The sequence below is a fragment of the Lepisma saccharinum genome, chromosome 1 (genome assembly GCF_977018435.1).
Source record: "Lepisma saccharinum chromosome 1, izLepSacc3.1, whole genome shotgun sequence".
In the NCBI taxonomy this organism is placed as follows: Eukaryota; Metazoa; Arthropoda; class Insecta; order Zygentoma; family Lepismatidae; genus Lepisma; species Lepisma saccharinum.
Window position 1 is genome coordinate 148,466,247 of NC_139229.1, and position 1,139,316 is coordinate 149,605,562.

Below are 1,139,316 nucleotides of genomic sequence, written 5' to 3' on the forward strand. Positions count from 1 at the left end.
TGTTATATCTTTCCACGTAATTGCTGGGACCGTTGAAAGTTACTCTTGCGACTAAATTATGGCTGAACAGCAATTGAAGTATCAAGCAGTGATGGAGCTGGTTCATCTTGAATGGATTTTCTTCCTCTCTTGAACTCGTTAACCCAGTTGTAAATGGTGTCAAGGGAAGGGGAAGTGTCTTTGTTTACCTTGACCAAATGGGTGTCCATGGCCTTAGGTGGAAGCCCTTCCATCATCAAAAACTTATCACCACTCGATAATTCAATTGCTGTTGAGCCATAATTTAGTTGCAAGGGTAACTTTCAGTGGTCTCAGCAATTACCTGGAAAGAGATAGCAGCATGTAAAAAATTGAGAAAATGTGTTAACATTACTTTCGTACAATATGATCTGTCTGCATGGTCGCTTTGTGAGTTTCTAAATTCGTCTTGGATGCCCCTCGTAGTTAATATTCCATAGACATGGGCAAAATACAGTCAAATGGTATGATAATCTGTTTTCTGTCATGCCCTCACACAATGCGTTATGAATGTGATATCTCCCTCTACTCTCCTGTTGCATAAATCTCAGAATTTAATTACATAAAAAGTAACTTGCTGAAACATCTTCATAACTTGAAATTTCATTTAAGGAATGAAACTTATTTTTCATTGAATCCAATTTTATGCTCGCTCTCATTTGTGCATTCAAGTTCTAAGGTCTCGGTCTCCCACGAACCAGCTGCCAGTTACGCCATTGCTGACAAAAATGATGTTTTGGGCCAGTGAAGGCATTATACTCACTAATTGTTATCCTAAGGGTACCACAATGATGGGCAAAACCTATGGAGCTGTTTTGAGGACCAAGTTGCTTCGAGCATTGCGAGAGAAACAGCTAGAAAAGATTGCATCAGGACAACGCACATCCTCATCGGGCAGCCATTGTTCACACATTTTTCACAAAGAACAAGTTTGAAGTGATTCCACATGATCCGTCCATACTCACCTGACCTTGCACCTAGCGATTATGGATTCTTTCCAACACTCAAGGACAATCTCTGTGGTTGCACATTTTCAAGCCGTTTCTCTCTTTCATCAAGGATTTTTCAGTATAAAATAGAAGCGTTTGCAGAGGCCATGCTCTCGTGGCGTCAGCGTTGTGCAAAATGTGTACATCTAGAGGGTGATTATGTTGAGAAGTGACGGCAGTTTTAGCTTTCTGATGTGAGTGCTTTTTTCAAAATAAATTAAGAAACCTTAGAACTTGAATGCACCTTGTATTGTAAAGCTAAAGTCCAAAAGCTAGCCTTATATGTGCCAACTCTACAACATGGTTCATATTTTTGCTATTTGTCTCACTTGTGCAGGACTGAATGACTGAAGTATTTTAGCAAAGGCTGAACAAATATGTTACATTTCACATTGTGCTTCAAATGTGTTAGAAGATTGTGTTATTGTTTAATTGTACAGTACAAGAAGTGAAGCCATACATGAATGTGGATTGTTTAGTTCCACTGAACAGAGGCTTCCATTATGCAACACTGTAGTAGGGGTAGGGAAGACCAGAGGAGAACAGTGTTCATTGAGGTTTCTGCTTATATTTTCCTTTCCATAATTTTAAATATTACTCTAATACTAGCAATGTCGATTCCCCGGTGGAGGCACATAGTGGTTCAGATCTTACTTTAAACTGTAGGTCCAGTCCCGATTAGCCTTTCTGTGCATAAATTGTACTATGAGCTGCTGCAACCGGGTGAAACTATTAATGGAGAACGTTATCGACGACAATTAATGCGTTTGAAGCAAGCTCTGGCCAGGAAACGACCAGAATGGGAGAACAGACAACATGATAACGCTCGCCCACATGTCGCAAAACCGGTCAAAAGCTATTTAGAAAATGTCGGATGGGAAGTTTTACCCCACCCGCTGTATTCACCAGACGTTGCTCCTTCGGACTACTACTTGTTCGATTGCATGAATAATGATTTGATTGGACAGCGGTTCACTTCTTCAGAAGATATCGAAAAATGGGTCTCTGACTGGATCGCTTCAAAGGATGAGGACTTCTTTCGCCACGGAATCCGTAACTTGCCTCACAGATGGGCGAAAGTGGTGGCTTGCGATGGACAATATTTTTCTTAAGGTATTTATGTATTTTGTGTTTGAACTACAGCTTCAACGTGTGCGTAACAACCGCACGAATTAATTCCTAGACCAAATAGTATAGGATATTTTTGTAAAACTGCAGTTCATTTATTCTAATGTTGAACGAACAGTGTTTATGTTACGCAATATTTGTAAATACGTGCGCCTGAATTTGCAGGTGAGAGTGAGTATGTGTAGTGAAAGTTTTGGTTCAAGAAGAGCCATGGATTTTGATTAGATTCGACTTTCCTTACTTGGCAAGTAAATATGAGTTTCATTTCTACATTGGGGATATGATACAATGAAATATGTGTACAATTACAGTATTGGGCAATTCCACAGGAATTAGACTTAAAAAGACTCCACTAGACTTAAAAAAATAAATGGGATTTTCTGGAAAATTCTTAATATGGCATATATCTATAATGTCTTAAATTTTCAGTTCAGTTACTTATTTGATCTACTTCCTTTCATGTGACCCAGAAGACTATCATTTTTTAGATACATGTATGTGCAGTGACGTGCACTGAGGAGTAACTAGTCTAGCAGAGATATATCAATCAATCTCTATCTTCAAATCACAATATTTATTGTCTTGTTGAAGCCTAAGTCCATATGCAACACTGTTTTCCACGCGATCTGCGGGCAAGGCTGGAAAGAATACTCTGTCTGGCGTTTCCTCCGCCTCACCAATTCCAGGTAGAAACAAGCCGACGGAAGGGAAAGGGAAGATTTCTGCCTCTACCTCCCTTGTCCCCTCGCCCCCACTGCAATTGTCGAAAGGTCGTGGTTTCAAGTGCTGCTCCAGTCTATCTCCTGCAGTGGCGGCGATTAGGGGGCAGTTGCCCCTTCCCCCCCACTTTTCGTTTGCCCCCGAACTATGCTAAACCTTATCTACAAAGGGAAATATACTGTCCCCGGTTTTCGAACCCAATCGCCGCCACCCAGAGGATTATACTGGCCGTGGATCCAGGCGCCAGAGCATGGTTGGCCTGCGAGAATCAGTTACAGGGCTGCACTATACTCTGTCCCAGCTAACTGTGGATCAGGGCCGCGCATAGCGGTAGAGGGGGAGGAGGGAAATCGAGTGGTGAAAGCGTAGTGTTGCCAACCTTACGGTCCTGACTCTACATGTACGGAAATTTCATGGCATGTACGGACGTACGGTCCAGACCTTAGTCCGTACGCTAAATGTACGGCTTATCAAAATTTTCACTTTCTGTTTTATCCTTAATATTTCCCTCACAAATTCTTAAACCAAACGTACGGACCTGAAGACAAAAATACGGTCCGTTTCCCATGTGCGTACGATATTGTCGCTTTCAAAAGTTTGCAACGCTTACAGAGCGAAGCTGGGAAATCGGGTAACTCCAGTCGCCCGTTACGCAATCTCGTCTCTCTCACTGTTCATTGGTGGAGCCGTCTCGCGTCACTACTTGCGCAGAGACTTGATCTCGTTCGCCTGGTCTACAGTTAGCTGGTACAGGTTATATGTGGAAGTGATGTTGACGTCACCCCTATCCTAATAACATGACCACCACAAATAAACAGTATAGCGGGTGACAACATCGACTCTGGCTTCTCTCGTAATTAATTTGCAAATATTCCTGCATGACGTAACGTCACGTTCATCGGAACGTAAATTATACTGCAATAGACCCTAATTATGTCAGTGTAATGCAATAAGAACCATAAATGCATCTACTACCAATAACTTGATTTAAAGTTAATGCCTAAGTTCGTTCGTGCTTTGCCATTTCGGGGAAGTACCATTTTCTTCTAGCTGCCATACAATGACCAGTTAGCAGCTAAGTATCTTGCCATCGATTACACGGCATTGCTACAGCGTCTTCAATAACAACGTAGTGTGGAAAACGGCACTGTCCTGGGCTCTCTGGCTGGTTCCACTCGAATATGATACCGCTAGAGGCGCTGGTGTCGGTACAGCTGCATGGCATTCGTCTGCTTATAATGGAAGTAAATGGAGTTTTCGCTGCAATGTCTGATTCTTTTACAAGAAGCATTTCTATGAATGCAATAATTGCTATGATATTTGGTACAGTGGTCGCGAAGATATTAACGAACATTCTAGACAGTCGACCACGCCCTGTTATCGTTATACTTTCATTAATAATACGGTAGAAAAATACGCGTTGAATGCTCTTGGTAACTAAATTTTTGTGTATGAAATAAATTCATTATTATTATTATCATCATCATTTCTTTTATAGATACACACGCTGAAGCATTTGTATTTTTGGTCTCTTTTCTTCCGCTTTAAACTAATCGCGGCAATGATGATGATGATTGCATAAAACGACAAGGGGAAACACACAAAACTTCCTTAGTGCCATCGACATGAGTGTAAGGAAACTTTCAGACCAATGGGACATGCGACATGGGATGTTCACACTGATGTGAGTAGTGACACAGACACTTCCAGACTGTAAAATAGCATTCATTGCACATGAGGGTCCAAACAGCAAGCGACACGTTCATATGCCGTATTCACGTGCTACTTGTTACTTCGGTCTGAAAGCTCCTTAAAGGAAGGGTGCTCAGACCGAAGCGACGTGCCACAGGTGGAGTTCCCAACCAAGTGACAAGCGACATGGTGCCTTCAGTCTATTAGCAAGCGTTTGCTGCTAATTGTGCGAACAACAGATCTAGGCGACACGATAAACCGCATGTTAACAACAACAGATCTAGGCGACACGATTAACCGCATGTTACAACAACAGATCTAGGCGACACGATAAGCCACATGTGTCGCTTTGTCGCTTGCGTGTCGCTCATACTGGACTCTTTTCCTCAATAGCTTGCAACGTGTTGCCGTGGTTTGTTATTCGCGCATGCGCGATGCAATGTGTCTTGCTTTAGGGAGATTGCTCACCAAAGCGGCACGCGATATTTATCGCTTGAGGATTTCACCAACCGAACGCTGGCGTCTGCTGCCCGTCATGCCGCTACGATATGAAATGTTGCTTTTGATTGGCTCGTTTCCAAGTGACATGTGTTGCGTGTCGCTTCGGTATGAAAGTTGCTTTGGACAGAAGGATCCGTGTCGCTTTGGTGTGAAATCCCCGTATCGTTTGTCACGTGTCGTTTTGATCTAAAATCTCCTTGAGGAAACGGTGCAGTCAGAGCTTGTATCCCTACGGTTCGAAAGGCTGCATTGATTACCAACTGCTCGCTTCCAAGCGACACTTGTGGTTTGTCGCCTCGGTATGAAATATCTCTCAGGACACTATTTATATTTTAATAACATAGAAAAATAAACTCTAGTACACATTCCAACACCTGACGTTTGGAATCACATTGCGATGTCACTTCTTGTGTTACGCATGCTATTTATTTATTAATTTTATTTTACTTTTCTCTCCAAATTAATGCCATTTCGTGACTGCAAATCACTACACAAATATAACTGTTTCGATCAATTCACGTACCGCCTTTCAAGACAAACAAATCTACACAATATATTCCAAAAACTAACTAAGCCTCATTACTTTCATAAGAAAATTAGCAGCTGTGCTGAGCGCAAGCGTCGTATTCGAAGATGCATACTTCACCTAGATATAGCCCCGTGTCTACATGCTCATATACAAATAACTGCAAGGTATGTACGTGTGTTTTCGTGTTGTTTACTTATAATAAGTCCAAAACGCCAATTTTTTAGAAATATTGGGTGGGCTGAACCTGGACATTTTTTTTCATAATTTTATGAAATATGTCATAAGTAAGTAGAGGATTTTCTCCCAAATTCATTTTCTTGTTTATGCCCAAAAAATGTAGGCTTTACGTTTAAAAACCGTTTCAAGCCATCAATTTTATAATGGTTGTTTTGGCCTATTTTAGTCGTAAGTACCTATTTCGAATGTAACTGCTTTTTCAGTGCCTAATCTGGAAATGATAAAAGTATAGCTATCGATGTTTATCACTTTTAGGGCCTATTTTGTATTTTTCGGTGTTTTTTGTGCCTATTTTAAGAGTGCCTGTCGATCCACTTCCTTGCTAAGCCCTTAGCTATCCTAATAACTATGTGACCACGGGAAGTGTAAGTAATACGATATACGACAATGAAAAGTACTATATTGTAGATGTAATGAATTTTTATGAAATATTTTGATAACACTCAGCTAGTAAATAAGTTGTGAGAATCTCCCATGAAAGTATAATGATGAAACTTTTTGTTTTCTTAAGTGCGGGGACATTTATTTCTAAAATATTTATAATAAGAGGCAAATTATTGAGTGGGTTCGAGCCTTACAGGTCCATTTCTACCGCTATGTGGGTCACTGAGTGAAAGATGGACTGTGATTGATGATATGGGAATCCACGACATCCCATTTCACTGTTGGTTGTGATGTTAGAATCTATATTTCGTGTTCGTGTGAAGAGGGTAGTTACAGGCATGCATGCCCGATGGTTATTTTGCCAGTCATGTGTGTAATAAAAGTTCGATCGCAACTCGCCAGCATGGGGGTGAGAGGGTGTCCACCGCACGGCCCTTGGATCTTTTAAAAGCGACAGTGTGGAGTTAAGAAATATGAGTGTGATGCTGTTATAACTTTTGCGGGTTGGTTTTCAGACGGTTTTCTAGGAGTTTGCTCTACACAAGATCTCCCCCCCCACAGGATTTTTCTCAGGGGAGACCAGCAGTTCATAAAGTTAAGAGAATTCCCACAAAGCATTCCCAGCACTAGGATAATTTTCTTAGGCACTAAATCTGCTGTCTTTCACGGCACTTCACATCCATGTTTTCACGCTACAATTTCAAAATTTGAATTATGTGAAGCCTTTCCAGAAATCTCAGGGAGGGCAAGTGCCCCCCCCCCCCACTGCCCCCATCTGCGGGTGCCCTTGAGAACCCATACGCAGTGCTAGGATCTTGAATGTAAATTTCATAGCCTCTAATCAAGTGCAGCTGCAACATATTGTGGTATATCTAATGCGTGGGCATGTGTGTGTGTTCATCTCTTCCTCTTTCTTCTGGAATAAGGAAATTAGGTAGAAATGTTTCTTTTTCATTCTTTAGAGCAGGGGTGGTGGGCGGGAGGGTGCTTTACAAAGAGCAAAAAAAAAAATGAAGGTGCCCGCCCTTATTCTATTTCCCCATTGTCATGGATGGTCGGAAGCATGGGCGTAACTGGGGACCTAACTTTGAGCGGGAAGAATTAAACTGTGTCTAATTATTAGGGAACAGAATTAAACTGGGCCTAATTTTGAGGTGGCAGAATTAAAGTGGGCCTAATTTTAAAGGGGCAGAATTAAACTGGCCCTAATTTTGAGACCAGAATCAAACTGGGCCTAATTTTGAGGGGGCAGAATAAAACTGGGCCTAATTTTTAGGGGGCAGAATTAAACTGTGTCTAATTATTAGGGGACAGAATTAAACTGGACCTAATTTTGAGGTGGCAGAATTAAAGTGGGCCTAATTTTAACCCATAGTGCATAAAGTTTACTAATAATGTTTTTTGTATTTTTTTCATAATTTTGGTACTCATGAGGTGCAAATATGAAACAAATACCATAATTTCAGTTTTATTGTTGGTAACAATGTAACTATGGGGTGTGCAATATATTGCACGCTATGCATAGTTAACATGTGTATTGTTAATTCACATCACAATTAAGAACTTGGTTTCAACTCAGAACATTTTTTCACTGAAACCTATGACTTGACTTAATACTACAAATTGTTACAGCTTTAACCATATGCACGCTTTAAAATTTTTTGAATAATAACAATAATTATAATCATATATTATAACTGGTTATCAGTTTTCACATGGTATTGTAGGAAACACTCAGGATGGAGTCTCATGTTACATTTGTTACATACGTATTTAGCTCTCCCTGAAAACTTTTCATTTGCACATCTCCTGACTAGGTATTTTCACTGGCCAGTGATTCATCTTGTCATACCGCTCATCGACTAATGGGGTTGCTGCTTTCTTTCTCTGGTGTGTAGCTGTTCCAAACATTTTTAACAAAGCAAGAGCTATGTATCTTTGAAAAGAGAGAAGGGATTCTGTACTGTTTCTTGAATTCACCTTTTTAGCCAAAATCCAAGCGTTGGAAACAGAAACATCCAAAAAATATGCAAATATGCGCCACCACCACTTTTTCTGCCTAATTCGTGTGCGGTAGGCAGCAACATTTTGGTCCATTTGGTCCACTCCTCCTAACCCTTTATTGTAGCGAGATATAAGAATGGGTTGCGTGACTGTAATTTTTGCTCTTTTTGCCTGAGACCAACGATTGGCTTGGCCAATTGAGAGTTCCTCAAAGTTCGTAGCTAGGGTAACGACGCTATTGTCGTTCCACCATACAAGAAGTACATCATCACACGAACAATAATCATGCTCTCCTCTATTCTTCTTTCTCATCTCCTTCTTTTCCACTAGAGTGCATTTCATTGTTCTTCCATCCTGTATTGTCCCTGTAGCGCATATGCAGATAGCTCTTTCATAAGAGCTACAGAGATGAAATAATTGTCAAAAAAAACTTTATGCCCTGCATTTGGAGGAATATCAGCTGATTTTATAAAAGATAACACAATGTGTATAGGCCGCAGACTTCAGAAATCCCCAGAGGAAATAGTCCGGCGGAGTGAGATCGGGAGACCTGGGTGGCCATAGTGGCTTCGTAATGATGTGCCCAGGTAACACAGATTCAAACAAATGTTACATGGGTTGCGTGACTTTTTGATCACTCGGTAGAATTTCATGCACATTCAACCTGAAAAGAGGAAAAATTTTATTGAGAAAAAAGAACATATGCACGTATTGATAAATTAGTGTTTGAAGTAAAAAAAAATAGAATAAATTTCATTATTTTCTAACAAAAAACAATAACAAGTTACATACATTGTTGTATAACAAGGCTCAACAATTACATAAAGAAATCATGAAGGAAAAGCTAGTGCAACATTTCAAGCAGAATGCAAGCCACAATCATGAAACAATGGCTTTCAAAGAGGTTGCTATGCATAGCGTACAATATATTGTACACCTACATTTTATTGTTTCCAGATATCTATGTAAACCGATTCTTTGTGCAAATATTGACTGGACACAAACATGCAATACACAGCTTCCTGGTAAACAAAAAATAGTTACATGAAATGTAAAATAAAATTTATAATTTGAAATATGCTTACCCAGTGCGTTTTACTTGAAAATCTCTTTGAGCCATTTTTAAAACAACTTCTTCTTCTTCAGCTTCAACAATCACAATTGCCGGGACATTATTAAAAATGTGGTTCTTGATGTTCCGAAAACCGTCTTATACAAATACAGAATCATTTTAAGAATTTGATAGAAGAATAGAAAAATATTAATGCATGTACAATATATTGCACACTATGCACTAATGGGGTAAGGGGGCTGAATTATACTGGCCCTAATTTTGAGAGATCAGAATTAAACTGGGCCTAATTTTGAGGGGGCAGAATTAAACTGGTCCTAATTTTGAGGGGACAAATATACTGGGTCTAATTTTGAGGAGGCAGAATTAAACTGGCCCTAATTTTGAGGGAACATAAATAAACGGCCTAATTTTGAGGGGGCAGAATTTATACTGGCCCTAATTTTGAGGGAGCAGAATTAAAATGGCCCTAATTTTGAGGGAGCAGAATTAAACTGGGCCTAATTTTGAGGGGGCAGAATTAAACGGCCTAATTTTGAGGGGAAAGAATTAAACTGGCCCTAATTTTGAGGAGGCAGAATTAAACTGGCACAAATTTTGAGGGGGCAGAATCAAACCTGCAGCTTAACTTTGAGGAAAGAGACACTAAAAGTTTTCAATCCCATAAAAACAACTTCCAGGATTATTTGCTAAATAACTGTGACTTTTGGGAAATTGCTCCTCAGGACCCCTAACTTGTAAATTTTAATAAACGTGAACATTTTGGGGGCAAGTGCCCTCTTGCCCCTGCCAAGTTACGCGTATGTCCGGAAGCATGAGCGTCCGCAGGATTTTTTCCAGGGAGGGCAAGCAATTTTATTTTTTTCCCAGGGGCGGGGCAAAGAAATCATATTTCTTCCCCATGATAGTGATGTCCCCTTAAAACACACTGCTTCAGTCTGAAATTATCATGTTATTTGAACGCCCTTACAATAATTAACATAAATTACTGTGACTGAAATTAAATATATACTTTTTAGGTGGACATTCATTTTCCAGTGGGGAGGGGACGTGACACCCTTGCCTCCTCCTTTCCGGACGTCCATGTGGAAGGAGAGGGACATAATATGCATTAGGTTAGAATTTATCTATTTTTCGTAAATAAAAAATACACGATTAGAATGTCAAACGATATCTGCATACGAGGGTCACTATTTATATTTTGAACTTAACAATGAAAAAAACAGGAATTTGGCATTGAAAACTGCTTTATTGTTTTCGAAGTATTCTCCTTTATGGTCAATACACTTTTGCATTCGTTCGAACCATTTGTCAAAGCAGTTTTTCCAATCTTCTTGAGACACCTCCATAATATGGGTTTTGAACGCATCAACGGCGTCTTCCGCCGACGAAAATCGTTGTCCACGCAATTTATTCTTGACATTCGGGAACAAAAAGAAGTCATTGGGTGCCAAATCAGGACTGTACGGCGGATGACCCATCAATTCGATTATTTGACTGTTCATAAAGTCGGTTGTTAGACGAGATGTGTGACTGCTGGCATTGTCTTGATGAAGAATGATCCGACGGCGTTTGTTTGTTTTCCGTATTTGACCGAAGACCTCTGGCAAACAAATTGTTGTGTACCATTCAGAGTTGACCGTTCTACGTTCCTCTAAAGGCACAGTTGCCACATAACCAGTTTTCCCGAAAAAACAGGCGACCATTTGTTTCGATGTGCTTCGAGCACGAACAACTTTTGTTGGATTGGGTTCACCTTGAAACACCCATACAGTCGACTGCTGTTTACGTTCCGGCTCATATGCATATATCCATGATTCGTCACCTGTTACAATCTTATATACGTCTTTTGAAGCACAACGATTGTATTTATTGAGCATTTGTTTGCACCAATTGACGCGAGCGTCTTTTTGAATTTTTGTCAAATTGTGTGGGATCCAACGAGAACATACCTTTCTCACAGCTAAATGATCATGTAATATTTTATATATGCTGGTGGAACTAATGCCTATGCTAACGCCTATGGTTGCCTCAATCTCACAGTATGTCACATGACGATCTTGCAGTATTAGGTTTTGCACAGCATCAATGTTTTCTTGAACAACAACTGATTTTGGACGACCTTCGCGGAATCTCGTCGGTGAGCGAATGGCGGCCACGATTAAATTCGTTATACCAGCGTTTCACAGTGGCAAAGGATGGGGCTTCATCTCCAAATGTGGAAGTAAGTTGATCGATGCACTCTTGTCTTGATAATCCACGTCGAAAATCGTAAAAAAATCATCGCACGAAAATGTTCACGAGTTAATTCCATTTTATTGTTGTCGCGCAATCTCCAAGGCAACATAAACAACACAAATGAAGCTATTTATAAAACATTTGAAGTACGATATGGTCAATAATGCCAGACGATCCGTGCAAACGTCAAATCGCGCCTAACTTCAATCAGTGTTGCCAAGGCTCAAAATATAAATAGTGACCCTCGTATTATGTATTCTAAGAGCTTTGCTTGCCCTGCTGACCAACGTGTAAGAGCTTGTTCTTTTCATGACTCCTACCGCCTTTAAGCGATTTCTAGCCAAATGTGCAGAACATAGACGTGCGCAAGGGGGGGGGGCATGAGGGGCAGTAGACGTGCGCAAGGGGGGGGCATGAGGGGCAGTTCAAATCCAAATACTCTCACGTTGAAATTTAGTGTAGAGGAATCTTATCACAGTTATTAAAAAAATTATTAAACCCGTAAAAAAAAGTATTTTCAAGCCGATGAAAGTTCAAAGCAGCTTAATACGAAGGGGGAAGAAGGTTCATTATTTTGCACGAAGGATGTATTTAGGGGGGAGGTCCAGGAGGTTCGAAACCCCCCCCCCACCCGAAAGACTTACCAAGTACTAAAATAAAATATTGAAAATGTACTTTTAGCATTTGTTGTATCTATGGACTCAGTGGCGGTGATTAGGGGGGCGAGAGGGGTTGCAGTTGCCCCCAATTTCGCCACATTTGCCCCCGCACTATGCTAAACCTTATCTACAAAGTGAAATATACTGTCTTTGCTCTGCCAGTTTTGGCACCTTGCCCCCCCCCTTCGGTTTTGGAACCCAATAGCCGCAACTGCCTATAGGAACAGATAAGGGATTGGTTTCCCCTTGATTCCATTGTAAATCCTCTACAGAACTCATGGGGGGGGGGGGATTCTGCAGTACTTATGTTTTCTGTATTTACAAAGGTGCATAATATTGTAATGGCAATGGTCACGAAGACACGAACAAGTTGGCACATTAATTTAAGCACACCAAAAAAAAACCTGTCAAAACACAACACAATGTCCAACTGATGCTCCAACTTGTTGTGACAAACGTCGTATCGATTTTCGTGGGGATCGCAACATTCGCTGCTGCACGTCTTGTGTGACGACCTTCATGGTCGATCACGCACGAAGCCTGTTTCACGAAATCGAAGATCACCGTACTTGAAGCGAGCGTCCTCCGAGTATGGTCTTGGAGTGCGGTCTTCAAGTCGTGGACTAGAAGTGAAATTGGACTGGAATTGTACTTCGACTGCAGCGCCAAATACGATCAGTAGATAGAACTGAGGACACGTTGTTTCCCTCGCGTTTTAAACACTTGTTTATAACCATAGAAATCACATAGCATTTTCAAATGTTCGTACACATACATTTCCACACATTAGAAGAACTTTGACCAACAACTAGCTGACCCATAACGCATATTTAACCCGTGTTGCTGGCTTTCTATCTCCGCGATTCAAAACAAATGAGCAAGGAGTGTGGATATCACGTGACCTAGTCACCAAGCATCTGTGCTGAGAGTTGCGTACTTGCGTGCTTCTGTTCTTGGCGCTTTCGAACTGTACTAGGTGACGTCACTTCCGTCAAAACCACACTTCAAGTATGTACTTTGCACCTTTCGGACAGAGTCTGAGTTTGTTGACGCCCATCGAGACACACCCCCCCGAAGACGATTGGGGGACAGAAAGGTCCAGAAATGGTCAAGGTCAGCCGCCAGTTGGAGTTGCATTCAATATAATTAGTTTACTTTATCTTGATAGACAAGGCTTTAACATTAAGAGGGGGTCGCAAAAAGTGGAGAGGCAACAAACCCCTGGCCCTCTAATCGACGCCACTGTTCAGAGACTAATTTACATGTAACATAATTTCTCTTAAGGCAGATTCAATTTTACTTGCAGGATGACATGAAAATAGTGACGGTACAGAGAGATAGGACAGATTTGACGATGACTTTGCTATGAAAGAAACTATATCACACATAATATATTGTGCAGCCACATGGAGGTAACAAAACTTGATTGAGTTGGTGTTTTTAAGTCCACTTTATGCACAGTAAGGCTAATCGGAACTGGACCTACAGTTAAAAGTGAGATCAGACCACTATGTGCCTCCACCGGGTATCGAATCTGGGACCCCTTGATTACAAGACAACGCTACAACTATGCCATCGAGAAGGTCCAGGTTATGTGGAGTGTTAGTAACAAGAAATTTGCTGGAAAACGATGTGGGATAGGATTTAACCCCCCGTTTTTTTGGTAACTCGCTTGAACTGGTACTCAGTTACTTGAACCTGGCTTGAAAATATCGGGTGGTTATAATTAAAGTGACGGTGTTCAGAGTGGTACAGCACGGGCTGTAATGAGAGTAGCAGTCTGAAACTTCGTAGATATGCTAATGAAGCAATGCGCTTGCGAATTATGCAAAAAAAAAAAAAAAAAAAAATAGTTCCAATTCTCGCCACCAGGGTAAAAAATGGCGCTGTAAGCAGTCAAAACTTGATATAGTTACAGGAAAAACACTATAAATCGCAGAAAACAATACTCTTTGTAATAAAATATCGCTACAATTTCACTATTCGAATTACAAGAACATTACTAAAGGAAAAAGCAACAAGCGTCACCAACCACAACCAGGGAGCTCACACAATGGTTAGGCAATGTCACAGACTTTGACGTCAGAGTTACGGAAAATTCCACGTTTTGACTTCTTACAGCGCCATTTTTTACCCTGGTGGCGAGAATTGGAACAATTTTTTTTTTTTTTTTTTCATAATTCGCGAGCGCATTGTTTCATTAGCATATCTTTGAAGTTTCAGACTGCTACTCTCATTACAGCCCGTGCTGTACCACTCTGAACACCGTCACTTTAATTATAACCACCTGGTACTTCTTTAACAGTATAATATATTTTTTTGAACAGCGATAAGATTCCACTACACTAAATTTCTGAGTGAAAGAAGTAGGGGGAAGGCAACTCCCCTTTCTTGCCCCGTCTCCGTGCGGGCCCTTGGTCAGGATAGAACCATAGAGATACATTGTCTATGCATAGAACTATCAAGTTTGTCCCATCGCCAGTTCTTCAGTTCTTCAACCCGAGTTACATAATAAACAGAAATTAGAAAATGCCCTCTTGATATTCTAGTACTACACAACCGCACAGGAAGAAGGAAGATCTCCCCGAAGTTGCAAATAACAACAGGAAATATATGACAATTCTTCTTGATTTGTCACTGTGCCAAACCGTCGTAAGATTTATAACGATCGAATTCCCGAACCCTTTTCTTTGGAATGAGAGTTTTCTTTCCAGTGCGAAAACAACATTTTTTTTACACAGACTATTTTTTTTTATGTCGGCGGAAGGAAAGTATCGAACTTACCCTACTTTCTCATGTCTTTTTTATTACACTAATCACAAAATTTAAAGTAAATTAAACCACTGGCGTACGCAGTAATTTTTTTTCCTGGCGGGGCTGGAATCATGGAGGAAGGAAAGGGGCTTAATTATCAGCTAGGGACAGTATACACAAAATGATAATTCGAATTTTTAGAATTATTCCCTCACAAAAATTACCACTCCGAGTTATTCACGGCTTTTATTCGAAAATGATGATTTTCTCAAATTTTGAAGGGAACTGTAGCCCCATCAGCCCCCTCTGCGTACCAGTGAAATAAACAAAATCAGCCTACTTTGTCAGGAAATTCAGAACATTTTCTGTCACGAGCATCAGGACTTAAAAAAATCCCTCATTTACATCCTGACTAAAAAATGATACCTTTCTGTGTTTAATTTTTCTGTGGTGTAACAACACAAACTACACAAACAGGTGTGAGTAATGTTTGAATATTCAGTTCGAAGGTTAACTAACTGTTTGTTGTTAAAAATGAAGATGAACAGTATTATTTGAATTGCAAATGTATGTAAGTCGGTATCGGCGAAAGGATTTTCTGCAAAAGTTTGACGGAACCTGTTCTCCAAGAGGTTAATTGGAGTAATATCTAAGCAGATCCAAATGAAGTTCTGTCATGTTCAAGAGGTAGTTGAGTATTAGTTAAAAAAAGGTTAAACTGTCAAAGCCGGGAATCGTCTGTAACTCGTTTATTCTGCAATTGTTGACATTCGTACTTATTTATTCTGCATTGCGACAGATTGTTTAACAAGGGATTTCGCTTTTTTAATTTTTTTTATTTTTAACAAAATTAGTATCTATTGTCGACATATCGAGTAATTATTGTTCGTTCTTTTCTCGCTTCCTGAACACTCAAAATTGCGGGAAAATCTTGACTAGCGTTGTGTTTCAAACGGCAAAGCAGTGTTTCAACCTTCTTAGCAGAACAATTCCCGCATAGCCCCAAAAACCATTCACGCATAGCCCCACTGTAGGACACTCGGTAACATTATCGTATGAGGGAAACTGATTCCTTCAAATTTACAGGAGAAAGTACTTACGGAAACCATTTTCTTTAGCATTGTGGAAGTTCCTGAATGTAGATTTGATCCATTTTAATTATAACTCCATTAAGCCTTGTTTCCATGATTATGAAAAACTAAATATGCTGACCAAGGCAGTAATTTATTTTATTAAAAAACATAAACTAACGTAACGTTTCAACCTTCTAGCAAGGTCTTCTTCAGACTCTGTATCAAGTACAAAAGTCTTTTGTACTTGATACAGAGTCTGAAGAAGACCTTGCTAGAAGGTTGAAACGTTACGTTAGTTTATGTTTTTTAATAAAATAAATTACTGCCTTGGTCAGCATATTTAGTTTTTCCATTTTAATGTGAATGCATGTTGTTTTGTGCGAAAATCTCTGTCCGACACGCTGTTTCTGCACGAGAGTGCAATGTTCCGTGTGTTAAGATGATGCAACCCTGTAGCCAGTGTTTCAGCCTTGCCGTGTTTTTACTAGAACATGACGTGTCGAGTATTTTCAATTTCTTTTTTTTTTTAACTATTCTTGCCTAACCTAACCTTACGGAAAATGGTTTTTGGGGCTAACGTAAATGGTTTTTGGGGCTAACGTGAATGGTTTTTGGGTCTAACGTCTATGGTTTGTGAGGCTAACGTCAATGGTTTGCGACGTATTAGCATAATTTCAAATCCGGGCACGAAAGTAGATATTTTCCGGTGAACGAGGTTACAACACTGCATAAATCGACAAAACACACTCAGAACGCCCCCTAAACCAGTACGCTATCACGGCCATAATGTGTTACAGATTCGAAAGAACAAGTAAAAGTAAGTACTCGTAAATCTAAGAAATAGACATTGATATGCATTATTTCACTTTAGGAAATGTTCCACATTCGAACGTAACACGTTAGCAATGTAAAGAAGTCCGAAATATATGATTCGTATGTGTTTCCCTCATACAATAATAGTACCGGACACTCTGAGGCTCAAATTCCGATTATTTAATTCCGAATTTATCATGTTGCACAGGCATTTTCTACATGGTTCGATTTCTAATTACATCTGTGGGTCCCTGTCGAAATCTTACACCCTCTATTTCGCAGGTGAATTTTTTGGTAACACTTTACTATACCGGAGACGGATTTCTTCAAATTTACAGGAGAAAGTACTTACGCAAATCATTTTCTGTAGCGTTGTTGATGTTCGGGAATGTAGTTTTGATCCATTTTAATGTGAATGCATGTGGTTTTCTACGAAAATCTATTTCCGACGTGCTATTGCTGCTGCCGCCATTTGCTTTCTGCACGAGAGCACAATACGCTCTCGTATTGTTCGTATATGCTAAATTGAACGAAAGGAGTGCTAATGGAACCTAACCTAACAGGCCTAACCTAACCTAGAAGGCATACCTCGTCCCCGTCATGGTTCGTGGGGCTATCGTGAATTTTTGGGCTAACGTCAATGGTTTTTGAGGCTACCCGTGGATGGTTTGTTGGAAATAAGGAACAACAGTAAGTACTCGTTAATGTAAGAAATATACATTATTTTCGTTAGAAATTCATTATTTCACCTAAAGAAATGTTCCGCAATACAGAATAGTACGTTAGCAATGTAAAATATTGCAAAATAAATCATTGATAGGTGTCTCCGGTATAGTAAAGTAGTACCATTTTTTTTCTTATGAAGATTAAGTGCTGCTAATTGTGAATAATAAGATTCTGGAGCGCGGAAATAAGTATTTACGACTGTACAGCCGTTTGAAGTTCAGGCCTGCCCCTATATGATCTTTGTTTTCGAATAGCTGTTTGTGTATTATTGTCTTGGAAATGGACTTCTGCTGCCATATACTTAACGTGCATTTGGTTCAAAGAGGTATTTCGTCGTTAAATGCTTCCGTAGTTAGGTTAGGAGGGCCAAGTTTAGGGCTCTTAGCATTAATAAAATATACCCAAATCCTTTCATTGCTTGGTTAGGTGGGTCATGTTTAAGGCTCAACATTATTAAAATATATCTAAATCCTTTCGTTGTGAGTCATGTTTAGGACTCTTACCATTAAAAAAGCATTCCTAAATGCCTTCAAGCCTCGCAAGAAAATCTGCAAAAACTTGTGTCTGAGTCGATCGGAAACCAAGAATGCCTGCTCGTACAAGCTACAAATATCAAATCAGAATTTCTGCGGCAACTAATATTTAGTGAACTTTTAACTGTGCTAATCAGTTTTTCCAAGCTTCGAACTTACTTCCACAATCGTTTCCATTATTTTAAAGCATTTTCTAGTATTCCTATAAAAATGATTAAACATTCGGAACTGTTACCCAAGGAAATAATGGTTTGTAAGAAGTAAAAAATATCCAGCAATGCAGCTTGGATTTTTACATATTTTTCCTTGTCCTGAAAGTGTGTGTTCTGTCATCAAAAGCTTGCGATGTTAGTTTTATTAATTTCCGTGCATAAATTTGATTTTTTTTGTGATAGTTTCAATAGTAACATTAATATTACTTGATAATACTTACTGATCAGGAAAAGTCCTTGGTAACAGTTCGATCTCGGCCGAATGCATTTCCTCGTTTTTACAGAAGAACTGCTTACAGAAATGACTTTCTGTAGCATTTTGAAAGTTTGTGGAGGTATTTTCTTTCATCGTGGAATCTATTTGACCTGGAATTTATATATTTTTCAAGAAAAATCTCTCCAATGCACAATTGCCGTTGCTTTTATTTGCTTCCTCTACGTGAACCGGATGTTGCGTACGTTTGATGATGTAACCCCCTGTCAGTGTTTCCAACCATGCCATTGTTTTGCAAGAAGATGACAAATGTGCATGATTTGTGATGTTGAATTTCAGTACGAACCCTTTTTTTAACTATGTTAACGTAACGTAACTAACCTAACGTAACCTAACCTGGGAAAAAATACAAAAAACAGTAACACGAAAGTAGGTATTTTTTGGTTAAGAAGGTTGGAAACACTGCATACCCACTCATGATCCACAACGCTACTCAAGCTGTGTGTTACGCAAGCAAAAAAAGGAAGAGCAATAATTACTCTTAATGTGAAAAATTGAAATTATTTTCGTGAGAAAAGTAAAATCCCACCTTAAAGAATCTTTCGCAATGCAGAATAGGTAAGTACGAATGTTAAAAATGACGAAATAAACGAGTGCGAAGTGTTCATCCGAGATCGAACAGGTAATAAATCCTTCTAACATTAGTATTCACATGTGGTTGGCAACAGAGTTGTTTGATTAGTTCATTTCTGTCTCGTTCAATTATCACATTTATTAAGCACATTTTTCTCTTCGGTTTCACTACTCTTTCTCCGCATCTGACTGTCCAGTAGGCAAACCTAAGGTTCCAAGTTTGCTCTGTGACCAACCGCTCAGGTGATTGCCTGTTACTGTATGTATTATTTTGTCTATATATTTCAAATTAAATAACTTTTTTGTTGCAAGTATAATGCCGGAATATAATTTGTCTCAGCATGAGATACTCTGCAAGCACGTTTGGGTTTCAACATGTGAAATGTTGCTGCAAGGTGAACTTGTCATCAATCACAGTTTTGTTAGATTAAACATTAATATAATTGGCTTTAGGTTAAATAGTTAACTTCAATTTTCCTCCAAAAAGAATGTAACACATCAATTACACAATAAAAATTTGACTAACTAAAAGTGTCTGCACCCTAAAAATTTCTGAAATCTCAATCTAACATAAAACGTATTGAAACAAGAATGAACTTATGTACTATAGACCCAGATATGGACTTGTCAGCCAGCCTAACAGCATTGTCAATTTTCAGGACTCCGTACAGCATTGCCAACCTTCCGATATGAAAAATTCTTGGAACCTGCATCCACTTTCTGAGATGAGTTTAACATTGAGCTAGATAAAGTTTTGAGATGATTCGTCGACTACAAAGCCGAACATCTGTTTTATTTGTGCCCCACAACTTTCTGACGATTTCTTGCCACTAAATGTTCCTTGCGAGCAGTGGCGTGCTCAAGGGATGGTCAGTGGGGTCATAACCCCCACTTGGACTCAGTATTTCCAAAAAAAGATCGCCAAAGTGAGGAAAAGAAGCCCAAATGAGGGCTGACTACTAAAGAAGTATACATACCTCCCCTCCCCTATTTCGAAAAACGTGGGTGCGCTATTGCTCGCAAGGTAAACTGGGGAGAATAAATAAAAGATAAAGAGAAAAGGGTGTAGAAAAGCATCTTTGCCGATCCAGCCAGAGGCAGGAAACTGCAATGCATGATAATAATATGGACATGATAGCTCAGTTGAAGTTATGTATGTGATTAAAAGAGGAGAGGGGAGGCAGTTTTATATTTATATATCTTGTGTGCCTTAACTTGTTTCTCCAACCAACATTTCACTGGCATAGTCCATATCAATTCAGGCAGGGGGTTTACCTTCATAGTCTCAGATGTTATTGAATTAAACATATGTTAAAATTCAGGACAAAGTAAGAAACCCGTATTTTTTTGTTTTGTCCAAAAAGATTCCTGGCTCGAGATACAGGCTGCCAAAGATGGTGCCTTGGGCGTCATTTCTCACATGCGATTTTCGGCAAAATATTAAAATGCTCTATCTCTGTAACTGTTCGAGATATTTTGTTGCTGTTTTTGTTATTTGAAAGAGAATAAATTTCTGATTAAAATGATAACCTCCTTTTGGAAATATGTGTCCAAGTTCTCTTGCTGTAGCCTTCTGAATTTTTTTTGAAAAATAAAAAAAAAATCTTTTTAAAAAATGCCAATCCCAGAAATTTTGATTTTTTTACTGTTGATCAGTAGCATACAGTATTACATTCCCTGAAAAGGAGAACTTCCACTTTTGAGTTTTAACAGGTTTTATAAACAATGTTCATATTTTAACTTCTGTGGCTAATTTATTTATTGCAGTTTTTTTAAATTTTTTGTGTCAAAAACACCAATCTTAAAAATTCTGAGAATTTTACAGGAGTTGTATATCTAAGGGTATGACATATCCTGAAAAGGAGAACACACCACTTTCGTTTTGGAATTTTATATGATGTTTTATAAAAGATCCACTCTCGGACCAATGTGCTCAATGTGATGGAATAAAAATGATAAATTAAACAAAGTTTGAACTGGTTAAATGTTTTTATTCTTCTGGATTTTCTTTACATAGATCCTTCCAAATCATTAAAAATTCTTCTTGAACAATGTGGAAGCTACCAGATAATTCCAGAATGTAACAGAACCTTCTAGAACAATCTGGAAGCATCCAGATTATTCCAGAATATAACAACCTTCTAGAACATTCTGGAACCATGTTTGGCCTAGCACATAAAAGGGAGGACACATGAATTCACAGTTCAGTTGTCAACAGGCAAACAAAGAGAGCAGTTCACCAAATGTGTGGTCCAGCAGTACCTTTAAGCTTTTGTGAAGATTCTGCTGATTGATTGAGGTGTAGGGTGTTTTGTGGAAAGGACTGAGTTTGAAATGTCTTCTGACTGGGGCCACAGGAGAGTGAAGTGTGCTGACTCTTTGCATATCCATAATAGAGTGATATATAAGACTAGCAAAGAAACAGACTTTCTTCAGGTTGGGAGTAAGAGTACTCATTTCAAGACTCTGTTTCGAAGTCAATATGTTTCCAGTGATGACTTTCTGTGTTCTATATGCTTGGACAGAATATCAACAATGACAGTAACTGAACAAGAAGAAGACTCCCATGGTGTGGATGATGAAGAATTTGTAACTGCAGAAGAAGAATTAGATTCCAGGTTGGTGTTTGTCCTGTTAAGAAACCATGATCAGTGAAGTCAAGTCATAAGCTGTATGCATCAAGAAAGCGCAGAGAAATTACTGAAGCTGTGGGTGAGTACACCAAAACAAAAATGACTAAACTATTCAAAGTATAAATTCCATCTGCAGAAGAAAATGAACCAAAAGAAAACTTGTGCAACTTGCTGAGAATTTATATCAAACATCAGTTCAGCTGTTGAATCGTGTGAATCCTACAATAAAAAGGTGCAAGTTCTAACAATTATCCCAGTGTCCCTTTCTAAGGTACAAATTTTGCACCACATTCCATCTGCAACAAAATACATGGTGGACAAAACAAGAAATGTGAGGTCTGCAAAAGGAGTGTTTGGGAAACCGGATCCCTATTATGGTCATCCTGTGAATGAAGCACATGTTCAAATTGCACAGTCATTTCATCTGGAAGATAAATGGGACTGTTCTCGCCAGAGCGCCAACAAAAACGACACTATCACTATAACAGTTGCAGGAAAAAAAAGTGGTGAAAGTGAAAAGATACATGACCCGCAGTATTAAAGAAACTTTCGCCATATATAAGAAGGAACATTCAGTATTCCACATTGGAAGATCAAAATTTTATGCACTACGACCTAAGTGGGTGGTTCCACACCCACCTAGAGATGTCTGTCTGTGTGTATTGTGCCAATTTTGAACTTTGCGTGGTAACTTTGAAGAACTTACTTGAAGGCATATGACACCTTAGTTGGACGTGTGAAGTTGTTAGTAGTCTGTGATGTAGATCGAGAGACCTGTTTGTTTCAGGAATGTGGTGACTGCCCTGGAAAGGGAGGACTTGCCTTACAGACACTTTGTCTGGAAAACATAGCAGATGACTCTTCGGCAGTTACATATGCAACATAGGAGGAAAATAAACTCATAAAGAAAACTGTTCTCATTGATACCTTCATTGACAAACTTGGGAAATGGACAGCGAAAGCAGTAACACACCAAGATCTGAAGAAATTGTAACAACAACACATTGCAGAAGGGAAGGGACGTGTAGAGGCTGAACAACTTATGTTTAGTGCTTCACTGTAATTTTGCTGAGAACTGGTCTGTGATTCTGCCACAAGAAGTACAAGGGTATCACTGGAGTAATGACCAAGTTTCAGTTTTTACAGGAGTCGCATATTTTCAAAACAAGACCACAAGTGTTGCAGTTATAACTGATGACAGAGGACATGACTCAGCACATGCATTTTTGGCAATACGCAAAATTCAACAACAGCTGCAACCACAGGCAGAAAAGATCATCATTATTTCTGATGGTGCCCCTAGTCACTTCAAAAATCGTTACCAACTGTTTGAATTGACTAAGTCGCTTGTGCCAACGGAGTGGGTATACAGTGCTACTTGTCATGGGAAGGGGCCTTGCGATGGTGTAGGAGGCCTGCTGAAGCACCACGCTACAAAACATAATCTTTCCAGCCCAAGTACAGCTGCAATTCAGAATGCCGAGGATATTACATGAGTGGTGAAGTCACACATCAACAGCCTTCATCCTGTTGCCGAAAGAGGAAGTTGAAGAATTCCGCCAGCGAAAAATAGAAGAATGGTCCAACCAAACTACCCCTGTGAAAGGAATTCAGAAGAGACATGTCTGGACTCACAGTGATGGGCAAACCTATATTGCACGAACTTTAAAGAGCAAGAAAGAAGAAATTTCATTTGGCCAACCAAGATCTCAGAAACGGCAGGAGAATAGTCAGATTCACAACCTACAAAGTAGGATGTTTGTGGCCTGTGTGTATGACTGTGACTGGTGGATTGCAGAGGTTATAGATATCAGTTGTGAGTTAAATGAAATCGTCGTGAACTTTATGCTACCACATGGACCGGCTGCGGGATATAGATTTCCAGCTGCAAGACAGCAACACCACCACCAGTGTTCACTTCCAATTCGCGATGTTTTCAAGATTTTGGGTGCCCCAGTTCCTATTGGTTCAACAGGAAGCATCGCTCAATATCAAAGGAAGATACTGATGCAGTTGAGCAAATTTTTAGTTCATTGAATTGCTAATTTCAGTTCTAAGCAGAGTGCACAGAAGTGGTATGCTTTCAAACCTGTAATATGTTTTGAAAGCTGTGTCTGTTACTTATCTTTATGAAGAATTAAAATGCCATGTCAAGTAAGACTAGATTTTGATTTAATGCGACCAATATGTGAGAGTGTGCCAATGGAAACTGGTTTAATGTATGGCAACATTTTCAATTGTTTATAAAACCTGTTAAACTCAAAAGTGGTAGTGTAGTACTGTATGGTACTGATCAACAGTAAAAAAATATAAAAATTTGGGATTGGCATTTTTGAAAGAAAGAAATATTGATTTTTAAAAAAAAACTTCAGAAGGCTACAGCAAGAGATCTTGGACACAAATTTTCAAATGGAGGTTATCATTTTAATCAGAAAATTATTCTTTCAAATAAAAAAAACTGCAACAAAATATCTTGAACCGTTACAGAGCATTTTAATATTTTGCCGAAAATCGCATGTGAGAAATGACGCCCGAGGTACCATCTTTGGCAGCCTGTATCTTGGGCCAGGAATTTCTTTGGACAAGAAAAAATATGGGTTTCTTACTTTGTCCTGAATTTTAACATATGTTTAATTCAATAACATCTGAGATTATGAAGGTAAGATTTTTCTTTGCCTGTTTGAATTGATATGGACTATGCCCACTATATTTTGCTGCTTTCAGAATCTGCCTTCTCCATGCATACTTCCAATTGTGATTTTTCTCGAACAAACTATAATCATTACTTTCACTAAAATACATTTTTCATGTTTCATAGATTATTGGTAATAACTGCTATGCAATCATTCTGTTCAAAGGTAGTGAAATGTTGCTAACATGCATTATTTTTACTGAAATTATGAATTGCTTGACATTATATGTCATTTCTTATGCTTTTTCTCTTTATTTGTAGGAATTCTCAGAGGTACAATTTACTGAACTACTTCAAAATCAAGAGCAGAACACCAAGACATAATAAAGCATCAGATAATAGAAGCATGCAGAATTCCAAGGAAGCTGTGGTGTTAATTGATATAACTGATGACGATGACAATAATACAGAAGATGTAAAAAAGGATGATGGTAGTAATACAGTATACCCAAACAGAACTGCGCCATTACCAGAAAAATCTCCAGATCAATCCCCAAGTAAAATCAACGTGCATTGTAATAATCTGGAAGTCGATTTGTATGATAGCAGCAACGATTCAACAGATGTGATGCATTGTCAGAATGCGTCAAAGTTCCTAAAAAGTGCAAAGAACCCTTTGAATAACAAGCCTTCCCAAGGTGGTAATATAAGTGAAACTCTGATGAGTGATGGTGCTACAAAACTGTTTTGTAAGGATAAATATGTGGGTGTAGAAATGTCAAGTAATGGTGGTGTAAACAGTAAGCAGACTGGTAACTTTGATTTTGGGAAGGCACATGGGTATCCTGTACCTACAACTTCAGTAATAATAGATTCCAGGAATGTCAATTATAATGCAAACTTTACCATTGACTTAACATTGCCACAAATGGCTAAGAAGTGTTCACCTAAAAGAAAGTCACTTTCATTGGCAAGCCTAGGGAGACAAACTCAACCTCAATTGCCAGACACTTCTAATGAGGTAGTAACTCTCGCTGATTCTCCACTGAAAAACAGGAAATCAAGTAATGGTGATACTGAGGTGATATATTGTGGTACCTACAATCAGGACCCTGAGTCATCTCCCTTAGTGCCTTCTTCAGCATGTGTTGACAAAGGCAAGGAGGAGAAGGGTTTAAGTACTGCCGAAGATGACACCACAGTAAGTGCGAAATCCAATGGAAGTTCATGTGGTGTAAAAGAAGCAGGAGGATGTCTAAGTGCATCTGCATTACAGGGCAAGAGAGTGAACGTTGTAAACAATGTGTTAGACAAAGTACAGAATGACAAAAGTGATGTCCTAAATCGTATTGTGGTGGTAGATTTAATGCTAAACAATGAACAATGTGTATTTGATACATCTAAGAAGTCAGTGGATAAGCCACCAAAAATCTCTGTGAAAAATATATGTGACATGTTAGAGGAACCAAAGTGTATGGGAAAAGTGCCACTATTACCTGTTAAAGAGCCAGATGCCTTGCCCTCAGTACAGTTCAATAGTCTTCCAAAAGTGGTCAACGGAGTCAGTATCCTTAAAAATAAGCAGGCTACCTCATTTACATGCAAGAAGCCCAAATTGAGTTACGTACATCCTGCAAGAGGCTCAAGTACATTGGCAGTGAAGTTGCCTGCAGAAAGCATGTTGTGCAGTGAATCAAGGAATTTACTTCAAGCTCATATACCAATTCCTAGGAGTTCAGAAAATCCAAAAAATAATTATGGTGAATCTGAAATCAAGACTGCAAGTGCAGTGTCTTCAAATTCAGCATTGCATTACAATGGATATATCAAACCAACTGATAATATATGTAATGCAGCATTGCAGCATACAGCATTACAAATTTTTCCTGTATCTGCACAGAAAACAGTGCAAAATATCAGTGGTGCCACTGTACGTCAAACTACAGAAAGCAGCTCGGTAGAAATTTTTGCTGTTCCTCCAGCAGAAACAATACAAAATACACAAATTCCTCCACAAGGTGTGAAAGAAGCCAATAGAACTGACCAAGTGGAAGCAGTTGCTAGCAAGCGAGTTGTTGAGAATAAACCTAAACAGAAAAGTTCCAAAAGTGGAGTTTCATCAAATATAGGGGGCATTATTAAAAAGAAACCCAAGAAGGATATTAAGAACAATTCAAGAATCAAATCGAAACAAAATGGTACACCTTCATTATCGATACCGCCAGAATTACTGAAATGCAACCCAGTACTTATTCCACAACGAAGCTTGAACCAGAAAAAGGAGCCAAAAAAGAAAGCAGTAGATAAAACAAAATCCAGTGCACAGGTAAATCAAGTAAGATCTAGCTTCAGTGTAGTTGATACAGCACAGCCTTGCACTCCAGAAAAAAGTCAGTGTAAAAAACTGGTAAATATAACACCAGAACGTGCAAGGGAGATAAAAAGAAGTATTAATGAAAAGCTCAAAAGGAGATTTTCGGCTTCCATGACTGCAAAGACACCAACACAGAATGCAAGTCCTTCAGTTCCCACTACATCCACACCTCTTCTGCAGGCAAGTACAAATGCATACAGTGCACACATTCAGTCACATTTAAGAAATCAAGAAAGTTCAAATAAAAGTGTCTTCGGGACAAGAGAGAAGCATGGCAAAGAAGGTGCAAGGAATATGAAGAGAAATGAAAAGTTTAAAAGAAATATCATTGCAATCATAGCTGCAAAGCCGTTAATGCAAGATACAGAAGTTTCCAGCCCCAGAATAGATTCTCCACAATCAAATCCAAGTGTGTGCACTAATCAGAGAGATCCATACCCAAGGATTCCTGAAAATGTAAATAAAAGTGTGTTAAAGAAAAGAAAGAAGCCTGCTGAAACATATCAGGATTTACAGTCGACGGCAGACTCCAGGAGGCAAAATATATTGGTGCAGATTGCCAGTTCAGTGCGTGGGGCACGCGTGCCTCTTCCCCAAGCAAGCACAAGTGGATGTAATGGCCAAAATGAGTTGTATTTAACAAATCAAGGACCTGCAAGTAAAAGTGTTGCAAAGAAAAGGCAGAAACGTGACGACTCACGAGGTGGCCAGCGTAAGGCCGCTCCCAAGAAGAAGACGAAAGGTTCTGATATGGTGATACAAAACAGTGGAAGCTTAGACAAGGAAATTATTCTGTCACAAGGCATAAGCAGAAGCCCAGGTAAATTCTTTGGTTCTGGATCATCATCGTTTCTTAACAGTGCTTCGCCAAACAGAATAGCTCAGTTGATGAAATCCCCAAAGAAGGCAAAATCTCCCAGGAAAGTACAGCAAATGTCTCCAAGCCGGTGCTTAAATTGGTCACCGAAAGCTAAAAGGCAAGTCAAAAAGCCTCATACTCCTAATTCTAATCAATCAAGTGTGAGACTATTAACATGTGATACTTATCTCCGATTGCAAGAAAGCATTGTAAATTCAGAAAAAATTAAGAATGTAAAGTCTCCAGTCTCAAGATGCGAAAGTCCACCATCCCTGCAGTTGCAGCGAAATGAAGAGGACAGTGCGAAAGTCCAACGCCCACAAGGAGGAACCTTAAGAAAAAGCAGTATTGAATCCCAAAATTTGCCTTCAAGCAATGCCCTAGGACTAAACATAGAACCCCAACACCCACAAGGAGAAACCCTAAGAAAAAGCAGTATTGAGTCCCAAAATTTACCTCTGGGTAATGCCCTGCCATCATACTACACTGAACCCAAATGCCCACAGAAGGAAACCTTAAGAAAATCCAGCATTGAATCCCCAAATTTACTTCCGAATAATGCTATTCCTCCAAACACTGAACCTGAAATTGCAGCGAGTACAAGTTCCACTAACGGAACAAAAGGAAAGGAAAATTTACAGCCAACTGAAAACCAAGATAATGTAGATAATGGTTTTCCATATTACCTGAAAATATTCATGACTGTGATAATGGATGTGATATCAAACTCCTATAACTGGGCAGCCTTGTCTCCGGAAGAAACAGAGATTGTGATGGTTTTCTGTGCCTTGCCCTCTGAAGCAAAGAAGTTGTATGTCAGACTTTACGACAGAAATTTCACATGGTTTCGACGTTCCAACATTAAGTATCCTGAGATTGCTCCGAATTTGAACAGTACCATGGACATTTTGGTTGAAAATAGGCTATGTGATACAGGTAAGTCATCAAAATGTATTTTGTAATTTGCTTAGTCAGGAGCAGTAATGTGTGTGTATGCGTAAACAACGATCGTCTACAATTTATGTGTAGACAACATAGACTATGTACTCTACGCTGATGACGTAATAAACGTAGGCAACATGGCGTTCTTCCTGCAAGGCACATGCATCCTGTTAGAAGCAGCAATCAGCATCGTCAGGTGAAGAGAGAGAGAGAGTGGAGTATTCCACTGTCCAGAAACGTGTTTTAAGGAGTACCGTATTTACGCGTGTATAATGGGCACTCTGGTTTTTGATGAGGAAGAGTGACAAAAAATGTTATCTTGTGTATAATGTGCAGTATAATCCAGGTTCACGAAATGGCTTTCTTGTAGGTCATAAAGCTATGCCAATCAAGAGCTTGACATCATACCTATCCAATGAGTCACCTGGTGCTATGTGGACCAAGAGGAGAATATCCTCTTGTGTAAACAATAAGTCTCCAACCCATGCCACCTCCCCCCTCTCCCTCCACTGTGTTTAGTATCCCAAAGCTTTCACTCTTTAACCACCTTAATTATTCTGTAATAGAAAGGGAGATCAAAATTACGTTATGGATTTGCAGTGCTCAGGAAGTTATTTTCTATTATTTCTCGCCACTGATATTATACCACTGATACACATCCCATGTGATGGGAGGTGCATGCTCGAATTCTGCCTGCTTTTCTTGTCGCAGAACATACATAGCAAAGTGAAAAATCGTGGAAAATGGCCTTTAAAATGTTATATGTGGTTTTGCTCATTTTCTCTTTACTTTTATCTAAAAAAAACCTTTAAAATATATACAGTGTGTCCGTAAAGTAAAATAATGGTGGGGTTTTAAACAGTCAGTTTTTTGGAACAAAGCATGGTAGAGAGATGAACAATACATCAAAGCAATGAGAAACTCTCCCAAGTGTATATATGTGAAAGCTTACGTGCTGACACCTACAGGCACGAGGGGTAGTGAGTGAAAAAGTGAATGTGTGGCACGCTATTGGAGGAGACGAGAGTTATTGGCCCCTTCTTTCTTGCTGAACAAACAATAACGGAACCACCTTCCTGGATATGTTACAAGGGTATGCAGTGTCCCAAATACCGGAGAATTCCATTTTCCAGTTAGATGGTGCTCCTCCACATTTTTCCACAATCGTGCAGGATTTTCTTAATGAAACATTTCCTCAGCGATGGGTTGGACGAGGAGGGTGGATTGCCTGGCCCCGACGGTCTCCAGACCGTCTTACACCCATGGATTTTTTTTGTGGGGTTATGTCATAACACAAGTGTTTTCCTGTGAATTTCGAAATCTGGACCATTTAGAAGCAAGGATCACTGAAGCTGTTTCGTCTTATCACGTCGGATGTTCTCTGCCGTGTATGGGAAGAGACTGAGTATCGTCTTGACGTCTGCAGGGCAACTAAGGGTTCACACATCGAAGTCTACTGAACAGGTAAGAAACTTGGAGAGTTTCTCTTTACTTTGACGTATCGTTCATCTCTCTACCATGCTTTGTTCCAAAACTATGACTGTTTAAAACCCCACCATTATTTTACAGACACACTGTACATTTCTAAGAGGCACATTCAGGACCCTCAAACTAGCAGTTAGCACAGGGTTCCCACACACCTGGAAAACCTGGAAATCTCAGGGAATTTGAAAAATATACAAATCTCAGCGAAAATCTTGTGATTGATTAATGATTCCCAATTAAGCAAAACTGAGGGATTATAATATGCTCCTGTCTGTGGATAATCCAGGCTGTTGTAGCATTTCTCTTTCAGCAAGGAACTCATATCTATTTGTTTGTCTGTTTCTTGTTTTTAAATGTGAATCCAGAGCTGGTGACCAAGTGTATACCCTCATAAATTTTGCTCTTTTTAAAATTTAATTAACCGATTTTGACGTACATGACGTAAAATATATTTCAAGATGTGGAAAATGCGTAATAAAGATAACCTGATGTCCAAAGTTAACCAGTGTTCATCTGATTTCCCTTATTAGGGAGTAGTTTTAAGTTTTTTCTTCCTTCTTTTTTTACAAAATAGTAAAAAAATGGAGTGTCCTGTTTAGGGAAATATTTATTTTCTGCCATCTTATGTGTACAATATTGTTGATTGTGTATTTACTGCGTTTAGAACAGAATTTTAAATATTTACTTACTAGTGCCATATATGAATTATGTACTGTTCATAAATACTTGTTCATATTTTAAGTTTTTGATCATGTTCAACTATTATTATAGTCATGACGTGACATGTGAATTTTTACATGCCTCAAAAGCTCACATGTGTAAAATGGAATTACTGGTAGGACCAGCAGATCTACATTAATATCATGTAGTGAAATAGTTTTCTCAACAGATATCATGAGGTGAAGGCCAGTCGAATGGTGTATACTTAACCCCCCATCACACTTGCACTTGCAACTGTCACTAACTTACCATTACGTACTATCATTCCTCACTTCTTCATCTTAGATTAGGCTTGTTTTGGAGCACTGTTAAGTTGGTTTTGATTTTATCACATGGCAATGCATATGTGAAAGTGGGTTTTCTGTAAATAAGCAGGTTTTAATAGAAAACTTGAAAGAAGTCTGTTGTGGCTATTCGGCAAGTTTATGACGCAGTGAAAGTGGTGAGAGGAGTCTCAAATGTAGAAGTAAGCAAAGATATGATCCAGAGTGTTAAAGGTGCACGTATTAGATACGAAGAAGCATTGCAGAAGATGAGAAAGAAATGTGATCACAAAGAAGATGAAAGGAAAGAAATGAAATGTAAAGCAAGTGAGATCCGTGCTTTACAAGCCAAACAACATAAGATGCAAGAAGAAGCGAAGGCTATTGCAGAACAATTAAAAAACTTGAAGCTTCTGAGAAGTAAAGTTTCTTAATTTGCTGTTTCAGACATGAAGTACATTTCTTGTTTTATATTTCAGTCTCAGTAACTTATTATTCCTTTTTAAATCGGTACTAATAATTGTCACTTCATTTTTATATGTTTTAAAAATTCCAATAATTTGTTTGTCTTAACTATTATTGTACGCATTACAGATAAATTGATATTGTATCCATTTATAAACATGTATGAAAAGTGTGAAAATATTTCAATGTTCTATATCAGATATGTTAGAAATTGTTTCAGAGTTGTTTAAAGTTCTAGAAAACTGGTCATCTTTGTTCTTAATTACATGCAAAGAAGTGTAATTTTATTTTATTATTGAACTAGTTTTGTTATTTGCATTAGAAAACAACAGTAATAAATAAGGTGAGGATGATATGGGTATGAGGAGAAATGGAGGAGGCCATTGTAAAATTATAGAAGTCTTTTACTGTGCATTCAATACTCTGGAAAAAATATGAGGATTCTGGAAAACTCAGGGAAATCTCAGGGAAAATGGATTTGGAGTTTGCGTGGGAACCCTGTTAGCAGATTGATTTGATTGATTGAGTTGCTGTTTTAAGTCCACTTTGTGCACAGTAAGGCTAATCGGGACTGGACCTACAGTTTAAAGTGGGATCCGAACCACTTGTGCCTCCACCGGGTATCGAACCCGGGACCCCTTGATTACAAGGCAATGACGCTACCACTGCGCCATGGAGGAGGCATCCTGTTAGCAGAACAAGATTTCTTTCATTAAGGCATTTACACACTTCATACATGTCATATTATTTGGCCAGTAATACATTTTAATTATTATTTTCTTTCTCCTTATCTTTTCTTTCATCCAAAGTACCACAAAAATCAGAATGTTCCTTCATTTTGTGATGAGCTTATTTCAACTGTATTGCACATTAGTGTCGCCATCTTGAATGGAATTCTGTTCTCATATTCAGAAACTACAGAATTCAAGCTTTACAACGATATATAACATCATAGGGTTCTGTAAACATGAAAAAATTATTCCGTGCATAATATGCATCACAGTTTTTGGGTGCGCATTATACATGAGTAAACACGGTATTTAATTAAATTGCACAATAAACTTGTCGTGACACTCCCCCCTCCAAATATGATGTCCGTAGAATGACAAGATTTCTTTTACTTCTATTTTCCACCATTTCACATATGCGTGGAAGAATCTGCTTTAAAGACACAAACACTTCCTGTACACTAACAAGGCAGCCGTTCCCTTTGTCAGTGTAAAATATAATGTCAGTTTTCACCTATGATTGTCATTTTTTTTCTTCAATTTGTCCCTTTTTCCCTCATTAGTGAAAATTCGATAACTTTCATTGCGTTGGATGGTCTTAAGTTTGTTATAGGCTCAAATTTTCGACATGTTTGAAGAAAAAAAAATCTTTCTCTTTTAAAGAGCACGTTCATTTCTTTCTTCCCTGTTGTTTGCATTGTCTACAGTAGACTATGTAAACTATAGGCCAATGTAATATTTGTGTAGATTATGCATATAAAATGCATGTAGACGTAAACTTATAGTCTATGGCACATCACTGGTGCTCCCCTTTAGGTTAATGGAAAGGAAAAGGATGAATGATGATCAAGACCAATAGGACAATCACAATGGGAGACCAATGCCATATCCAGGATTCAAACAGAACTATTGGATGTGCGATCACCCACAGGACAAAGACATCAATGTTAGCAATAGAGAGAGAGAAAGAAATAATGAAGTGAAAGATGAACACAAGTGACATCTACTGAACTCAATTGAAATTAAATGCACCAACTTTTATACACATTGGATTGTCTTGTCTATATTCTCAACCCAAAGAAACAGAAACACCATGAATGGTGGAAGTAACAAAAATGTTATGTTTTTTATATAAATTTTATTTTCCATTTGTTAATTACTTGTTTTACATGTATTTTAAGTAAGTTATATTTTTTACTTTTTATCACATACATAGGACTGGAATTGTTCCTGTGAGCTTTTTCTATCCTTACAGATTTGGAGAGGGAGGACTTGCCAACCATATTGAATATATTGCAAGTTAAGGAACTGCGCCAGTTGTGCAATGAATTCCATATACCCTCAGAAGGAACAAAGAAGGTGATGGTGCAGAATCTTGTTCAACACGGAACACAGCAGCAGCAGCTGATGGGAAATGGAGAGATGAAACCTCTTACGGCTGTGATAAAAAACAGGTAATTTTGGTAGATCATTTTTTATCTCCATCTCAAGAAATGCACACAATTAAAACCAATTGTTCAAGGCCTGTTCAAAAAGAAACCAAACTCTCTTCGTAAAGTTTGTATGTAAATTTGTTCAAGAGAACCAACAGAGGTGGTGCCTAGCATTGTCCTTAGTTATTAACTTGGCCTAGTTTCAAAGCTGTTGTTAACCACAGTAACGCAGTAGATCACATTGAGTACAGGTGTATTGAGTGAGTGCCCACAGCGATTTTCAATTACCCTACCATGAAGAAACTGGATGAGCAGCTAGTATGTATGAAATTCTGTGTGAAATTGCAGAAAAATTTCAAAGAGACATTTGACATGTTACATGTAGCCTATGGCGAGGAATGTTTCAGTTGAACACATATGAATGGTACAGATGTTTCAGATCGGGTCGAACCTCCATCGAGGATGACGAATGAGTAGATCACATGTTGAAGTGATGTTGATCATGTTCTTCGACTGACAAGGGATGATCCATTCAGAGTTTGTGCCACATGGTTCCGCTGTGAATGCAGCATTCTACATTAACATCATGCAACAATTACGAGAAAAGATGTGGTGCAATAGGCCACAGATGTGGCAGAATAAGTCCTGGATGGTTCATCACAATAAAGCAGAAGTTCATTCCTCACTCTGAAAAAATATAAATATGCTGACCAAGGCAGTAATTTATTTTATTAAAAACATAAACTAAACGTAACGTTTCAACCTTCTAGCAAGGTCTTCATCAGACTCTGTATCAAGTACAAAAGTAACAAGATACCAAAAACAGGGCATTATATACACAAAACATTACTCCCTCCAGACTAATAGAAAGTTGTTTTGGAACTTTCTCGCAGGTGGCTTTCACTATACTTTCACCTAAAAGGCGAAAAATATATACTTTCATATAGAATGTGGATTGGGCTTTATATATCACGCTCTTTTTCCTTCATTTTCTTCCTTCTCCTCTCCTCTTTCTCTCTTGTCCTTTCCACTCTTTCTAACACTTTCTTCCATTCTTTGTTTAACTTCAGTCCCCCATTCCAGTTCATTGTGTCTTCTTCACCTTTCTTCTCTATTTCCTTGGCTTCCTTCCATTTTCTCACTAGCATTCTCTTCTCCCTTCCTATCTGCTTAGCCTCATCCCACTCTATGTCATGTCCTGTTTCTCTCGTGTGTTTAAATATCGCATTTATCTCTCTCTTAAGTCGTACATCATCCCTATGTTGTTTCAACCTATCTTTCAGTCTCTTTTTCGTTTCTCCTATGTACACACTCTGACATTCTTTACATTTTACTTCGTAGATAATCCCTTCCTCTTCCTCTTCTCTGTTTTCCTTTTTCTTGTTTGCATTCTTCGCTATTCCTAAGATGCTTCTCCCTCCCTTCCTGTAAGTTTTAATGCCCGCTTTCCTAAGCACTTTGCATATCTTTTCTATGGTCTCCCCCATACTCCTTATTCCAAACCACCTCTCTTTTTCTTTCTCTTCATCTTTTTCTTTCTCTTCCAATTCTCCCCTTCCTCTTTTCTTCCTTCTTCTGTTTATGTCCAGTCTATCCTGCTTTTCATAGCCATTCTTTTCCAGCTGTTTCCATAGGCTATTTATTTTGCCTTCTTTTTCACATTCCTTCGTGCATATTTTCGTTATTCTGTCCTCCATATTCTTTATGAAAAGGAAGAGAGGAGAAGAAATTGAAACCGCTTGGCATCAGAAGAAGTGTGCAGCAGGGATATTCTGCCACAAAAGAAGTGATGTAAGTGAGGTGACAAAAAGAAATTTCATAAAGAATATGGAGGACAGAATAACGAAAATATGCACGAAGGAATGTGAAAAAGAAGGCAAAATAAATAGCCTATGGAAACAGCTGGAAAAGAATGGCTATGAAAAGCAGGATAGACTGGACATAAACAGAAGAAGGAAGAAAAGAGGAAGGGGAGAATTGGAAGAGAAAGAAAAAGATGAAGAGAAAGAAAAAGAGAGGTGGTTTGGAATAAGGAGTATGGGGGAGACCATAGAAAAGATATGCAAAGTGCTTAGGAAAGCGGGCATTAAAACTTACAGGAAGGGAGGGAGAAGCATCTTAGGAATAGCGAAGAATGCAAACAAGAAAAAGGAAAACAGAGAAGAGGAAGAGGAAGGGATTATCTACGAAGTAAAATGTAAAGAATGTCAGAGTGTGTACATAGGAGAAACGAAAAAGAGACTGAAAGATAGGTTGAAACAACATAGGGATGATGTACGACTTAAGAGAGAGATAAATGCGATATTTAAACACACGAGAGAAACAGGACATGACATAGAGTGGGATGAGGCTAAGCAGATAGGAAGGGAGAAGAGAATGCTAGTGAGAAAATGGAAGGAAGCCAAGGAAATAGAGAAGAAAGGTGAAGAAGACACAATGAACTGGAATGGGGGACTGAAGTTAAACAAAGAATGGAAGAAAGTGTTAGAAAGAGTGGAAAGGACAAGAGAGAAAGAGGAGAGGAGAAGGAAGAAAATGAAGGAAAAAGAGCGTGATATATAAAGCCCAATCCACATTCTATATGAAAGTATATATTTTTCGCCTTTTAGGTGAAAGTATAGTGAAAGCCACCTGCGAGAAAGTTCCAAAACAACTTTCTATTAGTCTGGAGGGAGTAATGTTTTGTGTATATAATGCCCTGTTTTTGGTATCTTGTTACTTTTGTACTTGATACAGAGTCTGATGAAGACCTTGCTAGAAGGTTGAAACGTTACGTTTAGTTTATGTTTTTAATAAAATAAATTACTGCCTTGGTCAGCATATTTATATTTTTTCATAGTAATGGAAACAAGGCTTAATGGTGTTATAATTCCTCACTCGTTCGAGAGTTTTTGGCAAGGTACCAGTCACCTGTTATCCGACAACAGACTACTCCCCTGATTTGGCACCAGCAGACTACTTCTTCTTCCCCAAGTTGAAATAAACTTAAAGGTCACAGATTCCAGACAATAGAAAGGATCAAGTAGAATTCGCTACGGGACTGTCAGATCATTCAAAAACTGGAGTTCCATCAGGCATTCCAGAACTGGAATAAATGCAGGGAGCGCTGTGTGCACAGTAGAGGATATGTACTCTGAATGTGACAGGTCCAAATAGATGATGAATACTACCATTTTCTCAATTTTGTAAAAGTTCGGTATGTTTTTGAACAGCCCTTGTATTTGTTTGTTAATTCTTACCAGTGATGTCTGCATTATGTGAATTCTGTTTTTACTTACAACACTTGTAATTTTGATGTCTTTTCCTTCTGTCTGTCAGGGCTGGAACAATGTTAGGTGACTGTATAAAGCTGAAGGAAGAGCCTCGAACTCAATTCAGGCGTATTATGCTTCTTTTCTCACTGCCCTTGTGCCAGGATGACGATCTGTACAAAGTGACTCTCCTTCAGCTGCAAGATATTAATTATTGCAAACATGAAGGGGTGAGGACAAGAGCCATATTTTTGACACGTGACTACTTTTTAATGTGAGTATTTATCTGCATCATCAAGTAGTACTTGCTCCTAGTATATTGTAAACATTTTTACAACTGCTTATTTGTTATTGTGATAAATAATATGAATGTCTGACACATTTTGGTAAATATTTAGTTTTTCCATAATATTTCAGTCTTCATCAGATGAGTAATGACAAAATCGCCAAATGGATGTTTCCAGTTCGGTGACTAAGCACATTAAGTTGTCTGCTTTTGATCTCAACACTGATGTTTGCAAGATTGAATCCCACCAGGGCATGGGTGTTCTTTGTGTGTCCATTCGTTAATTTAATCTAACACTCACTCATCTTCATTATCGTGATTAGCCAAAAATGACAGAAAAGTGAAGTAAAGTAGCAAAAATACAAATACAAATTAAGTTGCATGTTGGCTCCCACATAGCCAAATAGTTAGCACTCTCACCTTTAGTGCCAGCAGTCCTGGGTCGACTCCTGGTGAAAATCACCAGAATTTCAGTGTAGATCCAACATCATGAGGACAATTGAGGAGTTACTTGAAAAGAAGAAGTAGTGGGCTCCAGTCTTGAAAGCCAGAAAACAGCAAACATGGGATTTGCCACGGTGTGGCAATGCATCGCCAAATGAAAAATCCCTTGGCAGGCTCTGGCCCTTAGAGGGCTGTTGCACCATGGAGTTTAGTTTAAGAGCACGAGGAACAGTTGTCCAGCCAGACGTTGTAACAGATTGTTTACAGAACGTTCCGGGAAGAAAGAAGCAAAAGCAATCGAAACACCCCTTTTGAAATAATAGACTGAGTCCGGTACACAAAGGGAAGGAAGTGCTCGAGGAGTTGGCGGGGAGAAGTTACAGCAGTTGGCGCGGAGATTTTGACTGGAAGGTGGTTGGTCGCGCAATTCAGTGCTCTTTCTGTTGAGTTTTGCATACCTCCGGTGACATTTTCTTGGCGAAGTGGTAAAGTAGTCTCTTCAGTCGGAAGACCACGCTAGTCCGCCGTTGTTTGCAGAGGCACAAGAAACTTTAAATCGGCATTAAGGTTCTCCGGAAAAGAGATGGTGCGGAAGTGAACTCACTCTGCAGCAGTTTAGCAGATTTTCAGTCAGTGACGCCGAGGTTGCAGAGAAGGATTTTCTCCAGCGACAAGACACCAAGGATCGTCTGAAAAAGAAGACGGAACAACGAGGATTTTAGTGAAGTGATCCCCAGTGTCGAGAGCTCTCGTGTTTTAACCCCCGCAAGCTTGATCTTCTGATGAAAAAATCCCACTAAATTTTGAAAAGCGCTAATTCTTTCTAAAGGCCAACCATGTAATTGTGAGTAAAAAGGTTAAATTTGTTCTTTTTTATAAATATATGTGAGAGTGACATTTTCTTATATTTCTTTTACCAAGATAATCTAAAGTACTGGTGTCAACTCTTGTATTGGGTTTACTCATGTAAACCAAGAACCACCAGCGAATCAGTGTGAACCTTTAATTAATTTTTTTTGTGAAGTTTTTTCTTAGTTTTTTTTCTGTAATAAAAGAACGTAAAGGTAATTGGTTATTCTTTCCTTCAAACATTGAAATCTATAATAATAGTTGAAATCAGTTTATCTCAACCGAACTGTAGTTAAAAAGCAAAGCTAAGTCTAATACTAATAGTAATAACGATAAAATCACGTTTTATCGTTATATGGTGCCCGAAACTCCCGGGAGTTGCCTTAGATTGTCTTGGTTAAAGAAAAAAAAAATGAAAGGGGTAACAGGCATTGTGTTGCGTCGTTATGTAAACATTTATCGTTGTGTTGTAACTTTGGTCAGCGTGTGTCGGCAACATGGTTCGCACAAAAGGAAAGACTCCATCTGAAAAGGACTTCGCACCCGAAGTGTGGTGGTGGAAATATTGGATTGTTGTGGAAGACTGTTGAAAGTAGATGGAGCGATAGAATGTTTGGGTTGCAAACAATGGCTGCATAAAGACTGTATAGGAATGAGTGAGGAAGAGTATAAAGAACACGAAACTGACATTGGTAAAGACTTTTTATGTGAACGATGCAAGAATCGAGTTGAGAAAGAACCTGCCGTTGTAGTAAAAATAACGGAAAAAGAACAGGGTGTTTCGAAAGAAACCGACAAATTTGGTTGTCAAGTTGACGTTGTTCGGGGAAAGGAAAATGATGTCTTGAATTGAATTTTGTCATTTATGGAACAGAGTAGGCTAGCGCAGGAGAACTTATGCCTAAAATGGGAAGAAAATAAGGAACAAGATAGATTGAAATGGGAGAGATTATACGAAAAAATGGAACAAGATAGGTTAGAACGGAGACAGAAATAGGACAAAGATAGGCTCGTGCAGGAAGACTTATACAGAAAATTGGAGCAGAAACAGGAACAGAATAAATTGGAACTCAAGGAAATAATAAATGCTTCCATGCAAAAAATAAATGACAAGATGAAGGAAAGACTAAATGTTTTGGAGGTGCAAGTCACGAGGATAGAAAAAATGGAGGACGTTATGGAGATGAAGTATCATGTCAGACAGGAATGGAAAAGTTGAAATATGATTTAAATATCATTCAAGGGAACGTTGAAAGTTTGGGAGTTGGTGTGGTTCAGGAACGGAGTGTTAATAAAAGGAAGTTCAAGGAAACTGATGTTTAAATACAGGTTATAAAAAATAGGGTCGACGTATTAGAGCATGATTTTGTCAGATTCAAGGAAACTAAGGATTCTAGAAAGTGTTGTGACCTTAAGCCGTTTGAAGATTTTGTTCAGAATGAAGTAAAGACTGATGATGGAGAGGAAGTAAAGAGAGATGGTGCGACTATTCTCAGCAGGCAGGAAGTAGGGATTAAGTACAGTGAAGTGTCGAAGTTAACCAAGTTTACAGGAGAGACAGACGAAATGTTACCCACTGAATTTCTTCAGCATGTGGAAGACAGCTTGAATCTGATGGCCCTGAGCAAGCATCAGTACCTGAATGTGATACCTTTTGTGTTGGTAAAGACTGCTGAAATGTGGTATATAGAAAATAAGCAAAAGTTTATGAACTATGAAGTATTTAAGAAGGAATTTTTGGATGCTTTTGAGTCAGAAAATGTTAAGTCTGCCCGTTTAGCTCAAGTTCTAACACAGAAATTTGTGCCAGGTCAGGGAAGAAGTGTAGAAGAGTTCTATTGGGACAAGGCGAGGCAACTGAAGCTGCTCGAACCTGCCTTATCGGAAGAAAATTGTGTCAGCCTAATAGCAAACTTACTCCCTTTTAGGCTTCGTGAAATGTTGTTAACCGTTAAAAGTAAAACCTTGTCTTCAGTTGCTGATCTGATAAGGAGTCATGAATTATTGTGGATGGAACAGAAGAATCGAGATTCTTCTAGAGGCCAGAAAAATGAGAGAAACGTTGGAGGTAGAGAGGAGGGACGATATAATGTTGGTAATGTCGGTGTTACTCCTACATCACCGAGAAAGGATAACTATAGACAGACATCGAGGGAAAGTTTCGAGAATCATGATGAAGGGAGGAACGATTCATGATTCTATCGTCGGAATTTGCAGTTTGGAAGAGGAGGAAACCAAAATTTGAAGAGAAATGAAAGATCTGATGTATCTTCGTGGGATGAGCGAAGAAGAAGCAACTATTCACCTCGTTTTGAGAGAAAAATCTGGCAGAGTGAAAATTATGAAAGTTCTAGTCTGCCTCCTAGGAGGACTAGAAGCGAAGATGAGATCGTCGCCGCCGAAGTACATAACCAGGAGGATCCAAAAAACGAGTTACCGTTCCGCCACTAAAGAGTGGGCGTACCGAAAACCAAGATGTAAATATTAAAATGAATTTCAAAGATATTATTGAACCTGCAAGAAAGGATGAAGAACGAATAGAAGACGAACTTGAACAGTTAAACTCGGAGGAAAAAGATTTGGGAAATTTTTCAAAATGTGAAATAAACAGCGATATTTATCTGAAGACACAAAAGGATGAAATAATTAGTACTCTTGAACGAATAAGCAACAGAAGTCAGTATGCAGAGAAGAAAAATGAAAGTGCGAGTAAGGCACGAGAATCAAAAACAGGGTCGAAGGTGAACCGTAAAAATGTTTTTGATGCTGATAAAAAACATACTGATGTTGAAATAAATGCAGACTTACAGAATTCTGTGGCTAGTCTCAAGAGTTATGTGCTGTTAGGAGATAGTTTGTTAAAAAGATTAGCGTCATATTGTAGAAGGCAATTTCCTGAATTAAACTGGGAAGAATTCTGTGTTAGTGGAAGTAGAGTCTCTGAGCTTGTTCATGCTTTGGAAGAAAAAGAAAGAAAGGAAGGTGCAAGTAGTAAATGGGAAAACGTTCTCGTTCTTGTAGGGACCAATGATGTCATGAGATTCACTGAAAAGGAGCATTTTGAGGAAATGTATTATGTGTCGTATTTGAAAGAAAGAAGTAATGAGATTATTTTGTGTACTGTTCCACCTATTCCGGCTGTGGCTCATATTTCGGAATATGGTCATTGGAAAAAATTGTTGTATTTTAATAGAGTAATAAAAAATCAAGAGTGTGATCATGTGAAGGTTGTGGATCTAGAAAAGATGTTTTATATGGAGAATGGAGAGATAGATTTAAGCAAATATGAACGTTACCTACTAAAGAGAGAAGGCAGACGTGAAGACTTAGTTCTCTAGAATGAAATGGCTATGAAAGAATTTTTGACTCTTTTAGAATTGCAACCTGTATATATTTGTGAAGTAGATGTAAGGGAGTATGAAAATCTGGAAGTTGAAAACTTGAAATGTAATAATGAAATTTTGAACAGTGTGGAAAAGAGAAAATTAATTAAACATTCTATTTGCATAGAAGTGGAAATGAATGGTAAAGCTGTAAACTGTTTACTGGATTCCGGCTCTCAGGTATCGCTAATTTCTGCTAATACATGGAAAAATATTACTTCTGACGTGACTAGGCCTTCTCTAAAAAAGGTAGATAATATTATGTTAATAGATTATAGTGGAAAAAACAAAACAAGAGTGATGGGAAAACAGTAATACCAACTGTTCTGGCAAATGCTAGTTTGCTCATGGAATTTATTGTTGTTAGAGATTTGAATGTGTCTGCCATTCTGGGTAGCGATTTTTTATTTACCGTTGAAGCTACTCTTAATTTTCAAGAGAAAGAAATGTTATTTCAAACTAATGGTGGAAAAGTAGTTGTCGGATTTTTGCCAAGATGTGATTATGAAGAGAAAGGGAGAACTATGTCCGATTTGGTGACCGTAGCAGGTTTAGAAACTGGCGACGTTAGAGACGCGAATATCAAAGACCTAAGAGCTCGTATGGAAATGTCTACTGCTCTGACGGTGGCGCAAAAAGAAGAAATGTTGAATAGAACTGCTCTTTTGTTAGATGTATTTTCGGATCGGTCTGGGACTTGCAATAAATTCACTTATAATATTAAACTGATTGATAATGAACCAGCTGTGGGAAAGAATTACCCTGTTCCGTTTGCTTTGAGAGAGGAAGTTAGAAAACAAATAGGTCAGTGGCAAGAAGATGATATTGTTGAGTTGGGACATTCTGCTTACCTCAACCCTTTGTTAGTGGTACCCAAGCCACGTTCTGACGAGAAAAGGATAGTTGTGGATTTTTGTACTACTAACGCTAAAATCAGACTGGAGCATAATAGAGTGAAAAGTTTAGAAGAAATATTGGCGAGCTTTCACGGCAAGAGGTATTTTACATCGCTTGATTTATGTGCAGGGTATTTCCAAATACCGTTAACAGAAGAAAGTAGAGACTGTACAGCCTTCATTTTTGATGGTAAAATGTATAAATTTAAGAAGCTGCCTTTTGGAATTTCGACTGGAGTATCGGCGTTTACTAATGCAATGAATCATGTTTTGGGCAATGTATCTGATTTTTGTATTGTGTATGTTGATGATATTTTAATTTTTGATTCAGACTTTGATGATCATGTAAATCATGTGTGTTAGATTTTAAAACGCATAAGGGTTGCTGGAATGACAGTGAAATTGAAGAAAACAGAGTTTGGAAAATCTGAAGTTATGTTTTTGGGACATATCATCTCTGCAGAAGGAATAAAAGTTAACCCCGATAAAGTCAGGAGTATAGTGGAGTTACCGATCCCCCGTAGCAGAAAGGAAGTACAGAGGATATTAGGAAGCTTCGTTTGGGTCAAAAGGTTCGTACCTAATTATTCGGAAGTAATAGCTCCACTTTCGGAACTTTTACAGAAAAATAAATAATGGACTTGGAGAGAAAAGGAGCAATCTAGCTTCGATGAAATGAAAACTCTTATAGCGCAGGAAACGCTTTTGTACCATCCAGATTTTCCCCAGACGTTTTACATCAGCTGTGATGCTTCTACTATGGCCATAGGTGGATATTTGTTCCAGCTTGAAAATGGTGAACGGAGAATTATACACTATGCTAGTAGGAAACTAAATCAGGCTGAGAGAAAGTATACGATTACAGAATTAGAGTGCCTAGCTATACTATACTATTCTGCATTAAAAAGTTTGAAGTATATGTCGCGGGCATGGAATTTGTTGTTTTGAGTGATCACAAAGCACTTCAGTGGCTGACCGCCGCCAAACATTGGAATCCTCGGCTATGCAAATGGTCGCTGGAATTGAGTAAATTTAATTTTCGAATTGAATACATAAAGGGCTCGGAAAATCATCTAGCTGACCTATTGTCCCGTTTTCAGCCTGAAGTTAAAAAGGAGAAATTGTTTGTTAATGTAGTTGGAAATATTTCTTTATCAGATTTAAATCTGAAAATAGAAGATTTAGTAATAGCACAAAGAAAAGATGAAGAAATGAGGAAAATAATTGATGCTTTAGAAACTGACGAAAATGTAGAAAATGTTAAGAGAAAAGGTCCGCTACTAAAATATTATCAACTTGAGTCTGGAATGTTGATGATTAGAGATTTTCACTTTGAACAAGTGTGGAAAATATGTTTGCCTCGAAATTTGATTGGTAATGTGTTATTCGTTTATCACGATCAATCAGGACGTTTTGGATTGAAGAAAATGTTTGATCGAATTTTGAAGACGTTTAGTTGGAGGAGAATGAGGCAAGATATCAAAGACTGGATTAATGACTGTGAGATTTGTGCCAGGAGTAAAGCTGACAAGCACCCTCCGAAGTCTAATTTGAGGCAACATCGCATAGAGAGAATGAGAGAACAAGTGTTCGTGGATTTGCAAGGACCTTTACCTAGAGGTTCCCGGAGAGAAAATTTTCTTCTAACGGTGTTGGATGGTTTTTCAAGATATTTAGTAGCATATGCTATGACTGCTGCAACAACTGAGAGGGTGCTGGAAAAACTTGTAAATAACTATTTTGTGCACCTAGGGATACCTAAGAGAATCATCTGTGATCGAGGACCTTGTTTTATTAGTAAAAAAAATTAAGGAGAAAGTGAACAGTTTTGGAGTAGAGGTTTATTACTGTAATAGCTACCATCCACAGACTAATCTCGTGGAGAGAATCCATCAAGAAATTAATAGATTAATGCGACTTCTTTGCAATGCAGCTCACGAAGATTGGCCTAAACAGGTGGCGAAAGTTGTAAATTTACTAAATTATTCTATCAATGACACTTTAGGGGAAGCGCCAGTCACAATTCACCTTAATGAACAAATAGATAACCCACTGAAAGTTGCTTTAAAATTAGAAGAGATTCCAGAAGAATGGAAGAAACGGCTGATAATGGTGGAAGCAAGGACCAGAACAATTAGGGAAAAGGATATGAAGAAGAAAGCAAATGAAGAGAAAGGTAGAAGGGAAATTCAAGAAGGGGACCTAGTGTTCCTGAAGGCTAGAAATCAGAGTTCTTTAATTAATAAAGTTATAGCAAAATATTGTTTACTTTATAAGGGTCCTTATTTGTATAAAAAGCAAGTTAATGCTGGAAGTTTTGATTTACTTGATTGTTGCTCTGGAGAGGTACTTGAATCACAACATGTGGAAAATTTAAAATTATGGAATTGTAGTAATTGTAAGAGAGAAATGTATGTAAGTCAGTTGAAATAATTTGAAAACCTGCAAGACAATATGTAAATGATTGAAGTTACTTGTAGTATATTGATAAATTACGTAGTAAAGATTCGAAGTTGATTTTATGTAATGTATGAAGGTATATATGTAATGAAAAGAAATTGAGTAATATGTTTATTATGCTTCAATGTTTACAAATTGTAATTGTGTATATTTTCTTGAGATTATTCTTACTATGTGATTGTAAGAAATGATTGAACAGAATTAATATGTGAAATTGAAGGAAAATCTATATGTGTTTACCATGTTATACGATATTTTGAAATTGTAACCTGAATTATTTTTTTTTCTTTAAAAAAAAATGTATGTACGAGGTCTGGTCAAATATTTAAGGAGATTAAAAGACTTGGAAAGACATTAGCTCTCCTTGATCAGTCCATCTAATGTCTCTTCGGGGAGGGGGCATCTGTAACAGATTGTTTACAGAACGTTCCGGGAAGAAAGAAGCAAAAGGAATCAAAACACCCCTTTTTGAAATAATAGACTGAGTCCGGTACACAAAGGGAAGGAAGCGCTCGAGGAGTTGGCGCGGAGAAGTTACAGCAGTTGGCGCGGAGAAGTTACAGCAGTTGGCGCGGAGATTTTGACTGGAAGGTGGTCGCGCAATTCAGTGCTCTTTCTGTTGAGTTTTGCATACCTCCGGTGACATTTTCTTGGCGAAGTGGTAAAGTAGTCTCTTCAGTCGGAAGACCACGCTAGTCCGCCGTTGTTTGCAGAGGCACAAGAAACTTTAAATCGGCATTAAGGTTCTCCGGAAAAGAGATGGTGCGGAAGTGAACTCACTCTGCAGCAGTTTAGCAGATTTTCAGTCAGTGACGCCGAGGTTGCAGAGAAGGATTTTCTCCAGCGACAAGACACCAAGGATCGTCTGAAAAAGAAGACGGAACAACGAGGATTTTAGTGAAGTGATCCCCAGTGTCGAGAGCTCTCGTGTTTTAACCCCCGCAAGCTTGATCTTCTGATGAAAAAATCCCACTAAATTTTGAAAAGCGCTAATTCTTTCTAAAGGCCAACCATGTAATTGTGAGTAAAAAGGTTAAATTTGTTCTTTTTTATAAATATATGTGAGAGTGACATTTTCTTATATTTCTTTTACCAAGATAATCTAAAGTACTGGTGTCAACTCTTGTATTGGGTTTACTCATGTAAACCAAGAACCACCAGCGAATCAGTGTGAACCTTTAATTAATTTTTTTTGTGAAGTTTTTTCTTAGTTTTTTTTCTGTAATAAAAGAACGTAAAGGTAATTGGTTATTCTTTCCTTCAAACATTGAAATCTATAATAATAGTTGAAATCAGTTTATCTCAACCGAACTGTAGTTAAAAAGCAAAGCTAAGTCTAATACTAATAGTAATAACGATAAAATCACGTTTTATCGTTATAACGTGAGGACCCTGCTCCTTCCCCACCGACCTTTCCCCGTGGCAAGCTGGGGAAAGAGAGGTGTGTGGAGAGAAGGTGGCATTACTCTTATGGGAGTATTATTTTACTTGTTCTCTTGGGAATATCAAACTTCTGATGGTGTAGAAAAACATGTCAGCGGGAACAGGATAGGTTGAAGATTTTGTTTCTGTTAGGAAAAGTCAAAGCTTCCATTTGATTAGTCATAACTTGAAGTTGAATTTGTTTGTCCATAAGGAATATGTGAAAGCCTATAAATAACTATTCATCATATTTTTCACATATTGTATCTACCTTAATAATCAACTTAGAAAACCACTTCCACTTGTAACATGGAGAGAAATTCATACTTTCTCATACTGTTTGCTTTTTTTTAGTACCAGTGCCCATTCTGACGATATTGAAATAAACACATACCTGGTGCGAAAGTTTCACTTTTCACCTTAAGTTGACTGATACACGGGTAACATATTTTGATAATTCCACTTCCCTCACCTCTTCTTCTTTTGTATTGTCTATCAAGTTGTAGAAAATTGACAAAATATAGAAGTAGAAAATCCAAACAATATTTCATGTCAAATGTTATTTCTCCTATTTAAATGAGAGAGAGAAATAAATATATCAATATAAAAGTTTCTCTTCCTTTCTTAAAGAAACTTAAAATTGCTTTAATGCTTTAAATTACAGTTTTGCAAAATATGCATTCTTTTTAGTAACAAGCCAAATAAAGTTTCCATTCATTAATTTCCAGCCATCATCATCTTTGTTCACATGTTTCAGGAAATGAAAACTATGACAGTAAACGAATGTACTGGAATAAAGTACTTAATTTATCTGTGAAACTATTTAACTTTGTTCTACTGATTTCAGTGGCCATTGCCACCATTCGCTCAGAAAGTTGTTTTGAACTAAACTTTTTTTAAAACAAAAATATGTGCAAATACAATTACAGATATCAATAAAATGTTTTTGACCTTTGCAGGTTTGAGGAAGCTCACCAGAAAGAGGCGGAATTGATGAACTTAATTCAGCAGAAGAATTGGAGATGTGCACAAGAATATGTAATGCTAGCCAAAGAACAATTCATGAACATAATGTGCAATAAGAACCTAAGGTGTGTATTAACATTTCTTTACCATATTTTTAAATCCTGTGCACTTGAATAAATTACAATAACATATTGTTGCCAATGCCCAAACTGCAAATGTGCAAATTTTGACTTTTTCTTCTAAGTGCAGTTTCTGACTGCATTTTATTGATAAGATTCCTATGCTAACTTCTATGACCTAATAAGCAGTCATTAGTAGGTACACTTTTTACGGTAGACATCATTTATGTAAATGTAAAACCTGTTTTTTGCCCCAGGACATTCAATATTAAAATTATTTTATCTGAAACTAAGATTTAGCACATTCATTTTGGTATTGTTGAGTTAGCAGGTATTGATTATTGTATGAACTTTTTAATTATAAAGTTGTCTTCTTTGCATTTAGCTATGTATAGTGGTTACATTAATTTCCTACATATAAGTCTACACAGAGATGTATTTAGTAGAGGTTGTGAGATTGATGGCTCAAATTGACAGGAACTATACCTATGTAAAACCACATTTTTCACAACTTTTCAATCACGCTACGATGCCAGGGGTCCCAGGTTCGAATCCCAGCCTGGGCAAGGATGTTTGTGAGTGTCCATTCATCAATTTCATCACCAATCCCCATCTTCGTGAGTTAGGCAAAAGTGGCACAAAAAGCGAAGTAAAATAAAGCAATCTCAACTTTTCAACATATTGTTATAATTAATAGTTTTATTACCAGGTGTATAAGCTTAAATCTGCTGTTTTGTAGTCAGAAAAACACATAGTTTGTTCATAGAAAGCAAAAAGAAATTTATTCAAAGTACTTGCCCTCGCGAGCTACACATTTTGCCCACCTCTTGGGTAATTTGTGGATACCACACCAAAAAAAAGTCCTTCTCTTTCGAGGCAAACCACTCATCAAGCCATTTTCGGACATCTGCATACGAATCGAAGTGCTGCTCAGTAAGGGCGTGGCTCATTGACGAAAACAGATGGCAGCCGGAAGGGGCCAGGTCTGGTGAATAGGCAGGATGGGGTAGCACCTCCCAGTTGCGTGTCTCCAAGTAGTTTTGGACCAGTCTTGACGTGTGCGATGGGGCGTTGTCGTGGAGGAAAATCAGCTTGTCATGTCTTTGTTGATAATCTGGCCTTTTGTCACGCAGAGCACGGTGCAATTTGATCAGTTGTTGGTGGTAGTGGTGGGCAGTGACAGTTTCACCAGGTTTCAACAGCTCAAAGTAGACGATACCCTGTTGATCCCACCAAACACACAGCATCGTCTTCCGGCCGAAGCGATTTGGTCTCGAGGAAGATGTTGATGGTTGGCCGGGATCAACCCACGATTTCTTGCGTTTAGGATTCTCGAAATATATCCACTTTTCATCGCCAGTCACAATACGATGCAGGAAAGACTTTCTTTTTGTCTGGCAAGCAAGATTTCGCATGTGTTGTGGCATCTCTCCAGCTGCCGATCGGTCAATTCATGCGTCACCCATTTTCCGATCTTTTGAACCTTTCCCATGGCACGTAGACGCATGAAAATGGCTGCTTGAGTAACACCCAATTGCTCCGCAAGCATCTTTTGCATTTGGGTATCGTCCTCGTCCAAAAGAGCCTGCAATTGATGGTCCTCAACCTTCCTGGGCCGATTTTAACGCTTCTTGTCGCTCAGGTCAAAATTGCCATCTTTGAACCGACAAATCCAATCCCTGCACGTTGTTTCCGATACAGCACTGTCACCATAGGCCTCCACAAGCATTCGATGCGATTCGGCAGCCGATTTCTTCAAATGGAAGCAGAAAAGCAGAGCTTCCCGTATATGCTCTTTTTCTGGCACCAAACTAGACATGCTTACCACAGGAACACTGTCTGTTGTTGTCTGGACGTGCTGACGATGTGCACTGATTTGTGTTGGCAGATTCCAACTCATATAAACACCAGGTATGGCATGCCCATGGTAGCTTCATATGCTCACTAACGCCATCTATGAGCAAACAGCAGATTTAAGCTTATACACCTGGTACTCTGTTATAACACTCATGTAACTTTATGCTTAATTTCTTACACCATGTTGTAACATATATGTTCTACATTTATATGTTTAACCTTTCAAATCTCCAGTGATGTACAAACACAACCAAAGAAGGGGAAACTGTGAGGTTAGTTTTGTTTTGGGGGGGAAAGACCACGCTTTTGAAGAAAGTGAAATATTTTCATCATCCCTCCGAACAACTGTGGCGAAGAAGAAAGAAAATGAAATTTTATATACAAAACAGTAATTTTGCCTGTAGTGTTTATATGGATGTCAAGCTTGGTCCATTAGATTGAAAGAGGAACATAAATTAAGAGTATTTGAAAATAGAATCCTTAGAAAAATATTTGGACCTAAAAGGGATGAGGAGACAGGTGAGTGGAGAAGGCTACATAATTTACAACTTCATAATTTGTATTCATGTCCAGATATTGTTAGAATCATTAAATCAAGAAGACTTCCCCACCTAGTGGTTGCAGGACCTTGTATTTGGTGGTGGGCTTTGCGTGCTCTGATGATCCCCTAGCCTATACCGGAGGTAGCATAGCTACTGGCAGGGTCTCCCATGGTGGGTGAAGAGCCAGACTAAGAAAAAACCTACCAGTCAACGGCTCCAAAGGCTAAAGAAGATGGGTTGTCATCTCAATGGTTGAAGAAGCGGGGGAACCAAGAAGAGTAATACCTATTTAAAAAACCTTGGTCCATCTGGCTCCGGATGGTAGCACCTTGTAAGGGCCGCTTACCAGGGATACGGTGAAGACCTCAACAGCATGTGTGACAGACAAGGAGACCTTCGGAATGGCAGAGATGGCGGAAAAGGCAACCCATCCTCTTGGGAGAAGAAGGAAACCACTGCCTTGTGGAGAAGGATAACTTCAAAGGCTAAGGGAGTAAACTCTGAAAGAAAATCCTGGTGTCCAAGGTTGGGGGTTTGGTGCTCTGCCAACACCTCAGCCCTAGAAAAATCCAACAGTTATGAAACCTCAATCAGAGCCTCGGAAGGATGGACATACTATGATGATCGAGGCAAAAGGATATGGACATAGAGATGGGTACATGGAACATGAGAACACGGCTCAAACCATGGGGCCTGAAAATAGTCATGGCCCAACTGATTAAATATAACATACAGATCGCTGCCCTACAAGAAACAAGATAGACAGATAATAACATATGAGAAACAAAGATACATGTTATATACAGTATTGCCAAAAAGAAAGGAAATAAAGAAGCAGGGGTGGCCTTCATAGTAGAGAGAAGAATGAAAGAGAACATAATTGATTTTAAATCTATAAAGTAAAGCACTCCCCTGTGCTTTGCATCATACCATGAAGGCATATAGGGGGTGTGGATTTAGGGCACCACACTTGCTTGATCACAGCTGAAGGTGGGGGTGATGCGATAAGAACCATGCCTCTGACCGCATTTACCCCCCAGAGTTTCCTCCAGGTACCCACTTTGTTCGACGCTGGGTGGGTGCCGGAGCAGCTTGAACAGGTGGGAAAAATCCTGTTTCTCCCCATTCGGGGATCGAACCTGGGTCTCTTGCATGGTAGTCAGATGATTGAGCTACCGCAGCTTCCTATAGATGAGAGAATATGTAAAATAAGAATAAGAACTAAATTCTTTGATGTAACCATCATAAATGTCTATGCACCTACCTAAGGAAAAGAGCAACTAATAAAAGACTACTTCTATGATAAACTAGAAAAGACAATAGACAGTGTACCATCCAGTGATGCGAAGATAATAATGGGGGACCTGAACGCACAAATAGGCAAAGATGAAATGTGTAAAGAAACAATTGGAAGGCACAGCTTACATGGAAATTCCAACGATAATGGTCATACACTCATTGACCTGGCAATTATTAGTAAAGATATGATAATATCAACCACAATGTTCCCCAGAAAACATATACATAAATATAAATGGAGATCGCCTGATGGAAGAACCAACAACCAAATAGACCATGTTCTGATAGATCGAAGGAGGGCAACAATCATTCTAAATGTATGATCATACAAAGGGGCCAGTTGCGGAACAGACCATTACCTAGTCAAAATAGTCCTCAGAGGACGAATAACAAAATCACCATGCAAGCAACAGAAGAAGCAGAAGAGGAAGAAATATGGAGAAGATGAAATCAAATATAGAGGAAACAGCAAAGATGGTGTAAGGACCAATGCAGTACAACAAAGGGAAGGAATAGTTTGATGAAGAGTGTAAAAGGGCCATCCAAGAAAGAGATATCGTATATCAGTCATATCTAGTTAGACCAACAAGAGCAAGGGAACAAAAACTGGAGGAGCTAGGAAAAAATGTGTATAATATGTGTCTTAGGAAGAAAGGAAAACATATAACAGAGAAAATAAATAAAATTAATCAAGACTTTAAACAAAGAAATACACATATAACGTACAAGGAAATAAAGAATATAAGGGAAGGATTTAAACCAAGAACAAACATCTGTGATAAAGATGGAAAATTACTGGGGAATGAAAAACAAATAGTAAATAGATGGACTGAATATTTTGAACAGTTACTGAACAGCACAGACCTACAAAATGAGGACCGAAAAATAAGACCAAGGATAGAAGAAGAACCAGAAGAGCCACCCACACTCTCAGAAATTCAAAAAGCTATTCGGAATCTAAAAAACAACAAAGCACCAGGGAAAGACAGGATACCAGCAGAAATATGGAAATATGGAGGGAAGAAGTTATTAGAATCCCTACACTTACTCCTATGCAAAATCTGGAGCTTAGACCATATGCCAGATGACTGGAAAGAGAGTATAATTTGCCCTATATTCAAGAAAGGGGTTAAACAAATGTGTGAAAATTACAGAGGGAACATCCTTGCTGTGTGTAGCATACAAGATATTGACAAGCATACTTAGAGAAAGATTACAACATCAGAAGAAGCATTAGCAGAGTACCAAGCTGGCTTCAGAAAAGGCAGGTCTACAACAAATCAAATACATACAGTCGGACAGATACTTTAGAAGTGTTGGGAATGGAACATAGAAATAACACAAGTCTTTGTCGATTTTAAGTAAGCACATGACTCCATTGATGGAACTAAAATTGGAAACATATTGAGAACATTCAGAATACTTGCAAAATTAATTCAATTGGTAGAAATGACGATGCAGAACACCAAAGCATGTGTGAAGACACAAGCAAATATGGGAGAGAGCTTTCCAGTTAAACAAGGTCTCAAACAAGGAGATGCCTTGCCACTTGTATCTCTGGAATATGTGATAAGAAAACTAATGATAAATACCAGAAGAACATTAGAATATAAAACTAATGATAAATACCAGAAGAACATTAGAATATAAGTCGATGCATAGAAAGATCAATAAGATCAATTAAAGAAGTGGTGAAAATACTAGACAAGAAAGGGAAGGAAATTAAATTACAAATTAACACAAATAAAACAAAAATATTAGTCCAAACGAATAAAAGTCAAATGAAAATCATATAAAGATTGGAGAACATGAATTGGAAGTGGTATCAAGTTTCCCTTATTTAGACAAAAATGATGAGATAATGGAAGTAAGAAATAGAATACAAAGAGCCAGTAAAGCATACTTCTCATTACTACCATTGATTAAATATCATGGAGTAAACCATAGAGCCAAAATTACTTTGTATAAAACCCTAATTCGCAGCATAATGATATTCAGGAGTGAAACGTGGACCTTTAATCAAAGCGCAGCTGAAATGGTGGACTTGTTTGAATGGAAAATATTGAGGAAAATATTTGGGCCAATAAAAGTGCAAGATTTGGAGATTAAGAAACAATCAGGAATTATTGGAACTTTACAAAGATACCCTCATCTCAACTTATATAAGAGCTAAGAGGTTAGAGTGGGCAGGACATGTAATCAGGATGGATGAAATCCGAATTCCCAAGATGATGATGATGTAAGGAAGTTTTGGAGAGAGAAGATCAGTGGGGAGACCCAGAAACAGATGGGAAGAAGGGGTTGGAGCAGATGCAGTACAACTACTGAGAACTAGGAACTGAAAGAGAGCAGCCTTGGATAGGACGGGATGGAAGAGGAAGATTGAGGAGGCCATGGACCGAATATGGACTAGGGATGGCCAGATCTGGATCCTGGCAGATCCGAAATCTGGATCCAGTTAGTTCCGGATCCTAAAATTTTTTGGATCCGGATCCGCGGATCTGGAATTTTCGGATCCGGATATGGATCTGGAACTTTCGAATCCGGTTCCAAACGGATCTGGATTTTTCGGATCCGGATCCGTTTTGCCATCCCACATGAGCACTTCTTTGGAAAGTGCGTGATTTGTAATTAATACACTTACAAGGGAGGTCTAAGTCTCCCCCTCCGATTTCCATGAAACATGGTAGTGTATAGAGGGGCCCAATGGGAAAAAATATGTGTTTTTGTGTTTCAGCTAAAAAAACAGTTTTAGGGGGCAAAACCCCCCTCAAATGTCAAGATTAAGACAAATTGACGCGGGGATCTGACCCCTGTGTCCCACTCCGATTTCCATGAAATTTGGCAGGTATATGGAGGGGCCCAAAGGAAGAAATACGTGATTTTGTGTTTCAGCTAAAAAATGTTTTTAGGGGCAACCCCCCCCCCCCACCTCAAATGTTAAGATGAGGAGAAATTGAAGTGGGGATCTGACCCCGAAACCACGAAAATATGGCATAGGAAGAAACAGGGGGCACATGGCGCCTCTATGTACCTGCCAAATTTCATAGAAATCGAAAGGGAAAAAACGGGGCTCAAATGCCCACTTAAATTTGTCCTCATTTTTACATTTGAGGGGGGGTTGCCCCTAAAACAGTTTTTTAGCCGAAACAAAAAAATCACGTATTTCTTCCACTGGGTCCCTTTATACACCTGCCAAGTTTCATGGAAATCGGAGGGTGACACAGGGGACAAATGCCCACTTAAATTTGTCCTCATCTTGACATTTGAGGGGGGTTGCCCTCTAGAACAGTTTTGTAGCCGAAACAAAAAACATGTATTTCTTTAGTCTCCTCAATACACCTGCGAAGTTTCATGGAAATCGGAGGGGGACATTTAGATAACCTCCCTTGTTAGTTTTACACTTTGTAATTATATAACACTGCATATATTATAATGTTTTATTTTAATTTTTAAAACTGTAACTGTAGAACAATTGTATAATTTTTGTATAACATTTATATCTTGTTAAATGTGTTAAAGGTTTCATCCTGGAATATAATGTATCACATTTATGTGTGTTTCCATTTCCAATACATTCGAATGAATACATATTCATTTCAATGGCATTTACAAAATCACCTCTGACATTTTATGTTAAACAAGTTAGATTATTTTTGTGCATGAGTGTGTTAGCCGATGAGTAGCAAATTATTTTAGGAACAACACTTGAATAAAATCTTGAAGGACTAACTAATGAAAAATTTCTTTGTAATCGAATATCATAATACCTTTTAAGGTGTGGCAATATTATAATGGGATTGAATTTTTGGATCCGGATCCGAGATTTTCGATTCCAATTCCACATCTGGAATCTGGATCTGGGATTTTCGGATCCGGATTCAGATCCAAACGGATCCAGATCCATTTGGCAATCCCTAATATGGACCGGAGTGCCATAGAAAAATAAATCAAGAAGACAAGGTGGGCAGGCTATGTGGCACAAATGAAAGAGCAGGCCATGTGGCACGAATGAAAGAGGAAAGATGAGTTTACATGATTATTGTTGGGAAACCTGATGGTAAGAGACCAGTAGGAAAGGATAGGTCTTGCTCAGGATAGGGACAGATGGAAGGCCTGTGTTACTGCAGCCATAAACCTTCAAGGTTTAAGAAGGCTAGAGAGTTAGGTAGTTATAATGGGCACTTTTTTCCAAAATTTTTGCCCCCAAAAACTGTGGTGCATATTATGCACAGAATAGTTTGGACAGCAACATAAAGCTGTACAGGGTCATTCCATGATTTTGTGACACATGCATTGATTTTTCATGTTTATGGAACCCTATCGTGTTATATATTGTTGTAAAGCTTAAATTCTGCAGTTTCTGAATATGGCAACAGTATTCCATTCAAGATGGCAACACTAATGTGCAATGCAGTTGAAATCAGGGACCTGTAACGTAACGCAATTCATTGGTATTTGTCACCGTTCCGCGTTATTTCCGTACCGGGTACCGCGTACCGGCCCAAGTGCTGTGGACCGTTCCAAGGAAAATACCAGAAACTCTTGGTAAGGCGAACAGTAACGCTTCTGCTATACCGTTCCGTTCGTACCCGAGAGTGCTTCGGGGACGACAGCTTTGGGTACACAGAGTGGAACGTTAAAATACCCGTACCAGAAAGCATGGAACTTGTTCCTTATCTGAATGCCGGTTCCGTTACGGTACGTACCTCTCCTTAGAATCATACCGGTACAAATTCATGATGGGTATATCTGAACTTTAGGATCGGGTACAATTGTAACAAAACCTATTTTCAACAAATCAAATGGGTATTGAATGGATCAGAAAATATATGTCACGTAACTCTTCATTTTAAAACTTTCATTGTTGAATTCTTGAAAAATCGATAAGAACTAATATTAATTGAGGTTGTAGGCAATAAAATATAAATTGTATATATATAAATAAATATGGAATCGTGAGATTTGTTATTAATAATGTTACTTTTATATAACCAATACACGTAATATTGGGTGCAAGGTGAACATATTTAAAAAAAATATTTTCAAGCAAGATATTGAAAGTTCGACATGATGATAGTTTATGTAATTAGAATATTACTAACTAATAATACATGTGGAAAAAAGGGAAAGTTAATGTACGCCATATTGAGAAATGTTACCATCTAAGTTACAGATCTGAAATTCGGGTTGACCTGGCATTGCCAATCAAAATGATTTTGGTAAAACTAGAAATTAGACGCCATATTGAAAAATGTCACTTCTTAAGATAGAGAAGTGAAATTCGGTTTGGTGGTAGATCTTGCTAATTAGTGCATGTTAAATCAACATGATTGTGGAAAACCGGAAGTTGATGGACGCCATATTGAAAAATGTTACTTCTTATGATAGAGAAGTGAAATTTGGTTTGGTGGTAGATCTTGCTAATTAGTGTATGTTAAATCAACATGATTGTGGAAAACCGGAAGTTGATGGACGCCATATTGAAAAATGTTACTTCTTAAGATATAGAAGTGAAAATCGGTTTGACGGTAGCTTATGTGAATTAGAGCATGGAAAATTGACATGATTGTGGAAAACCGGAAGTTGATGGACGCCATATTGAAAAACGTTACTTCTTAAGATAGAGAAGAGAAATTCGATTTGGTGGTAGATCTTGCTAATTAGTGCATGTTAAATCAACATGATTGTGGAAAACCGGAAGTTGATGGACGCCATATTGAAAAATGTTACTTCTTAAGATAGAGAAGTGAAATTCGGTTTGACGGTAGCTTATGTGAATTAGAGCATGGCAAATTGACATGATTGTGGAAAACTGGAAGTTCATGGACGCCATATTGAAAAACGTTACTTCTTAAGATAGAGAAGTGAAATTCGATTTGGTGGTAGCTTATGGGAATTAGACCATAACAAATCAACATGATTGTGGAAACGCGGAAGTTGATGGACGCCATATTGAAAAATGTTACTTTTAAAGAAAGACATGTGAAATTCGGTTTGACGGTAGCATATGCTAATTCGTGTATGGGAAATCAACATGATTGTGGAAAACCGGAAGTTCATGGACGCCATATTGAAAAACGTTACTTCTTAAGATAGAGAAGTGAAATTCGGTTTGGTGGTAGACCTTGCTAATTAGTGGATGTTAAATCAACATGATTGTGGAAAACCGGAAGTTGATGGACGCCATATTGAAAAATGCTATTTCTTAAGATATACGAGTGAAATTCGGTTTAATGGTACTAACTTATGGGAATTAGAGCATGACAAATGAACATGATTCTGGAAAACCTGAGTTTGATGGAATTCATATTTAATTTTTAATAAATAAAAACTAAATCGACACTCAAATGTATTTCTTTTTCAACATGGCGTCTATCACCTTCCAGTTTTACAGACAGCATATGCATTGTCCATGTTCGAATTAGCAAGCGCAATAATCTAACCGAATTTCACTTCTTCATCTTAATAAAATGCATTTTTCATTACGCCGTCCATCGACTTTCGGTTTTATAATATCATATAAATTCACCATGTTCTAATTAACATCAGCAACCACCAAAGGAAAGAGGAATATTGAAGTAATTTTTTTCCGTTAACATCCGGTTTTCCCTAATCATGTTGATTTCAAATGCAGTAATATCCATAATATCATAAAACCGAATTTCAGTCCTCTATTTGAAGAAATAACGTTTTTAAATATGACATCCATCAACATCAGGTTTTCCAGAATTATGTTGATTTGCCAGGCTCTAATTCCCATAAGCTACCATCAAACCGAATTTCACTCCTCCATCTTAAGAATTAACGTATTTCAATATGGCGTCCATCAACTTCCGGTTTTCCACAATCATGTTGATTTGCCATGCTCTAATTCCCATAAGCTACCTTCAAGCCGAATTTCACTTCTCTTTCTTAGAAAATAACATATTTCAATATGGCGTCCACCAACTTCCGGTTTTCCACAATCATGTTGATTTGCCATACACGAATTAGCATATGCTACCGTCAAACCGAATTTCACTTCTCTATCTTAAGAAGTAACGTTTTTCAATATGGCGTCCATCAACTTCCGGTTTTCCACAATCATGTCAATTTGCCATGCTCTAATTCACATAAGCTACCGTCAAACCGAATTTCACTTCTATATCTTAAGAAGTAATATTTTTCAATATGGCGTCCATCAACTTCCGGTTTTCCACAATCATGTTGATTTGCCATGCTCTAATTTCCATCAGCTACCTTCAAGCCGAATTTCACTTCTCTATCTTAAGAAGTAACATTTTTCAATATGGCGTCCACCAACTTCCGGTTTTCCGGAATCACGTTGATTTGCCATGCTCTAATTCCCATAAGCTACCTTCAAGCCGAATTTCACTTCCCTATCTTAAGAAGTAACATTTTTCAATATGGCGTCCATCAACATCCGGTTTTCCACAATCATGTTGATTTAACATGCACTAATTAGCAAGATCTACCACCAAACCGAATTTCACTTCTCTATCATAAGAAGTAACATTTTTCAATATGGCGTCCATTAACTTCCGGTTTTCCACAATCATGTTGATTTGCCATGCTCTAATTCCCATAAGCTACCATCAAACCGAATTTCACTTCTATATCTTAAAAGGTAAAATTTTTCAATATGGCGTCCATCGACTTCCGGTTTTCCACAATCATGTTTATTTGCCATGCTCTAATTACCATAATCTACCTTCAAACTCAATTTCACTTCTCTACCTATTTTAAAAGTAATGGGGCCTACTGCACATGCCTCCTAGTAACAGGTTGCCTGAATGACGAATATCGACCTTCTGCGCAGGTCGTTGTAATTAGTATAATATGCATGAGCTTGTTGAAACTAATTGTTTCTATTGTTAATAGTTTGCCAGAGTGACGGTCTTCAAAATTTTTGCATAGCTGATACCATTATTAACAAATTAATGAAAGATAAACTAGATAGCATTTATACATATTTTTCGGATAAATAAAATCCAGAAAGATCACGAATTACTTTTTTCTAAAGTTATTATAATTAGTTTTAAACAAAGAAGTGTATATTTATCGGTATTCCATTTTCTGCTGTGGAATTTTGATTGACAGTAAACTGTTATGATACGTACTGTAAGTTCCTGTTACAAATGTTACCCGCTTCATCCATTTCTATCCACGTACCGGTATTTTAATAACAAGCGCTGGTCATAGTGCTTCAGTACCGGTTACCTACTTGTGGTTCCATTTCGTACCCGGTAGCCACCGTTCAGGTACAGTATGTACGGGTACGATCGTACCCGTTCCATCCGAGACCCGTTCCACTCAGTACCTGAAGCGAATGGGTCGTTGAGTAACGGTACGCCTAATTTACCCAGGTTGTAGGTAGGTCCAATCTGTCCGGTACTGTGTGGAACGCCAATGCCATTGTAACGCATGTCGATAGTTCCGTTCGTAACTTGACAGCGTTACAAGTTGGGTTACGTTACAGGTCCCTGGTTGAAATGAGCTCATCACAAAATGAAGGAACATTCTAATTTTAATGGTACTTTGGATGAAAGAAAAGATAAGGCGAAAGAAAATAATAAAATGTATTACTATATATATGACATATATGGACTGTGCAAATGCCTTAATGAAAGAAATCTTGTGCGGTTTGAGGGTCCTGAATGTGCATCTTATAAAAGTCATGGGAAAAGCATATTTTGAAGTTTTTTTTTAGAAAAAGTAAAGAAGGAATTAGCATGCACCTGCCATCACATGGGATGTGTATCAGCGGTATTTGTTGGGCAAGAAATAATAGAAAATATCTTCCTGAGCACTGCAAATCCATAACATAATTTTGATCTCGGTTTCTACTACATATTACGAAATAAACAAGGTGGTTAGAAGAGTAAAAGCTTTGGGATGTTAAACACAGCGGAGGGAGAGGGGCAAGGTGATGTAAGTTGGTGACTTATTGTTTACAGAAGAGGATATTCTCTTCGTCCATCCTGGGTTCGATACCCAGTGGAGGCACAAGTGGTTCAGATCCCACTTTAAATTGTAAGTCCAGTCCCGATTAGCCTTACTGTGCATAAAGTGGACTTAAAACACCAACTCAACTCCTCTTGGTCCATATAGCAACAGGTGACTCCTTGAATAGGTATGATGTAATTCACTCTTGATCGGCATAGCAACAGCTTTACGACCTACAACTAAGAGAGCTCTTTCTTGAACCTGGATTGTACTGTGCATTATATACGAGATATAGTTTATAGTTGTTTGTCACTTTTCCTCATTAAAAACCATGGTGCACATTATACACACATAAATACGGTAAATTCATTTGGAAAGTCAGTATGATCCAACCAAATCTAATTGCATTTGTATGAAGATGACATGTCAAAATTTTACTTTCTGTGAATGTGTCTGCCATTCTGCCCAGAACAAATCAATCATCAACCCTCTTTGACAAGTACATTCTCTTATGATATTATTGTAACTAGAATCTTTTGAAATTTATGTTTTTACCTTTAATTGTGTGCTCCAGGCAAATTTGTAAGTGTAGAGATAAGAATACGTACTTTTTCATTTCTTTTCTTCGCCTTTGTATAAGAAGACATAGATAAAATGTTTATGTAGTTGTGATGGGGCCTCAAGTAAGAAGTGTGGATTTATTTTTTAGGGAGCATGACACAAGTCTTCCAGTTTTTCTGAGGAAGTTTACGGCAGGAAGCACATGGGGTTATATGCTAAGTTACGGTGTGGATGTGATATGTAAACAACGCGAATATGAGGAAGCAGTCCAGATATTGGATCTTCTTCTATCTCAGGATATTTACCTTAAGTACAGAAGAGGCTATTGGTTTGAAAGACTGGCTCTCATTCATCATGTTCATCTCAAAAATCCAGAAAAGGTATGTAATCATACTGTGTGTGTGCAGTTTGTATGTAATAATACTGTGTGTGTGCAGTTGACAGAGATATATGGATGTGTATGTATGTGGATGAAAGGAAAGAGAGCCGTGAACATTTGAATTTTCCCTGTGTTTGGTGAGTGTTTCCTCTTTCCTCTTGGTATATGGATGTGTGTGTGGGGACGATAATAATTCAATAAGCAAGAGTGTCGTGATAACTAGAGCTCAGATTTTTAAGTAAATATTTTTTTTTACATGTAAATAGGAGATGGCAACTGACTTAGAAATTTTGATCATGGTAACTAGAGTGTAAATACTAATTTCTGTTTTCACATAAAACACATATTTAATATGTAAATACATATTTCAAGTACAAGAAGAAAGAGGAAACACCAGACACAGGAAAGTTCATATTTTTGTGGCTGCGAGCCACATCGCCAGAAACATCTTTCCCGACAAGTCCAGAGTTGTCTTCAAATGCCCCCTCAACCTCAAAAACATCCCTCTAGCCCCTGCTCACAAATTCAACATCCCCAAGTGCAAAACCTGCCCCATTCTTGTCACAATATATACTCCAGATCCATGCACTTCCACTGGCAAATTCACTCTCCACCCCTAAAGGAACTTGCACCACCTTGTGATAACAAGAGAAATAAACTATTCATGCAGAGATAATTTTATCAAATAGTTGTATATCTTACTGTCTTTTTAGGCTGTGGATGTAATTCTGGAAGCAATGCGAGATCCTGAAGTTACCATTGTTGGTATGGTGCCTCTCACAGAGAGAATGAAGATGTTGTTGAAAATGAAAAAGCCATTAAAATTGTCGGAAATAACGAGGAAAAGTTTGGAGGATCTGAAATTTCCTGAGTTGAGAGATCCTGTCTGCTGTACCATTGAAGGAAAGTCACTACAAAGGTATTAGCATCTTATGTGCTGTGTTCCATGTAATTAAATGGAATATATTAATTAACTATATTCAAATGAGGTATGTGTTACAAGTTGAATTGATTTAAAATGTTTCTCACATCTGAAAATATAACATTGGTGTTTCACATGGAATCTAGGCATCCTGATAGCATAGGGGTTAATGCTGTCACATTGTAATCGATGGTTCTGAGTTTGCTTGAGGCACATTGTATAGTCGTGGTGCCTAGCAACCGGGAATTCCAAGAATTCTATGCCAGTTTTCTTCCAGACATGAAATATCAATTGCCACATTTTAATTCAAAATACACTTATTGCCTCTTGGAGGTCCTTTTATTGTTTATATCTTCTTATTTCTGTTTCACAAGAGAGGTAAGCTGCCACCTTTGAAATTTAATCCAACCAAAGAGATCAAGAAACTTTGTAGAGAAGATTTTGAATTACTCATGTGATATTTAGGATTTATCATTAAAATTCTAAAAGATCTTCAGTCGAAAAATGGTTGTTTATTTCACAATTAGCGTACAACAATATAACACAATTGACAAGATTAATTTTATAACTGTTTATTTTGTTTCTGTAAAATTTATTCTATTGTTATAACTGTAACATTCAAACTATGAATGAATGTCTGATATAGGAAGCTTATGTTTCCCATGATACATTCCTTAAAATAACATTTAAACAACCATAAACTAGAAGAATACTACAATGCAAGCAAGAAGAAATCTACAAATTTCAATGGACAGAATAAGACAGCTGAGAAGAGGATTCTTCTCAATTATTAGGAGACTAAAGGAAGTAATATACAATACATGCTATATGAAGGGCTTGGGTGTAAAACATGGTGTCATTTTGGTCATTTCTGAGTTTATTAGAAGCTATACTGCAGATAAATTTGTTTTCGTGTTGGGTTTACAAATTTCAGAAGGCTTCACTGAGTCCAATGCAAATTGTATAACATGGCAATTTCACTTGAAAATTGAAGGATGGCACATTTAACTTTGTAACTAAAAATGACCAAAAGGTCACTTACCATGTTTTACATCCGAGCCCTTCATACGAGGGGTGTTCAAATTAATCTGGGACTATTGAGTTTATAAAATAAAGGAACAAATTTCAAGGGGTGGAAACTGCTTTTATTTTTCGACATACTCCCCTTGCTACATTTATACACTTATTCCATTGTTTAACTAATGCCTGGAAAGCTTTTGCATAGAAAGATTTGTTAATATGTTTGAACCATTCTAGGACAGCCTGCTTCACTTCGTCATCACTGCTAAAATGTTTATCTTCAAGGAATTCTTTTAGGGGTCCAAACAGGTGGAAATCACTTGGTGCTAAGTCTGGACTGTAAGGGGGATGTGGCAATAATTCCCAGCCAATTTCCTAAAATGTTTGCATAGTGCAGTATGAGGTCTTGCATTGTTCTGCAGAAACAGAACACCCTTTGTGATCAAACAGGCCGTTTCTTCCTCAGATTCTTATGCACAACAGATAGTGACACCACAGGGTAAAAAAATCCCATGCTTGTCTCGGAAAACATTTGCCATCAATTTACCTGCTGATGCAATTGTTCGAAATTTCTTTGGTGGTGGTGAGTCTGCATGCTTCCACTGCTTCGATGCTCTTTTCGATTTTGGAGTGAAATTGTGAACCCATGTCTCATCACATGTGATGATGCGATCCAGGAAATACTGGCCCTCCCTGACATAGAGGTCCTTCAGTTCAGTACAGACTTCAAGTCTTCAGTGCTGGTCAAAAGCTGAAAGCTGTTTTGGTATCCAGCATGCTCTAACTTTTCGGAATAGCAAGATGTCATGAATTATGTTCACTGTTCCTACCGAAAGATTACACACCTTAGCAATTTCACGACAGGTTATGCAACGATTGACAGTGATAAGTTGTTCCACATGCTGAATGTTTCCAGGAATGACTTCTGTGAGCCGGGAACCACCATGACCGGGATTGTCGGTGACAGACGTACAGCCGTCTTTGAAGCGTTTGCACCATTCAAATGTCTCACTGCGACTTGAGTGTTTCATCACCATACTGTGCTTACAGTCTTCTGTATGTTTAAGCTGGTTTTATGCCCTCCTTCACTTAAAACTTCATCGCCACATGCTGTTCTGTATACGTGTTCACACTGTTGTCCACCATCTTGAATATTGTTCTCAGTACTGGCGTGTGAAATGAACACTGCCTACTAGTAACAGGACACATTTGCCAGTTCCTACTGCATGCACTGCCTCCACCGTGAGATTTGTTTTTAAACCTGTAAAAAAGTCTTGATTGACTTGAATGCCCCTCGTATATTACATATTGAAATGTACAACGACCAGTAGCAATTGATAAAACAATGTACTAAATAGCTACATTTTTACAAGCTGCCAGTTACCTATAACTGTTCAGAAACTACTACATTGTCAAATTTGAATTTACTTGTATTAAATTATGGTTACTATACAATTTGTTTTTAAACTATTGAAAACTAAAGGTACACTAAGTGTCTTCCATTTCTTTTCTGAGAGAAGAGTTCGGAAGTGTCTTGGAAATGATGGCTTTAACAGTGTTTAACTCTTCATCTTTCTCATCTCCATTTTGTATATATGAGGGGTTGAGAGCACAAGTAACGTAACTCCACTGAAGACAGTTTCAAGGAAAGTGCACATTCTTTAAAAATATTAATAAAAATTAAAAAGAGTAAGAAAACACTTTTATTAACATACATGGGATAGTGTATACCCAAATCTGTTAAAGTACATCAGAATAATGCATATCATATTGAAAATAGTAAATAAAATATCATACTATAAAAAAAAATGGAGTTACTTAGTTTTTGCACTGAACCGTTTTACCAATCATTCACTTCAGCTTATAGTAGATTAGCTGAATAAAGGTCCATCATTTTCCTCATCAGAAATATGACCTTGGTAACCTGAGAGACTATAGATGAATATGGTGGCAAGTTCTTGAAGAATGCATGCTACACAGGAGTAATATATTTGAGAAGATCTAATAATGTCATTCTTCTTGGCTTTTGTCATTGTTCCTGTGTTTAAAAAAGGTGATAAAATGAACTGCAATAATTACCGTGGGATTTCTCTACTCTCAACAACATATAAAATATTATCTAACATTCTTTTAACAAGACTAACACCATATGCTAATGAAATTATAGGTGATTATCAATGTGGGTTTAAATGTAACAGATCAACTACAGATCAAATTTTTCACATCAGACAGACACTTGAAAAAAAGTGGGAATATAATCAAAATGTCCATCAGCTATTCATTGATTTCAAAAAAGCATATGATTTTGTCAAAAGAGATAAATTATATAATATATTAGTCGAGTTTGGAATACTTAAGAAGCTTGTTAGTATGATAAAAGTATGCAGCAGTGAAACAAAAAGTAAAATTCGTATGGGTATTAATGTGTCTGACAAATTTACAATTCATGATGGGTTAAAGCAAGGAGATGCATTATCTCCATTGCTCTTTAATTTTGCCTTAGAATATGCTGTTAGGAAGGTAAAAGAAACTTAAGAAGGACTAAAATTAAACGGTGACTCAGTTGTTAGCATATGCAGATGATGTAGACTTATTAGGGGATGATATAAATACAATTAAGAATAATGCTGAAATATTTTTCAAAACTGCTAAAGAGATAGGTTTGGAAGTTAACAAAGAGAAAACTAAATATATGCTTACAGGCCAAAACCAAGTGTTAGGTAATAATCAAAATCTAATTATTGATAACAACTGATAACAACTCGTTTGAACCAGTTTCCAAATTCAAATACTTAGGAGTAATATTAGCAAATGAAAATTATATTAAAGAGGAAATAAAAAGTAGGCTTAATTCAGGAAATGCATGTTACTTCTCTCTTCATAAACTCTTGTCTTCTTGTTTAACCTTTTGGAACCCAAGGCCATTTTCACGTGTAACCCCCTTGGTGCCCAAGCCGATTTTGAGCAAAATGCAGAGTTTCAATTAAATGAGTGTAGATCGGAGACTAATTGCCCTAGAGAGATGAGTGATATACCGTTGTACGCGGAATGAACCAGAGATTCAGACTATATGAAATTTATGCAAATTCGGCATATATGTGGTGGTGGGGAGGGAGCTAACTCTCAAAATTCCAAAATTTCGGGGGAAAAAAATTGGTTCCCTCACCCTCCCCTCAAGAAAAAAGTACATGACAGTGTCGACATGCACATGGAAATGATCGCTGACATGTAAGGAACACAAAAATATTTGCATTATTATCATATGACCAATGTAACTTGAGTTGTACCCACAAAAGGAATGGTCGACACGCCACTGATTCAAGCTTCAAAATGCAGCGGTACCTTGAAATGACTTTAGCTCAGAGACTATTTGCCCTGGAGATATGAACGATATACCTTTGTACGCAGAATGAATCACAGATTCAGAAGATATATAATTTATGCACATTCGGCATATATATGGAGGGGGAAAGGGGGAAATTCCCTGAATTTACTTTTTTTTTAAAAATGGGGGCACTCCCCCTCGCCCCCCCGAAAAAAAGGATATGAAAAGCTCAAAATGCACATAGAAATTATCGCTGACATGTAAGGAACACAAAAATATTTGCATTATTATCATATGACCAATGTAACTTGAGTTGTACCCCCAAAAGGAATGGTCGGCATGCCACAGATTCAAGCTTCAAAATGCAGAGTTACATTGCAATGACTATAGCTCAGAAACTAAATGCCCTAGAGATATGAAAGATATACCGTTGTACGCAGAATGAATCACAGATTCAGACGATATATAATTTATGCACATTCGGCATACATATGGAGGGGGAAAGGGGGGAAATCCCCTCAAAAATACTTTTCTTTAAAAAAAAATGGTATTTCCCCCTGCCCCCCCGAAAAAAATGTCAAAATGCAAAATTTATGCAAATTTGGCATATATATGGAGGGGGAAGGGAGAAAACCCCCAAAAATTATTTTAAAAAATTGTCACTTCACCCAAAAAATGTCCTCGCACTTGGGCACAAAACGACACCTACGCACAACATTCACGGACGAAAAGCTAGAACGCAGTGAAAAAGGAGCGCCAATTCTTGCAGCTGCTTGAAATTCTATTTTTAGACAATGCAGGGTAACCTCTGTTGCAACTTGTGGACACTTGTGCTAAAAAGACAAAGGTTTCCTTGAGCGCGCTTTGAAATTCCATTCTCACAATGCAGATTCAACAACCAGTCTTCCCCCTCCCCCCTGCTTGCACCCTCACGGAAAACTTTCATTTTGACATCGGATACTGTTAAACAAGCTTCCTTCGAATGCAGTTAACAGGAGGGAGTGAAAAAGCATTGCTTTAGAACAACAAAGCCTGTCTTCCCTTGCCGGCAAAAATTTGACCTTGAAAAGAGATGCAAAAGAGAAGTGCCTTTCCCCGCCTTTCCCCGCCTTTCCCCGCCTTTCCCCCTCCATTTTCATGAAGACAAAAAAAAAATGCAAAAAAACATTTCTGTTAAATACATGTGTTAGGAACAATATATATAAAAAAATCGAAATTCTAGCCAAAAATAGAAAAGTTATAACGTAAAAACTACGACCTTGACACGGGGTATCCCGATCGAGACGCTTGGGACACAAGAGGTTAATATCTAAGAAACTAAAATATACAAAACAGTAATTTTGCCTGTAGTATTATATGGGTGTGAAACTTGGTTCCTTACATTGAAAGAGGAACATAAATTGAGAGTATTTGAAAATATTTGGACCTAAAAGGGATGAGGAGACAGGTGAGTGGAGAAGGTTACCTAATTTAGAAGTACATAATTTGTATTCGTCCAGATATTACTAGAATAATTAAATCAAGAAGACTTAGGTGGGCAGGCCATGTGGCACGAATGGGAGAGGAAAGAATAGTTAAGAGGATTCTTGTTGGGAAACCTGATGGTAAGAAACCTGTAGGAAGGCCAAAACGAAGTTGGAGGGATAACGTTGAGATGGGCCTAAAGGAAATCTGTAGGGGTGGAAAATAGTATATAGATCTTGCTCAAGATAGGGACAGATGGAAGGCCTGTATTGCTGCAGCCATGAACCTTTAGGTTTAAGAAGGCTAGAGAGTTGGTTAGTTAGTTCTTGGCTTTTGTCACAAAGCACCTGCTCTTGTAGAGTTTCTCTTGTCTCACTGATGTTAGAGTTTCAAGAGGTCTACCTGGCTTGTGCTTATGAAAATTCATTTCATGAAAATCATTAGCTGAACTGAAACTCTAAACCTCGTGCAAAATGCTGCTGTCATTTTATTTTGGTTACCCAGTAGTTATGACAGGGTATCATAAATGTGTGGTTTATTACTGGGTCCTGCACTAATTTCATCAATTAAATACGTTACAGTTCCGATTCTGCCTACACAGAATATCCAGTTGTAAATTGTGGCAAATTCCTTTAGGTGTTTACGTGAATGCAAGGAAGAAGAAATTTATACTGATTTTGTGCTCTGAACAAAGGAGGAAAGCTATTGAAATTGGAGCACAAGCATAGTGCTGCCTCTATGAGCAAGAATATGAAATGAAATTGGAGCACAAGCATAGTGCTGCCTCTATGAGCAAGAATATGAAACTTAGGATACACTTACTTCTAGCACTGAAATGTTGATACTTCACAGTTCTGAGTTATACATGAAAAGTGTAGTTATGACACTTGTGCTCTGAACTCCCCACATGCCAACTCTTTGCTAGAAGTGTCAATAAATTGGGTTTCTCCAATGTTTCTTTTTCTGCTGTCTCTCTTAAGAATGACCACTGTCTTTAGCTGTAGTATTGATGTAATGACTAGGAAATATTTCCTTTCCATTTGTTTGTTTGTATGTGTGTGTGCATTTATTGATATATGAAATAATCTATTTCTTTATACTTCATTTGTAGAAATTTGCCTGGTCTGAAGATGTTTTATATACAGGAAAATGCTGAGGGATCAAACGAGTCTATAGTTTCGTCTGTGGAGGAACTGGCTGTCTCTCACTATAAAAGGCTGGGTTATTTGGAAGGTAAGCAATGAAATGCATGCTGCTTTTGAATATAACTTGCAGTGTGTTTACCCTATTGCTACACACATGGATCAGTTTTTTCCACTCATGACTCCCAGGAAGAGGGGAGTCCTTTTAAAAGAATTCGTAGTTCTACCTTTTGTTGTCAAGAGAAAATTGCCATTGTTGCAGAATCATCAAAATGCACCCTAAAATTCTTGTAATTTATATTCGTTTTGGTGGACAACCCAGGTAATGATGAAAATTAGGTATGGGGTGACATGAAATATTTGGGGCCTCCCTGATGGCATAGTGGTAAAGTCGTCACCTTGGAAACGAAGTGTTCTGGGTTCAATACCTGGTGGAAGCACATAGTGGTTTGGATTCCACTTTAAACTGTAGGTCCAGTCCTGATAAGCATTTTATGACTTCAAACCAAAATTCCACTCAACTCGACATGAAATATTTACTGATACCGAAAAAGTACTACATTCTGCTGATTTGATATAAAATTGCAAATGTTTCTTGGTCAACATAAATAGTTCACTATCTTCCTTAATTAATGTTTGTAAGCAGGTGACTGAAATGAGTTTGCTTCGAAAAAGGAAACTGTACATGTAGACATACTTTACAGAATGAATGTATGTGAATTATAGCTTGATGTTCTTAAAATTAACAAAGTGGCAGGTTTTCCACTAATTTACAGGCTAAACACGAATATGTCTATGCAGTGGAACCCTGATTTTATGTTCCTGGGGTTTTAAATTTTTTTGCGTGATACATTCAATCTTGATGGTCCCAACATAGCAAAATGTTACAAAATTTCCCCCAATTTTACATTGTCCTGCATTTTAAGTTGTTTTTCTTTTCAGTTTGGTCCCCTTAACCACTGTACAGTGGATCTTCGATTTTACGTTTTTCAGGGGACCAAGCCGGAAAACTTACAATGTGGGAAAATATAAAATCGAGGAAAGTTTTTTATCATTTTGTTATGTTGTGACCATCAAGATTGAATGTATGATGCGTGAAAATGTAAAAACCGGGAACATAAAATCCGGGTTCTACTGTATTGGTAGGGCACAGATTAATCTCGTCTATCCCTAGTAACACTTTAGAGCATGCAGTATTGCAGAATTTTGCATTATGTTTCAGGCTGTTTATCAAAATATCAGATCAGTAAAAGTTTCTGTAATTTTAATAATTAACTGATACACTGTTGTGTATATATTTGTCAATATGGGTAGAGAATTAATTGAAGGGCTCTGGTGTAAAACATGGTAAGTGACATTTTGGTCAGCTTTTTTTTTTTAGAAGCTATACTGTAGATACATTGTTTTTGTGTTGTGTTTACCAATTTCACAAGGCTTCACTGAGTCCAATGCAAATTGTATGAAATGACAATTTCACTCGAAAATTGAAGGATGGCACATTTTACTTTGTAACTCAAAAATTACAAAAATATCGCTTACCATGTTTTACACCTGAGCCTTCAATTAATCTCATTAATCCTCATTAAATTGCCAATCTCTTCCTAGGTCTACATGCTGAAAGCATCACAATCATAACAATTTATGGACTGCTGTTCTGGGATATAATTTACAATAACAAGGTTCCGGATGTGTTCCAAAACCCATTTCAAAGCTATCCGCTGGACCTATCCTCTCCTGAATTTTATTTGAATAGAAAGGAAGCTATTGATAATAGAATAAAAGAGATGCTACTCTGGACTCGTGAACAAATGGATTACGTTCTGGATACGAGATGGAAGGAGCATGAGGGAGAATCTTGTATAGTGTCATGGAACAGATTCCGAAATTCAAAACAAGTTCAGGTGAGTGTTGATGTACGCTTTGAATAGGATATTTTGTGTTCACCATTTTATTTTATTCATAAGAAATTGAATGACTTATGCCAGGTGTCATCATCATTACATCACGCACAATGTTCACAATATGTTTGGGTTTATATTACTATTTTGTTTATCAAAAATGTATGGTGTAATAGAAAAGGTTGTGACATTTTATTTGTCTAAATTTCACTTTTACCACCAAGACTAATCAGAATTATTAAGGTATTTGGTGTGCTATGTATGTACTACCTGTATTTGTTCAGGATGATAAGTTGTGGATAATGTCTTTATTTATACATCAATTGTTCTTATGCAATACCATAATGGTCAAGACCTTCACCTTATATTCAAAGTACTCCAGGCTTGATTTCCAAGTATAGATATATGATGTTTGGGGTTTCACTTAAAACTGTACATCTAGTCCTGATTATAAAAAATAAAAATGTTGGTACAAGAATTGACTGAATTTAAGGTTTAAATTTGGCATTTAAAATTATATTTTTATGTTATGGGTGAATAAAATCTCAACTTTGATTCTTTTATATCACAAAATAAAAATGTTGGTCCTAATAGACATGATTATAACATCTTCTATCACCTATGTGAATTGCACGAAATATTAGCAGGTTTACCTCTTTTTAAAGAAGTTTATTTTTCATCCCATATGTTACCAGATGAACCAAGCTTTTGCAATGCAAAAGAAGCTGCATATTTAGACATTTACTTTAAAAAAATATGGAATTGAGATTACATGTTCATGTCCATAAAAATGTTAACAAATTGGCACAATATTGCACTAAACTCTAAGATATTTATAGATATACCAGAATGGTAAAATTATCGGTAATGTTACTGATAAACTGATACCGATAAAGTACCGATTAATCTGTCCCATCAATAACAGAAAGTGAATGAAGTGGATAAAATAATATGTAAAACACATTTTTATGCATAGTAAGTTGCAAAATAATGCAACTTGGTCTTTTGCATAATTTTTACATTAGATAACATATTACAGCTGTTATGTACTTTTAAGAAATGTGATGTACAGTACAGTTTCAGCCATTAAACTTTCAAGGTAGCTGTTTTAATTTTTAATTTTACCCCTAGGAACTCGTGGCATGCATTGGTGTGAAAGTGATGAGTAAAATATGTGAAAGACTAGCCAAGGAGTATCGTTTTGCAAGATCTGGGTTTCCAGACCTCATTGTTTGGACACCAAATCAAATAAATCAGGTAAATATAAAAGGAGACTATATTCTGCATAATGAAATAGATTACAGTGTGACGTGAACTTTACTCAAGGCTAACAAATTCAAAATTCACAGCAAACAATAAATGATGCTTAGAAACTCAACATTTTGCCAATTTTGCAACAGGGAAAGAGGGACTGATGTAACAAAATAAGAAGCAAAAGATTATGTGTTTTGACCATTTCAGCTTTTATGTTTAAGCTGTCATTTTGTACATGTTTTGTATGTTGTTTATTTGAGTACATCTGCATTAATTTCTACATGCAATGTGAATATTATCATACAGTTTTATGTTGGGTTTCAAGATTCTCTGCTGATGTGACTTTAGAGTGATAAAGAAGTTGTCTTGTGTTCAAGAGATCTGGTCAAAGGTGTATTAAATTATAAGTTGTCAAAACATCATCCGAAAATGCAACATGAGCCTCCAAAATGGCATAGTGCAATGCTATTTTATTTTAATGAAAGGATCTTTGGTTTGGTCCCAGGTGGAGCACATTGCACAGTGGTTCGGACCCCCTTTAAATTGTATGTCCAGTCCCGATTAACCTGCCTAAGCATCAGGTGAACTTTTTGTCAATGTGAGTCAAACACACACTCTCATATTATCAGCAAGGTTTCATTGGTGTTTATAGCAAATGTTTTGAGAACTGGCTTATTGTGACAGTGTCCTTCGCATAAAGTAGCTCTCAAGCTCACCCAGCTTTTGAACGGTCAGGATTAGTATGTTTGGGACTGTAGTGGCGCGCCTGCTATGTGCCCTTATTTCACTGTGTTATGTTCACAGGAGAACCTAACATATTTCAAAGTATAGAATTCTGATAATATTTATTTATTAATGCAATGGTAATGATACATTAATGCATAATTTTATGCTTTCAGTACAAATTTGTCGAAGTAAAAGGACCAAAGGATAGGTTAGCTCCAAATCAGAAGGTGTGGTTGGATTACTTGGCATCAATAGGTGCATCCGCAGAAGTTTGCTATGTGAAATGTAAGTTTAGTTTAAATAATTATTAATACTAGGTATAAAATTGAAGCAAGTATTATTTCCATAATTTAATGGAAATGCATAATGTCATGATGCAATGATTTTTTCTCTCTGTTATTGAGTCCTGTTCAGTGCTTTTTTGTTTGTATCAATGTGGATTATTAAAAAAACAAATGCAAACTTATCCTTGGGAAATATTACCATTCATAGTCTAAGCAATGGTTCTTGTACTTTTTAAGTAGAGTGCCCTTGTGTTTACGTCTTACGTGTGGTGTCCTTGCCAGTTTTCTCATCCCCATTATTGTGCATGTTTCAAATCTCCAAACCTTTCCATATAGAACTAAGACATGCAGCTTCACAAGGAAAGAATGCCTTAGCTACACTTACTCATGGCTATGAACCATTTGAGGGTAACTGGTTTCCTAGGCCAGCACTTACTTGTCCTTAATATATTCACCTGCTAGATAAACCTATGTCGACCCCTGACTGAAATTTATTACTCTTATTTAGAAATGATTTTTTTGAAAAGGCAAGTAACTTAAATTTTTATTATATTATTGTAGTTTACGGTTATTACAAGCATAAGAAAACAGTTTTTCGTTGTGACGTTTCAGGAGAACACACACTCCCTTCATCAGACATTTATTTTCATTTTATAAAAGCCCATGTTGGTTGCAAGGCCAGCACTGGTGAACAACACCAATCTGATATGAGGTGAAAGAGCTTTTTTATCGATTTCAAGTGTTCCCGTTTTTAAGTGGTTTTAATCAAAATAGGTGGTTTGTCTTTACGGGATTTTTAATATGTGGAGTTCTTTAATTAGGAATGTGTCAGGGAAAGTGTTAAGTGTTTTCAACCCTACCCTCAACCTAATCCTCTTTTAACACTTTTTAACGCGGCACTATGTTCAGTGCTTAGGAAAATATTTACGAACCTGATGAAGGGGTCAGTATTACTCTGAAACGTTGTTCCAAAAAAGCTTCATACTCACTCACGTAAGTAGTGTTAAATTTAACTATACAATTTAACGTTGTTTATTACATCAATACGTATATACGTCGTACGTTATGGTCAGTACTCGAAAAAACTTCTTCAGAGCTAGGTGCCAACTCTGAAAATCAGGTGCCAGGAAATCACCTGCTAGCAATTGTGCATACTATAAGAAGCTGAGTCGGGTCCCGTGGCAGAGTGGTTAGCACATCACGCTACGATGCCAGGGGTCCCGGGTTTGAATCCCAGCCTTGGCATGGATGTTTGTGAGAGTTCATGCATCATATCACCACTCATCCCCATCTTCGCAAATTAGCCAAAAGTGGCAAAAAAAATGCGAAGTAAAATATAGCAAATCAATCTATAAGAAGCTGAGCATCACCGTATTCAAAACATCGCTAAATTATGTGAGAAAGCGGAAAATGGGAGGTTAGGGGCCAAAGAGTAAGAAATTGTTGCTGATTGTATGGAATATTCACAATGTTGATAAAAAAAAACTTACGCTGTACTGCAATTTGAACTTAGAATTTTCAAATTTTCGTACATGCAAACTTATAAAACGGTAATATTACAGCAAAAGATCACAGTCGCTAGGCTGAAATGTTTAGTTGCCATGGTGACCTGGCGACCGGGATTTTTCGAGCCCTGGTTATGGTATTCTCGACATATGTATTTATGATTTTTTAATATGAGCCCCAAATATTTTACTTGCGGAAGTCCAGAGGAAACTGCGCTACGTCAATAGATTTGCGAAGATGGGGATGAGTGATAATGTGATGAATGGACACTCATAAACATCCATTCCCAGATAGGAATCGAACCCAGGACCTCTGACGTCGTAGCACGATATTCTAACCACTCTGCCACGGGGATCAGCGTGAGGAAAGCGAAGTTCACGTAAACATTTCCTTGATGTCGTCCCAAATCGAAAATTGATTTTTCTCGCAGCTTCTTTAAAAGGAGTAGGTACAGTATAGTCCACAACGTATGAATCTCTTGAAGCCTGCTAATAGCCCCTTTATCGAAATCATCCATTATAGCTTTTCTTGAACATTTTCTCCATTTCTCAGGAGTTGAAAACTTTCCCCTGATTTCATGAAATTCCATTTTAATCATTTTAAGAGTAGCGAGCGACTCTCTTTTAGGTTTGCTGCAATAGCATCCTTGGTTTTGAATCGATCTATTTGATTTACTTTACTTCGCTTTTCTGGCACTTTCGGCTAATCACGAAGATGAGGATGATGGATTATGTTGATGAAGGGACACTTACCATCTGTAGGCAGGGATTCGAACCCAGGACTCCTGGTGTTGTTACGAGCTGTGATAACCTCTACTATGGAGGTCGTTGGGTATATTTGGAAACAAGGCTTGTGCTTTTCTTCCTACATTTCTTTTCTGGCTTCGCAATTATACAAATCTACATCTAAACTGAGTGACCAGATATTGTTTACAATTTTAGGTTGCAACATTGGCATTTTGCTGCACCAGCCTGCCTTTTTCTTGAGAAAACCCACATGGCCCCCGCCAATTTCCACTTTCCCCAGAGCTGAAGTTGTCACGTGAGACCTATAACGCCAAGCGTGTTTTCAGCAGGAAATTCAAAATTCTGCATGCTTCTAAATGAAATTTTATATTTTCGGCACTAAGAACATTAGAGGTAGAAATGGTACGTTGATATGATCCATATTTTTATGTGACATCACCAGTAGAAAATATGTCACTAATATATTTATTTTTGTGAAAGCGTAATTTCTTTGTTTATATATGTAGTAATGCACCTTGTTTGTAACGTATATCTTTTGTTTATTGTATTTTATGCTACGTTATGGGTAATTTAATGTATCTTCATGTTTGCGAGAGTGCACTATACGAATTTGTATTTCTAAATATGTATAGATGTCAGTTTTGTTAGTAGCATCTTTTTGTAAATAGTGAGTGATTCATCTGTACTTGAATCTGTGTTCTCGAAATAGTATAAAAGCGAGGATATCACGTAAGAAATATCACACACTTTCGCCACGGATCGACGAAGCTTTTAAACTTAAAAGGAACTCCTCGGTGTTGTGCATACATCTTGGTATGGTAGTTCGGGGCGCTAGCTAGGCCTATGTGACCATAGGTACGCCGATAGCCATGCATTGATGTTATGCACAATACTGCAACCATTCTACGTTAAATAATAAAGCTAGCGCTCAGTTATTATTGCATATCTCTTGGTGTGGTAGTTCGGGGCGCAAGCTAGGTCTATGTGATCATAGGCATGCCGATAGCCACACATTGAGTTTATGCGTTTTAGTTGAGCCAATTCATCGACAAAGCGAAATCCTCGCCTTCATCTCAATTATATTCACATTATAATTGCCATAAATAAATAATAAAACCTTTTAGTTTATCTACTGCAGCAATGTGGTGTTATTTTTCTGTGCTGTGAATATTGTCTTAGCCTAACACTATCCCTGTACCTGAGAGGAATCTGTGTACTTCACTGAGTCTCATCGTTCACCGCTGAGTATTATTAAGTTATTATTAATAAATATAATAATATGTTTAATAGTATTAATAATACAGGCTATGAACGTATCAACCTCATTTTGTTCAGTATACTTTGGGCTATAATTCTGATGAAAAAAAATCCATAATCAGTTAGAAGAAGAAAAAGAAAAAAGGGAAGTAACTATTTTTTTACACAAAATTTGAAATGTCGGCGATGTTTTCATCTCCCCCTTCCGAATCCGTACCTAATAACTTATTGTCAATTTCACTCAGTGACAAACTGGGTCTTCTTGCCAATTTACACGCCCTTTACTCTTGTTGGAGGAGAAAAAAGCGTCAGTGTCACAGTTCGTTGCTGGTCACACGCCACAACCTGGGAACACACACACTGAACGAAAGTTCAAACTCGAATAATTTCAATTCGTCCAACTCCCTTTGTTAGTCTGTCATACCATTCATGGCAACTTACCTAAGTAAACACGTGAGGCAAGGGGCTAATAATAGCATGACCGACAGAAACAAGGCAAATCATTCAACAATACTTCCTCTGTAATCATACGGCGCAGTTTTGTGAAACAACAAAGAGCAATCGGCTGTTTTCCAACCCTTTTCCCACCGCCCCCACCTGTGCTTTTGGCACCAGGAATGTCTATTGCCAAAAGTGTGTTTTGAAACACCAAAATTGAGAAAGAAGCGATGTTTTCGAAACCAATGAATAAAAGAAGAAAGAAGGGGAAAAATTTATAACAACCCCCCCCCAAATAGTAACAATTAAATTAAACTAGAGCTGAGCCGATACCACTATTTGTCAATACCGATACCATGACCAATTCCTACCGATGCCGATACTTGTATAATTCCAGTATAAAATAACAAAGGCTAGTTACCGAGTTATATTAACTCGTCACATCACTAGGCACGTGTCTAGAAATACAGGGTGTTTCATAAAGGACTTCCTCATATTCCTCAAAAGGTTGATTCATATTAATACGCAAATTAATTAATTAGTACTTAATTTCTCGGATGCGTATGGATTATTGTTGTATGTAACCACAGACTAAGATGTGTAGTTAAGTCTGCTAAAATTTGTGTAAAAACTTCTGGCATGGTAAGGAAATTAAAAGTCAAAGAAGTAAGAAATTGAATATTTATTGAATAACAAAAAGAGTGATGGTATGTCCATTTGGTGAAAAGTAAGGTTGCTAATAAATATTTTATATACATTATTGTAAGTAGTGGTGTACATAAAAGGTGGCCACGGTGGCTCAGTCGGTAACGCGTCTGACTACCATGCTAAAGGTCCCGGGTTCGATCCGCAGCCGGTTCAAATCCGGGAACTTTTCTAACGATGGAAGCGGCCCGGCACCCACCCAGCGTCGAATAACATGGGTACCTGGGGGAAACCCTGGGGGATAAAGGCGGTCAGGGGCGTGATTCTGATCACATCACCCCCACTCACGACCGGATGAAGAAAGTGTGGGGCGTTACCCCCACACCCCCTATACGCCTTCATGGCATGGTGCTATGCACAGGGGAGCACTTTACTTTTTTTTTTTTTGGTGTACATAAATATTTAGAGGGGTCTCCTCGATGGTGTAGTGGTAACGTCGTTGCCTTGAAATCAATAGATACCGGGTTCGATACTCAGTGGAGGCACATAGTGGTTTGGGTCCCACTTTAAAATGTAGGTCCAGTCTAGATTAGCCTATCTGTGCATAAAGTGGATTTGAACAGAAACTCAATCTTCCTTAGTACTGTCATTCAAAGCCGTATGTTCCCAATCTAATCTTGGCGGAAATAACTAACCCTCATTGGCTGATGCCGGCAGTCGCACAAAAGACTAACACAGAAGGGAAGAGGACAAGAAGAAATTGCTGAATCCCCTTCCTGCTTAAATGTAGATAATACAAAGCTAATTTCACAGAGACCTTCATCCCTCTTTTCCAAGAACTCTGCAACTACCTGACCCGGCATTTGCACGGTGGATGTTGTAAAAACATCCCCCTATCTTCCCACCACAAGCTTCAAGCAAGAATTAGCAATGAATGGTTTACTTCCCGTAACGTTAACTAAGCAGTTCCATGCCCTCATGGTCACGTTTGGGTTCAGCTTTCACTTACCCATGCATTTGATCTTGCCATCTACTTCCCAGGAGGGTGAGATTTTCTAGGAAAATCTATGGAGTTTCCTGTGCTGGTTTCCCAATCTGTCACAAGGAAGGGTGAACGAACTGTTAAAAAGGACAAATGTTGCCTCTGCCCGCTCTTTAACCACTGAAAATCTTTGGTATCGGTAAAAGAAAATCAACCGATGCCGATGTATCGGTATCAGCTCAGCCCTAAATTAAACTGTACTAATTGTTAAATACATACCTCTAGACTCATGCACAGGGTGTCTACCAGTGTGAAAAACCTGGAAAAGTCAGGGAAATTACTATTTTTCTGGAAAAAAATTGTATTTTTGTTTCTGGGCCATACCAAAGCTAGTGACTTGCTACTGGCATTTCAAGAAAGTGTAAAAGGTATCAATTTGAAAAACATAGTGCAAATATCCATGGATGAACCACCAGTTAACTGGAAATTTCTTACCTTTTTCAAGGGAAAGAGAACTATTAATGAGCCAGAAAGTACAGCATTGCTGGAAATAGGAAGCTGCAGACTACATGTTCTTCATGGTGCTTTCAAAGCATCTTTTCAGAGTTATGGTAGGAACATAGTGGTATTCTTAAGAGCAGTGTACAATTTATTTAAAAATGTTCCAGCTCTGAGAGCAGATTTCACAAGAATTACAGGATCAAAAGTTTTTCCAAAATGTTTTGTCCAATTCGGTGGTTAGACAATGGAAGTGTGGTGGAAAAATCACAGTACCTTTTACCATTTCTGAAAACCTTTGCTGACAGAGTTTCTGGTACCAAGGAACAATCAAGGTGTGAAAGCTTTAAAACTATTAGTCACAAGTGAGCAATCCTCTGTTACCAGTCAGGCTAGCTTTCTTTTAGACTATTGCAGCTAATATACAGGGTGTCATTTTAATGGCGCCCACAGACCACGGAAACGTATAGAGGACATCAAAACAAACAACATTTCTCAGTAACATTTTTCTCCTTGGAGCGTCGTTTTGGCGCTACAGTCGTTCAAAAAAGCCCGTTTTGCCGCCTGAATGCTGGCAACCACACACAACATTTGATTGCATTTGTGACGTCATATCCCGTCGTGAAGCGATGCGTTACAGGGTTGCCAGGAACACACATATTCTGTGAAAAATGACATAGCTACAATCAGCCACATTATGTACCGTAAAACAAAACTAGAAAACACGTTCTGTAACCTAACAGGAAGTAAACAAACAATACGAAAAATGGTAGAAAGAAAATAGAATTCAAGTGGAAGTGGTCATATCGAATTTTGTATCAGCTTGCATGTCAAATATTTGCAAATCTAGTTACGATGTTGGCATCTACAATTTAGTCTATCCACTTCGTCCTTCTGATACTAGTTGTCTGTGACACACTGAACAGATGACAAAATAGAAATGAAAGATCTCAAAATTCCAAAGGTAAGCAACACATAATATAATGTATATTCAGGGCATTATGAGGCAAGTGACAAGAATGGTTGAAAATACAGGGATATAAATAGTAGTAAAAAAACTCTCCGGCGACTGTCTTTATCTACGCACCGGATGCACATGTAATAGTTTGCAACTCTGAACAGGGCAGTATATTCGCTACTGATTCATCATTAGATTGTTACTGTGATTGTACGTGTTTTAGCCGTAATGTAACAACGTGAACCTCAGATACTTCCGTTATCAGCACAAAGTACCACAAGGCATCTGGACACAAACCTGTAGATATCAACCTTGCAACGAGATTTGCAAATATAATTGACATGTAGCTGGGCGTAAACAGCCACATGTAAGTTGTAAGTACAATAAAAGTTATTGTTGTTGATATTTGACATGTAGGCTGAGAAAAATCCGATATTGACTTCATTTTGAATACGTTTTTACCATTTCTCATATCGTTGGTTCACTTCCCCCTTCCCCTGAGATGACTGCTGATCTTCTGGCTGGTAGGCTATGATGTTCGGTTTACTGGATGCGTTTCTCGCTTCGTTTTACAGCTAATAATGTGGTTGGTAGTTTGTAATTTTTCACAAAATTTGTGTGTTCCTTGCAACCCTACCGTGCGCTGTTTCGCCGCAGGAAATGACGTCACAGATACGATCAAATGTTGTGTTGGGTTGCCAGCATCCAGGCGGCAAAACGGTCTTTTTTGAACGGCTGTAGCGTCGAATTGACGCACCAACGTGAAAAATATTACTGAGAAAAGTTGTTTGTTTTGATGTCCTCTACACGAATCTGTGGTTCGTAGGCGCCATTAAAATGACACCCTGTATAGAACCCTTTCTTGTCAAGTTTCAGTCTGATTAACCAATGGTGCCTTTCCTTTATGAACATTTGCTCAAGTTACTGAAATCCCTTATGTCCAGGTTTATAAAGAAGTCCATTCTGCTTTAAGCTGTAAGTTCTGAAGATCTTTTGAAACTAAATCTAACTGATCCAGAATGTGTGTGTTCTGCAAAAGAAGTTGACATTGGATTTGCAACCCGAGCAGCATTTAGATCTCTGTTCAGGTGTTACATTTTTGTAAAAATTGTCTGAAAATATTACAATGTTTGTGTAAGAAGATATGTATGAGATCACCATTGAAATATAGGCTCACATATGGTGCAGCATGTCTCTCTCCTGCATCTGTTTTGGATGGAAAAGTAGGTGAAGACCAAGTAAATGTGGCATTACAAGTCCTAGTTGAAAAGTGCCATTTTTGTGGCCCTGCTGCAGATGATATAAAACGGTTCTATACTGACTTATGTAGTAATGACTGTATGATTGCAAGAATAAAAAAAATTGACATTGCTGTTGATCGGCTGGATCAGATGTGGATGACAGTTCTTGAAGACTGTAACAACAGTGCCTTTATACTGTTTGTCCAGAAGATTTTAATGCTTCCACATGCTTCTGTTGAGCCCAGTTTCTCTGTAAATAAGCAATTCCTTGTGGATAATCTTGATGAGGACTCACTTATTGCCCAACAATGTATACATGATGCAATTGTAACTTATGGAGGGGTTGAAAAAGTCCCTATAACAAAATCATTAATCCATGCAGCGAGGAATGCAAATGGAAAGTGGAAGGAAGCACTGAAAAGGAATCATGATACAACAAAAACTCAGAAGACTCATTTAGAAGATAGGAAAAGAAGTATGGCAGAACTGAAAGAACTGAGTACAAAGAAAGCTAAAATACTCAAGAGATCTGCAAAGGAAATCGAAGAAGTTGATGAAAAGATGAAAGCATTAAAGAAGAAAATTGTGTAGTTGTGTTTTTCGAGTAACGTGTTCTTTTGAAACTTTCACATGTTAATGAATGCCAATTCTACATATATGTTAGAAAAACATTTCAAGTATTCAAATTGTGCATTTATTTTAAAGGAAGAAAACTATTGTACAAAATTACATTCAGTTAATAAACATATATATTATTTTTCTTGTGACTACTGAATTGTTATGGAAATAAATTAACTCCAAAAAATTGGTAAAACTATTATTTTATAATGTGTTGGTGGATCGGATGGCTATAAGGGGTGAAGGGAGGCCATCAATAATTTCACATAATTTGATAATGAAAGCTTGCTAATATATTGGTAAATTCCCATAAATATACAGGTACAAGAGGATAAATGATGCTTTGTGGTGAAAAGGTTAACCTGATGTTCTACAGTTTACAGTTTTAATCTTGAGTGTAACTAAGTGTGAATTTTCATCTAAGTGCTCTGATTTTCTTACATATATCACCTTTGACTGGGTGCCAAAACTTTGGGGTTGGGGCAAGGACAGTTAATTTTTTCTTTGTAGATAAGGGATAGCATTAAGAGACCATACTAGTAGCGCAAAAAGAGTAGGGAGACAATCCCCCCACATGCTCCCCTAATTGCTGCTACTGTACATACATATTCATGTACATTAATTGCCCTCATGACTTGGTCTGGAAAACGTGGAAAAGTCAGGGAATAGTAGACACCCTGGCAGAAGTCAAAACATGTATCTCCAATCATTATCCAAGTTATAGTATGTTAAACAAGTAACATACTACGAGAAAATGATGCTTGTGACACCGGTATTTTTTGATTGATTTGGTAAGGCTAATCGGGACTGGATGTGCAGTTTAAAGTGGGATCCGAACCACTATGTGCCTCCACAGGGTATGGAACTCTGGACCCCTTGATTACAAGGTTACTAAAATTAATATATTACTGGTAGGGGCCCGACCTTTTTACAAAAGTAACTATACCGGGTACCATTAATACTTGAAATATAATATTTATACAACTAGACAATGAACCATACACAGTTTTAATTGTGATGTAAGCATAAAATTGAGTTTTATGTGTATTAATAATGCTTGTATTATCTTGCAGCTGTGTGCCAAAAGAAATTGAAAAAACCTACTACGTTACATGCTGACAATGGTCAAAGTTGCTCAACAGTTACTCTCCATGACAAAGTGGAGGGACAGTAATGTGTAAACGTCTCCTCTGTGTGTGTGTGTGTGTGTTTGTGTCTATAAGCGTGTGCATGCATGCATGTGTGTGCGTACGTCATTGCAATCAAAAAGAGGTATATTTGTAAAGTAGAATGGAAAAGAGTATAATGTATATGATATGAAAGGATCTATAATGGTTAAAACCCCAAACAGTGATAATTTTTAATAAAGAACAATTTTGTAATGTTTTTATGTGATAAAGAAGATAATTTTTATTATGAAAAGAGAAAAAAATATATACAGACGCTGTGCGAGAAATGTATTCTGTAAAACGTTAGTGAAAATAAAAGCTAATTAAGGAAAATAACTGTATTTTCTTATTGCTTTCTTCATACAGCCGTTTAACTTCGGTCCAAGCAAAAATGAAAGTTGTTACATGGCTGTGTCCGAATTGGAAACTGCTCTGTGGCATACTTTCCAGTCACGTTCCTGTGTTGTCAAAGTCGTCGGAATTAACATGCCAACTGTCAGCCAGGTGTCAGCTCAAACATCACCAACAACACACTGGGGCGCAGGCACACAGTACGAAAGCAGAAGGGATATGCCAACCAGACATCACAAAGCTTTCCACCTATTTACTACTCATATTAAAAAATGTGGCATGTGATTTATTCTTTTACAATTTTATTACATACAGTGTTATCGATAAAATATCCAGGTAGCACTGGGTTTTACTTCATCTATTCAGTAAATGTTGCTCCTACAAAGTGAAAGTTGCAATATGGGTGCCACGCGTAGGGCTACGGTGAGTTGAAGCATGCACTTGGCACACCTTCCACCTCTCTCCTCCAACTCCACCTATGTCGCAGATTCAGACAATGTCAGTAGGGGGAGTTCAGCAGATAGGATGGTGCTATGCAACAGTAGCTGCCAATTTGGATGTGGCGCAGGTGAAGAAGGGGTGTAATCAAAGTAAGTACACCATCCTTGGAAAAGGTGTGTGCACTGCAGCTGCATAAAATTACAGCGTGTTTCAAAAAGAATATACGTATTACAAAGTATTATTTTGTCCAAACTATCGATTGCTGCACCCCGGCTCGGCTATTAGAGAAACGAATACATAGTCTAGTTTATATAATAGCCGCTAGATGTCAGTTGTGTTCTGTTTTGCTTGGTAACCATCAGTTGTTTGAAATGGCTACTCCGCAGCAGAAATCATTTTGTGTTCTCGAGTTTGCGAAGTGCAATTCCGTGATTACAGTGCAAAGACGTTTCAGGTTGAGGTACCAAATTGATCCTTCGAATGGGTGGAACATTCGCAGATGGTATCAACAGTTTGTAGATACAGGATGTGTATGTAAAGGAAAGAGTCCTGGCCGCCCTCGTGTTCCTGAAGAAAATGTTGCACGAATTCAAACTGCTTTCCAACGTAGCCCTTCAAAATCAACTCGTCGTGCCAGTCGGGAGTTACAACTTCCTACAACAACAATTTGGCGTGTTTTGAGACGTCGGCTGGTTATGAAGCCGTACAAGGTACAGCTGTTACAAGCTCTGCGTCCTGATGACAAACGCAAACGTGTGGCATTTTGTAACGAGATTCTTGATGCTATTGACAATGACAACACTTTTGCACAACGCCTAGTGTTTAATAATGAAGCTGCGTTTCATGTCAGTGGTCAGGTAAACATACATAATGTTCGCATTTGGGGCCTACAGAACCCACATGCATTCATTGAACATGTACGAGATTCGCCCAAAGTTAATGTGTTTTGCGCGATATCCCGATCATCTGTTTACGGCCCATTCTTCTTTGATGGAAACACGGTTAACGGTCAGCAGTATCTCTCTATGTTACAAAACTGGTTGTTTCCGAGGCTGCACGAAGACAACTTCATTTTTCAACAAGAAGGGGCACCCCTCACTGGAGTCGCCAAGTGCGTGATTATCTGAATGAAACTCTACCGAACCGTTGGCGACTTAGCATGTATCAGCTGGACTCCACGGTCACCGGATTTGACACCCTGTGACTTCTTCCTATGGGGTTTCATTAAAGACAATGTTTATGTACCACCACTCCCACAGAACCTGGAAGAGTTGAAGAACCGGATCCGTACTGCCGTAACATCAGTGACGAAGGACATGCTTGCCCAAGTATGGGAAGAATTTGAGTATCGGATGTGATATTGTTCGTGTCACTGCTGGAGGACATATTGAACATCTGTAATCTGAACTTGAGAGGTTCGTAAGTATGTGTGTCAAGTTTCATCTTCGTATGTCTTAAAGTTTAATAAATATATGCATGCAAAATACGTATATTCCTTTTGAAACATGCTGTATTCCAGTGATGGTGTTATTAGTAAAACACAGTAAGTAGTAAAAAAAAAGGCAGTGGTACTTGCATATGGAATTTTTACCTTGATTTAACATTGCAGTTCCTCACACATCAGGAACTTCATACATGCATGTATTAAAACAATGGATAAAAGCAGGTTATTTTATCCAAACCTTTAGGAAGATTTTAATGCAAGTTCACTTAAAGTTTGCAGGGTATACAGGGTACTTTCTCAATAAGCACCAAAATGCCAACCTCTTCAATCTCATTGTATCATCATTCATTCGCCGGCCCCGTGGCAAAGTGGTTAGCACATCGTGCTACGATGCCAGGTGTTCCGGGTTTGAATCCTGGCCTGGCGTGGATGTTTGTGAGTGTCCATCAATTTCATCACTCATCCTCATCTTCGCAAATTAGCCAAAGTGGCACAAAAGGCGAAGTAAAATAAATCAATGAAACTAAAAGTTTGCTTTTGGAACCCCATGTCAGGGTATGGAGTAAGATCTATATTTGAAGATACCATGTATGTTGCTTCAACCCTGACATGAGATTCATAAAGGAGGACTTTTCCCTTAATCAACGATTTATTATCACTTGGATGTCTCGACGGTAACTGGTTATTTCTTGATTCCTTTTAAACTTTAAAAGTGTCTACCATCATTGACATTTCTGTCAGTTAACTAGTTTTTGTTATTTATGATGTTTTGTTTGTAATATTATTAATGATGCTAGTAATATAATAGTAATAAGTATTAATTTAATCTTAATATCAAGGGGTATATATTTATGATGGTGAGGAGGAAGAACATGTGTAGAGGTGCACCCTCCCCCTTGCTGAACTGACAAAATATATAGTAATATACAGTGTGTCCCGCTTATGCGTAGGGAAAGGAACTTTAGGTAAATAAATGTTTTTTCTGCGATAAGATAGAGACCCTCATTTTTGCCAAAATTCTTATCATAGCCTTATATGTCAACACAGCAAATTTTATTTTACATAAAAACACATATTTTCCAGTTTTCCGTATGTAAATACATATTTTGCGAATTTTCATTTTAAATACATAAAATCGCTCGTTGACTTCATCTACCTCGAAATCCTCCAAGGAAAAATGTTTATTCTCTGCACCTCTTTCATATCGAGAGTGCTAGGTTTGTTTTGTCTTTGAAAACGCTCGCTGGCAGACTTCTGGCACCTCGCCTACGATCCTATCGGGAGAAAATAGCTGTAAGTAGCTGGGGCTGGCTACACGTAACGATAGCAAGGCTTTTTAATGAAGCAATGCAGCTATTGTGGCCAGAAGACATAAAATTTGACAATGTTCTTCTCTTGACAGATGCTGCAGCTTACATGCAGTGGTCTTGCCGTTAGCTACCCCAAAATGGTGCACGTTACATGTGTGGCGCATGCGTTGCATAGAATATGTGAAAAGATAAGAGCTCTTTATCCCAATGTCGATAAACTGGTTTCAAATGGGAAGAAAGTTTTTATCAAGTCGCCTAGAAGAATAGACATTTTTAAACAAAAATGTCCTGAGGTTCCCCTTCCCCCTACACCTGTAGTAATTACGCGATGCAGATGTTATGCCCAGAACTTTGAAAAAAATTGTATCTGTTGTAAATGATCTCGACAAAGAAGAATTCTGCAAGAACTGTTGATGGAGCCCTCCTTAAAAGTCGAATTGGCATACATCTCAACAAACCTGTCCATTCTCTCTAATTCCATATGAAAGCTTGAATCGTCCGCGAACACTTTGGCAGCTTCCATTGGTGAAGTCCGTATAGTAGAAACGAAACTGAAAGAACTCACTGGATCTAAATGTCTAAATGTACAGAATTTTTGGGGAAAAACCAAGGTTTTCAAACATTGTGCCAAATTGCATGTGTTTTGGAAGGAGGTGAAGTAGAGGAAGAGGAAGCTTTGGAAAACTTCAGCGTTAGTGACATTTCGTGCTTCAAATATGCAAGAATTGTTTCTTGTGACGTGGAGCCATCTTTCTCACAATATAAGATGCTTTTTAGAGATAATCGTCACAGATTTACAATGGAGAATTTGGAAAGAACTATGGTGATCCACTGCAACTCTTCCAAAAAATAGCTCGCTAAGAGGTAATCATTTAGAAACTAATTTCAGGTGTTTAAAATGCATGTTATAGTTTGTTTTTGTTACCAAATGTTTTTATTTTTGTCACATATTTTCCTGTTTTTATCACATATTTTCAACATTTATGACACATAAAAAATAAATATTTCTGAGTTTTTTAGCACATAAAGTTCCGTTCCCTACTTATGCGTATAATAAAAGAAAAAATCACAACATTTTTACTTACCAATATTTTTTGTCCAAACTTTGTACAAACATGTAACAACTCAGAATTTTTTTTTACAAATCAAGAAAACTAGCGCACTTCCACATGTAAGCCGTTAGTGGCACGGCAAATGTCAAACTGGTTGTCAGCCTCAAGCCACATGTTTTGAAGCATGTGCGGGGTAATGCTGCAACCAGAATTCTTTCACGCAAGTCTTGCAAATCTCTAACCGGTGTACGGTAAACTTTGTCCTTAACATACCCCCACAAAAAAAAAAATCACACACAGTGAGGTCTGGTGGCCGTGGGGTCCATTGAATAAAATTCGAACCTCTTCCTATCCATTTTCCATTGAAATGCACGTCCAGGAAGTCTCTTAACAAGATTTGAGAAATGACATGGTGCCCCTAGGGGTGGGGTGAGAAGGGGGTGACGTAAAAATAATAGGAAACGACCGATATAAATGTGGAATCCATAGTTTTCTGGGTCGCTAAGATGAATAGTAACACTCCCAATTCCGTTCAATTTATTTATTCTTGCTCCTGGAGGTGGAACTAGAAATGTTGTTAAATTTATATTATAGTGAATTTGTAAAAGATATTACTTTATAATTTGTATAATGTACTTATGCTTTTAAATACCTGTAAATAATATTAGTTACATTTACGCTATAGTTAGAATTCATTAAACACCCGGGCAACGCAGGTTAATAAGCTAGTATATATATATATGCAGTCCAGTCTGACACTACATTATACTTCAGATTTTATATATATATATATATATATATATATATATATATATTATTTGTAGACGTGTTGCTTGCCAGTAGCGGTCTCCCTTTTTGGGTATCACTAGAGCAGCCCTGCATTCTGACGTCATAGGGGAATGCTTTTATTGTTAGGCTAAATGCCTACGTTGTTTTATTAGCCAAGCCAGGTTTAGTTCTCTTAGCATAAATAATAAAATTTCAGTGTATTTATGCTAATAGAACCAGACCTAACATTACGTAGGTATTCCTTGTCTGCCGTTAGAATGCAAAGTTGCTCCAATGCTGTGCGATAAGGGAGACCCTGCTGCTAGGTGTGTGGAATAAATTTTTTTGTTGGGGATGGCATCGCATCGGTACAGCGCCTTGAATAACGTAGTGTGGAAAACGACCCAAGAAACTGGTTCTCCAGACGGATGAGAAACATAGATGGCAGTGCGATCAATGTTGGTGCTAATTTTCTTATGAAAGTAATGCGGCTTTGTTAGTTTTTGGAATATATTATGTAGATTTGTTTGTCTTGAAATGCGGTGGGTGAATTGATGGAAACAGTTATATTTGTGGAGTGATTTGCAGTCAAACCACAAGTGTCGCTTGGAAGCGAGCAGTCCGTAATCAATGCAGCCTTTCGAACCGTAGGGACACAAGCTCTCACTGCACCGTTTCCTCGAGGAGATTTTACACCAAAGCGACACGCGACAAACGATACGAGGATTTCACACCAAAGCAACATAGGTCCTTCGGTCCAAGGCAACTTTCACACCGAAGCGACACATGTTGCTTGGAAAGGAGCCAATCAAGAGCAACATTTCACATCGTAGCAGCATGACGGGAAGCACAGGCCAGTGTTCGGTTGGTAAAATCCTCAAGCAACAAGTGTCGCATGCCCCTTGTCGCTTTGGTGCGCAATCCCCCTAAAGCAAGACACTCATTGTATCGTGCATGCGCGAACAAGAATCCACGGCAACATGTTGCAAACTATTGAGGAAATGGCCCAGTTTGAGCGACGCACAAGTGACAATGCGACTTATCGTGTCGCCTAGATCTGTTGTAATGTTCGGTTTTTTGTGTTGCCTATCTGTTGTTCACACAATTAGCAGCGAACGCTTGCCAATAGACTGAGGGCACCATGTTGCTTGTCACTTAGTTGGGAACTCCCCCTGTAGCACGTTGCTTCGGTCTGAGCACCCTTCCTTTAAGGAGCTTTCCGACCGAAGTAACAAGCAGCACGTGAATACGCCATATGAACGTGCCGTTTGCTGTTTGGACCCTCATATGCAATGAATGCTATTTTAGTCTGGAAGTGTGTGTCACTAGTGTGACAGTGTGAACATCCCGTGTCGCTTGTCCCATTGGTTTGAAAGTTTCCTTACACTCATGTCGATGGCACTAAGAAAGTTTTGTGGGGTTCCCCTTGTCATTTCATGGAATCATCATCATCGCCGCGATTAGTTTAAAGCCGAAGAAAAGAGACAGTAAATATCAAAAATACAAATGCTTCAGTGTGTATATCTTTAAAAGAAATTATGATGATGATAATAATAATAATGAACCTAATTCATATACAAAAATTTAGTTGCCAAGAGCATTCCACGCATATTTTATCTCCCGTATTATTAACGAAAGTATGACGATAACAGGACGTGGTCGACTGTCTAGAATGTTCGTTAATATCTTCGCGACCACTGTACCAAATATCATTGCAATTATCACATTCATAGAAATGCTTCATGTAAAAGAATCAGATGTTGCAACGAAAACTCCATTTACTTCCATTATAAGCAGATGAATACCAAGCACCGGGTTCAACACCACCGCCTCTAGCGGATCATTTTCGAGTGGAACCAGCCAGAGCGCGCAGAACTGTGCCGTCTTCCACACTACGTTATTCAAGGCGCTGTAGCATCGGTACGGCAAAAATCGAAACTTGATGACCAAGTCGGGAAATTTTCGTGAGGGGAGATGTTCGAAATATCTCGACACTGTGGAAATATCGAAATCTACACATTTTCCAAGTGATTTATTTTTGCATTTCTGGAAAAACAAACAATTCCAGAGAAGTTTTAAACACTACTAATGCAAAAAATATGTGAAAAATTAAAAGCCAGGAAGTCATTTCCCGTAGTCGGGATCGGAACGTGCTTCTTTTCGTAAAGAAGGAGAAGAACGCAGAAAACGCCTATCATTACCACTGTCTCTAAAACATATGTTTTCTTTGTACAATGTCGTAGGAACTAAGAACTCTCACAAACTGAAATTTGTTTACACTTGTATTTGTAATTCGCATACTATGCAATGCAGTGTATTTTATTTATCATAGAACAGTATTAGTTTTCGATGACGTTACTATAAACGTGTTCAATTGCAGACTTATGACAGGCTTTAGATGGCTCCTTGCAAGGATTGATACTTTCTAGTATTTAAACTACGACGTAATGTTTTCATCAAAGTTAAGCAAAAAGGCAGCGTTTTGTTTACCTTTTTTAAATAAAGTTATTTGCCGGAAATTTAATTTCTCTGCAAAATTATGTGCCTCGTTACAATACCTTAATATTACCGATGGAAGAAAGATAGCTTATCATAAATTCCTAGGTTCGAAGAAACCAACCATCGTGTTCGTACCTGGATTTATGTCCAGCATGGAAGGTACTAAAGCAGTTGGTTTGGAGAGATTTTGCCGTGAACGTGATTACAGTTACGTAAGGTATGATTGTTCATTATTAATTGTGTATTCGGTGTTTGCTTAACTACGAATGCATTAATTTCCTTGTATCTGTTGAATTGTGACTTTTGTTGCATAGTATAAGTATATTGTAATACAAGTACACACAATGTGTAGGTGTATGAGAGAAAGACGCACCCCCCCCCCAAACACACACAGATATATATATATATACCACATATGTTTGTGCACGCCACCAGCAAACAGTCCCAACAGAAAACATCATGGGGAGCACATTTTTTGTGATGCTTTTTCTTGTGAAGATGGTATCTTTTCATTAACAGTTTCATACATCAGAGACACATTTAAATCGGATATTTTGTCTTTCTCGTGGTTAGTACTTACCAATTATGTATTGCGGAACATAGTGGAAGGTGCCATTATGCTTTTTGCACGAAAACAAACACTTTTTCTGCTAAAATAAACCATTTACCTTAATGCTACGGAAAGCACGTCACGGTGCGATATCGCTTGCTTTGCGAATGATAACGCTTCTTTTGTTTTCGAATATCAATGTTTCCAACTCTATTGTGCATAAAAGTTGTAAAAAACTGGGGGTCACGTCTGGAAATTATACATTTTGATGAACCATTGCTCGTTAGCCCCACAAACCATTGATGTTAGCCCTCAAAACCATCCACGGGTAGCCCCACAAACCATTGACGTTAGCCCCAAAAACCACCCATGGGTAGCCCCACGAATCATTCACATGAGGTTAGGTTAGGTTCCATTAGCACTCATTTCAGCCCTAAATTCATCGAAAAACCATTTTCCTTTCTCGACAAAAAACCACGCATTTCTCGGAGAAAAAAAACACATTTCTCGAAAAAAAAAAAATTGCACGTTTGGAAACCCTGATTCCACTAGCGAGATCGCGTGACTTCAAATGCTAGAGCCATCTGCAGGTACATCTTGGAAACAACGGCATGATGATGTCGATTTTCACAAAATGCGCAATATTATTACATGAAAAGTGATTATTTATTGTTCTGCTGCATTGTAGGATGAAGTTTTAGGAAGAATATATATCGACGAAGGTTGTAAACCTTGGAGAAACTCATTTCCGTTAAGTAGTTTCTTGTGTAAAATTGCAGAAATGTGTCTCCGATGTATGAAACTTACCATCTTTTCAACACTACAATCCTCCGAAAAAACACATTTTATCCTGGGTGCATGCAACCTTACAGTACATATTCATGACTGCTCCAGGTTTTCTGGTAACAGTTTGGTATATCGGAGACACATTTCTTCATTTTTACAGAAGAAACTACTTACGGAAATTACTTTCTCTAAGGTTCCAACGTTCGTCGAGGTATTTTCTTTCATCATGGAATGGATTTTTCAAGAGAAATATCGGCGCACAAGTGCCATTGCTTTCGCTACGTGAACCTGATGCTGCATACGTTCGATGACGTAACGCCCCTGTCAGTGTTCCCAACTTTTTCTTTTTTTTTTATCTATGCTTGCCTAACCTAACCAAACCTAACCTAATCTTATCGGGAATGGTTCGTGGGGCTATCTGTCAGCTACCCGTGCATAATTTACATTTTGCACACGTGATGAACACGATAGTAGTTATTTTTCGATGAAGAAGATTGGAAACACTGCATACCTACAACAGTAGTCAACCTGTGCACGCCATTGTGTTACGGAAGCGAAAAAAGGAATAACAAAAACTACTCTATGTGAAAAATTGTGTTTGTTTTCATGTAAAAAGTATAATGGCACCTTGAACTATGTTCCGCAATACACAATTGGTAATTCTGGACCAGGAGAGAAAATCAGCAAGCGTAAAGAACCTTTATATCTCTAAAGTATTTCAATTCGATCCAGGAACCTTTTTTCTGAATGAATTTAAATATGGTCTAGGAATCTTTTTCCGGATGAATTGAAATGCATCCAGGAACCTTTATAGCGAACCAATTTAAATTCGGTCCATGAACCTTTATTCCAGGATCAATTTAAATATGGTCCAGGAACCTTTTTTTCTGAATCAGTTTAAATGAAACAATATGCAACTTGGATCGAATACGGACCTGACGATAAACAATTATCCACTTGTGAGCATGAAAGACTAATCCAGGTGCTGGCTGTCTTGAGAATGTAAGGTACAAGGTAGAAATGGGTGAAATGCAAACGCTGCAGTCACGTTACCACTCTCCATATAATCCCATTCTCTCGCGTGCGTTCCTTCACTTGGTTGTAGCAGCACTGCCATTCCCTGTCGTAATATCTGCTGGGAACACAGCAGTCTCACGTTACCTCATCGATGGCTCCTATTGGCTGCAGTTCCTGGATCGGATGCCGGAGCAACACGTGACGGGTTTGTTTGAACTCAATGTGACGCCATATAGTCCATTGCGTTATGTACTTTAACAACTTCGACAGGGGAGTTTTTGAATCTGGCCCACGAGAGAACAACAGCGTTTTGATTTATTCCCTGCGCTACGTTTTCTACAACCACAGTGTGACATTCCAATGTAAAACGTACTTCCGGACATCTCTCAAGCCTGGTCTGTAATTTTAAATAAATTCAATCCTGGTCTTGAAGAGAAAATCAGGAAATGTAAATGAGTTCTAGACAGTGTGTAACCTTTTCATATTTAAATCATTTCAATTCGGTCCAAGAACCTTTTTTCCGGATGAATTTGAATTCAGTCCAGGAACCTTTTTTCCAGAATGAATTTCAGTTCAGTCCAAGAACCTTTTTTACGGAAGAATTTCAATTCGGTCCAGGAACGTTTTTTCCCGCATCAATTTAAATACGGTCCAGGAGCCTTTTTTCATTGTAACAATACGCAACTTGTACCGAATTTAAATTGTGCGAGAGAAAAAAGGTTCCGGTCCTACAGCGGAACCCAATAGAATTTATGGGTTCGTGGACCTTTAACAACCCTGCCAGCAAGAAATATCAGTACTTACCTTTCTTCTTCTCAGCTCATTTTCGTCCTGCTTGATGATTTTGCATCTCTCTTGCTCTCCATCCTTTACAAGACCAGTTTGGAAGCGGCAAATACCAGTCAAAATTTGGTTGTGTATTTATATCATCGTGACATGTGCTTCTATGTAAATTGAATTCACTTATGTGTCTTTAAGTACACAGGAACCAAGCTTTGTGATTACTTACTGAATCTTTTGTGCATATCTATATTTCCCATGGGGGGGGGGGGGAGGGGGTTGGTGACCGTCCTTACACCCTCGAAAATTTTTTCCCCCCTCAATTTATAGATGTTGTTGTTTTTCAATGCTTTAAAGTTATTTCAACATGCGGAAACCACATGTTACCAAAATGTGACCCTGGACCATTGAATTCCTTTCATCTCATACCACTTCCATAAGTTTTTTAAAAGCAATTTTTGTTGCACAAGGAAAAGCATGTGCAAATTCAAAAAATGAGTTAAATTACTATCACCATGAGACCTAGGTTTGTCTTTATTTTAAAGTCATTAAACCTAATTTCTATTTGCTTTTGTTGCTAGTGTTGTTATTCGTGGCTTGATCGTGAATGAATGGTTTCTGGCAACAATGGCATTGGATAATATATGCAAAAATACTTGTTTATTTGCAGCCTTTTCTAACAGAATAACATATTTTTATTTGAATTCTATATTTAAACTATATTATTTAAGTAAATGTATAATCACAGTGTGCTTACCTTATTCTGCCAGTGTTGGTGCTTCATTCGCTAGCCTGATATTCTTGATATTCACATATTGCAACACTACTGTTTAGTAGGTGTCTGCTATTTGTGGCTGGAGAAAACATGGTGTTCTTCACACACCTGATTGTGGCGACATGTTAGGAGCTGGATATGCCTGCTGACAGACCCCATAAAAATCACTAATTACTTGCTTATAACACATCTCCCTGAGCTAAAGACAACAAACGTTCATATGATACACAATATTCCCAACCCACTCAAAATTTTCAACTTTCTCACTGGTGTACAGTGGGTCCCCAGCACCCCTGTATGTATGTGTAAGTAGTGAGTAGGTTAGATGGGTTGGTTTGTTGCTCATAGCATTATATTTACGTTCAACCTGCTTACGGCGGAATTATTTATATGGTGCTTTTCACAGTCAAGTCGTCAGTAGAGTGGCGGCTAGCATGGTGGGCAGTGAGAGTGTATCTGCCAGCAAACTGGATGCAGCATCCGTGTAACTGGAACCACTAGTTATGTAATTAAATGAGCACGTACCTTTTTACACATTTACGGCATCTTTTTAGAAAATTTTCACTAACACGTACCAATTCCTCTTCCGAAAATGCTTCAGTTTCTCTCCTGATATTTTCTTTCTTTCTTCTAATATATGGCTTCAGGTTTAAAAGCTTGGTAGCTCACCACACAGATGTCATGGAAATGTCTGTTTCTTGTACAAGGCACCGGATGATTTTTGAATAGTACATTCTAATCATGCTCCAACGCTGTCTACTTTCTCCTCAGTAAGCACACACTGTTTCACTCTTTGCTTCTTATCAAGAATAGACCCTGTTTCCCTAAATTTGTTCACAAGTTTTCGAACACTGTCTCTGTGTGGAACAGGAACATATCTGAATTCTGCTGCAAAACGCCTTCTAACTTCCCTACAAGAATTACTAACTTATTGATTATTAAATGTGTAAGATACAGTTGTGCATAAATGTGAACCTGCTGGTTGTGCTACATTGTTTTTTTTTTTTTTGTGAGGTTTGATCTGGAATGCCTTGGGCAGTCACCAGGGGATACCCAAGCAGTTCAAATGGATCACTGGATCGAAGATTGTCACCATGTTATCACTCGCCTAGTTGAGGGACCAGTGCAGCTAGTAGGCTACAGTATGGGTGGATGGGTATGTCAAGTTAATCAGAAACCAACTTTAAGTTGTAAATTTGTGTACACACACACATGTAGAGATATGGAGATGGATCAATAAATAAGGTATCAAGGTCCATAGAAACTCTACTGACAATGATGTTTTATACCCACACTTGTATGTTATAAGCACTGAACAGCAAGTAGAGTGCCATATTTAGTCGCCAAGTTAAACTGTTGTAGTCACGGCAGGATATCTTCAAACACAGAAGTGCAAGGAGTAGCTCTTAGGAATGGTCGATGTACCTCTGTGTGTGTGTGTGTGTGCGTGCATGTGCGTGCAACCGTCTTGCAGCAATACAACTGCTTTCTTGACATTACCATGTTCCCAGGTTCTTGAAGAATTTCTGCTGCCTTTGTTCCCTTTACATGCAGGAAATTAATCATGTGACCTCTATGTTTGACACGTTTGGAGATGTCCCACCATCCATGTACCTCTGTACTGTGTTACACTCTGCTGGCAACTTGAAGTGGTGGATATACATTTCTGTAACATGCATACAATAATATCAAACAACATCATGATTGCAATTTTTAAGGGCCTTGTTACCTTACTTATTTCATCGTCTTTGTACAGTCACGGACATTTCTTGGTTGTAACAACAACATTGATTTCCAGTGGTGTTATTGCAACCCAGATACTTATTATTAAAGAACAAAAAAAAGATATTTTAATTTCATGATATGCAAGGTGTTGATATACAATGCAGACAAACTTTTGCAGTGGATAGAGGACATTAAGGCAAACAATTTTTTTAAAATAATATTTCGAGACCTTGTTTTAATGCTACAATCCTGTGGAAAACAACATTTGTATCCTGCATATATAGTACATGATTCTCTTCATACTGTTAAAGTTTGTTAGTGTTAAATGGCAATATCATGTATAAACTATTGCACACGTTATGTCCTGCTTCTGATGACAGATCTTCCTAGTGTAAAATTATTCTTTGCCCAAAATAATGAATATTGACCAACCACCGCTTCCTCCCTCAAATACCTTTTGCAAGGTTGCAAGTTCTGATGATGATGCACAGATGTAAATTGCTCCTTTGGTGTATGCTAAAATGTGAGTACAAACTTCACAGAAGAACAGTTCGTAATTTTCTCATTGATTATCGTTTAATATATTTTTGTCTTTGACTCCACAATCAATGTTATATGGACCAACGGTGTCCTAACCACACAAACTGTCATTTGTTACATGTATATTTCCACCATCCACCCGTTTCAATTTTAAAATAATTATTTTTCAGGTCTGAACATTAGCTTAAGGTATTGAAAGGTGAGTTGTAATAATAAACAGTCAAGTTCTTTAAAATTTGATTAGATATTTTCTATCATTTCGTAAAGGTATTGCGTGCCTGTGAACAATGTTGATTTATAAAGATATATTTTAACAGCTTTGTATCAGAGCAATACTTTTACTATTGTGATGTATATATCATCTCAAAAATGTTTTAAAAAATTGTGAAATTTGTCTATAAGACAGATATTTTCAGAAAAAAATGAAATTTCTATTTTGAGACATGGCAGACACTGAAATATCTGTAGATATGTGAAACTTACCTTTTCCCATGCATTAATGATTTTATTGTATTGATTATGGGGAATTCGTCCACTATCTCCATGGAAATGCACATATACACTAAGTGCTCACTAATTGCGACCACCTACCTAATACTTCGTTGGTCCACATTTGGCTCGATAGACAGCCTGGACACGACGTGGCATGTATTCCACAAGGTTGACACCATATATTCCTGATGGCATCCCATAACAAGCCAACTGACGTCGGTGCAGGATGCATTGTTCAAAGAGCTCATTCCACAACATCCCACAGATGCTCTATGGGATTAAGATCGGGGGAGAAATAAGGCCAATTCATATGCTACATCTCTGTGGAATGTTCCTCCAGCCAAGCAAGTACAGTCCCACCTTGGTGGCACCATGCAATGTCAGCCTGGAAAATGCCGTCCCCATGTGGATAGAAGTGTTTCATTGTGGGATGTAAGTGGAGGCGGTCCATACGAATCAAAGGTCCCAGTCCATGCCAACAGAAGCAACCCCACATCATACAGCTGCCTCCACCTGCCTGTACAGCACTCACCATGCACGAAGGTTCCATAGCCTCATGCTGTTGGTGACACACACACACACCTGTCACAGTGGTGTAGCAAAAACCATGATTCTTCGGACAACACACCCTTTTCCAATTGTGCACAATCCAATCAGTGTGCTCGTGCACCCAAACGAGACAAAGTCGGCAGTGTCACTTTGTGAGGAGTGGGTGACGAGTGGGTCGTCTGCTGTGGAACTTCATGCATGCCAGTGTGCACCGCACAGTTGCGTGGGATATGGGTGTCGTGCATCCACTGTTGTATTGGTCCTGTAATTCCCGGATGCTGATTGTGCATTCAGCTGTCACAAGCCATTTGACTCAACGCTCTCCCTGCAGTGTCACTTTCCATATGCCCTTGCAATTCTGCCTCTTGGTGGTCGTTGCCCCATTTTCTTGCTACTCTCTGTACACCTTCACTACACTGGAACGGGTGCATCTGACCAGTGTGTCTGCGTTATTGATGCATCTGATGCTTGGACACCCACAATCATGCCCTTTTGGAATGATGTTAAATCCTGACCACCTCCCATTTTAACGTGCTGTTCGACTAACATGTAGCGTTGTGGTCTATACTTTCATCACTATACTTCTAGTCGGGGTGATCATGTAATCAGAACAGCTGCTGGGTCATCCCTTGTTTGGAGGAGTGGTCGCAATTCAATTAGCACTCAGTGTATAATAAAGGACTTTGTTAGTGTTGAGCTGATGTTCTTGTGAGGACCACACTTTGTGTTAATTAAGTTGGCACCATTATTTTGTGAACTTTGAATTTTGGGTTTCAGTGACAGTTATTTTAGTATTTGTATGTTTTAAAGTGTGTAGCTATGGCAAATTGATAAAGCCTAATTGTATAATGGAATACTTTTATAACAAATCATAATATGATCCTGAACAAATTTTAATTGTTACAATGTTCAAGTACAAGTGCAGGGTTGCTACTCTGGAAAACAGGGAAATGTCTGGGAATTTTACAGATCATCTGGAATTTATGTGCATATTGAAGTTTGCAAGAGAAAAAGTTTCAAAATGAACAAGCAGTTCACTTCCACTTCTGGATTCCGTTCTTGTGATTCCACTCCCAAAAAAGATTCAGATTAGAAACTTAGTTTCTTTCGTTCTTATGATTTTCAGTCTAGTGCAAAATTATGGTTCCTTCAGATTTCTGTAATAAATTTTCACTTTTATAATACTAGATATTAGAAAGAATATCAAAGTAAAACTTGCAGTCCAGATATCTGATTGATAACTAAAGTACATTGACAATATGATTGTAATTGTCGGAAAGGTTGGTGAAGATGAGGTTATCGTCTATTATTTTATAGATCTTAGTCTTGTTGGCATTTCTTATAGAATTCCTATATGCAACAAAAATTTCTCCAGATGCTGTGTACTTATAGATGTAAGCAAAAAAGCAGCATTTTCTACGACACTATAAATCCACCAGAAAATGAAAAGTTTTGTATGGTTTATGAACTTTTTCTATTGTTTTTATATTGTGGAGATCTGTTATGGTGAAATAATGAACCTTTGTTACCTTAACCTGAAAGCTAGATGCATGTGATTGTAGCACCCAATACATTTGATGCCGATTGTAATTTGACATTTTACTCTTTGAATTTCACATGTTCTTGTGTGTATAGAATGAAATATGATAAAAAAAGTTGTGGAAGTGAATATTCATAATAATTAACGGATTATATATTTTATTGAAAAACACAAGGTTCAAAAGCAAAAATCATGATGATAAACATGTTTGGGAAAAGGAACATTTTTCGACTGGAAAACCTGAAAATGTCAGGAAATTTCATAATCCAAAAATCATAGCAACCCTGATGTGAGTATCATTGTATATCCACTCTGTTGCTATTGGTATCAGCATCTGACTACCATGCTAAAGGTCCCGGGTTCGATCCCCGGCCGGTTCAAATCTGGGAACTTTTCTAACGATGGAAGCGGCCCCGGTGCCCACCCAGCGTCGAATAACATGGGTACCTGGGGGAAACCCTGGGGGGTAAAGGTGGTCAGGGGCATGATGCAGTGGCGTATGCTGGTTTTAACTAGTGGGTAATCTCCGACACTTGATTCATCCACCCACTCCTGAAGTCTCCCTGCAAATTTACCTCAACATCCATACAGGATTTATGAATATATGTGTGAAAAATTTTACCTTATTGTTGCGACCACTGTCGAATAATTGTTGTGATTGCACTTGCAGTTAATCTACGTTTAGAATTTCAAATGATAAAACAAGAGAATATAATAAATCTATAAGAAAAAACCTGTAACAAAGAATATGAAAGGAATGCGGTAGTGAAATAAAAACCCTCAATATTAATTTAAGTGTAAAATTCAAGTTACCCCAGTACCCAGTCACTCGTGCATTCCCGATTTTTGTTTTTATACACGGAAGTTTAAGTTCAAGATCTATGGTACAAGAGATGCTACTGACCTACCTACATTAACTATTTGAAATTTCTCCGGAAAAGATCCCGTTCCAAATATTTTCGCACGCAAATATTGTATTATATCCATTCATTGCCTTTAACTTCAGTGAACACAGCACTAGCACGAATACTAAACCACTAACAGCTAAACAAATATTAAATTCTCGAATCGCTACAACACGCATTCAATTCCCTGCGCCAATCTTCTATTGTGGTTCCTTCCTGCTTGACACAGAATTAAATTCCCTATGGATGTTGAAAAATTCCCTTTCCCAGCTTTATATTCCCTGCGATGCGCGAGGTTCTATAAGTTGGAATCATTGCGTTTTTTGTTTATATATTTTACATTCAAACATCTTTTATCATTATGATCATTGTTAATCTAAAGAGGGGGGAAAAGCAACTTAAATTACCTAATATATGTGTACATATATATATATATAATTTATTTCTGATAGCCACCCAGCGTCGAATAACATGGGTACCTGGGGGAAACCCTGGGGGGTAAAGGCGGTCAGGGGCGTGATGCTGATCACATCACCCCCACTCATGACCGGATCAAGAAAGTGTGGGGCGTTACCCCCACACCCCCTATACGCCTTCATGGCGCGGTGCTTAGCACAAGGGAACACTTTACCTTTTTTTTTTTTAGCTTTCCCTTTTAAAAATTATTCATTTCTGTGAAAGAAGTACTCTCACTAGTTTTGAAGGCTACAAAGAAAGTAATCACGCATTTTAAAATACAAAAATGAAAAAAGTAAGCATATAAATAGTTTAATTACTTCATTAATCGATTGATTAAACTGTTATTTGACGTCGCTTTTCTGCCACTTTTGGCTAATCACTATGAGTGATGATATGACATTGATGAAGGGACATTTACAAAGAACACCCATGCCTAGACCGGTATTCGAACCCTGGAGCTCTGGTGTCGTAGGGAGCTGTGCTAACACTCCGCAATGGAGGTCGGTGTAATAGTTTTTTTTTTTCCTTTGACAATATCTGTTGAAATAGCAGAGATCAGGAAGACAGAAGCAAACGTAAAATGAGAATTTTCATAGAATTGGTTCGCAAATGTTGTTCAGATGTCTCTGTTTCTCGCGCATTTTCAGATGTATTTTCTCTTCTTTCCTTTCCAGTACGTAATTTGTGAACCCAAAACCTGTTTCCTGATAAATTTCCCTGTCGTAAACAACACAGCTCCTACGATACAAAGGCCATCGGGGAAGAATGGCAGAAGAGGGTGCCAGCCAAGGGAACGGCAAAGGCTCTGGGGTGGAGAGTGCGACCGATGGACTCTTTCCAGAAGGAGCTTACCCTTGCCACGGAATAACCGCGCCTGAGAAGCAGTGTTTCCAAGGAATATAGTGTTTCCTTCCCCTCTCGTCAAGGGTTTTAAAGGGAGCCGGTGGAATCTCACCCTGACGTCACCAGATTCCACCAGCTGGAGAAAAAGCCTCACGGACATTCCGCGGCAAACGGTTGAAAACATTCGAGCGCTGGAAGCAAAGAAATATGTGATTCAAAGATTGGTTCGGAAGAATATACGAAGAAATAAAAAACAACTTTTTAAAAAATTATAGCCGGGTCATCTCCGATTACCTAGGTGACCCAGAATATACGCCGCTGGCATGATGCTGATCACATCACCCCCACTCACGACCGGATCAAGAAAGTGTGGGGTGTTACCCCCACACCCCCTATACGCCTTCATGGCGTGGTGCTATGCACAGGGGAGCACTTTTATCAGCATTGGTTCAAAGTGGTATCGGCTTGGCCCTAGATTTTATTTATAAATAATTTAATGTGGAGAGAGAAAACTCGAGAATATGTAAACTGTATGTTGAATAATAGTTTTTCTTGTATGTACGCATTGCTTGCATTATAGAATTATTTTCCTGTAGTTTACGGTTATTACAAGCATAAGAAAACAAGTGTTTCTTTGTGACGTTTCAGGAGAACACACGCTCCCTTCATCAGACATTTATTTTCATTTTGACTAAAGATCAGTTATAACAATGGTTAGTAATTTTTTAAACAAAAAGAATCCGTTATATAATGCAAGGTTATTAGAAGTATAGGTTGGGCCAATCCGTTGTTTACTCGTAATGACGAAACGACGGTAAGAGGTGAATTTATCCATGAAATGAATTCCAAATCTATGAGCTAGTGTTGCACTATGCAGATAGGAAACCATGCCAGAAACTGAACACACGAAATCGAGTACACAAATGAGCATTTCCACCCATTTACATTTTGTGGCTTCAGACAAATTGAAAATAAATATAGATAGGTACATATTGTTATTCGGGACAGAATATTTTTGATCGGAACGGGAATTTTTTTTAAATCCCGACATTCGGGACGGGAAATATTCGCAATTTCTCGACTAGTCGGGAAATCTCAAATTCTCATTTTCACCTTAAGTGATTTTCTTTGCATTTCTGGAAAAACTAACAATTTTCGATAAGTTCCAGACACTTGCAATGTAGAAAACGTCAAGAATTAATAGCGTTTTAAAATGACCATTCGGTATTTCCCGACTGATTGGGATCCAGAAATTTATGGAAGTCATTTGCTGAAGTCGTGATAGAGACGGAATTTTTCTTTCCTATCCCGGTCCCGACTTTCCGAGCTACCGCACACCACTTGTTATTATTATTTGTTTTAGTTCAGCACAAGATACATCTTCCAAGTACGTTGAACATAATATATACGTTTTTCAAAAGGATTCTTCGGTCTTTGGATTCGTGTGGAAACGCTAACGTGAATCGGTTGGCAAAATTTGTTTTTTTTTTAAAAAAGAACAAAACAAACTGTTTTTTTTTGTTTAAAACATGTTTTTTTGTTTTAAACATAGTTTTAAACATGAGTTAAAAAAACATGTTTTAAACAAAAGAAAGTCAACCTTTTCCCAGTAAATTATAGTTAAAGAAAAAATACTCATTTTTATGAGTGTAGCGGCAGCAAGGAGAGTTTATTTACCTTTGGAGATAAGGTTTACCATACTGCAGGGTGTTCGGGACACAATGTTTTGGGTCGGGATGGGAAATTCTTTAAATCCCGACATTCGTGATGGGGCAAATTCTCAATTTCCCGACAAAGTCGGGAAATTTTCGGGACGGGGTATGTTCGAAATTTCCCAAAACTATTGAAATCTCGAATTCTACACGTAATTTCCATCTTAAGTGCTTGTTTTTGCACTTCTGGTACAAAACTAACAATTTCCGATAAGTTCCAGACATTTACAATGCAGAAAACGTCGAGAATTGACGACTTTTTAAAATGACCATTCGGTATTTCCCGACTGCTTGGGATCCCGAAAAGTCGGGAAGTCATTTCCTGAAGTCGCGATCGGGCCGGGAATTTTTGCCCCAGGCACGTAGCCAGGAATTCTTTGTAGGGGGGGGGGGGCGAAGTCAATCCTAGAGGGGGTAATTTCTTAATATATTGTGTCACATTGGCAGATATAGCAGGGTACACAGAGGCACTTGCCCCCTCCCCCGAAAGAGATAAGTGGATGATATCTTGAAACTGCAATGATCAATAAAAACTTCGAGCAGCATCAAATAGCAACATTTCGATAATGATCTTTCCAGATTGTCAAAGAATCAGTGGCGTGCCCAAGGGGGGACTAGTGGGAGTTATACCCCTCCCTTTTGGTCCAATATTTAAAAAAAATAACGTCAAAGGCAGGAAAATATGGCAAAATGAGGAATGACTCCTTAAAAATGTAGACATAACCCCTCCCTTTCGAAAATCGTGGGCACGCCACTTCAAAGAATATAAAGTTTAACATAAATAAGCTAATAGAGACTGTATCAACTTGATATCTACAGGTCGATAATGTTAATAGATGATTAACATGTACCAAGAGCTTTGGGCCTCTCTGCAAAACTGATTGGGGGAGCCCTTTATAAATCATGCTTCATAATGATTCCCTCTGGTTTCCAGGATGCAAGTTTTTTACTCACAAAGGTAAAAATGAGAATCCAACAACACCATTGTATTGTGTTATGTAAGAAAAATCGAATTAATTAAATAATAATGGTTACATATTATCTACACTTTTATGAATTGTGTAAAAATTTGTAATACATTTTTTGTACTTGCTAAAACATTAAAACATGGGTCCTTTAGTCCACCACGGACTCTATTTCCTTCAAAGGGGAGACTCTTGCATCACTACAGACAATGTTTGCCTACTGGTTACGTTAACCATTTTGCAAAATATTGTGTGAATTGTATTATATTATAGTTGAAATACATGTTTTGACACCTGACAAACAAATAGGAATCCCTTGACTGATCAATGACTTCTTGGATTATAGTGTCATCATTAATATTTCATATTAAATTTCATAGAAAGAAATTGTTTTAATAGGGCGCAAATAACTTTACGGGGTGCCATGGCATTCTCTTTAACATTTTTTTTTACTATAGATCATTTGGCTCCCAGGGCCGACTCCCGCCGCCCCATAGCTATGGCTCTGAACTTGGACTATAAGAATAGCAGATATTGCGAGCGAAGCGAGCAAGGACATTGTACGAAATGTATTGTTATTTGTATAAAATTTGAAATGGAGGGGGGGGGGGCTATTGCCCCTTGCAAGTCCCCTTGGCCGTCTGTAAGAAAAATGCAAGGAACACATAAAAACTAATTCCATCATGAGTATCCAATTGTCCTGCTATTCTTAGATTCTCCTAGTCTTGTTTTTTTACTTCAATGTTTGCTTCCCATAGAATGGACTTCCGTCCAAGGTGGGGGGGGGGGGGGGCAAAGACCCATGCCCCCCTGTGGTTTCGGCCCTGTTTGTGAGTGTCTCTTCATCAATTTCACGTCATCAGTCATTGTTGCCATTAGCTAGAAGTGGCAGAAATGCAACGATACGTAACAAAACTCAAATATCCACTCCCGCTCTCTATCACATGAAGCAAAAATTTAAGCAGTTCCAAGTTCATAGCAACACATCCCAAGAAAAACATCCGACACCTTTACGCACTTTTAATACAAGACTACTCAAAATGTCACAAATCTTCTAGATTCCGAAGGAATGTGTTCTGTATTTTTCACAGATGTGCCAAAGCAGGCTCTCAGGGAGGCGCAGTTGTTCCTGCCCCCCTCTAGCTACGGGCCTGTTTTGCCCCCGATCCCAGTTCCGACTTTTCGGGATCCCGCACACCTCTACTGCAGGGACAAAGGTTGGGGGTAATAACCCCCTTTTTCCTTCACTGTTGAAGTAGGTTAGGATTCATATTCATCTAAATTTCAAGAAACTAAATATTATTGAATTACTATCCTCGTCCTGGAAAAATCAAGGTGAAATATTTCCTGCTGCCTGTACAGTTTATATAGCAGAAAACAACCTGCAGTGTCATAATAAATTCTCCAGATCAATTTATCTTTCCAGGTACAAAATTATGTTACCAAAAGTAACCATCTGCGCTTCATTCAGTTATACAAACCAATGAATCGTATCGCAAGAGAAATAAAAATCACGTCATGATCAAAATCAAGCATTGTGTATTCAGAAACTTACAGGATGGTAGGAAACAAAGAACTAAGAAGTTTCATTTCTACAGTAAAGCACGGGTCTTTCTTGTCGCACAACAGTTTGCTACCTTGTGCATACAACGTAGGCATGTGCCCCAAAATTAAAAAGCTTTCTCCCGTGACGTCAGAACAAAAGGTTGCTCAAGTGTTGTGCGATAAGTGAGACCCATAAAGCCCGGATTAATTGACACAGATTCAATGAAAAAAACAGGGCTGCCAAACAAAAAAAATATCATAGATTATAAAATATCAAGTACCAAAATGTGTTTTAAACACTTCTAAAAAAAACATGTTTAAAACAAAGTGTTTTAAACACTTTTGTTTTAAACATGCCAACCCTGGAATCATGCTAATGCTAGAATCTGCAGTGTGCATTTCTGCCCAGAAGATTATGTACGTAATCTGAAAAGTCAACTTTTAGGTTTACATCGAAGAAAGATCCTTAAGCAAGAAACCTTCGACTCCTTATTATGAGCAGGAATGTAGGGTGTATAATCCTGGTAAATACTTCGCCTACCATTTCTTTGCCATTGGTGTACAATTCTCTCTCGCTTTTTCCCTACATATTCACAAAAAGCAATAAAAATACAAACTGCTAACTTTTCATTCCATTTTGGTTATTTATTAAACGGTACGTGTTTGTATTTATATTTGATAAATTTGCTTTGCTCTTCCGGCCATTTAAGTCAATTGAGATTATGAAGAAGTGATAAAATAGATGAATGGCCAATCACAGTTCCCCTTACTTACAAGAGCGACCACAAGAAAAAGAACCTTCCTCCTCTTCCGTTCAACTCGGACTATAAGAGAGCATGCTCCACTCTCCCCCTCCCCTCCACACTGGAGTACGGTGCACAGGAGTCGCGAGTCTACGCACGTTTCTTTGCTTGTGGTTCCACTATAATAGTAATTTAAAATTGTACACTCATCTCACTTAGTTTTCCGGCAGTTTGTTTCTTTATACATCATATTTGGAGAAGATACAATTCAATCTATAGTTGTACGTACACTGTATATAACACACCTTATTACTGACTTCCTTGACCCTGGATGTACAGGGTCAAGGAAAACAAAGAAATGAGCATAATTTCCTCTTCGGTGAAGATGTTGTACCTAAACCAAAAAAAAACAACTCAAATAATGAACTCGACAATGTAAATTGATGAGATTTAGTAAATCATTTGATGAAGTGAACTAATTCTGAGTGGACTAATCGCAAAGGACATAATCAGCTCAGATCCTATTACTTCTTCATGGTATGTGACGTAAAGTTCCCGCCCAACCGTTTGACGGCGTTAGTGGTTATTGCATCTCCTTTTCCATAGCCTGTAGTACACATCTTCATCTAGACATTGTTCTTGTTCTGGTGTTTAATATCTGCATACTGCAACACTGTCGTTTTGTCATTTCACGTGACTTCACATTGAAGTGATGCATTCACTTGGCCGGTTACACGTCATCGCACGCAAAAACTTCAACCGTTACCATGGTTTTGGGCAAGGGCTGATATAATGGATGTTGTCAATGTTACATTGTTGTAATATAGCAACTTAACTGTGAAAAAAGCAGTCTGTTTTATTTTTATTTCAGATTTTTTTAAAATTATGAATCCCAAATATCATCAGGTAATTCAAATTCATCATTGTTTTTGTTACATTAAATTTTAAAGATTGTGGCTTACTCCATTTGTGAAAAAGAAAACTCCATACTGGATCTGTTACCATTTTCATTATTTAATTTATTCCAGTGTTCTTATGCAATGAAAGAAGCTTTCCTGTTAATCTTTTTAAAACCCTTCTCTTTTTAATCAAATGCTTCTCTTCGATGATATGAGTTGACAAACCTGTTCTTGGGTTTAGATTTATAATGTCCAATTTTATCGTGTTCGTGCCATCTTATTGCCATTTTCCTTGCTGTTTGTCCCACATAATCCTTTGAACATGAACAACTTATATTATATATTCTTGTGGTTTCCACATCTGGTAGAGAGTTTCTCATTTTGAATTCATTAAATGTACATTCCAAACTTCTTGGTGATTTAAAAACAATTTTGAAATTAAAACTTCTAAAAATGTTTGCAATTTTATGTGAGAATCCCTTATGGAAAGGAATGCACACAAATTTCTTTTCAACTGTATCTTTATTATTATATGTATTATAACTGTATCTTTAATCAAAATGAAAATAAATGTCTGATGAAAGGAGCGTGTGTTCTCCTGAAACGTCACAAAGAAAAACTGTTTTCTTATGCTTGTAATAACCGTAAACTACAGGAAAATAATTGTATGTTGAAGTTGACTATTTAGCAGTAGACCTAGGACAGCCTTTTCACTATCAGTATCAATGGTAAAGTTACCAAATACCACACATAAATTATGTTTTTACTTTCTTTTTTGCTGTTAATAAATATGGGAAGTAAAATTTACTCTGATCTGTTTTCAGCTCTCATTGATAACTGCTATAAGAAATCCGAAGAGGATCCACAGCTTGGTGTTAATTTCACCTTCACTAAATTTCATCTGGAACTATTTTGTTCTGGCCTACAGTCAAGCGTCGCCTGAGGTAAGATAGCAGAGTTTGTCATTCCAATTATTTTTGTAGAAAATTTTGTAGCTTATAGTTGATTTGTAGAGGAAATGCTTCCTGGATTTTTCAAATTATTTATTCATTATTTCCTCTCAGGATCAGAGGCTTTTCTCTTTTCACTTAATGTATTTTTGAAAATTCAAAGACAGTTCATGATGGTTTTATTCTCCATTTTTCCTGGAAGACATCCTTTAATAATAATAATAATAATAATAATAAAATATCCATTTCTGCATTTTTCTTTGTTTTATGAAACTTTTTCAGTGCATTTTCAAATATTATGATCTCGTAATGTATGTATAAGATTAACAAGAAAGCAATAAATTCAAAATCATTGTTACACAATATACTTTGCTGAATGTTAGTTAGAGTGGTTCTTTATTAGTATACAATATTAATATTCAGCATTGTGCTTCTGCTTTTACCTAGTCTAACATTATAGTTCGAGATGGGTGCCGTGGAATAGTAGGTTAGGTTATTTCACTTTTCTTTTCTTCCACTTTTGGCTAATTGTAAGGAATAGTAGGTTAGTGCACCGGATTTGTAGTAAATCACAATCACGGACCACCTAATGTTTCAATTCCTCTGACATCAAAGATAATTTTGTTTTCCTTCAAATTAGAGAAGATGTGCTCTCTCAGTGAAAGTAGAAGCACTAGACAGTGGATAATATCCAATTAGCATTGCTTGCTATTATAAATATTAGCTTTGCTTTTTTCTTCCACAATCAAATGGAGTTTAGATCTTTACAACTTGTTTGTGTAACCAAATCCATCTCATCACACACACATATATATGGGTTTGTATAATAATATTGCACTAGAGATAAACTGAAGAAGAATGGTCACATAAATTAGAGAATTTCAACCAATGAAGGAACAAAAGCTTTTATTAATTTTAATCGAAAAGAGGCGAGTGAGGTTGTGCATCAAGGAATCAGTTTGACCCCATCGCCTTCCTCACCCATGTGACATTAAACACAAGATTATGTGGTGTGCAGATTTAAAATTATGATATTTTGTTCCAGGGAAAGGCAAGATTGGATGCCGGAAAGGTTTACAAGTTCACCAGCGAGTACCTGGAGATGTTCTTGAGAAAAGATTTTGCGGAGAGGAGCAAGAAACATGAAATTGACTTGGGACGATCTGTACCAATCAAAGTCCCCACTCGTGTACTATGTGGAATGCAGGTAATTTGTAGAATATTCAAGCAAGATGCTTCCACAGACAATATCAAGGGGATGAATAATCTCCTACCACATTTCAAGTCCTGCTGGCAGTTACTTTTACATAACACTGTCAGGGCTCCTCAGTGTCACTGTCCTTGATTGAGTAAACATTGTTTTTTCACATAACTGCAGAAAGGGCCTCTCTGATTGTGTTCTGGTAAAGCTATCACCTTGTGATGAAGGTGTCGCAGGTTCAGTCCCTGGTGGAGGCATAGTGGTTCACCTCCCTCTTTAAACTGAAGAAACCATCCCAAGTAGCCTAAGTGAGCATAAAGTGGTCTTGGACCAAACAAGTTTTATTTAACTGCTAGGAAAGAAATCCTTCATTGCATTGGAGCAGCTTTTTTTCCATTACAGCAAAGTACAGAGCCATGAATGACACAATGAGACATTCTGATTTTGCACCTTACATTTCATGTCAGCATAGGATCCACTTAATGTAATAGTTTCATCAACTCTTTCCAACAGAGTTTTCATTTCTTATTTTCTATTTTGCATATTATTAGGAGCTGTGGTGGTATAGTCATTAGGGCATCTGACTACCACGTGGGAGACCCAGGGTGGGTGATCTAAGGTCGTAATTATTTCAACCTTGTTGCCGCACAAAGCAGCTCCAGGGATCACCCAGCCTCAAATCAATAGGTACCTGGGGCCAACCCTGGGGGATAAAGGTGGCCGGAGCATGGTGCCAATCTATATCCACGGGGAACTTACCTTGACCATAGTATTAGCAGTATGCTCCTGCTACTTTTGTTTACCCACGGTACCCATTCAATTGAGGCTGGGTGAGCCTCAGAGCCACTTTATGGCAGTCAGAGCGTACCAACTAGACCACCTTGGCTCCACGCAAGCATGCATGAGCATAATTTTAATGCTAAGAGCACCAACCTACGTAACCTACTCTCAGAAGAATATGGGATGGCCCTCCTAGTAGTGTAGTGGCTTACGCTGTTGCCTTGTGATCAAGTGGTTGTCGATTTGATTCTTGGAGGAAATGTAATTTGCATAAAGCAGACTTACAGCATACTTTTTGTTAGCAAATAGGAACATTATGAAATTGGCATTTTGGCTCACTCAACTCTTAACACGACTTTTGTTGATACCTTGTACTTAGGACATGACAGTCCCATACACTGTTGCTCTGAAGCTGGTAGAACACATGCAGAGCCAGGACGTAGATGTGATAGTGAGGAAACAGGAGATGCATCGATTCACTGACCCTGAAGACTTGGAGTTGCTCTTCCTGGTCGTTTCGCAACTTCTAAAAAGCTACCCACTTGAACCTGTCCAGCAACCAAAATACGATGAACTTATTTTCAAAACCAGGGTAAGTTCCAATGCCCATGGCTACACAGCAAACTTTTCTTCCAGAGCACTCCAAATAGGTTTATTGAGATAATTCTGATCAGTATGACTAGGATTTTATAACCTAAAAACCATGAAATATGCAAAATAAAAAATGCACTTATGGTTTAAATGTTCCAAAAATTCACTCTAAAACATTAAAAAAATGCTTTAATAACAATGTGAATTTCTAATTAATAAATTATTTTCTCATGTAGCTCACTTCATGGGGTGAACTATTTATTTAAGAATAAAAACAGAAGAGAAAGCAGTCAAAAGTATGAAATTTTATAGTCCTATTTATTTTATTCCAAATATCAATACTGGGATATTCGAGTAACAGCAGTTTGCTCACTCTATCATCACACCCATAAGATGTGCAAAAGTACAAAGCACATTTTTCATGTTTTTTTTTTTTAAAAAAAAATAAAATGACTAATGTGATATTTCTATACATAGCTTGTAAATTAGTTCAAAATTCTGCCTTTTTTGGTGTTATTTTTATGCATTTGAAGATATTATTAATTCGGCTTGGTTTTGTAAAGTAAATTACAAGATAGTTTATCTTGTCAAGGACAACACCTCTCAAAGAACCTGAATATTAAAAAATGTTTTATTGGTTTATATGTAGATTTATTTATTATTAAGTGTTTCTTTTTTAATTTCAGTCATGACTTCGATGAAAGTAGAATCTATGTGGGGAAACATTACTACTGCAACTAAATAGTGGAGGAAGAAGACACTAGATTCTTCTTCATGACACATATGTTGTTATTATGAACATATCTCCTATGTGGATTCCATTATTTGCTAGTCAGAACATGTATATGTGTATGTGTGTGTGCAATCGAGAATTAATTGACTCTTGCACAAGAGCCAGAGCATGGCAATGTAATGGTAATGGCCTTATTATTGATTGGGTTCTAGCTGTAATTGCTTTCACTACTGACACTTAGCATTTTTTTGTGTGTACGAAACTTACCTATTGTTATGCTTCATTATGCTTATTTCTTTAAATTACCTCTAATGTTGACACCTTTTGTTTTGCCTATTTACATGATGAGTTACAAACATAGATTTGCTCAGTGAAGTGTAATGAAAGGATAATGAATCCTTCAAGTTAACAAATTAGCGCACATTTGCTCCTATCTTGCTTTTTCCACCAATATCAGAACAAATCTCAATATTATTTTTTCATTCTTAACCTTTAGAGGGCGGATGGAATTAGGAATTGTTGTTTTGAGTCCACTTTATGCACTGCACAGATATGGTAATTGGGATTGGACCTACAATTTAAAGTGGGATTTGAACCGCTGTGCAATGTGCCTCCACCAGGCATCGAACCCAGGGCCCCTTAATTACAAGGCGACGACGTTATCACTATGCCATCGGGGAGGATGATAGCTGTGTTTATCAGCATGTGTATTTGCCAATAGACGACTGGTAGCTATGTTTACCACCTCCACATGGCAGCAATTAACACGTCATTTCTTGAAAACTACAGGTGATAATTCAGTTGCATTTTTTATTTTATTTATATACATATGAAAGTATAACATACTTGATCACAACACAATATATCCATTGTTACTATTACACTGGTCAACAAGATTTTGCTTATCATTGTTTTGTGATGAATTCTTATAGATTTCGACCCACTAAACACGAATCCGGCAACGATTTTATCGAAATATCAACATTTTAAAAAATATTAGCATGTTTTGTTCCCTTGCACTGCTGGCTTAGCCACAGCAATATGGGTGTATTTACTCTTAGAGTAACTAGATGGAAGCACAGCTGCTGTTGATTTTAACTTGTGTAAAGGTTCGAAACGCTTCCTTCATATCTACCCCGTCTGTGTGGTTTATCTAATTTTTTTTGTGTGATTTTATCGGTGCGTAGTAAATTTGAAGAGTACAAGCACTCACCTGAATTCCTACTTTGGCTTTGTGGTTGTGTGTTTCAAGGTTGTTTGTTCGCCACCATGTCTGCTACTTCAGTCTGGGTGTGTGTTAATCTGCGTTAATTTGCTTTGTTATGGAGCAGCATGTCAGTGGGTCGGAAGTGCAAATTACATGCAGACTCGTTATGTTATGTATGTGGATACTATATTGGGCCGAAGCAAGTTTAGCATGTCATTGTACCAGGGACAAAATTTTGTGAAGCCTATAAAGAGTACTTTGGAATGGCTGTTGGTGATCTGGACAAACCATGAACTCCACATGTTACGTGTGGTAACTGCAGGTCGACGATGGAACATTGGTTGCGCAGGAAAGGCATGCCATTTGCGATTCTGCGAGTGTGGAGGAAACCTACAAATCATCATGATGATTGTTACTTTTGCATTATCGACCTGCTACATTTCAAGAGAGGGAAGAACATGCATCAGCCACAGTACCTTGACATGCCATTGTCCCGAGCACCTGTTCCTGACAGTGAAGTTCTTCCTATACCATCGCCTCCAATCCAAACCACATTTGCGGAAGAAGGTAGTGATTTGGACAGTTCTGGTGACCATGTTACTGATGATGAGGATATCAAGAAACCTCATTTACTGAACCAGAAAGAGCTAGATGACCTTATTTGATACCTGAATTTACCAAAAAATAAGTCTGAACTTTTAGCTTCACGGCTGAAGGAATGGAACTTGCTATTTCCTTCCTATAGAATAACAAAATTCAGAAAGAGACACCAGGTATTTTCGTGTGTTTTTTTTTTTTTTTTTTTTTTTTTTTTTTTTTTTTTTTTTTTTTTTTTTTTTTTTTTTTTTTTTGCTTGCTTGCTTGCTTGCTGTGGAAGAGTCGCTGTGCTACTGTTCTGATATAAGTGGTCTCTTTAGTGCAATTGGCTTTCAGTACAAACCAATTCCAGTCGCGTACTCCATGTACGTGAAGGAAAGTTACTCAAGTGTGAAGTTGATGTTGGAGAAAATCCAATATGATTAACACCAGTGGGACATAGCCTATGTGGTGATTTCAAAATAATTGGTTTTCTTCTTGGGTTACAAAGTGGGTACACAAAGTATTCTTGTTTTCTCTGTCTCTGGGACAGTACAAGCAAACTGTGTGGCCTGAAAGAACAGCTAATTCCAGGAAAACACAATGCGATAAGCTCAGCTTAAGTGCCCAGAGAGAAGATTCTCCTACCAATGCTGCACATTAAACAGAGGTTGGCAAAACAATTTGTGACAGCATTGGATAGTGAGTCAGCTGCTCTACAGTATATAAAAAGAAATCCTAATCTGTTGGAGGCAAAAATTGTGGGTGGCATTTTTACAGGGCCACAGATTCGTTTCATGCTAAATCGTAACGAACTTAAACAAAATATGACTGAGCTGGAAAGAAATTCTTGGAAGGCCTTCCACAACTTGGTGAAGGAATTTTTTGTCCACAACAGAAGTGAAGCTCTTGACGATCAAGTTAAGACACTAATTGATAGATATAGAGCACTGGGCTGTAGAATGTCTGTAAAATTACACATGCTTCATTCGCATCTTGATTTCTTTCGGCAGAATTTGGGAGAGAGAAGCGAAGAACACGGCGAACACTTTCATAAGGACAGTCAATTCATGGAAAACAGATACCAGGGAAGATGGGACTGTGCCATGATGGGTGATTACATTTGGGGATTAGTTTGTGACGAAGGGGAAGGGAGTGTTTCCTAAAGAATACAACAAACAACAAATGTTCACTCTTGAGCAAGTTGTTACATAAGATGAACTAAATTAAGGGACTGATGTGTAATAACAGTTGGGCTGAAAAGTTCATAGGCTGACTCATAGATGGCGTTACTATAATTAAATCCATGTGATTTTTACTTAGTACTAACCTTCAAAAGATACGTGTATAAATTTCACAGCTGCCGGATAATTAGTTCGTGAGATATAGCATTGTGAGTGAAGCAGCTTTTGTTATTGTGAAAAAATGGATAAAAAAGAATTTCGTGTGTTAATAAAGCATTGGTTTTTGGCAAAAAAAAATACTGTTGAAGCCAAGGCTTGGCTTGATAAACATTATTCGGACTCTGCACCAGGAAAATCAACCGTTGAGAAGTGGTTTGCTAAATTTAAACGAGGCGAAATGAGCATCGAAGACGATGCACACAGTGGACGCCCCAAAGAGGCTGTTACCGACGAAAACATCAAAAAAGTCCACAAAATAATTTTAAATGATCGTAAAGTGAAGTTGATCGAGATAGCTGAGACTTTAAAAATATCAAAGGAACGTGTTGGACATATTGTGCATGAATATTTGAACATGCGAAAGCTGTGTGCAAAATGGGTGCCGCGCGTGCTCACAATCGATCAAAAGCAACAACGTTTTGATGATTCGGAGCAATGTTTAGCGATATTCAATCGTAATAAACACGAATTTTTCCCTCGATATATTACAATGGATGAAACATAGCTCCATAACTACACTCCAGAGTCCAATCGACAGTCAGCCGAGTGGACTGCACGTGATGAACCGAATCCAAAGCGTGGAAAGACGCAACAGTCGGCTGGCAAGGTTATGGCATCAGTATTCTGGGATGCGCATGGTATTATATTCATCGATTACCTCAAAAAGGGCCAGACCATCAACAGTGATTATTACATAGCGTTGTTGGAGCGTTTAAAGGATGAAATCACGAAAAAACGGCCCCATTTGAAGAAGAAAAAAGTGCTGTTTCATCAAGACAATGCACCGTGTCACAAATCAATGAAAACGATGGCAAAATTATATGAATTAGACTACGAATTGCTTCCCCATCCACCATATTCTCCAGATCTGGCCCCCAGTGACTTTTTCCTGTTTGCAGACCTTAAAAGAATGCTCGCTGGAAAGAAATTTAGCACTGATGAAGAGGTAATCGCCGAAACTGAGGCCTATTTTGAGGCTAAAGAGAAATCGTACTATAAAAATGGCATCGAAAAATTGTATGACCGCTATAATCGTTGTATCGCCCTCGAAGGCAACTATATTGAATAATAAAATCGATTTTGTCAAAAAAATATTTTTTACTATGTTAGCCTACGAACTTTTCAGCCCAACTGTTATTAATGTATTCTGTTCATTTTATTGTATTTCTTTAGCTATTTTTCATTGTTATACTGTTCATTATATATGTAATTTACTGGTTACTGACTGTAGTGTTTGTAATTTTATGTTTTTCTACATAATACATATGACATATTGCACTTTCAATAAGAAATAATAAACGACCCATATCATCCGAAAAACTGACATTACAGCAAGACCAATGTCATATTCGTGTTCAGTGGGTTCAAATTATGAAAATAAGACTGAAAAATATACATAAGCAGAAAGTTTATGAAAATTTGTAGACCAGTGTTATTAACAAACGGAGGTTGAAAATATGGGATAGATTTTATTTTATTTACTCTTCAAACACTGCTTTTTGCTGATATATTTTACTTTTACATGTAATAATGAAAACATGTTCACGTGTGACAATTAGAGGTGGAAAATGTCCAATTTTCAAAATTTCCCGAAAATTAGGGTTTTCTAAAACTAAGCATATTTTCTGTTTTTTTTTCATAACTGGGGATGGGTATTACAAGTCCTCAAACATTGGACTTTTGTCGTGCTTTCCATCCAACATCCATAGGGCTGATGCTAGAAGTGATTTTCTGGTAATTTTCCATAAGTTGACAACACTGCTTTGCATATACATTGCTATTATTTTTTCCCCACGAAGTATCAGCCTATTTTAAACACAACTTTACATGGTTGTAGGAATGTACCACTGCCGCATACTACATTTTTTTCATTTAGCGGCATGCCTGAATACCCCTTTTTTTTGTAAAATTTCTATCTTCTTCTTCATCTTTCTCTAACTTTCATTATTGGGAGGTGCAATTTATAGATTTCATTTCTCTACGACAATTATTTTTCAACGTAGAATATTTTTTTTGGTACTTTGCAGCAAGTTTGAAAAGCATGTGCCTGGAAAGTGCGCTTGTCCGGATGAGGCTAACACACAGTAGAGGCTTTTGTCTGCTAAACATTAAACAATTCGGTATAAGGATCATTCCATGTCAAATCAACCGGGGTCTTAACCTTGACATCTCAGAAATTGATAATGTTTGGTGCATTGGTAGTACCAGTAAAGTTGACCAAAACTGCCAAATTTCAGATTTTTTGGGCTTTTAGTTTTTGAGTTATCGACTTTCAAAAAAGCAAAAATCCCAAAATTTGACGACATTTTGAAATCTTTAAACAATTGTAGATCAAAAACTATTTGACCTAGAGAGCTCAAATTTTTGTCATTCTCTTCATCTTTTAATGAGCTTTAATTTGAAATGTAACATGACTGTGGTATTTGAACTTTAAGACACTTGAAAAAAATATGTGTTTTGAAGACATCAATTGACTATTTGTGTACAGAATTTCATAATGGGACGGCAATGGGTTCCTATGGAAATTATTATTTTTTGTATTGTAATGTGTGCGAAATTTGCTAAATTTGTTGACTTCCATGTTAAAACCATAACTTAAGTTCAGTGGTTGATGTTGAAGTCTTCTAATTGGTCTATTTTATAATGTTTGGAGTACAAGTAACATGAAAATACCTAAAATTCATCACTTTTAATATCAGGTAAACAAATTGAAAAATGTACGAGGGGAAGTCATTTAATAACAGGAATTTTAGTCTAAACTACCTGGAGATTTGTGCACAACGAAAATTTGTGTTTCGGCAATCAAAAAGGTTGCTTAGCAATACGCCATAAAAGTGTTGTGACGATCGAGCAGTATGCGCCTGTGCAGTAGCGCATACAACTGTTGACTTGCACCATAGAAGAGCAACGAAGTGTTATTAGTTTTTTGATGGCGGAGGGAGTGAAACCGTATGAAATGAGAGCAGAATGAAGGTTCAGTAAGGAGACAATTGTTTAAGTCAGGGGAGAGTGTATGAGTGGGTGGAAAGATTTAAAGACTGAAGACGAAATGTCAGTGATGGACATCGGGGTGGGAGGCCAGTTTGCATGGCAACTGAGGCGACATAGTACTATCTCCCCTGACTTAAACAATTGTCTCCGTACTGAACCTTCATTCTACTGTAGATTTCAGATGGTTTCACTCCATCTGACCTCAAAAACCGAATAGCACTTCGTTGCTTTTCTATGGTGCAAGTCAACAGTGTAGCGGCCATGTTGTACGCACTACTGCTCAATTGTCACAACACTTTTATGGCGTGTTGGTAAGGAACCTTTCTGATTGCCGAAACACAAAATTTTCGTTGTGCATAATTCTCCATGAAGTTAGAATAAAATTCCTGTTATTTAATGACTTCCCCTCGTACATTTTTCAATTTGCTTACCTGATATTAAAAGTGATAAATTTTAGGTATTTTCATGTTATTTATAGTCCAAAAATTAGAAAATAGACTAATATTAAGACTTAAACATCAACCAATCAGCATATAGTTCTGGTTTTAACATGGAAGTCAAGGCATCTCCCCAATGGTGCAGTGGTACCTTTGTCGCCTTGTAATCAAGGGGTGCCAGGTTTGATACCCGTTGGAGGCACATAGTGGTTCGGATCAAACTTTAAAACTGTAGGTCCAGTCCCGATTAGCCTTTCTTGCATAAAGTGGACTTAAAACAACAATTCAATCAATCAATCAACATGGAAGTCAACAAATTTATCAAATTTCGCACACATTACAATACAAAATAATTAAGTTCCATAGGAACTCATTGCCGTCCCATTATGAAATTTTGCACACTAATAGTCAATTGTTGTCTTCAAGACATATTTTTTTTAAAAAAAAATAAAAATTGTGTTTTTGAGATTTTCAAAAAAACTTTTTTTCAAGTGTTTTAAAATTACAAAATTCAAATACTACAGTCATGTTACATTTCAAATTAAAGCTCATTAAAAGCAGAAGAGAATGACATTAATTTGAGCTCTCTAGGTCAAATAGTTCTTGATCTACAGCTGTTTAAAGATTTCAAAATGTCGTCAAATTTTGGGATTTTTGATTTTCTGAAAGTCAATAACTCAAACTAAAAGCCGAAAAAATCTGAAATTTGGCAGTTTTTGTTGTCTTGATAGATACAATGTATAAACAAAACATCTTAAAAATCTGAATCCTAAAGATTCAAAAATAATTTTTATCGTTTGATTTGACATGGAAATGACCCATAAACAATAACCTAAAAATATTTTGTGACCATAGCAGGTTTTTGCACTAAAGTACACCATTCTTTGTAAAATAGAATATTAATTATACCATTATTTTTAATGAAGTTCATTTTTATTGTTGTTGATCATAATTCTTATGCTGTAGATAATACGCTTATTGTAATAATTTTATAAGGAAATCATTTTTTTGGTACCTAGTTTTTAAAACTTGTTTGATTTAACTTTATTGTGTTATTGTGCTCTATGCCGTTTGTTAGATTCTTGTTAATACCATTTATTCTTACATTTTCATTTATCTCAAAGTCTTTATAGTACTGAATTTTGCATAATAGAGAATTTATTAATCATAAAATAAAGTAATTTTAGTGTACATTCATTATTATTAGTTTTGAGTCAATGTCACTTTGAAGCAATGCCCAAATGTTTATGGAATTCCTTCCTGCCAATACGAAATGTACATTCTTCAAAATGTAAAGAATAGTACAAACTATGCAATATCGTACAAAAGTTTTCTTTTAAAATAACCATATTTTCCCATATTAGATAACCATCACCATTCTTCAATTTTGGAAAAGTATGAAAGTAAATAAATGATAGACAAGGTGATATCGCAGTAGTTGTTCTGTACATCATAATCATTTGTACTATTAGCCTAAAAATATCTGGAAGATTAAATTTTTACACGAAACTACAAATATAAATCATTATATTTATTGATGCATTTTAATAGGATTTTATATATTTGTAATAAACATATCAATAACATTTGTACATTTTGTTATTTCTCTGTGTTAGAACTTTGTAAATGCCTTGCAAAAATGGCGGTAACAGTATGGAAGGTATGTTTAAAAAAATGCCATTTTTCTTTTTATGTTCTGTTTCCATAGTAGTTAACCACCTTATTTGTAATTTCAATGTAAGATGTAGAATTTTGGTAATAAAAGTCCTATTGTTCACATTCTTTCTGATTTGTTTTTGCATTGTCATCTATCTGAGAATCAATGAAACCTTTATGACATTGAAGAAGATAGTGTAATCTTGCACAACTGTTATTGCATAGCAACCCCATTTAGAACTCTAATGCCCAATGTTTAAGGTAAACTGTATCTCTTGTTCAAAACAATACCATCTTACATACACACACACACACACACACATCCTTTTCATTAATTTTACAGTCCATACATGATTCCAAGTGATAATTAGCTATTTAATTATTTTTTTTTTAATCCAAGCGGGGTAAGAAATATTGTATACCTATAGCGAATTTCAGGATACTCTGCTAAAGTACATAATATCTATGGCACTGAGGTGATAGACCTAGTGTGTGTAACAGCAGACCATACTGAAATATTATGAAGCTTTGTCCAGACATATTACCCCATTGTTCTGGAATATGCTGAGAGTAGCAACTGTGCATATTTTAATTCTGTTAATCAATATTTCATTCGTTTGTTTATGAATTAAAATATGAAATATTCATGAACTCAAATATTAAGTCGTGGGGGAAACAATAAAATATTGTAAACATATTACTTAATTCATATTCTACGTAAAGGTGAGTTCCTAAACATAGGAATGATATATTCATGTTCTCTCAAGTTTACTCAAATAATGATTGTGCAAAACACTGGTAGCAAAAGTTGGTTATCTTTCAACCAAGCTGGAAAAAAGGAAAAGGAACACTAGTGCTAATTTTTTAAATTTTGGTAAGGGATTATTCTGTACTATTAATAAATCTGAAAGTACAAACTTTATGAATTTTTGCATTTTGAAGTAGTGTTTACAAATATATGATAAATGGTGAACACGACAAAAATGAGACATACTACTATTACTAATTATAACAATTTACAAGTAAATTGGAGGGTACTTTTGCCATATTTCTTAAATGAGTATTCCCCTTGCTCTCCCCTCTCTCCCAAATCTAAAGTAATTGGCGGGTATTGGTGGGCGTAGATGTTTGCCTATGAATGGGACCTGTAGGAGAAGAATAACGATACTAGATTCATTGAAGGTTTAGTTTGTGTAATAATTTAAGGCGTCTTTGTGAGGTAACGTTTACTTTGATGGTAATTGATGATTTATAGTTAGTTTTAGACGTAATCGCTATTTAGGGAAAAATTGGATAAAATGGGGTGGATAGGATGGGGGGAGATTACACCAGGCCCCTTGCGCTAGCTGCAATTTGCCGAAGGAGGTCAACTGCTTCCACTTGACCACCAGTCGGCGTGACCATCGATGCCAAGTTATAAATTTCCTTTAATACACGTTCTGAGTAAACTAGTTATGATATCTATTGGATGGCCGTCCCCGTAGTGGAGTGGTTAGCACATCGTGCTATTCTGCAAGGGGTCCCGGTTCTTTGTGAGTGTTCATTCATAAAGTTCATCATGTCATCACTCATCCTCATCTTTGCAAATTAGCCAAATGTGGCACAAAAAGCGAAGTAAAATAAAGCAAATCCATCAATCTACGTATATGGGATAGGTAGTAACTACATTGTGATGGAGAGGTAATTTTTGTAGTTGAAGATGGTTGTTTGCACAACGTGTTGTCGCAATGAATTTGTTTTTCATTTGTCGTACAAATGGTACGAAGTTAGCGTTTTTGGACTGTTTTTGTTGTGTAAACGTGTGTCCAGTGATTCTGAAACAAAATCGGTAAGTACATCACTGGAAACTACCATTATTTAGCTGTAAGTTGGCTTTCGTAAGAACGAATGAATTCTTGAAAATAGGGGTGTGCAGGACAAATTTTTAGGTCGGGACGGGAAATATTTTTAATCCCGACATTCGGGACGGGAAAAAAATCACTATTTCCCGACAAAGTCGAAATTTCCTGAAGCTCTAAAAATCTCGAATTGTACACGTCATTTTCAACTTAAGTGATGGTTTTGTATTTCTGGAGTACAAACAAACAATTTCCAATAAGTTCCAGACACTTGCAATGCAGAAAACGTCGAGAATTAACATTTTTTTTTAAAAAATGACCATTCGGTATTTCCCGACTCCTCGGGATCTCGAAAAGTCGGGAAGTCATTTCCCGAAGTCGGGATCGGGACGGGAAATTTATTTCCCGATCCCGGTCCTGACTTTTCGGGATCCCGCACACCCCTACTTGAAAATGACGTGGTTGGACAAAACGGGATTGCCTAGGGCATGGACGTATATATGGTCATGATATAGTTCACGTAAGGAGGAGGGGGGGTTCAACTTTTGGTATGGTTAGGGTTGCTATATTTCATAAGTGAAAATCCGGGACACTGCTTGTTGGGGAGCGGGGAGGGGGTGCTGGACCCGACAAAGTTTTGTGTATGTACATATCCATTATCGTATTATTTACACTTCTTATATAAAAAAAAACAAATCCACTTTCGGTGCCATAATGAACTAAGCTGCTATCTCACAATGTCAAAACTTTATTTAAGAACTGCGGACTGAACAGTGCGGGTATTTAATCACTGACTGTTTGCAGTAAACAGCTTATTATGCAATTGAAGAAATTTGCAACTGAAATTCAGTGCTACTAGCAGACGGCGGCGCTATCATGAGGTCAAATATCTTTCCAGCGTCTTCTTTTAACTCGATAAATCTTGTATTATCGAGAGGGAGTGGTTCAATGTACAGTTAGCTTGTTTAGTAAAATTAGCATTTTAATGCTACGCATTTAAATATAAATGAAGTTGAGGAAAGTGTAGTCTTAATAATTTCTTCTTTCCCATCCGATTCCAGGACATTTGTGCATCCTAAAGAAACTATTCGGGGCACCAGAAGAAATTATACCATTGCGGGATTGTCCCGGAAGATCCAGGACGTATAGCAGGCCTATGTAGAATCTTTGGTCTATGGAAAGGAACACCGAAACAGGCTACGTTTAGGAGAACCACCATTTCATCTACGGGCGCAATATCTTGCGAGAAAATTCTTAATGAAAAAGATGTCTTCCATATCCAGTCCGATAATACCAAAATTATCACTTTTACAAGCCTTAATGTCATCAAACCGTACAGCTAAATATGAATTAAATCTTCCAATCTTATTCACAGCATACAAGTCGATTAAGGATTTCATACCGAAAGTTATTAGATTTTCAACGTCTCCGTGCTTTACGACAGACTATTTTAAATTAGCAACAATACTTCCCGTTCACTTTCCTCCATATCCAGATAAAGATACACGAACGTCAATGCCAAGTATGGTGAATAACATATTCATGGAATATGTACACTCTGTAGTGCATGAAGATTTTTACATAGTATATACAGGCGCATCAAAGTTCGCAACTGGTAACACTGGATCTGCAATATATTGCAATAATCTAACGGAATACAAAATCTACCCATTACCAGCAGAATTTTCAATATTCACGGCGGAAGCCAGGGGGTGCTCGTTCGGCGGCGCAGATCGTATGCGCAGTTGTCCGTGGATACATGACGTCACCATCGAAACACTCGGCACGGAAAAGGCTGGTTCCTTATGCAAATATTGAGAAATTTGACAACGAATATCTTCTAAAATATAGTAGCAAGGGAAAAGTTACAACTTTTACTGTTAAGATTCATCCTTTCTAATCAATTTATCACAAAGTTGATTCAAATGTGTAAAATGGTTTTCAAGAAATCGTGTTACGAAGGAACCCCTGTTTTGTTCTCTCCAGGCTTCCAATGTAAGGGAGTTTTAACTTAAGCGCGTTGGATTTATTTTTGCTCTATGTTTTGAAATAAGATTATTTTGTTCTTGTCAACTGAAATCATGCCTAAATGCTATGGAAAGCTGTGAAAACTATTATCAGAAAACTAACGGAAGAAATCTAAAATATCACAGCTTGATTGATATAAAAAAATGCGAGATTGCCCATTTTTGTGAAAAAGGCATTGTGCGAGATCTAAAAGCAGAACTTTATAATATTGTATGTAAATGTAAGGGTGTAATAAACGTGACTGCTTCCCAGGCACGTATCCAAGGGGGGCTTAGGGGGCTCAAGCCCCCCCGAAAGTTTTCGGTTTACACTAGATAAAATGAGATTTTTTGTTTCTTGTGGTGTCAAATAAAATAATGTGACGTTAATTTAAGGAGAGAAATAATTATCGAGGCAAGACGGAGAATATTCTATAACCCTGTTATTGGTAACAGCTCGTATCCAAGGTGGGAATAAGGGGGCTCAAGCCCCCCTTCAGAAAATTTTCAGTTTACGCTAGATAAAATTAGGTTTTTGGCTTTTTGAATAATATGGTGATAATTTGAGAGAGATAATTATCTAGGCAAGACGGAGAATGTTCTATAAGCCTGTTATTGTTAATAGCGCGTATCCAAGGTAGGGATCAGGTGGTTCGAGCCCCCCGCTCCCCAACGAAATTTTTCAGTTTACACTGATAAAATTAGGTTTTTGACTTCTTGAATAATGTGACGATAATTTAAGGAGAGGAATAATTATCGAGACAACACGGAGAATGTTCTATAACCCTGTTATTGTTAATAGTGCGTATCCAAGGTGGGCATCAGGTGTCTCGAGCCCCCTCCCCCAGGAAATTTTTCAGTTTACACGAGATAAAATTAAGTTTTTGTCTTCTTCAATAATGTGACGATAATAAGGAGATAAATAATTATCGAGGCAAGACGGAGAATGTTGTACGGACCCTGTTATTGTTTATAGCGCGTACCCAAGGTGGGTATCGTAACTCGTGGACTCGCCCCACCAGGAAAGTTTTCATTTTACACTAGATAAAATTAGGTTTTTGTCTTCTTGAATAATGTGACGATAATTTTAGGAGAGAAATACTTATCAAGGCAAGACGGAGAATGTTCTATAACCCTGTTGTTGATAATATTGCACGTAAACTTTTCTTACGCTTTCGGTGTTGTCGTAGCGAACTTGAACACTATGTAGAAGAAACTTGTCAGCATTTGGAAGCTGCACAACAAAGGTAGCGCCGCAGGTAGGGCGATTCGGATTCATTGCAATTTTTTAATCTCTGGAAAGCGCGAGAGGGAACGTTCTTGAAAAAGAGAAGGAGTCGAACTACTGGCAATATTTACGAATTGTGATATCTGCGAAACGTTCTAGAATATAATGAGGATATTAATACGCGGCTTCAATTTCCCGGTTGATCTGTACAACAGAATAGGTGGAGACTTCAGAGGTTAGTGTGACAATTCATACAGTCTATTAGTGATCAGTCAGTGTCCATTGGTTGCTTTATAAGATCTAGTGATTCGAAAATGAAATGGACTAAATGCCGTAAAGTAACGAAGTCTACCACTAGTTCCAGTTCGGTCCCAAAGCTAAAGACATTGACGACAGCGGAACTTCGAGCAGTGCTACGAGTAGTTCGGGTCGAAAGACGAAGAGATCGAAGGTCTCTCTCTCTAAAGTGAATATTTCGGCAGTATCGGGCTGGGCATTGGAGCGATTTATTAAAAAAGAAATAAGCTGCACAGATCAACTGAAAATCAAAGTTTTGAGTGATGATTTGGTTGTGCCAGGACCAAATTTTGTTTATGCAGTCCGAGAATTTCATGGCATAAAAAAATACTTTTGTTTAAGGCTACTGGGTTCGACACACACTCAACAGATAATTTTGGACACTTGCGAGTGCTTGTGCATGAATATGAACAATTTGGTGGGTTTCGGCTTTTATAAGAGCTGCAAACATGGGAGGACAAGACACATTAGTGGTGTTCAGGCTCGAATGAGAGAGAAATATTCGTGAACTGTCTGATTCCAGTTCCCAGCACACAGTTTGAATCTTGTGTTGTCGAGTGGATTGTGCATTCCGTGCATGTATAACACCTTCGTAAAAACACTTCTGGTACATAGATGTTTTGATGCCTGATGAGAAGAAATTGACAAACATACATACTGAGATGGTTCCGGCACACAATATTAATGCATGGAAACAGAGGAGTTGAGTGGTAGAAAATGAACCGATTTCACGTTCTGATTAAAATGACAGCCTTAAACAGTGGCGACGATTTAGGAGATAGTTGCTCCCCATTCTTTTGCCTCCACACTATCACACTATGGCCTCTTAATGCTTGTCTCCTTGTCCAGCCCCGCCCCCACATTTTGGAACCCAATTGCCACCACTGGCCTTAAACATACAATTGTGATACCCCTTTAAAAAATGGTGTTCAGCCGCTGCCCCGAAAGGAATTCTTGGATACGTGCCTGCTGCTTCCCGTAAAATATCACTGCACTCTTCACGTTTCTCTTCTGTATTTTCTTTGGCGCCGTCAATAGCTTCAACGCGTTGTTCTTTTTTTATATATTTGTCACATATTTGTTTTAATTAGTATTCTGCTCGTTCCTCCACCTGAACGCAGCAGCTACGGCTCAAAGGGCAGTGTAGTTACACCGGAAGAAGGCTCGGAAATGGCAGGCTTCAGAAGTTAACTCATCCATTCTAAATTAAACAGGTATGTGCTCTCTCTAAATTTAAATCATAGTTCACAAATAATGTGATTAAAAGTTTTAAAAGTATCTGTTTTATTTAATAGCGTATTAATTGGTGCATTCTTCTCCAGCATAGCCATAGGCAGTGACCACACTACGGGGGGGGGGGGGGGTTGGAACGCCCCCCAATTCTCGTTCGACAATTTCTCTCTCTCTCTTATCTGCCCCCAGTAAAACGACAAAATAAATAAATGAATGAATGTTCTTTTAGCCAAAATATGCATTTTTGTGTCGTATGTAACGGAATAATAAAAATGATTGCCCCGGGAAAATATGATTTACCCCTCCATCTTTACTATTGCGCTGTCACTAGCTACAACATATTTTGATTTCTATTGTTCCCACATATTTATTTTAATTTTAGTATTGTGAATCATATTCCACTGTGTTACCTCACGTACGAGCCCCCCCCCCCCCACACACACACACGTACGACTTCAGTTGTAAGTTTTAGACTAAGCTTGTCAAATATCCACTTATATCTTTGTATTCTTGAGCCATTTAAAAAAAATCATTTCGCCCCTTCTTCTGGACTATTTCAGAGGAATGTTTTCCCACTGGAAGCCCCTTTGCAGATCGAGATCCGGGGCTATAGCCTTCCCAAGCCAGCGTCCCCTCCAAATACTTACTCTCTTGGCCTCATGAAAGACAAATATATGTATTTCTACGAAATATTAATTTGACTTGGCAGTTTCTCTTTTCGAACAGGAATAAGTTTTAATTTTTAATAGCTTATAAATTTACACTATCAATTTTGAGTAAAGGTTTTGCGTAACCTTAAAGTACATTTAGAGACTGCAAGGTCAACTCTCGATATTTCAGATATATTAATAATTTTCATCACAACGTCTTGTATATTTGTTACTTCAATAACCTCCTCGCAAATGTTTCTCGCATATTAAAACATAGATGCCAATTTCTGTTTATTTCCTTGTAATGCTGACCTCCGTGGCGAAGTGGTTAGCATTACGCTTTACGATGCTAAGGGCCCCAGGTTCGAATCCCGCCCGGGCATGGGTCTAATTTCCTTTCATCAATTTCACCATATCATCACGCATCGTCATCTTTGCGATTAGCCATATGTGACAGATAAGCGAAGTAAAATAAACTAAGTCTATTAATCAATTATTTTTTCAAACTCTTTAATTCTTCTTTAGCATGCCACGTTTTTGTTAAAATTATATTACGATTTGTAAAATGACGAAATTATAAAGGAGAACACGCAACTTTCTTTGTAGCGCATCGGTCAGAAAGTTTCAGGAATATGGATTTTCAAAATACATTTTTTCACATGTACCCTTTTAAAAGTAGCGCGTTTTCAATTATGTTACTAATCATTAAAAGGATGCCTCAATACCATCTTGGAGGATGACAATTATTATTTCCCCCCTCCTAAAAGTAATAATATACTTTCGCTCTCTGAATCTCCCATATAAATGCTAGGGGCCGTCTGCTTCAGCCGAGCTCACTGCTTCTCCGGTGACGTCACACGTTCGTGCAAGATCGGCAATCTTCGGATGGCTTTACCTAATCTCTATATTCCTTGGGCGGAAGCGTTTGCTATTCGTCAAGCATTGTTGTATATACAGGAGAAAAACCTCAAGAGGGTAGTGATAGCCACTGATTCAGCGTCAGTCTTACACTCCCTGGGATCGATAACAGCTGATTACTATGTAGACTGGTATATTGTTAACATAAAAATTTTGTATCACAAACTAACAAACTCAGGATACAGTATTTATTTTGTCTGGACTCCTGGGCATACATCCATAGAAGGGAACCACATAGAAGACACATTAGCCAAGTACGCAGCTGAAGAATCAAGTCACCGATCGCTTCGGATCAAATTTTCTGCAAAAGCGCTCGAGTCGCATGCTAAAACAGAATTGTTGAAAAGTTGACAGAAACAGTGGACAATTACAGGGAAGACTAATGGGAAAAAATATTATTCAATTCAATCACTTATACCTAAAGAACCTTGGTATCAATATATTAATCTTTCAAGAAACTCTTTAACAAGTCTTCTTAGATGTCGGCTAAATTACACCCTAGCCCCTAAAGACCTGTACACTAGGAAGATTGTTCAATCCCCAATCTGTCAGTGTGGTGCAACTGAAGGAACACTTGATCACATTATATTTGAATGTCGCCTTAATGTAACTACGCGTGATTATTTCTTAAGAGATCTAAAAGAAGCAGGATATAATGGCGCATACTCCTTGTCAACACTTTTGAGGAACCCAACGAATAAAATAATATATGTACTTAAAAACTATATTGTGAGAGAAAATATTATATTATAAAATTATGAAATGGCAAAATTATGAAATGGTAAAATTATGAAATTGTAAAATTATAAAATTGTAAAATTATGAAATTGTAAAATTATAAAATGTAAAACAAATGTAACTGGTGCATAGCAGCAAAGCTACAACCAAATATACATTTATATATAGGTATGATCAGGCTATCAAAATTCAATCTATCAACCAGGCCATCCAACATTTTGACACACTGTTCTAATGAATGAGGGATAGCCATTTCACATTTTTGGAATAAGTTGTTGCAATTTTGCAATGTGTTCACTGTGTTCAGAGAAACGTGACTTCAATTCTACTACAAAAATAGACGATAATAGGTTACTTTGTAATATTCTTTTGTGCTCTCAGCTGGTGCATTATTCCTCCTATTTGACGGCTCATAGTCTCTGCTTTGGAATAAGTTTCAATTTAAAGTTCTCAGAACTCCCTCCTTTTTTTAAAATTTCTATTAGAATACTGACATGTTCAAAGTACAGAACAGTCTACCTTTTGAGGTGCCCAACATAATCTTGCATTGCATGAAGGCAATTTGGTTGGAAGAACAAGTGGAGATATTTCAAACTCTCCACAGGTTACACAGAGAAGAAACTGAAGAGCTTGCTGACATATTTCTTCTACTAGTAAGTTGTAAAGTTTATACAATTGAATACAATTCCGGAAATCACGCTACTTAGTATTGACACTTTTCTGTCCATTTTGTGTCAAACAACTTGAGAATGTTACGGTGTTTCCCTGGTTTTCTTACATTGTGTTTTTAAAAAACCAAGATCCTTTAAGAAGACTCGAGGGGGAAAATTATAACTGATTTGACAGTCCCAATGCAGTTTCTTATCGCAGAAATTCCGAAACTATCAGGAATTTGCAGACATTTGGTCTGCAGTTCCATCTGGTGTGTGGAATTACGTAAATTCCTTCCCATCCGTATCCCGTCCTATACGTCTCTAATTTGGGAGAATAAAATAAGTACGAAGAAATTTTTATGAATAAGCGGATAATTTTTGGTAATTTTACTGAACCAAAGGGGGGGGGGGTGTTTGGACAGTTGAACCCCCCTTCAAATACGCCCATGGCCTAGGGTCTGACAAAATGACGATTCCATTTTGTCCAACTCCGTTCATTTTATTTTACAAAAACCTGAATTTATTTTTAATTGTGTGTTATTTAAATTATCATTACTAGAGCCCGGAAGTTTGGCAAAATGCCTTTTTTTATCTACTGCATATATTGATACAATTTTTCCGGATATATGTTTTTTATGTTGTTTCGAATGTTTTAGAAGCCTTTTCATTTTGCCTATTTTGCCTATTTGGGACCCCACTGCCTATTTTTAATTATAATGCCCTTTTTGCCTTTTTCAATGAAATTTGACCTTTTTTTTTAAAAAAAATGTGTATATAAATTATTTTTCTCCCAAAAAAAGTTGTTGGCATTTATTTTTCTTCCGTTTATTATGTGAATAATTTTCACCTTATTTAAGTAATATTGAACTCATGAATGTTTCAACATTGCTGAAGGAGAAAAGTGTGAGAAAAATGTATTTCATGCTCAGTTAGGATATTTATTGCCTTTCGGTTAACATTTCCTTGTGCATGATTGACTGCTGAAGTGGCCAGGTTGATTTCGAACACAAAGAAGATATTTCTGAAATCTCCCTCTCGAACCCGAATATTTAAGGAAGTTGCATCTGAGCTTAGTTTACCTCCACAACCAGTCTTGACCAGATGGGGAACCTGGATATCAGCAGCTATATATTATGCTAACAACCTTCAAAAAATCAGTGAGGTGATAGATGCTCTTCCAGAAAATGAAGCAGCTTCAATTCGTGAAGTGAAAAAACTCCTGTGCTATTCAAGTTTATTTTTGCACATTATGGTGCATTGCCAGAGACAATTACAATTATAGCATCCATGAAAATCTACGAAGAATCTATGCAGCAGATGATGGAAGTGCCAGGAGAAAAGGGGTCAGCTGTTGCGGAAAAGTGCAAACGGGTAGTGAGTGCAAATGAGGACTTGAAACAATTGAAAACAATTTGTGATATTCTAAAAGGTGAAAATGCTGTTACCAAAATGAGTACAGCTACATTAGTTTGTTTTATGTATGCTGCAGTAACTTCTGTCAAAGTAGAAAGATCATTTTCTATTATGAAAAACATTCTCTCTGACAGACTATCAATAAATGTTGAGAACTTTAAAAAACACCTTGTAGTTATGTGCAATCAAGACGGAGAAAATTGAAATGCTCTTCCCAATGTAGATTTTAACATTTTGCCAGAAATTATAGATAAAAGTAAGCGACTTCCAAATGTGCCTTTTTTCGGTTTATTTCGTTTTTTTTATTTTTATTTTTAGTGCCTATTTTCCACATTATAAATGCCTTTTAGCCTGCCTATTTTAACGAAAATAAATGCCTGAACTTCCGGGCTCTAATCATTATTATTCTATTATACAGGATAATACGCCTCCTAAATGTTGGTAGGCCTACTACTAATTTTTAAAATGTGTCAGTTTACTGCTGGCCTAAAGTTGTAGTAATGTGGTTGTCTAATTGTAGTTTAGTTGTTATTATAGTTACTTACTTGTGTGTGTGTTGTCTGTTTTAGGCGTTTTTCACTTGTGTTTTTGCTATTGATTATTATCCCCGTTTGGTCATACCAATATGTCAAAACGGGGAGAAAGCACTTATTTTAAAAATAGGAGCACGATTGACATAAACAATATTTTGGGGGCAAAAAGTACCGTGCCCTTCTAAGTCGGCGCAGATGACATCGTCTCTTCTCTCTTCTCGCAATATAGAGTATTTGCTGTGCTGGCACCGGTCAAATGTACAGCGAAACCTTAAAACATTATTCATAGGGATAGCTGCGATGGTTGAGTCGGTAGGACGTCTGCTTGTCACGCGGGCGACCCGTGTTCGATTCCCTGTGTAAATTACCTCTGGTGGGAATTTTTCCGAACGTGTCCCTGCGTAAAATGGTGCTAGGGTTCACCCAGCCACCAATGATAGACGACCGGAGCGTGGTTCTGATCACGCCACCTCTGCAATGCCTTTATGTGACGTCTACAAATGGGGCATTCAAGCGTTACGTATGTAACATTTTACACACAAAGTTTAAGGTATGAGATTGGATTAAAATATTCATAATGAACTGATTTAATAGAATTATGAAGTGCTTTGAAGTGTCTGCTAGCACATGAAAAAAATGCATGAAAAGCATTGACAAAAGGTGTGTTACGGTTTAAAAATGTAGCAAAATTTTGACTTTATTTGTCTGTGAAGCATATAGGCTGCAGATGCTAGTAACTTTTATTGTTACTATTATATGCATTCACAAACATCTAAACTTTAATGCAATTAAAAACAATAATGGGGTCCATATTAATTCACTTTGTTATTGACATGGAGTAGGACAAATTTTCGTGGAATTCCCCAAATTAACCTGACGGGCGACAATCTTAAAAAAAAAAAATGCATCTCCACGATTCGCCACTTATTTTAGGTTTGTTTATTCAGCACATTTCTAGGCGCCATTTCTTGTATTACCGGTGGTTCCAAAGACTTTAGGAACGGCTGACTCGTGATCCAGCGAAATGGACCCAACATTGTGTGTGATTTCTCAATAATATTTCCCGAAGGAAAGGAGGGGGAGAATTGCGAGGGTCCATATTACACGGCAGATTGAACAAAGCCCTTCAATCTTTAGTTTGCCTGGAATTGAAAATATGTGATTTTTCTTCCTTTTTCCTCCAGAAATTGACTGGTGAAATTGAATTTTTGAGTCCCTGAACGTTGGCGGGAAGGGTATTTCAAGAATTGTCTTTCTCCTTCATTGAGTTGACAGTCGACGGCCTTAAGCTAGCCTCCCTTTGCCTCGTCCTTTCGTTTTCTTCCGCTTTTTCCGAACACGCGTCAGGAAGAACATGAATTTTGTGTCTGTCTCGATACAAAACAAGTAGTTCCGTGTGTGGTTGCACTAAACAATGGCAGTGCCGGCACATAGTGGTTCGGATTGCACTTTAAACTGTAGATCTAGTCCCAATTAGCCTATCTGTGCATAAAAGTGGACTCAACGACAACAGCAACATCATCATCATTGGCAGTGCCTGACTGAAGGACTCTGAAGACATAAGCGTATCTGCGGTTTTTGAAGGGGGTTCAATAGTTGCAAAAATCTTTTATGTGCAATTTTGAATAAGAGTATGGAGCTACAGACACGATTCCGCTATGGAAAGTTCCGGATTCAAGTCCCGTGTTTAACAGATTATCTTACATTCATTCTCATCGTTACAGCTAGATTGATAGGCAGAAAAGTGACGGAATATAAGTACCATGTTGCTTTGTTAGGAAGGAGGAGCTGGGTGTTCAATCATCGCGAAAAATTGTAGCAGCTCTATTAAAAAATGAGTGAAAAATTGGCTTTAACGATTTCTTTCATTATTAATATTTCGAAATACGTATTTAAATCACAAACTCTAAATTTCTTGTCAACAGGTGGTGGAGAAGTAGTTTTATACTTTGTATAAAAATCTGACTGAGCGGCATTGTAATGAAAACTTCTTGAAACTTTCAATTCACCCAAATACTAAAATATGGCTCGAAAGTTCCAACAGCTCTATGCAAAGGAAATACTTGTCCTCACGGCCATCCGTATTGTCCTGCAAGTGATGGAGAAAAAGCATGCAAACCAGGGTGCGAAATCATTGAAAACTGATGCGGGGGAGAGAAAGTTCTTAATCTTCAAACCCCCTCCCCCCACAAACATATGTGTAAATTATACCATATGCATATTTCTAATGTTATTAAAAGTAAAAATAAATTACTCATTTAAAATATATATTATTATTATTATTATTAATTACATAAAGGAATTTAATTTGTTACTTTTATACATATCAGATATTGCAAAGCAGCTAACTAATTCCTTTACTAACCGGTTAAAAATGTTAATAAATTATGAAATAGTTGAAGTGGTTTTATTATGTTTAAGGTTTTGTTTAATTTGTGCTTTAAGTTAATATAAATCAATTAGATTTCAAAGTTATTATTGTCTTACATTCTTGTTTTACTTTTATTGTGCGTATTGATGCAGATTTGCTAATTATCTCTTGAGAGAGAGAAAGCATTTAATACTCACAACTACACTAATTTGTGTGTGTTTTCGATATTGATCTTAGTAAAGTATATTTCAAATTAAAAGTAATTGGTTATCTTTTGTGTGTTATAACAAATAATCTCCCCCCCGGAAATGTTTGGTGGGAGGATTTTTGATGCCATGATTGTTGGTGAGAGGGAAATCCCCCCGTCCCCCCAAGATTTCGCACCCTGATTCAAACATATAATCCGTCCCCAATCCCTCCCAAATCGCTACCTGGACCTCGAATTCTACAATTTTCAATCCATATTTTAGATATTTGGTTGGTTAGCACCTAAGATTGCAGAGAAGTTTGGTGAGAAACTAGATCATGATCAGGACAGACACTATTCGTAAGGCAACTTTTTCATCATTCATCGAACGTGATGCAAAACACAACTTTGTGGTACGTTTCAGGCAAACAAGAACATTCTTTCAGCACTGCTATGACCGTAGCATTGTTTATTTCAGTAAGAAGATAGTGGCAACATATCGTGGCTTCTTTGGGGAATTTTCGATCACAAGTTCGCACCTGGAACGATATACTCATTTTCTTGTGTGCATTGATTGTCTTTGTTTGCTCTTGGATTCCCGAGCACGTGGCTCAACATGTAGGCACTTATTCTCAGTATTGTACAACCAATTATAAAGTTATTCAGACATATCTTATCTTGACATTCACTACAGCAGATAACTGTTGTTTGTACACGGTTGATAACAGTTTTCTACCTTCCCACATCAAAAAAGATTAATATTCCCTCTATGTATACAATATTTTGCAAAATGATTCACGTAATCTGTGCAATATATATGATGAAAGTCTCTCTTCCACAATAATTGGGTTCGAGGTAGAGTGCGAAACTTGTTGGAATATCTACGCTAGCAGTGGCACACAGTTCCATCCCCATTTTGGAGGGGGGAGGGGGTTCAGTTTCTAAATATTTTGATCCGAATTGTACCCCATTTACCGCCCCCTCAAGTAATTTGACAGACGCAAGATGCTGCCGTTCAAAGAATTTCGCTTTTTAGTAGATAAACCCAAAATGTTTTTGATTACGTTATTTCTCTGTCAGTGGAGTGCCGAGAATATTCAAAAGGTGGGATTACGTAAACTTTCTTTCAGTAGTCAGCCCTCATTTTGCCATCTTTTCCTACTTTGACGTTCTTTTTAAAGAAATACTGGGCCAAAAGGTGGGTTATAATCCCCCACCAACCCTCCTTGGGCACGCCACTGCTCTCTATCCACTTGCTCTGTGCTCTCAGAAACCTTAATAAGGAAGTAAAAGCTGTTTAAAGAAGAAAAAAATATGAATGGAAATTGTGTGATGCACAATTTGTCTAACAATATTTGCACATCTCACTAGGCCACAACAAGCTTGCTTTTGTTTATCAGGCCCGTAAAAAGCGACTTTCCTAACAGGATTTTGCGTGAAGAACGAGATAAAACACTTTTCTACAATAAGTTTGATTGTTGTTAGTTTCGGAACTCGCGGAGAGAGGTAACCGAATCTCACAACAGATGGCAGAAAATGTGACGCGCGGAATCAAGAGAGTTAAGAGGAACAGGCGGTAGATGGCAATAGCGGCGAACACAACAAAAACGTCATTTCCGGCAGTGAAGCTCTAGCATCGATTACCAACAGTGCGAGTGTATGGGCGAGCAAAACTAAATTGTTATTCCTTAAAAATGAAGTTGGGGTTGAGGTTTTTTCAATGTAAGAAGGATGATAGTAATTGTTATAAGTGCATTAATGTATAGGCGATGCCGAAGACCTAGAATGGGCGCGTTTTTTGTGAAGGAGTAACTCAAAATCCTCCATCAGTGGCCTGCTGTTCTCTCTGCATGCTGCAACCAAGGAGGCTGGAGCAAGGAATCTAAATACCTCTGCCTGAATATTTGGGAGACTACAAACAATTCTTGCCGTAAGTAGACATTCCGGACTGTAGATTTAGACATTTCTATGTATGCAACTCGCAGATATGGTCGAAAATTGTCATTACTTCTTCCCCAGTTCCACGCGAACTTTATACTGAGGGATGTAAACAACTTTATATCCTCACTTGTGCTCGAGAGAATTGACGTGTGGCTGGCGCTGGCTTAGTAACAAGAAAATTCGGGATAATATCGCAGTGGATAACACAGGATATTGTGTTTTCAAATATCCGCATGAAAGAACATTAAATACCGCGAATCGTGGTAAATTATACGATTTGCCGGTTGCGATTATGTTGTCATTTTGTTGACTGAATGTTTTATACGTCTGCATATTTGCGCTGTATCATGTTTACTGGGATGCGAAATGATATAAGTACATTGTTGCTTCGAGTCCTGTCACGGTCACTTTTGTGTAATATGTGCCTAAAGTTTTCCTAGTGTCAAATGTTAGGAACCCAATTACTAAATGAAGGAATAACAGTATAACTTCAGTCTGTTGACAGTTAAAAATTTGCACTTTTTGGAGAAAATTACTTTGAGAAATGAAAGCGTGGCTTGAAAATATGGAATTTGACATTGTTTTATTTACGGGCGGTGGCGTGAAATTCGAGAAAGATAAATAGTGAGTAAATATTTTATAACAACGGCTGAGAGATTTTTTTTTCATTCGGTTAGTTTCAACACGAAATATTAATACCAGGTTTTGCATTAATTAAGAGTACATTGTCGGGTTTACAGAGGGATTTTACTAAGCCTTCTCCTATGGGGAATAATATGCCAAATGAATCTCAATTTGAAAAGCATACCCAAAATGAAGGGACTCTTTAAAGAATTTTGAATTGCAAATGTTCAGTTTTCGTCAATATTACAGAAATTTTAGGAAGAGTGATAATGTCGGTGCAGACTCTAGAAAAACAATATGACTTTTTAGGATAAATAGAATCTCACAATTATTATCAGGGAGTTTGTCAGATATTTTCAGTTGAGGAGGTGTGAGAGAAAGTGGGGTGAAGTTCTTCGCCTTCAAAGTTTACATTACCTACTTATCCTTTTATTGAATATAATATTGATTACACTAATCAGTATCTTATTCCAGTAGTTTGTCATGCTTAATTGTCCTTATACAGGCTTCATATGATGTAGCCTATTGTATATAGGTGCTAATATAAATTCTTCTACTGCTGAAAGAAATGAGTGCAATTATTAACAGGAAAATGAAGCAATAATAATTATATTTCCCTACTTTCTTTAGGAGAATAAAACTTAAAACAGATGGTTCTGACCCCGAAATCTCCTCACTTCCTTTTGGGTGTACAAATGTTCTCGGGAATAATTTAATATCAGAGCATCTTTGAAACAAAATATATGTGGCTAACATGTTTTATGGGTTATATTTAGAACCGAATTTTCAATTTACTACCACCACTTTTCCCCAGGTGTGTTGTATTTTCACATTTTCAAGTAAATGTGGAAATTATCATTCACTGCCATTTAGGACATGTTTAAAATTTAGAGCACCTTAATTTTATAATTACTTATTTCCGCAGTGTTATTGTTATTGAATATAAGTTCCATAAATACGTAGTATGAATGATTGATTTGCTTTATTTTACTTCGCTTTTTGTGCCACTTTTGGCAAATTTGCGAGGATGGGGATGAGTGATGACATGATGAAATTGACGAATGGACACTCACAAGCATCAATACCCAGGCCATGTAAATAGTATGAATACTATAATTTGTATAAATATGTATGAATGGCAATCAGTGGTATGTTCACGAATTTATAAGGGGCAGGGTGACAAAACGGGGAGGGTTGTGGGTTCCTGTTTTAGTAATTGGTGTTATATTGTACTATATTTCCACAAACCTAACGTTCGTCTTTTTGAGGGACTGGAGGAAGCTAGACCAAAGGGGAAGTGGTTTACGACATTCAACTACACTCCCTGGGCACACCCTTGGCTACAATCAGGACAAAACTACAAGAAAAGCTTTAAAAAATGTGTTACAGCGATGGTTTACATCACATTTTTTCATGCACTTTCTCTGGTTTGGCATTGAACATAATTTTATTAAGAAATGTTGCTATTTGAGGCAGCGTTGAGGAACCTTTGTAATTTTCAATTTACATTCTTCAAATGCTGGTATCAAGAAATTTCCTTTTATTTTTGTGAGAATTTTTATTTTATAACAAAAAATACTGACAAAATTGCTCAGTAACAATAATAACAATAATAAATGCACCTAAAATTTATATTTGTACCTTGGCAATTTAAATTGCTTTTCTACCTCTCTAAGTAGATGAGAAGTGACCTTGTAACATTTTCTTGAGGAAAATGAAGTCTGCAAGGAAGTGGAGTCTGACTCCTAATAACCTAATCCCTGCTTTCCCTGTGCCTGTGTGATTATATACATACATGTTTAAAAGTGCATCTGTCAGTATTTGTTCAATGTCAAGAGGGCTGAAAAAATCCGTACCTGAGATCACTCATGGAAGAAATCGTACCGCATCGAGGCAGATGCCTTAACGACTTATTATTATTTTTGCGTCTTCATGTTGATGCAGGGCCTCCCTGATGGCGCAATGGTAGCGTCGTCGCCTTGTAATCAAGGGGTCCCGGGTTCGATACCCGGTGGAGGCACAAGTGGTTTGGATCCCACTTTAAAAACTGTAGGTCCAGTCCCAATTACCCTTACTGTGCATAAAGTGGACTTAAAACAACAAATCAAATCATGTTGATGCAGGTGCGACTTACTCACGTAGTATAAATTATCGGTACAATACCAAAAGAAAAATATTTTATAAAATACCTAAAAGTACTTTGTATTGTACCGATAATTTATTTTTGCGTGTGTGTGATACACATCCTCGCACCTTGGGCGACTAAATGTGCGGTAGAAAATGAGAATGCACAGCTTACACGGGTACAGAGCACAACACTTATCCTGTGTAGGTATATGCAACTCTAGTGCCAGTGGCGTCTAGGTTTTTCTAAAGGGGGATTACGTACATAGGCGTAGCTAGAACTTTATATTTGGGTGTGCACAAAGGAAAAAATGAGGTCTTGTAGTACCTTTTTAATAGCATATTTTGCAACACAATCACTTGGCTCTTTAACTGCACTGATGTCTGTAAAGGAATATAAATTCACTAAATGACAGTGTTGAAAATTTCTGAATATACGTATATAGTAGATAAAAATCAAATTGCATAGAACTTACACACACAAAAAAAATGTTCATAAATGTTACAAAAAAATACATCAAAATACACGTCATCTATAACAAGAGACGTCTGTCAAAAGGTACAATGTTTCTTAAACTCATCAATAACTTCATTTACATCAATAGACTAAGCTTTTTCCTGTTCCACAAATAGCAAGAGCAGGGCTTCCAATCTATCCTGCTTCTGAGTTGCTCTTAATTTAGTTTTAACTTGAGTAAGTTTGGAAAAAGCTCTCTCACACGTGCAGCTTGTGACAGGTATAGAATAAAGGCGCATACAGAATAGAATGCAGTAAATATCTTCTTTCTCCAATAACATAAAAAAATCGAAAATCTATAGACACTCATTTCATCAGCGATAATGCACACGTTTGTACCAAGTAATGACATTTTCAACTTCTTATAAACTGCCGCTTATTTTCTCTCTTATTGAAATATCTGTCTTTAATTCTCTTTGATAAAGCAGCCCATAAGGGTGTGCCTAGGCACACCCGGCACACCCCGTAGCTACGCCTATGATTACGTATACATTTTTTTAGTAGCCAGTTCTCATTTTGCCATCTTTTCCTACCTTAGAAGTTCTTTTTAGGAATACTTGGCGGGGACGGGGGTTATGAATCCTACCCCCCCCCCCTTGGGCACGCCACTGCTTTGTAGTGCTCAGTCACTGCCCTTATAAAAGCTTAAGTCTACTTTATGGTCAGATAGGCTAAGACCTCAATAAGAATCCATGTTATATATTTACGGTTTTAACGAGGAAAAATTATAGAACACGTTTATTGTGGATATACAGGGTGTCTCATGCAGTGGCGTGCCCAGGATTTTCGAAAGGGAGGGGTTACGTGTACTTTTCTTAGTAGTCAGTCCTCATTTTACCATCTTTTCCTGCCTTTGATGTTCTTTTTTTTTTAGGAATTCTGGGCCAAAGGTGGGGGGTTATGACCCCCCCCCCCTTGGGCACGCCACTGGTCTCATGTAACATTGCGACCTGAAATATTTCGTGAACAACAACAAATATTGAAAAACTGCTTTCGAAGATATATAGGTATGAGAGGGGCTCATGAAATTAGTGGACACAATACGTTCAACTACGTAAGGAAGTACGATTTTCAACACAAACTTACTTTTTTTTAATGGAAACCCCATTTTATTTTCAGCTCATTTGAAAGTACGGAAAAAATCATTAAAAATGGCGTTTGTTACATTTTAATACGTCAAGTAGTTCTCAAGTAAATGTAACCTGAAGTTGAGCGTGAAGGCGCATCCCTTACTATGACGGTCGGCAGAGCCGAGCGCAAATGTCGTCGCGCATACAGCCTGCACGCATGTGCTGTATTTTTCCTACACTCGCCATAGATAAGTATCATCCCGACCTCTTCAGAGTCTGAAAATACTATTTTCTCAGCAACAGTTCTGACGTACGTACACTATCACAAACGTCTGGTTAATCAGTGTATTTTGTTATGCCCTTTCTTTATTTGATAAATTTGATAAATCAATTTGAAGGAAAAATGTATAAGCTGCAAAGTTTCAAAGTTGAAAACTTAAAGATTTGTCATGACCAAACGAGAAGAGTTGATTGTTCCAATGTACTAAAAATTAGAAAGATGTCAATGTACTAACATTTATGTATGTAACTGATGGCGTAATGTTTAAAATTTATACTTTTTAATTAACCCTTATTTGATAACTCAGAAAGATGTATCAGAACCTTTTAGATAATTTGTCAGAGTTTACTTATATACAACCCGCAGTTGTTGGGAACGTAACCACTTTCCTAAGCACAACGCATAGTATGCAGAAGAGTAACATGTTTGTTACGATACACGAATGGCGTCAAAAGGGGGATATGCATGTTACGACACACGAATCAACTTGTGAGAATGTTTGTTTCAAGCGTCAACTTCAGGTTACATTTACTTGAGAACTACTTGACGTATTACAATGTAATAAACGCCATTCTTAATGATTTTTTCCGTACTTTTAAATGAGCTGAAAATAAAATGGGGTTTCCATAAAAAAAAAGTAAGTTTGTGTTGAAAATCGTACTTCCTTACGTAGTTGAACGTATTGTGTCCACTAATTTCATGAGCCCCTCTCATACCTATATATCTTCGAAAGCAGTTTTTCAATATTTGTTGTTGTTCACGAAATATTTCAGGTCGCAATGTTAGATGAGACACCCTGTATATATTTATATATCTGCATAACAGTGGCGGAGATAAGGGGGAGCAGTTGCCCCCCACACTTTTTGGCACTTTTGCCCTCGCACTATGCTAAATCGTATCTACCAAGGGAAAACAAAGTGTCCTTGCCCCCTCCCCCCGTTTTGGCACCTTTCCCCCCAGTTTTCGAACCCAATCGCCACCACTGCTACATAATGAAATAAAAAAACAGTACGGTAATGGTTTAAATTGATACATGATTTCGCAACATACTTATTATGTTTATGCAGCAATAAATGCAAGTAATTCTTGTCTACACAAATCCAACTCTTTTTCAAACAAATAGCCACGCCTATATAATCAGAAATAAGCTTTTGGCGCTACTCAAGGGGGACAAGGGGGGCAACTGCTCTAACAAATGTAGTACAAGAGAACGGTATGGAGGGCGAAAGTTCGCGTCGTGGTGCATTTTGTTGGAAAGGTATTCAAACAAAAATGTTTACTAGTAAACAAATCAAGGTTCATTATTCACAATAAAATAAACTTTGTTTTTTGTCATCTCCAGGGACCAGTTTCCTTTATTTCATAGTAGCCGAACTCTTGGTTTATTTCTTACATTTCCATTACACACTGGCACTGTCAGCAGACTTCCATAAAGGATAACACGGCCATAGGGCGTTGTATTAAAATAATTTGCATACATTGTATCCACAGAAAGGTCTTCGACCTTCCCAGGTTGCATTGCACTCGTGTGGTCCCGTCTTTGTGTCTGACTGTAAGTCAAGCGGTGGGTGTAGTTAAGGTGTTTCTCAGCACAACGAAGAATAAACTTGATAAGGGAGTTCGTCTGTATTGATTACGAATGCTCGAAATGATTGATCTCCAAATCTTTTAATGGCGTTGCGTTAGAGTATTAATTATATCGTCCGTCTGTCTGTCTGTGTAAAGTATCTGCATTTCTTTCGCATCATCCTGAGTCGGTTGTGTCAGTGCGATCAAGTTCGGAAAAAAACAATAAAGAAGCCCTTACCCCTAACTTAATTTTTCAGTTTTTAATTGAAAACTTCCTTTATGATTGGAACATGTATTTTGTTGATGTGGAATTGTTGTTTTATTTTTTAAATGAGTAATTTGAGGAAAATAGCGATGGTCTCAAGGCAAGATGAAACTACGGTTCGCGGTCTCAATTTTGTCTTCTCTTTCTCCATCTCGTTTCGATTTATTAACATCCGTCTCGGTCTTGTGTGGAGTCTCGAAATGTATGGTACAAACTTCCACAGCTCATAGAGGTCGTTTAGGGAAACTAACTATTGTTAGTAATATTTTTTAAGGCCTCGTTGTGACGCTGCAAGCCCCAGAAAAAATTATATAGTCCCCACAGTGGCGGCGCCACTTTTGCCCCCGCACTATGCTAAACCTTATCTAAAAAAGGAAATATATTCTCTTTGCCCCCCCTCCCCCCAGTTTTGCATCTTGCCCAACCGGTTTTGGAACCTAATCGCCGCCACTGGTCCCCCAAGTGTTAAAAATTAGCAGCCAGAAGGCCCCCCCTCATCCACCCTGAATATGCAAAAATCTCGAAGGAGGCCTCGTCTCGATCTTGCAAAGGCTTGTCTCGTTCTCGTCTCGATTTACGCAAACTCATCTCGGTCTCGGTACCACTCCTAGAGGAAACGCTCCGTGCAAAAGTAATTGTTTTTCAAAGGGATTTTTTTAAAAAAATTATTCGAATATCAAACGCTACTCTGATCTAATTTTTCCATGGTCTGCAGGTAGTTCTCATGGAAAGATGAATGTTATCACACCCATAGGCAGTAACAGCCTAGGATTTTCACAAAGGGGGGTTTTATGACTTACATTTATTAGTAGTCGATGGTTTGCTATCTTTTCATGACGATAGCGGGGAGTTGACCCCATCATACAATCTTGTTGCATGTTCGAATTTTACCGTGGTGGAGTGGTCCGAGTACACGTTGTAAGAGGTCCCAGGTTCGATGATCAAGCACTGTGTTTGTCCAATCACCATTTCATCATTCATCCTCTTCGTCGCTATTAACCCAATATACAGAAAAGCAGCGTAAAATATCCAAAATAGAAGCAGGTTTTTTCTTGAATGTTGTGTAATCAGTGGCGTACTTAAGGACGAATGTCGGGATTAATCACCAGAAAGGTTCTTGATCTTAAATACGAGTATATTATCGTTGTCATCATTTAATGAGTTGAATATTTTTATTTTGCAACTTTTTACAACTTATATTATTCCTTTTTAAAGTAAAATGGAAATGGAGTCTTGCAGTGTGCACCCCGGAGAAACAAACAATATAGAACCTGTTGCAGTAATATGTAAATGTGCTAATGTGTCCAACAGTTAGTTATGTGGTTCATTCAATTGATGATAAATTTCTTCTCCATGACTTTTTCCCATCTATGTCTGGTATGCTACACACCGCTTCCATGTTTCTTTTCGTCGTTATTCGCGATGAATTCGCAACCAGAAATCCTGGCTGCGATGCCCACTACGCTAACCGCTTTGCCACGATGGCTGGCAATGCACCTGGTACATTGCACCTGCATTCTCTTTTCTCGGTAAATTTATGTCTGTGAGGTCACATTTTAGATTTTTCGCTCACACGTCGTAACCTAACAAAAGAAGTTGCCATTCATTTACTGTTCAATCGTTAAATCCACACCAACATACAACAGTCAAGCGTGAGTGTCGCGGGCGTTAGGCCTATAGTAACTTTTCGTAGGTGCCAGTTTTCTCACCTTTCCTTTCTTACTCAGGTGCGTGTTGACTTTTCTTCTTCTTAACACGTCATATCGCATTGAATCCTAGGTAGCAGGAAGTCGCACCCTTTCCTTCCTTCATCAGTGAGTCATCACGGAAGACACATGGCGGTTGGGAATTTATCAGCAATGTATCCTATCTGACCATCAATAGGAAGCGTTTAATACACTAACAAATCTGATGTCTTGGATTGGTGACACTAGTGTGGGGCCAGAAGGAACCATATGCCCACAGGAATTACCTGCCCCTTACTTTTTAAAACAAAATAATCAATATGTACTGACATTATTTTGTAAAAGGTATATCATCATACGCCATGTTCTACATTAATTTTTCAACTTGAGGCAAAATTTTGCAAGTAAAGTCCGAAGTTATACGGCGAAATTTCTTAAGGAGATAAATAATCTTCTAATAAGGTACGTTTCTTATGCAAATTTGTTGGAACGGGCCAGAGCTGCAGAGTTTCTTTAGTTTGCTTCCAATTTTATTTTAGTGAATATGTGTCAATAACGAGTGTTTTTCCTACCCATGCTTCTCTACAGTTTCGAACTAAAGTGTAGCTTCGATGCGTTTCGAAACTTCATTAGCGAACTGGACATCCTAGTATTTTACGCTCAGAATTTGCAAAAGTGCTTTTTTACTTCCTCACAATTTTCACAAAGATTATTGTATGACGTACACAGATTGTATTTGTTTTCCAACACATAATATACCCCTTGATTTTTTATACATTTCTGTTTGTAACATCAGAATTTTGCCGGAGAAGAGGAGAGCACAGCCTGCTACGAAGCCTGGAGTCCAGGGTATGAATTCCGGCCTCATCATGGGTGTTCTTTTTGAGTACACCATCGTTATCATCACTCACCCTCATCTTCACGATTAGCCAAAACGGGCAGAAAAGCTACGCTAAGTAACAACAAGAGCACACACAAAAAATCAGAAATTTTCTACTAATTACACTGTCAATTACCGTTTCCAATTATTTCCAAAACTGTATAATATTAATAGGTGTTTGCAACTGTGTTCATATATAATTAATGCTTCTCTTCCCATGTCAATGTAATGAAATGTGTTGTTCTGTTTATAGATAGTTCATATATTTTATTAATTAATTGTAATTGCAAAATTAATCAATTTGTGAGTGACTTGTGCTGCGTAGTTGCGTATATATGTATATTCAGGATAAATTAATCTTTTTCGAGGGCTCGTAGCGTTGAAACGAGGCATCAAACAAAAAAGTTAAGTGTTTTCGAGTGAAGATGTTTTCCTTCTGTGCGGTGTGAAAGCTGTACTATTGTTTCTTCTCTCTTTTTGGAGACGAGAGAGAGAGAGAGAGAGAGAGAGAGAGAGAGAGAGAGAGAGAGAGAACGAGACAGGTATTTACAACTCGAGACCAGACACTTTCCAAGAGTTGCAAATATGGGGAAAAGCGACTGCATCTACCACCACGCTGCTGCGCTCCGCCCACTCGCTTTCTCCCCTTCTCTACCGTTATGCGCGGTCTTGTTCGAGTATAGATTATAGAGTACCGGCTAGGTGGCAGAGCGGGCCTCTCCGATGCTGATGATGTATTGGTAACGTCGTCGCCTTGTAATCGAGGGGTCCCGGCTTAAACACCGGGGAGGCATTAGTTGTTCGGATTCCAAATTAGACTGCAGGTCCAGTCCCAAATAGCCTTTTTGTGCATAAAGTGGACTTCAAACCAAACTCAGCAACAAGGAAACTCGGTGGGAGACTGGACCTTTGGCCGACGCCAGGGCTGCTATTTTCGAATTTTTCTATACTTTCGAAAAAGCGCTACGATATTCCAAAACTTGAAAAATTACATATGCTTAGGATTCACACGAATCTTCATGTGATTTGCTTTGGCTATCTCAATAGTTTCGTTTCTACGTAGGTCATATCATCGCTCATCTTGCCATCGCGATTAACCATGAAGTTGAAGAAAAGCTACACTATACAACAAAAATATAAATGCATATCATTGCGCAAACCAAGTACACTTAATTTCAGCAATAGCTTCCTCTCTTTAATCGCGGCTCGATGTCTCCACAACCCTTTCAAGTCGACCATCGAAGCACTGTGTCGCAGGGACCGGCTTGCTACGAGTGAACATCTGCAATTGATAGCTGTTGGCAAAAACAGTTCCGCAAAGTTCCGGCCTTGAGAGCTCCAATTAACAAAGTTAATCAAAACACGATGCGTTGCGGGTTACTCCCCCTCCCCATTCTCCCCAAAATGAACGCAAAGTTAACTTGCTGGAATTGGGACAGATTTACGCTTGAAAATTCAGAGCATGTGTTTGTCCTTCAGCGTGCTGTTTACGTGGAGTATTTCCAGCGTAAACTCGTTAAGAGTGAGAATGGGTGGAAGTAAGAATGGGTTTTAGAGCCGCAAAGGGTATCACCCGTAAGTTGTGTGTATGGTACCAAGACGAGTCTCGGTCTCGTCTCGAAATTCGATACGAGAACGAGACTAGATCTGCATTGCTTTCCTTTACTCTCTCTCTCCCACTCACTAATTTTTATTTTTGTTTCTATTCACGTGCTCCTTCATGATATTCATCATTCATCCTTATCGTCGCAATTGCCTAAGGAGACATAAAATCGACGCAAAATAAGGAAAGTACAATAACACAAATACTGTACAGTATATTCGAGTAGTAGGGGTGTCGTTGATTAAAAACATTTGCAATGGCAGGTGAACTTCTTCCCCCAGACAGTAGTACAATGCGTTCCTCACGCGTTCTGACACAGTTTTCTCACACCTGGAAAATGATACATTTGTTACGATCATGCAGTCATAACTTTTCCTAATTAAAGTTAGGTTGAAAAAAACCTTCATCACTGCACTTCTCCTGAAATTGTATCCTAAATTGATGCATCGCATCACCCCCTTCCCATTTAAAATGTTTAAGTCGAATTCAATATGGCGGCCACCAGTATGGTGGACATCCGCTTGGAACACGCCAATAGGGTTCCTCGTAGTCCTAACCTGTTTCTATCATGATCAACTCTACCCAGCCTAACTCTTTTACATTTTATATGCGGGTGTTAGGAGACTTTTGAATCAGCCTGTACTATGCAATATAATGTTGCGGTACGGGGACATCTCACTGTGGTTGCTGTGTTATGGTAGGTCTTTAGTGCGAAAGAAAACAGTGCAGTGTGTATGTGTGTCTCCCATGATTGCTGTACGATATCATTGCAATTTGTTTACAAGAGCGTGGCGATATAAACTGAAGAACGTTTCTAGTATTAAGAGGTTTCCTTTTTTTATTGATCTGCTGCCGGTTTTTGTTCCGTTGACTTCAGATTGCTCCAGAATCTTCATCAGTATTCAACGTGTTGAACCTCGAAATGGAGAGATTAGTTTGGAGGAAAGCTTGTAAATAGGCGTAGGTTTTATCAAAAGTTACAATTTCGAAAAGAAAGTTGAGGGCGGGGAGAAGAAAGTAACGTTTTGTTGAAAAATTAGGTGAGCCACTAGAAGGTAATGTAACCTTTAAACTTCGTGATAGTGGGAGGTAATGTGACTTCTGATTTTTTGGAGGCGGTGGAGATGAATAAAAAGATTTGGAAGTATGAGGAGTTCGTGTGTAATTTCTAAATTTAGGAGGCTGTGGAGGAAGTGTAACGTTTAGGATTTTAGAGACAGTATGGGAACTGACGACTCCTTACCGTTCGTCCAGGCAACGAGAAAAACTTGATAAATATGTGATCTTTTCGGTCGATTATTTTTTTCATAATCTTTAGAGATACGTGTATTAAATATTTCCGTCCTCTTCTCTGCCTCCCGTATTATTTTCGCCGTTACTGAGAAGAAAGTTTAACGTTTGGATTTTAGAGGCAGTGAAGTTATGTACTCTAAATTCCGGCGAGGGAGCGACTTTATGGCAGTGACTCGCTGTTGCCGCCTTTAACTACGAAGGAACTTGAGGGCAAACAGCCAATTAGGCTGCCCCCCCTGTTGGGGCAACAAGCGGCAACCTTTGAAACCCTCCTTCCCGAAGCAGTCAGCAGAGAAACAGGATTTTGTCAAAATAACCGTTCTGCGCTGTGAATGGAGGCAGGTTCTTATCGTGGCACTACTTTAGTGTAACGTTTTTGGATTTAGGATCCAGTGTACTAAGTGTAATATTATGGATTTAGGGGTGGGAGAGGTAGTGTAACTTTGCGTCGGGGAGAAGGGATGGAATAAGAGAATAATACGTTGAGAAATTATTTTTTCTCACCAATTTCCATGTTATACGATTTAGCAAGCTCCAATCGCTTAATCAGATCATCACAATATTGCAAACAGCAACACTGAATCACTCGTGTATCATTTCCTGCATTCCTGGCAACAGTTCCAGTCGAACAGGATTTCTGCCATGGAGAGAGAGCTTTGAAAACTGGACTGTGTGTAGATAAGATCTTCCTGCCTCTCTTTCCTCGCAGACGACAGACAGAATGTTGCGCACAGTAACAGCCGATCGTTCCTATGCAGGTCTGGTTTATAGTGAATAAAACTTCAGTTCAATAAAGAACTTTGCGGAGAAAATTGATTTTGAACGAAATTGCGCAGAGACGCGAGTTCTTACACGGCAGAGGCAGTGAGATATGTATTGAGAAATATAGGAATTACTTTTATGGTGCACTTGCTCTTAAAATGGAGAATATTTCACGAAGTAACTCGTCATAATTTTCTTTAAAAATATGAAACTTCTGCTTGGATTAAACGGCTACCCTTCGGATATTAATTTTCAAACTGTCACCATTGCTGACTCACATTCGGAGCTTATCTTATGTACGAGATAAGCTCGTACATTGCTAACAAGGAGTCTAGTATTTGTTCTACTGTCTGTACGTCGATTTTCTGCCACCTTTGGCTATGTTGAACCGGTCCGTCGATCCGCTCATCAAAGGCATCTTTCATTTAAATTCCAAAAAATCAGAAAGCTTGTTTTTTTTAATTGTTGATAATACACTCAGAGAACTAAATGCATCATATCGAATGATGCACCAGAATACATCGATTGATGCACTAAAGTATGTTTTATGGCTTCTTCAAAGAATCAGATTCACATTTGATGCATTTGGGTGCATTTTTGTATGTCGTGAAAGAAACATCATACTGCATCAGTTGATGAATTTTGATGCACCTTGATGCATTTTGATGCACCAGAATGCATCTTTTTCGATGATGCAGGAAGGTGCATCAAAAAACATCAACTGATGCATTGAAGTGCATCTCGACTGAAATAAATCCTCACTTGAATCAAATGATGAACTTTGGTGTTTCTTTCACGACATACAATAATGCACCCAAATGCATCAAATTCTTTGAAGAAGCCATGCATTCTGGTGCATCAATCGATATGATGCATTTAGTTTTCTGTGTGTAGAATATAATGAATTATAACTGCAAGTGTATCGCGCATATTGAATGATGCGCGAAAGGAAATATTAGATGATTTTGTGCTAGTAATTTACTTATTAATTTTATATATTTAAAGTGCTGGACAGAGATTTTGTCTATTTGCAGCACTCTTCTACTAATCCACTTTACATGTGAAATATAGTTTGGTACAAATGTCTTAAAATAACATAGATGAAAGTACAAATGGACGTTAATGTTATATTTACATTATATTTTTCTTCTGAATTTTCAAAGTTACCGGTATGTGTAGTTTTTAAATAATGTAAGAAGGTTTCTTCTGTTGGATTGCTCCGAAGCTGTAACCAGTCTGAAATTTCTAATGCTAAGTATAAGAATCCCTAATCTGAATTTACAAAAAAAGAATTGAGGAACGTGTATGTTAGATGACCGACACAATGTATGCACATTTACAACAATATTTATGAAAATTGTAAGAGAAGTTCTCTTTTACTTGAAATCTTCGGGTCCGTCAGTGCAAGATGCAAACCACGAATGCCATATAACGACCTGGGCGTGGTTTTTGTGCGCCAAAAGCCAAATTCTGAGCGTTAAATACGCATGAACGCACACTAATGGCACGCTCTGAGTCGCTAATGTAGTTACGCAACGAATAGAAGCTGGACTTTAGTTTGAAACTGTAGGGAAACATGGCGAACGCCACAGATTAAGAGAGCACCATGACGGAGGACGTGAGGAGAGATGATTAATTCCAAGGGGTAGTTTGGAGTAGATTTAACAGTTAATTATTGCGGTGAGGGCTAAGTAGGCAGTCCATCTTCCGCCATTAGACGGACTGGAATTTCATTAGCGTTGGCCGATTTTCCCCAGACCAGCGAGCACTCTTGGCTGCATCTCTCCTCTGGGACTCTTGAGAGAAGCTGCGGACATGGTGGTAGAGTGGGATCCATGAGTATTACCGTGCAAATTGTCCATGACTATTTTCATTAATTTTTCTCTCACATCCTATGTGTTTTTAAGCAATGGATTTTTATATATACTGGTGCAGAAGTTGTCAACAGCTTGTTTCGAGTTTTCTTTTAATTCTTGAAGCTCTTATTGGGTCAAATAAAGTGCACGAACATGGTGATGGACAATTTGGACGGTAAATCTCATGGATCCCACTGTACAAGCAACAGCAAAGATAGCACTAGCTGAATTGTCAATAACCCTGTTTATTCACTGTTTTCCACAGCGCGAGGTCCAAGAATTGAAATAAAAACGTCAAATATAGCAGAAGAGAATCTCTGCTTTATCATCAACACGTAACAATAATTTCATTAGTTACAAAAAACATACATGTAGAAGAATTAACTCTTCTCTGTCTGATGTAAGAACAAAGTCAGTATAAACAAATGCACGTGGCTTCTGAGAAACCCTATTGATTCGAATGTTGCGCGTAGGAATATAGTTCATGTGATATAGCCATGCCATTCAACATAGCTACAATATTGAAGTTGTAGGACCTTATTTTATGAAGTGTACATCTAACAGAAGCAAAATAGCACCAGAACTAACACATATGAAATTAGATATTTCTCATAAGTTAGTTTGCTTTGTTTGCATTTACTTCGTTTTTGCAGCCGTGGACATTTTGTCTACTATCTTATAGCTTCCGATTGCACAGTCGTACGCAAAGATAATAGTAGGTAAATACACAGAGAACGTTCTATTAATCAGACAAGCGAAACTGGGATATGTTTCCATATTTCTGGGAAATAAATATTGTTGAAACATTTACACCCATTACCAAATAAATTTGGCTAGAACTTGTGCTATGTGGTAGGGATTTACACGAATGTTTCGACACGAAAACCGAATAGGGTCTTCGACATTTGTCGGGACAAGATCTGGAAGAAGAGAGGCGTCTGTAAAATCTAGACTTGCAGTCCGAGAGTCTCGTCTCGTCCGACACTTTATAAATTAGGACGTATTGCACATGGAAATTTATTCTAATTCAAAATTGCTTCGCCATGCAACGTATTCGAACATTGTAAGACGGTGCAAACACTTAATCATATTCCAATTTATGTTCTCTTTAGGTAGACATATATTATTCACTGGCGTCTCCATAGAGTTTCATTCGGGTGGGTTCAAGGATGGACTGAATACTTTCAGGTTGGCTCTATTTCGGTGGTCATGGCTGCTAGGATTCTCAATTTCTTTCTTATTTTTCTTTCTTTCCTCCCTCTTTCTCTTATCTCTGCTTTTTCTTGTTTCTTTCTTTGCTGCCTCTCTGTCTTTTTCTATTTTCTCTCTAGATTTATCTTTCTATTCTTTGTCCTCTCTCCTACATTGCTTTCTTTTTTCCTTCTTTCTATTCTGCCTTCATTTATACCCCTTCTTTCCTCTCTCTTTCTTGCTTACTCTACATTATCTTCCCTCTTTTTCGTTATTTCTATTCTTTGTCTTCCTTTCTATCTCTCTTTTTCTTGCTTATTCTGTTTCTACATTACCTTGTTTCTCTCTATCCCCTTTCTTGCTTTTTATCCCTGTATTTGTGTATCCTCGCTCTTTCGTGAAAGATCCTGAACATTTCTCATGAGGCTATTTTTGTGGGTTAAGCCTTTTTCACGGTGGTCTATACTGGATTTCAGTGTAGGAACCGAGAACTTCGATGAGGGAGCGGTCTTTTCACCCCTCGCAGGACATCAACAGGCAGGGTTGGGTGTTGCCGTTGCGCCCAAACAATGTTTCCAGCTCGTGTAGTTTGTGACCAGATGGAAGAATGACCGCTTGTGCGGCGGTAAACCGCATATATGCAAACAGTTACAAATCCCCGAATCAGAGCGCAATACACGCTAAATAAGTATAATTATGGCGGGATGCCTATATAGATTATCATATCTCCGGGTAAGTTGTATTATTCGCACCAAATAACTATTCTACTATTAACACAGCCTAAAACATGCAACGTGTTAAAAGTAATTATCTTCACGAACTTTACGATTTCTTGAGTCGCACATTATTTTTCTCGATTTCGTGAAGACCGATTTTGAGAATGCTCCTTAGCAAACGATGCCTCCGCGATGCCGCAGTGGTAGCGTAGTTGCCTTGTTATCAAAGGGTATTGGTTTCGATACCCGGTGAAGGCACATAGTGGTTCTGATCCCGATTAGCCTTGCTGTGCATAAAGTGGACTTAAATTATGTCTCGACTTCTTACAAACCTTTCGAAAAATCAAAGTTTAAGCAAGTAAATACATTTTTGTCATTTTGAGGTAAATTATCAATTTGTCTATTTTTGGTTCATATGAATCTGCCTCGTCCTCCTCCGTGGCCGTGCGGTCTAAGGGCTGTGCTTTGGACTCTGGCTGCGGGACGGCATGGGTTCGAGTCCGCCTGGGTTCAGTCTCTGGGATCTCGGCCTGTGTATAGGACTGGTGGTAACCCATCATCCTGAGGAAATTTTGGAGCTACGATTGAGTAGCGGGGGGGGGGGGGGTGTCGACGTGCTGACCCCACGTCACCCTTTTACCGGTTGAATATCTCCACACCTCTAGGTAGGATTGTGGGAGGGAGACTGCCAGTCGGGAGATAGGCCAAGGCTCTTCAAGGGCTGTCGAGCACGGGCAAATATCATTATTAATTTCATTATAAATCTGCCTCGCTCAATAAGTTTATTTTATTGAGTCAAGCACAATAGCCAACTCTTGCAATGAGTTACTGGAAAGACATACGTGTGTGGTTGCACATATATTTAAACATCTAAAGAATAATTATATTCTTGTGGTAAGGAGTGGTTGTCATTTAACAAACTTTATTGATTTATTCTATCAGCATTATTGAAAATATTGTGCCACGCTGAACTTAACAACTTAACAAAGGCACATTGATTGCTTAATGAAGCATTTTTCTTGTGTTGCAGAGCAGGTTCGGTTTTTGGAAGTATTACAATGCTTTACACAGTCCGTTCGAAGAATTGTGAGAATATTGATGTTTTATCAGTGGGACCACCCCCGAATAAACATCTGTGGATGTTTTACAGGTTTCATCGCATTTAAGATGGTAATTTTCCGTTGCAACATGTCTGTTGCTACTCAGGCTGAAGAGCCTGATGACGCTGACAAAGTTCCGATTCATAGGTGGCAACACTTACAGGCAGGAACGACCTTGGCAGGAAGGAACTCTGATTGGTCCCATGTTGACAACTGACTGAAGAAGCGCCGCGACCGACAGAACTCGAAGTGCTCGGATCCTACGTTGAATAAACTTTAGAGCCCACTCGATGGGAGACGCCCCTGGTATTATTTCTAGATGAGGATGAGACTGGAGCTTAGATCGAGATGAGATAGGGAACGAGATAAGCTTCCATATTCGAGAGTCGAGATTGTGTCAAACTTCAGCTGGTCTCGGCATCGTCTCGTCAGTCGTCACCTTCCCCCCCCCCACACACGCACACACGCCTTACCATAAAGTCTGCCGAGAAAGTATTTATTCTCATATTTTTTTGACATTATTTTGGATCTTGTACAAACCGAGGAACTGAGGAAATTAAGTTGCGCAATGAAATTTGATAACATTAAATTCTGAACTGGTTGTTCATTGTACATTTAAGCCTTGTTATCAATTGTTCGTTTGTAATTATTGATCGATTTGCTTTATTTTACTTTGCTTTTTGTGCCACTTTTGGCTAATTTGCGAAGATGGGGATGAGTGATGATATGATGAAATTGATGAATGGATACTCACAAACATCCATGCCCAGGCCGGGATTCGAACCCGGGATCCCTGGCGTCGTAGCGCTATATGCTAACCACTCCGCCACGGGGGCCGGCATTTGTAATTATCATCCACTTTCCAGTGCCTATACATCTGAAACTATGAAAAACTCAATTTGCTGACCAAGGCAGAAATTTATTTTATTATAAAACATAAACTAAACGTAACTTTTCAACCTTCTAGCAAGGTCTTCTTCAGATTCTGCACCAAGTACAAATGCAACAAGGTACAAAACAGGACGATATGTTACGTTTAGTTTATGTTTTATAATAAAATAAATTTCTGCCTTGGTCAGCGAATTGAGTTTTTCATATCATGGAAACAAGGCTTAATGGTGTTATAATCTGAAAGTAGTTATTGTTAACGACCATCATAAATATAACCTTTTGGCTTCATAGTCATGGATACCAATTTCCAACATGGTTCGGCTGATCCCTCGACTCACATCTCTACGTCTAAAGTCAGAACCCTATGAGTATCACTGCTCACATGAATATTAAGCCCACACCGTTGCGAAACATTTTCAGGAGCCACAACCAGTAAAGGATCAAGAAATGAAAGTTACACTCGTGTTAATTTCTCTCAACTGGACCTTACTAGCCCTTCTTCCGCCTCATCATTGCCACGCAGAAGCACAACTCGCAAAAAAAAAAAAAAAAAAAAAAAAAAAAAAATCCCATACTGACCAAAAGTAGCCCATGAACAGTACATTAACTGGGTAATGAAGTTCTGGGCGATCTGCCTCCGAAGTAAATAGTTTTAATTAAACAATATGTACCGACACGTTCGCCGCTTCAAAACAAATTACAAGTTGGTTTTGCAGCTGTTGTGGCTCTCAAAATGGGTTTCTGTCATCGTGCCAGTTGCTGTAATAGGTCAGGAAAGATCTGTTATAAGTTGAGCGTTGATGTGGAAACGTTGGTGAGGCGAGGTTATAAACAAGAGACTGTGGAGGAATATGACGTTGCAAATTAGGTGGAAGAGAGATCAGAGACGGGCTATATTGGTTTCAGAACAGGTGTGGAACACCACATGGGAAAAGTATGAGGTAATATATAGAGGGGAAGAAGAGCGAAGAACTGAGAATTATGAGAAGGGGGGTAAGTAATGGGAAAAATAATTAGGATATGTTATGTGTGGGATGCGGAGCTGCAAATTAAATGAAGTCAACGTGTTTGATGCACAAATGGTCTGATAAGGATCTGGAGGAAAATGGAAAATAAATTAGGTATGTGATAGAAACACTTAGCTTAGAAATAGGTTTTGGAATACTCGAGTTATGGGCGTTCTGCAAATCGGTTTCGGAAGACTGTTTGTGCGAGATTTGAACATCTGTTCCGGAAGGTAGCTCCGAAGAAATAATGGAAATGGGTACGCACAAGTTGTGTGTATGTATGTGTGAGGAAAGATTGATAGATAAGGTATCTACCCACCTCTCATCTATTTTCACCTCTCTCTATATACGTATGTATGTCTATATTGTACACACACACACACACACACACACACACACACACACACACACACACACACACACACACACACACACACATACATACATATATATATATATATATATATATTCATTCATTCATTCATTGTTTTCTGCCTAATTGGCAGGTTTTTCACTGCAATCTCCAGCTTTCCCTGTTCTCTGCCTTACGCTTCGTAATAGCATACGACCCAGTTAATTTAATATCATCCATAAGCTGATATCTCTTTCTTCCACGTACTTTTCTTCCTTCAACCATTCCCTCCAAGGCATCTCTTAGCAGGCAGTTTCTTCTTAGACAGTGTCCTAACCAGTTTCTTTTCCTCTTCTTGATGGTCTCCAGTATAGATCTTTTTTCACCAACTCTTTTCAGTACGGCTTCGTTTCTTACCTTGTCCGTCCATTTTACACGCTCCATTTTTCGCCATGTCCACATTTCAAAAGCTTCGAGTCGTTTCTCTTCATTTCTTCTCAACGTCCAGGTTTCTGCACCATATAGTGCTACACTCCACACAAAACATTTCACTAATCTCTTCCTTAGACCTATGTCCATGGGTCCACAAAAAACATTTTTTCTTCTATTGAAAGCTTCTTTTGCTATTGCGATTCTCATTTTCACTTCTTGGTTGCAACTCATGTCACTGCTTATAGTGCATCCGAGGTACTTGAAGCTATCCACTTGCTGGATTCTTTCACTGTTTGCTCTCACATTAATATTCCTTGGTTTCCGTCCTATAACCATTGCCTTTGTCTTCTTTGCATTAATCTTCATCCCATACTGCTCACAGCTGCTGTTTAACTCTTCTAACATACTATTTATGGTTATTTCATCCTCAGCGAATAATGCCATGTCATCAGCAAATCTTATGCAGTTTATTCTTCTTCCTCCTAATTTGACACCTCCTGTGCCCTGGAAACAAGTTTTCACTATATCTTCTAAATAAATATTAAACAAAGTAGGCGATAGGCAGCATCCTTGTCGTACTCCTCTTCCAATTTCACAGCCTTCTGTCATTTCGTCTCCTGTTCTCACTTTAACTCGTTGATTCATGTATAAGTTGCTTAGAAGTCTTCTCTCTTTCCAATCTACACCAATTTTCTTCAGAATTTCTAAAAGTTTAACCCAATTCACTCTATCAAAGGCTTTCTCCAGGTCTACAAATACTACAAACACCTCCTTTCCTTTCTCTAAATATCTTTCCCCAATGGTCCTCAGTAAACCAATTGCATCCCTTGTACCTCTATATGTATATCTTATGTGTGTGTGTGTTTGGAGAGAAAGTGAGATAAGAGGGGGATACTTCGGGCAAATAGGTCATACACAGGACCTTGACTTTTCACATTTTCGGTAACATGGAAAGAACATTGATTGATATCTGAAAAATATTACATATAATTGAATACAAAAATCGAATGGGAAAATGAGCTTGAGCAAGGCAACCTCGGGGTTGGACGAGAAGAAGACGAAAATGGCAAAATCGGAAGACATTTTTAAAACATAGTAAGTCATGAACTAACTCGAATTTTGTCTTTGCGCAATTTTTAGAGAGTTTCGCGGGAATTTGGTCACGTTTCTAATTTTTAGGGAGACAAATGGACGGAGCCTACAACTTCTTTTGAAGGAGATAAACAGTTACTCTCACGATGTGTGGCTCCCATCAGAGATCGATTCCGGGACAGCTTGCACGGAAGTCAAGAGCGCGAGCGGCTACACGATACACCCGGTTTGCATAAAGGGTGACTCTAAATCTAAGGTGAAAATCAGTCAGCTAACTGTCCTTTTTAAATAACCACCAGTGAAGCTGTTATATATGTAATATAATTCAGGGTTTAAATAGAATAAAGGCGCTTTTGACGATTTTTGTTTTTTGTGGCAATGCTCTTTTTTTATTATTATTATTAAGACCAGAGCAGTTATATGCTAAATGTTTGATTACTGTAGTATATCCTATTATTCAATTTTTGTACAAGAGGCTAGGAACAAGCTTGGATTTACTTTTTTTTTTTTAAAAATATTTTAATTTTGAACTTGAATTAGAAATTAGAATTAGAAATTCTTCATTCATGGGCGAAGTTCAGCCTGCGGCTGTTCTACCACTTGACTTGTTTTTGAAAACACCAATTTTTGTGGAAAATAACATCGGAAATGTTTGCAAGAAATATAAATATACACAAACGCGATAGTTTCAGGTTCTGAGTCATAGATCGAACTTGCTTTGTTAACTGTTGTATACACATTTAATTTAGCGTTGACATGTTTTATGTTTATTTACATTTCTGCACAAGAATATTTCTTATCAAACTGTAAATTTACAAACTCAAAACAGAAAATGTAGAACACTGTTATTGCGCATTCGCCTGTTGTGTTCAATAAATAAATAAATAAATCTGGAACAGCTCGTAATTCCTTCTACATGGAGCAACAGTCTAGAGTAATGTCATTCTCCATTAGTCACCCTCGAACCTACAGAAAAACGTTTTTTTTGGTTAGGCATCAAACCATTCTTTGTAAGTTTCAAGAATATATTTGCTTGCGAATGCAGACTGTAATATTTCATTGTCCCTTCATTCCAGTAACATGTTATTATCATCTTTATCTTTCTGGATCTTAATAATACTTTCTTGTCAGCATTTCTTTGCTCATTAATATTCTCGAGCATTAAGTAACGTTGATTTGTTGGCTTGAATAATCCCAGTTGCGGATTAAGTGCATTTCTTGATGTTTCTATGTTGCTGTAGTGCAGTAGCGGCGATAAGGGCCTTAGTTAATGCCCTTCCTTCTCAAGCTTGGTTACGTACCTCATTCATTAAGGAATCTTTATTTTAGCATTAGTAATTTTGTATATTTGAAAGATATGAATTTTTGAAATGGCGAATTTGAAAAATATGAGGAAAACTCCATAAACAGCAACACTTTCATATTTAACACACCAAATTTCATCATTAAAGTTTTTCTGTTTGTTCAAAGAATGAAAATTAATATAAAACAAACACTCATTAACATTGTAATCGAGGACATTTTTCAAATGATTCCTATTTGTTTGTCGAGTGTCAAACAACATTTTTTTGTCTGAGAAAAAATAACACAATACATATGAGTTTTACAAATTGATCGTTTCGTCTCACAATGTCAAAAACAGGAGCAGGATGTTTTTAGATTTCAACCTTACTATCTTTATCATATTCATCACAGAGTCTGTAAACTGTTTGAATTGCTGAATTTGAATTCAAACAAACTTACATACTCTGTGATGAATGTAAGTTGTAACCACACTCTTGGTGCATCAACTGACACATTTAAGCGTGTAATTTTCGGTAATGCATTTTTAATGCATCAAACTGAACAGCAGCTGATAAAAAAAGCGCCTTCGTGTATTAGACAAACATATTTGTGTCAGTTCACTTTTTGGACTCTGTGTGTGTATATGTATGTATGTATGTATCTATCTATCTATATATATATCTATTTGTATGTATGCGTGTGTGTGTGTGCGGTGTGTGTCTATATATATATATATATATATATATATATATATATATATATATATATATATTGTATATGTATAGTGTATTCGCTTACATGTTAACTATATCATTCTGTTCGCCATATTTTTTTACGTGAAAAATAAAGTAGGTACTGAAAATTACAGAGGAAAGTTATGAATCTAGATTTACATGGATTCCATAGCTGGTATCGCTGCCACTGCTGTTGTGATATGTTTTTCATTATATTCCTATGCTCTTCTTACTCTCAGAAACAGTTCCTCAAACTTCGTTTCGGATTGGCTAGTCAGGGAAGCATTTTGAGTCACGAATAACAAGCAGCCGCATTTTATTTGCCTCGACTTCTCCAAATTTTCTTATCAGGCATATGTGAAAGGCCATGACCTTTTTCGTGATAGAGAACACACACTCTGTTGTACTGTAACTGTATCGTGCCATTACGGTACAAAGTCTTCAGGTGATTCACTACGACCTTTTCCATACATTTTTGTAAGGCACCAGTTATGAATCTCTATTTGAATCCTGCTTCTGCCAAGTTTCAGAAATAACATTTTACAATACAGAATATTCTGGGTATAAAGTAATTGAAACATTTATTTCAGAAATCCTCGATCGACTAACATTGGCGAATTTGAGTTATTTCTAGACACTGCCAGCAACATATCGCGAGGTCCTGGGCGAGATTGGAACGTAAGACTCCGTTCTTTAAATTTTAACTCTCGATTTGAATCGATACGAAATCTTCAGACATACATCAGCAGTAGTATTATCAAAGTTAATAATAATTAGTAATAACAATCACTGATTAAAATGATATTTAATATGTTTCGCTTACGACTTCTGAATAGTCCAGGTTTGAGCCGATGTTCTCTAAGGATAATATCGCTAGTCCTGACAGTCGTTCTTGTGACATGGTCATTCGGATGTAGGTTTTTATTAACTTCAAACTGGAAAAGTAGAAACGTTTCTTTCATTCCTCTCCATTCATTGTGCATTGTTGTCTAGTGCAAGGGTAAACGCTCACTTCCCTGTTTCATTAAAACGCATAATACGATAAACAATCGCAGATTCAAAACAATGAGATTACATCATCTCCAAAATGGCCGAGATCGAGAATGTATGGGTCCCTACCCGAACATCCCCTAAATGAGCTTTCATGACACGGTGCTATATGCACCAATGTTTTATTATTTTTCACCGCAGCTGAAATAAACTGCTTACATACACTTCGTCCCAAGAATCTCTGGAGCGAGCGAACGGAAACAAGCCTTTGCGCAAGTGGTGACTCGAGAGGGCTCGACCAATGAATGCGAAGGACTGGGGCTGTATGGAGGGGCTAACGCTGTCGCAGCTACCAGCCGTTTGCAGCAGTCCGCACTGCTTTGCTCCGCCCACTCACTTTCTCCCCTTCTTTACCGCTGTGCGCGGCCTTGCTGCACAGATACCCGAGACAGATCCTCGATCATGAATGATACATTTCGAGATAACGTGAATAGACATTTTAAAACCTAGTGATGTCAGTAAAATTACAAGACCCTTGCAGCCATTAGCACTGAAGCAGTAAATATTTTGTCCGCCCGTGTGGGCCACCCACGGAAATCCTCTGGTGACGCTAATCATACGAAACAACGATCCTGTTTGCGGTGTCGGGTAGAAAGTTCCTCTCAGAAATCTAGCGCTGAACATCTCTTCCGAAGTATTCTCGATGGCAGAGATGCTTGTTATGTTGCATTTTACTCGAACGAACATGCCGAAACAGTTGCCATGTTGGATTTACGCTCTGCGGGAGGAAAGGCACATCGGGACGTTGTTACAGATTCTGGACTGAATCCAAGTAATCAAATCAGACAACGCGATCGCGCTCGTTTCTCCGAAATATGCCATGTTTGTGCAATGTCCCGCACATGGTGCATGGTGTAGCAACAGTTACATGATACTTTTGCACATTGCAGTTGGAGCATTGGCACTTTTTTTTTGTCTTCATATGTAGGAACGGACGTTTATGAAAATATCAGGGATATTGCCGTAATAACGTTCTTATGAGGGGTGAATAGCCCACAAGTTCTGTACGCGACTGGCTCGAATCGCGAAATACGTAATTGTACGAAAAAATATAACTTATTTGTGCTCTTGGCTTGGTTTTTAGTCTGCAAGAATGCAGAGGTGAATGACTTTGTTCTCCTCCTGTTTACACCTGCCACTGTGAGAAAAAATGGTATCTTTTTTTGTTATTTTCTTGACGCTTTTCTGGCACTTTTGGTTAATTGCGACTATGGAGATGGATGATGGGCGATGATTAGATTAAACTGATGATGAAACGCTCACAAAGAACGCCCGTGCTCAGACCGTGCTCAACTCGCAAATTGATTCAATCTGTCTAGTCATCAGGTAATAAATTTGAACCGAGTTTGTTTGTTTGTTTGTTTGTTTTAAGTACGCGTTATACTCAGACAAGCTAATCGGCAATGGAGCTACAAGGTTACACTGGATCCGAATCACTGTGCAATGATCCTCCGCTAGGAAACGAACCCAGGACCTCTCGAGTTAGTGTCCTAGAGGAAAATACAACCACACACAGCCAAGGGGATTACAGTATAAGCATTGTTCTCAATCACAATTGTCCCAGTACATTGGCGTTGTGAAAGATTTCCAATGGAAGGGATTTTAACTTTTTTTGTTTACATGAGGCGAGTAAATGTAAGTTAGAGAGAAATTTTAGTCCCAAAGTTTTTGTTGTGTAACTTTTCAAGCAAAACTGTCATATTTTCAATTTGGAAAGAAACTCTGTCAAGAAATCATTTATTCTTTCGATCAAGTTACTGAACATGAAAACACAATATTGAAATCAGTCGGCAACCGTGGCTTAGTGGTAAGCACAGTAAGCTTTGACGTCAGGGGTCCCGGGTTTGAATTCCGGCCTGTGCGTGGGTGTTATTTGTGAGTGTCCCTTCATTAATGTCATTATATAACCACTCATCCTCATCTTCGCGATGAGCCAAATAGTGGCAAAATAAGCCAAATCAATCAATAAAAAAAATTGAATCTGGTTAATCCGTTGTGCCTTCCACATTTGGAGCGAACTCGTTTTTGTTTTCGATTTTTGTGCTGCAAAAAAGTGAATTAACTGAAATTTTATCTTTTTCCTTCCCCTTTGCCCTTTTTGGTTCTTCTAGCCATCTTCTGAACCCAGTTCTGTCTTGTGGCACCCTCTTAACTTCTGGTAAATCATTTTCCGCAAGGGAGTCCACTGATGGGTTCGACCTCTCTCTCCCCCCACAACGTCTATTGTTAGCTATCACGCATGACCCTCTCCAGTGCTAAGAATCCGGGTTCGAGTTTTGGATGTGCCACAATCTTTTAAGACAATCCGACACCACATTGTTGATACTTGCAGTACATGTCGGTTGCCATTTTTAGGCATCGTAACTTCATGCCGTAGAATTGACGACCTTAAACCCCGTTATTCCCAAGCTGGAGCCGCCTCGCTCCGTTCGATCGGACGGCTCCGTGAAAAAGGTCAGGGAAGCGAGAGATGGTCAGGAAAAGTAAAGGGAGAAAACATGGAAGACAGGGAGGTAGTCCGGAGGTTAAATTAAGAATGAAATTGGCACAAGAAAAGACGGAGGTAGGTCACGGAAAGAGATCAATGAAGCAGCTGGGGATGGAAGAGAGTGAAATTCGCATTGCCCCGGCATCGAACTCGGATATACCCGTACGATGTATGTGAGTGAGACACAGTTAACATTTTTACATTTGTCTGTCGAGTATTGCTCGTACCGCTACCGTGATGGTGGTTGATTAATTTCATCTATTCATCAGTTGATTAATTTCATGTATTCATCAGTTGATTAACTTAATCTTTTCATCAGTTCTTACATTTGCTAATAGATGGCGTAGGCATCCACTTTTTAATTCATTAGTTCTTACATTTTCTAATAGATGGCATAGGCATTCCATAAGTATAATAGTCGTAATGATGGTAGTGGAATAAAAATTAAAATACACTTGTTCGTGTTGTTCCTATGGTTTGTCCTCATAGTATTCGATGTGTAAATTTATTTCTAAATAGTGATGCTAGTAGGTATCCTACTAGGGTTGTCGATGTCGGGCGGGGTCCTTTATGAGTGTCTTCATCAATTTCACATAATCACCATTTCATCCTTGTTGGTACGACTAGCCAAAAGTGGTAGAAATGGAACCGAAAATAAGAAAGATAAATATATAATCAGATCTATCATACCACTATGAACAGTCGTGTACTATTGATAAAAGAGGTTCATGTTCAGAAATCTTTAAAGCAACCTGTAGATTTCCAGACTACTTATTTGATTTTAGGAACCTCTTAAAACTTCTATTTCCCTTCCGTATTAAAATATTGAATGCTCCCACATAATTGTTTAAAGGCAAAGCTTTCCCCTGTGCATTGCATTGTCCAATGAGGCACATAGGGTTTGATTGATTGATATGCTTTATTTTACTTCGCCTTTTGTGCCACTTTTGGCTAATTTGCGAAGATGGGGATGAGCGATAACATGATGTAATTGATGAATGGACAGTCACAAACATCCATGCCCAGGCTGGGATTCGAACCCGGGACCCCTGGCGTCGTAGCGCGATGTACTAACCACTCCGTCACGGGGGCCGGCAAGGCACATAGGGTGTGTGGGGTTAGGGAGTTACTTTTAGAAAGTAAAGCCTTACCGTCACAGTTACTTTGCTTCCGAAAGTAACGTATTATTTTGCTTTCTGTTTTAAAGTTAGCGACGTCGGAATATTTTGATGAAGAGAGCACAGTGGCGTATACATACAATTCTCTTTTAAGAGTTATTATTCGGTGAAATGTACTGACTACACTTAATACGCACAGATTGACACACGTACATAAATACCTGAATTGCTAAATTGCAGTGACCAGTCGCAGAGTCAGCAGGAATTATTTGGTAAATGTGGGGCACACGGAGCTTTGATTTTTGCGGCGTGATATTTATGACTTAGAATAATATTGTGAGAGTAAGGTGGCAAGTTTGCCACAATCAAATAAAAAAATTATCCGAAATTTTAGAGAAAATACATTTCGAATGTTTGTCCCACAAATATTTGTGCAGTACTCAGTAAAGGCTAGCGAAATAGCTCAGGTATAGTATTTTATGTAAAAAGTTTGGTCTCTAAACAAAAAATATGTAATATACTTGTACTTCAAAATATGCGGCATGAAATTCATTTTAATGAAATCGCCGACATTGTCATTATCGTTTCGTACACACAAAGGGGGAAAAATGTGTAATTACATAAAAATCCTAACCCTATAGTTATGATTTAAGACTGTATCACAGAGTTTGAGTCCTAACATGTAGCTGACTAAGAATGAATGTTTCCAAGGACATTCCATTAATGGCAGTTTTGGATAACACGTTGACATGTACCGAATATCTAGTATTGGATATTCCATGTACCTTCATGATCCAGGATTCGAGATTCTGTGAATATCCCATGGACGTTCAATAGCTATCCAGAAATGGATATTCAGTTGGATATCCAACTGACGTCCAGTGGATATCCCTTCTTGATTTATGTCATATAGGATATCGTTTACACAGTTTCAGATCTGATAAAATTATGAGCAGGGGGAGTTGGAAAAAAAAATCGGGCATTGTCTGTAGATGCAGATGTTCTGCCTTTTTCGCCACTAGATTACTCGGTGGCTTTAGAGCAAGCGCCTCTAGCGGTCATTTCGAAAAGTTAGTACAATTCCAGGAATTTATTGATCGTTCCTCACTTTTATTCGCAATGGCAAAAAAAAATTGCCCTCCCCTCCTTTCCTGAATTGCAATGTTGCCATCAAACACCCCCCTAGGGGATTCGAAACCCATGATCATAACTCAATACTCAGAAATGAACATATGTTTCAATACTCCGGACGCACGTTTAGGTCGTGTGCTTTTTTACATACATATATATAAAAAGGGCATTATGGATGTGCAGCCATTCTTTCTGGTGCATAGTTTTTTTTTAGTTTTTTTTTACGGATTCCAATGCTGTATTCGTCGCCGGAATCGGCGCGAACCACGAACTTCCATTTATCTTTCTATCGCAGTGGAATGCGTTTAATTTCTGATTATTTCGCACGTGTCGCGGTTTGTAATGATGCTGAAACTGGCCTGCCGCATTGTTGTGGAAATTGTTTAACATGGCTTGCTCACAGATATTGTTTTTTTTTTTTTTTTTTTTTTTAATCCAGTATTTAATTTGTACGTATTTCTGGTGCGCCTGTCTCTGCCTTTGTGAATGGTGACAAGACACCTGCACCAGTGGCTAGGGTTAAAGGTGGAAATTCTGATTCAGAAACAATCAAAATTCTCACTCTACGATAATTGAAGACTGTGTTAATTTAAAATAGCTCAGATATATATATAGTTTTGTCAATGTGGATAACGACCACCACTTATTTTTTTAAAAAATATAATTAAATAAACCACTTACACGTTAAAAGAAAATCTTCCAGATAGAGTATCAACAAATGAAAATGAAATTTCATGAGAACGATTAGTGTGTATATGCATAAAGTGGACTTTACTCATGTATGTTATTTAATTCTTAGATCCGAAGTATTCCATGGGCAGCCTAAGTTCATGCCCGACGTAAATTTATTCAATCGTTACCTTTTAAGTACTCCTTGGATAGTACAAATTTATTCAATTGTTACATCTGAAGTACCCCATGGGCAGTACAAATTTATTCAATTATTACATCTGAAGTACTCCATGACTAGTGTTGCCCACGAGACGAGACTTTGGCCTGTCTCGTCTCGTGAAAATGCTGTGAAATGCTGTCTCGTCTCCAAAATATTCGTTTGTCAAAGGGACAAATGAACAATCTCGTCTCGTCCCGAATTTTTAAAAGCCTGTCCCGTCTCGTCCCGTGGGCAACACTATCCATGACTAGCCTAAGTTCATGCCCGGCTCAACTTTATTCAATTACTACATCCTAAGTACTCCATAGACAGCCTGAGTTCATGTCTGGCACAACTTTATTCAATTGCTACATCCGAAGAACTCCATGGGCAGCCTGAGTTCATGCCTGGCACAACTTTCTTCAATTACTACATCCGAAGAACTCCATGGGCAGCCTGAGTTCATGCCTGGCACAACTTTCTTCAATTACTACATCCGAAGAACTCCATGGGCAGCCTGAGTTCATGCCTGGCACAACTTTCTTCAATTACTACATCCGAAGAACTCCATGGGCAGCCTGAGTTCATGCCTGGCACAACTTTCTTCAATTACTACATCCGAAGAACTCCATGGGCAGCCTGAGTTCATGTCTGGCACAACTTTATTCAATTGCTACATCCGAAGAACTCCATGGGCAGCCTGAGTTCATGCCTGGCACAACTTTCTTCAATTACTACATCCGAAGAACTCCATGGGCAGCCTGAGTTCATGTCTGGCACAACTTTATTCAATTGCTACATCCGAAGAACTCCATGGGCAGCCTGAGTTCATGTCTGGCACAACTTTATTCAATTGCTACATCCGAAGAACTCCATGGGCAGCCTGAGTTCATGCCTGGCACAACTTTGTTCAATTACTACATCCGAAGAACTCTATGGGCAGCTTACGCTCATGCCAGGCAGAAATTTATTCAATTGTTACATCCGGAGTACTACATGCATAACATAAGTTCATGCCTGGCACGACTTTATTCAATCACCACATCCAAAGTGCTCCATGGGCAGTTCATGCCTGTCACAACTTTATGAAATTGTTACATCCAAAGTGCTCCGTGGGCAGCGTGAGTTCATGCCTGGCACGACTTTATTCAATTGTTACATCCGAAGTACTCCATGGACAGTCTTGAGTTCATGCCTGGCAAGACTTTATTCAATTGCTACATCCGAAGTTCTTCAAGGTGGAGCTCATTTTGTTGCTTGATAAACCCAAACTTATTCAATTATTACATCTCTAAGAAGAGCCCGAGTTCAAAGCAAAGGGAAATTTATTCACTTGCTTTTAAGTACAGCGAAACCTGAAGCTACCTTGCGCCATTTTATTTGATTAGAAAGTCCCACACTGGTAGCCGGCGTGCGAGAGAGGCGAAATGCGCTGGTTATTTGATTTGCAAATGTTATCAAATTCAGCTCCGGCCTTTTGGTTTGCACGTGTGAAGGCAACTTCAAAGGTTGTATCCGGAAAGTAAGCGGGTGTTGGCCTCCCCCACCATAGGCAAGGGCTGGGTCGCACGGAGCTATTGATCTATTGCGAGACCATAGACCGCATGCAGGTCACGTCCTCCCTGCATCGTGTTAATGGTGGTGAATCGTAAAAAAGAAGTAACAGGAGGGATGAAAAGGGGGGGAGGGGTATTCGTGACGCACTCCTCGTGCGAGCGGACATAGGGTGATTTTACGAAAGCAACTTGGGTGTCATCGTTACTGATAAATGGCCACCGATGAAGGACTCCATGGAGAAAGGGGGAAAATGCCCTAAAATTCAGTGGCGACGTTAAGTTGGTGCCAGGGAGACCTGCACCTCCACAAAAATTGGCCACTTTTTGTGACAGTGGCGCCATCGTTTTTTTTTTTTAATTGGCTGTGCTCTGCCTCTTCCCTTTCTCCTCTTAATCTTTATCATTTTGTTTCCCATCACACTTCATAATAATTACTACTTTTATGTGTGCTTTGCCAGCAAAGTACAGGCGTCTCCGCTGGAGCAGTGGTAGCCTCGTCGCCTTGTAATCAAGGGGTCCCGGGTTCGATACCCGGTGGAGGCACATAGTGGTTCGGATCCCAATTTAAACTGTAGGTCCAGTCCCAATTAGCCTTACAATGCATAAAGTGTACTTAAAACACCAAATCAATGAATTGACAGCAAAGTACAAAAATTGTGTGATTTGCTAAGCTAAAAAAACTGAAATAAAATTTCGATTTTCATATACATTTGCGTCATGTAATATTTGAAGTACAAGGGTTTACTTTGAATTTTTAAAAGTATTTTTGTTATTTAGCGTCGCTTTTCTGTCACTTAATCGCGACGATGAGAATGGATGATGATGATGAAATTGATGTAGGGGCACTCGCAAGGAACACCCATGCCGAGGCTGGAGTTTGACCACGAGAACCATGTCATCGTAACGCGCTGTGCTAACCACTCCGTCACAGAGATCGGCTTACTTTGAATTGTATGACTTCTAAGGTATATTATCGTATTTTAAATATACGAGGTTTATTACAAAAATTCAATAAATTTTGCGATAATATTAGATAGTGAAGAGTGAAGAAAGGACTATATATAGTGGTCTTAAGATCCATTTAAAAGAGAGCAATTGCAAAGTACAGTCACGGACACTGCTGGGTTGTAACGATTTCATTGAAAGTCAATGTATTCATTACAACCCGGCAGTGTCCGTGACTGTACAACTTAATTACTTTTCGAGTAACTCTACTACTTTTAAAAATTAAACATCCTTAAACTGTTCTGGGATAACTTGTTAAGACATCGCTAGCAAACCTTGCAATGCAGACGTTTGCATCACGACACTCATTTGTGTTTCTCTTTCGTTTCAGGTGATCGTTGAAGCCATTCCACTCGTATCGGGAGGATTCGCCGTGGATCCTCGGATTATTTGTGCTGGGCGGGATAGGGGGGAGTGAATGTGTGTGACTGCAGTGGTGTGAAATTCACGATGTCGTGGCGAGAGTTCCTCGTATTCTCAACCCTCTCCTGGGTGAGCGTGTGCTTTCCACCGGCGATCGGGGCTTGGCAAGAGAACGTCCGACCCAAGATGTACGTCCAATTAGGTAAGTGTCATTTTCACTTATATATTTTTCTTCTTTTTTAAATTTAATATACGAGGGATGATCATTAACTTCGCCGAAATCCGGCGAATGTTTCTTGAAACGGCTTCTAGAGACGATCATAAAAATTACACGAATAACGGTAAGAGTAGTTTCTGGTATTCATTCAGAACAGTACCCAATCCTTAATTATCAACATTTTGGTCCCATAATACTTTTTAAGAAGAACCCATTTAAAGGATTGATCTGAAAAAGCCTCAATTTTAGATTAACTTAATAACTTTACAGACAGATAACTACATACAACAACGTTTTTTTTTAATTTTTAGTTTTTAACTCCGCTTTATGCACAGATAGGCTAATCGGGAATGCATCTACAGTTTAAAGTGGGATCCTTAAAAACGTATTGTTACTTTACATAACTTCACAGCATATATGTTAGTGATTCATATTTTAAAACACTATTGCAGAGGCGTGGTTGTGCAATCTGAGCTCTGGGTCAGGTTTTATGCATCAATACTATATACCAGTTGCAGGACACGAATATCCGTACAACTCCTCAGAAACTATTGAGAGTATATTTTCAAAACTACGCAATTTTTTGTCTGAATATTAGTGACAGCAGTTTCTTATTAGTAGTATGGAACCACAATTGGGCATCATTCATTGTGTACACTTGTTACTATATTTTCCGTCACTATTTTCTATTGAAAGAGCACCACTACTCTACTGCGTCTTCAAGTTAACAAATTTCTCTTTCTTTTCTGGTGGTAGGAATCGAACCTAAGACGGATCTGTGATTTTTACTACAATTCCAGTGCCCTAACCATACTTCAACTAATTAACAATTATGAATACGTTTAGTTTTCCTGTTAGATGTATCTGTTTCTGAACGGAAAATGATGTGCGAAACATTTTTCATATATTGAAGAAATCTAAGATGTCTCAGAGGTAATGAGTCGCCTCTTGAACGTCACACTTAATCCACCTATGTATACCACAGAGTGTTTCAAAACATCTTCAACCCTAACTTTGATCGCCTATTACGTAAGCACTAGGGGAGATATTCACATCAGATATTCTGCATTATAAATACTCATCTCTGAGACATTTTGTTAATACTTTTGTTTACCAATACAGGAAATCCTAGTAATTAAATTTTAAGTCAGATGTTGCACATGACCAATATTGGACGCCAACCAGAGATAAACATGTCATTAGTCAGGAAATATTGAGCCGGCCCCCGTGGCGGAGTGGTTAGCACATCGCGCTACGACGCCAGGGGTCCCGGGTTCGAATCCCGGCCTGGGCATTCATCAATTTCATCATATCATCACTCATCCCCATCTTCGCAAATTAGCCAAAAGTTGGAGAAAAAGCGAAGTAAAATAAAGCAAATCAATGAAAACGAAATATTGAATTTTGACCCTGTGAAAAACTACTTATATATCTTCTCTCCCGAAATTAATATTCTTGCCTCATTAATATCTGTAACTCCCTGTGTAGAATTAGTTGATAATGTGGCGTGAAAGTGAAGGACGCATCCAAAACCAGGTGAAAATAACATGTACGGTTTCGAAGTTATCATCAATGAAAATTATGGTGAAGCGAGTTTTGAAACACACTGTGCTTGTGTGTGAACTGCACGAGAGAACACGCATACTCCAGAATCGAATTCTCGGCGTATTCCACCCGATTTCAAGAAGAATCTGGCGTCCTCTAGACTTTATTCACGAATGGACAATCGTTGTCCGCCCAGATAGGAAAGAATGCCTGGGAGGGGGGTGGAGGAGGGAAGGGTCCAGCGCCGGATGCTGCGTCGGGACGCCAGCGGTCGCATCGATGGTCGCGACAGCGAATGAGAATAAAACGGTTGACCGATTCAAAAGATGGGGTGAAGTGGTCCAGATTGGAGCCGCAGGAGAAGACATGGGGAGATAGAAAGAGAGAGAGAGAGAGAGAGCGCAAATAGAGTGATTGGAGCTAAGCTCTCACTTCAGCCCGCATTGTTCGGTTACGACTGCTTCGCCAAGGAGGAAAAAAAAGCCCTTAGCTTCTACCAATAGGAACCATTTATGGACTGTAGGGGAGGGGGTGCGTGGTATGGAGAGTGGGGTAGCTGCAATTAAACCTTACTCACGTACATGAAGAGGAGGCTATCTACAAACGCAACGCGAGGAGTACGTTCGTGCCGAAACAAAAGTCAGACATTTCTGTGCTGTCCCGAGTATCGTCTCTCTCCATTCTCACTTCTTTCTCTCTCTCTCGCACACACACACACACACACACACACACACACACACACCCACCCACACACACACACACACCATCGCACACACACACACACACACACACACACACACACACATATATATACCGGGTGTGGGTGTCCACAATTTATCTTTACAACTTCAAATCTAAATAACTTAATAATGGAACGACATATCTCAGTTCTGTTTCCTTCATTTAAAAGAGAAACTTTCATTTACCACCTCAATGCATCTCTATATGTGCTCCCTTGTTGCCCGTAGGATACCACGGCAATACTCGATTTCCTGCCATGCCTGCTCTAGTACCTCCTCAATAACTGTTGCGATGGCTGCAGTAATCCTTTGTCATAGGACTTGAATATTGGGAACTGAGGTTCGGTACATAATATCCTTAACATAACTAAAAGAATCCAAAGGGGTTATATGTCTTGGTGGCCAAGTAATTGGGCCATTCCTGCCAATCCATCGACCAGGAAAATGTTCATCTAAGGACCTGCTTACCTCCAGAGCCCAGTGAGGTGGTGTACAATCCTGTTTGAACAAGATATCTGACTGGAGATGCTCCAGTTGTGGGAAAACAAATTGGTCCAGCATATCCAGGTATCAATTGAAGTTAACAGTGTGTTCAGCGAAGAAAAAGGGGCCAATGATTTGATTGTGTATAAGACCACACCACACATTTTCCATGAACTTTTCGTGCCATTCACGGATTGTTGGTCTTGATGGTGGTTCTCTGCCATACTTAGTCCTGAAATTTCGTTGGACCTTTGTATCAGATCTTATCTCTATGAACCATGAAACACACTGTGTCTAGTGTTGCCCACGGGACGAGACGGGACAGGCTTTTAAAAATTCGAGACGAGACGAGATTGATCATGTGTCCCGAGACAAACGAATATTTTCGAGACGAGACAGCATTTCACAGCATTTCCACGAGACGAGACAGGCCAAAGTCTCGTCTCGTGGGCAACACTAACTGTGTCTTCTCCTGTGGAGTAGTCATGTTGTGGAAATGTAACCTCACCTCTTCACCACTTACTCAAAGTACCTGAAAAACAGTGAAAAAGTGAGAGTTTCTCTTTTAAATGAAGGAAACAGAACTGAGATACCTCGTTCCATTATTTAGTTATTTAGATTTGAAGTTGTAAAGATAAATTGTGGACACCCTATATGCACTTCATTCATTGTTCCCTGAGCAATGAACTAGTTTTCCAGTTTTCATTTTCCAGGATTTACTATATATGTTCTTTCCAGGACTTTCTCCGTTAAGCATTCATTCTAGGACACCTAGTAGTGGCAGGCAGCTAGCTCCTTGTCACCCAGTGCTCAAAGCAATTTCTTTTTCTCGTCTTAATCGCCTCGACATTTCTCTCTTTTTTACACCTACCCTTTCCAGCACAGTTTCGCATGTTAACTTGCCCATTTCGCTTGCTCAATCATTCTTCGCCATAGTCATATTTCTAAAGCTTCTGAACTCTGTCCCGGTTGTCTTTGGAGCAAGGCTGCGCATTGCGACAGAGAAGGGGGGTCGAATGAGCAGAGCGAAGCAGTATACGCTGCTGCAAGAGCCGGTAACCGCAGTCGCTTCTCCCCTCCACGCAATCCCATTCCCTCTCACGTGTTCATGGTGGATCCGTCTCGCGTCACTACTTGCGCAGAGACTTGTTTTCGTTCGCCTGCTCCAGAGATAGCCGGGACAGATTATAGTCGCTTCTCCACACTTCTCTGTAGCGTCCAGGTTTTTCCATCATACAGTGCTACATTCCACACACAACAATTCATGAGTCTCTTCGTCCACAAAAAACATTCGATTTTCCTTCGCCATATCGTGATATCCATAGCTTGAGGGTGTAGGGGTTGAAAGAAAGAGAAGGGGAGATTCCATCGCTTCGCATGTTTTTCGAGGCCCTCCCTGATGGCATAGTGGTAGCGTCGTTGCATTGTAATCAAGAGATCCCGTGTTTGATACCCAGCGGAGCCATACAGTGGTTCGGATCCCACTTTAAACCGTAGGTTCTGTCTCAATTAGCCTATCTGTGCACAAAATGGACTTACATAAAAAATCTCCTCAAACGCACATTTTTTAAAGCTGCAGATATTTTTACACACTGATATAATCAGAAAAGAGAAGCAAATGAGGGGAGAAGCAAATACAAACTGGCGTAACTCATATTTCCCAGTTACTCGCACATTTTTTTTTTTATTTCCCCCCATTTTCGGTTCCAAATTTCCTTTTCGAGGAAAATTTCCTTGCAGAGAACAACACTGGCCAGGCCTTGTTTGACGAAAGCAGCATATTACATACGAGAAGAGTTGCAAAGAGGCAATAATTCAAGGTCGAATGTTATAACTTCAACTTAATTTGTACTGGAAGGGTTGTTCGCCCTGCCTCCTTCTGCGAGTCTCTCGATTAGCACAACTCACGCAACTCCGCACTCAACACGCACTTTGGCAGATAACTCCTTCTCCCGAGAGCGTGCGGGCCAGAAATATGCGCACATGTGCCAAAAAGAGGGTCCGTTGTGTGCCATATCTGAGAGCAGCATCTCTCTCCGTCAAAGGAACATGCTCTCCGACGCATGGCCGGTGATGTATCGCCCTTGGAGGGCGAGGGGAACACACGGGGAAGCGGAGCAGAATTTTTACGGATAGTCCAAGATGAGCATGTTGTTTCCAGGCGTATCGTGCACGATGCGTCAGTGTTGCCACATAAAGCGAAATTTCCCTCGATGCAGACAAATTCGTGTAGAAAGTTTGATGAAAAGGGAAATTTCATGAAAGACATCAAAATTGCAGCGAAATTTGAAGATATTCGGTTCACATATTAAAGTCAAGGTCATGATAGTGTAAAATACATTTTTGATTGGTTGATTGAAATTAAAATGTGGGTGCATCAGCACTGAGGCTACTTTCACCCAGCACAGTATACGGTTGATCGATTGATTGATTCAGTTTATTTTACTTCGCGTTTTGTGCCTCTTGGCTAATTTGCGAAGATGGGGATGAGTGATGAAATGGATGAATGGACATTCACAAACAACCAAGCCCGAGCGGGATTCGCTGCGCTATGTACTAACCACTCGGCCACAGGTCCAATATACGGGCCCAAGCCCCTTACCGTAAATATAATCAACACCTGTCTCTGAGGGACTAAAATGTCGTTTACCCATGTCAAACGCTGAGTCCGTAAAGGTTCACATAGGGGAGGCCCTTTGAGTACCATCTTAAAATACACATTTTGTTTCTTTGTGGCGTTTAATTTACCCTCCAAGGGAATCATGATTAAAATTTTAAATGTATCTTGGGAGAAATAAATATTCTCCTAAAACAATCATAACAACAATTATAACAATACAGCTGGTATTAGTGTTGCCCACGAGACGAGACTTTGGCCTGTCTCGTCTCGTGGAGTCTCGTGGAAATGCTGTCTCGTCTCGAAAATATTCGTTTGTCTTATGACACATGGTCAATCTCGTCTCGTCTCGAATTTTTAAAAGCCTGTCCCGTCTCGGCGTGGGCAACACTAGCCGGTATAAACATATTGTCCATTAAATCAAACATATGTGAGCCGCGGTGGTCTAGTCGGTAGCGTCTGACTGCCACGTGGGAGACCCGGCTTCCATTCCCGGGTTGGATGATCTAAGATTGGAATTTCCAGGCCTTCTCCGCGCCTAATGCCGCTCTGGGGCTCACCCAGCCTCAAATCAAGGGGTACCTGGGGGACACCGGGGGGCGGTAAGGACGGCCGGTGCTGATCACGTCACCTTCAGAAATGACCGAGATCGAGAATGTGTGGGGCCCTACTACATCCCCTAAATGTGTCTTCATGGCACGGTGCTATATACACGGGAACTTTACCTAAATTAAACTTAATATTTTGTATGAATCAGTAGAAATAGTTGTAATAATTATACACTACTAATAAAAACGACAGATAAAGTTATGGGATCACAATTTAAATTTTTTCTGAGATGAAGGGAAAATTTGAATGAAACGGGGGAAATTTTTGCACCATTGAAAGGGAAGTTGTACCGTGCTGTTGTAGCAACACTGCGGCGTACCACAACAACCTGACAAGTGCGTGCGGCAACGGTGTTTACGTGGTCCGCTGTACGCACGCAATGCATTTTGCCGGCCGGTATCAAAGGCGGACATCTTGCAGTGAGCGCTCTGCCCAGACTCGTGTTTATATTCCACTCTGTTCCACCATATAATACTGTGTTGCGGCGACAAATTTTCACAGCTCGCAGAGGACGTCAAAGCAAACAACTTTCCTTAATAACATTTTTCTCGGCGGGGCCTTTTTTCTACGCTATTAGCCCTCCGAAAACCCACATTTTATCCTGTATATATACTACTACCACCATACACCCCAAGATTCATGGTTGTCATTGATTTTTATCTTTTGTTGGATATGATAAGAACGACGGGGAAAGTTGTGTGTACATTTTCGCTTAAAGTTATGTACATAACAATACATGAGTTTAATATCTTATTTGCTGCTTTTGCATTGGATCTATAATATTTCTAACCGACCTCCGTGGCAGAGTGGTTAGCATAGATCGCAACGATGCCAGAGGTCCCGGGTTCGAATCTCGCCCTGAGCATGGGTGTTCTTTGTTAGTGCCCCTTCGTCATTTTCATCATGTCATCACTCATCCTCATCGTCGCGATTAGCCAAAAGAGGCAGAAAAGCGAAGTAAAATAAACCAAATCAATAAACAACAATGAGAACATATGTGAGGAGAAATCAAGGAACTATCTTTAGAATCACACCGAGATACTTTATAGTACCTACTAGGTTCCCCCAAATTGTCATGATATGTGTGTGTGTGGTGGTGGTGGTGGTGGGGGGGAGGTGGTCGTTTGTATTCTCTTCTTTTTTGTATGGTTTATCTCTCTCGGTGCGCGTATGTGTGGAGTGTGAATTGTCTACTCACACATGAATTTACCCTTTCGTGACTTTTGATCTCAATTTGGCAGTCTGCTGTATGCTCCCTGCCAGTCCATTTCACATTAACTGTACCCTCCTTCCCCCCCAGCACCAGTACTCCTTCAATGATATGCTAATGCGTAGCCCAGGCTATTTGAGGCGAGAGTCTGCGAGTAAATTGACCCATGAAAGTTTTTTTTTCCTACCCGCCGATCGCGCCAGCTCACCGACGTGCGAGATTTACGGCCCTATAACTGTTCCGGAACGGCCACTATAAACTTCGCTCCGCTATACTATGTGTACTTCTGTCTCGTTCTAGTTTCAAAAGGCCTGAGAAAACCACTAATAGCAGTATCAAAGTAATTTTATTACTGATTGACCTCTGCTGCAAGGGATAGAACGTTGGGAAACAGGCACTCGTCCTCGTGGCATGGTGGGAAGGTTTTCTCGAGAGGATGGCAAAGGCGATAAGTACATAGTGCCCGGATTATTATGTAATTGGGACATTCCACGAAAAGTGGTCCTACTCCATATTAATAAAAATTGAATGAATATGGAAATTATTATTGTTTAGATGTTTGTGAATGCATATAATTTGAGAATTTCACCAATAAAAGTTACTAGCATCTGCAGCCTATATGCTTCACAGACAAATGAAGTCCAAATTTGCTACATTTTCAAAGCGTCACACACGTAACGCACTTTTGTTAATGCTTTTCATGCATTCAGCCTATGCCATCATACTCATTTTTTTTTTTAAAAAAAATGTTAGCAGACACCACAAAGTACTTCATAATTCTATAAAATCAGTTCATCATGAATATTTTAATCCAATCTCATGTCTAGAATCTTAAATTTTGTGTGTAAAATGTCACGCACGTGACGCTGGAATGTCCCAATTAAAATTACATAAATGTTTTTCGCTTGTATGTAGTCAAGAAAAAATGACAAATGTCAGCGAATTACGATGTTAGGAATGATATACACGAATTTCCTGTCACATATTTTTGAAGTATATTACATATTTTTATTTTACATATTTTTTACATAAAATGAAGAAGATTTTGTTGTGGCACCGCCATACAGTACCCAACGGCTAGGTACTAATATTTTTTTGAGCCCCCACCCGGTACCGAACCCGGGACCCCTCGCACGCACGAAAAGCGAGAGCGCTAACCATTTGGCTGCCTTCGTTTATTTACAACAATGATGAATAAACTTGGCGTGCCTGATTAACAATACATATTGTAGTTGCAGACATAACATGTATTCATTAGCGAGTTAAATCATTTGTAGAGTGGTCTGGTAAGTTTTTAAAGCACCTGAAACACTGGTAAAAGTCAGGGAATTTGGATTTTGCTAAATGAATGTCAACATTGCATGATATTCCCCTTTTATGTGAGTGTAGTGCACTGAACATAGAACATTCTTGCCGACAAACCGAATGAAATAAGAAAAGGGTAAAGATTGTTCTTTTTGCAGAAGAAAACAAATCATTGCTACACAGTGAAAAAAGTTTGTGTGGAACAACAAAAAAGTAGTTTTTGGTAACCAGGCATTTGTTTAAAGGGGCAACAAACAAATAATTATTCACCAGAACCAAACTACTTAGCATATGCAGATGATGTAAACTTACTAGGGGATGATGTAAACTTACTAGGGGATGATGTAAACTTACTAGGGGATGATGTAAATACAATTAAGAATAATGCCAAAATATTTTTAAAAGCAGTTAAAAAGATAGGGTTTTAATGAAGCAAAGAGAAAACCAAATATATGCTTACAGACCGAAACCAAGTGTTAGGTAATAATCAAAATTTAATTATTGATAACAACTCGTTTGAATCAGTTTCCAAATTCAAGTACGTCGGGGTAATATTAACAAATCAAAATTATATTAAAGAGGAAAAATAAGATACTTAATTCAGGAAATGCGTCTTACTTTTATCTTCATTCGCGTATAATATCTAAGAAACTAAATGTTAAAATATACAAAACAGTAATTGTGCCTGTAGTATTATAAATATGTGAAACTTGGTCCCTTACATTAAAAGAGGAACATAAATTAAGAGTATTTGAAAATAAAACCCTTAGGATAATATTTGGACCTAAAAGGAATCAGGAGACAGGTGAATGGAGAAGAATACATAATAGAACTACATAATTTGTAGTCTTGTCCAGATATTATTAGAATAATTAAATCAAGAAGACTTACGTGGGCAGGCCATGTGGCACGAATGGGAGAAGAAAGAAGAGTTTACAAGATTCTTGTTGGGAAACCTGATGGTAAGAGACCTGTAGGAAGGTCAAGACGAAGATGGAGTGATGACGTTTAGATGAAGGTAGAGGGAATCGGTAAAGATGGAAATGATTGGATTCACCTTGCCCAGGATAGGGACAGATGGAAGGCTTGTGCTGCAGCCATAAACCTTGGGGTTTAAGAAGGCTAGAGAGTTAGTTAGTAAAACTACCATTTTTTTTGTTTATGTTTACTAAAATGATTAACCGAGCGTATTCTACTAATTCAAACAAAATGTGTTTTTATGTGTGTGGAGTCCTTTAGAAAGTAATTTACATGGCAGCATAAGTCTGCAAGATGCCAAACAGATAGTCTGGTCCCAATCTGAAAACGAGAAAAAATACTGACAAATCCTCTTGAAAGCTCGAACCTCGGTTTGAAAATTTGTATCTGGGTTCTGTGAAGTTGGTCGTAAACGTCAAATCCTTATGAATAGACAAATATTGATAAGCGAGCCAGCAGCTAGTTCTATTTGCTTTGAAATAGTTTATCTCTTTGACATCGGGGTCAGGGGAAACATATAAATGGCTTCACGCAAGTTGAAGCTTGCCCTTAAGCACATCTGCTGCTCCCTCCAAGGGGGACCAACCCTTTTTTGTGCACTTCCGTAGGCTTGTAAACTAGTATTATCCAGCTGTTACCCGTTCTGTAGTTTTTTCGTGTCCTTGCGGACGTATTTCAATTTCGTCTTAACTTTCGTCGTCTGCAGCTTCCTGCCTAACTAAACATTTTGATTTGTTTTTCAACAGTGAACAGTGCTAATGTATGGGCAACAACTAATGACAAATGGAAGAGTCGGTAGGAAGATTTAAATGTATGTCTTGTGTACCGTAGAAAAATGAACGATCAGTTTAACAGCTGCTTTGTTTTGTTTTTACAGTCATTACATGTTCTCCCCCATTTGGCGTTTCCCAATAGCAGAGTACTCCGATTCAATTCCTCTCAATAACTACTGAATTAATTTTTAAATACAGGGTGGGGCATAAAAGCGTGATGATTTTTAAACCTAAGACAGTAAATATACAAAGTTCGTCTTAGTGTAAATCATATTTTTTTCAATACATATTTACTGTGTTAAATCATTTTAAAAATCATCAGGTTTTTCTACCCCACCCTGTAGTTCATTACCTTTAACGAATAAAGGAAAAATATATGCAAGGTCATGAGAGACATAGCCGTACTTATATAACATGCCATCATTTTTCTTGCTTTCAGTTCATTTTTCAGTACCTTATGAAATTCTACTTTCTCTTACGTTAAAACTTTGCTTCGGATGTGGCGGACAAAGTAACTGATCAAAAAAGGCATGAGGGAGAAAAGGTGTGTTATCAACACAGGCAATCAGTGAACAAAATCAGTTCCACTATCGAAGGAGCTTTCTTTCAAAAATCTTGAAGTTTGTCAACGTAATGAGAAAGCCTTTTTGACAAAAGCTCCTTACCACTGCCTTGATGGCAACGTGGACGCACGCGAGTTCCTCCCCCCCCTCCCTCCGACCATTTCAAAAACAACTGTCAACTTTTCAGACTCGAGAAACTGCGAGTCTCAGAGAATAGCTTCCTTGCGCGATTTTTCAGATTTCAGATAACACCCGTCAGCGGACTGAATACGGCTTCTTTTGTATATAGGATGCGGGGAGGCGCTGCCTTACACAGACACCCTGTTTGGAAGGGGGTGTTTTTGCAGCTTGCGTTTCCATATATAGAAACACTCGATTCTCGTCGGAGTTGTAAATTGTGTTTTTGGTGTCTGGAGGTTTTTAGTAGGGTGTAAATGTATTTCCAAAAAAGATCATATTGTATGGAAATCCTGGAAAAACTGGAAAAGCAGGGAATTCGATCTTCGAAATAAAGAAGCCTTTAAAAATGTCAGGAAATTCCACAAATTACAAACAACCAAGCCCGAGCAGGATTCGAACCCGGGATCCCTAGCGTCGCAGCGCGATGTGCTAACCTTTTACATAATTAATGAAACAGAAGTTCGTAAGTAAAAATAAATATTTAAACAATATGATGATTCTTACAACCGTAGCCATTGCTTTCATGTTTCCATTAAAATAGAAAATGTTGGAAGTTAAAACATTACAAAATGGTTTGAAAAATTATTTCAAAATACCTGAAAAGCTTGAGGAAGTGCGGGAATTTTATTTGGCAATATCATTGATAATCTTGATCGGGCCTTTCGAGGCTAATTTTCAAGGATGTCCAGGGATGGATGAGGAGTGGAGGGGGCGATGTATAAAACTAATAATAAATCGTCAAGTAACATACCAGTAAGTACAACCCCCATGCGGTGTCGAAACAGGCAATTTCCTCTGCCATGGCATTTTAAATTAAGCAATCACGAAGAAGACGTTAAGAACTAAAAGTAAATAGCGATCCTCCGATTGACGTCTAAAGGGGCTAACGGAACACGCCCCCTCTAAATTAATCGATGAGCACTGAAGAAGGCGTTTAAAACTAATAACGAACCTTCAGCGAGAGAAGGTCGTTAATTCTCCAGTGGACGTGTTAGGGAAATTTTGAATGTGTATCAGTAAACTACTACCACTGAGGTGTTTCCGTAATCGGTTTCACGTGGAATTAACTACACAAGAATGTATAATAACTACTTAAAAGTTGACCGGTAAATAATTTTTTTTTAAAAGTCGATACCTTGAAATTTAATATTAATAAATAATTTACGGCATAACCGTATAGATTATTAATTCGATTATATTTAGGCTTATTGACAAATATAAAATTTGGTTTAAATTAGTTCACAACAACTGGGTCTTTAGTTTCCTCTGGCCAATATCATTTAATTAATTTGGTAACTTGATGTTCATTGGCATGTTCTATTTCTGACACTGGCAAATTCCAATTAATCAGAATATTTCCACTTCAATGCATTTGTTAATGAAAATTGTTGCGGAAACTAAATTAACCTCGGTGCTCATCCGCCAACCTCTAAATTTGAAGACGGGAAGCAAACAACTCCCCGGTTAGACAGTTTAATCGCTCACCGCCACTGTCTTGGAAGCATTTTCTGTTATCACAGTCGAAACCGGAACGAAAGGTCATCTTTCCAGGTGGTTTCCAGCTCGGGCTGCAAGTCCCTTCACCCTCCTGACAGGAGAACGGCCCCACGATTGTAATTCAAGTTTGGATGCTGCATGGGTGGACTTTCCAAACGGCTGCCAGCTCGGGCTGCAAGCAGCAAATCTCAGGAGAATCTCTCAGGGCCAGGTTGAGAAACGCTGTGCTATACCCTGTCCCAGCTAACTGTGGAGCAAGTTCGCACATAGCGTCAGAGAAGCGAGGCAAATAATTGGCCAGAGCGAAGCAGTACACGCTGCTGGGAAGGTTGTAACTGCAGTCGCTTTCCCCCACTCCACGCAATTCCGTCTCTGCGCAGTAATGTGCGCAGTAGCTCATCGCGCCTGCTCAATAGGAAGAAAAACTGCAAGTAACTGTAGCCTCCTTTCCGACACAAAATCACTGTATACAGAATGAGGCGGTAGATGTGAAATCACCAGCAAGTAACCTCGAGGAAAAAGTGGTTGATGCGCCATCCGCTGAATAATCGCGGAGTTGGGCCGTAAAAATGCACAATTCAGCGGAAGAAAGAAGGAAAGAAAGAAGAAGAAAGGAATCTCGATCGAGGAGCGAACTTAATTCCGCCATGTCCGATAATTGCGTCCCCGTCCGAGGCAAATCAATAGCAGAAAGTTCCCGCGCTTCTTTCCTGCTAATGGCCTTGGATTTGTTCTCGGGATCCAATGGAAATCCATACTGCCGGAGCCGGGCGACACACCTTGACGTTCAGGCTCCAGAAGACACGTCAAGGGGAAAAGAATTAACAGCAGACGGAGGAAGAGGAAGAGACAAAGCAGAGCTTCCGTCCTCCATGCTTCCGAGATGAAAGATGATTACGAAAGGAAATTGAGTATTAGCCTAATGTCGTTATGAAATCGTTCCTCCACTCTTTGCCATGAGACAGTGCAGCGGAATCTAATTAGCTTTAGAAATGATGGAGGCGAACATATGGCGGTGATTACGGTTCACGTACATTTCGGGATGACGAGGAAAAAAAAAAAGGAACATTTTCTTGGCGGTGGCTTGACGAGTATTTTCCCCTGCCAGGGAAGGCATCGATAATTTCAACTGCCTTCGGAGCTAGTCGAGGAGTTGTAATTAGTTTGTCGAAAAGGATGGCTTAATCTTATCCAAGATCTAGAGAACTTTATTATTAATTGGTTTTCAGCGGGGTTTACCCTCCACTCTGACGTTTACAGAACTTCTCTTTTCTTTTCGCTGTGGATGTTTTTGTAATCAGTAAATAGGTTTAATTGATTTTCCCTGTTTTTTTTTTTTTCACTTTCTTCAAATCGTGTTACTTTTTTTAAGATTAAATTAAATAGCCTACTTATCTTCAGATCTCAGTGAATTTCAATTGTGTGCCAATTCTTGTAAACATCATTTCAGTATTAACCATAGAGATTTTTTTCAGCAGGATTTTAACTTAACGAAATGTATACTATCCTGACAATATTGTCACCATGGACGTCCACAGCTATTTTCTTCCCAATATAATGCTTCGATTCGAAGTTATTGCGTTACTGTGAAGACCTTGCACCAGTCTTACCTGTAATTAACAATCTCTCATCGTCGTACTAGAATTAGAAGAATGTAACTCCAAGAAAGCTGTTTTCGGTTTTGTTTGACGTATCTCCTCTGAAGAGCTCTATTTGGAGTCAGGTCCACGTATCTCCATTTCTAATCCTTAGCAGTTAGGTGGAGCCACGTATCTCCAGTTTCCTGAATATTTTCAAGTCATACATATTAATAAGAATATATTATTTCCTCTCTCCTGTAAATTTGATAAATTGAAGTTACGTCCCCTGGTTCTCACACGACGTTATACTAATCAAAGCAAATTACTATCTTCTAGTATAATATCTAAGAAACTAAAAGTTGAAATATACAAAACAGTAATTTTGCCTGTATGGATGTGAAACTTGGTCCATTACATTAAAAGAGGAACATAAATTAAGAGTAATTAAATAGAATCTTTAGAAAAATATTAGAACCTAAATGGGCTGAGGAGACAGGTGAGTGGAGAAGGTTACATAATTTGGAACTGCATAATTTGTATTCATGTCCAGATATTATTAGAATAATTAAATCAAGAAGTCATAGGTGGGCAGGCCATATGTCATGAATGGGAGAGGAAAGATAAGTTTATAGGATTCTTGTTGAGAAACCTGATGGTAAGAGACCTGTAGGAAGGTCAAGACGAAGATGGAGGGATAACGTTGAGATGGACCTAAGGGAAATCGGTATGGATGGAAAAGATTGGATTGATCTTGCCCAGATAGGAATCATTGGAAGGTTTGTGTTGCTGCAGTCATAAACCGTGGGTTCTAAGAATGCTAGAGAGTTAGTTAGTTATGTAAAGTATACATAATTTTACGTTGAGAATCACTTTCGTCAAGTGCGTACACTCTCTGTGTCACCTTACTCCTTTCCGGATGCCCACGTTTGCCACCACAATTCCCCCCTTCCTCGTAATTTATATTGGATTAAATTTGTGTCGACCAAATGATGAAGATTCCAAGAAGCGAGAACACTAACAGAAAATAATATCCAACCCTCCTCCTCGACTCAAATTTCATCCTTTGATCATTAACTTCGTATGAAATGCAGGGTGGCTACATATCGGGAATTCCTTAAATTCCGGGAATTATGCGTGATTTCTGCGTGCCTTTTTCCCCGTAGACTTGAAAAATTGCAACTTTTATTATTCCAAATCCCATTGAATTTATACATACTAATAAATGCGTTAAGCAAGTTTTTCGCAGTTTAGCTTTGAATTTAAACGAGGAGGGAAGAGAAAACTGCGTGGAAAATAAAACAGAATTTACTCGATCCGTTTACTTTGTTAGTGTCCTTTGCAGAACAATCTATCCTCCGATAGACGGAAGATTAATGCAAGATAAGATATCCTGAAGTTTAGTAGGTAAATTTGAGTTTGAAATTGTTATACAGTTAACAATTTTTCGTACATTAGTATATCCCGTAATATTTGTTACTTGTGTTTGGAGATGTATTTCTAGTCTGACAAGGGAGGTTATCTAAGTGTCCCCCTCCGATTTCCGTGAAACTTGGCAGGTGTATAGAGGGGCCCAAAGGAAGAAATACGTGTTTTTTTTGTTTCGGCTAAAAAACGGTTTTAGGGGGTAAAACCCCCCTGAAATGTCAAGATGAGGAGAAATTGAAGTGGGGATCTGAATCCGAAACCACGTAAATATGGCATAGGAAGAACACGCACATATAATTGGAACACATACAGCACAGCACAGATCTGTGTTTGCCAGTGATATGAACTTCATATCTCAAGTGTCCCACTTGTGTATCTGCCAGTACTATTAGCACAGAACTTCAACCGCCATCGTCCTTCACGATAGCACTTGCGTTTGGTACCGACAATACTACAGTTCTGTGCTGTGTGTGTTCCAATTATATGTGCGTGTTCTTCCTATGCGATATTTACTTGGTTTCGGGGTCAGATCCCCACTTCAATTTCTCCTCGTCTTGACATTTGAGGGAGGTTTTGCCCCCTAAAACCTTTATTTAGCCGAAACAAGAAAAATACGTATTTCTTCCTTTGGGCCCCTTTTACACCTGCCAAGTTTCATGGAAATCGGAGGGGGATACAGGGGTCAGATCCTCACTTCAATTTCTCCTCATCTTGACATTTGTGGGGGTTTTGCCCCCTAAAGCAGCTTTTTAGCTGAAACAAAAGAAACAAGTATTTCTTCCTTTGGGCCCCTCTATACACCTGCCAAGTTTCATGGAAATTGGAGGGGGACACAGGGGTCAGATCCTCACTACAATTTCTCCTCATCTTGACATTTGTGTGTGGGTGTTTGGGGGGGTGCCCCCAAAACAGCTTTTTAGCCGAAACAAGGAGACAAGTATTTCTTCCTTTGGGCCCCTCTATACACCTGCCAAGTTTCATGCAAATCGGAGGGGGATACTTAGATAACCTCCCTTGTGAGTATGTGAAATGGCAAATGTAAATTCCCTGCCCTAAATTAAATATTTAAATATATTAATTGAATTAAAAGTTTTGCATACATTGGGGTCACACAGACCCTTAATATTGTTAATTTATTTGTGTGTGTGTATCTATGTGGGTGGTTAGAGGTTGAAATCGAAAAAACAACAACATCTGTTTGTATCCTTGAATATTTAGAAAATTTGCCTTGAAAACAGGGAATTATACTTGATTATCCTCATGGTCCTAGAGTGGCCACCCTGAAATATTATTAGTATCCCTTTGCATTGATGTATCACTCGCCACTGTAACGTTGCAAACTTAGGTATTGAATTGCTCTGTTCATAGGCTGCTATGCGGGATACGAGCAAATTTCAAATTCCGTGCATAGCGGACACGCCTTATATTGGAGAAACAAGTCTACCTCCTATTTGATTCCCTCAAGGTCTTATTTAGAGAGAAAAAGCCACAGTCGGAATTGGAGGCTTTGCGTCAGCATCTTTTCACGCACCGCCTCGCGTCTCGGATTACCTGTTGGCACGAATGCTCCAATTTCGGAACAAAATAACCCTTTCGAAATTGCCTCGCTGTGTCCGCGGGACTCGGGGAAAACACAGAGCAACAATACCGTGCCGAGAGTTTTCGTCTGCCTGCCCAACACGCCATAATTCGATAAAAATCTTTTTATAGAAGTTCACGGCCTGTCGGTTGTCGGTCGTTGTGTAATCCACTCTCGAAAACAGACGGTGGTAGCAGGAAACAAGCATGCAACGTTTTGTAATGCGAAAATATAAAACTCCCGCTCCACTCCTTTGTCTTTTTTTATTTCTCATTATCTGCGTCTCCTCCTCTTTCTCTTTCTGAAGTCTCTGTATGTCTCCTTTTACTTTTATATCTCCCTTCCCTACCTGCTTCTCTCTCCTTACTTCTTTCTGTTTTTCTGTGTCCAAATCTACGTTTCTCTTTCTCTCTCTCTCTTTCTGCCACAATTCCTCCTTATTCTCTGTACTGTCTCTTCCACGTAGTGTACCCTGGACTGCATTTTGCAGGCTAATTGTAATTATATAGGCTTTGGTGTCTTGAGCCACAGTCAGCAGAATACTCTGTGGTGGTTTTGTGTTGTGTCTTGTTCATATGTGTTCATCATCTTCCTCATTTTGCCAAAAGTGAGAGAAAGGTGATGCATTCTCCTCTTTTTGTCTCTAATTCTCTACATCTATTTTTATCTCTCTCTTTCTCTCTTTCTCATCCATCCACAGTTGTTTACTTTCTCATTCTTTCTCTTGATTCTTTTATTTTCCTCAGAATCTCTATTGCAATTTGAAAGGACTAGTAGGTTTCCAGAACTGTGACATAGAAACTTTGACAAAGAACAATGAGATCGTTGTTCCAGCGTTCTGTCCCAATACATTCAATCGCGTTTTCTCTCTTCGACATTTCTGTAATAGCGTTATTTAGCGTCGCTTTTCTGCCACTTTTGGCTAATCGCAACGATCGATATGATAAGTAGTGATTAGATGATATTGATTATGTTACACTCACAAGGAACACCCATGCCGAGGTCGGGACTCGAACCCAGGAACTTCAGAAGCGAGATCGCAAGCTAACTAATGAACGCGCTCGACCACTGAGCCGGCCGGTCGATTGCACAAATACTCAGGACACAAAGCTTGAAATTATATTGCTCATGGCAAATATGTAGAATAGAAATACGGTGAAACGGTTTGACTTTCCTTTCTGCAGTCTATCACCTTCTTTCACTTTCTACAGGTGCCTTCTAACTCTTTGCTCTGTTCTTTCCTCCTTCGTCTGCCACTTCTCTTCCTGCTATGTCAGGCGTAGCAGAATATTGCCCACATCGTGAGCACAACTTTTCCCCCCTGCTTCAGTTTACACCCATACCTGTTTCTATCCTCCCTACCTGAGCCAAGCTAGTTTTCCTCTTTCCTTCTTTCCCACCACACTGATATATTTCGCTTCTCCCCTCTTTCACTTACTCTCAGCTGTTTCTTGATTGATTGATTTGGTTTATTTCATTTAGTTTTTCTGCCACTTTTGCCTAATCGCGAAGATGAGGATGAGTGATGATATGTAGACTGAAAACAAAAACCGAGCTAAGTGCCAAAATCTACCGTAAGTTCCGAGAAAAACAGGAAAAACATTGTCTTGGAAGATATCCTACAAGGTTAACATTACCGTTCTAGGCTTACCTCATTAGACGGGGCTTGTTTTGGAGGAAACGCAGCACACAATAACCTCCAAGACGTCCAAGTGACCACAAAACCAGTCACATGTCGCTTGGCACATAGCCCGTATTTTGATACACAGCAGGTGGCACTTAGACCAAGGCGCATTCTTATGGCTAATGTTTGAACTACTTGCAGACTGCATATCACATAGCCCGGTTTTTACCGCACTGGCATAGGCACATGGCCCATATTTTAGCAATAAAATGGAAATCGATTGTTGTGGCACTCAGCCCGGTTTTTATTTTCAGTCTACATATGATGAAATTGATGGAGGGACTCTCATAACGAACACCCATGCCCAGGCCGGGATTCGAACCCGGAGCCCCTGGCGTCGTAGCGCGCTGTTCCTTGATGAGAGGCTGAAAGAGCCTGAAATCTGTTGAGGTCTGTTGTTGGTGAATTTCCCATATGAGATCACGCACACTGGGAATCGAACCCGGATTCCCGCGTGGACTAGTCGAATGCCAAAATACACCGTGCACTCTAATAGAAAAAAGAAGCTACGAACAAAACACATAGGTAAACCATAATTGACTGAATAGGTCAAGTAAATAACAAATGTTGGTTAATCAAGCTACATTGTGTATGACATTTTCACCCTTGTAATATCTCTCCCACCGTGCACCTTCCGCAAACGCGAAAAAAATAATAAACCTGTAACCGCTTTGCTATAAAATTGACAGGTAGATACATTAAAAAAAAAATCATATTCAGATATCACGTCAGCCTGCTCCCAAAGTCACACACACACACACACACACAAGAAGGCAACACGGGAGAAATTAATCATACAAGTAATATATTCCATTTTGAAGCTGACCACGTATCGCCTGATAATGCCACGCCTTCGTAACCCTGCAGGTCTTTTGGACGTTGGAACGCGTGTCGCACTGCTCAATCTGCGTATCACGTGACGTTTCCCTCTGTAATCCTGGATTAAGGACGTCAAATGCGACACCCTCTGTCATTCGTCATCTCCTGCCTTGTACGTGGATTTTATTTTTATCGCTCCTTCTCTAAGAGGAGAATTTTTATCGATTTTTTTCTTTGTCACTTGTAACAGGTGCAGGGTGGAACAAGTGCTCTCGTGGTCTCTTGCACGGATGGAGATCGTGTGTGATATTGCAGGGTATACTATAGCCTAGTGTTTCAGATTTCCTCAATTTTGATATGATTTCTGTTCTTCTGCCATTTGTGCGTTCCCTTGCCGCCCTGTAATGAAACAGACGCAGGTTCGAGAAGTTCGAATGTAGGTTACATCGAGATGAGACAATACGAGACTTGGCAGAACCTAGGTATTGCCTTGAATTTTAATTGCCTGTCTCGATCTCGTCTCGAGATGTAAATACTAGGGATGGCCATAAAATTCGGATAACGGATATCCGGATTTCAAATATCCGTTTCGGATGCAACAGATAATCGGAATATCCGGATAGTACGGATAATCGCATAGTACGGACAATCCGGGTAGTACGGATAATCACATAGTACGGACAATCCGGATAATCCAAATGTAGATAATTCGGATATCCGCATGATACAGATTTGATGAAAGATTTGTAGCAAATCCGTACAGTGAAATAGGAACATGAAGAATAAAACGGATATACGATGAAACTGTGCGGATAATATGAACATTCGGATATCCGGACATTTCGGATAATGGAAATATTCTGATAATTCGGGCTTTTGAACGGAGCGTTGTAGTCAACGTTCGGGCCTTAGCCCCCTTTGGACGTAAATTCAAGCGTGCCAATCGAAATATTTTTAAAATGAAGATTAATTTATTAACGTAAAGCTAGAATCAAAATAACGTGAAATAAAACTGAGGAAAATAAACGGAATATCTAGAAATGAAGAGGAAAATAGAGAAGGTAATGAAATAAAAATAAGGGACAAAAGAAAAAATAGAGAAAATGGAGAGGGAGAGAAAGAGAGAGAGGAACTGAAAAAATTACAGAGCCCACCTGAAAATATTTCGTCTACTCATGAGCCCCACATAAGGCGACGCCATTATCTTTAGTGTTTTATCATCTCGTTCTTTTTCTATTGTATATATTGTGTTTCTCTGTACTTCCCCAAATCTATATGGTGAACGTTGCTTGTGGATCTTGGTTTAGTAAACACGAAATGGCGAAAGTAATTTTCGTGTAAGTAACCAGATGTGGACTGGATGCACATTGTTCACAAAGGTATACGTACTAATGACAAACAACATGGTCCTAGGAAATGTTTCTAATACAGATTATTAACTAAGAAACCTTGCAATTGAAGTTTTGCTTTCCACCATATCCGTTTCTCTGTTCTGAAACCAAGTAATTATCATGTTGTATTAGTTTAGTCTGGAATTAATCTGGAACCAAACGGTAGAATCCACATAACCGGGAAAATTGAACCAATGAACTACGCGGATCTGGCATAAGGGTTTTTACATATTTAAATATGAGGTAGGTGGCCACTAGGAAGCCTCGTTACATGACTGTAGAGAGAGCTCTCAGCAGGAACGCTGCTTCAATAGCAATCGGGATGTAATTGAATTCCACTAGCAATTAATTATTCTGTGATTGCATTGTGGAAACCATGCATCGCTTCGTATGCTGGTTGTGTTCAGGTCAAAAACCACGTTCAAGAAAGCAGTGTGATATGAGGAGCGTCGTTATCAGGTTGGCGCGATGATGGGGGCTCTTTCCCACGGTGTAATAATCTTAACCCACTTTCCTGCCCACACAAATAGCTTACTTGACAAATTTTCAGAAAAAATTGTTTCAGACCACACACATATACATATTACATAGATGAATAAAGCGAGAGAAGAAAATATTTAGTCGAAAAGCGATAGAAAAAGGTAAGGGACGGAGGAAGGAGGAGAGAATTATAGAGATAGAGATGGAAAAAAAGAAAAATAGAGGAACAGAAAAGAAGTAGACAGGGCCGGAGAGAGGGAGAACGAAAGAAGGAAGACAGGATACAGAAACAGAAAGAAAGAAAGAGAAGTGGACAGGGGAAGACAGATATGTGAAATGAGAGAGAGAGAGGGTATATAGAGAAACAGAGTAATAAAGAGGTAAGGAGTACATATAGAAAGAGTAGAGAAGAGAGAGAAGGAGAGAAAATAGAAGGATGAAGGAAGAGAAAGAAAGAAATCGAGAGAAGTTAGAAAGGGGAAGAGAGAAAAAGTAATGAAGAGATAGATACAGGAACGAAGAAAGAAAGAAATAGACAAAGAGGCAGAGGGAAACAAGGAGGGAGAAAGAATATTGGCAATTTTGACCATCCGAAGAAAATTCTCTGTACGAAGATAGATTGATATGCAGTACGTAAGATGAAAACTTAAAAAGTTGTTTTTGATTTTTACCTAGAAAAATTTGCTTATTTTCATGGCATGGTTGTTGAACAACATATATATTCAAGTGCTCTAAAATTGCCTGTTATTTAACTTTGGAATGAGCGGTTCTGTAACTTATACACCACTGTGAAAGTTTTTCTTCCTATCTGTCCACCAGGTGACGCACTTACCAAACTTTCTCTTCCATTTTTGTACTTATTGGGTTGGTAGGCATGCACAGGGATATTGCATTTTTTATTTGTCGAAGAATTTCTATCAGTATTAGGCTTCCAGAAAATATCGCTTTTCACTGATACAAATGCACCTTCGAAATTACGAAATGTCCTTGATCACTGTTGCAGCTGGCACCTTTGAGCGGTATATACTGATGCGTTCACTGGTTCACAATACATTCTGTCCTACAATTTTTGTTGGACTTCTAAGGTTTTTTGTTTTATTCGCCCTTGCACTTTTTAAAAATGTTAAGTCCATTCTTAAGCAGATGTTTAATGCTAACACAACTGTCATTAAGGATTGTACCGAGACGAGGACGGTCTTGTAGAAATCGAGACGAGAACTAGATTATACCCCTCGATAACATGGGCGTCGCCAGAAATTTTTGTAGGGGAGGCTAGGTCTTTGATAAAAAAAATGAATACTAGAAACAACAAGTTAATTATTACTGTTATAATATAATAACTGTTATAAACTAATAAAAATAAACCAATTACGAATAATAATAATAACAATAAATTATTATTACATAATACTATATCATTGGAGAAACAGTTTTACTCGATCCACCACATGACTGATTGTACAGCACAACTGTTTTTTATTAACTTTTTTACATTTCATACAGTTAGTGTAATGAAATGTGTAGTTATTATATTTTGTTACTATTTACGCACCTCCCTCAGGAAAAAAAAACTTTAAAAATTAGGAGTTTAGTCATAAAGTTTACTCTCTGTGACCTATGAGATAAAAATTTCATATCATGTCATTTCTGGAATTTTCAAAACGGTGAAACCTGCATTCTACACTCAATTTTCTCGATCTAACACACTTTTTCAAACTTCGTTATTCTGTTCGAATACTAACTGAACTTATTTATGTTATTTACCATAAAAATAACATGCTTACTGCTGTCTTGTAACTTCAAATTAATGATGCCAATTTCCAGACACCCCCACCCCTTTTGCCGACGCCCATGCTTCATACTGAAACGAGAACGAGAACAAGGCATATCTCTGCCCAATCGAAATTAGACCGACAGATATACTGTACACAAATAAATGTACTTTGGTATTAGTATTCAAAATATCTTATTTTTTAAAATACTATGTATGATAACAGTACCTCAAACTCTCCACTGAAGTGGCACAAATATGCACAGTATGTGCATATTTTTATATGAAAAAAAGCAAAAAGAAAATAGCCCCCCCCCACATAAAATTGTAAATGCCTCACTGCCTCTAATTATTAAGTAAGATGCGTAATTGAACTGCGGAACACTTTGCGAAGCATCATCAACCACCCCGATGGCGCTCGTTCCAGAGCCTTCGCTCGCATCTCAGGATTCCATGAAGGAAAAGAGTTGCCGTGGTAAACAGTGCTAAGATGTGATGACGTCATTCATAAAAGGTTGGAAGGTGGAGGGAGAAGAGGCGATGAGTTGTCATTTCGGTTGATGGAAGCTCTCTTTGTTTTGAAGGGACGTGTCGCTGGGCTTGTTTGCCCACATATTTTCCCTGTATGCGTCTGTATTTTGTTGGTTGGCAACCCGTCCCGTTTCTCTCTCTCTTCCACCGAACAGCGTTGCCACTGTGCGACCGCGAAATTTCCCCTTAGTACGTGAAATATCCCTTTCTCGTCCACTCGCTCGAACGTAAGGTTGCAATTAGAAATTTTCGATAAAATGTTCATACGGGCTGCGAAATTGATATTGTCATACTTTTGTAAATGTATATACCAAGCTCTCTTCCTTGTAATATAATGGCAATATTATTGCGGGCCAACGATACTCTGCTCCCTGGATCTACAATCAGGGTAATCCTCTTTGGGATCGTTGTGTGTTATCCTGTCCTAGTTTGTACTGAGGCTGTGTCCGAAAGCTGCAAGACCATACTTGAAGCGAGCATACTTCGAGAGCATACTCGCAGTGCGGTCTTGAAGCCTGGAAGCGGAAAGCTTTCGAACTGCACTTCGACTGCAGCGCCAACACAAGTGAGGAATGCAACAAAAGTTGCTTCGAAACTAAAATTATCAAACACACACATGATTCGGCGTGCAGTTTATATAACACAGCACGTTATTAATTATAGAAATATGAAAGAAATTTGCTCTTTCAAATTAATTTTCACACATTCCGCAACATGGTTTACGATCGCGGGAAAAGAAATTGTTTTCTCACTTTTAAACACCTTCTCACTATAGAAGAAATAAACCACGCATATATGAATAAAACCAATAAATAAAATTACATAGTATTTTAAAAACTTGTTTACTTACATTTCCACACAATGGAAGAACTACAACTACCAGCTGATTGACTTCAGACGTCCATTTTTTTAACAAATGAAAAGCAAGCACAGATCGCAAGTGTGCACTGCTCGTGTGCTGCGTGCTCTGGTCTTGTACACTCGTTTGCTTGGCGCTTTCGAACTGCACTAGGTGACGTCACTTCCGTCAAGACTGTATTTCAAGTATGTACTTTGTACCTTTTGGACACAGCCTGAGTGTCCCTTTACAGCCTCAGCACTTCGCTTCTGAAAAGGTGTAGTATTTTTTTTAAACATATTCCTACATTTGTTTCAGCATTCAGATAACTTGTTTTATAGTGCATGTTAAATATGCATATTTGATTTATATTTCATTAATTTATACACATTATTTCAATAACGAATGTGTAACTTGACAGTGGAGCAGGAGAAAGTGTTGTATATTGACCCTGGGACCCCAAAAGTTTGATTTTTCCCGCTACACGTTAATAATCCATATCAGAATTTTAATTAAAGAACTGTAACCACTACCCTGCTTCCATATATGCTTTTGTTTAACACGAAAAACATGCATTTACATTAGCTTTCTTTGTACTGCTAATTTTTCTTGTTTCGACGTCTTTGGAACATTTGAAGTACATGTTTTTACTCTTTTTGGTACATATTAACCAGATACATTTCCTATCAAGTTGAAGGATTATCGAATATGCCTTTGTAATAATTGGAGTACGTAATTATAGTTTTATTATTCTAATTTTGTGGGTAATCAATTGAAAGGTGCGGATATTTGAAACATTTGTAAATATTTTTATATATTTAATCCTGAAGGTTCTTTTTTGTACTCAAATGAATTTAGTTTTTCCCTTCCTCACCAACACTTCCCATTTTGTCAGTTTCTTCCTTATTTCCTATCTCTTACTCTCAATTTGCTTTACATTTTCACATTCTTCTTCTCTATGTCCATGCCTTAAAACAAAAATTTGCCGATAATTGCAGAAAAGTAAGGGATTCGAAAGCATCAAATTTTTCTTCACAGTATCGAAATTTAGATAGAAATATATATTTTATTAGAATATTCCCGCTGCGGGATATTTTACTTCGTGTGGCAACACTGCCACCACGAGGGATTGCTCGGGCCTTGTATTGATCCGCTCCCTCCCTCACTTACTGACGTCACGCCCCCCTCTGCCTCATGCCCAACCGTTAGGCTTGGTTGTGTTCGGATATGTTCGGGAGGGAGCGCCGAACATGTCGACACGATCAGTGTTGGCAGGCAACGCTAATTTTAGTGGTATCCTTGTCAAATATTTTCCAAAAATTTGTTTCGATTTTGTTATCTTTGCCCTGGTGTAACAGTTGAGAAAACATTTGATATTCAGGTACGGTAAGTTCCTTTACTTCATATCTCTGCACCAATCTGGAAATCTTTAATCTCATGTACGAATAAAATATATTTTTCTTGTGTATGTGTGTGTGTGTGTGTGTGAGAGAGAGACAGAGAGAGTAAGAGTGGTGTGTGTGTGTGTGTGTGTGTGTGTGTGTGTGTGTGTGTGTGTGTGTGTGTGTGTGTGTGTGTGTGTGAGAGAGAGAGAGAGAGAGAGAGGGTATGTGTGTGTGGGGGGAGGGTTAGTGCTGGACTCAGGTGTAAACAGGAAAAAGGTTATTCACTTTATTTTTATGGCTAGACTGTATTGCTTATTCTACGAAGAAAAAGATATAACCAAACATTAAAATAAAAATAATAACTCAGAATGAATCATGCATTTTTTTTTACACAGATATATTTGCCGTAGGTTCACGGTCCACACTGTATTTTCTATTTTTCACGAAATTTTACTGTAGCCTCCATTCACTTGCATCAGAGAAATTAAACTTAAATTCCCTTATAGTATCAAATTTCACCATATCTTTTCCTTCTGCAAGAATTTGATGTGAATTTAAGGCCAGCCTCACACCGGATGTCGACACGACGCGACGAAATGTAACACGACGAGTCACAACGCGACACGACACGACGCAGCAAGACGAGCCAATTTGTATGCAGAATCAATGTGTATTGATGTATCAGTTTATATGTTATGAATTGAATATATTTGTAGCAAATAATTGTTTAGAAAATACGATATTAACCATTTAACGTAAGATTCAATTACTACATTTAATTGTTCGCTTCAAATTGGTTCCGTTTCTAGTCTATAATTAGACGTGTGGGCCTGAAGTGAATGGATTGGCGCATCCGCAGATCATTTTGTAGCAAGGTGACTCGAGCCAAAGTTTCATCAGGTGTTCGGCCTCCCATAAGGGACTATGGTAAATCCTTCGCTGAGACAGTTTGCGACAAGAATAACTCGTCGCGTCGTGTCGGATCCGGTGTGCGACTGGCCTAAGCATGAAAATTTGTCTCTAGCCAGGGGTAGCATTTATTGGGAGGGCCCGACTTTTATTAATTCGCACCTCCTTCCTTAACCACCTTTCAGAGTGGACTGCTACACACAGAACCAGAAACGTATCAATTGACACATATATTTTGACTCCAATAGCATGAACTTGAAATGATACACTTTTTAGTGTGTCAAAATACACACAGAAATGCATAAAAAGGCACTTCTATCAGATTCTGTTGCGTGTGATGCACTAAAATGCATCAGTTGGGAAGATCAGACAAGATCATTTCATAGATAACAAAATTTCACGCTCTGTCAATTGATGCATTAAAAGTAAAATTTTGTTATCTATGAAATGATCTTGTCTGATCTTCCCAACTGATGCATTTTAGTGCATCACACGCAACAGAATCTGATGGAAGTGCCTTTTTATGCATTTCTGTGTGTATTTTGACACACCAAAAAGTGCCTCATTTTGCAGTTTATGCACGTGTTATTGGAGTCAAAATATACGTGGGTTTGAAATTTTATAGTGGCAACACTGCTGTATATACGCCATGAAACGGAACCGGTGTTTCTCACTTATACCACATGTTAGTTTGATACCTAAGTTACTATAGAACGACCACAAACAAAAGAACCTTCGGCGAAAAGTCTCCGCGCAACTTCCCTTTCTTCCGTTCAACTCTGGCAATAAGGAAGCATGCTTCACACTGCCCCTCCCCTCCTAGAAGGAGTACGGTGCACAGGAGTCGCGGGTCTGCGCAGGCTATTTTGCTTGTGGTTCCACTATACCTCCCAGTAAATTGACTCTTCCTTCCAACACTAGGCGCATGCGCAGTGACGAGAGGAATAGAGTATCGTTGGAGTTAGCGGTTTAAAGTTGTGTAGTCAGAACCCCGCATTTTTGGAACATAACCTGCGACCTTTCTGCTGAGTCATCCCATCATTTTGCAGGACAATGCGCATGTATCGCAACCTGTGGTTGATTAGCTCGATGGTGCTGGCAGATGCTCTACCAGCCCCAGTGATTTTGATTGGATCCCTAAGATGAACCTTCCGAACTGTTCCAGAGATTATTCAGGCAGTACTACCGCTCCATTCAAACCATCAACAGAACAAGCACTGCTACTACGACTTCCACATCGCTGGCAACGGTTGTACACAATGCTGGTGACTACATCGAAGGGCTATAAAAGTTTCACAGAGGTATCTCTTTTGTATCATTTGAGAATATATAGTTGCCACTATTAAATTTCCAACCCACGTATGTGTCAATTGACACGTTTTGAGTTCTCTGTGATTTTTTTAGAAGTAACTGTGTTACAGTTACAACATATACCAAATATATTAATAAATATGTAAGATGAACGTTTTATTATTATTTTTTTGTCAAGTTATAACTTTGTTAATAACCTGAACCAAAGACAGATGTGCCTGTCCAGGACGTCTATTGTATACTCTTTGCGTTCTAAAATAAAATATATACACTTGGGTTGGTGCACATTTGAGTACTGCATGGGACCACTTTCGTACTCGTTCGACTCTTCCGCCCTCGAGCGTATAAAATGGAATATCATTTTAATGTGACAATAATCGTACATGTTGAATTTGTAAAATACCCGTCCTGGCAGTTTCAGCCTACAACTACAGTATATAGCTATTTCATTTTAACATATCACATTGTATTGATTGATTGATTTAGTGTTTTAAGTCCACTTTGTGCACCGTAAGGCTAATCGGGACTGAACCTACAGTTTAAAGTTTGATCCGAACCACTATGTGCTTCCACTGGGTATCGAACCCGAGACCCCTTGATTAAAAGGCTACGACGCTACCACTGCACCAACAGGGAGGTACCATCATTGTAGTGGTAACATCGACTAAACTACATTCTAACATGGAGATAGTCTCTAAGTATCAATTTCACTGCGTCTTTCGCCTCACGATCCATATTTAAGGTCCCACGATCACAGACAAATTGCGGTTATACGTGTACTGCTGGGCTTCGAGCGTATGTCTCTCGTTTTGCCTGTCCGAGTGTTATTCGCTCGACCGAAGAAATATCTAGCGTCGGCTGTACGAACTATTTGGCGCTCGAGCGAAATCCTCTCACTGCAGCATTCATTCTAGTGCACATGCAGGAGCGATTTTGGCGATTAATGAACATTTTTATGACCTCGCATATTCTTTCAGCGAACATTTGGTTCAAGGTGTTGCAGAAATCTGGCTAAAGAAAATTTTCTTCCATACCTGTGAAAGTCTTAATTTCTTGTCTTAATTATTTGAAAAATTACTTTCAAATACTGCTGTCGAAGGAAGTTTCATACACCGTAGACAATTCTCGCAAGTCGCTCCGAGAAAGAAATAATCGTGGAAATCTTGGAATACATACTTTCAGGGAAAAAAACCTACACCTTTTTCCGCACATATAAAGTAGGAATCTGCCCCACCGTCATGGCGCTTTGCTCTCTGTGACGCGACACGGGGAGCGAGTTTCTGCATATTTTCCAGAAAGGCTCTCCATCCGAACTCTCGCATTCATCAAGCACAAAAGGTTCCCGCCCGTACAAAAGAAAACAGAGCCTGCCACTGTGTACAAAAGTACTTTGTTCTTGTTTGAAAGCTAATCTCTGAAACATCTTTTTCAATTGGGACCTTGCTCTGTTCATAATGGAGGTTCGGTCGAAACACAAGAACACATTTACATATCACGTTCGCCCTTCAGCAAGGAGACACGCAAAGAGACATTTGCTTCTAATTAATACTGGATCATTTCAAAAGGAATTTCAGGGGGAAATTATTTCCGAAGCTATTCCTGCTTGGAGGAGATAAGTCGCGCTGCTTTCTACAAAAGAATGACGAAGTTGTAGGCCGAGAGGGTGTGATCTAATTGGGCCCTGCTACGTCACAGGGGCGTTTCTCTTTAGAACGCGGGGGAAGATCAACACACAGAAACGATCGCAGAATTAACCTTTCGGAAGGAAGACACACAGGGGAAGCAGTGGGAGACATTGCTGCTGGCTGAGGGTGGGTCCTAGCCTTCAATATTCTGCCCACACAAAATTGAACCCCATCTCCCGTGAAAGCAAGCACATGATGTTGTAAGTGGAACAATAATAAAATAATAGGGGAGTTAAACCTCCATGCCCCAAAATAGAAAAGTTTTTAGGCAACTTTCAAGAATTTCCGTATCCTATGTGAAGTACATTTTCAAACTGTTTACGACAATCAGTTCCATCCTTTTATATAAGGGGCGATCAAAATGTTCGTCGCGTGAGATTTAAGGAATCCGTGTTAGAAAATGAGAATGATAATCACCAAACTTCTTTCACTTTTAATTGAACATGATTGGTTTTTGATAAACCATACGAATACAAACTGTAGAGAAAACGATCAGTAATTGTCATTTGACTTGGCAAGATTGGCGAACACTAAGCTCTGCTTTCGTCTTCTTAATACCCGGAAGTACCTAACCAAAAGGGCATAGAGGATACCTGGAACCGAACTTTGGACCCCTTGATTACAAGGCAACGATGTTAGCACTACGCCATCGGGGAGGCCTAACCAAACGTTTGGTGCTTTAAAAACTTATAATTATCATCTATAACAGTGTTAGAATTAACGGGGGAATGCCCGGGATTTCCCGCCTACGGAAAATTTCATCCCCGGCAGATGATAATTATTTTCATCCCTGCCAGGGATGTCCCCCCCCCCTGAAACAAACTGGAATTGCAAGCATATAGTATACCATTTGTTAATTATGTAACAAACGAAATTGAAAAATCATTGGTGTCCATTAATGGTCCAATCATCAAACATTTCCCTGCCGGAAGTGTGGAGCCTTGTGGATTAAAGAAGACCATCATTCTGAAACTGAACCAACTTTACCAAGCCGAGACAACAGCAGGCTGTTTTGAACTTAAGTTTTCATGACATAGTGCTGACATTTTACAAGTATTAAAGTGTTCACAAGATATTCGTAGGTAGATTGGATTGACATTAAGTTTGAGCTTGCCAATAGAAATTTTTCTCACGCTTTCGGCGTTACCAGTTCGATAGCTATTTTTGTGTATGAGTTCGGGTTTTCTTAGAATGCAAATATAGTGTTTCTAAATTACATGTAAATGTTGTAAGATCTAAAGATAGGTTAGAACCAATGTTTCAAGCTAGTACTTAAAACAGCAAGGCAATGGTTTAGTTTACTGAGCGGTAACTAACTGGTAACTACAGCGTGTTCAAAAAGTGACGCAACCTTATGGGAAATCTTATGAATTGTTCTCGTTTCGTTATAACGATAAATAAATACATATATAGATGCATATATAGATGCTGAATAACTGAGCAACCGTGGGCTATACGTTGGAACAGCGTATATTCATTGTGACAGAGTACATCCGCACCAGCAGTTTAGCACAGTATTCCGGAATTGAAAGACAATATTCGTAGCTGTGTTGGTAACATCTCACAGATAACATTGAACAGGGTTTTCAACAGCATACAACATAGTTCGTCGTGTCCGCTTGTGTGAAGAACAAAACGGCAGACACTTATAGCACTTAATGTAAAAAATGTAATAAGAAATGTTTTCCCATAAGGTTGCGTAACTTTTTGAACACCCTGTACACATTTGCATATCCCCCCCCAAAAAAACTACCTCCCGAAATGAAACCAATGAGTGGGTATCCCACCTCCAACGCAAGAAGCTTAATTCGCACACTGATCTATTAATAACATTCTCGTGCAAGAAACATTAACCACTCCTGTACTGATGGGGATAATTAAGGAACTGAAGCAACAAAATACATGACGAGAACAGATAACCTATGCAAAGCGGCAATGTCTTTTTCGAGTTCGCAAGAAAGCAGACCTGGTTTCGTGAAAGTGCACACGTTCGCTGCTTTCTTATCACACGAGTCTCACCTTCACCCACTGTTCCGAGACACATCTACGTCAATCGGTCCAATAGATTCACAAAACAGGGACTTTTGGCAACAAGGGGCGACGGGTCATAAATTGATTTTTTGCTTGTTATCTGCCTCCAAACAGATCCCACCGCCCCAGGAGGATTCCTAGGTGATTTGTGTCTGCGCGTTCTTCTCAGCTTCCGTTCCTTTCCCGCCATCCTGCAGCAACGAAGCTGCCCAGAGAACGGAACAAATTGTGCCTGGTAAGAATTCATTGCCATACAGAGCCGGCGTCGAGGTCGTCCCAGAGGGGACCGGGTAACGATGCGAGCAGGTCTTTTCCGACGATAAATAAAACACATCTCCCGAGATGCTTTGCATCGCATCGTCACGGCGTGTATTGGAGGGGCCATCTTGCTCCTACGCGCGGTATTACTCCGGGTATCCCGTAAGGGTGAAATTGGATCCTGGTGGCAAACTCGTTTCCGGTTATATCGATGCGCGGTGATTGTGCGCAGTGGAATGGTCTCCTTCGTTTCCTCCATGCGCGATATGATTTTGTCGCCCTCCAGTACGGAAGAATGGAAATGCCCACTGTTGTCACATTCATTTCCGGTTAGATCGTTGCGCGCTGATGATGCGCAGAAACTATCCGCCCAGTTGACTGTTATGTTTCCCACTCTCAACCTTACCACCCTATGCAATATCATTCTAGACTGCCAGAAAAGTCACGCAACCGCGATTTTGAGCGTACGTAACTTTTGTTCAGGAAGCAATAGGGCTATAGACATGAAACTCATACTGGGTATTAACTTTGTCCATGTGGATATTTTTAAAAAAATTAAACAAGAAAATCATGCTCTAGACAAACCTTCAGTTTACGGAAAAAGTTACTAAAGTGTAAAAAAGTTTTTGTGTGAAGTAAAAACAAACATGTATAAAAGACAGCTGTGGAGTCGCTCGCAAGAATTTTCTATGCGTATCGATGGTCTATGTGGGCATTTATTGAATTGATAAAATGAAGATAAATTTTTACGCATTTTATGCATTGCAGATGATTTTATGGGATTAATTGTGGCATATTCACAATTTTTCCCTTCGAAATTATGAGGTGTTCTGGAAACACTGGTCGTGTCAGAGGGCAGTACCAGGTGTGCCCGGTATCTGGCTGTTAGTCAGTCAGTGTCCAGATGAAATAAAATATTTTAAGTTTATCGAAAAGAAAGATGGGCAGGTTAGGTAGATGAGGTTTTGTATATCCATAAGCCTTCCCGGTGGCGTATTTACAAACCCGATAGTGCTGCAGAACCAAAGGTATATAAAGCTTTCTTATTGGCTGTGTTCACCGGAAGTGTTTATGTTCCGTGTCCATTGTTCCTTGTTTCTTCGTATGGAAAAATAAGACTCGTGATTATATAGTAATAAAGTTTGTAATCAGATTGTCGAAATTATGTTAAGAAATATACGTTTATATAATAAATATAATGTTTAAAATGATATACGTTGAACATACATAATTTTCTCAATTGTCATTGGTAGTTACAATGTTTGCACAGATGTGACTTTAAATAGAAAAATCATTCACTTCAAGATGAGTTCTGATTTCTGTCTTCTAAAATATTGATTTAAATAATTGTGCTAAAATATCAACCTTAGTATCAGGGGCGGCGCCAGAAATTTTCGACCTGGTGGGCAGAAGCTCCTTATTGATAGATTAGGGTGGGCAGTATAAATGTAAGACCATGTATGTGTACGTATGTATCCCCCTCTCTCTTACACTCCCGATTTTCCTCTTACTTATTTTCCCTTTCCTTTTCTTGTTTACCTCTTTATTTTTCTAATCTATTCTCGCATCTTGTTCCATTTCCTTTCGCTTTGTCTCTGATGGTCACAATTATTTCAAGGAAGTGTTTACCCATGCGCAGCCATACCCCAGTCATACATTCTAAATCACATTCTTTCATGCATGTTAATACAGTGAAATAAATGTGAATTAGGTTTAAGCTTGTGTTGCAAATACAAGGCACATACTTGATTTTATGTATTCGGCGACAATGATAGAAAGTGTGACGGTAAATAATCGTGAAGTTTCTCGTAATTTAAATGCATGTTCCTGAGCATAGTATTTTCATCGTATGAGTTTTTAACTGAAAGAGTTTTCTTACTCCTTCGGGGTCACTTTTCTTAGCTTACATAGTTTGTACACCTGAGAAATCTATCTGAATGTTTGTAGTAGCTGCGATTGGGTGCCAACATTTGAGGGGCAGGGACAATATACTTTTTCTTGGTAGAAAAGGCGTAGCATAAAGAGGCCATAGTGCCGGGGCAAAAAGAAGCAAAATGTGGCTGGGGAACTGCATCCCCTACTTCCCGCTCCTCCTATACCGCGTTTGTTACAACCTGTCCCGGTTCCCGCGCTAGCTGGTCGCTGGCTTTTCTCCGTGCTGGAGAAAGTCAAAGCCAGGCAGCCAATTAAAATACGCGGCGTCGCAACAGCGTCTACGTAAGCGCCTCTCTTCTGGCTTCCATTCGCTCCTCGCTGCCCAGCAGACGATTTTTTCCTCGTTTCTCATTGGCACCGAAAATGTCGAGCGATCGCTAGCGCGGGAAACGGGACAGGTTCTAACAAACGCGGTATAATGAATATTAAAATGAACGTCTTAATAGGTATGATTTAAAACACTCACGGAAATCAAATTCTTTGTTCATTGTCCATGAAGTATTTCTAGGTTAATGAAAGGCTATTTTGACAGAATATCACTCACAAAGTAAGATCGAAAAATCTGTTCAGAATTGAAGAGTTTATTAGCTAAGTTGCTATTCATTTTCTGAACTGTCATATTACTAATGCGGGAGAAGCAATACACGTATGGTTACATGAACATATTTTTTGAGGTAACAAAATGATTTAGGACACAAGGAATTCATCGAAGTTGATCATCGTGCCAGTAATAATTCATCTATTTTTTCATAATGACTTGGGTTGCATGGCGTGACCATTTCGAGCACACTAGAATGTCAACCTCTATCCTGTGCAACACACCCTGGAAATTTGATTCTTTCAGGCAACGAGTCCCTGGCGCTTGGAACCACTGTCGAAGTAATAATTTATGAGGGTTTGTATTTTTAGTGTCAGCTTGTGTTTGTTTTCGCCCCTTCGTAACTTTAATCTAATCACCATTGAACCTTATCGTCGTCATTATCAAAATTAGCAGAAAAATGACTTTAACCTTTAAACAGCCAATGGGTCATATATGACCCATGGTGCCGATTACAACATTCACGTGCTTTTAGGACCTTCATACTTGTATGTGAGGTTGTAAACGCTGACAGGTGTTGAGATAAGACTTTGAAATGTCATGTGGAAGAAAACCCACCCCTCCCCCTTTCTCTAATATGCAAATTAGCTATTTTAGATAAAATGCAAATTGTACATATTTCAGCCTGTCTGAGAAGTAGGGACTTGAAACAAGTTTCACTTTGTTGCAAAAGGTCTACTCTTTGAAAACAATTCAAAATTGCACCCTTTTCCCAAAATAACGGGAGAAGAGGGGGCAAACGCCAAATTTTTTTTCATTGAAATTTGGGGACTTGGCTCCTCCCAACCCCGTTTTTCTCACGTGGGCTATCTGAATTGTACACGGTCGCGTGCTCCGATGTTTTTGCTTTCAAACAAAAGTTATCCGAAGTAGATTGCTCAAATAGTATCCGAGATATACTCATTTAATTAGCCATTTTTGCCTAAATGCAGGATTGTACATATTGCGTCATATTTCAGCCTGTAGGAGGACTAGAGACTTGAAAGAAGTTTCCCTTTGTTGCAAAAGGTCTATTCTTTGAAAACAATGCAAAAGTTTGCGCCCTTTTTCCAAAATAACGGGAGAAGAGGCGAACGCCAGATTTTTTTTTCATTGAAATTTGGGAACTTTGCCCCTCCCAACCCGTTTTTCTCACGTGGGCTATCTGAATTGTACACGGTCGCGTGCTCCGATGTTTTTGCTTTCAAACAAAAGTTACCCGAAGTAGATTGCTCAAATAGTCTCAGAGATATAACGTTTTTCTGAAATAAGTGTAAAAATTTAAAAAGGCCGCGGCGAGAGAGGGGTTACTTTCGCTGTTTAAAGGTTAAATATAACAAATTAACCACAACTTACTCTTCCAAAAATGGAGTTGCATTAGTTCATAGCTCTTAGAAAGTTAAGATGGTAGTTTCAATTGAAAAACGTTTCATTAGTGGATCAAGGCAGCTAATTCCGTGAACAATGATGTTGTTTTCCGAAAGTCTCAAATATTTATCTCAGGCAATCACTCTCTTAAAATTGACGCATCTTCTGTGGTGATAAAATGCCACGTTTTGTGCGAGTTCTTTCTGTATATTTTCCCCCAAAGGCATAACGCTGTGTCATTATAATGAAGAGGTCCTGTGTTCGACTCCCCCTCCTCTGGTGGAATCTGAATGCACATTGGTTCCACGTTAAACTGTAGGTTTAGTCTCGGTTAGCCTATCTGAGCTTAAAAGTGGATTTAAAAACAAACTAATAAAATCGTCTGCTGGATACTTCGTGGCATAACTTTTTTTTTCTTTACTTCAGCTGCATCTACAGATTCTGTTGACATTTTCGGCTGATTCATATGGCAAAATTTATGTGTGGGACGAGGATTTCTAAATAGGATAAGCCACTCATTAGCAATTGAATAATTCTGTAGCTTTTTCCATACATAACTGGTTTATTAAAATTTATTCACTGCAGTATTGTAGTGATTATTGTGATTCCTTCTTATTAGTAGAATGAATATAAAGTTGATATTTCGCATACCATATTGATATTTGAAGATAACAAGTCTATAAAAATTGTAATGAAATAAAAAAGGGACACTTCTGGAATTTTAATGCAGAGTTAATTAAAACTATATTATACTCTCTAGAATACTTAAACCCGAAGGTTTATGGCTTCGGCATCAGAAGCCTTCCATCTGTCCCTATTCGGGGCAAGATCAATCCAATCTTTTCGATCCTTGCCGATTTCTTTTAGGTCCATCTCAACGTTATCCCTCCATCCTCGTCTTGGCCTTCCTACTGGTCTCTTACCATCAGGTTTCCCAACAAGAATCCTGTAAACTATTTTTTCCTCTGCCATTCGTGTCACATGGCCTGCCCATCTAAGTCTTCTTGATTAAATTATTCTAATAATAATAATTAAAAAGTCAAAATAATGTATTGTGTTGCCGGTGGAAGTAACGCTAAGATGATGATTTTATTTGTTTATTTAGAGATTATTTTAACCATACCCAGGCCGGGATTTATATACGTATGTGGAGGCCCGGAGCTGCAGTCCTCAAGCTCAACCTAAATTCTGATCTAATATTGATCATACCCTGCATAATTTTGAGCATATTCTAGCATAGATAATATTCACAAGTAAAATATACATGTTATGAACACCAGAATACACTTATTTATCGAATTATTCATATATCTCCAAGTATATGTACTTATTGAATTTGATTGGGTGGGCAATCGGGTGGGCACAGGAATTTTTGGGTGGGCGCTTGCCCACCCGTGCCCACCCCTGGCGCCGTCCCTGCTTAGTATAAATGGGTTTCTTATCTTGTCGGAATGGATATTTGAAATCTACACTGTTAATTTGAACCCTGCCATCTAGCGTTACCTTGAAGGAACGCTGCATTAACTTCCGGAATGGTAGCCAATCAGAAGCCAAATATCGCTGGAGGTTCTGCAGTACTATAGGGTTTGTAAATACGCTTCCCGGTGTTGTAGTTCTAACGCTGTCCCCTGTAATCAAGTTGTCCTGGGTTCGATCCGCGGGTCCTACTTTACTTTAAACTGTAGACCCAGTCTTGATCAGTCTATCCGTGCACAAAGTGGACTTAAAGCAAACAAACAAATGTCTGAAAGGGAAGGGGCATTTTGCACTGCAATGGAACAACTACATTCCCAACGGTGTAGAAAATGGCGTATATACTCGACCAAATCAGCTGCATATTATAGGCTACCTCCTGCATTTTGAACTGGCGGGCTGGAAATAACCGAATCAGCAATCCGTTGAGTTGTGTTCGGCTGTCATCGTTTACTTTCGTGCCCCAAAGTGCCGAGCGTCATACGTTACGATACAAAACTCCAGTCAGATACAAGCCATGTTGCCAAACTTACTGTAAGCACGTGGTTTCCTACATAATACGGGTGTAAACGCTAGGGTTGCTAAAAAGCTCTATTACGAGTGGGCTTTCATGATCACGGAGAAAAAATGGTCGAAGAACCTTAGACTAAAACAAGCGAAGGCTTGGCAACGTTGCTACAGGGTAGTCGATGTTCTTCGCATCGGTCTCGGTGTCACCTCTATAAATGTCATCTGTCAACTTTTTTTTAATTATTGTAATAAGCATGGAACGGATTTATATGCAAATAGCTAAATGCATATTTATGTATGAAGCTGAAATCAGTTATATTTTGTATTATCTTTGCACATCGGGCATGTAGACTCGAAAAATTCAGCTTTTATTTTCCATATTTGTATATATATATATATTAGGTTTTGACTCATATTTTACATAGTTTAGTTCTTTTTACATATTATTTCCATATTTCAGTACATTTCTCAACATATACTTCATATTCGCGCATGAATTGGGTTAATTTCTTGTGAAAACCGACAAAGTTCGAAGCGACATTAAACAAACGAAAGTTTAAGACCTTTTTTTTATACCCTCCAACCGTTAATTACAAGTTTTCTGCCATCTGTAGTTTTTTTTAAAAAAATACACATACGAACTGTTATCCTTGCATTGTAAAAGACTTGAAATTCCTTTTTATTTACAATTGTTGTCAACAATGTGAGAATGAGGGCTCAAGCATTGGCCCCTAAGCCGAACAGTCCATTACTAACCCCACCCTCGCTACTAGAACTCAAGAGTTAACGTGCGCAGTGTCTTATATTATTAAAAATGTATATTTTTACAATTTTAAGTTCATATTTATCCCCATATTTTTTCGGAAAAAAAATATGTATTTTCATATTTAGCAAATTTTTACTACATATAAATCCGTTCCCTGGTATGTAATAAATAAATATTTTTGTATCCGTTATTTCACTACTCGAGAAAGATTGCACCATTTGTAGTTTGCGGTAACATCATGTTGCAATTACAGCAAGAGAGTGTCATCTAGTGGACATATTTTTCGTCTCCACGAACCATAGAAACTATTGGCAGGGGTGAGCAAATGACACTTCCAACGTATCATTGCAGAAGCGTAAGTTGGAACACAATATTGAAATTGAAATTGAAATTATTCTCTCCGCGTCCAATGTTGCTACGTAGCCCAACGCTGGGATTCCAGGGCGAGAGAGGGCGCAACCGATGGACAATATACGTCATTAGCATGAATATGGAAAGAGAGAGAGAGAGACCGTCGGTGTGACACCATACTTTCATTTCAGCGAGCTTTTTTTGGCACAATGGATTGTGTGATCACAGAAGGGAATTAATATGCAATTCAGAGGCCGAGCCTGATACGCGTTGAAATAAAATCTCGCGGGTCGCTTGAGGGGGATTGCGGGTTGGGGGGACGGGGACGTAGAACTGAATTATTATTTTTTTGTCTCGTGCTTTTTGCGTGGAGTTTGGCCCGACTCAAACTTGGAGTCGTCAATAGTTCATCAATGGATTTCAATTTGGCTTTGGATTGCGTGAGTTGACTTTTTGGGTTGGGGGCCGAAACCAATCAATCGCTCGGGTGTTGGGGGGTGCTTCATCAATCTTTGATGTGGCACATTGCGCCAATGGTTTGTTTCAATTCCCCCTCTTCTGAACCGTAAACAGACAAAACAAAGTTACCATAAGAAATGATATTTTACAGGCACTAGCTTCCCAGCCTGCTTGTCTGACGAATGACGCTGTCTTATGAATAAAGACACTGATTTTTTTTTTGGTATCTGTGGATTCGGTCGCCTTTCAACATATGCAGCGGTTCCATGAACTATTGAAACACGCCGGTATATTGAAAACACTGAAATCTGATACACATAAAACTGATCGCTGTTACTTCATTGTAGAAAACTGACTGGAGTAATGACCGTAAAAACGACCATTACCATTTTTAAAGTATAACGGCTATTAACGTAATAAATGTATTTTTAATTGGTAAACACAACTACAATTTAGAATAATTATTTATCCATACGCATGATTAAATATTCAAATTTAAATTTGAGAGATTTCTTTTTTTCTTGTCTCAATGTTGTAGTAGGTCTGTATACACAACGTTTAGAACTGTTGAGTGGTATGGCTTCATCACATGCACTATATCCCTACGCGCAATATTCCTGCACAGCTGCCATTCCAACAACCAATAGGATTTCTCAGAAACCACATGTATTTGTTTACATTGACTTCGTTCTTACAGCGGACGGAGGATAGACGTTTGCTCATGGAGATAAATAGCTAAGTAAGAGTGGAAAAGACCAAAGTCTAGCTCTAAAAGAGCTAGGATGGCAACTCTACCCGGCTTTGACAACGTTCTGTTGAGTTGCAATGATCTCTGAGCCTGGGAATGTTCTGCTTAGGAACAGACGCATCTTCATCCTCATCCGCATCAAAACATGGCGTTGTTTGGCAGATGTTCCTAAATAGGCTGACGACCGAGGTCAAGTGCGGGCTTGTTCTCTCGCTTCAGGATGTAATCTGTGAAAGAATGTGCTTTTTATTAAGCAACTGCTTCTTGTGAAATAAACTTGTGAACTTGGAAGACCGTAGAGTAGCGCATCACATGTGATTTTCGGTTTGCGCAGATTAAAGTTTACATTGAGCAGCCTTCTCTCGAACTACAGTAAAACCTCGTTAATCCGGACAATGGGGGATAAGTTGACCGGTTTAACGAAAGTTCGGATTAACTTAAGTAACCTAAAGGAACAGTAGTGCATTAAAACTCCGTTTATAGCAACAAAACACGTTTATTATGGTGTATTTAAAGGGCATAGGCCTAAATACACTATACAGTACAGTAAAATGTAAAGCTATACGACAATGCAGTACGTACGTACGCGATACCCACATGATGATGATGTGCCCGACTGACCTGGCTCTGCATCACAAGAAACTCTTGCTGTGGAAGTTGGTTTGAAGTACATGTCTATATTCTGTTGGTACAGTTTAAAACCTTGCATTCTGCTTTTTTTTGCCTTTTGCCTGTCCGGATTAAGCGAAGTCCGGCTTATTGGAGTCCGGATTAACGAGGTTTTACTGTAATAGCCTTTTATGTTGTCATGTAAAACATTAAATTTCTATTTCTCTTCACTTTAGTTTCGTTCCTGGAAGAGTTACGCCTGAATTATTTGTCTCTAAACTTTCTATCCATCGCTTCACTATTCCTCTATGGTATTACATAGTCAAAAAAAAGTTAAAGCTATCCCCTGTGGTTGCACTGTGCCATGAAGGCACGGAAGAGGTGTGGAGGTAAGATCAGATGCACTCTCGATCTCTAACTTAGCAGGGGTGATGGGACCAACAATAGGCTCAGTCTACCTTCCTCCCTACGTACTGATTCATGCAAGACTGGATGCGTCCCAGAGCCGGTTTTGGCTAGAAATGGTATCGAGACTAGACGAGACAGTGTCTCGGTCTCGTATCGAGTTCTATAAACCTGCCTTGATCTATAAAAATTCGTCACGTTCTCGTTTATTTAATTTCGTTTTTGTTATTTAGCGTCACTTATCTGCAACTTTTGGCTAACCGCGACGATAAGGATGAGTGATAATATGATGAAATTGATGAAGTGGCACTCACAGAGAACACGTATGTCTAGGCCACGATTCGAACCCGAGACGCCTGCCGTCGTAGCGTTCTGTGATAGCCAAGGAGATCGGCACTTCGTTCTCGTCTCGAGTGTCGAAAAGTATAGTTTACTGGCTGTGCCGGTCTCTGGAACATCCCTAGTTTTTGCAGGGACATTATCTGAAAAGTTCGCACCTGAGATCACTTACCTCGTATCTCCCGTGTGACAGGGTCCATACCGACTGGTCCAGCGCTGCTCTAAACTTTAATATTTATCATTCCAACTAATACAAGTACCTTTTGTCACATAAGGTGTTTAGTCTGTCTCTTCCCCCACGAAATACATTTCTAAATGCGTCCCTGGGTATCCCAGAACCTATATGTGTGAATATTGTGCAACATATTGCACATTTTGTAACTTCTTTAAAAAAAAAGGATGGAATTATGCTATATATCACGAGTTTCACTGGAAGCGACCTCCGGTAGCCTACCAGTGCTTCATGTAACTTGCGAGCTGAAGAGTTCAATTTTTGTTTCTTAGAAAGGTGGCAGTATAACACACGCCTGTGCACAATATCGCCCCCTCTCCCTTCAAAGGACACAATTGAAAGGCGGAAAAGTTACGTGTTTTTGCTCGGCGAATTTGCTGGCGGCGAAAGTAGGTTCACTTTCAGATACACAACTTCAAGTCAAATGCAACTTTCAGTATCGTCCAATAACACTATTTGTCATGTTCAGTTAGGTTATTTCAGACTTTTCTTTGCCAGTTAAGTACGCGACCAGCCGACGAACACCATGCTTTGTTTCTTCGAGTGCATCGGACTACGTATTTTGCACTGACCCCAGCACAGAATCTTTCCACGTCCTTTTCTGTGGGTGAGCCGATGTGCACTGCAGTACGAGAACACGTTGCTAAGCAACCTTTTTATTAAGACGGGAGAACGATGGGTGATATCCTTTCGATTGTCCGAATAGACTGTTCAACACCAGGCTACCTAACTTTAATTCCTCGCCGCTGTAGACGAACTTCTACATGATTCAGGTAACGAGCTTTTTTAGAACTATTTTTTATATCTTGCAAGTGATTGGTTTGATTTTTATTATTTAGCGTCGCTTTTCTGCCACATTTGGCTAATCGCGATGATGAGAATACGTGATAATATGATGGAATGGATGAACGGACACTCACATGGAACATTCATACTCTGGCCAGGATTCGAACCCGGGACACCTATTTTGGAAGCGCTGGAACATCTTCACGAGTTAGAGAACATTTCAACTATCGAACTGAATCATTCATCTACTAAATGAAGTGTTCGCTAGGGAAAGGATTCGAGGACTTAATTCTACCGTGCATAAATTATCATGAAATATAATAATCGAACTTGCATGCATTGTCGCCCTTTCCTAATTGTGTGCTTACAAACCAAACATCAAATTATCATACGACATAATAGACTTGCAGCATTCTTGAACTTTACCATGGCGGAGGAGTGGTTAGCACATCGCGCTACGACGTCAGGGCACCGGGTTCACATCTCGGTCTGGGCAAGGGTGTTCTTTGTGAATGCTAGTTCATCACTTTCATGATCACTTAGCATCATATTCGCGGTTAGCGAAGAGAGTGAGAAAAGCGAAGTAAAATAAGCCAAATCAATAAATCGAACTGAACCTTTGCGTTGCGACTGAATTCAATCGAAGTGACTCTGAACGAATACGCGGTGCTACTATCAAGTTTTGCCGAACTGTTTGGAATGAAAAAAAATTGAAGAATCATTTCAAACCCATTTTTATACCATATGAGTAACAACGTCTTAATGCCAACCAGGCCATTTTTTTTTGTAACTTAGTATGTATAGTAACTTAGCATGTCTTGACATTGTTGTAGGCTATATGTGCAGGGAAATCAAATCAAATTGTTAATGCATTATTCTTATTGTTTTGTAATGAATGGGTTTTTGAAGCACTTTTCAACATTGTTGAAACTTATTAAATCTTGTAATTTGGTTATCAAAATTCTAATAATTTCCTTTTCGGTGCAGTTTATTGATATTTGTAATAATTGTCTAGTAAGGTGTTCGCATACTTCTTTGGGAATGTATTTTTGTACGAATTGCTTTTATACAAAGGTTAAATTTATTTGTTGATTGCTATTTGTGTTTGTTGAATGACCGACACGTATCTTGTTCGTTGATTGAGACGATTATGCTGTCTTACTTTAACATATTAAGAGATTTAAAATACCCAACTTACACAATACATTCTAATTGAATAATAGAATGTCCATTATTATCTTCTTGAATATTTTTATTGAAGTTGTTGGTAGTGTTTTACTATCACGATACGTATTCAGTTCCGGAGGGTAGAATGGACCCACTAAATTATTAAGTTTTTTGTTTTACGTATCACGGCTGTTATTTCTTCCAAAACTGCAAATGCCAACAAAACTGCAACTGCAAATGCCAACAAAACTGCAACTGCAAATAACACACTTGTGTTTATTACAACAAGGACCCACACACAAAATATACGATACGTTACATTCCAATAAAACACAATACGGCTACTATGTCAAGTTCCAATGACATTACTCAACGGTAAGACGTAAGACGACCACGAATCTGCATTTTTAGTATCTTTCAGAAACATACTGTCGAGAGATTTCCAGCGAACAAACTCCATGGATGTGAATACCTGTGGTCTGAGCGCGCTTGGAAGAGTAGCTGAGAAACCGTGCGATAATAATTGTGGTGTCTGGGTGGATTCCAGGCAGGAGGGAAGTGAAAGGTGTGTGCAATCACAAAAGCCGGAGCCTTCGATCCTCCAGAACACCTGCCGGATTGCGCAGGAGGGGATTCTTTTGTCGATTACGCCCAGCAAACTTCTGAAAACCCAGATGCCGGCAGCCATGCATGTCCGACTCAATGGGCTCCGAGACTTATGGTGGTTGTACAGTTTTTTCATGCTGCCTTGGGTAGCTGGATATTATGAACTATGAGGAAATATTAACGCCACGCTGTGAAAGAACATAAAGTTCAAGGCCTTACCGTTCAAAATCTCTGTTACATGCTACTTAGATTACACAGTCGATCTACAGGGTCGTTATAAAGTCTTGAGAGAATTTCACCCCATTGTAAGAACTGACGAATGTTTTTTGTAGTTTTTAGGTTTCCATGAGGCGTACTAGTGGTAACACTATTGCTTTGCAGTCAAGGAGTTTCTGGTTCGATTCCCGGAGGAGGCACATTGCACAGAGGTTCGGATTCCACTCTGAACTGTAGTCCCGGCTAGCAAAGTGCAAAGTGCACCTCGAGGCACATGAAAGTTGTTCTTGACAATGGAAGGAATTGGAATTGGTGGAGTCAGATTTCTTATGTATCACAAATATTTTGTTGCGGTTGCATATAGCCTTTAAGACCACAGTATTAGTTACACGTCGAAACGTGTCTTAACTACACAGAACTATTTTACGTCTTGTACACATACAAACTCTTTGACCTTTGATATTTTCAATGTTAACATTTCAACACGCAAAACTTGCGTTGTGTGTGTGTGTGGATGTGGTTAGTTTGCTCCCTCTAGACAACGCACCATTTCCCTACTAAATTCTGCAGCACACATAACTAAATGTGTTTCGACTTGAAAGTAAACGATTTCCTATCCTCCCTACCTAGTAGGATACTGCTTTTCATTACACTCTAGTCAGTTCACTAATTTTTCTCATAATGCAGCATAAGACCAGACACAACCTCTGCAATTCAAAGTTGGTCCTGGTTGAAAGTGTTCCCTATATCCAACCTCAATTTAAGCGCAGATAGGCTAATCAGGACTTGACCTGCACCGAGAATCGAACCGGGGGCCCCCTTTCGTTACGAGGCGGCAACGTTTTTCCACTTCTCTCTAGAATAGATCCTGTATCCAATTATGCAGCAACGGAGAAACAGGACATGTGCTAAGTAGGCAGGAGAAACCAGTTGCACAGCAAGTACGGGTTCTCACTGCCAGTCAAGCACCGATTTCAACAGTAGTATAGAGTTTCATTAAAATATTAATTTTGAGAAGCTTATCCTACATCTACTTTCCCTTTAAGTCTTTCATTTACGGAACTTCATTTTTTCTGTATCTGCATTAGAAGAAAGAAAACTTTGTTCCCTCTTTGTCTACTTCCTTCTTTCTGTAAGTTCATTTGCTTTCTTTTTTCTCTCGCTACGTGCTTTGGAGTTGACTGAGGTTCGTATTCTCTTTGCCCCTCGTCTTTCTTTGGAGTCAACTAACTTTCTTTGCAGTTGATTGATTCGGCTTTGCTTTTCGCAAGAACACTCCACCCTTTTTGTTAGCTACTCCCAACTCACTTCTTCACAGTTGCTGAATTATCTTCAAGTCTATGCACAGATCTTGATAAGAGTTGGAAATATAGTTTAATTTAAACGTAATGCGATCCACTTGAATGGGTGTACAACAAAGCGTAACAAAATATTATTTTCCTTCAGCCAGTACATTTATTCATAGGTAATTCTTCAGAAGCATCGGTGGTTTTACTACGAGGGTAATCCGGGAAGAAGAGACGGTATTGAGACGAGACGAGCCGGACTTGACGAAGTCTCGATCTCGTCACGACTTGTAATTGCTGTTTCGTTCTCCGTCCGCTCCATTTATAAACATTCGTAGGCAAGTCTTTGTCTCGTCTCAAAATATACAATATCTACAGCATGTCACTCCACAAACTTTCGTTTTAACATTTTTGTTACCTCGTTTCGGACACTCGAAATGTCATACTTAGTTTTATTTTCATTATACGCAACCAAAAGATATTTGAACATGTTTCTGAATCCAAAACTTGAATTAACATCGAGAATGTCAGACACTAAGCCTCAATCTCATCGATTTTTACAAGAACGTCCTCATCTCGGTACCACTTTTACCGAAAAGTAACTTCTGTTGGTTCATTAAGAAAGAGCAAATGCTATAGTGTATAAAGCAAAAGCTTTATTAAATATAACTTATAACTACGACTATTCATACACTACTTATTCATCACAAATTCTAACCAAATTGGAACCTTACCGTAATGAGCAATATGCTTTTGCATGCCGGAATCATTGAAGTATGACACCTGCAAGGACGTATTTAGGGGAAGGGGTGGTCCAGTGTGTCCCCCCGAAAGATTTATCAAGTACTACTAAAATTAAATAATGGAAAATATATTCGTTTAGCCTTTGTTGTATATTTTCCTCTGATTTTATTTGAAGATAAGGATTACATTGGGATCATACGGCTTTCAAGGACAGGAAGGATGTATTTAAGGGGTCCAGACCCCTCCCTCACCCGAAATACTTATTAAGTACGAAAATTAAACAATATACTCGTTTAACATCTGTTGTATAATTTCCTCTGAACTTATTGGAACACAAGGATCATATTGGGATCATACGGCTTTGAAGGACAGGGAGGACGTATTTAGGGGGTCCGGACCTCCTCCCACCCGAAAGACTTACGAAGTACAAAAATTAAATAATGTAAATATACTCGTTTAACATTTGTTGTATAATTTCCTCTGCACTTATTGGAAGACAAGGATTGTATTGGGATCATACGGCTTTGAATGACATTACAATGAAGATTTATGTACACTACTACTCAAAATAATATGCATAAAATATTAATCAGAAACTTACTTTTCTCCAACTACATGTAACATAATTTTTGTTATTCGATAAATATTCAATTATTCATCTATTCGACATTAATTTCATTGCTAGGGCACTTGTTTTTATGTAAATTATTACGATTTTAACTACAGGTAAGCTACGTAATGAATATGCGCTGTTATCTCTTTACCTATTCGTGTAATAATAATATAATATTAATTTATGTATTGTAATTAGTATTAATTTGATTTAATATACTTATTTTAATTTACATTCTTATTATTATTATTATTATTATCATTATTATTATTCCTGAGACACTTGGTTCGGACCCCCCCAATAAAAAACATATTTCTAGATACGTGCCTGGATACCTGTGATTTGAGCCATCCCTCCCTAACCTAGTTTATGCACCACCAGGCACAAAACGTCTGGTATCCAAACCTTTAATTTTTTTTTGCTTCATAAGGAACTGTCCAAGAGGTATGCAGAAACACAACTGAAAGCTCGGAAAATGGTGATTCGTCAATTTCATAGAATCTTTTCCTAAATCTTTTGCACAAGTTTTATATTCACCAAACTCTTGTTAACCACTTCTCCTTTCGTGGATACTTGTTCGACCATTTTTGAACATCTTTAAACAACTTTCACTCACACCACCCAGAATCATTGTCCCCCCCCCATCCAATACGCTTCGCACAGTTGCAGGGGGGTTGCCAGCGCTTTACAGGTTTTGGCTTAGAGAAATCGTATCGCTGAGCGTACCTTGCAGCTGAGGGAATATCGGTTACTTTTCGGACAGACTTCGTATTTAATGATACACAAATGTAAGAAAGTTTGATAGTAACAAACAATATAATGCTTGTGTAATACTTACAATTGCCATTTCTTGACACGTTTTTTTCCTTCTCTTTACAGGTAAGCAGACTGTCAACAATGAAATGTCCATCCAGAACACCCAACTGGAAATTTACTACACATATAGTGCATATAAACGGAGAATAAGTAATTTGAGTGAACAGTGCCGAAGTTTCAGTAAGTTTATCAGAGCGTCTTTATATTTTTGCTACATGTGGATTTGATCATTGTATATTACTGAACGTGAGGTATAATGCCATGTAAATCAACTTCTCTCACTTCATTTTACAGTGAGGACATTCCACGCCATCCATCACTGTAAAGTATCTCTCATTATTTACAGGACTGCTCTGTAAAGTCCATTTTTTTTGTTAGCTCTTTAAAAGTCTGCGTAAACTGGACCTGCAGCTTAAAGTGGGACCTGAACCACTGCGTTATCGGAAAGGTTCTAGTGCTTCTAATAAAATTGTAAATCAACGACTTTTTCCATTTCAATTAGTGTTTGTATTCTCTTATTTTTCTTCGTTTTCTGCCTGTAGCCAAATTGCAACGATGAGGGCGAATGATGACAAGATGGAATTGATGAAGAACCACACAAAGAATATCTCATTAATCCGAGGTCAGAACCGTGGGTGGTGGCCACCGAAACGCAAAGGTTATTTATTCACTGAAAATAATCAGATCTAAAAAGGTGCACTGTCTGCACACCATATGCCAAAGCCTTGTGTTTTAATGTTTTGTGCAGGTCTTTTTCGATGCCGTAGTGGTAACGATAGGGTTTCGGGTTCTATACCCGGTGGAGCCACGTAGTTGTTCGACCACACTATAAACTGTAGGTTCAGTCCCAATTAGCCTATCTGATCATATATTGAACGTAAGACAAACTTTGTTTGTAAAAACGTGTTTTGCTGCTTATAGATCGTGGGAGAGAGCGATCTTTGGATTTTTTCCCGCCACTTGTGGTTCAAGAAGAACACTGTAAACTAAAAGTATTTCTTGTAGCGCCATCTAACGAAAAATTAAATCTGGACTAATATTCAGCTACTCTGTAAATGTAAGAGTAACGTAAAAATCTTAAGATTCCGAAAGAGCTTTTTATTCAACAGTCCATGTCCTGAAGGTTGACTCTTTCTTAATTAATTCTTTAGAAGAATTAAGATATTTATTTGGTTTTCCACTAGCTATATATGCCTTGGAGGATTTATGTGCAGATATTGAAATTAGGAAATCGTAAATTAAATGAAATATGACCATTATTTTCTCTCGTGAACGTGGTTTTGTGAAGGAAAAGGCTATTCTGTCAGAGCTGCATTTTCATTTGTATATATTTTACTTTGATTCTCATCTTATCCATGTTTGGTAGGAATGACTCGACACATAGTTGTTGTTTTTTTTAATTTAGTAGGAGAAATGAGGCACTTCTTATACTGATTGAAGTGCATCACAGACATTGTGCGGCAAAACCCTCCTCGACTTTTCTTGTGTATGTCACTCGGTTTTGTAATTTACCCTTAGAGCTGCCTCACTGGCTGAGGTGCCTGGCTCGAGTCCCGTCATGATTGTCCCTTTGCGAGTATCTCTATTCCTCCATATCCTTATGATTAGCCACAAGTGTCAGAAAATAGATGGACAATTAAGAAAAAGCTAATATGAAGAAGTAAATATAAGAATACGGAAAAATCCAACCTCTACCTCCTCTTGTCTTTTCGATTGCGGCAATGTAGCTATAAGGAAGGCCATTCTTGCTTCCCCCCTCCTCTTTCTTGTCCTTTACATATTTCAATAATTGATTGATTTGATGTATTTTACTTCGCTTTTCTGCCATCTTTGGCTGATCGCGAAGATGGGGATGGATGGTGATAAGATGAAATGGATGAAAGGACAATCACACAAATGGACGGCCCACAACACAGGTCGCACAGAGGATCCCAGACGCCAGAGGGCCCAGACGCCAGAGCCTCGTCAGTCTGCAAACTGCAGTCCAGGTTGTACTACGTGGACGTGAGATTGACATTTGGGTGTCCTAGGAAAGGTTTCACCCTTACACCCCACATATTTGAAGAGAGCCTTTGGGGTTTCCGTTGATGGCACATTTCAGTACTTCGAATCACACTGTCAACTGTTACTACCACGTCTACTGGCACTGTTATTCTTTGAAGGACAAGGACGGATTTTCACTGGATGCTGGAGGTCAGCGCATCGAGTCCCATATTTGCGTTTTGTGTAAACCACTCTTTTCGAGCCGGCCTCCGTTGCGGATTGGTTAGCACAGCACGCTACGACGCCAGGGGTCCTGTTTCGAATCCCGGCTTGGACGTTCTTTGTGAGTGACCCTTCATCACACCGTCACTCATCATCATCTTCGCGATTAGCCAAAAGTGACAGAAAAGGCGAAGTAAAATAAACCAAACCAAACAATCAATCAGTATTTTTCAAGTTGCTGAGTCATCAGTGAATTCTGAGTTTCCCACTGGGAGTCGAACCTAAGATTTCGTACCAAAGGCAGTAAAACAATTTGGCTTCACTGGAGCTCCTCCCAAAAACATATATTCCCGGGGGAAAACATCGCTCCAGAAACTATCCGGTCCGCCACTACATGGACAGGCTCATGTACTAATTTGTCTCCATCGTCTCTCGTTAAGGGAAAGCCTCATTTTGGTCCAAAAACCGCATCCACACATCAACAAGACCTCAACGCGATCGACTGCATTGGCTTTCATGGCGGTTTGCTGTGCATAAAAGCCAGCGGGTCAATCGACCAACTGGCGCGTAAAACCTGCGGTGCGAAACTACAAAACCGTGCTACAAAATGTCATCCGCATCATGGTTAGTGTCCATTTCGAGGCCTGGAAAAGAGCTCGCAATGTCCACTTTCGCCTTGCACAGAATTGCTCCACTAACTTCCACTGGGGAGCAAAGTTTTTTTGGTTTAACACGGTGTGTGGCTGCGCATTGTCGTGCTGTAAATTCATGAAGCGGGCGAGAGGGAGGGGGGAGGGGTGGCCGCTTAAAATGAGGTGCAAGAAGGCATGAAAAAAGAGTTACGAATTTACGCTTATCAAAATGCTTCTCTTGCTCAAATTAGATCACGTTTGAACTTTTCTCTGTTGCCTGAAGCTATATTTTCGCGAGAAATAAAATTCTGTACGTACTAAAATCTTCTTATTCTTCTCGTGAATTCATTTCGAATTTCATTACTGCATACTTTGCTGTTCTCTAATGGTAATTGAATGTCCAACATGCCGAGGTGTCTACTGCGAGGACAATGTAATTTATTCCTAGGTAAGACCGTCGCGAAACCAGCCAATCAGAGCAAAGTTGTCTTCACAAGGTGCTTACTGACCAAAAATTCCAGGGATTAAAACTGAATTACACTCTTAAACTTGAACAATTAACTGTTACGGAGCCATATTCTAAATAGCTGAAACAAGAATGTAAAATTAGCTACAGCAATTTGTCTTGAAACAATCTATTTAAACTCACCACTGAATATTAATAATTATTATTATTCGTTGTTACCTACCGATATGCCATTTGATGAAAAAGTTCCAAATAAAAAACTTATGTACGTCCAAGAGGATATTCGAAAGTAGAGAAAAGTAATGGAACTACAAGTTTTAACGACGTGACTTTGGATTTTATCCGTCTCGCTGTCTCCCTATGGAACTCAAATGGTTGAGAGCAACAATCGACATTGTAGTGAGCTATCGATAATAAATATGTATAGAAATAGAGAATGATTATAAAGTCACTATACATTTCTGCATGAACAGGATTTATTGCACAAAATACAATATGTAGTGAAACATATATCACATTAGGACACAAAATCAGTACAACTCAATGTGATCACCCCTCAAGTCTAGGCACAGATTCCAGCGATCCATCACAGCCCAAAACACCTTCTCCAACATAGCTGGTGTAATCTCAGCAACTGCGACCGTAATGCGTTGTTTCAACTGGTCAATGACGTGGATCTTCATCTTGTACATCTTAGACTTAATAAACTCTCAAATGAAAAAAGTCTAAGGGGGTCAGGTCGAGCGGATGGGGGGGTCAACTCTCCGTTGTGAGGCATGATCATCTACCGGGGTGATCGTTTAGGTGATCCAGAATGATGATAGCACAATGAGGTGGTGCCCCATCTTGTTGGTGCACAGTAGGGAGCTTGATGTTCCCCAATCCACTGTGCTATGAGCCACAGTTGGTAGTTGATGGGATTATGGATACCGAGTCTCCTGGTCGATGCCGTGGGGCTACGTGCGATCGCGTCCTGTACACTTTGCCCAATTTGTGATGTTATGGCTGGCCTACCAGGATGTTCATCCACAACACTACCAGTTCGCTTGAATTTGTTGACCAGATTCTTGATAGCCAGCCTGGTGGGCCTGGTTTTCTGAATTTCCGGGTGAAGTCCGTCCGCACCTGTTCATACGCCATTCCACGCAGACGAGCGCAAACAACGGCTGTTCTTTCTTCTACGATTAGCATTGCTTCACATAACATGCAAGAGATATGTATTTTGTCACGATATCACTAAAATGTATAGAGACTTTATAATCACCCTGTATATTTTGTGAACTCAAATTCCGATAAAATAATAATTTATTCGGCTACTTTGAAAAATGTGAGAACTAAAAATATAATAATATAGAATGAAATCGGATTGAAACACTCATTTGATGTTATATGTATTACAATACATAATTTTGGTTATACTTTACATATTTATCAAATTAACGTACCTTAAAGGAAATAAACTCTTAATACTTTTTGGTAACACGAAGTGTTAAAACTTTGTTTAACTCAACTCAACAAATTTTTATTGGACTTACAGCTTTTCAGGTGGCCGTTTATGCCCAGCATACAAAAAAAAATCTTTGTTTAAACGAATTTCCATTTACAAGTTGTTAAAATACAGGTATACCATTAACCTGATGAAGGTGGCTAGTTGGTAAGACATGTCGTTACTATTTCTTTACATATATATTCGTTTGTTGTGAATTGGATACTCGCTTTAATGTGCACAATACGACAAATGCAATTTAGGCTTTAGATGTATAATTCAACGTAAGTTCACGAGTATTTGAGAAATTAATGGCGCAATTAGAATGATAATCTTAATATTCAGAATATGAATACGCCAGATTTTTATTTCCACCCATGGAGCATATCACGCTTACAAAGTAAATGGACAGAGGAATAGGCGTGACAAATACAACAGATAACCCAGAAATTTTTCAGCGCATATTCCTCCCTTGTCGTGGGCTGTCCCAACCCAAGGAGGGCCCCATTTGTCTGGGTTAACGAAAAAAGAAAAGTAATAGATTCTGAGCGTGCGAAGGGTATTGGATTGCAAGCCACACCACATAGAGAGGGAGAGAGGGAGGAAAAGGGGGGGGGGGTGTCATGTTCAAAGCCGAAGGATGTTTTCACTTCTCCAGAAGATGTCTCTGAGCTCCAGTGGAAAAGGACTTGGACCAATTCTATATGCAGTGTTGCCCATCCTACCTTTGCGTCCATTTTGTTGCAGTGTTATTTGAAGTTATTCTTGTGATCTATGTTGATTACTGTCGACATTGAGGATGAATGATGAGACAGCAGAAGAGAGGAGGAAATACAAATGCTTTATCAAACCCAAGACTCGTGCATTCAACAGAAACAAACGTTTATTTTGCTGTGGTTTACATACATACAATACCAAGAAGTGTACCCATGAAAAGAACTGTTGGAATGTTTCTTAAGGCCGTAATTGTCACAAACAGAACAGAAGTTGGCAAAGAAAGCAATTTTTCATGCTGTATTGTATTATTATTATTATTTCGAAGGCATTTCGGCACCTTGTTGAATCTTCGTAACACAACTTAGGTCCTAGGTAAAGCTATCCCTCATGTTGCACCGTGTGATACGGGCACACAATTTCGATCTCGGTTATGTTGGATGTGATGTGATCAGTACCACGCTCCGATCGTCCCATAAGTCCCCACTGATTAGCGGCTGGGTATGCACGAGAGTTACTTTATGTTGGGGCATTGCCTGAGAAAAATTTAAACGTTGGGTGACCCACTGTGGGAACGGTACGTGGTTCTCCTGAGTGGAAGTCAGACGCCCTACCGACTGGACTACAAACATATCCTTTGATAAACTCGTAACTTGCTCATTCACGTCTTCCCACCTCCGCAATTACTTTCCGACCGCAGTAGATCGGCCTGGCCAGAGTGGACGAATCCAAACGCGAGAGGGGAAGTAGGTATTAACATGCGCGAAACCAGTCTGTGTGCTTCATGTCAGTCTTTCGTTTGCATGCGAATTGTTTGTTTGTTACGGCGACATTACTATGTTTGAAACGTCACTGTTCTACCAGTAGCAGACAATTTTGACGAACTGTGCTACATCGTCTGCGTTCCACTTGTAACTGTCACCCCTATTTTGACAGTGAACTAGCCCAGTTAGTGCATGTCATCTTGCGTCGATGATCGCTACTAACTTAGGCGGGCTGTAGATATGTTGTTTTAGCTGAATTGAATGTCACATCTGAAAATCTTGTGGACAATATAGAATTAAATCTCATTATAATTTTGGAACGGTAAACCAGCACAGCCTAGAATTTGGGACCGCATTTGGTGTTTTAGCGGTGCAGGTAGAAACACTGCGTGTTTACTTCAGACGCTCGGCTTGCAGCAGCATCCCGTCTGGACCGAAATCTCTCATTGCGTGCACTGCAAGCGACCCCCATTCCTCCCACGGAGCACACGCCACAATTCTTTATGACAAAACGAAGAACTTGCAAGAGTACCAGATATACTTGACGAGGAGAAGAATGCGAGAGACCTATCGATCCTTTCCTGCCCCGAATGGAGAAGTTCCTCCTGCGAAACTTTTTTCCCCTTCTCCCCCTTTTTCCCAGAAGGGGGTTGAAGGAGGAAGCTACTAAGGGTTAAAGTGGGGGGTGAAATTCCCAGAATGAACTCAGCCAAACGCTACGCAGTTGCGAGGTGGTTAAAAATGAAAGTGGGATTTTGGAGAGGAGGATAAAACTCGGCTGCTACGTGCTAACTTCAGGAGGAGATCAAAAGCCGAAAGATTGGAAACTTCGTTTTATTTACTCGAGAGGAGTTAGGTCGTTTTTCTTCCCAGCCGCAAAGTGGAAGCGGCAGCCGGGTTACTCAAATGAGGATCCCGCAGGAATATCCAGAATCAGTACCGGGTTAGCTTGTGAAATGAGCGGAGGTTGTGGAGGTGGGGTTCAAGAGCATCTTCTGTTTTCGGTTCACGTGAGAGGAGATGCTCGTGTTGCTTACCCTTGCAACCAAATGAATAGCTCCAGTTTACTTGCATCTACAAGTAAACTCACGGACACTTCTGCACTGCTAGAACTTACCGTAAAATTTACAATATTCTACCGTTAAAAATTTAACAGCCTGCCTGTTAAATTTTTAAAAATGGTACACATCTGTTTTTTTTATATTTCAATTTCAAGATTTTTATCATTCATAAAGATAAATACTTATTATAAATTAAAATTACACTTGCTTGCACCATAAACGTACTGTTTAAAACTGAATCATTTAAATTACGTTAACTGTATCATGGCCGTCACTACATAAAAAACAGCCACGATCGTTTTTTAACTAGTTTAGATGGCAGCGAAAATTGACGGCCTTAGAACGTCATTTCTTCAGTCAACTTTTTACAGAGTGGGTCGTAACAACCTATTGACTTTCAGTTGGACCATTACAACTCAGAATTGTCCGTGACTGTACTATAGTTAGTACATTTTAATCAATAGAATCAGTACAGTCTTCCTATTGACGAGCTTTGTAACGGCTACTGCAGAAGGCGTAAATCTTTTGCCCTCGGAAGTGACCTTCGTGATAAGGGTAAGGTTTAAATATCCGTGTTTGTAAACAATTGTTATAAGAAAGGCAAACATCGTAAGGTAACATATTTTTCACATTAATTTCAAACACTTTTCTGTAGCATGTGGCCGACTTGAAGACGTTAAAGTATCAGTAATATAGTGAAACCACACGCCAAAGAACTTGCGCAAAACCGCGTGTCCTGTGCATCGTACTCGCGCGTGGAGGGGAGGTGTAGAGTGCAACGGGCTTCCTTATGACCTGAGCTGAACAGATGAAGGGGAAGATGCGCGAATGCTTTTTGTGATCGCTCTATAGTAGTGGATAAGAACCAGAAATGGGGAAGAAAGAACAATATAAACCCTTTGGGGCAATGATATATCAGGATTGTTCCAATTCAGTCTGGGTATGTTTGTGGCAATGATATATCAGGATTGTTCCAGTTCAGTCTGGGTATGTTTGGGGCAATGATATATCAGGATTGTTCCAGTTCAGTCTGGGTATGTTTGGGGCAATGATATATCAGGATTGTTCCAGTTCAGCCTGGGTATGTTTTGGGCAATGATATATCAGGATTGTCCCAGTTCAGTCTGGGTTATGTTTGGGGCATTGGCATATCAGGATTGTCCCAGTTCAGTCTTGGTTATGGTTGGACAATGATATATCAAGATTGTCCCAGTTCAGTCTGGGTTATGTTTGGGCCAATGGCATATCAGGATTGTCCCAGTTCAGTCTGGATTATGTTTGGGGCAATGGCATATCAGGATTGTCCCAGTTCAGTCTGGGTTATGTTTGGGACAATGGCATATCAGGATTGTCCCAGTTCAGTCTGGATATGGGCACAATCCAAACTTTTTAAAAATTTCCCCAGTGCCAAGAAAGGCAAGGCAAAAATATAGTATAGAAATAAATTAATCTAAAATATAGAGTATAATGAGGATGCTTACGAGGAGGGAGGTGGAGAGGGGAGTAGAGGAGCAAATAAGGGATCGGACCTGGACATAGAGGTGAAAGAAAATGGGACGGCTTAGGTGAAAGTGAATGAGATAACCACATCTAATTAATATGTTAGTGACAATAGTAAGAAATATTCTGAAAGCAAGGGAGAGAAAAGGCGATAGTTGTGAAGTCGTAATAAACGAAGTGGGGAAGAGAACAAAGAGAAAGATGCTGTAAAGAAAAAAAGCACCATTATTGTAAGGTATGTAAGGCTCTGTTTTTCAGCGAGTGTAATTTCTAAGTGTGTGGATGTCCCCCGAATTGTCGGTCTACGTTTATTTCCTATGGGGGTTACTGAAGGGTAGCGTATTCTCTCCACAAACCTCCTGCATTACAGGAGTTGAACGACGTAATTATCGCTGAGGTTTCCCATTGTTGTTATTCCACAATGTGCGACACGAAGGAATTTGTTACACCTTCATCAAAAGATTTTGTGAGTGTTGAAAAATAAAGAAAGTGTCTGGCTCTCAGATATATCTGACGTTCTCTTCAACACCTGAGTGCTTGGGACTCACCTTGGTGTTCAAAGTGCACGGAACTGACGTGCAAAGATGAAATTAAGCGATTTTGACATAAGACCACTACGGTCCTAGGATGGTGCTATGGACATGTGAACGATTGAATAATCTTCGAGTTATTCAAAGAATGAGTGTGCTTAATAATACGGCTCATCGTTATACGATTAGACAGAAGTAACAGCGAAGCAACGTAAAATAAACATATACACCTATTCAGTGGCGGCGTTTAGGGGGGCGTAGGGGAGCAGTTGCCACCCCCCACTCTTTGCCACTTTTGCCCCCGCACTATGCTAAACCTTAAGTACCAATGGAAAGTAACTCTCCTCCCCCCAGTTTTGGCACCATGCCCCCCACTGTATCTATTTAAAAACAATAATAATGTAATTAATACCCGCTTGTTAGGGAATGAAACCCATAAATCAATAGTTATTACAAATATTACAGGTATTTAAATTGTACTGTTATCGGTACTGCTGAAAAGTGAACCTTCTCATTATTTCCCGTGTTGAAACCGAGATATATATATTGTTTCCACATATGCATATCCTCAGTTGTCATTGAAGTTTAATACATTTTGTCACCGTTTGTCGGTTACTATTTTCATCAATACAATAGAGCATGTGTAATTGTTTAGTGGATCAATATTCGTACCATCAATCTCGTAACTTGCTTCCCAAGTTCTATTCTGCAGTGGAAGGGGGGGGGGAGGGAGACGTCTGCTATGGCGTGCAGAAGCCTATCAGTGGCGGTATTATAGCGTTGTTGTGCAACAGTATCGTTTATGAATCTCCCAGAGGGAACTGTCGCGTGTTCGGAGCTCAAGGCTTCATTAAAGGCATTGTTTGCTCTGCGTTGTTTGCATTGTCGGAAACAATTGTTGCGTTGCAAGGGTGCCAACATCGTGGGAAGGAATTCCATTACCACCTACATGTAATTGTTCCCGGATTTGTGGTCAACTTGTGGACAGATATATACGTGTGTATATAGGTATATCCATACACGTGTACGTACGTATACATATACAGTGTGCTGGCGTTGTAGGGCCAATTTTTCCTCGGTAATGTTTTGCACTACGACCCCCCCCCTAAAAATATATTGTAACCTGTATATATATGCAGCCATGTGGTACTGACTCATGGTTGCCACTGACAGATACATTCTGTAAAAAAAAAAATTAATATACTACGGACCAACTGTGTAACCCTCTGGTGTGGAATACCTCTGGACAAAACTTACGCACTTCTTTAATACAGAAACATGAAATAGGATGTGCAACTTACGTATGGGAGGTGATACATGAATGATTAAAGGTGGAGGGGTTAAGCAATGAGACTTCACACCCTGCTGGTATGATAATGTTTCCATACCGTACTATAAAATTTAATGTTTTCCGACAGAATAAATGACACTGGCTACCATGAATCTGTACTGCATGTCTGCATGCATACAGAGTAGAAAATTACTTTTTTTCTCGAGGGCTCGTAGCGTCGTAATGAGGCCTTTGCGAGCAAAACGTTACAAAGAAAAATTGTTCGTATTGATGTCCTCCACTCTGTGCAAGTTTGCCAACGTTATACGGCGACACACTCTCTCTCTGTTATTGTGTGAAGCACGTTCTAAGTTTTGCTTAGCTTATCTAGAATAAAGTAAGTTTAAATGTAAGGGTGAATATAAATATTACTGATTTAATTTGAACACAGTAAGTCAGTTACTATTAAGGAGTAACTTTGCAGAGCATGTGTGTCCGCAGAATTTTGCCCGGGCGGGGGGATAAAGGCACCCCATCCCAAAAGAGAAACACTGCTGTAGTTTGAAGTTGTCGCGTTCCTGTGACGAACTGTCACCGGTTTTACTTGATTTATTTATTTTACTTCGCTTTTCTGCCACTAATCGCGAAGATGAGAATGAATGTTGATATAATTAGATCCATGAAGGGACAATCACACACACACCTAGATGGACAGGACACAACAAATGCCCTACAGAGGATGATACTGGCTGTAGTTAGTCCAGACGCCAGTGCCTCGCTAGTCTGCAAAATGCAATCCAGGTAATCCCGTACACCTCGATCTTACTTGTAATTTCAGTCCTTTTTAGTAATTGATGCAAATTTGTGTGAGTGAATTTATATGTGTGAAATTTTAAGGCGACATCCAGTTTCTGGTCGCCCATGCTCCAAAGATTGATTTATGGTTAGTTCCACTCTTGAAATGCATCTTTCATATGAGAACTGTCCCGTTTTGTAAACATGCAAGGGATTTTGGACAAAAATCCTCCAGCTCGATGAGTCCACGAGCCTTCCGCTCCAGATACAATCCTGCCTTGCGTCACTCGAGAGCAGAAAGGGTTTCCAATTTATATTAAAATATGCATTGCATCTTCTGTAGTGGAGAATGCGTAGCGGACGAAAAAAAAACGACGTGACAAAGAAGTGGAGCGAACCAGCCAGTGTTTTCTGCCAGCCGAGAGTGGGGTGACAAGTATCTCCCCCGCGTTCTCCCCCCTGCATCCCCCTTGGCATTAACGTGTCGACTGTGATGATGAATGGAGATAAATGGGGTTGGAGATTGGGATTAGAAGCAAGTGGAGCGAGGGAGTGGACACCCCCAAAAACTCTCGGTGACCAATTCCCCAGCATGGCATTTCTTTCACGCTCTGGTTCTCAGTTAATGGAAAATTTTTGCTGTTGCTGGAATTACCATGGGTATTTATGCTGTATGCAAGGACGGCCTTCCACTCGAAAGCATCCACGCCCTCCTACCCCTCTTCCCCCACAAAAAATATAAAAAGAAAATATTTTCTTAAAGAAATTTCTTTGTGGCCAAGAGCCTTGAGGCTTTCTCTCCTCATAAATTTAATTTGCTCATCATCCATCCTCATTGTTGGGATTAGCCAAAAGTTGCTGCAGAAAAGAGGCGCAAAATTGGAACAATACGAATACAAATTAAACAATTGCAGTTGTGCATTCACTTGATTAGTACTTTTTGGGGTGCGCGGTAGCGTCTTAACCCTCACTGAAAGAATAAAAATTCCCATTCAATAGGTATCGCCTTGTTACTTGGTGGTAATTTTGTTTTTGAGTATCGGAAGGATCTGCTGGTATTTTTTCTCTGTATTTTTCTTCTTCCTTATATCACTTTACTGTCTCTGTAGACCCATCGCGACGATGTGGATGAATGATGGATTAGATGGAATGGATGAAGGGCACCCATGTTCTGTGCAAACCAGGAACTTTCAATGGCGAGATTGTGTATACAACATTCGGAGACCGAGACGACGTTTTGAATTATACTTAACGCACATTTTCACGCATACATGTTCTTCTTATATACTAGACATCTTCTTAGTCTATGTATTTCACGTCGTTTCCATATACATGCTTTTTTTTTTTTTTTCTCTCTTTTCTTCTGAACAGGGTATTATTGGATCCTGGATCTGAAGTAGTCTTCATTCAAATGGCGGACTGTATACTCTGTCCTTGCGTTTGAAGTTTGCAAGTTTGCAGCCTCCTCCATAGACCACTTGGACCACTACTATTTCAGAGGTTTTAGGTGCCAATTCTGAGTAAGGCACGAACATTTCGTAGAGTTTGTACGTTTATGCATCATTTTCATCCTCGTGATTAACCTAGAGAGCAGGGACATATTTAGATGAGAGGTTCAGAAGATCTGTTTTAACTAGAGAAGTCAAAACTTAAATAAGCAAAATACTTGTTACTGTTGTATAATATTAAGTGGATTTATTTCCGCAGAGCTTACGTAAAGACAGCTTTGCATTGACAGTGCCTTCGAAAATGTATGCGTACTTCTAATAATAATACGTACGAAAATAAACCAGCTGAACCTAACAACCTTTTCGGTGTTGAATATGCAATCCATTAATTTTTTTTGGACATTAACTTCTTTGGTAAGGCAGCTGTTTTATACTAATTTTTCTGATAGTAACTAGACGTAAGCTAGATAATGAACATTGCTATTATATTTATATTCTTAGGCTATCTTTTTCACCTATTAATGTAATAATTATAATAATAATTGATTGATCTATTTTAGTATATATTATTATTATTAATGGAAATTTTAATATAATGAACCTATTACTTAACTTACTTACTTACTTATTCCGATCCTCTTCTACCGATTGGTGTCGAGGTTTTGTAGAGAGCTCGCCATCTGTCACGATCTTCTGCCAACTTCCTTCCTTCACTCCACGAGATGTTCCTCCTGCTCAGGATATCCTTCATTCCCTCATTCCATGTCCTACGTGGTCTTCCTTTCGGTCTCTTTACACCCAATCCTCCCATTCTTGCTTCCCATACCTGTTTAGGTATTCGATGTTCAGGCATTCTGCTGAGGTGTCCAAACCATCTGAGTTGTGCTTGCTCCACATCCTGATATATTGGTTTTGTGTTTAATGTTATTCTGATTGTTTGATTTCTGATTTTGTCCCTTCTGGTCTTTCCCACTGTTCTCCTCAAATATTTCATTTCTACTGTTTGTAAGTTTTGTTTTTGTTTTTCATTAATTATCCAGGATTCACTTCCATATATCAATGTTGGTACATAAGTTGATTTGTACACAATCATTTTTGTTTTTTGGCTTATTTCCTTTTTCCCTAAAAATCCTTTGTTTATGGCATAATATAATCTGTTTGTATTCTTTATTCGAGTGTTTAATTCTTCATCTATTTTTCCATTACTATTGATTGTAACACCTAGATACTTAAAACTTTGTACTTGTTTTAGCTCTGAATCTTCAAGGCTTATTATGCAGGGTTTTTCTATTCTCCCTATCCTTAACACAGTTGTTTTATCTTTGTTTATTTTCATATATTTCTTTGACATATTACCATTTATTATTTCTAAATTCCTTTGTAGGTTTGCTTGTGAATTTGCAAACAATACAATATCATCTGCATATAAAAGTTCAGATACAGTTACAGTTTTCAGTTTCCAATTTCCTACTTTGAATTGTCTCATCTTTGGTTTTATTTCTTTCAGAACATCATCCATCAGAATAAACAAGTATGGGGATAAAATATCACCTTGTCTTACTCCTGTTGATGTTTTGAATTCCTCTGATCTGTTATTGCCAGTTCTGACATAGCATCTATTTGTTCTGTAGAAACTTTGTATTGCTTCTACTAATTGTTTGTTTACATTGTTTTTCTTTAGGGTTTTCCATAGCTCTTGCCATGGCACCCTATCGAAAGCCTTTTCCAAATCTATAAAGCATAGGTATAATTCTCTATTGTATTCTATAACTTTCTCTATTATTTGCCTTATTGTAAATATGTGATCTTGGACACCTCTACCTGGTCTGAATCCACTTTGTGTCTCCTCTAATTTATCCTCGATTTCTTGTCTTAGTCTAGTTTCCAAAATTCTTGAATAGACTTTGCCAGGCACACTGAGTAGTGAAATACCTCTGTGATTTCCGCATTCCCTGTTATCTCCTTTCTTATATATTGGTATTAGTATTGATATTTCCCAATCCTTCACTATCTTCTTTTCCTTCCATGCCACATTTATTATTCTGAGCAGCAAATCTTCTCCTTCCTTTCACATATACTTGATCATTTCTGGTGCAATGCCATCATGACCAGCTGCCTTTCCTAGTTTCATTCTACTAATAGCTTTCTTTAACTCTTCCCTCGTAATTACTTCTTGTTCTACATCTAGCATATCTGGTTCTTCAGGCCTTCTCTCCTCCTCCTCCTCCTCTTCATTTGGTACGTTTCTTTCGTTTTCACTTAATAATTTTTGGAAATAGTTTTTCCATCTTTTCATTATTTCTTGAGAATTTGTTAATAATTTCTTATTTTCATCATATATAAATTTTAAAGGGCAATCTTTTTGTTTCCTCGTGTTCTTCAAAACTTTGTAAAAAAGTTTTTGATTTTCCTTACGATTTTGCTCCATATTTCTTCCAAATTGCTCCCACATTTCTTTCTTTGCCTCTTGAACCACTTTCTTCACTTTATCCCTCTGCATTCTATATTCTTCAAATGTCTCCAGAGTACCCACTGACAGGTATTTCTTCCATTTTTCTTTCTTATCTTTTACCTCTGCTTCTATTTCTGGATTCCACCAATTTGTTATCTTTTTCTTGCTTCCTATTCTAGATGTTCCACATACTTGTTCAGCTGCAGATATTATTGCCCCTTTCCATTTACTCCATTTACTCCAGAGTTTTTCTAAGTCCTCTTCTCTTTCTTCTACTTGCTCATTCGCTAGTTCTTCTTTCATTTTCTTTCTAAATTCTCCTTGAAAATTTTTATCTTTCAACTTGTATACCTTTATCTTCTCTCTTATGTTGTAATTTATCGTTTTCTTCCTTCTATTCATCCTTGATGTCTTACTTTTAACTCCTATGGTCATACGTATCTAATATGAGAAGTTTATGATCAGTGTTTACTTCTGGCCCTCTTTTAACTCTTGCATCTCTTATGAACTTTTTCATATCTCTCCGCACAATGATGTAATCTATTATAGATTTTTCATTTCTACTTGGTTCCTCTCTAGTATATTTGTGTATGTCTTTATGTATATACATAGTGTTGGTGATAATCAGATCATTTATTATGCAGAGTTCCAATAGTCTCTCTCCATTGTTATTTATAACTTCTTCTCCATACTTTCCTATTACTTTTCCCCATCTATCAGTTTTATTTCCCACTCTGGCATTCATATCTCCTAGGATAATAACTTCTTTATCTATGTCTTCAATAGTTCTTTGTAGTATTTCATAAAACTGATCTTTGTTGTTTGAAGTTTCATTCTCGTTAGGGGCATATACAATCACTAGAGTTAATTCTTTCTGCTCTAAAATGTCTACTGTCATTATTCTCTCATTTATAAATTTCCATCCCTTGACATTTTCCTTTCTATATTTATGTATCATACATGCCACTCCTGATCTTGCTCTTTCTTGTTTTGGTACTCCACTGTAGAATAGAAGAAAGTTTTCATCAAGTTCTTCAATTTCATTACCTTTCTTCTTTGTTTCTGTAACTGCAAGGTATTTCACTTTTGTTTCCTTTATCTCTCTTACTAATTCACATTCTTTCCCATTTAGAACCCTTACATTCCATGTTCCAACATTCACTGAGCCATATCCTCGCCAATTCGTCGTCGTCGTGATCTGTTATAACCTTTATTGTTGTTGTTGTTACATGTGGGACGTGGTTTCCTCTCGAATTATAGTTCTACTAGATTCCGTGCCTGCCACAGATGTAATAAAGAGAAAAAATAAGCAGAATCCAAATACAAAATACTCATTTGAAAGTTGTTCCATACACCTATTTACGCGTAATACAAACAGATTTGTGATGGCGAGGCTTAAATCATAGGAACACTGGATAGAAGGAGACAAAATTTACATTGGACTCTCTAAAGATACGCCAGCATTCGTTTCAGTGTGGCTCAGGATAGCCTACCGCGGATATTGAACCAGCAATCTTCAGCTTACAAGGCAGCCACGTTAACCTTTCGCTCGAGTCGCACGTGTAGTCGTTTGATGTAATTTGATTTGGTTTATTTTACTTCGCTTTTTGTGCCACTTTTGGCTAATTTGCGAAGATGGGGATGAGTGATGATATGATGTGAATTGATGAATAGACACTCATAAACATCCATGCCCAGGCCAGGATTCGAACCCGGGACCCCTGGCGTTGTAGCGCGATGTGCTAACCACTCCGCCACGGGGCCGGCTCACGTGTAGTCGTCTCTGAATGTGCTGACGGACGGGCCAACACTCACGAGGAACTTGCAACAGAACGATCTTTATCAAGACGCGAGCAGCTGTCCCTTGTTGTACCGAAGGAGCATGCCAGGGCATATGGTATCCCCCTGGCCAAGCACTGCATGTGCCCTATCTGATCACACTTTGTGCCACCTACGACTCGGCCGTGACTTCCTGCGCCAGCTGCAGCTGCCTCTGTCCGAACATATGACGTTCGCTCCAATGGAATTAATTATTATCGGACGCTCCTCATCTATCAATATCTATAAACACCTGGGCACGCCTTGTTGCGTGTTGCTGAAATTAATCAGCGGGAAGGGAGCAGTATGTGGAATTCTGGGCGGAGCAGAACAGGCTACTTAATCAGTGTAGTCTTGTTGGGGTGCATTGGTGTATGCTGTTGTCGAGCGTTGGATATCCGACCATTCGGTAAACTAATGTACAGGGTGAGTCCGGAACCTCGTGACAGAGGCTAATACCAAAAAAATGTTTCCTGTGTAATTCCCGGAAATAAAGGAATCTATCCGAGAAGGTGTCATTTGACGCTGAGTGAAGAAAGTGACAGAAGGAAAGGAACTGGATAGGACGTACCTTAAGAGAGGAGGGAATATTGAGAACGGCAACAGAGAGCTATGTGGAAGGTGACAGAAAGAGGAAGGAAGAGAATGACAACAGGGAGCTACGTGGAAGGAATAATGAAGAGACGAGTAAGAAATCGACAACGATGAGAACGGCAAGAGAGAGCTATGTAGAAGGAAAAGAGAAAGAGCAAGGAAGAGAACGCCAACAGGGAATTATGTAGAAGGAGAAAGAAGGAGAGGAGGGAGAGATCGGCAACAGAGAGCTATGTAGAAGGAGAAATAAAGAGACGAAGAAACAGAACAGCAACAGAGAGCTATGTGGAAGGAAAGATAAATAGAGCAGGAAAGAGAACAACACTTTTTTGCACGACTTGATTTGAAGAACTGGATACGAAATAGTGAAGAGAAAAGCTTTGAATGGAAACAAGCTTGTTTACAAGTAGAATACAGCATGATTTTGACAATCTTAATATTCCTAATACAGAATATCCTAAAGAAGGAAGTGACGATCTTAAGTATTGCATTGATACATGGAATAGGAGTCATCCAGACTTTATATATATTACCGTAGCTTTCACTGTGAACGCCTTACTTCTCTATATGGCCTCTACTCCCTTTTGTGTTTGTGGTCTTTCTCCGTGTTTGTAGAAGCTGGAACCAGGAAGATGTGAGGTAAACATCGGTGATCGTTATTGACACATCTTGGGCCGTGGAAAAAAAAAACAGGCTTATCCACTCCTGTCCCCAGTCTGGAAGAAAAGTTTCCCGGATTTCCAGAAGCTATCAATCATTCCGGGGGATGTGACATTCCGGCTCACTGGCAGCCATGTCCCCACTTGGAACTGTTGCCGGAGGTTCCGTAGCTTCGGGAAGATGGACACTTTATTAGGAATTGGCTCCAGTGCGAGGTGCTTTTGGGGTGGGAAAACTTTGCCATCGACGATGCATGCTTTCCCTCAGTGCACCATAATTTTTCCTCAGTGTAAAATTTAATCTCAGCGTAGGATAGCTTTAACTTCAGATTTGAGAAATATCCCCCTATACTCCCCAAATTTCCCATAATGCACCGTAAAATCTCACGGCGCAAGGAAGATTCTTTCGTTGTTGTAACAAATACCTCTTTGGCGTACCCAGGAATTTTTTTCGGGAGGGGCTGAAATTGTAATGATGGATAATACATTGCTTCGTTCTAGTGGGGCGTAATACACCATAAAATATTTCGTATATTTGTAGTTTTTCACTACCTTAAAAATGTACTCGAAGACAAAAATAGCAATCACAATTATAGGGTTATCATTTACAAGTTTCGTTTCTTTCAAATTCTTAACTAATTTTAATTTGAAAAATTGTTTTTCTAAAAATTCGGAAGGGGTTGTAGCCTCATCAGCCCCCTCATGCGTACGCCAGTGCTCTTTGTAGAAAACATTACCTTCACTGCACAAAAGTATCCTTGCTATACTAAGAAAATGATCTCATACTAGGTAAGGTAGGCGAAGTTCCCCGTGCATATAGCACCGTGCCATGAAGCCACTTTTAGGGGGGGGGTAGGGCCCCACACATTCTCGATCTCATCAATTTTGGAGGTGATGTGATAAGCACCACACTCCGGCCGCCTTTACCCCCTCAGGGTTGCCACCTGGTACTCATTGATTTGAGGAACGATGAGCGCCGGAGCCGCTTTATGCGGGGACAAGGCCGCAAAAATTCAGACCTTAGATCAACCACCCAGAGAATCCAACCCGGGTCCCCCGCGTGGCAGTCAGACAACATACCGATTAGACCTCCACAGCTCCTGACCTCCTGCTAGCTTTAATTTCGGAGTTTAGGAATTTCCCATATTGTGGGGAAAATTCGCTTTGAACCCTTGGAAAATTTCCCTTGCTGCCCTGTAAAATTTCCTTGGAGCAGGATAACTTTTTTTTGGTTATTGGAAAAATTTCCCTCTGCGAGGGGAATGTTACCTTCGGCGTAGAAACAGGTAAATTTTCACCCTACGCGAGGGAATTCCTCCGAAATGATGTTTCCATCGTCGCTTTGGGAGGTGCCTGCGGTAGATGCCTGTGTTTTCAGCGTGTGGCTTATTCGTGTCCTCGACGGCGTCGCCCGGGAAACCGCCAAGGACCCTGCATGGCAGAATTTGCGGTTCGACCAGCCAGCTCCTCGCTGATATTGCAACCTTTATCTCCACGCGAAGTCGTTTATCGGCAGCTATAATGCTGAGGTATCGCCGTGTTCAGATCTACCTCATCAGCTTCCCTTGCCCTCCTCTCTTCTTCCGACCAGAATTGGTTGCGTTCGAGTACATTGTCACCTCTAATAACGCGAGCCCACTTGCAATTGCTTACTTCGCACAAAATCGAACCCAGAGTTCTATCCCGTAATGGTAATCTCTTTTCTTAGAATTTATCTTTCGCATAGCCAACATTCCCCTTTGCTATGCGTTTAATTAATTAATAATGATGATAATACACGGTATTAAATTAGATTGAAAACAATAAATTTGAAATAGCAGGAAAGAAGCCTCATTGGCCGAGCTCCTTGAATGGTCGAATCCGAGTGTTCTAGCGTAATATAAGTAGAAATACATATAGCAGCACAATGTAGCTATAATCATGGCTGTCGTTAGCAAACTTGAGGCCCTGTATCCGAACTATATCCGCGAGGCCCTTATACTACGTATTTTGAAAAGTGAAAACATGCACAACTTATTTTTCGTAGAAATTCTACACTTAAAGCAACATGATTTTTAGTATTGCATATCCAGAGAATACACATACTTGGAAACAGAGTTCCCCCACGTTACAAAGTTTCAAGTCGATTAGTTAAGTGTCTTAAAGTAACTGTTGATACCATTACTTCTATTTCAAAATAGTAACTCTATAACAGTCACGGTTACGTACTTTTAGAAGTAATAGTTGTTACAGTTAGAATTCCTTAAAAAAGTAATTAGTTACTTCCGAACACTGCTATTAACTTCGTTACTTCAAACCACCAAACATATCGTTTTGTCAAATTATTCAAGTACTTTCAGAAGTATGTACCAAGACTATTCTTGTTATTTATATAAAATCAAGTTGGCGTCGTAGTACCTGAAGTAACGTTACAACATTTTTGTGTGATGCTAATTTTTTGTATGATTTAAAGGGTCATTTTTGTATGATTTAGGGTAATTTTAGAGGGCATTGTTGAGAACTTTCAGGTCATTAATTTCCGAGCCCAACTTGCTAGCGTAAAATTTGAAATCAAGGAAGGAGCACTTAAACTTGTTTGCCTTGCAGACGCCCTTGTTTCTTGTAGCGGATAAAGCTAGGTTCCGGGTTCGATTCCGTAGATATATTTTATTGATTCAGATCGTTGAAAACCTTCATTGATATAGGAAATTCGTCAGGAAAACTCATTTTCGCAGAGAACGGCTCCGCTGGCGTATTGAGGAGTATATTTCTGGCAGTCATTATTTTCTTTTTACGGTCTTCATGTAAGGATATCGGCTCACAATGTAAGAATTTCCTAATATGTGTTGGGTTCGAAGACATCCCTCAGTTACATTTCGTCGCCACCGCTTTCCAAAGCCCCACTAAGCCAGGGCTAGGTTACCTACGAGATTTATATTCAAGAATTGACCCCTGGCTTCAGAGATTTCCGCCATATCTAGGCCATCAGCGACACTGATTCATGTCGCGTTCGAATACCTTTCGATCAGCAGGGATAAATGTCACTGATGGGAGTTGGACCTCGCTTTTCTACTCTCTCTCCCTTCCCCCTCCCCCTATAGGGTCGAATGGAGGACGGGAAATCTGTTTCCAGCCGAAATGTGAGTTAATACGTGCCTCGATATATCTTCCCCTAGAGACAGATGGTCTTCGTATGTGATGTGAAGGGATATCCCTTCTGTTGATACGTCTTTGTAATTTGTGTGATAACGGTTGTCTCCAGCTTGGGTATCATTTGAACACCCTCCCCCTCAAATCTTGCATTTATCCACAAAGGTGCTTTCCAACGTGACCCTACAAAAACGTCGAAGAAAGTATGGGCATTTTTATCCTGTATGTGCAGTACACCATCACAGCACATATTCATGGTTGCCACGAAAGTTTATTTTTTCTGCCGGTTATTGTACAGTCGAATGCAGAGATGATGAAAACAACTGCCACGTTCATTATTTTTGTTTCTTGTAGGGAGGGTCAATAATTGAAAGGAATCAAAAAAATGACAAACTCTGCATTAATGTAAGTGTGTTCTGTGAATTAATATAGTGTGGCAATTTGCTTTACTTTTGTAAGCGACTGTACAATGACAGACTGCTAACAACAAGTAAGCATTTTGTTTATTATACGTCGCTTTCCGGTTCTCCTGAATAAACGAGACGAAATGGAGGAGTGGTGAATTGAAGCAACAAACATTGAGAGGACTGACTGACTGCAAACAGGGAAACGCTTTTTGGCAGTGTTCTTCTCCTTGATTCCTTTTGGATGCTGTGTAAGTTGGTGTTGTATGGTGGGTGACACCTTGTATTTTTAAACCATGTGAATTCATATGACCGAGAGTTGAACACTCACAACCACCGATGATGAGGCCCTGGCGCGTACTTTTTTGTTCTGGATTCTCTGTGAGGTCCAAAGAAAGGGCTAAACTAAACTAATCTCTGTGGCATAACAGCCCTTTGAGGGCTAGGGCCAGCCAGGTTGCTTTTCATTGGGCGACCTGTGGTCATCGCACCGAGTCCCATTCAAGCTATATTTTCTGGCTTTCGAGACCGGAAGTAATTTTCAAGTAGCTCCCCAATTTCCTTTGTGCTGAGTGAAGACCGAAATTGTGGAGTGCCCATCGATGATTGAATCCGGTACTGCTAACTCCAAAGGCGAAAGCGCTAACCATTCAGCTACGCGGGAGTTCTATAAACTGGGCTAATAAGAGTACTTGCCAGGTATAACATACAAAAGTGAACAGATATGTACATATGTACATATTGTACAAGTTAGGCTTGCCTTTGTACGAAGGAGCAAATCGGGCTACAGTAAGTTGTGCAAATCGGGCTACAGTAAGTTGTGTAGAGGGTAAGGCAGCGAGATTGGCTTACCTTGAGTAGATGAACAATCATACAACACTTTTTATTCATGCAGGTTCAACCTGAGCACTTTCCCTTCACGGTCACCAAATCCAAAACCTTCATTCCTTTTTTCCCCATCCATACAGTCACGAGATGTACGCTGGGTGACCGAAACGTATCTCCCTCTTCTCCAGCGTAGGTCATGGGGGATCTAACGTTTGAAGCTGATCCTTGCTTCTTCCGGCTCCCCCTCCTTCTCTCCATCGTTGCCATAACAACCTTCTTCAGACAGTGTAGCCAGGTGCGGTGACATTGAATATCATCTCGGGCTTGTAACGTTTGCATCATCCCTCAGGAGCAATTTTTCAAGCGCGTTTACGTTCACTCTTCTCAATAATACTGTGCACCAACACTTGCCGCGAATTAGAAGTATGTTCTTATCGAGTTGGAACACACCAGTCGCGATTGTATTGAGACGAGAATTGCGAGTATCTCGGTCACGTCTCGAGCTATAAATGTCTTGCCTCGTTCTCGTTTCATCTCCAAAGGCAAGTCATTATCTCGCCTAGAGTCTCGAATATATAGTATAAACAACATTTGCAGAATGCCAACGCATAAAATTTCATACCGTATGAAGGTCATTAAGAAAAAACAACAACTTTAATAACATTTCCTGTTTGACGCCTCGTTTCGACGCTACGAACCATCGAAAACCTGATTTTTATCCTGAATATATGCAAATATCCACGAACGTAAAATCACAATTGTCGCTAATGGATTGACTTTGTAATCACCATAAACAAGATGTATGGTTTATCTGTAAATAATCAGGCAGAGATATACACTTGGTATATCTGAAGAAGTGGCGTAGTAAAGTAAATTCGATTCAGGTAAAATCGTATTTTAATATAACACCTGTCCCGAACACTATATCTCGTTCTCGTCTTAATTTTGATAGGTCCATCTCGGTGCTCTGTGGAGGGACTCGCGATTAGATACTAAGCGAGAAGTACAACGTGTGTCATTGGGCAAATGTTAGGAGTACAAATTGTGCCCAGACCAGACAGTAAATTGGCTCCAAGTTCGAGGCTATTCGAGGAAAGTAGAATGTGTCGCCTCGATGGCCAGTTCGAATACTAGTCTGTGCATGGAACAACCTTCATTCACATCATCACCATTAGCCCAAAGAGACGACGTTTTGCATGGTTATACAAATGCAAGTACCGTCACCGGCAATAATAATTGGACACCTAGATCCTGATATACTCGCTTCCTTGCAAGGCGTTATGTGTGTTGCCTAACTATACGGCGGTGGTAGAACTTGCCATTGAAAATTTACTATTAAAATCTACTTATCGCCTTAGACTTAGGCAACACAGATAACACTTTGCAAGGAAGTGAGTATTTCAGGATCTAGACGTTCCATTTTTTTGCCAGCGACTGTAGAATTAATTAAGAAAATTTATCCTAAAGTGGTTGTTTGTTTATAAATAAGATATAACTATTGTTCAATGTGCAATACGTTCGTTTATAGTTAGCTTTACATTGTTGCAAACAGTGTGGCATTTGAAAAATTTTCAGTGGGAAGGAAATTGGAGTAACTTCTTTCGAATCGTGGGACCATTACATAACTTATAGTAGTTTCTCCCCAAGGTACAAAATACCACACTGGTTTCAGGTATCTATCATTTCGAGACAAGAACGAAGCTGTAGTCACGAGACGAGACCGACAAAAGAAAAAGACGTCCTCGTTCAAAGGACGAGACGATCTCATCTCAATTTTACAGACATTTGTTTCGTTCTCAGAACTTCTCTCGGGAGAATTGCCGTAGTCGTCTTGATTTTTGAACTTTTTTTTTTTAGGTCTCGATCTCTTACCCTGAACATAAAAGTTATTATTTGCAATTGCTGTGGTATTCTGTCAGCACTGGAGGTTTCTTGCCTTGGAACTTCATTTCGAGACGGGTTGGCAACACTTATCCGACTGGAAGTTGACGGGGATCTCGTTTGCAGGGGGAGACGTCCAGCCAGAGAGATCGGAGGGCGTCAGAATTGTAAATGCAGGGCGGGTTCTTACAAAATGCACTGCCGGCTTACATGCTTGCGAAATGTCGTTTGAGTCTCATGGCAGCGACCGGCTGCACATGCACAGGAATTCGCAGAGAAAATAAATCAGGGTGGAACATGCAACTTCAGATAAATTGTGGTCCCACCTGCATCTCATGTGTTCTGGAAAAGGGGTAATGCAGTATTTGCTCTTACACTTAGAGTAGCGAAGTAAACCTTAAAGTAGAGCGTAACTCTTCTGTCATTCTGACCTAAGATAAGAATAATAAGAAACAATTTAATCAATATTATGGTGGAAACAAAGCTTACTAGAGTAGATGAGTCTCAGATACAAGGAGCAATTTTTAAGAGCTGTCTTCTCACTGATAACTCTTTAAGAGGGCAAGTCTCATCTTCAAGAATAAGTTTCAGGAGCTAAATTCAATCTCATTTTCAAGGATAAGCTTTGGGTGCTAGAAGAGATGTCTCGTCTTTAAGGAGGCTGCAGGCAGTCTTATCTTCAAAGATAAGCTTCGGGAGCCAAATGCAGTCTTATATTCAAGGATAAGCTTTGGGAGCTAAATACAGTCTCATCTTCAAGGATAAGCTTCGGGATCTAAATTCAGTCTCATCTTCAAGGATAAGCTTCGGGAGCTAAATGCAGTCTTATCTTCAAGGATAAGCTTCGGGATCTAAATTCAGTCTCATCTTCAAGGATAAGCTTTGGGAGCTAAATACAGTCTCATCTTCAAGGATAAGCTTCGGGATCTAAATTCAGTCTCATCTTCAAGGATAAGCTTCGGGAGCTAAATGCAGTCTTATCTTCAAGGATAAGCTTCGGCAGCTAAAGGCAGTTTCATCTTCAATGATTAGCTTAGGCAGCTAAAGGCAGTCTCATCTTCAAGGATAAGCTTGGAGAGCTAAAGGCAGTCTCGTATTGAAGGATCAGCCTTGGAAGCTAAAGTCATCATCTTCAAGGCAGGCTTGTTAAAGATCTAGGAATTTTAAATCAATTGAATTCCTATCCAGGAGAGAAAATCAGCAAGCGTGAATGGGTTCTGGACCATAAAGTACCTTTTTTATCTGTGAAGTATTACAACTCGGTCCAGGAACCTTTTTTCCGGATGAATTTAAATACGGCCGGGGAACTTTTTTTCTGGATCAATTTTATTATCGCCCAGCAACCTTTTTCAGGATGAAATTAAATTCGGTCCAGTATTTTTTTTCCGGATCAGTTTAAATAGGGTCCAAGTTTCGTATTTCGTCCAGCAGTGGAACCCAATAGAACCCATTAGAATTTATGGGTTCCTGGATAATCCTCCAGAAAATAACACCATTCTTATCTTTAGTACTTGACATGCCTTCGTAAATTTCTAAACGCTTCCAGAATTCACCAACCAGATAACCCAAGATAGTATTTTCAGTATTTTTCCGTGTAGAACTTTTACAGTGATGCAAAATAAGAACATTTTCTGTTTGTTTCTGTTCATTTTCTCAAAATTGCCCACTCTTTCGGCGACCTACGCAAGTCGGCTGCTGGGTGCGCAAGGCTCCCATAATTCGAGCAATGCATAATTCACAAGCCTCAAATTCTTTATTTGCACTCTCCGCGACGGCTGCGGAGCGGGGTGCAAGTAGCCGTTCGGCGCATTTGAACTTTGAGCTGCATCTGGGACACTTTCTCCAAGGGACGCCTCCGCTAAATATGTCTCCCCTATTGCCTCCCGATCGGAATAATTAATTCATGTTTCTCGACGGTAAACACTCTCGGTGTTAAATGGTCTTGAGTGCATGTTAAAATCATGAGAGCAGCGTCGTCAAGAACTCGGAACTTTACTCCGGGCGATGCATTATTAGCAACATACTTGGGACGGTGTTTCGTCGGGGTACTCAACGCCCTGGCACAAGTTTTCGGGCACAAGTTAACTTTGTAATTGAGTTACATTCGCCGAGGAGACTCTGGACCCCCCCCCCCCCTTTTTGGTGCCAGGATGGCGAGATATCCAGGTTGCTAAGTTGAGGATTTGTCGCTGCAAGTCGATTCCATTTTGTCCTTATTCACTAGCGGATTAACGGTGTTCTTTCGTTGCGTTTATGGCGGGGTTTTTTAAGTTGCCATTCATATATGGGTTATATGTTTGTACAGTCACGGACACTGCCGGCTTGTAACGATTCCATTGAAAGTCAATGTATTCATTACAAGCCGGCAGTGTCCGTGACGTACAAGACATATGTCAGGGTTGTTAAAGGTCCAAGAATCCATAAATTCTAATGGGTTCTATTGGGATCCGTAACAGGACCGGAATATTTTTTTTCCGCACAATCCCAAGTTGCGTATTGTTTCATTTCAATACGGAACTTGGACCGTATTTAAGCTGATCCGGAGAAAAGGTTCCTGGGCAGTATTTAAATTGAGCCGGAAAAGCTGTTCCTGGACCGAATTTATATTCAGTCTGAAAAGAGGTTCCTGGACCGTATTTCTATTGAGCCGAAAAAAAGGTTCCTGGATCGTTTTTAAATTTAGCCGGAAAAAAGTTTCCTGGACCGAAATGAAATACTTTACAGATAAAAAGTTTCTTTACGGTCCAAAACCCATATGCGCTTGCTGATTTTCTCTTCTGGAACGGAATTGAATTTATTTAAAATTCCTGGACCTTTAACAACCCTGCTTGAGACCCACCCAATCAACAGAAACGTTTCACACTGCAGCTACATGCTGCGCGATTGGTAAAATCTTCAAGCAACAAGGATCACCGGACACATGCCACTTCGTTGATTGATTAATTGATTTGTTTTATTTCACTTCGCTTTTCTGCCACTTTTGGCTAATCGCGAAGATGAGGATAAGTGATGATATGATGAAGGGACACTCACAAATAACACCAATGTCCAAGCCGGAATTCGAACCTGGGACCCCTGGCGTTGTACCGCGCCGTGCTAACCACTCCGCTACGGAGGCCGGCTCATGCCACTTGGAAACCAATCTTCAGAAATAGATGCAACTTTCCGTACCGAAGTGACACAAACTGCACGTGTTCGCTTGTCGCTTGCGTCAAACTGGGACGTTTTCTGAATATCGTGTATCGTGTCGTCTCGGTCTGTTGATAGCACACTTGCAGTGAGTGCTTCCTATAGGTTTGAAGGGTTCCCTGTCGCCTGTCACTTCGGTGTGAACCCCACGTGTTCAGTCTGAAAGCTCCTTTACACGTTCCCATTAAAGGGTTCCTCATACTCTTGACATCAAAATGGAATGACGGTTTTTTCAGGTTTGAGAATTATATCTGGATTTTACTTACCGCACTTGCTCGCAGGAATGGTATAGAGAAGAGACGACATCTTGCTCAATTTCAGCTTGTTCATCTTGTTCAAGAATTTGAACAAGATGACATACGTCCATACAGAAACTCAACAATGATAGGTGTGATTGATTGATTGAATTGGTGTTTTAAGTCCATTTTATACACAGTAAGGCTAATCGGGACTGGACCTACAGTTTAAAGTGGGATCCGAACCACTATGTGCCTCCACCGAATCTCGAACCCGAGACCCCTTGAATATAAGAGGGCGACGTTACCACTACTCTATCGGGGAGGCCCCTCAACAATGATAGGGACGATGCTGAGGTACAACGCCTCCAAATAAGGCATTGCTATGTAAATCCAGGATTACAAGTCTTCCTCGCATATTTCCTTTTGCCTGGCTCTTCCTCGTGACCTGCGCCCCAAACTGGAACCACCTACTGCACGTACCAAACAACGTCGTCCAATAAAGCCCGGCCGATTTCATGAATAGGCCTGCCTGAAAGACCTTTAGCTCCAGCAGGTAAATACTTCTTTCGCTTTACAAAGAACAGGTCCTGCTCCGTGCGACAACAAAAGAAGGGCAAATATCGTTCTTCTTGCTCCGTATAATTTGCGACCCACCCTCCGAATTCCACCACTGCATGTATTTTTCAACCCGGCGCAAATGTCATAAATAAAATAAGGTGCGCTAAATATGAAGACGAGGTTGATTTTTCCCTTTTCTTCTTCCTTTCTGAATGTCTTCCGTTCTCCTCGAGGAGTGGCTTTCAAAGGATGGAGACGGATTTATTTCCAACGTGAAAGCAGGCAGGAGCGTATTGCAGCTCCCCCAGGCGGCGTAATTATGAAAAAAAAAAAACAAAAAAAAAACAACAGTTTCTTTGAATGGAAGGGAAAAGAGTTCTAAATATTCCAGGAAAATTCTTTTCATGAGCCTTTGAATTAAGAGAAACTTTGAGAACCTTGTTTAATAGGGACTTGTTCACTTCAGGATCTTCAAAATTGAACATACTCCTTCACATGGTCATCATGGATATATGTGTCACTGTGTGAGTCAGACGTGTAATATTCTTGGCGAAAAAGGCTGTTTTTCTGTGAAAACACAATTTTTACATTGTTTTCATTCCTAACGTTGAGACATGCCGTAAAATTGAAGCATTCATTATTAAAAAAAATGACACTGTTTTTTAATTGTCATAGGTGATGGTGGTACTCAGAATTTATCAATACTTTAAAGCATATTCGCATTAAAAAATTTTCAAATAAAGTATGTGGAGATTTTTTATGTTCGTGCAGTAGAAAATGTCGTCGCTGGCCATTTCTTGTTCTGTAATTCCAAGTAAAAACTTCCAGCGACAAAGTTGTGGAGAAAATAATGAAATTATTTTTTATAACCACTCAAAGGTTCCCAGAAATATTACTTCCATTCATTTGGAGTTTCTTTTTAACCCGAACCGCGCGCGAAGTAAGGAGACGTTGTCTGGCCATCTTGAGCTGGCTCACCGCAGCATTCCGGCTAATCACCACCAAGTTTACGAGTTGTTATTTTATTTCCATTCAGTAAAAATATGAACTTCATGCAGTTTGTTATAATAGAATTGAAATTACTTAAATTTAATAATTGACAATTATTTCCAATGCTGCTGTTGTGAGCAACATTAGTGCTGTCGCAAATACACGTTGTTTTTGTTTACATTACTGTCGACATTAATACTGAAATGAAGATCACCTTTCAGTTTCCAACGTACACATAAATTCATAGACACCATATTAACCTTTGAAAGGTTTTCCAACACGTGACAAAATATGGCGCTTCAAGATAGGAATATGACATGCCTTGCTTGAGTCATTCACGTCTTATCAGTTCACGTGGGCCATAACTCATTTGTTTGTTTGGGTTGCAACTTGAATCTAACCCATGTGCCAGGTTCCCCTTACTTGAGTGAGAGATCTGCTTTGGTCTGTTTAGACTTTTCCCTCTCTCGAAAAAGTGTTTTCAGTTGTGTGAGCGGTCAGTGATTTTTACTTTTTTAAGTGATTTCTGAAGTGTCATATTCGTGCATTACACTCGCGTGTGTAGTGATCGCAATGAATCATAGTAAAAAGGATAACTGTAACGTTCACAGTATAATATTAATATTAATAATTACATATAATTATCATTATATATACAAAATATGTAACACCTTCATTGTGAAGGAAGGTCATCATTTCCCGGCGACATGAGCTAGTGCTGTATTGGCAACACTGTACGGTTTCTCCATAAGCGCCGTTGTGTCTTCTGAACGTGAAAACGACAATAGCAGTAGGTACCAGAGATTATATATGTGGTCATTATGGAATTCATGGCGACAGTTTTTTTCTACCAAACAGGTGGCAGCACTGTAATGTCAGAATGACCGTTGGATGTCCTTCTGAATGCCACGACTATACTCTATTCCGGGAATCTCTTTATCAAGATTGCACGTAACGATAGAGAAGGGGAGGAGGCAGTATACGCTCCTGCGAACTGCTGGTAGCTGCATTCACTTCCCCTCTTACGCGTTCATTGGGCGAACCCTCTCGAATCACTACTGCGCAGAGACTTGTTCCAGAGATTCCCGGGACAGAGTATAGATGAGGTATATGGTGTGTTGCCGGTACAATTCGTCGGGTGGATGTGCCAAGCTCGACATCCCCCTTAAACTTAGGCAACAGTCGTAACACCATGCAAGGAGAAGCGATTATTTCAGGATGTAGTTGTCCCATTTTTATTGGCGGTGACTGTACTTCCACAGGGAACCGAATCCGTGACCCGTTGTGTATAAGACGATAGCCTTACCTCCACGCTATCGGCGAAATCCCATGTCCACTCAATAACTTATGCCAATAAAGAAAGATCGTTACTAACATTCCGACAAGAATTTACATTATTTCAACAGCGTCATTAGAAACTGCGTGGTTCATATCCAGCTTTAAACTGTAGGTCCGGTCCGGATTAGTCTGTATGCGCATAAAGTGGGCAAAATAAACTTCGACAGACTTTTCATTGGATATTATCTATTGTCTCTTTTAACGTTGTCTGTAGTAATTCTAATACCATATCCTCTCTGATCTTCAGGTGAACTTTGTGGTTCATTTTGCCGATAATATGTGCTTGTATGTGTGTGTGGGTTGGTTGGGGGGGGGGTGAAAGTGAAAGGGCCCCGAGGATCAAACGGAAAAAGAGTAAAGGTTTCGGTGTCCTTAAAAAGAATGGCTTCCTGTCAAATTGATATGATGATCATCTGATAATTTCCCTCGCTGCGATTGATCTAAGAGTGAAAATTTACCAGAAATCGTCCGATTTCCAATATCAAACGGAAAAAGAGTAAAGGTTTCGGTGTCCTTAAAAAGAATGGCTTCCTGTCAAATTGATATGATGATCATCTGATAATTTCCCTCGCTGCGATTGATCTAAGAGTGAAAATTTACCAGAAATCGTCCGATTTCCAATATCTAACCCAATGGAACCATGTCTCAGCTTTGAAGCTTCTCAAGGGGAAGAAGCTGCAACGAAAAAACATGCTAGCAGGTACGGCATATGATAGTGCTTGGTAATTTTGAGGTTCGACCGCCCTGAGAGGCGAGGGCTGTCGTGTTCGATGACTGATCGCGGCGAGTCACGGACTGCCGCGTGCCTGGAGTCCCCAGCCGACTTCGCTCTTGCTAATAAATAAACCAGAGTTTTCTGACCCCGCTACGCTACCGCCACCCAGCGTCCAAATGCCGAACTTCCCTCCTTACAGAGGAGCTTGCTTTGTGGCTTTCATGTGGCAGTGTTGCCAGTTGTTATAAATTTTGCTTGTATTTGTAAGTTTCTTTTTTGGCCGAGGAGCTTTTCTGGCTTTTTAGACTGATCGCAAAGGTTTTCAAATTATCACCCCTCCTCTAGGGTTAAACATTTGCAACCATGCCTACCTGATGGCGCAGTGGTAACGTCGTCACCTTGTAATGGAGGGATTCCAGGTTTGATAAGCGGTGAAGGCACGTGGCGGTTCTGATCGCACATTAAACCGTAGGTCCTGTCCCGATTAGCCTATCTGTGTACTTAGAAGCTCAAAAGTTTAAAAAAATCCGAGGTTCAGCAGCCCCACCGCTCCCCTTTAAATGCCACCCTGTCTTGTTCAAAGTCTGCCTCTGGACTAGACTTACAGTTTAAAGCGGGATCCGAACCAGTGTGTAACGTGCCACCACCATTAATTGAATATGAGGCCTCTTGATACACGTCCATGTTCTGCTCTGAAATCGAACTCGCCAACTCTCGATTGCCAGATCGAGAGTCGAACACTAATGCGTTCTGGAGAGGCATTAGCTAGGAAGTTCACAGATTGACAATATAACGGACATTTAAACTGCAGAATTGTTTTCGGATATGATGAACGCGCATGCGCACCCAATGACACAAAATGTTTCAGGGATTTACATGAGCTGAAACGAATAAATTTCCAGAAACACAGAATATGTTGGTTCAATTGAGTTTGCTGCGGAATTTGTTTCCTCAGCACATGTTATTATTGAAGGTCGGTATTTTTACCAAGGTTTCCGCTTTCAGAGAAAGTGTTGAATCTTAATTTTACAAGCGAGTACTTATCGTAGAAAATGTGGCTCAATTTTAACATATTGCATATTCGTGGCATTTCTTGAAATTCTGACGGAACCGCCAAATATGTCTACTTTCCATTTCTGAAACGCAGAAAACGTGTCTCTTCTACTTTCCAACACATATTTATACACTTGATTTACCTCTCAATTTTCGTTCTTATGAATAAAAATAAAATAAATCACGTTCGTAATTATAAGAATCGTTCATACAGTTGACAATAAATTGCCCTAAGCTAGAATTCGATTTGTCTGGTTGTAAACTCATGTTTTCCTCCCAACTTTTCTTATTACTGCCTGGAAAATGTGACAGATCGCCTTGGAAGTTTTGTAACCCGTCGGACACAGCTGTTTCGTGGGTTGCGAAGGTTCAAGGATACTGTCCTGAATAACGACCATAGACCTTGTTAATTACAAACTCTGCCACTTGATGGCTCTGATGTAACGGCTAGGCATAACTCGAAAGTGGGAAGAGGGTGCCGTAAACCTGACTTTACTTGTTCGTTGACCTAGATATCTCGCTTATAAAAAAAATGTTAAGGCAAGTATTGGTCACTGAGACAAGATCCTTCGAGACTTTCAACCAGGGGCGTCGGCGTAGTGCACCCTAGTAGCTTATATGTGAAATAAATATTGTTACAAGCCAATTTATTATTGTAGTTAAATGGACAGAAAGAAAAGTAGAAGAGGTAAAAATATAGAGAGAAAGGGAAGTGATGGGGTATTAAAAAGAGAAAGGTTGATTGACATAGAAAGAAAGTGACGAAGACAAAAATAGAGCATGATTAGCTTAAGGGGGAGGGGGAGGGGAAATGGTCGAAAAAAATAGACGTTACACTCTTAAATGTTCCCGTCAGATTGAAAATCTACCGTTAAAAGTTTATAGTTTACATGTTAATAAAACGGAACAATCGTTTTTTTCTTGAGCGTACACAATTCTTCTCTCTTGTGTTTTGACTACAATGAGAAGTAAATATGGCGTCGGTATTCGTTTGGAATATTAAATACACACTTTCACACATGTTGTATACATAGGCCTTAGAAGAGTACTTTCAAATTTAAAATTTGGATATTTTATTCTATAAAAGTACATAGTAAATATAAAGTGCTGCTGTATGCACCGTAAGTTCATTAAAAAAATGTATCACTAAAATTACACAAATTACGTTCATTACATGGTCAACTATGTAATAGCCATTTAAGCTACTTTAAAAACAATTAGGGTAATTCTAAGTTGTTCGGGGAAAGGCACTAAGTCACAAACTGCGATTTTTGGTTGCTTTCATCTAAGTCACACTGAATCAATTAAAGAAAATATTACAAGTGTAATTCTTTAGTTGGCATGTGATCCAACATTTATAGGTATATTATGCCTGTAACATTTGCTATTAAAAGAATAAATCTAAATAACTGGCTGATGTAAAATTATATTTGTTGACTTAAGTTCCTTTCCCCGAACAGCCTAACATTGTTTTACAGTAGTTGGATGGCACCTAAAATTGAACGCCTTAGACCGTAATTTCTTCAGTGTACAAAAAGAAATGTGAAAAAAAAACTTACTTTCTTACTCATTTTTTCACATTTTTGTTGCTTATTTTTTCGATTTTCTTTCGAGAGAGCCTTTTGCAACTCGAAACAATACCGTGCCATCTCTCATCTAGACAGAATCCATAATCTCTGTGGAAGATGTTTCTAGGAAAGGATTTAATTAGGAATAAAACTTCGAGGAAAATGCTGCTGATTATTGGAGAACAACAAATCCATTGAACCACAAGTGGATTAGGCTTCAAACACGGTCTGCTAATTCTCTAGAGCTCACGTTCGGGAAGTTCTGCTTTGTTGCGTGCTTCACTAACAATTAACGAGGACAGAGGCAAGATTGTGGCAGACTACGCAGAGATATAGTATATGTGGACGACAAATGAGAAAATCGAACTCCTCGTATTACCTTTTAATGAAACCGTGAACGTAACATGGTGTCGAGTATCTCATTCTTTTGTTCCAAGAAGCAGTTCCTTTCCTTTGAATTGTATAACAACTCAGGTGGAATCTTATACGAGATTATATCGTATAAGACCCGACAGAAGAAAAAGTCCACCAAATTGATTGTGTATGCACTTTAATGTAAAAGGTATACTTTCCTTGAGTTCTTCTTCTTGTAAACAGGACAGTTTTTAGTAGTATATTTGGTAATTGTATGTGATAGACTCATAGTGAAGTATAATGCATTGCTAGGAAAAGGCCTGTTAAAATTTGGATTGAAAGGCATATCCCTAGAAGTGACCTAAATGCAAAGCAGCTAGTTTAGATGCTACGTTAGTAAGTTGATGAATCTTGACTCGTTGGTTGTAAATAGAACCAGGATTTACATGCATTAAAAGCTAGCAAGATTGTCACGAATATGCGACTTGCTTACCCGTCGAAGACCCAATATACAAAGGCAATTACACTAAGGCACAGGCGAAAATGCACAACCGATTCGGTCACACGGCAGCTGATGAATGGACGCGACATCGTCTCGACGCTACTGTCAACTCAACCTCTCTTACACAGCGAGCGCGGCTCTGCTCGTCTTACCTGCGAGTCTTACTATGGCCGTTACGCGAGCTTATTCATACGCGAGGGTTGACCTTAGCTTTGCAGACGAAGTTCATCTATAGATATGTATACATACATATATATATCTATCATTTCACTCTTCACTATTTTCCTTCAATAACATACTCAGCTGCCAATTATGATAACCCTAGCCTGCCTTTGTCTTTCAATACATTAATGTTCTAATTCCACCTCGGCTAAAACTCAGACGGCTAAATGGGATACTCTGACCCCTCTCAGGTACGGGCGGTGAATAAAATATTGAGACCTTAAGGGAGATGTTGGTGAAACATGAAATAAATCAACAATTTTTTTTCGTTAAACAATTTGTAACTGCATCATCTGAGATGTTACTTTGACCAGAAGAAGTTTATTTCGATACATACGAAAGCTTAAATTACACTCGCTTACAATTTACAATCCATAAATATCCTTAATTTAAAATACAGAATCCCCTGTTTGTGAATATTAGATTCGATGAACCCAGAATCCTAATTTGCTGCATATCTTCATGGAAAAATCCAAATATATGTGCAGGAAGTAGCTACTTGTGTGTGTGTCGCCAGGAGGAAGCCGTACCAGGGAAGAGAACCCTGTCGCTTTTGCCCCGGAAGACGAAGCTTACGGTCTACCATTCAGTAGCAAACCCAAACTTACGTACGTGCCCCTTCCTACAGTATTGCGACAAAATGTGTCATGAATAGATTTCAATATGGGCAAGATTTATGCAGTGAAAGTAACGAACTCTACTGGTTACTCGGGATTGAAAAACGGTAGTAGGCTGAGCTTTGCATGAAGATACACGCCAATGACGACAATGTCTATTAAAACGAAAGACATTGCACTACATGTCTACGTTTGCTTCCTTGCCCAATGAAATCGATGTCGAATAAATTTTGAAGAAGGCCAAAATTAAAATTCGAAGATGTGAAATTCTAACACTTATCCATAAGAATGAAAACATATGGGTCAACAGTGGCAAATGCATGTCCAATAGGCAGGCGTCATTAACCTCAAAGTATTTCGGCCGATCCTAACCTGTTGTCCCATATCATTATAAACTTGGAAGTATAAATTTACATGGCGAATGTATGTATCTTTATTCCCAAGTGTTATTAGATATTTTTATCGTAGAGCGGACGCTGATGAATGCGAGCAAACTAAGCTTTTCATCTCCTTTTATACCTTCTTGTCGATGCTCACTTGTCATGGTATGACGTAATTCGCACAGCGCAACTTGTGACATTTCCAAAAACTATATAACAATAAATGTCTATCTGTACAACCCCAATATTAGAGCTTAACTAATTTCAACGTTGCAGAAAAAAAAAAAAGTATAAGGGCAAAGATTCATTTCTGTTAATAAAGACGAAACTCGAATCATTGCCCGTTGTAACTTGAACCTTATTGAACACATTACATAACTTTAAAAGAACAGATTTGATATTTTCATTGTTGTTAAACGAGATCTATGTCAATACAAATCATAAGCATTTTCTGCCGTGAAAGAACACAGATTAATATTTCTAATTTGACATTCGGTCAGAAAATTAACATATGGATTATTACTTAGGCCGCGTTTACACTTACTGTTAACAATATAGAAAATATTAGCGGATTATAAGCCCAGTAATAATCTTCCTATCATTCAATTTGTTTATGCTATATCATTGAATATAGAAGATTCACAAGTACAAAATAATATTAATCAAATAATAGTAATCAAATAATATATAAACAATTGCGAAGAATTAACGGCACATGCATATGAGCCGTGAGGTTCATATCAAGATATTCAAGCAAATATGCCGTAAAAACCTAAAAAATATGCAAAATAGATATGAAACTAGTTCTACTGATATCACAAGGAATACAAAAGCTAAGCATAACTGCTACAAAACAACATACAGTGCAAAAGTATCCATTTTTACTGAAATGTCACATCAAAACTACTTCCAATTATTCATGTTGCAATATTCAAGGAAGTTTTTTATTTTGCCAAGATTACAAGCCAATTTCCTGCGTTTATCTCTACACAAGTAGTCTGTGGGATGAGAAAATTTTCCAACGTTACATGATGGAATTATGTATGATTCCTTTATTTTGGCTGGAAAATTAAATAAATAGTTTTTTTAGCTCCTCTTCAAATAGCATTACAAAATACAACGTTCCCATCGACAACATAGCACTTCTCCCAGGATCCATCAACAGTATTGAACTTTTATTCCTGGAGAACAATCAATTTCCCTTTCCAGTGCCACCTCCCCTTTTAGTTTTTAAATGAATACTTACCTCAAACATTACATGTTGGTACATACTTGTGTATATTAAAAGGGGTTTACCATCACAAAATATTAACGTCTCCTTCCACCTTCTCTGCCTGTATATTTACTTTTTTTTTTTGAGTCCTTACCTGTAGTAAACCTACTTTCATACATTGGCACTTTCCTGTAGTTATTTTGGAGCGCAAGAGAAAACCACACGCACAACTAATAACTGTCAATGAACAAAAAGATTGTAAAAGTACATACATATTTGGATTTCTCTTTGCTGATTTCCGAATTCATCATTTTTGCTACTCATGGAATTTTTTTTAGTAACATTGTTAATTGAATTTGCATTATCCTAGGGAGAGGTTACCTAGGAAAGTTTTTCACTGAGTAACGTCCCTCGCCCCCTCGCTTTTCTGAACATTCATCACTTTGCTCTTTAACTATTTTCATTTTATCAACGACCTTTCTTGCGGCTTTGTTGTCTCACGTTAATGGTATGGCGCCTCGCAAGCGTTGGTTCTAATCCCGAACTTCTACATTTGTTTTTCTTTCTCTCCTTCTCTCTCTCTCTCTCTATATATATATATATCTTTCGTATCACCGTTGGGACTGGAAATACGGGACGTTAAATAAATAACCACATTTCCGTTGCCCATTCTTTCTTTGGCGTTTCTTTTTTCCCGCTATTTTCTTTTCCCTTCGCGCCTTTTCTAGTTTTCTCTCTAGCACTTCCTTGAATCAATTGTGAGAAGGTAAGTCAAGTCTACTTGGGATTTTATGGAAACATGGGAACTCGTTTTGAGTTGTAAATGCTTGTCTCGTTTCGAACATCTTAATATTTTCTACAATATAAGCAACATTGTACACCTTGATACTGAACTAATTTTTCAAGTTTGTAGAGGTCAGTTAGGTAAACAACTTTTGTTATTAACGTTTTTCTCTTTGACGTCCCGTTTTGGACGCTATGAACCCTCGAAAAATTTATTTTCATCCTGAATATATATGCAACCAGTAAATCACAGTAAATCATCTCGGTCTCGAAGAATTTGGTCTCGATACCATTCCTGTGATCCACAGTGCGCACATATTTGGTCTACAGCCAAACATCTTCGGAAACCAAACTATCTGAGTAATAATAATTCGAAGTTGCTGAAACATGAAACACACAGGGCGTCACATAAAACCCGTGTCACATATATAATTGTAACTATTATTTCAATTGAGTTTGCATTAGGGTAGGAAAGGAGTTTATCTGGAACTTTCCATCGGGGTAGGGGTTAAAGGCCGTTTTTAGAGGCCGTGAAGGTAAGTTTAATGCCAAATTACCATACGTTACACCTTAGGGAAGAATTTCAGTGCGTGTTGATAAAATTTAGCCAGGGGGGGAGTTGTTAAGGGATGTTGGAGGGAGGTGTGTGGGTAATACACTGCTCTAGGGGTGGAAGGAATGACACCCTCTTTCTCTGAGGCGTCTTGTTTTATTATTATTGAAAATTACTTTCATATTTGTACAATTATATATATATATATATATATATATATATATATATATATAATTACAAAACCATATAATATAATACATGCTTATTGTAAAAACACTAAGTTGCTGACCAAGGCAGTTTATTAAGATAAAAAAACACTTAACAGGTAACGTTTCGACCCTGTATCAGGGTCTTCCTCAGACGAAGCTACAGAGTCGAAACGTTACCTGTTAAGTGTTTTTATCTTAATAAACTGCCTTGGTCAGCAACTTAGTGTTTTTAAATATGAAAACAATACTTAATTATATTACAATGCTTATTGTATTAATTATTATTGGATGCCTGTGTTTTGAGAAAGGAAATTGTTAATATAACTGATTGTTTTACATAATCATACTGATTGACTATTACCTGTATTTTGAGTAAGAAACTGAGCAATGAGTTAAGTGATAACATGATACAACAATAGTAATAATAATTTGAAATGTAAATAAGTGTCCACACGGTCAATATTATCCTAATTTGGTAGTCCAGAAATTTCATTAATATAGTGGTCTTTTTAAACCAGCACTCGCTCCTCTGGGTAGCCCTAAATGACTTTACCATGGATATTCAGTTCTTGCCATGGCCCTGCACAGAACGCAGATACGTATATTTTTACATTGGGGCTACAAGGATTGCACATTCAAGCCTTGTTTTTCAGTAGGGTAGCGCAGTTTTGGAGGAAAAAAATGCCTTGCTTGACCCGCCTGGAAAAAATACTGGGGACAGCATTGTTAAGTGTGTTTGTACTGATGGTACAATGTTCATAGCCAGCGTCTTCCAGCGTTTCCGAGTACAAACTCAGCTGTGGGTTGTTTCAATCCGTCCCCTCCCATCCCCTCTAGTGTCGTCTTCTCCCTCGGGGTCTGTATTGATCGTGGACAATGGCCCCTTGCTGTGGGTGTCCGCAAGGCAGCGCGGTTCGGATCGGCCCGGCTCTATATGGACAGCACGAGGAGGTTTCAATGGTGCAACCCTTACCAGGCGCACCATCCCATCCAGCCATCACCTGGTCTCTGTTTACATTGTAAGCATGAGAGGGGGAATTCCACCCCCTCCTTCCACTCTAGTTATGGCATGCGTGTGTTGCTTCAAACAAGGAGGGAGGGAAAACATGTTGCTGTCATGTTTTCTCGTTTAAGCGACGTCACCGACTTTATTAGTTAAACAGGTTGCAAACTTTCCCTTCACATCTTACCCCCTCATGTAACTAATGCATGAAGTTGGCTAAGTACAACAATATTATACAATATTTATCACGTAGCAAATTTCGCGGTTGGAAAAAGCAATCCAATGACTGTTGAGAGGAAGTAAGTACACCCAACGGCAAAAGAAATGGCATGCGAATTGTCCATCCCCATTTTCCCCAAGTCTGTTTCCCAGAATATGATGGTCATGAATTCAAACAAAAACGTCAATAAGCAGAGGACAATATTTGCTCTGCATCAACAGAATTCTATTTCCTAAAACAACACAGGATGCAGAATAGAAAAGAATTTAAATGGTGATGGACAAGTTGTCTACGATTATCTTTGCCGTTGGCTGTACAAGCGAGAGTAAAATGAAAACCTCAATTTGTTTTTATTTCTTTTGTAGTAGATTTCTGTATGTAGGGTTGCACATGTTTGCTGCATTTTAGTGCAGACCTATTGCTGACCTACAACTTTGAGTTAGTGCCTGTATAACTTAAGAAGAATAAGTCTTTGGTCACTTATGAGCCACCGCGAAGGCCTTTCCACCCATCTGCCTGTGATGTCGAACTTTCTCCTCCATTAGTAAACTTGCTGATGTGGTAAGCATGCACAGAGATATTGGATTTTCATTTGCCGAGAAATTTCTGTGATTTTTAGGCCGACAGGGCAAGAAACCACTCTTTTTCACTGGTGCAAGTGTATATAGGAGGCGCCATCTTTAAAATGACAAACATGGCTTTTTAAAGCTCGCTTGATTAGTGTTGCAGCCTTGAGGTTGTTTTGTAAATAACAGTTTCATACATCATGTAAAGTTGAGCTGTATACAGTCTGTATAATTTTTTCAAGGTCTCGAACAAGGCGGAGAGAGTCCAAGTCTCGGTCTCGTCTCGTCTCAACTAGCCTCGAGGAGTCTGATCTCGGTCTCGTATCGATTTTTACGAGCCTTTCTCGAGACGAAACTCTTCTCTTATCGGGACTATTTCTACATGAAGGAACGAGTGAAAGATATAAGAATGAGAGAATGAGACAGGTATTAAGAGAGAGAAATTGGTAGAAAGAGAGAGGGAGAGAGAGAAACTTGGAGAAAGAAGGAGATAATTAAATCCTGTGATAGAAAGAGAGTGAGAGACAGCCCGAATAATAAAGGGAGCTGAAGAACGAAAGATATAAACAGAAGAGAGAAAATGAGAGAGAGAATATTAGCAGTCATGAAATCCCAAGCAGAGCCAACCCGACAATGTCATCCACTCTTGGAGCGGTCTAGAAACAAATTCCTTGTCGACCCTACTGAAATTAAACCACTTTACCGAGGAGTAAAAGTGTTAACACCTGTACTTGACTGCAGTTTGTCATATATTAAAGGCGCGGTCTCAAATCGATTTGTATCTTTGATGTGCCTATTTCTTACTGGGTTTAGTTTACTCCAATGCAGCTTATCTGTACTAGCCTTACCGACCCAGCTATCTTCTTTACTGACCTACTGATGCACTCCCTCTCCCTTGCTATTGGTGCTCAGATGTATTCCTGCGTAATTTGTAATGTCACAAAGTAGGTATTGGCTAGCTGGAGATTTACGGTTACTATTGGTTGTGTTGATATCGACATGATACGTGCAATATGCTGATGCAGTATAATTTTATTACAAGGGTTGGATAAAAAGTAATGGCAACACTGCTGTCCCGTGAAAGGGGTGAGTCACAGCGCCACAAGCGTTTCGTGGCTGATAAGGGAATGTCAGACGAGAAAGTATAGTGAGTGGGAGCGATTGTATGTTATTCAGTCAAAAACAGCAGTGCTCTGAAGCAGAGGACGAGAGTTCAAGCGCCCTAACAATATGTTTAGGCAAGAAGAACAACGTCTCTCAGGCAGACGGTCAACGCTGCCTACTTCTGCACCTTCTTGCAACACCACCTTCGTCTCGCTTTAAGAAGGAAGCGACGGCACGGTGTCCCATCATCCTGTTTGACAATGCAAGGTGTCACACTGCGAACAATGTGACGGCGCTCCTGCATAACTAGGGCCGCGTCCGAATCAGCAGCAGATGTCGCCTAGAGCACCGTTCCATCCGGGGACTCAACCAACCTCCGTTGTCCGAATTCGCGGCAGACGTGGAGTCGGAGGGGAGAGCAGAGAGGCGCGACAGATGCACGCTTGAACTTGCTGTGACCCTGCGCTTGGCAGCCATATTCTAACTTTCAGTTTGTACAGACAACATTTACTGATTAGACGATGTAAAACTCAGTGATACTTTAACATTTTATCAATAATACTGAATGTAGAAAAATTGTAAATGATGAAATAGCATGTTACATTTTTAATATGAGTAGTAAATAGGTGATGTTTGTTTGGCGTCTGCCTTCTGCTTCCGTGCGGTGCGCCTGCGCCCCAGAGCGCGGTGGGTGAAGTTTGGGCTGACACCTGGCGGGAAAAGTGACAACCGTACTAGAAGGGGACATGTAGATTCGGACGACTTGGACGTGACTTTGACGGCACGCTAGAGCAACGGGAGAGAACTGGACGGAGCGCTTGCCAATCCGGACACGGCCTAGTAGTGGGAGGTACTGGAACATCCGCCGTATTCACCGGTATGAGACCGTGTGATTACGACCGTTTTGTCAAAATGAAGGAACCACTGGGCGGGAAGCACTACGACACGCGCGAAGCCATCATACGTGCTATAGGGCGGTCACTGCGGGACATCGACAGAGATGGGCGCGCTGACGGTGTACGACACCTTCCATACGTGTGACAGAAGGTCGTGGAGATGAGGGGCGATTACTTTGAAGGAATGTAACACGTGCTCCTCTGCCAATACAGTCAAGTACCAATTATACCAGTGTTGCCATTACTTTTTATCCAACCCTTGTATGTTCATGAATTTTGACAACTGTAACTGAAGAAAGGTTGTTCAATATTAATAATATTATATATTATTTCCTCCAGTGCTGCTTTTAAAGTGTGAAGTATACATAACTAAACGCGCGGTCATGAAATTAGGCGGGTGGCAAATGTTCGCGCTGTTGCCACGTCGGAGCACAACCCCGTGTGTTCAGAGGTTTAAGAGAATGAAAGGTCTCGTTGTCGAGTTGGTCTTTGTAATCCATATGATGCAAACTGACAGTATTTGCTCGAAAGGTCAGGGATGACACAAAAGTGCCCCGGAGAGAGGTCGGTCTGACGCTTGAACTAGGCAACGCAGCCCGGTTGACGTTGCCACACAGTGCGCGAAAACCAGCAATTTTTGTCCCGCTTTCGCTTTGCTTTTCTCGTATGTGGCACCAGCGCAATTCTGCGCAGCCGCCTATTTTCAAGGCCGTGCGTTAAGTATTAGTGGTTCTCAACGAGAGAATCCACCGACTGCATCGTAGGTACTTATGACTAGGGATGGCCAAACGGATCCGGATCCAAAAGTTACGGATCTGGATCCGGATCCGGGCCTGAAAGTTTCGGATCTGGATCCGGATCCGAGAGTTTCGGATCTCAATCCCATTAATACCACATCTTAAAAGGTATTATGATCGTCGATTACAAATAAATTTTTCGTTAGTCCTATATGAATTTTTTTCAAGTGTTGTTCCTAAAATACTTTGCTACGCATCGGCTAACACACTCGTGCACACATGTCAAAGGTGATTTTGTAAATGCCATTGAAACGAATATGTATTCATTCGAATATATTGGAAATAAAAACACACATAAATGTGAGACATTCCATTCCAGGATGAAACCTTTAACACATATAACAAGATAGAAATGTTATACAAAAATTATACAATTGTTCTACAGTTACAGTTCTACAAATTAAAATAAAACATATGCAGTGTTAAATAATTAAGACTAATAAGGGAGGTTATCTAAGTATCCTCCTCCGATTTCCATGATACTTGGCAGGTGTATAGTGGGGCCCAATGGAAGAAATACGTGTTTTTTGTTTCAGCTAAAAAACTGTTTTAGGGGGCAAAACCCCCTCAAATGTCAAGATGAGGACAAATTGAAGTGAGGATCTGACCCCTGTGTCCCCCTCCGATTTCCATGATACTTGGCAGGTGTGTGTATAAACGGGCCCAAATGAAGAAATAGTGTTTTTTTTTTGTTTCGGCTAAAAAACTGTTTTAGAGGGCAACCCCCCCCCTCAAATGTCAAGATGAGGACAAATTTAAGTAAGGATCTGACCCCTGTGTCCCCCTCCAATTTCCATGAAACTTGGCAGGTGTGTGTATAAACGGGCCCAAATGAAGAAATGCGTGTTTTTTTTGTTTCGGCAAAAAATTTGTTCTAGGGGGCAACCTCCTCTCAAATGTCAAGATGAGGACAAATTGAAGTGGGGATCTGACCCCTGTGTTCCCCTCCGATTTGGCAGGTCTATAGAGGGGCCCAAAGGAAGAATTACGTGTTTTTTTGTTTCAGCGAAAAACTGTTTTAGGGGGCAAAACCCGCCTCAAATGTCACGATGAGGACAAATTGACGTGAGGATCATCTGACCCCTGTGTCCCCCTCCGATTCTCATGAAATTTGACAGGTGTATAGAGAGGCCCTATGCCCCCTGTTTCTTCCTATGCCATATTTACGTGGTTTCGGGGTCAGATCCCCACTTCAATTTCTCTTCATCTTGACATTTGAGGGGGGGAATGAAAACGCACATAAATGTGAGACATTCCATTCCAGGATTAAACATTTAACACATATAACAAGATATAAATGTTATACAAAAATTATACAATTGTTCTACAGTTACAGTTCTACAAATTAAAATAAAAAAGTTCTGGATCTGGATTTCGGATCCGCTAGGATCCGGATCTGGCCATCCCTACTATACACCTGCCACGTTTCATGGAAATCGGAGGGGAACACAGGGGTCAGATCCCCACTTCAATTTGTCCTCATCTTGACATTTGAGAGGAGGTAGCCCCCTAGAACAATTTTTTTGCCGAAACAAAAAAACACGTATTTCTTCATTTGGGCCCTGCAAGTTTCATGGAAATCGGAGGGGGAGACTTAGACCTCCCTTCTAAGTGTGTTAATTAATTACAAATCGCGCACGCGCACACACACACTATATATATATGTGTGCGTATGTGTATTATATATATATGTATATTAGCAGGTAACAATATGTTATAAGCACATTCTTACTTTCCAAAGAAGCGCATGTGGGATGGCAAAACGGATCCGGATCTGAAAATTCCGGATCCGCGGATCCGGATCCGAAAAATTTTAGGATCCGGATCCGGATCTGGCCATCCCTACTTATGACATGGGATCATATATATTCTATAGTGTGCTTCAGATCTGTGTTCTCACTGCAGGCTTTTAAGTTTCATTTTTGGCCGCCGAGGGACCGAAGAGTCATTTAGGTATTGACTAAAGACAGGTGAAACGTCACAAAATATACCTTCACAGCCATTGATAAAATTATTTAATTCCCGCAGCAAGATGCGATGGCGATTGCAAGGTATGAATTAAACTGATCTTCGTTAAGAGCAGATGACCATTTTAGTTTGTGTACGAAACCTATACGATCATACTTATAACGTTCACTCTCTGTCCAATCGCTGCATTTTATCTAACCGTTCATTGGATGTTGTTAACGAAATATCCTCTTCATTACACATCGAGCCCTTATGTACCATTCAGCTATTGATTTTGTGGTTACTATGGTAACAGTAATCTCGTCCTAGTCCAAAAGCTAATTATCAAACATTCAGCCACCCTCAGCATGTTTGCATGTATATTGATAGCAGTTTCGATTACAGTAATATTTATTATGGTGTCGATGTTATTAATGTTTCAGTCGCTCATACATGATAGAGTAATTTTTTTCTTTCAAAGTTACTTTTTTAAGCTCGAAAGCTCAATATAACTTCCCACGTCTTGAATGATCTCACTAGTTTCTTTTAGTGTTTCCCGTGCATGTACAGATCCTAATTTATGTATGTGAAGGTTCGGGGCTAAGAACATAGTGAGGCCAAGATATATCAGATTGTTGGTGGATTTTTACCATTAACGCTTGGGGCTCTAGCCCTCGCAGGCTCAACTAAATCCACATAAGTTTCAGTTTTTCTCTCGTCTAATATCCAGGCATCAAAAAGTTAAGATATATATATAAAATGATAAATGTGCTTGTAGTGTAGCTATGTATGAATTGAGTTCAGAAATTGAAATTAAGAATTTTTCGAAAATAAATTCCCCAGAGAAATACTTGGCGCTACAGGATATTAAGCAAGAAGTGATTGTCGCCTACATGATACTGAAACATGCCTGTTAATATTATTGGAATAGCACCGTCTTCCGTGGCGAAGTGGATATCATCACTCATCTTCATGTTCGCGATTAGCAAAAAGTGGCAGAAAGGCGACTAAAAATACACAAAGTCAATCAATCAATCAGTCGTTAGAATAGCAACCAATAAGTGCATGTGACACCCATGATTAATAAAAAGAAGACTTTAGGGAGATCCTCTGCTTAGACGACGATGTTAAGATTAACCTTAAGGAAACTGGGAGATATCCTAAACATTGGATTCATGTTGCCCAGGATGGAGACACCTGCAAGGCTTGTGTAGCTCCTTCTGTAAACTTTTGCGTTTAGGAATGCCATGAATTCAATGCATACATTGTCCTTGAAATTTTATTCGTAAAACTGATGCTCTGGTACGTCTTTAAATGTGTAAGAGCTCTGAGATCTCTTTTCGTCTTCTCTTCCCTCTTTTTTTTTTTCTCTCTTTGATACTCAGTCAGAACTTCCGACGCCGGTTTTCCGGCACCGTGACGAAATAAAATTTCGTGACGCATTTCCATCATCCACGAAGACCCTTCTTTCAAAATCTCTTGGTTGAAATTACATTTGTCTCGCTGTGCTTGAAACTACACCAAGAGCAGAGAAGTAAAAGTCAGAGCGTAAAACATGGTTATATATATATATATATATATATATATATATATATATATATATATATATATATATATATATATATATATACACACATTTCTAAATGAAGATCATTTACTGTTTATATACATATATATATATATATATGTATATAAACAGTAAATGATCTTCATTTAGAAATGTGTTCATCATAGGCGTGCGCAGACCCTCTGATTAAGGTGGACAATAGCCTTGATGAAAGTTCAGTTGGGAAAAGAAATACCTCATTCGATTATTGTATTGATGGATATGGAACAGGGACGGACGTATATAGTGTGTGTCCGGACCTACCAAACATTACTGTATTGGAAGAGTTCCAGCTTCCGTGGTACAAAAGTTCTTTGTTCCCTTTTATTTTCCTTCTCTGAGGTTCAGACTAATTTACATATAAACATGATTCCGTACAGCAGATTCAAAAGAACTACACATAATTTATTCATTTCCAGTGTTTGACCAACTTATTCTGCGACCACATAGGTAGAACACAACTAGGCTAACGATTAAATGCGCGAGTCTTAATAACAAGTAGTTTCCTGGAGAACGAAGCCACATAGTCCAATCACATAGGAAATAAACCCACCGTAGTTCCTAGAAACTTTCGTCAGCTTGGAAATACTTTATTTTTTAAAGATAATAATATTGTTTAATAACGGTAATAAGATTTATCTACACTAAATTTCTAAGTAAGAGTATTAGGAAGGGCAAGTGCCCCCCTTGCTCCCCTGTGCGCACTCCTATGGTGTTCATGCAGTCAGTGTGATGAAAGTGACTGTGTTAAGGTCTTCATTTCACCGAACACGAAACGTGAAAAAATGACGGAAAAAAAATTCAGGAAAATGTATTTTCCCTCCAGCATTTCAGTAAGAACCGTTCCAGGCCCATCTCTTCCAGGTTCACCTGGACTCCTGGAACGAACGTCGTGTTTCCTGCTGCTTTGACCTGTCGCTTTGTTTCCGAGACACTGCCTTTCCGACCGATTGGATTTCAAATATCGAATTAGACGGGAAAGGAGGAGGGGGGGGGGGGGTTCGAGTCGCAAGCGTGCCTTGGAGCTGTGTTTTCTAATGGACAACTGGGAAGTGGAACAGACGGGGAAGAAACGGAAGAGGGGGAGGGGGAGAGAATTCTTCAAAGATGAAACCGTTGAAAGAATTTTTCCTTGTTTCCGAAGTGTTTTTTCTCTCTCTTTTGCCAGGATCTTTCTCGCAGTGGGTTGAGACTGCGTGATTTTTTCTTTTTTTTTTTAAATACAGAATTGACACTGACAGGGAACTGTGGAGAATTTTGCATATTTTAAATACGAGGATTGAATGAGAAAATTGCTCCGACTTTATATAACTCGCCAATAGATGGCAAGATGGCACTTGAAGCTCTTATTTCTTCGTTGATATCTCTACTTTAATTTTAATGTGTGAGTGGGAGGAGAAGTTATGCATAAGGAAATAGAGGCATGTACTTTTCTACTTTTCTCTCTTTTTTCTGTTCAATTTTCTCTGTTTAGATATTTACTCTATTTCTCTCTTCCTTCCTCTGTTATAAAGAGGATAAAAGCAAACTTTTTTGCTGTAACCCAATCTTTCCCAGTTTCTCTATTTTTCTTTTCTCTCCCTTTCAATCTCTCCTTTTTTTCTATCATTCCTTCACCTGCTACTCTATTTACGAGAATCGTTTCAAAATAAGTGTTTACATGCTCATAACGGTCTACTTATATTATTGTGGAGGATGAAGTTACTGCATTCCTTCGTAATATCCTGAGGCCTAGTATAGCACATGTTACCAAATTTCTGGCAATTTCTCATGACGTCAGCGCAATAGTTTTTCTGCATATCACAGAGGGACCGCCGTATATAACTTCATTTAATTTAATCCTACTTTCCATTCTTTCTTTCTCTACCACATTCTCTCTCTCTCTCTCTCTCTCTCTCTCCCTCTGTGTGTGTATGTGTGTGTGTTTGAGCGCGCGAGCACACTATCTACTCGAAATGATTCTGAAAATTTGTCGCGTAGCCTATATTTGTTGGCAAGAGGGTGGGCTAGAGCCCCCTCGCCAACCTGGTGGCAACGGTCGTGGTCTAGAGGCGTGTGTATCTGTCTTATCATCTCGAGTGCTATGTGCATCTACTCGTAAACAACTACGTACATTGTCTGTGTAGACAATGCAGACGATGTAATTTGCGTAAACAATGTAGACGATGTAATAAGCGTACACAATCTGATCTATGTAAACAACATGGCGGCCAACATAGGATTAACAACCGACGTTGTGGTTGGGTTTCAGTTGTTGAAAAGGCGTGAAAAAGTTCCTTGCACTCATCTTTACAATTACGTTCTCTCCGCATCAAAAACACTACAAGAAATATTCTCGGATTTGATGGAAAAATATACTGCATTTGTCTCCAAACTGCCACTTTTTTGGCAAACAGGTGATGGTTGAAAGAGAGCGAATTTTTTTGTTGCAAAACGGATTGTTTTCGGCTGGATGTGAATCAACATGAGTGAGAAATTACTTTTTTAAAAACAGTGCTGTACATTAATTTCAGAGTTTACATTTCTATGTAGACCATGTAAACTATGAAGCAACGTAATCTGTGCATGTAGACAGGTACTTTCTCCCTCCTGCCATTCTATCTCTGTATATTGTTGACACTACTGCGCTTGTGGTTCTCATACCCGTCGGCAGCTGCCGCAACCACAGCTCGTAATTTTCGCTTTCATCTTCCATAATCACCACACCGCGCAAGATACGAAACACATTGATGCATCGCGGTTGTACGATTTCACGGTCGGGAGGGCAAAACAACAAAGCGAGTGTCGGGATCGGCCTTTCTGCGCGAGTGTCAAAAGGACACGCATTATTCACGCAGAACCGGGGATTGCTCAGATATTAGAACCATTCAGGTCGATTTAACAGCCACTCTGAAGAGAATGGCTGCTTTCGCGACGATGAACGTGGCGCTACATTCCCGGGCGCGTGGATGCGGTTGTTAATTGTGCGTTTCTCTTCTACGCGCGGACGTCTTAACCGGCAAGAATGCCACTTCCCGGCCTGTTATTACCTCCAATCGCCAGCTCCTTTTGGGTGATCGTGAACTGACAAAGAGCGTGACTGATCCCTTTCCTTATGTCGTCAGAGTGAAATGAGAACTTTATCCCCCCCTTTATAAACGTTTTACTTCACGAATGTTTCTGCCACTAGGGGCTTTTTGGTTGACTATTGTGTAACCCAATTCATTGAGAAGCGTGGGTGTAAGTTTACTCTAACTTCGGATTTTAAAGCAGAAATGAGGATATGCAAAAACTAGAGACCTGCACGGGCGGATATGATTCACTGGAATCAACAAAACCCACTCAACAACTAAGAAAGAGAAACGAAGCAGGGGAAACGATATGTCCTTTGTGCGATGGGGAGAAGACGGACAAGCATATCCTACTGAACTGTCCTTCTACACGTGACCTAAGGGACAAATTGATGAAAATCTTAACAGGGAGGTAGGTGATAGAAGTGGTAGACGACAGAATAAAGATAAAGGAAGCGGGACAGCAAGTGGAGAAATACCTGGGAGAAGTAAGAGAACGGCGGGGGAAAATGAGTGATCATGCTCCAGACGAGCCATCTTTATAGTGTAAGTGTGTGTAAAGTAAAATGTATCCGTTTTTTGGTGAGAGTGCAGGAAAATAGAAGTGGGGCGAGGAAGAAGGAAGAAAGACTGGAAGACGAACTGTTGAGGGAGGGGAAGAATGTGTATATAGGGGACAAAGTAAGAGACAGCTTAAAAGAAAACTAAATGTAACAAAATATTGTAGAAAAATCAAAACTATGTAGTGCGTACAGCCTATGGCTCGCACAAAAAGAAAAATAAATCAAATGAAACTCTTGCGCATGATAGACAAATATGGCTGGCGTCAGCCCTGCAAGACACTTTCCTGGTCCGTGCTTCCAACAGCGGCCATGAACTACAGTGGAGTCGCGGTACTAACCGGTGTGCTGTCACAGCGCAGAACGGTCATTTTGACAAAATCCTGTTTTCCTACTGGCTGCTTTGTGGAGGGGGAATTTTAACGTTGTCGGCTCTTTCAAAAGCGGTGGTCCTAATTGTCGCTTCGACCGCGAGCTCCGCGCCGGTTCCTGGCCCGGCGTAACTGTAACTACGAAGGAGCAAGCATTCACAGCTCATCTGGCACTTTGAGCTTCATTCGGAGCGATACGGAATTATTTGGCAATAACTGGACAGAACGGTTCAAAATTCTCAATAGAACCTACACTTTTCCCTTGGAATCTCTGGCGCTAGCGAACTAAAACAAGTCTGTGCGCACGTAGTGAGTTGAGAGGGCTCTACCAATGAACGCGTGTGAGGAGAAGTGAATGTATTGAGGGGAAAACGCGGCTGCAGCTACCAGCCGTTTTGCGCAGCGCGCACTGCTTTGCTCCGTCCACTCCCCTTCTCTACCACGGCTTTGCGCCACAGATTCTCGAGACAGAGTGTACATACTTATATTCAGCGTTAGAAGCCTTGTGTTCGACTTCTATCCCCTTTCTAAGTTTCTAAGTTTTTCAGCTTACATGGCATGCTGCAGTGAGCTCGATTACAGCAAGAAAATGCAAATTTGGGAATTAAAAATTGCGATATAAACGAAAAGTAATATATCAGGCTTCTTTAACGGTATTATTTTGAGAGTACCTCCCCCCAAAAAAGATACCCTTGTAAAAATTACATCATTATAGAGTAAGTTGACAATTTCATTGAATTCCATGCACGTGGACACCAAACATTAAGAACGTCGTAAGGGTAGGTTGGGGGGGGGGGGGCGGAGGGGGCGAGGATGTAGAACACTCTGAAAGGGGCACTGATGTCGAGTTACGCACCTGACACGTGCTCTTACGTTCTTAATTACCCCCCCCCCAGCCGTATACCTCACTCGCTCGTTGAAAGGTGAATAAACCTCACCAGCGCCATCTTCTGACGAGAGCCACGGCCCTGAGACCGCAATGCAATAAAGTGGGATTGAATGAAGCCGAGCAGTTTTACGACATTGTTGAAAGTCTTCTGGCAAAATTCATCTCGATTCTGCGCCAGCTCTCGGAAAGCCATATCTTGCAGGTTTTTTTTTTACTGGTGTTAGCAACGCGCCGGAGAATGACCTAATATGTCGTTATATAGCGGGTAGTTGCCCAATGAGAAGGCCCCGCGTGTATATGGACTCAAGTGGCTTAATGGGTCTGTATTCTTAATATGAAGCTAAAGAAGATGAAATTGCGGGAAGAGCTTTCTTTTCTCCTTGCTTTCGTTCTGGGTATCGCAGGAGATCAGCGTGTTTTGGTGGAACTCGCGTCTTATTGGCTCTATTGCTTGGCATGCAAATATGCCGCGTTTATGCTCCCTCGTGTAAGATGGGGACGCAAATGATGATGCTTACGCTGGATCTGGTTAAGTCAACTTCGCCTGTCTTTTATCCGCAGGAAGGCAGGGAACGTAAATTGAACAAATTTAGTGTGGGAGGGATTATGCGTGGAACCTTGTTGCGGAAACTGACTTCTAGAAATCGAATTAAGTTGCACGGTATACGCGATGGGATTTTCGGGAAGACAATCTCTTGACTCTATTGAATGTAGTGCACTTTGGGAACTGCATTCTTGTAGGCAAATGAGGACTTCTCCCACTTTGTGTGTGTATGTATATATGAGGCGTTGCGGATACGAAGGGCAAGATCAACAAACGTGCATTGTGAGGGAAATATGTTTCAAGTTGTCAAGCACAGTGCGAACTCCACCAAAAGACGTTGGAAATCACGCACGAAACATTACGATCTACTGTTAACAAGTTTTTGTGGAGTTCGCACTGTGCTTGACAACTTGGAACGCATTTCCCTCACAATGTACGTTTGTTGAGTTCGACCTTCGTATCTGCAACGCCTCATATGTAAAGGTTGATTTTTCATTTTGATTTATTTTACTTCGCTTTTCTGCCGCTTTTGGGTAATCGCCACGATGAAGAAGAGTGATGATGTGATGCAATTCATAAGGAGACCCTCACAAAGAACACCCATGTAAAGGCCGGAATTTGAACCCGGGACCAGAGAGAAAGAGAGAGCATGTGTAGAAGACCTCAAGATTAACAATATTTCTTAGAAACGCTTTGCTCGTTAAAGCCTCGTTTTCGTTGCTACGAGTTCTCGAGAAACGGCAATATTCATCCAGCATGTACAGGGTGGCCAGAAAGTCCCTTTACACCTCCACTTATTTCATCCCTACATTAATAATATTTACACTTAGTTGTCCAAAACATCCGTATGTGCACTCTTCCAAAGTGAAGTCACTGGTATCTGCCATTGTTGTTCACCAAACACGGAAAGGCGCGATAATGAACTGGTCAACGCACAGACTTTATTCTCCCTCCGCAGGCATTCACGTGGCAGTTACGCGGCAGGCACGTGGCAATTCACGTGAGGAGCACTGTTGCCATATCAATGATCAGGATAGGAGGTAAAAATCTTAAATATCTTACCATCTTACATTGTTACACGCATTTAGTTCGGGTGTAAAGGGACTTTCTGGCCATATTTAGCAATTGCAGGCAGTTCAACAACAAGAACTGTGTTTTAAACTCATTGAAACACCCACACACACACACAGACACACACACACAGAGAGAGAGAGAGAGAGAGAGAGAGAGAGAGAGAGAGAGAGAGAGAGAGAGGAAAGGAGATGGGGAGGGACAGATGATAAGCCACGTGATCTAGTACCACCTTCATGAAATTCATGGAAGAAACTGGAAACGCGAATTACCGATAACTTTGAAGCCTCTCCGCACTCAACAACGAAGCCTTTCGAGACCTCCAAGAATCGCTTCCTTACAAACTGCGCCACCTCGGTGACGCCGGTGAATATGCTCGCTTTTGATTTGCGCCGGCCGCGTCTATGGGCAATTTCTCCTCCGAATCTTTCTTCTCTCTCGAGCCTCTGCGACCTTTTCCAGCCGCCTGATTGTGGGTAAATAATGTTCCTTCCTAGCGGGGCGCCATAATGGAAAGCGTTCGCTAAAAGCAGGGCGTGATGAAAGTGCGATAAATAACGGCAAGGGACTGGTATGGAGATGAAATAGGGCGCGGGTGAAAATCGAAAATTGTAACGCATCTATGGCTTCCGTCCCCACTCTCCCTCTCTCTCTCTCTCTTTATGGGAGCGCCAAGTGAATACTGGGAAATGCGTGGAGCATGTCTTTAAGTGGCGAACATAGTAATGACGCAGAACCTTCTGTTGTTTCCTGCTCTCTACGGTTCTGCAATCTCAAGTTTCGCCCTCATTAAACAGCCAGAGTCACGATGGAAGCTCGCTGAATAGCTCTTTTCCAGCGGTAGCTGGTTCTGAGTTTTTCACTTTTTCTTTTTCGTCGTGGGTTAAGAGAAGAAGCGAACCTTAATCGAATCCAAGATTGATACATACCGGTGGGTCAATGAACCTCGTGTGTCTTAGAAAACTTTCGTATGTTTTGGTATGTCACAGATTTAGCAGGAAATGATATAGGAGAGTTACTGCTCAACAATTCAGATTTCACTGAATGTCTCCTCAGTAGTGCACAAAGACAGGACTTTTGAAGAATGTTTTTTAGATGTATTTGTAACACTTTAAAAATTTTATAGTACTTACTGTTAGATGAAACTTTTTCGTAAGGCATGTTAATGGCAATGAATTTTTATTTTATTGTATTTTCAATAAAAATTATCTTACCGAACAGCTTGTGGAGAGATTGGGCACTGGACAAGCGAAAGGAAATATTATGTACCCCCCCCCCATCCCCGAATACCCTACAGAAGAGAACTGTATAAAATTATGTAACTTTTAACAAGTTAGCTAACTTTAAATACGTAGTTAGAAATACAATCTTTCATATGATGATAAAAATCTACCACACTTGTTTTCTTGATTGATTTGTTGGATTGATTTGTTGTTTTAAGTCCACTTTATGCACAGTAAGGCTAATCGGGTATGGACCTACAGTTTAAAGTGGGGTCCGAACCACTTTGTGCCTCCACCGGGAATCGAACCCGGGATTCCTTGATTTCAAGGCGACGACGCTACCACTGCGCCATCGGGGAGGCACTTGTTTTCTTAACGTATGTTTTGAACATTAGTCGGATTATCACGCGCAGATTGAAGCAAGGTTGATGATACGTGTGTAGCCAGAAAAAGGTCGTCACTTCCGGATTGACAACCGCGCGTTGAAGAAATGTTAAACATGTGTAGGAGACATTGTGCTGGTCTGAATGTGCTATGTATAGAGGGGAGGGGGAAGAAGGTAGAATAGGAGAGTAACCGCAGAAAGTGAGACGCGTAGTTTTTTTCGTGCACTGATTGTAGATTGCTTTTATTGCCTTCATAATGATAACTCGGCTTATATTGCCTTCATAATGATAACTCGAATGAAGAATAGGTTTTACAACAGAGTAGTTTCTTCTACTTACTTAGGATTTTTTTTTCTGCAATTTGATTTTTTTTCTCTCCGCATCTTGAGATTTGGTGAGGTGATTTCATTACCTAGAGAGGTAATGCGTCGTGAACGTACAGTGCAAGCAAGCGTAGGTGGCACATAGGGCAGGGGACGAAGGGGCGTTTTCCCCCAGGCTCCGAGGCAGAAGAGATGCCTATTCAGCAAAAAGAGCAAAAGTTGGAAAAGAATGAACGTCGCGGAGGTCTGAGAAGTTGTAGGCTATTATTGTCAGTTTGCATAGAAATAGATGTAAAAAAAATCATAACTCTCTTCGCTTGCAATATGTAACATCAAATTTATATTTTTTACTTCAAAATAATTATTGCCATGATGACTTGACATGCGCTTACCGAGTAATGACAAATGCAGTAGCTAGTACATGAAGAACGGAATTGTATCGTGAACATATTTACACTACACTACGCAGGTCGAAAGTAGGCATTGATGAATGAACTTTGCAATAACTAAACAAACATATGACATACTTATAAATAGCCAGCAATTTGGCATGACTGAATAATTATTTATTTATAATTAATTACTGCCTCAACAGAGATAAAATCTTCAATTACAGAAGGAAGATAAACGTATACATATATTGGTTTGTAAACAAAAACCACCAAAAGAACCAATACGATTAGCATACATGCAAACATACGTAAACCGATATGCGATAATAAGTTGCATTGTAAAGAAATTTTAGTTTTTGAAAATCAATACTCGTCCACATAATAATAAATATAAGATATTAAGGGGAAAACGAGTACGTGTAATACATTACATTTATAACTTATCTCCTTGTAGTTATGAATATATGCAATATTTCTGTTGATAGTCCTGCGCAATTGACATCAGATAAAGCGGGATTCCCCCTCTCGCTGACGTCATCTTTATGAAACATAGAAATCTTACAAATATAAATAAACGTAGAAATTCTTGCAAGCGGACAATTTGCTAGCAGAATATATTTAAAGTTGTACATCGTATAGAGTTATAAATAAATACAAAGAAATCGAATAGTTTAAGGTAGATTCACAAAAGTTAGTCGGATCTTTTTTCGCACGCTTAAATGTTAGATCTAGACCTATAGTTGATAGAACATTCAAATGCTGACCAACGCAAAATTTATTGGAGAAAAAAAATCATAAAAATTATTGTGAATATTTATCTGAAGAAGACGCTGTTAGAGTGTGGAAACGTTACGTTTTAGTGTATAATTTTCTCTACAATAAATTTTGCCTTGGTCAGCATTTAAATGTTTTATTAACATGGAAACAAGGCTTAACAGTGTTACTATGCTTGATGTATTTCTTTTCCTTCCTCTTGACATTATGTCTGAAAACATATACTCTTGAGTCAGGTATATGTTTCCAGAAATCTGTTCAACTGAAAATGAGAGAAGAGGTACTCTATGGAAACGTAGTTTTAGAATAAGTATAGTTTAAAAGCACTAGACAATAGATATGTCCAATTAACATTGCATGCTAATGTATAACCACTGCCACTAACATTCAGAGAGTTATTAAAATGAATTTAACACCAGGTATACATGTGTAAGTAATACCGTGCGTCCATTTCGATCTGCAGCCGAGAGATCGGGATAAACGTGGCGGGCGGCGCTGACGGAGGTGCCGACATTTGCGGCCTGTAATGCCCGCATATTTTTATGGACATATGCAGACATTTATATAAATATTGCAAAACTAGCACTAACTTGTGTTATAAGAGTTGTTCAAAGTGATGTCCACCTACATTCACACATTCCTGGTATCGTTTGATGAAATTTTGATTCACACGCAAAAGTTCTTCTTCCGTAATTCTTCCTAGTTCTGCCCTTATATTGTCCTTTAGTTCGTCGATGCTATGAGGGTTATTTCGGTAGACTCTATTTTTCAAGGTTCCCCACAAATAATAGTCACATACGGTAAGATCTGGCGTACGTGAAGGCCATAAACCTCTTGAAATTATTCTGTCATCAAACACCTCCCTTATAGCGTCCAAAGAATCAGCGGCGGTATGGGCTGTGGCCGAATCTTGTTGAAAATACCCATATTGTCTCTCATTATCTGATAACAACTGAAAAAAACGGCGCGAGTATTTGTGTGCGGTACCTCTCTGAATTTATTGTGTCTTCAAAAAATATAGGCCCTATTATTCTTTTGGCACTTACAGCACACCACACACCAATTTTTGCATCGTGTAACGGAACTTCGTGTATTATTCGGGGATTTTCAGTGCTCCAGTATCTATTGTTCTGTGAACAAACATGACCACGCAAGTGAAACCATGCCTCATCCGAAAAAAATATTAACTGTGGATCAACAATACCATCTACAATATTCTGCAAAACCCAATTACAGAAATTTACTCTACTTACGTTGTCAGGGGGCCGTAATTCTTGCACTATAGAAACTCTGTACGGTTTTAATTTTAGTAGCTTAGTGGCTGTATGTGCTGATGATTTTGAAACGCCCATCTCCTGTGAAACACGGCGTAGAGGTTTGTTTGGAGAACGTTCTAACGCTGCACCAATTTCATCGAGTTTTGCTTCGGTTAGAATCCGTCGTTTTTGCTTAGGTGTTTTAAAATTTAACGATCCAGTTTCTCGTAATTTAAGGACAAGACGTCTAACCATATCTCTATGTGGAGGTGAAACGCCTGGGAATTTCTGTACAAATTGCCTACACACGTCTCGACACGAGTCTGTTTTCACGTAAGTGTCATACATAAAAATTCTTTGTTCTAACGTGAACCTTGCGGCTGGCATTCCAATCGTCTGACTGACACAACACACATACACACTGCAATAACACAAACAAGTAACGGCAAGTAACCAAGAATAACACTCTTACGCACAGTACGAAATTAACACGCTCTTGGTTTACATCTGCCTGCCACTATATTCACAGCTCTGTAGTCGCGAAGGAACAAAAAACTTGAGCTAGGAGATTTCGGATTGCAAGGAAGTTCACAAACACCATTAGCTTTTAACGGTTCGTCTGCAGCGTAATCTTGATACAGTGTTGCACATTCGAAACCTCCAAACGATCCCCATCGACACAAAACTCTTTCAAGGATATAAACTTAAGCAGGACGTTACTGGTCAAAACTATGATTAAAATGTTTTACAGAGTATTATCTGTGGCTCTTAATATAATTTCTAAAGCGTATTTATTTGTGTATATAAGGGTGGAACTTGGAAGAATTACAGAAGAACTTTTGCGTGTTATAACACAGGTTAGTGCTCGTTTTGCAAGATCTCCACAAAAATAAGTGGGCATTACAGGCCTCAAATGTCGGCATCTCCGTCAGCGCCGCCCGCCACGTTTCTCCCGATCTCTCGGCTGCAGATCGAAATGGACGCACTGTATTTGCACATATTCTTTCGTTGAAATTCAGGTTTCTCACATTTCTTCCTCCTTGGCATTCATTCTGTTGTCTTCTCGATATTCCCTCATTCAATAGAATTTCTATTAGAACATTCTGGGAACACCCCCGACTCCATTGATGACTTAATTATGAAATCGGAGGGAGACTTCTTTTTTGCAAAAATTCCTTATTTCTGGACGAACTCTTCTCCTTGATGTCTATACTGATGCAAGGAATTTAGCATCTTCATTCTTTTATGTCAAAAGAATCCAAAGGCCCTGGCAACCCTGACTTCGTATTATCATCACACAACCGTCAAACCTATCTAAATGGATTTCGCATTCCGTCTGGAAGGGGAAGAACAAGAGAGGGATGAATTGATAAATGCGGGAGAAAGAAATTGGTATCTCAGCCTTCCCCCCCTCCTCTTCTCCCACAGAAGAGGAACTAAAGCTTCATTTCACTTATTTCCAGCGCCCTCCAGTTCCAGACAAATGCTGGAAGGTTTGATCGTAATGAAGTGTGGCGGCAGTTTTTTTTCTTTTTTCCTCTCAGGAACTGAATGAGAAACAGAGAAATGTCGATGATACTTTTCTTTACGGAAGTTTTGAGACGTAAAGGTGGTCGGACTTCATAAAGTTTGGTCACAACATCGTGTTTTTTTGTATCAGAAGGTCAACAGACAATGGTTTCACTCACTTTAAGCCTTAACTACTACGGACGTTGATAATCACACAACTACTACGAAGGGGGCTGTTTTCATTTTGAACTGTGACCAAGCTCATTCGCTATTTTTAATTTTTGACGCGTTTCATGTGACTTGACATGGTTATATAAGAATACTGTGAAATAATTTCAATTCTTACTGTTTAGTTAAAGAAACGTAACGTAATTTATGCAAGGAGGAAGAAAATCAGTCAAAAATTGGAACAATGGCTCCTTTAATTTTTAAAATTCTAAATTCTTAAAATTTCTACATTTTTGTGTTGTCAGAAGAGAGGAAGTTCAAATTAATATAAAATATTTTGCTGAAGTTGAAAATTAGTTATGAGCCATTTGAGACGCAACGTAACATAAACAGTTATGAGCCATTTGAGACGCAACGTAACATAAACATACATAACTACGGCTAAGGTACGTCTGTCAGACCGCTCGCCGAAAATAGAATTCAACAAGTTTTTTGAAAAAACAAAAGCAAGAAATCGTTACCTTGACAGCGTCTAGCCAGCACCCCCAACTGAAAGGTATGGAGTAGGGTCTACTTGTGGTTGGAAATGTGCGAGACAAGAAGTAAAAAAATTAAATTCAGCGCGGTCTGAGAGACGGTCCCCTCTTACGCGTTCATTGGTCGAACTCTCGAGACCTACTTTCGCAGAGATCTGTTTTGGTTCGCTTGCTCCAGAGATTCCCTGGATAGAGTGTAGTAGTTTCGGGTTCGATTCCCGGTAGGTGTGCTTGACACTCAATTCTAATCTTTCGTACTACATGTAAAAATGAGATGCAGGCATAAAAGTGCATTTTTTTTAACAGTTTGAAAATAGAGCGGGCCACTGCAAGGTTCTTTGGAAACTGCTGCGACCCTCTCCGCTCTTCCGTCGGCGAGTCTTTCATCTCTCCCCCAGATAAGACACTCACGCTTCCGTGTCACGTACGATTTCTGTGGCCGACATTTACTTTCTTTTTCCATTTCATTTTCTCTCGGTGGCGTAAAATTTGCATGTGACTAAATATCAATATGCCAGCCAGCATGCACGGAATGAAAATTCCACGTGCTGTATTACATCTGTCATTGAAGCTGAACCGTGATGAGTAAAGGGGAAGGGGCAAGCCTGAGTTTTGCACAAATGTGTTCCCTTGATAATCTTTAACTAGTGTTCGAAGAGGGGGGAAAGACGGGGGGGGGATGCTATCCCTCAGTTAAGATTTTTTTAAAATAAAGCATAGCCCCACCATGTTGATCCATACAAGCATTCCCCAGCTAGAAATTTCAACTTCGAGCACTGCATTCAACATATTTTCAACGTTCTTCAACCACATTGCAGTTAGTGGATATTCTATCTTCATGTGCTTATAAAGCGTGTAATGTCTACACAATAGTCTGGTGTGCTTTGTCGTAATTCTGGTAAAATATTATTATCTGTATTTTTATTTGTTTACTTAACGGTGCTTTCTAGGATCGTCCGATCTCAATCTTTGACGCTTTATATATGGGTTTCTAATGGATTCGGATAACGGAGATTTGGATATCGTATCCGGGATTCGGGTATCGGATCCAGAAATTTATATTCTGATATCGGATCCGGAATTTTAGATTCGGATGTCGGATCCGGAATTTTATATTCGGATGTCGGATCCGGAATTTTAGATTCGGATGTCGGATCCGGAATTTTAGATTCGGATATCGGATCCGGAATTCAAGATTCGGATATCGGATCCGATTTCGAAGTTCGAAAACGCATAGGTTAATTATGAAGATGAGACTGAATGATGATTAGATGCTGTAGATGAAAGAAGTGACGCAACGCGCAGACATTCCGTCTGCATAAATCGAACCCAGAACTTTTCCGGACGAGACCAAGGAGCATCTACACCCCCTCCGTCCTCAATTGATTATCTTTAATTACGCCCAGGTACAGTGATTTAGCCTAGAAGAAACCCAGGAAAAAAATCATAAGTGTTTTTTTCCTTCCGTAACCTCCTTCCCTCTCAGTCAAAGGATTTATCAGGTTTAAATAGATTAAATAGTGTACATAGCGAATTCGCACATTGAATTTGCAACCTCAATAATAAGTTTTATCTTACTAGAACGTAAATCGATCACACCAAAAATTTAATTTATCGCTTGTAAACACTTTTGTTCATGTACTGATAATTTTATATATTAAATAGGTAAAGTAACATGCAAAATATTCTGGTTGACAGTGGGTTGAATGGTGGTCTCACTATTTGCCATCACTCGTTTAGTAGTACTGCGGTTACTGTGAAAATAAATTGTCCAATTGTGAAAATAAAAAAAAATAAAACTTTCCAAATTGTGAGGTAAGGCGGAAAGATTATGACTGCTGTCTTTGAAATAAGACACCATATTGAAATTTCCATAGAACTCTCTCTTTCAAACTAGTTTTTGTGATCCAAATTGCACTTAAGTTCTTTTAAGTAAGTTGTGAAGCCTCACTAAGTTGAAGATTTAACTTACTTGTACCGTTGTATCTACTTTTTAATTACTGTGTTTAAATCTCGCAAACAACCATTTCATTGTACGTCATATTTCACATACCATTACTTCTACACAAAGTTTTCTCCTTTATAATTCCTTGTCGATATTTCTTCTCGTGTTGTCGGGTCATCACTTCCTCTGTCGGTTTACATTAGTAATTATTGCATGCTTGTATTTCTTCAGTCATCTTCCTCATCATTTAATTACATTTTCGCTTTAAAATATTCTTATTTATGATTCGAGTTTCACTGTTCATGAAGTCAACAGTAACATCAGACAGGCGCTTCATCTATGTTGAGCTTTCGCATGCAATAAATGGAAACAGGATATGCCGTACCGTTTCCAGAACTCACGGGACCATTCTTAGAGTCTGCATATCGTAATACCAGTCCTGCATGACAAATCCTTGCCATGTTAAAGTGACAGAATTTGAGTTCTGGCGGGGATCCATCCTCATTTCTCGGGCTGACGTGGGTTCATGGAAAGCAGGGCTTATTGAATCGGAGGAATGGCGTAGAGAGCGGACGAAATGGGAAGGAAGATGGGCAGAGAGAGGAATCCTGGAAGAGAAATATATCCACAGTCACGTTAGAAATGATTTATCGTCAGTAATATGCGGCAAAGCATCTGTGAGGTTCTATGTTGGGGGTCGCCATGGCGGAGATAACGTAGATTCGAGCGTAAGATCAGAGGAAAGAAAGCCAGATGTCTCCGGCGTATGTGGTCCCCAAATGGCAAAACCCTAATGTGGAAGCTGCGCGAGAAATGGGGGAGAGAAAGTGATGTATTTTGGGCACACTGTCACATGCTCTTACCGAGGATCTAACAGCGAGTTTTCATTTGCAGGGGCATCGCGTCGCGTATTTATATTTTCCTCTGCTCTCATCCTTCTTCATATTTCATATTAATGCATATACTTCCAAGACCGTGTGGATAAATTAATGAACACGAGACAGTTTCAGGGCAGGGTGATGACATACCTTTGACACTTTGACAGTATATATGATCATTTGGGCTTCTTCACAGCAAAGTATCATTGAACTTACAATGACAACCGAAATGTATTCGATCACTGAAGAGTGTTAGGATTTGTATGACTTGCAATAACAATAATTATCTTGCTGGCTTTCCTAAACCCGAAGATTCGTTGCCGTTCCTATTCACCCTTATCAGTTCATCCGGGTCCATCTCAACATTGTTCTTTCTACAGGTCTCTTACCACTAGGTATCCGAACAAAATTCCTTGCCATGCTCTACCCAACGAAATCTTCGCGGCTTAATTATTTTTATAATATCAGGGGACGAATACAGATTATCCAGATCAGTATTATGTAACCTTCAAATACGTATCTTCCTTATCTCAATACATTTTATGGTATAGTATGGTGTAAAATAGAGTACTAGATGGAACCACTTTCGTTCGTTCGTATTCCTTCGAGTCTCCCACGCTCGAGCCTTTACAATGGAATACCATTTTAATCGTAGACACTTTCAACCCATCTATTTCATTTTCCTGCATTGCTAAGATAGACTAAATTACATTTTAACATGGAGATGATGACTATGTTTGCTTAAGTTTTAATTTTACTGCGTCTTTCACCTCACGATCCATATTTATGAAAGAAATTGGAAGATAATTGAATGCTAGTGTAATGGTAGAATGTGGATGGGATGAAGTAGTTTTGCTACGTATAGTATAGTGGAAGGAAGTGTAATTAGTAGTAAATTACTTGCTTTATTGTGTAAGACGTTATCGTAATCTCTGATTTTTTTGTTTCTTTCAGGTGAGTTGATTTCGCAATACGTCATTCAGTAGGAAACAGTATGCACAAGTTATTACTGATGTCTCTTCATGCATGTAAGTAAAGCTAAAAGTTATTCACAGTTATTTTAAATCACTATAACCTGCTCGAGCAATATTATACGAAGATTTTTCTTTGCAAGGAGGTATGAGAAACACGCCACTTCAATGTTTTTCGAAAAAAAAATGCAGCTGGTATTGTAGGGAGGTCTCGCCCAGGGCGGGATTGTATAATCTGTGAGGCTACGGACAAATTTTTCATAATAAAGGGAAATACAAGAGAATAAATTATATAGTACCCTTTCGCATTGTTGAAATATTTGATGGTATCATGACACGGTAAAACCATGTGTTCGAAGCAACTCTCCCCTGTCCTCAAGCCATTTAGCTTTTCACACCACCGAGGGTTACACAGTCGACACCAGCGTCACTGATTCAAGGTCAGAATACCGAAATATTGGTGGATCCATAAAACTGAGACGATTTCAGTGTGTAGGACATTCTTATTTTGTGTGCTTTATCCCTTAATTCATTTACTGTGCATCTGATTCTTGTATTTGTATTATTTTAAATCGCATTTCTGCCACTTTTGTTTAATCGCGACGATTATATCAAACACGCTCGGCTAAACAGCCTGCTCGCATCTGATTCTTGAGCGGAGCTGAAGACAACAAGTGTATTTCTTGAGTGATAATTATGATTGTTTATTTACTTCGCTCTTACGGTGGGTGATATATCCTCTTCATTAGAGACCAGCGGAACAATTGCAATTACGTATGGTGGCGGGTATTTTTTTTTAAACACCACTATGTTTCAGCCTGGAATATATGTGTGTTCAGCCTCAATCGCTGGAAGCTATTAGTTCCGGGAAATTGGTGGGGTTTTAGGCTAGTCTCTGTGAATTCTGTTCCTGCACCAGATTTCATATTTCTAAGCACTGTAGTTCCTGGAGCTTTGACGAAGGACATGCTAGGTTCGTTACTTATTTATGTACATGTATGCATGGGGCGTCGAAGAACATTCCCACTTGGCTTTGATGCAGAAGACGTAGGAACAGGAAGTTCATGTTTTTCATACATATTGGCCACTCCCTGCCTATACACATTCTAGTTACACACTTGCCCAATCTACGCCAGCACTTGTGGATCCCACGCTCGGTCGTTATGGAAACGCTTCACACATGATCCTTCTATATTCTGTCCCCGGAATCTGTGGAGCCAGGCCGCGCATAGCGGCAGAAAAGGGTGGGCAGAGCGAAGCAGTTCACTCTGCTGCTGAGGCTGCCGTTCCCCTTTCACGTGTTCATTGGCGAAGCCGTCTCACGTCACTACTTGCGCAGAGACTTGTTTTCGTTCACTTGCTTCAGAGATAACCGAGACAGAGTACAGCAGCATTCAAGAGAGGAATGAGAAGATGCAAAATCAAGTGAATATGACAGATGTGACCAAAATAGTGTGATATTGCAGTCTTCGAACTTCAGCGGTTGCAATCGCCGTGTGAGCGAGACACGTGATGGTCGGATTCTACTTTAAACTGTAGGCCCAGTACTGATTAGGCTATTTATATGTGCGTCAAGTGCTCTCAAAACTAGAAAAAATCTCAAGAACTTCATGTGTACTTTGTTATTCGTTACTGCCACATTCCACAAGTAATCCTTGCTGATTCTGTGAATGGCGACAGCAGCACGTGGTGACCCTGACAGGATTTCTAAACAGCCTGCTCGCATCTGATTCTTGAGCGGAGCTGAAGACAACAAGTGTATTTCTTGAGTGATAATTATGATTGTTTATTTACTTCGCTCTTCTGCCCCATTCGGATAATCGCGAAAATGAGGTTTGTTTGATATATTCCATCCTGGACCTGTCAATGTGTTGTTTCATTTTGTCGTGTATTCTTTCTTCAATTATTATTTGCTTCTTTCCTTCTATCATCCTGCATTTTCTTTGGACGATCGTTTTCCCATGCTTCTCTTGCTATGTGCGAACCTCGCAGCATCTTCATTTGATACTCTTACCTATTTGATTCCAATATTTTCATTTGCGCTTCAGCTCAATGTAACAACAAAGTTTCAAACAGGCCGCATTGGCTTTTCTAGAATGCTCTGGTGTGTGGTCTCCACCATAGCGTGTTGGTAGTTCTGTTCGTCCAATCAGAGCAGCGAAATGCATCATTTCGGATCCAATCTGAGAAGTACGAGAGTTGCCGGAACTTCCCGAAGAGGCTTAGTTGAAAGCTCGTGTGTGGTTTAGGCATTACGACATCGTTCATAGTGAAGTTTCATCAAAACATGAAAATCGCAGGAAATTTGACAATGCTTATAGTGTGGCGTAGGCTTTTTGAAGAAAGTAGAGCATGGCAATTACCTCACGCAGCGTAAGGATAGGATAAATTAAGTACTCAGCGTTCAAGCAACGGAAGAATGAACAAGCTCGCGACTTAAAGAGGGGGAAATCAAGCTCGTTTCCAAGGAAACCTCGTTTGGCCTGGATACGAAGCGAAGCAGTTTCGAAAGATATCCGAGCTGTCATTTTAAGGAAGAGAATTCCTGCAATAAAACCCCCCGGATGTAACTCCACGTCATTTGAAAAGTCTCTGGAAGTGGCGAAAGGTTCATTCCAGCATCTGGCCCTGACTGGAAGCTGCTGGAATCTTCGTCGGCAATATCAAAGCTTTATTGCGCTGCCGCCGATCAAAGGAGCGCACTTTGTCTCCCAAGTGTTTATAACGTTTGGCAGGCGGGATGCGTATTGGGTGTGGAGAGATTTTAGATCCGTCGGTAATTCCGGATCTCGGCTGTCATTCACGTTGGCAGCACCATCGCCTAATTGAAGGCGAGGAATTGTGCACGGTGAGATGGATATAATAACCACAGCTCTGGATGTGATGAAAAGCTATATTTTTTTCTGGGCTTTGAAGACGATGCTGAACATAACATTAAGAATTAATCTGTTTCCCTTCAGTTAAATCCGGGAAACTTTTTTTTTTCAGTTTCTAATGGATCTTAACCATTATTAAAGAACTCTTAACTGCATGCACCAAAAGAGAAACGCTTAAAGAAAATAATAAATCCTTAAGGAAGCCAGAGACGAAACAACACGTGAGTGACATAATACTGAATTCCAAAATATATATTCGTTCGATATTATTAGAATAATAAAATCAAAATACTTCGGTGGGCAGGGCATGTAATACGCATGGGGGAGGATAGAAAAGTTTACAAGATTCTTGTTGGTAAAGCTGATGGTAAGAGCCTGTGGTAAAGTCAAGGGGAAGGTGGATCTGAAGGAAACTGGTAAGGACGGACGAGAGTCCCACGGGTTGGTACGGATGGGAGACAAATGTTGATATGGCAATAAACCTTCGGATTTAGGAATGGTAGAGAGTTAGTTCTTGACTGCATTTTACTCTTAACGGTCGTTCCGTGCTTTTTAGTCGTGTTTGCTTCTCCCAAACGTGTACAGTGTGAAATCCAGTGTTTACTTTGATTCAAGTGCAAAGAGAAGGAAACAAAATGTTAAGGTGAAATGTAAACTTCGGAATAAAGTTATACACATTAACTTTATGTTTTATCCTTAACTTCAGTACTAAACACCCGGTTCTGTCAAATTGTTTAAGATCAGAGTGTTTATAAAGTCGAGAAACCATAACTTTGGGTGAGTGTAACTTGAAAACAGTGAGAGGGTATCGAGACAAGTTTTGACTGTGTCTGCCTCGTTCGAAATATAAAGTATACACAAGATACGCAGCGTGTCACCTCACAAACATAATATTTTTCGGTTTGACGTCTAATTTCGACGCTACGAGACCTCGAAGAACGGTGTATACCCTGAATATATATATGCAACACAATTTCCGCCAATGAAGTGACTTTGCACTTGGCATAACAAAAAATGAAAAGTATCTCTAAATAATCACGTATTTGTCAGCTTAGCATGTCTGAAAAAGTTGCATGGCAAGGCAAATTTTGCTCAGCTAAATTTTCAATATCGTACGAGATTGAGAGTGTAGGATACTAAGTCGTAGTGTCGTCTTGATGTACAGTGATCTGTCTCGTTCTCGGTTTTGTCCCGGCCAAGTCTCGCAGGGTTTAGGTCTCGTTCTCGTGTCTATATTTACAAGACAGTGTCCGTCTAGTATTCCCACAGGATATATTTTTTATAAAGCATCCATCAACAAAAATGAAAACTTGTGGTTAGCAGTTTGTTACATGCAAGACATTTTAAAACTTACTTAATAGGTGAAGTGAGAGTATTTTTTTCCAGAATGATCCTTTCGGCCAAGAGAAATGGATGAGGAATCACGGCAGGGATTTAATTCGAAGTTTGTTCACTGGCATCATGTATTGTGACTTTAGACCAACAGGGGTCATGCGTAAAACTTCATGGATTTAGTAATAGCGATTTTATGGACGAAGTGATACTTTAGTGGAATATAATATTGGTTAGCAACACTAGCAGTCCGGAATTTTACTCACAGATCCAAGTACTTTTCATACAATCATATGGAAAACCATAAATCATAATTTGTCACGACATTTCCCTTTGGATGATAATTTTATTGCACCTGACAACACCACGCCTAGCAATGCATTTTGTCTTGCACTATAATTACCAAGTGAACTAGAAGTGCCTAAGTCAAACCAGGGGAGCCAGTTGACAACCAAGAAACCTTCCAGTAGTGTCTTGCTGGAAAAAGATAGGGTAAAGAAGACTTTAGTTGACATAAACTGCCTGAGTATATTGTCGCAAGGATTATGAAGGACATATCGTGTATTGCTTTCAAACTGTAAGACTTAACAAAATCACTGCAATCTTCCATTTATAATTATGCATTTATTGATGCAAGAGGATGAAAATGTCTAAAGAAGTCCATTACTGTGGCTTTGTGTGGCGCATCTTTTACTGCCATTCCCTTAGAGCCACATTAAACGGGACCTCAAACAATAGAGCCTCAAAATTGCAGCGTCCTTTTGTTTGCATTATCAGTTTAACAGTGCCTTTTATCGATCCCTTCAGGTTTTTAGGTGCGAACTTCCGAGTCTTTTGCCAGGAAGATTTTTCCCACTTAAAATTATTTGCAAGCAATTTCTCTGTTGCAACGACTGCATAAAAGTTCTATCTTCCATCTGCGAACAACTGTCTCCTTCTTCTTCTAAGTTAAACTGGGTTATTCTTTTCCGTGATGGCGGCTGTAAAATCCTGAAAGAAGTCGAAGGGGAGTCTTGATCTTGGCTCTTGAAGTTAATTGCTTGTAATCATATCATTAATATTTTGTTGCTGGAATTTCCTCTTTGATGATGAAGTTTTCCACGGCGTCGTTTGCTATTCTTACGAGAGGTTCTTCCTGTTATTGCATTAGTTCGGAGGGCGACCTCTGCACCAGAGCATCTTGGGAGTTACAAGAATTCAGAAAGTCATTGGCGAAACCGCGTCTGGTCTAGCTTCGTTAGTGTTCGGTCATGCTTGAGCTAAACTTATTTGTCCTTTAGGCTTACTTATTCTTACTCAAAAGAACTTAACTTTTCTTTAAGGTTTACATTGGTTGAACCCAAACGAAAAATCAAGTTTCATTTGAGCAAGGATAAACCCTTCATAAGTTTCATTTAAGCAAGGATAAACCATAGAACAAAATCAAGTTTCACTTGAAGAAGATAAACTCTAAAGAAATTCAATTACCATTTAGGCAAGTATAAATAAAATATTAAAAAATTATACAAATATAAATATAAATAAAAAATCAAGCTTCATAAGTTTCATTTAAGCATTCCCCTTAATTTTTTAGAAACTTCATTTTCTTTTGGATTTTTGCTTGCTTGAATGAAAGTAGTTTTATCTTCATGACTTATGTTGTTAAATTAAAATCTCTTTTGGATTTATGTTGCTAAAATAAAGCTGATTTTATGTAGGTATATTCTTGCTTAAATGTAACTTAATTTTACATTACAGCGTATTCTTGCATGATTGAAACTTGATTTGATTTGAACTTTTCTTTACTAAATTTTCTTGCTCGAGTGATTAATTTTTGATTGATTGATTTGATTTTACTTTGCTTTTCTGACACGTTTGGCTAATCATGAAGATTAGGATGAGTGATGTGATGAAATTTATGAAAGAACACCCATGGCCAGGCCCGGATTCAAACCCGGGACCCCTGGCTTCGTAGCGCTACTCCGACTCTGAGATTGGCTCTTGCTAAAACAAAACTTATTTCTGTAGAGTTTATCTAGCTCAAATTAAACTTTTCTTCATGTTTTGAGCTGGTGTAGACGTGTAGTTCCATGGTTTGTAACACGTGACTCAGCATTCCGAAAAGAAAGGCAAGAAAAACCTAAGTGCAAAATCCTCAGACGGCGTTTCAGGTTTGGGTTATGGCCCTTCGGTAATCAAACTAAAGAGTACAGCGGAGCGTTCAGGCACCTTACAGTTTCACCTGCATGAAATCGAGACTATGCAAGATCCACGTACATATGATGTAACAGATAATGCATGCTTGTTAATGAACTAACGTTGACGTTGATTATAGGATAATGCAATTTGCGAAATGTGACGGGCGGATATATAAATATAGATACGTACATATGATCCATTTGAAATATTAAGCCTGTTTACTCGACTGTTGACGGTTTTGACTCTTTTCACAGCGGCCTACCAATGGGGACGCTCCGTGTCAATTTGATTATAGCAGTTGGGACATGATGCATTTTGACAATATATCGCAATGAGCATCATATGTGATAAAATAACAACGCTCCCATCGCTAATTGGTTTCCGGAAATGGATTGGAAATCCTGCAGTGGCCGTTTCGGTGGTGGACGGCGTAATGAATTTGTAAGGCTGACGGTTTTGCAGCGTATTCAGATTAAAAAATGCTCGGAATTTTGTATAAAATTGTGAATTGAAAGGGTCGGCCAAACAGGGTGGTATGGCTCTCATTTACCTCTGCATGCAACATTCATCTAGGCCGTATTTACTGTTGCATAACTGTGTTTACTGTATAGGCTGTATTTACAACCGCGTGCAACCAACATTGGTGTACCCTGCATTTACAGATGCATGCAACATTAATCTAGCCTGCATTTACAGCCCCATGCAACCAACACTGAAATAGTTGTGCAATTCACTTATTTACACCTAATTACAATTATGTGCATGCAACATTGGCCTAACCTGCATGTACAGCTGCAAGTGTGAAGCTAGGCTACATGAATATATTGTAGCAAATTATCCATCATTAGGTTTCATGCTGTTTTCTTATATACCCTGCTGCTTTGATGACTTTGTGCAGCTAGTATGTTAAGTCCACTTTATCACGGATAGTCTAATCTGGACTGGACCTGCAGCTTAAATTGCCTCCATCGGGAATCGAACCCGAGAACCCTTCGTGTTTGGTAAGGTATGCTCTGAGGCATCGAGAATGAATGTGACGATGGACATATTCCTTACCAGTCAAGAAATAGACAGGTAGGTCAAGAAAGTCAAGAAATTATGATTGTGGTCAAAAGGTTTTTGCTATTTTTTACAGAATAGCAGAGTGTACACCAAAATAACGAATCCAAGATTCTCGACTTTCTCTTGACCTTTTCCCTTGAAATGTATTCATTCTCCCCTACTTAGGTAAAGTTGGAAATTAGCAATTAAGAAAGAAAATATTTATTTTATGAAAAAACCCTACCAAAAGGCCAATTAAGATGACAACTGAAGCTGTACTTTTCAAGAGAATTAGACTTGCTTTATCTATTAATGCATCCTGGATTACATATGGCAGACTAGAGAAGTTCTAGCATCTGGACTCTTATGTGAGGCTCGTGTTGTCGTCCATACATATTTGTGATTGTTCCGTCATCCATTTCATCTTACCACCATTCATCTTTCATCTTCTCAATTAGCCAAAAGGGGCAGAAAAGTGAATTAAAATAAACTAACTCAATGGATTATTGTGATACCAAAAATTCTTGACCACAGGTATAATTTCTTCACTTTTTATTGACTTCTTGACCTACTTATTTATTTTTTTACTTTTTCTTGACTTTCATGACACTCTTGATTGGTAGACACCCTAAAGAGTGAGTTTACATTGTTATATACCTTGTACTGGGATTTGATTAAATTGAATATTTAGAATTGTATTGTGTTGTGGTTGAGATTTGTTCACTTTGTTTCTAAAGAATTACATTCTGTATGTGTGACGTTCTGTAAAAATATTGTAAAAGTATTATTTTTTACACGCCTTAATAATTAAAGCAGGTCTGAATATCTTGTTAAATTACAGCTTCAGTTTTCATCTTAACCGACCTTGTGATAGGGGTTTTTCATTGAACAAAAATATCTATTTTTCATAATTGTACAACTATTCCTAAATAGGGAGCGGTTAAATAAATGTTAAGAAAAAAAGGTCAAAGAAAAGTCATGTTATTTTGGTAGACACCCTGAATTGGATCAGTACAACCGTATCGTCAAATAAATAGAATCAACAAGACATAATGTTAATAGAAACCAAATTCGTATTTACAAAACCTAAGTGGAAATTGTAACTGTGGGCGTGGCTGATGGAAACAACCAATAGCAGCGTTTTACTTACATGGCACACAACTGTCCACCAGTGACGTAAACTGCTACATGCACAAGGGGTATAAGGGTTGACTTTTGCTTTATCACTGAAATGTCAACCTCCCTTCTACGTAGTACACCCTGGACTGCATTTTATAAACTAGCGAGGCTTTGAAGTTTGGACTCAAATCCAGTATAATCCTCTGTGGGCTGCCTCGTGTTGTATTGTCCCTATTTGTTTCTAAATATCTCTTCATTCATTTCATCTCATGTCATCACCATTGATCCTCATCTTCACGGTTAGCCAAAAGTGGCAGAAAAGCGAAGTAAAATGAAGCATATCAATCTCGTACATGCACAATGAAGGGAGTTAAACCTGAGGGAACTGCGTTTCGTGACCTTTGCTTCTCAATCATTACATATTGGAAATTGCCAACAGAATTACGCCTATCAAAAACATAAAAATACCAACAAACGAATTCCTTCTTTAAAAGTTATTAAAAATGACCAGCACTCGATCCTGGTAACTGAACTTTTGAAACTGGAAAAACACAACAATCACGAAACGCTTGTACTCAAACGCTACGATCACATTCCATCACAGAGTACAAAGGAATTAGCTGATGGATAGTTGCATCATGCAAGAAACGCTCTAATATTAGCTCTGTCCATGAGCCACGCCCACAGTTGCGATTTTCACATAGGATTTGCAAATATTGAACTCGCTACCTGTCCAGGCAAACGTATCTGACTATAAATGCATTTCCTCGCACCCACCCCTTTCCCCCGAAGGCACACTAATAAAGCAACCATAAATCTATTAATGATATCAACAGATCTGCGAAACAAGGAACACCATGGAATCCATCCAGTAATCGAGTCAGTGTACCCGCTCCATTTAACTCGTTTAAAGCAGCGTTCACACCCGTCCGCGGCCGGGGGTTACGGTGGGTGATATATCCTCTTCATTAGAGACCAGCGGAACAATTGCAATTACGTATGGTGGCGGGTATTTTTTTTAAACACCACTATGTTTCAGCCTGGAATATATGTGTGTTCAACCTCAATCGCTGGAAGCTATTAGTTCCGGGAAATTGGTGGGGTTTTAAGCTAGTCTCTGTGAATTCTGTTCCTGCACCAGATTTCATATTTCTAAGCACTGTAGTTCCTGGAGCATTGACGAAGGACATGGTAGGTTCGTTACTTATTTATGTACATGTATGCATGGGGCGTCGAAGAACTTTTCCACTTGGCTTTGATGCAGAAGACGTAGGAACAGGAAGTTCATGTTTTTCATACATATTGGCCACTCCCTGCCTATTCACATTCTAGTTACACACTTGCCCAATCTACGCCAGCACTTGTGGATCCCACGCTCGGTCGTTATGGAAACGCTTCACACATGATCCTTCTATATTCTGTCCCCGGAATCTGTGGAGCCAGGCCGCGCATAGCGGCAGAAAAGGGTGGGCAGAGCGAAGCAGTTCACTCTGCTGCTAAGGCTGCCGTTCCCTTTCACGTGTTCATTGGCGAAGCCGTCTCACGTCACTACTTGCGCAGAGACTTGTTTTCGTTCACTTGCTTCAGAGATAACCGAGACAGAGTACAGCAGCATTCAAGAGAGGAATGAGAAGATGCGAAATCAAGTGAATATAACAGATGTGACCAAAATAGTGTGATATTGCAGTCTTCGAACTTCAGCGGTTGCAATCGCCGTGTGAGCGGCTGAAGCAACAGCATGTCCTTTCTTCATAATGATGTCTCTTGAAAGCACTTAATAGTACTGTAGCTTGACTGTTATACCCTTTTGATTCTCCCAGAAACTGAAAACAAGACCTTTTGAGAAGATTGCTGTTCCCAGCCTTCTGCAGCGTTGAAGAGTGACGAGCCGAACATTTCCACTGTTTCAGGGTCATGTTAGTGTGCTCAAGACGAGTCCATGGTGACTATGTGTTGAAAAATACCTTTAAGATCATCGTCACATGTTAGAGAAACTGGAAACTTGATGAACAGAACTCGGATTTTTGTCGTTATATATTTTTTCCTTGTATGTACAAAAGTAAAAATGGCAAAATGTCGTCAAATTACGAGGTTAGGAACGATATCATTTTACATATTTTCAGTTTAGAACACATCATTGTTTCATAATTGCACCACCGCTCTAGTTGCATTGAGTTTTTCGACTATATTTGTAGATCAAATATTCAAAATACGATATCTCCAGAAAGTTTTGTAATTTTTATCTTAATTTTAGTACGCCCGTCAACCTTATTTTCACTCAATCCATGACGCAAAAATCAAATCTCCGTGTGTATTCGAACTTCCCCGAAGGCATAGTGGTACTTTTAATCAAAGGGTCTCTCGGGTTCGTAACCGGTGGAGACACGTGATGGTCGGATTCTACTTTAAACTGTAGGCACAGTACCGATTAGGCTATTTATATGTGCGTCAAGTGCTCTCAAAACTAGAAAAAAATCTCAAGAACTACATGTGTACCTTGTTATTCGTTACTGCCACATTCCACATGTAATCATTGCTGATTCTGTGAGTGGCGATAGCAGCATGTGGTGACCCTGACAGGATTTCTGAGAATTGCACTCGAACCTAAGAAAAACATCACAGGAATGAAAGAAACAAACAAGGATTACGAAAAATATTATTACACAGTATAACTTACATTTTTCAGTGATTTTGGTTCGCATATTTTGACTACGTAGAAATCCGAGCCTCTTTTGATTACACCTTTGTCCATCCCAACACTTTCGCCAATATATCACGTTGATACTCAACAACTATTAACGCTATATTTTTTATTTTTAGCGTGTACAGTCAGTTAGGATACTAATTATGTAATAGACGCAGTGGAAAAATATAAGATTCAACAAAACATAGTCAAGGAAAGAGACTTTGGTTAACCCCCCGTATATTAATGTTAAACACCTCAAGATTTGTATCACATAGTCGGGGACACCGATTCCACAATGAATTTTGAATATGTAGTCTATTATGTTTAATCAGTGTTTTCAGTGCTCGAACTATGGTGAAAGCGGAGGTGGGATTGATTCTCCCCCCATACTTCTCTCCGAGTACCGAGTTGGAAGATGAAATTGTTTGTTGTTGGAACCTGGTAAACACACTTTAGTAACCTCGCATAAAATGGATTTGTCAAATCAACAAACAGGTTTTCATTTCTTTCGTGACACGGTTGTGCTTTTTTGTTCTTTTTTTTAAAAAAAGAGATCAAGCATTTTTCTTTGGTGTCGTCATCATTTTGTTTTCAGCTCCTCAGCCTTTGTCCGAAGGTGACCAGTGGTTGAGTTGTTTCGGGGATGATTATGACATGATTTGAAGCGTTCGTGAGGGTAGGATCAGTTCTTGTTGCCAAAGCAAGTCTCGGGATGCCTTTCAAACTTGAAGAGGTCACGCAACGACTGTTTGGAGAAGAAGTTAAATATAAACAGGAAACCACGCCATTCATGCCACGCCAAATAAGTGATCTTTCAAGTTTCTTGACAAGTCTGGAATTTTTGCTTTGTTTAATTTTCAAGCTTCCTTGTCTTCATGTGGCAGTCTGCGTTGGATACAAACCATACAAAAAAAGAAAAGTTTAAAAAACGTAGAAAGAGCCAATACGTGTGGTGGACTGACTACCTCCTTATTTTACTCTGAATTTGTATTTTGGATATACAAGTTGTATTTGTACCTCTCCGAGCTCATTGAGACGATGAGGTGTAGATGCGGAGGAGCAACGCATTGGAAAATCCAAGCTATATGCTCGAATCGAACCTATGGCCTTGTCAGTAGGCTCCTGCTGCACTGTTGCTCAAACTGAAACAAGACAACCCAAATGGAACGTCTCGGGCCATGCATTCAGCGGTGGTATGTACAGTCAGCGGCAATAAAAATGAGATACCTAGATCTTGAAATACCCGCTTCCCTGCAATGCGTTGTGTGTTGCCTAAATCTACGACGATGAGCCAAGTTCAATAGCAACTTTACAATAGGAAGTTCTGCCATCGGTTTATAGTTAGGCAACCCACATAACGCATTGCAGGGAAGTCTGTATTTTTCAGGATACATGTATCCCATTTTATTGCCGGTGACTGTACATATCAACATATGTAATTTACTACTTGGATGGTTCTTAATGGTTGCTGAAGTCAAACAATTCCTAGAAGCGGATTCACATTTATTATATTGTATTTAAATATTGTGCAGGAGTGGGGGATTTGTTCGTTACCAACTGTCATTAATATTACCGGAGGTCTTCTAGGAGGAGCCGCCCAATTTTGGACTTCAAGAAGTTATCAAGCGATCCCCCTGAGTACAATTTCGGGAGAATACCACTCAATCGAACCCGGTCTTTCTAGTATCCAATGGACTACTCTTGGTCTCCCAGTCGTAAAGCAGACTTCATCTCACCTTACTACCGATTGTCTTTATCTACGACTCTGCCACTTCTGGTCTCACCCCAACTGACAATGTAACATATCACATCCTCCTCAGGCAACAGCACTGACTGAAACTGATCAACAAGCTACGGATGATATGTCGCTCAGTTTCATTTTCTTGGCAACTGTCCTCCAAATGAAGGTATCTAAGTTAACACATAAAATATACAGCGTGTGTCTAAAGTAAGTCCCACTTTAAAGAAATATATTATAAAAAAACTACTGTACATATCATGAGTTTTTTTGTGTCACATGATGTATGGGTCCTTAAGGTTTTTTGGTAGAATGAAGACATTCATTACATGGACTCAATGTGAGCGCCGTTTGTGACGCGAGACACATTCGCAGGTCATGAAGATCTCGTGGAAGAGGAGGCACGTAAACACGGTCCTTAATGTTACCTCACAAGAAAAAATCCAGTGGAGTTAAATCTGGAGATCTTCGAGGCCATTTCAGAAGAGCATTATCTGAAGGGCCTGTTCGTCCTATCCAACGTTCTGGGAGGTACGCACGAACTGCACAGTGATAATGAGGCGGCGCTCCATCCTGTTGGAACAGATAATCATCTGAATCCTCATTCAGTTGCGGCATCAACCAAAGCTGGAGCATGTTGAGATAGGACATGCCTGTAACAGTGTTCTCCGCGAAGACAAACGGGCCGTGCAGCTTCCGATGTGTCATGGCACAAAACACATTGAGCTTGGGGGAATTTCGTTCTTGTTCAATGACTCTGCGTGGTCCCCAAATTCGACAGTTGTGTCGATTAATCTTTCCACTAATGTGGAATGTGGATTCATCACTAAAAATGATGCCCTCGAAAACACTACCACTTTCCCCTAACTCTTGAATTTGACAGGCAAACCGAAATCGTTCTTCTTTATCGTTATCCTTTAGCTGCTGATGAAGTTGCAATTTGTATGGCTTCATGTGGAGGCGTTTTCTGACACTTTCATACTGTTTGGTGCGGCATTCCTGGCTTAGGAGAAACTCTGCGCATGGATTTTGTAGGACTCCGTTGGAAGACCTCCCGTACACGCTCGACACGTTCATCAGAGACTGCTGGGTGCCCGGTTCTTTTCTGTGGACATAAACAACCAGTTGTGACAAATTGTTGATGCCATTTCTTGATAGACTTCCTGGAGGGAGATACCTTACCATACCTCGTTCGAAATGAGCGTTGCACTTGCATAGCATACTGGTTTTTTTCGAATTCCATCACGCAGAACGCCTTTTCAGCACCACCAAACTCAATTATTGTAGCTTTGATGAACAGCGCCTCATGCGGTCAACTTTGCAACTACAGGAACCTGTAATGAAACGAAAGAAAACCTTAGGGACCTGTGCATCATATGCAACTAACAACATAAACTACAGTTCAATAGTTTTCTAATAATAAAGTTTTTAAAGTGTGACTTACTTTAGAGACACGCTGTAGCAGTGGCGGCTGGCCAAGTGCAACAAGTGCAGATGTTTTCACCTAATTTTCAAATTAATATTGACATTTTTCATTTGCTTATTAAATTAAACTATTTCCCAGCAGAACGCACACGATAATACTCAAATAACACGCCGCTCGGCGCTACGCACGTATTGAGTTCGTCCCAACCCAAGAGCAAACACCGCTAGGTTGCGGAAGACTTAGCCGGTTGTCATGGCAACGGTGACGTCACCTAGCGTTGGCCTTGAACATGGTGTCGCCCTCTACGTGAATCAGTTCTCTCGTCGGAGAAAACATCGCATCCAGTGCTTGTGGCAAAATCTTCGCGTTCTCGCGAGATCTTGTTCCGCGTGTGTGTTTCGCGTTTCCTATCGTGTGTTGTGTTCATGTGTTGAGCTGTGGTTTCTACAATGAACCCAGTAAATGACTTAGTGTGTAATTTGTTGCAGACACCATTTTCCAGATGGACGGATGAAGACAAAAAAGGCGTTTTAAATTGGGGGGGGGGGCACTGGCACTTACTATTTGTTTTCATTGCCTATAAATATACTTCTTCACCTGTTATTTTAGGCACGAGCCGCTACTGCGCTGTAGTACCACTTACCATTAACATATAAATAAGAAAACATATAAAACCGGAGTATGGAGTAGAGTAAGTCGTCTTTGTTAAAGTAAGCTTCTAAGGGTGACCATAAAGTCTGCAAAAATTGAGAGAAATATTGAACAGCACATTTAGTTACTGCAAAACGTGCTCCACATATCCGTTACCAGCCTCACCACACTTCCTCAAACATTTCAACGTTTCCTTGAATTCCCTTCCAAAATGTGATCATCCAGAGCAGCCGCTGCAGTGGTTAACCCTTCCCGGGGATGATCCAGGATTTTCACAGCGCACACCTCAGATACGGAAAAGTCCATGGAGTTGAGGTCAGATGACCGTGGTGCCCATTCTACAGCCCCCCTTCTCTCTTTGGTCGCATTTCGTCAGAGCCATAGCTCACCTTGAATCAGAAAGCAATACCATCATTTGTTTCAGAATTTATGAGCCACCCTGTATAATATCTGAGCATTGATCCAAATTTTTCTATGTTAAAAATAAAGTTAAATTTGCAAAGGTAATTTCGAGCACTAGAACGATTGTAGTACAGTGGGATTCATAAGTGGCGCCATGTTTCTTCTCTTTATTTCATCCAGCAAGAACTTCAAGAATTGAAACAATACTCCAGACAATCTGCTAATAACCTCTGTAACATCATACGTAAAAATTCATTCCTTAAAAACACGTAGGATGCAAGAGAAAAAATAATGAAATTAGTCATGGACGATCAATAGTTGTGCATCCCACTGAACGAGGAATAATTTGACGAAACCGATCGAGCTGATTTCCGTAACGGAGTGGTTAGCACACCGCGCTATGACGCCAGGGATCCAGGATTTTTTAATCTCGGCCTGGACATGGATGTTCTTTGTGAGTGCCCCTACATCAATTTCATCATATATCATCACTCATCCTCATGGTTGCGATTAACCAAAAGTGGCAGAGAAACGACAGTAATCAAGCAAACGGAACAGATCGAAATGAAGGGAAAAAAATCACGAATAAAACAGAATAATCGCGAGGAGAATTGCCCGCGGGGGAAACAGGAAGTAATACGAAAAAAACTGCAACGTTCCTCTTTATTCGATCATGTCGTTGTGGTGAAGTCCTTTCCGGGGGGGGGGGGATAGAGAGGAGACCCAACTGAGCATAGGTTAAGCGAGTAACACGCCCGAAATGTTTGCTCGCTTCATATTCATGGGAGAGGCATGCAGGTTCTTGCTCCCACGCAAACAATGGTCCATCGAGCCGCGCGACGTCCGTCAGGCAGATGGGGGACCGCAGCGACAGGACGACGAATGGAACTCTCATGCGGGCGATCCCGGTGAAGATGTCACTTGCGAGTCCTCCCGGACGAGGCAGCTCCATTGTTCATCTCGGCGAGGCATCACAGGTGGCTAGTTCAAGATTATGACACACGGAGTGACGTGCAGGTCGTGCGTTAATCTCGATAACCACGCGTTGTACTTTGATCAACATTAGTTTAGCGTACGCAGTACCAGTGTGCGAATTAAACCGTTGCTTCTTCTTCTTCCTTTTTTTCGGAAACCTACGCAGAGAACTCAAAACATGCCAATTGCCTTCAGTAACACATTAAAGTGCATGAACTACTAATGATGCACTTTGGCGTATCACAATACATAGATAAGTGCATGAAAGGCTACTTTTATCGGCTGTTGTTCCGTGTGATGCACTAAAAATGCATGAATTGAATAGATAAGACGATCATTTCTAAGAAAACAAAATTATACTGTTAATTGTCAGTCGATGCGCCGAAAGTGCATTTGATGCATTTGGAGTTCTGTGTTAAGGCGAGGAGGGACAATTTCCCCTAGGTCTTTCTCGCTGGGGCAGCTGCCGATCTCTGTTGCCAACTTCGCTCTTTTGGAGCCAGATCTGGCTCTTTCGTGCACTCGTTTGACTGTGAACTGTGGCACCCGCCCTCTGCCCCACTATGATGCCACCACTGGCTCCGGCCTATAAAGACCAACCTTTGCCATGAGCGTACATTTTGCACGCGACGTGATATTACGCTGCGTCACCCACACCCTCTTTCCTCCCCACGTATTTTTATATGTAGCGCTGTGACTAAGGTGAAGATGACAATATTATTATCCGGGAATCCTTTATTTTCGATTTCATATGAACATCATTGGATTATATTTGAGATGGGTGATGCCGCCAAATCTAGGCGGTGAAAACTAAAACTAAATTGCCATCACTTTAAAGCTAATGGTAATAGCAGCGCCCCCACCCCTCTGACACCTAAAATTACATTAGGAGGCACTTTCTGTAGCCTTCGTTAGTCTAGCTCCTTGAAAGTCATCTTTAGCTCTATTAATGGTGAGATGTAGCTCTTTTATGCACATCAGGTTTGGTAACACTGCCAGGATGGCCGTAGGAGGCAAGGAGAAATGCCTTAGCCTTATGGGATCATTCTTTTATTCGTTCTCTCGGGAATATCAAACATCAAATGACGTATACCGCGTTTGTTACAACCTGTCCCGGTTCCCGCGCTAGCTGGTCGCTGGCTTTTCTCCGTGCTGGGGAAAGTCAAAGCCAGGCAGCCAATTAAAATACGCAACGTCTCAACAGTGTCTACGTAAGCGCCTCTCTTCTGGCTTCCATTCGCTCCTCGCTGCCAAGCAGACGATTTTTTCCTCGTTTCTCATTGGCACCGAAACTGTCGAGCGATTGCTAACGCGGGAAACGGGACAGGTTCTAACAAACGCGGTATAATAAAGTACATGGGCGGAAAAAGGACACGTTGAACTATGTCATAGTAGTAGGAAACGTCGAAACTCGCATTTGATTAGCCGTAATTTGAAGTTGAAGTTAATTTCCCATAAGGAATACATGGGATTCTGTAAATACTTATTAATCATATATTTCAAACATCGTGTCTAGCTTACTAATCAACTTGAAAAACAGTTTCCACTTGCAACACGGAGAGAAATTCATACTCTCTTGCATACTAAACCCTTTTTTAAATAACACTGCCCAATCCGACGATATTGAAATAAATGCACAACTAGTGCGTAATTGTCCCTCCTCACCTTAAGGTGTTCGTAGACTGGAGTCATTATTATTAACAATAACCAGAAGAAAACTTGAAAAAGAGAAAAGAAGAACTACGGATACAGTTGCTCTCTACATTTCCCTAGCAAATACATCTTACTGTATCGAATTTTTATTTTCCATGAAGAGTTACATTATTTCTTACCATATGTTATAAATTTTCTCATTCTACAGATAATTTAACTTTTTTTTAACATAACTTTAGTTTATAATAAATTTAAATTTCGAGGATTAAACAGTTCACCAACTACTTCCTGTTCAATTATTTAATATAAGAATGGCGAAACTAGGTCTTGCTATGTTGTAAATCTTTACTCGGTGAATTTTTTCCATTAAATGTATGCAATATAGGTGTGGTATTGAGACGATACTTGGCAGTGTCGCTGTCTCGTCTTGAGTTCAAAATGCTTGTCTCGTTCTCGTCTGTTTCATCTCTAGTGTCGAAATATAGAGTACGAACAACTTAAGCAGCGTATCACTGCACAGGCTTTCAAAGCGTATGGGCGGCATTAAGGCAAATCATTTTTTTCTCGATTTTTTGTTTGACGCCTCGTTCCGACGCTACGAGCCACAGAAAAAAGTTAATTGTATCCTGAATATTTATGCAACCAAGGAGTCCAGGCTCGCAATTAGCACTAATGGGCTGTAAACAAAATACATGACTTATCTCTTAATAGCCATAAAGCTATCCGCCTGGTATGACTAGAGAAGTCGGATAGTAAAGTACATTTAGTGTAAGTAATTTTTTTCAATATTACACCAAAGTGTCGTACACCAAGTCTCGAAGGGTCTGGTGTCGTTCTCGTGTCGATTTTTACAAGGCTGTACAGTGGGATCCATGAGTATTACCGTGCAAATTGTCCATGATTATTTTCATTAATTTTTCTCTCACATCCTATGTGTTTTTAAGCGATGGATTTTTATGTATACTGGTTCAGAAGTTGTCAACAGCTTGTTTTGAGTTTTCTTTTAATTCTTGAAGCTCTTATTGGGTCAAATAAAGTGTACGAATACGGTGATGGACAATTTGCACGTTAATACTCATGGATCCCACTGTACCTCCCCATATCGTTTTTGTAGCGATTTCAAAGTTAGTCCATTCAAGCGCCACCCCTTGGAGCGTGGTTGTAAATATTTAGGATGAAATTCCGTTTTCCAAGGTTTCGTAGCTTGTAAACGATATGACAAACAAAGAAAAATGTTAAGAAAAGTATTTTGCCTTAGTGACCTCCATACGCTGCGAAAGTTTGCACGGTGATACACTGTATATAATGATTACTAAGATAAGTATTTCTACACGAGACCGAGACTAGCCTTTCGAGACTTAGATGAGAACGAGTAAGCCATTAAAACTCGAGACGAGACTGATACGAGACAGACTTATTCACGCACGAGAGACAAGTCTTGAAACCATAACTATGCTCGATGCCCCTCCCCTGCCGGCCTCCGTGTCGGAGTGGTTAGCGTAACACAATACGAAGTTAGGGGTCCCAGGTTCGAGAAGAGTCCCAGGTCCCACAATTTCATCACCATTATCCTTCATCGTCGCTATTAACCCAAGAGTTAACAATGGGACGTAAAATTACAGAACTCGAGAAACCTTCCTGCAGGAGCTCTACACTGCAGTACCGTTTCAGCAAGCGACGAGTAATATCTCCCCCTTAAACCGTACCTTACGGATAACCCCCATTCGGGGTCACAGCAGTGAAAATTTCCGCAAGTGCCTGGTTTTCATTCTCCTGGCGAACGTATCATAGTCCTTTTAAGCGTAAAGCCTCGATTGCTTTGTCAACGTAACGAAGTTTCCAATTTGCCGACCGACTCTGATTATTTCGCCCGGGTAAATGGTGTAGCCGGCGCATTAGAACTGCTCCCCCTTCCCTCCTTTTCCTTGCTGCACCCTGCGCTTCGTTCTCTTTCTTCCCATGTGCTTGCTGAATCACTGATTTGAAAGTCAAATCCGCTTCCCCGCCGCTAATGCTGATCTTCTGCCCCAAATTGAGCGTGCACCGCGCAGCGAATTGGGTATGCTGACTTGGACGGCTGGAAGGGCGAGGGTGGGGATTAGGGTGCAGAGGGGGCGGGTATGATGTGCAAAAGGGGTACTAAGGAGGGGACGTGTTTTTCCGTCTAGGTATGGCCGCTCAGGAAAGGAGAGGGGGAGCGAATGAATCGCAGGGGAAATATTGTTGGTGCTAGTAGTCATTTGCTTAGGGGACATTGAACACAATCTTTACAACACCACTAAAACTGTCATGTTTACCCTTTTTTAAAGTAAGCTTACAAACTCACTCTTTGTTATAGTCTAATTTAGTGATCCGTATTTCAATCAAGCAGCCAATAGCACCTATCTCCATAACGATAGGTTAGATTGGCCTCTTTGCCATTGAAATACCTACAGTGACACAATACTGTAAGAGAGCAGGAACGCCGCCTACAGCGTGGCAGTGTTGCCATAGGTTCCACTGCGCATTGAACATCCGCTGTGGTACTCTCCGAAAAAGACAGTAAGCCATTGCTACTATCTAAGACAGGAACCGGAATTCCACGACAAATCAGTGGCACTAAGATTCACTAATTTTAGAAGCAGTATAAAGGAACTAGTAAAATAATGAAAGATTTGCGCACGTAGAATACTACTAAATTCTGATTCCAAAGGAGCATTGCCTACCTATGTCCAGCTTCAAGGATCCGTCAAAACAAGAAAGTGCACACAGATGCAATAAATCACTTGACTGACGAATTTTTGCCTGGATTGGACATCCCCGCATCCTTCTGTCTTCCCAACGCATGTTTGCAGCGAGTGGCAATAGCCAGCAGGGTGTTCTATTCAGCCCCCAAAAAGCGGAAAACACAAGATTATCTGCATAAGAAAGGGTAGAAAATGGTAACATTACAGTTCCTATACTTGGTGTATATATATTAATTCTTTTGTCTTAAAGTACAAACGACTTTAATTTCTCACAACAACACTCCTAATTTGGGATCACCTAGCGTGAAATGGTCTTAGCCTACCCAAATAGCTGCTTGAGAAAATCTAGTCGGAAACGTTTGTAGTAGACCAAGAATTACACACACATGCAGACAGAGGGATATAGAGAAATGGGAGAGAGAGAGAGAGAGAGAGAGAGAGAGAGAGAGAGAGAGAGAGAGAGAGAGAGAGAGAGAGAGAGAGAGAGAGAGAGAGAGAGAAGGGAAAGAAAATATAAAAGAAGACAAAGAAATAGATCATCTGCACACAATTCAACAGCTAAGCCCAACATTCATCTCTGTTGACTGAAACATTAAAAAGAGTGAAATGCACAAAAGTGGATTTTTGAGGACTTGCCATTTCTGTATAAGGTTGCCTTACCCTCTGTAGGCAGGTATAATACATATATTATGACCTCATTCTTGAAAACTCAAGTATTTACATTCTGAAAACAACAGAGGAACTGGATATTACCTGCAGGTAAGCGCATGAATCCACACGTGAGTGTTGTGGGCGTGTTGCCTTCTATCCTGTTCAGGCTCTCATAGCTTATCTCAATAAAGATCGTTATTTGGAGACCACACGTAGCGCATAATGCAATAAAATTAGACTTGCAGAAAATGAATGTACTTTGTTCAATATAATTTAATATATCACATTGCTTTACAGAATTACTCTGAAGGTGCCTAATTATTTTATTTTGTTTGGACGTTCTCCGTTATACTCACGAACTGAAGAATTCGAAGATCCAAATACAGTAAATAGTTATACTTGCAGGGAACATTAACATAACACAATTTAAGTATCGAAATAGTTGCCAGTAAATAATCATCATCTGGCACCTAGACCTTATGGCTGCAGGCAAACATCAGTACTTGACAACTTGAGACTGGTAGTTGCTAATAACAGCTCTTACGGTTGCAAGTGGTGAGCACATCGCGCTACGACGCCAGGGGTCCCGGATTCGAATCCCGGCCTGGGCATGGATGTTTGTGAGTGTCCATTCATTAATTTCATCATATCATCGCTCATCCCCATCTTCGCAAATTAGCCAAAAGTGGCACAAAGGCGAAGTAAAAATAAGAAAATCAGTCAATTATGGTTGCAGGTAAAACGTCAGCACTTGACAACCCAACCTACATAGTTGCAAGTAAATTATCAGCACATGGCATCTAACTCTTATGGCTGAAAATAAATTATCAGTACTTGACAACTCAACCCTCAAAGTTGCAAGTAAATTATCAGCACATGACATCTAACCCTTATGGTTGCAATTAAATCATCAACACTTGGCAACTCAACCCTCAAAGTTGCAAGTAAATTATCAGCACATGGCATCTAACCTTTATGGTTGAAAGTAAAATATCAGCACTTGACAACCCAACCTTCATTGTTGCAAGTAAATTATCAGCACACGGCATCTAACCATTATGACTGAAAGTAAATCATCAATACTTGACAACTCAACCTTCAAAGTTGCAAGTAAATTATCAGCACATAAAATCTAACCCTTATGGTTGCACCTCTAGAACTTCAGCACTTGACAACACATTGTTCATAGTTGCAAGTAAATTATCAGCACCTGGCACCTAGCTCTTATTGTTGCAAGTAAATCATCAACACTTGACAACTCAACCCTCAAAGTTGCAAGTAAATTATCAGCACATGGCATCTAACCTTTATGGTTGAAAGTAAAATATCTGCGCTTGACAACCCAACCTTCATTGTTGCAAGTAAATTATCAGCACACGGCATCTAACCATTATGGCTGAAAGTAAATCATCAATACTTGACAACTCAACCTTCAAAGTTGCAAGTAAATTATCAGCACATAAAATCTAACCCTTATGGTTGCACCTCTAGAACTTCAGCACTTGACAACACATTGTTCATAGTTGCAAGTAAATTATCAGCACCTGGCACCTAGCTCTTATTGTTGCAAGTAAATAATCAACACTTGATAACTTAACCCTCATAGTTGCAGGCACGCCATCATCACTTGATAATTTTGTCAATGGGCTTGGCAACACTTCAGTCTCCCCCAGTATTTGTAGTTTACCCTACACACATTTATCTAGTCCCCTCCTCGAACGCACGCAGCGTTTATATCAGTAATAAGCATCAGAATATCGTCACGCAGTTTTCCACGATTCGATAATAGCACGATCTGTCGGAATTAGGAAGAACCGTCCCTCTGCAATCCTGTTCAGAAGATTTCGATCTTTTTTTTTCTTTCCCTACCCAATCCTACGTACGAACCCTTCTCGGTCCTCTCATTTTTCGAACACAACTTCGTGGATTCAGAAGATATTTGTCACTAATAAGTAAGGGTGTATGAGGGGTGTGTCTTCCCCTCTTTTCATACATCTCTAATCTCCTTCCACGATTGCGGGAAATCTTTAGACGACGAGGAGCAAGGGAAGAAAACCGCGCGGTTCTGTAAAGCTTCTTTTCTTCTTTGCCATGAGGTTCCCTGAGTGACTGAAATGATACATGTGTTGAGAGGTTCTTGCAACAACTAATACCAGTAGTTCGTGCTTAGACTCATTTAGGAACCCCCTGCTGTGCTTTTTGTAGGGGCTAGATGAGTTGAAAGGCATCGAAGATCTTAAAATTCAAAGGCAGGAGAGAAAAGGGGGGTATCCTGAAACGCAAGCAATCCGCACAAATGAGATGCATGACATGTAACAGCACTTACCAGGTTAAGGTTCCTCCTAAAGCCTGCTTTACGTTTAGCCAGTAGACAGGCAGTAGCTGAGGCGAGTTATTCGATTGTCTGCTCGACTTGACTCTTCTTTGCTGAGTGAGTGACTTTTGTTCCAGGAAAGCCGGACGGAAGAATGAATTATTTTGCGTTCATTGACGTCGATATCGTGTAAAAATATATTAAACGGTTGCGCTTTCGTTTTTAATTAATTGAATGAATATTTTACTTTCTACAATGCTCATAAGCTTCCAGATTAAAGCAAGTAGCTATATGAACTGTATCATTTAAGCTTCACTTTATTGAAACTCTGACGCACCCTGTTTCATATTTATTTCTCAAAGGAGTTTTCCAGTCACACTCATGTCCTAAATCCACAAACTTTAAGGTGAATATTTGGAGCCGCTTTCAATTCATAACAACCGACAACCAGGGGTCCCAGGTTCGAATCCAGGCCTGGACAAGGGCGGTATTTGTGAGTATCTCTTCTTCAATTTCATCATATCGACACTCATCTTCGCGATTAGTCAGAAGTGACAGAAGAGCAAAGTAAAATGAACCAAATCAATCAATCAATTCAAAAGAGACTCCTATACTCATCAATCAGTCGAGTTTACTTTTACATTATTCATGTGGGGCCTGGGTCGATATCCAAGACCGTCAATTGGTTTGGATCTCACCTTAAACTGTAGTTCAAGTCTCGCTTAACCTATCTGTGCATTAAGTGCACTTATGGACAATAAGTCAAATACCTTTGGTCAATATAGTGCTAGAGCGAGTGAGATTATCGTTTGGGAGAGAGGAACTCGACCGTACTCGGTCAAGTGACTGACCAAGCAGCACAGCCATTCGACTATTATAACTACTGGAGCTAGTACCCGCGTCGTTTGCACGACGAGAGTATCTAAACTTTACATTAGTCGCTACAATGACTCCCGTTTACTCGACCAGCCTTAAAGGTGAAGAGTTCCTTTTAATGATGAGCTCCGAGGTTACGATGGACCTTAGACCTGTCTTATAATCACCCTGCCCCCCAAAATAAATGAGTATTATTTTGAAATCACGCCCATGTTCTAAATTCGAACCATTTATATTTCATATTTCTATTAAGTGTACCTTTATCGCGATATTTGCTATGTAACTGTTACATGATATAGATTCGAATAAGCGATAGATCTTAACGTTGTCTGAGGCTGTAGGTCAGGATTCTTTGCTAGGTCGCGTGGAGGTAAAAATATGCTTGAGAGTTTCCGAGGTGACGATAGTTAACGCAGACTGACGGACGGATACAACTGGGTACTTGTGCCACAAAGGAAATAGGGGATTGATGCATACGTTACAATTTTAAGACTTGAATTTTTTATACTGGATCCTTGTCGAATTACGTAATCACTCTAAAATAAACGGCGTACCTTTTACATTGCTGCGACAATACGTTGCTCACGTAAATGATGTCGCAAGCATCATATTACTAACGATGTTATAAATAAGATAAGTTCTAGATAAGTTCTATATGGTAGTCTATCATATCAAATTAAAGAAACGAAGACAAGCGAATAGCCACCTGCCCATTTTTTGTAAGGTCCCCGTCAAATTCTACGTCATACGAAGGGTGATTCCTCCAGACCTGATTAGCCTAGCTGAACATAAAATAGTGTTAAACAAACTAATATCCTAACGTGTGTAAAGTCCTGTTGTTACTCACTGGAATGAAGGAGTTGTTTGTTAATATTTGAAGTCGTCGTGATTGCATTGGCGAAGGATTTTTAACCTGTCAGGCCCTCGTACGTTCAAGTCTTTTTGTTGGCATATTTATCGCAATCTGTACCAGTCCAAGGTACAGCGTAGGTAATTATTTACCCATAAAAGTGCTTAACGAGAGTCGACAATTCTTTCCAACAGCAACCCTGCTCTTCATAAGGTTTACTCAGTTGAGAGTGCATGAATCAATTATTCCATTTAAAAAATCCATCCTGCGCCTACGGTATCGATCGAATCCACGCTGGAAGCAACAATCACTTTCGGTTCTTCTTTTTCCTCCCCTTCCCCTCCCCGCTGTTTAGACCGGCCCCTTCCACTGGAAGTCCAGATCAAATATAGCCTTATGTCGGAGACTAATGAGATATAAGAGGCAATTTGCAGCTAATATGGAAATGTCGGAAATTGGATTCGTAAGTTGATTCTCATCTCGACTCTCTCTCTCTCTCTCTCTTCTCATCTGCTTCCATCACTGGCTCTCATCGTTCATCAAACTCACTCAGACTTAAGGTTGTTCAGAAACGACCTTTACTGTGTGTCTCATTTGCATGATGAAAGGGATTGGAGACAACTAATAAAGTGATGGCGTAGAGGTATGGAACTTTTCATATTGGTTTTGTACATTGGTCGACTACATTTTGTGGAATGGATTTTCAATTTTTCAGAAGCAACAAGATTGCAGACTGCAGCACAAAAAGAGGAAATTATTTTTTGGGGCCAAATAACTTCATAACGTATACGAGATATTATCAAAAAGTTCCCGGAATTGTGCTGATGTGCTAGTACAAGAGGATATGTGGCAACCCTGTTCGCTATTATACAACCTTAGTGACAATGAAGTTCGACCAGTCACAAATATAGGAGTGCGTTGTGAAAGAAGGAGAACACATGCATATGCTGAACATATTTTATTCAGCAGGCTACATGGAACAAAGGAAAACATAAATTTCCGCTGCAACGAAGCAATGTATGGTGTCCACACAAAATAAAACATTTTCGTCCATCTACACGTGACATTGAAGTTCGACCACTGTTAGAGGGGATCCTGTTTACCATGGTGTGACGCCGCCCCGTCGGCGAATAACTGTGGCAATGCGTCGGGGCATGCTGCGGACGAGTCGTTCAAGGTATTCCACATCGATGCGGTGCCATTCCTCCTGCAGGCAGGCGATAAGAGCAGCCACTGTCGTGGGTCCCCTCTGTTGCACACGTCGCTTAAGAACACGCCACACATTCTCAATGGGCGAGAGGTCGGGACTCGATGGTGGCCATGGCAGAGTTCGCACGTGATGGCGAGTCAACCATTCTCTTGTCAGCCGCGCTGTATGTATGAGGCCTGGCATCGTCGTGTTGAAAGATGAGACGCCGCCTGTGGAACAGGTGCCTTCGCACTGTGGGAAGATGCCGCTCCAGTATGCGTGTATAGGCGTGTGCATTCACAATGCCCTCACAGACGTGTAGTGGGCCAACCCCAGATGTCGTCATGCATCACCATACCATCACTGACGTAGGTTTCTGTACCCGACGTGCATAACATTTTGCTTCATTCTGTTCCTCCTTCCGAAAAATGACTGTTTTCCGTATTTTCCCGTACACAACATTGAAAATGGATTCGTCCGTCCACAAAACCCTGTTCCACTGCCGAAATGTCCATCCCCGGTACATTCGGTGTGGCCGCGGTGGCTCAGAGATAACGCGTCTGACTACCATGCTAAAGGTCCCGGGTTCGATCCCCGGCCGGTTCAAATCCGGGAACTTTTCTAACGGTGGAAGCGGCCCCGGCGCCTACCCAGCGTCGAATAACATGGGTACCTGGGGGAAACCCTGGGGGGTAAAGGCGGTCAGGGGCGTGATGCTGATCACATCACCCCCACTCACGACCGGATCAAGAAAGTGTGGGTCGTTACCCCCACACCCCCTATACGCCTTCATGGCGTGGTGCTATGCACAGGGGAACACTTTACTTTACTTTTTTTTTATTTTTACCCGGTACATTCGTGCCCACCGTAGTCGTTGCCTTTGTTCAACATGGAAAGGAAGGGTTTACGTTTCGCCTTGTAAACTCGGTAACCGCATCGCTGTAGGTAACGGCGAATGGTTCTGGTTGACACTTCAATGTGAAAGCGTTCTCGAGTCCACAGTCGTAATTCGGCCACAGAAACATGATTGTTGGTCTGGATATAGCGCCTAAATATCCGTAGGTCACGCACGCTCAGCAGGCGTTTTCGACCGGGGGCCTTACCTGGCTCTGAAGTACCCGTATTTTGGTGGTGTTTGATGATGCAGTGGACGGTTGACTTGGGTAAGTTCAGTTGGCGCCCTATTTCCCGTTCACTGAGTCCATCCCGTTGCAACTCCACCACTCTTCTCCTCACGGTGTTGTCAATAGGTTTGCCCCTGGCCATGGTAATGATGCACTGCGGTTCCTCGGTGCACAGCACGCGGTTATAAACGGCGGACTCCCTTATCGTGTCCGTGACGTCATGCTTCCGTCGAATGCGTCACTATCTGGAATTTCCGTATGGGTCTGGTGCCTGGTCGAAGTTCAATGTCACGCGTATAATTCCCCGTTTTCGTTCTTTACGTGACCTTGGGTGCAACATGCTGGGATCACGATTCTTGCCTGCTCACGCCTCCTCTTACACACATGCGTCACTTCTGCGGGTCACCCATTCCACCGCCTATGCCTCTGTGCATTTAATCACGTATTCCTTTCTGGTCGAACTTCATTGTCACCAAGGTTGTAGTAAGAAATAGAGGCTGCCGAGAGAGACCCAGACCGGTGCGCGGCGGAATTTCGCAACTCGAGCAGAGGTGCAGCATGCAAGCTATTCCTGGCGGGGGAACACATCCTACAGCCATCTTAACCGCCGGATGCTTCACCTGCAGACTTCTTGACTGTTCCCTATCTGAAGATAGGGCTACGCCGTGAGCTTTTTCCAACAGACCAGTGGCCTTAAATGGACATGCTGCTTTGCAGTCCATACCAAGTCTTACAGCGTGTTTCGAAAGTCTAGAATCATATAGAGTTTCATGAAAGCTGTTCGACATGGTACTCTTTGTTCCTAACCCGTATATCCAGTGGATGCTACCATTACATCAACACTCGGTTTTTGATAGTACGACCAATTTGATGACAAGCGTGCCTAATTCTGTATGACAGTCACTGTAGATCGCAAGTCTTGTCAGAGTAAACCACGGTTCCTAAGTGTTCCCAAAGATAAAAGTAAGGTGGTCAATAAGTGTCTACAATATGTCGGAAATCTATTCAGTGCCCTGGGAACTGGTGATCAAGATATTCTTGCACAACAGTGACATAATGAGCCACTTTAGAACGAAGAATTTGTATGCACTATTCTTATGGGAAAACAATTTCATGCAGTAGAGTGAGGAGTCAATTTTTAACGGAATTCTCCTGTGTCCCTGCTCCATACAGCAATACTGTCATATTGTTAATAGGAAAACGATGTATTCTCGATAAGAAGCAGGAAATAAATCGCTGTGTGCTTTTGGAGGAGAAATTAGACGTAACCTACCTCCTCCTGGAAAGCTATCAAATGCTCGGTTAAGTTGAGAGGTTATTGTAATCAATTATACCAGCAAGCACCGTCGGCACAATAACCTCTTGAAGGCGTGCGCAGAGACTCCTTCTTTAGATAACGTCATGAGTAGTAGGTAGTGGATCTCAACAGACCTTACATTATAACCAGACCTAGGATTTTTAGGTTCTACAAAATGTACTTTTAGGTCCCTAAAATAGGTTCTAAAATCCTAAAATAGGTCCTAAAAATTCTAAAATAGGTTATAAAAATATTAAATTAGACTAAAAGAATCCTGAAGTAGGTTCCAAAAAAACTTAAAATGGTTCAAAGATCCTGAAAATACTAATTAGGTACAATTTTTAAATACAAAATTTCAAAGGAAACGTGAGAAATTTTAATAAATATGTGTAACAACAACAACAAACAATTTTAACCAAATTTTCATTTCTATGCATCATTTTCAAAATGATCCACTAATTATTGTAATACTAATACTTGTACTGTTAGCAAAAGCTACTTATCGATACGATAAATGAATTATGTATAATTTCCTGCACAATACATAACAATATATTTCATATTATTCTTAGACAAAAGCCCGCCTTTTATCTGTGAGGATCATCTTATATGATCAAAATTATCTTTAAATAGATGCTTAGTCAATGGTGCAAATTTGAATGCCAGAAAGCACCAAAAGTAAGCGGATCAGAAATTTGGACTTTGGACTGTGCAGGCAACAGTGCCGCCAGAAATTTTGTTTTGTTTAGAGCTTCAAAAAACATTATGGACTTAGAGAAAGGGAAATCGGTAGAGAGTATGTTTGAAACAAGTTAGCCATTGAATTTTCCATTACCGAACAGAAGAAATACCTCTGTGTGATGTAAAAATAATGTAAAACCTTAAGAAACATATAAAAACATAAAAGAAAAGTTTGATTTAGGCACGAAAATCTAAAATAGGTTCTAACAAGCAAAATAGGTTATTTTAGGCACCATAAAACTTCATCAGTCGTTGCGTTTTGTAATGAAACGCTGAGGTAACTTTTTATTTCTCGTTTACCTGCAAAGGAAAAAAAAATAGCTTTAAAACCTAAAATCCGAGGTCTAGTTTTACATTAATTCAAGATTTCAGAGAGGGTACAGTCACCGGCAGCAAAAATGAGACATTTAGATCCCGAAATACTTCGCAGAAAGGCGTTATATGTGTTGCCTAACTCTACGGTGGTGGTAAAAGTTACAATTGAAAATTTGCTATAAAAATACAGTTTTATCCGTGGAGTTCGGCAACATACATAACTCATTGCGGGGAAACTACGTAGTATCTAGTTGTCCCATTTGAATTTCCGGTGACTTTACATTCTATCCTCTGGGCTCAACACTTTCTAGACCAGAGTAACACTAAGGTGAAGACATGCAACGCCATATATCCATAATCACAATGTATATGTGCTTCATTAGACCTCGTATAAGCTGTCTGTCCGTCGGCTTGCGTCACAATAGGCTGACAACAGGACGAAACATTACTCGAAAAAAAAAAAATCCCAGACAATGATCCGTTCCATTATCCATTTGCCACACAGAATCATCCTTGAAATCCATTAAGTTCTTTCTCCGTCCATCCAGCGTGTAATTATCGGCCCATTGTTACATTGATTGTTCAGCTAACAGGGTTTGACAATCGGCCAAAAAGGAATTCTCTTGGTCCGCTGCCGATCCAGTGTGTCTCCCGTAGTGTCGAGAGCCTTGTAGGCGACCCGGAGTTACCTCCGCAGGTATTGGAGCCGTTCCATCGCGCTCTCTTGCTGATGAAGTAGGGAGTACCATAATGGAGTGAGGGTGTACTGACGAACGAGGGTAAGAGGAAAGAGGGGGTGGAGAGTACGATGTCTAAATTGAACGAGGATAGTTTGGGGGTCCGGAGGACACTCAGCGGGGGCCCCCGGTAATCAGTTGTGTTCCGGAAGAATGGATTTTTCATCCATGGTAAAGGAGACTTGCTCGTCCATTATTAGGAGGGCCCACATTGACGTAGTTTCATGGGACGGAAAAATCGGTCCGACATGGTAAATAATTGAATGGGGAGAAGCGTATCGGGAGGACAAACGTGATTTGCGATCGAACGGAAGTGAGGGAAAGGGGTGCCCAGGGGGAGGGGGCTCGTTCTAGGGTGGCTTAAACAGCGCTAAACTTTCCAATACGTATCCTCATTTGCTGGGACAATATAGGAAGAATTATGCAGGAAGGTATAGAGTCGCCTTGGGGACTATCGGTTTGTGCTGAAAAATGTGGGAAGCGGGTTTTGAATTCCGTTCGGTTCGTCATCAATCCGTCATTACATCGTCACTGTGAGCGTGGCTGTGGAAATGTGCGTCGTGAATTAACCAGTTAGCACTTTCACAGAGAGCGGAATTGGAAGTTACCATACGAAGCAGCACTCACTGACAAAAGAGATTTTACGCTGAAATTAAGCGATTGGAATGTGAGATAATGTACGAAATATTTCATACCAGAAGTTTTAAGAACAAAACAGTGGTGTTAAAGGTCGAGACTGAACGAGAGAGGAATGTCTCTTCATCGAACAAACAGATATATACGATTTTGCACTCTTTTCTAGGTTCTTTGCTGTCATTTTCATACGTTAGTGGTGGGTGCCCTTCAATAATCATACCCTATTTCCTTCCTTTTCTGTTTTATCCCTTGTACAATACTCACATCTTTTTTTTCACATATTTGTCATTGCAAATACTCTACAATGCTCACATTCTCTTTTTCTGTGCTTTCATTTTTATTTTATCTTCTGCTAATATGCATTACAATGCTCGCATTCATATTCCTCCTTTTAGTTTTACTGTGATTATCTTATATCGCATTCTCATTTCCTACATTTTTCTATACTCTGTACTCATATATTTATGTACGCCATTATTCGTTTTGTTGTCATCCTGCAACGTTCGTTTAATCATTTCGACTATTTTTGTGTTGTGCAGGACTGCTTTTTAGTTCTCCGTTCTGTTCCATTATTCTTGCAGGCAAATGAGGATCCGGCTTCTCTATCCGCAGCCAGTGTAATCCTCTTTGGGGCCTTTTTGTTCTCTGACCTGTCCGTTTGTGTTTGTGATCTTCTCTTCATCCCTTTCATCTAATCACCGATTAGGTAAAAGTAGCACAAAAGCAACGTAAAACACAACAAATGCAATACAAATGTCTGAAAACCCTAATTCAACATTTTGCTTTTATTGTTCATGTCCATCAACCACTCCAGTATTTCAAATATGAACAGGAAAAACATGGTTATATTTGAAATACTGAATTCTGATTTCACTGATTTTATATATTTTGTTGTTTTCTGTGACAATGGTGTTCTTTATGAGAATAGCATTCTCTTTTATTGATGTTTCCCATTAATGCTCACATCTCTGTTCTCTCCAGATAAAGCTCCCTCCTCGATAGTATAGTGGCTTTCTCAATTGCCTTGTGTCAAGGGATACTAAGTTTCATTAAACTGTAGGCCCAGTTCTAAATAATTAGTCTGAGCATTAAATTGCCATAGAAGGCAATTTGACGAAGTCTGACTACTTTTCAAATGCCATTTCTTGCCTACAGAACGTTAATTTGACTTACCTCGTTAAGGATGTATTTATATCTTTTCTCTCTCTTTCTTGTCACTCTCTCTTTGTCCATCTTTTCTTTCTCTATTCTCTTTCTCCTCTTTGCGTTTCACCCATTCCTCTCTGCCTTTCACCCATTCCTTCCTATCTGTCTTTCAGCCTCTCCGCTCTGCCTTGCACCCATTCCTCTCTGCCTTTCACTATTCACCCTTTCCTCTGTCTTTCACTCTTTCCTCTCTGCATTTCACTTTTTTGTCTGCCTTTCACTCTTTCCTCTCTGCCTTTCACCATTTCTTCTCTGTATTTCACCCATTCCTCTCTGTCTTTCAGCCTCTCCGCTCTGCCTTGCACCCATTCCTCTCTGCCTTTCACTATTCACCCTTTCCTCTGTCTTTCACTCTTTCCTCTCTGCATTTCACTTTTTTGTCTGCCTTTCACTCTTTCCTCTCTGCCTTTCACCATTTCTTCTCTGTATTTCACCCATTCCTCTCTGTCTTTCAGCCTCTCCGCTCTGCCTTGCTCCCATTCCTCTCTGCCTTTCACTATTCACCCTTTCCTCTGTCTTTCACTCTTTCCTCTCTGCATTTCACTTTTTTGTCTCTGCCTTTCACTCTTTCCTCTCTGCCTTTCACCCTTTCTTCTCTGTATTTCACCCTTCCCTCTCTGCCTTTCATTCTTTCCTCTCAGCGTTTCATTCTTTCCTCTCTGTCTTTCTCTATTCCCTCTCTGCCTTTCACTATTCCATCTGTATCTTTCACTCTTTTCTCTCTGCTTTTCATTCTTTCCTCTCTGCATTTCTCTCTTCTCTCTGTGTGTCTGCTCCTCTCTCTCTCTCTTAATCATCAATTTGTGTTACTCTTATCCTACTCATCTTTCTCTTCTTTCTCGCTGTCTCTCGCTTTCATGTCCCTTCTGCTCTCTTTGCCTTGTCCCTGTCTTGTTTTACACCCTGCAGTAAACTTTCTTTTGTGTCCATTTCGGCCTTCTCCATTAATTTCCTTAGAGAAACTGCGTCACCTGAATGTATCATTATTGTCCTGCGGTCTAAAATGACACCAACTGCCTATACCCCGGAGAGAAATGGAAACTTTACTTCCGTATAAAACTACCTTTCCAGAGGGTATCATTTTTCCGCTCAACTTTCCTCTAAGCCGTGCATTTACTTTTCCGTCACCAATTTACCTCGCATCCACTGTTTACATTTTGCTCGCCGCCACTGAATAATTTTGCCATTACCGTGCAGGCTATTACGCTCATGATGACCGGGTGGTTTTAGAAGTAAATTTAAAGGTGTTTGTTTATGCTGAATATTTTATACTCGGTCGTAAATCGCCTTGACGATATGGGTCTTGAAAATTTGCAGATCTGGGTAAAATGCCTTTGATATGTACACATTGTCGCTCTAGGTTTGCAACTTGACCGGGGAAATGTACGACTATTATATATCATAACGATTCGTGCGACTTGAGTTATTCGGTTTTCGTGTTGTTGTTTTTTTATTGGAAAAGCGTTCTTGTGTGCACAATACTTGCTGATATTTTGTACACTTATTGGGAATTTTTCTAAGACTAGTGTATGCTTATAACATAACAGTTGGTCACGTCAAATGTCATAGTAGTCCGAGCCTTATCCACTTGTGACATCCTTCATAATTATCTGGCCCAGTTCTTGTTTCTTTGCAAAACTTGTGCATTCTGCACTAGGCATCATATTTGCTCCATATTTTTAATATTGCTGTCACATTCTTATTAACCCACCCTCTGTGTTTCTTTCTTCTAGTCCTACATTGAATTCTTATTCCTATTCACTATTACAATGCTCGTATTAATATTTTCGCTATCCTTTTTTATTGTCGCTGTTAAGTAAGGTACCGATTGATTGATCGATTTACTTTGTTTTCAACCGGAGGTTGAGGCCAAGTGAGGACGGAGGCTGAGATGGAGTTCGGAGGCTGAGGCCGACCTTGAGCTTGGAGGCTGAGGCCCTGTGAGGCCGGAGGCCAACCTTCTACTCGGAGGCCGAGCCTCGCGAGGCCGAAGTCAAATGGCCATCTCTGCTTTTGACTAATCGTGAAGAGGAAGATGAGTGTCTACAAAATTAAACTGATGAAGGGACAATCAAACTATAGTGGCGACACAACAAAACCCTCACAGTCCAGTCCAGAGCCTTGCTAGTCTGCGAAATGTATTCTATGTGGAAATTTGGCATTTGGGTGTCTCTGGAAAGGATAATCCCTTTCACCACGGATGGTACCAATATCAGACAAGTTTCAGTATGGAGAAAGCGTTTTAAAAAGCAAGACTGAAACTATATCAGACCCATGTGGACTTCTAATGAAACATTACTTGGTGTTCGAGACTTGGGTAACCCATTGTCTGTTATATTTGTAAACAAAGAACACTTTACATTCCGGCGTAGGACAAATACAAACCTGGTTATTTTTATAGTTTATACATTTTCTAATTTTGTGATTGTTACACTGGGTGTAATAGATCACATTATCAGCACTTAAAGGTAACAGTATCTTGTACTTTTCATGTGCTAATTCTAATAATTTCCTTTTTTTATATCTATTTCTAGCGTATGTAGTCTTTGGGATATCTAAACCGACTGCCCAGATTAGTGTGATTGTTGCATGAGGCTACGATTGCTCCATCTAGTTTTTCGCACAAAACAACACAAATAAAAGCCAGTTTTCCTAGATCCATAGCAAAAGACACAAGCAGTTCTTTCCCGTAGGGACTTCACTACCAGGTTGTCCTCCGTCGCAGAGTGGTTAGCACAGGTTCTACGACGACAGGGGTCCCCGGTCTCTCATCCCAGTCTGGGCATGGGTGTTCTTTGTGAGTTATCCCTTCATCAATTTCATCCTCGTCGTTGCGATTGGGTAAATAACAAAAACACCAGGCGAGCATGGGTGTTCTCTAGCAACCTTCCTTCCTGTCAAATAGTCTTATCAGCACCGTCAATCAGATCCGACAGTTGTCCAATATTTTAGGCAAAATGGAATATCCCGTTTCGCCTAAACCGGTTTTAAGGGCAATATGGCAAGTGAGGGAAATTTCACGGTCTCTGATGTATGTAACGCAGGGTGATCAACGTAAGCACCAAACAATTCGGAACGTGTGCCCATGCTAATTACAAACAGTCACGTTAGCCAAATAGTCAGATTTGTCTTGTCAGTCACATGAGCCAAATAGTCAGCAACGTAACAGCCAATAAATAACCTTAGTCGTATGCTAAGCGCTAATTAAGGTAAGGTAATGTTAGGTTACGTTATTTTATTATATTATTAACCTAATCTAACCTAACCTTAAGCGCTAATTAACGATGAATTAACATGACAAAACACAGCACGTTGAGAGATCGTTAAATTCCCCTCATTTGAAATATTTCCTTTTCGACCAGTTCAGGCGAAATGGGATATCCCGTTGGCGGCCAGGTCTTAAATCACATTATCTTGTGCTGATAAGCAATTAGGCGAAACGAGAATACACGTACATGAGAAGTTTGCAGAACCCTTTGTAGTACAATAAGAATATATACATTTATAGGCTATATATAGAGGAAAGAGGAGATAGAGGAAGATAGATTTAAAGAGAGAAAAGGGATAGAATAAGAAGAAAAGAGAACACGGATGATAGGAAAAGGAGAAAAAGAAAGAAGGAAATAAAGAGAACGAGAGAACCTCAGTTGCTAGTACCATCGAAGCAGTGCCCACCTAAAAAACTTTAGTCCACCCTTGAGTCCACCCCCCTGCAAATCTCTGGCAACGCCACTACTTCCTCTTTACAACTTGCTGCGTAAGTATCCTCGGGAGAATCACTTTTCAGAAGCTTCGTTATTAACGCCTTGCTATACGAGAGCATCGAATCCCCATATCAGCTTATATCGGGGGGATTCCGGAAATCCCCGAGCACTTGCGTAGTCCGAGGACCGTGTCATGCCGCATTAGTGAAAGTTCTTTACTGCCGCCCTGGGCGACTGTGTAATTCAAACCAACGCGGGGTCGTATATCCTGTTTTCGCGGAAGGAACGAATTGGGAATGAAGGAAAGGCGGTTGGGGACTGTGAGGAGATGCACCATCATCGGCAGGAATTTGGGTTAAGGTGCATGATGGGACTTTATTGTTTTGTACGACCTCCAAACATTATGAGGGATAAATTTCGTTAGGTGTTGCCCTTTTATAGCGTCGTAGAAGGATATTGTAGAAATTAGAAGCAACATTCACAAGATAGAAGTGAATCGAATTGCATAATGGTAAGAGGGGTTAAAATGTGAAAAACAGAGAAATGAACAAGTGTGCAATGTGCTTCCACCGACAGTCGAACTCACGATACATTGTGTATTGATGCTGGTTGTGTCGATTCCTCCACTTCTCTATACTCTGTCCCGGATATCTCTGGAGTAAGGCGGCGCACAGCGGCAGAGAAGGGGACAGGAAATAGAGTGAGTAGAGCGAAGCAGTATTCGCTGCTGTGAAGGCTGGTAACTACAGTCACTCCCCCCTCCACGCAATCCTGTTCCCTCACATGTTCATAGGTGGAGCCGTCTCGCGTCACTACTTGAACAGAGATTTGTTTTCGTTCGCTTGCTCCAGAGATAGCTTGGACAGAGTATACATTTTTGTTGGCGACGTCACAGAGGAACGTAAATATCTTAATCGAATGGTGACGTCACAGAGGAGTATACTTAACCTTAACCGAAATTCGATCCCACTACTATTTTCATCGGGTAAAGCTATCCATTGCAACAGAGAATCATCAGCTGTCATCAACAAACAAAACACACATAATTGAAACCAGTGAGATAAGGAACAAGGGTAAAAAAAAATAATGAACCAGAAACAACGCTGTGAGCTATGTGTTTACATATTTACATTTTGCTGTTTAGAGAACCGTCGAAATATTTATTTCGGAGCATCAACGTTGATTTTGCTCTTCCGCCGCTGCGTTGCAAGGAAGTCTGTCTTTTTGCGCGTACAGTGTGCGTGCAAACATGACGCACATTACATTCGACTACCCCTGTTTCAAATCTCATGCATAATTCATCATAGCAAAAGCTTATCTGCACTGTTGTTTAGGGCGTTTGTCGCTAGATGGCAGTCTTACGTTGGAAAGTAGGAGGCGAACTTGACGGCATTTGTAAAGGTGTATGAATATTGTAGGATTCGATAATGAAAAACTGTATAATGAATGCTAAAATTCAGAGATACTTATTTGACTGAATATTTGGTGCAAAATGTGGACACCAAGATTCTGAAGAAATGGCGAGATAGAGTTGAGAAATGATAAAAGCACATCGAGCGGCGATAAAAAAAAGAAACAGATCAACAAGGAATAAAGGAAACCAAAGAGAGAGAGAAGAAAGTGTAAAGGCAATAGTACACATTTAGGGAAGAGGAAAGGGAGAAAGTTGTCGATGAATAGGAAGATGGATGTGAAGCGATAAATATTTCAGGTAAGAACACACGATAAAAGTACAGGAGAAAGTCGGGCAGAGAATGGTAAAAGGGGGAAGGAAAGAATGGGAATGGAAATGATTTCTTTATGTACACAGTAAATAAGCATGGTGGACAGAGAAAAGGCAGTCATCATTACGGTAAAAATTGATTGATTGATTTGCTTTATTTTACTTCAATTTTTGTGCCATTTTTGGCTAAATTGCGAAGATGGGGATGAGTGATGACATGATGAAATTGATGAATGGACATTCACAAACATCCATGCCCAGGCCAGGATTCGACCCCGGGATCCCTGGCGTCGTATCGCGATGTGCTAACCACTCCGCCACGGGGGCCGGCTTACGGCAAGAAGAAGGACGGACGGTAGAAAGCGAGAAGCTGTGGAAAGGGAAAATCAAACAAGAGGATGGTATAGAAGGCAGGTCATTTTCATAAAAGAGATAGGAATGAATTTAGGGCATTAGAGGAAGACCGTGTGCGAAAATGCGTGATAAGCGCATTCTCTGGTTGCCGAAGGGTGTGCGTAAAAAAGGTTCCTGGTATAAATCGTTGCCATCTCTGGAGAAAAGCCAGATTGCATGGAAATCGTGGAGATGGGAAAAAAACAGGAGAAACAACATTAGCAATGATGCGTGTAAAAAAAAAAGTTGTTACCAGGAGGAACGATAAGTTGCAACACGCCGTTCGAAAGTGAAGTGCCTAGCAGGATGAGAGTTCTTTGAATCGACGTTGTCAAGTTGGCAGCCGTGAAAGCTGAACAAATGAAACACATTCGATCAGCCGTCAATTCAGTCGCTGTCACGTTGATTCCTGCCAATTTATTCTTCTAGTTCCAGTTCCGCTGGGGTATTCATCCTTTTACGGTGCCGTTCGGGAACTTAGCTTTGTCAAATGGAACATGACAGCTCTGAGATTTGAATTGCTACGACATGTATATTGCGTTTTCTCTGTGTTCGAGAATGATTTATTGCGTACTAACATATTAAAAAAGAAAAATGTTTGTCGTACTTTTGATGTTTCCGTTCATAATATTGCTTTTGATACCGCTCACAACTTTCCCTAAATTCACACGACGTTCTTTTGCGCATGTGACGTTTTGCATCAGGTTTCTTTGAAACTATTCACTTTCAAATTGATCCCATTTCACATCAAGTTTCGACTTACGTTCCTTTTCTTTTCTTTATACGTACAGGGCTACCACAAAAGAAATAGACACTTTCAATGCTTTATAAATCCAAAACTATTTATGTTATCAGGAAACACTTTTCACTGTTTTATAAAGTAATTCTTTAAGTTTTGTTTCGGGAACTCACAGATGTTCAATATGTGCTCCTCGTGTCACACGGCACACATCAAGACGATAATCAAATTCAACCCAAACCCGGTGTAAGATACATGCGTCTACACTTTTGGAAGGTTGTGGAATGAAATGAAACGTTTTCTGAATGTTGAGCACACACAATAATTTGTCGTGGCATTTGTAGTTCCAAACTCGCCCTTGCTGTGGACTTTTGTGGACTTTGCTGGAAAACAGCGCGGACACGATCTACTTTTCCTTCTGACACGGTGGGTCTTCTCGGATTTTTGCCTTTACATAAACACCCTGTTGTTTTAAATTTTCTGTACCAATCGTAGATCGACTGTCTAGTAGGTGCTGGTTTTCCGAAACGTGTTCGAAAATGTTGTACGACAGTAACGGAGTTTGTTTTGGCTAGTTCAAGAACACAATAACAACAATCAGCGACAACAACAAACACCAACAATGTGTCCTATCGAAATTTCCACAATTCCTCTACCTACCAGTGCAAACTTCATGTCGATATTACGAATAGTTTTTGTTTTATAAGACATTGCAAGTGTCTTGTCTATTTCTTTTGTAGTAGCCCTGTATTTCAATTCTCATTATTTATTCAGCTCTATATACAGTTTTATTTAACTTTAAATCAATTACTCCATTGCATTTTAATCCACGTTCTTTCTCTCATATAGCAAACTAGTATTTGATGTTGCGTTCAGTTCTACTATTATTATTGTCTCACCGATTCGGATCATATTGTTTGTATGTTTTGGTTTATTCCATCCTGCACAGTTTTCATTCTTTTCTATTTTGCTAATATTTTCTTAGTGGGCTCTTCTCTTACTGTTATATCATGTTCTCTTTTGTTCCATTCTACTCCATACTTTACGTCACATTTGTTTTCTTGATTGTTCCGTCTCTCATATTTTTCATTTGGTTCGTTTAATTTTTGTCGCTTTTATGCCTCTTTTGGCTAATTACAACGATGAGGATGAGTAATGATATGATGAAGTTGATGAAGGGACACCCAAAGAAAACCCATGCCCAGGCCTGGGTACAAATTAGGGACCACTGGCGTCGTAGCGCGCTCTGCTAACCACTCCACTGTGGAGGTCGGCTTCATTTTGTTGTTTGATTGATTTGGTTTATTTTATTTCGCTTTTCTGCCACTTTTGGCTAATCGCTAAGACTAGGATGAGTGATGATATACTGAAATTGATGAGGAGACAGTCTCAATGAATACCCATACCCAGACCTCAGTGGCGGCGATTAGGATGCGTGAGGGGCAGTTGCCCCCACATTTGCCCCCGCACTCGGCTAAATTTTTTCTGTCAAGGGGGAGTAAACTGTCCTTGCGCCGCCCCTGTCAAAGATTATTCCATTTTGCACCACTTTGCGTTCATCTCATTACATTTTATTTTTCTATCAAGTCACTGCATTCTTACACCCTTCTAAGTGCTACTGAACCCCATCTTGTTTGTGACGCATTTGTAACAGTTTGGTTATTTTACAACCTGCAGTTCGCACGCAATCGCCTACTACAGCAGCTGCCTTATTGTTGCGCGGAAACTATTGTTGGGAAACAAGGGCCAGTCGCAGTTGCTTTCAGCGGACGCTGTTGAGATTACGTCACGAGTTCAGGGATCGATATTAATTGCTTTCTTCTTCATTTCCCAGAAGGACTTTGATGGGTTGCGGCGAAATATGAACTGGGAAGTTCTCAAGCTATTTAGGGAATTACGGACCTCAAGGCTCGAAGAGCAGAAGGTGACTTGGACGCCCAACAATTGTGTTCCGCAGTTGCCTAGTTACCCGTAGAATGTGTTGTCGTCGCGCGAGGGGGAGACAACAAAGATCCTTCTCCGTGGGGGAGCAGGGGGAGTGCTTCTCCCTGGAGACCCTTTTTTTGTGATACGGGTTTTGGTGCGGGGGATGAATGCTAAGAGACGAGAGGGCCCCGCCACGAACAAGTGATAACGCGAAAGCACTTATAGGGGCGCTGACCAGACGCTGAGTTTTGCTCATGTTCCTAACGGGCTTCTTCGACCTATGCTGTTGCCTTTGAAATCCCCACCCGTTTGATACGGAAAATCCTATAGGCAGTGCTGGAAAAAAATTCTTCCAAGTTAGGCGCCAGCTCTGAAAATCAGCATTTATCTAAATAAATGGAATTACATTATTTTTTTAAAAAAATGTTAATTTGCTGAAAAATCTGAGAACTGGTTTTCAACAATAAATACCAACTCTTAAACAATTTGTGGGATCATTTGTTGGTGTTTGACTGATTGTAAAAGAGTTGCTTTGTGAGGTAAAGCAGAAGCAGGGCATTTTTATTGGAAAACCTCTTGCACATGAGTGTAAGAATGAGTAGTAAAATACTCTTCAGCAATGCACACACACACTGCTCCAATGAACACACCATGCTGAATCAATTAAAAAAAAAACAGACACAGTAAGCGAAAGTGAGCGAAGAGAATTCAATGTAACCAGAAAAAGGCTAGGATTCTCTCAAGGGTCCTGTTTCGGCACAAAATCTTGATTTACGATTTTTCACGTAATTGTATATCCAGTACTTAGACACATATTGCATGCGACTGTTGACAATATTTCGACCTGCTAGTGTTGCCATATACGGAGATATGTCCCAAAAATTGCACTTTTCACTCAACCCATAAAATCGCCAGTCAAGAAATCATCAAATGTTGCACATGATCAATATTAGTCGCAAATGACAGACTGACATGGCATCAGTCATCAAATGTCTAATTATCGATCATTTCTTACATATTTTCTTACTCAGAAGTTCATTTCTGGAAAAAAATGAATGCTGCTTTCAGTCAGTTATTAATTTTTATAATTTTCTGTACGGAGTAAACTGAATTTTAAGCATGGAAAAATATCTCAATGGATGAGGCTTTTTAATTCAGAAAACCAGGTGTAAATATCTCTTACGGTTTTCATGATATACATTTTCAAAGTTTGGGTTGTGCGACTTTTGAAACACTCTGTATATGGTGCTGAGCATCACGGTATTCAAAACATCGCTAAATTATTTGAGAAAGCAGAAAATGGGGTGTTGGGTTCAAACGGTAAGAAATTGTTACGGACTCTATGGAATGTTCACAACGTTGATAAAAAAACAAAATCACTTGCTAACTTACGCTGTACTGCAATTTGAACTTAGAATCATCAAAATTTCGTACATATTGCAGCAAAAGATCACAGTCGCCAGGCTGAAATTTTTAGTCGCCATGGCGACCTGGATTTTTCGAGCCCTGCCTGTAGGTGTTGAAAATTTTCTCTTTCTAGTAAACAAATTCCTCGAGCATGTTAAAAAATTCTTCCTTTTTGTATTTTGCTTATTTTACTTGTAGATATTCGTGACTCTCATATGTGCTCAAACTTTTCTCTTTCGTGGGGAAAATCCACAGCTGTGTTCAAAATTCTACACTATTGTAGTAGATATATCAAGGCATTCATTGGTTGTGTTGACTATGTGAACTTTGGTGACTGTTACAGTACTTAAATGGAAGTAAATTAATCTATTTGTGTGCATGTTAGGGGACAATCAGTTCAAAAATCCCCAAAACACGTATCATTCGCATACTTTATTTATTTCTTGCTTTGGATGGCGAAGTTAAGGCACAAACAGTTTCTTCCATTTAACCATCTCTACTTTGCATTATAGAAAAATTGATTATAACTGTGAAATATTAGGCATTAAAAACCTTAGAATACCAAAGAAAATAAAAACATAAAACGAAAAAGAAAAAAACACAGATAAACAGTAAGAAAAGTAAAAAAAGATACACGTAAAACATAAACACACACACATAAAAAAATACTCGAATTACAGAAAAGTCAGTGGGTGTTGTCCTACAAGTTTACACGAAAGGTTTAATTTTATTTTATGGTAAGTTGACTCCAGAAGATTATTTCTTAGAGGGAAAACCTTATTTATATTGTCCCACGGTTGTTTTGTTTACGACATACGTTTGTCAGAGCAGAGAGATTGCGTATATTTTTCTCTAATATTGCTTGCTCGTGCTTGTTTTGATTTCTTTTTGTTAGAATGAAATAATATTGATCTACCTGTTAATTCGCTACAAATGTTTATGATGGTCGTTATTGTGCAACGACTGTTGTCAACCATGTCCCAACACGGTAATATATATTTTTTTAATACGGCTGCAGCAAGTGTTGGTTATTCGGCATTCTAACAAGCTTTAACACATACAAGAACGAACCGTCCTCTGCGCCTAAGTGGTTATCATCATACTTCTTCACAAATCCAGGTCAAAGGTTCGATTCATTATTAAGGAATGGATTTTTTGACACGCACAGACACACAAACGCGCACAGAGAGAGAGAGACGTATGAAAATTTCTATGAAAAAGCGTGACGTCAGCATGCACTCAATCTGCGTTATGACTAGACCTCGGATTTTTAGGTTCTAAAAAATGTGCTTTTAGGTTCCTAAAATAGGCTCTAAAAATACTAAAATAGATTCTAAAAACCTAAAATTAGGCTCGAAAAACCTTAAATTAGGCTCGAAAAGTCCTGAAATAGGTTGCAAAAAGACTTAATTTGGTACAAAATTTCTGAAAAATACTGATTAGATACAATCGTTAAAAACAACATTTCACAAGAACCGTAATAACCAAATATTAATTTTCTAAACAAATTTTCATTTCTTTATATCATTTTCAAAATGATCTACAAATTATATAACACTGCACTTGTGCTGTTAGAGAAAGTTACTTGTTGGCATGAAAAATTAATTACGTATGTATTTAATATAATTTCCTGCACAATATCAGGGTGGCTACTCACTTGGAATTCCTTCAATTCCGGGAATTATGCGTGAATTATTTGCTCTGGAAATTATTCATGAATTTTGGCAAGACATGAAAAAAGGTAGAACTGGATGTTTTCTCTAGCCCCATTTTTTTCTCCGTAGACGTGAAAAATTGCAACTTTTATTAATACAAAACCCATTAAATGTATAGATGTTTATAAATGCCCTGAGGGAAGTTTCTCTCAGTTTAGCTTTGATTTTATTTTTTTATTTTTTTAGGAAGAAAAGAAAGCTACATGGAATATAAAACAAAATTTTCTGAATTCATTAACTTTGTTAGTGTCTTTTACAGAACAATCTATCTGACAGACGGAAGATTATTACAAGATAATATATCTTGAACTTGATTAGGTAAATTTTTTGGTACATTGGAATCAAACAAACCCTTTACATTGTTAATATTTTTGTGTGTGGAAGGGAGGTCACGGCCATTCCTTCTCCCTCCGAATTCTGTGAAGTTATATTTATGTATAATAGAAACGTTTATCATATCTTCTGTTTGATACTGCAATTCAACACACAAGAGTTTACTTCAATTTATCACCGATCTCTTTCAAGCTAATGTATACATACCTAGATCTGAGAGGTCTCAAACAGGCACGTATCTAGAAATACATTTCGGGGGGGGGGCGGGGGTCCAAACAAGTGTCGCAATAATAATAATAATAATAATAATAATAATAATAATAATAAAGATTAAATTAAAATATAAATTAAGTATGTAAATTAATTAATAATGTATTGTTATTATTACATGAATAGGTAAAAGATACTAACAGAATTGAGATATCACAACAAGTATTCATTATCTAGCTTACGTGTATTTAAGATCGCCAAGATTTGCATAAAAACAACTGCCCTGGCAAGGAATTTAATGTCAAATAGAAAAAGAATTGAATATTTATTGAATAACAAAGAAGGAGTAAGATCCAATTAACGAAAAGTAAAGTTCCTGATTAATGTTTTATGGATATTATCATTAGTAGTGTGCATATTTCTTTAGAACCCTTCAAAGCCGTATGAGCTAAATTCCGTGCCTTCCAATAAGTTCAGCGGAAATAACCATGGATTATATAACAAATGCTAAACAATTATATTTTGTGATTATTTACTACTTTCTAAGTCTTTCGAGGGGGGGCGCCCCCCTAAATACGTCCCTGGTCTCAGGTTGGTCTATTGAGTTTAAAAGCTCTACACAACAGGAGAGCAGAGTTTGTGGTTTTATCTGTATCAACTGTTAAAGTGAACGCCCCTCATCAATCTGCCTTATCATTTTGATAAAACACAGACAAGTGACGCAAAACAACCTGTATAGAAAGAGCGAAAGGCATGCCAGGAAGAAAATGTAGGGTCTTAAGATTAAGGTGTAAAGATCATAAAATGATCGTAAGAAAAATAAACCTTTAGAAGTCGTCTGATCCTACAGAAACTATTCTTGTATTTTTCACAATACCGATATATGCTTTTGAGTCTGTAATCAGTAGCTGTTACCTTATATATGTACGCAATCGTATTGTCAATACGCTTTATTTAAGGTATTATGGATTCTAATGTAAGTATTTTTTTCCCCTTTCCTAGGTAAGTGAAACCTTATCCATTGCTTGAGAAGACGGTTTCCCTATACATCAAAATTGTAAGTTACTTTATTTTTTTAAACATGCATCAAATAATAAAGAATAGTAGAAGTAAAGCTATTTCCTGTGCATAGCTCGGTGCCATGAAGGACCTTGAAAGGTGTGTGTGTGTGATGAGCACTATGCTCCAGCAATATTTCTATTTTCCCCCATATACCCATTGATTAAGGACTGGGTGAGTCCCAGAGCCGTTTATGCAGGAACAACGTAGCAAAATAAGATCACCTTCCGCGGGAATTGGATCCTGGTACTTAGCATGGCAGTCAGACACACTTTATCGCCTGGATCACCGCAACTTCTCACAAGGTGGTCTCTGATCCTGTTATTATTTTATGTAGAATTTTGGGCGTACCTTTAATATTTTCTGGTGTGCGAACGTTCAGAAATTCTTGCCGAACTGCTATGGGTTGAGGGGTAAGTTGGGGGGGGGGGGTGATATGATGCATGTGTAAATAACTCATTTTACTGTTCTTGATTGATTGATGTAAGTACACATTCTGGAAGTGCCTGGGCACATCGTTCCTTTCTGAGATATCGTCATTAATCCTTATTATTGTCAATAATCTCCAATTGTTGCAAACCGACGTAAAATAAGAAAAAATAAAATAGAGCTAGGCTTTTCGAGGGAAATTATGGAGGGTCCAAGAGTAAGTATGATGTCACTGTGTTGCTTTATTTCCCAGTATAAAATACCCTCAATGCAGTACAATCATCAGGGCGCGCAGAGGTATTCCAGAAACTTACTCTCCCATTGTTATTCTGTTTCGGCTGTTAGGTTTGGCAATACAATACAAAACTTTCTCGTAACCATGGTAACGCACCTTTCTTGGTTCGTCTAAAAGTAAACACACACACACTCCTTCTACCTGCCCATAAAATCCATTGCCTGCTCTAAATTCTAAACAGAACAGGATCTGTTTGTGGTGCTTCAGATAAGCAGTATTAAAAAGGTGCATGCTGTCTTTATTTTCAGAAGATAAGAGTCTTCCCCTTAAAATGAGTTTTCTCGCACGGTTCCTTCAGCGTAGCACTCACCTGTGGCCATTCCTCTTAATCTCTCCTGTGGGCGTACTCCTTCACTCGCTCTTAGCTGCCCTGCCAGTCGAAACGCAGGAAGAGATGATGCATGGCAATCTGAAATTCGCTCCGACGTTGCAGGAAAAAGCAAATGAAATTCTCCTGATAACAATCAAAGCACTGGGCCTCGAGTGGAATCCGCAGTCTTGAGCGTCTTCTGTTATTTCGTAGGTCGTGGGGGATCACGGAAGTTCGCGTGCTAGCTCCCGCTTAGTCAATACAAACAGCTATGAATTAAGGGAACATGAGAGCAGAGAATTTGTTTTTCCGCCTCTCAACAGATGACGCTGTGCGCGGACCCTTCCCAGCCTTGACGGTGACGTCACATTTAGGTCTTCGCTAAGGTGAAATAGTGCGTTGGTTTTCTTTGTGGTGCCCTGGTTGTGGTGCGACTGGACATTTAATGGAAAATTCCAGGTGTGTGCGGCGTTTTTCGGTATTATTGTTGTGATTTAAGTGCTGGTAATTCAAGAACTATGTAATGAGCGCATGAATACAAGTAATGTTACTTTCCCATTAGCCTGAAAACAAAACCCAATCGCTGCACGCGAATGGGTGCGTTCTGCATTTAATTTGCATGCTCCTTTCGGTTATATACATTTAATGATACCAAGCTAGAAATAAATATGTTGCCACATAACTTCTTGACCACGAATTAATTGTTCTCAAGGAGCCACCAAATGTCAACTCTCACTGTAGATGTTAAAAATGGAAATTTCCTAACCAGGTTCCGGAGTCTGCAACCACACATCATATAGTCCAGCCGTTCTTGGTATATTTCGTCTTTAACTACCTTCGCCTTCTGTCTTCTTTTCCTACATTCTCACTTTGTGATGAGCATTCCTTATTATGAATATTCTTATAGTTTTCACATTACATTTATTTTTTCTCAATTTTACATACGTCTCTTTCTCGTCCAGCTGTTTTAATAGTTCTCTGGTTCTCGATAGCATTCTAGTTGTAGCAGAAGTAGTCTCTGTAATGCACCATGGCATGAAGGCCTCAGCGCTGCCCCTAGGGTACTAATTAATGAGAGGCTGGGTTATTTCCAGAGCCACCGATGCAGTAAAATTAACGAGGAAAAACACTCCCTGAATCAAACTCTGTCTCCCGCGAGACAAGCTTTCTTTCTGTCTCCGTATTTCGATTAATCTTGTCGCTTTTTATACGGTCTAGGTACTCTTGACGATGAGGATGAATGATAAGTTGCTGGAGTGGGTGATAGGGCAATACAATGATAAATCCATGCCTAACACACGATTCGAATCTGAGGTCTCAAGAGTCCGTAACTCTTTATGTACTGAAGCCGGTGCATCACAGATTGTTGTTATTATTATTATTATTAGTATTACTGCTACTACTACTATACTATTTGTTAATTATATTGTCCATAGCTGCTTACTGATGCAAATGTTTTTATACTGACATACCCGTTAGTAATTGATGATATGGTTTCTCCTGTACGAGGACCACAGTCTCGGTCACATCTGACTCCAGACGAATGAAAGAGTACTCTCAACGAAGGCCACGGATGCACATTTTCACCGCTAGTTGTCGTTTCATTTCCCCTCGTCCCTGCTTGATCCTCTAATCTCAATCGCCGCCCCTGACGAAAAAACCGTGGAGACAGGCGCGACGTTAGAACAATCCTAAGATGGCAATAAGTTGGCAATTAGCCCCTCTCCTTTGCATAGCTTGAGTTGTTTATTGAACTTTCGCGTGTTTAATTAGCGAGAGTGCTCTTAGACAGGCCATGCCGTTAAAATCCATGCTTTCCCGTTTGAAACACGAGTTTCGCCTTATTAGGAGGAACAGTTTATGAGGAGCACTTTGACACCGCGCTTATGACCCAAAACCCGCTGGGGGCGACGAAGGAAGGTTGGCATTTCATTAGAGATACAGGCATGGGCACACGCAGCAAATTTTCTAAAAGGGGCGTGGTCAAAGACAGAAAGGTATGTTCTGAAGTGGGATAAATTTTGAAAATAGTGTGAAGTTATGTTCACGGTTCATGAAGAAATGTAAATTATTTGAGGGAAGCAGAGAGAGAAATGAGAAAACAACGGAGAGAGAGAGAGAGAGAGAGAGAGAGAGAGAGAGAGTAACACGGAGAAAAGTGAGTGATGTTATTTAATGTTGCTTTTCTGCCACTTTTGGCAGATGATGAAGATAAGTGATGTGGTGATGAAATTGATAAAGGGACAATTACACATAACAGCCATGCCAAGGCCTGAATTCGAATCCGGTACATGTGACCTTGTAACGCGCTGTGCTAACCATTACGCCACGGAGGTCGGCTTAGTAATAGTAAAAGAAACATTATCGAGAGAGATTAATAAACAAAAGAAAGTAATGAAACTCGAGAAAGGTAAGAAGAGAAAGAGAAAAACAAAAGGAACTCGATATAGGTTAGGTGGTAGAACGGCCGCAGGCTGAACCTCGCCCTTTAATATAGGAAAATTGAAATTGAAATATTAATAGATAGATGGAGAGAGAAAGAAAGATAGAGAGAGAATAGATGCATGGAACGGGAGAAAGTGTGACAAAGGAAATAATCAATAGTAAACAGACATAAATATGAGAGGAAAGAAAAAAAAGAGAGAGAGAATATAGAAATCACTAAGAGTGAAAAGGAATGCAAATAGAGAAAGAATATTTTTGTTTTCATGTTCCAGAGGAGGCCGAGTTACTCCCCCATTACCCTCCATGTATATGCCCAATTGTTGACGTTGAACATGAAGAGCAGAGATTTCAACCTAGGGCCTCTGGCGTTGTGCACAGACATAACTGATTGTTTTTGATATTAATTAATTTGATGTTTGCTTGAACGGCCTTAACAAAGGATTGTAGGTAGCTTTACAAAGTTGGTAATTTTGACTAAATTATTTTATTTATTTATTGGCTTTTGTACATGGTGAAGTTAAGGCTTTAATTAATGCCTTTTCTTACACTTAACCATTTGCTTACATCTGTTAACAAATAAAGTATAAAAAATAAAGAGAATACGTACAACAAAAAATATATCGTTTATAAACGCAAACATAGACACATGCTCACCCTTTTACACACATAAACAAAAGGCCGTGCAGTATATATTACACACACATATTCTCGTTCTTATACACAAGCAAATACATAACAATAAGCTTAAACATGGTCCAAGACGGTGTCGGGAAAAATGCGCTCTCGCAATAAATATGGGGAAAATGCGCCCAGCACACACGACCTTCATCAATATGATAATATGTTGATTAAAACAACCTTTACGCAGCTTCCCCTCACACTTAACACAGGCTTGGGACTGTCAGGAAAGAGATTTTTTTTTTAAAGTACAGTAAAAATAGTCTCTTTTCTGGCGTGTTTAGAAGCTGGAGATGATGTCCTTTGTCATATCTTTTTATTTTACTTTTGTAATTTTTATTTAATATGTTGTAATTTTTATTTTATTTGATTAAATTTTTTATTTACATTTGTATTTCCATTTCTTGTGACCTCCATTGACGATCTTTTACTCCATTTTTTGGATGTACGCCAAACTTCTCAGGCACTTGGTAAGGTTCTTGGGTGTGCTTGTTTTGTAAGTATGTAAAATTTTGTTAATCTGTTCATCCAGTTTTATGTACGTTCGTTTCCTCTTCGTTCCTTCGAAACCGATGCTAGACTTGTCATATTTGTATCCGCTGTATTCCGCTGTATTCGGACTTCTGTTTTGGCGACGTCCGGTTTGCACTTGTGATCTGTTGATTTCTTTTCCTTTCGTAACTAACTGCCCTCTACATTTCTCTTTCTTCTCTTTAACACAAAGCCAAGTAGTTTTCTCATCCGTCTTCTTCTTAACTCGATATTGAAATCCATTGAACAGAGCCCACGGCTTGCCTCTGTTCGTCTCGGTGACTGTCAAATCAGCCATCACAAATAGAAACACAAACACACACACCTGACCTGTACCAGAGATGGGTTGGTAATGATCACTGAGTCATTGGAAAGCTTACCAGGTGTGCGATAGAAGCAAAGAAATGAACAGAGTTAGATAACCGGGAATTCTAACCCTTCAATGGATTAGTTGGGCTCATTTTTCCCACTTTCTAATGTGGTTACCCTTGGGAGGGCGCATTTTCCCCACTTTTATTGCGAGAGCACATTTCTCCCGGGCGCATTTTTCTCTGATTCTCCAAGACAGTCTAAATTAATCATAATTCACCTGAAATAATAATTTTTGTTCCTGTGCCTTATTTTCTTCTCTCATTCTCTGCACCTGCTACTTAGTTTGAAGTCAAATTTTTAATTTTAATTATTTAATAGATGAAATTTTAAGAGTTTTTTGATGTCACAATTGAGGAAGAGGCATGAATTTCAGGGGCAACTTGTTCCAATGGCCTGCTGAGGTAGCAGGAAAGGAATGCTCATAAATGTTGGATTTCTGGAGTGGAATTGATAGTTGAGAGACCTTTCGCACGATCTGATGTTGCGGCTGTGAAAGTCGAAAAGATGTTGAAATCGGTTGTAGAGATATTGTGGGTCTTTTATTTGGAGGATTTTATACAATAAAATTAACTTGAGGATTTTATACATTAAAAGTAACTTATGAAAATTACGATTATCGTTTGATTTAAGCCACTCTACCTTCTCAAACTACGGTGTCTTGATTGATTGGTTGAGTTGGTGTTTTAAGTCCACTAATCGGGACTAGACCTACAATTTAAAGTGGGATCCGAACCACTATGTAACTCCACCGGGTATCGAACCCGGGACCCCTTGATTACAAGGCGACGAGGATACCAAGACACCATCGGGGAGGCCTGCAAAGTACGGTGTCAAGTGTTCTGAATATTTTAGACCGAAAACGAAACTAATGCAGGCATTTTGGATTCGCTGCAGTCATCTAGTTTGCTTGTGATTAACTAGAAACAAGTGGATCCGATTTGGTTCGGTCCCAACAGCGTATTTGAACTGACATCTGAAAGGGCACAAATCAGCGATAGATTTAATTGTGTTCGGCTGATATCGTTCACTTTGGTGTCCGAACGAGAATGGAATGCATTCCATGTTGCCAATCCTACTCTAAGCACATACTTGTCTCACTCGCGGGATTATAGAGAGTCTTGTTACGAACCCTCGAAGACGATTGAAAGATAATGGCTCCCAAGGTGAGCCTACAGTGGAAAATGCTCAAGCCTAGTAGTTAGGATTTACACTGTGTCCTGTTGCTTCAGTCCCGATTAGTGCCTGTGCGCAGAGCAGACTTTAAGCATGCCTTTGATAAGGTTAACTTCCCCCTTCCTTTTCCGTGGGCGTTCTTGTCATTGGTCATTCTCTTTGTAAGAAGGAAAGACCTGACGATTTGCATGCCAAGCCTTTGACGTGCAGCGGCACGCTGAAAGTTTTAGACGAGAACCTGTTTCATCTTTAGTCTTTCATACGGTATTGTGTTCACTTTGGAAACTTTTTCCCGACATGCACGATTTTCTTCTGCCTTCATTTTGTAGTGTTTTATAGTGTAGTGGTTAAAATTCCAATTCACCGATTTTGACTGTATACTGTTTCCCATCTGAACCTCAACGTATTTATGTCTATTATTGTACTGAGCAACTGAAGGCACAGTCCCGATTGCCCTCTGTGCACAAAACGGGATCACAGCAAACTTCTGACTGCAGTAAATGGTTCACAGAGGCACCATTCTCTCAAAACGTTGGGTCTTTAGCGAGCTGTTGAAGGCGTCTACGTTTTATTTTCAACCACGTGTCTGGACTGGACTTGACAACAAAATGCAACTGGCTTACACACGAGTACTATAATTTTCAAGTTTGCGCAACGGATAACTACGTATATTACACAAACACATAGTTAGTCGCAGTATACCATGGCCAAAATGGTTAGCTTCCTCGCCTTTTGGTGCGAACAGTCCCGGGTTCGATTTCAGGTGGGAGCCTCTAAAATTTCGGCGTTGGCCCAGCATGGTGAGGACAATTGGAGAACTACTTGAAACGAAGAAGTAAGCCAGAAAAACAGCGGCAATGGGACTCGATGCACTGACCCACGCGTCACCCTATGAAAAAACCACTTGGCAGGCTATTGCGCCATTAGAGGGCCATGAAGATTAGTTGTTTTTTTTATTATATACTTTTACAATCTAACTTCTAACACAAGTACCGATTTTAAGCCTCAACAAATGCAATTCATAACTTCACCTATGTATAAAAATAATTGAAAATCGTAATGCAGAACAACCAAAGAGTAGTAGACAAATGCAAGCGTTTTGTCTTCATTCTTACAGCCGACCTCCGTGGCGGAGTGGGCGTTCTTTGTGAGTGTCCCTTCATCACTTTCATCGTCACTAATCCTCATCTTCGAGATAGGCCAAACGTTCTAATGTAATGAAAATTTAAACATTAAAATATCATTCTTCCATTAGAAGAAGGCTTTTCATATTTCTTCTCTTGAAAACGTAATTTCATTACCTTTCTTGTAGCATTAAGCGTGAAATGACTCTCCCCTTTATGACCAGGGTTGGTATTTTAAAACAGGAAAGTTTTGTACAATATGTTTCAAACATTTGATGTCGTCACAGCTCTAGACAACAATAGTTTGAATCGTTGTTGTCTAAAAGTGTGGGTGTTGCCAATCTACGACAGCTCCAGAAGTTTCATTGGTAACTCAACAAGCATGTTTCGATACAATACCTGCAGTAGTATCTGATATTTTATGTCAAAGAATAAGCTGCACGTCGTGGAACAATTTCTACCGTGATTTCCACCATCAAGGTATTCAGAACCAACAATACCACTTAGTGGTATAGCTTTTACCTACATGTTTGATCTCCACTAGTGTACTTGGCAACTCTGCATTCCTTACTCCCAGAATTCTCTGCCATGGTAACGCGGCTGATTTAACTAAACGGCTTCAGCTTAAACCAGCATTCCACAGTTAAACGCTACCGATTTGGAACACGAGGAGTCCAACAAGTGGCGGGTTCTAGGGATGACTGAATATCCACGTACGTACACCTCCTCTGAATCCAATGGGTTTGGAAGTGGAGATTCGTTAGAATCCCAAATCCAAGAATCGTTAACAGAATCTCGAATGCAGGATTCGTTACCTGATTCTCGATTCCAGGGTTTGTAACACGATTCTCGATTTTCATTTGATTTAGATTTTTAACGTCACACTCGCCGCGATTAGTCGATTCTCAAATCAGGATTCTTTAACCAATTCTTGAATTGATGATCCGTTACCCATTTTTCGAATCCAGGATCCGTCAGGTGATTCTAGTTTCAGGATTCATTACTCGATTCTAGAACTCAGGATCTGTTACCTGATTCTCGAATCCAGGATTCGTTTCCCGAATCTTCATTACCAAGAGGATTCGAAACTCCATTCTCCTATGATTCGTACCCACCATCTGACCCCAACCTCTCCTTCAGCTTTCCATTGTGAGGGCCGCACATGAAGAGGTCTTCTTATGAACGCTCAACTGCACACGCAGAGAAAGGGGCTCCCTTTGAATGCCTTAATTCGCCCCTCGACTGGGACGGCCGATCAAAAGACAGTGGATTCCTCCACGCAATTCAGGCACTTCGGTGGACACGGAGGGATATGCATGCGAAGCATCTTCCCTTCAATACGAAGCTATGTTCGCCCCTTTTGACAAAAGTCTATCTAGAGTGTCGTGTGATCGCCGCATCGAGTGCAAGTTGTAAACACGTTCTGTGCGTCTGCTTTGTGCAGGATGTTCCAAAACCATGAGTTGAAGCTAATGTTTTCAATTAAGTAATATGATATCAGGCCTTATATATGCATCATCGATCAAATAAGGGGTTAACAATACTTACTGGAATTAAGAGCAAAAGACTGGTATTCAATCGTGATGAGATGCGTACCTTATAACTTACTCAGGTGTAGCTGTGCGTTTGTATCATAAGAATATCAATGGGACCCCAGTTTTTACGTTACGCTCATGTGTTTATGCTTATGTGCTTATGTGTGTATGCATATACTGTATACAGGATGGTACATAAGTGCGACATGCTTGAATATATGACGCTATGATAAGTTCTTGAATGAGTATGGCGAATATGCGGAAAAGTAGAGTAAGGTATATAGTTTCTGTACCGTAATTTCTTTCCACACATCATTTGTCGTTTGTGTTTTACACCAAAACGTTCCTTGTTTCTGGATGACCCTCGTATGTATTTGTTTTACACGGATGTTTGCACTCTTGAGGACCAGCCTGTAATAATTGTCTCCGCTTCGAGACGAAAACTAGTGTGTCGGTGCCATCCTTACAATACGCGCACACAAACATTACGGATTAGCCTTGGGGAACCTGAAGATAGCTTCCCGTGAAAGTGCGCATTTCATAGGCCGTTATGAGCGAGTTTCATAGTGATGTATGATGATTGTGATAATGACCGTAATTCTAACGAATAGCGTCACGGGGGCGATTACACCAGGTACGCGAACGAATCTGCGGAGAGGAGATGGGGAAAAAAAGTTGATAAAAGCAGAGAATAGAAATTATGTTTGGTTTCAGAGAGAGAGAGAGAGAGAGAGAGAGAGAGAGAGAGAGAGAGAGAGAGAGAGAGAGAGAGAGACACACACGACTGGAAAGTGGATTACGCCCTCGCTCCTCTTCTCGGCGCTTTCCAGATCGTGTCTTTTGTGCATTGCTAATTGCATAGCTGAATCTTTCATTGCAACGTTAAGTTTGTCCGTGGCTTAGCGTCTGCCTTTCTGGACTTAAAAGCTGAAATCTCTATTCGTGTTTTTTCCCCTCCTGCGGGAAAGAAAAAAAGGAGGGGAGAAATTGTGTGCGTATCGATTACAATTAATTATCTGTAATGGGATCCCCCTCCCTCCCTTTTCACTTCGTTTCAGATCTGAATTGCTTTTATATTTCACCTTTTCTGCTGCTATAGACGCAGAGGCAATAAAGGTAATTAGTTTGAGACATATTTCAGGTGCTCCGCAAAATGATCACAAATGCCCAGGAGATGTGGACTGAACGTACAATGTAGTTTTTCTGGTCTAGCGGCAGTGGCGTATGAACGTTTTGGATAGAGGGAGGGGCGGGTTACAAAACCGAGCAGAAACCGTTTGTATTTTTTAACGAAAAAATGTAGAGGGTCTTGAACATCTACTCTTCCATATTAATTTTCGAATACCGTCTACAAAAACAAGGATGTACTTTTCTTCTCAAGTAGGCTAGCTCGGAAATTATAAATAAATCTCAGTTCTGGAGAATGTGCACCAGATACAATAAATTTCTAATCAAGAACAATACCATTGACACCTTTTCTATGAACCTAAGGGAACTCAGTAACACACTGACCATAAACACATAATTTGCTACTGAAATGGTATGCTGCAATTAGCAAGCATAAATATGTTACAGAAATATACTATATGCAGCTGACTGTAGTCACTATATGTATGGACTCTGTAATTAGATATGTACCTATTGAATTCAATAAATAAATATGTTTGTATTAGCGTAACACTATGAACTAAAAATAGAGTGAAAACGATATTTTCAGAATTTCGATGTGACTTTGGAACGAATGAATTTAGAGAGGACGTTCAGAATCTCTAAATTTACTTCACTCAGCGTTGTTCAAAGTTATCGTCTGACAGCCCTTGACCCCCACTCCCATTCGAATCCATACCATATTGTAAGGATTTTATTGTCAAATTTTAGCACAGATATTTTTCTAAAATAGTTGCGAGTTTCGTCAGGCTCGTATATAATGGGGAGCATCCACGTGGGAAAAATTTGCTTTGAAAAAGGCCAAAAAAATATGGCATAACTTTTTCTAAAAGTTATAACTGAAAATGTATGTTGTGGGGGGGGGGCGGGGCTAATGATATGGTTAGCCCAGCGTCTACTCGCTCAGTCCTGAGCTTCGTTTCGTATGCTGGAAAAGTGCAGTCTAGACAGAACTTTGAATATGTCAATATGGGAAAAAAGGTAAAAATCGTTATTTGTCTCCCGACAATGACGTCAGCTAATCTCTTACGTAAAAAACCTACTACTCTGTACTTTTTTAGTACTCTGTACCTTTCGTTGCACGAAGGTCAGGGTTGCCTGGTGAAAACTCGAATGGCAAATCGTGCAGCCCTTTTCAAAAGCAAACTTCAATGGGGGATGACATTTCAACGAGGAGGTTACAATGGGGGCACAATAATTCAGCTTGAATTAATAACCGTACGAGCTGTCCCTGCAGGGTAAATATGAGAGAGAGGAAAGCCTCCCGTGTGTACCGTCCGGTACGTAAGTTACATATGGACTCTCTTCATAATGACTCACTGTTTAACCAAGGGGCGTGCTTTCAAACGGATGCTGTAGACACTAGCAAAACCAGCCCGTAATAATTTGGGACTGAACACATGTTTATTTTGTGTGTGTAGATTAGTTGGGGGATCCATGTGTTGATATTGTTGGTATATTTTACATTCAAATTTACTGAAGTTGCCAAACAGACGAGGCTTTAGGACACTTAGTCGCTGCCTCCTCTAAATTTTACAGACGGCTGTTTGGTTCAGGGTCTTCTCTCGTTAAGTCTGAAAAGTTTCTCACCCCTAATTTTAAACTGTGGTCTCTGTATTGTCTCTAATCATTGGTTTATTGTCAGTAATTTTACCTATTTTATAATTTGTATTTGCATTTTTTATTCTACTTTTTTTCTACTCCTTTCAATTAATTCGATGATTTTGTTTTATTTGCTTTTAACTCATTTCTTGCTTAGTCAAGAGGTCCCCGATTCGATACTCATTGGAGGCACATTGCAACTGTAGACCCAGTCCCGATTAGCCTTTCTGTGCATTAAGTGGACCTAAAACAAAACTCAACTTTATGCTTAGGTAGGCTAATCGGGTCTGGACCTACCGAGAATCGAACCCAGGAAAGGCCAAAGCGTTATTACTACGCCATCGGAAAGGCACGGTAAACGCGGCTGTGAGAGTGAAAGATGAGATAAATGAATGGAAGGAATACCCAACTCGAACCAGTTAACGTCGGTTCCAGCACTCGGAACTCGAAGAATTAGGCCATCTTGTTCACTTTATATCTTTAAGCTTTTCATTTAACTTGAACGTCATCGTCCTTACCCTTAAGGTATCCAAAGAAGCTACTAAGCAAACAGTCGCTTGCCAAGAAGAGCTGGCTTTCGCACGGAAAGACCCACACTTTTTGCACCGTGGAGCGGGTTTGGAGGAATTCCAAAGAATCCTCTTGTCAAGAGATTGAAGGCAAGGCGTCCTTGAGCCCTGGAGTTAACCCTGGAAGTTTTTGCCCGCGTCTAACCGCAAGCAATGGATGCGTTAACCATCTGCTATGCCGGGATGTGACGTGCTGAAATGCGGTTAACAATGTGGTTGTGCCCTGGGGAATCCTCGTGTGCGTGTGTGATCCCTGTCGTTGGATCTGAAGCTGATTTGTGTGTCTAGTTTGTAGAAAAATGACCCGACCGCTTCTTACGTTACCGAGGTACTCTTCCAGAGGGACTGATTTCTTCTTATCTGTTGTTTGTGGTCGAAATCCTTTCTCAAGACATCTGCAAGAACCTATCGTTAGGAAAATATGAAGTTTTTACACTCCGGATTAGTGATGGAGCCTGAATGAAATGAGTGGGTATGGCAGAAGGTGTACGCCGGAATATTTGGTGGAGAGGGATCATATTTGATTTTCCTAAATACAATACAAAAATGCATATTTGGGCTAAAAGTAAATTTATGTACCTAGTTTTTTCTAGTTTGCTGGAGGTGGCTGTAAGGGGGCGGAGTGGTCGATCGGGTTCCGCACAACCCCTGCCCTCCCCTCTCTTGCGCAGTCACTGCTCCTGACGAGAGAGACAAACTTGTAGGTCACATATCCCTACATAAAATAGCCAATGGGGACATAAAAACCGAGGATTTATTCCATGAAATTCACTTCCGAGTGCGTTCTCGCATTACACGAAGCATTTAAATTTGTGCCTCATACAGCTTTCACTCACAATACAACAATTTGTTTAACCAATTTCTAAACCAAAAAAGTTTTTATACGGATGGTGTGTAATGATTTATAATTTTACTTTCTTATTATTTTCTATTGTTAGTACATTCCAGTGTGATACGTTCTAAGCACAATTACTTCACGTGTCGTATTATTTTACTATTAATATTAACTTAATAATACTCAGCGGTGAACGATGAGACTCGGTGAAGTACACAGACTCCTCTCAGGTACAGGGATAGTGTTAGGCAAAGACAATATTCACAGCACAGAGAAATAAAACCACATTACTGCCGTATGTATAAACTGAAAAGTTTTATTCTTTATTTATTGCAATTATAATGCCACTATACTTGAAACGAAGGCGAGGATTTCGTTTTGTCGATGAATTGACTCAATTAAAACGCATAAACTCAATGCGTGGCTATCGGCAAGCCTATGATCACATAGACCTAGCTTGCGCCCCGAACTACCACACCAAGAGATATGCAATGATAACTGAGCCCATATTTGCTCTTTAGCCTTTTATTTCCAAATTAATCCTTAGGCTAACTTTATTATTTGACGTAGAATGGTTGCAGTATTGTGCATATCATCAATGCATGGCTATCGGCGTACCTATGATCACATAGGCCTAGCTTGCGCCCCGAACTACCATACCAAGATGTATGCACAACACCGAGGAGTTCTTTTTAAGTTTTAAAAGCTTCGTCGATCCGTGGCGAAAAAGTGTGATGATTCTTACGCGATATCCTCGCTTTTATACTATTTTCGAGAACACAGATTAAAGTACAGATGAATCATTCACTATCTACAAAAGGATACTATCAACAAAACTGACATCTATACATCTTTAGAAATACAAATTCGTATAGTGCACTCTTGCAAACATGAAGATACATTAAACTACTCATAACAGAGCATAAAATACAATAAACATTAAACAAAAGATATATATTACAAACAGGGTGCAATATTACATATAAAACAAAGAAATTACGCTTTCTTTTACAAAAATAAATACATTAGTGACATATCTTCTACTGGTGACGTCACATAAAAATGTGGATCATATCAAGTGTAAAATGTCGGAGCGCTGTATTTGGATATTTTTTCGGTTAAATAATTAAATTTATTATATTACTTTTCTATCGCCTTTTGCGACCAATGTTTAAACTAAATCTGTCGCAGAGATGCGTGGTCAGCGAATCGAGTCCCATCGCCACTGTTTTCTGACTTTCAAGACCAGAGGTTACTACTATTTCTAGCAGATAGCTCCGCAATTGTTCTCACGATGTCCAGTCAACACCGAAACTGTGGAGCTCCCACCGGGGATCGAACCTGAGGCCACTCACATCAGACGCGAGATCACGAGCTTACATCTGTATAGGAACTCTAAAGGGCATCCATTGTTCACGGGTGGGATGCCCAGACTACATATTTGGCATTAGAGTATCTATTTTACTGATAGTTAAGCAACATTTTTGTTCAATTTCTGTGCTGTGCAATGAATTAGGAAACTAATCACTGTTTATTGAACATAAACCCTTAAAATACGTATTTTCCAGATTTGTAGCTATAAGTGAACAATTTTGTGTTACGGGTGCCTCTTTACATAATAAGAAATTTATTTTTATTTTCTGTGAAATTGACCTTTTTAATATTCTAGTGGAGTTGATGGAGAAATGTAACAGTTTAAAGGAGAAATTAATTGTTTTTTGGTGTCACGGGTAGGACATAATGCAAGGTAAACCAAAAAGTTAAAATAAACGAACAATATGTTAAAAACTTTCACCCTCTAACCAAATGACAAATCTAAATTGTTGTCTCACAAGGTAGAATAAAGTTACAGCATTTCATTGAGATTCAGGCCAGTTTGACATGGAATGTCCTCTAAGCACGAATAATGATCGAATAAAATTGATGAAAGGACTCGCACAAGAAGGACTCATTACCCGCCCGTACTCGAAATTGGTGCCGTTGACATCTTCCTCGTCATGATTAACTTAATGATGTTGGAAAATGCAAAATAAATAAGCACGGTATTGAAAACAAGGAAAATGAAAGGATTTCCAAAAAAAATGAAGCTCCCACTAATTCTCTACCAGGAAGCGCAATAATGAGGCACAGGCATTACGTTCCCCGTCCCATCGATTGCCCAGCAAGGGATTTCGCCGCAGGGACAATTGATTTCCTCAGCCAGCCCATAGGCCGGCACTTCCGCGCAGCCATTGTGAACGAACCCTAATGACACGAGCGCAAGATCAAAAGGACGATTGTTTTTTTGTTTCGCGGAATGGCCATAATTTCCCGTTCGCGATTATGGAGATGCGTCGCCGATAATAACTACTCCGCAGACCTTCGTCGTTTTTTTTTTGTTTTTTTTTTAATGCATCGTGAGCGAGCAATTAATAAAACACGCCTCTAACTGGCGGATTGCGTGCTCAGGGGTGCGTGCGGTCTCCAACCCCTTGCGGACCAGGGTAGAAATTTTAATCAGGGCCTTTCCGTGACCATTGTTCTCCCTCTGAAACAGAAGCCAACGCGCAGCCAAGCTTCTCTTATTTACCAGGATGGATCGGACTGTGTGATCATCTTTTTTGTCGTGGATTGTGTGACATCTGAGTTAGCATCTTGGCCACAAGTAATCTTAGGGAGCCTCATCGTAGATTAGGGCACGTGGAAAACTGAGTTAATAAAAGGACGTGAAAAGTGGTCATATTTAATTCAAAATGCGCACTGTTCGGAGTTGAAGGTTTATTATTAATATTTTGAGACGTAGTTTAGAATGGTGACCACTTTAGTTTAGACTCCTAACTTCGTTCACGTGCGGTCAGCGCATCGAGTCGCATCGCCGCTGTTTTCTGGTTTTCGAGACCGAAGCTCGCTACTACTATTGTCCTCACGACGCTAGGTTAATGCCGAAATTTTGGGAGCTCTCACCGGTAACTGAACCCGCACCGAAGTAATGAGCGCTAACCTTTTGGCTACGCGGGAGCCCCTACTTTTGCCTTAATAACCACTTATTACTACTTATTACACTGTCACAATGAAATATTACACCTATTGTACTAATAGAATATGTTTTAGCATGTAGACCCATGTTTATGTATTTGCTTGTGTAATAGTAAGCATGTTTAAGTACAGATAAACAAACGTATAAGTATGTACCTGTTATTTTTCCTCTGTATTAGAAAATAAATATACAGGATGGGGCAAAAGTCGCTATCGGATATTTTATATTATTATTATTGTGAAAGAAAATGCGGCAATGATTGCAGAAACTGTATTGGACTGAATAATATACAAAAGGGGGAAGAAAATCTCGAGTAACGCACGTCACCACAGCGGGGCTTTTATTTGGAGCAATAGGGCGGACCTCTATCGGAAAACAGACGATTAATAGGCACGTAACGCACGTAACTTTGGCTTACGGCGAAGAGAAAAAAATATTGTTAAGTGGAGACAAAGGGATTACAGGAATAACTTCGCCGTGTAAGCGAAAGTCGAAATAAATGAATAAATAAATAAATAAATAATTTATTCTAGATTTTTTAAAACTTTAAAAACAGCGATCGACATTAACAGTTACATGCATTGACTAGTTTTTTGTTGCTTTTAGTCATTAGCGTCAATTAGGGGTGCCAGTTAGATGTTGATCAACTGATAGATGTTGATGCACAATAATTTCATTATTTTGCGCCCCTTGAATTTTTGGATAATTCGTCTTCACAACATGAAATTATACCTTAGTTTTATTTATAGAGTAGCCACCCACCGATGTTGTCAAGCTACAGTTGATTTTTTTTTTCACCACACACAGCATGCGCTGTGACGCAATAATCTTAAGTGTACCCATATTCCACACGCCCCACGTCCCCATTTCCCCCCTAGTTCCTCTACTCTATATGTGTGTGTGTTTTCGTACTTTGATTTCTGCTTGTTCCAGCTTTTGATGAAAAGGTTCTCTAGGGCTATCGACCAGGTGAGTTGTGGAAAGGATTATAATGTTTCTAGAGCTAACGTCACTCTCATCTTCAGGGTAGAAGCATACTTTTGTATAACTTCTTCAGTCTAGGTTCCCGAATTGATTCCTCGATATTCTTCCCTTCTTCTTGTGCTTGATATTGCTGGACAAAAACTTCGTTTAACATATGTTTAAATATACTACAGACAAACGGATTATTTACCAGCGGCAATGTTTTAAGATAATGTTGATCAAATCGGGCCGATATGCTTAGAATTACCAAACAATTTAGTGGAAATTTCCAAATTTGCTAACTTTTATTCATGGCTAACGGAATTTCACCCAACAATTTTCCTTTCCCTACCGCCAGGATTTTGCACATATTCTTCAATCCGTTCGTAACAAATATAAATTGGCCCGTTATGGATTAGCAATTTGTACAAATTTGTGAATTGTTAATTTGATTATCTTCGTTATACAATTATATAATTATTCATATAATCTTAGTGTTTGTTATACTTTAATCCTTTATCCTTTCGTGATGAGAGTTCATAAGCTTAATTTAATATTATCATTGTTTATTTTCGGGATCTCTTATAAGTGGATTATTGTTTAACATGCTCTTAAAGCGGCAAATGTTAAATACTGATTTTGATGATTAATCTTCTGTTGGCTTTCGCCGAAGCTCTGCAAACTGACATAGACATCCGTCGGTTGCTATAACTCGATTAAATAACTTCGTTCCAGTGTTTATTGTTTGTCTTGGCTGTGTACGTTCACTCCCAGGTCTGCTCTGTGCTGATAAGTTTTACTTGTCGGTTGTTTAATGAGTTTTCCTTCACGTTATTCCCGTTTCACTCTAATTTTGAGCAGAGCAAGGTTCGTGTATGATTGAAGGTTCATAAGTTGCGGAGAGATTGTTTACATATACGAGGTTCTATCAGGAAGTCTGTGGAATGTTTATGTACGAGAGACGCTTCAGGAAACGTCTGCTCGGCTGAAATGACTCTGAGTGCGCATTGATTCTTGTATAGGCGAAACAAACTTGTATAGAACTTATGTATCCTCGCATTCTTCACCTCGTGCCTTCAAGACTCCTTTATCCTTAGGAGGTCTCTGTACCCTCGCATGCCCATGAGGTTCCTTTTACCCTCACATCAGACTGAACAACCATCTTCTACTTTCATAACTTCAAATATTCTCCTTTATCCTCATAAACTAAATAATAGGCGTATACTCTCATAGCCTCAACAACACTCCTATACCTTCATAGTTCCGAAAAGACCAATATCTGGTGACACTGTTGAACTATTTGTAACCGAGTTACAATAGTTTGCGCTCACTTCCTCTCTTTGGTAATTCGTTATGCAAGAAGCGCGTTGTCGTTGCATCTGTTCAAAAAAAGCAAGCGAGATTGCACAGAGTACCAATAACTGCATAGGTGGATGTTGCAGACTTCTAGCAAACCCCCAGGTTCCTACAGCGCTAGGTTTGGCAAGAAACTTCTGCTATCCCAAAAATAGAGGGCGTTGGTTGTTGCACGTCGTCTGTAACACCTATAAACTGTGGAGCGAAGCTGTGCTGTTGTTTTCAAAGGGACCCGGAAAACAAAGACACTCTCTACCTTCTCCAATTGTTTTGAAAACGGAATTGGGGGGGGGGGACAACATAGACTCCCTAACCTTATTCGGGGTGAAAATACTGTACGTACATTGAAACTCCATCTACGAGTAAATTATACTGCATTAGGCATAGCTAGGTATATGGTCTTCCCGCCACTGAGTGTTACGTCACATGAACGGTGTTGTCGATGCAGAAGCAAGCAAGCTCTGGCACTCCAGCAAGGGGGAAATGTCATAGCATGCAAGGGCCCTGTGCCCCAAGAGTAGTATTTAGAGAGTTCACAGTCCTCATTTGGGGCTCGAATCATCATTTGGGGCTCAGTGTTGCCAACTCACCCCACGAAAATTTCACCAACTGATATTTTGAAGCTTTTTGGGGTGAGTTGGCAACCTCACACAAGCAGTGTTACCAACTCGGCGTAGCTTTTTGGGTGTTAACCCCAGTGTTTCTCGGCGTAGCCTTTCACGGTGTATAATTTTTTAGTTTTTTTTTTGTGTGTGTACATCGGGCAAGGAGTAGCTTTTTGGGTGTTAACCCCACTAGCCTTAGCGTACATAGTTCTGAATTTTTTGAGGCTCATTTGAGACTCGTCGTAGCTTTTGATGTACAGAGGGCACAGGGCAACACTCTGTAGCTTTTTATGAGGGGGACCTATTGCCTCTTGTTACATTTGGCAACTCTATTGGTTTGAGGGGTTTTTTGCCAACCCATCCGAAGATTCCACTATATCTTTCACTGGCTAAGCTAACCTACAAATAGTGGCAGTACTGACTTATAAACCCACTGGGTCCTCTTGGCATGTTTTTTTTCATGATGTGTTGCTAGGCTATTGAGCATCTTGGCGTATACAATATATATATTTTGAGAGGGGGGTTATGGCTTTTTATGCTGTACGAATACTGGAAGCTTGACAGTGACAACCAACAGAGTAGGTAAACCTACATCCAGGAACTGGCAACACTAGTTTCTGACAGTGAATTTGAAATAAAATATTAAACAAAATACATGAGTAAGCACTGTGAGTACAAATAGTACTAGTGTTATGCCCGCAACTCCAACTGGGCAACTGGGGGGGAAATAATTGTACAACAATTTGTACCTAATTGTACAATACTTGTACCTAATTGTACAACTTAGGCCGTGTCCGGATTGGCAAGCACTCCATCCCGTTCTCTCCCGTTGCTCTCGCATGCCGTCGAAGTCACGTCCAAGTCGTCCGAATCTGCATGTCCCCTTGTAGTACGGCTGTTATTTTTCCTGCCAGGTATCAGCCCGAACTTCACCCACAGCGCTCTGGGGCGTAGGCGCACCGCACGGAAGCAGAAGGCAGACGCCAAACAAACATCACAATGATTTCCACCTATTTACTAGTTATATTAAAAATGTAACGTGCTACTTTATTATTTACAATTTTTCTACATTCAGTATTATCGATAAACTGTTAAAGTATCACTGAGTTTTACATCGTCTAATCAGTAAATGTTGTCTGTACAAAGTGAAAGTAAGAATATGGCTGCCAAGCGCAGGGTCACGGCGAGTTCAAGCGTGCATCTGTCGCGCCTCTCTGCTCTCCCCTCCAACTCCACGTTTGCCGCGAATTCAGACAACAATGAAAGCACGTGTTTTTACGTTCTCGTAATACTAACCTTGCTCCACTGATTTTAAATTGCTTCCATCCGCTTTTTTTTTCTGTGTTATTTCTGTATGCACGCAACATTCGCTTTCAATAGTATTATCGCTCAGAAGCAGAAGGAGTGTTAGTATAGCAGGCTCCGAGTTTACAATTTATTAAATTAAACAATAATTTATGTAAAAATATACTTGTACTTACCGAACACAAAATAATAAAAGCACATGTGAATGTTTGCGTGTGTTTATGTTATATGACGACTGAGTAAAAAATAATGTTGACTCCCCGAAAGATAAAGTTCCTAGTTCGACATCAGATGGATGCAAATTTTATGTTTTGTTCTCCAAAATCTTGATTTTATGTTTGTGCTATTTGTTATACAGCAGAGGAGAAGAGGGGGGAGAGAGGAGGTACTATCAGCGTTATTTATTAGCAAACAATAGAAATAAAAAGTAGGTCAAACTTTTTCAACACCCAAACATTTTAAACGTCCTCGCGTAGTAATACGATCTAGCTGAAGATGTTTAAAAGAGTACTCTTAGTCGACGAAGCTAATTGCTAGGGCCCTTATATTACTAAAATATTCTTTAATTTGCATATTTCTCATACCGCCATATGTTGTTCTAGTTGACTTCTTCCAAAAAAATGCTAATTAGCGAGAGTTAATTAAGCAAGGCAAGTAAAAGAAGCAAAATAGAACAACATATGGCGGCGTGAGAATATGTAAAAATTCGATTCAGAGGTGGATCGAATTAGAATTGGGGGGATATTTTGCATTTTTTCCCTATAATATACAAAACATTTACCGTACATAATTTTTTCTATTTACAACAGTATAAAATAAAAGAAATGTGTGACAATATCCATATTAACCTATTTGCTTACTATTTAAATGCCAATTTTTTGCCATGAAATACTATTTAAATTTGGCTATCTCCCGTGAAGGTTGCACAGAGACAAGACAACTTTTTATATTTTTTCTGCCACAGCCACCTCTTCGTTACTTTCACTATATTCTTCAATTTCAATAATATAAAATAAACCCCTGTGTTCATCTCCTGTTCCAAAATCCACATTTTTCTCTTTAAACATACACGTCATAGATTTGAAAGATCATACAACCTCTGCCATCTATTGAATGAAAAAGGAACTACGTGATGAAAAATCAGGAACCCGATGGAAAAAAAGAGCTCTACGGAAATTGACGCTTTTGACAATATTGTACGCCCGTGAAAATTACATATAAATAAGACTTAAGCGTATTATCTGCTTTCATGTGAAATTTTACCAACCTGTGAGCTGTAGTGTTTAGATGACAAGCGACCTGGTCAAATATGACGCTTTTGACAATATTGTACGCCCGTAAAAATTATATATAAATAAGACTTAAGCGTATTATCTGCTTTGATGTGAAATTTTACCAACCTGTCAGCTGCAGTGTTTAGATGACAAGCGACCTGCTCAAATATGATACTGTTGACAATATTGTACGCCCGTGAAAATTACATATAAATAAGACTTAAGAGTATTATCTGCTTTGATGTGAAATTTTACCAACCTGTCAGCTGCAGTGTTTAGATGACAAGCGACCTGCTCAAATATGATACTGTTGACAATATTGTACGCCCGTGAAAATTACATATAAATAAGACTTAAGCGTATTATCTGCTTTCATGTGAAATTTTACCAACCTGTCAGCTGTAGTGTTTAGCTGACAAGCGACCTGGTCAAATATGATACTGTTGACAATATTGTACGCCCGTGAAAATTACATATAAATAAGACTTAAGCGTATTATCTGCTTTCATGTGAAATTTTACCAACCTGTCAGCTGTAGTGTTTAGCTGACAAGCGACCTGGTCAAATATGACGCTTTTGACAATATTGTACGCCCGTAAAAATTATATATAAATAAGACTTAAGCGTATTATCTGCTTTGATGTGAAATTTTACCAACCTGTCAGCTGCAGTGTTTAGATGACAAGCGACCTGCTCAAATATGACGCTTTTGACAATATTGTACGCCCGTGAAAATTACATATAAATAAGACTTAAGCGTATTATCTGCTTTGATGTGAAATTTTACCAACCTGTCAGCTGCAGTGTTTAGATGACAAGCGACCTGCTCAAATATGATACTGTTGACAATATTGTACGCCCGTGAAAATTACATATAAATAAGACTTAAGCGTATTATCTACTTTCATGTGAAATTTTACCAACCTGTCAGCTGTAGTGTTTAGCTGACAAGCGACCTGGTCAAATATGACGCTTTTGACAATATTGTACGCCCGTGAAAATTACATATAAATAAGACTTAAGCGTATTATCTGCTTTGATGTGAAATTTTACCAACCTGTCAGCTGTAGTGTTTAGCTGACAAGCGACCTGCTCAAATATGATACTGTTGACAATATTGTACGCCCGTGAAAATTACATATAAATAAGACTTAAGCGTATTATCTGCTTTCATGTGAAATTTTACCAACCTGTCAGCTGTAGTGTTTAGCTAACAAGCGACCTGGTCAAATATGATACTGTTGACAATATTGTACGCCCGTGAAAATTATATATAAATAAGACTTAAGCGTATTATCTGCTTTCATGTAAAATTTTACCAACCTGTCAGCTGCAGTGTTTAGATGACAAGCGACCTGCTCAAATATGACGCTTTTGACAATATTGTACGCCCGTGAAAATTACATATAAATAAGACTTAAGCGTATTATCTGCTTTCATGTGAAATTTTACCAACCTGTGAGCTGTAGTGTTTAGATGACAAGCGACCTGGTCAAATATGACGCTTTTGACAATATTGTACGCCCGTGAAAATTACATATAAATAAGACTTAAGCGTATTATCTGCTTTGATGTGAAATTTTACCAACCTGTCAGCTGTAGTGTTTAGCTGACAAGCGACCTGCTCAAATATGATACTGTTGACAATATTGTACGCCCGTGAAAATTACATATAAATAAGACTTAAGCGTATTATCTGCTTTCATGTGAAATTTTACCAACCCGTGAGCTGCAGTGTTTAGCTGACAAGCGACTTGCTCAAATATGATACTGTTGACAATATTGTACGTATATTGTATTGTATAGGAGACTAGAAGCATATAATTTGACGAAAAAAAAAAAACCTAGTAAGGTCATAGAGAATAGTTAATAGTTAAAAAAAAAAAAGTTAACAATTATATTTTGTATTGCACAGCATTGGGTATTAAATAACATACCCCCAAAAAATCTCTGCATTATGCGTTCTGTAAAAAATTGTCCTACGTGCCAAACTGCTGTGTCAAGTAAACATTTTCAAAGGCACTGTCGTACTTGTGTGCCGGGAAAACAAATATGTGCGACCAAACTGTGCTCTAAGTGTGGAAAAAATATTTCTATTGCCAACTTCAAGCGACACCAGCTTACTTGCAAGAGCACTGGAACATCTCTACCGCAACCTTCCAAGCGAAAGGTAGAAGTCACCTCCCTCGATGCATTGCCACCTGCCAAACGCGTCAAGCTGGCGGAGAAAGCAAACCGGTTTGCGTTTGAGCATTTATTAGAAGATTTTGACATAACATCAAACAGCTTCTGTGATGTGCGCAGTTTTCTGGGGAGCGAGCGAGCTAAGATAATATCCATCCTCAACGATGCATTGGCCACAAACTCCACTAAATTCTATGCTGTGCTATGCTGCAAGTATAAGAAACCGTCTGATGAAATATATAAATTCTTCCATGCCACAAAAGCAAAAATACTGCATCAGGCAGATGTCACTGACCTCGACAGCATCTACAACAAGTTTGTCGAGGAGCTTGTGGCAAAGCACGAGGAGCATCAGGCTGAAGGCTCGGGTGGTTCGCTGTGTGGCGACCCCCTCGAACTTTGTCTGACACTTAACAAGTTCCTGCCACTGGCAGGGTCTAGCTATATTGCCCTGCCACCCAAGGTTAAAGAAAGGAAAGCCGTTGTCAATATTCAGAACAAAGACACCAAATGCTTCCTCTGGTCGGTGCTGGCAGCATTGCACCCTGTTCACTGGAAAAACAGTCCACGCCGTGTTGCACACTACAAGCAGTATGAGTCGGAACTGGAGGATGCAATGGCCGGGATTGCCTACCCTGTAGAAGTCTCGCATATTCGCAAGTTTGAGGTTCGTGCTCGTGACTTGTTGGGCCTGCAATTAGCCATCAATGTTTACGGTCTCACCGAGAACGAACATGAGGTCTACCCCATCCGGGTAAACAACGTGAACAACAACAACGAGGCACGAGAAATCAACCTCCTGCTCATCAAGGACGAAACCCATCACCATTACACCCTTATCCGTTCCCTCTCTCGGCTTGTTTCAAATCAGAAAAATAGACATAATGGTCACATCGTGGTGTGTCGCAGGTGCCTGTCCACTTTCGACAACCAAAAACAATATAAATTCAAACACTCTCGAGGACCCAACATTGCTGCTGAGAAGCTAGCTCACCACATGCTCTACTGTGGTACCAACAAGCCTGCACGAACTATCCTGCCCGAACCTAATGCAGTAGAGTGTTTTCGCATGCACAGTGCTATGGTGAAGCATCCTGCCTATATTGTAGCAGACTTCGAGGCTTTTCTTCAACCTCTGTCTAACTGCGAGCCCAACCCCGAAACATCCTCTACTATTCCTTTCCAAATCCACGAGGCCTCGAGTTACTCCTATGTTGTGGTGTGGCGAGACCAACATATTGCCTCCGAGCCCTATGTGTATCGCGGTCCCGACCCGGTCAAACACTTCCTGGAGAAAATGCAACAGGAAGCCATCAAGATAGGGAAGGTGCTGTTGGCCCCCAAGCCCATGTTGCCTCTGTCTCCGGAAGACAAGCATCAGCACGAAATGGCTCTAAATTGTCCTGTTTGCAACTCAGTCTTCACTGACGATAACAAAAAGGTCCACCACCATGACCATTATGGGACCGGAAGCTACATTGGCCCGTGGTGCAACAAATGTAACTTTAGAGCCAGGGACCCGCGCTTCATACCGGTCTTTTTTCACAATGGCTCGGGATATGATTTCCATCACTTGGTCACACATCTAGGGTACGACAATGCAAGAATCAATGTTCTGGCACAAAACGAGGAGCGTTATATTAGCGTCAGCAAGTGGGTGCCGATCCCCGCCGACTCAAAAAGCAGGAGCATCGAGCTTCGGTTCCTCGACTCTCTAAGGTTCCTCCAGGCAAGCCTGGATGCTCTTGCTGGGAAGCTCAAAGACGACCAACTAGCCATTACCACATCAAATTTCCCGAACTTAGATGTCACACTCATCAGACGTAAAGGGGTCTACCCCTACGAATACGTCACCGACCCTTCCAAGTTCGAAGAAGAGTTGCTGCCTCCCCAGGATAAGTTCTACAGCCAGCTGAGAGGTTCAGCTATTACCGACGAGGAGTACAAGCATGCTCAGTCTATGTGGGTCGAGTTGGGTTGCCGAACTTTCGGTGATTACCACGATGCATACCTGAAGCTTGATGTGACGCTTCTTGCCGATGTGTTCCAGGCGTTTCGGGCGACTGCGATAAACATTTACAACCTGGACCCTGTATATTTTTACAGCCTTCCTGGACTGGCATGGTCGGCCATGCTCCTACTGACTAAAGTTAAACTTTCACTTATCTCCGATGTTGATATCATGCTTTTCATCGAGAGAGCTATCCGGGGCGGCATGGTCCAAGTGTCGCAACGCTTCGCACACGCCAACAATCACCACATGGCCACTGGTTACGACCCCTCCCAACCATCAAGCTACATCATGTACACTGATGTGAATAATCTTTACGGGCACTCCATGATGCAGCCACTCCCAACAGGACAGTTTGAGTGGGTTGATCCTTTATACCACAACATCGAAAAAGAGTGCGACGAGTTTGGGTTTTTTGCCGAGGTGGACCTTGACTTCCCCGAGAAGCTGCAGGATACATTCTGTGACCTTTCGCCTGCTCCGGAATTCAAATGTCCACCTGGCTCGGATCAACCGAAGCTCGTCATGGACTTGGAGCCCAAAAAACGTTATGTGCTACACTACCGGAACCTCCAGTGGTTAATGCAGCAAGAGGTCTCGGTCAAAGCAGTTCACCGCGTGCTCTTGTTCAGGCAGTCTCCATGGTTGAAGCCGTACATCAAACTGAACACCAAACATCGCACTGATGCCACTTCGGAACTTGATCGCGATTTTTTCAAATTAATGAACAATGCGGTATTTGGGAAGACCATGGAGAATGTGCGAAATCACGTTGATGTGAGGTTGGTGACGAAGAAAACACAGTGTCGTCGACTTGTTGCAAGCCCACTGTTCAGATCTCGAACAATTTACAACAAACAGATGTCTCTGATTCACATGAACCAGGGCGAGGTGCTACTCAACAAGCCCATCTATGTGGGAGCTGCAGTTTTGGATCTGAGCAAGTTGTGCATGTTCGAGACATATTACGACATACTACGTGAACACTACAACCGCAATATCTCGCTCCTCTACACAGACACAGACAGCTTGGTGTACCATGTTCGCACGGCCGATGCGTATGGTGATATAGCCAAAGTTCCAGCTCTTGTCAAGCTCTTCGACACATCGGGCTATCCCCAGCTAAACCGGTATGGAATTCTGCCCTGGAACAAAAAAATACCCGGGAAACTCAAGGACGAGAAAGACGGGGATGTGATTGTGGACTTTGCTGGACTTCGTGCCAAAGCCTATGCGATCCGGGCTGAGGGTTCTGTAACAAAAAAGGCAAAGGGTGTAAGCAGGCAAGTGGTTCGGGAGCACCTCAAGTTTGAGGATTACCTCGAGTGCCTCAGAACAAAATCGCCCATTCTACAAAAAGAGCATCGTATCCAAAGCGTCGATCATGTGCTTACAACTAATATTGTCAGGAAAGTTGCTCTGGATGCACACGACGACAAGAGGTGTATTCTTGAATGTGGGGTCCATACACTTCCGTGGGGCCACTATCACCTCCAAACTAGTAAGGCCTGCCCAGAGTGTAACAAAGAGTAATAGGCAATGCGAAATGAAAAAAAAAAACAATTTTAATTTACTTCCACTTCCTCGATTACATGCATGCATGGCACAGCAAAATTAAACTTCTGGGAAACTGCTTATTGTAGTTTGTACTTGTGTATATAAAATTCCACATTTCTTATTGTGTGCTATTTTTTTAAATTTTTTTTTTGTATCTAAAACTGTTCAGTTACTCTTTCATTCTTGACGTCATACACAAATGTTTTCTCTGCAATAAGAATGACACTGCACAGAGTATCTGCAGGCAAGGCGTCGTGGAACTCGCATACAATCTTGATGTTGGTACGATCGTTAACAACCACCTGTTTTCTTTTAGATGTGTTGATGACAAACATGGGTCTGCGAGCTATGAACTCGTCGGGGTTGTAGTACACGTCCACATTGCCGGAGGTCACTCTCTTGTAAGCTGTGTACGCCTCGTAAAGTTTCAGGTAATCGTTGTTCGTAATGTTTAAGTTATAATTCTCGCGTGGGAAAACTTCATTCCTGCCATTTTTGAGGTAAACATTTTTAATTTTGCAATTATCAAACTGGCTAGAATCTTTCTCTTGGTTATTATCTTTCCCCGTCTGGAAGAGCACAACCGTAAACTCAGGCATATCGTACCGGATACTGTTGAACTGCGTAGTAACATCAAATTCAAAATGGCTGCCGGAAGCAGGTTTCTGCACACACTGGTAACCGTAAAATTGGATGGGTACTTGGGGGTTATTCAAAATGTCGGCTTTGTACTTGAGACCGTAGTTAGATTCGTATTCCACCACAGGCATGCGCAGCTCCATGAACTGGATGACGCACTTGGCTGCGTCGGGTAGTGTGTTGGCAAGTGCCGCACCGTCTGCACCCAAGGTGCTGTAACGCATCAGCACATCGTTGTCGTTGGCGCTTCTGCGAAAAGTGACCCGCAAGCCACCCTTCCACATAATCTCCGTGTAGTCGGAGAAAAAACCTGGAAGCAAGCGCATGGGAAACAGTACTGTGTGGCTTTGAGTTTTGATTTTTGTATCTGCTTCGAATCCCCCTGCTTGGTAGTATGCTGCATCGGTCTTGGAGAGTTTCAGTGTTCCCACAGCTGTAGAAGTAATCCCAGGGTAGTCAACCCTATCGATGACGGTGCCATGCTTTCTAACTTCCACTTGCGAGAACAGATGCGGTACAAAATTGTCCACAAGTTTTAAATTTGCATTGGCGTTAAATGCTTCCCCGTTGTCTCTCTTCACCACATCAAACTTGATATACAAATCAGCTCTGTGAGGGTGAATGAACCCATCCCCAACGTCCACATCGTATTCGATCTCCCTGTTCGGCTCGTTCAAATTGGCGAACGTGCGACGATTGGGTGGGAAGGACTGCAACTCGTAACTTTCGATTTGCTCCATGATTGTTATTTATTATACGTTAATCTCCACGACGGCGGTGGTAGTAGCTCCGGCAAAATTCACCACCTCATTTTTTTCGTTTGTCACTGCCAATTCTATGTTGTCTATGCGATTACGAGATATGGGGAAGTATATCGGTGGTGAGGGTGTGTATATAATCGGTTCCATGAATTCAGAGTTTGGTTTGAACGTAGCGATGATACCTGTCTGCTTGTGGCTGCCTGGGATACCATCCGAGGATTTGGTGATCATGCCTTCTGCCACGTTGCAATGTATGTTCAGAGTCTCGATGGCTAGAAATTTAGGAATGTTGGCACCGATGTGCTTGATGCCAGGTTCGAGCTTTGTGTTGTTCTCGAATCCCAGAAGCTCTCCAACAGTGCCTAGGTCTACTGTTTCCGTAGCAGACACAATTTCAACTCTGTGAGTTACAGAATTTTGAGATAGCAGTATATTTCTTGGCAATTGGGCTTGCAAGGTAGACAGATTGTACTGTCCTGGCGTGATAACTATTTTTTCATTTCCAACAGTAATTTTGTTATTGTGCTCCGTGACATTGGGTATTAGGTACATGCTGTAGAATGCACGAAGACCAATAGATTTAGGATAGATGATGTCGTCATGCAACGCGAGTTTCAAGACCGAAGTCTCGCTGGTGAGATGGAACACTCCCATGGTGTTTTAGGTACCACAATGCTTTCTGAAAATGCTCCACTGAGGGGTTATTTATTTTAGACATGTATGCGAGAACGAAAAGGCATAGGTGGCCGCAGTTAACATCGGTGAAACCCTGGATGCGTTCGTTATTGTAGTAGAGGTTGGCAACACTGAGATACTTCACCAACCTGGCAGGCGGTGTGCCACCGAACGAATCGAAAACAAATGCATTGTCATCGTCAATTTTGAGGTAGCATATCCAATGTGTACCAGGATTTTTGTAACTGTCCAGGTTGACCACGCCATACTCCTTTTTCTTCACAGCAGAAGGTAGAGAATCGGACATGAAAACACCCCTGAAGTTCCTTATTCCCAACGGTTCGATCAGAGATTCAATATCGAAGTTGGACAGGGCTTCTTCTTTTTTTTATATTTCTTCAAAGCATCGAGGTTGTTTTTTCGCTTTTTGGTCACACCTTTCCCCTTCTTCTCCATAGCCAGGTTGTGACGTTTCTGTTCTTCCAGCTCGGCCTTGTTCTTTTTTGCATCGATGACGGTTTTGGCAATGGCAGCACTGCCTCCTGCCAAGCTGCCCACTGCACCCAAAGCTGCCAAGATGGCCGGAATGCTGAATATGAAACCTCCAATCTTCTGCTGCTTCCGCGAATGCTGCAACTTTTTCAATTGTGGAGTGCTGAGCAGCAATTTCATTCCGTGTCCTTTAGACAAGCATGAACGTTTCTTCTCGCGTTGTTTCTTGGTGAGTAACCCATTGAGGGCACCCAGCGTTTTCAGATTCGAATATGGTATCTGGTACACGACACCCTTGGGCTTCATAATGTATTTTTTTTTTTTACGGTATGTTATTTTATATATGTTCAGAGATTTTTTGTTTTCCCTCCCGTGTAATTTTTTTACGGTATGTTATTTATATATACTTTGCAGCTATTAAACAAATTCGATTATGTGCTTTGTTTTCTTACCAAGAAGTTCTTTTGTCCCCTTGTACACGATTCGAGTTGTGTTCTCGATTAAAATAGATAGCTTCTCGTCGGATAACATGCTAGCGTATCGATCTGGTAAAAATAGGCTGTATTGTCCGTTGAGCAACAGACGTACTTTGGAACCATACTGGGTTGCAACAATTGAACCGGAAGTTATTGCGTAAGGTTTGTCCACTTCCAATTCCTGAATTTTTATATATTCGACTGACAAATTTAGCATTTGTTTTAATGCCTGGACGTCACTAATTTTTTCACTCATATCGAAGAAATATTTTTTTGGTCTCGTAGATTTTTTTACAGTGTGTTATTTATAGAAAAAAATTTCGGCATTGCCTAATGCGATGAGGTGATCGATGATCCTGCTGGTTTCGGCATTTGAAGCATACCAGTCGTCTGTATATCGTCTCCTCCCCTGTCTCCACTCGTGAAGTTCGTCCATCTTATCAGCCAATTTTTCATCAGCAGCCCGAAAAAAAAAAAAAGCATAGGGAGAAGAAGAAGATTTTACACCGCTTATTTTTCTCAGATGATTTCACAGGGCAAGCGAAATTGTGGTGTTATTTTAACTAAATCAATAAGCCTCGTGACTATCGTCGAAGGTAAATATAAATATTTTGTATAACACTTCTGTTGGTAAGTTGCGTAGATATTTTTTTTACTGTGTGTTATTTAATTACAGCCCCCACCCCAATTTTCGTTTTGTATTCATGGCAATGGTCGTGCCCAATGCTGCAACCCGTTCACCCAGCGAGGCGTCTCTGCTGACGAGTCTCCCGAACGCGGCATGCTCCAATTTTCTATCAGCATCGTGACGCGCATCTAAATTCGTATATGTGTTGTAAGCAATGTCGTGATCCTTGCATGCAGCATCCAGCAGATTTACCCCCTTGTCTCCTCTCTCCAGTCGCCGTTCGAGTTGGGTACCCGGTCCGCAGTATTGGTAACCTGGTAGGTGCATCTCGAAGGGTAGCTTGTTGATGATGTCGTTCACGAGACCCCGACCCTCGGCCACATTCCAGAATTTGGGAGGCAGGGTGTTGATGATTTTGATAAGGTAACCTATACCTTTGTTGTCGTTGACAATGAAGTTGCTAAGCTTGGTGCTAATCATGTCCATGATGCCCACCTTCTCGTTGTGGAAGTTGCGATTACCTGCATTCTCTTCGCCTGCGATAACCAGCAATCGATCTACAAGCTTCCTTACGTCGTCTACCCAAACAAACTCTTTAGGTAGGGTATTGTAGAGTTTGACACCGCTGCCAGTTTTAATTTGGTTCCATATTGGCTTGATGAGGTTCCTGTATTTTTCTCCACTGCTTGATTTTACGCGATTCTGTGTTGCATCGTTGTTTTGGTACAGGGCATCCGTTATGATTAAAATTTCTGTGTAACTTTGGTAATCCTCGTCTGTGTAATCTTTAGGTTGCTTTTTGGTGATAAGTTCCCACAGGCCCACAGTGCCAGGATACCTAGTCCAGCTGTTCTTCTCGCCCAAATTAATTTTCACGTCGTCACCTTCGAACGTAACTTTTGACTTTCCAATTTTCCATACCACACCCTCGTTAGGTTCCACAGAGGGGTACAATCCAAACACCTCGTCCTTTTCAAATTTCCCGGTGCTCAGGTAATCTCTCGCCAACAGACCTAATTCAACTACCTTGTCCGAAGAGGTACTGCCTAGAACCTGACGTCTCAGAGGTGCAGCTCCAAGTTCGAACGGGGTAGTGTGAATACTGGATATCGGTGTAGGCACAGTATAATTTCGAGCAGCAAGTGGCACGAGCTCGTTGATTAAATCTTTATTTTGCTCGGTAACATCTTTGATGTCTTTACCTAGTCCACTTATAGCATCAATAATAGGTTGGTCCTGTCGCTTTTTCTCTTCGTAAATTCCGCGATTCTCTGATTTCCAACCCCTGAAGCGTTTGGCCAGGTAGTCGCGCAGCTTCAAGTTGTCGTCTGCGAGTTTGCGTTTCATTATTTGTTATTTATAATACGTCAAGACGTTTCTTGTAACGTCGCAACGTTTAGAAAGTTGTTTATTTTGTTTCTGTATTTTCCGTCATTGGGTTTCCTCGTCATGTCTATCGTGGCGAATCCGAAATCATCTTGATTCCAGCATGAAGAGCAAAATTTGGAAAACTGATTGTAGTTCATGTCCCCGCCTACATAATCATCGTAAGCATGTTTTAAATTGGTGTGGTCTTGACGAAACAAGCAAATAAAATTAGCGTTGTCTCGGAGAAGCTGCTTGGGAATTTTAGAAAAAGTCTGAGCAAGGTAGAAGCAGTCCATGCCTCTGTGCCGCCCCTGTGTAAAAAAATTGCGAATTTCGTTATGGTTCTCCAGGATGACATCGTCGAAGACCACCACCGAATTTTCATGGCAGCAATCTAGTGGCATTACTTCGGAGGCAAAAGTAGCTATGCTCAGCCCTTCGTACAGTTTTGTCAGCTGTTGATATTTTGCTTGCTCCAAACTTTTGGAAAAAACATACAAGTACCTGTTCTTCCAATCTAACCAGTCGGGAGCAAGAAGAAAATTATCAATAAGTAAAGTTGTTTTCCCACACCCTGAAGGTCCGACAATAAGGCAGCGAATGTTGTCCGGCAACAGTTCGCCGTTTTTCCTAGCCTGACGCTCCGGGGGAAAATCTGGCAGTCGCCTCACCACATCCCAAGCACCCGTTACACAATCACCTCGTTTGCGTCGATCCAACTTTTTTCCTCGAGTCCCAACCATTTCACCAACAGTTTGTCATCTTTTCTACGTAATACTTTTTCGATAAGATACGTATTGGGGTATTTTGTTTTAGAGAGTTCCTCCTCGTAGAATCGCCCTTTCAAAATTTCGTCGCGATTATCTTTTATTATATACGTGTGACGGTTACCGGGTAACAATCGAGCAACAGTGAAAAGTTCCGTACTCCAGTTTTTGGTAAAGCCTTTTTCAAACATGCGCTTAAATTTACTAATTCTTACTTGGTCTCCAATTTTGAATTTCGGTTTTTTGTTAGTGGGCCGGTACTTGGGGCAATAAACAGTAGAGATCAATTGTGCCTCATCAGACTTGCTGACATCGGCAGGCTTCATGCGTATCGTGCTATGCAAACTGTGATTATAGTCGTTTACGAGTTCCGGAAGCACATTGACCCACTTGTGGTTACCTTGAAGCGTGAATCGTTTCCACATGCGTGTTTTGAGAGTACGGTTAAAACGTTCCACTATGCTGGCTTTGATGTGACTGAAAGTCGAGTAATGTTGAATATTTTGCTTCTGAACAAACTGTTGAAATATCGAGTTGTAAAATTCCTTTCCGTTATCCGTTTGAAGAAATCGAGGTCGCCTGCCACTTTCATTGAAAATAGTTTTGAATGCTTCTATTACGCACACACCTGTTTTAGCCTTGAGGGGCAAAGCCCACGCAAATTTTGAAAATGTATCTATAACAGTAAGAAGATACTTGTATCCTTTGTTGATTTTATGTAAATTTTTTAGGTTGCCGCTACTCATTTCCACAAGGTCAGCCTGCCAAAGGTCATCCACGCCTTTGGTCACCACCGCCAGTCGTTTGTAGTTTCGTCGTGCAGGTTTATGAAGCTCGTTCACGATACCCTGCCTAGACATGGCGCGAAAATAAGAATATAGCCTGGATGGGATTTCTGGCTGCAGACAAAGCTGGGTTTTCTATATACAGCTTGTCACCTATTTCTATGTCGATAATTTGAGTGGCATCTTCGGCATAGGCAGTCTCGCGACTTTCGGGGTGTGTGAAATCGACCAGCTCAACTCCTCTTATTTTAGGCTCGTCGCCAATGTTCGTCACGGTCATGATTGGGTAGTGGGTTGCGTGAGGCAAAGACCAGTAGGAAACCTTGACGAACTGAAGTGTGCCAGCGAGGAAAAATTGATGATAGGCTTTTGCAGGAGTCAACATGTAGAGTTTGTAACCTGGATTGAAAGGGGAGGAGAACTCTCTGTTTGGTATGCTGTACAGTTCGATGACAATCGTAGACTTGAGATTGTCGATGCTGGCATTTAGAGTGTTTACGTTGGTTCGAACCTCAGTCTCCACATCCTCCAATCTGCCATTCACCGATTCCAGGTGTTCCTCGATAGCATGAACAACAGTGTCGTAGTTTGGTTTGATCTTTACATCGACAATAAGGCTCTTGAATTTTTCATTTAAGTCATGTAGTTGGGTGCTGAAATTAGCTATAGTCGATTCCTGACTTGCCTCGATACTCCCAATTTGCTCTTTCACGCTGGCAATAATGTGTTGCAGGCTTTCTACAAGCGTCAACTTGGAGCTCTGTATTACAAGGTCATGGACCTGGGTTCTAATTTCCGCAAACAATTCATGCAGCTCGGTGATGTTCTGGTTGGTAGGTAAAGTCGCGACAGACCCCCGTATCGATTCAATTTCGGATTGGATGTTTTTGATGTCGTCGGATTTGAGTATTCGGTTGAGAGTTCTCTTCACGCTTTTCAGTTCCTGAGAGGTAGGCAGGGTGGCCACCGTGTTTTGGAGCGATTCCAAAGCTTTTTTCACCGCGTCCAACTCGGAGGCATCGGCAGCAGCACGTATGCCTTCTTGCAGTTGTGTTATGTCATCCTGGGTGGGGGTAGATTGCTGCAGGGTTTCCAACTTAGTCTGTATGTCGTCGATCAAGTGATGGAAATGAGACAACTCGGATTCTGCATTCAGATTTTCCAGTTTGGCGATTTGCTGTTGGACGTTGGCCAGTGTATCCCTGATACCCGGCAGTTTGGTTTCCAGCTCATCGTGAACGTTCGCCAGATCATTTCTAATAACAGCAAGAGCATCCTCAATATGGGTTATGGTGCCTTGCAGTTTCCCGAAATCCTCGTAGGTCTCAAGTTGGAGTTTGATGTTGGCCACGCTACGGGCAATGGCGTTCAGTTCGCTGGACGACGGTAGATTGTTGATAAAATCCTCCAGCGTTTGGAGTTTAGTTTTTACTTCGTTGATGGCCGCATGCAAAGCATCCGTTTGAAGCTCAGCCTTGATGCTTTCCAACGTAGGGATTTCGAAAGATTGAAACTGTTCGCGCAATTTAGCAATACTAGCGTTCACGCGATCGTAGTCGTCTTGTGTTTTAATGCTCTGGATGATAGTTTGCAGTTCGGTCTGGATGTTGCTTGTTTGGTCCTGCAAGCGTTGTTTCAGCTGTTCAACGTCTGAGGTTTGCGTTTGTTGTAGCTTCAGAAGTTCGTTCTGCAGATTGCCCACACTCAATGCCAGCTTGTCGAGATTGTCTATCGATGCAAGGTCAGTGTATTTTTGCAGCAGCGATTTTAGCTCTGCATCAATCTTGAGTACAGGGTCCAGGCACTGAGACTGCAAGCTGGCTATCTCGGTCTGGAGGCTGGAGTTGAGCGTGGACTGTAGGGCCTGCAGGTCGCTTCGCAGCTTTTTAACCCTGACGTCGAGCATAAGAAGCTCGTCGCCATGGTCGTCGCGTTTCGTGTGGCCAAAAATATCGTTAGGCATTATTGTTATTTATTATAGGATAGCTAATTTTTATTTCTATGAAAAGAGGGATGAGATTGTCATAGTCGTCCAAGAGCTCTATATACAGACGATCGCCAGCAGATACATCGTACGTAGTGGCACTGTTCATCCTATCGTGTTTGATGCGATAGATGTTCCTGCCAGAAGAAATTTTGGCCTCTCCTTTATTCTCGGGATTCATGTCAAACTGCAGTTTGCCGGAGATGGGGAACTGGTAATAATTCAAGTTGTTGTTGAATATGTAGAAAGTCTTGCCCACATCCTCGTCGTACTGGGTCAGAATGCTATTCAAGTGTATAATCAACAAACCGTTGAGTTTAGATAATAGGGAGGGCAACAGGTCCAAGCTCGCAGGTGGCGATGGTGCGCTTTGGGCGAATACCTCCATAGCCTGCTTCCTGAAGCCAAACAGGTTCATAGGCATTGTTATTTTATTTTATATTTAGCGATTTGTTTCGAGCCTCAAATAATGATTCGAGCGTCAAATGATAATTCGAGCCTCAAATAATAATTCGAGCCTCGTCAGTCCTGCCACTATTTGTAGGTTAGCTTAGCCAGTGAAAGATATAGTGGAATCTTCGGATGGGTTGGCAAAAACCCCCTCAAACCAATAGAGTTGCCAAATGTAACAAGAGGCAATAGGTCCCCCTCATAAAAAGCTACAGAGTGTTGCCCTGTGCCCTCTGTACATCAAAAGCTACGACGAGTCTCAAATGAGCCTTAAAAAATTCAGAACTATGTACGCTAAGGCTAGTGGGGTTAACACCCAAAAAGCTACTCCTTGCCCGATGTACACACACACAAAAAAAACTAAAAAATTATACACCGTGAAAGGCTACGCCGAGAAACACTGGGGTTAACACCCAAAAAGCTACGCCGAGTTGGTAACACTGCTTGTGTGAGGTTGCCAACTCCCCCCCAAAAAGCTTCAAAATATCAGTTGGTGAAATTTTCGTGGGGTGAGTTGGCAACACTGAGCCCCAAATGATGATTCGAGCCCCAAATGAGGACTGTGAACTCTCTAAATGGGTCTACTCCCAAGGATCTGACAATGGTGGTTCCCGACATGATCGGTTTTCGCAAAGACAATCCCACTACTCTCGTCTGCAGCAATTGTGGAAAGGCATAAGAATTACGCTCCCTACCTTTAATGTTAAAATTGTCTCTGAGGTATTTACATCTCTCTCTCTCTCTCTCTCCTACTTGTTGTAGAAACTATGAAGGTGAGAGAAACCTAATGATCCTGTGAGGGTAAGAAGACTTCCTCAAGTTTTGTTGTGAGTATGAGGGTGCTCGAGGCTGCGGAGATATGCGAACCGTGTGCATGAAGCTTCTACTGTTGTCAATCAACAGAAGAGTAAATAGAAATACCTACCCGGGTAAAATCAAGCGGTTATCACCGAAAACTATCTTGAGTGAACCTAGGCGACGATAGTTGAAACAAATATAATCCTCCCAAGAGAGAAGCTCTCAAATCCGCCACTGTGCTCTTTAGACGGTGGTTCATCCTAGTGAGAGAGAGGGGAAGGACATTCGAAAACTTAAAGAATTAACCAACGATTTCCCTCTTTCTGAGAGAAAACATTAAATTAACAGAATCAACGGAGAGAATTAATCCACGCAAATTGCCTTCTCAACGTGCCCCTCCTCCCTCGCATTTCCCCAAACATCTGAATTCCCGCTAAAGAAGTTTCACCCAACTCCTGGGGGTTAATTTCGAAGGCATCAAACTCCAAAGCCAAATATTGGACGAGGAAGAAACAAACGCTTTAATCTTGATGAAATTAAACTTAGTTTGAGACTTTCCTGAAACGCGGGGAGCCTGGATCTGATTCCACGTGTATTGTGATGCTGACAGATTGCAATCAGATCTGACGGCCTGTTTATTTGATGGTTAACTGGGGCATTAGGGTGAAGTTTATGGCATCACTCACGACGACCCGTACTGTATTTCAGAATAGTTTTGCTACTTAAGATGTTGTCTTTTCTTTTGGCCACCCGTACAGTACGACTTATGCATGGAACTGTGCCTTTATTGGTTCAGGATGCTCAATTTCTGTCCATTGTTTGTCTTTATGTGCTGTATTACAGAAAGATATGCAAATATCAAACACAGGCACGCACAAAGTTCACACTGCGCGAACAGGAGCCTCTCGGGCAACTGAATTGGTTCTCTGGATCCGGAACTAGCAGGCAAGATGTGTACTGGAGAAGACCGCAGCCACATTACCGCGTAATTATTCCTGTCAGTCTACTTGATCGCCAATGTTACAAGAAAGAGAGTGAGTTTCCAATGAAGACAAATTCACGGTGTTTATACTTCGTGGTTACTTATAAGTTGTTTGTCATTTAAAAGGTCATGTATTAACAAAATCGACCTTTAAGATTTGTACAGTTTGTACATGTTTGGTAATTTGCATAAGTTACATAATAATTATTAAACTGAATTAGTAGATCGAATTAGTATTTAATTCACATTAAAAATTACCACAAACGTAGTAACTCTTTGTAGAACAGCCTACAGATTTATTTATTTATTGATAGAGCTCAACAGGCTGAGCCCAATTATAGTGCTCTAATTACATAATATTACTACAATAGATTCAGTGTTATTTACTTGTTGGTCTCTGAGACTAGATTATCGTAAGAATCGAATGTTGGATATTCTCCACAGGCTTTGAATTTGAGATATCTAAGAAACTTTGACTGAATACGTTCTAGTTTATGAATTAAGTCTATTTGAGTGGGATTCGAGATTACTGACGCATATTCTAGTTTTGACCGTACGAGGGAATAGTAAAGTATTTTCACGGGTTCTATTTTCGTGAAGTCGTGGCTTGACAGGGTTATAAAACCTAAGTTTCTGAAAGCGTCCTTAGTAACAGTTTCAATATGCTTATTAAATTTGAGCTTGGTGTCGAAGGTTACTCCGAGGTCTTTAATTTCATTTTTGCGCGTGATTTGTACATTTTTAATACGGTATGGAAACACACAAGGAGCTTTGCGTTTTGTGTAAGTGAGTACGCTGCATTTTGTTGGGTTAAGATCCAACTTGTTATTTTTACACCAAGAAATCACTCTGTCTACATCTTCCTGTAGTTTCAAGCAGTCGTGAGAGGTAGATGGTTTGATTCTTGTTTAAAAACGTTAACGTAGAGAGCAGTCATGGCGGGACACACACATAATAGTTTGCGAGATTTTATAATGGGGCAACCTGGCAGAGCACCTTATTTTGCGATTAGGTAGTCTTCTGGCCATCTGCAGGTCCCAGTGCACACGTTTTAATTTTTCATAATGAGCTGGGCGTGCACATTTCTGGCATATTTTATACACTTTGCGTTTGTGCTGCCGCCTGGAATACTTGATAGGAACTAATTCACAAACTTTACGCACACTGATTATGAAAATTTTCCATTATTTATGGAACTTTCCACAATTGACTTGACTCAAAATTATACCAGAACATTATGGCATACTTATCTACTGGAGTTTGGGTAATTTTTTTCTCCCGGGGGATTTAAGGAAAGTTACTCAGAAGAATTGGTTCCGCGGTGTAAAGGTGTTGTGTTCTAACAGTTCTCCGAAACGACCAGTCTGTTTACGCACACACACACACACTTGTTGATAAGATGGTTTCAATGATAAGCGATGGTGGGATTTTGTGGCCACGCATCAAAAAGGATTTGTACCGAGTAATGAACAAGATACCTATAAATATAACTTACCCATTCTCCAGCCTCGGAAACTTGATAACTCGTTCATGAAATTTGTTCCATACGTCACGTCTCTGGAACTCTTCTGTGTTCGTCTCGCCTGAGAAGAGGAAGGAAACGCTTCAATTAATTCATCGTCCTCGAGAACGGCGTTAATGGTAAAATCGATTGTTCTGGACGTCTCGTAGGTCTGGAAGCGTTATTATGTTCTGCGTTGTCAGATGAGACTTACAATATTTTTTTTATTGGCCACAGAAGCGTTTCCTTAAGTGAAATCTTCCAGACAAAGAGCGGTAATATGACAAGCCTCGATTCGCCACCTTTTAAAAAATCGAGGCGGCAAACACGAACCTGCAAGGCTTGTCGAAATGAAACCGAGGCAACACCGAGACTTTCATTTAATTATTAATTGATTTGTATGATAATCAACGGCGACCAGCGTATTTCTCAATGTATTGTCTCTTGATTTTTCGTTCACTGTATTGAAACACGTTGACGGATTTCGGTCAAAAGCAACACCGGTCATCTCAGGTGTGTACACTCCTGTTCAAATATAGTGGCACATTTTCTAACTGTTCAACCCTATAATGTGTGCTACTTTATGTGAACAGGAGTGTGCAAAAATTTGAACTAAAGAGCTGTAAATTCACAGCAGTAATCGTAGTTACAACATTTACCACTTCGCCCCATCCTCATTCCTAAACTGCGCACCACATTTTGAAGGTGTTATTGCCCAACCTTAGCGGGGAATAAAAAATTCCTGCGAGTTTAGTTTACTAAATTCCGAAAACATAATCTACATGTAAATTGTAATGTAAGGTATACATCACAGGAGCGTATAAATCAGTTCTACGACATATTGGAACGCGTCAACCGGCTACAGTTACATGTAGGCGAAGCCAATCGGAGAATATATGTACCTATCAAAATATTTTCAGCTCCAAGTCTTCAGTTTCACCTCAGTTATTGGAGTCGCCAAATTTTTGTCTTGCTTCGATTGCCTCCCTCATCCCCCTTCTAATCCTCACACTATAGTTAATAAAATAGTAGCGTAACTGCGGACCTAATATTCGTACGAGTAGTTTCATGCAACAAGTTTTAAAAATGCAGTATACACCCTGTTTTGAAAATATGACAAATGTGCCAAATTGCAGAAGGTTTAGAAAGTATATATCGTTATTGAAGACGTTTTCATCGACATATGTAGTATATATGTATACATCCTTGTTATGTAACTCAAATCAACATGTAAAGTATGGTCCGAGGTCCAAATTCTAGCATGAGGGTCTTCTACATTGTGTATTTTCCTTTGTAACATGCACTAAAACTTTTGAACCTGGGAGAAGAAAAATACGTTTTGAACTGAGTAAACAAGATATATTAAAGCAGATGGTTTGACTGATGGATTAATGTGGGTTATTTCGCATTGCTGCCACTTTTGGCTAATCGCGAAGATGAGGATGAGTTATGATATGATGAGATGATACTCGCAATGAAATCCCATTCGAACCTGGGACCCCTGCCATGGCAGTGCGCTGTGCTAACCACTCCGCCAAGCAGATTTTTAATGCAGGTGGAAACGTTACAGATGTCCGTGTGAGTAAGTAGATAATGATCTCATGGCATTGAGATGAAAAAAAGGGGAAAGAAGAAAAAACATGGTTATTTCTGCCGTGCTACTTTGCTTCGAAATATGAATTCATAAGCACACCGAAGAATGGTACCCCCCCTCCCCTCTCTCCTTTGGACTCGGTTTCCTTCAAGAAATAGGTCAATGTTATTATTTCATTCCGTTTTTTACCCATAATTGCAATTTCCTTTTTAAGCAGCTGTCCTTCCATTAACATTTTCCCGAACGCACCTATGCGTGGAATATAGCATGCAACAATAGTTGACACGAATTGTCACTGACTAGCAGTATGAACATGCACGTGAGACATGTCGGTGCATCTTTAGAATTGCTTTGGTAGGATTTGCTGCGCTGTTCCTCCGCATTTGGGCTTTCTTTTCTTTCCCATCTTCTTCTTCCTCTTTTTGTTCTCGCCTCCGCTCGCTTCAATTTTTTCAGGTTTGCGCCGTTTTCCTCGCGCGAATCCGTTTCTGCAGCAGGTGAGATTGTAGCAATTTCTCAAACGTGGACATTTCGCGTGAATATTTCATCCTCCTCGTGCGCAGCGAGTGACGTGTGTATCGCCGCTTACCTCTCGAAACCAAAGAACTCGCAGAGGCATGAAACACTAATGGGGACGTATGTGTATGACATGTAGGGAAGTGCCGCTGCTCTGGTGACGGGAGATAACCTGCATTAAAAGACGATTCGCAGATGGCGCAGTGGTGAATAATTGACCGGCGGTTGTCTCTGAGAGAGGGAGAGAGAAATAGCTAGAGATAAAGGTATAGAGACTGTGAGAGAGAGAATTTGAGAGAAAGGTATAGAGACTGTGTCAAAAAGATAGGGAGAGAAAAAGAGAGATAATTAGGGAGAAAGATATAAAGACTCTGTGTCAGAGGGAAAGAGAAAAAGAGAGAGAGACATGGAAAAGAGAGCGAAATAGGGGGGATTACTCAGAGAGAAAGGTATAGAGATTATGTGCTAGAGAGAGAGGGAGAGAGATAAATAGCCAGAGGAAAAGGTATAGAGACTTTGTGTCAGAGGAAAGAGCGAAAATGAGAGAGAAAGAATTAGTGTGTGTGTGTCAGAGGGAAAACAGCGAGGGAAAGAGAGCGAGGGGCGAGCTAGGGAGACAAAGCGTGAAAGGCGCTGAGCAATAAGGGGGGATAGAGAAGAGAGCGAGAGAGATATGTGTTTTGAGCGAAAGTACGAACATGGACACACACAGCCATTCTACGAGTATTACACTTCTTAAAATATATGATACCGAGACCTAGACGGCTGTTTAAATATCGAGACGAGAATAAGACTAGACTTACGAGACGTGGCGGAGGACACCTTTGTAAAATTGAGACTTTGTGTTCGAGAACCTCTGTTTCGTTCTAGACTTTGGTATTACATTGACAAATGTATGTAACCAAAGACACATTACTATAGGAGATAACACACAGAAGCGTTAAGCGACATGTGTCGTTTGAGGAATTCACCATTCGAACGCGGACTTGTGCGGCCTTTCATTCCGGTACTGTGCGAAGAGTTGCAATTTGCTGCATGACCCCATATTACGCAAGCATAGGTCAACATGGATCTGATTATGATTTTGTATACAGACACCCTGGTATGCAGGAGCAGCACTTGGCTTTTGAATAGGCTAAATAGTTGTCGTTCTGAATCGACAGCTGTTTATTGGCTCGTTCTGGAACATGTCCCGTATCACTTGTCGCTTCGGTCGGGTCGAGGTTTTTGCTTGCTCGCCGGCTTTTATCCTCGGAGCTTCCCTTCTCTTTCTCTTCTAGTTTTTTCAACATCTTTTCTAATTTCGACACTTGGTAAAAGTCTTCTTTAACAAGACTATAAACCATAAAGCATGATATCCGACATCCTGTAGGTAGTTAGCTACTAGTGCAAATATGGATCTGACTCTCGGAGGAGGTCTACCCCCTGGCTACAACCAAACCCGGCCGCCTCAATCTGCCTTACGAGGCAGAGTTGATACCCTAGACGAGGTTAAAAGCTGGAAATGGGTAGTTGCCGGTTGACTCAGGTCGGGCACCACTCACCCCGCGAGCCCTTTGGGGGCGGGCTTTCTCCTTTTTTTCCCCCGCTTCGGTCGGAAAGCTGCCTTCAGTCACACCAAGCAGTCAGTCAGTCAGTCTTTGGATCTGTCGGTTTATATGAGTACAGTTTCAGTCTTTAAGACTATGCCTCTGTATTGTTTTTGTCATTTCTTGTTTGTCGGTTTTTCATGAGTCGATTGTCACACCGTACAAGTGTCGTAGGGATTTAGGTGTGTTCTTCTGTGGTCAGGTATACTTTTGAAATTGTGTGTCTTCACTGGAGTCTTGGCATTTTGTGTACGTGCCTTGCGGGGTGAGACTTGTCCAATAAGGTGGATAGTTGGATTAAAGTGATGCGGCAGCACCGCCCAAACTTTGATTCTCGTGCGTTGTATGAACTCGAAGAGCGTTTTAATGTCTAGATCTTCGTGAAGTTCAACATTACTGGTGTACCTGTCAACTCCAGCAATGAATCGTGAGCGCCCGGTTTTGTACGCTTTGCAGTCTTCGCAGTGTGCTAGGAGCTGCATGACTACATACTACGCAAGCATAGGTCAACATGGATCTGATTATGATCTTCTATAAAGACATCCTGGTATGCAGGGGCAGCACTTGGCTTTTGAATATGCTAAATATTTGTCCGATGCACTGCGATCATTTGTTGGCTGTTTCCAAGATATGTGTTTTTGAAAATACCGAGTAGAACCCCTAGGTACGTATTTCGTCGAAGTTTGTAACGGGATGATTCGCTGGTGCAACAGCAATCGCGGGTTGAATCGCTCTTTCTTGTTGGTGAAGGACGGCTGAGCTCTTCTCCGAATTTACTTTCATTCGCCATTTAGTGGTCCACTCTTCATATAGTCGCAGGTACCGTTGCATGTATGTCTCCGCGTAGTTGGCTGTGAGGCTGGAAGCAAATATCGCGGTGTCATCCGCGTAAAACTGCAACCATGACGTAGGACTGTGCTGGCATAGCATACGTGCACAATGCATATATTAGTGGCGACCATAAGGAGCCCTGAAGCACCCCTGCAGTGATTGTTCGTGAAGTTGATGTCTCGCCATTCCGGGAAACCAAGGCGGTGATTATCTACATGGTTATTTATAGTTAAGTCATATATTTTGTTTAGGTAATTACAAAGTGGATCAATTAGTGGCAATTCTCAGCCTATGCTGCATAATACGTCCAGAGTTCGTGACGTGAAAACTTTAAAATCGGTTAACTCTAGAAGCTCTCGCCAAGAAAACAGTCCAGTCAGTCACGCCACCTACCTACAGTGTTGCCAATGAGCAACAATTTCAAACGATGAAATCTACCGCATACGTACAACGCGCGAAGTGTCGACCGAGCAACCTAGAAGAAGTGTGGCAACCCTGGAGGGCCAGGGGTGTGGAGGAGGCAAGGGGAAGCTCCGACCTTGACTGGACTGTTTTCGTGGCGAGAGCTTTTTTTATTTTTTTATAATTACGTCTTTGCTTCAGCATTAAAGTTTGGGTGAAGTGGTATGGACAATAAACCTTTTCGAGCAGGCCTCATCTCCAGGAAGCTATCAACTCGGGGCAAGCCCCCGGCACCTGTTGGGTGAGATGAGTCAAGGCAAATGGATAATAAACCTTTTCCTACTCCCACAAAAATAGGCAATAATTAGGCTGGAGAGTTCAAATGAACTAACCGATCTCTATTAGCACAAAAGTTCGGCTATTGTGTATGAAGTGGTACTCAGCCCTAGACGAAGATGTTCATAGGACTATCCGAAGTTGTTGTGCCATATCTACTTGTAAACCAGATTTAGACCTTGGACTGCTTCGAATAGTTAGCTGCTGGTTCGATGTCAGTGGGAACTGGAACACTACAGCTACTGTCGAAGTAACCGAGTGACGTCGCTTTCGCAAGGCCCATGTATTTCATTAAGAAAATTGGGTTTCACAGGGCGACATCTGGGCGGTGTCTGAATGCATTATTAAACTCGGGAGGGGAGACCGGATATTAATGACCTAAATGGACTCTATCCATTTTACACTTGGTGCACTTCCTTGTGGAAAGGCGGGGCCGGGGACAAAAAGTGGGCGATCCCTGCACAAGTTCAGCTCATGGCCGAGAAAAGGGAATGTCCTTGTTTGGAAACGAGGAGGAACCAATGTTGAGAATGACGTGTGAATGTTATTTTTGTTTGAGGGCAATAGAGCTAGAGCAGTCAGACTAGCAAAAGGGTGTTTTGATAAACGTAAGAAGAGTAGTTGATAAGAACATGGAAAATAAAATATGAAGCAGATATATATATATATATATATATATATATATATATATATATATATATATATATATATATATATATTAAAAACGTACGTTAAGTCATAGACTCACGAACTCTCCATCGAAGATTCCATGTTCGTGTGCATGGATGTTTTTTTCATGCGAGTGTTCCTTGATCATTTTCCTCTAATCATCATTCATCCTCATCGTTACGATTACCCTAAGGAGGTAGAAAAGCAACATAAAATATGAAGAACTAGGGCAAGTCATTTTCTTAGTTTTCACGCTGCATAATTGTACATAGAAAGATAATTAAATTATGTACTGTAAATTTGCATGAAATCACTCAAGAATGATTAACATTTATGTAGCGGCTTAAATAAGAACATGAATTTGATGACTTTTTGTTTCGTACGTTTGCTTTGCATATACTCAATCAAGATTGAGGTTCGTATTGTCTGATTGGGTATTACAAGTAGTAATAACCAATCAGTGGTGTGGCCCTCTCTAAAGACACCCAAGAGCCAACCTCACTTCCACTGTACTGCATTTTGCAGACTATCGAGGGTCTGTCGTCTACACTCACAGCCAGTATAATCCTCTCTGAGGTTCTTGTGTCCTGTGCGCGTATGTTTGTGATGTCATTTCATTGCTTCACCATTACATCGTATCACTATTAATACTCGCGATTAGCCAAAAGTGGCAGAAAAGCGAAGTAAAATAAGAGGAAATGCAGAACAATGCCAACCTTGATGGTCAGAATTATATATCAGTGAAAAGCAATGTGCTGTACATTGTTTTCTTCTTCTTCTTCCCCTTCGTGCTGTTAGGCGTCGGGGTCCTTCAGCCATCTACTAAAACTCTTCCTATCTTGTGCCATTCTCTTAACTTCCATTAGTGCCTTTCCTCTTATAGTAACCACCTCTGACAGGTATTGCTCCCATTCTATCCGAGGTCTTCCTCTCCTTCTTTCTGGTCTCGCTTCCATTACTTGTTTCGGTTTTCTTTCTTCTCCCATTCTCATGACATGGCCATACCAGCCCAGTGTTCTTCTCTCTATTATCTCTTCAATTTTAGATTGCGAATATACAATACAAGTGTTTCTAAACTCTAAAACTTGTCTGTAAAAACTAATCCCATCAAGTACTATTCCACTAACTTTGATTCAGAAAATTCACATTCATAGGTTGCCAATTGTTAATCTTACATGTAGTGCTTGCGGAATGGATTTGAAGAAATTTTGCTGTCCAAGAAGAAGCATTTCTACTTGTAAATTTGCTATGTGATATTTTTCATTATACATATTATGTTTCATGAATCATATACAAAGAAATAAAATAGAAATGAAACTGCTTCTAAAGTGTCAATCTGTTATCTCTGGAATTGCCCATAAATCAATTCAATCAACCAATACCCAATCAGAAACATTGTAACAATTTTGTTTCAAAATTTATAAGGAAATCAGGAGCTTCATACTTTTGAAGAGCAAGTAAATCTTCAGAAAAAAGAAACAGAAATAGAAGTTCGTGTATTATTTGGCTTTGGATGACAATAGGAAAATCTATACAGATGGTGGAGCAGAAATAGTAGCTCTTCCACATCCAGTTTTGAAAGGCGACAAACAAATCTTCCAATTCGGAAGTGGGAACTGAGGCAAGTCATGCGGAATTCACAATCCAGAGATATGATGGAAACTGTCAAGTCAAAGGTCTTATGGAAGAGAAATACCATTGGTTGGAAAAAGGTCTCTTAGGTCAAGTGAGGCTGACGCTAATTTCTCCCCGTTGAAAGCTTATGAGATCTGCATTCGAAAGCCGACTTAATTTGGACATTCCCCCGCTGTTAATAATGGAAACGCAGAAATAAATATTGCAGACGCTGTTTATTCAGTCCCGAAATGGATAAAATGAAAGTTATTGATGAGGACGTGCCCCAGTAAAATGCTAAATTAAGCCGCCTCGGACAAGACACAATTGAAATGTTTATTGGCATTTCGTCCAATATTGTTACCATCTAACACGAACACTGAATGGTCACGGTTGATTGCTCGCACATGTCCAATTCATGTATCCCCCCACCTCCCCTCTCATCCCCTACAGATGCTTCGGATGCGCAGAGCAAACCCCGCTTGTACGAGACACGCGTGGATCTAAATTACGTTCCTCTATTGATCCCGGTGCCTTATGATGCGAAATTATTTTGTATTTGATGTTTGCCTTCCTGTTCCGCGGTTTTAGCTCAGTCACTGACGGGGATATGAACTGTTCGCTTCGCTTCTTTCCATTTCGACATCGGTGCCGTCGTTCTTCCAACTCTTTAAACCCAAAATTAGCTGTTATTTTTTCACGATATTGTTGCAAAATTAGTTTCGTAACAATGTCGCACCAATGTAAATGAAGGACAGAAAAGGATGAGGAAGCGTAAATATAAATTCGATAGGTATCCAACTGGTACGTTGCAATTTTACCCCAGTATCGTTCCAAAGTTTCGCACAAGGCCAAGAATCTCAGACACCCAAGTCTGTATTTTGTCTCAATTTTTTTTTCAAGGCTATCTCAGTCTTTGTGTCATTCCTAAATAATTTTGTTAGGACCAGTGAAAGTGTTTGTAATGAACGCTACCACAACTGTCCACTTACCTTGACGGCTATTTGTTTCTGTCAATCATGTTCGAGCTGTCGTTAAGGGAAAGCTGGACGAGTAACGTCGGTTCTCGTTGCCAAGCATAATTCTGCCTTTGAGTGTTCTATGTTTTTTTACCAAACAACCAATCAATTTCGTTCATGAAATCCTTTTTGAGCTTTGTATTCTTCTTTCCTTTTAATTCTTTTATTCTTGCTTCAGCGAGCAGCAGGTTTGGCAACTATTGGTGTAACCAACAGCTCTCGCCAGCGGCGTTCGACTTCTTACGACAGGAAAGTTAACGATGTCAGCCGAATATAACCGAATCTATCGCAGATTTGTTTTCTTCCCGTAGAAAAGGCTTATTTCAAACATACAAATCTAGAAATCCTTGCAAAATACACTTGACGCGATGTATGCAAATACAAAGAGCGAGCACGCATAATGAAACGAGGCCACGATGGTCCACCGCAGCCTTCGAGTGTTCCCAAGTTCTCGAAAAGCTTACCCCTTTGCACTGCTTTCTGCATGGTGATGCTACTTTAACTTTTCCCCCTCCTAAGCCTTTCCTCAGGAGCCTCTTTTATTCCCGGGCCGTACAACCTTTCCACTTTTCCTTCCCAGAGGAATGTTTTTCCTCCTGGCCCCGGAACCTTGTTTCTGCTCCAGCCAGGGTACGTGTGCTCCAGCGAATGTTGTTTCAGCACTGCTGGAGACTCCAAGGAATTGGGAACCAGGGCATTCCAGCATTTAAATTAATGGGCCGGGCCATAATTTAAGTGCGGCAAGCGAAACGTTGAACCTCCATTTTGCAGAAACGGTAATCAGTTGTGATGTTTTCCATCATTCTTATGTTTTTAAGATATTAACTCAAGCCTGTGGTGCCTGTAAGCCTCGAAGAATACCAATGAAACTATGGCTACTGAAACACACACACACACAATTTTTTACAAAAGTTGTTCGTGCTGTTTGTACTTGTATGAAAAACAAGGAAGGTCACTCTGTTGTTATAGATGGTATTGGGACTAGATCATTCTCATTTTAGGCCTCGTCTCAATTTGTGAACACCCTTTTCGAAATCGAATCTTGAAACGTATGGTACAAGCAACACATACAGCGTGTCACTCCATAAACGTTTGCAACGTGTGGATGTTATTAAGGCAAATAACTTTTCTTGATAATATTTTATTGTTTGACGCATTGTTTCGATGTTACGGTTACGAGCTGTCGTAAAACGGAGGTTTATCATGAATGTATGCAACCACGCTGCACAGTTACCAACAGTGATGTAACTTTTACAATAACGACAAACTAAACATGGTATAGATTATTTTGTAAAGGGTTTTCCAATAAGGGCGGGTCGATGTTGAAATGGAATAAAACAAGCTGTGTGTGAGGTATGAACGAAATTCTTTTTTTATTTGAAAGGCCCAAGTATGCCATTATGTATGGAATATAACATCGTTCAAATGTCCGCCGTGGCTTCTCACGGTGGCAATTATCCGAGTGGTCCAATTTTCAATGACTCTGCCGCATAGATCCGGCTGAATTTGAGCAATGGCCTGGGTGATGTTGACTTTAAGGGCATCGGTCGATTGCGGCTTATTGGCATGGACCTGCGACTTCAGGAAACCCCACAAGAAAAAGTCTAGCGGGGTCAAATCGCACGATCTTGGTGGCCAATTCACGTCACCTCTGCGAGAGATAACCGTACCCTCAAATCGTTCATGCAGAATGTCCATCGTGGCGTCCGCTGTGTGGCACGTAGCGCCGTCCTGCTGGAACCACATGTCGTCTACGTCCATATCGTTCAATTTAGGCCAAAAGAAATCGGTTATCATCGTTCTGTAGCGCTCGCCGTTGACGGTGCTGGCCTCACCAACGTCGCTTTCAAAAACGTACGGACCAATGATGCCGCCGGCCCAAAATCCGCACCAAACAGTAACTTTTTGTGGATGCAATGCCATCTGGCGAACCTCGTGTGGGTTGGCGTCGTCCCATATACGGCAATTTTGCTTATTAACATAGCCATTCATCCAAAAAATGCTCCTCGTCGCTAAAGATGATTTTTCGGCCAAAATTGGGATCCTCTTCCAAACGCTCCGAAGCCCAGTCAGCGAACAAACGGCGTTGTCTATGGTCATTAACTTTGAGCTTCTGGGTCAGTTGGATCTTGTACGGGTGTAGGTCCAAGTCCCGACGCAAAATTCGCCAAGTTGAAGTCTGCGAAAGGCCGAGTTCTTGTGCACGGCGAGGAATTGACTGCCTTGGGTTCTCCTGCACACTTTCACAGACCGCGGCGATGTTCTCAGCCCATCTGGCGTTCCTTTGACGTACGGGTGTTGGCTGATTGTTTACCGAACCGGTCGTCTCGAATTTGGCCACCAAACGTTGGAGAGTCGACTTTGAAGGGCCACCGCGTCTGCCGAAAAATGGGCGCAACGCTCGCAACGTTTGCACTAACGAACACTCATTTTGATAATAAAGTTTTATCATTTGGACGCGCTGCTCAATCGTGTAACTTGCCATGGTGATTTGGCATCAGTGCCTGAAAAAGAAACAACAGATTAGACAGACGCCACCAAAACAACATGGCCGCCACAAGCTGCCAACATCGACCCGCCCTTATTGGAAAACCCTTTATAAGGTAAAATTTTCAAGTACAATTTGAATTCTAGCTTGCCAAAGTCTCAAACGAGACCGAGAGTCTCGGTCGAATTTTCACTCTTTAGTCTCGTCACGGTACCTTGCCTAATGTAAACAGATGTCAGGTGAAAATTGCATATCTCATACTCGTAATTTCATCTCAGTAACAATGTATTTCAGAAGTTATTGTTGCAGTAGCTATATTGGAAATTACAAGTGAGACTCTACCTGTTCTTCGCGAGAATGCGAGAATTTCAAATTGAAGCTGTTCTTGTGGGGTGGTCTGTTCCTCCCGCAGAAAAAAAAAACAATTCCATAATTGTTCCTGTGTTTAAAAAAGGTGATAAAATGAACTGCAATAATTACCGTGGAATTTCTCTACTCTCAACAACATACAAAATATTGTCTAACATTCTTTTAACAAGACTAACCCCATATGCTAATGAAATTATAGGTGATTATCAATGTGGATTTAAACGTAACCGATCAACTACAGATCAAATTTTTCACATCAGACAGACACTTGAAAAAAAGTGGGAATATAATCAAAATGTCCATCAGCTATTCATTGATTTCAAAAAAGCATATGATTCGGTCAAAAGAGATAAATTATATAATATATTAGTCGAGTTTGGAATACCTAAGAAGCTTGTTAGTATGATAAAAATATGCACCAGTGAAACTGAAAGTAAAATTCGTGTGGGTATTAATATGTCTGACAAATTTACAATACATGATGGGTTAAAACAAGGAGATGCATTATCTCCATTGCTCTTTAATTTTGCCTTAGAATATGCTGTAAGGAAGGTAAAAGAAACTAAAGAAGGACTAAAATTAAATGGTGTGACTCAGTTGTTAGCTTATGCAGATGATGTAGACTTACTGGGGGATGATGTGAATACAATTAAGAATAATGCTAAAATATTTTTCAAAACTGCTAAAGAGATAGGTTTGGAATTTAACAAAGAGAAAACTAAATATATGCTAACAGGCCGAAACCAAGTGTTAGGTAATAATCAAAATCTAATTATTGATAACAACTCGTTTGAACCAGTTTCCAAATTCAAATACTTAGGAGTAATATTAACAAATGAAAATTATATTAAAGAGGAAATAAAATGTAGGCTTAATTCAGGAAATGCATGTTACTTCTCTCTTCATAAACTTTTGTCTTCTCGTTTAATATCTAAGAAACTAAAAGTTAAAATATACAAAACAGTAATTTTGCCTGTAGTATTATATGGATGTGAAACTTGGTCCCTTACATTGAAAGAGGAACATAAATTGAGAGTATTTGAAAATAAGATCCTTAGGAAAATCTTTGGACCTAAAAGGGATGAGGAGACAGGTGAGTGGAGAAGGTTACATAATTTAGAACTACATAATTTGTATTCATGTCCAGATATTATTAGAATAATTAAATCAAGAAGACTTAGGTGGGCAGGCCATGTGGCACGAATGGGAGAGGAAAGAGGAGTTTACAGGATTCTTGTTGGGAAACCAGATGGTAAGAGACCTGTAGGAAGGCCAAGACGAAGGTGGAGGGACAACGTTGAGATGGACCTAAGGGAAATCGGTAGGGATGGAACAGAGTATATAGATCTTGCTCAAGATAGGGACAGATGGAAGGCCTGTGTTTCTGCAGCCATGAACCTTCGGGTTTAAGAAGGCTAGAGAGTTAGTTAGTTAGTTAGTTAATTGCACGGACATATTTAATGGAAATGAACTGCTTGCATTGAAAAGAGGAGAGACCACATCAGATATCTATACTCAAGAATATCTAATGCGGTACAAGATAAGAGTAAAACCATACAGGTCACCTGAGATTCTACAGTGCTGCAGGTCCCAGAGCATCGGGCACTCCCAGAGTAGATGCCAGGCCCAGACGAGTTGCGTTAAGTGTGCAGCCAACCACCTCACCTCTGAATGCCCAAAGAAAGACAGACAACTCCCTGCAAAATGCTGCAACTGTGCGGAGAACCATCCAGCAAATTACAGAGGATGCAGAATTTTCCAGTCAGTCCAGCAGACGACACAACCAAGGCAAAACCTGACTTCCAGAACAGAAGAGAAGAAAGAGCAACAACGAGAGACATCACAACCAAACCCAAAGCCAGAAACAACAAAGACTTACAGCCAGATACTACACACTCCAGACAAAGACAAAGAAGAAAAACTTGAAATCATCCAATGGCTAATGAAGAAGCTTCAAGACACAAGACTAATGACAACCATCAAAAAAGCCAGAGACAAACTGCAAAAGACAGAAGACAGCACCGACAAATTGCGGATCATCATTGAGACCCTCTTCGCAAAATACAAGACAGTCCTTCTAAGGATCAAAATTAAGTCGGCCCTTCTAAGGACCAACTCACCGGTTTTGCATAGAACCACCATCACCGATCAAACTTCAAGCGACAGTTGCAGATGTAACCAGAGACAGAATCACCGCCACACGCCATTACCAAAATCTGCAGAACAGATGGAAGTCATGGAAATGTCCCTTCACTACGAGAAAAACAAGAAAATTTCATTCATTCATTCATTGTGTGGAGTCATCTCTCTTGTTAGGTATTTTATTGTGTCTTCCTACACTAATAAAGAAAAAGGGCGGTGCTGTAACAATGGATCATGTATAGCCAGTCACGGTACTGTGCAGAACGCACATTTATTCACTTCGTTTTACGCGGTGTGAATCTCAACCCATGTACAAACACATGATCAGCAACGAGAGGTGAATTTTAAACGGTACACCAACTGAAGGCGGTTGAGCATTCTGCCATGGATTTGAGAAGAAAGCGCGCTAACGCGAAATCGAACGTTACGGGAAGTGAAGAATTCTGTCGTCAGCTACTACATTCTGTGTATTTCGCAGGCTAGGGCCGTGTTCGGATTGGCAAGCGCTCCGTCCCGTTTTCTCCCGTTGCTTTCGTGTGCCGTCGAAGTCGTCAGAATCTACATGTCCTCTTGCAGTACGGTTGTCATTTTCCCGCCAGCAGCCCGAACGTCACCCCCCGCGCTCTGAGGCGCAGGCGCACAATACGGTAGCAGACGGCAAACGCCAAACAAACTTGACAATGAACTTTACTACTCATATTAAAAATGTAACGTGATTTCTTCATTTACAATTTTTCTACATTCAGTGTTATCGATAAAATGTCCAAGTATCACTGATTTGTACATCGTCTATTCAGTAAACGTTGTCTCCGCAAAGCGGAAGTTGCAATATGGCTGACAAGCGCAGGGCCACAGCGCGTTCAAGGATGCATCTGTCGCGTCTTTCACCTCTCCAACTCCACGTAAGCTTCCAATTCGGACAACGGAGGTAAGCTGATTCCCCGGATGGAACGATGCTCCAGGCGACATCTTCTGCCGAATCGGACGTGGCCTAAGCACGCCCTATGTACCACTGTAAAACCGGAAACAGGCCTCCAGGACAGTGGGGTGTCTTTCTCATGCTCTCCGTCTAATTCGCGATAAACAAGGGCGAAGAAGTGACAACAGGGCTCGACGGTTATTCTTTAGATTTTTGCGCGCCTGACGGGAACCCCTCTGCTTGGTCTTCAGTGGCGGTGAATAGACTGCTCTGTACACAACTTTGAAGCAGGGCCAGATTTAGGGCTAGGGACGCACGAATTTGTAGCAGCAAATTTGTCCTATCGTAATGCGATGATTTCGTTCCAATAAAATACGAATAGGCTGCTGGTGATTTGAAAGAAACACACAAGCATATATATAGGCGTAACTTGTCTGGGGCAAGGATGGCACTAGCCACCCCCGAAAAGTTTAAGGTTTATTAACATTTTGCAAATTAGGAAACTTTTGTTAAACTCCTGGGATCTGAGGAGCAAATAACTAAAGACTAATAATTGTGATTTCGCAAATGTAAGTTATTTAGCAAATAATCCTGGATGAGAAACTTTTCTAGTCGCCCACCCCCCCAAAGTTAAGCCTTAAATTCAATTTTGTGCCCTCAAATTTAGCCCCTGTGTACACAAGTTTTATGATTCGAAATCGGACGCGTTCCAAACCAAAAAGTAGCTCAACAAATTGAAACCGCAACGTAAAGAAATTATATATAAAAAAGTTTGTCATGTTTACTACGCAGTCTCGTGCCCAGGGAGACTTGTCGCAGTCGGTATGAGAAATTTAGCTTGCGTTCAATATTTCTACGACATGGAATTACAGAACTATGTTTTCGACAACAATAGCAATGTTTGAACTACTCGTAATGAACAAGACATGTGCGTCTTTCTCGGAGGTGCAATAGTGTTGAACCTGTCAACACTGTGTTCCGAAGAAAAAGACGGTGAAACCATCTGTTTTGAGTGAAAGTATTGATCGACAAGAATAGTGGTTCATGTACTTTTTTTTAAAAAAAGAATAAAGTATTATATGAAGCGGATAAGTTATTACGGGCACAACTGAGTGAAAGTCAGTATAAAATCAACTCTATAAACAAAAAGTATGCACTAATACTAACAGTGACGCAAGATTGTTGCAAAACATTTTGATGCGTGTGAAGTTAATTTTAGAAGAAACATTAATTAGAGGTGAGGTTTGGTTCCATTTCTCTAACTAGTGATGTAGCTAAACAGCTTCTCAGAAAGAATTGTGGCCTTTGAAGCAGATCGTACTTGTTTGTCGGACCAGAAGTTCTTGGCAATTGAACGACCGTTCTTTGTTATACGAGAGAGGAGGTTCTCACTTCTCAGAAGGAGCTCCTTTCACGTGAATGCAAGGAATCTCCCAGGAGACCACAAACTCGAAACGAAATGAGCTCATTCTCCTCTCCGGGTCACCGGTTCAATTTCCGTTCAATCCCGAGGGTCTTTCGTTTCCTTACCGAAACAGAAACTGCGCCGCGAATCCAATATTTCACGACTCTCCCCTGCATCAATATTCTCTTTTCATACTTCATTTATTACCACTTTCAGTTCGCTTAAAGTTTGGGCGACTTGTAATCAATACATAATGATCCAAGTTAGGTACGTTTCTCATTCCGTCTGCATGCACACGCCTTGAAGATTGAAGTCAAAATGTTCTTAATATTTTGTTGCCCTTTTGGCGTTCATTTTCTTTCGGTTAACTCTCTTCATTGTACCAAGAAGATTGAGGGGAGGGGGTATGGCCCGCAAGGATGAGTTTAATGCCTGTTTTTCCCTACTTGCAGTTTAATAATCTTTTCTCGCATCTGACTTCTTTGTAAAGGGAAGTTGGACCAAATGCGGGCTTTAAGTCCCCAACAATTCCGTTTGGGTATGTACTGCTTCTTGGTTCCAATGCAAATTCTCACCAACTTCTGTCTTCTTGGAAGACATATTTGATCAAAACATTTCTTATAAAAGATGTCGATATAGTGATTTCTAACATTCTCTCTCTCTCCGTTCCCACCCTCTCTCTGTGTAGCCTGTCTGTCACTTTCTCTACAAATCTCTCTTTCTCGGTTTCTTTATCCGTCTTATATTTTCTCCATGTTTCTGTTTTTACCTTTCTCATCCATATTCTCTATTTTTCTCTCTCTCTCCTCTCTCTCTCTCTCTTTTGCTTTCTCTACCATTCCTTTTTCTCTGTGTGTTCCTCTCAGTTTTTCTAACTCCCCTCGTCTCTGGATGTGTATTCGTCTCTCACTTTCGTTATCATTTTCTCTTTCTGTCTTCTTGTGTGCGTCTCAATGTGTTATTCTAACAAGAATCTTAGATTTTACATTTTGTTGGCGCTCAACATACTTTTAGTGGATGAGTAGGCTTGATAACAGTTTCACCACGTGTTACACTACCATGTCTAGCAATATTATGACTGTAGGTGGAATGTACCTTAAGACTCCGTTCAACTTAGTCATATATGTCATATATGTATATCAAGTGTAAAGAAACTGTGCGAATTAATGAATGAAAGGAAGTAACTTCATGCTTCGGTTAGCAAATGGTTAGCGCACTCGTCTTTGATTCCGGCTGCCCCCTAGTTCTATTCTCGGTTGGAGTTCCAAAGGTTCGGTGTTAACCAAGTATCGGAAGGGCAGTTGGGAAGGTATTTGCAAATAAGAAGTAGCACACTGCAGTCTAGAAAGCCAGTAAACAGCGGCGATGGGATTCGATGTGCTGATGACAATCTTCTTCGGCACTCAACGGGCCGGTTCACTACGAAGTGGTAATAGTGTATTCCAATGCAGAGTAGGTCTTGTGCCGTAATGAAAGTATTAAAAGAGGTAATGTGTAAGAAACTTAATGATTTACAAAATTAGGATACTGTATGGGCATTTTTTGCTGCCGTACTTAAATTTATCACAAAAATGACACTACACCCTGTCTCGGGAATCTCTGGAGCAAGCGGACGGAAACAAGTCCTCTGCGCAAGTGGTGACTCGAGAGGACGCGCCTGTACTGATCGCAACTCCAACTGGCGGGTGTCAACATACTCAGTTGCGAAGTAAAAGCTGAAGCTCTCCCGAAGCAACGTTGCTAAACGTACTTCTGTTTTTGCCAGTTGTGTTTATACGACTTTCGATACCCAGTGGAGGCACATAGTGGTTCGGATACCACTTTAAACTGTAGGTCCAGTCCCAATTAGCCGTATTGTGCATAAAGTGGACTTAAGACACCAAATGAATCAATCAAATCTTGATATGACTTTGTGCCCTCCTGCATTACGACCTGTGGGTGGTCCTTCCGGAAACTTCATCGTTCAGGACCACGTGTGCAGTTGTACCAGAGCGTATAGAAGAAATAGTGTGCGCACTCCCTGAGTTGCCGTGGTCCACCGCCTAGATGGCAGTGGTGACGTTTGAGACGGCGCGGAAGATGCTCGCGTTGCTTACATAACTAACTACATAATAAACAAAAATGCATGTTACTTACGTTTGGAGAAGAGCTCAGCAGCTGGATAGTTTGGAGAATTTCCGAGATGATTTTGCTGTCTTCGAGGCACTTAATTCCTTTCTTATCTGCTTGGTGCGGAAGAAAAATCGACATTTCAGATAGTGAAATACGAGTTTAGGTAGCGTACGCAGCACATGATCTTCACAGCATCCTAATTGCGAAGTTTTTACAGCAATTATGTTTAAATTGTCCAAACACTCAAAAAATATATCACCCCATAAACTATTAGCACATGATATTTTTTCTGCAAGAAATTCTTCCACTCGTAACAGCACATCATAAACACTTTTCGATGCATAGGTAAGGTATTTACAGCCGTCGCTCGAACCATAGTCTTGGATTAACGTAAGTGAGGCAGGTACATTAGTTGGTTCCCCGTGCAGAAAAGTTGTACACAGTTTACAATCCGTCACTTTGGAAATATACCGCACTATGTATCCTGCCAAATGATACACCAAGTATTCTTTACCAACACTTTGTTCATTTAAGTTCGGTATGTTGTTTTCCCAGTCCGGTATTTGAATTTCATCTTCAACAATGGAAATTTTTTCCCTCATTTTATTTTCAGCGTCCTTCTTCACAGAAATATTTTTATTTTCGGTTGATCTTGCCAGAGTTCGCATTTGATTAACAAAAGACGTCAGAGGAGATTCAGTCCTGTATTCACAGTTTCCGCCCGCAAATAAAGCAAGTTTTGCTGGTACGTAAATTGATTGCAGCATATGTAAGTGCAGAAAATCCACAGTGGAGGGATGATCATCGCAAGTGAACGACCGCAATATACCAAAATGGCGTTCTAGGGGATCTTGATTAAATTTTCCTGTCAAAACGTACTTGTAATTGTTCTTCCACAAATATTTGGACACTTCTAAAGTACTTTCTAGAGTCACTCTTAAGGACTCTAGAGTTTTTTCTGAAGCGAAGGAATTTCGATTATCTCTAAGGACAGCATTCCATTTTATTAAAGTTGTATGTGCTTTTGATCCTTTATATAGTGCCTGTGCAGGAGTGAATGAATTTAATGCGTCAACCAGGCAGTTTAGGTCCCTTGTGAAATTTTCTGTTGTTTCACTGCCTTCTAACCCCTCTGCATTAATACTCCGATAAAATTTTATTCCATTAGCCACAGATCTGCTGAACAGCTGCATTGCGAGTCTTACATTCATTCGTTGGAATGAATTAGGATCCAAATGAGCAGAGGTCACTTTGTAGCAAGCTTTCATACCGGAAAGTTCAGTAGATGAATCATGTTCATACACTTTTCTGTAAAATGAATAATCAACAATATCACCATTATAGTACACCTGCACTTTATCATGGAAGTTATTCCTTATGCATTTAAATATATGTGGTGCGTCTGAAAATGCCCAAAGCTTTCTACTAGGGTCAGCTGGATTGGATATAGAGCACTTAAGATTGTTTCTGTTTCCGGAAATTCCTAAGCATTTCCATAACTTTTTATTAGATTGGCTACCGTCAGATGTAAAACCAATAATTCTCACCCCTGCTTTTTCCAAATGTATGATTACCTGGATAAGTATTTTTGTGAGAATGTCACCAGGGGTGGCATTCCTGCTAGCATATACTGCTATGGGTTGAATCCAATTATACAGAAAAGGAACAAACATAAAAACTAGAGCATGATTTGCTAATTGATTCTTGCTTTCGTCTGGAGTAAGATTTCCCAAATCAACAAAGCCGTCTATTTTTAAGGAATTCGAGTTAAACTGAATTGCTTCCCTAAGTTTAACTTCATCAAAAATCAGCATTCCGCTACGCTCATTCTCATTCTTTTCACTAAAAAAATGTGTTATAGCGTCGATGGCATGGGAATTTACGCCGTAAGGACATTTAAGACCCTTCACCAATTTTCTCAAGTGAGCTTCAGAAGGCAAAGGTAGCAAATCGTGATGCAAACAGTGTCTATACTCCTTGGGGGACTTAATTTTTAATAGAAGAGAATCCAGTATAAACTCAGAACTGTATCTCATTCCTGTCTTACTTTTCAGTTGGCATTTCTTTAAGATTGTATCAATTACAATGTTTTGATTTTTGCTAAGAGACGCGAACTGTTTTGACTGTGTGACCGTTGTCTTTAATTTAGCATCTTTAACGCCTTTTTCAAGCAAATTTATTTTAGCCTGTGCGACCTTTAGTTTATTCTGCGTTCTAATTAAATTGCGTTTCTGATTCTTAAGTTTTTCTTTAGCAATGCTATTGTATTGCTAGCATCCGCAGTGTGAAGCAAATCATCCTCTACTGATAAGCTTAATGATACATTGCGACGAGTACTTACTTTATTATCATCTGTCCGCAAGGATTGCCTTTTCATGGGAGATTTTCGCTTCTTAACTGTCTTAGAGAGGTATTTGGGCAGATTAGGAAATATATGAGGAACTGCTTCTGGTTTTAATTTCCACCTTTGTCGTGGAATTTCTACTGTATCGCCATCCACTATGAACGAATCCACTTTCACTAAAAGGTCAGTGGAAAAATGAATATCACACACATAGCAATTATGACTTAGTTTTTTATCTTTTCTAGGGATGGCACTCTCCCATTTTGAGAGACCATTACTGTCTTTAGGTGGCCTAAAAAAATGTCTACTGCCTGAAGAACAGCGGTCATATCCAGATCTACAGCCGGGTACGAAACACGTAGGCATCTTGTAGTTTTCGCTCGCTGCTGTCTCAAGCACAATAATAATGCGTTGAACACAACACAAACTAGTCACAACGTATCAATCACAAATCTAACGACACTAAACTCAATAACGTAACAACGTTGTCATTAATAAAAGTACACAATGTTATTCTAGCACAACAAAACACAACGCTCTACGTAAAGCGCGGCCGTACTGCAAGCAGAAGACGCTCGCAAGCGAAGGTGCTGCCAGTGTTTCGGTGGGGCACCGCTCTATTCACTTGGCTTACGGGAAGAAAACAAAGTGCACACACTTTCTCTTCTATACGCTCTGGTTGTACCATCAACCCCCGCTGATTTGTGGTGCTGACAATACCGTTTGCCCGAGAAGGCACTTTCTCGCTTTACAGCACATTTGGCAACATATGATGGACCCAACGCTCATTTGTTTAAGTCCTGCGAACAACGTTCGGTACCTTGTGACTCGAAAATGCCCGATCTCAGTCGGTGATTCGCTGTTTCCCAGCCGCGAGTTGGAGTTGCGTTCAGTATAATGAACGCGTGAGAGGGTCAAGGGTTGAATGCATGAGCCCACGCGACTGCAGCTACCAGCCATTTGCAGCAGCGTGCACTGATTTGCTGCGGCCACTCACTTTCTCCCCTTCTCTAACGTTATGTCCAGCCTTGCTACGCAGATTTCAGAGAATTCGTAAATTTCCGTTTTCGGAAATTAGCTTAGTGGTGCACTGATTTGACTTGTAATCGAGAGATCTCGGATTTGATTTTCAGTGAGGAGTAGACCATTGATTCGAAACTGGCATTAATCTGTACTTACAGTAGAGATTAGCTTATGCGAGCGTAAAGTGAATTTAAACCAAACTTTCAAAATATCTCCCATCACGATGAAAAGAACACCAGAATCATGTCCAATTAGCTCGTGGCGGGTGAAGAATGCGTCAAGAAATTACATAACGCACCTTCCATTTCATTCTTTTAGTTTTTGTCCTTCATTCAATTTTCTTTTCTTGCTTTTTTCTTTCTCTCTGCCTCCGTCTCGGAAGCTTATAATCATCAGGTGCGCGAAGATTCAAATAAGCAAGAATCCGACCGCGAGAAAGAAAATAATAAAGAAGAAAGAAACGAAGCAAAACCAAAAGAAGAGCGAGAGCAGGCTGTAAAGGGTGCTAATTGCATTCCTAGCGAAACGTGAAATTCCGTCATCGATCTCCTTACGGCTTGATTAGATTCTTGGAAAAGATGGCTGGAAATGCGAGGGAGCCGTGCCGAGCAAATTTTTATTTATGTTGCGGGGGTTCGGTGTTTTGGAAGACTCCTGCGGTAAGGGAGGGAGATGGGGGGGGGCAAACAATGGGAACACTCGTTCCCGCGGTCGTAGCAGTGATGGCTGGTTTGGCGAGGGAAATTCGTGTCTCCGTACCGTAATTTGGAAAGGGATATTTTCGGGGCTAAAGGAAAATATAGATGGAAGCACCATTGCGTTGAGTAATATTTTATGCTTGTCTCTGTACGTACGGTGAGCTGTTTTTTGCTCTGAATGCCCTTTGTCCACATTGACCGGAACTCTATAGCTGGATTGCTTTCGCAACATCTCTGACGTAACGTTTAGCGTCAGTAGGAGTCTGGTATCCGACGACGTCACAGAGAAAGCTCCTGCCACTTGCCACATCAGTCGCCTGCGAAGAGTTCCGTGCATTGCACTGGACATCTTTCGATATTGATGGCTCGCTATTTATGGTTAACGCCAGCAGCACACGCGTACGCAGTATTTCTTTTCGGAGGGGTGCTGGAATTGTAAAGGTGGATCTTACGTAGCTGCGTTCCTTTGGGTATACAATATAAAGTATTTCGTAATTACCATTTTTAATCTTCTTTTAAAAGTTGTTCAATGCCGAAAACAGTAATCGGGGGTTATTTTAGAAGGGTTTTGTATTTATCGCTTTGGTTTTTCCCAAGTTCTTTACTGATTTCATTTGAAAATGTTCATTTTCTCAAAATTTCTGGAGTGGCTCCAGCCTCATCAGCTCCCCCACCCTTGCGTACGACAGCGGTCAACTGGATGCCTATTCGAAGAATAATAATAAGATATCCTAATGGAATTTTTAAACTTTTCACGGTTTATTTTCCTAATTTTCTTTCCTTGTACGTCATTCATAGCTTGTGTGAAGATCAAAGTCACTTTAAGTGACTTCGCCGAGAAAGGCTGCCTTAGCCACTGCCAAAGAACTTCTTTACTAAATGGGCCGAACTATAGACTATCCATCCAAACGTTACGGAGCTAAGCAAGCTCTACCTACAGTTGAAACTACCGGAATGCTCCTTACCGAAAAGTTCATTGTATTTTACTTGTCATACGGCCCATTTCTACTTCTTGTAGATTAATTTTAATTGAGAACAAGACTATTTAATTCTCGTTTGCACTATAAAGCATTACGCTTCTTCTGATTGGCTACTTATTTCCCCCTATAAAGGCTCCAAGCTGTACTTGCCATGATTCATTTCTTATCTTTAATTCACAGCAATGTGCGAAAAGAGGGGCTGCCACATTACGTACTATTCTAACACCTGTAGTTTCTCACAATTGGATATCTTGTGTGAAACTTTTGTTTAGATATAATGTCAATTTAATGTACACCCGTGAGCGAAAAAAACCGCCCACCCTCGAAAATTTCAGTCCAAATCTGCACGATGTGGCAACAAGGCGGGGCAGTATAGCAAACCTTACATACGAAAAAGTAACATCACCAGAACGTGGATGCCTTAGTGATGTTTTAACAGATATGTAATTGGTTTATTTATTTACGTATTTTTGACGAATAGTTACAGATAATTAAAACAACTTTCCATTGATATATCTCGCGACACATTCTTTGCTCCTGCTTCATTCGTGAAAATTGCTATTACAGTAGATAACATTGTGAAACGCTCTGAAAACCTGAAAGAAGACTGGTATGTTGACTCCAAAAAACGAAAAAATACATTCATTTTTAACTTGATATACATTACGTGCTGAATTTTTGCATAATATGAATTCTGAAAAAATCCTCATTACACACACAACGCTTATATTTACATAAATGAACACAATAACAAGAACAAATTGGTATTCGGGGAGATAAGCAACACAGGTGTTCTTCGCAATTACATGTCCTATCATGTCGACAATGAAACTGCAAGAAGTGCGAGTTCTTCAGAGTTTGTTACACTGTCTATCCTCAGGAAACAAAACGTGCCAGTCTTCCCGACTCAGTTTTTGGCTTGTAGGAGGTTTTTGAAACAGCTGCTTATATTCCCGCAACATTCATATACGAGAAGGATATAAAAATATTGAAAACCACAAACTATAATATATGGAAGAAGGAAATATATCAATCAACAGGCGTCTCGAAATGTAAAGTTACAAGTGGCCGGACGAACCGTGCCACACAGTATCTAGCGAATCCCGAGGAGCGAGAGAGCTCCTTACAAACTGAGTTTGACATTTTGATCGGCTGTTCGAGTCTCGACTCGGCCTGTAGTTTTTTCCAGGTTGCTCTGGTTGGTGGTTTATAATGTATGTTTATGAAAATTGTCAGATAGTTTTCACTTCATTTCAAACCAACATTGGCTACACTGTGCTGCAATATTCGTGTTATATTGCTGTTTGCTTTTATTAGAAACATTTCAAGAATGAAGAGCCTAGTATGACAACGTTAGTAAAAATATTAATTCTTCATTGAAAATATCGGAACGTGTTTAATCTAGCAGTTCATATGTGTGCTGAATAAAATTACAAAATACTAGATATATTCATATGATAATAATAAAGAAAATAGCATGGAGGAAAATGGTATGATTAGTAATTACACACGCGTTCTTACCTTGACTAGACAGTTGATATTGGGTGATAGATTTATTCCCTATTCTCCTTAGAGACACTTTCAACGTCAGTATAGTTCTTGAATAGAGTGATCATTTTGCCCCTCCAGGAGGGAAATTATGCGAAATGTAGCTCATTTGGAGGGAAATTCTCTTTCACTTATTGGGAGGGAAATTCCCTTTCCCCACGGCTGGGGTCTTCTGCAATAAACGTAGGCCTTTGTCTTGCAGAACCTGCCTCGGCGGGAGACAATGGGTAACGTTTGCTCTCCGTGCATTGCCCCACTTCCCGCCATTGGAATCCCCTAATTTATTGGGGGAGGAAAAGCGATCGATGCGCCACACCAATATATCAGGCACAATGGGGACCGATTCAGCAAGTTATGTTCCAGAAATTTTACGAACTTTTGCAGCGGCCGAAAATAATTTCTCTCAGTTATTGGCGAGAGTAAAGGGGGATAAATTGTACAGTCAGAAGGAAATTGCCGTTGTTAGGGACTGGTTGAGAAAACCTGAAATTCCAACTTATATCCGAAAGACAACTTTGCATCGTCTATTTCCTCTTGATTTTTATCATTATCTGGCTTGTCTGCCGAAAAGGATAGAGAACAGTTACAAATTTCTTGATTTGTACGCACTGCTGAAGTTGAAACATTGACGTCAGAATTGAAGATAGGGCAGAGTAGCAAAAAAGTAAAGTTGTCCCTGTAATGCACCGAAGGCAAAAGGGCGAGGTGGAAATATGGACGTCTAGATCTGTACCATTCTGGAGGTGGCCTGATCATAACACTTCTCATAATCACAGTAATAATCCTGGTGTCTTGCATCTCCTGTTTATTGGCACTGGAGGAAAATATATTTTACTTAAGGGAAAATTCTGCGCTCCACCTCCTTTCTTCCGTGCGTGACTTGTGCTCATGGGTCATGCCTATCAAGTCTTCCATTGCGCCCTCTTCCCAAAGCACCATATCTTTATTCGTGTTTGCCACTCATTTACGATACCAATAAGAATCTCTTCACACAGGTCTGGTGGCCGGCCGCACGACGTAAGTTGAATTTTCCGTAACATTCTTTTTAGCGAATGTAACCAGTACTCTTAGGCAACCCGCAATACTGTGGAGATGTGCGGGATCACCTGCAACCAGGCGTTTGAAGATAGAAGTATTCATTTTCGCATCAAGCTTTGCTTCCATAGTGCTCTTGCGCGAATTTTATTTTTAGCAAACTCAGTAGGAAGCACGTTTTCCCCCTGAAGGTCGTGGTAATATAAACGTCTTAGGAGATTTGCAGCAGGTACAATATTTTTACACCCATCTCTCGTTGTAATGTTACGTCTCGCTTTTCTAAGTTTTTCGTCAGCTCATATTTAAGATATTGCAACACTAAATGCCTGCTTGATAGACAGGGATTCTGAACAGGTCTATTTCTAGAAATCAATTTCAGGAGGGTCCTCTTTCGCTAACGAAGTGTCTTACTTGTTATAATATTCATTAATGTTATTAACATTACTGAGACCATTATTAATACATTTATTAATAAGAATGAGATTGTTAATCACAATAACAAATAATACATTCGATTTTTGGATATTTTCTTCTCGTGCCGACCTCCGTGGTGTAGTCGTTAGCACAGCTCGATACTATGCCAGAATTCTGGATTCGTATCCTGGCCTGGGCATGGGTGTTCTTTCTGAGTGTCCTTTAAACAATTTCATCATATCATCACTCATCTTCATCTCGTCGCTTAGTCGTTGTTGACTTGTTGTTTGCTATTATAGCAGGACTGGTACATTGATTTCCACTATTTACAGGAGTAATAATAAACCCACCACTTTATGCACAGATGGTCTCATCGGGAGTGGACCTACAGTTTAAAGTGGGATCCGAACCACCGTTCTATGTGCCTCCACCGGGATTCGAACCCAGGACTCCTTGATTACAAGGCGACGACGAAGTCGCTTAGCAGAAAATCGAAGTAAAATGAACCAAACCAATCATTTTTCCCTGGTTGGTACACTTTTTTCGAACTGTTCAAGAATTTATCGCTTTTCAAGCACGCTATTTAAGCAATGAAAGGAAAATTCCGGTGATTATTTGCAGTGTATTTTGCGTTTCATTTTACTAATTGCTTCAACCCGAGGAGGCTCTCAGATGTCGGTCGTGCGTGCATCGTTGACCACTTTCCCTGTACGGACGACTCTGTCATGCGTGCCCTCTTCCATGTCGCAACCCTCTTCCTCTCTGTTTTATTTTTATTTCGATTTTATGGTCGCAGTAAGCCTGGATAAATCCCGTGCTTCTCGTTGAGAAATGCGGGGAAAAAAGGGGGCAATGCGCAGTTATTGGACGACCAGTGAAATGGCAGATGGGAGGAGGAGATTCCAGCACGCATCGCATCGCATCGGATGATATTCGCACACGCGCCGGTGAAACGATCCGTGACGAAGTGAATCATGGGTCGGAGCTACGTCATTTGACGGTGAGTCATCCTCTGCGTTTCCCGCCGCTAGACGTTGCGTTGTCTTGCTTAACTTCGACAACAATGCTTGTTAATTTTGACAATTCATGGTCTATTTGTGGGTGTCCTCACCGCACGCAAGGCAGACACCTCCATGTCTTGACGTAAATGCGGAATGACTTCATTGTTAGGTTAAGTTCTTTTAGCATTAATACATTTTTTTAGCTTCACCGGGGCTTGTATTATTTCTGCTAACAGAACTAAACATCGAAGGCATTATCAGAACACGAATAGGCTGGGCATGACCAAAAAGGTGTCTGGTTTACGTGCCGTGAGTGAGACCCGTCTGTTTGTAATCTTTCTTCTATTGTGATCATCTGCCTAAGAGTTTGGGCTCCTTTTGTTAGAGGTGCACTAATACTCATTTTTCATGCGTATGAGTTTCAAGATTTCGAATTGTTGCTTCGCTCTGCATGTTCCGAGGTTACCAGCCTGAAACAGATCAAATTGACTGATATACCATGTATTTTTTTTACGAACCCATTTTTTGCAATTGATTATATTTACTCTCATTCACTATAGATTAACCATTCTCCATCCAATGGAAGAACAAAGTTAATGTTACCACGCGACTTCCGACTTCCTTTCCCATGTTACCACGCGACTTCCGACTTCCTTTCCCATGTGTTAGTTCTGATGGTTTTTGTCATCAGTATACGTATTAGTAATATCTCTACAGCTCATAATAAAACGCCCCGCAACTTCAATATAGCAGCTACGTTGAATGATGTGGTTTTATCACAAGCACTATATTCCTACGCTCAAGATTGATACACAGCTGCCATTTGAACAACCAATAGGTTCATCAGAAGCCACGTGTATTTGTTTACACTGACTTTGTTCTTACTGTGGACGTAGAATTGCAATTAATTACAGTACATGATATGCAATGTTTTTTTGTTTTTTTTTAAAAAAGTCTAGAATGTATTCAAATACTAGATGCACGCTGCTCATGCAAACTTTTACCCGAAATGCGTATGCATTTTAATTGTTATCCGTATTACAAAACCTCACCATCTCACTTCCCCCTATTCAAATCTGGTTGAATCACACGAATGTTTTAAACATAACACCAGTTTAACCTTTGACATAATTTATTCACGATTTTATGCTGTTGACCTAATCGTCAATACGTGATGTTAGGTAAGAACATTGATCAACCTAAAAAAAGATTCAAACGGAGGTCAAAATCGAACACCTGTGCCCCTAAGGCTCGGCTGGATCATTGGCCGACGCCACGCCAGCTGTTTTCGAATTGTCTATTCCTTTGGAATAACAGCCACGATATTTGAAAATCTGACAAATTATATGCTTAGAATTCATTTTAGAGCATTCACATGGTTTGCTTTAGCTCTTGTCTAGATTTTATCAATATTTTAATAGACTCACCTAGATATACCTACTGATAAGGCAAAGCACACCACACGAAGATTCAAGTGAATTTTCAAGAAGGAATTCTAAGCATATGTAATTTTTTCAGATTTTGGAATATCATAACTGTTTTTCGAAAGGAGAAGAAAATTCAAAAACAGCTGGCATGGCGTCGGCCGGGCCTTTGGTGGGATATCTTAACGTCATGTTTACTTGTCATCAGAATGTGTGAACGGTTTAAATCATAAAACAGAAAAGAAGGGACGGAGTGAGAGAGAGAGAGAGAGAGAGAGAGAGAGAGAGAGAGAGAGAGAGAGAGAGAGATGGGGATACAGGGAAAGAATAGAAATAATGAAGAGAGAGAGTTGAAGAGGAGTAAAGAAACGAGACACTCGCACAGCTGTACACACACGCCCTGTGATTTTTATATGTGAGTTTTGAGTTATTCTTTTCAAGTCCACTTCATTCACAGATGGAGTTTAAAGTGGAATTCCAGCCACACAGCAATGCGCCTACACCAGGGTTTCGCACGCGGAACCCCTTGATTACAAGACAACAGCGTTTCCACAATGTTATCTACAAAGAGAAATGAATGAGAAGAGAGGAAGTGAAGCACAGAAGAAATACTTAGACTGCGAACACAAAGAAACAAAACACAAAGAGAGAGAAACTAGTTACAAATAAAAGCGATAAGGACCACCCCTTGACTGTCCTTTCGTGCTCCCTTGAATGACAGCACACCTGCATAACAAGCAATCTGTCATCCAGTGTGAACGCTGCTTAATGTGGAGAACCTCGTTCAGTATGCTTGGTTTCCGCACTGCAGCTCTATCGGCACCTTTTTCCCCCGCCTCTTTTCTGAATGTGATTTATCGCTGCTCGTTACAAAAACTGCCCTATTTATTAGCCTGGCTATTAGTTTTCGGAACTCACACAGACCAGTGTATGTACTGCATGAGCCACTAACGGGAGGCTCCAATGGCCGCCATTTCGCTCGCGCATTTATAACTTCTGGCACCATTCCATCGCCATAATGCCAGGATTTATGGCGTGACTATAACGTGTACAATTAAAGGAACCGAAAGTTAACATGCTTCTGAGCCTTGACACGGGCAGCTTGTAGCCGAAAATGAGAGCTTGAGAGCTCCAAATATTCCAAGAGATTAAATTAGTGGGTAAAATGTTACAATACCGATACTTATTAGTATGCTGCGTCCGTCATGTTCTTGAAGTCTCTCTTCTCCTGTTTTTCTCTCGATCACGTACACGTGTCTTTAAATACTGATCCAGCGTCAGTTGAGTACATGTATACGTACCAAGGAAATGCAAAGTGTGTCTATATGTAGAATGATGGAAACAGCAAAGTGGGGAATTGTCGTTCTGCGCGTGCGGTACCGACAGTTCTGTTGCCTCGTTTTGTGGGTGTTGCTACTCTCAAGTGTGTTTATCGTGCTCGTAGTGTGTTTCCTAGCGTTTTCACATACCTTTTTAGTGATTTGTGTGGTAAATGACCAGGAAAGAACGGAACCTTGTATAACTTCCAGATATTTGGTATAATGAGTAAATACTAGTGGAATAACGGTATGTAGATTCCAAAGGGAAGTGAAAGTAACCAGCAAGAACACGTCTTCATTTATTTTACCGATTTTCTTGATGTGCAGGATCAGGTTTGTGATATGCTTGATCTGAAATCCAGCTGATTGATGTCCTCGGATGCAAACTTGGTGAAGACACGCGTAATTGTTCCTTATCTTTATTTTCACCGTCGCATTAATCTGTGGTTTAAAACACGCCTTGCAACAATCAAGGTGAGAACCTCACTTACAACTGATTGCCCTGCAATAGGTATCCATTAGAATCAAAGTCAAGGTGACGTTCCGTGTTTCGTTGGAGTGTTGTTCGTGCTTGCTTACAATTGGAAGAAATTGACTTTTTGAAGGTTTTTTTGCTTGTTGATGGATAGTTGGTAAAACGTACGGTCGAATCTTAGTCTCTGCATATAAAAGTCGTGACTTCCCTTCTATGTACGTGTATAGGTTGGCTAACTGAAACTTTGTGGTGTTACCAAATTAATAGGTTGTCTTCAACGATGACTTTCAGTCCTTTTTTGTTGATATTAAGTTCCAACTACCTTCTCTAAAGATATAGGTGTGGGACAATATAGTACCACATTTTCTGTGTCATGTGTGTATGTATGGATAAATGTCTCGTGTGTATGTACAGATTGATGGACGGTTCCCCGCCTTAGATAACTATGTATTCCTTACAGAAATTCCTTGTAATTTCTCTTTAATCATCCTGGAAATATTTGGAAACACTTTGACTCTACAGTAAGTAGCGATTGCCTAGATATATGCGTATTCATATTTTCTTTGCATTATTATAATTGCTTTATTTTGTTGATTTTTATTCTTATATATATCTTTGTTCTTTTTTCTTTCTAGGTAAGTGTCATCTACATCCTGTGGTTGGGAAGACTTCTGTAGACACGAGAATCTTAAGTTACTTTATTGTGTGAGTAGACATCAAATCCATAAATAAATAAAATATTTCGTTTCTGTGCACAATTTTCTCCACTAGTAGGTTTTATATCTACTTTTGTGTACAGTGTTTGTTTTTCTCAGTTTTTAATTCCTACTATTTATCGGCGTTATTGTCAGAGCATTTATTGGAATTTGTCTCAAAGCGTACACACATCTCATTATTTTATTGTAGAATTGAGCTCTTAACAAAACTAACTGTATAAATGCAATATAGCAAATTTTTTAAAACTTGAAGTGCTGAAAATTCATTAAAATAGTTTCGAACTTTATTTTCATTGGACTGTAAAACCTCAGTCGTGTAAGGTCATTGGATCGGCACTTCTATCCAAGAAATTTAAGAATTGAGGAGTAAAAGTGGTAAACGTTGTAAGTGCCAAAAGCGAAAGTGTTGGGAAATCGCATCGTTCCGCACATCAGCCCGTAAGAACGTTCACACTAGTGACGTCTTTACACGCCCTTTGAACTACTTAGAGGGCGACCAGCGCTTTTCACGTTTACCACATTATAAAGCATGGCACATTTCACAGTTTAACGTGGAAAACGTTGTATGAATCATTGTGGCACTTCCAGCGTTTACCAATTTTAGTCTTCAATTGTTCAAATGTTGTTATGCACTGGTGTAGCGTAACCGGACAATTCTACACAAGTGTACCATCTATTGACTAAAAGCTAGGAAAGTCAAGAATGCCCAAGATGTACGACAGTTATGATAGTTTTACCGGCCTCCGTGGCGGAATGGATATCACATCGCGCTACATCGCCAGATGTCCCGGGTTCAAATCCCAGCCTGGGCATGGATATTTGTGTGTGTCCATTCATCAATTTCATCATGTTATCACTCGTCCACATGTTCGCAAATTAGCCAAAAGTGGCACAAAAAGCGAAGTAAAATAAAGCAAATCAACCAACCAGCAGTTGTGATAGTTTTTCATACTAAACATACTTTGTACAAACAATATTTAAACCTTCGTGAACCCACAATAGATGGCACCGGTATATTGAATATACAAGTAGCGAGCTTATTAATGAGTGTGTACAATGCTAATAACTCAAGGATCGCCATTTAATAACCATTCTACTCTTATTACCCTCTCTTTCTCTCGGTACTTGGGTCCTAACCATTCAGCTATGCAGCAACTTTATTGTAATTTTTCATTCGTGTTTCCTTATTCCATTACTGTTAAATTTATTGTCTGTCCCAGTAATCTTTGAAGCAACGCTGCGCATAACAGTAGAGAAGGGGAGAAAGCGAGTGGGCTGACCGAAGCAGTACACGCTGCTGCAAACGGCTTCCAGCTGCTATCGTTTTCCTTCTTACGCGTTCATTGGTCAAATTCTCTCGCGCCAGTACTTGCGCAGAGGACTTGTTTTCGTTAGTTTCTTCCACAGACTCCTGACACAGAGTATAGGTTAGATCATTGGATTAACCATCCTAGCTAGCTCATATTTCGGGGAGAGCACTTGTCGTATTCTTACCGGACCGGTAACTAGTGTTGATAGCTTCTCGGAGATGGAGTCTTGCTCGAAAGGTTCAAGTATTTTTATTACTGTTACCATTGCAGACTAACGAGGCTCTGGCGTCTGGACCCATATCCTGTATAATCCACTGTGGAACTTGTGTTGTGTGTTTGTGATTGCCCCTTCATCATTTTGTCACCATTCATCCTCATCTTCGCAATTAGCCACAATTGGCAGAAACCCGAAGTAAAACAAATCAAATCATTCATTCATTCCTTCATATACATTCAGGTGCATTACGTAAACTATATCTATGCAAATTAAAATAAGTGAATGTATATTACGAACTGAATGTGTTAACAATTGTGTTGCAGGAAACAAATTACAGTGAACATGAATTGCATAAATCGTTCTACAACTGTTAATGCACTAGAAACATGAATTGCTTATTACAGTAGCGATTAAAGGTGTACGATAAAGCCCGTAATGATTGAGTTAGTTAATAGAAAGGTTATCACCGAGCTGGAAAGTCGAAAGTTGAATTATGACAAAGAAAATCATCGAAAATTTAAGAGATATCACGGAAATTATCTAAAAGCTGACAAATCTAGTGAATATTAAATATGGCTGTTGACTACTGTTACATATATAGATTGTTCACATAATTTGACACAACAGATGTTCTCATGTAAAAAAAAAAAAGTGCACCCCTGTGCATAGCACCACGCCATGAAGGCGTATAGGGGGTGTGGGGGTAACGCCCCACACTTTCTTGATCCGGTCGTGAGTGGGGGTGATGTGATCAGCATCACGCCCCCTGACCGCCTTTACCCCCCAGGGTTTGCCCCAGGTACCCATGTTATTCGACGCTGGGTGGGCGCCGGGACCGCTTTCATCGTTAGAAAAGTTCCCAGATTTGAACCGGCCGGGGATCGAACCCGGGACCTTTAGCATGGTAGTCAGACGCGTTACCGACTTAGCCACCGCGGCCACATGTAAAAAAAGTAACACTTGAAATATGGTTTCTCTTTTGAGTTGAGTCACTTCTTTCATATTTTCACTCCAAAACAAAACATAGAATGTGTAAAACAAGTTAAAGTACGTAAGTTAAGACCTGAAAATTGTTTTGCCAGAGTGAGTGGGAAGTAATGGTATTTATCATATCGTTATTTGTACGTTCTGTATTTTTTCCTCCTGCGTATGTGTATATCCTATTAACTATTAACATATTATTGATCAATTTAATGTTATGTATTTGAATTGCAGTGTAATTTCAAAATTTGTCTTTTTAGCGGAATATTTTCCCAATGTGGTTCTATATTTTTGCTAACGGTTAGACACACACCCACATCCTCCTAGCCTCCCGAATACTATGCATGAGAAATGTTGAGAGATTATTTACAGTAGAGCAAGAATCACGTAGAGATAAAGAGATAGAAAGAACGAGACGAGAATTGATAGAAAGAGATAAGGATATGGTAGAAGAAATAGAGAGAGAGAGGGAGAGAGAGATAAGGAGGGAAGGAAAATAGAAAGAAAGGAAAGAAAGAGATTAGGAAAAAGATAATGGAAGAAGTAAAAAGAAAGAGGAACAGAAGGAAGAAAGATGATGGAAGAAGTAACAAGGAATGATAGAGAACAGAGGAAGTAAGAGATAGAGAAACAGGAAGAAAGAGAAGAGAAAAAGGATTATAGCAGAGAATGAGATAGATAAAATATATCTAAGTCTATTTCTTTGTTCCCGCAACGCTTTTGCTGTCTAGCTATGTAGGTTATCAAGTTTAACACCCCAGCCGCTCAAATTAAAGTATTGAGTTGAAAATTGGGGTTGCGGAGTTAAAGTTCACCCCACACCTTCGCACTTCCCCTTTATCTGCCGCCTCCTATGATTAACATTTACCAATTGGGATGATAAAAGATGAATCTGGCATAAAGAATAAGTCTTCACACCTTCCACTGTAGAATTGATGTCTAAATTAAGTAAACTTCTTTGGTAACTGGGAAGTGAAGCGAGGTGCAAAGTTTTTACATCCCATTGACGAACCCTTTGTATAAGCCTGATTGTCCATTGTCACCGACTGCAATTAAGTAATGAGTTAGTTTTGGCAAAACTTTTTTTTTTCTTCAGGAAGCAAGACTGTAAATATTGTTTCCTCACTTCGTTTAATCCCATAACTGGCTTGCATTCAGCAACCTTTCTTTCGTACCTTTTGTCACGTTCCGCTCCTCCCTATGCAATTAAGCGAAACTACTCTGGCACACACAATGCACGATATTGCACTCCTCCTAATGGATGTTTTTTACCGCCCTGCAGCGCTGGACGCAACAACAAGAACACTAGGAAAAAATATCTCCCCCTAGAGACGGATTGCATAGTTCCTCTTCTAGCTCGAGAATTACAGTACATAATTTAACAAGCTGGCCACTATTTCTTCTTTTTGTTTCCTCCCGTCTGGGAAAGATCGTCCTTACCTCCGTTCTCCTGCTTGACTGCAATTCCGACTTCCTTTTTTTTAAGGGAGGAAAACATATAATCCCCCTGGACTTCTATCGCTGCAGTTCTTCCGTGATGAACCTCTCCTTATTTGCTTAAGAGAAGACGGACTGCACCAGGTTCGGTATCTCGGCAACAAATAAATCCCTAGAGCAATGTTGCAAACTTTGTATTTGAAAAATATCTAGTTTTTGAGCTGTAACGAGATACAGCTGAGTTGTAGAACTCGCAATTTATATTCAGAAAAACACAGTGGAAAGGCAGCATATGTTTGTTATGTTTTATGTACAATGAAGGATTCAAACATCAGAAACTCAGTCGAATACGCACACATCCCACCGTCTTTGCCTCTTTCCTTCCCTCTCACACTCATTCTCTATCTTTCCCCCCACTCTCTTTCTGTATATATCTCTCTTGCACTAAAACCCCCGTGAAAACTTCTTTAGCTTTCTCCTGAATCTGCATCTTTCTCAGATTCTCAACATCATCATCCATCATTGTTGTTATTTTTTCCCTTCTTCTTTGATGTAGCTTTATTTAAACAATCTTTTATGCACGCTGAATTAATATTTGTGTGATGTACATATTCTCGTTCGCCCATTTTAATCTCGATAATCGAACGCAATCGATATTTATAGATTACTTAGGAACTACTAGATATATAGTAATATAATGTAGTGCACCCAAAGACCTACCTATCTATAGTGCTACTGCAATCTAAACAGTCTCGATCCGTCCAGCCAATTCACAAGTAGTATCAGGCAAATTGTCCATTTCTATTTTCATCAATCTTTATCTTGCATCCTGTGCATTATTTAGGACCAAAACTGTACGGATGCTGGTGCAGATGTTGCAAGCTGCTTCGCTTTGTAAGGTTTGCTTACGATAGGTTACGTTTGTTTCAATTCTTGAACTTCACACTGCATAAAATCAGGCGAAGTACATGGTCATGGACAAATTGCATGGCAGGATTCACATCTACAGGCCCGTCTGTCTGTGGGTGCCAGAAGAAATAGAAAACCAACAATATGTAAACAATATATGCCAATTTCAGACACAAAAACTGTACACTAATTTTTTAAACCATCCCTTGCATATTAAATATTTAGAAATCATTGCAGGCATAGCGTAACATTCCTTCATTTAGGCATTACAAGAAAAGATAACGCGCTAAAACCCTTAAGTATCACCACGTAACATACCCTTCGGTATGTGGGGTCGAATGGGGTAGATGTAGCTCACTGATAATTCATCCTCTATACTATGGAGCAACTCTCTATTCATGGTAAGCTCGATGGTAAGGTGCGAGAGGTAACAATTATACACTTAGATGGCAAAACACAACACTTGAGTTTTAAACCCCTGTAGACTGGATCAGCATGGTGAATGGAAATACCTGTCTTTCACTATGTGGAAGTGCTCCCTCGAGGTGTCGAACCACGGACTGGTTAAAACGAGGTGTCCGTTTGTAGTTCAAGTCTGAAAGTCCAGACTCCACTCCCTTTCTCCTACACTTTTACCTCGTACTTCTGCACCCTCTGACTTCTAGCTTAGAACTGATCACTGACCTCTCTCCTCCCAGATATTTATTCTGATCGAGTTTACTAAGCAAATGCAGAGTCAGACAGACCTCTTGGCTCTTCCTGGTTTTTGGCCTGCTTGCATGTTTATGCCGCTGATGACCAGGAAGAGCTTGAGTAATGTCTGACATTGCATTCCTGATTGGCCAGTTCCTGTCTGGAATATGATGGCTGAATGACTGGGATTTGGAAGTTCATTGTATTGATATTTCTAGTTATTTTATAGATCGTTACGATAGATGTTCAAGAATCTGTAAGCCAATGAAATATCGATTTTCCATTTTGTGATTAATGGGGATCTACGCTTGGAGCAAATTGCGCTTGTAGACAAAATGCGCCTCCAACATATTTTAAAAAAAAATGGATATGGAAGGAGGAGGAGATTACAAGCAAATTATATTTCACGCAAACAATAATGAACTTTGAAAGGTTAAATCCCCTTTTATGGATACGAATCTACATGTTCCCCAGAACGAATAATTTCCAATGATTGTCCTTTACTAGTTAGGGGAAAATCCCTCATCGCGAGCTGAAAAGCGTTCGGATTGAGCGAAAGGTCCCTGTTTTCACCGAAATGTCAGCTTCGACATTTCGGAATGCGCTAAAAGTTGCATGAACTGTTTCCGGGAAGCCATCATTACAATCCCTGGAAAACCTTTCCCGTGCTGGATCAATGTCCCCTCAGCCCGCTTCCAAAAGGTTAGTCCCGAAATGTTTCGTCTTCGCGGTAGGCTGTTGTTTCTCGTAATTCTACTTTAGCGATTTGGTTCTAGAGATATTTTTTTTTCTTTTATTTAGATCTCAGATTAGGGACGTCGCTCGAATCCCAATTACTCAAGTACAAAAATATCCGAATTCAGGGTTCATTCATTACCCGAGAATCGAATCCAGGGTTTGTTACCCGAGTCTCGAATCCAGGGTTTGTTACCCGAGTCTCGAATCCAGGGTTCGTTACCCGAGTCTCGATTCCAGGATCTCTTATCCGATTCTAGATTCCAAGATCTCTTACCCGATTATCGATTCCCAGTATGTCCTACCCGAGTCTCGATTCCAGTATGTCCTACCCGATTATCGATTCCAGTATCTCCTACCAGAGTCTCGATTCCAGGATTCGATACCAGAGTCTCGATTCCAGGATTCGATACCAGAGTCTCGAATTCAAGATTCGATACCAGAGTCTTGAATTCAAGATTCGTTACCGAGTCTCGTTTTGAGGATCTCTTACCCGATTATCGATTCCAATATCTCTTACACGAGTCTCGATTCCAGTTTCTCCTACCCGAGTCTCAATTCCAGTATTCGTTACATGATTCTCGAATATATGTTTCATTTGATCTATCAGTCTCATTGGTATTCTACCTCTAGATCTGTGGAGAATTAATTTCTCATATCTTTGGAGAATGAATTTTCCAAGACTAGTTTTCCCATGACGTACTTGCATGCCCAAATATTGTAAAATGTGACAACGGCAAATTCAAGTGTGCTGAAATCATGTCATTAATACATTATCAAATACATCAGAAAAGTAAAAGCATTGAATCTCTTTCAGATGCACTCTGTTTATCTTCATATTATTTTTCTGGAGATGTTTCAACAACTGAATCTGTCACACTAACAACGGTGCAACCAAATTTCTTTGGCGACGGAGTTGTAAAGATTGAAAATCGTTGTCCTTACCTTCCAGAATATGGCAGTGACATTAATTGTACATTTTGTGGACAGAGGAAGATTTTCTATACCGTGAAAATTTCCTTTTTGGAAACAACATGCAATCGAATACACTGTGACGTATTGTGTGTTGTTTCTGTGGAATTTGATGTGTTTAGTTACAACGATGGACCTGTGACCGCTTCAATTATTTGTTTCTTTTGAGGTAAGCGTTCAATCTTTTGCAGGTAACTTGTTGCTTCTCTCATTACGCCTCTCCACATTTTTAATTGTCTTCGACTTTCAGTGTTTCCACAATAAAAAAGTTTCAGTGTTACCACAAAAAAAAAAGAAAAAGTGAATCAAAATGGCATGCAAGACTACTATCATTAATCAACAATAAACAACTGGACATTTTCGTTTGTTGCTCTGACTATCTATCCATTTGATCTTCAACATTGTTCGTTAGAAACCACATTTCGAAGGCTTCCATCATTTTCTTTTTGGCTTCAGCCACTCTCCATGTTTTGAATCCATATAGTAATGTGCTCCAGACAAATGCCTTTATGAGCCATTTCCTTAGAGCATAGAAATAAATAGTTGTTTCTTCTGGTAGAAACTCTCTTTCTTTTGGTCTCCTTCCTGCATCTTGTAAATCTTCAAAATAGCGTTACGAATCCATGTGGATGTTACTTTCTGTGCACGTGCCATCTTGATTTCAAATTCGCTGCGTGCTTTCCGGTGGCCAAAATAATGTCTAAAAATGAATTGCTGTCATCCCTGCGGTAGATAGCCATCTTATTGAACAACAGCGTCTTTTATGAGGTTGCAAGAAAAGGAAAGCTGCCTCAGAATCGTTGCAACCACCTCCGCATTTGGCGCGACGACGACACGAATCCCAGGAAGCGATTGGTAATTTTATTCGTCGCCATTTCCTGGTTGCTCCAGCGTTCCATAAAGGCTCGTTGCCATTCGACACAAGTTTTGCGGTCGCCCTGACCGCCTTGCGACGTGACTTGGCGACAAACCAGAGACTTAGCTCCTTGGCCGATCTATTATAATTTTATTGGAGAACGGGCGACCAACGAGGGACGTCGAGGGCAAACATATATATATATATACGCAAGGTTGCCGATTTTCACGGTGGTAATCGTTTCTACCGGAAGGATATATATTTTCTTCCTATTTCTTTGAGGAGGGAGGCTGTTTTTTCCTATTCTTTCGCTCGAATTTCAACACCTGCACAGAGATATACCTGTATCGGGGATGCAAGTGTTAAAAATCATGGAGATATGAAGAGGATAAGAGAGGAGAGTTTTATCCTGCAGTATATAAGAGCTTACCTGTAAGACCTACCATTTCAGTGGTTTCTTGGAGTTGAGACATTATTTGGAGAAATAAGACTTCGACAGTAAATGAGCCCTAAAGTTCTATTAGGGATACATTTTATCTTTTTGTGTGATAAGTAATTTGTAAAGATTTAAATGTGTTTCCAAAGTATATTTTCTTCTTTTAAAGAAACTAGGTTCCACTGAGTCTGTGAATGGGCACACAGCATATTGGAGTGTTGACGTTTGTGTGTTTCAAGTCCATTTTATGCACAGTAAGGCTAATCGGGACTGAGCTTACAATTTAAAGTGGGATTCGAACCACTGTGTGCCTCCACCGGGTATCGAACCTGGGACCCCTTTATTACAAGGCGGCGACGCTACCACTACACGATCGGGGAAGCCCTTCAACTGTTTAGCTTGACATTATAATTATGTCACGCCTCTAGAGTAACGACGAGAGAATGCTCTTACAAATTAACTTGCTGTACACCCTCTTTATTATTCACACATTTGCTTTGGGAATTATTCTATCACTTTTGCCTTGTATCCTGAAATTCTTTCCCGTCTTGCAGCCCCATCATTGTGTAATCTTTGGTAATATATCCCTACTGTACACACTAAGAGTTCGAATAAGAGGGAAAAGTAGGCCAACCGTTGTTTCGCCGAACGATTCCTTGGATACGGACGGATACAGAATCCGTGATGTGATTATCCCAAGTAGTTTGACCAAAGCACGACTGCGTATATAGCAAGAGAAAACAATACGCTCCTAACACTGACAGGGTAACGCCCTTCCCCTCATCCCCCTCGACAGACGCCCACAATACAAACGAAGCAAGCAACTCCCTCGGTCCGGCGACTTCGTGTCATGTTTCGATATCAGGAGAAACGAGATATCGATCTTGTGATTTATGGACCTAAAGCTGGTATCTTCTACCTTCCCTGGGAGGACGTGGATCCCGTGGGCTGTTCCCTGTAATGCCCACTACAGGGTGGCGAATGAAAGCAAAATCCTGTATAAAACCATCCTGTTAAGACATGTTTAATTACACGTTTGTTTACGACAGGTAATCGGAAAAGTCTATGTGATCAGTGAACCCTGTTTACTTGCTGTGTTTCATCTTTCTTTCTGTTCCAACTTCAGAGATCTCGAATATTAAACTGATTTATGGAAACACTAATCCAGTTGCTCGACCAGGACTCGAACCCCGGTCTCTGGCATACCGTGCCATTTCTCTAACCAATGAGCTACCGAGCCGGCCTGGTGTCACCTGATCTTTCGGTATCGCTGTTTTACCTGCGTGGTACAACTCCTGCGTGTGCCTAATCTACAACTAATCCAGTTGTTTAACTTCCATTTAGCGCAACTTGCATTCAGAGGTGTAAGTCAAATTTAAAGTTTGGTCTAAAATCAAATTTATTAATCTTTGTTTGATCTGTCCTCCCCTTCCCTTACGTCATTGCTATTGCTTGCCTTCCTTTTTGCTATGTCTGTGAAAAACATTAAATTAAACATTTCATTAAAATAAATCAAACAGTCACAATTCAGTGCATTTTATCTTCGCATATTTTCAAGCCAGCAAGACACTAAGAATGACACCACACTTGTACCTTTTTGGATTCTTATTTTAAGTCGTTTGTTTGGCACTTTTGGCAAACTGCGGCGATGAGAATGGCAGATATACGAATTTTAGGAAGGGACAGTCGGGACTCGAACATAGAATCATCCGTATCGAGATTGATGGACGACCATTGAGCACGCTCGGCAACTTTGAAATTTCTACAGAATTAGACTTTTTATCAAACCTATTGCGAATTTTGGTTAATGTGACATAACAGAATGGCAGTTTTGATTGTCAAAGAAGTAGAACGAGCGAAAGTGAAATATTACAATACAAGCATGATTTCTTTCTTATTATTTACACATCAGTTGAAAATATTAGTCGCATGCTGGGTCACGCCAACAAAAATTTACCTACATCTCTGTCATTAAAAAAAGTGAGCGCCCATTCCCCCAGTTAAATAAGCATTCCACCTGTTCTTATTCTGGTCAAGAAAATCTTGTCCTTCACATCCATCTCAGCATTGTCCTCTATTCGTAATCTGGTTTTCCTACAGGTCTCATTACCTCTTATCGCTCACTTACCACAAAAGAGGAATTTTATGTTAACGTAATAAACCACAAGGATATAACTCCTATTTATTACAAGTTATAGAATACCAAAATCAATGTCTGTGGTGTAATTCTTGCAATTTTCGTGGCCGAGGGAATCTAGTCTCACTGTCTCGTCAGCGGCAGTTCCAGGTTCGAGTCCCGGCGTAAGCGCGTGTGGTCCTGTACGAGTACTCCTTCATTAATTTCATCAATACTATTTTTCGTTAGCCAAATGTGATGGAAAAGCGATGTAAAGTTAGAAGAAAGTGAGTTTTAAAAATCTGTATTCATAGTTTCTAGTATTCTTGTAGTAATATGATTTCTTTAATGTAGTACTTTTGATTTCAAAACTTCTCTCGCAGCGTTAAGCTTGATTTGTTACAATTGCTCCAAAACTTTCTTGTCTTCTGTGTACGTAATTTCATTAAAAATTTATTTCTGACGTACTCGGTACATTCTCTGGAACACGAATACAAGAGGTTGGTCTTTTTGTGTCACACGGGACCTTAATATCGACCGCTTCCGAAGAAAACCAACACCTTCGGATTCTCTCGGCTCGTCCACGTGGCACAAATTCTGGGGAACCGCGCTATATTTTAAGCGTTCTCCGCCCCCAAATGAGGAAGACTCAGCAATTTCGAAAAAAGGATGAACGCGCTCTGAGCCTCATGGGAAGGGGAAAGAAAAATCAAGCCATCTTCTGCACTCACGAAAACCGATACCGGGATAAATCATCGTGCCCCTTTCATAAACCACACTCCATGGCCCAGCCTTCTCCCTGGCCCAGCTGGTACCGTTGTTCTCGAAGCTGCCGTGAGGTCGGCGATGATTGGCCAAGGAAGCTCCAATTGTTTTTTTTTTTTCTTGTTTGTTTTTGCCAGGAAGCCTTATACTAATATATGAGTTTTTAAACAGGTCTCTTCGGATATTTCCGGTAATTATCGTGCTTCTTCGGCGGAACTGTCGATTAGTCGATTCTACTTCCTTGGCCATTCGCTGGTAGTTGACAAATACTGGAGCACGTTGTGAATGGCTTGATCTTACGCTAATGAATCAAATTGCCTAGAAATGCCGAAGAGGCCTGTTTAAAAGTAGGAAGTAGTTTTAGTTGAATGCGGATTTTTGTATTGACTCAGTCCTGTCTTTAAACGGATACCCAAATGCAGGATACGTTAAACTTTGTTCTATTACTGTTATTTTGCGTCTCTTTTCCTCAACTTTTGGCTAAACGTGACGATGAGGATAGACGAATAAATGCAAGTGATGGCGTGGCGCTCCGTGTGCAAAGAGCGACGTTATAAGCTCTGTTCCACTTGGTACATCCCTGGAAAACTGCATTCATGCAAGTTAAACGACATTCTGCCACCTGGATCCCACACTTTAGATAATCCTCTGTGGAGTCGGGACTAGTTCTTATACGTGCTGAGTGTCTTTTACAGCCTCAGGTTTCATTACAGGTGTGGAGATTTTGGTCCTCAGACCTCATGCTTCTTCATGATAGAAATTCATCCTAACATAATAAGTTTTAATTCAAATATGCTCTGTTGTTATGTTCTGTTAAGTGAGGGGATTCTCTCCGAATATTTTGAAGGGCGCAAATAGTCTTAAGATCTGACTCAGTTATCATTGTAATTTCAACGAAGGGACACTCGCTGACACCCATACCATTACAGAACACAAACTCGGAACTTTAGGTGGGGATACTGTCCTGACCACTGCAAGCTGGAGTTCTGGATACTGGAAGCACAGTCAAGAGTTAGTTTGCTCTGTGTACCGTTAAGATTTTCAACGTCCTATGCTCTTACACCTTCTGTTTGGCCAACATCGAGGTTGTGTAGAGCCCTATCCGCACATCATCGTGGCATATCATCTATTGGACAAACAAAAGAGATGCTTTGTAAAATAATAAAAATTACTCTTGGGACGATTTTTCTTTCTTTTGTCTCTCTAAGTCACGCTGCCAGCTTCATTTTTAACCGCTTGCAACACGTAAAGATTAATTAAAAGTTGTAGTCGATGAACTCTTATTTCTGGTCATCACCTTTCAACTTTTACAAATATTCACAGATGTTCCTCATTGCATAAATTGAGTATGTCTAGAACTAGAATTTTCTCCTTCAAGTGAAAAAACAACAACAAACTATAGACTTTGTGTCAGACATGGCATCCTCCCGAGTTGACATTTTATATACAGAAAGTTGTTGTTAACAACGGAATCGCAAGGAGATCGGAACCGAGACCTCTTTAAAAGTCGAGACGATAACGAGATCATGACACTTGTTGAGACGAGAAGAGAACGAGACAGACCTCTGTAAAATTGAGACGAGACGGAAGCTTCGGCAAACGAAGGAAACAAAACGAATTTGCATTTATCATGAGACTTATTCCAAGATATCAACGGGGTGGTCAAGTGATTGTTTGTGGATATTTGATTTAATTTATTTATATTAATTAAGTTGTAATTTAATTCATTAGTGGGAACCTTTGGCCCTGTGCAACGTGGTACACTCAGGATAATGATGCCGTTTTTCGAAAGTTTTTTATTTCGAATGAAATAAAATGTTCCCACAATTTTTTTTCTGCAGCCTGGGGACAACCGTGGAGACGTTAAGGTGGCCGGAGCCTGGTGCTGATGACATCGAAAATGTGTGACGCCCTTCCTCCACACCCTCTAGGTACCTGGGAACAAATCTCTAGTTGATTAGTTTCCTCCTTTGCATAATGAAGGCTTTGTTTTATATAATTTTGAAGCCATCGAGCATTGCTTCACCCTGTGGACAATCTGTTTTATAGAATGATGCAAATGCCTTTTTTGGAAACTCATAAGATTTGCGGACAAGTAAACAGCAAGCTCTGAGTGCGTGATCCAATTAACTTAGCGTCTTTCCTCGGACTGAGAATTCGTCCGTGTGCTCTTCACGTCTCTTCCCTTTTGTTTCGCAGTTTCTCCGTCGTCCTTTGAGTCCCGACGACTGGAGAGAACTTCTGGGTGTCTCGGCGAGGTGGGACGTTTTCATCAAAGCGATAATTTTGCGTGGCCGCAGAAGGCTTGCGAAATTCTGCATAGCTGATACAGAGATCAAAGCGAGGAATGTTATTGACTTTGCGAACTTTCGCAACAGTCTAGGAAAATCCGCAGAAATTGAGCGAGTTGCGGACGGTTTTGATTAAGCAAGCATTTTGAACCTTGTCTTCAGAGGACGCCGAATCCATCCCTGCGCGAGTTATTTCGTGATATTGAAATTTCCATGGCGCATGTTTTCTTTTGAACCAGGAGCTCGTACTTGTTTATGTCGAGCTGTGCATCTCGAACAGTTTCCTTCTGACTAATTAAAGCAAACTTAATAACATTATCACCACCCTCGGTTCCTTCGAGAAAAGCAAACTCCCGTGAGGAAACGAGGCTGATGTGACCGCGCAGTGGAGCATGCTATAGAGAGTCCTATGCGTCTCGAGAATGTTCATTGAAAAATACAGATGTTACAATTAAAACCAGCATGTTTCAAAGAAACCAGATAAAGTTATATATTAACATGAGTTTTATTGCACGGTATTGAAAACAAATTGAAAAATATAATGTTAACAAAAATCTTTTGGAACCATTCTATCGTTCCATTACTCCCAATTAAAGACACATACCAAATACCAATTAGAACTAACGAACTCTACCTTACATGAGTAACGCTAGTGTACGTGCAGTGTATCTGATCGGCGTGCTACCCAGAACTCGAGTGATTCAGCCTTCCTGGTCGCTCTTGAACACTCGAGCCCGTCTGTGCAGCACCAATCAGATCACACCTGACGTCATCTCTACTTCTTATATTTAACGCTAGAGTTCGTTAGTGTACACATCATCTTAAAAGACCCGTTTATAACAAAGTGGTCTTAACCTCCCCCACTCGGGGGTAATTTACAAAAATTACACCTTAGTTATGATACCATTCTAATTTAAGTATGTTCTGGGTAGCCAGCGCCGTTATTCCAATAAATCTGGTGTTGTGTGTCGCGACATAAAGCTAGGCGTACAGACCCCATCTGAAATATACAAAATCGAGAACAGTATCTTCGTAACTTACATGAACACCCTGTATAACATTTATAAATCAAACATATGTATATTATTTTGATTACTTTTCACATATAAAAATAATTAGTATACAAATTATTTACAAATGTATGTGTCGACACATCATTAATGGGTTTGCAACATTGTTTTTGGATTTTTAGATTACGTAATCTTTAACTTTCGTTCAGTAACACATTTCCGGAAAGGAATTAAAGAGTCTGACCTTGAGTCAGTTAGACAGGTACAACTTGAAATAAAGACATGCCTATACAGCAGACTTCTACAAGTAACAGATGGTTACACAGATAAGACGCAACACAAAGAGTTCTGACACGTGTTTTGGGTAGCACGTGGATAAAAAAAAAAACCTGAGTTTTAATCGTGAAGGCGAGACAGATACCTTTTCAATTGACTAACATGAGCTCTACGAACGTTCCGGGAGTCATTTACCTTTTCTAATAAAACACTATTACCCCCTAGAAATTTTATTATCTTATAAGGTCCAGCATATTTCATACTCAATGATTTTGTTATATTTTGTGCTAGACTAGAGATTTCATGCGTCTCTACTAAAACTAAGTCACCTACCGAAAATCTTATGTCTGCAAATTTTTTCTTATACATTTTGTCTCGCTTATGCCACATTTTAACCATATTGCCAATTGCAAGTTCCCATTTATTTATTAAATCTTGTTTTTCAAGATGTTCATCCGACAAGATAAATTGCCACTTAACTTCTAGAGGAGAGTACAACTTCCTACCCAAAAATAATTCTGCCGGAGACATCTTTAAGGTTTCATGATATACTGAATTGATACTAAAGACAATTTCTTGTAAAACACTTGACCATTTGTCTTGTCTGTTGTGTATATAAGTTCGCATGGAACTTTTAATAGTAGATATGTATCTTTCACTCAAGTTTGCCGCCGCATGGTATGGCGAAATTGTAATATGACGAATTCCCATGGAGTATAAATATGAGGTGAAATATTGACTTTTAAAATAAGCTGCATTATCAGTTACACATTCATAAGGTACTCCTAGTAACATAAATGTTTTATGTAGTAATTTGACACACATTTTAGAACTAATCTTAGCCATTGCGTGACATACACAAAACCTAGTAGCGGCGTCTACAATTATTAATATAAACTTATTTCCACCAGACATTGGTAACGGACCTATTACGTCAATAAAGATACGTTGCAAGGGTAATTTTATGATTTCTGACATCAAAGCATTAGACGCAGGTACATTTCTTTTCTTTGCCTTTTGGCAAACATCACAACTACTTACAAATCGTTGAATGTGATTTTTCATACCTTCCCACGTAAATCTAGACTGTATTTTCTTGAGAGATTTTACCCAATAACAATGGGATCCACCAAGTACATTCGAGTGAAAATAATCGATTATTGAATTTTGTAAATGTTCTGGCACACATATTTTAAACGTTTGATTTATTGCACGAGTTTTCTTGTACAAAATATTATTAACTAACTTATAATCTGGAACCAATTCTTTATCATTTATCTTATCTATGATTCGGGACAATACTTTATCTTTTTTCTGTTCCACATCAAATGATAAAGAGAATAATGGATGAAAATACATTCCCAAATTTACATGTTGCAATTCGTCAAGTTCCAAATTTTCGGTATCAAATTCTTGACTGTTGTAAATGCGTGAGAGAAAATCGGCAATAACATTAGCTGTGGTGGAAATGTGAGAGATTTCAAACTGATATTCGGAAAGCTTTTGTAAATATCTAGCATACAATGGATATTTCTTAGCTCTCCTTATCATCCATGTAACACTGAGGGAATCCATCTGAACCGTAAATGGTCTTAATTTTAAATAGAAACCAAATTTCTCGATAGCTAACATTAAACCCATTAATTCTATTTCATATATAGTTTTTGATTTATGTTTCTCTTTCAACCGTTTGGAATGAAAATAAACAGGTTTTAGTTGTCCCTGTTCATTTTCCTGCAACAACGTGCATCCGAACCCCTTTAAGCTTCCATCAACTTGTACTGTGAAGGGTTTATTTAGGTCGGGTAGTTTCAGAACTACAAAATCTTCAAAACATTGCTTTAGTTTGTCGAAGGCAGACTGTTGAGCCTGTCCCCACTGAAATTTAACTCCTTTAACCTTTAAATCATACAAAGGTGCCATTATTTCATGAAAATTTGGAATAAATCGGCTGAAGTAAGAGAGAAACCCACAAAGTCTATTTAAACCTCTCATATTTTTAGGAGGTGGAAGTTTATGTATAGCTGCTATTCTATCTGGGTCCATGCATAGTTTTCCTGATTTAATAATGAATCCCAAATATTGAATTTCTAATTTCATGAACTGACTTTTAGTAGGGGAGATGGTGACCCCCCATTGCTTAAATCTGTCGAATACAATTCGAAGGTGTCTCAAATGTGTCTCTTTATCTGGGCTAAACACAATTACATCATCTGCATAGAATTCCAAAATTTTACCTTTCAAGTCACCCAAAATTTTATACATAATTCGGGCTAAGCTACTAGGGCCAATTTTAAGACCAAATGGGATCCTAGTGTACTGGTAAAATCCCGAGGAGGTCCCGAAGGCAGTCAGTGCTTTCGAATCCTCAGTTAATTTAATGTGATGAAAAGCCTTTTTTATGTCTAGCACACTATAAACATTTCCTTGGCTAATTGACATCAAACTTCCCTCTAACACCGTGTTAGGAAAGGCATCAAATAGTATATGTTTATTGACTTCAGAGTAGTTACAAACAAGCCGACTTTTATTGTTTTTACCTTTCACTATGAAGCAAGGTGAACAATAGTTACTTTGGCACTCTTCTATAATTCCCTTTTCTAATAAATCTTGAACAATTGATTCAATTTCTAATCTTTTCTCACGAGTTACTGGATATGGATTTATTCTAACGGGAGTTGTATCTTTTAACTTTATATGATATTCATAATCCCTTATACATCCTATATCATTATCAGTAAGTACGTCAGAAAATTCATTTTTCAGCTTACCTAGTTCTTGCTCATAATAGCCTATATTTGCAGTCTGCATTCCCAGATGTGTCCCTTGATGTCTTCTAGGCCTGCCAAAGTGTTCTCGGGTTCCTGGTCTGCTTCTTTTCCGGACTCCAACTTGTTCCCGGCGGTCGTCGTATCCACTTGCTTGACGAATCGTCTGCTCATTTGAATATTGAGGAGTAGAAACACTTTCCTGAAATATTGTACATCCTTTAAGTAAACTATCACCATTCCACTTAATAGGCACAATCTTATTGCTGCTTTTTAACTGCACTACACCATCACTTAACTTTATATTCATTCCAGTTCGAATTTGAAATTTTAGGCCAAGAACTAAGTCTACAGGTAAGTTTTTAGCAATGTACATATCAACTGGCCACGACATTTCATTAATTTGAACTCCAACTGTCCCTCTCTTATTAAGATGTAAACTGGACGAATTACCCACGGTAACTTTGATATCTACGTCATGCTCGTGAAAATTTCTTTTATCTTTAATTAATTGCCAAATACTGTCTTTAATAATGTTCTCAGAGCAACCTGTATCAATACAAGCCAACACTGGTACCTTTTCCACAGAACAGTCAATGAAAACTGCTTGCAGCCCCTGTTTATTTATAGTTTTCGAAAGATCTCTCTTCATTATATAGGCCTGTCTTTTAAGGGGACAATTTGATTCCTTATGATTAAAGTTTGTACAAAATCGGCATTGCATAGGAACTTTGTCTTTAGGCAAGGGGAAGGAAACAAGTTTTTCCTGTCTTTTTTCCGCATAAAATTCACTTGCAATAACATGATGTTTTTGCATTTTTTTTTAGACTCGATTTGAATGTTTCAAGAGAGTCAGGAACTTCACTCATTATAAGAAATTTCTCGGAATATCTAGGCAACAGTCTTTCGACCAACAAGGCACAAAATTCCGCATCTGTCCACGCAACTTGCAAAACTCGGGCTCTCCTTAATCTAGTTTCTAAAAATTCTACTGGGTCTTCCCAATTATCCTGCCTGCGTAATACATAGTTCGTAATGAGCTTCTCACGTCCCAAAGACGTCACATGAGTATCTAGCACTTTCCTTACAACTTCTCGCCACATGCTGTTTTTCGATATACAAGTCAACCATAAACTATACAATCTTTGTCCCACTTTATTTAACACTGACAACATGATTTCTCTCAAGGGAAACAACCCCTTTTCCACAATTTTCTCTATTGCTAGCAAAAATTGAAATATATTATCCGAAGATTCGGATACCACGGGCGGAACATCAGCAATAGCTTGAACTAACGTATTCTGCGCAATATGACTAGTTAACTTGCTTAACACACCATCAGGAAAAATAACACTATTGTTACTTCTTTCATTAATAGTAAGCCTAGCTTCTTCGTCCGAATCAGAGAACTGTATTAAATTGTGACGAGGGCGTCTATTTACCCAGGAAGTCCTGATAGGAACCCTATAACTAGGTTGTACCTCTACATTTTTTTGGTCGAGTACATTAATAGGATTATTCTCATTACCTTCAGATCGCTGGTCTCTGTTACGAGTTGAAGAAAAAGGCTCACGATATTGCGTGAGATCCGAGTCTCCCACCTGATCTAAGGTTAATAAAGAATTCACACCATCCATTTTCTTTATATTGCAAATAGTGTATCTGTAATTAGAAACATACGTTAATACTAAATGCTAAATTCTAATTTTCAGATCTCCCCCCTTCTGTTCCATATCCAATTAAATTTTCCTTTTCTTTTACGATGAACGGATTGAATACTGGCATTTTTCAATGTAACGAGCAGGGCAAACCGACAGCTGGTATGCAAGGTCAAATGAACATGCCTCTGAAAACACACGATCAACCATGCTCTCTCTTATCACCACCCTCGGTTCCTTCGAGAAAAGCAAACTCCCGTGAGGAAACGAGGCTGATGTGACCGCGCAGTGGAGCATGCTATAGAGAGTCCTATGCGTCTCGAGAATGATCATTGAAAAATACAGATGTTACAATTAAAACCAGCATGTTTCAAAGAAACCAGATAAAGTTATATATTAACATGAGTTTTATTGCACGGTATTGAAAACAAATTGAAAAATATAATGTTAACAAAAATCTTTTGGAACCATTCTATCGTTCCATTACTCCCAATTAAAGACACATACCAAATACCAATTGGAACTAACGAACTCTACCTTACATGAGTAACGCTAGTGTACGTGCAGTGTATCTGATCGGCGTGCTACCCAGAACTCGAGTGATTCAGCCTTCCTGGTCGCTCTTGAACACTCGAGCCCGTCTGTGCAGCACCAATCAGATCACACCTGACGTCATCTCTACTTCTTATATTTAACGCTAGAGTTCGTTAGTGTACACATCATCTTAAAAGACCCGTTTATAACAAAGTGGTCTTAACATAACCATTCTGCTCTGGAGGATCAGGTGAAAGAAAACGTATGACGAAAATGAACAGAAAGTGGATGAAATCGATTACAGTCTTCCATAAAGCTACCTATCATGCATCTAGTCTTATAATGCTTCACTGACGACCAAACTGACCGAGGGTTTCCTTACTTAGTCACTTCAGGTTCATGCTGCTCTTTTAATATACTTGAGGAAGCCCACGACAGATTACGATATGAAGTATGTCGAACGTTCCTGACAGCTTAGTGGCTAACACTATCCCTTTGAAATCGAAAGCTCCCAGGCTTGATTCTCACTCGGATCACATAGTGCTCCTGGTGCTACTTAAAATGTAGATCCAGTACCAACTAGTCTATCTGAGCATCAAGTATGAAAACAAACTTTACAATATTTCTATAAGACGTGTCTCTCTTGGATTGGATTCGATTAATTTTTTTGTTATTTAGCGTCGCTTTTCTGCCACTTTTGGCTAATCGCGACGATGAGGATGAGTTCAGCTTGTTCCTGGTCTCGTTTATACTTCTGACACTAGATGAATCTTCCCGTTGATGTACCTTCTATGTAGGATGATGATGGAGCAGTTGCATATTCCGTTTTGGAACGTTTTACATTAGGTGGATTTCTGCCTTGCTTGTGTGAGTCAACACTTTTAAAGTTTCCATGGTTGATAATGAAATCGATGAAGGGACGCTCGCAAAGAACACCATGCACAGGACGGGATTCGAACCCGGAACACATGGCGTCAGAGCGTTCTGTGTTAACCACTCCGCCACGGAGGTCGGCGTTTCTCTCGGATGATACCTGCTAACAACGTATCTCGATATACTCGAAAAACCACATTCAAGAATGAGAATTCGGATGAATAATTGTTAATAAATATTTGCAACAAGAGAGAAATACACATTCTTCGTTTTTCCTGGATTCGAACTTACGATTCGAAAGTACGGGTATATCAATTGGATATTCTACAAAAAGATGCTGAGGACGTTTCCAAAATGTGTTTGGAAATTCAATGAATACGCAGGTGGTAATGTGCAGTAGTTGTAATGTGATCAGGGACCTCGTAAATAATGCCTTAGAGGTCCCGTTCACGTTGGACTCTTCACGAAGTCGTACTTGCCTGTCTCCGAATAGGTCAATGTTGTTTACGCATTTTGGGGTGTTTTAACTTTCGGTCACGTGCTTGTTGCTGGTCTCGTTTATGCTTTTGACACCGGATGGATCTCCCGAGTTGTGTACCTTTTACGTTGGATGATGATGGAGCATTTATAGATCGTGTTTTTGGAGTTTTTACATCCGGTGGATTTCCGGCGTGAAATGTAAGTGAAGTTTCCATGTTTTTTGTTTCTTTTAACGTGTTAGTACACGTCCAGACAGACCTTTTTGCAATTTTACAGCCTCACGTCTTGGTTCTTATTAACAGGTATGACTTTTTAGGTAAGCACTTTTATGATTAGTACATTCTGCACCGTATCTTTAAAAATTAACCGGAACATTTTCAAGTTAAGGCATTAACGGCTACTACATGCTTAGCGGAAATTAATGTAATTTTAATGATACCAGTTTTAAAAACCTATTCATCGTCCACACAACTGGGAATTTATATATTATTTGTTTTTATGAATGATAAAACATTCAAATTTAATGTAGCATTTTTTTCTTGTTTTGTGTCAGTGCTGTATGAGTGTGTATATATGTTCAAGCGGTTACCTATGCCATTTATAGGGTAACTAGGGTGAATCGGGTCAAAAAACCAAACAATGTAAATATGTCCAATAATTTTATTCAAATTTAAAGTTTTCAGGAATATGGTATTAAAGCGATCCTTTAATTACAATTTCCAGTAACTAATATTTTGTTAAGTTATCTTATTTTTTTGCCTATAGCATTTAGACTTCAACTCTGCATGACCCTATTCAGCCTTAAGAGTTTGAGTGAATCGGGTCACATCTGAAGATGAAACTGGTTAGTTACCTAACATTTAAATATGCATTATCAGTTTTAGTTTTCCAATACAGACCTCAATGTTTAGAGTGTAGGACCTTATCTCTTGCTCGCACATCTTCCAAAAATAAACTTTATTCTCCCCTACTGTACCCAATCAACCAATTTCAAAGGAACAGGGTCATTGTATTAGCACTTCACATTACAGAACCCACAAACATTATTATTTCCTTCATCCCAGACATTTTCGTACTCTGAATATGAAGGTGATGATGGGAGAGTACGGGTTACCTGACAAATTCGAACGGGTGATGATGGGAGAGTACGGGATACCTGACAAATTCGAACGCAACCTTTCTCATATCACTGGGGTCGAGGCAAAAACCACACGAATATGATTTTAGTAACTGCGACACAAGTTGACCCTTCTGCTCACGGTCAAAGTAGCTTACTCCCTTTGTTTCTCTCAGGGAATTGTCCTGGCCACTCTGCATTCTTTGGAGATACGAATAAGGAACGCCAAGCATTTCTGCGGCATGTCGTTGGTTCCTTCGTTCCCTAAATGCCTTAATCGCTTTCTGCATGTCGTCCTGATTCCACGTTGACGATTTCTTTGTATGTTCCTCATCTCTAGGAGACAAATTAATTTAAAAGCCTCTTTCAGGACAAATGGTCAGAAAGGGGTGTTGAACTTATTCACACTATTTTCGTGACCCTATTCGCCCAAAAGTGCATCATTTTTCTGTTCATCAGTTGGATACATTGTATCAACGATAAAGATGGCAGTAAATCTTATGATCTCTTCCACGACCACTAAATATCATGTTATGCACAAATGGTCTTTAACATATCGCATGTAGTACAGTACAACACTAATAAATACACATGGCCATTTTTAAAAGACAGTTTTTCGTCTACTTATATTTAACACGAGTTTTAACTGTAGTTTTCGGCAGCTCCACGTACACCACTTCTTGGTAGCTTCTGCGTTCAACAGATACTTCAAGTTACAAACTTCACTGTCAGATCGAAACATTTTTTCCAGTTTTGTGTAGGAACAGAGAATTTCAAAAGTGACCCGATTCATCCTGTGACCCGATTGACCTTTAAGCTGATCTCTAGAAAACTCCTTCCTTGATCTAAAAATAAAATTTTACTCAACTTCTACTTACCCGACTTGCTTACCGTAGATACAGCGGTGTCCCATATATGCAATTGGACAAGAGTAAAGAAAACACCGCTGCTGTTTTTACGTTACGGCTGAAATAATAAAACTACAAGTAGCGTATATTGGTTCCGTTGCACTTTTCAATTGGGTTTGATATATTGCTTTGGAAACAGAACTAGAAGAGGTTTGCGGTGCACCCACCGAAGGGAAAGTTAGGATCTAAAATTGCAACCCTCAAATCGAGAGCGTAGACATACAGCCACGAAGCAAAATAAAACAGGAGCTTTTACGAGTCTTGCGGTAAGGAAGAGATATTGAAAAAGTTTGGCTTCCTTCGATGACTTTTCCATTCTGAGGTACCATTTATCATAGTAAACAAGCGTGCCGTTTCCATTTTAAGCTGAACGTGTGTCCAGAATCGTAGGTTGAAACATTTCAAACACTTCCTTTGGAAAACACAATGAAATATACTGCCTTATGTACGCAACATTTCTTACTCAAAACACAAGGGTAAAAATTAGGGCTGAGCCGATGTATCAGTATCTGTCGATAACTGTCATCGGTATCCGAAAGCATATGTTGGATTTTATTTACCGATACCGGCCGATACTTTCTAGGCGTTTGGTTCATTCCCGGAGACCACAATAATCCACGCGACACTTTCGCAAAATTAGAGGGGTTCAGCTCCGAACGCACAGCCATGAAAGCAGGCGGCTGGGCAGAATTGCGCTGGTGCCACATATGGGAAAAGAAAACCGAGAGCGGGACAAAAGCCACTATTTCCTGCGCACTGTGTGGCAACGTCAACCGGGCTGTGTTGCCTAGTTCGAGCGTCGGACCGACCTCTCTTCGGGGCACTTTTGTGTCATCCCTGACCTCTCGAGGAAATGCTGTCAGTTTTTATCATGGATTACAAAGACCAATTCTACAACGAGATCTTTCATTCTGTTAAACCTCTCAACACACGGGGTTTTGCTCCGACGTGGCAACAGCGCGAACTTCTGCCACCCGCCTAATTTCATGGCCGTACGTTTAGTAAGAAAGTAAACAATGTGAAGAGTGAAGTCAACATTTTAAAGAATTCCTTTTTAATGCTGAAATGAAGAGTTGTAGAAAACTTGCTGAACGATGAATCCGGTCCGTAGAGGACCAAAAATGAATGAGGAACCTGGCCCGTTGATGACCAAAAATATACGATGATCCGGATCGGTAGGATCTAAATATAAGCGTATTTGTAGGTTAATACTTACATCCCTCTGGAATGGATGATATCACCGCGATCTTCTTGGGAGTTGTAAAGAAAATACAGGCACACACTGATAACTATAACTATGTATTATAATATATACACGCAACACGTAATTACACTTCCCTGCACTCCTGCATAGGGAAACTGTTTACACGATGTTTGCAGCTGGTGTTACAATAACACGCCACCAGTTCTTGAATGAATGCTATCGAGCACTGTCATGTTGTTGTGATAATCAATTAGATATCACTACACTTCACTGAAATGCCACGAATGAAACGTAGCCACGTTAGGTTTACGTTATGCATGAATGTCCGCGACGGTTTCCGGCTGTTGCCCGAGTGGGTTCTCCACGAACACTGAAACTGCAGAGTGCAAAGATATGGCGGTAACAAGGCACCGCGCTTAGAATGAATTAACCAATGGGAGTGCAGGTTTCTTAAAGCATTTGATATACACAAATAAACAATTGACGTTTTACAGAAACAAATTAATAGTAAAATGAGCAACCGAAATGTTCTGTTATATGCGAATATAACAATATGTAAAAGAAAGAGTAATCGTGCTTTTTAGAGATACATCTCCAACACTTGCCTTGTGGTCCTAGTGAGTAAAGTGGCACCTTATGTTCCGGGGACCGCAAAACAGATTCTTCTTTTCGTTGATCCAGCGAACGTCGAACAGAGCTGGAATGAATGCTCGATGAATTACTCCGTTTTCTCATTGAATATTCATCCGTTTCTGAGAGGTAGCAGAAGGGGATATTACCTGAGAGGGGGAAGGGGGATGTCGGCTGCACGCTCTATCGCTGAATTATGTAAGGAGACATTTGCGTGTGAAAGCCACGTCGATGCACTCCGACAAACATGTATTGATGTGTATTGGCCGTTCCATTAATTCGCCATTACGGCGTCGGTGTTGCCTTCCCAGGGCCGGTGTAATTGATACAATGCGAATCCCTGCGGGTAATTGCTCCTTTGTTCCTCGCTGGCCCCCGACTGAAAGGAGAGGCGGATCTTATTTGTCCTCCGTCGGCGGAACGCTTTCAGGGACGGTTTGCGCACGCTGTCAGAGCGGATGAATCGTATTCATCACGTAGCGTTTGCGGAAGAAAAAAAAAAATCTGCGAATTGTATGAAGCAATTTCGGCTTTTGCGATCCACCATGCTTCACGCACGAGCTCCTCCCGCCAATGAGGCTGTTCTGCGCGGATTGTGCGTCTGTCAGAACCAACCGTCGTCGCAAATAGGGCGTGCCGATAAATACGTCACGCGAATTTGGAAACATTATATGCAGCTTATGGACCTTTATCCGATTGTGAAAATTTTGGAAACACGGCGCTTTCTCCAAAAGTGGCTGAATAACTTGACGTGCTGTAAAGGGTGTCCTGGGAAGGCTTTCAAAAGGCGACCTTTCTTCCATATACTACACCCTGGAAATTTCATTTTTGTTGGCTAATACACAGCGATCTAATCTTCTGTGGGGTTTTTGTTCTGTATCTTGTCCATGTACTTTTACTTCGCTTTTTGTGCCACTTTTTGGCTAATTTGCGAAGATGGGGATGAGTGTTGATATGATGAAATTGATGAATGGACACTCACAAACATCCATGCTCAGGCCGGGATTCGAACCCGGAACCCTGGACAAAGTAAGAAATGAAGCTGTGCTGGAAATAGTTGATGGGAGAAAAATAGCAATGTTGGAAGTGATCAAGAAGAGCAAATCGTATTGGCTGCAGCACTGTCTAAGAAGGAACTCCGTGCTACAAGGTGCCACAGAACGAATGGTTAACAGGGGAAAGGTCCGGGGAAGAAGATATAAACAGATAGATGCTAGGCCAGCTGTACTGACATGGAACGTTTGACACAAGATTGGTAAGCGTTAGGTTGCAATGGGAAACCCATTGGGCAGAGAGCAATGAACTAGTGAATCTCAATTGGAAAAGTTCAAAATGTTAGTTAAATTCTAACCCCTACTCCTGTTTTACCATTAGTTAATGTTGCGTGGGCCTCCCCGATGGCGCAGTGGTAGCGTCGTTGCCTTGTAATCAAGGGGTCCCGGGTTCCATGCCCGGTGGAGGCACATGGCACAGTGGTTCGGATCCCACTTTAAACCGTAGGTCCAGTCCCGATTAGCCTTGCTGTGCATAAAGTGGACTTAAAACACCAACTCAAACTAAAAACCAAAACCAAGTTAATGTTACGTAATTTGGTATATTTACACTATACAATATAAATTGTTTCGTTTTGCATTCGCTGATTAACTGGCATGGGATTATAATTCATACATCCAGCTCGTGGTAAGCTCGAGGGACAGATATCTCGCGCTCTTGCCGACCTGTAGCAGTTCTTCGCCGAGGTTTATTTTATTTCTTAGGAAAAGCTATTATCTCCGTTTTCAGGTACGTCCTTGGAGCTCATTTCTCGGATGCACATTCCCAGGAACAACCTTCTCCAGATGTAATTTCGCCCGGTTGTTTCGCTTTCCGCTCCCGCAAAGCGTCCCGTAACTTCCCGGTTTTATGCGGGATCCTCCCCCTTGTGTGGAGTTCTGGAGGCGACGGAATACTCTCCCGCTGTCACATTAACGCCATTGCATTACTCATCAATTTTCGCCTGGGTACCTGCAGTCGAAGGGCGCTCACTGGATTGTCGCAGATTCTTGTTACTTCACGGAGTTCGGAGGGGTTTTCTACTTTGGCCATTCTCCGCGCTATTGCAGGGCCTTCTTTTAACAAGGCCGGTGCAGAGACTGGGTGTACGTACTACGTTATCACTGGTAGGTCGGGAATCCCAACATAGTTGCAAATGTGCGTTTAACGGGCGGAAAATTGTTATGGTTTGAACATAGTGTGTGTGGATGACAAATACGAAGAAATCTTGTGACTCGGGAGTTGATATCTTATTCGAACCGTGACCTACCAATGATGACGATGCATGTAAATAGGCTCGGCATGGGCCTTATTATTAGAAGGCACTGGCTGATGCTGGCAATAAAAATTGTTCGACCTTCGTTTACGGTGCGTAATCTTGATATTCTCTACAATACGCTGGTAGACAGAATCTGTCCAGGCATCGGCAAGTGTAAACGAGGCAATTTTTTTTTATATCAACCTTTTTTCATATCTAATACTGTTTTCAATAATATTCATTATTCTCCATTACTAACATCCTTTCAATCTATATTATACTAACTAATGTGGAATTATGGTACGTACACACTTGCAGCAGTGAAGAGGAATGGTTTCTTGCCCTCTTTTAGCCTAAACTTACAGAAATATCTCGGCAAATGAAGATACAATCTCTGTGCATGCTTACCACACCAACAAGTTTACTAATTGAGGAGAAAGTTCGACAATGGTCTCAGTTCGGAGGCAGATGGGTGGAAAGGCCATCGCAGTGGCTCATAAGTAACTGCACGCCGACCCCAAAGACATAATTCTAAGTTATACAGGCACTAACTCAAAGTTGAAAATATATGCACGTATATCAGCAATAGGTCTGTGCTAGAATGCAGCAAACTTGTGCAACCATACACTACCGACAAAAAGTTTAAGACCACCATGAAAAACGACCAAAAATTCAGTATGGAGTGTTTTGAATGGAACCGACGGTTCCTGTTCAAGAAAGATGTGACGATGATGCACATGGAAAATGCAATGTAGTCTAGTTTGAACCTCACAAGCCGCGAAACCAATTTTTTCCAGAATGTGTAGCATGTGGTTGGCAAAATGAAAAGTGACAAAAACGTTGCTGAAGCTGGCAACATTCCAGCTGTGTGTGTGAAACCAGTCAGTACGGTAGCCAGCCTCATGTGCATCCTTATCTGTGGCTCACGGTCAGTTGCTGTTCATGCAGGCGACATTGCGAGCCCATTATTGTGTGTGAGGTGTGCAAGGTAAGTGGAGCTGTGTGAAATGGCCCGTCATCGTGGGGAACAGGCAATTTCAGTTCAAAAGTATGCTGTGATATGTACACTGAAAAATGAAGGTTTTTCGGAACGCGAAATAGCAAGAAAACTGAATATTTCCAAGACTGGTGTTGATTGTGCATTGGACAGATACCATAAAACCAACAGTCATGCTGACCGTGCACGTAGTGGAAGAGGTCGTGTAACGTCTGCAGCTGACGATAGATATATTACACTAACTAGCAAATGGAACAGGCACCTAACAGCACCAGTCATCGCTGCTTCCCTGAATAACAGCAGAGTGATGCCTGTAACTGTGTCAACGGTGAAGAATAGGTTGCGTCAAGAAGGGCTGCATGGCAGAGTAGCTGCTAGAAAGCCATTGTTACGACGTGTGAACAACACAAAACGATTGGCCTGGGCTAAAATGAACCAAGGTTGGACTGTGGATAACTGGAAACGGGTACTCTGGAGCGACGAATCCAAATATGAATTATTTGGCAGCAACAGGCGAACCTTTGTGCGTCGAAAGGTCGGCGAGAGAATGAAAGAAGAGTGTCTTGTTCCCACAGTGAAACATGGGGGTGGAAGTGTAATGGTGTGGGGATGTTTTGCCGGAAACCAGATGGGGGACCTTCATAAAATTCAGGGACCATTGGTAAAAGAAGGGTATCATCAGATATTGGTGCATCATGCCATCCCCTCTGGTCGTAGTCTTGTTGGTAATGGGTTTATTTTTCAACAAGATAATGATCCCAAACATGCATCCAAATTGTGCACGCGGTATTTGGAACGCAAGGCTACAGAAGGGGTATTAGTTCTCATGACGTGGCCACCACAGTCTGCTGATCTTTCACCAATTGAACTGCACTGGGACCAAATTGATAGGGACATCAAGAAGAAGTTACACAGCAATATCTACTCAACAGCTATGGGAATTCATCAACGATGCCTGGCGCAACATTCAACCATCCTATCTGGACAAACTATTTGAGTGCATGCCACGTGTTTGCGCTGCTGTCATTTAGGCCCATGGCGGACATATTGATGAAAGCAAAATATGAGGTGACATTAGTATGTATAGTGGATGTACCTATGTTTGTACATTGCCAAGCAGAATCTTACATCTGTTTCTTGTACATTAATTACGAAATACATTCATTTCTACTGATTTTTGGCACTTTTTCCTGGTGGTCTTAAACTTTTTGTCGGTAGTGTACATGCGGAAATATACTAGATAAGAAAAAAGCGAACTAAGGTATTCATTTTATTCTTCCTTGTATAAATATGCACATTTAGATGCAAGCCTGTATTATGTATATACTGATCTCTCTTTTTATAGAATGTGATAATTTGTTTTCGAAATGAGGATTGGGGCATCGCAGTTGTCGTCTCTTGTTAATGAATGGAGAGAGGGGAGATGCATCTCCTCTACCAACACTGTTCCATACGCATTTTTCGAAATGAAACTCCACTTTGTTTTCCTCTCTTTCTCCGTTTTTCTCACGTAGCCGTGGGATAAAACTCATTCGGTTAATGAGAAAAACATTGATGTGGTAATTGATGTATAATGGGGGAAGAACAGGAGACCTAGCAAATCGAAATTCTTTTAACAAGGGAGAATGGGTATGTACGAGTGTGCGTGTGTTGTGTGTTTAAAACCCCTAGTATTCTTACGATTGAAATCAAGAGCGATTTTGCAAGCCATATTTTTGTCTAATTTTCTCCTTTCTCACTGCTGTACTTTGCTATTGTTTTTCAATAACTTGAATTTATTCTTATCGTACTTATCACTTCAAATAAAGAGACCAGTTTTTTGTTGGCACTAATGTGTCAATTCCACGTTAATATAGCCTGATAGCAACCTTTTCCCAGGCCAACGAGTGTTTGGCACTTTGATTCACAGCCAGTATAATCCTCTGTGCGGTTGTGTGGTGCACTTTGTCTTATTCTTATGTGTGACGAGTCAACACCTTCGTGTATACAGGGTGTATCATAAGTAATAGCGCAAACTGACACAGTTGAAAGTACCCGATAATAGAAGCAAAAAGTCTCAGTAAACATGGGTCTGCAAACGAGCCGTTTTCGAGATAATTGCGAATGTGTGGTTACAAATATTGCCATCGATATACTATAAAGGTAATATGCACACACATTATATTAATAATAACTCCCCAAAGTCACATGAAGTCGGCGGCATTGTTGCTACATATGAGTATAATGCCGAGACTATTCAGTCGCGTTGCATGTGTAATACAATTAAACATATACAGTTAGTTTCCAGAATAACTGTATCTCTAATATACTTAACGAATTTTCTAGAATACCCACCCTTGTTTAAGTAATGTATTTTCGTGCAGTACTTTTACAACGCTGTTTGGTGCTTGCTCGAAAGAGAATGAACAAAATCCACCCTTTTGTTGCACCGAAGGGAGTAATGATAATCTCGCCGAGTATTCAGAGGTGTCGCAGATTAATTGTGCGAGCAAGGCAGACAGGTGTTGTAATGACAATAGAGGTTGTTGTTTCAGAGCTAATGAATTGTGACTTTGTCGCGCTCACCTGACTTCTGTGGTTGAAATCCTACGTGTGCTCATTTCCGGATGAAGTTTGGGATTCTTCGCGTATCGCGTAATACGTATCATGCACCTATTCTCATTTGTAAAGTGTCATTCAGTTTTATCAGAGATATATTTGAGTTTCTTTATCATCGTGAAACAGAATCGTGCCTTTACCTTCTAAACATCTAACAACACCTTATCGATTTACCACGAAATTTCAGTCCCAGTGATGTCGGGGGAAAATTCAGGTGGATTTGATTCTTAAAGCACTTATGCGTAGTTTTGAACGCACACGCACGCGAGACAGGGTGTAGATACGGAAGTACCAAAGGTCCTGCCATTGATTGATTTGCTTTATTTTACTTTCCATTTTGTGCCACTTTTGGTTAATTTGCGAAGATGGGGATGAGGATGACAACTCCGCCACTGGGGCCGGCTATCCAAAGCTCCTGCCATAATACAAATTGCTGTTTGTTAAACCCGCAAAGAAATATGCGAGAAATGTTGTGCTTACCTTTCAGTAAACATACTTACAGCCCCCTAAAATCGAAGATGTACTGGTGGCGCCATATTGCAAAATGGCCCCCATTTAAAGTTTTTTGGTTCATATTTCACAATCTTTGAATGTATTGCTTACTTCGCCTGCATGAAATAAACCGCATATGAGCATTATCATCGATAAATTATGTTGTGTGAAATTAAACTAGTTTTTTTTTGTAGGCACATCTAACTTGATTGAATTACAAATGTTCCTACATGTTAAACATTTCATTCAATCGGATGTTTGCTTGGAGCGACATGTTTTTAGCTTGTTGTGTTTTAATTAATGTGTTAGCCGCTGTGTATTATGACATCTACACTGATTTCTAAGCGAATCATCACATCTACGTGATGTAAACACAATTTCGTGTTTTGTTTCTTGGAGTTGATTTTTTAAACTACCAAACGATAAGATCGCCTATGGTATGTAAAGAATAACTATATTTCTTGATTTGGAAACTGGCAAAGAGGGAAGACGAAAGCTCGACGATATAGCCTAATCATAAGAAAAGAACCACAATGTTAAGCTCGTAAAATAATACGGAGCACATGGAAGCTGATTTAGGCTTTATTAAGTCATTTCCTTTCAGTATTTCAGTCTGATGGCTTTTTTATGTTGTAACCAATTAACCATTGGTTTTAAGATGTACTAAGTTGCTGATTCAGAACACATGTGTTTCATTTCAACTTTCGTTGTGATCGAAATTTCTTTTTCGTATTAAGGAAATTCTCCACCGTTTTTGTAGATGCGAAATATTTCCTCGTCAGCTTTACAAATGTGAAAATAAAAATGAGTCAATATTTACTGTATAAATGGCATATATGCTGGTTTGTTTGCTCCCATAAAATGTCATTTGAGATAAACAACGATAATTGAGGATTGGTTTCGATTGGTTGGCACCAGCCACGAAACAGAGATGCAGGCAGCGAGATCCACAAAAGCAGTCGACCAATGAGTCGGAGAGAATATTTTCAGTTTGCCATCTATAGTTTAACGCCCAGAAGGCTATTATACTAAGAAATGAGAACAAAGAGCTTTACAGATCAAGATACCACGTTTTGTGCTCAATCTCACGGGAATTGGTGTTATAAATCATGAGGATGTTCAGTTACAAAAGGATTAACGTTGTGCAACACGAACATAATTAACATTAAAACCTGTTCGTATTTATAGATAATGATTTTTATCTTGTGTGCAATTCTCAATAATTTCGTTATTGTTTTTGATTGTTTGATTTAATTAATTTGTTTTATTTTAGTTCGGTTTTTGCCACTTTGGCTAATCGCGAAGATAAGAATGAATGGTGGTGAGATTAAATGGATGAAGGGACAATCACAAACACACATGGCATCACACAAGTCTCACAGAGGATCGTATTGGTTGCGATCCCAGACGATAGAGCCCCATTAGTGTGCACGAATGCAGTCCAGGGTGTATTGCGTGGAAGAGAAATCAATATTTGGGTGCCCAACAGGCCATGGGTTCTATACCTCGTGGGACACTAGACTAGGTCTGATGTTGTTCAGTTGTACCAGGATTAGCGTCCTATTGCAGAAATCGCTCTTGTGGCAAGCGCAAGAAAAACAAGACAGAGCGCTGTAAGGAAGAGACAAAATGCGAAGTAAATCATACAGTAACGTCTCGGTTTGAAGTATTTATATGGAGACCAGAGACAAGGGAAAGCAGCGAGTACTTACTTGAGAACGCAACATGATAATAACACGCTCCTATCGCATCGTGGGCCTCCTATGGCGGGAAGATGCTAACGCCGTGATCTACGAGACAGCGCCGCTTAAATCATCCCTCGAAAACTCTTCTCTAGGCGGCGCTGAAGTTTACAAAGTTTGTTAAACATCCGGTGCTGCAGGGATCGTTTCTGGTGGAAACTTCGGTGGATGGGAAGACAACCAAATGGCGCTTCCAGCGCTAGCGTTAAGTCTTGTTGAAAGTGCGCTGGATCGAGCTGTGTGAAAATAAACGCACTTATAACGTCAGTGTTGTGAAAAATTGCCAATTTGACGCTACACGGCGTTGCTTCAAGCATTCTCAAGTTCGATTCCTGGTGGAAACTCGTGCATTTTGTGCAGCGTGAAGATATGATCCTATGTACGATCATCCCGAGAATGAGAAATTATAATAGAGGAAATCGACTTTTTCGAAAATTTCTCTCTTCTCCTTAAAACCTCTATGGTGGTCCATTTTTTTTAAAAAAATGCACCTGTTTAGAATTATGAACCGCGATAGCTCACTTAGTAGAGAATCGGCTACCACGACGAAGACCCGGGTTCGAATTTCGGGGCAGGTGATTTGGACCAGCAAAATTTTCCAGTCATTTCCCTCTGTGCTCAACTCTGATATAATGGCTACCTGGGGGGAAATCCTGGGGGGTAAAGGCAGCCGTGTGTGATGCGCTGATCACATCATCCCAACTATGTCCGAGATCAAGAACATGTGGAGCTCTATACCTCCACATCACCCAATGTGCCTTCGTGGCATGCGTGCACACCTATGGTTAGAATTTCTGCACTACAATATACCAAATTCTCTACATTCGTTTGGAATTCCTTCTAAACTCCGTCCCGGGAATCTCTGAAGCAAGAGAAAGAAATAATGACTCGTGCGCAAGTAATGGTTCGTGTGGGCCAATGAGGGAGAGAGAGGGGGGAATGAGTGCATGGAGGGCAAAACGAGGCTACAGCTACCGGTCGTTTGCAGCAGCGCTCACTCGCTTTCTCTTGTTCTCTTATGAGCGGCTTTGCTCCACAGACTCCTGGGACGGAGTATAGAGGATCAAATCGAATCTTGGTTTGATTTGCCCTCGCTGTTGTCTTGATATTTATGATAGCAAATGGGATTACGGTACCACGAAACGGGCACAACAGCGAAAGTAATACACGTGAAAAAATTCGCTTGAATGTTCTGCAGGGAATTCTAAACCCGTGTAATTGTTCAGAGTTTGGAATATCGTAGCAGTTTTTGGAAAAGAGAGACGCGCTAGAAAAAGTTATTTCTGAATGTCAAAGGCGACCGGAGCGTGTAGCTGATCACATGACCTCCAAAAATTAGCCGAGATCGAGATTGAATGGAGCAAAACTTCCACATCTCCCTGTGTATGTCTTCCTGGCACGGTGCAGTGTGCACGGGGAACTTTACGTTATCTTACTTTACACATGTATTATGTTAATTACGAGGTTGAGAACGAACAGTGGAGAGCCGAGACTGATGAAGCGCACACAGAGCCATCTGGATGATGAGTAGAGCTCTCTCGGCTACGATGCTAGCTGATCTAAAAGGGTGGAAAAAACCGACAAATAACGAAACTGCAGTAAAATGTAGAACCATTTATTGATCGCTTCCGTACACAAAATCATGTTTGGAAAAGAGGTTTACTCAACCAGGCCTCGAGGCGACTCGAACCCGCGCACAGAGAGTCAACACAGAAGCAACTCCAAAACATGGCGAGGTCCGAACGGAAAATCAGTTTGCCAGGCGCCTCGTCTGGAATACGAATTTCCACCAGCAACGCAGGGTTTTCGGGGTGAGCGATCTGTGGTTTCGGGGCGAAAAAAGGGGGAGAGGGAAGGGGAATACACAAAATGCCAGAGCGACTCGTCCGAAAAAGGTCAGCGTTGCCTCAAAGAGCGGCTCGAGTAAGATAATCCTGTGCAAACGCTTCTGGATTCCCCAAGTGGAGCTCTCGTCTCCTACCCCCCCCCCCCTTCATCCCCACTCACATCTCTTTCCTTCGTACGAGTAAACAGAGAGAACACTGTCACACGTTTGCCAAGAAGGGGAGAAGTTGCCCCATTTTTTTTTTTCACGTGACTGCCTCTCGACGAATCTACTAGAATGTTCTCGTCATTCAAGTAAATTCTAGTTTTTAATCTTACATTGTGTTTCTGTCTCTAGATTAATCGTGACGATGGTGAGCCCTGGAAACTGCATTCTTTCAGGCTAATGAGAACCCACAGTCTCTATGGAGTTTTGTGTCATTTCATACGTGGCTGAAAGACGAGGCGAAGGGTATTATCGCTCCCCAACACGTCTTTCTTTCTTTTCTTCCTCTGTGGTTAGTTTACGTCACTTTTCTACTTATTGGTTTAATCCCGGCGATGAGGATGAATGATATGGTGATGACATAAATACTACGGTACTTCCATGCCTTGCCAGAGTTAGATTTTTGAATGCTTGGTAGCCCGTTCTTCCGATGACACCTGCCAAGGAGGCCCGATGCAAGACGTCAAAAATTATGAAAGAAAATCACCACTGTACTTATAGTAAATCATGATCACTTCCTCTTTTAACATATAAAGTGTGGCGATCACTCCTTCCCAATAAGTCTAAAGCTAACAACAAATCCTCAGTTACCAAAACGCCTTCCTTAGCTGTGGCATTGTGGTAACGTCGTCGCCTTATATTCAGGGGATCCCAGGTTCGATATGCGGTGGAGCCACGTAGTGGTGCGGATCCCAATTCAATGAACTTGACAATCTAAGTGATGTTCGTTGGAATCTTTTACAATAACCCGGCATTTCGATTTCTATCAGCTTGTCTTGCGTTCATCTCCAATCGAACCGGTTGCTTAGTGGTAACGTCGTCGGCTTGTAATGAAGGGGTCCCGGGTTCGATACCCGATGGAGGCACATGGTCCAGTGGTTCGGATCCTACTTTAAACTGTAGGTCGTCCCGATTAGCCTTTCTGTGTATAAAGTGGACTTACAACAAAAGATCAAACAAACAAATCCAGTCGAGCCATCTGAGACTGACACCATTTGAAGCTGAAAGATCACAATGGTTAAAGTTATTCAAATTAAGTACTCTGTGATCTTTCTAGTGAAATTCTAATTATTTTGATATGTCACATGACCACCTTCATATAAGAAAACTAATATGACTCCAAGATAGCATATTTCATTATGGCCACCATGTTGGTAACAACACCAACACGTTCTTCTCCTTTCCAATATCTTGCATCGTGACATCTTATTGGTGTGTCGCTATCTACGTTTGTTTTAAGCGGATGTTTTCACACGTATGGGCTACGGAAATCATCATGGCCCTTGCTGAATAAGGGTTAACCGTGGAAATTATGCATAGCAACTCGTTTTTTTTGTCAAATTCTAGTTCATTTTCATGTATCACATGACCACCTTTCCATTAGGAACATTAATTTAATTCTGAGATGGTGGACTCCAATGTAGCAACAATGTCGGTATACTCTGTCCCATGAATCTGTGGAGCAATCGAACGAAACCAGGTCTCTGCGCAGGTAATGACTCGACCAATGAACGCGTGATAGGGAAAGGGACTGCTTATACCAGTCGTTTGCAGCAACGCGCACTGCTTTGCTCCACCCACTCTCTTTCTTCCGTTATGCGCGCCGTTGCTCCACAGATTCCTGGGACTGAGTATAATTTATCCCCTTTCCTGTATCGTGTATTCTAACGTTAGATTCGTGTTTCCCCTTGCATTTTTGTTCAACATATGTTTCTACTCTTCTGGACCTTCCTGCAATTGGACCATTTTCAGTTTCCTACAATCGGTGAGTGGATATTATGTTGTACAAATAGGTACACCGGCCATAAGGCATTGCACAAGGTAAACCATGTGGCTGAAAGTTGTTTCTGAATGGTTACACCAACACCGAACACAGACACAAGTAGCTAATGATCCCAGGTGGTAGAGATCATCGCATTAGACTTATAGTGAAATCATTAGCGTATATTTAAATGCACCTTTTCTTTTAAGTGATTTTGGTACCAGTTTAGCGAGCAGGAATTCACCTTCAAGTGTGATAAGTAGTGCTAGGATTTTGATGCAAATGCATCTTTTTTTTTTTGTAATGCAGAAACATTGCATAAGTACCTAGTCTTACCATAAATACTGTCCCAAAGTTGTAAGTAAATAGACACAAAATGGTGAGAGATATTTTAATATCAGAATAACATGAGGTGCATGGATGCATTATGAACCAAAATCACAAATAATTATTCGAAATGGCCACCTTTAGCACTGAAACACTTCTGAAGTCTTCGTGGCCACTCATCAATGGAATTACGCAACACATCAAGTGGAAACTCCGCAGCTGCCTTCTGAAGAGACCGCTTTTAACTGTCAATATTGGGATGTCTCTTCTTGCAAACCATCTCCTGAAGCTTGGACCACAATTTGTAGTCCAAAGCTTTTAAGTCTGGACTGGCAGAGGGCCAATCTGACGTGGAAATGAAGTCAGGAACATTTGCCTCCAACCACTGCTGGGTGGTGCGTGCTTATTGTGCTGGAGCTGAGTCCTGCTGGAAGCTCCAGTTCTCTCCATGGAAGATGGTGTCGGTAAGATTCTTGCATAGTTTCTGAAGCACTGTCTGCTGGTACACTTTGGCGGAAGTTTTGACCCCCTTTTCACAAAAATGGAGATCCGTTGTGTCCTCGTAGCTCACACCCCACCACACCATGACTGATGCAGGATGGTGACCCCTCTGGATCCTGGGGCCCTTGTCAGCAGCTTCCCGAGAGGATGTGGCATACACCCTGTCATTTTGGGCATTGAAAGTCTCCTCAACACTGAAAATTTTATCATCAGTGAAAAGGATTCGACGGTGCCCATTTGCCGCGTAACGCTGAAGTAACCGCTTTGATTTCCGGAGCCTCGGGAGCTTCAGTTCACTTGTCAAGATATGTCCTTTGCGTCGTTTCTAGGCATGGAGTCTCAGGTCACTGCGTAGCGTACGAGACATCGACATTTTTGAAATCTTTAGCTCACGAGCCATCACTGACTGTTTCCGTACAGGATTTCGTCGCACTCGTGCCGCCACTGCTTTCACAAGTTCTGGTGTTCGTACTGTGCGTGGTCTTCCTTGCCGTGGGCGATCTTTAACAGTACCAGTCTCATCAAAGTGCTGGGTAGTGCGGTAGACAAATTTCTTGGAGATTTTGAGCTTCTGGAGGGTTTTGAAAATCTCCCCTGGTGATTTGCCTACCTTGTGCAATGCTACAACGGCCACACGATTTTCGTACTCAACCCATTCCATCTTCAACACTTACAACAGACACCTTTCCACTTGACCAGCTCAACAAGCAAAGACTCACGCTTCACGCTACAGCTCTTGCCGTCTCTCGGTTGTACGGGTGGAAGTACAGCCACCCTCAAACGTTGGGACAGTATTTATGGTAAGACTATGTAGATAGGAACGTGTTTTACACGTAAGTGAATAAATTGGGATGCATTTGTTAGGTCATTCTTTACACTTTTTAAACAGTTTGTCATTTTTCGGCCCTATTAGAAGTCATATGAATTTTTTCTACATTTTCGTGAAAATGGGGCATTTTACATGCAAATGTAACCCGTTGAAGGAGAGAGGTTCCCGACTCTCGTCTCATTGCCTTCAGCGCAGTTCTGAACAACTGTGTTTTAAGAAACAAAGACATTCTGTGCTGTATTGTTGATACAAGCTGTTGTGTAACAATTCAGCTCAAACAATGTGATTTCCCCCTCTATCAGTAAATACATTGTCGCCAGACGGATTATTGTTAAAAAACAAGGGGGTACAAAGTTTTGTGCTCTGTATTGGACATTTTGTCAATGTCAGGGAAACAATTTGCAATCCAAGGAATTAAAAGTGACTTAACTGCAAGTGATATTGTTCATTTCAAGTACGCTCCTCTTGTGTTGGTGGAAGTCGAGAGAAGTTTTTCCATGTGCAAGGAAGGCTCTCTTGTCCGACAATCATTCACTTTTGAAAATTTGCATATGATTTTCGTTGTGTACTGCAACTCAGTACTTAAAGTGTAAAACATGACAAAAAGTAAACTTTCTTACTTGTACTACCATACGCAATGAACATGTGATAGATACTGTAACGTTAATTTGTAATATGAATTTCTCTTGGTAGTTTATAAATTCGTTTTAAAAATCTTCCAGAATTTTTAGATCATATTTCTAAGTTCATAGGGCATTTTCTTGCATGTATTACGTCATAAATGCATTTTTAAAGGTCATTTTTTGGCAATTTTAAGGTAATCAAAATCCCAGCGCTAGTATATATATATATATATATATATATATATATATATATTATGTCAATTACACCTCCTCCCTCGGCATGTAGTTGTAAATTATCGGTACTCTCATAGGAGAGCCTGGAATCTGTGGAATTTGCCAGGTGTTGCGTCTGTGACGTGACACACTTGGCAGGAAGGAATCGACCGATAATGTGTTTAGAATACAGCAGGATAGGATCAAAGAGGAGGAAGCTACACCTGTGAATGACGTGTTAAGGCTGTCTATACAAGAGGAATATTAAAGAGATTTAACTCCCGGACTGACAAAATGTGAGATGCAGGAATGTGTTGGTGTTGTTCATTCATTGTTTTCTTGTTAACAGTATAATTGAAACAACATATTACAGAACAAGGAAAAGGAACAAAACGCAACACCCACAGCCATGAAAATGGTTGCTATTTGGTAAAATTCAGCCTTGTGTGATTCTACTGAGTGCTAAATAACATGCTTATGCAATATTGCTACCACGAACATCGACCCTTTGGACTTCCAATGATGGAATTTTCCATCAGTATTGCTTTTTGCTCGTGTACAATGCATTTTGCTACAAATGCAAGTTTTGGAAAATGAATAGTTACAAAAAATAATGTACAATATGAACATTTTTTAAAAAAATCTAGTTTGCAAAATACAAAATAATTTGAATAAAAACCCGTCCTATTCCTCAAAATGCCACGGACATGCACTAACTTGCACCTCGTGGTCTGTACAAAGGGATTTCTGCAATATTTATACTTACATTAGTTTTTTAAATAGAACTTCTCAGCTCTTTGTAGACAATCATCTTATCTAATGTGCGTTCAGGAAATAATAAATCAAGTCTTATTTGCTTCAATGGTCTCACGAATAAGGAGCTCGACAATATCACATTTCGAACTTAAATTTCACTCTAAATCATCGTTCCACAATAACGGATATGTGGTAATTAATCATTCCAAGCAATCAATAACATTAAAATGCACTAACATTAATTAAGCAACCTTCACTTTGTGAAAAAGACACTAATTCACTTTCCTTAGCAACCACGAACTCACCTCAGGGTCATTCCACGTCAATTCATCCAGGCCATGTCACCCACCATCCCCGATTTTGATGAAATTCGGTATGCTTATAGAACTTTTGATGCTGATTACAAAAATGACAACTTTTTTAAAATTGGTCAAAGGGTTCAGAAGTTACGCGCTTTTTAAGATCTCCGTGTACGCCACATGCGGCTCCACTTTGAATGTCACGCATTAAGTTATAAACGATTGTATCTTCCCTCGGGTTTGCCGTAGAAACTTCAAGTTTGTTTTCTTTTGTTCAGAATAGTATAAGCTTTCATTTAAATAACGTTTCAGATGAATGCATCAATAAACATGTATTTTTATATATAGTTTTATGTATTTTTTTAGAAAAATAAATGACTAACTTCAAGAGCGAATTTCATGCAATGCCCCCCCTTCAATTTCCCCCCAATTTTATATGTAGGTAGCTCGGAGTGTGTACTAATGTCTGATGAAAAAATTGGGATGGGCGGTTCAGAGACAGGGTGATTAAAAAATAATTTGCATAAAATGACATTAAAAGTAAATCTTCTTAAAAATTAGCACAAAACCTGAAGTACAATATGTTTCAAGCTACAATATTCAAAATTTATGTTCGCTATGTGTGAATGTAAGCATAGGCGTAACCTGGCGGGGGCAAAGGGAAACACTTGCCACTACCGAATTTATATATTAATTTAAAATTTGCAAGTAATAATTACAGTGGAACTCATATTGAAGTTCCTCGATTTTACATTTTCCTTCATTTTGCATTCAATCTTGGTGGTCCCAACATAGTAAATTGTTTAGAAATTTTCTAAGATTTTACATTTTCCCGCGTATTAATTTTTTTCAGCTTGGTCTCCTGGATAACGTAAAATCGAGGTTCCACTGTATCTAAGTTAGTTTCAACAGTCTTAATTTTTTAAAAAAATTATATATTATATAATTATATATATATAATCATTATTAACATTCTCAAGTTTAGCAAATTTATCTTCGAGAACATTCTTTTTGTGCATTTTATCTCAATATGGAAGTTCTTTTTTGGCTACTCTTCATGGGGATACGTAATATGAAGTAAGAATTAATACTACACATTTGTGTTGATTGATTTATTTTTTTCAAATTGAGCTTTTCCGCCACATACCACAGAAAATATCCTTGTGACAGGATGGTTGGAACAGAAAAAAAACTTGTATAGACTTCTATAGTATAAAGCAACAAGTACGGCAATTATGTACCAATTCCGTAGAAACAGTATTCAAGGCAAAAATTTCTTAGTAATCATCTAGGGTGAAATGACAACAACCCACAGTACAATGTGTCAGCGATTGCAAAGTACTACAACAGTACCAGGAAGTATGCACTATTTTGAACTTACAGGTTCCGTAAGTTACTTTTTACAAGTAACTGGGTTTCTTTTACAGTTACTGTAACAGTAACGTACTGTTAATGATCATTGATTTGTGTAAACGTTACACAAAATCAATGATCATGAAGACTTCCGTGTTTTACTTATGTTTCTAGTACATAATATGTATTCATATATTTACATTATTACTGCTAATAAATGATGGAAAACACAGTCAGCTTTGCTTGAACGATTATAATTAAAAAATAATTTGTATGCTGACCATGGTGTTTTGAATATGGTGTCATTGATTCCACTTGCACCTATTTCTTTCTCCCCCATTCCAAGTTCAACAAGATCCAAAGATCCACTCCCTCGACAATGACTTTTTCCTAGCTGGACAACAACATTCCAAACGAACACAGCAGTCTACCAAAAACAATGGAGTTTTCACATACAATTAGAAATGAATTACAGTAAAGCGTGGATGTTCTAAATTTAGCATGCAACAAAGCATAGCTTCCTTGCCAGCAATTCCAAGAAAATCCTTTCACGTAGCATCCGGAGAAGGTACATATTTTATTTTTATAGTCTGGAACAGAATTGTCCAATTTAGCTATTTCCCTATTGCAAAAAATAACTCTGTTACCGTTGTTAAAGTTACGGGTACTTACTTTTAAAAGTAGCTAGTTACAGTTAGAATTCCTAAATAAAAAGTAACTGTACTTGTAACTTTGTAACTATTTACTTCGAAACACTAGTTGTTTAACAGTCAGAGCAAAATAGTATGTGCTGATGTAATATGTTTTGTATAACTGTATGGTTTGACTTTTGTGAAGAAGTGGCTTTCCGAATTCCAACTGTAAACAGTTATGTAGTAGCATGTGTGTGCGTGACTCAAACTTGTTTGTAGGATTGCTTCAAAAGTCCACGTGAAAATGGAGATGCAGCTATTAAATTCTCGCATCCACTTGATCCATCAACTTCCTACTACTGGCCACAAAATATTCTGTGTCCAGTGGACATTAACAATACAAATGTATGGACATATGTACTTATTGATAAGTCAAATACTTTAGTGTGTTTGGAATGGTCAAAATATCCATGTAAAATGTGAATGGCACAATTTATAGTACATGAAATTTTGGCAATGCATAGAGTACAATTTTTAGGTACTATCTTAATGGGTGTCACTTGGAAACTATCTTCGGGTTGAGATAATCACAAAGTTTTCCATCGCATAAAAATAGTGTCCAGGATTATTTGATAAATACATTTGAAAAACCACTATTATTACTCTTTATTCGTTTGTTCCTCAAGTGCCAGGAGGATCACAAAATATATTTAACTTGTAAATTTTAATTCATATATAAATTCGGTAGTGGCAAGTGTTTCCCTTTGCCCCCGCCAGGTTACGCCTATGCTTACATTCACACATAGCGAACATAAATTTTGAATATTGTAGCTTGAAACATATTGTACTTCAGGTTTTGTGCTAATTTTTAAGAAGATTTACTTTTAATGTCATTTTATGCAAATTATTTTTTAATCACCCTGTCTCTGAACCGCCCATCCCAATTTTTTCATCAGACATTAGTACACACTCTGAGCTACCTACATATAAAATTGGGGGGAAATTGAAGGGGGGGGCATTGCATGAAATTCGCTCTTGAAGTTAGTCATTTATTTTTCTAAAAAAATACATAAAACTATATATAAAAATACATGTTTATTGATGCATTCATCTGAAACGTTATTTAAATGAAAGCTTATACTATTCTGAACAAAAGAAAACAAACTTGAAGTTTCTACGGCAAACCCGAGGGAAGATACAATCGTTTATAACTTAATGCGTGACATTCAAAGTGGAGCCGCATGTGGCGTACACGGAGATCTTAAAAAGCGCGTAACTTCTGAACCCTTTGACCAATTTTAAAAAAGTTGTCATTTTTGTAATCAGCATCAAAAGTTCTATAAGCATACCGAATTTCATCAAAATCGGGGATGGTGGGTGACATTTTCACAAAATTCTGGATGATTTGACATGGAATGACCCCTCAACAAAATTTTATTCGACTTGCAGCTTTACATGAGGCTGTTTATGCCCAGCATACATTTTAAATACATAAGATGCATTTTACCATACATTTTTCACACAAAGTTCAAATACGCTCTTATATAACTTTTTTATATAACTACATTCAATCATTCATTAACAAAAAAATAAATTGCAATTTTATATCAGCTTGTCTCAAAAAAGCAAGTATAATTTGGTAAAATTATTTTTAAAAAGTCTATCAAATGTAAGATATATTCGGAGAGAAATACAATTTATGTATGTATATATATATATATATATGTTATCCTGCAACCAACTTGACGAATACGCACTTTAAATATTTATAGCTTGTGTTTTACATGTTTATTAGCAAACATTACAGGTTCAACATTATTTGCTTTCTTTATAAACCTTCCCAGGTATGTTCATGTCCACATCAGGTGTGCTGTTAGGTAAATCAGTAAAAAAAATGTTTTCCACAGCATTGTAGAAATGGAATGATTGGGATGAAAATGTTTGATTTGAAAAACATTTAAGACTTTTAAAGTTTCCAATCTACGTATATTCCTGTATTAGTCCCCAATTTTTTTTCAAAATTTTATTTTGCCGTTCGTGTTGTGTGTGTGTGTATATGTATGTGTGTGTGTGTGGGGGGGGGGGTTGCTGCAGTAAACGCTGGGGAAGTACAAGAGGAATCTGGTTCGTTCAAATAGAAACAGCTGAAGGTTATGCATCCAGCAGTGAAACAGAGCCAAATGTTGAATAAACCAGCGCCGCGTAGTGTAAAGGTATTTCGGAACACAACTTGAGCGCCATCTGTCGCTCTCCAAACATGCAACGCATCGGACGCTGAATTAATTCGCAGATTGGGTGATAAACATCCTGTTCGACTCTGCCGTGCGAATGTTTAGCGAGCGCCGCAGGATGGAAAACAACGCGTTGCCGAACTGTGCATGTCTTGAAGTGCCCGAATTCTGTACGTTCAAAGCAATGACCCGGTGGCGTGCGAATATGTCTCCTCCCTCCCCTCTCGGGTCCCTCCTCCCGTCTGTTCCCGCTGCTGCCTTGTAATTCACCTGGAAACCGGGAGTGTGCCTTCTCATTAGCTGCCAATTTCCTTCTACGTTATCACTGTTCTGATCTGGTGTAGCGTTACAAAGTGGTTCGTACTCGCTTCCGAAAGATATCGTATTACTGCAGGTCGCATAAACGTATCTCAATTAATTCCAGTGTTTTGGTGCAACTTTGTATCGATTTTTATAGTGCATGTAGGCACGTCGACTTTATTCTGTGATCATCATAGATAGTTTACCACTTACATCATAAAATTTACTATAAGATTTTAATAAATTCACAATTCTGATGGATAAATTATGTAGTATTGAAGTACTAAGTTTCATAAATGAGAAACCATCTACGCTTGTCGCACGTATAAAGTGAACTTATCCTTGTAGGGTTTGTTTACATTGTGTTCGAGAAGTCTCCGTACCCCTAGATTATATTACATAGTACACATTACCACTAGATATATGTTACATATTTATGTATTATATCATATGCCTTTATTTGTTTACATTGTAACATACGTGAGAATTTTATATTACGTTACAGTACATCGTTTGCCCCGTGCGTTGTCGTTCCTGCATTAGCAAATCACGATACAACGCCAGGGGTCGCAGGTTTGAATCCCGGCCTGGGCATGGCTGTTGTTTGCGAGTGTCACTTCATCAATTCCATCATAACACCACTCACACTTGTGTCGCCCCAGTCGACTGCGACTTTTTCAAGCTCTAACTGCTTCATCTATGTAAGATTCATCTGTGTTCAACTCAGGTTTCTTTAAAAGATGTTTTATTTCTTTCTTTAAAAATACTTTATTGTTAATGTCTCATATGTATAGGTTTTTTAAACTTAATTCTTACTGAAAAATAATATAAAAGATCTTGATATTTAGAAGGGCAAAAATTCTGTAAACTTATGAGACACTCTCCTGGTTGCTGAACGGCTGGTGATTCAGGGGACGTTTGGGGAAATATCTTGCCGCGCTCCTAGGGGCGGTTTTGGGATAATACTCCAAGGCGGATATTTCTAAACCTAACGCTGAAAAGGTGCTCTTCTGCATCACCAAAAGACCAGGGTTTTAAACTGCGATATAACTAATATCTTTCGGCCTGATGTCTGTTTAAAATGTTTATGTATATCGGCGGAAGCTTGAATAAATCTCTAAATAAGATACCAATTTATTCCAAACCAATATAGGTAGAAAACAAACAAATCCTACACTACAGACCACGCAGGGGCTTGGTCGTACTAACCCTCTGATGCCCTTCGAGAAGTCCGATAAAGGGTTGTATATGGACTAAGAAGGTGTGTGCCACACTAGCTTCGCAATTAGCCAAAAGTGGAAGAAAAGCAAAGCAAGATGAACCAAATCAGTAAACAATAAACGTTACTAGTCGCTCCTCAAGACAGTAATTGTTGCCATGGACCAACAACTGACTACGAATTCTAGCCAGCGCTCCATGTGACCTTCAGAGCAGGGATGCCAACCACGAAAATGAAATCATTTCCAAGCAACCGAATACCAGCCAATTTTCAATACGCTCTTAACAGGATATATGCAAGGAGGGGTACGGGGACATCTTGGAGACTGTACGTGTATTTAGATAAAGACGAGAGAGATTTTAACTCAGCTTACTCTGAATGTTTACCATTTTGTTAGAAATAATAAAGTTTTTCTTCCATTCGTGTAAATGTTTATTAATATTTTTTCATCAGCTACATTGAAATTTAAACTAGGAAATGTTTCCAACTCAAAACTTGAACATTTACTGCAGTTTTCGGTGCAACAAAATTGTTAACTTAACCTTTCTTAGCCCCCCCCCCCCCTTGCTCAACTAAACCTCGAATTATATCTGAAAACTTCTTCACGAAACACGTTGCAGTTTCTCTTCCCTGACGCAAGGACCACCACAAACTTCCACATCAAAGTTAATTTCCTTTCGCATGTTTCTGCCTTCTTAATTCTGCTCCTGCTTGTTCCATTTGGGACTTGCGGTAGCGCCTGCTCGCCCCCTTTTTATCCCTTTTCCTCATAACGACTGAAATATGAATTGGTCACTGCACAGTCGGATGCCGGAGAAGTATATACCGCATTGCGGACAGATAGTCGGACGCCATATTGCCATGCCTATGCAAATTCACGCGGGAGAATTGAGATGATGAATCTTCTGTGTGTTCGGCGGCTACGTTCGACTGTGTTCGGCCATACGTAGCTTGGGCGAGAAATCCAAAGTTAAGGATGGTACCGAGGCCGAGAATGGCTGGTAAAAATCGATACTAGAACGAGAGCAAATCTCTGGAAACTCGAGAGAACACCGAGACTTATTGTCTGAGCTCGTTCGAGACTGTGGTACGATATTGATTTACTATGGGATTTCTTCAGACATACCAAACGGACATCTTCTTGATTGTTTTACATTAGTGGCAATTATGAGCATGTGCTGCGTGGTTGTATACATTTACATTAATGATAGAATAAAAATATCATTTTTCGAAGACTCATGGCTTCGAAACGTTACTGACGTTATTAAGAAAAGTCCTTTGTGTACTCAACTCTGTATGCTTTGAAAGTTTGTGCGGTGACACGTTGGGTATACATTAGTTACTATATATTTCGAGCTGACCTCCGTGGTGGAGTGGTTAACACACTGCGCTCTGACGCCGGGAATCCTGGCTTCGAAGCTCGGCCTGTCAATTGGGTGTTCTTTGTGAGTGTCCCTTCATGATTTTCATCATATCACCACTCATCTTCATCGTCGTGATTAGCCTAAAGTGGCAGAAAAGCGACGTTAAATAAGAAATATCAAATCAAATCTATCCTTAGAGCCGAGAATGATACATGTTTTTAACTGTAGACGAGACCGAGAACTAGATGCATTTGCGACTCGTGACGAGATCGAGGCACTGCCAAGTATCGTCTGGATACTATATCTACCCACAGTTGCTAACGTAAGTTCCATGTGGAATGGTTCAGATAGTCCGGTGAAGAAAGCAGGAAGAGAGAGATTAGTGAATAGTTATGATAATATGTGATCGTGCAAAAACGCCGTGAATTTTTAGGAAAAGAACAAATAGGCAACTCGGAACGTAGGTACTTTAGGATTACAGTAGGTCTCCAACGGTTATAACGTCATCAACTATTGGTTTAGCGAAAACCCAATTCCTATAATGAATCATCGCCTATAAAAAAAATATAATTAATTCATTTTTTAAAAAAAAACTGTTTTCCATTGGTTCCACGTGATATTTGTTTACATAAGAAGGGGACAGTGTGTATTGGAATGTTTCTGAGGCACCCCGTTTTGTCTATTGTTTTTAGCAGTATAGCTTTTTAAATATTTTGCTTAAAAGGAAGTATACCAGTAACCATGCTTCTTTTTTTATTATTATTATAATATCAATGTTTTGAGAAGTTTATCAAATATTTGCCGTTTCATCAATCGGTACAATCAAACAGAACCGAAATTAATGGAAGACAACACGTTAACCCTTTCGTTTCAATACTTGGTTTATACTTTTTTATAAGCCATAAACAATCCATGTGCATGATGAAGTGCCCGGCTCCCTCCACACAAGAAGTAAATACAGAAATGGAGCTAATATGTAACCTGCAACGTCCCCCGGTCGAACACCAGTCATCACAAAGTTAGTCCGCTACTCCTTTAGTCGGGAACATGAGAATCTGCAAATCATCAGGGCTTGCTGGGTAGAAAAGAAACACAACACTGTTTTCAAAGTTAAAACGCAGTTTTATAAACGCGTATATTTCATAATCACTTACCAGTACAACACTAGAACATTACATTCAATACTAACGTTGGTATATTCCCTCACATAAAGCGAAGGACTCAATCTTGGCTTCTCTTCATTTGACAACAGCTCAGAAGGAACGTAGTTAGCAGCAGCCCTGGCCCAAAACCATGGTAACGGTTGAAGTTTTTGCGTGCGATGACGTGTAACCGGCCAAGTGAATGTTTCACTTCAATGTGAAGTCACGTGAAATGACAAAACGACAGTGTTGCAGTATGGAGATATTAAACACCAGAACAAGAACAATGTCTAGATGAGGATGTGTACTACAGGCTGTGGAAAAGGAGATGCGATAACCACTAACGCCGTCAAACGGTTGGGCGGAAACTTTAAGTCACATACCATGAAGAAGTAATAGGATCTGAGCTGATTATGTCCTTTGCGATTAGTCCACTCAGAATTAGTTCACTTCATCAAATGATTTACTAAATCTCATCAATTTACATTGTCGAGTTCATTATTTGACTTTTTTTGGTTTAGGTTCAACATCTTCACCGAAGAGAAAATTATGCTCATTTCTTTGTTTTCCTTGACCCTGTACATCCAGGGTCAAGGAAGTCAGTAATAAGGTGTGTTATATACAGTGTACGTACAACTATAGATTGAATTGTTAAACAACATAACCCCACAGCGCTACAGCCCTTGACGGGCCTTGGCTTACCTACCGACTGCTGGTCTCCCTCCCACACTGTTCCGCCGTCACCTGTTATAGCGTGGAGGTCTCAGACCAGTGTTGAATTGTATCTTCTCCAAATATGATGTATAAAGAAACAAACTGCCGGAGAACTAAGTGAGGTGAGTGTACAATTTTATATTACTATTATAGTGGAACCACAAGCAAAGAAACCTGCGTAGACTCGCGACTCCTGTGCACCGTACTCCAGTGTGGAGGGGAGGGGGAGAGTGGAGCATGCTCTCTTATAGTCCGAATTGAACGGAAGAGGAGGAAGGTTCTTTTTCTTGTGGTCGCTCTTGTAAGTAAGGGGAACTGTGATTGGCCATTCATCTATTTTATCACTTCTTCATCATCTCAATTGACTTAAATGGCCGGAAGAGCAAAGTAAATTTATCAAATATAAATACAAACACGTATCGTTTAATAAATAACCAAAATGGAATGAAAAGTTAGCAGTTACAGTAAAGTTAGTTACACCAATGGCAAAGAAATGGTAGGCGAAGTATTTACCAGGATTATACTCCCTACATTCCTGCTCATAATAAGGAGTCGAAGGTATCTTGCTTAAGGATCTTTCTTCGATGTAAACCTAAAAGTTGACTTTTCAGATTACGTACATAATCATCTGGGCAGAAATGCGCACTGCAGATTCTAGCATTAGCATGAATCACGTTAGCGTTTCCACACGAATCCAAAGCTCGGTGACCGAAGAATACTTTTGAAAAACGTATATAACATATATATTATGTTCAACGTACTTGAAAGATGTATCTTGTGCTGAACTAAAATAAATAATAATAACAAGTGGTGTGCGGTATCTCGAAAAGTCGGGACCGGGATCGGAAAGAAAAATTCCGTCCCTATCCCGACTTCAGCAAATGGCTTCCCTAAATTTCTGGATCCCGAGCAGTCGGGAAATACCGAATGCTCATTTTAAAACGGTATTAATTCTTGACGTTTTCTACATTGCAAGTGTCTGGAACTTATCGGAAATTGTTAGTTTTCATTCCAGAAATGCAAAGAAAATCACTTAAGGTGAAAATGAGAATTTGAGATTTCCCGACTAGTCGAGAAATTGCGAATATTTCCCGTCCCGAATGTCGGGATTTAAAAAAAATTCCCGTTCCGATCAATAATATTCTGTCCCGCATAACAATAAGTACCTATTTATATTTATTTTCTATTTGTCTGAAGCCACAAAATGTAAATGGGTGGAAATGCTCATTTGTGTACTCGATTTCGTGTGTTCAGTTTCTGGCATGGTTTTCTATCTGCATAGTGCAACACTAGCGCATAGATTTGGAATTCATTTCATGGATAAATTCACCTCTTACCGTCGTTTCGTCATCACGAGTAAACAACGGATTGGCCCAACCTATACTTCTAATAACCTTGGTTTACAGTATCAAAAAGAGAATGTAATCGATGGTAGTTAAACAACCAATAAACAGTGAATTCAGGCAATGATTGATTCCATGATGGTTTAATAGAACAGTAGGCTTCCATATATCTAGTTTCTTCTCCAGAAAGACTTTGTAGAAAACGGTATAGGGTTCGATAAGCAATGAACTGAAACAGTACTTTCCTATAGCACTTCAAACTCAACACTCTTCCTGCTTCTGTGCTTCTAGAATAATGGCTTTAAATTCCATACCAGCAATATAATAACTCCTGCTTATAGGAATCAATCCAAATATTTACTATATGGACCTTCTCTGAGAGGTCTACGGATTTATACATCCCAATTCTATCCTCATCTTGGACCTTTCGGATGTACCGCACTAAATATATATCTGGAAAATCCTCCTTCATTTAATCAGGAGTGGTAACAAACAACGCATCAACTGCATTCTTCTCAATACTTATTTCTGCCTGGTGAAGTTTTTAGAAAAAGCATTCGCTAGAGGAAGTCAGAACCAAAACCTTCTTAAATGGATACTTTGGTGCTAAAATTCATGTCACTAATATCATGTTCTACTTGTCTACCACCTAGCACTATCTTCTTAAGGCTTCCGGAAAATATACCAGTTTTACATTCGGAACCTTTTGCACTTGACTGCCTGAAGATACTTTTTTGGTCAACAAAAAGAATTTACATAGTATCCTTGTATTGTACGTCCCGTCGAGTTCACTTGCCTAAATGAAGAGGAGACACTTAGAAAAGGTCGACGTTTGTTTGACATGATTGGGATCGCTGGTTGTGCAGAAACTCTCTGGTAGTCTCCACTGCTTCTTCCTGCTCTGAGGCAACGTCATGTCTTGGGGAGAAAGAACCACAATTGTCACCTCTACGTCGTGGAGAGTACTGTCTGGGCGGACTAGGGCTACGTCGTTCTTCGTAACGCCATCTGTCTGGAGAATTCCGCTCTTGCTCTGGACGAGGCCTGTAGAAATTTCGCTGTGTTTGGTTTTGATCTTGGTTGAAACCTCTCCTGCCTAATCCTCTGTTGAATCTTCGAGGTCGTGAAAAATTTCCTCCTCGACTCTCTGAATCCGTCTGGATATTCCGGATCTTAAAACTTTTATTGCCTGCAGCCTCTTTATTCTTAGGGTCTTCTTTACTCTTCCAGGCATCAGGGTCATCATAAATATCGAAGTCCTTTAATAAGTGTGTCAATTCATCCACACTTTGTGGAGCATGCGCCAGACAAAGATTCCGAATGCGATACGGCAACTGTCCAATGATCAAATTAAGTACTTCACTCTCGTTAAAATTGTCAGCCAGGTTTCTATACGCTGCGTAGACACTCCAGGCAAAACTTTCTAAGTTGTCGTGGACCAGGCGAGAATACCTTCGGTTCCTCACAGCCGCTAGTTGTCTTTGTTTTGCCTTTTCTGATGCAAATTCATCCTTAAAGCGTGCGCAGAAATCAGCATAATTCACAAAGTTGTCCATATTACCAGCTAACCAATGCTCAGCCTTGCCGGTGAAAACCCGAGGTAATAATTCCAATCTATAGTGCTCAGGCACTTGCATTAAATCGAAACTGACATTTAATTCACGCAGATATCTTTCGGCAGATTGAGCTTCGATATCGCCTTTAAACTTAGAAATGTTCGCGATATCAGCCATTCTGGGCATCTTAAACTCTGTTCTTCGTCGAGGAGAAAAACCGTCTTTACTATCCTTTTCTCTAGGCCTCTTGCATCTATCAGAAGTTGTGGTATTACCGGGGAAGAATGGGTTTGGAAGTACAACAGGAGGTTCATAGGCAGTAGATTCTGGATTCAGTCCTCGGATTGGATCATGCAGTATATCAGAAGAGGTTACTGGTCGAATCTGTAAATTATGGATCTTTTCCTGCAGTTCACTGACCCTACTTATAATTGTAACTGTCTGTTCCTGAATTTCTTGGCGAAGAGCTACTTCCATGTTTTTAGCCTTCTCATGGAGAAAATTAACCTTTTCTCCAGCTTCCTTTATTTCAACTTTCTGTTCTTGCACTATATTTTCTATGAGTTCTGTTCGTTCACCAAAGGTTTTTAGTGCTACATTAATAGACTCTACAGAAATCTTTAATTCTTGAACTCTCTGTGGAGGGTCACATTCAGATTTTCTTCCAGACTGGACAATCTCAAGACAGGTTTCCATATTCTTCTTCAATTGCTCCTGTTCCTTCTCTATCCGTCCTTGCCGAACTGTTAAGAACTCTAGCTGCTCTTCGACAATTTCTTTTACCCCTTTCGTCCACCTTTTCAGTGACTTTAATACTAAGCTTTTCTATCTCTCCTCTGATGCTCTCTACCTGTTCAAGTTTATGTTGAGAGAATAGAGCCTGTAACTCTGACCTTAGTTTTATATCTTCCTGTATCCTCCTTTCTTCCTGGTTTTCAATCAATGCACGGAAAATATCTAAGTCTTCTTTTCTCTTTCTCTCTTCCTCCTCTTTCTCTTTCCTTCTCTTTCCTTCTCTTTCCTTCTTCCTCTTCTTTTTCCTTCTTTCTCCTTTCCTCTTCCTCCTCTTTCTCTTTCCTTCTCTTTTCTTCTTCCTCTTCTTTCTCTTTCCTTCTTTTTTCTTCTATAGACTCTACTATGAGCTTAAACTCCATCATCTCCTTCTTTCGAACTTTCTCTATCTGAGCCATCTCTTTCTTACGCTGTTTCTCCTCCTCTATCCTTTCCTTCTGTCTACGGTCTTCATCCTCCTTTTCTTTCTGGTTTCGCTCTGCTTGATCTTTCATCAACCAATCAAGTAGCCAGTGATCTGATGAGAGTTTGGTAGAAACGCTCGGTTCTGGTTCTGTTTCTGGTGCTGACAAGCATGATTTGCATCGCATCTCTTTATTTGATGCCAACGTTAGTTCCTGCCCATCACAACTACTATGAAACCTCTGCAAACATTGGCAACACTGGAAGAATTCCCTGTCATTGGTAAGATCATCACAGCATCCAAACTTGGTTTCTGCATCCATTGTCGTTCTTCCTCTGCTTCGCAGATTCATTCCTGTCGCGTCTTTCTCCATTCTACAACACCGTCTATGATTCTTACCAGTTAATACCTTCACTTCACGATCACACTTTTACCTTCGTGAATTCCAACAACTTTCAATATCACCTTCGTGAATTCTATGGACGAACACTTTCAGTATGCACTAAATCGGGTATCACGTTTTAATTGCTAAAATAACTTTGCACTCAAGCCCCCACGATTGTACCAAAATAACTGTGCACTCGAGCCCCGCGTTGGTATGCCAAAATAACTATGCAACGTCCCCCGGTCGAACACCAGTCATCACAAAGTTAGTCCGCTACTCCTTTAGTCGGGAACATGAGAATCTGCAAATCATCAGGGCTTGCTGGGTAGAAAAGAAACACAACACTGTTTTCAAAGTTAAAACGCAGTTTTATAAACGCGTATATTTCATAATCACTTACCAGTACAACACTAGAACATTCAATACTAACGTTGGTATATTCCCTCACATAAAGCGAAGGTCAAAGAACATAATTAATTGTTTACTTTCAACTTATCGGCAAGAAGAAAACTCGAAAAACCAAAATCTGTACTTCAATTCTCTCCTTTTCCAAGTTCTTATTATTCTTCACCTTCAATTGTTTTTCAAACTCAGTCTGTCGTCAGGTGAGAAACATTCAGGTTAGTTCACTTCCTAGGCTGAGATTAGAAAGTGACGTCAACACGAACAGATTTTGACGTATTTATAAACATATATAAAAGTTCCAACTACAACTGTACCAGTCTAACTATAATTATCTGTGACAACTTGCACATTATTTGAAATAACAAACATTTTAAAAATCTTAACTTCTTATAAATATAAAATCTTAAACTCTCAGGTTCGTTACAAACCTAACCTCTAACAACATCTTTGAAGTCAGAAATTCAGCACCTTCAAGCGAATATCCATCCCATTAACGTACTAACAAGTGTAAATTGAATCTTCAATATATTAATATTTATTAAATTGCATTGGTTGTATTAATTGTGAACTTCTTTTTATTGTGAATTTCGTATTACTTTGGTGATATTTGCCTAAATATACTTTATAGGCTTTCCATTATAAGAATGGAGGCCGCATAAAGTGTAGCAAGAATGGTAAGCCTCGACCTACAATAATATTGAAAACTACTGACATAAGCCACAACGGATCTGGTATCACCGTGCCAAATATATCCATATATCAAATTTTCATTGTTTTTAATTTTGTACTGTACAACAAAGAATTAAACAATAAGGGAGATAAACACATTACAAGGCAAAAGGTAAGGTACCAATAGTTCAAATTTCCAAAAATTACGTATTTCTGTTCATTTTCGTGCGTCAAATATGGTGATTTCAAAAACTATCCGATATTATGCAGGTTTACCTTACTATTGAGAAGTTTACGAAACGCGATATGTAAGATTTTTGTTTAACTAACAGTTACCATCACAGTATAATTTTAATTAATATATTAAAGTAATTAAATTATATTATTAATTAATATTTCATGTCTTCATAATGACAGCATAGGGTATGTGGAAGTTGGAATACAGCTTTCACAAAAGACCATTCGATCAATTGAAGAAGGTTTATGTAAATGTATGGTTTTTGAGAAAATTTAGCGTAGAACTGTAGAAACATAATCGAATCTAGAAGGAAGTAAACGTGTGAAATTACGAGTGCTCACATCAGTAAATTTAATGGAATTTGTGCACTGATTGATGGTTCCAACTCATATGGTTACGATAGTCACCGATAGATTTTGATTGGTGGTTGAAAATGTGTGTAGCGAGGAAATTTCCGCGAAAAGGTCGAATGTATGATCATATTATCAAAATAGAATCCATAGCCGCGTTTGCATAGACAAGACTAATTAACTTAATTGTCATCAATTAGTTAAATACGCAGTTGAAATCCTCGTCGAAATGGTTTTGCAGTTCGGTTTGGTTCGTTAGTGTTTCGTTCTATGCCTTTCTAGTTTAATTGGCGCAATGGGGATTGGCGAGGTGATGGGATAGACAAGTGAATAAACACAAAGAGAGTGCGTCACACACTATGGAGGTCAGTCGAATGAAGTAGACGCGTTCGCGGAATGTTCAAAGTGTTGGATACAGATGTTTTTTGCTTGTGTACTGACCTGAAAAAGGTGCGACTGAGGTGTATAAAGGTAAAGGTACCCCCTCCCCTGTACATTGCACCGTGCCACAAAGGTTGACAGAGGGTTTAATACATTCTTGTATCAGCCATAGTGTAAGTAATTTGATCAGCACCACCCTCCGGCCATTTTTTTTATCTCCCAAATATCAACCCCGCAGCTCCCTGAGCAGGATTGTGATTTAGCTCCCTTCACCCATCCCCCACGCACTACTAAAGCACCTACATCTTTTCTTCTCATGCCATCGTTTATGAATTACATCGTTTATGAATCGTTCATAAATTACATCCTACAAGTTTTGAAATGAGGAAACAAAGAACTAAAAAAAATAACGTAGTTTATACTCCCTCTGTCCCATAATTATTGTCCGGTACATTTTTTTTTTTGTTGTGTCATAATAGTTGTCCGATATTCAAACTGTGACATTGGTGTATACAGAAGAAGAACGTGAAACACGTGAATGAGTCATACAACTTTATTACTCAAGGATCACTACAAATTGTGCTTTCCATCTGCCTCTTCGTCTATCATTCCTGCACTACAATTTTGGCATACCGGACTATAATTATGGGACAGAGGGAGTAGTTTATATTTAGAAATTCGTTGTTTGGATTTCTGATTAAAAAGAATTTTAGCATATTTAGTAATATTAAAGTTATGTCTTACTGTCCCAAGAATTTTTTTTTAAAAAAAGTACTACTACTACTACTACTACTACTACTTTGGAAAACGGAAAATTTCATCAGTGTGTACCGAGTTGAATGGTGACACTTATTTTAACGTGGCAACACCCCAAAGGAATTATCTAGGGATCACTTCATCACTTGAAAATCTTCAATGGAAACAAGGAACGAGTAACACCTTTCATTTTTTCCATCTCCCCTTACCTCTGTCAAGTGTAAATTCCCCCTCCCATATTCTTATTTTGTTGTTTTTCTTTTAAATAAAGCTTTTGATGGCGCCCTCCGTGCATGTCGCTCTAGGCTTCAGTCCCCATAGCCTACCCCTCGCTACGGACCTGCCCAGGATATCTCCTGAAGGATGCTGGGTGATCCAAAGGAATGAACAAACGCCCTGCCTACTGAATCACCGAGAGCCCCACATACATAAATCACACTCGTATGTTACACGCATTGCCGTAAACTATATACTCTATATATAGACACATGAGGATTGTCAGTCTTATCCCTCCAAAAATTATCGAACTCGGTGTTCTACATATTTATCGCAACCCTGTGACTGTTCCTTCTTCCGGACACCCCATTCCATCTGGTTCTCCCGCCACGACTACATCGAGACGAATTCCTTCCTTGCAGAGACCCATCTCCTCAGCCTGTCAGTCGCACGGTCTCCTGGAGGAGTGGCACGTCCAGCATTCATAGCCGACTGGAGGCGGTGCTTGTTTTATGCCCACGTTTCCTCAATCCACGTCCGACGAGTGGAAATCCGGAAATTGCTACGTCACGGTCAACTCTATCTCAACACCAGATGTTTCATCCCTTCTGCTATACGACGATCGCCCTCTCGTCGCCGTAGATATCACTGTTTACGTCTGGCTGGCTGCTGTGTAGATCCACCAATATATCTCTAGGTCTGGCATTGAAGCTGTAGATTTGACATTGAAGCCAGTGCTGCTATAGAGAAACCAACATATCTGTAGCTATGGTGCCAGATTGATACGCCTTGTTTATTTTGGCCATATGTAATATTTTATTTGTTTTCTGTTAATTTCACAGACATCAGTTTAATTTATTTGTTAGTTTCAATACTGTTGTTTGTGTTGATTTAAATTTGTAATTTTTGCTGTATATTTGTTACACGCAATATCGGAAGCGGAAGTCATTTCCGGTTTATAAACATTTGTAGAACTGTCTAATCTTGTATTGATTCCGTTGCCGGGAAAAGAGTGCGTGAAATGGAAGAAGTAAGTTGAGTTGCGTGAGATGATGTTAATTTTGTTAAAAACACTGTTATAAAGGAAAAGCCGCAGCTTAATTGAAAGGTGATTGTGTTTGTGAATATTGTTGTGTGACAGTCAGATTTACCGACGTCATTATTATTATTGTCCATAGCGGTAAAAAATGTGTTGATTCAAAGCGTTGAGAGTTTTAAGTTGTAAGAATACATATTTGATTTTTGCCAAGCCGACGGGAGGAACGAGACGTTCACGTGTCTTAAGGGTGAGCACCTGAAGGGTCACGTTATGCGTCTAAAGCTTAGGAAATTCGACCGTAATGACAAACATTTAAATATCTCGGTTTCCAGCGGTCAGATTCACGTGAAACTTATACCAGCGCAGCGGCATGTGTGCAAGGACGGATGTGTGGAGTTTCATCGCGATCAAGCAACAATTACGGACGCCAGATCAAATCGGTTGTAATTGATCAGTTTGTGGACACCGGTTGCAATTGAGCTATGGGCGACAGCAAGGCTGAGGCTTAATCCGCAGAAACTCAACTTCGAGCACGGCTCGTCCCAGTTGGGAGACAATAGAGCAAAGTGGAATGACCTCTTCGGAAGCGTCACTTCAACGAACGCCTAGCGTCGTTTTTCAAAATCTAAATAAAACGAAGGACATGGTTTTTCGACACCCAGTCTTACCGCGATCATTGTAGCGAGAGCAGCTCCGTGCTACCTCTCCGTGTACAGTTTTGCCGCGATTCTTGTAACGAGAGCACCTTCGTTCTACCTCTGCGTGTACAGTGGACTTTGTTGTGTTTTACGAACACCAGTGTGTGTGATAGACAGTAAGTCTACACGAGTGCGCCTACCTCAACCGCTGGGAGAAGTTGAAGCGAGACCGTGTTTTTGTGATTACCTTACGCCGTTTATAATTTTTTGAGAAACGAGGAACACCGGAAACTATGGCGGGCTAGAGGAAGAAGAGAGATGAGGGCGTTACGTCGATTCGCCCGATGTCAGAAGAGACTACGCCGATGATGCCTATCCGCCGCCATGGAGAGAGAGAGAGACGTCGAACGCCGCCCTATTGATACGCCGATGATGCCTACCATCCGCCACGTTGACGTCCCGACGCCCAGACCACCGATCCCGAGGGGAAGAGAAACCGAGGAACCAGAAGTATGAACACTTTTCGCATCTTCATCGTCGCGACCAAGGAAACCTTCCGTGTGAATACTACGTGTTTTTCAATCGCCCATAACGACGCCAGGATGCACTTCGGAAGCTGAGAGTTGGTAATGTATTCATCTGTGTGATTGTCAGCACGTGACGGCCCGATTGATTTAGAGAACGCCCTTGAAATTCGTCAACATTTTGAAAACGCCCACTCAACTCGAAATTTTATATCAAACTCCCGTCGCGCTTGTCATTTGTAATTTATTCGTCTCAGGTCGATTTTTCTTATTCCTTGTGATATTTTTTTAATGGTCTTAAATTTATTGTTGTTTGTGCTCCTTTGTATTTATTTAAAGTGCGTACTATTAGAGTAAAGCGCCGCCCACTTAATTGTTTGACCTACTTGAGGTTTGTTCATTTTTTTTGTGTCAGTACTAGCTATGTCAGGCCGCATGTGTGATTATTTGGTAAAAGTATTTGCCTGGTAATATGAATTGCTCGTCGCGGCGAAGTGTTTAAGTCCCGCCTGCTAGAGAGTATATGTTTGCGTCACTCAACGGGGGTTATTTGTTATGTTTGAACCACGTGAGGTCTTGTAAAAGGAAAAACGTCCGCCCACGTGAATGTAATTGCCGTTGAGACGCCTTTGTTTATGCTGATCAAATAATGTATTGTCACCGCGCCGACTAGTTTCTTTTTAAAAAAAGTGAACTTGAGTAAAGTACTGGCTAGGATTTGAGTATCACCGGAGCAGAATCACAAATGACCTGATTAGACAAAAAGTAAGGTAAAATTAATTGAGAATGCAATAATTAGGGCTTATCGTCATAACACCTGTACATGTCATGTATCATTCTTTGTGTCGATGACCCCGTGATAACTGAATGTGTGAATGAAAGTGAGAGTTTAAGAGGGGGAGCTGTAGTAAATTGATTTTTGTTGATTATGAATAGAATATACTTTTTATTTTCATGTTAATTTTGGGCTATATCATTTCGTACGCATGTCGCTACCCGTGATTTTCAGGTATGCAGCTAGCCGCTTCCCGCCTACAGGTAAAGAGGTGGTTATTTGAAAGTACATATGTCTTTGTTTTTATTCGATATGGCTTATCACTATGCACTGTTGGTCACCGGTTCCTACACACGAACTTAACCTGGACCGTAACGCTATTTCGCTTGTCCGAGGGAGATTTGCCGCCTCTATCTAGGTAGTGGTAGCATTTGTTTTCCCCGGCAAGGGAGGGCGTTTCACAGTTGTTATTTTGCAGTGATTGCTTAAAGGTAAAATGTGTTATTAAATTTATAAATGGCAAGAAGCTATTTCTTTTTCAAATCGTTACGTCCTGAGAATGCTCATTGTAGCATAACATTAAGGAGAGTCTCATAACTCCGCCCCACAAGGAGATTGGGTAGCTACCGTGATGTAGTGATCCAGTGGCGAACACCAGAAAGGAACGTCACAAGATGTTAGTTTGGGACAGGGGAAGAGGCTGCTAGAACGCATTCATTCCCTTGTGTTATCGAATCGAGTTTTGGCCACATGACATTTTTTTTAAATATACCCCCCCCCCCCGAAAAGCATCATGTATTGCAAAGAAGTAATATGCTCCATCTATACAGGAAAACTTGGAAGAGCATTTGTATTTATCTAGCTAAAATGAACACAAGGTGAATGCGATCAGGTTTTTCCGGAACATAACAGCAGCTTTTAATTCATGATTATCCAAACAATCTACTTTGCCTGTCCCATTGTTATGTCAGGGCTGCCAAGCGATTGACAGAGAAAGGACTTGTATGACAGCATTAAGTTAATTTGAGTTTTATATTCAGTTTTGTACTTTCGACGCTTGGAGGCACATTGCAGGCGCAATCAACACATCAAATAACGGTCGCTTAATTCATTACACTCCCATCCGTGTCGAAAATGGACAATTTAATATGAAACTCGAATTCACTTATGGCGTCGTTCATCCTGCTACTCTTCGAATTATTTTAATTGTGAAATGTCCCGGTGTGACATTACCGAACTTTTGGAGAAAACATATTTCGGATCTTTGCCCCACGAATATACGTCTCTTCATTAATCATTAATTACAGAGAGATATGTCACAAATGTCTCATTTTCTGTAAAAAAAATGTTGACTCTAAAAGAAATATAAGATGTACCTCAAGGTACCTCAAAATATGTAAAAACATTTAACATGATATTCATGTATGTCGTTCCCTAACATCCCAGTGCGTCGACATTTGTCATTTTTGCTTTACTACATGCAAAAAATATGTAAATACATAAAAATCTGGGCCCTTTACTCTGTCCCGGGAATCTTTGGAGCAAGCGAACGAAAGCAAGTCTTTGCGCAAGTAATGACTCGAGAGGGCTCGACCAATGAACACGTGCGAGGGAACGGATCTGCGTGGAGGCGGAGGGGCTACAATTATAGCCTTTGCCGCAGCGTGTACTGCTTCGCTGCACCCCCCCCCCCCTCTCTCTCTCTCCTTACTGCGCAGTCTTGCCCCACAGATTCGCGGGATATATTGTAGTCAGGACATGCCATTTTCAATTCCTTATTATGCAGGCTTGACCAAATTTGCTGTGTTTTGTACTTATATTGAATTTTAAAATTTTCAAAAATTACAATTAAGACGCTTTCAGTACATTCAGAAACACTGTTATTGAAATGCGCTTCTTCTGATTTATTATCATTATTGTTATTTGCTGCCATAGAACAGAGGAAATGCCGAAAGGATTTGTAATTCAGAGAGAGCAGGCATCCAGTCGATTGCTATCCCGAGCGTCGAACTTTAGCACGCATAATACTCGTATCTGTTAGCGTCTAAATGTCTGGCTCGGGACGGGGAGCACTTTGCATACAGCTGGAAGCGATCCAATATTAGCCTGCTCCTTCTATAGACGCAAAGGGTTTCATGTATATTTCAAAGAACTGGCTCTAGGAATGAGTGCTTCCTGCTGTAGAGTCTGAGATTCAATCCCTTGGCGCGGCATCCTCAGGAAGCAGTGCGCATGCCTCATTGCTGCTCTGGTTACTTATTGAAGGTCGGCATCTCGATCCTGTTGCAAATTGAAAATTTAGATGCGGAACTCGCTTCATAAATATTTCATACAGCTTGTGTTCAGCAAGTTTCGGAAGCTGACGGGATAAAAATGAGTACGGTGCACTTGCACCACTGGCACTAAGGATCTGCTTCCATGCTGCTCCGTTTCCTCGGCTCTCCCGCCGGCAATTTAACCCCTCAACTCCGCAGGCACTGAATTTAGTACACAGACTATGAGGTGGCGTGATGAAGTATTGAATTTTTGGGACGCACTGCAATTTGCTGCTCTGACCATGCACCGAGTTTTTGGGAAGCGCTGTAGTGGCAGCCTTGACTAGGAACCAGTTTCTGGGACGCATTACGAGATAATGGTTGCTCTCACGAGACACTGCTCTGACGAGATTCTGAATTTTGGGACACGCCATACTGGCTGCTCTCACGAGACAGACTTTTGGGACACACAATAATGATTGCTCTTACGAGGTACTGAATTTTAGGACGCGCTCCAATGCCTGGTTTGATGAACCACTGAATTTTGGGACTGCTCTTAGGAGACACTGAATTTTAGAACACACTCTAATGGCTGCTCTGACGAGGCACTGGATTTTGGGACACAAAAAAATCGCTACTTTCACGAGAGACTGATTTCTAGGACACACATTAATGTTTGCCCCGAGGAGATACTAAGTTTTGGGACAAACCGTAATGATTCGTCTGACGAGGTACTGAATTTTAGGACGCTCTCTAATGCCTGGTTTGATGAACCACGGAATTTTTGGAAGCACTATTGTGTCTGATCTAACGAGACACTGAATATTGCGTAGTTTAGTGAGAACGAGCTTAACAGAATGCAAGATATTTTTCATCTCTCATTCAGTTCTAATTGAATATAATGTGGGATCTTTCGTAAATTGTTGTACAGTTGTATTTAAGAATACAGTAACATGATTCAATTGTATGTCAAAATGAAAACGGTTCCATTTGAACATTGGAAAAAGCAGCGTGTGTGTGTTTTCGTGCATCACGCATCCCTTCAACTGAGATTTAATTCATTTTAACTCTAATTTGTTTTCCGGATGAGCGAGGAGGTATTTCGGATTAAATTAATTGTTAAGCTTTAAAGTTTTTGCAATAAAAATTCCATTCCTTTGAAAATTCCGGCCGCAAAGGTACAGCCGCCGCCCCCTTTCCCGCAAAAGATTTTGTGCCTAATTAAAGAGGAAGTGATATATACGCACACCTTTTCTAGGAATAACAAGATCAAAAGAACATGGCGGCTAGATGTGTTTATGTTTGACCTGCAAGATAATGGAGGACCTTGTTTGCAGCGCCGTTGCTGGGGACAAACGCGTGTGCCACGATTAAAAGTTCTTTTTCCGCGTATAATTAGAGGAGATTATTCCCCGAACCGTACAGGCGAAATGATTACAGTGCTTTTAATGTTAATATTTATGGATCATTTAGACTAACAAGTGACGGTGGCTTGTTATTGCGGTGGTCGTTGTTTTGAAGTTTAATGGATTGTGCATTAGCTGTTTGAAAAGGTGGGGGATACTGTAGGGGTTTCTCAAATTCAACCCGTGTGCTGGATGAAAAATACTAGGTTTTTGTTTTATCGTGTACAGTGGGAAATTCGTAGAATAATCAAGGGGTTAAAATTAGTCATCTGAATGGACGGAATGTCCAAAGACGATACCATACAATTTATTAATAATCATGATGATAGGTTCGTATGAGGGTCATTGTAATTCAGGTTGATATTAGTAAAACAAGATAGAAACCAGACTGTGAAGAAATAACATATTTGATGCATTTGAAACATTCTCACACGATACACAGAATAGCCAATGAAGGCCAAACCCAGTAGCCATGTACAAGGGTCGTTCAAGGTTGACCGGGATTTTCGTACGTAAAAAATCGATGAATAGCCGGATCATGATGAAACGTGCGGGTGACGTAATGTATTCCTTCGCGAGTAACTAGCGCCCGGCATGACGTATTTCGCGCATGCGCAGCAGTTGCAGCGAACATGGCGGCAAGCAGTGTGTCTGTGGCTGTGGAGCAGCGGTGTGTAATCAAATTTCTCGTGAAGGAGAAAGTGAAACCAGCTGAGATTTTCAGACGATTGCAAGCACAGTATGGTGAACAAACGATGTCGCGGACAAGAGTGTACGAATGGTGTGAGCAGTTTCGCGAAGGACGGGAGCTGGTGACAAATGAAGCGCATGGACAGAAAGATCATGGCAAGTGTCTTCTGTGACATGAAGGGCGTTATCCATGTGGATTTTCTTGACAAAGGGAGCACGATTAATGCCCAGTATTACTCCACATTGTTGAGTGGTGCTGTACGAAAGTCCATTCGCAAGAAAAGACCTGGGATGTTGTCTGGAAATGTCATTCTTCTCCATGACAATGCCCGCCCTCACACGGCCAATGTGACAACAACAACTCTGGCCGACATGCGCTGGGAAGTTCTGCCCCATCCCCCCTACAGTCCGGATTTAGCCCACAGTGATTATCATTTGTTTGCACCCCTTAAAGACCATCTGGGAGGGAAGAAATTCACGACAGGCGAAGCACTGCGGAGCGATGTCATCCAGTGGCTACGACAACAACCAAGTTATTTCTACGCCAAAGGAATTCGGGAGCTAATAGAACGATGGCAACGGTGCCTCGGCGCGCACGGAGAATACTTTGAAAAACTGACATAGTTTGGTGTTTCTTCTGCTACCCATTTCCTCTGCAAAAATAAAAGTCCCGGTCAACCTTGAACGACCCTTGTACTAATGCCTGGTCCCCATCACATGTTCATTGCTTTGGCAGATTCAACAGTAAGCAGGAAGACATGTGCCCATAAATTTTAAAGAAAGTGGTATTTTTTTCGTGTATTAGACGTGATCCTCAACAGTCTTTCCAATGGGCAAGCCACTGGTCCTGAATATCCGAAATGAACACACAATTGGGCGAAGGTTTTCATGTCACTTAGGTTGCACACTTATGAAGACATAAAAATCTCGCCCGTGCATTTAGTGAATTTTCCATGGCAAGTTGTAGGGATGATGTCGAGATGAGACGAGACCTGGCGGTGATTCGATTTATTTATGGTCCTTGTCTCGTCTTCAGTCTGGTAATGTATACAACATTTACAGCGTGTCTATGCACAAGCTGTTACAGCGTATAGAAGTCGTTAAGGCAAACTGCTTTTCTTAATAACCAATTTATCTTTTGACGCTTCGTTTCGATGCTACGAACCCTCGAAGAACGGAATATTATCGTGGAGCAAATGGATTGACTTTGCAATTTGAATGAACAAAATGCATGACACATCTGTAAATAATCAGGTAGGTATGTCTGACTGAATACATCGCATAATTGGTTTAGATAAAGTCTACAGGAGGGCTAAATCTCGTTTCGTCTGTATTTTACACAGGTCTGTCTCGTTGTCGTTTCGATATTTAAATGCCATTCTCGATATAGGTACCGTTCCTAGCAGCCACATACCAATACGTATATTTTGCCCCAACTAGAGTTACCTTAAAACGCGTTGACCGATTTCGCTTAACTCCAACACCAATTCTCTAAAATATCGAGCTCCTGCAAACACTTTAAATGTACGGCAATTATCGTGCCACTCTTAATCTGCTGCGACTGGGGTCACACTGTCTCTTGAGGCCTCTCCGATGGCGTAGTGGTAATATCGTCGCCTTGTAATCAGGAGGTTTTGGGTTCGACACCACTTTGAGCTGTAGGTCCAGTCCCAATTAGCCTTTCTGTGCATAAAGTGGACTTAAAAAACACAACTGCCTCTTAAACTACGCTCTTTATTTTAAAAGTATTGCCAAATCGAAGCCCAAGTGTTCACTCCTTACTCTCGAAAATGTAGTCCAGGCAGAGGATTGAAAGATCTTGTACAATACCGTCTTCTGCATCTAACTGGGAAAATGTTATTTTCGTTCATCTTGAAACTCGATGCCCTATTTCGCTCAAAATCAGGATCGGAGTAGTACTCGAAGATATCGACCACGTCCAAAAATAACATGTGAAAGGATAAATTTTCGGCAGTTATTGTGGTCACAAAATTGTTTAATTGGGAAGCTTTGCCCTCTTAAACATTGGACAGTACTTTAAATGTAAAATTTTGTAACGGAAGTGATACCCTGACACTGGTTTTTCGAGTTCCGTTTCATAAACTCCTAAACCATGATCAATACAGAGTTTAGAAGATGTAAATTGGCAAAAGGTGTTTATCGTTATCGAGAACATTTTGAACGATATGTATGTTGGACTTCTGAAAATGCACATGGTCCAGGGCCCAGATTTCTACCACGAAGGTCTCCGCAACCAATACCTAAAAAGCTTTTCAATTTATCTCGAACGGGAGACGTCTTCTTCATTGAGGTGGACGCTGTTTACAGCGAGGGAAATATTGAATTCCATGAGAGGAACCATCCGAAGCAAGAAGGGATGTTTAGCACCCGGCCATGACCCTATTCTGTTCATCACATTAGTGGCCGCCATTACGGACTCTGAAGCACCGCCATTTCTGGTCGTTCCGCTCTGAGCATGCGCACTCGGCGGCCGTCTACCCCAATCGCCCATGTAGTCCGTGATCTGTCGGTGATATTTTCTGGAGAAGAGGAAGGAATTGGCTACCTCCAGATTAATGGCTACCGTCTTCCTGATTTTATTGCATTTCGCTGCCGAAGTGAAGGAATGAGCTTTCCTTGGCCTTCAATATGGCTGGAATGCAGCAGTTGATATGCTGCTCTTTTTTTTCCTTCCAAAATTCTTCCTTCGGCCTTCAGCAGCCACATTATCTATTTTTACAGTTTTCCTGCTGAAGATCAGAACGTTGGCTTTTTGTGGCTGTACGTAGCTATTCTGAGCATGTTCTATGTTCCTATAGAGTGTATCTGTGAACGAATATGATTGCCTGCGATAGTATTTCCTGAATATTGCGGAGAATCTCGTGGTGAAGTCCCGGAGTATGTTTTAGGCATCGATCTTGAAGTGCAGACAACGTTTATGTATGCGGTTCAATATGCCCTGCATCATTTGCCCTTTCTTGACATGTGCTCTGTGTTTGAATCTTAAAAAAATAAATTTCGTAGAAGCGTTCTCCTGTAGACAATAACATGTTTGAAATATGATACCTAGTTTAGACGTGAATAGGGCGACCAAGGTGACAAGACTGCAATGTTGTCACCATCATATGTCACAAAGCAAAATGAAAGACCTTGAACTGAAATCTTTGTACTGACAAATAAAAAGTTTCTTTATCATTTCAGATAAAGAGATTTCACAGATATATATATAGTTCTAGTTATACACAAACTGGCATATTATTTGAAAATGTATAACGTTAAAGTTTAAGCTGAAAATAGTTATAAACCGTGTTTTTCTTTAGAGTATATTGTTTAGAGAGTGTAAAGTGTTACCTAAAATTCCATTAAATGTCATATGCGTAGGTTTTAGACAGAAAACTGTTTTCGACACTCGTAAAAAGTCGGTATGCCCTGTTGAGACAAATGGTGTGAAATTAATCATGGTAGCTACTAAAAACACTGTGGTGAGTTTTCAAATAATCACGCGCCGGCCGCTGCGAAACCAGAGGTCACAAGTCCGAATCCTGTTCAGACATTTTGTTTGCCCATCTTCCAAGGGAACCTCATTGTCGTTTAGATTTCGATTTGATCTTTGTTATTTATTGGCCCTTTTCTGCCACTTTTTTTTTTTGTTAATCGCGACGATTAGGATGGGTGACGACTATATGGTGAAGGGACACTCAGAAAGAACACCCACGTGCAGGCCGTGATTAGAACCCGGAACCTCTGGCGTCATAGCGCGCCGTGAAAACCACTCCGTCACGGTGGTCGGCCATCGCCGTCGATGATTAACCCAATGTAGAAAAGCAACGTAAAATAATGAAAATTGAATACAACAGAATAAAGACATAGATGCTTATTTCGCCAACAGAAACAACTATTAGTTTGTTTCGTCTTGGCAATTTAAAATAATAAGAAACACAACGATTGTAACCCTTGCAAAACCGCTGCACAGGAGCTATGGTGACTTCATACAACCATTTCCGAAAAAGTAGCTGTGTACGATGAGAGGAAATATCCTCGCGACCGCAACATGTCTGTCGCTTTCTCCCTCCGCCCACATCTTTTTATCCTCGGTTACAACGAGGACGTCCGTGATGATTCCGGGAGCTGTATGCTTTAACAGAAACGAGCGGCCGTCCTCTCATATGTTTTTGCCGTTAATTCCAGGCGAACAATTGTGTCCGACGGGAAATTCCAGACGGCGTGCGCTCATCTAGAGAGAATGACAGCGTTAGCTCCATTCCAAGGAAAAGACACGTAATGAAAGCCCCCACCTCTCCCCCCGTCCCTCCCTCCCCAACTATGCGCAAATTGAAACCGTTGCATTGTTCTCATTGCTTCCCAAAAGAGGTCTGGGAAAGGTCGTAATTCTGCTCCTGAGAAACATAGCTAGTATTCGGACCGGCATAACGTTACTCACTTCTCCTCCTTCCACTGCTCCGACGATGAATTCGAGTTGAAAATTAAAAAAAAGACAGAGAGAGAGGGAGGGAAATGAGATAAAGCATCTGGAAGAAAAGGAGAGAAAAAGATAGCTTTCAGGCATCATCAAGCTGGAATTTATGAAGGTTCACTGGAGATAGCAAGAGACGAGGCGGAACCTTTGTTGTGACACGTACGTCGATTTCCAGTGCCATGGTGCACATTGCTGCACGTTCCATTTGCGATGTTTTCTTTGCTATTATGTTGCTGCGTCTTGAATCTTGCTCTTCCTAGAACCATCCCGTCATTTTTTTTCTCAAAACATTCACGAGATACCTTGCCGAAACAGAACTTAGCGTTTTTCCTGAATCCTTCTTCTCCCGTTTCACTTTCGTACTTGTTTATGTTATCGTAAGTCTCCGATTTTCTCATCGGTTTTATCTTTCATTCCCTTTCCTTATGCATTCATTCCATTTTCGCTCTCTTTCGTTAGGCATTTATTCCGTCTGGCTCTTCTCTTGGCCCCATTTCCTTTCAGTTCGATTCGTTTTATCCTTTTATTTCACTTAGTTCGTCGTTTAATCTCTTCCGCTTTGTATGGTTTGCTGCTTGTTTCTTTTCAGTTCACTCGCAGGTAATTTAACATTGCGTTCTCTGCGTAAAGTAGACTTAAAAACAAACTTTGAATCTCTAACGTTACGTTCAGTTTCTTCCAATGTACTTGCCTTTGTGTTGATTTTGTTTCGTTCCACATAGGTTATCGATTATTTCCTTCCACTTTACTTGCATTAGCTTTTATTTGCTTCCCGTCCACTCAGTTTAGTTTTCTTCGCAAATTACTTACTTTAGTGCTTATTTTTTGCTACTTCGATTGTCTATTATGTATTCTTTTCCATTGTGCCTGGCATCATGCTAATTTTCATTCTACATAGTGTATCGTTCATCCCTTTTCTCTTTACTTCTAGTGGTGTTGTTTTCCTTTCAGTCCATTCTTTTTAGAGAGACTGTCTTCCACTTTACTTCTCTTGGCACTAATCCATTTAGCTTAGCGTTTACATTGTTTGAAGACTTGAAATTTGTTATTTCATGTTATTTCACTTAATGTAGCCGTCACTTCATCGAACTTTCGTTAGGACAGTTATTGTATTAATTATCTTCTGCAATCCATTTCTCTCCAACCTCCGTGGAGACATGGTTAGCACAACACGATACGACGCCAGTTGTTTCGGGTTCGAATCCCAGCCTACTATCCGTGACAAAAATATTGAGCCCTTGGTTTGCGTGCTTGTAAAATTGTACTCCATTGGAGGAAAAAAGTAAAATATACCTCGTTGGAAAGCTACAAGTGCCTGCTTGTAGACAAAAGCAAGACAAAGTGATTTTAACTCTGACTGTTTTCTATTCAGACAAACATGTTCGTAAAAGTGTAGTTTTTTCGGGTATTTATTGCATAAGTCGAATTCAATTGTGTGTAGCTTCGTGTAAAGCCGTCGTAAAAATATGTTTTTTTTTTGTGATTGAACCTTGTTTATGTGGAAATATCTCAGCCAAATATAATGGTACTATCATCTGTGGAACAGTCACAATTAATTATTAATTATGATGTTGCAATCTCGGAGATTGTCAGCCCAGTGGTAATGAAATTTATATGAAAATGAAATTAGAATCAAACTTCCATATCTCATTCTTGCACACTGTGCGAATTGAAAACAACAGAGAATTGTTTTTCTTGGCAACCTGTTCCAGCGCAATTAACATCGTTGCTAAGAACTCATGTAGAGCGTTGCCAAGCGTCGCCGCTTGCCCTTTAAACTCCGCGTCCAAGCAGCTTTGACACGGGAAATGAGCCGAAACAATGTGTTGCGCAAAGGAAAGCATTGTAGAGATGCCGAAATTTTCTTTTGTGACCTCTGTGTTTACCTTCCTGCCATGAATAGGAAACGCCCACATAGCAATAGTAATTCTTACGTGCATTCTATCCAGGCAGTCGGTCTCTCACATGTTCGCGTGTTTGTTCGTACGCACTGTTTTGAGTGATGGAGGTTCTGTGAAGTGAATTTTTTGTTGCATGAAAATGAAAATGAAAATGAAAATCTCTATACACAGCAGGTGCGTTATTATTGTATATAGAGAAGACTTAATCTCTTCATTAAAATCGTCCTCATCGAACATCGTTTTACTCAATATATCTGTTTAAATGTGCGACATATAATAATACTGGGAAAATGATGTTCTCTTTAAGTCCACTTTATGCCCAGGTGGGCTAATCGGAACTGGACTTACAGTTTAAAGTTTGATCAGAACCACCATGTACCTTCGCGGGGTACCGAAGGAGACGATGTTAATATGAAGATAAAAGCTAGAAAAAATGGGGAAAAAAACCTGCAGTATAGTAGTACTCCATTTAGAATATGATAAATATTTCATTCATTATTTTATGCTGCTACAATACTTTGGATCGTTTCGAAGGAACGCACTTGCGCGACTCTCGCAGTGAAGCGGCAACGCTGTGGAAGTCGCCTGCTACCCACGGAGTCTGAGATTGGCCGCACTCCGCCATACGTCATGCACCCGTTTACCATATTGCGAGTGCGAAAGAATAATTAATATCTGGAACCATATTTGATGTACACATGCCAAACTTCTGAAATTTGATCAGATGCGTTATATGAACAGTTTTTTTTTTCAATTTCATTGAATTTGTAATTATGCATTTCCTTAAAATGTCAATTTTTGAAGTATCTAGTAAAAATATGCATTTGATTTTTTCTACTCAGGTGCAAAAATAATCAAACTTCAAGTACACAAAATCTCAAGATTATATGTACAGTCGATTATAACTGTATGGTGTTAAGTTCCCCGTTCGTGAAAATTAGAAGAAGAAACTACACTTTTCATTGATTTTTTCATTATAGCAAGAAAACAAAGTTAAGAATAATAACGCGTATTAAAAAGTAGATACTTGAAGCTTTCCAATGAGGTATATTTGACTTTTTTCCTCCCACGGGGTACAATTTTACAAGCGCGTAAACCGAGGGCTCAATATTTTTGTCATGGATAGTAGGCGTGGATGTTCTTTGTGTCTCCTCAGTTTCATCATGTCATCAGTCATTCTCATCTTCACGATTAGCCAAAAGCGGCAGAAAAACGAAGTAATATAAACCAAATCAATCTTCCATTAGTCACTTGTACATTTTCGGCATGTTCTCAGTCGATCGAATGCTTTTTGAGCTAACTTTTCTAAATGTGTATATTTCCCTTGTTTCAACTTAGTTCAGCGTTTCCATTTTCTTATATTAGTTTTTATTATTGCCTCGTTTACTTATTCAGGAGTTTCTTCTCTGTTGATATATTTATATGTTTACTAATTCATTTCTTGTTATTTTCTTACTTTGTGCACATCCGTGTGTTTTTCAGTTGATTTTTAGAGTTTAGTGTGAGTTTTAGAGGCCCAAGTTAAATCGGGGGAGGAGTTGTAAGGTATCTCAGTTAAACAAATGGTGGTAGGAATTGCTCATTATCTCACGTTGCGCAAGAGCGTTCGATCTGACATTCAGCATCTGCGGTTGCAGATCTTTCGATGCCTTTGTGGGCCTACCTCATTAGTACGATCTCTTCCGACCGACGAGTTTTGCATCGGTCGTCGTTTGCAGAGTTTCTTGTGCTCGCAAGACGGTTCCTCCCTTGCTTTCCCGGTCATATCATAAGTCATCCAGTGGCCAGGATCGATACTGGCTGCAGAAATTGCCTTCATTTGTGCGTCTCCCCCTCTTTCTTTTTTCCCCTCTCTCAGAAGTTACCGTCCTACCCCAGGAGAGGTTCAAGTGGGACGGGGGTCCGAAACCGAATCTTCGTTACCACGATAATGGCGGTCTGAAGAGCCGGGGCATGGAGAATGCTGCACGCCTTGAATCCGGCGAGAATAAAGGATGGTTTCTCGGAGGTTTGGTGATGAATTGCGAGGAGGTTGCGAGGAATTTCTTGGTACGCGGCGTTCTCCGAAGCTCTTGTCTCGAGAGGATGGTGCTTGGAGACTATGGTTCAGGGTCAGGCGGATGATCTGCGGAGGCCTTGTTCGTTATCGATGTTTGGCGGTAAGGGGTCGCAAGATTATTCGGTAGGTCGAATAAGCACCAAAACATGCGAAGTTGTCCTTTGCTGTTTTCCATTTCCCCACACTAAACATATCACAAGTATTAGTTTCACCTTTTCGTGTTTTTTGTTGATTGATTCATTTGGTTCATTTCACTTCTCTTTTCTGACACTTTTGTAGCGAATATGAGGATGAGTGATGATATGATGACATTGATGAATGGGACATTCGTACAGAACACCAATGCTCAGGCTGGAATTCGAACCCATGACCCCTGCGTCGTTTCATGTTTCTTGTGTGTGTATAAAAGAGTACAGCAATATATATGTAGTACGTTACTGTATTGCAGTTCATCCACGAGTCATGTCGTTGTGAAAATGTAGTTTATGTTTGTTACCCCTTTATTTATGCACAGTGAGTGGCGCAATGAATATGAAATTACTCGTTCCTCTGAGCGACGTTGTGTTTATACGACAGTGAGCGAACTTAGAAAGTAGTTGAAAGTTTTCAGTAGAAAGTTCAACATTCGCTGTAGACTTGGGCAACGCATACACGCAAGGGAGTGAGTATTTCAGGATAGAGTTATAGCATTTTTATTGCGGGTTACTGAACATGAACAGTAATTTTTCACCACATTATTATCATTATATCACCCCACCTAATGTCCGGTAACTTTTCGACGCTCATTTTTATATTCAGTACATAGGTATTTTTGAAGAACATAATTCAACGATTCTGTAAAATATCTACTTAACATAAATTCTACAAGTGTAATGATAATTGTTTCTAATATAGCTTCCATTTTAGGAAAAAAACGAGGACGTCTCGGGTAGAGGGGAATCGTACCCTCCTCCACTTTGTCCAGCCTTGAATTAAGTAAAACTTATAATTGTGTAGATCCTACTAGGGGCTCCCGCGTACCCAAACGGTTATTGCTCTCACCTTTGGTGCGACAGGTTCCGGGTTCAATTCCTCTACAAATCTCGGCGTTGACCCTGCGTCTTGAGGACGATTGGGGATACTCGTATACTTGGATAGAGGAAGTAGCGGGTCTCAAAAGCCAGAGAATAGCGGGGATGGGACTCGATGCGCTGACCACGTGTCACCCAATGAAGAAAACTGCTCTGGCAGGCCTTGTCCCTTAGAGGGCTGTTGAGCATGGAGTTTACTTTAATTTTAGATGCAACTAATTCATTGTTCTGTAGCGAATAGAGTATTTTCTGGCAACAAAGTTAGGAAATACTGTGGAATGAAAAGATTCAGCTGTAGAGAGGGGATTGCTTCAGCTCTAGAGGCTGCTGCTTGGATTGCGTTTTAATACTGCAGTATCTGATTGTTTTTTTTTTTTTTTTTTTTTTTTTTATAAAAAGAAGTTCGGGTTCGTTTTCTGAACCTTGATGGTGTAGAAATTAAATTGACGCGTTGTTTTTCGTTGCGACAGTGGAGACCTCTTGGTTTGGGACGTGGTCCCAAGCAGGGCGCTCACCAAGCAGCTCACGTTCAGTTTCGATTCTTTCGGCCAAACGAAACAATGCTTCCCCCGTCCCCTTTCCTGTCTTAAGGTCGAGGACGTGTTTCCGTCTCGCCAAGTCCAAGTGGTGAGTGGGCGAGGAACCGTGTTGCATGGCTGGCGTCTCGAATGGAGCAAGTCCTGTGTTCTCATTAACAAACCATTACGCGGGCTTACGGATCGGCGTTTCCGTGCTGGAGATATATATTTGTGCGGAGGTTGGCCGCCACTGTTCCTAATCCCACTCTTGCTTCGCAGAGCTGCTGAAAACTTGAAATTCCGACCTCCGTAGCGAAGTGGTTAGCATAGCGCGCTACGATAACAGGAGTTTCTCACACGGCTGTCTAAAAGGAAATGGTTTAACCAGTCCAAACGCCTTCTTTTGGTTTAATAAACATTTTGTATTACTTGTGTTATAAAATACGAATCATCTCAAGATTGGTCAAGACACTACAGTTGGATTTTGGAAGTTCAATAAATGTCACACACACACACACGCAAACACACACAAATAGTTTTTTTAAAGACTTAAATGGAGTTAACTTTCTAAAAAGTTAAATGGATAATTCATATTGTCATTATTAATATAATTTATGTGTGTCAAGCTAGTAATATCCAAACTGTTTGTATAGAAAATAATAATAATCCGTTGCGCAACAGCCCATGAAGGGCCTAGGCATACCTACCGACTGCCGGTCTCCCTCCCACACTTTCTTTCGTCACCTCTAAGCGTGGAGATCTTCAACCAGTATTGGAATAGTCGGGGGGTCAGCCCGACGTATCCCCAGCCGTTATAGTAGGTCTTCTCGACCGGATTACGCTCACTCACTCGGAGCTCCCCAATTTCCTCACGATGGTGGGTTGCCACCGGCCCTATACGTAGGCCGAATAATTTCCGACCAGAGCCGGATTCGAACCTACGCCGTCCCGCAGCGAACGATCTCAAGACGAGTGAACGCCTTAACCCGCTCGACTACGGAGGAGGACTTTGTATATAAAATGTTAATGGTTATAATTTTAAATTTTGATTAGCAGTAAAGAAATGTTAACAATTAAATTATAACTATTTAAGTAGTACCATCCTTGGAGCACAAATCTGCCTTGTAATCAAGGGGTCCTGTGTTCGATACCCGGTGGAGGCACATGACACAGTGGTTCGGATCCCACTTTAAACTGGAAGTCCAGTCTCGGTTTGCTTTTCTGTGCATAGTGGACTTAAAGCAACAAACCAATCAATCTTGGATTACAATGAGTTGAGCGACATCCAATATTTCTTCGTATATGCGGCGATTGTCCCAATGGTCTGGATATGGGTTTTCTTTGTTATTGTACCTCCATCAATTTCATCATATCGTCACTCATCCTCATTGTCACAAAAGTAACGCTAAATAACAAAAAATCAAATCAAATTCAAACTCGAAATACCAGTAGAGCTGAGCGCTGTCTTAACGACCGTATCTCGTGCCGTGTGGCCGGCCTTTTTTAAGGAAACTGATACGTTCATTGTACGATTATTTTACATTTTATATGACTTCTCTGTGGTGATTGGCTTCTTAAACGTAAAAGTGAAGGCGCGATCCCCATTTAAATTAATCTTGACGATGTATTGTTTCAAATAGGGATCGAGATGAAGCGAGATCTGTCTTGCCTCAGTCTCGATTAATAAACCCATTTGTCGTCTGTCCTGTACCAAGTATCGGTGTATGAGTATTCAGTAGTGTGTTCCCACACGAACATACACAGAATATGCAGTCTCTCCCAGGAATCTTTGGATGAAGGCCACGCATAACTACAATGAAGGGGAGAAACCGAGTGCTGCTGCAAACAGCTGGTAGCTACAGTCGAGATGAGGACTTATTTTCTTTCGCTTGCTTCACAGACTACTGGGAAAGAGTATAGATGTCTTACACCTCTTGTTACTTGGTGGTGGTGATAGGGGGATGGGGCTTAGGTTGCTAAGACACTGATTGAATATTTTGAGATGATTCTGTTAAAGATTTCTCGAGAAGAGTTTACAGTCCACTGGCAGTGTATGTAGTTCCTCTCGGTTGTGTATGCGTGCAATTGTATCTAACGATCTACATGAAACATAGAATATCCCTAGAGCTCAATATAGAAAAAATAGACTGAGAGAGGAAAGGAAAAAGACGCAGAGAGAGAGAGAGAGAGAGAGAGAGAGAGAGAGAGAGAGAGAGAGAGAGAGAGAGAGAATATAGAAAGACAAGGAGAGTTGCCGTCAGAGATAGGTTACAACAAATGGTTACAACGAGAGTGAAAAGCAGACACGCAGGGGGGAGGGAGGGAGAGAGAGAGAGAGAGAGAGAGGGGGGGGGAGTTTCTCTGAAAACCCTGCATCTGCAGATTTTAATAAATTAAGCTCTCATCTCCTGCAACGAGTAAAGTATTCAGCAGCAGCTAAGTATCATGGCACCGTTCAACAGGTGAGGCATCAGGAATTCATCACGTGGTCGGCCCCGCTTGGTTAACCCTTTTCACCGGCCGTGTAGAGGAGAGGAATTGAAATATTTTTCCCCCTTAATCTCCGCAGTGCAGATTCAACTCTTTGGGAATATCCCCAGGTAACATTATACTTAGAGTCGTTAGTGGATCTAGGAGAATATTTCTAGCATGTACTTACAAGTAATATTTATACGAAGAAAATCACTCCCACAGTGCACTGTGTCACTATCAACAATACTTGAGTTTGAGGTTCTTTTTGTTTTAAGTTAACTTTATGCACAAATAGGCTAATCGGGACTGGGGCTACAGTTTAAAGAGTGATCCGAATCACTATGTGCCCCCACCGGGTATCGAACGTGAAAAAGATCCTGGATGCAGATAAATATTATGACACTCTTTTGAAATATCAACTAAACTGCAAGTTTCTCTTTAGTTTTGTAAATAAGTGATTTCTAATTGATGTCAATGTAACACTTGACTCGCATATTCTTAATGCAGAGGTATAACCTCTTCGGAACCACTCACAGAAAAAATAACTTTTTTGGGGATATTTTTATGTATGTTGTTTATTTACCTTTGTTAACACCAAAAGAATATGAATTTCTTTATTTTCAACATTACTTTTTATAAAAAGGCGTGTGTCATATATGACACATTGGTTCTCTATGTTGCAATTTTTTTTTACAGAATTTGTATACACAATTATATATGTGAGTAACAAATTTTTAAACTAAATCTGATGGTACATTATAATGTGTCCAGTTTTTAAATACATCTTTTTTTTTTTGCTAATTTTACAGTTCATGGTAAAGTTTGAAGCAATTTCGGTTTGCAACAAGGCATAAATTAATTTTACACTTACTGCAGGTCACTCTTGCTCTTACACTGTTACAACCAGGCATACGGCATCTATGGTTCTTTCCATCCACTACAATTTCTGGCATGTGTTGTGCTCCATTCTTCCGCTTTGGTGTACTTGGGTGTGGCACTGATATTTTCCTCTTCTTTGATGTATTTGGCAAAAACTCATCCCCTGACTCTGTAGATTCTCCAGAATGAAGTAACCACTCAGATACTGCATTTTTGAAATCCAAGTAGTCCATTATATCTCGGCTTTTCTTCTTCAATGCTGCTGAATCTCTTCGGTATTCAATCCAACATGCAGCACACACGAAGTCAAAGAAATGAATTATTACACGTACAGTCCACTTTCGTGTTTTGTACTTCATCCTGTACATCGATATCACTCTATCGAGGAAGTCAATGCCCCCCATATTCTCATTGTATTGAAGAACGTTTTGAGGTCTCATAACACTAATAAACTCCTTCCTCTTCTTACACCAACGGCGACATTCACTTGTGGGCATTTTGCCCTCAGTGGATGAAACTAAAGTTACAGGTTTATTATCAAACCACTTCACAACTGCAATTTGACCATCACCACGCACAGACTGATCCATTGAACCACGTCCACTTCGTTTCATGTCACTGTCTGCTTTCATTTTGGCTTCCTTAGGAACTCTACTTGCTTGGATGGTTCCTGTTCCTTGGCACTGACGGTCAGCGTGTAAGCAGTCTAAGAGTACAACAGATGTGAAATATCGATCCATGTATATGTGACATCCAGGAGGGAGTGATCTTGACAACCGCATCACCACTTTCCCACCAATGTCAAGAAAATCATAACCATCAATGATAGTATCTCCTTTTCCTTCATACAGGAAAAAATCGAGAGGTAGACCATCTGGTGAAGCAGCCACAAAGTTCTTCAGGCCCACCGGATTTGGTTTTCCTCGTATGTACTGTCTCATTCTTGTTTGACCCCAGAAAGGGATCATTTGTTCATCAATGGAAACCTTTACTGTTCTTGGATTTTTCATACAACCCTCGTGTATGGTTCTAATCAGAGGCCGAACTTTCCAGTATTTGTCACAGCATTTCACATCTTCTGTCACATCTTCATCAACAACGATCTTCAAATTAGATCTGATAGAAAAGAAACGTTTTCTAGACATTTTGTCAGCAATACTAGGCACCCTGCTGACCGAAGCCCAATACATTTTAATTCTTGGGTAACCCAAATAGGACATAGCAATCGATAAACCGAAGAAAATTTTCATTTCTTGCGGTGTCGTGTTTAGTGACTTGCCTAAGCGTGAAATACTCACTTGATTTGTGCAAGAGGACATAAGTTCAAAAACACTGTCTGGAATATATTTTGAAAAATATTCATTTACGTCTCTTTCACTGCCAATCCATACTTCCTCCTCAAATGTAGGAGACGCCGGTAAAGGTTCAAAGTTATCTGTATGTCGCCACGGTAGAACCCTCTGACTGCCTTGACTGTTTTCTAGATTTGATGTTGACGTATCATCATCCGATGGTTCACCTTCTGATGAACAACAGTCACTCATTTGTTCTATAGGAAAACCAGTCCCGTTAGAATCGTCACTTTCGAAGCCCTCAATATCGGAAATATTTCCATCAAGTTCAATTTCTCGGACAATGTCATCTGGGTTCACTGGAAAAAAAAAGTATTGTAAGTATCCCCCTAAAGGAATGTAGTCAGACAAGCAAAAAACTTTCAAAATTTGAATTTGAAAATGAATATAAAGTACTATGTCACGATAGGATGCCAGGGGTTCTGGGCTCGAATCTGTGATCGGGCATGGGTCTTTTTTCGGCACGAGTCCCTTCATAAGTGTTGTCGTATCATCAGTTATCCTAATCCCATGATTAGAGGAGTGGAGAAAAGCGAAGTAAAATAACTAGGGCTGAGCTGATACCGATGCCGATGTATCGGTATCGGAAAGTATCGGTTGGAATTCATCTACCGATACCAGCCGATACTTGTCCGGGATTTAGGTCTAATGAGGTCCCTAAAAATGCCACGCAACACTTTCGCGGAGTCTAATTATCCTGGGAATTATGCAGATTCCAAACTTTCTTTCTGTCTCGCACCAATTTTGCACGAAATACTATATTTTGTGATTACATAATATGCATTTTAATATTGTCATGGAATTCTTGAATATTCTAAGACAAATTACTTTATAAATTGATGCATATAATTGGAGAAGAAAATGTACACATCAATATTCATCAATATTTTGAACAAATTTAAATAATCGAAATTTTCAAGTATCGGTATCGGTGGATATCGGTAAGAGTATCGGCATTGGTATCGGTCAAAGTGGTATCCGCACAGCCCTAAAAATAACGAAATCAAATCACTTCTTCTGCTCAAATTACGATTATCTAGAGCCTCACTCCAAAACCCTATATCCCTTCAAAGTGAAATGCATTCTACTACAAATAGACCAAATCTTGACTTTGATGTACAATTTTTAATGCATTTTATTTGTGTTGTTGGCATAAAAGTTACAATAAGTCATTTCAATCATCAGTCTTTCATTAATTTGTGTAGCAAGAATTCTTTCGTGTATCTATATTATTTATGTATACATCAGAATGTTTTTGGATATTTGGAAATTTCTATACATTAGGAACCACTGTGTCATATAGGACACATGCAAAATGCAGACATCATAACGGTCAAACCAAATAATTGCAAAAAATGTAAATCAGCTCAATTCTTTCTATGATCTTTCAAGAACAAAGTTTCACTAACAGAAATTGCCTAACTAGTTTATTAGAAAATAGAAAAAAATACTTACAATAGCGCGCCATGATTTCCCACTGTCCAGCACACACTATGACAAAGAATAGTGAAAGTTTCCCGCTAGAACTGCTGGAACTTAGACAAAACATTTTCCGGCTGCTCCTGACATCTAGGAGTGACGACAGAACTACTTGTGTTTCTGAATTCCAAGACACAGTGGAGCTGTTACGAGTTATAAAACGTTAATTTTTTGTGTCGTATACGACACGTGGGACCCGAAGAGGATAATTAATAGTTCATATCCTACTGAAGAGAAGATAGAGTTGCATAGTCAGTTCTTCAAACAGGAACATATTCTTCTAATTACATAAGTCGCTCTTAAAAGGTTGTAAAATACTTTTATGCACTTGTTCAATAAAATTACAATTGATTCACATTGCAAGAGTCAATTTGTTTTATCACAAGACTAAGGAGAAGAAAAAGAAAATATATTTGACATTCTCCTAGGTACGTAGTTTCAACCCATTATCATCTATCTCAATTGTGCCAATATTCCAACGTGTAAAATACGTAAAAACATACAAAATACATAAGGAATTCTACAGATCTTAAGTTGCTGCCTAAAGAAAAGCTGTAATGCAAATACAGTCCATAAATTACACATTTATTATTATGTAGTACTATATTTATGTTTTATTTAATAACCAGCCATAAAAACGAAGGATGTATGGTGTAATTTGTAGTCATCTAATAATATTCTTTAAAATGTTCTAAGGAAGACTTTTCAGATTGCAGACATTTTTGCAATCTTGGTGGGAGGTAAGGATTGTATTTGGAATATATTTAAAAGGTTATGCGAGGTGTCGATTAAATGTTTCTTTTGTTTTGGAATTACTCGCAGAGATTGGTTGGGTTCACAGTATGATAATTACCCATATTCGGATATCATTAATCTTTAAAATTACTCGCAGAGAGGTTAGGAAATTAATACTTCACAGGGCAGGGGACAAGGGAGACAAGTGGCCTCGAGGATGGTGGTTCTAACACTCATGTGTCCAAGGTGCAAGCGGTGACCTTTTTCTGGAAGACACCCAAATGTCGACCTCACTTCCATGCAGTACCCTCTGTATTTTGTAGAATAATGATGCTCTGACGTCTGGACTCTCAGCCAGAATAATTATCTGTCTAACTTGTGTTCTGTCCATGTGGGTGGGTGTGATTGTCCTTTCGCCAATTTCACAATCTTTCATCCTTATCTTCGCCATTAGCCAAAAGTAGCAGGAAAGCGAAGTAGAATAAATCAGTCCATCAGAAATAAAGTTTAGCTAATATTTCATCTGAATAACTAAAGGAAAGAACAGTTATGTCGAAATATTGCGAGTACAATGCAGGAATCAAGTCATACCTTCATGTTTTCATATTCTGTCAGTTTGCCATTTGATCCAAGCTTCCAGAAGTTTGAAAATTCCAAAAATGAGAATTCTTACGTGAGAGATCACACAGTATGCATGAATAAAATTGCCCTTAACTTCAAAGTATTTTTCTTGAACGAGGTGTGTAAAAGTTAGCAACAAAATAGAATAACCACGCATTTAAGTAGATTAACGGTATTGAATGTGGAAAATAAAGAAAACCCGTTGTTGCGGATATTCACACACTTGATGAATTGAATAAAAATGTTTTCCCAATGATAAAATAGTAATGAACATAAAAGTGACCATAAAATAATAATTTATTTTTATTAATTTGTACCAGCAATTGTGATTTAATTATTATTATTTCTATTATTCGTGTTTTTATACCTACCAGAATTTCTGGCGACAACCATACCTGATATGATGTTTCTTTCAATCATTTCATTAACCTAGATAAAGCTTATAAATAAGCTGATATACCTGTTCGAATAACTTCTTCAGAAGCACCTTTAGGGAGCTGGATTTTATAAAATAGGCGTAAATCATAAACCCTTGTAAAATGGCAACTCGCGCTAAAATGGAAGAAGCTGCCACTACTAGATCGCCTTCAGGTCGATGACGTTTTTTTGTTTTATAGCGTCTAAAACAACTGTTTCATTAGCAAATTGGTCAATAATCACTCGATTGCATCAGACTTCATAATGACTTGCAGACATGATGTCCCGTAGACTTCATTATATCCATTCCAGCAAACCTGAAGAAGAGTAGCAGATGAATATTGATCACTGTAATACTCCAGTAACTGCCATTTCACTACGTTTGACAGAATCATCCTTGAAATGCAGGCATCTCCGTATCCATTACCGCTCAGGTGCATGACCTTTTCTCAGACTTCCAGCGCATCTGGCTAACATTAAATATTTGGTTGTCGCTCTCATTCCGTATGGATGAATGGGGCCTTCCTATCGATCGCTGTTGAAGGCGATGCGCGAAGCTCCCTTTGTGAGGACTGCGGATGGGGGCGCACGTGCGTGTATGAGGGAAATAAAGCACCTCCCCTTGAGGAAGGGGCGAGCTTTGCTCTCTTTCATTTGCCGAAGTGGAAGACCCTCACTTTACGAGTGCTTCCGCATGTATCTTGCGGGACAATTCGAATAAATTAATTTATTTCCGGAATGGGATCTAATGGGGAACGAGGAATAGCGTTACCTAAATTGACCAACAGATGGCAGCAAGAACAATACTTAAAGAGCAGTTTAGAAACAGGAAATGTAGAATGTTGATTGAAATTCACTGTAAAGGACAATATATTAATTTTGAGCGGCTAATTATCATTAATACTCATATACCAAACTAAATTTAGAACTTATCTTTCAGTAGGCTAATACAAAATTCCTCCTGCATACGTTTGTTTTAAAAGAGTTCAAAAATATAATATCTGTATTCATTCTGTGTCTGATGCCTGATTACGCAGTCTTGGTTTCCGGGAGAGTGAATCCTGCTCGAAGGTAAGTTAAACAATAACTGTTTGGCTATATTTGGAGAGCAGGAACTTTCTCAGGAAGGCCTTATTCGCGCGTAACAGGTATCTGGATTTGCCTAGTACTTACGGTTTGCTGTTCAATCAAAACCGGCTCGAGGTTTAACAAATTTGCATTTCGGTGAATTTTATCTACAAGATAAAATACAGAGTTCTGATCAAGAAATCCTATAAAATTCCCAGAAATCAATCACCTAGTCAAATGGATCGTTGAAATTTGAGGGAATTTTGTACAACCCATTCAAAAGCCTGGAAAAGACATTTGGTTGCCATATTAACTCTGAATACGAGTTTTTCACATATATGTTAGAGATTCACTCTCTTTATTGGGAGTCAGTAGTTTCGTATTTCCATTCAAAGGGATAGTCCAAACTTGGTTAGTTGGCCCTTATTGTAGCAGGATACTAAATATCTGTTTGGTTTGTTGGTTAATTTTGGATATTATAATTTTTACTTTTACAGGTTTCGAGGCACTGGATCTTTGTCCAGAATCCAACCTGTACGCTTCATCTAGTGTAGGCAGTACCTAATTTGTCACACGTGTTCATGAAAGTTAGTCGCAACCTGATCGGACGTAGAAATTGCACGACTCAGATTTTTTTTTTGCGTTATACACTTTCTACGTTTTTTCCCCCCTCAGAGTATTACCTCACGGATATATTCGTCAGAGAATCAAGTATCGTAAGTAAATATTGCAGAGAGGATGTGCTTGAGGATGAATCAGCTCATAGACATCTTTATGTTGAATCTCTCGAGTTGGATTTTCGTGTCTAGTGAGCTCACATTTTTTTCTTTCTGCTCCCTACAAAAGAGAACTTTGCCGATTACGACCTCTTGTCATCTCTGTGTAGAAAGTTAACGAGAAGATAGAGGACGACGCAAGCGCACTTGCCTTCGGCCCGCCTTTGGTCGATAGGAGAAAGAATAACGAGCAATGAATCTATTATGAAGATCAAACAGAAAGACCGTAACGTACAGGAGGACGGATGAAAGGAAAAGATTGGAACGTTGGCGACGGAGGAGGGGGAGATGATGAGAACAACAACAAAAGAAACTGTGATAGGTAGGCGCAGATCGCGCTCCCTAGATATATTTGCAGGCGGTGGGTTCTGCTGAGGGCGATACGAGCGACCCGAGCATTCTATGGACCAATAAAGATGGGTTACGACGGAGGGGAGGGGAGAGATGCCGATGCCAGGGCGGTATCTCGTCGCCGAATTCAAGGTACGCGAGCTGAAGCGACGTTCCGAAAACGAGATGTATCCATTCTGCTAGAAGGAGGGGACGGCAACAATCGGCCACGGCGAATCGCTAGAAAGGTGTTCCAGAGGTCTCGTTTTTTTATGTTGCCCAGCGCAATATTGCTGCAACATATTGTCTGACTGTACCGTACTATAGCTTTTACAGAAATGCCGAAAATATAAATTTCGGGGGAAATTGTGGATCTGCTATATGTGGTTGCATACATTCCGGAAATAATACAGGTTCTCGAGCCCCAGTTGAGTGGAACGAGGCTGCAAGGGGTGGGAGGAGTTGTTTGCCTTGATGTCTTCTACAAGCGAAAAAAATGTAGGGTTTGTACGGCATTGTTGTGTGCGTGTGGCAGGTATTGACTCCGTAGCGAAGGTTCCGGGTTCAAATCCCGGTGTGGGTAGAAGTATTTCGATATGAGAACCCCTTCATCAATTTAAGCTAAACTGATTCATTGTCATTGTTGCGATTAGGCAAAAGTGCATATTTTTATTTTCGTTATTTAGCGTCGCTTTTCTTCCAAGGATCCCTGATTTGATACCGGTGGAGGCACATAGTGATTCGGATCCCACTTTAAACTGTAGGTCCCATCCCGATTAACTGTTCTGTACATAAAGTGTACTTAAGACAAGAAACTCTAAGAAACTAACTCTTCCGTTTCTTGGCTAATCGCTAATTCATCCCCAGGTAAGGATTCCGTATCTGTGGTTGCGAGATCGTGAGTCGAACACAACCCGCTCGACCACTTTCTCTGCTCGTATTACAACTCCATATTTAATAATAATGCAACCGATTGTCACGGTTGTGTCCTAACTGGGAACGGTCCTAATTGGGAACAATGCCTAAATTGTCCTAATTGCGAACATATAAAAGTGGGAAATAATTTCAAGTCGTAATTGCGAACACATGAAACTGAGAAACCTGTTTTCAAAATCAAATAAGGATAGTGACTCAGAGACAGCTGGTTTGACTAACAACAATAGCAACCTCATTGACTTATTATGGTCTTCTGCTTTGTAAATCCCTCCAAGGTCCTTTCATCCTTTCAGTCTGTCCACGTAATCTGGCTTTCTTGTGTGTTAATGACTCGAAAACCCATTGGTGCCTTAAGCGATGTGAAACTGCTTCAACAGGAAGCACCGGACAAGTAATGTAGTGGAGGGATGGAACCGCAAAATCAACAGTGAGCTAGGTAGTCCAGCTTAAAGGCTGAGGCAGAGAAGTCTAATGGCATGATTCTTGGGTTGGAAATGATCCTAGAAGATGCAAAACGGAAGAAAGAAATGTGTTTTTGTTTTTTGGCGAGGAGCAATAACAAGTATAAAGAGTTTGGTGGTATTCCTAAATATTTTGAAATTTGAAATTGAAATTTAGGTAAAGTAAAGTATATGAAGAAGCTCTTTTTAGTTAAGAAGCGTGCAGTACGTATTCCTATAACAAATAAACCACATTTTTGTATTAAATTACATACACTTTGGCGACTAATTTAATCATGTCGAATTTTCTATGATCCAACAAAACACTAACCAGTCTCAAGTCTGGAACTGAGTCCCTTTAAAAAAACGTTAAATAGACTCGGGAAGTATGAGGGAAAGTAGTAGGTCCCAAGGCAGAAAAATGTGTTCGCGATTAGGACATAGTCCTTCGAGTATATTCCTGTTCAGGCCACAAGTGTTCGCAATTAGGACGACACAGTTTCTTGCTGCATAGCTGGAACTTGCACAAAATACCAGGGCAACTTGCATCCATAACATTCTATGTAATTAAGTCAACTTGCTAATGGATGGTAGAATACAAACAATGCACTTAGTTTTATGTTTATACCTTTTTCCCCTGAGGATTAAATTGTATATAACTGAAACGTTCTCTTCCACCTTCCGTGAGTGTGGAAACGAATCACCATTTCCCTCACGTCATAACGTCCCCAGTCGCAGCAAAGCTCATCTCGTAGTTGCAACATAAACAGTTTTAAATTTGCATTAAATTTCAATGTTTCTTTCAACGCACTCACCACGACACATTTTTGGCGCTTTTTGTTACTTACGTGCAATTACTTCAGCTCTAGCTCACATTAAACTTTAAAATGCACGTCGCTTTAACCCTTAATTACTTCGATCACTGTCGTAAACTGTTCTAAATATGTGCACAGGCATGTATGTAATGTTTGTGTGGACTAAAAGCCATTTCATTTCGAAATATCGGAGAATATGGCTGACTAATAGTAGGCCCGTGTTTGGTTCCCGTGGGCCACTGCACCTCTAAGGCCCAGCATAGTATCTTATCAGAATGATAACTCGAGAAATCTTTAAAAAATAAAGATTGACAGCGTTTGGAGCGTGTTATGAATTCCTTTTAAAGTCCACTTTATGCATAGAGAGGCTAATCGTGACTGGACCTACTGTTTAAAGTGGGATCCGAACCACTATGTGCCTCCACCATCGAACGCGGGATGTGTTGTTCTCATTTGTAGTAGAGTACGTTGTCTGTTATCTACACACAGCTGTTACTTTTTTGTTTTGGTGTGAAACTCAGAATGCAATTCAGCTGCTATCAATTGTATTGATGGCAGACGCGTTACTTTGAGAGGCAAGTTTACTTATTTGAAAACGCCATCTTTCAAACTACCAGTAGCTTTTTGTTGGGTCACACATATGTAAAATGTCTCTCTTTTTACCTGGATTTGCCCGCGACAACGCTAAGATTGGATTGCAGCTCAACAAATACACCACATGACAGACAAGGAAATCTTTATAATTGATTTTAAGACTAGACTTGAAACTCGGGGTTTCATTTGGTTTAGGATGGCCGATTCTTTTGTGCATTTTTGTGCAGTTCTCTCTTCTTTCTATTTCAGTATAATTTTACGTCACTTTTCTACGTATTGGGTTAATCAGGAAGATGAAGAAGAGTGATGAAACGATGAAATGGATGATGGGACGCTGATTTGTCACTATGTTGACCAGGGCTAGGACAATATATATGACCCCACCACCACGGATGACGACATTTCTGCTTTTTTGAGATATTGAATTTGCCATCCGAATGTCTTCAGACACTGGGCCACCACCGAAACTCTCAATCGTGCTAGGAATCGAACCTGGACCATCGAGCTCCAAAGGAAAGAACGCGTAACAATTAGGCTCTCCGGAAACCTAATGACTTGGGTTGGCGTGACAATAAACTGGTTAGTTTCGGGGGTCACTATGTATTCTATTAACCCCCTGTAAATTACAGTTAACGACCTATCGGAACACGAGACCAGTCGCTGCAAATGAAGTGCACGGCGACCGACACCAGCGCCATCTACAAAGACCAATCGGCCGATCGCTGTTGCAGCCCAGATAAATAGCCCAACCGATGGCAATATTTTAAAGCGGAACCGGTGATTATTCTGATAGATGGCGCCACCGCAAAATGTCCAAGTATTTGATTAAGTACCCGGCTTCCGAGGCCATTACCGTAGCTTTACTTGCTGTAGGAGCGGGGAAAGCGCAGATCCGGGAGGAAATCGATTTCGAATCGCATCATGAGTTTGCGAAATGCCCTCCTCCTCTTATTGAATGGCATAAATTTTCGGATTTCTGGTACTGGGATATTTTCTTTCCGAACGATGGATGCGATGTCATATTTTTCCGCTGAAATAAATTTCCGGCTTCACTCTCCGTACTTTTCCACACTTTTGTGACTTTAACCCTATCGCTGATGGCGTAATTAGAGTGCATGGAATCTGGTCGACCAGCAGCTTTTCCAATTCTTTCGAACAGTAATTTTTTTCCACAAGTGATCCGTCTATACTCTGCCTATCTCTGGAGCAAGGCCGCGCATAGCGGTGAGAAGGGAGGGGAATCGAGTGGGCAGAGCGAAGAAGTGCACACTGCTGCAAAGGCTGGTAACCGTAGTCAGTTTTCCCCTCCACGCAACCCCATTCCCTCTCACGTGTTCATTGGTGGAGCCGACTCGCGTCACTACTTGCGCAGAGACTTGTTTTCGTTCGCTTGCTCCAGAGATACCCGGGACAGAGTATAGACTTTTTCCAGGGAGAGGCAAGCAAGATATTTCCACTACTCCGTTCCTTATAATAATTAATACAAAGTGCTGTCACAGAAATTATAGGTGTGAAATACACTATTTTCCATTGGCACATTTGCTTTCCAGAAAAAGAGCCATGCCCCCTTTCCAGACGACCATGGGAATGGGAAATCACAATGATATTCCACATTCTGAAAAAATTACATTTCTTACAGAGCATTGAGATTAATATTCGTGTGGTATACTTCTCCCGTCCTATTCATATTTGTGATAGAAAATAGGCTTACGGTGCCTAGACTAGAATTTTATAAACAGATGTATTTTTTCAAAGTTTGGAATATCATTTTTTAATTTTTTTTTTGAAAGGATTTGAAATTAAAAATGATAGGACCCACCAGGATTTAAGGGGTCTTAATGCTAGGAACACTTTCCTAACACAGAGAAGAACACGCCAGGGCTAAAAATTTTATATTTAAATTGCCTCCACAAATGACCTGTAAAATTAGGTCTGAACTAGAATGTTTCGTGAATGACAAAGTGTCATAAATTCCACACATAGGCTATAGATGTTTGGTAGTTTAAACAATTGATGTATAGAGGGAAAACTAATTATTTGCTATTGTGCTTTTTATTTGTAGCTTCCTGCAATGTAAAGTTTTCGATTTCTTCCTATCCGTGTCGTTATCTGCAACCAGACACCAATAAGACGCCTGCTCCATCTCTGTTTCCGTGTGTGTTTGGGGGGAGGGGTGAGCATTAAGAGAGAGACAGAAGGAGTGAATTTATGTTGGTTGATTTTGGGATAAGTATACGTGACTTACGTGCCGTAAACGAACGTCAAGGAGCAAGATCCAGTTAGAAATTCTTAAAGAAAATGCATTAAAAATCTGCAAAAATGTTGAGCAATCACCAATAACTCAAAAATGGTGAAAAAAAATGCTAAACAAAATAACGTTCTGTTTCTAACCGATAGGAAATAGACTGCTGTTATGATTAACATCGTCTTCAAGGGCCCGAGAAAATATATTACTTCTCATCAACTTATGAGCTCATGCTGTCACTAATATCTGAAAATATCTTTATTTTCTCGTCCCCTCCAAAAAGGAAACACAACACTTCTGTTTTTCTCACGGCTAGCGTTGGTGCGTGCGGTCTGGGGTTCGCGTCCCCGTAAAGACTCCTATTTTCAATGTTCATGCTACATAGGAGGAACCATTGACAAGCTACACCGCGAATCTCTGGAGCGAGCGAGCGAAAACAAGCATGCGCAAGTAGTGAGTTGAGAGGGTTCGACCAATGAACGCGTGAGAGGACAAGTAAGCACATGCAGGGAGAAACGCGGCTTCAGCTACCAGCAGTTTCCAGCGTCGCATTGCTCCGTCCACTCGCTTTCTCTCCTTCTCTATCGTTATGCGCTTCCTTGCTCCACAGATTACCGAGTCAGAGTGTGGTTACATATAGAAATGGAGAGGTTAGTCAGAAATAGAAATGCAAGTCACCTTCAAACTGTAACACGTTATCCCATCGCTTCTCTCCAGGCACAATTCTTCCGCAGTTAAAGTTAGGTTTCCGCTAGAGACTGGGAAGGAAGCAATTAATACGGAAGCCGCCAACACTTCGATGTAAAGGAAGAAGGAAAGGGGGAGGGGGAAATTTGAATGTACCCGATGACAGCCGCCTTTTTAAGTCGTTTTCCGAAAGCGCCGTCGAGAGCTTCTAAGCCGAGGCGCAGATCGAGCAGTCCCATTCACTTCGGAGAGAGTCGCGCCGACGACTTGGCAAGACAACGGCTGTCATCTCGGGTTCTCGTAAAGATGAAATGTAGCGAAGACCTTGGACGAGGACGGGGTGTTACGCCGTGAAATTGAACCAATAAAATAACTTCATTCTGCTTTTGCATTTTCTAGAGGACCGATCTTCCATTTTCGAGAGCAATCCAAAGTAGCGATTCGGCTTTAAGGTTCCCGACACCCGCCTCGAAGCAAATCGAAATTTAAGGCTGTTTTAAGACGTCCTGTCCGGTGACAATTTCCATGTCGGTTTTCTTGTCCCTATCTCGCGCTGCACAGTCCCTGCTGAATGGGTTTTCCAAGTCTCTCTGGGGACCAGAAATCGTAGAATGTACTTACAGGCTCCGATTCTATCAGCTGACTGTATGTAAGCCAATTTCATGACCACCGTTGTCCCTCAGGAAGCAGGGTCGTTCACGCGAAGTCAGGGATGGGAAAAAATTGGAGAGCTATCTAATTTTTTTTAAAGTTCATCAATGGATTCAGACAAGGACAATAATGCATTCGTTTTCGGGAATCGTGAAAGGAAAGCACGGTGTCCGCAGTGCCCCAACCACTCAATATTCAGAAAGCACACTGAATTCTTTCTACTATGGAATTCCAAATCGTTTGAAAAGGTCAACCGTTGTGGAGAAATTGATCCTGCCTGGTTTCAGTTCTTGCCTTGTTATTGCAGCTTTATTCAATCTCAGTCCTCTATACTTGCTAATATGTAAGGAATGGTTCCTTCTCTATTTTACCAGAAAATTTTATGTTTCTAGGAAATTGGGATCTTCGTTTCATTTAAAATTATCATCACTTTCGTATTTTGTAATACGTTTTCTCGCATTATGAATAATTTTACCAATAATTGAGGAGTTAGCTCTAATAAGGGCACATACCGGTATGGAGAACGCTTTAAAAGATTCTCCATGTTTTTCTGCACTAGTCTGGGGTATTTCAATTTTTGAGTGTGATAGCCCTGTTTGAACAAATGCGCAATGAAAATGATCTTCCATTTTGTGTGTTTTCCATCATTGGACGGGTGTAAAAATGAGTAGGCCTACTATTACTAATTCAGAACCAGCATTAAAGGTTTCCAAACTGTGTGGAAAGAAACCGGTAAACAAGAGTGAATGGAAACAAGAAGTATACAAGAGAAACAGAAATTCAGGAGCGCCTTGGAGCCTATGTTTTTTAAAAATCCTATTGGTCGGAACAACTTCCGAATACAGTCGTATGTGCAAATGAAATACAGAGCTAATGGAACGTTCACCTACTTATGAACCTACATTTTGCCCTTTTAAGTATTGGAAAAGTGTGACCGATTTGTGTTGCGCACTATTCATCCAGATGGTGCTAAAGCAACAGGAATCGAAAGTGCAAAAATGGCAGATGTAAGGTCACTGTTCAAGTTCATGGACCAATAGAGCATTGGCTGGATAGAAGTACTACTAGAGGAAAGTGCATCACATTCCCTAGATGAATCCATTGTTCAGGAAATTTGTGATGAAGATAGCGATGGAAATGAAAATTGAAAAGTTGGGAAATTACAGAATGATATCTTTTTATAATATGTGTGAGTCAGTAATCTAATGTATTCTTGGACACGAGCAGTTCTTAAGACATTACTTGCTAAATCATATGTATTTTTTTTGGTTTCAGTCGTTCTACATAAGAAGGGCATATAACATGCATGCAAAAATTTTGTCATATCGGTAAAAAAAATAGACTAATACCTGCATATTCATTTTGTTTCATGTATAGAGATTATGATATTTGTTTTCTTGATTAATAGGCTTCAGTTTGTAATAAACATGTAGTAGTATTATTGTAACAAATCTTTCACAGCTGATTTCCAGAAAGCTGCCATTTCCTCTATGTGCCCTTTTTGGAGCTAACTCCTCAATTACAATATACTCGTACTAGATTTTTAAAAAAATAATTATTTTAAATCACAAATTATAGCATGAAAGAGTTAAATACAAATTTATGTAAACAAAACTACGAATGAAATATCGATGTATATGAAGTGAAATTTATTGCTTAATTGATACATGTGTATTCACGGGGGAGTCTGACCGTGGCCACCTGATGTCTAATGTAGGAAGCTGGGTGCCCGCCGTGGTGATAAGTCGTATAGATACGTATTTATGTTTAGAAGAAGAAGAAGAATACTTTTATACATATACAGTGATGTGCCGTAGACTATAAGTTTACGTCTACATGCGTTGTCTACACGTAATCTACGCGTAGATTACATTGGGTTGTAGTTTACATAGACTACGTAGACAATCTAAAGTGCATTAAAATTAATTTTCAAGGCTTTCATGAAAGGAAAGTGACATTTTCAACTATATTGGTTCCTAACAAAATGAAAACAATCCTATTTACAACAAAATTCTCTTCTCTTCTATCATCAACTATGGAAGAAGATAAATAGTATGCAAAAAACAACAACAGATGGCAGGCGTGAGGCAAGAGTGGTCTTTTCCCCATAAAACACTAGAATATTTCCTATAATAGGTATCTTTCTAGGTGAGAAATTGTTCGAATTTGGAAGAAAGAGTATGAAAAGTTCTCTTCATACATCAGCAACTGATACGCAGTATAATTTTCTTTTAATTCCACGGCGCCCTTTGTTAAGTTATCACCTTTCGCCATGTTGTTTACATAGATTACGCAATTTACGTGTATAAAATAGTCTACGTGTAGAATGTAGACTATCGTTGTTTACGCGTAGACGCACATCACTGTACATATATAAAGAAACCATATACTTTCTCTGTAAGCACACTTGTAAAGATTTAATTATATTTGTGCGATGTTTTAAGTCGCCAATAATGATAGTTCATATCGCTAAAGAATATCGTAGAACAGCTACAGGCGCCATCTTGAAACGGAAAACCTAACTTCCGCGGGTGATATTAAGAATGGCAGATGTCTCTTCCCAGCTGATCGTTTCGTTAGCGTCCAAACTGATGGAATGATGAGTGAATAATAAGTCAGTGATAAAAACGTTTGTTTATTTATTTAATGCATTTACTTCTATGTTTATACATGACTCTTTTTACTGTTCCGAATGTCTCTTTAGGTCGTCTTGTATAAGCACTAGTAAACGTTCATAAGTCTAACTCAAACACAAACAAACTTATACCGGGTCTAGTTTTTCATCATTATTTTCTGTATAATGTCACCACTTTTCGAGACATGAATCATGGGACTCGACGCAAGCAATTTACTTCATTTGCGTCAAAGACGTCAGAGTGAATAAATTGGCGAGTTTTTTATATACCCGCAACCTGTAATGCACGACGAATTGTCACGTTGCATAGCATGCAAGGATATATGCTAATGGCGATGACAAAATGAATAGTGTGCGAAAGCGTGCATATATTCTTTCTGAGTAGAGCAGCTATTCTCAAGATACATTTTCTTTCGTGACGTGGAAGTAAAGAAATTCGTAGTTCTTTTTCCTGGCGTTTTGAATTGTACGTTCCTGATTACTCAGATTTTCGTTATAACTCATTTTGTTATTTTCCAGGCTTTTTTAGGCAAAATAAGACAGCCGCGCAGTTTAAGATGTGAGGTAAAGCAGTCGCCCTCTTTAATTTTATCTCATATTACCTCGCACGTTTCTAATTTTTTTATGCATAATTAGGTTTAGCTGTCTTAAGGAAACGTGACGTGTACCGACAAAAAAGGAAAAAAAGCCAGGGAAATTAATTACGTCGCCCCTTTTTAGTATGCCTGGAGACCGTGCTACTACTTCCAGGCTGTGACGCATTTCCAGTATTTGTAAAACGGGGCAAAGTTTGGGGAAACTTCCAGGCAAAACCAGGAGATGGCGGCATCCGCAAAAACCTTATGACCGGCTGTTCTCGAGGACAGCGTCGCGGAGCGGATGGATGTCTTGGTGACGTCACCGCGCGGTGTAATTGGACTACGTTCGCGCCTTCGGCTGGCAGCAAGTGCAGTTAATTGCCTTATTACTTCATTACTAATTAATTAAACCGACGCCACATTACTCAGGACTCGGGAAGTGAAATTTCGGACCGTGTTATCAGGACTCCGAAACGGGGAGTCTGAAACCAATCTGAAGCGAGAATCTGAAACTACGATCGATCTGAGGTGGTCCGCAACTAGTTCTATGATCTCATTCATTATCCCGTAAATGAATTTCTAGTTCTTAATTATTCGGGGAGATGTTCGTCTCTTTGATCGGATTCTCCACGCTCTCGGGTCCCGTGAGATTTGCGGAGACCCCCACCGTCTGGACGGAGGTTGCGTGGGGGCAAGTCTCCTCCGCTTTTGAAACCCCCCGGCTCCTCAGCAGTACGCACCTCGAATCTGCTCTCAATTAAGCGCAATTCGCGGAGACACGAGGCTTCATTTAGACTTGCATTACGGAGGAACTATCTTAGACTACACTCTGGAACGCGAAATTAGGCGTGTGACAGGATTTGCGGTGTTGCCACATCGGTCGAATGCACCTGCTGAAAACTGAACTCGTTAGAAAGTTTACAACAATCACGCATCTATCTTGTATTCTATTGTTGTGATACAAAGAATGTCATGATAGACCAAAGAATGAACTGTCTATTTTCCTTTGAAGGAAAGATCAGCACTTGTACTAGGCAACACTGCATGCGAATCAAGCGATTCTCGACCATAATTCTCTTTGTTGCAGAGGAACGCCCCTGAGTAACATATAGTTTTCTATAAGTTCACTTTAGGCTCAGATAGGCTGATCGGGACTGGGCTTGCAATTTAAAGTGGGATTCCAGCTACGATGCAGTGTGCTTCCACCGCCTTGCTAGCGATAGCCACTACACACTGAGCTATGGGCAGGCTCATAATGCAGAGGAAACTTGTAGCAAACACACTACAGGTAGCGCACAAGCAGGGCCGAACTGGTCCACCGGGACACCGGGCAAAATCCCGGTACACCCTCTCGAAAACACACATTCGGCGCCTTTTCTCCCCTACCGCTCACAATCGGTCACGGATATAGCAATGCTGAATGAACCTTTTCTTTCCTGTTCCCTCCTGGACTTGTAAATCATAAGGCACCAGTGAACGGCCTGGTGTCTATTGAGAAGAATCAATGACTGGACCAGTGGTTCCCCAAGCCGGACCCTGTAGCGGAGTGGTTAGCACATCGCGCTGCGACGCCAAGGGTCCCGGGTTCGAATCTCGCTCGGGATTGGTTGTTTGTGAATGTCCATTCATCAATTTCATCATTTCATCACTCATCCCCATCTTCGCAAATTAGCCAAGAGGCACAAAACGCGAAGTAAAGTAAACTAAATGAATGAATCAATCAGTGGCTCCCCAAGTATGAGCCGGGGCGCCGCGAAACATTCCAATATTTTTACTGAAATGACAAGTTATGATATGATTGTTTCAAATATGTGCTTATTTAGTACTTTTTACACATAATAAGTTTCTGAATTTGAAATGTGTGTTTAATTTATAACTTAAAGCAAGCAACCTAACGACGCTAACTGAGCGTTGCAAGTGTTAGATAGGCTTATAGTTTGACTTGGGCGCCGAGGAAAAATCTTGAAACACTAAAGGAGCCGTGAAACGAAGAAGTTTGGGAACCCCTGGACTAAACTATCAGGAATTTTGCCAAATGTTTACTTTATTTTTATTGACAGCTTTATAAATTTGAAAATATATTTCAACTATATTATTATGGGTTAAATTGCCGTACGTTTAAACTTCAATCAAACAACCTGACACTTGTTCTTTTATCTGTGTTAGTAATGACAATATCTTGAATTTCTTGTCTTCTTTTAATATATATATATATATATATATATATATACACACACATATATATAAATATGAGTCTCAATTCAGCCTTTAACCGACCTCCGAGGCGGAGTGGTTACACACAGTGTTATGACCCCAGGGTACCGGCTTCGAATCCCGGCTTGGTCGGGCGTTTTTTGCGAGTGTCCCTTCATCAATTTCATCATTCATACCCATCCTCGCTATTAGCCAATCGTGGCAGAAAAGCGAAGTAAAATAAACCAAATCAATAAAGATAATAAATGAAATCAATTAAGCCTTTATTGTAAGACTTGGACATTATAATGAACCATTTGCGCGGACGCCCTGCTGAGGAAAATTTCCATCGCTCTCTTGGCAGTCTCAGTCCGGCCCTGCGCACAAGAAACGATAAGTTGTGACCGAACTGAGATAATGAAATTGACCAGGATTGTCCTGTGAAACAAGGCACGAGAGCAATTTATTAATTCATTTATGCATGATGCAATTATGACGTTCGCTTTGCTATGAAATTTATAGCTCATTTTGTTTTACAAATACTTATTCTAGACACAGTGGTGAAGATGCATAAAAAATAAAAGCGAAGTTTCCGGGTTCAAGTCCCGACCTCGCCATGGGCGTTCTTTGTGAGTATCTCTTCTTCAATTTCATTTAATCGTCACTCATCCTCATCGTGAACCCAAAGTTTCAGAAAAGCAACGCTAAATAACCAACCAAACAAATATTAGGGTAAATCAAAAAGTAAAGGCAATTTGCACATAACATCTTTATTTCCACACAAGAAGAAGAACTACACATCACTTTTCCACGTATGACCCCTGCACGGCAATGCACTTTTGGTATCGAGCAATCAGCTTCTGTATCCCGTTCGCAAAAAGGTTTTTGGTTGGTCACGAAGCCACGTCTGCACCGCCTGCTGGACATCGCCTGCCACCCACTCATACACCTTTCGTTGAGTCATGGTGCTTGCTCCATACTGCGCTAACAGCTGACGGTGGATGTCTGCCCGTTTGACTCCCTTGGACCACAGAAAGCGCACTACGGCGCGCTGTTCCTCGATAGCAACCTTGATAGTGCATGCGTGGAGTGGTGCGTCCATACCTGTGACCATTTTGCTCCGCGACACTCGACTTCCACGTCACTCCAAGTACACACGTGATGACGTCAGACATACCCAGTCTTCGTGTATTCTTGCGAAAACACAAAATTGCCTTTGTTTTTGATTTCAAATGAAACTTCATCTGCTATCCGTCATAATGCTCGATTGATTTTTTTTATATTACTTCGCTTTTCTACCACGTTTGGCTAATCGCGAAGGAGAGGAAGAATGATGATACGATTAAATTGATGAAGAACAAAGAACAACCATGCCCCTGCCTGGATTCGAACCCGGAACCCCCGGCGTCGTAGCGCGCTATGCTAACCGCTCCGAAACGGTGGCCGGCTGTTATCCGTCATGACACTGATCTTCATACTTTGTTATTTCTTGTCAACGTAACCTAACATTTATGCAGTGCTTTACGAAAAAAGAAGCAGCGAATTTTGCATCGTGCAAAACTTAATTATTTATATTTACAACAGTTTATAACTTGATATAATAAAGTTTAATTGATATTGTGAATAATTATTGCACCGTCGCACAATGTACGCAAAGGAATATTTTGTTGCGAGAGAAAATAATCTTGTGAAATCATTCATAAAGGCATACTTTTTGATATTTTCCAAATTTAGGTCATTGTAATAATTTTTAGGGTATAAATTCGTGCGTATTTAAAGCTTTTATGTAATTGAAATACGAGTTACACATATAACTATTGATACAGTATCAAGATTTTTCTTGGCTGTACGTTGACTGTTATTTCGTAGCTGTTGCACGCTTGTCACAAAAGTTGGTGCACAACGCTCGTCCTTTTCTCTCGAACGCATGTCGCGCGCTGACACACGCACTGCGTAGGCGGTTTCTAAGTGTAACATTCACATCTCGTTTGGAAACCTCAGCATTGATCGTCTCTTGTTTTTTTTCATTAATCAGCGCAATGAAAAGGACCAATAGGAAGCGCAGGCTATTTGACAAATGAGGTCCATTTGCGCAGAACAGAATGGCCCGGGAGATTTATCTGCCATTATTTCCGAAGATGAGAATCCATGCATCAGCATCAGATTATTCTTTGGAGCTCACGCGTAGGGGTAAAAAAAAAATAGTGAAAAAAATGTAAACAGCATGTTGTTATTTATGAGTCACGGTGGAATGGTTGTGATATCGCGTCTAAGGATTCTGTCACGGGAGACAAATGCCAACCTGACAATTTTGGGCCCAGAATGGCATTGGCAGTGATTGTTTTTTATCGTCCAATGCCCGGAAAATGAATAACTGCCAATAAAATATGAATTGCTTGTGCAGCTTTGCAATTATATACCCCGTTGGCAACATTTTGTGGATGGGGGCTGCATCAATAAAACACAAGTACAACTCATTTACATGGGTTGCCCGGAGAAATGTTTCAAAAGAGGCGGGGGCGAGTGATCAAAATGAAAAAGTTGTGTTTTTAAGGTGGGGGGGGGTTATTTTAAGAATTTGTGGTGTCATGTGCCGAGCCATCGTAAAATATCAATGTTCTAAGGGAGATGGGAAATATGAGAAAGGCGAGAGAGAAAGAGAGAGAAAGAAATGAAAAAAAGCAATAATGAAAGAGACATAAATTAAAAACAGAAATAATGAGAGAGGAAGAAATTTAAATATGAAACAGAAATTATGAAAGAGACACGGGAAGACATCGGAGTGAGATAAGGAAAAATTAACCAAAGAAACTAGTTAGAAATAGATAGATAGATGGATAGAGAGAGGGGGGGGGGTCAGAAATGGAAATAAATGAACAGTGAGGAAGAGGGCTGAAAGACAACAAAAAATAAAATAAAGAGACTGATAGGAAGAAAGAGAATAGGCAACGGTGAAAAATAATCCAAAGATATTAGAGAACAGAGAGAGAGAGAGAGATCGGGGGGGGGGGGGAGAGTAAAGGTGAAATGAGTGCAGAAAGGAAAACCATAAAGGTGGTTAAAGGAACGATCGACACGAAAGAGAATAAGCAAGAAGAAAAGTTCCTACGGCCGGGAAAGAAAGGCAAAAATCTAAATAAGAGACACAGAAAAATGAAAAATAGGAGAGAAGTTATTCAAATGAAATAAAGAAGGAAGAATAAGTAGGCACTTTTTCTTCTTCTACGGGAGAGAGGTAGACAGACCCTTCCCGCCTAACCTTTCCGCTTTGCCCCCACTGCTCATTTTAATTTCATATTGCGTCAGTTTATTATTAATTGCGACGGTGAGTATTTGTATTTCTTTTGTTTTATTTCGCGTCGCTTTTCTGCCACTTTTCTCCAGTTGTGACGATGTATATAAGTAGGGATTAGATGACATGGACGATGAAACTAGGCGCAAAACAAGCTCTTCCGTTTTCTGGCTTTCTAGACCGGAGCCCACTGTTCAACAGCAGAGGTGTTCATTTTGAATCAACCTACCCTCACCCTCCGAGATCGCAGTCGCCCTCACCCGAACAAGTCTTCCGAAGAAGGGTGAGGTCTGCCATCACGGGGATCGCCCTCCGGAAGGTGAACACCTCTGTTCAACAGTCGAAATTGTTGATCTGCCACCAGCGATCCAACCCAGGACTGCTTGTACCAAAAGAGATCCATTCAACATGCGAACCATTTTTTTAAAAAATAAATTAGACACAGGTCTTCACAATCAAGTTCAAAGATAGCAAATCAGTATTAAGAAACAGTTTATTATAATGAAGAAAAACTAACAAATTTATATAATACCACTATTATTTCACAGTCTAAATAAATTGTACTGTGTTCCTGATATTATCTTTATTAATTGAGTGTTTTTGTATTTTTTGTCATTTCTTTCTAATTCTGAACTTAGTATTTATCAGAAGAGTGGTTTAATGATTCATGATATAGATGAGAGATTGCATGATAAGTGTCCTAACGTGATTTCATATCGGTACACTTGATTTCTCAGGACTATATGTTAACTTCTGTAGTATGCAATCTCCATTGCCGTTTTAATGTTCTGTGCACGCGTGTAGAATAGGCAGCAGTATTGTGTTCGATTCCATCACGTACGTCACCCATTTTTGTAGTCGTGATTAATCAACTTCAAATAACCCCATGGAATTAAACCTGTCGGAATTTTCATCCAATCTAAGTGGAAATTATTGAAAGAAAAGAAATGTGTACAAGCTGGTGGAGCGAGAGGAAACGATCTGTAGATGGTCAATATGGCAAAACTCTAGAAATTGCTGAAATGGAAATACACTGAAAATTGACGAAAAGAGGATATTGTCTGGAAATTGGTGAAACGAAACTACGTAGCCCCGCGTGAAGTTCCGGTCCCACACGAGACAGAAACATGAAACTAGGAATTTCTGAAACAGGGAATTTCCGAGTCGCCACGCTCCACTTTGCTGCCCTTGTCGACTGCGATCAGACAGTTCGAATCTTATCGTTTAACCTTGTTTCGTCATGGCCCACCTCACTCTGCTACACGCGAAAGCGTTCAGATTCCAGAGAGACGGAGCACTGCGTTGTTCAGCTAAACATTTTTCCGATAACCCCTCCCCCCCCCCGCTCGAACCCCCGCCCCTTCCATTGCGAGTGCGTTTCTGATGTAGTCAACTGGATGCCAATTCTCGCCGGAGCGGAGTAAAGAGAGAGGAAAAGTGTGGGAACACGCCACATGATCCGGCTCGATATTTCTCAAAACTTCCATACGTCCCTAAGGGCGAGAGGGGGACAGGAAAATCTTGGTGCATCGAGCGACATTGATATTGTATCTAGAGTGAATGGGCTGCCTTTTGTGTGTTCCTGTTTTTCTTCTTACTGCCTCTTCTCTCTCCTGTTTTCCATTTACTCCTTGCGTACAATTTCTGTAGCGCAAATGCGTCTCATTACACGCGACGTCATGTCATACCCCAAATCTGAAGACGGAATTTGTCGAACTCCATACGCAGTAGAACTAAGAGAAATTGTTGCCTACGCTAAATCTGCGCGGGTATTAAGTTGGTGATTTTGTTGATTAGTGGACCCCGGAGACAAGCCTTTAGGGGGTCCTCGGCCATTGGCATAGTAGAGGGTTCGTATATGCGTATGTAAAAAATAATCGTAAGTTCTCAGTGGTACAGAAACATATACAATATATACAGGTAAAGGTACAGTAAAAGTTCCCTGTGCATATAGCACCGTGCATGAAGGCACATTTAGGGTATGTTGGGGAGTGCCCTACATATCTGCCATCTTGGAGGTGAAGTGATCAGCACCACCACGGTCGCCTTTACTCCCGCCCCACTCCCAGAGGCTGGGTGGACCCTAGAGCGGGGACAAAGCCGGGAAAATTCCGACCTTAGACCACCCCGGGTCTCCCGCGTGGTAGTCAGACTAGAATCAAATCAAGCTAGAATTTCACGAGAATTGCAGTGGTGAAGGTTCCTTCAACCTATCTTTAATCAGGAAAAAGTTATGACTGCATGATTGTAACAAATGTATAATTTTTGATACATTCGATACAGTGTCATATTACATCACCCCCTTCTCATTTAAATATTTTGAGTTGAATTCAATATGGCGGCCACCAATATGGCGGACGTCCGCTTGGAACACACCAATGTGGTTCCCCCTAAGCCTAACCTGTTTCTAACTTCTATCATGACTAATTATACCCAGCCTAACTCCTTTACTTTTTATATGGGGTGTTAAGAGACTTTTGAATCAGCCTCTAGACCCTTATATGTGACTTTGTCAACATGAGATCAAGAATTACACACACACACACACACATACATTATGTGCATTGTGTAACGGTAGGAAGGTGAAAGGGACCTTTGGTAATATTTTGCGGGGGGGACAAGATTTGTAGATCCAGCACTGAGTGGAGGATAGTTCTAGATAAATAGACTGAATTGTAGCCAATCAGGTTTACTCTTTTCAACGAAGTTTGGATTTACTTTGTTTCTAATTGTACAGCCACCGGTAATAAAAGTGGGACACCTATATCCTGAAATACAGGCTTCCCTACGACGATGAGCCAACATCAATAGTAACTTTTCAATACGAAGCTCTGGTATCGCTGCAGAGTTAGGCAACACACATAACGCATTACAGAAAAGCCTGTATTTCAGGATATAGGTGTCCCATTTTTATTGCCGGTGACTGTACATTCACGAGAATCTCTAACCTGTGTGTGTGTATCTTTGTGTGAAGGATGGTTACCGGAAGAGAACGGAGGAAAATGATCGTAAGATGTCGATTTGAAAAAATTGAACACGTTGATATCTTCAGGTATCTTGTATTATAAGTGGTCGGGGAGTCAGTAAGACTTTTTTTTTGATGGACCTTCCAACAAGGGACTAAGGAAGAGAATATAGAGAGCAGCAGAAATCTGGACGCTACGATAAAGTGAGGAGAAGCGGCAAGAATGTCTAAAAATGTGGCTATGGTAACGAATGGAGTTCGAAATGGATTGACAACGTAAGAAAGAACATGTGCTTGAAGAGTTGGCGATAAAGGAGCTATACTAGAGGTGATGAAGAAGACAAGATATTGGAACACTAGCTAAGAATAGACTGCCTGCTATAAGTGTAACTACGTAAAAGCAATAGTTAACGAGGAAATCTTTCGGGGAAAAAAATAGATGTTTATAAATTAAATATATTCTAATCTGTAGGGGTCTGAGATCAACCATCTCGTCAATCGATCCCTGGCCTCTCGCGTTAAAGTCAGACGCCATATCGACTAGATCGCTGCGGTTCTGGAAAATAAATAAATTGAGTTACAAATTATAATATGCCATTGCTCCGATTAGCGTTTTCGGACATCAGTTTACATAAACAAAGTGTTTCTTTTTCTGCTTCCATACAATCTCTATTTCTCTGTGGATTTAAAAGTGCTGTACAGTCACTATATTCATCACTTGTTTCAGATTTCAAACGACTAATATTCTGAAGACACTACATAAAGTCGGAATGTATTAGCACTTTAGATAGGTGTGAATGAAAATATGGCAAAACATTGCAAAAACTTATAAAGAGTGTGAGGGGGTTGTTTACGCAATGGGAAATCAAGAAAAATTTACTACAATATTTTCTAAAATACTCTTGTTGTACTTTCACTCTTAGATATTTATGGAAAAGCTACTTTTTCAATATTTCCTTACTCCCCCTCACTGTTAGATTTACAAGCCTTCGGGAAAAAAATATACGCAGGTACGAGTTTAAAAGAAAGAAAGTATCGGTACTCCCAGAAGGCAAAATGTTGAGAGGAAGGGGAGTGTTTTCAACTGTTTTTCCTTGTGGGCCATGACCCGTAAAGAATGTCACAACAAATTTTATTTGCACAGGAAGAAAAATGGAAAAAAAAAGTTATCCTCCCTACTTTCTACCACTTTTCTCTCTCCTTCTTTTTTGACGTCAAAGTAACTTTATGAATAACGATTTTTTTTTTTTTTTTTTTACATCCTCCCTTTGCTTTTCTCCGTTCCTTTGCGATCTCGACTTTTCAATTCGGGCCAATTATAAAACTTTTTCTGCCTTTCGGAAGATGAAAGGGAGATAATTATAGGAATGGATTATGATTGGTCTAGGCTCGTGACCGACTCTTCGTGGCGCTGGCGATGTTTGGGCTACTTGAATCTTGTGGTTAATTAAGGGAAGATTTAGTCTGGGGAAAAAAATAAGCTAGATGGGAGAAAGTTTTTTTTTTGGTATGAAAGCGGATATGCAATTTGTTTCTTCGAAGAATGTGGGTATTACTGGGACAACACCTTATACGAATCATTGCATTACGCGTACCTTTGTCGGCTATGACGTCACGCTGGGATGTCAGCAGAGATTTTCCTTCGGGTCGGCTCATGGGTGACTGAAACGTTTTCATGAGTTATCTGCTTCGGTTGTCATGGTTACGAAGTTTATCTTTGTTCCTTCTTTCCTTATTTATCTCGCTTTCTATTATCTAATTAACTATCTAGCATCCCTAAACCCGAAGATATTATTTATGACTGCAGCAACAAAAGCCTTCCATCTGTCCCTATCCTGGGCAAGATCAAGCCAATCCTTTCCATCCCTACCGATTTGCTTTAGGTCCATCTCTCCATCTTCGTCTTGGGCCGGGCCTCCCCGATAGCGCAGTGGTAAAGTTGTCGCTTTGTTCAAGGGGTCCCGGGTTCGATTCTCGGTGGAGGCACATAGTGGTTCGGATCCCACTTTAAACTGTAGGTCATCTGTCACTAAAGTATTGATTTAGGTCTCTCGCTTAGAACGTCATGGTTTGATAGGAGGGGGCGCTATGTTTGGTCTTCGTACACACTAATCCACACAATTCATCATTGTTATTGTTTAATACAATATAAAGGGCATATATTATCAAAAGGTGCACCGAGAATGCTTATATATATGAACAAGCGAGCGAGTAGTCGTTTGCACACGCACGTGAGCCGAAACACGTTGGACAAGTCAGTCTGAGTACTACGCAGGAAAGGAGAGTTCTATTCCCAGGATAGGTGATCTCAAGTAGTAATATTCCCACCAGTATCCTTGCACAATCGCTCCTTATCAACAAGCACTTGGAGAGGTAGATGCTGATCACATCACCGCCACTATAACTGATACACCACCTAACTTCACAGCTAAAGGCACGGCGCGTTGCACAGGGTAGAACATTACGTTTAGTTACGTGCTTCGACTAATCACCGGCGTTACCACCTAGTTAACAAAAAGGTAGAATATTGAAGTTTGACTTGAAGATATTTGTTACAAAGCGGTTCGCTCGCAATACGAAACCACAACGACTGCTTCTTGAACATGATGGATGGCTGGATGTCGATCGAACATTTATGGCATGTAATTTTACTAGAACGAGAATGTCGTCTCTGTAAGAATATTACATCTTTAAGCGTATTACGGGTCAGAAACACAATGCCGATAATATTTGCCTTTCTGGATAAGACTCGGATGACGTACATTTCAATCATGCTGACATTTCTCAACAAGCTGTCGAGTAATTTCCAACCTTCCACAGATTCTAATGAAACTTATGGCAATATCATACTTCTCTTTTTATTCATTAGTCATGCAATACTCTCTTTGTTCCCGTGGTTTTTCTTCACAGAGAAAGTCGTAAATTCTTGTATTGTAAAGAGAATGAAAGCAGTGTGTTGAAGCTTTGATACCGTATTCTCGCGTCTATTAGCCGCACGCGTGTATAAGCCGCACCCCCTTTTTTGGCCTTAGATTTCAGGAAAATAAAATTTCTCGTGTATAAGTCGCACCTCGTGTATAAGCCGCACGAGTGACTTTTTTTTTTTTTTTTTTGCGTAGGTATCCAATTTCAAGTAAGTATTTTAAAAGTATTTTAACCTTTATTTTATTTAGCGCAATGATCTACATATTAATACCGTATCATTCAGTTTGAGTCCTCAAAGCCCTTATTCACTGTCGTTGCTGCTACTCGTTGAAATATTTTCTGCACAAGAGGTATTGTCATCTTCATCACTAACATCATCATCCCACAACATTTCATCCTGGGTACCATCTAGGGCATTGGATATGCCGCACTTCAGAAAACCCTTCACAACTGTCTCAGACTTTACACTTTCCCATGCTGCCAGAATCCATTCACACACTTGCTTGACAGTCGGACGTTTGATCTTTCCTGTTGCTGTAAGCTCGTGGTTTCCTGCACTAATCCAGTCATTATACAGACGCCGGAACGCAGCTTTAAACGAGCGAATTACACAAACGTCTAGGGGCTGCAGTACAGACGTTAGACCCCCAGGAATCACAGCTACATCCGTTTTCAACTGTTGCAATTTTGTCTGTATTCTGTCTGTTAGGTGACCACGAAAGCTGTCCCACACCAGCAAACTCTTTTGCTTCAGCAATGCACCAGACCTTCTATTCCACACTTTGTCTATCCAGTCCAATACCAGTTCTTCTTCCATCCATCCTTTCTGCTGGGCACGTATGATAATACCCGGCGGAAATGTCTCCTTTGGCACATTCTTACGCTTCAGCACAACATACGGTGGCAGTTTCCTTCCATCTGCAAGAACACCCAACATTACGGTGCATCGTTGTTTCTCTCCACCCGTGGTCTTGATCGATACGGTGTGCGAGCCTCTCGGTGCAACTGTGCTGGGCATAGGCATGTCGCAGTAAATAGGTGTTTCGTCCGCGTTGCCGATCTGGACTTTCGCATTCGAATCACGTATTTGTGAAATTTAACAATTTTCTGATCAAAGTCTGCAGGGAAATGTTGCGCAATTGTTGTCCTACGGCGAAGCGATAAACTTTTCCTACGCATAAAACGTGAACACCATCCCGCACTAGCTCGGAAAGCTTGACGACTGATGTCTAACTTTGAAGCTACTTCACGAGCTTGAAAACGTATCATGTCTACGGTTACAGCATAGCCAGCACTTCTCCTCTCATTTACAAAAGCCAAAACTACTTCTTCTACCTGTGGAAATTTGGCTCCTTTTCCACGAAATGTCTTTCTCTTGCCACTTGTTGCAGCAAGTTGTTCCTTCTGATTTCTCCATCGACGAATGTTAGACTCGTCCACATCGTAATATCGCGCTGCAGATCTGTTGCAGTTTCCTTCAGCATATCGTATCGCTTGAAGTTTAAAATGAGCATCGTAGCTGATTCTTCTGCCAGACATCCTCCCTTTAATAGTACCAACCTTGACCTGAGGCTCACAACCTTCTTTAACAACTTCACTTTACTGAATGGTTTCCAGATCAATACGACAGTAAGGATGATTCGTGTTCAAAGATAAGATATTATCATATTGTTGCAAAAAAATATTTAAAGATAAGATATCATATTGTTGCAAAGCCTGCTACAGATGCATTGTTGTTGGATTTGCTGTTAATGAATCCATTATGTGATAAAGATAACAAATCAACGTATGTATTTTAGTATCCTAGCAGTAGCTGCACTTTCTTTCATTCGCGTGTATAAGCCGCACATGCTTTTCTTATCATTCGCGTGTATAAGCCGCACCCCATTTTTTGGTCCACTTTTCGGGGAAAAAAGTGCGGCTTATAGACGCGAGAATACGGTAGTTTAAAGTGGGATCCGAGGCACCATACAATGTGCTTCCACCGCGCATCGAACCCAGGACTCCGTGATTACAAGGCGACGACGTTACCACTGCGCCATGCGGGAAGCCCTGTGTAGAGCTCGAGTACATATTCAAGATATGTAAGTAGTACAGTAATAACTTGTTCAAATTTATGTAGTAATTGATGAAAAAAAAATTGAATCAATGGAACCAGGTAGTGGAACAGAAAATACTTGTGAAAAGAATAGTGGGAAAATGAATGATTTATTACGAAGTTGTTAATTATATTAATTGTTTCCTCTAGTTATCGTAAGTAATCATGCTAGTATTACTTCTACCAATAATAACAATCATGGGCATTTATCTGCTCCGGAAGGAGATCGGATTTCCTACCACTCCCAAAGCAAAAGTTTAATTTTTGCACTGAATATGCCCACTGACAGTCTAACATGGCATATCGGCATAATGCTCCTGAACATTCTTGCCATAATGATTTATCCAGAGTGCGAGTGGAGAGGTTTTTGGTATATTTGGCATCAAAATGAAATATTGATACTCTTTCTATTTCCACATTGTCTCGCCCTTTCATTCCTTCGTCTCTATCCACATGTTCTTCAGTGTTTCCTTCCTTTCGCTCTGTGTATCTCTCAGAAAAGAAATGTGAAGAACGCATAATACTTTGGACGTCAACAATAATATGCATTGTTATACCCATGTCTAGGGAGTTGGGGGTGGGGGTTTGTCCTCTTCGTCCTCTTCATGGATCGACGCTTGACATGACCGGTTGAAGAGAACTTGAAGAGAGAAGAAAAAAAGTCTGCAACTTGCAGTAACGACGCTGGATAATTCCAGGGTCGTGGATCCCTGAGAAGGATGCAAGCGTGGCCTGAGAAGAAGAAAAGCCATCTCTTTTGCACTCGTTTCCTCCGGGCATTCCTCTGCAAAAGGGAAAACCGAGGAAATTTCAGTTGAATTACACAACTCAAGCCCCTTTCAAGGAGACCGGGGCTAAGATTCCGCACTCCGAAGCTCACAAACGCGGCAATAACTCTGCCGGGCAGCTCGTTCCACCGAATGGCCCTCTCTCTCTCTTTGCCTGCGCCGTGTAATCGAGTTGTCCCGATGGCTGATATTTTACCGCGTTTTAGTATTACAGGAAAATAAAGCACTGGAGAGAGGAGGAAGTACGCGGTTCCTTGCTCCGTGGTGCTCCGTGCACCAAAACTTCAATGGCTGAAAGGAGAGGATAAAAATGAATGAGTCATGAGGGTCGGGATGAAAGGAGCTGAAGTCGGCTGAAATATTGAGGGGACGCGGGTTCAAATCAATCTTCGGTACTTGGGAAGGCCTCGGCGTGTGCTGGAAAGCAGTTGCAGTGGCGTCTTCTCTATCTGTAACGTCTTTGTGATATCGGAATGACCTAACCTTTGATTACTTTCTTATTATTTATCATAATACATAATCAGGTTTAATAAAATGCCCGTCTCGTTCCAACATCCATCATTGACTTAAATGTAGCATAGAACATAAATATTGTTCATATTTGTGAAATCATTAAGTTACACACCTTATCATTCTCACGGTTCGCATATATTTCGTGTGTATTCTTAAATTCTCTTTACTAGTACATCTTATCTTATTTACCTACCTGCGTTTTCCCTTTCTTCCCTAATCCAGTCTAGTATTTTCTCTAGTAGTCTGTCCTCATCATCTTCTACGAAACCCAGCCTATTTCGTCCTGTTTCATATTCCGTTCCAGTTCATAGCATACAGTAAATACTTACCTTAACACATAATTTTTGATTACGTAACTAAAGTATTTCCCTATCTACAATAACGACTGAATTTTTTGTTGTCATTCGTGGACACTGAACTACTTTCGATAAATTTCCGAAGAAAAAAGCGACTCAATATTGCCAATACATTTGATTTGTTGACTTCGCTTCTTTGCCCTACTTTCGGCTATTTGCGAAGATGGAGATGAAAGGTGATAAGATAAAATTCATGAGCGGACATATCACAAACGCAAATGGGCAGGATACAACAAGATTATACTGACTATGGGTTCGGACGCCAGAGTCTGCAAGGCCAGGATGTACTACGTGGAAGAGAGATTGGCATTTGGGTGTTTACGGGAAAGTCGTCCCACCAGTACATTTAAGATCTCACAGCTAAATAAGTTCATAATAATTTGTGAATGTGAATTTTGTATAGTCACATCTTGACATTTTCAATTATTGTAATTTAACAAAATAAATTATTGCACTTTCATTTTTCTCTAACAAAATTATTACTAGAATCTTATAATAATACTGATTATCTTGTGTTGGTATATTTATATTCATTGGTTTTCTTTCTTTTTCAGGTGAGTTGAGTTACAAATATCAGAAGAGTGACGAACGTGTAAGTTTTGATCTTAAATTATTATTTCCTATGCGAAGATAGTTTTATGAGAATTTTTTTTTTTTTTACAGAACTCATGTTGTCGATATCTCGAATTTATTTACATGTATATTTGTAATGATTAACAAGTTTAAACTTCAGCGAGACTTTGAAATTTATTTTCTGATTTTCTTTTGCTTTTTTTATTGCTGTACTGGACGAAGTGATGCTTTGCAGAATCATCGCATTTGTAGTTATTTAATTTTGCGTAGCGTTTCTGTCATTTTTGTCTGTTTCTGAGAATGAGTGACGATTTTATGAGATTGATGAACGAACATTCACCAAGGAGTACCTATGCCAAGGACGGGACTAAAACCATATCCTTTGATGGCGAGATCGTGAGTCGAACACTGAATGCGCTCAGCTTCCAAACGCAGCACAACGTTATTTAGTCGGAGGTAAAAACGTAATGTAAATTAAATTGACCCAAGATGCACATTAATACATTTATTTTAAAAGTTTGTTTTGAGTTTATTCCCACATTTACTAGTGGGAACGGGGCGTACAAACCTACACCTTCCTGAATGCAGTTATGTGAGTTGTTTAACTTTACGGCAGTGGCAGAGCTTGACATTGAAGATTGCTATCGAAGTTCACTCACAGCCGTAAAGTTAGGCAACACACATACCACCTTGCAGGGAGGTGAGTATTTCAGGATCGAAGTGTCCCATTTTTTGCGGCTGACTGTACTTCAACCGGGAATCGAAAACGGGATCCTTTGATTACAAGGCGACAACGTTACAACTACGACATCAGGGAAAATATTTTTAACATGTTATGTTTTGCAACTACAAAACCTAAGTTATCGAGCATCTGTATGGATGGCTGACCTTCGCCTTCTGTTCTTTCTGTGAATGGACAGACACGCACACTTCTGGGCTGTAACGATTCCATTGAAAGTAATAAGAGTGTCACAATCCAGAAGTGTCCGTGACTGTACGAAATGTATTTTGCTCCTTGATCGTGAAAGAAAGCCAAGGTGAAAATGCAAGAAGATACTTCTTCCTGCTAAAGTTTCCATCCTGAAGCCTTCTTCCTCATCTTTGCATGTTCACCGTTCGTAGGATGTTTCGGAGTGAATGGATGGAGACGGGGCGATATCTCCCTCGCCTCCTGCAAGATGACTTTCTTGATCTCCCGTCGAGTTAGCGATGCGGCAGGGGAGTTAAGGACAGATGAGGATCCATATGCGAATATCAACCTATCGATTCCCGCCGCGGGGGTAGGATGGGTGGGGGCGTTTTAAAGTGATTGCTTCTTGCATTACTGACGATGAACAGACGAATGTTCGGTGGAGGAGTGGGTACCAGCAGTTATGTCTTCGGATCGAATGGCAGACCATTTACGGATTGCTTTTGCAAGACAAATTTCGTATGCACCAAGAACATGGAATTTTGTTCTTGATGAATTCAGTTCTTGAAGACGAAGTTACGTTCTTTAATCTGGTGGCGTTACTAGAGACTTTTGCTTAGATTGGGACAAAGGCGGACTAAATGTCATTGATTGGGTTCCATCACGGTGGCCTTGGCGGCGGATGATGAAGAGGTTTTCTCCGGTAGTAAAAGTAGAATATTAGCATTATCACTACTATGATAAATTATTATAAAGTGGTCTGGAAAAGTGTCTACCTCCATTCCGGATTGGTTAGCACAGCGCGCTACGACGCGAAGGGTCCAGGGTTCGAATCCCGGCGTGAACATGGGAGTACTTTGTGAGTGTCCCTTCATCAAATTCATAATATCATAATTCATTAGCTTAAGCACCTGGATAATACTGCAGGAGTCAGGGGATTTTGTTTGCAACAGTGAGTTGGAAACTTGAGCACCGTCAACCGCTCCGTGATTTCTTTCTGAGCACGCCCCTGGAGGCCCAAAGACTAAAGTAACTGAAAATAGGATAAGAATTCATTGCAGCATATTCCTTGGTGAAAAAAAAAATAGTACCTAAAGTTATCTTACAGCTGGGCGTAGTATCGAATTAAAGCGCCACCTGTCCCCCCTTCCAGTACTAAAGATACCATACCGGTACAGGTGTAATTTTTCAAAATCCCTTCTACATTCAGGCTCCATAAACAGAATCCTCCAGCCATTATGAAAACCTCACCGTCCGGACGACGGTTTTAAAAGTACTCCCCTCCTCTTCCCGTGATTGCTGGGCCCTCTTTTACACCGTGCGCAGCATTCCAGCTTAGCATAGCTTAACGTCAGATTACGTCAGACCTCGCCACGTGGTCAGTATCTCCAGCAAACTGACCACCCACAAAGCCAGGTGGGCGATGACTAATTCCTTTAATGTACTAATTCCTCGTAATGGTGGCAAAGAGAGGAACAAAAAGTCTCTCCCGTCTCTTTTTATTCGAGATTCTGGATACAGAATGAAGATCAAAAGAAGTTCATAAATCAAGATTAAATGCGCCGATAGCATGATTCCAGCTTAACCTCTGATCTCTGCGAGAGTACATTATTGGGAGCTTGAAGGGAACTTTGTCCTGTGATGTGTGTAAATAAGTCGTGGAGAGCAGGTCCGTATTTGGAACGTCTCCTTCCCTAGGCCAGTGAAAACATGCCCCTCCCCCCTTCCTCGCTATTTTCTGTGAAGGTATTGCTCATTGTGCATTGGTTACTTCATTAGGAAGAAAACCATGTACATTCCCATTTACAACTACTCCCACATTTAAATGCACTTTACCAGCCCCGTAGCTATACTTTGTCCCGGGTATCTCTGGAGCAATCGAACGAAAATCAGTCTGCGCAAGTAGTGACGCCAGACGGCTCGACCAATGAACACATTAGAGGGAACGGGATGTCGTGGAGGGGGGAAAGCGACTCCACTTACCATCCTTCGCAGAAGCGTGCACTGCTTCGGCCAACTCGATTTCCCCCTTATCTGCTCCACAGATTCAGGGGATAGAGTATAGATATTTTGACACTCTAGGCAGGATTGTGGTCCTCCCCCCACCCCACCCCCACCGCCAACAAGCAAAGGCATTTTATGTGCGTTCTTCGATATTTAAGAAATTGAACACCAAAATTGTGACAATAGAGGTAATAAGTATGTAGCATTACTAACATTAGTAGCTGACTTACCTAGGTAATTGCTACATTTTACGCGTTGAACCAAAAGAAATCGATATACGTGCATCTCCCTTTATGTTCATTGTTGAGCAACAAACTCGTGGCAGAATATTCGTCGAATGGTAACAATTTCATAAAATCGTAACGATCCGTAGGATCTCTTAATTATAATGTACAACGAACTCCAACCCCCAGTCATTCAACCATTGCTTTCCAATCAGGAAATATTCAGAATCATCAAAGGAATGCAGTGTCAGACAGCACTTAAGCTCTTCCTGGTCATCAGCGGTATAAACATGTAAACAGGCGAAATCCATGAAAAGGCTACAGGCCTGACTCTGCATTGGTTGAGTAAATTCGATTGGAATAAATGTCTGGGAGCAGGGAGGTCAGAGATCAGTTCTAAGCTATCGATGAGGTGTCAGGAGAGAGAGAGAGATAACAGCGGCGCTGCATAGCCAGGATCCCCCAACCCCGAAAGTGATCACAGTAAGTAACAAATGTGTACAGGGCAAGTCTGTAACTTCGTATCGAACAGGGAATGTCATGGATCGACTTGAATGGTGATGGCAATTTCGGTCAACTTCATTAAGCCAACTGCGAGTGGTGTTGGTAGTTCCTTCGAACGACTCCTTCAGTGAGCAACCTCCAGTGAACTAACTGCCTCCCCAAAAAGGAACTGACATAACCCATCACTGATTTCCAGACTTGCCCTTCGAGTACCAGATAGTTTAATAGCATTATCAGGAGCAGTATCTTCGTTTCTAAAAAACAGAAGTACCCATATTCCGCTCTAACAGTTACCATTTTGATGGTCTATCCTACGTGTCAATTCGGCAAATAGGGAGTGGCCTCTCATGCTCTGTAGGCATTATTACTTGGCTGTTTATATTTTCCAAAACATAGTCCATGTAAGATGGTAATGATTTTCGAATTACCCTGTATACATAAGTAAAACCTAAACCTTGTGGTCAAAATTCCCTTCGAGCGCCAAAATTTATTTCAGTTGACGACGATTGGTAGCCATCGCCTCCCATCGCCGCTGTTTTCTGGCTTTCTTTTTCAGCCCGCCACTTCTTTTCAAATGGCTCCTACAAATATCCTCACGATGCAGGAACGACACGGAAATTTCTGGAACATCCATCCACCGGCGATCGAATCCAGGATCGTGTGTACATATCAAAGATGAGACATCTTCGGTCAAGTGGAACTCCACTTTGCTATGCGACCTTGTGATTTAATCTACGAATACTTTTCATTTGAATGTGAGAATAATTAAAATAGCTAACACTCGAGACTAGTAAATGACATGAGAATGTACCCATTCATATACTTTCGAGATTTTTTACTGTTTGCGGTCGAAATTGATTTTGAAACGCAGTAGATTAATACAAGAAAATCTTACTTTATTTGCAAATATGGAGATTTTTTTTATCTTTTTTTTCCATTTCCGGAATGGCGGACGAATTCGCGGCGTTTTGTCGGGGAGGTTATCTCATGAACTTTTAATGCCCAAACTTCACGTTCAGCTGTTTGCTCTTCGCATTTCGTCTGGTTTATTTTCTCGTCGGACCGACCATGGCCGGAAAATACGCACACAATTTTCGTCTAATTTATTCCGAGTTCATCTCGTCTCCTCTTTTCCTTTTTTTACTCTTGCTAACCCTCTCCCACCCATCCTGCCACTCCCTCCCTTTTTCCCAACCCCCTTTCTCTCTTACTCCCATTGCGAAACGAGCAAGAGAGGGGGGTGGAACCGGAAGAAAGTTGCTTTTCAGATAAGGGTAAAAATTTATTTCCAATTTGGAACGTAAATTAAGATAAAAGAATCTTACGGAAGGAGGCTTGATAAGAACAGTGGGCGTTAATGGCGCTAGCAGCGTGTAGAGAAATCGGTAACAATAGAAGATCGCTTTAAAATTGTATGGACAATGCTAACACGACTGTTTCTAGAGTTACGATGACCGAAATTCCCCCACTCTTGCATTTTAAAGGCTCGTGGCTTATCCTTAATTTGTAACCTGATGAATCTTCGTGGATTTTGTTCCTGTTGTATCACTGAAAGATGTTTGTGCCTATAAATAAACCTTTTTAGATTTATCGACTGCAGTAGATCCTCCCTCCTGCCTTAATATTTCGCTCTGCCTCTTTCTCCTCTGCATATGAAGCTGGGAAAATATACGTATGTCGTTGTGAAAAAGTAGGTCGGGAGGAAAGAAATCCAGTTTCAAACGATGTTCGTATTTCGCCAATGTATAAAAAAATGTTTCTGCTTTAGCAGTGGCAAGTAGCTTTTTGCTTTCCAACTTTCACTTGCTACGAAATTTATGTCACTTCAATTAGTTCATTAGTTTATAAATACCATACCTTTTAAAAACACAAAGGCGAAGAAATTATTTCTGTGGGTTTTACGTATTAGTAATAAAGTGACGTAACAATGCTTTTCGCTCTTGCCATTATTCGTTCTCCATCACACATACGCATTGTTTTTACATGGATTGTTATTTTTCGTCGTCATAGCAACGATGAAATTTCAAATGTTACATAATTTACACAGAGCTTACGAAATATGAATAACAGAAAACTTAATCAACTTTGTATAAAAGTAAGTTTTTATAAATTTTTAACCCGTTGAAGTAAGTACTGTATATTGTCAAATATAAATCGATAATTTTACTCGTATTAAATCGCATTATGAGGATGTATTGGACCGTCACACTGTATTTCCGATCAATATGAGTGTGCAGGAATTTAGATCAAGCTGATAATAGATATTTATTAATATTAAGAGAGATATGCCTTTTCTTTCACAATGCCCTCTTACACACACCAACACACATTCATACACCAAAACACACACTCATTGTTGAGTTAACTTATTGGTGACCCCGGGGATGTAACAATAGAGACACTCACTCACCTTTAATTGCCCAATATTTTGCTCTATTGTGAACACCATAACCTTGGGGACCGCAAACGTGGTCAGGAAAAAGACTTCTCACATTTACGTACCTTAATCTCCTCTCCATAATCCAATTCGTCACCACTCTCCTCGCACCACTTCTCTAAAGCAACTCTCCGATCAGCCGCGACTTCCTTCTGACTTTTTCATGACTCATCATTGACATTGTCCGATCAGAAGTCGCACCTGCATTCTTATTCTATTTTACGATTGATTAATCCTAAAATCCATTCTGTTTGTTATTTGCTCTGTTAAATTTACAGCTTATAAATTTCCCGAGCGTTAAGATTATTCCTTTCATGAGGTTTTCGGAGGAGCTAGAATATTATCAGTTTCACGGATAATCTAACAGCTACACATCTTATGCGTTATCAGCATTTTGCGTTAGCTCTGCCTCAAATTAATTTTCTTTCTGGACGCTAGGTGTCGTTGTTTGTAAAAATATGCTTTTATGGGGGTACCGCCGATCAATAACATAATTTGCCCAAGTATTTGGAGCATAACAATTAGGATATCAAAATCCCTAATTCGTTATAATTTACTCCCTACCGGTTGCTATTCGTTCCTTGGACCTCCCCGTTGGCGCAGTGGTAGCGTCGTCGTCTTGTAATCAAGGGTTCCCGGATGCGATACCCGGGGGAGGCACATAGTGATTCGGATCTCATTTTAAACTCTATGTGCAATCCCAATTAGTCTTTCTGTGCATAAAGTGGACTTAAAACACCAATTCAATGAAGCAAGCTATTCGTTCCTAGTCTGTCAACTTTTTGCCTACCACGTCAAGATTCGCGTAAATAAAATTAGTATGGCAAACTTCCGCTAGGTAGCATCTTAATTAAACTCAGCCCTCTTTTGCGAATGAAACGCCAGATGAGTTTTCGTGAACGTAAACAAGGGAGCGGAATGTTATGAAGCAAGCCGTATAAAATATATATGTTAGATCAAAATTTGTTACCTTCGCCTGTTGCTTTTGGTGTAAGGCATACGTTTATTCATCAACAAACAGAACAATCATGGGATATTCGTTTTCGAAGTACTTGAGCTTGAAGCGTACCTGCAGGCCTATTAGTCTTCGCTAAATTGTACCACGAGCGCCGTGCATGTTTGAAAGCATGTCTGGAATCCGAGCCATCCTGACCTTCGTCCTTGGCCAAGCTCACTTTCGAGAACAGCTGGATTGCAGTTCGCCTGCCCGTGCGTGCCTGTATTGGTAGTGGAAGGACATCTATTCAATTGGACCTTTAACTGAGGTAAATGAACTTTCTTGACTTCTGTTTGTCGCATCAAATGCAAAAAGCTCTGCATGTCGAATTTCATGTTGGCTGGCGTAGTGTTCCCACAAAAAAGTTACTACACTGCTGTGTAAAACAGCAAGCTTCGAACAGCATTGATTGTGCATTTTAACAGTTGCGTCCCCCTTTTGTTAGAACATATCTGCTAACTGCCACCGCGGTACGTAATAACTCTATTTAACATCCTTGCAGTTTTCATTATTAGATTGGGAGGAGTGTTGAAGTTGGTCACGAAAGAGAACTTAAAATTAATGAAGTGCTCAAACATCTGTTCAATGAAGTCGTTATAAGCCTAATGTTACGTAACTTGATACGCGAAAAAGTCTTGTGACGTATTGTTCAGGAACTTGAATTGACTGATACACAATTACAAAATTCAACTTTCCCAGTATATATTAGCCATTCCTACAAATTCTTTATAATCGCGTTCTCTTTATGAAATGCATACATACTCTCTTTAGTAACCAAAGAAGTTTGCTATAGCCTACTATAGAAGCTTGACTTGTTGTAAAGTCTTGAACAAAAGTGTAAGATGTTATTTATGTATTTTTTATGTACACGAATATGCTTGTTAGTAGTACGTAATGTAATGGTCAGGCAGACCACCAGTACTCAACCTCAAGTTGATTTTCAAAGTAAACAAACCAACTTACTAAACCTAGACATTTGCTGTTGGATTACGTAACTGTGTTTGCGAGAGAGAGTAAAATCAAATTAATTCTGACAAATTTTCTTTTATTGTAAGGTTACCATAGCTGCGTTAAACAAAATACAACAATGATTACAGTCAGTGCAAAATTGCATTTTTGAATTGACACGTGTATTTGTGTTTCGATACAGGCACATAGTGGTTCGGATCGCATTTTAACCCTAGCAATGCCAAGGTATATTTTGTTACACATATTACCAAGGGCAGGAGGCCTCAGAGGCCCATGAATGAAAGTTCAATTGAACTGGACTGATGTGTGTTTTCTGTCATTTGTACACATAAGTTAACTAATTAGACACTACTTTCATGTTTTGTTATGGATTATACATGAAAGATGAATTACATAATGATTTTTAAGTAATTATAGTAAATCACTGTAACATTTATTACTTTTCTTCAATTACAATGTTGATACTTGGAACAATGCTTAAACTGTGCAAAATTCTAGCAAAGTTATATTTTTTTACTTTTTCTACTACCCATACATTCATTATTCAAATTGTTATTCTAGTTTAGCAATTGAATATATCCTCTCATGTATTGAAATACCTTTAAAACATCATTTCGAAATCTTTCCTTAGAATTACCAAGGGGTGTTCCTTTGAGGCCCATAAACAATATCAACGAAATAAAGTAACTTTTTAATGAACATTTTTGGGAAAAATCACGCGATGTCATTCTAAATATTGCAAAGAACAATTACTATTTTTTATGATTTTTTACATTGATGGATATACATGTAATACGCAAAAAATGAATCAGTAGGCCTGACCGGTCCCCCCTTGGTATTGCTAGGCTTAAGCTGTAGGTCTAGTCCCAATTAACCTATATGTGCATAAAGTGAACTTAAACAAACAAGAAAGAGCTCAACAAACTCAGCATGTGTATTTTGAATTTTATTTTTAGTATTTAGCTTTGCTTTTCTGACACTTTTGGCTAAATGCGTTTATGAGGATGAGGGATTTCAAGTAGGGTGACTTAGGGTGAATAGGGTCACTTTTGAAATTCTCTGAGCGAATTTACAATACCTACCGTAAGTTTCTCAGATTTGTTTGAAATTCGGCATAATCACTAATTTTGGCCTTCTAATCACGAATCTGCAGTTAAAATTTGGCGCTCACTTGTAGAAATTTCAAAATAAGCGAAATTGGGTGGTCCGCGATCTGCACAATTGCTCATTATTTACCGGAAAATTTTCTGTTTCAAATACTTGAAAAACGATATATACACCCCTGATATTGCTACGACCCCAAATTTTAACTATGCTTGCCTAACCTAACCTTACCGTGAATGATTCTTGGAGCTATCCGTCAATGGTGTGTGCACCCGTGCATGGTCTTACGACCTCAAATTTTAACTGTTTGCCTAACCTAACCTAACCTAACCTTACCGGAATGGTCAGTGGGGCTATCCGTCAATGGTTTTCCAGTAAATGCGACAAGGAACCGATAAGAAATCTTATTTTCGTAGCACTTTCACGGTCAACGTTGCTCATCGAAGACGCCATTTTCGTATCCTGCAAAACTTACCTCTAATGAAATCAATTCGCATTCCACATCCTCTTCTACATCGTGATTGTCACTTTCACTTCCGTCGTTTCCGTCCTCTACGCATTTCTCTGTGGGATCGTTTTGGGCAAAACACCGAAATCCATAAGTTTCTTAATTAGCCCACGGCCATCCTCCTCCACACACACTACCTAACAATCTGGCCAATATTCACAACTTTTTTACTGCTCCCTTCCGCCATTCTAACACGATGCGTGCTCTCCAAGTATGAAATCAACACTGCGGCAACGCTGTAGACACGGTAACTGATTGCGAACGGCAATTGTCCATATCAACATATATGGTTCCCATACTTCGATTCGGAGAATGATTGCGAGAATTGAAGCTGTTTTCTTGCAATTTCTACACGTGAGCGCCAAATTTTAACTGCACATTCGTGATTAGGAGGCCAAAATTAGTAAGTATACCGAATTTCAAACAAATCGGAGATACTTCCGGTATTGTAAATATATAACAAATTCTCTTCTCCAACTCAAAACCAAACAAACTGAAGGAAATGTTTCGATCTGGCAGTGAAGTTTGGAACTTGTAGTATCTGTTCAACGTAGAAGCTACCAAGAAGTAGTGTATGTGGAGCTGACAGAACTACAAATTATACTCTTGTTAAATGTAAGTAGACGAGGAAAACTGTATCTTAAAAATGGCCAATGTATTTATTAGTGTTGTACTGTGCTACATGCGATATGTTAAAGACCATTTGTGCACAGCATGGTATTTAGTTGTCGTAAAAGAGATTATGAGATTTACCGCCATGTTTGTCGTTGATACAGTGTATCCAACTGATGAACAGAAAAATGTTGCACTTTTGTGCGAATAGGGTCACGAAAATGGTGTCGTGCGATGAGTGCACGTACATCGAGCGCACACTTCCTGATTGACCTTTGAAAAACCTTATATCGAGCGCACACATACTTTTCTACCTTTATAAATGTCAACCTTCCCTCACACTTTTTTCTAGACTTGGGACCGGATAATGTCTATTAGCAGCGGCTTCATCAGATTTTTTAGGATTAATACATTGTATTAAGCAGTCAGCTTCGTCAAAACTTTTCACAATAATATATTTTCAATCGGCAATAGCCTCGTCACATAAGGCGAATGGCAACTTCATCACATACGATAGAGCTCGCAGGCAGCGAAGCAGATCGACAGTTGCGGCATATTTTTTCTAGAATGACTTGTATGCGTCTGTCCGTTTCAATGTACTTGCGTCTCCTGTTCCTGCTTTAGATTCTCAAGTCTTGAACCATTAACCTGCCGCTTATTTCTTCCACTTCTTTCATTTTCTGGAAGAGTAGGTAAACGTTCGGATTCGGTGCTCCAACGATCCTGTTGAACTTGTTGTTCTATCCTTCAACCGGCTGTTTTCTTTGTACTTCTTTGCTAAGCCTAGTTGCTGTATCTTCCTCCACAGACCGAACACAAAAATCTGTGGGAACACAACTCTGATCGCCTGTGCCACTGCTATCTCAAAGTCCAATTTAACGTTTTTTCGGAGACCAACTCCAACGTTTTAACGCTGCAAAAAGTTGCACGTACCTAGATTTCTTCTTATCCTCCAGTAAGACGTACACCGCTGGAAACATGTTTGTTTCTTTTTCTGAACTTCCACAATCAGCATAGATTATATAAATCTGTTGAATCTGTTTAGAATGGCTTTTGAATGTGCCGTCTCAGAAGAAAGAATCTGAGTCAGGTGAATAGGCTCAACAATTGATATGCCCATTTGTCCTGAAAGAGGCTTCTAAATTAATTTGTCTCCTACAGATGGGGAAATATACAAGGAAATCGTAAACTTTGGAATCAGAAGGACATGCAGAAAGCGATTAAGGCATTTGAGGAACGTGGGAACCAACGGCATGGCACAGAAATGTTTGGCGTTCCTTATTCGTATCTCCAAATAAGAATACAGATTGACCAGAACAAATCCCTGCGAAAAAAGAGTGTATGCTACTTTGACAGTGAAGCAGATGAGCTGTTATTGCAGTTACTAAAATTATGTTCGTGTGGCTTTTGGCTCGACCCCAGTGATGAGAAAGGTTGCGTTCGAATTTGTCAAGTCACCCGCACGCTCTCATCATCACCATCTTGTTCAGAGTAGGAAAACGTCTGTGATGAAGGAAATAATAATGTTTGTGGGTTCTGTAATGTGAAATACTAATACAATGACCACGTTTCTGTGATATTGCTTGATTGGTACAGTGGAAAGAAAATCTATAGATGGTTATCACAGGAAATGTGTGACTGCAAAAGGGAGAATTAAGTTCATTTGTGGAAGATATGTGAGCAAAAGATCAGGTCCTACACTCTATGAATAGGGTTTGTATTGGAAATTTAAGACTGGTAATGCAATTTTCAATGTTAGGTAACTAACCCGTTTCATCCTCAGATGTGACCCGATTCACTCAAACTATTAAGGGTGAATAGGGTCATGCAGAGTCTAAATGCTACGGGCAAAAAATAAGAGAACTTAACATATTATTAGTTAGTGGAAATTATAGTTAAAGGATCGCTTTTTAAACATATTCCTGATAATTTTAAATTTGAATGAAGTAATAGGGAATATTAGTGTTTCATTTTTTGACCCGATTCGCCCTAGGTTACCCTATTTCTCTCTCTCTCTTTCTCTCTCTCTCTCACTCTCACACACACACACACACACACACACACACACGTGTAATAAATAATGGTTTGTAGGAATGTATTGTTTTAGATACTGTGTGTCGAATCAATAATTATTGACTGTTACAACTGTTTTTAATGGAAATGGTGTAATATGCGCGTATGCTTAAAAATTGTGAGTTGTTACTATTTGATTTATTTTTATGTTATGCTCACACGTAGTCTTGATGCGTGTTTATTGTTATTGAAACTATTACGAGGCCAACGTAGAGCAATTTACAATAATATTGTATTAAAGGTTAAACCAATTTTCAGAAATGGAAGTCAATTTAAATTTGTAGAGAGAGATTATTACTTTTAACTTGAGTACATGCAGTAATCTACTCAGTTCCCAGTTTGTTATATTCTTACAGATTTGTGGAATGCGATTGAATTAATTGCTATTGTGTGTTACTGATGTCGCCTTGATTTTTCACTTACTTCTGATTCGATTTTTGAGTGCGTCGATCGATCTTATTTGCCTTCAAGTTGGGTAGATTCTATATTTTTACAGCTTTGGACGGATTTATTTCCGTGTGGACAATTATTGTTCCAAAACACGAAATATTTTCTGTCTAATTGCGTTTTCGGGAAAGGGCTTGCACGTATTTCCAATTCTTTAATTTTTGTGCACCCAAAATCTGGTTATATTTCGACTCCTCACGCCGTAAATATTGGCCACTTGGAAAACTTGAGTACCCTGTCACTTATGTACTTCTCATTTCATGATAATGTTAACATCTTAGTGTCGATGCCTTGGAATGCCTCTTCTGGTAGAAATATTTTCTTACTTTCTAAGTTTTTTTTTGCCCACACTTCTATAGTTTTTAGACAGTGAGTCAGTGTAAATATTATTTGTGAAACTTGGTCCTGATCAGAATGTATTGATTATGCTGTGTAACAATTTTTTATTGTGGTAAAAAAAACTGGGATACCCTATTAAACAATTACCCAAAGTGGAGTGTCTTTTTCGTCGCAACATATTACTTACTTACTTTCTATTAGGACTGTCATTTGTAAGCCCATAGTGTAATATTACTCATGAATGACGTATTGAGACTCAATAGACAGGTGACTCAGGAATGTTATGCCATTGGCTGGGCTTCTGCGCTGGGCGAGCGAGAAGTTTAGCAGGGCAGATCCTTGCCGACTGAGAGAGACTTTGGACGAACTGGACACAGGCTGGACAGGCTGAATATACTGCATTACCGTCTATCAACCTTTTGGGGCCTGCATGGCCGGGTGTAATTTACCTAAAGATAATAGAGTTATTTTGAGTTCTTAAAAGTGCAAGAAAAGGAATTTGTTTTTGTTTTAATATTTTTTAGGTGGATTGCTCCGGGTCATGTTGGCTGTGGGGGTTTTGGGCGGGACTGCGGTTGGCTCCGACTCGTGTAGCCGTTACTTACTGACTGATGACAATCAAATGGGACGAACTGTACTATTTTAACTGGGAGATATTCCATAGAAATTTCTGTTGAGTTAACTAAATTTGGAAAGTATAAGTAATAATATTATTTGTAATAAAGATTATGTGTTAATGAATATTAAGTTTAAATTGTATACTTTAAGTACCTAATATATGATCATTACGTTCCACTGCGCCGATAAGACAATCCTCGTCTCACTTCTGTAGTATAAAATGGGAAACAAGAGACGTAGAGGATTATACATTCTCTTACAACAATACCTAAATCATCACAATACCCCATATAGTTTCCGAGATATGGCAGGCATATGTTGTTTCGTCCATTCGATATTTTCTGAAAATCTTCAAAATTTCAAAAAATTATTATTTTTAACAGATTTGTTACACAAGTCTAATATTATATATTTGTCATATTAGACCGTGTATCTATCAGTAAAGAAAATGGAAACAAATTTCTTGACTATGAAGCAACATGTTCTTGGTGATTTCATGTGTATTAACCCTGATCGGATTTATATATTCGTCCTTTTAGTGCTCTGCGGAAAGGAGAAAGAAGATCAGGGCAATGTCTGCCGAGTATGTGGGTTGTATGACAAGTAGGGCCTTGACATCAGGAATGAAACTGCACAAGGAATTGTCAATGAAACATTGTCGCAAGTGAATGCCTCGTTTATTTGCTGCTCATCTTCAGTACGAAAGGTCAATCATCGAAATAAAATGCTCTGCAAATGTGGGCTCTGCTTCGACATTACTTCCGGGTAGGCTCGTTCCCAGACCGAAACTGCTTTCCTGAAAAAAGGGCACATTCTAGATCTTTCAGACCCTGGAGTCTTAACTCACGCCACAAGTAACCAACATGAGACATCTTGGAGCATTTTCGATCCCTTCTGCTATCGTTAAAAAGCACGGTTGTGGAAACTAGACCACCCCTTTCGTCTGCTCCGCTTCCTCCTGCCTTGGAGTCTGCAATGCATATCCTTTATAGCCAGTCTCCGTCGAGTCTAATAAGTCGTCTGGCATCCCACCAAAATATTTATGACGATGATGAAAACCAATTTCTATTCTCTCTCTTCCTCGAGGACTTCTGGCAGAAGAGGAAGCAGTGAAGCAAATCAAGATAATATTCGAAGAGGAATGTCGATATAAGTTCACATCATGGAGGTTCTCAGTTTCTGGCGCGAAGTAGCAGGAAAGAGAAGAAGCAATTTCTCTTTCTCTCATGCCCTCCCTCCTACCCACTTTTTGTCAGGAATGAAGCAGATTGCACTCTCGTTTCTTTGCATGTGTTTCGGAAAATTTCCCACTCGAAATGAAATTTTCCTGAAAGGAGTGATTTTTTTTTAAAAAAATTCTGATATCTACAGATATTTGTACACTTTGCTCTTTCAGATTCTTCGTGCGATGCTCTTTTCCCCCAAGAGTCGAGAAAACGTTTCGTAGAAGAAGCAATAGAAACATTGAAATTGAATGATGTAATATGATGATGAAGTTTTATCTAGAGCTTTGATATATCTAGCTCCAGCCAGCCCTCATCGCCGAGCGAGAAGTCAGGGATCCTAGTTTCCAATCCTAGTAAGGAATTGACTTCAGTGTTCGTTCCCTCATCTCTTCCGTCATTCTTGTCTAAAAGTAAACCTTGTTTTAAGTCAACTTTATGCTCAGATAGGCTATACGATACTGAGCCTACAGTTTGAACTTGGATCCGAACCACCGTGTTGTATGCCTCCACAGGGAGTCGAATCCGGGACCCTTCGATCAAAAGGCGAGTGTTTCGTCGCCAAGTTCATCATTCTTACTGCCACTTCGGTGGCCGATCTCGCCATTGTAAGTCCGAGCCCCGGCATTGGCACCAGTGTTCCTTTGTGAGAATAAGCTCATCAGTTACATCTAATCACCATTCATCTTCATCGTCGCGATAGGGGATGATTGTTTTAAGTTAAGCTGAAGTCGCCACTTAAATGAAAATTACTTATGAAAATGTTGAATGAGCAAATCTGCGAGAAGGTTGGAAGACAGCAGAAAATTAATACCATTCTAGAAAGGGGGGATGGGAGATATGTACTGTTCCGTTGCATTAGTTCAATTTCGCTCCACGTGGTGCGCTTGGTAGGCACTGTTACTTACTCCGATATTGCAGTGAAACTCCTTATTGCTTTCTGCGGTTAAGTTATGGCCGGATCGTAAATCTGTCGCGCAGTTTTTCTTGCTTAACACTCGTTTCCGGAATGCTTTGAATAGCTCCGGGAAAATCAATTTCGGGCAAGGAGGATTTTTATGTTATTGGAAGCGGGACTATGGGATACGGGGAAATTTATTTGGTCACTGCAGTTCGAGGAATTGCGGTATATAAAGAACGAACGATGAAAGGCAAGAATAATTTTATTTCTGTTGGATTCACAGTATTAGTAAATATCTTGTGTCCAATGAATCTGGTATTGTTAAAGGTTTACTTTGTCCGAGGGTTCACACATGTATTTAATGTACAGTCACGGACACTTCTGGGTTTTAATGATTCCATTGAAAGTCAATGGGTTTGTTACAACCTATAAGTATTCGTGAATGTATCACTAAATGCCATACAAAATTGCATGTATAGGGGAAAGGATCATGCATTTACCTAGTTTTAATGTTTACTGGGGGAACTAAAAGGGTGGCAGATGTGTCAATTGAGGGGGCGTTCATTCCTCTTGCCCCCCCTCTGGCGTCGTCACTGGTAATATACTCGTGACGAATGAAAATGTTGAATGAGCAAATCTGCGAGAAGGTTGGAAGACAGCAGAAAATTAATACCATTCTAGAAAGGGGGGATGGGAGATATGTACTGTTCCGTTGCATTAGTTCAATTTCGCTCCACGTGGTGCGCTTGGTAGGCACTGTTACTTACTCCGATATTGCAGTGAAACTCCTTATTGCTTTCTGCGGTTAAGTTATGGCCGGATCGTAAATCTGTCGCGCAGTTTTTCTTGCTTAACACTCGTTTCCGGAATGCTTTGAATAGCTCCGGGAAAATCAATTTCGGGCAAGGAGGATTTTTATGTTATTGGAAGCGGGACTATGGGATACGGGGAAATTTATTTGGTCACTGCAGTTCGAGGAATTGCGGTATATAAAGAACGAACGATGAAAGGCAAGAATAATTTCTTGGTTGATGAAGTAGGTATTTCAGGCTGCGATGTATTTATTTGTTTCTTTTGTTGCCTTTGATTTTTCTTACGGAATTGTATGAGTGGGCAGGAGTTACATAAGTAGTAGGATATGCCAGTAAGAGCGGGGAGTTATATCATTTTTAGTAGTCCGTGTTATATTTTGTCACCTTTTCCATCATTCGACGTTCTATTTTTGGGGCCGTTGACCCAATGTACTAGATCGAGAATTACTTTAATTTTTTCAATCGACAGATTTCCATGTTTTACATGATAGGAAATTGGTTCCAGCATGCGGAAAACACAAATAACGGATATATTTGATCCCAAAGTATGGTCCGTGTAAGTAAAAATGTGCCACTTTGGAGTATTTTCGCTACTTTTTATTAGTAAAAACCTGTTATATGCACACCCAATAATTGCAAGAGATCACACCATCAAACTTAGCACTCCTGACTGAACAAAATCATCGAAAATTGCTATCAGCACCAAATCTAATAGTCCTAACCTAACGACGTAAAATTGCAAACACTAATAAATCATAATTTCACTTGTGTTTTTGATTTCATAAGTTTTCAGTCCTTCGTGTTTGATTTACTTTATTTTATAATTTATGAAACTGTTATGAAATGTCATATTGGGTGCTATATTCACTTGCACGATAAAAAAATTATCCTGTCATTGCGAACGAAAGAAATGTATATGTGGTTAAAATAATAATTTTATAAAACTTAGTTATCTCGATTGTTTCGAAAACTGAGAGAATTACATGTATAAAATTGTGCGTAATAAATTCGGGTTCACATACAAATTTAATAGGGTGTGTTAAATCCTATTTCGATCTTTCGATCTTACTGTATCTTAAAAGACATATTATTATATGAATAATAACCTTTTTATAAGTCTCACAAGAAGTTTGGAGATCAATGTTTATTAGTCGTTTCGAATATTTACACTTAGATGATGTTAAATAAGGGTAAGTCATTAAATTCATGGACATGACAAATAACATATTCGTATCATTGAATCCCATAGTGTGCTTAAGAATTTCCGTGTTGTGTAGTTGGTCTTGAGAAATATACACAAAATGTAAATTCTTGTTTTTATCTTTCAATTAAGCCTTACTTCAGTGCACGTTTAGACAAATTTGGGGATTTAGTGATATAATTTTTTTTTATAATAGTCTTAAGCTTTTCGTGGTTACACATTAAATGCAGCTGCATCTTGTTTATAACTATGGCGTAGTGGTAATGTCGTTGCCTTGTTATCTAGGGGTCCCGGTGGATGCATATTGCACTGTGGTTCGGATCCCACTTTAAACTTAGATTCAGTCCCGATTAGCCTTTCTGTGCACAAAGCGGATTTAAAACAATAATTCAAGACAATTCAATTCAAGAATGAGTAGAACACTATACCGGGTTCACAGTCCTCATTTGGGGCTCGAATCATCATTTGGGGCTCAGTGTTGCCAACTCACCCCACGAAAATTTCACCAACTGATATTTTGAAGCTTTTTGAGGGGAGTTGGCAACCTCACACAAGCAGTGTTACCAACTCGGCGTAGCTTTTTGGGTGTTAACCCCAGTGTTTCTAATTCGGCGTAGCCTTTCACGGTGTATAATTTTTTAGCTTTTTTTGGGTGTGTACATGTGTTCGGGCGAGGCGTAGCCTTTTGGGTGTTAACCCCACTAGCCTTAGCGTACATAGTTCTGAATTTTTTGAGGCTTATTTGAGGCTCGTCGTAGCTTTTTCTGATGTATATTTTTGAGGATACAGGGCAACACTCTGTAGCTTTTTATGAGGGGGGTTTGCTTTTTGTTTATATTTGGCAACACTGCCGTAGCTGTACGAATACTGGAAGCTTGACAGTGACAACCAACAGAGTAAACCTACATCCAGGAACTGGCAACACTAATTTCTGACAGTGAATTTGAAATAAAATATTAAACAAAATACATGAGTAAGCACTGTGAGTACAAATAGTACCAGTGTTGTGCCCCCAACTCCAACTGGGCAACTGGGGGAAATAATTGTACAACAATTTGTACTTAATTGTACAATACTTGTACCTAATTGTACATATACACAGACATAAAAAAAGAGCCTTCTCGCAACTTACTTCATGTACAATTTATATGATTTTACAACTGTGAAAAGGCATATGTGTTCCGTATGCACACATCTATTCTTATTTTTCGAAGTTGAATGAAAGCACATGTTTTTACGTTCTCGTAATAGTAACCTTGCTCCACTGATTTTAAATTGCTTCCATCCGCTTTTTTTTTTCTGTGTTATTTCCGTATGCACGCAACATTCGCTTTCAATAGTATTATCGCTCAGAAGCAGAAGGAGTGTTAGTATAGCAGGCTCCGAGTTTACAATTTATTAAATTAAACAATAATTTATGTAAGAATATACTTGTACTTACCGAACACAAAATAATAAAAAGCACATGTGAATGTTTGCGTGTGTTTATGTTATATGACGACTGAGTAAAAAATAATGTTGACTCCCCGAAAGTTTCTAGTTCGACATCAGATGCATGCAAATTTTATGTTTTGCTCTCCAAAATCTTGATTTTATGTTTGTGCTATTTGTTATACAGCAGAGGAGAAGAGGGGAGAGAGAGGAGGTACTATCAGCGTTATTTATTAGCAAACAATAGAAATAAAAAGTAGGTCAAATTTTTTCAACACCCAAACATTTTAAACGTCCTCGCGTAGTAATATGATCTAGCTGAAGATGTTTAAAAGAGTACTCTTAGTCGACGAAGCTAATTGCTAGGGCCCTTATATTACTAAAATATTCTTTAATTTGCATATTTCTCATACCGCCATATGTTGTTCTAGTTGACTTCTTCCAAAAAAATGCTAATTAGCGAGAGTTAATTAAGCAAGGCAAGTAAAAGAAGCAAAATAGAACAACATATGGCGGCGTGAGAATATGTAAAAATTCGATTCAGAGGTGGATCGAATTAAAATTGGGGGATATTTTGCATTTTTCCCCCCTATAATGTACAAAACATTTACCGTACATAATTCTTTCTATTTACAACAGTATAAAATAAAAGGAATGTGTGACAATATCCTAATTAACCCATCCGCATACTATTTAAATGACAATTTTTTTGCCATGAAATACTATTTAAATTTGGCTATCTCCCGCACAGCAAGACAAAATGTCAAATATTGTGAAAACTATTCAATATATTGAAGTGGAAGTACAGTAATAAGTTTGCACATATGCAGTTTACTTGAAAAATATGCGCGTCATAGATTTGAAAGATCATACAACCTCTGCCATCTATTGCATGAAAAAGAAACTACGTGATGAAAAATCGGGAAGCTGTCGATTTGACAACTAGGTAAGCGGATGGGTTAATTAGGAAAATATGTTGTATGCTAGATTAGCTAATTGTGTCTTCTACAGCTTTACTGTATAGAGGGAAGATGGAAAAAGAGAGCTCTACGGAAACTGACGCTCTTAATTTTCACGGGCGTACAATATTGTTATGTCGCGGAAGTTTTTGTGCTCGAATTGTGCGAGGGGGTTGTCGTCGAAGATTTGTCTAATAGGAGTTGGCAACACTGACTAGTTGCTTCACAAACTTTTTGTTTTTTTAAACATATGATATTTCACAGGCGAGGCTAACCTACAAGTTACAAGTTGATGGCGTAATCTTTTATAAGATGATAAGTATGCAATAAGATGAAGAAGACGCTAACTGGCAATAGCGGTGTTAATGTTTCCAGCTCTCTACCCCTTCTCACCGGGCCTCCTCCTCCTATGGCGCAGTGGTATTTAAGGATTTGATACTTGCACAAGTGGTTCTTGAAACTGTAGGTCCACCCCCGATTAGTCTTACTTACAGAGAGCTCTTGTATACTTCTGTTTTTCCACATGTATGTATGTATGTAATGCGATTTGTGTGGGGTCAAAATTTTGAACTTACGGCTTAATTAATCTGCATGAATGCTTAATGTTTGATTTTTTTTATTTCTAGTTCGATATGAGATACACACAATTTTATTTTTTGAAGTACAGTTAATATTACCTAGTTCGGGTTAAGCTGTAACATACAACTAGCGATCGACACGACCACCTGACACACAGACAGAGAGAGTGTGAGCAAATTCAAAGTGTGATCTATTGTGAACTAAACTAACCTCACTCACCCACCCACATATAGTCTTACAGGTAACTCAAAAAGCAGAAAGTAGTATATAGCATAACAGGTTGATCTATTGTAAACTAAACTAACCTCTCTCGCCCACCCACATATAGTCTTACAGGTAACTCAAAAAGCAGAAAGTAGTATATAGCATGGCAGGTCAATCTATTGTAAACTAAACTAACCTCACTCGCCCACCCACATATAGCCTTACAGGTGACTCAAAGGCAGAAAGGCAGCTATATCACTTGTAAGGGCCAACACACAAGATCTATTGCAAACTAAATTAACCTACGACATAAGCCATGGACACATCTTCCAGATAGGGTATAAGCAACTCACCTCTTGCAATTGTATAACGGGGAAAATTAACCTACAGCTGGCAACACTGTTTGAGTTGCTTTCGACGAGCCAAACTTATATTTTGCAAATAGGCTCTACAGCTAGAAGCTTGAAACATATACCCTCGCAGAGTATGCCAACTTACCTCATGTAAAAATATTACCTAGTACGGTTAAGCTATGACATACAACTAACGATCAACACGACCACCTGACACACATACGGAGAGAGTGAGACAGCTTATACGCAATATATTCCTACACATGTACTGGGTTTAAAAGGTAATTTGCAACAACTATTTCATTCACTCCCTATCAAAATCTTCTAACCACATGTTTTTGACACTTGCCGCCAGAACATGGTGGTTTTAGACTGTAAATTCAACCCGATTATTCTATTTGTGCATGATGCCTGCATTTGGAATATTTTATTCTTGGCATACGGTATTTTGCGTGCTCCAGTAACCTTGCGCTCGATTCACGGAAGCTATGACGTGTATTTTCTGTTTCGCGAACATGCGAGAATTTTTCACAATAGATAATATATTGCAAGAGCGAGTTGTTTGTGTATATAAATCTAGTTTTGGAAATAGACATGAATATAATGTCAAAAATTATTGCATAACTTAAAAATATTGATATTTATTGCACTAGCAAAGGTAAATGTGGAATGCCCCGGCCCCTCAGCTGTTAGGTTAAACACCATAAAAATTTTATTACTGATAGCAAGCATTCTCATATCGACAAAACAGATCTAGTAATGAGCTGTCTTGCAAGTCTCCCGAGTGAAGGAATATGATGCCACTATAAACTGTAAACAAGATATGCAGTCCCTCGCATGAGATGTACGAGGCTTATGAACCTCGACCTATAGAGTTGTACAATGGATGTTTTTTTTTAAGCATAGCGGTGTGTTTTTGTTTATTTCAATGTCATCGAGCGGGCATGTAAAGAAGGGGAGAGAAAAAAAAGGAGGAGGGGTTATAACGGATAATTCATATTTCGATTTCAATATTTTTGCTAGTCACGATTCACCTGCTATCTAGAAGGACACTGGACGAAGGCTAAAAGCGAGTGAAGGAGAGAAATGTTATTTTTTTATCTTTTTGATTGTGTGTGATGAAATAGTTTTAGATAATAATAGTAGGCTAATAGAATTGTAGAAAACGGCTGTATCGTGATGCGAGGCTGAAAGCAATTTCGAAAGCAGTCTCGGGCATCTTCGCGTTCAGCCAACAAGGAAAATGCACATGGAGGGCGCAACGGTATTGTCCATGGATGGTTTTTCTGAATAAACATACATATCAGTTTTTGCAGTCTCCAGATGGGACCGGAGCTTTTGTTTTGGTTGGACAAGGGGGTTCAGATAAATACATGGACATCAAAATAAAAGAAAAAAAATTTACTCCACTGCTCACATGTATTGAGTCTTCCAATAACACACCTCGCGGGGGCGTACCTACATGTATGCAAAATATAGTTAATGTCTTATTTCTCGAACCTGTGGTCTGTAGATTTGCTTTTGTTGGCAACAGAAACAGAAAAAATGGCACCATGTTATTGAATACTGATATGGGTGTACTGTAATCATAACAATTTTTCTAGTTAAAAATCTATGTCGAAAAGCAATGTTGGGTGACTTGTCTGTGTTGGGTCTTATTAACAACTTCACAACTGTACCTGCACAACTCATCGACTACAAGGCAACAATGTTAGGAAATGTGTGCGTGGCTCCGAGAATACAATTTAAAATCACTAATGTGGCATGAACCCCCTCCACTTGTGTGTATTTGAATATGCGAAAATTAGACATTTTGAATAATCGATGAGAACAATCACAAAATCAGGTTGCACCTGTATGACGTGTTCAAACTTCAGACGATTTTTGTTAATCTACAAAAGCCAAGTGTGAACGGAGATTACTACGAAAATTGGGGAAAAGAAAAGAAGCGAGGCTATTTTGGCTAATGGCAACGATGAGGATGAATAATGGTTGTTTTGAATTGACGAAGTCAATATGCCTAGCCTAAAATAAAATTCAACAATTAATGTTAAACATTTGCCACTCTGAAATGGCGACGGCTATCATCATAATATCACTTGTTTCTAACCTGTTCATATTGGCCCTCTCTCTACCCCTCCATAAATTCGATTCGAAAGGCACAATCATTCCAGTTTTTGAATAAGACTCGCATATGCCCTCAGAAAAAACAAGAGAAGAAATAAATAAATCAAGTCATGTATATTCTTCATCCCCCCAATTTTCTTCCACAACACCGCACGAAGCCTCGAGTTTCGGATATTGTTGTTGTGCGACAGGATAGGATAGATGAACCGTATGTTTACCGAGGACCAGACGTAATCAAACATTTTTTTGAAAAGATAGTTGAAGAGGTTGAGACCATTGGCAGCCTCTTACGCGAATCGAAACCAAATGCTCCTATTATCCAGCGATGAACTTCAATCTCACAATAACATTGAAACGTGTCCGGTGTGCGATCAAAGGTTTTACCGACGAGAACCGGAAAGTAATTTCATCATAATTATTTCACCGGAAACTACATCGGTGGAATCTGTAACATAATGTATTTATGTATGTGTTTGACAATCATATATCACTTACTAGAACAATTTTCACATTGTTTTCACTATGTAAGATGATATTTTATTTATATTTACGATAAAATAGAGGTTTGGGTGTAATAACAGTTTTTATTAATTAATTTAGAGATGTATTTTTTATTTGTTGAGTTAATGATTAGGTTAATTTGTTATTTTCTCGCGAAAAAAAAGAGGGGACCACAGCTGAAAGAAAATACACAACTTGTATTATTGAGGTCAAGAGTTTGTTTTAACATCACTTTTTGCACACATAGGCTAATCACGACTCGGGATACGTTTAAAATGGAATCTGAAATATTGATTATGCGACCTGACTGGAACTCGGAATAGGACACAGTGATTACAAAACGTCGATATATTACCACTTGGTAAGAAATTGAAGTGTTTCAATTCACACACACACTCACAATTTAAAACAACTAAACTGATCGCAGGCCCAACTGGTGGCTGGCATACACAACTATCCATCCACCAGTTGTCTTCTGGGGCGCGTGTCTCGATGAGTGTCAACAACCTCCATTGTGAAGTAAAATCTGTAGGGGTAACATCACTCTCCAATTACAATGTTGGCAAACTTTCCAACTTCATCGTGAACGACGACAAAGGTATCGGCTACCTGATAAAAATTATCAACACGCTGCCTCCGAGATTCTGGAACGTTGCCGAAGGAAAGGGACTCGTGAACGACATCATCAACAAGTTATTTTTCGAGATGCATTTACCTGGCTACCAATACTGCGAACCGGGTACCAAACTCGAGAAAAGATTGGAGAGAGGAGACAAGGGTGTGAATCCGTTGGACGCGGCATGCAAAGATTACGATATTGCTTACAATACGCACACGAATTTGGATGCACGTCACGAAGCAGACAAGAAATTGGAGCATGTCGCTTTCAGGAGGGTCATGAGCAGAGACGTTTTTTTTTTTTTTTTGGGAGAAAAAGTTGTAGCATTGGGCATCACTATCGCCATGAACACGAAACAAAAATTTGGATGGGGAATCCTACCTAGAGTTATTTTTAACTGGCAACGAGGTGATCTTGGTCAGCACGACGAACCCTCAGCTGTTATAGAAGATATCTGAAACCAGCTTACACTAGTTACTTATAGCTCCCCCAATTTTCTCACGATGGTGGGTTGCTACCGACCCTATACGTAGGCCGGATAAATTCCGACCAGAGCCGGATTCGAACCTATGCCGTCTCGCAGCGAACAATCTCAAGACGAGTGAACGCCGTAACTCGCTCAGCTATGGAGGAGGACTCTCTCTCTCTCTACTCTTTCTCTAATTTTCATCATTATTGTTAAAATTAATCCAAGAGAAAATATATATTTTGTGTTGACATGGGAAATATGCAATAAAAAAATGCATGATCAATAGTTAAGGTCAAAATCTGAATAAACAGTGAGGGTGATACACGCAAGCTTCCAGGCATGTGATTTGCACAGAATTAAATATAAAATGAGAGATGGAAGGTTTTTGTTACTATTAGAATTTAAGGACGGAAAATATGTACAGCGAATGAATACTACGTTTGACTAATCGTGAAGATGAGTATCACAGTACGTTTTTATCGTTCTTATATAAACGTTGAAACGTTTAAGAACGTATAAGAACGTTTACCAAAACGTTTCAACATTGTTGAAACGTTTTGGTAAACGTTCTTATACGTTCTTAAACGTTTCAACGTTTATATAAGAACGATAAAAACGTACTGTGATACTCATCTTCACGATTAGTCAAACGTAGTATTCATTCGCTGTACATATTTTCCGTCCTTAAATTCTAATAGTAACAAAAACCTTCCATCTCTCATTTTATATTTAATTCTGTGCAAATCACATGCCTGGAAGCTTGCGTGTATCACCCTCACTGTTTATTCAGATTTTGACCTTAACTATTGATCATGCATTTTTTTATTGCATATTTCCCATTTCAACACAAAATATATATTTTCTCTTGGATTAATTTTAACAATAATGATGAAAATTAGAGAAAGAGTAGAGAGAGAGAGAGTCCTCCTCCATAGCTGAGCGAGTTACGGCGTTCACTCGTCTTGAGATTGTTCGCTGCGAGACGGCATAGGTTCGAATCCGGCTCTGGTCGGAATTTATCCGGCCTACGTATAGGGTCGGTAGCAACCCACCATCGTGAGAAAATTGGGGGAGCTATAAGTAACTAGTGTAAGCTGGTTTCAGATATCTTCTATAACAGCTGAGGGTTCGTCGTGCTGACCAAGATCACCTCGTTGCCAGTTAAAAATAACTCTAGGTAGGATTCCCCATCCAAATTTTTGTTTCGTGTTCATGGCGATAGTGATGCCCAATGCTACAACTTTTTCTCCCAAAAAAAAAAAAAAACGTCTCTGCTCATGACCCTCCTGAAAGCGACATGCTCCAATTTCTTGTCTGCTTCGTGACGTGCATCCAAATTCGTGTGCGTATTGTAAGCAATATCGTAATCTTTGCATGCCGCGTCCAACGGATTCACACCCTTGTCTCCTCTCTCCAATCTTTTCTCGAGTTTGGTACCCGGTTCGCAGTATTGGTAGCCAGGTAAATGCATCTCGAAAAATAACTTGTTGATGATGTCGTTCACGAGTCCCTTTCCTTCGGCAACGTTCCAGAATCTCGGAGGCAGCGTGTTGATAATTTTTATCAGGTAGCCGATACCTTTGTCGTCGTTCACGATGAAGTTGGAAAGTTTGCCAACATTGTAATTGGAGAGTGATGTTACCCCTACAGATTTTACTTCACAATGGAGGTTGTTGACACTCATCGAGACACGCGCCCCAGAAGACAACTGGTGGATGGATAGTTGTGTATGCCAGCCACCAGTTGGGCCTGCGATCAGTTTAGTTGTTTTAAATTGTGAGTGTGTGTGTGAATTGAAACACTTCAATTTCTTACCAAGTGGTAATATATCGACGTTTTGTAATCACTGTGTCCTATTCCGAGTTCCAGTCAGGTCGCATAATCAATATTTCAGATTCCATTTTAAACGTATCCCGAGTCGTGATTAGCCTATGTGTGCAAAAAGTGATGTTAAAACAAACTCTTGACCTCAATAATACAAGTTGTGTATTTTCTTTCAGCTGTGGTCCCCTCTTTTTTTTCGCGAGAAAATAACAAATTAACCTAATCATTAACTCAACAAATAAAAAATACATCTCTAAATTAATTAATAAAAACTGTTATTACACCCAAACCTCTATTTTATCGTAAATATAAATAAAATATCATCTTACATAGTGAAAACAATGTGAAAATTGTTCTAGTAAGTGATATATGATTGTCAAACACATACATAAATACATTATGTTACAGATTCCACCGATGTAGTTTCCGGTGAAATAATTATGATGAAATTACTTTCCGGTTCTCGTCGGTAAAACCTTTGATCGCACACCGGACACGTTTCAATGTTATTGTGAGATTGAAGTTCATCGCTGGATAATAGGAGCATTTGGTTTCGATTCGCGTAAGAGGCTGCCAATGGTCTCAACCTCTTCAACTATCTTTTCAAAAAAATGTTTGATTACGTCTGGTCCTCGGTAAACATACGGTTCATCTATCCTATCCTGTCGCACAACAACAATATCCGAAACTCGAGGCTTCGTGCGGTGTTGTGGAAGAAAATTGGGGGGATGAAGAATATACATGACTTGATTTATTTATTTCTTCTCTTGTTTTTTCTGAGGGCATATGCGAGTCTTATTCAAAAACTGGAATGATTGTGCCTTTCGAATCGAATTTATGGAGGGGTAGAGAGAGGGCCAATATGAACAGGTTAGAAACAAGTGATATTATGATGATAGCCGTCGCCATTTCAGAGTGGCAAATGTTTAACATTAATTGTTGAATTTTATTTTAGGCTAGGCATATTGACTTCGTCAATTCAAAACAACCATTATTCATCCTCATCGTTGCCATTAGCCAAAATAGCCTCGCTTCTTTTCTTTTCCCCAATTTTCGTAGTAATCTCCGTTCACACTTGGCTTTTGTAGATTAACAAAAATCGTCTGAAGTTTGAACACGTCATACAGGTGCAACCTGATTTTGTGATTGTTCTCATCGATTATTCAAAATGTCTAATTTTCGCATATTCAAATACACACAAGTGGAGGGGGTTCATGCCACATTAGTGATTTTAAATTGTATTCTCGGAGCCACGCACACATTTCCTAACATTGTTGCCTTGTAGTCGATGAGTTGTGCAGGTACAGTTGTGAAGTTGTTAATAAGACCCAACACAGACAAGTCACCCAACATTGCTTTTCGACATAGATTTTTAACTAGAAAAATTGTTATGATTACAGTACACCCATATCAGTATTCAATAACATGGTGCCATTTTTTCTGTTTCTGTTGCCAACAAAAGCAAATCTACAGACCACAGGTTCGAGAAATAAGACATTAACTATATTTTGCATACATGTAGGTACGCCCCCGCGAGGTGTGTTATTGGAAGACTCAATACATGTGAGCAGTGGAGTAAATTTTTTTTCTTTTATTTTGATGTCCATGTATTTATCTGAACCCCCTTGTCCAACCAAAACAAAAGCTCCGGTCCCATCTGGAGACTGCAAAAACTGATATGTATGTTTATTCAGAAAAACCATCCATGGACAATACCGTTGCGCCCTCCATGTGCATTTTCCTTGTTGGCTGAACGCGAAGATGCCCGAGACTGCTTTCGAAATTGCTTTCAGCCTCGCATCACGATACAGCCGTTTTCTACAATTCTATTAGCCTACTATTATTATCTAAAACTATTTCATCACACACAATCAAAAAGATAAAAAAATAACATTTCTCTCCTTCACTCGCTTTTAGCCTTCGTCCAGTGTCCTTCTAGATAGCAGGTGAATCGTGACTAGCAAAAATATTGAAATCGAAATATGAATTATCCGTTATAACCCCTCCTCCTTTTTTTTCTCTCCCCTTCTTTACATGCCCGCTCGATGACATTGAAATAAACAAAAACACACCGCTATGCTTAAAAAAAAACATCCATTGTACAACTCTATAGGTCGAGGTTCATAAGCCTCGTACATCTCATGCGAGGGACTGCATATCTTGTTTACAGTTTATAGTGGCATCATATTCCTTCACTCGGGAGACTTGCAAGACAGCTCATTACTAGATCTGTTTTGTCGATATGAGAATGCTTGCTATCAGTAATAAAATTTTTATGGTGTTTAACCTAACAGCTGAGGGGCCGGGGCATTCCACATTTACCTTTGCTAGTGCAATAAATATCAATATTTTTAAGTTATGCAATAATTTTTGACATTATATTCATGTCTATTTCCAAAACTAGATTTATATACACAAACAACTCGCTCTTGCAATATATTATCTATTGTGAAAAATTCTCGCATGTTCGCGAAACAGAAAATACACGTCATAGCTTCCGTGAATCGAGCGCAAGGTTACTGGAGCACGCAAAATACCGTATGCCAAGAATAAAATATTCCAAATGCAGGCATCATGCACAAATAGAATAATCGGGTTGAATTTACAGTCTAAAACCACCATGTTCTGGCGGCAAGTGTCAAAAACATGTGGTTAGAAGATTTTGATAGGGAGTGAATAAAATAGTTGTTGCAAATTACCTTTTAAACCCAGTACATGTGTAGGAATATATTGCGTATAAGCTGTCTCACTCTCTCCGTATGTGTGTCAGGTGGTCGTGTTGATCGTTAGTTGTATGTCATAGCTTAACCGTACTAGGTAATATTTTTACATGAGGTAAGTTGGCATACTCTGCGAGGGTATATGTTTCAAGCTTCTAGCTGTAGAGCCTATTTGCAAAATATAAGTTTGGCTCGTCGAAAGCAACTCAAACAGTGTTGCCAGCTGTAGGTTAATTTTCCCCGTTATACAATTGCAAGAGGTGAGTTGCTTATACCCTATCTGGAAGATGTGTCCATGGCTTATGTCGTAGGTTAATTTAGTTTGCAATAGATCTTGTGTGTTGGCCCTTACAAGTGATATAGCTGCCTTTCTGCCTTTGAGTCACCTGTAAGGCTATATGTGGGTGGGCGAGTGAGGTTAGTTTAGTTTACAATAGATTGACCTGCCATGCTATATACTACTTTCTGCTTTTTGAGTTACCTGTAAGACTATATGTGGGTGGGCGAGTGAGGTTAGTTTAGTTTACAATAGATCAACCTGTTATGCTATATACTACTTTCTGCTTTTTGAGTTACCTGTAAGACTATATGTGGGTGGGTGAGTGAGGTTAGTTTAGTTCACAATAGATCACACTTTGAATTTGCTCACACTCTCTCTGTCTGTGTGTCAGGTGGTCGTGTCGATCGCTAGTTGTATGTTACAGCTTAACCCGAACTAGGTAATATTAACTGTACTTCAAAAAATAAAATTGTGTGTATCTCATATCGAACTAGAAATAAAAAAAATCAAACATTAAGCATTCATGCAGATTAATTAAGCCGTAAGTTCAAAATTTTGACCCCACACAAATCGCATTACATACATACATACATGTGGAAAAACAGAAGTATACAAGAGCTCTCTGTAAGTAAGACTAATCGGGGGTGGACCTACAGTTTCAAGAACCACTTGTGCAAGTATCAAATCCTTAAATACCACTGCGCCATAGGAGGAGGAGGCCCGGTGAGAAGGGGTAGAGAGCTGGAAACATTAACACCGCTATTGCCAGTTAGCGTCTTCTTCATCTTATTGCATACTTATCATCTTATAAAAGATTACGCCATCAACTTGTAACTTGTAGGTTAGCCTCGCCTGTGAAATATCATATGTTTAAAAAAACAAAAAGTTTGTGAAGCAACTAGTCAGTGTTGCCAACTCCTATTAGACAAATCTTCGACGACAACCCCCTCGCACAATTCGAGCACAAAAACTTCCGCGACATAACAATATTGTACGCCCGTGAAAATTAAGAGCGTCAGTTTCCGTAGAGCTCTCTTTTTCCATCTTCCCTCTATACAGTAAAGCTGTAGAAGACACAATTAGCTAATCTAGCATACAACATATTTTCCTAATTAACCCATCCGCTTACCTAGTTGTCAAATCGACAGCTTCCCGATTTTTCATCACGTAGTTTCTTTTTCATGCAATAGATGGCAGAGGTTGTATGATCTTTCAAATCTATGACGCGCATATTTTTCAAGTAAACTGCATATGTGCAAACTTATTACTGTACTTCCACTTCAATATATTGAATAGTTTTCACAATATTTGACATTTTGTCTTGCTGTGCGGGAGATAGCCAAATTTAAATAGTATTTCATGGCAAAAAAATTGTCATTTAAATAGTATGCGGATGGGTTAATTAGGATATTGTCACACATTCCTTTTATTTTATACTGTTGTAAATAGAAAGAATTATGTACGGTAAATGTTTTGTACATTATAGGGGGGAAAAATGCAAAATATCCCCCAATTTTAATTCGATCCACCTCTGAATCGAATTTTTACATATTCTCACGCCGCCATATGTTGTTCTATTTTGCTTCTTTTACTTGCCTTGCTTAATTAACTCTCGCTAATTAGCATTTTTTTGGAAGAAGTCAACTAGAACAACATATGGCGGTATGAGAAATATGCAAATTAAAGAATATTTTAGTAATATAAGGGCCCTAGCAATTAGCTTCGTCGACTAAGAGTACTCTTTTAAACATCTTCAGCTAGATCATATTACTACGCGAGGACGTTTAAAATGTTTGGGTGTTGAAAAAATTTGACCTACTTTTTATTTCTATTGTTTGCTAATAAATAACGCTGATAGTACCTCCTCTCTCTCCCCTCTTCTCCTCTGCTGTATAACAAATAGCACAAACATAAAATCAAGATTTTGGAGAGCAAAACATAAAATTTGCATGCATCTGATGTCGAACTAGAAACTTTCGGGGAGTCAACATTATTTTTTACTCAGTCGTCATATAACATAAACACACGCAAACATTCACATGTGCTTTTTATTATTTTGTGTTCGGTAAGTACAAGTATATTCTTACATAAATTATTGTTTAATTTAATAAATTGTAAACTCGGAGCCTGCTATACTAACACTCCTTCTGCTTCTGAGCGATAATACTATTGAAAGCGAATGTTGCGTGCATACGGAAATAACACAGAAAAAAAAAAGCGGATGGAAGCAATTTAAAATCAGTGGAGCAAGGTTACTATTACGAGAACGTAAAAACATGTGCTTTCATTCAACTTCGAAAAATAAGAATAGATGTGTGCATACGGAACACATATGCCTTTTCACAGTTGTAAAATCATATAAATTGTACATGAAGTAAGTTGCGAGAAGGCTCTTTTTTTATGTCTGTGTATATGTACAATTAGGTACAAGTATTGTACAATTAAGTACAAATTGTTGTACAATTATTTCCCCCAGTTGCCCAGTTGGAGTTGGGGGCACAACACTGGTACTATTTGTACTCACAGTGCTTACTCATGTATTTTGTTTAATATTTTATTTCAAATTCACTGTCAGAAATTAGTGTTGCCAGTTCCTGGATGTAGGTTTACTCTGTTGGTTGTCACTGTCAAGCTTCCAGTATTCGTACAGCTACGGCAGTGTTGCCAAATATAAACAAAAAGCAAACCCCCCTCATAAAAAGCTACAGAGTGTTGCCCTGTATCCTCAAAAATATACATCAGAAAAAGCTACGACGAGCCTCAAATAAGCCTCAAAAAATTCAGAACTATGTACGCTAAGGCTAGTGGGGTTAACACCCAAAAGGCTACGCCTCGCCCGAACACATGTACACACCCAAAAAAAGCTAAAAAATTATACACCGTGAAAGGCTACGCCGAATTAGAAACACTGGGGTTAACACCCAAAAAGCTACGCCGAGTTGGTAACACTGCTTGTGTGAGGTTGCCAACTCCCCTCAAAAAGCTTCAAAATATCAGTTGGTGAAATTTTCGTGGGGTGAGTTGGCAACACTGAGCCCCAAATGATGATTCGAGCCCCAAATGAGGACTGTGAACCCGGTATAGTGTTCTACTAGAATGTAACTTGTTTATAACCGAAATATTATGTGGTGTGGCCTTCATGGTTTCCCAAAGTGCGAAATCTTAATGTTTCTACCGTTTCAGTGCAGGTTGATGCATTTGCACCACTCATTTTCTTCTTAAAAATGGTTACATGACTTTCCTGAGTCTTGGAGCAAAAACAGTCACCATGCTTTTAACCTCACTATCCCGATGATAATGCGGTCTCTTCAAAGCTTAAGAGGAGATGAGGTTTTTTGTTCAGTGTTCCTCTGGGCGCTCAAGTAATAAAATAAAAACTGGAAAGTTCCGTTGAAATTAATAACGTTGGCGCGGGAGAGCCTGCGGGCTTACTTTGACCAAAAAAGGGGGAGAGATCGCGAGAGGGAGTAAAGGAGAAAAAAAAGAGAGTATTGGATACAAGAAATTCTCTTCTTTTAGCACGTACTTCCTTCCAGATGCGTGGCCTAATAAATCATCCCCGAAAGAGGAAGCGAAAAAAAGAAAGTTCGCTCAGTGCGGAATTTTGTCGTCGGGATTTTTGTGTTTCGTCTTCCTGTGCAGCGTCACTTTCATCCCAGCTGGCAAAAGTCAAATCGCTCTGGTCATGTTACGAAGAGGAAGTGTAAAGTTTAAAGACGTCGTAGATGCGGATAATTGAAGTTGATGATTTTCAGCTCCTTTTCACTCATCTGGACTATAAAGGTGAGTGATGGCTAGATGAAATTGATAAGGAATCATCCATGTCCTGACAGAGATTGAAAACCGGATGGTACGTTGGCCACTCGCCGTGTTCGGCCATCGACGCTACGAGGTCGTAGATGCAAAGACCCGGAAAGACGTAGCTAGTCCAACTCTTTCCATACTTGACGTGGCATGTCACTGTAAATAGTAGTGAGAGTTATTCTGGTTTTAGATCTTTCACATCGTTCGCAAGATTTCGGCGTGGTATACTTGATTTTTGACGTACACCACAGAAAGTTCCAGAGGTATGAGGCCATGGAATTTAGAAACCCGTACCTACAACTGTCAATCCAACATCGAGTATGGACATACATGAAGTACAAATTAGATGTCGAAGGTGTTATGCCTCGGTTTCACTGCGCTGTACTTATTTCATAGAGAATTCCCGTAAGAATGAAACAAATGTGGATCTCACGGGCTGATTTATACCCACAGGAACCGGGTCACACTTTGCATCATTGTATGTGGGTAGTCCAATAAACAAATATATATGCACATGTCGAAGTGGACTGCTTAGAAAATTTTTAGGGGTGGGGAGGCACGTTGGTCTCAAAAGTGATTATTTCAAAACTGGTGTATGTTTACGTATTTTAATTATATCTGGTTCTTCTTTACGTTGGGGAAAAAACTGTAGATATAAGTATGTTTTACACTGAAAGGGCTGATTGCAGCTGGACCTACAGTTGAACCACTGTACAGTCACGGACATTGCTGGGTTGTAACGATTCCATTGAAAGTCAATGTATTCATTACAACCCGGCAGTGTCCGTGACTGTACAATGTGGCTCCTGCGGGAATTGAACCCCGGACTCCTTGGTTGCAAAGACATAGGAACATTTGCGATGTATTCAACGCAGGTAAACTGCTCATTTTCTGTCCCGGTGATCCCTTTCTCCAAAGTGGTAAATTGGAGCAACAAAATAATAGCCAATTAAAAGCTGTCTAGATGGACGTGGCCAGGAGGATAACGAAGTTGGATACATTTAATTTTAATTTCCTGGCCCATTCTAATTTAGTGACAGTTAGCACCTACTTGTAGGAATAGGCAGGATACATTTGGTGAAGTGGTACCATCTGTTAGAACTGAGTAGAAGCTTGTCTGCATTTTGCAATCCCTTAATTCTTGCTGCTGTGGAACTTATTCCAACTTTCTTCGCCTGATATCACGAAGTTTCAAAGGTAGCTGTTGGTTTCGTCTTAGGTATTTGGACAACCTTTTCTTTGTTTTTCGGGATTCTCTTTGTATGCTGCAGCGGTGGGAGATGACGTGAAGCTGATAGAGGATGAGAAGAAATCTCAAGAAAGGAAGAGAATAAAATTTATATTGGCTGCTATTACCAAGTGGAACGGCAAGGGACATACCTCTAATGGGCGAACCCTTTGTTCGAATATGGGATGCATGGATGCAAAATGGAAAACGCTTTGATGAAGTTTCCTTTTTCGGTCCTTCTTTTGTTCTCTCTCTAGCTCTCTGAGCGAAATCCGAAATTATGCCTGTCCCATTTTCTTTTGGGAAACCCTTCCGTACCTTAAAAGTGTTTCCGCTGGAGGCCTGCTCTTGTAATTGCGGACCGCCATCCTCATTAGGAGTCATTCTGCGGGGGAGGAAAGTGTAACGGAAAAGAGGTAACTTGGTGGGAAAGTCTTCCACTCCACCTCTCAATAGATGGCGATAAAGTCGCATAGGCCACTCAAACTTGTCACAGATGTTACATGCGACTCGTTTTTTAGTGCAATGTTTTCTTTTACCTCTTTTCCTGACTTGCTTTGTTAATCGTGACGATTACACAACTTGACATCGGCTGATTTATGAAGGGTTTTTCTGTTCGAGTCAACTGTGAAGTTTGAGGCATAATCTACCAGTCCCTGGAAGTTAGCGGTTTGTTAAAGCTATCGTTTCGTTATATTTATTGGTTGGTTAAGATTGTCAGCTGGTTCAGGTAATCGTTCGTTGAAGTTACTTTTTTGTTAATACTAGTGCGCGTTTTTCGGCGATTGGATTTCAATCCAGGGGGCAAGGTGCCAAAACTGAGGGGGGTGGGGTGGCAAGGACAGTTTATTTCCCTTTTTAGATAAGATTTAGCATAGTGCGAGGGCTAAGTGGCAAAAAGTGTGGGTAGGCAACTTCCCCCACACCTCCTCCTAATCGCCGCCACTGTTAAAGTTGTCATTTCACTGTAGTTTCCAGTTCGTTAAGAACTGATCAAGTTATCAGTTTGATAAGGTTTCCAATGCATTAATTCAGAGTTTGTTGGTTTTGCAATGTGTTAAATTTAAGGTTATCTTAAAGTTGCCCTCATGTTAAGATTTCTAGTGCGTTAAATTTAAGGATTCGTCAAAGTTACCTGTTCGTTAATCTTACCAGCCAGTCATGGAAACCAAACAACACCCAGAGCTAGTGATTCGTGTATTTAAATAGCAAAGCTTCTGAATTGGCGCTTTCCATGTACGAGACTAAAAGATACATCATTACGTTGAACCTTTTTTACGCTTATTATTGACGTTTCTCTGTGAGAGATTGAGATTCGAAAGCGGATTGGTGATGCTGCGCAGCTCCGATAGGCCGCAGAGCAATCAGTTGTGTGCGGAAGTGCACCTAATTAAAAACCTACAGCAGAGCCATCTCTGGACAAAAAAAAAAGTCACCGAACTTTTGGATGAAATGACGATTTTTTTTCTCATCGACCGGATTATATTTTTCGTAACACGCTCTACTCTCAGACGTTGAGAGCCCATGCTTGAACTTTGTTTACGATGATGGTGTGGCAATAGGAATGGAGGATTGTTGATACATTTAGTTAAGATAGCACGTGCTCTAACTGCACTCTCATGTGAACATTGCGTAAAGGCCTCCCGGATAGCGCTGTGCTAACGTCGTCGCCTTGTAATTGTAATGAAGGGGTAGCGGGTTCGATACGCGGCGGAGGCACATAGTGGTTCGGATCCCACTTTAAACTGTAGGTCCAGTCAAGATTAGCCTTACCGTGCGTAAAGTGGCGTAAGGTCCCTTTCAGACACAAGAGACTGATACAGGAACACCTAAGGTATTTTGCCCGCGGTCATTATGAGTATTCCATTCTGAGTGTCCCTCCAGCACTCCATCTTCATCGACGCGAGTAGCCTAACCAGGAAGAAGAGCGGCGTCAAATAAGGAAAAGTCAGCATAGGATCTCTTTAAGATATATAATCGAGGCACAGCATTATTATTCGTGCCTTCAAGAGATATGTCATTTTTTGTTCACTGGAGTTTTGTTATCCTATTCTATTCCTGTTTTTATTATTTTTCATAGCTTTACTACTCCTTAGGCTAATCGCGACGATGAGGATCGATGTTGAACTGATGAAATGAACGATGGGACAAACACAATGATACATACATCCAGACATGTTATCTCCAGCTTCAGCCACTTCGCCACTGAGACAAGCAGTTTTCTTATGGGATCGCCTGACTACCATGCTACAGACCCAAATTCGATTTTCAGAGTATTTTTATCCGCAAATTGCACTTTATAAGCTTTACCTGGGCGTAAAGCCGGTCAGTGTGTGCTGCGGATTACACCACTTCCACCTGCTATCGCTAAAATGAGGTTAACGACTTCATACGACTCCTTAAACCAAAGATTTCACACTCTGACAAAAGAGATGCCTTCGCATTAATATTTCCGCACTGTTTTTTTCTCGGCGCAAAAAGATTTTCCAAGATAAATTCCAGAGGGAGAACGAGCGAGTAAATAATTTCTGCCCGAATAAAGAAAAGAAACTCCGGCGATATGCGAGAAGACAGATTTTTCCGGAGCCTGAATTCCGGCATCGTATTTATCTTCCGGGGCTTGGCGACTTTTAGCTCGAGCGTTCTCTCTTGGCTGTCCGGCCGAACGCAGTCGTCGTATGTTACGTCTTTATGGACGCACTTTTCATGCGAGAGGGCAAGTGAGGGCGCAAGGAAACAAGGGCGTGCCGAGGGGGGACTTTAAGGGCTCTGAAATTGTGTCGCAAAAGTTCCGCTCAGCGAAATATCAGCTCAGCGAAACATCCGCTCAGTGAAATATCCGCTCACACTTCCAAGAACCATTAATGACCCCCCCCCCTTCCACCCTATTAAAAATTAAGTATTCATGTATTATATTTATTTAATATTTGATTCCCATTACACTTTTTCCAGGCTGTGGACTGGCTAAATAATTGAAATATCTTTCAACCATTTAGGAATGTTTAAATTTGTTTATAAAAACTTCGTCATTATTTTCGTGCTAGAAAGCTTTGTCATATCATCGGTATATCGCGTTTACTGCAGCTTTAGTAAGAATGATATCGCTCTGAGACACGATCTAATGCTGCCTGGTGTAAACGCTTCTCTACTTCGAGGCGCGCTTCATCCAGGGCTCCACATGAATGTTCAGTGACACCACAGAGAAGATAATTTTATACAAAATATTTTATATATTATATATGTTTTTATAAAATTATCTTCTCTGTGTTGACACACAACACTACACTGTCCCTACTTTTCATTGCCCCGTGACACTTCTTCGATTGCTCCCGGAGATATCCCCAAGTGGTAAGGCCGTTTGCTGTACTCCTGTACTGCCGGTATGCCTAGCCTTCATAGTTCGCGCGAGGCTTGCCCTTAGTAGTTGTAAGAATCTCCATAGTGCACCACACAAAAGTCACACCTGAAATGAAATGAAAAAGATAGTTGGTGGCGAAGGGGTGCATTGCTCTCAGCGGTGAGTCATACGAAGGTGCGCTTCTTTCCTCCAGGAGCTGAGCGCCAATTTCTCAACATTCAATTTGAGCGAAATTTTCACTGAGCGCATTTTTCATACAATCTCTGAAATACTCTTGAAATCATTAGAGATGCAAGAAAGAAATTTACAAGGGGTGAGAGTGCTAGAAGAGACGGGTGTGTGGACGAAAATTCTCAGAAATTTAACAGTTATTATAGTGAAATATACAATAAGTAGCATATCGTATCCAGAAGTTTCCTTCTTTACATTCGGTTTATACTAAAGATGCTATTATTTCTCGACTGAAAAAATATATGCCAGTAGCAACCGTGAATCTGTACTGCATGGCTGCATAACACAAAGTAGAAAATTTAGTTTTCCCGAAGGCTTGTAAAGTCGGGACGGAACCTATGCGAGCAAAACGTTAGTCATAAAAGCTGCTATTCTTTACACGTGTTGTTAAAGTGAACCGGTGTCGTACAGACATCTTGGATTTATACTCGTATTGTATATTTTATTTCTAGCTGTAATTTGTTGCTGATAAGTTATGTAGGATGTCAGAAAAGTGCGGCGTCATATTCCAAATAGTAAAATTGACTCTGCTTTGTTTTTTTGGCTGCATACCAAGTTTCCGAAACACTCGAGTGGTCGTTGAGGACCCGTTGAATGGACTCCACGCTCGCCAGGCTTGAATCTGTTGAACTTTTCTGGAGGTATCTGAATGCTGCAGAGCATGTTCCCCATGTGGTCAACAATCTGCTGCTCCGCCTACAGACCTGTGTGGAACTCGACGGCTGACATATTGAAAAAATACTGTCATTTATCCAATGGTTAGGAACTTTTCGAACACCTTGTAGATTCGAATATTCTCCACACCATAAGAGAATCACAGCCAGTATTTCCACAAAAGAAAGAAAGGAAACTTTAAATTGGACCAGCTACCTTTAATTTTATGCAACACTGCTTCTTCCTCCAAAGCAATCCTTTTCTCGCGGAGATTGAAAAATTATCTCCATTGGAGAATCTATCTCCGAGGGACGGAGCCGGAAAGTCTTAATTTTTGCTGCAAATCCTCCCCTCTACGAATTCAAACAAGATTTGCGTATCATTCTTATGGTAAGCAGATAAGTGAAGGGAGGGTATGGTAATGTAGCCAGCGCACGAGGTCATTGTACCGTCTCTGTTTAATCCAGATCACTTATATGATAGTCAAATGTACGCAAATTTTTTTTCGCCTTAATCGTAATTTCGCATAGATAATGTCGGAGGATAAGCCCTTGCGAAATTTGCTCGAGATAATTGCAACATGGGAGGCGAAATATGAAGGGAGACGAAGCAGGAAGCATAATTAACATATCCCCTGCCCTTGAAGTGAAATACATGCATGCGGGGATGAGGTTATCTCCGGCTGGAAGAATTGAAAATGAACTTCCCTCGCAATCCTTCTCCCCAGGAGGGGTTGGTTTCAAATTCCGCCTGGCCACTTTCGGCCAATGTTGTTCCGAGTTCTGACTGGCTATCTTGTTTAGACAACAGTGGCTACTCTGGCGTGGAAAAGGTATTAAAAGCCGCAAATTGCTTCGAACTTTGACTACAGCATAGCCGATGCACATAAAGAAGAAAGTTTATTTGAATACGTGAAGTCATGTTTGATCTGACTTGGGTCCTGTAAACAAGTCACAATTGATGTATTTGTCTACCTTAAACTGCTCGCTCTGTTCAAAAAGAAAACTAAAAAATAATTTCTGTTAAAATTTTTGTAAATAAATTTACATTAGCTACTTCTACATATAATTTCCCACCATTATTCGAGTCTGCTTAATCATACACAAGCGGTTCAATTTCATATTTCGTTAAAGTTACTTGTGTAGGAAATGGACTATAAAAATGTCACTACAATATTAAAATAAATATTAAGTCCGGCACCGTGGCCGTGCCGTATAAAGCGTCAGACTTTGGGCTCGAACCACGGGACGCACTCATGTTCGAGTTTCCTGGGAGAAGCATAACTTTTCTCCGGGGATATCGGCCAGTGCCCACCTACCATCGTGAAGAAATTGGGGAGCTACGAATGAGTAGCGTAACCCGGTCAGGGAAACCTATAACGGGGGGTTCGTCGTGCTGACCACACGTCACTCTGTAACTGGTTGGATGATCTCCCAGCTTGGCAGGTGGGAGTGAGGTAGGTACGCCCTGGCCCTCACGCGCTGTTGTGCCACGCGTTATTATGCATATTAATATATTAAGGATCTTAACTCATTTGTTGATTAAATTACAGCTTGTAATTAATTTCACAATCATTAATGATACATTCTAGAAAACTGATTTGTTACGTACTTATTGTGTTACAATACCAAATGTAATCACTCTTCTTAATCACAGATTTTTGTACATACTTTTTTAGTGAACAAATAAACCTTTGCTGATTCATGATTACTGTTTCAGCAAAGGTTTATTTGTCCAGATAACGTGCACTAAATGCTTAACTTCAGGCGAAAAAATTCGTAGGCTATACTTAATACTAGTTTCCATGAAAACGAGTAACAAAGAGCAAACTGGAGAATTGTATCAACAACAGCCCTGGAAACCAAGATGTATTACAATGTGAAATGTATACCTCAATGAGAACAATATATTATATTTCTATATGCAATTATTGCCTGTATATTTTATTCGTTTTAGAGCAAGTAGAACTTGGGTAGAGATCCATAGTTGGTTGCGATTTGTTATTAGCGTTATTTTTTTAAAAATGGCGGCTGCTTAAATTACATGATGACATGGACACGCATTGCAATTTGCCAAATATAATGTGCAGAAGTAGGAAAAGCTTGGCGAACGAACTAACATATGTAAACATTTAACAGTATTTAAATTGATTGTTGACTCTACTTTCATTTCCTAGCGGTGGTTGCAATGCACAATCTGTCCTAACGTCGTAGAAATACATTCCTGGTGAATTGAAGTGATTACGTCACGTGGAATTTTCTTGATTTGGTTGGGACGGCGTTCACCAATCTGTATACTGTCCGAGTAGAGAGATTCTTGCCTTTGTTTTAACATACATTAATTTGTATTAATATGTGACTTATTTCGGGCAACTAGCAATCGACGAAGATGAATAATGATTATAGATGAAATTGATGACGGAATATCAAGAAACACCCATGCTCAGTCGGAACACGAATCCACAATCTTCTTTGGCGAGATGATGTGTCGACCTGCTCCATGCTGTAGCGAGATTAGCCAAGGGAAATAGTAAAGCGACTTAAAATTAACCCAAATAGGGAGAAAGGCTTTCAGTTCAAAATTATTCGATACAATTGTAAGTAGGCATCGGTAAAAATGCTTTCGAGGAATCTTTAATTATCCTGAAAATCGTGCAAAATTCGAAGTTTGTTTATTGTGCATCAGTTTTGCGTTAAAACTGGATTTTGTGATTACCTAAGAGGTCTTTTAATATTCTGATGTAATTCTTGAATATTTTAAAGCAAAAGTCTTGGTCAAATACTGCATATAATTGGAATGGAATATTTACACACTAACATTGATCAATATTTTGGTAAACTTTTAATTATTACAATTTTCAAGTATCGGTATAGGCATCGGTATGGGCAGTGGCCGCGATTAGGCGGGGTGGGCAGTTGCCTCTCCACATTTTGCCACTTCTGCTCCCTCACTACGTGAAACCTAATTTAAGTCCATATGAAGTAGTGTTAGCAGATGCTGAAGAGTAAATACGTGTCGTTTGTTAACAGGAAGCTTGGTTATATTTTGCAGAGTTGGCACCCAGTAATATCTAATTTACTCGCCAGTTAATGTTACATTTTGACGGAACCTTGGTGTACGTCCGGATGCATTTCAGTATGTTAAATGCATGGCTCTAGTTCTCATGTTGTGAATTGGCTGCTACCTTTTCAAACCCCAAACTTTGCAGCTCGTTGTGGATTCCCCTGAGCACATGATATATCGCAAGGACCTCCAGGGGAAACCTAATATAGTAGTGTACATAGCCGCACACGTGTCATTTATTGTTGTATTTGTACGGGATTGTTTCCGCAACATATTATTTTGTAATTTTTAGGATTCCAGCGTGTATTTTGCCTTTAGATTTGACGCCAGGCAGCTGAATATCTTGCATAACTTTGTGGGGGTGGGGTCTCCGTATATCACGCTGGTGGGGAATATTAAGGTGGGAGGGGATGCTCTCAACTGACTATTAAGGAGGGGTAGGGTAGTGGGACGCCACAAAAATTACGTCCCCGTGAAAAAAAGAGAACAATTAAATTGCAAATCTCACGTTTCATGGTAATGTAAGGTCTGTGCTAATTTTATTGCGATTCGTTGTACCGTGTGGGGGGGTCTGAGCGGCGCGGGGGGGGGGGTGAGGTGCGTGGTTGTCGTACGCACTTTTTAATCAGAGCGGCATTTTTGTCATGCGGTCGGTTTCAAATGTTACCCAAAGCTGATTTTAATTGCATAAATGGTGCCCTTGTCGGAGGCTCTCGCGCCAACCGAGTGCAAGGTGGTGCCAGAAATATTGTGAAACTTGGTGCTAGAGTCGATGGCTAGGAGGGAGTGGAGGACAGGGAGAAAGAGAGAAGCAGATGTAGGGAGAAAGAGGAGAGGGTGGAGAGGGAATGGAGATAGAGAGAAACGTAGAGAGAGGGTGCAGTGAGACACACACACACAGAGAGAAAGAGAGAGAGAGAGAGAGAGGTTGGCGACAGATACATAAAGGTATGGAGAAGTATGGAAAGACAGGGGAAAGGGAGTAATCTCTACACACACATATACAGAGAGAGGAGGTATAGACAGGTGGAGACGGAGAAAGATACAAATATAGACAAAAGGAGAGATGGGGAGAGAGACATATAGGAGGATGAGGAGACAGATGGAAACTGAGGAAGGTACACGCAGAGAGAGAGAGAGAGAGAGAGAGAGAGAGAGAGAGAGAGAGGATGGAGAGGGAGGAAGAGAGATAAAGAGAGAAATAGCGGAGAAACAGAGAGATAGGGAGAGAGAGACAGAGTGAGAAGTACAATTGTTAAGCACTAAGAAAATTCTCCAGAACGTTATCTCATGTTGAATTAAGAGCTTAACTACATAAATTTTTATTCATCCCTCGTATAAGCTATGTCTTCATTATCCTGGATCCATATTTGGTTGTCTGAGCGCCCGAATAGCAGAATTATTGTCCGTTAGATGCCACATCTCGTGAGGTTAACCCCCTTCCTTTATCTCTTTTTCCAGCTTTTGACTGAATTTCGAAATTTCCCATGAGTGGAGATATCAGCTCCTAAATCGATTCGAAGATTTGACGCATCATAAAGAAACACGCCACCTCTGCAGCATCCAACCCTGTACCAATAGAAGAAATCCTTTAATAAAAAAAAGGGGGAAAAGTTATTCGGAAAGCTAGCCAATAACCTCTTCCCCCCACAAGAGACGAAGAGGCTTTCCTCAACTTTTGAAAGATGTGTTTTAGAGTTCGACTCACGTTCCACACCGCCGGTCAGCAGATGTTCCTCGGTCCATGCTCTTCTCTGTCTTTTCCTAATATAATCCTTCCCCTTTGAGTTCTTCGCTTATAAAGCATCTCTCAGGAACTCGGAAGGAAGTGCTCAAAGATTCCCGCTCGAGGGGTAGGTTCTATGAATAACTTGGCACGAAAGGGATGCAATGTGTCTGCCTTTTCTACATACCCATATTCCTGCCATCAATCTAAGTGTACTACTGCACCGAGACACTGACATTTTTTTCGAGTCTTGTCAAGACCATACCGAGAGTTGGTGTCAAGTGTCGGGGCTCGTTCAACTCCAGTAAAAGAAATCGTACATATCAAGATTACTTCACTGTGCGATAAGTGGCGCCACAACCGGATGGCAAGGGTGGGTCAGTCAACCGTCACAGAGGAACTTTCAGAATCATTTATAGTAGAGGAAGAATCACACATATACACACAGAGGAGGGGGGGCGATTGAGAGGGAGGGAGACTGATGCAAGTAGAAGTGTGGAATGAAAACAGCCATATCAAGAAAAATAGAGAAACAAAACAAAGAAAGATGTAGACAGAGGAACAGAGCAAGAAAAAGATGAACAGATAGGAGATGGAGAAACACGAAGGCGGAGATAAATATAAGTGTTAAAAGCAAGGAAAAATTTGATTGTGAAGCAAAACAAGGGTATATAAACAGAGGATGGAAGAGGTAAACAAGGAAAAGGAAGAGAGAGAGAGAAACAGAGGAAGACAAATAGAAGAGAAGTGGAAACATTGAAAGAAAGAAAAGATCAAGGAGCAAAACAAAGGAAGATATATGCAGAGAATCACAGGGTAAAGGGTAAAAGAGAGAAAGTAACAAATACAGAAAGAAAGATGGAAGGAAAGCAAGGAGAAAAACAGAAAACCGACCCGAAAATATTTCGTCCACCCTTCAGCAAACCTGAAATATATTCTGAGGCAACGCCACTGCTGTGCGACTTATTATTGAGACATATCAATGGGTGTTTTGGTTTTATATTGCTTTTGTAACTTATTTCAACATTATTATGTCGGTACCGAGTATTTTAGGTTGTATATCGGGACCAGAACGAGACAAGCACCTCTATCACGAGAATATACAAGACCGTGCAAAGTCCATTACCGTTAACGATGATTTTATCGTACCGTATGCTATTATTGGCACCATACAGTATACATTTTTGTCTTGCGTAATAGTTGATACTCTAAATATGACTCGCTAAGTACACCTAACTTAACATACAAAACAATTATTTGTGAATCAACTCGTGATGTAACTTTCGTCCCGTCTCAGTCTCTCCATAGCTCTGCGGAGGGACGAAAATATAATTTTAAAATTTAGTAATAGATGGCAGCACACAGTCACTAGATTGCAATTATCAAATTTAAGAAAATGTAAAAGCTAGTTACGGTAGTTAAATGACAAATAGTACCAACAACGTAAGAACGAAGACAAAATAGAGAAATTAAGCATTTACTGGAACAGTTTCCATATTTCGTTTCATTACGTGACAGCTGACGTGGACGAATTACTTTCATATACGTATTAACTCCTGCGACGTTCCCAGGCTTTTCGCGCTGTGTATCTGGCAATGGCAGACACGGAATCTCTGGTTTCCGCTTGTGTGTTCTGTCAGCAAGAAATTAATCAGCGCCGGCCAAAAGGGCCCGGAGAGGTCTTGGGCTTAGAGTTGACAGGTAAATAGGGTGGGGTGGTTCGTGAAAGTTTGCACAGGCGAGGACGAGGAAACGCACAAACTCACCCCCCTGCACCAGTTTGTCGCAGCGTCCGCGAAAATGTCGCCCGGCGCAGCCAATCAGCGACCCCGGGGCTATTATCAGCCGGCCACCAGGGTGCTGAGTCGGCACTCAATTAGCATGAGGCAAATCCCACAGCGTTATGGAAATTGTGGAGGTTCCTCTCCGTCTGGAGATCATATTCAAAGTGAATTGTAAGGGAGTTCCGGGTGGGTTTTTTGCCTCTGCAACAGCAGTAGTCCCGGATGAGATAAAACTTTCGCAGCTCGTTTCGTCGGAGGTCCTCGAAGTGCCACGCAAAATAAACACGCCCGCGGATTGCTCGCCTTTTGTTTCCTAATTTGCTTGCGGTAGTGCTTCCTCTCTCTTCCCTTCCATTCCCTCCTGGACATCTCGGTTTCAGATTTCCTTCGACGGGAAGCCTGCTTTGTTTATTTTGGCTTAGAGTTCCTGTCACCTGAATGTTAGTCTAATGTGGTACAGTTATCAGCCAGTGTCAGTCATCAACGTCTCAGGAACATATATCATTCTTGTTGCATTAAAGAACAGATATGCACCTATCCATTACTAGAGAACGAATTTCTAGTTACGTTGCAAGTGTAAAGAATAATCCATTAATGCTACTTTATGAATATCTTGTACATTTACCTTTCATATGCGTTAGAATCTTTGGGACCCAGTCTTGTTTTCTGAGTGACGTTTCAGAAGCTGATATACTTCAATACTAACACTCTTGTCTCTGTAGCTTTTCAATTGTGACAAGCATATCATGCTGATTACCTCCGTCTGCAAAAAAGCACACCCACAGTACGTTTGTTAGCATGCTTCTTGATCTTAATTGCCCTTCCTGTTCTGGAAACAGTATGCACTTAATTTTTCCTCCGGCAACGTTGTATTAATTCAAGACGGTCGGCGTGGAGATTAATTGTTTCTTCGCTTAACTGCAAGTCAAGTACCTCGCAGCGGTACTGTCGAGACGTGTGCTAGGAAGGACATTAATCAGGTGCCTCCAGCGTCGACATCTGGCGAGCTCCTCTCCTCCTGTCCTGGACTCCGGGAGTTCTTGTTGAGCATCCCCTTCCGAGGGACCGGCCGGGCATGCTGTGTCTTATTTCGTTACCCCTTTTTTTCTAAAGCTTTCACGGAGGAGCAAGAAGCGCCAACTCCGTTCCAGACACCGTTCTTCCCCCTTTTTGCGACAGCCTTTCTTCTTTTTTGCTTCCTGCACTTGCGAAGGCAAATTAGGTCTTGCAGACAGATGAGAAGGGTTCTTTATGATGCTGTGGAAGATCTTGAGATATTCTCCGTTGCTACTTTTTTTTTTGCCTTTACTAGAGGATGCTGCTGGGTGTTATGGATCTCTTTTGCTTAAATTTCTCCAGGTTTTTGGAGGCTGAATTGGGCTCATCTCTTGCAGTAAAGCAGGTTTCAGTTGCTCAACGACAATTGATGGGTGATTGAGGAGCATGGACATGCAGCGTGTTCTGGCAATCTCTCCATATCATCCGGAGTTGCGAATCATCATATACCCGTAAAGAAGATCTGGTGACGCTCAAGGAACTAAAGTGTGGGTGTGTCGGTAGAAAGGAAAACAGTGAAAGAAAGAGAGAAAGAGAGGAAGGCAGAAAGAGAGGAAGCTAAAACAGAGGAAGGAAAGAGAAACAGGACGGAAGAAAGGAAGAGAGAAACAGGACGGAAGGAAGGAAGAAAGAGAGAAACAGGACGGAAGGAAGGAAGAAAGAGAGAAACAGGACGGAAGGAAGGAAGAAAGAGAAACAGGAACGAAGGAAGAAAGAACGAAAGGGTGAACAGAGGACCGGAGGCAGGAAGGAACGGAGAGAGACAGAGAAACGTATGAAGAAAGAAGGAGAAAGATTGGTTGATTGATTTAGGTTATTTAACGTCGCATTTATAAACTGAGGAAGATAGAAGAATGAAACACAAGATGAAAGAAGGGAGGGAGTGCTACACCTCAGCCCTGGTGTGCCTCCCTTGATCTCCTCAACAATCAGCTTCCACTGTCCTTTCTCTCTCTTAATTGTTCTTCCTTCATCTTTACCGAGGCATGTTGTTTTATCTAAACGTATGATGTAGTTTTTCTGGTGTGTGGTAGTGGGTTGTTGCCGCACGACAAAATCCCCAACCTGGAGGACTTGGGACTTTTCTGTTAGTGTTAGCATAGATTTCCAGGTGCCATGTATTTGTCTTCACCCTTCCCATCCTGGGATAGAATTTGCTGTTGGTTACACCTACTTGGCATTTGTGAACCTCCAAGTCTTTTCAACCAGTTTCTCATCTTCCTCTTTTATTCTGGCTTGACATCGACTCCATTGTTGTAGAACTTATAACATTTTGCTCGGATAAGATATCGAAAACGGTAATATTTATCCTCTCTGTATGCAGCTTGTTGGTACAGATTCACGGTTGCCACTGACATTTATTTATTTTTTCTGTTGGATAACATTATTGTACCATCGAGAGAGTACAATGGAAGCAGAGCTGACGGCAAGCTTTAGTCCTTTCCCCTTTAAATCATGCAGGTAACATAATCCAAACGTGTTGCATTATGCTTTTACATTAAATAAGAGTTCCATATGCTCTGTTCAGAAGTATTCTCACTCCAGACGTCGGTCCCTGCTTTCATTGTTTACACAGTTTGTCCGTAACGCACTATGTATTTCCTTTTCCGAGAAAAAGAAAGCTAGTAGCAACTGTGAGTCTGTATTGCATGGTTGCATACATACAAAATATAAATGTCGTTTTTAGAGGGCTCGTAGCGTCGATGGTTATCGACAAGACTACGTCTGAGAAAGCTTTTAGTTGGCGAACATTGTTGTGCTCGAAAGACGTGAAACCCAACGCAACAATACAGCCACGAGGGAGAGATGGCTGAGTAGAAACGCAGAAAAGAAAACACGAAAGGAATGGCGTTCCCATTCGAAGGAGGGAGAGAGAAAGCATTTCTCAAGAGGCAATATCTTGGCTCATTTTTCGCTCCGAGGTGACGGAGAACTGCTCTTTTGTTTTCACTCCGAAATGAATCCTTTGTTACGAGACTTTTTTTTTCTTTTATGCGACGAGGTGAATTCGACCTTTTAACATGCCTCGGTCTTAATGCTACCGTCAGCGACGCAAAAGTTCTTTTTTTATACACATATTTTGTCAGCCAAAGTAGATTGTGTAGCTATGCCCAAGGCTCCAGATGGTCGTTACCAGATGAAATATCAGGCATGAAGTGACGTTACACCTAGAGATATTGGGTTCTCGCGATTGTTTGAGATGCAAGTTAGATTTTCGTAAATATGGTTCACTGATTGGCAGTTCAGTTTTAAGCAGTTCCACTTATCACATTGTACAGATAATATGGACTGAAATGTTGTCTGCCATTTTTTTTTTGAAATGTGTCCATGTAAAACTAACAAAAGAGGTTTCTTTTTAGATAAATTAGTCTAGTCATTTACGGAACCATATTTGGAGGAATCTCAGTTGAATGTTGAGCAATCGCTAAATAGATTTCCTGGAGAAAATATTAATGTGGGGGCGTTTCCTCCTAATTTCTGACTTAGTGTCTTTAGGGCCATTGTTTTCTCTAACTTGCTAAGTTAATATGTGGAGGAAGTTGGAGTAGGAATGTTCATGTACATACACTGAAGACGAATGTGAGTTCTGGAACATTATTTCGCAAATTAATTCTTGGAACACATTATGTGTGTTCGCTTGTGCTGAAAGTGTTTGAAAATGTTTTCAAGTATTCTAATCACAAGTGTATAACAATTGCTCATACATTTGACAATTTGGCACATAAAATATCACTCTTATTTAATTAGGTATTGTGAAGAATTTCTCTGCCTTTCTATTTTCATGTTTTTTTTTTATTATTTCCTTATTTTAGAAGCCACTTCTCTGAAATGACATCACCTATCGGAGGTGGAAAGGTGTATTTTTTAAATTCGTGTTACCATTATTGAGTGATTTGGTTTATTATACCTCTCTTTTCTGCCTAATCGTGAAGATGAGGATGATATGATGAAACACTCAACAAAGAATACTCATGTCAAGACCGGGAATTAAACCCGGGACCCCTGGCGTCGTAGCGCGTTGTGCTGACAACTTCGCCACGCAGGCCGGCGTGTTACGATTGTTAAAGAAAGACTATGAAAGCTCCACGGATACTTACTTAGAAACTTTTAAATAAGGGGGACTCAGGTCCGATGATCTCGGGGAATTTTTCAATTGGTGTCCAGCTCTGGGTCTCGCTTACCCTTCAGCGACGGTTACCCACGGGCGAGGATAAAGGTGGCCTAGCTGAGATCAAGAATGATTCGAGCCGTATGCGTAATCATGACACGGCACGTGGTAAAAACTACACGTGTGTAGGTGGGTGTCTAGATATATGTCAAGAGGAGGCATAGTATCTTCTTACCCTCTCCCCACGAAATCCGTTCTCAAGTTTTTCGTGTTAATTTATATCGCGCACGCACGCACGCACAGAGTATCTTATCTTTGAGTATGTGTTGGGTGTCAATTTTTGTCATGCTCAGGTAGATTCATTGGGACTGGGCTTACAGTTTAAATTAGGATCCAAATCACTGTGTAATTGCATCCATTGGGATTTGAAACTCTCTCTCCTTGACTGCATGGCCACAGAGTCGGCCACTACGATGTCGAAGACTGCCTGTATGTGTGTGCATCAGTACGTGTATACATCTATAATCCTTCGAGAGTATGTCGTACGGAGGAGGTCTTTCATATTCCTTTTTTGAGAAATACCAAAAGGATTTTTCCTTCTGCACAGAGTCATCGACTAACTTGTTAACCTAATGGAAAGCCTCTCTCGGTTCTGAGACGAAACAAGTGTGTCGTGTGTTGATGAAAGGGTTCTTGTTTTTTATGGATGCTGATTTGCAACATCTGCCAAACTTCCAGGGGAACTATTTTCTTCTGGTCCTACTTTCCTTTGTTTTAAAATTCAAATACAAGTACTTAACGTCTTGGACTTTTTCCCGCCTTCTAGAACGAAGAAGCGAATTAACATTTCATGAGCCGTGTTACGGGATTCATCAAGATTCATGGGGCCATGTCAGACGGAGTTTTACAGTCTCTTCCAGCCGAAGCAAGTACGAAAATGTCCTTGTTTGTCACCTTGCCTTCAGCTCGAAAGATGACCATTCCACTTTGAATATGGTTGTCATGAATGGACCATTCTGCTTCAGTGGTGCAGTGAGCGGGTTACAATAAACATCTTAGGAACTTGTAGGCGTATTAAGATAAAACGTAGTGGGGCGAACAGCTACTAGGTACCAGTTCATTGCAGTTTGATTAGTCTTGGTGTACAAGTAAAAGAACGTGCAGTTCTTGTGGATATATATAATATATATAATATATAATATATATATATATAAAGAAGCTACAACAGCTAGAAATCACCTCAGTTGCCTGGTCGAAATTTTGCAAAAATTCAATTTTTTTAAAAAAAAAAACAATTATTTCATTTGAAAGAGTCATTCCCCAGTTTGGGTGCCAATGGACCTAAAAACACCCCACACAAAGAAGTTTTAGATCCGAGTGACACTTTACGACCCTGTCTCACCAGATTTTATTTTTCCCATAAGGATGGCATGCCTAGAATGTAAGCTTCCCCACTGAAATTGCTTTATGACTTTCAAAGGATCAATTTAAAAAAAAAAAAAAAAAAAGAACAAATGTATGTACAGTCATGGACACTTCTGGGTTGTAGCAATTCCATTGAAAGTATATGGAGTTGTTACAACCCAGAAGTGTCCGTGACTGTACTATGCACTTGACACACACAACTATGGTTTCCCCCTGGGCCTAACCTGTTTCTATCATGACCAGTTGTACCCATCACAACTCCTGTTCTTTTAAAGGGGACGTTAAAGGACTTTTGACTGAACCCTGTACATAGAATACTACCTTTATGAGTATGATGTTAAGTACTTGCCTAACAATTGTTATAAAGTCCTTAAGTTGTGACTTGTACTCTCTTTTTAACAAAATCTTGTTATAATGTTTTGTATAAATTTCCAATGTAATGTTTCTGCAACGAATATGTATTCTCTGACTCTCACATGACCTTCTGCATACCTTTGAGCTGAAGTTTTAAGAGACATTAAAGTGGGGTCATAGAGTAGGTTCGGCGGGGATGCCTACATTCTAGCCATGTTATTCTTATGGTAAAGATAACAACGCGTGGGGACACAGCCGGAAAATGTCGCTCTGATCCCAAATTTATTGTGTGTTGTTTATAGGTCCGTTGGCACCCAACTTTGGGGCAACTTGCTAAATTATCACATTTTGGGAATTTTGAACCAGGCTACCTCCTCAGTGGCCAAGCATGTTGAGTGGTCAATTCTGGTTCTGGCCTAGTTTATGGGTGCATCCTAATGAATATCCCTTTATCAACTTCAGCTTCTCATTATTTATCACAAGTCTTCCCGTTGACTTTTTAATAAGGTTATCGCCGTGTAAACAAGGACTCCATCACGGCGGACACACACACACCACAGTACTCCTGACCCCACTCTGAGACTGTAGACACAGCTGAAATTATGGTCCGCTTCTCGTTTAGAAAATTCAACTCAATGGAAGATGGCGGACGTGTCTCGGCCCGTGTCTAGATCCGGAAGCGCACCGTTGCGTTCTTTCCCGTCGCTTTCCTGTGCCGTCGAACTCTTCCGAAATGGGAGGCTTCGGAGTAGTGCAGAGTGGTTACAAAGTGGGCGTACCCCACTATATTTTCGACACTACGATGGTTATGGTTGAATGCTTGATATGGACACATACCTGGTACTTTTAAGAGTTCGGAACATCGGTATAGTATATAGGGACTGTCATTTTCGTAGCACAGCCGAATTCTGCGCCATGTTCTGGCGGAGATAATCCGGAGTCACGCACGTGCAGTCATCTTCCACAGCTGCTTACATCTCTTGCGTTGTCCGATACCGGCTATTTTTTAATCTTCCGGACTCTAAACTATCAGGTATGTTTTTATATCAAGCATTCAATAATAAAAATCGTGGAAAATAAAGGAGAATACGTCCACTTTGTGACCACTCTGTCCAGTCGCAACTTTTGCCGCCAGGTGTCAGTGCATGTGCAGGCCAGGTGGGCTAATACAGGGTAGTTTGTGAAATCTCGTTATTAACAACAAGGAAAGATGTAACATGAACTGCAAACAATATATCTGCTCCACTTTTACTTTTAAATTCACGTACAGCCACCGGCAATAAGAAATCGGACATGTACACCCTGAAATGCACACTCTCCTGCAAAGTATTGTGCGTATTGCATAAACTCTACGGCAGTTGCAGAACTTGCCGTTGAAAATTTGTGTATTATCATTCACTTATCGCTTTAGAGTTAGGCAACATACATGACATCTTGTAGGGAAGTGAGTATTTCAGGATCTTGTACCCCATTTTTTTTTGCGAGTGACTGTACATATATATTAACTTTCCCAATGATGTCTCATTTTTTTCGTTAATACTTTTGAGTTCTCTTCAGGGTTTAGATCATGAGTCCTCATAGTGTGACACAAGACAGTGGAGATTTCCTGTGACCTCCAATCCTCTGAAAAAGCACAGGGACAATCTTTTCTCATCATCTTCCTCTACCGCCAGCAATATCTCCATTAGAGGCAGAGGGACCCGCGGCCAGTTGTCTCTTAGTCGCATTAGCTTCCCTCTTAAAGCCATCCAGCCGCAGCACCTGAGACCGCTCCTTGAGCGAGGCAGGTGGTTGGAGAGAGCAGCGCATCTTCCCGACTGACCTCGCGAGATTAAGGCGTTTCGGGAGAGGCCGCCGGAGAAGATTTAAGGGATTCTTTCCATCCCTTAATTAACGGCAGGTGGGGAGAGTTATGGGGGACATTAGCGACTTTCCCTGCGACTCGGACATTGCGGGTCCGCGAGGCTGTTGCAACGAAATCATCAGAAGTGTTGCAAACCTTTCGACATAAGAATACCAATAATACGTTTTTTTCTGTAATGTTAATATGGTGAATACGTACAGAATCTCTCGTTACAAATGTGCAGAATGTCGCCGGGATAACACCGACAAACCTTCACAGCCTCTAAAAGGACTTCAAAGTGAACATATTTATTCATTTTTGTTCATTGAAGCGTCGTTCGACGGTATGCACGTATCCCAACCACGTAGCATTGCATCATGAGTTCCAGCGACGTTGAATGAACAGACCATTCTCTTGATGCTTTAGTTCATATTACTCGTGTTCGATACCTGGCAGAAGCACAAGTGGTTAACATCCCACTTTAAACTGTAGGTCCAGTCCCTATTAGCTTTCCTGTGCATAAAGTGGACTTGAAAGAAAAACTCACTCATAATCCTCGTTGATTAACAGATGTTAAGACGCACACATTTCATGCCCAATAATTTTTTTATTAGAATACAATAACAAGTAAATAATATAATATGAAACTATGAATTTCACGTTGTCAGTAGCAAATACACTCTCTCCCTGATGACCCTATAACATTTGTCTCAGCCGCAGACAACAGAATCACGCATTGTTCTTACTGAGCTATCTGTATACTCATTCAGTGTTCAGATGCATGATTCGTCTCAGATTTGGTATAAGCAAGCAGTGTTGCCAGCGTAAGGAAATTTATTTTTCACATTTTCGATAAATGTATACTTTTCTGGAGCGATAACGTATGATTTTTAAAACGTACTATGGCTTTTTAGTGGAAGTATGGGAAACAATGTGTATTCATCAAAGGTTCGTGACGCTCAATTGAACAATCTAATTTGAGATGCAGTTGTTTTGTAAGTGAGAATGTTATATATGTCTCAAAATATGATAAGAAACGCATGCTTTCCGCCCGAGTTCCTCCTTTTGCAATATTTCTCTCAGTTTCCGTTTCAGAAACCTCAGTCCCGTTCATAATCTGCTTTTCTCAGATTGAAGTGTTACCTGGTTTGCATCTTTGAACGTGGCAGTTCCACGAGTGTTATTCGTTTTCGCCTTGATATCACAACCCAAGCGCGAGAGACACCGCCAAGAAGTTTCCCCATATATTACGGACGCGGCATCTCTCTCATCTTGCCGGCGCGGGATGCTATTTACAATGAGCGAGTTTGGAGGAAACAGAGAGGAAATATGTGTTGATGTATTGCGTAGGGTAGTTTGGCGAAAGTTTAATGAAGTTGTTGCGAATAGAGCCAAGGAACAAGTATGTTTGCGCACAGTGATTTTTCTTATCAGGAGTTTCTCTGGATCTGGAACAACTTCCAGGACGTGGATTTCGAGATTGGAGAGATATTTGGAGAAATTGAGAATTCCAAACTTGTGAGAGGTTCGTACGTGTCCATCAGACATGCACAGAGGAAAGAACGAGGGAGAAAATGAGAGAGAGAGTGTGTGTGTGTGTGTGTGTGAGAGAGAGAAAGAGAGAGAGAGAGAGAGAGAGATATGGATGTTGATACGTACATGAATCAAGGTTAGATGGTGTTAAACCCATATACTCTATCCACTAGCGTGTCTGCTGGCATAATGTTGTCTCCGCAGCACATTATCGGTTTTAGTATGTTATACGACAAAACAAATGACAACGTCACTCATGAATCTGTGCTGCATGGCTGCATACGTAAAGGATAGAAAATCTCATTTTTCGAGTGCTCGGAACACAAACTTTCAATGAGTGAAATATTACCAAGATTGAGTTGGTGTTTTAAGTCCATTTTGTGCAGTGTAAGGCTAATCGGGACTGGACCACAGTTTAAAGTGTGATCCGAATCACTGTGCCTCCAGCGGGTATCTAACCCGGGACCTCTTGATTGCAAGGCGAGGACGCTACAACTGCGCCATCGGGGAGGCCCTGAAATATTACCAAGAAAAGTTGTTCGTCTTGATATCTTTTACACGCTGGGAGAGTTGGACTGGGTTGTACGGCGGCACCTTTTGTGTGTGTGCGCGTGCGTACTACTGACCTGGAAATGTCATGGAATTCAGTCTGACTGAAAAAGTCAGGAAAGGTCGGAACATTTTATATATTTGTAAATACTAATTTCCTAATAATTTGGTATTGTTTGTATATGGGAATAAGTGCATGTTTCTACTCTAAAAATATACCGTAAATAGAGTTAGTCTATAATAAATTAAAACATTTATAAAAAGTTGTCTGGAAATGTATACGATCCAAATGCCTGAAGATCCTAGAAAAATCTGAACATTTGAAATGATGTGGCACCAAATGAGTGGATGTTGATGTCCTTCCCCTCTTTCTCACCACTCGCCCACATACATTCTAATTTGTATGTGTACGTGATGGTGCGTGCGTTACTTGTATCTCGGAAGTGGCAAATGTATTTGTACTTGGAAGTTTTACCAGGGTTGATTAGCTCGTGTGAAACTAAAAGTCTCTGTACACTACTAGTGCAAATGTGTTGATGCATTTCGCCGGTCGGTCGGCCAAAGTTTAATGAGCTTCTTGCGGATGAAGACGTGAAACGAATTAAGCACGCTCGCAGCGGGAGATTTTTGTTATCAAGAAGTTCTCGCTGGCGTGTATCGAGGAAGGCAAAATAGGAAATTGGAGAAACCTGGAAGAGCGTTGCGGGATGCGAGGAAAGTGCACGGCGACGTTTCGAGGTGTAGTGCACGTCCTGGGCGACGGGGAGGAAAGTAGCGAGTGTTGTTTGGGAGTTCCGCACCGCTCTTGACGAGCGCCGATGGTCCTGATGGCGCGTGGAGGGAGGGCGGTTCTTATCTAAGATGCGCCCCTCGGATTACCAAGCCCGCAGACTCTTCGCTTGCGGTCTTTAAAGCCTTGTTCGGGTCTTGCATTATCGCAGCACTGTTGCCGACGTCTTTTTAGATCCGTACCCTCGCGTGCCCGCCCCCCCTCACCCCCCTCGCGAACGGTCTCCCTTCGTCACTAATGAGAAGTCATTACGACGCCCAGGACGATGCCACCAGCGCCGACGGGGGGCGTGGCTAGGTTGTAGTTGAATACGTTGACGCGTGGTGGCAGTAGCGTCAGGGCGGAGAAACAAAAATGAGTCACACATACGCACGGCTCTCTTCGCGGCGATAGCATCTTGCAAATTGATAGACGCCGAACGCGCTGATAAAAGAAATAGGGACCCCTAGATGTGGTTCAGTCGACCGTACTTATCAGCTCTTTTCCTTTTAGCACGACTTCAACAGATCAGTATCCTTGCAAGCACACTACACGCAAGCAGAAGCGGATTTCTTACTGACATTATACTATGTCCTATGACTACAATGGAATCCTGTACCATACTCTATCCAGGTAGTCTCTGCAGCAAGGTCGCGCATAACTGTATTGAAGGGCAGAAAACGAATGGGCAGAGTGAAGCAGTACACGCTCCTGATAACTGCTGGTAGCCACAGTCGGTTGTCCCCCCCCCACACAGTCCCGTTCCCTCTAACACGTACATTGGTCCAGCCCTGTCGAGTCACTACTTGCGCAGAGACTTGCTTTCGTTCGCTCGCTCCAGAGATTCCCAGGACAGAGTATAGGTTTCCCTACGGGTGTTTTATCACTAGCTTCCCATGAAATAACCCTGTAGAGTTCTGTGTTATATAAACGTCTCCTCTGAGCTGTTTCTTAATGTATTGTAATTCCAAATATGTTAAAGGTTTTATGTACGTGCACAATTTTTGTCTTTCGAATTAGATTTCGTTACTCAGTTGTATCATTAAGCGAAGAACATGTGATGAGATTGGATAGAAATAGGTAAGGAAATTAGAGAAATCTTTCATTCTTACGTTAAAGCCATTTTCCCAGCTTTCACATGTAATTAAAAAAATAAGAGAAAACTTCCCATCTTCCTTTTTTTTTTTAATTCGAGCAGTTTCCACACGTAATCGATTATTTTGTCCTTCCACAACGTATTAAATGGGCACAGGGCTTGATATCAAGTTCTTTCGCCGAATACCCAGCATGTTCCACTAATTACGGTATCTTGTTATTTAACGAGGAGATTCCGTGTCGATATTACAAGCAGAGTAATGACGGGGAAGAGCAAATTGGATAAAGGATACGGTTACCAGAAAGAATAGAAACACATGTATGTCTGTAGATAGATAAATTGAGGAGAAACAGAGGAATAGAGAAAGGAAGAGTAGGATATAGGTGAAAGGAAAAATCCAAGTGGGTGGGAGAGAGAGACAGTGATGGAGCAAACATAGGTAGGTAGAGGAGGAAGAGATAGGAAATATAATAGGCTGATACTGAAGGGGAGATTGAATAGATAAAGTAAATGCAATTTTGTTTATTTTTCTAATTTTTTGACATTTTATACCAGAATAACTGCGGGTTATTCAAGGTTTCATTATCTGGCTCTACGACCACATCCCGTTCTTTAAACATCCATACATGTTGTTTCAAGTGGGTTTGAATATGCATTTCACTTTTCAGTTTGCAGTGAAGGTGTTGAAAAAAAAACGACCCCCAAATATTCAGGTCATCTCAAGACATGTACGAAAACGTTTACTTAATAGAAAATATGACTTCGATTGGAAACCTGATACTAAATCAACTTTAAGGCCTTTCATTATTAGGGTTTAAGGGTCTCCCCGATGGCGCAGTGGCAGCGTCGTCGCCTTGTAATGAAGGGGTTCCGGGTTCGATACCCGGTGGAGGCACTTGGCACAATGGTTCGGATCCCACATTAAACTGTAGGTCCAGTCCCGATTATACTTAATGTGCATAAAGTTGACTTAAAACACCAAATCAATAACAATCAATAACAAAATCATCGTTAGGGTTTAAAACGCGGCAAATGTATACGCAGAATTAGCTCTGCCAGAGCGCCTGGACGTTCTGCAACCCGCCTGTTAATTCCGTTGTGTTGGTTCCATAACACGTAGGATGATACGCATTGGAATGAGATTTATCCTTCATTCTGGATAGTTCATAACATGTTTGTTAGTTACTGCAATAAATGGATTATAGTATTTTTGCACAGTAGTAGTAAATTGGGAAAACCTTATTACGTCTCTTAATTTAAGCTGTTCAAACATCTATTCGCTTCTTTCTTTGTTACTATTTCTCTCGTACAGAAAACTTTCATTTTCCCAATCTTTTGTCGTAGGTATAACACTGTTTGCAAGTTAGCAGTACTTCGAACTGTTGCTCAACGTGTATAAGCTATGCATTTCTACTTTTCTTTTATGTATGATTTAGCGTTGATTATGTTTAATAATATTAATCAGACTTTTTTTTTCTTCCAGGTAAGAATGCTGCCTTTTGGTTCCTAGTTCGTAGAGCAGGTAGAGGTAAAGCCATCTTATTAAACAAGGTAAGCCATTAGTCATTCCTTTTATAACCAGTAAAGCAATTACATGTAAATACCGGGTACTTGGATAGGAAAAAATAGTAAAACCTAAATATATGAAGGAGGAGAGACACACGTGAATAGGTAGTTAAGAAGGAAGACGAGAATGTCCGCGCGAGATTCCAGGATTCGTTCCCAGTGTGAGTGGTTTCGTGAATTTTTCCAATGTTTCTGCCTAAGCGTCTTTGGGGCTCACTAAGACTCCAGACATTATCAGCTGTCGATGAGAGGTTAAATTCAGATGGAGTGTGGTGCAGATCAAACTGCCACCTCCAGTAGAGCCGAGATCGAGAGTATTTGGAGCCTTTATTCAGTTGAGCAAGTTGCTGTGTTTCAGTAGAGAACCGTAACGAATATATATATATCGTAAGATGGAGAGAGAGAAAGCGAAAGAATTGATGTGGCTATTACCAGGAGTGCATCACCACTGAGACTATTTGCCACCTGTACTCACTTTGGGTGATCAAGTCTCTCGGCAACAACCAAAAGTAATTTGAGCCAGGAAATTGTAATAAACAATAACGAATTTAGATGATCTCCTTATTTAAAGTAAAGTAAAATCAATGTGACGTCTAAACTAACTAGGCTTCGGAAAAAAAATCTGTGACTCACGTGTGGACAGCAGGCAACTCCCAGATCATCATACCTGCTTCAAGTCTAGGCATCAGAATCTAATTATTTTATAAAGTGTAGCTTCCATGGTACACCGCGTGGTAGACAGGTTGACCTCTGTAACGGACAGATGAAGTGAGGTAGAAAAGTGATAGAATAAAGAATAGATTAAAATAGAGTAGTTTCTAATTTCTTATTTTATCTCGTCTGGTCAAATTAAATTGACACAAGTGAAGGACTTGCCCAGGCAAGGACTCTACCCCGTGGCCTTCGGCGCAGAAATCACAAGCCGACCGTCAAGTCATCGAAGCGGCTGAGAAACAAGTAAGAGTTGTAGTTGTTGAGTTGGTGTTTTAAGTCCACTTTATGCACAGTAAGGCTAATCGGGACTGGACCTACAGTTTAAAGTGGAATCCGAACAACTTGTGCCTCTACCGGGTATCGAACCCGGGACACCTTGATTACAAGGCGGCGACGCTACCACTCCGCCATCGGGGAGGCCCAGAAACAAGTAAGAATAAGAGTATCTACACAATTAACACAAAGAATACATGTTTCTGTTTTTGGTTATTTTAGGTTGATCTAACCTCAAAGGTTAATCGCGACAATGATGAAATGCCTGAAGAGACAATGAGGTGATAAATTCATGCCTGACCAAGGTTCGAACCCCAGACACTCACTTCGCCACGTTAACCGGTTTGAGTAAATAGAGAAGATAGATATATTGGAAGAGAAGGAGAGATTTGTAGCGTGAGAATGAGCTGATCACCATGAAACCGAAACAAAGTCATTGCGGTTTGGCTCGTGGCAAGAAAGAGAAAGAAGAAAGTTTTAAATGAGAGCGCCTGATGAGCTTGTTAGCGCAGAGAATTGAGTTACACGATTCCTTCCGACTCGATTCCCTTCAAAACGGTATAAAGAAATAAGCAAAAGAGAGAACGAAACAAAGGAGATCGCCTTCCATCTTCGGGGAAAACGAGTTTAGAGATATTTAATGTGATATTCCGCCCACTTGGAGGAGAAGCGAAGGAGGACGGAGGGAAAAATTCTCTCGGCAGATGTCTCCGCCTGCTGCTGAAAGAAAGCAGGAGGCGTTCGTTAAGAAGCCGTACTCTTGAATTTATGGAAAATGTGCCAGTCGGAGTCAGCTACAACGGATATTCTCGAGATAATGTTAGTGTCACACTGAATCTCGATTTTTTTTATTAATGGAATCTATACCTTCCTTCACTATGGGATCAGGTGTTTTTGGTTCGAATCTAGTTTAAGAGGAGATGAGCAAGATGTTTTTAGTCAGGAGGAAACCACCGTTGGTATGGTATCATTAAATGGCCACGTATAACTTATATTCCTTCTTTGATTGATTGATTGATTGATTTGATGTTTGAAGTCCACTTTATGCACAGTAAGGCTAATCGGGAGTGGACCTACAGTTTAAAGTGGGATCCGAACCACTATGTGTCTCCACCCGGGACCTTTTGATTACAAGGCGACGACGCTACCACTGCCATTGGGGAGGCCCATTTATATTCCGTCTTGACAGACAAGCAACATAATAGGATGAAATAATGAAATAAGAGGCAATGATAAAATATTGTTTTTCAGGACAGGGCTACCAAGTTGCCACAAAAATAGTTTAGAACAACACCTGGTTTGAGTATGACAGGCCTCAACACTTTGTGTTGCTTGTAAGCCAATGCAGTAATGCACTGTAAAACTGTTAATCAAAGGCAATTCCAGATCAACACCAGAAGGAGTTTTCGACTACACCAGATGTTGACATTTACTGTACAACGCTTGGTGTAATTTGTGCTTATTTTGTTTTTCCATAACGATAATTTTCACCTGCCTGTACATAAATGGTACATATTCTCTCGAACAGAGTCTCTTTTTTGAAACAATTAGGCGTGGGCATTCCTTTTAGATTTAATTTTCATTCTGTGAAAATGTTACTTTATGTATGTTTTACCCCTTACCTTATTCTTCAAAACCCTTATCCATTCTTATTATTAGTAATTTAGATAAACAATTCATATCCAGGCCAATACTCTCGGAAACATCGATAGTAAAATCATGAGTCAACCGCTTATCGAGAAATTGTGTATCAATCTCCGTGTATTCGTGAAATATTTACGATGTAGTAAAGAGCAAAGTTCACATAGGCAATTCTACTTGCATCACACCACAAATTCAGACTCCTAATGTGTGGCAGATGACGTCAATAAAGATTATGGGAAAGATTGTTTTTGCCAACTCTATCAATGATTAAAATGTAAGTTACTACAGTTGATCGTTCCTGCCACTTACTGTCTGAAATTTTGTGCTATGACCTCTCCCAATTTATTTTTCTTATTGTTTCCACAGTGGATTTCTCTCTCCCTTTTTCTCTCATGTATTTTATTAATCTTCAAAATATTTATGGAATATCATTTCATTGGTTCAAGATTATGTTCTTATTGTGGTTTCACGTCACATTCCATACATCGAGATTACGGCATACCGTTCATTTACATGACATGTGCTATGAATTCTGACAGAAACTTTTGATATGTTGTGACATTCAGTTGGAAATATTAACGTTGGACAGAAGTTAAAGGCTCTCTTGACATTGTTGAATATGGTTTCTGGAAATGTAACTTTAAACACCAAACGTATTCTTAGACAATATTAATTCCATTCTTTAGTAGCTATGTTCCTCTGGTTTGATTTGATTTTTGTTATCAAGCTTCGATACCCGGTAGAGGCACATAGTGTTTCGGTTCCCACTTTAAACTGTAGGTCCAGTCCCGATTAGCCATACTGGACATAAATTGGTCCTAAGAGAAAAACTCAATCAATCAATTGATTTTTTATATTTAACGTCGCTTTTTTGTCACTTTGTGCTAATCGCGACAATGAGAATGAGTGATTATACAATGAAATTGGTGAAGGGACATTCCGAAGGAACACCCGTGCTCAGACCGGGATTCGAATCCAGGACCCCTGGCGTTGTAGCGCGCTGTGCTAGCAACTCCATCCCGGACATCGGCCTATGTTCCTCTAATTATCTACAATATAATAACTATATGTACTACACACGTTACTTCTTATTGTCCTCTAACGACACTCTATATTGGTCGTTGTGATACCCTTGGATGTAAATTGAATTTTCTATTTGGATGTCAATACTTGTGTGAATCTTACCGATGAGGGTTCTTTATCAGCGTTCAGTCGTAACGGTATACATAATCCATTGTCCAGTTTGCTTGCCTATTATACAGCTCCATATCGCGACAACACCACTTCTCTTCAGAAGAACAATTTAGCCTGGGATGAGGATCGAACCTACTGCCGACATGCAAATTACTACACTACTCCAGCGAATATCAGAGTTTTGTGATGATATTATTAATAATCTGTTGCCAACTCTTGAAAGGTTTCGAAAAAGTTCACCACATGTTAGGGTATCAGCTAGAAAACTCATTGACACTACTTTTTGAATGACCCTCGTATAAATTGGCGACGACAGGGAATGGAGATCAGTTTTGGCAACACTTGCGTCTGTCTCCAGCTGATCACGTGAAGGAAGCCTGAAATTCTCGTCCCGCGGTTGATAACCCACCCCTTCATCTCTCCCCCTCCCTGTTTTGCCATTCAGGATGTGGCGGAGGAGTAGTCTCCCTCGAATGTTTTATTTAGAAGGCGATCCAAAGTAGATTGCCACCAGGGCCGGTCTCCGAGGAGGCAGGGGCTACATTCGTCCTGCACGGGATTAAGGTGGGATAACCGTATAACTGCACAGCCTCCGTGGGCGGTCGTGTGAAAGCCCTCGTCCCTAGACACCTGAAGCTGTAGCGCCCGGCGAATCCCCACTTGACTCAATTTACACTTTTTATGTTTGTTTCCACGTTTTCCGCTGAAGGGGGAAAGGAGGGCTTGCTTAGCCCTCATTGATGCTAAGGGCGAGTTTTTCCTCTTCGGCCTCCTAGGGTCTTCCTTTCGTCTTTCTTGGATCTTCAACAACTCCTGTGATACTTCCATTTATCCCCGGTTTCGTTACACGAGATTTTTCTTAGAACACAAATTTCCCACTGGTAACCGTAAGCCAATGACGCCCTTGTACGAGGCGCGAAAGTAATGCATAGCTCCAACGCGTTCAATTTTCGCAGTTAAAAGTTTATTGCACTGTATCAAACTGATAGGTTTGAGTTGCAAGATCGAGTCCGGAGACGAGACGAATACAGAATTCTTCATTCACGAGACAATACGAGACTGTTCCAAGTCTCGTCTCTCCTCGGTACCCTTCCCTGCAAGGTGTTGAGGTACTGTGATCACGTGTTACCTTGCAAACACACCGTAATGTTAACGTGTGCAAACTACTAATAGATTTAAACTACACACACTCGTTCTTCATGTGCTGAAAACACACACACAAAAGTACCCATTTATCTAATTTACCTTTTTCAGTCTATTCAATGCTTGTTCTGAAGTTAATTTTCGTTTCTACTTCATATTTCTCATCGGTGCTCGATCTTGCTAAAGGTACCGGGTTCGATACCCGGCCGGTTCAAATCCGTGAATTTTTTTAACGTTGGAAGCGGCCCCGGCGCCCACCCAGCGTTGAATGACATGGGTACCTAGGGGAAACCCTGGGCGGTAAAGGCGGTCAGGGGCGTGATGCTGATCACACCACCCCCACTCACGACCGGATGAAGAAAGTGTGGGGCCTTACCCCCACAGCCCCTATACGCCTTCATGGCGCGGTGCTAAGCAGAGGGGAGCATTTACGTTCTGACCACAGAAGGCTACGAGCTCGAGTTCAAGCCTGAGCATGGTTGTCCCTTTTTTGGCAACGCTACATAATTTTCATCTATTAATCTTCATCGTACCGTTAATCCAAAGAGACAGAAACAACGTATCATATGAGAATTATAAACAAATCTTTCCCAGTTCTGATGAGCACTCTAGCTGCTTTAAGCGCAACTTCCACCGCAATAAGAAATGTGCAAGGCCATTACTCAATTTAACGAATGGCCCTCGTACATTTTGAGCACAACTACATGAAATTTATCCACTGCCTCCCTCGTTCGCCTAACCCCAGCAACGGAATAAGGCACGCCAATCCGGAAGAGCAGCTCTGATGGTAATACAGAGTTTTACTAATCCGATCCGTGGGTCTTATGCACGGCGGACAAGAATCGGGTAACCCAATCTCACGCCAGAATTTACTTCCGTAAGCGGCGTCGTGTTAATTAATGCTAGAATGGACTCCGTTCGCCGCGGTTCCGAAGTCGACACGCGGGGAAGTCAAAATTCCTAAGGGAAATTCCCTTGCGGAATGGGTAATTCGACATGACGCGGTCAGATGGCTCTCCTCTCCACGTGCTCGCATTGGATTCTGATCTTATCGTGAACGGTCTGTGGGTGTTCGAGAACCAGATGATTGCAGGGAAATAATGTGTGAAGCAACCTGGGTTAGCTCGACAGTGACTTCCTCCAGTGTCGACCCACTACAAGCAGTGTTGTTCCGAACGGCTGGAACAAGTGTTGAAAGTTCCTTGCCTGCTCTCTCCAAAGTTCTCGCTATGGAGTATTTAAGGTCGCTCACGTTGTCAAAATAATTGACGCTTCTGCTTGGGTGGACACGAGAGAAGTAGGGATGGTTCCGATATCATATTTTAAAAAAATGAAAGGGAAAGGAGACAGATGTCTGTCAAAGCGAGATCTTTAGCAAAGTAAATATGAGTTATTTATTTCACTAAGTATTTTTTTTTAATCTGCTATCAAATGTAGAGGCAAGACCGAAAGCGAGATGGCCAAATTTGAGTTGAGACCGAGAACGACACATCCATTTGCATCTCGATGTCGATGATGAGAGACTGGATCTTTCATCCAGGAGACAATATTAGTCGTAGATATGTCATATATGTTTCATATACAAAAACTTAAAGCGATCATTTGCTTACTGTTCTTACGAGGTTGTGTCTATAATCTCCTGATAGTATCGAGATTTTCCATTGCAAAGTCGTAGACAAGACCAAGAACGGATTCCTCATTCGCGAGACAAGACGAGGCTGTGTTCGAAGTCTTGTGTCGCTACCCTTAGCCCTCGCTGGAGAGGAGAGAGACATTTCATTTTCTGGTTTCTCCATACTCCCCCACCCCCTCTGTTTTCTAATTTTTTGGTATTTGGACAAACACATAGCTAGAGAATCGTTTAGGTCACGAAACTACCAGTTTGACTAGTACCTAATTTCGGGGAGAGCGGGACAATATTAAGGATCTCCCTTTCTCATTCTCACCCAGTGTGTCGCCAGATGTCTAGGCTTGCCAAATGGTCATTACACGTTATACCTCGATGCTTCAAGAGTAGTTAATGGAATTCTGACCCCCACCACATTGGTAATTTTGCAAGTACTACACTGCTTCGCTTCGCTGTATGAAATAATACTTCAGCACTACTTCCGTGTTAAATATCATGACCGTAGACACTCTGAAGTTGTCTGAAAACTCAACAGCACCTTTGAGAATAGTGCGAAACCCAAGGCATCCGGGTCGAGGTGTAACAACACACCATGTTTTGTACTAAACATAAAAAGTAGCGCCAGTGGTCTGCCAAAAGCGTCATTGTCAATCTCGTGTTTGAAACCTGGACAGTTTGTCTCCGTTGTCATAGCTTTGGACACCGCTGCCAGCGTGCTTTTGTGCCAGAATCAAGAGCTTCGTTTCGGTCTGGTCCCTTGTCATAATGGCCCTTGTTGCAATTTCCCGTTCGCCGACTACGAATCCTGTCATTGATGTATTCTCCCGGTTTATCTCCTTTGACTTATTCGCGCTTCCTCCGACAACCACGGCTTATCGCTGTGGTCCTGAAAGTAGTGGGAACGTGATTGAGGTTGGCTTTTTTTTTTTCAGAGCTGACCGGTGCTTTATTTATGATCATTGTCGTTTGGCTGCGTAGCTTCCAATTGATGTTTCATATCCTGTTATACAGGGTGAGTCAAAATTCCCCGACCACCCCTTATAAAATGAAAGGGAGTGTAGATTGCAGCAATTGGTCATGGTAGTAATATGTTAGGCCTAGGGGAAAACTTTTTGGTGCATGTCATGACAACGTCCGCCATCTTGGTGGCCGCCGTCTTGGATCAAACTTCATTTCTTTAAATGGGATGGGGGCATTTGGGGTATCGTTTTGGGCTAGAATTTCACCAGGAACTCAGTGGTGAAGTCAGATTTATGAATACTGTAATGATAAGGAAGCTATGTGCATACGTACCATGCCATTGACCAAGGCCGAACGAATCCAGTTCATCAAGCTGTGTGTGTGTGTGGAAAGGGGGGGGGGCAGAAGTGCCCGTGCTGTAGCTCGTGATTTCAACGAACGGAACCCAGTGTCGCACGTTACAGTGTCCCAATTGCTGACCAGGTTCGAAGAGAGCGATACAGTCAAGGACAGGTCACGTTCTGGTAGGCCCATAACTGCCACTAACGAAGGAACAGCTACGGTACTACTAGCATCGTTTGCCAAGTCTGCAGCGCAGCACACGTCGAATGTGTGTCCAATGTGGTGTCAGCCAGAGTTCCATTTGCAGGCTGTTAAAGATGGTTAAGTGGCACCCGTACAAGCTGCAGCTGCAGCACCATCTCTCTGAGGACGACCCGGATAGCAGAATGCAGTTTTGTGAATTGGCTGTGGAGCAAATTCCCCAGGACCCACAGTTTGCACGTCATGTTATGCATTCTGATGAAGCAAATTTTTATGTGAATGGGGCTCTATACCCGGTGGAGGCACATAGCACAGTGGTTCGGATCCCACTTTAAACTGTAACCTAAACCGATTAGCCTTCCTGTGCATAAAGTGGACTTAAAACAACGAATCAATCAATCAATTATGCGAATGTGAATAATCAGAACATGCAGTATTGGTCTTCCGAGAACCCGTTGTGGAGAGATCCGAGCAATATGGTTGGTGCTTGGAAGATTATGGAGTGGGCCGGGATATGGGGGACACGTATCAATGGTCCATTCTTCATTCATGACAATTTAAATGCAGAAGGCTACTTGCAGTTGTTACAAGAACACATTTGTCCGTCAGTTTTCACGGAAGGATGGTAGCTTCCCTTCATATTTTCAGCAGGATGGGACACCACCTCATTATGGGCGACAGGTTCGTCATTATGTGGACTTCCAGTTCCCTGGTCGATGGATTGGTCGACGTGGGTCAGTGGAATGCCCTCCCCGATAACCAGATTTGTCCCACTCGATTTTTACCTGTGGGGTCATGTGAAGTCAATCGTGTATGTTGAATAGATTCGGGATGTGGGTCACTTGGAGCAACGGATACTGGATGCCCGTGCACAAATCACACCTGAGATATTGCTCCGTGTCCGCAGAGCATAGGACAAGGACGACAGCACATTGTGTAACTTACATATGCCCATAACTTCCTTATCATTAAAGTTTTCAGAAATCTGACTTCACCACTGAATTCCTGGTGAAATTCTAGCCCAATACGATACCCCACATTACCCCTTCTTCCCATTTAAAGAACTGAAGTTGAATCCAAGATGGCGGTCACCAAGATGGCGGACGTTGTCATGACATGCACCAAAAAGTTTCCCCCTAGGCCTAACATATTACTACCATAACCAATTGCTGCAATCTACACTCCCTTTCATTTTATAAGGGGTGGTAGGGGACTTTTGACACCCTGTAGTCTTGAAACTGTTTAGTATTTTCCTTCATAAAGCGTCACGCCTATACATATGTTGGTATCCCAGAAGCTACAGTACCTGTAAAGATGAATCTCTTGGATAGAATACGTGATATGTATAAACAAATTAAAAGAAAACACCGGAAATGATAGTCGGATGCGTATTTTACGCTGAACTCCGGATTGAGACGACAGTGTGATCTACTGCACTATGCCACCTGTATCTCTTGTTTTTTTATCGTTTATGTACCATACTAATTGCATGAGGTTTTCTAGTTTGCAACTTTTTTCTTCAATTAAGTTGTTAGAATCAACCATTCTTCGCCGACCCCCCCCCGGCGGAGTGGTTATCACAGCGCGCTATGACGCTAGGGGTCCCGGATTCGAATCCCGGGCTGGGCATGGATGTTTGCGACTGTCCATTCATCAATTGCGTCATATCATCACTCATCTCCATCTTCGCAATTAACCAAAAGTTGCACAAAAGCGAAGTAAAATGAAGCAAATCAATCAATCTATCAACCATTACTCTTCAATGGGATCCTTTATAAAGGAACTGTCATGAAAATTCTGCAACAAAATAGGGATTTACTTTTAAGAAAGGAAGAGGAGGAGAGAATTGAACCTAAACTTGAAATCACATCTCTATGCTGTAGCGGATTTTCTTTATTTGACTGAGACCTCCGTGGTTGCGTGGTTAGCATTAGAGGAGAGAATGCCATGAATCCTATGTTAAGAGTCTGACAATTCGCGATTGCTTCTTTCCAGCTGTTCTGTATCCATTCCACCAATTCATCATTCGTCACCATTGTGACGATTAAACTGGAGACGTCAATTGAACATCACACAATATACTAAAACCCTGGATAGGGCAAAAAAAATACGTATTGTTTTCTTGTACTTTAGCAGCACCTTGTGTTAATATGTGTCCGGGCTAAATTCGTGAAGATAGTGAATTCAAAATTCCGTTAGGCTTAACAGGTTTATGCATTAACATATTATGTTGAAAATCTTGAAACTGTGTTCACAATAATTAACTACATTACTTTTGCAATTCTGAAGGAATGATGTTATTTTTCTTGAAAGAACGATGGCTTATGTGGGAATATGTTAGCCAAGAGCGCGTAAATTTTAGTGGCTTAGTTTCGGCTAGTGTTTGCCAACGTCCAGTCTTTATGACTCGGCTAACGACTGCCGTGCAGCACCGCGGTGACAGCCCGGACAGCGCCGACGCGTCGCGAAGTCTCATAATTCATTCTTCTTTGTCACCCTCGCCGCATACTTGTCTTTGCCGCTATTCATGGATATGAAAGGAAGTCCTCTTTGATTTATTGTTATCCGCACCCTTGTTTCTTCCTCGCTTCGAGCCTCCTTTGAAAAGAGATGGACGTTTATGCATCATTCATGCTTTTCATTAACGTTTTTATCCACCCTCTCTCTCCTCGCACTCCTTAGCTGTATTTGTTTTTCATTTATTTCAGACATTTTTTCTTCTCTCCTTCGCTCCGTTTATTGTCCCTTGTCGTTCTCCTGACGTTTTGTCACTTCTCGTCCCACGGCGACGCCGCTTTCGTTTGGCCGGCTTCGCTGTGTCAACTTCAAGAGGAAAATTTATATCTTGTCTCGTGGGACCCTTGCACGTGGGCCTGCAAAAGCAGTTTGTCTGGTTTTTAGGATTTTGCAAAGAGTATCCGGGGGCTCTTTCCTTTACGCTACTCCTCTATAAGACAATAAACCTATGATAGATTGTGCTCGAATCGAGAGTGTAATGCACCTACATTATGCGTTAGAAACTAGGAAAAGACTTAGTACTTATGTTGTTATATTCATTCTACTTAGAGCTATTAAAAATATGTTACCATATTTTGAAAGCATGTGTTCGAACAAACATATTCCTAACTCATAAAAGAAGTTATCATATTTTTCCAAGAAAAACTATTAAGAAGGTACTCAGGGTAAAATCTATCCCCCCCCTCCTCATACACACACGTTTTATGCATATAACTAGATCAGATCCAGTAGTTGTTATGTGTGTGTGTGTGAGTGAATGAAGAGAGAGAAAGAGAGAGAGAGAGAAGTGTGCATTTTCCCTTCCTCTTCGCTTATTTTAACATTTTCAAATTCTGGTAACCTAGCTCCCGCCTAGACAACAAAACTCCTGGTCCCTACAATATACAGTAATCTTTTCGTATTACAATCTTTCCAAGTGTTTATCCTCCATGTTGGGAGATAATGACGCTGCTTTAACAACTGTTTTTTTTTAAAAGTGGACCTCTTGAACTGTTTGTCAGGAATGTTTAGATTGTCCTGACCCTATTAATGTTTTTTTTTTGCCCTGTGTAAGTCCCTTTACAATCTTTCTGAAGGGGCTCTTTACACCCCGTTTTTAAAGTGTGTAAAGGGTTTTAACTATGAGGATGTTCTAACGAGTGCACTCACGGTCCCCGAAATGACGTGTCAATCATACCCCGGCACGGGGCCAAACGTCGTTATGTGTACGGGAAACCGGTCGTGACTCACGGTCCAGTTATCAAGTTCGGTACTGAGACGGTCGTTTATTGTCATACTATTGCGAGGCGGAGATCAATACCTTGAAATGTTACACTGTTTTGTTTACCTTTGATATGTAGATTCGAACAATCATAAAACACTAATAGCATAATATCTGGTACCTGAAAAACGTCAAATAACAACACTGACGAACGGTAAAAAGTGAATATATATTGTAACAACAAAAAAATATTGCAATCAACAACTGTTTACAAAGCCTCCTCACTCTCACAACATTCACTCTATCTCTCTTTCACACACATGAGGTATTTTTACATGTGAAGTATGGATACAAATCATGGATCTCATTAGCATATCATTCCTTTTAATTTTTAAACCTTTATGTGAATTTAGGGCATTTGTCTGCCAGCTCCTGTGCTCTTTTAAATTAACTTAAGTGCCAGCCCTCGGAAAGCGGTTAACTAAGACAATTGGGTCGGCGTGGTTACGAGTCGTAAGCTCGACAATATACAAGTTTCTCGGACGGGGGCATTACACACAAGCCTCTCTCGTCCCATGAGAACAACTACTCAATTACATAGTGATGCAAAAACTTAATTGGCTCCAGCTGCCGGAATACACTAATCAATCGTCGGCGCGAGCAAAAATTACCTTAAAAACCACCATGCAACAGATAAATACTATTTCACGCACACGACCTTGCGATAAAATAAACTACGCTTTCCACAATTAAAAAGGACTCATCAGTCAACTATTGACAAATTAAATGGCGCGACGGGGCGGTCGATTACACAAGAAATGGAGCACACTTTGACAATTTACACTAAATATTAAAGAAATGAAATGGAGCTTCTAACCCTGAATGTAGACAATTAAATTAGAACATCTGAACATGAAATAACTCTTTTTTATAACAATACCAAAAATTACGAGACGCGGGGTTAGGTTCTGGGTTTCCTGAGTAACTTTGCAAATAAGTGAGGCTTCGGCGTTAACTGTACGGTGTTGATACTAACGACGCACGTTTACATGAACATGAGACCCTCTGAAGTATACTGTACCAGACTCTGCTACATGGCGTGGTCATTCATCTCTCCTGGACGCGGGACTTGCACACGGTTCCTTTGTGGCGAAATAGTCCTCCAAGGTCGATCGCGACGAAGAATAATTGCGACGATCTTTTGTACTTGCACCTTTTTAGTACTTCGGGCTTTCCTCTTGTCACTAGCGTCGGGTGTACGTGGTCACGCGCCGGTCCGGAATCTCTCTGGTGGCGGGCTTCGATTCGGCGTCGTTCTGGAAGCGTCGTTCTGGAGTCGTCCTTCAATCTCTCCCTCTGGCTTCGATCGGCGTCGTTCTGGAGTCGTCCTTCAATCTCTCTCTCTGGTGATGGGCTTCGATTGGCGTCGTTCTGAAGACGTCCTTCGGGCTTTGGGCAGTGTTTGGCTTTGATGTCGTCTTTGGCGTTGGCTGACTGGCTTCATCGGAAGATAGCGATGCATCGTTGCGGGGTCAGGGAAGTCGACAGACTCCCTTCTCAATCTTCTTTAGCCCTCCATCCTTATGTAGTCCACGCTTGGCAAAAACAAATCACCGCGTAATCTTCACCAAAATAAGGCGCACACTGGCAACTCCCTATCTGCAAGTCGCTCACAGTACGTAAGGAAACAAAGTTCACAGACACAAAACAATGATCACGCGAGAGTGTAGCGCGGAGATGCTGTCTCCATGAAATCCTGGTAAAAACTGTCTCCGGGGTGGTAGCACCGCATATACATATGAGGTTCAAATTCGTCCGTTGAAACCCACGCTAAGGTGGCTTCGCTTCGCTTTTGGAGGAGATGCGAATGACCTGTGTCCATTGTCTTGAAACTCGGTCACCGAGGCGTCTTCGATCCTTGCAGGCTCGGGCTCCAGCTGGTGTACCTGGTCATCCGTGAACATGGGTTCGACCGCCCGCTGACTTGAAGCCCGGTCTCGACGAAAATATTCCTTTCGTATCTCCGTGTCGGTGCAAATATGTCATGTCCTAAGCCGAAAAGACAGTTCCGCTGTCACTCAAGAAAAACCCGTCCCCAACTTCCGACGTCTGGCTCGGATACAAATTTATCCACAAAATAAAGAACCTCACACTTTTATATTTGAACATAAATGAATCAATAAACAAAAATAATTTATCTCGAACTGCGTTTCACATGTCACTAGATACCGTGACAGTGTTTTCTTCGTGTACTTTGACCGGTACACCCAAAAATTTTAACTCATTCTTTCATTCTAACTGTATATAGAGGGTGTATATAGTATTCGTTGATTTTCTACGATAGATTCTATTTATTAAACATAACAACAAAAATATAGTAAACTTTTTTTTTTGCCCACTGTTATAACTCTGTTCTCTGAGTTACGTCATTTTTCCAGCTAACCCTTCAATTCCGGAGCTACCTGAAATCAGTACTAGCAGACTCTGGGCTCTGAAGCCAGGAATCAGCGGCGATGGTACTCAATACGCTGACCACGCGTCACCCAACAAAAAGCCACTTGACAGTTCTTGGCCCTGTTGGCTGTTGCACCACGAAGGTTTTTTGTAAAGACAACATTTTTGGAGCTACGAACGAAACTCATTGGAATGTTGGGCATTACTTCCGCTAGTGCAAGTTGCCAAGTTTAGAACTAGCGGTGGGGCCAATGGAGTCAAGTTATAAATGTTATATCTGCGACACTTGCCGTAGTGGACCACGTATTGACATTTTCTGTCTTGTAACTGCTCCATGTTCCACTATTGTGGCAAGTCACCAATCTTCTGATCTCGCTGATCGTCGTAAAATTAGAGATTTTAAGTTGATTTTGTGTTGATCAACTTTTTCTGTTTGATATTAGTTCAGATGCAAGTGGAATCACATATAAAACTATATTTTGAACCTTGTTTAAGTGTTTGAGGAGAAATGTCATAATTTGTCAAGTAGATGTAGTAGAAGATAGGGTTATGGGCCCACCTCTTTGCAGTCACCCGAAAGGTATTGTTTAAAATATATACGATTGCGGCATCGGATGTATATAAATACAGACGAAAAAATGACGAAACATTCCTGCTATTGCAGCACGGATGGCAACAAGAAGAACAAGAAGCCATACTTAAAAGACTTGTGCGTGTGTATAGAACCACATGGTTTAACAGACCTATAGTAAATGTTTACAGTGCCCTTTCTACCATAAAACTCATGGTTTTCTTTGTTGTGTAAAATTTGTAAATGAGGTATTATTTCCATGCGGTTTGTGGCAAATGAATAAGGAAGGATGGGAGATTTATTGGAGTGTTTACCGGTTTATATGCATCCCGGGAAATATCGCCCATGCCTCAACAAAAACAGCAAATATTCACCAGTGTACCCTACAATAACATTGAAGTATTTGATTTTTGCTAAACTGAATTAATGAAAATGAGTTATTTTTTTTGTATTCACTCAAACATAAATAAAACATAAAAATTATGGCACAGACATATGACATAACATCTCACCTTTAAAGGTCCTGAAAGTGTCGACCTCCTTCCTGTAAACAAAGTCGAACACGCCGTTCCATGTTAAGGGCTGTCTGACATAGTGCGCTAATGTTTGCAATTTCAGTGATAATGTTCTGCTTCAACATTTCCAGGGATGTAGGGTTGTTTGTGTACACACGTCCCTTTAGGAAGCCCCACAGAAAGAAGTCAAGTGAAGTTAAGTCTGGAGACCTCGGAGGCCACAATCCCTTTGAAATAACCCTATTCGCAAAGAAACTTTCAATCAGTGCCATACTGTCATGCGATGTATGGCATGTAGCACCATACTGTTGAAAATAACCCTGTGTGAGTTCAATGTCGTCCAAACTTTCAACAAATTCCATGAATATTGCCCTGTACCGCTCTGTGTTCACTGTCTCATTGAAGAAGATTGGACCCACTATACGTGATGCTGAGGCAGTGCACCATACCCTAACTTTCTGTGAGTGCAACGGAATTTCGATTACACTGTGTGGATTTTCAGATGCCCATATCAGTGTATTCTGAGAATTAACATACCCAGAGAGATGATACCAGGTTTCATCAGTAAACCACTTTATTTTCAGAATATCAGGATTACGCACAATAAACATTAAAAACCAATTACAGTAATCTACACGTTTAACTTTATCTGGATCCTTCAATTCTTGAACAGCTGTAATTTTGTACGCCGTTAGTTTCGCTGTTTTCGCTGCCTTTTGACATGTTGAATAGCTATAGCCGGTTTCTTGTGACAAACGACTGAGAGATTTCTTGGGCGACCTCAAGAGTCGAGCATTAACATCTTCCACAACACCTGCCCACGGGGTCCGATGCTTGCCTGTCTCACTCAGAAGCGATCCTGTTTCTTCCAATTTCTTCCACTAGCGACAATATTGTGTTCCTGTCTGGGGCAGAACGTGAGGCAAATTTGGTTCTAAATGCCCTTTGCGTAGCAACAACAGAATCAGTTTTCCAAAAACTTTTCACGATAAACACACGTTCCTGCAAGGAGTACACCATTCTTACTGTGTCCTGATCACAATAACGCAACTTTTCAGCACAACAATTATGCAAAAGCACACAACTTTCCAGCACAACAATATAACAGCTCCGTTTCCTGGTTATTGTTGACAATGACAACGGTGCTATCTACAGGAGGAAACTTAAACCTCTGCACTGCATTCAAACCCCCAGACCATATAGACGCGAAAGGTACACTGGTGAATTTTTGCTGTTTTTGTTGAGGCATGTGCGATATTACCCGGGATGCATATGAACCGGTAAACATACTCCAATAAATCTCCCATCCTTCCTTATTCATTTGCCACAAACCGCATGGAAATAATACTTCATTTACAAATTTTACACAACAAAGAAAACCATGAGTTCTAAAAAAATCACCCTGTAGAAAGGGCACTGTAAACATTTACTATCCTGACGTGATAATGTCACTCTAGTGATGTCAAGGAAGTCTTCTCTCCAATCACGTACAGTATTGTTCTTTCTGTAAAGTAATACTGAGTTGACAACAACATGAACAGTGCCTTGGCTCCATATTCTCGATCCTTCAAAGCGCATGGAGAATATTGGTGCGAAGATTTGAATGTGACGTCCGTGTTATGAATTCGTGACATCCAGTCCTCCGAGAGAAATTTCATTTCGAGTTTGCTCTTGTCGGATTTCAATGCCAGAACCTCCCGCGATCATAGTTGCAAACCTTGCATTCCTGTCACTAAATGTAGGGAATTTTCGGAAACCTGTAGAGGCTGTTCGAGGTTTCAACAAGAAAGCCTCCTAGATGGCGTAGTGGGGAACATTGACGCCTTGAATTCAAGGGGTACGGGCTTCTATTTTCATGGGGTTGTTCGGATCACAGTTAAAACTATAAGCCCAGTCTATTTTCTTCTTCTTCTTCAGTTGTTCTTTTGTGCCTATTGTGAAGATCGAACCATGGCACACCTGTAAAGGGCGCGTTAGGGTACTGGACCGCGAGGTGGATCAGTATTTATTCACAGGTCTGTATAATAGATTCGATCCGCATCATGTAGAAATAGGGAGCAAGAAATATTAAATAAGGCATTTCTTTATGCTGTGAGGTTGGGATGGACCGATACTGGTAGGTGCTGATCGAGAAATACGCTTACCGCATTCGCAAAATGCGGTGCTGCACCATCTTAAATGAAGAACAAATTATCCAGGTAATTTGTGCTGCTAACAATTTAGGATCGGGCACTGGCAGCAGACGACATTGACTTTTGGTCTCTTCCGCTAATGTTCAACAATGACACATGGCGACTCTGTACTCCAAATCTTGTAATATTGCTTCATCGCTGGAAACGAACTGCATCCTCTGTCTCGCAAGTATGTCTTTGCAGAAGTTACTCCGATTCACCTTGTCGTATGCGAACTTCTGCAGTAGCTGAAGTCGATACGGTTTCTTCTACAAATGCTTCCTTAGAATTTTCCACGCTGTAGTCCCAGACATCTGAAGTTCACACTGGCTCGAACACAAGTGGCCACCCTTGACAAGGTGCACAGTGTAGCCAGTGCAACCAGTCTTACTTAACCACTTGCGTCATTCACGGATCGTTTCCACGTCCGCTGGAACAACACTGGGAAACCTAGGTAAAGTACTTCAAATTAAGCCGTCATATTTAAATAGTTCGTGACGTAAAAGATTGGTTCGTAACAAATGTACAAACTTAAATTAAAATTTTGTTTCTATTTTCTTTAGCAAACCATAATTTGGTTCATTTCTTTTGAATTGTACAAAAATAATTAACTGTAAAAGTAGTTTTCTCTTACCCGAAAAAAGTTATTACCGTATTGTACACGTTGTTCAGGAAAAAGGTTTATCACTAAATATTATAATTAATTTACAGTATTTCAAATATAAAGTAATATGTAGGTCTACTTTCAACAAATGAATTACGTAATCTAACTAGGAAAGAATACATTTTAATCTTCTTCGTCACACACCGCAAGGAAGCAAGAAAGTAATTTTCTAACTCAGAACAGAGAAAATTTCCAGAAATGGAGGTATTAAAAAACTGAGTACGGGCGTATAAGACGTACCCTGTATTTCAGACATATTTTTAAAGGGAAAAAAGTGTCTTATACACCGGCATATACGGTACTTACAGTTACCATTACTCGGAAAAAAAAATAGCTGTTACTTGTAACACTGATACTTTCCTTGTATTACCTGGGAAGCAGAGTTCTTTTAAGAATAATTCGTCCACCGGTCACACACTCCCTCCCTTTGACAACCGGTATAGAGTGGCAGTTGGCCGTATTCATAGGAATGTGCATTTGCTCAATCTTCGCATGAACAAAGTTCTTCCTCGCATAGTTTCCAATCTAGCAATGTCTTGTACAGATATCAATATTTTTATAACCTGGAGATACACGTGTATATTTAAGCATGTTCTCAATTCCTAACAACGTGTGTGTGCTTTTCCAGTCAATGTAAGAATATGCTCATTCCTGCATTATGTACTCACTGAGAGAGTAAGTCCTCCTTATGCGAGCACGTTCTGGGCCTGTTTATATAGGGGAAATGGAGCATGTGCTCCAGAAATTAGCAAGTTCTCTGTTTTGTTAATATGATCCAACATGTAGAGTAGTGTTTTTATTATTATTATTATTATTATTATTATTATTATTATTGGCAGGTCAGGTGATATATTAGATTCTTGAGTTGGCAACCCTGTCCGCGGCGTCGGTTCAACGGTTCGGCTCTAGGAAATCGAAGGCAGCCTCCGAAACCTGATTTATCCCACGTCTTCCGCGCGTAACAAATTATTTGTCACTTCCCCAGCCTGGGAACGAACCACGGTGTAAATGAGAGAAACGCCTCGTGCCATTTGTCTCTGTTAGGAAACAAAACAGGAGCGCACTGCGGAGGAGCTGCTGCCCCCTTCTCCCCCCCCCCCTCACTCCCTCAGCCACCACCACGGAGCCTCTGCACCAGAAACAACTCTTGTCGAAGAATTATAGCAAGGTTCGGTACAATTTGTAGTCGTCCAGCTGTCGTCCTGCGTTTGTCTCCCCACCCCCCTTTTTTGTTTCCGCTTTCTGATTGCAGATGGCAGCTGCTGTTGATTTAGATCTGGTTCCTGGGTTCGCCCGTGATCTTAATATAGATTCTTAATTCGCGTTTATGAACGCCCCTAAATTTGAGTCGTTGTCAGGGCACGAACTGAATGCCACCGTAGAGCTGCTAAACTGTCTTCGGGTCTCCGACGGGCAAAATTGTAAGAAGCAAAGAATTAAGCCCCGGAAAGAACTCGCAATGTAGTAGGTCTCCAGATAATTTGATTCGAGTCGAGCTTCTTTGGTGTTCATGGCTAGTATACTCCAGAAGATATATCGCGGTACAGTTATCGCCACTGAGTAGAGTAGCCCGTTGCCTGTTGTTTGAATTTGCCAGGCGTCACGTGAACGCTACCATCCATTGGCAGATGTGGTGGAGATAGCACGTGCTTTGTTCTCGGTCAGCCACTATTCGCCGTTCTCTTTGCGAGCGGGATTTGAATACTTGATTGCCACGTTGACAGGGGAGGGGTAGGTAGCTCACACGTTGGGAACAGGCATTTCAGATGGCGAACTCAAAGGATTTAATCCTCTAAGTGCTTGAAAAATTCGGTGATATTATTTGCTCGTGTAACAGCTCGGTTAATCGTCATGTTTGCACCAAATATGGGTTTGGAAACAAGAGCCTTCAGACGGCAGACTACTAAGCTAGCATGAGCCTAGATAAGGCTTCTGACCGTTAAGGTTCTCTTCCTCTCGTTCTCTTTCTCTACTGTATTCTCTCTTTCTCTACTGTATTCTCTCTTTCTCTACTGTATTCTCTTTCTTTCGTCCCCTGGTTCTCTATCTTTCTCTCTCTCTCTGTATGCGTGTGTGCGGGTCCTCCCTTTCTCCCTTTCTTGCTCTGCCTATCGTTATCTATTTCCCACTTACTCTCTTTCCTTACTTTTTACATCTCATCATGTTTCCACCGTTTCTCGTATTTCCTCATTATCTTCTCCTATTTTTTATTTATCATTCATCTTTCCACCGTTTCTTGTTCTTCCTCCTCATCTTTGTTTCTTCTTCTGTTTATCCTTTTCACTTTCTTTCCCCTATTTCTCTTTTCCTTTTAGTTTTCGTTGTACAGTCGCCGGCAATTAGAATGGGGCACCTAAATCCTGATATACTCGCTCCCCTGCAAGGCGCTGTGTATATTGCCTAACTCAGCAGCGGTGGTTGAAGTTTCCATTGAAATTTTGCTATGAAAATCAACTTGATCGCCGTAAAGTTAGGTAACACGCACAACGCCTTGCAGGCAAGCGAGTATATCAGGTTTTAGGTGTCACATTTATATTGCCAATGTACGTGGAAATAGTCCAATACGTCTCTCATATAATTTTTTTCTTATTTGTTTTTAATTACCACCAGCTCAGTGTTTAATGTCGGGCGTAGAGACGTCGCATGGACAAATGACCATAGTTTGGTGAAGTCTACTTTTATCCACAGATAGGCTAATTGGGACTGAATCTGAATAACAGTTCAATGTACCTCTTCTGGTTTACAGGCCACCGAGGAGGAAGCCGTTGCGCGAAAAATATGACCTATGAAGGGCAGCGTCGACTCAAAAACGTCTGAGGCGGCGAGAAACCTGGGACTGTTGAATTCGGGACCCCCCCCCCCAAAAAAAAAGTTTAGAGGAGGAGGAATTACTTTTCCTGCCTTCAGCTCAAGTGCGTTTATGATCGGTCCCACAGCGTCAACTGTTTTCAAGGAAAGAAACTGCGTCTTAACAAATTTCAATTTGTGCGTATGGGGTTTTGCGAAAACACTGCCCTGGCTAGGAACTGGCATTCAAAGGCCCATAAAAGGCTCCAGTAGCATTATAACTCGGACTTCGGCAGCCATCAAGACCATGCAGCGGTCATCCTTGCGGGCACATCAAATGAGTATAAACATCTGCAGCTCTTTTTCTTTCGTCGCTTTTATTGCTGGCCACCCTGCTGATTTACGATCCCCGAGATTCCAATCATGACGACCCATCTCTCTCTCTCTCTCTCCCTCTCTCCCCCTCTCCCTCTGGCTGTTTGAGACCTGGAAATGTCCAGCGGGTTGCCTGCGGACGGGCGTCTCTGAGTTATAATGGACAAAGCGACCGGCTGCCTTGTCTCGCCCTTCCATCCCCTCCCTGCTCCTCGGGCTACAAAATCGCCGTCCATGCATACAGAGTGGCGTGATTTCGCGGAACCCTCGCCAGGGAAGCATCTCTCTCTAATGAGAAAGGGGGAGGGGAGGGAGGTTCTAATCAAAGATCCATCAAATGATGCGGGAGAAAATCTGCATCAGAGGTCGTTCTCTTGGTTAAAGGACACTTTGTCCATTGGTGACGCCTGTGAATGGTTTAACGTCGACTTTTACGAGGAAAATTGACCTTTTTCCTGGACCTCCCGTGCGTGTTTTGAAATAGAATTGCCTCACGAAACGCCGGGGGGACTCGCTCCCTCCTCAAACCCCAAACCCCTCGTGCAATTGGAGGGGGCGTTTCTAGTATAAATCAGTTACCATCAGATTCAGATTGATAAAATATTTCTTCTCTCATGGAAATGTATGGTGCTGTATCACAGTAAATAAATCGCAGCCTGAATCACACCGCCTGATCACGCAGAGGCCATTCCATGTAGCACCAGCCGACGGGCCGAAGTCCATTGTCCGGCCGTTCCAGACGACCCACTATGGGCGATCGCCAGCGCCTGGTTAGCCCTACGCCTCGCCGGAACGATCATCGCCAGTCTGTCGAGGAAGCTGGTCGAATCTGCGAGTCCATCCCCGACAGACTCTTCAGACTGCCTGACCGAGGAGTTGTCTTTTGACTGTACATCCCTTGCTTCTCTCCGCACCTTGTCACGGGGCTACCGAGGGAGATTGTATGGGGACCGATATACCATCTAACGCTCTATCGTCTGACTTCAAGCAAGTGTTCACCACCCATCGATCCCTGTCAGTAATGCAGAACCCGGTGAACGCATCATGGTGGAGATGCGGGGCAGCGGGTTCTGGAACGCATCAATATATATATATATATATATATAGGTGGAGCAAAAGTCAGTTTACCCATACACAAATTCAAGTTTATACACAAAATTCAAGTATACATACAAAATACAAGTACAGGGAGGTTATTTCAGTCGTTCACCGCCAGCGTGTCGGCCGTTCGGCGGACTCTTCATGCAACAGGTCCCGGCAAATTGCATTACAGGAAGTCCGTAACAGAAACCGCTTGTTTTCTAATGTTTCCACTTTTCACAATTACAGTTACAATTACAATTGAAATAAGCACGTACCTTGTCCCAAATACAAATATTTCTGGCACCTTATTTCTGACATCTAATCTTAGATTAGTCATCGCTACTTTATCCTCAGTTGTCGCGACAGCGCCGGCAGCTTATCGGGGGTTGGGCGAGTTGTCAGCCGCGAGAGGGCGCTTCATACTGCACGTGTCGGCAGTGATGCCAACCGTAGGGACATGTCTTACGCATAGGGACTTTTCACTAAATTTCGCCCGCGTAGGAACGTAGGGACAGATTTTGCCAAATGAGGGAAAACGTAGGTACTTTTTTCAATCTTGGTAAATGACATTTTATGAATTAGTTTATCTGGATACTTTAGCGAGGGGGAGAAAAAAGAACTAACTAACAAATCTCCATCAGAATTTTGGAACATGTTATCGGTTACCAAAAACTTTCAAGGCAAGTTCCTTTTTGAAAACATTTCCACTCTCGCGAAAATAGTGCTAACATTGCCACATTCTAACGCGGAAACGGAAAGAATATTTTCAATGTTAAGTGATACAAAAACAAAAAATGGAAATAAAATGGGACCAAAATTGTTCAAGAGTGCAGGAAATACAGCATCACCAACCAACATCTATCTCTGCACAGCAGCGGCATGTATGACTTCAAATAACATAATCAACAGTAAACGACTCAACGTTATTCATTAGGAGTGTGCGGGATGCTTTACTTTAAAAAGTCGTTAATTCTCGACGTTTTCTGCCTTGTAAGTTTCTGGAACTTATCGAAAATTGTAAGTTTTTATTCTAGAAATGCAAAAACAATCACTTAAAGTGAAAATGACTTGTAAAATTCGAGATTTCCAGTGCTTCGGGAAATTTCGAATATTTCCCGTCCCGAAAATTTTCCGACTTGGTCGGGAAATTGCAAATTTTTCAGTCCCGAATGTCGGGATTTAAAAAAATTACCGTCCCGATCCCGTCCCGACCCAAAAAATTCTGTCCCGCACAACCCTATTATTCATTAAGGCAAGAATTTACAATACCGGACCCTTCTGTAATTTCTATGCTACGTCTTATACTCACGAAATAATTATTCGTGATGATTTATCTCAAATTAACATGTTGAGGTGAGGGGGAAAAATGTTCATTAACGTGTAGAAGTTGTAAAATAAGCTTTTCAATTCTCGCAATGATTCTCCGTATACAAGTATGGTAGCCATATTTGTTGATATGAACAAATTACAATTAGTTACGCTGTCTACAGCGTTGCCACCCTGTTGATTTCATACTTGGAGAGCATGGATCGTGTAAGAATGGCGGAAGAGAACAGTAAAAAAGTTGTTAATGTTGTACAGATTGTTAGGTGGAGTGTGCAGGAGGATGGCTGTGGGCTAATTAATAAACTTATGGATTTCAGTATATTGCCCAAAGAACGTGCTTACATGTGACAGCGACAATGACGATGTAGAAGAACTGATTTGATTACAGGTAAATTTGGCAACATTACATCAATCATAAAATTGCAGGATACGAAAATGGCGTCTTCGATGATGAACGTTTGCCGTTAAAGTGCTACGAAAATAATATTTTTTATCGGTTCGTAATCACAATTACCCCAAAACCATTCAGGAATAGCCCCACTGAGCATTCTCGGTAAGGTTAGGTTAAGTTAGGTTAGGCAAGGCAAACATAGTTAAAATTTGGGCTCGAAAAAAACATGCACGGGTAGCCCAACAAACCATTGACGGATAGCCCCACGAACCATAGGTACGGTTAGGTTAAGTTAGGATAGGCAAATGTAAATTCGCGCCTTCATTAATTGTGGAAGCACCGAGCAGAAAGATTTGGTAAGTAAATGTGTATATTTTATCTTCTGTTTTGCATGCTCATGAGGTGATGATTTTTTTAGTCGCTTTACTTGGCGTAGGGACATTTGGTCAGTTGTAGGGACATTTTGACTACGTCTGTAGGGACATTGCCGAAAAATGGTTAGCAACACTGTCGGCTACCAGACGTAGTCAGTGTACGTTCATGTTCACTTCTGTTTGCGTTTATCAGTACGCGTGTTGCGTATACTGTGTTATTGTAATGTGCTACTCATGGCCAGTGCTTTATTGTGTGTTAATTGTTATTCATTCATTACTTATGTCGTTAAACAAATATAGTCTTGAACAGAGAGTTTTTATGTACGATAATTACGTGAAAACGAATTCTTGCAGAAAAGTGGTCAGGGAATTACGATAGACAGGATCTCTTGAACCTAAGAAACGTGTTGTATTGCTGTTGAAGGAGGTCATTTTCAACATCTCTTATAACACAGGAGGTTAGTGATCATCATTATTATTACTTTTAAATATCATTTTACGCTTTCGGTTTGCTTTATGCGCCGGGATGCTGTCTTCCCTTTCTGTCAACTGAGGATAAAGTAGCGATGTCTAATCTAAGATTAGATGTCAGAAATAAGGTGTCAGAAATATTTGTATTTGGGAGGACACCTTTTCCAGCATCCTTGCGACAAGGTACGTGCTTATTTCAATTGTAATTGTAACTGTAATTGTGAAAAGTGGAAACATTACAAAACAAGCGGTTTCTGTTACGGACTTCCTGAACGCAATTTGCCGGGACCTGTTGCATGAAGAGCCCGCCGAACGGCCGACACGCTGGCGGTGAACGACTGAAATAACCTCCCTGTAGATACACAAAATTCCAGTTTCAGTGGTTTTGTTCAAAGTGCCCTCCATTGTTTGCAATACAGTGTGTCCAACGATCAACAACATAATTGCAAATACGATGCAGTAAACTTGCATTGAATTTAATGTCACGTAACATTCTCTGAACACTCCGACGGTTTATTTGCAATTGTTGTTCTGCTTGTCTTGTGGACTTATGGGGGCTTTTTACAAATGCTTGGGCAGTTTTCCCACACGTCACAGACCAGAACTTGCTTACAAAGAACAAACAACCACACTACAACAAGCCAGAGACTCAACTGTCGACAAAAGAATAACGAGTGCACTGTTGCCAGTGTTACACGACAATGTTACCAACCGTATACCTAAAAAATATTACTTAGCACAAGAAGCACATGTACAGTGTCTCTCAAAAGTTTTAGGACAACGACATTTTAAATTAGGCAACCCAATTTACACAAGCCGTTGGTGGGTTGCGTGCAGAGTTACGCTCAATTTCAGGGTTGCCACGTGCACAATAGATATTTATAAAATACGCGAAAGAAATATAAACAATTATTATTGTATAAAATTATTAAAAATATCACTATTATATCGCAAATGACAAAATTCTTTCTGAAAGAAAAAAATAGGTTTCTAGTATTTCATCGCTGATGAGTCTACGGTAAGGAAAAGAGGTGAGAGGAAACGAAAGGTTACAAAGGATAGGAGAAAGAGAAAACGAAAGGAGAAGAGGAAAGGTAGAGGAGAGAAGAAAGATAAGATAGACGAGGAGAGGAGATGTAGTGAGGAGAATAGAAAAAAGATTCGAAGAGAGATGAGGAAAAATAACAAAGAAGAGAAAAGAGGAGGAAAACGAGAGGAGAGGAGGAGACGAGAAGAGGGAAGTGGAGAGTAGAGTAAAGGAGAGAAAAAGAGAAGAACGAAAAAAGAAAGAATAGTGCAGTGGAGTCGGAAATCTAAGACAGGAAAGGAGATAAGAGGAGTGGAGAAGAGTGGGATGGAGATAAGATGCGAGAAAAGTAGGGAAGGCGATATGAGATAAAAGCAGAACGGAAAGAGGGGAGAGAAGAAGGAGAAGGAACTGGATAGAAGAGGTAGTTGCAGAAAATATCGTCTGAGCGTCAAGAATGGATGCAATGGTAAAATTATCGACATGAAATATTCAATAACATTTTGAAATGTATTGGAGAATATATTAGATCGATGCGAAATGCCTTTTGGCTGAGTTCAGAGCAAATTAAAATCTTCCATGTAAGATCTTTGATTTTACCTGCGATTACACCACTAAACAAATGAACGTAATTTTTAATATTTATAAGAATTATTCAATTTTTCTCCACTTCTCGGTTCTTTGAAATTGAGATTTTGTAATTCAATATTTCACCTCCCCCCCCCCATCGTTAATTCCAAACTGAATCATTCCGTTTCACACGGCGTGGACAATGAACACAATAGGATATGTCTAAAACTTACGAAAATTTTCTGCCACCGGAAGGGTTTGAACCTACGACCATCAAATTGACAATCCTGAACGGTAGCCACTACCCTACAAGCTTTCGCTCCTTAAGCCAGGTAGAAGGAGCTGACCAATGTGAAATGTAGATGCAACTCTCCTGCATGTAACGTGCAAACAAGTATTGTTTGTAACAAAGAAAACGAAAGTAGTAAGACTCGGCGAAAACATTTAATGGAGAATTGCACATGGTGAGAACTTTTCATTCGATATTTGCGGAGGTATCCTTGCATTGAACTCATGTGGGAAAAGGGGTAAAATTAGCATGTCCTGAATTGCCACACATATAAATAGTTATTTCATTAATATTTGTCAATGTCTTTGAAGCAGTACACAATTATCGTTAGAGTATCATAATTCACGATCTTATATATAAAAATATCCCGTTGAACGTGTGTCAATTCATTTATTTGTTTATTATTTTTTTTATAAATTTCATATGCAGAACAATGCAGCCAGTATATACTGCTCTTACAAATAATGTTACCATGCTCTTGTTTAATGGAAGGGATTCTTTTTTAAGGAACATCTAGTATGGAGGATCGAACGTGGGACCGCAATGCTTTCAAGAACTCTAACCAATACACTACGCCCTTTGTTTTCTTGGAGCTACAGTTCCTAATTATTCTGTCGCCTCAATATTGTAAACGTTATCTGCAAAAAAGAAGTTAAATACTCAGATATAGCTCTGTACTTCTAGAATTACTTTATACACATGCATTTGAAATTTAACTCTGAATTTCTTTCTTCGTATTGGTATATCTAAGCTTGTGAATATATTTTATTTGTAACTTTATAACGGTTTCATGAACATCTACGAAATAGTTCCTTATAACTTGGAATATGGTGAATAGATATGAAATGTCTTGAAATTAATTTTCGACCACTAGATTTTGGCAAGGGAATTATGTGTGATCCGTTTCCAGCCATTCATTGCTTAAACAAACGTTTTAAAACTACGTGGAATTTTCATTCTGGGATACGTTACTTGCTACATGTATACGAACTACACTCTGTCCCACTTATCTCTGGAGCAGGTGAACGAAAAAAAGTATCTGAGCAGCGATGAACACGTGAGAGAGGAATGGGATTGCGTGGAGGGAGGAAAACCACTGCAGTTACCAGCCTTCCCAGCAGCGTGCACTGATTCGCTCTGTCCACTCGATCCCCTCTCCCCTCTCTCCACTTCTCTTCCGCTATGCGCGGCTTTGCTCCAGAGATCCTGGGACAGGGTACAGTTAATTTTTTCTCAAAAGGTATCATCTATGTCTGTATGCCACACATTGAATTCTTACTCACATGGGAAAAAAATGTCAATTTGTATTCAGGGGTAGTTTCACAGTTACAAACTATTTTGGCCTTGATGAGAAGTTTAGTTTAAGTAAGCATTTTGTTTATAATTTTGAAATTGAGGTCGTCTAAGGTTGAATCCTCATATTAAGGGCTTGAACTCGTCATCCCAAGAGGTTGAAGATCGTCCTCTACTTTGTGCGTGACCTTCTTTATTTTTCTATTCATAATTCATCCTCATCGTCGCGATTAGCCAAAGGTAAGATAAGAAAAGTCCTCGTCCGTGACCGTGCGGTCAAAGGAGCTGTGCTTTGGAGTCCGACTGCAGGACGGCATGGTTTCGAGTCGGTCTATGCTCACTCTCTAGGTTCTCGGCCTGTGTATGAGACCGGTAGAAACCCACCATCGTGAAGAAATTGAGGAGCTACGAGTGAGTAGCGTAACCCGGTCTCGGAAATCTCCTATGGGGCATGTTCCTGGGTAAACAAAAAATAATCGATCAGACAATTCGATTATCGAAGGCGATAAAATAACCTCCGGTTGACCAAGGTGCCAATATAAATAAATATAATACAGATTGTCTTCGAGCTTACATTGTTAAAAAAGAGCGGATACACATTACTATCCCAATAATTATTCAATACGGTTTTTTGTTTGTCAGGAATTATCACTTAAACTATTGCATGTTGAGCTGGTGCCTACCTAGCCGCCTCTGATGAAATCTACCATTCTTCAGATTCTCTTTAAAATTCGACTCTGGTCACTTGTAACGTGCTGGGTGCAGACACTGTGCATCGAACCACAGTGTTTTGCGATAAGAAGCGGCCTTGAATAGCGTGAGTGAGTCACTTTGATCGCGAGCAAGCTAGACTACGAAGCTTGTCTGCCTTTGAAAACCAAGTCATTTTTTTTTCACGGTTTCCGAACGTGATTGCTATTGTAGAAGTATATATTCTCTCAAAAGAGCAAGAAAGGAAATTCGACCAATGTTTTCCCGTCGTTTAAAACCAAATATTATCTATTAAACGAAAAGTTCATGATTGTCAATAAGCGGTTTAACCTATCTGAGCATAAGGTGAATGTAAATACTAAATTTAACAGAAAGGTTCTCCAAAATTTCTCTTCCACTGTCTACGTAAAGTCAGTACCCAGGGGAGGGGCCATGTGGGTCATGCTTCCCCATCGAACCCTAAAATATTTAACTGTGAACCTATAAATAAATAAATACGAAAATAACATAGTTGATTTTTGAAATGTGTAAAAATTTCAATTTTTCTCTTGTATAAATGAATCTGTTTCTTGCGCAAAAGTCTTCAAGCTGCAATATTGGGTGGTTTTAGTTTTATAATCATTGATGCAAGGCTAACAGACGTCCGATTCACCGATTTAGTCAGGACAGTGCGTTACTTTCAATCCCTGTCCCGACTTTTTCGAACTGCAATCGTGATGCGAAAATGTCTCTTTATTTTTATTTTTTTTGTTAACTCACAATTAGACATGTTCTTTATTGTATGAATAATTCTAAGTACGCAACATAGAATTATCATGACTTTTTAATGGCGTTCGCACTATTTGAACTATTTTGTAATATCTGTCTGTCTGTCTGTCTCTCTCTCTGGTCTACGTCAATGACAGAAATGCAAGCAATATTCTTATTTATTTTTAACCCAATTAAAGGAAAGTGTAAGCATTTAAAAGAAATAAGAAAGATCATCACTGTTGCTCTTCCTTAGAAATTGTTGTTCTTCGAGGAAGAAAAATTAGAAGGATTTAGTCCAGCACCTTAACACAGTGTCCCACGAGTCTTTCTTGACTAACACTGTCAAATGTGAAGTGATTTTATGAATAAAATTTTCCGCCTGTTTACGTATAACGTTGCACAGTTGGTAGTTCGCAAACGGTGTAATTATTTCGTGTTATCTTACGCAACAGCAAATACATTTCATAACACTGTTCTGGACACAAGACTTGCATCAGTAAACGATCATCTTGTGTGTTAGAGTATCACAGGAAAAGAACATCGTCCTGTAATATTCAAGCCTCTAGATATTTTCCATTAGTAATGTCTAATCACAATAATAAGTTAGAAGAAATAACTCGCATTTTCACAACTACCAATATTCTCGTTTTTAATTACTTCGAAAATTATATCTCGAAGATATCGGTTATACTACAAGAAAGCAAATCAAAATTAAAGTAAAAGTTCAACTACACGTATACCAAACGACATTTACAATATTGGAGGGACAGAATACTTAAAAAAAAATATTGTTTCATTCGAAGGTAAAGGCGTAGTGTAGTGGTTCTTCTACCTGGTTTAAGAAACTAGAGGTTGTAGGGTAGTGGTTACCGTTCAGGATTGTCAATCTGATGGTCGTAGGTTCAAACCCTCCCGCTGGCAGAAAATTTTCGTAAGTTTTAGACATATCCCATTGTGTTCATTGTCCACGCCGTGTGAAACGGAATGATTCAGTTTGGAATTAACGATGGGGGGAGGGGAAATATTGAATTACAAAATCTCCATTTCAACGAACCGAGAAGTGGAGAAAAATTGAATAATTCTTATAAATATTAAAAATTACGTTCATTTTTTTAGTGGTGTAATCTCAGGTAAAATCAAAGATCTTACATGGAAGATTTTAATTTGCTCTGAACTCAGCCAAAAGGCATTTCGCACCGATCTAATATATTCTCCAATACATTTCAAAATGTTATTGAATGTTTCATGTCTATAATTTGACCAATGCATCCATTCTTGACGCTCAGACGGTATTTTCTGCAACTACCTCTTCTATCCAGTTCCTTCTCCTTCTTCTCTCCCCTCTTTCCGTTCTGCTTTTATCTCATATCGCCTTCCCTACTTTTCTCGCATCTTATCTCCATCCCACTCTTCTCCACTCCTCTTATCTCCTTTCCTGTCTTAGATTTCCGACTCCACTGCACTATTATTTCTTTTTTCGTTCTTCTCTTTTTCTCTCCTTTACTCTACTCTCCACTTCCCTCTTCTCGTCTCCTCCTCTCCTCTCCTCTCCTCTCGTTTCCCTCCTCTTTTCTCTTCTTTGTTCTTTTTTCCTCATCTCTCCTCGAATCTTTTTCCATTCTCCTCACTACATCTCCTCTCCTCGTCTATCCTATCTTTCTTCTCTCCTCTACTTTTCCCCTTCTCCTTTCGTTTTCTCTTTCTCCTATCCTTTGTGACCTTTCGTTTCCTCTCACCTCTTTTCCTTATCGTAGACTCATCAGCGATGAAATACTAGAAAAGCTATTTTTTTTCTTTCAGAAAGAATTTTGTCATTTGCGATATAATAGTGATATTTTTAATAATTTTATACAATAATACTTGTTTATATTTCTTTCGCGTGTTTTATAAATATCTATTGTGCATGTGGCAACCCTGAAATTGAGCCTAACTCTGCACGCAACCCACCAACGGCTTGTGTAAATTGGGTTGCCTAGTTTAAAATGTCGTTGTCCTAAAACTTTTGAGAGACACTGTGCTATCGTAATACTATTATCAATGTGCTTTTTTTGGGTAAACTGACTTTTGCGCCACCTGGTATATGTTGATGAGGGAAAGTGGGTGAACCTCAAAAAAACATTTTCCCTCATCAATATATATGTGTGTGTGTGGTGTGTTGCGAGCTCGTGTGTGTATAGTAGCTGTGAAGCTTCATCTTACGAACATCCGTGGCGAAATGATCCGCCAGAGGTCTCATGTTTAAACTGTGTTATGTAGGGTTGTGTTTGCAGCTTCACCAATGTCAGCAAATCATCCTTCATTTTCGTCTCAGGATTAACCAAAGAGGTAGAAAAACAACGCAAAACAACAAAAATTGAAATAGAACTTTATCTTAATAAATTACCCTTATCAAGGAAGCCCTCCTTGACAAACTTAATTTTTCAATGCAAATTTTGATCAGCCCTTGGTAAACATCTCACTGCCAAGGAAATTATGTCTACTGCTAGACCAAGTTCTGTATGCGGTGTAAATTTCGAACAACCGCTTGACAAACATTTCACTTGGAAGTAAATGTTGACTCCTTGTTTAGTCTCCAACTACGGACGTTTTTCTATGTTCCCAGGTGAATGTATTAAAACTGTATTAATAAATACATTTATTAATTCCAAAATGAACATGTCGACTGCCATCTTATTAAACAAATTCCTTGGTTTCAAAGAGAACGTAATGAATTTTTCTGATTTCCAGGCGGTATTACGACCCCTGCCTTAATAATCACATTTTGACCTCAACGGTGAACTAGCAAGACGTCTACAGCGAATACAAAATGCATGTGTGCGCTACATTTATAATATCAAATATTTTGACCACCTGACCATGGCTTTCAAGGACCTAGGCTGGTTCGACCTTTCCACTCGCCGTCGCTTTCACGCTCTTACAGCGCTCTACAAAATAGTAAACTCACGAGAGCCCTTCTACCTACTTTCTCGTTTTCAACCCCTAAGCCGGTTGAGGCACATAGTGGTTCGGATCCCACTTTAAACTGTAGGTCCAGTCCCGATTAGCCGTACTATGCATAAAGTGGACTTAAAACACCAAACCAACTAACCAAATCAACCCCTAAGCGCAGCACACACCTTTGCCACCCGTTCGCGAAACAACTCTCTGCTGACCATCCCCTCCCATAAGACAACGTTTTATGGAAATTCCTTCACGGTCACTGCTACCAGTGCGTGGAACGACCTCCCCAATGAAACTCTTCTTCCCTCGGCCAATACAAATCAAAATTAAGAAATCATCATCTGGAGTCACCTTACCAGTACTGAAATGAAAACAGGGAAATAAAATTAAACCTTCGTGTAAACTTGCAAGACAAACACCCACCGACTTTTTCTGTAATTGGAGTATGTTTGTTATGTGTGTGTTCATGGTTTACGTGTATTTTTTTTACTTTTCTTTGTGAATATGTATTTTTCTGTGTTTTTATTTTTTATGTTTTTTTGCGTGTTTTTCTTTTATTTTTTTCTTGTGTTTTCTTGTGTTCTTTTAATGTTTTTAGTTTTTATATATTTCACACACAGTTAGCTATAAAAATCAATATATAAAATTTAAAGTAGAGATGGTTAACTGGAAGAGAAGGCTTGTGCCTTAACTTCGCCATCCAAAACAAGGAATAAATAAATAATATAAATAAATGTTCATCTTTCAGGGGAATGGAACGAAATTTAATCCTCGATATTTAATGAACAAGTTCGCTTTCACTCTCATACAGCGTCGTTGGCTTGTAGTGTACAATGTACTGACTAGGAAAGGGAGAGTGTGTAGGCAGTTTATTTCCTTACTGCTTCTGTCTTCAATGTCATCTGTTGTACTGTTTCTTATGTCTCGTGCCACACTACACACAAGCCCTGTTGATTGTAATAATACAAAATGAACCTTTAATTTTGTTTTTCATGCTATTGACGTAGAGTGTTGAGGGTTCCTGAGCGTGGGTAGCCCAGCGTGGTGACTGGCAGACTCACGCATTACACCACAAGGTTTCGGGTTCCAATTCTGGTTTGGGTGTGCCTCGCTTCATCGTATTACACCTCACCATAACTCATGGTTTGATGAAAATAGTCTATTCTTCTCATGTTATGACGCTGATTGATTTTTTTACGTTGCTTTTCTGCCTCCTTTGGCTAATCGCGAAGGTGAGAATGAGTGATGATGTGTTGAAATTGCTGAAGGGACACTCACAAAGAACACCCATGCCGGGATTCAAACACGGGAGACTTGGCGTCGTAGTGCGCTGTGCTAACCACACCGCCACGGAGGCAGACTATGACGCCAATTCTAGTATATGGCGCTATTGTACACTTTGTAGAGTGGCTATGGACTAACATGTATATATTTGGCTACTAACAAATTGTTCTTTGGATATTAACAAGTAGGTTTCTGATACGAAGTGGTGGTTTTTTGATGTGTGGAATGTGGACAACTGAAATTGTGGAAAGTTTGTTCAATATTAATATTATTTTTATTTACTACCGTGTTTGTTATATAGAACTAATGTTAGTGGTAGCGTACTGTAGTGTGAATACCTATGGTATTGTATCAATTATTGCTCTATTGTTTCCCTTCGTCGAAGGTCAGGTCATCTCATAGTCTTCACCGCTAAGGGAAAGAAGAGTCGGTTCGTCAGAAATATGGCTACACGTTTGAAGTAAATGTATGTGTTGGTGTACAATGTAGAGGGAAATGGTGAGTGGTATATTAAAGTTGAAACTTCATTTGTCATTTCAGGTAAGTGTCACGCGCCCAAGCTTACGTCATTAGCCAACGTGGCGCTGAACATGCAGCAGCAAGTTATAGTTAGTTGTAGCGTGGGCGATTGCATACCAGAATGATCGTGAGAGCCGTGAGCACAGCAATGGATTTAAGCTAAACAATTTGATGTAAGCAGTCGTTTTCTCCACTTTCCCACAGTTGACGGCAATAATGTTACGTTAAAATCACATCTCGCCAGTCTCACGATCATTCTGGTATGCAATCGCCCACGCTACAACTAACTATAACTTGCTGCTGCATATTCAGCGCCACGTTGGCTAATGACGTAAGCTTGGGCGCGTGACTTATCTGAAATGACAAATGAAGTTTCTAATATACCATTCACCATTTCCCTCTACATCTTACAGTAACACACTGCATTTACTTCAATGTGTATCCGTATTTCTGACTCACCCTGTATATTGACTGAAAGCCGGGAAATATAACAGTTGCTCATGCTTATCGTTGTGGTTAGCCTTAAATAGCAGAAAATCAACGTATAATAAGAAAACTATAAAGAACTTTATCCTGAGCCCGCACAAACACCAGTATTCTGGGCCCTTCTGTAGCTAAGCACGTCGAGTGTTCGGCTCACGATAGGAATCCGGGTCATTTCGTGACATTATGCTTGTTCTTTCATCCATGTTACGTAACCACAATTCATTCTCAAAGTCGCAATTAACGTCGAGAGGCAGGAAAGCTACTTTGAATGAACAAACACACAGGTAGAGACCCCACTCTGAAACAGGCGAAATCACCATGGAGACAAAATATCATTTCTCAATTATCAGGAGCATCCAGAACACAAAAGCAGCTAGAAATTTCCTGAAGTTACCAATTTCTTCCTCAGTGGAGTGATTTTCTTCGTTCTCCAAACCTTACAAAGCGACCACTTGTTTTACCACGTCTTCCTCTCGTTGTATTTATCGCTTTCTCTCTTTTCGGATGACGGACGAGAGAGAAGATTCCCTTCCTGAACCTTTCGTCTGATTCCAGCAGGCGGTTGCTTCCAGACAACAAGTGTTCCCGCAACCAAAGAAATTTCCCTTTTCTAGGTACAAAATTTCCCTCTTCGTTCAAACATTTCCCTTTCTTAGGTACAAATTTTCCCTCCTCCAAAATGTTCCCTTCGTCTGAGAAAGATTATTGAAATATAGATCACAAAGCTTTATAAATTATTATTATTACGATTGATTTATTGAAATATCATTTTAGAAGTAAAGGGAAAGCAGAAAATACTTCTATTTTCATAGCAAGACTTAACGTTATGTTTACATTAACGTGTTATTACAGTAATTTTAGAAGTTACATGATGGAAAAGTATATTAAGTTATTTTGAGGGGAAAATTACGCGAAGACAGAAAAATGCATTTCACTCTTCAAAATAGATTGAACATATCCGGTTCACATATTATATTCAATTCTTCCCTCAAATTTTGATTAAATTTTCCCTAAATTTCCCTGTTCCTGGGGAAATTTCCCTCCATGTGACAACACTGCAGATAACTGATGGCATGGGAGTGAAGATACACTCTTTACCCTCCCGCCTCCTCCCTTTCTCTTAAAACGCTCAACATTCGTCTTCCATTAGGATCCTTTTTGTCTGAAGGGCTCGGTTTGAAAGCATAGAGCGGAACACTCCCCCTCCCCTTCCCCACTTAGTGCTTACATCATTGAAACTCCCTCTGGTACAACTTCTTTGAAACACTCCTCCTACACACCCGTCTTACAGTTTGTTTTGCTTGGTCAGAAATGTGAGGGCAGCTCTTATTAAATGGAGTCTGAATTTCAGTTAAAGGTATGGGCTTTCATCCACGCCTCCTACTGCAGTTGTTAGGTATGAAAAGGTCATAGGGTAATAGCTGAAGTTGTTAAGTACTCTCTCTTCAATTCCATTGGCCCAGATATTTCAGTGCGCTGCACCTGATCGGGAGTTGAGCCGCACCTTGTCCCTCATCAGCCTTTTCTTTCACTTGACATCTTTACACAATTTTTGAATATGGAATTTAGTAGTCTACATCGATATATGGAACAAAAAAAGAAGAACCAATATAAACATTACAAAGGAATAAAAAGAATTCAAATAAAAATTACATATAAGAATAAAAGTGTAACCTATAGGCACGGGCATACAACAAATAAGGAAACGCACGCTCACATATTCCTGACAATAATATGGAGTTTGAAATGGTATGTTGATTTATGGACACTTTTCTGCAATGTAGTGAATTAAATTTGTGTCCAGTAAAAATTATTTTACTTGCGTCTTGAAAACATGTACTGACGGTGCGTTCGAGATTTTGGGAGGGCAAGGACTTCCAAAGACGGGAAGTGGAATTGATGAAAGATTTTGAGTAAATATTCGAATTATGAAGGGGAATGTCCCGCTGTCTGGTGTCGAGGCTATGGTAGTCTGAAAGCATTGAAAATCTGCTCGAGTGATAAGCAGGTTATTTTGAAGTGATTTCACTATAGAGAAGGGTAAGGTTGTGTGTGTTTCGCTGATCAATTATTTTTTGAGCCAATTTAGTTTTGTTTAGAAAATAGGTAACTAATCCCTATATTTCAGATTGAAGATTATCCTAGCCCCTTAGAGAGCCGAGCAATGCGAAATTCCGGGTTCGAGCCTTTTCTGAGTTTTTCACATCTAATCACCGCCCTTATTTTCGCGATTAACCTTGGGCTGGACGCCCATTGGAGCAGATCTGAGGCGAAGCGGAAATCGCCGTTGAGAAAAATACATTTAATCCACATATTCCCCCTTTTCCTCAATAACTCTTCTGTCGCTTCTATGCTGCTCCGCTCCAGGGGCGCTCAGCTTAAATATGCAGAGAAGCGACATAAAGTTTTAAAAATGTACAAAATTTTAATCATTCGTTTTTATCGTCACGATTAACCTCGAAAGCTTTCACACCGTGGTAAGTGGAACGGTCCCATCCAGGCTGGAAAAGCAAAATCACTGCGCATGCGCGACGACCAGACCGAGGCGATACGATGCACGGAGGCATGTGCAGCTTTTCATGTCACTTATGTACGAAAGGTTGCATTTATTTTCATAGGTTCGTCTCCAAGTGAAAAGTGTCGCTTGTTATTTCGGTTTGAAAGCTCCCTGGGTGAACATAAGCACGTACGTATCCTTTGTGAACCCGATAATGCTGGTGATATCGGTCACATACATGCAAACGTATCATATTTTAGCTTTGGGTCATATTTTGGCCAATATCACACTATAGAACATATTTTCGGTTACACATGTTCAAAATTTTATTTGCCTTTCCCTCCTGTATGTAGAAATATTGTATTAAGGGAATGCCGATAGATAGAGCTACCAGGAATTTGTTGTGAGATGTTATAATTCTCTATTTTTCTTCACCCAAACTATGAACTCATTTTAAATATATTGTATCTTTATAGCGCCATCAATACAAGAGACTCAGATAGAGAATGATTAGTCAACTTTTTTGCGTTTTCAGTCGGAACTCTTGACATGTCCTTCCCGGACGTAAGAACAGACTGTTGAAGTACACCATCCCGCCTGATAGATATGAATCTTGGGCTGAAAGTGTCGAGATTAATGGAAGTGCATGAGAGCAAGATGGTCCTGTTACTGTGATTTATTTTTGTGAGTTTCGTTATGAAGTACAACTTTGGTTCTTTTTAAATTGCATAATCAAAATAAATAGATTCTGAATTCATATGTTAAAACGTACGTTCTGTGTTTTTGTGTCTATTTACTGCAAATCTTAATGTTTTCCCGTGCCCTGGGAGGTATCACGCGTATACCAATATACAGTCTCATGTTCCTCATTCTCAATTTGTATTGAGACAAATATATTCTTATGGCTATTAATATCCTATGGTTGAACCTGGCGTGATACCTCCCAGGGCACGGGAAAACATAAAGATTTGCAGTAAACAGACACAAAAACACAGAACTTACGTTTTAACATATGAATTCAGAATCTACTTATTTTGATTATGCAATTTAAAAAGAACCAAAGTTGTACTTCATAACGAAACTCACAAAAATAAATCACAGTAACAGGACCATCTTGCTCTCATGCACTTCCATTAATCTCGACACTTTCAGCCCAAGATTCATATCTATCAGGCGGGATGGTGTACTTCAACAGTCTGTTCTTACGTCCGGGAAGGACATGTCACTCTCCAGTCTCTAGATTGTAAGACACAGAATGACTGACTTTCACCAACGTGTTCAGCTCTTCACAGATCGAAATGATCCTTCGCTTAGTATGGGCATGCCGTAGTATTTATCTCAAATTCGAGCCTATTAAAAATACAAAGTCGACTCCAAGGTGGATTTTTAGATGTGCATCATGTTGCTAACATACCGTAAAAAGTTTTCTCCATTTCCTATACCATGCATAGGGAGTTCTGTTTCCACGTCCGTATTTGCTTTAAACGGATGTTTCCACGTTATGGGCAACGCCTTATTTAAATTTAAACTGTGTACATGGTAAGTTGTGTCACTTTTAAATTAAAATAGCCGACCTCCGTGGTGGAGTGGTTAGCACAGCACGCTACGACGCCAGGAGTTCTGGGTTCGAATACCGGCCGAGCCATGGATTTTCTTTGCGAGTGTCCGTTCATCAATTTCAACATATCATCATTCATCAGCTTCGCCATTAGTCAATGGTGGCAGAATAGCGAAGTAAAATAAACCAAATCAATCGAAATGAAATTAAGATATTTTTCTCGCCAGCCCTTAAGTTGTAAATGGTACTATTTAAGTTGTAACTGTTACTTTACTGCCAAATTGTTTAATAAAAATCATAGTATTTAATTTTAGCAATATTTATTGTGTTATATTTTCAGTATTTATACAAATGTATTTTATCGATTTTCATGGCATAAATGCATGTATTGGAAATTAGTCCTATTTCCGAAATAACTTAGACACGAGCAGTCATTGTTGAAGACATTTATCTTGTTCTTTCCGGAAACTTGTTTTCGTTCGTGATACAAAATACAAAAACGGTGCTGCTGTGCTTGAATAGACCACGTCGAGCGAACAAGCACGTGGAGAGCGGAAGCTAATGGGAGGCTGGATCTCTTCCTGGAAACAAGAACGAGACGTGTGCTGGGATGAATATGGAAGACTTTCGAGTTTCCCCAGCGTGAGATCGTCCGCATTGCAATTTCCAGACCGTTGTTTTCTTGACCGCGCAGGCAATCTGAGGATCCATTGGAGCGAAATGAATGTTTCGGGGGAGGCGGACGGTCGGCCAGCCGGAAAACATCGGCTGAGCATCGCTCACTGAGCCACGCGGCGTTTCATATCTGCAAAGTTTTCAATAGCTCAGGCTTCAAAGGAGACAAGGCCACCCCCGAGGAGTTTGTGCAGAGCCACCAATATTGATTCTTTACTGACTTGGGGGATGAAGGGGGGGATATTGCTTCCTGAATGCTGGTCAGAGTGTCTGCCAGGGAAACGCCAGAGGCGAAAGTTAAGGCTGCGCCGATGGTTTTGAGGGTTGGAATCGGCCGAAACCTCTAGATTCTAGAAGGTCCTCTTGTGCTCTCTTGGGTGGTCAGCTAGGTGAGACATGTGCATGAACGGATGTGCGGAAAGCGTAAAAAAGACTCGTGTTTTTGGCCGAACTTATCAATGGAAACTTAACGATCATTGTTCCGAGTTTCTGTAGATGTTTTGCGTTTTAGAGCTGCCTGATGTTGATCTTTAGTTATAGTTGAAGTCATGATTCAAATGCCACTTTACTTCCCACTTTACTTCAAAGAACGTTCCGAAAGATCAGTTTCGCTCTGACAACCATATGTCAAGTTCATTTGGGATCCAGTATGTTCTCTCCTCAAACCTTTGCCACCAATAGCGTCCGTTTTAGGGACTGAAAGCACTTGTGAAGTCCACGTGGAGTAAATGAGATGTTGCCAATTCAGCTTCTTTAGAGATTTCATTACGTGAGGTTGCTGTTATCTTTCCTAGGTTGTGCTATTGTGTTATGCTACTTTTTTATACAGTGTGGAGACCTTAGGAGTGTAACGTCGTCTTGATTCGTGTCGGATGTGTTATAAGAACAGATGATTGCTCTAAACCAGATACGCCTCCGGTGGGCTTCCTGTCTAGCTATGTCAAAACTGGCATTCGAATCAGGACTTCAACTACCCCGGGTTTTGGAATTTGTTGCATGTCGAAGATACCGAAACATTCTTGATACCAATATATCGAAGACACCGAAATATCAATACTGATGATCTCAAATGTGCTGAAATGCCCAAGATACCGAAATGCTGATGGTCCCGAAGGTTATGAGAAGCCAAACATACAGAAATATTGAGAATATCGAAAAAGCGTATCATACCGATAACACCAGAATACTGCTGGTCTCGATGATACTAAAAATGCCTTTTTTGGAATATGATATTTCCACGTCGCTAATATCGGGCTCCAGGGGAGGGGCGAGGTGAAAATGAAAGTTAACCTAAAATTATATATTTCACACATAATTTGATTTCAGTCTCAGTAATTTGCGTTATTGTTATTGTAAGGACCTATAATTGCAAGTAAGATCAGCACATATCGTTGCAGGAACACTATAGCTTCAAACTGAATCACAGTACACTTGCTACGAAATTTGCCAAGCTGCTCAGAAGTCATTTTTATGATTGTTTGTAGTTTCGATGCGAATGCTAAATTTTAGAATGTTGGGAAGCTTCGATCGTCTCCATATGGCTGCATATCTGTCCCAAACAGCGATTAGTATTAGGCACAATTAGGAACCCTAATCCGAGTTCAAATTAGTTTGCATTCTCGCCACTTAAAGTTGTTACCAAAGAGTCTAGTGTCATTTATTGACAATCCTGAAACAATCCAAGTGCCCAAAAGTCTATAGCTGCAGTGATGGTGAAAAGATTAGCCATAAACTGGTCTGATATCATCTGTCAATGTCACCCTGCTTTAACATTAAACATTAACCTTAACCGACTGGAAAAGCACAATGAAGATTGATGATTGGTCGCTCGATTATTAGCTGAGGATAATAGGTTCCGTCAAACTGAAGTCCCCATTAGAGATTTTCATTTGTCGACGTTAAATTTGAAGCAATGATAATGTGTACTGCCCAGAGACGTTTTATTTACGCGGTAATTTATTGACTGCGTCTCAAATTGTAACTGCAGAACAACATCAATACTATACATACATAACATGTACTATGTTCTGTTAAACGTTTGTACACACTGTCTCAGGAATATCTGTAGCAAGCAAACGAAAACAATTGCTCTGCTCAAGTAGGACTCGAGAGGGTTCGACCAATGGAAACGTGAGAGGGGAAGTAAGTGCACAAAGGGGAAAACGCGGCTGCAGCTACAAGCCGTTTGCAACAGTGAGAATCAACTCTTTCACCCATTCTCTACCATAAACGTGCCCTTTCTTCACAGATTTCAGAGACAGAGTTTAGTTTTTATCTCATTATTAATATTTTATGAACTTCGAAAACAAATCACAGATGCCGCTGCTAGAAAACCGTAGAAGAACAGTAGAATTTATTACAGATGTCCTTGCAACGCTCTTGAAATTATCTAAGCTGTTGAAATATATAGTATGTTAATAGACGGAAGGCTGAAAAGGAACGGCTCAACATTAGAACATGTAACCTCGTAGGGTGTCCAAATAAGGACTACTCTCTAACATTCAAGAATTTCATGATCCAAAAATGCTTCCTTCTGGGTCAGGCCAGAAACTTTCCAGCCGACCCTCGTAGATCGATAAAGTGTACAATGCTTCTGATTTTACTGAACAACATAGCCGCACCATCGAGTAAAAATTGTCTTCTAGTTGGATAATATATGGATAAATAATACCCAATTTGTTGTCAGAGGAAATACCAATTAAGAGAGGTAAAGAAGCAAGTAACGTATAAAAAAGTAAATATACTCCAACCTGAACGGAGTAAAATTAAAAATGTAGTAGCTACGATTATGGAATAGTCCTTACCAATACTTATAATAATCCCGTGATATCCTACATCTGGCTTAGAAACCCTGGCGCCCGATGCTATAACAAATATGCCAGAGCGTGAAACCTCCCCTTTTACCTAATGTGTCTGGTACGGGACACATCCAGCTGCTAACAGTTGCTAAAACTAATTGCCAAGAAATCTATACCTGGCGTTCTTAACCTAAAACTTTCTAACCTACAGTGCCGTTTAGTTCTAATAATGCATATGTGGTTAGCAATTAGTTTCAGCGACTTGTTAGCAGCTGGATGTGCCTCGCACCAGACTCATTCCCGCCTAGGCTGTTGAATCCCTAAGGGAAGTAGGCGACGTGATTGGTCACTTGCAAGGTTGTCTTTCCTACGCGTTACAAGAAGTGCTTGAAACAGTCAATCAGACGAGCGTATTCTTGAAATCTGCCCGCGGTCTAATTCTATTGGAGGTCTGGAATAACTCTGGCTGAAAGTACATTAATCTTGTAATCATTTAATACTTTTTATTGGTCTCTGAGAAGGAAATGTAATAAACTATAAACACACCTAAATTTCTCTTGATTTAAAATTCAATAATTTTCATAGGCAAAAATAGCAAACATTCTGTGTAGAATAGTATACAAAATACTAATCATGTTAAACCGTAAATACTTTCATTATCATTAAACTGTAAATAAACATGGCAGCTGACATTTTGCAAACTATTATTTAAAAATGTCAAAATTCAGCTACAAAGAATATATAAACTATTTTAAGTTACATTTATATAGTAGCCTACATCCAGAATGTTTTTTTTTTTCACTTGAAGAAAAGTTAAATTATTATAGTTTCATTAACACACCCAAGAAACATTTCCATAGCAGGTTCATGTATCTGATACAGAAAAATGTATTTTGTGTAAAAAAACATATAACATTCCCCGCCCGGTAAACGAATAAAAACCCTGTCAGGACTTGCTCAGAATATTGTAGAATAACGAGTTTTACACAGAAAACGGCGAGTACACTTACCTTTAGCGAACGTCAAGGAAATGGAACAAAACCAGGTGAGGAGAGTAGCAGGCGGTCTTTTGTTGGGAATCGTCTGAAGAGCAACAGCTGGAGCTATAGAATTATTCGTTTACCGAGCAGGGTAAGTTTACATCTTAACCCTCACCTGCCATTCTCTTTGCTCAGTCAGAAGTGTTTAAATCTAAAACATAAGTTTTACATTAATTGTTAAATGCTAAGCTAGGTATTCACACCTGTAGGGGAAATATATCATACATCAGCAAAATCGATTTAAATTTAAAAACCATAAAAAACGATGTTTTAAATTAAATATTATTTTTATCCACTCTGCTAGGTAGTGTTGTTGTTCGTTACGCAACTGCTGCGCTGCTTGCGTGCAGTTAAGGATGTTTCTGGAGATTTGTTCACTGACAAGTAATGTCTTTATTTACTGCAAGAACTTCGAGGAGTTGTCAATAAAATGGAGTGCTTGAATTTTCCGTTCCGATCGTTTCCCACACAATACGCGACGCGACGCCTCTTCCAATTTTTGCGGGAAACTTTTCTGGCTCCCGATGCCCTAACAAGTAAGTATGGGTTCGATGTTCCTCTCGTTCAGGAACCATTCCTTATGTCCTCATAAACCATCTTCCCTATTATGCGCTCCTGAAAACTTCTGATGAGATCTGGGCGAGAGGAGGTGCCGCCGCATCGGCCAAATCGTATTTCTCCGCCAACGCGTAATGACACGGAAAAGCAAAGCCGGTCGACTTCGATTATAAAGGGCATTTCCTCAAAGTTCTCTCAGAAGAAGAATTGCCGAGAGGAAGTGCCTCGGAACAAAGTGCCTCGCATTAAAAACGTCAAATGAGGCTTACGACCTTTCGCCATTTTACCAAGTTTTCCCGGCATCCAGTTGCAAATCATTCTTCTTCTCCCACGTTTTTGGACGCCTCTCTCTCGAATCCCAGCTTTTCCGTGGGGCCAAGTATGATGGCGACATTTCTCCGGAACGTTCCATTAATTTCGTTTCTCGCAATGAGAGCAATAAGTTCTCTTTCGCCGTTGAGAATTGCCGCGGAACATTCATTCGGGTTTTCCCCCATCTCGGGTCGTTTCCCCGACGCTTAATCTTTTTCCTGCCAGCCTGATCGAATATACTACTTAAGCGTTGGAATTCCGGTAACTTTAACACTTCTGTACACATTCTGTACTTTCTAGCAATCTATCGCTACCTATAAATCGGCTCCATTGGAAAAATTAGAGCCGCAATCTTTACAATATGAGGCCATATTGGATTCTGCGCAGCGCTCTCTTTCAAACCAGTTTTTTTCAACAACCGATAGATCAAATTACGACGAACTTTTTTTAAGATTCACCTTATATCATAGAGCAATATCTATTGATACCAGTTTATGTAAGGATAATTTAAATATGCTTTCCTGTGTATTTGAACAAGTATAATAAGTTCGCAGTTGTCACCCCCCCCCCCCCTTCTGTGATTAAGTGTTCAAGTGTGATCTCGCAACGCAAACTTTCGGTCCCGCGCATAGATGTTACTTGGTGAGTGTCCCTTAAGTAATTCCATACAATCTCTAGTTACACTCATTGTCGTTAAAGTCAAAATCGGCAGAAAATGACATATATGAAGGAAAAAATTCAATATGCGAAACCAGGGCAAGAGTGAAAAACCTTGTTTTGGAAGACGAATTATGAGTTAAATACGTAGAGTAAAGAGATTACAATGGTAGGACATGAGGCCTCCCCGATGACCAGTGGTAGCGTCTTCGCCTTGTAATCCCGTGTTCGATATCCGGTGGAGGCACAGAGTGGTTCGGATTTCACTTTAAATTATAGGTCCAGTTCCGATTAGCTTTACTGTGCATAAAGTAGACTTAAAACACCAACTCAATCAATGGTAGGACATGAAAAGTAGAAGTTTCTAGTATCATGTTGATGACACTTTTTTGAAATTAGAGAAACTACAAATGTGCTACAGGGAATATTTCCAAACTCCAGAACTTCACTCTTGCCCCGGGGGGTAGGGCACGGGCAAGAAGGATCGCACAAGTAAACATTAAACGTTTAAGGAAATACAAAACATATTGCATTACAATGAGTTCAAATGTAGTTTTTTGATCATACAATTAAATAAAAATTGATACGTGATCATTATTGTCAATGAAATAATTGGAATATAAGTTGTGGTGGCCCTGAGTGAGAAAGTCCTCATAATGTACTTAAAAGTATGAACACAAACACTTGTGAAAATGAAATTGAAAGTAGCAATGGAATACCAAAAAATCACTTAAGTAGTCGCACACATACAGAGGAGATGAAAGATCAAAGTTTGAGCACTGCTTGTCAAACGACTTCTGGTAAATTGCACAGCGAATCCACATTTCATCTTCGGGAGTTTCGGCAAACAATTTGCACCAGAAATGGCAAGGTGTATTATGAATATTTTTAGAGGTATCAGCTGTTATTTCATCCACTTGCATAGAAGAGGTTTCATTATCAGATCCATGAAACGAAGATATTTTGATTGATTGTTAACCTGGCACTTCTGGCTCCAGTGATGAAATACTATTTGCTCGGCTGGCACATTTTATTTTCCTTGCTTATTCTACAAGCATACTTTTATGTGGTGATGCCGCAAAAATAGTTATTTTTTTCCCTCGCCCTGGTCTAGACTGCTGTAAGAGAGGAAGTTGAAAAATCTGTAGAGGAGAGGCAAGAGTGCACGTTCCTTGTTGCCCCGTGCTCTCTTCTCCCGGAATTGCCGTCCTTGGCAATCGTAGCTGCCAGCTCCCGGTGGGAACGTGATCTTTTCCCACATCATGTCAAAGTAATACTTAGGAATGAAGATTTTTGGACGAAAATTTAGAACCTTCAACTTGTCGTATATATTACGCTATCAGATGTAACACATACCTGCAAAAACTTTGCTCAGGTGGCAGTTTTCAACGATACGACACTTCGCTATGTATCACAGTTAAGGCCAAACTTACTGTAGCTTTTAACACTCGGCATCCATGATGTGTTTCCAGTTTTCGCTATTCACTTGCTTTGCGGTGTTGCGAACTTCACGGAAATGCCATGTTCACTCTTGCCCTAGTTCAGTTTCCCATATATACACGCTTTAGCGACGTCAATGCTTACATATGCACATATCAGTAATCTCGATCTTTTTCGAAGGGGGGAGACACCTTGATTTATAAATTTATAAATGTGGTATCTCCAGTCTAACATCCTGAGCTCCCTACAAAGAAGTTCATTAATTTAGTTTATTTTGCTTCGCTTTTTTGCCACTTTTGGCTAATCGCGAAGGTAAACAAACAATTTCAAAAGTTATTGCGAATGGGTATATATTTGCCACATTATCCTGATTTTATGGTCATTCTTTGCAGATGGAGACCCGGGCTCTTACCCCCCTTCCCCCCATCTCGTAAATGCTTGTCTGTAGGAAGGGCTCAGGCTTCGCCTCTGTAATTTGGATATGTTTAGAATATTTTTAGCGCAGAAAAACAATATTTCCCGCATTTTGAGTACATGGAAGCATTGTTTACAGCGCCCTAATACTCTTGTGTTTTTTACTGCATGATCTTCTGCAGTGTTGCAATAACAGTGATGCCTCGTATGCAGAGTTACGAGCGGAATATGGTAATGTCGAAAGGAAGCCACGGTAATAAATCCTGGGAATATTACATAGAAGCTAGGAAAACTGGTCTAATGGGATGTGATGCAAGCAATTCAGAAAGACGGACCGAGAACACAACACAGAACAACGGTCGAAACAACGACTGCAAAACGCAAAGAGGTCGAGCAGCCCAACGACGTCACCACTCGCAGTGGCAATCGATCAATCGCGTCGAGGTGAAATTAACCGTTATGAGTGTTAATCGAAACAGGGAATTCCGATCCGTGTTCCGTGTACGCCGACGTGAGAAACAGCCAAATGCCAGCCCTTCCGCCCCCCATCTCCTAGACTCACGCACCAATACCTTTATAAACACTTGCCCCGCGCTAACCGGCCCTCACACACGACTGGCTCGAATTGAAATGTCAGGCACACAATTCCCGGGAAACTCAATGTATAATTATTTCCACTGCCGTGGGCTCGCGCACCATCGTGCAGGAATACAAATTGTCGTTCTAAAATGTAAAGCTGCAGCGTGGGGCACTTTCAAAATGCGGCTAAGTTCTGCAGTCTGCTGGCAAACTCTCAAGCTAAAGTTTTCCTTGCATTTTTCGCAACGTCTCTTCCTTCAGTCTTCGCAAACTCCACACAAATCTCACTGTTTTCCGTCAAAGTTTATGGTATCGAGTCGAAAGGAAACAAGACTTGGACGACTTTCGGTCTAGTCACGAGTAGCAAATTATATATTATAAAGAACTTCTTTGACGCCTTGTTTCGACGATAGAAACCCTTGAAAAACTGAGTCTTATCCTAAATCTATGAAACCACGCAGCAAGGGTTCAAAATTGCCACATATGGATAGACTTTGTAATTACTATGAACACAATATATTCAGAAAGATAATCCGCTTGCCATTCCTGAATAAGTGTCACAGTAAAGTAAATTTGGTTTGTGTAAATTTTTAAAATAGTCTAGGACACTAAGTCTAGGTCTTGTCTATGTATGCCTTGTCCTTCTAGGTTTGTTTTGTTCTGTTCACGACTTTTACAAGGCTGTCTTGGTCTCAGCTCTGGACGAGATCGAGATGTCTCGGTACCATCCGTACGTTTGTATTCCTGTTCCAGCTATTTTAGTCGCTAGAAGCTTGCTCCAAATTCGACTTAGCACGTCGCGCTAACCATTTCGCCGTAAAGGCCGGCATCCAGACAGAGACGGCTCTCCCTCAACACGTTATACGAAAATAAATACGACCTACCAAATGCGGTGTATTCGACACTTATTTGTTTCTTCTGCGAGCAGCGTTCGGCACCTTGAATCAGGAGAGTGCACGATTTTAGCCGAACACAGTAGACCCTATTGGTGATTCGTTGCTTTCCATTCATCCTTCGTAGATGCGGTCACTTCAGTTATTACTTAGCTACAACTAAACTCCCACGTCTCCAGATTGTACCCTCCTTGTCGACGGAAACAAACAGGGATTGTGAATTTGTACGCACGAACTTCCGCATAACCGTACCCTCTCAACTTCTCGACCAACGAAATATTTTTCCCAAGCTAACCCTGGCTTCGGTTTCGTCGCATCTAAACCTCGCGAGGCGAAGGGGGAAGAAGGCACAACCCGCGCAGAAAACGCCAGCAATAATTAAGATCAATGGAGACGCTCAAGCTTGTAAGGGTGTTGTTCCCAGGGCAGACAATCGCATCAATTAGCTACAGCTAGGGAGAATCTCTCGAGATTCCTTAAAGACAATGCGTTCCACTTCCTGCCATCTTCAGGCAGTTGCAGAATCTAATACAATCTATTTGTAGCATAGCCATTTATAGATGAAATATACATACGTTACAATAATAATATTATATTTTTCTTTATCCCAACACTGTAATCTGGCCCGTACCCAGGATAATTTTTTTAGGGAGAGGCCAGATCTCTGAAAATGTATATATATAACGTGTGTGTAAAAAAGAAAAGAATTGAACTCACCGATAGACCCTCCCCCCCCCCCCCCCCTCCTTCATCCCAACAATCAGCCACAAAGTCGCTTACAGACAAGAGCTGTCACTTGGCGTAGGCTACAGCCTAGTGGTTATTGTTTACATTTATTTATCAGAAGTATTTTAATAGATCTGTGTTCCGTAAATTCAAATTTTCTTTAATTTTCTTTCACCGACACCTTTGAACTGCCATGATAATTTCATGTTTAGAAAATAAATATATAAATTAAATGATACATGTTAGCAATTGTAATTATAATAAGGAACTCTAAATGTGAGTTCACCAAAAAAGACGAGACATTTTCGTCTTGTAGCCAGTAGCGGCGATTGGATCAGAACTGAGCTGTGGAAAGGGCAATTTACTGCCTCTTGGTAGACAAGACATTAAGAGGCCATAGTGAGCAAAAGAGCAAAAGTGAAAAAAAAGTGGGGGCAACTGCCCCTCCCTCTCCTAATCTCCGCCACTGCTGGTAGCCTTGCATCAATGGTTATAAAACTAAAACTACCCAATATTGCAAACTGCAGACTTCTGGAGCCTTCTTCTCCACACACATTAATTTATACAAGGACAAAATTGAATTTTTTTACAAATTTGAAAAATCCTCGATTATATTTTTGTAGCTTTTTATAGGTTTACATTTGAAAATTTCGTAGTTCGAAGGGGGGCATGGCCCCCACGACTCCTCCCCTGGGTACGAGCCTGACTGTCATGGCCGATTATTACGAGACTACCACCTACTTTTCTATCCATAACCTTATTTTATCACTACTTGCTTAGTTATTGTTAGAATCCACTTCACACCTTTACATACGCGCATCTTAACTTTATTTAGCATGCAATTTTAATTGGACATTATCCAATTAGTGCTTCAAGCTATACTTATTATAACATTACGTTTCGAGAGAGCATCTCATCTCTCGTCTTCAGGTGAAATTTATTTTGACGGTAGTGATTTTACTACATGTTCGCTGCTTTAACCAATTACTCTCAGATCTCTCAGAGGAATTGTTAAGTGTGGTTATAAGGAAGATGTGTACCATTATAAGGGACGCAATAATGAACGACAAAACATTGGAAGTTGTTATCTCGTCACTATTTTCCCTAAAAATTTTCCAAAGAATTTTTTTTTTCGTATCTGCTAATTGTTTTTGTACCCACCCGAATAAATATTCTGACTGTGCCACTGCTTGACGACCTTAATACTAATGTATCTGGGGAAAAATATCTACTATGTGCATTGAATTTGTATTTAGGTTATGCTTCTATTTTTCAATAAAAATAAAAGTTTATATCAACATACGTCATGGGAATGTGTGTGAAGAATATCACATTACTAAAATTTAACACTGAATTATTTATAAATATCCCCCTCCTATCAGGAAGAAGTGCCAGTCTTATATATATATATCTGATTCACTAAATTATACATGAAATGTTAGTGATCATTTAAACATTGTAGTATTCGTTAATATTGTATGATGTTGATGTTTATAATAAAATTAATTTTAAAATGTTTACTAAACCAGTCGAAGGTGTTTTGTTCCGTTAAACAAGCCCCTTATGCACGGCGGATTGTGATTAAAGATGGCCAGATCCGGATTCTGAAATACTCTGGTCCCGGTAATAATGGATCCGGGTAGTGGGTCTTGGAACCAGATTCTGGTCCCCTGGTATTTTTGGAACCGTGTAATGCGGATCCAACAGTTGGCCATCCCTACGGGCTTGTCCCCACTTAAAGTGACTGTTGGGGCTCACCCAGCCTGAAACAAATGGATACCTTAATGCAACCCTGGGTAAAGTCGAGCGTGGTGCTGATCACTTCACCTCCAAAATGGCGTAGATCGAAGAATGTGTGGGGCTCCAGCCGTGCGCAGTGGTGCAATGTGCGAAGGAAACTTTACCTTACTTTACCTAATTGTGAGTCGAACCTGGGTCCATTCGCGCCAAAGACGATAGAGCATTTACCACTAGGCTATGTGGGAATACATTTTTACCAATTGTATGTCTTCGTATGATCCAGCGACCGACTTCGGGAGGTCTATTTCGAACGTCATTGTGCGATGTAGTGAAAGGTTGAACTCCCGCATACCGGTATTCACACACTTGACGCTTTCATTTCCACCTTCAACACTCGCTCCTTAATTCATCGCCTTCAACCTCCCTTTCGCCATTCGGATTGGCGGAGGCATTCCGCCTGATCAATATTATATTCGTATCAGTTCACCTTACAACTCCACGGCGAGCGGATGATAGCGTGGAATATTCCCTGAAAAATTCATTACAGGGGCATGTCGTGGAAATTTTCCTCGAGAGGTAACCATATTTGGGACACGTTTCCACCAATCCTTTGATCTTGGGAGCCTCATCTGGTTCCATTTTCGTGATAACCTTCGAGCTGCGCCCCCCCCCCCTTTCCCCTATGGTGGTCGAGCGTACGCTTTCGTCTTTTCAGCAGAGACTGAAACCTCTCCCTTTGAGGATCTTGCCCCTTTTCTAAAAGGCTCTTGACGCTGGGGTTCTTTATTCCACTACCTTCGAAGCCGCAACTGCTTATAAAAGAAGAAAGCGCCTCAGCTCTCTGCATCTCTTGCTTCTCTGAACGCCTCCACGATGCTCACTGCGAAGACTCGTCATAAGCGGGAGATTCGCTCTCAGCGGGCAAAGGGAACGGGACAAAGCCTCCTCCGATAGAATGCCTTTCTGATATCTGTGGGCGTAAACAACCAGGTACTCCGGACTGGCTCTCTGCGATATTAACGCACCCCGAGTAAGAAAAAGCATTTTGAGATGTGCAGTGATAGAGTTGTGGCTCAAGCTCGGATGACGACACAGGATTAAGCGCGAGACAGAATAACAACGATAGGAATAACTGCGAACAGGGTTAAGCACGAAATGCAATAAGATCGAAAGGAACAACTGCGAACAGGATTAAGCTCGAAGCGGAGTAAGATCGAAAGGAACAACTGCGAACAGGGTTAAGCAAGAAATACAGTAAGAGCGAAAGGAACAACTACGAACAGGATTAAGCTCGAAGCGGAATAAGAGCGAAAGGAACAACTGCGAACAGGGTTAAGCAAGAAATGCAGTAAGAGCGAAAGGAACAACTACGAACAGGATTAAGCTCGAAGCGGAATAAGAGCGAAAGGAACAACTGCGAACAGGGTTAAGCAAGAAATGCAATAAGAGCGAAAGGAACAACTGCGAACAGGATTAAGCTCGAAGCGGAGTAAGATCGAAAGGAACAACTGCGAACAGGGTTAAGCAAGAAATGCAATAAGAGCGAAAGGAACAACTACGAACAGGATTAAGCTCGAAGCGGAATAAGAGCGAAAGGAACAACTGCGAACAGGGTTAAGCAAGAAATGCAATAATAAGAGCGAAAGGAACAACTGCGAACAGGGTTAAACAAGAAATGCAGTAAGAGTTAAAGGAACAACTGCGAACAGGATTAAGCTCGAAGCAGAATAAGAGCTAAAGGAACAACTGCGAACAGAGTTAAGCAAGAAATGCAATAAGAGCGAGAGGAATAACTGCGAACAGGATTAAGCTCAAAGCGGAATAAGAGCGAAAGGAACAACTGCTAACAGTCTTAAGCGCGATTCGGAATAAGCGAATGAAAAAATTTTGAACCGGATTAAGCGCGAAAACAAATTTCATTATCAGAGTAAGTGAGAAATGAATTAAAGCGAACAGGGTTAAACGCGAAAGGAATAACCGCGCACAGGATTTAGGATAAATGGAATAAAATGAACGAGAAGGAATAACCAAAAACAGTATCAAGATAAAAATGAATAAAAGCGAACAGGAATAAGCTGGAAAGGAATTAAAGCTAAGCTGATTAAGCACGAAGGGAACAACCGCGAAACGGATTAGGCGCGGAAGAATTTTTTTCGGGCTTAAACTCTGACGGTTTTCGGATGGTACTTATGATTGTCACGACGATGCTTCGTAGGCTTCTTGACACACTTCTCTAAAACTTAAGGAGAACAAGGATTGCGGTACCTATATGACTGGTTCCTTTTCACCTGTACCGTCTTGCTGGCAGACCATCTATTTTTCCTATGGGCGAAAATGCTTATGCAGTATTCATCGCTGACCTTGCGGACTATATCCGTCAAATAGTGGCTAGCGTACTCCCCCCTGATCTCAACCCACTAGAGCATGCTGTTGTACAATGCTAATTGGATATTATCCAGTGCTTTAGTTTTACGTGTTGTAACACTACGTTTCATGAGAGCACGTCTAGTCTTGCCTTTAGGTGAAGAAATTTATTTTGTCGGTGGTGAGAATCTAACCCAGGACGGACCTGTCAGTTAGTCCAAGGTGTATCATGCTTACATCACGCCTGTAGCTTCATAAATATGCATGCTTTAACCGAATGTGTATGGCAGTAACAGGGTGATTAGTTGGGTCCTCATTGTCGTCACTATCACTCGTCAATGTGTGTAGCATGATTGCTCTGTGAAAACCATTGTAGTGGGAGAAAATTAGGAATTTCGTAGCCACCTTGTTTTGACAAGGACTTGAATGGTTGAATCGTATTATGGTATCGACTTTCTTTTTTTTGTGTAGGGGCAGCACTGATCAAGATTTATACGTAACTGAATCGCCTAACTGTTCCTATCTCCCCAGAGTACACCTCAGTTGCTGGTGTTCAGGGTTCCGGTGTTGCTACAGTTCCTTCCCCCTTATTTGGACAACAGTGCCTCCCCCACCCCTTTCTTGTCCTAGTCAGGATTTTCTTGCGCAACGGGCGCCCTCTTTAATTGATGTGTCATTCACATGGTTCCTCCAGAGATTAACGTCACACGCCGTGGACACCTGGCTCGATATTTACGGCATCGATCACCGTTTGCTGCGCTAAAGGATAGAGGGACAGTTGTTCTGATATATTTGTACTGTTCCATTATTATTGTTGTGATGCAAAGGTTTTTTTTTTTTTTAAAAAAAAAGCTTCAAAAATGTATTTTTTACTCTTATTCTGTTAGAGCACCAAAAAATGCAAAGTTTTTTTTTTTTAAAAAAAAGCTTCAAAAATGTATTTTTTACTCGTATCCTGTTAGAACAAAAAAAAATAGAATATAGGGTGTTTATAAAGTCTATGTACGTTCTCAAGAGACGATGTAGCACAGCTAATTCACGTTTTGAGTATTAAAATTTACAAAAAAAATCATATCCTAACTTCTGTTTTCTTTTCTTTGCAACTTTTATTCTAATGATGATGAGAGCGTCTACAGTAAAACACCACCAGTTTTTCAGTTTTGCATTGGTTTCGGTAGGTAAACTTTTATTAATGCGTGAGCTATACCCACAGCCAAGAAAGTAAGGCGACTAGGCGGAAGTACAGTGGTGCCACCTGTGGGGAAAAATGAAAAACACGACCTCCAGTGGAGTCCATTAGTGGTGACGTCACAAGCAGACGACGAGCTGGGCTGAGTCTTCACTAGAGAACGTGTTTTCTTCCTATTCAATTCAATGCTATTTTCCTTCGGAAGGGGTAGCTTTAATTATTGCGACAGCAGTTATGAAACAAAATTATGATGCGTATCGTACATGAATGTGAAGATGAGATATCGGAGAATACGACTATATATCACACATACCTTACAGAGAGTAAGGTAAAGAATAACCGGAGTAAGAAAATCATGCATTTTCATAACATTCCAGTTCCGAGCACAGCCGAAGCTTACCCGATCTCAAGTCGGCCACGCTGCCGCCATGGATGATGGGAAACCAGTATCCTCAGGCGATTGTACCGACGACGCCCATTGGCTGAGATTTCTTTTGGAGCATTCGCTTTACTCGATTTCCTACTCCATTTATTCTTTACATTCTCATCTGTAAGGTATATGTTATATATAGACGTATTCTCCGAAATCTCACCTTTAAATTGATGTACGATGCACATCATAATTTTGTTTCATAACTGCTGTCACAATAATTAAAGCTACCCCTTCCGAAGTAAAATAACATTGAATTGAATAGGAAGAAAACACGTTCTCTCATTGTGAAGACTCAGCCCAGCTCGTCGTCTGCTTGTGACGTCACACTATTTATTGGACTCCATGTTTGCTCGTTCCCACACACGATATGGCAACGTTCACCGTCCAGTGTTGCCTAGTGTAAGCGTCATATGGGAAATATATCTTGCCTTTCTTGACCTTCCCAGGAATGTCAAATTGATACATTTTCAATAAATATTAATGCGGTTTTTGTATAATGCATATTACAAAGATGGATTACAGAAGAAGAACATGCAATGTCGTAAATCTCTAAACAGATCCAGCTGTGAACGACGACACCGTTTGGCAACAGTGGATATTCTGCCAGATGGCAAATTTGTTAGCAACGAGCGTAACTCGGTCCAAAATACCTCAATACTTGTCAGGGATTCTGCAATTAGAAACAATTGGCTAATTCTGAAAGTTTGCGCGCGCATAGAAAGGAAGGCGTTTTGTGGGGGGGGGGGATCCTCTGTCGCAAAGTAACTCGCTTCACATGTGCTCATATGATGTCCATTTCCGCATGAACTTCCGTAACTACATCTCTTATTGTTTCCACGTCTTATTTCGAAACCCTGGAAGTAATAATATACACTTCCTTACCTTGGAGGACGTCGCTGCTTTTTTGCGATTTGTATACTTTATATATGCCTGTCTTGACTTATTTCTTGCATGCGGGGTTTTCTTTCGCCTGTGGGGTTTACCCTTAATTGATGTGTCATTCGCATTGGCCTCCAAAGAGAGCTTAGCTCCACCTGTCGTGGACACACTATTCGATATTTACGACTTCAATCAGAGCTTCTAGGGGGCTCCGATAGAGTGCAGGCAGGTGAACGGAAAGAAAATTAGCTCCGTTTACCTGGAACTGAGTTGAAGGGCTTGCGAGCCTGGATTTGAACGTAATGGTTTAATTACATAATGGTATCCTGTCCTAGCATTTATTTTTTTAAATTATTTTTTTAAATACACAGTTGTATTTACATTCGCGTCCTCATCAGTAGTTTTCCGCATCGCCAGACTAAGTAGTAACACATTGAGGGGTTATTTTTAACGTTAATTGCGTAGTTAGAGATCGGTTAGTTCATTTGAACTCTCCAGCCTAACTATTGCCTATTTTTGTGGGAGTAGGAAAGGGTTTATCATCCATTTGCTTTTACTCATCTCACCCAAAGGAAGAAATACGTGTTTTTTTTTGTTTCGGCTAAAAAACTGTTTTAGGGGGTAAGCCCTCCCCCCTCAAATGTCAAAATGAGGACAAATTGAAGTGGGCATTTGACCCCTGTGTCCCCCTCCGATTTCCATGAAACTTGGCAGGTGTATAGTTGGACCCAAAGGAAGAAATACGTGTTTTTTTTATTTCGTCTAAAAAACTGTTTTCCCACCTCAAATGTCAAGATGAGGACAAATTGACGAGGAGATCTGACCCCTGTGTCCCCCCTCCGATTTCCATGACATTTGGCAGGTGTATAGAGGAGCCGTATGCCCCCTGTTTCTTCCTATGCCATATTTACGTGGTTTTGGTTTCAGATCCGCACTTCAATTTCTCCTCATCGTGACATTTGGGGGGAGCCGAAACCAAAAAAACACGTATTTCTTCCTTTGGGCCCCTCTATCCACCTGCCAAGTTTCATGGAAATCGGAGGGGGACACTTAGATAATCTACCTTGTAAGTGTATTAATTACAAATCGCGCACACACATTATATATAATGTATATTATCAGGTAACAATATGTTATAAACACATTCTTACTTTCCAAAGAAGTGCTCATGTGGGATGGTCAAACGGATCCGGATCCGAAAAATCCGGGTCCGAAAAATTTTAGGATCCGGATCTGGCCATCCCTAATCCAAACTAGGGATGGCCAAACGGATCCGGATCCGAAAAATCCGGATCCATTCGGATCCGGATCCGGATCCGAAAATTCCGGATCCGGATCTGAAAGTTTCGGATCTGGATCCGGATCCGGATCCTAGAGTTTCGTATCTCAATCCCATTATAATATTACCACACCTTAGTCCTACAAGAATTTTTTTCAAGTGTTGTTCCTAAAATACTTTGCTACGCATCGGCTAACACACTCGTGCACAAATGTCCGAAGTGATTTTGTAAATGCCATTGAAACGAATATGTATTCATTCGAATGTATTGGAAATGAAAACACACATAAATGTGAGACATTCCATTCCAGGATGAAACCTTTAACACATATAACAAGATAGAAATGTTATACAAAAATTATACAATTGTTCTACAGTTACAGTTCAACAAATTAAAATAAAACATTATAATATATGCAGTGTTAAATAATTACAAAATGTAAGACTAACAAGGGAGGTTATCTAAGTATCCCCCTCCGATTTCCATGAAACTTGGCAGGTGTATAGTGGGGCCCAAAGGAAGAATTACGTGTTTTTTTGTTTCAGCTAAAAAACTGTTTTAGGGGGCAAAACCCCCTCAAATGTCAAGATGAGGACAAATTGAAGTGAGGATCTGACCCCTGTGTCTTTCCGATTTCCATGAAACTTGGCAGGTGTATAGTGGGGCCCAATGGAAGAAAAACTTGTTTTTTTGTTTCAGATAAAAAAAAACTGTTTTAGGGGGCAAAACCTCCTCAAATGTCAAGATGAGGACAAATTGAAGTGAGGATCTGACCCTGTGTCCCCCTCCGATTTCCATGATACTTGGCAGGTGTGTGTATAAACGGGCCCAAATGAAGAAATACGTGTTTTTTTTTGTTTCAGCTAAAAAACGGTTTTAGGGGGCAAAACCCCCTCAAATGCCAAGATGAGGACAAATTGAAGTGAGGATCTGACCCCTGTGTCTTTCCGATTTCCATGAAACTTGGCAGGTGTATAGTGGGGCCCAATGGAAGAAATACGTGTTTTTTTTGTTTCAGATAAAAACTGTTTTAGGGGGCAAAACTCCCTCAAATGTCAAGATGAGGACAAATTGAAGTGAGGATCTGACACCTGTGTCCCTCCCATTTCCATAAAACTTGCCAGGTGTATAGTGGGGCCCAATGAAAGAAATAAGTGTTTTTTTTTTGTTTCAGCTAGAAAACGGTTTTAGGGGGCAAAACCCCCTCAAATGTCAAGATGAGGACAAATTGAAGTGAGGATCGGACCCCTGTGTCCCCCTCCGATTTCCATGATACTTGGTAGGTGTGTGTATAAACGGGCCCAAATGAAGAAATACGTGTTTTTTTTTGTTTCGGCCAAAAAACGATTTTAGGGGGCAACCCCCCCCTCAAATGTCAATATGAGGACAAATTTAAGTGGGCATTTGATTTGTGTGTCCCCCTCCGATTTCCATGAAACTTGGCAGGTGTATAGTGGGGCCCAAAGGAAGAAATACATGTTTTTTTTTTGTTTCAGCTAAAAAACGGTTTTACAGTGCGAAACCCACTGAATTGTCAAGATGAGGACAAATTGAAGTGGGGATCTGACCCCTATGTCCTCCTCAGATTTCCATGAAACTTGGCAGGTGTGTATATAAACGGGCCCAAATGAAGAAATACGTGTTTTTTTGTTTCGGAAAAAAATTTGTTCTAGGGGGCAACCTCCTCTCAAATGTCAAGATGAGGACAAATTGAAGTGGGGAACTGACCCCTGAGTTCCCCTCCGATTTCCATGAAACGTGGCAGGTGTATAGAGGGGCCCGAAGGAAGAATTACGTGTTTTTTTGTTTGAGCTAAAAACTGTTTCAGGGGGCAAAATCCCCTCAAATGTCAAGATGAGGACAAATTGAAGTAAGGATCTGACCCCTGTGTTCCCCTCTGATTTTCATGAAACTTCGCAGTTGTATAATGGGGCCCAAAGGAAGAAATACGTGTTTTTTTGTTTCGGCTAAAATACTGTTTTAGGGGCAAAACCCGCCTCAAATGTCAAGATTAGAACAAATTGCCGTGGGAATCATCTGACCCCTGTGTCCCCCTCCGATTCCCATGAAATTTGACAGGTGTATAGAGAGGCCCTATACCCCCTGTTTCTTCCTATGCCATATTTACGTGGTTTCGGGGACAGATCCCCACTTCAATTTCTCCTCATCTTGACATTTGAGGGGGGGCTCTATACACCTGCCAAGTTTCATGGAAATCGGAGGGGGAGACTTAGACCTCCCTAGTAAGTAAGTGTATTAATTAATTACAAATCGCGCACGCGAGCACACACACTATATATATATGTGTGTATGTATATTATATATATATGTATATTAGCAGTTAACAATATGTTATAAGCACATTCTTACTTTCCAAAGAAGCGCATGTGGGATGGCAAAACGGATCCGGATCCGAAAATTCCGGATCCGGATCCGAAAGTACCTGATCCGGATCTGAAAGTACCGGATCCGAAAGTTTTGGATCCGGATCCGAAAATTCTGGATCCGGATCCGAAAGTTCTGAATCCGGATCCGAAAATTCTGGATCCGGATCCGAAAGTTCTGAATCCGGATCCGAATCTGAAAATTCCGGATCCGCGGATCCGGATCCGAAAGTTCTGGATCCGGATCCGGATCTGAAAATTCCGGATCCGCGGATCCGGAACCAACCGGATCCGAATTTCGGATCCGCCAGGATCCGGATCTGGCCACCCCTAATCCAAACGTGGTGCAACGTATATGAAAGTTAATCGAAGCGACAAATCCCTGGAGGATCAGCGTAACAAGGCTTCACCGAATAGTCCACAGAGGCGCTGTAGATCGTTCCAGTAAGGAAATATAGAGGCGCATCTGTTCCTCCTTCTCATCACTGTTGGTAGGTAATAAACGTTCCTCTTTTTTTCCCCTCCGCCACTTCCTGAATTAGAAGCAGGAGCCAAGTGCTTCGTTTAATTTAAATATTGATTTATTTTCTTTTTCCCCGCTTTCACTAACAGTTCCCTCGCGTGCCTTTTCCTCTGGAATAGGGAAGTTGTGATTACTGGCCCGGGCAGGGAGCGCTGGAAAATCCATTGCTGATCCCTTCGGAAACTAGTCCACATCTTTCTCCTCGGGGGGGATTTCCCCGATTTTTCCGCCAGTGAGAACCAGAAAGAAAGCCCCCTGGCTCCTCCGGTGCCATTGTTGCCAGGGTAGTAGACTGGTACTCCCCAGATTCTGGAGAATAACCAGGTTAACGTGTTCCTTGGAAGATGGTACCTCATATGCATGAAGACGTCCGGAATTGAACCAGTGCCAAAGTAGATTGGTATTGAAATTGGAACTCTGCTGCGGCGCATTGAACGCTTCCATTTTATGTTACAAACTCGGTGTTCCAAATTCTGAAAAATGTAAATCTTATACAGTTAAATTCATAGCATTATGTGGCACGAAGATTTGTAGCTGACACTAAGGCTCATAAAAATGAGCGGGAATATAGGGAGAGGGGGTTTACATTAAGTATACACCTAATACCATACAAAAATTCATATTTGGGCAAGAAGAGCATTCCTCCTTCCTCCGCACTGTTACTTATGGACACAGATTAACAAAATATTCACACGCTGACAAAGTTACTCCTAAATTGAAAGTCTATGCATGGTAATATTATTACACAGCATTACATAAACCAGAGTGCCTCATATTGATCTCTAGAATTACACTGTAAATGTTGATTTGATATTTATTTCGCGTCGCGTTTCTACCACTTTTGGTTAATCGCTACGATGAGGATGATGATGAAATTGATGAAGGGACACTGGCAATGAACAGCCATGCCAAGGCCGGGATTCGAACCCGCGAACTGCCGTCGTAGCGCGTTGAGCTAACCACTAACTACGGAAGTCATCATACTTTAAATGTTGAATTATTATTATTTCCTATGTACGATGATATCACTACATTACCATTACAAGTTTCCACTTCCTACCACTAGATGACGTGTGAAGTGCTCTATGGATTAGTGTGGTTCCTCACGACAATGAAGTTCCTATTGCTGTCTATAATTGACAGAAGAATGTCGAGAAATAAGTAAATAATTGCACTGCTTTCGTAGTAACGCCACGCTATAAGCTTTGAACTTCGTAAGTGAACAGTGGTAGAAACTCGCTGAACTATAAATGACTCGAATGTGATTTCCCTAACGAGTTGAAGTAAAATACACGCCGCGAAACTAACTAGAATATTTAGGCAACAGAGAATGCAACTAAAAAAGATTCTACTGAAGAGTTCTAAACAAATCTTCCTTGGAAAGGGTTTGGATTTTGGAATCTCTGTGGTTCTTTAACAAAATATATCCATATGTTGATGAACCATTGCATACTGGTTCAAGTTAAATGAAGATCCATCCCATAATTGAAGGAGCTATGCAATTGGTTACTTAAATATCCATGGAGCATACTATTAGAGTGAGGTTCCCATGAGAAATTCGTGCGTGAAGCGATTGCAGACAAAGCACGAAAGTCATCTTAAGGGTAATTAAATCGATTTCCTGCGACAACCTCTTCCCCCTCGAGCGCAACACACGGGAGTTCCCAGGCATATAAGATTGTCATTGTCGTGCTGGTGGACGTACCAAATTGCTGCATCGAAAGCACCGGTACGGCTGCTAGCCTAACACCAGCTCTCCAGCTCTGGAATTAATGCAATACAAATAAGTGAAGTAGCAAACGACACTGCATTGTAATCAACGGATCCCGGGTTCGATACCCGGTTGAGGCACATAGTGGTTCGGATACCACTTTAAACTGTACGTCCAGTCCCAATTAGCCTATGTATGCACAGAGTAGACTTATGATAACAATTCAATTCAATTATTGACATATTACGAGTAGACTTGATTTGTTAAGGGCGGTGCCTAATTAAGGGTATCCCGAAATCTTCATATTTTCAGAACAACATTATTAAAATACTTATATTCCCTAAGTATACTAATGTCCAAAATTAAAGCAACAAACGGAAATTCTTTCTCGTGTGTCCATTTGACCACATAATACGATCAGGTGATAGTAATATTTATGATGTCATAGACAACTGGTTTAAGATAGAAAATAAACTAACCTTAATGTGCCAGGATTTATCAACAAAAAAATCACGATAGCAACAGGTTAAACTTGGCAAATTTATCCAAAAGAAAATCACACAAGGACAGAATTTCTGTTTGTTGCTTTAATTTTGGACACTAGTGTATATTATGAATTGAAAGAAGGAATGTAATTTTTGCCTTAATATAGCCTAAATATAAATTATATACGTCATCGTATATAATTTATTTATCAACTCGATATAATGTAACTAGTTCTTTTTATGGAAAGATCAGAGTTTTTCGAGAACTTAAGAATAAAAATACAGAAAACATTTACTCTCATCTTAGTTACGTTAGTGTTGAAATGATGATTAGAGTATTGCTTAACAAAAAATATCGTGATGAAAAAAGCAGACTTTTCCGTTATTTCCGAGTCGGAGGCTTGTAGTTTGAGGTAAAGTTGAGATTATTTCAAGAGAAATTTTAATTACGAGAACCACATTGTGTTATTTTTGTCCTACTTGGCCTCCTGATTAAGGAAATCTATTATATCTTCCTGGTACCATTTTTTTTCTTTCGCGTGCCAATATTATTTTTGTAGTTTCTGAATGAATCAACGTTTAATAATGCTACTAATTGCCTGCCTGTCTTTCTGGATCTTGTATTGTTCATTTTCATTCTTGTTATTCCTGGAGCTCGTCTGTAGGAATGAAGCATTTTTGTATTCTCTAATCTCATCCTGTGAGCACCCTTAATTTATAGTTATTTCTGTCTCCTTAGTAATGGACAATTTTGTTTTACACACCGTTCATGATTCGAAGAACGTCTTATGATATTAAAAAAAATTTGGAAGTCTTTATTTATCCAACAAGCTTCTTCTTTATATTAACTATAGTTTCTAAGATTCTAAGATGATTTGTGTGATTTAACCTATTTCGTTTCATAGAAACTCATCAATTTCCAGACATCACCACTGCAAAACTTACTTATTTAGATGTTTTGTTTGGAGCTTGAAACACTGTCTGAAGTGGTCGAAGCCGCGGTAAATGAACCGGGGAGGATTTGAACCGAGGAATTGAAGCCTCCGATGGAATTTACCCACGCGACGATTTTCATTAAGTCTTCATTTCAAATCTTCTCAAATAAATGGAAGAGGGATAAAGGAACGCCCGTGGAGGGAGGGGGACAAAAGAAGGAACTCCTTCCCACCCCAATTCCTATTATTGCAGCCGCCGGGCAAATGCCTTGCCAAATTCTCTTGGTAGTGTGTTTCTCGAGGAGATTGTGTGGTTTCCTTAGGAAACAATTGTTTTAGTTTCCTCGTTTTCAAAGGCTGTTTTTCTCCTTTCAAATCATTCCAGAGCTGCCGTCTTCCTTATTGCTTCGCCTCCATGAATCCTAATGAATGCTTTTCTACCTCCTTTCCTTCATCCTGTCCTTTTACGTCATCACAGAAATTTCCCTACTTCAGAGCCCTCTGTTGCCCGAAGCGGGAACAAGTAATTCTTTTTACCTCCCGTTAAGCAAAATGATCAAAGCTCATTCGGGAGTTCTTTTAAGATGCATGCTGGAAATTTATCGCGTGTAAGCTATCGTATAAATAACTACACACCCACTGGAGAAAGGATCCAGAGAGAAAATTCGCCGGTGCTGTTTGCAGCTATTTCCCCCTTTCAAATCCTTTGAGATGCTTTTCCATTTATATATATTTTCTTCAAGTTTTTCTCTCACACACGATTTCGTTATTGTTCCTTTCGCACTTATGAAAACACTTTCGTAAATACCCTTTCATGTTTCCTTTTTTTTTTATAATTCTGTATATTTTATATCATGTTCTTAGTTTTCATTTTTCGTGAGTAATGAACTTTTTTTTTCATATTTTTCCTTGTTTCTCTTTACGTGGTGCATCGATATCGTTATTTCTAATATAAAGATACAATATGAATGGAACTGTATGAAATAAAATAATAAGTAAGATATGCTTTGTTAGGTTCCTCTAGACAGGTAGATAATATTCCTTCACTCGTGTCGTAGGTAAGCACACTCTGTCTCGAAAATCTGTGGCGCGAGGCCGCGCATAACTGTAGAATAGGGGAGAAGTTAGTGGGCGGAGCAAATCAGTCCGCGCTGCTGCAAACGGCTGGTAGCTGCAGCCGCGTTGATGCTTCATGAACTCTCTTCCCCTCTCACGCGTTCATTGATCGAGTACTCTCGAGTCACTACTTGCGCAGATACTAGTTTCCGATCGCTTACTCCATAGATTCCGGGGACAGAGAGTAGGATTTACCCTGTGCCTATTCTGAACCCATCACAGGATTTTCGAAACCGGAAACACAACTAATTCAGCACACAAAAATAATATTTTTTCAATGCACAGCCATTAGTGGATTCCAAATAGGTTGGTCGATATAGAACAATTGAACATCGCTTTCTCTGTCGTATGAAAATTCCCAACCTAATTGAGAACACACATGCTGCAACTTCGCAGACAATTCGCTATAAATGCACAGGGCCATTACACCTTCCTTATTCCATACTGGTCAAGTAACACGCTTGACGGCCGTTGTAGGCGCCCATGGTTTAATACGCATAACCAGCGGCAAATATACAATGCAGGCAAAATAGACATCACAGCATGTTCATTCAATCCGTTTTCCGGAATGCGATAATAATACATTAATGATCGTCAATAGGAGGGGAGATAACCCCTGCTCCAATATAAGGATAATTGAATTCCTTAAAACGACATAGAATGAAGCAGAAAAAATTACATTGGAAATAAAAATGCACAATTTACCTAGTTATACTCTGTCCCAGGAGTTTGTGGATAAAGCGAATGAAAAGAAAAGCGCTCTCGACCGGTGAACGCTTGAGAAAGGAAGCGCGTGCATGGAGGGAAAAAAAGTGACTGCAGCTGCTAGCCGTTTGCAGCAGAGCGCACGCTTTCTCTGCCGTTATGCGCAGCCTTACGAAGAAATGTCCTCTCCGCAGAAAAGAGGGCTCGACCGATGAACGCGAGAGGGAATGGGATTGCATAGAGGGCGCAACGCGACTGCTGCTACTAACTTTTGTAGCAGCGCGCACTGCATTGCTCTTCCCACTCGTTTTCTCCCCTTCGCTATCGTTATACACCGCATTGTTCCACAGACTTCCGGGATATTTCCGCTGATTGTACATTCACGAGAACTTCTGGGTTCTAAAATCCCCATTGACTTGCACTGCTACCGTTACAGTCCAGGAGTGTTCGTGATTGTATACGTACCTTGGTACGTGTAAGCCCCTCTCGGTAGAGATGACAGCTCACGCCCGGAGGGCGATCGCCCAAACCGGTGGATCAGACAAACACAAGAGGGAAGGGAGGGTTACGCGCAGAGTTTGCAATTGGAGCGTTCGCGTCCAATAGGAAAACTTTCCACACCAGCAACGTTCTGCCTTCCGTCACCGGAATTAATCAAATCTTCCCGAGGTGGAAACGCACTGTATACGCGCTATAATCAAGTCAGAACCTGTCTCCTTGTTTTATATCGTAGTCTACACTGGGGATAAAAAACAAGAGAAAAGCAAAAGCCGCTTTTATCTAATTACCCGATGCTGTTTGATCGCCACGCGCCTGCAGTTTTTCCTTCTTTTGCAAGGATAGAAATTCGTTGCGGACCGTTCGCGAAGGACTGTGAAACAAAAAGAGAACTTGAAATTGCACGAGAAAAGAGAGTAAATAGATATACGATAATGTGCACCGGCCGCAGTAGTGTTCGCGTAAAAAAAAAAAAGAAGGAATTAAAAATTCCTCACCACGACAATTCCCTTTCTCATTATTAAGTAATGTTCCCGTAATTCTGACCAAACACTTCCCTTTTTCCTTCCTAATGCTCCCTTTTTCGTTTGCTTTAACGTGTAATTCCTTTTTCTCTCATTTACTCTATTTTCCCTTCTTTCAATTAGCGGCGATAAAGTGTGGATGTGGGGGAAAAAGAAACCGCGCAAAATTACTGTAATAAGCTTTTAAGAGAACAAAAGGCCCCTCTAATTGCTGAAAGAGAGTGGCTACGTCTTCTGAATATGGTATACGTAATTTCTTATTTGGATACCCTCACTTTCAGTGCTCTGTAGAACTATCAGTAAAGCCGAATTCACATCATCCAATTTAATATTACCGTACTCTTCCCCCTTCTTCTTTTAGAATTACTATTGTCTTGCTTTATCCTCATTTTCCTGTTTTGTTAATCCCGTCTCGTCTCTTTCCCACTTTTCTTTTTCTCTTCTCTCTCTCTCTCTCTCTCTCTCTCTCTCTCTCTCTCCTTTTTTCCTTGTGTCACTAGCGACAACAGCATCGTAACAGCCAGCTTACGAAAACGATCACAGTGGCAGCACCAACACATACTGTCAAGCCACATATTCATACTATAGTCAGATACACAGACTCGAAGGTTCGAACAAATCTTCAAATTTGCCTTTACACTCGAAATTTCTTCGACCACTCTTCCTATGAAGATCGCAGGTTGATTGAATAGATTCAATTGTTTGTAAGTCCACAGACAGTTTAATGGGGACTGGACGTACAGTTTAAAGTGGGATACGAGCCACTGTGGATCCACCGGGTATCGAACCCGGGACCCCTTGATTTCAAGGAGACGACGTTACCACTACGCCATCGGGAAGCCTCTTGCGTAGATCGAAGAAAATGTGTCTTTAACTGACTTTGAGCCATTCCATTTGAAATATTTAGTTGGTGTCTTCCAACTATCTCGACTTGACCCCTTCAGTTTCATCTAACTCTGTTCCGGGAATCTCTGGAGCAAACGTAAGTATCTGCGCAAGTTGTTACTGGAGAGGGCTCGATCAATGAGTACGTGCGATGGAACGGGATTGCGCGACCTTGCTCCAGAGATTCGCGGGATGGAGTATAGGCGCTCTCATTGTCGCGTTTGACGGAACAAGTGGTGGAAGGTATGAAAAATGCACGTACGGTTCGATTTCAGATATAATTATCTCTTATGTGAATTATGGACCGCTGTGGCAGGGCATCTGATTGATATTCTGGAGATCTAGGTTCGATTCGCGACGTAGGCGATCTCAGGTGGGAATTTGCCGTTGGTGTCTTTTGTAAACGGCTCTGGGGCTCGTTCCGGGGTTCCTTGTACCGACCTTCTATTTTAGGAAGTGCGCCGCGTCTAAAGCCAGCTACGTGTTTCAAACCAGCTCTCCATAGTTCTCGCTACTGGGTCAGCACCGAAAGTTGGCGGCTCTCGAAGGGAATCGAACCCTGAACTCCTCTTACCGAACACGAGAGCGGTAAGCATTAGGCTAATGCAGAGATAAGGTTTAGTACACTGAAAACTCTATGGAATACTATTTTGTTACGACTTAAATTATCCCAAATGGTTTAATTCGTTTTAGAATCTACACCCAATCAACTGTTGGTAAGTCTGATTCCGATTACTCTTACCCAGCAAATGCAGACCGAACTGCTTTTCTTGGCATTCTTCAAATTTGCCACGAGTGTTCAAACATAATCTAGAACTAACTACCCAGGAGCACAGGAAATAGCAGATGAAGACACATGTGAGGACATGTTCGAATTTGTCGCGGTGCTAGCATCAGGGTGTCGGAGATAGAGGTACGGCATAATGTTGATTGTAACAGTTATATTTTTCTTTCACCGAGCGTGAGGTTCGTTCTCCATGGAACAAACGTCCATCCTCTAACTAAGATCGGTAAAAATTTCAGAGAAAACAGTGTTTTCCTTTGCCCAAATTTTAATGACTGCTCAACCCTAGCCCTCTGACATTCTGATTTTGTCTGAATGGTTAGACGATCGGAGTCCTACTTGCACACTCATTAATACCCTGAAAGTTTGCTTCTTTATACAGCGAATTTGCAGATAATACAGTTCAACCTGCATGATTAGATTGCGTTAAAGCCTTAATTTCTATTCCTTCTTCCAGTGGCAGCGATTGGGGGAAACAGTTGCCCCCCCCCCATCACGTTTTCCATGTTTGTCCCTGACCTTGTATACCAAGAGAAAGTAAACTGTTCTTACTCCCCCCCCCCCTTTCCAAGTTTTTTCCCCAATCGCCGCTACTGCTTTCTTGTCTTTGTTTCATTCTTATTATTGGAGATGAATTGACTTATAACCGTGTATACAAAGAGTGAAACATAAGCTGTATAAGATACACCGTATTACTAAATTCTTTCACCTTGTACCAACAAACTGCAACATGTTGAAACTGTTTCAGCATGCTTCCTTTTACCTGTTGTTTCCTACGTTACTGGCAAACTAAATTCTCGTTCACACTTGAAATACCCTCGTTTGACTTACTGTTAGAAGGATAACTCTTTCTTCTGCAGTGAGCAAAAAAAAATAGCATGGTAGTCTGTGACCCTAATCCCCCAGCCGTCTGGTCTTTCATTTGTCTTCTTTCACTATAAATGTCACATATCACCCCCCCCCCCTTTAATTCTTTTAAAACCTTCCTTCTCCTTGCCGGAATCAGCAACCAATCCAATTACTTTCACAGTGGAACGAAATAATTAGTTCGCTTTGTAAGTCGGAACAACGGGGAATCCCCTTGTTAATTAAACGCCCTCCGTCTCGTCCCTTATCGGGATTCCCCCGTCTGCCCAGCTGTTCCGTCAACGTAGATCCAGTTGACCCATTTGGACTCGCAAACAACTGGCTTTCTTGCAGTGCAGACTTGACTGGATAAACAATAGGATGGCGAAAAAGGAAATATTGTGAACTGAGAGATGGACATGTAGGGGGTCAAAATGCAAGATTGTTCTGGTACATGGGTGCAGCGAAGGGGGTTAGGGACTCAGAACCCGCTTTCGACTTAATTTTCTTTAAAAAAAATCATTTAAAAAATGGGTCATTATAATTATTTTGTTGAATTTCCTTACCCATGTGACATTCTGAATGCTCTTTCAATAACCTGATTCCCTTATTAACTCTTTTACGCCTGTGTGTGTTGGGGTATAATAACGTCATTTTACAGAGAGAGAGAGAGAATGAATGAATGAAGTAATTAATGAAGGAAAGAAAGCTACAGTGGAGAAATGAAGATAAATGAAAAGAGACGGGTGGAGAATACAAGTCATTATACGAAATACATTAAGGAATCGTAGAAGAAATAAAGAATAGGGATAGTGAACAAACAGAAATAGATTGTAAAACATAGGAAGGGAGACGAAAGTATAAGAAAAAGCAGAAGGAATGGAAAATATAATTTTGGTTTTATTTGGTTTATTTTACTTCGCTCTTGTGCCACTTTTGACTGATCGCGAAGATAAGATGAGGATGAGAGATGACATGATGAAATTGATGAAGGGACACTCAAAAATACCACTCGTGCCCAAGCCGGGATTGGAACCCAGGACCCTTGCGCTGTGCTAACCACTCCTTCACGGAGGTCGACAATAAAAATTTACAGCCTGACCCTGTGGCCGAGTGGTTAGCACATCGCGCTGCGACGCTAAGGATTCCGGATTCGAATTCCGCTTGGCCTTGGTTATTTGTGAATGTCCATTCATCAATGTCATCATTTCATTACTCATCCCCATCTTCGCGAATTAGCCAAGAGACACAAAACGCCAAGTAAAATAAAATAACTCAATCAATCAATAAGAATTTAAAGATTAATAATAAGTATTATCACCTTTTTTCCATATTCATTGCGGGTAGGGGGTGGGTTCCAATGCCCCTTTATTTTGGGCGTCCATGGACTGAAAGTGTAATACAGTTGACACTTGTGATCGACGTATTTTCTTTCCCAAGGTGAATCGACTTTTGACACGATTGCTCTAATCTGCTCCTCCAGAAAACGATATTTATTTGATTACTTAAATTTATGCACAGATTGTAAAAACAAATGATAAATTTTATTTTATGTGAATTGTCATCGAAGTTGCTGAGAGGAATGGCCAGCAGGGACCTTTCGCGTGATCTGGTATTGTGGCAATGGAAGTCGGAAAGGTGTTGAATTCGGCTCAAGAGATATTTCGGATCTTCTAGGGTGCTTGAACGTTCTCTCTACTTTAATGTGCTACAAGTACTTTGACATTTACAAAAATTGTCGCAGCTTCCTACGTATACAATGCAGTTACGAATGAAGATCCTCCACCGGTTTCTGATGTCCAACGAGCCCGGAGACTGAGATGAAAGGGTCATCTCTTTAACGCAGCCTCCGTTGTCCTGGTTGGCAGGACTTCTCCTCCTCCTCCTCCAGGAGGGAAGAAGAGGACAGAGGTTTTTGTTGAAAGGACGAAGACCCTTCTGGGTGTCCCAGCACAGTATTCCAACTTCAATGCAGACATACGCTGCTCTCGGGAGAAAGAGGCATTTTCTCTGGTCGCGCCGGCATAAAACGCGCACTCTCAATGCAGTTAAGAGAAGTTTGTGATCCTATTAGGCACGCTTCGGTGACGCTCGGGTGCTTCCAGTTCCAGCGACTCCGGGCCAAAGGAGAAAGCAACTTCGCTCCAGAATCAGTATAATCTCATTGCTTCCGGTTCCATGTACTCAGTTAGCCGGACGCGTCAGAGGCTCGCAGACAGTCAATTTGTCTTCTGTAAGGGCGCTTCATAGGCTGACGTCACGATTTCCAATCCCCCGGAATCCCTCTTGGATAAGAAATACAGCTGCACGGAGATCTGGGGGACATTTCCAGTTGCCTGCTCCGGCGTACAGTCGCCCTTTGATGAAATAATTGCCGCTGAGGGAGGGAGATTTCTGATAATGAAAACTCGGAGGAAGTTCCGGAAAGTATAAGTTCCGGAACCAGAGTATCGTTACATCTCCCCCCCCCCGCCGTGCGTTGTCCCGTTTCGTGAAGGCATATAGAGGGTATGGGGGTAGGGAACCATACATTCCCAATCATTGCCATGATCGAGGAGGCTTCCACGTATCCATTGTTGAGAATCCGGATGGACCACAAAGCCTCTTTTCTTATGCATGGACATGGACATAAAAATTTATACATCACTAACCTCGGGAATCGAACCGAGTAGGCAACCGGGCAACTCCCTTCTGCGGTGTTCAGAAATTGTCGACATAGTTTTGTCTGGACTATGCATTAATCATATTATGAGCATTAGATCAGTTTTATGAAAGCACTTACTGTATTTTGCTGTAGAGGAAACAGTTCGACAAACAGAACATAATATTAAGATCGACACCGACCAAAGAGGAAACACACAAGATTTGCAAATATATTAACTCCCATTATTATTTGTATTATATTGTTTTGAAAATCTCAGCAACTCGTTTACAATATAGAATGTTGAATTTGCATTCGCCCAAAGTTTCCGCACCTTTATGATTTTTATAAGTTTTTCTTGTGTGCGAAATCTGTTTATAGTGCTCTAGCTGACGAAGTAGAGTCCGCGTGCATTCGGAACATCTCCAGCTGACTGAGCGAGTCTAGCCAGCGAGGCTACGAGCAATGTACAGCGTGAGCAATAGAGTTAGCTATAGGCGCAGAGTAGAGATGACGTCAGCGGTTCACTTCTTGATTGGAGGCGTCGGAGTTATGACTCGCTCCCAAGGTGCAAGCGCAGAACGGCCAGAGCTGTTACGGAAATAATCTCACTCTACCTCATTTTCTCCCTGACCTTCCTAGAAACTACCTTTATCAAGTTAACTCTCGGGATCGGTATTGATGAGGTAGCCAGACATTTAAATTCTTTCACCGCCTCCGAGACAGAATCTTCTCTTCGTATACATTAGCCAAGTTGGTTTGTTGCTCATTGTGTTTTCGTACAGTTTCTTGCAATTTTCAGTGGAAAAGGGTAGGGCATATAAAGATGACGGGGGCAATGTTTTATTACAATAACATTGACTTTCTTTATCTCTTAGTAATACTTTGGATTGATCTTTTTTCTGTCAACAATATTTATCTAAAAGTGATATAAAACTGAAAATTATTGGTGTGAACTACACATATTCTCGACTTCAGCCATAATGGAAGCGACGTGATCAGCATCACACTCCAATCACCTTTACCTCTAGGTACCCTTTGTTTAGACGTTCCATGGGCACTAGAACTTCATGCAGGAATATTGGTGGAAAAATCCCACCGCAGAAATTGAACCCGGATCTCTCGCGTAGCAGTCGTGCGGCCTAACTACTAGTCCACCACCGTATACATGTGCAGGGTGCTAAAATGTAAGATTACGGTGCTGTAATATCTTCATAGTAGAATGCTAGCCTCCTATGTGTTCATGTGTATTTATGTATGTGTTAATTAAAAAATGTTTTTCCACAAGTAAATATATTAAATTTTTAAAGAGACATTTTCTATAAAAAATGTAGAAGTTAGTCAATTGTATGCTAACTGTGGCGTCTTTCATTCCAGGCGCGGAGGACGTATACAGATTCATCGGTAACGAGTCACACACCGACTTCTTCCGGTTGGTTCTGCGCGATGGGAGTGCCCTATTAGTTGGGGGAAGGTAAGTGCCATGCATTCATTTTTTTAATTTTTTATCTGTATTGGGAAAAATCCTCTTTGGAATGGTTTCAAGTATCATTCCCTACCATTGTGTTGACTGTCTTGTGGCATTCGAAATTCTTCTCATATATATATAATTTTTTTTACAAAGAACACCAAATTAAAACATCATATATATATATATATATATATATATATATATATATATATATATATCAAAGAGTTTTATTCGGAAATATATTTCCAGAATCTATCTGGATTATTCAGTTTCCCTGCTTAGAGTTGACAATATTCCTATGTCATAATTATGAATGGTGTGTAGTTTTGGTGAAGGGCTAAAAGTCATGGAAAATGTTCTCATTTGCTTTTGACATTATTCACGTATTTGCCATCCTAAAGCCTATTTTTCATTCCGTTCATAAACAAAGACGGACGTTATCAAACTGGCCGTATGCCTCACGGCTAGAGCAATGCACAGCTCACCCTGCAACAAGCACAGTTGCTTTTCCATCTGTCCTTGCACCTCTCCGAGACTTGCAAGCCATAAATATTTGAGGATCTGCGTCGTATTTAATTATTCCCTTTTCCCAGGAAGATCGGCTTTGGAAAAGTGGATTGTTGGTTTCTCTCGCTGCTTACCGTCCCCTCAACATGCCCCGAAGGTAGTGCTCTCATTGTTTGTGGATTTTGCTTTATGTGTGCCGCACCCCCTGCCGGGCACGAGAACTCCAACTCTATCTTTTGATGGCGCAATTCCAATACAAACAGGGAAACATACCCTCTCGTTCTCACCCCCGACCCTGAAGGTGTTTCGAGATTGTGGTGAGAGTCCTCGCGGTTCTTGATCTAGGCTCGCTGATTTAATTAACATGTCCCTTCCAGCAGGTGAAGAAATGGATTGCACTCCTCTTTGGAAGATGGGTATGTTTTTTCTGCACCCATTATCATTTCATAGCCATCGGTGTTATGTTACATCTTGCAACGTTTGTCGTCATCAGTAGAGAATATACACATACCAAGATATTGTCTTGAGGTTCAATAAAATGCGCTTTATCCAAATGCCGTGATGCATACTTCCTGTGACCCATGGTCATCTTAAGGTTTGGTTTGCCGACAGACGTATAACCAGCCTTCGTGGCGGAGTGGTTAGCGTAAAGCATAGACACTTCGTTGTGTTTGTCTGTTCTTCTACATGATGGACTCGCCATAGAGAAATGAAAATTCACGTGGTATAACTGAAAAGACATACTGACAGATCTCTCAGATCTACAATACACAAAAGCATTCACTACACACTAATATCACGATGAATATAGATGTCCATTCGATGAAATGACACTTGCAAAGGACCCCACATGTCAAAGCAAGGAATTCAACCCGGAACTTTGGATGGAGAGATTACATGCTATTTTAGTTTACACAGCACATACTCTGATTAATGGAGATGTCCTTCTGTTTCAAAAGATTGTGGATACGTGAACACAGAGGCTACGTGAGGTCGTTTGACGGCATGGGGGAGCTTCCGAATGAGGACTCTTAACTGTGTTGAAATATGAGGGCTTAAATAACAGCTAAGAAAGAAAAATTAGCTTTAAAACATCACGCGATTATAAATAATTAAACATGCTATTGTAATAATGTGATATGAGCATGTAACATTCAGGATGCCACTTAGGTTATGAAGAATTCTCCTTTGTCCACTACTTAATCAACTTTCTAAGAATAGACTCGATATTGTTTGATATTGTGCTCAGCAGTTACAGTGGGTTAGGTTTTGTTATTCCAAGTGGCCAAACGACGTTGCCAACTAGGCATTCAAACGAACAGTTTTAAACAGCAGCAAAAACCTATCATAGTTAGCATGGCAACACAACATCAATTCAGGTCGGCCAATATACTTTGACCTGATCCCACTCAAAGAGAATTTTGTCAAATAACCTAGACAATCATACACTTTGTTTTAAAAATTACAAACAGTAATGACAATTACACATTTGTCAACAAGACAGGAGACGTGTGGAATAAACGAACAACAGATGATCCCTCTCACTCTGGCTGCAGTCAGCATCCTGCAGGGATGCAGTTTCCAGCTCGAGACGGGCCTTCACAACATTGCCTCATCAGGAATCTTTTGTTTACCGAAATCACGAAGTTTCATCTTTGCAACTGTACCTGTTCCTGAACTAAGAGGAGAGCAGACGTGTGGAATTAAGATCACGAACGTAAGCTTACCTCAGACAATTCTTCTGGAGACTAAAGTCTCATTTTCGCATCTATTACAGCTTTAGAAACACTGAGGGCGTGTCAAACAGACCGAGGAGTAGATATGCAAAACTCGACGAGGTTTCCATTTGCAGAAACTGCTAAAATATTCATTGCCGCGCTGGTCGATATAAAATGTAGAAGGAATTGTTTATTCGCATGCAGCGGGAGATTACATCCATTCTTGCATGAGGCACTGGCGGAAGACAAAAGAAACTGAATGTTGTTCTTTTTTACTGGGTTGCATGTGAATTTCCACATATCTCACAAGAGAAACAACTTTGTATTTTGAACGCATGCTTCATACCGTGCCCCTCCTTCCTATTGCAATGCAACGTTTGTCACTGCAAGTTCTAAATATGTATTACTTGCGGCTTACATTTCCATTTATATTATACATCGCGGTTGGAAGTTACAGTCGTAAATTTTACGCCACGAATCTTTGTGCACAGGAAGCTAAGTAAACTCGCACATTGTGACATGTAAGATGATCGTATTATGAATTTATGTTTTATTTTTAAAATGTTCAAGCAGCAAATGATTCTGATTGTGTCATGCAAAACTAAACGAAGTTTATAATAATATGGATCCGTCATCATTTCGACTATTTGGACCCGTCAACTAATAGGGTGGGGTTCAGTATTTTCATAGTATCCCGCGTTATTTACTTTTTCAGCTTCTCTTTTTGCATTTCAGCGCCGAAACGTGTGCATACCATATCGTTAAATATAGTCCCAAAAATATAATGTTCTTACCCTCCCCCCACTACAGAGATCCCTTGAAAAATTAACATTTAACACTTTATCAAGAGCTTCATAGGCCTCCCCCCGTCAGATTTAATACTCAATCCTCCCACCAAAATTTTCATTCCAGTTTTAGACTCATTGTTGATATTGAAAAGCGGATATTAGGTACAATAACCCGTAGCGCAACAGTCCGTGAGGATCAGTACCTACCTGCCCGCCTACCTACCTACCAACTTCCGGTCTCACTCCCACCAGAGTGTGGGAGAATCATCCAACCAGTTTCGGGGTGACGTGTGGTCAACACGACGTCGTCGTTGTAGGTTTCTATGACCGGGTTACGCTACTCGTTCGTAGATCCCGAATTTCCTCGTGTTAGTGGATGGCCACCAATCCTATACAGGGGCTGAAATCTTAGAAGAGATGTTACGGTTCCCCCCAGGAGATTCCAACCCCCGCGCTTTCCGTAGGCGGAGCTCAAAGCCTGACACCTTAGACCGCAGGACGTTATTAATGTTATTATTGTTAATACCGACAGTAAATTGGAAATAACATTTAAAACGGTTATGAAACAGTTATTGAAATGTTTATATAACAGTTGCTGCATTCGAGGAAAGAGATATTATTCTAAACATCAGACATATATTTTAGAAAGCCCACATAATTTACTTTGGTTCAGATGGACGCCCATATACAATTTAATACATTTTTTAAACGAGAATCGAGAATTATGATAATTATTATATTAATAGATTTTAGTGCATATTCAAAGCATGAAGCATTCAGATGTTTACTTGAGACTACAGCCTTCGTGCACTTTCCTGCGTTAATTAGTGCATTTACTTTTGTGTTTGTAGTTAGTACTGCACTGTCGTAGCCAGCAAATTAGTGGAACGGAATAGCTTATGTTCATTTAAGGCACAAAGACCAAGAACTTTTAATGGGTCTTTCTAGTCGCTCATAACCCATCCCCTTTCCACACCGTTCTAGCACTGTGACGTCAGCGATGCGAGCATGAATGGCGATTTCTTGTATATGGCATGACGATGACCGCATCTTGTGGAATCTTAATTAACACTGATGCGTTTGGCGCATGAGCTTTCCGCCATCAACGCACGTGCGAGTGTCAGGGCGACCTGTTTCCATCGGCGATGCAACGGGGACGGGCTCCGAGGCTGTAAAGACCCGGGTTAGAGTAAACATGAAAAGGCACTTGGCCGATTTGATATTTTAGTTGGCCGCTTGAAATTTTAACCGGGATGTTCGCGGTAGATAACGCTGGATTGGCCCCGCTTTTTAGCGTTCCCGTGAGTTTTAGCTCGGGTGGTGGCTTCACTCCGTACGCGTCACTGCTCCACCCAGTGTTGCCATCCCATTGCTCCCGTGAATCGGACGACAAAAAATATTTTCGCTACGAACAGTGCGAGTCGTAGGCATTGCTTTCAATACAAATAACAGATATTTTTTTCGAGTAACAGCAACTGGTTTGTTTTGAAACTCAATTGCAAGGAACGGCAACTGTGATTTGTTGCTCTGAAAAGAGTAGCTGTAACCGAGTTATTATTTCAAGTAACCTTAACTGTAACTACTTATTCTGAAGAGAGTAACTGTAACTTGAATTATTATTTGAATTAGTGTCAACTGTACCTTGTTATTCTAAAAAGAGTAACTATAACTCTGTAACTTTTTCAAGTAACGGCAACTGTAAGTAGTTATTCTGAAAGTAATACTATACTGATACTCAGTTACTTTTTCAAATAACTAGTAGGGGGCCCCCCGCATGCGCAATTACATTGTAATCAAGGGGCCCCGTGTTCGATACCCGATGGAGGCACATAGTGGTTCGGATCCCACTTTAAACTGTAGGTCCAGTCCCGATTACCCTTACTGTGCATAAATTGGACTTAAAACACCAAATCAATAAATCAATCAAGCAAGTAGTAACTAAATTGAGTTACTTTCAGAGTTGCTGAAATTTCTTTAGCCAGATTTTCGCCACGTTTTGAAGCAGATGTTCACCTAAGAGAATGGGTCATTGCATAATAAATTATCGTTATTATTGAAAATATATGGCCGGTGGCAACCCACCATCGTGAGGAAATTGGGGAGCTCCGAATGAGTGAGCGGTAACCCGGTCGAGAAAACCTACAACGGCTGGGGGTTCGTCGGGCTGACCACCCGTCACCCCAATACTGGTCTAAGATCTCCACGCTATAACAGGTGACGGAGGAACAGTGTGGGAGGGAGACCAGCAGTCGGTAGGTAAGCCAAGGCTATCACGGGCTGTCGCGCTATGGGGGTTATTGAAAATATAAGTTGTAAGAAAAATATAATTTCACAACACCGAATATTCATCCTGTACTTTCCACACTTGCTGGGTTGAACAATAATCTATGGCTTCCGTATATATATTGGGTTGATGCATAAGTTCGTTGCGTTTGTGTTTGGTATGGCAACACTGCGGTGTTAGGAGTTTGTTTATCGTTTAATGTTCCATCAATTGGAGTGGAATTGTTGTGCTTTTGAATACACATTGAATTTTACAGATTTCAAGAAAGACGGTATTATTTATGGGCTAAAGAACAATAAGTGTCCAGTGGGGGAAAAAAGCAACATTTGCGACATATTCTTCTGTCTGAGTTTAACATAGGGGCAAGGGCAACCAAATCAGCGAGTATGCCAGGAAGACAAAGCCGCGACCTGATAATGCACACCTACACTCCGCTAACATGACAAAAGCTGTTATCCAGGAGCTTGGTTGGGAAGTTATTCCAAATCCTCCGTAACGCCCCCGATCTTGCGCCTTCGGATTGCAACCTTTTCAGGTTTCAATCCATCAATCTTCAAGGAAGCTCCTTTGGTGACGAAAATGCTCTTCCAACTTGGCTTGACGACGCTTTTAACCCCGAATCAGCTGATTTCTCCAGGCGTTGAATTGAAAAACTGCCTCAGCATTGGTAGACAGTCATAGAGAATGAAGGAAAATATATTTCTGATTTATTTATGTCTTTTGTTCATCTCAAATTAGTATAACATAAAAGTACCGGGTAGCTGCCGCACTGGGGTTGGGAACGAACTGATACAACAGAGAGGAGAGGAAAAGAACGAATGAAAGGAAGGGAACTGAGGTATAGCGGTGAAGGGAACTGTCCAATAGAGATGAACGGAATGGAACAAGGGGAAGGAGGGGGAAAGAGGAACACTGGGGAACGATGAGGACAAAGGGAACGGAACGGAAGGAATCTGAAGTACAGTAGGGAATGGAGAGAAATAGGAGAACATAACTGAATGAATGGAAAGAAATCGGCGATAAGAACGGGCGGAAGGTCGAATACCGGAATGGAATTGAGTTATAGGACCGAAATGTACGAGATAATAGAATAGAATGGAAAAAAGATGAGGGGGAAAGGGAACGAAAGAGACAAAGGGAATGGAATGTAACTGAAATATAGGAATGAAATAGAAAAGCGAATTGGAAGGAAAGAACGGAAGCGGAAGAAAGGGACGAGCGGAACGAAAGTAGAGAAATTAACGGAATGGAACCAAGAGAAGGCGGGGGAAATAACGGAATGGAAGGAAAGTAATGGAACGGATGTATAGAAGAAGAGATGAAGACACAAGAGAAATGTTCAAGAGGGAAGTAGAGGAAAGAGAAAGGGATGGAAGAGATCCGAGCGTGGTTCCTCCAAAATTCACACAGCTTACCATCGATTGGGTTTAAGAGGTAGAGAAGTTATATAAATAAGTAATCGTAATACATTATCTGTCCGGTCATAAATGCTTTCAAAACTATCAACTTAGATTAGTGAAACCTTAGCTTCACGGTGTATCTTGCCTTAGTTTTTATCCAGTACACATTTTTCTGTCTCCAGGCTGCCATGTTCTGCAAGTGCGTCATTTTGAGGAACACCCAAGTATCCCCAACATACTCAAAAGCTGCTTCAGCGAAGAAACATAAGAGTTAAGCACAGAAAACCTCGCCAGGCATGTTTATTGTGTTGTTCTTCCTCAGTGGCTGGGCGAGTCATCCAGCCGATGTGTGCGCTGCCTTTAAGGGGGCAGGCGCCCCTCTAACTACCCCCATGTTAAGCCCGTACGAAGTTATCTCCCGTGTATAAATTTCCGGAAACAGGGAAATGGGAAAATCAATACGAGGGGCGGGCAGTGCAAGGTTGGGCGTCAGTGATACCAACTGTATATTCTCGGGAGGTGGAGGAAAATTTGTTCTGGACGCAGAGATGTCTCTTCGACCCCGTCTTGAAATTCGAGACAAGACCGAGACAATCTTGGTAAATACGGGAACAAGACTACATCTTTTGAGATTTGTTGTGACGAAAACGAGAACGAGACAGACATATGTAAAATCGAGATGAAACAGAGACATGTGTTCGACCCTTCCGATCTCTTTGGAGACTTTGGTGTGATACCTGAAAAAATATCTAAAATTTGCATTGCTGAGACTACTTTCAGACTTATGAAGCAGATGTCTGCCATATTATTTTAGATAAGTCATTTATCTTTCTGGCCTTACTGATGCGTAGTGATAACCTCTTCGCCTTGAAATCAAAAGTTCCCGGGATAGTCGCTTCCCTGTAAGGCGTTGTGTGTTTTGCCTAAGTCTACGGTGATAAGTGGATTTTAATAGCAAAATTTCAATGCCAAGTTCTACCACCGCAGTAAAGTTAGGCAACACACACAATGCCTTGCAGGGAAGCGAGTATTTCAGGATGTGGGAGTCAAATTTTTATTGCTTGTGACTGTACTTTGCACAGTGTTTCGTATCTCACTTTCAGCTGTAGCTGATTGCCGACCAATCAAAATTTATTGTATAAAAATATACACTAAAAACGTAATATTTTCATCCTCTAACAGGGTTTTGTTCAGACGAAGATTCACAATATAAAATAAAGCTATTCACGATAGTTGAAAAATATGATGTGTGAATTTTCAGAATCCCATGTATTTCTTATGAAGGAAAGAAACTCAACAACTTCAACTTGCAGATAATCAAATGGAAGTTTCGACTTTTCCGCTTGTCAAATGCTTCATCAAACTGCCCTCTTTCCGGTGATATATTTTTCTATGCTATCGGAAGTTTGATATTCCTAAGATAACAAATCAAATAATACTCCCATAAGCGCAATGCATTTCTCCTTGCCTCCTACGGCCATCCTGTCAGTGTTGCCAAACCTGATGTGCATAAGAGAGCTAAATTTCACATTAGATTGAATTAAAACTGACTTTCAAGGAGCTAGATTTACGAAGGCTGGATAAAGTGTCTCCTAGGGCATTTTAACAAATTAATGTCATCTCCACGGCGCTATAAATAAAGTAGCTGGGGAGATTAGAGAGGGTGGAGCGTCGCAGCCAATCTAACAATATATATCACGCCACGTGCAAAATGTATACTCATGGCAAAAGTTGGTCTATGTAGGCCGGAGCCAGTGATGGCATCATAGTGGGGCATGAGGACGGGAGCCTTAGTTCACAGCCAAACGAGTGCACGAAGAGCCACATCTGGTCCCAAAGTAGCTAAGTTGACAACACTGACTCGTAGGAAAGAGCATGGCGGAAACTGTTCCGCATGCCCTTAATCACACCAAAATGCGGCAACAACACAGCGATTCGGCACAATCGCAACCTGCAAGGGCAAACTATTTCAACTTTTAAAACATTTGTGCAAGAGCTCACAATTACAGGCGCAACTACAAGAGGTTCCTAGGAAGGACATATCAAACATTATGTGAAGACTTTCTACAAATATTGTTTAAGTGTTGTGCACGTGCTTGCACATTACAAGCTCTGATATTGTACACTTCTCCAAAAATTACTTGACAGCCCTGAAAGTTTTCTAAGTCCAGAAATCATTACTTTGGCAACATAGCTCTTGAGAACCAGCAGAAAGTAGCCAACTTTGCTGCATGTCCCTCTACTAGGCAAGAAACCCTGTGGTGAAAGATTTGCATTCTTTTTTATAGCATGAAGTCAGAAACTATAAATGCTCAACATATCAATAGAGAACAATACGGAAAACTCAAGTATGAGAAATAATGTCAGATAATACTTACGATTCGGCATGTTAAAATTGGAATCAGAGAAACTGTTGTGAGGAGGAAATCGCTGACAAGATTGAACACAAAAGGGACATAATTACGAATAGTTTATGTAAATGAAAGAATAGCAACACTTTAAAAAGTACTGTGCAATGAGCGAAAATTAAAGAACCTCGCAATTTGCAGCGAAAATATGTCCGTCGCATAGAAAAGTGGTAGCTTGAGCAATCATCAACACGTTTCAAAGCATTTACTACAAGCGATGTTGTAGAGTATTGGTAAACTACTCGCCTCACAAATATATTTTTTATAAGAAATAAGGGTTGCGTGTTCAAATCCAATTCTCTCCAATTTTTCTTTATTTTTTATTTTTTTAAAAAAATTTTTTGTAAATGTGGCATCAGATACATTGAGCATGGAGTTAAGCAATTAATTTGAATAATTTTCTTTCAGAATGTTCGCAAAAAAATATTTCGGTGTTGAAATCGACGAATATTTCTAGCACCTCAATGTATTTGTTTCTTCTTTCTGGCACTAACGTTCATCAATTTGCATCTTAAAATACTTAAATTGTTGTCCTATTCCAACAGATAGTATTTGGTCAAGCAAGGAATGTGCTGACTATGGCTTGGAAGTTGATGAAGAATCATCTTCTTTTCTGAGCCTACGCAACAATGCTAAATCGAATAACAGTCCGTTTGCCTTCAGCTAGAACCAGAAAACATTATTTCTTTACGCTTGTCAGTCTTCTTTTGGCTTTTAGGTTATTTTCAGTAGTTTTTGCCTTTTTTGTTACATTTTACTTAATTTTATGCCTTATTTTCTCATTCCTTGTGGTTTCGTGAATTTTAAATGCATTTGGTAGCATAACTTGTAGATTGATATTTCCTGACATGGTCCTTTTAGCAGGTTCGTCTTTAAAAGAATATATGGTCAATGGAAAAGCACAACTATCATTTTCAAGTTTGGCAATGCATTAAATAATTTATTGTGATAAATTTATTTTTCTTACACCAAACATAAGATACGTTGTGTTAACCCTTCTTTCAGATTTCCTTTCTAGCCTCTGTTATCGCTTTAATCTGCGTTTTAAAATCAAATTAGTGTGTGGCATCTTTGAGCATCCTTTCGTCAATTTCGTGTAATCCATTCTCGTTGTCGCGATTTATTTCTCCTTTCTTTCAACCCCCCCCCCTCTCTATATCCCTTGTCTGATTCTTGCTATTTTGGCGAGCTAAGACTATTTCACCAGGGGGCTGGATCTCAACCTCGCCCGCCCGTTGGCGACGCTTTAACTGAAGATACAACCATAACTGCCGCCACCAATCTAGGTATTAATGACTGCAGATTTCTTCGTTCATTTTCGTAAGGCAGCCAGACGATATCTGTGCCTAATTTATTTCCGTTATGTTGACATTAATTGTACCAATTTTTAATTTCTAAGGAAGTCTTAGTTTGAATTATTTGGTTTATTTTACTTCGCTTTTCTGCCACTTTTGACAAATCGCGAAGATGAAAATGAGTGATGATGTGATTAAGTTGGTGAAGAGACACTGACAAAGAACACCCATGTCCAGGCCTTGATTCGAACCCGGGACTCCTGACGTCGTAGCGCATTGCGCTACCATTCCGCCTCGGCGGTTGGCGTAAGCTCTTGGGATCTATACTAATGATTGGCTGTAGGCATCGTACCGAGTCCCGGGTTTGATTCTTTAACTTTCAGTGATTCGGATACCGTCGGTCTTTCTGGCTTGGCCTGCCTCCCCGATGGCGCAGTGGTAAACGTCGTCGCCTTGTAATCAAGGGGTTCCGGGTTCGATACCCTGTGCAGGCACGTATTTTTCGGATCCCACTTCAAACTGTAGGTTCAGTCCCGATTAGCCTTTCTGTGCATAATGTGAACTTAAAATAGTTCTGGCTTGGTCAAGTTTCAACTTATGTCGATGACCACGTCCCTTTTCACCGACAGCGTTGCATTTTTCACATAAACACACCGCGCAATGTTCGAAGACAACAATTTACTATCTTTAAGCACTCCTTAACAATGCAGTATTGTCACATAAGTGGAGGTATTGGTATTTGTTAAACTTTGGTATGTTGCATGTCGTAAAGTTCAGAGACGCCATTTCAGAGGAAATGTCATTCAGACTATCCGAACCTTGAGACTGAATCACCTAGAATGACGCCATACTTTTTTCTACCTAAACTATCAAATCTCGAGAAATGTTAGTTTTGTTTGAAGAAACTAATAGAAATGTGAGCCATAAATGTCCTAGAGATCTGATAGTTCTTTGAAACTTTGGTGGTTGCTCTTCCTTAGGCCATTCGACAGATAAATTTTCCACGGCTGCAAATGACCTCGTCATCGAAGGCTGCGGGTTCGAGTTTCGGCCTTTGTATAAGGATTCATTTTCAGTTTGTTTCTTTGAGGTTTTTTTTTCAGACCACTTAGTGCACAGAAAGGCTAATCGGGACTGAAGGGGTCCCTGTGGAGGCGCATAGTGGTTCGGATCCCACTTTAAACTGTAGGTCCAGTCCCGATTAGCCTATCTGAGCATAAAGTGGACTTAGAAACATACTGTGACATGCCACTTGTGAGTGTCCATCAGTTTCAAGGAATCGTCACAGTTAGCCTAAAGAGGCGAAAAACGACGTAAAAGAAAAATACGATTTGATTGATTGATTGATTGAATTAAAATTGTTTTGGGTGCGTCGGCACATCAAAGAAAAATTCGAAAAGGACATATATTTGAATTGTCTCTCTTCGTTCAAATTGATGTAAGAATCTATAAAGCTTCTGAGTATAAGCGTATATATCTAGGTACTGCCACCTAAAATGTTAATTTGTTGCCCACGTGACTCAGTTTCTTACTTAATCGCTCTAATGAAGAAGCTATTTTTTTTTCCTCAACTAGCTGGATAACTAGTTTTGTCAGTACTTCATGTTCAATTTTTTTAAAGCATGGGATTAATTCTTCTCATGTAAATATCAAATTTAAATTTATTATCTAAATTTCGAGCACAGTTTTTCAGTTAATGGATTTTCTAAAATTAAATTCTTGGCGATCACTACAAGTCACTTACTTAAAAGATACGTTTGTTTGTGAAATTGAATTTCATATGCTATTTTGTATTGCTTTTCAGCTAATTACATGGAAATGCAGACAGAAATGTCAATTGTGCTAATGCTTATGGAGGTACTCAGTTTGCGTAATAATTGAATATTTGCTAAAATATTATGTCGATGTCGGTTGATGTATTCAATTACAGGCAATATTTATGTAAAATGAAAATGCTTCCGTCCAATTCTCTACTGCAGGTTAATATATTACATGTTGTTTTCTTTTTAATTGCGATATTCGGTTGAATTATCGCATTCATTCGTCCATTATTCCAACATTTATGTCAGAATGTTATCAACAATCTAATTTTCCAAGTCTAAATCAGATATTTTGATTAAAAGTAATACAATAATGTGTGTGTGTGTGTGTGTGTGTGTGTGTGTGTGTGTGTGTGTGTGTGTGTGTGTGTGCGCGCGCGCGCGCGCAACTTTGCTTGTGCGTCAATTAAAAAAGATTAGTTTACTTTAACCTTCTTGTATCCATTTACTACTACATATATCATAGTAGTAGTGTACCAATAATCGCAGATACATATACGTATGTAAAATATTCGTCTTGGAAGTTTAGCCCAAAAATCATCTATTTCATTTTCATATATCACTGTGTATTGGTAAGGTATGCTGAGCTACAGTTTAATATGGAGATGATGACTATGTTCACGTAAGTATCAATTTCACTGCATCTTTTACCTCACGATCCATATTTGAGGACCAACTACCACAGACAAATTACGGTTATACGTGTAGTACTGGGATTCGAGCGTATACCGCTCGTTTTGCTATTCGAGCGTTATTCGCTCTAGCGAAGAAGGTTTCAATTCCGTACGCCGTCTAGCGTCATCCGTGCGAACTATTTGGCGCTTGAGCTAAATCCTCACCCTGCAGATCTCTAGTGTACACACGTATAACCTGGGTGTCGAGTAAGTTCGACAGTTGGAAATGGTTGATATTTCTGCAGACAGTGTTGACGTATGTAGCTGAAATGTTACAAGACATATGCCAATCCCCACAAAGTTTACTGGAAAAGGGGATATATATATATACGTTTGAAATGTGCTGCACAAGGATATCAGCGAAGCGACAAGTTTCAATACACCGTTGAAGTTCCGAGGGAGCTTCCTATCTGAAATATGCATTGCTCTTACGACTGATGCCGTAGTATAGCAGACTCATCTCTCCTCGAGCGAAGTCTTTCGGCCCCCTTGCTCTCTTCCCAGCGTTGTCTTGGAGACCCAGGGAATGACAAGACCCCCCGGGGTGGGCGTGTATGATCCTACTAATTAAACGCAAATAAATAGAGTGCGAAAACGCTATACGGGCACAATAGAGAGAGGTATGGGTTGCCGCCTTGTTCACTTCTCCCTCCCCCTCCTGTCTCTCTATCTCTCCCGTTCCCTCCTCAAAACTCGGCTGCCTGGGATCAAATATGCATAATAGTGTTCCTCTCCAGGAAAGTGGAGGGGAGGAGGATTTGCGAGAATGCAAAGCTGAAGGTGGAGGAGCATCTTTGCTGGGTGTGAGGTCGAGCACCATCTTGCAATAACAATGTTCCTGGCGCGGTTTGATACAACGTTGAGTCTCGACCTTACTCATTCAGCGGTCTCGTCTGATTTGCGAGATTGCTTCGCCGAGTGGCGCTGCTTCTCCTATGTCTTTTTCGGTGTGTTAGTTTTATTTTGTGCTGGGACATTCCCATGCTGAGAATTTGCAGACACGCTTGCGTTTGAGGAAGTGCAATACCCCATACAATTGTATCTGACGTTCCAATAATCTAGATATGAATCCTCTACTGAGCAGTTGGCATCGTGTGTTATCCGCAATCATCAGAAAGTACCCAATAGCTTTTCCAATTCGTGTTTGGAATACTTATTTTTTGATTGGCATTCATTGATAAGGGCTAACGCACGAGTGAGAAGGTGACAAGAGATAGAGCAAACAATCGTCTTCAATTCCCCGTCGTGGCTACATATCGTTTGTGGCAAAAGTATATCTTGTATGCTTCCGGTAAGGGGGTGGCGAGGGAGTCATGACCGCCGGAAAATTAATGTCAACCCAAATTGACATATTCCATGCATACGATTCATTTAAGTCACGGAAATTTGCGATATCTAAGAATATGTTATAGGTCGCCGCGGAAATACCTGCATTTCAAATTGGAGCTATGTTTCTGTGGGGGTTGGGGAGAAATATTGTTTTTTGAAAAAATGCCTTGCTTGTCCTTTTTGGAAAAATCCTTGGAGCGTCCATATGTTCCCGTCGTATATACGCATGTCGACGTCTGTGTTCAAATCCGATGCAAGAAATGGATGTTTCTTTCCGCGCATTTTGTCGTCTATTAAGTAAAGAAAGTGGTTTATTCCATCTTGTTACTGCCTCCCCGAGTGCGTAGTGGTAACGTCGTCGCCTTGTAATCAAGGGGTCCCGGGTTCGATACCCGGTGGATGCTCATATTGGTTCGGATCCTACTTTAAACTGTAGGTCCAGTCCCATTTAGCCTTACTGTGCATAAAGTAAACAACACCAACTCAATCAACAATCAATCCATGCTGTTACATTTTCTTCCCTCTTCGCAAGTAATGTAGATTCAGCGTTAGAAAAAATAACTTTTTATTTGCGTTCGGTTGCCATTTGTCTCTTTGTGTGTTAATTCTCAGAAAAGAAAACAAATGAATTCGAAAGAATTAATATTATGAAATCAAAAGCAGGCAAAAAATTGACAGGCGCAAAGGGAAGTACAAAATTATAAAGGAAAGTAGCTTTCCCATTACTTTTTTCCCTCTAGTTTTCGTTCTATTAGGAGCAAATGTTTGTACAACTCATTACAAACTATTTGTTTTCAATTTACCTGGACATTTTTTTCATTATTCTATACCCCGTATATTTTTTCAATTGCAATCAGTAGATTGGTCTTTCGCTTCCATACAATTCATTAGGGAATCCGGAATCATTCCATTTGCTAATACAAGGCCTTTTGACGCTGCCCCCCACCCAGAGGTTTTCCTCTTCTCTTTGCTCCATTTCGACCCATCTGTATATATTTGCACGTGTGTTCTCTTTCAAAGCAATCCGTATATTATTTTTTCTACTCTGTTCTTTCCATTTGAAATTATTTTCTCGCATATCTCAGTATTCAACTACGTGAAAAATAAAATTTCCGGTTGGGTTTGTTCGCTAAGGATTATTCTTTGTATTCTCTCCATTTTTCTAACTGAATCGTATTTTGACAGTTGTCTTCGGCCGTACTGGCCGTGGTTTTGTTCGCACTATTTTTAGAAATAATTCCATGTATTATCAATCCCCAAAGTGTCCATATTAGTACAAGAGAGATACGGTATATCTGTCTGTGTGTGTGTATTTCATGTACGAGGTTATTTTATTTTCTAAGCGTCTTTTATGAGTTTCATACGATATACGCTAGGCGTGCTTACACTAAAACATGGCTTGCTACCGTTTCGTGGTTGTTTTTCTTTTTGTGTACGAGTGTTTAGCTACCAAACTGAAATGTGAAAAAATATACTCTGGGGGTGCCTGCTTTTTATGTATTAGGGGAGACCGGGGTAATTAGAACATGGGGTTATTGGAACATGTTAATGTAGAATAATTTAAAACTAAGAGACTGGTGTAATAACATTTCATACCTATGTACCTACACTAAACCTACATGCAGAAAATTTGTTATTGGAATAACTACACAAAAGTAAGTTTTATTTGACTTTTATTATACACCTGCAAAAATGATGTGACGCATGCTTGGTGTTTCTCTGCTTCTGCATATACTGGATGTGAATGAAAGAACCCTTTCAAAATTTTCTTCACCCCTATAATAAAACATAAGGGCACACATCATTTCATGTGAGTTTGGTTGTGTATGGGCAATTTGCCTGGTTTTTATAAGCAAAGTTCTTATTACCCCAAAAATTTCTGCAAAGGGGTTATTAGAACATTGCGTAATTTGCTTGATTTCGCTTGGGTATACTAGATTGTACATGTAACTATTAGAAGTTTTTTCTTTACTACATTGTAGAATGGCCTGTAACCTTTCAAATAAATCATAGAACACTGATTTTCATTCACACATATTTGCTTCACAGCTGGGAAATTGAACTTTATGAAAAAAGACGTTAACTTGGGATTTTATTTAAACAAGCATTGATAACTCCAGAAGAAGTAGAGCTATTGTGTTCAAATTTGCAGGGTAAATGGGACATTTATATATGATGTTCTTATTACCCCAACAGCAATATAAAGCTATTCAGTTGAAATTTCTAACTTATGTTCCATTAACCCCAACTGGGGTAATTCGAACAATTTTATGGTGTCATGACAATTTTTTTTTTTGGACGAGTATTTGCAATGCAGGTATGGTCATTATTTTTTTCAAAAATATGCAAAAGATGTCCTTTTAAATGGTAGAAATTTTTAAAAAATCCATCAGTAACTTTCTGAGTAATTTACAGTGGAACTTCTACAGGCTGTTTCCTGTTCTAATTACCCCGGTCTCCCCTACTACTCTAAAGATACTGATTGGCAGACGGTCAATCCTCTCATGTGCGAGTTTTCAAGTTTCAGGTATTTATCAAGCAAAACAGTACCTTCGATTCTCTGGACTCCGGTGTAGGCGTATAATATACTATATATTGTGTTTGTGTGTAGAGAGAGAGAGATACCTCAATGTCTGATAGTACGATCACAGCCTTTGTGTGTGGTACGATGTACTTGCTGGTGATACTCGCAGAGAAATCTTAAATATGCAGCAAATAAACAGGACACTGTACATTCCAAGTGTTAAATGGGAGTTCTTGCCTTCACTACATTATTTAAATGTGAGAGAGATGAATTTGAGACCTAATGAAAGAAGGGAAACGATCAAATGAGAAACACTAAAAAAAATGTAAACAATTTTCACTATCTTAGTATCATTTATAACGAAGGTATGTTTACAATGAAAATATTGTATTTCTTTATAAAATGTTATTTAAACTAACTTTATAAAAATAATAAGACTTAAACAGTCTTCTAACATTTCACTATTGTTTGATTCGAGAATTTAGACTTTCAACTCGCAGTTATTCTCATAAAATTGTTGTAAAGACTTTTATTTTTACGATAGGCTACTATCTTTTATTTTTAAAAACAGTTTTATTGATTATTTTTTTAAAGTTGACACCATTTGGAGCATTTATGAGAAAATGGACGTTGATAGGCGCTTAATTTATTTAATATTATTATTTATTATTTTATTCAAACGTTGCAAGGTAAAAACTTTAAAAAGTACAAAGATTATTTGTTTTAGAATTGTGGCAAAACCGCTAGTGAAAAATTATACATAACCTTTTTGTAGTCCGTTTGATGAGGATCAAGACTAAACAAGAGTATTTGCTTACGATCATTAGTTGGTCAGGGACTAGGTTTGGAGGACACGGGAAGAGGGGGGGGGGGGTTCTTCTGCATTGTACGCTACTAACTAGTAGTGGTATAACAACTAACCAAAATTCAAGTTTCACGTAATTATTCCCCAGCATGAATCCTCTATTGACTGGTTCTATGCTTTGTCGCTCTGGCACCGGTTTACCGACTCTCACTGGACAGTCGCAGTATTCGCTGTTCGGATGAAATCTTGCACTGCCACAATGCGTCTGAACAGTCCAGCATTCCGTGCCAGACTGATTGTAAATTGTGATGCTTGCAGGTGCCCAAGCATGAAAGATTTTTGCGCATGCTTACCAACCGACAATGGTAGATAAAATATGCGCCATCCCGTGGTTAAAAGTACCTGAATAATCTGTTCCAAGTCATGGAAGTTGGTTTTGCAAGACGAGTTGAAACCCTGGTGTTCTTTATGGCTTTAAAAGGAGGAGTCTGAATACGAGCTGGTTCCATGTCAGGAAAATGTCCCACGCTTTACTGAGAAGAGCGATGGGGAGCAGGTTCCCCACATTTCAAACCTTCGTCAGAGTAAACTGAACAGGGAAAATATAGCGAGGTCAGAACCGACCACTAATCACCAAGCGTCTGATTACTCTTCATCCTCGCAGGAAAATAACCAGAATCTCTCTCTGGCCTCCTTCCATTTGTTCCTGGAAGAACATGGCCAGTTGGTAATTGATTTTCAATTGGCTGATACGCTCCGCGGCTAATCGATGGCTGGCTTACACTGGGACCACCAAGACGAGGCTCCGTTGGTCCATTCCTCTTTCTCGGCTTCTTTTGGCACGGGATGCTGACTTTCCTCAGATGTTCGCGCTTTAGTTGGGAAGAGGATATCTCCGAGCAGTTTCATCACGGGGTGGAAAGTGAATACATTTGTGCTGCAGCGTTTCCATTTAACGGGGAAACCTGGAAATGCCAGGAAATTTTTGAAAATACAGCCAGGAACCTGGAAAAATCAATGACAATTATGAGCTTTTATGATTATCAGATTTGGGGATGAAAATGAATTCCACTTTTCCCACTTGATCAAAGCTATAAAATAAATACAGTTTGTATTACTCCTTACGAGTATGGCGGTATACATTAAGTACTGAATGACCGTTCATAGCGTCGGAACATTCAAACAGGGGAAAAAAGAACGTTAAGAGAAAAGTTGTTGGGGTGAAATCATCTATACGCATCAAAATGTTCGCGCAGCGACAAGTTTGTTTATACTAAGGCTTGTCTTGACCTTTGGACAACGTCAGCAAAGACGTTTTCGAAGATCTTTCTCCTTTCAAAAAATCGCTATGGTATTCCAAAATCTGAACAATTACATGCTCTCAGAATTCTTTCTAGAGCATTTATGTGAATTGTCGTGGGTCTTGTTTTCGCTTTTGTGTAGATATCTTCGTAGCCACGAATTTCTTGCAAATGTACGTACACATGTGTACGTACAATAGCGAAAGCAATTTTCACGAAAATGCTCGTGAATGAAGAGCAGATGATTCCCCCCCCCCCCAGAATTTGGAATATTATAGAATGTTTTCGAAAGGAGAAGACTTTCAGGAACAGCTTCGTTGGCGTCGGCCTAAGGTACAGTGCGATTATAAGTATTTCGAAACTTGAGACCGAGAATTGGACTTCGATACCGATGCAATTCCGAAAACGAGGCAGGCATTTAAAACGCTAGACGAGGAGGAGACAATCTCTCCTCACACCTGTCGTATCTCGGTAGTATCCGTAAAAGAGCTGTGCTGGTTGGGAGTATCCTATGAACCCATCAAGTTTTAAACGCATGTACCTATCATTGTTCCTATAAGATCTTTACATGTGATGAACACGGAGGTTCTGCATTCAGTCTCCACATAATTAGCACGCTAGAGATGGGAACAGAGTGACCTCGCGGCTCAGAAATTAACGCCTCATAGCGGCAGAGTGATTAGCACGTAAATGTGGCGATAACGAGTAATAACGGCCGTTAGTAGCGGCCTCTGAGACACTTTTATGTCCTACGTGAGGATACGTGCCCCGGCGAACCACCTGCTTACAATCGGGTTTCATTTGTACTTGCCGCTCTTGATTAAAGCGAACTGCAGGGCAACGACCATTGGCGGTTGATGAGAGAAGAGTGTGAATAGCATAGGGTCACTTTCGTGCATTAGCGAATGTGGGAAGTGTGCTTTGTTGAGCGTCCATTGTTATTGGTTAAGGTATACTGTTACTAATTCTGTAATATATCTTCCTAATCTTCTTTTATTAACCTTTATAGCTTCTGACCAAGATGCATGTAACCGGTTAGATTATTTTCCCTTCTCCAATTATCTTGTGCACCCTTCCAGCTGATCCTTTATCTATCTTTTAGTCGGCTTTAGTCAAGCCTCGTTTCGTTGTATCCGTGCGTTACTTACCATGTAAACCCGCACAAATTTTCTGAGGGGAGCAGGGGAGTCAGAAACAATATTTAGTGTTCTTTCTTGTGATAAACCTCTGTTGAATATTTTGTGATTTATTTGCAGTTCATCGTAACATAGAATTTTTTTAAGATAAACACAGAGAGAGAGAGACACACACACACATGAGAAAATGAGGGTTATAGTGTGTGTGAGAGTGAGAGAAGGGAGGGACAAAATGAGCAGAAATTAAGTGAGGGGCGAGGAAAACTAGGCAGAAATAAATTGTGAATAGGAGAGAGAGAAAAAGGCAGATAAATAAAAGGGGATAGTAGAGAGAAAAGAGCGAGAAATAAATGTGAGTGGACAGGTAAAGTGAGAGAGAGAAGATAGAAATGAAGCGTGAGGGGGACAAGCAGACAGCGACAGAGGTAGAAATAAACCGTAAATAAAATACACGAGAGAGAGAGAGAGAGAAGGAAAGAAATAAAGAACTGAAACATTCTCGAGAAGAGAGAGGCAGGGAATAAGTGAAATGAAAGGAAAAAGAGACAGACATGCAAGGATAAATAAAATATACAAGAGGCAGAGAGGTATAGAAGGAACGGTAGAAACGAGACAGATATATAAATATAAGTAAAAGAAGATCGCGAGAGAAAGAAGGGAAGGAATTAAAGTAGAAAGCACAACAGTAAGAAAAGGAGAAAAGGTATCAAAACAATATTCAACAAGAACAGGACAGAGCAAGAGTAGATAATTTTTAGAAAGGAAGGCGAAAATCTTGAGAAGGAATGACCGAAGAGAACGAGGGGAAAAATAATACAAATATGAGAAAGCAATTAGTAAGTCCTCATTTTCCACATTCCCACTGGAGGGAAAATCAAGTGATACCCGCCTCTGGCCCTCTTTGTAGGCACTCGCGTCTCTTCCTATTTTCATTCCACATAACTTGCATCATTACATTTTGTATTTGTGTATCCAAGACTTGCTCTTTTTTCTTTTCTTCGTTTCGGTTTTCTTCCAACGGTTGGTTTTCAACTTCTTCCCTGCTGCACTGCCTCAAGCTTTAGACATTGTTTTCTCCTTCCTGTTGACCTTGTTTATAAATTTCATCACCGACATCATTTCAAGATTTGATCTTTCTTTTGTATACATATTTTCCTATGTAATTCTCGAAGCACGACTACACTTTTCCTTCATTGTTGAATTCTATTTCAGTATCGTGGCACGGCCACGAGAGGGCTAGGAGAACGCGAAACTATTTCTGTTTGCTCATGCCTCTCCAATAGCGTTGTGGCAACGTCGTCGTCTTGTAATCAAGGGGTCCCGGGTTCAATACCCGGTGGAGGTATGTTCGGATCCCACTTTATACTGTAGTTCCAGTACCGATTAGATTAAAACAACAATTCAACGACATTTCGTCTTTCATTCTTTCTAAAAACACTCAAATTCTTGTTTTTCAAACTATTCTCTCATTTATAGTAATATCATCTTGTGTGTAGCAACAGTACATCTCTACTTTTCCGACGATTCTCTAATGCATTAGCATTTTAGAAGCATCGTGCCTGATCAGTACAATTCCATTAAGAAACCTGGTGCATATCGTACTCTCTCGTACCTTCCGCGAGTCACTTCATCACCGCCCCCCAACCCTAACCACGCAATCAACCTGATTCTCATTCATGGCGGGATCAACCCTTTCATCCCATGTATATTTATCTCACGGCACGTCTTTCGTTTAATTACTGTCCCCCGGAAGCTATTCTTCTCATATCCATACTGGACTGGTTGCCATGGCAACGCTCCCTTTTTTTTCTGCCTTGGAAGCATGAGAAGAGTTACTTCTGCAAGGAACCACAGGCTTGACTATATGCAGGGCCCAGTGCTTAGCAACAGTGGGACGAGCAGTGAAGCGAAAGTTACCGGAAACGATATTGAAGTGGAAGATGGAGGAAGCGCAGAATCTCTCGTAGGTTACGTAGTGGTGCTCCACGATATGAGTCAGTCTCGTCTCGTCTCGTGTGCGAGAAAGGTAGTCTCGTTTCGAGTTACTTGTGGCAGCCTTCTCGATTTATAAACATTTGCTTCGGTCTCGTCTCGCTCTTCAAGTGCAAGTCTCGTCCCGGTTCCGAAACTCGATGTTTATACAGGGTGTTCGAAAAGTCACGCAACCGAGATTTGAACTTTTGTACAAAAAGCGATAGAGACATGAAACATACTGGGTATTATCTTTGTCTATGTGGATGTTTTTAAAATATTAAAAAAGTATTCTCTGCATGAACCTTCAGTATGCGGAATAACTTACTAAGTTATAAAAAAGTTTTTGTACGAAGTAAAAACAAACTTGGATATAGGCCAGCTGTGGAGTCGCTTGCAAAAATTTTCTATGTGTATCGATGGTCTGTGTGGGTATAAATTTTTACTCAATGTATGCATTACAGACAATTTTATGGTGTTAATATGACATATTTATATTAAAAAAGTTGCTTTTTTCGAAATTACGAGGTGTACTGGCAACATTGGTCGTGTCAGACCTCAGTACCAGGTATGCCCGACATCTGGCTATATTAATCATTGCCCAGATGGAAGAAATGATTTGAAATTTATCATACAAAAAGGTAGGTACGATATCATTTACCGCCACAGACGTTCACAGTGTATAATGGCCATTATGCCTAACATCGTTTCTTATTATATTCTCTGTTTTCTTCTTTTCACTACAAGTCCTCCAAAAATGGCATTCTTAGCCTAAATATGCATGCAACAACATTGTAGAGTGGGATGCATAAGTATCACCAAGTAAATTGTACAACATTATGTTAATTCTGACAACACGTAAAAATCTAGTCCTTACAAAACACGTAGTGGGTTGAGGGAGAGGGTAACAAGAAGAAAATTGCTGAAAATAGTCATGGATTACGGAGCAATACTTTATAGGTTCACAGTTGCCATAAATGCATTAACTTTGTACAGTCACCGGCAATAAAAACTGGACACGTAGATTCTGAAATACTCTCTTCCCTGCAAGACGTTATGTGTGTTGCTTAACTCTACGGCGATAAAAGGATTTTAATAGCAAATTTTCAATGGCAACTTCTACTACGGCCGTAGAGTTAGGCAACACATATATCGCCTTGCAAGGAAATTAGTATTTCAGTATCTAGGAGTTCAAGTTTTATTGCCGGTGACTGTACATACAATAAACAAAATGTGACCCAACTAAATACGTGGCTGTAAATTTAAAAGTGGCAGCACTGTCAGGAAAAGGTGATAACACCGTGCATGTGCTATCAGGCATTGAGCATTGTTGGTTGGGGTCCGTGTCAGTGTGTGGAGTACCAAAAGTTGTCGGTTCAGCGAGTGCTGTTGTGGATGTACGAGATTGAAATGACTACCACCCTAAAACATGTTTACAAAGGTGGAACAGCAATTGTGGATCAAAATCCAACTGGTCCGTGGCAATGCACGAGAATGTCATCAAGACTTGCATGAAGCCTGTAGGAACAATTCCTAGCTGCATCTGATGGTTGCACAATGGTGACAATACCAGGAACCCAGCATGATACAATTTTCCTCATGTTCAGGTTGTTCTCACTGACACATCCCAACAGGCTTCATGCAAGTCTTGATGACATTTGCCACGGGTCACCTGGATTTTGATCCACAATCATAAACATGTTTTAGAGCAGTACATAGAATGGTGTTTGTTTCAACCTCGTACATACACAACAGCACTCGCTGCACCGACACCGACATCGGCCCCAACTAACAATGTTTAATGCCTGATAGCACATGCATGGTGTTATCACCTCTTCCTGACAGTGTTGCCACTTTTAAATTTACAGTCCACGTACAATCAGGTAGATATCAACTTGTAGTGTCAGAAAAAGTCGCACAATAAAGTAATTCTGTTTTTCAAATGTCGTACGTATTAAACTTAGTTTACAAATATCTCTGTCTTGTCTCGATAAGTCTCTTTAGGTATTTGGTCTCGTCACCGCTTCGATTTTTGGACACTATCTACGTATGTATCTGTACCATCTCTAGTCTGTGCAAGACAGAGTGTTTGTGTATGTACATTTATAAACAGGTGTTGGAGATAACGGCTTGCCTTTCAGAAATCTAGAGATACAACCTTTCAGAAATAGTCCCCTGACTCATAGAAATTCATATTGGAACGTAAGCGTTAGCACTCTTTGAGTGACTGTATTGATTTTAACGTCCGTGTACATACAGTCTAACTCTATCTCAGGATGTCGTAAAGCCAGAGATCTGCAATTTGGTACCAATAAACGTGAACCCGAAGTCACCTTAACCGAAAAGCAAGACTTCACTATAGTTACAGGTTTGCTACGAACCTGATATTCCACGAGAGAGCGAGCATAGTGAGTGAAAATGACGCAAAAACAGTATTTCAAATACTTGGAAGGGCCAGAAGATATTAACATGCCAGTTTTACTTGTAACGAACCATAGATATTTCACATACTGTATTCGGAGACGGTCGTTTCCTGTTATAAAACCGTATTACTTTGACTCTTCGCTGTTCAACACAAATGGTTAGTCATAAAAATACGATGTGCAAAAACTTGAAGAGATTAGTCAGATTTTTTCGTTCCTGAAACGAAATTTGAACACTTCGACGTTTTTTTGTTTCTAGTTGAACAGTTCAATGGCGCGAGGCGATGAAATGCCAAGGGAAAAAGGGGGGAGGGGATTTGCAGAAATTTGTCCACAAACATCAGCATACCAGATAACTTCTTTTGCAATTTAAATCTGCCCCGCGTGCGTTGTTTATGTACGTTGTCTGGATAACCCATTTAAAACAGGTTTACGGTGAACAAATTGCCAAACAGTTTCATTGATATTCGATGACCCCCAGATACTCGAGGTAGCAGAACCAGAGTGTCATCTGTCGGCAGTTTCAATCGAGCGCCAAAAAGTGCAAGGTTCATTTCAGCCGAGCGGCGAATTGTGGTGAATTTTAGAAAAACGTAAATGTTTTCACGTTAGAGGAATTGTTTAGATAGCAGTATGTCACTTTTTTTTTTTTTTTTGAATCTTATTGATGTGAATAATGAGAGTCATGCCATGATAAATAACACAATAATATGTCTGAATAGAGTTTTTGGGGCGTGAAATTCTCAAAAGTCAATAAAGATATATCTTTGTTTTCTGTCTCCTCCCTCATTCTATTCATCCCTCCCTCTACACTCCACTTCTTTCTTTTTCCCCTCCATCTGTTTCCTGTTCAACCCCTTCTCCACCTTTCTCGCCTAATCTCTTTTTGATGTGTGTATATCTAAATATTTTGCAGGTTAAAACATGGAGTTTGGGTCGTGGCATATCCTCAACCGGGAAATGGGAGCAGTTTGAGAGACTGAAACCTCGATGTCTGTGGGATTTCTCGGTCGGGAAAAGAAACTTGAATGGCCGATGTACCCTCTCCCCTCCGACATTGGGAACAACAGTATGACTTGATGACTTTTTTTCCATAGCAATCTTTTCATCAAGGTTATCCCACGAGTAATGAGTAATGAGACTGACTTAGACCCAGTTGTTTTGTTGTAAAATAATTAAGGAAATGCATAGTTCATTCTGTGTACAATGTGAGTGCATATTTTCGTTCCGAAATGCTTTTCTGTTTTTGTTATGCAATGTCTGAAATGGTGCTAAGTACAGGGTGTAAAGGAAAAATACGTGCACAAATAAGGTTTGCAACCCAATAACATCCATGAGTAGGGTCCTCTCCTCCTTCCTCTACCAAACTCAAGATATGGGTAGCTGAATTTAGGCACGGAAGACTGGGCGTGGATGATAACCCATGTTTGAGCAGGTCTGTGGAGGTGGTGACAGGAAAATGTGGACAACGTGCAGAAAATTATTGTGACGGATTTGCCACATTGGCGAGGATCTGCAGATGTCGAAATCAACGGTGGAGCGCACTAGTTGAAGATTTACTCATTTTTGAGTTTCAAAATTTATTACAAACGAACACACGTTAGCGAGGTTCATGATGTTGGAAAGAGAATTTGGTGCTGTTTGAGGCTGCTCCAGACTGATTTGTGGAGCGATTTCTCATTGTTGACGAAAGCCGGTCCATCACTACACTCCTGAGATGGTCCAGCACAGTCGAAACAATGGAAGCATGCCTCTTTGCCTACGCTAAGGAAGGAAAAGTCCATTCCATCAGTTGGGAGCATGATGACATCAGTGTTCTGGGTTGCATAAAGTGTAGTGTAGGTATGGAATCTCCCAAATGGGCAAACCGTCACCAGATACTTCACTGTTGAGGAAGGTACGAGAGGCTTTAAGGGCCTCCCCAATGGAGCAGTGGTAACGTTGTCGCCTTGTAATCAAGGGGTCCCAGGTTCGATACCCGGTGGAGGTACATGGCACAGTGGTTCGTATCCCACTTTAAACCGAAGGTCCAGTTCCGATTAGCCTTACTGTCCATAAAGTGGACTTAAAACACCAACTCAAAACAAACAAACGAGAGGCTTTGAAGGACAAGCGCCTTCTAGAGGGATGATTTTTTCCATCAGGACAATGCCTGCCGCCACACGTCTCTTGCTGCCATGGCTACGATACATAAATGCGGGTTCGAATTGCTGGAACATGCACCTGACAAATCCGTTTGTTGGAGATCGTTTTGACAGCGATAATGAAGTCGTCAATGCTGTGGGTGAATATTTGACCCCCTTTCCCGTCTCTCTCCACGGGAAGATACCATCCCCGCATTCCCTGCCTCTCTTTCCTACATTGAGGGGCATTATCCCCTGATTGCTACAAACCCTCTCTCCCAGTCTTCGTTTTGTCTCTCTCTCTCTCTTGCAACCTCCTTTCCGTGTTGGGAAAGGAGAGGGTTTTTCTCTCCCTTTTTATCTTACGATTCCCTCCCCTGTAAGGAGAGAGGGGATTCCCAGAGAGAAATGTGCGAATGAGAGAGAGATAGAGGGAGAGGAGTGGGGAACGAGAAAGGCATTTTTCCTCCTTCTCTCTCTTACCTTTCTCTTTCAGACAGACTTCAGCAATGCTTCTAAGAGACTGGGATCAGAGCACTTTAAATCTGCAAAGAGACTATATCGAAAAATAGGCTAGACTTATGGTCTTGCATGGTTTCCTTCTGGACGAAGCTCAGGATTTATGAGACCGCCCTCGTATATTCCTACTTTAAATGAGAGGATCATATAACTCCGTTGTCCTCTATCTTTCGCTTTCACTTTTTCTTTCTTACTATCTCGCTCTATCATTTTCCTACGTTCTCTCTTTGTCTCTCTTTCTCTTCCCCTAACTCTCTCCGTCCCTCTCTCTTTATACTGAAGATGTCCGAATTAGAATATTAGTGAGAATGGTGGGATAGTTCCTCGACGTTTATAATTCTCCACAGAATAGAAATTGCACAGTGCAATATTTTGAATGACTCTCGTATGTGAAGAAAGAAAGTGGACCGAAGCTATCGATGCTGAGTAATAACACGTGCGATCACCAGCGTTAGGGATATTATTACTTTCTAACAGCCAAGAAAGAAGTAACGAATAATTTAAGTGCGGCCGAACATGGCGGAAAATAAAAATCTCCAGAGAAAAGCGCTGAGTCGTAAGATGTGTTGATGCAGGAATTATTGATAAACTTTTGCGGTCCAGAGTCGCGGGAGATGACGCTGGAAGTAAAGTACTGTCGCCGCAACTTTAGAAAGGCATCCATTTGGCCATGGTCCAGGGTAGGAGGAGGCTGATATCTTATGTTGTAGACGTTTCCTTGCGCCACTGCTGTAACTTGACCTAGATGGATGAAAATGTTCCGGAAAGATGTTGTTAGAGCCGCGGTTCAAAAGGATGTAAAAAGTCCCGAAACTGGCGCTCCCTTTAGATTTTTATGACCCACTTTGTGTCTCGCATCTTGATCCAATTCCCTCCCGTTATCGTCCGTACGGGGTGATCGGAAAGTAAGTGACCTGCTTGGTTGTTTTTTTTACCAATACTGGTGTGAAAAAGCAAGTTTGTTTGTTTGACAAGCTCGTTGACTTAAAAACTTTCTTCTAAATTGCTTAACAGTTGCTCCACACTAAGCGTGAGAGGCATTAAAGGCACAAGGCCTACACGGGTGACATGAGAGCGAGCGCGTTGATGTCGCTACAGGTTCTAGCTCTAGCTGGGAGTGGATGTTCGTTTGTGAATTTCCCTTCATCGGGTTAGTGCAATCACCATTTCATCCTTATCATGGCGATTACCCAGAAGCTGCAGGGTGCCATGTCAAGTGAGTATGACGGATGATGGACAATAATTAACATTTATTTTACATTAGTGAGAGAATTTTCATTTTTGCTGATGATGAGAAATCCACAAACGAACACCCACGAATAAGAGAGAAGCAGCAGCACAACAGATGAATGGTAGATACAGAACCAAAAATATATAAATCGACACAAATATGTATCAAAATGCATCAAAGGATAGGATAGTTTGCCATATGATATGTATATAAGGTAAAGAACCGAAATAAGAGACACGTTTTGTTATCTCCCTATAAGTGAGGGTGGAAACGGATATTTTTAATCTAAATAGATAGAATACATAAAATATTTTGTCTATTTTTAGAATGGACATTAACATTTTCAAACAAATATTACTATTATTAAAAATTAAAACAAAAACAAAAAAATGGAAAGACTAGTGTTTTGTAAAGGGGTACTAAAAATACATCATTTAAGAAGATCGAGTATGATCGTGTCGATTAGGGCTTCTCCAATGGCGCAGTGGTAACGTCGTCACCTTGTAACCAAGGTGTCTCGGGTTCGATACCCGGGTCACAAGTGACTCAGATACAACTTTAAACTGTAGGTCCAGGCCCGATAAGCCTTCCTGTGCGTAAAGTGAACCAACATCTCAAACCCAAATTGTTAATTAAAGAACTAATAATGCATGATCCTTGATACGATGCATTTCGACTTCCAAATGGTAGTGTTAAACGCGCATAAGAGAAGAACAAAATAACAGAACAGGATAACAAAACGAAAACTAATGGAAGTACAAAAAGAACATTGATGATTTGAAATGTGTTAAGAAAGCCTTATTTACAAGTTACTAACAAGTGCTGTAACAAATTTTATTAAAGAATACAAAAATTTATGTGCATGTTTTTTTCATGGCTTTGCGTCGCCTCCGTTCTATCTTCCAGAATCAAGAGCTGCTTCTCTTCCTTCACCACCAGTATTATTCTCTTCTCGGCCCTCGTGAACCAGAGAATACTTTCGGGTCGATTCCTGTAATCTAATATCGCCCCGTGTCATTTATCGTGGGCTTTGATGAATGCTGCTGTTCCGTCTGTTTCGCGGCATCTTCCTTCTTACCTCCAGGAGGTTCTGGAATGAAATGCTAATGCGATTTCTTCCCTGGTGTTCCTTCCTCGGAGAGAATCTCGCAGCCATTGTGAACAACCTGGACGCCAGGAAAGGGGAAGGTGGGGCTTGCGAAATCACAATATGAGCCTAGTGAGAGTTAATGGTGTATGTAGTAATGTATACAGGTTTTGGCATACATTGTAATACATAGTAAATGTAGGTCAAACTTGTATTAAGGTTAACTTAAGCACAGATAAAGATAATTGCAGACAAACACTGGAATTATTAATAAGCATTTTGTTCAAACCTCCAAACCATCGTCTAGTGTGTGTATTGGTGATCCAGTTTTTAAAATTTAATATCGGACAGTTTTGCTCATTTGGCCCTTTCTCATGAACATATTTTAATTAAAAAAATTAGGCCAATTAGGTGAGCTTTTGATATCGCTCAAACGTCATGAAATTTTTCCATGTGATATATTGAAAATGGAATCTTTGTGATGCTTTACTACATTCAGCAATTAATGAAATTTTACTATTTACACTATGAAATTAAGTTTTTATTGCAAAAATAAATGACATTCAGTTCAAAATCTACGGCTTTAAAATCCAAAGATAATGTTTTTATGTCAGTGCTATTTCAAGCGTCCGGAACATGCTTTTTGTGGTCGACGCCCTGTATCAGGCTCTGCATTTCACTTTCTTACCTTGAGATTCACTCATGAAAGTTGGATATAAGAGCTGCTGGACATTCAGCAGCATCGTTGGCAACCTTCAGTGAGTCGAAGCTTGGTTTGATCTCTTGGAATTCGCCCAGTGTATTTCAGCGATCGGGTTCATATTGGAACTTGAAGTCTAGTACAATCGTGAGTTCCACAAGGATCAACTCTGGAACCCATCCTGTATGTGTTATATACAGTAGACACACCAGTCGAGCCAGCCTGCTTCCCAGTGTACTATGGCGATAAGCAGGAAAACATTAACCTGGACTTCCAAGGGGCTCACTAGACAGCTACAAACCTTAGAAACCTGGTCATCGAAGTGGCTGATGAAGATCAATAACACGAAGAGTATGGTGGTGCACTTCAAATGAGCCAGATGCAACAATAGGCAGCCAATCCTGACAGTTTTTGGTTAGAACATATCATTTACGGATACTGCTGGACCGCGGGCGCATCTTCCGGCATCGTGTTGAACAGTTCCGCCACAGAGTCAACCAAGGACTCGGTTGCCATCTTTAGAATCTCAGGACTCGCTGGAACTGCGCACACAAATCTACAACATATCCAAGAACAATCCTCGGAAACTGGAAGTTCTCAAAGACAAGAAGCACGCATCATCAGCGGCCGTACGACGAACAGGCAGATTCAAGAAGACCTGGAGCTAGATCCCCTCACAGTCATCATAACCCAGGAAGTTCAGAAGTTCCGGGGCACAAGATTGGCACCCAGATTCTCGGAAGGCCCTTCACCAGGACTCCGCGTCCTTGGTAGCCCTCTCCCAGAAGGCCCGTGCAGAAGACCGGTTCCAAGCGACAGGCGCAGAAACTAAACAACTGACACCAGCAAAAACGTCGCTCAACATCCACTACAAATAGAATCCAAGGCAACGATATTGCACTCCAACAGTCATGTCCACAGATGAATTAATATAATCAAGAAGAAGTTACCAAGGCAATAATATAACATTTAAAATTATGACCGATTCAGTCCATGGCTGCATACTTAATATCTCTGACCTGTATATAATCACATGTGAAATTGTTCAATACTTCATATAGCCAGTATGAAGCATTTTTGAGGGCTTTGAGTGACCCCTAGACATTTTCCTATTACAGCAAAATTTTGCACAAAATATATCTACACCAAATGGAATAAAATTAGCAACTATATATCAAATCACAAACCCTGACACCTTCTGTAAACAAAACCACCTGCATGCAGAAAGCATTGCAAACTCATAGAAGTAAAATAATCCACACGAAAATCCAGCGTTGTTACAGGATTCATTACGTAAGGTAAAACAATGGCAAATTTGTAGTATGGGATACGCTGCCGCAAATGACGTCCCACTTTAAACCCAATGCTCTTTCTTTTTTTTTACTTATTGCTTCACCTTTATGGTTAACTCTTTGCACCAGTAATCATTTCCCATAAATTTGGCTTCTTTTTTTGAATATATTTTACTTGCATTTTTTTAGACAAAATGATATAACATGGTAATGTATATTTCTAAGGATGATATAGATAGGAGTGTATTTGAAATTTGTTTGTACATTTTATGTAAATTGTATCTTATGTAAATAAAATATATAATGGGCATAAACAGCCATATGCATTGCTGTAAGTCCAATAAATATATTGACGATGATCAAAACAAGACTAAAAGTTCGTAAATTTATTGCGGTTGGAAACTTTGACAAGCATCCTAATAACGATTTTTGTTCCGCCAAATATAGTGCACTTCGTAAAATAACTTGGTGACATGGCAAGGCAAGTGTGAACATTTTGTAGTAATATAACTTTCAATGAGCTTAGAGATTTGTGTACATAATGATATTTTATAACATTGGTTATTTTCTAAAAATAATCATGTGAGCAGCAAGGAAGTAGTGCAACTTAGTAATATTTCCTGACTTAGCCTTAGAAAAATAACATGCCGAGTTCTATGCGTGAGGGAAAGTCTCCGTGTTCTCCGAGCTTGTTTTCAAAACACCAGCAAGGACAGCCTTTGAAAAGGGGTGAGAAACAGATTCTACTCAATATTTATGCAACGTTCTGTCAGTAGTATCCTGAGAAACCAGTAAATGAAGTGGTTAAGTTGGTATCCCAGTGCAGTGGTGTGTCAGTGTCTGCAGTTTTAAGGGTTATGAAAGAGAGAATGACCGGGAAAGTAACAATGTATGCCGCTGCATATTCGTCTGATGTTTTGAGAACGGGTTCTCACATTCAGAGGCTCTTATATACAATGAATAGGTGCGGCGAACTATGAGTGTAACAGCAGATGATTGCGGTCATGGATCAGCTGACGCGGAGTGATACATCGAATCGGTGAGACCGTTTGTTTACAGAAGGTCTTAGGGTTGGTGATTTAGACCTTAGGCGTTGAAATCAGAGAAAATAAAACATTTTCCCTTCCTACGCTGGGACACCTTAGAGGCCTAGACAGTGTGTGGGTGTGTGTGTGTGTGTGAGAGAGAGAGAGAGTAATTACTTATTACATGTCTTATCCTAAATCTCATGTTCAAAAATTTGATTCAAACATTGATAAGCGGCAGAAAAAGCTTCAACCTTAATTTAACATGAAAAAGAAAGGCGGCTTAAATAAATAAAAATTCTCATTAATAAGAATCTATAAGGGAAGGAATTTTTTTCACTGTTTAACTAGCAATCCGTGACCAATAATACCAATATCTTCTAATAAAATCCCGATTTTCTTTTTCTTCTTTTTAGGGTCTATTTTAAGCGCCTGCATGTAAATTTGTATGCACTTTTGCTTATTTTGAGCCAGTGCCTCTCGGTCTACAGATCTAGCCGGAATGTGTAGCACAAGAACTACAGAATCGAAATCTCGGACGCATATCCCGTCGACTTCTTCACCGTCTGCGACGATGCTAGTTCTGAATTTCATAACCGCAGAACTTGCAGAGATCTTCCTTGTTAGAGAATAAAGTCAGCTGGGAGAACACAAGACAGAGAGAAAAAATCGCCAGAACTTCATGACCGCTTTCCCTCAAAGTACGCCCCTTGCAGCGACTGCAGCGCCCCTCCCTCTCCTCGACCAAACAAAAGAAGGTTAATCCAGACGAGCTCCGCAACTTCCTTCCTTTCTTATTCTTCGGCGCAAAAGAAAAGGAAAGGAGCAAGGCGTATTCTTTGGCTCCTTCTCCTGGCTGATCCGCAGATCCAGTCACTGCGAAGATGCTCGTCCTTTCCTTATCTTTCGCCGGATGCTGCGTGGTTTTCCTTTCAATGGCAAACTCTTCGACGGTTGTTCCGATGGGAGTTTGTTTTTAAAACGACGAAAAATGCTGGAAGCAGATAAGTGGGATGAAAGGCAAGCAAATAGAATGAAACGACGGGGATTGTCTGGATTCTACTCCGTTGACCTTAGGAGAGGAAAGGATGGGGGAAAGTTTCAGCGGGTTATGTGGGATTTGGCAGGGAGGAGGAAGACCAATCTGTCTCCTCTTGTCGGTCCGGAGAAGTCGTTCGGTTTCTTGTTTCCTCGGCGTCTGCAGGGACTGTAACACGTGTACAGATTGAACTATATCTGTCTTATCGAGAGCTGAAGCGTCGTGATTGGTTGGGCTTAGCCTTGAGGACGGAAGTACGGTTTCCTTCACGGATCTAGCGGGAAAGGATCTACGCGACAGAGGACATCGTCATTTTTAAGTACTCTAAGAATTACACAAAGCAGATGAACGGAAGTGAGAGTGGTTGAAGAAAATAACGTCAGACCAGAAATGCCATACTGTGGGTTAGCGTTTTCATTATCCATGATATAGACGGCTAGGGATTAGAGTACTGCACAGAACCACTTTCCCTCGATCTTACTCGTTCGAGTCTCACACGCTCGAGCGTTTACAGTGGAATATCATTTTTAATGTGGCAATAATCATAGGCACATATATGTAAAATATCCGTTCTGGCAGTTTCAGCCCACAATCATCTGCTTCATATTCATATATCACTGCATTGCAAGATACATTGAGCTACATTTTTACAGGAGATGATGACTGTGTTTACTTAAGTTTCAATTCCACTGCGTCTTTCGCCTCACGATCCATATTTGAGGGCCACTATCATAGGCAAATTAAGGTTATACGTGTACTACTGGGCTTTGAGTGTTTATCCATTGTTTTGCCTGTTCGAGCGTTATTCTCTCGAGCGATGACGACAGAGAAAAGCGAGTAGAGATCCCTTCTGTTATGTCTCGGAGCTTGACTCATATTGAAGTTTGCAACTGTTCAGTAGAATGAGTGAAAGTAACTTATTTTAAAGTAACATAACCCTTGAGTTACTTTTTTGCGGCATAGTTCATGTTACTCCGTTACTTTTAGAAGAGCTTCTTGGACATCATGCATAGGGATACGCAGGTTGGTTAGTCATCATGTTAAATCAAAGACAAAAGAAGTATTCTATATGTAATGGAATTTGCGATTCCAGCTATCTGGTATGATATCTGGCGAGATATTTTTAACTACTCTTTACGTTAATGCTTGCTTCCCTCTGTGGATACAAATTGACAAAAAGCAGGAAAAGTACATTGATTATGAGCGAATATTTTTTAATAGAGAGGCTTAAAATCAACGACAACAACACAAAGCCTCCTCCGTGACATTTCGATATCATTCATATCCTTTCAGGATATTTGAAGGGAAAGAAGCATCTCAAAATATGACATTCAGAGTTACACTTTGCAATAAACGTTACGTTTCCCGATTTCACTCGAATGAGGTCATCTGTTTGATTGTAATATTTCAAGTAATGCAGCCTTGCCAAGCCGAATGTTATTACTGAAGCAGTATTCGTAACAAGGAACCGCAATTAATTTATCATCACCTACCTGCTTACATAAATAACATGGGCGATGACATGTTTGACGTTTCGCTTGATAGAGCGTTCTATGTTTACGAAATTTTAATACGTATCTCATCTTTAGGGAACGGATTTTAAGGTGCAGCACCTTTCCAAAAATATAGCCGTTTTCACAGCGATCGTTTGAGATATATATTTTAGGACATGAAATCAAGTAAATTGAACACACTTTGGTGTACCTTTTTCGTGAGATTAGCACATTTATTCCCTTTTTACCCCCTCTTTAATGCTTCAGAACGTTTTGCTTTCCTTTTCTTTCATGTTTTGTTAAAAATAAATTGGAGAGAAAAATAATCGATTTTAACTTTTCTTCGGCAGCTACATAAAATCCTGTAGAGCAGAACGAGAGCTATAAAACGGTATAATATTAATTATAGCTATGTGGCTAATTACTAATTGTTATTTGCTGCAGTGTTGAATAAAGAATGTTAATGTAACAAGTTTAGACCTCAATGAAGACATTTTATAAAGACTTTTTTTTTTGCACCTTTTTTGAACACCTTTTCATAACCTTTCCCCCCCCCCCCCCATTTTCCGACCATAATTTTGCACATTAAAATCAGTTTCCTAGTCATCTCCAACATTTGCACTTATAACACGAGGTACGAACAACAATACTATTTTACTATGCAAATGCACTTATTGTGACTGGATTTTCTATATTTCTGTTCACAGTCGTAAGTAAAAACTCGTGCTTGAATTATGTTTCCAATTTCTGTTCACCTTATTGAGTTGGCATTGGATTGGCAACACACGAAAATAGTCCGAAAATTAGTTTCCTCTATTCAGAACAAAGCCCTTTACCGCGCATGGCGTTATACAGGCAAACGCTGTACCCCAATTTTGTTCCAGGGATCATAGTGGCAGCGAAAATAGGGAAACAGTGGTAATTTGAATCGAGAATGGATATCCAGGAACCAAAACTGACAATGGAAGACTAGGCCCTATCATAGTACCCATAAATACATAGTTTGGCATTTACTAGTAGCAACTTGTTCCTGGCATGCTTCGATTGGTTAAATATTCCAGAAATCTACCCACAATTTCAACTTGTGCGCGCTTGCTTCTCCGTCTTTCGGTCTTCATAATTTGGAAGTGGCAAATTCTGGTAGCCTGGTTGGAAGGATTTCTTCTTTTACCTCGTTGATCGAGTCAAGTAAAGAAGAATAAAGAGACCTGAAAAGAAGAACGAAGATAAAGAGATGGAATTTCGTTGGGTATGAAATTGAGAATTTCCTAAGGAAAAATAAGAGAGGGGAAAAAAAGATAGATTTCCCCACCTCTTCAATTTTCACCTGAATCGTTAGCGAACTTCAGGGAAAGGTGAAACGAGCAGAAACCTTTCGTCTTGAGATCGGAGACGCTGAGTCAACAGGAGAGGTTGAAAGAGAGACGCCGGTTGAAAAAGGAATCCGCTGACACCCGAGACGAATGAGCGGGAACAAGGGGAAATATTCACCGTGGAATCTTGATCTCCTGGGTTGACGAGTGATTGCGTCTTTCTGCTGAACCTCACCAGCCTTCCAGCTGACATTCCTACCAAGGGAAGCAGGAGAGTTGGGTTCCCAAGACATTTTCGTGTACTACACCCTGCTGCTACTGCCATCTGCTGCTATGAACTAAACATTTTCAAATTTTACAACAATCACCGTAATGTGGGTAACTCTACCAATAATTCAAAGTCGCTGTGCTAACTTATTGATTGTAGAGTACTGCATTGGACCACTTTCGCTCGAAAATACTCGATCGAATCTCCCACGCTCGAGCGTAATTCGCTCGAATATATAGAATATCAAATATATTTTTAATGGGACAATAATCGTACAAATACATGCGTAAAAATCCCTCCTGGTAGTTTCAACCCATAATCATCTATTCATTTTCATGCATTGCTATGTGTTGTAAAGATGGACTAAATTACATTTTAACATGAAAATGATGACTATGTTCAATTCAGTTTCAATTTCACTGCGTCTTTCTCTTCACGATCCATGTTTGAAGGGCTAATACTACAGAAGCAAATCGGTTACACGTGAACTACTGGGTTTCGAGCGTATACTGATCGTTTTGCCTGTTCGAGCGAAATTCACTCTTGACGTCATGGTGATCGAGGAGCTGTCAGTACCTAACGCTATCTAGCGTCGTCCGTGCGAACTATTTGCCGGTCGAGTAAAAAAACGCTCATTGCTGCACTTTATTGATTAGATCACAGGGTGCGATTCCCGGAAGAGATTCACACACACTTTTCTGCCTCTGGTGGCAAGCAGCCTTGAAAGTTTTAACAACTGAAAGTTTCGGGCTAATTTTTTTTTTTTTTAATGTCCCTTATTTAGAACCAATCATCATTCATCCCCATCGCGATTAGCCTAGAGATGCAGAAACCAACGTAATTATAAATGCTTGTGTAGGTTAATCTGGAAGATTAGCGTCCATGTTGTATCCAGATTTCTAACCTAGGACCTCGGATTTCGTAGCACGCTGTGCTAAGAGCTTGATCCCGTAGGATGACAAATGTGAAGAGGAAAAGCGTTACAGGGAAAAGCTATACAAGTGTTACTTGTTTACCATCAGTCCGTGTAGGATAAATCGTATTCAAAGATTTTGTTATGGATCCTTTTGAAGGAAATCATGGAAAGAGTTTTAGTTCGGGAAGGAATTACCGATATGTAACACAGCAAGAACGAAGTGAATGTAAATGAACACACATTGACTTGTGAGAAATCCTATTGGTTAGTTCTAATAACATGTTGCGCGTGAATATTTGGCTATGGTAAAGCAATACTGCGTACCTATACCAAACACTAATTAAACTGGGGAGGGAACCGATATTGTTCGAAAAACGTTCACTTCGCAACTGATTTTGACACCCGGTACAGCACACTCCCTCTCGAAGACTATTGGCGCATACAATTACCACGCAAGGTCAACGTTCAGGAGATCTGGCGTTTATTATATAAGGTATATACTTTATACTGTGAAAAGTTCTTTCATGAATTGTATACCTACAACCAATATCTACGAATGACCTGCTTTAAGAGTTGAGGAATTAGGAAGCAATTACGTCAATTGTCGCATATTTTTGTTTACACTAAGTTCGTTCTTGCAGTGGATGAAGAATGTACAAAAGTTCCCTTTAAGCTGAAGGCAAAGAAGGTTTTTATGAAACTTTTAAGAAGTTGATACTTGATTTTAGTTTTTCTTTTCAGAATCTTTCCCTTCTTCGCGAAAAGTGGTTTTACAGCTATCGAGAAACATCTTAAGTGTTATTGTTATTCTTACTTTCTGCTTTTTTATCTTCCCTTTCTCAAATCCTATATTCCATTTCTTGCATGTTAATAGTCATGCTTCTTGTTCCACGATTCTAGACAATAGACGTTGCCAACCAAAGTGCAGCAAGTTCTAGAATTCTCTGCAGTGCCGCGGGGTTATTTCTGCAGTTTTATACTTCCAGTATCTTTTATTTCCCGCGAGCGCTCTTCTGCAAACTGCTCCTGCAGCCAGCGGTGATGGAGACAATGGTGGCTTAACAGTTGAGGCGATGCTTTCCTCATTTGAGGGGGTGGGGGGTTCCTCTGTTGGTGTCGTCTGCCGTCTCCCCCAACGTGCATTTTTTATTCTCGAGCATCGGAACTTGCACGATGGCTGAATTTTTATCGCATTAGTTGACGCGGGATGGTTCGGAGAAGAGCGATAAGAATAAGGTGTGATGTTTGCTGCAGTGCATCTGCTTTTATTGGGTCAGTGCTGCCAACGCAGGGTGTGAAAAGGGGACCAAACAGGAGGAAGGAATCACCAAAGGTATGTTTTCTCTGAATTTCCTGATTAGAGGCGACAAGTACAATTTCCTTCCCAGAGCGCGAGATGCTGAACATGAAGATCTATGAGGCCTACTGTCGGATAAAAGCTAGAATTTAAATGGACACTTGGGAAGTATTGCTTTATAAAATACTCCTAAGAACTATTAGTCAATATAATTGCACAGAGCACATAAACGCAAAAGAAATAGGTTGAACCGGCTGTCACGAAAACTACTAAAACATTGCTCAGATTGAAGACCTTGGCTCTTAACGGACTGTTGCGCTGTTTTGTTATATATTATTGTGGACAGAGAAGGAGACCTTGAAATAGGAATGCAGGTGCGACTTCCGACCGGTCAATGTCATTGCTGAGTAATGAAAAGTGAGACACATTGGCCGGGAGGAAGTTGCGTTTGGGGAGTGTTGGGAGAAGATGGTGCCGGAGAGAGAGAGAGTGGCGTTCTGGAAGTAAGGAGGTGCCAGGAGATGAGAGAGAGAAGGCGTTAGGTAAGTGAGAGGGGTCTTCTTCCTGTCCATGTTCGGGTCCGTATGGTCTGGGTGTCATAATAAATATCGGTAAGAAACTAAAGCGAGTGTCTCTACTTCTATATCCCCGTATTGCCAATAAGGCAGTTCAACAATATATATAATTAGAAGCTGGGTTAACACGATGGATCTTGAAAAAAACATGTCTGCTTGGAAAAATATTGCCATGAACCGCGTCCTTTGCGAGACCGGGATACATAGTGATGCAAGAATAAAGCCGGAGATAAAACCACGGCGGTAGTTGTCGAGTTGAATCAAAAGTACGTGTCGGAGCACTAATCTCTTCCTGGTCTCCTTTACCAACTTCCGGTTCGCTCGTCGACTTTCAAGCGCATCCAGGCCGGCCATACGGTACCGGATAATGACGTGCGCAATTAAGAAGGAACTCTGGGCCGGAATCATTTTTCTCATTAACATCCCCTCCCGCCTTTCTCCCTTCGCATTAACTTCCAGCGAAGTGTTCTCCTCCTTCCTAGCACTTAATTTCGGTTGTAATCTGTGGACTGCATTGGAGTAGGTGTAATGTTTTCCTTCCTTCATTTCTTCCTTACCTCCCTTCCAATTCTAAGTTCCTGTGAACCTAAAGAGAAGATTTGCGAATCCTTGAAGGCACAGTTCTCTTCCACGCTGCCTACTTGAAATTATTTACATTATTTTTTAAAAATTATTCTACTAGTCAAAGTTTGTTTTCGGTCCACTTTATGCCCCGGCAGGTTAATCGGAACTGGACCTACAGTTTAAGGTGGGATCTGCACCACTGCCAGGGTCCCCATCAATCTGGGAAACTTTAGAAAGTCATGAAAAATTTCCTAACTGTTTGTAGTTGCACTTTTTCTTGAACCAGTTTCTTGATGTGAGATATCCTACATGAATATATTTGTATAGTTTACTTTTTCTCATTTCTTTTGAACAGTGTTGAACAAACTTTATTCCCTTGAATAGCAAATGCACTTGAACACTTAACACTTCGTTAATAAGATATTTTCTCCTGTCTGTATTAGCCTGGAAATTTATTTGATAATTGTTTGGAAGTCCTGAAGAATCAGGGATTTTTTCTTGCTAAAATAAGTAGCCATGTGTAATTTGCCTTCCTGGGACTGAAATCAGGACCATGCGATTACAAGGCGACAGTGTTACTTACCACTACATTATTATAGAGGCCCTCTAAATTTGCCACTTAGATTCTTTGAAATTTTAAATTTGTATTATTATTTTTTTTGTACTCTACTAACAAGAATATTCATCTCAATTTTAGATCTAATTCAGAAAACATTAATAATCTTCCAGAGAACTACGTTTTATCCTTTATCGTTTTCCAGCCTCTCTAAGTGTACTAGAGTATGTTAACTTTAAATTACATTAATGTTTATCATGGTCAAAAAGGCTAAAAAGTAAAGATCCGCTGAATATTGCACCGTAAGGCCTAACACATTTTCCATCTCGCCCACAGTGGAAGTGATGTGATCAGCAACATGCTCCATCTAAATTTACTCCCTCCTCGCGTTACTTCTCCAAAAATGTTATTGTGCTTGTAATAAGAACATAAAATTATTTATCTCATCTGTTAGTATGTCAGATTCGGAAATCACTAATTTGTAATTAATTTGACAATTATTCCTTTTGTAATATTTCATAAACACTAGTGTGTGCGTATAGAATACAGATCAAGCATGTATGGAGTTCTTATTTTTAAAGGACTCTTTCGTTGGTGTCACCAACTCAAGCCCTTCATTCTCCTAACTCACAACGATTCAGAAAACATACATACAAATATGATAAAGTTGTGGGGTCTGCAACACTGAACATTACTGAAGCGCGGACCGGAGTGAAAACAATCGTCAGATCGTGTTTCGTTGGAGGAGAGGATGTGAGTCGAATTCGAGGACGAAATAACGATAGATAATTCAATTTGTACGTTGCAATCGGTGCATTTTACGGTACGGTAGAATCCTGCAATCGGCTTGTGGGTGCCGCGAGGGGGGAGGGGGACGAAGGAGTCTTGTGCATGCTAATGTGATTTTCATGAACACTGCGGATGGATTTGGGCAGGTTGCCTCACGTTTCAACAGGGATGTCCAATTGAGTTGTTTCATTGTAGCCTTCACAGCAATGTTCCTTCTGGGTTCCTTCTCAATTCACGTTGCACAGTGCTTTTCACATATGTATGTCAATATTTCCATCCCCTTCATATTTTTCCGTTGACAGTGCAGGTCAGAAATGTTTATTTGTGGTAAACTGATAATGACAGTAACCGGATAATACACAGTCGATTCGTATTCAAATTGCTTCAGATGGGAAAACCGCTTTAGCTACTCTAGAACTTCTAGTTCAGGTCTGGTGCGGGGCACACCCAACTTCCACCAAACGCCAAAAATAAATGCTAAGAGCTGGCCCTCTGGCCTTAACCTACCCACATATGCATTATTAGACCTAAGCGGAATTGTAGGTTAGAAATTCTTAGGTTGGGAGGGCCAGCACTTAGCATTTAGTTTTGGCGTTTGGTGGAAACTGGGTGTGTCCCGCACCGGACCCCTTATATACTCTGTCTCTCGGCAATCTCTGTAGCAAACGAAGGAAAACAAGTTTCTGCAAGTAGCGACGCGAACTGCTACACCAATGATCACGCGAGAGGGAAGGAGATTGCGTGGAGGGGAGAAAGCGACTGCTGTTACCAATCTTCGCAGCATTGTGAACTTCTTCGCTCCGCCCACTCACTTTCTTCCCTTCTCTGCCGCTATGCGCAGCCTTCCTCCAGTATAGTTCATTGACAAACGCACATCTTCCGCGAACGCCTGCGCTTTATGTACCCCGCCGAACAGTAAAGATATTTGGGTTACATAAGCAACAGGAAACTGTTCCTAGTTGAAGAGATGCCTAATATGATTAGGGTTATTTTTGTCGTGGATCTACTTGAACAGATTGTGGCAGTTCTGCAAGCGTGTTCTACTTGGGTCTAAAACATAGTTTTCCGTTCCTATAAACCTGTTGCTTGCAAGACAGCTAAAGTTACTCTGAAATTTCTCCTCATGATTCTGCGACGAAATTCAAACACAAGTTTTCAGAATTTGGAATTAAGGACATGTAAGGTTATGCGCTATCTTGATTCTTCACACCTTTTGAATCCGTGTATATTTTTTATGGAACCTTAAAATTATGCTCCTTCCGTACACTAAAAGAGCTAAAGTAAATGGAAAAGTTACCCCCTGCAGGTTGCAATTCCGTGAAGTCATATAGGGGGGATCTAGAGGTGGGGCACCACATATTCAGAATCTCGGCCATTTGTTGAGCTGATGTAGTCAGCACCACGCTCCCCCAGGCATCCTCGTGCGAGAGGTCAGGTGAACTCCAGTGCCTCTCGATGCAGGTACAGTGATGGAAAAGTTCCTACCTGAAGTCAATCCCTCCCGGGAATCGAGCCCATGTCTCCCGAGTGATAGTAAGATGCCCCACCAACCGTACCACTACGTCTAAATAGTTTTTAAAAAATTCTTTAGGAATTTTTGCACCTAAAAGAGAGGAATGGATACGTCAGTGGGGAAGGTTTGGTGACTACTTTTACCTCTTGTATTATAATTTAATCAAGAAGACTTTTATGAGATGACCACGGACGCGTTCCTAAAGTCTTAAAGAAACCCACGAATCGAACGAAAATAACGGACCCGTGAACCTGATGAAACCAGTTATTATACCGACTTATGGAACGAATGAGACGAAAGCGTCAGTCGCAGTCTTTTGTTTACAGAAAGTTTCCACATGGCGTCCAGTGGAGGGCATGTCCTGGAAGACATAAATTCGCTGCAGAGATTCATGCTAATTTTAATCTCATTTTAATAATAACAGTTAAGGCACACTAATCTTGTGTGTGCAATTCCTGTGATGCATTTTACAGTTCGGAATGAATTGTGAAATTACGGAAGTAATTGTGGTTTGAAAAATTTCCAAGAATATCAGTTGATGCAATTTACAGCATGAACTGTTTGACGTAATTTGAATGGATAAGTTATTTCGAATCAAACATTCTCAACAGGTATGTAGCTAGAAAAGAGTTACATTTCTTTTTTTTTATTCTCAGGACATAACTATCACCATTTCTATTGAAAATCCTGAAAAAAACAATTCAGCTATGAATGAAAAGAACCTTCGAAATTTGAAAGTATATACAAAAACCTGGAAATTCGAAGGTTTTTTTGTTTTTGCCAGTATTTTGGAATGAAAATAAATGTAATTTGGTTCTTTGCCAGCTTCTTGTCGAGGCATAAGAATCTACATATTCTAAAAAATATTTTTATTCATTTATTTGAACGAAGTTCGATGAACTTTATTCTCTTGAATGGTAGGTTTCACACTTGACACTTGTTATTAAGTTGCTAGAGCACTACAGATAGCGTTGAATTTTTTAAAAATTACCTGGAAATCGTAGAAAGGACAGTGAATTCATGTGCACAGAATAAGCAGAAACTTTGATTATCTATTATTTGGAATCTGTTTTAAGACATCCAAAATTCTGAACTGAAGTTTTGTGATGCGCTAAAATAGACCGCCACTGATTAAAATCTTCCACATCTTCCACAAGATGGTGTGATGAATAAATTTTCACAAACTATACCATTTCTCCGAAGAAAATTAGTGTAAAAAGCACAAGAAAAAGTTACGGTTAATATGAAAATATGCGTGTGGTAGAATGAGGAAGAAAATTTAAAGTTTGATCAAATGTTTACATTCAACCCCGCGGAGAAAGCTACAGTACTTTTCACGAGAAATTTACGATGTGCATGTGAAATCACTTGAGCAAATGTTACAGGTAAGTGTTGTGAGAAGACGTGGGAAATTTTACGGATTGATTGATTGACTTGGTGTTTAAGTCCACTTTATGCACAGTAAGGCTAATCGGGACTGGACCTACAGCTTAGTGGGATCCGAACCAATATGAGCCTCCACGGGAAATTTTATTGAATGAACAACTGTTTATAATGAAATTCCACGCAGAACGCTACTTAACATATTTGTTTTCTTTTTTATTATTATTATTGCCTTTCGCAAGAAAAGATGGTATGGAATTATTTGAAGGAAAGTTACGGTTGAAGAAACCAAATCATGTACATGATGGAATCGGAAAATTTTGCAGAATGAACAAATGTTTACGATGAAGCCATGTGTAGAGGCACCTCCATTTTCTGATAATTATTCCAGAGAGACTTCAACTCCTATTAAATATTTATCTGGTTCTTTCACAGATAGCAACAAACAACGCACTCACACGCGTATCCTCTAAAGGGAAAATGCGTGTAGTTTTACGAGGATTCATTTTGTTTGAACTCTGTCGGTCACCATAGCCACACAAACAAGTCAGGGAGGACCCCCCCCCCCCTCCGTTCTCTGCTCGTTGATCGATCACCTCTGGATGGCGTGGCTATCAGTTATTTATCGCTGCTTTTACACCGTTATGACTCTCCACAGAGGCTCTTCAATAGTGCACGTCATCGAGCTGAAATTCTCTCTCGACGATGCTTGTTGTTTCCAGACTCCCCCTTTCTCCCCCTCCCCCCTTTCCCGTCCCACAAGCCCACAGGGGTTGATTTAAAATTAATTGTGGGTTATTTTGGAGGGCACTTTTTGTCAACACATATACCGGAAATTGTACGAGGGGCGTGTCAAAATTGAGCTGTTGTGGGAGAGTCGTGTACAGGGTAATTCCAAAAGATTCACTCTTGAACGAATTGCAATACAGTAACTGCACGTGAATTGAAATGAAAATCTCAAGAGTTTCATTTCATGGTCACAGAACGTTAGCGTCGTTGACCAGTCTGCCGGAAACGAGCGTGAAAGGTCCTTTTTGTCACGCTGGCAGAATTTGTCTAGCTGAACTGGATCGCACAAAATACATTTTCAACGAGCTTTCAGATGAAGCTCTTCTTCACTTGACCCAGAACTCGAAAAAGCAACCAGAGAGAGATAGCGAGCATCCCGACTGATGTCCTACACCGCGTAGTAGTAGCGATGAATGATCTTATCCAGGTGCTGACCATCTACGGGATGGGATATTCCAAACTTCAAGTGTGCTAAAAACTCTTGCACCTGGATTATGTATTGCACACAGTCCTTAGTAAGTATGCTTCTTCCAGTCTAAAATAATTGCGTTTAAAATGCATGTCATCGTTACTTGGACACCCTGTATTTTTTGCCATTCATAGAGTTCTACAAGTTCTTTTGTGGAAGGGGGAATTTCAAAGGACAAGATTCAGAACACACTTGTGCCACTAGAGTACTGCATGAGACCACTTTCGCTCTCTCTTCCCCGTACGAGTCTCCCACCCTCGATCGTACACACAATTGCAGACACATGGAATGTAAAATATCGCCTTGGTAGTTTCAGCGCACAATTATCTATACTCAGTTCCGGGAATTTCTGGAGCGAGCGAACGAAAAAAAAAGCAGATCGCTCACTGAGACGCGGTGAAACGCGACAAGAGTATTTCTGTTATCTGCTTCTACTGAAATCAAATGGTAACGCCCACTACAGTGAAATGCGCGGAACCGAGTCGGGAATTTCCGTGACAGAAGTCTACAGGTTATCTTAAAGGTTATCGCCCACTGAGGCACCGGAAACGCGTCTGTTTCGGTCTGTTGCCACGTTTCTACGCGTCTCAGTGGGTCTTATGTTTAAGTCTCTGCACAAGTATTGACTACAGAGGACTCGACTCTTGAACACGTGCGATGCAACGGGATTGCAGGGGGATGAACGACTTCAGTTACCAGCCTTTGCAGCAGCGTGTACTGTTTCGCTCCTTCCACTCGCTTTTCCCCCTACTCTTCCTTTATGCGCGGCATTGCTCCACAGATTCCCGGAATAGAGTATATTTCATTTTCATATCTTACTGTGTGTTGGAAGTAGACTAAAATACATTTTAACATGGAGGTGATGACTGTGTTCACTTAAGTTTCAATTTCAGTGCGTCTTTCACTTCACGAAACATATTTGAGGGCCCAGTACCACAGACAAAATTACGGCTGTACTTGTACTACTGGGCTTTTGAGTGTATACCACTCGTTTTGCCTGTTCGAGCGTTTGCGTAGAAGCTCTCAATTCCATACGCTAACTAGCGTCGTCCGTACGAACTATTTGGCGCTCGTGCGAAATCCTCTCTCTGCTACCTTTGGACAATCGCGGCAAAGAGGTGCCACTTGGATTTTCTTGCCTACAGAGCCCGTGCGGGATGGACAGGTACTTCCAGCCGTGCTGCTAATTGACACGTGTAATGCAACCATTACAATCCATGACGCCGCTGCTCATTTCTGTAACCGATAGTCCAAGGAAGACTTTCCTAACTATCACAAAACTTTGTTTGTTACGATACAGCTTCGAAACTGTTTCCTCTTGGGCAGCATTTCAGTAGCTGGCTCAAACTTTTAACTCGCACAAGCATTCTTTCTCAGAATTCCGACATTCGCGAGCATCAGTTTATGCCAGTTTGAACCGACGGGAACCGGATTTCCCCTTATTTCGTATTTCAACGGCATCGCGTATAATTTCCAATGGGAGAAACGTGCTTTTGTGCCGTTCGGGACACAGGATTAATCGTAGGAAAACTGGGCGCGTATTGAACCGCATGTTGAGGCCCACGAGGAAAACATCGATAAACACTAACAGAAGCGGAAGAGTTCTCCCACAGTTTGAATGTTCGCTTCACAAAGCAGCGAAGAGAGAGAGAGGGGGAGGGGGAGATGAGCTTCGAATGCTGTGAAACCTCAAAGAGACAGGCGACCAATCCTCTCTCCGCATAGATTTGCACAGGTCGATTTTTAAGAACTTTTTTGGGGCAATATTCCGCCTTTCTGCCGTAAATCATTACTATTACCTTCCGCAATTGTTTACCCAACATTTTCCTCTGAATGATCATGAAGCTGATAAGCGGTTTGGGTGTTTTTCTTGGTATTCAGGACGGGGTGTTTTTCTTTTAATGTACGAGGTGTGATCCATAAGTTCTGTCTGCGGAGCATGACTTACCAGTAGAAGATGCGGATGTGATTATATTGAGTTATATTTTCCAATAACATAGAAAAATGAATTTATAATTAATTTTCATTTTTATACATCTTTCATGTTGAATACTAAAACTGCATCACCATAACGGTTCTGACATGAAACTATATTTCCTTACAAAGGAACCACGTGACTCAATTGTTCGTCAGGCACTTCTCCTTCGAGGGACGAAACGTTATACACCGTCAAAAAAATGCAGTTATAGCGAAAAAGACATGGTGCCAGAAGGTCCACAGAATGTTTTGGTCAACGTTTAACCTCAGTTGCGTTATTTTTAACAGTGCATTAACTAGCATCACAATTACTTGCCAGACTAGGTTGCTTCAGACTTTACTTGCACAGAGACTCTAAATATATCATCATGACCATAACATGGTATTATAATTACTTATTTATTTAACATAGAATTCCAAATACAGCGTTAGTCATTTTATATTGGAATGTATAGTAGCAGTAAAAGAACAACAAAAAATAACATAAACAAAAATTACATGCGATAAAGAGCCTTCACATTTTCACAGCCCTTTAACTGCCTTTTAAAACTTGCCTGATTTTCAAAAATGTCTATTTGGCTTCTTAAATTATTGCATTAGCTGTTTGGTCTGTAAAACAGTGAGCGCTGGATGAGGCACATTCTTGACTTCTGAGAAGAGAAAAGTTGAGTGCTTCCTGTGCGATATGGCACTCGAAAGTGCATTTCCTGAAGAAGGCGGCCACTTCTCATGGTATCATTAACTATTTTATGCAGGAATACATGGTTTGCCAGCTTATGTCTTGTGAGGAGGTTGGTTTAATATTTTCAGAAGAAAGGGCTTTTGCAAGTGTTTAGTGGATGGAATTCTGTGACCAACAACGTCCAGGAAGAATTTTACAACAGAGTTTAGTCTGTCTTGTGTGTTTTTATAATTTCTCCACACACACACACACACACACACACACACACACACACACTCTCACACTCTCACACTCTCACACTCTCTCTCTCTCTCTCTGGAACAAAATCCTTTTCTGACTTATTTAACAATAAAATATGAGCGACACTAATGCCGATGTCCTACTGTTATCAATGACCTACCACTAATGGCATTGCATTTGAACAGTTTGAGCAATTCGTACATAAGAAGGTGTTGGTTTGGCCGATTGCAAAGCTTTGTTGGTGCTAGCAGTGAGGTGATGGTTGCTAACGATTTATTTGGTTTATTTTACTTCGCATTTTTGTCACTTTTGGCTAATCGCGAAGATGATGAGTTATATGATGAAATTGATGAAGCGACACTTACAAAGAACACCCATGCCCAGGCCGGGATTCGAACCCGGGAACCCCTGGCGTCGTAGCGCACTTTGCTAACCACTCCGCCACGGCCACGGAGTTCGGCGGTTGCTGACGAGTACGTTGAATACACTCATTCCCAGAAACCTGAGTTTGTAACGCAGTGAATTCCCCTTCTCCCTTCTCAGAGATCTCGACTGCGGCCTCCCCCAGTGCCCGACGATATTCGCCCAGGAGTCAGATTTGAAGTTTCCGATGGTCTCACGTCTTCCTCATATTACTCCCGCCTCGACCGGTGCAAACACTTACCGCCTGCTGAGGTGGCTCCTCCTCGAGGGAGCAGCATCCTCAGCATGTCCCTGTGACGCTTCTCCCGTCCCATTACCCCGCCCTGTGTCCCAAGATGGTCCTTGAGCGTGCGCGAAATCAGCGCCTTCCCCGCACCGACCTCCTCCTCGACGCTGCATTTCGGGAGAATTGCTTGTTAGGGTCCACTTCGGAATGGTCCTCCGATTTGAAGGTCTTGTTTCGCAACAATATTGGAATCCTGTGCCTGTCGCTTCAAACTTCACTTTGAAATGTTAGCTTCTCTCCGTATTTTCGAACACTTGGAATCAAGAAGGCATAGGTAATGACATCCGTTCGGTTGAATTGAAGCCTGATTGTTTCGCTTCAATAAGTCTCGGTAATACTTTTTCTCTTTTAACCATCAGAACATCAATTTTAGGTTTATACCTTGCCGAGAGCTGCTGGAGAGTTACGCGAGACCTGCCTGAATAATATGCTGGAAGTCTTAAAAAATCCCATGTCTGCGTCAACCCAAAATGACGGATTCAAAATGGCTGACAGTAAACTACACCTTCCGACTTGTATATGGTAATATGATCGTTACCATTGCACTTAGAAACTTGGAACTAACAGCAATCAAAAGAGAAATCTTCATAGAATGTAACGATATAAAACGAATTGGTCTTCCTTTATCGTATCTTAAAGAAAGACAAATGTTAACTTCAAAGTTAGATTTTTCTCGAACTTTACTTGAAGGCAGTTTATTAATCAAGTCACCTCCATAAAATATACTGAACAGGTATTTTTTTAAAAAATAACATTGTAACTATGTACCCAAGGTTATTGTAAAAATAAAACAACAGCGTCTCGTCCACTGTGATTTTCATTTGTTTCACATTTATACTTGTCATCTGTGACTTATTAATTAGTGTAACGCGCTGCGAAACCAAGGCTTCTAAGTTCGAATCATTCATACGGCATGTGTTATTTTATCCTGTTTTCTGTTTCACTTGTTCATCGCCGAATCCCTTCGAAACGGGATGGGAATGAGAAAAGACGAGACCGAAAATGGAGCCAGGGATTTCAAGACGATACCAAGACGGCCTCCTTCTTCCCAATACGATACGAGATGACAGCAAGTCTTTTGTCAGTATTATTCCTACACCCAGCATGTGTATGTCATAAGAGATATCCAACTGTAAACTGGACGTTTTGCCCCGAATAGCTTTTCTGTGCGTAAAGTCGACTTAAAGAAAGTCCAACCCATACGGTAATGGGCAGAAAATTATATGGGCAATGTCCACTTAAGATTTCTGCTGGTATTCTATTGCCTATCTTTTATTGCTGCGCACATGACTATACCTGTATTTTCTTGCTTCAAATCAAGATGCACTGCACCTTTCGTGTGCAGATCACGAAAGACAATGCAAGGAGCAATACCGCTCAATTGTCCGCACGAAGCATTGTTGTTTAGCAGCACCCCAATAGATGTCTCTGTTTTAGCATCTCTACAGCGATGTATACGTACATACCTGTATAATACACTTAAATCTGGTAACTGTAAGAGCCTCCCCGATGACGTAGTGGTAACGTCGTCGCCTTGTAATGAAGGGGTCCGGGTTCGATACCCAGTTGAGGCACATTGCATAATGGTTCGAATCCCACTTTAAATTGTAGGTTCAGAACCGATTAGCCTGCCTACCTGTGCATAAAGTGGACTTAAAAACAAATTCAAATGAGTTTTTGACTGTAAGAAAGAGGAAATGAAAGGAAACCTTGGGCTTCTGAAAGATAAAAGTTTTCTCCGAGAGATAACGTGAAAAGCATCTTTTTCACGAGTTGGCATTGTGAAAAATTTGGTGTTAGAACCACCCATCTTTAGCATTTCTGCCGCACATTGCTGCAAATTAAGCACAAGTTTTGGATAAAGATTATGTGCATGTAAAATTCTTTCACTTAGATGAAAGCAGGTGCTAATATTTCACACGGGAGTCGAACTCCAGCATACACGAAACATGATAACGCCTCTCACTTTGTTGTTGTTCATGAGAACGCCATTCAACCGTCCTTGCACCCATTGGGGAAAGGGAAAAGAGTAGCCAATCAGCGTGCTGCGCTCTAGCTGGAAACAGTTTCGCGCTTCGCCGCGGATGGCACCAGTGCCCGTATGGTACGCTTCTATATAAGGGGGTAAACGAGAATTGCATAATCTTTCTTCTTGCGTTGTCTTTGTGGTTCACTTGCAAGCTCCTGCTCTCATAGACAATCCGTACAGGTTCGGTCACAGGTGGTTTCCGGGGTGGAGGTAGGTCTGGATGCATTAAATTTCATGAAATGGAAACTTCCGTTGGAGAAGTTGGAGATCGCTTGTCAACATCTTGTCAGTGGACAGTGGCGAGGGGGACGCGTCGTCTTCTGCCTTCCACGTGACGAGACCTTTCCATTATTAACGAGGCGGTCCTCGGCACCGCTTGTTGAACTGATTACCAGCGAACCTGATGGACGGGGACTTTGAACACCTCGGCGAATCAGTGCCACGTGTTCCTTCTCAGCGGTGATAATAGGATTTTGTATAGTTTCCTTTTCACAAGACTAAAATTACACTTAGTTCCAGATAAAGTATATAGCTTTACCTTTACTACGCGCATATTATTATTGTATGGATTGCTCAGTAATTATTATAATATGTATCATTACTAAGATGAATAAACGATAAAGTACATTTGTAATTAAAATACAGGGTAGCTGGAAACCACAATTTTGTACGAGACGAGACTCGTGGGTGATAAATCTCGGTCCCTTTTCTGTCTCTGTCTCGACTCTAGATATGTTGATCGTAAAATGTACTTACTCCGCCACGAAACTACAGGGTGGGTGGAAAGTACAATTACCTCAATTGAAAAATCTTATACCTTTTAAAAATAGAATCTGTTTTTAACCTTGCCGTGGTAGAATTTTTAATCTCATTCCTCATTTTTAGGCATCAGTGTTTAGAACAGTTCAAAACAGCGCAACTCTTGACACTGTGTCCATCCGATGATCACATTCTTCCGCCATTGGTTCTGATAGCATCTGCGACACCTCAAATTGTATTAGCAATCGGTCGTCTTGGGATTCACTGCAGCACGAGGTCCGTACCACAGACTGCCACACTTCGCAACAAGAGACTAGCTGATGTCGTACGCGCGATTTTGAGCTGTTTTCGTTATTGATATCTAAAGTGAGAAAACCTTAAGATTTTCAACAGATTTTTTTTTTTCATGCAGAGTACTAGTTACAAAAGTTATGTACAGTTTTAAGTAGAGCTTATTTCTTTCATTCCACCAAGTGCTTCATATATTATATATACACAGGAATGGGTTTTAGATTTTCATTGTAATGCTCACTTCTGTCAGTAGAAATATATCTTTTGTTATTGTTGTAACGAGTATCTGCAGCGCCATCTTCCTCTCTTTAAAGGCTGTCTCTATCAAGATTTTATTTTTTCTTAAACTTTTGCCACTAGAGGGGCTGCATTTTGTTTCTATAATATTTAATACAATTCTCTCCGTGTACCGACTGTATATAACATAAAAGGCAATATATCATCATCCTCTAGATAGAACACACGGCACAATATTATTGTCGGAGATCCGAAGTTGATGAAAGACAATGGCTAGAACCAAAGAATATTGACTGCTTTGCGTATTTTTGTATACTTTCGCTTTCTTTAATAGTCACTTGTTTCTCAAGTCAACATTCCTTATTTTTGTCTGGTTTATGTCAAACTGTCTTAGGGTCATTAGTTGCTTCTCCAGAAATTCTGCAATGGAAAATCAACCTTTTTCCTCGGTGCAAATTTAAAGAAAGCGCAGGCGTCTTCGTGATGTGATTGAAGATAATGAGAGATAGAAAAGAATCGAAGACTTAGAGTTGGGGCCTGCTGCAAATGAGTACAAATGAACTTGTCTTTGTTAAGCCTCAGTAATTATTGAAGTTCTTCGAAAATTACCTGACTCCTTTCTAATGAAAACTCCAAGCTTACATGTAATTGTATTTTTTCCTCGAAGTTTCAGAATTATCGCCTTGAAAATCTCCTTGTCTCGGTCTTGGGAGTAGCCTCTTAGTACACTGCAGACAAACTGTGTAAGCAACCAATCAACGTAAAGACAAGCGTCTGGAATATGATTACCTCTGACCAATATTGTTTTGTTCTATAACATAAAATAGGATGTGGAACATATGTATGGATACGTGAATGATTTAATCCAGCGACTTGCCCGTAGCGTCGTCTTCGCTGCCATGATAATGCTTCCATAACGCAATATCGCATTTAGTTCTTTCGGTCGGAAAAAATATATGGCAGTGCCAACCCTGAATTTGTACCGCGTGGGCGCACCCACACAGAAAAACTTATTTACAGGGCTGAATAAAAATCAACACCTCTGTAACTGAAAAACATATAATTATCATGTTTCTCTGGCTGTACTGTTTGAGGAAGAGAGTAAATAGCGTGCGTGTATCCTACGCGTAAACACAAACAAATGCCGTCTCTCTGAAGCCTTTAAATAAAGTATTGCTCCCGGATGTTCACATGCAGTTTACTGTGCACCCCCTCCCCCTCCTGCGCACAGGTGCTCTGGAGACCAGCCTCTCCGCCCCTGCAGGTGATACGTTTCATAAAATCTCCGCCAGGACAGTCAATTTGGGTTTCTTTTGTGGGGAGATATAGATTGTCAACGCCAGATGGGAACACATGTCAATCCGCACTGGTCGCTTTGATGTATAGTCATGCATATTCAAAATCGAGCTACTGTATCCCTTTATGATATCCCCTTCTCCTCTCTCCTGGTTTGTCCTGAACTCCATTCAACAAGCTCAATGCCCATACCCTGGAATTGAAGGGGGAAGGGGGGGGACTATAGATACGGGAAGGCTTTTGAGAACAAGTTAAATAAAGTGTTTGAAAGGGTTGCTGTAGAGGTGCTTTCTACATTCAAAATGCCTTTAATTCGGCTCTTATATGCATTACTTGCATGTTAACAGCGTTTGTTGTTTCAATAGATGGGTGTTTTTCGCGATCAATTCGATAGAGGAAGAACTTTATACACATATATATTCACATAACGCACATAAACTTCCACATCGTGACGAACAACTTTTCTTCGTAACGTTTTTCTCGTTAAGGCGTCGTTTCGACGCTAAGAGTCCTCGAAAAACTGTGTTTTTGTATCTTGTATCTATGCAGCTATGCATTACGAATTCACGTTTGCCAATGGAATTTAATTTTTTCTGGCTCGAAAGCTAGTAAAAATTGATAGCAGCGACGCAGCAGGACTAAGTCGCAGGATTCAACCATTCCTTTCTGTTTATTCATCCATACATACTTATAACGCATCCTATTTGGTGTTTTTGCATTATAAAAGGGATCGTATTTTTTTCCGCAGGAATTCGCACTCCAAAGGGAGGATTTTATTGATTTATTTATTTGGTTTATTTAACTTCGCTTTACTGCCACCTTTTGCTAATCGCGAAGATAAGATTGAGAGATGATATGATTAAACTGCCCATGCCCAGGTATGGATTCGAACCCGGAACCCGTGGCGTCGTAGCGTGCTGTGCTAATCAGTCCGCCACGAAGGTCGGCCCCAGAGGGAGGTTCTTTCATTGACTAGTTTCACAGCATGTCCTACCGTATGTATAGGGTGTTCCGTATAGGACGCCGAATTTGAGTCGAGTGCTATTGTTTGTTTCGAGGTTGGCAGGTCTGTTCTTACCAATGTTGGTATCTGTTGTCATCCCGATTAATGTAGCCTCATTTGTTTTGAATCGTTTCTTGTGGTTACGATATGGAACAATTTACGATTGAGCAAGGTGTTCTCATTGTGAAGACTAACACAAGACGAATACCAGGAATGGCCGGAAAGGTCATGTGATCTTACACCCTGCGATTTCTTCTTATGGGAGTTTGTGAAATCACAGGTTTACGCCAACAAACCACGAATCCTTTTGGAACTGAAGGCGGAAATCATACGGATGATTGGAGGCATCGGGACAGACATCTGCGAGAGGGTTATCAATAATTTTGTGGAGCGTATAAATGCATGCAGACTCAGTAGGGGTGGACATATGCCTGACATTGTCTTTCATACGTAAATGGGAGATGTTACTGCTTACATATATGTGAAATATAACTATTTTCATGATATTTTCCATATTTTTATTTATTTTTCTAATTCGGCGTTCTATACGGAACACCCTTTATATATTTTAAAGTCCGCATGGTCGTATACATACAAGATGAAGTTTGTCAAGGGCTTGTTACGCTGAAAAGAGGCATCAACGAGGAAGAGAAAGTAGTATGTATTTCCAGACGTCGTCTGCACGCTGTGAAACCTTGTCGATGTTTTACGATGTGTCAAGGGTTTGATCCCCTATGCTTCACTCCTGACCGATTTCTGAACGGAAAATGTAATATACTCTCACGTCATTTGTTTTCAACATAGTTTTCTTTAAGTTTGTTGCACTTGTCCCAGCGATGCTCCCAACATTTCTACCACTTCCTGAAAGAAGGATTGTTCAACCTTCTGCAAACCATCCATCTGCGGCCTCTATTACGTCATGAAACTCCCTCCCCACGAAAGTGTTCTTTCAGTTTTGGGAACAGTCTGTAGACTCTTGGTGCCAGATCGGGTAAATACGCAGGATGTTCAAGTAATCCAAAGCCTGCATTATTAATCGCAATACACGTTACGTGGTTGTATTCATTGTCGTGACAAAGGGGCACCCCACACACCCCCACGACGTCTCTCCTTGATTGCAGCACGTAATTTTATAATGAAGTTAGCATAATAAGGACCGGTTATGGGGTCCTCCATGCAATCAACAAAGCTAACAAGATATGGGTCAAGAGTTGAGCATATGGATCAAAGCTGACATAGCTGTTTCGGTTACCGATCGTGGCGGAGTGGTCAGCGGAGCGCCCTACGATGCCAGAGGTCCCTGATTCGAATTCCGGTTCGGACATGGATGTTTGTGTTTGTCCAAAAATGAGAAAAACAGAGTTTAGTAAAAATTGACACGTGAAAAAGTGAATGATGCGGATACTACCGCTTATTAGTATTCCTTTAAAAAAGAAAAGTGGATTAAGTGGTAGACTTTCATTGTGATCTCAAGTTCGCGGGTTCGAGTTCCGGCCTATGATTGGGTGCTCCTTCATGAATTTTATCTAATCATTATTCATTCTCATCGTCGCGATTAGCAACAAATGGAGGAAAAGCGACTGTAAATAATTAGAATATAGGATGGTAACCAGAAAAGATCACCAAATGATCATATCTCTCTTACGTTCTCTCTTGTTCACCCTTCCTTTCTCCTTATCACTCTTCCTCTCCCCCTCTCTTCCACTCTTTCTCTCTCTCCATATCTTTCACTCTTCTTATCTCCCTCTCTTTCACTATTTCTCCCCCTCTTTCACTATTTCTCTCTCCCTTTCACCCTTTCTCTCTCTCTCTCTCCCTTTCACTCTTTTTCCCTCTCCCTATTACTCTTTTATCCCACTCCCTTTTAATATTTCCCTTTCTCTTCCTTTTTATCCCTCTCTTTCACTCTTTTCCCCTCCCCTCTCTTTTACTCTTTTCCCCTCCCCTCTCTCTTACTCTTTCCCCCTCTGTTTCACTCTTTTTCCCCCTATCTTTTACTCTTTCCCCCTCTCTTTTACTCTTTCCCCCCTCTCTTTCGTTCTCTTTCCCCCTCTCTTTTACTCTTTCCCCCTCTCTTTTACTCTTTCCCCTCTTTTACTCTTTCCCCCTCTTTTACTCTTTCCCCCTCTCTTTCGTTCTCTTTTCCCCCCTCTCTTTCGTTCTCTTTTCCCCCCTCTCTTTCGTTCTCTTTCCCCCCTCTCTTTCACTTGGCTTGTATAAACATATAGAAGTGGTCAATTAAGTCAGTAATGTTGACACTTTGACTAATTCCCACCCTCCAATAGGTCTCTGTTAAAATCGTAGAACCGTACAATGGAAATCTGAGGCAAAGGACATAAAAAGCATGTGTCAGGAATTCCTAACGGGAGCAAGCTAACATCACGGCATACAAGCTGTAAAAGATTCGTGGGGCAACGTCGGCGGGAAGCGATCGAGCAGTATAAATAAATAGCCTCCCGAAGTCGGGCGTTGAGTGCTGTACTTCCATGCAGCACGTGTCGAACGTTCCAACAGAGAACGAGTGGGTCTGTAACTAACTTGGACGTAATGGGTGCTCCATTACATGCGGTCAGGATGGAAGATTTACCTGCTTTAATAAGAGAGAGCTGCCGGTATGTAATTGACTCTTCGCTCGGTACAACAGCTGGTAATAATGAATGAGGTGATTCGGATTGGTCGCTCGTGTGCGCGGTTAAAATGCGATCCAATATAAAAATTGGGAAGTTCATATCGAGTTGCGGGAACTGCTTCTACCCGCCAGCCTCTTCTGGCTGGAACCGGCAGCTGTAAACTGCTTTGACGTTGATATACGGATGTGGAATTCAACTTTTTCGCCCCACCTCTTCTCTCGCTTAGTTTCGGAGGAGATCGTGAATCCTGGTTTAAGACATCTACGTTAATATAGAGAGCAGGATCTTATTAACCAATATGCTGAGTGGGCTAAATCATGAAGCGCCGCGGACGCCAAACAAGCGTCTTGCTCTCAGAATTGCGATTCGCAGAAGTACGTGTATACTTCTTGGATGCCGAAAGAGACTGTTTTTTTCTTCTTTCACTTCCTCTTTCTCCTCTTTCACTCGTCTCTCTCTTTTTCATCCTATCTCCCTCTTTCATTCCTTCTTTATCTTTCTTGCACTCTCTCCTTTCCTTTTTTACTTTTACCTGTCTCTTTCCTTTCCTCCCTCTTTTCTTTCTCTCTTCTATGTTATTTATCTTTTCTCTCTCTACTGTCTCTCTTTCACTACTTCCCTTTTACCTGTTCACTCTTTTCTTCACCCTTCCTCTCTCCCTCTCTGCCTCTTTCACTCTCTTATTTCTTTTTCGCTTTCTCTTTCCCGCCTCCTACTTTCTCTCCCTCTTTTACTCTTTCCCTTATCATTCATTATTTACCTTTTTCTCTTTCCCTTTCTCTTGCTTTCACTCTTCCTATCTGTAACTCTTTTTACTCTCCTCTTTTTCTATTATTTTATGTTGCTTTTCTACCTCTTGTATTAATTGAGCCGATGAAGATGAAGTAGATGTTGGCTCATACCCAATGACAATTCCATACCTTGCCTGCGATTCGAACCTAGGACTTTTAATTTCATAGCACGTACACTCACCACTCTTCCACGAATGTCGAAGAATACTCAGCAGTTGACAATTTGGTGTGTCTCCATTATTTGTGCGAAGTATCCATCCTTTCCTGTCGTCCTGGTCAAGAGAGTGGAATGAATATGGAAAGGTGTATAACATGTCGGAGACTAAGATATTCTGACTTCAGTTAAAAGCTGAGGCTGTAAAGGGACACTCAGCACAAACAAGGACAACACACACACAGTCCTACGAAGATTATACTGGCCGTAGGTTCAGACGCCAGAGCCTCACAAGTCTGCAAAATGCAGTCCAGCACTCACATTCTTTTCAGTCTATGTTCTAGGTTTGAGTCCGGTCTGGACATGGGAGTTTTTGTGAGTGCGCTTTATAATTATGCATCGTCACGATTAGCCAGAAGTGCCAAAAAGTGACGTAATATTTTTTTTAAATTCACAAATTACTAACATAATTCTAGGGAAGGGGAAAGGTTTGAAATTGAAATATATTGCTCGTTTCCTTATAAAGATGATTTCTCATTCCTATAAACCTTTAGGCTATATCTTAATTATTATACACTATTTGCATTATAATTGCTTCAACAGTAAACAAGTTTAATTAAAATTCAAGATGAGCGTTCATTTTTATTTCCTTCTCATATTGTGTGTAAATCGTAACCCACTCCAACCTTCTAAATTATATTAGTGTTAGGTAGCTGTTTCCAGAATTTGTGATTCTCTGATTGCCTAGTAGAATTAATAGGATGGAGTACAAGGAATGTTTCATCCTATAAATCTTTAATCGGCAACTGAATGCAAATGTCGATAAAAACGGATAAGTTTCTGTCAAAACTCTCCCAAGTGAGGCGCTGTATATCGAGAAAAATAAATGCGCGTCGACACATGAATCATATTCGTTAAAACTGCACTAACAGCTCAGGAATGTACGTAAGAAGAAAGTATCCAAAAAAGCTAACCTCGTCGACTGAGAATCCATTGCGAGAATTGAAAGCGATTCCATAAATTGGTCTTGGATGAAGTTTCTAAATTACGACTGATGCAGATTAAAACACACACAAGAAAAAAGCAAATCGCGCACTTGGAACGCACCTCGTAGATTTCAGGAAGGAAACGAAGTGATGTAGAAAATTTTAATTCCCAAATGCCTTTTGTTGTTCTCAACCTGCTGAAAGCATCCGGGAACCTGAAAAACTCGCTGGAAAAAAGAAGCGCACTGCTTTATTCTCCGGGCTAAATTACGCTCCGTCGAGCTTGCCACTTTATCAATAAACTAATGAGGCCACCAATAGATGGCTCCGAGTCCCTACCACCGCTATTATTGCTTAAAATGTTACGGGTCAGCGACTATCAATGGATGATGCATTGGCAATTTGTAGAGTAAACCTGTTTTAAATGGGTTATGCAGATCAGGTGCGTGGACAATGCAAGGAAGGAGGATTTAAATTGCAAAGGAGTTATCCGATGCTTGTAAACAAATTTTCGCAAATTGTCTCCACTCCCCTCACCCTTTCCACGCTTTCAAAATTCCCCCATCCCTGGTTCTCCTACCTCGCTGTGTGAGTTTTGTTTTCGTTGGCTGCAACCAGCGGCGTGCCCATGAATTTTGTAAGAGGACTGGAGGGGCAGAGGCCATTTTTTAAAAGTTATAGCTATATTTTTACAATCTTTATATGCGTTTGGCTGTTTTTAAAGCAAAGTCATGTGAAGGGGTGAATTAATTGGGAGTTCCAATTATACAAATATACAAGACCTAAAAGTTGACAAATATAACTTTGAAGGGGTTGAAAGTTTTGTTTATCTTGGATCAACAATTAATAATAATAATAAAGTTAGTGAAGATGAAGAGATATAAAAAAGAATAATGGTAGGAGATCGAGCATACTTTGAAAATCTCACACTATTAAAATCTCATCTAATATCAAGATCAACAAAAATGAAGATATATAAAACACTAATAAGACCAGTGGCGGTATATGGCTCAAAAGGTTGGAACATTAGTGCCGAAGATGCCAACAATCTACGTGTATTCGAAAGGAAAATAGTGCGAAGAATTTATGGACCTGTCAAAGACGGAAATACCTGGAGAATACGCAATAACATGGAAATAGACAATATATTAGAAAAGGAAGATATTGTGAGATTTGTAAAATCAAATGGATTAAGATGGATTGGACATGTTGAGTGAAGGGTAGACACCGTGCCAAGATGGAAGGCAGAAGAAAAAGGCGAAGACCACGCAAGCGCTGGCTAGATGAAGTGGAGAGTGATCTGAAAACCCTAGGAGTTAGAAATTGGAGAAACGCTGCAAAGGATAGAGAAGAATGGAGAGCTGTAATTGGGGAGGCCAAGGTTCATCCAGAACTGTAGTGCCGAATAAGTAAGTACGTAAGTAAGTATTAAAAAAAAAATACTACAGCTAGTAAGGTAATTGGAGAAATTATGATAACATCGAGACGAGACCGAGACTTGCTGTTCACATAAACCTACAAATGTGCAATTCGGAGCGTCCAAATTGAACAACTTCACCACGTCAGATCGTAAGACAAAATTTGGCATACCGACAACCCTGTTATATTTGTTGTAGCAGCATCAACGAGTCAGTGAAATATCGACTTGCCTGTTTCTGATTAGTTCCGGTGGAGAATCTCGTGGTTGCAGCATCACATTTATTTTTCTTGTACAAATGGTCTTATTTTAGTACCTTTGACATACTTTTTGTTTGATTTTGTAAAATTGTGTCCATATTTATTAATAATTTCACGTTTGTCGTTGTTGTTTGTGTTACTGTTACAAGTATGTCCAAGGAATTTACTAAACGCACGGCCATGGAAAAAGGCGACTGGGCAGGTGCGCTGGTGCCACATATGGGGAAAAGCAAGGCGAGAGCGGGATAAAAATCGCTGGTTCCCGCGCACTGTGTGGCAACTTTAACCTGGCTACGTTGCCTAGTTCAAGCGTCAGACCGACCTCTCCGGGGCACTTTTGTGTCATCCATGACCTCTAGAGAAAGTAGTGTCAGTTTGTATCACATGGATTACAAAGACCAACTGTACAACGAGCTGTTCTCTTACTCCGAACACATGGGGTTGTGCTCCGACGTGGCAACAGCGCGAACTTTTGCCACCCGCCTAATTTCATGGCGTGCGTTTAATGTAACATATTTTAGCAAGTCTCTTGTTGTTTTCGTATTTATATAACACATTCAGATTAGATTGTTCTTGCCACGCCCTTATTTTAAAAATTGTAATTCATTAATATTAATTTTTTCTTGTTAATATAAAAGTATCTCATTTGTGATTGACGTTACGAGAAGTTAACAAAGGTGAGCACGCTAATGGGAGCTTGCTTCTCATCCGGGCTGCCGTCCTCCTCCTCTGGTTATCGGGCCGAGTGGCTGGTTGCTGGTTCCGCTGGCAGGGCTGAGAAGTCGTTCATCTAGGTAGGCCCTGGCTTGAGCCCCACGGTTACTGGCGGCCCTGCAAAGGAATCGTTTCTCTCTTCGTTGGCAGCACTCGTCCAACTTCTGACCTACTTATCTCCTGCTTTATTTTTTCCTTCGTCGTCGTCAGGGCGGGGTTTTTATCAGCGTCGTTTAACAATTTATTTTGCTGAAATCTCATTATCTACATAAATTTTACATGTTTTACTTTTGTGGCATTACATAATTTGTAATCCCTCCCGGAACTGTCTCAGGGAGAAAAGATGTGTGTTGTTCCCTAGACAATTACAAACACAAATACATAGAAGAACACAGTTACAAGCTGGCGGCTAGGTTCGCAATGAGTTGCTGCCGCAGGTCGGGGGCCGACGTCTTGCGTATTTGCCGCAGTCCTTGTAGAAGTACGATCAACGTCGTGAGAACATCGGGTTGCGATAAATCGAGCAAAGAATCTTGGGTCGCATTGGACTCGTCTGGAGGTGTTGTGCGTATGTCCTGTCGAACTGACTGGAAACTCGGTTTCTGCGGCGAGGGTAATGCTGGCTTCTGATTGGGCCGTCGGTCGCTGGTTCGTGCACGGGGTTCCTTGTCGTGTACCTTGTTGCGTAAAGCTGAGTCGGTGACTTGTCGAATGAGCCTTGAAAGTTGGTGTTGTGGAGTCACGTGTTGAGCACGGCGTTCAATATTTTATAGACTTGAATAGAGGACATCCTCTATAACTGGCATAATGATGTTGGCTGCAGTTGGCGCACGTCGGAAGTATTGGCGGGTCCTTATTTCGGTCGGAGAAACGATGTTGTCCGGCACATTTAACGCACGCTGACAGTGCCCAATCCTCTGGCACGCGTGGCATTGCAATATCAGTTGGGAGTGGTACTTCTCTATTACGATGTTGTACTGTCCCAAAGTCGTGGTATGTAATATCCGTTGAGAATCTGAGCTTCTGGGCAGTGTGACTAATACGAGAGGAAGTGAGTCGTCTTGTCGGTGGTGTGTCGGTCGACGTCTGATCCATTTCCTCGTCCTGCTGCTGGTGTCGAACTTTAGTGGTGAGGCGTCCGACGGTGTATATCGGAATTTTGAGCTGCTCCGTCAGCAGCTGTCGAATCTTCTCCATGGATAAGTCTACTGGAAGTGGTCGAACTACGACCTGGAGCTTCTCTGCAGCTGAGAAGCCATATGCGTATCCGATCTTCTTACGGTCCAAGTAGTCTCGTATGGTGGTGAATCCATCGTCGTCTCTGGTTTGGACCCTACAGCAGTTCCTATTGAACGTCAAAGTTACCTTTCCAGGTAGTATGGCGGAAATTCGTTCTGCTATTGCAGAGCTAGTCTGACCGAAAATGGAAATTCAGGGCGGCTTGCGCGTCTTGTATTTCTTGGCTGCTCCCTCCGTGACGGGCTGTCTCGAACTGGGTGCCGGCTGCTTCGGCCGATCCGTAGGTGGAGTGACAGCAATTATTTCATGCTGCGTCGAAAATAAAGACCACTCACCAGGTAGAAGTGCAGTGTCTTTCTGTAATTTCTTACTGTGGAATCTCGCATAACTCTCCAATTTCTTGGTTCGTTTGTCTGAATGAGGTAGCTGTCTCTGACACCTCGGCAAAGCGGGGCAATCACGTCGAAAGGCAATTTCGTTCTTTCCATTTCCACAGCATGGTAGAGCTGTCCTCTCTCCTCGAAAGTACGGGAGAGAGTGTCGTACTTGTCTCCTTGCTGTTTACCCGTTTTATACGTGCTCTCGGGAGTTGGCCAATCACTAGGATTCGTTCCGGGTAAGAGCGGTAACGGTTAAATACCACCTTTCACAATTATATACATGTTTTCAGAACATTAATTTATACTCTACTTTTCCTAATTTTCCCAAAACAAAAAAAAAAATGTAATTATCTTGACAGCCATGGGCATAAATTAAGGTAGGTCAATAAAACTTAACGTCATCACAAACAGCCCGAGGTTTTCAATTAAGGAACGTATACTTTGTCCTAGACAAAGATTGATTGAATTGTTGTCTTAAGTCTACTTTATGCACAGAAAGGCTCATAGGGACTACAGTTTAAAGTGGGATCCGTGAACCACTGTGCTATGTGCCTCCACCGGGCATCGAACCCTTGATTACAAGGCGATGACGTTACCACTACGCCATCGGGGAGACCCCATCCTAAACAAAGCAAGAGAGAGGACGTGTTTCCGTTCGAAATTAGTCAAGACGAGGCCGAGAATGAGACAAAAGTCTGTAAAGTCGAGAGCAGACCAACTTATAACCCGCGCGACTCATCTCTTTCTAGTCTTTAATAAATTAGATTGGAAGGCAAATGAATATTTCGCCTACCTCAGAATTTGGGTTTACGATGAGACATTTTCAGACATGCCAAGCTGGTCATGTGACTTATGGATGCAATTTGATGGTGTGCGTGTACGTAGACATAAAATAAGTAAAAAATCAAATTGGATACTTGTATGTAAACTAAACTAATTTATTTTATTTTATATTTATTAGTGGGAATGATATGGAAGCAGTAAATCTCTCTAATTGCTTCGTGTAACACTCATAATAGACAAACATTAGACAAATCCATAATTCCCGCTCAAAATACTTAATGTATAAAAGTAGTTAGTTTATATTGAGGTATCCAATTTGATTTTTTACTCATTTTATATCTACGTACATGTCTACCACGGTTTTTTGTTTGTATAATAGTAATGTAAAAAGAAGAGACTTGTTTCGATTTTTCATACAAGATATGTATAATTTTGTTTTCGTCTTATTTTCTTGCTGTTTTAACTAACATCCATTGTATTTTATGTTGTGTGAAACAATAGTGCTGTAAATAGGAGACATCTGTTTATAGGGGACATCTGTTTTTATGATACTTACATGTGTTGTTTGGTTATATTTGTTTACATTGTTGCATCTCGTACTTCGACACGGGATAGAGCCAGATTTCCTCATCAGTACCATCCATATTCCTGAACCTTCGTTAAAAATATAAAACACATCCATTCCTTTCTCATTTCGTGGCCCTTATAACAAGAAACGGGTGACCATAATCATTTTCAAAATATAATTTCTTCAGACGTTGCTAACGCAGCCGTGGATTTTTTTGGAGCTACATTGCCCCTTCAGCTCCTTGTCAGTTCCGCGGAGCACTATAAGACGGAGCGGAGAGCTGCCGAGCGAGCAGCAGCTCTAATGGGCCCCCCAGGGACCCTTTCTAACACCGGCAGTGACACAAATCATATCAGACAACCCCGTCCCCTACACCACCCACGCTTAGTTCCTATGCACGGAAAATCCTCCCGCCTTGGTCGACCAGCCAGCTTGTCGCCAGCGGCCGCTGTTTTCTGGCGAGAATTCTCTTCCCTCTCTCTCTCCCCTTTTCCTTTCGAAAATATTTATATACGGGACGTTTTCCGGAAAGGATTGCGGTGAAAAGTTGCGTCACTTTCTCTCTCTCTCTCTCTCTCTCCTCTGCCGCAGAAGCTTTTGGAAAGTTGGGAGGTGGAAGTATTCGCAGTGCTGAAATGATTAATTCATATGTCGGGGAATGTTGGGCAGTTTAAGGCTGCGCAAGACAGTATGGATTATTTACTGAAAAAAAAGAAAATACAACCATATATGCAGTAGCAGTCAAAGTATATTATTAATAAGAGTAGAAACCGTTTGGCCAAACCCGTGATTGATTGATTGAATGAATTAGGTTACTTTACGTCGCCTTTGTGGCACTTTCGGTTAATAACGACGATGAGAATGAGCAATGATATGATGAAATTGACACACACAAGGAACGCTCATTCCCAGACCGAGATTCGAACCCGGAATCCCTGGTGTCGTAGGGCGCTGTGCTAACCACTCCGCCAGGGAGATCAGCTTCCCCCTTGTTGTATAGCGTAGTGGTAACGTCGCCGACTTGTAATCAACGGGTTCCAGGTTTGATTCCTGGTGGAGGCACATAGTGGTTCGGATCCCACTTTAAATTGTATACCCTGTCCCTTCTATCTCCGGAGCAAGGCCGCGTATAGCGGCAGAGAATGATGAGAAATCGAGTGGTACGTACAAGCTGCTGGGAAGGCTGGGAGTTCAGTCGCTTCGCCCCCTCTTCCCCTCCACGCAATCCTGTTCCTCTCACGACTTCATTGATGGAACTATCTCGCGTCACTACTTGCACAGAAACTTTTGTTCGTTCGCTTGCTCCCTAGATAGTTGAGACAGAGAATAGGTGCAATCCCTAATAGCCTATCTGTACGTACGTAAGTGGACTTCGAAAGCTCAAGTGTTCATCTTGTGTGTCAACTAAATCAACCAAAAACGTAACACATTTTGAAATTTGAAAATATTTTTTTTTATTATAACTTGCATAGACAATATTCCAATTTCTCCATCGAATATACGATCACCTATTACTATCATATCATTATAAAGCTTACAAAATACACAAAAACTTTCATTTGAACATTTGAATTGTTTAATTTGTTTCCACTCTAAAATGTTTCTTATGGAATGAAAATTGGTTTTTCGTTGCAATTCCAATATTTTTTCTCATTCTGGAATTATCAGAAAATAGCTACACATAAGAAAGAATTAACATTTTACAAAGAGGAGTATTTTAAAAAAGACCTAATCACTATAGTAATAGGTTTAAGAATTATGGTTGAAAAAGTATACTCTGACGCAGGAACCTTTGGGTCAACGCCGCACACAATGTTAGAGAAGGGGACGGAGCGAATCAGTGCTATTAAAAATGGCTGTCGCGTTGTTCCTTTCATGCTCCACTTTTCCTGTCACGAGTTCATTGGCCAAGCCCTCTTGCGCAGAGGACTCGCCTGCTTGCTCCGCAGGTTCCTGGGACGGAGGGAGTATAAATTGGTGTATTCAATATGAAGGACTTTTTTCCAGAATGGCGGACATTGTATAAGATCTTAGCTTTTGATTACAAAATATCTGACTTCTTTTTTTTTAACTGGACTACTTGTAGCTCTCCGCAATCCAAATAACAATGTCGATTGTTATGAAATGACGAGAAAACCCGCAGTTGCAACACCCTGGAAATAGGGCGACTCCTGGTTTCCAGGATATAGCGAGACGCCCACCGATTGGACCCTGCGTCAAGCCCACAGAGGAGAACGTGGCATACCCTCTAAGGGCCAGCGTTAATATGGTCTATCCTTGGCTGCCATTACGCTGCCCGCAGTCTATCGTCCCTCTGGTGGCCGGAGCGAGAACGCGAAAAGGAAGCGATTTCCGCTGCGAAGTCAGGCTTGCCAAGTGTGGAGCCGTGTCTCAATTAGACGGCGTCCCGTGGGGGGGATAAAGCCGTCATGTTGGCAGCCCTGGGGAGGACTGTAACTGGAAGTGGCAGACGGGATTACTCAGCTTCCACATTAGGAGAGGCAGGGGTCAGGAGGAGCTGCCTGGAACAAAACTTTGTTCCCTCGCTTGGAGGCAACCGGAAGCTTAGAAGCTCCATGGCGGAATTCTTAAATTTCGATAAGATTAAGAGGCGTCGACACCAGGTGGGAAATTAGCGCGGCCTCCTATACACGAGGAACTTTCTGCTTTATAGTGGAGCAAGTATTACATGTACAGTGACCGGCAAAAAAATAGTACACCTAGATCCTTAAATACTCGCTTATCTGCAAGACGTTATGCGTGTTGCCTAACTACGCCGATAAGTGGATATTAGTAACAAATTTTCAATGGCAACTTCTAGAGTTAGGCAACACACACAATACATGTTCCATTTTTATTGCCGATGACTGCACATACACACAGAGATAGAGAGAAGGAGAATAATTTAAAAATAGACAAAGGTTAAAGGACCTAAAACAGAGAAAGTGATTAACAAAGGAAATAAGAAAGCGAGAAAATGAAAGAAAGATATCAAGAAAAAATGTAACAATAATTAAATGAGCTTGTAAACTGAGGGAGACAAGGAAGAAAGAAATACAGAGAGATAGATTGATAACCTAAATTAACAAGAAAGTGATAGAGAGAAACAGGAAGAGAAAGGGAAAATGAGAGAAACAAAGAAACAAGTGTAAAGAAGAAGGAAGAAAAGGAAACAAAGCTATAACCTACAAATATACATGAACTTATTTTGAGTGACAATAATATAGGGGGAAGGGATGAATTACTTGATGTAACTCTCACAATACCCAATGCTTTAGACAAATATACCATTCCTGTTCAAAACAGTTCATTTACAGGTATCGAATTTGATTTTTACTGATTTTGTATTCGTACGTATACCATTCAATTTACTTCTCTGTTTTTGTTACGTGTATTGTATATTTAAGTTTTGTTAAGTTTGTATAATAATGATGTAAAGCATACATTTTGTATAAATTTGTTTTATGTATTATTTTTGTTACTTTAACTCATATCCGTTGTATGTTTAATGTTGCGTAACATGTAAATAAGAGGCATATATTATGCAGGGCCTTCCCGATGGCACAGTGGTTGCGTCGTTGCCTTGTAATCAAGGGGTCCCGGGTTCGATACCCGGTGGAAGCACATAGTTGTTCGGATCTCACTTTAAACTGTAGGTCCAATACTGATTAGCCTTACTGGGCATAATGTGGACTTAAAACACCAAGTCAATGAATGAAACAATCAAGTATATATTATGCACCGCTGTAAATATCAAATATCAGTGATCTTGCCTAAGAATACTTCTGCATTTGTTTGTAATTCGAAAGTCTTGCAGTGCCTTTCAAGAGTGAAGGCGGCCACGCTCATCGCACGCAACGCGCGTTAATATATGGCCAGCGACAACGCCGCCTATGGAAATGTTTTGGGAAGGCTTTATCTTGGCGTGGCTAGAATTGCTAGTGCAGCATTGACTTCCCGGAGAACTAACTCCTGAGGGGGCATCTCTCGCTCGCCCGCACCAAATGAGATGGTGATTGTATTGTCTGCACTTGTCCCAGAGCCCGGGCCCGTTCCACGGGGGAGGGCCCGCCTGGGGACCTCAGAAGCAATCTCTGGGGGTCGCGGAATTACAACAGTCTTTGCCGAGCTTCCATCTAATTCCTTCTTCTCCCATGGCACCCTTCCTGTTTCCTGGATTCTACCCTTCAACGTTTTTCCTATCCTCGTTTTCTTTTTTATCTTTCCTTTTCTGTTTCGCTTGGAATGGGACCTCGGTTCTTGTTGTCAATTCAGGATATTTCTCTCGGAAGCAGTTTCAAATCAGTTTATTTTTTTCTTCCCACCACTAGCTTCTTTTCTTATCCAACTCAAGGAGCGTTGATGTTTCAATGTATTCCAGCTCTCTTCGTCATTATTCTTGCAAAGGCTTCGATTTATGTTTCAATGTTTGTTCACGTTCTTCAGCACGTGCTCATGGTTTATTTGTTATGTCTATTGTTTTTTAATATCATGTGCGTGAAATGTATTTGCTGACTATCGTTGTCATGTATGTTAGGCATATATTAGTGTGTCAAAGTACTTTAGCACCAAGATACACCGTGTCCGTAAAGTTATGGTGAGATTTCAAAACTATTTTATGAGAGAACCATGCGGAATGGAAAACCAGCTTATAAAGCTTATATGTAAAAATATATATACACTCTCCTCAGAAAAAGTTTGGAATATTGTTACATTAGTCAATAGGTGATAGACATGGCCTTGGAATGCAACAACACATGGTATCTGTCTGGTGGACGTTTTCGTCTTTTCACAGACATATGCCACCGTGCCTATCACCTATTGCCTAATATAATAATATTCCTAACTTTTTGTGAGGAGTGTGTATATATATATATATATATATATATATATATATATATAATGATACACACACACACATATATACATATATACATGTTTAATGCATTTCAGCGTTGTTTTTTTTTTTTTGTTTGTTGCCCTACACTTCACTTCTTGCCACACACGACTAAACACACCAGCTGTGACAGGCACTGGCCCCCTCCGAAATTTGAGAAAAGTAAAAGTTTCAAATGAAAGCAGTATAAATCTTGGGGAAAAGCAAAATAGTAATACAACCCCCCCCCTCCTTAAAATAACCTTCAGATTACCATTTTTGTCTTTGAACAACTTTCAAAACGAAGATTAAAAATGATAATTACGAAATATTGTATTGTTCATTTCGCTACCCCTAGAACGCAGCCCCCCTCTGGAAAGGAAAAATCCTGCGAACGCTAGTAGTGAGAGATTGAACAGCTTATCACATTCTCACTTTCAAGTGATCAAAAATCGTTGACACGACCGCTGTACATATTTTGTTTGATGTAACGCCACGCCAGAAGTAAAAGTCTAAAGGCTTGTGGTCTCCAAGCCTTCCTATCCATCCACCCCGTCAACGCTGTAGAAACGTCATACAGTGGCTCGGTTTGGGTCACCGTCACGTCACGTGACTACCTGAGTGTACATCTTTAGTCTTCTCCACACCTCCGAACATCTTAGATGTTCTTCAGTGCAGTGTAAATCTAATGTTTTTATTTGTTCGGATACTGTAGGAGTCTTGAAACCCCACCTTGACTTTACGGACACACTGTATTACTTTAATAATGGTTATGCGCTTCATTCTTGGACTAATGTTTTAGTAACATGAGGTTACATTGCATGTCATTTCTTTTCATACTTTGAAAGGAAAAGTCTTGTAATACATTATTAGGTGGAAACACTTCCATCGCAGAAGCATCCAGATTTATTTTCCTGGTGATTAATCTCCTTTTCTTTTTCCCCCAGGAACCTGGTGTACAACCTCAGCCTCTCGGACCTGTCGGAGAACCAGGTGAGTCAGACAAATGATCGCTTTCCACGTCGGCCAGCGTTGCCGAATCCTTTTGTTTCCTCCAGAATGAACGTCGCCGCCCTTTGCTGGGATGAAAGTGGCCGAAGAGTGCTTCAGTTTATCTCCGAAAACGAGATGAGTGTTGTTAGCGTCCCTCTCTTGCCGTGGCAACCTTCCCTCATTCATCAACTGCTTTTATCTTCCATGCTCGTCTCCCCACACTTTCTACGGTACTTGGCAGTTGTTGAGGACATAAACATCAAAATCCGCGTTGTTTACTGTAAGAGCCCCTTGACTCCTAGGCAACGTGGCTTACCATGATGTATTGAGATTACTTACATGTTAGGATATTTGCATTAATTTTCGTGAAAAATAACAGAAGGGTGTAAGTAATTTGCCTATAAATTAGGAGGACGGACTTCATCACGTTACTATTTGCACAGCCAATAGCAGAAGAGGTTAGGAATTGATGTATAAAATAGTAAGCAATACAGGCAATTTCAGTTAGTTAACCCGAGTTACGCAACGAACTTGGTTAATGCATATCATGCAAGGATCGCTGTTGGAATTGATATACTTGGGCGATATTGGACAAAATCTGTTTTTTACCTTTGTTCCTTTTCATTGCTCATTTTGTTAAAGTAGGATATTTTCAATATCAAAATGGCAGATACCACTTTGGTACTTCTATGAAATAGAATTCAGTAAGTTTCCTTCCAAACAAAACTAAAAGGAATGTATTTCTTTCGATATTGTTTACGCTGGATCACAAGGAACGCATATCAGTGTGCGATTCCTGTACTATTCTTTCAAAAGGATAACAACAGGCACCATTTTGAAATTTTGATGTAGACTAGTGAAGTCTTATTTTAGTTTTGGCATCCTTAATGTAATTTGCACAAATACAAATGTTAATAACAATTACAAGAATGGAATAATATTCGCTCTCGAAGCTCCTGTGTGCATTTAAATAAGCCCAGTACTAAAGCAGACCTACGTCTCACGTTAGACAGATTAATAGGGTGAATTGTCTTTCAATTTGTCGTGCGAGAACCAGAAGGATGTAACTCCCAATTTATCAAATTTACAGGGGAGAGGAAGTAACGTATTCTTAGGAATATGTCTGATTCTTAAGAAGACTCAGCAAATTGGAGATACGGAACTCCGTCTTACTGCTAAGGATTAGAAGTGAAGATCCAACTCCAAATAGACTTCTTCAGAGGAGTTTACTTAAACAAAAATGAAAACCGCATACAACGAATTCTAGGTTGTACCACAAAGGTTAAACGGACAATTTATCTAGTTTTTACATGGAATTCGCCGGGTGAATGCTGTTTTGTCGGAGATGAGTTGATGACGTTATCTTCTTTTACATGTTAATCCGTCAAGTTCCGAAGTGGTTGTCAGGTGGCGTGGATTATCAACAAATCTTATAGTTTTTTTCTAAATCCACATAAGTGAAACTTGAATAAGCTCCTGTGAACTTAGTGCAGATAGGAGAAAATAATATTCAGCTGGCGAAATGTTGAAATGGAAGGAGATGTGAAGGAAACTGGCAAGAGTGATCAAGATTGAAGTGGTGTGTCCAGGAAATAGAAGACTTGTGGTCAAGAGTTTGTTTAGTGTTCCAAACCGCTTTTCAATGTTCATCCACCGGGGATCGAACCCTGGTCTCCTTGATTGCAAGGCGTAAACATAGCAAAATCCAATGCCTTTAGGACTGCATACAGTTCTGCCGTGTAGATAGAACAGGCAGGATGTAGGGCGAATCTGTAACTTTGGGAGTTCACAATAAAGGCGCATCAGTTCTTCAAATAAACCCCAGATGTCACGGTTTCTTCAAGCTAGATATTGACACCACATGTAGACAGTGGTCCATTCATATCACGATCACACTCCCACCATTCCTTCTATTATTAATTAGAATCTTTTAAGAATAATTGGAAGGCGACATCGTTACCACTACGTTATCAGGGTTTAAGGGTGCCAGAACCGTACTTAGCATGTGGACCCTAACAAAGCCTCGTTAAGTTTTATCATTCCGAACGTTACAGTTTCTGAAAAAATGTACAATTGGCGACGGCATGATGTTGTTTATTTTTTCAGTTCCTATCTTATTGGCGCCATAAAAGGGACCGTTCCGCGAGGAAAGTGCATGCCAGGGAGGAATAATTACCCTGCGAATAATCCAATTCGTCAGCAAACAGAAATATTCACAGCCAGAGAAGGAAGGTTCCGCTGATATGTGTGCGTCCCCGTATGTTAATGCCGCCTATATATGGATGATTTCATCAAACAAGCTTATTTAGTACCCTCGTAAACTGGCGGACTCTGGCGCTTGGAGGTGTGGACTAGACTGCCTCCCCCATTGGGACGCTGTATCAGAGTTGCCACCTCGGTGATGTTTAACGTGAGTGTACGCATACATTCCACACGTTATCATATGTTATGTTGAGAAGATTAGTAGCGTCACAGGTTCTGTTATTGTATGTTACTGGTTGGTTTGTTGCCGTCTTTACTGTAATTTACACATATCTTGTACCTACATATTAATCGTATGTATTATTTATTGGGTGGAAGAATGGTGTTTTGACGGTTATATCACCAAGATTAAGGAAGGAGGGAAGGTAGATTAAGGTTTGGCTACTATGATTAAGATGTTTGTGTTACTAGTAATATTTGTGTTATGTTAAATAGTTTGACAAATTCATTTGTACTGTTTAGGTTGCTAGACTTATGATGTAATCTAACAACTGGTTGTAAAGATAAAAGTTCCCCGTCCATTTTGCACCGTGCCATGCGGTGTATCTATAAAAGTATGTTGGGGCAAGGTCCCACACATTCACCAGTCCCCAGGGTTGCTCCAAAGTTCCCATTTAATTGAGGCTGGGTGAGTCGCTACATTCGGGGACAAGGTCGGAAAATGTCTAACTTAGATCACCCACCCCGAGAATACAGCCAGGGTAACTGGTTGTAAGCGAGGCTATATATTGTTGTTAAAATAAACAAAACTTCTGTACAAGGAGATGGACTAATGATATCCCACTTTTCTTTACTGGTCTGGTTGTGATTTGGCCTCAGTTTTAGTCCAGGCTTTAGAATAGCTATAATAGGTACAACATAGTAGCTGTATTTCTCTTAATCATATTTGTGTATTAGGTTTCTCTCTGTGTGAATTCTCGGTTGTTTGAGTTTCTTTTTATGTCCACTTTATCGGGCTTACAAGGGCTTTATAAGGCTAATCTGGTCTGAGCCTACAGTTTAAATTCGGAACCACTGTGTGCCTCCACCAGGTATCGAACCCGGTGCCCCTTTGATTACAAGACGACGACGTCACCAAGTTCTCTTTCGTGAAACCATTTTAGTGAGATATAAGCTGTGGATCAATTACTTTTAAATTATGCAATTGTGGTGCAAATGCATCTAGGTGAACTACGTACTGATATACGGATTTGTGTGAGTGAGTGGGCGAGGTTGTATTTGAAATAAAGATTCATTCATCCATTCAAATTAAAGAAATTTGTATGTCAGATGCGTGAAGTCGAACTTTATCACATAGTAGTCGTGTCTGCCACTCAGGGCAGGCCTGGCTATTAGGCAATATCTAAGCAAGAACTCGGAAACAGCAGGCGATCCAGAATAGGGTTGTAACCAGCTTATGGTGTTATGACCAGTGCCAATTACAAATCGACAACGGTTCCCACCTCTAAATTACATTAGGACCAGGAGTTTTCATACTTGGAGGACATCATCGACCCTTTGACACATAAACTTTAAGGATGCCTGAGAAACACCATAATACCATCAGTACATCGCATTGGAAATAACAGTCCACATAAACACACACAAACTGCCACAATTGTAGGTTGCTGAAGGGTACCAGCTTAACATATCTTAACGCGTGTAAAGGAGACTGTTGTCACCTAATAGCTGAGGGATAAGTGCCACTAGAGCAATTTACTTCCCAACTTCTACTCCTGTGTACAGACATGACAATACTTTAGGGCACTACCCATCTAGAACACCGCTACGGGCATCACTGCGACAGACCCAGGATTTTTCGAACGAGGCACGAAATTTCCCCGAACATCACAACACACAAAAAGTGAATGACCCGCCACCTCTTTGTCTTCTAACCCTCACGCTCATATCTCATTCGAGACTGGTTGAATCATGAGCCTCACGAAATTTGCCACAGAAAATTGAAGGTTGTTTTGGACATAGGCACACACAAGAAGGGTCAAGGGGTCAATGAAACCATTCTCTAAGAAGTACGGTCCCGGGTTCGAGGCACATGGTGGTTCGGATCCCACTTTAAACTGTAGGTCCAGTCCCGATTAGCCTTACTGTGCATAAAGTGTACTTAAAACACCAAATCAACTAATCTACGAAGTACAAAAGTCCCTGCATTCTTTCTACTTGTATCCTTTTCTCATTTTATTTTCCTTTATCTTATTAACTTTCTGCCTTTCTTTTCTCAATCTTGGTAGGCTGCTTTCTCTATGTCTCTGCCCATACAGCACAACATGGTTTCAGATATGTTACGGATACGTAACTCTTGAAACATTGTAACATTGCAGCAACATTACGAAACATTACTGTGATGTTTCAGGTATGTTTCAGCAATGTAAAAATGTCCGCGAATCTAACATAACATTCGTAATGTTACAGAAACATGTCAGTGCAACATTACAGAAACGTGTCAATGTAACATTGCAGAAACATGTCAGTGTAACATTACAGATACATTTCCGTACAGTTTTGTGATATTTCAGTTACATTACAGTGATATTATTTCACATTATTGTTATATTGAATGGAATCAGTACTGTATTCATAAATGGCATATTTGAGGGGGGTTTGGGGTTAAACCCCCTTCAAATATTATTACAATATTTACTTGTAAATAATTTCCTGAAAATAGAATTCACAGTATTTCTTTTAAAATCAAGTATTGTGATGCTGTGAAAGTGCCAGAGGTCTTGGGTTTGAAACCTCATTAGGCATGATGCTTAATATTTATTTTATCTCCCATCAATTGACCACATATCTCAATTAATCTAGTCAGGAGAAAAAGTGCATAAAATTGCCGATTATGCATTCGTTCATGTCAGACAAAGCTAGAGTTAAAAAAAACAAAAAACTTTAGACACCTCAAGAGAAAATATGAAACATTAAACTGGTAATCATCATTAATACCTTCAATTGTTTACAAAGGAATAGAGTTTTACATACAATAACAAAGCTCTTTGTGGTTTGCTGTGCCACGTCACAAGGAAGGTTGGATTGAGGGTGATGTTATCAGCATCATGCTCCAGGCACTTTTCACCCACTTTACCAATTGATGATAGACTGGAAGCATGTAAACATTTTACTAAATACTAAAATTTACTTTGTGCATTGTGTCACTTTATGATGAAAAATCTGGTACAATAAGGTATATTCTATATATTAATTACAAAAGAATGAACAGATAATTTGAGCATATCATCCCAAATAAAAATTCAAAATTAATATAACAGTTAAACTGCAAACTTGCATGTCTGTAATTTACCATCACCTTGTACATAGCTATTGTGAATTATTTACACCATTTAGATTCTAATAATATTGGTTCTGACCATTATGCATTATTCTGGAAACATCTGAGATACCTTATTGGATACTTTCTGGAGATCATGCAGAGTTACCTACAAGTTACCTGAATTGGCAGTCTATACATTTGATAAGAATATCCTACATACTTACATAATTGGAGAAATTGACCACAAAGTTGGCAACCGTGAATGCCGTGCCACCCTAAGGTCTGCGGAGCCATGGATTATTATTATTAAAAGAATCAGTAAAAAATAAAAACTTGGAAAACTATCAGTTCACAAGAAAAAAGAGCAAAATGGACACAAGCTAAACTTGGGCAATTTTTGGGAACTAACAATATAAATAAGAATTGAACAATAACAGCAAATCAAAGTTTAAAAATTGATGAAATGTGTTTTGACATTCTCTATATTCTTGAAAATGTGCAGTATCAGAGGTTGTGCTTGCCAGTCAGAATTACCAATGCTATTACTGTTTCTTGTGAGAAATTTCCATTGTCTTGTTGCTTCAAAGATGTTCTACGATTTCCTACATTACCATTTCTTCATGAAAACAATTTTACATAGATTTCCTAACTTATACCAAAACATTTCAAAATGAGAACGTGCAAGACATGATTTTTGAATGATTTATATTATATCTTTCATTGATTTTCAAAATGGTTGTGCTAGGCTAGGTTCGTCAGTTTCAGAATACACTGTGAGAAATATAAATAAGAACCTTGCAGTGAAGGGATCCCAAGTTCAATACCATGTGAAGGCACATTGCACAGTGGTTGGAATCCCACTTTAAATTGCACGTCTACTCCCGATTAGCCTATCTGCACATTAAGTGGACTTCAAACAACAATTCACACATGAAACAAATATAAAAGGATAAGTATTATCAAAGGAATATATATTTTTTCACAAAAGAGTCTTTATTTTTTTGTCTAAATACATTTTTTTGTTCAGTTGAAATTTCTGCAGATCACAAGTTCTCACTCAGACAGCCTCAGTGGAACAACATTCAGTTTTACCTGTAAAGAGAATAATGTCATGTAACATCAATTCTGAATTAGCATTCTGTGGGCAGAAATATCATTTAAAGAAACAAAATTTTGCATAAGGTCATTCCACATCAGTTTAACCAGACCACGGTACCCATAATCTCAAATTTTCATGAAACTCGGCACATTTAATAATACTTTCATGGTGGTGAGAAACCATAGTTTTTCTCTCTCTCCAAGTTGTTCAGTAATTCCTCTTTCTTCCATTCCCAAAGCCTCCAAGTGTGAGCTGCACTGTCCTGGAAGAAAAATTCTAGCTCCCTTACAAATTATTCAAACTTCTTTGAAATTTCACAACATTACCAAAATAATAGAAAGAAAATATGACAACGTATCACATTCACATTTTAGTACACCAATAAATTAGTAAAATATTACCAGATTTTAGGCCAAAAACAATGTTTACTACAATTTCGATTTTTCTTAGGTTTGATATATCATCTAACTAGCCCAGAAATAAACTAAAAGGTGATTAATTCCTCCTCTGCTTTGTTTTAATGACTACCGGATTTTATACTTTTCACATTAACTCTTAAGAATCTAGATATCATTGAAGCACATTTTTTGGAGTATAAAATTTTAAATAGCGTTTTCATGGATGCCAGGAACGCAGGGCATGGAAGGAAAAGCCAAACTGGTGCCTTACTACTGGACCACCAGATCCACTTGGCAATTGGACAATATCTTCACTACTTGAGAAGCGGTTGGAAAACTATGAAGTGCTTTTTGTTGAAAATGGCTGGCTAGTGCATGCTAGTACCTTGGTATATCAGTAGCTATAATGTGCTCAAACACTACACAAAGTCTCATTCTAAACCGAGGGATCAAATCTACAAATTGTACTACAAGTTACATTCCTCGTTAATTTTATTCCATGTATTAAAAAGTTATAGTAGTATTCAACTACTTTTTAAGATGTGTCTTTGTCATAGTAAATGTAAATAAACTAATATTAGTAATTATAAAGGTAAGAGCAAAACATTCATGTTTGACCATAGGATGTTTTCAGATAGGGCCAAGCACTGATTTTTTTTTTCAAAAGGGAGGGGGAGGCATATTTTCTCCATAATAGTGTCACTCCCTGAAAGAAACACCGTCAATTCAAAGTTATCATATTTCTGCAATATCCTTTTAATAATTCACTCAAATGACTGTGACTGAAATAAAATTATATGGGTGAAGTATGAAATTTTAAGGTGACACCTTCCTGGCATCCATGAAAACCTTATTTAAAATTGTGTACTCCAAAAATTGATTCTGTGATATCTAGATTCTTAGAGATAATTTGAAAACTATAAAATGTGATATACATTTTTTTAAAAATCAGAGAAGGAATGAAAACACCATCAATTTTATTTCTGTGTAAGTTAGATTATATATATGAAACTTTACTTTAAAAATATTTGAGTTGGTGTTGCAACTTTCCCTTTAAAAAAATCGAAATTCTAGTAAACCTTGTTTTTGGGCCAAAACCAGGTAATATTTTACTAATATACTGGAATATGAATGTCACATTTTTCTCTGAAATCTATATTGTACGGTTAACGTTGTGAAATCTCAAAAAAACACATTATATAATTTGAAGAGCGACAGAATTTTTTTCTTCTAGGACACTGCAGCTCACACTGGAAAGTTTGGGAATGGAATAAAAGAAAAGGAATAACTAAAAGTTGAAGGGGTCATAATTCAAGGTAAATACCAAAAAAATCATGTGGTTTCTCACCACAATGAAAGATGAAATGTGCTGAGTTTCATTAAAATTGAGGATCATAAGTTCTCAAACCCCTTTTGTTGGTAGAAACCCTCCAATGGTGGTTGTATGACCATTTTAGAAAAAAAAACCTTATTAGTACATGTTTCTAGATATCAGAAACAATGTTCAAAAATATTTCTTGTCTTTAGTTCTCCTGGAACATCCCTTTTCCAACATTACAAAGGTGTTCTTTTTCTCATGTAGCAAATTACGGAAACCTTAATATCTCAAAAATCAGTAAAGCTAGAGACCTGAAACAAAATTCATTCTGTAGTTAATGAATCATACTTTCTATGATATTCAAGTATGTTTTGCTCAAAATTGCATCCTAAGAACAAAAATTAAGGTGGTAATTTGGGTAACAAGACAGTGGCCATGGTGGCTCAGTTGGTAACGCGTCTGACTACCATGCTAAAGGTCCCGGGTTCGATCCCCGGCCGGTTCAAATCCGGGAACTTTTCTAACGGTGGAAGCGGCCCCGGTGCCCACCCAGCATCGAATAACATGGGTACCGGGGGGAAACCCCGGGGGGTGATGCTGATCACATCACCCCCACTCACGACCGGGTCAAGAAACATGGCCGTTTATGGAATTTTGACAGTTTCGGTTTTAAATCTCTCAGATGGGTCCTTTTGAAAAATTCTGAAATTTGGCATGGAGGAAGCCCTGCATGAACCTAACTCACAGTAAAAATCTCAACTTTTAGACTCAACTTGTTTGGTAAATATGACATAACATATGCGATCTAATTTGTGACATTGGTGTGTAATGTTAAGCTACATGTATACCTAGAATAATGAATGAAGCATTTCCTTTTTCTTTTTTAAAGTTGGGCTTAAAAAATCAGAAAATATAGTAACATAGGATTTTAATAGTTGACTTACCAGAAATTAAAATTACAAGGTAAGACAATTGAAGATCTGTGAAATCCGTCAACTTCTACATGAGCAAAAAAAGTCACGGGCAATTGTTGGAAAAATGGCTGGCCCAGGAGAACTAAATACAATATTTTTTTGGGATATTGTTTTTAATATCTACAAACATGTACCAACATTTGTACTAAAAATGATTTTTTTTTCTTTCTAAAATGGTCATGCAACCAATTACTTGGTTGGTTTGACATGGAATGACCCAGAATTGACATGAAACTATCCTTGAGTAAAATAAAAGCAAGCCATATATTTGAGCTTCTGCAACCCATATCTGTTCTACAGGGCTACAAAATATTTTTACATTTCAGTCTTAATAAATACATTGTGTGTTTGTTTGTTGCAGCCAACTGATAAAAGAGGACGTGATAGAAATATGAGCAAAAGCATACCTATGCCTCGCTAGGGCTTCTAACCAAAGGCCACTTTTTATTAACCAAAAAGACCTTTGTTCATCACAGTTTAAGACAGAATATCGCACAAATTTCCATGGAGTGGTTAGCACATTGCACTGCAATGATAGGGGTTCCAGGTTAGAATCCCAGCCTGGCCGTGGCTGAACTGCATCCATGAATAAAGAATTTCTAATAATAATAATAATCTTCACAATTAGCAAAAATGTGGCAGAAAAGTAAAGTAATATAAACCAAATCAATTAATCATCACTGGTGGTCGGTAGATAGGCCTTGGTCCTCACGGGCTGTTGCGTCACGGGTTATTACTATTTGGAAAAGAAGTTTGCATTTCATTTCATTTTACGAAAAGAAAGAAATAAGGTATGACTGAAGACGACCGGACCCCTCTCAGATTTTCTTCATATTTGGCATACTTACTAATTGAGGCCTGCTAATGATGAATCTGAAGTTAAAATCTGTCGGAAACGTCTAGAAATTGCAAAATAATTGTGAATTATTGACACTAGCCCCACAAACCATTGACGTGTGGTTAGGTTAGGCAAACATAGTTAAAATTCCATGTCGTGGTAGTATCAGGATCTAGAAATTGCAAAATAATTGTGATCCATTGACGTGTGGTTAGGTTAGTTTCGGTTAGGCAAACATAGTTAAAATTTGGTGTTGTGGTAGTATCAGCAATATATATATTTTGCTTGTGAAACAAAAAATTTCGCGAAAATAGACTGTTACCAGCCTGAAAACTAACACCTTATTTTCGCTTATTTTGCAATTTCTAGACGTTTCGTGATTTGGGAGGCCTCAATTAGAGAGTATGCCAAATATGAAGAAAATCTGAGAGGGGTCCGGTCATCTTCAATCGTTCCGAAAATAACTACTGTGTTTACACTTGGCAAATATGGGGGGGGGGAGTTTTGCTAAGATTTCTTGCTATCTTTGACTTTACATGAATATAGTGGCTAGTGGCAGTTATAAAAAAGGTGCTGATTCCATCACTGTACATTATGGAGTATATAATGGGAGATTACACTTTGAAACAAGCACAATAATGAATCCAGCACATGTGTAATTTCTACATGTTAATTTGGATCATCAACATAACATAATGTTTTTTATGACCCCTTGAGCTAAAAAAAATACAAATTAGCCCATCACAGAACGTTATTACTTACTTGTTTTCTCTGTCTAGCCAAGTTTGTCCTGCACAAGCCACAACATCAGACACCTCTTGCTCTTTAGTATTTGGCTGGTGTTGGCAAACAGTGCCTAGAAGAAAAAAATCATAAATTGTATAAGGAATAATTCATTTGTATGCAAACTGAAATGCAAAATTTTCCATAATTTGAACCCGTTGACTAAGCAAGTAGAAAATATTGCATTTCACATAAACTACTTATAAAATTACAGAACAGTAAAATAAAACATTCTAGAAGTCTGACAATACTTCCAGTGCCTGCATAAGATACCATACTGCTACGCCAACACAAAATATAAAATGAGTGAAACATGCTGCTTATCCATTGCTGATTAACATGTATCTCTCATAACTAATAAAGAAGTAATAAAAAAGGTTCTAGCTGAATCACCTGGCAAAGCTAGTCACTCTATTATAATATACACTGTGTTCACTCATGGCATGTGTCACTTTCAGAGGATTGCAGTCATTTAAACCAGTACCACATCTACTTTGTTTACAATTGCACTTCAATGTACATGGGCTATTTATTATTGAAGGGTTTAGCCACCAAATGAGAGCTGAACTAGTAAGAATTGAGTTTCAGAAGTAATTTAAAATTTGGCTGTAACTACTTTCACCAAGTGGTGAGAATACTCACGGAACTCTTTCACCAGGTTGTGAGAATAGCAGGAAGTACTGAAGACCAGAAATCATATTATAAGGTGATGGAAGGGTAATGGTTCCGAATGTTTAATGATTTTTTTTCAGTTTCATAGGAAGATTAAGTATTGCAAAATTGTAGAATTTATTGTTACAATAAATTTGAACCCTGGTGAAAGTAATTACCACTGTTTGGAATTCCAAAGTGCAACTCATTAGGAAATAAATAAAAAACACGAAAAAAGTACCTTACGCAAGCATTTGTCGACAAGGCATTTTTCATTTGGAACACTTAGAGCTATAAATGGCCCACCCAACCTAACCACAAAAGCATTTAGAGGCGTTTTTTGAAAACTAAAGAGCCCTAAACCTTACTTGCCTAACTTTATTAAGAAACCCCTTTGCATCATGCACACATGGCAGTAGTAGTCCGTAATCAAGATGGTAGTAAACAAATGGCTGATTGCAATTGAGAAGTACATGTAAGTGAAACATTAATCTCAAAGCAAAAACACAGAAAGTGATTGCTATAACTCTGAAGTACATGTGTAAACAGACATTGAACCATGAAAAAAATGCCTGTGTACCATAATGAAATTGTAATTAAACAATTGGAACTAGGACCAAACCATTTATCAATGTAATATTATCTTCATCACGTGATACACTAGTCCATACATGATACATTTTTCCAACTGCATGGTGTGGAGGTAAAAAAGTAATGATCTCCTGCATGTAAACACACACACCAATGTAATCTTTATACCCACCAATAACTAAAGAATGTGTGTGGCAGTGTAACAGGCCAGGTCAGGTCAGAGATTATTCGCATGCACAGATTAAAACCTGGTAAAACAACTCTAAGCTTGCTTCACTAGTCACTCTGTCAAAATTTTACTTTGGTGGATGCTGTATATTCCATATTTAGATCAAATTCTGATTACATAAGTTTGCAATAATGTGACAATTATATTTTGAAGCAATGTAATCACAGAGTTGGGAAAAGTATTTCTTGTGTGCATTGCTGATTTAAGGTAAATTATCGCAATCACAAACACAAAAATTAGTTAGCAAATAAATTTAAAAAAAATATTGTTTCTGTTACTTGTTCTTTCACCCACTTCAAGCTGTGGTAGGCTAATTGTAATGCAGCAACATTTCATTGCGTCCTGTAAAATTAGAATCTGAATTATAGGAGCACCATGTAAATCATGCTGTGATCTTCAGTAGTAGCCTGTTCACTAAGACTCGAGCTACAATCCACACAGCTAAAAAAAAATTGCACGTGACAATTTACGTATAGAAATCGCAGAATGAATTTGTAGAAACGTATTTCTTATTAGATAAAAACTACTAACGTAACAACTTATGTAGTTCAAAGTATTCTACGCTTCTTCACTATGCACAGGGAGGTGAGAAACTTTTTTTTAAGAGGGCAAGTTTTGTACAAAATTAGGAAGGTGGTAATTATAATGTAACCGAAAAATGATACATTTTCAGCAACAAGTACTTTCCGTCTCTTCCATTCAATCTATTTTCGGTATACTCAGTGGCGGATTACCAAATAGGCCCACTAGGCACGTGCCTAGGGGCGGCAACTCTTGGGGGCGGCAAATCTTTTTTCCAGAATATCAAGAATAATAAAAAGTGTCTTACGTACACAGTGACAATTTAGACCTATGAAACCAATGTTTCAAATCAACGGTTTGTAACACTTTCGCTTCATAAGAAAGAAACCTTGATGTATCGGATTTATGTGTTATCAAGAAATGTTTCGTCTGCTCTGCCTCCTTCAGGCGCCAATCAATTTGTTTTTAACCCGTGCTGTGGCTTTTATCGCTTACAATGACAATGCAAGCCGCCCAGCCCTTGTTGGTTTGTTTTTGTAAATACATACCACTCGATCTTCCACTAAGCTTTTGTTAATGGCCAGGCAGGAAAAAAGACTGATTGTTTGAAACTCGCATCTGTAACAATGCCAGTCTTTAAAAAAAATAAACACACAAACACTGCTGATAAGTGAGTGCATTCAGTTTGTTGCTGGTGCGTATGCGATTTGGTGGTTTTTTTTATTTGTTTTTTTTTTCATGCAGCAGGCAGGATGAATCGAACAAAGTTAAGTGGGGCGGCTTATCGTAAACTTGCAACCGAAAAGCGTGAAAGAGAAGCAACCTTACAGAAAAAGCTTGGTACAGTGGACACGTTTTTTAGGCGAAAGGAACAAGTGATTTCCGAAAGCAGTTCAAAAATTGAAGTGGAAGCGGCTACATCGAGTGAACTCTGTGAAACGCAAAATGTCGAAAATATTGTGGGTTTAGTGGAGGAAGAAAGTGCACCTTAGGTACTGTCACCTCATTTCGTAGGAGTTCCTGATTGTGACAGTGAGAGTGCACATTTCGTTAGTTACGATCCTGCCGAGTGGTTTCTGAATGAGTCTACAATTGACATTCTTCTAAGACGTGGAATTAATCAGAATGCTGAAAACGATTTTTCTAAATCGCAAAGACTCATAGCAGGTAAGACAAGATTTTTAAATAATAGTTTTTTTTTTCGTAAACTTGTAAATGACGAATCAATTTTGCGGAATTATTTGATATATTCGTGCAGCACTGGTGCCGTTTATTGTGCATCATGCAGGTTGTTCAAGGGCAAGACAAACATCGCAACTCACGGCATTTCAGACTGGAAAAGCATTTAAAATATTCTAGCATCACACGAAAAGTGGTGAGTAGTGAATTTAATTTCTCAATACATTACATAATTTTAGGTATAGCACATACAGAAAATGAATTGTTTGGTATAGATTTTTATCCTATGTTTTTTATTTCAGTATGTTCACTAATTTTTATATTAGCCTGTAAAAATACTGCAAATAAGTTACTACTTTTCTTTTGAGAAGGGCGCACATTAAGTTTGTGCCTAGGGGCGGCGAGGAAGCTTAATCCGCCACTGGGTATACTATAAATGTGCACTGCTTATAGGTAAGCACTTTATTCCCTGTTATTTTAGTTTCATGAGGTGCGAGAAGTTCCATGCTTCTTCACATCATGTATTTTCAATTAAACAAACAAGACGAAATACTTCTTTAAACACTGGTTTGATAACGCCTGCCTTGTTTCCACTCACGTTCTCACACACGTTACACAACACAGATTACCTAGATATATAGCTTGCATAAGTATAACACAATTAAACACACTTTGGTATTAATAATATTCAACTTACCACTCAATAAACAACATTATTCTTCATAAGATGTGCACGACTCCCGGTGAGCGTTAAACGTAAACACAACATGGCCGCCTCAGAAAATTTCCCGGATGGCCGATGATGACTGAATCCAACGTTGCAATGTCTCCGAGACGTTCCAGAAACTAGACAATGAAACGATAACATTGCAATGTTTCAGAGACAAAACTGGGACTTCATGTGATGCTTTCTGTAACGTCAACGCGAAACCAGAATGTTAGAAACGTTTATGAAAGATTGCAATATTTCTGAAATATGTCTGAAACTTGGTGTGCTGTATGGGTGTATACTATAGAGTCTATGTATCTTAGTTTTGCTTTCTTTCTCCTATTCTGTCCTAATCCTATCCTTTTTTTTCTTTTCTCCCTATCCCGCTCTCCTACTGCACACCTCTTCGTGGTATTTCTCAATTTCTCTTTCTGTCGCTTTTTTCTTTCTCATCTCTCTGCTTTCTTCTACTTTACTTAATTTCTCCTCCCCTTCCCCCACTTTGTTTTGCTTCCTTGTGTTTCTTCCTTTCTCTCTATCGTGTTTCTGTTGCTCTTTTGTCTCGTTCGCTCTCTTTGTCTGTTTCTCGCTTCTTTCCTTTTATTTAGTGTGTCTCACGACCCTACCCCCTATCCAATTCATGTCTCTTCTTTCCTGTATTGTAATGTTTCTTTCATTGTGATCATAAACATGACGTCAATATATACATCTCAATTCAAGATTTTGGTCACCTTGGACAATTTTTCCGCTGGTGCTCAGGATTTTGGGTTCTCTTCTCTTTTAGTTGAGAATTTCTCCGCAGTATTGAGATTCCCAGAAGCTCGCTAGTCCAAGGGTTGAAATTCGGATCGTAAATTACTCGCCTCTAGAGCAGCTCAGAGTTGCGTAAATCAACTGTATAGGTCCACTGAGAGCGAGAGTCTAATTGCAGCGATTAGTAGTAGCTCCTACCCAGCAGCAGTATGGAGATGATCAACTAAATGGGGAGGGTCCATAATATTCCATGTGTCGTGGGTTGGAAACCCTAAAAAAAATGTGCAAAGTTATGAAAATCGTAGCCCTACTAATGATAGTTTAATAATCTCTGCAGGTGCACGAGCCAGAGAATGACCCTGCGACGAGGGAGGGAGGGGGGGGGGGTTTAGAGGTTTCGGATTGTAGTGCCGATCACACGACCTCTACTGTGGTCTAAATTGGAAATCTGTGGGACCTTACTTCAACCCCGTTGATGGCCCTTACTTCGTACGGAATGTGTTCTATTTGATAATTGATAATTGAAAAAAGATACCCTGTATAGAGGAAGAACATATCCCATTGGGTACATCTATGTACAAATTCATAGCGTCTCTTTCTCCCCAATGGCATAGTGGTAACGCCGTCGGCTTGTAATCAAGAAATCCTGTCTTCCATATCCGGTGGCTTCAGGGATCCATATCGGATCCCACTTTTAAATTGTAGGTTCAGTCCCGATTAGCATTTCTGTGCTTAAAGTGGATTAATAAACAAACTCAACCAAATAAATCTTTTGTGTATTGCTATACTTTTCTGTATAGAGATGCCAAACAAGGTATGCAAATATGTCATTGCAGTTACATGATGTACGTTTATCAGTTTCGTTATTCCGTTGCTGTTCTTCCTACTTTTGCCTAGTCGCGACGATGAGGATGAGCGATGATTACATGAAATTGATGAAGGTGCACTCACAAGTACGCCCCTGCCCAGGCCGGGACTTAATCTGCGATATCTTAATGCCGATATCGAAACAACGAGGAAGTAAGTAAAATAATATGCGTGTTGCTTTGAGTAGAAGTATTAGGGAGAATTCACCAATCGAACGTAAGCTTGTGTCTCCTGTTATACTGCTACAGTGTGAAACGTTGCTGCTCATTTGCTGGTTCCCAAGCGGCGTGTGTCGCTTCGGTCTGAATCTTCCTTAAAATTATATATGCAACTGGGAGAGACTGAAGTAAACTACTATAGTCAGGGGCGGCGATTAAGGGGGCAATTCCCCCCCCCCCTTTGCCACTTTTGCCCCAAAACTACTATGCTAAAAGTATCTACTAGTTAAAAGTAGACTGTCCTTGCCTCCGTTTTGGCATCTTGCCCCCTCTAGTTTAGGAACCCAATCGCCGCCACTGACTATAGGAGTTTGTTGAGAGATAAATCTTCCGTAAATTCAATATGAATATTGGTCAATTATGAATCATGACGGTGACCGACACCATAGGCGCAGCTTCATTTCCGTAGTGACATCCGACCTCTCCGAGTTTGCAACACTGCTGCGGGCAACAGTCCCCGTACAGCGACCGCGCATTATGCATCGCGGGATTATCGGGCCCCCAATCCGGTGGCGGGCCTGTTATGGTCCTGTCGGCACCGTTATCTCAGGTACAGATATGAGCCCTTATGATTCCGCATATGTGACCTGTGTCATACACGGAGCGCCGCCCTGCAAAGCCATATAAAACCATCATCCATCAGAAGAGGCGACAGCTCGCTGCCGTTGCTCCGATGACTCGTGAAATGGTTACCCGAGGCTGCTTGATCGCGCGATAAGGGACTGGGATTATTATTAATTAACATCGAATGCCAGTCCTTTCGCGTAGTTTGTCCCGAATAATGGAACGCAGCGTAGATACGCGGGGGAATCATGGGTGCGCGTGGATTTTATTGCTGGTCACCGTGACGTTGAGCGATTTGCAACGGTCCGGGTCCCTGTGATGAAATTTTAAGCGCCTAATACGTTTCCTGGCTGAATAGTCAAAGTTTCAGGCTGTCGGTTTTTATCGGTGTATTTCCGCAACGGGACGTTTTGCTCTGTCATTTTTACTAAACTGTGTGGTTAGATTTCACAAACCACGTACCCTCCCTTCTCTTCCTCTGGGTTGCGATGGGTTTAGTGGTGACCGTTCCGAAATGCACTCTCTTCTACTTAGTACACCCTTGTTCACACGGATGATCCGCCTAACTAGAATGGACGGATCCAAAAGAGAAAAGGTGGGAGTATGTAGTAAAATGCGCGAAACTACTGTGGGTTTCAGAATATTATTTCGTTTGCATGTGTTCGGTTGTTTATTATCTCTCCCTGTTGTGTGTTTGTGATGCCTGCTGCAACTAGTAGTAAACTCTTTCCAAGTGGAATATAATGCCTTGTGAAGCAACCAACTTCTACACTTGCATCCCTCATCCCTATTTGGCCAGTGGACTCGTCCAGCTAGAGCATGCGCACTTGGGTTAATGGTCGCGACTAACGCAGGCGGGCTGTAGCACTCTTTTAAAATTCTTGCGAGTATTAGAAAGAAAAGGAGAAAAGCGAGTTCAATGTTATGCAGGTGAAGCTAGATACAATATATTTGAAACAGATTAGTTTTCCGGAGAATGAAAACGCAAGCACTTCAACTTGAAGCTTTCTCTAATCAAAGTAATTTTTTGGCATTTTTCGTAAATAGCAGTTCTTCTTTGTACAGTTACACCAAGTAGTATGTTCAGAGTGTACTTAAGACAGTAATACGTCCAACCATTTACGATTCTAGCTTCCTTCAACACCGAGAAGGAAACTGTAACCCTCTTCCTTAATTAGTAGCGGCGCCAGAGATGAGGTAAAGGTTTCCAAGGCCAGTCGACCATTCCGCCAAACAGAAAACAAGAAAATATTGCATCTATGAAATGTCCTTTTCTCACAAATACGCCTTTTGGGGTATATTAAATGTGACTACTCCCACTCAGAAAATATTTGTTATTTGCCTACCCATTATTTTTTTTTCTGGCACCGTCGCCCTCCTTAGTGCAAGTTCTGACCCCAGGACCAACAGGCAAAATAATCCTTTGTAGGATGCGTCAGTATTCCGTTTCAGCTTTTATCGTCGGTTTTTTAGACTTGTCTTGAGATGCTTATTTGTTTTTTATTGCTGATCTCGTGACAAATCCCACAAAACTGCTGACGTACCCGTAATTTTAAAACCCAATCACCCAATTGTTATATATTATGTTAGTTCTTATATTTAAAATGAATACGTATTCCCGCCTCAGTGTCTTGATTGAATTGCTTTATTTTACTTAGATTCTTGTGCCACTTCTGGCTAATTTGCGAAGATGAGGATGAGTGATGATATGATGAAATTGATGAATTGACATGCCCAGGCCAGGATTCGAACCCGGGAACCCTTAGCGTCGTAGCGCGATGTGCTCACCTCTCTGCCACGGGGGCCGGTTCTCAGTGTCTTGATTATGTAGGATTAATATTTCCATCTCCTAAATAACAAGTTTAGATACTCTGTGCTATACATCTGTTTTTAGCAAGAAAATATTTTGTACTTTATTTATGAGTTGATAATATCTCGAAGAAGTGGATAATCAATCAGCAAGTCGTAAAGTAACTGTTATCTTAGTTCAGGGTTCAAAATGACGCCTTAGTAGCAAATCCAGTTCCCCGAGCATAGGGTTAAAGCCCTGCGACATGTAGATAAAGCAGCAGTTTGGAACGTCGCCCAGTAGATGGAGGCACACGATTGAATTTTTCTGGGTGATGAATTTCATTTCCTTGTGATTCGATTTGATTCCCTGATTGCTCGCCATCGACGGCAGAAAAATTGAGTAGCAGTTGACAACGCTCTTGCATCATTCACTTTAAAAAAAAATCTATTGATCATTCTAGCCCCCACCTCCACCCCCACGCCTCAGAAATCAGCGTAATATGTGTGGCAGTCAATTGGGATTTAACTGCCCGTCAAATGTTCGAAGAGTCCGTTTACAGTGGTGAATGGTTCTTACTGAGGGTTCCTTTATTTAAGGCAGTGATTGATTACAGCGCAAATGCTTGCTTGTGTTTTCTTGTTATAATTTTATGCTTTTAATCACCGACTTTATCGTGGAGCTGAATGGTTAGAGTTTTGGTTGAGAGCTGTCCCGGTTTCGGTTCCTCTGTGGAAGCCAAAATCTGGGATGTTGACAAAGCATCGTGAAAATAATTGGAGAGCTACTGGAAAAGCAGAAGTAATGGGCTCCAGTCTACGTAGGTAGAAAGCGATGGAACCATAGGTCAAATTTCTCTTCTTGTATTTTACTTCCACAAACGTCCAATACCCATACAATCAGTCTATTAAGAACAATCGAAGTACCAAGAAACATTCCCCAATGCCACGACACTCACTTTTTTGTGTGCGGGCGTTAGGGAATTTCTCGTGTCGTTTCAATTCTAGTGTGTTATCTCAGATTATGGCTATGCGAGGATAATAAGTGTAAATAAGCTCATATATCAGAGATTAACTGCATCAAACTGTTAAAATTTTAATAATAATATTCCTGGAAACTTCAACTTCAACGTGGCACCATCTGATTGCGTTCATTGAATCCCGGACGACGGGGCAATATTGTGCACTTTGTCCTGAATAGTTTTCTTTCTAGGAAGGACATTCCTAGATATTAGTAATGTCTGCATCAATGGGCCATCCAGGAAAATAGGATGAACGAGGGAGAGACCATTTATTTCCATGTTACTACCCCAGTTCGGTAAATTGAGAGGCTCAGAATTCTGATTGGTATGAAATTTAGCTACATTTCGGAAGGGGTCTTCTCGTTGGCAGCAACTCTGCCAATGTTCACTCTCTTCAATCTCAGGCTGTTCTCTCGCTAAACACTCCTCTTGCATTACCTCCCTGCTTCAACACCCTTACCACATCTTACCCTCGCACAACTGCTTTTCGAGTCGTGCTGACGTTTACACGTTCTCGTTCCTTATTCTTTCCAAACACACTACGATCTTCCAGAAAGGGCTTTAAAGTTTGTTTTCCATAGTCCCATCGCCGCTGTTTTCTAGACCGTAGCGCTAGGTTTTTTTTTTTCAACCCCTGTAGCTGCTGACGCATCCCCCTCCAAAGTTAACACATCACCCCTCCTGTATGCTAAATTATTCACGCATGAATTGGTGGCAGACAAAAGTTCACGATGCTAATTCGTACTGAAAATACTCACGTACGTAGTACGTACCCCACCCAAACATTGATTCTCTGAATTGTAAGTGGCATATGAGTATGAATGAGGTTTACAGTGATATTTTAGGCAAATTTATTAACGTAACAGTGTAAACTTCATATTTAATTATAATTATAACGGAATATCCTGGCATCTCTAAATTGTTTTGAATTTTTGCTTCAAGTCCACTTTATGCACAGATAGGCTAAACCTTCAGTTTAAAGTGGATCCTAATCTTTGTGTAATTTGCCTCCGCCGGGTATCGAACCATGGACTACTCGATTACAAGGTGACAAGGTTATCACTACTCCATGAGGGAAGCCTGGCATCTTTAAACTTTACAAAGATGTAATGATCACTGTGTAGTTCGCGTTTGAAATTCTTGATTTGAATCCGTGATGGGCATGATACGAATATTTCTACGTATTTTTTTGTGTGGCAAACAACGCTAGTGGATGACTACTTACAATACTGCTTTTTTGGACTCAAAAATTGAGGGCCAAATCATTATAATCTGTGCCTGAATAGTGCGATAATTGCAGTGACGTATGGATATTTTATTTGTGTGTATCTTCATTTCGTTAATCGTCAACTAATTCTCATAGTCAGTTTTGTATGAAGATAAGTATATTTTAAAATCAGTTATTATGTTTTCAATGATGAAGTGTTTTTGCCCCCTCCTTTAAAAAAAAAATCATATGACGCAGTGAACATCATGATACCCCTCTCCCTCTCCAACCGCTCCGAGCACGCTTACCCAGGACCGATCACATCATTCGGCTACACTTGGTAAGAAATCTGAAAATTCCTTCCTCCGGATAAAATATTTAGGACAATTTGCGATCACCGTGTACACCAGTCATCCACGTGCGAGCCTCAGCCTCGCCGCTTACATTCTAAGTTTGCAGGAACATTTTTCTTCCGTGTAAATTCCTCGTCGACAGCCTTTGAGACCACGTGGAGAAGTGCGAACGCTCTTGATAAATGATGACGCAGAAACAAGGCGACACTTCGTGCTGAAATCCGGGCTGCCGCTGCCGAATTCAGACAAGATTGTAATTAACCGGAACCGGGGCGAAACAGTTCCGATAAAGCTCGTGGCGTCCTCCAGGAGCCGTTTCGCGAAGGAGGATCCAATTTCCGGTGTGATGTTGCAAGCAGCAAATCTACGGAGTTCCTGCTCCCAATCTTCGAAGATAGGGGAATGGAAGGGGCGCGAGATGGCGCTCGTGTTTGGGTTTCCTGTACACAGGAATTGCTTTAAGGTGACTAAAGAGGACCTGTTCTTCAGTTCGGATGCGATTTGTAAAAAAACGGACCCTGTATTGACAAGAAATGAAATTTTGTTCCTCGAGGAAGAATTTTGAAAAAGTATCAGAATTATTGTTCGCTCTGCATTACTTTATATTTGCACATTTTTTTAAAAAAAAAATCCAAGAAAAATTCATGGTTTGAAGTCTCAGATTAATATGTCAATGGAACAACCCTTTTTTATTGAAATTTGAATATTTTATAATGCATAATGATCATAGCTAAATTATACTTTCGTGTAGCATAGATACATATATTTTTTTAAAACTGAGCCATTAAAATTATATTAACTATGTAATAGCCGTTAATATTTTAAAACGGGCCTTTTTTGTGGTAGTAGGACGGTAACTGAAATTTATACCGTCATTTTTCGAGACGTGACTGGGTAACAGCACTGGTGCTTGTTTCACGAAATGTCTAGACTCTAGAGAATAATAAATTAGGTTCGATTAGAATGAAAGACCTAGGTATCGAAAATTAGTCTTTCTGTACATTGTCTACAGAAGATCCTTTGCACCTCACTGAGAAGTTGCTTTCTTTTCAATATTTTAACAATGAAATTTCACAAATCTGGCTCGATACTCATGTGCAATAAGAAAATATAGGTATATTTAATAGGTAGGTTTTTAAAGAGAAAATTAAGAATATGCTTTTTGAAATGATCTTATTCTTATGTTCTTGATTTCAGTTTATTGATGAATAAATAAAATGCATATTCAACAACAATGAAAAATATTTGCTATGTTCTGATTATATATTTATACGTTTATAGCAGTGATGTGCGTCTACGCGTAAACAATGATAGTCTACATTCTACACGTAGACTATTTTATACACGTAGATTACGTAATCTATGTAAACAACATGGCGAAAGGTGATAATTCAGCAAAGGGCGCCGTGGAATTAAAAGAAAATTATACTGCGTATCAGTTGCTGATGTGTGAAGAGAACTTTTCATACTCTTTCTTCCAAAGTCGAACAATTTCTCACCCAGGAAGAAACCTAATATAGGAAATATTCTAGTGTTTTATGGGAAAAAGGGAACTCTTCTCACGACTGCCATCTGTTTTTGTTTTTTGCATACTATTTATCTTCCTCTATAGTTTATAATAGAAGATACATTTTGTTATAAATAGAATTCTTTCCATTTCGTTAGGAACCAATACAGTTGAAAATGTCACTTTCCTTTCATGAAACCCTTGAAAATTAATTTAAATGCACTTTAGATTGTCTATGTAAACTACAACCCAATGTAATCTGCGCGTAGATTACGTGTAGACAACGCATGTAGACGTAAACTTATAGTCTACGGCACATCACTGGTTTATACACACACTGTATAGTTTATATATACTTTTATATATGTGTTTTGTGTGTTTATTCAATTTTCGTTATTTACCGTGAATTTTTCTCCCACTTTAGGCTAGTCTCGACCATTGGATGAGATTTATATGAATATTCACAAAGAAGAGTCATGTCCAGGCTAGGACACGAATACGTCAACTTCGGTGGCGAGATCGAAAGTCTATCTCTTAACTCACTCTGCCACCGAGCTGGCATATGCATGTGTATATACTATACAGGGTGATTCTAAAGGTATAGTACAAACGAAAACCACAGATACCTCCCATGAAATAGAGACGAAAGTTCCCCTTCCACTTTGCCGAGAGATGCCTCCGTGAGGAGGTAGACAACGCCGAAAACGTGTGAAAATGAACTTCACACCGCTGTACAGCCAGTACCAGTGAAGATGGAAAGGCGGAACAAATGAAGTCAAAAGGAACACCAAAGTCGCCCATCCGAAAATCACCAGGCGGCAGCTTCGCAGCGCATGCGCATGAGGTTCCACAAAGGAAATAGGAGTGTCCCGCAAGACAAGTGAAGGGAAAGGGTAGCGATTGACAACGGTAGGGACAAAGAAGCAATGAAGCATGAAGTAACAATTGCACAGCGGGAAACAAACACCATGGCTGAACCATGTACGCGTCTGTTGCCTGTCGAGTGTCACGGACCACTTTCCTTGCATTCTCGGTGTGTTTCTTCGTCCTACGTCGTCCTCCCGTGGTTCTGCAACTCCGCACTACTTTTCTCGACGTTGCCGCTGTGCAATTTTTACTTCATGCTTCATTGCTTCTTTTGTCCCTACCGTTGTCAATCGCTACCCTTTCCCTTCACTTGTCTTGCGGGACACTCCTATTTCCTTTGTGGAACCCCATGCGCATGCGCTGCGCAGCTGCCGCCTGGTGATTTTCGGATGGGCGACTTTGGTGTTCCTTTTGACTTCATTTGTTCCGCCTTTCTATCTTCACTGGTACTGGCTGTACAGCGGTGTGAAGTTCATTTTCACACGTTTTCGGCGTTGTCTAGCTCCTCACGGAGGCATCTCTCGGCAAAGTGGAAGGGGAACTTTCGTCTCTATTTCATGGGAGGTGTCTGTGGTTTTCGTTTGTACTATACCTTTAGAATCACCCTGTATATTGTGTGTTCTTTTTTGTATATAAATTATTGCGATGTAATGTAGATAAAGAGTAGTGTTAACGTTGAGTATAATATAAGGCACGAGTCCTAATCTCCGCGATGTAATAGTAAGTTAAGTAAGTTGTGAATATATGTGTTTCCCCATGTGCTATGAAGTCTCCTGGGGTGTAAAAGGTGATCTTTTGACTGTAACCCTTCCTCTCTCGTAGGCTCTGGCGCATGAACACACCGCCAGGACAATTATGTAGGACCGTGTGTTGTCCTCCGAAAGTTGCCAAACACAGAAAGTGCTCTTTGGTTTCGCTTGTATATATTCCATCTTTGCTCTCTTCACGCATTTCGATAAAAATCTCTGTGTGCATGTTTTTAACAATTTATTCGCGACTTTACCCATATACACCTCGTAAGTGCGTGTGTGATGGTAATCATTTTCTCTCCATTTCAGAGGCTGCAGTGGTACTCTCCAGAAGATGATGTCAAGATGTGCCTAGTGAAAGGGAAAGATGAGGTATGTAATATGTGTATGCCCTTGTGTGCGCATATATCTGTTTAAATATGTTTTCATGTATTTATTTCTTGCTACCAGGGGTAAGTAAATACTGCTACTTTGGCACTGAATTGGTCTCTCATTTTTTTCCCTTTGAAAGACAAATATTTAGGCATCATAATGTTGACAGTATTTTGTAGTGGGTTGTTTAAATGCAAATAAAAAATGTGCCCTTCAATTTCCAATTACATTTCTGCTCTGCTTAAAGTTGATGATGCATGATATTTTATTTCGGGGAGTTAAATAAGCTTGTCTCCAGTTCACGCACCCATCACCACATCAAACTTTTTAATATTCAGAACATCATCAATGCATTGCATTTACTAAACAAGAATTTCTAAACCATACACAGTTCTCTTTAAGTTTTTGTTTTCCGCGTATCTTCGTGTCGTTTCAGAAGATTAACCGACATAGGTCTTCGTAATTATTGTCTTGGCATGGAGTGTGTCCGTCTTTAGGGTGCAGATTTTTTTACGGATTTGCCTCTATTTTCATTCCTTGTTTTAAATTCTGTTCATGTTTTCTCGAGCCTGATAATAATAATATTTATTATTATTATGTATTATATTTTCAGTAGCGTTACAGTTAAACCGTTTCGTAGTGACCATAAATGCCTGTTTTAAGATTTGTGTCGATTTGTCCATAATTTTGCCTAAAATGCCATTCTTGTATTTTTTTGTACTTATTCCTATTTTTGTTACTTTCACTTACTTCATTGCCGTTTATCATCATCGTCACGATAACCAAAATTGACAGAAAATCGAACCAAAAAGTAAAATTTACAACAGGATACAAAAAATTAATGCCAGTAAGAGTGCAATTCATCAAGAAAATTAAGAAGTTCATGTTCACCGCCTAATTTGGTGCAGTCTATTTTCATCATTTTGGGTGCCTATTTGCGTATTTTATAGGCTTTTAGTGCCTAAAGCTCCGCTCCTCAGTAATCATGGAAATCGTAGCATGGAAATCATGAGGCCTACACGACCACTTATTTATATCCGAGGTACAGTGCGTGAGTCGTTTTGGTATGTATCTCGAATCACTCTGTTGATGGAAAGCGCGATGTGGTCCTTTCTATCCATTGTCCAGAAACCACACAAAGGATTTCTCTGGAAAGCCTTCTGTTCGAATAGATTCTGGTGAAAATGCTGCTGGTCCAGTCCTTTTAAAACCTCGATTTCTTGTCGAACTGTGGTTTGTCTACTCCTTTCGTGTCGACGTCCAATTCCGGGTTCTATTCTCGTTGGAGCCACACCAAACATTGGTTCCACTTTAAATTGTAGGTAAAGTCCCGATTAGCCTGTCTGAGTAATTAAATTGAACCCAAAGTAAACCTATTGTGCCCATTCGACTTCCGGTTCTTGCAGCACGTTAGTACCGGGTGGCGCATGAAAAAGCAGCTCGGGTCAGCAGCATATGCTACTGACGGTCTACTTTTTCGTGCGCCATGCTGTAGTATGTTGTAGTATTGTACAATTTACTGGCCCCTAATCTTTCTAACCTAGTCTCAATTTCTGTTGTTTTAGCATCGCGACTGTCTGTACTGAAATTCCAATATTTTTATTGATTTGTCAATGGGAACTAATCCTTGAATGGTATTATTAAGTCTTTTTTCCGCATTGCCTCGTATGTCTCATAAAATCCCATCCCTGTCATGGACGAACGTTGGCTCTAGCCGACCGTGAAATGGCCTTAACCCAAGCTTCTGTTCAATCAAATAGAGAACATGAAAAACTTTCAGAATCACTAATAGCATAGCAAGAATCACAGAAGGGAAGGGAGGGAGAGGGAGAAACGGGGGAACATGGCACAAATATATAAACAGACGAAGAGAGGGACTGATGTAGAAAGAAAGGCAGAGAAATATGGAAAGAAAAGTTGAGCTAGGATACAAGAGGAAAGGAACAAAGAAAGATGAGATAGTAAGACTGTAAGAAACAGAATAACAGAGGAAGAAATAAAGAGCTTGATAAAGAGGAAAATAAATAAAGATAAAATGGGAGAGAGAGAGAGCGTAAGGGAAAGAAAGAGGTAGATAGAGTAAAAAGAGAAAGAGATGCGGAAAGAGAGATGAAGAAAGTAAGAGAGTAAGTAAGGAACAGAATAACAGAAGGAGCGAAAGAGCTAGATAGAGAAAAAAAGCAGATTTTATATACTTATATATAAGAGAGAGAGAGAGAGAGAGAGAGAGAGAGAGAGAGAGAGAGAGAGAGATAGATAGATAGATTCGTCCAACTTTGAGTTTACTGAAGCCAAAATCCCTGCCGACCGCACAGGTCCCGGTATAAATTGCCAATTGGCCCATGAGCAGAATCCAACCTGAAAACTGAAATACGGTCTGGTGCCTGGCAACCATCACGCAGGTACCTCGTTGCAAGATTTAGTGAAAATTTGATTGTCATTTGTCCCCTTCGCGGATGATGAAGCGCTGTGTCAACAGGCGGGTGCAGTTATCGGGACTGCATCCTGCAGCAGGCGGTGACCAAACACGCGGACGGCTCTGCAAACCGGCAAGAGGCAGCTGTCCAGACATTGTTAGTTTACACTGAAGTGCACAGTCAACAATCACGCGCACTCACAAACATGGAATTCCAATAACCGATTCCATACGCGGTCAACAATGGATGAAGTTGTCAACGAGCTAGATGTACGGTCAATGCCATGGGATGTTGCTTGCTCTGGGTGTCCGGAGTTAGAGGGTTAAACGATTTGTTAGGCTGGGTTGGCGCACACTGTTGTATATTCTGGCTTAACGCGGCAGTCGCTGTACTAAACCTGAGATTCATCGCCACAATTTCCTCACGAGTTCGCAACCAGAGAGATAAGTGTTGTTGCCGCCGTAGAGATTATATACTCAATCAGGTTGAGAGTTAAGATGTTGCTACTGGTTGCCGTGGAAACCTGTACTGAATCAGATCTAGAGATGAGTCCTAGACGAGATATGTCTCTGTAGCATCACCCCCCCCCCCCTCTCTCTCTCTCTCTCTTTCTGTATCTCTCTTTGTGTATAGATATTTTGATACATCATAAATTATTGTAATTCCGCCCATGCTTAAATTCATTTTGTTAACAACAATGATTCGCATACCCAGGGGCGACTCAAGTTAAAGTTTTCACCCGGGCAAAGTGGATTCTTGGCGGCCCTCTACTTTCCACTCCAGATAAAAAGGGCCTCTCCGATGGCGCAGTTGTAGCGTCGTCGTCTTGTAATCAAGGGGTGCCGGGTTCGGTAACCGGTGGAGGCACAAGTGGCTCGGATCCCACTTCAAACTGTAAGTCCAGTCCCGATTAGCCTTACTGTGCATAAAGTGGACTTAAAACACCCAATCAATCAATCAATCCAGATAAGAACCGTAACCATATTACATATTTACGGTTTTAAATAAGAATGCCTAATGATATCAAAATAACAGTAATATATTATCTAAAATTGCTACATGATTTTGCAATGTATGTTTTATGTTGTGCAGCAATGAATTTTAAAAATTCCCTGCTTGGAATGATGGTAGCAGCAATGAAGACAAAAGCTATATTGAGCTGTGCTTCAGGAGTCCCTAAATTTGTACTTTGTTGAATACTTGTTCATGGGTGCCTAACAATTGACTATGGGCTTGAACTTGTTGAATGAAGAAAACCACTTACATTTTCCTTTTCATCTATTATCTACCTTTTGTACATCGCTTTAATTTTTCTACATTTTTCTATACTGCTGGACAAAACAAACCGTACACCTTAATATTTGACATCTGAATTGCAATTACTTATGAATTACGCTCTCAGTTAAGTATGTTATTGAATTGAACATTTTCCATACTTTTTCCGTTTATTATTATTCAGGTTTTCTTATTTCCAATAATTTCTGCAACATTTAGTTAGCCTTCGAATCAGAATTTATGCGTTATCACAAAATATCAAGTGTCCAGCAGTGTATTATATCTTTGCTTTCAATCATCCAACAATTTATGTCCTTCCACTCTTTCTAAAACAAATAACCACGCTAATATATTGAAAATTAAGTTTTTGGCGCCCCATCAAGGGCGGCGCCCGGCCCTTCAGCCGCCCCTGCATACCGGCACATATCGTCAGAAAATAAATCTCTGCATGTAGGGTATGTGCACAAATAGCCTACAGATACAATACAATCACCTGGATGACCGAGAACATTGAGTGCTGAACTCGCGATCTCGCTAGGGATTGCCTCAGATTCGAGTTTGTGACACGAGTGTTTCTTCTTCTTTCTTCAATTTCAGGTAATCGCCATTAGGATAAGGAGACCGAAAACCAACTTAGAAAAAAAATACACGCGCATGTGTGTGTTGTGACTGTCCAATATTGACATTCACAATTTTTATGAACTTATTGTAGAAAAATTAAGGTGCATGCAACCCTGATACATATTTCATTTGTTTAAAAATTTGTTGATAAAAATTGAATAATGTATGCTTTATTTATCATTAAGCTTTCTTAATATATGCTATCAAATTACATTCCCGATGACGTAGTGGTAACGTCGTCGCTTTATAATCAAGGGATCCCTGGTTCGATACTCGGTGGAGGCACATAGTGGTTCGAATACCACTTTAAGCTGTAGGGCCAGTCCCCATTAGCCTATCTGTGCATAAAAGTGGAGATAGCATATTTGTTTGACTTGAGTTTTGTCTTATCAACTACCCAGTCGCAAGAGTTCATAATGTACCCGCACACCTCCTTTCTACGGAGTGACCACATCATTGAAACAGCAGCCGCTTAGTGGCAAAACCCCTGAATGTAGTGGCAGTGTACCGCTTTTAGTAATCAAGCCTGGACTCTGACCGAACTGCGCAGCGGGGACAGAGAAAGCAAATGAAAACCACTTCTTAATCCGGGAAAACGTTGCAAACACCCTCTCATTCGAAACACATGTTTCGTTTCGGTGATCGGTCCGCGAGGGCGGTAAAACCGAACGTTTCGGACTTCCATCGCGGAGGATGCCGGGATGATTTCATCAGCTTCTCTTTTTTCCTCCCGCGCAGAGAATGGAGAGGCTGGTAATTCCCTCGCCGTGTGAGGATAATTCGACCCTCTCTGCAATGTCTTCCTGCTCGCCTGAAGAATGTTTTCCTGCTTCCAATCCACCTCTCCGCACTTTTCCGGCTGTGAACGCTTCGGTACCCTGAGTGGATTACTTCACCACACAAGCTCCTTCCACCGCGCTGAATTGCCCGCTTTTCCCTTCCTCTCTGTTTTCGTTTCAACCACTTTTTTCTATCTATCTTCTTCGTCCCTTTCCTCTTTTGTTCGTTTCTACGATGCCCATTGGTATTGAATCGGGAAAAGTAATCTTATGTGCCGATCGTGTTTTGTCCGTCTGTTCGTTTCAGCAAGCTCTATATCAGATACTGCTCGACTTTCGAATTGTCTCAATTGGTTCGTCCGTTCCAGCGTAAGACAGTAATCAATATCGAGAGACCCAGTAATATCACAGGACTTCGCACGTATACACTGTTGAGGTAGTGTTTTGTTGTGCACGAAATCTATTTTGATGTTTATGAAAATCTCATCTTCTCACTGAAAGTCTATGCTAATCTATTCATGTTTTCGTTTTTTTTTTCATTTCCAGTCCATTGTTCCCTTTTTCTCTCTTCCTCTTTCTTTCGCTCTCTTTTTCGATTTCTCTCTTTCTCTCCATCTTCTCTCTTTCTCTTTACAAGCACATACATCCACTCTTCTCTATCCCAAGGTTTTCTTTCCCGTCATGTTTTTCGTGAAATTTCCCTGATGGTCTTAGCACTTTGTTTCGTCACTCTCCATTTTCCTATTTCCTTTAATTTCATATTTGCAGTTTCCCATTTTTCAAATCCCGTTGTCCTCTCCTGGTCTTCTGTTCCACCTGTCACCGGTTATATCATAATTTTCCCCCTAGGCGCTCACTTACAGTACCCTCTAGACCTTCAACTTTGTCCCTTTATCCTATATTCCTGATTCTCGTATGTTTTCCCTTGGGCCCGATTTCATACCGTTAAAAACGAACCAACCTAACAGTGTAAAAGGTCCAATGAGTTGTGTCGCATGCTACTTGAGTGACAGTGCACCATGTTTTCCGCACCTTTCTGTCTTTGCCTTGCCAACAACTGCCTTTCCACAAGCCCTCCTGTGCAATTTCATGCTCTTTTCGCTGTTCTTCTCCTGTTTCGCCTTGTACTCAGTTCCTTCATCCCTAATTCTCACAAGCTCTCCTCTGTACATTCATGTATTGGTTTCTATTTTCCATTTTTTCTCATTCCACCTAGTTCCTCCATTGTCCTACTCAGGATTGTCTCAACTTTCTTCCCCGTCTGCGCTCCACTTGCAGTCTTCAACCCCATTTTGCCAATGGACTCATCCAGTTAGCGCATGCACTCTTGCGTTCCAGTTAGCGCATGCGCATCGTGACTAACGCAGATTCTCTCGTTTACCAGTCCTGTACGACTATATGAACAACCAAATAAACATAAATCCTATATGCGCACAAATTACATGATCTTTAATGGTTCGGAAATTCAACATGTCGCAACGGAAAACAGAATATCATGTTTTCTGTAAGTAGTAGTATTTAGAGAGTTCACAGTCCTCATTTGGGGCTCGAATCATCATTTGGGGCTCAGTGTTGCCAACTCACCCCACGAAAATTTCACCAACTGATATTTTGAAGCTTTTTGGGGGGGAGTTGGCAACCTCACACAAGCAGTGTTACCAACTCGGCGTAGCTTTTTGGGTGTTAACCCCAGTGTTTCTCGGCGTAGCTTTTCACGGTGTATAATTTTTTAGTTTTTTTTGTGTGTGTGTACATCGGGCAAGGAGTAGCTTTTTGGGTGTTAACCCCACTAGCCTTAGCGTACATAGTTCTGAATTTTTTGAGGCTCATTTGAGACTCGTCGTAGCTTTTGATGTACAGAGGGCACAGGGCAACACTCTGTAGCTTTTTATGAGGGGGACCTATTGCCCCTTGTTACATTTGGCAACTCTATTGGTTTGAGGGGGTTTTTGCCAACCCATCCGAAGATTCCACTATATCTTTCACTGGCTAAGCTAACCTACAAATAGTGGCAGGACTGACGAGGCTCGAATTATTATTTGAGGCTCGAATTATTATTTGACGCTCGAATCATTATTTGAGGCTCGAAACAAATCGCTAAATATAAAATAAAATAACAATGCCTATGAACCTGTTTGGCTTCAGGAAGCAGGCTATGGAGGTATTCGCCCAAAGCGCACCATCGCCACCTGCGAGCTTGGACCTGTTGCCCTCCCTATTATCTAAACTCAACGGTTTGTTGATTATACACTTGAATAGCATTCTGACCCAGTACGACGAGGATGTGGGCAAGACTTTCTACATATTCAACAACAACTTGAATTATTACCAGTTCCCCATCTCCGGCAAACTGCAGTTTGACATGAATCCCGAGAATAAAGGAGAGGCCAAAATTTCTTCTGGCAGGAACATCTATCGCATCAAACACGATAGGATGAACAGTGCCACTACGTACGATGTATCTGCTGGCGATCGTCTGTATATAGAGCTCTTGGACGACTATGACAAACTCATCCCTCTTTTCATAGAAATGAAAATTAGCTATCCTATAATAAATAACAATGCCTAACGATATTTTTGGCCACACGAAACGCGACGACCATGGCGACGAGCTTCTTATGCTCGACGTCAGGGTTAAAAAGCTGCGAAGCGACCTGCAGGCCCTACAGTCCACGCTCAACTCCAGCCTCCAGACCGAGATAGCCAGCTTGCAGTCTCAGTGCCTGGACCCTGTACTCAAGATTGATGCAGAGCTAAAATCGCTGCTGCAAAAATACACTGACCTTGCATCGATAGACAATCTCGACAAGCTGGCATTGAGTGTGGGCAATCTGCAGAACGAACTTCTGAAGCTACAACAAACGCAAACCTCAGACGTTGAACAGCTGAAACAACGCTTGCAGGACCAAACAAGCAACATCCAGACCGAACTGCAAACTATCATCCAGAGCATTAAAACACAAGACGACTACGATCGCGTGAACGCTAGTATTGCTAAATTGCGCGAACAGTTTCAATCTTTCGAAATCCCTACGTTGGAAAGCATCAAGGCTGAGCTTCAAACGGATGCTTTGCATGCGGCCATCAACGAAGTAAAAACTAAACTCCAAACGCTGGAGGATTTTATCAACAATCTACCGTCGTCCAGCGAACTGAACGCCATTGCCCGTAGCGTGGCCAACATCAAACTCCAACTTGAGACCTACGAGGATTTCGGGAAACTGCAAGGCACCATAACCCATATTGAGGATGCTCTTGCTGTTATTAGAAATGATCTGGCGAACGTTCACGATGAGCTGGAAACCAAACTGCCGGGCATCAGGGATACACTGGCCAACGTCCAACAGCAAATCGCCAAACTGGAAAATCTGAATGCAGAATCCGAGTTGTCTCATTTCCATCACTTGATCGACGACATACAGACTAAGTTGGAAACCCTGCAGCAATCTACCCCCACCCAGGATGACATAACACAACTGCAAGAAGGCATACGTGCTGCTGCCGATGCCTCCGAGTTGGACGCGGTGAAAAAAGCTTTGGAATCGCTCCAAAACACGGTGGCCACCCTGCCTACCTCTCAGGAACTGAAAAGCGTGAAGAGAACTCTCAACCGAATACTCAAATCCGACGACATCAAAAACATCCAATCCGAAATTGAATCGATACGGGGGTCTGTCGCGACTTTACCTACCAACCAGAACATCACCGAGCTGCATGAATTGTTTGCGGAAATTAGAACCCAGGTCCATGACCTTGTAATACAGAGCTCCAAGTTGACGCTTGTAGAAAGCCTGCAACACATTATTGCCAGCGTGAAAGAGCAAATTGGGAGTATCGAGGCAAGTCAGGAATCGACTATAGCTAATTTCAGCACCCAACTACATGACTTAAATGAAAAATTCAAGAGCCTTATTGTCGATGTAAAGATCAAACCAAACTACGACACTGTTGTTCATGCTATCGAGGAACACCTGGAATCGGTGAATGGCAGATTGGAGGATGTGGAGACTGAGGTTCGAACCAACGTAAACACTCTAAATGCCAGCATCGACAATCTCAAGTCTACGATTGTCATCGAACTGTACAGCATACCAAACAGAGAGTTCTCCTCCCCTTTCAATCCAGGTTACAAACTCTACATGTTGACTCCTGCAAAAGCCTATCATCAATTTTTCCTCGCTGGCACACTTCAGTTCGTCAAGGTTTCCTACTGGTCTTTGCCTCACGCAACCCACTACCCAATCATGACCGTGACGAACATTGGCGATGAGCCTAAAATAAGAGGAGTTGAGCTGGTCGATTTCACACACCCCGAAAGTCGCGAGACTGCCTATGCCGAAGATGCCACTCAAATTATCGACATAGAAATAGGTGACAAGCTGTATATAGAAAACCCAGCTTTGTCTGCAGCCAGAAATCCCATCCAGGCTATATTCTTATTTTCGCGCCATGTCTAGGCAGGGTATCGTGAACGAGCTGCATAAACCTGCACGACGAAACTACAAACGACTGGCGGTGGTGACCAAAGGCGTGGATGACCTTTGGCAGGCTGACCTTGTGGAAATGAGTAGCGGCAACCTAAAAAATTTACATAAAATCAACAAAGGATACAAGTATCTTCTTACTGTTATAGATACATTTTCAAAATTTGCGTGGGCTTTGCCCCTCAAGGCTAAAACAGGTGTGTGCGTAATGGAAGCATTCAAAACTATTTTCAATGAAAGTGGCAGGCGACCTCGATTTCTTCAAACGGATAACGGAAAGGAATTTTACAACTCGATATTTCAACAGTTTGTTCAGAAGCAAAATATTCAACATTACTCGACTTTCAGTCACATCAAAGCCAGCATAGTGGAACGTTTTAACCGTACTCTCAAAACACGCATGTGGAAACGATTCACGCTTCAAGGTAACCACAAGTGGGTCAATGTGCTTCCGGAACTCGTAAACGACTATAATCACAGTTTGCATAGCACGATACGCATGAAGCCTGCCGATGTCAGCAAGTCTGATGAGGCACAATTGATCTCTACTGTTTATTGCCCCAAGTACCGGCCCACTAACAAAAAACCGAAATTCAAAATTGGAGACCAAGTAAGAATTAGTAAATTTAAGCGCATGTTTGAAAAAGGCTTTACCAAAAACTGGAGTACGGAACTTTTCACTGTTGCTCGATTGTTACCCGGTAACCGTCACACGTATATAATAAAAGATAATCGCGACGAAATTTTGAAAGGGCGATTCTACGAGGAGGAACTCTCTAAAACAAAATACCCCAATACGTATCTTATCGAAAAAGTATTACGTAGAAAAGGTGACAAACTGTTGGTGAAATGGTTGGGACTCGAGGAAAAAAGTTGGATCGACGCAAACGAGGTGATTGTGTAACGGGTGCTTGGGATGTGGTGAGGCGACTGCCAGATTTTCCCCCGGAGCGTCAGGCTAGGAAAAACGGCGAACTGTTGCCGGACAACATTCGCTGCCTTATTGTCGGACCTTCAGGGTGTGGGAAAACAACTTTACTTATTGATAATTTTCTTCTTGCTCCCGACTGGTTAGATTGGAAGAACAGGTACTTGTATGTTTTTTCCAAAAGTTTGGAGCAAGCAAAATATCAACAGCTGACAAAACTGTACGAAGGGCTGAGCATAGCTACTTTTGCCTCCGAAGTAATGCCACTAGATTGCTGCCATGAAAATTCGGTGGTGGTCTTCGACGATGTCATCCTGGAGAACCATAACGAAATTCGCAATTTTTTTACACAGGGGCGGCACAGAGGCATGGACTGCTTCTACCTTGCTCAGACGTTTTCTAAAATTCCCAAGCAGCTTCTCCGAGACAACGCTAATTTTATTTGCTTGTTTCGTCAAGACCACACCAATTTAAAACATGCTTACGATGATTATGTAGGCGGGGACATGAACTACAATCAGTTTTCCAAATTTTGCTCTTCATGCTGGAATCAAGATGATTTCGGATTCGCCACGATAGACATGACGAGGAAACCCAATGACGGAAAATACAGAAACAAAATAAACAACTTTCTAAACGTTGCGACGTTACAAGAAACGTCTTGACGTATTATAAATAACAAATAATGAAACGCAAACTCGCAGACGACAACTTGAAGCTGCGCGACTACCTGGCCAAACGCTTCAGGGGTTGGAAATCAGAGAATCGCGGAATTTACGAAGAGAAAAAGCGACAGGACCAACCTATTATTGATGCTATAAGTGGACTAGGTAAAGACATCAAAGATGTTACCGAGCAAAATAAAGATTTAATCAACGAGCTCGTGCCACTTGCTGCTCGAAATTATACTGTGCCTACACCGATATCCAGTATTCACACTACCCCGTTCGAACTTGGAGCTGCACCTCTGAGACGTCAGGTTCTAGGCAGTACCTCTTCGGACAAGGTAGTTGAATTAGGTCCGTTGGCGAGAGATTACCTGAGCACCGGGAAATTTGAAAAGGACGAGGTGTTTGGATTGTACCCCTCTGTGGAACCTAACGAGGGTGTGGTATGGAAAATTGGAAAGTCAAAAGTTACGTTCGAAGGTGACGACGTGAAAATTAATTTGGGCGAGAAGAACAGCTGGACTAGGTATCCTGGCACTGTGGGCCTGTGGGAACTTATCACCAAAAAGCAACCTAAAGATTACACAGACGAGGATTACCAAAGTTACACAGAAATTTTAATCATAACGGATGCCCTGTACCAAAACAACGATGCAACACAGAATCGCGTAAAATCAAGCAGTGGAGAAAAATACAGGAACCTCATCAAGCCAATATGGAACCAAATTAAAACTGGCAGCGGTGTCAAACTCTACAATACCCTACCTAAAGAGTTTGTTTGGGTAGACGACGTAAGGAAGCTTGTAGATCGATTGCTGGTTATCGCAGGCGAAGAGAATGCAGGTAATCGCAACTTCCACAACGAGAAGGTGGGCATCATGGACATGATTAGCACCAAGCTTAGCAACTTCATTGTCAACGACAACAAAGGTATAGGTTACCTTATCAAAATCATCAACACCCTGCCTCCCAAATTCTGGAATGTGGCCGAGGGTCGGGGTCTCGTGAACGACATCATCAACAAGCTACCCTTCGAGATGCACCTACCAGGTTACCAATACTGCGGACCGGGTACCCAACTCGAACGGCGACTGGAGAGAGGAGACAAGGGGGTAAATCTGCTGGATGCTGCATGCAAGGATCACGACATTGCTTACAACACATATACGAATTTAGATGCGCGTCACGATGCTGATAGAAAATTGGAGCATGCCGCGTTCGGGAGACTCGTCAGCAGAGACGCCTCGCTGGGTGAACGGGTTGCAGCATTGGGCACGACCATTGCCATGAATACAAAACGAAAATTGGGGTGGGGGCTGTAATTAAATAACACACAGTAAAAAAAATATCTACGCAACTTACCAACAGAAGTGTTATACAAAATATTTATATTTACCTTCGACGATAGTCACGAGGCTTATTGATTTAGTTAAAATAACACCACAATTTCGCTTGCCCTGTGAAATCATCTGAGAAAAATAAGCGGTGTAAAATCTTCTTCTCCCTATGCTTTTTTTTTTTCGGGCTGCTGATGAAAAATTGGCTGATAAGATGGACGAACTTCACGAGTGGAGACAGGGGAGGAGACGATATACAGACGACTGGTATGCTTCAAATGCCGAAACCAGCAGGATCATCGATCACCTCATCGCATTAGGCAATGCCGAAATTTTTTTCTATAAATAACACACTGTAAAAAAATCTACGAGACCAAAAAAATATTTATTCGATATGAGTGAAAAAATTAGTGACGTCCAGGCATTAAAACAAATGCTAAATTTGTCAGTCGAATATATAAAAATTCAGGAATTGGAAGTGGACAAACCTTACGCAATAACTTCCGGTTCAATTGTTGCAAGCCAGTATGGTTCCAAAGTACGTCTGTTGCTCAACGGACAATACAGCCTATTTTTACCAGATCGATACGCTAGCATGTTATCCGACGAAAAGCTATCTATTTTAATCGAGAACACAACTCGAATCGTGTACAAGGGGACAAAAGAACTTCTTGGTAAGAAAACAAAGCACATAATCGAATTTGTTTAATAGCTGCAAAGTATATATAAATAACATACCGTAAAAAAATTACACGGGAGGGAAAACAAAAAATCTCTGAACATATATAAAATAACATACCGTAAAAAAAAAATACATTATGAAGCCCAAGGGCGTCGTGTACCAGATACCATATTCGAATCTGAAAACGCTGGGTGCCCTCAATGGGTTACTCACCAAGAAACAACGCGAGAAGAAACGTTCATGCTTGTCTAAAGGACACGGAATGAAATTGCTGCTCAGCACTCCACAATTGAAAAAGTTGCAGCATTCGCGGAAGCAGCAGAAGATTGGAGGTTTCATATTCAGCATTCCGGCCATCTTGGCAGCTTTGGGTGCAGTGGGCAGCTTGGCAGGAGGCAGTGCTGCCATTGCCAAAACCGTCATCGATGCAAAAAAGAACAAGGCCGAGCTAGAAGAACAGAAACGTCACAACCTGGCTATGGAGAAGAAGGGGAAAGGTGTGACCAAAAAGCGAAAAAACAACCTCGATGCTTTGAAGAAATATAAAAAAAAGAAGAAGCCCTGTCCAACTTCGATATTGAATCTCTGATCGAACCGTTGGGAATAAGGAACTTCAGGGGTGTTTTCATGTCCGATTCTCTACCTTCTGCTGTGAAGAAAAAAGAGTATGGCGTGGTCAACCTGGACAGTTACAAAAATCCTGGTACACATTGGATATGCTACCTCAAAATTGACGATGACAATGCATTTGTTTTCGATTCGTTCGGTGGCACACCGCCTGCCAGGTTGGTGAAGTATCTCAGTGTTGCCAACCTCTACTACAATGACAAACGCATCCAGGGTTTCACCGATGTTAACTGCGGCCACCTATGCCTTTTCGTTCTCGCATACATGTCTAAAATAAATAACCCCTCAGTGGAGCATTTTCAGAAAGCATTGTGGTACCTAAAACACCATGGGAGTGTTCCATCTCACCAGCGAGACTTCGGTCTTGAAACTCGCGTTGCATGACGACATCATCTATCCTAAATCTATTGCTCTTCGTGCATTCTACAGCATGTACCTAATACCCAATGTCACGGAGCACAATAACAAAATTACTGTTGGAAATGAAAAAATAGTTATCACGCCAGGACAGTACAATCTGTCTACCTTGCAAGCCCAATTGCCAAGAAATATACTGCTATCTCAAAATTCTGTAACTCACAGAGTTGAAATTGTGTCTGCTACGGAAACAGTAGACCTAGGCACTGTTGGGGAGCTTCTGGGATTCGAGAACAACACAAAGCTCGAACCTGGCATCAAGCACATCGGTGCCAACATTCCTAAATTTCTAGCCATCGAGACTCTGAACATACATTGCAACGTGGCAGAAGGCATGATCACCAAATCCTCGGATGGTATCCCAGGCAGCCACAAGCAGACAGGTATCATCGCTACGTTCAAACCAAACTCTGAATTCATGGAACCGATTATATACACACCCTCACCACCGATATACTTCCCCATATCTCGTAATCGCATAGACAACATAGAATTGGCAGTGACAAACGAAAAAAATGAGGTGGTGAATTTTGCCGGAGCTACTACCACCGCCGTCGTGGAGATTAACGTATAATAAATAACAATCATGGAGCAAATCGAAAGTTACGAGTTGCAGTCCTTCCCACCCAATCGTCGCACGTTCGCCAATTTGAACGAGCCGAACAGGGAGATCGAATACGATGTGGACGTTGGGGATGGGTTCATTCACCCTCACAGAGCTGATTTGTATATCAAGTTTGATGTGGTGAAGAGAGACAACGGGGAAGCATTTAACGCCAATGCAAATTTAAAACTTGTGGACAATTTTGTACCGCATCTGTTCTCGCAAGTGGAAGTTAGAAAGCATGGCACCGTCATCGATAGGGTTGACTACCCTGGGATTACTTCTACAGCTGTGGGAACACTGAAACTCTCCAAGACCGATGCAGCATACTACCAAGCAGGGGGATTCGAAGCAGATACAAAAATCAAAACTCAAAGCCACACAGTACTGTTTCCCATGCGCTTGCTTCCAGGTTTTTTCTCCGACTACACGGAGATTATGTGGAAGGGTGGCTTGCGGGTCACTTTTCGCAGAAGCGCCAACGACAACGATGTGCTGATGCGTTACAGCACCTTGGGTGCAGACGGTGCGGCACTTGCCAACACACTACCCGACGCAGCCAAGTGCGTCATCCAGTTCATGGAGCTGCGCATGCCTGTGGTGGAATACGAATCTAACTACGGTCTCAAGTACAAAGCCGACATTTTGAAGAACCCCCAAGTACCCATCCAATTTTACGGTTACCAGTGTGTGCAGAAACCTGCTTCCGGCAGCCATTTTGAATTTGATGTTACTACGCAGTTCAACAGTATCCGGTACGATATGCCTGAGTTTACGGTTGTGCTCTTCCAGACGGGGAAAGATAATAACCAAGAGAAAGATTCTAGCCAGTTTGATAATTGCAAAATTAAAAATGTTTACCTCAAAAATGGCAGGAATGAAGTTTTTCCACGCGAGAATTATAACTTAAACATTACGAACAACGATTACCTGAAACTTTACGAGGCGTACACAGCTTACAAGAGAGTGACCTCCGGCAATGTGGACGTGTACTACAACCCCGACGAGTTCATAGCTCGCAGACCCATGTTTGTCATCAACACATCTAAAAGAAAACAGGTGGTTGTTAACGATCGTACCAACATCAAGATTGTATGCGAGTTCCACGACGCCTTGCCTGCAGATACTCTGTGCAGTGTCATTCTTATTGCAGAGAAAACATTTGTGTATGACGTCAAGAATGAAAGAGTAACTTAACAGTTTTAGATACAAAAAAAAAATTAAAAAAAATAGCACACAATAAGAAATGTGGAATTTTATATACACAAGTACAAACTACAATAAGCAGTTTCCCAGAAGTTTAATTTTGCTGTGCCATGCATGCATGTAATCGAGGAAGTTGAAGTAAATTAAAATTGTTTTTTTTTTTCATTTCGCATTGCCTATTACTCTTTGTTACACTCTGGGCAGGCCTTACTAGTTTGGAGGCGATAGTGGCCCCACGGAAGTGTATGGACCCCACATTCAAGAATACACCTCTTGTCGTCGTGTGCATCCAGAGCAACTTTCCTGACAATATTAGTTGTAAGCACATGATCGACGCTTTGGATACGATGCTCTTTTTGTAGAATGGGCGATTTTGTTCTGAGGCACTCGAGGTAATCCTCAAACTTGAGGTGCTCCCGAACCACTTGCCTGCTTACACCCTTTGCCTTTTTTGTTACAGAACCCTCAGCCCGGATCGCATAGGCTTTGGCACGAAGTCCAGCAAAGTCCACAATCACATCCCCGTCTTTCTCGTCCTTGAGTTTGCCGGGTATTTTTTTGTTCCGGGGCAGAATTCCATACCGGTTTAGCTGGGGATAGCCCGATGTGTCGAAGAGCTTGACAAGAGCTGGAACTTTGGCTATATCACCATACGCATCGGCCGTGCGAACATGGTACACCAAGCTGTCTGTGTCGAGGAGCGAGATATTGCGGTTGTAGTGTTCACGTAGTATGTCGTAATATGTCTCGAACATGCACAACTTGCTCAGATCCAAAACTGCAGCTCCCACATAGATGGGCTTGTTGAGTAGCACCTCGCCCTGGTTCATGTGAATCAGAGACATCTGTTTGTTGTAAATTGTTCGAGATCTGAACAGCGGGCTTGCAACAAGTCGACGACACTGTGTTTTCTTCGTCACCAACCTCACATCAACGTGATTTCGCACATTCTCCATGGTCTTCCCAAATACCGCATTGTTCATTAATTTGAAAAAATCGCGATCAAGTTCCGAAGTGGCATCAGTGCGATGTTTGGTGTTCAGTTTGATGTACGGCTTCAACCATGGAGACTGCCTGAACAAGAGCACGCGGTGAACTGCTTTGACCGAGACCTCTTGCTGCATTAACCACTGGAGGTTCCGGTAGTGTAGCACATAACGTTTTTTGGGCTCCAAGTCCATGACGAGCTTCGGTTGATCCGAGCCAGGTGGACATTTGAATTCCGGAGCAGGCGAAAGGTCACAGAATGTATCCTGCAGCTTCTCGGGGAAGTCAAGGTCCACCTCGGCAAAAAACCCAAACTCGTCGCACTCTTTTTCGATGTTGTGGTATAAAGGATCAACCCACTCAAACTGTCCTGTTGGGAGTGGCTGCATCATGGAGTGCCCGTAAAGATTATTCACATCAGTGTACATGATGTAGCTTGATGGTTGGGAGGGGTCGTAACCAGTGGCCATGTGGTGATTGTTGGCGTGTGCGAAGCGTTGCGACACTTGGACCATGCCGCCCCGGATAGCTCTCTCGATGAAAAGCATGATATCAACATCGGAGATAAGTGAAAGTTTAACTTTAGTCAGTAGGAGCATGGCCGACCATGCCAGTCCAGGAAGGCTGTAAAAATATACAGGGTCCAGGTTGTAAATGTTTATCGCAGTCGCCCGAAACGCCTGGAACACATCGGCAAGAAGCGTCACATCAAGCTTCAGGTATGCATCGTGGTAATCACCGAAAGTTCGGCAACCCAACTCGACCCACATAGACTGAGCATGCTTGTACTCCTCGTCGGTAATAGCTGAACCTCTCAGCTGGCTGTAGAACTTATCCTGGGGAGGCAGCAACTCTTCTTCGAACTTGGAAGGGTCGGTGACGTATTCGTAGGGGTAGACCCCTTTACATCTGATGAGTGTGACATCTAAGTTCGGGAAATTTGATGTGGTAATGGCTAGTTGGTCGTCTCTGAGCTTCCCAGCAAGAGCATCCAGGCTTGCCTGGAGGAACCTTAGAGAGTCGAGGAACCGAAGCTCGATGCTCCTGCTTTTTGAGTCGGCGGGGATCGGCACCCACTTGCTGACGCTAATATAACGCTCCTCGTTTTGTGCCAGAACATTGATTCTTGCATTGTCGTACCCTAGATGTGTGACCAAGTGATGGAAATCATATCCCGAGCCATTGTGAAAAAAGACCGGTATGAAGCGCGGGTCCCTGGCTCTAAAGTTACATTTGTTGCACCACGGCCCAATGTAGCTTCCGGTCCCATAATGGTCATGGTGGTGGACCTTTTTGTTATCGTCAGTGAAGACTGAGTTGCAAACAGGACAATTTAGAGCCATTTCGTGCTGATGCTTGTCTTCCGGAGACAGAGGCAACATGGGCTTGGGGGCCAACAGCACCATCCCTATCTTGATGGCTTCCTGTTGCATTTTCTCCAGGAAGTGTTTGACCGGGTCGGGACCGCGATACACATAGGGCTCGGAGGCAATATGTTGGTCTCGCCACACCACAACATAGGAGTAACTCGAGGCCTCGTGGATTTGGAAAGGAATAGTAGAGGATGTTTCGGGGTTGGGCTCGCAGTTAGACAGAGGTTGAAGAAAAGCCTCGAAGTCTGCTACAATATAGGCAGGATTCTTCACCATAGCACTGTGCATGCGAAAACACTCTACTGCATTAGGTTCGGGCAGGATAGTTCGTGCAGGCTTGTTGGTACCACAGTAGAGCATGTGGTGAGCTAGCTTCTCAGCAGCAATGTTGGGTCCTCGAGAGTGTTTGAATTTATATTGTTTTTGGTTGTCGAAAGTGGACAGGCACCTGCGACACACCACGATGTGACCATTATGTCTATTTTTCTGATTTGAAACAAGCCGAGAGAGGGAACGGATAAGGGTGTAATGGTGATGGGTTTCGTCCTTGATGAGCAGGAGGTTGATTTCTCGTGCCTCGTTGTTGTTGTTCACGTTGTTTACCCGGATGGGGTAGACCTCATGTTCGTTCTCGGTGAGACCGTAAACATTGATGGCTAATTGCAGGCCCAACAAGTCACGAGCACGAACCTCAAACTTGCGAATATGCGAGACTTCTACAGGGTAGGCAATCCCGGCCATTGCATCCTCCAGTTCCGACTCATACTGCTTGTAGTGTGCAACACGGCGTGGACTGTTTTTCCAGTGAACAGGGTGCAATGCTGCCAGCACCGACCAGAGGAAGCATTTGGTGTCTTTGTTCTGAATATTGACAACAGCTTTCCTTTCTTTAACCTTGGGTGGCAGGGCAATATAGCTAGACCCTGCCAGTGGCAGGAACTTGTTAAGTGTCAGACAAAGTTCGAGGGGGTCGCCACACAGCGAACCACCCGAGCCTTCAGCCTGATGCTCCTCGTGCTTTGCCACAAGCTCCTCGACAAACTTGTTGTAGATGCTGTCGAGGTCAGTGACATCTGCCTGATGCAGTATTTTTGCTTTTGTGGCATGGAAGAATTTATATATTTCATCAGACGGTTTCTTATACTTGCAGCATAGCACAGCATAGAATTTAGTGGAGTTTGTGGCCAATGCATCGTTGAGGATGGATATTATCTTAGCTCGCTCGCTCCCCAGAAAACTGCGCACATCACAGAAGCTGTTTGATGTTATGTCAAAATCTTCTAATAAATGCTCAAACGCAAACCGGTTTGCTTTCTCCGCCAGCTTGACGCGTTTGGCAGGTGGCAATGCATCGAGGGAGGTTACTTCTACCTTTCGCTTGGAAGGTTGCGGTAGAGATGTTCCAGTGCTCTTGCAAGTAAGCTGGTGTCGCTTGAAGTTGGCAATAGAAATATTTTTTCCACACTTAGAGCACAGTTTGGTTGCACATATTTGTTTTCCCGGCACACAAGTACGACAGTGCCTTTGAAAATGTTTACTTGACACAGCAGTTTGGCACGTAGGACAATTTTTTACAGAACGCATAATGCAGAGATTTTTTGGGGGTATGTTATTTAATACCCAATGCTGTGCAATACAAAATATAATTGTTAACTTTTTTTTTTAACTATTAACTATTCTCTATGACCTTACTAGGTTTTTTTTTTCGTCAAATTATATGCTTCTAGTCTCCTATACAATACAATATACGTACAATATTGTCAACAGTATCATATTTGAGCAAGTCGCTTGTCACCTAAACACTGCAGCTCACGGGTTGGTAAAATTTCACATCAAAGCAGATAATACGCTTAAGTCTTATTTATATATAATTTTTACGGGTGTACAATATTGTCAAGAGCATCATATTTGAGCAAGTCGCTTGTCATCTAAACACTACAGCTGACAGGTTGGTAAAATTTCACATCAAAGCAGATAATACGCTTAAGTCTTATTTATATGTAATTTTCACGGGCGTACAATATTGTCAACAGTATCATATTTGAGCAGGTCGCTTGTCATCTAAACACTGCAGCTGACAGGTTGGTAAAATTTCACATCAAAGCAGATAATACGCTTAAGTCTTATTTATATATAATTTTTACGGGCGTACAATATTGTCAAAAGCGTCATATTTGAGCAGGTCGCTTGTCATCTAAACACTGCAGCTGACAGGTTGGTAAAATTTCACATGAAAGCAGATAATACGCTTAAGTCTTATTTATATATAATTTTTACGGGTGTACAATATTGTCAACAGTATCATATTTGAGCAGGTCGCTTGTCATCTAAACACTACAGCTGACAGGTTGGTAAAATTTCACATCAAAGCAGATAATACGCTTAAGTCTTATTTATATGTAATTTTCACGGGCGTACAATATTGTCAACAGTATCATATTTGAGCAGGTCGCTTGTCATCTAAACACTGCAGCTGACAGGTTGGTAAAATTTCACATGAAAGCAGATAATACGCTTAAGTCTTATTTATATGTAATTTTCACGGGCGTACAATATTGTCAACAGTATCATATTTGAGCAGGTCGCTTGTCATCTAAACACTGCAGCTGACAGGTTGGTAAAATTTCACATCAAAGCAGATAATACGCTTAAGTCTTATTTATATATAATTTTTACGGGCGTACAATATTGTCAAAAGCGTCATATTTGACCAGGTCGCTTGTCACCTAAACACTACAGCTCACAGGTTGGTAAAATTTCACATCAAAGCAGATAATACGCTTAAGTCTTATTTATATATAATTTTCACGGGCGTACAATATTGTCAAAAGCGTCATATTTGACCAGGTCGCTTGTCAGCTAAACACTACAGCTGACAGGTTGGTAAAATTTCACATCAAAGCAGATAATACGCTTAAGTCTTATTTATATGTAATTTTCACGGGCGTACAATATTGTCAAAAGCGTCATATTTGACCAGGTCGCTTGTCATCTAAACACTACAGCTCACAGGTTGGTAAAATTTCACATGAAAGCAGATAATACGCTTAAGTCTTATTTATATGTAATTTTCACGGGCGTACAATATTGTTAAGAGCGTCAATTTCCGTAGAGCTCTTTTTTCCATCGGGTTCCTGATTTTTCATCACGTAGTTCCTTTTTCATTCAATAGATGGCAGAGGTTGTATGATCTTTCAAATCTATGACGTGTATGTTTAAAGAGAAAAATGTGGATTTTGGAACAGGAGATGAACACAGGGGTTTATTTTATATTATTGAAATTGAAGAATATAGTGAAAGTAACGAAGATTATTTTTTACTCAGTCGTCATATAACATAAACACACGCAAACATTCACATGTGTTTTTATTTTGTATTCGGTAAGTACAAGTATATTCTTACATAAATTATTGTTTAATTTAATAAATTGTAAACTCGGAGCCTGCTATACTAACACTCCTTCTGCTTCTGAGCGATAATACTATTGAAAGCGAATGTTGCGTGCATACAGAAATAACACAGAAAAAAAAAGCGGATGGAAGCAATTTAAAATCAGTGGAGCAAGGTTAGTATTACGAGAACGTAAAAACACGTGCTTTCATTGTTGTCTGAATTCGCGGCAAACGTGGAGTTGGAGGGGAGAGCAGAGAGGCGCGACAGATGCACGCTTGAACTCGCCGTGACCCTACGCTTGGCAGCCATATTCTTACTTTCACTTTGTACAGACAACATTTACTGATTAGACGATGTAAAACTCAGTGATACTTTAACAGTTTATCGATAATACTGAATGTAGAAAAATTGTAAATAATAAAGTAGCACGTTACATTTTTAATATAACTAGTAAATAGGTGGAAATCATTGTGATGTTTGTTTGGCGTCTGCCTTCTGCTTCCGTGCGGTGCGCCTACGACCCAGAGCGCTGTGGGTGAAGTTCGGGCTGATACCTGGCAGGAAAAATAACAGCCGTACTACAAGGGGACATGCAGATTCGGACGACTTGGACGTGACTTCGACGGCATGCGAGAGCAACGGGAGAGAACAGGATGGAGTGCTTGCCAATCCGGACACGGCCTAAGTTGTACAATTAGGTACAAGTATTGTACAATTAGGTACAAATTGTTGTACAATTATTTCCCCCCCAGTTGCCCAGTTGGAGTTGCGGGCATAACACTAGTACTATTTGTACTCACAGTGCTTACTCATGTATTTTGTTTAATATTTTATTTCAAATTCACTGTCAGAAACTAGTGTTGCCAGTTCCTGGATGTAGGTTTACCTACTCTGTTGGTTGTCACTGTCAAGCTTCCAGTATTCGTACAGCATAAAAAGCCATAACCCCCCTCTCAAAATATATATATTGTATACGCCAAGATGCTCAATAGCCTAGCAACACATCATGAAAAAAAACATGCCAAGAGGACCCAGTGGGTTTATAAGTCAGTACTGCCACTATTTGTAGGTTAGCTTAGCCAGTGAAAGATATAGTGGAATCTTCGGATGGGTTGGCAAAAACCCCCTCAAACCAATAGAGTTGCCAAATATAACAAGGGGCAATAGGTCCCCCTCATAAAAAGCTACAGAGTGTTGCCCTGTGCCCTCTGTACATCAAAAGCTACGACGAGTCTCAAATAAGCCTCAAAAAATTCAGAACTATGTACGCTAAGGCTAGTGGGGTTAACACCCAAAAAGCTACTCCTTGCCCGATGTACACACACACAAAAAAAACTAAAAAATTATACACCGTGAAAAGCTACGCCGAGAAACACTGGGGTTAACACCCAAAAAGCTACGCCGAGTTGGTAACACTGCTTGTGTGAGGTTGCCAACTCCCCCCAAAAAGCTTCAAAATATCAGTTGGTGAAATTTTCGTGGGGTGAGTTGGCAACACTGAGCCCCAAATGATGATTCGAGCCCCAAATGAGGACTGTGAACTCTCTAAATACTACTACTTCTGTAATTTCATACACATGAGGCACAATTCGGTAGGCTCGCTGTAGAAGAACTCGCACCTGAGATGGTAGTGTATCTTGTGAAGCACGCTTTTATTGCAAGCTTCCCTTGAGCGCAACCAGTTAAAATTATTTCACAGTTCTTTACGTCATCCAGTTCTACCAGGAAATAATCACGATTCCTGCGGGAGCGAGCGAGGAGAAGCTTTCCTTTGTTCCTCTTTCCCTTTTCATACTGAGGAACCGTCGCATAAATTGAAAGGAGTGCCATTAATGATCTTCACATGGCAGAATGAGGGGAAATTGATTGGAAGCGAACACTGCGGAAGATGAATCGTAAATCTGCTTCAATTTCTAGAATTCTTAGCACCGGAGGAGGTGGGGGCTTGTCGGAGGGAAACTCGATAATGAGATTCCTGCGGAGTTGAAAAACCACGGAGACGAAGAAAGATAGATGTTCTCCTCAAGGCTTGCACCTTTAAACGGAAGTATCTTTCTGCGCTATCTGCAAGAGATTCAGAAATCGTGGCGGTCTCGCAAGTTTACAAAATCAACATGAAGATCGCACCTGCGGACGTGGTTAATGGCAGCAGTCAATAGTAACTCGTTTTATATGTGATGCAAAGTCCATCAGCCGATTTCTTGATACAAGTAGCATGGCAGAGTATAGGGTACAAAGTTTTGGTGCTTCACTGATTGATTTGATTTACTTTACTTCGCTTTTCTGCCACTTTTGGCTAATTGCGATAATGAGGATGGCATGATGAATTGATGAAGGATCACCATGCCTAGCCAGGATTCGAAAGCGAGACACCTGGCGTCTCAGCGCGCTGTGATAAACACTCCGCCACGCAGGTTGGCGCAGGGTGTTCCTAGGCTAGATTGAAACGTCTCGTGATTATTGGATTATCTCTCTTGAAGAACTTTGGTTCGTAGGATCGAATCCTGATAATTTATATGTATTTTTTTTAAAAAAAGTAATCCGTTGTTGTAAATGTTCCATGAAGTTAGTAACGTTTGAAACTGTTAATAATTTTACAGTATTGTTAGGTTCTGCTACTGCTGTTTGTAATTTTACATCTTTGTTAGGTTGAATGTGTTAGTTGGATCAGGTTATTATTTTTTCCACACCATTTGTAATGATCCAGAAGTAAATGTCGCGAGACCCTTTTATTTCACGATTTCACTTCTGGAGTGGTGTGCATTATGGCAGCCGACGTAGTTGATGAACCGTTGCGTCACAGTTCTGGTTTTGTATATACGCGGTGGGTTCACTACCACTAATGCACTATACGCAGGAATTTTATGACAATATAGAAGCGAGTGTCTGCTCCGGCTTTAATGCATCACGTTAAGTTATGTTCCGTGTGATAAATAACATAGCACGTAGATCCCTCCTGTACAGTCACGGACACTTCTGGGTTGTAACAACCTCATTTACATTGAATGGAATCACTACAACTCAGACTGTAGATGGATATGCACAAACATTGTTCGGCGAATTGTGCATGACTTTTTGCATTAATATTCTCTTCTCTTGCATCCTACGGGTTTTTAAGGACTGGTTTATTACGTATGATAGTGCAGGGGTTGCTAACAGATTGTTTGGAGTTTTCTTTAAAATAGAATCACATGATGAACAATTTGCTTGGAAATACTTAAGGACCCCACTGTACAAGGCATTTCCTTACAACACTGACAGACTTTGAAAAGCGTACAGAAAACATTTTCTAACCTGTGTGTATGCAACCATGCGCCACAGATTCGCATTTGCCGCGGTCCATTCCACGTGAAATCAACCACGCATTTCATCCTCGAAGTCTCAGAATATCATAATGTTGTATATTTGAATGTATGCACGGATTGAACTAAAGGAGCTTTGTAAATTTCCTGATAACTTCTGAATCAATCATCAGCGAGGCAATGTTTCTCTACATTGTTGATGTAAGGCCTTTCTACGGACCATTGAGCCTCCAAGAGATCCGATAAGGGCTGCGAGTCTTGAGAAAAGTAGCGGATACCTTTTTTTAGCTCCTTTGTTGCCTGTGTTTTTTAGCACCTTCGTCTTCCATCCTTCTTTACGGAATCCTTATCAGCGACCCGCGAGAGCTTATCTCCGTCGCTTTCGGAGCGAAACAAAGGAGATGCGGGGTCGGCCCGTTCTCCTCGCCGTGATGCGTGTCCGAACATGTCGAGATAATCTCTCCGTTTTGTTTCTCGGTGCAATTATGCGCACACCCTCTCGTTCGTGTCTGATGTCGCTGGAGCCGCTATCAATCATGTTGCTGGACACGAATGAGTGGTTTCGGAATACGTTAAAGGAAGATAACTGATTTTCTCCACGGCAGGTGTTCTTTTTAATGCACCTCAACTCTTAAGAATGTTATTATCTATAATGTTTTTATTTCTCAGGTTTCAGTACGGCCCAAAACGTGGAAATTGCAACTAACCTGTAGGAACATAGTTTTCTCTGTTCTGTCCTCACTCCCAGTTAACGTCTTCTTATAAGACGATGTAATGCTTTTTGAGTTTTGCCCTGGTCAGTTCATCTCTAACCAGTTTTGAATCTTCACTTGCTTTATATCTACGCTGAACCGACACCGATACTTGACCGATTTCCACCGATATCGATGCTTAAAAATTGTAACAATTAAAATTTGTTCAAAATGTTTATTAATACTTATTTATGACTATTCCACTTATATTATAAATTTACCAAAATATTTGCTTTAAAATATTCGAGATTTGCATCAGAAAATTAAATTACAAGTTATGTTATAAAATTACGTTTTTCACACAAAAATATGATTCAAGATAAAAAGAAACTTCGAATTTTGAATAATTTCCAAGATAATTAGGCTTAGCGTAAGTGTCGCTAGGCTTTGGAGGAGCCTGTGAAAGAACATAATGCCGGAAAAAATATCTGCCGGTATCGGTAAATTCCAACCGATACTTCTGATACCGATACCACTGGTATCGTTACATCGGCATCGGTTCAGCCTTACTTATATCACTTCTACCATCGTCCATCCATCTTGTTTTAGGTCTTCCTTGTGATCTTGTAACAGAGAGTTTCGAATTATATTCTTCCTTCACCCTTCTCTCTTCAGGCATTGTGTGTCCCAGTCAATTCAATATTTGAGCTTCGACATCCTTATATTTTATTAGCATATCACACTCTTCATTTGTTTTTACCCGCCATACCCTTTTAAGTCTCGCTGGCCATACATAGTCCTTAATATATATTAAAAATATATATATATTTCATCAGTCTACGCATTGGATTTTGTTTGAGTATCCACGTTTCGCAGCCAAATGTTGTCATACTACGAGCCTTATTATGCAACGATATAATTTTAATTTTGTTTTCCATTAAACTGATTTACACAGGAATAGTTTTGTATTTGCATTGTTCGCGCTGCTGCTGAAATTCTTTCTTTAAGCTCTTCTTCAGTTGCAATATTTCCATTTTCATCACGAGAGATATTTACTTTAAAGGACTTAAATTCTTCAAAAGATAATTATTATGTCTTTATGTTTGGGGCTCCAGGACTTAGAAATTTTTAACGATCTTGTATCCACTCCTTGTATCCTTGTGCCCCTACATCCAGTTACGTGTGCATATCTAAATTTTTATTGAAGTTTGCTACCATCAGGGTGATATTTCTATCGGCGCATGAGAGGGAATCCTCCTCCCCCCCTCCCCGCCACCACCACATCTGGATACTTTTCAAAGCCGGATGATCCTCCAACAATGTGATGCATAGAAGTGAGATGTGTTGAGAACTCTGGGGTGACTAAAAAAGGAGCACAATTGGTCATAGTCAATGAATAAAATTAATTAAATTTGATAAATTCGTGCTTGGATTTCTATATTAAGCTGTAGCTTCAGAAACTGTCCCATTAAGTTATCCAAACCATAGCTTCAACTGCATGATCATTCATAAAATCAATACAGGCGCATAAAGCGGTAGATTTTATTCCATCTTTGTACTGCCTCACGCTGTTGGTAAATCAGTGTTGCCACTGGCCTCGAAATTCTGGAGAAGTCAGGAAAATTAACCTGTGACTGGAAAGGGGTGAGAATGTTTTACACATACATGTTTTTTGATATATTTCTAAGCGCTAATTTGCTGCAACACGTCAACCCATACACTATTCCCTACCTACAGAGGAATAAACCACCATACTTTCTGTATATAACCACCTACGTTCCGACATAGTGGAATGGTTAACTCTGTTTCTTTTACTGCGAATGGTCCCGTGTTCGATGTGTTAATATGTAAGATGCTTTAAATTTTGTATCTTGCAACTGAAGTTAACGAACTGTAAGATTATGTTAAAATATCTGGAAAAACCTGTGAATGTCTTAAAGTTTGGCTTAAAGGAATGAGTGTAAATAAAATATGTACATAATTCTCTACCTTTGACTCGATGGTGTTGTTTTTTCACTCCAACACTTGATTTATTCCTACAATCATTGACAGGTCTCCTGTTTCGTTCGCTGACTGGCAAACTCACTTTCACTGAAGCCACAGCATAAAAGCTGACAAGAGTCCTTTCATAGAACTGTTAGGTAAAGATCACGTTCAATGATTGACAAAAAAAGAAGTTATCTTTCCCTCCTGTATGCACAGAAACTGCGTAGAGCATGCGGCCATTGAAAAAAAAATTGCGTTCAAAGCGTGTACATGCGTGGAATGAATTCGGAGATGAGCGAGAGAGATTAGAAACTGGAACTTACCGAGAAGATAACTCCCCACCACCACTTTTCCCAATCCCTATATATGTAGAGCGAAAGGTTAAAAAGTCGACGTAGCATTGCGTGTGTGTGTATGCTCGCATGAAGGAATATAAGTCCTTTTGGGATCCGTGGAAGCAGATAATGGAGACCGGTAGAAAAAGCGGATGAATATCCAGATAGAGAGAGAGAGAGAGACGACGGAGGATAATTTCCAGATAACGAACTATTTCTTGGTTGAATGAACACCGAAGCAATTGCCATTGTGGATGATTTGAATTTTGCAAAAAAGGGGGAGGCAAAGGGAGGAGGGGAAGCCCCCCCTACGTCGTTAGCCTCGGCTGTTTGCCTAAAGAGGACTCTATCCATGTTTCACCGGAATGGCCTAAGTAGCCCTAATCCAATGCATTCACAATCAAGTTAAAAGGGGGGGGGGAGAGGCGCATAAACATGAATTCATTGAAAATGCAAATCTTCAGGGCTACTATAAATGTAGCTTCGATCCACCTCATACAGAGCAAATTCGCAAGGAGCTGTAAAGGTCCAAATTTCATCCATAGAAACATCGCGAAATTGGAGTTCAATCAATGTAAAGAAAGAGGTGAAACATCCCCTAAAAAATCACCATTTTTATATTGGATGTAGATTTTTGATAAAGTTTTTTTTATTTAAAAAGTATTTAATGCTGACAAGTTCAGAATTTCAGCTCTATTCCTTCTATTGATTCATATACAATAACTATAAAGTAAAAAACGCTTCAGGAAGTTAATGTGAAATTTAACTAATTTTCTAAGCCAGTTACACATTTGTTGACTTCATTCTGTGTATTATGTCATATATTCTAAATCTTTGCGTGACTTTTTGTGTTATTTTTTGGCTCATCTCGATGACGACAATGGTGAATTGTGGTTAGATGAAAATGATGTAGACACACTCTCAATACAAGACATTACGCTTCAACGGCGCACACTCTGTTCCAACTCTGGAGCAGGCGAACGAAAGCAAGTCTTCTCTGACGTAATGCGCGGCTTTGCTCCAGAAATATATGAAACAGGGTATAGTGTGCAGAGAGTGAAAGTAGAAAAAAGAAGGAGAGAATAAGCGAAAGATACCAAAAATGGTATTTTGAGGAAAAATTATGCAAAAGACTCACTAAATCTAGAAATAGGCATTTATAAACACCATAAAAATGCATCAGGCTGAAAACAACAAGAAACTAATTTAGAACTCTCTTTGTCGGGGTTTCACTACAAGGGAATAAGAAAGGCAAGTAGCTAAAAAAAAAAATTCTCCTTATTGACGAGATGTTAATTGTTTATCAGGATTCATCAATATATTATTTGATATGAGCTCGATTGATCAACATTGATCATAAATTTATCAAGAGAATTGAATATTATGTTTTTAATGTGGTGGTATGAGAGAGAGAGAGACGGACTATCTCTCTTTCTCTCGGTCTCTCTCGTCCTCTCCCCTCTTTCTCGGGTTTTACGTAAGTGCTGGTTTACGTATGTCGTCATGCCGAGTTTTCTGTGTGTGAATTCAGCGTTCAAACTTGACTTTCAGAGCGCTTTCAGCTATTCGCTTCCTTCTTTCAGGCTCATTTGCGCAGTTGGAGCCTAAATTAGAGATGCATATTTCAGGCTGTCTCTTCATCAGTAATGCCTCTCCCGCGGTGCCGAATGTTCAGTCAATAGATTGGCGGATACGTCCATAAATGCATGATGAGAATTCGGCTAGCTCCGGGTGTTCTGCCGTGTGATGTCTCTGTTGATATGCCTGGCGAAATGTCAGATTCATCTTGGAGGAAGGCGAATGTGATTTAATATTTATAGAGAGTTGATGAAGCAGGTGTTCCTCAGAGGTTCTACGTATTTCTCGGTTATTTCGCTCTTTGTCTCAATTCCTCCGTCTGTTCCAGTCATAGTCATCAACTTAGTGATTCTTCACGTGCATGTTCATGCGTTTGTTCTTTTCTTTGACTGTGTTTTCTATGCTCACTTATGTTTCCATTTGTCCAGTCTCTGTCTGAAGAGTATTATTCAATTATTCGTATGATTTTTTAAACTTATTTCACTATATCGATCTAATTCTGTTGGGTCATTGTTGTATTTTTTGTTATTATTTTGTCTATTCAGGGATTTGTTGTGTGATTGTTTAAATATTAACATTATTCTGTATTATTTGTAATTTATATTATATGTTCTTGTTATTTTTTATATTTGATGTTTGTCATTTTGCTATTTTCCCTTACGTATTCAATTTCCCCAGTTGTTATATTTATTTACCCACATTTTGTTCCGTGCTTACCGTGCTTACCTTATGTACGTGAATATAAAGTCATCGGAAAAAAAATGGGATCACTATATCCTTAAATACTCGCTTCTCTGCAAGGCAAAGCGAGAATGTGTGTTGTCTAACTCCACGGCGATAAGTTGATTGTAATAACAAATTTTCAATGACAACTTCTATCAACCCCGTAGAGTTAGGCAACGCACATAATGCATTGCAGGGAAGCGATTGTTTCAGGATACAGGTGTCCCATTGTCATTGGCGGTCACTGTACATACCTCTATTCTTCCTTGAGCGTTATCGTGTTATCTTGATTTTGTAGTTGCTCATATTCCTCAGTTTGCTTTATGCTTGTCTGCAGAACCTAATTACAAGACTCCCGTTATGCCTGCCATTATTCTGGTTGTGTAATTATCATCCATCGCGTACGCCCCTGTGGCTAGAGTAGACCGCAGCACTCAATAGAACACAAACGCAACTATAAATAGACACAGGCACATCCCTCTCGAACCGACGTCAGCCCTTTGGCCTTCTTGTCTCTCCTGAAAAGACCTCTCCTCACCCCCACCCCTTTACACACTGTTCGACATCAAGCGTCGCGAAGGTGAAGCAGGGGGGGGGGGGTCGGTTGTGACGTCTGAAATATTCTCCTTCGCCTCCTCGAGTTTCTCCTGGTGGAGGTAAGAAAGTTTCCCCATTACACAGGACTTCTTTTTCAGGCCAGCCTCAGACTCTGTGTTCTCCCCCATTCCCCCTCCCCTTCCCTTCTTTCCTTTTAAATTCAGGCTGACACTTCGAAGAGACATCGCAACCGAGAGGGAAACATATTTCGTGACGTTCTTCCATTTACCTGTGACACGAGCGGTTATCAATCAGTCCTTCCTCCTTTCCGTAGACATCTGTACAAATTCCTCTCCCCCCCCCCCCCGAATCGTGATATAAATTGCAAATGTCACATCATGTCGCGTATATATTACATGTCTTCTTAATCCCGCTAAGGCGTGATGCGAATCCTGTTACGTTTGGGGGGAGAGGAAGGGGGGGAAGAGTTTGTCTCGTACTCATTTTGCAAAGGTTTGACACTGAGAGGGAAGGACCGATGCTGCTTGCTCTTTTTGTCTCTTCCCTAACAAATTCCTTTATACGAGATTCATTCAAGAAGTCAGTCAAGCTGCCACGTATGGTGGTAGTACTGTAAGAGGCAGACAACTGGGTGGGTATGCCTCTCCAGAATTTCAAAGAATCTCTGTCGACACTCTCGGGAATCTGTGGAGCAAGGCCGCCGCATAGAGAAGGTGAGAAAGCGAGTGGGCGGAACAAAGCAAACGGCTGGTAGCTGAAGCCGCGTTTTCTTCTCCGTGCAGTCACTTCACCCTCTTACGAGTTCGTTAGACGACCCTTCTCGGTTCACTATTTGTGCAAAGACTTGTTTTCGTTCGCTTGCTCCAGAGAATCCCGGGACAGAGTGTAGTTTTTCTTACCTCCATTTCTCTAAAACGCATTTTGTTGTTACCACTTTGCTTCCATTCCCATCTAACCATAACCATCCTTGGAGTAGGTCCTCAGAAAAGTGCTGTTTATTGCGTCGTCGAAATTGATCGCAGTCATCTTTACCTTGCCATACCCTTAAGGTTGAAATTTGCTGGCCATCTCCTACAGTGTTACTACACAGGAATTTGTCACCTCGAGTAAATTCTGTGTTCTGATTTCTGGTGATGGAAAGACATAACGATTAGCTTCGAGAGGAATGAATATTTTCACCAACTTTCATGCGATATGAACTAAGGAAGATTGTGTCGTACTTTGACAGTATGTATACTGAAGATGTTGACACTGTTATGTTCTATACAAGGACTCGCATTTAAGCTGTAATTGTACATTTTGATCTGCCAAGTTATCTTTTCAGCACTCTACACCAGCACCGATGTGTGCCGGGTGTCTCAGCGTGGGTGTTTATTTAGATTCTTCGTTAATTTTATGTCATCGCCCATCTTTATTGTCTGGATTATCCAAAAGTAAAAGAAAAACGACGCTGAACGAAAGGAATACAAATACAACACTCTTAACAGAATTGCATTTCTTCTTAACCGTTTCGTAACAAAATCTTGACCAACATGTCAGTGACGTGACTCCCATGGCTTCGTTTACCAGAATCACAACTCGAACCTTGGCAGTATTGGGAAAATATTGCTCTATAGTGTTCCTAAAGATGTTTCGTCTTCCACGCGACAACGCTCCAGCGCTCAGGTCACTATCATTCAGACCGACATCAGTTGTTGATAATCGACCCTCCCTACGACCCCGATCTGACACCATGTATATCCTGAATCCAAGATGGAAATCACAAGTAACTAGAGTCATTTAGTTCATTCGACTATCCCGCTTAGCTATATGCCTATTTTTAGGTGATCAGTAAAAGGTAAAAAATCCTGCTTGGTGTCATTTTCGCCGAACTAATCGGAAGGTACGTGGGCTTGCTCATTGGTGAAAGTTTTATCCGAGAACGAGTCCTCCTGTAAACAAGTTTATTGATCCCAGATGGAAGTCCCATCTCTCAGATTTGTGTCATTTCGTGTCGTCATGGAGAAAGGCGCCACTACTATTTACAATGAGAGCAGAGCAGGTGCAGTCGGCGGCAATAAAAACGGGACACGTAGATCCTGAAATATTAGCTTCTGTGCAAAGCGTTATGTGTGTTGCCTAACTACGGCAAGTGAATTGTAATAGCAAATTTTCAATGGCAACTTCTTCTACCGCTTTAGAGTTAGGCAACAAACATAACACCTTACAGAGATGTAAGCATTTCAGGATCAGGTGACTTTTTTATTGCCGGTGACTGTACAATTGAAGAACTTCAACATTCTGGCCACAAACATGCTATATATAGACTATATTCAAAGACGAGACCTATATTTTGCAGGCCTTATAGGTGTAATGTAGCAATTAAGACTGGTGCTGTGATGATGAGAAATATCTGTGAGGCTGTGTCCAGACTGGGAATACCGTGGTCGCTACCATGTTAGTGTTGGTGTGGAGTATCATTCACTGGTAAGGGCAAGGGTATATCCAGGGGGTCCGGACCCCCCCTCCCAATTTCTTTTTTTTTAAAATACTATGGTAGATTCAGCATACTTTACAATGAGACACTTGATGTGGCAAGTATAGAATATTATCTCTGTGTACACTGTTTGTGGATTCTGAAAATCTGACTTCAGTTAAATGGAGCTGCCCGAGTGAACCATCCCAAGCACATGATCTTGTAGCCGCAGTTGAAAAGGAGAAATTCTTAATTGTACTCTGTGAAAAGGATTTCAGTTTTACTGTACAGTTGTCAAAATATGTAGAGCCTTCATCACAATCTAGCCTCTGCTCTTTCTTACCCAAGAAATGTCACAAAACTGCTTCAGAGACTTCGGAAGATTTCGGATGAAGAGTTCAACCAAATATTTCAAATTGCTTCTGAAAATTGTCAACAGGCATTCAATTCTGAAATTACGATTCCAAGAATAACAAAAATAATCAAAAAAACATCAAAAACGAGATAATTATCCTCTTACTATTACAGAGGGTGACGTGCCATTGGCCTTGGGGGATGGACACCCCTGGCTGGACCTTCCCCAAAAATTTACTTTCTGGATACGCCCCTGGGTGAATCAGACTCTGGTGGCCATTTCAACATCATGAGCATGTTCTCTACGAGTCCCTCCTATGGAGAACTTAGTGCCGTGTCAGATTACAAGCAATCACTGATGAGACCTCCATTTGAAAGCATGGGCTGCCGGATTAGTTTCTTCATCCAAAAATACACTCATGCAAGTTCTGAGTGTGCCTACAATGCACAGGCGAAACATCGAGTCCACGACACGACTCCCTTCGCCCAAGTTAAATGGAGAATCGAATGAGATAGTAGTTTATCCGAGAACGTGGATAATCAGTCGCTTCTAATCCTGGAGTTTAACGAGCCGGTGTCGATAACGACAACAAAAGAACCAGTTGGAGGGTAATAAGATTCGAATAGCTTTTCGTTCTGTTGCCATAGTTATGGATCAATGACTTCTGGCGCGACCGGAAATCTCTCTTTCGTTTCTGATTGGCGCCCGTATTCGAAGAGGAAGCGTCTGTAATGCTGCCGTCGGAAATTTATTCTCAAGGGAATGGGAACAGAGGAAGATTGGACGCTGTTCAGGGCTTGGAGCTAGGAGTTGCCGCGAGGGTGCGAAAACAACGTTTTATTAGTAATAACCAGGATACTAATGTATTCTGAACGTCTTGCTTTTTTGCACTGTTAATTTAGCTGCCACGAGAAGGGTCGTCGCTTTCCTTTAAGGTTCCAACACGACATTGTGAGAATTATTCATGGATTAAAGCAATGGCGTAATCCCGAACAGGACAGCCGAACACCATATGTATTTATTCGTTCGTGGAATGCAATAGAAACAGGGCTTTTCGCGAAACTCGTGGTATTTCTGAAGCTTGAGGCGTGTTTTCTAAAAGATATGCAACCACTGCGGCTGCTGTCTGTCTGCAGGCTATCTATAAGTCTGGAGTCATCAAAGGTGATTTTCGCCAAATGTTGAGATTTTCAGTTGTGACTTTTGTAAAACTTTTCATTTTGTATAGCGCACTATTTTTATTGTAAACACCTAAAAAGAAAGCGAACAGCCGATCTCCGGGGCGAAGTGGTTAGTATATTGTGCTACGACGCCAGGGGCCTAGGCATCGATGCTTTTTTGTGAATGTCCCTTCATAACTTTTATCATATCATCACTCATCCTCATCTTCATTAATAGCCAAAAATGGCAGAAAATGAAGTAAAATAAGCCAAATGAATGAATCAAGAACATCCAACGGTTTTCGCGCACTTCTGATATCTATGCAGTGTGTTAAATGGACGATATCTAAATATACATACCACAAAAATAATTACACTTTGTCCCGAGAATATCTGGAGGAACCGAACGAAAACAAATGCTCTGCGAAAGTAGGACTCGAAAGGGCTCGAATTCTACTTGCGCAGAAATTTGTTTTAGTTCACTTTCTCCACAGATTCCCCGGACAGAGTGCAACTGCTATGGACACACATCATAAGAGCTATGGGCATAGAAATATAGACTCTTTGTATAATGAAAAGTAAAGTACTCGTATATGACTACATTTTGATCGGTCCATCCGTGGTTCCAGATTATGTGTGCATCGAAGCAAGTACTCTTTAAAGATTTTTGCTCCATCCTGGTACGAAGATCTTGATCAACTAATGATGGACTTCATTCTCGAAGACTCTTTTCCTACTTGTAACACCAGATCATAGCCTAAATCACTAACTCTTTCCTTAACAACGGTGCCTTATTCGTCTATAGAAGGGAATGCCAAAAGTTTTTAGCTCTGCCCACAAAAATCATCAAACTGAAACGAGACATTTACACTTTTTCAAAGTACTCTCCATGGACAGGAATACACTTTTGCATCCTTTGAAACCACTTAGAAAATTGTTCATTCCACACACTTTCGGCAATGTTGTTAACAGCCTCCAAATAAGCAGCAATGGCGTCATCATCAGATGAAAAGCGACGTCCACGCAACTGTTCCTTTACTTTGGGGAACACAAAGAAATTGCACAAGCCCAGGTCCGGTGAATAGGGTGGATGTGGCAGCACTGTGAGAACTGGCATTGTCATGACGCAGCAGCAGATGACCAAGTTTTGATCTTGGGTGTTGGGCCTTCCATTTTGTGAACACATTGGGAAGGCAAACTGTTGAGTACCACTCAGAATTCACTGTACGCCGATTTTCAACTGCAACTGTCGCAACATGTCCCTTCCGTGAGAAAAAAATATGCCACCATTTTCTTTCCAACACTTCGAGCTTTTTTCACTTTTGTTGGGGGTTCTTCATTCTCGAAGCACCACACTTGCGACTGCTGCTTTGTAAGTGGATCGTAATGGTAAATCCACGTTTCGTCACCCTTGACGATGTTGTAAACATCACGACTTGCACCTTGGTTAAATTTCTCCAAAATAAATTCACACCACTCCACCCTTTTTCCATTTCCGTGAGTGAATGTGGGACCCAGCGAGATCACCTTTTCCTGAGACCCAAGTGTTCATGCACAATTGTCTGTGCTGCTGTTGACCCAATGTTGAGAGTCGTTTCTATCTCCAAAAAAGAAATATGGGGATCATCTTTCACCATTTGCCTCACAGCTTCGATGTTTTCGGGTGTCACTGCAGTGTTAGGCCGTCCGGAACGAGGTTCATCCTCAAGTGACACACGACCCCTTTTAAATTCTCGAAACAATTTCCAACACTGGCTCGTGAAGAGGCAGATTTCCCAAAAGTATTCACTACACTTTCAACGCACTGCTCTACGGTTAAGCTTTTTTTTTTTTTTTTTTTTAATCGTATAAAATCATGCCACGAAAGTCACATCTTGACAGCTCGATGACTAACAACAACAATGGACGACGCGCGCTGCCTTATCGCTCTTACCTCTCACCTCACCCTAGCCATTGTTTGCTCAAGGTCAATAAACATCAGGCTGTCAAATGCAACACATGCACAGTTGCTGCGATGTTACATTATTGCTCTGTTAAAAACTTTCGTTATGCTCCTCCTCGTAATAAGTGTTACCCTTCAACAACTGCCTCTTCTTCAAACACCTGCTTTGTAATCTGTTCTAAAACTACAAGTTCTTCCCTTGTTGGCAGTTTCCTGCAAAATGCTGAAGAATCCTCAAAACAACTTAACGACCACTGCTTATTTCATTGCGTATAGTGCATATATCAGTTCGCACTCGCATCTAATATACAATAGAAACTCTTCCATATCTCGTCTCTTTCTCCCCTGATATTGGACTCCACATGTCTTTGAGGAAATATATCGGTCTCACATACACGAGTAGCCCTGAGTATGAGAACCTGAGGAAACCATACATGTTCACACACGCATGCACGCAAGCATACATGAGAACTAGAGCCAACGATAATCTTTATCAGAACTGAACTATCCATGTCAACGGGAGGAAGAAGAAGAAAACATTTTTTTCTTCAAGAGAATATTTTATTCATGACATAAAGTTATAACTCATTTTCCTCTTCCTGAAGGTTCTGGCAAGTACTTTCCGAGAGGAACTTGACAATCAGCTTGTTCCATCTCGAAGTAGGAACGAGATTTGGTTCATTAATATTTAAAACATCATTTCCTTTCACTTCACAGCAAAGTACGTGGCCATCTTTGTCTCGTTCGCATAAAAAATGGAAAAACAAGACCAGCAGTTAAAAAGCAAGCTGCTGGAACCAGAAGCCATTATTTCTCAATAAGTCCTTAGCATATTTCCCTCCTGTGCGTAACAATTTGACCCCTGGTGAGGAAAATGGCTAAGATACTGCCAAGTGCGAAATTCCTCTCCCCGACTAATTTTAGGACGCTTAACAGGTGAACCGCCAATAAGATAGGTGTGTTTGCGTTCACGGTATAGTTCATTCTAATTGGCTGTTGTCGCTCCAATAGAAAGGGCTGGTTTTCTGATTACCGCAACATTCATCGCTCGGGAGAAAGATGGTGAAAAAGAGACGAATAAGAACATTAAAAAGAGAGAAAGACATTTAAAGTAGAAATAAAAACTAGATATAGAAAAAAGAGACGAATAAGAGAGGAATAGAAACTCGAGAGAGCTAGAGACAGAAAGAGAATGAAATAGGAAAAGAGAGAAAGGAATAGGAAAAATAGAAAGGAATATGAATAAGAGAGAGAGAAATTAACTAGAAACGGAGAAAAAGAAAGAAGGAAATAAAACGAGAAAGGGACAAAATGAAATAGAAATAAAAATGAGTAATGATTGATTTGCTTTATTTTACTTCACTTTTTGTGCCACTTTTAGCTAATTTGCGAAGATGCGGATGAGGGATGTTATGATGAATAAATTATAGCATTATTATAAGGAGTAATAGTTCCATTTATTTAAGCGGCGAAGTAAGCCCGCTTCCACCCGCATACATTCGAGGGTATGCGCTTAATCTCGTAGTACCTTTAAATAAACCAGGACGTCTGTTTCTCTGAATATAACGGTTAGCCCGTCTCTTTCTTTTCATATTTATTACATACATAAATACAATAATTAAAATAAAATTAAAAAGTAGAGTATTCTATACATACATTGGTGACTTCAAATATACATTCTTGTATTGACCCCTTCTGGTGACCGGAACAGGTCTTTTGCAAGTATTGTTTATTTATTTAAGGATTTTTGTGTAGTAATTAGTTAAACTATTAGTAGTGTAGTGTAATGTTGAGTTAGTTTTATGTTAGTTTAAGGTTAGTTTTAGTTATCTAAGTGTTGTTATTTTTGGCATGTTATAAATAGGTAGGACAACCATTCTGGAATCCAGATCAGTTAATTATTTGAGTGGTTTAAAAACGTAGGGTTGTGGGTGTGAGGGTTCAGATGCGGGTAATTTTATAGGAACGTTGTTGGGGGGTTGGCTTCGATTAGATCGATTATGTTTAGGCTTGTTGACAAGTATATAATCAGGTTTACATTAGGTATCAACCACAAAATGTAATGAAATCTCGTAGTTTCCTCAGGCCAAGATTATGACATTAATGTGGTAATTCATTAGCGTGTTGCATTTTGAACACTAAACTTCCAATCAACACTAATGATAAATGGATGATTATATTATTATACTCGAAAAACTGATAGCTATATTATGAATTTGGTTTTAATGATGTTTGTTGAGAAGAACTTCTCGCGGCCCCCGGTGTAATTTGTTGCCAGGCTCCCACACCGGGCATCGGCTCTTCGGTTGACAAAACACTGCTGAAAGCTTGTACTCAGTATACCTGTACTGAGTTCAAGTGGACGTTGCTGGGAAATTAGTGCAGTAATGTGAAAATAATAATAATAATAATAATAATAGTGACCTGCATGGCTGAGTGGGTTAGCACAGAGCGCTACAACACCAGGAGTTCCGGGTTTGAATTCCGGCCTTGGCATAGGTGTTCTTTGTGAGTGTTCACTTATCAATATCATTATGTAATCTTTATCTTCACTGTTTGCCAAAAGTAGTAGAAAAGCAAAGTAAAATAAACCAAGCCAATCAACCAACCAATAAATATACAGTGTGCGTCAGAAATATTGAGACGATTTAAATTTGCAAAATCTATATTAAACTTCAGAATAACAATGAAAACACTTACATGACTGGAAAGTACATACAAAAGCATTTCATATGATGCCTGTGTCTTGAAAATAATGTCACTCAGGTGGGCACCATTCTCCCTCAAACAGACGAGTAGTAAAGGCAACCTTGTAAGTGACCAATCACGTCCTCTATATTTCCCCCATTGACACAACAGTTAAGTGAAAGGGGAAACTACAACTGTTCTAGTATAGAGGCTGTTCAGCAAGGAGAGAAGACCACTGCGAACCTGCCTGTGGTTTGAGTTTTGAGGTTGAGTTTTTTTAGCACACATTAAGCACAGACTAATCGGGACTTGACCTACAGTTTAAAGTGGGATCCGAACCACTATGTACCTCTAACGGATATCGAACCTAGACCTCTTCGTTACAAGTCGACGACGTTACCACTACGCCTCTTGGAGAACTAAGCCTGCCTTGGGGATAAGCAGCAGTTGCATTTATGAAGTTTGCACCAATAACTTCCTGCGGTGTAGAGAGAAGGTTCTCCATAGAAGAGAGACTTCTGGGTTGTAACGATCACATTGAAAGTTAATGGGATTGTTAGAAGCCAGAAGTGTCCGTGACTGTACAAGCACCCACTCACGGCGACTGGATGAACTTCACCATCTAGAACATAGAAAAGCATATGGTGGCCCAGTGCTTTAAAATATGATAAAAGTTTTTACAATGGACAATTTGTATATTTTTTATAATCAAAGAATAGTATTCATTGCACTAAAATAGTAACTTTAGTACACAAATTGCAACTAAAACCAGTTATTTCAGAAAATTATGTATGTTCATAAAGTCCTAAATCCCTCTTTTTTAGCACCTAAAAATCCGTTCCGGAGTCATCACTGATCCCCATTTTCGCAAATTAGCCAACAGTGGCTCAAAACTCAAAGTAAAATAAAGCAAATCAATCAATTAAACCGAATCTGTACATCTATATGCCAAAAGTGTTGTTTGAAGGGCGATTATTATCAAGCAGTTATGCAACCGGGCTCTGCATCCGTGTATTTCGTTTTGCATACCAATCGAGGATAGAAAAATCTACCCCGGCGTAAATTTACTAGTTTCTTTGGATCTGGGAGCTAAAATTCCATCCCCCTTCCCCACCTCCTCTTCTTGCGCTGGGAGAACCATTCCATAACGAGCCGTAAGCGAAATGACTGTATGGAGGTGATTTCTGCCTCACGAAAAAGAAGTGAAATCCCGAAGGCTGCGCGGGTCCCATAGAAGCAGGGGTAATTAACTGAACATTGAGATACAGAAATCCATTGTCATTAGACCCAATTCCAGTGAAAATACACCCGGCGCACGGTCGAAATGCAAAAATAACATTCGGAATGTGGAGAGACTAAAATGTTATCTATGTCCTCCGGGAGATTTTTGTGCTCACTACCTCGTAATGGACTGCTTAAATTTTATCGCAAAGGGAGTAGTGGTCCCCTCATCTAGAAATGAATTTTTACGATTGAGACCATCTCTCTCACTCTTTCTTTCGGTATGGCTCGATTGCATCTTTTTCATGTGTGAGAGGAAATTGAACTGGTGAGTTCATTGGTGGAATCGTTATTAACAGTTTTCACGAGCTGCGATTATTATCTACAGGGTGTGCCAAAGGAGAATGAATTAATTTGTGAAATGTATGGGTGAAGATATTACTGAATCAGGAACGTTCCATACTTGGGCTCTAAATATTTCGTAACCCTCCTAGATTATATGATTACTCCGATTGTAATAATCATTATTTAGGCAAAACTGTAACTTAAATATAACTCAATGTTACAAAAACTGCATTAAAGACATAAACAATAACAAAACACAATCTATCTATATATAGCCATATTCAACCTCTGTCAACGATCATAAAATATTCTAAAATTATATTGACAAATGTGCTGTTATTTTTATTACCTGATATTTGTTTTATGCTTCACAGAAACCATTCGTCGGTCAGGAGTAATACCCTAAAATACTTTATCTCATCGTCGTGTTCTACATTCAATGCACATTCTGGTGCAGGGTAAATTTTAACAGTTCATATTTTGCGCTTAAAATAACTCACTCTTCATGTAATACGATTTTATTAATTTTTAATTTGCAGATTTCTGTGATAGTTCATCTCAGTACAGAATAGCATACTCTGCAATAAAAATTTCGACCATATTTAATTCAGATATATTTCTCGCACAGTAAAATAAGTATTAAAACAAAGAAAATGGAATAATAAATAATTATTGGACCGGTAGAATCCAAATGCATTCGCTCATCTCTCTCTTTCTCTTCTTACTCTTTTTTCCTCCCCTCCCATTCTACTCCACCTCTCCCTCCCACCCCCTCTCTTTCTTTCTCCCTGTCTCTCTGTGGAAAAAAACTATCGAGAATTAGTGGTGCCATGGCAACAGCCGTGTGCACGCCTGTCTTCCAGAAATCGTTTGCCGTTTTAACTAGCTTTATATTTTTACTATCAGAAATGTATTGTGTGTGTTCAGTTAGTCAGTATGTTTTATCTCTCATCTCGATCTTTCTCCATTTTTCTTTTGCATCGTTAGTTACTTCTTAGTATTTGAAAACATCACTACTTACTTCTTAGCGTGCTCTTAAGTAACTATAAGGTCATGCACCTTAAGCATTTTTTAACTGTGTTTCTTTGAAATCCGATTCGTTACAAAACTTGACCGTAACTCATTAGTACATGTCGACTTCAATAACAAACTGGTTGCTTAGCAGCCATAAAATGGAAAGCCCATATCCTGGACAGATTGTCCGTTTTATCTCTTTCCTCCATGTTGATGTCCACAAAAACTATAGGTTGCTATGGGAAACCGTGTCATGTGGCAGTAACGTGACCAGTTTGGGTCATCTGTATATGGGATGTTCAGTTTTTCTTGTTTTGTTCTCGTACAAATCAACCATCAGCTACACTTCAAACACTTTGCATCACTTCATACGACCTTACTATTTCCAAGTTACAAGCTTACGCAGTTGTTGCCTTGCTATTTGGCAAAAGTGTGTAACCTACTAAATACATAATACATTTCTCCTTTGCAATCGACATCTCCACTTACTGTCAAACTATCAAGGAGAAAGGTTGTGTCCTCTCCATGTACACTCTGTCCCGGGTAATCTCTGGAGCATGATACGCCTTGTTTATTTGTCCCGGGGAATCTCTGGAGCATGATACGCCTTGTTTATTTTAACCATATGTAATGCTTCACTTGTTTATTTTCAACATGAATATGTTTTATTTGTTTGTGTTAATATTAACAAATGTATAATTTTATTTTATTTATGTGCAATTAAAAGTGGCATCGGAAGCGGAAGTCATTTCCTGTTTATAGACATTTCTAAAACTATCCAGTTTGGCACAGATCTATCTGTTGTTGATTGGGTTGCCATGACAGCGAAGAAGGATAAGAGGACAGAATGTTAATTGTTAAATGTAAAAAGATGTGTATGTGAGTTACAGCATAATTTTCCAGTGAAAGGTTCATTGGATTTTTATTGCGTTGGTCGTTATTGTGATATTATAACGCTGTAATTGATCTTAATTAAGATGAAACGACAATAAACATTATAAAGGTAAGGAATTATGTTTTAATTTCTTCAACATCACGTCCTGAGACGACTCAGTGTAGTCGCAACATAAAGAAGATTGATTTGCTTTATTTTACTTCCCTTCTTGTGCCACTTTTGGCTAATTTGCGAAGATGGAATGAGTGATGATATGATGAAACATCCATGCCCAGGCCTGGATTCGAACCCACGACCCCTAGCGTCGTAGCGCGATGTGCTAACCACTCCGCCACGGGGTGGGAGGGAGTCTCATAACTCGGCCGCGCACGTGGATTAGGCAACTACCGTGACGTGGTAATCCTGTGGCTCCCACGAAAAGGAACGTCACAAGCAAACTATCATTGATAGATTTTGTTTATTTTACTTCGCGTTTTGTGCCTCTTGGCTAATTTGCGAAGATGGGGATGAGTGATGAAATGATGAAATTGATGGACATTCACAAACAACCAAGCCCGAGCGGGATTCGAGCCCGGGACCCTTGGCGTCGCAGCACGATGTGCTAACCACTCGGCCACAGGATCCGGCAGCAAACGATCGAGAACAAATCTGCGCAAGTAGGACTCAAGTGGGTTCGAACAATGAACGCTTGAAAGAGGAAGTGATTGCATGGAGAGGAAAACACGACAGCAGCAACCAGCCGTTTTGCCGCACTGCTTTGACCCGCCCACTCGCTTTCTCCCCCTTCTCTTACCGTTATGCGCGACCTTGCTCCACAGATTCCCGAGACGGTGTAGTTGGATTCTCTCGCGATCTCGCCATGGAAGGTCCCGGTTTCAATCTGGAGATGAGAGTTTCTTTCTTGATATCCCATCGTCAGTTTCACATGATCATCGTCATAATTAGCTCCTAGTGGCAGCATATTATAAATATTTGCAGTTCACAATCCCTGTCTGCAGCTCAGGAACTACGGTATTACATTGCATTAGTTCTTTAAATCTTTTTAATGTCAGCGTGTGGTTACTGGAGGGTCTTCTAGCCCAATACCCCCACTGCATTTACAGTTGCCCTATTCAGAGTCTGAAGACCATGGGGAAGCGAATACTGACGAAAAACATATTTCAAATTTATGCCACCAGGTCGAAATGTGGCGCTGAAATCTATTGCACAGTGAACATCATCCCGGGAAACTCTTCGTGAGACCATTCATAATGCTGTCTTACGCTTCCAAAGCTTCATTCATGTTGACGGGGCGGGGCGCATACTGCTGTACCAACATACACTCAAATTATTGGTTGTTGTTACTGCAGTGCATCAGTGCCATCTGGTGGTGAAAATTTGAACTTTTTAATCGGCATTCGCTTCCCCAGGGTCTCCGTAGCCTCTGTACCAAGTTTCACCGCAATCCGATGCTTCGAAAGGGTTCTGAATAGGACAATTTAATTGTGGCCACCCTGTATTTTCGTATGGATATTAAATATAACAACGGCTTCCGTTACGGAGTGGTCAGCTTAACGCGCTAGGAAGCGCCAGAACTTGTAGGTTCAAAGACTGCTCAAGGAATCGACGTATCATTGAATTATTCTTATCATCCATTTCAGTTCCTTTTCATCGTCACGATAAACCAAGATGTACATAGACCGGCGTTCTAATAACCGAAATAGGGAGAAAGTTAGCTTACATAGCGATCCTGCGACTAGACACCAGATGCTTCCCTTCAAAGAAACCGTAGGGAATTACGGCGGAAAAATAGGTGACGTAATGCAAACTGTTTCTTCCACATTTGTACACCACTTTCCTCTCCTTTTGATGGAAATTGGGTGTGGCGGAAGGATATAATGCGTTTGTTGTTATCCCCGGGAGAAGGCGGTGGGTGTGGAAGCCAGGAAGACTCTCGAGAGATAAGGACCCCCTTCGTCTGCATTGCGAAGAGAAATGGAGGATGGAAAAGCCCAGGAATGTTTGCGGACGCAAAGTGCGTAAGATGCGACGCAGCTCTGTTGCTTTCCAGCACGGAGCCGAGTAAGAGGATTTCCCGTCTGCTATTACCATCCGAGAAGCGACATAAGAAGATTTATAAGAGCTCTCTTCGGGGAATGATGACGGGGAAAGAGCGTTGACGAAAATTAGCATGACTGCCTCCTTCAGTGCGAAATCTTCTGTAAGCTATCTCTAAAAGGGGGGGGGGGGGAGAGAGGGAATTCTGTGTGTCCTCCCGGCGCTTCCGAAGGCAATGTTTAGCATTTAAGCGACGATAAGTATTTATTTTCTAAGATGTCTGCGTCATTCTTCTTCCCCGTTGTGTGTTTACCCCCAGATTGTTCAGTTTGTTTCCTATCTGGTAGTGTTCATCTTTCTGTAAAGGTTCTTTTTTTGTCTGCACCTTTCTATGACCAGACTAGAGGCCAAAAGCATCGCGTGGGCCCTAATATTGCAGGTAGCATTCTCCCAGATGGAGCTGATCTGGAAACCATGAATAACCTGAAAAAGACAAAGAAATTTACTTAGGACTGGAAAAAAGTCAGTGGAAAATAACTTATGGTAAAAAAAAATCCGAAAAATTTAGGGAATTTGACTTATGGCAAAACAATAACTTCCTGAAAAAAGTCAGGAGAATTCTACTGTAGCTAAAAAGTTCTGGATTAGTCAGGGAAATTGACGTATGGCTTTTAAAATGTCATGTAAATTTTACTGGAATAAATTCATTGAAAAGGCAGGAAATTCCATAAAAATGTGTAAGACTTGGGTAAAGTCAGTCAATGCTTAAACATTGTTATGCTCAGTGAACGAAGTGAAGTGAGGATGGCATCCCCCAACTAGGAAAATTTGCACAAAGCATCCCTCCCAGGTATTCCCCAGGGTCGTTCAAACATCCCCCCCCCCCAACTAACAGCTTCCACTTCGAAGTGTTGGTTGTACCTTCAGTGAATATGGATCTCTAACACATTTGTTATCACTAGTTTTATACGGCTTTTAAAAAATATGGTGGTTCTTGCAACTGGAGACATTATTTCCATATTTTCATATATAATATGTGTGTGGAGAAGGCACCTCTTCTCTCGTCTTCAGTTGAACTTCCCTTCTACTTTTTGCCGATTGCCGACCGTGGCGGAGTGGTTGGCACATCGCGCTACGACGCCAGGGGTCCCGGGTTCGAATCCTGACCTGGGCATGGGTGTTTGTCAGTGTCCATTCATCAATTTCATCATATCACTCATCCCCATCTTCGCAATTAGCCAAACGTGGCACAAGAAGCGAAGTAAAATTAAGCAAATCAATCAATAATACTTTTTGCTGATTGTAGGCCTTCCCGATGACGCAGTGGTAGCGTTGTCGCCTTGTAATCAAGGGGTCTGGGGTTCGATACCCGGTGGAGGCACCTAGTGGTTCGGATCCAACTTTAAACTGTAGGTCCAGTCTTAATTAGTTTTACTGTGCGTAAAGTGGACTTAAAACACCAACTCAATCAAACAATCAATCTTTGCCGATTATGAGAGTCGAACCCAGAACGGACCTAGTCTTCTGAGGTTACCTATTAAAAAGAAAGAAAATAGCTGTATTTATCAGTCCTCAAATTCATGACTGCAAAGCAGATTTGCGTACCTGAGAATACCAATGACAATAAGTGATGATAACCCTCTTTTTTCTCACTTCGAATGCTTTTTAGATAGGCTCAAGGTCAATACACCTCCTGAAATACGCAAATAACTGTTATAATGCAAGTGGTAACTCGTAAGAAGAGGGTGTGGGAAGTATACTAGTAGTGCATGAAGTAGGTTCCTGTTAATGTCTGTTTCCCGCATTGAAAGTCATCTCTCCCAAAGCAAGGGGCACACACACACATGAGTGTGTGTGTGTGTGTTACATCCAGTCACACAACGCTCGTTCCACGACGATAAAATATTTGGCGACGACTCCGGGAGGAAGCCCTGTGTACTCAAAGACTGGCGATACCAGATCTCCAGGATACAATAATGCTCCCGGGAAGTTTGCTTTAGTCTCGAACCCAGACGTTGATCTCCGCGAAAAGAGGTAATTTTTCGAGATGTGTATTATTGGACGAGGCCAAGTTGTTTATCTCAAGAACACCCCCCCCCCCACCACCACCACCATCCACCCTTCCAATTCCCATCGATCTTCCTGTTTTATTTTTTTGATTTTTCAGATTTTTCTTCCAGCCCCTCCCCCTCTCTCCATTTCTTGTTTTTCAGCTTTCCCGTCCGCTTTCGATATTTGAGCTAGCTTTTTTTTTCCTTCTACTGGAAGCAAATGTTTACAAACGAATCGTAACTAGGTTACTTGCGCTGGAGAAGAGAGCCCTGGAAGCTTGACTGGAAATTTTTCCGGTGAGCTCTCTCCGCCTCCTTTCCCCCGGCTCCAAACGCATGAAATTTTCATCCATACGTAGATGATACCCCTTGAGATTGAAAGGGATTAATGGGATTACTTCTGCCATTAGCATAAACTTTAACGAAGGGCGGAAGATGGCGCTGGAGGAGGTTTCATTCCAGGTGTCGCCGTCTGGTGGATGGTCCTTCCAAACAGCCTACATGAGAAATCTTCATAGCCATTTCTTATGTTGTAGAGGAAGAATTACTGTACACGCAGAGGGATAAAGAGAGAAGAAAAAGAAAGCAAGTGAAACAGAAGTGAAGCGGGAGAAAGTGATAAGAGTGCAAGAGATAGATAGGTAGAGAAATGTGGAAAAAAGTGAAAGTAACGCGCTAGATACGACAGAAGGAGAGAAAGAGAGAGAAACAAACGAAAAGGGAGAGTGAAAGAAAATACTAAGAGAAAGATAGAGAGAAACGGACGAAGAGAGAGAGAGAGAGAGAGAGAAAAGCAGACGAAAAGAGAGAGAAACGCAGACGGAGAGAGGGGAGGGGGAACAGACGAAGAGAGAAAAAGCAAACTGAGAGGGAGAGAAAAAATCCAGACAAAGAGAGAAGAAAAGAAGGCGAAAAGAAGAGAAGAGATAACGGATAGAGGAAACAGACGAAGAGTGAAAAGCAGAGGGAGAGAGAGAAAAGCAGACGAGAAGAGAGAGTAAAGCAAACGAAAGAGAGTATAAAGCAAACGAAAGAAGAGAGTGAAAAGCAAACGAAAGAAGAGAGTGAAAAGCAGACGAAAGGATAGTGAAAAGCAGACGAAAAGAGAGAAAAAAGACGAAGAGAGAGAAAAGCAGACGGAGAGAGAGAGAGAGAGAGAGAAACAGAGAACAAGCGAAAGAATAAAGATACATTGTTTTGTTGCTAAATTGTATCTCAAGTAATTCCCAAAATCTCCTGTGAGTTTTGATCTTCCCTAAGGTGCTAAAATGAATTCTACACAGAGTTCGTACATGTTGGCAGGAGTGATCTAAATTGTCATGTTGGTTTAAACATTTGCTTTAACTTACCGATCCCTCTCACATACATCCAATTAAACTTGGCAAATACCCACTGGGTGGCAGCACAGATTCAAATCATTACATTTCCCAGTTTCCACAAATAACCACGCGTCACTGCGGTCGTAGCGATTTCCCTAGAATTAACGAGTTGGACTTCACCATTTATTTTAGATCCTGGTCCGTTGTGTATCCATACTTCTTTCAGATATCTCCCGTCCGATATTCTAGAAATGAGAAAACGACTTGAAGCTTTTTAATTAGGCCAGTATTTTAATTATTCGTACTATTTGTCCGGATAACCACAGACACTGTACCATTAGCTACAGTCAAAAATAAACCGAACTTTTACAGTAACATTTATTGCACATACAATACATCCTTTTACAGAACACCACCCTCAAAGTAATGACCTTGGGCAGTGACGCCAGCGTTCATACAACTTGTCAAAACAGCACTGGAGGACATATTTGATCGCCTCCTTCTGAGCGCGCATCGGATACGTCTTGACTTCTTCAGCTGAAGCGAATCCCCGCCCTTTGAGCAACTGTTTCATCTTCGGAAAGAGGTAGTAATCAGCTGGGGTCAGATCCGGCGAATATGGAGGCTGCAGAGCGTCCGGTGTGCGTGGGCATTGTCGTGGTGGAGGAGCCAGTTCTTGCTTTGCCACAAATGAGGCCTTTTCCGACGTACTGCATCTCGAAGACGACGAAGAATAGCAACATACGTATCCCGATTGACGGTTCGACCTTCAGGAATGAATTCGAAATGCACCAATCCCTGGATATCGAAGAAGGCTTCCAGCATAACCTTTCCCTTGGCTCTGGCTGCACGAAATCTTTTTTGTCTGGGTGAAGAAGGTGATTTCCATGTCGGCGACTGTCGTTTGGATTGTGGATCGTACAGGAAATACCATGTCTCATCACCTGTAATCACTCTGTTCAAAAGATCTGTATGCTGGTCCACCCTGTCAATCATTTCTCCACTGACTAGTGCGCGCTCCTCCCGTTGCTCATCGGTTAACTTCTTGGGAACAACGTGCTCACACACACGTTGCATCTGCAAATTATTCGTGAGGATAGCGTAAACTGATCGCTGGGAGAGTTCTGTCACGTTTGCCAAGTCATCTATCGACTGTCTGCGGTTTCGACGAACATCTTCCTGAATTCTGGCAAACATTTCTTTAGTTCTTGCTGATCTGGGTCTTCCTGAATGTGGATTATCTTCGGTGGACACGCGACCGCTTGTGAATCGCTTGTGTCACTCGTGAACTTGGGTCCGCGACATTGCTTCCTCCCCGTACGCTTGGCGTAGCAGAGTAACGGTTTCCGTACATGTCTTATCCAGTTTAACACAAAATTTGATGTTCACTCGCTGCTCTTGAAGCGTCATCTTACCACCCCGACGAACTGCGGTATCAGCACCAGATAGCCTTCGCCGTAACGTATTTACCTAGAGTGCTGCACGGACGAAGTGTCTGCTATACACGTCATACCACACCAGCTAACCCTCTACGCAGCCCAGTCATTGCAGATACAACGCCGTGGTGGCCAAAGTTCGGTTTATTTTTGATTGTACTAGTATATGTTCATGTACTTACATGTTTTCCAGTTTTGTCGAGATAACGTTTCGGCTCATTAAATAAGAGACTTTATTTGGTTCTTGCCTCATCACTCCACGTCGAAATTAATGCAAGTGGTTACACTTGCATATAATGAACCATGTTATGCTGTGTTAAATCCGTGTTATGCTATGTTGAATTCAGTTGTGTGCAGCATAGAAAATTCGATGTTAGGCGCAGCATAGAATAAATCCATCTTAGGCTGTATTAAATTCATGTAGTGCATGAAAAACCCATGTTATGCTGCACATCGCGCTGCGACGCCAAGGGTCCCGGGTTCGAATCCCGCTCGGGCTTGGTTGTTTGTGAATGTCCATTCATCAGTTTCATCATTTCATCACTCATCCCCATCTTCGCAAATTAGCCAAGAGGCACAAGACGCGAAGTAAAATAAACTAAATCAATCAATCCATGTTATGATGTGTTAAATACATGTTTTGCACAGCATAGAATACATCCTTGGTTTGTACAGTATAGAATAAATCCATGTAAAACTGTGCAGTATGGAATAATTGTATTACATGGATCAGTGGCGGCGATTGGGTTCCAAAACTAGGGAGGCAAGGACATTTTACTTTCCCTTGGTAGATAAAGTTAAAGTACAGGGGGAAAAGTGGGAAAAAATTGGGTGGGGCAACTGCCCCTCCACGCCCTCCCCCCAAGTCGCCGCCACTGACATGGATTTATTCAGGGTGACAAGCATCGTACGATGCGAGTATAACACTTTTTCAACGTGTGCATCACTATTATATTTTATTAATTTCGACTAAAGTGATGAAGTTAAGGGCGAAATGAAGGCTCCCGTTTGATGAGCCGAAACGTCGTCTCTACAAAATAGGTAGCTGGAGCGTTGCTTTTTGATATTTGAATTTTGTTACCTTAATGCACATGCTTTCCTCACTTTCGGGAGGCACGTAGGACCACCATCTGCCTGCCATCCCTCGCTTCGGAATATTAAAAGCCTAGTGCACACGAGAGACTAACATGGCGTGGACCCCGATGAAATAGCGCGTTTGCGAGAGTCGTACAAATTATTCCAAACAAGCACTGATCATCAGAGGCCCTGGCCACACTGAGAGCAACATTGATCCTATGGGAGCAAGCAGAGGCCTCGTGTTTCTAATGAACTACACGTGGACAGAGCCCTCTGTTAATGGCAAATGTTCGTCCGTCTCTTGTGGTGCGTTACGAGCTATTTTTCCACTATTTCGTCTTGAATAATGTGGCTTTAAAGCATCCTCAGCAGCCATTTTTACCCGCTGGTGCTTTTTTTTATGAGGAATTTCGACTCTGTGGCTTAAAGCATCAATTCTTCATTTTTGCTTTCCTTCTTTGTCCTGCTAATTATCCTTGTGCTCTTGCCTTCCTGTTTATCCTCTGAATATACTTCATGCTATATTATTACGTTTCTTTTAATTTTTTTGTCGGAAGCTAAATTTTAAAGGCGGTCGTTTTTAGATCTTTATTCATAGTGGATCCTGTAATCTGCAGGCTGTAATGCCTTTTGCGATGTACAATCTCTTTTGCTCACATAATAACTTGAAAACAATTAGATGCATGATCATTTTCAGGAAAGTTTGTTTCAAGTATGCTAATCTGGACTTAATCTGTGGTTTAAGGTGGAATCCGAACCATTGTGCAATGTGCCTCCACCGGGAATTTCACCCGGGACTCCTTGGGGGGGACAATTTCGGAATGCACTAAAATGTCAACTTCTCTTGACGCTGGAATTTACGTTCTTGCAGACCTCTGACGCCTGGCCCAACAACCAGTTTCTGAGGATTTTTCTGTTCTGTGTCCTGTCCATGTGAGTCCTCTTATCCATTTCATGTAATCAGCATTCATCCTCGCCGTCGCGATTAGCTGAAAAAGACCAGAGTGGCGTAAATTAAAAAGAATAGGAAATTTTACTTGAATTGCTTATGTTTGTATTAAGCGTCATTTGGGGATGTAAAGGGTGGCTTTTCATTAAGCACCAAAACGTCTACCTCCCTTGCACGTAGTACACCCTGGGCTGCATTTTGTAGACCAACAAGGCTCTGGCGTCTGGATTCACATCCAGTATAATTCTCCTTGGTGCTCGTGTTGGGTGCTGTCCTTACGAGCTTATGATTCACCTTTCATCTGTTCCATCTTATCACCATTCATTCTCACCTTCGCGATTAGCCAAAAGTTGCAGAAAAGCGAAGTATAGAATCAAACAACCTCATGCCCTGGCCTTCGTTCGCCCTCATGCACGTCGCTCTACCAGATGGTGGGAACCCCTGGCCAGAACTCGTAAACTTTACGTAGCGCCGCACTGTATGCAAATTAACCAAACCAATCTTGATCCGCAGTTACCACTTTTCAAATATGCCGTCGCCGAAAAATTCAACCGGGAATCGTTTGATTACTAGTTGATAGACTACTGGTAACGCCCCTGCGCCTTCCCTGTACACCACTTGCTTTGAGAGTCGCTATTGATCCTTGGCACTATATCTCTTCGCGTGATACACTTTTTTTTTTAAAAAAATAAAAAAAAATCCGATTATTGGCAGCCCCATTTAGAACTGGGGCCCGTTTCCGCCTGTTCTCTCCAGCAGAGTGCCCCCACTCCTAGCGGCGCGTGTGATTGGTTACTGGAAAAATGACTTCCCTCAGTGACGTCACTTCGCTCGTAAATCATGTCCCGGAAAGCGGGAGTCGAAATGAATTCAAGTGGGAGAAACAGAAATACTGGCTGATTTCATCTGACGTCGCTTTCTTTTGTTTTTTTCTTTCTTTCTATTGCCCCCCCCCCCCTTTTCTGATTAGCTTTCTGATATGAAGCGTCTAATGAGCGCAGTAGGCTCGTTGGCTGTGTGCCGCAAAAAGATAAGACGAGTGTGTGTGTTTAGTCTCTGTTGTTATGTTCAATCTCCATTTTTAGAATGTAATATGCTGCTTCCGGAGTCTCACTTATCGTACAACACTCAAACAAAAGTCAAGCCTCGCCCTTCGTCGTCTGACGTCAGGCAAGATACTCTCGTTGTTAGGTTTAGGTCTCAGCATAATACCTTCTTGGTCAAGCCCGGAATAATTCCAGTGCATTTATGCTAAGAGAACGAAATCTAACAAGCCTAACCTACCAACGAAGGCATTCCGTACTTACGTCAGAAAGCGAAGGTCGGGGTATGACCAAAAAGTTGTTCGAGACTTGTGCGATCAGTTATACCCGTTGCTTCCGTGCGTACCAGCTCGTAAGGACTGTGCTGTAGTTAATTAATACCTGTACCCAATTGTGAATTAAGCCTTAAAATGTGTAAATAAGTGTTCTTGCCAACACTACTGTAACTAATTTCATCCTTTGGCATCCCAAAGCCCGGAGGTTTGATTTCAGCTACACAAGCTCCATCTGTCCCTACTCTGGTCAAGAACAATCCATTTGGGAGGAGTTTCAGAGGGTAGAATCCACAATAGAGTTCGCGTCAACTAGTACGGCGATTGATTCTTTTGATCTATGATTGGAGAAGAAGCTTGCTGTTGTCAAAGACAGTCATAAGATTTTTGTCGTGTGTTCATGATGCTTTTCCTAGACTTTGAAGAGATACTTCCGGCCTTCGTGGCAGAGTGGTCAGCAGAGTGGTTAGGTTCCGGGCTCGAATCCTGGCATGGGTGTTTGTGAGTGTCCCTTCAACAATTTCATCATATCGTCCCTCATCCCCATCTTTGCATTTAGCCAAAAGTGGCAGAAAAGCGAAGTGAAATAAACCAATTCAGTCAATCAATTTGAAGCAATACTGGGGTATTCTTCTTGTTGTCCCACCTTCTGCCCAATGATGACTCCAGAGGGGATTCCCCCACTTCCGCTCGCTTACCGCCCCTATCAAACAAGAAAACTTGCACTTCTAGCTGAATCATTATTTTTGTATGGTAGTATTTGCGAATATGTTAGTTGACTCCCTCTTCCTCTGCCTAGTTATTCACTTTTTGATGCCACCACCGCCTTTCCACCCCAAAGGGCTTCTTCTTCGTTGTACCAACCTCCTTCCAGTTGAACCTGGCTGTGGACCCACCTACAGACCTGGCGAAGATGAACCTTACGTAGTGGAGGATGCACTTAGTTGGCAACATTGATCCTTACGTTCATTCTCTAGTTGATGCCGAAGCGGAGGGAAAGGTGAGGAAAAGGTGGACGGGAGAGGTTGCAGGAAGGGAGGAAGGAGACTTAATCCTAAACTAATAAGGTCTCTGTAATGAGTTTAACGCTAAATGGAGAAGAAGGTTCATCAGGCAGTGTAACAGATCTCCAGCGATGTCGGGAGGGGGAATTCTGGAGAAAAGTTTTCTGGAACGGGTGGAGAGGTGCCAAGCCAGCCGAGTGGACGTGGGATTTCGGCTGGAATTTTGTCTGAATCGCTGCCAGGCAAAATGGTCTGCAAGAATCTTCCGCACTTGATGATATGCGATCCAATAATACCCCTGGTTCTTCTGCTCTGCAAGTTCAAGTGCCCCGAGGCCGTTTTTCTGATTAAAATGTTGGGGGAAGGGGAGGGTGAATTGTAATTTATGGCATCCTCTTCTCTCCAAAATCGAATTCTTGTTCGAGGTCTTTAATGATGCTTTTAATCCGCGAGTTGATGTTCTTACCAGGCCCTTCCTGCGAAAGTGGATATTTTCCTTAATTTTTGTTTCTGTAGCCTACTTCATTTCTTTGATCGTAGACACATTTCCTCATAATCGTTTCATTAATTTCGCTTATGTTTTTCGTAAATTTTCATGATTAATTTGTTTGTCCATTTCTTATCTCTTTCTTCATTCATTTTTTTCCATCCTTGCTTATAGTAATGTCCATGTTTTACTCAGACATACACTACAACTAATTTTCTCTTTCCATGACCCCTGTTCCTGTGATATTTCCTTGACTTCTTAATTTTCTCTTTTCTTAACTTTACTCAATAATTCACCGTGACTTTCTTGCTTTCCATGATTTAATCCTTGAATTCTACTTGTTATTTTTTCCTTGAACATTAATTTCCATGAACTTCTTCCCTAATCTTCCATGGCTTCATTCATTATTGCCTTCGATTCGATTCATTAATTTCTGCTACGTTCGTTGACCTCGTTAATTTTATTATTTGTTTCTCTTTTCGTGCGTCCATTTATTTCCATGGTTTTTACGCTCTTTTCGTCTTCAGTCGTTGCCCATACCTTTTCCTGAATTTGGAGACTAATTTTACAGATTTTTCTTAATTCCCTTATTTTACGTCGCTTTCCGCCTCTGTGTTCTAATGAATATGAATGATGATTTCATCAAATTGATGAAGGGACGCTCGCAATGGATCACCAATGACCAGGCCAGAACATGAACTCGGAACCTTTAGTGAATCGACCACTCAACTCCCTTGGCCATTGAGGTTAATGTTCAATCCTTCCAATGTGATGCTGACCAACAAATGTTAGAAATAAATAGTTCTCCTCATTACAAAATTGTTTTAAAGTCCACATTATGCTCAGATAGACTAATTGGGACTGGACTTACAGTTTAAGGTAGGATCCGAACCTCTGTGCAATGTTCCTCCAAGTGATATCGAACCCGGACTCCTTCGATTAAATGTAACGACCTTAACATTACGCCCATTGGGGAAATCAATCCCTGCAACAAACCTTAATATTTGCTTCATACAGCACTTTATGCCGACCTCCTTGCTGAAGTGGTTAGCACAGCATGCACTTTTTAAAATGGACACTTTTTGCCATGCATATATGGCAACACTTGAAACTTTCGAACTAGATGACTTGAGGACTAAGAACCGTCGTTCTTAGCTTCCGAATCTCCCCCCACCATCCATCTCCCCCTCCTCTTCATTCCCTTTGATGGGGACTAGATTTGAAAGCAAGTAAGCGAAAAACCCTCTGGTAATTATAACTCATTACATCCTACGTCACGTCTGTGTACTTTAACTACCTGCCCTTTATTGCGTTGCTTCGACCCCGTCACTTCCTAATTATGACGCCCCCATTTCTCCCTCACTTCGCAGCGCCCTCTGCTGGCTGCTTTTTTAGCTGATTAGCCCGGGAAGTGTGTGCAAAGATACCGTCAGTGTTTCCCCTAGCTTGCTCCACACGGATCCCAAATTGGAAACTTCTAACAAACATCTTACCTACACGCCGAACCGCTTTTTTAAAGGAACAAACATATACTTACAGGCACCGCGGTATAGTAGTTAGGCGTAGTATATTTCTAGAGGGTTGTTTCACATTGTGCAATAATAATAAATGTTGTCAAGAATATTATTATTATTACACGGAGAGGTGAAAAGATAATGTAGAAAAAGTTGTACGAGCACTCATTATAACTTAGCTGTAAAAAGGTCCCATTTCTCAGATTCGACAAGTTCTACCTCGACTGCTTAAAGCAGGATCTACCACGCTGAGGGACAGTGGTAGCGTCGTAGCCTTGTAATCAAGGGGTCCCGGGTTCGATTCGAACTGGCCAGTCTGTGTGGCGCAGCTGTTAACGTACCGCGCTGCGAAATTAAGGTCCCAGGTTCGACTCCTGGTGAAAGCACAGTGCCGAAGTTAGAATATTTTTTTTAAACTGTAGGTCTACTCCGGATTATCCTATATGATTGTAAAAGTTGCTTTTTCGCATTTAATGTAAAATATTAAAAAATATATATATATCAATTTTTCTCCCCAGTTTCTCTCGCCAACACTCTAGGGCAGTGGTTCTCCGAGTTTGTGCCCTGGAGCGCCGTGGTTGGCTTACAGGGCCGCCACGAAATGTTCCAATATTTCCACTGAAATGACACTTACTTGTTAATCTACACGTGGTTTTAGTCCTTTTTACGCATAAAATGTTTCCGAATTTGAAGTATGTGTTCATTTTCTAACATAAGGCAAGCAACCCAACCACACTAACTGAGCGTTCCAAGTGTTAGATAGGTGTGCATTAAGTGGGGCGCCGCGAAACGATCTTGAAACATTAAGAGCGTCGTGAAACGAAAACCTTTGGGAACCACTGCACTAGAATGTGTAGTGAAGGAATCATGGGTTCAGTGCCTGATGAATACACGCACAGTCGCACAGATCTCGCCTCGAACAGCAGTTTAGTCTCGTTTAGTCTATGAGCATAAAATGGACTTTAAAAAAATCCACTTTAATGGTTAAGTAGTCAGTGCAAACTGCTACGAATCCAGAGTTCCCAGGTTAGAACCTTGGGCAGTTTATTGACGTATCAATTTGTCCATTCTTTTATTTAGTCGGCAAATTACTTTTCCTCATTGCACGCAAGAAGTAGAAAAGTGACTTGAAGTGGATGAAAATTTAATTAATTTTAAAAAAGGTTATACTAGAAATACATGGACCTCTAAAGAATGAGGAATTGACCAATCAAAATTCCATACTTGTAACACTCTATCTACAACCCTTTCTAAATAAAAAATGTACCTACCTCTCTTTAAATAAAGAGGAAGTAAAACTTTGATGAACCTACTCGTCATGAATACAGAACGACGACCAACGTTTCATTTTTGTGGGGGAAAAATTGTCCAACGCCAATAACATAACTCTCTAATTACGAACAATGAAAAAATCTCCGGTGTAGCGGACGCGCATGTCCCTATTACGTTGCAATTACCAGCACCTGTTTTCTAACCATCATGCATTTAGTTTCCAGATGATCCCCCTAATTGCACGCATCTGTCGCGGATTCACATCTTCGTTTGCAGTTCTTGGATTACATAATGGAGCTGGTTTCCGAACGAATGCTAATAAATGTTTCTCTCTCGCTTAACAACTTTTCCGTTATTAATGATAGTTAATTGGGTACTTTTTTAATGAAAAAAAATTCCGGAAGAATTTAAAATCTAGCTTTAGATTGTAAAGTTTTCATAATGATGCGATGGGCAATATGGACTCTTTGATGGAGAGATTTTCCCGGGATTGTTCGCTGATCGTGTCGAACTGTAAATTCCAGCTGCATTCGTTAAAAAAAAAAAAATTCTCAATAGGATTCATTGTAGCCATGAAGCTCCCGACTGGATAATTTCAAAACTCAATTACCTCTAAAAGTATTGCGGATCCAAGTTGTTGCATGTTAGAGTTTGTTGTCACCCGTTGCATTTAGGGGCAACCCGCGGTCTCGCCATGACATTTTTTTTTCTGTAGTGGAACCACAGGCAAGAGAGCCTGCGCAGACGCGTGACTACCGCTGGAGGGGAGAGGGAGTGAAGCCTTCCTTGTGGCCCGAGTTGAACGGATGGAGAGGAAGGTGCGCGGAGACTTTTAACCGAAGGTTGTTTTGTTTGTGGTTGGCCTATAGTTTCGAGCCCAAACTTAAACGTTCCTTTAGAATGTCTCTTTATCATTTTCATTTAATCATCATTCATCCTAATCCTCGAGATATTCTACCTGAAGAGGTAGAAAAGTGACATAATATGAGAAAGGTGCAAATTTTAATTTCATACATATTGCAGATATCTGGGACAGCTCTTTTACGGTTGGTAGCGTTGGCGCATTCCTCTGCCAAATAATACCGTGACTCAACTACTCCTATGCAATCCCTGGACGTGGCCGTAGAAATTTAGCCCGTCTCCTATGGGCCTGTAGAGCATCTCAATGGGCTGGTGGTAACGCTGTTACATTGTAATTAAAGGGTCCCGGGTGGTGGAACTGACTCGCAAAACTTGGACAAGTATTATTATTTTCGTTGGTTAATAAAAAAAGAACATTTACAAAAATAAGAATTGGTTACTTGAATGAAAATTGTGAGCGAATAATAAAACTTAATACAAAAAATGGTAACACGTATAAGCCTTGTTTCCATGATAGAAGAAACACTGAATATGGTGACCAAGGCAGTTTTTATTTCCGTAAAAAAACACTTACTTAACACGTGACGTTTTAACCCTATATCAGAGTTTTCTTGAGACTCAGAACCAAACTTTAAAAAAAAACTGATGGAGAGTTGAAACGTCTGGTGTCAAGTGTTTTTTACGGAAATAAAAACTGCCTTGGTCAGCATGTTTAGTGTCTTCTAATAAGGAATTGAGATTTATGATATCTAACTGTACATTTTGCAAAAAATATACGAAATACAAAAATGCATTAAAATGTATTAATTCTATTAAAATATAGTTAAAAGTATTTCGTTTTCATTTAGACAATATTTAGCTCACACTGTCTGTTTTATTGCAATAATTTTAAGTGCAAATGGGAAGATATTGACTGTTCTCAATTTTAAATGATCCTTCATATAGGAGGAGTAAATTATTACGAAAGGAATTGCATACATCTTTCACATTTCAAAGGAGCTTGATTCTGTTACAATAGTCGATATTTTCAAATTTACCTAAATTTTCCCGCATTTCATTAAGATATTATTGGAGTTTCTTGCGCCAAGGAAAATTTCCAACAAGCCTATCCTAAGGCGTTACAGGGCAACGATATTCTGCGTGTGTGTGAAAAATATCCACCGTCCCCCTTTTCCTCTGGTTCCAAACTCTATTGAATTCCATCCCACGTGACCTTCCCCCTGACATTGAACCTTTCCACTTGAACCCTGTTTAAAGCCTCCCCAGCTGGCCCCCGAGGATAGATCGATGGTCCACTCGCTCCTTGAGACGTTCGAGTCGTGTGAAATTGGCAGACGCAGATCCCCCGAACAATAACACTGACCCAACCGCATCGCAAATTCCGAGCACGCCCTCCGAGGGACAGGGGCTGCATTGTGCGTCAATTGGACGCACTTTCAGCCATTGTGCCGCGCGCTCTGATAATGGTAACGCATTGTCATACATTTTGCTGATACTGCACAGAGTATGGAAATTGGGAGAGGGAAGAGTCGCGAGTGAAAACTTCTCTGATGGAAGTGGTTTATCTGCCTTCACTCTGGCACCTTCAGAATATTGCCCATTGCTGATAAGGACTACTTGGCTGCCTCGTCTCGTTCATGAGGATGATTGTCCCGGTATCGTCTCGTTAACGAGGATAAGTGTTTCGGTCTCGTCTCGTTAATGAAGTTGATTCTTGTCTCGTCAATGATACTGACTGTCTCGACTTCGTAAATAATGTTGACTGTCTCGACTTCGTAAATAATGTTGACTGTCTCGTTTTTGTATCAATAATCAGGATGAAGGTTGTCTCATTAATTAGGATGACTGCCTCGGTCTCTTTTTGTTAATGAGTATGACTATAGTTTTCGTATCGCTATTCAGGATGTCTCTCGTTTCGTCAATGATGTTGACTGTCTTGATCTCGTCTCGTCAATGATGTTGATCTCGTCTCGTTAATGAGGGTGTCTGCCTCGTTCTTGTGTCGTTAATCGGGATGAATGTCGTCTTGTTATTGAGAATGACTGCTCCGTCTCTTTTCGTTAATGAGCATCTATCTCACAGTCACTATGTCTGAAGTGGAACAGTTAAACAGTTTTGATTCAGTGGTTATTTTTACACCCCTTACTGTCTCGCACGAAGGGAGAATGTCAGCCACGTTGTCGGAATAGCATCTCAATGGGTCTGGTGTCGGCCTCGTCTCGGTCCTTTCCTAATTTTACCACAAAGTCCCCCTCAAATCTCTGCAACTAATCTTAGATTACTTCTACAACCTCCTCACTTTTACTATTATTACCCTGTATAGTTTGGAGATGTAGTGTGTGTGTGTACAGAATTCCGAGAGAATCTCTTCGTATATTCCTGTGCATCTTAAAGTTTATGCAAGAAATGTAATGGGAACCGAACGTAACAGATATGCCCGATCCAAATTACTGATCAGTCTCTCCCCCACCTTTCACTGCGAATGAAATGGGGATCTATTCATCTGGAGATGAAACTCAGAAACGTGATTGATTAGTTTCCACCCGTGGTGCGTGACGAGTTTCTCCGCGGGATGATCAGCTAGGGAAACTCGGACGCATCGTTTCTCAAATTTCGTTTACTTTCCTTTGCCAATCCATGATACAGGAAATATGTAGCTGAAGTGTTGCACATAACTATTCAGAGCTTCAGTGTGAATGTGTTCCTATTCGTTTTCACGATATAGTCGAGGCGAAAAATGACATCTCTCTTATTCGTATTCACACACACACACACACATACACACAAATTGAATACATTTCATTGTTTTGCGATTTTCTTCTTGAAGTCCTCAGCTCTGAGATTGGTTTGCTGAAGGTCTTTTTCCATTCAAAAGATTACCCCTCCCTTTTCTTCCATTATTTACCTGCTCATTTCATACTTTCCTTCCTTTCTTTCTCCGTTGTTCCTTTGTTCCCCGTGCTTCTTATTTACGAAAGGCGGGATGTAACAGGGGTGTCCAGAATGCGGGTGGAGGGTATCATGACGCGCGCTGCGTCGTAGGAATTTTTTTGACGAGGGCAAGAAAGTAGTGGGGTTTACGGGGGGGACAGCGCCGGAAAGTATGAACCCCCTCTCAAGCAGATTTGCTATACTTAAAACTAGGTTAACATGAGCATATGAGCTTTTTGCTCAAGTGTGAAACCCCCGTATAATCCAAGATTTTTGTGAAAAAGCCCTCATGGATTCCATGAGAAAGTATGACCCCCTCAGATTGATGAGGCTACGCTTATAAAAGGCATTTTTGTGAGATTGTTGTCCATAAATTGCTCAATATGCCCCCTCTTTTGGCCACACTTAAAACTAGGCCAAGACACACACACATACACACATATTTACTTCTGGTTTAAGTTCAATTGGATACCAGCTTCAATTTGTTTATCTAATATTAAAACAATGTAATTCTTATAACAATGTAATATATATTTGATAAGCAACAACAACAGAGTCATCTATGTGCAAATGTCTGAACTCGGTGAATACTTGAGAACAAGTCAATTTTTTTCCAACAACAACAGAGTCATCTATGTGCCAATGTTTGAACTCGGTGAATACTTGAGAACAAGTCCATTTTTTTTCATTATGTCAACATTTTTAACTTCTTTTGCCAGTAATAGGGAAATGGTAGCAAGCAATAAACAAAGTACTTTGGAGCTGAATATTCCTTTCTTAAGACGTCGTATATTACTAAAATATTTTCAATTCACATATTTCTCATACCGCTGTATCTTGTTCTATTAGGCCTCTTCGAGAACATTGCCTATTAGGACTCTTCGAGAACATTGCCTATTAGTGAAATAATAGGGCAAGCATATGGCGGTATGGGGATATGTGAATTGTTGGTTTCTTCGATTCAGATAAATGGATTGAATAGAAACTGGGATATTTTGCATTTGTTATATTCAGTTTCTTTGTTGTAATCTGTTCATATATAAAATCAAGCCCCGAGAAAGTATAAGATCAATACTTGAACAATATGTGCGCATGACGGCCCCAAAGCGGTGGGATCGATACTTTCTGCACAGCGATCAGTTCATTTCGAGCCCAGCACCGGCGTGTCGATCAATATTTGGAGCAGCGATCCTTTACAAATTAGTTCCAGACAATTCCGCTCCCCTAAGCATGGAGGCGCTGCGGTCTCGATTGCATGTACGCTCAGCAGAAAAACGGGATGTGCGCTCAGAAGAAAGTACTTCGGCAAAAATGTTAGAGAATAGCTCATGTTTCTGAATGCACTCCCACAGTGTTTCTATTGGCTCTGTAAATTTATATAAGCCAGGGCACAGTGCAGATTCTTCACCATTGCTGGATTGAAGACTTGAAGCATATAATTTGGCGGAATAGCCCAAGTAAGGTTATATATACATACACATACAAAGCACAGTGCTGAACCCAACTGATCCAGTATAGAATTTTGAATTGAATCCCAAGAAATTGTATATAAATACCAAAAGCCAAAAATATTAAGTGTATATATACATACACACACACTCACACACAAAGGACAGTGTTGAACCCAACTGATATTTTTATCCAGTATAGAATTTTGAATTGAATCCCAAGAAATTGTATATAAATACCAAAAGCCAAAAATATTAAGTGTATATATACATACACACACACTCACACACAAAGGACAGTGTTGAACCCAACTGATATTTTTATCCAGTATAGAATTTTGAATTGAATCCCAAGAAATTGTATATAATAAACAACAACAAAAATGCCGAATCAAAAACATTGTAATCAATGCAATAAAAATATATCCAGCCCCAATTGGGCCAAGCACCAAAAGATTTGTAACCCGGACAAATACAGAACTCCCACAATAATTTGCCCCAATTGCAATAGAAAATACAGCATGCAATACTTCACATATACACATAAAGATACTTGCTCTGTACAGTCATCAACATTGCCCCCTCAACCATCCACATCTGGTCTGAAAAGAAAGCATGAAGCACCTCTTAATGCCAGAGCAGCAAAACAGCCACGCTATGAACCTATCCGTAGCAGTTTTAACAGCCAACTTAGGGATTATCGGTTTGTATCAGAGCCAAGATGTGGCATTGAGAATTTCTTGAACAGTAAAAAACCTGATGTACAGGCAATTTTAAATGCACAAAATGGCTCTTATAAACTGTCCCTCAAATTGTTTGTACAATATAAGAAGCCAAACGGCACAAAATTTACACAGCCCCACATAACAGAAACTGTACCTGTATATTCAAATGCAAATTCAGACACAATAATAAGCAGCTTGATAAATCAACTGAACATCAAACACTCTGAATTTGCGGCAAAAGAGTCAGGATGGAGCCTATGCGGCTCATCACACAAGTTATATGTTAATATTTCTGAATTCACTCCATTACAAGGATCTACTTATGTGCCATTGCCTGCCAATATCAAAAACAAAAGAGCCGTGGTTAATATAAAAAATGCCGACCAGAAATGCTTTTTGTGGTGTATATTAGCTGCTTTGTATCCAGTTTCAAGGGATCCTCAAAGAATAACTTATTACAAACAACATGAGCACGATTTTGATGATGTAATGGAGGGTTTGGAATATCCAATGTCTGTTCAGAATATTGATAAATTTGAAAAAAAGGCCAGGCACATCAATGGCAAACAATTATCTATTAATGTATTTATTTGTTCCACTGGCAATTGCCCGATAGCACCTCTCAGAATCAGTACAATTGATGATGAATCTGCAATTCCGATTGATCTGCTCTTAATTGAAGGAGATGATACATACCATTACACTCTAATACATAATCTTCAAGCTTTAGTGAGAACGCAACTAGATAAATATAAAAACATATTCAAGTTGTGCAGAAGATGTTTAACTGTATTTGATGGTCAAAAAATGGTGAAGGGGGTTCGGGAAGAGAGTGCAGAAATTGCTAAAAACAAGTTAATTGAGCATCTGAAATACTGTGGCAATCATAAACCTGTTCATATGGTGATGCCCAATCCAAGTGAAAATTGCAAATTCAAAAAGTTTGAAGCCTTGTTGGAACACCCAGCATATATTGTCTGTGATTTCGAATCGAACCTCAAACCTATTGCATTCTGTAGCCCAGATCCCGAAGAATCCTCAAGTACATCATACCAGTTACATGAACCTTCCAGCTTTTGTTATGTGGTTGTACAGGATGGTGTTGTTACTAAAAAAGATTCATACATGGGACCAGATGCCATCAAAATATTTGCACATAGAATAGAAAATGAGTGCCGTGACATAGCATCTAACATCTTATTAAAATCAAAGCCTATGTTGCCTTTAACAGAGGAACAGATTGAAGATTTCAACAATGCAGAAAAATGCCCGGTATGTGATTCTGAATTTTCAGATATAAATATCAAGGTTCATCACCATTCTCATACAGATGGTCGATATAAACAGGCCCTGTGTAATAGCTGTAATATTAAGATCAAGAGACCAAGATTTATCCCCATATTTTGCCATGGAGCATCCAATTATGATTTCCATCATCTGATCAGGTACGAGGGGTTTGACAAACAGAATTTAAACATTTTAGCTGAAAATGATGAAAAATATATATCTATTAGCAAGATAATTAAAGTTGATGGTGTTTCTATTCAATTAAGATTTCTTGATTCTTACAGATTTTTACCTGCTAGCCTGGCTACACTGGCCTCTCAATTATCTGATGATGACTTGAAAATCACACGTGCTATGTTTCCAAATCAGGACCTGAAATTAATTAAGCGGAAGGGTGTATATCCATATGACTATGTCACAGATTTTTCTAAATTTGATGAGTGTTCCCTGCCACCACAAGAAGCATTTTACAGCAAAATCAGAGGATCTGGAATCACTGATGAAGATTATCACCATGCTCAGTTGATGTGGAACAATTTAAATTGCCAGACATTTGGTGATTATCACATGGCATATTTAAAACTTGATGTAACCCTCTTAGCTGATATATTGCAGGCATTCAGAAAATCTTCAATGCAAAATTATGGACTGGACCCAGTGTATTTTTACAGTGCTCCGGGCTTAGCATGGTCTGCAATGTTTTTGAACACCAAAAAGCCATTGGATCTGATCCAAGATCAAGATATGTACTTGTTTATGGAGAAGGGTATAAGAGGAGGGATGGTGCAATGTTCCCAGAGATATGCCAGAGCAAATAACAAGCATATTATGCTGCCTGATTATGATCCAGCACGGCCATCAAATTTTATACTGTATGTAGATGCAAACAGCCTCTATGGTCATGCCATGATGCAAAAACTGCCATATGCAGGGCTTGAATGGGTTGAAGATTTCAATATTGAAGATCTTAAGGATTTTGATGACCGTGAACATGGACTCTTCTTAGAGGTTGATCTGACAATTCCAGATCATTTGCACAATAAATTTTCTGATCTGTCCCCAATTCCCGAGGTTCAGTGTTCACCTGGTTCTAAACAGAAGAAGCTCATGATGACCCTGGAGCCAAAACAAGGATATGTCATATATTACAAAAACCTCCAGTTCCTGATAAAACATGGTGTCCAAGTGACCAAAGTTAGAAAAGTTTTGAGGTTCAGGCACTCAAGATGGTTGAAACCATACATTGATACAAATACAGAGCTTCGAACATCTGCAAAGAGCCAATTTGATAAGGCCTTGTTTAAATTGATAATCAATTCAGTGTTTGGCAAAACTATAGAAAATGTTAGAAAGCATAGTGATGTTAAAATAAATACTGACCCCAGCCTGAGCAAAAAATTAGTGGCAAAGCCGAATTTTAATTATAGAAGAATTTATGATGAGCACATGGCACTTTTCAACATGAAGAAAACAAAGATCAAGTTTGATAAACCTATTTATGTAGGGGCTGTGATATTGGAATTGTCCAAATTACATATGTTAACATTGTATTATGAGGTGCTGAAACCTTTTTATGGTGATCGTGTAAAATTATTGTACATGGACACGGATAGTTTTATTCTTGATATTCAAACAGAAGATGTTTATCAAGATATGTCACAGCCTGAATTGTTTCAATACTTTGATACCAGTGAACATACAATAGTTCAACCCCACAACAAAAAGGTGCCTGGCAAGTTAAAAGATGAGACACTTGGTGATGTTATTGTGGAATTTGCTGGGTTAAGTGCCAAGATGTACAGTTTTAAAACATGTAGTGCTGTTGTCAAAAAGGCCAAGGGCATTGGCAGAGTAACTGTTGAAAAAGAGCTTGTATTTGAAGATTATAAAAATTGCATCAAATCACAGAATTCAATCAGAACATCAGAAAATAGAATTCAGAGTGAGAATCACTTGCTGACTAGCAATATTGTAACAAAAGTGGCCCTGGACCCACATGATGACAAGAGATGCATTTTATCATGTGGCATACATACTTTACCTTGGGGGCATTGTGATTTGAAAAATGGGATTCAATGCCCAATTACAGAGCATGATTTGAAATAAATAAACATGCCTATGAACTTATTTGGGTTCAAAAAACAAGCTATTATGGACCTGCCTACACCACAACCCTCTCCTGATTTACAATCTGTAATGTCTAAACTGAGTGGCTTGTTAATTATTCATCTGAACAGCATACTTACAGATAATGATGATGAAACAGGGAAAACATTGTACATATTTAACAATAATTTAAATCATTACCAATTACCTGTGGGTGGGCAATTGCAATTTATTACAACCCCTGAGGGTGATGTTAAAATTTCAGTAGGGAGAAATATTTACAGAATTAAGCACTCAAACATGGTTTCTGGCACTGTTTATACTGTTTCTGCTGGTGACTGCTTATATATTGAGGTCCCTGGATCTTATGACAAGCTTATACCCTTTTTTATAGAATTAAGAATCAGATACTCTATAATAAATAACCACTAAAACAAAATGCCTAATGATATATTTGGCCATACAAGGCATGAAGATCACAGTGATGAGATTCTTATGCTTGATGTCAGAGTCAAGAAATTAAGAAGTGATTTACAAGCTTTACAAACCACACTCAATGCCAGTCTTCAATTAGAAATTACAAATCTGCAATCACAATGCATGGACCCTCTTCTTAAAATTGATTCTGAACTCAAAGTGCTGCTTCAGAAATATACTGATCTGGCAACATTAGATAATTTTCAAAGTTTGGAAGAGGCTGTAGCAGCTCTTCAAGCCAAATTTAAGACCCAGGCTAACAACTCCGAGCAATTGAAACAGCAATTGGAAGAGCAGATAAATAATGTCCACACACAGCTCCAAACAATTGTCAAAAGCATAAAATCACAGGAAGATTTTGATCTAGTCATTTCCACTCTGAAAGAACAGATTCAGTCACTCCAGATACCTAATCTGGACCCTCTGAACAATGCCATAGCCGAGGTTAAAGAAAAAATTGAGACACTTGAAAATTTTATGAACAATTTGCCATCTTCTGATGCTTTGAATGCAATAACTCGGAGTGTAGCAAATATTAAGCTGCAACTCGAAACATATGAAGATTTTGGAAAAATTCAAAGTACCATAACCCATCTTGAAGGTACAATAGCAGCAGTGCAAAGTGATTTGGCAAATGTACAAGAAACTCGCCTGCCTGGGATTGTAGATACTCTTCACAGTGTCCAGCAACAGATTACAAAGCTTGAAAACCTCAACACTGAATCTGAGCTATCTCATTTTCATCACTTGATAGATGATATCCAAACAAAACTTGAAATTTTACAACAATCCACACCCTCTCAGGCAGATATAGCCCTGCTCCAAAATGCTATGCAAAATGTGGCTGATGCATCTGAATTAAATAATGTGAAATTGGCACTTGAATCTTTGCAAAATACTGTATCAAATCTTCCCACATCACAGGAACTTAAAAATATTAAGAGGGCAGTGAATAGGATATTGAAATCAGAAGATATCAAGAATATCCAGGCAGAGATCAAACAACTCACTCAGACAGTGGCCACTCTACCAACCAATCAACATATTAATGAACTGCATGCCCTGTTTGAGGATATCAGAAGACAGGTACATGATCTTACTGCTCAAAATTCAAAATTGGCAGTTGTTGAAAATTTGCAACAAATTGTTGCTAATATCAAGCAACAGCTAGGGACCATGGAATCCAATCAAGCAAATGCCCTGTCTGTTTTTGCCACCCAGCTTCAAGAGATTGTGCAACAATACAAGAAACTTATTGTGGACATAAAAATCAAGCCAGGCCACGATGATGTTGTTAGGACCATCAATGAGCACCTTGAATCTGTAACAAGCAGATTGCTCACAGCAGAAAAAGAAATAACAGGCATAATCGAGAATCCAAAACATTCAGTAATTCTTGAATTGTACAGCATCCCCAACAAAGAATATGATTCACCATTTACACCAGGTGGCAAAATATATATGCTGTCCCCTGCACAATTTTATTACCAGTTTTTTGTTGGGGGCACACTGAGACCAATCAAGATCAAATATTGGCTTCAACCACAGGCACACCACTACCCTACCTTATCAATAACAAATGCTGATAACAAAGTGAAAATCACCAGTGTAGAATTGGAGGATTTTACAGATCCCAATACATTAGAAACAGCCTATGCTGAAGATGATGGCACTTTGGAATTTAAAATACAAATAGGGGACAAATTATATTTAGAAAATCCTGCAGTATCAGCTGCTGAACACCCCATAGTTGCAATATTCTTGTTTACATATTATGTCTAGACAAATTATCGTTGATGAATTACACAGACAGGCCAGACATAATTATAAGAGACTCCCAGTAGTCACAAAAGGCATAGATGATTTATGGCAGAGCGACTTGATTGAGTTGTCAAGTGGACAGTTGAAAAACTTAGACAAAATCAACAAGGGCTACAAGTATCTACTCACTGTAATAGACACATTTTCAAAATTTGCCTGGGCTGTGCCACTCAAATCCAAGACTGGAACATGTGTTACAGAAGCCTTCAGGACAATCATCAATCATTCAGGAAGATCACCGCGCTATTTGCAAACAGATAATGGCAAAGAATTTTATAATTCAGTGTTTCAACAATTTATTAAAAGCCAGGCAATAAAACATTACTCGAGTTACAGTGATCTCAAAGCCTCAATTGTAGAGAGATTCAACAAAACTCTAAAAAATCTTATGTATAAACAATTTACACTTCAAGGTAATTACAAATGGATTAATATTCTTCCAGAACTTCTACATAAATATAACAACTCGGTCCATTCCACAATCAACATGAAACCCTCCGAAGTAACTTCATCTGATGAGCAAAAATTGATCAGGACTGTTTATTATCCTAGATACCAGCCAACAACAAGAAGGGCCAAATATAAGGTGGGTGATCAAGTAAGAATCAGTAAATATAAGCACTTATTCAAAAGAGGCTTTACAAGAAACTGGAGCACTAAATTATTTACAGTGGTTCAAGTTAAACCCGGGACCCTTAACACATATATAATAAAGGATCACCGAGGAGAAATTCTCAAAGGCAGGTTCTATGAACAAGAACTCAGCAAAACTAAACAGCCTGACACATATCTCATAGAAAAAATCATCCGCAGAAAAGGCAACAAGTTACTTGTCAAATGGCTGGGTCATCCGGAAAACAGCTGGATCGATGCAAACAAAATAATAATATGAACACCTGGGATGTTATAAAAAGGCTGCCAGAACCTGAACAACAGAATAAGAGAAATGGCAACTTGCTGCCTAATAATATTAGGTGTCTTATTGTTGGGCCATCTGCTTGTGGTAAAACTACACTAATGGTTGATAATTTTTTATTAGCACCCAACTGGTTAGACTGGAAAAACAGGTACTTGTATGTCTTCTCTAAGAGCTTGGAACAATTAAAATATCAGCAGCTGATGAAGCTATATGATGGATTGGATATAGCCACTTTTGAACCAGATGTTAAGCCACTTGATGAATGTCTCGATAATTCTGTTGTTGTGTTTGATGATGTTATACTGGATAATCAAAACAAGGTTAGAAATTTCTTTACACAGGGCCGACACAAAAACATTGATTGCTTCTACCTGGCACAGACTTTTTCTAAAATACCGAAGCAGCTGATCCGAGACAACAGCAATTTTATATGTGTTTTTCATCAAGATCATACCAACCTCAAACACATACATGATGAATATGTAGGTGGGGACTTGAGCTACAATGATTTTTCCAAGTTTTGCAGCAGGTGCTGGAACCAGGACGGTTATGGGTTTGTCACAATTGATATGACAAGAACACCTAATACTGGAAAATATAGAAACAAAATCAACGATTTTCTAGACGTTGAAACATATATAAATAACCATGAAACGACCAATCATTGATGATCTTAAGTTAAGAGATTATCTTGTAAAAAGATTTAAGGGATGGAAATCAGAGAACCGGGGAATCTATGAAAAACACAAACAAACAGAACAGCCCGTAATTGATGCTATTAATAATTTAGGTAAAAATATCAAAACTGTTACAGAGCAAAATCAAGATTTGATCACCGAGCTTGTACCTGTTGCTGCTAGGAACATATTAGATTATCCATTCACCCCACTTTCCAGTATTCATACACCTAGTCCTGTTGCTCCTCGAAGAATTGAAGCTAGTCAGGATCCTATTGAATTGGGTCTTCTTGCTCAAAAATATTTAACCACACCTAAAGACAACAAAGATGAGGTGTTTGGCTTATATGCTGACACAGAGCTTGATGGGAGCATCATACATAGAATCGGCAATTTCAGGGTAACATTTATGGGAGATGATATAATTGTATATTCAGAATCTCGTCTCGGAGAAAAAGGTGGTTTTGTTAAGTACCCCGGCACACCTGGATTGTGGGAACTGATAACTAGGAAAAGGCCTGGCAGCTATACAGATCAAGATTATGAACATTACAAAGAAATATTAATAAAATCAGATGCTCTATACCAGAACAATGATCCCACACAAAAAAGAGTCAAGTCTAGCAGTGGAGCAAAATACAACAATTTGATCAAGCCCATATGGTCACAGATCAAGACAGGTAGTGGAATCAAACATTACAACACCCTGCCTAAAGAATTTGTGTGGGTTGATGATGTCAGGAAACTTGTGGATAGGTTATTGGTGATAGCTGGGGAGGAAAATGCTGGCAACCACAATTTTTACAATGAAAAGGTTGGAATTATGGACATGATAAGCACAAAATTGTCTAATTTTATAGTGAATGATCCTAAGGGGATTGGATATCTCATAAAAATTATTAATACTCTACCACCTAAATTTTGGAATATTTCTGAGGGTCGGGGCCTGGTTAATGACATTATAAACAAGCTGCCATTTGAACTACATATTCCAGGCTATCAGTATTGTGGTCCAGGCACAAAATTGGAGCATAGATTAAACAGAGGTGATCCTGGTGTAAATCCCCTAGATGCTGCTTGTAGAGACCATGATATTGCATACAACACACATTCTGATCTTGACAAGAGACATGTTGCAGACAAGAAATTAGAAGAGGCTGCATTTGGTAGATTTGTAAGCAAAGATGCTTCTTTGAGTGAGAGAATATCAGCATTGGGAACCACCATAGCTATGAGCACCAAACAAAAACTGGGGTGGGGGTTGTGAACATGTATATAATAAACCTAGGATGAAGCCCAAGGGTGTTATGTATCAAATACCTTATGCAGGTCTCAAATCTCTTAAAACTATTGACAGTCTCTTGACCAAAAAGCAGCGCAAGAAAAAAAGCTCTTGTATTGCAAAGGGACATGGTATGAAATTGTTGCTTAGCACCCCCCAATTAAAAAAATTACAGCAATCCAGGAGAAAATCACATACAGGGGGATTTATATTTACCATCCCTGCCATTTTAGCTGCTCTCGGGGCAGTTGGGAGCTTGGCTGGGGGTTCAGCTGCCATAGCAAAAACAGTAATAGATGCCAAGAAAAATAGGGCAGAATTAGATGAGCAGAGGCGCCATAACCTGGCAATGGAGAAAAAAGGCAAAGGTGTTAAGAGAGCCATGAGTAAGTTTAAAAAAAACAAGAGCCGCTTACAAACCAAGATATTGAAGCTTTAATCAAGCCACTGGGCATCAAAAATTTTAGAGGTGTGTACATGTCTGATTCTTTACCGGAACAACCACTCAACAAAGAGTGTGGCATTGTTAATTTGGATGAGTACAAAAATCAGGGCACTCACTGGATCTGTTATCTTAAATATTTAAACAATGAGGCATTTGTGTTTGACTCATTTGGAGGTGTTCCACCTGAAAATTTAGTAAAATATCTAAAATCACCTAATCTTTATTACAATAATGCCCGTGTTCAAAACTTCAAAGATGTTAATTGCGGACATTTGTGTTTATCTGTTCTCAGATATATGTCTCAAATAAATAAACCATCAATTGAAAATTTTCAAAAGGCCTTGTGGTATCTGAAGCATCATGGGGGTATTCCATCTCACCAGTCAAAATTCAATATTGAAACTCAAATTGCATGATGACATAGTGTATCCCAAAACAATAGCTCTCAGAGCATTTTACGGCATGTACCTGATCCCTAATATTACACACCACAACAACAAAATTGCAGTTGGGGATCAAAAAATTGTCATCACTCCAGGGCAATATAATCTGTCCACTCTAAATGCTCAATTACCCAGAGGTGTAGTGTTAAGTCAAAATTCTGTCACTCACAGAGTAGAGATTGTATCTGCTACGGAGACAGTGGATCTGGGTACTATAGGAGAGCTGTTAGGATTTGAGAACAACACAAAACTTGAAGCGGCCATCAAACACACTGCTATGAATATACCTAAATTCTTAGCCATAGAGACTCTGAATATTCACTGTAATGTGGCTGAGGGTATGATCACCAAATCAAATGGCATAGGCTCTCACAAACAAACAGGCATCATTGCAACATTCAAACCTAATTCTGAATTTATGGAGCCCATCATCTACAATCCATCCCCAACATTATATTTTCCTGTGTGCCACAACAGAATAGATTATATTGAATTGATGGTCACTAATGAAAAAGAAGAATTAGTTGATTTTGCTGGAGCCACAACAACTGCAATCATAGAGATTAATATTTAAATAAAAATACATACAATGGAAAATATTGAGAGTTATGAGCTACAATCATTCCCTCCAAACAGGAGGACATTTGCAAATTTAAATCAACCCAACACAGAAATTGAGGTTGATCTTGATGTAGGGGATGGATTTATACACCCTCACAGAGCAGATCTATACATCAAATTTGATGTTGTAAAGCTCGATGGAACAGATTATCCGGCAAATTCAAATATAAGATTGGTAGACAATTTTGTGCCACATCTGTTCTCTGAAATTGAGATCAGAAAGCATGGTGTTGTTATAAACAGAGTAGATTATCCCGGCATTACCTCCACGGCTTTGGCTACATTAAAATTATCCAAGACCGAGGCTTCTTACTACAAAATCGGGGGATTTGAGGCTGGTGATAAGATATTAACCAAGAGCCACACTGTGCTGTTCCCCATGCGCCTGTTGCCAGGATTCTTCTCAGATTACAAAGAAATTATGTGGAAGGGTGGTTTAAGAATTACATTTAGAAGAGCTGCCAATGATAATAATGCTTTGATGAGGTACAGTACATTAAACTCTACAGGGGAAGCTATGCCTAATACCCTACCTGATGAGGGCAAGTGCCTTATTCAGACTATGGAGTTAAGAATCCCAGTTGTTGAATATGAGGCCAGTTACGCTCTTAAATACAAAGCTGATATCCTAAAAAATCCACAGATTCCTCTGCAATTTTACACATATCAATGCGTACAGAAGCCTGCCTCTGGTACTTATTATGAATTTGATGCCACAAATTCATTCTCCAGCATACAATACGACATGCCTGATTTTGTGGTGGTACTGTTTCAGACTGGAAGACACAATAATCAAGAAAAAAATTCAAGTAAATTTGATAGCTGCAACATCAAGAACATATATCTTAAAAATGGCAGAAATGAGGTATTTCCTAGAGAAAATTATAATTTAGACATGTCCAAGGATGATTTCCTCAAATTATATGAAGCATTTACAGCATACAAAAGGGTCACTACTGGCAATACGGACATGTATTACACACCAGATGAATTCAAAGCACAGAGACCCATGTTTGTAATCAACACTTCAAAAAGAAAACAGGTTGTGGTTAATGACAGGACAAACATTAAAATTATCTGTGAATTCCACGATACACTCCCCGATGACACCATATGTAGTGTTATTCTTATAGGTGAAAAATCATATGTTTATGATGTAAGAAATGAGAGAGTCACAGAGCAATTCTAGAAGAATTACATTATCTTAATACTAGATATACAAGTTGAGCCTGGTGCCCAATTGAACTTAGACCGGAAGTAAATATGTGTGTGTGTGTGTGTGTATGTGTGTGTGTCTTGGCCTAGTTTTAAGTGTGGCCAAAAGAGGGGGCATATTGAGCAATTTATGGACAACAATCTCACAAAAATGCCTTTTATAAGCGTAGCCTCATCAATCTGAGGGGGTCATACTTTCTCATGGAATCCATGAGGGCTTTTTCACAAAAATCTTGGATTATACGGGGGTTTCACACTTGAGCAAAAAGCTCATATGCTCATGTTAACCTAGTTTTAAGTATAGCAAATCTGCTTGAGAGGGGGTTCATACTTTCCGGCGCTGTCCCCCCCGTAAACCCCACTACTCAAGAATTAATTGATCCTTCATAATACAACATTTTTTTTAAAACTATTAAAACTCGACTTAGGCTAACATAGTTTATCTACCATTCCCATTTATCTTGACACAGAAATGGAGGTATTGATTTTTTTATTGAATTCTGGTTACTTTCCGCGGTTTTCCTGTGGATTAGCCGACGGGATGGCCAGGGAATTAAGTGGTCAACCTTCCATCGAGCCACCACATATCCAACCAGGTTCCCCGTAGGTCGCAAGCCATAAAACAGAGAAATCAATAATGAGAAATGCACATTTCGAACTTTTGGTCGTTAGGACAGTTTTATAGAGGGGCATGTGCACTGCAGACTAAGTTTCACATCTTCAACGATTTGTTTGTCAAACTCCATTCTTGGGTTGCCAATGTGATGTACCTTCTTTCTTCAAATACCATGTGTGTAATCCCCCCAAAATTCTATTTATATTAGTGCACTCACTGGTGCAAATAAGCACGCGAAAAATTATAACATTGCTTTGGCACTGTTTGAAAGCTTATTTCTTTTGAGCATGCAGGAGGTCGAGGGTCGACCTGCAGGTAGTGGAGCGTATTACATGTCTAATTAGTGGACAAAGGATGTCGTTCATCGAGTCCGCTGGATCCGGCCGGTGCGAGACAGACTCGCTCTCGGCTACCTGAGAATCGATTCGGCCCATAGTGATTCCTCGCCGTGCAAACAGCCTGGCGGCGCTCGGGTCCTTCTGGCGATTTGTGTAATCGTTAGCCGCTCTCTGTGCACGTGGATTGTTGCACACAATTGTTCCCTCCCTTCTTTTTTCTAGATTTTTCTCCCTCCGCTGTATTGTTGCAGTTCAGCCGTCCGGGCCAGATTGTGCTCTGTAGCATTTGGTGTGGCTGCAAGCCGTGTAACTCCGCAGGTTATTGCTATAGTTTTTAGACTTTAGACTATTTTTTTTTTTTTAATATAATGTTCGCTAGGAGGCACACAGCGGTTCGGATCTCACTTTCAACTGTAAGTCTAGGCTTGATTAACCTATCCGTGCATAAAGTGGACTTAAACATAAACTCAAACTGGGGAAAAAAATATAATTTATTTACTTGAAAAGTAACTTAATTACATTTTTCACTTTAGAGAGTAACTGGTTACTTGCCCTTACTCGAAAAAAAAACTTTTATTTTCCGGAACTTGAATGCTGAGTTACAGTGGCGGCGATTGGGTTCCAAAACTTGGGAGGGGGGCAAGGTGCCAAAACTCAAAACTAGGGGGGGGAGCAAGTTTTGGAAACCAATCGCCGCCACTGTAACTCAGCATTCAAGTTCCGAAAATAAAAGTTTTCTTTCGAGTAAGGGCAAGTAACCAGTTACTCTCTAAAGTGAAAAATGTAATTAAGTTACTTTTCAAGTAAATAAATTATATTTCTTTTTCCACTTTCAGTTTTTGTTTAAAGTCCACTTTATGCACGGATAGGTTAATCGAGCCTAGACTTACAGTTGAAAGTGAGATCCGAACCACTGTGTGCCTCAACCTGGTATCGAAACCGGGAAACCTTAATTACAAAGCGGCGAGGTTATCACTACACCGTCGGCGAGCCGATGTTTACTCGGCTAACCAGTTACTTTTTGAAGTCAATAACTATAATTGTATCTCGGTTACTTTTTCAAATACTGACAACAACAAAATGAACAGGTACCTTTTCGAGTGAAATTACTAACGGTAATTGTAACAGAGTTAATTGCAATATTTTAACTATGCATTTCCTTTGAAACCTAAGCGCACACATACACACACAATCATGTTCCTCTATATATACCACAGTAATGAAAGTAACTAGAAAACACCGCGACAGCGAATATTAAAACGGCTAGTAAATTATACACTGCCTTCCAAAAGTTAAGCACGCAATGCAAATTTTCGAAAGCGTATTTGAATTTGTGTGGCTGAAAATCGCTGCGGATGTAGATGTCAGTTTTATGTGTAGCTTCCTTCTTGTAAGTAGAGAGTGAATCGTCTGTACCTAGGTGCTTAATCTGTGCTCTTGAAATAGCATAAAAGTGAGGATTTCGTGTAAGAATCATCACACCTTCGTTGAAGACGCCAGCATTCTGAAAAGTTTGACGTGCATTTAAAAGCTGATAAGAAGTGTTTATAACTTTTGTAGGATTATTTTTCATAATATTCGTGTTTCTATGGCTGAAAGAAGACGAATAGCAGATAGTGAGCGCTGGCGTGCTGTCGGACGCATTGAAGCAGGACAGTCAAAGATGTCGCTATTTTCTTTGGCTTTGATCATTCGGTAATTCCTCGATTATGGAAACAATTCCAAACAAGTCAAATAGTTGTCCGGAGACCTGTGCCCGGTCGTCCAAGGGTTACCGCCCCCTCTGATGATCGATATTTTGCTATAGTAGCCAAACGGAATCGACGAGCGACCTCCACAACTGTTACATCCATGGTTGCAGCGGCACTTGGTAAGACAATGTCTGCCAGTACTGTGCGCCGAAGGCTCCACATGAAGGGATTGGTCGCCGAGTACTACCTGTTTGTCTTGCACTAACTGTCCAAGCCAGAGGGGCAAAATTAAAGTGGTGTCGTCAGGGCCGCATTTACGCGCAGGCTATCTAGGCTGCAGCCTAGGGGCCCGCACAACAACAACAAAATAATTTTGAATAGACTAAGATAAAAAATGTATTTGTTTCAATATTGTGGTGCGGGCCTTCTTATAATCATAAAATACGTCGACGCAGTTATTTTGTGTGTTGTGTGGGCTAATTCGGCTGAACTGTTCAGTGGAGAGCTGATATGAGTTGAGTCAGCATTCAGGAATCTCGATCGATTGGCGTGACGTTGTTACATTCCTTTTTTTATCTTGCATTTGCCTAACATGTTCACTTAAAATTACAATGTTATTTTGAAAATTAAAATATTTTCAATTGAAATATTATTTTCAAACAAATTCCCCCCGGTAGGGCTCGCACCACAGGTTCAGCCTAGGGGTCTACAGATCCTAAATACGGCCCTGGGTGTCGTCAACATGTCAATTGGACTGTCTCAGATTGGTGCAACGTCCTGTTCACGGACGAGTCCAGATTTGCCCTGGAATCAGATAAGCGTGTAAGGGTCTGGAGAGAACGAGGCACACGCAATCAGGCCAAAACCATCATCTGTGGCGGAGTGGTTAGCACATCGCGCTGCGACGCCAAGGGTCCCGGGTTCGAATACCGGTCGGGCTTGGTTGTTTGTGAATGTCCATTCATCATTTCATCACTCATCCCCATCTTCGCAAATTAGCCAAGAGGCACAAAACGCGAAGTAAAATAAACTAAATCAATCAATCAATCAAAACCATCATCGAACATCACACATTCAGAGGTGGCAGCATCATGGTGTGGGCTGGAATTTCAATGTGATATCGCACCGAGCTGCACATATTTAAAAGCGGTTCTGTGACGGCTGCGCGGTATCGGGATAAAGTCCTAGACCCCAGTGTGAGACTCTACGCTGCAGCAGTTGGTCCTGATTTCCTCCTTATGGACGATAATGCCAGTCGCCATCGAGCCAACATCGTTGACGAGTACCTGAAAAGTGATTGCATTTCTCGTATGGAGTGGCCGGCGTATTCCCCCGACCTTAATCCCATTGAAAAGTTTTTGGATGCCCTCGGGCATGCTGTCTGCACGTTTACCACCTCCAGCCAGTCTCAGAGAGTTGGAAACTGCCCCAATGGAGGAATGACCATTGCTCGCATCTGCGATGGTTGATCACCTCATTGAAAGCATGGAAAATCGTTGTAAAGTTTGTGTGAAGGTCCGGGGTGGTCACATGTCATTATATTAATAACCCAAATACGACGTCGTCATATAACTTACGAAAAGTAAATATTTTCTTTTCATCTTTGTACACAATTGTTGTTTTCTTTAATGCATAAACACATTTGCTACCTTCATGTGCAATTTTGTGTTAATCAAAGCTTTACTTTTCCCTTTTTGTTGATTTTACCATCGCGTGCTTAACTTTTGGAAGCGCGTTTATATATATTCTTCATTGTGGCTTAGCATGAACTCTTAACAAAATAGTTTAAAAAAATGTGACGTAATGAAGCATTTCTTTGCACCTTTTTTCCCCACCTCATCTAGTTTCCCACGTCAGCAGATATTTAATCTACCTCCCCCCTACTCCTCCATTCCTCTCTCACTCTTGGCTGCTTAGCCTGAAGTTTCCAGATTAACCTTCCATGTTGTTCTTCCCAGGAATGCGTCATGGACCTCCATCAGCCACTTACAAAACTTTTCGACTTAAATTAAATTTAAAACCCTGCTTCAGGTGAAGTTGCTGATGGTCTGTGAGAAATTTTATAACTCGTCGCGTCACTTCACACTGATTTTTTCTCACCTCCCTTCTTCTTTTCTTTCCAGGAGAACTGCCAAAATTACATCAGGATTCTGGTGAAAATGTCCCAGGGGAAGTTCTTAATTTGTGGCACCAACTCCTTCAAGCCTATCTGCCGCGAATACTTGGTGCAGGTGAGTACCCGACTATTTATTGTCTGTAGGGTTAGATTTTTATGGTCTTGAAAAAATCACCAAAATATTCAAAATAAAAATGCACTTGTGGCCTAAAATTTCCATAAATAGGCCCTAATAAGTAATAACAATACAAGTCTCTAATTAATAAATTGTTTTTTCTTATATTACTTTATTATGGCATGAACTTTGCATGTAAGAATTAAGAACAGCAAGAGAAAAACAACAAAGAAGGATAAGATTTTAAAGTGTGCGTGGGTCATTTTATATAGGTATAGCTATATTTATATTACAGAAATAAATTTATGAGAACAATGTAGTCAGATATAATATATGACTTCCCCTTCCCATTTGAAAAATGTGACCTGAATTCAAGATGGCGGATTTCAATATGGCGGCCATATTGCGGTTATATTCTGAAGGGATATTTGATATTCCATTCCGTTTCCGAAAGAAAAAGTTGTCCTGTGACTTTTGAGTCACGCTGTGTACACATACACACACTGTATAGATCAGTGTGTATGATATTTGACAAATTTTCGGTGCAGGAAATTGCAGTGACTTGTCTTGAAACATCGGTATATTATGTAAGTACCAAAAATTAGCAACCAGAGGAGAGATCCAGTAATCAAAGGATGTTCTCAATCTCCTTTGAAATATCGCCCTGTATAAGGTGATCAAAGTAATAGATTGTGTTGTTCTTGTTTCTAAGATAAACTTTTCTATATAACAAGCTACAAAATTGTTTAAAATGCACATGGACGTAAATTTGTCAAAGACTCCACTGTAATTCGTTATTGGAATTTCAACTCACTATATCATATTTTCCAAGAATTGAAGATCTTTTTGAGCTAGGGTTTTTACAGCACTTTTATCACAGGACAATATACATTTAGGTAGGCTTGGTTACGTAGTCTGAGTTTCACTATAAAACAAGTTGCCGTAATAATAATAATAATGTTTCACTGCTCTTTCTTGCATGTAGGGCTTTGTCGAAGTTCTCCTGATGACCTTCTGGTGCCAATTGGTTCGTTCCTCGTAGGAAGGGCCCGGGGAGATTCGTTGGCTGTATTTTCTGTTGAGCCCGAACTGAATTATTCCACAAATTCAGCCGAATCCTTTGGTTCCCCGAGATAACGCTGGTTCGGAATGGGACGCCGTGTTTCGTGAACGAGATAAGCTACGGAAGAGAGGGGGAGGGGGCCAGTGGTGGACGTTGGGAGAACGTGAAGGAGCTTGTGCCGAACATTCTCTCTTCGTCTAGTTCCCTCTGTGTTTCAAACTGGCTCAGTTTCTTCCTCTTCTGTTCCATATGTCTGTATCCTTCTCTCTCGAGCTCTTTTCCTTAACCCATTTTTATTCTTTCTCTCTTCCTCTCGCTTTTATCTAATTATTATTTCTGTCTCCATGTGTTTCCCTTTTCATTACATCCCTCTTCCTCTCCTCTTCTGCCTTTCTCCCTTTTGTCGTCTCTCTCTCCTGTATCTTTCCTCCTTCCCAGTCCCTCTCCCCTCTTTCTTTCTTCCTCCTCCCCCAATCTCTATCACTTTCCTTTTTCCCCCTCTCTCTTTTTCTCTCTGTCTGTGTGTGTGCACATTCGCACACGAGAGCACCATTCCGTTTCTCCTTTTACCCTTCCCTTCTCTTTGACTCTTTCTCTTCCTGTCTCAATTTTTGTAACCTCTCTCCCTCTTCATATTTCTCTACCTCCTTCTCTCTGTGTGCGTTTCTCCACCTCACTAACCCTCTCTGCCCCTTTATCTCTCTTCATCCTTTTGCTCTGTTTCTCTCATTTTTTCTGTTTCTTTGTCTACTCTTTCTCTCCGTGTGTCTATTTCCTTCTCCTCTCTTCCTCTTTCTAAGGAATTCCAGCTACGTTCGTTCACGACGCTGCGTGTTCGCGATAACGAAGTTCCACTTGCTCCTTGCTAAGAAGTCCATCCGGTGCCGGAACATATCATTAATTCTTTCTTCCCTTCCTGCCGAACGGGAAGGAAGTGTGCATTACATTTGTTCGCGTTGCGTGTCTGTGCGTCTGCTCCTACGTGCACGCATAGCTACACATGTACACTAGGTCCCCTTGCGTGAAAAATTCTCATGTTCATTCTGGCCACTTGCAATGCTAAACATTTTTTTTTGTCAGGAAAACAGAAGCGGGGATACTGCTTCGATTCGGAGAGTTCGGTTTAACTAGTGCAGTTGAACCATTCTCTCCTAACAAACCAACGTTCATTTGTAACTCGAGTACGAGACCGAGAACAGGAAATGAGATTCCTCAACAAGACAGTGCAAAGTTTCGTCTCCGTAGCTACCATTGCTCACAGCAGCAGACATTCTTTTCTAACACTATATGGTGCTCTCCTCCTTTTATCAACTCTGCTTCGGTTTCTCCCCCCCCCCCACCACCACCACCACCATAACAATGATTCGATACGCCGCAATAAAACTGTCGACCGTGTCGTTATGGAGGAAACCCGCTTCTGAATTCCCCTGTGCAAACTTCGTGTTGCTTTTATTTCGGAGAACTGTTGACGCTCCGAGACATTAACGTGTAACTGTATTGTTAGTAGGGTTTCCTCTGCGGCTGCTCTTAATTTTTTCCCACAGTTTCTTCTTCTCTCGGTACATTCCTGCTTTCCTCAACCTCAACCCTTCTCTCTCTCTCTTTCTCTTTTTATGCATGCAATCCTTCTTATTGCCTCCCATAACCTCCAATACGCTTCTTCATTCGGTGCAGGTTCGAGGAAAACATGCTCGGTAATTTTGAATGTTGACTTGTGTTCTCAACCTCGTCGCCATCTCCTCATATGTCAATTTAGTTTCCGTTCTGAGCGTCCCCCGCGGCTGATACAGTGCATAAAGAGAATGCTTACACAAGTGCATCATACGATCAATCAGTGACCTACAAAATTAAACTTACATCACGACTATAATGCAAAAAAATAGATTCGATCAGCAACATGTCAGAATTAGAAATATTATACGTGCCTTTCAGATATGAAACGATAACGCCTCGATATATCAACGTGTTATTATATGTTCACTGAGAGAAACATGCACATTTGAAGTAATGTCCTTTTGGAGAAGGATCTCATGTGGCAACCTCTCTTTCAATGAGACTTTGACTATGGTGACTACAACCACTGCCACAAGACCCACGTTCATGTGTGTTTGGTGCTTTGTCCATGTTTAAGCTGAGCACCCCTTTCCAGTGTGTTTTTCTTTCGATGTAGCTACCAAGAGACGTTGTCTGAATATTTGTGTGTAAATAGTGTTGAAGCCCTTCTTGTATTTAGGTCAAAGAAAAGACTAAACTTTTGTAGAAAACTATATACATGATTGTATTTCAGTAAACAAGGAAGACCTGCAATAATTATATTTCCCGTTACTGCGAGCTGAAATTACACTCTTACGTGATGTACAGCCCGGTATATTTTCGCGTAAAATCGGTTGCCTATATGTAATGGATAAGATCCATGGTTCACTTTTCCTGATGAACATTAGGGGACGCCAACTACGAAGTCAGTCAGCAGAAAGGTTCGGTGAAGCCCGCGAGAATCCAACGAATAGCGATAGAGATCTGTTGTCACTTCTTCTCCTGTGTTTATTGAGAATTGCTTGAGATGAAGAAAGGAAATAATCTACGGTTCTTGTTTGATTGATTTGCTATATTTTACTTCGCTTTTTATGCCACTTTTGGCTAATTTGCGAAGATGTGGATGCGTGATGAAATTGATGAAAGGACACTCACAAACACCCAGACCGGGATTCGAACCCGGAACCCGTGGCGTAGCACGATGTGCTAACCACTCCGCCACGGGGGCCGGCTCTACGGTTCTTGGGTAAGTTTGTGTGGTAGTTTATTGGCTCGGGTAGAAGCGGCAGCCCGAAATTGGTGAGCGAAATACACAGAATGTAAGCAAACGGTAGATTTCGGCACTTCCCGTCGGCTTAGCGTCAGGTTGCTCGTTCGCTAATCGTATGACATAAAAGAAAATGCTCATTCACCTACAGTTGACGCGATGACTACAATCTACTCCTCCAGTTGTCCGTTGGGACGTATAGTTGGTAAACTAATGTAGCTCGAAACGATTTAGTTTCTCATGTAGAGTCGCATTACTTCCGCAGAGTCATTGGTCGCATAAGAGTACATTACCGAGCCTGTTATAGAGCAAAACGCTGATTAACCGAAACATTTCCACCAGTTGGATGCGTAGGACAGTGCAACTCGCACTTAGCCTTTTAATGCAGAAAATGTAAAGGTCTTTATGGGAATAATTACACTCTAGAATAATGAATCCACCCTCTGCCCACCCACCGTACAGTCGAACAGATAAAGTTCTGATAAAAAAAACAAGGAAAATACCTCGTTAGTGAAGTTAACTGGCAGTTTAAGTATTCGTAGCTCGAAGAAAACATTTTACGGCCAACAATGCAGGTCTGCACATTACTGTCTAAGCATGTTTGAGCCCGGTGTTACTATTTTGGAAATGGCTTTCCGCAGTGTTGGTTTAATTATTGTATTTTCTCGTCGAAGCGGGCTGTTTTGGGTTTCGCACTGTTGTTGTGGCCCAGCCGCGATGCATCGTTTAAGATTGCGCTAAATTGCCTACGGGATGCGTTTTTTTTTTTTTCGGTTTGACCGTGTCGTGTTGTGAACCGGGAAACTTCTGCTGAAAATGCCCAGTGCGCCAGGTGTTCCACCGCCTTGCGGCACTTTCCACGCGTGAACGCAGAAGCTAGGGCGTGTAATGAAATAAGTTGAGGGAACTCTCCCTGCACCAGTAATGACATGGTCACCTCATGTGAACCCGCAATATCGCAAAACTTCATTACGGAGGAAATTCACCAATCCCAGGTGTGCGTACACGTTTTTTTTGTGCAGCAACGGTAAACCGCTAGTCTGACAAGTATAACCTGAAAAAAAAATTGATGTACGAGGGTATATCGGGAAGTTGAGGTCATTTAACGAATTCTCTCTCTCTCTCTGTCTCTCTCCGCCTAGAGGAAAAGAGAGAGTTTATTGTCCATAAACTTTTTTTCTCCTTGAGGCCTCGTTTCGACGCTGAGAACACTCAAAAACTGCTCGTAGCGTATGAAACTGCGCGGCACAGATTCGTGGTTGTCACTAACATGTATTTTTCATTCTGGGTATCATACTAAACTATGATAACAGTGTGATATCAGCAAGGGCATCGATAAGGTCGAATTGTTTACCATCTCTTTCTCTCTCTTAAATCATGCATTTATTACCATCCTTTCAGATGCTGCATATCCTGTTTTATGGTCGTGCATTAAAGAAAAGCTTCGTATGTTTTGTACAGAGGATTGGCTGCACAGACTGTCCCAATCGCACTAACAATATTGTCTGTTTCCTGACAGAAAATATTAATGCCAGTGGCAACCGTGAATCTATATCGCGTGGTTGCATACATGGAGGATAAAATTCATTTTTCAAAGTCTTGTAGCATCAAAACGCAACGATTTTTGATCTCACCAAGGTTCCGGTTTCGAGCTTCAGCCAGGGCATAGTAGCACCGTCTAGTTCTCTGCACTTTTTGACTCTCGCTGCACTCGTGCGTCTAGTTTGTTACTAGGTGCAACACCGACTCGACTACTACGTTGATTTGGTGTCAAGTAGTGTATTTGGTGGCAACTACGTTCTGGATCGGTGTAACTTGTGGTGTATGGTCACATGGTGCGTGCAAACTAATGAAATAATCCTATAAAGCAGCAGACAGGCGTTTGTTGTATCTTCTGAACTTGAACACCGCTATCCGTCTACTTGGTTCAACGTCATTTCCTTGCACCATCCTGACACCGGGATACACCTTCACTACACCTAGAGTCAAAAACTGAAGCGAAGTAGACGGGGCTAGTGTGTGTCATCAATTTCATTTAATCATCGTTGTCTCCTAAGCCTAAGATAAGGTATTATCTGAGATATCTCCGACATATTCGCGACGGTGATTCTGCGTCTCTCAGTTTCCGACTCGTTGAATCGGTCGCCAATAATCGCGGCATAAGCTTGTAACGTGTCGCGGACACCTCTTTTTTACTCAGTCTATGAAGCAAGACTGGCCTCGTCTTTTGATCCGCTGATTCCATTCGCTACCATCCTTTGGAATATTGGTGGTAGGGGAGAGAGAGGGAGAAGGGGGCGGAGAGTCGACGGCTACTTCCGGTCTTTTTTTCTTTTTCAAAGTCAAATGCGACGGTCAGGGGGAAGCCATAGCGGCCTCTGTTTTTAACCTCCCCTCTTTTATCTGGAAACCGCTTCGGTCTTTTGATACTTGACCTTGAGCCTGAAATTTTTTGTAATGGGGTGGGTTCCCCTTCGTTAACATGGACCCTTGATCGAACAAGTAGCGGCTCTCACTTTTATTGATTTCCAGTGAGCTTTGAGGGCGTTGTTCACACGGGAGCGTAGTAGCCGAATGTCCAGGGGGCGTGTTTGCCCGTAGCACGTTATTCACGAATATTACCTCCACCCCTCCTGCCCAGGGAGAATTTCCAACCATGGAACGATTAATTGCAGTCATTTAAAAGAATAAAACAGCCGTTCCGCTCCAATAATTACCGACACGTTCGCAATATGGAATAAATTCGAAACTTAATATTCTAAAAAGAACGTTGTTCATAAGTGATTGTGGATTTGTACATTTTAATCTCCTCGCTCTTTTATTAATCCATCATCTCCATTGTTGCGATTAATGTTCACAAAATGTTGTATAGTAATTCCCTCCTTTCAGCTTCACTTCAAACCAAGAAAATCCTATAAATCATTCCACGTGTTCTTGAGATACTTAAGAGTAGATCGATGCAAAAATTCAAAATGGCGTCGTATTTCAAGATGGCTACCGGTTAGGTCTGGCGGCACTATTTCAGATTGGTGCAAGTTCAATGTGAATAGTTTGGTGTTTTTATCCGACGTGTAACGAGTTACTTTCTTGAAAGACCCTACTCGCATTCCAGTCTACGCTAATATTTGTATTGTTCATTCAGAAGCCATACAACTAGGCTGGTACAGCATAAAAAGAAGATAGTAAATTTGGCAACACTAAATTTAGTTGACTCGGAAAATCCAACAGTTCAAGATATCATCTGAAAGAAAATCTTATTACATGTTTTGTGATACTTTCATTCCTAACAACAGGTGGCGCAGCAGTCGTGCCGTGAACTACGCAAAATAATCATATGACAGCTGAAAATTTGCCAACCGTTTCACCTAGGCAAAAACCAATTGCAAGTTTGTATTTCTGTTTAAATTCTAACGAGTTTTAATATTTCAACATCCTTCATTCAACCCACATCTAAAATGATAGACTTCAACATGGCGCTCGTGTCGCAGTTACAATGTGTAAGGCAGGTCCCCGTCCCCTAACTATGGTATTGTCCTTACCCACCAACATTCCAGAACTAGAACTACAACGCTGTATTTTGAATAATCCCATTATCTAAATTGCAACCGTTGTTGTTGCTGCCTGTGTCACAGTCGAACGCATAAAATGATTTTGCCTCCAACTAGTCAGATGTCGGAGAACAAGCTAGGAAAATCCTTCGACAAAACATGAACATAATGGCAACCTCCTCTCCGGCAGTTAACGTGCACGTCGCGATAATTTGCTTCCATATATATATATATATAAACCCGCCGACCTCCTCCTACGCTTTGCAGTAATTGGTTCGTACTTCTATCTCGTGTTTCCACCGTTATATAAAAGTTCATTAACTTTTTCCCAAACCGAGTGTTGAATTTCTTCCGGGGGAAAAATGTTATGTGCAACTAACGTTTATTATATGACGTTCGTTGTCTGCGGTACAAAATACCTGTCTCATTTAGCTCTGTTTTGTTTGTTCACACCATCTGAAATAGCAGATGTTTACGATCCCAAACGTCCGCTCTTCTAATATTTCATAATATTTGAGACCTACTTTTCCACACTCAATTTCCTGATGGTATTTTTACGTAACAGTCGTACAACCGAAAGCAAAAATATCGTCAGATTCAAGTGAATTTTCCATATTTTTTCTCGTGGTACATGAAAAGTCAGCCATCTTGAAACGCGTGGATAGTTGCCATGGCAAAATTTGTGTGCCCCTCCCCATTTGGACCCCTAACCCCCTTCAATCACGCACTATATTTCAAGCTTTTTATTACCATACTGTGCCCCAAGGGATGCCCTGGAGCTGCTGTGAATTTCGTTCATTTAGCACCGAAAATGTGGACTACAGATTGATTGATTCATTGCATCGTAGGGAGAATGGTGCTTTCGTCCGTCATCTTGAAACACTTGCCCGGATTTCGCTGAAATGCGACACCAGAGCAGCCATCCAAGCTATATAACTGCTGCACAAATTTCGGCTTAAAGTTTCTAAGTTTGTGGTAGTTATCGTCGTCACGGACAGAAACAGCCAGAAAATTACAATCGTACATTTTTTCGGTTGGTTGTTTCAAATTGTATGTATGTCCTGTTTGATTCATTGCCTTATCCTCTTGCAGAACGACGGTGGATACAACATGGAGAAGGAGAACACTGGCCAAGCTCTGTGCCCTTACGATCCCCAACACAACAGCACCGCTGTCTTCGTTGGTAAGTACCACCTACCTCTAAGTTGTATGTTTCTGACAGGAAGATATACACTCTCCGGTCATTGCTAGGAATAGTACGGAGACTGTGTGGAAGAAATCGAGACGAGGACGAGACAATGTGCGCGCTGCTGCAAACGGCTGCAAGCTGCAGCTGCGTTTCCCCACTTCCCCATGAACTCACTTCCTCTCTCACGCGTTCATCAGTCCAGCCCTCTGCGCAGAGAATTGTTTTCCATTACTCGCTCCAAAGATTCCCGATTCAGTAATGTCAAGGGACATTGGTAATGATATTTGAAATGTTTATCTAAACCAAATTTATTTTACGAGATGAACTATTTTAGTGCAGAGGGAACGATTGGCCGTTACTTCGTTCATGTTTTAAAAATAAATATTTATGTAGTCACTCGAATGTGGCGGAATATATAATACAACGGGTTACCGTTAATGCACAAGGCAAATTAACAAAATTAATACAATAATAAGTTGCTGTTCACAATATTGGAATAATTGTAAGTCATCTACTGAAACAACGTCACCGTAGAAGTACTTGGAATAGTTCAATTATACCGTCCCCATAAACGGCAATAAAATAACTATTATTTTTGTTGTTTTGAATTATATCCTGAACACATTATTTTATACACAACGGTGTTCGGAAATCATTTGTGTTCAATTTTTCTCCATATTCGACGGACCAATATTTTTGTTTATCAAACACGAATGGGGTGTATGGTGGTGGGCAATTTGAACAATGCCTTATCACAGATTACTCTCGTCCCTGTGTATAATCTGTGTTCCTTGCAAAGGAGAATAAGCCGTTCCTACTTTAAGTGTTTTGTGCTGGGATGTTGAATTGACTGTTCTTCCGGATTCATCCAGCAAATAATCGATCAGTGCTGTCTGTTGATCTGGTGTTTATTTAGTTGAAGATGAATCGCATGATAAATGTAGTCTTCAATTAAGGTTTACACAACTGTAGACTCTCTCTTTCGCTCTCTGTCCTCCATCTTTCAATTTCTCTTTGTCTCCGTCCCTCTTTGCATATCCCCGACGTGTTATTTTTCTCTTTATCACTTTGTTTTCTTATCCCTATCTTGTCATTAATGTTTTTCTCCTATTCTTTCTGTGCTCATGTATACCTTTTATCTCTCCTCGCCACTCATCTCTGTTCAGATTTTCTCTTCCTTGTTCTCTCCTTCGCACGCACGCACGCACGTACGCACACACATACACACCACCCACCCACCCCTACCTACGTACCTACCCTTCTCCAATCGCTCTATTTCCGTTCTGATTTTCCTGGCTTTCATGTTCCTGCACCCCTTAACTTTCCAAGGACAAAGGCAACTCGTAAAGTCGAAAGAAAAGCTAAAATTGAAGAAGCCCTCTAGGGTCACTACCTGCGCATAGACTTGTTTTCGTTCACTCGCTCAAGTGTCAAGATTTTAAACATATGATGATCGTTGTTCTTTCCTGTATATTTCCGTGCATTCCAATTGGACATTGGATTCCGTAGTGAATACATAGATGTTAAATCCTCAATAAGATAGTTGATTGAGATTTTGGTATGAAATCACTGGTAACTTGTTTCCAAAAGAAAATTCAGTGTAGTGTAGAATAAAGGAAATACATTTAATTTTTCTGGACGACATATGCATATTAGAAATATTTATGCTTCATAGAAATTAATTTTCGTATTTTTACAAAAATGTATACACTACATACGTCGTCCAGAACTCAATTATGCACATGGATGAAGCTCACGGAGTTGTAATATTACTCCCCAAAAAATTAATTGAACGTTACATCAGCCGAACTTGAATTATTTTTTTTAAGTTAATGAAGATGATACAGAAACTGGGCTGATCATTGCAACTACATTTCTGTATCGAATTCCCCTGATTTAATCGGCTTGTTTTCCTGCTCAGTCGTTGCGATAGTAACACTGACGTCGTTCCCAGGGTGGACAGACGCTTAAAAAAGAGAGAAGATACAGAGTTTCCGTCCCGCTTTTTTTTTCTGTGGCTGCAACTTTTATGAAATACAGGCGCACACTTTGTTTTCTCATGAATAACGAAGTGGGTTGAAATCCGCGTTTTGCCATGCAAAATGCAATCGGCTTGGGAGCACGACTCCGGGGCTGTAATTGGTGAACGTTTGTGACGCGCAGACAAAAAGCTTTATGGAGATCGATGAAGGTAGCCGTGGGCCGTTCTTTGTGACGAGGTGGCTAGCGTGGAGCACTCCGACGTCAGGATTCCCGGCTATAATGAAACAAGCTCGTGAAATATTTTTTATTATTTTTCGTGCATTGATTGATTGAAGTGGGTTATTTTGCGTCGCTCTTCTGCCACTTTTGGCCGATCGCGACGATGAGAATGAATGATGAAATTAATTGATTTTTCACGAAGAGGCTAGGGATCGAACCGTGGAACTTTGGTGTTGCGAGATCGGGAGTCGATCACTCAACTGTTAGACCAACGAGGTCTACATCAGGGTTCCCACTCATTGGAAAATGCTGAAAAGTCCGGCCAATCAACCCATGCCTGAAAATGTCATGGAAAAGTCAGGAAATGTAAAAAACCTTGAAATATCAGGAAAATTTATTAATATTATTATTTTGCCCAGAATTGGGTAGTGAAAACACTGGTTTCTTTTTTAGAAATATTTTGTAAACAATGTTTTTTTCATTTTAGCAATAAATCAAGCTTTTATTTTATTTTTGGTCATCCATTTTCAAGTATGTAGAATTAGCTTGATTCGTTTGATGAACATGCAAAGTTGAGGACATAACTCTTTATAACTACCTGAAAAGGTCGAGGAATTTGGTTTTGAAAAATGGGTGGGAACCCTGTACATGCACCTTTTAAGGTTTTTCAATGTGTGTGTTCTACTGAAATTCCTCCAATCGCAGACCACAACGCATAATTCAAATACAACCTTAGTGACAATGAAGTTCGACCAGTCACAAATATAGGAGTGCGTTGTGAAAGAAGGAGAACACATGCATATGCTGAACATATTTTTTCAGCAGGCTACATGGAACAAAGGAAAACATAAATTTCCGCTGCAACGCAGCAATGTATGGTGTCCACACAAAATAAAACATTTTCGTCCATCTACACGTGACATTGAAGTTCGACCACTGTTAGAGGGGATCCTGTTTACCAGGGTGTGACGCCGCTCCGTCGGCGAATAACTGTGGCAATGCGTCGGGGCATGCTGCGGACGAGTCGTTCAAGGTATTCCACATCGATGCGGTGCCATTCCTCCTGCAGGCAGGCGATAAGAGCAGCCACTGTCGCGGGTCCCCTTTGTTGCATACGTCGCTTAAGAACATGCCACACATTCTCAATGGGCGAGAGGTCGGGACTCGATGGTGGCCATGGCAGAGTTCGCACGTGATGGTGAGTCAACCATTCTCTTGTCAGCCGCGCTGTATGAGGCCTGGCATTGTCGTGTTGAAAGATGAGACGCCGCCTGTGGAACAGGTGCCTTCGCACTGTGGGAAGATGCCGCTCCAGTATGCGTGTATAGGCGTGTGCATTCACAATGCCCTCACAGACGTGTAGTGGGCCAACCCCAGATGCCGTCATGCATCCCCATACCATCACTGACGCAGGTTTCTGTACCCGACGTGCATAACATTTTGCTTGATTCTGTTCCTCCTTCCGACAAATGACTGTTTTCCGTATTTTCCCGTACACAACATTGAAAATGGATTCGTCCGTCCACAAAACCCTGTTCCACTGCCGAAATGTCCATCCCCGGTACATTCGTGCCCACCGTAGTCGATTGCCTTTGTTCAACATGGAAAGTAAGGGTTTACGTTTCGCCTTGTACACTCGGTAACCGCATCGCTGTAGGTAACGGCGAATGGTTATGGTTGACACTTCAATGTGAAAGCGTTCTCGAGTCCTCAGTCGTAATTCGGCCACAGAAACATGATTGTTGGTGTGGATATAACGCCTAAATATCCGTAGGTCACGCACGCTCAGCAGGCGTTTTCGACCGGGGGCCTTACCTGGCTCTATAGTATCCGTATTTTGGTGGTGTTTGATGATGCAGTGGACGGTTGACTTGGGTAAGTTCAGTTGGCGCCCTATTTCCCGTTCACTGAGTCCATCCCGCTGCAACTCCACCACTCTTCTCCTCACAGTGTTGTCAATAGGTTTGCCCCTGGCCATGGTGACGATGCACTGCGGTTCCTCGGTGCACAGCACGCTCTTATATACGGCGGACTCCCTTATCGTGTCCGTGACGTCATGCTTCCGTCGAATGCGCCACTATGTGGAATTTCCGTATGGGTCTGGTGCCTGGTCGAAGTTCAATGTCACGCGCATTGTTCCCCGTTTTCGTTCTTTACGTGACCTTGGGTGCAACATGCTGGGATCACGATTCTTGCCTGCTCACACGCCTCCTCTTACACACATGCGTCACTTCTGCGGGTCACCCATTCCACAGCCTATGCCTCTGTGCATTTAATCACGTATTCCTTTCTGGTCGAACTTCATTGTCACCAAGGTTGTATCAACCAACTTCTAGTGATATAATTCAGAGAGTAGCGACTAATTCGGCAAACACTGCATGTATTGTGTAAAAGTTTGAACAATGCTTTACAAGATAACTTTACAATTGGATTTGTGTTAACATTTACCCTCAAGAAGCTGGAAAATATATAATTTTGTGAGCTGCATTAATGTATATATTGAGTAGAGGACATGTAATCTAACTCAGGAGCGTAAGAGAGAAGATACGTGTAGCCTTGTCTAAGATAAGAATGTTCCTGTGGCGCTGTAGTCTAATGTTCAACCGTCAGCGAGTGGATGGAGCGTGGGCGATGCAATCAGAATGATTTTACATTATCGTTCGCGAGTTTGCCGAGGGCAAACAGAATGTTGAATTTTAAATTGAAACTAGAGCTTTCTTATGTACTTTGTTTATTTTTCTCGAGAAGATATGATTGTAACTATGTTTCGGATTGTTTCTCTCTCTCTCTCTCTCTCTCTCTCTCTCTCTCTCTCTTTCTCTTTCTCTTTGCTAATCGCGACGATGAGTGATGATATGATGAAATTGATGAAGAGACACTCACAAAGAACACCTATACCCAGACCGGAATTCGTATCCCGGACTCCTGGCGTCGTAGCGTCCCCTCATTATTACCCGAGGTAAGACCGAGAGCGTGACAGACGAGACGAGAATGCTCCCAGTGTCGTCTTGTCTCGACAACTGACTCTGGAGAACTCTCTGTGTCTGCTTGATAAGCTTCCACCTTGTCGAGACGCCTCCAAGTCTGTCTCCTCGCAGACTCTTGGCAGTCTGCAGGCTCTCCAACACCCGGAGTTTCCCCCGCCGTTCCAAAATTGTCTCCGGAAATGGGATCGACCCGTTAATTTAGCTTCCGGTTCCGCTTCTGCGTCACTCCTCTCTCTCCCTCCCTCTCTCTCTCTCTCTCTCTCTTCCCCCTCCGTTTACTTCCGCTTAAGTTCTTCTGCTCTTGGTCTCTCTTGAAGTCGACATCTCGTTTCTGGGACTGGAGGAATACGAACCGCAGGAATTTCCAAGCGGAGGACGGTTTTTGCATGAGAGAAAAATGATCCGATAGAAGATTTTCGGTGAAGTGCAACGCGGAACTCCGATGAAAAACAAGTTCTCGGGGAATGTTCCAGGGGAAAGGGCTAAAGGATTCTTTTGTAAGGATTGCTACGGAACGTGGACGCGTTCACAATGGTGCTTTCGTCCCCTCCGGGGAACTTGCAGCAATGTTGGATAAATTCCGAGCTTATTGCTGGCGACAAAGAGGTGCGAACCAAAATGCGAGCCGGCCCAAGAATCTTTTACATTGTTTCCACGACTGTGTAGACAGAGATCGAGGAGGTGAATCGATTCTCGGGGCTCCTTCTCACGTGAGCTAAAAAATTCACTTGACTTTCTCTGGCCTTTTCTTCTTCAGTTGGATTTCTTTTACGAACGAAACAATTTCTGGTTTGCTCACTTCTTTGCACATTGCCAACAATTTACGAATTAACTTATTAAATTTGTTTTCCTTGTGTCTTTTGGAAAATAATTCCTTTTGTTTTCTTTTTTCATGTGGTTATCTCCTTTACTAATTGCTTTGGGAAATTTTAATTTATAATAGATTACTTTGATATTTTTTAGAATTAGTTTCACTTATTTTACCCGTCTATTTATGAAATGAATGTAACTCATTCCAAAGATCATCGTGAATTATTATTTTTTTTTTTAAATTCTTCTTCTTGTTCCTTTTGCAGGTCTGGGTTACCAAAGCCCGTTCTGCTACTACAAAAATTGATCACCCCGTGGCGATATTTTCTTGAAATTGTTGTTCCCTTTGGCCTGTAATTCAATAATTTTCGAATCAAACTGTTATCTAGCGTCTTCATAACTTTAAATGATGATTTTGAATTTCTTCCATTGCTTTCGCTTCCTGTTACTACAATTAGATTACTGCTATGCTGCACTAAATTTCTCCACAATTAAACAAATTATGGGTATATTGCCACTGCAATCGATATCTAAATATAATTTATAAGTATTGTGGGGGCCGTTAGTACCGAACCTCTTGCGTCATAGTCATGCTTGCAATTTGGTTGGCGGCCGTCATATTGTGTTGTGAGGTACCTAATTGTACGTTAATACCCGATTGTCAATGCTGTGACATTCTTTTCCAAATGTACAAGCATGCAAATCAGTGCTTATAATTGTCGCTACGCATTGTACGTTAGTAGTATCGCTACCTATCACTTATTTGTCATTTCTATGAACTGCCGTGCGTGCTAACGCTCGACATGTTTCAGCCCATTTCTCGTTTCTCCAACAAGTTCAGCGGTGCATCACTTACTTCCTGTTCCCTTTTTTGCGCTCTTTTACCGAATCACCCTGTATATAACGGTCATAATAATTAGATTAATGAATGTATTTCTGCCTTGCATGTATTGAAGATGGAGGTGAAATATGACGTCTCTGGGAGATGTTAAATGCGTTAAATACAATATGTGCCTTGTGTAGGTGTAGGTTTTTGCCTTTGTGTGTGCACATACGTATATTTATTTGCTTATTATCTTACAACACCCACACGAGTGTGTGTGCCCTTTGCGTTGGAAGTATTATTTTGACGCGTTCGTTTTTATATGAGCATGCAATATTCAGAAGTGTGCTCCACAAAACACCCCCTTCCATTCTTTCCCCTTCTCTTTTTTGGAAAAGGACAAGAGATTAATTCCCCAGAAGAGAATTCCAGTACATGTTGATTCGAAACACGGAAAAGAACGGAACCCACAACATGAGAGGAAATAATGCAGGAGGAATGAAGAAGAAAATAAAAAAAATAAAAAAGAGAAAAAATCCAACTGGAACGTAAAAAACATCCGGACTCAGTTTCACAAGATCGGATACAGCCTTGTTCTTTCATGAAATTTATAGTGTCGTAAAAAATCGCCGTAAAACTTTCGCACGGGCGAATGTCATACCCCCGCCCCAGGTTGCACATCAAAGAATGCAACCCTGCAAAGGGCGTTACCCTCGACACAAGGGCGGGAATTATATGAGATGGCGGACGGCAAAGTATGCAGCCGTAAATAGAAGCAGCAGAGCAAGACATACAGTAAGATCGGGGACATTTGGAATCAAGATTCACGCTTTCATTATCTTTTTAAATATGTAATTACAGATTTGTAAATGTCGGTTTTAAAGTGGGAACCGAACCACTACAGCATGTCGTCACCAAGGAACTAACCCAGAAACTTAATTGGACAGTTTTATCCTCTGCGCTATTGTCCAACTATCATATCATCCCATGGATGGATAGGCTGACCAATGAGAACAGCGTTTTAGTATCAATAATTTTCTGACCTACGAAGTTCCATTGTGCCATCTCTGTTTCTGAATTCCACGTAAAATCATTATTGATTTGTACGTACGGAGCAACGAAGGAAAATTGCGTTTCAGTGCTCCACCAGCTTTCATATTTTACCAGTATCTGTCCAAAAAATTTTGAGACATCTATAATTCATACCGAGTTATGCAAATGTTACTACTGATGCTCTGTCGGCCTTCGGAATTTCGTGACAAACTCACCACCGAATGTTTAGGTTTCGAATCCTGGTCTGGAAATGGATTTCCCTTTATGACTATCCATTCATCAAATTAATTTATTCATCATTCATCCTCATTGTCGCGAATAAACGAAAAATGAAGAAAGCTACATAAAATAAGAAAACGTAGGCTTTTGTCGTGAACTAAAGGAAGTGATCACTTGACATATCAATCCATCTTTTGCTAAATAATAAGACTAATATTGGTTTTTTCTGCATCTAAAATTCATTCATACTAAACACACACATACATCCATGCATATATATAAGAAAACTTGTAGAAGACTTAATAATGTTCTTCTTTATGCAACATTCGAGTGAGCGGTATTTCATTCAAAGTTAGCTATTGTTTCGTTATCATTACAGTCTGGCAATAACAAAACGAGTTTCTCCTATTGAAGGAATAAGGTAACACGTGTAATGAAAACCCTGCAATTGATCGGTTTTAATAACATTTAATCAACTGTTGTCATTACCAGAACGAAATTATATGCCTCATTACATTCAATTTATTTGCGCTTTTGACTTTCTTCTCAAACTTGTTTCATGGGGATCTATTATACACGTATCATATATACACATATTAGCCAGTGATCTAATTATTGCAATTTACTCTCTAAAAAAAGTACTCACTCCATTTTATGCTTGATAATGTTATTAAAACGGCAACTATAAGAAGACGTAAAATCGAATAATAAAAGTGAAAAGTTTAAATTTTTAAATCGTATATATTGTCTATATAGCCACGGCCATTATTGAATTAACGCGATGGATCAAGGAGACGAGTTTGCCAGCCTTACGTCTGAGACATCTGGTGGTGAAACTTCTGAATTACTAGCAGCCACCAACGATAGTTTCGCGAGCGGGCCCAACGCAAGAGTGTGGCTTATTCCGCGATGGAATATAGTTCCCCGTTTCATTTGCATTTTCCTCCGTCGCTGCAGTTCTTCCTCTACAATTTACCCATCCTTAGTGCAGCACACGAAACGTAGATGTACTTTGGCCGTATGTTATGCATTAGAATAGACAGATGCGAAAGGTTATTTTATATTTCAATTTAATTTAGCGAAAATAAAAATAAAATGTGTAGTTGAATGTTCGTAAACTACTACAAGGAAGTGTTATGGTGTTCTCTGTGTGCAATGTCACCATTTGATTTCTTTTCTAAAATATAAGTTACTCACTCTGTATTTTACTTACAAACAGTAAAAATGGTATACGCAAAAATATAACTCGCGCCCACAAAATACAAAACACGCGCCGACCCTCGTCCAAGCTCCCCTCCCCATCCTTCCGGGACTGAACATTCAAGGAACACCCAACCCCCTCAGACTGCTTTGTTTTTATTTCTGTCTGACCCTGAGGCAAGGTTGACCGCTGAACCTGTCTGTGTAGCCAGCGACTCAGGATGGGTTGGAATTTCCTATGTGCAATTGTTTTGGTATTGGTTATTCCGTGTTGTTACCAATAAATTCCAAATTCTGTTTTTTAACGCCACTTTTCAGGCCTCCCCGATAGCGTAGTGGATAAAGTTGTCGCCTTCTGATCAAGGGGACCGGGTTCGATTCCCGGCGGTGGCTCGGAAACTCCACTGTACTCCAGTTCCGATTTGCCTATGTGGGCAACTACTGAACCAAAAACTTTACGTCACTTTTCACGGCGAAGATAAATGATGATCCGATGAAGCAGGAAATAGAACAAAATATCCAAACCATGGCCGTAATTCGAACCTGGAGCCCTTAGAAAAGAAGTCAGTTCTGCGCCACCGAGGAGGTAGCTTTGGAATAATAATCCTCATGGTGAAAATGTCGTCTGAGGTTCGATACCTGCCGAGTGGCATATCTTTGGATAACACCTGGCCGAATGGTTAGCACAGCACGCTACGACCCCAGGGTTCCCGGGTTCGAATCCAGGCTAGGATACGCGTGTTCTTTGTGAGTGTTCTTTCATCAATTTCATAATATCATATCACTCATTCTCATCTTCGCGATTAGCCGAAAGTGGCAGAAAAACGAAGGAAAATAAACCAAGTAAATAAATCAATCAAACTAATTGTCGCTGTTATTTGGCTTTCTAGGCGAAGCCTTCTCCTTTTCAATGAACTCGCCATTATCCTCACGATGTTTGGCTATCACCGACATTTCAGACTCTTATTGGGTATCGAAGGCCAGACAGTTCCCACCGAAAGCAACATTTGGCTACCTGGGACTGCATATGAATTAATAATTCATTTCGTAATATTGGTATGAATATTATAAATTCACTCGCACATAAGAGATCGCTATTAAAAGTCGTAATTAAAATTATGTTTCAATCTGAAAAAAAAAATGAACATAAAAATATATTAAAGGCCCAAATAAATACAACGTCAAGGCAAAAGCAAAATATCTCACCAGGAAATAAGTGTTATTTTTACGAACAACATAATAAATTACAGTATTTGATGAACAAGAACAATAAAATAATACTAATTATATTAAATAATACAACCTCAGAAAGTGGAATATATCTGACTTCACTGTTTCACTCATTCTAGTTACTTTCCTACTTTTTCTCGTCTATTGTGTTAAATCAATATAATTTTTTATTTGCAAATAATAGGATTTAGTAAAAATGGTCTCGATCGCTCTACTAGGAGTTGAAACTTTTTAATAGGTAAGTCAATTCAAATATTTCTTTCCCTTGAAAAATTATTCCAGCATAAATAAAAGTATGCTGAAATAAGTGCACGACACACCGAATTCTATTCCCACCCCGGGGTCAGAAATCTCTCAACCAGTGGCGTGACGAAATATCCTAGCAAGGCCTGTCTTCCAACGATCACTTCAGAATTCGTCCCTTCCCTCCCGGCTTTCTTCACCTGTTCAAAATGTTCCTACAAAAGTCAAGCTCCTATCACGTCTTATTGAACTACAGTGTCTAAGCAAATGAACAAAGTGAGAAATCATCTTTATAAATTTCAATTTCGGCTGAGAAAGCTATAATAGCCCAGAGCATCCCGAAATAAGTTTGAACCACCCTTGAGCCCACCCCAAAAAAAATTACTGGTGACGCCACTGCTTATCTCCAGTGGGGCTGTTACTTCTCGAGAAAATAGGACCAACCGCCTCCCTCCCCCATTGAGATAAGCAGTGACGTCACCAGTAATTGGGTGGGCTCAAGGGTGGTTCAAACTTATTTCTGGAGGCTCTGGTTCAGTTGTCGTGGCCAAATTAGCGATTAAATTTTCACCCAAATCAAGTGGCATCAGCGTGATGGAAACGCAATTATCAATTTTTATACACATATCTTTCTCTCTTCAAACACGCACACACGAACGAACGGAGACCGAGGCACAGGCAGTATTCTCTCACGACAGTAATTCTAAAAATCGAGCATATGAATTGGACGTTAAACTACAAGGGAAATGTAACTGAACTACAACAATATTTCAAAACTTCCATAGCGAAATTTTTCATTTCATGCGCAAAATCTTCAACTTTAGCATTTACAGATATCTCTTTCTGTAGCAAAGTGTGTACCAGAATTTTTATTTCCTGCGGGGGGAGAATCGTTTGTCAATACTGATATCTAGATGGGCCGAAGAAAATCATAATGTACTGTTGTTGTTCAGTACATGCAAATATAACACGTTACTTCTAGTTTCTGTGGTAAAATGTGTTCCCGGAATGTTTTTCCCGGTGGGGGAGGGGGAGGTGTATTGCTAGTCAATACTGATTTATACAAGCTTAGCATCTTCCTATTAATGTGTACGTACCATAGACGCCGACTTTCGGGGGGCAAAGCACTTATTGCCCCCCCCCCCCCAATTCACATGGAGGGACAGATTTAATGTATATTTACATATTTATTATTGTTCATGCCAACCTTGCCGCCCCCAAAATTATCTTAATAAGGCGCCTCTGATGTGTACTGTTGTTCAAATAGAACACGTCTCCTAGTTTCTATTGTCACACATACGAAGCATTTGATTCATACTTGTACACTGAGCAGTAGGAGAAAAAAATACGTATCATGTGACGTCAATGTTTCCCACAGATTTTCAACGACTTGTTCAGATTATAATGCACCGTGTACGGAGGGCTTTACTCACTTTCTTCTTCCTCCTCTTTTCTAATTACAGGAATCGATAGTTTTTTTCATCTCTTCTACTGCACTCTCTTTTTCAGTAGTAGTGACGATATTACACGTTTCTTCATGCCATCGTTATCCTTGATTTGTTTACTCTGAGGTTACTACGCAGGTGATATCTACCTCTTGTGTGTTACAAGTCCAACGACGAGGGCGCCGTTACCTCGGGATAGGGGCATGCATATTTCGTTTTTGACGAAAAAACGAAATTTGAAAAAACACGTTGTAGTGTTAATTTTTCATATTTTTGAAAGGTGTGAGATGCATTTTGTGACAATGTTTTGTCACGAAATAATGCGAAATGAACTGCAAAAAGCGAAATTAACTCTTAAACACGAAATTTAGGGTGTATTCACCGACGCGGCACCTTCTGAGGTCTGAACTATACTGAGAGTTATGCAATTCCCGGAAAATTGATTAATTCTGTTGTTAATATTGGAGAAACAAAAATTGACTCCTTTACACAGAAATAAACTTAATACTCGAATAACTACATAAATGGGCTATTAGAAGTGAAATGTTAATTCTGTGGAATAAGTGTAGTTTTAAATCAAATGTAGGATTATATTTACAATTTTAAAACCAAAATGTATTTTTATATACCACTTTTGATCCAATTTTTCACCGCTATAACACCGATATTTTATTTTATTTACCGCTTTTGAACCCGAAATTGACTCAGTTTTTATACTGAAATTTTCCTTTTTTATTTACCAAAAATATGTGCCTCTACCTCGGGACAACTGGCCCCGCCCAATAATGGGTAGCAAGGTTATAGCCCCCTGCACTGGCTCCCTGTTTGGTCCACGGGTTCTTATTCGCTATTCGAACCACCCCTTAGTACTAAAGGGGGCCCCTCATCCGCCACCCGAGGGACGCGCCGTTACGCAGTTACAGGGTCTGCGCACGGTACAGGATACAAATACAAACATTCTTAGAATTAAAATAAAACAAACCCTTTGAAACACAATAACACAAGAAATGACACATTAATAATAACATATAGATGATTCATAAGGAACAAAGACATTAGAATTAAAACAACATATGCAAATACAGAAACACCAAATTATTAGAAAACACACGCACACATACAAAACAAGGACGTTATGAAATACATAATAATAACTTTTGTTGATTAATTTACGAAGTATTATCCAAGAAATATTCCAATAACAAGCATGATGGGAAATTGAAAGTACACAGAAAGCCACGGAAACATTACATAACACAGAATACATAAAACTTATTACTAGACAATAATTGACAACTACACCTAAACATATATTAAAATTGTAAACAATATAACTATGTACACAATAGAATTATGGTGCAGAACTAACTTTTGACGATGACTGTGTTCTGCTCCTATTACTTCGGAGGGCATCAAGGATGTACTGGGGTTCTCTGATTTCCATACTTCTTGTATGGCGTGGATCGACCAATTCTGGAAGAAGACACTGCATGTAAAATTGTTGTAGCTTCACTTCCATTTTCTCTCTCCAGAATTTGTCATCCCGCACTATTTTCTGCACCAACATACCTTTAGGTGTCCAAAATACAAAATAGCAGAAGAGGCGGCGTGTAATATGGAGTTGTCCCTGCACCTGATATATATAATTGTGGTTTACCTTCAACTGCATCTGTCCGTCGGAGGTAATGGTACAAAAATTAACCCTTTTGTTGACTACAGCTTCTATTGGTGTCATGTCTTTAGCTGTAGCGGGACATTTCACTTCCAGCAAAGAATCGTCACCAATGAGACCATCAGGACTTGCTCCCAAGTAACAGCGGTCACTATCAACAAACAATCCACAAGGACTGACTGATACATGATGCTGTTCCTCAAATTGTTGCACAGCAAAAGGTTCCTTTTCTATACCATACGTCATGGCAGCAGTCCTAGTGTTGTCGGTGTAAAGGAGAGCTTTGACTGTGTTGGAGCATAAAGTTGTTGGACGCATTTTACAGACTTTGCCGAATGTTGATGCCGTAAGTCTCTTTATTCTCTCCTGTCGCCACAGTTGACACTGACTTTGGCCTATTGTTTTTAATTGCAGCTCTGTCAAGTCCTTTTCAGCCAAACGAAGGGAGTCCAAAAATTTCTTCTTTTCCTCCTCGTACTTTGGAGGTGGCATGTCCGCTTGTTGACAGAGGGGTCCATAATCTTTATCTGGGCCAGTTTCCACAGAACAATTGAAGCGTCTTCTTTTCTGCTGGCCGCTTTGATACTCTAGCCTCCTCTTTCTAGTCGTATCAGTTCTCTTTTTCACAAATTTCTTCGTGAAAGCACCTGGACTTTCTGTCACCATGGCTTTGTGTACATAGCGATGGAATTCTCCCTATGTGTTGAACGAAGTTACGGCTGCCTCACACCTCACTTGATAAGAGCCTCTAAATGAGAAATTTATTCTTTTTCCCCCAACAAATTTCGCCACACAAGAGTTGTAGGACTCAGCAGTGTTCGTGTTCACGTTGTGTATCAGACTTGAAGAATGATACGCAACCCGATGCACAGCAGACATGATCTCTTGGTAAATTCCACATTCAGCAAGAGAAGGAATGTGGTTGTTTTCTCCGTCCTTGATGCCCTCACAAAAGTATCCTCTTTCCCGGCAGTGTTTGTGCTCGCCAAACACATGACTAGGTCCATTGACAATGTCTTTCCTTAGCTCCTCAATCCTCGTGGCTCTCGATAATTCCCGCTGCTGCGATCGAAACTCTATTGCTTTCGTCACAGCATAACGAAGACGCAACAGCCTCTGACGAACAATCGAGCGCAAACCAACACTTCCCAACTTGCTCTTTAATACAATGTCTTTTAATTTGTTGGAATAATTACGCAAAATGTGATTTTTGCACTCAATTTTCTCAATCAACAAGTTAGGGCCATATGGTAGAGCATCCGTCAATTTCCTATGCACGCTGCTATCGCCATCACCTATAAGCCGTGCATATTTCACACCGTGCATAGCAACACTGCTTCGAAACCCTTCAAGTATAATGTCAGATTCCATTCCTGTGGAGCTATCAGTCCAGTTCCTGTAGCACTTGTGGTCACTAACATTCTTCTCAAGGGCTTCAGCTCGGGCACACACGGAACAGTATTTGTTTCTTATCCCAATGAATAAGACCTTTTTTGTTCTGTGGCCAATAATACAAGCCTGGAAAGAAAAAGAACAAACTGAGTTTTCGGTATTAACAATTTATAAATATCACAAACACTTCCCGCATTATTTCAAGTTTAGCTTTTCCGAACTTATTGTTTATTTATTTATTTACTGCACTCGCTCGTTTTGTATCAGCGCCCAAGTTACGGGTTTCGCCAACGGTAAAACATTATCTCAGCTTTTCGTGCATCGAACTTTTATGTCTTTTAAGAAAGTTTACCAACCTTTCATTCGTAAAATGCCTTCCCCCTACCCCACGATACAATATCATTCGATTCTCCTTCATTTGTACCGTTATGGTTCAGGAGTAATCGCAAATGGAATTTGGGGGCTGTGTGATGCTGGGCCCCAATTTCGATTGACTTACTTCCCTGTTCTGCGACTTTTTGGCTAATCGCGAAGATGAGGATGAGTGGAAAATTATGCTGGACAACCCATTTCTTTGTTCCTTCACAATTTTCATGTCAGCAACGCCACACTGAAATGGATCATGACGTATGCTCATGATTCTCTGCAGCAAATAGCCAATGTCCACAATCCGCCTTCCCTGGAGAACCTCATTTGGCTTTGGTGCATTTTCACCTGATGATGATCCTTCAGGTGGATCGTTTGCTTCCATAGCTCTAAAAAATTAGTGAAACATAAAATCAATATTACAACAAAAGGACTCGTTCTCTCTCTCTCTCTCTCTCTCTCTCTCTCTCTCTCACACACACACACACACACACACATACACAATGATGGCGTAGTTGTAACATCGTCGCCTTGTAATCAAGGGGTCCCGGGTTCGATACCCGGTGGACGCCCATTGCATAGTGGTTCGGATCCCACTTTCAACTATATGTCCAATCCCGATTAGCCTATTTGTGCATAAAGTAGACTTAAAGAATTAACAATATATACCGTATTTACCGGCGCATAACACTAACTCCCTATTTTGTACATATTTTTGAGGCAAAAGCTTTATCACTGAATATTATAATTAATTTACAGTATTTCAACTATAAAGTAATATGTAGATCTACTTTCAACAAATAACAGATGCAGATTTTTATTCAGCGGAGTAAAGATGACGTGGCAACACGACACAGCGATATCCTTTAAATCATGGAAACTGCAGGCTGTCACTGCAAGCGGTGTTGGCACAGCAGTGCGTACAGCTTTACTCCTCTGAATAAAAATCTGTATAAAATCTGTTTCTCAAGGTGAATTGACAACGATAATGGATTTTAAAACAGATTCAAAGAGCTTCCAAACAAGACCAATATTGTATTTATAAGACTACCCAATACTAAGAAAAAGTTGTTTTTCAAAATTCATGATTACGGTTTTTTGACAAATTTTAAAAACTTTCTGCCTGCACCATACCAAAATGTCATCACGATCGGACAAACAGTTTTTCATTTAGAGAATTTCAAAAAGAGCGATCGTTTGCAAAACTAAAAAAACGGCCCTTTTTTCGTTCTCACGACTACTCGAAAAAAAAAAATTGGTCATAGATTAACGCAGAATTGAAAAAGCTAAATTTTGATGTAACTCGTTTTATTGTAGGTCTACTGGTTAATTTTTAATTGCAGTCTAAACTCGAGTATCTATAATTTTTAATCCGATCGTAGGCCGAAATTCGAATGATAATTCTTGAACATATCAGGAGGCAAAGTGCCTACCATACTTTTCACAAAGTCCTCAAGTCCTCAGCTCTATTAACTAATAGATGACATTAATTTTCATTTCTTAAACCCCACAGTGAGTAAAATAGAATTTACTTGCTTTCTTTCCTTTTCTTTTTTTTTTGGCGGCGAACTATACTCAGCCAATACTATGATCGAATTTAGTGATAATATGTTAAGGAATATATTTCAAGAAAACAAGAACAATTAGAGTATATCCAGACAATCATATAATAAAAACATTACTGTTACTATTTTTACTCTTGTTACGTCGTCTTCCTAACTATTGGAGTAATCGCATCTAGGGGATAGTTGCCACTAGGCTATCCTAGGCTATAACCTAGGGGCCGCACAAAAATTAGACGCTAAAGAGGAAATAGTGACAAATTCCTTAATATTGTGAAATTAGCAAAATAAAACATGTCAAGATCTTTTACTTGCTTATTTCATGAATGAAGATGGAAGGAGTTTAAATAATTACATATTAACCCTATTTTCAGTACTGTATTTTAATCGGAGTGCCACAAGTCCGTGTGGCAGCTTGCAAAGGAAGGTCACGTAACAATGCTCGAATATAAATTGTTCCTCGAAGAAACTAATGTAAAATAGAATTGAATGTCAACAATTGAAAGTCAAGTGGAGGCATATTGGCGGTGGAAATCAACATCTTTGTTTCTCAATTTGGCTACCGTAATATAGTGTCGGTTTATTTCCCTTTGATGTATGTGTGGGTGTGCGTTATTAGTGTTGTGTGGCGAAATGTATCGTGAAAATGACACTTTTAAAAGAAAAAGTTCAAGGAATATTTTTTCATCAGATGCGTTTACATTTTCAAGTTTACAAGTGTTATTATTAGAGAGCATGCAATTAGTGGAAGTGTCACGATAAGAGAACCGTTGTCAATAATTGTAGTAATAATAATGTCGGCAGGGTCCAAAGCAAAGAATCGCCTAGCGACCCAAATTTTATAACGCCCCCCTCTCCCGATAGCGTCGCGAACGACAATGATGAAAGATGAAGGGATGAAATAGACGATGGGAGAAACACACACGCACGGTTTACCTGAAATTCGAACCAAGAACAACTGGATCATACCTCGATCACAGAGGCCGATTATTATCCGTGTCGCCAATTTACATGGGCCCGTGCTCACCCAATAATATGCCATATTATTATTATTATTATTATTATTATTATTATTGTAACCTTGATTTATGAATTGCATATTGAAATAAACAACTAACACATTTAAAAAATAAGTGAGGATGAATGTTGGCATGCACACTTTATTCGTCTCTCCTACTATCGCTAATCAGGTGGCTTGTGTTTGTCATTTTCGAGAAGCCAGCCTAGTCTGTTGTGTCTAGTTCATCTCGCGCGCGGAGCGACTGCGACAACAATGAACAAGTGTCGATCAACACACAAGGAACGAATCACTTGGAGAAAGTGGAGAATTAAAAAATAGTGGTGCTATGTAAAGTATGCAAGGAAGCTAATGATAAACTACCAAGTATTTCCATCAAAGGGGACCATTCTTTAATTTTTTCTGTTTTCTTTTTCAACTTCAGGAAAATTCAGTTCCCATGAAACCTCTCAGTGTCGCTGTTAGGAAGTGAGGATCATTTATATAAGATATTTTGTTTGAGTTATAAATGTTAATAAAGTGTCGACGCCCCAATTATTATTATAGCATATGATGAACAAACATAAATGTGTAACAAAAGCTTAATAGACACGTATATAATAATGCTGGATCAGGACATTATAGTATTACACGTAATACTAAAATAAAAAAAAGACCGCCCTGTTTCCAGAAGAAGATAAAAAGGTTTCTGGCTTTGGCTCTAGAGGACCTGTTTCCAATACCATTCATTCTGAAGTTTGGCCTTGACCATTGGCGGTGACAAACACAGAGCTATTTGAGCGAGAGTCAAGGAACGGTAAGTCCCCCTCCCGGCTATTTTGAGGCGAAGATTTCGCGGACCTATGAATTTGCGGCCGGAAATTTTAGCGTGACAATTACATTTTCTTAGGAAACTGCTAAAAGATACAGTTTTACTTACCTAGACTGCTTTTGTTGTTCTCGCCAAACTTTCAAGTGATTTGCTCGCCTCTTCTTTCTTCTCTCTCATAGAAACAACCCTCTCTTCTTTCTTGGCGGTGACATAATTTCTTATTCTATGTTTACAACACAACACTCCAGCGAGACTCGACAAATTTTTAGCTAGCAGAAGCTGTCCAACTCAAATATCCCTCCGCCTGCTGGAAGTTCCAGGCGGTATGGTAGGTGGCAGCACAATTTGCCATGAAAAAAAATCATTGCAGACATAGAATATTATTATGATTGCGTAATAATATGCAAATTTTCCAGTAACCAAAGTATAGCAATCGCTGCATAAATGTTTCATCTAGTGAACCATTTTGTCGGTTTTCTCATATTTTTCTTGTGAAATAAGAAAATTAATTAGAAAGGTGTGTCAGCTGTATTTTCTGATATTTTTATTATTTTACGCGTAATATAATTATGCAAGTTACTCTTCGAAGTAATAGCACGCACGGGACGAGTACGAAGAAAAAGGTTCTAAAAGCAGTTGATCGAAATTCTATTCCAGGGCAACGCAATCACTGTAACAATTTCCCATGTAAATGAATGGGACAATTTTTCAAGATGGCGGCCGTAGTCCATCCCGTTAATAACAATACTGTTAGTGTTGCAGATACATGTTTTCGGGTGAAAAGTCAGATTATATACTAGTTTATATTCAGTTTGCCGATATATTTCCGATAAGCCTGCTCTTAGATAGTTGAAGTAATAAATTCTCTAGCACTACACGGGTAACGTTCACAAAATATATACGATATCCGCGCACTATCATTATCCTTTATCACATAGCATATAATTAGTCCTTCTATATTCTGGATTCTCATTGGCTGTATTAATTTTATTCTGAAAAGATTGGTGATTGGCTCGCCGTGAATTCTGGATTCTCATTGGTTGAATTAGTTTTGTTCTGGAGAGACATCTCAATCCATTCTCATTGGCTGGATTCGTTTTGATTTGGAGAAATGTATTTGTTCCAAGTGTAAATGATTTATAATCCAACATCTATCTTCCGTTTTCTATTCTTGGTGTACTAACACATACACATGAGTGCTCTTAATAAATATGTACTGAATCAAATAGTGCTACAGAAACTCTAGAAATCACCTATTCCAGATATGTAAATATTGCTGTAAGAAAGAGAAACCGCGATTTCAAGCAAAAAGGTCTTGAAATAGATATTCACCAATCCTTCTAGAATAGAATACCTAGAATAATTTTCATGCAGAGGAAATTAAAATTTGCAACGCAAAATTCAGATACTGATAATACCCAACTTCTTATTTTTTTCTGTGGAGGCCGTTGACAAACTTCTAATATAATCATATCAATACTGCAAAGGCTTGTTAGTACAATGTAGATGTCCCTCTCTCAAACCGCATTGCTAGCAGAGAAGGTCTGCAGAGACCAAAGACGAATAAATGGGAACGAATTTAATTATCAAAGAAAGAGGGGGAAAACCGAGGGGATATTACTCCCCTCTACTTCAGCCAGCCTCCCAATTATCTCTGAATCCTTTTTCTCCCTCATATTGGAATCAATTTGCGGATGGGGATGAGTTAAAGAAGACAAGTGTTAGTGTCCTTAGATTGAAGAAGCGAGAAGTGGAAAGCTTCTTTCTTGGCGAGGGGCCGAGAATAAGACGAACTCTTGAACAATTGATTTTAGAAAGATATTAATGAACTTCAAGCTCATATGAGCAAGTGATCTATGATCACTTAGAAACGGCAGAAATACAAGGTTCGCCCATAAAAAAACCGAACTTTTTTTTTAGGAAAGAAAACAAGTAATTATCTTCAAATGACTTTATCATCTTCAAAATAATCACCAGAGAAGGCAATACACTTTGACCAGCGTTTGTACAGGAATTGGAAACACTGTTGATAGTCATTGACAGTAAGTGTTCGCATAATACGCGTAACATTTAATTTAATGTCCGGGACGTCGTCAAATCTTCGCCCTTTCATAGCCATCTTAAGCTTGGGAAAAAGGAAAAAATAAGCAGGCGATAAGTCCGGAGAATATGGAGGGTGATTGATCACTGTCACTGAATGCTTCTTAGCAAGGTATTGTTGCACAGACAATGCGGTATGAGGCCGAGCATTATTGTGTAATAGAAACCATTGGCCAGAATCACAGAGGTCCTTCCTGACCCGCTTCATGCTGTTTCTGAGTTCACCAAGCACTTCCTTGTAATACCACTGATTGATTTCTTTGCCGATATGAAGCATGTCTGACAGTTGCTGCGTGGTTAAACGTCTATCACCTCTCACAAGTGCACGAACTTTCTCCACATTGTCGTCATTCCTTGACGTTGAAGGGCGTCATGATCTTGGTTCATCCTCGACACTTTCACGTCCACGTTTGAAACGATTGTACGTACCAGTCATACACCTGGGTTCTTGATAATGCTGCATCACCATACACTGCCCGTATCATTTGTAACGCTTCGGTAAACGATTTATCCAATTTGTAACAAAACTTTATGCTGCAAAGTTGTTCCATCTTTGTGCGCGTATTTTGTACGCCGTCTGCACACAACCTTAATCTGACGCACGCTTGTCCCGATACCGACTGCCTGTAACAGGTTGAAACATGCAGTGACGTTAAGTTTAGATATAGTTCTTTGGAGTGTTGCCAGAATACGGTACCTTTATATTTGGTTTGGTTCTTTTTTTTTGACAGTTCGGTTTCTTTATGGGCGGACATTGTATAATGGATTCAGTTATTTAGGTATTTCAACGTTTAAAACCTTGCAGTACTCAGTATGATTACCTGCAATGGATACCAACCTAAATATTATGCAACGTTCTAATTCTGTCCATGTCATGATTGGATGGATCATTCGCATCCTGTTCTGAATTACTTCAGAATTCCAAATCACTTCGGGGCCTGACTATACATCTTTTATTGTTTCTACCTTGCGACTATTGGGATATAGTAAGTAGTATCCTTAGCTTCTCTTGGGATATTACAATCACTTAATTACTTCAGGGCCTCCCCGATGGCGCAGTGTAAGCGTCGGCGCCTTGTAATGAAGGGGTCCCGGGCTCGATACCCGGTGGAGGCACTTGGCACATTGGTTCGGATCCCACATTAAACTGTAGGTCCAGTCCCGTTTAGCCTTACTGTGCATAAAGTGAACTTAAAACACCAAATCAATAACAATAACTTAATTACTTCATTACCACTGTATGTTGAAATTAGAAAAATTAATTATTATGACTTGTATATAATTATTATGCATATAACTAAAACACAAAACGTACGTTTTTACTCATCAGATAATGCATATAACGTATCTGACATCTTTATACCTTGGTATGTCTGAATAAGTTGCACAGTAAAACAATTTTGATTTAACAGATATTCTCATACACCTTTCATCCCTGTCGTCGCCTTGTAATCACTTCAATAGCCAGTGGAAGCACACGGTAGTTTGGATCCCACTTTAAAACTGTAGGTCCAGTCCCGTTTAGCCTATCTGTCCGTAAAGTGGACTTAAGAAACTCGGAAACCTTTCATCCTAATTTACCGGTCTCTGCGGAATGAGAGGCTAGCCGGCTCGGTGACTGGAGCGTTGAGTGATTGACGTTCGATCTCTCCACCGAAATTCCCGGCGAGGAGATGGAAATTCCAGCCTGACCATGGGTGCTCATCAACTTGTCACTCGTCCTCATCGTGACTATTAGTAAAAGTGGCAGGAAAGAAACGTTAGGTAACAAAAAATACAAGAGATCGGAGAGTAGTTCTTGTCTCGATTAAAGCAAGGCCACGGTCTCACTCAACCTAACGCAAACTTTCATTGCTATGTTTTATTATTGTTGTTTGTTTTGGGGAAGGGAGGATATTGTAGGGTAGTCTCAGTAGTTGTGACATATCAGCACTTCGTTATGGAAGTGATGAAAGAAACTGTATCCCCATTTACTAGCCTTGGACTGGCGAAAGTGACCAAGATGAACTGTAACAAGCAACTACGTCTTGTGCGATACAGATGTTTACGCTAGCCCATCACCCCCTTTGCTCCCGATACCTCCATCCCGCTGTCCTTTTTTCCTTAAGAGAATAAGGAATTGCGAGCAATTTGTCTATTTTCGCGGAACCGCGGTAAAGCACGCCCACTCTGGGTCCGTCGCTAATTATCTCGGACGGACGGGAGAGGAGAAACAAGGAGTGTTGCCGCCGCACGGGGGAAAAAACAAACTGAAAACACAAATACTGGATTTATTCAGTTTGCTCGGGGTAGCAGGGACGGACGGAGTTAATTACAAGCCCGGTCTTCCTAGAGGGAGAAGGGGAGGAGATCCGATGCTCTCTTGTTTTCTGGGAGGGGAACAACTGGAGTAGTTCCCTGGGGAGACGGTGTCTGGAGAGAAAGGAAGTCGTCCAGAAAACCGACGATCAGAGATCCGCTGTGATTCATCCGCCCTGCGTCACGGACAGGGAACACGTCACCGTTCTTGCCTGTTCGCTGGAGCCGAACGCTGCGGGGGGTCTCTCCGTGGACAACCCCAGCGCGCAGCAGTAGCTTGAAGATTCTTCCAAATCATGAACTCTGTTGCTGTAAAGGATTGTCGTTTATGCAAAGGATATTGGAATGATAGCTAAATAGGTTGAAATCAGGATTTTGGATTTTTCTTCTTCTTTTTTTTACTTACCAAGATTTTGGAATGAAAATAAACTCCACTTTGTGCTTGTAACAACTCCTTTTGAGGGATATTCTATGTAAAAAAAAAAGTTTGTTCGTTTATTCTGAGCAGTGTTAAATAAACTATATTCTCTTGAATAGTAAATGCAGTTTGCATGTTAGCACTACAGAATGATCTGCAAATTTATTTTCAAATTGGCTGTAATCTCGCGGAACAGTCATGGGATTTGCTTTCTCACAATGAGTGCGATCCCTGCAATCCGTTAAAAACAATGTAATATCGTGACAATTCAGCGTTTCGGGAGTAAAACCTAACAACCTACAATTCGTTCAAAATTAAGGTAACATTGGATTCAGTTGTTGCACAGTAGCAGCCATTCAGTAGCCGGTATTTAGCAGAAACACAAGGGAACGTCTGGGTGACCCATGACCACAAGGCGATGCACACAGTTTCAACTTTGTTTTTCTGTGTTTTCCACTTTACTCATGAGGAAGATTTAAAATGATCAAATTGAAAAAAAAAAATGAATTTAACTCCTGATGGTTTCTTGGGAGGACTAACACCCCCTAGCCTCCTTATCTATGCTATATATTGTGTGTGTGTGTGTGTGTGTGTGTGTTGCATGTTCATAAATTGGATGATACTACTATTTTCTAAAAGTGAAATTTATTTCAGTCAGGTGTCGGCTCTGTAACCCGGAGGTTTATGGCTGCAGCAACACAGAACTTCCATCTGTCCCTATCCTGAGCAAGATATCTATCCACTCTTTTTCATCTCTACCAATTTCCTTTAGATCCATCTCAACGTTATACTTCCATCTTCGTCTTGGCCTTCCTACAGGTCTCTTAACATCAGGTTTCCCAACAATAATCCTGTAAACTCTTATTTCCTCTCCCATTGGAGAAAACTAGTTTGAAAGGAATATTAGCATGGAACACCAGATTCCACGAAAATCGTGCCACATGGCCTGCCCGCCTGTATCAGTACGTACAAGGATTTCTTTATCTAATAATGCTTTTTCGTAGTCGAATATCCGAACTCCGATTGGAGTTTTACTCTCTGTGCCAAAGTTAAGAACGTTAAGCTTTTAAGTTATTCAGTTGTATGGATGGTCATCAGTTTTTAACGAGCCTCTTGTAAATCACGGTACGCAAGCTGCGAAGTTTGTTTATCCATCTTTCTAGCTATTACAGCTCCTGAGGTAGGGGACCTGCTGACGGACGAGCAGATTTAGCAACCCAATAACGGTCCTCCTTGCAGGCACCGATGAAGCAGACGTTACGAGGGCGGAGAGAGAGGGAGGATGGCTTAGTGCCCTTGAGGGAGTGCGGTCCACGATGAAGGAGAAGCTGGACTGTGGATCAATGCTGTAACCACGTGCGCCGGTTGCCATGCCCTCATTGCACAGCTTCAGATCTCTCCTCCCCCCTTTCTTTTTTTTTTTTTTTTCCAAAGTGCTTTATGAGTTCTCGCAAGGAAGATCTCTCAAAACAACCCTATCTCCGGATCGAATCCTCACCCCGCGCAACAATTCGTAAGTTGGGGAACGTTCTCGCTGGGTGGTTACCCCCCCCCCAAATCCCCATCGCGGAATATTATGGTGGAGGTCTTGTGCAAACCGCCACGGCTCATCCGCTGCCTTCAGTCGAGGTAAGATACAGATGGTTGCTGCGTGGAGACGGAAGAGGAGTCCCCCTGCACAAACACCCAAGCCACAAGCAATTACTCCGTTATCTCCCAATTAATTTCCCAAATAGGATGTGGTTTCAGCAGAAGGAGCGGTTCGCGCTCCTGCCTTTGCTGCGAAGTGTCCTGGGTTAAATTCCAAATGGAGTTGGCCCACTTCGCCAGTCCAATTTTGGGGCCACTTCAGTATGAAGTATTTGGAATTTCCTTTAATTTCTTCGCTTCTTGTCTCTTTTTGGCTAATTCCGACGATGAGGGCGAATACTGATAAGGCTAAATTGATGAAGCAATACTCATGCCCAGACCGTGACTCTAACCCAGAACCTACGGCGGCAAGATCGTGAGTCAACCTCTCAACCACAAGACCGCAGAGGCTCAGCAAATTGTTATAACGATGATGCGAGGTGAAATGAGGTAATGTTATATCTATGCTCACAGGACGCTGTGTCTATCGATAGTATTGTATTTCAAGGAGGGTGAGAGGGGAATTCCCCTGGATGCTATTTTTTTAGATAAGATTTTTTCTTTCTCCCACCCCCCCTCTCGGTAAGGGTAGTGGAAGCGGGGAAAACTCCGTAGACCAACCACACACAGCGGTGGCGCCGCGAGTTACTGCGTCGCGGGAGGGGGTACTGCGCGCACCTCGTTCTACAGGCTGCTATGTTTTTCATCGCGCTGAATTGGTCGTTCCGCTCCTCACTTCCTTTGCCAGCATATAGGCCGCCCGCCGTAAGACCAGACAAGAGCTATAGCATAAAGTGGACTTCTAATACAATTTCAAACTCTGTCTCAATATATCGGGTCTGGTGCTAATCACATACCTCCACAAATATTCGAGGTTGTGAATGTGTGGGCACAACACCTATATGCGTTCTCGGTATGTTGTAATGCGTGATCTAGTGTAATAGCTTTACCTATTTTTGCTAACTTGTCCTGCCTGATATTGGAAAATATTAGAATTTTCTCCAAGGACAAAAATAATGCATATATGCAAAAACCCGCCTCTATACCAGTGATAGTACCTAATACCGTTGCAAGGAGCGCTGGTGTGAGGTACATGCTCCGCAGCTTATTGATTGGTTTGTTTTCATTGAACAGAAAAGCTGCAGCATAAATGTACCCTAGGACTCATTGAACATCTTTACAAACGCATTAACTGTAAAAGGGTTTGACGTCCTCTTCAAATCGGGCTCTTGACTCCAAATAGCTGGTCCCCAACCGTCCAAAGCCTTCTCCCTCCCTCCCCCGCAGCACTTCCCCTCCGTGAAGTTTTGCGAATCAAACTTTCTGCCACCGAAGATGGGAAAAGTCATCCCGAGATAACGACTGGTCCGTCCGCAGCCTCCCACACTCCCGTCGCCATGGCAACATAACCTTCTCTGCCCTTCCCGTTCCACGAGGCTGTTTTTTAAACTTTCGGAATCATTCGACCGCGACGGCATCTCCGAATTCTCCGAATGGGCTCTGTTAGGGGAGAATGTGGAATCCTTTAACTCGTCGCCAGTTTCCGAGCATCGGTGGCAGTGGTGCCACATGGAGAATTATATTCACGATGGAGATCAATTTTTAAGATGACGTGGGGTCATAACTACTCGCATGGAAACCCTGACACTTTGGAAACGTTCTCTTTTTGTTGTAGGATGACGAAGCCCTGGCGACTGGTGGGCCTCCACGAAAGCATAGTAACTTAGAAACAAGGAATTCAGAGTTCAGTTCCCGGTAGACCCGAATATCCAGTCCCGATTTGCCTATCTCAACATAAAGTGAAGATATAAACTTATGCCGCCTGGACAAGTGCGCGTTCTCCAACGAAGATCCCTCGCGCTACGACGCCAGGGGTCCCGGGTTCGAATCCTGGCCTGGATGTTTATTAGTGTCCATTCATCGATTTCATCATATCATCACTCATCCTCATCTTCGCAAATTACCCGAAAGTGGCACAAAAGGCGAAGTAAAATAAAGCAAATCAAATCCAACGAAGATCCCCGACTTGAATCCAGTCTGGGCATTGGTGTTACTTTTAAGTGTGTCATCATCGATTTCGTCTTCTCATCATTCATCCTCATTGTTGCGATGAATCAAATATTGCAGAAATGTGACGTACAAGAAAGAGAGGAAATAAACGACTGAAATCAGAATTACATAAGATCTTGGCCTTTTGTCTTTGAGCTACATTGCATCTAATTTATCTCTCTCGGTTTTTCTACCCTTCCTTGCTAATTCAACAAATCTATTTATGAGCCTTTTGCACTTTGTTTATTGGTTAACCGAATATTATCTACTCTGGATCTCAAATTAAGCACGTCAATGACTAAAAATGCATATTTAAGTTCAATGACATCACTCAGGCTGAGGCGTAATATCCACCACAGATAACGGATATTGAATTTTTTAGGAGTTACATTACTCGTATTTCCAGCTGGCGGTTGGGAAACAACGATTCAGCGATCAGTTGAATTCTCTTCGACTGTATTCGGGCATTTTCGAGTCACAAAGGCACCGAAAGTTCCTAGCGGGAGGAAACAAACGAGAATCGACGTACTCTAAAACAGGAGAGAGAGAGAATTTTGATCAGCGTCGTTACTGGATAAAAGTTGTGCAATACTATGCAAAAGCACGGACCATTAGTACACAAAACGCCTATACACCGTACAGAGAAGCTAATAAAGACAACTGACAAAACAGACGTACGGTTGGCAACGTTGAAAAGGGAGAGCGATGTTACACCTACAGCTTTTACTTCGCAACTTAGGTTGTTGATACTTATCGAGCCACACACCCGAAGACGATTGGTGGATAGATGAAGCTATGTAGCTGGAAACAGATCAGCCACCGGATGGGCTAGCGATCAGTATAGTACTTTCTGGACGCAAGAGAACTTGTAAACCAAGGTCGAAGATGCACGAGATGACAAGTAAAATCATAGGGGAAACCCAGAATAAATATCCAATTATCGAGAGGTAAGTTGTCGAGGTTTCAGTTGTAGTTACTGATGGAGACGGACGATGATGAACTTTGAAATTGTCTAACTAGCACGCTCTAACCTTTTATCAACTGCTTTCTGGCAGTCAGTACCGCAAAAGAGAGATATCTCATGTCATCAGCATATTGCACACAATCGTGGTTCAAGAAAATTCGTATTAATAGCCTGGGAGTGCATTCGGCAAGCGTTCACTCAGAATTCATGATTTCCCGGATAATTTCTTGAACCAACTTCCGCAACACACATTTCTCAGCAGCGGCGTCCCTTATACGAGGATGTGGGCTGTGAGATCTCTTGATTCTTTGGAGCTGTCCTGAATTGTTAATCACGAAACATTCAACCACTCCATTCTCGCGCTTCCCCCATTTACATGTCTTCAAGGAGGAAAGCAGGCACTTACAATGTATCCGCGAAAGTTATGTTGTTCTCATGAAATGTACATCGCGGCCAAGGATTAGGTATGTAAATTTGAAGGGATTATTCTCCCCTCATCTTTGCTCTCTGTTGGCAAGAAGAACCCCCTTGCTTTGTGCTGCGAGTTTCTCGCCCTAACCGATTCAAAGGTTTCGCCTTCCGGTTTAGACGTAGCTTTGTGGTGATTCTGCATTAATGGAATCAACTCACGGTGCGCACAAGTGGACTTCCCAGCTGTATTTTTTGAGCTTCTGAATCCCTAATACTTAGGCAACCTCTCTAACGCTCTTTCTTATCGCACCTTCACATTTTACAATCACAAACTCTAACATAATAGATCGTTCATTTAAGTACAATCAACTTTTGCTTCTATACGTACAGTCACGGACACTTCTGGGTTATAACAGTTCCATTAACTTTCAATGGAATAGTTACAACCCAGAAGTGTCCATGACTGTACAACAACTAGAGTGCATCCTACAAACGCGCACAAGTATGATTGGTCTCAGGCGTTGATCAGTGTTCAACCACTGGTTTTGCATCTCATGATCCTGGGAAAATATTAATTTATCATCACTCGTGACACTTCTTGACGGAACACTTGATTCATCGGGTTTCCCTGCAGCAGACGGCAGACCTCAACTTCCCTCTGGGCCTGAGCAAGGGTCGAATCATGAGATACCACTCAATGGCTCCTATTGATTTTGCCAAGCTCAGCCAATTTCCAATATACCGTGCATTTTTAAATCCCTCAGCTCGTGCAACAATCTGCAGTTTCTCGTGGTCAGAGTGTCCTCTAACGCTTGACACAAGGCTTTTGGATCCGCTGATGGGAGTCTTCCAGAGCAACAAAGAGCGTCGGAAATTCTGCATCTATTGGGTACCAGTAAAATTTGCTAAAGTTGAAATATAATTTTTCCGTCTGGCCGCGAAGTGAAACATTAACGAACTTTCTCCTCCATTCGTAAATTTCCAAGTTGCACATTTTAGTTTCCGGAAAAAAATCTATAGTTGTTAGCTTTCCAGAGGGCAAGAAACTATTTTTGAAACGACAAAATGACGCTTTGAAGCTCACTTGATCACTTTTGCAACGTTCACTTTTTGTAACAGCTGATGTCTTACGTAAATTTGGGCTAATACAGCTTCTCCATATTTTTTTTTTTTTTTTGCATTTTGTATTTCACTTAAGCTCGCACATACCGAATGTGATCTTCACAGCTGAGGTTATTTGCATACATCCCAATCTGGGGCTTCTCTTTAATTGAAGCCAGACTCCGCCAACAAAGTGTATAATTTCCAATGTGGTCTTGCAAGACATGTTACGGAATCAGTTTAGAAATACTAATTGTATCATAATACCGAAAACTCAAACCGAAAATACATTTTTTCGTGCACCGACAATACACTAAGTAATATTAATAAGAAGAAACAAGTAAAATGATAATAATAAGAGCTTAGTTTGCCTGCAGTGTACTACGAGAAAGAGAGTCTAGTGAATGCAAACGAAAGAGAACTGAAAAGAAAACTGAATCAGGCATCAAAGCCGTATACCGTAGTAGATACCAGGCTGTCCCAAAAGTCCTGCACCATCAGCACACTGAGCTCCAAGAGGTGAAGTTTGCGAGGGTACGTGGCACCACCGGTGAAAGGCTGTTGGAAGGCATAGAGGACAGGTTCGTGGGATCAAGTGAAGGCACGCACTGCATGTGTAGCGAGTGTTCCCGTGAAGTTAAAGTAGGCACGATGAGTGAGGACCAAATTGTACTTCGTTTAGTACTACGTTTTTTATGGAAAAAAGGACTAACAGGAAAAGCGGCAGCGGCGGAAATTTGTCGTGTGGAGAACGAAGAAGTGGTGAATCGACCAACAGCTTTCCGTTGGTTTAAAAAATTCGCTACAGGTGATCTACGCCTCGCGGACAAGCCCCGCACGGGACGACCTCCGATAGACAATGACTAGTCTCTGCAGGATGTTGTGAATGCTACACCACAATCCAGCACACGTGTGTTACCAAGAGTGGTTGGGACATATCAGATCGACAGTAAACCGTCGCTTGCATGACATGGATTACACCATTAAACAGCCCCCACAAAGTCCGTAGGAGCTGACAGAGGTGCAGGCCCAGCGCAGAGTTGGAATTTGCCAGATATTGCTACAAAACCCTCGTAATCTTCGTTTTTGGAGGAGAATTGTGACAGGAGACGAGAAGTGGGTGTTTCTGAAAACCCTGATACACGTAAACAGTGGGTGAAAAGAAGACAGGAGACCATCGCCCATGTGAAACAGGACAGATTTGGGAAAAAGCTCATGCTGAGTATGTGGTGGAATATTGACGAGATTGTCCATTATGAGTTTGTTCCAGAATGTCATGCTGTAACAGGTGAACTGTATTCGGAACAATTACGCCGAGTGTATGCCATTCTGAACGGGAAATACCCGGCGTTAACGAGGAGGAAGAGGTTACTGGTGCAAAATGACAATGCTCCCAGTCACCGGTCTCGAAGAGTGACCAACACACTAGCTGAGCTTGACGGATTTGAGTTGTTACCTCATCCCGCCTATAGTCTGGAAGTTGCACCATCGGATTAAGGTTTGTTTCGCTCTCTCCCACATTTCCTGTGTGGTCGGCAGTTCAATTCCTATGAAGAGGTAAATTCTTCCTGTCGTGAGTTTTTCAATTCTAAACCTGCCACCTGGTATCGCCATCAGATTGAACTGTTGTCGCAGAGATGGATGAAGGTAATTGAACATGGAGGCCTGTACTTTGCTGAATAGAGTCTGTCTTTGTTTCTGATATTCTGTGTTTCATTTTCGCCCTTGTATGGTGCAGGACTTCTGGGACAGCCTGGTATAAAATTTGAAGAATATCAGTAAACTCATGTGTAACTTGAGTTTTAATCGGTAAGTACATGGGAGAAATGTTACAGTGATTTCGTTGCCAAATTAAACTGCGGGTGTACGACGTTCAATGTTAATGTGGTAAATAAATATTTACTGAAATAAAAAAAATCGTAATTTGAGAGGATCGAGGATTATTTTAAAGTTTATCTTAGCAGTAGCAAAATGAGGGAGGAGAAGCTTTAAAGTAAAAAAAATATATAATTTTAACGGTAGCATAAGCGCAGTTTTAAAATTTGAAGTCTTGTGGAAGTATTTCAAGGGAAGTCCAATTCAGAAAACACAAAAGTCATGATTTTTGAGAAAATGTATGGGAACGGAAATCGTATTGAGAGAGGTAAATAAAACAAAAATTTACAAATGATCGAAGAGACCATAGTATTCAAATTAAGCAGGACGTGGCAAATTTTGGGAAAAGATATACTTGAGCTTCCTGGATCTGGGTTAAACTTGCTTCCTGAGACGCTCGGCTCAAAGCGCAGGGAGGGTTGGAGAGGAATTGGAACTCCGAAAGTAGTTCCGACGGGTGACGAATCTGAGGTAAGGGAAAGGCAATACGAGCCTCTTCCGAAACCTTTGTCGGGACCGCACAAAGCGAAGAGGGTTTTCTGAAAGGGGTGACTCTCTCGTCACCAGCCATTGTCTGACGTCGAAGCTCAAAGACTGGAACAATGCGGATTGCCAGGAGGTTAGGAATTCCTTTGATCACGCCGAGAATCACGCCTTATCAACAGGATCTAGAATTTTATATTAGAAAATAGGTTATTATCCTTGGGCATGAGCCCCATTAGTTATTACGAATGTGGACCAAGAAAAGTTTATGGTTACAGTCTTTACCTCCCCCCTTTTTTTACATTTTCTCGACCTCATTGAAAATCATGAATAAATATTATATTTGTCATCGAAAAACAGCCTTTTAAAGGGAAAATTAGGGCAGTAAAAATATATGTAATGTGTTTAAAATGAAATTAATTAGGTTTGGAAGAAGAACTTAAAATTTGCTTTTGGCAGATACAAATGAGCACATAAAATTAACTAAATTTTGATTTTTATAATAACGAAAACAAAAAAAATCTGGAAATTTGATTACGATGTTTAAATTTAGTAAAGTATAGCTAGCTATATTAGGTGCAACAGATTCAAGAAATCTAAATGAATGGCAATTTTAGTAGGAATGAAATCAGGGAAACCAACATTGATCGTTAAGATAAAACTGTTGGACTGAAACTTCCCATCAAAGATGAAATAAGAGAGACGAAAACTGTTGGTCTACTAAATACCATGTTCAATTTAAGGATAGAAGATATAAAGATGGATATTTTTCAGAAAACTGAAAATTGGAGAAATCGAACCATTTTGAGAAAATTTTGAATCAACTGAAGATTTCTTTTAGACCTATCAAATAGTGTTGTGCCTAACTCTGCCCCCTTGCAATGAAGTGGATGATAGTTAGATCGCGCAATTGTTCGGTGACATTTTAAACTGCAGGGCCATTCTCGATTGATTCCACGATTGTTCGTATTAAACGGTAGGGCCATTTCCGAGTTGAGTTTCGGTTTGTTCCTTAACGTCCACTTTGTACCCAGAAAGGCTAATAGGGACTGGACCTACAGTTTAAAGTGGGTTCCGAACCGGTATCGAACTCGGAACCCTTGATTACAAGCTATAACATTTTAAACGGTGGGGACATTCCACATTGATTTAACAATAGTTCCTGTCGCATTTTAAAGTGATTAACTTGTCTAATGAAAAAAGTGGATTTAACCCAGACTGTGTCCCTTGTTTCTTTTTTCCACTTTCTATATCTTGTAATTTTGCTTCTACACCTTCTTTCTCTCTCTCTCTTTCCTGTATTTGCTTATAATGAAGAACAAGAACCAGACAGCGAAGACAACCGTTCCCAGCATCCGACCATCCTAGGCAAGATTTAGAGAACTTGGTTTCCTCAACGCTGAGATCGCAAAGAGACAATACCGAACCAGGGACCGCAGCCTCATTCAGTTCTGGTGAAGCTGAATAATGAGGAACGTTGTTGAAACTACGTTACCATAATGAGATCCGAACGATCCCGTTACGGTGGAACGGGAACGTGCGCAGTTTTCTCCTCCTCCTTTACCCTGTAAAGCGATCCCGTCCTCACTCAAAGGAAATGGGTCAACAAGTTCCTGTGAGAGACTGAGAGGGGGAGAGAGAGAGAGAGAGAGGACGCTATTCCTCCTATCTTGGGAGCATCATATATCTCCAAGATACTAAAATTACTGAGCTGTGTTTTTTTTTCACCATAGACTTTTGTTTTCTGTTTTCAGTTATTCTCTACTCCTGTTACTCGTTTCTCTTTCCAATTGCATGTGAAAATAATTGGTACTTGAATTACACTATCATTTGTTCAACACTTTAAAGAAGACACATACACGAGGGACGCTCCGAAAGTAATGCCTCCTATTTTATTATGCTGGTCCACGACGTGGTAATTGGACTCTTGGTGGTATGGCACTACGGAATGAACATTTCCGTCATTATTGAGTAAGTTTTGTTTTGGGGCGACAGATGGCAGCAGAGCGGTAGTCGTGCGTGATGGCTTCTTACATGGACCTTCCTACGAGGCAAAGGTCGAATTCTTTCATTCGGAGAAATGCACCCAACGACATTCATCCGTGCTTGTTCAGCATTTACGGAGACCAAACAGTGGTTGTAAGCACGGCGAGGCGGTCGGAGGCTCGTTGCAACGGTGGGGAAAGCGATCTGCGAGGCGAATCTCCTTCCGGACGTAAACCGATATTTGTCACCCACGTGATGTCGATAAGCTAACCCGTACGAGTCGGGGAATTACGAGCAGGGTGTAATGTCGACCAGAGAAGACGAACCTTCTCTTACAACACGATAACGCCAAGCCCCATACCAGGGTGAAGGTCATAGAGCACACCCACCATAGAGTCCGGATTTGGTGCCTTGGCCGATGAATGATTTAGTAATCAATTCGCAAAAGAACAGTGGTTTATTCCGGACTGGAGGTGCATTGCAGCTTACTGGAATACTACCGTTTACGTCATCACTTTCTGGCTGTGCAATCAAGCATGCTTGAATGTTATTAAATACGGTATGGACCCAGTGTTGCGGTCTCCTAAAGTGTTCTGCGCGTAGTTTACACAGCACGGCTCTTAGCCTCCGTGGGAATGCGGTACAGGAGATAGCTTTTGTGAATTACTATCGGCAGCCGGCGGTTCTCCGACTGATCTGAGAGCTAATACCGCTCGGTCTGGAAAACACAGAGGTCAGAGTGACCGCCGCGCAGACCTTTCACAGGAGTAAAAAGGGGATGAGGGTGCTGCTTTTCCATAAATCGTTTTTTGTTCTCTGCGGGCCGCTAACGATGCTCAAAGGCACTGCCCTCTGTTGGTCGTTTTGTAATTATATGAAGGAGAGAAGGTAAAAAAAAAGAGCAACGGGAAGCGAGAGGCAATTGAAATTACATGTTGTATTAATGGGGAGGGTCGTTAATGCTTGTGCGTCCGATCAATTCATTCATGCGGACGCGTGCAAAGGTCTAGCGTGCGTGTGCGTGTACAGGAAAGTGGGGTGGGGGAACGCTGATGACAGTGATAAATGTTCTGGAGTCCGTCATTGCAGCATCAGCTTGGATCTGTACACAGATTTCCATCAGTGGTTCTCGGATGCTGCAGTTGTAGCTGAAAGTATACGCAGAGCACGCTTTCACTTTCATAACGGGGTTTTGAATCTGTTGGAGGAACTAGAATATAGCACGTTACCTAGTTCTAGCTTAGGTATGCAACTACGCAGTAACTCTGTGCTCTTGCTACTACTTACAAGTATATTTTCCAAACACGATTGTGACGTATGATGGTAGGCAATTCGAACAGTGCTTTGTTCACATTCATCCTGTTTCTCTTAAAATTTTCACCCTACAATGCTCAATTGTTCGTTCTTCCTGTTTGTTTTACTCTAGATGTTCAGTTACTCATTCATCGTGGTTCATTCAGGATTCAGTCGATCAGGAAAATCAGTGCCGCCTGTTAATCTAGTGTTTTTTTTCACAAGATCTTTGGTTGTAACGCGTTGGTGAGGAACAGGCAGTGATTTCAGCATAAGAGGGTTGGAGCATAGGTCATGGCAGATATATTTTTCTCAAAGTTAAGCAGTGGTACCACAATATGATCGCATGTTCCAGACAACGTGGAACCTGTAGTATGTGAACACGTCACTAGATAGACAGTGTGACGAACAGTTATCGTACAGAGGGCAGTGGTAATTCATTGTTGAGTCAACCGCCGTCGCACAGTATCTAAATAGCCGTTCTTCGGGAGGGGGGGGGGGGAGAGAAATGCCAGAGAATGCCACAGGCAGCTGGTGGAGACTGTGGGGAGTAGTGTCCTACCGTAGTATGTGCCTATTTTATTCCCATAAAGCTTGTATGCTTTCTTGTAAAAACGTGTGGCACGATGCTGCTATCTCTAAGCGTGTTTTGCTCGTTTCTTTATTCTACACCTAGAACACATGATCTGCATTGTTCATACATTCTACTGTACCATACTCAGCCCCTTCCATTTCTATATTTCTGATTTTCGTGCCGGTTACCCATTCTCGCGAAAACAAATAGTTTTCATGGCCCTATTATGTTGGTTTACTTATGGTTTAGAATCTTAACCACCGTTCGTTTTTAAATTCCTCAGCTTTCAGCTTCACTAAAAGTCTGGAATCACTGTCCATACCCATCCAGTATAACAATGAGGCCAGACGATTACAGGAAGTGTAAACATTGATCCCATGCTTCCCCCAGGAGCATCTTTTGAACGTCGGCAGAAGACCAGACTCCTATCCTTTCACAAAGCGAGCATTAAAAGTGAGTTAAACTCTCGTAAGTCTATGCATGGCCTACTTCCCCAAGGGGGATAATCGCAGTTTCATGGGAGTTCGAGGCACAGTTTGCGTGTCTGCAGGGAGGCAGAATACCTTATCCTCCCCCTCCCAAGGGGCTCGGAGACAAGACATTAGCCCCCACCTCCCAAACCACCGAGGATGAATGTGTGTGTGAGAGAGACGGGGGCGTCTCTATTGCAAGACTTGGTGGAAGAAATTGCATGGGGAAAGGCGAATAGGTTTATTTTTCGAAGATACTCTGATTTACCTAACATAGGGGGGAGTCCAAGACACTGTCTGATCTTCTGACCATTATACGCTTGTTTCAAGCAGGATTCGCCCGTGCTACACCTGGCCGATATTGATATTATATCGACTCTTTATCTGCAGGTTAAAATATTCATCCTGCGTATTGTCAGCCCCTGTGGCGGAGTGGTTAGCACATAGCGCTACGACACCAGGGGTCCCGGGTTCGAATCCCGGCCCGGACATGTATGTTTGTGAGTGTTCATTCATCAATTTCATCATATCATCATTCATCCCCATCTTCGCAAATTAGCCAAAAGTGGCACAAAAAGCGAAGTAAAATAAAGCAAATCAATCATGTTGCGTATTTTTGTTATTTCACGTCGCCTTTCTGGACGCCCGTGCCGGTGTAGTGGTAACGTCGTCGCCTTGTAATAAAGGGATTCCGGATTCGATACCGGGTGGAGCCACTTAGTGGTTCAGATCCAACTTTCAACTGTAGGTCCAGTCCTGATTAGTCAATATCTGTGCTAAAGTTGACAATACAACAAAAACAAGAACAACATTGCCTTTCTACGATGCACTACACACAGGTGAAATCCAGGACTCGAACTAGAAACTTTCAGAGACAAGATACTGAGTCATCAAGGCGGACATCTCCATTATAATGTGTTTGCTAATCTGCTTAACACTTTAACTCCCATATGTATCAAATTATTACACAGGGCATCTCCTGTCGCATCTTTATCAGATTGATACACAACTTGGAGGCATCGTCTGTAGTTTATACATAGCTCTTTTGAAAACCAATGTTTGTTTGAAACTATTTTGTTACTACAGGTGGTCTGTGTAATTGTTGTACGGCACGGCATAGGAAGAAGAAATTTATAAAAGTGCATTACACAGACCGTGTGCATAATAATTATACACACCATCAAAATAACTCCCACAAGGACATGCAAAATTCGGCCCCGCAGTTGAAGTATTAACGAAGCGTGCATTTGTAATGAAATAAACTTTGTCCCGCGTTAAAAACCGTTGTTTTGTCGCTTTCAACGCTCTCCGTGGTGCTCAAGTGTCGCCACAGTGTTGTGCTTCTGGAAAAGTTACACGTGTTGATCAGAGGTAGAATCTTTTTGGCTGAAGCAGAATGCACTTCAGATACTGTTATTCTCTCTAATCGATTTCTGAAAGCTGTTGCAAACACCACACTCTTTCTTCACACCGTCGTCTGCCACAACATGCGGCCAGTGCGTTTCATGCGAGAACTAAGTTCATGAACTTGTGGAGTTCTCTGTAAATTTTCAATCTTCACAGGAGGACTTTTTGAAAGCGCTGTGGCTTGGATTCTTGGGGTTGGTGTTCAAGGAGACAAAGTACACGCCTTTCAATTATTTTTCTCCACTCGTACACTGGAATCTATGTGGAGCAAGCAGTTCCTTCTTCATATTTTTTTTTCCTTAGCCCAACAGCAGATGCTCGTGTCGTCTTCAAGTGAGGAAGCAGAGTTCGCATAAAGTTTACGTTGATTACACTCATTTCAGAATTCCCGCGAGTACTAAAGGAAAGTCACGAGAGTACCAATACACCTACGTATCTGTAACACTGACCTTGAAGTAGTGGCGCTAGTGTCAAATTTGTAGCCCTAGGAAGCGAGGAAAACTCAGTGGTTTTGCAAGATGGTAAGGGTCCGCTGGAGTATACACCCCATCCTCCTCGGAGGTTACCAAATCTAGAAGTAGGGGTCCAACGTATGCTACGGAAGCGTTACTGCAAAATGAATCATTATCATTTGTGTATAGTGATTCATAAGCCATTAAACTCTCTTGGCTTAGCATAATAATAAAACAGTAAAATAAACAACAGTATCTCAACAGGAAAGGCACGACCATTTATTGACATAGTCGTTCCAGGGTAAACATCGAGGGGCAAGAAAGGGGAGGGAGAATGCCTTTAATTGTAATGTTACCGAATTTACAGAATACAGTGTTGCCATAATATCGTAGTTTATGCATTTCTTTTTGGGTTGAAACTGCAAGCGGAATTAAACACATTGTAGAGCCTCCGTTGTTTTGTTTTTTCAATGTTCCATTTAGTTTCTTATGGAGATAGAAATTATTGCCTACTGAAACACCATCTTGGCATTTTGAACATCTCCAGCAATCGGATCTGCCACTTGGCTCCATTGGATTATTGTATCCTAAGTCTTCAGCAGGCCCGTTGAGCAGCTGAAGGTGGCGGGTTAGTAGAAGACCTAGGATACATCTCAACAGGAGCGGATTTTGTTACCACGCTGCAACCAAATACTAAAACAATTCTTTCTATCCTCCCTCGACTTCCGCTCTATTTAAAGTTTCTACTTTATTACTGAGTGAAGTTTACAATGTTTACCTGAACGCTACAGCAAGGTGGCTTGATTCTTGACAGCCTCCGTGATGCAGTGTTTACTGTAGCTCGCTTCGAATTCAGGGACCCTAGGAGTCCTGTACCAATCGTAGTGTTGGTTTTTCGAACATTTCATCTGTTTATACTCGTCGCCGTAATTAATCTAGAATTACGTCAAATTTCCAAAATATAAATACAATCTTTTGGATACTGTTATATTGTGTCCTGTGGAATTCCTTCCGCATGAATGCTGCTACCGTAGGCCTTTCTGTTCTGGTATGTTTCTTGTGTCATATGTATTCTTATTCATGTACGTTCTTGTGCTTCTGCGTAAGACCAAGTAACTTCTTTGATTGTTTCAACTATTTTACGTCGTTTTTCTACCTCATGGATTACTCGCGAAGATATTAATGAACTGATGGAATGGATGATGGGAGAAGCACAATGATGCACCCGTGCCTTATCAGGGGTTCGAACCTGCTATCTATGGATTCGTGGCGCCTTACGCTGCCACTCTGCCACAAAGGTGAGCGTAGGCACAAGTAACGCATACGAGGAAACGGGAGGAAGATGCTCTTCCGAAACGTGGTTTTTAAAATAATTTTTGATCTACCTGAAACGATCTGGCTACTGAATGAATATTCAGGGTATGTTCCAGCACTAGTGCCCCTTTATCAATTCACATCGTTTATTTATGTATCCCATAACAGAGCTGTATCTTCAATTACAATGTGTTCACATAATAATGAAAATACATAATCACTTATGAACGTCGGTAAAGAAACATTCCTCTGCTAAAAATCACACAGACGCAACCATTCATCCCTCACATATTCCAAGATGGGATGAGGCCAGTACTCCTATCTGCGGGCTATGTTCTCAGCTTTGCCACGTTTGTGCCTCAGTGCCATCAATCACTGCAGGAAACAGTTGGGAAATTTTGTGCAGGATTAAAGGAAATAAGCCACCGACTGGCTCCATGCGACACTATACTTTCAAGAATCGACAACGTCTGTGTCTCGTTGTGGATACGTGTCACTTCACGCTCAGACAAGAATGATAAAAATATCAAGATTGAGTTTTTTCTTAATGTCCAGAACTTGTAATTACAGCATTACAATAGAAGAGAAGAAGAAGAAGAAAGAACGGAGGAAATAGAATAACAAATTATAAATAAAACTGCATTTAACATTGCACAAAATAAGTTAATACAGTATGTAGTGCATGTAAAATACTAGCAAAATTATATAATTTCTACACCCCCCCCCCACACACACATAGAACAATCTTCAACATAATTACCTCTTATGTAGGGGTCCCTGGTTCGGTACTCGGTGGGTGCACATTGACCAGTGGTTCGAATCCCACTTTCAACTGTAGGTCCAGTCCCAATTAGCCTTTCATTACACAAAACTTAAAACAACGATTCAAACCTCTTATTTGTCCCAGTATTCTTTGTACTGAGGAAGAATCTGCTTAAATCCTAATATCCCTTATTTCTATTTCCGTATCTTCAATACATAATCTTAGGCAAATTTTGATGGACTGTCGAATTAGATTTGCTATAATAGAAATGTTTGAAGTATAACATATTCATTAAAATGTAATGTTTCGAGAGGATTTGATCTACCGAGTAGCCTGTTAACTACCTTATTTAAAATAATAAATCATTCATCTTCATCGACGCTATTAGAACGCAACACGAAAGTGAGAATAGTTAAATGCAAGGACTTGTTTAGTTATGCTGTAACTCTCATCTGTAACATGCTGTAAGATATGAGTGTCATAATTTCGACATCTACATTTGTCTTTTCTCCCTCCATGAAGCAATTCATTTCCACTGGAACCACAATGGTGATTGCTTCAATAACGTGCGTGCGATTTTACAAGCATTTGACTCCGAGTGGGGGCATTTGATCCTTTTATTCATGCACAAACGCCTGCGAAACGCCGTGTCTACTTACATCAGGAGTTCGTTTCCCCGTTTGACATTCGCCGCGAACAGTACTCGACATTCTCTCCCGGCCGCTCCATGTATTTTTTTTTCCGAGTGCACTTGCCCTCCTGGTATTTTCGGACACGCTCGTCCAGCACTAATGTAATTGGACCCTTGGGAAGATCTCCTTCTTCTCCTCCCCTCGTGCTGGAACATTGCTGATGGATGGACAGGAAGCGAACATTTGACTGTGCTGCTCGTGAGTGGGGAAGGACCAGGGTTGCAAGGCAAGGGCATTTCTTCTAGGTCGTGTAATAATTTTCGATTTGTTTCATGTTGTTGCTCAAATCGATCCGATGGAAGCTGTCAATGACACAGGGTGTCGCAAGAATCGTTGACGCAATTTATCAGCAACTCTTCGGAATTTTCGTACATTACATTAAAAATTTATTATTTCCAGTTAATAAAAAAATAAAGTTGAACAACGAAGGTATGTATGGAAGTTGTTCAGAAACGTCACAGTAAACATGGGTCTGCAATCGAGCCGTTTTCGAGATAATTGCGAATGTGTGGTTACAAGCCGCCAATGACTTCATTGTTTGTGAACGTCGTCCTAATTGATAAAATGCTTATAATGTGTACGAATGTGTGGTTAGAAGCCGTCACTGATTCCATTTTGTAAACACCGAGTACTTTACTCCTTGCGCGTTCCGAGGTTTGCTCTTTGTTTACAAAACAGAACATTTCCGAAAGGTGGCGTTGTAATCAAACAGGATGAATGCAATCATTTCACAGTCTAATCGTACTGTGGGAGTAACGACAGTTGTGCTGTACTGCGTAGTGAAAATGGAACCTTACAGCAACGAAGAGTATGCGGATATTAATTTCATGTAGGGTTTGGCTAACGGCAATGCACGGGAGTCTGCACGCTTGTACCAAGAAAAATACCCTGCTCGAAGGCATCCCGGGAGTCGCACAATTACAAGGGTACATCAGCGCCTCAGAGAACATTATTATTATTATTATTATTATTATTATTATTATTATTATTACTGTATTATTAGCATTTACCAACTTGGACGACGTTTACAAACAACGAAGTCAGTGGCGGCTTGGAACCACACATTCGCAATTATCTCGAAAACTGTTCGTTTGCAGACCCATGTTTACTGAGACTTTTTTGCTTCTATTATCGTGTACTTTCAACTGTGTCAGTTTGCGCTATTACTTATGATACACCCTGTACATTGCTCCGGAACGGCATACTCCAGATCGAATTGCATGGGTGTTCTTTGTGAGTGGCACTTCATCAATTTCATCACTTATTCTCATATTCGCTATTAACCAAAAGTGTCAAAAAAGCGAAGTAAAATAAACCACATCAATCAATCAATCAATCGTTCGTTCCAGTGTTTCTCAATGTTGGCGATACCACATCCTTCACATTGTCCACGTATACTCTGTCCGAGGAATCTTTGAAGCAAACGAACAAAAGCAAGTCCTGCACGCAAGTAGTCACTCGCCAATAAACTCGTGATAGGAAAAGGGAGTGCACTCGGCAGCAGCTACCAGCAGTTTGCAGCAGCGCGCACAGCTTTGCTTCGCCCACTCGCTTTCTCTCCTTCTCTACAGTTATGCGCGGATTTTCTCCACAGACGCCTGGGACAGACTGTAGATTATGTAATGAGCACGTAGATTATTCAACGCGTGTAGGCGTAAACTTACAGCCTACGGCAGATCATTGCTTGCGCCACGCCTTTCCCTTCTGGATGGTTTCTGTTCTGTCGACGGCAAGTTCCGTGTCAGCATTTTTTGCCCTCCCACGCCGAGGCATGGCGTTCTCCTGCAATTGCACTTAATCGCAGTTCAAATTGGTTTAATGGTGTTCCGGAGAAGCTGCAAGGAGAGAAAGTAATGGACTTGTTTATCTTCTCGGATTTAATCATGCCGTCCTTCTTCTTAGGTTTCAAGAGAGAGAGAGAGAGAGGGGGAGGGAGAGAGAGAGAAAGAAAGAAAGAAAGAGAGAGAGAGAGAGGAGAGTGAGAAACCCCTGCTAAATATCTAATGCATGCACGGTCGGCTCCAAAGAGGGAAGTCGCAAGCCGTGCTCGGGGTTGGCGAAATCTCCGTTGGAAAGCTCCATCACGAGTTAACTCTTTCTGTCGGCAGTTAAATTTGTGCGAACGCCTAGCACTTTCCAGTGGATGTGCTGCGTTAAGGGCATGGGATGCAATTTTTGCATAAGGTGCACGCTGATTGCATTTGTATCGAAATGGGCTTGAATGTTTAAAAAAGCTTTTTAAACTTATTTCTCCTCGTGTGGTAGATGCAAGCAGATCATTATAACTATCATCGGGTACTAGAAATAACATTTAAGTCACATTTATTATACTATCGTTGCACCAATGAAAAACCACGAATGTGCAAATTGTGACCTTTTACACCTAGTGGAGTTTCTGACTACTTTTGGTTTATAATTCCTATGTGAACTCTTATATGACATAATCAACCGCCTAAAGTAGGTACATATTTTAACGATGGCAAAATTTATCCAAATATAAAACCCGTTTATCCTGGATATTGAATATCAAAATGCTTTTATCTCAAAAGTAAGATTTAGCATTTTTGGCATTGGTGCAACAATATTTGGGCTGAAAGAGCATCTATTTATATAGTTTTTCTTGTTTACTGGGTAGAGGAACGGACGGACCGATGAGATGGCGTCCACCTTTGTCTCCTCCATGGCGCCGTCACTGAGTGATAAATGATTTGTTGCGTCTGATTAGTCGATGCGTGCAGATTTGTTTGGTTTCCGCAATCAATGTTATGACACCCGCCAACTCGCTCTTGGGCACGTTACTGACTGGGTCACGGCCGTGGGAAAGAGGGGAAGGAAATCTGATAATGATTGCAGTTGCTATATAGACGAGAATTTTAGGCTGTTCAGGAGAAAGCACTTTAGTCAAAAATGCAATTTTGTAGTAGACATTTATGTTTATTCTTTAATAGCAAACATTACAGACATGATATGCATGTTAGATCAACTGTTTAGAATCTTTACACATGATAAAATTATACTTATAATATTTTCTTGGATTCAGTGTGACCTATATGAAAGCAACAGAAAAATCTCAGTTTGTGCCTTACGTGCCTTTTCCCGAACACTGTTCAATTTAATTTGGGGAAAGCTGTGATTCTCTGCCGTGTGCTGGCAACATTGCACCGAGAGGTTCGTAGAGCTTCTCGTGATTCCCCTAAGCCCCGCCTTCTCAGATTGATGCAGAGCTCAATTATTATCCCCGTGGTCACCGGCTGCGTCCCTACTTCAGAAGAGAGGCTGAAGGGCTGCTAGAGGCTGGTCTCTCACTTTAGCAACGTGTTTGTATTGGGGCTTAGCGGCGTACACAGTTTTTCCATCAGCCCCTCCTCTCTGATGCTGAGGAGAAGGATGATGTTTCAGCGGACAAGTAACTGGGATGGTAAGGGAATGTTAGCAACTAAGAGAAAGTATAGGTAATCTTGAGACATTTCATTTGCTGGAGCTTCGTTATACTCTCCCGATTTATAGTGCATGTCCCCAATCTAGTTGGCTGCTAAACCAACACCCACGTAGATTGTTTACTTTGAGTTGTATTTTCATGCAATTACGTAGGCAGTTATAATCCGCAAAGAATAACGCTCCAAAGTGGCGATAGTAAAACGTATTTCTGCCTTAAGCTCTCACCAGACTAAATTCAGCTTGCAATTATGTGTAAATTCAAACTCGCATAGTCAGGTGGTATTTTGTACTTTTGTTATTCTGCCACTTTAGGGTAATCGCGCCGATGAGAATGAATGAGATTAGATGACATTGATTGTAGAACCAGGTTCCCTCTGTGCGTGTATGAATTGCGAGGATTGTGCGACACAAGAAAACACACTGGTTCATTAGTGGATACTTTAAGACTCTATCTTGTATCTTACACTATGACACTATTAACACATGCTGAAATGCATTGTGTATGCTTCGCACACCGCCACACGACTAGCATCTCTCATTTTCTCTCACCGTTCGTGTTGCTTGGTGCCCACGCAAACGTCACCACTTCGAACAACTCTTGTAGCATATTAGTACTCCTTATTCAATATAAATATAATTATATGTATGCTAAAGAAATATATGTAAAAATAAGCGGGACGTTACGGATCGAAAATACCGGCATCGGCGGCATGCCTCGCCGTCTGAAGACACGTGCTATCTCGGCCCCGAACCAAACTGAACGCATTGTAGAAATATCACACACGCCATCTCTTGACGTAAAAGTGAATTAACCTTGAATGATTAAAACTAATTGATTACATCAAAATAATGAAAAAAGCACAGGTTCATACTCTCTCTCTTCCTCTTTGTCTCTCTATCTGAAGTATATAGGACTGAAATGCTCGAAACGACGTTGATTGAGCCAAATGACTAAAATATCGAATTTAAATAAAATACCATGAAACTGTACAAAAATACTGTGGAAAATTACCAATAACCTGAAACACTAGAAAAATAGTACGAAAATGCAAAATAGTTCTAACCTTAGTAAAACAGACTACACCCTTGTGCTTAGCATCGTCTTCCGAAGTCCTGATAAAAAGATGTCCTTGCATCAACTTCTGCGAGACATGATTATCATACATAGTTACGTAGAACTATAACTTATAATAGAAATTGTCAGTCCTATTACTTGTTAGAAGGCTTATTTCTTGGCGATGCGGTAGCAGTTTTTTTTTGTCTCCAGTTTTTCAATTTCTCCGCCTGTTTGTCGGTTCCCCCTCGGGGCAGAATTTATTGTCCTTCTTTCAAGTTGAATTAGTTCGGAGACGGTGAACAGGTGAAGCTGAACTATGGACAAAGTTTCACAATTTGTTATTTCTCTTTTCTTTCACCGAGGGAGCTTATTTTGCTGCGATAAATCTGGCTCTGGCCTCTCGTGATGGATTTCTTTTACGTTCAGAAGCATGCTATCAGGAATACGAGTACCTAATACCAGTGGCGGATGCTGGTTTCATCGAATAGGGTATGAAGTGGAATTCCCTCTCTGGTTATTTTTTTTTATATATTGGTATGGATGCTATATTATTAATCCTGATGCATAGACAGAGTAACTTAAATCCTCCTCCCCACTGGAAAACTTTCATATCTTACACTCTATGCATTCATTTCATACTCATTTCCAGAGCCGTGGTGGTGGCCCGATTAATATGACGTCTCTCCAACAGCCGGCCTCCGTGGCGGAGTGGTTAGCACATCGCGCTACAACACCAGGGGCCCTGGGTTTTCGAATCCAGGCCTAGGCATGTGTGTTCTTTGTGAGTGTCCCTTCATCATTTCATCACTCGTCTCCATCTTCGCGATTAGCCGAAAGTGGCAGAAAAGCGAAGTAAAATAAACCAAATTATTCAACACGACTAATTCAGCGTTGGAAACTTTTTCTTTTCGTAGCAAAAATGTATGTGTAACAAATCTGAAAACTGTTCCATTTTGGAAAATGTTAAAAGTAGAAATTGTACAACATAAATGCTTGTGAAGCAATTATTTCGTTATGTTATCGTAATATGTGTACTGTGCATTGCTTTGATTGTGGCCATATTAACGAAGTGTTGCTTCCTCTTTGCAGATGGAGACCTATACACGGGAACTGTAGCCGATTTCTCCGGGATGGATCCAATGATCTACCGCGAAACGCTGCAGACCGAACAGTACGACTCCATGAGTCTCAATGGTAAGCAGTTTTTTTTTAATGTATTATTATATAATGTCAGTATTTAACAGGTCTTTATCACCGGTTCGGAAAAACAATCATGAATTAGTGTGGAATTCTATCAGCTTTTTCCCTACATAACAGCAGAGGTGAAAAATGGTCAGGAATGTCAGTAAAAGTCAGTTCTTTATATCCTGCTCTGTAATTTGTTAGTTTTTTTTTTTTAATGATCAGTAAAGTTAGTACTGTATGTGTGAACAACTGCAATCTGTTTTTTGTTTGTTTCTATTTTGCTATTCCAAATTGGTGAATACATGAGATGCTGTTCCTATCATGTTTTACTAACTATTATTGTACTAACAAAGTAGCCAACTTATGAAAGAGTTTCTTGAACACTGACTTGACATAACATAGAGGAAAATTTTAATATTGTGTTCTGAGGGATCCTGTTTTCTTCCATGCTTCCTATTATAAGTTGTGTTGCCAGGCCACATTTGTTTACAGTGCATTAAGCTTGATGTTTTTAGTACAAAATTAAAACCCTACTTTCTCTTCGTACAAGTATTGGTTTCATCTTCAATCAAGACGTGTGCCATGATGGGGATGTTCAATGCCAGATAATGTTTTTTTTTAAATCCTAATTTATATAGATTGTAATTAAATTGGTACTTAGTATTTGATCAGATTTTTTTGTATTCTGGTCAGTTACAGTAATTTTTACCCTTTGACTAGTTTCCACCTCTGTAACAATCCTTTGAGAACGGTGAGCTACCAATCATGTGCGTCGTCAGACATTTTGAATGGGGGATCAGTCCGTTGGTAAAAATTAAATGTTAGTACTAATAATTTTAATACCTGATAATAAATTATTTTATTGCTAATTCATTATTATTAACATTATTATATTCTTGGGGGCGGCTCTTTTACTCTGTACACCAGATGATTGAATATGCAGCACAACTGTTTTTTTGTAAATTTCTTCAGGTTTCATAATATTCTAAAATGAATTGTATATTATTGTTAACTTTTACGCAACTCGTTCAAGAAAAATCTTGGAAAATTAAAGGTAAATTTTAGTCATGAGCAATGCTCGAAAAATTGTCTTCAAAGCTAGGCGCCAGGAAACCACCTACTAGCAATTGTACATACTACAGTATGTTTCAAAAGTCGCGCAATCACAACTTTGAAAATGTATATCATGAAAATCGTAAGAGATATTTATACCGGGTTTTCTGCACTAAACTAATCCTGTAGCCTATCACTGGGTTCATTAATTTATGTTAGCATTTATCTAAATAAAAGCAATTACATTATTTTAAAAAACATTGTTAATTTGCTGAAAACAACTGATTTTCAACAATAAATACCAACTCTTAAACAATTTGTGGTGTTTGATTAATTGTAAAACAGTTGCTTTGTGAGGCACAGCAGAAGCAGGGCATTTTTATTGGAAAACCTCTTGCACATGTGTGTAAGAATGAGTAGTGAAATACTCTTCAACAATGCACATGCACTACTCCAATGAATACGCCATGCTGAATCAACCAGGCACTGTAGTGGCGAAGCGTGAGCGAAGAGAATTCAATGTAACCTGCGGCCAGTCAAGTATCTGAGCGACGCTCACTGAGCAAGATTTTCGCTCGTTGAGCAGACAGATCATTTACTTGACGCAGTTTGCTCATTGATCAAAATATCAGTGCCTTTGAATAATCTGTGATGAATGTGGCTGCGTCGAGTGGACAAGATTTCGGTGTTTGAAAAGCTCTTAATTATGGAAATAGAGTAGTTGCTGTGAACAAAACTGCCGAAATTTTCATTTTCACACCCTTGCACAACTTTCCAAAACTACGATGTATATTTTATTTAGTATTTATTATTTGGAATAAACAACACTTACATTTTAATACAATTTCAAAAACTGGAATATTACATCACCTTCTGTTACTTGAACTTCCTGTCTAATTACGCTATATCGCAAGCCGTTCAGTTCATCATAAATATTTCCTCATTGGTCACCCGCCACTCGCGGCTCGCCACAACGCCGCCGCCATCCTGATGCAGTTTTCCTCTTCTTCCCTTTGCCTCACGAGATCGAAACACAAAAACGCTATATTCTGTGGCTCAAACCTGTGACGAGCAAGGTTTAAGTTCGCTCAGCGATCAAGTGAGAAGCGCTCGCGGAGCAACGCCTATTTGGCGTCAAGTAGCTGAGCGATCACGTTGCTCGCTGAGCGCTCAGATACTTGACGCGCCCAGGGGTAGCCCAGGATTCTCTCAAGAGTCCAATTTCGGCACAAAATCTTGATTTACGATTTTTAACGTAAATGTATACCCAATACTTAGACACATCTTGCATGCGACTGTTGGCAATATTTCGACCTGCTAGTTTTACCATATACGGAGATATGTCCCAAAAATGGCACTTTTCACTCAACCCATAAAATCGCCAGTCAAAAATTCATCAAATGTTGCACATGACCAAAATTTATTTATTTATTTATTCAGAGTTTCAGATACAGTCTTATTTGGCCATTTTACACTGAAACAACATAAAGTAGAAACAAAGATAACAAAAAATATAAACAATTGCAAGATGGGATAGATTGTCGTAAATGACAGACTGACATGGCATCTGTCATCAAATGTCTAATTATGACCCTTCGATAATTTCTTACATATTTTTCTTACTCAGAAGTTCATTTCTGGAAAAATTCGAATGCTGTTTTCCGCCAGTTATTAATTTATATAATTTTCTGTATGGAGTGAACTGATAATTTTAAGCATTGAAAAATATCTAAATGGATGAGACTTTATAATGCAGAAAACCCGGTGTAAATATCTCTTACGGTTTTCATGATATACATTTCCAAATTTTGGGTTGTGCGATTTTTGAAACACACTGTATAAGATGCTGAGCATTACGGTATTCAAAACATCGCTAAATCATTTGAGAAAGCAGGAAATTGGGTATTGGGGGACAAAGGGTAAGAAATTGTTACGGACTGTATGGAATGTTCACAACGTTGATAAAAAAAAAATAATGATTTGCTAACTTACGCTGCACTGCAATTTGGACTTAAAATCATCAAAATTTCGTACATATTACAGCAAAAGATCACAGTCGCCAGCCTGAAATTTTTAGTCGCCATGGCGACCTGGATTTTTCGAGGCCTGGTCATGAGATTTCCCTTGTGTTGCCTATCACATAAAAATCTCATTTCTGGAATTTTGAAAACTCGTGGAACCACTAATTTGGTGGGTTTAGTTTTATGATATGATATGTTTTATGATAACATGGAGTTCTGACCTAGTTGCTGCAAATTCTCGGTTTTCATGTGGTAATTCTGCTGGAATACAATTAACCGAACTTTATTTCTGTTATTGGTTATCAAAATAATAAGCTTTTTCATTTTTTCTGGTTTCAAATAAACGATGTCACTTTCAATATACATGGCCCGTGGTATCAAGTTAACATAACGAAATTACCCTCATAAGCCATTCAATTTGGCGTTCAAACCTGCTTCTTTGACATAATATTTTCGAGTCCCTTTCCAGTATAACATTAATTATAAATGCAAGTTTTATGTTAAACCCACATATTTACAAAATTATAAGTAAAATTGTTTAGTAATTCTAAACAAATATTCCAAAGAATATTCTGTGTAGATTAGTCTTAGGGCCATCCATCTCTCTAATAACATTCCCAAAACTGAGAGAAATTTAACGTGATGCGTAAACCTGGTCATCGGTGCTGACGCAAATAAGATTGTGTACACACTAAACAAGGAGCCCACTAGAAAACATAACTGAATATTACCCATGCTATAATTTTCATTGGCATTTGTGGCTGTGAGTAGTGATTTATCCACACAAACACACAATATCCCCCCCCCCCATTTCCTCAAAAAGCCCTAAAATTTTTCACAAAGTTCCGATTTCTAATCATTTTGGTTTTAGTTTACCCTTACACCCATTTAAATACGAACTTACACCCCCCCCCCCCTTTCCCTAGACGGAAAATGTTGGATAAGCCTCTGGCTGTGGATGTTATCGATCATGTTTGAAATAATTGTCGTTTTTCCTAGTTCGGTAGTTATTTTGCATTTTCATTATATTTCTCTCCCTCTCTGTCTTTTTCCAGCTCCAAACTTCGTGAACTCATTATCTCACGGAGACTTCGTGTACTTCTTCTTCCGAGAGACCGCCGTGGAATATATTAACTGTGGGAAGGTAAGTGTGTGTTACGTTGTATTCTCCTGGTTGTTTATCGTCTGCTTACAGTCATGAACAAAGATTTGTTGTTGTATATGATATGCGGACAATCTTAAGAAGTTAAATTTTGCCTAATTTCCTGAAGGAGTATTTTTTATTATTATTATTATTAAAACTTGCCTCGTGGAGAAGAAACTCGGAGGTTAAATCACAATCAACATAGTGTCTGAAACTGAAATTTGAAAAGGAGGTTTGAAATTTACATAACTAGTAGAAGCTGTGGCTCCGTCTTATCATCGTTCCTAATTCTTCTACAAGCAAGGAATGTAGTTATTGCTGCAGATGAAATGTCCTGGGGGTGACTGGCATGTTCACAGGTAAATATCTGAATGTTAGTGACGACAGTGGAGTAGTTGGTTAGCGCAGCAGATTTGTAGTAAAATCAAAGGTCTATCGTAGGTTCGATCCCCACCACTGGCAAAAATAAATTAGTTTACCTGAAGACGAGGAGGTTCTCTCTCGAAACGTTGCAATAATTAGAGGTAAACAGCACTAGACAATGGACAATGTCCAATGAAACATCGCATGCAAATGTGCACAGTATTACGCATACTCAGCAGTCAGGCACTGTTGTCAACGTCGTGCCAAAGTGTGAACCTCATGCTGAGCTTTGACGTCAACTCATCCAGTCCGTGATGCACATCTCGGTTGTTCTGAAACCGTGTAGCCGATAGAAAGTGACCCAAGTTGCGAAAGAGGCAATAACCAGTTTGGGAGAAGTCTGGTGAATACGGAGGGTGCGAATGGTGTTTGTATTTGTTAGTGCTGGCTGCTTCTGGCGAGGTCCTTTGTTCATTTCTCGCATTGCGACACACTAACTGCCAGAATTCATTGTTTCGCCTTGTTTGAGGAAGCTATGGTGAATGGTGCCAGTGGCATACCACCATACGAGCAGAAGCATCTTTTGAGGAGGAAGGAGTAGCTAACGAACAGCGATTTTTTTTTCTCCTAGAATATTGGAAAGACTCTTACGACCATGTGGACCAAATGCTTACGCTGTCGCCATTCGTGCGAGCGGTCTCTGGTTCTATTCTCGTTGAGAGCCTCAAAATTTCGATGTTGACCCACAACGTGCTATTTGAAAGGTTTCCAGTTGGGGAAATTCTAGTAGCTATCCCTTGAAGCGCAGAAATAATATATAGTTTATGTTCTATGTTGAGTTCACCTCTTCCAAGATTGAAAAATTAGCAAGCGGTTGGGGTGCATAAACCAGAGGGTGGAATTCTCCATCATCCTTCTTGGCCCAACATCGTGAGGGCAGCTACAACCTTAGTGACAATGAAGTTCGACCAGTCACAAATATAGGAGTGCGTTGTGAAAGAAGGAGAACACATGCATATGCTGAACATATTTTATTCAGCAGGCTACATGGAACAAAGGAACACATAAATTTCCGCTGCAACGCAGCAATGTATGGTGTCCACACAAAATAAAACATTTTCGTCCATCTACACGTGACATTGAAGTTCGACCACTGTTAGAGGGGATCCTGTTTACCATGGTGTGACGCCGCCCCGTCGGCGAATAACTGTGGCAATGCGTCGGGGCATGCTGCGGACGAGTCGTTCAAGGTATTCCACATCGATGCGGTGCCATTTCTCCTGCAGGCAGGCGATAAGAGCAGCCACTGTCGTGGGTCCCCTCTGTTGCACACGTCGCTTAAGAACACGCCACACACTCTCAATGGGCGAGAGGTCGGGACTCGATGGTGGCCATGGCAGAGTTCGCACGTGATGGCGAGTCAACCATTCTCTTGTCAGCCGCGCTGTATGAGGCCTGGGATTGTCGTGTTGAAAGATGAGGCGCCGCCTGTGGAACAGGTGCCTTCGCACTGTGGGAAGATGCCGCTCCAGTATGCGTGTATAGGCGTGTGCATTCACAATGCCCTCACGGACATGTAGTGGGCCAACCCCAGATGCCGTCATGCATCCCCATACCATCACTGACGCAGGTTTCTGTACCCGACGTGCATAACATTTTGCTTCATTCTGTTCCTCCTTCCGACAAATGACTGTTTTCCGTATTTTCCCGTACACAACATTGAAAATGGATTCGTCCGTCCACAAAACCCTGTTCCATTGTCGAAATGTCCATCCCCGGTACATTCGTGCCCACCGTAGTCGATTGCCTTTGTTCAACATGGAAAGGAAGTGTTTACGTTTCGCCTTGCACACTCGGTAACCGCATCGCTGTAGGTAACGGCGAATAGTTCTGGTTGACACTTCAATGTGAAAGCGTTCTCGAGTCCACAGTCGTAATTCGGCCGCAGAAACATGATTGTTGGTCTGGATATAGCGCCTAAATATCCGTAGGTCACGCACGCTCAGCAGGCGTTTTCGACCGGGGGCCTTATCTGGCTCTGTAGTACCCGTATTTTGGTGGTGTTTGATGATGCAGTGGACGGTTGACTTGGGTAAGTTCAGTTGGCGCCCTATTTCCCGTTCACTGAGTCCATCCCGTTGCAACTCCACCACTCTTCTCCTCACGGTGTTGTCAATAGGTTTGCCCCTGGCCATGGTGACGATGCACTGCGGTTCCTCGGTGCACAGCACGCGCTTATATACGGCGGACTCCCTTATCGTGTCCGTGACGTCATGCTTCCGTCGAATGCGCCACTATCTGGAATTTTGCGTATGGGTCTGGTGCCTGGTCGAAGTTCAATGTCACGCGTATAATTCCCCGTTTTCGTTCTTTACGTGACCTTGGGTGCAACATGCTGGGATCACGATTCTTGCCTGCTCACACGCCTCCTCTTACACACATGCGTCACTTCTGCGGGTCACCCATTCCACCGCCTATGCCTCTGTGCATTTAATCACGTATTCCTTTCTGGTCGAACTTCATTGTCACCAAGGTTGTATTTGAAATTAAGTGTCGGTCTCAGGTCTAGAAACCCTTGGAACAGCGGGGATGGGACTCGATGCGCTGAACACGCGTCGTCCAATGTTGATTGAATCATTGGTTTAGTTTATTTAACGTAGCTTTTCTGCTTTTTTCTAATCGCGATGATGAGGATGAATGGTGATAAGATGAAATGGATGAAGACGACAGAACGCAAGCTCCACAGATAATTATACTGGCTGCGAGTCCAGATGAAAGAGCATCGTTACTTTGTAACAGTGCAGTCCATGGCGTAGCGTCGTCCAATGTAAACGTCAGTTTTGCAAGCCTTGGAACTCAAAGGAAGCTGTCACACCGAAGTTTCGTGCCTATTGGAAGAACCAAAAGAAAACATTCACACTGTAGTGACGTAGAGCTACGTGATTTCACTTTGAATGCTTTCATTTGTGTGTGATGTTTTTAAAACTGAACGTTTGTGTGTTATTTCCCTCAGAGTTGTTGCACAGGACGAGTCAGAAAGCATCCTCTACAATGGCTTTGAAATTCAAAATAAGAACTTTAGGCGTATACATGCATTTGTACAGTACATCAGAGTACGTTGTTTGTCAGTAATCGTCCTAATGATATGCCATCACTCGTCGACCAACCCTCGTACATGCAAAATTTCAAATTTCTCATTAGGAACCTTGCACATTTTAATCCTATGTAAGAACTTTCGACTAGTATGATTTAGGAAGTAATTTTAAAAGAAGGAGGAGAGTATTAAGCACATTAGAGTTACAATTTTTACGTCTGTTTTTTTTTTTTTTCATTTTTTAATGCAAGCTGCGAGTATCTTCTTCGAGATCAGGTCGAAGCCAAATGAGGAGAAGAAAAGGACTTAAAGGCGTCTGCTGTGTGCCAAAATGATGCTCAAATTTTCTCAGAATCTAGTTTTAATCTCGTGTTTTTCCTTCTCCCTTGTTCCTAGGCCCTTTCGAAGTTCGCGAAACAGCTTATTTCTTTGTAGAAGTAGAGAACTCAAGGGGAGGAGAGCGAGGGAGGGGAGTACTGCCCCAGAGAGAGCGGTGAGGGGGAGGGGCTCTTCTGTTTTGACTAGCTAATTAGAAACACTCGCTTGTTACGTCAACAGCTGTCGACGAATGAGATTCGGGCCCGTTAAAGTTTGGAAACATTCAACTTTTTTCATTTGTTTTCCCAAAAGAGAAAGCTATGCTTAATGCTGGACTCCGGACTCAAAAATAATCTGAATAAAAATGCATTTTCGTTCCAAGATGTGGTTTCCAGGAATGGATTTTATCAGATTTGTATTACCTTCGGTCGTTGCGGAACAGGGACTGCTTTATTTTTGCCACGCCTAGATTTGAGTTTATAACCAATACTATGTTTTTACATCCAGTCCCAAGGTGGCGTTGCCCATAACTGTGAACAAAAGAGATCTGAGATTAGATCAAGTTTAGTGTCTACCAGTTCAAGTTACGGGCTGAAATGCAAGGCCTGGATTTTTAGGTAAATAAACATGTTTGCTCTTCATGTAAATATGAGCTCGCAACCGACTTACAAATTCTGATCATGGTAATTAAAGCCTAAATACCGATTTTTATTTCACATAAAACACGCTATTTCCCACTTTTTATGTGTAAAAATGTTTCGTAGTGTTTGTTTATAATTGCATAAAACACAGATTTGGTCTAGAAAATTTTATAATTTTGTAGAAATTTTCTTAATTTGTCTTTAATTAAATTTGATTCAAATTACAATTTTAATATTCTAATAGGCAAAGAATATCAATGCTTGGCTGGACCTTTGGTCAGATGTTTTCGAATTTTCCTCTTCTTTCGAAATACCGTTATGATATTCCAAAATCTGGAAAATTACATATGCTTAGGATTCCCTCTACAAACTATTTCACCTGATTTGGGCATCCAAGTTTCAGCCTCATATTTATTATTGTCTATCTTTTCATCTATTTGGCAATTTGGTAAGTTGAATATACTTCTTGGCTGATAACTCATAACTCTTTCTGCTGGAGACATTCCTAATCGTTGCCACTTCGAAAATCTTAGAGAGTATAAGATACTATCTATCATTTTTTTCCCAGTTAATTCTACGTCCCTCATTTCTACTTTGAAAATATTTTTTTCTTAATAAGCCTTTAACAGTCTGCACCCACCTTTCCCCTAAACCATTACTTTCCGGATTCCAAGGCGGTGAATGTACCAATCTTATTCCATGCTTTTCACAAAATTTCTCAAATTGATTACTCCTGAAAGGCGGTCCATTATCTGACACAATAACAGAAGAATAACCAAAGATCTGGAAATTTTTGTTTAAACATTCTATAGTTTCTTCTCCTGTTGTCGATCGCATCTGCCACATTTCTGTCCATCTAGAGCAACTATCAATGAATAGCAAAATTTTCTTCCTCCGTATTAAAAAAAAATCAACATGTATTCTCTGAAAAGGAATCTGTTTCCATCCGACATATTTGTTTCTGGAGGTTCCTCTTTGAAAACTATTGCATTCTAGACATTGATTTCCCAATCTGAAAACTATTGCATTCTAGACATTGATTTCCCAATCTGTCAAGATCTTCATCTATTAAAGGCAACCAGTAAAACTCTCTAGCCATCATTTTCATTTTAGGAGTGCCCACATGTTCTGCATGTAACAGCTTCAACACTGTCTCTCTGCATTCTTTCGGAATTATTATACGTCTTCCCCACATAAGACATCCTTTATTCATTGTTATTTCATTCTTCCTTCTGTAATAATGTAAGATCACAGTATTTTGAAACTCTTTTGGAAGTGAATTAGGCCACCCAACATCAACCCATTGTACAACTTTTTGTAAAATGTTATCTTATTTTGTCTTCTTTACTGTTATCTAACAATAGAGGTTCTATTTCAAAGGTGTCAATATAATTTAAAGATACCTCAGCATCCCCTGTGTTTTCCTCTGTTGGCAATCTCGATAAGAAATCTGCTACATCAACTTTGGCATGCTTCTATGATAAAATGAAATCATTCCTAAATATGACTTCAACTCTTTAACGTTTGTTGGCTCTGGACAATTCAATATTGCTGTCTTATTCTTGATTAAAGGTTGAAAACCATTACTAGATATCCTGTACCCTAAATAGTCTACCTTTTTTTTTGAAGAACTGACATTTATCGAGAATAACTTTTATATTGTAATATGTCAGTCTATCCAAAACGAATTTTGTGTTATTGAAACATTCTCCTTCTCCACGGCCTGTTATAATCAAATCATCCAGGTAGTATGTGGCAAATGTATAATCTAACAGTACTTGATCCATTATTCTCTGAAAGATCTGTGCACTGCAGCTTAAACCTATTGGTAATCTGTTGTAAGTAAACAATCTCCGTTTAGTATTGAGAACCAATAACGTTTTAGCACTCTCGTCGAGTAATAGTTGAAGATATGCTTTAGTCAGGTCCAACACTACATACGTGTCTGCATTCACTAAAGAATTAAGTAAATCATCCACTCGACTCGTGACAAAGGATAAGTTACTTTTTCTACCACTTTATTGACGTTACCTTAAAATCAGAACACAGCCGTAGATCACCATTATTTTTCTTTACTACCACTAAAGGTGTACCCCAATCAGAATACTGATTAGGTGACAAAACTTCCAATTGAACTAAATTATCCAATTCAGACTTTACTTTCGGTTGTAAACTGTATGGAACCTCGTATGCTTTTTTGAATATTGGAACTGCTCCATCCTTGATTGGTATTGTAGCTTTAAATTGCTTAATAGGCTCACAAATATTACCAGAAAAAAACTTATTTGTACTTATTTATTAAGTATTCAACTTTCTGATTATTAAAAGTTAGTTGCTTAGATACTGTTAACGAACAACTTTTCCCTCGAAATCGTTAACTGAAACCAAGATTTCCAATCTGGCCATAATTTATCCAACCAGGTCCTTCCTAAAATAGGTGTCTTTAATTTATTTCGGGAAATGTACAAGGGCATTTTTAATCCTCCATTTTCTAACTGCACATCCAGCATAACTCTCCCTACTATTGGTAGTGGTCTCCCATCTGCATTCCGTAAAGTGAGAACACTATTTATAACTGGAATGTTCCTAAAATTCGTTGTGTGGAATTCCTCATCCCAAACAGATACTGCTGCACCCGTATCCACTTCGAATTGGACCTCTTTGCCATTGCACATCAACCTAACCAAACAATTATCAGCTTCACTTCTAGGGCTACTCATTTCAATATCCGATTTTTGTACATATAATTGATTTTTATGTACCTTAATCCCATGTTAAGGTTCACTTGAATTATTATTAAACTTCCCAATGTCTAATCTACTTTTCTTATTAATGTACTCTGGTTGATCAGCTCCACATTTACAACGTTCAATAATAAACTTTTCATAGATGTATCAACATCTGATTTAACCCTAGTTGCAGATTCATTTCTAATAACGTTGCTATTTTTATTCTTACAGCACTGCTGAAAATGACCTTTTAATCCACATTTAAAACAATATACATTCCAAGCTGGACATTTGTATTTATCATGAACGTTATTACACCTTGTACGTTTAAAAGCCGCTTTCTTACTTTGCTGACTAACTGTTCTATCTTTATTTACATGATGTACATTACTAAATACCGTCTTATCTTTTTGATATAACAACCTCACATCTTGTTCTACCATTTCCATGGTTGATGACAAAGATACTGCTTCCACAAAATCAAGTTCTGGTTCAGCTAATAATTTATTTCTTGTTACTTCACTACGTATGCCAAAAACTAATTGGTATCTCATCATTTCATTAAGAAACGTACCAAATGAACAATTAGCTGCTTGATGCTTCAAACTTATTACATATTCAGATACTGTTTACCCTTCCTCCTGTCTCAATCAATGAAACTTATATCTTTCAGCTATGACATTTCTTTTAGGCTTAAAATGAGTTAGTAACAAAGTACATAATTCTTCATATGTCATGTGGCACTTTTGCTGGTGCCACTAAATCACTTAGTATATCGTACACTCTTCCGCCAGCTACGGAAATTTATGTACAAACTCTTTTATCTGCTGCAATATAATTTGCCAAACAAAATTGGTCAAACCTTTCAATGTATGTTTGAATATTGCACATCGAACTTTTCAAAAAACTGTACATGATTACTAACCTCCATTATTCATAGCTCCTTATTCATAATAAGACTAATCTTCTTATACCCATTATTCTTGTTGCCTTCGTTCCATTTTTATCCTCGTCGCCAATTGTAATGCTCTTCAATTAGGCAAAACGTTAACAGAAAAAACAACATTTATTTAACTTATAACTTCATGTTATAAAAACTACATGAAAGACATTCAACAAAGACAAAACACAATCTCTGTCCAACTAGACTTCTTCACAATATATCTTCTTAAATCGTTTATCTTTTTCTTAACTTCTATCAGACCTTTGGTCAGATGTTTTCGAATTTTCCTCTTCTTTCGAAATTCCGTTATGATATTCCAAAATCTGGAAAATTACATATGCTTAGAATTCCCTCTATAGTATTCACGTGAATCTTCGTGTGATTTTCTTTCGCTGTTGTCCAGATATTCTCAATAGTTTAATAGGCTTAAGCCCCTATCACACGGAACTGGATTTCTAGTATGAATGCCCTAGTTGGCGCTTAACTAACTTTCTAGGTAGCAATCATGACCGCCTGGCTGACTGCTTGACTTGTTTGGAGGAATTCGCGATTAAAATTACCACCTGAGCGCTAGTATCGCTTCCAATATGGCTGCTCTACGTAGGATAGATCTTTCTTTACATTCAGTAGTAGTACGTAATAGCAGCGTGTTGTCATTGCTGGTATGGAAGGAACGTTTAAATTACGCGTTATATTTAAATATTGCGAATGCCATGTGCATTCCAAGAACTATAACGAAGGTGAAGCTGTGCTGAGAGCGAAGCATTTATTTATGATAATAAAAATAACACGGAAAACTGAGACGAAACTAATTTATACGCACTGGTTTTTCAAAGCGGTGCTGTTTCATCTGCACTGCACCTCGGTTGTAACTGCCTAACTGGGGCTCTCAGAAATGATTTGAAAATAAAGCAATTCACCTGTATTGCAAAGCTTGGGCAGGAAATAAATGTAAACATGCCGTTGCAGTTTTTTTTCCCCAAAGAGGCAGGCTGGTTTAATAACAACACCGGATAATGATAATAATAACAATAACAACAATTTTATTGAGGCTATCTTCGGTCTTCACTAAAAATTGACTTACTGAATGAAACAGCAACATTAGCATGTCAATTATGTTTTTCTGACTCACTTCTATGATTACGGACATTAATTAATTCTCAAACTATTTTCATCTTCGCACTTAATCGACTTGCACCTGTTCCAAATTACATACATAATACAATGTTTTCAAAAAAAAATGTTATATTCATCAAGAACAATTTAAAACTTACTTTCATGGCAATAAAATCATCTTTCCGAAAGAATATTTCGGAAAATAGAGTGAACAGACTCGTACATTCTTCGTAATTTCCTTGCCGCATTTCAGTTATGCCAATCAGTTCTGTTTTCCCTGATTTATTTAAACATTTCTGTTTGTTGATTCCACGGGGTGGAAAACACATGTAAGCTTTTCACTTGTCCTGAACCACAAAACGATTTAGAGCAAAAAACTGAACAGTATACGTTACTTTTTCGCTTGGTCCCCATGCTTTGAACGGCTTCAAGACGGCGAAGCGCAGCGAAGTGTCCTACGTGGACTGGTTCCTGAAAATCTCACCAGATGGCATATGAGATAATTTTAATCGCGAATAGGACATGTTCTAATTGCTACTTGCTTTCCTCGACTGGATTCTGTGGAACAGCCAATCAGAGCGAAGTTTCGCCATGTGAAGATAATCTTTGAGTGTGCAAAGGAGCGCTTTTGTCTGTGGTTTCCGAGTGTTTCTCCAGCAATGTATAACGTATACAGCATGAAAGGCGCGTTGAGTTACACCATCTATGCTGAGTGCACGGTGTTTACATTTGAAACAGCTAAAATATTCTTCCATACGTGTACAGTAAACGTTGTAAAGTATGTATTTAAGCAGCGCCATTGTTTTGTACCTAATAACGTTTTATACGAAACGTTATTCCTCTCGGTTGAATAGTTATCGGCTTTTAAAATTGTGAAGTGATACATTGTTTACATCTCACGCGGCCGCCATTACAACTTCCCTCGTATGGGAACAAAAGTCTATCGACAAGTACGCTGATAAGTATCGTGTGAGGCGAAAACTATCAAATTGATAACCAGTCCAGCGCCAACTAGGGCATACCTACTGGAAATCCAGTTCCGTGTGATGCGGGCTTTAGGCTTACAAGTCCAGAAATCAGAGTTGAATTTTCGCCGCCATATTGAAAAGTAATTTTAGATTAACGTCCGTAGTAAAGCCCACGCTTGCCTCCATGTTGTTGAAGTAGATGGCATTGTCTGTGTCAGTGGTTCTCAAACTGTGGTACGCGTACCCCCAGTGGTACGTGAAAGACTTGAAGGGGATACGCGATCAGCTCGGAAGAGAAATGTTGAAAATATCCACACGACAACATTTGTGCGCAGAGCAGATTTCATAGCTTTAACACTCAACGTGGAAATAAGGCTGATTTTGTCACTGACATTCTTATCTTTGTTTCACGTGTTTTGAAATATAACACTCGTTCGAAATCTACAATTTGGAGCCGAATCTCCGCTTGAGTGTTTCAAGTGCAAAACCAGACACCAAGAAACTGTGTCAGGGTACGCAGGCACATCTTTCTCACTTGAAACTCTGAGGGTTTGTTTACAAACTTTTTTTTTTGTTCTTTGCTTTTTTCAATAACTCTGGGGAAAATATATTAAAGTTGTTGATGTACTTCTTAGCATACGTGTGTTTCACATTTCTATTTATTGTAACTAATCATAAAGATTGTAAACATAGGAACACCCAATAAAAATAATAAACGTACAATTTTAATGTTTATTTGTTTACTATCTTTCCACGTACAGCCCGAATGCCATTATGCTCTATTGCAGATACGCGCCTCCCAACATATCAGAAACGCCCCACCAATCAGACAGCCAAGAAAATTCCCCAAAACTCACTATTCGGAGAAAACGTATGGTGGGGGTACATTAGACGTTTTGTTACGTCTAAAGGGTACAATGATAAAAAAAATTGAGAACCACTGGTCTATGTATATTTCGATTCTCTACATTGTCTACGCGTGGATGTAATCTATCGTTATTTAGGAGCAATGGAGAGAAGGGAAGATTGATGCTTTTAGACTTCCAAGAAATATTGTGGAAACACAATGTTGAATCTTAGTGTATGATGATCCTAAATATACCACTGAAATAACTTTCGCTGTAATAACTTGTTGCTGTGTTCACAAGAACCTAATGATCATCTCTTCTTTGGCGGTGTAATAAATTCAGGCCTTCTGCTGAGTGTATTGATTCAAGGAAATACACCGTCATGGCATCACTGTCAACATCCTTTCGTGTCCCAATGACTAAAATCTCGTACCCGATCTTCAGTGTTGTTTGCCCGCAAGGAGAAAATGTAAACAGCTCCTCTACGGCAGTGAGAAAAGGACGATCAATCAGAGACTCAAATTGAAAAGGATAAAATGGAAGCTTATTGCAAACTAGAAGACGGAGGGAGAGGAACTTGGGGGGGGGGGGGGATATTTACGTCGACGGCTTCATTTTTTGTGAAGAGTTTTCACTCGCAGCTGAGGTAGTCAATACTTTTCTTGCTTTGTTCCTCGAATGCTATTCTCTCTTTTTTTCATGGTGCGTATCTTGATGAACTGCTGGTGGGTAAAGGATTATGAAGGCTGAGAATGGATGCCTGAAAAGGGCAGAAAAACAATGCTTCAGTGACAACAAGAGTCTTAGGGTGGGAGATATATCTAGAAAATGAACGAAGTCCTTTTTTAAAATTTTGGATTAATCATAGCCATTTTTACGTGAAATAGTAAACAAAAATCATAACTTTAAGTTTTACTCTCCAGGTGGCAGCAGTTCTAGTTGCCACTGAAAATCAGGTGAATCCTTACAGTGTCAAAACGTTTAAGTCCACTTTATGCTCAGATAGGATAATAGGAACTGGACCTACAGTTTAGTACTGGCTCTCAAATACACACTAATATGTTCTGCATACTAACTAACTAACTCTCTAGCCTTCTTAAACCCGAAGGTTCATGGCTGCAGCAACACAGGCCTTCCATCTATCCCTATCTTGAGCAAGATCTATATACTCTTTTCCATCCCTACCGATTTCCCTTAGGTTCATCTCGACGTTGTCCCTCCATCTTCGTCTTGGCCTTCCTACTGGTCTCTTACCATCAGGTTTCCCAACAAGAATCCTGTAAACTCCTCTTTCCTCTCCCATTCGTGCCACATGGCCTGCCCACCTAAGTCTTCTTGATTTAATTATTCTAATAATATCTGGACATGAATACAAATTATGTAGTTCTAAATTATGTAACCTTCTCCACTCGCCTGTTTCCTCATCCCTTTTAGGTCCAAATATTTTCCTAAGGATCTTATTTTCAAATACTCTCAATTTATGTTCCTCTTTCAATGTAAGGGACCAAGTTTCACACCCATATAATACTACAGGCAAAATTACTGTTTTGTATATTTTAACTTTTAGTTTCTTAGATATTAAACGAGAAGACAAAAGTTTATGAAGAGAAAAGTAACATGCATTTCCTGAATGAAGCCTACTTTTTATTTCCTCTTTAATATAATTTTCATTTGTTAATATTACTCCTAAGTATTTGAATTTGGAAACTGGTTCAAACGAGTTGTTATCAATAATTAGATTTTGATTATTACCTAACACTTGGTTTCGGCCTGTAAGCATATATTTAGTTTTCTCTTTGTTAACTTCTAAACCTATCTCTTTAGCAGTTTTGAAAAATATTTTAGCATTATTCTCAATTGTATTCACATCATCCCCCAGTAAGTCTACATCATCTGCATATGCTAACAACTGAGTCACACCATTTAATTTTAGTCCTTCTTTAGTTTCTTTTATCTTCCTTACAGCATATTCTAAGGCAAAATTAAAGAGCAATGGAGATAATGAATGCATCTCCTTGTATGTATGTTCTGCATACTGTTAAAACAATATAAGGTAACACTGCATCAATTTTTACAACGGTCCGGGGGAAATTAATCCTGGTTACGGCCGTCTTGCAATTTATTCCATTACATGGCACAGTAGAATCGCATTCTAAACACGATACTGAACCTCCTGTTTTTGCACTTCGATATATCAAGTTCATAATGGGAAATACTAACAAGCACGTTTCTTCTGCACATGCAGACTTAAATTATCGTTTCGCAAAGTAGACTGAACTCGTTGAAATAAATTTTTCATCGTCCATTGGCGTTGTTAAGATACCTGCTCAGGCTCCTTGGCCAAGCAAAGATTTTTTTTTTCTGTCTCTGAGTATGCTTGAGATAGTCAGTCTTGTCTATGAAATGACACACGTCAGGAAGCGTCGTGAGACACTACTATGAAACCACACAAACTGTTTACAGCTCGTCGTATCTTGGGCAAGATACTGTCTGAGGGGGTTGTGTATCTCAATAAGAGCCTATAATTGAAAAGTACGATTTCCATCTGTTTTCAAGTACGTTCTTCTGCTTAAGAAACTACTGTGAACAAGCAGGTGGTGTGCATTGTTTCGAACCAATTTTGGCGCCAAGATGTGAGTTATCAAGTACCATGTCTTTGCAAAATTGCACCGAAATGAAAAGTTATATGCGATGGCGATACTAAAAGAAATGAGAAAGGAGGTAGGGGGAACGCGAATATATTTCTGGGGGCAGCCATGTTTAATGTTCCCATAAATAGCCATAAATGCATTTTCAGGCTAAAAGGGTACTTATTTATCTGTTTTTTCTTTGAGTGTGGTACCCCTCCTTTGGCCCCATCACTACCTCTTAACTTGTTGAATGTACACAGGAGAAGATTTTAAAAGGGGCTAACCCTTTGCAATCCGTATCAAGTAAACTTTCGTACTTCTTTTTGGCGAATAAAATTGTGAAATTAATGAGAAAATGTCTTATCTGACATTTTTGCAACAAAGATGTGTGTGTCTGTGAATCATATGTCCCAGAGGCCTGTGAATTAAAACAGATAACCAATCTGAAATCACTTCTGGCAATCATATATACATGTCTCCAATTTAACGTCCCTATTATAAATACATAAACCTTCTGGTTTTATTTTTGTTTTTTCACTTTTGAGTTGTTGTTTTAAGTCCACTTTGTGCACGGTAAGGCTAATCGAGACTGGACCTACAGTTTTAAAGTGGAATCCGAACCACTATGTGCCTTCACCGGGTATCAAACCTGAGACCCCTTGATTACAAGGCGACGACGACGACACTGAGCCATCGGGGAGGCCCTTAAACCTTGTGGTCAAGTGATCTCTGCATAGAGAGGATTAAGTTGTTTTTTTTTTTAAGCGAGAACATTTTCGGATTTTTATTTTTTTAACAATATTAGTTTTAGATTTTAACAAGAAAATTCAATAAACATGATATACATGGGTTACATTAAGTTATTTATGGAAAGTTTCAAAGGAAAAATTAACCAAGTCCAGCATACATTCAAATTATGTGTGATGATGTAATAATAACCATATATGGTACTACTTTAATGAATCCAGTAGTAAAAATATTAGAAAATACATCTTTGAGAGATGTTTTCTCAAAATCGATCACTTGAACTCTGGATGAACCATGTATGAATAGGCAGAAACATGGGGATCTGCAGGATGTTTTCCATGGAGGAGGAGGGGGAGAAAGGTATTTATATCCATAGCAGTGCTGCCACCTAAAAAAAATCATGCTTCAGTTTGATGATGTTGCATTCCTCTAATGACCTGTGTTAAGTCTTACTTGTAGTTATCAGTTCCTTTTATTAACTGATGCAAATGCTAACATTTATTTCCTAGTGGGAGCTTGGTCACCCCTTGCCCCTATTCCAATGTCCATGGACAGACAGCAGTTTACTTTTACCTCTGTAAATGTAGAAAGTGATCGTTTGAAATTTATGGTCCATTGATGCATTGGGCTCCATAAGATAAATTAATATTAATAAGATCTACATTAGTGACATTGACTCGGATATCTTATTATTACTGCAAATGTACGTTTTAGTTGACTCAGATATCTCTTATTATTACTGCAAATGTACCAATTTTTAAAAATTGGCTTTGTTTTCTCTTCCAGGCTGTCTACTCGAGGGTGGCGAGGGTGTGTAAGTTGGACAGGGGAGGCCCCCATCGTTTCCGAAATAGATGGACATCTTTCCTGAAATCAAGATTAAACTGCTCCGTCTCTGGGGAGTTCCCCTTTTACTTCAATGAAATACGTAAGTTCAACCATGACTCTATGTTTAAGGTTCGACTCTCACCACATGCCAACACCATAATATTAAAAAAAAAAAAAAAGGTACTCACCTTTGCATATTATGATATGCCGATTTAAAGTATCATTTTTTAATATTACTCTTTGAGCTTACTCATAATTCCGAGAGTCAGTGTATATGTCCAGCACTGAACAGGGTTTAGTTCTAATAGCACTTGATGTTGGTTACTCAAAAGTTGAGAGGTAGTAGCCTCCTTTTTTTCCATCATAAATTCTCAGCACTGCCTCTACTGGACTGTGTGTGGAAGTTGATCAGCCAATGAACATGCAAGTTACTCTTAGAAGTAACAAATTTCCACACAGGTAAAATAGTGTAAGTGAAAAATCAGGTAAGCCAGGTCATCATTAGTTCAGTTGGTAGAGCAATGGTACAGTATGTCAGAAACCCAATTTTGATTTCTGGCCAAACCATCGATAAATAGAAAGTATGCCAGCATGTTTTGTAATTTTTTATGTTTCAGGCAACAGTGTTCTATTCCCAACTATTATTCATTACTTAGCTTGTACTATTCATAAATTTCATACTCCAAAAATTGGAGTGTAGTGAGCGAGGACAATGGTATTAGCATAACATAGACACATACTTTCTTCTTAACTTTAGAAATGTGTATTTTTTCAATAGCTTAATTGCACTTCATGCTGTGAAAACTAATCTGGACTGGTCCTGCAATTCAGAAAGTGATTCGACCCACTGCACTGTAAGCGTACTGAAACCAGACATTCACATGAGCTTTCCATAGAACTGTTTCTTATACATTCTGTATCAGCCTGTCTTGTGCAAGTGCAAGTGATTTCTTTCCTAATATTTGACCCAGGTATCCCTCTTTCACTACAGCCTTCATCACATGGTACTTACTTGGATCTCAATCCATTGCGAAATTTGTAAAATCTCATGGGAACCCGAATTACCTGAAGAATGCATAGGAAATATTTAATATACAATTGTGTGTTCTCGAAAGTTTTACGCCACCTTGGTGGCTGGTTACGCATCGAGTGCCAAACTCTTGATCATGCCACCAAAGATTCAAGGTTTGAATCCAGGGCTGGACATGGTTGTTACTTTCTGAGTAACCCTGCATCAATTTAATCTAATCATAATTTAGCCTCATCATTGCAGTGAGCCAAGAGTGGCAGAAAAACAGTGTAAATTAAGATAAATACAAAAACATATTCCAAACTTTCAAGCAGTGGTAACCCTATTCTGAATCTGTCAGTCTTAAACGTGTATATGTGTGTTACTGATCTTGATATGTATTTAATCACTTCACGGTAATCCCATGTTTCAGTCAACATTCTCACACTCAGCAGGAAGCTACAATCTCTCTTCCTGCCTCTCTTTCTCTCTCTCTCTCTCTCTCTCTCTGTCTGATTCGTAATGTACACTAAATGTAAGATGAAGCCCGGAACAATCAACGTTCTTTGTTAAATTAATTGAAACTTCCTGTTGTGCACATAACTGCCTGCACTCTGGTGGTGGAAATTTAATTACAGGAAAAGTTTTTCACTGTTGAATAACTCATTTTGAGAAGAAACTTAATTTTCTCTTTACATCATAATCAAATATTTTGCCTCAAATGGCATTTAGTCTGAACAATGCATCACAGCTGAGAAGAACAAGGATTTTTTTACTCTTGTCAAATTTCAAGATTGGTGCAATTGAAACGTAGTCTAAATCTCTAACATGCTTCCCTCATTAGTATTGCAATGCTTTTCAATCAGAACTCGCAGATTGCTTCTTAAATTAAGTTCCTTTCCTTCTTACATAATCAGTGAATGAAGCTATACTTCTGCATAAATTAGGAAAGCAACACTGCAAATTACTGACAAATTAAGTACTCTGAAAGGCTACTTTCTCTAAGAATCTAGTGCATGACTTTTTTTTCCTATATGTTCCTAATGAGGATAAAAGTAGCTTACCCACATCTCAGAGAAAGATACAAGATATGAGGATCAGAACTGAATACACTAACAGTCAATCACAAGTGTGTAAGTCTTGACATTTCCATCCTTATCTAAGGCACATACATTTTAAAGCTCTTTTTCTTTTCTTCAGGGGCATGTCCAGTAACTGAGTATTCATTGGTCAATAAACTTCTGTTATTGCCTAAGTGCTCTAATTCATCATTGCACATCCAGCAAAGTTTTTTACTCGATCAGGTCAAGAATTCTGCAAAGATGAAACTTTCAAGTAAAAGTTTTTTATCCTGTAAAGCCTGGATTACACACAGTGCTGGAAAGGGGGGAAGGGCATGGGGGGATCTTATTCCCCAATTAAGAACATTTACATGAAGCATAATTTCTAGGATAATTGAGTAAGCATCTCCCACCTATTGCATTGTCTACATGTTGATCCATACAAGCATCCCTCTTCCTATCCCAAACTCGATCAAGCATCTTGGTGAGAAACAGTGGTATCTAATGTTGGAGTACTATCTGATAATAGAGCTTGTTACCCTACTATTGTCAACCAATCGTGATAAAATAAAGAATAGGCTGTACAAGGTATTATCACAGTGCAATTCGTTTGTACAGTAACAATAATTTTGGCTCTTATGCATACTTTTGTATTTTTATCAATTATTTTTTAATTTTTACTTAGTGTCTTCTCCAGTAAATGCCCTTTATGCTGTATCATCTCATTTGTATGTTGCATTTGATTTCTTCTACAGAATCTGCCACTGATTTGATAGAAGGTGTTTATGGAAATGGCAAGAAGGCTCAGCTCATGTACGGAGTGTTCACAACACCACCCAACAGCATCAGTGGGTCTGCTGTGTGTGCGTTCTCCTTGCAGGACATTGCCAATACATTCGATGGCTCATTCAAAGAACAAGCCTCACTAAATTCTAACTGGCTGCCTGTGCAAGCTGCTAAAGTAAGTGGTTTTTGCTTGTTGCTCTTCACAGTTGTAACTCTGTGTCCGTTACTAAATATGTGGATTAGAATTGTACACCGATGTTGGTGGGTGTGCTCCCCCCCCCCCTTCTTTCCATACACACACCTGGAAAGTAGATGTTAAGTGAAAATTGTATATTGCAGCTAGAATTGATCACTTGTAGGGGGGTCTCATTAGCTACAAGAAGGGACTCATATAAAAAAACACTGTAATTCGGATTTTCACAGTAAAAATAAAGTCAGTTGTGTCTGTGTCAGTCTTTGGAAGTAACTAGTTATTTTTTAATGGATATTTAACTGTAACTAGCTACTTTTAAAAGTTAGTACCTGTAACAGAGTTCTTTTCTTTACAGTAGAAGTAATGTTAACGACCAGTAGCGACAATTGGGTGCCAAAACTGAGGGGGGGGGGGGGGCAAGGACAGTTTACTTTCCTTGGTAGACAAGGCTTAGCATTAAGAGACCATAGTGCGAGGGCAAAACTGGCAAAAATTGGGGGTTGGGGGGCAATTATCACCCCCAATCGCCACCACTGTCACCAACAGTTAAATTCTCAGTTTCTTTAAATTTTTTACACATTTTACATGAATGTGGGAGCTGTGGTAGTCTAGTCAGTAGGGTATCTGACTGGTATGTGGGAGACCCAGGTTCAATTCCCAGGGTGGGTGATCTAAGGTCGAAATTTTTCCGACCTTTTCCCTGCATAAAATGACTCGAAGGCTCACCCAGCCTCAAATCAATGGGTCCTGGGGGGAGGGGGTTAAGACAGCTGGTGCATGGTGCTGATCACATCACCTCCAAAATGACTGAGATCGAGAATGTGTGGGGCCCTGGCATGGTGCTAAATGCATGGGGTACTTTACTTTTTACTTACATGCATGTGGCAGAACTACAACAGCACAGTGAATGTTTTGAGAAGCTATAATAGTAATCAAAATAATAATTTTCAGTAATATATACAGTACAACTAAATTTTAACATTTATGATTCCGAAGCAACAACAATAAGTTTTTTTGAATTAGTAACATGTAGCTTTAAAAACAGATCTGTGCATGTCAATTTTTAGTCTGGGCAAAATTTTACACCTTCTGCTGCTGCTGTTTTTGCAAATACTAATTATTCATAGTTTCCAAGAATTAATGGCAACTTTGTATAATTATTCTGACAGACATCTATAAAATGGACTTAAAAAAACAAACTTCTGCCAGAAATGCATAACAATGTAGGATACAGTTTGCCTACCAGTTCGAATTCACATGAAACCTGTTCAACTCGTAATGCACAACAGGGATTTTCATGTTTTAATTGTAGTAAGTAATTTTTCACTGTGCTACTTTCATATAAAATACATAGAATGTTTCATTGAAAATATTTCATTTCAGGTCCCAGATCCTCGACCAGGCCAGTGTGTAAATGATTCACGGACACTACCAGATCTGACACTAAACTTCATAAAGACTCATTCACTCATGGATCAATCTGTGCCTTCTTTTTTTGGTGAACCAATAGTTATACGTAGTGGTATCCAGTAAGTACTGATTCAGAACATAAGTATCTGTAGATTAGCATGTAGCAGCATTCAAATTAGAATTAGCAACACAACTGTAATTGCAGAGACTAAAACTTTTTATTGCTCAACATTTCAATGCATTTCATGTGTCATTCTCAAGAATTAGATTCACGTTTAGCTATTTGTAGTTTTTGTTTGTTCTTGACTCTACTTAGTACTGATTCATTATCTTAATCACTAAAATGATTCATGAATATAACACGTGCATTCAACTTACATTCAAATTTTTGAACCCACTTGGGTTCTTCACCAGGAGTTTGAAAGAGATAAATGTTACATACAGTCAAGTAGGTTCCGTTAAAACATTTTAAACCATTTGAGACAGGAAGTTGTAACTAGCCCAAGGCTGGCAGTGGAAAGAATTTAGCTAACCACAACTTCCCGATGTCGAAGGGATCAGATGCCAACTGCTTCTGATGGTACATAGAATACTACAAAGTTGCAATTTAGATGCACGACATGCATGATAGACGAAAGAGCATTTCCATGACATACTTTACGCTTGAAGTAATGTACAACAGTTTATCACACAACAAATGTACTCTCGCTAGATACAAAGCTAGTAAAGTCACCAGAGCTGCCAAATTTTCCATGACCAATATCGGCTGTAGAGTAACCCAAGTTAAGTAAGGAGTAGATCTCCTGATGGCTCTGCTCCCACTGATGTGGGTGTATAATCAAAGAAGGTGACAAGATCTGTAGGTGGGTCTGAATCCGGATAGGTAGGTGTGGAATGAATATCCCACAGTCTGTCAATGGCTCACTGGGCCTTGTGCAGAAGCAGCACATGAATGAGAGGGTGTGTCATGTCTGTAGCTTTGGAGGCCCATGGCATGAAGTTAGCAAGAACCGGATGGATGTGCCGTTCACTTCTTTAATGCATTAGTTAGTGCGTTAGCTATTATGGAAAACTAATAGATTAGTACACTGACAGTGTAGTCTTTCACAATCACTAAGGTTCTCAACTATTGAACACAGATGGAGTTTATTTATTTATTGTAGTTTACTCGAATAATGCCACCAGGATAAGTTTCTTGGCCCTCAAGAGATGCTGTGAGGATTCCTAGCACTTACTTATTTTAACCTACATGCAATATAGCATATGCCCTGATGAAGAATCTAGGTGGGTTGAAAAAATTGAATCTATGTTAAAGGTGCATGTCTAGTAATTTTACTATTTATTATGCTGACCAGACATGGTGGGAATTTCAATCCTTTTTTATCTTTACCTTACAGCCTACATAGTCTACGTGGTCTCAAAAAACATACTAATTAAACAAGGTTCTTGTATGACTCCAGATTAAGTCTACAAGAAGTTCTATTAATTTTACTGACCATGCAAACTATTTGGTTTTGATTTTATGTCCTTGAAAGAAAGAAATTTATTTTATAATACCCACTCCAAGAAGCAAAGCATTGAAAATGGTGAAAATGTACAGGTACATCCATTTTGGTTCAGCTTTTCCAAGTTATAGAAATACAAGAACTAAATGAACACTTTGATCAACAACAACAGCAACATGTCTAGTGGTAAATAGCTGAACTACAATCATGGACAAAATTAAGAGAATGAACACATAATGTTGTTTTCCTGGTGAATCACCAACCCAAACTTGCAATGATTGTGCCCCAATGAGAACACTGACTGACAGATCTGCATACATAGGTGAATGGTACGGTGGTGGCAGCGCTGCGGGTGCCGTAGGCATAAATAGCGCTGCAGGCCCACCCACCATGTATTGTGCCCAAACAGTTCAGCGTGTACGTATCGTGTGTTGAGACAATCTTGGTGAGTTGATACGCAGTGTTGTTCAATGGGTACCCGCGTACGCCTAGACGACTGATTGCGATGGAGAATAGTGGGCAGATTGGAGGCAGGCCAGGCTCAAGGGCTGGTGTCCGGAGAGCTCAATGTGACCCCCAGCGTCATCTGTAATTTATGGAGGCAGTTCATGGAGTCTGGATACATAACCAGAAGACCTGAGCAAGGGCATCTACGGGCCACAACAGCCAAAGAGGACCGTTATGTGACACTGACAGCGAGGCGCAACAGAAGAGGCACACCTATAGATCCACCAACCTATTTGAAACCCTGGCCAGAAACAAGTGGCGCTAGTGTCGAATGTTTAGGAGGGGAGCTCGGGAACACTGGGGCAAGGGAAGGGATGGCTGAAACACGTGTTTTCCCCTTTCGGAACCCGATTCCAGGTTTATAATCAACGTTTAAACTTCTTCTTCGAGAATTCCAACATTCCTCTGATATTGTTTTTCCAAACAAATGGCATGTTGGCACATACATTCCCATTTCTGCACTGTGACACTGTCTATTGCTCTTTCGGTTAAAGCCCTTATTTCCCTCAAATTTGAACTTACGTTTTGTGAGGCAACTCTACGTTTTATGGTGCTCCATATACTCGATTGGGTTCAAGTCGCAGTGATATGGTGGAAGTTGAAGGACATGGTGGCCGTGAGTTTTCAAAATGGTATCAGCTCGATATACCGAATCGGAAAGGTTATTTTTTACTTTCAGCAATAATTCAGGCTTTGTTTGTTCGATATCAAAAGTGATGTTATTTCTTAATAACCATTCTTGAATCTCTAGTTTCTTACTTTTTGTGTTTGGGGCTTTATTGGTTTGAATTTAATGGTAGGAGGCATTATCCATAACAACAACAGATCTAGGTGGGAAATTCGGAATAAGTTTCTGTTCCAACCACTTCTCGAAGTTCTCGGAATTCATTTCGTTGTGGTAATCGCCAGAAGTTGTTTTGGCCTGGAATATATTAAGTGCATTTGGAACAACCCCCATGGAACCCCCGGCGTGACTTATAATAAGTCTCTGCCCCAGACTGTCGCTTGTGAAGACACCTGACACATCTTCACTCTGCCAACATTTTTTTACTTTGTAATTAGGATGAATCCGTTTCATCAATGTAAACAACAGGCCTCCCTTTGTTACTGAATCTGTTGATTGCACGAAGATATCTTGCTCTCCAAACTACAATGTTACTTCGTTCAACCAGAGCTAAGCAAGAGTTCCTACATTTTTTAAATTTAAAGCCTATCTGTTTTATAATTTTCCCTAATGTTTCTCGCCCCCCCCCCCCCCCCCGGATAATTAATTTCTTCCTTAGCAATAGCTAAAAGTTTCAGTATTGTAGGAACTTCTCTTTACACTATGTACAGTTCATTAATTTTCCTTCACAGTATACACTTATCCATGTCGTCAATAACAATCTTGTTCTGTTGAGCACGTCTCCGTTTACCAGGAGTTGACAATTTCTGGCCAGGGGTTTGTAAATCTTTTTCCTCTGTTTTCAGTTTTTTAAGCAATGACTCCGACTGTCCTGTTAGATATACTGCTCTCTTTAGGGGTTGATCGCGAGGATAATTCCACCTTTCTCTTTTCTCTTCTTCACACTTCTCGATGATTCGTAGTAGCAAATTTCGTTCACTGCTGTGCACAACTTTCGACATTTTATACTACCCAAAAACACGTCTACGCACATCAACAACACTCCTCGAATTCTTGAAGAGAGTAAAATTAGCATGTGTCAGCGGAAGTGGGAAGGTCCTTGCCCAATCAGCGCCAGAGTAAACATCAGGGGTGAAATAAGGGGGTGGGGGAGGGCAGTTAGTTCGCATATTTTCTGAGGTTTCAGAAAGCTTGGTGGATCTATACACAGCTCTCCCGTGACCTCTCTGTGGCCACCGCAACCATTGTTTTCTGATGAACCGTGTCCCGAAGGCTTCATGAGAGGGGACTGTATGCCAGACGACCCACCGTGTGTATCCCGCTCACCCCAATCCACAAGAGAACCTGCCTTGAGTGATGCCGGGAACATCAGCCCTGGACCCAAGATCAGTGGGGCCATGTTCTGTTCAGTGACGAGTCCAGGTTCAGTATGGACAGTGATTCCCGACCATCTTCATATGGAGAGAACGTGGTACCCGATACCAGCCCTCAAACATCGTTCAAAGAGACCGCTATGGCGGTGGTGGTGTCATGGTGTGGGCCAGTATCATGTTGGACGGCCGCACACCGCTCCATGTGTTTGATGGAGACACCCTGAGTGGTCACAGGTATAGGGTGGATATCCTGGAGCCCTATGCGCACCTTTTTCGGGGTGCTGTTGGTCTACAATTCATCTTCATGGATGACAATGCCTGGCCACATAGTGCCCATCTGGTGGATGAATATCTGGAAACCAAGGATATCCGGCGTATGGTTTGGCCAGCCAGGTCCCCTGATCTGAACCCGATAGAGCATGGCTGGGATGCTCTTGGCAGAGCCATTGCACATCGTCAACCAGCTCCCCGAACCATCCAGGAGCTAAGTAACACCTTGGTGCAGGAGTGGATGCTACTGCCACAGGGTATCCTCAACGGTCTCGTGACCAGCATGGGACATTGTTGTGCGACCTGTGTGGCTGTGAGGGGTGACCACACGCCCTACTAATGCCATATCGGGTGAGTTCTACGGCCTCTACATTTGGACACTTATGGTGTGATGCTCATTGTCGACGTCTATGTAGGCATACCTGCATTGTCATATGGTGGTGTAGGTTGTTGTATACTTATGTGTATTCATGCCAAATGTTTTTGCATTCCCTCTGCTACTTTTTGCACACGTCACCATTCTGTGTTCATTCTCTTAATTTTGTCCATGAGTGTAGGTACACTAGGCACATAAGTAGACAGTGTTCCTAAAGTGGTGTGATGTGTGTGGAATTGAACTTAATAGAGCATCACACCCGGATTGTAAGTAGCTGTTAAACCTCCAAAATAACCTCTTGACCTCCTACACAGCTTCAAAGAATTGCACTTTTTTTTTTTTTTCACAGAATTCACAATCACTTATAAATATAAAATGTGTTAAGGCTATGAGGGACAGTTTCACACCAGGTGGATATTTATTTCATTAACGTTGAAATGTGAACTGCTGCTGAAAAAAACGACAGAGGCAAGAGCATGAATTTCCCCCATGTTGGGAGTGGAAGCATTTTTTAAAGTTTATTATGCACGCGGACCGCATAGAGAACTGTGGTTCTGCCAAATAGGTTTTGTTGAAGTTGGTGTTTTCTCTCGCGAGTTATGCTACATTATCTTGGGAACTATTGGGGCTGCAATGTTATACCATTTTATAGCTCTCGTTCTGCTCTACAAAATGAGACTGCAGGATTTTATGTAGCTTATCGAGAAGAGTGAAAATCGTTTATTTTTCTGTCCAAATAATTAACAAAACATGAAAGAAAAGGAAGGAAAAAGGTTCTGAAGCATTAAAGAGGGGTTAAAAGGGGATAAATGTGCTAATCTCATGAAAAGGTGCATCAAAGTGTGTTCATTTTACTTGATTTCATGTCCTAAAATACATGAAGAATAGATGTTGTCATTATTTTATTTGCAAGCACTAATCACTTTACCATTGATAAATGTTGAGGAAATCGAGAGATTACAGTTACTTTATCTTTTTTACTGAATTTTAAAATCCAAGTTGCTGGAAGATGATTTTTGAGTACTTTCTTTTTCCTTTCAGTTACCGTTTCACTCAGATTGCTGTGGATCCCCAAGTCAGCACCCCAGATGGCAAAACGTATGATGTGCTTTTCATTGGAACAAGTAAGTTACGCAGAAGAATTATTAGAAATCTAAAACTTAGCAATAATGTATGTGTGCAGTTCCAATTAAACATATGAGATTGGTTATTTCTCACTTTCTTTTTTCATAATTTAACATTTCACTATTTGCGATATCTACCTAGGTATATGTGGGATAATGTGTTAGCATTTTAATGTGCCTTTCTCTATGTAATAGAGTAGCCTCCCCGATGGCGCAGTGGTAGCGTCGTCACCTTGTAATCATGGGGTCCCAGGTTCGATACCCAGTGGAGGCACATGGTGGTTCGGATCCCACTTTAAACTGTAGGCCTAGTCTCGATTAGAATTACTGTGCATAAAGTGGACTTAAAACCCCAAATCAATCAATCTATGTAATAGAGTTCCGTAGTCAATATACCATGGAACCTCAAGTTTACATGTTTAGTAGCCTGTCTCTGAAATCTGAATAAAATGTGAGAAAATGTGAAATCTGAGAGCAAAAAATCAGTTTCTCTGTGTGTCTGCAGTCGCAAAAGAGTAGCTTAGTATTACATAAAGGTGCTTCCTTGAAAAGATAGATTTGTTGAGTTTCATGGTTTCAAGGATAAAAAGTGTGTGTATTACATACACGGACAGAAGAAATGCACACATCCACACACACTTAAACAGCACTTGAAGTGGAAATTCTTAGCTGGGTGGGGGGATGTTTGGTGAAGGCTTGGGGCTAACTGAGGAGATGCTCCTGTGCTTTAACATGGTGACAATGAGACCGCTGGAGGATGCTTTGCAGAAATTTTGGTACTGGGGAAGGGAGTACCATCTTCCCTCATTTCAAGCACTGTGTGTACATATTCCATATTTCTTTCAGACAATGGAAAGGTCATCAAGGCTGTAAATGCAGATTCTGCTGACACCATGAAGAAAGTGACGCCTGTAGTTATTGAAGAGATCCAAGTGTTTCCGCACAATGTGTCAATACGGAACCTTAAAGTGGTGAGAGATTCACGAAATGTTCAGGATGGAAGACTGATTGTAATCTCAGATCATGAAGTGCAGGCACTCAAATTACAACGATGTTACAGTGACAAAATATTATCTTGCAGGTTAGTTGAAACTTTCAACTCTTGAAATGTTGTTCATTCAGTTGATACATATACAATAGTTTAAGATTAGAAGGTGAAACTATCACGTGTTCTCTTTTCTCCCAGATATGCATTTTAGTTTTATGTGTGGCACATGGGAGGAATTTGAAAAGAATCATAAATACCTTACATTTTGAGCATTACATAATTTATTTTTTTAATTAATTGATCTAATTACATAATTTACATTACACCTTCCATTGGAGAAACAGAATATTAAAGGGAAAATTAAGAAATTTGGCTGCCCTCAGAGAAGTGTGCCTGAAAACTAGTAGTGTTAGCATACTGATTGTGTTTGCAATTTTTGTACTCAAGAATTCACTAAAAATGCATTATTTTTTTTTACTGAAAATATGCCAATTTCACTTTATTTGGTAATGTTTCAGGGTAATTCCATGTCAAATCAACCAAGAAAAAATAAATTTTGGAACTTGATGTCATGAATTTGACTAATTTTTGGTATACACGTTTCATATCTGATATATAGAAAATATTTTATTTTTATTTTTCATGTTGCCGGTTTGAGAGTTATTGAAATTTGAAAATTGACAAAATTGCCCAAAAGCCACTCACCGCTGAAACTTTAAATACAATTTGCAAGATACCTGTTTCAACTACAGGACTGGGCATGGTCTCATTTTAAAGTTTATGAAGAGGGCTTTCGTTTGGTATACATGATTGGTTTTTTGCGGGAGGGAAAAATTGAAAGTTGTTTCAAAATTTTATTTTACAATTTCCAAAAAACGAAATTTTCAAAAATTTTGCATGTCTGCTGAAGGTTCAGTCAAAATTTCAAGGTGGTATCTCTTTGGTATATGAAAAGTGAATTCCTTTCAAGACCATGCGATGATTTAAGTTAACATATTTTACATACCTAACCACATTATAAATACAGAAGCATACATACCAACTTCATCATTCCAGCCATCATTAGTTTAACATTTTGATGAGTGGTACAATCACATACAGTGTGGGTACCACTGGTTCCTGCTATTATGCAACTCTTTGGTTTTAATTCTACAAATTTTGAAAACCCAATTATAAGTAGCGGGTATTTAGATTTAAAAAGTCTGAATATTTCTCTCAGATTTCCCCGGATCAATCTTTTTTGAATGTGGATAAGTTTACCATCTTGTGTCCCTCACAGAAACATAGTCTTTCTTGCCAGGCATTTGCCTGCTAACTTCATCACTGCAGTAAAAACCTTTAACTAATGAGGCTGTTTCTTTTGGTAAAGTTCTTCCAGGTCTGGGGTCAGGTAAGGACAAAATTCCCGTCTCTTCGACGAGTTTTTTCTGCTTTCCTTGCTATGTAATTACTAACACCAAACTCCTTTTCAATTTTTCCACGTGGCCAACTTTTGGGTTGCTCAAAGATTTCTGATTCTGAATTGCTACAGTGGCATTCTTCTTCATCTTTATCACCTTCTGCATTAAAAAGGATTGGGTATAAGCAGCAGCAGCTCAAGGAGGAGAGCCCCCGTGCCATGGCACTACCCTCAGAAGAAATGCATACCAAGCCCAAGTATTGTTAAATTAATACATTGATAGCTTGCAGACAAGGAGATTCGAATCTTGCAATCGGTCAAGCTGACGTGATGACCACCCCAACCTCACTGCATCGCCAGCTGTTTCGTACCCTCGGCAAGGCAACGGTTGCGCCACCCAAGAGCTGGCCTAACCAAGTTGAAACACGTGCAGAGAGTTGGCGAAGTCTCAGTGAGTAACATTTCCACCATGAGCCGGGAAGAAGGTGGCAGGGGGTGGTGTTAGCCAATGGGGTTAGCCCATAAGACACCAGCCGTGCCTGTTTTCGCTTGGCACAGCGAGGGAACTTTCGCAGTGTTGACACAGTTGCCATCTTCAGAGATAAGTTGCTAAATACAACGGATTTGTAAGACCCGTTGAGGAAGTAATTCGTGAAAATGGTACTATCTACTTTTCTGCCAACTTTTGGAGAAACGAACCTAGTATTTTTCCAAAATTAAATGAACATTTTGATAATAGATAGATGCGCCTAGAGGGCCATCCAGACTTTTTAAAAATATAAAAGTAAAAAATCCTATGGTGATGCTAGTTTCCTTTGGCATTTCGACAATTTCTTTTTACATCAAATGTCTAGAATATTTTCAACATCCAGTTGGAATACGTGTGCATGGGGGAGGAGAAGGTGAGAAGATTTGTTTTCCCTTCCTCTTGTAATTGTGTTTTAGTGAAGTGCCATGTAGTGTTTAAAGATAGGTTAGTGAGTGAAGATGAATCGTATTAGTGCGTTATTACTTAAACACACACTGTTTTCCATGTTACCAAACTAGGATAAACATCTTGTCGAGTGAGGCAACCTCAAGGAGGGAGCGGGGGCATTGCGGAGGTTTATTTTTTAGATTTTTTGATCACGTTGGCACTACCCATCATACTTGCTGCCGGCCGCCACTGGGTATAAGTATTTTGTATTTTCTTTATATTTTCTGTGCAATATCTTTTCAAACTCTTCAGTTTCTTCTTACTCACTGGAGACTCACCAAGAGAGATCAAAGAAGCATTCAAGTAGCTGAACCCTGTATCAACATCCATCTATTCTGAATCTTGGTTACTGCAACTAGGACCAGCATTATCATCTGGCCCTGAAGGATTTTCTTTTTCTGGAATGACAGCCTGCTTTTCCTTCCCAATTGCAGTCTACAGAAAGTGCACATTTTCATGTTTTCTTCAATTCCGTAATTTAAAGAAATCATCGAAGCTGCCACTACACCAGTGCCCCTTTTTCTTCAAAGGATTACAACAGTAAATGGACCACTTCTTGCCATCCATATCACGATTTTTTTTAAAAAATGAAGACACTAATAAAGCAAGTTCCAAACAATTCGCAGCACAGAAGTTGACTGAGATGTACACACTGACAACTACACCACAACTGATCCAGTTGGACAAAGAAGCTTAGGAGAGCAGGAATAAACAAGTCACTGGAGTAAAGGGATGATTCACACTTGAGCTTTAACTGTCTCTCACTCATGATACCAAAGAGATACCACCTTGAAATTTTGACTGAACCTTCAGTAGATGTGTACCAATATGTGTAAAATTTTTGAAAATTTCGTTTTTTGGAAATTGTAAAATAAAATTTTGAAACAACTTTCAAAATTTGTTTTTCACAAAAGAAAAACAATAATGTTATATCAAACGAAAGCCCTCTTCATAAGCTTTAAAATGAGACCATGCCCAGCCCTGTAGTTGAAACAGGTCTTGCAAATTGTATTTAAAGTTTCAGCGATTAACGGTTTTGGGGCAATTTTGTCAATTTTCAAATTTCAATAACACGCAAACTGGCAATATGAGAAATATTTTTTTTTCTATATTTCAGATGATAAGAACCATGTATACCATAATTTACCCAAATCCATGACATCAAAAGTTCATGCACTGGTTGATTTGACATGGAATTACCCTTCATAGTAATATATATTATTTACTGTGAATGATTTGTGTCCTATATTTTGGAATAGCGTGTCTTCCATTTTGCTTATTGTGATCTGCTAACCCATTGGAGACAATTATATAAAAGTATCTTCATATTTAAAAAAGCTCCATGCTTTCAAAAAAAAATTGCACAATAAAGAAAAACTGAAAGACTTCTAGCATTTCCTCATGATGTTGACATCATGACAAAAAATAAAGATCTATTTATTTATTGTTAATGAACTCAAGGTGAAGGTGAATACTTGCAACCTTTATTTTCTCAGAAAAAATGTGCTTTTTTCTATTGGTTTACACTATGCTCCCATTCCATTTACTGGTTCCACAATCTCCCTTAACCTTTGTTATCTCTTCTCTATATATTTAAAAATGGATGTGTGTGTGTGTTCATTCCGGCATAACTCTCAAATGCCTGGAGCGATTTCAACCAAACTTGGAACACGTATCACTTGCAATCTCGAAAGAAATACTGAGGGGGTAAGACACCCCTAGGGGTGGGGCTGGGAGGGGGATGAGATGCAAAAATAATTGAAAACTGCTGATATTAATGTGAAATCCATAGTTTTCGGGGTCGCTAAGATGAATAGTAACACTCCCAATGCCGTTCAACTCCAGGACATCTCTGGAACTGCTAGGGGAGGGGGTGACATGTAAAACGTCTGACATTAGTGTGGAATCCATAGTTTCTGGGGTCGCTAAGATGAATAGTGACACTCACAATGCCGTTCAACTCCAAGACACCGCTGGCACCCCTAGGGGTGGGGGTGGGAAGGGGGTGACAAGTAAAAATAATCGAAAACGTCTGATATTAGTGTGGAATCCATAGTTTACGGGGTCGCTAAGATGAATAGTGACACTCCCAATGCCGTTCAACTCCAAGACACCTCTGGCACCCCTAGGGATGGGGTTGGGAAGGGGGAGACATGTAAAACGACCGAAATTAGTGTGGAATCCAAAGTTTTCGGGATCACTATGATGAATAGTGACACTCCCAATGCCACTCCCAATACAGTATAGTTAGAATTCATTATTTTCCTGTCTAATAGAAGATTGGTATAAATAAATACCCGGGCAATGCTGGGCAATCAGCTAGTATCTATATAAAATCACTCCAGATTTGTTTTAGATCCACATGATAAATTTTATATTTTACACTTGAATTATGTTTACATTTAAACAAATTAGACTTTTTGTGATAACTTATTGAAAAAACTTTTTGTGGTTTATATAGAAATGATTTTTTTTGTTTTAAATAACTTTTCAAGAAAACAATAGGAAATTGTCTTTATGCAAAATGCAGTTCAGAGATTAATATTACATATAGTAGAGGCTTTTTCTAGCACAGAGTAGCTGTATAAGTAATTTTGCAGTTAATTTATAAGTAATTGGAACTGATGTTCAAAAGGTTGCCTACTACATAAAAAATAATAATAATAATAGTTTTGCTATGAGCAAAAAAGCTTCGTGAATATTAATGTTGTATGGGATTTTATGGAAATGTTGATTGAAATGTTCAACATGAAATCTCTTAGGACTAGGAAGTTATGCTGAAATGTTGCTAGTTCAAACAATGCTTGCTTATTTGTTTCTGTCATTTGGAAGTATATAACTTTTTGAACAAAGATTTGTTCAGTTCGGAGTGATGAGATGTTTAAAACATTTAATTTAATTTGTTTCCAGTGAATGTGTAGCTCTCCAAGACCCTTACTGTGCCTGGGACAAACGAAAAGAGAAGTGCCTAGTGGTTGGGTCTTCCCGTTGGAGTGATGGGAGCACTTTCATCCAGAGTGTCTCGACAGGAGTCCACACATCTTGTCCAAAAAGTATGTTGTTGTTATTATTATCCTCTTGCTGTTTTAAGTGCAATACTATGAATTTTTGCTTTTCCTTACATGAAAGGCAAACCAATAATTGAATGAATAAGACATTGACAAGCACTATGTGCTGGTAAAATATTCAATACATGAAAGTATAACAAAATATGGGAGAGACTCTTAAGAAAAGAGGTAAACACTTACAAACATCCTGGGCATGCCACTTATTGTGAAACACAGAAGAGTAAAATTAATAATGGAGGTTAGAGGGGTAGCTCAGTAGATGTACTTTGAACAACTTTTAATGGTTGCAATTTTGAAGCATCAGCATTGGTGGATATCAGTAGAGTATGGAATAGTGCTATATAAAATGTAAATACATTTTAAACAAATATCATATATTTTATTACATTAGAACCATGTAGGGTACCAGCACTTAAGAACTGTAACTTGTGTGATTTTGCCGAGTTTATCAAGTAAATAATGCAATACTTGAATGACTCAGAATGTCATTTTGCACGTAGCATAATCTTTTACCTGTGGTTCATTGCAGTTAAACTTTTTGGTAAGAGCTCCTTGGGAAAGGACACCGGAAGTCCTGGTGGATTATCTTCCAGCATTGCACAACATTCTTCCTTCAACCAGGAATCAGGACGTGCAGGAAAGGAGGTTCCTGACGGGGAAATTATCACGATCATGCGAGATGAAGAAGAACATTCAGGTGAGATTCTGAAACATTTGTATTGTTCAAGTAAAAGCCGATGATGATAATGGACAAAAAAAAATGTGAATTTGCAACTTGTTATGTATGAAATGGGCACTACTTGAATCATCATAAAGGTTGTTAATTTTTTAATAGGCAGATGATGGATATACTGTCCTCCCTAAAAATATGCAACTTGTACCCATTGTTATCTTCTCTTCTGTCCCATGTACTGCTGCTCAGTGTTGCTGGTCTGTTGTGGGAGCAGGGCTTGAAATGTTCTTAGAAACAGAAAAAAAAAATTATCCATGACTGTATTGTTCATAATGCTCTTAACCAACTCCTTTATCTGCCACAAAGAGAATTCAATTAGTCAAAAGATCAAAAGATCTTGTGCAGTAATGTTTACATTTCATCTATCATGGCCTCAAAGTGGGAACGTTTATTTAAATTCTGAGACTAAATTCCTCCCATGGGAGGGAAGGGGAGGGTGAAAACAGGTGCATGTGAACTAAACAGCTAATAAAAAGTTACACACTAATCATTATATTTGGTCATATGCAGCAGAAAATGTTAGCTGGGGGGATGCTTTACAAAAATTTTGCCAGCTGGGGAGATACCATCCCCCTGCATTCACCCTCACTTTGACCACTGGCCATATGAAATACTGCAATGACAAATCTTAGAATTAAGTATTGCATATTCTAGAGTAATATATACAATTTAAGCAGAATGTGATCAGTGAGAATCACTACTATGCTACTGGCAACACTGCAGCAAGACTACTGTATTCAGAGAAGAGGTAGAAAGAAGAGAGAATTTGTTCACATAACACAGTATTACTCTACATCGTACCCGACACACTATGTTAGATAAGATAAATTTTATTAGTTTCTATTTATATTTACATCAAAAAAATCTCCTTCCAAATTGCACAAGCCCAACTACTATGTATTTATAGGCATACATATTCATTTTTTGTTCAGGATGTGTACCTAGAATATTAAAGAGATAAAAAAAAGCTTAACATTTATTGATAACTTCTTCTAATAATAAAAAATCTTTCCTATTGTCTGTATTATCACAATCTTCAAAATTAATAAAAACTGCATGTTAAACTATGCTTTTTCTTAAGAGTAAAAATAGGTCAAAAGAGCAATAAAAGGGTGTTAAATGGTTTTTCTTCTTAACCTGTTTTGATATTTTTGTCCTTTAGATCATGGATTGAAAATAAGTAAAAAATGTTTTTGTCTAATGTCTTTTAGGACAACTAAAAAAAAGTGTACTTAGATACAAGTGAAATATGTAACTATATACAAGGCATATTATTAGCCTTAATATATAACATAATATAATAACATTTCTCCATAAATTTTCCAGGACCTGAAGTGAGTGCAGCTGATACTCAGATACCACAATACACGGTGGAGACTCTAGCAATTGCTGTGGTGGTGGGATCTCTATCAGCACTTGTTGTGGGATTCGTCATTGGATATTTTTGTGGAAGGAAATGCCACAAAGAAGAAGAAGACAACCTTCCATATCCAGATACAGAATATGAATACTTCGAACAGAGACAAAATGTCAATAGGTATGTGAATTGTTCTTAGTGGCACCAAGCATGGTGGGTTGTAAACTGAATGACATTGCCACCGAATGTTCTTGTTCGAGTTATTCTCAGGGCAAGGTTGTTCCTGTGTGAGTGTCCCTTTGTTAATTTCATCAAATCACAATTCATCTGCGTTGTTACAATTAACTTGGAGATAGAACAATGACATAAAATATGAAAAAATACAAAATGGGTCATTCCATGTCAAATTTATCAATTTCAGAAAAGTTTCCAGGTTATGGTTTTTTTGATTTGGATGAAATTTGGCATAAAGGATCAATCATGTCTGGAAAGCTTGTATTCCAAATATTAGGTTCCTCCAAGAAATAATTCTAGAGTTATAGCTTGTGGAAGGTGGTGCGCAACAGAAAATGTGATCCAAATATGAGAAATGAGCCTCAGAGCTAACTTCAGGACTCAATAACTTTGGAACTATTGATCACAGACTAGTGATATTTACCCACCAAACAATCCTTTCACCAAGGAACATGTGTATTGCATCAAAATACCCTCAGCTTGTTTACGTTAGCAAATAAAATACCCCAAAATATGCCTTAAAAAGCCTTATGTGGCAAAAAATGCATATTTTGTGTGCCTGCTGTTACAACTGTAATCCAACCAGGAAGCTGGCATTAAATTTTCTAGTAACCCTGATGTGAGCTCAGTATGCACACATTATGTCGTCTCCATATATATCACCCAATCCATATTATATGTGGTTGAATATGCAAGAAATTGAAAAATCACTGGAAAATCGTGGATTTTTGAAATGGTGAAGCACAAAAGGGACAAGAGATATCCAAACCAAGTTGCATACACTACATAATTAGAGTTTCCTCTAATGTGTGTCAAAATTTCAACTTGTTATTGCAAGGCCCTAGTGCACAGTAAAGGTAGACCCTTAAATGCCCAGTGCGTTTTCAGTGGGAAGTTTAAAATTGCGCAAGGTTTTAAATGAAGCTTTATATCTCCATAACTACGAATGCCACAATTACAAATTATAGCTTGTTTCTTTCAGTGCAGTCTCAGTTACACACCTATTGTTGAAAAGATCCAATTTGCACTAACCAAATGGGCCCCCACGTAAGCAACGCCAGGACGCGAGGGTTCAAAACAGTCCCTGCGTATTGCCTAATATGTATTTCATTCTCCAGCAAAAGAATTGTGCACTTACTAAGGACACTTTCGTAGAAAAATATTTTCTAATATAAAAGCCACACTTTTTAATGGGAAATTCAAAATTCCAAAAATTGTTACCTCTGAGACTATGAATCCTAGATTTTAAAACTTATATCTAGTTTTCTTTCGTACACACTAGACAATACACCCATGGTCGAATAAACTTAATTTTCATTTATAAAGTAGATGAAAGCTAAATAAAACTATATTTTTACGATATTCAAATTTCATCAGGCTCCCACGTAGGCAACGCTGGAACGTTATGGTTTAAAATGGAACCTGCATATTTCCGGATATGTATTTCATTTTCGTGGCAAGAATTGCAGACTTGCTTCTGATACTTTCGGAGAAAAAATATAATTTTTAATGTAAAAGCAGTACATTTTTTTCGGGGTAAATTGCACCCACTCCCCCCCCCCCCAAATATATTCAGAATCAAATTGAACTTTACATAATACTAATAGGATGCTTAAGGCTCTTTGTGTAGCATGTATCTCTTAAAATTGCCTGAATCGCAGTATGCTCCAAAAGTCGAAAAAACCAAATGTGACGCATTTCATGTATCAGTGTTTATTGTTTAAAAACATGTATTGGAACAGATGACCACTTTTCTGTAACAACCACAAAATTGGGCTTTGATCACTAGAATGGAAATAGATGATTATTTACAGTTCTTTAGATATACACAGGATTAATTTAACAAATATTTACTAACTTATTTTTTATGCAACATGATGCTTTGTAATGATTCTGAAAGTAATGTAATTAAATTTCCTTAACATAACATAGTTCAGTAAGAAAATAGTGCAACATGGGAGGTCTGGGTTCATTTCCTCAGTGGATTATTTCTGGTGGGAATTTTTCTGTTAATATCCTTGAGTTCCAGGACAACATTTGCAGCCTCTCATCAGTGGGTAACTGTGGAGTAAAGGCAGCTAGATCATGCTGCTGATCATATCACAAAGAATGTTTTGAGCCTCACACCCCCTACGTGCGACAATGCATGGGGAGCATTATCCTTTAAATGTTACATTAAGGTTTTTGAGAATATGTCTTGAGTATGGAGAGTGGTTCTGTAGACAAGCGTTTCACTATTTTTCAGTCAGTAATGTAGTATTTTTACAATAATTGATTGAGTGGTTTTGTTACGTGCATGCTCAAACTACTTTGTCTTACCATGTATGCATTTGTTGATGTTTTCCTCTGTACTCTTTTGCATATTTGGTTGGTCATTTTTATATACAAGACACCTCTTTACAGTGTTCCAATTTTCCATACATGCTAGATGTGCTGTTGTTTGGCATTAATGTTCTTTCTAGTATCATGGATTTAACACTACAAACTTTTAATGCCACATATGTTATCATTAAATTTCTGTTTAAATTACAATGTCAGAATTCCAAATAATACAGATATTAGACGATTGCAATTGCAAGGGTCGAGAAGTTATATTTGAAAAAAAAAAATCTTCAACTGAGAGGGCCTACAACTAAGAATGAGCCAGTAATGTACTGAAAGCCCATTACTTAAAGATCTAATATAGAGTGGACAGTGAGGGATTAAGGTGGGTGCTATTGATGTTGAAAAGTTTTCTTTTGCTATATTAACCTGAAAATAAATCTTAAAATGAAATTTGGAGCCCCAATTTCGGATGCCTAGACACAGCGTCGCTTATTATACAGTTTCTATTATTCTTTGCACTGTGACGTAACTACAATGTTGTTGTGTTTATTGTTCACCGAAGATTTCAAGTTAATGCTATCAATTTTACATTAAACAGTTTACTTAGTAATTTAGCAGCGTTTTTTGCAATATCTTGGCGATTGTTGCCACTTTATTATTGTTCGGTAAGTGCGACGTAGTAAATGTTTCACCTTGAAAGTTATTTGTACAGAAAAAAAATCGACGGTATTTCATTGTTAGGTTTTGACTGACAGCATCAGGCCCAATTTCGTCTTAATCGGCCCTGAGAGTGAAAGTCAATTAGAGTAGAGCTTTAATTAATTGGTAATACAGTATGTGACCTGTGATATTGTGTTTCTAAACAAAATGACCTATGTGTATACTTAGAAGCTATACATGATTATTTTTTTGTAAGAAAAAACAGAATTATGGAAAAAATGTTGAGACAATTTGAAGATATAAGATCTCAATTTTTTGACATGCCAGTATTGCCCAAAAATTACAACTTACCAATTAAAAAATCCCATTCTTAGAATTTTAGAATAAAAGAGTGAAATGTTAATCTTCATGGTTTGGTGTGATAAATGCAGTTAGGATTTTCTGTGGAAAAGATCCATGTTTCTGTGCTGTTCTTCTTTTCTTTCGACCAGTTGATTTCAAATCCTGTCAGTGATAAGGAAGGTACTTGGCCTTTAAAATTAATCAGTTGAAAGAAAGAGGGCAGCAGGAAAACATGCAACTTTTCCCATGCAGTAATTTTCATTTGTTATTGCAGTGTTTTTTTTTTTTTTTTGTTTTTTTTTCTGCAACTGATGAGGTTTATTTGCCATTACAGATTAGCTCCTGAACCGAAGCTACTACCACAAGAAGAAGTAACTTATGCAGAGCCAGTACTCATTCCCACTGCAAACAAATCTCTCAACTCATCCCCTAAGAACACGCTGAGGAAAGCTCATGCCAATCCACCTGCGGAGACATTGTTTCAGTTTGCTGACAATTACACGCCACCTCGTGATCCTTATGCTCACCAACGGGGACGAGACAACTTCGGGACTCTACGCAGTCACCAAGGAGACATGTTCGGCACACACCGCAGCAACAGGACGGTGGGCGATGGGTTCGGAACAACACGCAGCGTGAAGAAAGTATATCTCTGAGAGACGGAGGGGACTCGGGACATGCGGAGCCAGCGCAGGACGGGTGGAAGAAGCCGACGACAGCCTCGAGTGGCATCAGGGTCTGGAGGTCACCCTCTCGCCACTTCGTCCTCATCTTCCCCCTCTCCGCCCTCCTCATCTCCCTCCCCTCCACTAGTCCCCATGCATTCCATGACAGGAAGCCCACCTTGCTCGCCTAATGATTTGGGGGTTTCAGACACCCCGTGCAGTTTCATTTATAGGACTTAATGCTTGTCATGGACACTGTATAGCAGTTGTGCCGTGTGTATTCAGTTGCTGAGTTGATAATGTAGGGACAGATAGCTTGGGGCTGTGAACGCGAAAGACAGGCAAATGAATTCAAGAAATTTCGGGAGTACATTTCACTTTAAACAGACATGTTCAAGAGGAAGGTGCTGTGTTTTAATTCTAAGCGAACTTATTTGATTTTTCGTAACAGGAGAGTGTGGAAGTTGTGAAGTGCTAATATAAATGCTACTTGAGATAGCACAAAGACATGTACTCTGTTTATACCCAGTGATTACATATTTGAAACAAATAAACGCCTTTCATCTTGTATAATAATCAACATCTTGACTACATTTTAAGATTGTTCCTTCCTTTTTAAAGACATTAATTATTAGCTGCTCCTCTTAACCATGTATCTGTGTGAAATGAACTCTTGTAATATATGGATTTCAAATACTATATAAAGAAAACAAGAAACAGCCTAGTTTATTGTTGTGTATATATTAAGTATAGAATTGATGTATTCCATGTTTACGGTTTTGAGTGTTAGTGTGTGCTGATTTATTAATTTGTAACAAGACGAGCAGCTAAACTGTTCAACAAAACATTGTGAAGACTGACGTGAATGTTTTTAATTCTTCCACCCATTAGGTTGCCTAATATGTAATCAAGGGCATTGTAATATATGCTTGCAAATGTTTCATAGCACTGTTATTTTGTCTTAAAAAAATGTCCATTTTTAGGAATAATACTCCACACCATATATATATAATATATATATCCTATAGTCTTGAAATTGAGAATGTGTATGATTAAAAATGAGAGGTTCTGAGCAGTTGTGAGAGAAAATGGATGAATACGCAAGTGTAGTTGAAAACTCAGGCTTCAAACCAAAGATATGTGTGAGAATTCATTGAGTAATTGAATAGTTGTGATGTGTGTGTGTTGATTAGTCGAATTTCGGTCATGTATGTGTTGCATCAAGTTTACTTGCCACGTAATTGTCACGAAGTGACCCTATTCAGAGTACGTTGAGAAGAAAACGTTACTTGCAAAGCTTGTTAAGTTATTGTTTAGCATGAGACATGCTTTGTGCAAAACTTCTAGTCCACTTGAAACATGTATTTAGCAAAAGAAGTCTGTGTTGTGTATCGAGCAGTGGCAACTCAGGATACGTGACTTCAATTAAAAAGTGAATTTCTGTGTTAGTTATCTTTTTCAAGACTCGTAATTAAAGAAACTGATAAGAAAAAAGAACTTGCTAATGTGTGATTATAAAATTAAAAAATGACCTCCAACAAGTTTGTCAAGTCTATTGTAAAAAAATGAAAAATAGCTTTATGAATTTAACAGAAAATCAGTGTCTTTTTCCAAACAGTTCAACATTCACCAAGAAAATCTTTCATCGTTATAGCACTTAGTGATGAGATTGCACCTCCAATCGAAAGAGCAAAAATGTAAATTTATTATTTTTTCTATCTTTTGAGATGTACACAAGGATTTTTTTGTCTTTCTTAATACTCATACCTAGATATTTTGTGATCATTTAGTAGTGATCCACGTGTATGTTAATTCATGTTTTGTATATTATATTACATTATAAACATAATCCTAAAATCTTATGATTAAACTGTGACAAACATCCAACAGATATTGTTAGTGCAGAAATACTCGTATATCTTAATTATTTTCCATACTTTTTTCAAGTTATAAAAATATATATGATTAGAGGTGTGATCTGGTTTAAAATACCATTAGAGTTTTTAAAATATATCCTTGAATTTGCTTCTGATATTAGGAGGCTCCTGCCCTCATTTGTAACTTCACATCTTAAAACTTGATTTTAATCCTGTAGACAAAAATATGTAAAAAGAGGTTCGAAGTGGTAATCCATGTAATTATTTTGAAAATTTGTATCTTTCCGCTTGACTCCAAGCATTTTTAAGTTTTTTGTAATATTGTGGTATTCATACAGTGTATGATTGATATTTTTTGGGGCTGAGATTTTTATGTAATGAGTAGGAATGTACATATTTATAAGCCAGGTACAATTAACGAGGTACAATGTGTCGTAATTTTAGTTTTTCCTACTTTTTTTTTAAATGTAGAGAATACTTTTGGAGTTCTTAGTTTTTGCAGTTACTATGTTTTGAAATCCTCAAGCTTGTATTTAAGAAAATGATATATTGTATAAAGATATTTATTATGGTTATTCCTAAATACACAATTAGATATTTTGTAATGTACTAGGAGTTTTATAATGTAAGTACTGAAGAAATGAGGTAACGTAAGCTTATGCTGTAGGGGTAACAGTTTAAAGCTCTTGATGTAAAAGGTGACTTTTTTTGCATGAACTAAACCATATTCTCACAGATTACATCACATTAAAAAATGGATTGAAAATTTATAAAGCAAGGTATATTAAAGGTTCATAATAAAACAAGAATATCTTTCTTGTATTATAGTGTAGAGTCTTAAAGAAGTTTTTAGAAAACCAATCAGAATCTAAAAATGAAATGAATTTGATATATGATGCAAAGTAAGTTCATAGGCAACAGTATCTTTCAAGTAATTTACCATATCTTTTTTTTTTTCGCATTGTGTATGTACAGATTTTTTCTAAGAAAAATAAAAGTTAAAAACCACAGAAAAAATTGGCATTTCACATAGAGGAGTGTTGTCCATATTAGGAGTCAATACTAGAGTCCACATTAAACTTTTGGCCACTGTTAGATAAGATTTCAACAGCCGTATGGCTGTTAGACTAGTTGTCGACTTGTGTGCCTGTAGAAACCTCAAAAAAGGTCCTGAAATCTGTGTTGTTTTTTAAATTGAGATAAAAACATCATGTGATACCATGCTTGTATTATCGTAATTTACAAGAAAGAAATCAATGTCCATACTCCAGACGTCGTGCAGCTATTGTTATATTTCGACAAGTTTAATTTTTTTTAACTATAGTTTAAGCATTTTGTAAGTGGGGATTACAAACATAATCAGATGGCCACACTGTTTGTGAACTATCTGATACAAAAATTTAGAACTTTGGGGATCTCTCGGTAGTTTTTATTGAGTGCCATGACTGCATTTAGTGCCATCTGTTGGTCTATTTTGGAAATATGCTGACGCGATTGTAATAATCTTGTATCTATATCAGTAAGTTTCATGAATGTTCAGAAAGCTACAAGAATAAAACTGCAATTGTATAACTTGCAGTTGTCATCTGTACAATTTTCTTTTGTAAACAATGTACTGAGCCAATAATAACAATAAATGAATTTGAATAGACATGGAAACTGCTTATTATTTGTCTGCCCTTAGTTGCCTTCTGTTACAACTCTTAGAGGTACTTTCTATAATTATACAGATGTTTTGCTGATCCTTTCGTTTTATTTTTTTACTAATTCTTTATCTGACCATATGTTAATGTTTTATTTCCAATATATGTGTGTGTGCAAGTGTGCATGCACACATGTGTTCTAAACTTTTCTTATATTTAGTTGATACTGGGTGTCCTGGTTAAAGCTAGCCCAGCTCAAAGACATTTGTCTATGAGGCAAATGACAGCTATATTGCACCAGTTAAATGGAATAGTCCATTGTAACGTAAACCATGGTAGGTACTCAAGGTCGTCAGTACACAATGAGGCACTGGCATTGCACAGTCGTGCCATGTTTGCAGGCATTCAGTGCAGCAGAGTTGGTTGAGGTGGAGATATCGTGTATTCATTGCAAGAAAGTATTTCTGTGGAGGCATTCGTGCGTGCGTACCAGTTCATTTAACCTTATGAGTCCCAAGGCCATTTTCACTGGTAAGCCTCTCGGTCCCGAGCCGATTTTGAGCAAAATGCAGAGTTTCAATTAAATGAGTGTACATCAGAGACTAACTGCCCTAGAGAGATGAGTGATATACCGTTGTACGCGGAATGAACCAGAGATTCAGACTATATGAAATTTATGCAAATTCGGTGTATATGTGGTGGGGGGAGGGGGCTAACTCTCAAAATTCCAAAATTTCGGAAAAAAAATTGGTTCCCCCACCCCCCCTTAAGAAAAATGTACATGACAGTGTCGACATGCACATGGAAATGATCGCTGACATGTAAGGAACACAAAAATATTTGCATTATTATCATATGACCAATGTAACTTGCGTTGTACCCCCAAAACGAATGGTCGGCACGCCACTGATTCAAGCTTCAAAATGCAGCGGTACCTTGAAATGACTTTAGCTCAGAGACTATTTGCCCTGGAGATATGAACGATATACTGTTGTACGCAGAATGAATCACAGATTCAGACGATATATAATTTATGCTCATTGGGCGTACATATGGAGGGGGAAAGGGGGGAAATCCCCTGAAAATACTGTTTTTTTTAAAAAATGGGGTTTCTCCACCCCGCCCCCCCCCAAAAAAAAAAGTATATGAAAAGTTCAAAATGCACATAGAAATTATCGCTGCCATGTAAGAAACAGAAAAATATTTGCATCATTGTCGTATGACCAATGTAACTTGAGTTGTACCCCCAAAAGGAATGGTCGGCACGGCACGCCACTGATTGAAGCTTCAAAATGCAGCGGTACCTTGAAATGACTGTAGCTCAGAAACTAAATGCCCTAGAGATATGAAAGATATACCGTTGTACGCAGAATGAATCACAGATTCAGACGATATATAATTTATGCACATTCGGCGTACATATGGAAAGGGAAAGGGGGATAAATCCCCTCAAAAAGACTTTTCTTAAAAAAATGGTGTTTCCCCCCGCCCCCCCCCCCCCCCCCCGAAAAAAATGTCAAAATGTACAAAATGCAAAATTTATGCAAATTTGGCATATATATGGAGGGGGAAGGGAGAAAACCCCCAAAAATTATTTTAAAAATTGTCACTTCACCCAAAAAATGTCCTCGCACTAGGGCACAAAACGTCACCTACGCACAACATTCACGGACGAAAAGCTAGAACGCAGTGAAAAATGAACGCCGATTCTTGCAGCTGCTTGACATTCTATTTTTAGACAATGCAGGGTAATCTATGTTCAACCTTGTGGAACACTTGTGCTCACAAACAAAGGTTTCCTTCAGCGCGCTTCGAAATTCCATTCTCGCAACGCAGATTCAACAACCAGTCTTCCCCCTCCCCCCACCCACCATCCCCTGCTTGCGCCCTCATGGAAAACTTTTATTTTGACATCGGATACTGATAAACAAGCTTCCTTCAAATGCAGTTCACAAGAGTGAGTGAAAAGCATTGCTTTAGAACAACAAAGCGGGTCTTCCTTTGTCGGAAAAAAATTGACCTTGAAAAGAGACGCAAAAGAGAAGTCCCTTTTCCCGCCTTTTCCCCTCCATTTTCATGAAGACAAAAAAAATGCAAAAAAACATTTCTGTTAAATACATGTGTTAGGAACAATATAAAAAAAATCGAAATTCTAGCCAAAAATAGAAAAGTTATAACGTAAAAACTACGACCTTGCACAGGGTATCTCGATCGAGATACTTGGGACCGTGAGGCTTACTTTTGGGTATCTCGATCGAGATACTTGGGACTCAAAAAGTTAAGGAAACATGGGATATTTTCACACAGATGTTGGACAACCTGAAGGAAAACCTACACTGTGCCATCAGTGATGCTGGAGTGCCAGAATTGCATAAGGTGCAGCAGTACATTTTGAGGCATGTCCAGATATGTATTGATTCTGCAGGCCATGATTTTCAGCATCATCTTACTGTAATCAGTAAGTACACAGATTTCATTGCATGATCCTTGGCATTAACTGTTGATCGGAGCCAGGCAACTTTCAACTGGGACGCCCTGTATAATATAATAAAGTACACAGAGGAATTGAGTTCCTACTGACAATCTGAATGTTGACCCAATCTTGTAGCAACAGATGAGACTAACAACCTATCAATGTTATCTGTGAAGAAGGAAGAGAAAGTACAGAGTGATCACAAAGTCCCATTACCCCCTATGTATTACATAGATGTTAGTGAGCACAAAGTCCCAACAGAAGGTTGCTGCCACACGTTACGAGACAGTTGATGAACTTAAGGATGCTGTTCGACGTGCATTTACTGCCATCACACCAGCAATGTTGAGGAGAATTTCCCATCGTACATGGCAGAGAATCATACTCTGTTATGAAAACGATGGTGTACACACAGACACTCTGGACTAAATCATAACGAATAGTCACACTACCTCCGAGTTGTCCTCTGCCATGATCTCGCATTAATACAATGCGGCCATCTATGACGATGTGGACACGCGATAGGGGGTAATGGGACTTTGTGATCACTCTGTACATTTCAATAGAAGTGCACAAATTAACTGTCAAAATACATTGCCTCCAGGAATGCTCAGTGAGGTTTCTTGGTTGAGCATGGTTTATGGCATTTCCTAGGCACAGAGTTCAGTAGTAGGGAGCAACAACTGATGATCATCTTGTGATCCATGCTTTTAAGACTTCACCTCAAACTTGACTGGAGGGCTACGAAAGTTAAAAAGAAAATTATTTTTATTAATATGTAGCGATAACTACTAAAAAGGTTATGTACCAAATATACAATTATGTAAACATTGATCGTGTCCTGAGACAAGCCCAATTTTATCAAATAATTTAATATTTGAGTTTATATTTTATATGTATCTTGTTTTTTTTAATTGAAAGACTGTGTTATAATAAGAAACACAATTATGGGCTGAAATTGCTAATTGAGCAGTATGTACATTTTTCTTCTTTTATTCCTTTATAATTCTTGTTGATTTAACAAATGAAGTTCAATATGTGTAACATTGTATTAATGTGTAACAATGAAGTTTTAGTGTTTTGCAATTTCTAAAATGATTATTTTATTTAACTAGAAGACTATAGTGCTGAGCTAACTATTGATTATAGGGCTGAATCTTCTGATCGGTCAGATAAAGAATATTAATCCTAATATTCTGCGTTGATAATCTGAAAGTTGGTGTTACTGGGATAGACATTGCTACCATATCTTGTTCATATTTATATTGCTTAGTTCAGTGACTTGAAAAATCTTAATTATAAATCGCTTGATGAGATTTTAATATTATTTATGTCTCAGTCCCCAATTCTCCATCTTGCCACTATGTTGACCGCAGGTAGCACGTAAAATCCTTGCTGGCAGAAGTAGCAATTGCTACCTTGCTTTGCTCCAACATTGAGGGTTCATGGAGGCAACCATTCGTGGGCACTGACAATAGAGAAACGTGCCAGTTACAGTATTTGAAGTTAAAATTCCTAGCTGGGCAGATGGTTGGTCGAGTTTGGGGATAAGTGGGTGGGGAGATGCTTGTATGATTGAACATAGATTAATAAATAAAGCAGGGAAGGGAATGCTTATGCTAGCATCCTTCGCAGTTTCCTGTCTCTGGTTGGGTCAGCATAGAAGTCAAGCCCCTCCATTTTGTCCTGGTATTCCACCACTCCTCTCTTTCCATGGTATTCCAATCTTGTCCTCTTCTCCTAACTCTCCACTATCTGCTCTTTCCACCGACCTCTTGGTCTCCCCCTTGGCCTTATTCCCACTCCTTGCGCTGGGGGATGCTTTATGTATTTTTTTTTAGAAAATTCCCCTCCCCACTTTGGGTTAAACATATTAACAGTAGTGTATATTTATGGAAAGTTTATGCATAGATGCCAGTGAAAAATCTATTCTTTGGACAGTAATATATATTACAAATTGTCCATTTTAACAGCACACAAGATGTAGACAGATGTATATATGATATAAAGTTGTGATGCCCCTAGACCAGTGTGAAAATTCTGCCCTCCCAGCCTGTAAATATTTGTGGATTGTTTGGATGTGGATTACTAAAGATTTAGTAGAGTGGTTGATTTAATAATTAGTATAGTTAATTTTTACCATTGGTTGATAATGACTGGGAGATGAGACAGCTTTTAGGATGGATGGAAAGGGACAAGAAGTGCATCAAAAGTTCCATAATATCAATTAACTGCAGCAACTGAGGAAACTACAGGGAAAAACTTAGTCTGAATGAGTTGATACATTAGTAAGAGAAACTCATATCTGGACACAAGTTTTACACAAATGGAATGAGCAACATTTTCGGTAACAGTATGGTATAGTGAAAACACATTTCACTCGTTTATTTCCTAATTATTTATACTTGTACTTACCTGTTATGCATAGCGGAACATTTTTGAACGTGGGATTTTTCTTTTTACACTGAAAAAACAATAATTTTTCACATTACAAGTATTTATTGTGCGTTGCTAATTTGCTTTCGTTACACACAATATGGCGGGCCAATCTTGACTCACGTTGCCTATGGTCAGCTGATATGCAGCGTTTCCAAACTTATTAACCGAAAAATGCTGCACAAACTATTCACAGAAGGTTTTTAAGGGAAAATTGATCCACAAACCATTCACGGAAGGTTAGGCAAACAGAAAATTAAATTGGAAAAAAAAATCACAATGCAACCTTCACTTATTAACCGAAAAATGGCGCACAAACTATTCACAGAAGGTTTTTAAGCGAAAATTGATCCACAAACCATTCACGGAAGGTTAAGTTAGGTTCAGTTAGGTTAGGCAAACATAGAAAATTAAATTGGAAAAAAAAAAATTCACAATGCAACCTTCACACGTCATCTTGTAAAACTAGCGCGTGGTTGCTACATTAACAGGGGGTTGCATAATCGAACGCACGGAACATTTGATTCACGTAGTCGACGGTAATGGTGGCAAGAGCTATCATGCATCGGAGATACATTTATGTCGAAAAATACATGATTTACCGGCCGAATAAGTTGAACGAAGGAAGAAAACCCTTCCACGAGCTTCCAAAAGTCTACAGAAACTCAGTTCCGTAAGTAGTTTCTCCTGTAAATTTGAAGAAATGTGTTTTCACTATACCATACTGTTACCACATTTTCAATTGCTGAACCACTCCATCAATTCTTAACCCATGCTAGTTGGTAACTGAAGGGGAAGAAATAGCTCCCCCCTCTTTACACACACACAGAGATATAAAGAGAAATGAGGCTGGTTAACAACATTGTGAGGGCCCCCTTATATGCAATTTCAATTATAACTTTTAAACCAAGTTGTATCAGATAGTCAATATGTTTTGAGTGCATTTCAAATATTTTCATTTTGTGGCCTCTTTCATCTCAATTTTTTCATCAATTGAAGCCCCTTGCAGATGAAATTTTGGTCCTGCACAGTGAAAGTACTATGAGGTAGGTTTTCTTTTTTAACTTACATGGGCCATATTTTGGGATCAAATATCTCCATTATATGTAATTTTGAAACCCATTTTACGTGACATCAAAGTCTAAATCTATTGATAAAAAAAAGCGATGTAATTCTCGAGGAGTATTGTTGGTCAAGGACTCTAAACATACCCCTCCTAAACCCACTCATATAAGCAATTATTAGGGTATGTGTTCAATCAAATAATCAATAACAATCATGGGCATCCGCAGGAATTTTTTTTTGGTGGGGGGGTGTAAACATGGCATATTACCCCATAATAGTGTCACCCCTTGAAAGAAATATTTCCTGTAATAAACACAAACGACTGTAACTGAAATAAAATTTTGTGTTAAATATATACTTTTAGGTTGACATTCATTTTCCAGTGGGGAGGCCACAGGCCCCCTTGCCCCATCTTCCACTCATCCATGAAAATATTATTTAAAATTTGATGCTCTAAAAATTTGCTTCAATGATAAGGAAGGTTCAAAATTCGTGTGACAATGATTTCCAAAATTCTACGATAATTAGTCTTTGTGCAAGAAGAAATCATAAAACAATCGGAACCGTTACCGTAAATGCTTCCAATATCTGATCATGTGATTTGTGCTCTTCATCATTTTTGGTGAAAATAGTCCAATATGCTATTCTCAGAACCTGGTGAAAATGGTCCCACATGCTATTCTCGCTACCTGGTGGCAGTAGCCTCATATGCTATTCTCACCCCCTGGTGAAAATAGGGTAAGAATTGACAATATAGAGAAAGTCTGTAATTCACTTCCTACTTCTTATGCACTCCTGGTGACGTATCTGGAGTTACAATGTGGGGGTCGCGTGTTAAAATTGTACATTTACGTGTAGAAGTTGTAAAATAGCGTTGTTATTTACAGCGATAATTCTCCATATGGCATGTTCCGTAGTGACGTGTTCTGTAGTGATGAAACATTGTTCGTCGGTCACGTGCTACAAAACTAGGAATTGCTTATTGAAAATGATCATTGGCCCACAAATCATTCAGAGATAACCATTTCAGGTAAGGTTAGGTTAGGCAAGCATAGTTATAATATTTCGTTCATAAAACTACGCATATACTCCACCACTGATTTCATGGAAAATGTCGTGTTCCATGAAACATTGTTTGTCGGTTACGTGCTACAAAACTAGGAATTCCTTATTGAAAGTGATCATTGACCCACAAATCATTCAGAGATAACCATTTAAGGTAAGGTTAGGTTAGGCAAGCATAGTTATAATATTTCGTTCATAAAACTACGCATATACTCCACCGCTGATTTAATGGAAAATGGCGTGTTCCATGAAACATTGTTTGTCGGTTACGTGCTACAAAACTAGGAATTCCTTATTGAAAGTGATCATTGGCCCACAAACCATTCACGGAAGGTTAGGTTAGGTTCAGTTAGGTTAGGCAAGCATAGTTATAACATTTCGTCCGTAAAACTACGCATATACACCTATATAAAAAAAATCAACCGGCTTTTTTTCAAATTTCCAGACGTGACCCCCGGTTTTTTACAACAGATTCGTGATTAGGAGGCCAAAATTAGTTAGTATACCGAAAATTAACAAAATTGGAGACTTTCTCTATATTGTCAATTCGCTCCGAAAATAGTTGCGGGCTTAAAGAAATATTACTAGTTTCAAATTGGACATGCAAGTATACAATACGACCAATCTGTTAGGTTCACAAATTCTCAAATGTCGTACGTCGCGTTGAGCACAAAACATATTTTTACACTAACATGTAATTAAGTATTGTAATACATGGAAAAGCACGAATTTACGTATAATTTATCAGGATATAACCATTTTAAATTTGCGATAATAATTATTATTCCTACTCTGAAATGCATAAACTTACAATGATTCTTTTCCGAACTACTAGCTCATTCAAATATATGCATTTCACTAAAACATGAGACCTAATGTTTTGCAGTCATCAGCCTTTTTAGGTCAGATTGTGGACTGTAAGCAAGGAATATAGAGTACCTTAAGTATCTCGGACATGTTTAAAAAAAAAAAAAAACTTTTTGTTTACAAACATGCCTTCTTCTTTCTTTTTGACCCACCCTGATTCTTCTTCTTCTTCTTCTTTTTCTGACCCTATCAACTGGTAGTCGATTTTAGTCATCTTCCTGAGTTTTTTTAAAAAAAATTTTATGTATTTAGTTCGCTATTCACTTATATTTCACAAGAATGAAAAAAAACATCTATTGATATTTATTTATACTGTTTGTTAGATCGTCAAATTACATCTTCTTGCATATCCATAAAGAAGCCATATGGTGGGAGGAGTAGGGTCCGTGAGCAGGGCAGTAAGAGATGTAGGGAATGGAATTCTATTTCGACGTAAACCACTATATAATTTATCTCGTTCTCTGTCGAAATTGGGACATTGTAAAAAGAGATGTGTAGCATCTTGATTATCTTCTCCACATGCGCAGGCTTGTTTTGTTGTAATATGTAGTCGTGATAAATGATCATTAGTGCGAACATGACCTGTACGTAGACGTATTATAAAAGTAATAACTGATCTTGGAAAATTATATGGGTAGTACCAAGGTTTGTTTTGTGAATGTTCTGCAAACCATTTATATGTGTTGCCCGTGGATTGAAATTGTTCTATACACCACTGTTTCCATTTATCTTGAAGTTTATATTTAACTCTTGGAAGAAGGTCCGTGTATGGAAGTCTCGCAAGTGAGGTAGTTACCGATGATCGAGCGGCTTTGGCATATATGTCCACACGTTCATTTCCCGTGTTTACTTGGTGAGCCTTTACGTAACTAAACTGGACGTTGATATTTCTTCCATTAGCATACTGAGTTTGTTGGATTATAAGTATGATCATAGAAAAGTTAGGTAATAGAAGTGGAAGCTACATTTAAACCTCGCTGCGCTTTGAAATTGCATTTCCATCGGTGGCCAGTAGATGGCGCGGCCGTCTTCTTTTGCTGCTCGCAGTAAATAGCGGGGGAGATTCATTGTCCCACTGGAGTGTCCTTCACCACAGAAAGGACAGGGGTGGGTTGTGAAACAGGTTTTCTGAAAACGAGGGGGGAATATATGTCTTTTTCTGATTTCATGCAGTTCGTGAATTTACGGAATGAGGACTTTGCCAGGCAGCTACATACCCTACCAGGGCGCGAAATCATTGAAGATTGATTTTTTTTGGGGGGGAGGCAAGAAGATTGTGGTCTACACAGACATACACAAACTATACATATATATTATGTATGTGCATGAAACTTTTCAAATTTTCTACCAAGCAACTGAGAAGAAAGAGCCTATATGATTAATATTTATAATGTTATTAAATATAAAAGTAAATTACTAAACATGTAAAAATACATTAGTATTTAATACATATAAGGGAATTTATTTGATATTTTTTATGTATCAGATATTTATAACTGCCTTCTCGATTGCGCCGTGAATATGTTTTCGCCTTGCAATCAAGGAGTCCCGGGTTCGATACCTGGTGGAGGCACATAGTGGTTCGGATCCCACTTTAAACTATCGTTTGATTGACTTGTTATTGATTTTTAGTTTTGGTTATTATGTATAGATTTTCTACCTACCTGTGGGTGATCGCGGCGATAGGCTTGAAATAAAACATTATCTCTTATGCCTTTAGAATCGGTTTGGATGGAAGGGGGAAGGGTGCGTGGTATTCGCATTAACACAAGGTTAGTCGAGCAACTGTGCAGAATAAGGTTGACTAACAATGGCAGTGAGCCTAAAGTATCCAAAGTAAACATATATTGCTTAAATATGTCTGCATTATACAGTGACTCAACTACAGGGGGGACAGGGGCTAATGCGAGCAATTACCCCTTCGATTTCAAATTTTATGCAAATAAAAATTCATTTTGTAAAATTTTCTTGCTTGTTTCGCTCGCATTATCTGCTATTCTTGTTTTCATCAAGTTCAGAGGGGCGGCGGGAGCCAGCCATTGGGCACGAATGATCTAAAAAAAAGTTGTAAAAGAGAGAATGCCATTGCGTCCAGGGAAATTAATTGCGCACTAATAAATCAATATTGTTTCCAATTGCACAAATTTAATCTAAAAATTTTTGAGGTATCTATCTGCATTTTTCCGGACCTTCTCATCGGACTAAAATGTATGATATAAAGTAATCCCCTCACATTAGCCTTCTAATACTAATAGTAACTAATGTATTCAACAAAGTGCTCATTTCTGTTGTGGGGGTTGAACTGGACCTCTAGATTTCCAGTGTTAACCCAGCATCACAAGTTCAATTGAAATCTAGTAGAAGGAAATATGGCGGAACTCCAGCCTTGAAAGACGGGTAATAGGGCGGTGATGGGACTTCATTCACTGAAAATTCGTCACTCAATGAAAGTCGATCGGAAAGACTGAATTCCGAAAAGGATTTCAATTTTAATAATAGTGGACATTATTAATAATAATTTCAACAATAGCATTTCTTTTCGATATATTTCATGAAACAAGACCTTTTTATATTAATAATAGATCATCAGTGCTGGAGTTGTGGGTGTGGAGAAGGAGTGCAGACGGGTGCTTTTCCCCCAGTTATGTACATTTCCATTAACCATCCCCTCCTGCTAGGATAATTTGCATAAGCATCCCCCACTTCTTCATTTCTCCATGCTGATCTACACAAAGACCCTCCTCGACCAAGAGGCCTCCCCGATGGCGCAGTGGTAGCGTCGTCGCCTTGTAATCAAGGGGTCCCCGGTTCGATACCCGGTGGAGGCTCAAGTGTTTCGGATCCCACTTTAAACTGTAGGTCCAGTCCCGATTAGCCTTACTGTGCATAAAGTGGACTTAAAACACCAAATCAATCCAATCCTCCTCGACCAAGCATACCAGCTATAGGAGTATCCACTTCGAGCACTGTAGATCATAAAATAAAAACACACTGGAAAGAAGGAAATGTCCACAGAATTTCAATATGGAAGAAAAATGAACTTCACAAAATGCCCCCAAATAATGGTAACATTTAACCCATACGCTCTGAACCCTTAGGGCAAAGGGATAATTCGACTCCACATCAAACTGAGTTTTGGGACCACTTTGAAGTAACATGGAACAGGTGTAAACTATTTTAGAGTTTTTTTCAGCTCTTATTTGAATATAAAAAGGCTTAGAGCCATCTTGAAAATATTTGATGTGAAGTTACATTCAAATACCACACGTAAAATTAAAATTAGTGATAAAAGTTCATGATTTATCAAATTTAATTCTTTATATTGTGCAGCAACAAAGCAACGACTGCTTGATCTATACTGGATTCATGCAAGAAATAATAAGATATATCAGCGTTTCGTTAAAAAACGCAACAAAAGTTTTTTAGTGCCTAAAAACCTATTTTGCTTGTTAGAACCTATTTTAGGTTCCACTGTTACCTGTGCAATATAAAGTGGTCTGATCTGTGTGGTCTTGCTCACTTTCGCGTCACTTCGGTGCTTTGTGGCATTCACGCCTTGCAAACTAACATTTCAACATTGAAGTTTGCACCACTCACTATATTTTTGTTTTGAGATTTTCAGAATATAAGATGATCCTCACAGACAAAATTGTGGAGTTTTACTGTGGATAACAGATTGGTGCCTAACTATACGGCGATGAGTGGATTTTAATAGCAAATTTCCAATGTTGAGTTCTGCCATCGCCGTAGGGTTAGGCAACACACATAACGTTATGCGAGATAGTGCATATTTCAGGATATATGTGTCCCATTTTCATTGCCGGTGACTATACCTAATCAGCAGTATTCAGAAATTTTGAACTATTTTAAGTTTTCTTTAACCTACTTCAGGATTTTTCGAGTCTAACTTAAGATTTTTAGGACCTATTTCAGGATTTTTAGAACCTATTTTAGGGTTTTTCGAACCTATTTTAGGATTTTTCGAGAATAACTTAAGATTTTTAGGACCTATTTCAGGATTTTTAGGATCTAAAAATCCAAGGTCTAGTTATGAGATATGCGATTTTTCCTATAGATGTCCACCTGCGAGCAAGGAAGTTAATTCTGCATTTCGGAGGGGACACATATGTTAAGTTAGCCGGGCCCCTCTGGCCGAACCAGAACGCCCCTGCTTATTATCGAAGATGTCGTATCATATATTACTGGAAACCAGATTTCTGTCTTGTAAATTAAATTATTTCATAAGCGACACTTCCTGTTGAATTTCTAAGCTATATAACATTTCAGAAGCAGAGAGAGAGAAGGAATATTGCGGGGCTGGTTCTACACCTCGCCACACCCTGCATTGCCGGGCGGCCATTACGCCACTGTCTCTAATTATCATGATCAATTGAGCTTTCGTGGCTCCCTTCAGTAGCTGTTATGTCAATCTTCGCAGGTTTCAGTTTCAAATCTTCTGTGGAAAAATAGCGACGCATTGGCTTCGAGGAGGAGGTCGGGGGGTAACCTTGAGTTAGGACTCACTCACTGTCGTAATGTTCCCAAGTTTACGACCGCAACCATTACCCCGATGCCCAAACTGCTCGCGGATCTGATTCAGGTTTGGCCCGCTTTTGAAGGCCCTACAGGCATTTTCTTCCCCCAACTCTCGTGTTTACAATCCCGCCAGAGCCAGTTTCTCTGTGACGCAGGCCCGTAGCCAGGAATTTTTAGTAGGGGGGCGAAGTCAATCCTAGAGGGGGCAAATTTTTAATATATTGTGTTGCATTGGAAGATGCCCCCCTCCCCCTCCTCCAAAAGTGATAAGCAACAGGAAAGGGATGATATCTTGAAACTCCAACGAACAAAAAAAGTTCGAGCAACATCAAATAACAATATTTCGATAATGATCTTTTCGGACTACCAAAGAATACAAAGATAAAATTTAACATAAATAGGCTAATCGGGACTGTATCTACTTTATATTTACAGGTCAATAATGTTAATAGACGATTAATATGTACCAACAGCTTTGGGCTTCTCTGCAGAACTGATTAAGGAAGACGTTTATAAATCGTGCTTCATAATGTTTTCCTCTAGTTTCCAGTATGCAAGATTTTTACGCACAAAGGAATCTAACGAGAATCCAACAACACCATTGTGTTGTGTTAGGCAAGAAAAATAGAATTAATTAAATAATAATGGTTACATATTATCTACACTTTGATGAATTGTGTAAACATTTACATTTTTTTAGGCCTACTTGCTAAAACATTAAAATGGGTCCCTTTCTCCACCATGGATTCTATTGCATCACTTCAGACAATCTTTGCCTACGTCAACCATTTTGCAAAATATTGTGTTGACACCTGACAAACAAATAGGAATCCCTTGATTGATCAGCGACTTCTTGGATTATACTGTCATCATTAATATTTCATGTTTTATCAAGTTTTATCGAGGGAAATGCTGTATCCTCTTTACATTTTGAAAAATACCTTGCTTAATGACTATGGTACGAAACCGAACGATATAAGGGGCCTCCTTCGCTTTACCCCATTTCCGCAGCACGAAGTCTCTGAGCAGCTTATCGTCACCACTTTTTGAGCAGAAGAGTACAAACCCCAAATATCAGGGATTTTTATTCTGATACTAATTTTTACCAGTCACACAATGGCTTAAGATATATGAATAAAATTAGGAGAATCCACTACATAGCAGAAGAGTTGACATAATTATTTGTCAAAAAATTAGGTTGTGCCTGAGGTAGGTTTAACAGACAACTTCTGCTACAGACACAATTTATTATTATAAATATAAGAAAATAAATAGAATCTAATTTGAGAGATTTTCAATCGTATTTATTTCACTGCAGCTTTTTTCTACTTGTCATTTTCTTGAACCTATATTCATAAGGTGCCGCCTGATAACATTGACAACTTTCACAGTGTGTGCAGGACATCAAGACAAGCAACTTTTCTCAATCATTATTTGCGCCTCTAATTCATCTTTCGATGTTACAAGCAATCAAAATAGGCATCTTCTGTCCTTAATGGATGCAATCCCATTGTAAGCTTCGTAGTTGCAAATGTCATTTATTTTTACTGCCGTTTAAAATTCTGAGAGCAATATATAACATGCTATTGAAACGATATCATGCAAACAGTCAGGGTTAAAACTTAACTTTTCCTTTGTAAAATGGATATCATAACACACACCTATGTTGCTTATCATATTTGATGCGTTTGCATAGAGAAATGATTCATAAGATTTGAAATTGATATTTACACTCCACAAGATGCTTAGTGTAACCCTATCGAACTACAAATTTTATCGCTTTCTAACCGAAATAATAATTGTGAAACACTATCACATTTTCATCGTGTTTGATAATAATTTGAGCCAGTAAGCTGTCCTACATCTTTCACTAGCCGACCTACATGGTAGGATGGTTACATAACTCACTGCGAAGCCAGGGGTTCCAGGTTCGAGCCTGGGCATGAGTCTTCTTTGTGAGCAGAGGCGAAACCACAATTTTTTATCTGGAGAGGGGGGTCAAGTACCAGGACAAACGTGCCAATAATAATAATAGTAATATGGTGGTGGTAATGGTAGTAATAATAGTAGCATTACAAGACGTTATTATCGTCGTAAATCATGCAAAAGGGGATAGAAGTCGGTGCTAAAGCATTTGTGTTTGAACAAATTATTTGAAATATTTTTCCAACACGTTCAATTTCATATTTGCTAATAATGGAAAACAAGCACACAAACCGTATTTTTCAAGGACAGAATAATGACGAACATTATTATTTTGTACATATGACACGTATAACTTTCATGTATACAACATACGTATATTTTAAACATATGTAACATAGAGCGACATAAAATAAGAACACACATATGCAACATGTTAACGCTAAATTGTGTACGTATTCAAAGTTTCTTTAATATATATATATATATATATATATATATATATATATATATATATATATATAATTTAAATACATTACATGGTCAATTCATCCGCCAAATTGTCTCTCAAATGTGAACGCTCCATTTCCTCAAAAGAATTGTTCATGCATTTAAGCAGCAACAGTCTGAAGTATATATATCTGGCCTTACCTCTCTCTCGGGTAATTTAGAATGCATTACAGAAAATAATCATATTGGGATCGAAGCGAGCAGGAAAATCTTTAGGATCAAATATTTTCATACTGAAAACAATATTTATTTAATAGGGCGCAACAAATTTCACGGGGAACATTGCATTCTCTTTAACATTTTTTTTTATTTAGATCGTTTTGGCTCCCAGGGCTGACTCCCGCCGCCCCCTAGCTATAGCTCTGAACGTGGGACTATAAGAATAGCAGATATTAACCTTGCGAGCGAAGCGAGCAAGAAAATTTTACGAAATGTACTTTTATTTGTAAAAAGAAATTGAAATCGAGGGAGCAATTGCCCCTCTTTGTCCCCTGCAAGTGCCCTTAGCCGTCTGGAGGAAAATAACAAGAAACACTTGAAAACTAATTCCAACTTGAGTATCCATTTTGTTCTACTATTCTTAGATTCTGCTAGTCATGTTTCTTTACTTCAATGTTTGCCCCCTCCCAGATTGGACTTCCGTTCAATATTTGGGGGGGACAATGCCCCTACCCCCTGTGGTTGCAGCACTGTTTGTGAGTGTCTCTTCATCAATTTCACGTCACTCCCTCTCTCTATAACATGAATCGCTATTACCAAAAGGTAGACTTGGGAAACAAAAAATTATGCTGTTCAAACTTCTTAGCAACACATCCAAGAAAAACATCCAAATACATTAGGCACTTTTAATACAAGACTACTCAAAATATCACAACTGTTCTACATACTGAAAATTGATAAATCATTTCCCGAAGTTTGAATCTGGAAGAGATTTTATTCCCCAAATCATGATCCGACATTATACGGAATCCCACACACCTTCATAAATCACAAAATCAATAAATGTCTTTGTTATGTTGCTAGAGTAATAGGAACGTATTTTACACTTAAGTGAATAATTGGGAACGCCATTGTTTGGGCATTTTTTTGCAATTCTTTGAACCTTTTTGAAGTAAATGTAATTTTTTAGACTTTTTGAACCGTTTGTCATTTTTCGGCCATTTTTTAAGTCATTTTATGAATTTTCTACATTTTGGTGAAAGAAGGGACATTTTACATGCAAATGTAACCCTTTGGAGGAGAGAGGTTCCCGACTCTCGTCTCATTGTCTTCAGCGCAGTTCTGAATGACTGTGTTTGAAGAAACAAAGAAATTCTGTGCAGGATTGTTGACACAAGGTGTTGTATAACAATTCAGCTCAAACAATGTGATTTCCCCTATATCAGTAAATATATTGTCGCCAGACGGATTATTGTAAAACAACAAAGGGTACAAAGTTTTGTGCTCTGTATCGGATATTTTGTCAGGCAGCAATTTGCACTCTATGGAATTGAAAGTGACTTAACAGGAAGTGATATTGTTTGTTCATTTCAAGTAAGCTACTCTTGTGTAGGTGGAAGTCGAAAAAAAAAATTTCCGTGTACAAGGCTCTCTTGTCCAAAAACCGACAATCATTCGTTGTGTACTGCAACTCAGTACTTAAAGTGTAAAAGATGACAAAAAGTGAACTTTCTTGTACTACCACCATACGCAATGAGCATGTGATAGATACTGTAATTTGATTTGTAATTTGAATTTCTCTTGGTAGTTTATAAATTTGTTTTAAAAATCTTTCAGAATTTTTAGGTCATTTTTCTAAGTTTATAGGGCATTTTCTTGCATGTACCGTGCGTCCATTTCGATCTGCAGCCGAGAGATCGGGAGAAGCGTGGCGGGCGGCGCTAACGGAGATGCCGACATTTGCGGCCTGTAATGCCCGCTTATTTTTATAGACATATGCAGACATTTATATAAATATTGCAAAACGATCACTAACCTGTGTTATAACACGCAAAAGTTCTTCTGTAATTCATCCAAGTTCTGCTCTTATATACACAAATCAATACGCTATAGAAACGATGTTAAGAGCCACAGATAAAAAAGCATTTTAATCATGGTTTTGATCAGTAACGTCCTGCTTAAGTTTATATCCTTGAAATAGTTTTGTGGCGATGGGAATCGTTTGGAGGTTTCGAATGTGCAACACTGTATCAGGATTACATTGCAGACGAAACCGATAAAAGTGAGTGGTTTTCGTGAGCTTCCTCGCAATCCGAAATATCCGAGCTCGAGTTTTTTGTTCCTTCGCGACTAGATGAAGACAGAGTTGTAAATATAGTGGCGAGCAATGTAAACCAAGAGCGTGTTAATTTCGTACTGTGCGCAAGAGTGTTATTCTTGGTTACTTGCAGTTACTTGTTTGTGTTATTGTAGTGTGTATGTGTGACGTGTCAGTGAGACGATTGGAATACCAGCCGCAAGATTCACGTTAGAACAAAGATTTTTTATGTATGACACGTACCTACGTGAAAACAAACTCGTGTAGAGACGTGTGTAGGTAATTTGTACAGAAATTCCCATGCGTTTCAACTCCACACAGAGATACGGTTAGATATCTTGTCCTTAAATTACGAGAAACTGTATCGTTAAATTTTAAAACACCTAAGCAAAAACGACGGATTCTAACCGAAGCAAAACTCGATGATATTGGTGCAGCGTTAGAACGTTCTCCAAACAAACCTCTACGCCGTGTTTCACAAGAGGTGGGCGTGTCAAAATCATCGGCACATACAGTCACTAAGCTACTAAAATTAAAACCATACTCTTATAACACAGGTTAGTGCTCGTTTTGCAATATTTATATAAATGTCTGCATATGTCCATAAAAATAAGCGGGCATTTCAGGCCGCAAATGTCGGCATCTCCGTCAGTGCCGCCCGCCACGCTTCTCCCGATCTCTCGGCTGCAGATCGAAATGGACGCACGGCTCTACGCCGCGTTTCACAAGAGGTGGGCGTGTCAAAATCATCGGCACATACAGTCACTAAGCTACTAAAATTAAAACCATACTCTTATAACACAGGTTAGTGCTCGTTTTGCAATATTTATATAAATGTCTGCATATGTCCATAAAAATAAGCGGGCATTTCAGGCCGCAAATGTCGGCATCTCCGCCAGTGCCGCCCGCCACGCTTCCCCCGATCTCTCGGCTGCAGATCGAAATGGACGCACGGTATTAGGTATTAGGACGCACGGTATTAGGTCCCTAATGTGTTCGGATGTTTTTCTTTGATGTGTTGGTATGAACTTCGAACTGCTTAAATTTTTGATTCCCAAGTCTACCTTTTGGTAATATTGATTCATATCATATGAATCATATGGTAGAGAGAGGGAGTGGATATTTAATTTTTGTTACTTAGCTTTGCTTTTGTGCAACTTCTAGCTAATCGCAAAAATGAGTGATGACGTGAAATTGATAAAGAGACACTCACAAACAGTGCCACAACTACAGTGGTGAAGGGGGCATTGTCCATCCCCCCCCCCCTCCCCGACCTTGGATTGAGTTCATTCTAGGGGAAGCAAACATTGAGGAAGAAAGAAAAACAAGGACAAATGGATACTCAATATGGAATTAGTTTTCACTTGTTCCATGCATTTATCTTTCAGACGGCCGGGGGCACTTGCAGGAGGGCACAGAGTGAAAATTGCCCCCTGGATTTCAAATATTATACAAATAAGAATACATTTCGTAAAATTTTCTTCATCGCTTCGCTCGCAATATCTTCGCACTTATAGTCCAACTTCAGAGCCATACCATGGGGCGGCGGGAGTCGGCCTTGGGAGCCAAATGATCTATGTGGGGGAAAAATGTTAAAGAGAATGCCATGGAGCCCCGTAAAATTATTTGCACCCTTTTAATTAAATTTCTCTCTGTGAAACTTCATATGGAATATTAATGATGCCACTGTAATCCAAGAAGTAACTGATCAATCAAGGGATTCCAATTTGTTTGTTGGGTGTCAAACACATGTATTTCAACAATAAAATAACAAAATTCACACAACATTTTGCAAAATGATTAACGTAACCAGGAGGCAAACATTGTCTGTTGTGATGCAAGAGTCTCTGCCCTTTGAAGGAAATAGAAACCTTGGTGCACTAAGGGACCCATGTTTTAGCAAGTAGAAAAAAGAATATTACAAAGTTTTACATAATTCATCATCAAAGTGTAGATAATATGTAACCATTATTATTTAATTAATTCGATTTTTCTTGCATAACACAACACAATGGTGTTGTTGGTTTCTCGTTTAGATTCCTTTGTGTGTAAAAATCTTGCATACTGGAAACTAGTGGGAAACATTATGAAGCACGATTTATAAAGAACTCCGTTAATCAGCTCTGCAGAGAGGCCCAAAGCTGGTGATTTTCTCGGGATGGGTTATCTAAGGTTGGTACTTTTTCGGCCTTGTGCCTCCAAGGTTCACCCACCCATATATCAATGGATACCCGAGAGTAAATCAACGTGGTAAAGGCTGCCGGAGCGTAGTGATCATATCACCTCCAAAATGGTCGAGATCGAGAATGTGTGGGCCCCACCCTTGCATATGCCATCATGGCACGGTCATAGGAGCCGACTCCATGGGGCTTGGGGGGGGGGGGCTCGAGCCCCCCCCCCAATGTTAATGATATGGGGGAAGAGACCATCAAATAATTTTGCTTAAGAGAATCTAATGTATTATTTTGCTTCTCTTGTAAAGTTTACTCTGAATTGTGCAACATGAACTTAACTTAAAATACACATTTGAAATGTTCTAGACCATTAAATTTGGGGGCTGAGACCGCTAAACCATCAACTTTGGGGGGGCTATGAACGGAGACAGCAAAACACATGACTTATTACTATATACTAAGTATATAATTATCAGTATTGATAACATTTTTACTAAAAAGAGTTTCAAAATAACGAGGTGATATGACACGGAGTGCTATGTGTTTATTTATTATTGCAAAATTAAATTTAAAAAGTAAAATATTGTAGCAAGAACAAAAAAGTAAAACTATTTGCCTGCTATTTGTGTTAGCATTTATGTAAATAATTAAATAAAACTGTTAAATATTGTAAATATTCGCTATTTTTATGGGTACGTCAACACTAAGGTTCTTTGCACCCGTCAGATGTCCTTTCTTTACAAGTCTGTTGCGGACATTAAAACACACCCATGCCCTCGCCGGGACTCGAATCCGACACCTCCGAATCAAAGCGAGTTGAGCCGACCACCCAACACGCTCGGCTACCGAGGCCGGCATAAAACTGTTATGTTGGCCTCTTAATGTAAATACATAGCCTACTTTTAAATAAAAATGTTAATTGTTATCTAAAAAACAAATGAGCAGACACACGTTTTTCATGTTACATTTCATTTGCATGAGGAATATGATAGCTGCTTAAATCTGCTATACGAAGACGTAATTTTTATTTTTAAAAAAGGGAGGGAGTGAGTCATTCATTCATTTATTTCAGTGATCAGAGCCACCCCAATAATTTTGACAAGTCGGCGCCCCTGGGCACGGTGTTATATGCACGGGAAAATTTACATTACCTTTACCTATGGAACTCACCAGAATACATGTTGCTAAATTCCACTGAGTCTATTTTTGCGTTCAAAAGTAAATTTTAAAAAATTGCAACGCATTAATCACTTCTAGGCTATTCAGAAAGCACTTCATTAACATTATTTACTGATGTAGATGTATATTCAGTACCACTTGAGAGTTCACAAGGGGATACGAAATCAATACCGGGAAGAACGTTCGCAATAACGACGACCCAATGCGACGAGGCAAGGAATTTTCACAATTCTGGCAAGAGTCACCGCGTGACTTTTTTTGGGGGGGGGAGCGGGAATGCAAAATTGAATTTTGCGGTGGCGGTAGCTTACATGGTTTAGACATAAGTTCTCAAACGACACTGTAAAGATTCGTTATTTCTATATGCTTCCACGTGAACACATCACAGGAAGGCAAGTTCTTCGAGCCGATGTGACGATGACGTCACAGAATTTTCAGACCGCGAGGGTTGACAAAATCCCATTCATTCTCTTTTCAAAAGGGGATGAGGCCTTGCTCGAAAAAGGTTTTATATCCCTGCAAAAGGGGACCTTCAGGCAGTGGGCAGAGAACACAACGTAACTTGACTGCGGGACAGAAGAGATAGATGCCTTCTTGCGAGGCATAGAGGACCAGTCGTCCTTGAGCGAGGGAAGGTTGGGGGAGAGACGAATCCATTGACCATAGTTTGATGTCGTGCGTCAACGATTTCTTTAAAAACAACCCGCAAACTCCGTGCTGTGACTTTCCTGCGTGATGTAGGCTTTGTCTTGGTTGGGTCCAGAGGCGCAAACACGAATTTTTGTCTGGGGGAAGGCAAGTACCAGGATAATCGTACCAATAATAATAATAATAATGTTAATAAAATAATGTTAATAATAATGTTACTAATAATGTTATTGTAACATTATTATTATTATTGTTATTATTGATTTACTTCATTTTACTTCTCTTCTTGTGCCGATCACCACTACTAGTTAGCAGTCTTAAAAATATTCCCGAATCAAACGATAGTATTATATATATTGTAATATTGGGCAATGTTTGTTTGAAGCTTTAATTTAAATTTTAGATTAACTGAATACTTAAGAAGAAATTACGCCTCTCGCTCGAGCGCGTTCGTCTCCCGAGTTTTCCCCGTTTACTTCTGAAAGAAGTAATCAATTCCACTTCTCCGTAACTATTGGACTTACGACCTTCAAATTTTTATGGGACACTTTTCAAAGGTTTATTTCATAATCTATTCATTCAAATTTTCATTCTCACAAATGGTTTGATATTTGGTTTTATTTACATTAAATTTGGCAATGTTCATTCCAAATGCCATAAACAGGCGAAGTCAAAATCGACCCTTTACACGGAACGGGGTCTTTCCCGGCGGTTGGAGTTTTTCCCCCTCATTTCGGCAGGACCGCGAAGGAAGGGAGGGGGTGCTGCTAATGGCCCGCCTGCTTTTCACCACGGAATGCTTGAACCTCCTTTCAGTGTGTTTTACGAAGCAACGGGAGTTTGTGTTATTTGTAACAAGTGCCAAACCTTCGTTGGAAGAGTAAACCTTCAAGAAATGGAAGATCGAAGAAAGAAAAGGCGCAGAATGCCACATTCAAAGATTCCAAAGAAGAAATCTCGGCAGGGTGCTCTTCTTCGGAATTAATGGAAAAACCACCATTCATCTCTTTTCATTTAGATCGTTCGGCGCCCAAGGCCGACTCTCGCCACCCCCAGCTACGGTTCGGAACTTGATAATACTAAGAAAATCAGGTACTGCTAGCGAAGCGAGGAAGAAAATTTTACGAAAAGTATTTTCATTTACATAAAATTTCACAATATTTTTTATTAGCTTTATTTTTACTTCAACTTTTGTTCACTTTTTGGCTAATTTGCGAAGACGGGGATGAGTGATTATATGATGAAATTGATGAATGGACACTCACAAACATCCATGCCCAGGCCGGGAACCCGAGACCCCTGGCGTTGGAGCGCAATGTGCTAACCACTCCGCCACGGGAGCCGGCTGAGTTCACAATGAAAATTGTTTGCATGTCCGGGTAAAAACAAATATTTAATTTCGATTTTGTGGTTTGATTGAATTGGTTTATTTTATTTGCTTTTCTGCCACTTTTAGCTAATCGTGAAGATGAGGATGATTGATGTTCTGATGAACCGACACTCACAAACAACAACCATGCAAAGCCCTGGCTTCGAACCTTGCATCCCTGGCATTGTTGCGCACAGTGCTAACCACAGCGTCATGTAGGTCGGCGATTTGGTGTATTAAAAATAAGCAGAGAATCCTTGTGTATTACATCATTCTTAAGCGAAGTGATAGCAAGGGCCACCAGATCACCAAAAATAAAAAAAAATAAAGACAAAATGAAATAAAAATAAAGAATAAGGCTTCGGTAGTCTACTCGGTAGGGCGTCTGACCGCCACGTGGGAGACACAGTTTCGATTCTGGAGGTGGGCCTTGTCCCCTCATAAAGCGGCTCTGAGGCTCACCTAGCCTCTAATCAATGTGTATCTGGGGGCTACCCTTGGGATAAAGGCGGCCGGATCGTGGTGCTGATCACATGACCGAGACCGAGAATGTGTGGGGCCCTACCTCACATCCCATAAATGTGTGTTATGGAACGGTGCTATATGCACGGGGAACTTTGCTTTACCTTACCTGTGAAAGTAATGACGTCCTATACAGAAATTTATCCACGCACCCCTAACGACTACAAAATTTCTCAACTCTCACCTAAAATTTTTCACTGAAGTCAAATTTATGATTATTTCGGTTCTAAATTTACCCTTACACTTCTTTAAAATTCTAGGTTGACCCCTGGTCATATAAAATCAGTATCGTTCGGCTTGCAATTGCAAAACAGTGATAGACTTTTTGCTAGCTTCCTAGTAATACAAACTTTCTAGTAGAACCATATCAAATTCTTACTTATTATACTTGGAAAATATTTCTACTTAGTAACAACTTTTCTCCCGAAAATTTTGGCCAGGGTATGAGGCCGGAGGCCACTCACCATCGTGAGCAAATTGGGGAGCTACGAACGATTAGCGTAATCAGGTCGTGGAAACCTATAACAACAACTGAGGGTTCGTCGTGCTAATCACACGTCATCCCGTAACTGGTAGCATGACAGAGGCGGAACCACGATTTTTTTAAATTTTTGTCTGGGGGGGAGGGGGGCAAGTACCATAATAAACGTACCAATAATAATAATGTTATTATTATTGATTTTCTTTATTTTACTTTGCTTCTTGTGCCACTTTTGACTTATTTGCGAAGATGGGGATGAATGATATGATGAAATTGATGAATTGACACTCAAGCCGGGATTCGAACCCGGGACCAACATTACTATTATTATTGGTAGTAGTAGTAGTAGCGGTAGTAGTAGTAGTATCCAGTGGCGGCCGGCGGCAACTATGATGGGTAGTGTCAACGTGATCAAGGAAATAGAAAAAAACTCCGCAATGCCCTCCGCCTCCTCCTTGAGGTTGCGCCACTAGCCAAGATGTTTGTCCTCGTTTGGTAATGTGGAAAACAACATGTGTTTAAGTAATAACGTACTAATCCGATTCATCTTCACTCACTAACCTATCTTTACACACTACAGGAAACTTCCCTAAAAATATAAAAATTACAAGAGGAAAGGAAAAACAAATCCTATCACCTTCTCCTCCCCCATGCACGCGTATTCTAACTGGATGTCGAAAATATGTTTGTTATGAAGAGAAATTGTCGAAATGCCGAAGGAAACTCGCATCATCATAGGATATTTTTAAAAAAGTCTGGATGGCCTTCTTGGTGCATCTATCTATTATCAAAAATGTTCATTTAACTTTGGAAAAATATTAGGTTCGTTTCTCCAAAAGTAGGCAGAAATTACTTCCCCAACGGGTCTTACAAACCAGTCGTATTTAGCGACTTTTTTCTGAAGGTGGCAACTGTGTCGTGTCAACACTGCGAAAGTTCCCTCGCCAGGCCAGGCTAAGACTAGCACGGTTTCTTATGGGCTAACCCCGCCCCCTGCCACTTTGTTCTCGGCTCATGGTGGAAATGTTCCTCGCTGAGACTTCTTCAACCCTCTGCATGTGTGTCAACTTGGTTAGGTCCATGATTAGGCCAGCTCTTCCACGGCACGGACTCTTGCCTCGCGAGGGTAAGAACGAAACAGCTGGCGATGCAGTGAGGAGGTTGGGGCGGTCGTCACGTCAGCTTGACCGATTGCAAAATTCGAATCTCCTTGTCTGTAAACTATCAATGTATTAATTTAACTTTACTTGGCGACGTACGAATTTCTTCTGAGGGTAGTGCCATGGCACGGCGGCTCTACCCCTTGAGCCGCCGCTGGTAGTATCAAAGACGTTATTACCCTCGTAAATTATGCAAAAAGGGGTAGAAGTTGGTGCTAAAGTATTTGTTTTCGAACAAACGATCTAAATTATTTTTCAACACGTTCAATTTCACATTAATAATGGAAAACAAGTACTCAAACTATTTTTGAAAGATAGTAATGCTTGATAAATGCATTCCAAATATAATTCCCTTTTACATTAACATGTATAACTCATGCACGATATATGTTTCACACATATGCAACATGGAGCGACGTGGACACTAAATTGTGTACGTATTCAAAGATTCTTTAATGCATATTATATATAATGTAATATATTATTTAAATACATTACACAATAAATTCATCCATCTCACAATTAACCAACAGCAAAAATTACATAAATTGTGCACGCTCCTTTTCCTCAACAATTGCTCATACATTTAAAACAAAATCAATTAATAAAAGTGTTACTCTCTCTCTGGTTATTTACAATGCATTACAGAAAACAACCTGCGAGTAAGATCCATTTTTTTTTTAATTCAATAGGGCGCAAATAACTTCACGGGACGCCAACGCATTCTCTCTTTTACAACTTTTTAGCCTTGTCGATGGCGTAGTGGTAACGTCGTCACCTTTTGATGGAGTCCCGGGCTCGATACCCGGCGGAGGCACATGACAGTGCTTCGGATCCCACTTTAAACTGTATGTCCAGTCCCTATTAGCCTTTCTGTGCATAAAGTGGACTTAAAACCACAATTCATCTCTTATCATTTAGATCGTTCGGCGCCCAAGGCCGACTTTCGCCATCCCCAGATATGTTTCGGGACTTGATAATACTAAGAAAAGCAGGTATTGCAAGCGAAGCGAGGAAGAAAATTTTACGAAAAGCATTTTTATTTACATAAAATTTGAAGTTGTGGGCGGTAATTGCCCCTTGCAGATGCACTTGACCGTCAATGTTTCATCCCCAACAGAACTCATTTCCGTCCAAGGTTGGGGTGGGGGGCAATGCCCCCCTGTAGTTGCGCCACTGTTGCATGATCTCCCTCTGCTGAGGCATGTGGGAGTGATGCCGGCAGTATCTTGACCTGCTTGGACCTTTGCGCCATGGGTTATAATTATAATTATTGTTTACACGGAGAGAGAAATTGTATTGTATACGCTTCATCATCCTCATACTCGCGATTAAACTAAGAGTTATAAAAGCAACGAAAATAATAAATACAGTCAGTTTATGTGAATTATAGGTCTGTGTTTTCCATAAAGACCTCGTATGCTTTCTTTCAATTTACTTTATCTTGAAACTTTTTTACATCAAAGTTGATCTAACGGTGAGGTGAATATAAGTGTAATAAACTTAAATATATTGCTCTTTATATCATTAGATTAAGAAAGACGAGATGGAGGAATAAAAATATGAAACTGGGAGAAAGAGCCTCCATTATGGTACCATATTTGAATTTATCCGGAGTGATTAAGTACAAACTGATACACGTACCTATATTTTCTACATTTAATGGACAGCCTCAGTGGCCAAATGATTTGAGTTATCGACTCAAAATCTCACCGCCGAAGATTCCAGGTTCGAACTTCGCCCTGGGTAATGTACACGTTTTCTTGAAAATTCTATTAATGTTTGAATTAGTAAGATTTTCGGACAGATTTCATTGGTGTATATCCCACGACATATATTGATCGCTGTTCATATAAATTAGAAACTATCTGTTGAAAATATAAATTACAAATTTGCGCTGTCTGGATGTCGTTCAATTTGTCTTTCAAACATGGATTCGTATAAATTGTACGCAATTGAGGCTTTTCAAATCTCATTTCACAGTGGATGTTTTTTTTATGTGGAAGCAATTCTGTGAAGACGGGACTAAATATAATCTAAAAACTAATTTCTGACATAAGCACAGAAATAAGCATAATATTTCTAATGACGCCTTCTTTCACGAGATCCCAAGATAAGAAATGGAGGACCTCTTCAACCTGGACATTAACGATAGGTTAATTATCATCTCTTAAACATGTAATTCAATTTCTGTAACAGTGCATTAATTATTATATTAGGCCCGAACCCGAAGTGACATTGGAACATGCTCTTCACAGGAATATTAGAAAATGGAATCCAAGAAGTTAAATGAAGATAGAAGTGTTTTAGTGTTCGAAGGTAAAAATCTGCAATTTTGTGACTGTCTTCGTTTGGCTATCACTTTAATTCATTCCTGAATTAACAAACTTACGGACAGAAAACGGCAGCAAAAGTTTCACTACAATAACTTACAAAAAAAGAAGCTCAGTTGTAATAAAATAAGCCAACTATTTTTTTCAGCGAGTTTGCAGATTCAAAATAAAATACCAGGCTGACCCAGAAGACCTGCACCATACTAGAACGATAACGAAACACAGAATATCAGAAACAAAGACAGACTTTATTCAGCAAAGTACAGGCCTCCATGTTCAATTACCTTCACCCACCTCTGCGACAACAGTTCAATCTGATGGCGATACCAGGTGGCAGGTTTAGAATTGAAAACCTCACGACAGGCAGAATTTACCTCATCATATGAACTGAAGTGCCGACCACACAGGAAATGAGAGAGAGCGAAACAAACCGTAATCCGATGGTGCAACTTCCAGACTATAGGCGGGATGAGGTAACAACTCAAATCCGTCAAGCTCAGCTAGAGTGTTGGTCACTCTTCGAGACCGGTGACTGGGAGCATTGTCATTTTGCAGCAGTAACCTCTTCCTCCTCGTTAATGCCGGGTATTTCCCGTCCAGAATGGCATACACTCGGCGTAATTGTTCAGAATACATTTCACCTGTTACAGCATGATCTTCTGGAACAAACTCATAATGGACAATCCCGTCAATATTCCACCACACACTCAGCATGAGCTTTTTTCCAAATCTGTCCTGTTTCACATGGGCGATGACCTCCTGTCTTCTTTTCACCCACTGTTTACGTGTGTCGGGGTTTTCAGAAACACCCACTTCTCGTCTCCTGTCACAATTCTCCTCCAAAAACGAAGATCATGCGGGTTTTGTAGCAATGTGTGGCAAATTGCAACTCTGCGCTGGGCCTGCACCTCTGTCATCTCGTGTGGACTTTGTCGATACTGTTTATTGGTGTAATCCATGTCATGCAAGCGAATTTTTACTGTCGATTTGGATGCCCCAACCACTCTGGCTAACACGTGTGCTGGATTGTGGTGTAGCATGCACAGCATCATGCAGAGACTCGTTAATGTCCATCGGAGGTCACCCCGTGCGGGTCTTGTCCGCGAGGCGTAGATCACCCGAAGCGAATTTTTTAAACCAACGGGAAGCTGTCCATCGATTCACCACTTCTTCGTTCTCGACACGACAAATATCCTCCGCTGCCGCTTTTGCTGTTAGACATTTTTTCCATAAAAAAGCTAGCACTGCACGAAGTGCAATTTGGTCCTCACTCATCGTGCCCACTTTAATTTCAAAGGAACACTCGCTACACATGTTGCGCGTGCCTTCACTTGATCCCACGAACCTGTCCTCTATGCCTGCCAACAGCCTTTCACCGGTGGCGCCACCTACGCTCGAAAACTTCATCTCTTGGGGCTCAGTGTGCTGATGGTGCAGGACTTCTGGGACAGCCTGGTATTAGTGTTGAACTAGTGTTTATTGACTAAATTATATATTTTACGCATGTACATATATGTTGTGTGTATATTATAGGACAGGGTTTTGCCGATAAGCTGTCATTCTTCTGCTGGCTTCCTGCTTAATTGACTTCTATAGTGAGTACAGTTTTAATTAAAATTATTGATTTGATTTGCTTTCTTTTACTTCGCTTTTTGTGCCATTTTTGTCTAATTTGCGAAGATGGTGATGAGGAATGATATGATGAAATTGATAAATGGACACTCACAAACTACCATGTCCAGGCCGGAATTCGAGCCCAGGACCCCTGTCGTCGTACTGCGATGTGCTAAGCACTCCGCCACGGGGGCCGGCAGTTTTAATTACACAATTAAAATCAATCAATTTAATAATACAATAATCAAAATACTAGGCCGAGGTCTCGAAAAGGTTGAGAACCACTGGGATAGAGTAACCAACCTACCATCTGCTCTGTGTTCCTATGGACACAAGCAAGTGGAGAATAGAAGCTGCTGCGAATTTTGTCACGCTGCCCCTGCCCATGGCTATAAAAGGCTGAGGCTATTTATTCTGGATGAGGCAGTTCACTCCCCCCTCCCCTCTCTCTCAATCCCTCCCATCGGGCGAAACACTAGAAACCTGCCGGCTCGATCCCGTCGATTCTCGAAACCTGTTTTATTTACCCTTCCTGAAAATGAGGAAGTAAACGGAATCTGAAAGTGAGAAGCCGACCATTTAGTGAGGCAATTGTACGCTGTTACCAAACTTAATAAAATTAAAATCAAGTATGAAATCATTATTGCTACAGAGAATTTGAGTGAATAGATTATGAAATAAACCTTTAAAAAGTGTCCCATAAAAATATGAAGGTCGTAAGTCCAATAGTTACGGAGGAGTGGAATTGATTACTTCTTTTACAAATAAACGGGGAAAACTCGTCTTTCTAGGAAAGGGAAGGGGAGACGGTCGCGCTCGGGCGAGGGGCATGATTTCCTCTTAAAATACTATTTTTACATTTATAAAGTTACTGGACAAATGACAGTTATACAAAATTTTATTGCTTGAGACCTCAATTCGAGATGTTGGAATGAGCTCTAATTTATATGACTGAAAATGTAAGAACATAACCATCAACAAAATTTTCAATATGCAGTTATTCTCACAAAATACTTTAAAAATGAGTATTTCACAAAATAATCGTTTATTTTTTAAAAATAGATTTATTGATTTAGTGTGAAAGTTTATACTATTTGGAGCACTTCTGAGAAAACCAGACATTCATAGGCGTCACCGTTCCCGAGAAATATCAAACCAAAATAAATCTAATACGGTGGACTATTTTGAACATGGGAGGCATCGGCACGCACATAGCGATTGGCTCCTCGACTGAAAATTCCTTAAATGGCATAACAATTATACTACCAAGTCTCTTGCTTTTATCAAAAAGTGTAACAATTCGTCAATCATTAGGGACTTAGCCGCTGGACAGTGATCAAGATGGTGGGTACGAGTCCTCTATTTGGAGACACATCTTATGGCGATTCTTTGATTAAATACATTAAAACTTATATCAGTTTAACGCTTATAAATTAGGCTGTAATTTTTATTGCAAATAATTTTCTGTCGCATAATTTATTTGATAGTTACAATCGAGAAAATTTTAAAAGTACAGGAAGACTTGTCTCTATTTTACAGGGGAAGACAAGACTTGTCTTTATTTTAAAAGATGATTTCTTACATAACGTGAAAACCACTTACATTCGTATCATTGCCTATCCTTCCAATTTTCATTTATTTCGAATTGAAATAAATGAATATCCCGCATCTATCACCACGTGGGATCGTACTACGGGTAATGTAGCTCATTCATCATTCATCACCCCAACTATTGGCATACTCGCTGTTCATGGCAAAGCTGATGGTAAGGTGCAAGTGGTACTGACTAAACACATACGTGTGGCTAGGGTTAGCAGATCGCTGTAAGGGAAATGTAGGACATGCTGTCCCAAAATGTAGGTAGGACACAAAACATTCTCAATAAATAATAGATATTTCTATAGAACACTTTAGAAAGTAGTTGAAAAGTGACACTTTTCAGTTTTAAAAAAATGAATTCTTAATGAATTTTTAAATGCAAAATTTCAAAACTTGCAACCATACTAATCAATGCACCTCTCACTACATGATTTAAGCGGTACTTCTCAGAGGAGACAATCTTTATCAAATTTCAGGTTTAGCCAAACTATATTTATGTTAGAGTGGACAGTCAAACTCTTTGAAATTATAGGGACCAGTACCAAACAAACATTTTACAGACTTCATGAAAAATAATTTCTCTCGTGAGTCTGTTGTGCTGATGGTAATGAAAGTACTCTCTCAACATTTGAATTATGACCTGTAATGGCAAACAAATATTCAGCAGTTACCGTAATTGAAAATGGTTCGAGAAGTTTCATATTGAGTAGTGTCCAGGGTGTCTACCAAAATAACACATCCAGAATTCTTGACTTTTTCTGGACTTTTCTATACCTTTTTCCGTTTTTCTTAATGTCTATTTATTCTACCCCTACTTAGGCAAAGTTGAAAATTAGTAATTAAGAAAATAAATATTTATTTAATGAAAAACCCTACTAAAGAGCCTGAACTGTGTTTGGCAGATAAGCGAGGCTTTGGCGTCTACTCACAGCCAGTATAAACTCATGTGGGGCTTGTGTCGGTTGTCCCTATATGTTTGTGACTGTTCCTTCATCCATCTTATCTTACCACCATTCATCCTCATCTTCGCGATTAGCCAAAGGGACAGAAAAAAGTGAAGTAAAATAAACTGAATCAACCAATCAGTCATTATGATAGCAAAAATTCTTGACCACAAGAATAATTTATTGCCTTTTTATTGACTTCTTGACCTACTTGTTAATATATTTACTTTTTCTTGACTACCATGACTTTCTTGACTGGCAGACACCATAAATAATTTTGTTATCTATACCCCTGCTTTACAATCAAATTGTATTGAATATTGAATCAGAATGGGCAAGACCTTGTTCCATCAGTATAAACCCTAAGGCAAGAAATTCTGCTCAGGCATTGAACAGTGACGTTATCAGAAAGTGGTCCCAAAACTTTGTTCATTAAGTGCTTCCGCTTTCCTGTTTGTTTAATAGCAGGACAAACTTTTTTTTAGGGGGGGGGGGGGGCAATGACTCATGGCCGCGTTCACCAACGCCGATTATTTCGAAGTTCAGATGAACGAGATCAATTTTAATCCACAATAAATGAACTTGGTTTAAGGATTTGCATTGCACTGAACCTCGCCCGCAATAAAGATATATTATTAGTATTATTTCTATTATTACTGTACTGTGGTAACTATTTGAATTTTTCATTTCTTAATTCTTATATATTTATATTGTCGTGTCGTGTAAATAGCCAGTAACATGTATTTTCGTAAATTTATACAATCATATCTCCAACACCATGTAGCAATGTCGTAAACATTGCTGTGTTCTAATTTACCTTGCACGTAATATATGACATTTATATATGTTTTGTGTTCTGGGATAGAAAGTACAGTATTTATAAACATTACAACTTTGCACCACAGAACCACAAATTATTATTATTATTTTGGCAGTTTTTAGTTTACATAGTTCTCGAATTATCAGCATTGTACATCCAACATCTCTAGCTGTTGTACGCCCTCGATATCACTTTCCGCTCTTTTTATATTAAAAAACAACTGCCTGCAGTCGAAGCGTCAGTATCGTGAACCAGGATCACACACCAAAACGGTCGCGAATGGCCGATCAGAAGATAAAAAGTGTTGAACCGTCTTCGTGCAATGGAATTTTCCAGTGATCCTTTCCCGATCCGAGTTTAAAATTTGATCTTCGTTCGTGCACACGGACATCAATGTCTGAAGCAAAATAAATTTCACTATTGAGTTTGGAAGCGTAGTCCATAGACTTGTAACTTGCATGATTTCTTTCTGTTACCTATTTTCCTAATTAATATTTTGTGACGCTCAAAATGTAGGACTTTTATGATATTTTTCAAATTCCTCCCGGACGCCGGACATAAGGCTAAAATGTAGGACATGACCGGGAAAAACCGGACGTCTGGTAACCCTACGTGTGGCAAGACACACCACTTGAGTTTTAAACCCCCAAAGACTGGATGAACATGGCTTATTGGAAAGGGTATACTTGTCTCTGCACTACAGCTGAAGATATGCGATGAGAGGTTACGCCCGAGACTATACAAAGAGTCTGACTTGCGACTCGTCTCGACACGGTCTCCCCAAGGCGTCCTCTTATCTCTCTTCGTAATCCTCGTACTCGCTCCTCGATTGACTGACTTAGAACTGACCACTGACCTCTCTCCTTCCAGACATTTATTCCAATCGAATTTACTCAGTAATGCCGACTCAGTTATCTGTAGACTCTTCCTTGATTGCGATCGTTTACACCTGTTTGCAACGATGGCGATCAAGGAAGCTCGGCAATGTCTGACAAGACATTCATTCCTTAGATGGTTCTAGCAATTTCCTGATTGGAAAGGTGATGGCTAAATGTCTGGGATTTTAGAGTTTGTTGTACGTTACATTTAAATATTCCACAGATCGTTACGATGCCCCTCTCCGGAAAATAATTCCTTTGAATTCGTCTTTATATGTGATCCAATCTTATAGGGGCATCGTTCATTACCAAAACATAAAATCCTACAGATCGTTACGCATTATTGAACAACGAAACATTACCTTTTCTTCAGTCTATCTAATGAGGATCAAAAGTTTAATAGAAAAATAACTGCTTAGATATAAGCCAGTAACTAAGAGTCTGTGAATCCGATGCTTGAGGGGAAGCACAGGGGAGAAGGGCGTGAACTTTTGAGATTTTTTTCTTCTAGTAGAGGTGTAACAACTGACCAAAATCCATCTTGTACGGAATCATTCCCAACATTCGTCGTTTTCAACTTTTTTTTTTTTTTTTTTGCTAACACAGAAGTTTTCACAACACTCCCACATCTCGTCCCCATGAACGCGGCTAAAATATGAAAACAGTAACGTATAAATTAGCAATAACAGCACAAAATAAAGGCAATTATCAAGAGGAATATCATCTGTCCCTGAACAGTACGTATGTATATCCTCTAGCGCGACACAAATGAAAAGTCTCATTATAGCTCAGTTCATTGCTGATGCAGGACAAATTTCAAATTCATTTTTCTCTCTTACATAAAGAAAAAACCTCGATAAAACTTTATTAGTATGAAGAGGAAGGGATGGTAGTTAAAAATATTCAAAAATGAGAAAAATCGATGGGGGGATGTTTTGAGCTGTTCAAACTTGAAATTTGAACATTTGAACATTTGAACAGTGTGTTCAAATTTTACAAAGTTTCAACATTTTATCATCTCATAATATGCAACCGTTTTTGCCCTTTACAACGAGCTCAAGAACGCTTCTGTATCTTCGTTCGTTCCCGAGATATACTTAATTGAAAAGAGCATGTTGCTCAAAAATGACATTTTGAACAACCCTCATATAATTCGTAATAATCATATTTCAGCAAAATCCTTTCACAGGTTTTGGAGCAAAGCAAAGCTGTGTCCGAAATATCATCAACATCGTGACTATGAGAGTCAACTCCTGCCTGATTTGACATGAAATGAATGACCCGACCCATATATATATATATATATATATATATATATATATATATATATATATATATATATATATATATATATATATATATATATATATATATATATATATATAATGTCATTAAATGTCCCAAATTATTTTATAAAATATACAATATATTATATCGACTGGCTTTCATTCAAAATGTATAATTGCAAATAGATGAACAATGATGTGCATAAGGGAGGAGGGATAAAAAATAAGATATATTAAGATGATAATAGTTTCATGTATAAAATTCACATATAAATGCCATTACGTGTTTTATTAAGATATCTATGTACTTCGTGGTTGCTAACGAAAGATGATGAGAAATGGAGAAGAAGTAACAAGTCGGTCTAATTTCTGTGTTCTAGGGATTGCTGGGTTTAGTGTCCTTAGAGGTGAGGCTCTTTGTTGTCCGTTCTTTTTGTATGTTCTCGATATTTTTCCAGTCATGTATATTCGAATCTCAAACTAATTGTTTATATTTGTTGTTAAAACAAAAACTCTTCCCCCCTTGGAAGAATTTTGTGGGGGGAGGGGGAATTTCAAGACAAGATCGTTGGTGGGAGGAATTCCCCCCGTCCCCCTGGGATTCCGCACCCTAGTTTGGAACATTTATGTTACATATTATGCAGTTCATTAAATCACATTTTTGTAATCTGTAATTTTAAGGCAGTATATTGTTTGAAATAAAATATTCCAAACCATTTCAAAGGTAGAATTACAAGTATTGTCAACTGACCCCGAACATATCGTCAACTCACTCCACATACAGGTTGAATTGACAATTGTCACTCTTCAAAAAAATAAAATAAAATAACAAAATAAAAAAGCAATAATTTTACAAGTTTTTTGGAGCATGGTGAATTAAAAATTTGTAGTGGTTGAGGAAAATACAAATATTGCTCGTAGGATTTCATCAATAGTATATCTTAATTTTTAAAAGCTGCAAAAATTTAAACATAAAAACATGGTCAAGTACGATTTGATGTTGCTCTTAAAGTAGGGTGACCATAATATTTTGACCCAAAGGTCACTTTACTCCCTCCTGAAAAATTGGTTAGGCCTAATTAGCTATAAAATTATTGTCATTAACGTATTATTATTATTATTTATAGTAACCGCTGTAGCTCAGTCGGTGGTCGGCCTCCGTGGAGGAGTGGTTAGCATAGTGGTCCCGGGTTCGAATCCCGGCTAGGACTTGGATGTTTGTGTTGTCCGTAAATTTAGAAAACCGAGAATATAGAGAAAAACTGATATGTACGAATGTTGAGAAAATGTGTGTGAATGACGGGGGATACCACCGAATAGGGGTATTTCTTTATTTTATATATAAAAAAGTCGGTATGGCGTCTGACTACCATGCGAGGGGCCCGGGTTCGATTCCCGGCTGAGAGAACCGGGACTTTTTCCACCTGTTTATGCGGCTCCGGCGCTCGCCGAGTGTTGTATAAAGTGGATACCTGGAGGAAACTCTGGGAGGTAAATGCGGCCAGGGGCGTGGTGCTGATCACATCACTCCAAGCTTCGGTCGAGATACGCCTTCATGGCGTGGTGCAAAGCACAGGGGAGCACTTTACCTTTTTTATTATTTATTATAGTATGGATCACATAAATGATACATCATGAACAATGTCTATGTAAAATATGATCTCTCGTTGTCAAGAGCTATTAATTTTTATAATCTCGGTATGACTACTATGCCAGAAGTATTTTGCAGAAGGACCAATCTTCTTGAGAACAACTTTATTCTTTACTAACCGTTAATAAAGCTACCCGAAAAAGTTGCATCACATATTAATATCTAACACAAAACGCGGGATTTGACATTTGAATTTCCGCCAAGACACAGAAAGTCATTCTTTTTAAGAATCTCTCAAATTTAGACTTGGTTTTCAAGCTAATTCCTAGAATTTTAAAAAACGGGACAAATAGTGATTCTTGTATAATATCGACGGGACAACTGGGACACGCCTATGAAACGGGACTCTCCCGGTCCAAACGAGACGAATGGTCACCCTATCTTAAAGAAACGATTTTATTTCGAGCAAAGTGAAACAAAAATTATTTGAAATTCACGTTATTCAGTTCATTTTAATTTCTTGTGCGGCGAGGTCGAGTAAAGATTGTTGCAGTCAAGAAATGATTGTTGCGCCGGTGCATGGAATTCGCCGCCCCCAGTTTGTACTTCAGTTATGAGTTATTATTTTTTTCTTTTTGCTCAGGCCAATCGGGACTAGACCTACAGTTTAAAGTGGGATCCGAACCACTTGTAGCTCCACCGGGTATCGAACCCGGAACCCCTTGATTACAAGGCGACGACGCTACCACTCCGCCATTTTTTTTATTTTTAAAGGAAATACCCCCTACACGGAGGTATCCCCCACCATTCACTCTTTTTCTCACTTTTACACTTTTCAATTCTTACATTTTCTTTGTTTCTTATCAACTGGACGAACACAAATACCCATGCCTTACCCGGGACTAGAACCCAGAACCCCTGGCGTTGTAGCGCGCTCTGCTAACCACTTCGCCACGGAGGTCGACACGCCATCGGGGAGGCCCACACACTGTACTCGTTATTTCAAAAGTGGTAATGGAAATTGCCACAAGCGAAGTTGAAATATTTTTAAAAAAAAGTTTTTTTGAGAACTGAATTTGAAAATTCAGGCGCCAGTTGAAAATGCCTACATTTTACATTCCCAATTTCGCCTTCAAATAAACACTCAAAGAACCTGTTAATTGCATAGGAAAGGCAACCTTACTTTCGAGTAAAAGATTCCGAAGAACTTTGCGGTGGCGTAAACGCATCACCCATCCCATCTCTTCACCCCACCCCTAACAGCGGTGCTTGGAAGGGAACCAGCGAAAAAGAAAGCCCTTGCCATTGGTAACAGCCTTGCTGGGATACAAGAGATCTGACCAATAAGGACGTTTGAAAACCACGTGACTGTCACCGAAAGAGCTCTCCCCCCAATTTGTGCTGGAAACAGCAAAAGAAGACGGCCTCGCCATCTACTGGCCACCGATGGAAATGCAATTTCAAAGCGCAGCGAGGTTTAAATGTAGCTTCCACTTCTATTACCTAACTATTCTATGGTATGATGAATAAAGGATGTTTACAAATCTGAGGATATGAGGAACTCAGCGCCATTAAGGGCCGGTTGCACCATCTCCGCTTAACGTCTTATCCCCCACTTAACACCATTTTGCGGTTGTTCAATGTCCGCCTAACGTTACCTAGCACTTAAAGTCCCGTGTAACGTAAGTGGCAGTCGGGGTTCCGCCTAACGCGTTAAGTGCCAGGTAAACATGGAAAAGCAGTACACTGTGCAGCCAACAGATACGTGCAGCACCTAGTATAATCTGTGTTTACACTTTTATAGTTGATAAAATGGCAAAGTCTCGATCAGCTGTTGCAAATTGCGAAAGTTTGCTGCATGTTTTGCATTACCAAATAACAGCAAAAAAAGGCGGATTTGTTAATTATCCCAGGAACGGCAATAAATAAAGCAACGTTTGTAAATATATGTGTAGAAATGAACATTAGATGGTCATTTTCGTGTGTGTTCCGAAAATGTTGTATATTGATTGATTGATTGATTTAGTTTATTTTACTTCGCGTTTTGTGCCTCTTGGCTAATTTGCGAAGATGGGGATGAGTGATGAAATGATGAAATGGATGAAAATGGACATTCACAAACAACCATACCCGACCGGGATTCGAACCCGGGACCCTTGGCGTCGCAGCGCGATGTGCTAACCACTCGGCCACAGGGTCGGGCATGTTGTATATTGATATTAGCATTAGTAGTTTCACTGTAATTTCGTATGTAGGATTTGAGTGCATGCGGGTACAGAAAATAAAGTAATGCGTTTGATGCTCGCAAAATTGTATTAAAATGCCGTTCCAAATAAATGAATGTGTGTTTGCTGTAACAATTTTTTTCAACCAAACGCAATACACGAAATGTACACCATGCATCAGTTGCTTTTTCGCAATCCTGGTAATTTGTAATCTTTAAGATTAAAACACGTGTAATATTATTAGAGTCACTTCCGTCGCCATTGGTGTGAATGTAACATTGCAAATAAACAAGTAATGTGTTGTTTCCGAATAACAACTGGCAAAGAATGCACGTATAATATTTAGCAGTAGCTACTCTTACCGTCCAGTTCATACATATGTACGTACAAGGAACAATTTCCGAATGGTGGTGTGTTTTTTACAAACACCTTGCAAGAAACTACATACCTAGTAGTACATAAGACGTAATACCAATCTTTTAAGAAACGTATACATTGTATATGTGTGATTTTGTATGTTAACTTCCAAAATTGGCAAAAAAAAAAAAGTTTACTGTTAACAAGCATCCTTACGATGTTGACATGCATGTACAAGGAACAATTTCCTACTGGTTTTGTACCTAACCTAACCAACCCTACCCTAATATTCATGGGAGAGCATAAGACGTAAATGCCAAAGTTTTTTTTCGGTATTTACTACTTAGAGGAAACGTTTATTCGAAGTGACATATTTTTAATTACATTGTGCGAGATTTTGTACTTTAACTTTAAAACTGGCAAAGAATAATAATAATAGAGACAGGTACAGCAGTATCTTTACGGCGTTGATACGTATATACAAGGAACAATTTCCGAATGGTGTTACGTTTCGTAGATACAAAGAAAATGCACCATTGTAATAAACCTTGCACGAATCTACATGCCTGAAGATGCATAAAACGTCCACTAAATTTTTTTCTGTTTTTTTTTTTTAACATTCATATGCAATACACATGATCTTGTATTTGATTTTTCAAAATAACTGGCCTAAAAAGACGAGCGGCTAGGGGCAGCATTAGCACCTTGGGAAATACATGCTAACAACACCAAACCTGGCCTGCCTAACCTATCCACGTAGGCATATAATAACATAAATAAGCATGTAAATAGGTTTGGCAAATTATAATTTGTTTATTTAAGCTATTATATACATACGTGGATAGGTTAGGCAGGCCATGTTTGGTGTTGTTAGCATGTATTACCCAAGGTGCTAATACTGTCCCTATCCGCTCGTCTAAAAAAGGACCACAGCTTGTACGTATGTACAATGTATATTTTCCTGGTGAATATTACTGTTTTTTGTAAAGAAATATATACGTTCTTGCATTGCACTAGCATATAACGTTGCACGAAACTACCTATCTGAAAGTATATACAGCCTGGAGTTTCTGCTTTTTTCTTAATAAGAATAAAACATGCGTACATACAGTAGTACGGTACTTTACATTACTATTTGATTCTTCCTTTTGTGCTAAGATAGTAATTCCCAAAATGTACCTTGTACATGGAACCGTTGATTAACGTTTTTTTTTGTGCTATTCGAATTTGTTTTGAATACAAAAAATTAATTTTCATCTGCATCGTTAACCAACTTTCACAAAAGCTGCATTATAAATAAAGAAGACACCTATAAGATGGTCAACGTTGATAATACTAATACTCGCTATTCGCTAAAGAAGGGGTTACGGATTGATAAACTATTAACAGAAACGAATGATAAATTAGTAAGAGCAGAATAGAAGATTGCTCTTCTCATTCCGTATATTTACACAAACTCAGATATGTCAGCCTTGCACTAACAAATTGAATAAATGTAACTTGCATTCGTTACGACTTCGTAAAATTTTGGTCACTGTTTAGTAGTGTTTAATATTTTTAAAAAAGTGACCGTATGTCTTACTGAAAGATAAGACGAGGAATATTCTTTTTTGCATTATGTTAATTGGAGTACGTGAAAAATAAATTGAAAATTTTGTAAGCTTCACACTACTTCGAAAGATTACGGGTTATATTGTATCATATAACATACATTTGATATTATATGAGAGTACGACACATGCATTACCTACTTCTATCAGCTGTTTCATTTTATTGCAATAAATATTTAGTTTTTTTAAACATATTTCAGTTGAAAAAGCATGCATTTGGAATTGACAAGCAGATATTAGCACGTCATAAACAAACAAAACACAATCGAAAACACAACTTTCTCCAGTTTCTGTTGCCAGGTCGTAGGGCAAGCAGGAGAAAGTTCCACCTTACAAGGCCGAGGATAAAAATGCTTGGTGCAACCCACCGCCGCCTAAATCTCCCGCCTGTCGTTATCCAGCACTTTGTAAAGTGGCAGATTAAGTGGCGATGGTGCAACCGGCCCTAATACGCTTAAAGCATCTGTTATGATGAGAATTTTTGTGTAATTATTATGGATAGACCCACCCTGATTTTGAGGCACCGAGTAAGTAATCTGTGCTCTGAAAGGGAAAGTAAAGAACAATTGAAAAGCATAAGGCGACGCACAAACACTGCTGTCAGAAAGAAAAATGTTTTTTACGCCAGAACACGAATTCTGTGAATTATACCCTTGTTGTGAATAAAATAGTTACCCAAGGTAAGTAACCAATACAATAATGAAACATGGTTTACGTGAGCGTATATTTCAGCTCTCTGTAACCAATACAATAATGTAGACCAAAGAGAGTATACGCTCTTGGATGTAGGTATGAAGTTGCTTATATTTCAGCTCCAGAGTTTAAAATTCTTGTACTGTGTCCTTATAATCTAAACATTTCTCTCTGTTCTATTTGTGCTAGTAGATTTACTATTCGTAGGGAACTTTTTTTTGTCCCATATTTATGGGTTGATCTTTGTTATGAAACAGTGTTTTTCTGTGTTAATATGTACCTGTTATTTACGTGGTTCATTGGCTGACTTAGTTTTACGTTCTTTCTCATAAGTTACAATTAGGACAATTAATTGCTTTGTTCAATATTGTTTACGTTGATTGTTTACACTTTATGGTACAGTTTGCCTGTATCTTGCATAAGATAATAGACACTCCTCACAAAAAGTTTGGAATATTGTTACATTAGGCACAACAAGTTTGGAATATTATTTATTATATTAGGCAATAAGTGATAGGCACAGTGGCATATGTTGGCGAAAAGACTAGAACGTCCACCAGACAGATACCATGGGTTGTTGCATTCCAAGACCATGTCTATCACCTATTGTCTAATGAAGAATTAATATTGTGACACCAGTGCTCGAAGTGAGTGGTGTACCAGGCATCATATGCCCCCTGCTGCTTCCTTATGAGGAAACACATTTAACTAAGCAAGTACAGGTGATGGACAAATTAATATGAACACCTATATGAAATCGGGTCGTAATTCGTCCTTACAGTACAGCCACTCCATCTGGTACAGAAGTCTGCCACCTAGTTGCCATAAACGTAGGCTAGAGGTATCAATTTATCATCAGCAGTCATATGGATTGTATATGAACATTGTGCTACCAGTCAAATGCCGTTATTTCTGTTCTCTGACTTCCAAAATGGCATGTCTAGCTGGAGCCTCAGTGACGCAAATAACCTACCTTGTGGTGGTTGCAAGGACTACGATGTCAACTGTAATTAGAACCTACAGCACAGAAGGTAAGACATCATCTTCGAAACAAAACGGTGGGTGAAAGTTGAAGCTGACCAACAGAGTTAGATGGTTGTTGAAGTGGATAGTGGTCCAAAAGAAGAAGAAAACAGTGTCTGAAACAACATCCAAGATGAACTCTCATCTCCAGGACCCTGTATCAACCAAAACTATCCAACAAGAAATGCATACTGGAAACATTACTGGCAGATTGGCTATCCAAAACCTTTGATGGCACCATGAAATATTATGTAGCATCGAAAATGTTGCTGGGGAGCTCAGAGACTGGACACAACAGCAGTGGGGACAGGTTATCTTGTCTGAGGAATCTGCATTCAGCTTTTTCCAGATCACTGGACATGTTTGGGTGTGAAGAATGCCTGCCTGTCAAACCAGACAGAATTGGTTCCACAGTTTTCAAAATTCGAAAAATTAGTTTTTATGAGAGAGAGTTTTATGACTAAAATCCCCCCAACTTTTAAAGTTTTTCTTGAATGGGGTGTGTAACAGTTAATAACAAAATAGAATTACTATGCATTGCAGTACACTAACTGTATAATAAGAAAATAATTGTGCTGGTTATTCACTCATCTGGTGGATCAAGTAGAAGTTTCTCGTCAAGGATATTATAATAAAAGTAGTAATAATAAATTTGGTACAAAATTGATTAATTTTTAGCAGTTTATAAGTTATTCTATAATAACAATCGTAACTATGAGGCATCCATGGCTTTCATGCAGCAGCATGGATTCTTTGTTTATTGTTTCTGGTATTGTTATTAAGCTAACTGCAAAGAAAAAAGAATATGCACGTGTGTAAAATATATTTTCTTTCTTTTATTAGGTATGCTGAGAGATGCCAACCACTTCAGTCCCTAATATTCACAGAGGAAGCTTTTAACAAAATGTCAACTTCTGAGAATAATGTGGATGTTGAGTTTGTAAAGGTTGAAGTGAATCCAGAACTATACTTTGAACAAGAAGAAGAAGGTCCAGATGAGGATGGCAAAGGTGAAGAAGATTCAGAAGAAAGCAAACGTTCATCTTCAATCAATTGTAAGTTATGCGGACAAGAATTTTTAAATGAAGCAGAGTGCGAAAAGCATAAGAGGAACTCTGGAAAATGCGGTTGGCGTTGTGTGATTTGCAATGAATATTTTGCAGGTAGAGGCAGCCTGCTCCGACATAGTAAGACTCACGTCAAACTTGATTCGTATAAGTGTAAGGTGTGTGGGAAGGGTTTCAATCTGAAAAGTTACTTGCTTAGGCACGAAACAAGGACACACAGCGATGAGAGACCTTTCAATTGTAAACTTTGCGGACAAACTTTTCGCCACAGTACCAGCATTTACAGGCACATTAAGATTCATAAGAATGAACGCATCTACGTTTGCAAGTACTGTGACAGTTCTTTTGTTTGTAAAGACTCGCTCGTTGTTCATTTAAGGACACACACTAAAGTCAGGCCATATCCGTGTCAAGTTTGCGGAAAATCGTTCACCCAGTCTGGCTCATTGGTAGTTCACATGAGGATACACACTAAGGAACGGCCATTTATGTGCGAGGTGTGCGGGAATTCATTCATCGACAAGTCACATCTCACAAGGCATATGAGCAAACATGCAGAAAAAAGCACTGAACGCCCATATTCATGTAATATCTGCAGCAAAACATATCGTCACAGTACAAGCCTCACTTCACATATAAAAACCCACAGCAACGAACGACCCTACACTTGCATGATTTGTACAAAATCTTTTATGACTAGTAGTGTTCTGAAAGAGCATGTCAAAATTCATAGTGAGGAAAGACCTTTTGTTTGTTCTGTGTGCAATAAGGGATTTATTCGCAAAAGCAAACTTACTAAACATCAGAAAACTCATGAATACAAGGAATCTTTTAGTTAAATTTATCTAAGCTAGACTAAGCTTTAATCTACAAATTGTGTGTAGCTACTATTAAGCCTCATACAAGGTTTCTGAATTTATTCTAGAACTATGTCAGTAGTTGCTGATTTGCAATATAAGGCATTCCAGATGTATTTCATTGTAATGGGTGTGGGATCATTACAAATAGCTTTGTGTTTTATCACTAACTGGCAAACGAAAAGGGCTGAAAATAATGCAGAAATTGTTAGGTGCAAAAGAGCTCATAAGGTAGGATTGTTGTCATGTCAATTCTCCAACACTGCTATCCAAGTAGTTCTGTGGCATTAATTCGAAATATTTGTAGGAAGGATAGCATGAGTGATTTAATAAACATCTACTTCGAATATTGGAGGATGCAAGCGCAGTAGAGAGGACTAAAAAAAGCACATTTTATGCTTCTTTTGGCATATCTTTATAACATTAACAGCAGGTCCTTTCTGGAAATATTGAAAATATCCATTGTGACTGTTACATGACTAAATATGTTAGCAGTGGAAAACTATGACACTTAAAGGGAAAAAATAAATATGAAATCATTGGGTCAAACCAGAAGCTGATTGATAAGCTGTGGACATGTTCAGGTACTGCCTTAGTGGGCTAGTGGGTTGATCTCACCACTGAAGGTTCCACGTTGCCATGTTGTAGTCCCAGCCTGGGTTTGGGTATTCTATTGTGATTGCCCCCTTCATCAATTTCACCTGATCATCATTCATCCTCATCATCACAATTAGCCAAATGCAGAATGAAATTAGATAAATACCCAAAGAATCACAATTTGTGTGGTGTGACCACGAAACAGTTTATGAACATGTACACAAGAGGCCATAGTCATATATGTAGGCTTAAAAAAAATTCAAGAATTCTATAATACAGGGTGATTCAAAAGTCCCAGGACACCCTTTTTCCTCTGTAAGTGATGTGGTAATGGTAGATCCAACTTCACCTGGGTACGTCAGGATAAGGGGCCCATGTGTGAGAATGCTTCCGGGACATGGCCTCCATATTGGATCAAAGTCAATTTTTTCAAATGGCAAGGGGGCAATGTGGAATTTCCAAAGAAATGCAATGCTGTAATTAGTTTTGTGATAGTTGTAACAGTACAAAAGTTATTGAGACTGAAAGATGGCAACCTCGTGCTGCGGTACCCACCGGTATGTCCTGGAGGATGTGCTCAATGTGCTTCCCATCGTGCCAAACACAAATGCACTCTTTGAGGTGTGAGATCCACTCTGCATGGACATGAGCATCTGTGGGGTATTTGATCACAGGCCCGCATGAAGCGGTAGCGAAGGTGGTGTGCATCACGGATTTTCTCGGAGTACACAAGCTGTTTCAAGTAACCCCATAGAAAAAAGTCGACGGGAGTAAGGTTGGGAGATCTTTGGTGGCCGTTCAACGGGACCACGCCGGCCAATTCAGTGACCGGGAAATTGCAAATCTAGCCATTGACGAAACCTCTCATCCGTAGTGGGGTGCTTTCCCATCGTGCTGGAAATAATGGGGGGAAGGTGCCATCTTCTGTGAGAAGGGACGGAAACACTGTATCCTGAAGCAGTTCAAGGTAGCGCTGAGCAGTGAGCGAGGTGTCAAGAAATATGGGACCGATGATACGGGTGCTCCATATGCAACACCACACTATCACCTTCACACCGACAACTTCCTTGGATGCAGTGAGGGTTTGTATCACTCCAGAACTGGTGGTTCTGACGGTTTACGTCGCCATCGACATGAAAATATGCCTCACTGGAAAACACGATGCTCTGTGCGAACAAGGGATCTTGTTGGTGTTGGAGTAAGGCCCAGGTAGAGGATTCAACCTGTCTATCTGGGTCATTCTCGGCTAGTTTCTAATGTATCTTAGTTGTATCTTATATGGATGCCACTTGTTAGTGTGCAGAATTTGCACAATGGACGGCTGACTGACATTATGCTCTGCTTACATACTTCGGATGCTCTTTGTTGGACTTTTCACTGTGGCTGTGAGGACCATCATGGATGTTAACTTGTCAGTTGCTGTTTTCAGATGGCCACTGCAGGGCTTGTCTGCCCACTTCCTGTTTCACGAAACTTGGCAATCAAATTTGACCTGAATCCAATATGGTGGACTTCCAAGATGGCGGTCATGTCCCAGAAACACCCTCACACGTGGGTCCCTTACCCTAATGTACCTTGGTGAAGTAGGATCTGCCATTATTGCACCCATTTCAGAGAAAAAAGGATGTTCTAGTTCTTTTGAATTCCCCTGTATATACAAACATTTAATGTTATTGATATCCCTCCCTAACTTATCCAGAATATATCTTATCCCCATCTGCCTCCGTATGGTGCTGATGTTACTGTGTGTATATGTAAATAAATTACTTTAATTTGTTAGGTTCCTCTATGCTTCAACCCTCTTGCAGCTTTTTCTAAATGTGCCTGTTTTTTAAAAAATTCTAACTTCTGAAACAAAAACACTCATTTCGAGTATTCAGGAGTGTTACAAACAATAGGATTACAGTGAAACAAAAGTAAAATGCTATTCACACAAATTATAGGAGGATATTTTAACAGGTATAATTTTTCAGAGTTTACTGGGGTTCTCTTTAGAGAAACTAATACTCACTTTTTATGCCAAAGTGATTTTATTTTAGTGCTATTAATTTCATTGGCCACTGCCACCATTGTCGTTGGAACTTGTTGTACTGTTGCTTGGCATGCTTCTATTGTTTTTAGTTCTCTAGCTGCCACTAGGTGTGCTGTTGTCAACTGTCCATCTGCGTTCGTGTCATCTACTGCTATTGTCTGCCATTAACTGTTGTAGTAGGGGAATCTAAGTGTAGTGTGTTTGTCGGCTATCGATGTTTAGCTCATGCGGGAAGTGCATGATGGTGTGTGTTTCCTTGATTTTGGTGTCTGTGAGTGAGTGGGCTGTGTGCTTGACATACATTTTGGATTTTATGACTATTGTATTTGATGTGCTGAGGAAGGCCAGTGGTGGGTTGGGCTTCTTTTGCATCAGTTAGGTGTTGTTGGATTCTTTCATTGATAGATCTGATGGACCTGTCGATGTAATCTGCCTTGCACTCACACTCCGCATCGTATACACCTGGGTTTTCAAGGGGGAGAGGAAGTACCGTATGTGTTTGTTCAGTTTGTCAGCTATTTTGGCATTAGGTTTGTGCGCCACTTTGATGTCGTAGTGGAGAATGGCTTTGGATATGCAGTTGGATGTGGTGGGATGGTAGGGGAAGGCAAACCACTTGTACTTGCCGTTGGAAGTTGATTGTGGCTGGGTAGGGTGCCTGACCTGTATTTCTGCTTTACTGCAGCAAGTGAAAGCTGGGATTCTGTGTAACCATGTTTTCGAGCTATTTCAGTAATGATAGCTATCTCTTCCCGTAGATCATCTTCTCTGCAACAGTAGGAGAAGGCTCGTTGATAAAAGTTCAGCCACACATTAGCTTTTTGTTTGGGTGGATGATTGGAAAAAGCATGTATATACTGGTTACCCATGTCTGGTTTCCTGTAGACAGTGGTTATGAATTTGTTGAGTGTGCGACTGATGGTGATGGCCAGGAAGTTGATCTTGCCATGTCTCTCTTGTTCTATGATAAAGTTGAGCCTGGAATCGTCAGTTCGTGGAAAAAGTGAGTACTAGTTTCTCTGTATTTATCTACTACCACATCGCTCATTTCCAAAATATGAATTAAATTTACATGACCAATCTCACGGTGCATTCAGTGCCCCAAGGGTATTCAAATGGGAATGTGTTTCTGCAAACAAAGGCACAGCAAAAAATAAATAAAAAAAATAATAAAAATGTCCCAGCATGAACACCAGACTGTTAGTATTGAATACCCCCAGAAAAGTCAAACAAATAAGTGGAATTCTGCTCGAAGTCAGTGTTTCTCGACCACCAGCCACTGGCATCATACCAGACTGCAAGGGTTTTTTCTTAAATATGTCATTTTAATTTGCACAGCAATTTTTATTAACAAATATTTGTGTCATCAAGCCTACCATCCACGTCAAAAATATTGAGCCCTCGGTTTACGTGCTTGTAAAATTGTACTCCATGGGTGGAAAGAAAAATCAGATGTATTTCATTGGATAGCTTAAAGTATCTATTTTTTTTAATTTTTTTTTGTAAGCCTTATCCGAAATTTCCACAATATCTATTGTAACACAATGGTCTTCATCTTAATCAGTGTCACTAACACCATAGTCAGGGTCTTTTAAAAGATCTAAAGCTTGATTCAAAATCAGACACGTATGCCGACTCATTGTTGCGAGAAATACCACTATCGCATTTGTTGACTTATAGTGTGATTGCACAATTCCTTGCAAGTGTACTCTGTCTCAAGCGAACGAAAACAAGTCTCTGCGCAAGTAGTCACGTGACATGGCTCCACCAATGAACATGTGAGAGAAAATGGGATTGCATTGAGGGGAGGAAAGCGACTGCAGTTACCAGCCTTCTCAGCAGCAGTTACTGCTTCGCTCTGCCCCTTCTCTGCTGCAGTGTGCAGACTTGCTCCAGAGATAAATGGGACAGAGTACACTTTCTTTCTGAGATTTTCTTGGGAGGAATGTTAATGTTGCCAGGCATTTTTTTATTGATTGAAATAAAAGACAAAACTCTTATTGTTCCACAAAAGTGAAATTTATGTCCACACAAAAGTTGTTTTTTTTACATGATAATGCCCGGGGATCATGCCAAATCATGCTGTAGAACAAAATGGCATCTCATATACATGAAGATCTTGATCAAGGTGATATATAAAAAGAATAAACATGCTATGTTAAAAAATTCGAAACCAAAAACTTCATGCAACTAGATTTAAAAAATATTTTTAAAATGTGAAATAATGGCAGATGAAAATATTACATTTTATAACATAACTATAAAATGTAATATTTTCATCTGCCATTATAACATAATTGTATCTATAAAAAAAATATTTAAAATTTCTGTTTTAACTGTTTTTTGTCTCATCATGCAAGAAGAACCTTCAGTGATGGGTAATTCCATGTCAAATCAACCAGTGTATAAACCTTTGATGTCATGGATTTGGCTAAGTTTTGGTATACGTGTGAAATATAGAAAATATTTTATTTTTCATGTTGCCGGTTTTTGAGTTATTGAAATTTGAAAATTGACAAAATTGCCCAAAAACAACTCACCGCTGAAACTTTAAATACAATTTGCAGGAGACCTGTTTCAACTACAGGGCTGGACATGATCTCATTTTAGAGCTTATGAAGAGGGCTTTCATTTGATATACAACAGGCTTGGTTGTTTGCGAAAAACAATTTTAAATCGTTTTTCAAAATTTTATTTTACAATTTCCAAAAAAACAAAATTTTGCACATATTGGTATAGTGGAACCACAAGCAGAGAGACCCGCGACTCCTGTGCACTGTACTCCCACATGGAGGGGAGGGGGAGAGTGGGCAATCCTTCCTTATGGCCCAAGCTGAACAGAGGAAGGGAAAGCTGCATGGGGACTTTTCGTCCAAGGTTTTTTCCTTGTGGTCGCTCTATAGACATCTACTGAAGGTACAGTCAAAATTTCAAGGTGGTATCTCTTTGGTATCATATGAAAAGTAAATTCCTTACATACCTAACCACATTATAAATACAGAAGCAATATTCACGTTACAACAGTCATGTTCAAATTAAAGTGCATTAAAAGCTGAAGAGAATAACACCAATTTGAGCTCTCTATGTCAAATAGTTTTTGCTCAAGATTGGTTTTTCAAAATTTGTAGAATTAAGACCAAAGAGTTGCATAATAGCAGGAGCCAGTGGTACCCACACTGTATGTGTTTGTACCACTCATCAAAATGTTAAACTAATGATAGCTGAAGTTCACTTAAATAAAATAACTCTCCCAGGACATGAAAATCCGTTAAAAACATCCCAAGATTATCTTTCAAAAATAATGTGTAGGGTACCACAACAGAAGTATTTTCTAGATGAGTGTGATTCCTGTCCCAGCATAATTGATTTCAAGGAAGCCTTGAGGAAGAGCTGATTTAAAATATAACCTACAAGCAGTGCAGGCGCGTATATTCTAGGCTATCGCCGAAGCCCAGATTAAATACAGAAAATAATCGACTATGAAATGTGACTGATGCTTCACTCTCAAACAACGACCGCAGGAAAAAATGATAGTATAAAACCCGCGACTCCTGTGCACCATACTCCCGTGAGGAGAGGAGGGGGAGAGTGGACCATGCTTCCTTATGGCCCGAGCTAAACAGAAGAAAAGTCTGGGTGGGAATTTGTCATCCAAGGTTGTTGTTGTTGAATTGGTGTTTTAAGTCCACTTTATGTACAGTAAGGCTAATCGGAACTGGACCTACAGTTTAAAGTGGGATCCGAACCACTTGTGCCTCCACCGGGTATCAAACCCGGGACCCTTTGATTACAAGGCGGCGACGCTACCCAAGGTTGTTTTCCTTGTGCTCGCTCTATACATGGGGATGGACTCCTTTTCTTTAAAATTACCACCAAACTTCAGCGGTTAAATTCTTCCCCGACCAGCGTCTGGAGGCGGTTGGTGACGTATATGTAGTGGCTTCTTAGACAGGGAACTCTTCGTTTTACAACGGCGGTAAAACCTCACAGCGATGCCAATTCGCTAACCAGCGTGGGATTTTCCCAGGTAAAGGAAATTTTGAAAATAAACTACTATTTCTGGAACGGGAAAAGAGTGGCTGGCATGTGATAGGGAATTTGTCCTCTAGGTCAAAACAACACTGTCCCATCGAACACATGCAGAACTCACAGTCAAGTTTTCAACCCCTCTGCTGCTTTGTTTATGACTGGCTGGGGTAAACTGACTGGCCGGAGATGACAAAGGGCATTTTGCGAGTGGAAATTGCGTTGAAGGAAGTTTAAGAAAATTAGGTTTCTTACTGTGTGGATTTTCTTAAGTGTATTGAGTGAGTGAATTACGTATATATGTTTTGAATGATCTGTGCTGCGTCGTGTAGTGAACGAAAATGAATGACATAATTAACGAACTATTGCCGAAACAATTTACTCTGCTTTTGCATGAGGATAAACTTCAAATCGTGAAGATATGCAGGCTTCTGGCATCGCAAGAAGAGAAGAATGGATTTGATTTGTTATTTTGCATTGCTCTTCTGCCACTTTAGCTAATCACGACGATGAGAATGAGTGACGATACGATGAAATTCATGAAGGGTCATTCACAAAGAATACCCATCTCCATCCCTGGATTTGAGCCCGGGACCCCTGGCGTCATAGTGCGCTGTACTAATAACCATTTTACCACAGAGGTTGCCAAGAGAAGAATGGAGTTCCTGTCCAAATTAAATATTCAAGGTAAGAAGTTTATTATACGCGTATATTTTATTCTCACACGTAGGCCTACATAAATATTTCACAATATGAGCCTCTATATTTTATAAATAACCATGAAATATTTGAAATGTTTTCCTTATTGTTTTTATGTTAATGAAAGTGATATTTTTATAATTATTAGTAATTTGTAATGTATGTATTTTAATTGCAATGTCACATCACCTTAAAATCCAAGACATTGAACGATAAAGAGGCTCCCATTTGAACATTATGATAAAAAGAGATAACCCAGGTTTTAAACCCAGCATACGCCAGTGAAGCAGTGGATATCAGTGGATCGCTGTTTTTTGAGACAATTACTAAATCCACAGAGGGATTTGTTCAAGATTTTTCAAATCAGTTGATCAACCTCAAGAGGCACTATTTTGTAGCCAAACAGCAATCAGTAAATTTTTCTGAAAAGAAAAGTTCTCTAGTGCATGATGAAGCTGTAGTGACATGATTTTGCTGAGAATTACTCATTTATTTTGCAGGATGAAGTACAAAGGTTCTACTGGAACAACTCAATGGCAACAGTTCATCCATTTGTAGTATATTTTAAGGACAATGAAGATATTCTAAAACATAAGAGTTACGTCTTCATTTCAGACTGCTTGATTCACAACACAGTTCTTGTCCATGTTTTCCAAAGCAAGCAAAAGATTTCTTGAAAATTGATTGTCTGCCAAACTTACAGAAAGTATATTACTTCTCTGATAGTTCAGCAGTGCAATATAAGAACTGCAAAAACTTTGCAAATTTGTGCAACCATCATAGAGATTTTGATGGCATTGGCATTTTTATGCAACAGCAAATAGTAAGGGACTGTGTGATGGTGTTGTGATAGTCTCCAGAATCCTCTTTCAAACCAAATCATGACACCACTCCAGCTATTCGAGTGGGGGAAAGGAGAACATTCCATCAATAACTTTCTTTTATGTGACAAATGGCAAATATTTGGAAGAAGAGAGACTTTTACAGACACGGTTTGGTGAAGCTGTAGCTGTAACAGGGACTCGGAGGTTTCATGCATTCATACTAGTAAGCACAGAAAAAGTGGAGACTAAAGTGTTTCCTGCATCTGGAGAAACTGTGGTACATTGTGTTAAAGTGAATGCAGATGTTGAAAATGTACCCTTTGAACACATCACAGGTTTTGTAGCGTGTGCGTATGATGCTAATTGGTGGGTGGGATGTGTATTTTCGAAAGATGATGTAGAACATGAAGTGCAGCTGTCTTTCTTGCATCCTTGTGGTCCAGCACAGTCATTTAGTTATCAAAGGCGACCAGATGTTCTTAAAATACCAAGACATGCAGTCCTTTGCAAAGTGGACCCTGTAAACAGCCACCGGTAGAACATACCAGCTGAAGCAAGAGGAGATTACATAAGCATCATACATTTTATCAAAGAAAGACTTTCTGTATCACTAAGCAGTTTCTTGGTATGTATGCTTCTGTATTTATAATGTGGTCAGGTATGTAAAAATATGTTAACTTAAATCATCGCATGGTCTTGGAAGGAATGCACTTTTCATATGATACCAAAGAGATACCACTTTGAAATTTTGACTGAACCTTCAGTAGATGTGTACCAATATCTGTAATTTTTTGAAAATTTCCTTTTTTTGGAAATTGTAAAATAAAATTTTGAAAAACCTTTCAAAATCAGTTTTTCGCAAAAAACCAAGCATGTTGTATAACAAATGAAGGGCTCGGGTGTAAAACACGGTAAGTGACATTTTGGTCATTTTGGAGTTACAAAGTAAAATGTGCCATCCTTCAATTTTCGAATGAAATTGCCATGTCAAACAATGTACATTGGCCTCAGTGAAGCCTTCTGAAGTTGGTAAACACAATGCAGAAATAATTTATCTACAGTATAGCTTCTAATAACCTTTTCTCTTAATGAACTCAGAAATTACCAAAATGTCACTTACCATGTTTTACACCCGAGCCCTTCAAATGAAAGCCCTCTTCATAAGCTAGTTGAAACAGGAATCTTGCAAATTGTATTTAAAGTTTCAGTGGTGAGTGGTTTTTGGGCAATTTTGTCAATTCTCAAAATTCAATAACTCAAAAACAGGCAACATAATTTATTTATTTTTTGCTATATTTCATATGATAAGAAACGTGTATACCAAAAGTTAGTCAAATCCATGACATCAAATTCCAAAATATATTTTTTCTTGGTTGATTTGACATGGAATTACCCTGATGTGTTCATGTGCATAGAGGAAAAAATGTATGGATATATTATTCAGTGAAACAATATACAGTATGTGTGATTAGGGTTACCAGATGACAAACCTTAAAAAAAGAGGACATTTTTAGATTGCAAACGTTGTCAGCTTTCGACGAACAACTAAGAGTAGAGCAGTTAAATGTTACGGTTTATTTCTGAATTCTGAGGTGAAACTCAAATCAGAGGAAGCCACATCGTCTCGCATATTCTTACCTATTGTTAGAAGCTTGGGCTAGTGATATAGCAAATGCTTTGAAATCAAAACCTCATGGGGGCACGGCACAGGAGCAACAACGGAAAAGATGCAAAACTCCAATAATTTTTCTTTGTTGGAAGAAAAGTTTCTTGTCTTTGCATTTGCAACTGAGTGTGTTTATTTTCTTATTTTGAAATTGAACACGGAAACAATATCAACAATTATTGACAAATATAAAGTTGAAGCAATTGTCTATACCTCAAAAAAGAGGACATTTCCCGATATTCCTAAAAACCAGCCTGGACAATTTTTAGGACCCGAAAAAAAGGACATGTCCAGGTAAAAGAGGACGTCTGGCAACCCTATGTGGGGTCTCCAAATGGGGATCATGGGCATTATTGAGCTAAATAAAAAGTCACTCGAAACCTCTTCTAAATCAGAATCTCAATCCTCATACAACAAATTGTGCTGTGTACCATCCTAATGTACTAATACCACACTTCGTAAATAATTTAGCCATCGTCTTACTTTCACAGCATCCCATGAAGCGTTGACCCATTCGCAAACTTCCTTCTTCCTGATGGTGTAACCTGAGTATTGACGTATAAGACACACCCTGTTATTCAGGCCTATTCTTAAATGCAAAAGTGCATCTTATATGCAGGCAAATACGTTAATTATTATTTTGCACTCCCAATATAGTAAATGGGCACATGACGTCATATGTGGCCAATCTCAGACTCTGCATGCTGCAGTTGATTTCCATAGCATTGCAGTCTCACCACATGGCATGCAAGAATCTTGAAAATGCATTCTGTTGGTTCGAGCCAAAACAGTAATGCCATGTAAAATAATTACTAAAACATTTGTCATGTTGCGAATGATGAGTTTTGCTGACACAGATTTTTTTTTGTATTTTTTTCCTGTACTGTTTTGTTGCATTTTTCAGCTTTTATCCAATCTTTATACGAACATCATATTTTTTCAGCATCATTTCTCAATATCTCATGACTATCTGTCATGATGCAACTCGCGTTAAATAATTTCCGGAACACGAATTATGATATTCACTGCAATAATAATAATAATAATAATATAACAGCACCACTCACTGAGTGGTAGCCAATTATCGAAAACCACAAACAGGCAACCTGAATGAACAGAAGGAGAACCAACTCGTAACAGCAATGCTGATGAAAGGCAACAGCCACTGATCTTTGTACAGTGTGCCGCCAATACAGGAAGTAATTGTGGCATCTTTTTCAGATTAAGATCAATGGCTTGCCTGTTGTATACAATAACAACAGTCTTAATTAAATACCTAACATTCTGCGCTCAACATGACGACATAGCATAATATGACACTGCAAGTTTTGGTTGGAAAAGATTTTCAAAAGGAAATTAAGGAGTTCGCAAGCATTCATTTGCATCCCCACTCACTCTGACTGCAACTGTTGTAATAATCAAGGGTCAATTACAGCATCTGTAGAATGCTGACATGGCATTTTGCTCAGTAACAAAACCTTTCAGCTCACTACCCTTGTCAGCTGGCTGGACAGTTTAAAGAATGGGCAGGTAATGTCTGGCAACAAAGTACTCTTACTTCACGTGCAACGAGGCAAAAAGCTCATGAGCCAGTTGCCAAGAAAAATAATTCTGTCTATCCATTTCAATTCGCACAATGTGCAAAAATGAGGTATGGATATTTTATTTTTATCCCACGACCATCATTTTGATATACATTGCATTGCCACTGGGCCGAACGAGATTGCAACATTGTAATTATGCATTAATTGTGGCAGTTTCATGAGTAATATCAACATTACATATGACTGACATATTTCCACATAAACAAGTTTCAATCCCAAGAAATGTCATTTCTTTACACAAGAAAAATTACACTTTTACAAACATTTTTGTGTGAATAAAGAACAGATGGAGTTTAAATTGCTTTGTCTTGTTTTTATCTAAAAGCAGTTACGTCAAGCTTTCCAATGAGGTATATTTGAGTTTTTTTCCTTCCATGGATAATTTTATAAGCATGCACACCAAGGGCTCAATGTTTTTTTATGTGGATAGTAGATATAATCAAATTATTATTCTTTATGATTGTGCCATAATTTATTAATATTTAACTTCAAGGGTACTTTTTAATTAATGTATAAAGTTTTAAAATTTTGAAAAGTATTTGTGAGTATAATCATTGTGATTTTAGAAAAAGAATTCTCCCAGTTGAAGTGTCATGAAGATTGAGAGCCACTGCTCTCAGTTGCATTAATCAGGTGCTAGTTTCTGACATTATTAGCTGTTGCATTTTGTTGTACACTAGATACATTGTTACATGACTGTAAAACTGAAAACGATGTTAAAAAGGAAAAAGCAATGAATTATGTGTGTGTTGCATGGAAATCAACAAATGTTAACTTTTTTTTTACTGCATGTTCATTAGGGAAATAATTTCTTATGTCTAATGACATCATTGTTGTAACTAGTGTTAAATTTTGAATGTCATTTAAATAAGGAAAGAAATTCTTATGTACTTTATTAATTTCTAATATCTAAAGAAATCAGTGATGTATTGTTTTAATGCTGTGCGCATTGAATTATTGTCATTCCAGTGATTGCAGCTAGTGTTAATAAATTTTATTTACTTTGTGTTATAACTAAAGACTTACCTTTTAGTAGGGTCATTAATATGGAGTGTACTGCTGAAAGAAAACTGCTGGCATTTGATGCTTTGTGTAGAGACCTGGGGTGATAAATCAGATTATTCTAGGCCCATCAGTGACTGAGCATATTGAATGATTGACTCATTGAAGCTTCTGGGTTTAAACCATGCCTGGTCACAAGTGCTTCCTTGCAAGGGTCTCTGCAATTACACCTAATTATAATTCATACACGTCATTTCTATTGTTATTCCGGAAATCGTTTCCGTAAGCTGCCAACACTGCCGCTCTTGGGAAGAATTCACACCAAAGCGACAGGCAACAGGGGTCACTTGAGGATTTCACCAATCGAACGCAGGCTCCTGCAATCTGTCAGCATGCCGCTACAGTGTGAAACATTGCTGCTGATTGGCTCATTTCCAAGTGACACATGTCATCTGTCGCTTCGGTGTGAATTCTTTCTTAAACATTGTTGCTATTTTTTTCCGTACGAAGTACCAGCCTGTTTTCAACAAAACTTTGCATGCTTGTAGGAATATACCACTGCTACATACCACATATATTTATTTTATTTGGGATTACCACTTTTTGCAGTTTTTCCCATATGTATTACATACTATATTTTTTCATTCACTTTGGTCTTCTTCTTTTTCCTTCAACAGGAGGCTGTATGTATTAAAGCCCCGTCTTTAGGAAAGAAAACAAAGCTGATTTTACATCTCTATGGCAATTAGTTCTGGAGTTACTTTTTTTTCTTTGTGGCAATTTTGAAAAGTATGCCTCTTGAAAAGGTCCCATCAGCAGAGGCTATCCAGGTGCACAAAGGCCCTGTCCATTAAAGGTTAAGAGCAAAAACAAAGACATAGTTTTAATTTGCCTTGTGAATGCACAAAAATATATAGCATCTGGCATTTGCTTTGTTTTCCAGTTTTGCGACTAAGTAAGTTTGTAAAGTACCTTTAGAAATTTAGTTTACAAACCCAAGACAAGTGAATTAAGATTGTATGTTCATAAAGACGCCAACAAAATGCCAGAACTGGTACCCCTGATTGCAGTTTATAGAAGATCAGTGAAACTTATAATTTTGTCAAAATGCCTTTATCAACTGACCAATACAGATATACGTAGTACCAATTAATCTATCCCATCCATAATGTTTAATTTAAATATGTACACAAACTTCAGTTTTACTTCCTAGGAATAATCTATTGTACTTGTTCATTTGTGATTTCATGCTTACGTATATTGATGAAGAAAACATAACGTAAGTTCCAATGTCTGATGAAGAACACCCTATTTATTATCAGATCAATGCACTTAGTTATTAGTACATTTCAACTAAAATACTACCGAAATGGACAAACAAAAAATATATTTAACAGGGTATCTGCCATGTGGTGATCTCAGATGGAAAATTTTTCCAAAAAATGTACATGCAAAAAGTGGCTGTGGGACTTACCCTGCTTCTAACCAATGAGTACCTACGTGAAAAGGTGGCCAGAGCATCACTCTCTTCTCCATTGTGACTGAGCTGGACTGTACCTTGACATGCCAATTGTATAAATATTTATTGTTGTTATTTTCCTTTCTTGTTGTACAAATATTTATTGTTAATCTAAAGCAGCCATGTCAAATTCGCGGACCCCAGCACCCCTTAATGTGGGTCCGCCTTGGCCCTACTTACATTTGATGCATGCAGGACTATCATCTATACATATGCAGTTGTCCCTCTTTTCCCTTTCTCATGAAAGAGGCCGCGACTCATCCGAACTTCACCAGATTGACCTATTTTCTCTACTCTTGTAATACAGTAACTTAATGTACTGTGGTGACGACAAAACAAGTCGATTGCCAAAAGTGGCACAAAAGACGAAGTAAAATAAAGCAAATCAAATAAATACAACAAATCATGTTTAGAAGCAGATAGTTATTCCCATGTTAATGTATAGGAACCAATTCAAGTGCAGAGGAAATAGAGTTTCTGTTCTGTCCTTTCAAAAGATTACAATGTGGAAATGGAGCAGTCATTCACCCCAAGGTGCCTATAGTATTCCTCAAGTAGTAATATCCCATTCCTTGACAAATGGCCACACCTGTCAAACATTAAGGTAGTCTTCATCACTAGACATGTCTACAAATTGACTAAATGAAAATATTGCAAGTAGAAAATCTCCCCCCCCCCCTCAAATCTCACACCTAAAGGGTGGAACATGTCTCTGCTCAAGATCCAGTTCACCTCGCATAACGAAGGGCAAATGTCTCTAGCAGGAAGCGAAGCTTGAAGTTAACCCCAGAGTGGTGTAGTGTTTTGCATGAATGACTGGCATTGGGACGGTCCAGGGATTGCATTTCCTGCAACGTTAGAAACATTTTCAAGAACTTGGATCATATTGTGATTACACTTTTTAGACTGCTGTGAAATTAAAGCTTCTGGGAAGAGATGTCTGAAGTGAATGATCTCATGGCACGGTGGTTAGCTCAGGTGGTCAGTATCCCAGAGGTCCAAGGATCGATCCCAGCCAGGAGTAAATGTGATTTTCAAGGACACCCCGCTATTCTTTTATTTAAATTTCCAGGCTGATTGTTGAAAACGGAAAATAAGGAGATCGTGGTGCAGTCGTTGCGTTGCGCACTTGCTCCATGTTCTAGAGGTCTAATGATTGATCCCCGTTGCAGCGGAAATACATTTTTTCACCGCATTATCAACTTCTTATTTCAATTTCTAGATTGCTGGCGTACCTATGTTAGAGATTAGCTGGCTTCTCCGAGGACTTTTGATTACAGCAGCCTGCTGATTGAATGAGTCGAATTTTGATGATGATTGAAGGTTTTTGAAAATGTTCTCACCGCTTCGTGGATTCGATCCTTGGACCTCTGCAATATGGAGCACGTGCTCTAACCACTGCTCTACGCTATGTTATTTTCAAGTTGTTTTCCCTTGCTACTTGAGGATCACAGTAGTGAACATGTGGTAATAATAGAGTTGGACGGCTTTAGGACAACTGCACGTCCTTGAAAAAAATGTTATCGTTCCAGCGAGATCTGATCGTTGGAACCTCTCTATCATGGACCAGGTGTTGGATAATTTGATTTCACTTTTACATGACCAGTAAAGTTGTCAACCCCAAGCTCGACACCATGTTTTTTGAAGTAGAGAGCATCGTGTACGCGTATTACACACTACTTTCATACTACTGTTCTTCATGCGTAGAAGCAGATCGCTATTCTCATGTTAATGTATAGGAACCAACTCAAGAGCAGTGGAAAGAGCAGATTTTCTGTTCTGTCCTTTCAAAAGATTACAACGTGTTCATGATGAAAGTTGTGTGAATTACTCACAAATTTAATATAAAATATATTAATAACTAACGTTTTGCGAGTATCTATGTTATCATAACAGGAGCAACATAGATACTCACAAAACGTAAGTTATTAATATATTTATATTTTAGATTACAACGTGGAGACGAAGCAGTCATTCATCCCAAGGTGCCCACAGTGTTCCTCAAATAGCAATACCCCATTCCTTGACAAATGGCCATAGCCGTCAACATTAAGGTAGTCTTCATCGCTAGACATGTTTACGAATTGATTAAATGAAAATATTGCAGGTAGAAAATCTCTCCCCCCTCAAAACCTCACACCCAAAGGGTGGAACAGGTCTCAGAAAATCTCCCCCCCCCCCCTCAAACCTCACACCCAAAGGATGGAACAGGTCTCTGCTCAAGATCCAGTTCACCTCGCACAATGAAGGGCAAATGCCTCGAGCAGGAAGCAAAGCTTGAAGTTAACCCCAGAGTGGTGTAGTGTTTTGCATGAGTGACTGGCATTGGGACGGTCCAGGGATTGCATTTCCTGCAATGTTAGAAACTTTTTCAAGAACTTGGAAGCTTGAAGCTGACAGCTGAAAACGGGGGGGGGGGGGGGGGGGGGTGATCATGGTGCAGTGGTTGCGCACTTGCTCCATGTTCCAGAGGTCCAAAATCGATCCCGCAGCGGCATGAATGTTTTTTACTGCATTATCAAATTCTTATTTTGATTTCTAGATCACTGTTGTACCTATTTTAGACATTGGCTGGCTTCTCCGAGGAATTGTCGATAACAGTAGCCTGCTGATTGAACCAGTCGAATTTTAATGATGAAGGTTCTTGAAAAAGTTCTCGCCGCTTCGTGGATTCGATCCTTGGACCTCTGGAACATAGAGCACGTGCGCTAACAACTGCACTACGCTATATGTTATTTTCAAGTTGTTTTCCCTTGCTACTTGAGGATCACAGTAGTCAGCATGTGGTAATAATAGAGTTTTACGACTTTAGGATGACTGCAAGTCCTTGAAAAAAAAGTTTTCGTTCCAACGGCAATACGATGGTTGGAACTCTGTATCATGGACCAGGTGTTGGATAATTTGATATCACTTCTACAGCACCCATTGTGAAGCTCAAGCTCGTCACCATGTTGTTTACGTAGATTGCATCGTGTATGCGTATTACATGCTCTACTTGCATACTATTTTTCTTCATGCGTAGATGCAGTAGCTATTCCCATGTTAATGTACAGAGGTTGTTTCCGATCTATGCTGAAATTGCACACCTTGTGCAGCACCACCAAGCGGGAAGAGAACAAAGCTGCCAGTCATGTGGGCACGTTGGACCGTTGACTGTGCATGACAGTTGTGGTCTTTGCGTATTGGGAAGAATGCCACCAAAAATCAGTGCATATTGGGAGGGTTACATAACTGCACTTTCTGATGTAAACTACAGTTATAGTGCCATTATAAAATTGTGCAAGGAGCGTGGATTCACTGTGTCCAAAAATGGCATATCATAGGTGTTGAAAGGGGCAGGTAAGGTGAGGCGTGGGACGATTCCTGTGGGGCAGAAACAGGCCAACCCCCGGCCTGCCACTAGCTGCACACCAGCTACAATTTGGGACGTCAGGGTGCTGGTCACCAGGAAGAATCCAGCCACACAGAGAAGTATCGCGAACTGGCTACAAACATCACTGAAGACAGTGCACACCATCATTCACCGCAATTTGGGCTTGGAAAAGTGACGCAAGGGGTGTGTTCATAAGCTCTTGCCAAAACACATCTAGGAATCTCGCACCAACTGTTGAAAGCTTTATGAGCGGCACCTGTCAGGTGAAAAGTGGAAGTTCCTTGTTACATTGGATGAGGCATATGTTTATCTTGACGACTGTCACAATCCACGTGCAATTTTTTATCGATCGACAGGTGCGAGGGAGTTTCAAAGATGGTTCACTGAATGTAAGGAAAGTTTTGGCACAGGTTTCATGATCATTGCTAGATACTCGTACAATGGCAAGCTGACCATACATTGTGTTGCCAAAAATACGAAGATTAATTCCGATTATCATCAGTCTAACATCCTGACACCCGTTTATTGCCATGACATTCCCCATCTCTACAGAAGGGACCAGAATTGTGTGTGGGTGCATCAAGACAAGGCATCAAGTCACACATCTCGCTCAACCCACCTCTTCCTCCAACAAAATGGCAGAAGAAACTGGAATTCGTGCCATTCCTTTCACAGACATTCCAGTGCAGTCACCTGATGCCTCACCGATGGACTTTTGCACCACCGGCCTACTGAAACGAGCCTCGTCTCACAGGAGACCCACACCATTGAAGGGCTATGGAAAGCCTGTCAGGAGGAGTGGTTGAGGCTGGACAGGACTACACTTGGTGCCAGTCTTCTACAGTAGAAACTTCACTGTCGGGCAATTGCCAAGATGCAGGGCCACCAAATAGAGCACTCTCGATGATGGCGACATGGTTTCTCTTAAGGTAGGTGCAGTTTGAAATCATCACCATATATCAGAAACAACCTCTGTATTGGAACCAACTCAAGGGCAAAAGAAATAGCAGATTTTCTGTTCTGTCCTTTCAAAAGATTACAATGTGGAGACGGAGCAGTCATTCACCCCAAGGTGCCTGCAGTAGACATGTCTACGAATTGACTAAATGAAAATATTGCAGGTAGAAAATCTTTTCCCCAACAAACCACCAATTTATGGTATAAGCATTATCAATAGTCACCCACGATTTCATACACCACATACTTTGTCTGTTGAAGAGATATACTGTTTACAGGAGACAATTTCAAGCCTCCGGGACCTGTGTGTTTGCAGGCAAAAATAGCAGGTAGGAAAAGAGGGGAGGAACTGAGGAGCTACTTGGTGCGTACTGAAAGTCGTGATCAACTTTTTATTTCAGACGTAAATGTTCACGTAGAGCGATGCGCTGTATAAGACAGTTAGAACTATCTATTGTGACAACATTCACTTGAAAGTGGGGTGATCGGCGCAGTACGTATGCGCATTAGCGAGTAGCGAGTAATGGCTCCGTTTGACACGTCGTTTCGCCAGCGTGCAGTAATTGAATTTCTGTTGAAGGAAGGTGCATCGGCATCAGATATCCACCGCCGATTGCAGGAGGTGTATGGTGATCAGTGTATGGCTGCCAGTAGCATCAGGCGATGGATAAAACATTTTAGAGGTGGAAACACAGACATCAGTAATCTCCCTTGCCCAGGCTGCCCGAGAACTGCCTCGAACAACAGGAACGTGGCTCGCGTCCAGGAAATCATCCAGGGGAACAGGCGTGTTTCGGTTAGGGAACTTTCACACATTGTTGGAGTAGGACACAGTGCTATCCAGGAGATGATTGGTGTACTGGGTTACCGGAAAGTGTGTTGCAGATGGGTGCCAAGGGATTTGAATGCGGCACAAAAACGAAACAGAAAAGATGTTTGCACGGAACTTTTGGCGCGGTACCGAGCAGAGGATGGAGGCGAGGGTTTCTTGAAGTGTTTGGTTACTGGAGACGAAACCATTTTCCACCTCTACGAGCCTGAGAGTAAACGTCAAAGCCTGGAGTGGCGACATCAAACATCACCAAGAAAGAAGAAACCGAGGACAATGTCATCAGCTGGCAAAGTAATGGGAACTGTCTTCTGGGATTCGGAGGGTGTTCTTCTCGTGGACTTTCTCACTCCAGGGGAAACAATCAATGCTGCTCACTATGTGCGCACTTTGAGAAAACTTCGTCGTGCTATTCGTGAAAAACGTCCTGGCAGGGATAGTGTTATCCTCCAACATGACAATGCCAAGCCGCACACAGCACAGCTAACGAGGGATGAAGTTGCCAGATTTGGGTGGGAACTCCTTCAACATCCTCCCTACAGTCCAGATCTGGCTCCTTCTGACTTTCACTTGTTTTCTTTTCTGAAAGAACACATGCGGGAAAACAGATATGACACCAACAAGGAAGTGGAACTTGCCGTTAGGAGAATACTCAGACGTGCCCGAACGGAGTTCTACAACAGAGGAATTTTCAAACTTCCAAAACTTTGGCAAAAATGTGTCTATTTAGATGGTGATTATGTTGAAGACTAATAAAGGTATGTACTTTAACAGGCATATATTAGATTATTTTTTGTACAGTTTACTTCCTTCTTGTAACATGTTGATCACGACTTTCAGTACGCACGATAGATTTCCTCATCCCTTGACCTGAAGTCAAGGTTGGCATTTTTTTAATGTTTTTTTTTGTTTGTTTTAAACATGTTTAATGTTTTGAACAGTGTTTTAAACAAGAACTGTAAAAAACATGTTTTAAACAGATAAAACGTTTAAAACATAATGCCAAGAATACTTATTTTTTAAGAATAATGATTAATAAGGAATCTGTTAATAATCCAAGGAAGGACTATGTTCCTAGTTCTAAAGTAATCGCTTGACTAACTTCTTAAAATACTTATTTTTGTTAATCTTAAAAGTTAAATCTCGCATGTAGGCTGTTCAAGAAGCTTCAAGTAATGTACAGTTGCCAGGCCCCACTCTATCCACATGGTAACTACTCTGTTTTTGGGAATAAGACATTTTTTCGTGAATGCAACAAAATATCGACATAACAACTGTGTGCAGTGCATTAAGTGAGGAACAAAACTGTTTCATCCATATAGTATACATTTTTTTTTCTTTTAACAGTTGTAAAAAAAACACCCAGAAATTTTAAAGAGGATGATGGGTACTCATCACGATATGTTTCTTTGTTAACTGATTATACATTTTCAGCCACTCAACAGATTTTTGTGCATAATAAACAAAATGACATGGAGTGAATAAAAATACAAAGTTAAAAAACACGCAAATAACCACAAATATCAAAATGTGTTTTAAACAAGTCTGAAAAAAACATGTTTAAAACACATTGTTTTAAATGTTTTAAACATTTGTAAAAAAAACAAAGCCTTGTGTTTTAAACATGGCAACCCTACCTGCAGTCATCATTCCGAGAATCGGCAGCAGAGAAGAACAGTCATCTTCAAGATGAATTTAATAGCTTTAACTGAGATTATATTAATGTAATGTGACGGGCTTGTCACAATCAAAAATCACCAAAATTTTGTAGAAACCATACTTAGAATGTTTGTCCCACAATTATAGCTGCTTACTCAATGAAAATCAGAAAGATAGCACACATACTGCATTTTATGTAACATATGTATGTAAACGAGAAATGTGCAATAAACATCAAATATCTACCTTGAAATTCATATACAGTAGAACGTCATTTATCCGCACTTCAATTATCAGCACACTCAAAAAAAAGCAAGAGCGGCAAAAAAAAGATGATCAAATCTGTTCCAAAGAAAAAAATTATGATTATTTTTCTGCATAAATAACACAGTACTATAATTTATGCACGTACTGTACGTATATTATGAGTGTTTTCTCATTTTCTCAGGTCTTTTGTTTTCTTGTACTGTATACATATGTACTACTGTGTACTGTATGTATAAAATAAACCTGTACTGTACGTGCTTTTCTTTGTTAAATAAACACACGTTTGATTATCCACAAAAATAGTTATCCACATAACCTTCGATCCCAATTAATGTGGATAAACGACGTTCTACTGTATATAATTCCTAACATCGTAATTTGTCAACATTTCTAATTTTTGCTTGGTTATATAATGTCATTACAAAAAAATTCAGGCCCTAGTCATTAAACTTGCAAAATCTTTCACAGATTCACATTATGGGAAATAAGTTAAAACCAATAAGAGAACAAATCATTCTTTATTAGCTGCTGTAAAACTGCACCTTACTACAAGTAAGAAAGTGGCACATTAATAAATGAATGACTATAACATTATTTGGCACTTATTTTAGGTACAATATTTCACAGTTTTTAATGCAATGTAACCTTAGTTTTCCAATACACAATTATTATTTTGCACGTGTTAAAGATGATCACTTAATACTATACAATGTGGAATTAACATTTTCATAGTAACAAGGTATAGGTCAAATGTAAGTGTTAATATTTTTAAATTACATACAAGCTATTGCTAATTTAGGGCCAGTTTTTCAATGCGTGGTTATAGTCTGGGTTGGCAAATAACTAGAGTTTACTGCAATTTTAAGTTCTTCCATGTGTGGTTAGCTCCGCAACTGGAGGTTGAGTGGCAGTTGTGAATGAACATGACTGCCTCATCGAGAGATCAATCTCCACCAGACAATTTCTCAGTCAGATTACAAGAGAAAAACTACAATAAAAAGTTAGATTGGTGTAAAAATAAACTTGTTTTGCTTGGTATAGTTCAGCTGATGTGCAACGTAACAGGTAAAACAAAGGGAAATGGTTACCAGATTTTGTTATGTGAACTCTTATGGGAGATGTCTGTCCCATTGTGAATCAACCCCTGCTAGTGGCTACAGGTGGTAGTATGAACTGCATGTTCTGTTTCACATCACAAGTTGGAGTCCTGCCACTGACTTTTTTATTTTCATTTATTTCCCATGATTCCATGATTTATTTTTGTGTGATCCTGAAATGTGTATTAAAAACTTACTTTTTATATCATTATTGGGTTGAGATACTTTGGAGAAGTTCAGCTAACCTTTCCTTATTTTCACACTGGAAAGCCCAGTGAAGTGAACTCAACTGGTAATTGGCTAACCAAAAAGCATAGCAGACATTGAAAAAACAGCCCTTCAGAGGTGAAAAGTATTACAAATTGGAAAAAATAATGCATGTTTACACATTTTCACTGGGATTATGAACTACACACACACACTTTGTTACACAATAGGTAACAATGGTTGCGATGTTTCCAGTATGAGACGTTTTAGCAAATTAATGCAAATTCTAATGCCAAATTTGGAGTTTATATATGAAGTAAAAAAAAAAAGGCATGAGTTTCAGAATTGTGAAATACCAGTATCAGCCCATATTACAAACTCAATTGGAGTAAAAAAATATATCTTCCAGACCACTGAACTGTCTACTACTATTATATCCACACTTGGAACATAACATTCTGTTTTTATATATCTGCAGATACTTTCATACCACTCACAAGGACATCAGTGAGCTGAAGGTTGGGTACAATTTGACATATATAGTGATCAAAATTAACTTTACAATTTATGTAACTTGCACAAATAATATTCACATACATTTTTATTAATCTTCTGTATATGCATTTATGTAAGAAACAGCCATGTTTGTAAGATATATTTTGTTCAAGACGATATTCTACATTCTAAAATCTGAGTAGTAATCGCATTTGAAATGTCACAAAATAATAACATGCTGGCTTCTTTGAAACTGAAAATTTGTAATGACTTTCATCACAAGTACATATTTAATTCAATAAAGAATTCTCTACGTTTACATGAATTCCTGTTATATGGAATGATGTGTTGTATACACATGTAAAGGAAACACACAAACCAATTGGAAACAAGTTAAAAGCTCATTATATGATAAATTGATAATGAATTTGATAGAGTTGAATGGATGGTTGTTTTTTTTCAATAAAAAACTGGCTTTTTTGGAATGAACTGGAAATTTTGGCTTTTTACCAATTACAGCTAGCCTATTTCACTTGAAGTTACTGTTATGAGTTTACAGGTTTGTAGTGACATATTTTACAACTAGCTAAAAAAAACATGTAGCAGCCAAAAGACAGATATTGGCCAATCGCAGTGGACACATATTGCATACTGGTTAAGATACAATTTTAACCCTTTCTAATCGGAGAGTTGGGGGGGGGGGGCTTCACAGGCCCACCACCTCTATTTTTTAGATTTTTCAATTGTTTGAAAATAATAAATTACATTGTTTCCTGGGATGTTCCCAATATTTCTTTATTACTTTTATTCATACAACATACATGTAATGTAATTAAGAGGCAAAATGAACTTGGTGGGCATATCAGGCACCATCTTTGAATGTGTCTCATTCGAGACACTCATGCCAGTGGCAGTATAATTGATTGATAATGATGATAATATTGTAATTATTATATTTAATAAACAAATACACTTCTGCACACTAAAAAGCATTAATAAAAATTATTATGGATTTTGTGTTTCAGTGAATGATAAAATATAGCCTATGTGAGACACATGCAATAATTGGTTACTATTTTTTTTATTAATGATAGTAATTTTTGTAATTATTATAATTAATAAATAACTGCTTATGTAACCAACAATGCAAGCAGTGATCCAATAATAAAATGGTTTCTTTAATTTTAGTGATAAAAAAAGTGTGGGCCTGCGAGTCGCCCCCGGTATATAAGTTTCTTGTACAGCATGGTTAAGCTAGGGTTAAAACTGAACATGTAGTCCTGATTAGCACATTTGACCATGAAATGGACTTAAAACAAGCTTTCACACGTTTGGGTCTCAATTTAAATGTTGATGTCATAAAATATGAAACAAATGTTAATATCAAAATATTCGATGTTTACTAAAAATATTTACTGTCCACAACACATATGCAGAAATATACATATTATGTGAATGTGTGTATACAGAGTGTCCCATAAAGGGGTTTACACTATTTGAATGTTACTAACAGAGAAAGTATTACAGATAACCTGATGGAACTTGTTGTATCTGGATCTGTCATGATTAGTGCTTGTTGCCATTCATTTGTTTTTTTTTTTTTTTTTTAATTTCAGTTCAATTGCCAGTAGTGACAAGTAATTGACAAGATGGCTGGGAACCTTTCCGTTGAGCAACGGAAGTGGATTTTAAAGTGTTTTTGGAAATGTGAGAGCATGAAAGAAGTGCAGAGACGATGGCAGGCAGAATTTGATGTATGGACTTCTTGGGGGATCTTGTGAAAGTTTGTACCACCCTCTCAAACTTGTTGTGTAATTTCATAATTGTTACACGTGACGGTGGTGCAGTATCAAATTCTGCCCACCATCGTCTCTGCACTTCTTTTATGTTCTCACATTTCCAAAAACACTTTAAAATCCACTTCCATTGCACAACGGAAAGGTTCCCAGCCATCTTGTCAATTACTTGTCACTACTGGCAACTGAACTGAAATTAAAGAAAAACAAATGAATGGCAACAAGCACTAATCATGACAGATCCAGATACGAAAAGTTCCACCAGGTTATCTGTAATACTTTCTCTGTTATTAACATTAAAATAGTGTAAACCCCTTTATGGGACACACTGTATATCCTGTTTAAGTTTTTTCAGACGGAAGCGACACATGGCTCTTGGAAATCTTTTGAACCGAAACAACATAAACTGCAAGTGTCGCTTGTCACTTGGTCTGTAGAGTTTACTCAGGAAACCTTCAGACCGAAGCAACAAGTGGCATGTGTCACTTGGAAGCAGATCCTCAGTAATCCATTCAACCTTTTAAACTGAAGTGCAACAACGAGCTAAACATGTCACTTGCATGTTGCACGGACTATACTGTTTTCTCAATGGTGTGCATCACGCTGCTTCAGTCTGTTGTTCTTGCATGCACGGTGAAACGTTGCTTTATACTGAAGGAGACTGTGTCACTTGTCATCTGTGACTTCAGTCCGAAAGCTCCTTCAATGGCATACATCATGTCGCCTCGGTCTTGTTTGTGCATGTGTGGTGAATGCTTGCTTATGGACTGAAGGGGCTCATGTCACTTGTCACTTCAATGTTACACCCCCCACTGTAATGTGTTGCGTCTGTCTGAATGTTCTCTATGCTTAACAAGATTGTTAGTTACTTCATCAGAGATTAAGATTTAATTTAGCCTGTAAATTACAGAAAACAAATTGCAAGTACTGTCGAAAAAAATTCTGGCGTTTTGATAGAAGGTTCCTTTTATAATGAATGGGCCTCTGGAGTGGCATAAAGTAATGCTGTTGCCTTGTAATAAGAAAGGGTCTGAGGTTCAATCCTCAGTGGAGGCAGAATGTTTCAGATCTCATTTCAAACTGTAGGTCCAGTCCAGATTTCTTAAATAGATATTTTTTTGCCATTTGCGTCCAGTCTTATTTGCTTCTACTTCAGTTTTAGTGCCAGTGTTTTTCAACCGCCGGTCTGCAAAAGGTTCATTGCACCCAGGGGTTGACAACTACTTTAAATGTAATTTTATATTTGACAGCAAGTCTATACATAATTGATGAGTATGCCATAGTTGAAATATTAATATTAGTTAAGGGTGCCTATTAATTTCCATATAAACTTTAAAGGTCAGAAATGTATTTATGAGTGAAATTGTTGGGACCAGGGCATTGACTTTTTACTGAGCTGTGGTCTCACAAAGGTTGAGAACCACTGCAACAAACGGCCAAAATACATCACTAGTTGCTCCATGTCCAGGTTTAGCAGCCATTTAACCAAATTATACATGATGTACTGGAAAGCCAGAATACAAATATATTTTACTGAACACAAAATTTAATGTAAAGAGATTTGATACTAGATTTTCAGAAGGTATAGCAGTATTTTTTTTTTTTTGCTTCATGTACATGTTTGTATAAAAAATTCGAACATTGAAAATCATATACTATTAGGTTCCATTAAAAACACATACAAAACTACTCTAGTTATGTAAATATGTTTATACTACAGGGTGGCTCAATAAGTCACTTAACACCCTCAGTACAAGGCCACAGCGGCATGGAATTTGAAATTGGCGATGACCAATCGTTATCTGGCCAAGGGGAACCACATTGACGCCACCCACACGGTCGGTGGCCATCTTGATGTCCGCCATCTTGAATTCAACTTCAGAATTTTAAATGGGAAGGGGGTCGTGCGACATATCAAAATGGGCTAGAATTTCACGAGAAATGCAATGGTGAAGGTTTTTTCGACATATCTTTAACCAGTAAAAAGTTATGACTGAATTCTTGTACCAATTTGCTCCTTTTCGAGGTGTTAGAAAAATGCCTTAAAATTTGTTTAGCGCATCGGTAATGCATCGAGATCAAAGTGACATCTAGGGAGAGAAGTTCGCATGCCATTGCACACGATTTTAATCGGATACATCCATGAAGAGCTGCGCATTATGAATGGTTGTCGCGAACAATTTACAGTGTGACGCTTCCATTGAATTAAAAGTCCTTCACAGTGACAAGGCTAATGTTTATGTTCATAACGAAGTTCATAAACAGAATATTCGATGATTTTTATCTGATAACCCATTTTCGACAGATCAAAGCTGAATGGTTAGTGTTGGTAAGTTAATGGTGTGGCGTGCTGTGTGGAACACAATTGGTTAGTCAATTTTCCATCAACGGAACCTTAAATGCTTAGGGCTACTTGGATTTGTTAAATAAACAGTTTTTTTCATCCTTGCTTATGGAAGAAGGTACTTTTTACAGAGTTTTTTTCAATAGGGAAGAACACCAGAACACTTATGGGAACGTTATGAACCAGTTTTTGTCCAAAGTTAGTTATCAGATGACAAGGATCACATATTCTGTTTATAAACTTCGTTATGAACATAAACATTAGCCTTGTCACTGTGAAGGACTTTTAATTCAATGGAAGCGTCACACTGTAAATTGTTCGCGACAACCATTCATAATGCACAGCTCTTCATGGATGTATCCGATTAAAATAATGTGCAATGGCATGCGAACGTCTCTCCATAGACGTCACTTTGATCTCGATGCATTACCGAAGTGCTAAACAAATTTTAAGGCATTTTTCTAACACCTCGAAAAGGAGCAAATTGGTACAAGAATTCAGTCATAACTTTTTACTGGTTAAAGATACGTCGAAAAACCTTCACCATTGCATTTCTCGTGAAATTCTAGCCCATTTTGATATGTCGCACGACCCCCTTCCCATTTAAAATTCTGAAGTTGAATTCAAGATGGCGGACATCAAGATGGCCACCGACCGTGTGGGTGGCGTCAATGTGGTTCCCCCTTGGCCTGATAACGATTGGTCATCACCATTTCCATGTTGCGCGCTGCAGTGGCCTTGTACTGAGGGTGTTAAGTGACTTATTGAGCCACCCTGTACATCGATATATTTAATAAGCTTACCAAAATATGAAGATAACACTCAGAAAGAACCGCCCATTCAAAAAAACCAGCTTTCTTGAAAACACTGTTTATGTCTAGCTACGAATTTCATATTGTAAATTGTATCTTATATTTAAAAATTAGTGTCTATTTTACAGTAGGGAGATAAACAAAATCCATGGAACAGAAAAAATACTGCCAACTCTTGTATTTTCATTGATTTGAGACACTTTTGTGAAAAAAGCCCAACCAAAAAAGCCACGGAAAAAACTGTTGTTTTTTTTTTAAAAAAGCCAGTTTTTTTCCGACCTCTTCCAACTCTAGAATATGATTCCGTTATTGATAAGACATTTTGTTTTTGGCACATACAAAGAGATGAATGGAATACCCAAAAAATACTACCAGAGTAATACAGCGAATAGTACATGCTGTGTAAATAACATGAACATTTCCTGCACAACTTGTTTGAGAAACACCTGCTCCAATGTCAACTTATTACATGGCTCGATAAAAAATGTATTACAAAATTACGGAAATTGACTAATTCAAATACACAAGTAATTTGTATGACGTTTAACTTGGATATAAATCAATTGTATTGTTGTGCTGTACTTTGCTGTTGGTACATTAATTTACATTACAATGTATGTACTTTGATTGAAACAAGTCTACTTGCTGTACACCAATAAAATAATCACCATGTATGAGTAAATGAAGTGACATGTACTGTTGAACGCTTTATTCTTTGAGGTAGAAAAGTAAGGGGAAAAAACTATTTCTAAAAATGTTATAGTAAAAGCAACTAAATACATGATTCACTAAACATTACAAATACTTCAGCCCTCACAAATATAAAATAACTCTCAATACAAATTTCAAAATGACTTCTTATATAAAATAATCCACAGCGTGTATGAAAACAAAATCATTATCTTAGGAACTTGAGCAATGTTGAAGTTTATATAAATATAAAATTATAAAAATACAAAATTGAAGAATGGCAATGAAAACTTAATTTATATATTTTCAAAATATGCAGAAATATGGCAATTAATATTTGCAAAATACATTTATATCAATATCTAAGATAGGATGAGATATATCATACTGGAAATCTTTACCTACGATTTAATACATGTAGGAAGAGTATGTACCCATTAAATGAAACAACAATCACAATATGGTGTGATGAAACAGATTTATTTGGGACATTACTTAAACTGCATTTGGTTCAACCTGTTATCTTTCCAATGCTAGTGATCGCTGAACAGTTCTCATGGCACCCAGAAATGAGGAAACGTCTGCTAGGCAGCGTGAGGAGAATTGAAACCAGAGAAGTAGTGGTTAAGCATGTGCTGCTCCCACTTCATAGTTTAATCCTTGCTTTTTATGTTTTATTAAAAGAAGTTTATTTTGCACGGTTTTTGCAGTAGTTGTTGATGTGCTAACATATATTTGTGCATTCTCGTGTAGATTATCCACATCATGGTTTCTAGTTCTGTCCCTATATATTGTAGTCTAACAGATTTATATTGCTAGTTTGAGGCAAGATTTATGAAAAAGCCATGAGCAACTTTACTGGTTACTTTCGGTTTAGCAACAAATCTGTAGAATATCCTTTATATCTTTCCAGATATTCATGCGAGGCAAATAATTCTCACCCACCTAATATTGCAAAGGACATTGGTGGACATACATGATGTTAACAAGAAATTTTCTTGTATGAAGAAACCACTAAACACAGAAAAGTGAAAGACACAATCAACTAAATACTTTGGTGATTTGAACTAAATGATTTTATGTGGAGATTTAGAAGTTCTGATTTCCAATTGTTGACAACACTGACAGTTCTCAAGTTGAGCTCCTGATTCCCAGCTGATTTGGGCCTTAAAATGGCCCTACTGTAAATTTTCTATGAAAAGTAGCAATTTAAATATATGTATTCCCACAATTCATGTGACTATTGTTTTATTCTATGAGTGAATTGCAATGCCAACATTTAAGCGTGTCAGTTGGCACATTGAATATGAATGGATCCTTACTATATGTACTTTTGCACACACTACAGATCATACCTTACTTCATACCCAATACTGACATTTTAATAAAGAGTGGACAACTTGAATTGAATTTGAATTTGAATGTGGTCATATCAATGACCACACAAAAACCTAAGAATTTATAAAATAATGATTTATTTAACTACAAACCTCTCCAAGTAGTTGCATTATGATGCATGCTCATAAGTAGACCTCGGATTTTAGGTTTTTAACCTATTTTTTTCCTTTGCAGGTAAATAAGAAATAAGTTATGTCCGAGTTTTATTAAAAACACAACAACTGATGAAGTTTTATAGTGCCTAAAATAATCTATTTTGCTTGTTAGAACCTATTTTATGTATATGTACCTAAATCAAACTTCTTTTTTAGGTTTTGCAAGATTTTTATATCACTCAGAGGTATTTGCTGTGTCTGGTGACGAAAATCCAATGACTAATGTGTTTGATACTCTCTGTCGATTTCCCTCCCTCCAAGTCCATGCCATTTTTTCAAAGCTCTAATTAAAGTAAAATATCTGGCGCCACTGCACAGTCCAAAGTGCAAACGCCTGATTTCTGGACAGCTTAATATTCTCTATAATTCGTGCAACTTTTATTTATGGTGAGGATCATACTCCCCTTTTGCCCAGCACTCCTAAAAAGACAAATACCCTTTACTCGCCCCCTCCCTTCTGAAAATCCACTGCACTCATGTTATCTCCATATACTCATTTTAAATACAAAAAAGTATATTTGGAAATTTTCACAGCAAAATTGGACAAAACAGAGAAAAACTAATGTGAATGTGATGTGACCGGGGTTGAGATTCAGTACTTAAGCCAACATTCTTTTCATTAAACAAAATAATTTTAAATTGGCACCTCATACATCACACTAATCTATTCTCACACATTAACATATAGACTAGTTTAGGACTACAACTTTTTCATACAATATTATTAGTAACAAATAATGTATTAATGATCAGATTAAATAGTAAGCACATGAATATAATATCTGTATATCATAAAATCCTAGGCAAAAATTTGATATCACTATTCATAAAATTATGAAAGCTTCAATCACCACGTGGTTGAACGGGAAGGAATCTCTTTCTGCCGATACTTGCATCAAAAACCTATATAATTTTGATACAAATTATTAACTGGTAGGAAAACCGTAAAACATAGGTCTACCATATAACCATTATTTTTCTCACATTTCACTTTATTCATGAGAAAGGTAATGCATTGCATAATTAACGTTGCAGGATAATGCTGAAACTCAAATTGCGAACACAGAGTCAGTCGTCTCAGAAGCAAGTCTGGACTTCATCATGAAAATTTAACTTGTGAACATAAGTAGCAGAACTTCACTTACATGCAAGTGAACTGCTGTTTAACATGAAAGTGTAGAAGGTTGTTAGGAAAAGAACTATTAATTAATAAGAGAAAGACGAAACATGACAGCATAACATTAATTAGTCCATATACCGTAAACTGGGACATATATTCACGTAAGATTCTCTGCACTATAAAGCCTCATCCAGTGAGACATTTTAAAAAAAAATGATTGCCAGTTTAATCCATACAGAAAATTCTCAAAATTAATTAATAGCTCACCTTACAGTACTTTTTTTTCAGAATTGCAAATTTGAGAGGGTAAAGTGGATGAGCAATTATTGTAGGATCAAAATTTGAAGTTTTGTGATTGGAGCCATCCTGCAACCATTAAAACTCACTTAATGGATTTGGAAATAACTATTTTATTGACCAGGTGAAAATGTTATATTTTAGTGGAAGCCACACTAGAAGACCAGAATTTTTTTTTAGTACAAGCAGACACAATGTGTCCAAGTAGATTCAAGATAGTTCTTATCTTTTCAACGAGTATAAAACTACATAAATCAAATGTGGGGGTGATGGTATGCTGTTTTCCTTTTAATTTCATCAATAACATTTTTCCATCAGACTACAAAATTTTTGTAAAGTAATCAAATTGTTTACTTATGATTTACATAATTTTCCAATCTTGCTATCAACAACATATATTTTGGGTGCGTCATTATCATGAATAGTGAATTGTTTCATATACATAATTCAAGCTGCCATGAAACAAAAAAAAATTACAGGGTTAGATCTGGCTATTGGATGGTCATTCAGTGGAACTATGACTACCAGTTCAATGGCTATAATGCCAAATACAGATCTGCTTTCCACATCCAATACAGTGTAAGCAATAGTACTACTTAGCAAGTATCACACATTTCATAATTTTTACCAAAATCAGGCAAAACTTTTCAGACACTATTATAACACTGATTATGGCACATAAGACAATGCTGGATTTGTATCCTAAGATTTATGTTTGGGGAAATTTTATTTTTTTAGGATTGGGATACTGAGGATTCTCAATTACTCCCTTTCCAAATTTCAATTCTAAAAAATCGCGAATATTATTTGGAGCGGATACCTGCCTTCCAACAAACTCTATGGTGGACAATGGCTTCAGAAAATATTCCGGAAACTCAGTATCTTGCCTATGTGTTGGGAACCAGGTGTCCTTTGTCATGACACCATCTTTTGGATAAAAGGGGAAAATATCAACATGCAAACGGTTAACCTGGCTAAACTGTACCCGAAAAAAATCACCCTCATGAGCCTTCTCCCACACAAAATCATCTTCATCCATGACGGCATATTTCTCAGCCTCGACAAGCCAAATACACTTCTGAATGTCTTCCTTATACATACCAATATCGACGTCATAGTCCCAAGGAATTATGTCATTGTTTCTCATGGCACCCAATAGGCTTCCACCCTCCAGCCAGTATCTGACCTTCGACTTCTCCAACACGTCAAAAACATGCCTTGCAGTTTTTCTCAGGCCCTCTAAACAGCATGGTGGAGTCCAACGTCCTTCATATAAAAACTCTGGAGTGTCATCCATAACAGTTCCGAAACATCTTTGTTTCTTTTTATTGCAACCATACCATTCCACACTATCGTTTTCCTTGATCACTTTCTTAATACCAAATTTCTCATACATTTGCTGCTTTCGTAATTGATGCAGCTGCTTAAGCTTCCACTGAGCATGGTGTGTGCTGAATAAAGCCTTTCCTTCACCGAACTGAATGTTTCTTTTCAGGTAAACCTAAAAAATGAATACAGTAGTTACATGAACTATGTTAAGCATTAACCCACCACAACTAAGACTATGATATATTGTTTATATATGAAAATTAGATGGTTTTGTTAGATAAATGATTACAAAAAAACCGGCAGACCAGTGTTAGCAACATGTGGGAAAAGGAGATGATCATCCTTCCCCAAGATGCCTAAATTAACAATATATTGTCAATGAAAGTAACATTCAATGGTATGTTTCCTATTTTATGTTGTTTCTCTGCCACTGTATTAATCACAATTATGATGATGAATGATAAGATGAAGCTGATGAAGACACACTCACAAGGAAATGCCCAGGCTAGAACTCAAACCCAGAACCTTTAGTGCAGCAGGAAATGATGATGATGATCTTGCCTGACCCTTAATCCATAAGGACACGTGTATGGGTTAAAAAATACCCAGTCGATTTTCAAATATATTTTTCATCACTCCCAGTGATTGTCTGAGGCCACCCTTCTCAGAACCTTTCCAGTAAACTATTCCGAGTCTTTGGACCGTGAATCAGCTGTTAGTTATTTCGTTAGTTCTGCTTGCATGACTATAGACACACACCCTGGGTAAATTTCACCCAATGTGCACTCATACATTTCAGTTTGGTATTTCAATATGTTGTTTTATCACGTTCTTGTCAATTGTGTGATTCAATGCAAATGTTCAAAATTAATAAATTTACATTAATCAATGACGGTATTACTACTTACATGCTTTAAAACAAATAAACTTTTTTAGCTGGGTATTTTTTACCTGTCTTCTCTTTCTCATCTTTTCTCAACTTTATCTTTGCGTAATGAAGTAAAATGTTTAAACTTAATCAAATTAAATTATTAATTGAAGGTATTATAATTTACTTTCTTTGAAACCATTAAAAATCTGCAATTTTCTTCTGGGTATTTTTTACCCAGCATGCACCCTTATGTTCCAGTGGAGAGCATGCATCCTGCTGGTTAAACACCTAAAAGGTCAAGGTCAATCTGGAAATTTGCACAATGAGGTATCTGTTGTGACTAATGTTAATGTTGTGGTGATGAAGACCTGACATAAAATATCAGCTTTTATACGTTTAATAAGCAATCATGAGAGTAATTGTAGATGGATCTTCCCCAACTCTTCAACATCTAAAAAGGTCTTTGCCTCCTTTTATGTCTAAAATTAAGCCCTCAACAGAGTATCAACTGTCTCCACAACTGAAGGATTTAAATCATTGTAGCTAGCAACATGCCTGTAATGATGCATTTTGTATGTAAAATATACAGTAGTACACCACTTTCATGCAATGTTAGTTTGGCCAATGGTGAAGAGAAAAAGAAAGTTAAAGATGTCAAATTACAGTGGAGATGATATGACTCATATTGTGATGCATGAAAACAACTGAGGCGCTTTTTCTTCCTACATCATTGTTGCGAAGCTCTTTACTGGGGTATTGCTCATAATTAATGACATCTTGAGGCAAACTGTGCCTAATTTTTACAAAGACTGCATTGCAATCTATCAATAAAAACAAATTACGTTATTGATTGCTATATGTCTAAAAAAAAACCTGATTGAGACTAGGGGGCAGGAGGGAGGTGGAGGACAACAATGGGTCATATTATTTACAAAAAATAAGTGTTCATAAGAACATATTCCAAAGAAAAAAAGAGCAAGAAGTACTCAGGAAGTGAGTGTGTACTCCATTTCATATGAATAAATATATCCATTGCAAAGTTTCCAATCTAGTGACTTCTCGCAGAAATATAAACATTTTTAATGATGTGCAATATATATATATACATATGCACAAGATTATATGTGCACATGTGTGTGTGTGTATGAGCACAGTGCTCCTGGCCATATTAGAGGGGGGTTAGGGTTCAACCCCCCCCCCCCTGAAACTTCTTGCATGTTGGATTAATGGGAAGTTCAGAAACCAAATTTGTAACACATTTTCAAAAATGTATTCGCAGTTTCACAAAAATACAACAGGGAGACAATCCTGGAATGATCGAGCTAGAATTTTCAAACATTTGAATTCTGAAATTTGAGTGAAACTGATTTAATTCTCAGAATCGCAGCCCACCCACGACCCCTTCATTTTCACTTCTGCTGTCCTCTTTCGAGTGCTGTTCCTGGATAACACTGAAAATTCCCTTGTGATTGTCCCAAAATTCCCATCCCAACATTTAAATTCCCCCTTTATAAGAGTTCAAACCTAGGATATCCAGCTTCGTAGCACGTTACATTCACTATCCTTTACCCAGCGGTTCGATATAGTAGATACATGGAAGGGGTCTACCATACACTCTATTGATAGGTCTTGACATGCAGATTCCGAATCTGCAATCACTTTCACTCTAGCTCAATTAGGGGCAGAGCGTACCTTTGAATTTTTTTTTTTTTAAATCGCCATATCTCCGTTCCTAATTGAGCTAGGAGGATGGTTGATAGCTCGTTGGACTCCCAATGAAGTCTCTTTCCGATTCTACAATACAAATTGGGGGTTTCCATTTAAAATTTCACAGTTGCCCCCTGCCCCACCCCAAAGGGGGTGGGGAATTAAGTGTGATATCATTGAATAGCTTTCTTTCACTTATTAAACAAGTATTTTTTCGTTTTCCGATTGGATGTGTATTTCTCACAATATGAGACCGTTCCGGGACTTTTGGACCACCCGGTATAATGCTGTTTGGTAAGCATAGGCACAATATGAGCATCGGAAAGTGGGATCGAACTGGTTCCTAGAACCCCCCTCCTCCCCGAATTGACATAGTTTATTGCACGTTACAAAATAGCATAATGTTTGTTAGTTTTATTGTTAATAACGGAAATAAAGTCCAGTTAGTTAGTATTCCAACAGAATAACCAAAGAAAAACAGCGTTAGACCGAAAAAATTAAGGTTACAATACAGGCACCATGTTATGTTTTACAATTTAATCAAAAGAATAACTGGCTCCACAGTTTTCAAAATTCCAAAAATTAAGTTTTATGTGAATGGTCAAACAACATAAACTTATGACTAAAATTTCTCTCTTATTTTTAAAGCTTTTTCTTGAGGTACCTAAAACATAATAACAAAATATAATAACTTTGCATTTCGGAATACACTGCATGAAACGTAAAATAAAAAAATAAAAACAGTTGTGCTGCATATTCACTCCTGATGGATAGAGTAGAAAAGTCTCCTCAAGAATATAAGGACAGTAATAATAATAATACGTTTGGAATTAATTAGTTTATGAAATTTTAAAATTATTATCATTTCTCTTATTCAAATTTCTGGTGACGCCCATGAGAACAATTATGAGTGAACCCCCCCCCCCCCTGAAAATTTTTCCTGCCTACGGCCATGACAGTGCTCCTTGTGCAAACAGGTTCTCAGCTTGCTAATTTACATGAAATAGAGTACTTGCTCCAAACAGTTGAGAAATCAATGTTTAATTACAGTGTCAATGATTGCATGACCTGTTTGGATATACAAGATGCAATAATGCCACTGTTTGTATGAAACTTCTGAAACTAACTGTAGGACCCCCAGCAGCACAGCACAATATAACCACGGAGGCAATTGGCATTAATTAGTTCATCAAAGGAAAACATCTGAACTCAAGCAACACATGCACACATTCCAAAATAGCACACATGGAGAAAAACAGCATAATTGGAAACTTATAAGCAACAATAGAAATGAAATGCATACACTATGATTTAAGCCATGCCCGAATCTAAAACTACTGACTTGCAGGTCTCAAGCATGGGTGTACCCATACTTTTTCCAGGAGAGGCAGAAGACAAACCTTGGTATACTTGACCCTCTGTACTCCCACTTGCATCGTTTATGAAGACTAAGTTGCTTCTGATGTTTCTAGCTTTTGGACATGTGTTATAGTGACGTGCTTTTATTCAATAGGGTCATTCCATGTGAAATCACCCAATTGAAAGACAAGATGGTGCTTTAGTCATGGATTTGCATCCAATTTTTTTTTACTGATAGATGCTTGTTCCAATATGACAAATATGTAATGTTAGACTTGTCCAACAAATATGCTGAAAGTTACAAATTTTGGAAAATTTGAAGATTTTCAGAAATTGGGTAGACGAACGAACACACCATATGACACAAAACATGTTATATCTCGGAAACTATGTGGAGGTGGAGTATTGTAATGATTTAGGTATTGTTGGAGAGGAGGACAGTCCTGTGTTACCACTCTTACCTGCTCATAAAGTACAGGATGAGGCAAAAGTCCGGAACCACCCTTTTAATTTGAAAACGACTTGACGGAGGGCGATGAAATTTCGGATATGGGTAATTGGGGTGGGGGCACCCCAGATGTGGCTAGCGTGTATCATGGTGGCCATCTTGAAAGCCGCCACCTTGGAATTACATCCAGAATATCAAATGGGAAAGGGGTCATGTAGCATATCATTTTACATGTGTGTTTCTCAGAAATAAGAATATGCAGTTATTTTTATTTTATTTGGAGAGGATATTTTCACAGTTGAAGTTCACATTTGACAATGTAATAGGTTGGTATTTATTTGTTCCAGGTGATTTAACATGGCTCTAACCCTCCAAGAACGGATCGAAATTGTTGTTATAAGTGGGGAGCGCAGTACCAGGGTCACTGCTGAAGATTTCAGTGCCCGGCATCCAGAGAGAGAAGACATCTCACGTACCACACGTTGTGTGTTGCATGTAATGCAGAAGTTTAAGGAGACGGGATCAGTGTGCAACAGAGAACATAGTGGATGGCCGAGAAACGAAGAAACAGCAACGGCAATCGTGGCATCCTTGTTCTTCGTGAACAGTGAGGTAAATAAGCAGAATCATAGTTATTGGTTAGATACCAACCCATCATGGACAGATCCTCGTAAGGAAGTCAGTAAAAGATAATGGTGTGGTATGGGATATGGAACACCCGAATTCCGGGACATGTCTCCTTCATCCATGGAACCCTGAATGGGGAGAGATATCTGAATATTCTCCAGGACGATGTGTCCCCCTCACTGATGAACACAGATGGTGAATTACCAGTTAATCCAGTCCCTGGCAATAAGACCCACACAAATTTTGAGGTGGACGGGTTTTTTCTTTTGATCCTGTTAGGGCATGCCTAAAGAAAGGAAAAAAATCTTGGGTAGACATCTAGCATACCGGGCCTAAGTTTTCTAGGGGCCTGTGTGGTCTTGCTCACTTTCGCATCACTTTGGTGCTATGTGGTATTCACGCATTGCGAACTAACATTTCAGCATTCAAGTTTGCAACACTGACAATGTTTTTGTTGAAATATTATCTTCAACACATAAGTTGATCCTCACAGACAAAATTGTGGAGTTTGACTGTGGATATCATGAAAAAATATTTTTACCTAACTATACGGCGAAGAGTGGATTTTAATAGCAATTTCCAATGGTAAGTTCTGCCATCGCCATAGGGTTAGGCAACACACATAACATTATGCGAGATAGTGCGTATTTCAGGATATAGGTGTTCCATTTTCATTGCCAGTGACTATACCTAATCACCATTTTTCAGGAATTTTGAACCATTTAACATTTAAAGTTTTTTTTGAACATACTTCAAGATTTTTCGAGCCTAACTTAAGAGTTTTAGGACCTATTTTAGGATTTTTAGAACCTATTTTAGAAACCTAAAAGCACACTTTTTAGAACTTAAAAATCCGAGGTCTAGTTATAAGTGATTGTATGGACCACATTACAACTGCTGTTTATGCATTCCAGAAGAAGCTAGTTCTATTTATCCAGAAATTCATACCTAATCTGAAGATCTATTATTTCTCAGATAGATCAGGAATACAATACAAGAATAGAAAAAAAAAACTGTAAACATACAGATGACTTTGGTGTGGATGTTGAGTGGCATTTCTTTCCCACAAGTCATGGCAAGACTCCCTGTGATGGGACTGGTGGGACAGTGAAGAGACTTGTAGTAAAGGCAAGTCTTCAGAGATCAACACCTAAGGATATGTACAAGTTTTGCTTAGGAAACATTAAAGGTTAGAGTTGATGAGATCAAGACAGAACAAGAGTATCTCAATGATCGCTTCAATAAATCCAGGAGATTCGATGGAACAAGAGACCATCACTGCTACATCCCCAAGAACTCATCTACTCTTCTAATAAGTATCATCATCATCATTTCATGTTAACCATATACTGATCAAAGTTGATGGATCAAAAGAACTGATTGACATCAATAAAATAACTGTGAATGAATGCATAGCTTGTATACATGGTAACAGATGGTATGTGGGCAAGGAAATTGAAATGTCAAAGGATAAAATTGATGTTCAAGTCATGTTGTTCAAACCAGCTAGACCATCAACTACTGGTATGACTTAAGATGACCGGACCCCTCTCCGATTTTCTTCATATTTGCATACTTACTAATTGAGGCCTGCTAATGATGAATCTGAAGTTAAAATTTGTCGGAAATGTCTAGAAATTGCAAAATAATTGCGAACCATTGACGCTAGCACCCACGAACCATTGACGTGTGGTTAGGTTAGGCAAACATAGTTAAAATTTGGTGTCGTGGTAGTATCAGGATCTAGAAATTGCAAAATAATTGTGAACCATTGACGCTAGCCCCACAAACTATTGACGTGTGGTTAGGTTAGTTTTGGTTAGGCAAACACAGTTAAAATTTGGTGTTGAGGTAGTATCAGGAATATATATATTTCCTTGTGAAACAAAAAATTTCGCGAAAATCGACGGTTTCCATTCCGAAAACTAACGCCTTATTTTAGCTTATTTTGCAATTTCTAGACGTTTCCTACAACTTTTAACTTCAGATTCGTGATTAGGAGGCCTCAATTAGTGAGTATGACAAATATGAAGAAAATCGGAGAGGGGTGCGGTCATCTTAAGTCGTTCCTCAACTACTTTTACTTTGGAAAGAAGTGATGTTGTTTGGGTAGAGTATCAGAACATCCTTGATGTCCTCACACCATGTGAATTTACAACTGAGACTGGAAGAACATATAATATTACAAATCAGAAGAACACAGAACTGTCTCTAAAGTTTTTATCATACTTAAAGAATTAGTCTAAAAGGAACATGACAAGTTGTAATAGTTTTTATTACGAATATGTTATGTTTGCATGAATAAATTGAATTCAAAATGTTTTTCATTACCTAATGTAATTATCTTGACCAAAAGCAAATTTCAAGTACGGTAATTTAATTAATTTTTTAAAAGAAAAATCTTCTGGCAGAATGAAGAAACGGTAACGGTTCCGGCTCCTTGCACAAATACTAATTATCATAGAATTTTGGAAATCATTATCACACGAAATTTGAACCTTCCTTATGTTGAAAAAAAGAACTTGAAAATTACCTTACGCAAGCATGCGCACTTCTCATGGACAAGATAGTCTATGTCGACAAGCAACAGTAAATATCGTAGAAGTGTGAGAATGAATGTAGAAGTAAATCGGAACCTTAGTAGAATGCATTTAGGGACTTTATTTTAATGCTATAGAAACCAAACCTAACCACGAAAGCATATATTGAACAAAAGTTTAAGTAATCGCTAAAACTCTGCACTATGTGTAAACAGACATACATCGAAATCGAACCATGTAAAAATTGCATTCGTAGCATAATGATCTTGTACCAAAATTGCCAACCTTTGGTTTTAAGCCCTTTGAATTTTACAGGCCTTTAAAATCTGTAAATTTCCTCCCTTTGATGGCTAACTTTACAGATACCTATGTCTTATCTTTTATGTATATACATTATCTGAAAGGCTAGGACCCCTGCATTAAGACAGTGAAAACAAGAACTTTCTATCTTTGGTAAAAATCTAGTATTCCCCGGACACCTATAACTTCTTCGTTTTGTCAATTTTTGACAGTTGTACTTACCTATCTGCTTTGCGGAACATTCTTTAAGGTGTATTCATGTTGTTGTTTTTTATCAAAGTAATTGCAATTTTTCACATTACGAGTACTTCTTTCTCATAGTCTTTTCGCTTGCCTGAGAGACAATATGGCGCGTACACCTTCCTACATAATCGCACGTCGTGCTTGTGTTTTGTCGATTTTCATTCGTTATGCAGGGTTTCAACCTTTGGAACCCAAGAAATACCCTTGAACAAAGCTCATCTGATCTAATTTTTTTTTTTTTCGCATTGTTTTACGAAGAAAATTGTAATGTTTCGTGGTGCTACCAGTGAATGGTTTTTGGGGCTATCCGTTCCGGAATCGGTGGGAAATTTAAACAAAAAAAATATTTTTGTTTCAAATTTTTGAGTCCAAATTTCCCACCGATTCCGGGCTCTGACCCTGGGGTAATTGACCTACCACTACCATGGCCCCGCCTCCGCTCCGGCTACACGGCTTTCTCTATAGAATCCCTGTTAAAGGCATGTTAGAAATTGGCCGGAGTCACCTGCCCCCAAATGACCACAGCCCATTCCTTCTAACGAGTAGCATACATTCACTGCCACATTTTCGACATTCCTTTCCTTTCTTCACGATCCCGTGTTCAATTAAATTAAAAAATCCACTGGATCTTCCACACCTGGTACGAATTTCACCACGCATCCACGACACGTCATGTTTCTAACTTTCATTGCAAACACAGACAGTTCGAAACGGTACGAAACTCTGGATACCCAATGAACATGAACAAAACACAATTACGACGCGTGATGATGTACGAAGGTGTACGCGCCAAAGGCAATTGTCCGTCGGAGAATTAATTTTTAACAAAGAACATGAATTTCCGCTATGAATCATTCCCACATCACACAAAACACCTTCCAGATGTTAGACAATGCTACAGGAACTTATTACCATTGGTTGTTTTCACATGGAATGACTCCTATCACAAGTAACTTTTACAACTAAAATAAAGACTTATTAGTGGGAGGGGGGAGAGAGAGAAAGAGAGAGAGAGAGAGAGATAGATAAATGAATTAATCTGAAAATTAGTGTAATACTCCAGTTCAAACCTGTTGTTAATTTGATTTGATTTAGTTTATTTTACTTCGCGTTTTGTGCCTCTTGGCTAATTTGCGAAGATGGGGATGAGTGATGAAACTGATGAATGGACATTCACAAACAACCAAGCCCGACCGGGATTGGCGTCGCAGCGCGATGTGCTAACCACTCGGCCACAGGGTCGGGCAAACCTGTTGTTAAGTTAGTATTTAAAACATTTATTATGTCATTACAGCACCTACCTTAAACTCTTGGACTGTTGCTTGAATGTAGAGAGATTCAGGGAAAGGCAACATCAATGCCTCCGGCATCTTTCTCAGTGTGTAAGATTCAACAAATATTACATGTTTACCTGTGACAGCATCACAAACATTACTTTCTGAAAAATCTTGATACCTGAGTGTCCATTCTTTGACATTAAGTTTAACTTTGAGACAGTTCGCAAATCTGTTGCTCAAAACTGGTGCAGACACTATTGTGTGGGGGTGTTTCTTGAGCTCCAACAAGAGTTGTTGCGTGGACCTTTCTCCAATCCTAGTAGAATCTGGTATGAAAAGTACATATTTTGTTTTAATGAAGGATAGTGGATTTCTTGCTTCAAAAGTTTTTGTTAAACCAAATTGCAAGTTAAGAAGTTTCACGTTGTCACAAACATTAGTGAAATTCAATGGAGGGTACGGTAATTTATCACTAATGACAAGTATCTCAATGTTACGAAACACTGATAACACTGCTTCAATTGTTCCAAGCACGTCATTTTCGAAGAATTCAAATCCTCTTATTACGACTGTCACAGCCTTTTCTATGTAGTTTTTATCAATAGCTTGAACTGTACTGCTATCAAAAGTGTGATGTCTTAGGTCCTCATCTGCTAAATTGTTTTCACCGAACGTCATAAATAATTTCCAAATATAGAAAAGTACCACCGTATTTAACACTACGATAAATACAGATGTAACTTTCGCAACCCTTATTCTCATTACTGTGTTGATATTTCGTCATTCTATCGTCCCCACGAATATTTTTCGTTGACCATTATTGAAAAACTGGTCCCCGCTGTCGTCTGCTTCATTTGCTCGCTAGATAGCATCGCATCGCGTCGCACCATGCCACCAGTGTGTCTGTCTACATTGATTCACTTCACTTATGCAACCTTGTGTTCTGACGTCAGATGAGAAATTCCTACGACGTTAGGTTAGGTCTGTAAGGTTTGGTATTATTAGCATAAATACACTGCAAAATTCTTTTCTATGATAATAGAACTAAACCTAGCTAGCCTAACCTAACAACTTAGGCATTAGCCTAAAATTAATAATTTTTATCTCGTGACGTCAGAACACAAGGTTGCTCAATTGTTGTGCAATAAGTGACACCTCCCAAAGTGTGCAGTCGATAACAAAACAAAACGAGGCAGGGCAGCCCAAGTACAGCGCCTTGAATAACGTAGTGTGGAAAAACGGCACAGTTCTGCGCGCTCTGGTTGGTTCCACTCGAAAATGATCCGCTAGAGGCGCTGGTGTTGAACCCGGTGCTTGGTATGCGTCTGCTTATAATGCAAGTAAGGAGTTTTCGCTGCAACGTCCGATTCTTTTATATGAAGCATTTCTATGAATGTGATAATTGCTTTGATATTTGGTACAGTGGTCGCGAAGGTATTAACGAACATTCTAGACAGTCGACCACGTCCTGTTATCGTCATACTTTCGTTAATAATACGGGAGAAAAAATACGCGTGGAATGCTCTTGGCAACTAAATTTTTGTGTATGAATTAGGTTCATTATTATTATCATCATCATCATTTCTTTTAAAGATATACACACTGAAGCATTTGTATTTTTGATATTTACTGTTTCTTTTCTTCCGCTTTAAACTAATCGCGGCGATGATGATAATGATGATTCCATGAAACGACAAGGGGAACCCCACAAAACTTTCTTAGTGCCATCGACATGAGTGTAAGGAAACTTTCGAACCAATGGGACAAACGACATGGGATGTTCACACTGTCACACTAGTGACACACACTTCCAGACTGTAAAATAGCATTCATTGCACATGAGGGTCCAAACAGCAAACGAAATGTTCATATGGCGTATTCGCGTGCTACTTGTTACTTCGGTCGGAAAGCTCCTTAAAGGAAGGGTGCTGACTGCTGAGATCGAAGCGACGCGCTACAGGGGGAGTTCCCAACTAAGTGACAAGCGACATGGTGCCTTCAGTCTATTGGCAAGCGTTCGCTGCTAATTGTGCGAACAACAGATAGGCGACACGAAAAACCGCACATTACAACAACAGATCTAGGCTACACTATAAGCATAGAGGAGTTAGGGAGTAGAGGATTATCCCACATTTAAACCTCGCTGCGCTTTGAAATTGCATTTCCATCGGTGGCCAGTAGATGGCGCGGCCGTCTTCTTTTGCTGTTTCCAGCACAAATTGGGGGGAGAGCTCTTTCGGTGACAGTCACGTGGGTTTCAAACGTCCTTATTGGTCAGATCTCTTGTATGCCATCAAGGCTGTTACCAATGGCAAGGGCTTCCTTTTTCGCTGGTTCCCTTCCAAGCACCGCTGTTAGGGGTGGGGTGAAGAGATGGGATGGGTGATGCGTTTCCGCCACCGCAAAGTTCTTCGGAATCTTTTACTCGAAAGTAAGGTTGCCTTTCCTATGCAATTAACAGATTCTTTGAGTGTTTATTTGAAGGCGGAATTGGGAATGTAAAATGTAGGCATTTTCAACTGGCGCCTGAATTTTCAAATTCAGTTCTCAAAAAACTTTTTTTAAAAAATATTTCAGTACAGTGTGTGGGCCTCCCCGATGGCTCAGTGGTAGCGTCGTCGCCTTGTAATCAAGGGGTTCCGGGTTCGATACTCGGTGGAGCTACAAGTGGTTCGGATCCCACTTTAAACTGTAGGTCTAGTCCCGATTGGCCTGTGCAAAAAGAAAAAAATAATAGCTCATAACTGAAGTACAAACGGGGGGCGGCGAATTCCATGCACCGGCGCAACAATCATTTCTTGACTGCAACAATCTTTACTCGGCCTTGCCGCACAAGAAATGAAAATGAACTGAATAGCGTGAAATTCAAATAATTTTTGTTTCACTTTGCTCGAAATAAAATCGTTTCTTTAAGATAGGGTGACCATTCGTCTCGTTTTGACCGGGAGAGTCCCGTTTCATAGGCGTGTCCCAGTTGTCCCGTCGATATTATACAAGAAACACTATTTGTCCCGTTTTTTAAAAGTCTAGGAATTAGCTTGAAAACCAAGTCTAAATTTGAGAGATTCTTAAAAAGAATGACTTTCTGTGTCTTGGCGGAAATTCAAATGTCAAATCCCGCGTTTTGTGTTAGATATTAATATGTGATGCAACTTTTTCGGGGAGCTTTATTAACGGTTAGTAAAGAATAAAGTTGTTCTCAAGAAGACTGGTCCTTCTGCAAAATAAAAGTCCGCGCGTTCATTATATCCCCAGCGGTTAACAAAGGGAGCGGTACTCTTTGTTAAAAGAAACACCCAAGCTGGCGGTTTTCTTTTGAAGTAGAAGCAACAAACTGGAGTAGGAAAGCGATGTTGCCAAATTGAAGAGATAGAGAGGAAAAGCAGAAGAAAATTGTAAGGAAAAAAGAAAAAGAAAGAGAAACAAGATTAAAGAATATGGAAAGAGAAAATAAATACAGATAAAGATTAAAAAGGAAGGGGGGAGAAATATCCAACTCTTACATATTTGGCCTTAATTGACACCGGTGTTCTGGGGGGATTCTGAATTAAACGTGTTAAATACTCAAATTGAGTTTTATAAACCCACTCAAAAATACTATTTATATGCATATTTACATATTTTAATTTACTACATTTAACCAATCAATGTGCTAGCTTTAAGTTTTTTTCGAAAATCGAACAATCAAAAAATTTGGACAATGTAACATGGTATTTCATTCAAATAGACATCATCTATTACACATTCATCCAAACTATTTTCGGGGGTTTATGAACGATTTTAGGAGTGGTCTTGAGTGATGGGCACCCCTGTTTAGGGAATAAGGGCAGATCAAGTATAGTGTTCTGTAAAGCTAAGATAAAGCTAAGAAAAAGTTACTTTCGGTAGACACACTGTCGTAATTAAATACTTTGTGGGAATTACGATATGGTTTGAGGGTGCGAATGATTTTTTGGGGGGGGGCACATGATATAATCTGGGGGGACGCATGACATGATTTTTGGGGGGAATGCGCCATTGGCTTTGATAAGGGTGGGCACCTGTGCTCTCCATGAAGGAAATAATATTCTGCAGTTTTGTCTTCATACTTAGGATTATCACTAGCAGCCGTGAGTGATAACTTGCATTATGCAAAGTCTAAGGAAAAAACTAAAAGCACAACACTATAACAAAGCAACAAAAGAGCACCATAACACAACACAACTAGTTAAAAAGAATCAACCCCGCACGTGGTTATGGAGCAAAAATAATGAGAGGCGCCTTGCAACTACAAGAAATGTAAGTAAAGAAAATGTGGCAACAACGTCTGAGTGCACGCGCTTATCGGGAGCGGCTTGGCTATTGTTTGCTATTGTTGTCAGTGTTAAGTTTTATAAAAGGGTTGCCGATGGGGACATAATAAACGCGCGGACTTTACTTCTGGCATAGTAGTCATACCGAGATTATAAAAATTAATAGCTCTTGACAACGAGAGATCATATTTTACATAGATATTGTTCATGATGTATCATTTATGTGATCCATACTATAATAAATAATAAAAAAGGTAAAGTGCTCCCCTGTGCTTTGCACCACGCCATGAAGGCGTATCTCGGCCGAAGCTTGGAGTGATGTGATCAGCACCACGCCCCTGGCCGCATTTACCTCCCAGAGTTTCCTCCAGGTATCCACTTTATACAACACTGGGCGAGCGCCGGAGCCGCATAAACAGGTGGAAAAAGTCCCGGTTCTCTCAGCCGGGGATCGAACCCGGGCCTCTCGCATGGTAGTCAGACGCAATACCGACTTTTTTATATATAAAATAAAGAAATTCCCCTATTCGGTGGTATCCCCCGTCATTCACACACATTTTCTCAACATTCGTACATATCAGTTTTTCTCTATATTCTCGGTTTTCTAAATTTACGGACAACACAAACATCCAAGTCCTAGCCGGGATTCGAACCCGGGACCACTATGCTAACCACTCCTCCACGGAGGCCGACCACCGACTGAGCTACAGCGGTTACTATAAATAATAATAATAATACGTTAATGACAATAATTTTATAGCTAATTAGGCCTAACCAATTTTTCAGGAGGGAGTAAAGTGACCTTTGGGTCAAAATATTATGGTCACCCTACTTTAAGAGCAACATCAAATCGTACTTGACCATGTTTTTATGTTTAAATTTTTGCAGCTTTTAAAAATTAAGATATACTATTGATGAAATCCTACGAGCAATATTTGTATTTTCCTCAACCACTACAAATTTTTAATTCACCATGCTCCAAAAAACTTGTAAAATTATTGCTTTTTTATTTTGTTATTTTTTTTTTTTTATTTATTTTTTTTTTTTTTTGAAGAGTGACAATTGTCAATTCAACCTGTATGTGGAGTGAGTTGACGATATGTTCGGGGTCAGTTGACAATACTTGTAATTCTACCTTTGAAATGGTTTGGCATATTTTATTTCAAACAATATACTGCCTTAAAATTACAGATTACAAAAATGTGATTTAATGAACAGCATAATATGTAACATAAATGTTCCAAACCAAGGTGCGGAATCCCGGGGGGACGGGGGAATTCCTCCCACCAACGATCTTGTCTTGAAATTCCCCCCTCCCCCCACAAAAATTCTTCCAAGGGGGGAAGAGTTTTTGTTTTAACAACAAATATAAACAATTAGTTTGAGATTCGAATATACATGACTGGAATAATATCGAGAACATACAAAAAGAACGGACAACAAAGAGCCTCACCTCTAAGGACACTAAACCCAGCAATCCCCAGAACACAGAAATTGGACCGACTTGTTACTTCTTCTCCATTTCTCATCGTCTTTCGTTAGCAACCACGAAGTACATAGATATATTAATAAAACACGTAATAGCATTTATATGTGAATTTTATACATGAAACTATATCATCTTAATATATCTTATTTTTTATCCCTCCTCCCTTATGCACATCATTGTTCATCTATTTGCAATTATACATTTTGATTGAAAGACAGTCGATATAATATATTGTATATATTATAAAATAATTTGAGACATTTAATGACATTATATATATAAATATGGGTCGGGTCATTCATTCCATGTCAAATCAGGCAGGAGTTGACCCTCATAGTCACGATGTTGATGATATTTCGGACACAGCTTTGCTTTGCTCCAAAACCTGTGAAAGGATTTTGCTGAAATATGATTATTACGAATTATATGAGGGTTGTTCAAAATATCAGTTTTGAGCATCATGCTCTTTTCAATTAAGTATATCTCGGGAACGAACGAAGATACAGAAGCGTTCTTGAGCTCGTTGTAAAGGGGAAAAACGGTTGCATATTATGAGATGATAAAATGTTGAAACTTTGTAAAATTTGAACACACTGTTCAAATGTTCAAATTTCAAGTTTGAACAGCTCAAAACATCCCCTCATCGATTTTTCTCATTTTTGAATATTTTTAACTACCATCCTTCCTCTTCATACTAATAAAGTTTTATGAAGGTTTTTTTTTTTATATAAGAGAGAAAAATGAATTTGAAATTTGTCCTGCATCAGCAATGAACTGAGCTATAATGAGACTTTTCATTTGTGTCGCGCTAGAGGATATACATACGTACTGTTCAGGGACAGATGATATTCCTCTTGATAATAGCCTTTATTTTGTGCTGTTATTGCTAATTTATACGTTGCTGTTTTCATATTTTTAGCCGCGTTCATGGGGACGAGATGTGGGAGTGTTGTGAAAACTTCTGTGTTAGCCAGAAAAAAAAAAAATAAGTTGAAAACGACGAATGTTGGGAATGATTCCGTAAAAGATGGATTTTGGTCAGTTGTTAGACCTCTACTAGAAGAAAAAAATCTCAAAAGTTCACGTCCTTCTCCCCTGTGCTTCCCCTCAAGCATCGGATTCACAGACTCTTAGTTACTGGCTTATATCTAAGCAGTTATTTTTCTATTAAACTTTTGATCCTCATTAGATAGACTGAAGAAAAGGTAATGTTTCGTTGTTCAATAATGCGTAACGATCTGTAGGATTTTATGTTTTGGTAATGAACGATGCCCCTATAAGATTGGATCACATATAAAGACGAATTCAAAGGAATTATTTTCCGGAGAGGGGCATCGTAACGATCTGTAGAATCTTTTAAATGTAACGTACAACGAACTCTAAAATCCCAGACATTTAGCCATCACTTTCCAAATCAGGAAATTGCTAGAACCATCTAAGGAATGTCTTGTTAGACATTGCCGAGCTTCCTTGATCGCCGTCGTTGCAAACAGGTGTAAACGATCGCAATCAAGGAAGAGTCTACAGATAACTGAGTCGGCATTACTTAGTAAATTCGATTGGAATAAATGTCTGGAAGGAGAGAGGTCAGTGGTCAGTTCTAAGTCAGTCAATCGAGGAGCGAGTACGAGGATTACGAAGAGAGATAAGAGGACGCCTTGGGAAGACCGTGTCGAGACAAGTCGCAAGTCAGACTCTTTGTATAGTCTCGAGCGTAACCTCTCATCGCATATCTTCAGTAGTGCAGAGACAAGTATACCCTTTCCAATAAGCCATGTTGATCCAGTCTTTCGGGGTTTAAAACTCAAGTGGTGTGTCTTGCCACACGTAGGGTTACCAGACGTCCGGTTTTTCCCGGACATGTCCTACATTTTAGCCTTATGTCCGGCGTCCGGGAGGAATTTGAAAAATATCATAAAAGTCCTACATTTTGAGCGTCACAAAATATTAATTAGGAAAATAGGTAACAGAAAGAAATCATGCTAGTTACAAGTCTATGGACTACGCTTCCAAACTCAATAGTGAAATTTATTTTGCTTCAGTCATTGATGTCCGTGTGCACGAACGAAGATCAAATTTTAAACTCGGATCGGGAAAGGATCACTGGAAAATTCCATTGCACGAAGACGGTTCAACACTTGTTTGCCTTCTGATCGGCCATTCGCGACCGTTTTGGTGTGTGATCCTGGTTCACGATACTGACGCTTCGACTGCAGGCAGTTGTTTTTTAATATAAAAAGAGCGGAAAGTGATATCGAGGGCGTGCAAACGCTAGAGATGTTGGATGTACAATGCTAATAATTCGAGAACTATGTAAACTAAAAACTGTTAAAATAATAATAATAATTTGTGGTTCTGTGGTGCAAAGTTGTAATATTTATAAATACTGTACTTTCTATCCCAGAACACAAAACATATATAAATGTCATATATTACGCGCAAGGTAAATTAGAACACAGCAATGTTTACGATATTGCTACATGGTGTTGGAAATATGATTGTATAAATTTACGAAAATACATGTTACTGGCTATTTACACGACACGACAATATAAATATATAAGAATTAAGAAATGAAAAATTCAAATAGTTACCACAGTACAGTAATAATAGAAATAATAATAATAATATATCTTTATTGCGGGCGAGGTTCAGCGTACACTGTTCTCTCAAAATCGAATGTATTTCGTAAGGCATTAAAGTCCCGTAGAAGAAGGTTCCATGCTTTCTCCTCCTTTTGTGTTGTGCCGTCAGTTCTTTTTTAATATCATTATTTCTTTACGCTCCACTACATCCTTGTACATATTGACAAGGTTGATTAGTACATCTCTCAAATTCAGAGAAGTTTGCAGCCCGAATTATCTTCTTCTCCTACATGTTGATACTTTACCACATCACATTACTCTATGGAGTTCTTGGTTGTGATTTGTGTTAGCCAACCAATCAGGTATAGCCTTACAAATTAATCTCGGATCTGTTGAACGGAACCTCCTGAACGTCGTTTTTCGTTGGTGCAATGCAAATCCTTAAACCAAGTTCATTTATTGTGGATTAAAATTGATCTCGTTCATCTGAACTTCGAAATAATCGGAGTTGGTGAACGCGGCCATGAGTCATTGCCCCCTCCCCCCCCCAAAAGTTTGTCCTGCTATTAAACAAACAGGAAAACGGAAGCACTTAATGAACAAAGTTTTGGGACCACTTTCTGATAACGTCACTGTTCAATGCCTGAGCAGAATTTCTTGCCTTAGGGTTTATACTGATGGAACAAGGTCTTGCCCATTCTGATTCAATATTCAATACAATTTGATTGTAAAGCAGGGGTATAGATAACAAAATTATTCATGGTGTCTGCCAGTCAAGAAAGTCATGGTAGTCAAGAAAAAGTAAATATATTAACAAGTAGGTCAAGAAGTCAATAAAAAGGCAATAAATTATTCTTGTTGTCAAGAAGTTTTGCTATCATAATAACTGATTGGTTGATTTAGTTTATTTTACTTAACTTTTTTCTGTCCCTTTGGCTAATCGCGAAGATGAGGATGAATGGTGGTAAGATAAGATGGATGAAGAGACAGTCACAAACATATAGGGACAACCGACACAAGCCCCACATGAGTAGACGCCAAAGCCTCGCTTATCTGCCAAACACAGTTCAGGCCCTTTAGTAGGGTTTTTCATTAAATAAATATTTATTTTCTTAATTACTAATTTTCAACTTTACCTAAGTAGCGGTCGAATAAATAGACATTAAGAAAAACGGAAAAAGGTATAGAAAAGTCCAGAAAAAGTCAAGAATTCTGGATGTGTTATTTTGGTAGACACCCTGGACACTACTCAAGATGAAACTTCTCGAACCATTTTCAGTTACGGTAACTGCTGAATATTTGTTTGCCATTACAGGTCATAATTCAAATGTTGAGAGAGTACTTTCATTACCATCAGCACAACAGACTCACGAGAGAAATTATTTTTTCATGAAGTCTGTAAAATGTTTGTTTGGTACTGGTCCCTATAATTTCAAAGAGTTTGACTGTCCACTCTAACATAAATATAGTTTGGCTAAACCTGAAATTTTGATAAAGATTGTCTCCTCTGAGAAGTACCGCTTAAATCATGTAGTGAGAGGTGCATTGATTAGTATGATTGCAAGTTTTGAAATTTTGCATTTAAAAATTCATTAAGAATTATTTTTTTTAAAACTGAAAAGTGTCACTTTTCAACTACTTTCTAAAGTGTTCTATAGAAATATCTATTATTTATTGAGAATGTTTTGTGTCCTACCTACATTTTGGATAGCATGTCCTACATTTCCCTTACAGCGATCTGCTAAGTGCTAACCCTAGCCACACGTATGTGTTTAGTCAGTACCACTTGCACCTTACCATCAGGTTTGCCATGAACAGCGAGTATGCCAATAGTTGGGGGTGATGAATGATGAATGAGCTACATTACCCGTAGTACGATCCCACGTGGTGATAGATGTGGGATATTCATTTATTTCAATTCGAAATAAATGAAAATTGGAAGGATAGGCAATGATACGAATGTAAGTGGTTTTCACGTTATGTAAGAAATCATCTTTTAAAATAAAGACAAGTCTTGTCTTCCCCTGTAAAATAGAGACAAGTCTTCCTGTACTTTTAGAATTTTCTCGATTGTAACTATCAGATAAATTATGCGACAGAATATTATTTGGAATAAAAATTATAGCCTAATTTATAAGCGTTAAACTGATATAACTTTTAATGTATTTAATCAAAGAATCGCCATAAGATGTGTCTCCAAATAGAGGACTCGTACCCACAATCTTGATCACTGTCCAGCGGCTAAGTCCCTAATGATTGACGAATTGTTACACTTTTTGATAAAAGCAAGGGACTTGGTAGTATAATTGTTATGCCATTTAAGGAATTTTCAGTCGAGGAGCCAATCGCTATGTGCGTGCCGATGCCTCCCATGTTCAAAATAGTCCACCGTATTAGATTTATTTTGGTTTGATATTTCTCGGGAACGGTGACGCCTATGAATGTCTGGTTTTCTCAGAAGTGCTCCAAATAGTATAAACTTTCACACTAAATCAATAAATCTATTTTTAAAAAATAAACGATTATTTTGTGAAATACTCATTTTTAAAGTATTTTGTGAGAATAACTGCATATTGAAAATTTTGTTGATGGTTATGTTCTTACATTTTCAGTCATATAAATTAGAGCTCATTCCAACATCTCGAATTGAGGTCTCAAGCAATAAAATTTTGTATAACTGTCATTTGTCCAGTAACTTTATAAATATAAAAATAGTATTTTAAGAGGAAATCATGCCCCTTGCCCGAGCGCGACCGTCTCCCCCTCCCTTTCCTAGAAAGACGAGTTTTCCCCGTTTATTTGTAAAAGAAGTAATCAATTCCACTCCTCCGTAACTATTGGACTTACGACCTTCATATTTTATGGGACACTTTTTAAAGGTTTATTTCATAATCTATTCACTCAAATTCTCTGTAGCAATAATGATTTCATACTTGATTTTAATTATATTGAGTTTGGTAACAGCGTACAATTGCCTCACTAAATGGTCGGCTTCTCACTTTCCGATTCCGAGGGTAAACAAAACAGGTTTCGAGAATCGACGGGACCGAGCGGGCAGTGGTTTCTAGTGTTTCGCCCGATGGGAGGGATTGAGAGAGGGGGGGGGGGAGTGAACTGCCTCCTCCAGAATAAATAGCCTCGGTCTTTTACTATAGCCATGGGCAGGGGCAGCGTGACAAAATTCGCAGCAGCTTCTATTCTCCACTTGCTTGTGTCCATAGGAACACAGAGCAGATGGTAGGTTGGTTACTCTATCCCAGTGGTTCTCAATCTTTTCGAGACCTCGGCCTAGTATTTTTTTATTTTATAGGACGATGCCCAATCCCAACAAATTTATTCGTAAATACTTTTCATTTTTTTTATAGTTTATACTAACAATTGGAAAGTGTGGTATAATCATAAAGACTGACAAATATAAATTTAAATTAGTTACCAATCACTGGAGCAAAGCAATATTATAGCATATAAGTTCCTCAAGCCATCATCATTAAATTAATTTCTGTTCATTATTATTGACAAACCCCTTTCTGATAAAAAATATATAATATTATTCCGTATAAAATTGATTATTGTTTTATTAAATTGATTGATTTTAATTGTGTAATTAAAACTGCCGGCCCTCGTGGCGGAGTGCTTAGCACATCGCGCTACGACGACAGGGGTCCTGGGCTCGAATTCCGGCCTGGGCATGGATGTTTGTGATTGTCCATTCATCAATTTCATCATATCATTCCTCATCACCATCCTCGCAAATTAGACAAAAATGGCACAAAAAGCGAAGTAAAAGAAAGCAAATCAAATCAATAATTTTAATTAAAACTGTACTCACTATAGAAGTCAATTAAGCAGGAAGCCAGCAGAAGAATGACAGCTTATCGGCGAAACCCTGTCCTATCATATACACACAACAAATATGTACATGCGTAAAATATATAATTTAGTCAATAAACACTAGTTCAACACTAATACCAGGCTGTCCCAGAAGTCCTGCACCATCAGCACACTGAGCCCTAAGAGATGAAGTTTGCGAGGGTGGGTGGCGCCACCGGTGAAAGGCTGTTGGCAGGCATAGAGGACAGGTTCGTGGGATCAAGTGAAGGCACGCGCAGCATGTGTAGCGAGTGTTCCTTTGAAATTAAAGTGGGCACGATGAGTGAGGACCAAATTGCACTTCGTGCAGTGCTAGCTTTTTTTTATGGAAAAAATGTCTAACAGCAAAAGCGGCAGCGGAGGAAATTTGTCGTGTGGAGAACGAAGAAGTGGTGAATCGTTGGACAGTTTCCAGTTGGTTTAAAAAATTCGCTTCAGGTGATCTACGCCTCGCGGACAAGGCCCGCACGGGGTGACCTCCGATGGACATTAACGAGTCTCTGCAGGATGCTGTGCATGCTACACCACAATCCAGCACACGTGTTAGCCAGAGTGGTTGGGGCATCCAAATCGACAGTAAAACTTCGCTTGCATGACATGGATTACACCAATACACAGTCTCGACAAAGTCCACACGAGCTGACAGAGGTGCAGGCCCAGCGCAGAGTTGCAATTTGCCAGACATTGCTACAAAACCCGCATGATCTTCGTTTTAGGAGGAGAATTGTGACAGGAGACGAGAAGTATGTGTTTCTGAAAACCCCGATACACGTAAACAGTGGGTGAAAAGAAGGCAGGAGGCCATCGCCCATGTGAAACAGGACAGATTTGGGAAAAAGCTCATGCTGAGTGTGTGGTGGAATATTGACGGGATTGTCCATTATGAGTTTGTTCCAGAAGACCATGCTGTAACAGGTGAAATGTATTCTGAACAATTACGCCGAGCGTATGCCATTCTGGACGGGAAATACCCGGCATTAACGAGGAGGAAGAGGTTACTGCTGCAAAATGACAATGCTCCCAGTCACCGGTCTCGAAGAGTGACCAACACACTAGCTGAGCTTGACGGATTTGAGTTGTTACCTCATCCCGCCTATAGTCTGGAAGTTGCACCATCGGATTACGGTTTGTTTCGCTCTCTCTCATTTCCTGTGTGGTCGGCACTTCAGTTCATATGATGAGGTAAATTCTGCCTGTCGTGAGGTTTTCAATTCTAAACCTGCCACCTGGTATCGCCATCAGATTGAACTGTTGTCGCAGAGGTGGGTGAAGGTAACTGAACATGGAGGCCTGTACTTTGCTGAATAAAGTCTGTCTTTGTTTCTGATATTCTGTGTTTCGTTTTCGTTCTAGTATGGTGCAGGTCTTCTGGAACAGCCTGGTATTTTATTTTGAATCTGCAAACTCGCTGAAAAAATAGTTGGCTTATTTTATTACAACTGAGCTTCTTTTTTTGTAAGTTATTCTAGTGAAACTTTTGCTGCCGTTTTCTGTCCGTAAGTTTGTTAATTCAGGAATGAATTAAAGTGATATCCAAACGAAGACAGTCACAAAATTGCAGGTTTTTACCTTGGAACACTAAAACACTTCTATCTTCATTTAACTTCTTGGATTCCATTTTCTAATATTCCTGTGAAGAGCATGTTCCAATGTCACTTCGGGTTCGGGCCTATTATAATAATTAATGCACTGTTGCAGAAATTGAATTACATGTTTAAGAGATGATAATTAACCTATCGTTAATGTCCAGGTTGAAGAGGTCCTCCATTTCTTCTCTTGGGATCTCGTCAAAGAAGGCGTCATTAGAAATATTATGCTTATTTCTGTGCTTATGTCAGAAATTAGTTTTTAGATTATATTTAGTTCAGTCTTCACAGAATTGCTTCCACATAAAAAACATCCACTGTGAAATGAGATTTGAAAAGCCTCAATTGCGTACACTTTATACGAATCCATGTTCGAAAGACAAATTGAACGACATCCAGACAGCGCAAATTTGTAATTTATATTTTCAACAGATAGTTTCTAATTTATATGATCAGCGATCAATATATGTCGTGGGATATACACTAATGAAATCTGTCCGAAAATCTTACTAATTCAAACATTAATAGAATTTTCAAGAAAACGTGTACATTACCCAGGGCGAAGTTCGAACCTGGAATCTTCGGCGGTGAGATTTTGAGTCGATAACTCAAATCATTTGGCCACTGAGGCTGTCCATTAAATGTAGAAAATATAGGTACGTGTATCAGTTTGTACTTAATCACTCCGGATAAATTCTAAGATGCAACCATAATGGAGGCTCTTCCTCCCAGTTTCATATTTTTATTCCTCCATCTCGTCTTTCTTAATCTAATGATATAAAGAGCAATATATTTAAGTTTATTACACTTATATTCACCTCACCGTTAGATCAACTTTGATGGGAAAAAGTTTCAAGATAAAGAAAATTGAAAGAAAGCATACGAGGTCTTTATGGAAAACACAGTCTTATAATTCACATAAACTGACTGTATTTATTATTTTCGTTGCTTTTATAATTCTTAGCTTAATCGCGAGTATGAGGATGATGAAGCGTATACAATACAATTTCTCTCTCCGTGTAAACAATAATTATAATTATAACCCATGGCGCAAAGGTCCAAGCAGGTCAAGATACTGCCGGCATCACTCCCACATGCCTCAGCAGAGGGAGATCATGCAACAGTGGCGCAACTACAGGGGGGCATTGCCCCCCACCCCAACCTTGGACGGAAATGAGTTCTGGGGGGGGGGGGAAACATTGACGGCCAAGTGCATCTGCAAGGGGCAATTACCGCCCACAACTTCAAATTTTATGTAAATAAAAATGCTTTTCGTAAAATTTTCTTCCTCGGTTCGCTTGCAGTACCTGCTTTTCTTAGTATTATCAAGTCCCGAAACATATCTGGGAATGGCGAAAGTCGGCCTTGGGCGCCGAACGATCTAAATGAAAAGAGATGAATTGTGGTTTTAAGTCCACTTTATGCACAGAAAGGCTAATAGGGACTGGACATACAGTTTAAAGTGGGATCCGAAGCACTGTCATGTGCCTCCGCCGGGTATCGAGCCCGGGACTCCATCAAAAGGTGACGACGTTACCACTACGCCATCGGGGAAGCTAAAAAGTTGTAAAAGAGAGAACGCGTTGGCGTCCCGTGAAATTATTTGCCCCCTATTAAATTAAAAAAAAAATGGATCTAAAAATATTCTTGCTCGCAGGTTGTTTTCTGTAATGCATTGTAAATTACCAGAGAGAGAGTAACACTTTTATTAATTGATTTTGTTTTAAATGTATGAGCAATTGTTGAGGAAAAGGAACGTGCACAATTTATGTAATTTTTGCTGTTGGTTTATTGTGAGATGGATGAATTTATTGTGTAATGTATTTAAATAATATATTATATTGTATATAATATGCATTAAAGAAACTTTGAATACGTACACAATTTAGTGTTGCATATGTGCGAAACATATATCGTGCATGAGTTATACATGTTAATGTAAAAGGGAATTATATTTGGAATGCATTTATCAAGCATTACTATCTTTCAAAAATAGTTTGAGTACTTGTTTTCCGTTATTAATGTGAAATTGAACGTCTTGAAAAATAATTTAGATCGTTTGTTCGAAAACAAATACTTTAGCACCAACTTCTACCCCTTTTTGCATAATTTACGAGGGTAATAACGTCTTTGATACTACTACTACTACTACCGCTACTACTACTACTACCAATAATAATAATAATAATAATGTTGGTCCCGGGTTCGAATCCCGGCTTGAGTGTCAATTCATCAATTTCATCATATCATTCATCCCCATCTTTGCAAATAAGTCAAAAGTGGCACAAGAAGCAAAGTAAAATAAAGAAAATCAATAATAATATTATTATTATTATTATTGGTACGTTTATTATGGTACTTGCCCCGCCCCAAGACAAAAATTTAAAAAATTCGTGGTTCCGCCTCTGTCATGCTACCAGTTACGGGATGACGTGTGATTAGCACGACGAACCCTCAGTTGTTGTTATAGGTTTCCACGACCTGATTACACTAATCGTTCGTAGCTCCCCAATTTGCTCATGATGGTGAGTGCCCTCCGGCCTCATACCCTGGCCAAAATTTTCGGGAGAAAAGTTGTTACTAAGTAGAAATATTTTCCAAGTATAATAAGTAAGAATTTGATATGGTTCTACTAGAAAGTTTGTATTACTAGGAAGCTAGCAAAAAGTCTATCACTGTTTTGCAATTGCAAGCCGAACGATACTGATTTTATATGACCAGGGGTCAACCTAGAATTTTACAGAAGTGTAAGGGTAAATTTAGAGCCGAAATAATCATAAATTTGACTTCAGTGAAAAATTTCTGGTGAGAGTTGAGAAATTTTGTAGTCGTTAGGGGTGCGTGGATAAATTTCTGTATAGGACGTCATTATTTTCACAGGTAAGGTAAAGCAAAGTTCACCGTGCCATAACACACATTTAGGGGATGTGAGGTAGGGCCCCACACATTCTCGGTCTCGGTCATGTGATCAGCACCACGATCCGGCCGCCTTTATCCCAAGGGTTGCCCCCAGATACACATTGATTAGAGGCTAGGTGAGCCTCAGAGCCGCTTTATGAGGGGACAAGGCCCACCTCGAGAATCGAAACTGTGTCTCCCACGTGGCAGTCAGACGCCCTACCGAGTAGACTACCGAAGCAGTATTCTTTATTTTTATTTCATTTTGTCTTTATTTATTTTTTATTTTTGGTGATCTGGTGTCCCTTGCTATCACTTCGCTTAAGAATGATTTAATACACAAGGATTCTCTGTTTATTTTTAATACACCAAATCGCCGACCTACGTGACGCTGTGGTTAGCACTGTGCGCAACAATGCCAGGGATTCAAGGTTCGAAGCCAGGGCTTTGCATGGTTGTTCTTTGTGAGTGCCGGTTCATCAGAACATCAATCATCCTCATCTTCACGATTAGCTAAAAGTGGCAGAAAAGCAAATAAAATAAACCAATTCAATCAAACCACAAAATCGAAATTAAATATTTGTTTTTACCCGGACATGCAAACAATTTTCATTGTGAACTCAGCCGGCTCCCGTGGCGGAGTGGTTAGCACATTGCATTCCAACGCCAGGGGTCTCGGGTTCCCGGCCTGGGCATGGATATTTGTGAGTGTCCATTCATCAATTTCGTCATATAATCACTCATCCCCGTCTTCGCAAATTAGCCAAAAAGTGAACAAAAGTTGAAGTAAAAATAAAGCTAATAAAAAATATTGTGAAATTTTATGTAAATAAAAATACTTTTCGTAAAATTTTCTTCCTCGCTTCGCTAGCAGTACCTGATTTTCTTAGTATTATCAAGTTCCGAACCGTAGCTGGGGGTGGCGAGAGTCGGCCTAGGGCGCCGAACGATCTAAATGAAAAGAGATTAATTGTGATTTTTCCATTAATTCCGAAGAAGAGCACCCTGCCGAGATTTCTTCTTTGGAACCTTTGAATGTGGTATTCTGCGCCTTTTCTCTCTTCGATCTTCTATTTCTTGAAGGTTTACTCTTCCAACGAAGGTTTGGCACTCATTAGCAGCACCCCTCCCTTCCTTCGCGGTCCTGCCGAAATGAGGGGGAAAAAACTCCAACCGCCGGGAAAGACCCCGTTCCGTGTAAAGGGTCGATTTTGACTTCGCCTGTTTATGGCATTTGGAATGAACATTGCCAAATTTAATGTAAATAAAACCAAATATCAAACCATTTGTGAGAATGAAAATTTGAATGAATGGATTATGAAATAAACCTTTGAAAAGTGTCCCATAAAAATTTGAAGGTCATAAGTCCAATAGTTACGGAGAAGTGGAATTGATTACTTCTTTCAGAAGTAAACGGGGAAAACTCGGGAGACGAACGCGCTCGAGCGAGAGCAGGGTTGGCATGTTTAAAACAAAAGTGTTTAAAACACTTTGTTTTAAACGTTTAAAACACACGGCTTTGTTTTTTACAAATGTTTTAAACGTTTAAAACAATGTGTTTTAAACATGTTTTTTTTAGAAGTGTTTAAAACACATTTTGGTACTTGATATTTTATAGTCTGTGATAATTTTTTTGTTTGGCAACCCTGTCTTTTCATTGAATCAGTGTCAATTAATCCGTGCTTTACGGGTCTCACTTATCGCACAACACTTGACCAACCTCATGTTCTGACATCACGGGCTACGTTGGTTAGGCAGGCTAGCTATGTATGCACAAGGTAGAAAAACTGTTTTGCGACAAGAAGGGCCCGTACTTTACTGTAGAAATGGAAACTTCTCAGTTCTTTGTTTCGTACCGTCCTGTAAGTTTGAGACTGGTGGAAGTATCTGAATACACAATGCGTGATTTTGATGATGATGTGACTTTTTTCTCTTGCGATAGGATTCATTCGTTTGTATAACTGAATAAAGCGCAGACGCTTACTTTTGGTAACACAATTTTGTACTTTGGATAGATAAATTGACCTGGAGAATCTATTATGACACTGCAGGTTGTTTTCTCCTATATAAACTGTTCAGGCAGCAGGAACTATTTCACACTGATTTTTCCACGACGAAGATAGTAATTCTATAATATTTAGTTTCTTGAGATTTAGATGAATATGAATCCTAATCTACTTCAGCAGTGGCGGAAAATGGGGGTATTACTCCCTACTTTTGTCCCTCAGTAGAGGTGTGCGTGATCCCGAAGAGTCGGCACCGGGATCGGGAAAAGAAATTCCCGTCCGAATCCCCACTTTTTGAGGTTCCAAGCAGTAGGGAAATACAGAATGGTCATTTTAAAAAGTCGCCAATTCTGAACATTTTCTTCAATGTAAATGTATGTCTGGAACGTATCGGAAATTGTTAGTTTTTGTTCCAGAAGTGCAAAAACAAACACTTAAGATGAAAATTACGTGTAGAATTCGCGATTACAAGAGCTTCGGGAAATTTCGAACATATCCCGTCCCGAATGTCGGGATTTAAAGAATTTCCCGTCCCGACCTAAAAATTCTGTCCCGCACACCCCTATCCTACAGTATGGTAAACCTTATCTGCAAAGGGATATAAACTGTCCTTGCAGCCACTGTACTTCAGTAATATAGATTCATAAAAATGAGTATTTTTTCTATAGGTGTGCGAGACAGAATGTTTTTGGTCGGGACGGGATCGGGACAGGAAATTTTTTTTAAATCCCGACATTCGGGACGGGAAATATTTGCCATTTCCCGACAAAGTCAGGAAATTTTCGGGACGGGAAATGATCGAAATTTCCCGAAGCTCTAAAAATCTCGAATTCTACACGTAATTTTCATCTTAAGTACTTGTTTTGCACTTCTGGTACAAAAACTAACTGCTCGGGAACCCGAAAAGTCGGGAAATTTTTTTCCAGATCCTGGTCCCGACTCTTCGGGATTCCGCACACCCCTATTTTTTCTTTAACGACTTTAACTATAATTTACTGGAAAAAGTTGACTTTCTTTTGTTTAAAACACATGTTTAAAACTTGTTTTTTTAAAACTCATGTTTAAAACTATGTTTAAAACAAAAAAAAACATATTTTAAACAAAAAAAAACAGTTTGTTTTGTTCTTTAAAAAAAAAAAATTGCCAACCCTGAGCGAGAGGCATCATTTCTTCTTAAGTATTCAGTTAATCTAAAATTTAAATTAAAACTTCTAACAAACATTGCCCAATATTACAATATATATAATACTATCGTTTGATTCGGGAATATTTTTAAGACTGCTAACTAGTAGTGGTGATCGGCACAAGAAGAGAAGTAAAATAAAGTAAATCAATAATAATAATAATAATAATAATGTTACAATAACATTATTAGCAACATTATTATTAACATTATTTTATTAACATTATTATTATTATTATTGGTACGATTATCCTGGTACTTGCCTCCCCCCTCAGACAAAAATTCGTGTTTGCGCCTCTGGTCCCAACCAAGACAAAGCCTACATCACGCAGGAAGTCACAGCACGGAGTTTTAAAGAAATCGTTGACGCACGACATCAAACTATGGTCAATGGATCCGTCTCTCCCCCAACCTTCCCTCGCTCAAGGACGACTGGTCCTCTATGCCTCGCAAGAAGGCATCCCTTCTGTCCCGCAGTCAAGTTACGTTGTGTTCTCTGCCCACTGCCTGAAGGTCTCCTTTTGCAGGGATATAAAACCTTTTTCGAGCGAGGCCTCATCCCCTTTTGCAAAGAGAATGAATGGGATTTTGTCAACCCTCGCGGTCTGAAAATTCTGTGACGTCATCGTCACATCGGCTTGAAGAACTTGCCTTCCTGTGATGTGTTCACATGGAAGCGTATAGAAATAAAAACATCAGTGGAGTGTACTGAGTGTACCGAGTTTAAACTAGGGATGGCCAGATCCGGATCCGGTTGGTTCCGGATCCTTAGGATCCGGATCTTAAAATTTTTCGGATCCGGATCCGTTTTGCCGTCCAACATGCGCTTCTTTGGAAAGTAAGAATGTGCTTATAACATATTGTTACCTGCTAATATACATATATATATAATATACATACATACACATATATATAGTGTGTGTGCGCGCGTGCGCGATTTGTAATTAATTAATACACTTACAAGGGAGGTCTAAGTATCTCCCTCCGATTTCCATGAAACTTGGCAGGTGTATAGAGGCACCCACCCTCAAATGTCAAGATGAGGAGAAATTGAAGTGGGGATCTGACCCTGAAACCACGTAAATATGACATAGGAAGAAACAGGGTGCATAGGGCCTCTCTATACACCTGCCAAATTTCATGGAAATCGGAGGGGAACACACGGGTCAGATGATCCCCACGTCAATTTGTCCTCATCTTGACATTTGAGGGCCGGACCCTGTGGCTGAGTGGTTAGCAAATCGCGCTGAAACCTCAGGCGCCCCGGGTTCGAATCCCGCTCGGGCACGGTTGTTTGTGAATGTCCATTCATCACTTTCATCATATCATCACTCATCCCCATCTTCGCAAAAACGCCAAGAGGCACAAAACTTGAAGTAAAATAAAAAAATAAATAAATAAATTGACATTTGAGGGGATTTTGCCCCCTAAAACAGTTTTTAGCTGAAACAAAAAAAAACACGTATTTCTTCCTTTGGGAACCTCTATACACCTACCACGTTTCATGGAAATCGGAGGGGAACACAGGGGTCATATCCCCACTTCAATTTGTCCTCATCTTGACATTTGAGGTGAGGTTGCCCCCTAGAACAGATTTTTAGCCGATACAAAAAACACGTATTTCTTCATTTGGGCCCCACTATACGCCTGCCTAGTTTCATGGAAATCGGAGGGGGACACTTAGATAACCTCCCTTGTTAGTCTTACACTTCGTAATTATATAACACTGTAGATATTATAATGTTATATTTTAATTTGTAAAACTGTAAGTGTAGAACAATTGTATAATTTTTGTATAACATTTCTATCTTGTTATATGTGTTAAAGGTTTCATCCTGGAATGGAATGTCTCACATTTATGTGTGTTTTCATTTCCAATACATTCGAATGAATACATATTCGTTTCAATGGCATTTACAAAATCACCTCTGACATTTTATGTTAAACAAGTAAGATTATTTTTCTGCACGAGTGTGTTAGCCGATGCGTAGCAAAGTATTTTAGGAACAACACTTGAAAAAAATTCTTGTAGGACTAAAGAAAAATTTCTTTGTAATCGAAGATCATAATACCTTTTAAGGTGTGGTAATATTATAATGGGATTGAGATACGAAACCCTCGGATCCGGATCCAGATCCGAAACTTTCAGACCCGGATCCGGAATTTTCAGATCCGGATTCAGATCCGTAACTTTTGGATCCGGATCCGAATGGATCCGGATTTTTCGGATCCGGATCCGTTTGGCCATCCCTAGTTTAAACCCATTCTTGAGCTTTGATTATATAATGGAAAATTTGGAGAGCGGTATTGGAGGTTTATCACAAATCTTTACAGTGTCGTTTGAGAACTTTTGATATGTCTAAACCATGTAAGCTACCGCCACCGCAAAATTCAATTTTGCATTCCCGCTCCCCGCCCCCCCAAAAAAGTCACGCGGTGACTCTTGCCAGAATTGTGAAAATTCCTTGCCTCGTCGCATTGGGTCGTCGTTATTGCGAACGTTCTTCCCGGTATTGATTACGTATCCCCTTGTGAACTCTCAAGTGGTACTGAATCTACATCTACATCAGTAAATAATGTTGATGAAGTGCTTTCTGAATAGCCTAGAAGTGATTAATGCGTTGCAATTTTTTAAAATTTACTTTTGAACGCAAAAATAGACTCAGTGGAATTTAGCAACATGTATTCTGGTGAGTTCCATAGGTAGAGGTAATGTAAATTTTTCCGTGCATATAACACCGTGCCCTGGGTGCCCAGGGGCGCCGACTTGTCAAAATTATTGGGGTGGCTCTGATCACTGAAATAAATGAATGAATGACTCACTCCCTCCCTTTTTTAAAAATAAAAATTACGTCTTCGTATAGCAGATTTAAGCAGCTATTATATTCCTCATGCAAATGAAATGTAACATGAAAAATGTGTGTCTGCTCATTTGTTTTTTAGATAACAGTTAACATTTTTATTTAAAAGTAGGCTATGTATTTAAATTAAGAGGCCAACATAACAGTTTTATGCCGGCCTCGGTAGCCGAGCGTGTTGGGTGGTCGGCTCAACTCGCTTTGATCCGGAGGTGTCGGATTCGAGTTCCGGGAAGGGCATGGGTGTGTTTTAATGTCCGCAACAGACTTGTAAAGAAAGGACATGTGACGGGTGCAAAGAACCTTAGTGTTGACGTACCCATAAAAATAGCGAATATTTACAATATTTAACAGTTTTATTTAATTATTTACATAAATGCTAACACAAATCGGAGGCAAATAGTTTTACTTTTTTGTATTTTACTTTTTAAATTTAATTTTGCAAGAATAAATAAACACATAGCACGCCGTGCTTTAGCAATAATGCCCTTGATCATAGCCGTTCCCGCTTTCGCAATACAGACTTTTCATAAGCTTTCTCATATGAATTTCATCATATCATCACTCATCCTCATCGCCGTGATTAGCCAAAGTGGCAGAAAACGACGTAAATAACCTAATTCAATCAATTGAGCATTCAACACTTTCGAATCTGCCCCCCCCCCCCCCCACAAATGCTTTGTGTGAGCCTGACATAAATCTTCTTCAAATCAACATATTTTCGTTGCTGAAATGGCGACCCTCGGAAGAAGTTTCACCTACGTAGGTGACGTCACAGCAGGCCTGTAGCTATACGGAGCAGAGGGGCAACTGCCCCCCCCCTGTAAAAAATACAGAATACATATCTACCTGGAATTCTCACTAATCTTTACAATTTGATCCTGTATTACTCTGGCAACATAACAAAGACATTTATTGATTTTGTGATTTATGAAGGTGTGTGGGATTCCGTATAATGTCGGATCAGGATTTGGGGAATAAAATCTCTTCCAGATTCAAACTTCGGGAAATGATTTATCAATTTTCTGTATGTAGAACAGTTGTGATATTTTGAGTAGTCTTGTATTAAAAGTGCCTAATGTATTTGGAAGTTTTTCTTGGATGTGTTGCTAAGAAGTTTGAACAGCATAATTTTTTGTTTCCCAAGTCTACCTTTTGGTAATAGCGATTCATGTGATAGAGAAAGGGAGTGACGTGAAATTGATGAAGAGACACTCACAAACAGTGCTGCAACCACAGGGGGTAGGGGCATTGTCCCCCCCCCAATCTTGAACGGAAGTCCAATCTGGGAGGGGGCAAACATTGAAGTAAAGAAACATGACTAGCAGAATCTAAGTATAGTAGAACAAAATGGATACTCAAGTTGGAATTAGTTTTCAAGTGTTTCTTGCTATTTTCCTCCAGACGGCCAAGGGCACTTGCAGGGGACAAAGAGGGGCAATTGCTCCCTCGATTTCAATTTTTGTTTACAAATAAAAGTACATTTCGTAAAATTTTCGATATCTACTATTCTTATAGTCCCACGTTCAGAGCTATAGCTAGGGGACGGCGGGAGTCAGCCCTGGGAGCCAAAACGATCTAAATAAAAAAATGTTAAAGAGAATGCCATGTTCGCCGTGAAATTTGTTGCGCCCTATTAAATAAATATTGTTTTCAGTTTGCAAATATTTGATACTAAAGATTTTCCTGCTCGCTTCGATACCAATATGATTATTTTCTGTAATGCATTCTAAATTACCCGAGAGAGAGGTAAGGCCAGATATATATACTTCAGACTGTTGCTGCTTAAATGCATGAACAATTCTTTTGAGGAAATGGAGCGTTCACATTTGAGAGACAATTTGGCGGATGAATTGACAATGTAATGTATTTAAATTTTATATATATATATATATATATATTAAGGAAATTTTGAATACGTACACAATTTAGCGTTAACATGTTGCATATGTGTTTTCTTATTTTATGTCGCTCTATGTTACATATGTTTAAAATATATGTTGTATACATGAAAGTTATACTTGTCATATGTACAAAATAATAATGTTCGTAATTATTCTGTCCTTGAAAAATACGGTTTGTGTGCTTGTTTTCCATTATTAGCTAATATGAAATTGAACGTGTTGGAAAAATATTTCAAATAATTTGTTCAAACACAAATGCTTTAACACCGACTTCTATCCCCTTTTGCATGATTTACGACGATAATAACGTCTTGTAATGCTACTATTATTACTACCATTACCACCACTATATTACTATTATTATTATTAGCACGTTTGTCCTGGTACTTGACCCCCCCCTCTCCAGATAAAAAATTGTGGTTTCGCCTCTGCTCACAAAGAAGACTCATGCCCAGGCTCGAACCTGGAACCCCTGGCTTCGCAGCGCGTTATGTAACCATCCTACCATGTAGGTCGGCTAGTGAAAGATGTAGGACAGCTTACTGGCTCAAATTATTATCAAACACGATGAAAATGTGATAGTGTTTCACAATTATTATTTCGGTTAGAAAGCGATAAAATTTGTAGTTCGATAGGGTTACACTAAGCATCTTATGGAGTGTAAATATCAATTTCAAATCTTATGAATCATTTCTCTATGCAAACGCATCAAATATGGTAAGCAACATAGGTGTGTGTTATGATATCCATTTTATAAAGGAAAAGTTAAGTTTTAACCCTGACTGTTTGCATGATATCGTTTCAATAGCATGTTATGTATTGCTCTCAGAATTTTAAACGGCAGTAAAAATAAATGACATTTGCAACTACGAAGCTTACAATGGGATTGCATTCATTAAGGACAGAAGATGCCTATTTTGATTCCTTGTAACATCGAAAGTTGAATTAGAGGCGCAAATAGTGACTGAGAAAAGTTGCTTGCATTGATGTCCTGCACACACTGTGAAAGTTGTCGATGTTATCAGGCGGCACCTTATGAATATAGGTTTTAAGAAAATGACAAGTAGAAAAAAGCTGCAGTGAAATAAATACGATTGAAAATCTCTCAAATTACATTCTATTTATTTTCTTATATTTATAATAATAAATTGTGTCTGTAGCAGAAGTTGTCTGTTAAACCTACCTCAGGCACAACCTAATTTTTTGACAAATAATTATGTCAACTCTTCTGCTATGTAGTGGATTCTCCTAATTTTATTCATATATCTTAAGCCATTGTGTGACTGGTAAAAATTAGTATCAGAATAAAAATCCCTGATATTTGGGGTTTGTACTCTTCTGCTCAAAAAGTGGTGACGATAAGCTGCTCAGAGACTTCGTGCCGCGGAAATGGGGTAAAGCGAAGGAGGCCCCTTATATCTTTCGGTTTCGTACCATAGTCATTAAGGAAGGTATTTTTCAAAATGTAAAGAGGATACAGCATTTCCCTCGATAAAACTTGATAAAAATATGAAATATTAATGATGACAGTGTAATCCAAGAAGTCGCTGATCAATCAAGGGATTCCTATTTGTTTGTCAGGTGTCAACACAATATTTTGCAAAATGGTTAACGTAGGCAAAGATTGTCTGAAGTGATGCAAGAGTCTTTCATTTGAAGCAAATAGAATCCATTGGACTAAGGGACCCATTTTAATGTTTTAGCAACTAGGCCTTAAAAAAATGTAAATGTTTAAACAATTCATCAAAGTGTAGATATAGGGTCCCGGGTTCGAATCCTGGTCGGGCTTGGTTGTTTGTGAATGTCCATTCATCAATTTCATCATTTCATCACTCATCCCCATCTTCGCAAATTAGCCAAGAGGCACAAAACGCGAAGTAAAATAAACTAAATCAATCAATCAATCAATCAATCAATCAATCAAAGTGTAGATAATATGTAACCATTATTATTTAATTAATTCTATTTTTCTTGCCTAACACAACACAATGGTGTTCTTGGATTCTCGTTAGATTCCTATGAGCGTAAAAATCTTGCATACTGGAAACTAGAGGAAAACATTATGAAGCACGATTTATAAACGTCTTCCTTAATCAGTTCTGCAGAGAAGCCCAAAGCTGTTGGTACATATTAATCGTGTATTAACATTATTGACCTGTAAATGTAACGTAGATACAGTCCCGATTAGCCTATTTATGTTAAACTTTATCTTTGTATTCTTTGGTAGTCCGAAAATGTCATTATCGAAATATTGTTATTTGATGTTGCTCGAACTTTTTTTGTTCGTTGGAGTTTCAAGATATCATCCCTTTCCTGTTACTTATCACTTTTGGAGGAGGGGGAGGGGGGCATCTTCCAATGCAACACAATATATTAAAAATTTGCTCCCTCTAGGATTGACTTCGCCCCCCTACTAAAAATTCCTGGCTACGGGCCTGCGTCACAGAGAAACTGGCTCTGGCGGGATTGTAAACACGAGAGTTGGGGGAAGAAAATGCCTGTAGGACCTTCAAAAGCGGGCCAAACCTGAATCAGATCCGCGAGCAGTTTGGGCATCGGGGGGGTAATGGTTGCGGTCGTAAACTTGGGAACATTACGACAGTGAGTCCTAACTCAAGGTTACCCCCCCCCCTCTCCTCCTCGAAGCCAATGCGTTGCTATTTTTCCACAGAAGATTTGAATCTGAAACCTGCGAAGATTGACATAACAGCTACTGAAGGCAGCCACGAAAGCTCAATTGATCATGATAATTAGCGGCAATGCAGGGTGTGGCGAGGTGTAGAACCAGCCCCGCAATATTCTTTCTCTCTCTCTGCTTCTGAAATTTTATATAGCTTAGAAATTCAACAGGAAGTGTCGCTTATGAAATAATTTAATTTACAAGACAGAAATCTGGTTTCCAGTAACATATGATACGACATCTTCGATAATAAGCAGGGGCGTTCTGGTTCGGCCAAAGGGGCCCGGCTAACTTAACATATGTCCTCCTCCGAAATGCAGAATTAACTTCCTTGCTCGCAGGTGGACATCTATAGGAAAAATCCCATATCTCATAACTAGACCTCGGATTTTTAGATTCTAAAAATCCTGAAATAGGTCCTAAAAATCTTAAGTTAGACTCGAAAAATCCTAAAATAGGTTCGAAAAACCCTAAAATAGGTTCTAAAAATCAGTGACGTGCAGTGACGTCGACACTTGGGGTAGCAATGAGTGGCGTGCCCAACGGGTCATAATCCCCCCCCTTTTTTTTTAGGGCCCGGTATTCCTAAAAGAAGAACGTCAAATACAGGAAAAATTGCAAAGTTAGGAATGACTACAAAAAATTGTACACATAACTTCCACCCACTTTCGAAAATCAAAAACGATTTGATTTGACTACTGAGCCAGAGATGCCGGGTTTGAATCTTGGCTTGGCAATGGGTGATCTTTGTGTGTCCCTTGCCCTTCATCAATTTTATCATATCGTCTTCGCGATTAGCCAAATATGGCGGAAAGCGAAGTAAAATAAACTAAATCAAACAATCAATCAATCAATGATTTGATTTGATTCGCTTTTTTATACATTTGTTTAATCGCGAAGATGATGCGACAAAATTAATGACACCCATGTCCAGGTAGGGGTTCGAACCAGGAACTCCTGGTGTTGTAGCGCGCTGTGGTAACCACTCCCCCACGGTTGGTTGATTTGATGGTTGATTTGACGTTTTAAGTCCATTTTACACACAGAAAGGCTAATCGGGACTAGACCTATAGTTTAATGTGGGATACGAACCACTATAGGCCTCCATCGGGTACAGATCCAGTCGGCCGACAACAAACATGTGAGGAAGGCGCTAACCATTCGGATACGTGGGTATCGGTAAAGCAAACTGCATTTTTCCTGAGTAGTAATTTTCAGTTGAATTTTTGAAATACCATCTTTCGTTTCTTAAAAAAAATTGCATTGCTTGATTTCCATAATTTCTCACGATCTCGTTACTGAAGGATCCGGGCTCGAGCCCTGGCCTGTGCATGAGTGTTTATTTGCAACCACTCTTCACTCGTTTAATTTAATCAACGTTCATCGTCATGGCAGAAATTAGGAAAAGCAATGGAAGAGAGAAGAAAATACAAATAATTTCCTCCCAGTGCATCTGCAGGGTACTGTGAAATCAGGTGCCTAGAATTCTCTGTTTATGATTGTCCCTCACGACTTTCCAAGCTCTTAGCTACTTATTCCGATTAAATCTATACAGCTAGAAAAAGCGATGGGTAACAAAACACAACTTTAAACAAACCATTTTTCTACTTTCTTCAATGATATTCATTTGGCTTTTTGAGTTCTGGGATACATTTTTCATTTCTAATTTTCTCATTATCCACTGCAGGCAGAGTACAACACATAAGAACAAGAATGCACGCTCGTCACGAATCCCGGCCTGAATTGTTCTTTGCGAGGTCCCTTCATCAATTTCATTATATCATCACTGATCCTCATTTTCGCTATAACCAAATGTGACAGAAAAGCGAAGTAAAATAAACCAACAACAAGAATTAGAACGAGCGTTCACTTTCCCAAATAAATAAATCCGTATTTATGATTGTTTAGCTTATCCATTTTTTTTATTGGAGGCCAAGAGATTTGTATATTTTAATAAAACACTACTAAAACGAGATCAAGAGAGAGTGTGAGCACATATTTGTTATTTAACCATTATATATTCCATATTTTAAAAAAAAGCATAAAATTTTGTCTGCACAGAAGACGTTCCAATTGCATAAATGATAAAAGCACATCCCATAGTATACATACATATTGTACAACGTGTAAAAAGTAGTGTAAATACAGAAGACAGAAGTACTGCAGGAAAACTTCCCCTTAGTTCTTTAGAGGATTTCAAAGAAATCGAAGGGAAACCAATCCCCTATCTGTCCTATAGGAGATAGACTGGAGGGCCTGAAAGCACAGGCTTTCAACCATTGCAGCGGGGGCGAGGGGGCAAGGGAGGTAGAGGCAGAAATCTTCCCTTTCGAAAACCCGTTTCTACCTGGAACTGTGAGGCGGAAAAAGAGCGAGCTAGGCCGCTGAACGCACCGAGGGACGAGAAGCGCGTGAAAAAAGTGTTGCATATAAACTGTGGCTTCAACAAAACAATAAATATTGTGATTTGAAAATAATTAGAGATTTGAGATTGATTGATCTATCTCTGCTAGACTAGCTACTCCTCAGTGCACGTCACTGCTAAAAATCCTGAAATAGGTCCTAAAAATCTTAAGTTAGACTCGAAAAATCCTGAAGTAGGTTAAAAAAAAAACTTAAAATAGTTCAAAATTTCTGAATACTGCTGATTAGGTATAGTCACCGGCAATGAAAATGGGACACATATATCCTGAAATATGCACTATCTTGCATAACGTTATGTGTGTTGCCTAACCCTACGGCGATGGCAGAACTCAACATTGGAAATTTGCTATTAAAATCCACTCATCGCCGTATAGTTAGGCACCAATCTGTTTTCATGTTATCCACAGTAAAACTCCGCAATTTTGTCTGTGAAGATCATCTTATATTCTGAAAATCTTACAACAAAAATATAGTGAGTGGTACAAACTTCAATGCTGAAATGTTAGTTTGCAAGGCGTGAATGCCACAAAGCATGGAAGTGACGCCAAAGTGAGCAAGACCACACAGATCAGACCACTTTGTATTGCACAGGTCACAGTGTAACCTAAAATAGGTTCTAACAAGCAAAATAGGTTTTTAGGCACTAAAAAACTTTTGTTGCGTTTTTTAACGAAACGCTGACATAACTTATTATTTCTTGCATGAATCCAGTATAGAAAGATCCAGTTACTCAACCAGTCGTTGCTTTGTTGCTGCACAATATAAAGAATTAAATTTGATAAATCATGAAGTTTTATCACTAATTTTAATTTTACGTGTGGTATTTGAATGTAACTTCACATCAAATATTTTCAAGATGGCTCTAAGCCTTTTTATATTCAAATAAGAGCTGAAAAAAACTCTAAAATAGTTTACACCTGTTCCATGTTACTTCAAAGTGGTCCCAAAACTCAGTTTGATGTGGAGTCGAATTATCCCTTTGCCCTAAGGGTTCACAGCGTATGGGTTAAATGTTACCATTATTTGGGGGCATTTTGTGAAGTTCATTTTTCTTCCATATTGAAATTCTGTGGACATTTCCTTCTTTCCAGTGTGTTTTTATTTTATGATCTACAGTGCTCGAAGTGGATACTCCTATAGCTGGTATGCTTGGTCGAGGAGGATTGGATTGATTTGGTGTTTTAAGTCCACTTTATGCACAGTAAGGCTAATCGGGAGTGGACCTACAGTTTAAAGTGGGATCCGAACCACTTGTGCCTCCACCTGGTATCGAACCCGGGACCCCTTGATTACAAGGCGACGACGCTACCACTGCGCCATCAGGGAGGCCTCTTGGTCGAGGAGGGTCTTTGTGTAGATCAGCATGGAGACAATGAAGAAGTGGGGGATGCTTATGCAAATTATCCTAGCAGGAGGCGATGGTTAATGGAAATGTACATAACTGGGGGAAAAGCACCCCTCTGCACTCCTTCTCCACACCCACAACTCCAGCACTGACGATCTATTATTAATATAAAAAGGTCTTGTTTCATGAAATATATCGAAAAGAAATGCTATTGTTGAAATTATTATTAATAATGTCCACTATTATTAAAATTGAAATCCTTTTCGGAATTCAGTCTTTCCGATCGACTTTCATTGAGTGACGAATTTTCAGTGAATGAAGTCCCATCACCGCCCTATTACCCGTCTTTCAAGGCTGGAGTTCCGCCATATTTCCTTCTACTAGATTTCAATTGAACTTGTGATGCTGGGTTAACACTAGAAATCTAGAGGTCCAGTTCAACCCCCAAAACAGAAATGAGCACATTGTTGAATACATTAGTTACTATTAGTATTAGAAGGCTAATGTGAGGGGATTACTTTATATCATACATTTTAGTCCGATGAGAAGGTCCGTAAAAATGCAGATAGATACCTCAAAAATTTTTAGATCCAATTTGTGCAATTGAAAACAATATTGATTTATTAGTGCGCAATTAATTTCCCTGGACGCCATGGCATTCTCTCTTTTACAACTTTTTTTAGATCATTCGTGCCCAATGGCTGGCTCCCGCCGCCCCTCTGAACTTGATGAAAACAAGAATAGCAGATATTGCGAGCGAAACAAGGAAGAAAATTTTACAAAATGAATTTTTATTTGCATAAAATTTGAAATCGAAGGGGTAATTGCTCGCATTAGCCCCTGTCCCCCCTGTAGTTGAGTCACTGTATAATGCAGACATATTTAAGCAATATATGTTTACTTTGGATACTTTAGGCTCACTGCCATTGTTAGTCAACCTTATTCTGCACAGTTGCTCGACTAACCTTGTGTTAATGCGAATACCACGCACCCTTCCCCCTTCCATCCAAACCGATTCTAAAGGCATAAGAGATAATGTTTTATTTCAACCCTATCGCCGCGATCACCCACAGGTAGGTAGAAAAACTATACATAATAACCAAAACTAAAAATCAATAACAAGTCAATCAAACGATAGTTTAAAGTGGGATCCGAATCACTATGTGCCTCCACCAGCAGGCACGTATCCAGGAATTCCTTTCGGGGGGGGGGGCTGAACATCATCTCTTTAAGATATATAGATAGAACCTCACAATTGTATGTTTAAGGCCTGTGGTGGCGATTGGGTTCCAAAACGGAGGGGGGGGGGTGCAAGGAAAGTTTACTTTCTCTTGGTAGACAAGGCCTAGGAATAAGAGGCAAAAAAATGGGGAGCAACTATAAAGTAAATTGTTGCCACTGTTTAAGGCTGCCATTTTAATCAACGTGAAATCGGAACGTTTTTTATCACTCGACTCCCCTCTTTCCATGCATTAACATTGTGTACCAGTACCATCTGAGTGTGTGTGTTTGTCCAGTTCTTCTCATCAGGCATCAACACATCTATGGTGCCTGAGTGTTTTTAAGAAGCCGTTACACATGCACGGGATGGACAATCCACTCGACAATGCAAGATTGAAACTGTGGGCTGCGAGTTGGACGCAGACAGTTCTCGAATATTTCTCTCTGATTCGAGCCTGAACACCACTACTGTGTCTTGTCCTCCCATGTTTGCAGCTCTTATAAAAGCCGAACCCCACTAAATTGTTCATATTCAGGCCTCTAAAAAACCTTCCGTTCCCAACACATCTAATGTTTCGTCTCCCAATATGATCAAATGCTTACTTATTTATTTCTATTGACGTGCCGAAGGGAGCATTGGTGGGGTCATAACTCCATTTGATCCAGTATTCCTTAAAACAAAAAAAAACAAAAAAAAAAAAACTTCAAAGACAGGAAAGGATGGCAAAATGAGGACTGACTACCAAAAATAGTATTCGTAACCCTTCTCCCTACCGATAATCCTGGGAACGCCATTCTTTATCTCGGACACATTTTTTTTTTTTAAATCAACTCACCAGAAGTTTTTATCATTTCGTATTCGAGACTTAAGTAAAGTCTTCCTGCAGGTTTGGATTTTATCCTTTAGAGTGCTTTCGCCTGCCTTCGCACCTAACCTTAACAAAGCCCTAATTTTCCACCCTTGTGACTTGGATCTTCAAAACTTAAGTAGATTTCAGACCGAAGTGATACGCGATACATGACGTATGGAATGAGACAATGAACAAAACGTTTCACACCGTAGCGACACAAAAGGCCTCACAAACCAACGTTCGACTTGTGAAATCCTCGGGCAACACAGTGTGAAAACTCCATTAATAGGCCACGAGCAGCAGCTCGTGTTGACCACCGAAGAAAAATGTCTCCTCAACCGGTGGGAATGCCCATCAGTTTTCTTCTTTCTCCTTTATTTTCTGTGCTTGTTAATAAAACAGGTAACATCTTACAATTTGACATACACAGAACATGTACTATGTAGCCTATACATTTTAGCGCAAGCTCAGTCGAAGTCAAGGGTGGCTCGTGGATCAGTTGGTAGAGCAATGGCATGGTGTGCCAGAGCCCTGATTCAGGTCCTGGTAGAGCCTGTAATTTCCGTTAAAATAACTACATATGCAACATCTTCTTGTTTCTCTTCTCGACATTCATGAAATTTTCGGCTGTCCCTTCATGGTAGTTAAGTATTTGTGTGTGTGTGAACCCAGTAGGCTTAAACAAATTTATTTATTTTATGCCATGAAATTCTCGGACTGCATACATGAAATTTTGTTCGGGCACAACTAAATCATCACTCAAAACTTTGATTTTCAGTTGATCTGTGAAGCATATTTCTGTTTTAATAAACCTCTGAAATATTCACTTTAGAGAGAGAGACCTTCGATCTCTTCGGCCCTCGACCTGAACTAGCTGCACTACACTGAGGCTCCGGAAGTTCCGCTGTCGTCAATGTCTTCAGCTTTGGACCCGAACTAGTAGACTTCGTTACTTTACGATATTCAGTCCATTTTATTTTAGAATCACTAGATCTTACAAAGCAAGCAATGGACACTCACAGATCACTAATCGACTGTATGAATTGCCATACTCTGGAAATTCTGAAGTCTCATTAACCGATTCTGTTGTACAAATCAACTGGTAAATTGAAGCAGCATATTTATATCCTCATTATATTCTAGAACGTTCCGCAGATAAAACGATTCGTTAATATGGCCAGTAGTTCGACTCCTCTTATTCAAGAACGTTCCCTCTCGTGCTTTCCAGAGATTAAAAATTACAACGAATCGTCCTACTAGTTGCGCTACCTTTGTTGTGCAGCTTCCAAAAAGTTTGCTGCGACAACACCAAAAGCACAAGAATGGTTTACGTGCAATATTATCAACAAAAGGGTTATATAGAACATTCTCCGTCTTTATAATTAAGAATCTCCTTCAATTATCGTCACAGTATTCAAGAATACAAAAACATAATTTTATGTAGTGTAAACTGAACATTTCCTGTTTGTGTGTATGTGTGTGGGAGGGGGGCTCAAGTACCCTGATCCCCACCTTGGATACATGCAATTGACAATAACAGGGTTATAGAACATTCTCCGTCTTGTCTTTATAATTATGTATCTCCTTGAATCGTCACATTATTCAAGAAGACAAAAACATAATTTTATGCAGTGTAAACTGAAAAATTTCCTTAAGGGCCGGCTCGAGCCCTCTGATCCCCACCTTGGATACATGATATTAACAATAATAAGGTTATAGAACATTCTCCGTCTTGCCTCTATAATTATTACTCTTAAATTATCATCATATTATTAAATCTCCAATAACCTAACGAAATGTGAAAAATTTTACTGACGGGGGCTCGAGCCCGCTGATCCCCATCTTGGATACGTGCTATTAACAATAACAATGTTATAGAACGTTCTCAGTCTTGCCTCGATAATTATTTTTCTCCTCAAATTATCGTCACATTATCCAAGAAGCCAATAGCCTAATTTTATCTAGTGTAAACTAAAAAATTTCCTGGGAAGGGGGCTCGAGCCCATGATCCCCACCTTGGATACACGCTATTAACAGGGTTATAGAACATTCCCCGTCTTGCCTCGATAATTATTTCTCTCCTTAAATAATTGTCACATTATTCAAGAAGCCAAAAACCTAATTTTATCTAGTGTAAACTGAAAATTTCCTGGGGAAGGAGGCTCGATCCCCCTGATTCCCAACTTGGATACGAGCTATTATCAATAATATAGTTACAGAACATTCTCCGTCTTTCTTCCATAATTAATTATCTTCTTAAATTATCCTTATTTTATTTTATTTCACACCACAAGGAACCAAAAACCTCATTTTATCTAGGGTAAACTGAAAACTTTCGGGGGGGGGGGCTCGAGCCCCCTAAGCCCCCTCCTTGGATACGTGCCTGTCCACCAGGTATCGAACCCGGGACTCCTTGATTGCAAGGCGAAAACGTATTCACGGCGCAATCGAGAAGGCAGTTATAAATATCTGATACATAAAAAATATCAAATAAATTCCCTTATATGTATTAAATACTAATGTATTTTTACATGTTTAGTAATTTAAATTTATATTTAATAACATTATAAATATTAATCATATAGGCTCTTTCTTCTCAGATGCTTGGTAGAAAATTTGAAAAGTTTCATGCACATACATAATATATATGTATAGTTTGTGTATGTCTGTGTAGACCACAATCTTCTTGCGCCCCCCCCCCCCTGAAAAAAAATCAATCTTCAATGATTTCGCGCCATGGTAGGGTATGTAGCTGCCTGGCAAAGTCCTCATTCCGTAAATTCACGAACTGCATGAAATCAGAAAAAGACATATATTCCCCCTCGTTTTCAGAAAACCTGTTTCACAACCCACCCCTGTCCTTTCTGTGGTGAAGGACACTCCAGTGGGACAATGAATCTCCCCCCCTATTTACTGCGAGCAGCAAAAGAAGACGGCCGCGCCATCTACTGGCCACCGATGGAAATGCAATTTCAAAGCGCAGCGAGGTTTAAATGTAGCTTCCACTTCTATTCCCTAACTTTTCTATGCTATAAGTCACATTTGTCGCTTGTGCGTCGCTCAAACTGGGCCATTTCCTCAATAGCTTGCAACATGTTGCCGTGGTTTGTTGTTCGCGCATGCGCGATCCAATGAGTGTCTTGCTTTAGGGAGATTACGCACCAAAGCAACAAGGGGCACGCGACACTTGTCCCTTGAGGATTTCACCAACCGAACGCTGGCCTGTGCTTCCCGTCATGCCGCTACGATGTGAAATGTTGCTTTTGATTGGCTCGTTTCCAAGCAACATGTGTCGCTTCGGTGTGAAAGTTGCCTTGGACCGAAGGACCCGTGTCGCTTTGGTGTGAAATCCTCGTATCGTTTGTCGCGTGTCGCTTTGGTGTAATATCTCCTTGAGGAAACAGTGCAGTCAGAGCTTGTGTCCCTACGGTTCGAAAGGCTGCATTGATTACGGACTGCTCGCTTCCAAGCGACACTTGTGGTTTGTCGCCTCGGTATGAAATATCTCTCAGGATACTATTTATATTCTAATAACATAGAAAAATAAAACTCTAGTAGCTACACAATCCAACACCTGACGTCCGGAATCACTTTGCGATGTTTCTTCTTGTGTTACGCATGCTATTTATTTATTAATTTTATTATACTTTTCTTTCCAAATTAATGTCATTTCGTGACTGCAAATCGCTACACAAATATAACTGTTTCCATCAATTCACGTACCGCCTTTCAAGACAAACAAATCTACATAATATATTCCAAAAACTAACAAAGCCGCATTACTTAATTAGCACCGACATTGATCGCACTGCCATCTATGTTTCTCATCCGTCTGTGGAACCAGTTTCTTGGGTCGTTTTCCACACCACGTTATTCAAGGCTCTGTAGCCCATCTTGCCGATCTTGCACGAAGGCGTGACGTCACCGGAGAAGCAGTGAGCTCGGCTGAAGCAGACGGCCCCTAGCATTTATATGGGAGATTCAGAGAGCGAAAGTATATTATTACCAGTGACGTGCACTGAGGAGTAGCTAGTCTAGCAGAGATAGATTAATCAATCTCACATCTCTAATTATTTTCAAATCACAATATTTATTGTCTTGCTAAAGCCACAGTTCATATGCAACACTTTCTTTTCACGCGCTTCTCGTCCCTCGGTGTGATCGGCGGACAAAACTGGGCCAGCTCGCTCTTCTTCCGCCTTAGCAGTTCCAGGTAGAAACGGGTTTCCGAAGGAAAAGGTAATATTTCTGCCTCTACCTCCCTTGTCCCCTCGCCCCCGCTGCAATGGTTGAAAGCCCGTGCTTTCAGCTCCCTCAGTCTATCTCCTATAGGACAGATAGGGGATTGGTTTCTATTCGATTCCTTTGTAAATTCTCTAAAGAACTCAAGGGAAAGTTTTCTGCAGTACTTATGTTCTCTGTATTTACACAACCTTTTACACGTTATACAATATGTATGTATAATATGGGGTGTAGTTTTATTATTTATGAAATGGGAACGTGTTAAATGTTATGCTTTCTTTATTTTTTTGTTTTTCAAATATGGAATATATAATGATTAAATTACAAATATTTGCTCAGGCTCTCTCTCGCTCTCGTTTTAGTAGTGTATTTTTTTAAATATACTAATCTCTTGACCTCCAACGAATGTATTTATTTGGGCAAGAGATCGCACATTCATATTGTTGTTGGTTTGGTTTATTTTACTTCGCTTTTCTGCCACATTTGATTATCGCGAAAATGAGGATGATGTGATGAAATTAATGAAGGGACCTCGAACCAGGGAGTCGTAACGTAACGAAATGGAACGGTATTTTCAATTACGGTTTCCGTTACGTTACAACCAGAAACAGAATAACTTTTTTCGTGAACAGAAACGTTACCTCAGGTATATGAACATTACGTTACAGGTGTGCATAACGGTACCGAACCATAACTGATCTTTAAAGAAGTAGGTCTTCACGTGACACTTTAACGTTACATCCATTGCCGGCAACCAGTAACGTTACAGGGTAAGAAAGAGGTTCGTCACGTATTGACTAGTAACTTTAGTGTGTGTGGAAAGTGATAGTAACGTTACAATTAACCAGTAACTTAATTGAGGTCACTACTGAAAAAACGTTACACTCCTTTTTTCAAAGCAACAACGTTATTTATAGCTGGTATCATACAGACGTTCCGATGTGCAATACCGTGTCCGATGCCGTGTTCCGGAGAGAATAACATAGGTCTCTCGTATAATTGTGCTCGTTACTTTTGTAACGTTACAGTTCTTTTCCTCCACAAAAGTCTGTTTCGAAAAAGTGATACACATATCCGTTACGAATAGCAAATACCGTTATCGAAGGCGTTTTCGAAGAAGTCTCATAATTGTTTGATTTTGATTTGCTTTATTTGACTTCGCTTTTTTTTTGCCACTTTTGGCTAATTCTCGAAGATGGAGATTGGTGATAACAATATGAAATTGATGAATGCACACTCACAAACATCCACGCCCAGGCCGGGATTCGGACCCGGGACCCGTAGCGTTCTCATAATTGTGATCGGCAGCATAGTAACATTACAATATTTTGACACCTTGAAAGTCATTAAGTTATAATACGTATTTTCGTTTTGGATGTCAGTGAAAACATTAAATTGTAAAACAAAACGTTTCATTCGGCGTGACAGAATTCTGGTTATCGGAATTTACTGACTAACTATGTATTTATCACAAATATATTTCTTTTCTGCATACTTAATCACTTTACGTGAATTTGTTCTAATTTGAATATCTATGCAAGATGAATTTTAACATGTGCGTTCACTTTATACAATAGGAAAACAAACGTTTGTTGAAGGAAAACGTTTCTATCTATCTATCTATCTCTCGCTCTCGGTTTACATGTGTTACATCAATTAAAAAAAAATACATTATGTTTTTCGATGAGAATGATTCGTTCTTAGATTAAAATGCTGAAGGACGAAACATAAAGGACCAACCATGGTCGAGCCAAAAAGTCATCCGTGCCACGCGTTCGTCCACATAAGCGAGAGGCAAGCTTTTTCCTATCGGAAGACGAAAAATAATTGCTTGCTGCGCGACCTTGAGAAGGCGAACCGAACTGATAGCAGCAGCACCACGCAAATCGGAAAATCTGAAACTTTGTACACGTGACCTTCGATCACGAAGCATCCGAGTAGACAACGCCCTGAGGCGATATGAAAGGCACTTTTAGCCAGTGGCGGCCGGCGGGTACTGTCAACGTGATCAAGAAATCGAAGAAAAAAAACCTCCGCAATGCCTTGGCCCCCCTCCTTGAGGTTGCCCCACTGGCCAAGATGTATATCCTTGTTTGGTAGCGTGGAAAACAGTGTGTTTAAGTAATAACACACTAATACGATTCATCTTCACTCACTAACCTATCTTTAAACACTACAGGACACTTCACTAAAAACACAATTACAAGAGGAAGGGAAAGCAAATCTTCTCACCTTCTCCTCCCCCATGCACACGTATTCCAACTGGACGTTGAAAATATTCTACATTTGATGTAAAAAGAAATTGTCGAAATGCCAAAGGAATTTTTACTTTTATATTTTTAAAAAGTCTGGATGGCCCTCTAGGCGCATCTATCTATTATCAAAATGTTCATTTAACTTCGGAAAAATACTAGGTTCGTTTCTCCAAATGTTGGCAGAAAAGTAGATAGTACCTTTTTCACGAATTACTTCCCCAACGGGTCGTACAAATCCGTCGTATTTAGCGACTTATCTCTGAAGATGGCAACGGTGTCAACACTGAGAAAGTTCCCTTGCTGTGCTAAACGGGCACGGCTGGTGTCTTATGGGCTAACCCCATTGGCTAACACCACCCCCTGCCACCTTCTTCCCGGCTTATGGTGCAAAGGTTACTCGCTGAGACTTCACCAACCCTCTGCACGCGTTTCAACTTGGTTAGGCCAGCTCTTGGGTGGCGCCGACCGCTGCCTCGCCGAGGATACGAAACAGCTGGCGATGCAGTGAGGAGGTTGGGGCGGTTCATATCTAGTCTGTGGTTGGGGCGGTCGTCACGTCAGCTTGACCGATTGAAAGATTCGAATCTCATTGTCTGTAAACTATCAATGTATTAATTTAACAATACTTGGGCTAGGGGCTAGGTATGCATTTCTTCTGAGGGTAGTGCCATGGCACGGCGGCTCTCCCCCTTGAGCCGCCGCTGCTTTTAGCAAGTAGAAAATACGTATAAAGGATGGAATTTGTGTACGAAACAAATGAAACCGCGTTTGTGCAACTGGTCTGTAGCTAGACAGGGCCTTTGGACTCTGAAGTAGGCAACAATTGTATGGAGAGTGATTCTCAAAACTAAGCGAATAAAAGGACAGTACACGTATTTTACAAGGGCCCTCATCTGCTTACAATTTTGAAAATTACTTTCAGTAATTCTTGCCTTTTTGGACAGGAGATGAATTAAACTTTTTGGTGTAGAAACAGACAGAGCGCCTACCACGTTTGAAAGAAGAGCATAGGCAGACATTAAAGTAATTTTCAAGAATGTAAGAACGACAGTCGACATGGACATTGAGCAACGTGTGACTGACAAATACAATCGGAACAAAGGACAAGATTCTTCAAGAAACAGTAATTTTATAAAACTTCCTATCATTAACTAAGTTCATCCTTTTATCCTCTTTTGTTTCTTCTACTTTTGTATTGTTCTTGTATCGCTTTTCTGCCACTTGTAGATAATCGCGACTATGAACATTAATGATGATCATATTAAATCTATGAAGGGATGGTTACCAAAGAAAACGCTCATGCCCAGGTGTCTACTCGAACTTGAAATGTTTGGTAGAGAGTTTATGAGTGGATCACTCAACGACTTCGGCTTCGAGGATACTGTTTCAGTTGCAACATGCAGTATAATTACGTTTCTACTACTCTCAATTGACCCAAGCATGTGGTATGTGTCCTTCATTTTACTTAAAAAGCCCCCTTGATACATGAGATACTGCAAATAATTTCAGGCATGCCGTCGAATTCACATTGCCTGGCACTTTTTTTAAACTAAGTAATGAAGTGACGTGTATATTCATATTACGACTAGCTCGAACTAAAAACTCTTGTGGAATACTGTGTATATGTTATCCTTGTTGAAGTGAGGAACTTCATATTTTGCTAAGAAAATATGTATGAAAAAATATGTTTGTAGCTACTAGAAGAATTCAAATTATTATGATGGAATTTCAACTTGCGTATACTCTTCATATAACGTGGTATATAGTTATCGCAGACGAGGTCTTGTTTCGCAGTCAATTTATTTTTAGTTGAGGAACTCGAGAGTAAGTTGCAAATATTTAATGACCCACGTTGTGGTGTGCTGTTCGATTAAGCAGAATTGGAGTGAGAGAAATCATTCAACACGTCAATTTGTAACTGTGAATGCAAGTTTTCTTTGATTTAGCGGGAAATCAGTCTGCTATTGTTGTAAGTAATAAATGGAAACATATACATTTTCTGCTCGAGTAGGAATCCACAGGTGTTATCCAATCAATCAGTTTCTGTGTTTGAAACTTCTGTCTAGGAAAGCTACATAAAATTTGCTTTTAATAACAGCAGCTTCAAAATAACCTATCCATTCTTGTCATGCCAAGTAATGTTTGATTTTGATTTGTTATATTTAACTTTGGTTTTCTGCCACTTTTGGCTAATCGCGAAGACGAGGATGGGTGATGAAATTACAAAATTGACGAAAGGACATCACAAAGAAAAATGAAAATGATGCATAGGCTGGGATACGAACTCGGGACCTGTGGCGTCGTATTGCGATGTGCTAACCGCTCCGCCACGGAGGTCTGCAAAGTTGTATTTGACCATTGTACATTGTTACATATACAGTGGCTCACATTAGTAACCGAAACGTAGCATTTTGTTTCATTTCTTCACAATATTTCACAATTAACAACATGTACATAAATATAATCCATTGTGAAATATTTATACGCATTTATTAAAGCTATATTCCCTGTTACGTTTTTATTTTTTTTTTTAATTTTGGGTGTTTCAGCACTTAGGCTATTTTGCACCCGCCACGTTATACTGGGTCCAGCCCCTTACCACAACAAATAACATAACTGTAAGGTCGCATAACTGAAATATGAAAATATTCTGACTTAGGTTAAAAGCTGAGGCTGTAAAGGGGCACTCAGCACACATGACAAAAAGCAGGAGAACATACAGAATTATACTGGCCAGTCGCCAGAGACTTGTTAGTCAGCAAAAGGCAGCCCAGGGTGTACTACGTGGAACTGATTTTGACGATTGGGTGTATGTACTGCGTGGAAGGTCACCCCTTACACCCCTGTTACGTTTTCAAATCTGAAATTAGTTATTTATATTTGGGTGTGAAAAAAAAGATCACTTTAATATTCAGACAAATCTTGAAAGCCTTCTGTTACTGTTACATAGTTTTTTACCGGTCAACTACAATGCGGGGAAAGAACAATTCATGCTACTTCCTGACTACATCTGTTATGAGTAACTGCATTGATCCCTGACTGAAGTACGAGAAAAATGGGTAACAAAACAAAAAAACAACATTTGACGAACGACAGCTATTTATATTTGCCGTATCTAACCAAAGGGTGTCGGTACGTGCAAGGAAATTGAAAATGTTAAGTACATGTAAGCGTACCGTGGGTAACGCAATAAAACGTAATGAAAAGCAAAATGAGGTAAATTCCGTATCTCAGAAAATTCAACCAAGATAAATGGGAGAAAGAAATGAAGGAGCTTCGGTATGAAAAATCAAGACCCTTTCCTCACCCCCACCCCCTTCTCAAACCAAGGGCTCTGAAAGCAGCTGTGCAACTTGGAGCAGACATTGGGACTGCTTTACAGACGGGATAAAATGAAATGTACTTCCGTTTTCCTACCAACTCAGAAGCGAGTTGGAAACTCTTCATTGCTCCTGTATAGATAAGAAAGTGGGGGAGGGCAGTAGCAGACAAGGCCACCACGGAAACTTGTTTCCAGCAAGCTTTATGTTGGAGTCTTGGCAGTTTGTGGAAGGATTTTGTGTTCTGCCTTCCCCCCCTCCTCTCTCTCTTTGGATTGAAAAACAGGGTGCGACGATTATGCGATGAAATACGGTAATATATAACGATAAAGCTTTATTTGATTGAAGATGATGATAATAATAATAATAATAATAATAATAATAATAATAATAATAATAATAACCCGTGACGCAACGGTCCGTGAGGGCCACGTCCTACCTACCGACTGCCGGCTTCACTTCCACCTGCCGAGGTTGGAATTATGGGGTGACGCGTGGTTAACAAGACAAGTCTTCAGCTAATCTGTGGTCTTCAGTCTTTGCAGGTTTCCATGGCCGCGTCACGCTACTAATTTGTAGCTCCTCAATTTCCTCACGACGGTGGATGGCCACCAACCCCATACACAGGCCGAAATCTCAGAACCAGGGGTTCCGGGTTCGAATCCTGGCCTGGCCATGAATGTTTGATCTTCGCAAATTAGCCAAAAGTGGCACAAAAAGCGAAGTATAATAAAAGAAAATCAATCAATAAATTGTTTATTGTTGGTTGACGTGAATTGTTAATATGCCTAAACTATTAAAATACTCTAATATCAGGTTTTCTGTTGCAAATTATTATTTGAATTTTGAGGGCATCCATGACGAAATGCTTTGCATACTGCTCTATGAAACCGGAGACCCTATGATCGATTGATTGATTGATTTGCTTTATTTTAATTCGCTTCTTGTGCCACTTTTGGCTAAACGCGACGATGAGGATGGTCGATGAAATGATGAAATTAATGAAGGGACACTCACAATGAACACCGAATGAACACAATGCCAAAGCCGGTGTTTAAGCAAGCTGTGCTAACCACTCTACCACGGAGGCCGGAATCCTTCTTAATGTATAGGAGAAATCGTTCTTTGACATCGAACTAAGAACAGTTAATATGCGTCACCTCGGAGTTATTATATTTTAAATTTCGAACAATCAATTGAGATTTATTCTTCACCATTATTTTGTCCACATCAAAACTTCCACACAATAAGATCAATTACACTAAGGACAACAGCATTAGAGTCTATGCTTTAAGGAATGATTAAGCACACAACGATGACGGAAAATAATTCACATGATTAAAGTGATGCATTACATCAGTGAAACATAAATTTTCGGTCATGAAGAAAGATTGAAAAACGCAGGGACACAATAATCGATGTGTTTATTTATTTTATTTCGCTTTTCTTCCACTTTTGGGTAATCACAAAGATAAGTATGAAAGGTGTGTTAAGATGAAATTTGTGAAAGGACAACTACAAACGTAAATGGATAGGACACAGTCCAAACCCCACAGACCATTATACTGACCTTATGTCATGACGCCAGATCCTCGTTAGTGTGCAAAATGCACTCCATGGTCACAATGACGTAAGCATTCGTAAAATTGATTTGTATATCATTCTTTCTTTTTTTCAGAAAAACGCGAGCTAAACTATTGCGCGTTCTGTGATATGTTCATTACTTCTCAGGAACACTCGCGGCCTTCAACCAGTTTTATCCTTAAACAAAATTGCGGGTTAGGATGTTAACAGATACTTCAAAGACAATATCCAAAAAATTACTTGTCACATACGCAGAATGTAAAACATTTTTATTTTCTCGTTTCTTCTACATCCTTGGGGAGTAAAGACGGCTGGAGCGTGGTGCTGGTCATATGACCTCCAAAATGTCCGAACTCGAGAATATGCGACACCCTACTGCCACAAACCCTTAAATGTGCCTTCATGGCACGGTTCTATACGCACGACGAACTTTACCTTACCTTTACTACTACTAAGTACTCATGCCCGGAATTTTTGTATTTGTGATCCCTCATTATGTCTCCATTGCTAACCTGTTTCATTTCCAGTCATGACAGCAATTAGTCGATGCAATAAAAATACGTCAAACTTAAAATGAAACAGGTGTCGGCGCGCGCACACACACACACACACACACAAACACAAACTCAAGGAGAGAGAGAAAGGCGGGGTTGGGGTGGGGGAGGAACACAAAATCCTTCCACAAACTGCCAAGACTCCAACAAGACGCTTTGCCGGAAACAAGTTTGCGTGCTGGCCTTGTCTGCTATTGCCCTCCCCCACTTTCTTATCTATACAGGAGCAATGAAGAGTTTCCAACTCGCTTCTGAGTTGGTAGGAAAACGGAAGTACATTTCATTTGATCCCGTCTGTACATCCGAAATGGTAATCTGGCGGTTAAGAAAGCAACGATGAGTATGAGCGACGAAATGGTGAAACTGATGAAGGGACAATCACAAAGAACACTCCTGCACAGGTCGGGATTCGAAACCGGAACCCCTGGCGTCGTAGCGTGCTGTGCCACTCTACCACGTAATATTTTTTATGTACTCATTTTTAGCTACTTCCTTTGTTCCTTATTTTATTAAGTGTATCCGAATATTAATGTTGCTGCTATGTAAAGTCCAACGTTCATAATTTAATATCTGACTAAATTGTATTTTTTCAAAATTGTTCCACTTTGTATCACACATCTACGATACCGAAGATATTTTTTTAAAAAAAATTCTAACGTTCCTTCATTTAAAATGTGTCTGACATGCCTTAAAATGAAAACGTCTTATCTGGCCAAATATTCGAGAGTCTACCTATTTAGCGAAGCGTTTTTCTGTTGTTTGCGACGTGAACAACGTAACGTCTCGAAGGTAGTGAAGTATAAAGACATTTGTAGACATGTGAGCACTTTTGTTATCATATTCACTGATTGTAAATGTCAAATGATGAGGAATTGCAGAATTACGCCTGTTTATTTGATGGAATTCTAAGTGAAAAAGAAGAGAGGAAATGGAGATATTAATACTAACATTTATTGAACGTTTTATCCTGGATGCGAACCCGGCTTCTTAAAGGTAAGTGATCTCACTTTGTATTTGTTGAATATGTATTTAGTGTACACATTTGTGCCTAATAAAGAAGTCCAAGAAAAATGTATTTTTTAGCTAATACGTTTTAGAATTATTATTTTTTTAAGTATTTGTAGGTGTGTTTTACAACAAAAGAGCATTTCGGTATCAAAGCAGAGGGACACAAGAAAGAAAATGCAAGGGCATTAAATGAAAACTCCTTAACTTCATTAGGGGTAACATCTGAAATAAATAAATCAATAAATAAATCTAAGCGTACATATGGTGAGACATGAATCCATAGGGACAAAAGTATATTTTTGGTGAAATGGATTAGAATCACTGCGTGCACCCTAGAAAGTTTGATAAAACACCTCAAGTGTTTTTCTTAAGAGAAGTGTAATACTACCAAATAGGACCTCTGGCAAGAAATCGCTAATAGGCGGTGTGTGCCAAACAAAGAAGACGACGACAACCTATCTCCAGTTCTCAAGGGCATTTAGTGGAATGAGTGATTATAAAGTTTTATTTTGGATTTGTTCAGTAATATGGTGCAGGCGATAATCGTTCAGGTGTGTATATGTATATGATTAATTGAATTAGGTTATTTTACTTACCTTTTTGTCATTTTAGTATATATATATACTAAAGCAAGATATATATATATATATATATATATATATATATATATATATATCTTGCTTTAACCCACGGAAATAACTATTTCTGCTTCTGCATTTTTCAGCAGTGTACAAATACGCCACAAGCTGCTTCTACATGGAGCCAATCAGATTCGCAGTGTTCGATTTAAGGGAGGGGTAGGAGGTTAGAACTACATTTTACAGCGGAGGTAGATGAAGAAATTGGGATCCTTAAAACTAGCGTGAATGGGAATCTCGGTCTTTTACGATTGGTTACAATGGAAGGAGAAGGTTCTTCGCTATCCAAGGGAAGAAAGAGAAAAAATCCCGTTCGCATGTTTTTCTCCTTTGATGACATACGACGAGAATCTCACTGTCTTATTCCGGGCTGCGGAAAGAAAGTTGCGGTAAGTGCAATCTTCGGGCAGGTTGAAATGTTTCAGTTCTCGCCGTAAATTCCGTTATTTAGGATTTCAGGATGGGACTTATCTTAACTTGTCGAATCTCATAGCCGTCCTAGACCGAAGCCACCTTGATCGTGTTATTACTATTTAAACATCATAAGTGTTTTCTATCTTATAAGTTACATTCTTCCTCTCAATTGTTCTGCCAGTGAGGGTCAACGTAGAGAACGTGGTCTCGAAAAAGGAAACTGAAAACAGCTCGTCTAAATGTCGGAGAGCCTTAGTTTAGAGTGCAATGGGGTTATACGTCGTATAGAGCGACCACAAGGGGGAAAAAAACGCCGAAAAGTGTACGCACAGATTTTCCTTCTTCCATTCAGCTCTGGCCATAAGAAAGCATGCTTTACTGTGCCCCTCTCCTCCACGCGAGAGTACGGTGCACGCGAGCCGCGAGTCTGCTCAGGTTTATATCCTTGTGGTCCCACAGTAGTTTCTGTTCATTTCTGCAGGAATTCAATCTTATCATAAAAAACTAACTAAACTTTTTGCTCTGATTGTCGTGGATTAAAAAAATGTTAGGATGCAGGCGAAAGGAAATGGAAAATAATTAACGTTTGTAAATTACACGTAGGATTGTGCACGAGTGCACTCTTGCTCACACATCACATTCTGCTATGAGCCAGCGTATTTAAAGGTGCTTGAAGACTATGGGCAGATCTTTTCATGTCTGCAGGTTTGCCTTGGGAAAATTCAAATGCCTAGTTTCAATACATTAATTAATTTAACTTTATTTGGGATTCTATGAAATTATTTGCATGGAGGTGCATATAGAAACGTTCATTTCATCATGTTAACGTTTGAAAGCAACTGATATAGTCTGACCGTGGGCAATAGTTGCTTCGGCATTTCAAAACTCGGCTGCATATGCATGTGTGGGGGGTAGAGGAGTATTTTATTTCCTATTTCGGCAATTTTACGTAGCTTTCCTACCTCTTCAGTTATTTACTATGTTGAGGTTGAATAGATATTGGGACAAACTCAATGGTACGTCCATACCTTAGCCAGGGTTTCAAATAGCAGCTTAGCTGATCAGTCACGGAGCAGGCAACGACTTTAGTCTTTACGGTGTTCTTCAAGCAGCAATTTTAGTATGGTGTCTTGATACTAATTTTTTCATGGCCATTATTTTGTTGGCCGTGACGATATAAGTTGTTATTGAACATGGTATCTAAAACTCAAAGTTTGCTGATTTACGTGAATGCTGAACTCTTACTCCAAATTGAAATGAATGCAATACTCCTTGACTACTAAAAAGTGATAGCGATACTTGAAGTGAAGGTCGGCTTCCCCGATGTCGCAGTGGTAGCGTCGTCGCCTTGTATTCCAGGGGTCCCGGGTTCGATACCCGGTGGAGGCACACAGTGGTTCGGATCCAATTTTATAAACTGTAGGTTCAGTTCCGATTAGCCTTACTGTGCATAAAGTCTGACTCTTAAACGTGACTCAGTCTTACAGATAAGAATTAGAAGTGGAAAAATGTCGATTTACTTCAAATACCCTTCAGAGGATTTTTTTTTTAACAAAACTGAAAACCGCATTTTTGTAGTTACGTTCGTCTGATTCCCGTAGGACGATAGGTGAAATACGTTTCCCGAGAAATATTTGAAAGGAGTTGTGTTAAGATGTCAAGCATGTAGCCCACAGCCATGCTGTATGATGAAAGCATAGAGGATAAGCCCCACACTTAATCTAGGTTCACAACAAAGATAGCGACTGAGAGGCCTAGCGTAATGAAAGGCAAGGAAAACTGTTAATCATTGGAAGAGACAATGAGTTTCATGTTTAGATCATTCTATCATATGTATAATTAATGAAATTGCTTATAAAAATAAAAAATGGTACAAAATGCTTCAAAGTAATTGAAAATATCGTCTCCAGGAAAAACCGAGAAAAGGAATACGCCCATTCAAACTGCAAACCTCGATTTGCATACTATATAGAAGTAATTTCCACCACATACTTGAAATTAGTTTGAGAAAATCTAAAATACGAGGAATCCCTATTCTCGTGTTGCTATTTCCTGTCAAATAAGAGGCTATTGCGGTCTACTTCCGCGCTATACATTGAAGAAACAACGCTTTATACTCCGAAGTAGATACCAATGGTTCATGGACGCCCGCATTTTTTTTCAGGGAAGGGCAAGCAAGGTAGTTTTTTCCAGGGGGGGGAAACAAGGTGCATGTCCTACACCATAAGTGTTGTCTTTTAAAAAAAAACATTACTTTAATTTGAAGTTATGTTCATGCAATAATTAACATATATTATTGTAGCTGAAATGACATTATATGTGTGATATATATATATATATATATATATATATATATATATATATATATATAATATAATTTTTGGTTGACTTTCATTTTCCAGGGGGGTCGTCCACCCCTTGCCCCTCTTTCGGACGTCCTTGCAAAGGTTCTATTTTTATTTCGCGTCTACCACTGTTAATCGCGATGATAAAGGATGCGATAGATGATGGAAGTGGTATAAAGACAATATCTTCTAGTCCAGGTTCTAATCAGACTTTAGACTTCGCATTGTATTACGCTAATTAATTTGCCACGGGATCGGCTACTTTGTGTTTGTCTGCTCATCAGTAGAGATTTGACACCAAGCACTCAAAGAAAGGGAATAAAGAGAGAGAGCGATAAAAGAGGGGAATATAGAGAGGTAGATAAAGATGGAGAGAGAGAGAGAGAGAGAAACCGAGATACAGAAAGCACACACACACACAGAGAGACACACACACACACACACAGAGAAAGACAGAGATACAGAAAGCACACACACACACAGAGAGACACACACACACACACAGAGAAAGACAGAGAGAGAGAGAGAGAGAGAGGGAGAAAGAGGACATAAGAAAGAGAGAACACACACACACACACAGAGGAAGAGAGAGAGGGAGAAAGAGGACATAAGAAAGAGAGAACACACACACACACACACACACACACAGAGAGAGAGAGAAAGAGAGAGAGAGAGAGAGATTTCCTGCTCAAGATGTTCCGTTATGTGCTATTTAAAAATCTATGACGTTGATGGGAGTGATGTGGGTTGGTGTATATAAAGTACCACATGTTCTGTACAGTTAGTACGTTCATCGTGAAGTAGCAGGAAAGAGAAGAGCAAGATGGAGAAAAGCGGTTCTGCCAAGTCAAGAAGAGTGCAAAGATCTGGTGGTGCCGAAGTATCTGTAGTGTCCAAATCTGCAACACCACGTTCGGGAGGAGTTACTGCAACGTCAGCTGTAGCACCTGCATCTCTACAGGGAGGAAATGTTTGGAATGCGAAAAGAAAACTTAATTTTCAAGGGAATAGTTATGTGCAGCAGCAGTTAAATATGCTAAAGCAGCTCTCTGGAACCAGCATGGAGGAAAATGGTGCCCAGTCCTCTTCCACATGGAAACCACGGAAGCAATACTTGTTGGAGGTATGTTACCCTTTGAGTAAAACTGCATTCAAGAGTGCAACTGTTGGATTTGATGTGGAGAACGATTTTTCTGTGTGTGTGCGTATTGCTCGCCACAACAGCCAAGGAATTGTGTTGTGTATGGAAGAATGGTGTACACTGATGGAGTTGGGGGGAAATATATCTAATTATTTATCTAGTGAAGAAGAGTTGGTTTTGTCGCCTGCGTTGCTAGGTGAAAAATACATGCTTTCTTTTGGCAAATTGTACAATAAGAAAGTTATTCAGTTTGTGGATATTTTTGATTCGGAAATACCAATGACAATGATGTTAACTACCTGGACAGAGCTTTTACGATTGTCTGATTGCATATCTAAGATAACTAAAATGTATTGTGAATATCAGACCCAAATACGTGAATATTACCAGTCTTATATTTCATTATGTGTTGGATCAATTAAGGATACTTGTTATGGTTGTACTAATAATTCAAATGATCATAATTGTCAGGATATTACCAATATAAAAGATCAAGTAGAGCGACATGAACTGCCGATATTTGATAATTGTGTTGAATTTTTAAGTGAAAGAGTGAAATGTGAGTTGGGACTATTTTTTCGCGATGTATGTGTGGAGGTTATTACTTCTAAACTGAGCAAGTGATGAGAACTTTTGGTAAAGTTCAAGTTGTAATGGTGTTGGGAGGTTATTTGTGACAACTTGTAACGGTGTTGGGAGCTTATTGACCTGAAAATTTTCTCTTCTTGGAAAGTTATTTGTGAGAGACAGTTATGTGGAAAGTTCCTAGTGTGTATATATATATAAAAGATGTGAGATGTCCACTATATCACTATGGCAAGTCAGAACATACGCAACGCTTCAGCTCTGGCTGACACAGAAGATATCGAAAATATTATTTTCGAAAGTTGTGGATGCTTTTCTGGCTTCATTGACAAGTATTGTCTGTTAAAAAGACTACATACTTATGTACCTAAGTATGCTGTTATTTGTGATGGTTGTTTTACGAATGCACCAAATCAACTGGCTCACCAGTGCTTGAGTAAGCATTATTTGGAGTGTGATAGTGTTGAAAGTGCTGACGAATGCGAACGTTGTTTTACATGGAAGATTTCCAACCTAAAAACTTATCTTAGGGAGCCGGATAATTTTTATCACATTTTCTACCATTTTATGGATACTCACCCTGAGATTGAATACGATCTTGAAACAGAGTCGGACGCCTATTTGCTGCTTTGGACTCTAAGTGATGAGAGAGATTTAATGCAAAATTTAGTTCGGTGTATACATCAAAACGAGATACATCACGGGGACAATTTCTGCTGTGAGTAGTTGCATTAAAGAAAAAAAAATGGCTTTTATAATTGATGTGCAAGGTTTTAGAAGTAAAGACAATAGTTTTCTAATTCGTGAAATTTGTGTTTGCTCAACAGATTTAACAATTGTATATCATGCTTTTGTTGATATTGGAAAGTTTGACTTAGATTACAAACAATGTAAGTGGTTAACATATAACCACCATGGTTTGTTATTTGCAGAACCGAAAGGTTATAATATCAAACATGTGAAGGTGTTTTTTAGTGAGCTAAAGAGGAAAAATACAATATTTTACTGTAAAGGGTTGGAAAAATCAAAGTTGATTCAAAATGTATTTAATATTGACAATATTGTCGATCTCGATACAAGGCGCTGTCCATCATTAAAAAATCTTGTTATGTATCAGGGTGGATGTTGTTGTTACCATACATCAGACGAACCATTTTCTCAATCAGGCTGTGCTTTTAGAAATGTTCAAAGACTTGTTACTTGGTTCAATATGAAATAACAAATCTCAGATATGTTGAGATTTTATGCAAATGAATTTTATGTATATATTAATGAATGCAAAATAAAGTTTAATTGTGAATTTTGTTGTTTCATTCCAAGAATATTTTAAAGTATAAAATAAAAAACAAATATGTGAAATATAATTTTTATTATTCTACTATATATATATATTTACAATTGTACATACAACACCAAAATAATATATACAAAAATGTAGACATTTTAACATAACAATATTTTCAGTTGATTTAAAACAATGTTGTCGTTGATTACAAAGTTTGTTTTACTGAACAAATTGACAAAATCCAATATTGTGTAATTATTGGTAGAGTAGTAAAGAAACATTATACAAAATACACCACAAAACACTGATTCTGAATGTTGAATCTGTTGATTGTTCCAAATCCAACGGTAAGTATTTCTGTTGAGAAAACGTTTTACATTTTCGGAGGGTGGTTCTCCAAAAGAGTCGAAATATATACCAATTCCATTTTTGTTAATGTACACAGCAACCCAATGACCATCAATATTTTCACTTGTGCTTGTATTAATAATTAAACCTGCTGGAAATTTTACTGATACCGGTAACTGGTTATCAGCATACACACCAACGAATTGAACAGCAGTTTTACAATCTTGAAGTATAATATAAATTATGTCGTCAGTCCACATATTTTTGCTCTTGCGGTTTTTCACTGGAACAAACTGTATGTATATCTGAATAAATATTATTCAAACTAGGCGTTGGTATATATGGTGAGATGACACCTAACTGGTAGCCTCTTAGTTCGTAGCAACGAATGTACTTGGCATACACTTTGCACTCTTTTGCTGCACAGCGAAATTCGACGAATCTATGCGATGGATGACAACAATTTTCAGCTGGAAATCCAAGCAGGCAAGCCTTCGGACAAAGCAAGTCTTCTAAATTGATGATGGTGCGATGTAGAAGGTCTCCCAGGAAGGTACAGCGCTCGATGCCATGAGCATACAACGCTGTAGCATGTTCTGTGTAGGATGTCAGTATGTTGGCTATTTGATTGTATTTTATATACCCATGATTCCATTCAAGACCATGTGAATTTTGAGATGCATAATTGTTTAACTGGGTAGAGGTCGATTCTAATTCACAGTACGGAAATGGTGGTAAAAATATCCAGGAGTCCGAACTAAAGTTATCAATATTGACAAGTGCAAGCTCCTTGACTATAATTTCACTTTGATTGCCCTGGAAGGCAGTGAAATGAATAACAAATCTCATCCTGGCAAACACTCACAAAGATACTAAAATCTATTTTGTAAAGTCGGGATATATATTTCTGTTTTTGTCCACCTGAAATAGCGAATCAAATTGTGCGTAAATAACACATGTGACAGATGACGTCAAAGAATTTGCAAATTGTATTTTGAGAGTAACAGGCGAATCACGTACCATGTCCCATGTATTGTCATTCAAAGAGTTTGTAGGCGAAAGAATAAACGCGAAGAGGGTATAGCCTAGAGGATAATCTTTTCTAGCAATACAATTTCCACTATTAAAAATATATTATATATATATAAAAATTTGGTGTTAGAGGGGTGGAGGGATAAAATTTGGAGCCGACTTGTAGCTGTAGCCGGTTAATGTTGAAATGTTCAAAATGAAATGGATTCAAGTTGTTTTTTCCATTGTATGCAGCATTCGAAACAAAGCCAACAACAAGAGCTTTTGGAACATTACCCAAAAATAGATTATCTATGTTATAAGAAGTTATATTTTGAGGAATGGTGTGAGTAAGAGTTTCTACTCTTGTGATAGGTAATTTAGCTGTTTCACGCTCCATTCTAGTACTGAGTTGCATTCCAATATCGGGAGAAACAGTTATTCTCCGAACCCATAAAGTCACATCTTCTAAATGCACAAGATAAGACGAATTTTCAGCATTCATTAAACAAAAGGAATCTTTACTTCTATGAAGTTTCACGCGCATTCCCACTTTATTGGGCAAAACACGGTCCAGTCCTACAATATCTGCATGTATTCTTCCATACATGTCAAAAGTAGCACTGTTTTTAGCGAACTGGGCACGAGATGTATATCCGGTATTTCCATTTCCCAGAGTGTTAAACTGTCCAGGTGTATCTTTGAACCAGAGCGAAGATGTTAAATGTGTTTTTTTGGCGTCATCAGAGAAATTCAATAAAGTTTCAAAATATGCTCTGTAGGGGTATGAACCTGAAGACGATGTGATCAGTTTGTCATTAAGTGAAATATCAACTTGATTGAAAAGAGAATGCAAAAAATTATTGACAGGTGCAACATTGTCTGAATCGTCAAGATCCTCACCATCAGATTTTGTAATTTTACACTTTACGTAAAGATAAAGGTATCCAGGATGAATAAATTCACCAGTTTCACCTAGAATATGAAATTCTACAGGTCCCCCTGAAGTTAAAGTAGATATAGGTCGATACTCTACATTATCTGTATGCTCAATTATAGTTTGTGTCATAGGAACTGAAAACAAATCAAAATCGCTTGTGCAACATGGTTGACTGCAAGGATGAATGTTAGACATGGTCGCTCAATCAAATATGTCCTTTCTATGTCTACGACGTTTAGCCGAGTGTGACTGTAGCGAAGGAGGCCCTATTTTTATAGCTTTTCTTTTGACTGTTTTTTTTTCTTTTTGTTTTTCCATTACCTGATAACAACTGGTTAATTTTTTGTTCTGCTTTGTCACGTAAATTTTCTTTGGCCTGTTTTATTCTTACACGAACTGATTCCTTGATAGGTTTATTTTCCAACATGTCACCAGCAACTTGCATTCCGGTACGCAATACCTGACGTCCCACAGTTTTAGCAACAGGTTTTAATATAGGTAGAGCATATCTAAAAAGACCGCGAAAAAATCCCCCAAGACCGTGACCCTGTTGGTACACAGGACCAGCAAAATAGGGTATTCCACGACCTGTTTGTCGATGTTTCATGACCGTTGAAAATGAAGTGTTATGTTCACTGTACCAGATTGAAATGATAAATTTCGACCTGCATGGTCCTTTAAAAGGATTTCTATTGTATTGAAACAAAATTTTGACAATGGTAAATAATGCATAGGATTGAAACAAACAGAGTATGTTCGACCATAGTTAACATTTTCTATGCTGGCTATACGCAATAATGGAACTTTACTGTCTCCAACCAGTTGATACTGTATAATATCGGTGTACACAAACACCTGCTGAGGATATCCAATATTCAAGTATGGACTCCGCGATCCATTGATGTATTTTGTGATGTTAGTGTACGGTTCATATCCCAACTGTAGACTCAAAACTGGTGAAAATTTAATTGATTCTACACGGAAATCGTAACTACAATGTATAGTGTTTGCTAATTTGCGATATGTGAATCGAAAAAGATATGTTTTTTTATTGATTTGTTCCAGCACACTATCTACAGTGTGATAATACCCAGAAGGAATTTTGAATTTGTGGGCCTCATAGAGATTTTCTTCGAGACGCAAATTATACCAGATGATATTTTGATCTTCGGTAATATTATAACATGTATTGGGTATTTGAATTTCGGCTAATGCAATTTTCCAATCAGACTGTTTGAGACGAACTTCGCTTTCCACATATTCACAAAATGTGATGTTGTGTTGTGAGGGAAATGTTTGTGCGAGCCATTCGAAGTAAGAGTAATGTAAAAATCATTTTCTGTGCCTTCACTGATCATTTTCCTGTTTGCTTGAAATGTAGCTTAATGTACGATGAACCGAACCGAAATGGTAGATTTTCCCATGTATGTCCCTTTAAGTCTATCTCGATTGTGTCAAAGTAGTGTTTTTCGACTTTGATATATCGTGGTATATCGAATGCAAAGTTCTTATTTCGACCATAGGTATAATGATTGATTCCGATTTTTCGTAATATATGACCATGCAGTTGAGGTTTCACAATGTCTACGCAAACATTAATCTCTTGGGGGAGAAAATAATTCAAATTACAAACATAAGGTGCTTCTTTGTAAAATAAGGGTTCGTGATTCACCGCAACTACCACAGGTTCTTCTGTTTTTGGTATATTTTGAGCATATCCGAAAATACACATTAAAGCAGGTGTTACACCTATCATGATTTGCTGAATGGACGTGTCAGTTTTAACAAATACACGGTTTATGTACTCGTCATAATGTATAAATTGTTTCATTTTTTCTGGAACACAATTCAGAATATGTTGAATAGATGCATAAAAACCAGCAGGAATTTCAACTCTTTCTTGAATAACTTCCGAGTTGTCTGCGCGCACCGCTTTGATAATAATCTGTTGAACTGTTGGCACATTATAAAAACTCCATGTACAACTACATTCGGCAAGACCGACCACCCATTTAGAATCAGTGAGATCAATAGGGTGAGCTAATTTTGTTGTATAACAGGTCGAGGTGTTATTTTGGAAAATATCGGAGCTTGCATTAGACGGGAGCGAGAGATAAAATTCATTCACACGCTCCATCACAAAGCTAATGAACTATAAACACAATGTGTCACTCTTTTTAACCCAAGAATTGAAGATATTTGAGTAACCGAACCATTTTACATAGAGCCAATTACCTTTTCTACGTAAAATTTTCTCGATTCTATGGACAGTATTTTTATTTACGTTAATTTTCTGTAACTCTTGTTCGTAAAAAATACCTTTCACCATTTCACCGTTCCAATCTTTAATGTGATATGTTACCGGATTTGATTTTATGCATTTGTCTACAATAAAAATTTCCCGAGACCATTTTGCTAAATAACCTTTCTCAAATTTCATTTTTGTTTTTGATATTCGCACATAATCGCCCGGCTTAAATTTGCAACTTTTTCGAAAGTTTTTCTTTGATCCGTATAATGTATACCATACTTGATTCATATTTTCATCGCTAACTTGTGCTGGTGCAACTTTGATAGTTGAATGTTTAGAATTATTATAACTTTGAACTAAATCTTGCAAAATATGAATATATTTGTAACTATGATTTGCTGTAAAATACTTATAAATTTTTTCTTTTATTGTACGAATAAACCGTTCGCATATCGCAGCTTTCATTTCCGAATAAACACTGTAGTGATTTACATTGTAATTTTTAAATATAGTTTTAACATGTTTATTGTAAAACTCTTTGCCGAAATCTGTCTGACAATTTAACGGAACATTTTTGTACATGTGCAAAGCTTTCTCCACTGCTTTTGCTATAACGAGACCAGTTTTGTTCTTTACCGGAATGCAAAATGCTAGTCTGGAAAATATGTCTATAGCACACAAAATATATCTATAACCACGATTGAATTTTGCAACATTCTGCATGTCGGCTAAATCCATTTGCACAGTTTCGAAAGGACCACTAGCATAATATTGTTTTCTGGGAAACTTTTTATATGCAGGAGCATGCAAGGTATAAGCATCTTGAGATTGTAACCAATGTTTTATTTTAGCTTTGGAAATTTTTTCTTTGGTTGCTTTATACAATTTAGACACATTTGATAATGAAGCTGGATTTGTATACACATAATAGAGTTGATGTAATTTCATGTTTACTACTAATATTTATATTCTTTCCACTTTTCAAAAAAAGATAATGGTGACAAAGCTTCCCTTCTTTTTGGTGATAGTTTCGATAGTGCTGCAGGTCCAAGAAACTGGTGTGGAATGTTCATTGAACGAAGGATTCTGACAAACTGATCAAGTCCAACAGGATTTTGACTTTTTCTTCGTTGCCTAACCACATCATTCACTAAATCTACAATATTGGAATTGGGATATATTTTACCGTACATAGTTACGGTGCCCGTTGTATCCCAAGATATATTGTGTGAACTTAAAACTTTTTTTAGCAATAGCTCTGTATTTTTTCGAAGCATTATTGGAACTGTTTCAATAATTTCAGAAATTGGTAATGTACCGGGATTGCTTTTTATAGGTTGGTATTCCTTTGTTTCAACCGCTTCGTGTTCAACAATAGGTATTTCTAAAGGTTTTTGTGCATGAGGTACAGATTTTAAATATTTGTCCAGTGCTTGTTGGTACAATTTCCATTTTTCATGAATATTTATATCGTTTCTAGATAATACATGGTGCATTTCAGAATCGAGAAGTGATTGAAAATTTTGTACTGATTGGACAGAAGCTTGAACTTGACCGACTACATCTTCTGGTACAAGTATAAGTTTCCTTAATTGCGAACTCATGATCCACCACCACCACCGGCGACGGCACTTGCAATAGCGCTAATAATAGGTCCAAGCAAAAAAGGTAAGAAACCAGCACCTTTACGCAGCAATAGATTACTTTTCTTTTTCAGAGACACACGTTTTTGGGCTAAAGCACGCAAGATGTTTTTATGTCTTCGCAATCTATGTTTCTGACGATCCGATAATTTAACATTTCCTTTTATAGTGTTGTTAGCAACTTGAGAGATAGTACGTATGACATCTCCAGATGCCTGTTGTAGCATAACTTTACGTTTTTTGGGCTTACATTTACAAAGTGCGCGAAGCACATGGAAGTGATGTTTCAACTTCTGCATTTTTACTAGAACTGAATATTAAAGGCTTTGAACATGTCTTTTTGTTGAGCATATACATGCATAGTTTCTCCAGGGAAAATATTTTTGCGTATTCGCAAGGCATCAGGGGTAGATTGCGTCATATCGAATAGTAAATATGTGTGAGGATCACGCGTAGCATCTTCAAATGCTTGAACCACAGATTTGCTAAGATGTGGCATAATCTGACGGGCAAGATATTGAATTTGTAATTTATCCCTAGGATTTTTGAAGCAAATAACATAATGTGCATTTAGACTAATATCTCTTGCTCGCTTACTTTTTGGGAACAAATTTTGCAAAATAAAAATAACAGTTAAACTTTTATGATGAGCGTATTTTGTGAAGAGATTAGCCACATCATCGTTCGTTTCACCCATGAGGTCGTCAAGAATAATTAGACTATTGTTTTGAATTTCAAAGCTATCCATATTGGGAATTCCTGGATGGAACCGTATATTTTGACTGTTTGTTAATTTCGGAATCACAGCACCATAGCACCATATAATTTCGTTAAATTTTTGGGTGAACATTGAATTACAATTTGATAACAACTTATGTGTGAATTGTGTTTTTCCGGCCCTGGACGGACCACTGATAATAATGGTACACGGGTGATTGAACGGAAGCATTATTAAGCACTGAGCGAATACAACAAAAATCATTGCCTTTTTATACAACTGACGACCAAAAATTGTTCATGCAAGCCAATCAAATACCTCTCTCCTCTCTCTCTCTCTCTCTCTCTCACACACACACACACACACACACAAACGCCACCTGTATGTTCTCTCACTGTTTCACATATCCATAGGGCACAGTCATCCAAGACTTCTTCTCCGTGATCGGGTCCAGTTTTCGCCGCTTACTTTTCACAACTTGATGTGTTTTTTTCTCGGCGCGACTTACTATGCGGAACCCATCGAGTCGTGCTATCTTCCTTGGTTCCTCCAAGACTTCCTTAGACAATGTGCCTTTTACTAAATTATAAAAATGTTCATAATTGACAATTAATCTTGCTCTGTGATTTAGTGAGACCCCCCTAATTTTGTAAACATATCGCAATTCCCCGCTGGTAAGATTCCGCAATTTGTAAGCATAGTTCTTGGGACCAAGTCCTATAAAACTTACAATTTTCCACCCCGCATCAACTTCGTCGGTTAGATCGCCAAGGAAGGGACCACATTGCAAAGGGGGCTCCCTATTTCTGTCCACCGTCATAAGCAAACTGTCAGTGTCGGTGTACAGTAAGCGGTCGGGCTCTATTTTCTTTAGCAGCGTCCATAATTTTACACGAGCCCAGGATGTTATAAATGCTGCTAGAATTATGTTTGAAAACTGGTTTGGGGTGTTTTTGTTTTGAATATCTTTGTATGTGAGTAAAAGTGCACTCTGCCCGATAGGTATAACCGTTTGAACTTCGAACTGAGTAGAGTAAAGGTAACTGAAAAATGTTTTACTGTCTTTAACAATAACACTTTTTGCTAAGTCTGTTCTCTGCCCAAATTTTCCATACAAAGAATTCAAGAATAATTTTGCAATAAATCTTAAACCAGGGTTATGTTGAATTTTGTCTTCTCTCAGCTCGATAAGTTCATGACGCTTATATTCCGCAATGTAATTTAGGCGTTCCGCATCCGTTTGACACGAAGACGGAAAACCTGAATTCTCTTGTTTTATTCTAAGAAAATTTCTAACATATTTTTCAAAAAGACCCTCAGAGACTCCAGGTTCAGGTTTTAGAATTTCAAATTCCCAAAATTCCTCAATTTTTATAATTTTATACCCAAATTGCAATGCCAAATGTAGCTCTGGGGTGCAGAATGTTCCGTGCAATGCGCGTTGGTCCTCAGAATGCGAGCAATCGTTTTCACTCAGTTCATCCATGCAGGTTCGACATAAACCGAACATAAGCCGCCCATTACTTGAGTGTGGTAAAATGGGAATATGCAGATTGGTTGGAGGCAAAACTTTGCATTTGACAATTCCATGTGTGTTTTCCACATCAGGAAATGGACCCATATGTATCTTGGGGGTTTTGACAGGCAGCGGTTTGATACTCATAACATATGGGTACAAGCTTGTTACATCCAAATAAGATATAAAAGTGTCATGGCTGTCACATTCTTGGAGGGATTTGAAAACTTCAGTTCTGCCGCCTCGATAACAATCTTTTGGGATCAGAGGTGTTTTTAAATTTAGACAGTTGTCTCTGATGAATTGCTGAATTGGTTTATTCTCTTTTACTTCTCTGTCCCAATCACATTCCCATTTCTCGTTGACGGTATACCCGCGTAATTCCAAGTACTTTTTGCGGGCCATGGTACACTCATATCTTCGTTCCATGGAATCACCACTATCATCCAAAGAACGATGGCGCTGCTCTCTGTAACATTTAGGACATGCATGAAAGAAGCACCCATTAAAACAGTACAAATTTCGTGTACCTTTCTCAAAACCGTCAACCTTCTTACGCCCGACCCATTTTTCGCCACCATTAGCACTGTGAGAAATGTTGTGCCCACACACTTTTTCCATATAGCTAAGCCAACGAAGAGCTTTAATACTTTGATTGTCACGTTCCCTGTAGCCATACGGAGGTATGATGGCGATTTTGTTTTCCTGTAAATAATGAGTTCTGTAAACTCTAATTGCAAGACTTGCAATTGTGGGGGCTACAATGAAAGGTTGCAATCCACTAGTTTCCTCTTCAATCAAATTGGAAAACTTAATAACTGCGGCTGTCAAAATTTCTACATCGTTTTTGCAATATTCCCTCAGTTCTTTTTGAAAATCGAACTTTTTGTTTTGTGAGACACACTCTTGGTGCCATTTAATAAGCTCTTCCCGATCATCGGGGCTTCGACTGTCAGGATCAAAATATTCAAGATCCGGGAACGCACCTACATAGTCTTTATGGTCGGGCGTATTAAAGAGATACGGAAACTCGCCCTTCTTCATGCATTTTTTCAGGCCTAGGGTTTTTGGGAGTTTGGATAATTTGACCCCTAAAAATAAATAAGTATCTCTAAAAGTAATTTTTGGTGTAGCTTTCATCTCAACAATCTGATGTCCCTGTGTTATAACTGAGGGAATTATTTTCTGTCTCTCGAGCAACGCCCTAGCCGCAAATATATTGTCGAATTTCGACCCGTTGTGAGAGAGAACAATAATTTTCTGAAACTTCTCTCTCGGCTGTAAAACATATTCAATAAATCCCTCCATACTATTAAATTCATGGGTACGTTGCTTGCATTCTGTACAGAATGTAATGTCATCGGAATCCTTACAAGCATGACATCTTTGCATCGCTATGACCATGTTGACAACATGCTCACGTTCTCCTTTTTCATTGGGAGGTTGAAGCATTGTCTCCACATCATATACAATATAAAGATATCTCTCAATGTGTTTTAAGTTTTCCTTTTGGACAAAACATTCGTGCTCTGGACCAACATGCACACAACACATTTTACAAAAATGCTCATCACATCGGTGTTGAACATTCTTGCGTTTTCTTTTGTCTACCAGAACAAAACAATCGGTGCAAAGTTTCAGTTGCTCACATACAGATTTCCTACGCGAAGAAGCAGTCTTATGTTGATTGTAACATTTCAACAAAGGAAAATTTCTATTGCACTCGCTACAGTGGTTTTCCGTGGTTTCGACGGGTGGTTCGTGAATTTGTTCGCAATAAGTACAATTATACTTACACTTGTGCGATTCTTTGGAATTGTAACCATCCAAGCACATTGGACAATAATATCTAAAATTTAAAAATGACTTTATAGCCAGGATCGGAGAATAATGTTTACTCTCGAAAAGAATAAACAACTGTTTTGGAGCATAATTTCCCTGAAAAATAATCTCAAAAGTTCTTGTGTGTTCGCTTTGCTTGTACACTACAATTTGGTACTCTGGAGCAAAGTAAGTCTGAAATTTCGCCACATCCTCCAGAGTACAACCGTTTTGGGCATCAACCTCTACACCTGCAAGCCTGCTTAATTCGATGGCCCTGTTCTTTTGTGTTTTTCTGACTGGGTTTTTAAGGTTTTTAAGTAAATTCAAATCTTTATCTGCCTGCGCCTTTGCTATGACCAGAGCTCTTGGAAGACAGTATACATCTTCCTCTTTAATCTTAAACAAGCACTTTTGGCGTTTTATACCATCGAATATTTGATTCAAAGGCGCATACTTTATTAAGGCACGGGCTCTCCCTTTTCCTAACTGAGGATCAACAATGCAAATATTAAAGGTGACCCTGTCGGCTACAAGAAAGTTCTCGTTAGAATTGAGAACTTTTTCAATGTGCCTTAACATAATCTCGGTGTTGAGATTCTTGAGCCTCCGCATAGGAATGAAAAGAGGTCTTTGAATTATGCTGGCGGACGACTCAATTTGTAGACCGACATGTGACTCGGGGACTACGCCACTTAAGACCTCCTCGAGCACAAATTGGAAAAGGGAATTGACATATTCCCGAGGATCATCAAAACGATAGTTCCTCGGCTTTACCACTACTATCCTACCTTCCGTAGAAAACTTTGGAAAGTAGTGGGCCTCTTCACCTACAATTTCAAAGCTACCACTGTCTGTTTCGCCACCCTCGGTTTGGGCACCAGAACCGTGTTGCGGGACTTTGAAACAGACATTGGAAGGGCCAGGCTGTGGAGAAGGTGATCTAGCATCCGACCGTTGGTTGGATTGACCTTCGTACACTTCCATCGCTTCGATTAAAACATCGTCTTCATCGGACAGAATGGGAGATGGTGGCACAACAGCTTGTTTTAACCACTCTAACATTTCATCGTCAGAGGGTATGTCATAGATTGGTGACCTGGGTTCAAATCCTGATGCATCTGGTGTTCGATTTTCCACAGCACCAACAGCAGAGCGTGGGGGTGGTAAATTTGGAAAGTCGCGATCCAAGTTAAACAACTCTGCTGCTGCCATGTTGTTACCATTTCCATTCCTTTCATCATCATCATCATCATCATCATCATCATTCTGTCCGATGTTCCTAAATTTCTCTATATCCTCTTCGCGGCGGCAGTCTCTAGTTTCATCCCGTTCAATATTTAGTTCCATATATTTCCAGAATGCTTCAAAGTGATATTTCTCATCACGAAACATTCCAGCCATATACAAATCTAAAATAAACAAGGACGAACAACAATGATCTAAAACTTCACATGGTCTTGAATGGAAATTGCGGGCAATAAATTTCAAAAAGTTACTCACCGCTTCCTGGGAGACCCCCACACGCTCCTCGTCGCGCACGGCCCTGGATAGCAGAAACAGAGCTTCCAAAAGTTGCCTCTCGCTTGCCTGCTCGGGATTCTCAATTACATTGTTTGCATTGGTGGCCATTTCCCTGAAAAATGAAATTTCGATAAGTCTCAAAGTAATTTTTTTTTCTTATTTTATAAATTTACTATATATAATAGAATTGCTATCAATATTTTCCCCCACTGTACTTTGCATTTAGTCAACTACCCCCCCCCCCCCAAAAAAAATATCCACGCAATATTAAATCCGTGCCCGATGCGTGTGTGGCGATATGGTTTCAATTTGCAAGCAAATTGAAACCACAGCGCCACACACGCTTAGAAATACTCACGAAAATTTCCGCAGGGGGCGCCCTCTTCGAAATTTCCGTGAAGGTACATACATTTACATGGTTGACACAATATTATATTCCGATGCACATAACCTTATGCCAGAAGACAAGATTCCCAAATATCTTACCGTTTGGTGAAATGATTAGCACAGAGATCCTGGGTTCAATTCCCGGTTTTTGTATTGTTGTTCTTTCATCAATTGCATCATATCATCACTTATCCTCACCGTCGCGGTTACACAACGGTAGAAAGAAGCGACATTAGATTACAAAAGTTATTTTTTAACAATGCTGGCGCGCCAAAGGGGTCCCTTGTTCGAATCCCGAATTAGGCAAAAATAATATTTGTAAATATCCCTTCATCACATCATCACTCATCGTCGCGTTTAGCCAAAAGTGGCAGAAAACTAACATGAAATTAAAAAAGAAAAATCTTGGTACACATCAAAATAAAAAAATCTTAGGTTCGAATCGTAAATGTGCAATTCTCTTCAAATTTCTCTGTTTTGCTAATTACAAATATCTATCTCTTTCAAATAACGCTAGCTTCTTGGGTAGTAAAGAAAAAATCCTCACTGTAATACATACTGTTCTATTGCAAATGTAATTAACACATTTCATCTTCCACCGCCCCCCCCCCAATACGCTCAGTAGTAAACTCCGAAGCAACATCACTAGTTTTCATAGTAATAAAATAATTATATGCACTACGCTGTAACTGAAACTATTAAAATAAAACAAAAAATATTGTTCTTGTTTAAAAATTACTTACCGCTTCGTATTATCAAATGCACTTCAAACAAAATAGAAAAAAGGATCCGCACAAGTAATCTGAAAATAAAAAAATAATATTAGTGTTTTCGGCACATTGTTCAATTAATCAAAACTCTAATAAATTTAAACAGATTATCGTATGCAACAAATTGTATTTGAAAATTATTTACATGCATTGTCAACATTCTTCCAGGCGGGGAAGTTAGCTACAAAGCATAGAATTCAAGATCGTTAAAAATGTCGGACCCCGTGGTCGAGTGGTTAGCATATCGCGCTCCGACGCTAGGAGTCCCGCTTGGGCATAAATGTTTGTGAGTGTCCATTCATCAATTTTTCATCCCATCATCACTCATCCCCACCATCGTAAATTAGCCAAAAAGCACAAAACACAAAATAAAATAAAGCAAATCAATCAACCAATGAAAATCAAAATCGTTAAAAATAGTTAGCGTGCTACAATGCCAAAAAAAATCTAAGTTCAAATCCTATTTTATGTTTGACTCTTGATACTCGATGATACAGTGATAGTTGTGTTGTGTGTCTTGGCGTAGAAACATTGCACACACTATATACAATCTACATTTAATATATATATAGATCCAGTCACAATTATCCTATGCGAGCATAAAATAAACTTAATAAAACAGTTTTAATCTTGTCAACATTCAGCCTCATCGTCGCGATGTATTCAAGGAAATCTCTGTGTAGAAAAATATTGCATACTGACTCGTTTTTTCAACTTAGCAGTAATGAATGCATAGAAATAATATAAATATATTCATTGCAATGTTCACTGAATCATTAATTAAAATAAAATAGTGTTCTTTTAAAATTTACTTACCGATTTTTTATTTTCAAATATGCTTCACACAAAATAGAAGGGCGATTCTGCAGTGTTAATCTGAAAAGAAAAAAATAATAATATTAGTGTTTTCGGTAAATTTTTCAATTCATCTTTGCTGTAAACTAAAATCACAACAGGCCTCCCCGATGGCGTAGTGGTAACGTCGTCGCCTTGTAATCAAGGGGTCCCGGGTTCGATACCTGGTGGAGGCACATGGCACAGTGGTTCGGATCCCACTTTAAACTGTAGGTCCAATCCCGATTAGCCTTCCTGTACATAAAGTGGACTTAAAACAACAAATCAATCAATCAATAAAATCACAACAAATTTTATTTTGAAAGACATTCAGATGTCTTGCTACCATTCTCCGAATCGTAGCGGTTGGTTAACATAATACATTGCCAAAAAGTTCCAAGTTCGCATCTTTGTGGAGTTTCCCACTCGTGGACCCTCACTGCGACCGATGTCTTATATTAAAATATCGGTCTGGAAACAGCACTGGTTCGGATCTTAATTTAAAATATAGACACAGTCCTGATTAACCTATCCGAACATAAAATAAACTCGATAAGCCATTTTTAAAATTGTCATAATCATCATCATCATCGCGACTAGTCTAATAAAAAGTTAACAAAATGCACAAAATTCGATTTAAACTTTTATCTCAAATATGCAATTCAATATTAATCAGTAAAAATTATAACAATTTACTGCAGTCTTACCTGTTATTAATTTAGAGATACAAGTCTGCAAATACAGCTTGCGTCTTCTTGAGCTTCTTTCAGAAATGTGACAACTGGTGACAATCATCTAATTTTATACTGTTGTCGATACAGTGGCTACTTCAACGTCATCAGTGCACAAAATTTTCCGCAAACACATTGTCCATGTTTGTCCCCATTATTAATCAGACGACACCAAATTTGGGGAAGTCAATCTTCCGAAATAGTGCGTCTCCCGTTAACACTTCAGGATATTAACAGACAATCGCAATCAAAATAGAAAATACGCTTCTTGTCGATGAACGGTCATAGATCCAAGAAAGTGTGTCATTAAGCTATCTTTGAAACACCTTCCTGTTAGAAACCAGTTAATGTACTGGAGAAAGGGTGTCACAGTCCTATTCTAGCATTTTGAAAACAACATCGGGCATTTCCTTGTTTGGAAAAAATCAGGACACAACAACAGTTCCACGGGGGATCAACTTTCTTGCTGATTCTTCCTATATTCTCAATAATCATCTTTGGTTTCGTTCTCGCCTTCAAACTGACCACAGGGCTCGACTCCCGAACAAAACATGTTTTGTGTGAGTATTCTTCCATTAATTACCATTTACTCAACTCTCCCTCTCTCTCATTTTCTCTTTCTTTCTCTCTCTCTCCCTCTTTCTTATTTCCTCTCTCTCTGTGTGTCGTGTGAATATTCTTCTATCAACTACCACTTATTCAACTCGCTCTCGCTCTCTCTCTCTCTGTCTCTCTCTCTCTCTCTCACACACACACACACACACACACTCTCTTTCTCTCTCTCTCTCTCTCTCTCTCTCTCTCTCTCTCTCTCTCTTTCTCATTCCCTTCATCTCTTTCTCCTGTTCATCATCTATGATCTCGCACTGTCTTTATCCTCTCTATCTATCTATATCCACTTCTCTTTTTCTCCTGTTCATCATCTATGATCTCTCACTGTCTTTATCCTCTCTGTCTCTCTATATTCCCCTCTTTTATCGTTCTTTCTCTCTCTTTTATCGCCTTTCTTTGAGTGCTACGTGTCAAATGTCTACTAATTTTTGGTTGACTTTCATTTTCCAGGGGGGTCGTCCACCCCTTGCCCCTCTTTCGGACGTCCTTGCAAAGGTTCTATTTTTATTTCGCGTCTACCACTGTTAATCGCGATGATAAAGGATGCGATAGATGATGGAAGTGGTATAAAGACAATATCTTCTAGTCCAGGTTCTAATCAGACTTTAGACTTCGCATTGTATTACGCTAATTAATTTGCCACGGGATCGGCTACTTTGTGTTTGTCTGCTCATCAAATGATTAATTAGTTATTCAAACTCTATAGGTAGCAAAGCGATATAAAATAACGAAACTGAAAAAATCCACTTGACGTCTTGTAGTACTATCATCAACCTACAATTTCATGCTCACAAATCCACACAGGAAACTTCTTGTGGCATTAGTTTTGCGGAATGGCCTTGGGAAATAAAGATCGCCCATTTCCTTGTTCAGCTCTAGACAATTCAGGTGCCTTATCGAAGCTGCTCTTGAGCACGCAGGGTTTCTAACCTACTTCGCCGTAATTCAGTTGTTGTATCTTGATCAATATGCTGCATTGAACATTCCACTCAGAAATCCCATCCTATTCAACAGGGCGAGCTCACTACCATTCACGATTTTCGTCTGTATAAAGTGTGAAAAAGAAGAAATTTTCAGAAAACTCGTGTCTAATGTATTTCATTCTTTGATGTTTGTGTACAATTTGTAATACTATTAGTAATTGTAATACAGCGCGTCATTTTACTAGATATTCAACTAGTCTCTGTAGAAATAAGACAAAAAAGGAAGGAGGCTACTTAATGAAAAGGTGCAAACTGCTAATTTATAAATCTAAAGTCACGAAAAGAGTTCAGTCAAGGTCACGCCGCTCACCTAGTCTTGCCAGTAAGTAGACACATCCATATTTCGTTTTTGACGAAAACACGAAATGTGAAATGACATGCTGTAATGTTAATTTTTCATGTTTCTGAAAGGTGAGGTGCATTTTCCTACCCTGTTTCGTAACGAAATGATCTGCAAAATAAGAAATACTCCTAAACACAAAATTAGTTTATTTACCGATGCGATACTTTCTGAAGTTTGAAATATCCTGAGTTAGGTAATTCACGGAGAAATGATTAATTCTGCTGTAAATATTTGAGAAGCATAAATTGACCCCTTTATACAGAATAGACTTAATACTCTCGTAACTACATAAATGCGTAGCGTTCCAACAGAACTGATATGCTACGAATGTACTATAAGGGATATACTTATTTTGTGTAATAAGTGCAGTTTTTTAATCAAATTTAGGATTATATTCAATTTGTCATTTTATACACCACTTTTGATCAGATTTTTCACCGCTATAACAACGAATTTTTATTTTATTTAGCGCATTTGAACCCGAAAATTGTACCGAAATTTTGTATTATTTACCAAAAATATATGCCTCTTCTACCAATAAGCAACAATTTCAGCTGACGCAATCAACCGCATACGTACAGTGCGATGCACTAATATTGCTCGGCAAATTGTCCGACTATTTTCGTTATTTTTCTCGTACATCCTATGTGTTTTAAGCGATGGATTTTTATGTATACTGGTGCAGAAGTTGTCAACAGCTTGTTTTGAGTTTTCTTTTAATTCTTGAAGCTCTTATTGGGTCAAATAAAATGCACTAACATGGTGATGGACAATTTGCACGGTAATACTCATGGATCCCACTGTACAACGCGCGAAGTGTCGACTGAGCAGCTAAGATGTGTGGCAACCCTGTAGGACCAGGGGTGTGGAGGAGACAAGGGGAAGCTCAGACTTTGACTGGACTGTTTTCGTGGAGAGAGCAATCGTGGGAAATTACTACTATCCATTAGCTAGTATATCCATATAAAATTGCGGAGGATGGTTACATTCCAACATTCCAAGTAGGACCTTTATTCCATCACTTGAATTGTTTAGTAAAATTTATTATTTTAATTCGTATATGCAAAATTGGACTAAATTGATCAATTTGATGGAGTGGTAAGTTAACCCTAGAACACTACCGTGTTCCAATATTACAGTATAACTACCGCTACGTAAATTTGACGTACATGAAGAAATCTATTTTTAAATCAACCTCTACATCATGAAAACAAATTTCTATTCATTGTGAACATTATTTTGTTTATTTTTCCTTATATTGGAATTTTATTCTTAATTTTAAAATGTATAAGCATGGTTTTATTAAACATAGAATATTTTAAGAGAAGGTGTTGCTTGACAAGCCCGTTCGTACATTAACAATGAAGGCGAAAAGTTCGAGCAATGAAAAGCAAACAAGAATAATATTCATAACGCTGTAAATAAGGAACAAATGTAATTTTAAAGTCTTACAAGAAAATAATGCATGCTTCTAAACTTTTGTTTTCAAAATCTAAGTATCCAAATCGAATTTACAAATGTCAAAATTACGTGCAAGATTTTTCTTCTGTTACTATCGCTACGTATTATTGACGTACAGAGTCTTACATAACGCACAAACTAAAGACGTTCACTGCTTCCACCCTCCTTACCACAGTGCTACCACGCACCTGACAGAATGCTCGAGGAATACCATAGGTGGAGGGGTAGGTGGGTGCGATGTGGGAGGTAGGGGAGGGAATTGAACGCGAAGCATACGTAAATTTTACGTACGGTAGTGTTCTAGGGTTAAATTTTACGTTTGGTACATACATTATATTTCGTCAGAAACCAAATGCTTTATTGTTGGCGTTGCGGGCCAAAACTGAACGTATGAAAATATTTCAGATCAAATTGTGACTTTACTGGAAAGACAAAATATCAGGTTCAGGAAAGATTTCCGTGGGTTGTAGTTTATAAAACACACACCTCTGAATGGGTGTCCAATATGTCCAGGATTGAATTGCAGTAATTGGTTAATATCAAGGAAATAGCGTTTATAACAGGGCGAAGCAATTAATGACCTAAAAATAAAATTTTAAAAATATATCATTTGTTATTAATTCCTTAACAGTTGATGAGTTAATTTTTGATAAATTTAATGGATAAGTGTAAAATGTTTAAATTTACTACAACTTGTTCGGAAAATGGAGTAATACACACTGTTAGCAGCAGTGAGATTAATGCAGAATTGGCAAATACGTGAGATTTAAAATCATTTTTTTTAAAAAATAATTTTATGTTGTATTGTTACAGAAGACAAAAGTTGCAATGGCTTTTCAGAATAAAGCTGAAGTAATATGATCAATAAACACTTGACGGAGATTCTAAAATAAAAATGATTGTCTGCTAGTAAAGACGTGTACAGTACGATACACAAGTATCGTGTGGGAAATTGACAAAGATTACTTTTGTTAATTTTTTTTCTTGCATCGTGCGTGTGTTTGAGAAATAAATGCTTGTGTAGAGATTCAGTTGCTTGTCTGGCGCTTTGTTCAAATTCGCAACTCTCATTGGGTAAAACAGAACAAACGCGATGGTGGATAATTTGCTTAGTAATTAATACTTATGCATCGAAATCAGCATGGAAAAGCTCCTCTATACTCTCATTGAAAGAACTGAAAGATACTGAAAGCAGTGTGTCCTAGGTTTACTTCAGTCAGCAAGAGGACATTATCACATGACAAAATTTGAAAAATAAGGGTAAAAGATATTCAATTAATAAAATGTCAAACTCTACAAAAAATCTTCAGAAAACTACTATAAATGTTCAAAATTACCTAGAATTGACAAAAGTTACTTATCATTACTTAAGCATTACAAATTCAAAGCAAATTTGCCTGAACAAATTGGCTTTACTGAACAAAGTTTTTACGCACATTGTTCTTGCATTGGAGCAATCTTTGCATCCTTTTTTTAAAATTCAAAATCAAATTACTTGTTCTATTATTATAGTAAAAAGAGCAAAAGTGTGCCCATTCATCATATCACTCATCCCCAACTTCGCAATTAGACAAAATTGGCAGAAAAGCGAAGTAAAATATACTAAATCAACTCAAATGCATATCCCAATCATTGACTTTCAATTTTTCCCAAAATCTCAAAATCCATAAGCACAACTTTCTCCCTATAACCTGTAGAGTTTATCTAGAAGTTAGGCGAGCTTATACCGCAAATTAGTCTTGTTCTGTCACTTATCACCACGCCCCCCTCTATAGTTGCCTCCAGCTCGTTGTCCTGTAAATTCTCCACACGCATTGTAGTCTAGCTTTCCCCATGTTCAAGAATTTCGACGTATTTTATATTGGGCAAGGTCCACTATGTGTAGGGTATTCTATAGTATTTTAATCAGGCGTAAAAAGTGCTGGGATTCCAATTTGTGACTAATCTCCATACATTAAGCATATTGTTATATAATGACAGTTAGTGGTCTCCATATATTTACGTATATGGGTATATTGTACGAATACACAAACTCGCACATAGATTTTACTTTGATATTAATTCTTTCAGTATGAATAAAACTATTTTCTTTATAGGGAGATCATAGTGGTAACCTAGAGAAACATATCAAGCGGAGGCATCAAGATAAGCTGTCATTTCTGCAGAAGAAGAAAATGAGAAATGCTATCTCTAGTAATCCGAAAGCCAATATTCTCCTAAATGTAAAGATGACCGCAGACATCCTCAGGCAGTCTTGCATCCGACTCATCTCGGAGCACGGACGTCCTTTTTCACTGATGAATGACCAAGCATTTCAAGATATAGTGAATCCTCTTTTGGAAGCGATGCCAGCTTCTGACAGGTGCGTATTTTCATCAATGTCGTCAGATTGTCCTTTACATGTATTCCTTAGTATGTTCACATTGTATACGAATGAAATTATTTTCATTGTTAGTAACGGACAGTCTTAATCAGTGTTCGGAAAGTTACTCGAGTCAGTTGCTTGGTTCAAAAAGTAGGTTCGGTGCAGCTACTCAATTTAAAGAATAACTTACTTTTGCAGTTACTTTCTGTTGGATATTTTATTGCGAAAAATTGAACACACCCAATGATCATTAATTACAAGAAAATAAATATTTAAGAAATTTTATTTTGGATTTTATGTCTGTGGTATGTCATCGCATTGTAATATTATGACAACAATCAAGATTAAACCAAACACTGAAGTTTTAATGAGCAACTAGAAATGACGAATTGCAACAAAGCGTGGATGTCCTAAATTCAAAATGGAACGAAGCCCAGCTTTCTTGCCTTAGTAGGAGATTCCGAAAAAAAAAAGGAAACAAAAGCGTCCAGAAAAGAAATAGTTGGAAGCTAAACTACCCCTCTAAGAGAAAGGCCCTTAAATCAATTTGACGTATACAAACAAGACTAATTATTCAAATGCCAACAACTCTAAGCTGATTTTTCAAAGGATGACGCTTGGTCCGCGCATAGTCCATCGCAGCTATTTCTGGCTTTCAAGACAGAACCCACTCCTTAACTAGCTCAACTACTGTCCTCGCGTAGCTGGGCAGGACTGAAATTTTGGAGGGCTCCCACCAGGAATTTAACCCTGGACCGCTAGCGCCAAATGTTAAATCACTAATAATTTGGCTACGCGGGAGCCCATAGTTGAAACAGTGTTGCCAAATTTAACTTTTTCCCCCAACGCTACAAATTTTAAAGTTAAAAATTTGTCTTCAAGAATAGTAAAAGTAACGTCATAAAGTTACATCTATTGCAAAAATGAAACTCTGCTACGGTTACAGCTACCTTCTTTAGTTAGAATTCCTTAGAAATTCATTTCAGGTTACTTCAAATAGGGTGATTTCGCCGGTAGTCAGCCCTTTAAGAGAAATTTTTATTTCAGTGATTTCGCGTGAATAAAAATCCCAGTACATTTTCTAGTAATCAGGATGTAAATAAAATGGAGAATTGCAGTTTTATGTCTGCAGTATTTATTATAGCACAAATAAACCACAAAATATAGCAATTAAGCTCACATTGTAAAGAGAGCAAAACTCCCAGTACTCAGCCACTGAAATTCAGAAGTCAGCCATGGTCAAAACTAGTAGTCAGTCTGCAACTGCACAAGGATAATATAGGTTGTCCCAGGTCGGATATTGTTTCACAGAGCTGTTTTTTATGCTTAAAACATTTTAAGAGAGTATATATTTAAAAATGAAGGTTAACTTATCATGTAAGTAACATTATGTATGCCTAGTAACATTAAATAGGTATACTCGTGGGTGACATTAAGAACACCTGACTTCACACAGACTGTTGTTTTTTTTAACATTAAGGATAGGCCCTAGTATAGGTTTTATGAAAGAAAAAATACTTTTGTGAGAACCATTCATTATTTGGCCCAACTAAGCACACTCTGGGCAGGCAAACCCTTGCTGAGATACATCTCTATAAGGCAAGTTACACAGCTCTATACATTTCAGGTGGAACCAGCGAATGCAGTAATCACAACCAATCTTTTTAAGATCATCATCTTCGACATCACTTATTAAATCTTCATCACACACTGCACATTTTTCATGACTGTCTTTCCTTTCTCCAGTGCTACTGTTAGATGGGCCAGATCGGTGTCTCTTTTGAGATTTTGTCTTTGAACTTTCCAGTTTTCTCTTGTCATTCAGCATGGTCTTTTCTTCTTCAGTTTTCTTCCTTATTTCTAACTTTTCTGCCACATGTTTTCTCCATGCCTCTGACAATACTGCGTGTGAATTTTTTTCTTTTTTCTGTCCTTTGGTTCCTTTCTTCTTATAAGACCAGGCCAAAACAGATGGCTGTCAAATCGTCCTGGTGAAGGGACTGTTGATGATGGAGGAGTTGTGTCTAATGGGCACACTGTTGGTGGAGAGAGAGATTCATGCATCCCAGTGGTTGCTGCTGATGGGGGAAGTCTTGTTTCTGGTGGGGAATCTGTTGCTTGAGAATGTCCTGTCGTTTCTGGTGAGGACGAAACAGTTGGTGGTAGGCACTGTACTGCTCCACCTGAAGAATTAGCTACTGGGGAAAGGGAACTGGTTGTTGGTGGAGAAACTGTTGGAAGAGTAACTACCTATTCCTGATTCACTGTGTGTCAGATCAAAAGTAGGCTCCAGAAGTCCACTGGTAGTTCGTTCCTTGATACATTCCAGGCGCAAGATTTCCCAAGTCAGAATCAATCTGATTATCAGCAGAAAGGCTGTCTGCATCATCTGGTGGAACAGGGAGAACCTCATGCATTTCTGACTGAACACAGGTAGGGGCAAGAGAGTCTGTTGAAACGCACGTAGTTTCATTTTCTCCTGAAGTCACTGTTGCACTGCTGATTTCTTCAACAACTGCTGCCACATCAATGCCTCTTCTCTCAAGTCTAGCTTGGAAGTGTTTAATTACAACAATTGCAACTTCACATTCATCTCTTGTTGGTTTCATTTGAATATTAGTACTACCTTCTTGTAAGTTTGTGGTCAAAGACATCTGCTCCAAAGCATTCTGCACACAGTTTGTGTAGTCTATGGCCTTGGTGGCTCAGTCGGTAAGGCCTGCCCTACTCCCCTACGCCCTGGCTACGGGCCTGCTCTGCTTTATAACATGTGAATCAATGGAAAAGCATGAAAAGTAAATTATTGTTAACCTATCCCCCTCATTCAGTTACCTGTAGGCTAATTATAATATGACTACAACTTCCAGCTTACAATTTCAATGTATTTTTCTTATTTTAATATGTGCTCATACCAAATAAACAACCTGCTTATCAATGCACTTATTGCGACAGGTGAAAGAGGCACTTTATAATAGCTAGAATTTTTAAATACCTGTGATTTTCCTTCTTCAGCAGAGGGGGCTGACTACAGGATAAGCTGGCACCAGTAGTCAGCCACTTTCGTGATATGGGGGCTGCCCACTGGAAGGATTTGTCTCATAGCATTTTAAACAGGACCATGTTACAGGGATTACTGTTCTACGTCCAGAACATGGTAAGATAGTCCCAACGAGCCAACCAAGGTTAAATCCAGTAGTCAGCCCCTGGAGGCTGACCACTGGCAGGAAGCCAGAATTCACAACCCTGTACTCAGCATCCCCCCCTGTCGACGTACAGACATTAATATACAACTTAAAACGTCTTTGAAACAAATCCTTATTCCTTCTAACACAACTACAAACAAAATATTTGGTAATTCTTCACTAAATAACCTTGTTACCTATTTGTTATCACAGTTGCTGTTGCTAATTTTTTCGTTAGAAAAAACACGTACTTGCATCAGTAACACAAACAGCTCCACTGGATGGTTCATTCCTTCTTCACCAGATGCCACCACCTTTCACACAAAGGCTGGCTGACTACTGGAATATGGTTTTTTAATTCTGTTACCAATTATAGATACAAGGTTTAGTGGTGGCCTTATAAATGTACATTTTTCTGTGATGTGGCTGACTACTGGAGGAGGCTGACTTTAGGAACATCCACCCTACATTGATTTTATTGATCCAGCCTCATGTAATGAAGGTAGAGAGTTCTGTATATCCTTACAATGTTTAGAAGGAATGCAATTACGTTAAGTTAGTTTTTCACATAACTGTAAAACTAGTTACTCACTGACATAATCATGAGTAATTTCAACTGCAACAGTTACTCTTTGAATAAGTAAACTAAGTATAACTGTCTGGAAAAGTAATTTTCTGAAGACTGATATGTATGAGACACATTTTTTCATCAAATGATATTTAACACACTTTTGTACACTCAAACAAAACTAATTAATATAAAGTTTTCAAATATTATGTCAAATTTTCCTCAATTTTACAAAGTTGTTACATATACAGTGCGTTCGTTTTAAACTCTTATAACACAGGTTAGGTCGGAATATGTAATATAAATACTGTATAATTGTCTGCATGCTAGACGTTACGGGACGAAAATGCCGGCATCTGTCCCATATCACGTGCTAACTCTGCGCAGAGACAAAACAAACTCACTGTACTCCATATGCCTAGAGACAGGTTATGCTAACATTCTGTAGCTTTCCAGTGCTGGATGGAACTGAGCATGCAGTACAACTTATTTAGATATCCCCTATATACTATTGTTAATATATTTTAGAAAATAAAAAAAATATAGGTGTCACATATATCCTTTTCACAGCCTTAGGTATATCTGAATGAAGCAAAAAGACCTATTGCCAAAGCCCAGTGCTGTGACCAGGGAGGGTGGTGTTATAACTTCCTCATTAGTTCAAACTTTACTAAAGAGCGTTGATTGCATCAAATAACACTGTTTATTGCATGCAAGCTGCGTTAGTTTCTAGACACACTGATAGAGGTTAACCTATTATGGTTTTAAATAACAATCTTTTTCACTTTCACCAAAAAAGTGTTCTGCTTTCTCATATTTGTAGCATTTGCCTAGTTGATGAAAGCTTGATAATATAATTAATTCATACTATTTGAAAAATATTTTTAAGAATTTTAATTCTATTTTGGGTTTGAAACAAATGTCTTGAAAATTTCAAAAATCAAGAAACAACTTATCAATTAAGGATTAAAGCAAATTTTATTCTCTGCAGGTTTATCGTGAACAAGGAAGGTGTACGGAACATGCTATTCAGTCAGGCCCAGCAGATCAGAGAAACAATACGCGGCGAAATGGAGGGAAAATTGATACATCTAAAAGTTGATTCTACTTCGAAAAATGGACGATCATTCTTTGGTGTCAACGTCCAGTTTGTTGTAAATGGGGCTCTCCAATTGCGTACTTTGTCAGTTCAAGAGTTATTTGTGTCTCAAACAGGTAGCAATTTGCGTTACGAATTGTTGAACATTCTGGATAAGTATAATGTGCCCGTGGAGAATATATATAGTTTAACTACAGACACTGGAGCAAACATGATTAAAGCCGGGAAACTTATTGGGGAAGATCAAGAAACAAAGATGTCTAATATTTCTCAAGACACTTACGAAGATGAAGATATTGAAATGGAATTGACGAGTAAAGATTATCGTCTCCAATCCGTTCGTTGCGCGTCGCATACTCTTCATTTAGTCGTGAATGATGCTCTCAATTCCATTCCTGAAGTTAAGGATATTATTGTGACATGTCAAGCAGCATGCCGTGTCTTACGATCGCCTACAGCACGGCGTCAATTGAATGCAGAATCACTGCCGGTACCATCCCTTGATGTCCCGACAAGATGGACAGCACAAATGATATGCTCCAGTCACTTTTTACACATAAAAAGTTCATAGGGGATTACTATCAAGAGCAAGTTAAAATAAAGCAAGAAGACTGGATATACATTGAGGCTATTTTGACGTCACTGGAACCAGCCAAAGTAGCCACAAAGAGGCTGCAAGAAGAACAGCTTCTACTTGGCGACTTCTACGGGATATGGCTGGAGTGTCGCCTTAAAACATCAACAATCAACACAGACCTTGCACGCCACATAATAGAGGGCATGGACAAACGAGAAAAACAAGCATTATATGTCAATAACGAAGAGAGACTTCCATCATTATTTGAGTATCCAGGATTTCTTGCTTCTATTTACATGGATCCCAGGTACTTTTCTGTTTTAAGTGAAGAAAACATCCATGTGGCGAAGGTGTATCTCCAGAAGTTGTGGTTAAGACTTGAACACATGAAATCCTTATCAGTGTGTGGAGAGGTAAAGAAACAAGAAGATTCCAGCACTGAAGATGATGACAGTGACCATGTCACAAACTACTTAAAGAAACAAGATTTATTGCGGCGGAATACCATATCTGCACCAAAGTTTAATATTGCGTCATTATTGGACACTTACTTTGTTTCAACTCGAAGACTGAAAAGGACTGAAAATGTTCTAAATTTCTGGGAAATTAGAAAATCAAGTTGTCCCGAATTGTACATTTTGGCTTGTATTGTTCTCTCTACTCCTGCAACACAAGTTAGTGTCGAGAGACTCTTTTCATCTCTGAAATTCATACTAAACCCACTCAGGTGTAATATGGCAACCGAAATTATTGATGACATACTTGTTATTAGAAATAATTATATTTTCATGAAAAAAAATCTAACTAAATCTTCATTAAAAAGCAATCTCAGAAATAGCAGCACAGAATTGACTACAAACATTGTAGCAAACTTTGTGGAATCCAATGATACACCACAGAAAGATCTTGTACAACATGTTGAAAATGTGGGGAATATTACTGTCTAGATTAATAATGTATATAATTACTTGATTTTTTTTGTGATCTTATAGTTCATTATACATAAGTAGCTGTAACCAAAGAAAATCTTTTCAGAGGTTCCATAAGAAGTAATTTAATTAAAAGAACAATTTTGCTCGTACTTGTTTAATGTTTCCTAGTAATTAATACATTTAGTTTTGAGTAGCTGTCTTACCTGTTCACAAAATTGCACAGATATACTGATGTTATACAAGAGTATGAAATATATTTTTATTCATGTCAAATTTGTGGAATTCTGTTTAGTTTTAAATTGACACCTGAAGGAAATGACAGTGTATTTGCTTTGTTTTGAAAGATACAAAATTTCTGTAGTTTTTTAAGTAATAAGGTCTTTTTTTTTTCCTTGTTTTAGAATTTACCTTGGAATGATTAAGAGAATAATAAAGATATTCAACAAAATTTTAAAAACTGTTTCAATATATACTTTTCAGAACCTCCGTTCTATTCTTATGCTTATACAGTACGAATGCATACTTTAAATATATGTATATTTACATTTTTTTTAACAAAAATTGAGCTTCGATGTTGTAGGGAGTTGAATATATGGCAAATATTGTTATTCCTTGGTTGGTGAACAAATCCTAATTTTTTTTTATTGTATTAATTCCCATGATATCTATTTCTTTGTGAGAGATTAGTGTAAATTTTTAGATTTTTTATGATAAATTTGACAGCCATTTTAGAATGTACCTCAAAATGTAACATTTAGAGCAAATTACTCAGGAACACCACTCAATAACAGACGTTACTGTTAGCCTCCTAATATGTAACCTAAAATCAATTCTTGTTTTTCAAACACGCTACTTCCTAAGGTTAAGTTTAGTTCTCTTGTTATAAAATTCTCTTAATAAAATATCAAAAAATGGCAACATCATTGTCATTATCTTGTCTAAGTAATTATTGCATGGAATCTGATAAATTATCAAAAGACGCACGCAAATGCAAATTAATGTACATTAATTACCTTGATGGACGCACGTGTCTGCCTGTGTGTGTATCCAAATCAGCATGTTACTTTCTAATGTTCTGGACAATGAGTTTTTGAAGAATGGAAACCGAATAGTCAATCACTCTACTACCAAATCATCCCGTGTAACAGCATGGAATGTAAATGGAGATGACAAATAGCATCCACATATCTTTTGAACTTGACTCATTTTGTTAGAATCAGTCGTTCCACATGTCTTATCGATACCTCAAAAATACTGAACCCACAATTGTAATATTAAAATGGGCTCCAATAACTATCAAAGTTTAATTTTTGCATGGCTGAGTTGGGGTCATGTAAATTCTTGTCCTCGCTAAAGTACAGTATGCGTACGTTGCACAAGACTATATAAAAACAAAGTAAATTTGTTACACACACATAAGTGCGCGCCCGCAATTGCATAGCTGAAAGTCTACTGAACACACACACACATCAACTTTCGAGCACTAACGATGACCATTGCCATAAGCACAATCTCTGGCGTGTGTCCAAACATGCACTTCTATGTTCACTATCTAGTAGTAGCAATTTATGGTAGAAATCAATGGTCACTAAAAGTGCATGTTACAACGTCTGCCCACACCTGGGAGTTAGGAATGGAAGACATCGCCATTATGTTATTAAGTGTCCTGTTCAAAATGTCCTTACTTTTATTTTTAAGAAATTTGCCAGAGAACGAAGCGCGATAGTTTTCAATTACATAGAAAATGATGCACCCCCTCAGAGGAGTAACCACAAATTCTTGTCTACGGGGGGAGTACTTGGATAAACTATTAATAATAGTAGTAATAATGGCACTATTATTATACGTACACAATTTATATAGCCTATATTAATACATTACATAATGAATTCATTCGCCCCACAACAAACAACAAAAAATATGCCTCTGAAATGTGTGCGCTTCTTCTCCCCCAAACAATTGTTCATACATTTAAGACTCAACTGTTTGTAATAGTCTGACGTACTTACTTCTTGTTACTTCTCCCTCTGGTAATTTACAATGCATTACAGAAAATAAATTGCTAGCGAAGCGATCAAGAAAACTTTTAGATCCAAATTTTTGCAAACTGAAAACAATATTGATTTAATATGGCGCAAAAAAAATCATGGAGGCCCATGACATTCTCTTTTACATTTTTTTTTCTATTTACATCGTTCGGCGTCCAGGGCTGACTGCCGCCGTCCCCTATACATCGACCACAAGGAAAAAAACCTTGGGACGAAAAGTCCCCGCGCAGCTTTCCCTTCTTCCCTCCACCTCGGGCCATAAGGAAGCATGGTCCACTCTCCCCCTCCCCTACAAGCGGGAGTATGGTGTACAGGAGTCGTGGGTCTGCGCAGGTTGTTTTGCTCATGGTTCCACTATAGCTAAGGGTTTGAAATTGACAAGACTGTAAGAAAAGCAGATATTGCGAGCGAAACGAGCTAGACAATTTTATATAACTTTATTTACATTTGTATAAAGATATAAATCGAAAGGGGGCAATTGCCCTTCTGTGCCTCCTTGCAGATGCTCTTGACCGTCTGGAAGAAATAATGCATGAAAGACGTGAAAACTAAATCCGTCTTTAGTATCGTTTTGTCCTGCAACTCTTAGATTCTGCAACCTTTCTTTCCATAGTTCAATGTTTGCAACCTTACCCCTTAGAATTGATTTCCGTCCAAGGTTGAGGCCCAATCTCCCCCCCCCCCCTGTGGTTGCGCCACTGCACCTTCTTTAGCCGTAGTTGTTTTGTGAACTTTCATTGGCTTAAAAATACTTCATTTTCTTCAAGAGCATAATATAGTTTAATAACCGGCGATAAAATTCCTCTCCCCTAAATTTCTGGATTAAAGTATAATAATATAGGGGCATGGAAATCTGAAAGGGGGGTGCGGATGGCCACCTCTCTCCTTTAGAAAACGAATGTCAGCTAAAAGTATATATTTCACACGTATAATTTGATTCCAGTCATAGTAATTTACATTAATTATTATAATGGGTATGCAGGAATGCGATAATTTCGAATTCAAGTGGTGTTTCTTGAGGGGGCAACACTATTATCGGGGTAATATGCCCCATGGAAAAATACCTCGCTTCTCCCTCCGTCGAAAATATCTGCAGACGTCCATGATTAGGGCGGGGCATTAACCCCCCCTTTGGACTTCGTGCGCACGCCTATGGCTACTCATTTCTACACTACATGGAAGGTTTATTCAATTTCGAGCCAAAAATGTAATTTTCAAATCAGGGTTTTTAAACGTCCACGAACCCATCAACTAATGGGTTCTATTGGGTTCCGCAACAATACCGGAACCTGTTCTATCACAGTGTAAATTCGGTCCAAGTTGCGTATTGTTTCATTTCAAATATGGAACTTAGACCGTCTTTAAATTGATCCGGAACGAAGGACCCTGTGCCGTATTTCAATTGATCCAGAAAAAAGGTTCCTGGAACTTATTTAAATACCTTAAACATAAAAAGGCTCTTTACGGTCCAGATCCATTTATGCTTGCTAATATTCCCTGCTGAACCTGAATTGAATTGATTTAATTTAAAATTCCTGATCCTTTAACAACCCTGGTGGAAATTCATTAATTTACAAACAACCATATTTTTAACGAAACATTAATCCCACACAATATACTGAGTTATTTTTCGCAATGTTCCAATGAATGGCAAGAGATTTGGGCTATTCCTTTTTCTTCCTTGATGTTTAATAGATTATATTTGTCACGCACCTATAACGTTACTAGCAAACATTTGTGAATTGTTCTTTCCTTGTAACGTTAACATCTACCATACTGAATTTATTTACGTTCCTTATGCAGATGGTATGTACCCAACTGCATTTTGTTCCGTTCCGCTACAGTGGTTTACATTTTGTTACATTCCTATGTAACGTTAATTAACCATATTGCCTTTCACTTCGTTCCGTTACGGAGGATTGCATTCATTACGTTCCTATGTACCGTTATTTACTACCATGTTGCATTTCGTTACGTTTTTTTGTAACGCTAGTATATACCACAATGCATTTCGTTACTACGTTCCTTGTATCCTTGTAACGGTAGTATATACCATATTGCATATTACGTTATGTTCCAATGTGCTCATTTCGTTCCGTTCCTTTATAACGTTAATATCTACCATAATACATTTTGTTACGTTCTCTGTAACGTCAGTCTGTAACATATTGCATTTCGTTACGTTCCATGGGTACCAGCAGCTGAACCATACTCTTCCTCCTACAAAATGGAACGTACCGTGTAATGCAAATTGGGTACGTTACGACTCCCTGCCTCGAACAATCCAGGCCGGGATTCGAACCTGTGATGAGCTTGCATTCTTGCTCCTGTGTTGTACTCTGCCGTGAATAATGAAATAATTTGAAATGAAAAATGTATCTCAGAACTCAAGAAGCCAAATGAATATTATTGAAGAAACTACAAGAAAGTGTGTTTTGTTACCTGTTTTGTTTCTGTGCATAAAGTGGACTTAAAAGACCAAATCAAATAACCGTGGGGGAATAATTATCACAGCGCGCTACGACACCAGGAGTTCCGGGTTCGAACACCGACCTGGACATGGGTGTTCTTTGTGTTTGTCCCTTCATTAATTTTATCGTATCATCTTCGCAATTAACCAAATATGACAAAAACGCGACGCTAAGTAACAAAAATCTAGTCAAATCATTGATTGGTTGCTTGATTTGGTTTATTTTACTTCGCTTTTGGGCCACTTTTGGCTAATCGCGAGGATGATACAATATAATTGATGAAGGGACACACTCAAAGAATACCCATGGCCAAGCCGAGATTTGAACTCGGGATCTCTGGCTTAGTAGTCAAATCAAATCTTTTTTATTTTCAAATGGGAGCGGGGATTCGAACCTGGGGGCCCATGGCATCGTAAAGCGTTGTGCTAACCATTTTGCCACGGAGATCAGCATTACAAGGAAATAAACAGAAAATGGCATCTATGTTTTAATATGGCAGAAACATTTTTATTTATTTTTTATTTTTATTTATTTGAAAAGTCCTGAATACAGAAAAATCCATTTTACATCAGGATATCGACCGGAAAAGAAATAAACAAAATAATAAGATGGACAAATACACACACTCATACATATAGCCTATAACAAGAATAATAACAACTAGGGCAAAAAAAATATTATTTACACTTCAGCTGCTTTATGCATGCCGTTCTGTAAGTCTGCGTTGATAGTTGATAAATGTAAGTCCGGTGCGTCTCTTAGCGAGTTGTAAGTGGTTTGTAGCCTGTAGAGAAGTGATCTTTGTTCTAAAGATAGCCTTGAAGATTTAATGTAAAAGAAGTTGTTGCATTTACTGTTGGGACGTGGGATTCTGATATTAAGAAGTGGCAAGCGTTCGCTGGTGAAAAGTTGTCCATTAATGATTCTGAAGAGTAGTGTTAAATCTGAGAGTTGACGGCGAAGAGAAAGGTCATGCATTTGTAGAGTGGATAGAATTTCTTGTTTGGAGAAGTTTGCAAGGGTTGGGCATGCGAGGATGTTATTGAAGTAACAAATAATTATTACAAGACGTTGTGATGAAAATTATTAATATATCTGAAATATCGAGAGTTAACCTTGCAGTCTCTAAATGTAATTTTAGGGTTACGCAAAACCTTTACTCAAAATTGCTAGTGTAAATTTATAAGCTATAAAAATTTAAAACTTATTCCTGTTCGAAAAAAGAAACTGCCAAGTCAAATTAATATTTCGTAGAAATACATATATTTTTCTTTCATGAGGCCAAGAGAGTATTTGGAGGAGACGGTGGCTTGGGAAGGCTATAGCCCCGGGGCTCAAGAATACAAAGATATAAGTGGACATTTGACAAGCTTAGTCTAAAACTTACAACTGAAATCGTACGTGTGTATGTGGAAGGTGGGGGGGAGGTGGCTACGTGAGGTAACACAGTGGAATATGATTCACAGTACTAAAATTAAAATAAATATGTGGGAACAATGGAAATCAAAATATGTTGTAGCTAGTGATGGCGCAATAGTAAATATGGAGGGGTAAATCATATTTTCCCGGGGCAATCATGTTTATTATTCCGTTACATACAACACAAAAATGCATATTTTGGCTCAAAGAGCATTCATTCATTTATTTATTTTTGTCGTTTTACTGGGGGCAGATAAGAGAGAGAGAGAGAGACAGAGAAATTGTCGAACGAGAATAGGGGGCGTTCCTGCCCCCTCCCCCCTGTAGTGTGGTCACTGCCTATAGCTATGTTGGAGAAAAATGCACCAATTAATACGCTATTAAATAAAACAGATACTTTTAAAACTTTTAATCAAATTATTTGTGAACCATGATTTAAATTTAGAGAGAGCACATAGGCTACCTGTTTAATTTAATTTGGATGAGTTAACTTCTGAAGCCTGCCATTTCCGAGCCTTCTTCCGGTGTAACTGCACTGCCCTTTGAGCCCTAGCTGCTGCGTTCAGGTGGCGGAACGAGCAGAATACTAATTAAAACAAATATGTGACAAATATATATATATAAAAAAAAGTGTTGAAGCTATTGACGGCGCCAAAGAAAAGACAATATTTAGAGAAACGTGGAAAGTGCAGTGATATTTTGCGGGAAGCAGTCATGTTTATTACACCCTTACATTTACATACAATATTAAAAAGTTCTGCTTTTAGATCTCGCACAATGCCTTTTTCACAAAAATGGGCAATCCCGCATTTTTTATATCAATCAAGCTGTGATATTTTAGATTTCTTCCATTAGTTTTCACAGTTTTCCATAGCATTTAGGCATGATTTCAGTTGACAAGAACAACATAATCTTATTTCAAAACATAGAGCAAAAAGAAATCCAACGCGCTTAACCCTTCGTAGGTAAGGTGAATTCTCAGAACATAAACGGTAAGGTTGGGTCGCATCCGACCCATCTGAAATTTTGACAATTTGATGTTCAAAAAAAGGAAGGTAAAGCATAATAACTTGTTTAGATTTAAAATTACTTTAGTAATAAGACCTTTAATACTATTTGATTACAAAATTTTCTAAAAAAGAAAAGTATTTGCCTTCCCACGTTCACTGATTCCCACTGATTTCCAAAACTAGCAACTTTTCTTTATCTCATTTACAGAATGGACGGATTCAAAACAACTGTAAAGTGAAACGAGATTGTCTAAAAGAATAAATAACAAATGCATATAAAAATCTTGAAAAACTAAATGCAAAATTAGTAAAACTACATCCATATAAACAGAACACGAAATTGTAGTTTCAGCATTTGAACAGGTAAAGTGTAGTGTAGTCTAGATTTCTTTCTTTTCAAACTACAAACAGTTATCACTACGAATGAATACATTAGTGGTGGAAAAGTAGTCATTAACACAGTTTGTAAAAGAAACTTAACACATTTTGGTTTCTTCATCACTACAGTCATTAGCACAAGAAGTGCACAATACTACTTTATGCTCACCACACAAGCAACGATGGCACATCCTACAGAACTCGTTCCCTTTTCTGTCTTTTGAAGAATTGCAGAATTCACACCTTCTTCTTTTCTTTGGGATTTGGGCTTCTGGTACTTTTGATTTTCTTGCTTCCTTGTCACTTTCATGTTCTTTTCCCATCAACTGAACGATTGTGCTGCGAAGCTCCTTCGGAAGATGTTGGTTTTCTTTTCTTTTCTTCATCAGAGGTGTAGTCAAGGCAAATGCAAGTCGCTTTAGGAAGGTGGAGCGTGCATCATTAGGGTGAGAATCCTTGTTTACAATTCCATTTGTAAATCACAAAACTGTTTACTGCTGCAATATCTAGAATTCCATAAACGTACCTCATTGGCCATCTTCTGCTTTTTCTCTTAGTGCTTTTGTCATGGCACAGCTTGTCTAAGACGTCAACACCCCCCTTAGTCATGTTGTAGGATTCCGTTCCTTCGGATTTCTTCGATTCATCATTTATGGTTCCAGCGAAGTGCATTGAAGAAATTAGTAGCACACTTTTGTTCTTCTTTGGAGTGTAAGAAACCAATATTTTGTTATCTTGATACATGAATCGAGAAGACCCAACTGGAGCTGCAGATAACATTGAAGGAGGAATTTGTACTTTATTTTTACGCAAAGTGCCCACAAAGGTTAGTTGCCTTTCAAGAAGTGCTTCAGTCAGCTCATATGAGGAAAACCAGTTGTCAGTAGTCACATTTCTGTTGCTCCCCTTCAGTGATTCTGTTAGTCGTAGAACATACTGTGCTGGCAGAGGAAAATCCCTCTTCTTCTTTGCTTGCTCTTTACCGATGTATGGAATGCCTCCAAGAAAATAAAAGGTTCTCGCATCACAGAGGGAGATGATTTTGAAGCCATATTTATCAGGCTTCGATGGACGCAGCAAATTTGTCCGTAGATTTTCGTGTATTCCTGGAGGCCTTGTCATCAAATCTTAAATTTTGCAGAATGAAGGGAAATCTCTTTTGGGACATTGTGCAACGGAATACTGAAGGGCCATATATGGGAGAAAACATGTCACTAAGTCTCAAACAAGAATTTTTTAGTAGAACACTCATGTACAACAGTCCGATCAGAGCTCTGATTTCCATCGGATCAGTTGAAGATATAAACCACTGACTTGAATTGTACTTGAGTTTGGACATTTCTATTTCTTCATTAGTATGGCATACAATTGTTTCGATGATTTCATCACTAATAAATAAGGAAAATAATTTTAATTCATCAGTAATTCCACGTGCATTTCCTTTGGGTCCAGGCAAATGAGCGATGATATTCGAAGGTGGTGTATTTGAAAATTTTGAACGCAGCGGCTTGTTGGTCCAAACTGTTTCGCCATCTTTACCTAGTTCAAATTGTCTATCACCATTTTCTACCACTGCAACTTGAGAATCACGATCCTCCCAGTCTGAAACGTCCCCACCAACAAAATCAAACACATCTTCACAATCGTCACTGTTCGCTAATGTTTCATCTTCTGACTCAGAGATGTCTTCACTTATTTCATCATCCCAGTCTCCTTTGGAGTCCTCTTCTTGTCTTTGCAACTCAGCTCTAATCTCATCCGCAGTGCAGATAAACTTCCTGAACGCCATGGTGCACAACAATTGGGACAAAAGGAAAAAAAAAGAAGTGAAATTACAGGGAGAATGTCTACCGTGAATGGTAAGGTGAGGTCGGATCCGACCCAGACAGCGACAAGGGCTAATATAAATAAGAATAAAACCGGACAGTGACGTACCTAGGACGTGCAGTTGCTCAGACGCCTTCCTCATGAGTAAGGTGAAGGTTACCTGAAGCTATGTCACCAGCAAATACGGGAGGGGGAAACAGTGACCAAGCAACTTCCGCTTGGGTCGGATCCGACCCGCACCTTACCGTTTGAAGGTTAAGTTAAAACTCCCTTACATTGGAAGCCTGGAGAGAACAAAACAGGGGTTCCTTCGTGACACGATTTCTTGAAAACCATTATACACATTTGAATCAACTTGATAAATTGATTAGAAAGGATGAACCTTAACAGTAAAAGTTGTAACTTTTCCCCTGCGACTATATTTTAGAAGATATTCGTTGTCAAATATCTCAATATTTGCATAAGGAACCAGCCTTTTCCGTGCCGAGCGTTTCGACGATGACGTCACGGACAACTGCGCATACGATCTGCGCCGCCGAACGAGCACCCCCTGGGGCAGCCTTCGCCTCGGTTTTTTTAACATCATTTTCACACTACATCGCATTTTCCAGTACACATGAAAAGAGGATGCTAAATTTTAAAACAGGAAAAAGTCTTCATTTCCCATTAAATCTCATTGAACTGCATGTAGCATTGGCGAATGCAGAGGGAGGTTGATGTAGCTGCAGCCCCTTCCGAAATTTTGAGAAAATAAAGAGAATCGAATGATAGCAAAATTGTTGCAAAATCCTCTTCAAACGAGCTCCGATTTTAGGCTTTGCACAACTATTAAAACGAAGGTTAAAAATGGCAATTATGAAATGCAACTATGTAATTTCCACCATTGCAATTCCAGCCTCCTCCAAACACATCCCTAGTGTCGATATATAGATAGATATAATCGGGACTACTACTTTGCAGGATGAATAAAAATCATTTTTGATATGTTTTTATATATTGGAAGCCTTTTTTATGGCAATTAATCTGGCCCTGTAAATTATTTGAACAGTTTGATTGAAGCAAATAAATTATATGTAAATGTTCATATTTCTGTTTCTGATACTGTGTGACCTTCTATGGAAATGTTTGTTGTGTGTGTTAATGAAACTATAATAATTTCAGTAAATTTTCTTCCAGTGAAAATAAAACATTCTGGATGTATACTTTATCCTGTAAAATTGAGGAAATGTGTTTTGGTTTGGTTTGATTTCATGTTTTAAGTCCACTTTGTGCACAGTAAGGCTAATCGGGACTGGACCTACAGTTTAAAGTGGGATCCGAACCACTATGTGCCTCCAAAATGTTTTGGCTATAACAGACTGTTACACTATATAATTGTAACAAGATATATTTTATAGTCATTGTAGCTGAATTTTGGAAATCAATTTAATGATAATGACACTATTTGCGGTTTAACATGATTAGCATTGTGTATATTATTCTACACAAAATGTTTACTATTTTGTATATTATTCAATTTTAAATCATAAGAGAAACTTTAGTGTACATTTTGTTTCGTATATCAGTTTTACCCCATCAGTACATGTATTTTTTCACTTTCTTAGAGCCCAATAAACATTACTAAATGATTACGAGATAATTGTGCTTCCACCAAAAGTGATTCTGATATCTACAAAATCCTTATGTACATTATCCTTTAAATTATTTCTTCAAAGTGATTTAAATCCCTCTGTCCCATAATTATAGTCCGGTATGCCAAAATAGTAGCACAGAAATGACAGACGAAGAGGCAGATGGAAAGCACAATTTGTACTGATCCTTGAGTAGTAAAGTTGTATGACTCATTCCCTTGTTTCATGTTCTTCTTCTGTATACACCAATGTCACAGTTTGAATATCGGGCAGTTATTATGAGACAACAAGCAAAGGTGTACCGGACAATAATTATGGGACAGAGGGAGTATTTTTTTAAAAAAAATACCCAATATAAATTAATTCACCTTGCTACTTTGTGTATGGAAAAATCACCAAAATAATCCATGTAGAGGTTTGTCTACAAATTTCCATCGGGGGTTTGTATTTAGGGGTTGTGAGGGTAAATGTAGAACCAAAATGAGCATTTGTGAACAAAAATTGAGGGGAGAAGTGTTTGGGGTGTGTATTATAACACTGAATTCATGTATTGTTTATCAATAGAGCTTTGAATATGCTATATCCCCTCCTTCACTGCAATAAACTTTCAAATGGTTCAAAAAAAAATTATTTTTAGTAGGATAATATTCTTCACATATTTCTGAAGCATTCTAACAAGTAAGGTGTGAATTAAATTAACCCACTCTAAAATGTATGAAACTGTGGGAAAATATTACAAATGGAGTACTATGACGATGCAGAAAGTGAGGAATGATGCAAACTCTTATGGTAGGAAAACTGCAACAAACATGTTGAAACACTAGATGGATATGCAAGCCATGTGACATTGACATTTTTTTCTTGACAATGTAAATTATTTGCACGGTATCTGAAGAAATGCATCAGATGTCAGGCAGTGTGTCACAAAACTTATTAGGATGATTTTTATTTTGCAGATGTGATCATTCTATTATACATAATTAGTTATATTTCCTGAAATACCAAACGATGTTACAAACTGCATGGCAAAGGGTAACATGTGCAGGTTGCCATGAAATGTGAAATAACGAGATTGCATTCTCACTGTTTTGTGAGACAGCAATTATTGTACTTAGCAGTGTTGAATGATTGCATTATCATCATGTTAAGTGAGACTTTTTTTTTTTTTTTTTTTTTATAGTATGCTCATGGCCACATACAGCAGAGCCCCTATTATCAGAAATTTTGCAGACTGGCATGTGATAGCATAAGAAAAACTACATCACATGGACTTGACATGCATTAGTTTCAAGTTTGAGTCCTCTTTATACAGACAAATTCGGATTACACTTACAGTTTAAAGTAGCATCAGAACAACTATTTACCTCCTTTGGTATCGAATCCAAGATCCTTCATTATAAGGCAAAGACATTACTGCAATGCGATTGGGGATGCCCCGCATAAGAGTTAAAACATATTTCATCATTAGATGTAGTATGATCATGACTTTTGGAAATCAATAAATTCGGCTGTGTTTACCATCATACCATCATCCCATTCTTCTCGTCTTATAATAAGGCATTCCCATAGTTATCTTGACCAACGCATCTCCTTCTTACCCAGATCTGTTGTCAGAAGGATGCCATTTTACCATTTTGCAATCTCTGTATCTCGCAAGTACGAATATTGGAGAATATAATACTTTTGGTGAATCATTGTGTTACAGTTTCACTTATTTTGGAGTGGGTGAATTCACATGCCTTCCTTGTGAGTAAGGAAACTAAAGGGTGTTTTTTTTTATAGGTTTGCTTTTCGACGTGACAACACTGCTGCCCACGACAGCCAAGTGAACAGCTGTCAGCGGTGTTGTGCTCAGTGTGGTGTGCCATTTCACCATGACTAGACTTAAGCCAGAACAACGCCTGCAAATTGTGCAACTGTATTACAAACATCATGGTTCAGTGCGCACAACGTACCGTGCTCTACGTCCAATCTATGGACGACATAAGTGTCCATCCGAGCAAGTTATTCGACGAACCATGGAACGTTTTCGCACCACACATACTCTAATTGATACGACACATCCGCAGAGACGGCATACAGTGCGCACCGAAGAAGTTGTTGCTGCTGTGGAGCATAGTGTTCAGGAGGACCCGTATATGAGTATTCGCCATCGTGCACAGCAATTGGAGCTGTGTCCATTCACTGTATGGAACATTTTGCGGAAAGATCTTGGTTTACGAGCATACAAGATCCAGCTCGTGCAAGAATTGAAGCCGCCTGACCACCGTATGCGTCGTGAGTTCGGTGCCTGGGCCGAAACCGAGATTGTCCGTGATCCTCAGTTTCATCACAAAATTTTATTCAGTGATGAGGCCCATTTTTGTTTGAATGGCTACGTCAACAAGCAAAATTGCCGCATTTGGAGTGGCGAAAATCCACAAGCCATTCTTGAGATGCTGTTACATCCACAAAAAGTGACTGTTTGGTGTGCTTTATGGGCTGGTGGAATCATTGGTCCTTATTTCTTCAAAAATGATGCTGGCCATAACGTGACAGTCAATGGAGAGCGCTATCGATCCATGCTTTAGGACTTTTTCATTCCCCAATTGACTGGCATCAATGTGGAAGAGCTGTGGTTTCAACAGGACGGTGCAACATGCCACACAGCACGCGCCACAATCACTTTATTGAAGGACACATTCGATGAGCGCATAATTTAGCATCATGGACCTATGAATTGGCCTCCAAGATTGTGTGACTTAACACCTTTAGATTATTTTCTGTGGGGATATGTGAAGTTGCTAGTCTACGCTGATAAACCTGAGACGATGGACGACTTGGAAGCCTACATTCGGCATGTGATTGCCAATATACGGCCCCAGCTGCTCGAAAAGGTGGTCGACAATTGGACTTCCAGATTGCGCTTTATTCGTGCCAGCCACGGTGCCCATATGCCCGAAATAATCTTTAAACAATAATGGCATACAATTCTCTCTCCAATAAAGCCAATACCATGGCCAGTACCACGAGTTTGAGGTGTTTTATTTCATGTTCATGTTCTATCCCTCTAAAGAAAACACCCCGTATAAAGGCCATCAAGAAAGATCTGACAGATTTTAAACCAACACCTTCAAATGCCAAAATGTGACATTTGACATTAGCAGGTCAAACACAGCCCCATTGACAGCAATGACCTATCTCCAATGTTCTGGAAGACCACTGTAGTAGAACTCTGCAGGACATGAACCAAAGAAGTCGTGAAGTGCTGTTTGCACCTTGACTAGGTTTCAGAACTGTCATCCTCTAAGGTGGTTGTCCAGTAAATGGAATAGATGGTAATCAGACAGGAAATAAGGTGGAGAATGGTATCATGGGTGACCTTAGCCACATGTGGTCATGCATTATCCGCTAAGAAGACAACACCTTTGCGAGTCGTGAGTGTTGGCGCCATCTTCTTCAGTTTATCCAGAACATGTTCCAGCTGCTGAGAGTACACCCTTGCATTGATTGTCTGGGCAGGTAGCAGATGTTCCATATACAAAATACCGTGAGCAGTCTACCAAACACAAGAGCATAACTTTTTGTTGATTGATATTAACTTTTATGAGAATGAAAGTAGTGGTTTCGTTTGTTTTGGAACAGGTTTATTTGATGCTAACCAATGATGATGGCATCATGGAGTATCATAAATAACCCACTTTTAATCACATGTCATCACTCTGTCCAGAAGGGGATCTTTCTCCAGACGTGACAGCAAGGAAACAAAGGCATCTGCTCCTGGGTAGGAAGTTGTGCCCCTCCAGAAAACGTGCATTTTTCTTTTTTCTTTCTTTTAAACTCAACTTCTATATATATGTTTCAACTCCATGCAACCTCACACTAGAGATATTTGATCTGGAAATTTGACTAGTATGAGTCATAATCAGAAGTTCTTGGACTCTATGTGTGTGAAATGGGTTAGATATACATTACACGCGAGAAATAGATGCAATCATATTAATGTCATGCAACTATTCGTCATTTTTCAAGATCCCTTATTCTTCCTTCTCAAACCTTGTTTGAAAACCAGAAAAATAGAAATCACGGCCAAAGTTCAGTGTGTTTAATTCCACATCAAGGTACGTATGTGGAACCCATCAACCCACCTTATACTGTTTTCCAAGATGATTGAACTTCACCTGTTCCCACTGAACATAACCTGCTGGTTGAACATGTATACACCCACCAACAACTGACTATCATCTACATTTGAACTCTCAGTGTGACATACAGAAAATTCTTTATTACCTTTATAAGTCTAATAGAAAATTTAAATTATTTTTCAAACCTACAAATTTAATTCATCAGTATCTCCCCCACCCAAATTTGAACTTATGAAAATAAATTTATTGATAAGCACAGTGCCCCTTGTTTAAAGTTTAAAATGGGATCAAAACCACTGTGTAATGTGCCTCTCCATCGAGTATCGAACCCGGAATCCGTTGATTACAAGGCGACGATGTTACCGCTACGCCATCAGGGAGGCCCATCTGTATTGTGAATTACATACATAGTTTGATGAATCTGTTAGAAGATTGTTCTTTGTTGTTGACAAAATATCAAAGCTCATTTGCCAGGTCTTCTGGTTTTAACATCACATTTTTCTTGTTTATCACTAGATTCAGTCTCTAGCTACAGTAGATATTTTGTCACCCTTGGAAGGATTATGGTTCTGCACCCCACCAAATTACTAAGCACAGACATTCTTCATATGCACTCTGAGATTTTCTTCTTATGCCATAATTTGTGATATTTACAACCTACAAATTTTGAAGACTTAAAACAAGATGCAAGATAGTTTCTTGAGTTATAGAATATGTAATTGTATTCACCATAAAGCATTGAATTAAAAAAAACAACTTTGTTCTTTACTAGACATACATTTTCACATCAAATTGAGTTATTTTAATTTTCCTCAGTTAATATTTACATAAAACATGATGAAAAAAACTTTATTCACTTCTTACATCCTTACATCAGAATCCGCACTGCAAAAGCTGAGAATGGGTGAGAAAAAAAATCTTTGCAGATAACATACTCCAAACATTCAGGAGTTATGATACAAAAATAATACAAAAGGGGTAGTTCTTAGTTGAAACAAAAATTGTATTTCTGTCACTCATCAAACACCATTCATAACTGCATCCAAAACAAGTTTGCAGGTTATGTTTTGATTCATATCCTCCTCTTTTGTGTACTGATATAGAGAACATTGTTTCCACGGATGAAAGCATCGCCATATTTGTTCTTCAACTGCCCATTAACATACTCTTCTGTCTGTTCAAGTGCAATGTTCATGTAACCATCTAGGCATGCCAACACTCCTGTGAACAAAAGGAAACCGGGACTGATCAAAAGCAGGACTATTAATAACAACAGGAGAATAAGGATATGCATTTCTTAAACCACTCACCTCTTTGGCATCTCTTGGAGACATCATCCAATCTGGCCCTCAAATTATTTGATGTCATTGAGATACAAGCAAGAAGAGGTCACCATTTCTGATCCATTTTTAATATTTGCTTATTATGTTTCCTTCTTTCTGTGAACACATTTACATTCCCTAATTGCAACACCAGAGGAATGCCTTCTTCAAGCACAATATCTCTAAGAACCTACATTTTCCCCAAAACAAGTTCCAGTTTCTGACATGGAGAAAACCTCAGTAAAGATAAGTAATTTGCCTTACAAGAAGGAACATGAAGTGAGACTATGTGACAGTGCAATAACATTTTGAGGTGTTCCACAGACAAACGTTTTTGTATCATGTACAATAAGGACAGACATTTATTTCATTCAACAAATGCAAATTTCATGTCAATGTACACAATAGTCTTATTTCTACCAAGTATTATTGTGAAGTTCTGATGCAGAAAAAGTCAAGTGTATGACAAATAAATCTGAGTCCAAGGGTTGTCAAAGATCCAGGAATCGTGCATAAATTCAATTCCTGTCAGGGAGAGAAAATCAGCAAGTGTAAATGGGATTTGGCCCGTAAAGAACCTTTTTATGTTTAACCATTTCAATTTGGTCCAGGAAGCTTTTGTCTGGATGAATTTTGACACAGTCCAGGAACCTTTTTTTCGAATGAATTTAAATATGGTTCAGGAACATTTCTTTTCAGATGAATTTAAATATGGTGCAGGAAACTTATTTTCCGGATCAATTTAAATACGGTCTAGGAATCTTTTTTTCTGTATAAATTTAAATATGTTCCTTGAAACTTTATTCAATAAAATAATACGCAATGTGGATCAAATTTAAATTGTTCGAGAAAAAAAGGTTTCGACCCTGTTGCGGAACCCATTAGTATTTATGGTTCCTGGACCTTTAACCCTGTTTGCTAGTATAGTGCAAAATTACAAGCAAGCACTCAATCTTGGATGCTAAAGAATACAATGGCATATATTGTATTTCTCTTATGTTACCTCATCTTTTCTGCCACTTTTGGTTAAAGAATGATATTAGATGAAATCCTGCCAGGACTCAACGCTGAAACCTTTGGTGCCAAAGACTGAAAATCAATCACCAGAATGCATGGCCACTGATGTGACTCTAGCTAGATATCCTTACACAAAATACCTTATCTTGGTAACTAAATACTCAACAATCTTGTGACTGAAGGTTTCAGGTTTGTCAAGGCCTGGGCAATGATTTTTAACTTGTGTGCCCCTTCATCTAATCATCATTCGCCATCGTTACTGTCCAAAGTGGTAGAAATGCAACATAAAAAAAAAAAAAAATCAAAATTAACTCATGTGTCCTTACTAGTTCTTCGATTTTTAGGTTCTAAAAAGTGTACTTTTAAGTTCCAAAAATCCTAAAATAGGTTCGAAAAATCTTAAATTAGGCTCGAAAAATCCTGAAGTAGGTTGCAAAGAAACATAAATTGGTACAAAATTCTTGAAAAATACTGATTAGATACAATATCAGAGTGGCTACTCACTTGGAATTCCATGAACTCTGGGAATTAGACATGAATTCTTGGCTCTGGGAATTATGCGTGAATTATTGGCTCTAGGAATTATGCGTAAATTATTGGCTCGGGAAATTATTCATGAATTTTGGAACAACATGAAAAAAGGTCCAAGCGGATGTTTTTCTTACTCCCATTGTTTTCTCCGTGGACTTGAAAAATTGCAACTTTTATTAATCTAGATCACATTACATTTATACATGTTTATAAATGCACTGAGGCAAGTTTCTCTCAGTTTAGCTTTTATTTTTATTTTGAGGAAGGAAAAGAAAGCTGCATGAATTTATTTTTTTCCGCAATTCGTACTTTGTTACTGTCTTTTGCAGAACAACCTATCTGACAGATGGAAGATTATTGCAAAATAAGATATCTTGAAGTTGATTAGGTGAATTTTTGGGTACATTGCAATCACACAAACCCTTTATATTGTTAATATTTGTGAGTGTCGGTAATACGTAAGGTTGGAATAGAGTAAACATCTGCTTGTATCCTTGAATTTTTTGAAAGTTCACCTTGAAAGCCAGGAAATATAGTACTTGAATCTTATCATGGTCCTAGTGACCACCATGAATCTTTTTGCATATTATCCACACTCAAACTCCACCTTTTGTCTGTGAGGATCATTTCATGTGTTGAAAATTATCTTTCAACAGAAACATAGTCAATAGTGCAAATTTGAATACTTAAATGTTACTTCGTAAGGTGTGAATGCCAAATAGAACCAAACTGACGCGAAAGTGAGCAAGGCCACACAGATCAGAAGTTTGCACTTTGGACTCTGCGGGCCGAAGATATGATTGGGTGCCAAAACCTAAAAAAAAGGGAAGGGGGGGAGGACAGTTTTCTTTATTTTAGTAGGCTAGGCTTAGCATTAGGAGTCTATAGTGCAAGGCAGGGCCAGACTGGGACTACCAATAGGGCGGTGGCAATTTTCTTTAAGAGGGTGTCCTACAAAATCGTTGATTGTAATGGCCTAGCATTACAGTAAAGGCTGAATTGAGATACACATTTTTTATATAGGGTCTATTAAAAGTAGGCAAAGAAATTCAAGAGATTGTTATTACCAACACAGATAATAAAAGAACAAGTGTCAGGTTGTTTCACTTAAGTTTAAAGGTACATCAATTTAACCCCAATAATATATCCAGTGGAGTTTTTAATTCAAACTTGGATAATTCGAACAGACGTTTATTGCCCTTGAAATCATCTTTAATAATATGTGTTTTTGTTATTTTGAATTTTGGATATTTCCATTTTTTTGTATCCCCTTGGAGTTCGAATTAAAATGAGTCCGATGTATATATCGAGATGCATGAACGTACTGTACTGCACAAATTCACAATATGCCTCATCACATAAGAAGTAATTTAAAATAAATTACACTATTGTCATGTACGTTCAACTATGCAAAGAGTTTGTTTAATCACTGCTATCAAAACAAACCAGAAGTGAAATTATATTTTACAGTGAAAGACGGCATTTTATTTCAGAACCTTCACAACAAAATTTGTTGAATAATATTGTCATTATTAATAGCAACGAAAATGTCTCGTTCACACTGCATGAGGAAGGCTGCTTCAAGATTATCACTGAAGAGACTATTAGCTATGCTGTCTTGTTTTTATTATCTTTCATTTGGAAAAAAATCTCTTTCGCAGTTTATTTGCATAGTGGAGTTATAAGGAGATGGTTATAAACTTGGTACAGTTCAGTGTATTGCAAGGAATACACATTGTTCTCATGAATAACACCTTGCATCTTTTACTTGCACACTTCCTCTCACCTTCACTTATAACTTCTAGCTGACCCATTTATTCAAATTTCCATTCTATATTGACTAACTCATCATCACTCAAACTGGTAATCTTCTACGACTGACTGTCTGCGTATTTGAGGCCAAATACTAGCGAATGACATTAAGTTCTTCTTTCAGACTTTTTCTTGTCAGTGTTTGAAACTAGTTCACATATTTTGTTCAAAGACTGAGAAGCTAAGTGGTCCCTTACATCTTTAAATCTTTTTGGATAGAAACATCCCTGGATGGATTTGGATTTTGGAAATTTTCTCGATGCCAATCTTCTTTTACCCCCAGTCGTTGAGGTAAACATTGTCTACCTGATTGTTCAAGGTGTATTCTGTCATGTGATGAAGATACACTCACCTAGCGAAATCATGTCGCCCGTTCGTGTTAATGTTACTAGCTGATTGCGTAAGAATATTTTTACTGCATACATTTCTTTGCAAACAGACCTAATTAGTCATGTAGTAGATTGCTAATACTTTCACAGGGCAAGTATATACAAGACTGTAAGACCAGACCACTCGAGTAAAAATCGTTCGGCCCTTATTTTTCATTTTTAACATCACACAAAAGTATTTTCTAACAGTGTGAGATAATACTTCATCTACAAAATAAAATGTTGATTATTTTATGATTACTTCCTTCAAATTTTCACAAGCAGAATGGAACTGACAACTAGCGTGATTCTGAACTCTATTTGCCTGAAATGGCCAAGATATGAAACAAACAAGTGTACACATTACCAACTCCGGTAAGTATGATCATCAGAGATGCCTACTTCACATAAATGCTGGGGGAGGGGAGCAAGATTGACACCAATAATTTTTAAATACTTCTTGAGGAATTGGGAGGGGGGGGGGGGGCAGAAAGTGCCGCAGCCCCCTAAAGTGTGATCATGAGGATCATAACGAGTAAAAACAAAAATAATAAAACATTTAGTGCTTAACACAGTAGTAAAGAAAAGGTTTGCTGCTCTGTAACCGATTGTGAGTAGACAAAAAAGGCACCGAATGAGTGTTATCGGAAGGGTGCCAAGATGAAAGGGCGCACGAGGATTTTGCCTGGTGTCCCAGTCCAGCCCTGGTGCAAGGATAAAAAGTAGGGGGGAACTGTCCCCTTTAATTGCTACCACTGTGCGCAGGTAACAGTGGTGTCATTTTGTTTTGTTTAGAGCTTTGATAAACATCATATACTTGGAAGGAGGGAAATCGATAGAAACATGTTTCAAACATGCCAGTCATTGAATTTTTTTGCCACCAAACCTAGTAAATAACTCTGTGAGGTATAAAAATCCTGTGAAACCTAAAAAAAATATGAAAATCTAAAAAAAAAAAAAAAGTTTACTTTAGGCACATAAACCTAAAATAGGTTCCAACAAGCAAAAGATTTTTAGGCACTATAAAACTTTGACAGTCTTTCATCTTTTAATGAAACGCTGACATAACTTGTTATTTCTCATTTTACCGCAAAGAAAAAAAATAGTTTAAAAACCTAAAATCCGAGGCCTAGTCCTTACACAAAAGATAACTTTTGTCTGCACCACCATATAACTTACGGACTTCCCCCATCTCTTCCAAAAACCCAATTGCAGCATTGTATGTAAAATGTCAAAGTGATGTCAAACCAATTTTGTAGTTTTGAAAGAATAATACAAATATGATTTAGGTGTGAGCATGAAGACTTTTGTAGCTGAAAATATAATCGCTGTGTCACGTGAATATTGCATGGTTGTCCACAAGAGTACACAGTTTTAGCACAAAATGACAAACAGCCACCTACACATTTTAGTCTTTTACTACAAATAAGTCATCTACAATTCTGTGGAAAACAATTACACCTAGCACGGTAGATAGTAAACAAAGTATCTAAATATCAAACAACATATTTCTAAAGATCAAGTGATTTTTAAAAACTGTAATGGATGTATCAGCACTGAGATTACTTACACTTTCTTCTAAAAAAAAGAACAAATATTATGCAGATAACTCCTTAGGAAAACACACTAAAAAATTTCACGATCGATGGAAGCTGATATCCTTAACAAGAATAAAGTAAAACACATCTAAGAACTATAATCAAAAGCAGTATGCCAAGATGCTATACAGAGCATATAACCCCACAAACCCTGACAAATAACATACCTCGGTAATCTACTCCACTATTCAGTTTCACCACTACTGGCCTGCCATGTATCTGCTGGATAAACTGGGACAAAGCTTCTTTGCGGCTCATGATTGGTCATACAGTTTAGCTTAGTTCATGAAAGAATACCCTGAAATATATTATACAATCAGTATATACATACTGGAAGTAGCCTTTCACTAGAGGCCTTTGATAAGAAAAGCATTAAATCTTACAAATATGGAATTATTTTAGGAACCCATGCTCTGTTGCAATGGAACATGGACAAAAATAAATAAATACATGAAAATTAAATAAAAAATAAATGGTCACAGTTCTGATGGTGTAATGATTTGTGTAAATTTCATAGAAGGATTTCGAAGTATATTAGAAAATAATGAAAGGAGCATGGCGGTAGGTTTCAAGAAAGTCATTTGCAGTTTAAAGTGTGCACAATGTACTATTTTGTGAGAAATTATGTCGTTAAACTTAGGTTTACACAAACACACACACTCATAACCTGCCAACTTCTAAAGTGCCATTTGCAAATAGAAAATGTTCTGTATGCTAAGGCAATTAAATCTACTCTCAAGTGTAATTAGTAGTAATACATTTATTTTGCATAACAAAGTCACACAAAACGTTAGGAGTGTGGTTGTAAAGCTAAAAGCCACAAACCTAATCTGCTCAACCTAGTTGCATAACAATACAGAAGTGCAGACAAAGGTAAAGTGCTCCCCTGTGCATAGCACCACACCATGAAGGCGTATAGGGGGTGTGGGGGTAACGCCCCACACTTTCTTGATCCGGTCGTGAGTGGGGGTGATGAGATCAGCATCATGCCCCTGACCACCTTTACCCCCCAGGTACCCATGTTATTCAATGCTGGGTGGGCGCCGGGGCCGCTTCCATCGTTAGAAAAGTTCCCGGATTTGAACCGGCCGGGGATCGAACCCGGGACCTTTAGCATGGTAGTCAGACGCGTTACCGACTGAGCCACCGTGAGCATATGTTTTCCGTAGTGTCACAAATATTTAGAATGTAACTGTAATGCTAAGAGCCTCAACATAAACGAAACCCTTGATGATCTTTATTTTTGCTAGAAAGTGAAAATTTTTGAATGGTTTATGAAGATTAGGTTGTTTATGAACATTTTCTGCTGTTTTTAGTTTGTGGAGATTTGTTATGGTGAAGTAAAGTACCTTTGCTAGAAGCAGCAGAATCCAAATCGACAAAACACTGGCACAACGCACGATGAACGGGTAAGCTATCGCCATATTGTGTGGAAATAAGGAAGAACAATAAGGGTAACATTATCGTATGAGGGAAACACCTACGAATTATATATTTCAGACTTCTTTACATTGCTAATGTGTTATTTTCGAATGTGGAACATTTCCTAAAGTGAAATAATGCATATCAATGTCTATTTCTTAGATGTACGAGTACTTACTGTTACTTGTTGTTTCGAATCTGTAACACATTATGGCCGTGATAGCGTACTGGTTTAGGGGGCGTTCTGAGAGTGTTTTGTCAATTTATGCAGTGTTGCAACCTCGTTCACCGGAAAATATCTAACTTTCGTGCCCGGATTTGAAATGATGCTAATACGTCGCAAACCATTGACCTTAGCCTCACAAACCATTGACGTTAACCCCAAAAACCATTCACGTTAGCCCCAAAAACCATTCACGTTAGCCCCAAAAACAATTTTCCGTAAGGTTAGGTTAAGTTAGTTTAGGCAAGCATAGTTAAAAAAAAAGTTAAAAATACTCGACACGTCATGTTCTAGTGTAAACACGGGGAGGCTGAAACACTGGCTACGGGGCTGCATCATCTTAACACACGGAACATTGCACTCTCGTGCAGAAAGCAAATGGCGGGAGCAGAAACAACATGTCGGTCAGAGATTTTCGCAGAAAACAACATGCATTCACATTAAAATGGATGAAATCTACGTTCAGGAACTCCCACAACGCTAAAGAAAATAATTTACAATGGTAACATTATCGTATGAGGGAAACGGATTCCTTCAAATTTCCTTCAAATTTCCTTCAAATTTACAGGAGAAATACTTACGGAAATCAGTTTCTTGAGCATTTTGGAAGTTCCTGAATGTAGATTTGATCCATTTTAATGTGAATGCGTGTTGTTTTCTGCGAAAATCTCTGTCCGACATGCTGTTTCTGCTCCCGCCATTTGCTTTTTGAACGAGAGTGCAATGTTCCGTGTGTTAAGATGATGCAACCCTGTAGCCAGTGTTTCAGCCTCGCCGTGTTTTCACTAGAACCATGTGTCGAGTATTTTTAATCTTTTCTGGAATGCGTTTACAATACCGGACTCTCCAATTGCTATGAAATTTCGCCTACTCACTAATTGAGACCTCCTAATCACGAATCTGCATGTAATAATTGGCGGTCAAGTATGGAAATCGATAAAAAAACGAAATAAACTATGTTTTCTTAATGTAACCCTACTATAAGAACAGCAGCTCCACGGAACAAGCCATTTACCCTGAATGGGTGTCACTTATCGCACAACACTGTAGCAACATTGTGTTCTGACGTCACAGGAGAGAGCTTTTTCATGTTAGGCAATACAAGGTAACGCGTCTCTTAGCGAAAATATTAATTTTTCTTTGTATTTTTGCTAATGGAACCTAACCTAACAGGCCTAACCTAACCACGTACGCATTCATCGTCTGACGTCAATATTCAAGGTTGCAAGATTGTTGTGTGTAAAGGAAGAGCATTAACGAATTGCGAAAGAAAGATGGTTCCGACCGGAATGGGTGTCGCTTATCGCACAACACTGTAGCAACATTGTGTTCTGACGTCACAGGAGAGAGCTTTTTCATGTTAGGCAATACAAGGTAACGCGTCTCTTAGCGAAAATATTAATTTTTTTTGTATTTATGCTAATGGAACCTAACCTAACAGGCCTAACCTAACCACGTAGACATTCCTCGTCTGACGTCAATATTCAAGGTTGCAAGATTGTTGTGCGTAAAGGAAGAGCATTAACGAATTGCGAAAGAAAGATGGTTCCGAATTGCTGTGTATGGACAATGAACGTGGTAAATCGCAAGGTTATTTCACAAGTTCTACACGTAAATGCGACGTATTAGCATAATTTCAAATCCGGGCACGAAAGTTGGATATTTTCCGGTGAACGAGGTTGCAACACTGCATAAATTGACAAAACACTCTCAGAACGCCCCCTAAATCAGTACGCTATCACGGCCATAATGTGTTACAGATTCAAAACAACAAGTAACAGTAAGTACTCGTAAATAGAACAAATAGACATTATCTTAGTTAGAAATGCATTATTTCACCTTAAGAAATGTTCCGCATTCGAAAATAACACGTTAGCAATGTAAAGAAGTCCGAAATATATGATTCGTAGGTGTTTCCCTCATACGATAATAGTACCCCGAACTGACTTTCCGTACACTTTTTGAAAGGTTGTGGAAGTGTTTTCTCCCATCGCTTAATTTATATCGCCAGTAAATCATGTATTTTAGAATATTAATGTCTCTCCAATGCACGAAAGCTGTTACCTCTAAGTACCAAATACAAAATCAGTAACACGAAAGTAGGTATTTTTCGGTGAAGAAGGTTGGAAACACTGCACACACAGTGATCATGGACAACGCTAGTCAAGATTTGCCCGCCATATTGTGTGCAACGCAACCGGAAACGAACGAACAATAATTCCTCGTGTAGAAAATTGAAGTTATTGTCGTGATAAAAACGAAATCCCACCTTCCAGAAACCTTAGCGATGCAGAATACGTAAGATACTAAAGTTTTACCAAAAAAATCTATTTTGGTATGACACTTGATATTCCCCCGACTGTTCAGAATGTAATTCACAATTACTGATCACAAACTACACTGATAACCCCGAATATTCTTTCATTCAGGAAAAATATAACAATTATAAAAATATACCTCAACTCCTCTCTTTCATGGGAACAGATTTTAGGATTTTCCCCAACTTTTCGATCCGCTTACTGCCAGTGCCACAGATTCTGCCGGCTTTTATTTAAACAAGGCACAATCGCTGTGCGGAAGCAGAGAGTCCCATATCGCAGAACACTCTTGCAACATAGTATTCTGACATCAGATGAGAAATGCTTACGTTGTTAGGTTAGGTCTGTTAGGTTTTGTTCTATTAGCATAAATACACTGAAAATTTATTATTTATGCTAAGAGAACTAAACCTAGCAGGCCTAATCTAACAACTTTGGGCATTTAGCCTAAAAATAAACTAAGACTCTAGTGACATCAGAACGAAACGTTGCAGAAGTGTTGTACGATAAGGGAGACAACACAAAACAAAACGCTCAATGCCATAAAATAAACAAAGAACGCAATTAAATGGGACATGTCCGACCTAAATCGAAAATATATATATATTATATGAATTTAAAATATTTGTATTGGAAATTTTGAATATTTCCCGTCCCCAAAATTTTCTGCTTTTGTCGGATTTTTTTAAAAATTCCAATTTTCCCTTTGCTAGTAGACGGCACGGGTTAAATTGAATCATCGTCATTGTTGTTAACAGATCAGCTGAGTGAAGCGAAATTATGACAACATTGCAGAAATAGATTTTCCACCAAAATTATTGGAAAGTGCCAAAACTTTTGAAAATAATGAGTGAATTAAATTCTGAACGTTCAGACGGAAGTGAAAATACAGAGAATGGTACTCGTCCTAATAGTCCGCCTGATGTGAAACCTGACGTCAAAAGCATATGCGTTACAAGCAACGAAACCGAAGATAATACAGCAATAAGATGGCCAGGATCATGGCAAGACGGTACACGGAAGAGTGCCTTTTTACCATATAGGGTAACGTTATGCCGAACTTTGCATTCATATTAAACCAGACCTGTAGCAGAATCTACCTTGCACTAACATATTTGCAGGGGTGGTTTAAGGGCCGGGCGACGGCCGAGGTGGCCGGCCCCCTTTATTATCGCCAAAATCATTTCTGATTACATACCTGGCTATTTGTTTGTTTGATTTTATGGTAAAATTTTCGTATCCCCAAAACGTATTTCTTCAATTTTACAGGAGAAAGTACTTACCGAAATGGGTTTATTTATACTTTAGGAAGGTCTTGGAAGTTTGCTTACACCTCGTTGAAATTTTTTTGCCGATAAATCATGTAATTTTCGACATTAATGTCACTCTGATGCACGAAAGCTGTTCCCTTGATGTCCGTCTACTACGTGAACCAAATATTTGTGAGCGTTTCATGACGTAACAACCGGTCAGTGTTTCCAAATGTGCGGTTTTGTAACTGTGTAACAGTTCTAGAACGTAAATAAACCTGAGTTACTGTTCATTTCTGATTACGAACTTGCGACAACATGACGTGCACAGGATCAGTGGCGTGCTCAATGTGAGGTTGATGGGGGTTATAACCCCCCTTTCGCCCAGTATCTCTAAGGCTATTTATGAATGGTTCGTGGAGCTATTTATGAATGGTTCGTGGGGCTATCCGTCAATGGTTCGTGGGGCTATTTATGAATGGTTTGTGGGGCTATCCGTGAATGGTTCGTGGGGCTATTTATGAATGGTTCGTGATGCTATCCGTGAATGGTTCGTGGGGCTATCCGTGAATGGTTCGTAAAAAATTTCAAATTTTGAAAAACAAATTTAACTATCTTTCCTAACCTAACAGAACCTAACCTAACCTTGCCGTGCATGGTTCGTGAGGCTATTTATGAATGGTTTGTGGGGCTATCCGTCAATGGTTCGTGGGGCTATCCGTGAATGGTTCATGGGGCTATCCATGAATGGTTCGTGGGGCTATCCGTGAATGGTTTGTGGGGCTATTTATGAATGGTTCGTGAGGTTTTCGAACCCAAAAAAAAAATAATAATTTGAAAAACAAATTTAACTATGTTTCCTAACCTAACAGAACCTAACCTAACCTTGCCATGCATGGTTCGTGGGGCTAATATTTATGAATGGTTCGTGGGTCTATCCGTGCATGGTTCGTGGAGTTTTCGAACCTGGAATAAAATACAAAATCAGTAACACGAAAGTAGGTATTTTTCTATGAAGGAGGTTGCAACACTGCATAACCACTGATCATGGACTACGCTAATCAAGATTTCTCCGCCATATCGCGTGCAACGCAAGCGAAAGCGAACAAAATAAAAATTCTCGATATTTCGAAAATTGAGATTATTTGCGTGCAAAAAATGAAACGCGAAATAGAAGAATCCTTACGAATGCAGAATATGTAAGTATCAATGTGAAAAATACGAAAATAAGGGAATTAGAGACGTTTGGTGGTTACCGAAATTTTAATGAATTTATTTATAAGTCCACTTTATTTGAACCACTATGTGCTTCCACCGGGTGTGTGACTTTTGTTTTAAAGAGTTGAAATTTTTGCTGAGAAGAATTAATTGAAGTTACTGCTGCATTCACATAATGAGTACATTGCAAAACCATGTAGCATTTTAGGCTAAGAGATTACTGTTATTTTGATGTCATTATGTAGGTATTAAATAAACACATACTTAACAATAAACATGGGTACTAGTTTACTATTGTTCGGACAGATTCCTTCATTTTTACAGAAGAAACTACTTACCATAATAAGTTCCTGTAGCATTGTCTAACATCGGGAAGGTGTTTTGTGTGATGTGGGAATGTATGCTAGGGGAAATTCATGTTGTTTGTTGAAAATTAATTCTCCGACAGAGAATAGCCTTTGGCGCATACACCTTCGTACATCATCACGCGTCGTGATTGTGGTAACACTTTACTATACCGGAGACGGATTTCTTCAAATTTACAGGAGAAAGTACTTACGCAAATCATTTTCTGTAGCCTTGTTGATGTTCAAGAATGTAGTTTTGATCCATTTTAATGCGAATGCATGTGGTTTTCTACGAAAATCTATTTCTGATGCGTTATTGCTGCTGCTGCCACGATGTTGTCCATATATGCTAAATTGAACGAAAGGAGTGCTAATGGAACCTAACCCAACAGGCCTAACCTAACCTAGTAGGCATACCTCGTCCCCGTGATGGTTCGTGGGGCTATCGTGAATTTTTGAGCTAATGTCAATGGTTTTTGGGGCTACCCGTGGATGGTTTGTGGGAAATAAGGAACAACGTAAGTACTCGTTAATGTAAGAAATAGACATTATTTTCGTTATAAATTCATTATTTCACCTAAAGAAATGTTCCGCAATGCAGAAGAGTACGTTAGCAATGTAAAAAATTCCGAAAAAAATCATTGATAGGTGTCTCCGGTATAGTAAAGTAGTACCGTGTTTTGTTCATGTTCATTGGGTATCCTGTGTTTTGAACCGTCTGTGTTTGCAATGAAAGTTAGTTAGAAGCATGACGTGTCGTGGATACGTGGTGAAGTTTGTACCGGGTGTGGAAGATCCAGTGGATTTTTTAATTGTAAGTGCAGAACTTTTGCAGATTCGAAGAGAAGTTTTGGTGAAAATATGTATAATGCAAAGGATGAGGTGTTTTTAAGTATGTTTACGTAATCTAACCTGCTGAAATGTGCATGATTATATTGTAACTATGTTTGCCTAATATGACGTGTCGTGGATGCATGGTGAAATTCAGGTAAATTTTCCGTATCCTGGAAACAGATTTCTACAAATTTACAAGTTTGGGGCTCATTTGGGGGCAGGTGACTTCGGCCAATTGCTAACATGCCTTGAACAGGGACTCTATAGAGAAAGCCGGAGCAGAGCAGAGGCGGGGCGGTGGCAGCAGGTCAATTACCCCAGGGGCGGAGCCTGGAATCGGTGGGAAATTTGAGTCAAAAATTCCAAATATAATTTTTTACTTTAAATTTCCCACCAATTCCGGGATGGATAGCCCCAATAACCATTCACGGATAGCACCACGAAACATTACAATTTTCTTCGTAAAACAATGCAAATAAGTTTAAAAAAAAAAATTAGATCAGATGAGCTTTGTTCACATGTATTTCTTGGGTTCCGAAGATTGAAACACTGCATAACGATTGAAAATCGACAAAACACAAGCATGACGCGCCATTATGTAGGAAGGTGTACACGCCATATTGTGTCTCAGGCAAGCAAAAAGACTACGGGAAAAAGTACTCGTAATGTGAAAAATTGCAATTACTTTGATGAAAAAAACGTCAATATACCTTAAGGAATGTTCCGCGAAGCAGATAGGTAAGTACGAATGTCAAAAATTGACGAAACTAAGAATTTATAGGTGTCCGAAGGATAGTAAATTTTTACCCAACTTGGGAACCCTGCGTTGGTCGTGCAAGATCTCTAGTTCCGGGTGTGTGGATTTAACGTCGTTATTTATCAATGATTGTTTTGTCAACACCCTCCCTCTGTCTAGCTGAGTTTCTAACCTTCCTCTTTGACACCACAATTTTGTTTTCATCTTGGAAAGATCTTCGAGCCCATAAGAAGGATTTGTTGAAGGCCCTTGCTGTTGGAGTCTATGCATGGCCATAGGCGTACCTACTGTTTGCTGAAAATCTGGTGTGCTGTTTGGTGTCCAACTAATGAAGCGTGCCTTTTTATAATTTTATAGAATTTCAATTTTTATAGTTTTGTGGAATCTCAAATGTTCAAAGAAAAGATCTAATCGTAATAATTTAAGATTTAGTGTTTTAAACCATTAATTTAGCATATTTTAAAAACCCGGTCTCTGGCACTGTGCGCGATCATCGACGTAACTTTTCGAACGCGACCCATGAAGGGTTAAGAACAGTGTAAAAAGTTTGTTCATTACCATCATTAATCTTCCATATTATAATTAGTCAAAAGTTGCTAAAGATCTCACAAGTAAGCAAATGATCAGTTTGAACATTCCTGAGTTCAATTGGGGCATAATAATTTTCCTTGAAAATCATACTTTCCCATGGCCATATGGATTTTTGTAGCAAAGTAGAGAATATGTTAAGTGATAGGTAAATTTAACCTTTAATGGACGGGCGATCCATATGAATATAGAATGTATGTCAAAAGCTGTTTTGGTTTATTAGTTCATGTGAATTTAAAGTGCAGGCTTTTGAAATGCATGGAAATGTTATTTTTTAAAAGAACATAGAATGAGAACTATTCGCTGTAGAGTTAAAATTTGTGTTCTTTTTGATGAAATGGCAGAGGCTTTCACAGGAAGTACAACGTTGACATTCCATCTTCATACAGGCACAATTAGAAGAGAAATGGGCAATTGGCCCTTCATGTGCGATATTTTAATTTTTTTAAATTCATCTTGTAATTGTGTGTTTTGGGGAAAGTAATGCCAAAATTTATCTTCTCACAGAGCGAAATCCTTTTGAGGAAAAAAAAAGCACGCTTCCAAAAGTTAAGCACGCCATGGTAAAAATCAACAAAAATGGAAAAGTAAAGCTTTCATAAACACAAAATTAAACATGAAGGTAGCAGGTATGGTTATGCATTAAAGAAAACAAGAATTGTGTACAAAGATGAAAAAAATGTTTACTTTTCGTAAGTTATATGATGACGTCACATTTCGGTCATTAACATAATGTTGTTTAAAGGCAAACAAACCAAACAAAACTTACAGTAATATGGTATGTGACCAACAAAACTTACATTAATATGGTATGTGACCACCCCGGACCTTCACACAAATTACAACGATTTTCCATGCTTTCAATGAGGTGATCAACCATCGCAGATGCTAGCAATGGCAATTCCTACATTAGGGCAGTTTCCAACTCTCTGAGACTGGCTGGAGGAAGTAAACGTGCAGAGACAGAATGCGCGAGGGCTCAAAGGTTTTCAATGGGATTAAGGCCAGGGGAGTATGCCGGCCACTCCATACGAGAAATGCCCTCACTTTTAAGGTACTCGTCAACGAAGTTTGCTGGATGGGGACGGGCATTATCGTCCATAACAAGGAAATCAGGACCAACTGCTGCAGCGTAGAGTCTCACAATGGGGTCTAGGACTTCATCCCGATACCGCGCAGCCATCACAGAACTGCCTTTAAATATGTGCAGCTCGGTGCGATATCCCATTGAAATTCCAGCCAACACCATGACGCTGCCACCTCTGAATGCGTGATGTTCGATGATGCTCTTGGCCTGATTGCGTGTGCCTCGTTCTCTCCAGACCCTTACACGCTTATCATCTGTTCCAGGGCAAATCTTGACTCGTCCATGAACAGGACTTTGCACCAATCTTAGACAGTCCAATTGACATGTTGATGACACCACTTTAATCTTGTCCCTCTGGCTTGGACGGTTAATGCAACACAAACACGTGGTACTCGGGCATACAATCCCTTCATGTGGAGCCTTCGGCACACAGTACTGGCAATATTGTCTTACCATGTGCCGCTGCAACCAAGGATGTAACAGTTGTGGAGGTTGCTCGTCGAATCCGCTTGGCTACTATAGCAATATACCAATCATCAGTGGGGCAGTAACCCTTGGACGACTGGGCACAGGTCTCCAGACATCTGTATAACTTGGTTGGAGTTGTTTCCATAATCGAGGAATTACGGAATGATCAACGCCAAAGAAAATAGCGACACATTTCATTGACTGTCCTGCTTGAATGCATCCGACAGCATGCCAGCGCTCATTATCTGTCATTTGAATATTATCAAAAATAATCCTACAAAAGTTATAAACACTTCGTATCAGCTTTTAAATGCACCTCAAACCCTTCAGAATGCTGGCATCAACGAAAGTGTGATGATTCTTGCACGAAATCCTCGCTTTTATGCTATTTCAAGAGCACCGATTAAGCACCTAGGTACAGATGATTCACTCTCTAACTAACTAACTCTCTAGCCTTCTTAAACCCGTAGGTTCATGGCTGCAGCAACACAGGCCTTCCATCTGGCCCTATCTTGAGCAAGATCTATGTACTCTTTTCCATCCCTACCGATTTCCTTTAGGTCCATCTCAACGTTGTCCCTCCATCTTCGTCTTGGCCTTCCTACAGGTCTCTTACCATCAGGTTTCCCAACAAGAATCCTGTGAACTCCTCTTTCCTCTCCCATTCACTGTCTCCTTACAAAAAGGAAGCTACACATAAAAATTGACATCTACATCCGCAGTGATGCTTTCAATACGCTTTCGAAAATTTGCATTGCGTGCTTAACGTTTGGAAGGCAGTGTAGTTTTCTCAGTGTAGTTTTCCTTAAGTTTATTTTATTTTTTGGTGTGTGCATGTGTAGTACTCCACATTTTAAAAGTGAATGCTTTAAAACATCCCATCCTGTGAGGCTTACAGATTAGAGATGGCACATCAGCTAAGTAGTACAAATTTGTGTTAAGATGCCTCTTGCTGATGATAAAATGTGTTAATTAATTGTTGTTCTTTCAGCCAACAACTGTTTTAACAAATCTTCAGAGAGGAAATATCCAAACCCAGACACCTGTTGTTGAACCTATTGATGTAAGTCTACACCATCGTGCAGGTCAAGGGGAAGTTACCCTTGAAGATATACAACAAGGTATGGTTCTGGTTGTGTAATATTTATTATAATTTTACAAAAGTGTGAGGAATGACTTTAGAATGCTGGAAATGATAATGGAAGTAAATTTGAAGTTTGGAGAAACTAATTGATGCATTTAAAAATGCAGAAAATGTTAATTTGTGAGGAATTACATTCCAAAGAGTAGGTTGTGGAAGTGACAGTTCTCATAAGTGTGCAGGAATAAACAATATAAGTGATAAGTTTCCATTCTTCTATTATTGTTTCTGGCTGGTGTATGTGTGCGTTTTGTGTGTTTAACACAATCTTTCCACTGTTTCACCAGTTTTCTGAGGGAGATAAAGACTTATGATGAATGTTTCATGTAGTGGAAATATTGTGTTTGAAATACAAACATGTGCCGGAAACAATAAAATTTAGGGGAAACTAATTACTTATTTGTTCTTAATAATGTTGACAGAAGGTATAAGTTATGCTTTAACTAACAATCATATTTTCAGAAAACTTGCAAATAGTAACACTAAATATATACGAGAGTAATTAAAATGCTAAGAGCACCAAACCTAGCCTGCCTAACCTACTCATGTAACCATATAATGATGGGATGGAAAACACATTAAGTGATCAATCTGCTCGGTATGTGCCTATAGACTCATACAAAATTTTATAATATCGTCGCCTTGTAATGAAAGGGTCCCGGGTTCAATACCCAGTGGAGGAACAGTGGTTTGGATCCCACTTTAAACTGTAGGTCTAGTCTTAATTATCCTTTCTGTGCATGAAGTGGACTTTAAACAAAACTCAAGCATACAGGATATGATTCATGCATGATAGAATTCTCAGACGGAGAGGCCATTTTTTTTTTTTTGCCCATTTGCTTTTTCATCTGAAAATGCTGGCTTTCTTTGCAGATACTGCTTATGTGTCTAGCTATGAATTCAATGTTGAAATATGCATTTTAATTTTAGAAGTGTGTGTGTCTTTTTACAGTAGAAATATACATGAAAACTGTGCAACAAGGAAAATGCTGCCAACTAATGTATTTTCATTATTTGAAACATGTGGGGGAGTAGATCGGATTTGAATCCCTGCCCGGGCATGGGTATTCTTTGAGTGTGTTCCTTCATCATATCATCCACCCTCATCTTCGCAAAAGTGGCAGACATGCAAAGTAAAATGAATCAATCAGTTAACATTAGTGTATTGCCTTCACAAGAGCAAGAAATATTTCATTGTGTGTTTTTCCCAATGTTTTGCAGAAACCAATATTGATAGTGAGGATTGCCATGGTCTGACTCCCTTGATGTGGGCAAGCTCTTATGGCCAACTTCCGACTGTTCAGCTTCTGTTGCAGCATGGGGCAACCCTGGACCATGTTGGGAGTGAAGGGGAAACTGCTTTGCAACTGGCTGCTGCAGGAGGCCACCATGATGTTGTTAGGTTGCTTTTAACTCAAGGAGCAGATGTCAATCACACAGATGAGGTGAGCTGCTCTTTCTACTTGTTTAATTGTTGTGCTTAGTGTATATTATATACGTACAGGTAGATTTACTTTGCATGCAAAAGTAGGCAATTTATTGTATGTACAGGTCACAAGAAAATTGCCATTGTTATCAAATCATTCAAGAGGTAAATAAATGATTTGAAGTTAATTTCCAGGATTGGATGTAATGGAAGGAATTCCAGTATGTTTTTCAATATGGCCCTAACAACAAGTCCTGCAATACATATTTTCATGCAACCTAGAGCCTGTTTGCTGGCCATGGCCTTCAAAGTGTGTTTGTACGATGCAAGTTACTCAGTGTTATTTCACCTCTGTGTGTAACTATGAAGCCGGTGATCTCAGATTGAATCTGCCATGATCAGCATCATGCTCAATAGAGCCAGAGGTATGAGGTTCGAACCCTGGGCAAGGCATTGATGTGTTTATCCCATCATCTAATTCATCATTCGTACTTACCTTCATGATAAACCCTAGAGACAGAGAAACAACATAAAATAACCAATAGGAAAAAAGAGGACAATTTGAATCTGAAAGTTTTCTACTTGATCTTGGCGGTAAAATATTGTTCCAAATGAATGGTACTACAGTCTAATGTGCTCCCTTCAATTTAATAATTTGTCTTTATTTCCTCCCTTTATCAGAATGGAACCACAGCACTTATGTTTGCTGCACATGGTAACCATCCACATTGTGTGAATGAACTTCTCTTGCGGGGAGCTAATCTAATGATGACAAACCTCTGTGGTGATACAGCTTTCAAGATTGCAGTGTCCAGAGGAAGTAAACTAGGTAAAGTATTAAATTTGAGAGTGAGAATTGGAGAGAGTGAAAAAGTGTGTTTCTCCTCTCTGTGGTAATCGTATTTACATGTCAAATCAACCAGTGTATAAACCTTTGATGCCATGGATTTTGCCAAATTTTGGTATACATGTTTCTTATCTGAAATATAGAATTTTTTTTCTTATTTTAAATTTTTTTCCTATTACCGGTTTGTAAGTTATTGAAACTGCTCACCGCTGAAACTTTAAATACAATATGCAAGATACCTGTTTCAACTACAGGGCTGGCCATGGTCTCATTTTAAAGCTTATGAAGAGGGCTTTCATTTGTTATACAACATTCTTGATTTTTGCGAAAAACAAATTTTGAAAATTGTTTCAAAATTTTATTTTACAATTTCCAAAAAACGAAATTTTCAAAAATTGTACACATATTGGTACACATCTACTGAAGGTTCAGTCAAAATGAGTGAGGGACAGTTAAAGTTCAAGTGTGAGTCATCCCTTTCCTGCATCTACTTGTTTATTCCTGCTCTCCTAAGCTTCTTTGTCCAACTGGATCAGTTGTGGTGTAGTTGTCAGTGTGTACATCTCAGTTAACTTCTGTGCTGTGAATTGTTTGAAACTTACTTTATTAGTGTCTTAATTTTTTTTAAAAAAAAAACTTGATTTGGATGGCAAGAAGTGGTCCATTTACTGTTGTAATCCTTTGAAGAAAAAGGGGCACTGGTGTAGTAAAAATCTGAGGAATGTGGCAGCTTCGATGATTTCTTTAAATTACGGAATTGAAGAAAACATGAAAATTTGCACTTTCTGTAGACTGCAGTTGGGGAAGGAAAAGCAGACTATTATTCCAGAAAAAAAATCCTTCAGGGCTAGATGATAATGCTGGTCCTAGTTATAGTAACCAAGATTCAGAATAGATGGATGTTGATACAGGGTTCAGCTACTTGAATGCTTCTTTGATCTCTCTTGGTGAGTCTCCAGTGAATAAGAAGAAACTGAAGAGTTTGAAAAGGTATTCCAGATAAAAGATAAAGAAAATAAGAATTACTTATAACCAATCCCTTTTTAATGCAGAAGGTGATAAAGATGATGAAGAATGCCACTGTAGCAATTCAGAATCAGAAATCTTTGAGCAACTTAAAGAGAGAAAGTGACAGGTTCATGATTTTGTCTATTTTGCCCAAAAGTTGGTCATGTGGAAAAATTGAAAAGTAGTTTGGTGTTAGTAATTACATAGCAAGGAAAGCAAAGAAACTCATCCAAGAGAAGGGAATTTTGTCCTCACCTGACCCCAGACCTGGAAAAACTTTACAAGAAGAATGGGCCTAATGAGTTAAAGGTTTTTACTTCAATGATGAAGTTAGCAGGCAAATGCCTGGCAAGAAAGACCATGTTTCCGTGAGGGACACAGATGGTAAAGGTATCTACATTCAAAAATCTGGGAATCCTGGGAAATCTGGGAGAAATATTCAGACTTTTTAAATCTAAATACCTGCTGCTTAAGATTGGGTTTGCAAAATTTGTAAAATTAAGATCAAAGAGTTGCATAATAGCAGGAGCCAGTGGTACTCACACTGTATGTGGCTGTACCACTTATCAAAAAGTTAAACTAATGATAGCTGGAGTGATGAAGTTGGTATGTATGCTTCTGTATTTAGCTATAATGTGGTTAGGTATGTAACATATGTTAACTTAAATCATCGCATGGTCTTGAAAGGAATTCGCTTTTCATATGACACCAAAGAGTTACCACCTTGAAATTTTGACTGAACCTTCAGTAGATGTGTACCAATATGTGTAAAATTTTTGAAAACTTCGTTTTTTGGAAACTGCAAAATAAAATTTTGAAACAACTTTCAAAATTTGTTTTTTGCAAAAAACCAAGCATGTTGTATATCAAATGAAAGCTGTCTTAATAAGCTTTAAAATGAGACCAGGCCCAGCCGTGTAGTTGCAACAGGTCTCTTGCAAATTGTATTTAAAGGTTTAGCAGTGAGTGGTTTTTGGGCAATTTTGTCAATTTTCAAAATTCAATTACTCAAAAACTGGCAACATGAAAAATAAAAATAATATTTTGTATATTTCAGATAATAAGAAACGTGTATACCAAAAATTAGTCCAATCCATGACATCAAATTGCAAAGTTTATTTTTTCTTGGTTGATTTGACATGGAATTACCCATAAAGAATGGTCACCCACTGTGGTTTGGAGATAATTCTCTCTCTCTTTTCACACCCCTTTAATATATGGCTACTTCTTATGACTTAACATTCTTGGAAACCAGCTTCTGACCTATACATTTATCCAGGTCCGTATCAAGGTTTGTGGAGGCCCCTGGGCAAAATGTTCTGTGGGGGGACCTAAAATTTTTTTATGATTTTTTACTAGGAGTTTTCTTAGCTCAGTATGTTAACCACCAATTTTCAGCAGTTGAAATGGTAGACCTGATTTTAGAATCAGTAGTCATTCACAATCGAACATATCACAGAGACGTTTGCAGGGAGAATAGCACAGTAAAATTAAGTTACAGGATGAAAATTGTAGCGCTATAGCAGCATTAAAATTCTGTGTCTAAATGTCTGCAGTATATTATGAAGAGTGAAAACTGTAACTAATTATAATATATAGTAAATACTAAGGGGGTTCAGGCGTTGTTACTTTATGAGAACCTAGTTTAACTGGTGCTTATACATAAATAAATACACACATACATGCAAATTGAATTACTGTGTCAGAACAACAATATGAATTTAACAAACAGCTCGCACAAGCCTTTCAGAGCCTGCTGTGCTGCAGCACAACCTTTGGTACCAACATTTTGTGGTATTTTATTTAAAGAAATCTTATAACTGAGTCTGAGCTTATTGATTGATTGTTAAAAATGATTTGGGTGCATCACAGTCTCTCTTATGTCTTATGAGGGAACATATAACGCCGTCCATTAGCTTATGTTAGCGCGATTCACAAAAGTGCTGCTTAAAGTTAGGTGCCCGCCCCGTAGTTCACTGATGCACCAATAGAGAGAGAGAGCGCTAGTATCTCCACAATTTTTTTCCCTATAAAACTCAGTTCTAATACGATGTTATTAACGAAAGAACGTTATGTACTTCGTAGAATTATTTATTATCTTAATCTTATCTGAGAATTTATTGTTTGAATAAGTGTGCCTTATTTCCACACCACAGCCAAATCAATAAAGCATATTGAGCTTCAGATATATACAAACAGATCGACTTAGAGCTGTGCTACAATTGGATCCAGAAGAGTGTAGACATAAGACAATATTGAAGTTTTTTTTATTTTTAAAATACAACTTCTTCACAAGCATAGTCAGCTGGTTAAAATATTTTTTTTTTTTTGGTGGAGGCCCTTCACAGCTTTCTTTTGGTGGAGGCCCCAGGGCAATTGCCCTCAGTTGCCCATAGGTTAATCCAGCCCTGCATTTATCTCTTAGACACCGAGGCTGATTTTCCAGGTATTCGCACTAATGCCTAGCATGTTTTCAGTGGGAAATTTGGAATTCTGCATGCTTCTAAATGAAAATTTATATTTCCGGGACTAAGAACGTTAGAGGTACAATGAGAGGTACAAAACCTCGCTTTGTTCAGTATACTTTGGAATATAATCCTGATGGCAAAAAATAAATGTTCCATAATCAGTTAAAAAAAGAAGAAAAAAGGGAAAGTAACTATTTTTTTTGCACGAAATTTGAAATTCATCGGACCCCCACAGAGGCTACGCCAGGACATGAATCTCCAAAAGGTACCGCATAATGCCTGGTACATTTGCCATTGATGTGGAAAAATTTATGCAGTTATTGCTAATACTTTTGAAAAATAATAATAATAATAATGCACTAACGCCGAGTTAGTTTTCAGCGAGAAATTTGAAATTCTGCATGCTTCTAAATGAAATTTTAAATTTCCTAACTAAGAACATTAGAGGTACAAATGATAGCTCACTTTGTTCAGTATACTTTGGGCTATAATCCTGATGGGAGAAAAAAAATATCTGTTAGGGGCTATAATCCTGATGGGGGAAAAAAATATATCGGTTAGAATAAGAAAAAAAGGGGAAAGTAACTATTTTTGTGAAACAGCAAAAAGCAGTAGACTGTTTTCCAACCCTTTGTTGGCAGCTGGAGGCTTTTGACTTTCTTTGCCTGCTGTCTCCCCCTTCCCCCACTACCCCTACCCCTGCTTCCCCCCCCCAGGAATTTCGGAAGATCGTACTTCTATTGCCAAAAGTGTGTTTTGAAATGAGAAGAGAAGCGATGTTTTTGAAACCAATGAAAGATTTTTTTTTTTCTCTGACACCCCTCCCCCTCCAAAAAGTAACAATGAAATTAAACTTTACTAATTGTACCTCTAGACTCATACAGAACTCAAAACGTGTACCTCCGATCATTATCAAAGTTACAGTATGTTGTTACATATGTCCTTAAGGGAAATACCTGCTGCGACACATTATTGGGATTAAAAAAAAAAGTTTTCTAGGTGGTTATAATACATTGAAACGTATCCAGTGGCGGTTCCTCCATGGAACAGAAGGAACAGGCTGTTCCCCCTAATTATCGCCCTTTTGAACTATTTAAATTATTTATATTAACATAAGAGCACTTCTTTCTCCCGAAATCTACGTTTCCAAAAGTAACGCTGAAGAAAATCTTTCACCGTGGCTGGATGTTTGTTTATGTCACCTACCCCCACCTCATAGACAGCCTCATCGTTCTCACCCTCTACTGTCTGACGCTCAGTATTTCCGACCACGTGCAAAGGCAAACGATCCCCACGGTTACGGAAGCTGAACTCCCTAGCTGTTCCCTCCAAGACATATAGTGGATTCCCTTTTCTTCTAGTTTTTGCTATGTGCTGAAGTTTAATTGCATGATAGTGATAATTTTGTGTGTAGCAAGTCTATAATTTTCTAATGTCGTTACGAACTTGGGTCTGGCATTCATAACAAACTGGAAAAATCTTCTACAGTCTAAGCGTCTGTTAAATGCCTTAAGTTACCTTGGCTAAATGCTGCAAAATAGCTTCCCAGGGAACAGCTCCTATCCACCTGTTCCACCAGCCCCAAGACCAAAGTTTCAAGGCACGCAGTGTCAGGACAAAAAAGTGAATGTTGCATGATCGACTGGCTGAAGACTAAAGCCTTTAGTTCATTGAACTTTGCAGAAAATACAACAAACCAACACCTATCCTAACTGAATTAAAAACTAAAATGAAATCGTGCACAAGGCATATTCAAATGAGTTACTACAACTCTGTAAAATGATTAACTGGATATTCCTTCAGTGGCAAATTATATTGTTGTCCTTGTTTGTTCCCGAGAAGGGAGTCTGGAACAGTTCGGATTTTGTCACTTCTACTAATCTAGCAGACCTCATGAAAAAAACTCAGCCATCTGTGTGCCATTATTGCATTGAGGACGTTTGAATAACAAGAATACTCAACTCTCTGAAAAAACGTCAACTTAATCTACAAATAAAGAGATGAAACAGGTTCCGACAAAACATTATTTTTTCTCTGATCACTCATAAATTGCTATTATTAAATTTTTCTTTGTTGTGCATCAACAATTTTATTTTTAATATTTTCTTTATATCATATTTTTAAAAAAATACCTATTGTCATATAATTTTAACATGCCTCATGTTTGTCACTTCTGACAATTTGTAATATATGTATCACATATTTATTTGGTTAATTTCAATAAGGGTTGAATTTTACTTGATCTACTGTATTATATTAAGACACCCATGGGGGAGGGGGGGGGGAGCAAGTGCAGGTGACCTGTTCCTCTGCCTGATTTAGCACCACACACCACTGGTCATACCACTAACAGTACAGTAAGATCTATGTCATTTTCCAACAGTGGTAGATCCACAAGTTACAGTTGGGAGGGGCGAATTTCGGTCGGATACCTCATCTCACCAAGAATCAATTCTAACCTAAAGTTGCTGGAGTTTTGGTTTTTGAGTCTGTTTTATGCACTAATGGGCTAACTGAGACTGGACCTACAGTTTAAAGTGGGATACAAACCTCTGTCCCTTCACCGGGTATTGAGCTTGGGACCCCTTGATGACCAGGTGACAGATTTATCACTACACCATTGGGGAGAATCCTACAATTGCAGTGTTTTGTGTACCAAGTGGATTTACATGTTCTATAGATTAAAGTATTGTTTTGCAAAAACAGAGGTTCAGGGCTGGAATAAATGGTTATGTTGTATGTTATAATTCCTCGTGGGGCTACGGTAAACTGAAGGATCAGATATGAGGAGTAAAGTGAATAAAGAAAAGGAAGAAAAACCCCTTGTCTCAAAGGGACTCTTTTCAGGCTTATTGCACGTTGGCTTGAATACAAATTTAAACTATAGCCTCAGTTCCGATTAGCCTATCAAGAGCATAAAGTGTTCTTAAATCAAATGCTAAAAACTGTAGTCTGTTAACCAGTTAAGGTATATAAAAAAAAATTGGATTTTTCATCTACTGATACTCCTTATATGTAAGAAATAAAAAACTTTGATGATCGATCAGTTTTTCATAGTTTTTTTTTTTAACATGAAATATCGTAAGTTACACACTTTTAGAATAGTTCTGTTGATTGTAGGACACTGAGATTTTGTGTTCATAAAACACAATAAACATATTCATTTTCATTACTGTATTATCATTACAATGTTAGAATTGGACACATTATCATGTGAAAACAATACTATAGGCTTACTGCTGTTTGGAAGGAATACGAAAATGATAGGTCAACAGCTTCAATGAGCAAAAAAGAAAATACATTTTATGGTGTTTTCCAACATTAAACACACTGTGCACAGTGGCGGCAATTAGAGGGGCACTAGGGGGGCAATTGCCATCCTCCACCATGCTAAACCTTATGTACCAAGGAAAAGTAAACTGTCCTTGCCCCCCCCCCCCACCACACACACTTTTGGAACTGAATCGCTGCCACTGACTACATTTTTGACGCACTGCCCACACCTATGCTGACTATGTTCCTCATGAACAAGATGATCTCAACATGAACTGTTCTTACCTCAATACCTCTTTTTTTTTTTTTTAAATCCATTTTACCAATTCTCTGATGGTTTACATTACACACACTGTCACTTCATGCATCTCACTATCAGCAAAATAATGGATTGATTTGGTTTATTTTATGTCATATTTCGGCCACTGTTGGCCAATGGTGAAGATGAGCATGATATGATGAAATTGATGAAGGGACACTCACAAAGAATAAACATGACCATACTGGGATTTGAACCTGGGATCCATGGTGTCATAGCTCACTGTGCTAACTACTCTGGCATGGCGATGCAGCACCATCAATTTCACCAGAAAATAGAAATGCTAACTTATAAGACCCATCCAAGTCTAAACTAGAACCATTCTCTTTTTCTATCACATACAGAATAATGCAAATGATAAGCAGTCAGCAGTAGTACTCGTTAATGCCCAGCATACTCTCTTATCAAACATCTGTTGGAGCATGTGTACATACATAACTCAGCATAAATCATGGTTTGTGATATAGGCTCAGCACACATAAAAGAGAAAAATAAGTTATCTTTACCTAAAACAAAAATCGTTCATAAAGAGAAAAAATATCAGTCACTCATATTGAACATTTTTTAAGAAAAATCGCTATGCTCTTTTACAAGTTCTCTAATCAAACAGATAAGTGAAGAATTTAAACGAGAGTGGTCGGTTACATTTCTGTAGGATGTATTATGGTGAACAAAGAAAATACCACAATGCACAAATATTGTGCATATGAAATATCATACGCTGGGCATTAATGGGTTAGATGGGTTAGATGGCAGTTAGGAAGGGAGACCACCCGTGGATCCTTGCCTGTTTCCCAGTATCTATTCTTAATTCAGTATTTTATTTTTTCTTTAAAATGTCCTCTTAATTTCATGGATTAAAAATAATTAAAAAATATTCTTATGACATTTATGAAAAATAATAAAATATCTCACACTTTATTAGTTTATCTAGCATATGCTTGGTTTTTCACAATATATCGAATTTTAAATTGTCATCATCATGTAAAAGCAAGAAATCCAAGTATGGTGTTATTACAACCGAATATGAGTGAGAAATAATAATATAACAAAGTAAGTTTATTGTATTTTATATTATTTATCATACAAGAATGGTTTATTGCTCAGAACTTATTGATATTTTTTTTACTTTCTTTCAGCCCAAGCTGTGATTGAAAATTACTTATTGACTTTACTCAGCTGATTAACAGTTTGTAAACACTATATTTTCAGTTGTAAGTAATCTGAAATTGTAAATAAATAATAAATATTGTGATATGTTGTAAATTTATTGTACATATTATTGCTGTGAAATATTTTTGTTTTCAAAGCCTGTATGAAAAAAGGTAAATTACTGTATGAATTGGCAAATTGCATGAAAGGCAAATATTTGTACAAAAGCCACAGTAACATCACTGAGTGATTCATGCTGCATCAGGAAACTAAAGTGAATCTTGCATGGTACTCAGCGTAGGTCTCAATTCAGGAAAGAAATTTCTCATATTCTCAACAGGCCCATAGCTAGAGGGGGCCAACTGCCCCCCCCCCCTCCTGAGAACCTTCTTTGCCCCCCCTGTGAAATATACAGAACACAATCCAACCTGGTATTCTCACTAATCTTTACAATTATATCCTGTATTACTGTAGCAACTTAACAAAGACACTTACTGATTATGTGATTTAATGAAGTGTGTGGGATTCCTAATAATGTCGTACTAGGATTGGGGGGGGGGGGGGCGAATACCTTCCTCATTCAGACTTAGGGAAATTATTTCGTAATTTTCAGTATCTAGAACGGTTATGACATTTTGAGATGTCTTATATTAAAGGTGCCTAATGTGTTTGGATGTTTTTCTTGGATGTGTTGCTATGAAGTTTGAACTACTTCATTTTTTGTTTCCCAAGTCTACCATTTGGCAATAGCGATTCATGCAGTAGAGAGAGGGAATGGATATTAATTTTTTGTTACTTAGCTTTGCTTTTCTGTCACTTCTATCTAATCGCGACAATGAGTAATGACGTGAAATTGATGAAGAGGCACTCACAAACAGTGCCGCAACCACAGGGGGCAGGGGGCATTGTCCCCCCAACCTTGAATAGAAGTCCATTCTAGGGGGAGGGGCGAACATATAAGTAAAAAAACAAGACTAGCAGAATCTAAGAATAGTAGGACAAATGGATACTCAAGATGGAATTAGTTTTTTCTTCCAGACGGGCAAGGGAACTTCCAGGGGGGGGGGGGGGGCACAGAGGGCCAATTGCCCCATTGGTTTAAAATTTTCGTAAATTTTTTTTTCGTATCTGCTATTGTTATAGTCCAAGTTCAGAGCCATAGCTATGGCACCAAAATGGTCTAAATGAAATAAAAAATGTGTTCAAGAAAGTGCCATGGTACCCTGTGAAATTATTTGCAACTAATAAGTCAATATGTTTCCAGTTTGAAAAATTTGGATCTAAAAAATTTCTTGCTCTCATCGATCCCAATATGATTGTTTTCTATAATGCATTCTAAATTACCCGAGAGAGAAGTAAGACCAAATATGTAGCTACTTCAGATTGTTGCTGCTAAATAGTTTTGTTTTAAATGCACGACTAATTCTTTTGAGGAAAAGGAGACAAAATTTGTATTATTTTTACTGTTGATTTGTTGTGAAGCAGATGAATTAATTATGTAATGTATTTAATGTATTCTCACAAATAATATATATATATCAAAAAAACTTTGAATGCATGTACAATTTAGCGTTAACATGTTGCATACTTATGTATTTTCTTATTTTACGTTGTACCATGTTGCAAAAATAAAATATATGTTGTACATGAAAGTAATACATGTCATATGTACAAATAGAATTATGTTCATCATGCATTTTGTGTCTTTAAAAGATACAGTTGTGTGCTTGTTGTCCAGTATTAGCTAATGTGAAATTGAACGTGTTGGAAAAATATTTTCAAATCATTTGTTCCATCGCAAATGCTTTAGCACTGACTTCTAACCCCTTCTTGCGAGATTTTTAATAACATCTTTGATGCTACTGTCACTACCACCACTATATTAAAATTATTATTATTTGCATGTTTGTCCTGGTACTGGCCCCCCTCCAGACAAAAATTCTTGGTTGCACCCACTGGCATACACAGGATTTTTTTCCTGGAGGGGCTGGAATTGTATAGGTGGATGCTTTCAGTGACGCAAACTTATAGGGGTCAGTGGGAACATATTTCACCTAAGAATTTGTCGTGTTATTATTATTGTATTTGTTATTGTTATATATTTTCATATTAAAATCAATAAATAATATTTTTAAAAAGCGAGTATGGTGCGCATTAATATCATAATACGTGGAAGGGAGAATTTGAGATTTTTTAAAACTTATAAGAACCCAATGTTTTTCAAAATTTGGCATCCCTGACTGCTTTCTAGGGGGGGGGGGGCATACACAATAAGATATATCGTATATTTACAACTTTCCACTCTCAAAAATGTCACCTGGGGATAATTTTATAGGGCTTGAATTTACCACTCTGGTTTTTCCAGAGTTTATGGTGTTTTTACTCGAAAATGTCGATTTTTCAAAATTTATGAGGGAGCTGTAGCGTACGCCAGTGGTTGTGCCTCTGCTCACAAAGAACACTCATGCCCAGGCTCGAAACTGGGACCCTTGACTTCGAAGTGTGTTGTGTAACCATCCCACTCTAGAAGTTGACTGGTGAAAGATGTATGACAGCTTAGTTGGTCAAATTAGTATCGAACATGATGAAAATGTGATAGTGTTTCACATTTATTATTTTGGTTAAAAAATTTGTAGTTGGATTCTCGTTGGATTCCTTTGTGCGTAAAAATCTTGCATACTGGAAACTAGAGGGAAAAATTATGAAGCACGATTTGTAAAAAGCTCCCTTAATCAGCTCTGCAGAGAAACTCAAAGTTGTTGGTACATATTAATCGTCTATTAACATTATCGACCTGTAAATATCAAGTACCGTGCGTCCATTTCGATCTGCAGCCGAGAGATCGGGAGAAGCGTGGCGGGCGGCACTGACGGAGATGCCGACATTTGCGGCCTGAAATGCCCGCTTATTTTTATGGACATATGCAGACATTTATATAAATATTGCAAAACGAGCACTAACCTGTGTTATAAGAGTATGGTTTTAATTTTAGTAGCTTAGTGACTGTATGTGCCGATGATTTTGACACGCCCACCTCTTGTGAAACACGGCGTAGAGGTTTGTTTGGAGAACGTTCTAAAGCTGCACCAATATCATCGAGTTTTGCTTCGGTTAGAATCCGTCGTTTTTGCTTAGGTGTTTTAAAATTTAACGATACAGTTTCTCGTAATTTAAGGACAAGATGTCTAACCGTATCTCTGTGTGGAGTTGAAAGCATGGGAATTTCTGTACAAATTACCTACACACGTCTCGACACGAGTTTGTTTTCACGTAGGTACGTGTCATACACAAAAAATTTTTGTTCTAACGTGAATCTTGCGGCTGGCATTCCAATCGTCTCACTGACACGTCACACATACACACTACAATAACACAAACAAGTAACTGCAAGTAACCAAGAATAACACTCTTGCGCACAGTACGAAATTAACACGCTCTTGGTTTACATTGCTCGCCACTATATTTACAACTCTGTCTTCATCTAGTCGGGAAGGAACAAAAAACTCGAGCTCGGAGATTTCGGATTGCAAGGAAGCTCACGAACACTATTGACTTTTAACGGTTTCTTCTACAGCGTAATCTTGATACAGTGTTGCACATTCAAAACCTCCAAACGATCCCCATCGGCACAAAACTCTTTCAAGGATATAAACTTAAGCAGGACGTTACTGGTCAAAACTATGATTAAAATGTTTTATTATCTGTGGCTCTTAACATCGTTTCTAAAGCGTATTTTTTTGTGTATATAAGAGCAGAACTTGGATGAATTACAGAAGAACTTTTGCGAGTTATAACACAGGTTAGTGATCGTTTTGCAATATTTATATAAATGTCTGCATATGTCTATAAAAATAAGTGGGCATTACAGGCCGCAAATGTCGGCATCTCCGTCAGCGCCGCCCGCCACGCATCTCTCGGCTGCAGATCGAAATGAACGCACGGTAGATACAGTCCCGACTAGACTTAATCTTTGTATTCTTTGGCAGCCCGGAAAGGTCATTATCAAAATACTGTTATTTGATGTTGCTCGAAGATATCATCCCTTTCCTGTTACTAATAGCTTTTTGGGGAGGGGGCAAGTGCACCCTGCTATATCTGCCAATGCGACAATATATTAAAAATTTGCCCCCCCCCCCTACTAAGAATTCCTGGCTACGGGCCTGATTCTCAGGTTATGAACCTGATATTCGAAGTGTTTTTATTAAGTGTGGTTTCTTTTCCAATGTGAGTTTTAAGGCTAAAACACTATGGATAAATACATAATTAAAATCAAATTTTCTCATATGGAAACACACTAAGTTTCCAAGTCATCGTGATTTGAAAGCAGTGATCATTTATATGTGGATAATCCTAGAACAGGGTGTCTACCAAAATAACAAATGCAAAATTCTTGATTTTTTCATGAACTTTTTTACCTTTTTCTTAGCCCCTGACTTAGGTATAGTTGGAAATTAAGAAAATATATATTTTTATTCAATGAAAAATTAATTGAATTATTAATGTATGTAAAAATTAATGCTTTCATCCTGGATGGAGGATGGCTGCATTACTTTAATATTTTTACAAAACTTTACGCGTAAAAGAATGTAATTCTTAACAAAGTAAACAAATGTTAACCACAATTCAATACAAGTTTAGACTTCAAATATTCATTTTTTTCGAATTCCAGTACAAGTATAGGCTATAACAATGTAAATTCACTATACTGTAAAAAATAGCAAAAATTCTTGACAACAAGTATAATTCTCGACTTTCTTGATCTACATGTTAATTTCTTGACTTTGTCTTGACATTCTTGGCTGGTGCACACCCTGTAGAAAGTTGTCAAGGATAGATTTAAGAACTCTATACTATACAAATCTTATCAGAGAGAGGTATATTCGGTGGCAAGGAAATTGAGCGAGGTTCATCCTTGAAATTAATACAGCCCATATATGTGTTTTTGACATACCCTCAGTCATCTCTTTGACCAGATGCCAGTGGCAGTGGCTCTGAATTAGGTGAAGGGCTAGATGAAAAATGTGGTAATAGAGAAAATTAGATCAATAGTTACACATACTTATTAGAAACCCCATTTTCTAATAATACCTATGTGTAACTGTTAATATAATTTTCTCTATTACCCCATTTTCTTTCTACTAGCCCTTCACCTAATTCAGAGCCACCAGCCGCCGCTGGTGCATGCACCAAGACTAAATAGTTGGACATAGTTGTAGTGAAGTAATGGCTTACATGGTTTTCTGTTATCTAAATTTGTGGTCACATACAAATCTAGACTTGCATTATTCATTCAGCATCTTTTACAACTATACGGAGCAAATGTTTGCGCTACAAATATTAAAAATACAAAAAACAGAGAATCATGCATTACTGCTTTAAAATACATAGTTTTTCAATAGTAATTAATAAAAGAATAGTTATGCAGGGCATAAATCACCAAAATTATAGAAGCAAATCATTTCAGAGCAACATGCCCCTGGCACACTAAAAGTATAGTCATTTTTCTCCTCTTGCTTCTCATTTCTCTCGTGCCTGCAACTACAGTGCCATAACAGCATTCTTAGCTTGGTCAAGCTGTACTGTCGCATTCTTTCATGTTGTTATCAGTACTGATATGAAAACTAGGAGTACAGAAGGGAGTGCACTGCTGGTGTCACCTATGGTTGTAATTATCAACATGTAGCATATTCTGTTCTCTCAGGAAATTATAGACTTACTACACTCAAAAGTATCACTATGATGCAATTAAACTTCAGCACATAGCAAAAACTAGAAGAAAAGGGAATCCGTTATATGTCTCGGAGGGAAAAGCTAGGGAGTTCAGCTTCCATGGTGGGACCGTGGGGATAGTTTACCTTCGCGCATGGTCGGAAATACTCAGCGTCAGACAGTAGAGGGTGAGAATGATGAGGATGTCTATGAGGTGGGGTAGGTGACGTAAACAAATGTCCAGCCACGGTGAAAGATTTTCTTCAGCGTTACTTTCGCAAACATTGATTTCGAGAGAAAGAAGTGTTCTTATTATGTAAATATAAATAATTGTCATTTTTATATTCATCTGACAAATAAATAAAATTTTCTACACACATTATCATATTAGATAAACAAATCAAGTTAATTTTGTTAATACTAATAGCACATATGTAATAAAAGAAAATTGTAGGATAAAACAAAACAAAACACAGGTTTAGTGTGTGCCTAGCTGTATTTTTTTTAAATTTGTATCTACTTGAAAATAAATATTTAACAAACGAGACTGATTGTAGAAAAATCGTTAATACTTTCAATGTCTATACATACAGTACAAGAAATAATATACAAGGGTTTCATTCATAATTTCTCCTGAGAGGATGTTCTGGAAAATAACCACCACTTGAAAATATTTTCTCTGCAATGATCTTGTAGTTCCTATCCGAGGTCAATATTGGTCCCGTTTCAAGTTCTTTAACATTATTTTTCACTCTCTTGTGTGCATCACTGCAAAATGTGGTTGCTAGAATAATTTCTTCTTCGGCATTCTTCAGTCCTATGCAGTATGAACGAGATGCCCTTGACAAAACGGCTGTCATCGCATATGTATCTATAACTATGTCCGCTAATCGTTTCAACTCCATTTGGTAGTCTATTACATTTCGTCCATTCCGTGCCAACACGATCTCTACAACATACTGCAAACGAAGTACACAATATTCCAGCAAATCCGATGAGCTCTTTAGTGATGGATGTAAGTAGCCACCAATACCAAGATTTAACTTTGGAGTATCAGTAGCTTGTCGTCGTCTTTCCATTAATCTGGACAAAATAAACCCTGGGAACATGAGTGGATTCCTTAACTTCTTAATATTCTCATTGGACTCGATCCCAGCATGTTGAAGCCCCGATAAAGCAATAAGCAAACGAAGCATTTCATTAGTGCTTTCAAATATCGTCATGCTTCTACTATCTCTTAACAAGCGTTCAACAGGACAGTCTTTCATGTAACCCATTCCACCAAATATCTGAAGAATTTCACTTGTAGCATTCCAGCATGCTTCAGAACTAAACACCTTAACTACTGCCACTTCAACAGAACAGTCTGGGTCTTCAACACTGTCTAAAGTCCCAGCTGTAAGGTACACCATGCTTTCCATTGCATATGTTGCACAAGCCATTTTTGCAAACTTTTCTTGGATAAGTTCAAAATCTTTTAGCAGTTTACCGAATTGTTTTCGATTCACAACATGTTCTACTGCCATTTGCATCAAATTCTTCAATAAACCAGCTCCTGAACTTCCAGTAGTAAATCTTGCACTATTTAGAACATCCAATGCAATTTTAAATCCACTACCAACTTCCCCTAGAATATTTTCAACAGGAACTGGAGTATTATTGAAATGTACGTTGCATGTGTTTAATCCTCTCATTCCAAGTTTATCTTCTGGTTTCCCACTTGTAACACCACCAAAATCTCTCTCCACAATGAAAGCTGTCACTGTATCTACCATGCTTCCTACACCTTCATCACGAATTTCTGTTTTTGCAAAAACTGTGAAAAAATTTGCCAATCCACCATTTGATATCCATATTTTGCTGCCATTAAGGATCCATGTTTTCTTGTCGTCAGAAAGTTTTGCCCGTGACTGTATAGATGCTACATCGGACCCACCACTTGGTTCGGTTAAACAGAATGCAGCAATCCACTCTCCCGATGCTAATCTTGGAAGATATTTTGCCTTTTGTTGTTCATTGCCAGATCTAAATAAGGCTTTTAGTCCCAATGCTTGATGTGCTGCTAGAGTAAGAGCTATTGAACCATCATGCGAAGTAATTTCTCCTATTCTTGCACACTCTGTTGCAGTAAGATCAAGTCCTCCATATTTAGATGGTACCTGTTGACCAAAAAGCCCCATTTCTTTTAGTGATTTCAAAGTTTCTTCAGGTATTTTCCCTGTTTGATCTATTGTTCTAGAGTCCACTTTTTCTTCAAAGAATTTTTCTACTGTCCATGCCATTTCTCCCAATGTGTCTAGTCTGTCTTTATTCAGTACTTCCGGATAAGTCAAAATCTCATAACCAAACTTTCCAAGAAATAGATTTTTTATGAAAGGAGGCCTGGTTGGTTTCTTGTCTTCTGTAAAATCAGTATGTGTAGCAACTTGAACCTCAGTACTTTGATTGCATGACCGTATATTAAATATTGGCATCACACGTGGCCTATATTTTAAACTGTTTAGTGTGAATGCGAAACTACATATGGAACGATTCATTTTGCTGCGTAAGCTCGGTGCAGTCGAAAAAAAATACACCAGGACACACTGCGTTTATGGCAAAATACTTGAACCATACACCATAGATAGAGTTTTCATTTCTTACATTAATAAAGCTACTGAAGTTACTTCTGGGTAAATGACAAAGGTAATCATCCCATTGTTAAGCAATAACACAACGTACCAGTAAGAGTATTACATTAATAGCAAAGAGGTGATAGATGTTGCATGGTTTATCTTGGATGAAGTAATAACAGTTTTCTTTCTGCCTCTGCAACTCGAGAGAGAGCCTACCCGTTGTTGGATCTAGCCAGCCGTGATCTTCCTTGTCAGATTATTACCGTCTGCTAATTTCTTCTAACATGTTCAACTAATAAAAGTAACACCACGCTGAGCTCTGCTTAAGTGTTGTCCAGATTTTGGGTATATTACTGGGTCTTTCATAAATAGCGATCTTTCTTACTAATCGTCCCATGCTATGCGACACATTTTTGTTGGCAATTAAACTGTGATCACAGAAAATAATGTCTATATGTTACTTGAAGGGAGTAGTGTATGCAACATATCTTTCTATAATAACATTAGACTATCACATATGATCAAACTTCCACACAAAACATATAATGTTGCGCGGTACGGGAAGAATTGTACATTCTTCTTCTTCTTTTTCTGACCCTATCAACTGGCAGTCGATTTTAGTCATCTTCCTGAGTTTTTTTTTTTTTTTTTTTTTTTTATGTATTTAGTTCGCTATTCACTTATATTTCACAAGAATGAAAAAAAAAAACATCTATTGATATTTATTTATACTGTTTGTTAGATCGTCAAATTACATCTTCTTGCATATCCATAAAGAAGCCATATGGTAGGAGGAGTAGGGTCCGTGAGCAGGGCAGTAAGAGATGTAGGGAATGGAATTCTATTTCGACGTAAACCACTATATAATTTATCTCGTTCTCTGTCATAATTGGGACATTGTAAAAAGAGATGTGTAGCATCTTGATTATCTTCTCCACATGCGCAGGCTTGTTTTGTTGTAATATGTAGTCGTGATAAATGATCATTAGTGCGAACATGACCTGTACGTAGACGTATTATAAAAGTAATAACTGATCTTGGAAAGTTATATGGGTAGTACCAAGGTTTGTTTTGTGAATGTTCTGCAAACCATTTATATGTGTTGCCCGTGGATTGAAATTGTTCTATACACCACTGTTTCCATTTATCTTGAAGTTTAAATTTAACTCTTGGAAGAAGGTCCGTGTATGGAAGTCTCGCAAGTGAGGTAGTTTCCGATGATCGAGCGGCTTTGGCATATGTGTCCACACGTTCATTTCCCGTGTTTACTTGGTGAGCCTTTACGTAACTAAACTGGACGTTGATATTTCTTCCATTAGCATACTGAGTTTGTTGGATTATAAGTATGATGAATAAAGGATGTTTACAAATCTGAGGATATGAGGAACTCAGCGCCATTAATACGCTTAAAGCATCTGTTATGATGAGAATTTTTGTGTAATTATTATGGATAGCGTAAGTGAGAGCTTTATATATTGCATAACTTTCTGCAGTGAAAATAGAAGTGTCAGGTGGTAAACGGAATTGTTTGTTTATATTTTGATCTGGAATGAAATAAGCACAACCCACACCTAGGCGGTCTTTGGATCCATCAGTATAAATGATTAGGTGTGTTGGCCATTTCTCTTTATACATGATATGTCTTCCTAAATCCCTGAAATGGATATTGCATTGGGTATATAAGGGTATGTCTAATTCATAAATTAAAGGATGTTGGAAGGTAAAAGACTTTGCACGTGATTCCAGGTCTATGTATTGGCAATATACAAAATAAAAGAATGTGTGTTTAGGATCTATGGCTTTATTTTCTGTCCATTGTTTTTGTATTTCAAATAATTTATTGAATGGGTGCGTATGATTTTCCCAGGTTTTGAGCAGAAATTTTATTGTTAATTGGATCCGTCTATGTGTCAAACTAGTTTCTCTGCTTTCCATATATACACTGACATTAGGACAGGACTGCATGAGACCTAAGCAGGTCCTCAAAGCTTTTCTCTGTAGTATGTCTATTTTGTCTAAAAGACTTAATTTTGCACCCCCATAACTAAAGGCTGCATACTCAAAGTTTGATCGAAAACAATTCCTATAAAATAGCAGTAAGATTTTGGGGTGGCCACCCCATTTAATTGTTGTGATACTACGGAGTATATTTATTATTTTACGGCCTTTATTGATTAAATGCGTGATGTGTGTATTCCATGTGAATCGCCTGTCAAAATGTATACCTAAATATTTATGTGTTTCTATTACTGGGATATTAGAAATGTGTGGTATATTGTTAGGATGAGTATCCAATCGTTTATTATTAAAACAAATAATTTTTGATTTTGTTTCGCTGATGGATAATCCTTCTTTGAAAAACCACGCTCTTATGATGGCGATTAAATTCTGCATTGCTATTATACCTTGAGTAGCATCATCTGTAATGTTATAGAAACAGAAATCATCTGCATACTGAAGGGGATGAAATGGTAGAATTGGTAATGCATGTATCTCATTCGTATAGATATTAAATAAGAGAGGGCTCAGAGGTGAGCCTTGAGGTATGCCGATTGAAGTGGAACGGGGATCGCTTAGTTTGTCGCCGAACCATCCGAATATAATCCTGTTGGAATATAGATTCCACACAATTGTTGAAAGTTTTGGGTGTATATGAAGATTCTCTAATTTATGACAAAGATTATTTAAATTTATAGAATCATAAGCTTTTTCAATATCTATAAACAAACTGAAACAGTAGGAACGTGTAATTTTACTATTTTGAATTGCTGCTGTTAGAGTGGCTATAGCATCTTGACTACTAAGATTAGTTCGAAATCCAAATTGTGTGGAATGAAAAAAATTTTCACGTTCTAATAACCAGGATAGTCTATTTTTCATTGTGCGCTCAAATATTTTTTCCAAAACTGAAATTAGTACTATTGGTCTGTATGAGGATGCATGGTCCGGAGATTTGTTTGCTTTTAAAATTGGAACAACTACATGATTTTTCCATTCTAACGGAACTATGCCGGTTAGATATATATTGTTGTAATGTGAAACAAGAATATCTGTTCCGGTATTCGGTAAATGTGTTATGGCCTGGTACGGAATACCATCAAGACCTGGTGCTGTGTTTTTCACATTTTTAAGAATTGTTGTTAATTCCTCTCGGGTTACAGGTGGAAAATCTTTTGTAAATTTTGAAGGAAGATTCTCGTTAATATCATATTGTAGATGAACAGATGGTGGAGTTAATTGGGAGAGAAATTGATGTTGCCAACTGTCATCTATCGGTCTTTTTTGAGGAGAACGTGGTTTGCGTAAAGAATTGAATTTATGCCAAATATTTCGGGATGATTCCTGCATGTCTATCGAATTGCAGTAGTTAATCCATGCTTGTCGTTTGGTTTGTAAGTATATTTTTCGTGCTTGAGCTACGGACTTTTTCCATGATATGAGGTTTTCAGGATTGGGACATGAGGCATATTGTTTTTCTCTGATTTTTCTATTTGATTTTGCCTCTTCACATTCTGTCGTCCACCAATGTATCTTTGGAAACATTGTTTCACAATGAGTATTTTTACGCGAGGTTAGTATATCTAAAGCTTTAGTAATATATTGAAGTAGCAGTGAATAAGATATAGGCTGGGAGGAAGTAAGATGTTTTCTTAAAATAAAGGAATCTATTAATATTTTATATAATTCCCATTTTACATTGTTAGTTTTCCAGCGGAGAATTGGTAATTGGACGGGGGGAAAAAGTTGGCTTGGTAAAAATTGGGCACGAATATATATGGGAAAATGATCGCTACCATGGAGTTCATCCTCTATGAACCACTGAAATTGAGGGAATAATGAGTCCGATGTTATAGTTAGATCAATTGATGTTGGATTATTTCCATTTCGAGGTATATGTGTTGGTGATCCATCATTTAAAACGATGAAAGAGTTGTCGTCCATCCAATCCACTATACTAGTGTCAAGTCTATCTGCTGTATGCATACCCCAAGCATCGTGATGCCCATTAAAGTCCCCGACAATTAAATAAGGACTGGGTATGTTGAATGTTAAAGCTTGTAAATCAGTTTGTTTTATATTTTGAGAATTGTAATTGGAAGGGATATACACATTGATTATCGTAATTTTATATCCTGCTATGTAAATTTGGATTGCTCTTGCTTCTACTTTATAATTCTGGAATAGTTTTTTATGTTTATGTAATTGTATTTCCTGGTAGGCTACCTTTTCATGGACATATATACCAATTCCCCGTTCCGTATCTTTGTATGGAGGTCCTATACAATGATAATGGGAAATTCTATATATTTCTTGCTGACGACCCTTAGTTTCTTGTAAACATAGTATTAAAGGGTGTCTTTCCGTCACTAGTTTTAGTAGATCTGGTTTACGTGCAGAGAAACTATTGACATTCCATTGAAGTAATAATGTCATATTAGTCAACTTTTATATAATTGATTTTTTATGAGGTGAGATTCTGTAAAACGGCCAGCAGGTTTGTAGATAGGGTATTAATATGTTGTAAAAGAAGTTTCTGTTGCTGTAATTCTTTTATTTGCACAAGAGTAGACCATAGAAGCGGTATTGTCTTTAATAATGAGGTGTAAACCTCTTGAATATTTTCAGATGGGAGATAAGAGGATGGTTGTTCTACGTTTTTATCTATTGAATTAGCATGCTGTACCCTTGAGGAACTAGAATTAGAATAAGCATTTTGTGCTATATTTAAAGAGGTCTTGGGTTCTGATTCAGCAGAAGAAGTATCTGTAATTGATGTTGTGGAAGGATTAGAATGAGTATGTATCCTTGGTTTCCTAGGATGTTTCCTTTTTTCTTTTGGTGTCACTCTGATATTTTTATGTACTTCTATCGTCTTCCTTGATGTATGTGGAATAGGATGATGAAACGTTAAAGCAACTGGAGTTAAATTTGATCCAACAGAATGATTTTGCCATTTATTAATGTTGGGGCTGTGATTTGCAATTAAGGTAGGTTTAGATGTAAGGGTAGGTTGTGCATTATGATTTGGAATTTTTGAGCCTCTAGGTGAAGTATTTAGTCGGGCACGAAACTGAATAGGAGGAAAATCTGTTTTGTTTACAATGGGATTCAGAATTTCCTCTATAGATGGTGGTTGTATATATGTGCCTTCAATAATTTCTCTAACCTCACGATAAGAGAGATTATCGTTCGCCATTCGTTCCTGTATTTGTTGTTCTCTTTGCCACATTGGACAATTTTTATCAAGAGCTGAATGAGCTCCTTGGCAATTAGAGCATTTTACTGGTAGGTTACAGGAGGAACCATGCTTAATGTCTCCGCAGGTTGCGCATTTTGGTTGGGAACGGCACTGAGTTGCCGTGTGTGCATATCTGAAACATTGTCTGCACTGAAGAACAGCTTTTTGCCTTGGATTAACTTCATATATCATGCTATTTATGATTATTTTTTGGGGAATTACACGCCCCAAAAATGTCAGACATATAAGTTTTGTATCTCGTAGCAAAAAAGTTCCATCATTTTTCCACAACTTCTTTTTCATGCGTTTGACGTCAATGACTGGGATAGGCGATTGAACGCCATCAAGTACATCCTGCTCGCTAACATCATATTCTATCCCGTAAACTAGTCCTTCTCGTTGAAGTAAAGATTGCGGTATACGAGATTTGATCGAGAGCTCAGCTTGAAATTTTGTATTTTTGACGAATTTGTTTGCCTCCAGAGCAGATTTAAACGTAATTCTAACTCTATTACGACCACATTGATCAATATGTTTCACTGG

At 39.6% G+C, this 1,139,316-nt stretch overlaps 7 protein-coding genes, 1 long non-coding RNA gene and 1 pseudogene across 12 annotated transcripts; 5 read left to right on the forward strand and 4 right to left on the reverse strand.

Annotated features, from left to right (window-relative positions):
• The first annotated feature begins 15,280 nt into the window (after positions 1-15,280).
• Positions 15,281-83,732, forward strand: LOC146002458 (uncharacterized). 3 transcript variants are annotated; one of them, XM_083140331.1, is made up of 12 exons: positions 15,281-15,404; positions 24,716-28,563; positions 33,486-33,684; positions 36,982-37,188; positions 47,614-47,745; positions 61,096-61,327; positions 62,040-62,245; positions 69,169-69,290; positions 70,805-71,100; positions 72,229-72,354; positions 73,251-73,362; positions 75,809-75,940. In XM_083140331.1, the coding sequence occupies exons 2-12, from the start codon at positions 24,801-24,803 to the stop codon at positions 75,910-75,912; spliced, it is 5,499 nt and encodes a 1,832-aa protein (XP_082996457.1). In that variant the 5' UTR covers positions 15,281-15,404; positions 24,716-24,800; the 3' UTR covers positions 75,913-75,940. The 3 variants fall into 3 exon arrangements, with proteins under 3 accessions (XP_082996457.1, XP_082996448.1, XP_082996438.1); XM_083140322.1 differs by lacking the exons at positions 15,281-15,404; positions 75,809-75,940 and adding exons at positions 15,413-15,612; positions 83,324-83,732; XM_083140312.1 differs by lacking the exon at positions 15,281-15,404 and adding an exon at positions 15,413-15,612.
• A 7,179-nt stretch (positions 83,733-90,911) lies between these two features.
• LOC146002471 (palmitoyl-protein thioesterase ABHD10, mitochondrial-like) lies at positions 90,912-114,417 on the forward strand. 2 transcript variants are annotated; one of them, XM_083140342.1, is made up of 6 exons: positions 90,912-91,501; positions 96,207-96,348; positions 108,934-109,053; positions 110,105-110,266; positions 111,420-111,632; positions 112,318-114,417. In XM_083140342.1, the coding sequence occupies exons 1-6, from the start codon at positions 91,233-91,235 to the stop codon at positions 112,321-112,323; spliced, it is 912 nt and encodes a 303-aa protein (XP_082996468.1). In that variant the 5' UTR covers positions 90,912-91,232; the 3' UTR covers positions 112,324-114,417. The 2 variants fall into 2 exon arrangements, with proteins under 2 accessions (XP_082996468.1, XP_082996477.1); XM_083140351.1 differs by lacking the exons at positions 90,912-91,501; positions 96,207-96,348 and adding an exon at positions 108,086-108,116.
• A 21,897-nt stretch (positions 114,418-136,314) lies between these two features.
• Positions 136,315-914,654, forward strand: Sema1a (semaphorin 1a). The gene is made up of 18 exons (XM_083140358.1): positions 136,315-136,629; positions 169,518-169,751; positions 639,905-640,001; positions 710,291-710,336; positions 735,356-735,418; positions 814,953-815,060; positions 823,564-823,654; positions 870,557-870,661; positions 874,782-874,870; positions 890,054-890,195; positions 892,921-893,126; positions 894,528-894,673; positions 900,252-900,334; positions 901,181-901,415; positions 906,608-906,750; positions 907,295-907,462; positions 908,825-909,035; positions 912,751-914,654. Exons 2-18 carry the CDS (start codon positions 169,637-169,639, stop codon positions 913,070-913,072), a joined length of 2,370 nt encoding a protein of 789 aa, XP_082996484.1. The 5' UTR covers positions 136,315-136,629; positions 169,518-169,636; the 3' UTR covers positions 913,073-914,654.
• LOC145989481 (uncharacterized) lies at positions 716,882-725,209 on the reverse strand. Its single transcript, XR_014441858.1, has 3 exons — positions 725,140-725,209; positions 721,250-721,343; positions 716,882-716,952 (listed from the first exon to the last, which is right to left on the reverse strand). It is a non-coding gene; the product is annotated as an uncharacterized LOC145989481 (long non-coding RNA).
• Positions 914,655-987,939: 73,285 nt separating the features above from the next.
• LOC146002487 (ribitol 5-phosphate transferase FKRP) lies at positions 987,940-1,003,203 on the reverse strand. Its single transcript, XM_083140370.1, has 2 exons — positions 1,002,354-1,003,203; positions 987,940-993,129 (listed from the first exon to the last, which is right to left on the reverse strand). Exons 1-2 carry the CDS (start codon positions 1,003,089-1,003,091, stop codon positions 992,338-992,340), a joined length of 1,530 nt encoding a protein of 509 aa, XP_082996496.1. The 5' UTR covers positions 1,003,092-1,003,203; the 3' UTR covers positions 987,940-992,337.
• Positions 1,003,204-1,075,013: 71,810 nt separating this feature from the next.
• Positions 1,075,014-1,080,570, forward strand: LOC145986491 (uncharacterized). Its single transcript, XM_083120566.1, has 2 exons — positions 1,075,014-1,075,147; positions 1,079,892-1,080,570. The coding sequence occupies exons 1-2, from the start codon at positions 1,075,014-1,075,016 to the stop codon at positions 1,080,568-1,080,570; spliced, it is 813 nt and encodes a 270-aa protein (XP_082976692.1).
• A 16,679-nt stretch (positions 1,080,571-1,097,249) lies between these two features.
• On the reverse strand, positions 1,097,250-1,107,299 carry LOC145989493 (U6 snRNA-associated Sm-like protein LSm6). 2 transcript variants are annotated; one of them, XM_083124852.1, is made up of 3 exons: positions 1,107,167-1,107,299; positions 1,103,232-1,103,362; positions 1,097,250-1,097,637 (listed from the first exon to the last, which is right to left on the reverse strand). In XM_083124852.1, the coding sequence occupies exons 2-3, from the start codon at positions 1,103,320-1,103,322 to the stop codon at positions 1,097,489-1,097,491; spliced, it is 240 nt and encodes a 79-aa protein (XP_082980978.1). In that variant the 5' UTR covers positions 1,103,323-1,103,362; positions 1,107,167-1,107,299; the 3' UTR covers positions 1,097,250-1,097,488. The 2 variants fall into 2 exon arrangements, with proteins under 2 accessions (XP_082980978.1, XP_082980983.1); XM_083124857.1 differs by having other exon boundaries at positions 1,107,213-1,107,279.
• Positions 1,107,300-1,107,693: 394 nt separating this feature from the next.
• LOC145989486 (uncharacterized) lies at positions 1,107,694-1,125,313 on the forward strand. Its single transcript, XM_083124839.1, has 5 exons — positions 1,107,694-1,108,071; positions 1,114,568-1,114,697; positions 1,115,939-1,116,162; positions 1,116,825-1,116,972; positions 1,125,198-1,125,313. Exons 1-5 carry the CDS (start codon positions 1,107,874-1,107,876, stop codon positions 1,125,239-1,125,241), a joined length of 744 nt encoding a protein of 247 aa, XP_082980965.1. The 5' UTR covers positions 1,107,694-1,107,873; the 3' UTR covers positions 1,125,242-1,125,313.
• Positions 1,125,314-1,131,402: 6,089 nt separating this feature from the next.
• On the reverse strand, positions 1,131,403-1,134,059 carry LOC146002496 (complex I assembly factor ACAD9, mitochondrial pseudogene; annotated as a pseudogene).
• Positions 1,134,060-1,139,316: the final 5,257 nt, after the last annotated feature.

Bases quoted from the DNA above. Each gene is read 5' to 3' on its own strand.
- LOC146002458 (XM_083140312.1), top strand. The intron at 28,564-33,485 runs GTAAGTCATCAA...CTATCCTTACAG, and splicing joins AAATAGGCTATGTGATACAG to ATTTGGAGAGGGAGGACTTG. The intron at 33,685-36,981 runs GTAATTTTGGTA...TCTGTCTGTCAG, and splicing joins ACGGCTGTGATAAAAAACAG to GGCTGGAACAATGTTAGGTG.
- LOC146002471 (XM_083140342.1), top strand. From the start codon at position 91,233: ATGTTTTCATCAAAGTTAAGCAAAAAGGCAGCGTTTTGTTTACCTTTT. The intron at 91,502-96,206 runs GTATGATTGTTC...TTTTTTTGTGAG, and splicing joins CGTGATTACAGTTACGTAAG to GTTTGATCTGGAATGCCTTG. The intron at 110,267-111,419 runs GTAATTTGTAGA...CCTTGTACTTAG, and splicing joins GTGTACTATGTGGAATGCAG to GACATGACAGTCCCATACAC.
- Sema1a (XM_083140358.1), top strand. From the start codon at position 169,637: ATGTCGTGGCGAGAGTTCCTCGTATTCTCAACCCTCTCCTGGGTGAGC. The intron at 640,002-710,290 runs GTAAGTGCCATG...TTTTTCCCCCAG, and splicing joins GCCCTATTAGTTGGGGGAAG to GAACCTGGTGTACAACCTCA. The intron at 710,337-735,355 runs GTGAGTCAGACA...TCTCCATTTCAG, and splicing joins CGGACCTGTCGGAGAACCAG to AGGCTGCAGTGGTACTCTCC.
- LOC146002487 (XM_083140370.1), bottom strand. From the start codon at position 1,003,091: ATGAGAATAAGGGTTGCGAAAGTTACATCTGTATTTATCGTAGTGTTA. The intron at 993,130-1,002,353 runs GTAGGTGCTGTA...TTCATTTTTTAG, and splicing joins CAACAGTCCAAGAGTTTAAG to GTTTACCTGAAAAGAAACAT.
- LOC145986491 (XM_083120566.1), top strand. From the start codon at position 1,075,014: ATGACCGCAGACATCCTCAGGCAGTCTTGCATCCGACTCATCTCGGAG. The intron at 1,075,148-1,079,891 runs GTGCGTATTTTC...TATTCTCTGCAG, and splicing joins GCGATGCCAGCTTCTGACAG to GTTTATCGTGAACAAGGAAG.
- LOC145989493 (XM_083124852.1), bottom strand. From the start codon at position 1,103,322: ATGAGCCGCAAAGAAGCTTTGTCCCAGTTTATCCAGCAGATACATGGC. The intron at 1,097,638-1,103,231 runs GTATGTTATTTG...TTTTGTTCACAG, and splicing joins TAGTGGAGTAGATTACCGAG to GAGTGTTGGCATGCCTAGAT.
- LOC145989486 (XM_083124839.1), top strand. From the start codon at position 1,107,874: ATGAGTGAATTAAATTCTGAACGTTCAGACGGAAGTGAAAATACAGAG. The intron at 1,116,163-1,116,824 runs GTGAGCTGCTCT...TCCCTTTATCAG, and splicing joins ATGTCAATCACACAGATGAG to AATGGAACCACAGCACTTAT. The intron at 1,116,973-1,125,197 runs GTAAAGTATTAA...ACTTTCTTTCAG, and splicing joins GTCCAGAGGAAGTAAACTAG to CCCAAGCTGTGATTGAAAAT.